The 1079680-nt window shown below is 41.8% G+C and overlaps 4 protein-coding genes, 2 long non-coding RNA genes and 1 other non-coding gene across 11 annotated transcripts; 4 read left to right on the forward strand and 3 right to left on the reverse strand.

Moving 5' to 3' along the window:
- Positions 1-564: 564 nt before the first annotated feature.
- Positions 565-226112, forward strand: ITGBL1 (integrin subunit beta like 1). Its single transcript, XM_069602441.1, has 11 exons — positions 565-913; positions 1869-2089; positions 95960-96106; positions 102435-102557; positions 107558-107698; positions 110250-110390; positions 118945-119091; positions 192395-192511; positions 218014-218160; positions 224097-224210; positions 225219-226112. Exons 1-11 carry the CDS (start codon positions 813-815, stop codon positions 225308-225310), a joined length of 1491 nt encoding a protein of 496 aa, XP_069458542.1. The 5' UTR covers positions 565-812; the 3' UTR covers positions 225311-226112.
- A 4261-nt stretch (positions 226113-230373) lies between these two features.
- Positions 230374-880342, reverse strand: FGF14 (fibroblast growth factor 14). Of its 2 annotated transcripts, none has more exons than XM_069602442.1 (5): positions 395747-396927; positions 350236-350346; positions 343098-343201; positions 233972-234170; positions 230374-232465 (listed from the first exon to the last, which is right to left on the reverse strand). In XM_069602442.1, exons 1-5 carry the CDS (start codon positions 395937-395939, stop codon positions 232329-232331), a joined length of 744 nt encoding a protein of 247 aa, XP_069458543.1. In that variant the 5' UTR covers positions 395940-396927; the 3' UTR covers positions 230374-232328. The 2 variants fall into 2 exon arrangements, with proteins under 2 accessions (XP_069458543.1, XP_069458544.1); XM_069602443.1 differs by lacking the exon at positions 395747-396927 and adding an exon at positions 879501-880342 and having other exon boundaries at positions 231344-232465.
- TRNAG-CCC (transfer RNA glycine (anticodon CCC)) lies at positions 849679-849750 on the forward strand. The gene has a single exon. It is a non-coding gene; the product is annotated as a tRNA-Gly (tRNA).
- On the forward strand, positions 871788-873116 carry LOC138446951 (uncharacterized). The gene is made up of 2 exons (XR_011259619.1): positions 871788-872212; positions 872959-873116. It is a non-coding gene; the product is annotated as an uncharacterized lncRNA (long non-coding RNA).
- Positions 880343-970988: 90646 nt separating the features above from the next.
- On the reverse strand, positions 970989-973820 carry LOC138446939 (uncharacterized). Its single transcript, XR_011259601.1, has 3 exons — positions 973781-973820; positions 973413-973508; positions 970989-973011 (listed from the first exon to the last, which is right to left on the reverse strand). It is a non-coding gene; the product is annotated as an uncharacterized lncRNA (long non-coding RNA).
- An 80-nt stretch (positions 973821-973900) lies between these two features.
- Positions 973901-1032778, forward strand: TPP2 (tripeptidyl peptidase 2). 4 transcript variants are annotated; one of them, XM_069602411.1, is made up of 30 exons: positions 973913-974173; positions 981391-981519; positions 987188-987283; positions 988881-988985; positions 991976-992100; positions 992770-992933; positions 994646-994800; positions 995482-995558; positions 997815-997942; positions 1000392-1000491; positions 1000757-1000905; positions 1002611-1002726; positions 1003221-1003389; positions 1004081-1004238; positions 1004528-1004604; positions 1006511-1006617; positions 1007321-1007475; positions 1010168-1010284; positions 1010530-1010630; positions 1011210-1011306; positions 1012144-1012281; positions 1013600-1013844; positions 1014101-1014179; positions 1016042-1016080; positions 1021993-1022144; positions 1023228-1023324; positions 1024313-1024443; positions 1027591-1027798; positions 1029479-1029598; positions 1031838-1032778. In XM_069602411.1, exons 1-30 carry the CDS (start codon positions 974009-974011, stop codon positions 1031925-1031927), a joined length of 3789 nt encoding a protein of 1262 aa, XP_069458512.1. In that variant the 5' UTR covers positions 973913-974008; the 3' UTR covers positions 1031928-1032778. The 4 variants fall into 4 exon arrangements, 2 of the variants coding, with proteins under 2 accessions (XP_069458511.1, XP_069458512.1); XR_011259602.1 differs by having other exon boundaries at positions 973915-974173; positions 1024313-1024454; XR_011259603.1 differs by lacking the exon at positions 1016042-1016080 and having other exon boundaries at positions 973901-974173; positions 1024313-1024454.
- Positions 1032779-1037139: 4361 nt separating this feature from the next.
- METTL21C (methyltransferase 21C, AARS1 lysine) lies at positions 1037140-1046204 on the reverse strand. Its single transcript, XM_069602409.1, has 4 exons — positions 1045809-1046204; positions 1041468-1041619; positions 1039217-1039334; positions 1037140-1037792 (listed from the first exon to the last, which is right to left on the reverse strand). Exons 1-4 carry the CDS (start codon positions 1045915-1045917, stop codon positions 1037398-1037400), a joined length of 774 nt encoding a protein of 257 aa, XP_069458510.1. The 5' UTR covers positions 1045918-1046204; the 3' UTR covers positions 1037140-1037397.
- Between the last annotated feature and the right edge of the window lie 33476 nt (positions 1046205-1079680).

Raw genomic sequence — 1079680 nt, forward strand, 5'->3', positions numbered from 1 at the left:
ATTTTTCAGTGCCATTGACACTGGAACCACACATTGTATCTTCTCATACTCAATCCATGGGGAGAACGGGGTGAACTTGGAACAGCTACAGTCTGAACAGTCCAAGTCAAGAAAAAAATGTGGTGTGATAAACTACTGGCCCGAACAACTAGAAGCATGACACGCTTTTTAAAGGCTTAAGGAAACGAGAGATCCATAATTTAAAACGCAGGATCACAAGTGCAAAAAAGCGGCCCTTAACTCATATTGCTTGCCCCTCACAACTCACACCACAGACAGTCCAAGAGCGCACCTTCTTGAAGAGCAAGGGGTGAAAAGGAATTCCCTCCTGACATCACCTAACTCCCTCCTTCCTCTCCTCATCTCTGGGGATTATCTTATCTGTCCCTTTAATGTCAGCCAGCCCAAATAGCCTCTTGTCAAATATTTCTGGGGCCTGTACTTGAAGAAAGGAAGGATTCTCTCAAATCTGTGAACAGGACATTTTTCTTTCTCTCTCTCTCTTTTTTTATGTCAAAATAAACCATCTGCTTGTACAACTGTTTCTAATTACTTCCCTGCCTAGACTCTCCACTTGAGGGGTTTGGTACCAGCACCCCGCCCAGAGCGCTGCCGCCCAAACCCTCGCAGGCAGCTCGTCCACGCCCTCGCAGCTCCGGGTAGAGCCCGGTCCGGTACGCCTGGGTGTTTGTGGGTCCCTCTGCCCGGCCGTCTGCTGGGGGCACCTCTCCCCCCTCGGTCTCCCCGCCCCCCGCCCCCGGGAGCCCCACCTCGCAGCCACGCTCCTTGCTTCTGCAGCCTGGAAACTCAGCATGCGTCCCGCAGGCTTGGGGAGCGTCTTGCTGCTGGTGTCCTCCCTTCTCCTGCCAGGGGGGCTGTCAGCTGTTCCGCAAAGCTTTTCGCCGTCTCTGAGGTAAGTCTGGTTTGTTTTTCTTGAAGACAGACCTGCCCTGCCTTGCGTGGCGGGACTCAAAGCTCCGGGATGGCTGCCCCAAGCCAAGAGCAGTTAGGAAGTTGGACGCCAGATCAACTGTTTTTCAACCTGTTCCGATTCTCCTTCCATCTACACTGTGCATTGCCTTACCCCTGTTCATTTGCCCTTCCTTGGGAAGAATACAGTCACTGAATACATTTATCATTTCCTCCTGCTCCAGTGCGTATCAGGAGGAATTTTCTGCCATGCCAGGTGTACCTTTGTGCTCTCACCACCTAGAAGGCAGAGCATGGGGCGGGCATTAACATTTTGCATGACATTTTTAGAGGATTGGAGGCACATCTCGATAACTAAACTTGTATGCTTTAAAAGCATAGTTTGTAAGTATCGCTTATTGCAACTTGAAAAAGCCTTATGTCCTCTGCTATCATAACCTGTATGGTTCTTTCTATATAATCATCTCTCCTTTTTCATAAAACAACTGCCCCTGACCATCAGCTAGCAACAGGACTTTTGAAACAGAACTGAAAAGTCAGCCAAGAGTCAGACTTTGGATTAATTTGCATTTAATCTAAATGCACTGTGTAAGGTTCGGTGGCGGACCTCCAAGGGGGCAGGCCCGGATCCTCCAGTTCACCTGGAAGACGGTCCTCTTCTTCGGTGGGGCAGGTCACCACTTAGACACCTGTGGTCATTTCTCCGGTGATGACCAGTGGATGGCATCAGCTTGGTCCTCGGAGAAACGTGGGGGTGGGGGTCGGGGGGTGCCCAGGCTAATGATCCCCAGGGGGTTGGCGGTCGGTCTCCGGTTCGGGATCTGGGTGGACCCTGGGAGGCCGCGGCGGCGGGCCGCGTTGAGGGGGTGGTGCTCGGAGCAGAAGGGGAAGTGCCTGGACGTGACCGTGGCCCCCGCTGTGGTCTGTCGCCCCTGCAGGAGCGGCCCGGGCGCCGCCGCGTGCAGGCTGTCCCGGGCCGAGTCGGAGCGCCGGTGCCGCGCGCCCGGGCAGCCCCCAGGGGGCGCTCTGTGCCACGGCCGCGGCCGCTGCGACTGCGGGGTGTGCATCTGTCACGTGAGTGAGCCCGGCGTGTACTTCGGGCCCCTGTGCGAGTGCCACGAGTGGGTGTGCGAGACCTACGACGGCAGCACCTGTGCAGGTAAGGGGGCGCGACGCCGGGCCCTCCGTATGCGCTCCCCGGGGGGCTTCGGCCCCTTGGGGGAAGGGGAGGCTGGGGCACCATCCCATCTGCATCCTAGAAGCCACCGCAGGGAGGGGGCGGGCCCTGCCTTCCGCCAGTCGGTTCTGGAATCACGCCTCTTAACCCCGACCTCTTGCTCTAGGGCCCAGACTTCAGTGGAAATAATATTTGCTAAGGTTCACTCGCTCGATTACAAATCTCAGCTTCTACTGTTGCTTCCTCATTACAGACCAAACCTCCCCACTTCCCCGTAAATGGAGTTATTTCGCTGGGCTCTCCACCCTGATCACGCATGTTAATCATAATATTTGCAGAGTGGAAGCCCCTATTTGTTTTATTTCTTAATTGAAGGGTAGCTGATCGACAGTGTGGCGTCAGCTTCTCACCCGTGTTTTCTTTCTTTACCAAGGAAGCACCGGAAAATCTGATTTTCCTAAATTCCAGGGAAGCCCACTGTGTTTTTGAATGTGGATTTGCCCTCTCAGAGGTAGCATTTAGCTGACACGTAGTGGCCTGTATCAGAAAATCGTACACCAAAACGAGCAGGCCTGTATTTTCTTGGAAGCGATAGCTTTGGTATTGTTTTCGCTGCTCGCATTTTTTGGCTTCAGTGCAGCTTGGTGTTTTGTAAGGGTGGAGTGAAAATAAATTCATTTCCTTTGCACATTTTAAAGGAGTGATTTGGGTTCTCATACTGGAAGGGGTCAAGCTATTTCTTCGAAGAGAACACCCCTCATGTCTATAACCAGTTTCACATAACTGCGCCATTTGCTTCGAGCCAAGAACCTCAATCAGGTCATTGTGAATGATCCAGGCCCTCGGTCAGTAAAAGTGCATTCTCAGTGCACTTTTGTGGGAATACACACAGTGCATTCCCACCAGTGTTTGGCAGACTTGTAGGGAAAAAAAAAAAGAAATCCACTTATTTTACCCACAGTGTAGCTGAGAATAAGAGTCCAACACTAACAGAGAGATCAAGCATGAGTTTATAGCAAAATGTTTTTTTTTTTTTCCTCCTGTGGCATTTGGGCCTAGAAGCGCAAGGAGGGTATGTAATATGCGGGCTGTTTGACAATGAAAAAAAAAAAGTAACATAAGTAATTTGGAGGGCCACAGGTGCTTCTGTGTGTTTGTGTAGCCTTGGAGGCTGTGGTTCAACCCTTTAAAATTATTGAATGCCACAGCTTATTTTAGCTTGTCAGTCCCACATGCTACAGTGCTATTAAGGGCAGCCCTTTGGAATGAAAGCTAAGTATGGTCTAATATTTCTCTTCAAATTCAACTGTTACCTGGCTTCTCTGTCTTTGATTGCCTCTGGCAAGGCCTCCTCAATATTGTGAGTTCTGGACACAGTTTTCAGGGCATTTTGCATTGTTCTTTCATTGGAAACATAAGAAGCAGAATGCAGTTTTTCAGCCAGTAAGCTAGTTCTGGTTACCAGTAGCTTGAACTCCCCCTTTAAAGAAGCTGATCGGTTTCCTTTCTGTTAGTTAAAGGGTGGCTGTGGTATGTATATATACTCTTGTTTATCTCCCATGGAAAATGATTTTTGTTTTGTCCTGCTATCTTGTCACTGCATTCCTTCCATCCTGGTGCAGAATGCAGCCCTGAGTCATGCATGGTTTTGTTTGCTTGTGTGTGCATTCCTGCTTCTCTGTATTTAAGACTGAATGAAAGAACTGTGTTTGTTTCCAGTCCTCATCTTTCACGCTGTTGCCCATTGACGCCGGCTCGCTGGGCCTGGTGTAGAATCTGCCCCTGCACATTCACTGGCTACATTTGCCAGGTCAGTGAGGACAGCCTTACACACGGTCTATCTGGTTATCTTGCCAGCTTGCCCTCTTGTTCTGTGCTTCAAGTTTAGCTACTCCATTCTGTCTGCAAGAAATAATTCCTATATTATCGCCAGTAAGATGGAAACATGGGCTTCCCCAGTGGCTCAGCAGTAAAAAGAATCTGCCTGCAATTCAGGAGACACAGGAGACGTGGGTTCGATCGCTGGGTCAGGAAGATCCCCTGGAGAAGGAAATGGCAACCCACTCTAGTATTCTTGCCTGGGAAATCTCCTGGACAGAGGAGCCTCCTGGGCTATAGGCCATGGGGTCGCAAAGAGTCGAACATGACTGAGCACTCACTCCAGATAGAAACAGCAGGTTGTCTTTTATGTTTTATGTGCTTCTGGGCCTTGGTCTCTGTGATGAACCCCTGTAGGAGATTTTCAGAAATAGAGTAACTTCCAGAGACTTGCCCCACCTCTGTGAAGATAACACAGTTCTGCTCTGGCAGGGTATCAGAGAGTGGTTAAGACTGTGGGCTCTGGGAGAAGTTTTCCAGGATTTGAATCCCACACTTAACATCTGTCTGAACTTGGGCAGTTACTTAACATTTCTGAGCCTTGATTTCTTCATCTGAAAAATGGGAATAATAAAGTAGCTATCTTATGGGATTGTTGTGAGGTCTAACAGATGCAGGAGACTTTTGCATGAAGTCAGCACTCAGACATGAATATGCTTGTATGTGTCTATATAACATTATTTTGGGATGCGCAAAAGGTGAGCTAGGATGAATGGATAGAAAGAGATGAATAGATAAACAGCCTGGCTTTGTGATTGTTAGTCAGTTGATCCTGTGAAAGCAATTTAGTTCCATTAATGTCTTGGGGGTGGGGGTGGGGGGACCTGTTATTGATCCAAAGTTCAAAAGGTCAAGCAAGGACAGCAATTTTGGCTCAAGCTGAGAGCAGCTGTAGGAGATACACTGTGCTCTTTTCAAGTTAAGTCCACTGGGATTCTTACACTGTGACTCATAGGAGACATACTTACTTTAGATGAGCTGGTTGAGAGTGATGACGTTTACACACGATCGCAAGTGGTCTCTCTCTCCCAGTCTCCACTGGCACCTGGCACATGATCTTCCTCCAAATTCTGTAGCATAAAGATCTGACCCAGCGATTATTCGTGTGGGTGTGATGGTCTATTGAGGAGTAAACTCATCTTGGTGAAATATTTCTTTAAGAACAGTCAAATGTTTGATTCTATAAAAACAAACTTTTGGTTTGGAATTCAGGGTATCCTGAATAACCCCCCCTGGGTACCTGTGATTACACTTAAAGTATTGGGTTTCTTAAACATTTTTCCAATCACTTTTTGAAATACATCACTTAAAAGAGTTTCATTTTTAGGAACTTGGGAAAGCTAACTGAATCCATTATAGCCAGTTCTCTAAAGTGCTATTAGAGAAGGGAATGGTAACCCACTCCAGTGTTCTTGCCTGGAGAATTCCGTGGACAGAGGAACTTGGCAGGCTACAGTCCGTGGGGTCACAAAGAGTCAGACACGACTGAGCAACTAACACACACACACACACACACACACACACACACACACACACACATACACTCTCTCTCTCTCTCTCTCTCTCTCTCTCTCTCTCTCTGCTATATGGCCTTCCCTGATGGCTCAGTGGGTAAAGAATATGCCTTCAGTGCGGGAGAAGAAGGAGACTTGGGTTTGATCCCTGGGTCAAGAAGATCCAGGGATCAAACCCATGAATCACATGGACAGAGAAGCCTGGAGGGTTACAATCCAAAGGGCTGCAAAGAGTTGGACAAACGGAGAGACTAAGCACTCACACTTGCACACACAAAGTGCTGTATATTTGCTAGACTCCCTGTTTACTATTAGAGATGTTGTTATGTAGTTGCTTAGTCATGTCTGACTCTTTGCAACCCCATGGACTGTAGTACACCAGGCTCCTCTGTCCATGGGATTTCCCAGGCAAGAATACTGGAATGGATTGCCATTTCATTTTCCAGAGGATCTTTCTGACTCAGGGATTAAACCTGTGTCTCCTGCATTGGCGGGTGGATTCTTTACCACTGCGCCACCAGGGAAGCCCCATAAGGTGTTGTAAATACATGCATATGTATAACTGAATCACTTTGCTGTATACCTGAAACGAATGGGACATTGTTCATCAACTGTATTCACATATAAAAGGAAAAGTTAAAAAATAATAAAATGAATGTCAGTTAACTCCTAAAAAAATAAAAGTGCTACAAAAGATGAGGAATACATGACAGGTTCCCACTGAGGAGAAATACCAAATGCCTATAAGGCAAGGAAGAATGTAATTTCTATGTATTTCTATGAGGGTTCCATTAAGGTAGGAATTACATATTGTGGTGTAAATTCTGGAAAAATTGTAGCATTTGACATAAATCTTTTAGTATAAGGAGGTTTTTATTCCAAAGGGTGGACAATTGGAATTCTGAGTGAATAAAAATTGAAGAAATGATTTAGAGGCAGAAAAACATGTGGGTGCGTTTGGAGAAGTGTAAAGGGTTCTGGGGCTGGCCTTGCTGGAAATTAGGGCTGTGGGAAGCCTGGTAGAAGATATATTGAGAGGTGCAGCTGGACAGCTGGCAGAGAGCTCTGAACCTGAAGGTGAAAGTTAAATGCTCAGTCGTGTCCGACTCTTTTGCGACCCCATGGATTACGTAGTCCATGGAATTCTCCAGGCCAGAATGCTGGAGTGGGTAGCCCTTCCCTTCTCCAGGGGATCTTCCCAACCCAGGGATCGAACCGAGGTCTCCTGCAGAAGAATTGCAGGCAGATTCTTTACCAGCTGAGCTACAAGGGAAGCACGCTGAATGTGAAGCCTGTGCTCAGTTAAACAGTATATAGGAACCATGAAGCAGTTTGAACATGGGAGTTTGAACATGACTGATGGTCAATGCTTTGATTCATGGAAAGTAATATGGTGCCTGGGGGCCCAGCAGGTTGGGATAGGCACTTGATGGGGAGGAACTCAGGTTAGATTGTGTTTGAATACTAGTTCCCAGGGGAGAGAATAAGGATAGAATTATGAGGCATTTTAAAGACTGCTGGAAGATAGAATCATATGCTTTAGTACTCAGGGATGAGTAAGATGGTATCAGTGATAGAACTGATGGAAGAAAGTCAGGAGAAAGAGTCAGAAAACTCATCAATGGTGAAAAGGCCCTGCTAAATTAAAAACACTTATTTTTATCTGGAATTTCTGTGAAACAAAGAATGATTGCTTATAGAATGAGTCTGGACTTTATGGCACTTCTGGGGTTAGATTGGAATCTCGTCTGAATTGTTAACTCGAGTTAACTTGTTTCTGTCATTCATCCCTGAGACAGTCATTTGATTTCTCTGAAAGTTAGTTTCTTTTTCTGGAACATCTTTATGGGTATAAAGAACTTGACATTCTGCAGGATATTATTCAGAATAATTTTTAATCTTTATGTATAAATACATTTAATATCTATATAATTTAAAAATTAATTTATTCAGTTCAGTTCAGTTGCTCAGTCATGTCTGACTCTTTGCAACCCCATGGACCACAGCACTCCAGGCCTCCCTATCCATCACCAACTCCCGAGGTTTACTCAGACTCATGTCCATTGAGTCCGTGATGCCATCCAGCCATCTCATCCTCTGTCTTCCCCTTCTCCTCCTGCCCCCAATCCCTCCCAGCATCAGAGTCTTTACCAATGAGTCAACTCTTCACATGAGGTGGCCAAAGTACTGGAGTTTTAGCTTTAGCATCATTCCTTCCAAGAACACCCAGGACTGATCTCCTTTAGAATGGACTGGTTGGATCTCCTTGCAGTCCAAGGGACTCTCAAGAGTCTTCTCCAACACCACAGTTCTAAAGCATCAATTCTTCGGTACTCAGCTTTCTTTACAGTCCAACTCTCACATCCATACATGACCACTGGAAAAACCATAGCCTTGACTTTACTTTGTTGGTAAAGTAATGTTCCTGTTTTTTACTGTGCTGTCTAGGTTGATCATAACTTTCTTTCCAAGGAGCAAGCATCTTTTAATTTCATGGCTGCAATCACCATTTGCAGTGATTTTGGAGCCCCCCAAAAGATTAATTAATAGATTTAATTTATTCAGACTATGAAACATCCTTATAAGCATTGGTTTAAACACACATGGTATGAAAATACTTCAAATAGATGGAAATACCCCTAATATGGAAGTATTAGTAATTTTTTTTCTGGCAGCTATTTCTGATGTCTACACTGTTAAGTAGTATGAAAGCTGTATATGATTATTCATGAGAGCTGGATTTTCTGAATCCTTATAGTCTGTCCTAGAAGTGTTGGACCTACTTGCTCTTCACAGTTGCATTTTACTTAAATTTTTTTTTTCAAAATTGGAGTGTAGTTGTCTTACACTGTTTCTACTGTACAGCAGTGTGAATTAGCTGTGTGTGCGTATATCCCCTCCCTCTTGGACCTCCCTTCCATCCTCCCATCTCACCCCTCCAGGCCATCACAGAGTGCCGAGTTGAGCTCTCTGTTATACAGCAGCTTCCTCCTAGCTATCTCTCTAACATGTGGTAGTATATATATGTCCGTGCTACTTTCTCAGCTCATCTCACTCATCTCACATGGCCCCACCCCATGTTCACAGGCCCATTCTCTACGCCTGCGTCTCGATCTCTGCCCTGAAGATAGGTTCATCAGGACCATTTTTCTAGATTCCACATACATGCATTAATATATGTTCTTTCTTTTTCTCTTTCTGACCTACTTCACTGTATATGACAGACTCTAGATTTATCCGCATCTCTACAAATGACCCAATTGTGTTCCTTTTTATGGCTGAATAATATTCCATTGTATATATGCACCACAGCTTTATCCACTCCTCTGCTGACGGATGTTTAAGTTGCTTTCATATCCTGGCTACTGTAAAGAACGCTGCGATGAACACTGGGGTACATGTGTCTTTGGAATTATGGTTGCATTTTCTTAGAGAATTGAATAACTGGCTCCAAGCCTATTTTGTGGAGTCACTCTTTGGTGTTTCTTTCTTAGTGGTCTTCTGTTTTCCACCTTGCCCCCCAACCCCCCTTAGATGCAATTCTGTATCCAAAGATCCAACCTATCCTGGATCATGGAGGACTGGGGTACATGTTTATTGTAAGACATCCACATTGTAAGTGGTGCTGTGCAGTTCAAACCTGTGCAGTTCAAAGGTCAACTGATTTATTGAAACATTACTCCGCGTCCTAGAGTCATCGGGGGTTGGGTTGTTTAATCACAGGAATGTAAACCAACTTAAGACTGAATAATAATCATTCTAGTTCTTGAAACTCTCCAGTTTCCAGTCCCGTACTTCAGTCCTCTCCCTGCTCTCCAAACTTTTTTTTCTCTCACTATTCATCATGTTTATTTCATTTCCAAATTCTGCTCATTTGGGGCAAGGAGTTCAGCTATTATTTCTATTATCTTGTTTCTTGGTCATCCACAGTCTTTGAAGTCTTGGTGTCTATTCAAAGAGTTGATGTCTTTAGGTATTAATGTTATATATATATATTCACTTTTTTCAAATCTTGCTTTATAATGTATATGTACTTATAAATAATATAAATACCAAGGCCTGAGGAAGTTCTCTTCATGCATATATATTCTGGTTGCCGGTTAAAGCATATATATGTGTATTCAAATATATATTTGCTACCTTAAATTTATACACATATGTTATATACATCTGAATACATCAATATGTCTTCAAAGATATGTTTGCATGTGTATGTGTTCATGGCATGTATGTGGGTGTTAATATATGAGTGTATGCACAATTGCATTTACCTGTGTGTGTTTACATATGTGTGTGCATCTAAAGGTACCACAGAGACACACACATGTAACCCCTCTTTCTGAAAGACTGCTGTCTGCAGAGGGGAGTCCATTCCCTTTTCAAATCTTTGCAATGCTAATACTTCTGATAGAAAAGGCACCTTGGGTTGTTATCACATTTGTAGACCTACTACAAACCAATAGCTTATTGGGGCATACTTTGGGTGACTGCCTCTTCAAAACGTCTCATGAAGACAGTGGGAAGTTACTTGGTTGGCTCCTAATTTGGTTCTCCTTTTCACTGTTCAGTCAGTTAGGCTGCGGGAGCCACATTTGAACTACGATTCATATTTGGGAAGGATGAATGGATGAAAGTTGCTCAGTAGTGTCTGAGTCTTTGTGACCTCATGGACTGTAGCCCACCAGGCTCATCTGACCATGGGATTCTCCAGGCGAGAGTACTGGAGTGGGTTGCCATTCTCTTTTCCAGAGGATCTTCCCAACCCAGGGGTTGAACCTGGGTCTCCTGCATTGCAGGCAGATTCTTTATTGATGGAGCCACCGGAGAAGCCCCATATTTGGTAAAGAAGTTCTCTAATTCTAATACTAAAACTTTGTTCATAGACAGGAATGAAAAAATGACTCCCTTTTCTACTTTTTAAGTGAAAAATAGTACTGCTTTTGTCACTAACATATTTTTATTCTGCATACGTTTTATGGAGAATTTGAAAATTCCCTAAGGCCCCCTGTTCTATGCTGAAGCCTTGAATCCAGGGTTAGATACAAAATCCCTGAGGATTCTTCTTATAGCCTGCAGTCATAAAACTATAAACCAAATCATAAATTTTCTCTATCCTCAAGGCAATAATATCTTCTTGTCTGGTTTTGCCTATAACAATAAATTCTACTATTACAGAAATTTGATTTCCTGCTTAGTTCATCTGAATTTTCTAATCATACCTCAGCAGGGAGAAAAAAGGAAATAAATAAAATGAGATAAATCAACTTTTATGTCTAACTGGACTGGGCTTCCTAGATGTCTCAACAGTAAAGAATCTACCTGTAACAGGAGACACAGGAGATGTGGGGTCAGTCCCTGAGTTGGGAAGATACCCTGGAGGAGGAAATGGCAACCCTCTCTAGTATTCCTGCCTGGGAAATCCTATGGACAGAGGAGCCTGGTGGGCTACAGGGGTCGCAAAGAGTCAGACATGACTGAGCACAGGCAAGAACTTCAGGAGAAGACAGCTGGATTAGGGGACAGAAGAAGCAGGTGGAGGTGTGGTGGGGGACTGAAAGGGAGCTAATTGTAGGAGGAATTTGGTTTAGCTTTCTACCTTTCTTCCTGCCTAGAAGGCATGTGAAGTTCCAGAAGCCTTTCTTAAAAACTGAAGTTTAGTTAATTTATGACATTGTGTTCATTTCAGGCATGCAGCACAGTGGCTTTCAGATGTAAGTGTGTGTGTGTGTGTGTGTGTGTGTGCGCGTGTGCATGTGTACGTGTATGTTTTTTTTCTGTTCTTTTCCATGATAGGTTATTCTAAGTTATTGAATATACTTCCCTGTTTTGTACAGTAGGACCTTGCTCTTTATTTGATATATAGTAGTCTGTATCTTGACTATGCCAAAGCCTTTGACTGTGTGGACACAATAAACTGCGGAAAATTCTGAAAGAGATGGGAATACCAGACCACCTGACCTGCCTCTTAAGAAACCTATATGCAGGTCAGGAAGCAACAGTTAGAACTGGACATGTAGCAACAGACTGGTTCCAAATAGGAAAAGGAGTACATCAAGGCTATATATTGTCCCCCTGCTTATTTAACTTCTATGCAGAGTACATCATAATAAACGCTGGACTGGAAGAAGCACAAGCTGGAATCAAGACTGCCGGGAGAAATATCAATAACCTTAGATATGCAGATGACACCACCCTTATGGAAGAAAGTGAAGAGGAACTAAAAATCCTCTTGATGAAAGTGAAAGAGGAGAGTGAGAAAGTTGGCTTAAAGCTCAACATTCAGAAAACGAAGAACATGGTATCTGGTCCCATCACTTCATGGGAAATAAATGGGGAAACAGTGGAAACTGTGTCAGACTTTATTTTGGGGGGCTCCAAAATCACTGCAGATGGTGACTGCAGCCATGAAATTAAAAGACGGTTACTCCTTGGAAGGAAAGTTATGACCAACCTAGATAGTATATTCAAAAGCAGAGACATTACTTTGCCAACAAAGGTCCATCTAGTCAAGGCTATGGTTTTTCCAGTGGTCATGTATGGATGTGAGAGTTGGACTGTGAAGAAGGCTGAGCGCCGAAGAATTGATGCTTTTGAACTGTGGTGTTGGAGAAGACTCTTGAGGGTCCCTTGGACTGCAAGGAGATCCAACCAGTCCATTCTGAAGGAGATCAGCCCTGGGATTTCTTTGGAAGGAATGATGCTGAAGCTGAAACTGCAGTACTTTGGCCACCTCATGCGAAGAGTTGACTCATTGGAAAAGACTCTGATGCTGGGAGGGATTGGGAGCAGGAGGAGAAGGGGACGACGGAGGATGAGATGGCTGGATGGCATCACTGACTCGATGGACGTGAGTGTGAGTGAACTCCGGGAGTTGGTGATGGACAGGGAGGCCTGGCGTGCTGCGATTCATGGGGTTGCAAAGAGTTGGACATGAGTGAACTGAACTGAACTGAACTGAACTGAATCTGTATCTTGGAGAAGGCAATGGCACCCCACTCCAGTACTCTTGCCTGGAAAATCCCATGGACGGAGGAGCCTGGTGGGCTGCAGTCCATGGGGTCGCTACTAGTCAGACAAGACAGAACGACTTCACTTTCACTTTTCACTTTCATGCATTGGAGAAGGAAATGGCAACCCATTCCAGTGTTCTTGCCTGGAGATTCCCAGGGATGGGGGAGCCTGGTGGGCTTCCGTCTATGGGGTCACACAGAGTCGGACACGACTGAAGTGACTTAGCAGCAGCAGCAGCAGCAGCAGCAGCAGTCTTTATCTGTTAATCCCATACTCCTGTTTTATCTTTCCCCTTTGGTAACCATAACTTTGTTTTCTATGTCTGTGGATCTATTTCTGTCTTGTAAATAAGTTTGTTTGTGTTATTTTTAGTTTGCACATGTAAGTGAGATGTAATATTTGTCTTTCTCTGTCTGACTTACTTCACTCAATAGGATAATCTCTAGGTCCATTCACGTTGCTGCAAATGGCATTATTTCACTCCTTTTTATAGTGGATATTTTATGTTGTGTGTGTATATTTGTATATTATTCCACCTCCTTTAGGCTTCCGTTATAGCTCATTTGGTAAAGAATCCACCTGCAATACAGGAGACCCAGTTCAATTCCTGGGTCGGGAAAATCAGCTGGAGAAGGGACAGGCTACCCACTCCAGAATTCTTGGGCTTCCCCTGTGGCTCAGCTGGTAAAGAATTCGCCTGCAATGTGGGGGACCTGGGTTGGGAAGATCCTCTGGAGAAGGGAAAGGCTATGGACTGTAAAGTCTGTGGGGTTGCAAAGACTCGGACACGACTAAGTGAGCTGCACTCACTCACCACCTCCTTTTATTGCCATATATGCCTTAAGTGCCTCAGCACATAGAATGAAATTCAAGTAAGTTAAATATGTATGTGCTGTGTCTCCCCTTCAGTCTTATTGTTAATTACAGCATCTTGTTAATATTAAATTTAAGGTGTAAACATCCCTATTTTCCCATGATTATATAAATATGTTATAAACACATATAGATAGGTTGTTTCCATTCATTTTTTCTTGCTTATTTTCTTTAAGAATAGATCATGGCCCTCAGTCTAGTTTATACATATATAAGCATTTTATACATATATTAAGAATTTTCACAAGTATGTGATGTGTTGAGGTATGAATGTATTACTTCATTAGACTGTCTGCCTATTAGTGAACACTCTGGTTTGAAGTTTTTGTTATTTTTGTGTTTTTTGATATAGAGACTTGAAAGAGCATTTGATTTAAAATTGCTCACACATACTCACACTCATACACACAGCTCTCTAGCACTCTGGCTCTTGCACAAGCAAGTATACACTAGAGTGAGTTGGGTTCCGAGACACTTGAGAGGGTGTCTCCAGGCAACAGAAGTGTGAATAAAAGTGTCTTCCTGTGTTGAGAATCTTGGCAAAGGGAAACTTCAAACAGGGTGGAACCAGGAGATCTGAAGCTTTTGTCCTTTGGGAAATTTTGATTCCAAGCCTGATCTGGGATTCAAGGTCGTGAGTCACATCTGAGGAGGAGGAGAATAGTACTGCTGGGCAGAGAGGACCATGGGGGATGGGCCAGGGCATTTTCAGAGCCCCACATGGGTAAATTCTCAAGCTATTTCCCATTAACTCTTAAATTGATAAAGATTGAGAGCTGCAAGAAGGTTGCAAATCTCATTTTCTTTGGAAAAGAGTGCTTTGTCTTTTCAAGGATCACATTTCCTGGCAAGTAAGAAACTCTATTTGGTAATAGAACTCATTCTTCTGTCTACTCTAAATCATCTTATTTAAGGCTGGCTAGAATGATGGCTTTGTAAAGGGAAAAGAAAAGTAAGACCTTGATAAGAGTGCTCACTGGTCTGACCTTGTGTCACCTCAGTCTTAATTTATGTGGTGGGACAGGCTTCTGTGCCAAAGTGCCTGTCATCCTAATTGTACGTGATCACTTGTTCGAACATCAAATTGTTCCAAGTCAATAGTGACCCACTCCAGTTTCCCGATTTATTATTTTATCTGGATATTTCCTAGGAAAAGGCGGGCTAAATTTTTTTCTTACAAGGGGCCAGTGAGTTAGGTATTGCTTAGAAGCTTCTCTTACAGCAGTGCATGAACGTAAATTTGTGATTTAGCCAATGAGAATAAGGAGCCAAAGTGAAGAAATCAAAAAGCACGGTCAATGTATTTCCTAATTGGTCATTACTGCTCTTTCAAAGTTGTCATTTTCTGCTGTGCACAACAGTTAGACAAAACTAGTTATTTCTCTAAACAAAATGACTTGGCCATTTAATTAAACCTTTTCTTCTCCAAAATACAGAAGACAAGTTATAAACTGTTTTTTTCTTTCTTGATCAACACCATTGCTTATGTAAGTTCTAAAAGCAGTATTGATGTGAAAAGAACTCATCTTTAAGAAAGAAAGGACATTTTTAAGAAACTAAGAAAATATTTTTTTGAGAAAGAAAGCAAATAATTGATTTGTTAGCTGTGTACTAGATAGACTTCTTTTGATTTCTTCCTTGAATAGATATGAGCCCTAAAATTAGTGTTGTGTTGGTAATATAAAAGAATAATAGAAAAATATCTACTTACTCTTGAGCATGCTTTGATGGAAAATATTTTCATATGTAAGAATTCATTCACTTTGCTGACAAAAGTCCATATAGTCAAAGCTATGGTTTTTTCCAGTAGTCATGTGCAGATGTGAGAGCTGGACCATAAAGAGGGCTGAGTGCTGAAAAATTGATGCTTTTGAATTGTGGTGCTGGAGAAAACTCTTCAGAGTCCCTTGGACTGCAAGGAGATCAAATCAGTCCATCCTAAAGGAGATCAACCCTGAATATTCATTGGAAGGACTGATGCTGAAACTGAAGCTCCAATACTTTGGCCACCTGATGTGAAGAGCTGACTCATTTGAAAAGACCCTGATGCTGGGGAAGATTGAGGATAGGAGGAGAAGGGGGTGACAGAAGGTGAGATAGTTGGATGGCATCACTGGCTCAATAGACATGAATTTGAGCTAACTTTGGTAGATAGTGAAGGACAGGGAAGCCTGGCGTGCTACAGTCCATGGGGTCGCAGAGTCAGTCATGACTGAAAGACTGAACAACAATGAATTCATTCACTTCTTCTATAACTTGAAAGGGGTGATCAAAATTGCTATTCTTCAGGGACTTCCCTGGTGGTCCAGTGGTTAAGACTCTGTGCTTCCAATGCAGGGAGTACAGGTTCAATCCCTGACCAAGGAGCTAACATCCCACATGCAACACTGCACAGTCAAAAAGTGATATATATATGTATATATAAAATTCTCTATCCATCATACTGAGTAACCCAAGAAGAAATGCGTCCCCCACATCAATAGGTAGCTTCTCTTCAAACATATTAATGTTGTCCTGAGACAACATATTTAGGGGAAATTGTTCAGTTGCTGAGACTTGTCCAACTCTTTGCAACCCCATGGACTGCAGCACTCCAGGCCTCCCTGTCCATTACCAGCTCCCAGAGCTTGCTCAAACTCATGTCCATCGAGTCAGTGATGCCATCCAACCATCTCATCCTCTGTCGTCCCCTTCTCCTCCTGCCCTCAATCTTTCCCAGCATCAAGGTCTTTTCAAATGAGTCAGCTCTCTGCATCAGATGGCCAAAGTACTGGAGTTTCAGCTTCAACATCAGTCCCGCCAATGAACACCCAGGACTGATCTCCTTTAGGATGGACTGGTTGGATCTCCTTGCTGTCCAAAGGACTCTCATTTCTTCTCTAGCACCACAGTTCAAAAATATCAATTCTTGGACACTCATCCTTCTTTATGGTCTAATATTTAGGGGAAATATTTTCATGAGTTTGGAGTCTTGAAATGAGAACCTCATTATTCAGGAGCCTCATTTTTCCATTGAAACTATATCTTGATTTTTTTCCTTTTTTGTGGAGAAGCAGACTGTGCCTCTCCTTTCTGTCTTATGTCAGAGATAGAGCACATAAAAGCTCAAATATTGGGCAGGAGAAAGAACACCTCATTCGTTTAGCATCAAAAGAAGTCCAGGTAACAGAAATCACTGAGACTAAATTACTCATACCAACAAAGAGCTTTTCTCTCAGCTGTAATTGAAATTCTTAGAGTGATTGCGATTAGCGCTAACTAAGGACTCACTAGAGTCAGCAATAGGGGAAACTCTTCTACAACCTTTGGTTTTTCCTTTTCCATAAAGTCAAAAGAAAACATAGGTAGGAGAGTTGAATACATATTTTTTATTTTCACGGACATGAACTAGTATTACGTGTATTACCCATTTTGGATAGTATGAATGAATCAACTTAGATATTATTTTTGCTCTTATAAAATTAAGGTGTTTATAATATGAAATCCAGAAGTTCAAATATATGCATTTTAAAATATATGTATGGTGTTTTTTAGAACAAAGAGATGTGAATTGACGGCAGTGTGCCAGGAGAGAAGTGTGCAGAGAAGACTGAACAATTTCGATTAGGTCATCATGAGCGTTTCCTTTGTGCCCTGAAGGTGGGCATGTCAACCTTTGCATCCTGATATGCGGGTTCTGGGGACAGGCTACATCTATCACTCATCAACCTGCCTGGCATGTGACATTCCTGAATGCTTCTATCTCAGACAGCCCTGCTTATATGCTAGATGAAGAATTTTAAGGCTTTCGAGGGATAGCGCACTGATTTGTTATTCATAAAGCCTTTCTGTGCATGCATATACATGCCTGCTCAGTCACGTGTGACTCTTTGCGCGCCAGACTCCTCTGTCCATGGGGTTTCCCAGGCAAGAATACTGGAATGGGTTGCCATTTCCTTTTCCATGGGATCTTCCTGACCCACGGATTGAACCCGAGTCTCCTGAGTCTCCTGCCTTGGTAAGAGGATTCTTTACCACTGCGCCACCTGGGAATCCCAATAAAGCCTTCATTGAATTTAATAATCTGTCCTTCAGGAGAGCTGAGTGAGAATGTTTGGACAGGAAGGAAAGGCAGAGGCAGACTGCTCTAGAAAATGCCTGGAAATTGGAATTAAAAAAACTAAGCAAGCTGCTTGTTGTTTCTCCAAAATTGTTGTTCAATGTGTGTCCTTGTGAAAGTCACTTAACTTCTCTGAGCCTCAGTGGAATTATGTTTAACAAGCATTTATTAAATATCTCCACAAGAATGTCTAGAGAGGTCACTCTGCTCTTTCTGGTCTGCGAGGTGGGTAGGTAGGTGGGAGCTGAGGAGCTGAGGGCAATAATTTTCTCAGCCATAGGATTTAACATAAATATGTGAATATAGTGGTTCCTCAGTGGCATTAATGCATTGATGCGATTGTGACAGTCTGATATTTAGATCTAATTTGCGGGGGTCATTATGTTTCCTTTTGAAGAGTAACTGTGTTAAATTAATTACATGGAAGATTATACTAGCATCTTAAGGATTTTATGAAGGGATGAGAAAATTTTAAAGGAAAAGCAAAAATGTATCTAGAAACTAATAGTCAATGAAGGAATTCGTATCATTCTCATAAAAAGGAATTCCTTAATTATAAACGTAATGTTTGGTGTGTCAGAGGGGAAGAGTTCCTTTCCACTGGACTTAAATACACCAAATCGGTCTTTTTACGGCATCTCCCAGCTGATCTCTGTATAAATACATGCTCCAGAGGCCGTGGTGGTAGTGGTGGTGGTGGTTTAGTCGCTAAGTCGAGTCTGAACCTTGTGACCCATGGACTGTAGCCCGCCAGGCTCCTCTGTCCACAGGATTTCCCAAGCAAGAGTACTGGAGTGGGTTGCCATTTCCTTCTCCAGGGGACCTTCCCATCCTAGGGATCAAACTCTCATCTCCTGCATTGCAGCTGAATTCTTTACCACTGAGCCACCAGGGAAGCCCCCTAATGCCGTAAAATACAGCAATTTAATGAAAACCAAACTGTTGACCCATGTCACCACGTAAGCAAATAGGTTCAGTGGCTGTCTGTTTCCATGTGCATGTTCAGTAAGCCATTTATCTACTTTTTAATTAAATTACCACCTTTAATTTTCACATCTGTTCTGCCTTAGAAGAGTATTTTATGTAGCATGATGTGTTTGGTTTTTGGATAAGCTTATTTTGGGACTTTCTTTTATGTCCTGAGAACTTCAAAAAAGCACTGGAATAAGTCTGTGTATTTGGTATTATCCAGATTTCTGTTCTTCAGATTTTAAACAATGGAGCTCAATTTGTTTAAGAGGAAGAGAGAGTGTAAACAGTTTTAAATTGTGTGAGATGTCAGTACCACCGGTGGTTGGCCAGTGAACCATTGTAAAGTAATTGGCAGCATTGTTATGTATGTAGCTCATTAATTTAATGCAGAATATATTTCTTGTTTCTAGTGAAGAACTGTAGGTCCTTTAGGGACTAATTTCTCCGTGAAGTTTGATTGATTCTGAAATGCAAAATACTTACAGTTTTATTGGAAGTCAGTATAAATATTTTTGACAAAAATGTGTGTAATTAGTATTTCTAATAAGTTAGTTGGTATACATTAGTCACCAACATTAAGAGCTGAAACTGAAAATGGACCACTTTTTCATATTTAAAAAGGAGAAGGCAATGGCAACCCACTCCAGTATTCTTGCCTGGAAAATCCCACAGATGGAGGAGCCTGGCAGACTATAGTCCATGGGGTCACAAAGAGTCGGACACGACTGAGTGACTTCACTCACTTTTCATATTTAAAGACTTATATACAGATATAAAATTAGAGATACAGATCAGTGTGTCCTATGTGTGTAATCTCTATGCCATTTACTGGTTCAGTTACCAGCTATTTATGGAGAAACTACTATGTGGTTAGTTGGGGTTGTTGTTTTTCAGCCCCTCAGTCATGTCCAACTGTTTGTGACCCCATGGAATGCAGCTTGCCAGGCTTCCTTATCCTTCACTACCTCCTGGAGTTTGCTCAAACTCACGTCCATTGAGTCGGTGATGCCATCCAACCATCTTGTCCTCTGTCGTCCCCTTCTCCTCCTGCCTTCAATTTTCCCCAGCATCAGGGTCTTTTCCAATGAATTGGTTCTTTGCATCAGGTGGCCAAAGTATTGGAGCTTCAGCTTCAGCATCAGTCCTTCCGATGAATATTCAGAACTGATCTCCTTTATGATTGACTGGTTTGATCTCCTTGCCATCCAAGGGAATCTCAAGAGTCTTCTCTAACACCATGGTTCAAAAGCGTCAGTTCTTCGGCACTCAACTTTTTTATGGTCCAACTCTCACCTCTGTACATGACCACTGGAAAAACCATAGGTTTGATTAGATGGACCTTTGTTGGCAAAGTAATGTCTCTGCTTTTTAATGTGTTGTCTAGGTTTGTCATAGGTTTTCTTCCAAGGAGCAAGTGTCTTTTAATTTCGTGGCTGCAGCCACTATCTGCAGTGATTTTAAAGCCCAAGAAAATAAAATCTGTCACTGTTTCTATTGTTTCCCCATCTCTTTGCCATGAAGTGACAGGACCAGATGTCATGATCTTTGTTTTTTGAATATTGAGTTTTAAGCCAGCTTTTCCACTTTCCTTTTTCACCTTCATCAAGAGGCTCTTTAGTTCCTTTTCACTTTCTGCCATAAGGGTGGTGCCATCTCCGTATCTGAGGCTATTGATATTTCTCCTGGCAATCTTGATTCCAGCTTGTGCTTCTTCCAGCCCGGCATTTCTCATGACATACTCTGCATAAAAGTTAAATCAGCAAGGTGATAGTATACAGACTTGACTTACTCCTTTCCCAATTTTGAGCCAGTCCCTTGTTCCATGTCTGGTTCTATTGCTTCTTGACCTGTATACAGGTTTCTCAGGAGGCAGGTAAGGTGGTCTGGTATTCTCATCTCTTTAAGAATTTTCTACAGTTTGTTATGATCCACACAGTCAAAGGCTTTAGTGTAGTCAATGAAGCAGAATTGGATGTTTTTCGGGATTGCCAGTTTATTATCTGATGGATATTTGTTAGGAGCCAGAAGACTAAACAGTTATACTCTTGAGCTCAACTCATTTTCTGTACAATATTGCATCCAGAGAAGCTTCTAGTTATTGAAACATGTAGTTTGATTTGTGTTTATCTAGCACACCTGGACTCTTTAAATACAGGTTACCATTTCATTAGGATTGTGAAAAATGAATGGGAAATAAAATGATAGGTTGTATGTTAAACAAATGCTAGTTATAAATTTGTTATTTTTACTATATTCAAAGTAAAATAAGATCTTCTTTTTCATTATATTCCTTATGTACACATAATTTCCATTTAAGTTAATCAAAAATAATCCTCCACATGAAAATATCATGAATTTCCTATTTAAAAAAAAAGAAATCTAAGTAGTAAATAATTTTTGAGTGTACCTCCAATATTTGATTATAAGATGTGATGAAATTTAATTGTAGCACAGTATGACGTAGGAATAAACCCTGAATGTACTGTGAAATCAGTGTTATTCTGTATAATAATTTCTTCATGACTTCCTTTCATATACTTTTCAGTGTATGAATACTTAAATAATTCAAGCTTGTATGGAGTGAGGGGGATGTCTTTCAGATGTGCTGTCATGTCTTACTCTTTGGGATCCCATGGATTGTAGCCCGCCAGGCTCTTCTGTGGAGAAGGCAATGGCACCCCACTCCAGTACTTGCCTGGAAAATCCCATGGATGGAGGAGCCTGGTGGGCCACAGTCCCTGGAGTCACACAGAGTTGGACACGACTGAGAGACTTCACTTTCACTTTCCACTTTCAAGCATTGGAGAAGGAAATGGCAACCCACTCCAGTGTTCTTGCCTGGAGAATCCCAGGGATGGGGGAGCCTGGTGGGCTGCCATCTATGGGGTTGCACAGAGTCGGACACGACTGAAGCGATTTAGCAGCAGCAGCAGAAGCAGCAGGCTCTTCTGTGCATAGAATTCTCCAGGCAAGAATACTGGAGTGGATTTCCATTCCCTTCTGCAGAGGATCTTCCCGACCCAGGGATCAAACCCTGGTCTCCTGTGTCACCTGAATTGACAGGTGGATTCTTTACCACTAGGGCCACCTGGGAAGCCTGCCATTCAGATACTCGTGGGTTTATCAGATTGGACAGTTTTCTTGGGTCCAAATAATAGAAAACCCAACTCAAATATGCTTAAGAAAAAAAAAAGTTTGCTGGCCTACTTAATTGAAATATTTAGGAAATGGTTCCCAAAGTGTGGTTCAACTGGGAACTTGTTAGAAACGCAGATTCTGAGGCCCCACCCCAGATTTACCTGCTCAAAAGCTCTCACTGTGGGGCTTAGCCATCTGCTTAAAAAAGATCATCATGTTGCCTGATAACATAGTAAAATTTGAAAGCCAGTGTTCCAGGATGGAATCTGTCTTCAGGTGCAACTCAATTTCTTGCTCAAGGGATTGTACCAGTTCCTAAATTGGGGTTGTAGACCCCAGGGACAGCCCCATCTCCACGCTTCACATGGTAGCCAGTGGCAGCTTAAGATACCAGTCTTCATAGCATGTCATCCAGTGGACAAGAGAAATGATTTTGCCTTCACAGTCTTCAGTACCAGGCGGAAACCTGTGTCCACCTGAAGAATGAAGAGAACCATGAATGGAAACTGTATGCATCAACATATGCCATGTTTTTCCTTTATGTAAGTCTCTTTAGAAGAAGAGAGTCCGAGGGAGAAAATATGACTGCAATAAAGACGAAAAGATGAGCTACTGGAGAAACAACAGGAGATGAGCTGACTGGGGATATGAAGGCTATTTGAGGAATCGGAGGAAATGGTAAATAATATAAATCTGCAACATGGGGTTCATATTTTAGAAGTCTAGACCCCTTGCAGCTCTAAAACTTCATAAGCTATTCAAGTGTCATGTTTAATATTGTAAAATAATGATAATTTTAATCATTCATGCTATTGCTATTCTCAGTGGCTACATTACTATTCATTTATTCAGTCAATGCATGTTTAGCACTAGGAAGGCAGTAAACACACAGCCAGTATTGCTCACTTTACTTAGGTTAGTTTTACACAAAAATATGACTATACTGTACCTGTCAAGTGTCAAGCTTTTTAAAAAATATTTTCTAAATTGCATCAACCAAATGGTAAAACAAAATCTAAAAATATGTAAAAAACTACAAAAATACATTCTTAGGGTCGATACTTTATAATAAAATTTTCTTTATAATATTTCTTCATAAACCTTGAGTTTGTTTTATGGCTTCTACGTTTTTCCAGTGATTTTGATGATCTGTCTTATTTTTTGTTTGTATATCTTCCTTAGATGAGAACAAATCAGATTTAGCATATTACTCAAGTGCATTAAATTTCACAAGAGAAATGTGTAGTTACAGCTGCAAGGCAGGTGTTGTGATCTTGTCAAATTGCTCACGCTAATTTCGAGCCATGTCAGGGAGGTTGCTGGGAGACGTAAGAGCAGCACAGGAAATTATAGGGAGCCTGTTGATAACAACGTGTCCTTGTACTGTGACCTAAGATAATACCTAACCTGTCACATTACCAATGCTCCAGTTAAAACAGAAGGCCTGTATTGGAGGTTTGAAGCTCCCCAGGTGGTGCTAGCGGTAAAGAACCCACCTGCCAATGCAGGAGACACAAGGGTCTCGGGTTCAATCCCTGGGTGAGGAAGATTCCCTGGGGGTGGGAATAGCAACCCACTCCAGTATTCTTGCCTGGAGAGTCCCATGGACAGAGGAGCCTGGTGGGCTATGATCCACAGGGTCCCAAAGAGTCGGACATGACTGAAATGACTTGGCATGCATGCATGTGCTGGAGGTTTACACCAATATCACTGAGAAAAGAAAATTAGGACAATTCTAAAAATATGGTTGTAATTATTGAAAGTTTAGTAGTGAAAATATGGATAAAATTGGCAATTTTAATTGTGATGACAGAAAAACATTATTTTTAAAATAAATATATTTGCTGAATAGTTGAATTACTTTGGTTGTGTTTTCACAGCTTGGTGACCATAAGAATTCAGTTCAGTTCAGTTGCTTAGTTGTGCTTGACTCTGCGACCCCATGGACTGCAGCATGCCAGGCTTCCCTGTCCATCACCAGCTCTCAGAGCTTGCTCAAACTCATGTCCATCAAGTTGGTGATGCTATCTGACAGTCTCATCCTCTGTCATCCCCTTTTCCTCCTGCCTTCAATCTTTCCCAGCATCAGGGTTTTTCCAGTGAGTCAGTTCTTTGTATCAGGTGGCCAAAATATTGGAGATTTAGCACCAGCATCAGTCCTTCCAATGTATATTCATGACTGATTTCCTTTAGGGTGGACTGGTTGGATCTCCTTGCAGTCCAAGGGACTCTCAAGAGTCTTCTCCAACACCACAGTTCAAAAGCATCAGTTCTTCAGCACTCAGCTTTCTTTATGGTCCAACTCTCACATCCATTCAAGACTACTGGAAAAGCCATAGCTTTGACTTAGATGAACCTTTGCCAGCAAAGTAATGTCTCTGTTTTTTAATATGTTGTCTTGGTTGGTCATAGCCTTTCTTCTAAGAAGCAAGCATCTTTTAATTTCATGGCTGCAGCCACCATCTGCAGAATTAGCTGTGACGTTTTCTATCATTGGCTTCCTAAGGCTGTCTTCTAGGGAAATGCATTTTCTAGGTGTGTGTCTTTAATCAGTGCCCTGGGTAATTGTCAAGCTCAGATATATTGGCAAAGTGCTGTGCCGGGGTCCAGCCCCCGCAGGATCCAGGGGAACCTGAAGGAAAAATGGCGTCGGCGGATGATTTAGAGAGAGATAAGGAAAGAATATTGTAGATAAGAAAATAGAGGAGAGACAGAGGCTGATATTCCTTGGTTTACATAGAAAGCCAATAAAACTTCGAGACAAGAAGTTTGCCCTGTTCACGGAGGCCACAGGTGCCTTCCCAGTCTCCCAAGGGAGTGAAGACGCAGAACATCGTCCCCTTTAGGTCTTAGAAACCCGGGCAGATAAGTGAACGCAGGGAGCCTCTATGCTCCAAGAGATCAGCCTGAAAAAAGAAAGTAAGAGAGAAAAAAAGAGAAAAAAGGAAAACACGGGGTGACCAAGCTTCTTCAAGCGAGGCCCATTGTTTTTATTTTCAAAAGGGTCTTTTACACCTTTACTTGTAGATAGAGGGAAATGAAAGATGCAAAGTCATACAGAGTCAGCCCAAACATTACATCTGTTTTGTCTTTATCGAAACCAGGATTTTTTCTGCAAAACTTTCCCATAAACAATATTGTGTACATTATCTTTTGGCCTTGGAGGCCTGTGAACATTTTATGACCCTCTTTTGATAAAGGCTGTTTAACCAAAAAACTTATTTTCCCTTGAAATGTTTTTTCTTATATTTCTAATCTATGGCAGCCTCAAAAAGTATTAAACAGAGCTACATTCTCACGGAGTAAAGGTGCAGTGAGTTACAAGAAAGAACCAAATATCTCAAAAGTCTGATGTGGTTAAATTCAAGGCTACACTTGTTTTTCTTACATTCCAACTATGTTAACTAATGCATTCCCAGGTGCACAGTGGATAAGAGATATGGGAACTTAGCAACAAGCATTGGCCCAATAATGAAATCCTACATTAACACTACTCTAATAACTTTTAACTCTTTGAAAGGCTCTATGTTTCAGGCTTTCTGTGCCTCTTACAGTTGGGAGGATATAAATAATCACATGTGTAGCTGTAAGAGTCTGGATATATCTGCCAAACAAGGTAAAATGCTAACAGAGAGGTTTTGATTGGAAATATTTTTCTCATGTCCAGGAGACTTATTAGCTATAGACCTAAGTTGATTTTCTCCAGAAAAAGGTGATCAGGGTTAGCCCCCTGTTAATGTCAGAGGAGTTAGTGAAAGTCATGAAGTAGTAAAACAGACAGATTCTGGTTTGGGGGGTAGATGCTCGAGAAAGCCTAGGGAGCCCATTGAGTTCTGAAGCCTTGCTTAACAGTTCTCTTCCACATGACCTTGTCATGGGTGGGATCTCCCGTGGTGGCTCCCGGCAGTGCTGGCCTAAAGTAAGAGTTTCATTTACTTTTCAAGAAAATGAATACGGGGAGGTCGTAGACATGTATCCAGTCTCAGCTTGTGAATTTTGTTTTGTTGCTGATCATTCAGTGTCAGAAAGACGGGTTAACCTCCCTCACTCACCTTGTGCCTAGGAAGACAGGTGAAAGGTTAACCAGGTGTGTGTTCTGTGTGTGGTTGGCACAGAAGGAGAGGAGCATAGAGCCATGCAGAAAGGTTGGCGCCTCGGAGATGGTGATGAAAGAAATCCTGGGATTCAAAGGAGGAGACCAAGGGAGCCTTCACTGTGATAGGAAAGGAGTCACAGAGGAGGAATTGGGGCCCCAGTAAGTGGAATAATGATGTCTGTGTTTCCCAAAAGATGTTTAGATGAAGCAAGTCTTGCCTCTCAACCCAAGGAAGCAGCCCTTGCACAGGCATCCGGGGGAGTATAAGGCTGTAGACACACGCACAGCGGCTTTTCTAATGGGAAGATGTGGTCTTTTCAGAACAATCTGCTCATCCTTTATTTTCTTTTTAAAGGTAGTGTTGTTTATGTTGTTGTTGTTCAATCGCTCAGTCATGTCTGACTGTTTGCAGCCCCAAGGACTGCAGCGCAGCAGGCTTCCTTGTCCCTCACTATCTCCCAGGGTTTGCTCAGATTCATGTCCATTGAGTCAATGATGCTATCTAACCTCTCAACCTCTGGCGACCCCTTTTCCTCTTGTCTTCAGTCTTCATCATCAGGGTCTTTTTTTAGCTTGACATATGCATTTAATTGAGTCTATATCTTGACTTGAAAGAGTGGCATTTCAGAGTTCATTCCTTTACTTGTAAGTAGGTAAAGGACATATGACTGCTTCGTTCCCCCCGCCCCTCCACCACTGATTGTAGAACTGGGGTGGACGGCTTTAGGAATGGACATGGGAGGAGATTCCAGGTCACAGGCTTTAGAACCTGGAGTTCTTGAGCTGACTCTTAACTCTGCCTTGTGTGAGCTGTGTCAGGATGTGAAAGCTGCTAAACCTGTCCGATAACTTTCTCAGCTGTGACCTGAAGAATAGGACAGCTTGATAGAGAGCACTACTTACTCAGCATGAACTGTGTGCCCAGGCGCTGTGCTAGGTACCCTATATATTGTTCATGGGATTCTCAATTCAGCTTTGTGAGAATAGCACTGTTGTGTTCTGACAACAGCAATAACTATTAATCTGCCTTACAGGATTGTGAGAGGGTAATCAATGAGGTTAGAGACATTAAATGAGCAAAAATCATATTCCAAAGTAGGGATAAAATTCTGTTTCTTTTGAGACATAAACTATATACAGCTTTGGAAGATAGTTTCTGCCCCCTGACAACTCCCACCCATTAAATTTTTATGGAACCCCTCCTCATCCGTTTGCACATGACATATAAGGGGTGTAAATAGGTGGCACCGGAAGTCGAGAACCTGCCTGCCAATGCAGGAGACATAAGAGATGCGGGTTCAGTCCCTGGGTCGGGGAGATCCCCTGGAATAGGGCATGGTACCCACTCCACTGTTCTTGCCTGGAGAATCCCATGGATAGAGCCTGGTGGGCTACAGGCCATAGGCTCACAGAGAGCTGGACATGATCGAAGCAACTTAGCATAGCAATATATTCTAGTTTCCATCTATGCTTTGAAAAACCAGATAATATAGATGAATATATATGGAATTCAGGGTTAAAAATATTGGCCATATAGAATCTTGTCTGTCTTGAATTGGCTGTGTGACAACTAACAGGTTATTTCACTTCTTCTGAGTCTATTTCATTGGAAGAGTGAGAATCACCTCTCTTATGAAGCTTAAATGAGACAATGGAAGATGACCTATCGCAGGGATTGACAAAAATTGGATCACATTTAAATGAAATGTCACGGTTGAATGAGAGTTTGCAGAATAATTCTTTATAAATGCAAGTGAACGCCATCAAATCTAATAACAGAATGATTCGTGTCTGAAAAGTGTGAATGTAAATAATGTTAAGAGTAACATTTGGTAAGATCCCTTCTGAAGAAAGAGTTAGTAAACTTGTATTCTCTTTTGCACCAGAGGAAAAAGCGTAAATATACTGCCAGAGATGAGGTCGCTGACATCAAAGGACACCTGAGTACTGATGCATGCTGATAAAATAGCATTCAGTTTGTCTGACTCACTGGTGAAAAAATAGAAACCATTGAGAGGTGGACTAAAGGTCTCGGTGTGAGGATTGCTAGCTTTCAGAATAAGTGAAAAACAAAATGCTTTTCATCTTAGACTTTGTTTCAAGAGCTTACTTGCAGCGATGGAAACATTCAGTAAGAGTAAACAGAACTTTGTGATGGACTGAAAGTTTGTGTGCACCCCCCCCATCATATGTTGAAGCCCTCCCTGACTCTCATATGATGTGTATTATTAGGAAGTAGGACCTTTGGGAATTGATTCAGTTTTTTCCTGTAGTCATGTACCGATGGGACCGTTCGACCATAAAGAAGGCAGAGTGCCAAAGAACTGATGTTTTCTAGTTATGGTGCTGGAGAAGTCTCTTGAAAGTCCTTTGGACAGCAAAGAGATCAAACCAGTTAACCCTAAAGGAAATCAACCCTGAAAGGACTGATGCTGAAGCTGAAACTCCAATACTTTGGCCACCTGATGCAAAGAGCTGACTGATGGGAAAAGACCCTGATACTGGGAAAGATTGCAGGCAGGAGAGGGGAACAATGCAGGGTGAGATGGTTGGATGGCATCACCGACTCAATGAACATGAATTTGAGCAAACTCTGGGAGATAAGTGAAGGACAGAGGAGCCTGTCATGCTGCGGTCCATGGTGTTGCAAAGAGTCGGACATGACTTAGCGTCTGAACAACAACAACATGGGTTTAGATGAGGTCATGGCAAGTTCCCCCATGATAGGATTAGTGCTCTTATAAGAAGAGGAAGAGACAACAGAGCTCTTGGCCCTCTCTACCTTGATCTTGGATTCCCCAGCCTCCAGAACTGTGAGAAATCAGTGTCGTTTGAGCCTCCTGGTATATGGTGGTGTGTTATAGCCAGCTGCGCTAAGACACTCTTAATGGGCAGCTATTACTTAAGCATAGGGTTCTCTTAAGCAGAAACGAATAGTCCAACCCTGAAACCAGTGAAACCAAGACTGGTTAAAATAATGTAAACACAGTGTGAGAAGCCTTGAATTCTGCCTGGGATTGTCACTTGGGAGGTACCCTTTGAATGGGGCCTGGAAGAAGGAAAGGGATTTGTATCCTTGGGGTATGATAGCATCAGAGAGGTGAGACATTCATCGCAAATGAGCGCAGAGAAGAGGCTGAACTGCAAATCAATGTGTTGACAAAATATGCCAAGTCTGACAAATGGAGGCCAAGTCAAAAGCGGCAGCCTTGGCTCTGTTCATCTTCTCACTTCAGAGTTTAGTCTGACAGATTTGCAGAGAGAGGGAGCAGAGTTTCTTGGTCATTAGAGAAATCATCACTGAAGGATGCACTTTTCTGTTGATGAGCTAGGAGCCCCTTAGTATTCCCAGCATCAGAGTTGCCCCAAAGCCAGAGACATTTACTGACTTTTAGTCTCTACTAAATTTCTCAGGTTTCTTCTTGCTGGCTCCCATGTTAATAAGTGGTATACTGGAGTGTTGCACACCTGAGATCTCTCTGCTTCTGGGCGAACCGTTTCCCTGAAAATTCTATAAAGTGAGTTTTTGAAGGTCTGATGTCTTTTCTACTCTTTCAAATGCTTCTGTACCTCCAACTTCTCATTCTGGAAATCACAGTGAGTTAAGTGTGTCTGAATTTTGTCATTAAGGAAATGGCCTGGTTCTCTGTCTCTGATGAAGGATGGAGGAATCAAGTGTGTGGGCTCCTTTTCAGCAGTTTTCTCCTCTCCCAGGTCAGCAGATGGCAGAGCTGGTTGGGGCCAAGGTCTCCTTCTGACCACCCTCTTAAATCATCTTTGCATCCCTGCCACGGCAACCATTTGTCTTAGAAAGCTCACAGCTTCCACATTAACCCACTTTGGGGATTTCTCATCAAGATAAGGTTTATATAAACAGGGATAAGCTGTGCAGTTGAATTTGGTTTGTTACTGTTCGAAGGGATTGTGAGATCAGGTGGCAGAGGGTTCATGTCTCCAGACAGATTCTGACAACTTTTTCTCCATCATCTGTGCGGCCGTTTTCTTCTGCCGCATGTCCCTTTGAGGATTTTAAATATTTTTCTTGGTTTTCAGCTGAATTAGAGGATAGTGAAGTCTTGAGTCCCCTGGATGAACGTTTTCTTACGTGAGAATCTGGATTGTGAGCAGCACCTTCTTTGTCAAGTTCAACGGCTTCAGATACTGAGCTGTATTTGTGGTCATGCTCGACTGTTATTCAGTTAGGAGGTGATTTTGCTATTTTGGGAGATGAGGGAAATGGAAATAAATGGGGTTGCTTTTTGAGTCCAGAAATCCATTTGGCTCAATGGAGCTGACACACTTTATTGCAGGTTTTAGGGCCTCTTTCTAATTCGCAGTAGATACCGATTCCCTGCTTAGATTTCCTAAGGCCACGTCTGTTAGTCGGAAAGGAGACTAGGGTAGCCAGAATTCCCGCTACAGATCTCTCTCCTCTGCTTTCTTTTCTCTGGTCCCTCCTTTCTTTGCCTTTCTTTCCCCAGAATCCCTTAGAGCTTGATGAGCTTTTCCTTTCCTTCCCCTTCTGTGCTCCTGGGAAATCCATTTTGTAAAGCACCCAGATTTAATTCAGCAGCCCCAGAGGGTGATAGGTTCAAATGTAGCCACCAAAGGAATTTGGAAAATCTCTTCAAAGAGCCTGGCTTTTGAGTGTACTGTCTTGTGGTACAATCCTCTTTTGAATTTCAGAAGCCTAATGTTAATTCTTTCTTTCTCATCGTGTTGCTTTTCTAAAAATTCTTAAATTCCCCACTCCCCTTCATCCTCCAAAGTCAAATGGAGATGGGTCAAGCTGCCTAGGGTATAAATGCATTGAACAGCATTATTTAACAACAATCTCTCTAGGTAGGCATTTGCTAGGAGTGAATCCCAAGGTTTCCGAGATCACTTAGCCCATAGTAGATGCACAAAGAAGTAAATAAATAAGTAGGTGAAACTCCAGTGCTTTGGCCACCTCAGGCGAGGAGCTGACTCATTGGAGAAGACTCTGATGCTGGGAGGGATTGGGGGCAGGAGGAGAAGGGGACGACGGAGGATGAGATGGCTGGATGGCATCACTGACTTGATGGACGTGAGTCTGAGTGAACTCCGGGAGTTGGTGATGGATAGGGAGGCCAGGCGTGCTGCGATTCATGGGGTTGCAAAGAATCAGACACGACTGAGCAACTGAACAAAGTAGGTAAATGGGTGGCAGGGAGATGGAAATGACAGATTTTGTTGAATGAGCAGATTTCATGTCTTCCTAAGCGTCTTCAAAATTTGGCTCCTTGGAGGTGCCGTCTAGAGCTAAGAAAGCCTCTTGTTCAGTCCCTTAGTTGTGTCCCACTCTTCTCAACCCCATGGACTGTAGCCCACCAGGCTCCTCTGTCCATGGCATTCTCCAGGCAAGAATACTGGGGTGGGTTGCCATTTCCTTCTCCAGGGGATCTTCCTGACCTAGGGATCGAACCCACGTCTCCTGCACTGGCAGGTGGATTCTTTACTGCTGAGCCACGAGGAAAGCCAAGAAAGCCTCTAGTAGTTCGTAAGTAAAAGGCTGTTTTAATTTTCTGGCTTCCTTCCTTAGCAAAACGGCACTCTTGCCTTTTGACCTTTTACCCTCCTTCCCCATGAAGGATTGGGAGGATACTGAAGGATGATGATCCTGATGAAGGCTTTCTTTAACAAGACAGCAAGTTTCACTGACTTTTTGAAAAACAAACAAACCAACATGAGGCTGCAATATTTCCCATTAAATCACTTTAATGTGCCCGATGTCCTGTCCTCTTTATTATGATTCTCAGTGTTGCAGCAAATTGTGTCCTGAATGTCCTTGATTGAAATGTGCATTCCTCATTCAGGTATGGGGACCAGAGTGACTCCTTTCTTTGGGTGTGAAATGACATCTGCGTTCCGGACAGGCTTCAACCACCCAACAACTGTTCTCCCGAGTGATCTGTGAGCTGGGCCTTCGTCACCTGTTCAGTCTGCCAATATATTTTCCACATCTGTCCTCCCAGTCGCCCCGAGATTTATTTTGCTTGCCTGACGGCAAAATGTCCTTGCACCTGAGGGACCGAGGCTGGGGAAACATCGATCTCTTGTTTCTTTGACATGAGTCCATTAGCTTCATCTGTCTTGAGGACAAACCCGGCTAAGAGCCGATCTGATTTTTCTTCTTTGGGGACCTTTCAGAGTTTCAAGGTTACAGAGAAATTGGCTTTGTGCAAAGCCTGTTGCCATCTGTTGCTGGTTTCTAACCTCAGAGCCATTTAAGAGATGTGCCACGTTAGATTCACACAGACGCTTTAACTAATTATACGTCCTCGTACTTAACCCAAGAGCAAATATTAAGGTTTGTCCTATCTGTGCCATTTATCTAAATATCCCACGATTCAGCCTGTTTTTGGCTTTTTTGACATAGTGTTTATCTGTGATAAGATGTCATCTTCAGCGGCAGCGTGTGTATTCTGGATAGTCATAAAATAATAATGCATGTGAATGGAGAGCCAAAAAGCAAGCAGGGGATTTGGAGATTCCTGTTTTGTTTTAATTGAGAAAACTGAAACCCAGAGAGCTTATGTGGCTTCCTGTCAAAGTCTCAAAATTAGCTCATGTTTCAGGTGAAATTTGCCTTTGGCTTTTAAACAGATGATAGCACTGAACTTTTGGTGGCTGTTTGCTTATTATTCCTCAGTGTTCTTAGATTTCTTAACTAAGAAATGACTGTTTTTTAAGGTATAAATATTATTTTCTAGTAAAAATTTGAAAGGGGCTAAAAAGTAGAAGCCTCAGTCAGAATATGCAACTATACAGCTCTTTCTCTCTATATATACACACATATATGGGCTTCCCTGGTGGTTCAGGTGGTAAAGACTCTGCCTGCAATGCGGCAGACCTGGGTTCAATCCCCGGGTTGGGAAGATGCCCTGGAGGAGGGCATGGCAACCTACTCCAGGATTCTGGCCTGGAGAATCCCATGGACAGAGGAGCCTGGCGGACTACAGTCCATGGGGTCGCAAAGTGTCAGACACAGTTGATCGACTATGCACAGCACATATGTATACACACACTTCTATATAAATAAATATGATAATTATATTAATATTCTATGCTAGATTTTCTTTCATCATATTACATATGCCTCATATTCACTTCCTCACATACAGCTCTAATCATAGAGCTTTTTTAAGGAGACGTGTGCTAAGGAAATAAGGAGAGGAAGGAATATGCTATATGCATGAAGATGCATTATGCACTGATGCCTATACAAGCAAAAAGTCATCGGCAGATTGTTTATCCAACAGTAGAAAATGCATTATAGCACAGTAAATTAACGTGATAATTTGCAGTCATTGGAATGATAAGTACGAAGATTTCGTTTGTGGGTGTGGGTTGTAAAATCAGATTTGAAAAACCACGACTACTATTGTTCCGTCTCCTCTGCTATCAACTGTGGGAAAGGGACGTACGCATACAGACAAATATGCAAAATTCTGTGAAAACCAACTGGTGTTGGTGTGATTGTCACTGCTTTTTTTTCTTTGCTTTAAAATTCTTCTGTAGTTTCATATTGGTTCATACAGCGTGATTACAATCGTGGGGTATGTTATGTCAGGAAACGGAAACACACTAGGTGAAAAGGATGGCAGTGATAGTGACAAGTACTGAACGTCGTGTGTAAAAATGACAGATATTTCCAGTTGGCCAGGGAGGGTTTCGAATCCTCAGTTGGGCCTTGGGAACCATAAATTGAATAAGACCATATGAAAGGTGCTGGTTATTTCCAATTCCCAATCCTATATTCCCAATAAATTAATATTTTAGAAAGACCATTGGCTTCAGAAGTCTCCAAAATATGTAAGTAGCAGGAATGAAGACTGGGCCCCAAATCCCTGGTGTCCATTCTTTAGAAACGTATGATACCGAAGTGGTGAGGATATTAGGGACTGAGCTTGCTCTTGGCATAACCTTGAAATAGCCCATCTTTGTTTCCGGCTGCCACAAGGATGGTGCCCCGTCTCTCTTCCAACAGGCATGAGCGTGGATCCCTCTTCCCCAGGCTTGATTTTCTTTTCCCATCCCAGAGTCTCTCATCCACCTGCCATCCTCTCAAGGATACTCAGGACTTAGTCTGGTTTTGGGGTACTGCTCCCTCCACGGTGCTGTGTATAGGGGTCTTCTGGGAGCAGAAAGAAGTAACTAACAGAGGGAAAATTGTGTTTGGTACTTCTCAAACCATACTGTAGGAGGGGCCTCACTCACGTAGGGTGAGTCCAAGTCAAGGAGGCAGAAGAGGATTGAAAAAGTCTTAACTTGGAGCTACTGGGGAGATGTATGGGGTGTCCCGGCATCTGTCTGGGACATTCCCCAGTGGCTCAGAGGTAAAGAATCGACCTTCGATGCAGGAGCCACAGGAGACTCAGGTTCAATCCCTGTGTCGGGAAGATCCTCTGGAAAAGGGCATGACAATCCACACCAGTGTTCTTGCCTGGAGAATCCCATGGACAGAGGAGCCTAGTAGGCTATGATCCTTGGGGTCACAAACAGTCAGACATGAGTAAGGCAACTTAACATGTTAGCACGTCTGGGACATAATTAGGAAGAAGATTTTCTATTTAAGGTAGGGGCTGGTGGTGGTGTAAACTTACATGGTTCACATAACCAGCATAGCTTCCCTTTATCTTGAGACAAGGATTCCAGTAAAAGGATTTGTTGAGCTAAAAGTTAATATCTTATAGCTTACAGTGTGTATTTCATAATTTGTTGTTGTTTAGTCTGACTCTTTGCAACCCCATGGACTGCAGCATGCCAGGCTTCTCTGTCCTTCACTATCTCTCGGAGTTTGCTCAAACTCACATCCATTGAGTCGGTGATGCCATCCAACCATCTCATCCTCTGCCATCCCCTTCTCCTCATGTCCTCAATCTTTCCTGCATCAGGGTCTTCTCCAATGAGTTGGCTCTTCACATCAGGTAGCCAAAGTATTGGAACTTCAGTCCAATGAATATTCAGGGTTGTTTTCCTTTATGATTGACTAGTTTGATTTCCTTGCAGTCCAAGGAAATCTCAAGAGTCTTCTCCAACACCACAGTTCCAAAGCATCAATTCTTTGGTGTTCAGCCTTCTTTATGGTACAACTCTCACATCCCTACATGACTACTGGAAAAACCATAGGTTCGACTATACAGACCTTTGTCAGCAAAGTGATACCTCTCTTTTTAATATGCTGTCTAGGTTGGTCATATCTTTTCTTCCAAGGAGCAAGCAGCTTTTAATTTCATGGCTGCAGTCACCATCCACAGTGATTTTGGAGCCCAAGGAAATAAAACCTATCCCTGTTCCCATCATTTCCCCATCTATTTGCCATGACGTGATGGGACCGGATGCCATGATCTTTGTGTTTTGATTGTTGAGTTTTAAGCCAGCTTTTTCACTCTCCTCTTTCACTTTCATCAAGAGGCTCTTTAGTCGCTTTTCACTTTCTGCCATTAAGAAAGGATGGGGTATTTTCAAAAGTTTTATTGTCTTATGTTGGTTTTCTTAATATTCTTTAATTGCCCCTTCAGCCTGTTCCCACAGCTTGTTTACGTGCTGATACCCTTCCCTTCAATCTATATTTCCCATCCGTATTACTCCAGGGTCACTATTTTTTCATAGAATATTTCTACTTGAGTAATTTACTGATATCTGAAAATTAAATATCGAAGCCAAGGTTCAAAATCGTTTTCTGTTGCAAGACAACAGATAGTACTCAGTATCGAATTTCTCACTGTAATCAAATTCCACTTACTCCAAAGGTAGATAAACTCCCAGGGAGGCCAGGGGCCAGCAGGGATCAAATCCAAGGCTGGGAACCAGGGAACCAGGGAACCAGGGCTGAGCTACCTTCTGTCTGCACACAGCTCTGTGATCATGTAAATCTTTTAACTTCTCCCACTTCACACCAGGGGGTGGCTTGACCTACTTAGTCTGCAGATCTTCTTCAGGCTTGAAAAATTCTGGTTCTCTTCCCTGATTTTAATATTTAATGATATGCATAGTTGTCCTTTTGCTGCATGAGAATTAGGCGTGAATGATAAATGGCTCACAATGAATGGCTCTCATTAGTTATAACTTAAAGAAAACACATCCATTTTTAAGCCTTTCCTTTTCTCATTTTATTGGGTTTTCCAGTATCAGTAGTTAGTATCAGTGGCATTTGATTTTCCCTGGGAACCTTGCATCCTCTTATTATTGCCATCCTCGACCTCTTCTCTCCCTTGTTTTCATCATAGTGGCTGTGGATACATACTTTAAAGACTATTACAATGTGTCCTCAGTCACTCAGTCATGTCCAGCTCTTTCCGACCTCATGGACTGTAGCCCATTAGTCTCCTCTGTCCATGGAATTTTTTAGGGAAGAATTCTGGAGTGGGTTGCCATTTCCTTCTCCAGGAGATCTTCCTGATCGAACCCAGGTCTCCTGCATTACAGGCAGGTTCTTTACCATCAGTGCCACCTGGGGAGCCCACAGACTATTAAGCTGGATATTATTTCCCAAATCACTAGTTGCTTCCTGTTGTAATTCTGTGGTACCGTGTTTCTTTCCTCTGTCATTCCCTCTCATCCAGGGAAGATCCTTTGTTGGCAGCTTCTTGCCTATCCTGAACGAAGGTTAAAAACCTAGAGATGAGCATGGAGGAATTAAGAAACAGGGTCTATGCTACAAGAGTTAACAGTCTAGGGCGTTGAATTATTGAGCTGCTCGATCACCTTGGGTAGGGTCTGGAGAACCAGGGCACGCTGAAGGAACATGGCAGAGGGCAACAACCCACCATGGGAAAGACCCTGGAGCCCACCTTCCCAGATGGTGGGGGTCTGATATGGTGAGAAGAAAGAGGGTGACTTGGCATTACAGGATGCAGGGAGCTAGAATGGAGGCTGTCTGATAAAGTGGTCTTCTAGGCTCTGTAAGTTAACTTTACCTGATAAACATCATATTCATTATTATAGCTAATATTAATTGACCACTGTGAATGGGTTTCCCTAGTGGCTCAGACGGTTAAGGATCTGCCTAAGGTGCAGAAGACCTGGGTTTGATTCCTGGGTGGGGAAGATCCCCTGGAGAAAAAAATGACAACCCAACCCAATATTCGTGCCTGGAGAATCCCCATGGACAAAGGAACCTGGCAGGCTACCATCCATTGGGTCACAAAGAGTCAGACACAGCTGAGTGACTAACACTACATGAATGTGAAAGGCACTATGATAAGTACTATAAGAGGGTCATTTTATTCCTTGCATTATCCCTTTTAGGTACGTGGTTTTTAAAAAAATTTTATTTATTTATCTTTATTATTATTTTTGATACGGACCATTGATAAGTCTTTATTGAATTTATTACAGTGTCGTTTCTGTTTTATCTTTTGGGTTTTTGGCTACAAGGCATGTGGAAGCTTAGTTCCCAGACCAGGGATGAAACCCATACCCCTGCACTGGATAAATCATGGGTCAGGAGTCTAAAGCATAGCAATTTGGGGAAGCTTGGCTTCAGTCACATGGGTAGCGGTTGCTGGAGCCAGCTTCTGGAATGTCTGTTTAAGGGATGAGGAGAAGACATTTGCTTTCCCCTTCTGCTTACCTGACATGACATCCCCAAAGCATGTAACTGCCGTATCTGTTTTTTCCTGTTGAGATGGACCCAGACACTTAAACCAGGAAGGCATCAAGACTCTGAAAATTCTATGTCATTGAGCAAGCTAGTCATAAAGTGAAGCTGGAAAGGAAAGAAAAACTTTGATTCCCTTTGGTATCTTCTAATTGAAAATGGCCACATGGAAGTCCTAAGCAAAGATGCTCTTGACCCAAGCAGCCTGGTACTTCTCTTCCTAAGCTGAAAGCACATCACGTCCCTAGCCCCGTGTGGCCCTGTAGCACCTCTTAAGGGCTGTTCCTTTGGACGACAGCCAAGTGGTCTCTAGAGAAATTATCCGGAAATTGATTCTGATGCTAAGGAGTCCTTGAGAGAAATAGCATCTGTCTCTTGTTTCAGAGTAATTCAGCTGATAGATATTTTCTTTTTAGGCAGGTACAAAATTCCATGCTGCTCAAAGATGAGTGTTCCTTATGTAGGATTTAATACTTGGACAGTTCCAGTAGAGGTGGGGGAGATTTTGATGCCAATCTCTGATTGGAATGTTTTTCCAATACTAGCATGTGGTTCTGTGGTAGGATTTCAGTTAGTCAAGTTTTCCGCTCAGTCATATGATTTGGTGCTTCTGGTATTTACGTTCTCATTTAGTATAGATGACCTGTCACTGAACATTTTTGTCGTGCTTTTTTTCCTTTTAATTCAATAGCCAAAAAAAAAAAAAACAACAAAAAGAAGGGTTCTCTATGTGAGACCTCATATGACTTTCACTGGGAGCTGTCTCCACTTTCAACTTCCATTTCCTTTTAAATTCCACTGGCTGGCCTTAGTTTCCACATGTGCAGCTGGGAAGGCTCTTGTGTGAAGCCTGGTCATCATATTTCCTTTGCAGATCTGAGTGCTTTTTTTTTTTAACTTCTCAAATATGACACAAAATCAAGACTTGAAATAATCTGTAGTGGTGTGGCCAAGAGTAGAAATATGAGGCATACATTTCTATAGAGCTATATATTATAATCATCCTTTTTGATGCCATTTCATACCTGTAAAATACCTTTATGAATTGATATGCTTCCCCAGGTCATTTGGGAAGGGCTGGTGTTTGCATTGGCTTATGTCTAGAGATCTACAGTGAGATGTTTAGTGAGATTCATTTAGGGTTTTACAGAAATAAAATAATCAAGCAATTTTGACTCATCAAGGCTTTAGGATTTCACAAAAATAAAGGAGTTATAGTGATTGTAAAACTCCTAGAAGAAAGCATAGGTGAAACATTCTCTTAGGTCAGTCTCTCCAGTTAATGGAAATAAAAATGAAAATAAATAAATGGGACCTAATCAAACTCATAAGCTTTTGCACTGCAAAGTAAATATAAAAAAAATGAAAAGACAACCTGTGGAATGGGAGAAATCATTTGCAGATGATGCCATGAACAAGGGCTTAATCTCCAAAATGCAGAAACAGCTCATACCACTCAACAACCAGGAAACAAACAACCCAATTGAAAAATGAGCAGAAGACCTTAATAGACCTTTCTCCAAAGAAGACACACAGATGGCCAGTGAGTACATGAAAATATGCTCAACATCACAAATTATTAGAAACACAGAAATCGAAACTACAGTGAGGTCCCACCTCATACCTGTCAGAATGGGCATCATTAAAAGTCTCCAAATAAGAGATGCTGGAGAGAGTGTGGAGCAAAGGGTCCCCTCTGACACTGTTGGTGGGACTGTAAGTTGGTGCAGCCACTATGGACATCAGTATGGAGGATCCTCAAAAAAACTAAAAATAGAACTACCGTATGATCCAGCAATCTCACTCCTGGGCATATAACCAGACGAAACTGTAATTCAAAAAGATGCATCACCCCTATGTTCATAGCAGCACTATTTTCAATAACCAAGACAAGGAAGCAACCTAAATGTCCATTGGCAGATGAATGGATAAAGAAGATACGGTACGTATATACAATGGAATACTACTCAGCCATAAAAACAACAAAATAATGCCATTTGCAGCAGCATGGGTGCAGCCAGAGACTATCATACTAAGTCAGTTAGAAAGAGAAAGGCAAACGCTGTGTGATATCACTGACATGTGAAATCTAAAATAGGGCACAAATGAACTTATCTGCAAAACAGAAGCAGATTTATCAGTCATAGCAAGCTGACTTGTGGTTGCCAAGGGTGATGGGGACAGGGAGAGGGTTGAACTGGTAATTTAGGCTTGGTAGATACCAACTATTATATATAATGGGTGAACAACAAGGTCCTACTGTATAGCACAGGCAGCTATATCCAATATCCTGGGATAAACCATAATGGAAAAGAATATATATATAGTTGTGTAAAACTGAGTCACTTTGCTGTCAGCAGAGATTGGCAAAACATTGTAAATCAACCCTGCTTCAATAAAACAAAAAGTTATGATGGCTGAAAACTGGAGTTTTGGTGATGATCACACTGCAGTGTATACAGAAATTGAATTATAATGTTGTACACTTGAAATGTATCAAATGTTATAAACAAATGTTACTGCAGTTGAAAAAAGGGATTAGTTTACAAGATGTGAAATGTCTTTGAATTTAAAATATATACAGATGGTCTCAATCATTTGTTCAGATGGATATTTGCATGCACGGTTGTGGTATACATGTCAGCTGATTAAACTGCCAATGGGGCCGCCTCCAGCCTACTGGTATAAATGGCCTCCTGGTTCCCAAATGTTCATTATCAGTACAGTCTTGCTTTGTTTTTGCATTGTGTCTTTAATCACATACTGAGAAAAGAAAGAAAAGTGCTTCCCTCATAGCTCAGTCGGTAAAGAATCTGCCCACAGTGCAGGACACCCGGATTCAGTCCCTGGGTTGGGAAGATCCCCTGGAGAAGGAAGTGGCAACCCACTCCAGTATCCTTGCCTGGAAAATCCCATGGACAGAGGATCCTAGTGGGCTGCACTCCATGGGGTCGCAAAGAGTTGGGCACGACAGTCTTGCTTTGTTTTTGCATTGTGACTTTAATCACATACTAGTCATATCCTGGTTATTTGCAACAAAGAATTTCAGACTTCATCTGTGTTTACTCCATATCCTTTTGTTATACTGTATGACTTCTACATGATATATTGGTTCTTACTTTGATTCCTATTAACTCTATCAACTCCTACCTCAGATCTTTGCAAGTAGAATTACACAGAGGTACTTGTCACAAAGTTTGTTGAGTCAGCAGTGTAGAAGGCTGCAGTAATTTGCTTTACCATGGAAGGTTATACAGATTTTAATGGATTTATCTGGAGAAAGAAAGCAGACTATTTTCTCGCAAGAAAATGTTCTTTTCTTTATGTTCTTTGTGTTCATATTTTCTCTTCGACTTTCACTGTAAAATGCCCTCCCTCAGTTTTGAAATTAGCAAGAACAAGGACAGTTGTCAAAAGTTGCCGCTTCTGGCTTGGACAAGAAATTTCGCATGTTGCTTCCATCCTGTTAATGTGAATTGCCTATAAATAGACTTTAGCAATTGATTTTACTTTTTGTAATCAGCTGCCCCCAGAGGGATCATTAATGGATGGCCTTGAAAAAGGAAGAAATTTCTATGTGTTTGACATGCTTTCATTACAGTAATTGGGGAAAAAGAGAAGAAATGGGATGTGACTCAGGGCTTGGGGGTCTCTGTGTCCTAGTTTGCTTCTCAGATGGAACTCTGTGCCTGAAACACATTCTTGCCTTCTGCTGCTGGCTCAGCTTGGCTTTCCTTGTGGCCATGGGCTGACCTTGGTCTCCCTGACCCTGCTCCATCCCCTGAGGCCATCACCTGCTGCCCCTGTGGGGCACAGGTGTCTCCTGCCATGCCATCCCACCTACCAAATGTAGTCCCCTAGGTACTCCCATTTTAGGTGCTCTCTCAGGATAAAGCCATCAGGATGAAGACTGAATTCAAAATCGCTTTTATTTGGTTGATCTTGGTTAGAATCGTCTTTGATCATTGCCTGCAAGCTTCAACACACTAGCAGAGAGTCCAATAAAATGTATCATGCAGTGTCTCTTTATAAATTGTTTTCTTTAAGAGGTATGAACAGGACTTCCCTGGTGGCCCAGTGATAAAGAACCCACCAGCCAATGCAGGGGACACGGGTTTGATCCCTGGTCTGGGAAGATCCCACATGTTGCGGAGCAACTAAGTCCTTGTACCACAGCCACTGAGCCTGTGTGCCTGGGGTCCGTCCCCCATGGCAAGAGAAGTCACCACGATGGGGAAAGCCAAGCACTACAATGAGGAGTAGCCCCCACTCGCTGCAACGAGAGAAAAGCCTGCACAATACAAAAATTAAAAAAAAATTTTAAACAAAATAAGAACTGAAGAGCCTCTTCATGAAAGTGAAAGAGGAGAGTGAAAAAGTTGGCTTAAAGGTCAACATTCTGAAAACTAAGATCATGGCATCTGGTCCCATCGCTTCATGGCAAATAGATGGGGAAACAGTGGCTGACTTTATTTTTCTGGGCTCCAAAATCACTGTAGATGGTGATTGCAGCCATGAAATTAAAAGACGCTTACTCCTTGGAAGGAAAGTTATGACAGCATATTAAAAAGCAGAGACTTTGTCAACAAAGGTCCATCTAGTCAAGACTATGGTTTTTTCCAGAATGTATGGATGTGAGAGTTGGTCTAAAAAGAAAGCTGAGTGCCAAAGAATTGATGCTCTTGAACTGTGGTGTTGGAGAAGACTCTTGAGAGTTCCTTGGACTGCATGGAGATCCAACCAGTCCATTCTGAAGGAGATCAGTCCTGGGTGTTCATTGGTAGGACGGATGTTGAAGCTGAAACTCCAATACTTTGGCCACCTGATGAGAAGAGCTGACTCATTGGAAAAGACCCTGATGCTGGGAAAGATTGAGGGCAGGTGGAGAAGGGGACGACAGAGGATGAGATGGTTGGATAGCATCACGGACTCAATGGACATGAGTTTGGGTGGACTCCGGGAGTTGGTGATGGACAGGGAGGCCTGGCATGCTGCGGTTCATGGGGTCACAAAGAGTCGGACATGACTGAGTAACTGAACTGAACTGAAACAAAAAACAGTTATGAACAGAGCTCACTGGGTTCCTCGTTATAGCAATGAGCTTAATAGAGTGATATTCCTGCTGACCGATCTTGGAAATGAAAGTTTCATTCACAAGGATGAAATTAAAGCACTATCAAGTTTAAAATGTCGTGCAGTTCTTTGTCAGTGAGGTTCATTATGCTATATTATTATATTCGTACAATTTCTTTCTTCTAAGGAGCTTAATGTTCTCGCTGAATGTTAACTGCCACAAAATTCTTGTGAGATTATTATTTTTCCTAATGACATAAAATTTCAAAATTATTTACTAATTAATCCTTTTGAATTTCTCCAAAGTTGGGTGAATTCAAACAGTCAGGAGCCTCCTCCTCTCCGAAGCTGGGCTGGTTATTGCATCTCCCATCCTTCCTTTCCGTGTAAATGAGCCCTAGATGGAGAAGTGCATTCTTCTGGGAAATGACATTTTGTAGCCTTTCAAACAGCTTCTTTAAAACAAAAGAGAATAAAAATTGGACACATGTGTAAATCTTCTGGGAACCCTGTGTCTAGCAGAGGGATTTGAATCAACTCCAATATCCAGTCTGGAAGTGCCTTGGACTTTTCCAGGACAAAAGCAAGTAAAACTTGGAATCCTACCTAGTTTGTTACCAGTTGAAATCACTCACAGTTTATTTAAATCTAGTTGTTCTTGCTCCTTCCTCTTGGCAGTAAATAGAATAATAATGAAAAGTTATTTGTTTTAGACATAGGAAACAAACTTATGCTTACCAAATGGGAAAGGGGAGGAGGAGGGATAAATCAGGAGTATGGGATTAACAGATACCCACCACTATGTTTTGGGACTTCCCAGGTCACGCAGTGGTTGAAGAATCCGCCTGCCCATAAAGGAGACACAAGAGACGCAGTTTCAATCCCTGGGTAGGGAAGATCCCCTGGAGGAGAAAACGGCAACCCACTCCAGTATTCTTGCCTGGGAAATTCCATGGACAGAGGAGCCTGGTGGGCACAGTCCATGGGGTCGGAAAGACTCAGACATGACTATGGGCGTGCACACACACACAATGTATAAAATAGATAAACAACAAGGCTTTGCTGTATATATAGCATGTGGCACCATATTCAATATCTTGCAATAACCTAGAATGGAAAAGAATCTGAAGCTGTGCTCCTGCAACTAACACAGTGCTATAAATCAACTATAGTTTAATAAACATTTTTACAGTTATTTTTAAACAGCAAAGTGATATAGATCTCAATAGCTGTGACTCTGATTGTTAGTATTATTGTGCGCCTCCTGTTCGGTTTTGTGGTGGAGACGGCGTTTGGCTTGACTGAGACTCACCTCTTGGCTCTTGCTGTTTGCCTTGATGACTTTGGCTTGTGTTGACTGGCCTGTATTGTAGGTTCTGGAATCTGTTGTAGGAAGAGCTCAAGTGGCTTGGATCTGATTCTTAGGAGGAAAAAGGGATAGGCAGGAAGGTGTTAGGAAGTCCTTTCCTAATTCCAGTCTTTCTGTGACAGCCCAACCTCCAGGAAACGTCTGAGTTATACTCCTTTACTGGACACTCGCAGCCATGGTTGACCCTGGCACCGGGAGCTGTCTGAGGTTCCAGCCATCAGCAGCAGGTGCGCCAGCCCATCCTCTCATTCTCAGAGTCTTGATGGGGTGTAGCCCTTGTGTGCGCGGGCCTTGTCGCTCTTGTAGTGGTTCAGTTTCCAGGCAAAAGCAAGGAAGAGCTTTCCTATAGAGGGTCCAGCTATCTGACACTGGTATCCTCACTTGAAATACATCGATTGGGGGAGTTCCCTGGTGGTCTGGTGGTTAAGACTTCAGCTTCCAACACAAGGGGTTCGGGTTCAACCCCTGTTGTTGTTCAGTAGCTCCATCGTGTCCTACTCTTTGCAGCCCCATGGACTGTCCCTGTTTCCTGTCCTTCTCTGTCTCCTGGAGTTTGCTCAAACTCATGTCCACTGAGTGGGTGATGCCATCCAACCATCTCACCCTCTGTCACCCGCTTCTCCTCCTGCTTTCAACCTTTCCCAGCATCAGGGTCTTTTCCAATGAATCAGTTCTTTGCATCAGGTGGCCAAAGTATTGGAGCTTCAGCTTCAGCATCAGTCCTTCCAGTGTATATTCAGGGTTGATTTCCTTTAGCATGGACTGGTGTGATCCCTGGTCAGGGAGCGAAGATCCCACCTGCCTTGTGGGCCAAAATCCAAAACATAAAACAGAAGCAATATGGTAACAGATTCAAGAAAGACTTTAAAAATGGTCCACATAAAAAAAAATATCTTTAGAAAAATACATTGATTGCAAGAGACCGGCAAGAAATCCTATGAAAAGGCAAGTGACTCTTAGATATTATCCAGCAAGGAAAGCAGAGTGTTCCAGAGAATCAGAACACCCTCCAGTTACCCTTAAATTCACTCCCCACTTAGGATATGTGATTGAAAGATCTGTAAATGCTGTGTGACCTTAAGCTCTACGCTTCAGTGGGGTCAGTCTCTTCTTGTATTGCTTATTGTTGGACTCCCATGAAGCCAAGTTTTCTCCAAGATGTGTCCCATGGATACACTTTTGGATGAGTGATGAGCAAACTACAGTCTAGGGTTTGAGGTGGCGCAAACACACTGCCTAACGTGCTTGCTGAAGTCCCTTATGATCTAACGTTTGGGAATCTCTCATCACAAAGATGGAGGATGTGAGGACCGGAGGATGCAGTGTAAGCCAGCTGAATCCTGCTGCCTCTGCAGTCCTTCTCCCCACGGGCTCCAGGGATGTGCCTGCCCTCCAACGGATGGGTTAGATTAATCCCATTCGCGGAAGCAAAGGGATGCAGGCAAAACAAAGTGAGAATTTACACTGCCCAAGGGAAATACCCTCATTTAAAGGCGGAGGGGATTTCATAGGCATAAGTGCACACTTAGAACACCAAAACGGATTCTCTTAAATAGGTGCCCTTCTGAGAGTGAGAGAAACACATTAAGCACTTAACAGTCTTTAATTTTTATGTAAGTTGGTATTTTTATTCTCCAATTTAAAAAGTGTGTTGTTAAATAAAACACAGATGAAGAAAACCACACACAACCACGCATAGCTTAATAAAACATTAGACAGTTGAATTCTCAGGACAAGTAATTGAAATCTGCAGTCACACCAGAAGCCACGTGTCCCATCCCAAGTTTGACCTGACTCTCTGCCTTCAAAAGTAACCATTGACCGGGTGCCGGGTCCTTTAGTCATTTATTCACTATTTGACATGAATGACATTTTAGATATCCAAGACATAGTTCTAAATAAACCCGATTCTCCTGATCAGACATGGTTTGATCCCTGGGTTGGGAGGATCCCTGGAGAAGGGCATGGCAACCCACTCTAGTGTTCTTGCCTGGAGAATCCCATGGACAGAGGAGTCTGACCAGCTACAGTTCATGGGCTTGCAAAAATTCGGGCATGACTGAGCACACACACAGAATTTAAGATTCAGCACCTTGTTGGTAATGATGAGAGAGACAGATATGATTAAGTCACAATTTTGTTTGTTTCTATAGGACTTACACTGTAAGAGCAGCAGATATATCACAAAGGAAATATTAGTAGTCAAAATGTCAGTGACTTTTTCCCCCTAAATTCTCATATGCCTGGTTATAGTTTTTGAGATGGGAGGAAAGAGAAAAATGCATTTAGAATGTTTGTTTTCTCCACCAGTCTTTTCCTGGGAGAGAAGAGAGAATGAGGCGAAATGAATTCTCTTTCCCCATTTATCTCTTCATCTACAGGTTCCATCCTCTAACAATTTCCTTCCTCTGATTTAAATGCAATGCTCCTGGGAACATGTTTTATGTAGACTCAATAAAACAGGATTAGTCTGATAGTGGTTTGTTCAAACTGGCACAAAATTGGGAGCAAGTGCTATTTCCTACCTGCCAGATGTTGTATTTGGTAAAAGAAACGTGGGATCATCTATGTTACAATCTCCTGGGCCTTGGTATATTGTGAAATTTAGGGAAGGAACAAAGTCAGGATTCAGGCAGAAGGATCTAGAACATGAGAAGAAAGAAAGTTGTGTGCTTACTCGTGGGGCTTCCCAAGTGGGGCCAGTGGTAAAGAACTGCTTGCCTACGCAGGAGATATAAGAGATGGGGGCTCAATCCCTGGATTGGGAAGATTCTCCTGGAGGAGGGGATGGCTACCCCCTCCAGTATTCTTGCCTGAAGAATCCCATGGACAGACAAGCCTGGTAAGCTACAGTCCATAGGGTTGCAGAAGAGTTGGACACAATTGAAGTGACTTAATAAGCACACACACAACTGCTTACCTGCATGTACATTTTTCTAAATATGTGAACCCACTATTTTAAGGCTACTTTTAGTCAGGATCGGGGTGAGGTTCTCAGGGGCATGACAGTGGGATATCATAGGGTTTCACTTTCCAGAAGGAACTGCTGGACCTATGAGGAAATGGTGACAGGAGTTTGAACTGATCATCAAGCCTTAGAGAATGGGAAGTATTATTCTGAAATAATGAAGGAAAACACAGCATGTTCCTTCCATGGGGGCTAGGATCAAGGAAGGAGCGCCAGGAGAGTCCAGAATTCACCCCTTCGCTGCATGGATGCAGCGTCTTTGTTCATGATTAGCAGAGAACATGCCTTTGCATGTGACACTGCTGGGCGGCTCTGAAATGACCTCCCATACGGCCCCTGGAGGATGCCCTTGAAATTTTTCAAAAAAGCAAGGAACCATAGAAATTGAAAGAACTGATCTTCTTTGGGGGATTTCATCCCTGGGGGGGGGGGGGTTCATTTCCCCCTTGGCCTCGCTACGTAAAACTGTGGGGAGGTAACAAGTACCAGTGCTGAGAACTGAGACTGCCCTCTTTTGCTGTTAAAGATGATAGAGTCGCGCTTTGGGACATTAGGACATCCCAGCAAACAGTAACTGCACAAGCAGCACATCTTGTACCGTGGTGAATGGTCATGTTGAAGAGCAGGAGTATTCGAGACTGGGTGTCCATAAATCCTGAAGTTACTACTCTAACCTTGATGGTCATCTTAGGCTAATGTGACTTGCTAAGGAAGAGCCGACTCACTGGAAAAGACCCTGCTGCTGGGAAAGACTGAGGGCAGGAGGAGAAGAGGGTGACAGAGGATGAGATGGTTGGATGGCATCACCAACTCAACAGACATAAGTTTGAGCAAACTCTGGGAGACAGTGAAGGACAAGGAATCCTGATGTGCTCCCCCATCCATGGGGTCAGAAAGAGTCAGACATGACTTAGGGAGTGAACAACAACAAAGTGAGGATTATGTGAAAAACTCAGAGTGTAGCTGAAATATGGGCATATCTTTCAATCTGCAAAGACAAAAGACAATTAAAAAAACACCTGATTTTAAGAGTAAACATTTTTTTCTGAATGTTGAAATAATTAGTAAAAATATTTTGCATTTGTGAAGAGTTTGTGAAGATGTATTCCCAGGGGAACTGTCAAAAGTCCCACAGTTAGGATAGATCCATTTTAGAAAATTGAAATATTTTTGTTATAAGATTGCTCATTCCTTAGTAGTTGATGTCTCCATCAAGCAGTTGGTTTCCAGGTGGATACAAAAGTAGACAGAAGGGAACTGAGTCCTCTGATAAAGTCAATCCAGTGAGAATTTGGACATGACAATATGACTGCCACACCAAGCAACTTAGTTGCTATTTATACTACATTTGAGATTTGTTTTGAAGGTTAAATAAAATAATGAGTGCTTTGTAACAATATATGCAACCAAAATGCCACTACTAAAGCAAATGTTCTGTGTATGTCTCTAAATATCTCTTTCTAAGTAATCATCGAGAACATAAAAATGCTACCATCCTTACATTGCAATCACCGTTCTGACAAATTCATTCTAGATATGCAAATCTAAATATATCCCATGTATACATTTCCTATGAGAGGAGATATTAAAAAATAAATACTGAATGCAGAAATGTTGCGTGAACCTTTCACCTTGGCACCTATTTTGGAGGAAAATAGTTTAAAGAAACCACAGTAGCCCGAGCCAAATGACTGCCAGCTGGCTGATTCCTTGCTTTAACTTGCTCTGGTAGCTGCTGCTCCTATCTTGACTGTGATTAAGGGGAACATTTTACCTGGCACATTTCTCTACTGTGCATTCCACTGTGCTTGGAGAAAACGACATCTTCACATCGTGTCAGAGAAAAAACAGCATCCCGCAACCTATTTGTACAATTAGGCATAATTCTATGTAAGTGGAAGCCGATGAGGGCAGAATAGAGTGGTCAGCAGGTCATCTCTCCATGCAGTGTTAATACGGAGACATTCTGGGTGTCCATGCTGTGTTTTAAGCTCTTACCAACTCTCAAGCTTGCCTACTTATTTATTATAAACATTAAAAGCAGAGACCTTCACAAAAGGGCAAAATTAACAATGAGTGCATTCACACAAAGAAAATGTATTTGAATGAGGCGTCTCTGCTGTTAGAGGGATTGTCAGTGGGGTTGTCTCAAAGGGTGTTTGTGCTTTTCTCTAAATTGTTTGACTTTGACAATCAAGAGCATGTAGAGTCCCTGTACCAGGAGTATGCACATAAGTGGCATTTTTTTGTCTGAATTTTTGCCAATTCCATGAATACTTTTTGAGTGCCTACTATGTACTGAGACTTCTCTGGTAGCTCAGTTGGTAAAGAATCTGCCTGCAATGCAGGATACCAGGGTTCAACTTCTGTGTTGGGAAGATCCTCTGGCGAAGGAACTAGCAACCCACTCCAGTATTCTTGACTGGAAAATCTCATGGACAGAGACAGGAACCTGGCAGGCTACAGTCCATGAGGTCACAAGGGTTGTACATGACTTAGCAACGAAGCCGCTACTATGTACTTGATGTGTATGTCTTTGAAGGACTCAGAGTCTAGCAGAAGATGTAAATAAATTAATAACTAGAAATGCTGTATTTGGTGCTGGGAATACATTGGTAACAAAACAGAACGGTGTCAAAACAGAAAGGATCTGAGACCTTTACTCTCTTTGCAAGCTAACAGGTTAGCCTGGTAATGTCATGGATGGTACCAGCAGACAAAAAATCCTGGTTCAGAGACAAAGGACTTTATTTGTTGCTCATATCGGGATAGACAGCGTAAATTTCATGTTCATATCAGTTCTTCTTGCTCTCCAAATCTTATGCGAAATTGCAGTGATGGTCCAGATGAACACCATGTACACAATAGTGAATTTATAGTTTCTACTTCTTGAGTGAATCTTACTAATCTATACTTTGTCTCAAAATTACTTATTAATACATGCAAATTTTCAAATGTATTACCATTTATATTTGTATTACCATTTATCATTGCAATGATAATGACAGTTATAACTCTGTATTATTAGTGGAAAAAAATTTTAACTTTTATTTATTTGTTTATAGCTGGGCTGGGTCTTTGTTGCCGTGTGGGCTTTTGTCTAGGTGTGGCGAGCTGGGACCACCCCTCACTGCAGTGCTTGGCTTCTCCCTTGTTGTGGAGGATGGGCTCTGGGGCCCACGGGCTCAGTAGCTGTGGCTCCCGGGCTCTAGAGCACAGACTCAGTAGTTGTGATGAACGGGCTTAGTTGCTCTGCGGCATGTGGAGACTTCCTGGACCAGGGATCGAACCCCTGTCTGCTGCATTGGCAGTTGAATTCTTTACCACTGAGCAGCCAGGGAAACCCAGTGAAAAATGTTTTAATCTCTATTTACTTTTTATTTCCAACAAGAATTTTCTCATTTCATAGGTAACCTTAGATTTTTTTTTCTTGATAAATGTCTGAGCTTTCCCTTTCCTTTTGTTGCATTTTAAATACCTAATAGAATTCAAATAACTTCTTGATCAATTTTACTAATTTTTATCACTTTATTTACTGTGTATTTATGTATTCTTCCTCTGCCGTTATTAAGGCTTTGTGTTATTCTTTTTAATTCTTTCTAAATTTAGTGCTTGTTTTCCGTACTTTTGCCTTTAACTCATAATTGCTTAACACTGTGGATATCACTGTATACTGATTTCTTATAGTGTGTATAGTAGGTCGCAAGGGGTGTATGGAGTACATGGCAGACACTTATGTACTCAAACAGAGAAATTTAAACCTTCGAGTACCTACGATGACATTTCTCTCCTGCTCTTTGCTGTGAGGAGTTGACTTTTGTGATCAGGGAAATGACCTGCTTCTTTGCACTTTACTGATTCTCATTAAAAGATGATAAAAAAAAAAGAGTATAATAATACATTGAAAAAAATATGATGCATGAACTATTTTTATTCTTATATTTTAAAAATTGCAACGCTAATGCGTGCCTGTGGACTCAGCTGTGTCTGACTCTTTGTGACGCTGTGGACTGTAGCCGGCCAGGCTCCTCCGTCCGTGGGGTTCTCCAGGCACGAATACTGGGGTTGTCATTTCCTGCCCCGGGGGATCTTCCCGACTCAGGGATCGAGCCCGAGTCTCCTGTACTGGGAGTCAGATTCTTTACCACTGCGCCACCTAGAGCGCCCTACAACACGAATAGATCATTCTTATAAAGTAGAAATGCAGTAGAATATAAAGGAAAAAAAAAAAAAACTGAGCATCTCCCTGTCCCTTCACTGACAATACTAAACTGTATTTTTTTAAAAAAGAGACTTATTTATTTTTTTAATTAAAAAATATGTCTTAAACTTTTTATTTCCTATTGGGTATAGCTGATTAACAGTTCACCTGATAGTTTCAGGTGAACAGTGAAGGGACTCAGCCAGACATATACATGCATCCATTCTCCCCCAAGCTCGCCTCCCATCCAGGCTGCCGCCTGACATGGAGCAGAGTTCCCTGTGCTGTATGGTAGGTCCTTGCTGGTGATCCATTTCAAATAGAGCAGTGCGTACCTGTCCATCCCACACTCCCTAACTATCCCTTCCTCCCATCTTTCCCCCTAGCAACCCTAACTTTGTTCTCTAATCATGTGTGTCTCTTTCTGGTCAACTGTATTTGTAATTCCCTGTCGCCTCCTGTGACCTTCAGTGATTTCGACGAGAGGTCCTATCTCAGGGCTCTGTCTCAACCTGAAGGACTATCCGTAACTGACTTTCTCGTCCTCTTTCTGCTTGCTAACACCCACAGAAGCAATTATACCATGGCTTTACCCAAGCGCCGAACAAGGGCAGCTTGGGGTGGCAGCTTTCCAGGTCTTCATAAACTTATCAAGCTAACAACAGAAAAGAAACTGGACTTGCTGGATGTGGGTGTGTAGATTTGAGAGTTGTCTGGGCAGCTGAACACCGTCCTCTGTTCTCTTTTTTGGCCGTGTGTCAGTCCTGGGTGGCAGTGCAGTAGTGGCATTAGAGGGGTGCTTTGCCCAGAGGCTCCGCTACTTTTGAAAGGTGGGTTTTCCTACCAAGTGAATATTCTTTTGGTGGTGGGCCAACTGCGACGTGCAGTGAACTAACCTGAGGACATTTGAGTGAACTTCAGATATCCTAAACTGTGATCATGTCCTGCTGAGCAAAATAAGACGTTCCCGATGGGGTGTGCTTTCCTCTTCAGTTTGATTTGGGCCGAATTACCAGGGGACATAACTTTCTACTTTTATGTAGCATCTGTGACATTGCAGATAGAAGACATGCTGCACTTTGTGATTGTGAAAGACAAAACTCCAACGCTGTAGTTTCTTCATCTAGTTTCTTTCGGGATACACTTCCTGTGTCATGCGTCAGGAGAGCAATGGTGTTCTGATGAGAGGCACTGGGCTTCCCTTGTGTGGTTCAGCTGGTAAAGAATGCGCCTGCAATGTGGGAGACGCGGGTTGGGGAAGATCCCCTGGAGAAGGGAAAGGCTACCCACTCCAGGATTCTGGCCTGGAGAATTCCATGGACTGTATAGTCAGTCCATGGGGTCGCAAATTGTCAGACACGACTGAGGAACTTTCACTTTCATCGTTGTCCCTAGCAACCGTAAAGAGCATGTTATCAGGTTGTTAAGATACTTTAGAAATGAGCCAGGTGAAGTAACAGGTGCATAAAAGGGGAAGCAGGGAGGGCTTGTCGGCAGTGCTGGGCATGGAGTGGCTCTGTCTTCATGCCATCTGCCCACCCTCTGCCTTCACCCCGTGGCTGCAGACCTGGAGGGGTTCCCAACTCAACAGGAAACACAAGAGACTCATTAACTGAGACAAAATCGTCTTCAGGTTTCGTGTCTCCTTTGTTGTGGGCTCTGATTTGCATGTGATTTCTGATTTCCTTTGACTTGTGTGACATGTCAGAGTCTTGTCTCCTGAGATCTCTCTCTTGACTCTGAACTGATTACCCAGGGTGACATTGAAAACATGAAAGGCTTCCACTTTCTAAGGATTGTGGATTTTAAAGACAGGCATTTGTTTGTTCAGTAGAGATGGTGGTCTTGAAGGTCTAATTGGGAGAACTAAGGCTTTTTGTACAAGGAAAGAAAATATAGAGACACTGGGGAAGATCTGGGGGAGGGGGCCGTTGCTGGGATTGGGGAAGAGGAAGTAAAGGAAATCTGGTAGCTAAAGGGTGTATCTGAAGAATATTTCCTCTCTGAGCCCCAGTAGGGGACGTCCTTGGTGGCTCAGTGGTAAAGAATCTGCCTGCCAGTGCAAGAGACATGGGTTCAACTCCTGGGTCAGAAAGATCCCTTGGAGAGGAAATGGCAACCCACTCCAGTATTCCTGCCTGGAGAATTCTGTGGACAGAGTTGCCTGCTGGGCTGCAGTCCATGGAATCGCAAAGAGTCGGACACGACTGAGGGACTAAACAACAGATGCTCCAGTAGGCATCCCACAATAATACAGTAGCCCTTCACATCCACTGGTTCTGCACCCATGAATTCAGAACCCACAGACACGGAGTGCCACAGTCCTGCACCATTTGATAATAATTACTTGAGCACTGGCAGATTATGGTATCCGTGGGGTCTTCTGGAACCAATCCCCTGCAGATATGCAGTGATAGCTGTATGCAGTGTAAACCCATTTCCTTCTAACCTCGTGCAAAAATTTCTGAAGACATTGCTTTCTCATGAGTCTGCGCTGTGTGTGGGCGCGCTCCATCGCTTTGCGACTGCACGGAGTGTAGCCCACCAGCTCCTCTGTCCTTGGGATTCTCCAGGCAGGAATACTGGAGTGGGTTGCCATGCCCTCCTCCAGGGGATCTTCCCAATCCGGGGGTGGAACCCGAGTCTCCTGTATCTCCTGCACTGGCAGGTGGATTCTGTACTGCTGACCACCAGGAAAGCCCCCATTTGTCTGTGGTGAAGTCAGATCTGTTTGTTTGTTTTCTGCATTTTCCACCAGAAGTTCCATAAGGGAAGAAGGACAGCCTTTTCTGTTCTTGGCTTCAGCTCCAACAGCAAGGACAAGCGCTTGGTACAGAGTGCTCCAGTGCTTACTGAACAAATGACTTATTTATTTAGAAATAAATTATTGTTTTTATGATTGTATTGACAGATAAATGATTTTTTCCTTATTTTTCATCCCACTTCAAATGCTATTTCTAGCATATGTGGTTTTAATTTTTTTCTTATGATAAAAAAATATAATTTCCTTAATGTTTTTAAAATAGAGAAAAATGTGGGGCAGGGAAAGCACAATTTCATCTGCTGTGGGAAGCTATTAGTTCTTTTACATTCTTCTAGTCATCTTGTGTGTTTTTGTATAGCTGAAGTTAACTATAGCATCATTCCAATAATTAACTCTAGCTTGTGTTTTAAGGAAACACAGATATAGCAAGCTCATAGAACCACGATACAACTAAGCTTTTGGAAATACTAGCCCATTGATCCTATTTTCTTTCCACATCTGCTTTATGAAACTTAGAGCTTATGGAGGCATTGCTTGCAAAGGAGTCTGGGAAATGGAGTTTTAGCACACCAGACTTATTTTGTGTATTATTTCTTATAATTTTATTTCCTTTGTCTAGAATGCTTTTCTTGCTGCTGTTCACAAAAGTGGTCCATTGACATATTTTAAGTTGCAATTCAAAAGTCACCTCTGCAGAGAAACTTCACCCTCTCAGTGACCCCCACATGGCCCTTTCTGAGTAAAACCCACCATGCAGTTCATTTCCTCTGTAGTGTTTCTGACCGTCTATAATTACTGTGTCTCTTGACTCTCTAATCCCCTAGAATATAAGCTCCAGGAGGGCAGGAATGTTGTTTTATCCTGTACTGTATCTGCAGGACCTAGCATTTGGCCAGGACTTTGCATATTTTATCCACGTTTGTTTCTGATGGATTCACCAAGATTGTAACTTTAGACTTTTTCCAGCTTACCACCTTAAGAACTGCAGTAATGGGCATCTTTGCACAAAACTGTCTACATTTCTGGCAGTTTTCTTGGTTTAAGAGAAGATGAGCTCTTGGATAATTAGGTTGGGAACATTTTGCATCTGCAGAACTGTTTTATAAGAATACTATTCCAGTTCAGTTTCCTGCCAGCAATATGTGAAAGCTTCCATCTTATCTCATCACCTCTGGAACTGAATATTTTCATGTTTAAATCCTTGCTAATTTTTTTTCCCATGGAAGTGTAGAGGTTTTTTTTTTTTAGATTATAAACATTTTTCAAGTTTTAGAATATTATGAATATTCATTCTTGGTCATATTTTTAAAAACAAAATTTATGTCGTTTTGTTTTATGCTAGAAGTTTTCAACGCCTATGTAGTCAAAGCCATTGATTCTTTCCTTTGTGACTTCTTTTATTGAAAGAAAGGTTTATCCAGACAGCAGAAGAATATTCAGTCTTTAATTCTTTGATGTTTTCAATATTTCAGTTCTTTGAGATACTTTCTGTATCAAATTTATATTCATGAATTATATTTTAGGGGCTTTTAAAATTATCTTCTTTATCAAATTTGAAACTGGCTTATATTAGTAGGAAATAAAAGAACTAAACAGAAACTAAACAGAAACTAAACAGAACACAGACGAAAAGGAAAGGCCATGAAACTAAAATGTTTTTATATCTTATGTATTTGTCTGTTCTTGTACCAGTATTGATCAAGTCTGAAAATCACATTTGAACACTATCCCCCCCCCCCAATTTTAACTGTATTTGCAAGCATAAATTATTATAGTGTTCATGCTCTAAGTGGAATAATGCCATCACACCTGGTTTGCTTAGCACAATGTTGTGATTGCCTCAGTATCAATTTATTGGATAGTATTATTGTTATTTGAGGGTGAGGTTGGAACATGGACCTAACTGCATCCTTGAAACTGATCACAGTGACTTCCAATAAGTGAGGATGAATTGGGGGGAGGAATTTGATTTTAGCCATACGGGATGCCAGTCATCCTCAATGCTTGACTCTAGAGTGAATGGAAATAATAGGCCCTCCTGTGAGTCCTTTAAGTGCTAACATATCAGCTGAAACCCTTAGACGAATCTCTTTGAAAAACAGTGTTCTCCAATTTCCTGTTGCTGCCTTCAGGTTGAAATTAAAATCACCAATATTTTATAACTGTGAATAGTTACTATAATAATGGATTTAATTTAATTTAACAATGTGCCTGCTGAGGCATAGATTATGCAGTGACCTTGAAAGAATGAAGAATATTAGAGCAATTAAATATGCCCTATGCTGATTTCTTAGTTTTCCTAATTTATTGGCTTTTCTTGGAATAGTTATTCTCTTCTCTATTTTGGAAAAAAAAAAAAAAGAACTCCAGGAATAGAATAGAAGATGATTTTAATTTGCAGAAACTATGGGTTTATCTGTTTAGGTATTATACATGAGAACTGTGAAAGGAAGTTCAGAATTGAGCGTGCAGAAAAAGTAATTGAGTGTCCGATTGTGTGGCAGACAAAACCCTAAGGTCACATCCTTGGATAGTCCGTTCCCTATTGAGTGGAACCTGTGAGTTGCCTGTAACCAGTAGAATATGGTAAGAGTGATGAATCTTATGGACAGAGGAGCTTGCCAGGCCACAGTGCATGGGGCTGCAAAGAGCTGGACATATCTGAATGACTGAACACTGTTTCTTATGGGTTACTGGAAAAGGGAGATTATACTAAAACCTTGTCAAGTCCTTGAAAGGAAGATTCAGGCCTTCTCTGAAGTTAGAGAGTCGAAGCATCAGATCTTCCCCACCCCCCAAAGCCCCCCGTGGCTTTGAAGAAGCAGGATGTCATAAATCTTACAGCCACCAGGAAAGGAATTTCACCAATAACCAGAGGGAGCTGGCAGGTGGAACTTTCCCTATTTGAGCCACTAGATGAGAAACAGCCAAACCTATACCTTCAGGACAGCCTTCTGAAGCTCTGATCAGAAAGCCTAGCTAAGCTGCATCCAGAATTCTGATCTGCAGAAGCTCTGAGATAAGGAATTGGTGTTGTTTTAGGCGTTTCAGTTCGTGGTCATTTGTTGTGCTGTCAGAGATAATTAAAACAAGCAATCCCTGGGATGGCATCAGCTAAGGCAGGGAGAATTCACTTCTCTGACACAAGATGTGCGGTTCCTTTCACTCTCAGTTTGTAGATTAATGTGAATAGTGTTGTTCTAATTTGAAATTATGCTCATGTCTGAAGAATCATCTGGTCTGATACTCCTTCTATTTCTTTCCTTGTGATCACTTTTTTTTTTTTTTTTTTGAGGATTATGTTTTGTTTGATGGAAGTTACTGAAGGCTTAAGCCTGGACAACAGTCTCTTAGATAGCTCTCCTGTGGACAATTTTTATTAAGAGAGGCTGATAAAGATATCAAAGGGATTATTCTTGAAAGAATACCCCCTCTGACTAATAGTTGTACTTATTTCTCTGAGTTTTGAACTTCTTTACGATTCTACTACTCTTCTACTTTTTGTCTATTCTCATTTAAGCCATTTTGCATTTGAGCTCAAGCGGACTCACCCTTTCTGGTTGTCATTGTGTTTGGCGACCTGATCTCCTTTTCCCCTTATTTGTCCCTTGTCTTTGCTGGATGATGCTGAGTTTCCCCTTCAAGTCTACATGCTCAGGGTGCTTATTTTAGTTTATATCCTCTTTCCATTCCCGTTCTGGGTTCACTCTTAACCCTGCCTCATTGCATCTTCCCCATGCCACTCAGCATTCGAGGAATTTCTGTCTCCTTTCCTCTTAAAAATGTTTCTCCACTGTAGAATTTCATTTTCTGCTTGGCAAGTTTCAAATTTAGATATGTGGAGCTTAGGCCTGTTCCTTTGTGGGATTCAAGTTTTGTGTTTACTCTCTTCAAAAAGTGAACAAATCAATCTGCAGCTTTGAGTGAGCACAGGATTTCTCATCATCATTGGATGGAAGATCACATATGAGCATCTCACCTGAGCTCTAGGATTGTGGACAGTGAATTACAGATTGTAAGTGAGCACAAGGACCATTCCCAGTATAGGTATGGTCCTTTGGAATCAGAAGCATCACAGGGGAACTTGGTTTTTCTTTGACCAGAGGACATCTGCTATAGATTAAATATTTGTGTCCCCCTTAGCACAGATTCACATTTTGAAATCCTAATCCCCCAGGTGATAGTATTAGGAGGTGGTGCCTTTGGAGGTGATAGATCATGAGGGTAGTCCCCACATGAATAGGATTCAGTTCAGTTCAGTCGCTCAGTTGTGTCCAACTCTTTGCGACCCCATGAGTCGCAGCACATCAGGCCTCCCTGTCCATCACCAACTCCCGGAGTTCACTCAGACTCAGGTCCATCGAGTCAGTGATGCCATCCAGCCATCTCATCCTCTGTCGTCCCCAATCCCTCCCAGCATCAGAGTCTTTTCCAACCAGTCAACTCTTCACATGAGGTGGCCAAAGTACTGGAGTTTCAGCTTTAGCATCAGTCCTTCCAAAGAAATCCCAGGGCTGATCTCCTTCAGAATGGACTGGTTGGATCTCCTTGCAGTCCAGGGGACTCTCAAGAGTCTTCTCCAACACCACAGTTCAAAAGCATCAATTCTTTGGCGCTCAGCTTTCTTCACAGTCCAGCTCTCACATCCATACATGACCACAGGAAAAACCATAGCCTTGACTAGACGGACCTTAGTGGGCAAAGTAATGTCTCGGCTTTTGAATATGCTATCTAGATTGGTCATAACTTTCCTTCCAAGGAGTAAGCGTCTTTTAATTTCATGGCTGCAGTCACCATCTGCAGTGATTTTGGAGCCCAGAAAAATAAAGTCTGACACTGTTTCCACTGTTTCCCCATCTATTTCCCATGAAGTGATGGGACCAGATGCCATGATCTTCGTTTTCTGAATGTTGAGCTTTAAGCCAACTTTTTCACTCTCCTCTTTCACTTTCATCAAGAGGGTTTTTAGCTCCTCTTCACTTTCTGCCATAAGGGTGGTGTCATCTGCATATCTGAGGTTATTGATATTTCTCCCGGCAATCTTGATTCCAGCTTGTGCTTCCTCCAGCCCAGCGTTTCTCATGATGTACTCTGCATAGAAGTTAAATAAGCAGGGTGACAGTATACAGCCTTGACGTACTCCTTTTCCTATTTGGAACCAGTCTGTTGTTCCATGTCCAGTTCGAACTGTTGCTTCCTGACCTGCATATAAAGGAGGCCCTAGAGCAAACCTGCTCCTCCCACCGCATATTGTTGTTGCTCAGTCGCTGAGTCGTGTTCAACTCCTTGTGACCCCGTTCCAGGCTTCCCTGTCTTTTACTAACTCCCAGGGTTTGTTTAAACTCACGTTCTTTGACTCAGTGATGCTACCTAGCCATCTCATTCTCTGCTGCACTCTTCTCCTTTTGCCTTCAGTCTTTCCTGACAACAGGGTCTTTTCCCAGTGAGTTGGCTCTTCACATCAGGTAGCCAAAGTGTTAGAGCTTCAGCCTCAGCATCAGTCCTTCCAATGAATATTCAGGATTGATTTCCTTTAGGATGGACTGGTTGGATCTCCTTGGAGTCCAAGGGACTCTCAAGAGTCTTCTCCAGCACCACAGTTCAAAAGCATCAATTCTTTGCTGCTCAGCCTTCTTTATGGTCCACCTCTCACATCTGTACATGACTACTGGAAAAACATAGGTTTGACTAGATGGACCTTTGTCGGCAAAGTGATGTTTCTGCTTTTTAAGATGCTGTCTAGGTTTATCACAGCTTTACTTCCAAAAAGCAAGTATCCATATCTGTCAACATCATGATCTTGGAATATCCAACTGACAGAACTATAGGAAATAAATGTTTATTCTTTGTAAGCCACTCAATCTGTAGTTTTCTGTTACAGCAGCCTGAACCGATAAGACAGTCTTCCTTCTGGAGTCTGTTTCTCCTCTCTGATTACCTTCCCTTCAGTCCCTGTGTGTGCCAAGGTCTCCTCTAGTTCTTGCATCTGTGCTTCATCCTCCAAATCTGGGACTCGGAATATATTATAATAGACATTATAAGAATTGCTTGGGTGTTTCCTGTACCAGGACATAGCAGTGGCTTGGTGTCCTGCCCATTTGTGGGGCAGGAAATACTTTTATTTGTGCTGGTGAATTCATTTTGCCTGGGTTGTCTTTCTTTACTAAAAATCTTGCATTATTTTTCTTAACAAATATTTAGTGACTAATTATGTTTTTCCAGGCAGTTTACAGAGGGCTGTGGGGAGTTTAAAGATGAATAAGAGTTGCCTTTCTCCTCCCAGATATAATAAGTGTGAGATCTACTGGGAAGGTGACATTGATGTTTGGTGGGTACACATCTGCTGTGGCATAAGGTCGGTACTTGGTTAGCCATACTAAAAATGAGAATTTTTGGCTTTGGAGCTTGAGATACAAAAAAGACTCGCGTGTGATTCTTGTGCAGAAGAAAGTTTCATAAAATTATTACTTGGTGACAAAATAACATTATTGTTATGATGATGATAAAATAAGATGTAACACCAGAAAATCTCCCAATTTCTTGTTATGTCTTTAAGAGAGTATTATAATTTTAAAAGAAGAGAGTATTATAATTTTAAAAGAGAAACCATATGCTCTTTAAAATTATTTTCATTAATCAAAAAATTAGTATCTGTTTTAAGCTTAGAATTCCTGTGCCTTTGTAATTCTCTCATACTTGTAAGTCTGAAGCTTTTAATATGGTCTTTCATAATTATACTTGAGATTAATTGAGAACCATTGACCCAGTGAAATCAAGTTCTGAAATTGACTTACCAGTAATGAATTCTTGATAAGGATGTATTATTCATATCTGCGGTAATTATTTTGGACTAACGATATTCTAGATTAAGTTGATCTTGGAAAATACCTCACATGCAATGCTTCCTGATCTCAAGACACAACTCAGTGATGAATAATATAGAGTAAATTTTATATTCTTGCAATAACTGGGAATGAGGTGCTGCCCTGAGTGTGTATAGAAATACATACACAGCATTCATGTGCCTAATATTTGAATTTATTTGTATGTAATTAGTACCCTAAATTGTAATACCTTCTGCATTGCTAACCATTATTTTGTGTCGTGAGATTTTAAACATATCTCATGTTTAACATACGTTTTTTGTTTCCATGTGATGATGGGTAAGTGAGGACACATTCTGAAATAGCAAACGCAAAATAGCTTATATGTAAATATTCCATTCTGTGCATTCCCATCTTTTTGCATGGTATAAAGTATATTGATTGGTTTATGGAAACTTTATAACTAAATATGTATTTATTGCTGGATTGAAGATAAAAGTGGTCAAGATGTTGGCCTCTGTTAAAAACCTGCTAATTTTCATCATTGGAATTATTATGACTTTATATCCTTCAGTAAATAAAATAAAAGTATCCCTTAGAAAAAAATAAATCACTCAAAGCAAATTAATTCTTCCAGGTCAGCAAGGTGCTATTCCATGAATCCTATCTAATTAGTTTAATTTTTTTAGTTAGGAATCATTTTTAGGAGTTCATTTTCTAAAAGTGTCTCATTTCTCCTTTTTATATCATTTGTGTAGTGAGAGGAATATATTTATAACTGATGATAAATGTTAAAACAGATTACTTATCTCTAGTAATACTTATATCTGTTAATATTATGAAATTTTAATTTTCCTTCCAGCTGTTCAAAATCATTTGCATTTAATATCTGAATTTCAGTTCCTTTTATATCTCTTTTATGTGAAAGTGTAACCTTGAATCTGAAACAACCACTGAAAACACTGCCTTAAAAACTCAAGAACTTGAAGATATGTGGGTGTGGCGTGTGCACAGCCTCACGTACCTGAACTTGGGTGATTTAGTTCCTTCCATCTTTGCCTCTGATGCCCCCGGGCTAGGGGAGACTGAACTCATATTAACAGGCGCTTTAACACTGGCCGCCAGAGGGCTCCCCTATTCCTTTCATCCTAGTATAAAAATACAAAGTGCAACAGCTCGTAAAATTCGCCATCAAACAAGAAGTGCTGTAGTATTTATGATAAAGTTACCTTTGGGAGTAAAATGTTCCAAACTCACTGTGTTCTTTTACAAAATGACTTTAAGGAACAGACTTGAGATTCACATTTTCATGGAAGCAAAGTGATGACTTTGTGTGGTTAGTTTTGTTTTTGTTTTTGGAGACCATGGAACAGACTGACAATTCTAGAGACAGTACTCAGTAACTCCATTGAAAAAAATATTGACATTAGCTAATATGTGCATAAAACCATTATATACTTATAGATGATATAGAATATGATTCTAGTTATTGGAGTACAGTATAAGTGTGCTTGTAGAATATCCTGAAATGAAACTCCAGGTATTTTTGTTAGCCTAGCTTTTGGTATTTCATGCAAGGGTGGGATTTCTTTGGGCAGTCGTTGTGGTAAGAGGAACAATGTCACAAGTGATGTAAGTTTCAACTGGAGAGGAGGGAAAGGGTTGCTTTCTTTGTGGCTCTTTCCTCTGGTTCTTTCTGTGTTAACTGAAAACCAGTCCCTGGGGCTGAGACTTTGCCAGGTAACTCTAAGGGTTTCTAAAAAGCAGCTAATGCATTTGTCATTCTCCTATTTTCTTTAAACTGAGATTTAATTTATTTATTATGAATTTTTGATTTAATTTTTGGGCCGTTGGACTTCCCAGGTGGCACTAGTGGTAAAGAACCCGCCTGCCAATGCAGGAGACATAGGAGACTCAGGTTCGATCCCTGGGTCGGGAAGATCCCCTGGAGGAGGAAGTGCGGCCCACTCCAGTATTCTTGCCTGGAGAATCCCATGGACGGAGGAGCCTGGCGGGCTACACTCCCTGGGGTCGCAAAGAGTCGGACAGGACTGAAGCAACTTGGCACTCACAAAGCCTGTGGGATCTTAGTTACCCGACCAGGGATAGAACCCACCCCTTCCTGCATTGAAAGCCCAGAGTCTTAACCACTGGACCACCAGGGACGTCCCCTATTTTTTTTTTTTTAATTTGCGATCATTTGTCTGCCTCTGACAATCCAGACGCTGTCCCCAGAGTTTATGTTTGCAGGCACATTTCTGCCATGAGGAGGACAGTAGGGTTAGCATTTAAAGGAAATGTAATTCACAGGAAAACAAACTTTGAAAAAAAGAATGTAAAGAAACTCTTTGAATTCAGGTGAAATGCTTCAAATGGGTCTCTAGATTGATCTTCTCTGCGATGTTTTTAAACTTCAATTTATCATCAGTCACTGGAAATGTGATCTAACTATTCTACCTCTTTCAATTACTTTTTTCTCGAATACATCAGTTATTATTTCTGCACTTAAATGTGCATCAAGGAGAATAACAACATGGAGGGCCTGGAAGCTCAATTATACACCCACACCTCCATGCCGTCTTTTCGACTGTGAGACTGCAATATTGTGTTACAGAAGAAAATAAAACAATCTGTTCCCCCTTTTATCTATTATGTTCCTCTGGTCTAAGGATTATTTTGCGTTTTCTCTAGAGAAAGATAATTTTAAAATAGAGCTAATTTTGTTTTATCTTGTACTTATCAAAATAGTTTTAAAGCAGCATTATGAATTCTGTTTTAATCTGTGCTTTTGAAATGATATTTCTTGATGCATGCTTTTTCTGAAGGCTCGTCTGTTCCAGTGGTTCCCGTCTGTCCATAAGATAAAAGGAAAAGTGAAAGTTGCTCAGTCTTACCTGACTCTTTGTGACCCCATGGACTGTACAGTCCATGGAATTCTCTAGGCCAGAATACTGGAGTAGGTAGCCTTTCGCTTCTCCATGGGATCTTCCGAACACAGGGATTGAACCCAGGTCTCCTGCACTGCAGGTGGATTCTTTACTGGCTGAGCCCCCAGGGAAGCCCTCTCCACATGATATTGGTGATTGAAAACACCACAGTCCTTAGGCTTAGATTACCACATCTCCTTGAAAGGTGCTTGAGAAATGATCAGAGGGTAAAATTTAGTCTGGAAGTTCAGGTAGAGTTAGTTATGGTACAACCAGGTAGTAGCAAACCTAGAGCCGCTCAGCCCGGTGATTCACTGGCTTGTGTTTGGTGCCACTTTTGCTCAAGGAAACCCAAACTGTTGCAAGTGATAATTAACCACATTTTAAACCATTGTTTATCTCTAGCTCAGAATATGTGTCAGCAAAAGAACAGATAAAAAAGATTGATAGCAACTGTATATCGCCCAAGCCCACAAATTATTAAAATTCTCTTATGTTTTATGTTCCCTGTGGAAGCCTTTGAATTAAAAATGAAGGACAATCTTTTTAGTGAGATAGATTTTGCTTAGGAAAGTCTGCTTATTGTCCTACCATTTCTAAGTTCCTCTTATTTAGAAATGAAAATGCCTGGAAATGTTTTCATTAACATAGCCAAGCAGTTTTGCATAAAGCAATTGGTTCCTGCCTTTCCTGAATCATGACTTCAGTTCTGAAATTCAGTATGTTTCGATGCTGCTCCAGATGTATGTATTTACCATTTGGAAAAGAAAGTGTGTCCCTCTCTAGACTCCGTGAAATCAAATTGGCATGAAATGAACTTTGGCTCCAAAGCTTCTGCTGACATTTATTTGCAAAGGTTTCTGTGGCCAATATTCCTGCTGCCGAGGTGACATTAAACCTGGCTGGTCACCAGGGAGAACTGTGGCTTTTCTCTTCACTCATTCCGGGTGTGAGAAAAAAGGAACTACTTCAGGATATGCCAGCCTTGATTTTGATTTGGCTTTTTCTGCCCCAAGCAATCCTTGATATTTACATTTCAGCAAAAGACCAAAAAAAGTAAAATAAAATAAAATAAAAAACTGAATTTCCAGCACAGAGAGACGATAATCAGGGGGAGAACTTAACATTGCCTGGCTTTTTCTTAAAATGTATGTTAAGTCCCTCTTCCTAGATGCCTTGTATGCTGGAGCTGTTGATGTTGATCATTTTTATCCCTGGATTTGAGGTACCTTTAACATAAAATATAAACATTTATCTTAGAATTCTGGTTCCCAGTCTTGACTGGGAATGCTTTTTAATTCCTAATGCTCAAGCTGCATCACAGACCAGCTGATCAACATGTCTGCGGTTGGAACCAGGTATCCAGTTTTTTGAACCTCCTAGGTGCCTACAGTATGGAGTCAAGTTCAAGAGTCACTGTCTCATAAACCCACATCCCCAAGTGATGTCATCCTTCTTGATATGTGTAGCAGATGAGGACCCTAGGCTACAGGTCTAGATGTTCTGGAAATGCAAGGTGTTTCTTATACCTGATTTAACAAGTTGCACACTCCAACCTGTGTAATTCAGCCACTGTGGGGGAGAGTTGATCTTCGCTAATTTAGGTTTCTTTCTTTCCCTAGGATTGCAAGTGAGTTTCAAGGGAATTGAAACTAGCTGGAGAGGGTGCTGGTCCAGGCTGCTTCTTAACCCCTTGCTCTGGCCTTAGCCAAAAGGACACCAGTGCATCTGTCCAGTGATGGGTCTGTGTTCCACCGGGTCTCCCCAGGACTGCCCCTCTGCCTTGCTCCATCCCACGTGAAGGGCTGTTTGTTTCTCCCACGCCGGGTGTTGTGCGAGGCATTGAGGTGAACTGGCCGAGTCTGCCCTGAAGCGCCATCCAGCATTTTCTCTTCCGCATCTTCTCCACACTTGGAAAGTGGCTCCCACGAGGTTTGCTGTTTCAGACAGAATGAGAGAGATATTGAATGAAAATATTAAGAAAGGAACCAGAATTAAACTGGAGCTTCTGGTCAGCGAAACCAGAGTCTCCTCTTTTTCTTTAGACGAAAGCTGTACATTCTTTTTTAGTTTAAAAGAAACCATAAAAGGATGCCTCTTGTCTTGAAGCAGTTTTTTTGCATGGAATTGTTTGATTAAAAATTATCATTGAAAAGGATGTTACTATCAAAGTTCAACTCCACGTTTTTTGCTAGACACATCTAATTGTCTCTGGTTCCTCAGGTACTTTCGTCATTTGTCTACACAGTATGAATCACCTTTAAAATTGTATCAACTGGTGCCGCCTCCACGGGATCAGGCAGACTTGTTTTAATCCCATTGGTGCTTCCTCTCTTGTCCTTTAGAAATTCTCCCTAATTATTGATGTGGATGAATTACTTCATTTTAGAGAATGTTTGAAGCTGATTTATTGACAGTTTCTTCATTAGTATCTTTACTGAGTACACCTCAGCTTGTCTAACTCAGTTCTGCATAAGCCCTTGGCCTTCAGAAAATATGATTCCCCCTTACAAAGTCCAAGTTAAATATGCATAGCATTTATGTTTCTGTTGTTGTAACCACAATATCCACTAATCATGGGCCTGTTATGTACCAGACACCGTGTTCCTACCTTATAAAGATTGTCTTGTTTAGTCTGACAGTCTCTATTTTACTGTCAGATGAGGAAACTGCTCAAAACACTTGTCCAGGTTTACTTAGCGTGTTAATCACAGTTAGGACCTGCTGAACACTCTTAACTATTAGACGTACGAATTAAGGCAGTTCTTGATGTTTGAAATGTTATTGTACACATATGTGTGTGTGTGTGTGTGTGTGTGTGTGTGTCCAACTCTTTGTGACCCCACGGACTGCAGCGCAGCAGTTTTCTCTGTCTTTTACTGTTTCCCAGAGTTTGTTCAAATTCATGTCCATTGAGTTGGTGATGTCATCCAACCATCTCATCCTCTGTCTCCACCTTCTCTTCCTGCCTTCAGTCTTTCCCAGTATCGGGGTCTTTTCCAATGAGTCAGCTCTTCGCATCAGGTTCTAAAAATTAAATATGTTCAAATTCATAATAGAATTTCAGGAGAAGCTTGGAAATGTTTTGGAAATAAACCCTTTGAAGGTAATGTGATCGGTACTATTGAGACTTCCACAGAAAGTGTCTTGATACCTGTGTCTGATATGGGGGACAGTGGTTAGGGGACCTTGGTCTAACCCAGAGCTGCCTGATGGAACAGGAAGCTTGATGGAACCTTCTTTCTCTGCACTGACCAGCATGGTAGCCTCTTTGCCCCTTTTCTTTTCTGTTGGCTGCTCTGCATGTGGAATCTGAGTTCCCCAACCTCTACTGCAGGAGGATAGAACCCAAGTCTCCTGCAGTGGAACCTTAGAGTCTTAACTGCTGGACCACCAGGAAAGTCCCATCTTTTCTTCTTCTCTTCTTTTCTTTTTTCTTATGATTTTTCTTCCTTTTCCTCTTTTTGTTGAATAAAGCAAGTAAACACAAGCTTTGGCATCAGACAAAGTTTAATTCCTAATAATAATAATCTGAGTAAATAACTGAGTTTTTCCTTTCTAAATGCAAGTAAATAGTAGCACCTACGTGTATGGTTATTTTTAGGATTAATGGGATGATCCTGCAGAGTTACTGCTGTACATCATCTGTTCATGGTGATTTGATCATGGTGATGGTCCTACTTCCCGGTGGTGCAATGGTAAATAATCCACCTGCTATGCAGGAGGCATAGGAGATGCAGGTTCAATCCCTGGGTTGGCAAGACCCCCCGGAGAAGAGAATGGCAACCTACTGCAGTATTCTTGCCTGGAGAATCCCACGGACATAGGAGCCTGGCCAGCTACTGTCCATAGGGTCCTAAAGAGTTGGGCATGACGGAAGTGACCTAGCATGCCTGCCTGTTTGCACTAGTGGTAACATAAAAACTGGTGAGAGAAAGGTTTGCTACAGATTTCAGAGAACTTGTACTCAAATTCCCATCTTCTGTTTTCATTTGCTTTTCTTCTGCACTATCGTATTGCATCCTAAAAATAAATAAAAGACTCCAATTATAAATGTGGGGCTTCATTAAAACTTCCCAAGACGAAAGAAAACAATAACATACCAGAATCAGTGATTTAGCATGATCAAAATTCCAGAAATTGATTTTTCAGTAGTCTGCTCTGTTTTGTTTTTTTTTTTAAACCAGACCATTAGCAGTGCTTTTTAGAGGGCAGCATTTGTTTTGTGTCATCTGCAGTTAGAAAGTTTCAGCCCAAGCCCCAGAAACGAGTGCAGAAGTGGCGTGTGATAGAGGAAACCCGGTATTGTTTAGGGAACATAAACTAAAGAAGTCATCTCTTGGCCAGGACGCAAACAAGTCATGAATCAACTTCCACCCTCCACTGTGTCAAAGCTCCATGGAGGAGATGGCATTGAGTCACACCCCCAAAAGATAATCATCACTCTGTTCAGGGCGTCCCGCTGACTCCACAGGGCTGCTGGCAGGATGCTGGAGACACTGCAAGGCTGACTCACTGCCACCAAGGGACTTAGCACATGGCAGGAAAGGAGAGAGAGTTTAAGCTGAGTGAGATTCCGAAGCAAGGAGAGTGGAACCAGAGCATTGCTGAGCACATCACTCGTCTGTGGGGCTAGAGAAGGAATACAGGATACCAGCAGCCAAGACAGGCTTCCAGGCAAACAGGTTGGTGTCTCAGGTTTGAGAAGGAGGTGGAAACGAACAACAGGCAGGCTGATGAAGTGGCCAAATCACTGCCTTCTGTCTGCCCTGGTACAGTCCTTTTTAATCTGACTCCTGTCTTAAATAAAAATGCCACTCGAGAGATAGGATTTGGGCAGAAATCAAAGAAGAAAGGACTACCAAATGAAGGAATGATAAGAAATTCTGCAGTGGAAGAATATTAACAAACACTGGGTGGACCCAGACCAACAGACCTTTGCTAATATGGGAGCCGTGTTTGGTGACATATGGCTTGGAGTCATATTGGAAAGTTGTCCCATACTCATTGGTTCATTCAAGGCTTCCGTGGTGGCTCAACGGGTAGAGCACAGGAGATGCAGGAGACGTGGGTTCAGTCCCTGGGTCTGGAAGATCCCCCGGGGTAGGAAATGACAACCCCCTCCAGTATTCTTGCCTGGGAAAGTCTATGAACAGAGGAGCTTGGTGGGTCACTGTAAAGAGTTGGACATGACGGAGCGCACACTCATGTAATCTCAGAGTACTAAAAAGAAAAAAGCTCATCAACTCATTAGTTCATTTGTTCTTGCACTTACTCATTTTTCAGGCACTGTGGTAGAAGTGGGAGACCTAGCAGAAAATAAAACCCGGTATCTGCTCATTTTTAGTTTTCATTGTAATATGGGAAATAGACCGAAAGCTAGAAAAGAAGCAAAAATAAAGTACGTTAGATGGTGATAAATGCTACAGAAAACTGAACAGGCAGGGGGATTAGGAATTGTTGGGCTGAGGAGGACTGTGGTGTTACATAGGATGGCCAGGGAGGACTGACATTTGCCAACGACCTTCCTTTGTATTCAAGGATAAGGAGGAGGCAGTGTGGCTGGGATGCAGGGAATGAGGGGCAGGGGCTGGAGTTGACGTCGGAGAAGCAGTGGGTGGGGCCAGGGACACGGTAGAGTCTGATGGAGACACAGCAGAGACCTGGACCTGGGATGAGGGTGAGCCAACTATGAAAGAAAGTGAAAGTGATGTTGCTCAGTCATGTCCGACTCTTTGCAACCCCATGGACTGTAGCCTTCTCGGCCCCTCTGTCTATGGGGATTCTCTAGGCCAGAAGACTGGAGGGGGTGGCCATTCTCTTCTCCAGGGGATCTTCCCAGCCTAGGAATTGAACCCAGGTCTCCCGAGTTGCAGGTGGATTCTTTCCCTCTGAGCCACCAGAGGAGCTCGAAGGCATCAACAAGGTCTTCATGCCCTCAGGGATGCTGAAGGGCTTCCTGGCCCCTTTTCCTGATAGGTTATTCATCCACAATGAGCTCAAGTAAAATCGTGATCAAAACTGTGCTGATTACGTCTGTCCCTCTAGACTAGTTATTTTTCATCTGGAAAACTACACTAAAAAAATGTAAAAGGTGAGACTCCTACTATTCCATCCAGTTTTTACTTCCATTGTCCTAGCCCTGGAGCTTATGATTTCTGTGACTGATATGGCATATTGTGGAGGAATCTGAGTCCAATTGGAGACGCCAATAAAGTGCTCTCAAAAGTGACATATATACACTATGATGTGAAAAATGGGCTTCTGCTGTGGCTCAGTGGTAAAGAACCTGCCTGCCAAGGAGACATGAGACATGGGTTCAACCCCTGGGACAGGAAGAGTCCCTGGAGGAGAGCACAACAACGCAATCCAGTATTCTTGCCTGGAGAATCCCATGGACAGAGGGGCCTGGTGGGCTACAGTCCATGGGGTTGCAGAGTCGGACATGACTGAAGAAACTTAGCACACACACACACACATGTGTAAAATAGCTAGTGGGAAGCATCTGTGGAGCACAGGGATCTCAGCTCAGTCCTCTATGAGGACCTAGAGGGGTTCAATGGGAAAGTGGGAACAAGGCTCAGGAGGGAGGTGATACATGTATTCTTACAGCTGATTCACATTGTTGTACAGCAGAAACTAACACAACTCTGTAAAGCAACTTTATTCCAATTAAAAAATATTGAAAAGAGATAAAACTTCCCTAGAAGCATGGTTTTCGAAGAATGATATGGATGACTGCCTCATGGGAGGCATGGAGGTTAGGAGTGAGAGACCAGTTGACCAGCTTTTCCACTGATGGAAGAAAAATGTGGTGAGGTTCATAAGTGGGATGCTGAGGGAGGTTCATCCACTCAGCGGGGTTTACTGAGCATCTACTGTGTCCTAAAATGTCCCATGTATAGGGTTCTGGGCTTCCCAGAAGCGTCCCAGAATTCTTTAGTGGTAAAGAATCTGCCTGCCACTGAAGGAGACGCAAGAAACATGAGTTCCATTCCTGGGTTGGGAAGATCCCCTGGAGAAGGGAATGACAACCCACTGCAGTATTCGTGCCTGGAGAATCCCGTGGCCAGAGGAGGCTGGTGGGCCACAGTCCATAGGGTCGCAAAGAGTTGGACACGACTGAGTAAGCATAGAACAAGTCAGGGCTCCTTGCCCTCATGATATTTACCTTCAATGAAAATAAAGAAAAGTCAGATTTGAAGAGCCTTAACCAGAACACTGGAGAAGGAAATGGCAACCCAGTCCAATATTCTTGCCTGGAAAATCCCATAGACAAAGCAACTTGGCAGGTTAATTGTGCATGCGGTCACAAAGAGTTGGACATGACTAAAGCGATTTAGCACAAACCCAGACACAGGAACACATTTTATTAATCCAGGCAGAAAAAAGGCAAAGAACATGAGCAAAGAGTAGCAATTGCATGCAGCCTTAGAGTTAGGAAGATGAAGCCCTGTCTTCAGAGGAAAAGAGACTAGTTGATCCAGCTGCAGGCAAAATAGTGCTGATGAACTGAATACACATTCATTGCTCAGCCAAAGGCCTCATCTCAGGTCGTACAGGAATTTCTTTCCTTTTGTGTAAATTCAAAATGTAAACTAAATGGAAATAATGCTCCTTTTGAAAATTCAGTGTTAGTTGCTCAGTTGTGTCTGACTCTTTGTGACCCTACGGTTTGTAGTCTGCCAGGCTCCTCTGTCCATGGGATTCTCCAGGCAAGAATTCTGGAGTGGGTAGCTGTTCCCTTCTCCAGGGGCTCTTCCCGAGCCAGGGGTCAAACCCAAGTTTCCTGCATTCCAGGCAGATTCTTTACCATGTGAACCACCACTCTTTAGATCCCTTTCCTGGAGCTTATCTGTTCTGTCAGACAAAACTGATTGCCTATCCTGGATGAAATAAATATGGTGCCAGATCCAAGATTTCTTAGAAAATAAATTGATTGCTGGAAGTGTTTCAGCAATCTGTGAATGACCCTACATTAACTGTTGACAAGAGGAGCGGGGCTGGGTGCAAACAGTTGCCTTCCATTCTTCAAACGATTTGCCCTTCAAACCTCCTTGTGAGAACCCAACACTCTACCTTTCCGGCCAGCAGAGTTGGCTTAGAATACGTTCTGGAGTGTGTAGCTTACCACTCAGCGTATTGGAAACTCGAAGTGTTTTTGCTAACTGAATGTCAAATAGATGAAACTTTACTCGTGAGACAGAATATTTTGACAAAAACACCATGTACCTTTATTGACAGGGCGCCTTCTGCTTTGGATTCATGCTCATCTAAGACTGCTTGTTCCTTGTGTCAGACACACATTGAGTTGTGATGAATGCAGGTGACTTCCGAAATGTCAAAACCTGAACGCTTTGCTTGTTCACTTGAGGAGCATGTGTTGTTCAAATTCAGGGTCGCATCTTGTTTTTCTCTTGACAACACTTTGATCTTAAAATCTGGAAGTGCATCGGACCCTTGAGGGCGTGTATGTGGCTGTAAAAAAAATAAACCCATGTGCTCCTGGCTGGCTCCATCCTAGTAATCTGCGGTCCTTCCAGAATCAGCGTGTGTCACTTCCAGTGATTCAGGGCCAGCTTGTGGGAGGGACAGCCACTCCACACTGCCATGGGCAGTCGCTGCATGGACGATGATGACTTGCCCCAGAGCTTTATTCCTCAGACCGCATCTGTTGTGGTAGGGGTGAAACGTGATGGCTGAGAATTATGAATTGTGGCCAACTGAGTTGTCACTCTCTGGTCTCACGTGGGCGAGAAAGAGAAGATGACAGAACCCTTTTTTACTACAGTTAAGTGTGATTAATCTTTGTCTTCCTAATGCAATTAAAAGAAAAAAAAAACAGTATTTTCTTTCTTTTTTCACCAAGTTTAAGTATTCTACACAAGTGAATAGCAGGGAACAGTTTCTACCTTGCTGGAAATTCTCCCAATTAAAAGCATGAAAGTGTTAGTCGCTCAGTCGTGTCCGACTCTTTGTGACCCCGTGGACTGTAGCCCACCAAGCTCCTCTGTCCACGGAATTCTCCAGGCAACAGTATTAGCCATGCCCTCCTCCAGAGGATCTTCCTGACCCAGGGATTGAACCCAGGTCTCCCACATTGCAGGCAGATTCTTTACCATCTGAGCCACCCGCGAAGCCCAATTATAGCCTGTCTTTATTTCTTTTTTCTCTTTTTTATTTTTTTAAATTCTGAAAATATGATAACATACTTAGAGGAAACTTGGAAAATACAAAACAAAGGTACATATAGTTCCATTATGTATTATACAATCATTTTTAAGTAGATACGTGAAGATTTTTAGTTGGAGTTTCAATATCAAACTCAAAAATTAATAGAATGAATATACAGAGAAATAGATGTAATAGACCTGAAAAACGCTATGAACCAAATTGATGTAATTAAGATTTATATAGTTTTTGCATAACAGTAGGATACAAATTCTATTCAAGTTCTCATAGACTCTAAACCAGTAGATACTGGAACATATCCAGGGACATAAGACCAGGTGCAAAAATTTCATGGTCTAAAGGTATTGAAATCATACAGAGTCTGTTCTCTTATCATTTATCTCTTATGATAGCCTGTCTTTGAAAACCAAAAACAATGAATATGGTCAATAATATACTTCAGAGTATATATAACCTGCTCACATTGTCCAGGTTGTGGTTTATTTTATAGAGGAAATAGTTCAGTGCTTTTATTAGTGAAAGATCAGAAAACTCAATCTTTCCTCATTCATTCTTTTTGCCATTATTCATAAATCAAAAGTTAAAATATGACACGATTTCTAAAGTAGGGGATATCAAAAAAAAAAAAAAAAAAGAAAAGAAAGTGAAGCCATCTGAGTTTGGGAAGGATTTAGATGGTCATTAGGTTGAGTTATTTTGATAGCTTTCTCTACTGATGTGATTTTACACGTTTTTGTGATTATTTGAGCTGTCTCCTGCGCTAGAGTCTAAGGTGTATGGAGGCAGGGGCTCAATGTGTGGGCTCACTGCTCCCCGCAGAGAACCAGTATGGACCATGACCCCGAGTCAATCAGCTCTAGCTTGAATGTTCGTTGATATAAAGACTGAGTGAATGAACTAACTACCTATAACTAGTGTTTTGTGCAGTTTCTGTTTAAGGGGGTTGTCTAAAATTTTTTGAATACTTCTATCAAAGAGGAAGCAAAGTTCCATATAAGTTACATGTTTACATGTTTGAAAGTTGTTGTTCAGTCACAAAGTCATGTCTGACTTTTTGCAACCCCATGGATGGCAGTATGCCAGGCTTCCCTGTCCTTCAGCATCTCCTAGAGTTTGCTCAAACTCATGCTCATTGAATCAGTGATGCCATCTCATTCTCTGTTGTCCTCTTCTCCTCCCACCTTCAGTCTTTCCCAGCATCAGGGTCTCTTCTAATGAGTTGGTTCTGCACATTAGGTAGCCAAAGTATTGGAGCTTCAGCTTCAGCATCCGTCCTTCCAATGAGTATTCAGGACTGATCTCCTTTAGGATGGACTTGTTTGATCTCCTTGCAGTCCAAGGGACTCTCAAGAGTCTTCTCCAACAGCACAGATCAAAAGCATCAATTCTTATGGCAGTGCATCTGCTTTATGGTCCAACTCTCACATCCATACATGATTACTGGAAAAACCATAGCCTTGACTATATGGACCTTTGTCGGCAACGTGATGTCTTTACTTTTTAATATGCTGTCTCAGTCTTAAAGTACCTTGAGCCTTTTTTTTTTTTTTTTGAAGTAGTAGGACTGTTAGAACTGTTCCAATTCGTTTTAGGAAGATATTTTACAAGACAATCCTATTGACTTTGAAAATCTTTGGAGGTGTGTGAGATAAACTTTAAATGATGGCTGAGTTCGTGAAGTTCAACCAAAGTATTTAAACTATAAATTGAGCTTTACTTGTTGATTTTTGAAACTGTTATGCTAGTTGGTTCAAATCAGAGGTCTTCAGTGTTATTTCATGAAATTAAAATGTGACTAAAAAGTCACAAAGTATTAATAAGAATCACTAAGAGTTCCTTACAAGGTCAGATGGTAGGACTCTCACGGTTCCACCACCACTGCACTGAAATTCCTTCTTGTAGCTTCAAATTTCTCTTCAAGCTTTTTGTTATCATTAGTATTTATTCACTTATTCAGGTGTGAAGTATTAATTCAAGTACTACTATTTTCCCTGGGTTAGATATCATGCTGTTTTAAAGCAATAAAAGGAATAAAATTAGCCATTAAAGGGATAAAATTTAGCAATTAGATATTTCATATAAGTGGAGAAAAAATAGTTCTCCTTTTGTGTGTAGTTCATTTAGCATAATGTTTTCATATCAGTCTATGAAATGTGCCTATGAAATGTGCGTGGTATGTGTTATCTGTGTTCACTCCTTTTCTTGATTCTTATTTTATTGTGCATATATACAACATTTTGTTTGTCCATTCATCTGTTGATGGACATTGTTTCTGCCCTTTGGCTGTTGTGGATGGTGCTGCAAAGAACATTGGCATATGCTTTAAAAAACAAAAATACAATGGTTTATGAAGTCAAGTTCATTGGGAGGGTTTTCATGAATTTGAAAGAGTGACAGATGCTGGAAAGATGTCATGTCCACTTGCTTCATGGTTTTGGTGAGAATCTACCTTACCTATTAAGTAATTTAGGTAATTTATTGGTGATTTTGTGCTTTTCTTGAAGGTTTCATACTTTTTAATGTGCTCTCCAGGAGTCAAGACAAATGTGTACATCTTAAATTAAATCATACACCTATTTAAAGAACTAATCTTTCCAAATGATTCCTTAGAAGGAAACTGTTTATTTGAAGAGATGTTAATTTTTAAAAAAAATGATTTGGGTACTATTAAGTGCGTTTTAAAAAACAAAAAGCAAATATGCACTAAAATCATTTGCAGTATTTCTCTACTTATCTAAGAAGCTAATGTCTATTTTAAGAGCGTACAGAGAGAGGATCAATATTCAGTACATTCTCTAACAAGTAGTGTGGTTGTTCATCCCAAATTAAAAGTCAAGTTCATAGGGCAACAGTGGAGAAACAGACATAGAGAACAGACTTATGGACAAGGGGAGAGGGGAGGAGAGGGTGAGATGTATGGAGGGAATAACATGGAAACTTACATTACCATATGTAAAATAGATAGCCAATGGGAATTTGCTGTATGGCTCAGGAAACTCAAACAGGGGCTCTGTATCAACCTAGAGGGGTGGGATGGGGAGGGAGATGGGAGGGGGTTTCAAAAGGGATGGGATTAAAAAAAAATCAAGTTCCCAATTGTTCTGCTTAGTAGATGCTTAAATATATTTTAGCAGAGTCAAAATATAAGTGACTATATTTTTAGAATTCAGTATCAGTGTATTTAGATGTCAGTTGCATGTTAATCGGTCTTTCTGTCAAAACCTAAGCTCCATAGATTATAAACAGCATTTTTATTGCAGATTTTCTAAGCACTGTGTCAGCTGATAAAGTTCTCTTCACTTCCTAGCACTTAAGATTAAGACGAGGGAAGGAAAGCTATTGAAATATGAAATTATTCTCTGAATATGAAATTATGAAGTGAGAATGTACAAATGCATAATAACTTTAAACTGTTACCTTGCAGAATGTTTTGTTTTCCATAACACTAGTGTGATAAAGTAAAAAAGATTGATCAAAATAATGAGTCTAAATAATAGCCTTTCACTGTCATAAAGATGATTATAGTTATCAGTAAACGCCTAGAAGCACTAGGTCCTAACTCTTAACATTAGGTCCAATTTTTATTGCATGGTTATTTAAAGGCATGTAATTAAACTAACTGAAGATTATTTAAAATAGAAAAATTTAAAAATCCTGTTTAAGCAATATTAACAATAGATAATTGAGGTACCTTCTTCCCAATGGCTGGATGTTAATATCAACATTCAACTGAATTTAAGCCAGTGCTGAATACCATCAACTAAAGCAAACTTCCAGAATGACAAGAATACATCTGAAGATTAACTACTCATTTCATGCTTATTAATTTTATCATTGAAATGTTTTGTGGTCAAATTTCAAAAGACATGATGGCTAGACTAACCCAGTTGGAACTTTTATTATTTTCATTCAAAACATCTTTGAATCCCTCTGAAAATCATGAATGGAGAAATTTCTCTAACCTTCCTCTGATTTGCTGGAATCTAGACTGCCTCCATGCATGTTTTTGTGGAAAGGTAAGCTTTTGGTCCAGAGTCATTTCTTAACGATAAGTTGAGGGTTTGCCCAAGACTCTGAGATCAATCTAGAAGTGAAAACGAGTTGACACAAATTGTCATTATTTTCATAAACAACAACAAAAAATGTCCCAAGCTGTCTTTAAGCTCTCGGAAGAAAATTTCATTCCTGAAAACTTTCATGGAGAGAGTTACCAAAACATTTTCCTTGCAAGATTTGCCAATTCAAAGACTTTATTCATCATCATTTTCTACTGAAAGTTCCAGCTGAACATTTCTCATGTTACCCTGAGGAACTGTATCAAACATTGACAACAAGCTTAATTTCTGTTGTGAAGAAGTTTATAAAGTATATTTCGTGTGGCTCTCTAGTTTAGCTTCTTGACATACATTTTGTATGTGGTCCTTAAGTTTATTTTCTTGTTCTTAAATATGGGTGCCTGGGGAAGGTTGGTGTTCCTATAGTTAAAAGGACTCTGCCTGGCAAATAATCAGGAGACAGTTCAGTTCAGTTCAGTCGCTCAGTTGTGTCCGACTCTTTGCGACCCCATGAATCACAGCATGCCAGGCCTCCCTGTCCATCACCATCTCCTGGAGTTCACTCAGACTCACATCCATCGAGTCAGTGATGCCATCCAGCCATCTCATCCTCTATCGTCTCCTTCTGCTCCTACCCCCAGTCCCTCCCAGAAACAGGGTCTTTTCCAATGAGTCAAGTCTTTGCATGAGGCGGCCAAAGTACTGGAGTTTCAGCTTTAGCATCATTCCTTCCAAAGAACACCCAGGACTGACCTCCTTTAGAATGGACTGGTCCTTGCAGTCAAGGGACTCTCAAGAGCCTTCTCCAACACCACAGTTCAAAAGCATCAATCAGAAGACAAGGCTATATTTATTTCTTCTAAGAGCAAAATTAACTGCCTTTCTCTCCCCCAAATCAGGCTTACTGCTAGAACAATGTTGCATTTTTTTTTCTAGAAGCATTTAGTTTCCAGAAGAGAAAAATACATAAAACAGCATCCACTTTCTCTAGCATAATCAATCTAAATAAGATTATATAACATGCTTTCTTAAGTCATTATTCTGAAATACTGAACCATGGAGGCAGGTGTGTTCCTGAAAGTTATGTTGGAAGGAGGTAAAATTGAAAGTGAGTGTTGAAACAGAAGTGTGGTGGGAAACACAAGTTCATGGGTACTGGATTTGAATCAGATTTTATGATTTGAGACAAGCCAGTTACTCTCCCTGGGCCTACATGTTGACTTTCTGATTCTAAACTCATAAGGGTTTGGTCAATAACCTAGTGCTAATGAACATAAAGTACCCAGCATAGGATCTGACATATAGTAAGTACTCAATGAAAGTTAATTTATTCCTTTCTTACTCTCATTTTTACTTTATCTTATGAAAATTTTGAGTCAGTTGGTACAAGACCTCTATTAATTTTCCTGTGATCACCTCAATAGCAAATATTGCCTTATCACAGAGGATGATTTCTGGTCAGATTAACTTATTTTAATCACATGTTAATAATTGGTCCCTGGAAAATACTGCGGGCCAATGATATTTGTGTATATTCAAGAAACCAATGGTTTTAGGTACTGAAGCCAATGACATTTAATAAATGTTTAATACATAGTCTTTCTTTGCTTATCTCTGTATTGAAGTAGACCCTTTTTTTTCCCCTATGGTGAACATGATCTACATTGTCAATAAATTATTTCCTAGACCTCTTCTGGCATCCAGTGTTCCTCTCTCTGATTGTGATCACATATTTTATAAGAACCGTGAGCGTATAGAGACAACCATATTAAAGTGATATGTCCTGCTGCATTCCATGATGAGTCTATTCAGATACGTGAATTCATAATATTTTAATCAAGTTGATTATTACAGCCCTGACTACAGAAAAATTATATCAGCTCTGACTGCCGGAAAGTATATCTTGGTAATCAGAGGACTGGATCTCCAGGACCTTCTCTCTCTCTCTCTCTCTCTTTTTTTTTTTTTTTTTTTGATGACTACCAAGAACTAAAACAAGTTTCAGCCTAGTGATTTAGACAATATTTAAAATAGGATATGTATCTTAAATGAGTAAAATAAATTAGCTGAATATAATTTCATATACAATTTAGTCTTTAGAGATACAGAACATTTCAAAGAAAGCCTTCTTTTGTCCCAAAGATTGTTTTGTTTTTTTTTTTTTTTTTTGATGAGGACCATTTTTAAAGCCTTTATTGAATTTGTTACAATATTTTCTGTTTTTTGTTTATGTTCTTTTTTTTGGCTTTGAGTCATGTGGGATCTTAGTTCTCTGACCAAGGATCGAACTCACATCCCTTGCATTGGAAGGCAAAATCTTCACCACTGGGCCAACAGGGAAGTCCCCGAAGAAGGGCTTTGAGTTCATCCATTCAGACTGAAAATATGTGGCAGTTTGAGGATGCTGTTGCCTGTGGTGTTGCTTTGGCAAAAGTTAAGTTGAAAGTATAAATTTTGACAACTGGGCAATTTATTTTATTAACATACAGCACAATGGTAATCTCACTGAATTTCCTCGATTTAAGAATCCTAATTAAATAAAATTATTCATTTAAAAACATACACATTTTTCACATAAAACAAAAATGTTCCTCTCCTCTCCTAGCTAGATAATTAAAGTTGTCTTATGGATCACAACCTATTAAATTACTATAATCAACTCCCAAGTATTTTCACCTTAGAATGGACTCTAAATGTTGTCTATATCTTATCTGAAAAAGATGGGATTCTCTAAGAGTATTTGCATTAGAAGCAGTCGAGTTTTAGTCACAATTATCTGTAGTTGGTTAGTTGCAGCTTAATCAAAAAAAGAATTATGCAATGAGGGTTTATTAATCCTATGTCAAACTTTGGTTACATAGATGGAAACTATATTTGAACCAAGCTTTAAAATATCATATGAATTAAAGCTTATTATTAATGTCTGTGCAAACCATACACCATAATTTTGCCAGTATTAGAATGAATAAGAGTCATTTGCAAGTCATTTGAAGGATAATTATAATTTTAAATATATAAAACAGGTTTTTGACCTATGCTTGAGTCCTTTAATTTATATTCATGTAAATGTGGAAACTTATACAAATGTATGAAAAATATGATTTGCAGGAAGAAAATGCTGGATTCATCACTACTTTTATTATTTACCAGTAGTGTGCCCCTGGACAATAATTTTATGCCTTCTTCATCATCTATATATTTATCAAATTTTTTTTTTTGGTAATTACTGTGTGCCAGAAAATTGGATAGGAACCAAGGATATAAAATTAAGATGGCACATAGCCTAAAGAAGGTAACTGTTTAGTAGGGCAGAGAGCCATATCAAGAGATAATTATGGGTTAGGGAAGTAATAGATATGTACATGGTATTATGGAGCCTGGAAAAGATTTCTTTTCCAGTTGAGTGTGGGAGGGCATTTCAAGAAGAAGAGAAAACATTAACAATGAACTGACTTACGGTCCTCGGTGGAAATGAAAGTCATTTGCAGCCATTTTAGAAAACATTATGGGCATATCTGTTAAACTTGCATATTCATATAACATTTAATTAATCAACTTTACCTTCAGAAATTAATAATAAACTATTTGCATGTATGGGCAAACCAGTATTTATGGAGAAGTTCACTTATCTGATTCCTTTCCGCATTATCCTTTCAAAAATAATTGTCCCAGGAAAAAATCCCTCTCTTCAGTGATGGATAATAAATAAAAAATTAATATGAGCCCTGTGAAAATAATATAAGAAATACAGAACATAAATAATAACCAAAACTCAGATAATAAGTCAACATCTGAAAGACCGTACTGTGAAGCTAAAGATAAATTATGAATGACTTATGTTACGAAATTAAAAAGAAAGGATTATTTTTAATGGATAAATTGCTTCTCAGCAATGAACTCAAAGAGAAGATGCGAGTACTCAAGGAGAAAATTATGGAAGACAGAAAAAAAGTTTAAGGATTTAAGAAATACTTACATAACGGTTATTATGTGGCAGTCACTATCTTAAGCACTTTACAATTGTCGTCTGACTTAATCCTTATAATAACTATAATACGAATACTACTGTTGTTCCCATTTTACAGACACGAATCCTGGGATATATAGAAAGATTAAATAACTTGCTGAAGTTCACACAGCAAAGATATATAGTGAAGATACTTATAAATTTTAAAAAAAATCCTCTTAAAACTCTTGCAAAAAGAAAATAAACTGAAACTGCAGCTTACCAAATTTGATGTCATAAAAATTTGCAATGTAATGACAGAAAAGAGACTAAATTCTTTAACTTATAAAATCCACTACTCATAAAAATCATGAAAATGTTCAAAAACCAATAGAAAAGTTGGCAAAATATATAAGCAGAAAATTGTAAGAAAATGAGACAAAGAATGATTTTGTTTATAAAAGAAAAATGATTTATAAACCAAAGAAAACATGTTGAACCTCATACATAGTTAACACATGTCAACAAAATTCTCCAATGTAATTTTTGATGCTCAGATCAACTCAGGTTACTTGGTAATATTCCATGTTATGTGTTGGCAAGTGAATCCTCACACATTGTTGGTGGGAGTGTATTTAGTATCATTTTGGAGACAAATCTTTTAATGATATGCATGCCCTTTTATCCCTAAACTTCCCTTGTAATAATTTATCCCACAGATCTTTTCACACTTCTGCTTAAAGATGCCTGTTCAAGGAAGAACCCTATGACAACATTGTTTGCAGTGGTAAATGATTAAAACTAGTTAAGTGAAATCATTAAAAGGGACGGCTACATGGTTGTGGTGTATATACAGGGGAATGTTATGCCTCTGTTAGAATGAGTAAAGCAGATCTCTGTAGGCTAAGATGTTGACATGAATAGGGGTTGGGAGACAATTCTCCATGGGTTTCTTATGTTTCTGTACTTTTTTTTTTCATCACAGGCACTGATTGCTTTCATTCCAGGATATCCTTTCATGTATGTTTGTACAGAGAGTCTTGCAAGACACAGCCAGTGTCTCTTTCTGAAGCAAAGAGGGTTTGTTTATAACCTAGTGTAATAAAACAGTGCCCTTCTTTGGCATAGATTCTGGCATGCTTTTTTATTGTTCAGTTGCTCAGATGTGTCTGATTCCTTGTGACCCCATGGACTATAGCATGGCAGCCTTTCCTGTCCTCCACTACCTCTCGGAGTTTGCTCACAGATTCGTGTCCATTGAGTTGGTGATGCTACCCAGCCATCTCATCCTCTGCTGCCCTCTTCTGCTTTTAACTTCAGTCTTTCCCAGCATTAGCATCTTTTCCAATGAGCTGGCTCTTCACATCAAGTGGCCAAAGTACTGGGGCTTCAGCTTCAGCATCAGTCCTTCCAGTGAATAATTAGGGTTGATTTCCTCTAGGATGGATTGGTTGGATCGCCTTGCAGTCCTGGGGACTCTGAACAGGCATGCTTATTCCACGTATGTTACAAGAATCAGGATCCCCACCCAGGAGGTTTCTCTCCCATAAACCTGCCACATGTGTAGGAATCACCCACTCCTCTTTGTGTTGTCCTGTGGGGACTGGAGCTTGGGTAACTGATGGAAATCGAGATTTCAGTTACTGCTATTGATGTGAGTAATACAGTCCTTAGACTCTGAACCCAGTCTCATGTCTTCTGCCAGAGTCCATGAAATGGTGCAGGCTCCAGTACTCTTGCCTGGAAAATCCTATGGACGGAGGAGCCTGGTAGGCTGCAGTCCATGGGGTTGCTAAGAGTGAGATACGACTGAGCAACTTCACTTTCACTTTTCACTTTCATGCATTGGAGAAGGAAATGGCAACCCACTCCAGTGTTTTTGCCTGGAGAATCCCAGGGATGGGGGAACCTGGTGGGCTACCGTCTATGGGGTCACACAGAGTCGGACATGACTGAAGCGACTTAGCAGCAGTAGCAGCAGCAGTTTCAAATAGAGGAAAATCAGATCTCAGCCCCTTCTTTGCAATTTTTCTTTACTTGTCATGTTATAACCATACAGAATATTTAATATTACAGTGTCTTGAAATTAGACATGCTTTTTGTTGAACAAATATTGAAAGCATAGGTGATTATCTTCCATTTTTAGATATATCCATTTTGTGTTCATAGAAGCAAAGGTATTACTTTCTTTATGACTTCTCTACTTGTTAACAGTAAGACGAAGAATGGTGTTCAGTTTGAAAGCTAGTGTTTTCAGAAACAGAACTGGAGTATAAATACATATGGTAAAGTAATTAGCCTCCAATTAAAATTAATTAATTTTAAAAATACATGTGGTGGTTGTGTCAGAAGTGCTCCTGCACCTATAACTAGTCTCTTTGTGAAACCATTTTTTTTTAAATTATGAACTTTTATTGGAGTATAGTTGTTTTACAATGCTGTGGTAGTTTCTGCTGTGCAGCAAAGTTAATCAGATATATCCCCTCTTTTTTGGACTTCCTTCCTATTCAGAGCACTGAATAGCGGTTTCCTGTGCCATACAGTAGGTATAATTATTTTATACATAGTATCGGTAGTGTGTGTGTCTATATATATACACACATACACACACACATATATATATACACACACATATATATATACACACACACTGATATATATATATATATATATATATATATATATATATATATATATATATATATCAGTTCCAGTTCTTCCCACCCCTCTTCCTCTTTGGTACCCATATGTTTGTTCTCTATGTCTCTATTTCTGCTTTGCAAACAAGATCATCTATACTGTTTGTCTAGATTCCACAGATACTCGTTAATATACGCCTTCACAGTTCTTTACAGAATCTCTCCAAGATATATTTTAGGTAGAAAAATAACATCAAAGCTAAGAACAAAGTCTGTTGCTAATTTTAAGAAAACTGATAAGTGAGTATATGTGAAGATTTAACTTTAACTTGAAGCTTGCATATTTGGCTAAGCAAAGGAAATACTGCTTTTAATTCCTTTTCAAATTTTCTCTGATACGTGTTACATGAGTTTTCCTCTTATTTTCCAACTGTTCACTGAATGCCAGTGAAAAAAGTAAAATAATTAAACATGACTTGGTTCACGCTTGCTTAAAACTTAGTGTGATTCAGTGGTGTAATGATGAGCTTAGGTTTAATTAACTCTCTTCAGAATAAATATTCCAGTCTCTTTTTATTCCTCTTACTTTGCTTAGATTGTCGAAGATACACTGGGAAATATGGATTTTACTGATGCTGTGTGTTCAGGCAGGATGGAGGAGGGTGAGAAGGTAGAGAAGGACAAGTGGCAGGGTGGGAGAATGAGGGGAAGGTGCCAAAGGGTTGAGAAACAACTGATAAGATAAGGACTTAAATGTCAGTTGAATTAAGGAATAAAAAGCATATTCAATTTTCTAATGTCAGTAGAATGGTGGGACTGAAATCGGATTGTAGATAGAAGGTGAGACTGGCAGTGGAACACTGCCTACCTGGAGCTTTAAATAAGGAACGGAGCATTGATTTGAAATAGAAACTAAGAATAGGGACTTGGGTTTAATACAGGGAGTGTTGATTAGCTTTAGTAGAGACCAGGAGACGCTTGATGAATTTCACGGTATAAGAGAAAGGTGCTAACAACGAAGCTGAGGTTGAGTCAGAGGAGAGGGAGAAAGCAGGGTTTCCAAAGAACCAGATGGCAAAGAAATTGAGACTCCCTGAAAGGAATGGACCTCGACACAGCCTCTGAGGCTGCAGGAAGGAGGCAGAGTGGATGAGGGTTCCTTAAGAGGGAGAAAGGATAGAAAGCTGGGGGATTTCATTCCTGGTCACCCTTTTGGGTACCCAAGCTGAGTGGGAGACTTGAGAGCTTGGTTGAAAGTTTAGAGGAATTGTTTAAAGGCATTAACTGAGAATTTTCGCTTCAGTAGGTGAGGATGGTAATACTGGTTTTCTGTTTTTTTGTGTCATTTTGATAACCGAATAATACGAATTAAAGTGATTTGTAACTCAGAATTTTAATTTTTTTTTTTAGGTGTTCTAGTATGGTTTGGTAAAGCTATTTTCCAGAGTAAATACCTCTATACCAATGTGAAAAGGAATGCAAGATACATTATCTAGAATGATTAAAAAGGGATATTTTGAAACTGAATGGTAGGTGAAACTTATCTATCATGGATTATGATGATAACTATAACTCCCGGGCTCTTGAGCACCAGGCCCAATACTTGTAGCGCACGGGCTTAGTTGCTCCAAGCCAGGTGGGATCTTCCCAGATCAGGGATCAAACCCACGTCTCCTGCATTGGCAGGAGGATTCTTTACCACGGAGCCACCAAGGAAGCTCCCAAACTGTTTATATTTTTATGTGAAGATATTCCTTCTCTTTGGAGCTCAGGCTAATACCACTGTTGTCATACTCTTCCCATTCTCAAAACACCTTGATTTTAATGGCTTCAAAACAAGCGAGCACGCTATTATGGCAATCTTTCCTTTCTTTCTGTTTTTTCTTTTAACTTCAAATAGCAATAGTTTATTTGTGCTCATGTGTCCATGGTTTGGGTAGGAGGGTGTGCTCAGTTGTGCTTGACTCTTTGCGACCCCATGGACTGTAGCCCACCAGGTTCTTAGTTGGTCCATGGAATTTGCTAGGCAGAATACTAGAGTGGATTGCTATTCCCTTCTCCAGGGGATCTTTCCCTACACAGGGATTGAACCTGCATCTCCTGCAATGCCTGTATCAGCAGATGAATTCTTCACCACTGAGCCACATGGGAAACCTTTGGGTGGGAGTTGGTTGACATAAACTAGTCGCACGTTTGGTTCAGATCTGCTCCACAAGTCTTGTCAATTGATGATAAAAGAGAAGAAGTCAAGCCCAGCTGTGCAGAGCATATTTAAAGCCTCTGCATAAAGATCTACTAGCATCCCATAGGCCAAGTGAGTTGTGTGTCCAAGCCAATGTCCTTTCCTCTCCATCCTCTAAACATACTGTTCAGTTAAGTTTGCCTCTCCTGTTCCAATATATATGGTTTCCATAAGAGTTACTTGTAAATGAACTGTGTCTAGTTTTTACTCCTCCTAAAATGAGTAGGGATGTCAGAACAGTGTAACAGAGTGTTATATCCTAAAAGCACCTTTGCCCTCTGGTTTTATTTCCAATTTAATTTTTCTGTCTGCTGATCTAGATTTTAATTTTTTTTAAAAGGGAGCCAATGGTGATAACTCATTTGAAAACATTTTACCTTGTCCATGAGTTACTTTTTTTTCCAATTTTCTAAATGACTTCTTGAGTTCCTAAAAAGTTTTAAAAATGAATAGTAGTGAGCTCAATTTAGTCTCCATGCCAACTACTGATAAGTATTTTTTTCTGCTGACTGATCTTTGTATTGTAGAAAATGTCTTGACTTAAAGTGCTTTACTTGCTTTCAAGAGAGTAGTTTCATTTTTTTTCCAATCAAGTGAACCAAACTGTCAACAAATTTTATTCTGTACCCGCTTTTATGAACAGCTTAGAGGAGAGGTACGCTAGGGGGTTATTGAATTAATAGAAAAGTCCTTGCTATTAGAAGATTTACATTAAAGTTGGACTGAACATATAAATGTTTATTAATTTTTGAAGTAAGTGAGAAGGAAATAAAATAATAAATTGCTACCATCTGCTTCTTTTTAGTTGGTTGAGGGTAAAATACCTCAGGAATCTCTTGATTGTAATGCTTGAAGACCTTGAGGTGATCATAGCTTTGTTTTAGCCATTGCACAGACTTCTTTAAGGAGCAATAGGAGAGATCTTTTTAAAAAAATAGATTTTTTAAAAAGATAGATTATTAAAAGTCCATGTTTCTGGTAGTGTTCACTTCTGGGCATATTTTAGAAGCTCTGTATGGGGGAACCTTCCCACAGCCCACTGGAATTTAGGAGTTGCAACAGGGCCAATGGGAAAGGCTTGGTATTTTTTCGAACAAATAAAGTGGTTTTATTTTCTAGAAAATAGGGTTTGGGGAATGGAGGTGTCCTAGGCAGAATGATTAGAAAGATAAGTCATGGAGACTCATTTTATCTGTTCCCCAGTGACTGCCCAGGCAGTGTGCTTTGTTATATGGGGGATTTCTATTGAATTTTTTTCCTATTGACTTTTTAAGATTTATTTTTGTTGGCATGCAGTTGATTTACAACATTGCATTGGTTTCTGCTGTACAGCAAAGTGAATCAGTTATACATGAGTGAGCTACCCAAGAGTATATATATGGACATATATAAACATGTATGTATGTCCATATACGTGGCCTGTATCGTGTGCTTGCCCGTTCACAGCTGTTTTACCTATGTATACATATATACATATAAATATCTCCATTGAGATCCATATATACATATCTCCATTGGCCTGATTCCTTGACACATATCTTTTATCTAAATGAGAAGGAGGTGGGTGATGGTGAGCATCGAGCTTCATTTTGTTCCTAGTAAAACTGGGGAGATGTCACTCATTCCCAGTTTCCTAGTCTGGTTACAGTGTTCTGAGATTCTTAGATTCCAGTTTGACTAAGTTCATTTCCATCAACTAAGAAATACTGTTGGTGGATAGTGAGAAATGGCAACCCACTCCAGTATTCTTGCCTGGAAAATTCCACAGACAGAGGAGCCTGGCAGGCTACAGTCCATGGGGTTGCAAAGAGCCGGATCTGACTGGGCGACTTTCACAAGACTTGAGTGGCTTCTTGAGATGAAGAGACGCTCTTGAATAAAATACCCCTACACAGAGCAGCAAGCCAAGGAAGAAACTAAAGGAACTGAGGGTACATTTTATTTTATTTTTTTAATTACAGAAGGAAATGAGGGAATCTTGGTAAAGGTTTCTGATGAAAAAGCTCTTAGAACTGGAGCTCGAGGAATAGAGAACTGAAAGTTTCTATCATCTGGTCCAGTAATCTTTCTTTCTCGTTCCCTTCTCAAGACACCTGAGAAATATAGTACATCCTCTAATGATGGGGTAGGGTGGGAACACCAGCTTCTTGATAAACGTGGATAAGACAGAGCAGGGGAGATAATTCTAATAATTCCCCATTAGAGACACTTGGGCTTCCCTGTTGGCTCAACTGATAAAGAAACTGCCTGCAATGCAGGAGACCCTAGTTCAGTTCCTGGGTTGGGAAGATTCCCCGGAGAAGGGATAGGCTACCCACTCCAATATTTTTGGGCTTCCCTGATGGCTCAGCTGGTAAGGAATCCACCTGCAATGCGGGAGACCTGGATTTGATCCCTGGGTTGGGAAGATCCCCTGGAGAAGGGAACAACTACCCACTCCAGTATTCTGGCCTGGAGAATTCCATGGACTGTATTGTCCATGGGGTCGCAAAGACTCAGACACGACTGGACTGAGCGACTTTCACTTTAAAGACACATACCCTGCATCCCTTGAGAAATACTGTATTTATGTACATGTTTAAGTTACCAGACCACAAAGAACAAATGAGTCCTAAAATGTTAGAATATTAACTCACCTGGTGAAGATCAGAAGACCGACTATGGCAGAATATATATGAGCACCTAGGTTTCCCGAATTTCCAAGCTAGTGCTTGTGTCTGAGTGTCTTGTATAATTTTTGAATATGATGTATAATTATATGTTTGTGAATTTACTACCCATGATTCTGCCAAAATATTGTGTATTGTTTCCTATAGTTTATATTTTCTGTTTCACAATGTATAATTATTTCAGGTTACCAGAATTCTAATGTTAAATCCCTGAATTTTAGCAGTATTCAACCCAAACCCACTTTAAAAATAAACTTATCAGGGTAATGTACAGTATTTTAGTGGGTGCTTTGAGTAACAAGTAGGATTTTGTTTCATGATATTGTCAGTAGCAAACAGATTCAGTAACAATATCCGCCACCACTCCCCTGATTTAATATGTTGAATGCACTGTTTGAAGGGACTAACTTGGTTTATTGTAACAAAAAACAAGATAACTGAGGCTGTAGTATGGAGTTTTCAAGGTGAAAGGAATCTTGGGGGTGATTTCAGTCCAATCTCTTAACTTTGCGGATCAGCACAGTGAGGTCTAGAGAAATCAGATAACTAGACTCCTGAATTCTTTAATCTGCCAGCCTTAGCATTGTTTAATTTTCAGTAGTAAAGTCTGATGATTTTGCTGTTAGGATTCTTTCAACAAGTATTGAGGAATGCAGTTCTGAGCATGTGAGTTAGGAAAGGAAACATCAGACTAAACTGGTGTCATCAAGCCACTGATCCTCACTGACACCACTGTTCCTGGAGCAAAAAGCTGCTCCCATGTTGTTGTTGTTCAGTTGCTCAGTCATGTCTTACTGTGACCCCATGGACTGCAGCGTGCCAGGCTTCCCTGTCCTTCACTGTCTCCCTGAGTTTGCTCAAACTCCTGTCCAGTGAGTCAGTGATGCCATGCAACCACCTCATCCTCTGAGCCCTGTTCTCTTCTCGCCCTCAGTCTTTCCCAGCATCAGGGTCTTTTCCAATGAGTCAGTTCTTCACATCAGGTGGCCAAAGTCTTGGAGCTTCAGCTTCAGCACCTGTCCTTCCAGTGAGTAATCAGAGTTGATTTCCTTTAGGATGGACTGGTTTGACCGCTCATGTTTACTGCATTGCAATTAGATGGATAATGTTGATTGTAACAGGAAAAACACAACTTTTCAGCTAAGTGAGCTAATTATACTTTGTTCCTCTTATTTGTAAAACAAGGAAACAAAATCTATCTCACTGGCTCCTTATGGAAGCCAAAGAGACTAGCCTGCATAAAGTACTTATCACTCTACCTGGAAACCAGTACTTATTAGTTTTCCTTTCCTCTCCTCTTTTCCACTTTCCTAATCCAGGTCATGTGTGGATTAGTGTCCAGGCAAGACTAGAGAGCAGATCTTTCCATTGCTGGGGCAAAGTTCCCTTCTACGCAGAATCCTTCCATTCTTCACATAGAAGTGGGCAATAACTATCTAAGAAGTCTTTTTTTTTTTAAATAAAGAAACAGGGAGGGACTGGTGCCGCTGTCTTGAAAATAGTCATTTCTATTACAAACCATGAAATAATTGTAAAATTAGCCAAGGGATCCTTTTCTTAGAATTTAGATGTGGAAAGAACAGGAGAAAAATTGAGTGTGTCTATATTAAATAAGCTTGTTTGAATCCACTGGACATTAGTGGATTAGGATACAATGCTGGTCTTGGAAGTTTACCTATTTGACCAAAGCAAGTAGATCTGTGGGCTTTCCAGGTGGCTCAGTGTAAAGAATCTGCCTGCCAATGCAGGAGATGAGGGGTCGATCCCTGGGTCAAGAATATCTCCTGGAGAAGGAAATGGCAACCTACTTCAGCATTCTTGCCTGGGAAATTCCATGGACAGAGGAACCTAGTGGGCTATGGTCGATGAGGTTGCAAAGAGCCAGACACAACTTGGCAACTAAGCATCAAGAAGTTAGATTTGCAGGGCCAACTGAGTTCTCAGATTAAAACAGTCTATTTCAAGGTTACTGTGTGGCTCTAGCAGTGTATCTGACATGCATAGAGAATAATTTTTTAACATCTATCCTCCTATAGATGAATAATTATTTTCAGTGGTAATGATGGTATAGTAATTAATAATCAAGATTTATTTCCAGCTTTATTAAGATACAGTTGACATGGCATTGTGTAAGCTTAAAGTGTGCAGCGTAATAATTTACATATAAATAATAGCCACAATAACTTTGGTTAACATCTGTCATCTCATAGAAACACAAAGAAAGAAGGGAATGTTGTTTTCTCTTTGTCATGAGAACTCTTAGGATTGACTTCCTTAACCTTTGAATATACTGTACAGCAGGGTCCCCAACCTCCAGAATTTAATGCTTGATAATCTGAAGTTGACCTGATGTAATAATAATAGAAATAAAGTGCACAATAAATGTGATGAGCTTGAATTATCCTGAAAACATTCCCTGCCCTGGTCAGTGGAAAAATTATCTTCCGCAAAATTGATACCTAGTGCCAAAAAGGTTGAGGACCACTGCTTCATTGTGTGTGTGTGTGTGTGTGTGTGCGCGCGTGTGCACGAGCACTTAGTCACTCAGTCGTGTCCGACTCTCTGCAATCCCATGGACTGTAGCCACCAGGCTCCTCTGTCCATGGGGATTCTCTAGGCAAGAATACTGGAGGGGATTTCTGTTTCCCTTCTCCAGGGGATCTTCCCAACCCAGGGACTGAACCTGGGTCTCCTGCACTGGAGGCAGATTCTTTACCATCTGAGCCACCAGGGAAGCCCAATGTATGTTAACTATGGTCATCGTGTTGTACATGACAGACTGGTACTTATTCATCATACTACTGGAAGTCTGTACCTGCATCCAATTCTCTGTCCCCACCCTGTTAAGTACAAACCTCTTTTTTTTTTTTTTGTACGAGTTTGGTTTTTAGCTTGTTTGTTTGCTTGGCTTGTTATTTTCAGATTCCATGTGTAAGTGAAATTACGCACTATTTCTCTTTCTCCATCTGACTTATTTCACTTTGCATTTTGCCTTCATGTTGCTCCAAATGCCAGGATCACCTTCTTTCTCATGGCTGAGTAGTAGTCCATTCCACCTCTGTGCCCCTAGCCCAAGGAGACTGGGACCAGGACCTTCTACCACGAAGATCTCCCCATGTCTTCCAGAGCTTGCTGTGGCTTTCCGCCTAGTCTGGGGTGGTGCAAATGTCCTGGGACTAGGGGTGATCAGGGACTTCAATTGTGGGAGGAGTAGGGGAGAAGAGGGGCTAGCAGAGCTGTGGAAGCACACACGTGGACCTGGGCCGGGCTGTCCGTGGGGATTCTCAGGCCCTCCTAGTATAGCATAGAAATGGGGAGGGGGCAGCTGCTCTCAGCTCTAGCCATTTATTTTCATATCTAAGAGGGAATAAAAAGACCACATCTTATACGTGAATATGTAGTTCAGTTCAGTGGCTAAGTCGTGTCTGACTCTTTGTGACCCCATGGACTGCACCATGCCAGGCTTCCCTGTCCTTTACCATCTCCTGGATTTTGCTCAAACTCATATCCATTGAGTCAGTGATGCCGTTTAACCATCTCCTTCTCTGTCATCCCCTTCTTGTGTCTTCAGTCTTTCCCAGTACCAGGGCCTTTTCCAATGAGTCGGTTCTTTGCATCAGGTGGCCAAAGTATTGGAGCTTCAGCTTCAGCACCAGTTCTTCCAATGAATATTCAGGGTTAATTTCCTTTAGGATTGATGGTTTGATCTCCTTGCCGTCCAAGGGACTCTCAAGAGCCTTCTCCAGCATCACAGTTTGAAAGATAAATTCTTCTGCACCCAGCCTTCTTTATGGTCCTACTCTCACATCCTTATGTGACTGTTACAGAAACCATAGCTTTAATTCAATGGACCTTTATTGGCAAAGTGATGTCTCTGCTTTTAAATATTCCATCTAGGTAGGAAAGAGGGTAATCAGGATCTATTACTTGCAACTCTTGAGGATTAAATTATGCCCCAGTAAAGGATGGGTGAAATCCCCCCACCTGGTGACTTGAATGTGACATTTGGGAAGACAGTCTCTGAAGATGTAATTAAGATGAGGTCCTCCGGAAGTCTGATGGACTCTAAATCCAGTGACCCATGTACTTATAAGGAGAAAGATTTGAAGACACAGACACGCAGAGGAAAAACCACATGAAGAGAGAAGCAGAGCAAGGAAAGCTTGCTCAGACAAGAAGCACCAGGACTGCAGGCAGCCACCAGTAGGTGGGAGACGGGAACGGGAGCGTGTCTCTGGCAGAGCCTCTAGAAGGAATCAGGCCGTTGGCACCTTCATGTCAGTTTGCAGGTGCTAGAGCGAGGAAATTTTTGTTGTTTTAAGCCTTTCAGTTTATGGTACTTTGGATGACTGCTACATCAAACTAGTACACAGTGGAGCAGGTGTTTTGCCAAACGGGATGTTCGGCGAAGCCACGTTGTTGACACTACAATGGAGATTACCTTGCTTTGATACTACAGCAGCCTCATTCCCTGAGGTTGGCCAAAGTTCTTTTCAACCTTGGGTAAAGAGGATCTTCCCTGGTGGCTCACGGTGAAGAATCTGCCTGCAACACAGGAGACCCAGGTTGGGAAGATCCCCGGAGAAGGAAATGGTTACCCACTCCAGTATTCTTGCCTGGAGAATTCCAGGGACAGAGAGCCTACTGGGCTACAGTCCAGGGGGTCGCAAAGAGTCGGACACGACTGAGTGACACTTTCCCTTTCAAAGAGTAGGACTTATTTAAAGATTCTTTTCTTTCTAAAAACATTGTGCACTTATCTCCTGATAAAGTTATATAGGCTATTCCTTGGTAATTTTTGACAGTAAAAAAAGAAAAAAAAAGTCTACTCCTATGCGCTTTCCTAAATGGAGGAAAGCGAATCAAGAAGACCCTACTGGGCATGAAGTTTAGATAAAACATAAAAACAGCTGACCTTGGCTGTCATCTTTGCCTGCAGTCAGATCCTTAAGGAAAAGGTGAAAACACATTAGCTGGCAGTGTGTGCTTAAGATGTTAACATAAGATGTGAGGAAAAGGGGACCCCTAATAAAAAAATTGTGTAATCTAAATAAAGTTAAATAGCTTGAAAACACCTCTGATGGGCTTCGGTGTGCTGGTATATATCATGAGACTCTAAGAGAAGAATATAGCATGTCTCTTTCCATGTTTATTTTATCATAGAGCCTTTTATGGAAGAAGTTTCTGAAACTGCACCTCCATGTACTAATAACTTTGGGGTATAAGCACCTAAAATATAGCTTCTACTGATGCTTTATGGAGTCATTGTGAGATGAATGAGCCTTTTAGTATCATCTGTACATTTTCCTAATGTTTCCTCTATTTTTCCAAGTCTTCTCCATTTTAAAAAGTCTGTAACTTTTGACTCACAAACCGTTACTCACCTCTGTCATATATACCTGGTTTGGAGTTTAAGATCTTCCATCCAATATAAAAGATGTATTCTTTTTCTAGATGCTTCCTTTTCTTCTAAATCATTCTTATTTTCTTCCTAGTTGCTTTGGGGCTTTCGTTATTGGGATGAACCATAAAAAAATAGCTGACATTTACATAGAAGTGGCTGTTTCTTTGCTGTATGAAACAGGGAGCTCAAACCTGTTGCTCTGTGACAACCTAGAGGGGTGGGATGGGGTGAGAGGGAGATTCTAGAGAGGGGGGACCTATGTGTACCTACGAGTGATCCATGTTGGTGTATGGCAGAAAGCAACACAATATTGTAAAGCACTTATCCTTCAATTAAAAATAAATAAATTTATTTTAAAAGTGCTATTTCACATTGTTTAACCTAATACACCAATATTATTAAAGAATCGTTACAGTGACCGAGATTCTTAATTCACCGAAAGAGGTTTAGCCACTTTAAGAATTTGGCTCAAAAAAAAAAAAAAGAATTTGGCTCAATACGTTCATAAATAGACTGGATGGTTGGCGGGAGAGATCACTTATGCTTGTCAGTGATACCAAGTTGGCTGAGATTGACAGCATCGTGTAGGAGCAGACAGGGATGCAAGATGATACAGTCAGTTTGACAAAGTAACATGCACTGGATAAAATGAATTGCAATTAAGGTGCAGGCAAGGTGTTGTTTGTAAAACAGAATAATTAATTTGAAAAATGCAACAGGAATAGAAACCCTTACATAGACTGGGCCACATGCAGAGGAGTTTTAAAGTCAGAGCCGATCAGAGACCCAGGCTCTGCCCAACATGCCCACATGGCATGCCTTTGAGCCATCCACTCTGACTGACCATCTGGACCTCATCATGTGGGTTTTGGCCGCCACCTTGAATGACTGTTGGCCTCAGATCTATGATTCCGTTTCACTGTGGCCTATGAGAAATTCATAGTGCCTAAAATAGGCACTAAGACATAGCACTGTCATCTTGAATAATATACAAATACCCTCTCCCTGGCTCAGATGGTAGAGTCTGCCTGCAGTGCCGGAGACCAGGGTTCGATCCCTGGGTCAGGAAGATCCCCTGGAGAAGGAAATGGCAACCCACTCCAGCATTCTTGCCTGAAGAATTCCATGGACAGAGGAGCCTGGTGGGCTACAGTCCATGTGGTCACAAAGAGTTGGACAAGACTGAGTGACCAGCACCTTCTTCTTCATTCTCCCTACAACCCATTCAAACTCTGCTCACCTTTCAAAGCCCAGTTAAAGGTCAAAGAAGTCCAGAAAGTCTTTCTCCTCTTCTGTAGGTCGTAGACTGCATCCTTCAACTTCATACAACAAACAGTTCTGGCTGAACATAACACAATCCTCTTTACATATTAACCTTGACTTTGCAGTTTGTGAATCCCTTGAGGACAAAGACCAAGGATTGTATGTGTTTTGCACTTCTGTCTAATATGCAGTCAATAAAAACATTAGCTGGCTCCTTCAAACAAGTCTCGATAAAAGTAATGACTGCAAAAATAAAAAAAGCAAAATGTTGATTTGAGAGAATGAAAGGTTGAGAGACTTTTGTGAAGGTGGATGGCTATGACTCTTATCCTTTTGACTCCTGAACCAAATTTTCTATCAGGAAACAAAATGTGTACTTATTTTTCATGTTAATCTTATTCCAAAGTGGGAAAATTATAAATATATAGAGATATATATTTAATATGAAGTCGCTCAGTCGTGTCCGACTCTGCGACCCCATAGACTGTAGCCTACCAGGCTTCTCCGTCCATGGGATTCTCCAGGCAAGAATACTGAAGTGGGTTACCATTTCCTTCTCCAGGGGATCTTCCTGACCCAGGGATTGAACCCGGGTCTCCTGCATTGGAGGCAGACGCTTTAACCTCTGAGCTGCCAGGGAAGATATACAATTTTATTGCATATGAAATTCAAATAAACATAAGGCCAATGTTTAGTAGAATTTTATCTAAGATTCCTTACTTAGAGTTTGTGGTTTTGTGTGTTATAAAATGCAGCTAAATGGAAACAATTTTTATTGGGTTTTTGTGTCTTAAATGCGCAAGTGCCTGGTGGACTTTTTTTGGTGCTAAATTTTCTGATCATGTGTTTTTTAGACCTATGGTTAATTATCTAGCCTAATGTCTCTATGAGTTAATGTTTTTAGAATGAGTTATCAAAGTTGATTTTGGAAATAAAGCCCACATAGTCCATTGTATGGAGTATAAATAGTGTTCTATGCCCCCTCTCCCCCGCCAGCTGCTGTCATATACTTGTGTTTGAATTTATTACCGTTCATTCCTGAGCCAGCATCACTCTTGAGATTCTTTGGAGAACAATCTAACTCTAACTGGATGTTGTTAAATTCTCAGGCCACGGTAAGTGTGACTGTGGCAGATGCAAGTGTGATGAAGGATGGTTTGGTGACGCTTGCCAGTACCCAACCAACTGTGACCTGACCAAGAAAAAGAGTAACCAGATGTGCAAGAATTCTCAAGACATCATCTGCTCTAATGCAGGTAAGAATTCTGTCCCCAGAGCATCCTCAAATGAAATCATCAAAGTTGGGTTCTTAATGGAAATATGTAGGCGTCGAGAAATGTTGAACCTTGGAGTGAGACTGCTTTTGAGTGTATTTTTTTTTTTTGAAATGAAATTCAGATAAATCAATTGGGAAAAATGTCATCTTGCTGAGACTGGCAAGTCTGATGCTCTCCAGCTGTTCCACATGCCTCCTTCAAGCAGGATATTTTCTGGAATAAAAACCCCTGACAGCATTTTATGTCAACTGTGAGCCATATTTTCAAATGCTGGATTAATTCTTTTAAAAAGGATTTGTATAAACTGAATTAATTGTTCTCTGTTATAGATCAAGGGGGCTTTGAATTCATATGTTACCATCAGATAGAACTAAACTTTTCAAATTTGATGGAGGTTTCAGGTGCCCTGGATGTGAAACCCATTGAAGAAGATAGTTACAACAAGAGTTTTATTTAACTGAAGTATTTTTCTATCTTGTAGATGTCATTTCAAACTATATTTTTTAGAAATGTACAGAGGAGCTGTTAAAATTAATTACCCAAATCATATAAAACTCAACAACTATGGTTTGGGTTTTAATGATGTATAGCCAATATTAATATTTTTTTGACAGTTGAGCACATAAAAGCTCAAAGTCAGTTTATATTCTCAACCCTGGTTGAAACTGGGAATGCTCCTGTCCTCACTGGAGGCTCTGATTTCATTGCTTTGGCGTCTGCTATGAACTGTAGTGGGTTTTTAAAGTTCTCTGGGTAGTTCTTCAGCACAGTGGTCCCCAACCTTTTTGTCACCAGGGACAAGTTTCATTTTTTCCAAGGACTGACAGTGGGAGGGATGGTTTAGGGATGATTCAAGGACATTGCATTTATTGTGCATTTTATTTCTATTATTATTACATCAGCTCCGTCTCAGATCATCAGGCATTAGATCCCGGAGGTTGGGCACCCCTTCTTAAGTAGGTCTGGGGGTATGAGTTCTTGCTTTGTGTGCTCCAGGCCAGGGTTTGACGACACGTGAATACCTGCCCTCCTGAAGTTCCTGTGATTGGGGGACTCCTTTTGCAATCACAGCTGGGACCTTTTCACAGTCTTTGAGAGGAATTGCTCTGTGTAGATTCAGGGCAGTAGGCTGTTTTGTTAATAGTAATCAGGGCTATTTCCAAGGGAAGTTGTGACTGATGCAGCCAGGAACCAGGACGGAAGTCCTGACAGTCAGGTGTTAGCTGTCACTCTCCTGGCTTCTCTCCAGCACTTCCTTCTTTTCTTTCTTCTTAGTAAAATGTTTTTACTTCCAGTTCACAATACCCACCCTCCAAACACACACACACGCGCACACACACACACACACACACTCTCTCTCTCTCTCTCTCTCTCTCTCCCTCTCTCTCAACTCCATGCTTTCTAAACTTCTTTCAGTAATAAGTTTTGAAATCAATTTCAGTTTTGTTTTTTTGCAGTCTATTTTTGGATTGATTGATGTTCAAATCCAGTGTTTTTTCTTTTTAATAATAATACATTTAAAAATTATTAAAAATTTAATAATACATTTTAGCCACCTAAGAATTAGTTTAACTCTTTCTTTTAACTAAGAATTATTTAGCTATTTAATAGTAAAAGTTTTTAACTACCATGTAATCTAAACATGTGATTCACTCCATCATCATCTCAACACATCCAAAAGGAGAAAATTTACAGAACTGTTTTACGATGAAACACATAGGATAAGGTATAAAATGCATTTCTAAGATATTTTTACCTCTATTTTTTAACATGGATATAGTATTTTTATGTAATCTACTGTGCATATTCCAGTTTCGCCAACTGACCCAGCAATGCCTTGTGTAGCATCGCCCCCACCTCTGTTCCAGTCTAGGGGCAGTGTCACGTCTGGTTGTCATAGATCTTCAGACTCCTTTAATGTGTCTTTAGACAATGTTCACAGACAGCACAATCTTTTTTACTCTCACACTCTCCTCTCAGTTTCTTAGCCTTTCAAGTTGACTTTGGGGATCTTGTCCTCACATGTCTTTCTTTAATGCCTACTTCTACCAGCCTAGTTCAGGCCCACTGCCCACAAGTTGTGTTAGTCTGAGTCCCTTGGACAACGAGGAGATCAAACAAGTCAATTCCAGAGGAAATAAACCCTGAATATTCATTGGAAGGAATGATGCTGAAGCTGAAGCTCTAATACTTTGGCCACCTGATGGGAAGAGCTAACTCACTGGAAAAGACCCTGATGCTGGGAAAGGTTAAAGGCAAAAGGAGAAGGGAGCAGCAGAGGATGAGATGGTTGGATGGCATCACTAACTCAATGGACTTGAATTTGAGTAAATGTTGGGAAATAGTGAAGGACAGAGGAGCCTGGCATGTTACAGTCCATGGCATGCTACAGTCCATTGGGGTTGCAGAGTTGGGCATGACTGAGTGACTGAACTGAACTGAAGATGTTACTAAGAGTTGGATACGACTTAGCAACAGACAACAGCAACAACTGAGTTGCTATTACTGATCTTTCCCCCTCATACCGCAGTGTGGTTTTCAGGAAGCAGCTTGGAGCAGAAAGGGAAGAGGAGCTGTATGGAGTGAGGAAGAAGACTGAAGGGCAGGGGGAGAGGGAGATGGAGCTGGGGACCAAAGGAGTCCCAGAAGGTGGCTCCAGAGGGGCGCAGAATGGCAAGGCATAGTCTGCAGAGCCGAGCCAGAGCAGAACGAGTCTCCGGCACCATCACATCAGGGATATAGGCTGGTGTACAAGACAGGGAGTCATCCTAGAAAGAGCCAGCTATATTAGGCAGAATGAAAAGTCAGAACTAAAATAATCTAGCATGAGACAGAAGACCAATTCTAGAGACTGAGCTAATTGGCAATCAAGAAAGAGCCACGGTTTGACACAGCATGAGCGCACGAGTCTGGCGCGTCTGCCGGGGCTTCCATATGCCGTTTCTTGGAGGCTCAGTTGTGAATTCCACTTGATGAGTAAGACAGGAAGGCTCTGAACTGTTGTAAACTTCCTGCGTCACCCAGGGATGGTTCAGATGTGTGGATTGCAGGGAGCCAGCCTGTGGGGGACGTCAGGGAGGATTTGTAGAATTCAAAGCAGAGACTATGCCTTCTCATCTTCCCTGAAAACAATGACGGCATCGTAACCCTCATGATGGTACACCTCTCTCCCCAGCCGGGAAGTGCTCCTGGTATTCCATGAGATACATTCTAAAATTCTTGACCAATATTCTGGATCCCATACTTAACAGACACTTTTCTCCAAACTCAAGTCGGAGTCTTCACTGTTGTTTGATTCTTCATCCTATTCCTTAGCTCAGACTCTTTCTTCAGCATCACAAGGCTTTTCTCCATCTCCTCTTCTTGAAATTCTATCTGTATACCAAGTGCCAACTCAAAACTTACTCCCTTGCTGTGCCTTTCCTCCTTCACGGAGCCAGCCTGAGGTCCATGCTATCTTCACAGCATTTGTCACAGATCTGTTGCAAATGCCTTTGAGTCATCTGGTTTCATATATCCATTGTGTAATAAGTATCAATCATCTGGCACATTCTTCCTGATCTATGATTTACTTCGTTTTAATTTTATTCCTCTTATTATCTCCTATAGCACCTACAACTTCACCAGTGTTATAATAAGAAATGAGAAAATGTAATGAATAGAGATGTGAATGGTTGAAAGACAACATGAATAAATGTGAAAATGAAAAAGAACGGTGATAATTAGAAAAAAAAGAGATGAGACAGTCCCATGAATTGTAGCATTAGATTCGAAATGAACTTTTATAAATCAAAATAGTTTTCAGGGGAAAAAAAACCCAAGAAAATGAAATGTAATAAAAGTAAAATTCACACAGGCATTCTCAAGGAAGAAAAATAACAAGCTCAGGTTCTGTGAAATTACCATTTATTTGTGACTGTGAGAGAAAGAAGTGACCCGTGTAACAGAATCACACAGAGGGTTGAAAACCTGGAAACAGTGGGGTCTATAAATATAAAATGTGTCTGGAGAAAATATTTGGGAATATGACTAATGTACTCGAAGTCTTAATGGGAGAAGACAAAGAACCCAGCATTTTCTGGAAGTCTACAATGTGCTAGACACAATAGAGTTTTTAGAAAGATGACAGGGTGATATATTTATCGCTTGTTCTTCAAAGTAGCTCTATGAAGTAGACATTATTTGCAGATAAGGAATTTGAGAGTTAGGAATAAAAATAATGACCTCAAAAGTGTATAGCTAGAGGGGATTAAGACCTGGATTTAGCTTCAGATCTTCCTTAGTCCAAAATCCATGTTCCTTCTGGTTCAACACATAGAGAATTTCCAATATTCAGTAGCTCAATTCAAATTTCAATATCTTTAGTTCCTTTCCATCCTTTACCTCTCAAAACCAGTCACCGAGTCATCTTTTCTTTCTCCTGAAAATATCCCCATGTGTATTTCCTTTTTTCTAAACTCATGACCATAACCTGGGTCAGCCTCTATCTTCTTTCCTGCAGACTGATGGACCAACATCCCTTCAAATCCATTTTGCCTCATTTCAATGCATTCGCCATGTGACAACCAGAATAACCTGGTGAAAATGAGTCATGATCACATGACTCCCTTGTTGAAATATTTCAATGGCTTCTCATTATTCTTGGATGAAAGTTGGAAATCTTTAATGTGACCTCTTTGTTGTTGTTCAGTTGCTAAATCTTGTCTGACTCCTTGCAACCCCATGGACTGCAGCACACTAGGCTCCCCGTCCTTCACTATCTCCTGGAGTTGGCTCAAATTCGTGTCCATTGAGTTGGTGATACTATCTAACCATCTCATCCTCTGCCACCCCCCTTCTCCTTTTGCTTTCAATCTTTCCCAGCATCAGGGTCTTTTCCAATGAGTCAGCTCTTCCCATCAGGTGGCCAAAGTATTGGAGCTTCAGTATCAGTCCTTCCAATGAATAGTCAGGGTTGATTTCCTTTAGGATTGACTGATTTGATCTCCTTGCGGTCCAAGGGACTCTCAAGAGTCTTCTCCAACACCACAGTTTGAAAGCATCAATTCTTCAGTGCTCAGCCTTTTAGATTTCCATAAACTTCACCATTAGTGGCCTTTTTTTCCATTCACGGCGCCCTCTGCTTTATTTTCCACTATACACCAGCTGTCTTTTTTCCCCTGTTATTTCCTCTTTTACTGCAGAGCTTTTGCTTTTGTCTCTTGCTGGAAGTGGGCTTCTTCACCATCTCACTTCTCTTAGCTGTTATTTTTTCTTGGTTTTCAGTTCTCAGTTTAAGAGCCATTTCCCAGGGACCCTTTGACCACCAGGGATAAATCCCCTTACTGTGAGTTTCTGCAACACTCTGCACTTCTCCATTTATTTTATCACTTTGGTTTTTACTCATATAAAGCTTTAAGAGGAGGTTATGGCTAAATCGATCACCTGTTGCATTTCCAGAGACTAGGATGAGCTCTAGCAAATGACAAAGTCTCAGTTACTCTGTGGTGATGGATGTAATATCAATTAAAGATTAAGACATAAGCATTAAAAAAGAAGCTACTCAAGTGGACATGCTACTTCTCAGTATCTTTTGAACGCTGTTTTATTGTCAGTGAACTCACTCTCAGGGGTTGTAGTCAAATCCTTTTACACTTGACTGGGTATGTGGAGAGCGGTAGACCAGATGGCTCTGGTGCCTCTGTTTCACCCTGAGCTGTCCTGAGAGTCTGGTGAGGCTCTAGGACTCCAGGCGTAAGGAAAACCCACTCTGGGCCCTTTGTCGTAGGGACCTGGGTATCACTTTAACACTACAGCTATGAAGGTTTTAGGAACATTTGAGTTTTTTCATTTATTTAAATTTAATAATGAATGCCACAAACATTTATTATATAAATAATAAGCTCAAATATTGCACAAAGCATTGTATAAATAACTGGTGAGGAAGATAAGCAAGGTTACTTTTCTCACAAAGCTTAGCATTTTCTGCTTTAGTTCACTCAGACCCAGGTGTAATCAGAAGATATTCATTCATGCATTGATTGGATGGACATTTGTAATGTAACTCTGCTCTTAGGGAGTTCAGATTTACATTCATGGAACTATTAGAGGTCAATCATAATAGCTGTGTGCTATAAAATGTGACTAATGGGCTACAATAATCTCAAAAAAGAATGTCATTATCCATCTCATCATACCCACAGTAAAACCTAATAGGAATATAAAATTGATTGGAATTGTCTTTATCCATGAAAGAGAGGTTAAAATTCATTAATTATAATTTATGTGCATTTAACAAATAATTTTTGCTTTGTTTTAAATGGTCTAGGTACATGTCACTGTGGCAGGTGTAAATGTGATAATTCAGATGGAAATGGGCTTGTTTATGGTAAATTTTGTGAGTGTGATGACAGAGAATGCATAGACGATGAAACAGAAGAAATCTGTGGAGGTATGTATATTAACTTTGCAAAAAAACGATGTAAGTACTTGATTTTGTCACCTGTTTCACTGAACTTTTATCTCTATGAGTTTATGTACTAGGTTTACTCATTTAAGCTGAACCTGTGTTTATTTGGAAAATACTTCATATAAGGAAATATAGACTAAGGCATTCAGAGCAGATTAATAAAGCTTTGTTGCTATCGTTCAGTCACCCAGTTGTGTCTGACTCTCTGCGACCCTGTGGACTGCCGCACGCCAGGCCTCCCTGTCCTTCACCAGCTCCCAGAGTTTGCTCAAACTCGTGTCCATTGAGTTGGTGATGTCATCCAACCATCTCATCCTCTGTCGTCCCCTTCTCCTCCTGCCTTGAATCTTTCCAGGCATCAGGGTCTTTTCCAGTGAAAAATTGTTTACAATTTTTATTTTGTAACTATTTTATGGAAGTATTATTTACAGTGTTGTGTTAGTTTCAAGCGTACAGCATAGTGATTCAAATGATATATTTGTGCATCTATGTATTCTTTTTCAGATTCTTTTCCATTATAGGTTATTATAAGATATTGAATATAGTTTCCTGTCTTATGCAGTGGGTCCTTGTTGTTTATTTTATATAGAGTAGTGTGTATCTGTTAATCCTAAACTCCAAATTTATCCCTGGTATCCCCTTTGGTAACAGTGTGTGTTTTGTATGTTTGTGCATCTATTTCTGTTTTGTAAATAAATTCATTTGTATCATTTTTTAAGATTCCACTTACAAGTGATATCATATGATATTTAGAGCAGACTAGTATTTTTTGAGTTTTTCCCTTTAATTTTTTATTATTTTTTTAATTGAAGGATAATTGCTTTACAGAATTTTGTTGTTGTTTTCTAGTACTTTAAATGCATGTACACCCATGATGGATTCATGTCAATGTATGGCAAAACCAATACAGTATTGTAAAGTACAATAAAGTAAAAATAAAAATTTTAAAAAATAAAAAAAAAGAAAGAAAAAAAAATGCAGAATCAGATTGTTCCCAGAGAAGAGCCAGATCATAAGGGCAACAGGCCAATTGCATGGTTCTGAAGCATTCCTAGTGGAATCTGTCTTCTTTGCTCAGCTTTTATTTCGCCTCTTTTCTCCCAGTCTCTCTATTGCATGTTTTAATTTCATTTTCTTTCCCGTTTTGAACCATAACCCTGTAAATACTCTCATGTGCTACTGGGGACGTTGAAGACCAATTGGATTATTAGCCTGGAATCTATCCCTCCCCACACACTTAGATAACTATTTTCATGATTGTTTCTATGGACAACCATTACTCAATCCATTTTGCTGTTGTATCAATTACTGCAAGCTTGCTAATGTCAAGAGCAGCAATGAGTACTTCTTATTCAATAGATAATTTACCAGGATCCGAAATGACTTGCCAGGGTTAAATGGAATTTAGACTCCTGTCTGTCTCATGCCTAGCTACCCTGCTGGCTCAAGTGGGTAAAGAACCTGCCTCAATGCAGGAGACATAGGTTCAATCCCTGTGTTGGAAAGATCCCCTAGAGCAGAAAATGGCAACCCACTCCAGTATTCTTGCCTGAAAAATCCCATGGACAGAGGAGCCTGGAAGACTGCAGCCCAAAGGGTTGCAAAGAGCCATACATGACTGAGTGATTCTGCACACCCACACGTGCTGTCTGATGCCAAAGACTGTGCGATTGATTGCTCCCCAGAGAGACCTGCCCTGGAGTTTGGAGCTCCACAAGGAAAGCCCTTCTTACCACTTGTACTATATTAATAGTTCCCTTCTCTTCTGCTTCCCTCTCTGCAACTCTGTGCCCAGGGTTTCAACCAAGACTGGCACAGGGCAGGAAAGTAAACAGCAGTGAGAATCACTTCAGTTTGGGAGCACTCTTCGCTGCTGTTACGAAACATTTTATCCTTCTTACCTCTGGCCTAATCTCTCTATCCATAAGTAATTAATTCTTTCATTGAAATCTGAAGAGACTCCATCCACGGAATCCTGTCCTGCATATCAAATGGGTGATTTCAGAAGAGTATTTTCCCTGAAAGGATCAGGAGCCAGCGGGGTGGGGAGGAACCAGAAGGCCATAAAGTGTCACTAAGCTGCTGCTTTGTTTACAAAACAAATTGAGGCTTCAATTCCTGTGGTCATCCAGATGCTCTTGTTTTAGGTCAGCTCGGATCTCTCTCTCTGGTGTCCTTGCTGTACCACCAACCAGGATAAAACAAACAAAGAAAAGAACCTTCATTTTTTCCACCCAGTGACCTAAGCTCGATGCTGCTCAGACAGTTCTGCTAAAGGGCTTGTTCCAAAATGATTAGAAATTAGATAAAGCTGCCCACACATGTGATGTGTTTGTCTTCCTGATATTTCATTTGCAGTTATCACAGATCAAAAAAGAGGAAGGGAACATGTGTGGAGCCAGTGTTTTCTGATACACACTGCCAAAGCAAAGTCTATTTGCGTGTGTAAATATAAATATTGACCTGGAAAGAACAGGAAATGTTTAATGCTCAACCTTTCCACTCATTATTTCTGTTGGTTTGAGGCTAAAGCAATTTCATGGTGCAAACTCTCTGACCACAGACAACCAACATTCCCGTAAAATCCTATGGCGATGGCACTGTGTAGGAGTCTAGATTTTCCATGTATCATTCACAAGAAAACAGTCTGTTGAGAGGTGATTTTACAGCCCAATAGGGAAGCAATTCAAAAAGAGATTTTCTTACTCCATCAGTTTGCACAAAGCCAAGAATGATGTTCGTTGTCTGGGCTGTGTATTGTCCTAAGGCTTATATTTTATCTCGGTTATCCAGCTATGTCTTATTATAGTATTTTCACTTGAATTATGAAGATATCTGCTTAATTTTCCATATCTGCATATGGTATAGCTTTACATGATTTATTCTAATAATCCTGTTCACCTCTATCTCAATGATTTTTTAGTATAACCTTGTCAGTACTGAATTTTATAAATATACAAAGAATTTGAGTGTGAGGAATGAAGATTTATGATCATTTGTTAATCTCATGGTAAGCCTTACATGAGATTAACAAACTGCTGCATGTTACATAAATTCCTTATAATGACAGAGGAAATAAACTTTGAAGATTTCTGAGATTATACTACTTTAAGTATAATCTACTTAAAGGAAATTCTACTTTAAGAAGTTAATCAAGTCTTAAAAAAACAAACAAACAAACAAACCTGACTTCTAGGAAGAGCTTTTAGAAAGCAATTGTCTTGTTTTCTTTCAGTGTAACCCTCAGGTTCCTGAGGCTTGTGATATAACACTGGCTCGTGATATTTTTGTGTGCATACATGTAGAGATAGTTTAAGTCCATGAATAAAATGTATAGCTTTTATATTTTACTATTGATGAAATCATTTGATGGTCTTTATGTCAGCTTAAGTGAAAAAGTTAAAGTTTGCTGTAGAAATGACCCTTCTCTATTAGCTTGTGTGCTGAGTCACTCAACTGTGTCCTACTCTTTGGGACCCCATGGACTGTAGCCAGCCAGGCTCCTATGTCTATGGGATTCTCCAGGCAAGAATACTGGAGTGGGTAGCCTTTCCCTTCTCCAGGGGTTCTTCCTAACCCAGGGATAGAACCCAGGTCTCCTGCATTGCAGCTGGCTTCTTTACCATCTGAGCCACCAGGGAAGCCCCATCTCCAGCTTAAGAAGAGGTTTTCTGTAGATACTCCAATGGCAGCTCATTTAGACAGAAAACATGACATTATACATTGGGCCCTTGTCTCTTTCTCTGTATTTCACTGTAGCGCTTTCTCTTCATCTCTGACTCTCTCTGTCTCTCTGATATGTATCTGCATGAAGGAAGTCTCATCTGAGAGGCAAAAATAGCCCGAGACCAGCATATTTTATTGTATTTTCCCTTCATATGTGTGTGTACCAGGCCCTACTGACGCTCCTGCTGTTGACCAGAAATGCCAGAGTGTTTAGAAAGAAAAATAGCCCCTCTCTGGGATGATGGCTGATGGAGAAGAGAGAGGCAAGAGCAAAGCCTTTAGCCATAGACTGACAAAGGATAAATTCATGTAAAGCAGAAAGAATAGACTAAAAACCAAAACGGTGCTGTTTTTCATCATAGGTGTAAGAATACACGTTCATGGTTGTTGACATAGCTACAGAAAAAAAGAGGATATACAAGGAGATTTGGGGTGGAAAAGACTTGTCATCTTTTGGGAATTTGTAGGGTTGCTGGACATGGGCACAGAAAGTGATGAGGTGACATCATTACAAATTGTATGGACATAAGTACGAACAAGCAGAGTAATAGTTTGTGGAGCAATGGGAGCTACAATGGTGGGGGGGCCTCTGGAGACGAAACGATGGACTGCCCTTACCTAGCACTTGTATCCTCTTGACAGATAGGAAGGGGATTTGACTTTAATACCAAGGGTCCATGCTATTTTATTTGTAGTTAGTAGTTTAAGTAACTACTAAAAGTTGATTTAGCTGAAACCCTCTGCCACGTGGTAAAAACACAATAGCTTGTCAGATACTGTTGAATGAAAAGATGAAATGTTTCCTCTAACTAAAGAAATGGCTCCGTCATTAATACTGTGCATCCAAAGAAGTAAGCACCATTGGTATCTCATGGTTGATTTCAAATGACTTAAGGAATACTCTCAGAGTGAATGCTTATATACATTTGAGTTTGATGTACACATTTGTGACTGGAGGCCTGGTAGGCTTTCGCTGTCTTTCATGCAGTTTCTTGAACATTCTGTCATTTTCATCAGCCAACTGGCTAGGACAAATTAGAGGACACCTTGACTTGCTTTATGTGTGTGATGATGTAGATATGGGCACACCTATGATGTTTCGGTGGCAAACTACATAATTTGATTATTTTAAGCAAGAACTGTGGAGTAGGTTGATTATTTCCAAAGGCAGAAGTGATCACCAAGAGGTAGAAAGTTAATTCTGCTTTTGAAAGCTGCTTTTTTTCCTCACTGTATAAAATTCATTTTGGGTAAAGGCCACGGAAAGTGTTACTGTGGAAACTGTTACTGCCAGGCTGGTTGGCATGGAGATAAATGCGAATTCCAGTGTGACATCACCCCCTGGGAGAGCAAGCGAAGATGTACATCTCCAGATGGCAAAGTCTGCAGCAACAGAGGTGTGTCTTTCATACTCATTACTACGTAATTGGGGAAAAAACAAAGCTCTTAATTATTACCTCACCTTTTCTGTGTATTTCCTTCCATGTGGAAGTCATCTTTTATAGGGTTTGACTTTGATGTAAATCAATATTTCTTATACCAACAAGCATCCCTTTCTTATTTTTTTACTGGGCAGAACGCAGAAAGATAAGAAAGTTGCTGTCATACTTTCAGCTTCACTGAACAAATAGTTAACTCGGGGACTGTAATTTCTTTGGCAGCCCTCCAGAAATGACATGGTAGAGTGAAAAGGCGATTCTTGTAGATACTTCTGTTAAATGTCTCTTGACTAACAGAACCAGCTACAGCATGAACATCTAATTATTCAGAGAGTATTCCAGAAAACACTTGTCTTAATTGAGTCAATCAAAGGCTTGGTTACAATACTGAATTGATAGGAGTCATTTAGCTTTGATACACAATAATAAAAATGAGATAGTGAATAAAATATAGCCATGTGAAATTGAGATTGACCTTAGGCAGGAATTTAAAAATATATTAGTATTGCTATCATGTAATTTAAAGTGAGTTAACTAAGTGTTGATATCAAATCAACTAGTATTAAACACTTGGAAGAAAATTCTTGAAAATACGTGTTCATCTTCCCTTTGTCAGCTCTCCTGGTAGATAAATAGCCATGTTGGGCTTTTCTGACTACTTGAAGTTATCAGTAAGTGGTCAGTTTCCTTCAATAAAAAAGTTAAAATCTAGAAAGCTGGAAAATTATTTTTTTGCATTTCTATAAATGAATGATACATTTTAATAGGTAATGCTTGCATGGAAAGCCTGAACACACCACCAGTTTTATCTTTTTAAAGGTTGACACAGAAAGTAAAATATGCCCAGTTTCTGTACACAGAGAAAGGAAAGCAAAAGGCCTGAACTTGGGACAAAAATTATAAAGAAAAGTCCTCTCTTTAATTTGTGCAGAGCAGGTCTGATTATTTATCATACTAACTCACTTATGTTTTCATTTATTATATAAGCTATGTAGGAACCCTACTGATGGACATTTAGATCACTAGTGGTTTTTCAATGACATGATGCCACCATATTTAATGTTCCTATACATGTACTTTTCAGTTCTCTCCCTTTCCTCTACATACATTAATTGAAGTGAGCTGTTATGTTATAAGTAACATACATCTAAAGAGTCTATGTTGTGAAACTGCCATCCAGAAAGTTGTACATTTTATACTCTGTACCTGCACCAACTCTTGATCCTAAAACAATCTTTTTTATTTCTGTCTATCTGATGTCTGAAATAATTCTAATTCACTGTTGCTTAAAGTTCTCTTAACCCTTAATCATTACAGGTTGAGTTGTAAGCATTTTTACATTGATCTATCGTCATTATTTCTCTCTACAAAACTTCCAATTAGTGTCCTTTGTCTATTTTTCTGTAGGCATATTTGTCCTTAGATAATTCATTCATAACAATTGCTTATGTCTATGAAAGTAGCTTCGTCTTTTAAATACATATGACTACATGTTTCAGCTGTTTTTATCTTTTAGTTTGTTTTTGGTGCCTTGCCCTCAGCCAGAATTTTAGATTTTTATGTCATTAATTCTTTTATTTTTTCTTTAAATAATTTGCTTTGATGTTTTTGAATAAAAATGGATTTTATTTTACATTTTATGGTTTTATATCCTTAAATCTTTAGTCCCGCTGGAATTGACTTTGATGTAAGAGGTAAGAAAGGGATTTAATTTTGTTCCTTTCACAAATGATCTAAAGATCATTGCCCTAAAGATGATTATTAATAGTTCACACAACTTTATATGATTTACAACTTAACACTTCTCTATACGAATCTCCAAAAAGCCAGAGTTCTAGCTCTCCGCCTGCGTCAGTGTCCTCTATAGCCTGGGCTCGTCTGATGGAGCCATGCCCGCTTTTCAGTCTTTCTGGATATGCTCCTTCTGCTCCAGTGGGTCAGGTCTGCTTAGGATCCCATGTCCATCCCCACCTTCCTTGGCTCACTCTCGCTTTCTTGACCTCCCTTGAATTGTTCTACCTCCGAAGCTCCTAAAACATTTCCCCTTCTCTCTTCTTGTCCAGACCATCTACCTTAATTACTTCTGCTCACACTGACTTCCACTTTCCCAACTTTTAGAGTATTTACGTCCTAGTAAATGTTAGTGCTTCCGTGCTAGTTTTTTTATTCGCTTTTTTTTTTGGGGGGGGGGTCGAATAAATTGTAAACCTCTTGAGAGCAAGGGTGACATTTTATGTTAATTGTGTTGGTGTTATCTTTGAGTCCTACCAGCACGGTGCTCCTGACACATGTTGCAATCCCACAGAAGTATCGGCATGGATAGTAACTTTTGTTTATGAAGGCTCTCTACTGGCCACTCTAGATGGTGTTTTCCTCTATAGACTATAATTCCTGAACACGTATATTTTCCAAATATAAAGTGAACAACAGAAGAAAGAGCAATGGGTAAGATGCTTTCTTTCATGAGTTTTCTTCTTTCGACCCATACAAAATCATTTTTCCCCTCTAGGGATTTGTGTGTGCGGTGAATGTTCTTGCCACGATGTGGACCCCACTGGAGACTGGGGGGATATTCATGGGGACACCTGTGAGTGTGATGAAAGGGACTGCCGGGCTGTCTACGACAGATATTCTGATGACTTCTGTTCTGGTAAGTGCTTTCCTAACTCCTGTTTTTATTTTATTATTATTATTATTATTCTTTTTAAAAAAGATTTATTTATTTCTTTTATTTGATGGTGCTGGATCTTAGTTGTGGCATATAGGATCTACTTCCCTGATCAGGGATCAAACCTGAGCCCCCTGCACTGGGAACCCAGAGTCTTCACCACTGGACCAGCAGGGAAGTCCCTAATTCCTGTTTTTAAATAAGAAAATGTTCATTTCCCTCTTTTCAAGATTTATTCTGCTTCTCCCAGAAACTGTGAAAGAACTGAATGTGCCTTCTGAAGAATTTGAGACCCATAGGACTCCTAATATCAACCTGAAAACCCTTTAGAGACTTTGCCACACTGGGCAAAGATCTGAGATGAAAACACACCCACTCTCTGAAAAGCAGTCTAATCTTTCACCAAAAAGAACTATTACCTCCATGTATCTAATCCTCAGCAGTGAGAACACAAAGCTAGCAGACTTGACCCCGAACAGGAGAGGCACCCTTAAGGCAGCTGTTACTAACACAGTACAAAACTAAAGACAGTGTGGCTCTTGTAGGCAGTTTATTGCATTGCTTTTTTGGTATAATTTATATACTAAAAGTTGTCCTGCATTAAGTCTACAATTGAATATCAATTAGTGGATTCAAAAATTCTATATGGACCGGCTACTCTTTGCCAGTATCTTTGCTGCATCTGGGTCACTGGTTCCAGCAATGAGGAGACAAACATAATCCTTGACAGGGAGCCTGTAATCTAAACGCAAGGGGCTTCCCTGGCAGCTCAGCTGGTAGAGAATCCACCTGCATTGCAGGAGACCCTGGTTCCATTCCTGGATTGGGAAGATCCCCTGGAGAAGGGATGGGCTACCCAGACCAGTATTCTTGGGCTTCCCTGGTGGCTCAGCTGGTAAAGAATCCGCCTGCAATGTGGGAGACCTGAGTTTGAACCCTGGGTTGGGAAGATCCCCTGGAGAAGGTCATGGCAACCCACTCCAGTATTCTTGCCTGGAGAATCCCCAGAGGAGCCTGGTGGGCTACAGTCCATGGGGTCGCAAAGAGTCAGACATGAGTGAGCGACTAAGCACACACAATCTAAATGAAAAGGAAAAAAAAAAAAAAAAACCACCCTGCCAGAATTTCTAATAGTGCAAAGGAAAACAATAAGCCGTCTGTTTTATCTTAAAAAATGTCACTCAACAAAAATGAAGTAATAGATTTTATTACATGGGACGATCCAGGAGGCGTAGACACATGTTCATGCTTGATTGCTTGGTTGGTGTAAGGAAATATATAGGGAGCTCTGTCTCCAGATAAAAGTTTGCCAGCAAAGGCAGATAAAAGAGCTGCCCTTTTTAATTACGATGATGCAACTGCAAAGACTTCTCTGGCCTGGCCGAGGGGAGCTGGCTCCTGAAGCTTCCCCCTGCAGAAGAATCGCCCTGTTCTGATGATTCCTTGGGCTTGGGAGAATTTTCTGAATAGGCTCACAGAGGTGATGGGGTCGTAGGCTGTGATTTGAACAATAAGACATCAGGCTGTGATTGTGATTTTATTATTCCTTTGTTGAAGTGAGCTGAATGTGGCCAGTTCTCCACAGTCTGCCTCCCACACCTAACATGAGAAATTTAAGCAAGAGGAAACTCATTAACAGAGATCTTGTGCTGAGAGACACCTGTCAAGTTCGTTCACACACCTCATTCCATTTTATGTTCGCACGGACTCAGACAGGGATACATTATTATCTACGTGTAAGAGGGAATGTTCAAAGAAAATTAGCGACTTGACAAAGTTCACAGCGCCCTTAAGTGTCACCTGAAAACAACTTGAGCTGAAGTGCTCATGTCGTTTAATCTCCAAATGATGCACAGAGGATGCTTCAATTTTCCTTTATTTTGGTAAGGAAGGGATGTCCTTTGAATGCTTAAAATTCTTATAAAACTAGGCTTCTCTGAACATTGTTTTGATCTGGGGTGGGTGTCAATCTCTGGAGTAGTTCTTCATGCTTAGTAAATCTTTAGAATTCTATATGCAATGCTTAGTAAATTATTAGTCTTCACAATTTTTCCAGTTGCCCAGAGTTGCACCAAGAGAAGAGAGCCATGCAATTGACTATTGAGTGTGGTAATACCTTAGTGTTATGAGATAGAAGTACCCCAAGGATGTGGATATTCTCTAGTGATTTATGCCAGGCTGGAGTGTAATAAGACTCAGATAAAATGAAGCTTTATTTTTAGCTCTCATTCCAGCCACCCTGAGAGTGTTGAGCTTATTTAAGTCCAAGAGAAATCTCCCATTGGATTATAGTTGCTTCATTTAATTGACCTAATTTTACTTATTCATTCCCACTCTTTCCATTCATGTATTCAATAATGCACTTCCATGTAAATATTTTGTGCCTGATCCATCATGGGTACAGGAGATGTGATACAAATTTTAAAATATGATCCCTGCTCCCAAATAAATTAGTTGTATTTATTTGTTCTTTCACTCCTAAAGTGTATTTATCACTTCTTTCACACTTCTTTCACTCCTATTCACTGATACATGAATTCATCCATATACACATATGACTCATATATCCACAAAGATACACACGCATGTACATGCCTCAAAGAGGATACTCTAGACAAGTTTTGAGTGTGACTGAAATGACGGCATGACCAGCCATCGTGAAGTATATCAGCTGCTCTGTTCTTCCAGTTCTATGAACTGCTCCCCTGAACTGACTTTCTGATTCTGAAATAACTCCTTCTTCCTGATGACTGCTTACCAGTCTGATCCAGTTTGCCAAATTCCCAAATAGGAAAAAATATGCTGCAGTGTGACTTTCCACTTTTTCGGCTTGCTCCTGCCTAGCAAAATGATGAAAATATAAGGTTAGTCCTGGCCTAGAGTTCCCTTAGTGTGGAAAGTAGGCTCATTTGGTAGAACCATATTATAGGAGGAAATTTGTCTTTGTGGATTAACAAAGAGTTAAGGGAAGAAATGGAAGGAAATTGTTACATACATTCAGTTTACATTGTCTTGAAAGGGAAAAATAATATATCAAGTGGATTTTTTAAACAATGACAAGTGCTAGTTAGATTGAATTCATTTCCCCCAATTTTTTCTCTCCGTGGTCTTCATATTTCCTTGTGAGAAGCAACTTGTAAATACCAGATTCCAGTTCATGAGCATTTTTTGTTCATTTTCAAGGAGAGAAATAGCCTCTGTGGAAGAAGAGCATTCTGGAATGGATGGAACTACATATGTCCTGGGTTGATGTTTCAGAGGTTAGATAGCTTAACACAAAAGAGTGCAATGATCACACACAAAAACAGCTTCGGTGTCAGCAACCTCTTCTATAATTTCTTGAGAGCCTTTAAAGCTCAGTGTTTTGTTTTTTAAGTAAGTTTTCTTTTTTTTTTTTAAAGAAGGTTTCGGCGGTGCTGGGTCTTCGTTGCTGAGCGGGCTGGGCGGGGACTTCTCTCCCTTTGCGATGCGTGGGCTTGTCATCGCGTCTTCTCTTGTGTCCCAGCACGCGCTCTAGGGCGCGCAGACTTCAGCGGTTGTGGCGCGTGGCCCCAGGCATTGCAGCCTCTGGACTCTAGGATGCATGGGATTCACTAGCTGCGATTCCCAGGCTCTGGAGCTTAGTTGCTCCAGAGCTTATGGGTCTTCCTGGACCAGGGATCGAACACGTGTCTCTTGCACTGGCAGGTGGATTCTTCACCGCTGAGCCATTAGGGAAGCCCCTAACGCTCAGCGTGGCTGTGATGCCTTTGATGTCCCTTGCTGCCAGCTCCCCACCCTTGTGATGCAGTTCTGGCTGTGATCCTATTTACATGCCAACACTAGACACTGTTGTTTTTCCCTTGTCATGAATGTGTGTGTGTGTCTAAGGAGTGTTCGTAGGCCTTTGAAAGCAGTTCTCTAATGTATTTAATATCTGCGATAAAACAATAACATTCTATATCTTTCCTGTCTATTTTGTTGATTCCCTTGTCTACAGAGTTTAAAAGAATCTTTGTTAGAATCAATGAAATGAACTCCTGAAGGCCAAATATATGTGGATACATACACACCTAGATTTGACACATTAGCACTGAAATGTGATGTTTCAGATCAGGGTGGGAGAATTCACTTCTTCTAGGTCTCTCACTTTAAAGATAAAGTGAGATGGAGCCGGGAAAGGTGAACCATTGACTCAGTTAGGTGGAGGACACGGATCTCCTAAATTCTTCACTTTTGCTTTTTTCTCTATTTGTTTATGAAAGACTCTGATATAGTATGTTATGACAGTCTAAAGGATTTTCATGATAAATAGATCTTATCATTTCTAAACTTATGAATCAAAAACAAGCATTTTCATCACCTTCATTTTATCGCTCTAAAATTGAGAAACTAGTAACCTCAGAAGAGAAATTGCAATTTCAAGTTTTGATTTCCTGTCTTTTCTGAAAAGCTAAATACCTGCTTCAGAACCTGGTATTGATACCTTACATTTCTAAGTGGATTCCTAAACCCACTGATGAACTACCGTAAAGAATTTTAGTAGAAAAAGGTACAGTTTCATTTAGATTGGAATCCATAACTTATTTTTGGCAGCATGTGACTTTTAAGTTATTGAATATAATTTTATAATAAAAATATAATTTTTAGAACTGTGAAAGCATAGTTTTGTTTATGTTTTCACTTGTCAGGTTAATCCCTGGTCAACATTTAGATTAGCAATACCACTGTCGATACTATTTTTCCCCATTCTAGACTAGAGTTACATTTAAGCCTTTTCTCTATTACTTTTGCATTTGCTTCTTCTGTGATATTCATCAGAGTATTGGATTTAGGTATACCTACTTTTCCCCAAACAATGAAACCTTCAAAAACATTCTGTATGCCACTATTTCACCATTTAAACTGGTTGCCATATACTCACTGACTCTCAGGAATTACTTTCACTGTGAATGTTTTACTCAAGCCATTCATTTTTTTCATAACCCTTCTTTCCCCAGCTTGAACGTATTCACTGGATGTTGGCTTCTGGTGGCAAAGTGTAGAGGGCATAGACGTGGATGATTTGACGAGGCACGGGGCCATCCTGAACTAGGCAGTGTTCTCCCACTTTGATCCTTTCTATTTAGAGGCCAGACCTTTCAGGCCAGGCCAGTTGCAGCAATGACAATATCCCATCAGTTCTTTCCAGTGTGTACACAATCGACCGCAGCTGTTTCTGAGAGTGCCTTTTGCTCAGATGAGGCAGGGGCTGGGGTCCAAGGCTGAGCCCAAGACACAGAAGCTTAAGGATCATCACACATATGGTGAAAGTGAGGGCACATTTTATATCTTCTTCCCGTTTTTGTTTGGAGTTGGTGATGCCTAGGATGACGCATAAACTCAGAGTAGTAATCCTTGAGAAGGTCCGTGATGCTGCATGAAATGCACAGGAAATAGAGGTGAAGACCTCATGGACCACGTTTCCCCTAGAACTTGTAGAAGTGCTCAGAAATAGCAGACGGCCAGAAAAGTGAAGCTGCATAACGTTAGGGGGAAAAGCACAGAGAGTAAGAACTAAGCGAGGTAAATAGAACAAAAAGAGAAGAGAGTGGATATGAAGGCAACAAGGGGAAAGACTTGCATCTGCACATTTTTTGAACATTTGTTAAAGCACCCACAATTAATCTGACTTCTGAAGATAATGACCAGATTTTAATTTCAAGAATCTGTATTAATAGTATCTGATCATCTTCACGAATTTGTTTTTTGCCACTGCAGTGTTTTTTTTTTAATGTTGACATGTGAATGAACCTCAGACAGAAAGTAATGGCTATTCTTTTTTAAAAAATGGTTACTTATTTTTAAATTACTTGTTATTAATTTATTGATTTATTAATTTATCATTTATTTGAATTCACTGGATCTTATTTGCGATGCATAGGATATTCACAGTGGCATGCTCTAGGATCTTTAGTTGCACCATGTGGGATCTAGTTCCCGGATCAGGAATCCAACCTGGGTCAGTGCCTGGGGAGCGTGGAGTCTTAGCCACTGGACCACCAGGGAAGTCCCTGTAATGGCTGCTCTTAAGCCAACTATAGCACTTCAGAATATCCTCCCATCAGTCCCCATCTTTGTCCACACAGACCCTGACTTTATTCCACATGCCAAGGGATCAGGACTCTCACTGCCTGTGAATTCCAAGCACCTGCAGTAGGAGGTGGCCTTCTCCTGAGTACTTAGGAATTCCCTGGCCTCCTCACCTACTGGATGCTTTGTTCTAACTTGCACAGCTATTTTAAACTTTCAAGAGGAAAGCCTTTTCCCCCCCTTTCAGTCTAACTGTATTTTTCAGTTTTATTGTTGAAGTATCAGCTCGTCTTGCACAAATGGCAGCATGTTCTGTACTTTGTCCAGCATCCTCCTGACACATTCAAGTGCCCTACAAATGATGCTGCTTGTCTCCCAGAATTTCAAAGTCACCGGCTCTCATAGAACAGCAGAATTGACTGTACTTTAAATGTTAAAGATTTTGTTTTAAAACCTGTTTTTTATCTATGCATTTGCAATACAGCTCTGTTTGCAAATTTTGCTCTAAAAATTATATCAGGACAGGGAAGAAGGGGAGGAACTTTGTAAGCTAGGATAAATGGCTAGAAGCTAGGGTACCCAATAACCTCAGAGCTATAAGTGTTAGTAAGTTAAATTTTTATAATAAAAATTCTTGTGTTTGAAGGTCTAAATGATCATAGTCACATGTCTTATGTATCTATTAGTAATCAAAAAATTTTCCTTTAAAATTATGAGCTCTAAGACAAAGTGTTAGTATCAACAGCAATTTGTTCCATAGATTCTATTACATAGCAGGTGCTCAATAAACTTGTTGAATGGAATTTAGTGTAAATGAGAGATTTGGGTTCCGTAGTCCCTAATAGCTCATCCTACTTTGACTATGATTTTATGATTTATTCCATGAAGAAGCTGGTTTACAATGAAAAGCTTCCTGATAGACAGTGTTATGCTCCGAGCCCGTATCTCCGAACCGACCAAGAGAGCAAGTCCACCACAGTATTGCAAACGCAAGAAGGGAGTTTGTTTATTCCTAGCGCGCTAGGGCCCAAGTCTCATCCCACACAAGGGAATCTGACAAGAGCCGCGAACAAAGGAGTATGGCGGCTTATATACAGGCAGTTCTTTGTCTCAGTTACAGGAGTAGCTGGCGTTACATGATTGGCCAGGCAGGATGAGTGCATATCCTGTCTCTTTCTGGTAAACATGACTCAGGTCCTAGAGACCGTCGTTTGGTCCCTAACAGACAGATGCTTCAAACTTGACAGATGGACATCTGCCCACAGACCTCATGAGATACTGATCAAACAGGCCAGTCTTCACTGAAGGCCAGTTTTCATACTCTGTGATATATATTAATTTCGACGGACATGAGTTTGAGTAAGCTCTGGGAGTTGGTGATGGACAGGGAAGCCTGGCCTGCTGCAATCTATGGGGTCACAAAAAGTCCGACGTGACTGAGCGACTGAACTGAACTGAATACAAAATGCAAAATAGCATGGATTCTTCATCCAGTACCAACATACTTGATTTACTTAAGGAAAGTGTAATTCCACTTCCTTTAAAATCCTTCATGCATTTTTGGAGGAATTATTGAAATCTGCTTTACTTTGCGTTTGTAATAATGAGTTTCAGAACGGTTATGAAGAGTTAGCAAAACTCAGCTAAGTTGTTCATTCCTTCCTGTTCCTACTTGGTTAGATGTGTGGGCTCAAATGAACAAAAATAACAATAGCTCATTTTTATGTAGCATTTTAAGATACAGTATATACTTCTTGATAAATGTGGATAGATAATGCGGTTTAAAATGAAGAACCTAAATGTCAAAGAGGCTGTCATTTGACCAGCTGTATTCAGTAGGGAGCAGGGTCAGGATTTGAACCTACTTATATGATTGATAACCTGGTCTATTTTCTGCTATACCATATCACCACTTATCACAGTTTTTTGCAGGCTGTGTGTCCATGTGTAAAGAAATTAATTTCTTTCCTGACCTCTTTTGTGTGTATGAAATTAGTCTTCAAGGGTTGTGGGTAGTAAAAAGGTCATGAAAATAAAGTCTGGGAGACTCCAAGAGCTGAGACCCTGTTTCAAAAACAAATCGCTTTCCATTTCCTATGGCTCTCCTCCGTGTGAATTAATCGCCAGATCCATTAAACCCTCCATTTGGGCCCCAGCAGGCTAATTCAATCTCATGCACTTGGATTTTGAAAGATTCAAGTTGATAGCCCTCCGAACCTGTTTATCTGATCTGGAGTTGTTGCTTTTCTTTACCCTTCATGATCAATCAATACAGCTCCGGTATTTAAGAACGTTGTTGAAAAATGGACTTTTGCCTTATATGTTTTCTGTGGTGCTGATGGAGATGCTTACTTCTTTGTGACACTCACTGTTTGGAGACTAATTCTGACTTCAGTATATTTTTCTCATATACATGTGTATGTGTATATATATAATACATTTTTACATATACTAATATACATATATACTTACTCTCATTGTGAAGGTCACGGGCAGTGTAACTGTGGAAGATGTGACTGCAAAGTAGGCTGGTATGGGAAGAAGTGTGAACACCCACGTTCCTGCCCGCTGTCAACGGAGGAGAGCATCAGAAAGTGCCAGGGAAGTGCCACTCTGCCATGCTCGGGAAGGGGTAAGTGAGGGTCTCAGGCCTTGCCACCCACCACCTCTCACCCTGTGAGTCGGGTGAATTTAGTTCACACGTATCTTATTTAAAAGGTAGCTGAGATTCCTGAATGCGGAAAAAGTTGCCTTTTCAGAATAATGACTCCAGTATCCACGAGTGAAAATACGGAGAACTACAGTCTCTCTCTTTCTTCCTGTCGCACCTACCCACACACACACTCTCTCACGCAGTCTACTTTAGCTCTGAGATTTGTTCAATTTCCATCTAGTTCAATGCTGCATTTAAAGAAGAAAAAAAAAAAGTTTGGATATTTGCTCAGAGATTTATCAATAAAACCATCTAATTGTCCACTGACATTTCTGAAACTTAATAACACTCTATTGAATTGTACTGTTGGCTTTTGAGAAAGCACCGTATAAACAGACAGCTTGGAATAAGCTTTCCTCCTCTTGGGTGGCATGTAGCCTCAGGTGTGTTCTTGGTACCAGATCAGTACACACTGGAGGAGAAGGAAGGATTCATCTAAGGGAAAGCTGGTTTCATTGTGTTTGATTTCTTAAAATAAGAAATACAATTTCACCTCTCATGTGAAAATGGCAAAGTTAATGTGAAATATGCTTTTGGAGGAACTGGTAATTGAAGTTATTACAAATTTTATTCATGAAAGAGGAAAAGGAGAAAGATTTCCCTTATGTGAATGTTAGATCAGAACCACCACAATATTGTAAAGTAATTAGCCTCCAATTAAATAAATTTTAAAATTAATTTTATGTTGCAGGGCTATTTTTTTTGAAAAATGAATTTTTGAGATAGAATTCAAGTGTCATAAAATTTATGCTTATAGAGTATACAACTTAGAGGTTTTTTTTTTTTTTTACTGTATTCATAGAATTATCTGACCTTCACCACTGACTTGTTCCAGAACATTTTCATCACCGCAAAGAGAAACTTGGTATCCCCTCCAATCACTCTCCTGTATTCTCTCCACTCAGCCCCTGGAAACCATTAATCTTCTTCCTGTCTCTGTACTTTTGCCTGATCTGGATGTTGCATTCTAAACATGAAATGCGTTCTTTTGTTTCTGGCTTTTCTCGCTTAGTTTAATGTTTTCAACATTGTAACGTGTCGGTATCTCATTTTATGGCTGCATAATATTCATCTGTATGGATATACCACATTTGTTCATCCCCTCATCTGTCAATCAACATCTGAGTTGTTTATCCTTTTTGGCCATTGTGAATACTGTTCTATGAATATTTATATACAAGTTTTGTGCAGAGAATTTTTTTTTTTCATTTCTCTTGGCTATCTGCCCATGAGTGGAATTGCTGTATCATATGGAGTTCTACATTTAGGTTCTTGACGTACCGTAACACTGGCTTTAAAGTGACTACACTGTTTTAGTTTTCCTTCAGAAGTGTATGAAGGTTCCAATTTCTCCACATCCCCACCATTATTTATTATCATATTTCATCTTTTCTCTATTATTACTTTTTTGAGGGGTGGGTCACAAACCCTCCCAAGTCTCCAAGATTATTTGTAACATGCTGTTTTCCTGTACTCTGGTATTTATCCCTAATGATTATAAGAAAGAGGATAAAATATGAGTAGAAGGAATTTTTAATTTCAGAAGCATTTCTGATTTGCCCCATCCTTCACTAATAACCCCAGACAGGAACCACTGTTATACCAGCATTAGTAAAATATTGTGATTCTAGTGCTTCAGCAAGCCTATTATGCTCTTAAAATAACAAAGACTAAAAAACCAATTTTTCTTAGACTATTGTTATTTATTTATTGCCAAGAATAGCAAGCTATATAATAGAAAAATAAGAAAAGCATATAAAATATCTTAAACATATAAAATGACTTTAAGTGTGTGTATATGTGTGTGTGTGTATATTTATCTGCCAAAGTTTTCCATTTGTCTTGAATTTTTATATGTTAGTGCAAGAGAATTATTTATGGACTTGATATATCAATGTTTATTAAACTCTGATAAACATATTTGTCTCTTACCTTTCTGAAGAATCTTTAGTTAGTTCCTATATTTCAGGACTAGAGTATATTTAAAGTTTATTGTACCAAAAAGGTGTTAATATGTAGAGAATTATATTTTTAATTTTTTTAAAAATTCATTCAAGCCTTTTGATGCTCTTTACCAATTGTAAGCTTCTCTAGTTTCCTCACAAGGAAACAGAGATATTGATGAGTGAAGTGGTTTTCCAAAAAACTATAACAAAATGTAAGAATTTTGAGAATGAAGACCAAGGATTTACGACAGGCAGGCCAGGGCTCGGACCAGTGGTCAGAGACTTCGTTTTTTATAGGGCTACATCTACAAACTCATGGGCACTGGAGGTTTTAAAGCAAATGGCCAAGATGAAAACTTCCAAAGGATTAGTTCTGCGGTTTATGAATGACAACTGCAGCTGTGGTTACATGAGTGAAGAAAGCAATTACAAGGCCCATCGGTTCTCCAGCCAGAGAGCCTCAGCAGCTCGCCAGCTGGGGCCAAGGGAAAAAAAAAAAAAAAAGCAATTCTCCTGGTAGAATTAAATTAGATTACTTGCTTGTGCCGGTAATGACTATGTGTGATCATTATGTCTTAAAGGCAGGGGAATAATTTAGAGGATGTCTTAAATTCTTGGTTAATCCTGTGATTCCTTGATTTCTGTTCCTTCATTTAGTTAGATGATTCTCCTGGAGCCAGTGTGGATATCCAGTGGTTCATCCTAATTTCTGCTTCTGTGGCTGGGGGGTGGATGCACCTTTTTCTATTTTCCTATCAGTGTTCCGCTCCAAATGCAAAACAGTCGGACATGACTGAGCACACAGACACAGGTGATGTCTACACATCAGTTTTCAACTCTTCTTGGTTAAAAACACACTTTTATTGTTATTGAGGTTCTCCTGGGTATGTGCCTGGCTTTGGCCAGAAAATATGAGCACAAGGGATGTTATCACTTCTGAGCGGAGGATGCAGAGGCCGTGAGAGACTGTCATGCTGCCGCTCTCCCTGGCATGGAGATTTGCAGTGTTTGAGATGGTGGCTGGTCATTAGTCTGGGTCTCTAAATAAGGAGATGTCTGCTGACCCACCAAAGGTCTGTAACACAAGTGAGAAATAAACCTCCGTTGTTTCAAGTGGCTGAGACATCGGTGTTCTTTGCTACGGCCGCAGAACTCCTGATCATACTCTCTTCTGCATGCAGAATTACGGAACACAGCCAAAGCAACACAACCCAGCTAGCAGTGCAACAAAAATGGCACTTAAAGCTGAAGAGATAAGTATAAAAAAATTGAGGTTCATTTTGAATATATTGTATCAGTATGAGTATCTAAATCAGCATAAATAGGGACTTCGCTGGCAGTCCAGTGGTTAGAAATCCATGCTTCCTCTGCAAGGGACATGGGTTCAGTCTCTGTTTGGGGAACTAAGACCCCATATGCTCCATGGTATGGCAAAATCAAACGTAAATATATGTATACTTTATAAGTGATACATTTATATTATTCTGTTAATATCTATAGCATTTATGGGCACAATAAAATGCTAAGAGCATTGAATGCATTACCTTTTTTTAATATTCCCAAACACAATGAGGTAGGAAGAAATATAATTCTTCTACTTCTCATAAAAGAAGAAACTGGAACAATCTGTCATCTTACCTGGTAGGTGCAGGAGGTACAAGTTTTCATAGAAATTTAAATCTAAGCCCTTCAATGCAAGAGCTGTCATGTAAGATAATTTACTAACATTCTAACTTGTTACTGTGTTCTTATAACAATTTTCTGAACAACTTGCAGTGAATGTATATTTTCTTGTTATAAGTATTCTTCTGTAAAATTATTGATATGGCTGCATAGCATTCCATAATATGGTTGTATCCATAGCAAAATAATTTAATCAACCCTCTTTTATTAGAAATCTAAATTGTCTCTTATTTTATTCAAGTGACAAATATCATACTTTATACTCTTATAGCAGAGTATTTGCATAAATCCTAAGTATTATTCTTAGCTGTGGATTTGTTGTTGTTGTTGTTCAGTGGCTCAGTAATGTCTCGCTCTTTGCAAGCCCATGGACAGCAGCAGGCCAGGCTCCTCTGTCCCTTACTGTCTCCCAGAGCTTGCTCAAACTCATATCCTTTGAGTCCATGATGCTGTCTAACCATCTCATCCTCTGCTGCCCCCTTCTCCTTTTGCCTTCGATCTTTCCCAGATCCAGGGTCTTTTCCAGTAAGTCAGCTCTTCACATTATGTGGCCAAACTATTGGAGTTTCAGCTTCAGCATCATTCTTTTCAATGTATATTCAGAGTTGATTTCCTTTAGAATTAACTGGTTAGATCTTGCTGTCCAAGGGACTCTCGAGAGTCTTCTTCAACTGCATCACAGTTGAAAAACATCAGTTCTTTGGCTCTCAGCCTTCTTTAGGTCCAACTCTCACATCCAAAACCCATAGCTTTGACTATATGGACCTATGCCAGCAAAGTGATTTCTCTTCTTTTTAATACGCTGTCTAGGTTTGTCACAGCTTTCCTTCCAAGCAGCAGGGATCTTTTAACTTCATGGCTGCAGGCACTGTCCGCAGTGGTTTTGGAGCCCAGGAAAATAAAATAGGTCACTGATTCTGCTTTTTTCCCTTCTATTTGACAGGAAGTGATGGGACTATCTTTGTTGTTCAAATGTTGAGTTTCAAGCCAGCTTTTCACTCTCCTCTTTCACCTTCTTCAAGGGACTCTTTAGTTCCTCTTCACTTTCTGCCATTAGAGTGGTATCATCTGCATGTCTGAGGTTGTTGATTATTTCTCTCAGCAGTCTTGATTCCAGCTTGTGATTCATCTAGCTCAGCTTTTCTCGTGGTGTTCTTTGTATATAAGTTAAATAAGCAGGGTGACAATTTTACAGTCTTGTTTTACTCCTTTCCTGATTTGGAACCAGTCTATTGTTCCATGTCTGGTTCTACCTGTTGCTTCGTGATCCACATCCACAGTTTTCTCAGGAGACAGGTAAGGTGGTCTGGTATTCCCATATCTTTAAGAATTTTCCACGGTTTGTTGTGATCAACACAGTCAAAGGCTTTAGCATAGTGAAGTAGTAGATGTTTTTCTAGAATTTTCTTGCTTTCTCCATGTTCCAAGAAGTGTTGGCAATTTGATTTCTGATTCTGCTGCCTTTTTAAAAGCTGGCTTGTACATCTGGAAGTTCTTGGTTCACAGTACTACTGAAGCTTAGCTTGAAGGATTTTGAGCATAACCTTGCTAGCATGTGAAATGAGTGCAATTGTATGGTAGCTTGAACATTCCTTCGTATTGCCCTTATTTGAGATTGGAATGAATACTGACCTTTTCCAATCCTGTGACTACTGCTAAGTTTTCCAAATTTGCTGACATATTGAGTGCAACACTTTAACAGCATCATCTTTTAGGATTTAAAATAACTCAGCTGGAGTTCAGTCACCTGCACTAGCTTTGTTCATAGTAAGGCTTCCTCAGGCCCCCTTGACTTCACACTCCAGGATGTCTGACTTTAGGTGAGTAGCCATACCGTTGTGATTCCAGGTCATTAAGACCTTTTTTGTATAGTTCTTCTGTATATTCTTGCCACCTCTTCTTAATCTCTTCTGCTTACTTCCCTTGTGGTTCAGCTGGTAAAGAATCCACCTGTAATGTAGGAGACCTGGGTTTGATCCCTGGGTTGGGAAGATCCCCTGGAGAAGGGAACAGCTACCCACTCCAGTGTTCTGGCTTGGAGAATTCCACAGACTATACAGTCCGTGGGGTTGCAAAGAGTTGGACATGACTGAGCAACTTTCATTTTCACTTTTGTCTGTTAGGTCCTTATCATTTCTGACCTTATCATGCCCATTCTTGCATGAAATATACCCTTAAAACATCCAATTTTCTTGAAGAGATCTCTAGTCTTTCCCATTCTATTGTTTTCCTCTATTTCTTTGCACTGTTCTTTTAAGATGGCCTTCTTATCTCTCCTTCCTATTCTCTGGAACTCACTTGGATGTATCTTTCCCTTTTTGCCTTGCCTTTTGCCCCCCTTCTTCCTCATCTTTTTGTAAGCCCTCCTCAGACGACCACTTTGCCTTCTTGCATTTCTTTTTCTTGGGGGTGGTTTTGGTCACTGACTCCTGTACAGTGTTATAGATCTCTGTCCATAGTTCTTCCGGCACTCTATCAGATCTGATCTCTTGAATCTATTCATCACTTCCACTTTTTAATCATAAGGTATTTGATTTAGGTCATGCCTGAATGGTCTAGTGATTTTTCCTACTTTTTTCAATTTAAGCCTGAATTTTGCAATAAGGAGCTCATGATTGGAGCCACAGTCAACTCTAGGTCTTGTTTTTGCTGAATGTATGGAACTTCTCCATCTTCAACTGCAAAGAATACAATCAGTCTGATTTTCATATCGCCCATCTGCTGATGTCCATGTGTAGAGTCTCTCCTGAGTTGTTGGAAAAAGATGTTTGTCATGACCACCCTGTTCTCTTGACAGAACTATGTCAGCCTTTGCCCTGCTTCATTTTGTACTCTAAGGCCCAAACTCGTCTCTTATTCTGAGTATCTCTTGACTTCCTACTTTTGCATTCCAATCCCCTATGATGCAAAGTACATCTTTTGAAACAAACCAAGATCATTCCGTCATTTTTGAAATTGCACTCAGGTACTGCATTTCAGATTGTTGGCTATAAGAACTACTCCATTTCTTCTAAGGGATTCTTGCCCACAGTAGTAAATATTATGGTCATCTGAATCAAATTTGCCCATTCCTGTCCATTTTAGCTCACTGATTCCTAAGATGTCCATCTTCAATCTTGCCATCTCCTGCTTGATCACATCCGATTTACTTTGATTAATGGACCTAACATTCCAGATTCTTAGGCAATATCATTCTTTATAGATTAGAACTTTACTTTAACCACCAAGCATATACACACCTGAGTGTTGCTTCTGCTTTGGCCCAGCCTCTTCATTCTTTCTGGAGCTAGTATTGCCTTCTGCTCTTCCAGAGTAGCATATTGGACACCTTCTGACCTGGAGGGCTTAACTTCTGGTGTCATATCTTTTGCCTTTTCATACTGTTCATGGGATTCTTGAGGCAGGAATACTGGAGTGGGTTCCATTTCATCCTCCAGTGGAACATAGAACTCGTCACTATGACCAGTCCATCTTGGGTGACCCTGCATGGCGTGGCTTATAGATTCCTTGAGTTACACAGGCCGCTTTGTCATGACAAGGCTGTGATCCATGAAGTAGTGGATGTGGATTGAAAACATTTAAATGAATAAAAGTATAACTTCTTAATAAACGTTCCCAAACAATTTATATTCTCTAGAATAATTGTATCAGGGGTGGATGAGGGTTTCCCTCCGCCTCCAAGTAGTGACAATTTAAATGATTAGTTAGCTTTCCTTGGGGTATTTTCTGTTTGTGTTGAAACTTTTACCATTTATCAAACTCCTCTTATTGACTTCTATCATCATCAAAACCAACGATTTATCTGCAGGCTTAGTATTCAGAAGCTTGTGTTTGCAGCGTTTGCCTTCTTTGGTTGCCTTTCGTCGTTGTGTCTAAGTCATCGTCTCGTTTGGTGCCGCAGTCCCACATGCTTTTGTTGTCTGTCCTCTGTGCCCTTGGGGTTTCTTTCATCAGACTTGTTCTAAGAGAAATTGCATGTGTTTTGGACCTTCAACACACATACCCATACACCCCCACAAGGGGAGCTGTGAGGTGGGAGGAGAATGACAAATGGAAGCTAAATATTGAACGTCGTAGCTTCTAGAAAATAGGAACCGTGTCCTCATTTGTATCAATTAGTATGCCTTAATTAATGAATTAAGCAAGTTGCTTCAGTTTCCTCACCTAGGAACATAATTTGAAAGGATAGCATGCCAAATTTGCACCATCTGGAGATTTTTCAATTTAAGCTATCATTTATCTCTTCTTTTTATTGGCAAAGCATACCTTTTCTCTCTTTGATCAACCGGAGACGCTTTTTGTGATGCATGCATTTTTTTTTAACCTGTGTTTTTTCACTCTACATAATTATTTTATAACTGTCATTTTTCTTATTTATATATAGAGCGACACAATTGTTATTTGAAATAGAAAAAAATTTTTGTTTTAAGTCCTCTAAAAAATTATTGTCAATTATTGTGGGTAGGAGGGTCTTTTAATTTTTTAATAAAATTTTTATCAGCTTTATTGAGATATTGATATAAGAAACAAAAAATTGCACATATTTAATGTATATAATTTTATTAATTTGGATGGGTGCATATACCTGTGACACCATCAGCACAGTCAGGGTGATAAACATATCCATTAAATATCTGTGTATCCTTTTCCTGTGTGTGTGTGTATACGTAGTAACGCTTAGCACAAGCAAACATTGACTATCTAACACAGTCAAACTAACAGAAGCAGAAAATAGAATGGTGGTCACCAGTGGAGTGGGGAGGAGGAAATGGGGGAGTTTTTTTTCAGTGGCTATAAGTTTTATTTATACAAGGTAAATAAGGTCTGGAGATCTCCTATACAATGTAGAGTGGATAGCTAACAGTTTTAACTTTTTTGTGTGGTTTTGTGAACTGAAAAAAATTGTTAAGAGGATAGCTCTCCAAACATTTTAAGTACTGCACCACCTAGTGTGATTTTGATTGTATTTTTAAAATTCCCAGAGGCTTAATTAGATATCTTATTGTAAGTGAAGTGGGAAATGTATAGACAAGAGAACCCAGTATTTCCTTTGAGTAGTACTTTGAGTACACTTTGTCGACAAAGGTCTGTGGAGTCAAAGCTATGGTTTTTCCAGTAGTTATGTATGGATGTGAGAGTTGGATTATAAAGAAGGCTGAGGGCCGAAAAACCAATGCTTCCAAGTTGTGGTGCTGGAGAAGACTCTTATGAGTCCCTTGGATAACAAGGAATGTTATCCAATCAATCCTAAAGGAAATCAACTCTGAATATTCACTGGAAGGACTGATGCTGAAGCTGAAACTCCAATACTTTGGTCACCTGATGCAAAGAGCCAACTTACTGGAAAAGGCCCTGATTCTAGGAAAGACTGAAGGCAAAAGGAAAAGGGGGCAGCAGGAATGAGACGGTTAGAGAGGAACATGATGGCAGAGGAGTAGGTGGACGTGGAGGACATCTCTCTCTACAAGTACGTCAGGGATACACCTTCAGACCCAGAAGTGCTCTCAGAACGCCAGCTGAGAGTGGGCGGGAGTACCTGACCACTGGAAAAGAGTATATGCTGCTGCTGCTGCTCAGTCACTTCAGTCGTGTCCGACTCTGTGCAACCCCGTAGACGGCAGCCCACCAGGCTATATGGAGCCATGCAAAACTCGGTAGGACGAAGGAACTAGGGGGGAAACAGGAGTGTTAGTAGGACTGGACCTGCCCTCAGCAGGTGGGGGCACTGAAGCCGGGGTCCGATCCCCACCTCAGGGCGATTGTTTGGGTCAGAGGAGATGGTTAGATAGCATCACCAATGCAATGGGTGTGAATTTGAGCGAACTCTGGAAGTTAGTGGAGGACAGCGGATCCTGGTGTGCTGCAGTCCATGGGGCTGAAAAGAGCTAGACATGACTTAGGGACTTAACAACAGCAACAACTTTGAGAAGGAGAGTGGGATTCAGATTTACTCTTTACCAATATTCAGTTTGATCGATCCCCTGCGTCTGTCAGAGCTTGAGAACTCTGGAACAGTCATACACTGAATTATGACCTTTCAGACATAGTTGCTGAGCACCCCAGCCAAAGAAGATGCAGAAATGATCCTGTAAAATAAGCTTCTTTACTCTTCCTTTTCCAGAAGGAATCATCCTACTTTCAGTGATGCACCAAATGGGGATAATATCAGTGAATTGGGAAATCATGCCAGAAGCAGAAGTCTATATTTTATCGTATTATAGACATTAAATGATGAGACATCAGTCTTTGGATCCCCAGGGTGTCTCCCATGGATCTCTGAGCACACCTTAAATTTTCAGTGTCTCCTTTACGGCTTTTATGTGTGCTCTAAAATCATGGAATGACCCAGAGTAGAAAAATAGTATCTAAGAAGAGAAAAAGCCTCTTTGTTATTTGCTTCCTTTGTACTCAGAAAATACTTATTAGGATGTCTGAAACTGTATATGTGTTCCACATTCCACAAAGCCTCAACAATGTGAATGCTCTCTATTATGCCTTAGTTAGGGCTTCCAGGCTGGCACAGTGGTAAAGAATCCACCCGCCGATGCAGGAGACGAAAGAGACACGGGTGCAATCCCTGGATCAGGAAGATCCTCTGGACAAGGAAATGGCAACCCACCCCAGTATTCTTGCCTGGGAAATCCCATGGACAGAGAAGCCTGGTGGGCTGTGGTCCAGGGGGCTGCGGTCCAGGGGAGTCACAAAGAGTTGGATCTGACTGTATTCGCATGCACACACACACAACTTATTTAAAAAATAGTATGGAGAGAAAAAGACTTGGATCGTGGGAAAACTAAATATAGTGCCTCCACCGTTCTTTGTGGTTTCATGATGTGTTGGGACATTTTCTACCTTCATGAGGGACCAAAGTTGCAGGTGCCTTGTGCAGCTGCAGACTGGTGTTTTTCTGGACAGTCCATATTAAATCTGATATCAATCTCTCGATCCTATGAAGAAGCAGCGTTTACTAAACTACAGGCATAATTTGTGTACATTGAAGGAAATTGCTAAATATAATGGAAGCAAGCCAAGAAAAGAAGATCTCATGTAAGGTGACTCAGTAGGAATTCTCCTTTCCAGCAGGCAAATAATTATCTCTTTTCCTCTTCTTTATTTCATCATGCCTTTCCTCTTGCTATTTTAATATTCAGCAGAGCAGAAAGGAAAAGAAATTCAAAAGCTGGATTTAATAATTTTGTCTAATCTTTTAAAAAAGATGGTACAAAGTAATTCAGTGGAAAATAATAAATGTAGCATTTTTTTTTGATAACCTGAGGATTTTCTGATCCATAGTCCAGAAAACTGTATCACTCCCCAGACAGAGTGAATATTTTGTGTGTGTGTTCCAGTCAGCGATCTTGCTTAAATGGTTTGTCTCTGGCAACAGAACATTTTGTGTCAAAGATAGAAATCACTCCAAATAAATGGACAATTTTTATTACATTTTGCATAACTTTTATGCAGTAAATTGAAAACTGGCAAAATTTTCTGGCTAAGAAAAGTTCCCAGTAAAGACTGCAACAAATATTGTCAAAATCTATTTGAAATGAAAATAGAATATTGGGCATGAATTCAATCCCGATTTCTTTAAGTGACCTTAAAATGAAATGTGTGACAGCTATGACAATTTTGTTACTATAATTATTTATTTCTATTAAAACATTAAGCCCACTGTGTAGGATGTAGTGTGGGGGCTCTAGTGGTTATTTACCTGCTTTTATTCAATATAAACAAGCAAACCAGATACATTTAATGGGGAACAGTCTCTTCGGATGATCCGCAGTAATCTTCACAGAACTACACATTCTGTTCACTTTCTTTTTAATAGAAAAATCGATGAGTCAGAGTAGTCTAGATTTTAGGGTCATGTAGATGATCAAAACTCTCTAATTCCTTTCTTGGATACATTAAAGCCTAAGATGTCTTTAAAGTCTAAGATGTCATTAAAAATTACATGGCTTGTCATTATGTTAAATTTCCATGATAGATACATATGCAAATATTATATTGTTCAGTCGCTCAGTTGCGTGACTCTTTGCAGCCCCGTGGACTGCAGCACACCAGGTTTCCCTGTTCTTCACCACCTCCTGGGGCTTTCAAACTCATGTCCGTTGAGTCACTGATGCTATCCAACCATCTCGTCCTCTTCTCCTCCTGCCTTCAATCTTTCCCAGCATCAGGGTGTTTTCCAATATGTTGTCTCTTCACGTGCAAATATTATATTCAAAAGAAAGTAGTATGTTCAATGTATAATCATACTAGAACATATTGACATCTTATGCATCATATTTTCATTCACGATGTTGCTTATCAAATTTAATAAATCTAATATTTACTGATCATTTTACCAGGTATAGGGCTTCCCCCCCAGCCCCGCCCCCGATGGCTCAGGGGTAAAGAATCACCTGCAGTGAAGGAGATGCAGGTTTGATCCTCAGGTAGAGATGATCCCCTGAAGGAGGAAATGGCAACCCGCTCCAGTATTCTTGCCTGGAGAATCCCATAGTCAGAGCAGCTGGTGGGTTATAGTCCATGAGGTCGCAAAGAGTCGGACATGACTGAGCACACACACACTTAAATGTTGCCACAGAAATGCCAGCTTAACCTTGCTCAGTGCCTACTGTAATGCATCCTTGCTAAAATACTAAGTTTAATGTAACTAAAGTGACCAAGATATAACCTTCTTATACCTGAGGCAAGTATGTTAGCATCCTTTCGTGTGGTTTTCTTCCTCTTTCCTTTGCCTCCAATCATGTTTACTTATCTAATGGAATAGGAGAAGACACAATTCTACAGTGACTGTTTTATTAAGAGTCATTCATATTAGCAAAGCAGTGAAATAACAACAGTTTAGTGGTTGGATTGGTATTTTGAGGGCCCCATTATCTATACTGGGTATATGTACATATACCTGCCTGTCTTAAATGGCAAAAGGACACAGTAATTGCAGTGAGGCAAGGAAGTGGGGCTATGTGTTTGGGCTGAAAGACTCTAGACTGAATCTGGGTTCTCACTGGGGCTACCTTACTGGTGGCTTTGAACTTTGCTGCTTCAGGCTGCTTTTCCTCTCCTCACCTCTGCAGCAAGTGCACTTGAGTCTGTATTCTGACTCATTTGGATCCTCAGATTCTACTTGCTCTCATGGGTCCCATGGGTTTCATTTATGACTCACCTTCCTCACAGACTTTCTCTGGTTTTGCATCACTAACCTGACAGCTGAGTACTCTTCAGAAGAATCAGGTGACTCGCTGTGCTGTTTTCTAGACTCTGCTTTCTCCCAAGTGACTGCTTTGGTACAGACTCTTACAGTCTTCAGTTAAGACATCCTCTCATTTGGACTGTAACAGTTAAGATGGATGAGATTTTGGTTCTTCATAAATATTTATTTCTCATGTGATGCCTTTAATTTGGATAAAGGAAGAAAGACAAGATTCTTTGGCTTCCTATTTAAGTTTCTAAGTCTTGGCCTCTTTGCTGCTCAAAATATCCATGCCAGGTGGATGTTGTAAATAGTACCAAATGGTCTGGCATAGCACTGTCATGAGCTGTTTAAAGTCTGAATGGTCCCAGGAATGAAACTGCATATATTTGCGGTCATATGTAACGTTCTTTACAAGGACATGAAATCATTTTCCAGCATTTCTTTTTCTGGAGTTTTTCCTGTGGCCCTATATTGCACAATAGTTCACTGAAGGAGCTTAAAAGAAATGCAAAAAAAAAAAAGAAAATTGTCAGACAATAATAGAGTCTACAGTGACTAGAAAGTTCTCTTACACAGCTTCACTTGATGAATTTGCTAGAAGTCTGCATATCATGATATATTGAGCTATAGCCACAATATGCCAGCAAATTTGGAAAAAGCATTGGCCACAGGACTGGAAAAGGTCAGTTTTCATTCCAATCCCAAAGTATGGTAATGCCAAAGAATGTTCAAACTACTACACAATTGCACTTATCTCACGTACTAGCAAAGTAATGTTGAAAATTCCCAAGCTAGGCTTCAACAGTACATGAACCAAGAACTTCCAGATGTTAACTCTGGATTTAGAAAAGGCAGAGGAACCAGAGATCAAATTGCCAACATCCGTTTTAGCATAGAAAAAGCAAGAGAATTCCAGAAAAACATCTACTTCTGCTTCATTGACTACACCAAAGCCTTTAACTGTGTAGATCAAAACAAGCTATGGAAAATTCTTAGAAAGATGGGAATACCAGAAGACTACCCTACCTGTCTCCTGAGAAATCTGTATGCAGATCAAGAAGCAACAGTTAAAACCAGACATAGAACAAGGGACTGGTTCCAAATTTAGAAAGGTGTACGTCAAGGCTGTACATTGTCACCTTGCTTATTTAACTTATATACAGAGTACTTCATGTGAAATGCTGGACCGGATGAAGCACAAGCTGGAATCAAGATTGTCTGGAGAAATATCAATAATCTCAGATAGGCAGATGACAGTACCCTTATGGCAGAAATCGAAGAGGAACTAAAGAGCCTCTTGATGAAAGTGAAAGAGGAAAATGAAAAAGCTGGTAAAACTCAACTTTCAGAAAACTAAGATCATGGCATTCAGTTCCATCACTTCATGGCAAATAGTTGGGGAAACAATGGAAACAGTGAGAGACTTTATTTTCTTAGGGTCCAAGATCATTGCAGATGCTGACTGCAGCCATGAAATTAAAAGACACTTGCTCCTTGAAAGAAAAGCTATGACAAACCTAAACAACACATTAAAAAGCAGGGACATTACCTTACCGACAAAAGTCAGTATAGTCAAAGCTATGGTTTTTCCAGTAGTCATGTGTGAATGTGAGAGTGGGACTATAAAGAAAGCTTAGCCTTAAGGAATTAATGCTTTTGAACTGTGGTGTTGGAGAAGACTCTTGAGAGTCCCTTGGACTTCAAAGACTGCAATCAATCCTAAAGGAAATTGACCCTGAATATTCTTTAGAAGGACTAATGCTGAAGCTGAAACTCCAATGCTTTGGCCACCTGATGCAAAGAGCTGACTCATTTGAAAAGATCCTGATGCTGGGAAAGATTGAAGGCAGGAGGAGAAGGGGGTGACAGAGGATGAGATGGTTGGATGACATCACTGGTCCGATGGACATGAGTTTGAGTAAACTCTGGGAGTTGGTGATGAACGGGGAAGTCTGGCGTGCTGCAGTCCATGGGGTCGCAAAGAGTCAGGCATGACTGAGCAACTGGATGGAAGTGATAGTCCCAGTGGGCTGTCCCAGATGGTACAGACTGTACAGGTACAATCTGGCTGTCCCAGATGGTGGCTCGGATGGTAAAGCATCTGCCTGCGTTGCAGGAGACCCTGGTTCGATTCCTGGATCGGGAAGATCCCCTGGAAAACGAAATGGCTACCCACTTCAATATTCTTGTCTGGAGAAGTCCATGGACAGAGAAGCCTGATGACAGGCTACTGTCCGTGAGTCACAGAGTCGGACACGACTGAGCAACTGACTTTCAGGATCATTGTCATGATAGCGAGATGATGGCAAAACTTACACACTTGAGTATAGTTTACTATAATTATAAAGAGGCAAAACCCAAGGAGTGTAATTCATGCGTGACTCTAAATCCACTATTCTGGATGATTCTGTTGCATAAAGAGAGAAACCCGGAAGGACTATAGTGGAAGAGAGTCCTGGGTGTGGTCGGAGGCCTAAAGTCTTGTGGCTGCACAAAGGCGTGACAGGGCTGGAACGTACTGACATTATTTAACCCTCTCCCAAGTGTTCCTCCCATTACTCATGTGATCCCTGGGCAAACCCTTGACAGGCATTGACCTCATGTTTGGATTGAGATGCTCACACACGGCGCTACAGTGCTGTGCTTCCTCTCAGCATCTGTAACCTCATCCTGCCAGCCGCTTTCCAGTCCTGGGGCCATGTTCGAGACATGGCCACATGGCCCACGAGAACCTCACAGCGTGCTTGTGCTTATCCTGTTCATTGTTTGTGTGGCCCTGGGAAGTTTCATGTTACGTTACAGACTGTCGGTTTTATCTCTGTATTATAATTGCTGCTTCCTCTAAAATGCTGTGAGGGACAGGTAAGATGGCACATAGGAAACTGTTTTGTTAACTGGAAAACCAGCCTGCAGTTGTGAGGAATTGCTGCGGTTTAAGTAGACGACACAACAGGTGAACTCAAGGCCATAGAATGTTAGAGAGAAAATAAGATCAGTATTCATTCACCTCATTCTTTAATTTATTCACACATTTGACCTATATTTATTGGGGCCCTACTGTGTGCCTAGAACAGGTCTAGGTGCCTAAGATAAAAGAATAAGTAGGCAGCTAGTATCAGGGCTCTCAGAGAGCTTGTGGTCAGTTTGGTTGGAAAAGTGAAGTGAAGTGAAGTTGCTTAATTGTGTCCGATTCTTTGTGACCCCATGGAGCCTACCAGGCTCCTCTATCCATCCATGGGATTTTCCAGGCGATAGAAAATGGAGTGGGTTGCCATTTCCCTCTCCAGGGGAATCTTCCTGACCCAGGGATCAAACCCAGGTCTCCCACATTGTAGGCAGACGCTTTTACCATCTGAGCTACCAGGGAAGTCTAACAAAGAAAACAAATAAGTTCTCTGAGCATTAGGAGAAGGAAGTCAAGATAAAACGGCCAAGGTGGGATATGCGGCCAGCTTCAGATAAGGGAATCAGGGACACTCTCTAAGGATTTCTTCTTGGCCAGATCTAAGTGTTGAAAAGGGGCCAGATGAGGGAAGATGGTCGGAAAACAGACCAAAAAAAAAAGATTTATACCATACTTCAGATTCAAGTAATGAAGGTTTTCTGGAAAAGATCAAAGTTGCATGGGCTTTGTTCTCTGAGAATCCAGAGAGGAGACTTAGAATTTGTTGAAGAAGTATTTTAAAAATACCAACCTGAGCTCCCACCTGACTTAATCGATCTGCGAGATGGCCTGGGCATCAGGGATTTTAAAAGCTCACTGGTGACTTCGCTGTGTGGCCACAGTTAGAATCACTGCTCTGCAGAGTTGTGTAATGGGCAGAGTCCTGCCACATAAGGACGGACACTTTTGTTTTTGTCCTACTCCCCACAGAGCAAATGGGCCTTTGGGAGTGCTTGAGAGTTGCAGAAAAATGACTGTCCTGTGGGGTCTTTGCCGGATGCTCTGTTGAAAAGGTGGAAAAGCAGTGAAGCAGTGGGGGCTGGGGGCATGGGAAAAATTATGCTCTTAGTGAAAAGGATAAAGAATTTTCAAAACAGGAAGCCCCATCAGGAGGTACAGAAATATAAAAGAGTATGCTATATTTATTCAGAGATTTGCTCCATCCAAGTTTTTGTATATCTGAGGTAGCAGTAAGAATCTGTATTTTAGAATGGATCCAGTGTAATTATGAAGCTTTTGGGTGTGAATGCTGAGGTTGAACCTCTTTCACAATATTATCCTTCCCTGGTCCTCAGTTGCCCAGGGCCCTTAGTCTGACTTTCAGCCTTCACGGGTTGCTTTCTGAGAACTAATCTGTGATGTGCTTTTCCAACCAAAATTAATTTATATTATAATGAAAGATTCTTAGACTTCTATATCCCAGGATTCTTAATCTGAAATTCACACAATTCTGGCAGTTTATGGTTGGGTGTCAGGGCAATAAGTAACTCATATAATAGTGGAAACTAACTGTACATACCTTTTTATATTTTTATAAAGATGGGGCCTATGGTTTCTTTTACTGGGTTCTCAAAGAACTGCAAGATATCAACAAAAGGTGTGATATTAAAACCACTGTGTAAAACCAAAACACTTTTACAGAGAGGTCAGAGCAGCTTATTAAGAAATATATTTTGCGTTAGATGTGCCTTAATTCTACATTGTATGGTTTAATAGTTGAACTAGTCAATTATCCAAGTAGTAATCAAATGTAGAAATACTTGGTGATATCCAGTTGTATTTGTAACTTATGATGTGACTTCTTTTTCTCTGTAGTTGATGTGCAATATTTGTGTAAGTTTCAGATGTATAACATAGTGATTTATCATTTTTAAATGTTATATTCCATGTATAGTTATTGTAAAATGTTGGCTATATTCCCTGTGTTGTACTGTATGTCCTTGTAGCTTGTTTATTTTATAGTTCATAGTTTACCTCTTAATCTCCCACCCCATCTTGCTCCTCCCTCCTCCCCTCTCCCCGCTGGTAACCTCTGGTTTATACGCTATATCTGTGAGTCTGTTTCTTTTTTGTTATACTCACTAGTTAGTTTTGGCTTTAGGTTCCACATATAAATAACATACATTAGTAGTATTTGTCTTTCTTTGTCTAACTTATTTCACTTAGAATAATATTGTCCAAGTCCATCCTTGTTGTTGCAAATGTCAAAATTTCATTGTTTAAATTTGATGGCTGAGTAGTATTCTATTCTATGTATGTATATATGCACACACACACACACACACACACACACATGCCCATAAACACACACACATACCTACCTCTTCATCTGTTCATCTGTTGATGGAGTCTTAGGTAGCATCCATTTCTCGGCAACTGTAAATAATGCTGCTGTGAAAATCGGGTTCATGAATCTCTTTGAATTAGTGTTTTTGCTTTCTTTAGGATTAAATACCCAGCAGTGGAATTGCTAGGTCATATGGTAGTTCTATTTTCAGTTGTTTGAGAAACCTCCAGACTATTTTCCATGGTCACTGTACAAAGTTACATTCCCACCGACAGTGTAGTGGGTTCTCTTTGCTTTCCTGCCAACATTTGTGGTCCTTCTCAGTGATAGCTCTTCGGACTGATGTGAGGTGATATCTAAGTGTGGTGTTTAGTTTGCGTTTCTCTGATGATTAATGATTAATGATGTGGAATACCTTTTTCTGTGCTTGTTGACCATCTGTGAGTATTCTCTGGGAAACTGTCTATTTAGATCTGTCCTTTTTTTAACTGGATTGTCTGCTTTTTGATGTTGAGTTGTTGTTGAGTTGATGTATGAGGATGTAAGGGGATATTAACCCCTTATTGGTCTTATCATTTACAAGTATTTTCTCCCATTTAGTAGGTTGTCTTGGCCTTTTTTTTTTTTTTTTAATGTGTTCGCAAGATTTGAGTTTGGAATGAAATGACACACCAAACTCAAAACCATTTTCTTCTGAGGCATGAGAATTTATCATTGAAGTTTCTTATTAGAAAATTTGAAACATAAAATTTCAAGGAGGGGGGAAAAATTCCATTCCTGTGTTTCTCTTTGAACAGAGTGACATTTCTTCTATAATGCTCTGGGTTTTATTCTCTACTCATGACAGGTTTCCATTCTGATTAATAAATGTTGCAGTCCTGAATGCTCAGAAGAGTGTAACCTGCCATTCTAGAAATAACAGGAGTATAGGAACAAGAACAGAAGGAAATTTAACTTGTATGCTAATAAAGTTCTTTTTGAATTTTATTAATATATATAAAAATTTAATAAAGAAATATAATTGGAGTTTTGCAATTCCTCGGTGGCTCCAAACTAAGGTTTAGATAGTCCATAAACTTCTTTCCAATCAACATTCAGTCATGTCATTATTGTTTTAATTTTAGCTAGTTATTGTCCATATGAGTCCTGGAATTATGAGGGACAGGGGTAAATTATCAAAGAAAATTCCAAGCAGTGTGACAGAGCACATAACCTGAAGAAATAGTAAAGTAGATAGACAAATAGGTCATGAAGCAGCAATAACTTCTGGGATTATTAATCTTGAATGAACCGAGCTCTACCTTCCTGGGCTTGAAACTGTTTATCATACATGTATCCATTCATGTATACATTTCTTTATTCAATGCAATTAATTCCATTGGCAATATAAAGTGACAAGTGGGCTCTTCTTAATGGTTACCTTAATGGAATGATTTACGGGGCTGTTATTTGAACTTTGATGTTGCTTCTAGATTCTGGTTCAATCCAGAATCATAGAAATGACACCACGGCATAAACTGGACTGAGAGGAATGCTGTGAGTGAGAGTAGTGGCTTTTATTTGTTCAGTGTAGGCGATGAATATGCAGAAGTTTCCTAAGACCATGGTTGATGCTTACTCTAGATCACAGACTCTCAGTAACAAAAAGGTATGACATTACTGCTGCCGGATCACATTGAAGAGCAATCCCCAGTGTGGGAGATATTACAAGTTGTTTGGATTTCATGTCCTGAAAATGTCTAGCTTTCTTGATTATGTATTTCATTCCTTTGCCATTAGTTACAGTGCTAAGGATATAGCAATATTACACAACATCCATGTTAACTGAGTCTTTTGGACATAAATGGTAGAATCCTAGTTCAACCAGAAACAAAGGAGTTATGTGCTTACATAACCTGGAAGGACAGGGGTGAAGATGAGCTTTAGAACTAGTGGAAAAACCTTTACATGTGTCTCTCTCTTTCTTATATGCAGGTGTGCGTGCACACACGCACACACACACAAACACACACACTTACATACATGGATGCAAGCACATGACCACACAAAGCTGCCCCCAGCACATACATTTCTGCTGTGTTAGAATTTTGATCTTAATCTTGCCTGCTGTAGATGAATTATCCTCCATGCAGAAGGGTCATGGGTGCTAGCATCACCTAAGGTTATATTTTTCTGTGCCCTCACAAAGGAAAACGAGGGCGTGGAGAAAACGCCCCTGTAGCTCAAGGCAGAAACAATAGCTGGTGTGTCACCTTAACTTGGAACCATGATCAATTTTGAACCAGTTCTTATGTCCAAGAGCTTCCCAGCTGGTGCCAGTGGTAACGAATCCACCGGCCAATGCAGAGGACACAGAGACGAGGGTTCCATCTCTGGGTCAGAAAGATCCCTCAGAGTAGGAAATGGCAATCCACTCCAGTATTCTCGCCTGGAAAATTCCATGCACAGAGGAGCCTGATGGGCTACAGTCCCTGGGGTTGTAAAGAGTTGGATTCGACTGAGCATACACATACGTCCAAAGAGAGAACTGATGGAGTATTGAACTCGGCTCACCCCAGGGGCAGTGCCAGGGTGGTGATAAGTAACAGTTTAAGACTTAAAAGAAGGTTTTCCCTGACAGTCTAGTAGCTAAGACTCCGAGGGTTCCATTCCTGGTTGGGGAACTAAAACCCCACAGGCCCCATGGTGTGATGAAAAAAAAAAAAAGATTTCAAATAGCCCTTCTGGGCAAATGAAACAATGTTTACTGGCTACAACAGCATTTCAAGTTATATTGATCTTGAGAATCTTTGATTACATGTTGTGCCATCTTCCCATAGCAATATTGATATGTAGCATATGTTTCAGATTCACAGTATGAGGACACCGTGACCTGATTAGGCAATCCATGAATAACTGTGGTAGGAGAATAATAGTCCCCAGAGATAGTCATGTCCTGATCCCCTAGGACCTGTGATTATGCCAGATTATGTGGGAAGGAGGAAAAAGTGGCACATGAAATTAAGATTGCTAACGGGGCTTCTCAGGTGGTGCAGTGGTGAAGAACCCTCTTGCCAAAGCAGGAGTTGCAAGAGACCCAGGTTTGATCCCTGGGTCAGGAAGATACTCTGGAGAAGGAAATGGCAGCCCACTGCAGGATTCTTGTCTGGGAAATCCCATGGACAGAGGAGCCTGGTGGGCTACAGTCAAGAGAGTGTAGTGAATCATCTGGGTTGGCCCAGTGTTAATTACAAGGGTTCTCACAAGGGGAAGAGGAGACAGAAGACTTAGAATCAGAAGGAGGTGACATGGGGATTGACTTTTCGTTGTTGACTTGGACGATGGAGGAATGGGGCCGGAGCCAAGGAATGTGATGGGCCTCCCAAAATTTGAAAAGGCAAGGGATTATTTGACCGTAGAGTTCCCAGAGGACTCAGTTCTGCTGACGTCTTTATTTTCGCCTAGTGAAGTCCATTTAGACTTCTGATCCCTGGAACTATAAGGTAGGACATTTTGTGTCATGTTTAGCCACAGAGTTTGTGGAAATTTGTTTTAGCAGCAAAAGAAAATTAGTACAGGGACCTCCCTGGTGGGCCCAACGGTTAAGACTTCATATTCCCAATTCAGGGGTGTGGGCTCAATCCCTGGTCCTCAGGGAGCTAAAATCCCACATGCCTGGTGGCCAAAATGTAGAACATAAACAGCAGAAGCAATACTGTAACAAATTCAGTAAAGAGTTTTAAAATGGTGTGTTAGTCACTCAGTTGTGTCCGACTCTTTGAGCCTCCACGGACTGTAGCCCGCCAGGCTCCTCTGTCGTGGACTTCTCCAGGCAAGAACACTGGAATGTGTTGCCATTTCCTTCCCTAGGGTAAACTCCCAACTCAGGGATTGAAGCCAGGTCTCCTGCATTACAGGCAGATTCTTTACCAATCTGAGCCACCAGGGAAGTGGTAGACATCAAAAAAAATCTTAAAAGAAAGAAAGAGAGAAAACTAATACAGTGCCACAGGGAAATATTCTTTGACATAGTCACAAGGATATAAATCAATAAATCAGAATCTTTTTCTGAGTAGCTTATGTAGGCCCATGAATTTTTTTAGACTTTTACAGTCTGTAAAAGAATAATACTTAGAAGGTATTTCTTTTACTGCTAGTACTTCACCTACCAGCATAAACCTAAAAAGCTGACTAGTGTATAATTTCCATGTTGACTTTCCTTTGCATCATTTTAAAATAATGGAAATTAGGTTTTTTTCTTTTCTTTTTTCTTTTTTTTTTTACTTTATTTTACTTTACAATACTGTATTGGTTTTGCCATACATTGACATGAATTAGTTTTTAAACACAACTTTATATGCTGCTTTTTGCAATTATATGAGATCTTACAGTTTATCCCACTTTGTAATGTAGTCTGGATATGTTGTTTTTAATGGCTGTATACTGTATTAAGAGATTTTGACCACATGTAACATTCATCTTTGTTTCCTCATTTAATCCATTTTTCTACTTAAATGGCCCATGAACACAATTATATGATTTTCATATTATGGTCTGAATTTTTTTCTGGTTTTGACATTTTAATACTGGGTATGCATCATTACCTGGAGTAAGTAAGTAGATCTAAGTCCTGGGCCCACATTTTGCGAGTCTCTTTTACTAAATTGAATTAAAAATTACAGGGACAAAATTAGTTAAGATTAATTTCTGTTTAGGATGAAAAGGGAAATCAACATACTTGTTTTCATCTTACCGATTGCATCTACTTTTGGCTGTGCTGGCTTTTCGTTGCTGCGTGCAGGCTTTCTCTGATTGTGACAAGCAGGGTCCACTCTAGCCACAGCGCACCAGCTTCTCATTGTTGTGGCTTCTCTTATTGCGGAGCACAGGCTCAAGGCGTCCAGGCTTCAGTGGTTGTGGCACACAGGCCCAGTTGCACCCGGGTTTGTGAGATCTTCCTAGACCAGGGATTGAACCCGTGTCCTCAGCACTGGCAGGTATATTCTTAACCATTGCATCACCAGGGAAGTCCAACATACTTTTTTAAAGCAGACAGACACCACAAACATCACAAAATCCAGAGTACGATAGAATTACAATTTTTATGATTTGGCTATAAATGACTCTGTATATATACATCAAGATTTGTTTCTTCCCAACTTTCCAAAATTTGCAAATGAGGGTTGGGCCTTATAGAATACGTTCACTGTTATGACTTGATCTCTGGCCTGAAGGCTCAATATTGCCATTTTTTGTTTCTTTTTCATTCAGGTTGCCATTTCTCACCTGAACCCCTTATAGACCTCAAGATCTTCCAGCAAAATATAATTGTGACCTGGAGTCTTGGTTTCACAGTTCACAAAAAGCTAGATTTTTAGGTAATAGAAATTCAGAGTTACAACCCTTCTGACTATATTTCACCTCACTTGAAAAGAGATAAGGAAGCTGATTGAGCCCAGATTGAAGCTAAGCCTAAAATGAGCTGTGCCTACTCGTTGAAAAATGTTCCCACACTCTAGAGCCTTTATTCTGCCTTTAAAATGCTCTTGTCCATCTCTTCACAAGACTTTGGAGACTGGAGATTTTCAGAGTCTTAACGTGTTGATGTGAAGATAATACAAAAAGAAAGCTTTTTTCAAAACTTTTTTACCCTCAACGACTTCTCTGGGGTTAAAAAAGCAGATTTTATCTAAAACTGTTGGTCATGACAAATTAGGGATGGAAGGGATCATTGAAATCAGGAAGTGGGAAAGTTTGGCGGATTATCCCTAAAGCCTGGATCAGACAAGGAAATCAGCCAGCGGCAGCGCAGATTTAACTGAAGATGGGCATCCCCAGGTCAAGGGCCTGGGCTGGTTGGAGCAAAGAGATAGAACAAGAAAAAATGGGAGGAAATGTTTTAATGGATTGAAGACAGGGTGGATATGAGTGGAAAATCTTTATTTCAGTGAATACAGGGCCTTCTTCCATGGATTTAGTTCTATATTCCTGACATTGATCTAAAAGGAAAAAGAAAAATTGAATCTAGAGTGACGTTGGTGTGTGTGTATATATTTTCCTGTACCTGTGACTTAATTCTAAAGTCAATTAGCAATAATATGGGAATTTTCCATTATTTATGCTCTTTTCTCTAACAGAGTAGATTCTGTTTTGCAGACAGATGAACAAAATGTGAATTCATTAATAACAGGTAATTTCTGTCATTGTGATTAACATTATTAATATGGATTTTATTCTGCAGTTAGCTTGTACATTTTAATCTTTCCTATTAAAAATAACTCATCATAAATTTGAAGAAAACTATAAAAATTGATACAATAATGTAATCTGTGGTTTATTCATTTAACTTGACCCTATGACAGAGTGATCTAATATTTAGTGTATGATCAACAATCTGTAAGAAATTTTTAGGGATTACCTCTTAAGAAATCTTCTGCTAGGATGATGAATACCTACTGTTTCTTTCTAAAAGTCTAAAAAGTTTGTTAAATGAATTATCTCATATTTTCTTGTACTGAAATTGTTTTCTTATTTCTGTCCAAATACCTAATGCAGAATTCTATTTTATTTCTCATCCCACATGCAGAAACACTGTGTCATTATTTTTAAAAAGGGATGTAAATGCATTTAGTTGCTCTCTTCTATATGGTTTCCATATAGATTCCTGAATAGATGATCCTATAAAATTATAAAACTCAGGTCTCCTGTTGATTTTTATCCGAGGATGGGTAATGAGTTTAGCTTTGAGTCATTGCAGTTCCAAAGCTGTAAAGAAGATCATTGCAATCACACGTAAACTTCTCATTGCCTGGATCCAAGGCAAGACGAGATTGTAAAATGGACAATTGACGTGAGAACTTTCTCCTTCATGTTGGCAATCATCAGGGTAGTCTGCTGAATAATCTGCATGTAGAACATTTTACTTATTTATTTTTATTTTTATTGAGGAATAGTTGATTTACAATGTTGTGTTAATTCCTGCTATACAGCAAAATGATTGTTATATATATATAATATATATTAACACTATATATATTTATTTTTTTCTTTTAAAATGTTTTCTTCCATTATGGTTTATCAGAGGGTACTGAATATAGTTCCCTGTGCTATACAGTCAGAACTGATGTGTATCCATTCTGCGTATAACGGCTTACGTCTACTAACCCCAACCTCCTACTCCATGCCCTTCGCCTCTCTTTTCCCTTAGCAACCATAAGTCTGTTCTCTTTGTCTGTGAATCTGTTTCTGTTTCATAGATAGGTTCATTTGTGACCTATTTTAGGTTCCACATGTAAATGATATCATAGAGTATTTGTCTTTCTCTTTCTGACTGGCTTCACTTAATCTGATTATCTCTGCTTCCATCCATGTTGCTGCAGATGGCATTGTTTCATTCTTTTTTATGGCTGAGTAGTAACCGTGCATGTATACCACGTCTTCTTTATCCATTATCTGTTGATGGACATTTAGGTTGCTTCCATGTCTTGGCTCTTGTAAATAGCGCTGTTATGACCATAAGGGTGCTTGTATTGTTTTAAATTATTGTTTTCTCTGGATATGTGCCCAGGAGTGGGATTCGTGGCTCACTGGTAATTCTGGGCTTCCCAGATGGCGCTAGTGGTAAAGAATCAGCCTGCCAATGCAGGAGATGTAAGAGATGAGAGTTTGATCCCTTAGTTGGGAAGATCCCCTGGAGGAGGGCATGGCAACCCACTCCAGTATCCTTGTCTGTGAATCCCATGGACAGAGGAGCCTGCAGGCTACAGTCCATAAGGTCGCAAAGAGTCAGACATGGCTGAAGCAACTTAGCGCAGCACAGCCCAGCACATGGTAATTCTATTTTTAATTCTTTGAGGAACCACCATACTGTTTTCCATAGCAGCTGCTCCAGCTTCAGAATGTAGAACATCTTAAAGGAATGAAATCTTACTTTTTTGCATATATGCTTATAGCCTTTTGAGTCTGTTTTAAATCTCATTCAAAATACCTTATTGAATAAAACAATTAAAGTAACCAATTTAATAAATATTCCATTACGCTGATTAAACATGTCCCTCTGCAGTCTATTGAAAATAGCAATATATACAGGGCCTTGTATTCATTCAGAGCAGTCATGGGTACAGGGTGACCCAGAGCCCCCAGGGTTCCTAGAGGTATTCTGGAGATATCCTGGAGGGATCTTAGAAAGGTTACTTTGGAGAGAGAAAAATCTGGATTTGTTGCTTTTCCAATACCCCTATCTCTTGCTTCTTCCAGGTAAATTTCACTTACATATGTATTATTTAGTAAGGATCTATCAATAATTTCATTTGGAAAAAAATGTTTCTGCTGGTTTCTTGTTGCTATTCCTGTTCAAACGTGAAAACCTTTGCTTTAGTGAAAGCAAACACCATTTCTTCCTGAATTTATCTCCAGTTTAGGCCAACATTTACATTCTATGCTCTAATAACTACAATGCATTTCATTTTCCCTGCTCAGAGCCTGTAAGTGTTCACCTGAAATGATGTAAAAATAAACTGTCACTCCAAAAGGAAAGAGAAGCGTCTGTGGATGGAGAGCTCAGGATTGTAGACACACCTAGGGTTGGTCACAGACTGAAACCCAAATGCTGAGGCAGAATAAAATCAAAGGAATAACTGTGTCCAGTGCTGCCATGGGGCTTGAGCCGCTCTGCATTTTATTTCTCTTAAATCTGTGACTTTCCTGAGAGTTAGACAGGAGGGTCCAGCATCAAGGATTTGATTTCCCTTCAAATCCTGGGCGCTGCAATCAGCTGGAGCCACCCGCAGATTCTTTTGTTGATAAGTGACTCAGGAAGAGACAAGGAACCCTCCCCATCGACAGGCTGCAAGTGAACTGAACTGCAGCCTGGTTCCAGACATGGCTAACAGTTACTCTCGTTTTTTTGTAGAGGGTGGCAAAGGCATTTTTTATTGTAATAAGGTACAATCTGTGAATCCTGCCATATACCAGATTAAAAGAGCTGCTGCTACATCAGTGCAGAGAGAGTAGAGGCAGGTAATTATTCAGAGATAATGCTTCCGGGACAGAACATTGTCACCCATAATGGCCCCCTGCAGAGAGATAAATGGAGAGGCTGAGGCAGCCTACTTATTTTTTGAAGCCAGAGATGTTTTTTCGGTGACACAATTGCAGCTCCCGTGATTACCTTTCCTGTTTTACCAAATGAAAGGTTGTAGATTTTAATCATCATGTCTGATGGAGGGCTGATGTCACAAAGTGACAGAAGGTGACAATAACCTGCCGTGTGCAGACTGCTTTAGGACACAGTCCTGGTGCAGGATTGGGAAAACCGCTTCTTTATAAATGGGTAGATTGTTGGCTTATGCATCTTCTCAAATTCTAAATTAGTTCTGTTCCTACCAGTTAACACTTCATCTCTCTTTGCTTTAACAATGAAAATTCAGCTGGGAAGTGACCTCTGAGATGACAGATTTCATTTGATTTCAGGGATGACTCTGTTTTATCTATAGCTTGAGGGTTACCTGTAGGGCTAGATGGCTCTATAACTGTGTTCTTTGAATGGAGACGGTCCCTTTCTCTGATCTTGTATTTATTAAATAAAGGACTTCATCATTGTGTGAAGTGGACAGAAATAATATTCTGCCCAACTTGAAATGTCTGAGCTGGCTATTAACTTACGAGACGGAAGCCACTTGGTATATGGTTCAAGAGAAATTTGATGTGGTTTGTTCCCTTGCAGACTGTTTGCCTTGATCCTTTTGTAACTGTTAATAACTGGTTTTTATTTTCTGAGCATCACCAGTTTTCCTTGATTTTATGAGAAGTTACCTTTGCCTCCTGTGATTTTTATCCTATTTCATCAAAATCCTTTTCTTTGTATAGTTTTGGTAAAGCGTCTGCCTACAATGCGGGAGACCAGGGTTCGATCCCTGGGTTGGGAAGATCTCCTGGAGAAGGAAATGGCAACCCACTCCAGTATTCTTGCCTGGAGAATCCCACGGATGGAGGAGCATGGTAGGCTACAGTCCATGGGGTCGCAAAGAGTCAGACACGACTGAGCGAGCTTCACAAAGGAATAGAATATTTGCAACTAAAGCTTTTTATCTTGTACGAAACCAAAAAAAGTTAATCTGGCCCCACTCTGTATTGTATTTGTATTCTATCACGTATGCTCAATCATGTCTGACTCTTTGTGACCCTATGGATGGATTGTTAGTCCTCCGGACTCCTCTGTCCATGGGATTCCCCAGGCAAAAATACTGGAGTGGGTTGCCGTGCCCTCCTCCAGGGAAATTTCTGGACCCAGGGATCCAACCCTCATCTCTTATGTCTCCTGCATTGACAGGTGAGTTTGTTGTTGTTTTTTACAACAGGCACCACCTGGGAAGTCCATATCCTATCATAGTAATCATTAACTTTTACTGAGCATTTGCTTCTGTTCTAAGGGCATCACATAAATTTATCATGAATCGTATAATGTTTTAAGAAATACTCAGTAGGTGTTCTCACTGTACCCAGAAAGAAATTGCACTCAGGGTGATGACTTGTGAAGGATCTCATAGCTGAATAATGGGGGGATTTGACTCAGTTGAGTTGAATACCAATGCCCAGTCGCAAGCAAGGTACAAGGTGCCTTTACTGTTCAAAGTGTGGTCCTTGTATCCACAATAGCAGCATCACATCATCTGGAAACTCATCAGAAAGGCAGAATTTCAGACCCCACCCCAGACCTACTTAATCAGAATCTGCACTGTTAACACTATCCCTGGGTGACTGATATTCACCAGCAGGATTAATAAGAGCTGCACTGTTCCTTTGTTACAGGTCTGCCAACCTGTTTTGCTTCTGTTTAGGAGAGGAAGGGTTTAGAGAGGGTGTCAGGGTGAGTGATGATGCCTGCTTTGGAGAACTTGTGAAAAATAATAGCAGTGTCTCAACGTTGAGACTTTTCTCTCAGCACAGTGGGAAAATGATTCTTCTGGTTTCAATGACGATGGGCAAAAGAGTGCCCTGGGAAATATCCCTATGAAATCCTAAAAGAAAATAATGATAATAAATCCAGAAAGACTTATTGAGGGATCCAAGCATGTTTTTAAAATCCTTTCCTCTCCTAGCACCACATCTTTTAATTCTGAATCATTCTACTTCATGTCTTGGCACTGTACTTCTGCCCACTGGAAACACATTTATCGGGTTATTATGAGGGCCTGCCTTTCGGTCCTGATGGAGACAAATTGACGGCTAAGGTGTGCTAGGCCCCTTCCAAGCTGGATGGTAAATTTGTAGAGGAAATTGAAATCTGTAACTTAAATACACTAGTAATGTACTTAACCTTTACAGTCCGAAATGCTTTCTCAACATGCAACAAGGGAAGGTTGATATTTAAGCATTTGACAAATTAAGGTTTAAGAAGGAAGTTCCTTTTTTTATTTTGAAAGATTGTGTTAATTATTGACGAGGCCAGGAAATATACTTTAATTGGTTTTTCTTCATGGGGTAGTATTTCAATTCAGTATTTTGAACAGACTCTAGAAGTAACATTTAAAAATCGGAAACTGAAAGTGATATACGTACCTCCTGAAAGAGAAGCCTAATTATTTCCATCATTTTTCATAATATTATATTTGTTGTTAACTTTATTTGAACACTCAGTAGAAATGAAACTGATATTTCAGGCTCTGTGATGATTAAAGCTTCTGTCAGCTTTAATCTCCCTATCCTAATAGAATAAATTTGAGTTGGTGTGTTCAGTGAAATAACCACAAATTGAAACTTCAGAAACAGGTAGCAGTGGATGAATGTCGATTTCTTTTCTCTTGACAGCTCTGTAGAAAGGGATAATGATGGGTCCAGAAAAAAGTGCTTACATCCTGATATAACTAGCATAGCCTTTTTCCTAGATTTAAGACATTCAGTGATGAAGCAGACCAATGATTTTGTTGCTGTTGTTCAGTCGCCAAGATGTGTTTGACTATTTGCGACCCCACAGACCAATGATTGGCAGTAAGTAAATAACAGTGTTGGGAGTAGAAATGTTATATAAAATGCCCACATTGAGAAAAAATTAAAATTAGCAAATATTTATTAATTTTATTATCCATAACAAATCTAAGTCTTTTTCATAAATAGTGCCTGCAAATTCTTCATAATTTCTTTTGCTGTTTTAAAATAGGCATCATTATAACCCATAAATGTTCAGAGCCTTTCCCATAATCCTTGATCTGTGAAGCATTTTGAAAATGGCACAGTAATTTCATGGTGCAAAAAGAATAACAGATTTGTGGGCATTTCAATGTTTTAAAAAGGAATTGTAAGTGAATAACAACTTTCATCAAGACAAGCAGCTGACCTTAAATGTTAGTCACTGATTGACCTTTGTACATGAATGATGGGCCTTCTAAAGAATCAGTCACATCTTTCACCTAGTCTTTAAAAGTACCATCTACTCCAGGAAACCTAGCAATTTCTAAATGCCTTGATTTTTGCTTTTCTTGTGGAAGTTTCTTTTTATTGCGCACACAATGGCTTTCTTGTATTTCAGTGCTTTGTAAAGGTTTTTTAAAATACAAATGAAGGATTTGAATTTAAATTAAAGCCCAGCTGCACACATTCTTATTAAAGTTAATTCAATTGTGGAGAAAAGCTAATCAGATATTTTCTTGTGTTGTTAATTTGCCTCTCCTCAGGCAATGAAAGTACATCATTTTTAAAAGAAATCATTTCAAGATTCATCCAAGTTTCAAAAAACTGAAAAAGTCTTAGAACCAAGAGATTGGCTAATTAAATACTTTTTGATTATGATCTTAGTTTACTCAACAGAGAGCCAACGGGGTATCTTGAAAATTTACCTGAAATAGAAGACAAGATCTGAATTGAAGTCCTGGTTTGGACACTTTCATGCTGTTACACAACCAGAGGTCATGTAACCTTTCTGATTCTCCTTTATCTTGTCTGCAAGTAAAGATAAGACTCTTGTTAGGATTAAATGAGGATTAATTGTGCAGTTTTCTGTTTCACTAATTTCTGTAATAGGTTTTATGGTTTACTTTCATTTTCACTGTTTTTTGAAGTGTAGTCTGTGTTGAAGAATTTCACTTTCATTTACCTTTTTTTCCTGGTGATTTTCTTTCTTTCTAACTTTATGGCTTTGTGATCATATAACATAAATAAAGAAATCATGTTTTAGAATATTTGAGTGATTTTTATGTGATCTAGCATATCATGTGGAGGCTTCCCAGGTGGCTCACGTGGTAAAGAATCTGCCTGCCAATGTAGGAGATACAGTCAGGAAACCTGGGTTCGATCCCTGGGTCGGAAGATCCTCTGCAAGAGGAAATGGCAATCCACTCCAGTATTCTTGCCTAGAAAATTCCATGGACAGGGGAGCCTGGTGGGCTCTAGTTCATGGTGTCTCAAAGGATCGGACATGATCAAGCACACACATGTGATATATAAAGTCAATTTTGGTAAATGTTCTATGGGTGAAAGTGAAAGTCACATCCGACTCTTTGCGACCCCACGCACTATATAGTCCATGGAATTCTCCAAGCCAAAATACTGAAATGGGTAGCCTTCCCTTCTCCAGGGGATCTTCCCAACTCAGGGACTGAACCCAGGTCTTCTGAATTGCATGCAAATTCTTTATCAGCTGCGCCACAAGGGAAGCTCAAGAACACTGGACTGGGTAGCCTTTCCCCTCTCCAGATTATTTTCCCCACCCAAAAATCGAACTGAGGTCTCCTGCATTGCAGGCCGATTCTTTAACAACTGAGCTATCAGGGAACTCCTTTGGGTAGTTTAAAGAAATTAGCCCTAGTAAAGATTTTGTCCAGATCCTAAATGATCCTGTTTAGATTTGATCTATCCAGGGTGGAAAAGTGTTGATCACTCAGTGGTGTCCGACTCTTTGTGACCACGTGGTCTGTAGCCTGCCAGGCTCCTTTGTCCAGGGGATTCTCCACGTAAGAATGGTGGAATTGGTTGCCATTCCCTTCCCTAGATGGTAGAAAGGAGAGTACTAAATTTCCCATAACAATAATCAATTTCTCATTTTGTTTCTAGTAGTTTTTTATATCATATGTATTGATGAGACATGACATGGACAAAAAATTCATGACGTTATGTATTGATTAACATTCAAATTATAAAAGAACAAAATCATATGACATTGTTTGTTTAGTTTTTTTATATTAAATTCTGCTAGGTCTGAAATTTATGCTACTGTTTCTTCATACTATATGCTTGATAAATCTTCACCAATAGTTTTACTTTTATTCATTTTCTTGAGTCAGATTTATCTTTTGTGGGCATCACATATTTGAATATTTGATTTTTAAAAATTTTTATTGAATCTGTGAATCTTTTAAGAGGGTGGGGATTAAACTATTTGAGTTTATTACCCTGATGTATTTGGTTTTACTCCTGCCAACTTCTTTTATCCTTTTTATGCCATTTTTTATTTTCGGAATTTTGTTTCAATGCCAGTATGAAACGCATTGTATAGGTTTTAATCTCCAATGCTTTGCAAATAAATATATCTCTTCTTATGTCTCTGATTATCTTATAGTATTTTAAAAACATTGTCAGTATAAACTTTTGTAATTATAAAGGTCTTCAGTTGAACGATGTCAGTTGTCTTTCAGGAAAGATTATCTTCATTTCATTTTCCCCTCATCTTTACTCACTTGAAATTACTATTATAACTTTAGATTTTTAGAATTCACTAAATAAAATTAAATTATGACTATTTCATAGTGCTTCTGTTTCAAATAGTATTTTTGACATTTTCATTGAACTGTTTAACCCTATTTATAATAGTTATTAAACCCAACTACTGTAAGTAATGACTACAGTGCTTATAATTGGTCCTATTTCCCACCTTTCCTGTGCTTTTGATACCTTTTATTCACATTTCTCTGTTCTTAAAGGAATTTTCTCTGTGTAGTTTACCTTGAATATCTAAAATTATTTTTCTGTTTCCCCCAAACCTTAACATCCCGTTCCCTTTAGAAATCTTAATTTTGAGTGATAACATTTTATCTAAATGTTCCATTTCCTTCTGGTATTTTAATTATAATAAATCCGATCCTTTGTAGGTGAACCACATTTATTTGCCATCTGTATATTTAATTTCTATCATTATGTGAATCTCTTTCAATTGCATTCTTTCCCTGGAGCATGGTAAATCATTTGTAGCTTGATTTTGGGTTCAGGATTTCAAATAGGATTCAAATTTCAAAATTTCAGGATTCCTAGCCTGATTTTGGGTTCAAGATGCCTTTGTCAATGATTTTTCAGTATCACTTTTGTACTGTTATGCTTGACTCTTCCTAGGAAGACCCGGGATTTGTAGAGCAGATAGACTTACAGCCAGCATCATCTGCCAATAATTTTGTCTTTGTTCATTTCTTCTGCATTTTTGAAATTATTGTCATTTTTATTCCAAATCACTGATGAGACTGATTTCTGCCCCCTTGTGAGTCTGCTCTTCCTTTTTCTCTCCTTAGAGACTTTAATGTTACAAATGTGCTTGGCTTTCTGTGCTCTTCTCCCTATCTCACCCCGCTCTCCTATCTCAAATAGCTCTCCTGCATGACTTTTTTTTCCCCACTGAAGCTGTATCTCTTATTGCGATCAACAAAGGAAAAAAAGATCTTGCAGGGCTAAAAAAGTTTTTAGAAGCATGTGTCTTTCTGAACTTGACTTATCACTGTGCTTGGTCTCTAGTTCTTCTTGCCGTCTCGGGGTGGTTTACTCTATTCTCTTTAGAAATACACAGCGACCATCAGTTTGCTGAAGGCAAAGGTACCTCCTACAGTAAGGACATTCCTAAACTGTCTCCAACCCAATATGTCTGAAAATTTTAATTGATCCTAGAACATTTACAGAAATATTTACTAATTTATTTGGCTGCATCTGCTCTTAGTTGCAACACAAGAAATGTTTCATTGCGGTGCGGGAGCTTCACTCTGGTTGTGGACTGTGTGCTTAGTTGACCTGCGTCATGTGGGATCTTAGTGCCCCAGCCAGAGACTGAACCTGTGTCCTCTGCACTGGAAGGTGGATTCTTAACCACTGGACCACCAGGGAAGCCCCCGATCCTAGAGCTTTTCTCCAAAAAGTTCACAAAACATCTCACAGAGCCTATGTTCCATGGAATTATATTTGACCACAAATGGCTAAAGATAGATCATTTTATAAGCTGTAAATATTATGAGAAATCCTTTGCTGTAATTATCCGCTAGTATTCATTTTCACTTTAAAGCCAATTTGCTATGCTTATATATTTAGATAGAGCTTCTTTACAAATGAGAAGAAATAGTGATGAAGAGTTTCCCAGTGTTTTTCCTTGTTTTGTAAAAGTAATATGTAGATATTCAGTGTATATATATATATATATATATGTATGTATAGTAATTCTTCAGATGAGGAAAATCATTTAATGAGGCTTTTAGAGATACATTTTAGACACCCACATAGAGACACTGCAGAAGAAATTGCAAACATTTATCACACACGTCATACTATCCTAGATTACACTGAAACATTGCAAGAGTGCTAAAAGATGCCAAAGTAACTAATTGCAGCAAGGGAACTTGTGTTTTTGCCTAAATTTGCCAATTGAAGAACTTTGTGTGTTGGGGGGGAACATTGTACCTCACTTTTTGGGTATCAAAAAATTATGCTCCATTATTTTACAGTGACAGAATATGATAGAATATGAAAAGATGTTTATATAAAACTATAAAAAAAAAACAAAAATGAAGAGAGTTCCCATAGGTATAGTTGGTCATCAAGACAAGCCTTTTAACAAATGTTGCTTATAGTTCAGTTCAGTCACTCAGTCGTGTCCGACTCTGCGACCCCAAGGACTGTAGCATGCCAGGCTTCCCTGTCCATTACCAACTTCTGGAGCTTGCTCAAACTCAGGTCCATCCAGTTGGTGATGCCATCCGACCATCTCATCCTTTGTCATCCCTTTCTCCTCCCACCTTCGATCTTTCCCAGTATCAGGGTCTTTTGAAATGAGTCAGTTCTTCGCATCAAGTGGCCAAAGTATTGGAGCTTCAGCTTCAGCATCAGTTTTTCTGATGAATATTCAGGACTGATTTCCTTTAGGATCAACTGGATCTCCTTGCAGTCCAAGGGAATCTCAAGAGTCTTCTCCAACACCACAGTTCAAAAGCATCAATTCTTTGGTGCTCAGCTTTCTTTATAGTACAACTCTCACATACATATGTGACTACTGCAAAAACCGTAGCTTGGACAAGATGGACCTTTGTTGGCAAAGTAATGTCTCTGCTTTTTAATATGCTGTCTAGGTTGGTCATAGCTTTTCTTCCACAGAACAAGCATCTTTTAATTTCATGGCTACAGTCACCATCTGCAGTGATTTTGGAACCCCAAAAATAAAATCTCTCACTGTTTCCATTGTTTCCCCATCTATTTGCGATGAAGTGATGGGACTGGATGCCATGATCTTAGTTTTCTGAATGTTGAGTTTTAAGCCAACTTTTTTACTTCTCTTCTTTCACTTTCATCAAGAGGCTCTTTAGTTCTTCATTTTCTGTTGTAAGGGTGGTGTCATCTGCATATCTGAGGTTATTGATATTTCCCTCAGCAATCTTGATTCCAGCTTGTGCTTCATCCACCCTGGCATTTCACATGATGTACTCTGCATATAAGTTAAATAAGCAGGGTGACAATGTACAGCCTTGATGTACTCCTTTCCTGATATGGAACCAGTCTGTTGTTCCATGTCCAGTTCTAATTGTTGCTTTTTGACCTAAATACAGATTTCTCAGGAGGCAGGTCAGGTGGTCTGGTATTCTCATCTCCTTGAGTACTTTCCACAGTTTGTTGTGATCCACACAGTCAAAGGATTTGGCATAGTCAATAAAGCAGAAGTAGATGTTTTTTCTGGAACTCTCTTGCTTTTTCTATGATCCAATGGATGTTGGCAATTTGATCTCTGGTTCCTCTGCCTTTTCTAAATCCAGCTTGAACATCTGCACTATGTATAAAATAGACAACTAATGAGAACCTACTGTGCAGCACAGGGAAGTCTACTCAATGCTCTGTGGGGACCTAAATGGGAAGGAAATCCAAAAGAGAGGGGATATATGTATATAGCTGATTCACTGTGCTACAACAGAAACTAATATCACATTGTGAAGCAACTATACTCCAATAAATTTTTTTAAGTAATGATTAGAATTTTTAAAAATGATGTTGAAATGATGAAATAAATGTAGAAAAATAATGAATGGACACCATAAATAACCGAATGTCAAAACTAAAATTACCAGTTTCTAGAAGAAAACATAAGACAATATTTTAGCGACCATGGGTTAGGCAGAGATTTTTGTAGGGAATGAAAGAACACAAAATAAAAATTGATAAATTGAACTGCCTCATAATAAAAAGTCAGCTTCTAGTTATCAAAAGATACTGGTTCAGTCAGTTCAGTTCAGTCATTCAGTCATGTCTGACTCTTTGCAACCCCATGGACTGCAGCACGCCTGGCCTCGCTGTCCATCACCAACTCCCGGAGTTTACTCAAACTGATGTCCATTGAGTTGGTGATGCCATCCAACCATCTCATCCTCTGTCATCTCCTTCTCCTCCCGCCTTCAATCTTTCCCAGCAACAGGGTCTTTTCAGATGAGTCAGTTCTTCACATCAGGTGGACAAAGTATTGGAGTTTCAGCTTCAACATCAGTCTTTCCAATGAACACTCAGGACTGGCCTCCTTTAGGATGGACTGGTTGGATCTCCTTGCAGTCCAAGGGACTCTCAAGAGTCTTCTCCAACACCACAGTTCAAAAGCATCAATTCTTTGGCACTCACCTTTCTTTATACTCCAACTCTCACATCCATACATGACTACTGGAAAAACCGTAGCCTTGACTAGACGGGCCTTTGTTGGCAAAGTAATGTCTCTGCTTTTTAATATGCTGAGAGTCCCTTGGACTGCAAGGAGATCCAACTAGTCCATCCTAGAGGAGATCAGTCCTGGGTGTTCATTGGAAGGACTGATGTTGAAGCTAAAACTCCAATACTTTGGCCACCTGATGCGAAGAGCTGACTCATTTGAAAAAATCCTGATGCTGGGAAAGATTGAGGGCCGGAGGAGAAGGGGACGACAGAGGATGAGATGGTTGGATGCCATTGCAGACTCAACGGACGTGAGTTTGGGTAAACTCCAGGAGTTGGGCATGTACAGGGAGGCCTGGCCTGCTGCGATTCATGCGGTTGCAAAGAGTCAGACATGACTGAGCGACTGAACTGAGGTCTAGGTGCTGTTAATAAAATGAAAAAGAAAATCACACGTAGGATAGCTTATTCTCAATACATATGTCTAACAATTACTTACTTGTACTTAAAATGTATAAGCAACTTTTACTACTCAGTAATAAAAGATAAACAACTCAATTACATGGGGAAAAGACTTGATTAGACTTCACAAAAGAAGACATATGCTTGGCAAAACCATATGGGAAAGTATTCAGCATCATTATCAGGGAACTATTCATGAAAATCTCAATCAGTTATCTACTCCTGTATAACCATTAGATGGATGAAATCAAAGAGACTAAAAACACCAGATGTTGGTGAAGATGTGAAGTCCAGAATTCTGAGGAGTATAAAATGGAACACCTATAATTTGGAAAAAATATACTCTGTGCTACTTAGATGTTAACCCAAGGTAAGTGCTGAATGTCTGCAAAACAAAACTAATGGATAAGTAAATGGTGACAATTCATAAAATGAAATATTTCTCAACAATAAAAAGTAATACACACTACACATAATCACATGGGTTCTCTGGATGATATACACAATAATATGGATCTATTTATACAACTTTTATCCTCATTCAAAAAATAATTTGTGGAGGAAAATGCATTCTTTTCTGTCTTGACCTTAGTTTTTTTGAAAACAGATGGTCAGATTTTCAATTTTGGAAATAAAAATGCTGCTCTTCTAAAATATTGATTCAGAAAAGGGCAACTTCTAAGTCACAGACTAAGTTCAGCCATCAGTTTAATTTCATCTGATAATACTGTTTTTATCTCTGATAATTGCTGTCAAAGACAAAGCAGTGGTTCTCAAACTTTAACGTACATCAGAATCTCCAGGAGTTTCAGATTGGCAGATCTGGGGAGGAGCCTGAAATATTTCATTTCTGACAAGTTCCCAGAGGAATACCTCTGGTCCAGAACAGAGGAATACTGTTGGATAATGGGCTTTCTTGGTACTGGTTGAAGAGCTCAGAAAAACAATTAACTGTCCAGTTTGTATTTCGATCAGTGCATGAATATCAGAGTATGGTGGGAGCAGCTGCTGAGTCTTGAATTTCGAGGTAGATCAGTGATCTGACCTTTATTTGGGTTCTGGTAAACCACTATAAGACATACTTGTAATGAATATCTACTTCTGGGCAAAATTTTCTGTTTCCATATCCACCTGGCCTCTGAAGAAGCAATTGTGAGCTTTTATTTAGTCGTGTCACTGATTTATTTAAGGCGGTGGGATGATGTGGTAGATTTTATTACTGTGTCCAGTCCTTTCCATGTGTGCTGCCTTGTGACTTATAGGGCTGTCTGGGGTAGGGAAAGGGAAAGGATATTTACTCATTGGACAACAAGCTTAGTCATGTGACTTGTCTTGGCAGTGATAAGTGAGTAGGATATACAGTTCTAAGGAGCAGCTCTAAAAGCCCTCCTTTACTTTCTCAATTGTTTTTCTCCTCTGCCGTTAAGAGTGGTATTTCACAGAGAGTGGCCATTCCATTGACCAGAATGAGAAAAATATGTGCAGAAGAGTTGCAGCCCACATGTAACCTGAGCAAGAAACAAACATTTGGTTTTCTATGTCAGTGAAATTTGGCAGCTGTTACTGCAGCAAAATCTAGAGAAAATTATTGAAATATCCCATACCTCATAGTTTATGCCAGATATTGGACTAGGCTGATTATGTATATTACTTTGCTTTTAGTTACCACAATAATCCTGTTAGTTAGATATTTTTCCTTCAAATTATAGGGGAGAAAATAAGATTTACAGAGTTAACCACATTAATTCTGGTAAGAGATTTCTTTCAATTATACCACAGTGTGGTAATACATAAAATGTTAAGCTATAAATAAATAAGATTATGTGGGAAGATGATCAAGTTTATCAAGAAATATTGTCAAAAGAGCCGACTCATTAGAAAAGACCCCGATGCTGGGAAAGATTGAGGGCAGGAGGAGAAGAGGGCAACAGATGATGAGAAGGTTGGATGGCATCACTGACTCAATGAATATGAATTTGAGCAAACTCCAGGAGATGGTGAAGAACAGGGATGCCTGGTGAGCTATAATACATGGCAATCACAAAGAGCTGGACACTAGTTAGCAACTGAACAGCAACAGATGTTAGTTGAACCTGGGCTTCCCAGGTGGCGCTATTGATAAGGAACCTGCCAGCCACGCAGGAGACATAAGAGAAGCAGGTTCATCCCTGGGTCAGGAAGATCCCCTGGACGATGGAATGGCAACCCACTCCAGTATTCTTGCTTGGAGAATCCCATGGACAGAGGAGCCTGGCAGGCTACAGTCCATGGGGTTGCAAAGAGTTGGACACGACTGAAAACACTTAGCAAATCCCAGTATCTTAATCAATGGGCAACTACAGAAAATAAAACCTCTACCAGAACTGGTGTTTCCATTAAAAGTTAATTAAATAAAATTTTACCACTCAGTGCAAAAACCTCCAGTTAAAAATGTTCACTCTTTAAAACTCTGAGTATTATTTACTTGGGAATTTTTTTGGAGTAAATAGGCTAGGATTTTGATGTTTGGAAGTTGAAACTAGATCCCAGTAAGATGAATGAATGGGGAAACGTTATTAGCCGAATTTAGAAGCTTTTAGTTGAGTAAATAAACATGATAAACTTGACAGATAATTGAAGGTTTGATTGTTAGTGAGTCAGTAAATGAGGAATTCAAAGGAAAGACGGTAAAAGGTCTGGAATCCAAGGTTTGTGCTTAGGAGGTCTGTGTTGATGAGTAAACTTGGGATATTCAAGGTGAAGTACTTTCCCATTAAGATGGGAAAGAGTCCAATAAAGATGTTTTATGAGAAAAGATTAGCGCATCTATTGGGCAAGGCATTTGGGACTAGCTTTCTCATAAGTTTTATTTTTAAAATGAGTGTTTATAGTGCATCTGCTCTCTGCCAAGTGTTCTCAGTGTGGGTCGTATGCAGTAAACAGGAAATAAATCTGCTCTCACAAATCTCTTACATTCCAGTGGGAGAAACCAACAGAAGGGATGATCTTCTGAAATCCTAAATACAATGAAGAGACTGATAAGAGAGGACTGAGTGTGACTGTTGGGAGCGAGTGGTATTTGCAGGAAGGGGGAAGAAGGGATCAGCAGAAAAGGCCATGGATGAAAACCTGGTGTTTGAGCTGAGCTTTGAATGAACTTGAGAGTCGCTTGGATTAGAAGGAGATCAGTTGAGACAATCCTGAAGGAAATTCACCCTGAATATTCATTAGTTGCTTAAGCTGAGCTCAAATACTTTGGCCACCTGATGCGAAGGTCCACTGATTGTAAAAGACCCTGGTGCTGGGAGAGGTTGAGGGCAAAAGGTGAAGGTTGAGGGCAGAGGATGAGATGGTGGGATGGCATCACCGACTCAATGGACATGAGCTAGAGCAAACTCTGGGAGATAGCAAAGGACAGGAGAGCCTGGTGGGCTGCCATCCATGGGGTCACTAACAGTTCTCAGGAGTCAGCAACTGAACCACAACAACAAGTGAATGAACTAAGAAAACCAGCTGGGGAAAGGCTGGAAGGAAGCGTGATCCTGGCACCCCAGCGAGGGAAAACGCTTTAAGGCAGCAGCGAGGTTCTCATGTTCTGTGATGTCACCAAGGCCAGCGATTCCCACATTTAGAAAAAATACATAGATCCTTCTGAAAATAAGGGTGTGTGTGTGTGTTTCCAATGCTGGGCTCCTTTTAAAGAATTCATTTTATAGGCAAGTAGGCTCAGTTTCTATTTTTATTTGTCTTTTGTAGCTTCATGGGCATGTCTTAACTGTAACAGCTGTATTGGGAACATGTAAATTACATATTGTATAGTCGAAAAGAAAATGAGAATGCACAATTATCTGGGAATTTCCTATCATTCATGCATACTTTAAAAAAATAATTTTGGTTGCCTAAATGATCTGTGCAACCTCAGCAAATAAGAGTTTCTCAAGCTTTTGTAGCACAAAATATTCTATGAAGCAAAAGATTTAGTCAGTGGCCTATCCCCACCCCTGACCCCCCTTCCCCAAAACCTCAAACCAAAGAAAATTAGACACATGTTAAATATCTGGATAAATAAACCAAATAAAAGAAACCAAAATAATGTATATTTTAATAGAATGAATAGAAATATTATCTCTTTGAAATAAACTCCACTTTAATAATAAGCAAATTACTTATGTTAATTACCACATTATTTCATGTCATATAGTTATACGCAGTTTAAAAAAAAAAAACTCTCAAAGTTTATTCTAAAGAGAGTATAATTATGTTCGTCTTCCCTGGTAGCTAAGTGGTAAAGAATTGCCTGCCGATGCAGGAGACACGGGTTCAGTCTCTGAGCTGGAGAGATCCCCTGGAGAAGGAAATGGCAACCAACTCCAGTATTCTTGCCTCAGGAATCCCATCGACAGAGGAGCCTGGAAGGCTGCAGTCCATGGGGTTGCAAAGAGTTGGACACGATGTAGTGACTGAAAAACATGATTGTGTTATATATTCAGAGGTTAGAAATACTTAAAATGTGGCTCCATTTCAATTCTTGCTGTTGTATAAATACTTTATTAGTATAGATGGTGGGGTCAGGAAAAACATTTCTTAACCTGAATGCACTCAAGTAGAGAAGGTTAAATCCATAGCTTCTTATATATTTGGATTAGCTCCAATAATATAAACCCAAACAGTATATACAAGTTAGTGATTATATATGAATAAAGGCCCGTCTAGTCAAGGCTGTGGTTTTTCCTGTGGTCATGTATGGATGTGAGAGTTGGACTATAAAGAAAGCTGAGCGCCGAAGAATTGATGCTTTTGTACTGTGGTGTTGGAGAAGACTCTTGAGAGTCCCTTGGACTGCAAGGAGATCCAACCAGTCCATTCTGAAGGAAATCAGCCCTGGGATTTCTTTGGAAGGAATGATGCTAAAGCTGAAGCTCCATTACTTTGGCCACCTCATGCGAAGAGTTGACTCGTTGGAAAAGACTCTGATGCTGGGAGGGATTGAGGGCAGGAGGAGAAGGGGACGACCGAGGATGAGATGGCTGGATGGCATCACTGACTCGATGGACGTGAGTCTGAGTGAATTCCAGGAGATGGTGATGGACAGGGAGGCCTGGCGTGCTGTGATTCATGGGGTCGCAAAGAGTCGGACACGACTGAGCTACTGAACTGAACTGAAAGATTCAAAATCACTGTGAAAAGACTCTTGAGAGTCCCTTGGACTCAAAGGAGATCAAAACAGTCAATCCTAAAGGAAATCAACCCTGAATATTCACTGGAAGGACTGATACTGAAGCTGAAGCTCCAGTCCTTTGGTCCTCTGATGCAAAGAGCCAACTCAGTGGAAAAGACCCTGATGCTGGGAAAGACTGAAGGTGGGAGGTAATGGGGATGACAAAGGATGAGATGGTTGGATGGCATCACTCACTCAATGGACATGAGTTTGAGTAAACTCCTGGAGATAGTGAAGGACAGGGAAGCCTGGCATGCTGCAGTCCATGGGGTCACAAAGAACTGGACATGACTGAGCAACTGAACAGCAATGAATAAAGATGGGCATATCAAGCCTTTTCTAGTACTCTAACACTCACTGTGTTGATTTTTTACTTTCGTATGAGAATCTGTAGAAAATCCATCCTAAAAATGCTTCAATGTCTATATTCATCATAGTTTAATTTTGGCCTAGTTTGACTAGTATCTCAATAAAAAGTGGAGGAAACCATTACTGTTTGTCTAACCATCAACACCCAAACCGTATATCTACTTTGAGTGACATAGTTTCCAATGAACGATTACAAAATACAGAGCCTATAGGACTCTAAGAATTACTAGTAACAGTTTACTCAGTGATGAGATTGTGTTTTTCCCAGTGGGTAAGAGACCCACTCCAGTAATCTTGTCTGGAAAATCCCATGGATGGAGGAGCCTGGTGGGCTGCAGTCCATGGGGTCCCACAGAGTCAGACACGACTGAGTGACTTCACTTCCCCTTTTCACTTTCATGCATTGGAGAAAGAAATGGCAACCCACTCCAGTGTTCTTGCCTGGAGAATCCCAGGGATGGGGGAGCCTGGTGGGCTGCCATCTATGGGGTCTCACAGAGTCAGACCCGACTGAAGCGACTTAGCAGCAGCAGCAAGAGACCACATTTTGATACTTTCCCTTCCATTTTACTGTTCTATGTGATACACTGAAAAATGCAGAATGTGTTTCCTTTTCAGTTTGCTCCTAATGTTAGCCAATTGATTCCCAATGGCAATTCAGAATAGAGCATTTAAATCTAGAAATGTACTTTGGGGAATCAGAAACCTTTACAGAGGCTTTTTTGTCAGGGAGAAAGGCGACTCTCTCATTAGGCAGTGCCAAGTGCACCTGCGCTTCTAATCATCAAACGTATATCTGCTTAGGGCAAAAGTTACCTTAGTTTACTGTCATTTAATCTTATGATTCATTTCCAAGCTGAGTGAGTCAGAAACCTGCACGACCTCTTGTTTAACGAAGGGATACTGGGGAGAATGTAGGGCTCCCCATAAATACAGATTCTCCCTATTTGATTGGAACTCTGTTCAAACATTTGTAGATTATAGGCTTGTAAATATCATACTTACATTTTCACCAATTTAAAAATTAATTGGAACCTTTTCTTTGACTTTCTTTAGAGACACTGAATTCTCGCACTAGGTAAGCAGGGTATTTTTACGTGCCTTGAATCACTTAAAAATAGCTTCAGCGCGTGCTCTGCAGAGATGGGAAGGAGAAGTTATAGCACATCATGATTCCTCACATCCTCTGTGTAATAAACTGGTCATGATTTTTGATACCTCAGTGTGTTCCAGCGTTTCCGAATTGATATTGCCACATCTTGTGCTATAACGGCGTTCATGGTGTTTGTTTGGGTGCCAAAGATTCAGGCTGCTGCCTTGTGAAATTTTGTTCTAGCTGATACCATCAAATATGCTTTATGAAGAAATTTAATTAGAGTCATTTTATATATGATATAATTAAATAATCACATCCAACTTCATTCTGAAATTAACTGTTCTTGGAGGCTGATATTTGAATGTACTAAATCTAGACACTTGCATGGGTACCAGTTAAAATTTTTTCTTTTCATAGTCATAAAGAGTTTTATGTTTTGATCACCAAAGTGACAAAATGGGAACGTACATCAGAAGTTGTTTAGAGCAGGCTTTGCTGAAACTGAATTTTCAGTACATGTTGGCCTTTTCAGTGACTTAAAGTATTTTCAAATAAAAATATTTAAAAATATTTCAATTTGATGTGTGCTGTATATATACATAAAGATATGAATATATATAAGCAGATGTGTATGTGTATGGATTGGCTTTGAAATCAAATAGTGATGGGGGAAGCAAAGTCAAAATGATTGAACAATAATTTTAAGGCCATCAATTATTATTATATTGGCTGTAACACACAGATAGAAATGTGCCCATTACTATACGCCAAGTACCTCTTCTACTCTTGGTTTTCATGGGAATTCCGTATCTGCATAAAAAGTACATTTCCTGGGAATCGGTACTATATTTTCCCATTGTTCAACATTGCCAGCTCTCAAATTAATCTGATGTAATTTATCTGCTCATGACTCCGTTGATTTTGTGCAGGAACTTAGTTCTGTAACAAAAACAAATTCTCACTACTTGTGTTGCACCATTTAATTATTACTGAATGAACACTGATTAAAATAAAAGAAACTCCTTTATTAAAGGAAGTTCCTAGTACACGACTGACTATGTTGTGTGTGCTTAGTTGCTTCAGTTGAGTCTGACTCTGCAATCCTGTGGACTGTAGCCTCTGTCAATGGGATTCTCCAGCAAGAGTACTGAAGTGGGTTGCCATGCCCTTCCTCAGATCTTCTTGATTCAGGGATCCAGCTGGTGTCTCCTGCATTGCAGGTGGATTCTTTACCAATGAGCCACCAGGGAAGCCCCTAAATTATATTACCAAATATTAATGTAAGGTCCATATAGTCAAAGTCATAGTTTTTCTATTAGTCATGTATGGATGTGAGAGTTGAACCAAAAAGAAGACTAAGCACCGAAGAATTGACATTTTTGAACTGTGGTGTTGGAGAAGACTCTTGAGAGTCCCTTGGACAGCAAGGAGGCCAAATCAATCAGTCGTAAAGGAAATCAACCCTGAATATTCATTGGAAGGACTGACGCTAAAGCTGAAGCTCCAATGCTTTGGCCACCTAATGCGAAGATCCAACTCACTGGAAAAGACCCTGATGCTGGGAAAGATTGAAGGCAGGAGAAGGGGATGACAGAGGATGAAATGGTTAGATGCCATCACCGACTCAATGGACATGAGCTTGAGCAAGCTCCAGGAGGTGGTGAAGGACAGGGAAGCCTGGCATGCTGCAGTTCATGGGGTCACAAAGAGTCAGACATGACTTAGCAACTGAACAACAGCAATGTAAGGATAGGAGAAACGAAGGATCTATAATGAAAAAATATATCAAACAATATTTTTACTTGTCATTCATCGGACATAAATTTAGGGTGTGTTGAGAGGTAAAGCTAAACTCCCCTTTTCAAAGAAAGTCAGTGACATTATTGTGTAGACAATTTGGTAGGAATGAAATGTACTTTGCAAGCTCAGTAGCTCAGTCATGTCCAACTCTTTGTGACCCCATGGACTACAGGCCAACAGGCCTCTCTGTCCATGGAATTTTGTCCATGGCAAAAATTCCTGCTCCAGGGGATCTTCCAGACCCAGGGATCGAACCTGTGTGTCTTTTGTCTCTTTCATCAACAGGCAGCTTCTTTACCTCTGTGCCACTTAGGAAGCCTCCATACTACAGTTGATCTTAGCAAAACAACCAAGGAGCAAAGTGTTCTTTAATGCCATATTAAAGTAAAAACATCATATTTGTCATTGCTACATAGTGTGTATATTAGAAACTGCTGATGCCCTTAAGGGATAGCATTTGAAGAACAAAGGGGAGAGAATATGGTGTCACGTGTATGAGTTGAGAATAAAACGAATTAGCATTTGGCATCTGATATTCTTTAATTTTCTTACTCAAAAAAAATCAGGCGTTGCATTCATTTTGCGTAATTATGAAATGCAAAATGAGATAGAACTGGAAATCTTTCACAGTAATTTCTTTTGGAGTTTTGGAGTATTCCCCCATGATAGAATTTTCTTTTGTTCTGAGATACATGGGATCAAATTGCTTGAACAAGTGATATTTGAAGATACTGATGACTGTTTCACAAGAAGCACAAATACTCATATTTCCTTGTCACTGGGAGTTAGGTGACTCATCTTCAAATTGCTTCATATGAAATACGATCAAGTCAATTATTTAAAATATAGCCTATAGATATTCCTGAAACTGTTATTCTTTTTGAAAGAAATTAAATAGTTACTTTTAATATGTTTCCTAAAACAAACTGTTTCAGAACAGTGAATAGGTACAAGATTTCAATTTGAGTTTTTAGCTATAAGGAAGGCTTATTCTTCCTGGCTTTTTCGTTTTCATTTTACTTAAGTTGACGTTATTATTCTGCATTTCATGCACTGTCTTCATGCCTTTCTAACTACATCATTTCATTGGATGCTTTCAACTTTTCCCAGCATCTCTTTTTGTTGTTGTTGTTTTTGAAATATTTTGCACTTGCCTCCTCTCTAAAATGCATTAACGCAGCTTCATTTAAACTTCAGATCATCCAATTATTAGAATAGCACTATGTAGACAACACATGAAGAAATGAATCATTCACCCATTTCCCGTCTTTTGTCTCCTTTCCTGATTGAAGGGTTCAATAAATTGCTTCAGCTCATAACGACTATGAGAGTTAAATACTATTTTTATCCATTCAGCTGGGTTTTAAATACAGCCTGTGGACCCGTCATTCTGTCATGGGCAGGAACTCTGGAAATTCTTGACAGCTTATAATCTTTCCTACTCATATTCACAAGTAAAAATGATTATACTTAAAAGCAGGAACTTTACACACTAATTTTTAAATCAACTTTCAGAAAGGCAAGAACCCCATGAAAATCAGTGCCCTCTTTTCTTTTGCAAAAGTTTTTATCTCAGAGAACAAAGCATTCAGCATTTAAGGATTTAATGTATTAAATGTGTTACTTTGTCGCTGTTTAAATAGAATATAAGAAGTCTATTTGTGATAACACTTGATTTACTTATATGTAGATGTTCTAAGATTTAAATCCATATGGATTTAAATCCAAATTTGAATCCATATGGAAGTCTGTATGGTAGAAAATATTATTTCTGTGTAAGGAAAAATGTATAACATCGTGACCCATCAATTTATTTTTGTAGTTAACTAATTTATTTTTAGCTGTACTGGGTCTTGGTTGCCGTACAAAGGCTTTCTCTAGTTGTGGCGAGCAGGGGCTCCCGGGAGCAGGCTTCTCATTTTGACGGCTTCTCTTGTCACAGAGCACAGGCTCCGGGCTTTTGGGCTCCATAGATGGGCACGTGGGCTCAGTAGCTGTATCACCCAGGCTTACTCGCCCCGCAGCTCGTGGGATCTTCCCAGAGCAGGGCTCAAACCTGTGTCCCCTGCGTTGGCAGGTGGATTCTTAACCACTGGGCCTTCAGTTTAATCTAAATTAAACCAAGCCCTCTCACTGTTTATTCTTTACCCTGATATGATTTTTTTCATAGCACTTTTTATTACCTGAAAGCATATATATATATATATATATTTTTTTTTTTTGCTTACTTCTAAAAGTCGATTTTAGCCATTAGAATAGAAACTAAAGAAGCGAGCACATGTTTCTTATTTAGATCTAGACGAGCAATGACACATCAAGAACTATGGTGTTGTGATGTCCCATAACTGACTCACTGGCTAAATGAATTTAAAAAATCCATTACTTATTTAGTTGTTGTTGTTCAGTTGCTCAGTCATGTCCAGCTCTTTGTGACCCCATGCCAGGCTTCCCTGTCCTTCATCATCTCCCGGAGTTTGCTCAAACTCATGTCTGTTGAGTTGGTGATGCCATCCAACCATCTCATCCTCTGTCGTCCCCTTCTCCTCCTGCCTTCAATCTTTCCCATCATCAGGGTCTTTTCCAATGAGTCAGTTCTTCGCAGCAGGCGGCCAAAGGATTGGAATTTCAGTTTCACGCATCAGTCCTTCCAATGAATATTCATTTTATTTAGTAGGAGTATACATTTTGCTAGGGAATACTTTCCATACGTGGCATCTATGGCTAAAGGTATTGAAATTGAAATAGTCACTGAAGGATATTACCATGGACTTTTAATTTTAGTCAATGCATTTTCCTTTTTTAAAAAAATACATTTATATATTTTTGATGTGGACCATTTTTATAGTAAAGACTTTATTTGTAGTATTGCTGAATTTGTTATAGTATTGCTTCTGTTTTGTGTTTTGGTTTTACGGTGAGAAGCACTATAACTTCTTAATCAGTATCAAGTTTTTTCTCCTCTTCCTGGGTTGTTACTTACTGAGCCTTTAGATTCGCCCCCAGGGTGTTTGCTCCATTTCTACAATAGAACTGACATCTAGATTTCTAGAAACTCTTGAAAAAGCAGTTGTGGTGCCACTGACCCAGATCCCTGAGAGCTGCAGGAGCACTGCAGTGTTGTTCTCTGCCTAATGAAAGCAGCTAATAATGATTAATGCCAATGCGTGAGCGTGTGCTCAGTGGGAAGAACAGAACTTCCGGATGTTGTTCTCAACTGTCCTCTAGATCGAAGTGTTTCCATTGGCTTAATCTTCCTTTTTTTATTTTAAACATCCATAAAGGTGTGAACTTTAAGCACCATTCTGGAGAAAAAAACGTTTGTTGTTTGGCACTAATTTAGGGTATATTCTGCCACTCCACTAAATTTCTCAATGAATAAAACACTGCTATGAGCTGGTATAATTACTTTCTCTAGTTGGAGTTCAGTAAGTGAAAAAGATTATTTCTAGTATGAAAAAGCCTAAATGTTATAGGAAAAATACAAACATGCTAAAAAGAATCATCAAAGGATTTAAACAGCTTTCTCAAAGGAAATAAAATAATGACAAATGTATGCCTAAAAGTTCCTTTGAAATGGAAATTTAAACTTGTTTGTAAATTGGAAGGATTTTCTTCATGCAATTCCATGTTGAGATAAGGATTCGCTATAAGTAACCAGCTTTGACTTAGTTTCTTAGGGTAATTTACAAGTGTAAATTATGAGAGCCTCAAAAATTTATATTCCTGACCCAATACTTTTATTTCAAAGAATTTACCTAAGCAAAAACCACAGAGATGCAAAGATTTCTTTATATAAAAATACATCACAATGTTATTCCAATGAGGGAAAAGGAAGACACTTTAAATATCTAATAATAGAATTACATGATTAAATGTAGAAGAATGAAGAGGCCACACTAAAAAGTAAAAGTATTCAAAGGATAAATGAAAGATATGGACAGTGTTCATGATAAACGTAGAATAAACTGAATTTAAAATATATTCACAAGTAGCTCAAATGGTGAAGAATCTGCCTGCAGTGCAGGAGACCAGGGTTTGATCTCTGGGTTGGGAAAATCCCCTTGAGAAGGGAATGGTAATCCACTCCAGTATTCTTGCCTGGAAGATCTCATGGACAGAGGAGCCTGGCAGGCTTACAGTCCATGGGATCAAAAAGAGTTGGACACGACTTAGCGACTGACATACCTAACTCACACACACCCCTCAAGTTTTATATCATATGTATTGTATATAATCCCTTTAAAAAATAGAAGCAAATAAGCCAAAAATGTATAAGTGGCAAACTCTGAGTGATAGACATATACATTATTATTTTTTTTATTTTATGCATTTATATTCATTCAGTCACTAAAATGTGATGAAATACCTTGGTTTTTGTTGTTGTTCAGTCGCTGTCGTGTCCGAATCTTTGCAACCCTATGGACTATAGCACACTAGGCTTCCCTGTTGTCCTTCACTATCTCCCAGGATTGCTCAAATTCATATCCATTGAATCAGTGATGCCATCCAACCATCCCATCCTCTGTCATTCCCTTCTCCTGCCTTCAATCTTTCCCAGCATCATGGTCTTTGCCAATGAGATAGCTCTTCGAATCAAGTGGCTGAAGTATTAGAGCTTCAGCATCAGTCCTTCCAGTGGATATACAGGGTTGATTGTCTTTAGGATTGACTGGTTGGATCTCCTTGATGTCCAGTGGACTCTCAAGAGTCTTTTCCACCACCACCACCAAAAGCAGCTTGGTTAGTATGCTTATTATTGTATCTTGCTTAGCATGCTTATTAACAGTTTCCCTGGTGGGTCAGTGGTGGAGAATCTGCCTCCAGTGCAGGAGACATCAGAGATTCGAGTTTGATTCCTGGTTCAGGAAGATCCCCTGGAGGAGGAAATGGCAACCCCTTTCAGTATTCTTGCCTGGAAAATTCCATAGACAGAGTAGCCTGATGGGCTATGATCCATGGGGTCTCAAAGAGTCGGACATGACTGAGCACAAGAATAATATTTACATTTAGCATGCTTATTATATACACTGAACTATTTAGAAGGCAGTTTTTAGGACAAATGATAAACAAATTACCACAGGATTATAAGAAGAGTCTTTTAAATTTCTATTTGCCAAAACTATTTTTGCCAAAATATAGAAATCAATCATGTTAAGCAGGTGACTTAGTAGTAATAGAAATAGTTACCTACATTAATATTTTCTATTTTCAAAATCCTCTGTCATGAAAAATAAATTTGTCTGTAATTAATTTGTAATAAAATACAAAATTTTGTGTGGCAAAAGTTCACTATAAACATTTTATAAATTACTAAATTATTTTTTCTTTCACTATGATTAAATAGTTTTTAAAAAAATATTTATTCATTTAGCTGCATTGGGTCATTGTTGTAACATGAGGAGCCTTGATGGTAAAGAATTTGCCTGCAATGTAGGAAATCTGGGTTCAATCCCTGGGTCAGAAAGATCCCCTGGAAAAGGAACTGGCAACCCACTCCAGTATTCTTGCCTGGAGAATTCCATGGAAGAGGAGCCTGAGCAGGGCTACTGTTCATGGAGTCACTAAAAGTCAAATATAACTGAGCACTCACTTGATGAAGGGTCTTTAGTTTTGGCATGCCAAGTTTAGTTGCAGTGTTTGGGATCTAGTTCCCTGACCAGGGATTAAACCTGGGCCACCTGCATTGCCTGGAGGAGGGCATGGCAACCCAGTCCAGTATTGTTGCCTGGAGAATCCCTAAGGACAGAGGGGCCTGGTGGGCTGCAGTCCATGGTGTTGCAAAGAGTCAGACACAGCGGAGCAGCGGAGCATAGCACAGCACAGAACCTGCACTGAGAGCACAGAATCTTAGCCACTGGACCATCAGGAAAACCCCTAAATAGTTTTAATAGACCAATGCAGTGGCCAAAGAGAAAGCAAAAAGCTGCATCAGTTTAAAAATATCAATTTGAAGGAGTTGGAATAAAATAGCCAGGGCTTGAGAAGCCAAGATCTCGTAGAAAACAGAAGAAATCTGCTGTGAATCTGCTATCCTATGCAGTGCTTTCCCCTCAGATTATTTGCTAATTTTCACCTTGTGCAGGGAAAGATGGGGATAAGCCAACAGAGGGCTTGGATATAAGGAGAGAAGACATTTGAACTTTCTAGAATCTTTAACGAATGGAGACTAAACAACGGTGAAGCTGCCAAGACTGCCAGGACTTGTAGGATCGTGATCTTAGAGATCACAGAGGTGCAGAAAAGGGAATCAATACTACACCCTAATTTCTCTCCAGGGGCTTCCCTGGTAGAAGAATCTGCCTGCAGTGTGGGACACTTGAGTTTGACCCCTAAGTCCATTAAGATCCCCTGTCACTCCAAGGCATTTGCTCATTCATGAGCAGTGAAAGATTAAAGACCAAGAAGCCAACAACAAAATGACCAACAAACTAATCAGCACTTCAGAGAGTTGTGTGGTGTTCAGGAAACAAACACTGAATTTCAGGGCCCACTGAGAGCATGGATCGTAAACATATACAGAGGTGTTGGAGAACTAGAGAGAAATCAGACCTAACGAAGGCTGCAACATAAGTCAGCTCAGCCCTTGATTGGACTGGGGAGAGCCAGCTCTGATTTGGGCATCTGCTAGAAAATAAGACAAATGATCTCAGGAGAAGTATTTCACAAGAGTTTCTTCAGTGTCCTGCAGTTAATTAAAATGTGTCAAAGCAAACCAAACCAAAAAACAACCAACTAGGACCATTTGGAAAACAGACAACAGAAACAAATCCAGAGATGCTCCTGGAATAGATATATATGACCTGTGTTTTAAGAAAAGAACCTGAGATTAGAAGCAAGATAAGGGTGTCAAACACAGTTTAGCACAAATTTAGTGAACTAGTCAGTACCTAAAGACAATAAAATTATAAAAAGTTATAAGAAATGAAAAGGAATAGAACTATCATTATTCACCAATGACATGAATATCTGCTTATCTAGATAAGTCAAAAGAATTTCAGGCTAACCATTAAAAGTAATAATATTTCAAAAATTCCTAGAAAGCAAGAATCTAAAAAAATACAAGTTTTATAACTTTATCCCAGCAACAATGCTAGACGCACCAGAGTATATTCTATGTGATTCCATTTACATACATTTCAAAAAACAATAGGTCTAATAGTGATAAAAGGTAGATTGATAGATTTGTCTAGGGATTGTTGAGGGGGACAAAAGAGGACCATCTGGAGGTTCAGATAATGGTATATGTCTCCATTTGTGTTTTGCATGAGTCTGTTCACTTTATGAAAATTAATTAAGTCATAGGTCCATGACTGGGCAATTTTCTGTACATTTACATAAAATGACTTAAAAATTAATACACTAAAGTATGAGACACCTACATAAGATTTTAAATATTGAAAAGAAGGGCCACAATTAAAATTATGATTAATGCATTTTTCCTCTTAATAAAGAAGAGTATACATATGAATCAAGAAACACATAATTTTAGTTTTAGAATCTTGTTGACTTTCGAGCATCTGTTCACTTTCATTCTTCACAGGTCTTAAATTTTTATTGAAATGTAGACCTGAAAACACATCTATTTCTCTGATTCATATTTTTATGGTAAACTCTGAAATGAGACAATTGTGAACCCAGGAAATTATTCAGAGTGCAAGAGATGTGTCTTCATATTATTTATGGGGAAGAAATAGCCAATAAAGTCCTAAAATCATCAACTTGCCTTGCCACCTTGTTTACATGATAATTCATGTTAAATATTTACGTTTTTACTTGGATATTTCAGTCATTTTCAATTAGAGTATTTTAAGACCCATGTGAGTAGGGTACCTAAGTAAATGATTGAAAAAAAATGAAAACATGAATAGCTAGGTTATCTTTTGAATTGGAAATAGATTTTTTAAAGTATTTTAAATATTTTTAAGATATTGGCCCTGTGGGTATTTCTCAGGGGAATTTTATGAGTGTGAAGATGCTTTCCTTTTCAGTCGAATGCAGTGATGTCAGATGCTCCGCACACCTCTGCCAACCCGTTGCCCAGGTCATTGGCTCCAGGAACCTCTCAGCTGGTTTTTCCATCACGTGTCTTGGGCACTCTCCTTCAGGGTTTCTCCATACTGCTGTCAGGGTGTTCTATCTAAAATCCAAATTGGATTTTCTAATTTTCCAGCTTAAGGGGTGGCTCAGTGATAAAGAATTTGCCTGCTAAGCAGGAGACATGAGTTCTATCCCTATGCCAGGAAGATCCTCTGGAGAAACCACTCCAGTATTCTTGCCTGGGAAACCCCATGGACAGAGGAGCCTGGTGGGCTACAGTCCATGGGGTCATAAAAGAGTTGGACACGACTTAGCAGCTGTCAAGCTTAATGCATTTTAAACCTTTAGGAAGAGCCCAGACTCCTTTCTTCTTCCACATCCACTTGGGCTAACTATAGATCTCAATCACGTGTTACTGTTTCTGAGAAGCTGCCTGGATGTCCGTGTTCCCCCAGCTACTTTTTATAAAAACATATTTATTCATTTGGCTGCACCAGGTCTTAGCTGCGGCAAATAGGGTCTTTTCTAAGTTGCAGCACGTGGGATCTTACGTTGTGCCATGTGAACTCTTAGTTGCAGCTTGTGGGATTTAGTTCCCCGGCTAGGGATCAAACCCAGGCCCCATGCATTGGGAGTTTGGAATCTTAGCCACTGGACCCCCAGGGAGGTCCCAGCTACTTTGATCACATTCTTAGTGCACTGTGCTTTAACGTGTAGGCATCTTTGTCTGATTTGTTCAATAAAATATTAGATGCCTAAGGAGTAATGTGGATCACAATAAGCTGTGGAAAATTCTGAAAGAGATGGGAACACCAGACCACCTGACCTGCCTCTTGAGAAACCTGTATGCAGGTCAGGAAGCAACAGTTAGAACTGGACATGGAACAACAGACTGGTTCCAAATAGGAAAAGGAGTACGTCAAGGCTGTATATTGTTGCCCTGCTTATTTAACTTCTATGCAGAGTACATCATGAGAAACACTGGGCTGGAAGAAGCACAAGCTGGAATCAAGATTGCCAGGAGAAATATCAATAATCTCAGATATGCAGATGACACCACCCTTATGGCAGAAAGTGAAGAGGAACTAAAAAGCCACTAAATGAAAGTGCAAGAGGAGAGTGAAAAGGTTGGTTTAAAGCTCAACATTCAGAAAACGAAGATCATGACATCTGGTCCCATCACTTCATGGCAAACAGATGGGGAAACAGTGGAAACAGTGTCAGACTTTATTTTTGGGGGCTCCAAAATCACTGCAGATGGTGACTGCAGCCATGAAATTAAAAGACGCTTATTCCTTGGAAGAAAAGTTATGACCAACCTAGAGAGCATATTGAAAAGCAGAGATATTACTTTGCCAACAAAGGTCCATCTAGTCAAGGCTATGGTTTTTCCTGTGGTCTGGAGAGTTGGACTGTGAAGAAAGCTGAGCACCGAAGAATGGATGCTTTTGAACTGTGGTGTTGGAGAAGACTCTTGAGAGTCCCTTGGACTGAAAGGAGATCCAGCCAGTCCATCCTAAAGGAGATCAGTCCTGGGTGTTCACTGGTAGGACTGATTTTGAAACTGAAACTCCAATACTTCGGCCACCTCATGCGAAGAGTTGACTCATTGGAAAAGACTGATGCTGGAAGGGATGGGGGGCAGGAAGAGAAGGGGACGACCGAGGATGAGATGGCTGGATGGCATCACGGACTCATGGACATGAGTCTGAGTGAACTCCGGGAGTTGGTGATGGACAGGGAGGCCTGGCGTGCTGCAATTCATGGGGTCGCAAAGAGTCGGACACGGCCGAGCTGCTGAACGGAACTGAAGGAGTGATGAGAGCCAGAATGAGAGAAAGGGAGACGCAGAGACTGAGAGACAGAGTTGGTTGTTTTCCTGAAAATGCATGGCTCTCACGTTCACAGTGCTATTGAATCTCAGTTTTCTCATCAGGTCTTCAAATGCCCGAAAGATTTCTGAATAAGGTATATATAATTGATGCCCCATACCATGGTTTTATATTTTGTCAGATATATACTAACAGCATTAGAAGACGTGCCTTATTTTCTTTCTTTTAAGAAGAAAAAATAAGTTAGTTTGTTTTCAAAATGAACAAACTGGTTTGCAAATGTGTTTTGTTAGGAGATGGTGCATGTTTTCTTCCCTCTGTTGGTGGCGTTCTTGTTGACTTCTTCCCTCATAGCTCAGTTGGTTCAGAATCTGCCTGCAGTGCGGGAGACCTGGGTTCAATCTCTGGATCAGGAAGATCCCCTGGGGAAGGAAATGGCAACCCACTCCAGTATTCTTGCCTGGAGAATCCCATGGACAGAGGCGCCTAGCAGGCTACAGTCCATGGTTTCACAAGAGTTGGACACGACTTAGCGATTAAACCACATTGTTGTTGTTGTTCAGTCTCTAAATCGTGTCAGACTCTATGCAGCCCCATACACTGCAGCACGCCAGGCTTCCCTGTCCTTCACCATTTCAGGAAGTTTGCTGAAATTCATGTCCGTTGAGTCAGTGATGCCATCCAAGCATCTTTTCCCTCTATGCTTGAGATTATTAGATGTTTCCATTAGACATTTATCCAGGACTTCCTCTTGCATTCAGAGAATTTTTATATCATGATCCTTACTTCATTCTGAAAAGCAAGAAGTATATTATGCTTTATTCTGATGCTAAGTCGCTTCAGTCGTGTCCAACTCTGTGCGACTCCATAGACGGCAACCTACCAGGCTCCCCTGTCCCTGGGATTCTCCAGGTAAGAACAATGGAGTGGGTTGCCATTTCCTTCTCCAATGCGTGAAAGTGAAGTCGCTCAGTTGTGTCCAACTCTGTGTGACCCCATAGGCCACAACCCACCAGGCTCCTCCGTCCATGGGATTTTCCAGGCAAGAGTACTGGAGTGGGGTGCCATTGGTGTTAATTAATTACTTGTAGCATTTGTCCAAAATTAAGAATAGGTATAACTTAGTTATTTAAATTTATATTTATGAGTTAGTAGATACCGGATTGAATCTTGGCCCCACTATTCACTGACTGTGTGACTTTCACTTAACTACTTAAACCCTGTAAATCCATGGGCCTTGTCTGCAAAACAGGGATTAAATCAGGACCTTCTTCCAAGGGGTCATGGTGGAAAAGAAATCAAACAGTGAACAGGGAGTGTTTAGTACAACACCAGGAGCTGAGCTGCTTGGCCACAGTCAGCCCACTGTCCCAGGGTAGAACTGTTTTCTTGCTGACATGCAGCCTTAGAACATTTTCAGAGATCCCAGTCCCAAGACCAACCAAGATGTGGAAAATCCAAATTCATGGGCTGAAGACAATGAAGGTCTCAGTGAATGTCTGATGCGCCATAAGTGCTTTGTTATAATTATTTAAACGTATCAACTTCTAGATGGGAAAAAGTGGGAGAATGTCCAGGAACACATAGAATGCAGGAGAAGGAAATGGACACTGCAGAATTACCAGTTTGATTGATGGCATAGGATAGGTGTTTGGTTTATCTTCTCTGTTGTCGTATGTGGGGGAAAGTGGACGTGTTGCAAAAAGCAGTTGTTAGACATGCATATTTACATGTAGGAAGAGAAGTGGTAGATGAGATATATTTAGTCAAATTAATGCACTAATAATTTATCCTCAGAAAATGCAAATCCCTGTTGTAGTTCTCTTCCTGCATGTAATTAAAGCATTCTTAGTGCAGGGAGGCTGCAGAACTTGAGATCATCTTGGTGTATGAGTGAAGAAGCAACTTGGTGTATATAATGTTGTGTTGACAATGTTATTTTGAGTTTTTTCTCTGCTTCTTTGTTTTTAAAGATTTTTTTGTGTGTGGACCGTTTTTTTAAAAGTCTTTATTTAATTTGTTACAGTATCTTTTCTGTTATACATTTTGGTTTTTCTGCCACAAGGCATGTGAGATCTTAACTCCCCCACTGGGGATCGAACTTGCATTGTAAGTCAAAGTCCTAACCAGTGGGCGGTCAGGGAAGTCCTTCTCCTTTGTTTCTTAATTAGAACTTCTAAATCTGTAAACCCAGTTTTTGCTTCCCCTTTCTATGATGCTAATCTATCAGTCTTATCTCTTTGCCTACATTTAAAGCAAACATCCACTGTTACCTCTAAAATTCATTTGCTTCTCTGTTACAACCTCCGACTGACATGCCATGTTCAGGCACATGAGCTGACTGGTTGTTGGCAGTTCTTGTAACAGTGGCCATACCTTTCCCCATCGATTGCTGCCTTTGATAATTGCTCTTCAGAGAAGGTCTGTCTAGTCAAGGCTATGGTTTTTCCAGTGTTCATGTATGGATGTGAGAGTTGGACTGTGAAGAAATCTGAGCACTGAAGAATTGATGCTTTTGAACTGTGGTGTTGGAGAAAGAGTCCCTTGGATTGCAAGGAGATCCAACCAGTCCATTCTGAAGGAGATCAACCCTGGGATTTCTTTGGAAGGACTGATGTTGAAGCTGAAACTCCGGTACTTTGGCCACCTCATGCGAAGAGTTGACTCATTGGAAAAGACTCTGATGCTGGGAGGAATTGGGGGCAGGAGGAGACGGGGACAACCGAGGAGGAGATGGCTGGATGGCATCACTGACTTGATGGATGTGAGTGTGAGTGAACTCCGGGAGTTGGTGATGGACAGGGAGGCCTGGTGTGCTGTGATTCATGGGGTCGCAGAGAGTTGGACACGACTGAGCGACCGAACTGAGCTGAACTGAATTGAAGCAACTGGAAGCCTTCATATCCAGACAATATGATGTATATTCACAGAGGAACTTATGTCATCAACATACTACTCTGTCTTCAAAATGCACTCGCATTTTAACTTGTTTGTAATAGTTGGCTACACTTTCCTTTTCTTTGCGGATTACTAAAAGGCATCCTTAGTAAATATGTTTCTGGGGAGTAGGTTAGTATTTTTTTGAAGCACCATGCATTGTTATTGTCATTGTTTAGTCATCAGGTCCTGTCTCACTCTTTGTGACCCCATGGATGGTAACCCACCATACTGCTCTGCCCATGGGATTCCCCAGGCAAGAACACTGGAGTGGGTTGCCATTTCCTTCTCTGGGGATCTTCCCAATGCAGGGATCGAACTGGCATCTCTGCCTGCCAGTTTTTTGGTCAATAAAATACATCTTAGATATATATTCAGGGTCCTCTTTTGCACAAATAGTGTTGATTAAGTTGATTAAACTATGTTCCCAGTATTGCTTCTGATAGAAAACTAGTCCAAAGGCAAAAAGGAAAGTACCTTGACTTAGCCTTAAATATAATGAAGCTGATATGGTGTGTGAGGGTTTAAGATTTGAATACAAATATAATTGTTAGCATTTAAGTTCAGTGAGCTTTAAAGTTACGCTTAGCCCAGTATACTTTGTTTTTAATTCAGCTTGCATAAAATTGATCACTGTTTAAATGAATTATTTCTTTGAACATTTCTTTTAATTCATTATTTTAAGTCTTAATCAAACATGCCACCTCTCTGATGATATGCTGATCATGGTCAATGGTCTAATCTAATACATACACCAAATTGCAAACAAGCCCCAATGATATAATTTTAACTTCCTCCTCACCTGCCCATCACACGTTAATATAAAACTTTTAAAAATGCATCTTGTGATGCATTCTTATCGCCATTTTGCATGTTACTATGGGCCACTTTCTTTCATTTTGACTTACTTTATTTTGTATGAGTCCCATTACCTATTAGCTAAACCTGCCTAAAGCACAATAGTGGTTTTCTTTATAGTTACAAAATATGTTGAGGTCAGTTTTCATTCTGTGGAGATTGGAATTCATACTGGAGGGTAACATTTTCTTCCTTGAGACCATCAATCTTAATAGTCTCATCTGTTTGATTTAGGTTTTAGACACTCTCCCTCTGAGTTCTGTATAGCACCTGGAATGCTGTCTACATGGTGGAATATTAATGATCGTCTCTACAGATTATGAAGCAGAGAATGAACAGTTCTCTGTTGATTAATCTGCAGAGTAATCCTGAATGGAGGGAACAAAGGAAAGACTTCCCTGAGTTTCCTGTCTCTTCTTATCTCGTGGGTGGCACTCATGATAAAGAAGCTCATTTGTAAGAGTTCATGAACAGTTTCAAAAGAGTAGTGTAGAAAGATGAATTTCTTCTCCCAGAGATGGCCTACATACTGATTTAAGTGAATAAATTAGCATTCTGTCTCCACTCAGAGTGAATGGCCAATTAGTCAGGCTTTAAGTAAATTAATCTACACCTGAAATTCTGACAGCAAGCACAGCTCGAATGTGTGCAGCAGAGGTTTTGGCTGGTACCAGATATATCTGCTCTTTAAAAAATATAATAGCATAGTGTGGGGTGAAATGCAGCTGCAGGTTAGGTCATGAGAAAGGCTGCTGGAAGAATGATCTTAATTAAGGTGAATCCTTTCAAAGTGCTCTTAGCTAGAATATTTATGTTACAACTTGAGATGAAATTATATTGCTTTGTTTACTCATGTAGGTAGAAATAGGTGTAGATAAAAGGCTAGAATTCATTACAAAGTTAACAGTAATTTTCCCTGGAGCTGAGTGTAATGGGGAATTTACTGCCTTGTATGTATGTATTTTATTTTTATTTACATTGATCCTGTGTTGATTTATGGTCATGAATTACTTTGAAAATAATACATTTAAATCAGCCAAATCATAGTTTTAAATGCAAAAGACACTTAGTATTTTCATGCATGTGTGTTTCTGTGTATGTAATATTTAAAAATCTACTTGCAATTAGGAACATGATTTTTAACAGGGGTTATGGGGATATACATTAAAAAATATAGTAAGTGCATGTCTTAGGTAATGGCATAAAGTTTTAATGTCCTGCATAAACACTGAATACAAGATTCAAATGAGCAGCCTAGATTAAAAGGTATCAAACAGACTTCAGCATCATGGAGCACATTTTAGATCGATCAATATCTATATAGATCGATCAGTATCCAGCAGTATCAGGCTAGAATACCACCAAGGTTCTGTTTTCAACATCATAGTGATATCTAATCAAGCCTTCAGTGGTGGTTGTGCGTGGGGGCTGGACAGATGGCAGACCACTTCTTAGAGGACGTGACAGGGGTCAGTCTTAAAGGAGGAAGTGTAGACTTGATGAGCTAATTTTCATGTGAGCATGTATACGTGCACGTGTGTGTGTGTGTGTATGAGTGCAGAGGCCTCTGTATTTGGACCTCTTGAGAAGGAGAGGAAAACAAGGAATAAATGCACCTCAGCCTCAGGTGAGCTTTTCTTCATTTGAATTAAGTTGATCTTCCCTCACGTGTCTTAGAGTTTCTCAATAGCAGCACAATTAATATTTTCAGCTAGCTATTCTTTGTTGTGGGGCTGTCCTGTGCTTTGCCGGGTGTTCAGCAGTTTCTGTTTGTTACTAGATACCAGGGAAGCCTCCAACCCATCATTACACTCAAAAATATCTCCAGACATTACCAAATGCCCCTGGGGAGCACAATTTCCCCAGGATGAGAGTTACTGCTCTCTCTGCTTATAAGTCCAGGACTTCCCTGGTGGTCCAGTGGTGAAGACCCTGCTCCCAGTGCACAGGGCAGGGGTTCAATCCCTGGTCCGGGAACTTAGATCCCACGTGCTGTGCAGCAAAAGAAAAAAAAGTGAATTATTTATGGTTAAGGGACTGTAATCCAGAGACCCTATACTCTTTCCATACACAATTTCTGACAGTCAGAGAAATAACAAATAGGACCAAGAAGACCACAACAAACTATAGAAACAGATGTGTAAATGACCCGGTTATTGGTATTATCAGGTAACATATCGTTCAGTTCAGTCACTCAGTCATGTCTGACTCTTTACAACCCCATGAACCGCAGCACGCCAGGCCTCCTTGTCCATCACCAACTCCGGGAGTCCACCCAAAGCCATGTCCATTGAGTCGGTAATGCCATCTAACCATCTCATCCTCTGCCATCCCCTTCTCCTCCTGCCCTCAATCTTTCCCAGCATCAGGGTCTTTTCAAATGAGTCAGCTGTTCGCATCAGGCTGGCCAAAGTATTGGAGTTTCAGCTTCAAAATCAGTCCTTCCAATGAACACTCAAGACTGGTCTCCGTTAAGATGGACTGGTTCAATCTCCTTGCAGTCCAAGGGACTCTAAAGAGTCTTCTCCAACACCACAGTTCAAAAGCATCCATTCTTCGGTGCTCAGCTTTCTTCACAGTCCAGCTCTCACATCCATACATGACCACTGGAAAAACCGTAGCCTTGACTAGATGGACCTTTGTTGGCAAAGTAATGTCTCTGCTTTTCAATATGCTCTCTAGGTTGGTCATAACTTTCCTTCCAAGGAGTAAGAGTCTTTTAATTTCATGGCTACATTCACCATCTGCAGTGATTTTGGAGCCCAGAAAAATAAAGTCAGCCACTCTTTCCACTGTTTCCCCATCTATTTGCCATGAAGTGATGGGACCAGATGCCATGATCTTTGTTTTCTGAATGTTGAGCTTTAAGCCAACTTTTTCACTCTCCTCTTTCACTTTCATCAAGAGGCTCTAGTTCTTCTTCACTTTCTGCCATAAGGGTGGTGTCATCTGCATATCTGAGGTTATTGATATTTCTGCCGACAATCTTGATTCCAGCTTGTGCTTCCTCCAGCCTAGCGTTTCTCATGACGTACTCTGCATAGACGTTAAATAAACAGGGTGACAATATACAGCCTTGATGTACTCCTTTTCCTATTTGGAACCAGTCTGTAGCAAATATATTTTTTAAAAAAAGATGGCAAGACAGGTATTTAGACAGTATCCATTCCATGTGTGCTTAGTTGCTCAGTCATATCCAGCAAAAAATAATACTCTCTTTACTGACTGTCACTCATGGTGGTTTATGCATACATTTGTTGGTCTTCAATTGGGAGCTTGTGTGTGTGTGTTAACTGCTCAGTCATGTCCGACTTTCTGTGACCCCATAGATTGTAGCCCACTGAACTCCTCCATCCGTGGGATTTTCCAGCTAAGAATACTGGAGTGGGTTGCCCTGCACTCCTCCAGGGCATCTTCCTGACCAAGGGATCGAACCTGGGTCTCCCTCATTGCAGGCAGATTGAGTCAACAGGGAAGCCTTATACATGGTTTATTCTAAGCTCTGGAACATTTTGAAGGCTAATTTCAGGATACTTGTTTCATCAAGGTTTTGTGTTAGATTCTCCCAAGGACATGACTGATCTTGGATCTCTTTAGCTTTCTTTCCTGTTTACTCAAGGAATCCCAGACTCACCTTCTCTGCTTTTGTTGCTTGAAGTGCTGCGGTGGGCTTTGATTCTCAGGACCTCTTTCATATGAGCTGATGTTAATTGCTCTTATTCCAGCTCACAGTTTTTGTTTTGAGTTTCTTGAAGAATTACATGACTTCCCATAAGCACAGCCATGGAATAAACACTGTAAGTCCAGGATATTTCTATTCTTTTTATTACCAGAAGCTAACGCCCACATACTATGTACTTCATTGTAATATATCTTTTGTAACACTACTTCAAAAAGTGGAAATTAATAAGAACTGATTTAAAATCACATCTCCACACCAAAAAAAAAAAGTAGGGGATAAACAAGAGACTTATATTTAGAAGAGAATACATTTAGAATGTTTATTAATTATACTTTCCATAAAGCAATTATCATTTTGGTAATGTATCTTGCTTACAATGCGGGAGACCTGGGTTTGATCCCTGGGTTGGGAGGATCCTCTGGAGAAGGAAATGGCAACCCACTCCAGTACTATTGCCTGAAAAATCCCATGGATAGAGGAGCCTGGTGGGCTACAGTCCACTGGGTCCCAAAGAGTTGGACACGACTGAGCGACTTCACTTTCACTTTCATGGGCAAGCAGTCAATCCTTTGGACTCTCAGGCAATCAGATGTATTTAAGCCAAAGATGTCTCAAAAGTGAAAAGTGAAAGTGAAGTCGCTTAGTCGTGTCTGACTCTTTGAGACCCCGTGGACTGTAGCCCACCATGCTCCCCTGTCCATGGGATTTTCCAGGCAAGAGTACTGGAGTGGGTTGCCATTTCCTTCTCCAGAGGATCTTCCCGACCCAGGGATCAAAGCCAGGTCTCCCGCATTGTAAGCAAGACGCTTTACCGTCTGAGCCACCAGGGAGGTCCTAATTAACCAGGATTCCTGATACTGCTTTTTGTGTGATGCAAACTTTATCAGTGTTTCAAGCATCTAATCTCTTATCCTTTCTTTGTTTTCTTTTATTACTAATTTCATTGGCTGAATAGCTTTTGCAGTAGCGATGTTGACTATTATCGCTAAGACTGATTGACTAGCCTTCCTCTTTGGCTAGATTAGGTGAGAGCAGAAGTCATTTCCCTGAAGAACTGATATTGCAATTTCCTGTTCCTTCAAAGAATACATTGCTTTTCAAACAGTGGCACAAATGTTTTTGACAATTAACAATTATATGTTATTTGTTTTTCATGATTTTGTATTTACTTTGATTTTATCCAAGACTTGAGTAAGAGACACATAAGCACAGTTTAACTCATAGTATGAAGGGACCCAGAGTAAAATTAGGTTTTATTCCAAACAAACAACTATTTAACCTATGAATGAAAGTGTAAGTCACTCAGTCTTGTCCAACTCATTGCAACTCCATGGACTGTAGCCTGCCAGGTTCCTCTGTCCATGGAATTCTCTAAGCAAGAATACTGGAGTGGGTAGTCATTCCCTTCTCCAGGGGATATTTTCCTGTAGTCAGGGAGATACAAAGGCTTGCATGAAGGGCTTGCATTTCAGATATGTTTATTTTCTGACAGTTTTTCCATTACCAGTACAAGCAGCTAATCACATGTGTTTAAGAGTTCTTTCTCTTGCAACATCATCCTTCTTTTTCTCTTCCCCTTATTAAGAAGCATATTTCTCTTTCTTCCTCCATCTCTATAATGGCAATCCACTCCAGTATTCTTGCTTGGAGAATCCCATGGACGGAGAAGCCTAGTAGGTTACAGTCCAGGGGGTCGCAAACAGTCGGACACGACTGAGCGACTTCACCTCACCTCACCTCCTCCATCTCTATGCTAGTTTTAATATTCTTATCAAAGAATATTCTTTATCTTATCAAAGAATATTTAATATTCTTATCAAAGTCAATATTCTTATGAAATGTTTGCTCTTATCAGGTAGTGTCCAAGGAACAGGGGATGCCTCATCTGTTCGGTCCTTGTTCAGTTTTTCTAGGTAGGTAAGATTAGTCATTTGCCTTTTTACACAGTAAACTTGAACTCCAGGAGACGGTGCGGGACAGGGAGGCCTGGCGTGCTGTAGTCCATGGGGTCGAGAGCGACTTGGCGACTGAACAAGATTAGCCGTGGAAATCTCGATGCTCTCTGCTCTTAAGCATTTCATTGTATTGAAATAGTCATTCTGTCCTGTCTCTTGAAACACCTGTTCTTTTTTACATTGAGTATAAATATCGTCTAATAAAATTGGTAGAATTTTGTGAATGATGTCATCTTCCTTGAAGAGATAATTTACTTTTTGTCTGGCAGGCATATGTACAAAGGCAGATAACTTCACCCAATCAGGCATTAGCATGACTTCTAAAGTGAAAACCTGTAATGTTTATGTTCTGTTCATCAATTCCCTCCTTCTCAAAGGTCCTTGAGTTCCAAGTACTATCTTGCCAGCCAGATGAAAAAGCCAAATCTCCATCTAGTTTATTCATCTTTTAGATGTTGCTTCCTGCTTAATGCTTTATCCTCTTGCCCTAAAAAGTTCAGGCTTGACAAATGTATGAAGGGGATTATTTGTGTATTAGGGAGAACTCACTACCCTATGGTTCCATTTTCTCTAGAATCTTGGCCACTGAAGTCCAGGCTGCCTTAGGAGGCTTTGGCTTAATCTCGTATATTGACTTCTTGTTAGTTAAAAATTGTTTCTGGGGCTAGAGACAAAACAGAAATAGGTGTCATAGGAGTTTGTTGAAAAATAACATCAGAATGAAATACCTTTTAAAGAAGTAGCATATTTAGTCTAGAAACCATAAGTTATCTGAACTATGCTGTTGGTAAAAATAAAAAAGGAAGTGGACATTCATATAACAGAAAAATGGATTAGCTGTGAAAACATATTACTTTCCATTATATAAAATTATATCAATAATTGCTGTTGTTTAGTGACTAAGTCTTGTCTGACTCTTTGGGACCCCATGGACTAAGGCCCACAATGGTTCTCTGTCCACAGGGATATCCCAGGCAAGAATACTAAGTGGGTGGCCATTTCCTTCTCCAAGGGATCTTCTCGACCCAGGGATCAAACCCTTGTCTCCTGCATTGCAGGCAGATTCTTTACCACTGAGTCGCCAAGGAAGCCCAGATTGATAATTCTGTGATTCTAATTGTGGAGCCCTTTTACTCTATAGGCTATACTTTTTTTTTTTTCAAAAGTTTAAACACTGTGCCACAAGCAAATATCACAGTCGTGCTTAGAAAATCCAAAAGGCAATATTTAAAAATATATATATTTCTGTTTTTGTCCCTTTAAAGTTACATATTAAGTGCACTCATGCCCAGCTGCTGAGTTGTGTTCTGATTCTTTGCGACCTCATGGACGCAGTAGCCCGTCAGGCTTCTTCTTCCATGGGATTTTTCAGGCAAGAATGCTGGAGTGGGTTGCCATTTCCTCCTCCAATGGATTGCCTAATTAAGTAGGCATTCCCAATTTAGTAAATTTTAAATGAGAAGGTTTATTTATTTCCTAAGATTATAGAGCATGTAAGTGATAGATATTAAATTCTACCTTAGGTCTTTCTGAACCCAGAGCACAAATTCTTAACTCTTATCAGAGACTGCCTTATTGACTTCAGTTCCTTTAGTGATGAAAGCTTACTCCTTACCATGGCAGTACGTTCCATCAGAGTGAACGACTCTGATATGTGTAATACTATTTATTACAGTCTATTAAACTGTTTCCCTGTAACTCTTACCCATTAATTCTGATTATGTCAACTGTGCTGTAAAATGGCAAAGTTAAAGCAAGTTTGCTATATCCTTAAATTTTAAGGTTATTGAGTTTCTGACATTTTTGGCTGTGTAATTCCCAGGCTCTGCATATATTTGACACTGCTTTATTGAGAAAAAATGACTTAGGACCTGAATATGATGCTAAAGTATGTTTTCCAAAAGTGATTGTAAAATGTATGGCTAAAAGTACACGTAATTATTGATAGGGCTTTATTTTTTTTACGAAACATTTAGTTATATAGATAAATTATGTTTAGGATTTTACTTGTATATTTTTTAAATTTAAAATATTTTTATTTTGAAATACTTTTGATGTTAGAAGACTTAAGAATCGTACAAAGTGTCTTTCTTTTTTTTTTGCAAGAACAGTTTGAGGATAAGTTGCTCACATGGCGTTAACAATAGCTTCACATTTAAATGTACATATACACATATATCCTCATATATGGATACTCTTACATATATACTCAGTGTTCTTTCTAATGTTTATCATTTGGAGAAATTAATATTGGCAGATTCAGAAATAAAGAATAATAAAAAATAAGTTAGAAAATATTGCTTTATAGTTTATTTTTTCTTCATTGTAAAATATTAGCTCATTGATAGAAACGTATTGTTTATTGTTAGATGGATTTCATTATTCAATTTGTAAAATAAAGTTTCTAATTATCTCTGGTATGGAAAGAGAGTCCACACTTGTTTCAAATCAATTTAATTAGCACTCTTGAACTATTAAGGAAGTGATATATTCACTCACACCGTTGAATTTTTTAAAGTGACAAAACCAAGCAAGAATTTGAAAGGGATGAGGGCTTGATTCCACCTTTTCCCTTTTTGCCCAAATATAGTTTATCTTCAACAAACTTTCTATAGAAATGTTTCTCTGATTGCATCAGCTCTTTCACTGGTAAATAGCATTTGTTGCCTTTGTCTATCCTTTGACATTTATTGCACAGAGTATTTCATGGTGAATTACAATTGCTTGTGCTTATGACCTAGAATGGAGTCATTAATTCAGTACCGAACAAGTATATGCCTGGATGTAATAGGATTGTTTATAATTTTTAATTGGAGGATGATTGCTTTACAATGTTGTGTTGGTTTCTGCTACAGGACAACATGAATCAGCTATAAGTATACATATATCCCCTCCCTCTTGAACCTCCCACCCACCATCCCATCCCTCCACCTCCCCAGGTCATCACAGAGCACCAGGCTGAGCTCCCTGTGTTACACAGCAGCTTCCCACTAGCCAACTGTTTTACGCATGGTGGTGTGTGAACGTCAGGCTACTCTCTCAATTCGTCCCACCCTCTCCTTCCCTACCTTGAGTCCACAAGTCTATTCTGTACATCTGTGTCACTATCCCTGTCCTGCAAATGGGTTCATCAGCACCATTTTTCTAGATCCCATATATATGTGTTAATATGTGATATTTGTTTTTCCCTTTCTAATTTACTTCTCTACGTATGACAGACTCTAGGTTCATCCAACCTCACTATAACTGAGTGAGTTTTTCTTTCTTTTTATGGCTGATTTTTGTTTGCAGAATCCCCAACTTTGTGAAGCAAGGTGCCACCCACTGTCTGGCCAGTAGATTTACCAGGTAGGAAGAAGGAGATTCCTTTTCTCCTTTATCTTGCCTCATTCGGGATTGACCACATTGATTACTTAAGCTCCACATTTCCAAACCCATTCATTCTCCGTTGTTGTTGTTGTTTTAACCTTGGAATTATTGTTTAGTTTCTGAGTTATAGTGGTAAATGAGTGTGATGTGGCTACCTAATTTATAAAATATTTGTTAGAAATAAATGAATTGAGTAATTTTAGTTGTTATAGAAACTAATCTTAAGGATGAAATAATGAGATCATCTTACTTCAAGGTCTAAGAGACTTCCTCTGTGATATTCGCCACAAGACCTTGGGAAAGCTTTACAGAAAAGTGATCTTTGCTGCTCCCATATTGCAATTTCAATTTTAGACACTCTAGACAGACAACAGAAAATGATATCAGTGCATCATTTGTTTAAATGCCTTGCATGCATGCTCAGTCACTAAGTTGTGTCCAACTCTTTGAGACCCTCATGGACGGTAGCCCGCCAGACTCCTTTGTCCATGGAACTTCCCGGACAAGAATACCGGAGCAGCTTGCCATTTTCTCCTCCATGTGATCTTCCCGACCCAGGGATCGAACCCTCAACTCTTGAGTCTCCTGCATTGGCAAGCAGATTCTTTACCTTCTGCACAAAGGTCTGTGATTGATTACTTCAATCCTTGTATACTAAGAAAACATGAATGGAAGGCTTGACATGTATCCTCATCTTTAAAAAGTCGCCAGCATCTCTTCCTTGACTAATTGAAGTAGCGTCAGAGTGGCTTGAATTATAAGACATCTTGCTGCTCACTTTGAAGCAATAGGTGAAGATGCCCCTTCCCTTTAAATTTGTCTGATGGAAGATGACTTTATTCTCACACACAAAATATTTGTGCTTGGATGAAATGGTACAGAATATTATAGTTCTCAAGTGTTTAATTCCTCCTTGTGGAAATTTCAAGGGAACTTCAGATGCATTTGGCAAGAGCTCTTCCTGGTGCAAGCAGGTTGCTATGGTAAACCTATTATTTTAGGCGAAGGACGACTGTGTTAGCGAAATGCTAATCTCTTTTCTGTTTTATGTGAGCCCCTAATTGCTCTTCCACTGTTGAGCCTGGATGCAAGTGTGGTTTTTGCGGTTTTCAAACGTAGAAGAAAATGAGGTTGTAGAGAGTGTAACTGCTGTTACCAGGCTGGCAGGTGCCTTTGATGATATGTTGCTCTTCTTAAATAATCTCATTCTGGATCAGAAAATATAGTTAATTTTTTTTTTGAGAAATAGAAAGAAGTGGATTTTATGTGAGTTATTGAAATTACAGCTTCTCAACATGTTTTTGAATTATTAATATGTAAATGATAGTATCTATCACAGATATTATACAGTTACAGATCCCACCTACAGTTCAGTTCAGTTGCTTAGTCGTGTCTGACTTTTTTCGACCTCATGGAGTGAGTGATGCCACCCAACTATATCATTTTTGTCATCCCCTTCTCCTTCTACCTTCAATCTTTCCCAGCATCAGGGTCTTTTCCAAGGAGTCTGCTCTTCGCATCAAGTGGCCAGAGTACTGGAGTTTCACCTTCAGCATCAGTCCTTCCAATAGTCAGAGTTGATTTCCTTTAGGATCGACTGTTTTGATCTTCTTGCTGTCCGAGGGACTCTCAAGAGTCTTCTCCAGCACCACAATTTGAAGCATCAATTCTTCAGCTTTCAGCCTTCTTTATGGTCCAGCTCCAATGTCTGTACATGACTCCTAGAAAAACCGTAGCTTTGACTATGCAGACCTTATTCAGCAAAGTGATGTCTCTGCTTTTTAATATGCTGTCTAGATTGGTTATAGCTTTTCTTCCAAGAAGCAGGCACCTTCTAATTTCATGGCTGCAGTCACCATCTGCAGTGATTTTGGAGCCCAAGAAAATAAAGTCTGTCACTGCGTGAACCCACCCACAGCCTGAAACAAAGAGATCACTACTTATAGCAGGGTTCAGGCGTGTGTTTAGTAAAAAGTTTGCATTCACTGGTCTACTAATGGTGTGAACTAAGTACTGTGGGATTAGAGAGAAGACTGCATTCTGACAGGTGACTAAACTAATCAGAGGAAGAGGGAGGGTTTATGGAGAGATTAGATTTAAATAGGCTATTGAACACTAGGTTGAATTTTACAGAGAAAGTTGTAGAATATACGGCCAGTGAAATGCAGAAATTTAAACCTCTATGGGGAGTTCCCTGATGGTTCCATGGTTAGGACTCTGAGCTCTCACTGCCAAGGGCCCAGGTTCAGTCCCTGGTTGGGGAACTAAAATCCCACATGCTGTGAGGAGCATCCAAAAAAAGTTTTTAAAACCTCACATGCTATAATATTCTGTTTTGTTTATATACCATAATTTTATTAATGAGTCTGGATCTGATAGATATTTGTGTTTAATCTTTTGAACTATGACTAAGTAATAGATATTGAGTAAATTAATTAATTCTTCCTCAAGTGAAAAATAAAATAAACACATATGCCAGTAGTTAGTTCATGCTTGTCAAAGAAACCAATAATACATAGTCAGGAAACTTATTATATGCCTCAAAAAGTTAATTAAATGGTCGCCATAAACACATGTACCCTCAAACTCAAGAACTGATGTTGCCCTGGTAACCGGGAGTGGATTATGTCTCAGGAATGGTGTGATTGGTGTTTCCCATGTCTGTCCACCATGGACTAGTCAACCATACTGCTGCTGTGTGCAGTTTGCCTCTGTCCCCAGTCTGGATCATAGATGTCATTCACACATCTACCCATGAGAGGGCCAGTGTGTTCAGGCACAGCAGGCAATATTATGCACAGCTCAGAAAATCTGGGTTCTAACACCAGCATGGCTACATGGCCAATGTCTACTTTGCTAACCTTCGGCAAGTCATTTAGCCTCAGTGTACTTGAGTTTCCTCATCTCTTAAATAAATTGTAGACACTCATGGATCCTCATGACATTTTACAAAAAAATGAATGCATGCTAGTCTATATTTTTCCAGGGACAGATCTCGGGTCTACCAGTTAGAGTTCTTGATTGCTAATAACGGTCACCAACTTCATTCACTGAGATGAAAAAATATTTTATTCCAAGGGCTTAGGCTCAGAGTGCAAGCTTGGACAGTTCGTTCACACAACAAGCCAGGGAAGCAAGGCAGTGCCACGAACCAGCCCTCGCTTTGGAGCGTCCGCCTCCCTGCCCCTGGCGGCTCACCGCTGTGCTGTTACACTTGCCACTCTGCCGCAGTCCCCGTGCCTTGCTCTCACCCTCGAGAATCCGAGCCCTGGCCAAGGGCGTCTGGGGTGTCCCTGCTCGGTCCGCCAGTTCCCTGGAAGAGTGATATCATTGCGGGAGGGGGAGGGCCTTGTCTCCTGCTGAACTCAGCTCTGCCTCCAAGTAGAAAGATGGGTTGAAGGGCAGCCAGAACAACACTATCTATTGCTGTATCTTTCATCAGATTCTTAAAGGGACCATGACCCTGCCACTTCTGCCAGAAAAGATTATGAATCACTGTGTTAGATTATCTTTAATTACAGCTCTGAAGTGATATGATTCTAAATACTAATTTTTCTTTTTCCTATCGTATCCCAGCTCAGAATTTCTTTAGCATGATACAAAAGCAGTAACAGAATGACTAACAACATGGCAGGGTCAGCCCTGAAGTATCTTATGATCATTTCAGTGGGTGTGTAATTATGATGGTTGGGATAATGACAGGGAGTTAACAGATGTCTTGGAGTAGTCACTCGGCTGAATTTCTGGCAAACCAGTCCCAATTCCTCAGAAAAAAAAGCACTGTGCTTTCTCATACAGCCTCCTGGAGCTCCGTTATGATATATTAAGATACAATATGGCCAAATGTTTAGATGCACAAACTTTAAGCATGATGAGAATAGATATAAATTTGGAATCTATCCCTTGAGAGCTGGTTCAGCAGAGAAAGTTACTTGGCCTCAATATGTCTCCATCTCCTGTTTAGTAAAATGATAGTGATAATGTTAGTGCATGTGCAGTATCATGAATACAAAAGGATGGAATTGAAGAAATTATAGGGTTTGAGGCATAGTTACAGCTCAGGAAATAATGACAAAAGTCATAAGGAAAATAATTAAGAAATTCCCAAACTGGGAACCAAACTCAATTCCAAAACAAGTTTCTATTTTTAAACTTTAAGTCAAGGTTAATAAGGATATTTAGGACATGAACTCTGACCCACATCCCATGTTAAGATGAATTCTGTAAACTCAAAAACTGACACCAAATCACCACTAAAACATCAGGCTGAAATGTACCCATGAGATTTTTTTTTTCTTATGTGGCAGACAGACCCAAATTAAAAATATTTTAAATGACCATATGAGTTCAGATTGTGTCAGAATAAATAAAATTGATTCAGTCATGTTAAATGGTCTCCTCATAGTGGAATATGAAACATCCAGGGAGTTTCGTCATTGAATGAATCTTCAAAAATGAATAAAACAGAACATGAAAAGGAGAAACCAGCAATCACCTATGAGCCAGGAGTTGTCCCTTCAGCTCCAGCTCGACCTCCTTGGCATTTATGCTTGACCTTGCGCTTGACCTTAGGGATGTAGGAGAAGGTATTTGCTGAATTGTTAGCAGACACAGACTAGATAACTGATCCAGGAGGTCTGGGTCTAATGAGATGCTGGTTTTCCTGAAAAGTCTTCCTGATTCCGTGAGTCTCCTAATGGGTGTGTTTTCCCTGTGTGTTTTGCAGGTAAGTGTGAATGTGGCAAGTGCACTTGCTACCCGCCGGGAGACAGCAGGGTGTACGGCAAGACGTGTGAATGTGACGATCGGCGCTGTGAAGATTTGGACGGCGTGGTCTGTGGAGGTGAGCAGTTCTCATAGCTCTCTGCCTGCAACCTGGGTTCTCTGCTTTTCTTATTCTACTTCTTTTTAAAAAAATCTGTTAAAAAGAAGATATACAAAAAGCCATATACAATTAGCATATGGTAGTGGTGATGGTGGTGGTTTAGTTGCTACATCGTGTCCGACTCTTGCAACCCCATGGACTATAGCCCACCAGGCTCCTCCGTCCATGGGATTCTCTAGGCAAGAATACTAGAGTGGGTTGCCATTTCCTTCCCCACAATTAGCATATACATATACAATTAGACCTGTACATTTAGTCATATACAATTGGGTTGGTAATGACCTTGTACTCTGAATTTAGTCCATGTGTATGTATGTGAAAAGACCCAGCATCCTATCAGTAAAAGAAGACGGACGCTAAACCAGATTCTCTGAAGACAGGGAAAGGGTTTGCTTCAACAAACAGTTTCCAGTTTGTATTACTCTACTGATAAAAATTGATCCAGGAAGTATCACCTGAGACTTGAAAAAAGAATAAAAAACAGTAAGATACACTCCAAGTTAATTACCCAGTAACAAAAGATACACACTCTGTTTTCATAGCGAATCTGAGACCCAGACACAAGCTTGTTACTCTTAGTTGCTCAGTCATGTCCAGCTCTTTGCGACCCCATGGACTCCTCTGTTCGTGGGATTCTCCAGGCAAGAATACTGCGGTGGGTTGCCATTCCCTTTTCCAGGAGATCTTCTGACCCAGGGATCAAACCCGCGTCTCCCGCGTTGCAGGCAGATTTCTTACCGTCTGAGCCACTAGGGTAAGCAACATAAAGGAAGAATGAGGCAGATAGAGGGTCGTAACGAAGGTAATACTGCAAAAAGGAGAGTCGCGGGGATAGAATGGTTGCCAGTGTCCACCTGAGCTTCATCCAGGGGAGGGGATGAGGGTCACCGTGGTTCCATTTCAGTCTTGCAAAGATCTGTATTGTAGAAGGTGCATGCTGATTATGGCCCCTCCCAGGTTTCTAGGACAATCGAGGTGAACTGGACATGGAATCACACAAACAGAATATAACTCAATCTCTTTAAGATAATTACCATAATGAATTGGGTATTGTTATTGGGGGGAAAGCCCCCAAAGGCACATATAAGTGAAGAGAGCTGACCATCCATCTCTGTCATCCCTCTGACCACCACGTATGGCTGTCTAGCAACTCTCTCTCTAACCAACTATAAAACACTTGGAATTTCACCAAAAGTATTTTCCTCTTTCATTTTTCTGTGAGCCAAGGGAAAAGGCCCTTTTTAATAACTGTTGGGCCGCGTGTTTTCTCTCTCCCGGTTCCCATGACAGCCATCCTCAGAGACTGTTCCTCCTACTCTAGTCTCACAAATGGAAAAGTGAGTGAGGTTTGAGGCGTTAATGTCCCATCTCTGCAAAGTGCCAGACCCACGGCAGGAGTGTGGAGTTTAGTTCACAGATCTCTTGCTAAACCACAGTTTTCCCCAGAGTGACATACAACTGTTTGTACTTTATGTCAATATTACTTTTAGTTTAGATTTTCCCTTTACTTCTAGTAGTCATCAGAAATATCTAAACAGACTATAGTCCCTTTTATTGTTGTCATTAAGTACCTGACATAGTACAGACCTGTTGTGTGTACATGCCCATAAAATAGTGAATCCCCCTCCCCCCAGTGAATCTCTCTTTGTCTCCAGCTTTGGGGAGGAAATCAAGATAAAATGAACCTATATATCTTCTTGTTAGATGAGATCAAATGTTTACTAGGTAAATGAGAAAACATCTCACAGTGATAGTTTTTTTTTACTTTTTGATTCTCCAGGTCTCTACTTTGTCCATCTACCCAGAGTTGTCTGTGCCCTAGGGGAGGGGTGGGGGCTACTGACTCCCATTAGCCAAACCAGTAAATGTACAAACTAAACATCAATTACTTGATGCTATACAATCAGAAATGTAATTGCCCTAGAGACTAGAATTTTTGTAAAAAATGTATGAGAAGTCAGAATCTGAGATTAAAATTTGGATGTAAGTCATTTATTGGAAGGGGATTCCCAGATGGCTGAATGGTAAAGAATCTGCCTGCCAATGCAGGAGGCACAGGAGATATGGGTTCGATCACTGGGTTGGGAAGATCCCCTGGAGGAAGAAATAGCAACCTGCTCCAGTATTCTTGCCAGGAAAATCCAAGGGACAGAGGAGCCTGGCAGGCTGCAGTGCATGGGGTCACAAGAGTTAGACATGCCTGAGCACGTGTGAGCAAGAGAGTTTTTTGGGAAAAAGAATGAGTTACTGGTAGGAAAGTGGGAAGACGTGACAGTGGAGAAGGGGAAGCCGATGAAGACTGTGCTATCAACCCGATTACTGCTGCGGTCATTGGAGCTTCATCCCAGTCCAGAGAGGAAACTAGTTCAGTTCAGTTCAGTTCAGTCACTCAGTCACGTCCGACTCTTTGTGACCCCATGAATCGCAGCACGCCAGGCCTCCCTGTCCATCACCAACTCCCGGAGTTCACTCACACTCACGTCCATCAAGTCAGTGATGCCATCCAGCCATCTCATCCTCTGTCGTCCTCTTCTCCTCCTGCCCCCAATCCCTCCCAACATCAGAGTCTTTTCCAGTGAGTCAACTCTTCACATGAGGTGGCCAAAGTACTGGAGTTTCAGCTTTAGCATCATTCCTTCCAAAGAAATCCCAGGGCTGATCTCCTTCAGAATGGACTGGTTGGATCTCCTTGCAGTCCAAGGGACTCTCAAGAGTCTTCTCCAACACCACAGTTCAAAAGCATCAATTCTTCAGCGCTCAGCCTACTTCACAGTCCAACTCTCACATCCATACATGACTACTGGAAAAACCATAGCCTTGACTAGACAGACATTAGTCAGCAAAGTAATATGTCTCTGCTTTTGAATATGCTATCTAGATTGGTCATAACTTTTCTTCCAAGGAGTAAGCGTCTTTTGATTTCATGGCTGCAGTCACCATCTGCAGTGATTTTGGAGCCCCCAAAAATAAAGGCTGACACTGTTTCCACTGTTTCCCCATCTATTTCCCATGAAGTGATGGGATCGGATGCCATGATCTTCGTTTTCTGAATGTTGAGCTTTAAGCCAACTTTTTCACTCTCCTCTTTCACTTTCATCAAGAGGCTTTTTAGTTCCTCTTCATTTTCTGCCATAAGGGTGGTGTCATCTGCATATCTGAGGTTATTGATATTTCTCCTGGCAATCTTGATTCCAGCTTGTGCTTCTTCCAGCCCAGCATTTCTCATGATGTACTCTGCATAGGAGTTAAATAAGCAGGGTGACAATATACAGCCTTGACGTACTCCTTTTCTGATTTGGAACCAGTCTCTTGTTCCATGTCCAGTTCTAACTGTTGCTTCCTGACCTGCTTACAGATTTCTCAAGAGGCAGGTCAGGTGGTCTGGTATTCCCATCTCTTTCAGAATTTTCCACAGTTTGTTGTGATCCACACAGTCAAAGGCTTTGGTATAGTCAAGAAAGCAGAAATAGATGTTTTTCTGGAACTCTCTTACTTTTTCCATGATCCAGCAGATGTTGGCAATTTGATCTCTGATTCCTCTGCCTTTCCTAAAACCAGCTTGAACATCAGGAAGTTCACGGTTCACGTATTGCTAAAGACTGGCTTGGAGAAATTTGAGTGTTATTTTACTAGCATGTGGGATGAGTGCAATTGTGCAGTATTTTGAGCATTCTTTGGCATTGCCTTTCTTTGGGATTGGAATGAAAACTGACCTTTTCCAGTCCTGTGGACACTGCTGAGTTTTCCAACTTTGCTGGCATATTGAGTACAGCACTTTCACAGCATCATTTTTCAGGATTTGAAATAGCTCAACTGGAATTCCATCACCTCCACTAGCTTTGTTCGTAGTGATGCTTTCTAAGGCCCACTTGACTTCACAGTCCAGAATGTCTGGCTCTAGATGAGTGATCACACCATCGTGATTATCCGGGTCGTGAAGATATTTTTTGGACAGTTCTTCCGTGTATTCTTGCCACCTCTTCTTAATATCTTCTGCTTCTGTTAGGTCTGTACCATTTCTGTCCTTTATCGAGCCCATCTTTGCATGGAATGTTCCCTTGGTATCTCTAATTTTCTTGAAGAGATCTCTAGTCTTTCCCATTCTGTTCTTTTCCTCTATTTCTTTGCATTGATCACTGAAGAAGGCTTTCTTATCTCTTCTTGCTATTCTTTGGAATTCTGCATTCAGATGCTTACATCTTTCCTTTTCTCCTTTGCTTTTCACTTCTCCAAGTAAAGCACACAATTCTTCTATCATCAGTCATGGGTTGAGGATCGCTTCTAGGAGGCGTTAATTCCCAGGCCACATCCAGCCTGTCCCACAGGTACCTGCTCAGAGCAGGCTTCAGTGGCTGGAGTAAACCTCTGGGCAGAGAACCTCAAGGGGTGCTGAGTGAAAGTCATCGTAACGGGAAGGATGGCGCTGCTGGGACACCGCCGCAGAAGGGCCCCGACTCTCCTGCCAGGTGGCCTGTCCTTTCTGGAAGTGCAGATTCTCATTCTTTGGCCTTGTCTGCATGTTGCTGTTCATCCACTCTGCCTCTGTCTGGTTGGATGCAGGATGAAGCACAGCAGATTAGGCAGTAGCTGGAGACATGTTGATCTGTTAATAATCCTTATTCTCCTGGTAGAGCCTTGGCTACGATTTTCAAGATCCTTCCTCTCATATTTAGAGATTAATTCCTAGGTGGGCAATCTTCCCCAATATAGACGATATCGGAACCTAATTACTGAGGACGAATGTGTTTCAAGGTTGGAGAAAACGCTGCTGCTGCCTCTGTGTGCCCTGACGCGTGTATACTCGCTCAGTTATCTCCTACTCTTTTGTGACCCCATGGCCTGTAGCCCACCAGGCTCCTCCGTCCATGGGAGTTTTCAGGCAAAAGTACCGGAGTGGGTTGCCATTTCCTCCTCCAGGGGATCTTCCCAACTCAGGGATCGAACCTCAGTCCCTTACATCTCCTACATTGGCAGGCGGATTCTATACCACTGGGTGTGTCTGCTAGCACCTGACACGCACGAATCAGATCAGCATAGCATCTTTGACCTGTATAACTGGATGGATTCTATCAGTGCTTTTTCTTAAATGGTAGCAACCGGCTCTGCAAAATCACTTGTGCATTTACTTTCATGTTTTATTGACCAAAGGATCTCAGAACACTTTTCAAGTATGTAAAGGAAACACACCTTAGAAATTTCCCTTGAAAATATTTTATGTTGTTGTTAAAAAATATTTATTTATTTGGCTATATCAGGTCTTAGCTGTGGCACATGGGCTTTCTATTTATAGCACATGGGCTCCAGAGCATGCAGGCTCCGTAGTTGTGACCCGCAGGCTTAGTTGCCTCATGACGTGAGATATTAGTTCCCAGACCAGGGATCGAACCCACGTCCCCCACATTGGAAGGTGGATTCTTGACCACTGGACTCCCAGGGAAGTCCCCATGTGGTTGTTCTTAAATTTCACTTTGATATTCAAATAATGTCCTTGAGAGATTTGGGGTTAGGATGATACCATTAATTTAAAAGGTGTCTGTGGATAACAATGATCAATTTCACTTACCTTCTCCTGCTTTCTCTGAGCTCTGAACCCCAGGTGACAGCAGGAATCCTTACATTCTGGCACAGGTTTTGCACTGGCGCCTATGCACACATTTGTACACATTCCAGCGTGTAGTGTTTTTGCTTTCCTTTTCATTCACTTGTGAATCTTTACTATGATGGTGGCTCAGTCCTACTGCTTGGAGGAGGTTAGTTCCAGGAGAGGGGGAGACATCCGCATCAGTGGTCAGCTCATGGGAATCCATAGTGACTTCTCGCTAGAAATGCCGCACATCATTTCCAATCCACACTGACGCTCTGGAAGTGTTCCTCAACAAGGTAAGTCCAGTCTTGGTATTCCTGGTGGCTATGGTCTATAAAGGGGCTTCCTTAGTGGCTCAGATGGTAAAGAATCTGCCTGCAATGAAGGAGACCCGGGTTCGATCCCTGGGTCGTGAAGATTCCCTAGAGAAGGGAATGGCAACCCACTGCAGTATGCTTGCCCAGAGAATTCCATAGATAGAGGAGGCTGGTGGGCTATAGTCCAGGGGACTGCAAAGAATCAGAATGACTGAGCAGCTAACACACACATGGCTTATAAAGGTGCCATGAACAGGGAGTTGGCAAATACTGACTCTTGAGGGAAGTACAGGGCTAGCTAGGATCCCACCTCTGCTCCTGGCATTTTCAAAAACCGATCAGTACGTCACCTTGTTTCATGTGTGTTTCTACGTGAAGACATGCCGTGTCACATATAGTTGATTCACTGATGTTGAGCTCATGGCCAGCAGCCCTGTAACTCATGCCTGAACAAAGATGATTTGGCTCACAGGTTTCTCCGTAATGCACATCACAGCCTTTTTGCGCTTAGGAACACTGGCTAGCACTTCAGCACTGTACTTGGAAGCCATCAAAAACATCAAGATCACCAACGGAAGGTGCAAAAATGTGAAGAGTCCAGCACCACCGGTACTGGGAAAAGAACACTGGTCTTCAGTGTAAGAACTGAGCCAAGAAGGCAGAGCGTGACCTTCTTTGACCTTCGCTGGGAGTGTGAACCTTGCACACCTCCATTTTTCACCATTTGCCCTGTGTTCTCAAATGCCCTGGAAAGCTTCTCGAGTGTTGATTTCAGGAATACAAATACATTTTAGGGAGTAGGCAAGTTCTCAAATATGGAATCTTCAAATAATGAGGATCAAGTGTAATTCATATTCTCACTGGAAACATCACCTCCCACATGAGTTTTGCACTTGGCCTCAAATTATGATTTCGTTAAGACAGTTGTGGAAGGAATTGTTTGAGCCTTGACTGTTATAGGGGTTCCCTGGTAGCTCAGCGATGGCAATACCACCCTGAACGCATCTGATCTCATCTGATCTTGGAAGCTAAGCAGGGTCGGCCTGACTAGGACTTGGAGGAAGACTGCCTGGGAATGTCGAGTGCTGTAGGCTTTGGGCTTCCCTGGTGGCTCAGATGGTAAAGAATCTGCCTGCAGTGCAGGAGACCTGGGTTCGACCCCTGGGTCAGGAAGATCCCCTGGAGAAGGAAATGGCAACCCACTCCAGTGTTCTTGCCTGGAGAATCCCATGGACAGAGGAACCTGGCAGCCTATAGTCTGTGGGACTGCAAAAAGTCAGATGCGACTGAATGAGTAACACTGACTATTATAATCTTGAATTCAATTAATTTATTTATTTGGCTGCATCTGGCAGCATGTGGGAATCTTAGCTCCCTGACCAGGGATCGAACCCATGTCCTCCTGCTTTGAAGCATGGAGTCTTAACCACTGGACCACCAGGGAAGTCCCTTGAATTTCATTTTTTTTTCTCTGCTGTTCTCTGGAAAGAAAATTACAAGAGACATGCTGTTAATTAACGAGTTTGAACATACAGTAATTCCAGTATTAAAATATATGGCATGCTAGACCCATTGATAAGGAGACCACAAGTTCCCTTCACAAACATTTATGTAAATGTAATTTGCTATATAGAAATATAAATGGCAAATTATAATGTCTGTTAAGTCCACAAACATGAGGCTCCCTTGGTTCCAACCTTGGCCAGCCACTTATTCCCAATATATCCTGAGGCAATTTACATATCCCACTTCTCTCACCTATAAAAGATGATTGATTATATGTCTCCTGTAGGGTTATTGTGAGATTGAATGAGTTAATGCATATAAAGTACTCAGGGCTGTATCCAGCACATGTGTCATATGTAGATATAAATATTATTGTCATTAGTGTTGTGTGTGTGCGCTAAGTCACCTTAGTCGCGTCTGACTCTTTGCGACCCTATGGACTGAAGCCCACCAGGCTCCTCTGTCCATGAGATGCTCTAGGCAAGAGCACTAGAGTGGGTTGCTGTGCCCTTCTCCGGGGATCTTCCCGGCCCAGGGATGAACCCACATCTCTTCTGTCTCCTGCATTGGCAGGCTGATTCTTTACCTTGAGTGCCACCTGGGAAGCCCATTATTAGTGTTATATACATATATAAAGGATGAAAGACAGAACCAGTCCAGCTGGAGTTCATGCTCTGGGTTACAGTAAACTATGGGACATGGACCAGAACTCATGTTTGCTTATTAATTCCATTTTATAACAGTTTATTCAGAATGATCACTGTCTGCTTTTTTCTTTGCATAAAGCTGTCTTTATCCTCACACTTGACATTGAGCTATGAAGTCAAAGTGGCCACATGCATCTCAGGAGTGTTTTTAGTGGCTCTTACTCAGCAGGGTACCTAGGGGGTAGCATCTCATGGGTTTGCAAGCATGAAGTAACACAAATAAGATGACGCTGGCCCTTAAGGTTCAAACCACCACATGCATCGCCAGTTTCTGTATTCCTGAAAATACCCATTATCATAAGAAAATATTATCTTATTTCATATTATCCCATCATGTATATAGCACATAATTAAGTCAGCAAATACTCATTGCATACTTGTTCCATGTAATGACCGTCACTGCCTCTCAAACACAAGCATGCCTGTAATTTCTCCTAGACACCTTTACCTCTGACCTGTCTGGTTGCATTCCTCTTGGTTCAGTCTTTTTTTTTTCAAAACATTTTTGTTTGAAGCAGACTTTTAAGCAGAACACTTAGTTTACTTTTTAAAATGTATATTTATTTATTTGGCTGCAGCAAGACTGGGTTGTGATGTGTGGGATCTTTCCTGGAGGCACACAGACCCCCTAGTTTGGCGCCTGCTCTCCAGAGTGCATGGGCTTCAGTAGCTGTAGCCCACAGGCTCGGTTATTCCATGGTATGTGGGATCTTGGTTCCCCGACCAGGGATTGAACCTGTGTCCCCTGCATGCAAGGTGGATTCTTAACCACTGGACCACCAGGGAAGTCCCATCTTGGTTTAATCTTTAACCCATGGAAACTTGCTCTGTCTCCCTCCATTCTACCTGACTCTCTGGGATTATTCATAGTTCCCAGTTGCCCAAATCTGAGGTGCCATTCAGTTCTCGTTCTGTGTGGCGACTTTTTAGCATAGGGTTGTGGTTACTCTGCTTTCAGTTCCTCTTGACATGCTCTTCTCCCTGGGCCTCAGAAGCACCTTACCCTGTTTCTTCTCTCTCTTCTCTCGTAATCACTTTATCTTATCTCTCAGAGGCAGAAGGAAGCAGTTGTTTTTGTTCAGTTGCTAAGTAATGTCCAATTCTTTTGTGACCCCATGGATGGTAGCCCGCCAGGCTCCTGTGTCCATGGGATTTCCCAGGTGAGAATACTGGGGTGAGTTGCCATTCCCTTCTCCAGGGGATCTTCCCAACCCAGGGATCGAACCCATATCTCCTGCTTGGCACGCAGATTCTTTATCAGCCACCAGGGGGAAGCTCTCAGAGCCTGCCAATAAATCTTAGCATTTCCCTATAAATTGCCTTTGGATGTCTTTTCTGCTGACTGTTTGCTGCTCTTGCATAACCTCAGCTTTTCCTGTTTTCTCTTAAGGTCAGTGTCTCCCAAGATGATTTCTTAGCATCATTCCCTCCTGGCTTCATACTCTTGAAATTCAAATTATTTATTTCCAATATGGAAATTCCTCCATATTCTGCATGGTCAAAACTGATATAATCATTTATTTCTTGTTTAATTCAGGAAATATGATTGAGCCTCCACTGTTAGCCAGCACTGGAGATTTCATGATGAATCTATTAGAGTTGATGGTCACACTTGAAGGGCGACATTGAGAAAGAAAGGACAGTGAGGTGGATGGTCTGAAAGGAGAAGCACTAATTCAATGAAAACATACATGATAGGGGATTTGACATAGACTGGAGGCTAGAGAAGCTTTGCGAATGCCTTCATATCTGGTCAAAACTATACGATGCCTAATATGTGCTTGTGTGTGCCTGTTAGTTGCTCAGTCATGTCTGACTCTTTGCGACCCCAGGGACTGTAGCCTGCCAGCCTCCTCTGTCCATGGAATTCTCTAGGCAAGAATACTGGAGGGGGTAGCCATTCCCTTTCCAGGGATCTTCCCAACCCAGAGATTTAACTGGGGTCTCCTGCATTGCAGGCAGATTCTTTACAGTCTGAGCCTCCAGGGAGGGGAACTAATATGTGCTTAAAATGTATTAATCAGCTAAACATTGTGACCACCACATTTGGTAATCAGATCATAATATTTAGCCAGATGAGGGGAGGTGGATTGACCCAGGAGTCACAGAACAAAGTGTGCTCAGGCGTATGGCAGAAAGAGAGGATGACACGGTCAAGGGATTTTTGAGAACCAAAGAGAAGCTCTGCGTGATAGATGATAAGATAGCAAAGAGGACAGAATATGATAGATTTGTAAACAAACATGTTCTTGAATTGAAAGCCTTTACTGTGGCTCAGCTGGTAAAGAATCTGCCTGCAATGCGGGAGACCTGGGTGTGATCCCTGGGTTGGGAAGACCCCCCTGGAGAAGGGAGAGGCTACCCACTCCAGTATTCTGGCTTGGAGAATTCCATGGACTGTATAGTCCATGGGGTCACAAAGAGTCAGACATGACTGAGCACCTTTCACTCTCACTGAAAGACCGATCGGAAACCACAGAAGCGTTTAAACAAGACAATAGTACGATGACTCTGTTTACAAAGTACCCCTGGCTGCCAGGTGTGGTCTGGATTGCTGGGAGGAGTGTGTATTTGTAGGGTTGCTGGGTAAATGTGATTTTAGGAGATGCGTACTGGAGAGAGATGCAGGCAGGTTAGCTAGACGGAGGACAGTAAGGATGGGAAAACTGCGATGTATTGGATAACATACTAGAGACATGACGACCGGCTCCCGAAACCCCTCGACTCACAGCAGGGGATTCAGCCCTCTGTTAGACCCCTCCTCCAGCTCCCCGGAAACAGATGAGTATGGTGGATGCCAACCAGGCCACGTGGCTCATGGCAATGTGACCTATGGCTGATAAATTTCAACTAGATTGAAAGGGATTAAGAATGAACTGTGAAAATCTTATGGGAAGCCCATACTTTTCCGTGAGTGTCGTGTCTCAGCCAATAGGCATGTCTCTTGAGGATTTTCTGGAAGCTATGCTTAAGGAATCATTGGAAGAGATTTGGGGCTCCTATGGGGCATAAGACTTCTAGGCCAGAGAAGCCTCAACATCTGTGCAATGCAGAGTTCATCTCCAGGCATCTGAACTGCATTACCTGAAGAAAAGTTTATCTCCAGACCGTGGTATAAATCTGTTTCCTCATGAACTGCTGTAAGGACACCCATGGAGAGGAAAGCTGACAGGATGTGGTTCCTGTCCCGTCCCACATCCCTCCAAGGAGACCAGTGTCACTTGTCGATCTAAATGTTTAGTTGAACCTGAGAAGAGTGCCCCCCATCCCACCCTGGAAGTAAAATTCCTGTTTATGGATATTCATGATTGAAAGACATGAGTGAGGGGCAGGGTGTCTTGTGGGGTGAGTCACAAGTTTCTGGTTTGAGCAGTCAGATGGGTGGAGGAGACTATGTTTTTTTGTATTGTTGTCTCCATTTATTGAAAAAAAAAGAATGCTTTCCTCACAGAGGGCATTGGGAGTATAGAGTCTTAGCCATTAGACCACCAAGGAAGTCCCAAATACCTCTGTTTTAGATTTCTTGAAGCACCAACTACAGAATGTTTAGGAAGCTGATGTCATATAAACCAGCAATTCTGTGCCTTGAGAAAGGAGTAGCAGTTACTTTGTTCAAAGAATTCAGTTTCCACATCCTGTGGCCAGTCCTAAAGGAAATCAACCCTGGATATCCACTGGAAGGACTGATGCTGAAGCTAAAGTTCCAATACTTGGGCCACCTGATGTGAAGAGCTGATTCTTTGGAAAAGACTTTGTTGCTGGGAAAGATTGAGGGCTGGAGGAGAAGGGGACAACAGAGGATGAGATGGTTAGATGGCATCACCCACTCAGTGGACGTGGGTGTGAACAAATTCCAAGAGATACTGAAGGACGGGGAGCGTGGCATGCTACAGTCCATAGGGTCGCAAAGAGTCACACGTGCCTTAGCGACTGAAGAACAACATCACGTGGCAGCCCATGGAAAACAAATCCTACTGTGAGGCATGCGTGAAGCTCACTAGCATCATCCCTCGGGTGCGGCTTCAAAAAGCAAAATTGACATCGCTCATCTGGGTAATTTTCTCGGTTCACTGCCAGACCCTGAGTCATAGTATCTCTGACCTTGCACTTGGAGGGCCTGACAAGAAGCCCACATATCTAACGTGTGGCTGGAGATCAAAATTCGGATCCCTGACTCCAAAGCTGGGACTCCCTAAGCATTTCCACAAACAAGTAAAACCACAAATAATGTAAACTTACTTAGTCAGCAGGCACATGAGAACTAACAGGCAATGATGTCCATCCACCTTTCCAACAAAAATAGGACTTCCCCGATGGCCCAGCAGGGCAAGAATCTGCCTGCAATGCAGGAGACACGGGAAATGTGGGTTCGATCCCTGGGTTGGGAAGATCCCCTGGAGAAGGAAATGGCAACCCACTCCAGTGTTCTTCCCTGGGAAATCCCATGGACAGAGGAGCCTTGCAGGCTGTGGTCAAATGAGTCACAAAGAGTCAGACAACTGAATGACTAAGCACCAACAAGTACCAACAATAACGCTGAAAGTGATTAAATCAATTCTGGTAGGCTGGGATCAGTTAGCAAGCATTCCTGAAGGTGAAGGTAAGCAATTGCATAATTTTAAGCAGTTCAGTTTTGATTACACCAAAATTGCAACCTGAAAATGGGAGTCAAGAGAGTGACTGGCACAGAGAGAGTCAGTAGGAAGACTATGCCTCACTTAATCAGCTGAAACTGGTAAGCAAAGCGATGGTTCAGTGGTAAAGAATCCCCCTGCCAAATTTGATCCCTGAGTCAGGAAGATCCCCTGGAGAAGGAAATGGCAACCCACTCCAGTGTTCTTGCCTGGAAAATCCCATGGACAGAGGAGCCTGGCGAGCTATATAGTCCATGGAGTCCTAAAAGAGTTGCACATGACTTAGTGACTGAACAACATCAAGCAGTGTTCAGTGATCGTAGACTGCATGTGGACCTTCCCAATTCTCTATTAATAACAAAAATATTATGTGATCTACACATGCATGAATTTTTTTTTAATTAGATCTCCCTACTGAGAAAAAAGCTTTGGCTGGAGTGATAGTCCCTGGGATGTATTTGTGTGTTAGTGACACTTGACTTTAACATTTCATAAAGAAAATGTATCTATATGTTGGCTCTTATATGTTTAATTGTTCCTGGTGACTCACACAGTAAAGAATCTGCCTGTAATGCAGAAGCCCCGGGTTCGATCCCTGGGTCAGCAAGATCCCCTGGAGAAGGGAATGGCTACCCACTCCAGTATTCTTGCCTGGAGAATGCCATGGACCGAGGAGGCTGGTGGGCTACTGTCCGTGGGGTTGCAAAGAGTCAGACACGACTGAGCGACTCACACTTTCACTTTCAAGCTTAACCGGAGACCTCCCTCTGGCACTCCATATATCCAGGATGAGAAGAAGTGGACTGCTTACGGCTTTCCTTTTTCCTCTCAGCTCCTGGAATGAGCCCATGAGTCCAATTTAAGACACAAGAAAGGATAATGAAGAGCCACCTCTTAATTACACAATCAGTTCACATTTCTTCTAGGAATTCTTTGGTTCGCAGCTGCAATTTGAAGATGATCAGGCAGCCTGAGAGTATGACTGCAGCGACACCTCCGCCCCCCAGGCACTGCTGGACTTATGTTGAGGAAGGCCCAGACCACTGACTCAGGCCACGCCTTTCTTAGCTGGACGATCTGAGTGGCCTCGTGATTCTCTCCTTGTCTCTGAATTACATCTTAAAACTGTAAACCCCTTTCCTGAGCTTGTACATATACCAGTGTTGGGAGGCACCCTGCCAGCCTGCAGGCCTTGTAGTTGCCCAGCCTGGAGACAGTGGCAGAGACATCAGTGGATTATTGGACAGGGAGTTGTTTTTTATATGTTGATTTATCTATTTTTGACTGTGTTGGGTCTTGGTTGCGGCCGATGGGATCGTCTAACATGTCCCGGGCTCAGTAGTTGCGATGAGCTGGCTTAGATGCCCTGCAGCATGTGGAATCTTAGTTCCTCAGTCAGGGATCAAACCTGAGTCTCCCACATTGCAAGGTGGATTCCTAACCCCTGGACCATCAGGGTAGCTCCTGGACAAGAGAATCTTGCAAGTCCACAACAAGAGTTTCTGGAGCGACACCCCACCCATCATATGGCAGGTGGCAGGACATGGCAGCAATCTTTGGTACTCCAGGGAGGAAGAGCTTAGCATTTACAGGGGAAATTGAGATCACGCTGGCTCATCGTTACCAGAGAGACCCGTGGCTGGGGCAAGAGGCAAGCACATAAACTGTTACTGATTAAGTGTATAATGAAGAGGATTGGATGGTCATATGAGTGAAGCAGAGACTGGTTGAGCAGGGAATGTGCAGAGAACAAGGGAACAGCCATCTTGAATGGCCTGACTATACAGCCGGTTAGGACTGTGTTCAGTGAAAAGTAATGGCAAAAATAAGCCTGCAGGTTGTCACTTCAGGGTTGGGTAGATGGCAGCGTGAATGCCTGAGAGCCATTAATGTCCCACACACTTCTCTTCCCTCCCACTCTGCCCTTTCATGCCCATTGAAAACCTCCTGTTGTGCCCATCTTCTAGAAAAGAAGAAAGGGGAAAGAATAGGACAAAGGGGCAAAAGATATGCGCTAGTTGAGTCTGTCTCATTTTCTTTGGATGACAATAGCTTTCCTGGAAACTTTACCCAAGAGAGTTTCTTTTTTATCTCACTTAATAGAGTTAAGTCCTAAGGGCAACTCTAGGTCAAAAGGAGCCTGAGTAATCAAATATTTTCCAGATGAACATATCAGCATCTCCATGAAAAAAATGAGGGTCCTCCTATTATTAACGACGTGAAAAGAGTATTGGGCAGACAGTATGTATTAATAGTAGCTGATGCAATTAGATCCATTCATGTGGGTCAGTTACTTAATTGAGCACCATCATTACAGTGTATTAAGAAAGTGTGTCTCAGAGCCGATGGATTCATTGGAAATATCATTGCTTAGAATATCACCACTCAAGAGTATTTTCAAAGATAATGGGAATGTTCCATATCTGCCTTTTTCAACACAGTAGCCGCTGGCCATGTGTGGCTGTTAAACACTTGAAATGTGACTAGCGTGGCTAAGAAACTGAATTGTAAATTTCACTGAACTTTAATAAATAGTCACGCTGATTAGTGATCACTACATTGGACCACACACATCCAGAGCATTCTTGGTGAATATTTTGGTGTAGGGGAAGGGAAGAGAATAGAAAGTAAAATCATGGTTGTGGGGTGGGGGGGAGGGTTGCCAGATGTGAGGAGAGGATGAATGGCCTTGGAAATGAAAATCAAATGGAAAATTGCTTACCTGTATGAAGACTTGGGAAGCCAACTGAAGGCAGATTTCAGTTCAGTTCAGTTCAGTTCAGTTGCTCAGTCATGTCCGACTCTTTGAGACCCCATGAATCACAGCACGCCTGGCCTCCCTGTCCATCACCATCTCCCGGAGTTCACTCAGACTCATGTCCATCGAGTCCATGATGCCATCCAGCCATCTCATCCTCTGTTGTCCCCTTCTCCTCCTGGCCCCAATCCCTCCCAGCATCAGAATCTTTTCCAATGAGTCAACTCTTCGCATGAGGTGGCCAAAGTACTGGAGTTTCAGCTTTAGCAACATTCCCTCCAAAGAAATCCCAGGGCTGATCTCCTTCAGAATGGACTGGTTGGATCTCCTTGCAGTCCAAAGGACTCTCAAGAGTCTTCTCCAACACCACAGTTCAAAAGCATCAATTCTTCGGCGCTCAGCCTTCTTCACAGTCCAACTCTCACATCCATACATGACCACTGGAAAAACCATAGCCTTGACTAGACAGACCTTTGTTGGCAAAGTAATGTCTCTGCTTTTGAATATGCTATCTAGGTTGGTCATAACTTTTCTTCCAAGGAGTAAGCATCTTTTAATTTCATGGCTGCAGTCACCATCTGCAGTGATTATGGAGCCCCCAAAAATAAACTCTTACACGGTTTCCACTGTTTCCCCATCTATTTGCCATGAAGTGATGGGACCAGATGTCATGATCTTAGTTTGCTGAATGTTGAGCTTTAGGCCAACTTTTTCACTCTCCTCTTTCACTTTCATCAAGAGGCTCTAGTTCTTCGCTTTCTGCCATAAGGGTGGTGTCATCTGCATATCTGAGGTTATTGATATTTCTCCCAGCAATCTTGATTCCAGCTTGTGTTTCTTCCAGTCCAGCGTTTCTCATGATAGAAGTTAAATAAGCAGGATGACAGTATACAGCTATGATGTACTCCTTTTCCTATTTGGAACCAGTCTGTTGTTCCATGTCCAGTTCTAACTGCTGCTTCCTGACCTGCATATAGGTTTCTCAAGAGGCAGGTCAGGTTGTCTGGTATTCCCATCTCTTTCAGAATTTTCCACAGTTTATTGTGATCCACACAGTCAAAGGCTTTGGCATAGTCAAGAAAGCAGTAGATGTTTTTCTGGAACTCTCTTGCTTTTTCCATGATCCAGCGGATGTTGGTAATTTGATCTCTGGTTCCTCTGCCTTTTCTAAAACCAGCCTGAACATCAGGAAGTTCACGGTTCACGTATTGCTGAAGCCTGGCTTGGAGAATTTTGAGTGTTATTTTACTAGCATGTGAGATGAGTGCAATTGTGTGGTAGTTTGAGCATTCTTTGGCATTGCCTTTCTTTGGAATTGGAATGAAAACTGACCTTTTCCAGTCCTGTGGCCACTGCTGAGTTTTCCAAATTTGCTGGCATATTGAGTGCAGCACTTTCACAGCATCCTCTTTCAGGATTTGAAACAGCTCAACTGGAATTCCATCACCTCGACTAGCTTTGTTCATAACAATGCTTTCTAAGGCCCTCTTGACTTCACATTCCAGGATGTCTGGCTCTGGATGAGTGATCACACCATCGTGATTATCTTGGTCATGAAGATCTTTTTTTGTACAGTTCTTCTGTGTATTCTTACCACCTCTTAATATCTTCTGCTTCTGTTAGGTCCATACCATTTTTGTCCTTTATCGAGCCCATCTTTGCATGAAATGTTCCCTTGGTATCTCTAACTTTCTTGAAGAGATCACTAATCTTTCCCATTCTGTTGTTTTCCTCTATTTCTTTGCATTGATCACTGAAGAAGGCTTTCTTATCTCTTTTTGTTATTCTTTGGAACTCTGCATTCAGATGCTTATATCTTTCCTTTTCTCCTTTGCTTTTTGCTTCTCTTCTTTTCACAGCTATTTATAAGGCCTCCCCAGACAGCCATTTTGCTTTTTTGCATTTGTTTCCATGGGGATGGTCTTGATCCCTGTCTCCTGTACAATGTCACAAATCTCTGTCCATAATTCATCAGGCACTCTATCTATCAGATCTAGGCCCTTAAATCTATTTCTCACTTCCACTGTATAATCATAAGGGATTTGATTTAGGTCATACCTGAATGGTCTAGTGGTTTTCCCTAGTTTCTTCAATTTCAGTCTGAATTTGGTAATAAGGAGTTCATGATCTGAGCCACAGTCAGCTCCCAGTCTTGTTTTTGTTGACTGTATAGAGCTTCTCCATCTTCGGCTGTGAAGAATATAATCAATCTGATTTCGGTGTTGACCATCTGGTGATGTCCACGTGTAGAGTCTTCTCTTGTGTTGTTGGAAGAGGGTGTTTGCTATGACCCGTGCGTTTTCTTGGCAAAACTCTATTAGTCTTTGTCCCGCTTCATTCCACATTCCAAGGCCAAATTTGCCTGTTACTCCAGGTGTTTCTTGACTTCCTACTTTTGCATTCCAGTCCCCTATAATGAAAAGGACATCTTTTTTGGGTATTAGTTCTAAAAAGTCTTGTAGGTCTTCATAGAACTGTTCAACTTCAGCTTCTTCAGTGTTACTGATTGGGGCGTAAAGTTGGATTACTGTGATATTGAATGGTTTGCCTTGGAGACGAACAGAGATCATTCTGTCGTTTTTGAGATTGCATCCAAGTACTGCATTTTGGACTCTTGTTGACCATGATGGCTACTCCATTTCTTCTGAGGGATTCCTGCCCGCAGTAGTAGATATAATGGTCATCTGAGTTAAATTCACCCATTCCAGTCCATTTTAGTTTGCTGATTCCTAGAATGTCCACGTTCACTCTTGCCATCTCTTGTTTGACCACTTCCAATTTGCCTTGATTCATGGACCTGACATTCCAGGTTCCTATGCAATATTGTTCTTTATAGCATTGGACATCTATCACCAGTCACATCCACAGCTGGGTATTGTTTTTGCTTTGGCTCCATCCCTTCATTCTTTCTAGAGTTATTTCTCCACTGATCTCCAGTAGCATATTGGGCACCTAATGACCTGGGGAGTTCCTCTTTCAGTATCCTATCACTTTGCCTTTTCCTACTGTTCATGGGGTTCTCAAGGCAAGAATACTGAAGTGGTTTGCCATTCCCTTCTCCAGTGGACCACATTCTGTCAGACCTCTCCACCATGACCTGCCCATTTGGGTGGCCCCACAGGGCATGGCTTAGTTTCATTGAGTTAGACAAGGGTGTGGTCCGTGTGATTAGATTGACTAGTTTTCTGTGATTATGGTTTCAGTGTGTCTGCCCTCTGATGCCCTCTTGCAACACCTACACCTACCATCTTACTTGGGTTTCTCTTACCTTAGACGTGGGGTATCTCTTCACAGCTGCTCCAGCAAAGCGTCCTTACCTTGGACGAGGGGTATCTCCTCACCACCACTCCTCCTGACCTTGAACGTGGAGTAGCTCCTCTAGGCCCTCCTGCGCCCGCACAGCCACAGCTTCTTGGACGTGGGGTAACTCCACTTGGCCGCCACCCCTCGGGCATGTGGTCCTCCAGGCTTCTGCCCTTGACCTCGGACGTGGGGTAGCTCCTCTCAGCCACGCTCTGTGCGCCGCCACAGCCGCCTGCAGCCGAAGGCAGATTTAGTAGACTTCAAATGTTTCATTAGGCTGGTTCTCCCTACAGGTTCTAGAATGATCTGTTACATGCTTATTACATAGATAGGGCTTTCCTGGTGCCTCAGTGGTTAAAGAACCCACCTGCCAATACAGGAGTTACAGGTTCAATCCCTGGGTCAGGAAGATCCCCTGGAGTAGGAAATGGTACACACTATGATATTCTTGCCTGGGAAATCCCATGAACAGAGGAACCTGGTGGGCTGCAGTGCCTGGGGTTGCAAAGAGTCAGACATGACTGAGCAACTGAGCAAACATGTACACATCACAGATAACATCACTGTGAATTCTACCCCCAAGGAGAGATGCCGTTCTCCCTGAATGGTCCCAGTTCTGCCACCCCTGGGTGTTTCATTGGCCTGAGTCAACAGAATAGGGCGGATCTGGCAAAAGTTGACTGAAACTACTCTGGTGGTTTTTATCATCTTTTTTTTTTTTTTTTTAAACTCTGATTTTCAGTATTATTCCACTCAGCAGGTCTCCTTTATGAAATATTCTCCTTGTTATTTTACAAGACAACATAATCATCATATTTTTCTCCTTCTTTCCTGGATAATCCTACTTGTCTGGCTTCCACCTTCTACCCTACCATAAATATGAGATTTTCTCAAGATTTACTTCTTCCTAAGTGGGCTCATTGACTTCCAAAGCTTTAAATGCCATCTCCTTTGGGAGACTCCAGCATGGACAGCCCTAGCGCCAACCTGTCAAATGCCAGGTCTGTGTCAGCTGCTTCTTGGCCTCTCCTTGGTTGTCTTAAGAGCATCTCAGATACACAAGGTTCAAAATGGAGCTGACGCTCTGCTCTCAGCTCTCCCTCCTGCAGTTCCATTGTCTATTAGGCTGCATTGTTAGAAAACTCAGCCTTTCTCTCCCTCACCTGCCACATACAGTCCAGCAAGTGCCATAGGCACCCCCACCAAAGGAGATCTCAGCCAGCTCTCCCTGTCGGCATTGGCACCAGCCTTATTGAAGCCTGCATCACCCTTCACCCGGGCTCTGCAACACCCTCTCACTTTCCCCATCCTCACCGCTTCCCAACACACCAGAATCTCTCCCACCCAGTTGCCAAAATGTATTTGCAAACTGTAAATTACAACACATCACTCTCTTGCATAACACCTGTCTATGATTTCCCCTTCCTCTTAGAATAAAATCTAAATGCCTTACCAAGGATGAATAATTTGCTATGTTCTGATTCCTAAATATTTCTCCAACTTTATTGGGGTTTTTTTCTATTTTTTCTTCCTCATTATTCTTCAAATACACTGACTTTTTTCCCCTACTGCCTATAACATGCCAGCTCTTTCTTATTCTGAGAATTTTCATTTTTCCAGAACATTGACTGTCTAGCTCCTTCTCAGCCCATGGGTGTCAGAGAGCTGATTCCTCCAGTTAATAATGCTCTCTCTGCCAAATATACCACCACCCTCTTTAATGCTTCCTAGCTCAAGTGTATTTGTTCCCACGTTGTTATTTGTTTTCTTCCCAGTAGACTGGAAGCCCTTAAGAGTGGAGCTGATATAATACCTGGTGCATAATAAAAAAGTTTTTGAATGGATGCCTAAATTATTAGTTTATAAAGAAGATAGTATTAAAAGCTTTAATTTTTTTTGAGTAAAGAGAAGTCATGTAAATGGCAAAATGTTTAAATACTGTTGGGCTTCCCTTGTAGCTCAGTTGGTAAAGAATCCACCCGCAATGTGGGAGATCTGGGTTTGATCCCTGGGTGGGGAAGATCCTTTGGAGAAGGGAAAGGCTACCCATTCCAGTATTCTGGCCTGGAGAATTCCATGGACTGTATAGTCCATGGGATCACAAAGAGTCGGACATGACTGAGCGACTTTCACTTTTAAATCCCAATGCATTTTGACCATTGTCTGGGCAAGATGCCAACCTGACTATATGGAAGGGTGTGATAAATAAGCTAATAAATGAAAAACGATCTCCTATTTCCTTGCATGTAAATTATATATTAAATTACTTGTGGTGAGCAACCGTTTATTCATTCTCAATGATATCCTAAATCAAAAGCAGAGTGTCTTTCTCTGCCATAGAGATTAAATTATTCCATTTATGTCAAATGATGGTAATGCTTACTAACCCAGAGTTAGTAAGAAACATAAACATTTGAAAAGTCCATCACTTCATGAGATTGGTACTAAAAGCTCTTTCTCGTCGTCTTCCTCCTCCTCCTTCTTCTTCTCACCACACATTATCTGCCTCCAAAGGTGCTTCCCTGGTGGCTCAGATCATAAAGAGTCTGCCTGCAATTCGAAAGACCCGGGTTCCATCCCTGGGTCGGGAAGATCCCCTGGAGAAGGAAATGGTAACCCACTCCACTATTCTGGCCTGGAGAATCCCATGGATGGAGGAGCCTGGCAGGCTACAGTCCATGGGTCACAAGGAATCAGACACAACTGAGCAGCTTTCACATACATACACATTAAAGGTGGATAACTTGTTCTGAACTTCTAAAGTAGACTTCACTTTAAGTAGACTTTTGTTTTATTGGGGAAATCAAGATGGAATTGGTTCCATAACTGTTACTTGAGTATGTAACTCTTGCACAGATTTGCTAACTTCATTCCACTCTACAGGACGTGGATAAAACAGAGCCATCTAAGAGCTGTCTGTTGACTTTGAATCACCAGTTATTAACCAGATGACCTGCAAACATGTCCTGGATTCAGTTTATGATTGTCAGTTGGAATTTGTGGGAAAAAGATAAGAGAATTTTGTAGGAAAAAAACCTCACTCCACAAGTGTTTTTGGAGGATCCCCTGTGTATAAGGCAGAGTACTTGGTACTCTGAAGACTACAATGATTTATCAGAAGTGATTCATACTGTCAAAGAGTTCTATCAGGTAACAGGTTTATCTGATACATAACTGCATATCGCAAGGTAGAAGAAAAAAAGTTATACCGTAAAGCTGAAAAATAAGTTGGTGTAGAAATTCAGAGGAGAAGATGAATTTCACTTGGGGATATTAGAAAAATCTTCCAGAGGCAGTCATTGCCCCTGTGCTTTGAAAATTCAGCAGGATCTGGTTGTATAGAGTAGATTCCTGTTTTGGCAAAGTCATGAAGTCAGGAAAATCCCAGAGCTACATAGGGAAGGATGAGTGGATTAGGAAGTGTATGGAGGGGACAGGAAGTAAGGTTGGGAAGAAGCAGCTGGGGCTCTATTTTATGAACCTAAGACACAGAAGGTTAGAGTGGGTGAACTTCTTCCAATTAGCGTTAGGGAGTCACATAGTCCCAGATCTCAAAGCTATGTCATGAGCCAGAACACTGGAGAAAGACATGATCGAAGGTTTCTCAAAGGTTTCTGATGGTGATGCGTGTACCTGCTAAGTTGCTCAGTCATGTCCGTCTCTTTGCACCCGTAGGGACTATAGCCCGCCAGGCTCCTCTGTCCATGGGGATTCTCCAGGCAAGAGTACCAGAGTGGGTTGTCCTGCCCTCCTCCAGGGGATCTTCCTGACCCGGGGATCGAACCTGCATCTCTTACGTCACCTGCATTGGCAGACGGGTTCTTTACCACAAGTGCCCCCTGGGAAGCCCTCTGATAGTGATAGGAGTGCAGATTTCGGGAGTTGTTTCAACAGAACCTGGCAACTTCTTAGATGAGGAGAGTGAGAGAGATTGAAATATGATCCAAAACATTTTGAACTGGTTGACCAGAAGAAGAGCTGGGCTGCTTGAAGGGGTGGGCTACACAGAAAAGTAGCTCTTAGAAAGAAAATTATGTATACAGGGCACCAGGTAGCTTTTGGATGCTAGTAGAACATCATGTATGAAATCACAAGCGCAGAACTTAGGAGAGATTTAAGGGCTGGATCACTGTGGTTAGCTACAGTCCTATGATTTGATGAATTTTTCAAGAGAGAGATGATAGACGAAAGAAGATGATTAAGGCTGGATAGTCAGGGGATTCCTACATTGATCCGGTCAGGCAAAAAGTAGAGGAATAAATAGACAAAGGAGGAGTTGAAAGGATAAGGCAAGTTCAGTGTCGTGAAAACCAACTCAGGAGAGACTTTTTAAAAGGAAAGTACCCACGAATGTCAAATGCATCCCTTACACTATGCAGCTATTTAAAAAGACAGGGATTAAGAAAAGTCTCCTACATGTCTCAAATTGATAGTCATTGTCTGTTGGCTTTTTAAGAGTTACACTCTATTTTTTAAAAAAATCTTTATTTCCTTAGTGGCTGTGCTGGGTCTTTGTTGCTGCTCAGGCTTTCTCTAGTTGTGACCAGTCGGGGCTAGGCTCGGGTTGGACTGTACCAGCTTCTCTCTGTGCTGGCTCCTCTTGTTGCTGAGCTTGGACTCTCGAGCACAGGCTTAGTAGTTGCAGTGCTCAGCCTTAGGCGCATGTCGAATCTTCCCGGATCAGGGATAGAACCCGTGTCCCCTGCATTGGCAGGCAGATTCTTAACCCCTGGACCACCAGGGAAGTCTAGTAGTTATGGTTTATTTTCCATAATGAAAGGTATAGGCATTGTGACATGTGGAAAATGAGGAAACACTGAAATTAGGGAAAACTGGAGTCAGGTTCTAATCTTGTATGGTTTTGTGATTTGAGGCAGAATTATTTAATCATGTATGGATACGAGAGTTGGACTATAAAGAAAGCTGAGCGCTGAAGAATTGATGCTTTTGAACTGTGGTGTTAGAGAAGACTCTTGAGAGTCCCTTGGACTGCAAGAGATCCAACCAGTCCATCCTAAAGGAGATCAATCCTGGGTGTTCACTGGAAGGACTGATGTTGAAGCTGAAACTCCAATACTTTGGCCACCTGATACAACGAGCTGACTCATTTGAACAGACCCTTTTCAAAAGACCCTTCCCAAATGCTGGGAAAGATTGAAGGCTGAAGGAGAAGGGGATGATAGAGGATGAGATGGCTGGATGGCATCATCGACTCAATGGACATGAGTTTGAGTAAACTGTGGATGTTGGCGATGGACAGGGAGGCCTGGCATGCTGCAGTCCATGGGGTTGCAAAAAGTTGGACATGACTGAGCGAGTGAACTGAACTGAACTATTTAATCTCTCTAAGCCTTAGGTTCTTGACTATTAAATGGTGATAATGCTTGACTCAATGGGCTATGGTGAGATGCAATTCAATAAATTAGCATATGGTCAAGAAATAGGCCTGTTAATCTAGGTGTCTCTTAAATTTTCCTCCCAGTTGCTTTTGATTCACTTCCAGATGGTCATGTGTTATGGGGAGCCATCACCTGCATTCATGGGTAGTTAGGTTCTATAAGTCTTAATAATGAATTGCAAGTAATTAAATATTGGCCACTATCTCCTTGGGCAGACCTGAGTGTAGGAGGAGACAGATGGAATATGTTTACTCTTGAAGATCCTGCCAGAGCAAATGGTCAAGGCAGAATGGTCTCAAGAGATCAGAGGGCCTGACCAGTTTGGATGATGATTTGATATGTCCCTGGAATGTAGGGCAGAGGTCACCGTGATTTTTCATTTGAATTTTTTTTTTTTTCTGCATTTTCACATTTGATTTTGCATTCCCTGGTGCTAGAGAAATGCTCTGTATATAATCATTAGGAAGAATTTGCCAAACAAATAGCTGTTTTGTTTGTTTCTTTGGAGAGATCTGGCCATCAGATAATGCACATAGAGGTAAAAAGAATTGAGAGTCATTGATTGGAAAAAAGAGAAACGAACATGGAAGATGATGTAATCACATGGGGTGTTGGTGGCCAGCAATTGGCCGGATGTATATGCCAGTACACCAAAGATAAACATCCCCGAACCAGGAACCAGTGACACAAACAAAAGGGGAAGAAAAATATGAGTCTAAGCCTGGTGCTGTTTTTAAGTTCTCAATAATAGGGAGACACCATTAATTAGCAAACAGAGGGGCACGGGGAGAGAGGCGTCTAATACTGGATGCCATTCGTATGGAAGTTAACCTTTGGTTTTTATTTGGAAGTAAGAGAGGGATCAGGAAATATGGGCAGGCAGTGGATCAGTCTGGGTGTCAGGGTGTGCACAGTGAGGACAAGCCGGGGGACTCCATCCTGGTGATGATGCAAACGGGCCCTATTGTGTATCCAGAAAGGATGGCCACCTTCCATTTTAATTTGTTCCAAGCTTTCTTTCTCTCCGGAGGCCCGTCTCTGATGCGACATTCAAGAGGACTGTGTTCAGCTAGAACTCGGGTGTGAAGTTCTCTTAAACACTCACACGCCAGATCGACTGTGGCTAAGGAGAGTGTGTTTGCTCGATAGGAGGCGAGATTTCCCTGGTTTACATATGTCTCCTTCAAAGAGTGTGACTCACTGCCTGTGTACCCGTCTCCTCCTCTCGCCCCACCCCGTGACTGCCTCGCAGGCCATGGGACATGTTCCTGTGGTCGCTGTGTTTGTGAGAAAGGATGGTTCGGGACGCTCTGCCAGCATCCGAGGAAGTGTAACCTGACGGAGGAACAGAGCAATAGTCTGTGTGAATCGGCAGATGGCATATTGTGCTCGGGAAAGGGTGAGTATCTGCTGGAGCTTGGACGGGTTCCCTGTTCTTACGTGTGGTTTGTATTGTACAGCAGTATGGTCCGTACAACCGGCTTCTCCGGGCTGAATGGAAACCATGCTGTCCTCTGCTCCGACCAGACTTTGAGCTTGAATTTCTCCCATTCACAGGATCATGGAAAGTTTTATCAGAAGGAAAGTCTCAAATTTACCTGTATGCTGCTTTCTTTAGTTGTAAATGAATTAGCGATAGAAACGTGTGTGCTAAGTGGCTTTAGTCGTGTCCAACTCTTTGCAAACCTATGGACTGTAGCCTGCCAGGCTCCTCTGTCCAGGGGATTGTCCGGGCAAGAATACTGGAGTGCATTGCTATGCCCCCCTCCAGGGGATCTTCCCAACCCAGGGATCAATCCCATGTCTCCTGTGTCTCTTGCATTGGCAGATGGGTTCTTTACCACTAGTGCCAACTAGACATGTGTAACCTAATATCAAAAAAAAAAAATGAAGCCTTCAAAGTGGTTACAGTCTTTAAGTTGATGGAATAGAAACAAATAACCCAATCAAACATTTACCACAAATGAACTCAAGAAGAAAAGCAACCCCACCCAGTGCCCCTCCCCCACCCCCAAAGGGCACTTTTTTTTTCTGAGTAGAGAAAGAATACTAATTAATAGACTGAGTTTTAGATATTTTTTTTTGCAAAGTGAGGGGTTTTTTTTAATTGATTATTTTTAATTTTTATTGTTTTTGGCCACACATGGCATGTAAGATCTTAGTTCCCTGACCAGGAATTGAACCCATACATTTGAAAGCGTCCAGCCCTAAGCACTGGACTGCCAGGGAAGTCCTGAATTTTAGGTAGCTTGATATTGATGTTTTTGTATAAATTTTCGAAGAGACTTTAAAATCCTGCTCTCTCCGTGCATATGGGCCCATTTAAAGGATGTCACGTTCCTCTTTGCTATTGGCTCAGACAGTAAAGAATTTGCCTGCAGTTCAGGAGACCTGGGTTCGATCCCTGAATTCAGAAGATCCCCTGGAGGGGGGGATGGCAACCCACTCCAGTATTCTTGCCTGAAGAATCCTATGGACAGAGGAGCCTGGTGGGTCCATGAGGTCGCAAAGTCAGACAGGATGGAGCGATTAAGCACTGAGTGGCTGGAAAACACCTGGAAATTCTGGAAGTGTGTGTGTTCTCACTGAAGGGTCAAGAGCTGCTCTGCATGGGACTAGATGCCTGGGGGCTTCCCAGCTCACTAGGCTCCTTTCAGAACAGATGATCCCCACTTCCCAACGTGGAGCTGAAGCTGAAGCTGCATTTACCCTCAGACACCTACCCTGGGACAGGATTAGCAGGTAAATACCTTTCTGAAGAAGACACAGTGAAGAAAGAGAATTGCCTAATAGCCAGGGAGTACTTCCTCAGAAGTAGAATAAATATTCTGATTAGAGTCATTACATTCTGAAGAGAGAGACTCATTTTTTAAGCATCATAAATGTAGAAAATATGTATAAAAAATAGACTGACTAAACATTAGCCCAAAGGAATTTCCTTAAAATGAAACAGCATGAGAAAATCTCTCTAGTTAACGCCTTTTCAAATTGTTTGCTTTGGGTGGTGGAAATCTATCCAGGTATCAGTGAAGAGTGGAAAGCATATTTGTCTAAACTATTTGTTTACCCTTCAATGGGTAGAGAGTTTTAAACTTGGAATGTAAAAGTGTGACCAGTATCAGGACCTCTTATAGCCTCAAAGATGTTCATTTTGAGGTCAGTGTTAGTGATGAGGCTCGCATGTCTAGTTGGCAGTGGTTGGCTGTGGACTCCTTTGTTTCTTCCTGTTCTGGAAGAATCCTTGCTGAATTGTAGAGCAAAAAAGGTGTTATACATGAGATCATGGAATTGTATTCTTTCAGTGAACAGCGGGGATGCAGATATTATCCTTGTCAGCATGGAGGAACCTGCACCCCAAGAACCACAAGAAAAGAATCATGAAACAGATTAAGGAGCTTCAGCATGGTAGCTGAGAAGAGACACCCCCTTCTGTTATTTAAACGGGGGCCATCTATTTCTGGATACATCTCATGGACTTGCCATTTTGCCACGTACTTTACCCTCGAATTTGTACATGAAAACCCCTCACCCTGGCTTTCACAAAGGAAATCAGTCTTTTTCTTTCTCCTGTGATGGGGCAGGTGTGAGCAGAGTGTCCTGAGATCCCCAGGGCACAGCAGTTTAGCATCCCAGACCCAGCTGAGTGTTTCCAGCAGAAAAACGAACCTGCAACATGGGCTTCCCTGGAGCTGCGAATAAAGCCGCCACCTCAGGAGACGATGAAGAAATAGCGTTTTATTTCTTTACAAATTGATAGCCAAGACAATAAATCACTCCATAGAAAAATTTAAAACAAGATACATTGTTGTGACCTTCATAACAGATGGAGGAGTTAGGACAGTAGTGAAGTCTGCCTGCTGGGATGTCGGGTTGCAGCATTTTGTCAGGCTTGATGGATGAAGAAGAAAGTCCGACTCTGTCAGTGGGGCAGCGAACAGAGATGCCTTGCCCTGACACACGATGGGTTTTTGTAAATAACTGGAGACGAACGCAGGGCCAGGTCTCCCCTAAGCTTAGCTACCTTTGATGGATGCGTGATACAATTCATAGGATGTTTGGGGATTTATTCCTCTGGATCCAAGAACACACAGTAACCTTCTTGGCCTTGTAACTTCCACCTCGGTATAGGTCATGCCCTCTAATATCCTTAACGATGCTGTTGTGTGACACTTCTTAATTGTGTGTCATTCAATGACCCCTGACACTCTTACATTGATACTTGTCATCCAGATTAAGTCCGCTGTACCCCCACCACCCAGCCCTCATCCCTGGCCCAACCCAGCCTGTTCTTCAGGCCTGGAAAAGAGAAAGGGTGAAAAATCATGTTTCAGAAGCCACGCTTTGCTCTGTGTTCTGGTTGCCTCACTCAGCAGCTGTCTGGGCAGAATCTATGGGGTGCACAAATCATTTTTGAAACTGCATGGGAGTCCCCCTCCCCCCACCCATGGGAGAAGCATCACAGATAGACCCAAGAGTAGACTGAATCAGATTGGAATCTTAGGTTAACTGATATACTTCCATTTTCTCATCTTTGAAGGCAGAAGAATTTCATTTCTTTCCCTTTCTTATGTCCTAAGGATGCTCTGAAGATAAATGAGAAAAGGTGGTTGATTGCTCAGGAATGGAAGCCAGCAAGCAGCACAGAAGGAAGATCAGAGCACTCTTTAGGGTCCTTACACTAAGACAGACAAGAAAGGAGTTAGGTGATGTGGTTACGAACTTACTGCCCCAGAGATCCTGCCAAGATGGGCCAGCTGCCTCCTTCGACTGGACTGGGTCTCATGAGTGTGAGTGGGGCCCGACCGGTGGAGCTGGACAGCTGGTCCCCTCTTGGCAGTCCTGTGGTCTGTGTTTGTGTCTGTCTGAGAATCCTTTGCCTAAGTGTTTCCTTTTCTACGCATGTGCAATTTGAGCCCTGACTACTGATAAAAACAAGTCAGAGCACTCTACAACAAAGGCGTGGCTCTAAGAGGTCCTGATACCGGTAACACTGTGTTAGTATTACCTGCTATGCTAGTCCTAATTTTACAAGCAGAAAAAGTTCCTACCTCTGAGAGGCACGAATAGAAAGAACAACGCAGCTGGGGAAAACGCTGACTGAGAAAAGCTACTTTTTCATCTCACATACAAAAACCAATCCCCATTTTTCACTTCTAGTAGACTTTTGGAACTGGAGTTTACTTGTCAAACGGTCCATCCAAGATACCATATTAACTCTAGCTGAGCTTCACCAGTTTTAGGAAAATACTTTGTTATAGCCTGAAGCTAAACATTCCAGAAGCAAGAGCAGTAATTACAATAGTTTCAGGGCTAGGGGGTAAGTTTAAAAATGAAACGTGAGATCTTTTCATGAGTTGTGACAAAAAGAGATATCCTAGGCATAATTGTGAATATCATGAACATAGAAAGTCATTTACTTCTGCTGCTTTGTAGAAATAATTTTGGAATGTAAAGGGGATAACTATTTTACAAACAACTGAAAACAACCAGATTCTTCCAATAATCATGGAATTAAAGAATGAAATAATGGTATTTTCTGAAGCAGTTACCATGAAAAGTCAATGAAATGCCCCAAGTCTTTTTTGTTTGCACTCAGATCACTGACCATTTACTAAGTGAGCTTATGATAAACACTTCCATGCCTAGAAATTTGAAAGAAAGTTTTTAAAAATATGACAAATACATTTCTAAAATAAGGTAACACCGTACCTGAATGAGACCAAGAAGAAGCCAGGATCCTTCACAGACTTGAGCCAGGAGGGCCCTGCTCATTGGTTCCTAAGCAACCACCAGGCTGTCAGTCACTCATCAGAACTGAAAGTTGTCTAAAATTTGCTCAAAGAAATGCAAATCAATGAGACCCTCAGGAAAGTAAGACAAGACTATATGAAATTATGCTGTGGTTAAGCGAAGACTTCACAAATGTAGACCCAGCTCTCAACTTATAACTGGTTCTGACTACTCCCTTACCTTCGTCTTTAGGAGCATGACAAGGAATGTGGAAAATCTAACTTGGTTCTTGGGGACTTTTGCAGCTAAAATACAGATAGCCATTTCCATGATATGAAATACCACATAGTGCTTAATGCATGAGATGTGTTTATACGGATCCCTTCCGGATTCTGTGATGTTGGGAAATCCCTCTCTCTCAACCACTTGGCTCACTCAGTTTCTTAATTCATTTTTCAAGCACTGTGTTTCCTAGAAGCACTAATGATTGATGGCTGCTCATCTTCCAATATATTTTTTTCTACTTACTTCACCATCTCTTAAGGTGATTTTTGACGAGAACAATTTAGTGATAAGCATCTTTTAGTAAAAGGAAAAACACGTTTGGAAAAAATAATCCATCCAAGGAAATAAAAGGAAGGGTAAATCCTTCTTAAGTGTTTTCTTTAAATTTTAAAGTTGTCTTTACTCTTGTAGCTGAAATTTTGCCACATGAGGGTCTCATAGCCCATCAGGTGAAAACATTTAGACTGAAAGAACCTCCTTTTGTGACACCATTTAACTCATACATTTTCTTTTCTTTTAAATATATTTAAGTAACTAATAAAATTATCTCTGGGCAAACCAAAATGTTCTTAATAACCAAAGAGGAAGTTTTTAATTAATAACATTAATTAAATAATTAATTAAAAAGAGGAGACATGAATAACGCAAAAGGTAGTTTGACCAAGACCCTCAAAAGATCAACATTTTGAGTGGATTAGAGCCTTTCTTGATTATGGCAACAAATTCTAAGAATGAGATCTGATATGTCAAATATACATGAGTTACTATCTGTGTATTTTTGGCACTTTAAAGAGCTACCCAATATGCAGGCATGTCCCTATTTAAAGAAAATCATGTAAACGAAAATCCAGAATTGTAAGCGCAATAGTTTAGTAGTTCTTTTCATTATAAAATGCATCCCTACCTAATAGAACTTGCTATTCAATTCCTAAAAAAAATAAAATAACACAGCACCTTTAAGGCACAATTGAATTCAGAAAAAAAAAAGAAAAAAAGGAACATCTATTTTTGAACACCTTTTTGGAAGGCCATCCATAAGAATCAGCCACATTCTGCCCTCATTGACATTTCAACCAGGCGAGGCCATGGAACATTTGCTCAAGGCTAATTGTGACTGTCTAAATCCATAATGAAGCCTTTCCTGGATAACCTTTATGAATTACAGTAAGTCAGGCTCCCCTCTGAGTGACTGGCTAGTCAATAAACTTTTCCCTTTGATAGGTTATTAGATGTCCACTGTCATTGCATTGATGATATTCTGTTCTCAACCGAAACCTTTAGTTAAGTGATGACGGCAAGTAGTGCCCTTTCTGATTTCAGGCTCCTGCCACTGTGGAAAGTGCCTTTGTTCTGCTGAAGAATGGTACATTTCAGGAGAATTCTGCGACTGTGATGACAGGGACTGCGACAAACATGATGGGCTCATTTGCACAGGTGCCGTATCAACCTAACCTAATCGTTCTTTGTCATAGTTGGCAGTGGAGACCACACTCACCGTGCCCTGCTGCAGACGGCAGGGCAGGAGAGCGTCCTTGCAATCAAGACCTACTGTTCATTGAAAGTGACTACAGGAGGGGAGGGGCATTGATTCCCAAATCCAGAGGAATACACAAGAATAAAGCCAAATTACATGGCTGTTGGGAAACTTCCACAAAGTAACCCCTCTCCCCTATTTATGCAGAAAAGAGAAAACAATGGTCTTGACAACCATTTTACTTTGAGCCAGATGTAGGCAATGGAATGTTACTTTAAACAGGTCCCAGGTGCCTCTTCCAAAGACCATTGGATGATGTGTTGGTTGTTTGCAAGGAATGGGGTGTGTGTTGAGGGGATGGGAGCGATGAAAAAACTTAGCAGTGTAATAGCTATTGCTTTCTCGAGTTATTGAATCCTGATAATCAGTTATGTCAATAAAATACATCCCCTTGAATAAGTTACAGGGAAAAGAGACATATATATCTGCTCTCCTTATTTCCAGTGGCAGGTAAAAGATGAAAGCTTCCGTGTCATTAAGCTTCACTTTCAGTGAAGACCTTCACTTTCAGTCCACCCCTATGAAACAAGGCTCCTCTTCTGATTCCCCAGCTTACCTCATTCTATGCCAAGGGACTTGGTAGTTTTCCACATTTATTCATAAGTCAGACATAACTTGCTGTCTACAGGAAAACGAAATTATGACTTGGAAGCCACCTGGAGTGATATAGGATGGTCATTCTTAGATGCTACCCACAGGGTGGCATCAAGCAGCAGCCATTAATTGTGTGAAAAATTAGATTTCCCATAGCTGCTAAATGAGATAAGATGGTTCCAGAATAGAATCAGAAAATCTGCAGAGGATGAATGAAATGGTCTTGCTGATGAACAGCCACGGTTGGAATGACGTATTTTATAACGTGGTGCCTTTCTATCATGATGATGACGGCCCTGTGTACTCTGCTGCAGGGAATGGAATCTGTAGCTGTGGAAACTGTGAATGCTGGGACGGATGGAATGGAAATGCCTGTGAAATCTGGCTCGGCACAGAATACCCTTAATGATTACGTGGCAGGGAACCGGGTTCGTCTTTCTTCTCGGCCCTTAGAACGTATAAATGCAGAGGAAACCATGTATAATCACCACTAGGACAGGTCAACAAGACTATGTATGTTTTTCTCTTTCTGAATGCCTGAATGAAATCTGGGTACCCATTAAAAATGAGTTAAGCAAATTCTGATGAAAATAGCATCAGAAAAAACTTTTCCTACCTTCATTTACATCAGTGGTTCTCAACAAGGGCAAACTTTACCACCCAGAAAACGCTTGACAATAATGTTTACAGGTAATTTTGATGGTTACCCTGGGAGGTGTGGAAGGCGTGTTAGGGGTGGATATCCAGTGGGTGGGCACCAGGGATGCTGTGAACATCCTCTGGGGCACAGGACAGTCCCCCCACAGCAAAGACTGACCTGACTTCACATGTCAAGGGTGCCTGAGCTGAGAAACATTGAATTACATGGTTGTTAGAAATGTACAACCCTGTACAAGAAAGACCACATTTGTGTCTAAGGAAACAATACAGCCTCACATAAATCCATTGATCATATTTTGCCGGGATTCCATACCACTCATCATTTCCATGGAGACATAAGGTATCCAGACACACATAGGACATGGGGCAGAAACTACATCATCAGTGCTTTTGAAAAAAAGAAATAAACCTGGTCATTTTAGCCATTAAGTCATTTGTCTTATCCCCCTTTAGACTCACACACAAAAAAGACTCTCTTAAAATGAAGGAAGATATTATGAAAAATGTACAAGTCAACATTTTAAATAAATAGTGACATAACTTGCTTATATTCTGTGTCAGTATATATTTACCTACTGAGGATTAACTTCCCAAAATGAATTTTTATTCAGGGGTATCTATTTTCTATTTCTAGAACATTTTTTAATATTGGGCAGGGGTTACATGTATAAGAATTCTAATTTTTTACTATTTAAACTACTCCATGGTAACTTGCCTTTTAAAAAGACAGCATATAGTTAGATGTATGATGGGTCTGAAATATACATTCACCTCCCTTAAAAACTCTTATTTGTAAGGATACATTACTTATTGGAAAAGTAGGCTCATGCAAAGAAATCAAGAAATTATATTAAGATTAAAAGTCTCAAAAGCTCAGAGGGTTTAAAAAAAAAATCCAGAAATGCCTGAAATAGAAATTACAAGTATTCAGTCAATAATAAGAACAAAATGTTTATTTTCTTAATGGTGAAATTCTGCTCTGTATGAAATCCACATTGAATTATGAAAATGTACAATAATTCAGACTTCCCTTACATATTTACAGTTAAATCTACTTATACACATTAGTTAGGCAACCCTTAATTATTTAGAGCTAATAAAAACCCCACTTTTTTTTTTTCTAAAGGTGACTTCTATCTTGTAAAATCCTAGAATAATGTAACAAAATCATTTCCACATTAAGATGAAAAGTTTTACTTGGAAATTTTCCTTGATGATGTAAATATTCTAGAGTTGTGGCTTGGACTTTTCTAAGTCACATCACCAAAAATAAGGAAAATATGCATCTGCTGAGTTACTGAAAATTTTAATAATGAAAATTATTTAAGATAAAATTTAACTGATGCTGATTTTGATAGTACTAATAGTGTTCTTGTACTTTAAGAGATTTATAAAATTGTCATTTCTATCCTGAGATTAAGGAGTGCAACCATGTGATTGTATCTCTAGTCTCAAGTATATCAATCAATATATCAGTTTTTGTAAATGAGGGAAATAGAAGCTGTGAAGGGACAATACAGATTATACTCTTTCCTCTTCTCTCTCTAAACCCTTTAACCCTCAAACAAAGCTGTTATTGTTCAGCTGCAGTTCTGATGCCTTATGTGATGCTGCACAGACACTGAGCTTCAGTACCTTATCCAGCCATCCTAATTTGCACAAAAGACCTTCATGTTCCTTTCTTGCAGAACTTTCCTTTCTATAAAGGACCAGATGGTAAATAGTTTAGACTTTGTGGGTCATATACATCTCTGTTACAAATTCTTGTTTGTTTTCATTTAATATTTTAAAGCTGAAAAAAACAAATTCATTCTGAGCTCCTGGACTGTAAGAAACATTGGGAGATGGATTTGGCTTGTACCCAAGCAGGAGTTTGCCAGCCTCTGCTCTACTGAAACTGCTCTTAGCTTCCTCTCTTATCACATAACCCTTGGTGTGTCTTCTTTTTCTTATCATTCTCTATATCTGTTAACCCTTTTCATTAACAGCACCTACAACAAAAATGCTGTTCTTTTTCTGTTTTCATTTAACAAAATGTCCTTAGCATTCATGTTTTCTTTTTTAAGAAAAAGTTAAAATATGGAGAAATTAGTGTATTATAAAGTTCAAAATGTGATTGGTCCAAATTTTTTGACAAAGCTGAAAATATAATTCAGCTCTATTCTGGGGTTTATTTAGCTCGGAATTATTGAGCCAAAAGGAAATTACGGCATTAATTCACATGGTACCTACACGCTAATGAATATTTTTCTTCTAAAACAAAAATATTTTCATTTTACCACTTTCTGTCTGCTGCAACAGTTCTTGTGTGTGTTTATGTATGATTTTGGGTCTCCAGCAATGCAGACATCAATAGATCTATGAAGACGTGATTTAACTTACATGTTTAACTTGGAGAAAAATAAACATAGTTACGTACAAAGACATAAATTTCTACCCTTCTTAGATGTGATTTTGTACTTTGACTTTTGATTCCATTGCTTAGGTAGAAACTCCCTCTTCAAAAAAAAAAAAAAAAAGGCAGGGCAAGAATAAACTTATAACAGTTGGAGGGAAATTTTATTGGCTCATTCAAGTTGGTCAGTAGTAATGGTGGAAATACGTCAATTGGGGAAGGATACATGTTTGCCAATGGTGTTAGCACCAACCCAGTTTGCTTGGCAAACCATCACTAAGGAATTCCTCCATAAAGGACTTTTGAATAAGAGTCTACAAACATCCTGAGACCTAAGAGAATCACCCTGGACTCTGAGCTAATCTGGATTCTCACCATGCATTGGAAGGAATGGCCTCCACCACTTCAAATGTGAACACAACATGGGGATTAGACCAAATGAGAGAGAAAACCAAGAGAAAACAAAAACAAGACATAATTCAACCTTTGTTTGCAGACTCACTATCAAAGCTTTTGAAACCCCATTCAGTATTGAGTCAACAGGCCACTTTGTAAGCAAACAAAGCTACTCTAAAAAATGTATTTTACTCCAGAGTAACACAATTCACATCTGGAGTCTGAGATGCCTGTGTTTAGCTCAATAGCTATCCCTGGATATAGGCTCCTTCTAAAATGTTCATATTCCCTCTAATATTAGGGAGAGAACTTTCAATGAAGTGGTACATGTCTAACTTTTAAGTCGAGAAGTATTTTTTTCTTGTTTTTTTAAAAAGAGCCAAATCTGATATTGGTCATCCTGAAAACAGCCGACTGTTTTAGTGCTTTAAGCATTCATTAAGCAACTGGCCAGGTATGATAAAGAAACTCCTCTTGCACTCCAAGAGGCAAATAACTGGACCACGGCAGGAGTCTTATGGGTTCATCATGGCACTTTTGAAGCCAGTCCTTAACCCAAAACACTCAGGGCAAAGGAACATTTGAAGCAAGAACCTCTGCATTCTCCAAGATTTGTAATGGAATGATGCTCAATTCCATTGTACTCTTTATATAGGTTGGACCATTTGCCTCTCTTCTCTAATTTTTTCAGGTTAAGTTGTAGTGAAATATTTTAGGAAACATAAGAAAACAAAATGATATCACTTGAAATATTAAAACAATAAACATTCCAGAGCATTGTTGAGGAATGAGTGAAGCAACAGCTACCATAACAGATCAGCAGACATAACCCTTCCACACCAGACATGAATGCAAAAGGCATGTGATACTGGAAAGACTCGATAAAATCAACATACGCACATGTAGGTACAGATCACATGGTGGTCTCCAAATACAAACGAATTCCATCAGATTTACTGTACAGAGTATCAGTGGCGACAGATTGCACTTAAAACAGCAAACTTAGTTTTTGAGGGGAGAAAAATGGTGGAGTCTTATCCTGGAAAAATAGCAAAAGAGGTATCATCAAAGAGCTAAAATCTTCTTTGGCATGGTAAAGGGGGAGACTGAGTTTACCAAACTTATTTACACGACATTTCTCTATATCTGTGGGTGATGCAATGCCATTTTGTTACATAAAGTTGTTCAATGTTTTGGAATATGCCTTCATATAAATATTTTATTCAATGTGTTGTATTTATGAATACAACAAATGATATTAAACACAGAAACTGTACAATGCAGACAGACTCTTTGTATGTAGATTGAGTAATACACACCAATGGCTCTTGAAACACAGGTCCTACAACATGCAGTTCATCAGTGCTGTCCTCGTTCCATGCAACAGGTCAGACCAGACACAGAGGAAATGATCTAACTAAATCACAAATAACAAGGACCCCTCTGCAGTACGTCTAAACATATATTAGAAGAAAGTATTTTGACATCCATTCATAGGGATAAATGCCCTTATAGATAACTCATGTAAAAAACCAAACAGGTACACATTTACTGAAATCTCATTCATTTACAAAAATAAATCTTGTCATAATTTTAACCGATAAACAAGCTTGCAGGAGAGAAAAAGAAACCAGCAAGTAGGGCTGATTACCAAAAACATAGGTGGGGTTTTTGGATGTGTGTGTGTGTGTGTGTGTGTGCGCGCGTGCACCTGCACACACGTGCATGGTAGGGTCAGTCCATCTAACTGGAATTTCAAGTTGTTATTCACAGTTTGTCACATACTATGGAGTATATGTCTTCCCTAAAAATTGATTAATTCATCTAATGTATTTTAACTTAGCCTATTAAAAATAATAGGCTTTGAAACGGTGTAATAAGAAATCAAGAGAGGTCAAAAGAATCATTTTGTTGTATTTGTACTTTAGCATTATCAACAATAAATCTACTCAGATGTTATGCTAACTTTTTATTTATTAAAGTGGAATTCAATATGAAAATGAAATAAGCATAAACAGTTAAATTGATAGTAAATCTTTAATCAGCTAAGCAGGCCAAAATTGTTAAAGGCTGGGCAAAGGCTGTCATGGAGACTTAGGAAAGCAGTGACAAAATAATTTCCCAGTAAATACAGTGCAGATGGGAGAAAATGGCGACTGGGTCATCCTTCCACATGGAAAATAACAAGAGGCCAGTACATGGATACCACATATAGTTTTCTATAAATGAGGTTCAGTTTGGTCTCAATTAACTGTTCAGAGGAGAAAAACATTGAAATTTATTAAGTATACACAGTTAACAAATATATTTCCAAACAGTTTAGTATCAAACATTTTGAAACTCTTTAGAGCCAATGGTGAACATTTTGCATGGTTTCTTCACTGTGGAGTCAACTGTTCCTGGACTTTCTCAGTTGCTGTCTTCCCTAAGCTCAGAATTCAGCAGTTGGAAATCCCAAAGGAAGTTAAGAAAGCAAAATCAAACAAAAGCAAGAAAAAAAAAAAAAATATATATATATATATATATCAGATGGACTGAAAACCTGATATTTGAAAGTGTTGGTTTGCCTTTATTTTTAATCTAGAATAATTCAACAGACTGCATTCTGAGATCATGGCAAGGCACCTCTAATTCAGCTACAGGGCCACATGGACCCCAGAAGCTGAGTCAGAGGTATGGACCGGTGAAAAACACAGTACCTGACTCAGCATGCTGAGCTGAAAAAAATACTTTTTTTTTTTTTCTAATGTGTCCGGTTTAAAAACTTGTCATTAAACACCAAAAATATTAAAGTCTAATTTATAACTAACATTTGCATTGCTGCTGCAGGAAAGTACACAACAGCCGCCTTGCCCATGCTCTGCCGAGTGTGAGTGGAACGCAGCCCAAATCGGGGACGGTGTTAAGTTTGGTTCATTAAAAACAGGAAGGATTCTTTATCTGAAATGGATTTAGGTAGCGCAATTCTTGTAGGTTGTTAATCATTGATTTTTTTTTCCTTTTTTTTTTTCCCAAATAATGAGGATTCATAGATGAAAAATGAACCTTAATCAGGCCTACAAGGCCTACAGAGTTCTTTTGACCCACTTTCTCAAAAACCAGTGGGTCTTGCTCGCTGGGCAAGGCAAATGTTACCATTACCAGTAAGCTTGTGATATGTATAAAACACACACACACACACACACAAAGAAACTAAAGGGGATGTCAAACCCAGATCATAGAGCGCTTCCCATGACCGCGTTTGACCCCGTTTCTCAGCCCGGCCGCGCGGGCCTCGGGAGCACAGTATCTGCTTCTGGACGGGGCGTATATGTGTGTTTCATCAGTAGTGTGAGCCGGAGACCACAGTCCTAATCTTTATAGATGCAATTTGTCATAATAGGTTTAGAAGCCTTTCTGTTTCCCTGATCGCTCTCCCAACTAAGCCAACTGCGACAAGTTAAGATTGAGAGGAACACCATCCCTACAAAAGGTCATAGACAGTAGAGCCAGCAGCCCTGGAAAAAATAAACGGGAAGAAGAGAACTCCAGAATAGCACGGGTTTACAGCATCTAACTAGAAATTTACTCAAGAGTATCTGTGTGCTACAAAAATCGAACTGAAACACATGGATTTCGCCGAAACGGGACTCAAAAAGGAATATGGGTAGCTGTCAGCAGGCAAGGTGTCGAGTGGACTCGTGAAGGAGGTCATTCACATGAAGTGTCACAGTCACAGAAAAGATATTAAAAAGGCATTCCATATCTGGTAGGGCATTCCATGGTCTGAGTTGAGCTGGTTGTCCAGGTGTCTTCTTGTCGGGGGCGCCACGCGTTGAGATTTATCCACTTGCAACCAAGGAGTTCGGGCCAGCGGGGAGCAGCCTACCCCCAGCGGCTCCTGGGCCCCCGGAGGAAGCGGGAGGGTCTGGCCGGGATAAATGGCTCAACGGCGCTCGGGGGCGAGTCAGTCACAACACCTGTGAGGGTCTGGCTATGTCGTCTTACTTTTGTTGACTGGTTTGCCTCCATTCATGATGGCCGACGCGCTCGTGCTTTTACTCGGCGTCACCCCGGCCTTCGGGACCGTTTCTCCGACGTCATGCAAAGATGGTTCTCGGTACATGGCAACTAGTGATGGGGACGGGGGAGGAGGGCAGAAAAGGAGATGTTACCTGGTTAGGTTCATGCACAGACCTCCGCTGGAGGCCCAGTCTTTTTTCCCGGAAGTCGAGTAATCCCATCTAGAGGGAATTCCTGTTTTAAAGCAGTAAAAACCAGCCCCTGAACAGAAAGCATGACTTCCTTTTGCATTTTCCAGTTTTGTGTCTCCAAACCGTGCACGTCAGTGTGCCTGGATTTTTGTCGAGGAGAGAAGGTTTAAATGGGGGCCATAGAGACACACACACACACACACACACACACACACACGCCACAGAAAGTATATGAGAATGGCAAGCATTTAATCCAGTTCTCTTTGTTCAGTGAGAAAAAGTCAGACCTTCCTCCCACTGCTGCTGCTGCTAAGTCACTTCAGTCATGTCGACCCTACATGCTGTCAACACATGGACATTCATCTTCTCCAGTCTAGGTCTTTAGGTCATTAAATTCAAACTCTCAAGTGATTAAAAAGCAACATGATCATCCTATGTCAGCTTCAAAGCCATACAAAGCAACAGGCAAAGCCAGAACCTTCTGGAGCTCATTGTTTAGATTTTCTCTCCTGCCAGTCAAGCACAGACCCCTTAAATAACTGAAGGTAAGTGTGAGACGCTTTATATTTGTATGTCTCATTTTCAAATGTAATACTGAATATCTGTAATTAATATCCTATAAGGCAGATGTCGGAGAAGGCAATGCACCCCACTCAAGTACTCTTGCCTGGAAAATCCCATGGACAGAGGAGCCTGGTAGGCTGCAGTCCATGGGGTCACTAAGAGTCGAATATGACTGAGGGACTTCTCTTTCACTTTTCACTTTCATGCATTGGAGAAGGAAATGGCAACCCACTCCAGTGTTCTTGCCTGGAGAATCCCAGGGACGGGGGAGCCTGGTGGGTTGCCATCTATGGGGTCGTACAGCGTCAGACACGACTAAGGCAACTTAGCAGCAGCAGTAGCAGCAAGGTAGATGTGCCGAATGGCAAGAGGATCACTAGGACTGACATCCCAGGAGGCTCCAAGGAATTGAGTAGTATCTGGTGACATTACTGATTCCAATAGTTCGTGTGGTTTTGTTAGAAAAGGAACCTAGGGAATCCTGGGAAAGGAACTTTCAGACTGACTGGTGCTTAGGGAGAACGAACTGACTTAGAATCTTCTGCCATCAGAAACACAAGTGAATTAGAGCTGCCCAACCTACTTTTAGGGTTTTGAAATCTGATGTTTTATGAAGATACCTTATGTTTCATTAGGATGAATCACCATATGCATTTATACACACATACACTTATATACAGTAACATATACAAATCTTAAGTGCACAATATAAGTAGACACCTGTGGGGCCACCACCCAGAGCAAGGTGAGAGATATTTCCAGCCTCCCACGAGGTTCCCTTGTGGCCATGGCAGAGTCATGGATGTGGGAGATAAACATGTAATACATCTGATCAGGATAATGTGCACATGACACTCACCTTCCAATGGCTTGGGTAGAAAATGAGCTGCTGGTTTGGTTTTCTTTACTCTGTTTCCTTTCATAACTTGCCCTTCTTTATTCAATCCCAAAAACCAGGCTCTGCCAGATTCCTGTTGTCTGTACAGCATAGATGAGTAGATTACATAATAGTTTTCAAAAACAGATTCTTTAAACTTGCACTCAGGGGTAAAAAGTTCCTGTTGAGAGAAAAGGAAGAAATGAAGGTTAGAGGAAGGGATGGGAGCTTCCTTGTGTTTCCTCTTCCTTCTTGCAGAAACTCGTCTAGGATAGCCAACCAGGCAGCACTCGGGCATGGATGACCAGATGTTCCTCTTCCTATAGGTGTTAACTTTTATCAACATACAATGTGTTGAGAAGAAGTTGCTACTTTGGGGGAAAAATATATATATATGTACATATGTATGGGGCTTCACAGGTGGTGTTAGTGGTGGAAATCCGGCCTGCCAACGCCAATGGAGGAGAAGTAAGAAACGTAGGTTCGATCCCTGGGTTGGGAAGATCCCATAGAGAAGGAAATGGCAACCCACTCCAGGATTCTTTCCAAGAGAATCCCATGGACAGAGGAGCCTGGGTGGCTACAGTCCATAGGGTCGCAAAGAGTTGGACACAACTGAACTGACTTAGCACACATTCATGTACGTATGTATGTATATAGGCAAAATTATGGATGTCTTCTAATTAGAAAATAGAAGACAGGAGCAATAGTATTCCGTTGAACAGGATACAATTCAAGCAGGGTATAACCAGAAACAGCACGATAAAGTACCACCCTGTGCATGCCTTTGTGCTAAGTTGCTTCAGTCGTGTCCAACTATGTGGGACCCCATGGACTGTAGCCCACCAGGCTCCTCTGTCCCTGGGATTCTCCAGGCAAGATTACTGGAGTGGGTTGCCATGCCTTCCTCCAGGTGGTCTTCCAGACCCAGGGGGCAAACCCATATCTCCTTTGTCTCCTGCATTTTCAGGTGGTTTTGTTTTTTTTTTTTTTTTTACCACTAGTGCCACCTGGGAAGTCCAGCACCCTATATTCACAATACATTTAAGAAATAATAATAATATTGGGTTGGTCAAGAGGTTACTTTAGGTTTTTCTGTAACATCTTATGGAAAAACCCAAATGAACTGTTTGGCCAAACCTCTAAAAGATTTATTGAAGGTATTTGCTAACCTATTTTCAATATTTCTGTAGGAATTATTATTACATGATAATCTAACAGTTTCCAGTTGTTCACTGGATCACCTCTATTACAGGATGACATGTTTTACCTACAAAGAGGGAAACTGACACCTAAAACTAAACCCCTGACAATCAGTTGGCACACAAACTAGCCCCTGAAGCTGAGGCCAGGGGTCATGGTCTGGAGCCCCCCTGGAACTCTTCAAGAGAACCATCAATAGCTGTTATGACTAAATTCCACCCCACCTATTTTGAAACAGCACAATGAGTTAACATGACTTTCAACACCAAGATCTGCATCAACTGATGAATAACACACAGTTGCTACTTTAAAATTATTAATATTACAAATATTCATAGATGAGTTTTACATACTTCTAGAAGTTAACCTACAAAAGCATTTCTGATAGACTTCTTTGAAAAATAATTTTAAAATTCCACCTTCCTAGATGCATATCATGGAAGTCACTTAACTAGCTTTTGTGGCTATTTTATATAGGCTCAACACTGTGCTATTCCATATTTATGAAATACAGATGCAAAGTAGACCTTTATTGTCATTATCTTTTTGAAAATATCACATATTTAAATTTTTTTTCACCTTAGTAGATTTTTATGACTGCTGAAAAATGGTAACTTTGTTTTCTTTTAAAGAAGTTATTTTCTATACACATTCAGAAAAACACATCATTTAGGATCTAAAAAAATAAAACCTTTAAGAGTTAAAATTATGCTAACCATAATAAGGGGTATGACATTGTTTCCTGTAGAAATGGTCTTTAAGTATTTCCCATGAGAGTGTTAATTATCAAGTGGTGTCTCTTGCAGGAAACAATTTATCCAGAGTGCGCCATAACTTTAATTCAATGAAAGTTAAATTGTTTTCCAAGGGGAACAGGTTTTGTTAATGGCAGATGCTTCTCATGACAAAGATGACAGCTCCAGTGATTAATCTGATGAGATTAAAATAGCAGAAAGATAGGTTTAGCCCCTCCCAAAGGAATTTATGTAGCCCCCATTTGAATAAGGTACCATCTGAATAAATGTTCTGGTCTTCCACTAAGTTTTATTTCTCCAAATTTCCTATTAGTTCTCTCACTAGTAAGTGATAACCTTGGCAAGTCAATCTCCAGGCCCTGAACAGAAGACTGATAAAAGGGTTCAAGTTCACACATTTGTGGTGAGGTAAGGAAAATAAAATGGAATGTTCTAAATCTGGCTTATCCTCAAAATATTAATAAATATAATATTGGTTGAACATGGATCTTCTGGGACAAACAGATTAGAATTTGGCATGTCCTTTGTCATTTTATTGAGACAAGCCAAGGCATCCAAAGGGCTTCCCTGGTGACTCAGAGGGTAAAGAATCTACCTGCAATGCAGGAGACCCAGTTTCAATCCCTGGGTCAGGAAGACTGCCTGGAGAAGGGAAGGGTAACCCACTCCAGTATTCTTGCCTGGAGAATTCCATGGACACAGAAGTCAGGTGGACTACAGTCCATGGAGTTGCAAAGAGCTGGACACGACTGAGCGACTAACTCTTTCACTTCACTTTCAAGGCGTCCAAGCATAAAAATAAAACCTAAAGCAGGTTTTATTGTTAAAAATCTGTCTTAGAATCGACTGGGAGTGGGTTTGGTAAAGGCTGACCAAGTTGATCATTCAGGCAGGGAGAGGAGCTGGCACCTGCTGGCTAAGATACTGGGTGTCTACCCAGAGTCTTTCCTTATTAAGACAATCATAGAAGACTGATCTTAATCTCCAGGAAGACTGACCTCCAGCTTTCGAAATGCAGGTCCACAGAGTAGTCAACCCTCCCTTACATGGATCCAATCCCTACTGCTGTGATGTATGAAAGATGGAGGATGCTGCTTGCCTTGCAATGGCAGTTAGAAATGTATGGTTTCTACTCTAAATTGACGAAGTTGAATATGAAAGATAATGAAGATGTTTATTCTCAGAGTGTACCTCAGTATGGTGGTGCTAGCGGTAAAGAACCCGCCTGCCAATGCAGGAGACAGGAGACATGGGTTCAACTCCTAGGTTGGGAAGATCCCCTGGAGGAGGGCATCACAGCCTACTCTAGTATTCTTGCCTGGGGAATCCCATGGACAGAGGAGCCTGGTGGGCTACAGTCCATAGGGTCACACAGAGTCAGACACGATTAAAGAGACTTAGCAGGCACCTTAGCATACCTCTGACACTAAGTCTTTTTAGATACAATGTTTGCATCTTAGGACTCCGAGGAAGTCAATAACACATCTTTTATGCAAGCTGTGGCAGTGACTTCACAGGGAGGTGATTCAGTCTTCCACATTAGAGCCAAAGCTTTCAGGCAGTTGTGCTGGTAGAGACTGGTTGGTACTTTTTCACCCTTCTTTATTCTTGGTTAAATAATTACTGTGTATACACATACTCACACGCACACACACACTACATTTAAGGCTACTATTGTCTAATGCTCTTTGCTAGACTTTCAGAGAAGTTAATCTGCTCATGAAATACTGGAGTTGAAAACAACCCCCCTCATTCTCAGGAGAACTGGTAGGATTAATGGAAACTGAGATTGGTAACTACTCATAAGGGACAAATATACTTTTAATTTGCAAATGGAAGATAGAATAACAGTGAACAACATCTGCGGATCCAGACCGCCTGGCGTCAACCCTGACCCTACTCCTTCCTTGCTGGGTGTCCTGGGGAAAGTTACTCAATCTCTGGGCTTCAGTATTCTCATCTCTAAAATGGGTACAAAAATCACAGGATAAGGAACTTCCCTGGTGGTCCAGTGATTAAGAATCCACCTGCCAGTGCAGGGGACACAGGTCCTATTCCTGGTCCAGGAAGATCCCACATGGCATAGAGCAACTAAGCCTCTGTACCACAATTACTGCAGCTCAAGCAGCTAAAGCCTGAGCTCCAGAACAAGAGAAGCCACCTCAATGAGGAGCCCAGGCACCCACAACAAAGAGTAGCCCTCACTCGCAGTAACTAGGGAATTCCATGTAGCAACAAAGACCCAGCACAGCCAAAAATAAATAATAAATAACTAAATAAATAGTCACAGAATAACAGGATGGTTGGAGGAACTGAGCGACACCATTGCTGACTCTGGACTCTTTCTTAGATCTTGAAGCTGACCAAGTACAACACTTGCAGGCCTGCTGGGTCCAGCCCAGCAGAGCACATGTGAGGATAAATGCCCCTCCCTTAGTCTCGGAGTTGAGCAGACAGATGGAGTGGCAGGAAAGATGAGTTCTCATTGGAAAACAAAAGCCTTAGATCTTTAGTGATCTGGTTTTCAAGGAATAAAAAACCCTGGATTTCTAGATAAAAATCTCCTGTGTATGTTGGCAACTGTTTGTTTTTTCCTGCTTTTGTTTTTCAGTATAGTGTGTATCAAGGATCTGAGATGCCCCCTGAACACATCAATTTGAGACCCCCAGTGTGGACCGGCAAAAGAAGAGCTCAGGAAGGAAGGAACCCCAGGAGGCTTGTCAATACAGCCCTAACCTGATGGATGGTTTTTAAACGATTGAGCAATACCAAGATTGTGCCAGTGAGACATTCTACAGCTGGCAATGATAATATGAGAAGACGTATTTAAGTCTAAGCTCAGCTATAAACTCTTTGAAACTGCCAAAATGAAATAGATAAGGAGTTTGGTATGTCTTTTTCTCCTCCTTCCAGACTATATTTAGAGCCACCAACACTGCCACAGCAAAAATCAACAGCGATAGAGTCCCAGCAGAAGCTTAAATATTAATCTGTAACTTTGCCAAACGAAATCATCAAATCACAGAAGAGAAAAAACACAACAATGAAACAAAATTTCATATCTCCTTTTCTGTTGTGCTTGTTTTGAAAGGAAAGCACCATCTGTGGTGTACTTATTATCTTAACAGTAGCAGCAGAATTCCTCTTTGGAGGGAAACGTCTTTGTTTAGGAAAATACCGTGATGGGCCATTTGCATGCAGCAAGCTAGGCTTCTCCCATCAGAATGAGAGAAAGGGGTGGGGGGAAATAGAGGACCCAGGCTCCACAGTTTGTAACCAATGAATAAGCAATAAACCCAGATAACTCAGCATAATCATAACCTAATAGCTAACAGTAACCTTGAGAATCTGACTCAGTGGTTGGCAAACTACAGTCCATGGGCCAAATTGGTGCTACAAAGTTCAGAGGAGAGTTGAGATTGCATGACCTGAAGAAACTGCAGTATTTACTGAATGGTCCTTGGCTAAAAAATTTTGCCAACTCTCATCTAAAGGTAAATTTCGAGGACTTTCCAACCTAGGGAATTGAGGGAGGGGTCATTAAGCTAGTTGCGAATATTTCCAAACGAAGTCTGGATTGCACTGATTTCCATATATACAAATGCAGACCATTTGAATCAGTATTTTCATCAGTGTTTCAGCCCTGGAAAAGCCTTTACGGTACGTTTTGGGTCCGGGCTTCCTGTGAGAGTGCTTGGCTATGTCATAGTCCGCAATCCATTGAGTTCCTGAATCTCTTTTGTTTTTGTCTCTGACTATATTAAAAACTGTTGTTTTGTTGCTTAGTCACTAAGTCGTGTCTGACTCTTTCCAACTCTGTGGACTGTAGCCCACCAGGCTCCTCTGTCCATGGGATTCACCAAGTAAGAATGGGTTGCTATTTCCTCCTCCTGGGGATCTTCCCGACCCAGGGATCAAATCTCAGTCTCCTGCATTGGCAGGCAAATTTTTTTTACCACTGAGCCACCAGGGAAGCCCTCCTGTTACTATACAGAACAAATTAATAAATGATCATGAAATTTTAGTAAATATTGATTCAGTTCAGTCAGTTCAGTCGCTCAGTCATGACTGACTCTTTGCGACCCCATGAACTGCAGCACGCCAGGCCGCCCTGTCCATAACCAGCTCCTGGAGTCCACCCAATCCCATGTCCATTGAGTCGGTGATGCCATCCAACCATGTCATCCTCTGTCGTCCCCTTCTCCTCCTGCCCTCAATCTTTAAATTGGCATTATTCATAAGCTTGCTATTATTTTTATGATTAGAATAAAAATTTATTAAAGCAAGAAAATGGAAACAAATATATTTACAGTGTATCTTTAAATAAGAAGCTTTAAGATTGTAATTAAAATATGTGGGAACTGGTTCTATAATGTTAAATCTGTTTTCTCCATAATATAGACATGAATAAATTCCTAAAATAATAATGCTTGCAACATGAACAGATGGTATCAGTGCTATAAATATTAGCAAAACTACCACAAAATAAATATGCTTAAAGAAGTATTAACCCAACCATATACCATTCTCACAATTTGTTATGGCTTAAAAATGGATGCCTAATAATACTACTAACAATGTCATTATTGTGTTAATAACACAGGGCTTCCCAGTTGGTGCTAGTGGTAAAGAATCTGCCTGCCAATGCAGGAGACACAGGTTTGATCCCTGGGTCAGGAAGAGCCCCTGGAGAAGGAAATAGCAACTCAGTCCAGTATTCTTGCCTGGAGAATTCCATGGACAGAGGAGCATGGTGGGCTACAGTCCACAGGGTCACAAACAGTCGGACACAACTGAGAGACAGAGTATGCATAATTACAGATAACACTTAACTTGTGTGTAATTCTGTACCAAGGACTTTTCTATACATTCACCTAATCAAGTAACCCACACTATAATCTATGAGATCGGTACTATTAGTACCCTCATTTTAGAAATGAAGAAACGGAGCCCAGAGGGGTTAAGCAATTTGCCCAAGTACATTTATTTTCATTAAGATGACTAATTTAGCTATTCCTATCCATTTATCATTCAACTGAAGAGAGGTACTTTATTTACAAGTTTAATCTTTTTTTTTAGTTTTTTTTAATTTATAGTTTGCTTTTAATTGTAGGATAATTACTTTACAATAGTGTGATGGTCTTTGCCATACATCAATGTGATCAGTTGCAAAAAATGGGCTGAATTCTTCACCCTCCCCTGAATCAAAGGTCTTCAGCAAGTCATTTGACTTGTCTTCTCACTGTGAGCTAGGGGGGAGAGGGCAGAGGCTTGTCAGGCGCGTGTTCAGTTGGGTTTGCCCTCTCAGTCTCTCCACTGTGCTGAGAACACGCTGGGCTTGCCTGCTGGAGGAGGGACACGTGGACGATAGCCAAGTTGCCCAACTTAAAGTAGCTTGTTTCCAGACAAGTGATCAGGTGCTACCAACATCGACAGACCCACCTAGCCCAGCCCCATATGACTCTGGATGCACAAGCATTAATTACACATTTAATTGTTCTATCCTACTTCCGCGGCCATTGGTGGCTACCTGGTATCATTAAGGAATTGATAACCCATACAGATCGTTATTTACTCAGTGAGAACACAGAAAGTATATACCTTAGGGCTTTCTTGGTGGCTCAGTGGTAAAGAATTCACCTGCCAATGCAGGAGACATGGGTTCAATCCCCTTCCAGGAAGATCCCACATGCCTCGGAGCAACTAAGTCTGTGCACCGCAGTGGAGCCAGTGTTGTGGTGTTGAGCCAATGTTTTAGAGGCCAGGACCGCAACTACTGAAGCCCAAGCACCCTAGAGCCCATGCTCCTCAAGAGTAGCCACCGAAACGAGAAGCCCAAACACCACAACCAGAGAGCAGTCCCCGCTCAACGCAGCTAGAGGAAGACCCGCAGGGCAATGACGATCCAGCATGGTCAAACCAAACAGGCAAGATTATTTTTTAAAATGTACCTTATACAGCTACTCTTTATCTACATCTAACTACGGGTGAAAACAAATATAAATGGAAAATACTAATAACTGATATATGCTATCACTTTGGCAGAAGAGTCACATGTCTTAGGATATAATTGTTAAGGGGGGGAAAAGTAGAATAAAAGAGTTAAAAACAAGAACAAGAACAAGAACAAGAACAAAATACATGGGAATACTTAAAATGAATCTCTTCTCCTCTTCACCCAAGGCATATACACCTTCCCCAGCCACTGAATGATTGAAAAAACATTTGTACATGCCTCTACAAGCTTTTTCTACTTTCTTTCCTTTAAGCTCCACTTTAAGTTAGAACTTCCCATAAAACTTTTTGTGTGTGTTTGCATTGTGGATTTTTCCTAATAAAAATGCTCAGTCAAAAACCACTCGCATAAATAAAAACCAAACCACACAGATAATCAAAAGTATCATTTATCCAACCTATAAAATACAAGCTTCCATAGAAAAATGAACTAGAAGTAGGTTCTGAAATACTCCTAAGATATCATATTTGTTGAAAAATACTAACCTATATTGAGCTTTATGATTTTTAGAGCCCACTCACATATATTTTGATTCAACAGTACAGTTAAAAATGCTTTGAGAAGAAGAATAGCATGATCCCATGTCAGAGGTGATGATTTTAAGACTCTGAGGGCTTAGGTCCTCATAAGCAATGGATTAAGATGCTTTCATGTCTATTTGTATGATAATTTGTGTACATACTGCTGCTACTGAGCAATATTTATTAAAAACAACAACGTTGAAAATATGAGCCAAAGGTAAGGGATTTCCCCCTCACCCAGAATATCAAATAAATCATCTTACTGGAATAAAAGAGGTCAGTAATAAAAAACTACCAACACTAACAAAAAGGAAAAAGAACCATCATCAACATGAAAGTGTGGAATACAGAAGGCACTCACGCGGTACTGAAATGAAAACCCAAAGATTGTTTTCCTTTGCTTTTATACTATTAGCTGGAAACACACTGGCCATGAGTCCCCAGATTCTGGTTGCAAGTTGTTTGATAATTCCAAAGGATACACAAAAGGGCAGATAAACACCACTGAAGAGAAGGGTCAGGAGAGTCAGAAAAGAGGTGAGAAAAGAGCCACACTTTGTGAGAAGAAGAGTGACCAACGAGAGGAAAATGTCAGCCTATTGGCTAAACGACTTTACCCAGATGAAGGCAACACCACGAAGCTCAATCCTGCTGTGGGTTTAATTATATAATTAGCACTGAGTTATTTTCATGTTATATGATGAATTTTACAGGCAAAAGTAAATTGTTTTACTTTCCAGGTTGTTGATTGAGAGTATGACACTAGGAAATGGGAATAATGGAAAAGGTCAGGTTTCATTCCAATCCCAAAGAAAGGCAATGCCAAAGAATGCTCAAACTACCTCACAATTGCACTCATCTCACACGCTAGTAAAGTAATGCTCAAAATTCTCCAAGCCAGGCTTCAGCAATACATGAACCGTGAACTCCCTGATGTTTCAGCTGGTTTTAGGAAAGGCAGAGGAACGAGAGATCAAATTGCCAACATCCGCTGGATCATCGAAAAAGCAAGAGAGTTCCAGAAAAAACATCTATTTCTGCTTTATTGACTATGCCAAAGCCTTTGACTGTGTGGATCACAACAAACTGTGGAAAATTCTTCAAGAGATGGGAATACCAGACCACCTGACCTGCCTCTTGAGAAATCTGCATGCAGGTCAGGAAGCAGCAGTTAGAACTGGACATGGAACAACAGACTGGTTCCAAATAGGAAAAGGAGTACATCAAGGCTGTATATTGTCACCCTGCTTATTTAACTTCTATGCAGAGTACATCATGAGAAATGCTGGGCTGGAAGAAGCACAAGCTGGAATCAAGATGGCTGGGAGAAATATCAATAATCTCAGATATGCAGATGACACCACCCTTATGGCAGAAAGTGAAGAGGAACTAAAAAGCCTCTTGATGAAAGTGAAAGAGGAGAGTGAAAAAGTTGGCTTAAAGCTCAACATTCAGAAAACGAAGATCATGACATCTGGTCCCATCACTTCATGGGAAATAGATGGGGAAACAGTGGAAACAGTGTCAGACTTTATTTTTGGGGGCTCCAAAATCACTGCAGATGGTGACTGCAGCCATGAAATTAAAAGACGCTTATTCCTTGGAAGGAAAGTTATGACCAACCTAGACAGCATATTCAAAAGTAGAGACATTACTTTGCCTACAAAGGTCCGTCTAGTCAAGGCTATGGTTTTTCCTGTGGTCATGTATGGATGTGAGAGTTGGACTGTGAAGAAAGCTGAGCACCGAAGAATTGATGCTTTTGAACTGTGGTGTTGGAGAAGACTCTTGAGAGTCCCTTGGACTGCAAGGAGATCCAACCAGTCCATTCTGAAGGAGATCAGCCCTGGGATTTCTTTGGAAGGAATGATGCTAAAGCTGAAGCTCCAGTACTTTGGCTACCTCATGTGAAAATTTGACTCATTGGAAAAGACCCTGATGCTGGGAGGGATTGTGGGCAGGAGGAGAAGGGGACGACCGAGGATGAGATGGCTGGATGGCATCACGGACTCAATGGGACTCGATGGACGTGAGTTTGGGTGAACTCCGGGAGTTGGTGATGGACAGGGAGGCCTGGCGTGCTGCGATTCATGGGGTCGCAAAGAGTCAGACATGACTGAACTGAACTGAACTGATATTATTTAAAATTGATCAAAATGTATATATACATATACACACACATATGAAAAAGGAAAGGGTTAGTCACTCAGTCATGTCCAACTCTTCGTACAAATGCTAAACTTTCTGTCCTAGATATTACATAATAAATTTGAAAGTTTAAATACTGTGAACACACATGGTAACAAGTTTCCATTATTCTGCACTTAATAATGTCTAAATCCATTGTCAACTGGATAAATACATGCATGAAATTTAGGCATTATATTCTGGCCAGTCACTGTTCTTGACCTAGAGATACAACTATGAGCAAAAATGATATAATCAGTAGTCTTAAGGCATGATGGTCTAGTAGAGGAAACAGTTACACTATTGATCATATCATTACAAATAAGAAATTCTTACAAGAAAAGGAGTTATTTCTGTGAGAACACATAATAAACAAGCCTGACCTAGCCTGAATGGGTAAGGAGAAAACATTGAACTCCGAGCTAAGTGAGTTAGCTAGGCTTAGAGCAGGCTAAGGGCTTCAGCAGGAAAGAATCTGCCTGCATTCAGGAGACTCCGGTTCAGTCCCTGGGTGGGGAAGATCCCCTGGAGAAGGAAATAGCAACCCACTTCAGTATTCTTGCTGGGAAATCCCATGGACAGAGGAGCCTTGAGGGCTACAGTCTGTGGGGTTGCAAGAGTGGGCTATGACTTAATGATTAAACAACAACAAAGCAGGATGAAGAATATTCCTGGAGGGACTTCCCTGGTGGTCCAGTGGTTAAGACCTCACCTCCCAATGCAGGGAATGAAAGTTCAATCCCTGGTTGGGGAGCTGAGATCACACATGCCTCGTGGCCAGAAAACCAAACCATAAAACAGTAGTAATATTGTAAAAAATTCAATAACGACTTTAAAAACGGACATTAAAAGTAAAAACTTAAAAAGTACATTTCTGGTAAGGGTGACAATCACGTGCAAAGGGCCTGGGGCAGGAGCAGACACAGATTTTAGAGGACAAAAATAAAACTGAAATTGGAATGCAGAGTGTGAAAAAGACAGGAGTAAGAGCTGGGCTCTAGGTGCTAAACATGTGCCAGACTGGGTGGTCCCATGAAGAGTGTGGGGCTTTCCCTAAAAGCAATGGAGGAGCGTTAAAAGTTTTTATGCAGGAGCATGTCAAAGGCAGGTAAGCATTTGGAAAGACCACTCTGGCGAAACTGTGAAGAATGGATAAGAGAGCCAGTTTGGATTCAAGGATGCTGGCTGTTCACTTCAGTACCAGGCGTGGATGTCAACAATGGAGACAGAGAGAAAAGGGCAGTTTGGGGAAATATTTAGGAGGTCAAATGGTCAGGACCCTGTGACTGTACATGGTGGCTAAGGGAGAAAGAATGTCAAGCACAACATGTAGGTTTTTTGCTTATGGAACTGGATGACATTTGGTGTGTGTTCACTGCTGTTTTTGAAAGGTCAAATACTGTAGTTCTTGGGCAAAATAAAGCTTCTGTGTATAATGTAAGTTTGCATGGTGCTTTCTGTCCTTTTATAGGATATTATTTCAACTATTTAGAGAGTAACTTTCCACAATGTTTTATTTAAATCAGTTACCTTAGGTACTAAGGACTTGTTTGTAGGTATGCCACAGTGTGTGTTTTCAAGAGTTTCAGTTTCATATTAGTAGAGAGGATCAATATTACATTCAGTTCAGTTCAGTTCAGTCGCTCAGTTGTGTCCAACTCTTTGCGACCCCATGAATCGCAGCACGCCAGGCCTCCCTGTCCATCACCAACTCCCGGAGTTCACCCAAACTCACAGTCCATTGAGTCAGTGATGCCATCCAGTCATCTCATTCTCTGTCATCCCCTTCTCCTCCTGAACCTAATCCCTCCCGGCATCAGGGTCTTTTCCAATGAGTCAACTCTTCATATGAGGTGGCCAAAGTACTGGAGCTTCAGCTTTAGCATCATTCCTTCCAAAGAAATCCCAGGGCTGATCTCCTTCAGAATGGACTGGTTGGATCTCCTTGCAGTCCAGGTGACTCTCAAGAGTCTTCTCCAACACCACAGTTCAAAAGAATCAATTCTTCGGCGCTCAGCTTTCTTCACAGTCCAACTCTCACATCCATACATGACCACAGGAAAAACCATAGCCTTGACTAGACGGACCTTTGTTGGCAAAGTAATGTCTCTACTTTTCAATATGCTATGTAGGCTGGTCATAACTTTCCTTCCAAGGAGTAAGTGTATTTTAATTTCATGGCTGCAGTCACCATCTGCAGTGATTTTGGAGCCCCCCAAAATAAAGTCTGACACTGTTTCCACTGTTTCCCCCTCTATTTCCCATGAAGTGATGGGACCAGATGCCATGATCTTCATTTTCTGAATGTTGAACTTTAAGCCAACTTTTTCACTCTCCTCTTTCACTTTCATCAAGAGGCTTTTTAGTTCCGCTTCACTTTCTGCCATAAGGGTGGTGTCATCTGCATGTCTGAGGTTATTGATATTTCTCCCGGCCATCTTGATTCCTTGTGCTTCTTCCAGCCCACCATTTCTCATGATGTACTCTGCATAGAAGCTACATTAGCCTTCACAAAACAGAGCTTCCTGTGTTGTGCTGAATGCCTGAGAGGCAGAGTCTAGAAGCGTGCATGTCATTTGCAGTTGTTCAGTCATTTGTAACCCTATTGCTGTTGCTATTTAGTCGCTAAGTTGTGTCCGACACTTTGCAACCCCATGGATTGCAGCACGCCAGGCTTCCCTGTCCTTCACTATCTCCCAGAGCTTGCTCAAACCCATGCCCATTGAGTCAGTGATGCCATCCAACCATCTCATCCTCTTTGGCCCCTTCTCTCTTGGCTTCAATCTTTGCAGCCCCATGGATGATGCAATAGCCAATCCTGCCTCAAAGAAGGGGATAAGCTTTTTTAATGTTATGCTATTTAGCTAGATTTTGAAAACTGAGTCAGAGTTTGTAAAAGTGAAGAAGAAAGATAAAAACAGCCAATTGGGAAGGAAAAGAACTGTATTTTAGAAATTATAAGAAGCTCTTTGAGGTAGGGGTCCTGGATGAGAGTGGTTGGAAGCTAAGCTCTGTGTGGAGAACTGAAGCTGGAAGACAGAAAATCATATTGGCCATGCCGTGGGATTGAGACTTTCTAATAAGCAAAGATGAGCTCCAGAGATGTCCAAGAAAACAGATGATGTCCTGAGAATGTGTTTTCAAAAGATAACTGACCGTGTGATCCAGCAACTATGTTCCTTGCTATCTTACCCAGATGAGCTGAAATTTGCATCCTCGCAGAGACCTGCATAAGATGTTTATAGAGACTTTATTTGTAATTCCCAAATATGGGGAGCAACCAAGGTGGCTTTCCATAGGTGGATGTATAAGCAAACTGTGGTAAATCCATATGCCAACTACACATGGGCGCTTGCCAAGAGCATTTGCCATCTGCCTCTGCGGAGGCTGAATCCTGAGATGCTGCAGCTGCTGACCTTCAACTTGTCCTGAAGGGAGTTCAGTGTGGAGAATGAGGCTCTTTGTGTTCCAGGAAAACTGGTGGAATAGGTCTTTAGATAGTTACATATTTTCAGGAACTGATTTCATGAGCCCAATCCTTGCATTTTCTCATATTTAGAGGAACACTAAATGCCTTCATGGTGACATCAGCTCCTTGAAACTAGCAGAAAACCTTTTTATAAGATAAGTGCTTGATTGCATGAACTGCCCCTTCACCTAAATCACATATAAATATGTCCCTCCCCCTTGCCTCTTTGGAGCAGTTCCTCAGAACTGTCTGAGATGCTGTCTCCTGGGCAGCAGTCCTCATTTTGCCCCCAAGTAAAACTTAACTTACAACTTTCACGTGGTACATCTTTTTTAGTCAACACACACAATGGAATATTATTCAGCAATAGAAAGAAATGATCAAGTCTTGGGGTATCTTAAATGCCTGTTAGTAAGTGAAAGAATCCAATCTGCAAAGGATGCTTAGTGTATGATTCCAACTCAATGACATTCCTGAAGAGGCGAAATTATGGAGAGAGTAAAAAGATCATTGGCAGTGAAATTATCGATATGATAATGATACATTATCTAGATGACATTGTATATGTCCTATATTTACCAATATCCATAGAATGTACAACACAAAGAGTAAATTCCAACGTAAACTATGGACTTTAACTCATAATGCTTATATGCTTGCATTCTCAGTTGTTCAGTTGTGTCCAACTCTTTTGCGGCCACATTGAGTGTAGCCCACGAGGCTCCTCTGTCCATGGGATTTCCCAGGCAAGAATGCCGGAGCGGGTTGCCATTTCCTCATCCAGGGGATCTTCTCAACCCAGGAATCAAACCCACCTCTCCTGTGTCTCCTGCATTGACAAGCAGATTCTTTCCCACTGAGTCACCTGGGAAGCCCTTAGTTTATAGTAGTATACCAATATCAGTTCATCAATTATAAAATATGTACTATAGTAATCTTAGATGCTAATAATAAGGGAAACTTTTTAGGGGTGGGGGTAACTTGGAACTCTACTTTCTGATTACTTTTTCTGTAAACCTAAAACTCCTTAAAAAGAAAGATAACTCAGAGTGGAGGAGGGTTTTAGTCCAGGGGCAGAGATTTACAGGTTCTAAATAGGTTCTCCCTTTAATGTCTTAATAAATTCCACATTAGGAATCACTTACAATTATGCATTGAGGATGCTGTATTAACATTTCTCAGGGGCAGTGGTTGAATATCCAGATTGAAGAAGCAAAAATGAAATCTCTAGATCAGTGATGGGCAAACTGCAGTCCCCAGGCAAAGTGTTATTAGCACACAGCCAAATCCACTAATTTACTTATTGCCTTTACTATTTTTGAGCTTAGTAGCTGATTTGTAGCAAATGAGACAATATGACTCACAAACCTAAAACATTCATCTGGCCCTTTACAGAATAAGTTTGCCAGCCCCTGTGTTAGATTCGTATTGGGACTGGCTGAATATGTATGGCCTTCATGGGATTCCCTCATTTCAAAAGAAATCATATTGAGATACAAGAACCTTCTCAGAAAAAGAAAAAAATCCGTTTGCTGACAGATCCCTCTGAGAATATCTGAGATTTGGAGATATGATTCTGGAGAAAGTTTTCCAGCCAACAAACTTATGGCTACCGAAGGGGAAGGAGGGATAAATTAGGAGTCTGGGATTGGCAGATACAAGCTACTATGTACAAAAGAGATAAACAACAAGGTCCTACTCTATACTATGGCACAGGGAACAATACTTCATATCCTATAGGTAACGGAAAGGAATATGAAAAGAAAATATAAATTGGTTTTTCCATAAGGTCATAACCATAGCTCAGTGGTAAAGAATCTACCTGCCAGTGCAGGAGATACAGTTTCAGTCCCTGTTGGGAAGATCCCCTGGAGGAGGAAATGGCAACCCACTCCAGTATTCTTGCCTGGGAAATCCCGTGGGCTGAGGAGCCTAGCAGGCTACAGTCGATGGGGTCACAAAGAGTCAGTACATGTATCACAGAATCACTTTGCTGTACATCAGAAACTAACACAACATTGTAAATCAACTGTACTTCATTTTTTAAAAGTCTCATTTTGAGGCTGAATGCTATGGTCATTCCACCTTAGAGATGAGTCGTATGTCTCTTAGGCTGTTTGTCTGCATCCCTGAGCTGCAGGGTCTAAGAACCCAGGTCATCGCTTAGGCTCCCGGCAGGCAGGGGCTGGTCCAGAACGCTGCTTTCTGAAGAATCAGCATCTCAGGGCAGACGGCTGGCGAAATGGTTGGTGACTCAAAGGCCATCTGAATACTCTGCCTCCTCCCGCCTCAAGGTAACTATGATCAGGTAAAACAATGTATCCAGAAGAACCTTCTTTGTTGTCAAGAGTTCTGCCCAGAGCGTATAGTTTTCCCTGCTGCCCTCTCCGTTTCAATGATTTCAATCCTTTTATACCATATAATTGGGGCTTCCTAGGTGGCTGCTGCTGCTGCTGCTGCTGCTAAGTAGCTTCAGTCGTGTCCGACTCTGTGCGACCCCATAGACGGCAGCCCACCAGGCTCCGCTGTTCCTAGGTGGAGCTAGTGGTGAAGGACTTGCCTGCCAGTGCAGGAGACATCAGAGACACAGGTTCGAGCCCTGGGCTGGGAAGATCCCTTTGAGGAGGGAATGGCAAACCACCCCAGTATGCTTGCCTCGAGAACCTCATGAACTGTATAAAAAGACAAAAAGATAAAACTCCATACTACCCACCCTCCTCAGTTCAGTTCAGTTCAATTCAGTTCATTTCAGTCACTCAGTCGTGTCCGACTCTTTGCAACCCCATGAATCACAGCACGCCAGGCCTCCCTGTTCATCACCATCTCCCGGAGTTCACTCAGACTCACGTCCATCGAGTCAGTGATGCTATCCAGTCATCTCATCCTCTGTCATCCCCTTCTCCTCCTGCCCCCAGTCCCTCCCAGCATCAGAGTCTTTTCCAATGAGTCAACTCTTCGCATGAGGTGGCCAAAGTACTGGAGTTTCGGCTTTAGCATCATTCCTTCCAAAGAAATACCCTCGTATATTTCCTTCTAGCTAGCTTTCTTTATGTCCATTTATTACCTCTTAAAATTTACCTTAAATAGGAAGAATCAAAACGGTTAGCTAAAAATACATACATGAAGTCTTCAACTTTCAAGGAATTCAGACAAACTTGGCCAATCTAATCTTAAACTGGGGTGAGAATTGAAGGCTGCCTGATGAGTTGCTCTTATACGCACAGGAGCTGTTAAATCTTAACAGGGATAGACAAATAGGCAAACTAGTCATATCGTTTAGTCATAGTTACGACTGGAAGGCAAGTCTGAGAGGCACCACCATAAGGTGATTAAATCGTGTGTGCTTCCTCTAACTCCAATTTGCAAATGAGAGTTTAGGTCCATCATCTTTAGGCTTTGGTGGTGATAAGAGTGTATGTTTACACAACACTCCACAGAATTTTCAAGAACGCCTTCTATAGTTTTAAAGTGGGAGTTGTTTATTTCGTGGAGAAATACCTAATTTTAAACATAGGATGCCTGATTTTAAACATAAAATTATGCATGAACTTGCAATGCCTGAGAATTACAAGAGCAGAGTAGTTCTTACCAATTGTATATAAAAACATATGCAATTAACAGAGAGACACTGTTTTAGTACGAAGTCACAGCAGGCTTATTTTTCAGAGAAGAAAGCTTTCACTTCAGGCTGTGTTCTCTTCTTTGGAGAGGATAAAAAATGATAAAAAAAAAAAAAAACCCACCACCCCTCCTTCAAGGAAACACTTCTTCCAGAACAATCTCTTCTCATAAACTTAGATACAAGATAAAAACTGACTCAGATGAACTCATGCCACATAAAACCCTTTCTTTGTGTTTTAATCCTTTTAATTTTATAAGGCAGTGTTTTTCTGTTTATAGAAGTGTACAAAAATTAAAATCATTTGTATGTCAGAACCCATGTTTAATTACTGTGGTCTTCTGCATGAGATTAATTTATTTCATTGGTAGGATAGCTATCCTGGGCTCTAGAAACATTCTTTAGAATAGTTTGAGAAAAGAAGCAAATATCAGTAAAATCTACATATTTTAATAGAATTGGCATTATGCTATGCTAAGCTTTTCTTTTCTGGTAAAAATTATTAAAAATTAAATTAGTATGTAAAACAGTCAGAATACATAAATGTTACTTGAATTCAGTGCTGCAAAAAGTTGAGTTTACTTTAAATGCAACAAAAAGATATTTACTAAGATGACTTTTCAAATAACCCTGAATGCTGATGTTTAATTGAAAGATTTTTAGTGGTTATTAATCCCCGAGGACTATTATATGTCGTCATGTATGGATCCAGTAGTCATGTATGGATGCGAGGGTTGGACCATAAAGAAAGCTGGGTGCTGAAGAATTGATGCTTTTGAACTGTGCTTGGAGAAGATTCTTGAAAGTCCCTTGGACTGCAAGGAGATCCAACCAGTCTGTCCTAAAGGAGATCAGTCCTGGGTGTTCATTGGAAGGACTGATGTTGAAGCTGAAACTCAAGTACTTTGGCCACGTGATGCGAAGAGGTGACTCATTTGAAAAGACCCTGATGCTGGGAAAGATTGAAGGGGACAACAGAGAATGAGATGGTTGGATAGCATCACTGACTCAATGGACATGAGTTTGAGTAAACTCAGGGAGTTGGTGATGGACAGGGAGGCCTGGCGTGCTGCAGTCCATGGGGTTGCCAAGAGTCAGATTCGACTGAATGACTAAGCACAGCACTTTCTAATATTTACACATATTTTAGTTCTTAAATCTAAACTATGAAAGGGAAATCAAATCTGGTGTTCAATACTAATTTCTTCGGGTTTGATCTAAACTGACTCTCTGATCACAGTCTGAATATCTCTGTTGAGCTCTTATTCTGTGGTATCTAGAAAATCTGTTTGTCTTATTTTAAAATCATCAAATGGAACTTATAACAAAATCCCATTGGCCTTGGTTTTTGTTTTTTTTTTAAATAAAACAGAGTTCTGTTTGTCATATTTTCAATTGCCTTCTTTTTCTTTTTTGGTGGGGTGGACATTTAAGAAGCAAAATTGAAACAGATAAAAAATTTTAAAATTCAGACTTGCACTTATTAAGAAGGAAATTTACCCTAAAATAAAAACTGAGAATATGCAACAGCTCAGTTTAAACGTAGCTGGTAGTCACTAGATCATTTAGAAACAGGTGGTTATTCAGGTCTGAGTCCAGCCTGAAGTGGTGCCTTTGACCTAGCCATTCCCTTCTCCAGGGGATCTTCCTGACCCAGGAATCAAACCCAGGTCTTCCACACTGCAGGCAGATTCTTCACCTTCTGAACCACCAGGAATCCCCAAACAAATAACGGCACAACCTAATCTCAAGATGGCCACGGAAGATGCCTTGCTTTATCTGCACCCTGACCCAAGATAAAGGTCACTCTCTAGTGGGGTTGACACATATTTCAATCTCAGTCCTCATTGTTGGAGGAGACATGTCACTCACCATGTGTTTAAGTTGCAAACTGATTCCATTTGGAAATCAAGTGCAAGCCCAGATTCAGACATTTTTATTTGTGTGTCAGGGATGAAGAGGTGAAGATTATTGTACTTTGCCCAAAGAAAATGGCCTCCTTCTGAGATTAAGAAACAGAAAGTCCCGCTAAGCCTATTAATGCCATGTTAAACTCACCTGTGAATATGTCTTAACATGGCTTACAGTGATGATGGAAAAATAGTCTTGTCCTTACTTTTAAAATGAGGAATTAAAAAAAAAAACAAACCCTGAATTTCCGTTCAGTACCACAATTTTGCAATATCTGGATCTCTTCTATAACTATCACATCTAACTTGTAATATGACTGCTTACATTATCAGCAACCAGTGGATTCACTAGGACATTAGCAATGAAAAAACAGGAACAGTTTGAAAAAATTAAAAATATACTCAATGACATTCTTCACTATACATCAACAATTTCCCAGGGCCAGGTGTGTTTGTATGCATTTACTTAGTTTTAGAACTATAATCCAAAATAACAGGAAGGATAACTATGAGGCATGAATTATTATTTGTATATCACAGGCAAGAAAGCTTGGATCAGCAGTCCTCAAACTTCAGCATGCATCGGAATTATCCAGCAAGGAGTTTATACATCATTTTGGGGATAGATTGGGAGAGATTCTGCATTTCTAAGAAGTTCCCAGGTGATACTGATGCTTCTTGCCTGGGGACCACTCTGAAAATCACTTCACTGTGTTAAAACGCCTTTTAACATTAAGCAGGAGCTTAATGCATTTCAGCTTTCTGCCCATGCAGAGCATAAAGACACAGTAACTATAGAGACATAGTAACCATAAAGACAGTAACTAAATCATTTCAGGGGCCTTGAACACTTTCCCCCACTTCTGGATCTACTTGTAGTACTTTCTAGTTCTTTATGTGATTGGCAAAAAGTCAGGAAAATGAGCAAAAGAATGTAATGCCCTACAGGAACACAAATATTGGACCCTGAGTGTAGATCAACAGCCTTCAGAATTCAGTTCAGTTCAGTGCAGTCGCTCAGTCGTCTCCGACTCCTTGCGACCCCATGAATCACAGCACGCCAGGCCTCCCTGTCCGTCACCATCTCCTGGAGTTCACTCAGACTCACGTCCATTGAGTCCGTGATGCCATCCAGCCATCTCATCCTTGGTGGCCCCCTTCTCCTCCTGTCCCCAACCCCTCCCAGCATCAGAGTTTTCTCCAATGAGTCAACTCTTCGCTTGAGGTGGCCAAAGTACTGGAGCTTCAGCTTTACCATCATTCCTTCCAAAGAAATCCCAGGGTTGAATTCCTTCAGAATGGCCTGGTTGGATCTCCTTGCAGTCCAAGGGACTCTCAAGAGTCTTCTCCAACACCACAGTTCAAAAGCATCAATTTTTCGGTGCTCAGCCTTCTTCACAGTCCAACTCTCACATCCATACATGACCACTGGAAATACCATAGCCTTGACTAGACAGGCCTTTGTTGGCAAAGTAATGTCTCTGCTTTTGAATATACTATCTAGGTTGATCATAACTTTTCTTCCAAGGAGTAAGCATCTTTTAATTTCATGGCTGCAGTCACCATCTGCAGTGATTTTGGAGCCCCCAAAAATAAAGTCTGACACTGTTTCCACTGTTTCCCCATCTATTTCCCATGAAGTGATGGGACCGGATGCCATAATCTTTGTTTTCTGAATGTTGAGCTTTAAGCCAACTTTTTCACTCTCCACTTTCACTTTCATCAGGAGGCTTTTTAGTTCTTCTTCACTTTCTGCCATAAGGGTGGTGTCATCTGCATGTCTGAAGTTATTGATATTTCTCCTGGCAATCTTGATTCCAGCTTGTGTTTCTTCCAGTCCAGCGTTTCTCATGATGTACTCTGCATATAAGTTAAATAAGCAGGGTGACAATATACATCCTTGACGTACTCCTTTTCCTATTTGGAACCAGTCTGTTGTTCCATGTCCAGTTCTAACTGTTGCTTCCTGACCTGCTTACAGATTTCTCAAGAGGCAGGTCAGGTGGTCTGGTATTCCCATCTCTTGAAGAATTTTCCACAGTTTCTTGTGATCCACACAGTCAAAGGCTTTGGCATAGTCAAGAAAGCAGAAATAGATGTTTTTCTGGAACTCTCTTGCTTTTTCCATGATCCAGCAGATGTTAGCAATTTGGTCTCTGGTTCCTCTGCCTTTTCTAAAACCAGCTTGAACATCAGGGAGTTCACGGTTCACGTATTGCTGAAGCCTGGCTTGGGGAATTTTGAGCATTACTTTGCTAGCATGTGAGATGAGTGCAATTGTGAGGTAGTTTGAGCATTCTTTGGCATTGCCTTTCTTTGGAATTGGAATGAAAACTGACCTTTTCCAGTCCTGTGGCCACTGATGAGTTTTCCAAATTTGCTGGCATATTGAGTGCAGCACTTTCACAGCATCATCTTTCAGGATTTGAAATAGCTCAGCTGGAATTCCATCACCTCCACTAGCTTTGTTCGTAGTGATGCTTTCTAAGGCCCACTTGACTTCACATTCCAAGATGTCTCGCTCTAGATTAGTGATCACATCATCATGATTATCTGGGTCGTGAAGATCTTTTTTGTACAGTTCTTCTGTGTATTCTTGCCACCTCTTCTTAATATCTTCTGCTTCTGTTAGGTCCAGACCATTTCTGTCCTTTATCGAGCCCATCTTTGCATGAAATGTTCCCTTGGTATCTCTAATTTTCTTGAAGAGATCGCTAGTCTTTCCCATTCTGTTGTTTTCCTCTATTTCTTTGCATTGATGGCTGAAGAAGGCTTTCTTATCTCTTCTTGCTATTCTTTGGAACTCTGCATTCAGATGCTTATATCTTTCCTTTTCTCCTTTGCTTTTTGCCTCTCTTCTTTTCACAGCTATTTGTAAGGCCTCCCCAGACAGCCATTTTGCTTTTTTGCATTTCTTTTCCATGGGGATGGTCTTGATCCCTGTCTCCTGTACAATGTCACGAACCTCTGCCCATAGTTCATCAGGCACTCTATCTATCAGATGTAGGCCCTTAAATCTATTTCTCACTTCCGCTGAACGGTTTTATGAAGACCTACAAGACCTTTTGGAACTAACACCCAAAAAGATGTCCTTTTCATTATAGGGGACTGGAATGCAAAAGTAGGAAGTCAAGAAACACTTGGAGTAACAGGCAAATTTGGCCTTGGAATGCGGGATGAAGCAGCGCAAAGACTAATAGAGTTTTGCCAAGAAAATGCACTGGTCATAGCAAACACCCTCTTCCAACAACACAAGAGAAGACTCTACACATGGACATCACCAGATGGTTAACACCGAAATCAGATTGATTATATTCTTTGCAGCGAAAGCTGGAGCTCTATACAGTCAACAGAAATAAGACCAGGAGCTGACTGTGGCTCAGATCACGAACTCCTTATTACCAAATTCAGACTCAAATTGAAGAAAATAGGGAAAACCGCTAGACCATTCAGGTATGACCTAAATCAGAATTCAGTGTGCACCGTTATCCGGGCCCCATGGATTGGGGTCTAGCAGTTTTGGGTTGGGATAGGGTATCTGCTGTAAGAACCCAGATAGTTCTGATGCAGGCAGTATTCCAACTTTGAGAAACTCTGGCTCACAGGCTAAGAGATGTCTGGTTGTTTTCCGATATGAGAAAAATGGTAACAATAACAATAACCACAAATATGCCTTTCCTGCAAGGACAGGAATTTTGAGCCACATCCCAGTTCAATTTGCCTGACCATAACTTACCCAGACCCTGCGATTGCTTTAGGACTCAAGTGTGAAACAGATCTATATGCAAAACTATGCAGATCTGTGCAGGGCATTAGTCATTTGACTCCTCCAGACCTGGGGAGAATCAACAGGGGCAAGAGGCAGGGACCCACCTGCCTCCCCTCCTCTCCTTCCCATTCCAGCCTGTGAGCCACTAGGGTACCACATAGGATCCAAAGTGGCCAGTCAGATGTTCCAGGTGGGAATCTGAATCTACAGGGGGTGAGGCAGGTACTCAATGTGTTAGGGAGGCTGGTGAAGTGGGGATTGTGGTGGTGAATCAGAGCATGTGGTGGGGGCTGCTAAGGACCATAAAGACCTCATAGGGTGGTGGAAATGTTACCAGTTATGCATCCTATGCAGATGGCTTTGGCCTGGACTGAGCTACTCTCAGTTCCAATCAAAGACTGGTTATCCAACATCTTCATAGATTCTCTGGGTGCCCACTCCCACTGGCGCTGCTGACTGTTAAGTCATGTGTTAGTCACTAAGTCATGTCTGTCTCTTTGCAACCCCATGGACTGCAGCCCACCAGGCTTCTCTGTCTATGGGATTTCCCAGGCAAGAATACTGGAGTGGGCTACCATTTCCTCCTCCAGGGCATCTTCCTAACCCAGATACTGAATCCATGTCTCCTGCTGGGCAGGCAGATTCTCTACCATCTGAGTCCCCAGGGAAGCATACATTTCTATAATTCTGAACCTCTGACCTCTACATTGGAAAGGCAGGTCCACATCACCTATTTCAATCTTACATAGGCTCTTTCTACCCACGTTATTTTGGGGGAAATAATCTTTGATCTCGAAGGCACTTCCCAGTCCTCATGATTTCACCCATTGAGACTTAGAATAGATGCCCTTGAGAGGGAGCTACGCTCATAGAGGAAAGAGGACCAGATTTATCACCCGGCTCTTTTCTGCAGAAGTAGAAACGGAGTTCAGATAAATGAGAGAATCAGTCTGGAATCTTCACAGGCCGCTCCCATTTCTTCTTAGAAGTTAAGCTTGCTGCTACTGCTACTGCTAAGTCGCTTCAGTCGTGTCCAACTCTGTGCGACCCCATAGACGGCAGCCCACCAGGCTCCCCTCTCCCTGGGATTCTCCAGGCAAGAACACTGGAGTGGGTTGCCATTTCCTTCTCCAATGCATGAAAGTGAAAGTGAAGTCGCTCAGTCGTGCCCGACTCTTCACGACCCCATGGACTGCAGCCTACCAGGCTCCTCTGTCCATGGGATTTTCCAGGCAAGAGTACTGGAGTGGGTTGCCATTGCCTTCTCCAAGTTAAGCTTAGTGGCAGCTAAATAACCTCATAAACTATGAAGAAGAAACAGGACTTCCCAGCTGCCAGGGAAATCTCACATCTTTTTATCTAATACCAACCCCTGAGCCTACCAAAAATAGGGGCAATTCTGATGGTTCTTTTCATACAGACTACAGCATCAGCAACTAAAGGAAAATCTACTTTTTTAGTTAAAGTAAGTAAACAAAATGCCCTTAGATGAAACTACTTTTGACAGAGATACATCTGAGTGAAATATGAACCAGCATCTCAGAATGAAAAGCAAAACTCTTCCAACTATATTCCCTGGAACCATTTAGCTCCTGGAGTCTCAGAAATAGAATGTATCTATTTGGAGTTTACTGTATGTCCAGTACTTCTTGTTTAGCATGTACCCTATTGTAAAACAGCCTTTGTTTAGAAAGACCTAGGTCGTCATGTGACTTAATGTTTATCCTATCAACACCTCTTGTCAAATGCTGCCTATTCATATAATTTTCAGAGTCACGAAGACTGTCACAGGGAGAATTAATGTGGTAACAAAATCCGTGAAAATATGCAAAAGTGCACTTTTACTATGGCCTTTCAAGAGTTCTTACGGCCTCCTGAGTTCCTTTTTGGAACAAAGCCTAGGATGCATGAATGGGTGGGTGTATGAATGGATAGAAGGAAAAAGGGAAGGAAGAAAGGGAGGAAGGAAGGGAGTAGATATAGGCTGGCTGACGACACTTGTAAGGTAGAAAGGATAGATTAGCTTCTGGACTACAGAAACTATATAGGGAAAAATAGATTTTACATGGTACCTGCCCCAGGCCTCAACACAGCAAGTGTTCAATAAATACTAATACTTGTTGCATAAATGAAAAATAAAAATAATAAAATGGCCTTCCAATGATTCAGGTGCTCAAAGCACTCACCCGGCTCCCTTGATTCAGTTCAGTTCAGTTCAGTCGCTCAGTGGTGTCCGACTCTTTGCGACCCCCTGAATTGCAGCACGCCAGGCCTCCCTGTCCATCACCAACTCCCGGAGTCCACCCAAACCCATGTCCATCGAGTTGATGATGCCATCCAGCCATCTCATCCTCTGCCGTCCACTTCTCCTCCTGCCCCCAGCCCCTCTCAGCATCAGGGTCTTTTCCAATGAGTCAACCCTTGATTAAAAGCCATCAAGATATGGAAGCAACCAAAGTGCCCATCAACAGACCAAGGGATACAGAAGATGTGGTATGTAGACCTGATGGAATACTGCTAAACCATAAAAAGAATGAAAGTCTGCCATTTGTGCACCATGGATGAACCCAAAGAGTACTGTGAAATGTCAGACAGAGAAGGACAAATACTCTGCATTACCACTTATATGTGGAATTCAGAAAATAAACAGATGAATATAACAAAACAAATATGGGCCTCCCTGGTGGCTCAGTGGTAAAGAATCCACCTCCCAATGGAGGAGATGTGGGTTTGATCTTTGGATTGGGAAGATGCTCTGGAGGAGGAAATAGCAACCCACTCCAGTATCCTTGCCTGGGAAATCCCATGGGCGGAGGAGCCTGGTAGGCTACAGTCCATGTGGTCACAAAAGAGCTGGACATGGCTGAGCAGCTGAGCACGCATGCAGCAGGAACTGAGCCCATAGGCCGCTTAGTGCTTCTCCATCCATTCCACAGACGCCCACTGCAGGGTTTCTGCATTTGCTCTTTTTTTTTTTTTTACCAGGAATGCTCTTCCCTTCATATCCGCAAGACCCCATTTCTTCCTCAGTGTCTTCATGTCTCTGGCTAAACACCCCCTGATTAGAGACACACTCAGAACCAGCTCTTATAAAGCAGATCGCTTTCCTCACATTGGACATGCCCTGTCTTGCTCACATTGCTCTATCTTTCTCTTGCTAATACCCACTGTGCTTTTTCTTTATTAACTGTCTCCTTCCACTAAAATGTAAACTTCAAGAGAGCAGTGACTTGGATGTATTCACTGGAATCCCAGGCACCAAAAACAGTCCATTACCATAAAATAAGCATTCAAGGAGGATTTTGAGAATAAATTTAAAAGTTTTTTTTTTTTAAATTTCAAAGTCAGCATGCTTGATACTTTGTATAATGAATTACCATCTTGAAAGATGAAAAAAAAACAGAGTATTCACTGAAACCCCTTATTAAGAATTCAGATCTTAGATAAAATTCTAATACAGCAATCTTGCTTTTCAGATCAAAATATAAATTAGGTACATTCCTTTTCCAGTGCTATTTATTAACAAAAGCTAAAAAGCAAAGGCCTTAAATTAGGGACATTCATTATATGAAAACAAAATGATGCTGTGTGATTCTGTATTCAGTATACATTAACCATAATCTTTGACTCAAATAATATACTTTGTGAATCTCCAAATAAATCATAGATCGTGTAGGGGAAACCATAAGACAACTTCCCCACTGTAATTTACATAATGCTTAAAAATGAGGAAACACAAAATAATGACACATGAAGATATATTTTAGCTAGTTGAAAAACTCTAAGAAAACCTTATACCATAATGTCAGTTGTCCTGTGGGGTATTTGAAAGTCCGGAATGGCTAGTGTGTGTCACTTGGCCAGCCCAGGGAGAGATTTAAGCATGGAACCCATCTGACCATAAGTTCCCTCCATCAAGAGTCCTTTTAGCTGCAGGGCCCGGCAGGAAGGCCACTGGCAGACACATGCTCACTTAGGTGTCTTGGATAAGTTCACAGCCATGAAAAAGCCCTCTATTCCTTGCTGACAGCAAAAGGATGAGTAAATACTCAGTTCACAATCCAAAGGCTTAAAATCATAATGAAAGGCTCCCATCTCTGGGGAAATAAGCTAACAAGAGAGTCCCAGAGGGAGAAACTGGCAAGGAGCTAGAACTGGGGAGAAACTAGCTAAGTCCAGTCCTTTCACATCTGCTAGTTTGAGTTGACATTTTGAGCATGAACAGGATGTACTGATGATCCATGTGAGACAAGGCATCAGGTACTGTATTGCACTGTAGGTTGCTGTATAGTGAGAAGGCTTGAATAAAGCTGATGAAGCCCAAAACCCTGATGGCAGGGTCATTTTGTCTAATTCCTAACTGCACTCTTTGACATGTTTGGAAAGGGCTTATAGAGATATGTGCTTACTTGAAGAGTGTTCAATCACAGATGGCTGCATTAAATCTCATGCAGTAATGCAATATTTTGAAACAGCATGCCCTACTATGAAATTGATAATATTTGCCTTTAGCTGGGTAAACTTTTCAATGAACTCTTCTAACTCCATTTTGGAAAAGCCAGACTTTCAGACTGAATTTGAGATTTTGTCCAAGAAACTCACTAATTTATTGTACCAAATGGCTTTTGTTGGGAGCATGACACTTTTTCACTCTGTGCATTAAGCTAGCCATTGAGAGATTAAGAAGAAATATAACCTTAAGTAACACATAAATTTAATGCCAATTCGTGCCTAGTGTATGGCACAGGGAACTCTGCTCAATATTCTGTAATAACTTAAATGGGAAAAGAACTTGAAAAAGAATAGATGCAGAAATCACTGAATCACGTTGCTGTACATCTGAAACTAACACAGCATTGTTAATCAACTATGCTCCAATATAAAATAAAAATTAAAGAAATATAAATAGAATACCAGTTCAGCAGAAATGTCACTTTGCTGACAAAGGTCCATCTATGTTAAAAGCTATGGTTAAAGCTATGGTTTAACCATAGTCAAAGCTATGGTTCTTTCAGTAGTCACATATGGATGTGAGAGTTGGACCATAAAGAAGGCTGAGCACCAAGGAATTGATGCTTCTGAACTGTGGTGCTGGAGAAGACTCTTGAGAGTGCTTTGGACAGTAAGATCAAACCAGTCAATCCAAAAGGAAATGAACCCCGAATATTTATTGGAAGGACTGACGCTGAAGTTGAAGCTCCAATGCATTGGCCACCTGATGCGAAGAGCCAACTCATTGGAAAAGACCCTGATGCTGGGAAAGATTGCAGGCAGGAGGAGAAGGGAGTGACAGAGGATGAGATGGTTAGATGGCATCACTGACTCAACGGACCTGAGTTTGAGCAAACTCTGGGTGATGGTGAAGGACAGGGAAGCCTGGAGTGCTGCAGTCCATGGGGTCAAAGAGTCGGACACGACTGAGCAACTGAACAACAATGACAAATACCAATCCAGACAGCTTTTGTTCATCTGGGGCTTCCTAGGTGGCTCAGACGGTAAAGAATCTGCCTGCTAATGTAGAGCTGGGCAATTATGCAATGTGGGTAAAGAAGTTTAAAAATGACAAAACCAAAAGAGCCAGTCCAGCAGGCACTGTTGGAAGGGTCCCTTGGTTATTAATAGGTGGAGAGAACCACAGTGCAGTCAACACAATTTTCACACTTTTCTTTACACTTCAATACATATACTCTTTCCATATGCTGAAGTACCTGCTGGGAACCCGAAAAGTGCCGGCTTTCATTGAACTGTGAGGTATTAGCAATTGTCACATTTCATCTTCCCAAATCTGTATCAAGTCAAATCTTCCCTCCCTTGTCATGATCTCCTTCTTGCCCCAAGAAACATTTTCATGCTAGTCAAGGAGTTGTATTTAGTCAGGCTGCTGACACAGCCGGGGGGAAACATCTTTGAGTGTTGCGCCAAACACACACCCCAACTCCAGCCTGCAGCCTTCCAGTCCAAGGCGAACAGGTCAGGGGCTATCTTTCAGATGACCAACTGTCAGTTTCCCTTTCATCAAAAAGAAAGTCAAATGTAGGGCAGTGAGTGTGCTGGAAGTTTTCAGAGGCGCAGAAGGAAGAGCCTTTTGTCTGGGGAGTTTGGCGGATTTGAAATTTGAGAGAAAATTACACAGCACAAGGGCCCGTGATTACAGGCATACCAGATTATTTCATTTGTGCAAAGTAAAAGACATAAAATTCCCTGGCCAGTTGTCCCCAGCAGTGGTAAGCCCCAGAGAAAGGCAGGAGGAGCCTTCTAGATGACTGATTTGTATAAGAAGTGGAGTTCTTTAGCTGGACCCAATTCACCAGTATTGATATGGAATCTGCCCAAACTATTTGGATTTAACGGTATTTTCAGGGCCTACTTCTTCTTTCCCTTGAAAGTTACAAAACTTCAGTTACAGCATTTGGATTGGGATGGTGACGGAGCCACATGTATAGAGACCGGAGTTTTGGGATTCGATATCATACCTGTGCACTCGTGTTTCCTCTGATTTTAATTTGGGATAAAGGCACTCAGTTTCCCAGAGCAGTGGAAGACTAGGATGGCAGGGCTGGGCGAGGTCTGTCTCATGGGAAATAATGTTCATCACTGCCAGAGCTTAGAAGGGCAAAGCAGAGCAGTCAATTTCAGTGGGTCTTGGCATTATTAGTTCACATTACTGCCTGGGGGGTCTTTACAGAATCTAATACCTATGGCTGCTGGTGGTGTGGTTTAGTTGCTAAGTCGTGTCCAAATCTTGTGACCCCATGGCCTGTTGCCCACCAGGCTCCTCTATCCATGGGGATTCTCCAGGCAAAAATACCGGAGTGGGTTGCCATTTTCTTCTCCAGGGGATCCTCCCAACCCAGGAGTTGAACCCACATCTCCTGCATTGCAGGCAGATTCTTTACTGACTGAGCTACAAAGTGAGTGAAGTCGATCAGTCATGTCTGACTCTGCGACCCCAGGGGCTGTAGCCTACCAGGCGCCTCCATCCATAGAATTTTCCAGGCAAGAGTACTGGAGTGGGTTGCCATTGCTTTCTCCAGGGGATCTTCCCAACCCCGGGATCGAACCCAGGTCTCCCGCATTGCAGGCAGACACTAACTTCTGAGCCCCCAGGGAAGCCCTAAATCCCTATGGTTAGCTATTTGTTATGTAAGTGAATACTGAAATATGTTTGGATAAGAAAAGACGTATTCATATGTCTCCGGTCAATAAGCTGTTTATTGATTCTCTATAGACAATGCCATGTTGCTAGAACCCAGGGACCTCTCCCATGAGCTGCGCCTCCTCCCATCCATGGGTCTCTGTGCTCTCAGCTTCAGTTTTCTGATCTTCATGTGACAATTTCAGGACTTGCCCCCACTACCTCACAGAATTGTGAATATCACATGTGATAATGGGTGAGAAAGTGTTGTATAATTGTCAAGCAAATTCCAAGAGTTAAGCTCTTGGACGATCCTGAGGCGTGGAGCACAGCGAATGTGCTGAGTAATTAAACCTCCCTGGTGATCACCTAACCCCATCTTTGCTCTGGTGTAGAAGGGTCCTCCAACCAACCGGTGCGTAACCATGAAATGAGATTGACTAGCTTGAGAGCCAACGTCTTCCTCTTCCCTCTCCTTGTTTATTCTAAAGCAAAGTCTTTCAACATGGGAACTACTGACGTTTCCACCAGATAATTATTTGCTTTAGGTGGGCGGGGGAGATGCTGTCCTCTGTGATGCAAGATGTTTACCAGCATCCATGACTTCCCAAGAGATGCCATCAGCACCGTCTCCTTAAACTGTGACAAACAGAAGTATTTCCAAACAGTGCCTGGGGAGGAGGGGCAAAGTCACCCTGGGTAAACTGCTCTGAAGGAATGTCATGATTTAGGAGCAAAATGGGCACAAGGTGGAGGTCGTGAGGGCAGGAATCCAGCAACTTTCCAAAGTATTTAATTATTTTCACATATCTTCAAATTTACCTTTCCAAGATAACCTGTTCTGCATTTTAAACTGGTTATATGGTGGTTAACTGGAACTCGAATGAGAATTATCATTTTAATAAACCACAAAGTGAGAGTGAGGCCACTGGGCTCAATATAATCCCTCACAGTTACTTCCTGCATCTGGGTTCTCCATGTATCTGCTATAAAGTGACGCTTCATGAACACAGGATATAATTGGCATTTTGTGAGCCAACAGCTCTTCTTGTTCCAATTCGGATTGGTTCCTCCATGCTATAACCTGTGTATGTGAGTGGTAGCAAGAGTGTCTTTGGTCGGTACGATTAAACAGTAGACTACAGGATATTACTCTGCTTCTGAGGCTTATGCCCTCTTCTCTCAAGTCTATTATTTTCCTTCCTTGCTTCATATTTCAGTTGTAGGAAATCTGAGTTAATGAAAGCTGAATTAATCTTACAAAAAGAAAACCAGAAATAATTAAAAACCCTCTCTGTTGTCAATTAAGTGCAGACCCCTGCTTGGTCAAAGTTGTGAATCCATGAAGTCTCTAAAGGGCAGGACCCAGCAGCTGACAGTGTCTGGGGACCTCTGCCACAGATTAGGATAATGGTAATAATCAACTCAGTGATACCACTGGGTTCAGTATAATCCCTTACAGACAGTTACTTCCCGCATCTGAATTCTCCATGTATCTGCTATAAAGTGACGCTTCATGAACACAGTATATAATTGGCATTTTGTGAGCCAACCGCTCTTCTTGTTCCATTTCGGATTGGTTCCTCCATGCTATAACCTGTGTATGTGAGCGGTAGCAAGAGTATCTACATACATACTTCAGACTCTTTTCCATGACGGTTTATTACAAGATTGTGAATATAGTTCCCTGTGCTACAGAGTAGGTCCTTGCTGCTTATTTTACATACAGTAGTTTGTATCTGCTAATCTCAAGCTTATTTCTCTTTCCCTTCCTTTTTCCTCTTTGGTAACCACAAATTAGTTTTCTGTCTGTGAGCCTGTTTTTATTTTGTAGATAAGTTCATTCATATCATCTTCTTAGATCCCACATATAAGCAGTATGATACAACATTTGTTCTGACTTGATTCACTCAGTATGATAATCTTAGGTCCATCCCTGTTGCAGCAAATGGCATTATTTCGTTCTTTCTCGCAGCTAATATTCCATCGTCTATATGTCCTACATCATCTTTACCCCTTCATCTGTTGAATGGTTGCCTCCACGTCTTGCCTGTTGTAAACAGTGCTGACATTGGGGTACAAGTGTGTGTGTGTGTGTGTGTGTGTGTTCTTACTTGCTCAGTCATGTCCAACTCTTTGCAACCCCATGACTGCAGCCCTCCAGGCTCCTCTGTCCATGGGATTCTCCAGGCAAGAATACTGGAGTGGGTGGCCATTTCCTGCTCCAGGGATCAAACCCACGTCTCCAGCGCCCACTGCACTGGCAGGCGGATGCTTTATTGCTGCACCACCTGGGGACCCATATGAGGTGCTCACAAACAGGCCTGAATAAACCACTCCTCCTGCCCCCCAGGATTTCACAGACTGTGGGAGAAACAGGAGTGCAACAGACGTTTGCAATATGGTGTTAGGGACATTTATGACAGAAGTAAGCAAAAGATGCCAAGTATACGTAGAAGACCTGGGCTGCGGGCTGGGGCAGTTTAGTCCAGTAGCAACAAGGATTATACTGGGCTCAATAGTGTCCTCCCCAGATTGACGTCCACCTGGAACTTCTTGTTGTGATTTGACTTGGAGGCAGGGTCTTGGCAGATGTAAGGAGTGAAGTGAAATTTAGGTCACCCTAGATTAGGGTGAGCCCTAAATACAATGACTGATGTCCTTATGTAAAAAGGCGCGTGAAGACATAAGCACGGACAGAGGAGAGGAGGCCGGATGAAGCTGGAGGTGGAGACGGGGGTGCAGATGCACAAGCCACAGACGACGAAGGATTGCAGGCCACCAGCTGAAGACAGGAGGCGCCAGGGCTCAGGTGTGTCCTCAGGAGCTCCGGAAAGAGCCACCACGTGACACACGAGATTTAAGGTGTCTGCCTCCAGAACGGCGAGGGAACACACTCCTGTTGTTTAAAGCCACCCCGTCTGTGGTCATATTTTACAGCAACTGAGCAAGAATAACACGGGTCTCCCAGGTGCCTCAGTGATAAAGAGTCTGCTGCCAATGCCAGTGCAGGAGACATGGATTCCATCGTTAGATCGGAAAGATCCCCTGGAGAAGGAAATGGCAACCCATTCCAGCCTTCTTGCCAGGAAATTCCACAGACAGAGGAGCGTGGTGGGCTACAGTCCATGGTGTCACAAAGAGCTGGACACAACTGAGCCGCTAAACAGCAAGGACACTAATACAGGGACCAAGATGACCTTTCCCGCTCCTTTCCCTTTCCAGTACTTTGCTATTTGGAATCCCATAGCCAACGGGGGAGCCTGGTGGGCTGTCGTCTATGGGGTTGCACAGAGTGGGACACAACTGAAGTGACTTAGCAGCAGCAGCAGCAAAGTCTTCCGAATAAAAGGGAGAATTTCCCTACATTATACATGGCATACATGGCAGTCCTTACTTTACTAAACTAGTGACACAATTTATCACTGTCCCAGAATTCTTGTCTGTTTGTCCTCAATTTATATCCACAGAAGATAACTAATAAAAGAGCTCGCCTCAAGTAGCCTAAACTATTGCAGGCCTTTACTTCTCCCTTTTTTTCCAAAATTTTTCCTAGCACCTGTGTGATGACAAACTAATATAGACTGTGATTCGTATGTCTAAGGAAGCAGCTGGTCTTATTGTATGGAGCTATGGTTATCCACCATCATTACATTTGAGAATCCACTAGGGAGCTGTTTTAAATACCGATGCTAGAAGGTGAATCCTTGGAGATCCTGATTTAATTAGTCTGGTGTAATACTAGGTCATACTTTTTTTTTTTTTTTTTTTAGGGCTCCCCAGAGTTTCAAAAAGGCAGCCTGGGTTGAAAATACAAAGCAAGGGTTTCCTAGATAGAAGCTGATACTTTGCAGCAAAGTATATTAAATGACTATCTGATGGAACTAAATTGAAAGTACAAATAAAATCCAAGAATAAGCTCTACATGTGTGTTCACGTTTTACTAAATCTCTGTTACACACTCATGTAATATTTTATCCTAATACGATCTTCATAGAAACTGGGGAAAGTTTTAAAAAAAGGCGTGTGACCTGAGCCAGAGAGATAGCAATATTATTAATCTGGGGACAGCTGGGGGTAAAGTAGTCCTCCCAGAGATGTAGAAATAAGAGATGAAAATTTAAAAGCAGTAATAACTGTTACAGCCATGCTAGCCTTTTGGGACAAACCTCTCCAGAGTAAGCCATTAATTACACAGAAGAGAAAAACGGTCACTTTTGTTACCAAATGTGTTCTAGAAATGACTATATTGCCTTTTTATATTTTTAAGTGTGGATTTAAAATTCGAGTGTCTTATTACACGATGGGATACTTTTGAATACAAAATTGAGAATAGAAAATTGAATACAAAAATGACAGCCTAAAATACTTTTCTCACTTTCCTCTGCAATGCCCCCATTTATATTTTAGTGTTTTTACAATTTTGAGGAATGCACTGCTGTTTCTGGGGCTTCTCAGGTGGCACTAGTGGTAAAGAACCCACCTGCCAATGCAGGAGATGTAAGAGACACAGGTTCAGTCCCTGGGTGGGGAAGATCCCCTGGAGGAGGGCATGGCAACCCCCTCCAGTATTCTTGCCTGAGAATCCCATGGACAGAGGAGCCTGGCGGGCTACAGTCCACGGGGTCGCAAAGGGTCAGACACGACTGAAGCCACTTAGCACGCGCTGTCGTTTCTAAAACAGACATCAAAGGAAGCCATAAAAGTTAACAACCTGTAGACATTTTGGTGTGAGCAGAGAAATCTCTCGCTGCACAAAAGATAAAGTGTCTGTTGTTTTTAAAATCACACATCCTAAAAACTTTTTACTCCAAAAAGAGTGAAACAAGCATTAAATATGTGCTAAATAACCATATGAACTATTTAGGAAGAAAAGGTTGTCGAAAATGTATATATATCGAAGTTTTTAACGTCTCTGAATTTTCCAAAATTTATGACGGCAGAATAACTTAGAAATGGTTGAGTCTGACCATACATTGTGTCCAAACCATTTGCTCAAGACTAATTGATGTTGATGTTCAAAATAAGTGATATTAGTAATTTTCCCATCTTTGCTATATATTCATATCTCTATCTAATCACAGTATATGTTATTAAAATGCCACAAAGGTACTCAAATATTTTAACTAGACTATTAGCTAGTGTTTATCAATGGGACTTAAGCAAATATTTGAACAATACACAAAAGTTTAAATTTTATCCAATTACTAATAAAATGACTATCACATTAAAATATTAGCCTGAAATACTGAATTTACTCCTATTCCTTACCTCAGAGTTGTGAGTAGTTAAATTATTAATGATACAAAACATCTCTCTCTAATTATTTTTTGGATGAAATTTCTGTAACTACGAGAAAGAAATGTAGTCACATATGGATAAATGATCACTTTGGAATTGCAGTCAAAAATACTAAGTAAGAGAAGCTTAAAAATACTGAAGTGACTCAGTGTAATGGTTAGATATTAACCTGCTTTAAAACTTTTTTTCCTGATCTGGAGAACCCAGATAGAATATACTACATTTTAAAACAACCAAATCAATAGTATCAAAAGATACAGTCCAGTGTGCCAGAAACATTATTTAGAATCAAATAATGATAAAGAACCAACTATAAAGGAACTTATGGAGAAAATAAACAACACAAAGGAGGAAACAGACACAGATTTAAAACTACTTGAAAATTAAACAGTACATCAAAAGTATTTTCAAGCTGCTGATACGGTATTTGTCGAGTCTATGGATGTTAAGGGGCTTCCCAGGTAGCACAGTGGTAAAGAACCTGCCTGCCAGTGCAGGAGATGTAAAGAGATGTGGGTTTGATCCCTGGGTTAGGAAGATCCCCTAGAGAAGGAAATGGCAACCCACTCCAGTATTCTTGCCTGGAGAATTCTATGGACGGAGGAGCCTGGTGGGCAACAGTCCATGGGGTTGCAAAGAGTTGAACACGACTGAGCACACACACACACACACACACACACATGCACATGTGTGCAGACACACACATGGAATTTTAGAAGATGCTTAGAAGTTCATAAACATCTCAATATACCTATAGTGAAAAAGGATGTTTTAGTGTAAATCAACATGACTCTTCATGTTGAAAGACTCAAGCCTCCAAAGGTTTAACTTCCACAGGTAGTATATTTCATTTGCATATATATTAATAGTACATTAGCATTCTATCTCTACAGACACAATGCACTTCAAGAAAGCCTCAGAAAATACACTGAAGCTAATAAGACACATGATGAAAGGTTAATTTAACAAGTTACAAGGCTTTAATTATTTGATGTGATAGATGGCCCTTTTTTCCAAGTACTGACCAGAAAAAAAAGATTTCTCCCCAAGATGGTTAGGCTAAAAATCAACATAAAAGCATGAGTAGATAATTATCATCTATGTAAGCCTATTCATGGTACTAAAGTGAAAACTTTGAACATGACACAGACAAGTTATTTGAAATTATGTTGACTGAGAATTTTGGACTTTAGACACATAAACATCTTGCTTTTTACTCAATCAGAGCTGTTGTAGTACTGAATATTTATTTGGTCCCCAACACAAACTAGCTCAGACACTAAAGCAGCAGCCTGCAATGCAGGAGAAATAGGTTCGATCGTTGAGTCAGGAAGATCCCCTGGAGAAGGAAATGGCAACTCAATCCAGTACTCTTGCCTGGAGAATTCCACGCACAGAGGAGCCTGAGGGCTACAGTCCATGGGGTTGCAAAGAGCCAGACAACATATAACAGCCCGATTCTCTGAAATGTGAACTTAAGGAATGGGCTGACAGAACATTTTCATGTAAAACACTCAAAATCTCTTCAACTTGAGTTTTATGAAACTAGGGATTCTACATATTTGATTTTAACTTCTGTTTTCAAGACATTTTAATAGTTTTCAAACTAAGAATATACATAATTTAAAGGGAACCAGCTTAAAAAACAAAACACACTCCTACATACAAGGTAAGTACTTGTACCACCTTGACTTTGCACCTACATTGATTAAAAATTAATGCTGTCATACAGATAGAATTTGATGCTTGCCTTTGAGACATTTCCATAAAAATGTAGTAAGAACTACTACATTTGAATGCAGTCACATCGACAGTCCCAAGGAAGGACAGACATTATTGGAATAGAGCAGGGATTATTGGATTGACAAGGACCGTGGGGAAGCTCTCCAGACCAGAAACAGCCTGGATACATTATGAGAAGCCTTCAAGGAACTAAGTCACTGAAGAGTGGAAGAAATTTTTAGCTGCACAATCTAGCAGCCAATTCATTGTTATTGGTTAATTAGTCCTCCAAGGTTTGATAGAATTAACACAGAGTAATCTTTCGGAGGATAAAGAAAACATATCTCATATTGCTTGACATAGCTGCACATTTGGAATTGTTATTGTTTAGTTGCTAAGTTGGGTCCGACTCTTTAGCGACTCCATGGACTGTAGCCCACCAAGCTCCTTCTGTCCGTGGGATTTCCCAGGCAAGAATATTGGAGTGGGTTGCCATTTCCTTCTCCAGGCGATCTTCTTGACCCAGGGATTGAACCCGGGTCTCCTGCATTGGCAGATGGATTCTTTGCTGCTGAGCCACCAGGGAAATTTCGAATAGTCTGCCTTTAAACCATGATACCAGGACAGAACTTTCTACTTTGGAGAGACCACTCATTACATTTTGGGGTGGGTGCCCTCTTCATTTTCTCTCCTCTCAGGATAGAGAGGTTTTGGCTTCTGTAAGTACTTCCCATTTATCCTTGGCTGAAAGCTGTGAAACTTTCTATTCGTTAACTTTTAATTCTCTCTAATTAACAAGTTTAAGATAATGACAGGACTAAATTGTCACACACACTGCAACCCAAGTAGGGCTGATGTAAAACAGGTACACTACGTGACTTAATGAAGCAATATTAAGGCAAAAGAATCCACAAATTACTCAAGTTCAGAGACACAAATTCATTGTAGCATTAAAGTTAGAAAATAGGAATTTCCTTTTATAAGACAGATTTTGGAAAGAAGGGGATTGCTTGTAGAATCGAGGATAATTTTCCTACACAGAGGAGAAAAAGGGGCCTCACTGAAGACCTCAAATTACAGACTATTCTTGCAGTGGTGGTGCTTCTGTCGCTAAGTCATGTACAACTCTTGCGACCCCCAGGGACTCCTCTGTCCGCGGGATTCTCCAGGCAAGAATACTGGAGTGGGTTGCCATTTGCTTCTCCAGGGGACCTTCCCAACCCAGGGATCGAATCCAGGTCTCCGGCATTGCAGGCAGAGTCTTTACCGACTAAGCAATGAGGGAAGCCCACAGACTATCCTTAAATAATTATTAGTTTTTATAATGTCTATTCATTGTTGGTTTCTAAGTATTTTTAAAAATAGACACCAAAAGAGATTATTAGGGGCTTCATGAAGCGACTGTCTTAGATTAAGGCAAGGTTTGATAAGTATTACACTTTGGTCATTTTTATATGGCTTTGGGGCCAGTATTTACTGGTTTACGCCCTTCCATTAGTGAAGAGGGGAGTGATATCCTTCAGTTTTTATCACTGTATGTTCTGCATTTCCCTTTTTTCACACCAGAAGGAAAGGATTTAAAACTCAGAATAATGCTTTCAAACATATTGGATCATAAAACGTTTAATACAGGGAAATCCTTTCACACTCTGTGGCCCAGTTTCTTCATTTCACAGATGAGTAATCAGATGTTCTCAGAGAGGATGCTATTTGCCCAAGGTCACTTGGCTGATAGGAAATCTAATTTGCAACTAATGACAAATGTACGCTCTTCCACACAAGCATTTGTGGACATTTTTTTTTTTTTTTTTTTGGCCAGTGATACAGGTAAACGCAATTTCATAAAACCTGCAGGTAAACAGAAGCAGAGAGGAAAAACTAATATGTTGGAGACGAACAAATAAAAGTTCAAAAGTATGCTGGCAACTTAGAGTGATGAGAAAAAAATGACAAAATAAGATTTAGTAGAAAATCAATGCAAAGTTCTCCTTTAAATTGATCATAGCTGTGCAGATCCCACTCAGTTCTACAGTTATCGAAAGGAGAGCATCAATCTCAAGAAGAGTTCATGCCAAAAAGACTGGTGGTCAGACAGACTAGGTTAATTGAACGTCATTAATACAAACGAACGTCCACTCCAGTGAAGGCAGTAGTCCTACCGCATTCGTTTGGAGGCAGAAGACTTGTGCGAAAGTCCTAACTCTGCCCCAAATGTGACTTTTATCTGAGAGTCATCTGTAGTGATTTTTTTAAATGTATGCCATCCCCACTAGATTATAAGACGTACAGAAGTAGCACCATATTTATTTTATTCTCTCATATATCCCAGGATTTTCTACTGTGCTTCGCATATAGTAGAGATTCAATAAATACTTGTGGAGTCGATTGTTAAGGTATGTGACTTATCCTTTCTGAGCCTTGGTTTCCTCACTTGTAAAATGAAGAACCTACAGTTGTTGCTGTGCACGTAAAATAAGAGAGCATGTGGAAGTGTTTTAGAAGCTCCAGAGTGCTATAAATAAATCAGCGGTTACTACTACCATTGATCAGTTCAGTTCAGTGGCCTAGTTGTGTCTGACTCTTTGCGACTCCATGAACTGCAGCATGCCAGGCTTCCCTGTCCATCAGCAACTCCTAACACTTACTCAAACTCATGTCCATTGAGTCAGTGATGCCATCCAACCATCTCATCCTCTGTCGTCCCCTTCTTCTCCCGCCCTCAATCTTTCCCAGCATCAGGGTCTTTCCCAATAAGTCAGTCCTTTGCATCAGGTGGCCAAAGTATTGGAGTTTCAGCTTCAGCATCAGTCCTTCCAATGAATATTCAGGGCTGATTTCCTTTAGGATTGACTGCTTTGATACATGCTGCCAACGATGCTTAAAGAAGCAAACAATTTAGCCCGGAAAACTCAAGGTTAGTGAAATGGTATTGCTGCCTCCAAATAATTAATAAATATTAAAAGGCCTTCCTAGGTGGCTCAGTGGTAAAGAATCCACCTGCATCTCAGGAGACTCAGGTTCGATCCCTGGTCCAGGAAGACCCCACATGCTGCGGTACAACTAAGCCCACGTGCCACAGCTACTGAGCCTGTGCTCTGGAGCCCGTGAGCGGCACCTACTGAAGCTTGCATGCCCTGGAACCAAGAGAAGCCCCTGCAATGAGAAGCCGGAACCCTGCAACTGAAGAATAGCCTCTGCTTGTTACAACTAGAGCAAGGCTGTGAGCAGCAACAGCCTAGCACAGCCACAGGTAAACGAAAGCAAACAAAATCTAAATGGTTGATATTTTTAAAAGGGGTGGAGTGGCTTAAAGAATAGAGCAACCTGGTGGTAGACTGGGATAGGAGACTGCAAGAGACCCATGCTGAAGCACGCCCAATTCATCATCTAAGCGCAGCGTTTTGCTTGGCTTTTGCACACATTTATTGTGGCCAATAAATTGGAGAAGGAAATGGCAACCCACTCCAGTATTCTTGCCTGGAGAATCCCAGGGACAGAGGAGCCTAAAGAGCTGCCGTCTATGGGGTTGCACAGAGTCGGACACGACTGAAGCAACTTAGCAGCAGCATTGTGGCCAAAGGGGCTGAAGAAGATTCTGTTAGTTCTGAAGCTTTGTCCACTCCTATCTCTGGCCACTCTCTGACACTACCACCAGCGGAAATGTTCAAACAGAGGCTAACATGGATGACAGAGTGATTCATACACTGGGCAAGAGAGTGCACTTTTGAACTCCAAGGTCACATCCAGTTGTTCCCGGATATACTAAAAACTGGAGTATATTTTTAGTTGGAGAAACTAAAAAGTTTTAATTTGGTGATGCATGCCTGAGCTTAAAAAGGACTGGAGAAAAGGGCTACAGAATCCTCTTTTTGCTTCCCTGTGACAGAGAAAATAAAATTTAAACAAAGATTTATATTGGCTACACATCCCATCTTCCAAGAAAAAAAAATCACTATATAAAATTCTATATGAGATAAATACAATGTTATATCAATATATAAACATGACAGTTTATATATATATATAATATACATATATGCAAACCACACATACATATAATACCGTTTTATAGGCCCATTATCTAATTCATGTATTTCATCTTGGCACTTATGTGAACTTAGTGTTCAGGCACATTAACCCCCAGAAAACTCTTAGCGAATTGATGAACTGTGAAACCACTTAGAATCTGTCTTCTCCACTAGAAAAAGAAAAAAAAAAGTGTGTTTTCAGAAAAACATTTGGCCGAAAGACGATATAAGGGAAAGCTTTTCCCATTTAAATAGCTGCTATTTTTATAAATGGAACCAAATCAACTTCTCCATAAGGAGAAAACACACTTGTGAGGAGCTGAGAAATTCTGGGAGGCTTGGGGGAGGGAAGGAGGGATGTGGAGTTGCCAAGGAGTTTCTCTTACATTTAAGCAACAAATCTTAGGGGGAAATAAGAGAGAGGCACTGAGACATGTTTCCTTGCCTCTGTGTAGATTAGTACAGCAAGGACAGAAGTCTTAAGGGAGGACAGAGATCCTAGAAAAATGTACAATTTATGCCTAAAGGATTTCATGGAAGTCGTCAGGTAATGTAAAATGAAATTGGAGAGGCATAGAGGCTGTGTTCCCCTGGATGCTAGTATGCGCTTTCATTTGATATTAATAGTCTCTGAGCTGTGGGGGAAAAGCATCTTTACCTTTTGCAATGACTCCTTGCCACCAACTTAAGCACAGGAGCTAGAATGCTCAGGTCACATACACAAGCTTCTCAAGTAGAAACACTGTATTCTAAGGATAATTGTAACATACATGGCATGGCAATATTTTTCCAGGATGCTGGAAAGTTCATGAAAGCATTATATAACTCCCCCAAATGAAAAACCAGTCCAATCAACAGGGACTGCCTCCTGAACTTCTATTTTCCTATTGGCAAGACACATTTGGCACTTCCATCAATATAGATGAAAATTACGCCCGGGAATCCAGAAGGGACATCTCAGACCTCAGTGCTTTCCATCACTATCAGTGGGAATATCAGAAGGCAGTTTTCTTTCTGCATCATTTCTCTCTCTGAGTGAAAGCCAGTTATTTACCTGCATTTGTCGGTTAATCAGTCAGAACCTGAAGATATTACAGTTTAGGACTGTGCTCGAGAAACACAGTTGTTCTGTGAAACACCAAAATGAAAATTGCTTGGTGTTATTCTGGCCGTCTTCGCTCGAAGCCATAATTATTAGGATGCTTTCTCAAGGGCAGAATCCGGGGAGCCCACAGGTCATCATCAGAGTTTATTTTCTCCTGAAGCTTGCCATTCAGGGACTTCATTTTCAGTTCAGAGATATTACAGTAAATCCCCTCCCAATTTCTACAAATCAGTGTCTGATCTCAGCTGGCAAAAGGGCAACTTTAAAGCTAACCTCTTCCATATGTGCAGAAGGCCACAGCTGCAGTTATAGACTCTGAAAGCTGAGAAGAGCTAAAGGAGAACCCAGTCCCTGAACAAACCCTGCGCTTCTTCAAAGCACATCCTTGTGTCAAGTTATGGCCAAGGCAACATGTCCTAAAGCTATGTATCTGGGTGCCCTCCTGGTAGCTCCTCTGCTCTACCACTCAAGACCTGCAATACTTCTCCCCCTGAAGTACCTGGAATTAGATGCCAAAGAACAAGGCCAGTGACTAAACAGCAGGTTCCAACTTCTTCCCCAATCAGCCCAATGGCCAGGTCATTGCAAATATCTCAGATCGTTCTCATGAGTCCAAATGCTGCCAGAGGAAGTGTGAGAGAATGGACATAGCCCTTCCTATCTACAGACTGTCACCGAGAGGCAGACATGCTTGGAGGAAAAAAGTGATAAAAAGAAAAAAATATGTTGGTTCAGAGACATCACTTTGCCAACAAAGATCCATATGGTCAAAGCTATGATCTTTCTAGTAGTCAAGCACGGATGTAAGAATTGGACAATAAAATAGGCTCAGCACTGAAAACTCAATGCCTTTAAACTGTGGTGCTGGAGAAGACTCTTAGAGAGTCCCTTGGACAGCAAGGAGATCAAACCAGTCAATCCTCTAGGAAATCAACCCTGAATATTCATTGGAAGGACTGATGTTAAAGCTGAAGCTCCAATACTTGGGCCACCTGATGAAAAGAGCAGACTCATTGGAAAAGACCCTGATGCTGAGAAAGACTGAGGGCAAGAGGAGAAGTGGGCAAGAGAGAATGAGTTGGTTGCATGGTATCACCAACTCAATGGACATGAGTCTGAGCAAATTTCAGGAGATGGTGAAGGACAGGAAAGCTTGGGGTGCTGCAGTCCAAGCAGTTGCAAAGAGGGACATGACTGAATGATGAACAACAAATGTGTTGGTCTAGGAGTCACCAAACTTCCACAATTACTTTAAATCAACAAGCTAGAGAGATGACTCCATGGTCTACAGTAGAACAAGGCAAGCAGCCTTCTCTCTGAAAAGAGAGTACTGACTGCAAACCCCATCCATCTCACACTTGGAAACCCAGCATCGCTCTTTTTTTGCCTCATGTTCTTTATCTTATCTCTTCATCTAACTTACAGCTTCCCAGGGCAGAGCATCACTGTTGACAATCCCTCTTCCACTGAGATTTCTCTAGATGAGAGCCTTTGGAAACCTGCTTTGTTACAAAAAGGATTTGTTCCACCCTAGTGAATGAAGGAAGCATAGTCATTAAGAGGGGTCATTTGCTCAAATGCCAGTCTTGGTTAGACAGTCGTTGTAATACCGTAATTGGCAAGATTCAGAAACTGATGTGAGACCAGCCTAACCATGTTACTCTCTGGGGCTGTCACCAAGGAGCCAGGCTGACATCTGAATTTAGCTGACACTGTTCGCTTGCTTTGAGGCTGCTTTTCCATTGTGTCTCTAACTGCAAAGGAGAATGACTCCCTGAGGGAAAACTTTGGGATATTGCAAGTGCGTAAACATCTGGGATTCAAATCCCTTTCAATTACATTCATGATCTACTATGTGCAGGAGGAAGTTTTGAGTCTAAAATAACATTAATTTAGTCTCAAGGTTAGAGAGAGAGGTTTCAGACTTCCTCTCAACCCCAGATGCTCTTTGGAACCCCAGAGGGGAAAAATCTATATGCATTCTGTAATGAAACTGTGATTAGACATGAGAAGGGAACTGTACCCTTGAGCTGCTTGGTGAGAGTAGCTGATAAATCAAATGACTATGATGCTTGCTTCCATAAATCAGGAAAGAAAGTTCAGGCGGCCAAATGATTGACTTCAGAAGTGGTTGTAAGATGTTATTCTACCTAAGAGCAACTGCCTGCCCACACTGACAGAACCATCAGATAGAGTTAAATTGGGTTGGTCCTTTACAATCTCGATTGTGTTTTCTTGAGTTAAAACTCTCCATTGCTATTAGCTAAGCCAACCTTTCCTCCACTTCTTACCAGCACTACCCACATCATGTGAATATTACAGCCCCACTTCACCATGGTTCTCCTTGTGTGAACAACTCCCCAGTCAGAAAGCGCAAGCCATTAGCAAGTGGCCTAAGCTAGCAGCCAATGCTCTTCCACGCCACTCCTACAGGTAGCCTCTTCCAACAGGCAGGCTGACCTCTTTGCTGATCACTGACCTTAACTGATGATACACTCATTGACTTGTCTTGGCATCTACTTACGCTCTGCTAGAGCATCTTTGTGGCTCAGCTAGCAAAGAATCCACCTGCAATGCTGGAGACCTGGGTTCAATCCCTGGGTTGGGAAGATCCCCTGGAGATGGGAAAGGCTCCCCACTCCAGTGTTCTGGCCTGGAGAGTTCCATGGACTGTACAGGCCATGGGGTCACAAACAGTCGTACACGACTGAGCAACTTTCACTTTCATTTTCACTGGAGGTTGGTGGTTTGGTGGTTTAGTCACTAAGAGTCATTTCAGACTCTTGTAATCCCACGGACTGTAGCCTGTCAGGCTCCTCTGTCCATGGGATTCTCCAGGCAAGAATACTGGAGTGGGTTTCCATTTCCTTCTCCAGGGGATCTTCCCAACCCAGGAATCAAACCCGGGTCTCCTGCATTGGCAGGCAGATGATTTACCAACTGAGCTATGAGGGTACTACTCATCCCATTATCTTTATATATTATTAAAGAATCCTTTGAAAGGGCCAGAGACAGCAGTTGGGGCCTAAAGTCAGGCAGACAACAATGTCATTTGTACATATTAATAATAATAAAAGTTCCTTCCTAACTTAGAAATCAGGACATGGCTTCACTACAGTCAAAGAAAGAATAGCATACCCAATACTCAAAGACTTAGAGAACTACATCTGTATCATCTTTGTTCAGGGACTAATAAAACTTTCAAATAAATAACAATTCAGGGGAAAATGTGCCTCAACAATATTTTCAGAAAAAAAAAATGGGCTTAAATTGATAATTCCATTTGAAATATGTTTCAAGTATGTTTCATAAATGTAAAAAATGCTGAACATAAAAAGCATACAAATTAAGGAATTTGCAAGCTTCTACAAAGAAGTTATAAATATTTCAGGTTTGGACTGTTGACCTGAATATTCCACAAAAAACACTTGTAATCATTGTTGTTGTTTAGTCACTAAGTTGTGTCTGACTGTTTGTGAACCAAGGACTGTAGCCCAGTTGCTGCTATCCATAGGATTTCTCAGGCAAGAATAGTGGAGTGGGTTGCCAGTTCCTTCTTCAGGAGATCTTCCCCACTGAGGGATCAAATTCATATCTCCTGCTTGATGGGCAGATTCTTTACCACTGAGCCACCAGGGAAGCCCTCATAATCATTATTGTTGTCTTAATGTGCTAATTTTATGTCAAATGGTAATTTGGCTTATTTAAGGTGCTCCAATGGTCCATCCTAAAGGAGATCAGTCCTGGGTGTTCATTGGAAGGACTGCTGTTGAAGCTGAAACTCCAATACTTTGGCCACTTGATGTGAAGAGCTGACTCACTGGAAAAGACTCTGATGTTGGGAAAGAATGAGGGCAGGAGGAGAAGGGGACGACAGAGAATAAGATGGTTGGATAGCACCACCGACTCAATGGAATGGAGTCGGTTGGACTCCAGGAGTTGGTGATGGACAGGGAGGCCTGGTGTGCTGCAGTTCATGGGGTTGCAAAGAGTCGGACACAACTGAGCAACTGAACTGAACTGAACTGAATGGTAATTTGATTTGAAAATAGCTGTGAAAAGAAGAGAGGCAAAAAGCAAAGGAGAAAAGGAAAGATATAAGCAGCTGAATGCAGAGTTCCAAAGAATAGCAAGAAGAGATAAGAAAGCCTTCTTCAGCGATCAATGCAAAGAAATAGAGGAAAACAACAGAATGGGAAAGACTAGAGATCTCTTCAAGAAAATTAGACGTACCAAGGGAACATTTCATGCAAAGATGGGCTCGATAAAGGACAGAAATGGTCTGGACCTAACAGAAGCAGAAGATATTAAGAAGAGGTGGCAAGAATACACGGAAGAACTGTACAAAAAGATCTTCATGACCCAGATAATCATGATGATGTGATCACTAATGTAGAGCAAGACATCTTGGAATGTGAAGTCAAGAGGGCCTTAGAAAGCATCACTACGAACAAAGCTAGTGGAGGTGATGGAATTCCAGCTGAGCTATTTCAAATCCTGAAAGATGATGCTGTGAAAGTGCTGTACTCAATATGCCAGCAAATTTGGAAAACTCAGCAGTGGCCACAGGACTGGAAAAGGTCAGTTTTCATTCCAATTCCAAAGAAAGGCAATGCCAAAGAATGCTCAAACTACCTCACAATTGCACTCATCTCACATGCTAGTAAAGTAATGCTCAAAATTCTCCAAGCCAGGCTTCAGCAATACGTGAACCGTGAACTCCCTGATGTTCAAGCTGGTTTAGAAAAGGCAGAGGAACCAGAGACCAAATTGCTAACATCTGCTGGATCATGGAAAAAGCAAGGGAGTTCCAGAAAAACATCTATTTCTGCTTTATTGACTATGCCAAAGCCTTTGACTGTGTGGATTACAATAAACTGTGGAAAATTCTGAAAGAGATGGGAATACCAGATCACCTGACCTGCCTCTTGAGAAATCTGTATGCAGGTTAGGAAGCAACAGTTAGAACTGGACATGGAACAACAGACTGGTTCCAAATAGGAAAAGGAGTACGTCAAGGCTATATATTGTCACCCTGCTTATTTAACTTCTATGCAGAGTACATCATGAGAAACGCTGGATTGGAAGAACCACAAGCTGGAATCAAGATTTCTGGGAGAAACATCAATAACCTCAGATATGCAGATGACACCACCCTTGTGGCAGAAAGTGAAGAGGAACTAAAAAGCCTCTTGATGAAAGTGAAAGAGGAGAGTGAAAAAGTTGGCTTAAAGCTCAACATTCAGAAAACGAAGATCAGGCATCCGGTCCCATCACTTTATGGGAAATAGATGGGAAACAGTGGAAACAGTGTCAGACTTTATTTTGGAGGGCTCCAAAATCACTGCAGATGGTGATTGCAGCTATGAAATTAAAAGACGCTTACTCCTTGGAAGAAAAGTGATGACCAACCTAGATAGCATATTGAAAAGCAGAGACGTTACTTTGCCGACTAAGGCCCATCTAGTCAAGGCTATGGTTTTTCCAGGGGTCATGTATGGATGTGAGAGTTGGACTGTGAAGAAGGCTGAGCACCAAAGAATTGATGCTTTTGAACTGTGGTGTTGGAGAAGACTCTTGAGAGTCCCTTGGACTGCAAGGAGATCCAACCAGTCCATTCTGAAGGAGTTCAACCCTGGGATTTCTTTGGAAGGAATGATGCTAAAGCTGAAGCTCCAGTACTTTGGCCACCTCATGCGAAGAGTTGACTCATTGGAGAAGACTCTTATGCTGGGAGGGATTGGGGGCAGGAGGAGGAGGGGACGACCGAGGATGAGATGGCTGGATGGCATCATGGACTCAATGGACGTGAGTCTGAGTGAACTCTGGGAGTTGGTGATGGACAGGGAGGCCTGTCCATCAGGGAGGCCTGCTGCAATTCATGGGGTCGCAAAGAGTTGGACATGACTAGCGACTGAACTGAACTGATTATATTTACAAAAAGGAAAACTGACATCATCTTTTCTGTCAAACGATTATGTTCTGGAGGAGGAATAAGATAAATTATATGAGCTATGTATTTCGCTAATAAAACATTTTTCAGGAAATAACATAGTATCTTTTTGTTTCCAATAAGTATATGCCCTGAAGGACCTCCCACAGCTGTCCTGTGATAAAATATTAAGGACACAGACGTTGAAAGCCAATGGACTTGAGTTCAAGTGTTCGTACAACTTATTATTAACTGAGCGGCACTGGGCTATTCCTTTACTACCCTGGAGCACTGGCTTTTTATCTGGAACGGACTGAGTGGTGTTGGTTCAAAACTTCCTATGCAAAGTTAAGATGAAGCTGAAATAATTCATTACTAATAATTTGTCCCAGTCATTTGGTGAGAGAATTACCATCACTAAGACCCGAGCTACAAAATACTACAAACTCTGTGTTGTTATAAAGCCATCCTGGGTTTCTTTGTTACCCTCCATCTTTTGGAAGCAGTTGTCATAAAATTGCCAGAAATACTGCTGCCGACTTTATGGTTTTCCAGCAGCCACTTGTGAGGCAGCATATGTTCTAATTTTTTTTCCTAAGAAATCCTTGCAACATTTCTGAATAAAAGCATTCATTACGGGCATGCCAATCTACAACTTAGAGTCTTTGCTACTTTTGTACTTAAACATGAAGTCAAAGTCCCCATCATTAACTTGTAACAACTGGTGTCTTTGTCTAAATAGTGAAATCATGTGTAATGAGAGATACTGAGACTTCCTTTCCTTTGTGTGAAGTAGGGTAGGGGAAAAGAGTGGTGCCCCAGAAATTGGTTTCATCATTTCTTTTCTTTTCTTAATTCAAATCTTCCTAAACCCTGTAAAACTTTGCATTCCCCCCTGCCCCACCTCCCTTCGGACTTGGAAGGATCTTTGCTGCAGTTCATCATGAACAGGACTCAAAAGTACAGCGTTGACACACAAGCCATGGGCTGGGGGAGAAAAGGAGAGTATTAAGAGAGGCACAAGGTTTAACAGGCATTTTTCTAATTGAATTGAGGAACTGGAATTTTCCTCCTAAGCAGATGATGTTACTGCCTTGCTCTAAAATCACCAATGACATCGCATTCCTCATAGGAGGAAAAAAAAAAAAAGGAAATTCCTTATTCTACTTCAGAGGACCTACGTGATCGTATCTTTGCCTGCAGTCCTGACCTCTGACCCTTACCCATGCCACACCAGGCACAGCAGCTGTCTTCTCCCTGTTCCTCCCATTGTCCACTCAGGGTCACTGTGTGGACCTCGAGCTTGCTGTCCCGAGCCCCGGAGATCTCTCTCCAGCAACCTCCCCACGCAGATGCTCGCTCCCCTGCGTGCTGTCTCTCTCTCCTCCTCTCTCTCATTTCATCAAAGCCTTGTGTCCCTCAAGTGTCCCATGGAAAATGCAGCTACTCCCACATAAATCTTGTCATTCTCTTCTGCTGCTTTATTTTACTTTCAAAGAGCTTTTCACTGCCTGAAATTACATGCATTTTCAGTCGGCCTGTTTATTTCTCTTTCTTTCACTGGTCTATGAACCCCAAGAAGACAAAACTTGGTCACGGTCTTTGATGTACCCTCAGCATATCATAATCATGATAGAAACTTCAAGTTTAAATGAATGAATGAGTGTCATGCATGAATACTGAATCAGTTCAGTTCAGTCCAGTTGCTCAGTCATGTCTGACTCTTTGCAACCCCATGAATTGCAGCACGCCAGGCCTCCCTGTCCATCACCAACTCCCGGAGTTCACTCAGATTCACGTCCATCGAGTCGGTGATGCCATCCAGCTATCTCATCCTTGGTCATCCCCTTCTCCTCCTGCCCCCAATCCCTCCCAGCATCAAAGTCTTTTCCAATGAGTCAGCTCTTTGAACACTGAATAGGGGCCTTTAAAAAAATTTAAACTCCTTATTGAATTTGTTACGATACTTCTTTTGTTTTATGCTTTGTTTTTGGGGGCTGTGAGGCATGTGGGATCTTCACTCCCTGACCAGGGATCAAACCCACAACCCCCGCACTGGAAGGGGAAGTCTTTCTTAACCACTAGACTGCCAGGGAAGTCCCTATGGTGGCTTTCTAAGGCTGCATTACATTGCTAAGGTAATAGTGAAGAGTTGGGAACTAATATTTAGTTGCCTGGCATAGCCTCTTTATCAGCACGTTTACTTATCTGTCTGTCTGATAACATTGTAGAGTATCTGCCACCTTCACTTAATAGCTAAAGCCTCAGATTTTACAATTTAAGGAATTTGCCCAAGGGCATATACTCAGCAAGAGACTGCCAGACCTTGAGACCTGGCTTTTAGCTTCCAAATTTGTTAATTTCATCATGACACAGATGTGAAATAAAACTTATAGAACTTTTAAGAACTTAAAAAGACTTTGTCAAATTCTTAGGAAAGCGCTTATGATTATAAGGGAACTCTGACTCAGAAGCTGGGATGAGAAATATAATTAAATAAATCTTTATATAAGCGGAGAATCAAACCACCATGGGAATTAATAAAACCTAATTATTTCTCATTCTTCTCTGGCTCGCCGTCTTTCTAATTTCCCTTGATTATGGGCGTCTCTTTAAAATTCAGTAAGTGTTCTTTTCGATCCATAGTTTCTCCTTCAGCAAATTCATTCTTTTTTATGGCTTTGCAACTTAATTTTGCATTTCTAAGACCGAACTTGTGCTTGAACTTCAATCCTATCTCCTAATACCTAGTGAATGCTATCATATTGAAATCTAGGCATCCTGTCGCTAAGCAAAGTCAATATTCCTCTAGAACCAACTGGCTCTTTGTCCTGAATTTTCTCTACCACTGACATCACAGTCCAGTCATGAAGGAGTCGCCATATTTAACTACTTAACCAAAAAGGAGTTATATTTCATTAGTTCTTATTTAAATCACGTATATGACTCGTGTTTATCTCATTTTCATCACTTTCACTGGCAATACCATATCTCAAATCTGTGTGAAACCACCTCAGTTATTAGATGGCCTCTTAATTGATCTATTTTCCATGTTCTCCCTATTAGAATTCATCCTATACATCACTATACATTAGTATCACAGTTTCTCAAAAATTTACTGCCTACAGTTAAGAGTTTGCACTGTGTCACTGGGAAGGAGCGATCTATAATGTGGTCCCATTACTTCTTATCATGCTAGCTCCTACTATTCCTTAATATCCTCTTTCTCCAGGGGATCTTCCCGACCCAGGAACTGAACCCAAGTCTCCTGCATTGTAGGCAGACGCTTTACCCTCTGAGCCACCAGGGAAGCCCCTCCTGTTCACAGAACTCTGTTAAATATATACCCTACTCAATTCTGTCCTTAGGACTCTTCCACAGCCTCCCATTTCTTGGAATGCAGCCCCTTCTCCCTTTTATTCAAATCCCTGGAGGCTCAGCTCATGACCTACCCTCAGGAAGCCTTTCTTGACTGAGTTGCCACATTGTCTCAAGTCCAGGAGACACCATGGACAGGCTTGTGCTCTGGGGAGTGTGTTTCCTTTTTACTCTTGGACACTAGTCTTTCTTCCTTTTTAAATCTTATGTGATGCTTAATGGATGCCCTTCTGAGGATGCTTTAATCATTCTAATGCTTGAATTGCTCCATATCCTGAATATAATCTTCCTGTTCCCCATCTATTTGCTCACTCCTGTCTCACCCTATCCTGGTCCTGCTTGTCAATTTCCCTCTTGGGTCAATTTCTCTTTTGGCTTTGGGAGTCAGCGTGTGTTTATTAAACACCTGCTGTTCATCTTGGATTGTTTGAGGCAATGAATATGGAGTGGTTAACACATCAGACCGAGATATGTGTCCTTCACATGTGGCCCATCAGTGCATGCAAGCCACAGGACCAAGTGATCTGGGGGCAGCTACTGGATGCTGGTGGGGCTGAGCAGTAGGCTGGTGGGGTGGTGAAAGGTGTAGGCTGGGCCCCAGCCATCTATGTCATAAACAGCCCTCTCGATCATCTCTAGCTTTATTCGCAAAGAGGGGAGGGTGGATACCACTTCTGCTGAAACATGTCCACTTCCTCCCACTGTCTCAGCATGCCTCTCTCTTTGAACGAGATGAGAAGTGGAATCACTACTCCTCCACGTGAAACCACACCTCTCCCCCATAGACACACACAGTGTGCACACAGATATGTCATTGACATGTCTGGAGTTCTCATTGTTTTTGAATTACATATTAGATGTGGAAACTACTCAAAGGCAGAGAGCATAGCTCTTCTCTGCTTGGACGTCACATTCACAATAGGGGGTCAGCAATTCTAGTGGATGACAGCCGCCTCCACTCATATACTCACAGTCTCAAAGGTCAGCTTCACTCACAAGCTAAAAGGAAGAGGGGAAAATCAATTTAAAAACAAAAACAAAAAACAAGCTAATGTAAAGCAAAATGATACTATTTTTGAGTGCTGGGCAATTTGACCTATAGGTTTTTGCAAATTTAAACACCATTTTAAGCCATGCTTGACAGTAGTTTAATGACCAGACTCTGCAATTAAACATACCTATCTTTAAATTAAAATGCATTATATATTGCTTGGTTCCCAGGTGTCTCAGGGGGTAAAGAATCTGCCTGCAATGCAGGAGACAGAGAAGATGAGGGTTTGACCCCTGGGTTGGGAAGATCCCCTGGAGAGGAAAATGGCAACCCACTCTGGTATTCTTGCCTGAAAAATCTCATGAACAGAGTAGCCTGGTGGATCATAGTCGAAAGGATCTCAAAGAATTGGACACAGCTGCAAGGAGATCCAACCAGTCCATTCTAAAGGAGATCGGTCCTGGGTGTTCTTTGGAAGGACTGATGCTAAAGCTGAAACTCCAGTACTTTGGCCACCTCATGCAAAGAGTTGACTCATTGGAAAAGACTCTGATGCTGGGAGGGATTGGGGGCAGGAGCAGAAGGGGACGACAGAGGATGAGATGGCTGTATGGCATCACTGACTCAATGAACCTGAGTCTGAGTGAACTCCGGGAGTTGGTGATGGACAAGGAGGCCTGGTGTGCTGCAGTTCATGGGGTTGCAAAGAGTTGGACACAACTGAGCGACTGAACTGAACTGAACTGAGCACATATATTGCTACTTTATTTCATACCCTACTCCATCATCAAGGTTCTTGACTTGACAGTAATTTGAGTTAGAGGACTTTTTCCTCTATTAACAAATTGTTTCGAGTCTTTTCTAGGTGGTAGAAAGAACTCAGTGTTAAAAATTAAGTTAATTTATTGTCATTTTTTGGTTGTTGCTTTGTTTGGGCTTTTAAAAAAGTTATCAGCATGTTCCTGATGTCCTGATAACACAGTGAGAGCATGACTGCCCAAACTCGAGAACACAACTAATCAAAAAAATTATTTTCTCGTTTCATGATTACTTATCATAGAACTGTATTGGACTTAAAACTGACCATTGATGTGAAAGCCCCTTCACTGCTATCTGCGTCCCTGTCCAGGAGGCCGGCTGGTACAGCAGGCACTGGATGTCACCCTGACTCTACACCAGCTGGACCAGACTGGCTGCTAATAACTCCCATCAACCAGCTCATCACTGCCCTGATATCCCAGCCCAAGGCACTGGCTCCTGGCTCAGACCATGTATTTTATTCCCTTTCACAGAATTATGAGAGTACCAGTGTTCATTAAGCATCAAAAACTGCCTATCCCTGTTTGTGTTACCCATTTCTCTTTCCTGGTATCTCAGCTGGTAGAGAATCTGCCTGCAATGCAAGAGATGCCGATTCAATCCCTGGGTTGGGAAGATCCACTGGAGAAGGGAAAGGCCATCCACTCCAGTATTCTTGGGCTTTCCTGGTGGCTCAGCTGGTAAAAAATCCACCTGCAATGCAAGAGACCTGGGTTTGACCCCTGGATTGGGAAGATCCCCTGGAGAAGAGAACAGCTCCCCACTCCAGTATTCTGGCCTGGAGAATTCCACGGACTGTACAGTCCATGGGGTCGCAAACAGCTGGACATGACTGAGCGTCTTTCACTTTCACTACAAGAAGAGGGATTTTTATTATGTAGGCAAACACTTAACTATTTGCATATAGAGTTCTATTGATTGTCACCATGAAAAGAAAATGCTTTTGTATTTGATTGCTGCGGCTGCAATAACATAGACCAGAGACTAGTGGCTTACACAATGGAATTGAGTTCCTCAAGATTCTCAGGGCCTGAAGTCTGAAATCAAGGTGCTGGCAGGGCTGGTCCGTCTGGAGCCTCTGTCCTTGGCTTATGGATGGCTGCCGTCTCACCTGGTCTTTCCTTCTGAGTCACTGTGTCCTTTGTTGTTGTTTAGTCACTCAGGTGTGTCCAAGTCTTTGTGACCCTATGGACTGTAGCCCTCTAGGCTCCTCTGTCCATGGGATTCTCCAGGCAAGAATACTGGAGTGGGCTGCCAGTCCCTTCTCTAGGGGATGTTCTGGACTCGGGGACAGAACCTGCATCTCCTGAATTGCAGGTGGAATCTTTACCACTGCGCGTGTCCTCTTAGAAGAGCACCAGCCTTGTGAGATTAGGACTCAATTTAATGGTCTCTCTCATTTTAAATGAATTACTTCTTTGAAGGCCCGATTTCCAGATAAACCACATTTTGAGGTAATAGGGGAGTCAAGACTTCAACGTTTTAATTGTAATGGCACACAGTCCAGCCCATAACACTTTTCTTTTTCCAATTTGTCTGATTCTTGGGTTTCCTTCCACGGTTGCTGACTATTAAATCACATTTATGTAGGCTGCTAGAAAGTCTATGGTGTGCCTTTTAAGAAACTTAAAAAGAAATCAACTGTCTCAATGATGGATAGACATGCAGGAAGATCAACACTAATAGCTCGAGTCATGTTGCTAGTTAATCCTGTCCCACCTGCAAATATGCAATCTGTTTTGTCTTCCCAAATGCACTATGTTATGTACTATCTACAAGCCAGAATCCAAGGCTAATTCTGCCTTTTCATCTCCAAGTGAATATTCAAAACACAAAATAAACAATGTGGAAAAACCATGGACTATAAATTAGAAAATATGATACCACCCATGATACTAATTAATGGCGTATTCTTTAATACTTTGTTCAAGAGTATATTGTAAAGCTAAGCCAATAATACTTTTCCATTCTGTACTGTTCTAACAAAGACAGTGAGAGTCTATATTGAATGTCCTTTGAAAGTCATAAGGCACTGTGTAACTTACCGGGCTTCCCAGATGGCTCAGTAGTAAAGAACCCACCTGCCAATGCAGGAGACGTAAGAGACATGGGTTCAGTCCCTGGGCTAGGAAGATCCCCTGGGGGAGGGTATGGCAACCCACTCCAGTATTCTTGTCTGGAGAGAGGAGCCTGGCGGACCACAGTCTCAGAAACTTGGCTGAAGTGACTTAGCATAGCACAGCAGTACTGGATAGCTGTTGTTATCCATTTTTGGATCATTATTGTAGGAGTGAATGGAGACTCCACTGTCTCCATACCTCAGGCTCTCTTAGTTGGGTCTCCTGTTTACTCCCACAATGCTCCCCACTTACCTTTATTACAGTATTCATTAGATGGTATTTTAATTGCACAGGTATTCATCTCTTTTCCCACTGGAGTATAAACCCCTCAAGTAAAGGATCTCATTTGCAAGCAGCTCTGCTTCTTCAAGGCATAACCTTGCACGGTTTTCAGTGGAAGCTCTCCCGCCCTCTGCTTACTGACTGCATCTCCCAGGACACATCAGCCTGATTTTCATTCTGGGGAGCTCGCAGCCTGTCTTCTTTGCTTCCTCCTCTCCAGACGGCGCACAGCCTCCGTCCGTCGGCTGTGGGAGGCCCACTTCCAACGGTCTTAAACAGTCATCCCAGCATGTGTGGGATCGTAGTTGGGTTTGGTATTTGTTTTCACCCATTGCTCGCTTCTGCCCACTGAGCACATTGACTCAAATAGAAACACCTGACCGTATCCAATTACCTCGTTCTTTTTTTCTCTCTAAAATCACCAGAGCGGTTCCATTGGCATGCAGAACAAGAGCAGAGCAGGCACACCACTGTTGAGTGCCTCTATGATTTGGGAAAACCACCCAGCTAATTCGAGGCTGCCTTCTGATTTCCTTGTCCAGGTCACAGCCATCAGATTAGAGCAATTAACTGCTAATTAGGAGCCTGAATGAGAAAATTAATTCGGGGGACGTAATCATCTTCCTCCCTTCAGGAAACCGACACACGTGCGTGAGCACTGAGGGATGTTCTGAAATATCTGCTAGTATAACAAAAAGCAGCAGTCTTGAGACGGAGGGCTTGGCTAAATTAACTGATTACGAACCCAAAGCCTGTAGTTATTAGAGACCCAATCAATTCTTTTAACGTGACTGGGACATCACAAGCATGCCTTCCTTTCTTGCTTTGAATGTGATCAAATTAAAAAACAAATACAAGGGGGAGGAGACGGAGACAATGATTGGATTCTTCAGAGGACATTTTCCACATAATTCCCTATTTTGTGTTTGTCATATCAGCCAGAAAGATTTGCTTTAAGTTTTAGCCTTACCTGTTTAGAATATTTCTTCACTTTTTTTTTTTTTTTCCTCCAGGATGCTTCCTGATTTAAGAGAAATCCTACTCCAGAATCACTGTGGACAGGTGACTGCAGCCATGAAATTAAAAGATGCTTGCTCCTTGGAATGAAAGCTGTGACAAACCTAGACAGCGTATTTGAAAGGCAGAGACATCTCTTTGCCAACAAAGCTCCGTATAGTCAAAGCCATGGCTTTTTCAGTCATGTACAGATGAGAAAGTTGGATCATAAAGAAGACTGAACACTGAAGAATTGACGCTTCTGAACTGTGGTGCTGGAGAGGACTCTTGAGAGTCTCTTGGACTGCAAGGAGATGAAATCAGTCAATCCTAAAGGAATACTGAATACTCTTTGGAAGGCCTGATGCTGAAGCTCCAATACTTTGGCCACCTGATATGAAAAGCCAACTCATTGGAAAAGACCCTGATGCTAGGAAAGACTGAAGGCAGGAGGAGAAGGAGGGCAACAGAGGATGAGATGGTTGGACGGCATAATTGACACAATGGACATGAACTGGAGCAAACTCTGGGAAATAGCAAAGCACAGGGGAGCCTGGCATGCTGCAGTCCACAGCGTCACAAAGAGTCGGACACGACTGAGCGACTGAACACCAACATCTCCTTCATTGTTCTTTGTGCCTTTTGGATTATCTTCGCTATGACTTCTTCTTCCCTCCTAGCAAAGGACCCATGATTTTCCCTAACATTCCCTCCATACACACCCTCCTTTTAGGAGTTCAGTTGCCACCACATTGAACTTGACCAGCTTGAACATCACCATGACTCAGAAATGTCTCTGACTTCACACCTCCCTTCTTTTCTTCCACTGTGCTTTAGTCGAACAGGTCCAGGACCTTTTCCATTCTAATATCTCAGTAGCTGGAATGAAGTGTGTCTGAAATGAAACTCTCTTTCCTAAGAAAACACTTTTTCTAATTTTTATGCTTCCCCTTATTCACATTGCCCTTCTATGTCTCCAGGCTTGAATCTACTGGAAGTTCTTTCTTCCTACCTTGCTCCACACCCTCAAAGGGCACCAAGTACTAAATCTTTTTTTTTAAATTTCCAACATTATTAGTTTTAAAAAGTTTCACATATATTGTCATGTCCCTTCTCTGATCCCCACGTCTTGTAAGACTTCATCTTCCTTTCCCAGTCCAAATCATAATTGGGGGATCACCTAGAAAACCAAGCTCTTTACTGTGCATTAGTGAAATCTTCTCTTCCTCAAATCTTTCAGATTCCTCAACCATAAGGAGGTTAGTTCATATTCTAAACTTCTCCTCATTAGGCTCACTTCAGAATTTAAAGCACAAACTACCATTTCCTTGAGACTCATGTGTTCCCTAGTTATAGAAGATCTCTATAAAATTCTAAGATTTGCAAGAACTTAGATGACCATTATATCTACTACTGCGAGCAGGAATCCCTCAGAAGAAATGGAGAAGCCACCATGGTCAACAAAAGAGTCTGAAATGCAGCACTTGGATGCAATCTCAAAAATGACAGAATGATCTCTGTTCATCTCAAAGGCAAACCATTCAATATCACGGTAATCCAAGTCTAGGCTCCAGCTGGTAACGCTGAAGAAGCTGAAGTTGAACGGTTCTATGAAGATCTATAAGACCTTTTAGAATTAACACCCTAAAAAGATGTCCTTTTCATTATAGGGGACTGGAATGCAAAAGTAGGAAGACAATAAACACCTGGAGTAACAGGCAAATTTGGCCTTGGAATGCAGAATGAAGCAGGGCAAAGACTAATAGAGTTTTGCCAAGAAAATGCACTGGTCATAGCAAACACCCTCTTCCAACAACACAAGAGAAGACTCTACACATGGACATCACCAGATGGTCAACACCGAAATCAGACGGATTATATTCTTTGCAGCCAAAGATGGAGAAGCTCTATACAGTCAACAAAAACAAGACCAGGAGCTGACTGTGGCTCAGATCATGAACTCCTTATTACCAAATTCAGACTGAAATTGAAGAAAGCAGGGAAAACTCCTAGACCATTCAGGTATGACCTAAATCAAATCCCTTATGATTATACAGTGGAAGTGAGAAATAGATTTAAGGGCCTAGATCTGATAGATAGAGTGCCTGATGAACTATGGAATGAGGTTCGTAACATTGTACAGGAGACAGGGATCAAGACCATCCACATGGAAAAGAAATGCAAAAAAGCAAAATGGCTGTCTAGGGAGGGCTTTAAAATAGCTGTGAAAAGAAGAGAGGTGAAAAGCAAAGGAGAAAAGGAAAGATATAACCATTTGAATGCAGAGTTCCAAAGAATAGCAAGAGATAAGAAAGCCTTCTTTAGTGATCAATGCAAAGAAATAGAGGAAAAGAACAGAATGGGAAAGACTAGAGATCTCTTCAAGAAAATTAGATATACCAAGGGAACATTTCATGCAAAGATGGGCTTGAAAAAGGACAGAAATGGTCTGGACCTAACAGAAGCAGAAGATATTAAGAAGAGGTGGCAAGAATACACAGAAGATCTTCATGACCCAGAAATCACATTGGTGTGATCACTCATCTAGAGCCAGACATCCTGGAATGTGAAATCAAGAGGGCCTTAGAAAGCATCACTATGAACAAAGCTAGTGGAGGTGATGGAATTCCAGTTGAGCTGTTTCAAATCCTGAAAGATGATGCTGTGAAAGTGCTGCACTCAATATGCCAGCAAATTTGGAAAACTCAGCAGTGGCCACAGGACTGGATAAGGTCAGTTTTCTTTCCAATTCCAAAGAAAGGCAATGTCAAACAATGCTCACACTACCTCACAATTGCACTCATCTCACATGCTAGTAATGCTCAAAATTCTCCAAGCCAGTCTTCAGCAATACGTGAATCGTGAACTTCCAGATGTTCAAGCTGGTTTTAGAAAATGCAGAGGAACCAGAAATCAAATTGCCAACATCCACTGGATCATGAAAAAAGCAAGAGAATTCCAGAAAAACATCTATTTCTGCTTTATTGACTATGCCAAAGCCTTTGACTGTGTGGATCACAAGAAACTGTGGAAAATTCTGAGGGAGATGCGAATACCAGACCACCTGACTTGCTTCTTGAGAAATCTGTAGGCAGGTCAGGAAGCAACAGTGAGAACTGGACATGGAACAACAGACTGGTTTCAAATAGAAAAGGAGTACGTCAAGGCTGTATATTGTCACCCTACTTATTTAACTTCTATGCAGAGTACATCATGAGAAATGCTGGGCTGGAAGAAATACAAGCTGGAATCAAGATTGCTGGCAGAAATATCAATAACCTCAGATATGCAGATGACACCACCCTTATGGCAGAAAGTGAAGAGGAACTAAAAAGCCTCCTGATGAAAGTGAAGGAGGAGAGTGAAAAAGTTGGCTTAAAGCTCAACATTCAGAAAACAAAGATCATGGCATCCGGTCCCATCACTTCATGGGAAATAGATGGGGAAACAGTGGAAACAGTGTCAGACTTTACTTTTTTAGGCTCCAAAATCACTGCAGATGGTGATTGCAGCCATGAAATTAAAAGACGCTTACTGCTTGGAAGAAAAGTTATGACCAACCTAGATAGCATATTCAAAAGCAGAGACATTACTTTGCCGACTAAGACCCGTCTAGTCAAGGCTATGGTTTTTCCAGTGGTCATGTATGGATGTGAGTGTTGGACTGTGAAGAAAGCTGAGTGCCGAAGAATTGATGCTTTTGAACTGTGGTGTTGGAAAAGACTCTTGAGAGTCCCTTGGACTGCAAGGAGATCCAACCAGTCCAGTCTGAAGGAGATCAGCCCTGGGATTTCTTTGGAAGGAATGATGCTAAAGCTGAAACTCCAGTACTTTGGCCACCTCATGCGAAGAGTTGACTCATTGGAAAAGACTCTGATGCTTGGAGAGATTGGGGGCAGGAGGGGACGGGTCGACCGAGGATGAGATGGCTGGATGGCATCACTGACTCGATGAATGTGAGTCTGAGTGAACTCCGGGGGTTGGTGATAGACAGGGAGGCCTGACGTGCTGTGATTCATGGGGTCGCAAAGAGTCGGACATGACTGAGCGACTGAACTGAACTGAAATGAAAATATTATATAAAACTATGGTGAAGGACTAATGTTTGGAATGAACATATGAAAGTCCTTATGGAGATCAATAGCTTCCTAGGATGGACAAAGAGAAACTATATTAAATGAAGAAAATGTAAATTATACATACCAAAATAATGACAAAACTTTAAAGAGTTATCATCTTTGATCATCAGATAATTTTCAGAAGCTTCCTACCTCAATGCTTCAGTGAACTACATTACTATGTTAGTTTTATTACAAACAAAACACCTTTTGAGGCTGCCCTCCACTGCTTTTGGCCTTCAGCCAGATGTTAAATGTCATTCTGATTGTATGAATCTTACATTCTGTCTCCTGAGCTCCACTTACTCTTATAACTGTCTTAGTTTCCTCTCTAAATAAAGGTCTAATTCTAACATTTTCCTTTTGTTCTTTGTGTGTATACTCAGTTGCTCAGTCATATCTGACTGTTTTCAACCCCATCGACTATAGCCTGTCAGGCTTCTCTGTTCATGGGACTTTGCAGGCAAAAATCCTGGAGTGGGTTGCCATTTTGTTTTTCTTTAATTTTCCCCAAATCTCATTTTTACAGAGCTTTGCTTATTTATCCATTTTACAATAATTTTCCTTCACTGACTTCTAACTACTCTGCCTCTCTTTTTCTCAATTTGCAATCCAGGAGTTTACTTCTTTTACTAATAATAACTGATAGCTATTACCACTATAATCGTATGGGAACCAATGTGCTTCTAATTCCTGGAAAGTATCTTCAATTACAGTAGAGTGAGGGAAACTGGAATATGGGTAGTGTTATTGGCCAAATTTGTTCTATTTAAATACATACCTATATATTCACTCCAAAATTAAGTGGAAATTCACCTGTAAGATACGAAATGCCTAAGCTCCATAAGTTAGCTGTATTTCCTGGATTTCAGTGTGGCTTACTTTTGGGAAAGCGTTTAAAGGCTTCCTCCTGGGTCCTATACACCATCGAGATGTTGGTTAAATAGTTTGGGGGCTTATGGTCAGGAATAAATTTCTTAAATAAGGATCCCAAAGTGATTTTGCGGTAACTTCACATTGGATAGTGTTATGGTAAAGTTAGAAAAAGGATTAGAGAACAGCAGTTAATTGTACATCTTCAGAGTATCAGTACTTTGTCATATCTGTTTTCATTATAACAACTAGAATGTGAGTTCGATACTGATATTTGTGCCAGAGGACTCTTTACGTTTGAAAACACTTGCTATTTTTTCTCCTGCTCAGACAATAAGCCAAATGAAGGGAAGGGTTGACAGTGTTGATCAAAACATTTGCTGGGACAGGTATGCAGGTAACTCTTCCTGAGGGTGGCTATGAAGGAGCCCTATGTGTACAAGCAACTCCTGGGCTCCATCTCTGGCCCTTTCGCTTTCTATCTGGGTGGTCTTTGATGAATACATTTCTCAAATCTTGCTTCCCCTATGAGTATAATATGGGCATGTCATCCCTTCACTTCAAAGGATTGCTGTGAGCATTAAGTGAGAAGGTGATACAAAGTTCTATGAGCAGGAAACACACATTTGATATTCATATTTTGGAATGAGAATCATTGTGAGATTTAATACAGTCTATGAGACCCTTTGGCCTTAAGTGAAGTTGCTCAGTCATGTCCAACTCTTTGCAGTCAATGGACTGTAGCCTACCGGCTCCTCCGTCCATGGAATTTTCCAGGCAAGAGTACGCGAGCTGACAATTTTACTCTCCTGTTTTCCTACAACCCCTACCCCCACCACCTATAAATTATAATTTTTGTAAGTTCAGGAATCTCATATTACTCCTTGGGAACTGTACGATATTTAATGGTCTGCAGAGAACAGTGGTTCAATAAATGTTTCAAGTGAGTGATATTTACAAGCCCATCTACTCTTCAATAATTATCTTCGTGCTAATATTATTATATCTTCAACTCCTTTCTTTCACCAGAAAGAGGATTTTTATTGGTGTGTCCATCAAGAGCTTCTGCAGTAGCTCAAAGACAGTAGAAGAGTAGATTTCTAGAAGCCACTCTCTACTCAAGAGTTACCTTACTAGCATCTTTAGTTCAGTAGTGTCTGACTCTTGGTGGCCACATGGACTGCAGCATGCCAGCCTTCCCTGTCTATCACCAACTCCCAAAGCTTGCTCAAACTCATGTCCATTGAGTTGGTGATGTCATCCAACCATCTCATTCTCTGTCACTCCCTTCTCCTCTTGCCTTCAATCTTTCCCAGCATCAGGGTCTTTTCCAATGAGTCAGTTCGTCGCACCAGGTGGCCAAAGTGTTGGAGATTCAGCTTTAGTATCAGTCCTTCCAATGAATACCACCCTCTTACTTGATCTATTAGTATTAAAACGAACACTTTCACGGTCAATTTCAAGTAAAGTTTATAAATATTCACTGAAACCTACAGTATAAAAAGGTCCTACACATTTAGGATTTATGAACATTAAGGGCATGAGGCCACTGAGTCCAGTTCATCCATTTGGAAAGTAAAGTTCTCTGGATGTCAAATGAGAAGCTAGATATGTTATATATATTGGCATTTAAAATAAAAATGAACACAGTATTACCTTTTCCAAGAGAATGAGTATAATGCATTATAGCACCTGATAAAGGTAAATAGAAGATATTATTGAAGCCTCATTTAGCCTTTATTTGTGACAAATGAGAAAGCAAATTGCAAATCAAAATGGGTACAGTAAAAAGATCTGTAATTCTCACAGGGAATATTAAACCAGAAGTCATGTTACTAATAATACAGAGTCTAAGAAGAATTCAGGTAGAAAAAGTGAAAAGAAAAGACACACAGAATTACGGAAGGTGATAAAAAGATGACCATTTACAATGAACCATAAGCTATTTTCTTATGTCTAATGAAACCCTTAGATCAGAGGTAAAGAGCCCCGATTCAAACCTAGACACCCTTTGGATCGCAGAAATAATAGGAAGGAAAGCAAAGCGGTTTCTGGTACCAAATGACAGCTTTTCACTTTAGTGCCACTTGGGTTGACAATTGATGTACAGGACACATGTCATAACTCATCACTGCCTATCATAACGATAGGCACCTTGGAAGTTTCCAGCACACCTGAAAACTCTGAACAGCACAGTGAAGTCTTATTTCATGAGGAGAACTAAGATCAAGGTCATTTTTGTGAAGGAAAAAAAAATTAAAGAAAATATTATTGCTTTCTGCCCCAGACTGCCACTGCAAAAGGGCTATCAAAAATCAGGCTTGCTGTTAGCCATAAATCAAACATCATGAAACAAAGACTGTGCATACATATTTTCTTTTTTCCCCTTTCATTTTTCTCTTTCCTTAACCAATTGAACTCACATTTAAAAATCAGGAGGACTTATATAAAATTGAGATTTCTAGGCTTCTCTTGAAAAGGGGCTTCCTTAGTGGTTCAGATGGTAAAGAAACTCCCTGCAATGTTAGATTCCTGGGTCGTGAAGATCCCCTGGAGAAGGAAATGGCAACTCACTCCAGTATTCTTGCCTGGGAAACTCTGTGGACACAGGAGCCTGGTGGGCTACAGTTTATGGAGTTACAAAGAGTTAGACATGACTGAGTGTGCACACACACTCACTGCTTTGAAAATAAATTATACTCTTTTCCTTCAATTTTAAAATTTATGACCTGAAAGAAAATGAAAGTTATCAACCTTAGGGATACACTAAAACAATTGTTATGAATTGCTCTGACTTGTGTGTTCCAATTCAATAAAAACATGGATGCTTAGTACAGTCTTTATAAAAGCAATATTACCCTTTCATTGTCTTAAAGTTATTTCAAAAAGTCAGTTTTTTTATTCAGAGATAGAAAACTATAAGGAAAGTATGGATTAAGAAAATGCACATGGTTATCAGTAGACGGTAGAGCTTCCCTGGTGGCTCAGTGGTAAAGAGTCCATCTGTCAACACAGGAGACATGGGTTCAATCCCTGGGTCGGGAAGATCCCCTGGAGAAGGAAAATGGCAACCCACTCCAGTATTCTTGCCTGGAGAATCCCATGGACAGAGGAGCCCGGCAGGCTATAGTACATGGGGTTGCAACGAGTTGGGTACAACTTAGTGACTAACAACAAAAAATCAGTAGACAGTAAGATCTTTTTTTAAATTATGGAAGTATTTGCTAAAGGCATTTTCTGTCCTTAGATACACGCTGGTCCAAAACAAAACTTAACTCAAGTGTCTATTTTTTTCTAGTGGAAGAAAATAAACAAATCTGATCTCCATATATCTTACATATTTCCCCTAGAATACTAATAAAGATAAAATATATTAAGAGCATGTAGTAGACCATTTAATTCCACACAAATACTTTGGTGTGATGCAAATCCAACAAATAAGGAGGGAAGGATTAGTTTTTAAATTAAGGATGAATGTTCTAGAAAAGCTTGGGGTAACTTTCTGGTTTTTATCTCAGCCTCTGATCTGAAAAATATCCTATGATAAAATAATTTGACCTTAGAATAATTATTATGTTGATTCATAGGCAGCTGATTTTATTGAAATTGTAACTCATATGTCAAATTGTCCAGAAAATAATCGGTAAGAAAAAGAAATATAGACTGAAGTTTGAACAATACTATTCCACATCTCAGATGTCTAATTGGTCTTTAGGGGAGGAAATGGTGATTAAAATTGAATATGCCTTGATCAACTGATGAGAAATTATGACGTCTTAATTTTTTTTCAAAGACATAACTGTTTTTCTCTCATCTAGGTCCTCACAATTACGCTTCAAAACAAATCAGGAATACAAAAGACTTCTCACATTCTTATACTAAAAGAATCTTGAGATAAAATAGAAAAAAAATGTAACAAAGCATTTCTTATTAAAGTTTCTTATAAGAAGTCATGGCATTCTTATATGGACACAGGAATATATATCTTACATATCTTTCTTTTTTCTCTTTAAACTTTTTTTTTTTAATTTTTCATTGATAGATTTAAAACCATTCCTGAAGATTACATTTTGGTAAATTAAGCTACCATACTAGACATGAACATTACATCATATAGTTTAATACTTTGATCTGTAAAAACATAAAGAAGTATCATATATTTGGCCTATAAAAATATAGCAGATGTGTTTTTCAATGTTATATTATCAAATATAATGGAAAAAATGAAAAAATTCATGAAATATTAAACTGTTTATGTTTTAACCATGGGAAACTAAATTCAAATGGCATTATATGTGAATCCCAGAGACATTTAGGGACTTTAAAACTCAAAACATAGCCTTGATCACATTCTCTAAGTATTACATTCCATTAAGGACAGAACTCATTCACTGACAATGGTAGTTGTCTAAATAGCAGTGAATAAAATTTCACCATGACAGATGACTGAGCAATGGGATAGAAATCTTTGGGATTAAAATAAAAATTTCTTCTTAACAGAAATGCCTAAAGTGTATGTTAGTCTATTTTTATTTTATGATATATTTGCTTAAAAAACTCATTCTTTAAAAAAAAAATATATATATATATGCCTGTGGGTCAGTGAAAAATTTTGCAATTAATAGACTAACACAAATTTTAAATCATATACATCTTGTGAGTTGTCACTTTACATTTTGTGTGGGAAGATGAGTTGTGTTTTCCTGTGTCCCTTGGAGGGCTGTTCAGATAAACAATTGCCTGTATAAACGACTGAACTATGGGATTAGGTAGAGACATGTGAGTGTGTGCGTGCGTGTGTGTGTGTGTGTGTGTGTGTGTGTGTGTGTTGGACTTATGATTGTGTGGGTTAGAGTAAGTAATGAGAAAATCAGGATAACCAATGACCTTGGCACGACATTCATAAAATTTTGAGGTCACTTCAATTTTGAACTATTATTTCCTAAAACTATTAGTAGTTATTGGATTCTAGTATTAGGCAGAGGTATGTTTAATTAAAAGCATTAATCACTTGGCGATGAGCTGGTCTGAAGCAAAGACTACCTCATACAGACACAGTAAACATAAAATAGTTGCTGCATATGAAAGATTTCTGGTGAATTTTTAATGCATCATGGGTGTACAGAATTCATGCATATCTACTCGAATCTCAGTGTTACTTGACTTTTTTCTGTAACTCAAGTCCATTCGGGGATGGAAGGTTGAAGATACTTTTTTTTTTTCTCCTGTCTGATCTTTCTCATTTCACATTCAAAGCTGTTACCGCTGATATCCCTTTTGTCTTTCAAATCTGAAGTTTCTTAGGCTCCATGAGCCCAGAGGATAGAAAAGTCACATCAATGCCTGGGTGTGACATTGATGCCATGTCTCCTAAGCCTCCTTCACTCCTGCCCAAACTCAGCTGTTGTTCTCTTGATAAGCAGAGGGGTGCCTGAGAGCCGTAAGGGTAAAAGCACTGCTTTTGCAGTGCAGAGGGGATTTGCTCCAGTAAAAGATCTCTTTTCATAGTTTGGTGCTGGAAAAGAAGATTTAGAGCCGAGAAACATGGCTTTACATCAATTTGAATAATGTGTGGTACTGACAGAAACACTGAGAAGTCAAACGGAGCGGGGTGGGGGGGGGCGGGGGAGGGCGGGATTGAATAAATAGATGGTGTGGTATTACTTTGCAATAGCCATTACTTTTTCTCACCATTTCAAATTCAGAATTTTGTTTCTATTCTACCTGGAAGACCACTTCCCATCATTCTCTTCCCAAAGTGAACTATTCTTAGGATATTAGGAAGACGACCCAAAGCAAGGAGAAAGACAAGAGGACAGGGATATAGTAAAAGATTAGACAAGAAAGACTTCATAAAAATGCTTAGAGAGAATAATTCAAAGAGAAGAGGACAGCTAAAATTGGGCTTCAGTATTGTCAACTGTAACAATTTCACGGAAGTTCTGGCAGGAATGACGTGATAACAATTACAGAGGCATGCACGTGGGTCATAAGCTGGAATCAAGATCACTGGGAGATGTATCAGCAACCTCAGACATGCAGCTGATACCACTCTAAGGGCAGAAGGCAAAGGGGAACTAAACAGCCTCTTGATGAGGGTGAAAGAGGAGAGTGAAAAAGCTGGCTTGAAACCCAACATTCAAAAAAACTAAGATCATGACATCCAGTCCCATCACTTTATGGCAAATAGATGGGGAAACAATGGACACAATGACAGACTTTATTTTCCTGGGCTCCAAAATCAAATGATTTCCCATATAAGTAATTACATGAGAACACCATTTACTGTAACATACACATATCTGAATCTACTGAATATCTTTCTGTCTTTATCTCTCATGCCTATTCCCTTTCTTCTTTTTCTCTTTTTTCTTTTCTTCCACATTTCTCTCTTTCTGTGCTTCTTATAACATTTATCTATTAATTAGTCATTATTTAGCAATAAAATGACTTTTTTAACTTAATAAAAATTTGTAATGACATATTTAATATTACAAAGCTGTTAATTTAATACTTTCTATATCTTAAACATTACAATAAGAAATTTAGTTAAGATTCCTTAATAAAATATAAAAAATTATGCTTCTATCCCAAATCTAGAGTATGAGAAATCAGCTTTTGCTCGGAGAACCAGAACAAGCTATTAGTAATACATATGGTTGGAGGCTGCAGTTTCACCTCACTCTCTTGTTGAGAGGCATTACAACACCAAACAGCTTTTATTATCTGGAAATACCTACTGGTAGAGTGGTCTCCAAATAGATAAGATATTAAGCTAACTTGTCTTTTTAGAAATTTTTTCCAGGTAAAAGCTTTGAACATATATTGGATGAAGGTAGTGATGTCTGGATATTAAATAGAAAAATCCAAAGCTTATGTTATTTTTCAATACTTTACAATTAATGTAAAGAAAACATGCTCATAAAATATAGAAATTTAGTGCATGATATAATTTACAATTTGTTCTTTTCCTATACTATGTGAAAACTATATTTTGGTCCTTACTACAATTCTCAGATAAGAATTCTATGAATTCATCTTATGCTCTTCCATTCTAATTAATAACCAGAAAGTAGACAAAATTTGAGAGTAAGCTTTAAAGCCCTCTGGAGTCCCTGACTTCTGATAGGTTGAAGAACGGATACAGTGCTATTTCACATGCCTATATGTCCTATATTAAAAGTGTGACAGTGATGCGTATATTTTCAAAATCCAGGCAAATCTTTTCACTTATTGTATATGTTGTACGGTGAAACAATATGTTACAATGAATTAACGAAAGTGTGCATAGAAAAATACTTTACCTAGAAAAAAGAGCTCAGTTTAGGTTCCAGATTTTATTTCTGTTTTCAGAAAACATGATTAAAAATACTTAACCATCTAGCTTTTTACCATGACCCCTAACCACCACAGCAGTCATTAGCTTCATGTCATGTCTGTGATTGTCACCATACATGCACCTGGCTGTCCCAGGTGCAGGCTCTGAAGAGCTTATCATAAAATCTAAAAATAGTAAAAACTCATGATAGTGAAGAAAGGACTTCATATTTCTTCTCTACTTCACAATTGATCAGTTACACTACAAATGTACAAATCAGTTACACTACAACATCTCACCAGCTGAGATGACTGGTGACATCTCTGGTGACGACCTCAACTAGCAAAGTCAAACAGGAAAGGGGACTCACAGCAAAGCAGTGACAGCTAAAAACAATTTTGCTCTCTGGATCCAGGGTAAAAATTTCATTCAAGATGCATGATAGACTAAAGGATTTTAATACAACAGAGAATGAAAAGCTCATCCTGAATCCTAAGACTCTTGAACTAACTGAGATTAACTCTTGGCTAAATGGGTCATGGTGTTAGTTGATGATCTTACAAACAGGGCCAGCTATCTAATAAACACATTCACTCCTCACAGCAATCCTATTAAGATGTTTTCATTATGAGTCATGCTTTGTAGAGGAAGAAACTCCCTAAGGCAACATAACTAGCTAGTGACTTGGCAGAGTCTGTATTTGAATCAAGGGTCTGACCTCTGAGCTATTTAGATTGCAAGCTTCTTGAAAAGTGCATCTACATCTCAATCATTTTGGTATTCCCTATGAACTTCCCTGGTAGCTCAGATGGTAAAATGTCTGCCTACAATTGTGAGGCCAGGGTTCGATCCCCGGGTCAGGAAGATCCCTTGGAGAAGGAAATGGCAACCCACTTCAGTACTCTTGCCTGGAAAATCCCATGGACGGAGGAGCCTGGTGGGCTACAGTCTTTGGGGTCACAAAGAGTCGGACACAACTGAGCGACTTTATGTTCACATTCACGGTATTTGTGGGCTTTCCAGGTGGTGCTAGTGGTAAAGAACCCACCCACCAGTGCAGGAGACAAGAGATGCGGGTAGGATCCCTGGATTGGGTGCATCCTCTGGAGGAGGGAATGGCAACCCACTCGACTATTCTTGCCTGGAGAATCCCATGGACAGAGGAGCCTGGTGGGCTACGGCCCATAGGGTCGCACAGAGTCAGATACGCCTGAAGCAGCTTAGCAGGCACACATGCATGGTGTGTATACACAACTGTACCAGGACATGATTTTTAAAATCCCACTTCATTATCACTTGCCTAATGTACATATTATAATAATCACAGCTCTGTCCTTCCCAAAATGCATTGCAAGTGAACAACACCATAATTCACTTTACATGCATTAAAGTGAATAATAATAATGCCGTAATAAATGCAGTTCCTAGCATCAGGTAGAGCAGGCTTCCTGGCCTACCTAATACCTGAATGACAGCATCACTCCTGCGGTGCCACGAATCTCTTATTCACCCAGGCCAGACCCTTGTCTCCTTAGTGGGCAGCCACAGGACTTCAGCCCTCCATCATCCTGGCTCTATTCATCTCTGCTTACAGCTTCCTCCTCACATTCCACTCACATAACTCCTCCAGCATTATGGTTATCACTAACCAACACCTAAGGGGGCTCTTTTTTTCAGGCTGGTTCACAGTCCATTCATACAGACAAAGATGCTTATTTTATAGTTTCCAAAATATCTTGTTTCTTTTTGTTTTTGTTTTTTTTTCAGAGAAATCTCTGAATCTTGTATTTTTTATGATGAGGTACCAAAGGGCAAATTTGGAAGAGCCTGGACCATCTCAGTGTGATTTTGGGCATGACACAACTTCTATAAGCCTCCCTTTTGCACCCCTAAAATGAAAGGATTGGCCTAAATATTTAAGCTTATCTTTTAGGTCTAAAGTTTGAAGGTTTCTAAGAAGTAATTCTGTTACTGTTTGAATTATCCAGTGAAAGATGAACAAATAAACGTGTTACTTAATTTCCTAAATTGAGAGATGATAGGAAAAAGGGTCCCAGAACATGTTATTAGATCTGGTACCAAGGGATTTATCACCAACTGGTTACATGACTGCTAAACCACTTCAATTCTACTGAAGTTCCCTCATCTACAATAAAAGCGATTGAAAAATACTTGACTTCCCCAGTTGGATTGCTCTCTGGAAAGTACATAATAGAATTATTTAACAGTGTTACATGATTGGAAACTCTATATACTATTACTCAAATCATCATCAGTTAATTGGTAAGTTTTAGATCTTGGAGAGTTCCTAGGGAAGATGCTTTTACTCCTAAGAAGTGAGTGAAGCTTTGCAAACTAAAATAGGCAAGCATATACCTTTATTTTCATGAGTCTTTTACTGAACTTCCACATTTTCTTCCACTGTGCACATAAGCAGCAAGCCACAATGGTATTCTCAATACCTAACATTTTGTCATTTATAGAAAGTAGAGGTATTTTCATTTTATAATTAGTTGCAGAGACCTCAAAATATTTACGCTCATCACTATTTAGATTTGCCACCAGATCTTACTTAATATGTTAATTAAAATCTACATCATTATATCATTTTTTTATATTTTGAAAAAGCGCATTTCAATGTAATTGCTTTCCTTAGCCATCAGTTTGTGCATTTCAAAATGCTTTTCTTAGAAGAGGCCCAAAGGATTGAACAGACTCCCAAAGGGGAGAAGTCCATGGGAAAACATTTCTAGTTGGCAGGTGAAGAAAGATGCAATACCAACCTCACCATAGTACTCACAGGCAGCAGCCAGACCTCCACCCACACCTGGATCTCCTGGATGTCAGATTTGTGTTCATCCCCCCACCCATGCCTTCCCTCTAAGTCACCATTACCATGTCCTTGATTTCTGAACCTTAAACACTATTTGGTCAGAAAAAGAAAAAAAGAAAATTCAGACTGACTCTGTATAAAGTCTTCTAGAAACTGATAGATTTAAAATTAAAATAGGAAATAATATAGAAAAGAATGTATATATAGGTATAACTGAGTCACTTTGCTGTAGGGCAGGAGTTAATACAACATTGTAAGTCATCTATGTTTCAATAAAATTTTTAAAAATTTTGTTGGTACATAAATGAAAATTTTTACTGATAAAAACTTTATTTATCAATGAAAAATAAACAAAATGAAAAGTTTCATGTATTTGAGTTACATTACCTCTAATGGAAAGTGTACACAGGTAAGCAGCTCCTTTAGAACACTATCCTCAGAGATGCTTGCTTGTTCCTAAAACAATCTTAACAACTGGGCTTTGATGAAGAATCAGAGGAACTAAGATGATGGTTGGGTTTAATTTAAATGGCCTCTGAGAGCAGAACCAGGCAACAACCTACATTTTAAAGGTCAAAGGACCTAAACACCCAACACAGCTACAGAATTTAATCATCACACAGGTCTTTTCCATATCATAAATCATTGGATGATAGGATGAGCATTTCTGCTTATTTGTAATGGAAGTCAAGCAACCCTTACAAGCCAAAATAGTGGAGAGACAGCTAAACACTTCCTCTAAAAGCATGGTCCAGACCAGAAACACAGGCATCACCTGGGAGCTGGTAAATGCAGAAACTCTGGTCCCAACCATGACCTAGAATTGCATTTTAGCAAGATTCCCGGGTGAGTTGTGTGCACATTAAAGTTTAAGAAACACTGTCCAAAGAAGGGGAAGCTGAAAACTGTGTAAAATGGACCTATAGAAAAGCATAGTTTTGAGGATTTTAAAAAATATATCTCCATCATTTTTTACATATTAAAGCAGAATTTAAATTTTTTGCTGTTTAGTTGCTAAGCTGTATCCGACTCTTTGCAACCCCATGGACTGTAGCCCGCCAGGCTCCTCTTTCCATGGGAATACTGGGGTGGGTTGCCATTCCCTCTTCCTGACCCAGGGATCGAGCCTGCATCTCCTGCATTGCAGGTGGATTCTTTACCACTGAGCCGCCAGAATTTATATGCCATAAAATTTACCCATTAAGAGGGCAATTCAGTGAATTTTAGTAAATATAAACAATCATGCATTCATAACCATGACTGAAGATTTGAAACATTTCCAGCATCCTTGTAAGTTCCTCAGGCCTTTTACAATCTATCCTTTCTTTCACCTTTGCTCCTAGAAAACTATTTATCTGCTGTGGGAGGCTATGGTTTTATCTTTAGAAAAATCTCATATAAATGCAGCCATATGTTATTTAGGGGATTTTTTGGTCTGACTTCTTTCACTTAGCATGACGTTTTTGAGATTGACCTAAGGGAATCAGTATTATGCTTCTCTTTATTGTTGAATAACATTCCCTTGTCTGGATGCATAGTTCTCTGTTCATCCATTTACCAGTTGCCGGATATTTGTTTTTTTTCCAATTTTGGACTTACTCTGAATAATCATGCAATAAATCTTTGCAGATAAGTCTTCGTGTCTCCAAAATAGTTTTGATAACTGTCAACAATATGATGTATAAGTAATGAGCAAGTAAAAAAAGAAGTAAGCAAATTTATTAGTCTCCTAGACAGTTATTCGTACAATAACCATTTGTACCAACAAAGTGGGCATTTCTGAATGTTGGGGAGAGAGCCCAGGATGTCAAGTGGAGGAAAGAATGGAGATGCTGTAAACTAGAGGAAGACTGACTTCCCTACTAGCTCTCGATACTGAATTTGAGCTCGTGGAAAGTAGGCAAAAGTGGGAGCCTACATCAAGTAACGATATTTATGGGAAAGTCCAGTAATAGCATTGTTGTGGCAAGAAGGGGACAGGGGACAGTAAATTGTTAAGTGTGAGAAACACACGGCAGAGGTTTGTGAAAGGCAGTCGAGGAAAGGTGCTCAGGAGTTCATTTTAAGATGAAAGGTTGGTTTATGAAGTGTGTCCAAGTCTCAGACCTTTAAAGAAGGCTCACTGACTGAACAAATGGCACCCAGAGGGCTAACCACAGACAAGGTCCATCAGCTCCTGGACGCCCACCTGGAATTCTTTTGTGATGCTGCAGCTACCAGGGCTGTGAGGCTGCCCTTAACCTTACATTTTAAGAAGCACTCGAGACAAGGGAAGAGAGATTGAAGACACTTTGGCAAAAGCAGATGAATGAAACCAAATGAGGGCCATCGCATTGTTAATTCCGCCCTCCCCCTACAACTGACTTAAAAATGCTGTGTTTGTCTGCAGGCAGCTCACCCAAGATACTATGCATGGAAGCTGGAGGAAGAGGATGATGTAACCACTGAGGTAACATTCCCTTATGTAGATTTCCCCAAAGCATTTTTCCAAGAAAAACTAGGTGTGAGCTAGATATGAAGTGCTAGTCACTCACTCGTGTCTGACTCTTGCAACCCCATGGATTGTAGCCCGCCAGGCTTGTCTGTCCATGGAATTCTCCAGGCAAGAATACTGGAATGGGTTGCCATTCCTTTCTCCAGGGGATCTTCCCGACCCAGGGATCAAACCTGGGTCTCCCGCATTGCCAGCGGATTCTTTACTTTATCTGAGTCATGATGGGATGAAAAGTTTTCACGTACCTGAGTATGCAGAAGTCAAGGATGGTTTGAGAGGGGAATAAGGAGAGGAACATGGACAGGTGGGTGAGGGGTTATTAGCAAGAGCAGGGATGAGCTCTCTTAGCTTTGTAGGTTTAAAAGTTTTGTTCAATATTTAACGTCTTTGATTTTTGGAACTTCTTGCTCTCACACTTGTACGTAGCATAACAAAAGAAAGGGATTAAAAATCTACTTGTAAGTGATATGAATACAACTGTCTAACAAATAACACAATATCAATTTATTCCTTTATAATTACCTGGGTCACCATTTTGATATGTCATAAATAAAGGCAAAATTATATAAAATGCTATAGCTACAGAGATTCAAAATAATTACTGAGCACAGATGATATTTTAGTTTGCCTGGATTAAAAATTCAGTGTATCTCAGCATGATTTTTACATATTTTAATAGAGAAAAATATGCTATTTTTTGTACTTGATTAACCTTCTTATGCCCTCAAGCATATGTTCTATTCTATTGTACAGATGTCTCATTACAAAACTCTTTAGGTTAAAACAGAGAAATCCTACATAGTATTTATAATATTTATTTTCATCAGAGAGTAAAAGTCATACATTCACATATAGAAAGTATGCTTTAAAATTATCTTTATTTCTGCAATGTAAAGATAATCACTGCTAACAATGGGAAATTTTTCTTTATTGCTATGTGAAGTATAATTGTTATTTTGCTAAACTCAATTTCTTTATCAATTCTGACTCAATGGACAGGTTTCAAAAACTGTGTAAAATAACTTTAGTTTCTTTCAAAGAAACATGTTTAAGGTCACATTGCTGCACCTGCTCTTTTTTCTCATCTTTAAAGAATTTTGTAAGAGGAAGAACAGAGCTTTCTTGCTCAATTATTCTAAGAACTCAAGTGGCTATTTCCAAACAGGTACATGAATTAACCTACGGTTATAATCTCAAGATCACAGGCCTTTTTTTCTCAATGGGCATCTGGAGTTCTGGCAATGTTCAGGCCACACTCACTTTATTTAATAATCACGTTTTTACCGCCTCTTTCCCCCTCACTTCATCTTTCTGGTTCCATCCTTTAATCAGTGGATGTGAAGTTTTTCTTTCAATTAATGGAATTAGCAAAAGAAGCTTTGAAGTGTCTGACACATAAATTAAAAAATAAATAAATAAACCTGAAATACAAAATTTTCTCTAAAGTGTAAACACTGATTAATTCTTTGGGACTTTTCTATGCTTAAAAAATGATACATTATTCAGAAGAGCAAGGCAGAGACAAGCTATGCTCTTTCCTTCTGTCCATTATGGCCTCAGGCACACAATTTCCTCATTATGAATGCTATTACTTGGTTTGGCAGTGTCTTCTTTGAAGAAACACTTAATCTCTTACTTTTCATTTGAATTTATTTTTTCCCCCTCTTACTAGCAAGAAACTGAAGAAATAAGAGGTTAAGTTTGCCCTCTGAAGTTCTGAGAAAGATGCTCTATTGAGTTACATCCCCTGCCTTTCTTTCTATAAACTTAACCAGGACCCTGGATGCCATCAGGATCCAGCTGTTGCATCAGCATGAGTTGATGTAAAATGGAGAAAATAGTAAAATTTACCAGTGGACATAATAGTCTGAGAAGCGTCTCTACTCTTTGGTCTCATAGAGGACTGTTGTGTGTGTGCTTGCTAAGTTGCTTCAGTCTTGTCTGACTCTTTGCAACTCCATGGACTGTAGCCCGCCAGGCTCCTCTGTCCACGGGATTCTCCAGGCAAGAATACTGGAGTGGGTTGCCATGCCCTTCTCCAGGGGATCCTTTCCTACCTAGGGATTGAACCCATGTCTCTTATGTCTCCTGCCTTAGCTGGAAGGTTCTTTACCACGAGCGCCACCTGGGAAGCCCAGAGGGCTGTTAGCAAACGTAATAATCTGAGAAACATCTTTACTCTTCGGTCTCATAGAGGACTGCCAGCTATGGTCTTGGTGATCAAAACAACACAAAGGAAAAAACCAGGGACTGTAAGAAATGGTAGTGACTATGCACAAAGGTATAGGACACAGATAATCCAAGCAAAGAGCAGATCATCCTAATCATTCTTCACTCCCTTGCCCACTCAATCCCTCGGCCAAGATGCATTTACTGAGTGCCTATTACCCATTAGGAACTGAAGGCTCTCAGAAAATCAAGGTGACTAAGACGTGAACCCTGACTTCAAGATGCTCTCATTTCCAGCTTCTGACCAGAGCCTTTGTCTTAGGAAAAAATATCCACTGACATATGAAACCTTCAAAAGCTCAACGAAGCCTGGATCCACTAAGAATATTCTGTGTCAGACTGTCAGCAGTGAAAGATTAGTTTTTGCCTCTTTTGTTATTTTCTTAAAACTTCTTTTAGATGGAAATATTTTCTGGACCAAACCCAAATGCTGCAATTGTGATAAAGAAATCATTCCCAAGCAAACTATGTATTTCCCCATCAGCTCTGGAGCCTCCAAAGGACTTGAGCTTGGATGCCTGCCCAAGCAGCTCCTCCGTCTGCTGTACAAGGTATTTTGGATAATACACTCCACCCTCGTTTTTTGGTTAATCCTCCAGCTTTCTTATAATGGTGAAAAAGATATATATGTATGTCATATGTCAACTCAAGCAAGACTGTCATGATGGGGGAGTCCCTGTCTTAGCCACAACATCCGTTGAAATCCTCTTATCTTCTTTTGAGGATCAAAGCCATACACTTAAGTGTTTGGATGGTAGGGAGAGTTTTATCAGTATTTATGAAGAGATATCTTAGGCAGAATTGCAATGTACCAATAAGATTTCCCCACAAACTATATTTCTAGCCATTCTAGAATAGCTTATAAGCTAAAACAGAATAACACAACTTAATTTGAAGAACAAACATCTATTTTACCAAAGAAAGCATAACATAAACCTGCAAAATATAATTATCTTCGTGTAGAGCTAAGCCTACCTGATTTGTTTTTACTTAAAAGATTTCCACTCTAACTATCTGTCCCAATCTCGGCTTGTCTAGGCATTGCCCATCTATTACTCCAAGTTACAGAAATGGGTAACCTCTTTATCCTTTCTTCAGTCACTTCCTGTGAGGCCTGTTTTCCAGGTCATCTTGACTCGTTGCTGTTGTCTGGTCGCTCAGCTGTGTCTGACTCTTTGCGATCCCATGGACTGGAGCCCGCCAGGCTCCTGTGTCCATGGGATTTCCCAGGCAAGAATACTGGAGTGGGTTGCCATTTCCTTCTCCAGGGGATCTTCCCAACCCAGGGATCGAACTCACATCTCTTGTGTCTCCTGCACTACAGGTGGATCCTTTACCACTGAGACACCTGGGAAACTCCTTCGTCTTGAGTAGACATCAATAAAAACACAACAAAACCATGATAGAGACCATTTGTTGCGCACGTACCTCCTGCCAAATGCTTTGTACCCATTTAAGCACTTTACACTACTTTCTTTCATTCCCCATAATAAGCCTCTAAGGCAGAGGTACTTATCTCAAACTGAGAGGAAAGGAAAGGAAAGCTCAGGGTTTAAGAAACTCATCCAGTACCTCAGAGCTCTTCCATTAATCCAGCTGTTAAACTAATTGGCAACAAATTAAATTGTTGAGAAGGGAGAGGTGGTAGGAAAACAACCAAGATCTCTCCTTTACAGGCAATTATTTATCTTAAGAAAAATCAAATAGAGCAATTGAAAGACCTAGAAGGTAACATGAAGAGTTCAGAGGTCCACTGTGAAAGCTGTGTGCAGCGGAGAGAAGGCTTACATGAAAATTGGGTCCAAGGACTTGGAGTAAAAAGGAGAGAAATCTATGGTTTAGTAAGGAAATCCTCCTATCATTATATTTAGCTATCAGTAACTTCAAAGTTAACCTATGTTGCAGACAGATAGGAAAGTATATAATTCTGGTACTGTAGGGAAGAATGTGAAATTGAATTTTTCAGGTAAACTGCAAACCTAGTGATCTGCTTAATTTTAAATCCCACATTTGACATGATTCAGGTATCTACATCTTTTGTAGCACTGCCCCTCTTTCATGCCCCAAACTATTGTAAATTGGATTTTTACATTTTTTTGTAAATGTAAAAATTTTACATTTTACTTTTTTTTTTTTACATTTTTTCATACATAATAGATCAACCACAGTCATAGTGAAAACATGCCTTTACGTCTTCCATCCTAGGACTTGAAATCCTTGCCTTACAGACATGCATCTCTCCCTCAAATGTGGGGACCCTGCTGATGTGTGTGACTGACAACTACGCCAGTGAGCAGGTGTATAATTAGAAAAAAAGGAAAGTGTTTGAGACTCGAGTGTACACTCGTCACTTTTGTTGTCTAAGATCGACGAACTTTGACAATTGAGCTTTCTATAACTGGTTCTTGGCTGACAGCAGGTGAAAAGATTTAAACTGAGAATTAATTACACCGATATAAAGCCACCAAGGGACATGCCAGTGGGAGATGCTCACTGACCCCAAAGGATATAAAATTTCAGAGAAGCAGCAGCTGCAATATATCAGTGGACAGATGCTTCTGATGCTTGGGAAAACACATGTCAATAAAAGACATGATCTGTAATGAGAGTATACAAGAAAAAAACAGCACCACTTTTCAGCAGATAGACTGTTTAAAACAATACGGTTTCTTCGTGCACAGCAGCGATGACCAACAGATGACCAATAATGGTTTAATATTTTTGTCATTAAAAATTAAGGAAAAGAAAGTAAGTGTTGCTTAATAATATAAGTGAAATTGTGAAATATGACCAAAATTAATATACCAAGGAGTGGGTGAAAACTTCATGTTCAGTTTATGCTTCAGAGTTGAGATATCGTAGGAAAATCATAGTTTAGCTAACGTTTTAGAAGAAAATCTGAATTTGAATTTTGAAAAAAACACTTTGTGTGCCATACCAAAGTTATCAAAATGCAGTAATGTCATATTTTTTTTCCCATATAAGTGGAGAAAGTAGCACCCTTAAGTGTTCAGAGACACATAGGTGAATTTAAACAAATCACCTGCAAATTTGACTCTTTACTTACAAAAAAAGTGGCACTGTGGTAGGCTCACCCCAGGAAAGTAAAAAATAGAGACTTCACTCAGTGTCATGTCTGAATTATTATGAAATCTACTCCTTATTCTCCAGTCTCAAGTGTAACTCATTTAGATAAATCATTTGTACATGACAAACGAAACACTATGTATTGGGTTGGCCAAAATGTTCCTTCAGGTCTTTCCATGTCTTACACACACATATATATATATATATATATATCTCATATATGTATAATATTATGAATATTTTAAAAAGATTAAAGCCATGACGAGATGATCTGCAATTATTGTAATATAGTAGTTGCACTATCTTCTTGGGTCAATTTATGAACTTCAGCAGGTCCAAAATGTGACCTGTTTTGCTTCTCTGTGACTGATTCAAACACAGCACAGTAAATCACTTCCATAATTGAATATCCCCACTAGATCCTCCAAGCCATTTAAAAGGAACATATTCATCCTTGGTAACTGTTGTCACTGTGTGATACTCATTAACTGTTGAACAATTCCTAAAGCTACTTCAAAGACTTTAAAAATAAAACAGACCTTTATTTTTTTGGCAAGGAGATGAGAGCAAGCATGCCTCGTAATAACTGCTTCTTAGTTTACTGGGTAATCAGTGTTATCATGAGATTTCCAAACTGAGGACTGCAAAGAGGCCCAGCATCCTTATTCAGCACAGAGTCCAATCTCTATACAGCCACACAGCCAACACTGGTTTTTAGATTAGATCCACAATAACCGTGCTATCCTGAACGGACGGGTTTAATCCATGGATCAATTCAATTCCTTACATGCTAATTTTATTCCAATTATGCTTGCTAGGTTGGGATAAAAATATCTCTGGCTTAAAAAAAGAAATAACACATTTTAAAGAAATCTCTACTGATTTGATTTTTGTTGCATTTCATTCTACATACACCCTTAGGAAGGGAAGTCTAAGAGGGAAGCCCCACCCTAGTTCTCTCATACCTTCCTGACTTCTCAGTAGAAAATCATTACCAGAGTCACACTGGGCAATAGAAACTTCTGATGCCACCTAAGTCAGGGTCAAAAAAGCTCATTTGTGGCCCTTACCCTTCAGGATCTGAATTGTTGTGTTCCTGGGGCTTTCAAGTTCAATTGTTTGCTATCTACCCCTGGGCAGAGACTGGGTGTGCAGGTGTGCACCGACATCAAGAAGAAAAATGATAAAAAGGAATTAAGGAAGAATATTCAGTTCAGTTCAGTAGGTTAGTTGTGTCCGACGTTTTGCGACCCCATGGACTGCAGCACACCAGGCTTCTTTGTCCATCACCAACTCCTGGAGCTTGCTCAAACTCATGTTCATCCAGTCAGTGATGCCATCCAACCATCTCATCCTCTGTTGTCCCCTTCTCCTCCTACCTTCAATCTTTCCCAGCATCAGGGTCTTTTCCAAGGAGTCAGTTCTTCATATCAGGTGGCCAAAGTATTGGAGTTTTAGCTTCAGCATCAGTCCTTCCAATGAATATTTAGCACTGATTTCCTTTACGACTGACTGGTTGGATCTCCTTGCAGTCCAAGGGACTCTCAACAGTCTTCTCCAACATCACAGTTCAAAAGCATCAGTTCTGCAGTGCTCAGCTTTCTTTATCATCCAACTCTCACATCCATGCATGACTACTGGAAAAACCATAGCTTTGACTAGACGGACCTTTGTGGGCAAAGTGACATCTCTGCTTTATGATATGCTGTCTAGGTTGGTCTTGGCTTTTCTTCCAAGGAGCAAGCATCTTTTCATTTTAATAAAGGAACAATATTATTTCCATCCTATACTCTTTATAGGAAGCACAAATCGGTTACGTTGGAAAAAGAGCCACCCTGGTTATTATACATCCCTGTAAGTGAATCACCTTTAAAAATGTGATGACCTATGGGGGTGGGATAGTGGGATGGGAGGGAGTTGATATAAGTATCTATATAGCTGATATACTTTGTTGTACAGCAGAAATTAACACAACTTTATAAAGTAATTATACTTCAATAAAATAAACAACATACAAAAATTAAATTAAGCTTTAAAAAGGCCAGTGTCAAACAGTAGAGAGATATCAATTTTGACTGAATCTGTGTGAAATCAGTTCTATGTAATATGACAAGGTATTATCATAGGGTTCTCCTTTGTTTGGGGGGCCCCGGGTGGCTCAGTGGCAAAGAATCTGCCTGCCAACGCCGGAGAGGTGGGTCTGATCCCTGGATCAGGATCCCTTCGTTGGCAAAGTAATGTCCCTAATAGGCACGGCACTAAAAGCTTATTTGTTTTTAAAATATAAATGCAATCTTGAATTTAAACTATTTGCATACAGAAGTACTTTTCAGAATGGGGAGCATTTGTGTGCTAAGTGCCCATAAAAACAGATGATTTAGCAAGTCTGTTCTTTTATATATATTTTTCTTTTTAACTTGGGAGGGAAAAGAAGGATTCCCATATAAGAAACATTCTCAACTGTACTGGCTGAATAGCTTCTGTGGGCATAAATGGGATATAGAAATGAGAAAGCAGAGTTCTTGGTCACCAGGAAAAAAATATGGCCTGTAAATTTAGTTAATTTTTAGCTAGAAGGCCAAAAGACAGTCTTCAGAAAGTTGTCTAATTACATAAGACACTTGCATTTTAAGATGGTCTATACAGCATATGCAGGACTGCTGATAAATGTACATCAATAGAGAAAACCACAGACTATTTGCTTTATGTTGGCTAGTCTGTACACAGTTTAAATCAGTAAGTAATTCATCATCTCCACTGGTTTAATTACAATTCAGCACCCTGCCAATTGCCATTAAAATTCAAAGGCTGTTGTGTCTTATTGCTTAATTGTAGACTTGAGGAAACCAAACTTATGCTGAATGCAAACCACCTAAGTTGATGAATGTGCTTTGTTATATCCTGACATAAATTCAATAAATTTAATGGGATATTCTATCCAAACAAGATCATATTTCTAATTCATACATGATGTTATTCAAAAGTTAACACTGTGGCTACTTTATTTCTCAAACCAATAATATATATTTCCCTAGTGATCAAACAATTACCTCCAAGTGAGTATATGACCTAGTTAGAAAGATGTGTTAATAAAATTTTAGAACTTGAACTGTAATACTAAAGCGTTCTTAGAAAATTCGGATAGCACATCTTTATTGAGTATACAGTCTCTCTGATTTTGCAAGAAAGTTATGGTACCAGCATATCTTAAACAGCATATTTAGGTCCCTAACTCATTTCTCATATGTGACTCTTAAGCTGGTAAAATCATGAACTTTGATTTTTGATTCTTATACATTTATTTGTGTCTTATCGTCTTGACCTCTAGGAGGCTTTAAGCAGCTAACTGCTTTCTACAATTCGTTTCCAGTCCTGTTTGTCTTGAGTTGTCTGTAATGTAAAGAAAGAATTAAATCCGATGTGGTTGTTCCTTTGAGAACGAAGATTTTAAAGTACTCAATTCTTGAACCGCATCTTTCTTTGATAAGTCATGCGTGCATGCATGCCAAGTCGCTTCAGTTGGATCTAACTCTATGCAGGCCTATGGACTGCAGCCTGCAAGGCTCCTCTGTCCATGGGATTCTCCAGGCAAGAATAAAATAGCAGCCCACTCCAGTACCCTTGCCTGGAGAATCCCATGGAGGGAGGAGCCTGGTAGGCTACAGTCCATGGGGTCGCAAAGAGTCGGACATGACTGAGCGACTTCACTTCACTTCACTTCAATCCCTGGGTCGGAAAGATCCCCTGGAGGAGGGCAAGGCAACTCACTCCAGTATTCTTGCGTATTTCTCAGCTCATTTAAAAAAAAAAGATATAATTGGACAAAAACTATGAAGATGACAAAAAGAAATGTACAACAGTCACGCAGCATGTCATAAACCAGCTGTGTTGGTGATAAACCTTATAACTTCAGTTCGGATCTCCCCTTTGGGTTGGTATCTCCCCTTCCCTCAATGTGCATGTATTGATACCCGTCTCTGGTAGTACCTAAGGGTCATAAGGACAGTGACATATGCCTATTTTGGCCACAACTGTAACCTCAACACTATGAAGAGTGCCTGACACATAGTCTAATAATTTCATAAATACCTAAAATATAAATAAATATTTGGTGAGTGAATGAAGGAACACATTTCTCTGCATAAAGTAAAAAATCTGAACGTGCAGATTGCACCTTTTGATCTTCAGAAATACATGTTTCATTGCTGTTGACTAAATAAAAAAGACAAGAACTTATCCTCACTTGCTTAACTCCCTGTAACATGGAAGATATCTGAAAGTTTTATGGCTTTCTTTTTTGTATACAGTTAATGAAACTGTTTTTTAAAACTATGTTCAAATGAATGTTTCATGTCTAAGCAACCATTTGGAAAGATAATGAAGTGAAATGAAGTGGAAGTCGCTAATTTTTTAGCTCCCCTGTTTCTCCAGGGCAGCTTCCCAATCCAGGGATCGAACCTAGGTCTCCCACCTTGCAGGTGGATTCTTTACCAGCTGAGCCACCAGGGAATGCCCCCTCCCTACCAAAAAAAAAAAAAAAAAAGCATAGCACTTAACAAATTACACAGTACTAATGGGGTCGCTAAGAGTCGGACACGACTGAGCGACTTCACTTTCACTCTTCACTTTCATGCACTGGAGAAGGAAATGGCAACCCACTCTAGTGTTCTTGCCTGGAGAATCCCAGGGACGGGGGGAGCCCGATGGGCTGCCGTCTATTGGGTTGCAGAGTCGGACACAACTGAAGCGGCTTAGCAGCAGCAACAGCAGCAACAGCAACATGTTGCTAACCCTAACCTTATGCAAATCACACCTCTAAGAGACAGATATTAAAAACTACCATTTCTCATGCGCAGAAAGCTCAATTGAGAAGCCTACCCAAGGCTAGACAGAGAGTAATTGTCAGAATGTGAAACATTCTGAGATAAGAGTCTAAGAAGCTTACCCCTACACCTCAGTAGTTGATTAAACACTGCCAAGCAATTTTGTAGCATCTGTAAACACACAAACCATTTCCGCTCTATTATGCTATCTCTGTCCTAATGGAGAAGTCAGTGGAAACAAGAATGCCTAGTATGTGCTTGAACCTACACAAAGCAAATAACCATAGATGGTGTTTGAACAGGGGAAAAAACAATGCATGTGTGCTCAGTCCTGTCTGACTCTTTGCAACCCCACAGACTGAGTCCACCAGGCTCCTCTGTCCATGGCATTTTCCAGCAAGAATACTGCAGTGGGTTGCCATTTTCTCCTCAAGGGGATCTTCCCACCCAGCTTTCTGTGGCTCCTGCATTACAGGTGGATTTTTTTTTTTTTAACCACTGAGCCACTAGGAAAGTCCAAGAAAAAAAAATAATGTCATAACTGTTTACACCTAAAACACAAATCATGGAAGCAAGGACAAAATCATCAAATAATAGACTCAAAAATTCTTGGGAGAAAACAGCACATAGTAAAACCAGTGGTTATTAAACTTTAATGTGTATATAGTATCATCTAGAGTGCTTCTTACAATGCAAACTACAAGATCCTACATACATCTGGAGGCTTGGATTCAATCAGAAGATTTAAAGCAATGTTTCCTAAATTTTGCTGTATGTGAGAATTACCTGGGTTGTTGTTAAAAATCCTAAAGCCCAGGCTGCAAGCAGAGCAATTAAATCAGAATATTGTACGTCCAGTGGTAGGATTAACAGAGTTATCTTTTTTAGGCATTGTTTCCCTCACAGATTAACTCTAAACTGGTATTTAAATGTCTTTGTTTTGAACAAAGATGAGAAAATTTATATAAAATTATACTGATATATTCTGAAATATATTTTAATTGTCCTCAGTAGGAATTTCATCTTAACCCTGCTCATATTTCAAATAAAAACAGTCAACTCTGTGAGCCTGCAACTTTCTACAGCTCTGGGGAGTTGTGTTCAATGATGTTCTACTTCTTCAAAGAGGGGACCGGGAACCAGAGAGCTCCCTGGTAATTCCTGTTTGCTCCTTTGGGTGCTCACCTCCATTTCTGACAAAGATTTTGCTACAAGCACAGTGATTCATCCTGAAGCCTGAAGCCAAAATATGCATGAAAATCACAACTCTCAGAGATTAAAATTTATATTTGAAAGAGAAATGCTGGTAAGACTAAGGCGTGCATATGCAAAGAATTTTGGTTGCTCGGTAATCAGGTGACTTTCAAAAGAACATTTCGAAGGTAGAAGTACTTTCAAACATTCTGCTTTTATAAGGATATAAAGTAAATAGGCAAGAAGTCGTGGTGCTGTGCAAAGTAGACCAAAAGTAAGCTGCTCTCATAAATGCACTTTTGCATAACATGAGCTGTAAACTAAGCAAGCAACTCAGTAAAAACACAGTTATTCAGAAAGAGAGGTTGCAGATACTACACATGACTTTTAATAATACCTAATGACCACTCCCAACTAAGGAGAAAGCTGATAAGTAAAGGATATCCCAGCAAAAAGTTCAAGGGATGCAGATTATCAGTGGGGCAAGAATTTACATCTTCCAATTGCTCTCAAAGGATTTTGCTTGTTGGTGGTTTTTTTTTTGTTTGTTTGTTTTTTTTTTGCTGTTGTTGTTGTCTGCTTTTTTGGCTTGGCTATTATTACAGCCATAGGCAGGTGAAACCTGAGATATCTATTAAAATTATTTAGGAAGCTTTCAAAATGATTAACTCAAATGCATATACCCCTTCCCAGACCAATTATGTCTGCACTCTAGGATAGTGCAGCCAGTCATTAATATTTTTTAAAGTTTCCAATGTGTAGCCAAGGCTAAAATCCACTGCTTTAGTGGATATCATATCTTTCATATTATGAAAGATATGTTAATGCTAATAATGGTGCACATCTAGTAACAAATAGGACCTAAAAATTAACACCTCACTGTTGCTCCGCACTGTGTAGTGTCTGATGAAATCTACAATTTTAATTTAGTATTGCAAAAGCATTATATGAATTTTAAATTAAATGCAAAGTTAGGTTCTCTTTGGCTTTAAATTGTAGCCTATATTGTACAAATGCAATCTTGAGAAGAGCCTTGGCTTTTGAATTTAAAGAAATTAAAAATTCAACATGAGAAAAGAATATTTAGAAATAAAGAGAAATGTAAAATTATGAGTCATAATAAAGGTAAACTTAAAGTAAAACTCAACTTTCAGCACTTCCAGCTAAATAAAGGCCACAACAAACTGATAGATGATTCAGAATAGTCTCAGTAAGCATAATTTGAATAAGTTTTGTTTAATGTGTTTTTGTGACTGCCCTCTTTTGTTTAAACTGAATTATTGTTCATGGAATATTAAAGAAAGCCCCGGTAAATGACACATGATTTAGAATATCACTCCACGAGTATAGACTCAAAATGGAAAAAAAAAAGTTTGCTCTAAGCTTGTAAAACCAAACAGATAGTTCTTCCTAGATCTAGAGATGTTCTGTCTAAATAAATAAGACAAGAACCTACCCCCCTGGACAGTTGGGAGCAAATGAAATCAATTATTCAGCTAATATGTTTTTGTGTCCCCTTAACACTGGTAGTTTTATAAATGCTTGTGATTCAAAGTCCAATGAAGACGTTATTGACAGGAAAAAAAAAAACCTCAATCTCTTCTTGGCAAATGAGATTTGGATTCTAGCTGACATTTTGAATCTGATTTTAAGAAGAAATATTGACTGTCTCTATTTAAAAAGGATTATAAATTTGTTTTTAAAATTGTGAAATGATTTACAGGTGCTCTAGTCTATTCTTCTCAATTCACAAAAATTAATGCAGTCATCACATACTACACATGTATTACATATACATAAATATGCATGTATAATTTAAAACACATTATGGAGAAGAAATTCTTAATTTCTTACACCTTATTTTATTTTTTGAAGGCGTGCATGTGTGCTAAGTCACTTCAGTCGTGTCCAGTTCTTTGCGACTCTCAAGGACTGTACCCTGCCAGGCTACATGCATGTATGCCTTCAAACTATACAATAAGATGTAACAGATGAAGAACTTCATCTCCATAGTGTATTTTAAATTATACATATTCTTTCCTTTATTTCTCAGCTACTTAAAATATGCATCATAAGTGTCAATTATTTAATTTCCCTCACAATTTACAAACAATTATGAATGTCTTTTCAGTAAGATGCAACAACTTTCTTAATCCACTAATATAACAATACATTTTCTAGTAAGTCGACAGACTATCATGTAAATAAGAATACATGTTTACAAACTGATGGCTAAAAGATGTGTGGTGTTAGTTGCTCAGTTGTGTCCGACTCTTTGCAACCCCCATGGAGCCCTCCAGGCTCCTCTGTCCACGAAACTTTCTAGGCAAGCATACTGGAGTGGATTGCCATTCCCATCTCTAGGGGATCTTCCTGACCCAAGGATCAAACCCTGTTCTCTTGCAAACAGGCAGCTTCTTTAGTGCCTGAGCCACCAGAGATGGATATTATTGAAATAATACTAAAAAAAGAGTCAGAGATTTAAGTCAAAGAATTTGCAACTTAAGCCTTTCATGCAAAGTAGCAAATGCGCTGTTTTGTACATGTATAGCAACCAAATATACACTGGCTTAAAAACATACAGGTAACCAATACAAAATAAAAGTTTCAAAAAAAAAAACCAAAAAACAAACCACAACAATACCCAGGTAATTACATAGTTACACAACAATTTTCTCTAAAATGTCTTCTACAATTTTATTACCATAACTTTAACTCTTCAGACCTATCTATACTAAAGACAATCAAAGTGGTGTGCTTTTCTGCTTTAATAAGTAGTCTAACCATAGTTCAGTAGTTTTAAATGTTTATCTGTAGATAAAAAATGGATTGATACAAACATATTATTAACAGAGCAACTATCATATGGATTTCCATGTAAGAAGGAGTTTATAACTTCAAGAGAGGGGCTGTTTGGGATTTCAAGTGTGGACCTCAATCAGAAAAGTCCTACAGGATAAATATCATGGTTAAATTATATCTTCCAGGACAGACACTATCAACTCAAGGAGCCCAAGGAATATGTAGAGACATCACAATCCATTGATATTTTGTATCTTTTCTATTAGAAACAATTACCCTTTGATTTTTTAAAGCCATCTTATAAGACTGATAATAATTAAAATGACAGTAGCATTGCTTATTTTACTATGTTACTAATTTGCTATTTTCCTGTTTTGTCCATTTTCAGGATGCCATCCACTCAGAATAGTGTGGGGACGGCCCAAGGGGATAGTGGTTCACCAGGAAATGCTCCAAGGGGCATGTACTGAACTAGTATAATCCCATATACTCTCCAACTAGTTTTGAGAATCCAAGAATATGTGTGGATTCTTTTTTCCCATAATAAAAATTGCCTTCCAAGTCAAAGGAATTATGTGTGTGTGTCAATTGCTCAGTCGTGTCTGACTCTGTGACCCCATTGACTGTAGCCCATCAGGCTCCTCTGTCCAAGGGATTCTCCAGGCAAGAGTACTGGAGTGGGTTGCCGTTTCCTTCCCCAAAAGAAATTATGAGTTAGTCTCTTTTAGGTTAGGTTTTAGCTCAGAGGTTTGCTTTCCAACATAATTTATTATTGAGCACACATGCTATTTGCTTTAAAGCATACACAATGCAAAATCCCATCATATTAAACTCAAACAAATTGAGTCTCTTCTAGTGAAATCACAAACATCAGGGGACAAATGGAAGCCATTAAAATAGAACTTTTTAAAACCATGACAGATGAGCCATAGAAAGAAGATCCCTGCATTGCTGCCAATTATGGACATTTGCTAAAACTAGGAACACCAGATGCACAGCAAGACTACTGTCACTGGTGAATTCTGCCATTATGTCACCCATACATAGACTCACTGTCCCTAAATGTCCTGTTCGCTTCACTCCTGTCCTCACTAAAAGACATCATTCCTTGAAATTGGCTTGAAGACCATGCACAAAAACATCACCTTCCAAATAAACCATTCAGCTTTGGGGCTCTGGTGAGTAAATGACATATACTTCAAGCTCATTTATCATTATAACTACAAATTTGTAGGCTCTCACCCTTTTATTCAACATATATCACAGTTCCTATCTCTTACCATATAGCTGATTTATCTTCTTGTTTTATTCTTTGCTCTGTGGCTGAACTGAATTGCTCAGTTTATAAAACATGGTACTTTGGGCTTAGCATAGGTAGCACTGTTATGCTTCTCCCCTTTAATAATTCTCAAACAGGAAGCATTAAATTCTAGTCATTACCTAATTCTCAGTGCACATCCTTATTGACTTTCATTTTAGGAAGAATATACTGGAGAGAGGAGCCTGGCAGCCTACAGTCCATGGGATCACAAAGAGTCAGACACAACTGAGCGACTAAGTACACACACACACACACATATACTTTCCCTAAATCATGTGCAGCTATTTGCTTGCAAGATACTTCCATGGAGGTACATGTGCATTCTTGAATATACCTTGGTGAACCCATAACAATTAACTCAGAGGACAGAGTTATGATGTTGGAAACCTGAAAGACTGTATGGCAAGTGCCAGAGACCAACATTCCCACTTCCTGTGATATGTAGAAATATACACGTATGAATTCAGATCAAGAAAATCTTTGCTTTGGGCTGATTCTCTCTAGGATTGGTAGAAAGATGGGAAAATCCACATTATCTGGTTAAAATGGGAACTCCTAGCCCGGAAGGGCTTGTCTTCTGAGGTCCTCATCACATACATCTGTTGGTCCTTTGTAAATGTCATGATTTGGGAGCAATGCAGAAGACAAAAAAAAAAAATCATAAATTCCTTATGCAGCAGTAAATATGATATTTTAGGGTTTAGTGATTTTTGTTAAATGTCTGGGATAAGAAAAATTGCTGTGGAACCTGTAACACAACCTTAATTGGTAAAAGCAGAATGTCTTTAAAAGTGTAATATCAGTGGAAATTTAGATATGTGCTGGAATTTTTTAACAGTCATCACAACAGCTTTCACAAACTGTTGCATGCTGAAAGCACCTCTAACCTAAGTGATCTGCTTAATAAATCTTGATATGCCCATAACTTATAAAATAGCAAACAATAGCTCTAATCTGATAAGAAAACTTGAGCAGAGACTCCTCTAATTATAACAGCTAAGTGGGGAGAATTGCTGCTGACATGGAAAAGAACAGACTCTAAAGTGGTCATTTACAAAGATACATCCAAAGGTGAATGATTAATTTGAAACTATCCAGTGGCAAAAACTAAGTATGATCTGGGGGAAGTGGCAAAGGTCACAAGGTGAGACAGGGAAACAGAGAAATGACATTGCAGGCGTGCTGAGAGAGACAGAAAAGAAACCAGGAGGAGAAAGAAAGTGACTTTCAAAAGGGTAACTTGAGAAAACCTTTTTCTCCAAGCAAAACAAAAATGGGATCAGAGCCATTAGTGAAGCACAAGTAACACACCGGGAGTATTTCAAGAAGAGAGAAGGTGTCTTCTTCTTTGGGAATGTGCTGAGGGTAGAGGCAATGGACCAGAAAGGCTTTAGATTCGAGGTTGGCAGAAAGCTTTGAGCTCCAGGGCGGAGAGTCCTGGCTGTCCCTCGTGTGGCAGAGGTCAGTGCATAATCACACACCAGCATGGATGATGGACGTATCTGGTCAGCATGCCAAAAATCTGGTCACCAGGTGACCACAAGCATCTTTCCATCGCTTCTCTATAGTGCTCTGTGCTGCACCGCCGTAATCCTGTTGACAGCAGCTTGATCTAGCAGGAGCTGTGTCTGATTTATTTGCCAGGTGTACACAGTTCATTACTGCTGCTGCTGCTGCTAAGTCGCTTCAGTCGTGTCTGACTCTGTGCGACCCCATAGATGGCCTTCTACCAGGCTCCCCTGTCCCTGGGATTCTCCAGACAAGAACACTGGAGTGGGTTGCCATGTCCTTCTCCAATGCATGAAAGTGAAAAGTGAAAGTGAAGTCGCTCAGTCGTGTCCAACTCTTAGCGTCCTCATGGACTGCAGCCCACCAGGCTCCTCCATCCATGGGATTTTCCAGGCAAGAGTACTGGAGTGGGGTGCCATTGCCTTCTCTGACTAGTGCTATTAATACCCAAGTAAAAGATTTTTTAAAAAAAGGATACTAAAAATAAAATATATGGCCCAAGAAGAAAGATATAAGCATATATAATCCAAAGTAATGCCTTAATTCACCTATGAATATTAAAAACTATTTTTTAAATGTATCAGCATTTGGAAAATCAATCACGAAGCATACAAAAGTGGAAGTCTGCACAGACCAAGCGTCTGACCGGCAACCTCATCAAGGGTCCTAGCAGGAAGGAAAATGAACTGAAATACTATTATCTGGGTTGTTGTTGTTTCGTTGCTAAGTTGTGTCTGATACTTTTGCAACGCCGTGGACTGTAGTCCCGCAGGCTCCTTTGCTCATGAGATTTCCCAAGCAAGGATACTGGAGTGGGCTGCCATGTCCTTCTCCAGGGGTTCTTCCCAACCCAGGGATCAAACTTGCATCTTCTGCACTGGCAGGCGGATTCTATGCCACTGAAGCACTAGGGAAGCCCCATTGTCCAGGGACCCTCCCTTTAAACTCGGAAGGAGAAAAGCTGAACTAAGGATGTCTTCTTCTTCTTTTAAGTATCCTTTACAAGGAAAACATGAGCATTTCATCCTGGCAATTTGGATACCCAGAAATTTCCCTCGTTGTTACATATACGTTAAATAAAATAATCATATTCTTCTTCAATATGGCAGGATAACAAATGCTAAACGGAAAATAAACCAAAACCTAAATATGGATGAAATGCTTTTCTCCTAATATACACATCAGAACCTTGAATGCTAGTCTTTTCCTTGCAATGGGGTGATTTCTCTGATACAAATTTGAATAGAAGTATGATTACATTTTTAACAGTTAGGAAACCCAGTTAGGGGACTCACTTTTAGGAGACCCAGAAATGCATCGCCATTAAATAAATTATATTTTCAAAATCACCAATGTGATAAAAATACAGGTGGCTTTCCATGAAGTGCTTTTTCCAAATAAGGTGAAAAATGGCCCTCTTAAGGATATGACATAGGATACATATTATTGCAAGTTGAAACAAAAATTTCATTTTAAAATAATGACCAAAATGAAATTACATTCTGTGTTTAAGAACCATAAAACCCACAGAATGAATGAATTTAGTTTTCATGGAAATCAATTTAAAAAGCAGTAAACGTTCCCCTTTAGAATCATGCATAAACTTTTTGATAATATATTTATTTATATTATATTGATTTTTGTCTGGTTTCAGGACATCAAAAGATGTCACAGAAATGTTCTTTTATGGGATCAACTTTCATGGGATTGTTTCTAGGTCATTTCAATGAAAGAGTGAAAGCAATGTGACATTAAGAAAAGATAGTAATGACAGCTGTAGGCATGAGAAAGAAACCCTGAGGTCTACCAATGAAGTGAACTGAGTTGTAAAGCTTAAAAGACAGAATAGAAGATATTTTTTACCCCAAAGCTCCAGATATTTTTTTCCTATGAACTTATTGCCTTCATAATTGGAAAAGGATCTCAGAACGGTTATTTCCTTTGTCTCTGAAACTCATTAGACTTTATGAAACTTGGAAAGGCATTACGTTTGCAGATCTCTTACAAGCATGGACATTGTGTGAGTGCTAATCTGAAGAACGGTACCTAAGTGTGATCTTTACTTGAGATGACAAGTATGTAAAGACACTGAAGGATAAATATAAATGTCCTTTGTGGATAATCATAAGTTTAGTCTTTTTAAAAATCTGAAGCGAGATGCTGGGGCAGATGAGAGGAGGAGAGGAAGAGGGCCCCTCTCTCCCTGCCAACCTGGTGTTTCCACTCCGGAATCTCCCGGCACGGAGGACGTGCCAGAGAGAGGACCTGCTGTTGGCACCATGCCCACCAGGCCAACCGCACAGCTGGGGAAGTTCTGACTTTTTCATGACGTGTCTGTGATTGGCTTGGCGGTGCTTGCTGACCTTATGTAATGAGTTGCCATCATTCAGCCAGAACATAATCCCAAGATCTGAAGATCAAAGAAAACATGATTGGGTGTTCCACCCATCTCTTGGAAAGCATTTCAAATGTCATCATCATGTTATAAAAAGTCATTCAGAATTCTCAAGGTCATGCAAAGGGCCCAAATGCTTCAGCTCATGCTGGTGGCCTCGCCTGCTTTGGTGAGTCTTTTGAGCTAGCTGTTTTCTCCTATGATACAAGTCCACCTACCAATCCCACTCTATAGTTCATCTAAGAAATGAGTTGTAGAAGAATGAATTCTCCAAAGAGATTTGTTAATTAAAAATCTTACGTTGTTGCTATTTAGTTGCTAAGTCACATCTGGCTCTTTTGCGACACCATGGGTTATAGCCCACCAGGCTTCTCTGTCCATGGGATTCTCCAGGCAAGAATGCTGGAGTGAATTTCTGTTTCCTTCTCTAGGGGATCTTCCTGACCCAGGGATCAAACCTGCATCTCCTGCATTGGCAGGTAGATTTCTTTACTGCTGAGCCACGAGGGAAGTCTTATAAATCCTATACACTATCCCAAACACTTCATGGTATGTATTCAGAAGAACGTCTAGATAAGTATGAAGAGAAAACGCCTACATTTACATATCAGAATCCTAATTTCTATGTGTGTACTCTTTTCATTGTGTAAGAAAAGAGATGTCTTCTTGATGGCAGTTTATGGTTATAGAACACCTAAACACAAACACACACACACAACACAGTAACCCCTAAAGATTACTGAGTTATCCTTTAAAAACTCACTTTGAAGTGGAGTTAACAAGATTAGTTCATGAATACATAATACTCTGGGACTCTGCAGTCTCTATATTTCTAGGACTTGGGTATGATATTTCTACATCTTTATCTTGCTATTCTCACCATCGACATCTCAAACGTAAAATCACATCAGGTAATCGACAATGCAGTTCTACCACTGTTTTTCAAAGTGAAAAATTATTTTAAAGCATGAAGGGCTTCTTGGTAGAACACTGACATCAATAGGAAATGCAATTAAGTATTGAGCAGAATGGTTAAGGTAATTTTAACATGCTATTATTGAATCAATTAGTACACAGTAATTTGCCAGATATTCAGTGTTTCAGCAGACCCTTGGGCGACTCTCTCATTAAGCAAATGATTTGAATATTGAATAAATGAAATTAAGTGCAATGGTGTACCATATTCCATAGTTTTCCATAGTCATATTAGGAACATAATGTCTAATGAAGTTATTATTCATTAAAAATTTAAACAACATGATATTTTAGTACTGGTAGCTAACATTTTGACAAGTCTGAGGAATTTCTAATTGGTCCCAAAGATGGGCCATCAGGAATAAAATGATAAAATCAGGACTGGTTTTCAGGACTCAGAGAAGCAAAGTCAGACTTTGGCTTAAACAACCGCATATTGCTGATACGGTTTCTTTCTCCTCTTTTGGTTATTGTTATTGTATAAATGATGCATAAAAATTAATAAGAACCTTGTCTGCAATCAAATTCCTACAAGGTGTTGATTTTTTTTTTTTTTAGATAAACACAGGGGAACTATTGCCCAAGGCATTTCTTCTGTCTACCCATTTCAATGTACAAGCACTCTCATGAAATGTAATGTTAAATTAAATAAACGCTCACTGCTATTTCTCCTGGGTATACATTTGGCCTTGCTAAGTCTATAAAAACAACCTTTTAAAGGACTGAAACTGCATTAGATAAGTAGTTAACCCATTTATGGTACCTGTGGAACAATTTCTTAATAATTTCCTTCTTTATTTTAATATGATATTTCATGTTACAATTTATTTCTCCTTGGATATTAAGAAAATGCCTCTTACCTCCTCTAGATAAAAGGTGCCTAGAGAATTTTGAATAGTTTGAAAGTTGTTTTTTCTGTTATTAATATTTCTAGGAATACAGATTTATGATTGAAACTTGTGAACATTTAACATGCCTTCTAATGAAAGCAATTATTTCTAATACCACAATAAATATACAACTCTGTTAGGTATGTGGTAGGTAGTTACCTATACTGCAAACTCTTTTTTTTAATGTAACTTTTTATTGCGTATTGGGGCATTAAAAAATGCCTACTCCTTTGAAGGAAAGCTATGACAAACTTAGACAGTGTATTAAAAAACAGAGACGTCACTTTGTCGACAAAAGTCCGCATAGTCAAAGCTATGGTTTTCCCAGGATGTATGGATGTGAGAGTTAGATAATAAAGAAGGTTGAGCACAGGATTGGTGTCTTTGAACTGTGGTGCTGTAGAAGACTTTGAGACTCCCTTGCACTGCAAGGAGGTCAAAACAGTCAATCCTAAAGGAAATCAACCCTGAATATTCATTGGAAGGACTGATCCTGAAGCTCCAATACTTTGGCCACCTTATGCGAAGAGCTGACTCACTGGAAAAAGACTCTAATGTGGGAAAGACTGAAGGCAAAAGGAGAAGAGGTCAGCAGAAGACGAGATGGTTAGATAGCATCACTGACTCAACAGACATGAATTTGATCAAACTCTGGAAGATAGTAAAGGACAGGGAAGCCTGGTGTGCTGCAGTCCTTGGGGTCGCAAAGAGTCAGACACAACTTAGTGGCTGAACAACAATAGCCGATTAGCAGTGTTGTAATGTTTCAGGTAGATAGCAAAGGGACTCAGCCCATTCTTCCCAAAACTCCCCTCCCATCCAGACTTCCACATAATATCGAGCATAGTTCCCTAGGCTATACAGTAGGTTCTGGTTGGTTATCCATTTTAAATATAGCAGAGTGTGGGATCTTAGCTCCCTGATCCAGGATCAACCCCAGGCCCCCTGCATTGGGAGTGCAAAGTCTTAACCGCTAAACCACCAGAGATGTCTCCTACACTGCAAATTCTTAATATGAAACATTTTCTCATTGCTTCTATTGATAACATTAGTTGATGATTGCAGGATAGAAAGCAAAATGATAAATGGCAATATTTAAATAATTAACAATGCAGTAGATGCCCAGTCGTGTCTGATTCTTTGCAACTCCATGGACTGTAGCCCACCAGGCTCCTCTGTCCATGGAATTCTCCAGGCCAGAATACTGGAGTGGGTTGCCGTTTCCTTCTCCAGGGGATCTTCCCCAACCCAGGGATCAAACCCAGGTCTCCCACATTGCAGGCAGATTCTTTACCATCTGAGTCACCAGGGAAGCCTTAACCAGAGAAGTTAACACAAATGGGGAGTCAGTGAAGGTCAACCCTTTGTCATTATGCCCTTATGAAGGGCATTCACAGATAATTTCTTCCATGACATCGGTAAAAGCTTCTCCATTTGTCAGACTTTAGGTACTATTTGTATCAGCATAAGAGTACAGTAGAGTGATATTTCCTCTTTGTCTGCATAACTATTTCTGCTAAATGGTGACCTGGATTAATAACCAAATAAAAATCTCCATCTTGTCAGAGATGCAGCAGTTCTAAAGCCTCATAAAAATATCTTGCTCCCATTCGGTGTCTGTCTTTACTGGGACAGCAAATAACTACCAATTAGGATTCCTCGGCATGGACTGAGATGTACCTATTAACAAGTGACTCATCTCCTCACTTTATATAGTTGTCAGATCTTAAAACCACTATCTAACTCTAAATAAAACTCTCAAGAGATCTCCGCTGTCTTTACTCAGAAGAACATTATGTACCTTTTCATGAACTTGCAATCCAAATTGAATGCATTTCCTTAAGACAAATAACGAGAGTGAAACCATATGTAGCTCAGAGCACAAAACACCCTTCTATAACACAGAGAAATAGTTCAAAGTTAAAATTTACTGTGTATGGAGTTCACATATATGGCAACAATAAGTTCCATGAGGCCAGGGGCCATGTCTGTCTTTTTCATTGTTATTTCTCCAGGTTCTAGCGTGTGTTGGATCAATATTGATTGACAGGTAATGTTAGAAAGAAGATGGGACCAATAATTTTAGATGAGTAAACAGTCATTATTCTTTCAATAATACCATAGCTCTAAAATCAGTGGGAAAAAATAGCATAAAGAAGAAGAAACAAGGAAAATTATCATAAAAGGAACAGCTATGCCAATTTTAGTAAATAACATGATATAAAACAGCCAATTTGGTTTTTCAAAAATGGTTGCTATAGTAGTTTTTCTGAAGAAAAAAGAGTCATATTTTTATGATCTATTTTATAAATTATTTTTCTTGTTAATTCCCAAGTAACTAAGAAATGGAATATAAGTTACTAACAAACGAGTTGAACTGAGGAAACTTAGAGAAATACCCAACTTCTATTCAGAGCCCACCATGAACTCATAGTTCTTAGGTTCTCAGAGTAGCTTACATACAACCTCATTCCTAGAAATAAAAAGAATTATCTAAAAGTAAAATATGGAATCAGAAACAAAAACCTTTGATTTTACTTGAATGGATGGTGAATGCAATTTCAGTAAGGAGGCCTCCCACATACACAAACAACTTTTAAAGATCATAATTTCCCCCCAATTTTAGTAATATTAGTTATGCTTCAATGTTAGAACTGATTTATCACACCTTATATAGTATATCTGGAAAGGGAAATGGCACCCACTTCGGTATTCTTGCTGGGAAAATTCCATGGACCAAGGAGCCTAGAGGGCTACATACATGGGCTCACAAAGAGCCGGAAATGACTGAGCAACTGTGCATGAATACGGAATATCAACCTTCTTAGCATTTATGGAGTTTTTTGCAGTTTTTTTCATGGTGTGGAGAGTGAAAACAGAGATAGTTCATTCTCAAATATTATCTTTTGATTTAGGAATCAATTTTTCAGGTAGTCTTCAAAATTCCTTACATATAAAAATTCCTTTCACCATCTACCATCCATCCATCCTTTACAAATACAGATTTTTTTAAAAAGTGAAACATTTAGATATAACTTAAATTTTATTGCTATCTACAGTACTTTATATTGATATTTTTCACTCTAGAGTAAAATAGGATACAACTGCAAACTGTGATGATTTTTTTCTTTCTCACTATATCATTTACGAACATATGGAAATAATAAAATCCTTTCTGCATCGTTATTCTAATTACCATTATTCATGCTCTTGCTTTAAATTGTTCAAGTTTAAGTGGTAGCGACATTTACTAGAGGTCAAGGCTAACTTTTTTGCTTGAGATTCCTTTTTTTTCAGGGGAAGGCAGCATCACCACTCAACTCATTAATGCAAATATGAGCATGTTAGAGGCAGACATTGCATATCTGAGTTCTGCCTCTGTGGGATTATCATGCTCTCTCAGAAAAGGAAATGTGTAAATAACTGCTTTTCTGCAATTCCAACTCAAGAAATAAACAGACTCATCTCCTCTCTGCTGATGTTTAATGTTTTTTGTGGGGAAATGATAAGTGGCATGCATAATAAATACCATGCACAAGGAAGGCACTCAAGGAGCAGATTAATAAAATCTGCTGGTGGAACTGATTCCACCTGAACAATGAGCAATCAAGAACTACAGGCTGAAGACTTCCTATGTATCCATCGCTATCGAAGGAATGATAAGAAATGTACAAATATAATCACAGAATTACAGATTCGGCGAAAAGATAGGAGAAAAGAGTCTTAGAATTATTCATCTAGTCAAGATGTCCTCTGAATGGCTTCCTCCTATCTATTTCACTTTAGAGGGTTTGTTTGCTTTTAAATCAGGATTTTTTCACACATCTTTGAAGCCCCAGTGCGTACAACACACAACCGCTGTCAACGGGAGGCATGGGAGAATGTGGGTTGATCTGAATGAGCAAATAACTGAATTTATGATTATACACATCTCTGCAGAGTTCTTGGCTCTTCAGCCTACATTTAAATGTTGAGTAATTATACCGAGCAGCAATAATCTTCTATATATTTCTTACACACTCTTTTGATATCAGACATGTGTTTAATTTTTGTGAGTCTTTGGTATAGTTAATATATATATATATATGTGTGTGTGTGTGTGTGTGTGCGTGTGTGTGTGTGTATAAAATGATGGGCCCACATGGAATCAATCCACTCTCTACTCAGGACCCAGAAAAGATGCTCAAAACCCCAGGAACCTGCAGACCAACTAAGGCAGGAGGGAACCTCCTTTGTTTCAGGAATGGGACTTGGGTAGGAGGGTCCTGCCGAGAGAAAACCAAACTAGTCTCAGAGGAAGCACAAGCTTAGGAAAAAATAAACAACAGACAGATATATTTATTTCATTAGTAATAAAAAAAAAATCTCAAAAGAGTTCACTTCTGGAGCAATCCACATTCGTTGTCACTGGAAACCTGCTCTTTACAGGATGTGCTTGTTCTAAACCACCCTTCAGGCCAGGAGGTGCCCAATGGCCCCAGGCCCATCATCTCAGGGAGAACCCTTGAGCTTTATAGGAAGGAGACGTCTCTCTTCCAGGACTGAAAACCAGCTGTTATTAGTTAGACATTCAATGTCTTTCTTTCTGTTTCTCTTACTTTATTTTTTTAAGTTTTAGCAAGATTCCTGTCTTTCCCTATTTTATCTTGATACTCCAGGTCACATATCTTGTCTATTCTTTCCAGATTGAACGGAGTGATCTCAGCTGGAACTTATCTCTGTGCACTTCCTCAAAGGCCAACCCATCTAGTCAGTGGGAAAGGTGAGCATTTTTACCGGTCATGTCATTCTGCTTACTTCATCAGGCTTGCCCGGTGGCTCAGTGGTAAAGAATCCGCCTCCCAATGTCGGAGATGCAAGTTTGATCCCTCAGTTGGGAAGGTCCCCTGGAGAAAGAAATGGCAACCCACTCCAGTATTCTTGCCTGGGAAATCCCATGGACAGAGGAGCCTGGCAGGCTACAGTCCATGGGTTCATGAAAGAGTGGGACATGACTGAGAGGCTGAACACACAACACCCTCTGCTTACTCCATGGGGGCTTGAAGTGGTCTATGAATTTGTAAATAACAGCAACAATGATAATAATAAAGAAATGGTAAATATAAAATCATTTATATTTTATATAATGATGTAGTGATGCAGACCCTTATTTATCAAGGGTGCTCCTTCAGCCACGTGCGTTAGAAATGCATCTTCAAAATTCTGAATTGAGGTTTAATTAACCTTTTAGGTGAATGTCCTGGAGTCTGGATATTTACAATGCTATCTGAGGAAGTCATATGTATAATGAGGATTGAGACTTTTTGCAAGAATATCCAAAGGTCTGATATATTGTCCCCATGTTACTAGCATCGTTTTTATAAAGGTACAAGATATGAATGTACTCAGCAAGTCCTCTGCTTTATTACCTGGTATCCCAAATTGCTCCCATTGATTCTGTATATTTACAAATCAGGCAAAATGTATTAGAAAGCTTTCTGAAGAAGTCATGCTATTTAATAAGGTTCTCCCTAACATCTAACTTCCCTCATGCAGATGTATAGACCCAACTTCTTCAGCTCTGTCTAATATTCTGGAGGGAAAGGAAAACACCATCATCCATCACATAACAATTCTTTCTCCACCTGCTAACCATTCTTAAGACAGCCTTAGATGGAGTCTTCCAGGACACATGACCTTCAGCATCACCCAGTCGTCGTTTAGTGGGGTTATTAACCCCTCTGGATATCCTGGTCCAACTGAAGGCAGCGTCTTCATCCACCCCAGCTCCCTCCTCCTTCTGGGTTTTGTTTTCTTCAAGGGAAGCATCACAGCTCACCAGGTTCTGATGTACTCATATCAGAGTGAGCCATGATTTTGTTGCCTCCCATATCCAGGCAACCACAGACTTCTTTCCATAACTGCTTTCTATTTATGTCGTTTTGGCTGTGCTGGGTCTTCATTGCTGCAGGGGCTTTCCTCTAGTTTCAAAGAGCGTGGCTACTCTAATTGTGGTACGCAGGTTTCTTTCTCATCACGGTAGCTTCTCTTGTGGTGGGGCATGGACCCTAGGGCTTAAGGGCTTTAGTAGTTGTGGCATCTGGGCTCATTAGCTGTGGCTCCAGGGTTCTAGAGCACAGGCTTTACAGTTTGGCACACGGGCTTAGTGGCTCCACTTCATGTGGGCGTCTTCCCAGATCAGGGATTGAACCCGTGTCTCCTACATTGGCAGGCAGAGGCTTTACCATTGAGCCACCAGGGAAGCCCTCCATAACGGCTCAAGAACCATCTTCAAATATCTTGCCACCCTTTCCAGTCCCTTAATTCCTAAGTTGCCAACACCAGTGTCTCTTGGCCCAGAAACAAACCTAACATGTGTCTAGAAACAGAGTTACCGTGTGCGGCGTGTCTTCCTTTATTCAGTCAAGGAGCTGTCACTGTGGCCACTGAAGCTCAGATTACAGGATTCATCTCATCCACTGCCTGGCAGATGCAGCAAAACAGGAAGTGGGAGGCATGGGTGGGCATCCCACCAGCCCTGGGGTAAATAGCAAGCAGTTTCCTGAGGAGTACATCAAGGCTGTATATTGTCACCCTGCTTATTTAACTTCTATGCAGAGTACATCATGAGAAACGCTGGACTGGAAGAAACACAAGCTGGAATCAAGATTGCCAGGAGAAATATCAATAACCTCAGATATGCAGATGACATCACCCTTCTGGCAGAAAGTGAAGTGGAGCTAAAAAGCCCTCTTGATGAAAGTGAAAGCGGAGAGTGAAAAAGTTGGCTTAAAGCTCAACATTCAGAAAATGAAGATCATGGCATCCGGTCCCATCATTTCATGGGAAATAGATGGGGAAACAGTGGAAACAGTGTCAGACTTTATTTTTGGGGGCTCCAAAATCACTGCAGATGGTGACTGCTGCCATGAAATTAAAAGACGCTTACTCCTTGGAAGAAAAGTGATGACCAACCTAGATAGTATCTTCGAAAGCAGAGACATTACTTTGCCAACTAAGGTCCCTCTAGTCAAGGCTATGGTTTTTCCAGTGGTCATGTATGGATGTGAGAGTTGGACTGTGAAGAAGGCTGAGCGCTGAAGAATTGATGCTTTTGAACTGTGGTGTTGGAGAAGACTCTTGAGAGTCCCTTGGACTGCAAGGAGATCCAACCAGTCCATTCTGAAGGAGATCAACCCTGGGATTTCTTTGGAAGGAATGATGCTAAAGCTGAAACTCCAGTACTTTGGCCACCTCATGTGCAGAGTTGACTCATTGGAAAAGACTCTGATGCTGGGAGGGATTGGGGGCAGGAGAAGAAGGGGATGACCAAGGATGAGATGGCTGGATGGCATCACGGACTTGATGGACCTGAGTCTGAGTGAACTCTGGGAGTTGGTGATGCATAGGGAGGCCTGGTGTTCTGCGATTCATGGGGTCGCAAAGAGTCAGACACGACTGAGCGACTGAACTGAACTTCCTGAGGATGGGTGTCCAGAGATGTCATTCAGAGACAAGACGGGTATCTTCTCTCACGCAAGAACTCACACAAGAGTTCATGGGCACAAGGAAGAACTCACACAAGACTCCCTGGGCACAGAAATACAGGGGAGGGATCATGTATACCTGTGGACGAGAAATTTCCAGGCAAGAAGACAAAGCGTTGGAGGGAGTTAGATACCGCACTGCAACATAACAAAGCGGTTCCATCTTTATGCCCAAACCTGAGCCATGAACAGAGGGCCAAACGTCAAGAAGCAATGAACGGTGTTCCATCTTGTTTCGCTAGAGCTGAGGACTGGGCGGAAGGATGTAGCGCTGATGGTGGGAGGCGGCCGGGAGGTGCGAGACTTGCCTGTCTGGGTGTTCTTATTAAGTGGAGGACAGACAACAACACAAATAAAGAAGCGTAAGTGAGAGATGCCTGCCAGCACAGAGCAGGGACAGCGGGGCCCCCTTTGTAGAGAGGGCCATGAAACTGTTTCTGAAAGAGACAACTATAGTATCAGAAAAACCATCTCAGGCCAACTAGATAAGACTTTGAGGTCCCTGAAAATACTTTTCTTCAGAATACATAGCATTTAGCTTTCCTCCTCCTTAATTACAGACTGTTTCAGCACCCCGCTACCCCATGCCAACACACACAGTCAGTGTGTATGTATAGTTTCAGCGTCCAGATACCCCAGGGCCTGAGCGAAGAAGCGTGCAGCACTGCTTCAAATTTCTACAAAGTTCAACTTAGCAGCAGATGAAGTTAGGGAAGTCAAATATTTTATCTCACCCAGTGCTAGTTTCTGGGCCTGGGTCGTCTGCCTACCAATTTCCACCAAATCTACTCTCACCATTTTGGTCTAAAGCTACCATCATCGTCCCCACCAGCCATGGAAACAATGCCTGTTGTGTGGAGGTTGGTCGTTGGGCTACCAGCTTTAGAATCACCCACCAGTGAAGGAGGGATTCTTATTAAACTGTGGATTCCTGGGCCTCCCCCCAGACGTATTGGATTGAAATATCTAGAGGTCCACCCAAGGAATCTTTATTTTTCCCATTTGTCCATGTGACTCTTACGAGTCCTGATATCGACAATGCTTTCTCTTGGTTTGATTTTAAAATCTACATGGAAAGGAATTGTCTTCCTCTCCACTTGCATTACTTGGTTAAGAGACTCAGATGAAACACAGATTTCAGGAGAACACCAGGGCTCACTGTTTCTCCAAATGCCTGCATTGGGGTAACAGAAACATTTACAGCCCCACTTTGGAAAACAATATTCACATAAATGTCAGCCTGTGATAAGACAATGAAAATGAATCTTTATACATTTCATGTACATTTCTTTTACCTCATCATTGAGAAAAGTCAACCAGATTGAAACCAGAATTTTAACACCCCCAATTATCTTAAAGCATCCAAGGAACATGTTTTCCCGCCTTAGATCCAAGATCCTGGGTTTTATCCATTTTATCATCAGTCTCCTTTCTTTCCTTCCCCCACAACCCCTCACTTTCTTATATCAGAAACACCCTTTGGCTTCAAATATTCTCTATTTCTGCCCAACTGATGAATGTTATTTTTCTTTCATCCCAAGTTTTCTTGAGTGTTTGGAATTTACATTCGAACCTTAACTTTCTATGGAGGATTAACTTAGTCTTTCAAAGTTGTAGGTTGTTTGGAAGGGAAAAAACAAGCAAACAAACAAAGAAACAAAAAGAAACCCCCCCTTGACTGTTCCTCACAGCACTATAAATAGTTTGGAGTTGGTCAACATGCATTTTGTTTCCTAAACATTATTTTAAACTAATTCTTTTAAAAAGTAGTTCCTTGTCAGTTTCTGTTCTGTGACCTTACAGCCTCTGTTCTACCTTCAAGCAAACTGCATCTGACATCAAATCTCTTGGGAGGCCTCATCAAGTAACATATTAGATCCATTATGACCACAAAAGAAATGACTATTGTCATGTTGATGAAAAGATTCCACAGGGAGCAAGTGCCTTCAGCATCGGAAATGTGATTGCTTACATCTCAGTCAAGATTCCTTCTTTCATCCCCCTGAGGTGAAATTATCTGACAAATGAAATATCTTTATTTGGATGGCAAGGGATTATGAGAGTTTCAAGTCAGATTCCAAGAGCGACTTTCATTTAATGGAACTTACTTTGAGAGATCTCAGTATTTCATTGCCTACATTCCAAATCTATAGATCCTCAATAAAACTGACCTCATGTCAGACAGTAGTCTAATTTGATCTTTTAAAAGTGGGCACAAAACAGACTCCTTCATTTCTCAGACTTCAATCTTTATATCAAATTTTTTCTTTAAATCGTAGCTTGAGTGGAGTTTTCCTTTTAAAAATGTTACTCAGCTTAGTTCAAAACTTCTAGGTTAGGTTAACCCATGTTAGCTTTAAAGTTTAAGCTCAAACGTTACATGGAATACATTTTAAGAATATTAAACACCCAGTATATAATAGCAATATGTACTTCCCAGGTGGTGTTAATATCAATATATACTTCGCAGGTGGCTCAGCGGTAAAGAATCTGCTTGCCAATGCTGGAGAAGCATGAGATTCTGGTTCAGTCCCTGGGTCCTGAAGATCCCCTGGAGGAGGAAATGGCAACCCACTCCACTATTCTTGCCTGGAAAGTTCCACGGACAGAGGAGCCAGGTGGGCTACAGTCCATGGGGTCCCAAAGAGTCAGACACGACTGAATGAGTGCGCATACATATGATATCCAAATTCCCCCCGACAAATATTTTCTAATTTTCTTTTACTTGAGATTCCCCAAAAGAAACAGATTATGTTTCAAATGATACTTCTTAATGTTTTAAATTAATAAATCCCTAGGTAACAATTCTCTAAAGATTTTTATGACATCATCTTGTGTTTATAACTTCTTGCTAGAATAGGTGCCAGACCATATTATGAAAAATGTCTGGTGCGTAAAAGCCTTATGGTGCAACAGTTAAAAGTGATCTAATGAGTCTGACTAATAAGGCTCAAATCCTATCTTCTCTTTTTACTGGTGACTGATGGCTCTTCAGGCTCTCTGTGTATCCCTAAGATAATTTTAATGGTATTTGCTTAATTGGTTGGGAGGATTAAATGAGCTAAGACTGCAATACACTTAGAACAGTACTAGGGAGAGTACTAGGTAAATATTAACCATTATTATCATTATATATTATAGTAACTGTGATATTGTCTTGTGCTAGATTCTTATTTTACTAGGTTCTCAGAAACCAATTACGGAATAAAGGACTGAATGTGGGAAAACATTCCCTTCTCCTGAAGTATTTGAAGTTCAAATTCCATTACCTTGAAATAAACAGAGCACTTTCACTAGAGAATATTAGTAAAAACTGGAAATCACACTCGATTTGGGTCTAAATCCTTTTTCTATAAGATGCTGAGGATTCTAAGGGCCTGGCCTGGGCAGGGGTAAGCTGGGTGAATAGAGTGCTCCTTCCTAAGTCCTGGGTTCAGAGCAGAGAGTCAAATCTGAGAAGAAGAGAAAGCCCAAGTCCTGCAAATCAGAAACTCAATGACCTCAACTGGAAGGCCCAAAACCAAATAACTGGAGAACCTGGGAGGTGACGGCAGAAAACAGCAGGTCGGATGAAAAGCCTGCCGCTCTTCCCGGGACAAATCCTGGCGCGTGCTGCTCCCCCGAGATGTGCTTCTTGGGGAGAAAGACCTTATTTAAGGTGTTGAGGACTGAACCAGGCAGCTGGCTCTGTCCTCAACCTATTCTTATCCCACCACTTACACTGCACCGAACGTAACCAGTACTTGGATTTTAAGCTAAGACACAGACTCACTCTGATATTCTCTACCTTTAAAAAAAATGCCATCCAGGTGCAACCTCATCACAAGGAAACAGCATCTCAGAAGCAAAAGAGATCAAACAAACATTCATACTCCCCCTGACATCAATGCCTACACTAGAGCAGGAAGACATGATAAAATCATCCGCAGGATCAGAACTAGAGGCGATGGCAGAAACTGCATCTGATCACTTTCAGGCATCTCAGAGATGACGGGGGAGATGAAGAAACAAAAATAAGCGCACACACGTCAAATCAATGAAACTGACTTCATTTGAGATAAGGCATCTCTAGGAAATGATCTTTATCTGAGTAGAGCTTTTCTAAAGGGGAGATGGGGAATTCCAGCTGTCTCTGGCTCCCAATATGTTGAATATTCATCTTGGGCAACTGAATGCAATTTGCATAATGCAGGACCCAGGTCTGCAAGTAGAAATGGCCTTCAGGCAATGAGAAAGAAGTTTTCAGAAAGACTAGAGCCTGTCTCAGCTCAACAGGAAGGGAATCCACGCCTCACATTTTATTTTCCTTGACAGGATTTTCCCAGATTTTGCTGAAGAAAATATGTCACATTTCATGGGAGTCCCCAGAGCACCCTTCTGCTCTGCTTAAATTTTAGCAGTGTGTATGTGCGTGCGTAAAATGTATGTACGTATACATTTTTTAATGACAGTATTTAACAACAGAGTTTTAAAGAATTCATAGTAAGATGACAGGCAAACCCAAATAAGAGAATCTCCTCTGAGGCTCCATGACTTTAATCTGTCAGTTTTTGCTCAAGGGATAATGGAAAGAAGTATTTCCATCTTAAGTCTCTATTGCTTGGACCCGCGGCAGATACGAATTCTAACTGCATTATAATATATGTACACAGCACATCTGAATGCGAATCACTCGTAAACAGTAAATATTACAGAAAAGAATGGAAAGGGGCTCAGATGCTAATACACATTAATACAAAACCAAGACTTGCTTACATTTAAATGCGATATACATTTTGATATTAGAAATATTTTCCCAGTAAAACACTTACTCAATCTCATTTCTTGTTTTTTAAAAGAACTACTCTCTTCTAAATTTTCTCTTCTAGAATTACATTTATTCTGTTTCTTTTTGTAAAATAATCTTTTACAAGAAACTCCCTAACAAAAGTACATTTCTAAATAGTAATAGGAAAAAATTACATTAATATCAACCCTTTCTAATAGCAATTAGGTAATAAAATTTCGTTTGGGTTTAAAAGTGGACAGATATTACTGCACTTTTCTTAGCCTGTAAAGTATCAGCCTATTGTGTTCTTTGCCTTACATTTAAAAAGAAGGAAAGAAAATGATCTGCTTATATAACATCACCCACCTAACAGCAAAGTTAAAAATTGGAATATTTGAATAAAGTGGATAAGATCTCTTAAAAAAAAGTCAATTCCTTCAAAATTTCTCAATTTTTGATGAACTGGGACATATAAAAATATGCAAACAGACGACGTTAAGAGGTAATGTTCCTCTTCTGCTTGATACACTGACGCATTTTCAAACCCTGCTGAATCAGGAGTTAACAGCTCCTAGGCGCTGTCAGAAAGGTCAGACACTAGAGCGAAACTGAAAGCATTCTCCTTCTTGTGGTGGCTGCTATGGCTGTCCTGCAGGCCTTAGATGGATGGCCAATACCTTGGATGTGTTACTTACTGATGGGTAGAGGTAACCTTCTCCATTCATGGCTACGTACAACCCTGTCTTCACTCCCTGGATTGCAACGACGCGCAGTCCCACTGGTATGAGGTTGAACAGGGCTGCAAAGAGAAAGACGGTCCGTCACCAACGGGCAGGGGGAAGCAGAGTACCTACCCCCATCACTTTGCTGTTTCTTTTGTCCGATTTGAGAGACATTATGTCTGTTATAACCTTCTGAGAGGGTCCACTCCATTTCCTTCTATCTCTCTATTTAAGAAGGTTCTGTTATGAGTAAAGATAGCACGTGAGCTCTGATTTGTAGACCTTAGCAGGCTCCCTATAGCATTCTGAAGAACAGTGGGGTAATAAACAGAATCAAGCCTATAATCACGACTCCAGCACCACAGTCTCCGATACCATTTGATACCAGAAAAAATCAGCTAGGAAGACTCTCAAAGAGCCGAATTTTATTTTAAAGATTTGTGTTTTCTTTTTTAATGTGGACCGTTTTTAAAAGTCTTTATTGAATTTGTTACAATGTGGTTTCTGTTTTACGTTTTGGTTTTTCTCTCACAAGGTGTGTGGAATCTTAGCTTCCTGACTGACCAGCGATCAAATCCATACTCCCTGAATTGGAAAGTTAAGTCTTAACCACTGGACCACCAGGAAGGTACCCTAAAAGAGGACAATTTTAAAAGCCCAAGTTGAGTGTTTATTCTGGTCTTTTAGGTGGAAAGTTTGCTTCATTACTGCAATGTAATACAGGCAAGAAGTTTAAAAGGTAATTCCAAAGCTAAATTACTCTTGCAGAACCAACATGACATGCCAGCGGAGCCCAGAAAAGATGTGCACCTGCCCACGTGCTAAATTTAGAAAGAACTAATCACACCGAATGGCATACGAATTTCAGAGAGGGAATTTTCTTCATTAATATTTCATAAAATTATGAGTGAACATCAAAACAAAGAAGGAAAAGTGTTCAATTTTACCCCCTGAAGAGATATGAATGTTTCCATGTTTTATTTCTTCCTTTATTGACCAAAAATGTACTCGTATGTAAGTTTCACACTGCAGATAGCAATGTTATCATTGATTTTTTTTAAGTCCTAATTAACATCCTTAATAATGCATTTCCTTGCCAGGGTTATATACGACTGTGTAGTGAGCATTTTAGCATCATTCTTATTTTTCCCCTTTGGCCAGATGAGGGATTGAACCCTCATCCCTTGCAATTAAATGCAAGAGTCTTAACCACTGAATCTCCTAGGAAGGGTCTAGCATCATTCTTGGTGATGATTGCTTGGAGATTTTATTATAGACACATTTATAAGATTATCATTAATTATGAGAGGTAATCTGCTCCTATTTGCATTCTTAATTCAAGTCTAGAATTAAGTAAGAGAACTAGCCCAGAAGAGGCAATGAAAGCACTGAAGTGTTGAAGTAAACGTACAAGGAAAATATCTTAGGTTTAGGCTCTTGTTTGTATTCCATGAAGAACAAATAATTGGAAACCTGTGGGCAATTTTGACTTAAATCTGTGGGGCTACTCAGCACATAATTTTAAATGGACTTTCTACATTGTGTTCTATTTAATTCCGAGGCACATGTTTTCTCTGATCGAGTCGGGGGAGATTACACCCTCTCTTCCAATTACTATATGTTACTGATCTTGGGATCTCAAGATGTCTGTACTACTCAGATGATGAAATGAGAATGGCTGGCTGTGACCCTTGAGAATTAACCCTACAAGAACATTCAGGGGCATCAGGTTTTGTGGATATTCACTTTCAGGAGGCAAACTAGCATTGAACTGTCTTCTCTAGGACTCTAGAGGCTTATAATACCCTTACAGAGGAATAAGGCGTATGTTTGCTTATTTCTATTATACTATTTAATGTTAAACATGAGCGTGGAGTTATTGAATATTTGCGGCATGGCAACTTTCAGCATTTCTTCTTTTGTAATTTTTTGGCTGCGCTCTGCAGCAGGTGGGATGTCAGTCACCCAACCAGGGATTGAACTCAAACCCTCTGAATTGGAAGTGCAGAGTCTTAACCACTGGACAACCAGGGAGGTCTGCTCAGTATTCCTTCCTCATGGAAGAAAGTCATGGGATGTTTTCACTCTCTTCTATATCACCTGAACTGTCCCATCTTGCTAATATTTTGAAAGGATTGGTACCATAGGATAATTCCTGATTTACTTGCAAAAGTTTTTAGGGAAAACCATAATTATGCATCTGCCCATGCAAACTATTCTATCTGAACCTATTCAAATGTATTTATTCTAACCTTCATATATGTCCGATGGTCCTGTGTGTGTGCTCAGTCATGTCTGACTCTTTGCGACAGGGTTTTGACTGAGACCTGAATTATAAAATAATAGTTCTTATCATTTATAGGAGGAAAACAGAAAGTGAATCCACAGAATCACTGCAATGCGGAAGCCCACTCCATGATAACATAATAACAACAGATACTCACATTAATTGAAACATTATTATGGGTTTTCAGCCCTTTTATGTCTAACACAATTATAAAGCAATCCCACGAGGCCTGGGGAAGTAAGAATAATGAAGATGTTCATGCTACTTTGTCCATTCTGGGGAACATTCCAGTCTCCATATGATAGGTAATTTCATTCAACCCTGGCTGCACTTTAAAACTAGCTGTATTCACATAGACAGGATGAAAAAAAGTGAAAAGAGAAAGCAAACTCACTCAGTCGTGTCCAGCTGTTTGCGACTCCATGGACTATAGCCCGCCAGGCTCCTCTGTCCATGGGATTTTCTAGGCAACAGTACTGGAGTGGGTTGCCATTTCCTTCTCCAGGGGATCTTCCTGACCCAGGGATCGAACCTGGGTCTCCAGCATCGCAGACAGACGCTTTACTGTCTGAGTCACCAGAGAAGCCTTATAAGACAGGATGGCTATGCCCAACTCCAGGGCAATGAAATTAAATCAGTCTCTGGGAGTGGGTTTAGGGCATCAGGAACTTTTTTTTTTTTTTTAAAAAAAGGCTCCTCAAATGATCCTAGCCTACAGACAAGGTGAGAACCACTTTCCTGAGGCCTGTCAAACAGTGGGCATTGTGAGGGAACAGCTGGTTTTATACATCAGGTTACCAGGTTGGGAATCTCTAAGGTAAGAGGGATTAGTTTGGGTGGGGCTTTAATCTAGCAATAAAGACTGACACATGAATATTTCTATGGCCCTCTTCTGCTTTCAGTATCTGTTAGTGGGAACAGTGGCCTTTAAGAGCACAGGAAAAATCCCAAGCTTTTGGCCACTTGCCAAAAGTAAACTGAAGAAAAAAATCATTCTGTAATCAAATAATTAGATTTGATTCTCTAATCATGGTAGTGCTTACCTTTGGTGCATAAAAGGGAAGCTCTAAGAATTTCAAAGCAACGCACTCTGTAAAATGAGTGTGATGATAAAGTATCCTGGGATTTCACTTCCGTTTGTGAAAGATGTTTCCAGGGCACTAGAAGCCTGGGTAAGCAGGTGAGTTGCTTCAGAATCTCTGTTAGAACCAATTATCCACCCTTTCCCATTTTCTTGCCCAGAAAGTTGTAGATCTCAGCTGGTGATCCTGGGAGGGCATCAGCGTCAGGGCATTAGGTTTGCCTGCTGCCCTTTCTCCCTTTCAAGGCATTTAAATCTTTTGACCAAGAAAGCTTAGCAGGGTGGTTCTGACTTTGCCTAGTTCTGTGCCGTGCTGTGCTTAGTTGCTCAGTCAGAGTCACGTCTGACTCTTTGTGACCCCATGGACTGTAGCCTGCCAAGGTCCTTGGTCCATGGGATTCTCCAGGCAAGAATACTGGAGCGAGTTGCCAGGCCCTCCTCAGGACTGCATCTCCGTCCTGACCCAGGGATCGAATTCAGGTCTCCCGCATTGCAGGTGGATTCTTTACCAGCTGAGACACCAGGGAAGCCCTTACTAGATCTAAGTAATCTCATATTTACTAGTGGGCTAGCAATGAGCTCCAGTCATGCAGGCTCAAGCCTCAGTTCTCTCATTTGGTGACTTTCAGGATGCATTCAGGGTGACTTTTAGGTTATTCCTCTTTATTTTTCCTGCCAATGGATGACTAATCTTTGTTTCGTATTCATAGAAATAGCAAAAAACTGGAATGTTTGTGAACAATTACATCACACTCTGAAGCAAAATGGAGAAGGAAATGGCAACCCACTCCAATATTCTTGCCTGGAGAATCCCATGGACAGAGGAGCCTGGTGAGCTACAGTCTTTGGAGTTACAAAGAGTCGGACATGACTGAGTGACTTAGCTCAAGCAAAGAGGGCAGTGCTCTACTGAGGACCTGTCTGTCAGCATCTCTGACGCTCTCACCTTCATTTCTAAAGATCACTTTTCAGGGCTAATGATTTTCTCAGAATGTATAAGACTACTGTGATGAACCAGAGAAAAGAAGGTATCTTAAAATTCATCCTAAAAACTTGTGCTTTTCAGTTAAGATGGTGATACTATGAAAAAGTTGAGTTAATTAGTAATTCCCATTGCTTTTACAAAGCTGCTATAATCCTGCAACGTTTTATAAATTTTGCAGTCATGCAGTTTTCATAACCTTTTGAGGAGGGAACATCTATCTCAACCTGTTTTATTCTGTTCTGCTTTGTCTTTGCAAATGTTAAAACAGTAAGGAGACTAACCTAACTGACTTAAAGGGCACAGAAAACACAGTGGTAACTTGTAAGAAAAGAAGCTGTGGGTTAGATCTTTGCATAGGAATGGAAGCTCTTGCAGGCCAGTCACTATGATTTGGTTCTGATTTGCTTGTCCACTGGGGTTCTCATGCCTGCCTGGTTCCCAGAACTGTTCCTCACTAGCACTGGGGGGGGATTAGAAAGGATTTCAAGTGCCATACAAAGATTCTCTTCCAGGGAAAAAGCCTCATACATTTACTGAACAGAAGGTCCAGTATCTTTTAGTATCTCAGCTTCCCAGTCCAGTGTTTAATACTATGCAGATAACCAGATGTAATCATGTGTGTGTATAATTTCTACACCTGCACTTTCATAATTTAGAAAATATTGTGCTGTTTATTCAACTGTGATGCAATACGCTTTTAAAAAAAGTGTCTACTGATACTTCTTAACTTGATATTTATTCCATCATGAATAAAAACCTTTTTTGACACTACAAAAACAAAAGGAGAAGGTAGGGAAAAAACTCATAAAACATTTGCTTGAAGGAAACTATTTTTTCAAGAAGTCCAGCTAAGCAGCATTTTCGTATAGCTATAATTTTTCTTTCTTTTTTTGAAAATTTTTCTTTGATGGAGGACATCAGCCTCTAGTCTGATAAATCAGAGTATCATAGCTCTTATAGTGATCAGACTTACAGAAAACTTGCTTTCATGCTCTACTAGACTCTGGCCAAAGAAAATCAGAGACATTGAAGACATGAGAAGTTAGGAATCTAAAGTCCATGTCCCTCACGACTCTAACACACAAGAAAAAGAGAATGCCTTTTGTCAAAGAGTGGGTGAGGAGTTTAAAGTAGGGAAAGGAAAATTAGCAGATATATATATTCATACATATATATATAATATATATAATATATATTAACATGAATCAGAAGAAACTAACATCTTCTGCAGGTCAGAGATGGTTAAGTGCTGATGATTTTGAGAGTTCAACCTAATATCAGAATCCCAACAGGTAAACAATGTTTGGTGCCAATCTTATGAATAAAAATGTCTTCTCTTTCTTTCCTGTGTCTGAATTGCTTTACCTTCCCTTTTTCTAAATCAAGAGGAAATAAAGCAAACAAAAATCAATGAACAAATATGACAGAGAAAAATCTAAAGTTCAAAAGGACTACATAATAGAAACAAGGAGACGACAAGGTTAAAAATTGAATAGGAGGAAAATATAGATAAAGAAAATATTTAAAGTTGAAAGAAAAATTTAAAAATGAAGTAATGTCCGAAGTCTAAAATACAAACACAATGTTTGGGAAAATAATGATATTTCACTTAGCAACACCAAATGCAAAAATAGCCTACTTTATATTATTAGCTTCTCTCAGAATCGGTGTATCTGAACAGTTGATGACTAGACTTTAAAACAGGAGCTGTCTATAATTTGGTTATATGTATTCAAAGCCTCCTTCTTCCCATGGAATAATGTTCTGTTATGTGAAGGATCAATGCTAAATCGATGAAAAGATTCATATCCACTAGTAACTTGTGATTAAATATTTCCAATAAAATTGATTTTTGCTTTTCACTCATTCTCCTGAGCAACGAAAAGTGTCTACTTTTGAAATGATATGCTAAATTAAAGGGAATCAGAGGCCAGTATGCACAGAAAATAGGAAACAGAAACACAGAAAGTTGAAGAAGAGTGCCAGAGTAAAAATACAAAGAAAAGTTATACGTAAAGAAATAGTAAAACGAAGACAGACATGAAAACAATGGAAGGTGGGTGGGTTTTTTAATTTAAAACAACAGCACAGATCCAATTTTATAACTAAATAATTCATACAATGCATTAAAAAGCACACAGCCTTCATGTTCCCTCTATAAAGAAAATATTATCTTGTTGAACACAAAGAATTTGAAAAATAACACTTCTATTATTTGAAACAACTAATCCTTATTGTTCTTGAATGTACACAGTTATCATTAAGAAGCTACACAGATGTACACCCATGGCTGGTTCACGTGAATGTACGGCAAAAGCCACTACAATATTGTAAAGTAATTAGCCTCCAATTAAAATAAATAATTTACAAAAATAAAGAAGAAGCTACAAGTCTCACAAAGATAAAACTTTCAAAGTTAACAGGTAATCAACAGGTAATCAACTTTCATCTGAATGCATTAGTGCAGTTACTTTGATGATAACGAGATTCAAGTAACAATAACACTGGATATGACAACTGCTTGGGGAAGAAACTGAAAAGATGAATAATTATCTTAAAATGACAGGTGTCTTTTGTGGTTCTATGAATATTTCCATCCAGGTGGTCCAAGGAGAATTGTCAATGGCACTCTAGGGTATAACATTTGTAAAAATGAACGCTCGTAACCCAATATTTGCAAATGTATTTGTAAAGTCATTTAAGCAGCAGCATCTCTTCTACCAATTGTGTGAACCGGTGGCCTGGGGTGGTCACTTACTAGAATTAGTGCTGTCGTCCTTGGTCCCGTCGAGAGCTCCATCGGGGTGCATTTGCAAGTAGTAGCCTTGCCTGCAATATAACCTGGTCACTATACCCTTGAGCTGGGGATCTGAAAGGCAAACACAGAGGTCATAAGCCTCACAATGCATAGCAATAGAATTTCTTTTTTCTTCCCTGTTTCTTTTCTTTCTTTTTCAGAAGTAAGAGGGTATTTTCTAGAAACATTTTATAGAAGCACCTTTTATTTTATGTTTCCCAGAAATGTCTCTGCATTTCTCAAGCCTGGAAGATGCTGATCACAGGAGGTGAAGAAAATGCCGTCATAAACTTATTTTACGTAAAGTCATAAAGCCATAAACTTTAGATAACAGGTCTTTAAAAAAAAAACCTGACATGTATGTATTTAAATAATTAGTTAAAATGATTAAACTACTTAATCTATTTAGCTATTAGCTAAGTCCTAAACTAACTAGCTTAATAGTTTAAACTAATATCATTCAGGATGGTTGGACAAGAATTTTGCAAACTCCTGGCTTTAAGAAACCATATCAAAGGCTTTTTAACGGAATTTTTTTTTTTCACTTAATTTGACAAGTAATCCCTAAATGTGAAAAACTTTTATTAAAAAAAAAAAAAGCCATACTAACATTTGGTACACATTGTCAGAAAAAGCCCTGATACGGAGGGTGTTTCCTTGATGTTTAAACAGTCACCCTAACTTGCACAGAAGTATTGTGCAAGTATTGTATCAGTATTTACTGATGTGATGCCCAGTAAAATGTGAAAATCAGCTTCTGGACTGAGGGGGAGACACAGTAAAACCTAAGCTCTCTGGCCGTCAGTCAGTCAGTTCAGTCGCTCGGTTGTGTCCGACTCTTTGCAACCCAGTGGACTGCAGCACGCCAGGCTTCCCTGTCCATCACCAACTCCCAGAGTTTACTCAAACTCATGTCCATTGAGTCGGTGATGCCATCCAACCACCTCATCCTCTGTCATCCTCTTCTCTTCCTGCCCTCAGTCTTTCCTAGCATCAGGGTCTTTTCCAGTGAGTCAGCTCTTCGCATCAGGTGGACAAAGTACTGGAGCTGTATTGCATTCAACATTGCATTCAGCTCCAGCTGAATCTCCAATAATCTCTGGCCATAATCCAGACCAAGTAGATGAATTAGACAGATAATCCTATATAATTTATATAACCACAAGGGATAGTAAAATTATACTCTATGGATTTTTATTCTTGTCTCAAATAGCTTAAGCTCAAGGGCAGTGGAAGTTTATTACAGTCAAAAGGGAAATTACACGGTAACAGACTTCTCATTAGATGATTCATCGGAGAGATAGCCAGTCTAGTGATCTGGTGCTTCACAAACAGCCAACTGTACCTTCAAAAATAAATATTTGCATGTGGCTTTTCAAAGGTCACCACCATCTCATGACTAGATTTGATGGGAGACATCAGAATCCTCCCCATGGCAACTAGCATGTCTCTACAACCCCTGAATGAGATATGCAAATGTGATCATGCTGTCAAAATAGGCAGTTGTTACAGAATGATGAAACCGAGCATGTTGTAATTGATCAAAAAATGATGGATGGCAAACAGGTGAACACACACAAAAAAATGTGCAAAAACAAACCAAAAAAGCTGTTCAAAGCAGAATATCCTCAGCCTTTTGTTTAGTTCTCAAGAAATTAAAAAGAATGACAGCATCTGTTTCTATGTACATCTGATGTAACTGATGTTTGAGAAATGGCCCCACGGCACAGATTTTCTTCAAAGATATTGTGATATTGAAAAATCTGGAAAATAATGCATGAAAACCACAGCATGACAGCATTCGTGTAATCAAGCATGTTAGAGTTTTTGGAGGAGTAAGATTTTAGAAAGAAACATTGAAGAGATTGTTAAGTGGTAAAGAATCTGCCTGCAATGCAGGAGACCCGAGTTCCATCCATGGGTTGGGAAGATCCCCTGAAGAAGAGAATGGCAATCCACTCCAATATTCTTGCCTGGAGAATCTGGAGAATCCTATGGACAGGTCATGGGGTCACAAAGAGTCGGACATGCCTGGGTGACTAACACTCCCACTAAAAGTGACTGTTACAATTGTGTCATACATGTTCCTTGGATGTGTGTGTTCAGTTGCTCCAGTTGTGCCTGGCCCTATGGACTGTAGCTCACCAAAATGCTCTGTCTATGGGATTCTCCAGGCAGGGATACTTGAGTGAGTTGCCATGCCCTTTTCCAGGGTATCTTTCTGAGCCAGGGATCGAACCCACATCTCTTATGTCTATCTGCACTGGCAGGTGGGTTCTTTACCACTAATGCCACCTGGGAAGCCCCGTATGTTCCTTACTCTGCAGTATATAACTTTAAAAAATCACATAATCCTATGTGCCTTAGTGAACCTCACTCTGCTCATCACCCAATAAGTACTATTGAACCTTTAAAACCTGAGGATTTTTTTCCTAGTTTTACTGTATTATATTTACGCTTGTCACTGAAAATAGGTAGCACAGAAAAAGAAGGGATCAAAAGTGAAAAGGTGGGATAGGGGCGGGAATTCCTAGTTGCCATGAAAACATACCGAGATTTTCAGAGACAGAAAATTTTTTCTGCAAAAGCTTTATGTTCTGGATCACTTACTTTTAGTAATCCTATATTTTAGCTATGATATCTTCTGGACTTGAATTAAGCATACCAGGCAAGAAAGTGAGAAGACACGTGATCCTCACAAGTCCCTTCACTATTACAGAGAGAGCCCCCTTCTCTTTTGTTTCTTCTATTAAAAACATAGAACAAGCTCTGGAGAGAAATTGGAGAAAAGTGAACCCTTGTGCATGGTTGGTGGGGGTGTAAATGGGTGCAGTCCCTGAGGGAAACAGCATGGAGGTTACTCATGCTGATGAGTGAAACTGACCATCCTGAAAACTGAGCCATAGGCTCCAGAGATCCCACTTACGGGGATATATACAAAGGAAATGGAATCAGGATCTCAAAGAGCTATCTGCTGCCCCGTGTTCCCTGCAGCATCTTTCAACACAACCAAGACGTGGAGACAATCTAAGTGTCCATCAGCAGATGAATGGACACAGAAATACGTGGTGTAGAATCACAGTGGAATATTATTCAGACACAAAAAAGGACATCCTGCTATTTGTGATAACAGGACTGAACCTGGAGGACACTAGCCTAAGGACCTAATTTCTAACCACACCTCATGCCTGCTAAGAAATTACAAGCAAAATACAAAATTGTATTTTTGAGTTCTTATTTAATTTCAAGAAAAGAAACCAAACTGATTTCTATTTATCTACTTCTACAGTATTTGTTTCTTTTTTTTTCTTTTTTTTAAGAAACCATAGTAATATTGAGTAACAGCCAGTATTACTGTTCTTCTCAGGTGCCACAATTAACTCACTGAATTTTCATCACAGTTTACTTACAAAATGGGAAGCCCATTTGGATAATGAGAAAGTAAAGACACAGCACAATGAGATAATTTGACAAACAGACTAAGTAACTAAGAAGTGCAAAGCTGGATTGACATGATCCTGCCCACCACTTAACCACTAAATTATGTAGCCTGTAAAAACTGAACAATCAGACTAAACTATCTTAAACAACTTAAAGTGAAATGCAAACATCTCTTCTTTAAAACTAGATTCTCAAAGATTATCTTGGGCTGTGTCTAAGCCCTCTAATCCTGCATACTTGGAGCTGAATCTATAATGTAAAGCCATAAGACAAAGTTAGAGATGACCAAATTTCCTGAAAATCTTTTCTAAGATCTGTCCCACTTTGCCATTGACCACATTTCCAATAAATCTCCATGCATGAAATCCTCATAAAAATCATAAATTTAATACTGTTTAAGTTTAAACTTCCTACAGCATCATTTTCACTTCAATTCCTCCATCTCCATCAACTTCAGTCAAAGATCCACTATGACTTGACCACTAATGTTAATTGTTAACCCCCTCAGATTAACACCATGCTTGCCTTTTATATTCCATCCAATGAGTTGCCCAGTTCCTACAGACACTGTCTTCAAAATCTCTCTCACTGTTTTCCCTTTCTCTATTTTCACTGCCAGCAAGTGTTCAACCCCTCATGGCCTCTTCCAGGACATGCAGAGTGCTGTTCTTGTCCATCAGATCAGGAAATAAGCAGCAACTCTCCAACACCCACCAAATGTCTCACTCTGCAGCAGGAGGGGCCCACCTTACCTGCCGGACCTTGGTTTCTACTGTTCCCGTGCCATCTTCAGCATGCAGCCCAACCTGGGTCACTGGGTTGTTCTGACTCTTTGCAATCCCATGGACTACAGCACACTGTGGGCTGCCTACAAACATCCCATAATCTCCCACATTGATTCTGTTCCTGTAACCTTCAGTTCAGTTCAGCTCAGTTCAGTCACTCAGTCGTGTCCGACTCTTTGTGACCCCATGAATCACAGCACGCCAGGCCTCCCTGTCCATCACCAACTCCCGGAGTTCACTCAAACTCATGTCCATCGAGTTGGTGATGCCATCCAGCCATCTCATCCTCTGTCATCCCCTTCTCCTCCTGCCCCCAATCCCTCCCAGCGTCAGGGTCTTTTCCAATGAGTCAACTCTTCACATGAGGTGGCCAAAGTACTGGAGTTTCAGCTTTAGCATCATTCCTTCCAAAGAACACCCAGGACTGATCTCCTTCAGAATGGACTGGTTGGATCTCCTTGCAGTCCAAGGGACTCTCAAGAGTCTTCTCCAACACCACAGTTCAAAAGCATCAATTCTTCAGCTCTCAGCTTTCTTCACAGTCCAACACTCACATCCATACATGACTACTTGAAAAACCATAGCCTTGACTAGACAGACCTTTGTTGGCAATGTCCCTGCTTACCTGTCTCAAATACACCCACTTGCGTAGAGATGTGAAACTCTGGACTATGAGTTTCATGAGGAAAAATGAAATGTACAGTATTGCTCACTATGGCACCTCCTGGGTCTAGATAAATGAGAGCTATGCACTATATCTTTTGTGAATAAATATTGACAAAGATGTAATTTTTCCAGTAATTTCATATTGCAGGTAAGAGTGAAAACTGGAACCACACGAAAACCAAAACAGCAATCATAGTAAAGCCTTAAAAATGTCCACAATTTTTGACTAGGTAATTTGACTTTTTAGAATTCCAAGTTAAAAATAAGTACTTAGTGTTTTACAGTTTTGTGTAATAACTTATGTCTATGACTTGAGCATGACTATGTAAAAATACTATTCATAGGAAAAATGAGAGACAATATGCCAAATGTTAAATGTAACTGTATTTTGATGGTTATCAGAATATTTATTTTTCAATATTAATTATTTGAAAAATGTCCAATCATGATGGCATGTTAACTTCATAATGTTAATGCAGAAACTATAATAAATCTATGAATGCCTTTGAGAAAGAATGAGTTAAAATAGCATTTTGTACCTACTTGCAAGGAAGATCACATATGTATATGCAAATAAACTGGACACCTATTACTGCTTAGATTAACTGGTTGCCCCAAATTTTCAAGAATTCCACTTAGTATTTTCTCATCGTACATAATCATATGTTCATAAAAGCTTTCCTGTGATACTCATTTATACAATTGTTCAATGTAGCCCTGTACAGCTTAAAGTCAGTCTTTCAAATAATTAAAACAAACCCTTTCTCCCTAAGCCTAGAGTGAAAATATGCAACCAAAAATCACAGCAAAAATAAACAAAACAACAATTTTACTGAGAAAACCACGACATCAGTATGTGCAGTCAGATAAAGGTATGACCAACCTTCTAGAACTCTGTGCAAGAAGGCTCTAACCCTTCGTTTTCTTACTTTACTTCCAGTACAAGTCTCAGCTTCCATCTATAATAATACATGCTGAACCCATCTTGACTCTTTGAGAGAACAGTTAACAAAAAAAGAAACACAAACATCCCACATAACTGCAGGAATGGACAGGATCCAGACTTTGCAAATATTTAAAGCAAACAGCATCCAAAGTGTGTTGGGGGGATGCTTCTCCCCATGCAGAGGTTTGCAAGATAGCAAACGGCCATGTATGAAGAAGACCCAGTAGTAGAACTTACTGCTGTTATTACCTCCAAAAATGACAAAGAGCTCAAGCATGGATTGACATTGGTATCTTCAAAGTCATGTCACATGCTACATTAGATCCTTGAAGTATGTGGGACAGGTGGGCCATCCCATATTACTGAGGGGTTGGCCCAGTGACCCTGCCTCTCAGCCACTGTTCCCAATGAATGCTTTGCCATAGGTTGAAATTCACGTGTTCCTGGTTAAGCGGCTTATAAATTATATTATCTAGTTTGAATAAAATTAGGATAGTTGAGGGAAAAAAAAAATCCCAGAGATAGTATGGGCCAGAGGTGAAATTAAAAAATAAGAAAAACAAGCTAAAGCTTAACATCAAGAAAATAAGGAAGATGATGTATATTCTATGTGGATTATGTGGTTAAAAGCAAGCATGAAAATAAGAAATCAAAACAATGATGATCTACTCAGATCTCACATGAGCTCAGCCAAAGGATTTTAAAGGTGTTTAGAAGACGATGTAAAATACATCTACTATAATAAAAATGGAGTGTCACCCTAAATAAGTGTTATGACTTGAGACATAAAAGAGTGGAAGTATTGCTTGTATGAAATAAACTTATATTGAGATGCATGCTCACTTTTTTCATTAAACTAATGGGACAAGAAGATTTGATGATGAAGTACAAAAAAAATAGTTATTTTGTTTTCAATAATGATATAGCCCAAACTCCTATAACTTGGACTCTCAATTAATAATTGAAGGATGAATCAGTATCTGAAGTCCTACACCTATATTTTAGTTAGCCGTATAAAAATGCAAAATATTTTCCAACTCAAAAAACTGTTAGGGATCTTTATTCCCTTTTAAAATACTTATGCATCCAGAGCATCTTATTCTGCTCAAGATAATAGGAAAACTTAGCCATTATTATGTTTTTTGTTCTGCCTTTTTCTATTTGCTGTGCCTGGCCATTTCACTGAAAATGTCCTGAGGACACTCCTTGTGTGAAACTCTAGACTAACTGTGTTCTCTGATATTAATTAAAATAGAAATAATGAAAACTAATACACATGTATATGCAAAGGAAAAAAAGATATTTCATAATATATTAGCCTCAACACTTAGAACTGAAAGAAACGCAAGTCAGTCCAACTGCCTTTAGGTGCAAAGAAAAAATATCCAACATTTTTAATTAAAACAATCATTTTCTCAGAAGTGGGTTCATCTGAATAAATCACTGTCACAAATTATTTTCACAAAATGTTCTGACTGACAAAAGAGAAATCAGAATAACTCTTAAGATGATGCATACATTTTAAATCTTTGAAACTAATAAATGTACAATATGGCATGGATTTTTATATGGCAAATATATAAATGTATATACACATGTACTACATTTATTTACTCATAAACCTTGGTACTAGTTATCAACATAGGTTCTTCAGCATCACTCCTCTATAGCTATGGAAAATCACACTTTTTTAAAACAGGGTAAAAGGCAATTTTGGGAATATATATTTTTGTGGTAGATCTAATTAGATTTTGGCACTCCTAGCAGCAGAAAATAGTATTGTGTATAATTTATCCAAATCCATAAATTATCATATAGTCCAATCATAAAAATAAAACATGCCCAGGAACTCTTCCAAAGGGCTGGGGGAAAAAAAAAAAGTGAGAGCATTAAGGAAAATGATAAAGAAAACTAAAGGTGGGAAAATCTGCTATATCTTTCTGTTAATTTCTGAGAATGGTACTCACTTTCCTCTTGGAACTGAGGAAATGCCACCTTCAGAGCCCCACTCTCCTGGGAACCTTGTTTCAGCTATTTCAGAGTTGCTGCTCAACCCACCACCCCAACCCAATGCATTATCATGTCTGCTGAATTTTAACTGCTGATTCTACAGTCTACAGTGTCTTCTTCACCTCTGCCTACCAGAATCCTTTGCCTGATGGTATTAGGGATACACTCTTGCCTGAAAAAACAGTTTTTGGGCTCAGAGAGCTTGCTGTCTATTGAAAGAAGAGGCGAACTCATAATATGAATTTACACCAATTCATCATGCATTAAATTATTGGATTTACATGTCTGTCTGCCCAGCAAATACATTATACATCTTTTAATAATTTGCATCATGTATTATTCAAAGTAGCCTGTCACTATGCTTTGAACAGAACAGCTGCTCAACAAATATATATTGAACTGAATTTATTTTCTGTTGGTTTTTTTTCAGATCAATAAGTTCTAAATGGAATTCAAGATAAAATGCATTTTTCTATATCTTATTTAAGACTTGGAGGAGTATAGTATACTTGAGATAAAGGTAAAAGTAAATGTGGGTTCTTAAAATTTTAAGCACTTATTTTTTTCCAAAAATTATTTTGGGCCCAAAATTCCCTTTAGGTAAAATATACTAAAAAAACAATAGTAGGTAAAGCCTTTCTTGGAGAAATGTCTGAGAATATCATTGAAAGGAAGGCAAGCAGTAAAGATCCTGCTTAATATTTGACCCTAAGCTCTGAGGATCAGACAGACCTTGAGCAGACCTAGGTATCTAGGGCTTCCTGGTACAATGTTGAACTTTTCAAATATTCAGGGTCTACAAGTTCCAGAAAGAAGCACATCTTTGAAGCTCAGTTAGAAAAGCACCCCATTCCAGTGCCATTCAAAATCTTAGCAATATAATTTCAGTAAGGACATATTACTAAATATATTGTTACTAGAACATTCCATGTTTACTCAGCGAGTCCCTAAATATTTACTAACAACCTCTTTTCTATTTCTTTATGATGGGATTATTTTCAATTAAGAAAACCACCATGGGAAAAACTGCTGCAAACCTCCTTTGGAATGATAGATTCTGAAAGCAAACTGCAGCATCTTGAAACACTCCCAAGTTTTGTGTTTACCTTATGATACTTTGGCACAATAAACACACACACACACACACACACACACACACACACACACACATCCCAAACATCATAGAGTGAAGAAGTTTTCACTTCGCCATATATGTGGCCAAAATCTCATTATTTTTAATGGACAATCTTTCACTTTCTACTGCTCAACACAAAAGCCATTTTATGCTTATTATAATACAAAATATAATTGCATATTATTAATCAGGCCTCTTACTGTGTTCTTCATAAAGTTTGAGACTAATCAAATGTAACTGAATGGCTTAAGGAACAAAGGCCCAAGAGTATTATTAGCATTTGCTAATATTTTGTAGTCAAACACCATAATGAGCAAATTTCAATGCTGGAAATGTGACTGAAAAAGAATGTGAATGTTATATGAGCTATATACCACAATCTGAGAGAGCTTAATAATTATGCAGAATTTCTTTAAAAGTCAAAATGACTTCTATTTCTGACCAAGAAAGAATAATGAGGACCAGACGTACTCTCTAATATGAAACAACAAAAAAGGACAAATTGAATTTTGTAAGACACTGGATACCAGGAAATGAAGGACAGAGGATTCCAGGAGATGGAAAAGAAATAAGGTGAACTCTTTTCTTCCCGGATTCAAAGGCTTAGAGATGTTCCAGGACCTGGTGAAGGAAGGGGAGCCCGGCGGACTCTCTAAGTTGAGATGAAGTTGAGTCCAGGGAAAGGAGAGGGCTGCAGAGGGAGAGAATTTCTGGGATCTACATAGGGTCTCCTTAGGTCTTCAGCTGAGTACTCATGGACAACTGCATATGAGGAGACCACTCAAAGCTGGGAAAAATCATCCGAGAGGAACAGAGGCAGCAGTGCCTCAGACACACACAAAACTGGGAACAATGCCTATTCCCGCTAGCCAGACTGGAAAAACTCATAATTCATGGGGCATTGAGCAGAGTATAAATAAGAGGCTTGCCTCTGTAGGAGGGGAATTAGCTTAGTCTGAGCAATGCTTCAGTCTCCCCTAACAAATTCTGAAAGCAAGAGCATACTGTTTCTGCGTAACTTAACTGCTTCCCAGAATAAGTTCAAGAACATTTGTAGGAATACAAAAATATCTAACATTCAGGGAAGCAAAATTAAAAGTATTTGGAATCCAATAAGAAAATGCAATAAGGCATGCAAAGAAGCACGGGGATCTGACCCATAGCAAAGGGGAGAATCAGTAAATCAAAACTGACCCAAAGCTGCCCCAGATGTCGGAATATCAGACAGGGACATGCAAACAGTCTTTACTACTCTAGACCTTCCACACCTCCCAAAAGTGAAGTACAGCCCAGAACAAACTTTGATGGGTGAAAGCTACATTTCATGAAATGAAAAAAATATGCGGAATGGCATTAATGGCAGATTAGACTAATTGCAGAAACAGGGGTGAACTTGGAGATATAGTAATAGAAATGATTGCAAATGAAACCCACAGAGAAAACAGAATTCTAAAAAGAAATTAACAGAGCTGTCAGATAACTTTAAATGATTGGAGATATGTCTAATTGGAGATTCCAGGGAAAAGTACCAAGAGGGCAAGAAAGAAAGATATTTGAAGAAATAATGGCTGGAAATTTCCAAACTGATGAAAACAATAAAGCCAAAAATCCAAACTGCTTAACACATTCCAAAGACAGGAAACATGAGGAAAACAATACAAAGACACATTGTATTGAAAGTACTTAAAACCAGTGATAAAGAGCTCATTGCTTCTTTCCCCAAGATCTGCGACTACTTGGAGACTGGTGAAGAGACCGGGAGGATCGGGGGTCAGGAGTACAAAGGGGCATAAGGAAACCTCTATGGTGACAGACAGATTTATAACCTTGAGTATGAGGATGACACCATATGTTAAAACTTATAAAATTATACATTTTTAAATAGAGATGATTTTTATGACCATTATACCTTAGCAGAGTTATTAACAATCAAAGTAACAGTATGTCATGCTGGGAATAATCAGACAATATTAATCAAGGACAAAATAGATTTCAAGGCAAAGACTCTGACAATACATAAGGAAGGATCATTTCCTAATGATAAATAAGTCAATTTAGGAAGAATGCATAACAGTCTTGAATGTTTCTGCATCTACTGACAGAGTTTCAAATACATGAAGTAGAAACCAATAGGATTTGAGGGAGAAATAGAAAAATCTAATTTGAAAGTCAGAAATTTCAACTGTATTCTCAGAAAGAGAGAAAAAGTAGGAAAAAAAAAAACCTAAGGCTTAGAGTATTATATGTTAAATTTAACACATTCAGTTAATCACTAGAAAGTATGATTCACTTCTTTCAGAAACTAGAAATGGGATTCTCTAAAATTAAGAAATCTGAAAAGCAACGACTGTTTGACTCACTCAAAGACTTTTTATAGCAGGCCATACAAATTTGCGCTCCAGCCATCATTACATTATCAGAAGTTGAGAATTAGTATAACTTAAAGGAAGATATTAAAGAATCCAAGGGCGTCTGTTGAAATTAAAGCGCACTCTTGTTTAATAGAGTCTTCCCGGGTTGCTCAGTGGCAGAGACCTGCCTGCCAACGCGGGAGACGCAGGAGACGCTGGTTTGACCCTGATTTGAGAAGATCCCCTGGAGAAGGAAATGGCAACCCACTCCAGTATTCTTGCCTGGAATATCCCATGGAGAGCCTGGTGGGCTACAGTCCATGGGGTCACAGAGTCAGACATAGCATATATTGTTTAGTACAATTCAGCATGCAAAGCCTTTTGTGAAAGTTATATTGGATTAGGGTGTGTCGTATTCATATGAACTATGAATACAGGAATTAGGGCAGAAGTATAGCTTTATTAGCTTTCTTATGAGAAGGCATAGAGCAGTAAACTGGGAATTTCGCATGAAAAAAAAAAATGGTGTTTTCCATTTTTTAGCACACATTTGCTTTACAGCCAGGAAGCATTTCCCTAAATGTGTTATGCCAAGAAAATAATCAGGACAGGGGGAAAGTTTTAAAAAATAACTGTAGGTAACAAGGACTGATCAATACATTCTCCAGAGTGGAGGTTCACACTTTAGAATAGTGTTTCAGAGCAGATATTTAAAACCCACTTTGCCTGTTTATACCTAGAACTACAGAGGTAACTCTATCTAATGGGCAGAGTTGTAAGAATAGATGAAAATGGTACCAGTAAATACTTGGTTTACTTCTATTTAAGGAAGATGCAAATAGCTGAGGTCTGCTTCCTTCTAAAATTTCTGTTTCAGACTTTGTCTCCCAGCTACTTTCTCAGAGGAGAGCAAAGTTGTAAAAACCCTTCTGTTAACAATGTCAGTCTTCCTGGAAACGCCAGAGCAGCGGAGTCACAGGCAGGAAGGAGAAGGCATTCGGGGTACTTATTCATCATGTAAAGTCACACTGTCACCTTTAACTAGAGAGGGAAAACACTGAAGCCAGTGGTTATGAAAATAGATTAAAACACACAGATACAATCTCTGAGAAATCAAGGTGGAAGTTCCATGAACAATGATGTAGAATTTGGTCTTGAATTTAGAGTTTAGCTGTAGACAACCAAGGTGTATTTTTTTTTTAATTAAAGTATAGTTAATTCACAATGTTTTGATAGTTTCGGGTGTACAGCAAAGTGATTCAGTTATCTATCTATATATGTGTGTGTGTGTGTGTGTGTGTGTGTGTGTATATATATAAAATTATTGTTCCTTGGAAGAAAAGTATGACAAACCAAGACAGCATATTAAAAAGCATGTGAGAGTTGGACCATAAAGAAGGATGAGTGCTAAAGAATTGATGCTTCTGAACTGTGGAGATGGAGAAGACTCTTGAGAGTCACTTGGATAGCAAGAATGAACTAGGCTACCAGGCTTCTCTGTCCATGGGATTCTCCAGGTAAGAATACTGGAGTGGGTTACTGTTTCCTTCTCCAGGGGATCTTCCCAACCCAGGGATCGAACCCAGGTCTCCCACATTGGAGGCAGACACTTTAACCTCTGAGCCACCAGGGAATCCCTAGTCAATCCTAAAGGAAATCAATCCTGAATATTCACTGAAAAGACTGATGCTGCAGATGAAGCTTCAATACTTTGGCTACCTGATGCAAAGAGCTGACTCGTTAGAAAAGCCCCTGATGCTGGGAAAGATTTAAGGCAAGAGGAGAAGGGGATGACAGAGGATGAGATGGTTGGATGGCATCACTGACTCAATGGACATGAGTTTGAGCAAGCTCTGGGAGATGGTGAAGGACAGGGAAGCCTGGCGTGCTGCAGTTCATAGGGTCACAAAGAGTCAGACACGACAGCAACTGAACAACAACATAACGTGTGTGTGTATATATATATATATACACACGAGGTTCTTTTTCATTATAGGTTATTACAAGTTATTAAATGTGTGCTGTGCTCTACAGTGCAAGTGAAAGTCACTCAGTCGTGTTCAATTCGTTGCCACTGTATAGTCCATGGAATTCTCCCTGGCCAAAATACTGGAGTGGGTAGCCTTTCCCATCTCCAGGGGATCTTTGCAATCCAGGAATCGAACCCAGGTCTCTCGAATTTCAGGCAGATTCTTTACCAGCTGAGCCACAAGGGAAGTCCTATAGTAGGTCCCTGTTGTTTATCAAGCCAGGCACATTTTAAAGGGAGTTTAAAAAAATAAAAATAAAAAATAAAATAAATAAAAAATAAAACAGAGGGAGTTTACTCCACTCAAGTCTGAGAGCAAATTTGCACTGACTTACGCCTTTTATTCTGTTTTTTTTTTTTTTTTTTGTATTTCCATTTTCTTTTTGTTCAATTTCACAGAGTTATAGAGTCATAGTGTGCTAATTTAATAAGCAATCTCGCAGTTTGGACATGTTTCGGGGCGCCGAGTGGGCAGGAGGAAGAGAAGTCTGTGAGGAGTTGGTTGAGAGTCAGCCTCCTTCCGCCCTCCCCCACCCTTCCAAATGCACGCTTGAGTCTTAAGTCCTGATTTCCTCTGCTTAAATTGGATTTGTGGTTTGTGGCTTTGGCATCAGATTCATACTTTTAATTTCTAAAAAAAAGAAGTGGAAAAAAAAAAAACCCACTGGGAAAGGTATTACTCAGTGCATTTTGGTACAAGTCCTTTAGAGACGGGATAGAGGACTGCTTCTCACCCGTCCCCACTGGTTCTGTGCTCTCACATCCACTCTTTTGCTTTCTTCAAGACACAAAGTTCTTCACCCCAAAGCGTTCCTGACCTGTAACTGATTTGCTCCACCCCTTGAAAAAAAAAAAAAGCACAGTGTCCTGGAGAAGAACCAGACAAGTCGAGGAGCCTGAAGCCACAGAAGAAAACATGATCCAGACAGTCTGCAGTCACCGCTTAGCGATCCTGGTCACAGGTGACAAAGAACACCACAACCAAAACGAGAAGTCGAGCTTGAAATCACTACATTCAGAAATACCACTTAAACACACGTTTGTTTGTTTGTTTGTTTGTTTTTCCTTTTATAAGATCATTTCACGCAGCCTAGAAATTCCAACATTTTTACCAGTTTTAAAAACCGGCTTCAGTCCTTCAGCCCACCGATATGGAAACGAACAGAAAACTCTTCATTCCATTCCAACTCTGTGTGAAAGACAATATGAGAACCCAAATTTGCTAGGGAGTTTAAGGCACTTCCTTCCTGAAAGAATTTACAGCGTTATGTGGATTTCAAGGTAGATTAGACAGCAAAAGTGAAGTAAAAGTTACTCAGTCATGTCTAACTCTCGGCGACCCTAGAGACTACACAATCCTTGGAATTCTCCAGGCCAGAACACACAGTCCTTGGAATTCTCCAGGCCAGAACACAGAGTCCATGGAATTCTCCAGGCCAGAACACTGGAGTGGTTGGCTTTTCCTTTTCCAGAGATTAGACAGCAAACATCTCAACAATAATAAAAGACTTAAGAGTCATTTATGAAAGCCACTGGACAAAGAAGATGGCCATTCTTGATTGACTAGCTGAAGAATGTGGGATGGAGAAATGCATACTGCCCACTAAGAGCTGTCCTTCTAAATCCATGTGGTTGGTGGAAGACTTCAGAGAGAAAGTGAGGTGTGAGCTAATCAGAGATGGACAAGATGTTGGGATGGAAAGAGACCTGGGATTCTCAAGTCAGGAGAAGGTCATGATGGTACAAGTTTGTGAAGACCTTTTGACTGACAGGCTGGGTTTGGGGGATGTAGGGCTGGTGGTAGGTAAGGCTGGTTGCAGTCTGCAGGCATCTTTGGGCATCCAGAAAACTCAAGGTGGGCAGCAGGCACATTCATCAGTGGAGAGAGTCAGCATGCTCTGGGTTTTGTTTTTGTTATTTGTTTTGTTTTTTTCTTAGTTGAAAAGTGATCTGATGTTGTAACATTTTAGAGAATGCTATCAACTGCAGACTTTTACTCCATGCACAATGAAAGCTTGGGGAAATAAATTTAAAAAAATTAATCTGAGAAATTAATTGGCTGTGTTTCTAGATCCTAAAGGAAATCAGTCCTAAATAATCATTTCAAGGACTGATGCTGAAGCTGAAACTCCAGTACTTTGGCCACCTGATCCAAAGAACTGACTCCTTGGAAAAGACCCTGATGGTGGGAAAGATTGAAGGCAGAAGGAGAAGGGGACAACAGAGGATGAAATGGTTGGATGGCATCACCGACTTGATGGACATGAGTTTGAGCAAGCTCCAGGAGTTGATGATGGACGGGGAAGCATGGCGTGCTGCAGTCCATGGGGTTGAAAAGAGTTTGGACACAGCTGAGCAACTGAACTGAATACAAAATTCTAAGCTTTGCTGTAGCACATGTTAGCAAGTTAGCTGTGTGCGTGTATGTGTAATGAAATTTAAAGGCTGTTGTAGTCTAGTAATGGAAGACTTTTTTTAAACTTTTTATTTTGTGTTGGAGCAAAGCCAATTAACAATGTTGTGATAGTTTCAGGTAGGCAGCAAAAGGACTCAGCCATACATATACGTGTATCCATTCTCCCCCAAACTCCCCTCCCATCCAGGCTGCCACATAACATTGAGCAAAGTTCCCTGTACTATATACAGTAGGTCTTTTTAAATGCTGTGACTTTATTTAGGTCACTCAAGATCATTCCTACTGACATTTCACAGGGGATTCATTTAAATAATATTTTAGGCAAGCTTACTCTGTTGTTTCATGAAGGAGGGAGATGTAATAAAATCATTAATAAAAAATGTCTAAATCCTTATCAATATTTTTCTGAAATGTGTTAATATAAATAAGCTAAATATATTAGTATCTCCCTGGTCAATTTAAAGGCAGACAACTTTAAAATGCCATGTTTTCTTTTGGATATTACTTTTGCATGGAAAACAGCCAAAAAATGCATCTTAAGACATATATTTCTACTCACTTATGTACAATAACGGGAAAGCCTCACAGAGAATATCAAATAAAAAATAAAGTTTAACTGTCATGAACAGCGGAGGAGGACATGGCAACCCACTCCACTATTCTTGCCTGGAGAATCTCATGGACAGAGGAGCCCGGCGGGCTACAGTCCATGGGGTCGCAAAGAGTTAGACACAACTGAAGTGACTTGGCATGCATGCACATGTGCACATTTGACTAGAAACTTTAGTGCATATTATCTAATTAAATCTTTAGCCTAACCCGTAGAATACACAAAGAAAACTTGAATCTGTGAACACACAGCATTTGCCTACTCTTGCCCAGCTGGTGAGAGATGAAGTTGATTCTAAATCCTAAAACATTTTGGGATCTGAAAATGTCTTTATCTTCTGTTGCCACTTCAGTTACATATACAGGTATTTATCATCTACATCTTTATCCAAACTACTTCCTCGTCTTCCACACCTGTCAAAACACTTCCCATCAAGGCAAGGCCTTGATGTTTAGAAACATCCCCCTGTTTCTAAAATGCTCTCTTACTCTCTCTGTGGGGAAACAGTCTTTGTTTCCTTGATTTGCATATTTTACTAAATCATCTTTGTTGAGTTTTTTTTAAAATTTTTATTTTATATTGGAGTATAGTTGATTAACAAAGCTGTGTTAGTTTCAGGAATATAGCTAAGCGATTCAGTTACACATATACATGTATCTGTTCTATTTCAAACTATTTTCCCATTTAGGTTATTATAGAATATTGAGCAGAGTTCCCTGTGCTGTACAGCAGGTCTTCGTTGGCGATCTGATGATATTTTAAATATAGTCGCTTCTTACGTTTTAATGCTCAATTTATTTAGATAACACAAAGCAAGTGCTGATATGTGGGTTTCGGAGCTTTTCTGCAGAGGGTGTGGGGCATTCTTGTATGACTGCTTCTTTCTATCCTCATCACCCTACATCTGTGGGATATCAGTGTCTTCCATTCAAAAAAGCATTTCCTGGCACGCCTGAGAAAACACTGACCTTGTAAAATGGATGAGTGCTGATTTCCAGGGCTCCTGTATGAAACCTTTCCATCTGTTTTGCTCTGCTCTGTGCCAGGGAGAATCATTTGGTGGCCATTGCTCATTTAAGCCCCTCGACTAAAAGGAGATCCATAGTTCAGAAGGTCATCGCAGAAAGGCAAAGCTTTAAATACAATTGAAACTAAAAAAACCCAAAACCCTCAAAATCTCTGAGAGGACAGCATACTATAAGTTATAACAATATGACTTGTAAGAACAAAGCTCTACACCCACACAAACTGTATACAGGCTAGCACAAAATGTTTCCCAGAGAAGAGTTTCCTATTCTGCACATTCATGACCACAGACCTATCCGCGGGGACCTAATCTGATTGGCGAGCAGGGTAAGCACCTCACCTTCCAGTGTTTTCTCATCCATAAGAACACACGTGGAATAATGTCAAACCACCAAGGTGAGGCCACCAATGAGATCAGATGTAAATCTGACACTCAGGAGAGGCCAGGCAGAGGTTAAATTTTCCTTCCCCTCCGCTATTGATTTCTTCTGCTCCTTTCATTAGAATTAAATTAGAATCCCCAATCTCCGCTTTTTGTAGTTGTTGCTCAGTTGGTAAATTGTGTCCGGCTCTGTGCAACCCCATGGACAACTCAACAGGCTTCCCTGTCATCCACTATCTCTCAGAATTTGCTCAAACTTATGTCCATTGAGTGAGTCACTGATGCCATCCAACCATCTCACCCTCTGTCACCCCCTTCTCCTTTTGCCTTCAATCTTTTCCAGCATCAAGTTCTTTCCCAATGAGTTAGTTGGCTCTTTGCATCAGGTGACCAGAGTATTGGAGCTTCAGCTTCAGCATCTGTCCTTCCAATGAATATTCAGTACTGATTTCCTTTAGGATTGACTAGTTTTCTCCTTGCAGTCAAGGGACTCTCAAGAGTCTTCTCCAGCACCACAGTTCAAAAGCATCAGTTCCTCGTCTCTCAGCCTTCTTTACAGTTACACCCTCACATCTGTATGAGACTACTGGAAAAACCATAGTTTTGACTATACGGATCTTTGTCAGCAAAGTGACGTCTCTGACAGATTTGGTGAAACTAGAAACAGTAATGCAGCAAGATGGGGAAACACTCTGCCCTTTCCTCTGAGCCTCTTCTTTCACAAGAGCCTCTCCAGTCACACACCCCAGACGCCTAGACCCTCACAATGCCCTCACCCACCCCTCTCTCCAGCTGTATAGAAAATAGCCCAATTCCAGATGGAGCCCCTTGACTCCCAGTGTTCACATGGGAGCAGCCCAGGGGAATATTTCATAGCAGCCTCCTTTCCAAAAGCATCCACATGCCTAGAAATGCCAGAATGCATCCTTCCTTCTCCTCACCTCTGTTTCACAGAGACAATGGTCCTCCTCTTCTGCTGCAGTCCATGGGGTCACAAAGAGTCAGACATGACTGAGTGTGCGTGTATGTATAGTATAATGGTTAATAATATCAGTGGCTAACTTGTAAGGTATTTGGACTTTGCACAGTAGGGAAAAGAAAATAAGGAAATAAACAACTCACAGTCACTACAAAGATGCAAAAAAAAAATACTTTCTTTTCTACATGTACTCACTGTTTTTAAAAAGCTGTCCCTTATTCAAACTCATAATTTTCCCCTAAAGAAAAGCGCCAGAGAATGCTTTGGCCAGAAAGCTCATCTGAGCTTTCTGTAAGATGTTACAGAAAAACCTGAAAGAACTTTTAGGTCAGTCCACACTATTACATAAAGGATTTTAATATGAAGATTTCCATATGAGTTCTCTTTACATATTCTTTAAAACAAAGTGTTGTAGGAACAAAAGAAAATTATCCTCACCCTAATTGTTTACCATTTAGCCACATATATTATTTGGGCATCAGAAAAGCTAATTAGAATCAAGACTTTCTTAACTTGATAATTCTCTTAACAGCAGAGAGGAAGTGTCTATACTTTGCAATTATGTGGGCCATTGAACATGTAAAGTGAAAGGAATTAAACTTGCTATGACTCACTACCATGCCCCCAAAATACCCCAGGCCTAGTATTATCTGGTTTAAGTGGAAACAAATTTGCAGAAAATAGTGAGGCGATTTGGCTCTGAATACTTGAGCCCTCCAGGAGCAGACTGTAACACTTGGACAGCGGGGGTGAGGAGGGTCAGGCACTTACTAGCTGTGTGGTTTGAATTAAACCACAGCCTCCCAAATCTCTCCACATAGTGCATATAAAAACTCTTGGCCAACCAATGTCAGAAGATGCTATAAGAACCTCAGACAGCATCTTAAATTGTTGGTTTAGTCACTAAACCATGTCTGACTCTTTTGGGACCCCATGGACTGTAGCCTGCCAGGCTCTTCTGTCCATGGGATTTCCCAGGCAAGCATACTGGAGTGGGTTGCCAGTTCCTTCTCCAGGGCATCTTCCCAACCCAGGGATCAAATCTGTGTCTCCTGCATTGCAGGCAGATTCTTTACCAACCAAGCCATCAGGGAAGCCTTATCTTAAAGCAGTGAAGAGAAATATCAAGAAATGATAGGTAAGTGGTCAGATCTTGGGAGTTCTGATTAATTGTGTAAAAAATGAATTTTAGCCTGAGAATATGGCAGGTCATATTCAGAGGATGAGATGGTTAGATGGCATCACTGATTCAACGGACATAAGCTTGAGCAAGCTCTGGGAGTTGGTGATGGACACCGGAAGCCTGGCATGCTGCAGTCCATGGGGTCACAAAGAATTGGACATGACTGAGTGACTGAACTGACTAATGGCAAGTCAAGAAATTAAAGCAGGCAAGTGACAAAATCCTGTGGAGATATTTAAAGGATGGTTCTCCAGGACTTTCCTGACAGTCCGGTGGCTAAGACTTTACCTTTCGATGCAGGGGATAAAGGTTCAATCCCTGGTCAGGGAGCTAGGATCCCGCATGCCTCAAAGCCAGAACACCAAAACATAAGACAGAAGCAATATTGTAACAAATTTGATAAAGACTCTAAAATGGTCCACATTAAAAAACCTTTAAAAAATAAATAAAGGATTGCTCTGGTCGCTGAACTGATTGTCAGATACATATGATGCGTGTGTGTGTGTGTGTGTGTGTGTGTGTGTGTGTGTGTGAGTTGCCCAGTTGTGTCTGGCTCTTTGCAATCCCATAGACCTGGGTTTGATTCCTGGGTTGGGAAGATCCCCTGGAGAAGGGAAAGGCTACCCACTCTAGTATTCTGGCCTGTAGCTCTCCTACTAAAAGCATTTCACTTTCACAGGAAGCAACAGTTAGAACTAGACATGGAAAAAAGACTGGTTCCAAACAGGGAAAGGAGTACATCAAGGCTGTATATTGTCACCTGCTTATTTAACTTCTATGCAGAGTACATCATGAGAAATGCTGGGCTGGATGAAGCACAAGTTGGAATCAAGATTGCTGGGAGAAATATCAATAACCTCAGATATGCAGACGACACCATCCTTACGGCAGAAAGTGAAGAAGAACTAAAGAGCCTGTTGAAAACATGAAAGAGGAGAGTGAAAAAGTTGGCTTAAAGCTCAACATTCAGAAAACGAAGATCATGGCATCTGGTCCCATCACTTCATGGCAAATAGATGGGGAAACAGTGGAAACAGTGACAGACTTTATTTTTGGGGGCTCCAAAGTCACTGCAGATGGTGACTGTAGCCATGAAATTAAAAGACAGTTGCTCCTTGGAAGAAAAGTTATGACCAACCTAGACAACATATTAAAAAGCAGAGACATTACTTTGCCAACAAAGGTCCATCTAGTCAAAGCTATGGTTTTTCCAGTAGTCATGTATGGATATGAGAGTTGGAGTATAAAGAAAGCTGAGCACTAAAGAACTGATGCTTTTGAACTGTGGTATTGGAGAACACCCTTCAGAATCCTTTGGACTGCAAGGAGATTCAACCAGTCCATCCTAAAGGAGATCAGTCCTGAATATTCATTGGAAGGATTGATACTGAAGCTGAAACTTCAATACTTTGGCCACCAGATGCGAAGAACTGATTCATTTGAAAAGACCCTGATGGTGGGAAATAACTGAAGGCAGGAGGAGAAGGGGACGACAGAGAATGAGATGGTTGGATGGCATCACTGACTCAATGGACATGAGTCTGAGTAAATTTCGGGAGTTGGTATTGGACAGGGAGGCCAGGCACGCTGCAGTTCATAGAGTCGCAAAGAGTGGGACATGACTGAGCTACTGAACTAAACTGAGGAATCAAAGTTAATATTAACATCTCTCTCTGAGTTTCCTTAAATTCAGGTCTAAATATATTCCTTTTGTCATAATTTTAGTGTGGGCATGGGACTCAGAGATCTTACAAGCCATTAATCTAATGACTACTTGAGAAGGATCTTTTTACTTTCTCCAAAGTACATATTTTTAAAGAAGCCATTAGATTTTCAGCAATTTTTGAAGTCTGATAATTTAACATCCTTTCAAATGCTTTGAGTCCTTTACAAAGTGCAGGCATCAATTTCAGTGCAGAATTCTATCAGTGAGTCACTTTATGCATTTCTTCTCCATTGCTTCCTTTATTTCCTCCCCCATGTGTTCATTCAAAGTTGGTTTTACACAGTAAAAATGCTTCCTTTTTATCCTGGATGTGAATATCACATGTTCTTTCATGTTAGGCAAATTTGTGAAATCTTTGAAAGCCAGATGAAAAATAATTACTCTCATTAGAAGGGCCATGAGGTACAAATACAGCTGCCCAAGAGAGGAAGTTTGGCAAATTAAAATGTAGGCGGACAATTGCATCAATTTGAAAAGAATCAACCATCTATACTTTGCACTAGGAATTATTACTAGAAAGGGCAGCATCTGATATTATTCTGCCAACAAAGGTCCATATAGTCAAAGGTATGGGTGTTTCAGTAATCATGCATGCAGGTGAGAGTTGAACCATAGAGAAGGCTGAGTGCTAAAGAATTGATGCTTTCGAACTGCGCTGTTGGAGAAGACTCTTGACAGTCCCCTGGACTGCAAGGAGATCCAACCAGTCAATCCTAAAGGAAATCAACCCTGAATATTCATTGGAAGGACTGATGCTGAAGCTGAAGCTCCAGTACTTTGGCCACCTGATGCAAAGAACTGACTCAATGGAAAAGACCCTGATGGTGGGAAAGATTGAAGGCAGGAGGAGAAGGGGACGACAGAGGATGAACAAGATGGTTGGATGGCATCACCAACTCTCAATGGGCATGAGTTTGAGCAAGCTCTGGGTCATGGTGAAGGACAGCAAAGCTTGGCATGCTGTAGTCCATGGGGTCGCAAAGAATTTAACATGACTGAGAGACTAAAAAAGAGCAACAACATCTGATACTTGGCATTCAGAAGGTCTGAAAGTGAAAGGAAAGATTTGTGAGAACTATAAAAAGTGACTAGATATTCAACACACATGCTCCAGTGCTTCTCAAACATTTTACTTAAGCACTTTCAAGAGCAGAGCAAAGTAAGTTGTCATGTTTACTGGTGGGTCTGAGGAAAGAACCCTCAAATAGTACCCAGTAAGCAGGAGTTTCTTTGGAATCCTGTATTCTACTGAAATTTTTGAAATATGTATTCCACTCTATAATCTGGCTTTGGTTGATATAAGTATTTTTAAATGCTTCACTAAAATTATGCTACAGGCTCAGTTGCTCAGGTGTGTCTGACTTTTTGTGACCCTGTGGACTATAGCCTGCCAGACGACTCTTCTGTCCATGAGATTCTCCAGGCAAGAACACTGGAGTGGGTTGGCATTTCCTCCTCCAGGGAATGTTCTCAACCCGTCTCCTGCATTGGCAGGCAGATTCTTTGCCACTGAGCCACCAGGAAAGCCCCAATTATTCTTAATCACTAACTAAAATCGATGCTGCACAAAGATGTACCTCTAGGCTCTCCTACCCCCGGGTACTGCTCTGTTCCCCAACAGTATCCACACCCCTTTGCAATCGAGGCAGAACAACAACAGTCCCTGAGTGTTATGTCACCCAGTCGATCTCAGCTAAATATTTTGCCTTTTATTTTCAAATCGATCTTCCCCACAGCCTGGAGGACAACGTGTAAAGAGCTCTGACACACACTAAGGCGTTGTGTCTTTTCTTTCTCTCCTTGACTACATTCCAGAGCCTCCTTCTCCACTTTCACCCTCCTGTGAGGATTTTACTTCTGCATAAATCACTTTTTTTTTTTTAACTTCTGCATAAATCTCCAGCCATCACACTGTTCTTCAATAATTTTATGGGTCCTGTTCACAGACTTTGGGCTCTAATAGTCAGATGTTCTCACAGTGTGATTCCAAGGTAGAAAAAAAGAGCCGGTTGAGAGGCAGTGAAAGATTCCAAGAGGAACAACGAATGCCTGGAAACAGGGGTATCTGAATGGAAAGGAAATCCACTTTGGAATGAAGGAAGAGGTGTGAAATGAAGTCAGATCCTTCCACAAGCCTATGGAAAGTTATTTTTCTTTCTCTGTGTATCTGTGTGCACATACACAGACGTGTGTATCTGTGTGTATCTGAAATGGCGAAATGCTGTGTCATACTCAGCACACCAAGAAAACAAACCAAGAGAACCATTTCTTATCTGGCTCTGGCAGTGCCTAACCATGAGACCATCATAGGAAAACCTATGTATTTGGGCTTTATATTTGTAAGTTACCTTATCTACACAATGAGATGATTGAACTGGAAGGTTTTCTAAATTCCTTCTAGGAAAGACATGGGCTTCCCAGATGGCACAGTGGTAAAGAATCCGCCTGCCAATGCAAGAGACACAGGTTTGACCCCTGAGCTGGGAAGATCCCTTGGAGTAGGAAATGGCAACCCACTTTAGTATTTTTGCCTGGGAAAATCGCATGGACAGAGGAGCCTGGCAGATTATAGTCCATGGGGTTGCAAAGAGTTGGAAATGACTGAGCAACTGAGCATGACAAAGGAAAGATGTAGGAAAATAAACTACGGCCCAAAAAAAGATAAGAAATGCGAAAGTTGGTGATCAGTAACTTTACGTTTTCCTCCCAGTCTAGATTTCCAAAAAGAATTTATGTTAATATCCCTGGGAATGAAATTAAAGACAGGATGTGCTGGGAGATATGTTGTTATGTATTAAAGGAGGAGTGACCTGATCAATAGTTGTTCTGAACGGTTTTATCCAGGCCCAGGGCTGGCCCCTCATTGTACACATATAGAGTTTGGGAGTTTACAAAGCACTTTCACTTGTGTTATCTCATTTGAGTCTTACTTATCAGATAAGCAAAATAGATATTATAATAACTTAATTCACAAATAACAATACTGAATATTAGAGCAACTGAATCAATGATTCAAAAATACACTGCCTTAATCTGACACAGCTCTGCAAAATCAAGGCAGTTCAGGGTGGGGTCCAAGCTAGCATGAGCATTGTAGCGCGCCATAGGATTCAAGCCGGAATATTTGGACTTCTTGTCAAGTGGATTCCAGTCTTTTAAAGTTGATGGTAAATAAGAATAAAACTGTTTCCCGGAGTTATAGCAACCTGGAGCATGGGATATGCCATTTCATCTTTCTTGTAAACTTTAAGGAGTCAGGCAAAATTAGAACACACGCAAAATTTTATATTACTCTTTGCAAGTCCAGAAATTTATAACATTCTGGAAGCCAGTTTGATAATCTACATCTTTGTCACTGTTAGCAACTGCCAGCGAATGGATTTGGAAAATGAAAAAAAAAAAACAAACCAATTTTTATAATAGAACAAAAAGCCTTAAAATACTTGCAGCTGGCAATACATGCAATACACACAATAGAATAGCATGACCAGTAATATACAAAAGATTTACATCCAGAAACAGTTACTGACAAAAATAATCATTGCTCCAGATTTTACTAGAAATTAGAACTGAAAATAAGTTTAGCCAGTAGGTGATGTTCCAAAAGAGGAAATAAACAAAAAAGATTGTCAAGAATTTGTCTTACAACAAAACCAATTGACTTATAAGGAAAGTTGTAATTGAACTCTTGATCATACCTATGTATCCCAACAACAGTCAACTTTCATCAAGATATTGATGTTCTTTCTACATTCAGGAATTGGGGACCAGAAAGCAAAATTTATTTTTGTTGTTTAGCTGCTAAGTCATGTCCGACTCTTTTGTGACCCCATGGACTATACCCCACCAGGCCCCTCTGCCCATGGAATTTCCTAGGCAAGAATACTGGGGGGGTTGATGTTTCCTTCTCCAGGGGATCTGTCCAATCTAGTGATGGAATCTGTATCTCCTGCCTTGGCAGGTGAACTCTTTACTGCTGCTGAGCCACCAGGGAAGCCAAGAAAGCAAAATAGTATTTCCTAATTGCCAGTTTCTCTGTGAGTTAGGATTAAAAAGAGGAAACCAATTCCACTGCTAGTTACAACTAAGTAAACAGCACAAGACCAAATGTATCCTATATGAAAGCCAGATACTTCTAAAAAGTAAAGAAAAGAAGAGAAAAAAGAAAAGAAATTTGTGTGAAGGTCCTGGAGAGCGTCCCAGGCAACCAGAACTGGAGGGCCAACATCCCAGAAGGGAACATGGAGACCAGCATGGTACTGCCCTTCATGCGTTCTCTCAGAACCTGCTGTTCAGAAGCAGAGGAAGGAAAAGGACTGAAAATCAGAGCAGAGCTCTCGGTAGTCCACAAGACTAAAGAGAAAGAAATTGGAGCTCAGGGCTTGCTAAGGAGTAGCGGCCTTGGTAAACATCCAGGCTTTCAGCTGGAACCCCTAGAAAGTTCTCTTTTGCCAAAATACCATCTACAAATAGACAAGCTAACACACACACACACACACACACACACAGTTGAAAACCAGCTTTGAATGCAATTCTCACTAGAATAATTAGGGGTTTTCTGCCCTTACTCTGTGCATGCGTGTATGCTCAGCCACTCAGGCCTGTCCAACTCTCCACGACCCCATGGACTATAGCCCACCAGGCTCTTCCGTCCATGGGATTCTCCAGGCAAGAATACTGGAGTGGGTTGCCATCTCCTTCTCCAGGGGACCTTCCTGACCCACAGATCGAACCTGAGTCTCTTGCATCTCCTGCATTGGCAGTCCTTACTCTAATTACCTGCAAAAAGAAAAAAAATATATATCCTCTCTAAGGAAGATAAAATCATAGGCAGTCTGTAAGGTTTTCTACTGAAAATGTTCAAAGCTCGGTAAAAATTGCCAAAGTATCAAAGAAAATATGACAAAATACAAGAGAGAAACAGAAAATAAACACAGATTTTTAGGTGTTCCAGATATTAGAGTTAACAGACACAGACTTTAAAATAACTGTGATTGGTACGTTTAAGAAAAGAGAAGAAATGATCATCTAACCAGAGAACTGAAATAATCAATGAAATTTCTAAAACTGAAAAATATACAGTAATGGAAAGAAAAAGATCAATAGATTTTTGTTTAGCAGAAAGAAATGATTAAGTAACTGGAAAAGAACTCTTGAAAATTTGCAAACTAAAGAAGAGAGCACAAAAATGTACAAAATCTGGAAAAAGGAGTAAGAACGTGTAAGACATAATGAAAAGCAATAACATAGAGGTAACTGAAGTCCTAGAAAGATGAAAGTGAGAGAATGGTTATATTTGAATAAAATTTTTAAAAATTCTGAAGCTCACCTAAAACCTTATACTCCAGCCAGGTTCAAAATGTGCTGCAAACCTCATGCAAGAGAAATACAAATAACACTATACCTAGGTATGATAAACTTGCTGAAATAAAAGAGAAAGGGAAAGAAAGGCAAGAAAAAAATCTTTTTGAAAAGCTTGAGAAAAATGAATGCATATTCTTTTCTAATGAGTGACAATTAGGTGACACTTGAATTTTCAAGAGGAAATAATGGAAACTGGAAGACAATACAATGCCCTTATTAAAGTGATGACAGAAAATAACTTCCAGGGACTTCCTTGGGGGTCCAGTGGTTAAGACTTTGCCTTCTGATGCAAGGTGTGCAAGTTTGATCCCTGGTCAGAGAGCTAAGATCCTACACGCCTCACAGCCAAAACCAAAACATAAAACAAAACAGAAGCAATATTGTAACAAATTCAAGAAAGAATTTTAAAAGGGTCCACATTCAAAGAATAAACATAAATAAATAAAACAAAAAAATCCACCAAGAAAACAAACAAAAATATCTTCAAATCAGATATGCAGATGACACCACCCTTATGGCAGAACGTGAAGAGGAACTAATAAGCCTATTGATGAAAGCGAAAGTGGAGAGTGAAAAAGTTGGCTTAAAGCTCAACATTCAGAAAACGAAGATCATGGCATCCAGTCCCATCATTCATGGGAAATAGATGGGGAAACAGTGGAAACAGTGTCAGATTTTATTTTGGGGGGCTCCAAAATCACTGCAGATGGTGACTGCAGCCATGAAATTAAAAGACGCTTACTCCTTGGAAGAAAAGTTATGACCAACCTAGATAGCATATTCAAAAGCAGAGACATTATTACTTTGCCAACAAAGGTCCGTCTACTCAAGGCTATGGTTTTTCCAGTGGTCATGTATGGATGTGAGAGTTGGACTGTGAAGAAGGCTGAGTGCAGAAGAATTGATGCTTTTGAAATGTGGTGTTGGAGAAGACTCTTGAGAGTCCCTTGGACTGCAAGGAGATCCAACCAGTCCATTCTGAAGGAGATCAGCCCTGGGATTTCTTTGGAAGGAATGATGCTGAGGCTGAAACTCCAATATTTTGGCCACCTCGTGCGAAGAGTTGACTCATTGGAAAAGACTTTGATGCTAGGAGGGATTGGGGGCAGGAGGAGAAGGGGACAACAAAGGATGAGATGGCTGGATGGCATCACTGACTCGATGGACGCTAGTCTGAGTGAACTCCGGGAGTTGGTGATGGACAGGGAGGCCTGGCGTGCTGCGATTCATGGGGTCGCAAAGAGTCGGACACGACTGAGCGACTGAACTGAACTGAAATGATGATCAGTAAAAACACTATCTAAAATAAAAGGCAAAATAAATTTGCACACAAAGAAAACTGAGAGCATTCATAACCAATAGACTACACTTAAATGGCACTACTACTAAAAAGTTGTTTAGGCAAAAGGAAAAAAAGAAATTCCCAGATGGAAACACAAAAATGTAGGAAGCAATAAAGAGCAAGGAAAAACACAATTATCGAAACAAATATTGAGTGCACCAAACAATAAAAACAATTTCTTGTAAGTTTTATTCATACATAGAAATAAAAGCATGACAATAGTAAAGAAAAAAACTAGAGATTATGTAGTAAAGTATAATAAAGTTCTAATACTGTATTAAAGGTGGAAAGGATTCAAATTTATATATTAAAATCTATTAACATTAAATGTGCTATTATCCAGGACAATCACTAAAATATTTGTAATGGATGTATAAACCTCAGGCTAATAATGGGGGGAAATGGAATAGAAAATATTCTTAACACATTAAAAGAATACAAGGAAATAATAATAAAAGGAATATTGAATAGGTTGGACAAAGAGAAAACAAATGTTAATATGGTGCAATTAAATTCAACTATATTAGTAATTTCATTAAATGCAAATAGACCAAATATATTCCCATTAAAAGTCAGAGATTTACAGTGTATTTAAAACAAAAACTAAAATAGAACAAAATAAACTTACGTTATAAGATGTCATGGTTAAGTATAAGGATATATAAAAGTTAAAAATATGAAGACTAATCACCATGGAAATACTAAAGCAGAGAAAGCTGGCATAGTTATCCTAATAACCAACAAAATATATATTAAAGCAAGAAAAAAAATGATATTATAATAAAAGTGTATATCTACCAATAAGATATAGTAATTTTGTATTAACCTTTAAAGAATAAAGGCAAAATCTGATGGAGCTAAATGAATACAGAAAAATCTACAGTCATATATGGGAGATTTTTAACATAGCTGTCTCTGTAACTGACAAAAGTAAAGAAAAAAGTCAATTCTTAACAGAAAAAGTTTGAACTATATAATTAACCAACTTGATGTAATTGATACAGATAAAATGTTCTACTTGCCAAACAAAAAATATAAATATTTTGCTTCCAATCTGCATCTTTCATTTGTTTTCTGATTACAGTGGATTTGACCTAGGAATTTAGCAAATAATTATTTAAAAACTAGATAATCCCTAAAAATTTGAAAATCAAACAGGCACCTCTAAATAACCACAGGTAAAAGAAGAAATTACAATGGGAATTAGAAAATGTTTTACTGAAAGGAAAATGAATATATAACACAGCATAACTTGCGTAACATACCCAAAGGTAAATGCTCACAAGCCCATGTTTTCAGATAAATGTATAACTTAAATGTGTTTAAATTCTTTAATGACTTAAATTAATGAACTTCTACTTTATACTCTCAAGAAGTTAAAACAGCAAATTTAATCTTTAGAAAACAGAAGGAAATAAGGTTAAGAACAGAAGCTATTGAAACAAAAAATACACGATATTAAAAAAAAATCAACTAATCTCAAAGTGTCTTTTTTTTCAAAGTGTCTTCTTTTAAAAAGACCAATAAAATATAGTACATATAAATAAAATGGGTATTTTGTATGTGCAAGTCATATGTATTTGAGAAAAAGGAGAAAAGGCACAAACTATCCTTATCACAACAAAGGGACACATTGCTACAGATGTTATAAATGACTCCCAGGGATTATAACAATAAATCTGCAAATATAACATGAAAGAAAACAAGGCAGACACAAAAAGCACGTGCTGTTTGTATTTTTATGTTTTGAAACAGGGAAAGCTATTATATTGTGTTAGAAGTCAACACAGTGCCTATGTTTAGGGTTTACTAACTGGAAAGGCATGTGTGTGGAATTTCAAGGGCATTGCTTTATTCTCGATTCAAGTGATCTTTATACAAGAGCGTTCATCTTGCGAAAATTCATTAAGTTGTATGCTATTTGTGCACTTTTCAATGTGTGTATTATACTTTAATAAAATACTGATTCTAAAGTTGAGATATGCTTTAACTGTAAAAACTGCCATAAAATTTATAAAATAGAATTAGATGACATACATTTCAATCTAAAGTTCATTTAATAAGCCTTTGGAAGTGTTTAACTCTAGGAATTTTTAATGTCGTCTACTCTACTGTTATATGAGAAATACTGAGGGGATTTCTTAATCAATAGGAAAACAAATGCCTTTTTGAAAAAACAAAAGCTTAAGGTGGACAAAAGCACAAGGCACGATATTTCCCAAAAGTTGGGGAAGAGCATTTATTCGGTTGGGTTGTCACCTGAATTTTATTGTCTTGCAAAATTTATGAAGCAATGAAAGAAAATCTTTCTGAAAAAAACAAATGGAGCTGGAATTACCCACAATTAAATAGAAGCATGGAAGAGAAAGAAAAGATGGGAGAAGATGAAGTAAAGCCATAATTCTTAGCATCCCCTGTTCACTTCCCAGTGGGTAACTTGAACCCTGGTTAGGAAGAATGTTGTGAAATTTGCAAGTATTCCCTAATTGGGAAGAATGTCCTGTGTACATTTTTCTTAATCATTAACAAGAAACTTTGGGGGAAAAGACAGCTATATGATAAAAGAGCAGAGCTGACAGTAGAAATCCAAAACTATAGGGTTTTAATCCTACTATTCCTATAGTATAGACTATATAACCCAGGAAAAATGACTAATATCCATAAATTTCCATTTTTTAACTTAAAATTAGACATAATGTGGTCTGAAGAGTTTCTGTGATTTTAATGTAGATAATGGTAAAGTTTGGTAAGTTGAGATACTGGTTGCCTTATACTTACTTGCAACAATTGGGGTATCTCAGATTTATTATTTCAGCAACACCCTTAAATTACTCAAAGCAACAAATGCTTAAAGAGGACCAGACACAAACAGCCACTTTGCCAGGAGAATACATATAAGTGCATACAAGTTCTCAGCCTTAAAGACTGCTTGATGATGGTACCTTCTACATGTAGAGGCTTTTCTCTCTCTATTATCTTTTCTGTCCTTTTTCATTCTGTCCTCACTTTTAGCTTTCTGATGGTAAATGCTTACATTTAAGACTTTTTTTATCGTATACAGGCATATTTTGAATTAATGGAACTTACATATTTCTCAACCATACACCCAGCAGACAAGTATTACAAATTCCTTTTTGTATTACGTAGCTCCTTAGCTGCAACTTGAAATCCAATAGCAGGATACGCATGAAACAGGATGTTGCATCCAATATTGATACGGAAGCTATTAAACCAGCGTGTTTAATCAAGCCACTCGTGGATAAAGCACTCTTTAAATGGAATCACCTTGGATACAAGCTCTAATAACCAACTCCCTGAAGCACAAAGGAATCCTCTTGACTTATAATTACTTTCTTCACTAGGAAAATTACTATTTACTGAGATTTTTACCAAAGACTGTTTATCCTTTTCCAAACTCTGTCACGGTTTTTGAGAATCTTGAAGTTTCCCTGGCTGATTGCTAATCAGAAATGCAGACTTTCAAAGCCAGCACTTTTGATATAAATCCATTAGCTTTAGTCCTATGTTTGACTAATTCAGCTTCTTAAAATTGAGAACTTCACTGATGTAGTGTTTCTCCCTCTCCTCCAAAGAAAGAGGTGCTGCAGTCAATTCCAACTGGCTACAGTCCAGTGGTCTTACTTTTTTCTATTCAAACCAACGCTGCCACGTAGATTACTTTTTCCAATTTTGTTTGTCTTTTCTCGCTCTCTCACAGTTGCTATTTAGGGGCCAGGTATGCTGCTTTTGACAAATGTGTGCAATTTTATATAATGGACTTAAAACTGAAGACTGAAATTCCCTATGGGCACCATAACAATCCATTTAAGTTGCAGAACATGATTGTGAGATGGGTGTGTGTGTGTGTGTGAATTCATTTCAGTAACATGTATCACTTACAGGCTTGTCACTGCTTCCAGATTTCTTCACTGGAACTTTATTCCTTTCAAATGGATTTTGCCTTAGTACCTACTAGGTCTTATCAAAACTTTGAATTAAAAAAAAAATTCTATGCAAATGTCAATCCCAGAAAAACATAATGAGGTTGGTTAAGGAAAAAGATGTTTGAAAAATTGAGTCCTAGAAGTACTGGGGGGCATTAAACTAACTTTTAGTAGAGACTTAAGCAGATTTCTCTTTTATTTTGTCTCCGTATTCATATGTGTAAGCACATCGAATTTAAGCGTGTATATATATATATACATATATGGAATTGAACACACTTAGCAATTTGTTTTTATACCTCATGTGATATCTGCATCACATAACAAGCTTCACATTAATCTTTTAATTTACACATAAACACACTCATACATAATGCTTATTTTCTCTGTCTTTCACAATTGGACACAAAGAGAAAGGGAAGGAGGAGCTGATGAAAGCACCCTTAGCTACAACTTGTCTCAAACTTGAAGCTAAAAGGTACTCTTCCAAAGACAAATATGGGGAAGAGTCAGGGGAGGGATAGTGGGAGTTTGGGATGGACATGCACACACTGCCATATTTAAAATAGATGACACAAAGTCAGACACGACTGAAGTGACTTAGCATCAGTAGCAGCAGCGACCAACAACGACCTACTGTATAGCACAGGGGACTCTGCTCAATGTTCTGGAATAACCCAAACAGGACAAGAATGTGGAAAATAACAGATACATGCATATGTAAAAGAAGCTTTCAATAATAAAAAAAAAAAAAAGGTATCCACGCACTCTAAAGTTCACAGGAGCACTATTTACAATAGCCAGGCTATGGAAGCAACCTAAATGTCCATCAACAAAGGGATGGATAAAGAAGTTGTGGTGCATATATGCAATGGAACATTACTCAGCCATAGAAAAGAACCAAATAATGCTATTTGCAGCTACGTGGATGGACTAAGAGATTGTCATACTGAGTAAAGTAAGTCAGACACAGAAAGTCAAGTATCAAATGATACAACCTATATGCAGAATCAAAAACAAAGCAGGATACAAATGAACTTATTTACAAAACAGAAACAGATTCATGGATGCAGAAAAAAATTATGGTTACTAGTGGATAAGGGGGATACATTGGGAGATGGAGACAGACATATACACGCTACTATATATAAAATAGATAACTAATAAGAAACTGCTGTATAGCACAGAGATCACCAATTCAATGGACACGAACATGGGTGAACTCCAGGAGATGGTGAGAGACGGGGAAGCCTTGTGTGCTATAGTCCATGGGGCTGCAAAGAATCGGACACAACTTTTTGGCTGAAGAACAATAGCACAGAGAAGTCTACTAAATACTCGATAATGGCCTGTATGGGAAAAGCGAAAGTGAAAGTCACTTAGTCATGTCCCACTCTCTGTGACCCCATAGACTGTAGCCCACCAGGCTCCCTTGTCCACGGAATTCTCCAGGCAAGAATACTAGAGTGGATTCCCATTTCCTTCTCCACTATATGGGAAAAGAATCTAAAAAAAGCATATAGACTGATTCACTTTGCTGTACAACAGAAAGTAACACCACATTGCAAATCAACTATATTCCAATAAAAGGTATTCTTCCAAATCGACTTGCCAGGCCTGCTCCTCGCATAGAGGTCTCTGTATATAGACAGAGTTTGCTCAGCCTGAAGAGGTATAGCGAAGCCCCAAGGCCCAGGGTCTGAGTCTACACACTCCCCATCACCAACCATACCATGGAGGGCAGTGTGATGTGTGGAGTACGGCTTCCCTGGTGGCTCAGAGGTTAAAGCGTCTGCCTCCAATGTGGGAGACCTGGGTTCGATCCCTGGGTCAGGAAGATCCCCTGGAGAAGGAAATGGCAACCCACTCCAATATTCTTGCCTGGAGAATCCCATGGACGGAGGAGCCTGGTAGGCTACAGTCCATGGGGTTGCAAAGAGTCAGACACGACTGAGCGACTTCACCTTCATCTTCAGGGCTGGTGGTACAATCCCTGGCTGCTTATGGGGCAAAAGAAAAAACCATGCAGATACGGGAAGTTTAAGTGAAAAAAAGAGTGAGTGTCCGTTGCTCACCCATGTCCAACTCTTTCTGACCCCATGGACTATAGCCCACCAGGCTCCTCTGTCCAGGGGTTTCTCCAGGCAAGAATATTGGAGTGGGTTGCTATTCCCTTCTCCAGGGGATCTTCCCAACCTAGGGATCAAACCTGGGTCTCCCATACTGCAGGCAGATTCTTTACCATCTGAGCCATCAAGGTTGACCTCTAGACTAAGTTGGTGTAAAGATGTTGCCAAAAAGCACTTACTATTGTCCTCAAAGTCTCAGTTTCATTTCACCCTACAACCACGAATGATCCAGAAAGTAAAATGGTTATAGTCATGGGAGAATTTAGGTACAAGGGACATTTCTCATGATACAAATTGCATCAGCCCAGCAGCAGTAGCAGGAGAAGAGGAAATGTTTGCTTATTAACCACATATGCTTGACACTTCAACAACTTGTATCACTTTTATAACTTTCCAAACTGGGAAGTTCTGGGGATGAAGTATATAAAAGCCTGACATATGTAAAATGCTCCAAACCTTCCAGGAAAACGTTTCCATCACCACACTAGCTAGGAGGTGTGTGTGTTAGGGCACTCAGTCGCCTCCAGCTCTTTGAGACTTCACGAACTCTAGCTTGCCAGGCTCCTCTGTCTGTGGGATTTTCCAGGAAAGCATTCTGGAGTGGGTGGCCATTCCCTTCTCCAGGGGCTCTGCCTGACCCAGGGATTGAACCCGGGTCTCCTGCACTGCAGGCAGATTCTTTACCATCTGAACTGCCAGGGAATGGCTGCCTCTAAAAGGGAAGTCTAAAGGATGACGGAATGAACCCATCCAGGCTCTGCCTTTCTGTTCTGCTTGGTGCCCAGTGTCCCAAGCATTGGACGGAAATGTGGACTCAAGGCTGGGGACACACTTCTGAGTGAAGGGTTACCCTGCGTGCAACACTGTTGGTTGCAGCGGCAGCTGGAGCGCCCAGGAGAGAACACGGAGAACCAGTAAGAGCGAAGCGAACCTTGTGCTCGATGTTCTAGCTCAGCCCGAGGATGAATCTAGTAAGATACTTGAATATAGTGAAGATTCCTCGATTATTTGAGATCCACTGTTTCTCCTTGGAAGAAAAGTTATGTCCAACCTAGATAGCATATTCAAAAGCAGAGACATTACTTTGCCAACAAAGGGCCATCTACTCAAGGCTAGATGGTTTTTCCAGTGGTCATGTATGGATGTGAGAGTTGGACTGTGAAGAAGGCTGAGCGCTGAAGAATTGATGCTTTTGAACTGTGGTGTTGGAGAAGACTCCTGAGAGTCCCTTGGACTGCAAGGAGACCCAACCAGTCCATTCTGAAGGAGATCAGCCCTGGGATTTCTTTGGAGGGAATGATGCTAAAGCTGAAACTCCAGTACTTTGTCCACCTCATGCAAAGAGTTGACTCATTGGAAAAGACTCTGATGCTTGGAGGGATTGGGGGCAGGAGGAGAAGGGGACGACAGAGGATGAGATGGCTGGATGGCATCACTGACTCGATGGATGTGAGTCTGAGTGAACTCTGGGAGTTGGTGGTGAACAGGGAGGCCTGGCATGCTGCGATTCATGGGGTCGCATCACAAAGAGTCGGACACGACTGAGCAACTGAACTGAACTGAACTGAGTTCATTCTAAAAATATACACCTTGTATCAATCAGATCAGCATCCGAATATCTGGGTTGTCCAAAAAGCTTATTCGGGTTTTTTTCCCCCCAATAAGATGTTACTCCTTCTGCCAAGTAGAAGTCCCTGGAAAAATTACCTCACTTTCTCTCATCCATGAAGATAAAAATAATGCTCCTTATATCCTGAGGTTGGGAGAAGTAAGAGATGGGATGTACAACACCAGGTTGTACAGCAGGTCCAGAGGTTTGATTAGTTTCCCTGTGTTTTCCTTTAATGTGTCCAGTAGGAAGCCAAGATAGATCCTTCTACCCTGCATAGATCTGTTCAGTCTCTCCATCCCTCCATCCAAGTCCGACCCCAGCCCCGGAGAGAAGGGAGCCAGCAGATGCGTTCAGTGCTCTCTACAGCAAGGTTGGCCTCAGCATGAAATTTCCTTCATGCAAACAGCAGTGATATGATTTGCTGGAATAAGGATGAGGTAATCAGTGAACAACTGAAGCTACAGAAACGATTAAGCTGCTGGTGGCATTTACTTATGCAGAAAGATTAACAGAGTTAAACAATTGTAAGCTGGCCAAATGGTAAGGAGGATAAAAAGCCGTGAACAAATATTTAAAGGGCATAATGCAGCCCAGGCTAGGCAGGAATTATTTACAGAAATCTAAAGAGCTACTGTGAAGCATGTGCTGGAATAAAAAGACATTAAGCAATGAGATTCTATTTTCAAGAGATTCTATTTTCTCCTTTCAAAAGGGAGAAAATCGTTGGATTCTGAAGAAAACAACTGTCCATCAAACATTCAAGAGTCTCCTGAGAAAATATACTATATTCACATTGCCACTGAACTCAGTGGTTACATAGCCCTTGGAGAAACTAACCAGAAGAGATGAGAACTCTATACATTTATTCCTGAATTCTTAATAGATAAAACTTTTACCATTTCCCCTATCTTAGAAGCCCTTTGTCATACTAACAGGATATTTTAAAAATTCAAAATCACAAATGTAAAAAAAGTTACCTTAAGTTTTGCCAATAAAAGATAGTTGGTTTAACAGCAAGAGAGGAATGTATAATCAACAGGAGATTAAATTCTAAGATGAACTACATTGTAGTATATTTATATGCTGATGAGAATCATACAGGAGGATACAGAAATTATATGATGCAGAAGAGAGAGGAAAATATTGGATTTTCGTCCCTAAGTAGGGGAAAGGTTCTGTCCCTCGATTTGTGGAGGTTTTGACCTTAAACAGGAACACTAAGAGTTCATTCCCAAGTTCAGTAGGAAAAGGGGGAAGTGGGTAGATCAGCAGATATATCTGTAAAAGCAGTTGTGGAGTATATGGAAATTTATTTTCGATTATTTCTATTTTCTCAGAAAAATACAAGCAAGAACACAGCTGATGGAGAGGATAGGAGAGGAGGTCTAAGATGTTTGGACAGAAGATAAGAAATATAATCTATTCAAGTGTAAATATATTTTTAAAAATGTACCAAGAGCCCACTTGGTATTACTGACTATGAACTGAGAGAGGAACCAATCCATGCATGTGCATGTTTCTCATCAGCCAAAATCAGACGTGTAGGCGCAGGCACAGAGTAGGTGGGCAGTTGGGTTAACCATGTAGTTTTGCCATGTAATAAGCAAGATAACAAGAGAAGAAGAGTCAGATAATATGTCAATAAAAATACCTAAATAACATATAACTAGACTTGTGAAGGCTGTGGTGGTGGTTTAGTCCCTAAGTCGTGTCTGTTTCTTGCAACTCCATAGATCGTAGCCCGCCAAGCGCCTCTGTCCATGGGATTCTCCAGGCAAGAATACTGGAGTGGGCTTCCATTTCCTTCTCCAGGGAGACTTGTAAGGCTGTACCAGATTTAAATAGTCACATGTGTGCAATTGTTATAAAGCACATAATACAATTTACAAACAATTTTTAGCCTTGACTCCATTACATTTTTCTGGTATTGGTATTAGGAAGAAGATCTAAGAACTCATTAGAAAAGGACAATGAACCAGTGTTACTAACAGTCTGAAATTTTCATGATTAATTTGTGACTCTATAACCTTGCTGGTTTGCTTCAGTTTATCATGGAATATAATTTAACAGACACAAGAAATATTAAAAAAATATATTATCTGAGACAATTAATGAAAAATTAATGAAAGACCTCACATTAAAGTCATTACATGCTAGTGAAAGCCCTCCTAATGAATCCTTTTCAGAATTTCAGGTCAATGTGGCAATTCATTAAGAAGATAACATCACCTTATGTCACTTCCAAACACTTGCTGGAAAAACCAAAGCTGCATTCCTATATCAAAAATGGCTTGGTAAAATATGGCTTGCTTTTTTTTTTTTTTTTTTTGGTCTCTTTCCCCAAATCCCACAAATAAATCTCTGCTTCCAGGCACACTTTACTGCACTGTCAGTTTAAAAAAGTTAATAACACATTATTATATGTATTCAGGGCTTCCCTCCTGGCTCAGCTGGTCAAGAATCTGCCTGCAATGTGGGAGACCTGGGTTCAATCCCTGGGTTGGAAAGATCTCATGGAGAAGGGAAAAGCCACCCACTCCAGTATTCTGGCCTGGAGAATTCCATGGACTGTATAGTCCTTGGGGTCGCAAAGAGTTGGACATGACTGAGTGACTATCATTTTCCTTCACTTTACATGCATCCAATCAACAGATACACATGCTGCGCCTCTACTATGGGCCTTGCAATAACGTCTGCGGTTAGTGCTAATGCCGTAAAGAATTGAAAGAGTGGAAAGCAGTGAGAAGGACAGGATATCAAAGGACAAATTTGCTTTTGAATTTTGGTTGTGTCACTTGCTATGTGCAAATCTTTTGGCAAAACACAGATTCTTTGAGCCTTGGTTTCCTTTGAGATGGTGATGAATCTCAACTAATTGAAGTAATGGAATCAAATATGTGACACCTGATGTTGGGCACTGGTTAGTAGAGGGGACCGTGGAGCCACCCTGGAACCTAGGTTTTAATCCAACCTCCATATCTTAACGTTATGTGAACCTGGACAATTTACTCATTCTTTTCTTTGGTTTCAGATACCTTATTTGTAAAATGGGTGGTTGGGTAATATTTTAGTGTATCATCAAATAATGGATAATATAGCGTACCTATGCATCTGCTTGCTGTGAGGATAGAGGGTACTCAGGGGCGGTGCCTGACATTGTGAGTGTCATATAGGTGGTTGGTGACGCATTAATAAGTTTCCAGTCAATTACAGCCATTGCCATGTGCTCACTGATCTCAATGGCCCCTCTGTGCCACTGCTACTCATAAATTCTGAGAAATACAGGATTTTTCATTCACTCGTTAAATGCTGTGGCTTGTTAGCTATATGTCAGGCACTGGTGAGACACTGACTTTTAAGTGGTTGCTGCCCGTCATCATACCATACGGGTCCCTATTAAACCTGATATCAAAGAAGCATAAAAGCATAGGGTGAAACCCATATTCCATAAAAAGTATTTTACACAATATAGCTTAAAGAAAAGAATCTTTTTTCCTGAACGACAAAGTGGTAACAGAAATTGATTTTTATATAAGGTGTCTAGATGCCTACTACCACGCCTTACAGCTAGCCTTTCAGCCCTAGGAGACAGTGAATGGTACCATATTCATTTAAATAAAATTATTAAATTATAGCAATTTCTTAAATTGAACGTTGGAACCATTGTAGATAAAATGACTAAATTAATTTTCTAGTCATGTCAACATAGTGCAGTTGACTTTAAATTGCATCAACCCCCTAAAATGGTCTCTTATATTTTTGAGTCTACCATTATTATGTTTTTAGCCTTTGAGTGCTAAAATGACTCTATTTAAAATATCATATACAATCTGTACTATCTAAATATCATAGTTCTTTTTGGCTAAAATTTCTGACCATTTGGAGAGAAATTAATATAAACTATATCTAGAAAGAAACCTAGATTTCAGAGCAAAGTGATAAATCAGATTGAAATAGAATTCATTTACTACTCCCTTTCAATGTCTGCCATTATTTAAAATTAAGTATATAAAATTTAGAAGATATCCTTTTTACACTGAAGAGAGGGGAGGCTCATGTCTATTTTAAAATGACTTTCTTATAGGAACACTGTATAGACTAAAATCACTAACAGGAAAAACAGAATTTAGGAGCTAAATGTAGAACAGCTGCACTAATGATTCTACTAATTTGAAATATAAAGTGAAATCTGTAGCTGATAATGGTAACCTAGTCAGGGGAGTGGAGGAGAATTGGTGCTTCTGAAATCCTGTATTTGAAGAAATGTCAGAGGATTTCTTTACCAGTTAATAGTACTATTTTCTCAATATATGTAAATTCAACTCAAGCAACGAATCTAACCTAACCCAAAGGAAACCATCTTACTGACTTAACCTAACTTGCATCTTACCTGACCTACTCTGCTATCTTACACTTTATATATTATAACACTAATTTATTGCACCATAGTGGTATTAATCTTTTTTCAGAAGCTTTCAGCAAATGTAGAATGTCTGAAATCATAACAAGTCACAGAAAATATACATAAGGAAGCAAGGTCAATTTAAAAAAAGTCTTTGAAATTGTTTTATGTACCAATTCAGTAATAATCCCATAATATCTCTCACTTAGAAAGCCTGCATTTGACAGAATAGCCCTCATTAAAGAATGAGACATTTCAAGATAGAAAATGTACAATTTTTGTCTAGCCTTAATAAAACTAACAAGTAATAAAACTCTGCTTATCAAAGTTAGTCAACAGGTATCAAAAGATAGGTAGGAAGAAAAGTAAAAAAAATCATTCTAGAAAAGTAAAAAAAATATACTTCCAAAAGTAAAACAGGATGATCTTTTGGGAGAAAAATACTCCTTCCTTATTTTGACCTAAAGAGCCCAAATAAGTAGGCTGTCTTTTTCTTTTCAATGGTGATGGCTCAGAAGCAGTAAGACAAGATGGTGGGCTTTTGCTGAAACAACTCTTTGCTGTTGATTATTTTCTGAAAGGGTGTGCTTGGCTTTCCTTACACAGTACCGTGTAAGAAGGAAGACCACTTCTCTTTTATTAGGATAGCTGATGGGTTTCTTTATCACAGTGTCGCAAAGAAATGTCTATATAGGTGTGTATATATATGACAGAATAAGTTGAAAACAAATTTTCAGTAGCTCATTTTTCATCCCTTGTTTCTTATGACATCCTATAATTTATGCTGGGTAAAATGTGTTAGTGAGAAACCCACATAATTACTGATTAAACCTATAAATACATTACACATGATATCATTGCTCCTATGAAAACAGCCAAAAAATGAAATATAGATTTCAAAACACAATTGCATTAGCTATACCAAAGATTTTGAAAAGTTATTATCCTACAAAAATGAAAGTTCTTCTTTGGTTTAAAAACTAATAACAAAAAAGTAACACTTTTAGAATATAATGTTCATATATATCATCACAGGTGGGTTCTGTTTCAGTTTTCCTTTTTTTGTTGTTGAGATTCCAAATAATAAAACTAGATGCAAATTGTTGGTTTCCTTGTGCCTTCTTTTTTTAGCTGTCAACAGATATTCTAAGTATCTTATTTTCATAAACTAATTAAGCCTTAAAGTGAGGTTGGTTATATTCTTGCATTCTTGAGAATAACTTGCAAATATGTAATCACACTCCAATTCCTTAAAAAAGGATAGATTATATGTGTACTCTTAGGGAAAGTTAAAAAAAAAAAGACATAACATTTTGAAAAGTATATTTACTTCTAAAATAGTCTAGTTAGAGCACCATGGTCCAAAAACACTTTTTCAGCTTTGGACACATTGACATTCCTTATTTCAATTCAATTCGAGGGCAGTGACAAGTACCTGGGGCATGGCAGACACACTGCCAAGATTTGAAAGCCCAGGAATACAGAAAACAGAGACACTGCTCCCTACCACAAGCTACTGAATATGTGTGCTGGATTAATTATTATTGGGCATAAACAACAATCGTGAGGTATACAATGAGTTCTTTTGACATCTCAGAGAAGCTGGCATTTTTTTCCAGGCTTTAAGAAATGGGCATCATTTCAACAGGTGAAGGGAGAGATTACGTGCCGAGTGAAGCACAAACTAAAGTGCAGAGATTTGAAACCGTGTGGTTGAACCATGAATGATGTTTGGAATCCAAAGAGTTATCGCAAGGGTGGAGGGAGATGAGTCTGGAAGGTAAGATAGAGTGCGGTGCCCACCATGACCACTAAGCCATCTAGCAAATTACCATCCTTTACAGGAGTAACTCAACTGGTGCAAAAACCACCTTCTATGGGGTCAGGAGGTGAACAGAGTTGGGGGGTAAGGCTTGACCCAAAGGAGATAAATAAACGTGTCATACTTTTTATATTAAATAAATTACTACTTAAAGGAGGGTTAAAAATAAAACCCTACATCTAAGATATGTATATTACTTTTCCCCAAAAGACAAAATATCAAGCTATTCTTTATTTTGTTGGCAAACATGTCAAATGTATTTGCATTTCTGTGTCAAAAAGCAAACTGCAGTCAAAACAGATGTAATAAGAAATGGCAGTATACCTGAAGTTTCTACCCCTTCTCTCCTTCTCCCAACAGGCTAAGAATATCCCCACTTCAGGGGCTTCACACACATTGTTCTTCAGACCTCTGCACCCTTTCTCAGATGGCAGCCTTCAGCCTGTAGCTCTCGGTGTCTCCCACCCTGTCTATTGGCTCTGACTAGGTCCCCCTTCCCACCACCCTTGCCCCGTGGTTCTCTGCTTCAGCCTTCTTTGTGCATTTCAGGACCTGGAGTTTTGTAATTTCTTATTAACTTGTTCCTTGCTACCTGCAGTGACTTTTTGTCTCACGTCTGTAAGCTCCGTGATGCAAGAAGAATCGTCTGCTATTTTCAACACTGCACAAGTCCTAGAACAGGACTTGACACATGATAAGGATTCAATGACTATTTGCCAAATTAAGAATTTTCAAATAAAATGATAAATTGTCACACATGAAAGTTATACCTTTAAATCAAGAAATCAGAATTTTAAAATTTCCTTGGGTCAGTTCCTACGCAAAGAATGAGTACAGGAGGAAAAGGCAAGCATGCTTAAAAATGTTTCCTAAGGAAATATTTAATTAAATAAGAATTGTGTATAGTTATATTTAGTAATATATAACCATGTAATTATATATTAATATACAACTTACACAATATAGTTTCAACATTTATTTTGCTTAAATTAAAAATAATTCCTTTCTAATACTCAAAGGGTTTATCTATATTTTCCTCACTGAAGAATATGTATCTTTATATAGAAAATATATTAGAAGGATAAAAGAAAAGGTCCTGATGAAACTTCCTTCTATTTTATTTCTTTTCCATTCTTCCATCAAAAATAAGGTAGCAAAAGTACCCTCAAATATATTTTTCTTGCAGATCATTGAGGCTTGCATATCACGGGAAACTCACAAATGTCAAGGGAGTAGCCAGGGTTACAAATGTTGAAATAGACAGCTCAGATGTCTTTTTCACTGGTAAAAAGTTTACCCTCATCCTAACATTCACAAGTGTAAAGCAAACCTTTCTTCATGACTCATATGATTCAGAACATTTATTGTTCATATTTATAAAATAATCCACTGGTTTACCTTTAAAGAAAACACACTAAGTTTTCATCATCCTTCATATTAAAATAATCCTATCTAGAAGAAATGTGCTTATTTACTCAAATAGATGGCAGAATTGGAGCTCTAGCTGGTGAAAATTGGGTTCTAAAAGATATTCAGATGAAATTAGGGGAGAAGCAAACAGGTTAAGTCACGATAACATGACCTTCCATGGAACAACAACGTTTAAAACAATCCAATTGGTCTTATAATACCCAGGTTTTCTGGACAGGGCTCTAGGCTAAAGTGGAAAATTAAAGTCCATTTTCTTAAACAGCTTCAACACTGGTCTGAAAACATCACTGTCCCCAAACTCCTCATTAGGAAGTCTCTTCTCTTATAGCTCTATAATTTATCTACCTTAGAACTTCCATTCTGATCCTGCTCAGATATTTGTCTTCTTGATTCTAAGAGCTGGTAACTCCAATTTCTATCTGTGACAAGGAGTGGCTTAAAAAAAATACAGTTCTAGCTTTTGTTTAAAGAAGCATTGAAACTTTTGGTCATAAATCTGCAAATGTGTGGGATACACACACCCTCACATAGATATACACCTAAAACATATGCTTCTCTTACCCATCTTTGGAACAACAGGGAACTTAAAATAAATACAGCTGGGCACCGGGAATATAATGTGCTGGGCAAACATATACTCCTATTAACGTAAATACATTCTTCAATGTTTCCTGCAGAGCCCACTTAGTGATGAAAAGCAAGCCATCACCGTTTCTCCCACGGAAACATCCCACATGCTCGCCAAACAACCTCCCCTAGCAACTGGATGCCCAGCCGACTGGCAGAAGGAACAAAAGCCTCTGGGCTCCAGCTCAGGGGTGAGTCGCCTTCTGAGACTCTGGTCATTTTAAAGGCAGCACCAGAAGGTCTTGCTGGGCACTAGTTATTTCCAGAAAAATACGTCCGATGAGGCAACTATTCTCGTCATCTGTCTATAGTAACTGCTTCTTTTGCCTCGTGTAATTCTTGAGTCCTTGCATCAAGACTACCACGTATGGGGTTGTCTGCCAACCCCCCTACTCCGATGCGTTCCTCCTTCTCTGCGCCCCGCTCCTCGTCCCAAGAGGCGATCCCTAGACCTCAGAGTGACCAGTGCTGCCCGCTAAGCAGCTTTCTGGTAAATCTCAACCCAGCTGGCTCCCAACGCAAACACACTCCCACTCACTTCTCTCGCACCAGCCCCCGCCGAGCGCCTGGCGGAGATCACCACCCTCCGCCAAAGTCTGAGAGCCCAGCGGGTTTCCAAGAGCCCTGGAAACCCAGAGAGGCCAGACCCAGAAATTTCTGGCATCTCCAAGTGGACTGGAAGCAGCCGGCGGGACCCAGAGGTGTTAGGGGAGGTTCCTCCCCCCATCCCCTGTCCATCGCCCCAACATTCCGGAGTCAGACTCTGCGCCCGGAGTGGCAAGAAGACCAGAGAGAGCAGAGACTCTCCCTGGGGGTCAGCCCACATCCGCCTGCAGAGCTAGAGGCAGCGGTGGGAATGGGTCACCCTGCGGGCTCCTGGCCGGTGGAGTTTTCAGTGGCTACAGGTTGCCAGAGAGCCGGTTCCCAGCTCCCGGGGGCGGAAGGCGCTCGGAGCGCTCGCAAGGGAGACTTGCCTGGGAGGGGAGGGGGGGGGGGTGTGCGGGGGTGAGATGAGAGATCGAGGGCGGGAGGGGAGCCCAAAAAGGCCCCACACAGGCGGGGAGATGGGAGAGGGCCGAGGGCGCGCCTCCCGACAAGGACCCCCTGCACAGACCTTGGCGCCGCAATCTGCGCTTCTTGAGGCCGAAGATGCGAACTTTGGAGAAGATGTCCACCAGGTTACCGTTGCAGAGCCCGCGGTTCTTGCTGGGGCTGCTCCGCCTCCTGCTGGCGGACGGCCGGTCCCAGTGCTGCTCCCGCGCCTGCCGCTTCTGGCGGATCAAGCCGCTGGCGATGGCCGCGGCCATGGTGGCCCCGGCCCGGGTCCGGAGGAGGGAGGCACGGAGGGAAGGGAGCCGAGGGACCCCGGAGAGGGACGGGGAGACGCAGACGGCGGCTCGCCCTCGGGGAGGCGGAGAGGAGGGCTGGGGACAGGGCGCAGGGGCGCTCAGTCCCCACTAGGACCCATCGCCCTCTCCGCGGAGTGCGGGGCCCGGCGCGCAAATGCGCCCGGGGCGCGGCGGGAGCCCGAGGTGGCGGCCGCGTCGGAGCCGGGAGTGGGGCTCGGGGCTGCGGGCGCCGCCGGTCACCCCGCGTGCAGCCCGAGCCCTCTCTCCGACGGGCAGCCGCCGCCACTCGCGCGGCCTCGCTGTCCGTCCCGCCTCCCGGGCGCGAGGGCGAGCTGGCCGCCTTCTTCCAGGGCAAGGAGTGGAGGAGCGGCGCCCGCAGGGTCTCCGCGTCGGTGCGTCCAGGGCGCGCCGGGCAGGATTCAGCGCCTGACTCGAGCTGCCCCCCGGCCGGTGCCGCCGCCACTGCCCGCTCGCGGATTCTGCCGGTGATTGTCAAGTGCTTTGGAAATCAGCATCTGGAGAGAGCAATCTTCTCCCAGGAGATCTCTAATCAGAGCGCTTCGTTCCCACCCCACTCCACTCCCCTCCCGTCCCCCCCTCCCCTCCTAGGTCAGTCTTCAGAAAAAAAAAAGGGGGGGGGAAGGGGAGATACAAGGATGACTTTGAAAATATTAATAATCATATAAAAGAAAGCCCAAAATGGGTGGCAGGGGGGTGGGGTCCTAAGAGGCTGAACCAAAGCAGGTGGAATTGAAGGAATGATCAGCGCGCTTTTTCTTGGATGAAAACTCGCAGGTGTCCGAGGCTCCCCGGGCTTTGCGAGGGTTTCTGGATCTTAACGTGCCTCCTGGTCCACGGAAACTCGCGGGAGCGGCTGGAACGCGAGGTGGTTTCCGCCCTCCTGGCTAATCCCTCCAGCTCCGGAGCCTCTCCACCCCGGGAAGGAGGAGAGGGGAGGAGGGAGCTTGGGAGGGAGGCGAATGTGTCCTGAGAAGGGAGGCGTCTCCACTCCCGACCTAATCCACCCAGACTCGCCGGACTCTCCCTTGGCTAGCTGCCGGGAGAAGTAGGCTTGCCCTCCTGAAACCGTAGCAGAGCAAGAAGGAGGGAGGAGGGGAGGGGAGAAGACCCCACCTCACCACCCCCACCCCCTTCTCAAATTTACTCTGTAGCACTGGGAGGAAGAGACGGCTGCAGCTGTCGCTGCTACAGAACAGCAGCGGGGACGGAACATTGAAGAAGTCAGCACAGAGTATTAAGGGCGGGGAGGGTGACACAGTATTCCAGCAACAAGAGAAAGCAGCCAGACCGAGGGACACTCCAATTAGAGCTGCTGTCCCTGAGTAGAGAGCCAGGGAGCAAAGCGGATGAACTGTGTCTGACATTCAAACACAACAGCTGCTGCCTAGTCTCCCTGATTTCCTGTCTGTGTCCCAACAGCAGTTCCGTGTTGGACGAGCGAAATATGAAGGCCCAGGAGGAGGGGAGCAAGTGGAGGGCGCCCCAGAAAAGGAGGTTGGGAGAGAAACCATTCACGCCTGGGTGAACGCAGATCCATGGTTTCTAGGATACACTCGGAGCGTCAGAACTAGGAGTAGCTTGTGCTCCTGTGGTTTCTCACCTTTCCCTCCTTCCTTTAGGCTGCCTGTCATTCCGGGAAGGCAAAGAAAAGAAATGGGCAAACTAGACGTCTCACAATCGGGTGTGAAGAATGAGGAAAGAAAACTCATTTGGTAATTGCTGCTTGTAACAATCGCTTCTCTGGTGGCTGCTTTTAGAGCCGGGAAGAGGACAGCAAGCAGCCTGGGAGCAGTTCTGAACCAACACACACTTTGTCTCAGGAATAGGCAGACCTGCAACCAGGCAAGTGGGAGAAGTTCAGACAAGGGCTGATGACAAGGAGGCTAGACACCTTCTGTTCTACGGAAGAACTTACCCACAGTCTCACCACGGAAGCAATTACTGCTCAGCTGTTTCTCGTTGTATTTACAACATATTTACTAACAAGTCTCTTCAGAGGAAGACACTTTAATCTAAAAGGAGTATGTAGATTTCAGTCCAATGCAGATCAAATTGGTTTTAGGATAATGTACTAATGTTTAACATTAAAGAGCATATTCTGTAAGCTGACTTTCCCTACCTTATTGTGTTTTATGCACACATGAAATCTATCTAATAGCCATGATTATTAAAAGGAATATGCATGAGGAATTCTTCCAGAGATTTGCAATCCTTAACCAGCTATGAGATAGGAAAAGTAAAGGAAAAGGGTGTGTTGGCTATTTTACTCTCTGCCTACCTTTTCCTCCCTGTGTTACATGTCTTTGTTCTCATCTTTTTACACTATGTATTTAGTGTTGCCATGCTCCTGCTGAAAAAGGAAAGGTCATTGGCAGAGATGGATACACCTAATAAAAAGCTATTAAAAATGCACTGAAATAAGTCGTATTGAACAGAAGAAGTAGCTTCTCCTGCCTTCCATCATTGAAGAGTGGCTATTTGGACATTTCAGACGTTACAGATTGCAATTTCCTAGTGACTTTACAATTAAAGCAAACATATTTACTTATAGTAATGAGTTTTTCAAAGAAGCAAAATGTTAAGTATAGTAACCTTTTAAATATAGTACAATTGCCCCAAACAACATAACCCAGTTCGCTTTGAAAGCTTTTTTTTAAATCCTTGTAATAAATGTGTCTCGTATAATAACTTGAACAGAAAAGCTTCTTATTATTAGAGTTGTGTTAATTATTTTCTTTCCAGGCTTTTTCTTATAATTCAGTCTTCTCTACAAGTCTCTGGATTGTATAATCCAAGGGAAGGTTGGTGTTTTGGTTTCTTTAGACCCCTTCCCCTCAACGCCAGCCACCTCCAGACAAGGGTGCGATTCAGCACCGCGGACAGAGATTCTGCCCAGCCTTAGCGCTGAGCCAGGAAGCAAGTTCCCTGAGCGTGGGAGCGCCTCCGATGCTCTACCTTAAAAGCAGCTTTCCACTCCCCACCCCGCGCCACCCAAGGCGGGAAGGAAATTAATCCTCACTGCTTCCACTGGCATTAATAACCCACCTTGGAGCACAAAGCCTTTCAGCTTTTTGATAACCGAGAAATACTCTTTTTTTCCTGATGCATTCCGACCCCTGGCGCAGCGGACTCCTCAGTCTCAGGGCATCTACGCAGGATTGTGGATTTCACAAGCCTTAAACGGAGACATTTCTATCTTGTGTGGTTTCCTGTTTTAGCGGAGCAGGGGTTGGGGGCAGCATTGGGAGAATCCCCGTCTTTTCGCTTAATCCATGCGCTTTCCTTTTCACTTCCCCAAAACACTGTTTAGTTGTTTACAGATGGAGGTAATGAAAAAAAAAAAAAAAACGCAAGAGAGCCATCTGCTGTCTTAAACTGTGATAAAAGCATGTGCAAAAAAAAAAAAAAAACACACACACAAAAAAAACCAGGGTGAAAACCGTTCAGGACAGGTGAACACAAATCCATACCTTGCTGTGATTCAGAAAATAATTTCACACTCATGAGGACCTCCTTGGTGTCACTAATTTCACATTTGACTTTACAAAGGCAAACAATAAAGTACTGCTGAGACAGCAATGCCTCCTGACCAACCTGTCAGGAGTCTGAACTCTGATTTCAGACAGCCGCGTTCATTTCTTGCCTCTGCTCCATCCTGCCTGTATAAAGATCTCCAGTGAGTTGCTTTATTCTCCTTCAGCCTCAGTTTCCTTATCTCTAAAACTGAGATGATAATGAAATCTCCTTTTCAGTTCTTGCGAGATTAAAATTAATAAACAATTGTAAAGATCCTTGTCCAGTGTCTGGTAACATCCTCGGTGCTTAAAAATGACAGCTATTATTTTCATTGTCTTTCAGATCACTTATTTCTATCTTGGAAATTCTGTTCCAATTTCCATGGCTTTTTGGTGTCAAAATATATGTAACCTCGTGTATATTTCTCCACCTCCTAAATAGGTACACAGAAAATGATTTAAGTACTCAGAAATGTAAAAATTATTCTAAGTTTTGGGAAAAGAAGTTCAAGGTCAAACCTTAGTTCACAATTGACCAAATCTATGAACTTAGCTCTGTAAGCCTCTTTCCCCACTCATTGAATAGTGATGTTAAAAACATTTCCCTGCCTCACAGAGAGCAACTCGTGTGCCTGCGAGAAAACAATTCTAACACTGCAAAGTATCACACAAGCATTAGTTCATTGGAAGCTGATTACCAAGTACTTCCCTGTGCTCACAAGTCTCCAGAAGATGCCAGGTTCCCTTTGGCCCTTCTACTTTGCATATGTTGTTCCTTCTGCCTGGAACATTTTTATTGCCTCTTGCCCACGTTCCCCTTGGCAATATAAAACAGTAGCTAAAATCACAATTGGAGTAAAGCAAACGAAGACTCTACTCTGCACCCTTGAGCGATTCATCTAAACCTAAGTTTCAGTCTCCTTTGCTGTAAAATAGTCATAATAATGCAATAAGGTCACTATGAGGATTAAAGGAGAAAATGTGTATAAAACACAGCAGTGCAAACTCAATGTGCTCAGCCGCTCAGTTGTGTCTGACTCTTTGTGACCCCATGGACGGTAGCCCACCAGGCTCCTCTGTCCATGGGATTCTTCAGGAAAGAAGACTGGAGTGGGTTGCCATTTCCTTCTCCAGGAGATCCTCCCAAATTCAGTGCCTGATAGCTCTCGGTAATTCCTTAAATCCTCACTACTCGGGTCTTCATTTCCTCAATGACCAAGTCCTACCTTGAAATTTCTATGAAGATGTCTGATAGGCATCTCAGGCTTAACTTGGCCAAGACTACACTCTCACTTTCCTTTCTCTAACCTGCTTTACAATGTCCCGCATCTCTGCAATGACATCTGCCTTCTGCTTGTTCTTCTGGCCCAAAACTTGGGCATTGTACTAAGCTCATTTCTTTCTTCAGGACCTTTATGCAATTCCTCAGCAAAATGCATTCACCCTATCATCAAAATAGATCTACAATATGATCACTTGCCACTGTCTATGTTGCTACCTGTCACCATCATCTATTGAACTGGTACAGTAGCGACCTGAGTGGTCCCTTAAGATTCACCCTTGATCTTTAATATGCCCTCAACACTGTGGCCAAAGTGTTAAAGGTATAAATCCTATTATTTGATGCCTCAATTCACAATCCTACACCTACGCTTTGTGAAACCAAAGTCGTCACAGCGTCTACAACGCTCCAGATGATTTGTATCCCTCATCTACCTTCGTTTGCTATCTGTTGTCATGTCTGCTTCTCTCTTCCTTCACCAGTGGCTGATCCTCACCCCACCTGGCATGCTGCGATGGAAGGGTTTCCATGCAGGCTCTTCCATTTGATTCGCTCACCCCCTTCAAAATTTTGCTCACTGATTATCATCCCAGTTGAGATCTTCTCTTACAAATCTAGCTACAATAGCAACTGCCACACAGTCAATCCCTTCTTCCTTCTACAGAGCACTTACAACTTTAAAAAATTCTATGCATTTTTATATATGTATTTTAATACGTATCTTATTTATTTGGACTATCTTGCTGTCTTCAAATACAAATGTAAGAGGGAATGTATTTTGTGCCTCATTTGTCAACGGTCACATGTCCACTGCTTAACACGACACAAGGCAAAGTAGGTGCTTAAAGAATTAAGAGGTTGGATACATAGACAGCCAGACAGTTAATACCAAATAAGAGGAACAGAGAATCTCGCTTAGCCCAGTCTGTCAAGGATAAATTACCCCAGGATGTTTGATCTGTTTAAGCACCAAGAAATCTAAAATTCCATTTGGAATATATACAACCTCAACCTCATAAATAGGATGCACAGAGAGGTCTTCACATTTTCTCTATCACTTAGGCTTCACTTAACGTGACACGTAGTTTGAGTTCTAAATTCCAGCCGTGATTCCCAGGGCTTACTGTAGGGTGTGAGGCAGACTCCGCTGGGATTGGAGAGGACAACACTACTGATCTCTGTCACTCATCCCTGCCAACACCCTGGCTGCTCCTTTCAGGTTGTCCTTTAGCTGCTATGTCACCTGAGTCTTTGCAACCCAGCTTCAGGAACAGCAGCCCGCCAGGCGCCTCAATCCATGGGATTTCCCAGGCAAGTACATTGGAGTGTGTTGTCATTTCCTTCTCCAGGGGATCTTCCAGACCCAGGGATGGAACCCGAACCTTCTGCTTGGTAGGCAGGCTCTTTACTACTGAGCCACCTGGGAAGCCCTGCGTTCCGTTTGCCAATTGACAATATCACCCATTTTCAAACTTGTTACATCAAATCAGTCCTTGGAAGCTAGAGGAAATATAGGTTTGAATCATCTATAAATATAAAACTAAATAAAGTCTAAGGGAGGAGAGTATATAAAAAAGAACAGCCTTATTGACACTGATTTCATTATTAAAAGAGCCTTTCCCCCCTTGCCTTCAGAGTTTTTGTTATATTCTAGGTTATTTTGTTGACTAGGTTGTTTAAATATATGTTTTTGTATGGTTTACGAAAAACAAGTACATTATCTCAACTTCAAATAAACAAAAAAGTCTAAAAATATATTTTGCAATACTGATGTCACTATTAAATGCAAACCCTTCTTATTTTCACTAACTGATAGTCTGCCTATGTTTTATTCATACATGCCACAGCCACAGACATCATTTCTATGTGACCAAATTCACCAGATCTAAGAAATTATTGACTTTAAGAAGCATCATTTAAGTACCAAATAAAATAAATTTCATTAAACCATATCATGTCATAAATCACAAGGTGTATATCAATTTCAGAGATGTTTATACAAAAAATATTTGCATGGTGGAATCAATGAAATAGGATATAATGGCACTATGTAAGTCTACGAATGGGAGTTCTACCCTTATTAACTGTGTCATGCTCTGTATTTTGCTTAGAAACATCTTACAACTTTGGATTAAAAAAGATTTTAAGTGCTTCAGGGAACCTGTGTTCAAATTAGTTTCATTATTGTCATTGTTGTCTTAATTCCCTTATCTCCCAGTGGGTCTGAATTGGAAGGCTGGTTAGGGTAGAAACAAATATTCCTCACATATTCTCTGCTTATTTATTTGATCATCTCCACACAATAATTGACTCACTCCATTTTTTCACATGGTTTGCTTGGAATGTCAATCACTTGTGAACCATTTCAAGTTAAGGATAAAATATGAGGGCCCAACACTGTTTCACAAATAAATTATTATAAATTAATTTGGGGTGAGCTTGGGTATGTCATAAAGGATATATCAGCATTTATGTTTTTATTCTTTATTCTGGATTAAATAGGTTCTGTTTGAAAATGTGTGAGATAATTCTGAGAATTTAGTCAACACTAATGACCCTTTTTGGTTTTCACTCATTTGGAAGAACATCAAAAAGTAATGTTAAGATGCACTTGGGACACAATTTCAGGTAGTTAATTAAGAATGGTGTGTATCCATTCGTTACAGTTCAAGTTCAAAGTCTTATTTTTTCTGTGATAGTATTATCGATCTTTATTTTAGATTTAAAAAATAATCTAAATGAATGTTAAAGTGTTTTAAATTAGATTTCAAGGAGTAATTGATTATATTAATGTTATAATAGCCTCCTTGATTAATTTTGCTGGATATATTTATTTCTAGTAGGGAACAGATTTCCATCAGTTAAAAAAACCTGGAAGGCACTTTATTGTTGCTTAATATTTTGACTCAATAAAGAAAAAGTGGAAACTATTGGTACTGAAAACTTTTGAACATTCTTCACTATAGAAGCAATACCAGATTGATATGAGCAGATGGCTTAGCTTTATAAATCTAATGTATTTTTTAAATCTGACTAATACACTATAAAAATAGTCTAAGTGGTTTCCAGTCTCCTATATTAAAATGAACCTGAAACATACATAGCATTCATTTCAGAACTGAAAGTATTGACTTATGCTTCCTCACTCTAATAACATCAATTTAACCATTAACCAGTGAACTGGGTTTTTGAAAAGACTATTAAATATTTCAACAGAAAAAAATATTATTTAGTCTTAAAAAAATGAGAAATGAACTTGAATTTATATCGTCAGTGCAGAGAGTCTGTACACATATGATATAACCTTATCAGAGTATTACATTGTAACCAATTTCTATTCAATGATTACTACAATGGTCTCTTCCATTGCTGTGAAAGGTTCTAGGTTAATTATGTTCTTTGTATGTAGTAATAAATGTGAGTAAAAGTCATTCAGTCATGTCTGACTTTTTGTGATCCCATGGACTATACAGTCCATGGAATTTTCCAGGCCAGAATACTGGAGTGGTTAGCTGTTCTCTTTTCCACGGGATCTTCAACCCAGTGATTGAACCCAGGTCTCCTGCATTGCAGGCGGATTCTTTACCAGCTGATCCACCAGGGAAGCCCAGTAATATATGTGCACAGATGCACATGTTTATATTTGTGTTTAGTGATATATGGGCTAAACACAAATATGAACATGTGCACCTGTACAGACGTGCACACGCATGCCTGCACATGCATGGGCCCACACACATGTCTGAATTCCTGATGCTGGTAAAGATCATCAGAAGGCATCAGGGATTTCTGAACACAAGTGACTTGCAAACTCCCAGTTTAAGAATCTCAAAACACTATTTTCATCACCACCCCAAGAGTGTAGTTACAGTTTTGAAATTTTTTTTCAGTAACAGTTAAATGGAAATTAGGAATAAATTAGAATGTAGGTTTAGGTCATAATTCTTTGAACACAGATTGAGAGTATGTCTCTCTCAATTTATAAAACACTCAAGTAATATTTGTGTAATAGTCTGTGAAGAACTTTTACATGTACTAAAGTGGGTGTCATGATCTCTGTTTAGGGGAAATATTAAGCCTCACAGATGTTAAATGACTGTTATGTTTACAGTGCTAGAAAGAAAGAAACAGATCTTAAGTATATCCTTTTCCTAACAAGCTACCTTGGATTTAGATTATCTGTGATTCCCCATGAATTTTGTACTAAAGGTAAAAGAATGGTGGCCATATAGATTTTGGGGGTGGCTTCCCAGGTGACTCGGGGGTAAAGAATCCATCTGGAATGTGGGAGACCTGGATTTGATCCCTGGGTGGGGAAGATCCCCTGGAGGAGGGCACGGCAACCCACTCCAGTTTTCTTGTCTGGAGAATTCCATGGACAGAGGAGCCTGGTACACCCCATGGGGTCCATGGGGTCGCAAAGGGTCAGACATGACTGAGTGACTAAGCATACCCATGTGCATTTTTATGGAACCTGGGTTCACAGATGCACAGAATTCATCCAGTTCTCAAAATGACCTGCATCCAAAGCAGGAATAAAAATCACAGCTGTAGATGGAGACGGAGAAGGAAGGAGCACACAGCATCCAATGCTACATTGCTGACTATAAAAGTAATGCGTACTCATTAAAAAAATTGGAATATAAAAATAAAGGATAAATAAAATCGCCTCTAATCAATGGCTGGATGGCATCACTGACTCGATGGACGCGAGTCTGAGTGAGTGAACTCCGGGAGTTGGTGATGGACAGGGAGGCCTGGCGTGCTGCGATTCATGGGGTCGCAAAGAGTCGGACACGACTGAGCGACTGAACTGAACTGAACTGAATCTTGACATGAAAACTTGGGTGTATTTCTTCTGGTTAAAAAAAAATCATTTTACAGCAAATTTTGCTTTCATTTTTTTTTGCCACAGTTTAGTGACTGAGAAGATGCAACCGATGCAAAAGCCAGTGTATCAAAGTTCATACACTTTCACTACATGACCTGGAAGTCCATCAGAAACTAGTATATCTACATGTCTCTAGAAACTCTTTAAACTCAAGAGATCAGTTCAGTTCAGTCACTCAGTTGTGCCCTAGTGTTGACCTCAGGCTCACCCAGATAACCCGGGATCATCACCCATTTCAACATCTTTAACTTAATCATATCTGCCAAGTCTCTTTTACCATGTAAACACATTCACAATTAGACGACTAGTGATAAGGACTCAGACATCTTTGGGGAGTGTATTATGCAGCCCAGCATGCCTTGTTGTAGTTGTTTAGTCGCTAAGTGATGTCTGACTCTGCGACTCCATCGACAGCAGGCACCTCTGTCCTTCACTATCATCTGGAGTTTGCTCAAACTCATGTCCATTGAGTTGCTGATGCTGTCTAACCATCTCATCCTCTGCTGCCCCCTTCTCCTTTTGCCTTCAACTTTTCCCAGCATCCGGGTCTTTTCCAATGAGTTGGCTCTTCACATCATGTTGCCATGCCTACACTCCATCTAAAGCACATGGAAACAGAGCCCTGCCTACCATTTGATAATCACACCCCAACCTCACAGCTATGGACAAGATAGCTGCTCCAGAAGGCCAGTTTTTAAATGAGAGCACTGTTTCATACAAATAAAATTTTTTTAAAAAGCACCAGCTGTTTACTTGATTGAATCTGACTAGCGCTGGCTCCTGCAGCCCTGTTGCTTTAGTCCCTGTTCAGAATGATGTCTTGTTATTCTCTGGGCTTCTCTGATACCACCTGCTTACCTGAATGTCTTATGACTTTAATTATTGCATCTCTCAGGAAAAAAAAAAAAAAAGCATAGCAATTCTCAGATGTTGCAGAAACAGAGCCATTTTGTTCCCCCTGTGGGTTGTGAGGATGCATTTTCTGAGTCCCACATAAATCCATGAAGAATTAAATTTCTTGAGTTTACAACATGCCTTTCATTGAGATTTAGGACCATAGAAAGGAGCTGAATAAAACTAAAGCTAGACATGTGATGCAGTGCAAGATGAGATTTACGGCCTGAGGCTATCATCAAGTGAAGGAAATAGATTCAGAAAATCTTCTTTTTTCCCTTTTTCCCATTCCATTTTCATTTTCATTTAGCTGTAGGGGTAGTAGATAATTGCTATTTCCTTTTAGAAATTTAGACTAACTCCTTAGGTAAGAATATGCGTTCCCTGGGGATTTGACACTGACTGCAAATGAAGGGTATCATTCAAGTCAAAGATTTTTAAAGGAACTCAGAAATTTTTCAGTGAGTTTGATATGCACAGAGGAAGGAATTTCAGAGAAAAAGAGTAACTTCAGGCAGAACATCATGGAGAGTTTTAAACTGACAAATTCTGTTCTCTTATTGTCTAAATGCCTCTTAGCTCAATCTTGTGCCCTTTCCCCGCTTTTTATATTGTCACTCACTTTATTTTCCTCTGAGTCCCTACAGAGACTTGAAGCTAGTTTCTAAAGATGAGAGGACCCAAGGCTTGCAAGAATTCTTTAGCTGTCACTCTGGAATAGTGGCCATTCTACTTTGCAGACAAATATATATAATTTTGAAACACTGACACATATCAACACATGGATCTCTTCCCAATGAACAGAGATAAAGGGTCCAGGCAGAATTATGCCTTCCCCAGATGCTTAACTAGTGCAGCCACTTGGGCTAAAGAGGAGAGAACTCTAGCCGTGCTCACAGACCTCCGTGCATCTCCCCCTGTGCTAAGTCGCTCAGTTTTGTCCTACTCTTTGTGACCCTATGAACTGCAGCCCACCAGATTCCTCTGTCCATGAGATTCTCCAGGCAAGAATACTGGAATGGGTTGCCATGCCCTCCTTCAGGGGATCTTCCCAACTCAGGGATTGAACCCATGTCTCTTATGTCTCCTGCATTGGCAGGCGGGTTCTTTACCACTAGTGCCGCCTGTTCAGTTCAGCTCAGTCGTGTCCCACTATTTGCAACCCCATGGACTGTAGCATGCCAGGCCTCCCTGTCCATCACCAGCTTCCAGAGCTTACTCAAACTCATGTCCATTGAGTTGGTGATGCCATCCAACCGTCTCATCCTCTGTCGTCTGTTGGGAGCCAGCGTGAGGAACTCCGCCCACGGCAAAGGTCATGAGGAAGGAAGCTTGGCATACGCAAAGACGTGATCAAGCCTCAGGAAACCCCCTGTTCCCGAGCATCTACCCCCAAAACCAGAGTACTTTACGGGGAGCTCTCCCCCATAACCATTTCTCTCAGAGAAGGAGTTAACTTGCAGCTCCAGTTAATAAAAATTCCTGGGCGTGACAAGAGTGTTTCAACTTACGAACTCTGAAGGTTCTCTGGCCTGCCTGATCAGGCTCGTTCGGCCGCATGTGATTGTTTACAGCCTCCCAACTGTGAGAGGCACAGGATGTTTTAAAACTTTCTAAATACAGACTCTTTTGAGAAGTTAGAAGATCATTAGTATAGTATTAGTGGGTTGATTAGGAATTATATTGGTGAAGGGTTTTTTCTTCATTTGTCGTGCCAATAATTACTGCTAATTCCCTGCCCTGGGTGTGACAAGGATGTCTCAGGTCAAACCTCTCTGCTGACAGACTAGCTTGTGTGACAACCTCTCAACCATAAACAGCACAGAGAGTTTGGAGTATTAGCATAGGGCTTTTTTCATTGATGAGTCAATGATTGCCATCAGGCCTCCATATCCTTAGGCACCTGGGAATATATTAATCAATGTATTTGGAATATAGAAAAGGAAATATAGTAGTTTTTTGATGTTAGCAATACTAGACTTTTTGAATTAATGAATTTTCTCTTTTGTTATAGATCACTGTACTTTGTTATAAATCACTATAAAATCACTATGCTATGTAAAAATGTAACTTTATCACTATCTTAAGACAAAATAGATCTTAAGGGGAACATTGGTGAAGGGTTTACATTTGTTGAGCCAACATTTGCTGCTAAATCTCCATATTCCTGCCCTTATAATGAATATAACTAGCATATAGGAGAAATAAGTATTAACCTTTAAGATTAATCATGTTAAACCTTAGGTTAAGTAAATTCCTTTCTTGATTGTAACTCACTACACCCTCACCCTATAGGAATGCAACTTTATTTGGAGGGTGGCGCCTGATTTAAGAAAAAATCACCCCTGGAAAAAGAAGTTTTCTGGTTAACTGACCGGTATCAGAAAGAGCCATAAAATGTCAGCAGACCTCATGGCTAGAAGATGATGTAAAAACCCATAAGACCTTTGTATAATTGTATATGAAGCACCTGACTGTGACAAGGGTCAAGTCTGCTGACCCCCACGTGACTCTGTATTCATCCCTATGTATAACAAAAAGGTATATAAACAAACCTGAAAAATAAAGAAATTGGATCAGTTTTTAGAAAGACTGATTCTCCCATGTCATTTCTTTCTTGCTCCCCGCTTTCCTGGCTGAATTCCCATCTGAAATGTGGGTACTCACCAAGCCTGCTAATTCTGCTTGGGCTTCTGAGATTGGACTAGGGAGGCCTCAGTGCCTCCTCTCCTTCGGGAGAATGGAAAGACGCCTGTGGCCTACGTAGGTGGTGATGGGTATTCCATGTAAACCAGTTATTCAGCCTCTTTTTCTCCACTAATTTTCCTACTACACTATCCGTTTCTAATCTCTGTCTATATCTGTAATTAAATAAGTTTTTTCCAGGACACTGATTCCGTCCCCACCTTCAAATCATCCTGGATCCACCAGGGCTGGACCCTGGCAACTAACCCCTTCTCCTCCCACCTTCAATCTTTCCCAGCATCAGGGTCTTTTCTAACCAGTCAATTCTTCACATCAGGTGGCCAACATATGGGAGTTTCAGTTTCAGCATCGTCCTAATGAACACCCAGGACTGATCTCCTTCAGAATGGACTGGTTGGATCTCCTTGCAGTCCAAGGGACTCTCAAGAGTCTTCTCCAACACCACAGTTCAAAAGCATCAATTCTTTGGCACTCAGCTTTCTTTATAGTCCAACTCCCACATCCATACATGACCACTGGAAAAACCATAGCCTTGACTAGACAGATGTTTGTTGGTCCGTCAAAGCAAAATAATGTCTCAGCTTTTTAATATGTTGTCTAGGTCGCTCATAACTTTTCTTCCAAGGAGCAAGTGTCTTTTAATTTCATGGCTGCAGTCACCATCTGCAGTGATTTTGGAGCCCCCAAAGATAAAGTCTGTCACTGTTTCCATTGTTTCCCCATCTATTTGCCATGAAGTGATGGGACCAGATGCCATGATCTTAGTTTTCTGAATGTTGAGTGCCACCTGGGAAGCCCATAAAATGGGCTTAGTGGGCCTCTCCAGAGGTTTAGTTCTAGCAGGACAAGTCTCAGATTTGTTCATCTCGGGGATTTTTGAGTATAAACTGGAGACAGCAATTTGACGTGACTTTACACTATGGAGTTTCAGTTTTAGCCCTTGATGCCCTGCTACAGGAGTGAGAGCTGACACTCAAGTCCTGCTTTCCACTTTGCATGTCACTGAGGCAATGATAACGCAGGTGTCCTACTCCAAGACCTTTGCTGTAACTTCTTCCCCGGCCTCCTGCGGGGGCACTGTACCCTCCACCTCTGCAAATTCACTCCCACTGACTCAGCTTCTGGGGATGGTCTCTTTGCCTCCCAAGCACCCAACCACCCCAGTGCAGGGCTCCGGACCTCAGGGCCTTGCCTTCCAAGAGCCTGACACATGTCAACACTTTTTGTTGTTGTTGTTGTTTTGAAGATATACACACTACACTGACTCAATGTACATGAATTTGAGCAAATTCCAGGAGATGGTGAAGGACAGGGAAGCTTGGGATGCTATAGTCTGTGGGGTCCAGAGAGTCAAATATGACTCAGCAACTGAACCAACAACAACAGTGCTATTACTTAAATAATCTGAGTTGTCTATGAATTACTTCATCTGACATTGGCAAAGTCAGCCCCCTTCAGTTAAGATTTTCATTAAAAAAAATTTTTTTTAGACATAAAGGCATATGTCTTCATTTATATAATCAGCCATCATTCATTCATCCACTCAATAAACATATCTACTGAGCACTAACTCTCCACCACTAAGCTTGACCCAGTATTTAGATATTAATAAAAACCAAGTTTACCCTCAAGCAGCTCAGACTATAGGGGAAATTGGCACATAGATAAGTGGGACTGAGTGTTATAGATTCAGAGTGTAAAGCCGGCGCAAGGAGAGTGGAAAGAGAGTGAGTCTAGCTGGTGTGGGTCAGGAAGTGCCTCCTGGAAACAGCCATGTGGCAAGCTGAGATTTAAAAGCAGGTGTTCCACCAGGTACACGAGAGGGGCTTGGGGACTCCAGTGAGGAAGTGTCAAAGGAGAGAAACCCCAAGTTAAGACACAGCTTAACATGCGAATTCAGTGAAAATGGTTTCGTGCACCAAACGTGCCCAGTCTGTGTTGGTGGCAAGAGTATGAAGAATCTTAGCTGGTGATCACATTAGGAGTCATTTGGGGAAATTTGCACCAGCTTTAGAATTGGCTGAGCATATGAACAATATGTAATGATTCATGGAGTATTGTCTTTCCATGTATGTTTGCAATATGAACCACTCGCTTACCTGAGTATTTGCATGTCATCTCACAATGCTCAACTGCTCTTTATCCACACTTCTCTATTAACCTGAAAGCCAGGGTGATTGGAGTTAAACTGTATACAAAATAGGATATGTGTGATATATGTCAGTAAACATATATATACACACACACAGACACAGACACACACACACACATGTTGCTGCTGCTGTTCAGTCACTAAGCCGCGTCCACCTCTTTGTGACTCCATGGACTGTAGCCAGACAGGCTCCTCTGTCCATGGGGTTCTCCAGAGGAATACTGGAGCAAGTTACCATTTCCTTCTTCAAAGAATCTTCCCAACCCAAGGATCGAACCCTCATCTCCTGCATTGGCAGGTGGATTCTTTGTCACTGACCCATCTAGGAAGAACTATATATATATAAACTGAAGGGCAATAGTAACTGTTTATCAGTGGGGTACACTTTTTATATTTTATCTTTGTACTTTCCCCCCAATATTTCACAAGGAACATGTGCTAACTTCATAACCATAAAAGGCTGCCTTTTTTTAAAAAAACAGAGATGTTGATTTTAGAAGGAACAGGAGGACAACACATATACAAAGGGGCAAGAAAGTCTTCACATTTAGCTGAGGATATCATTATCCTAGCTGTGAATGTCATTAGCTGATTAGATTGTTCTTCCTTCTAAATTGCAATTAATCTTATTACTCCTTTTAAGGTGAGAGCATATTCTATTTATATGTAGCAAAAGGCTTGTGTTCAGAATTCTTAAACATCAACATCTTTCCCTTTCTTCTTTGTTATAAAATTTTTCTGTTCTCACGATCACTCTAAGAACACAAACAAAACTATGAGAAGAGTAACATATTTTTCCTTGAAAAATCAAGTGGCAATCTTTAAGACCTCCACTATAGATTTTTGGGGCATGAACAATATAATTCAGGGTTGAGACCGTTTACCAGGTCTGACGTCATAAAGGGCAAAATTAATTTAAAGTATTGGTCTTTTTATGACCTTGCCTTGGCTCCTAGATAAACAGGTCCAATTTTAATTACAACACACTTATGTCCGCATATTCCAGTATTAATGCTGTGCTGATAAACACAGAAAGGCAACTTGGCCACTGGCATATCCAGTTCTCACGATGCTCTCTCTGTATTGTGCCACAACCATTCAGTCATTTTCTTTTTCCCTGACAGGGTATCGTGTGCAAGTATGCTCAGGACTTCTGCCGTTTCTGACTCTTTGTGACCCTAGGGATGCTGCTCTGTCTACAGGCTTCTCCAGGAAAGAGTACTAGAGTGAGTTGCCATGCCATCCTCCAGGGGATCTTCCAGACCCAGGGACCGAACCTGCATTTCCTGCTCTCCTGCATGGCAGGTGGACTCTTTACCGCTGAGCCACCACCCTTCTGCTCAGAATTCCCATAAAGAGGCTTTAAATCACCTAGTCCTGTTTTATTCTAACAACACTGCCCAGAGGATACCTGGTTTCCATGGGCATCCTCCAGGGACTGAGGACCCAACAGACCCAGAGTCACTCTCTCCTTTGCAGGTGGCTTGAAATTTAGAAGGTCTTTCCCAGTATTGGGCCGGAAGCCTGACTGGGTACAGCTCACTGGAATGAAATATGTTTCCCTCTTCCCCATGACCCTCTTTAAGTATTTTATTACAACGCAGGCCCTCACAGTTCATTTCTGTCCCTCTAGTTTTCATGCTTTTAATGACAATGACCCACCCATGACAGCTGTTGCCAAGGTCACACAAAACTTGCAGGGTTTTTTCTGCTCATCTGTTGACTTTTGCTGCTTGCTTCTGGAACTCAAGTGAACCCTTCCACTCTTGACATCTCTGCTTCTCGCCCGTGGCTCCCTAAGTCCTATATCCACATTGTTTCAATGTCAAGTCTTAACACCCATGTTTTCTCTTCGCCTTCCATTGGCAATTCAATTAGTAGTGAACACTCAACTGTCCTTGGCACTTCTTCTGAGAATAGGTTTTGATGTTCTCTTTAGTTGCAAACTGAGACTTCTAAACGAAGTTGCATTTATCTACTTTCTCTAAAATCCTTTGGACTGTCTGCTCACCTCTCCACTCCTCCACCATGTGCGAACAATGAGGGAGATTTTTCCAGCTTCACTGAGTCAGGGACCGTGCCTGCCTTGCCCACTGCTCATGCCTGATGCTCCCAGAGCCTGCCATCATGCTTGGCCAGAAGGGATTCAGCGACGAGTTGTCCCATAACTTTGGAAGATAAATTTGCTCCGAGTAAGCTGGACAGCATGCTAATGGCCATGTTAAACCTTTGGATCAGAAATGTACACTGTAGAGATGTGTGGAGCCCCGATCTCAGGGTCTGTGTCCTTCACTGGGGGGTTCCCATGTGGCACTAGTGGTAAAGAACCTGCCCGCAAGTGCAGGAGACATAAGAGACCTGGGTTTGATCCCTGGATTAACAATATCCCCCGGAGGAAGGCATGGCAACCCCCTCCAGTATTCTTGCCTGGAGAACCCCATAGACAGAGGAGCCTGGCGGGCTAAGTCCATAGGGGTTGCAAAGAGTTGGACACGACTGAAGTGACTTAGCATGCACGCATGCAACCTTCGCTGAGCAGAGGGTCAGAAGAACAAGGTTGATCCAGCCTGACTTTCCCTATAGACCCTATGTCTTCTTAATGTTATTTCCTATATAAATTAGATTGCTATTTTAGCCCAGTGGATCTCCATAGTTGCTGTTCATGGAATCACAGAGGAAACTTTAAAAATATCTCTGGGGGGTGGGGGTAAGTCCTAAGTACAAGAACTGTCGCTAAAGCTCTCCAAAATCCACTACAAATACGGTATTATATAAATGATCAGAACAGTCCATTACAATTAATAGTATATCTTTTCAAAGATTTTTCAGAAGCATATTATTTGTGTCATGTGTCAACTTATAACCTTGCTTGCAATTTTTCTCTTAGCATATGGGGAAAAAAAAGTCCTTTAATGGAAGACAGTCTGGCCTTTATTTTGAGCCCATTGGAAAAGAGGCAGTTGTTCTTTCCATGACTTTTAAAAAGGAAATCATAAATACATAAATAAGCCATATCATCCCAGAGCAAAATTTGGTTCTTGGATCTCTAGTAACTACCAGCTGAGTTAAAGCAAGCTACAGGCAAGTTTCCTAAAATGAAAGAGTTATTTGTGTTGTTGTTTCTGTAATTGAAATTAGTCAATAAGTTGCCCTTAGACATTTTTGTTAAGCTGCTTCTTCTTCTTCTTTTTTAATTACAATAAAATAAATTTGAAAAATCACCTAAGAATTCTAAGGGCAAGAATCAGATTCTAAAATTCTAGTTGAAACATTTTTCTTCAGTGTTTAACATAGGGGAAAAATTTAGAAGGAAGAAAAAACTGTAATCAAAAGGTTTTGGGGTCAGTGTTGCCGAGGATGAAGAGAGAGAAATAGAGGAAAGATGGGACAGCTAACTAACTCTCGTGACACCCTGAAGTCCTGGTTTCCCTCTTCTGTTTCTCTTTCCTTTTCTTTTCAAGTTCTTTTCAGCCTTAATTTTTCACTGTTATCCACCTCCATCTTTCTTAATTAAGGAAAATAAATGGCCATGAATAATATTGGTGATATTTTACATATTTTCTTATTTTTATTCTAAACGCTGAGTCATTTCTATTTCTCAAAACCTGTTCAAACAGATACATTAGAGCTAACCAAAACTAACCCAAACTACTCCTTTTCCTTAAAACATGGTTTGTATGTGTTTGTGGTCAGAACTCACTCTCTGCACACCTCTAACCTCCCATGGTGAATACAGCAAATGCTTTAATAGCAATAAATCAGAAATTGACTAATATAAGATTTTCAGATTGCCTTGCAAATATGTATGTTGATTGAACTAATTGAACTAATGTTACTAATTATACCTTGGGGTATTTACCTAATTAGCTTGTGGCTGTAGTTTCACATATTATTCTAATCTTTGCAATTTAAGTAACTGAATACTAGTCTATGTATTATTATGGCTTTTATGTACATAAGTATGCATCAGTTCAGTTCAGTTTAGTCGCTCAGTCGTGTCCGACTCTTTGCGACCCCATGAATCGCAGCATGCCAGGCCTCCCTGTCACCAACTCCCGGAGTTCACTCAGACTCGCGTTCATCGAGTCAGTGATGCCATCCAGCCATCTCATCCTCGGTCATCCCCTTCTTCTCCTGCCCCCAATCCCTCCCAGCATCAAAGTCTTTTCCAATGAGTCAACTCTCCAGCATACGACATACACACTTTTTCTTTTTTTTTTTTTTTACAACTATGACTCAGAGTAGAGAATATATTTCAATTTCACAAGTAATATACTTTGGATTCTATTTCTTGGTAGAGCATGAAGCTATAAACGTCCATATCCAACTTGGTCAATATTTCCAAGTGATAATTTTTCTAGTTGCAAAAGGAAGGAGAAGAATTGTAAGTGCTTGCTGGTTTCAAACTTTTAATTTGCTTCATCACCAAGGCAAGGAAGTAGACCTCGAATAAATCAGTGATTCACTTCAAAGACGGAAGCCTTGACTTGATAAATAAATGCAGCAGCAGGAAGCAGCCTCCACTCCGCAGTGGACCGTGACGGCGGCTGATTCGCCAACACACGGCAGAAGGAGACAACGCAAACGCCCAGCAACAGGAGAACCGGCAACAAACCGCGGGCGGTTTACTCACGCACACCCTGCAGGACTCCTTCCCAGTCACAGAGACCCTCAAGTCACCGGCGCGCACAGTTACAAAGAAAGCTCAACAACACAATGCTGAACAGTGAAAGAAGCCAGACACAAACAAGTACAATCGTGACTCCATTTAAAAAGTAGAAAACGTCATCTCTAGACATCTGAAGAGTCTCTGAGGTGAGGGGTTGACTGGAAAGGAAAGAGGGACTTTCTGCGGCGATTGAGATGCTCTTTACCTTGATCTGAGTAATGACTGTAGGGATGTGTACATTTGCCCAAATTCACTGAGCTGAAACGTCTGCAGTTACTTTGTGTGTGTAATACTTCAATGCTTAGAAGAAAACAAAGTAACAATAGCAAAAACCGCTGCTCAAAGGAGTCTGGGGCTTCGCGTGTGATGCTAGTGATAAAGAACCCGCCTGCCAACGCAAGGGACATAAGAGAAGCGTGTTCTATCTCTGGGTCGGGAAAGGTCCCCTGGAGGAGGTCAAGCAACCCACTCCAGTATTCTCCCCGGAGAATCCCAAGGACAGAGGAGCCTGGCGGGGCTACAGTCCCTGGGGTCGCAGAGTGGGGCATGACCTTGAAGCCACTTAGCACACAAGGTAGCCTAGTGGCGGCTCTGCGAACCGCAGCTGATGGAGAGTGTCTGGAAGGCTGCACTGCCCACCCTCTCTGCTGTTCTCTGTTCGCTCCATGAAAGAGCCTGTGGCAGTCGGTGGAGACTGGAAGGCCAGGTCCTCCCGCAGCAGGCTGTCTGGTGGGTGGGCCGTCCCGCGTTCCAAACCGCGACGAAGGAAATCTAGCTCCAGCTTTTGTGATAGGCTCAGGGAGATACAGACACACTTCACTGAAGTCAACGAGGAGAAGAGAAAAGGCACTTATTCCCAAAGTACATTTTAATAAAACATTTCCTACTAAAGTTGAAATGATCATGGGAAGTTCACAGCCCATCACTGCATAAAATTAGATTTAGGCAAATTGTGACTCAACTGATATGAGACCAGCATCTTCCTTTCCACCCCTTCAGAGTCACTTCGAGCAGCCACTTGGTCCCCAGATACCCTCTAACAAAAGTGAAAATGAGTGTTAGTCTCACAGTCATGCCTGACACTTTGGGACCCCATGGACTTCTGCCCATGGAATTCTCCAGGCAAGAATACTGGAGTGGGTTGCCATTCCCCTCTCCAAGGGATCTTCTTCACCCAGGGACAGAACCCAGGTCTCCTGCAATGCAGGCAGATTCTTCACTGTCTGTGCCATCAGAGAACCCACCTACCCTCTAATGAATACTTACTAACCAGGCGACTCTATCAAAACACCTTCTCAGTGCTTCTTGGTCCTGATATCCAAGCTGCCCCCAACCACAACGTCCTCCCCCCCCTCCCCACCACTGCCCCATAGCTACACAAAACCCCAAAGACACACAGATGACCAAAAAATTCTCTCTTCCCCACCTGGCTTCTAAGTTGTCATCCAGCTATTGTCACCAATCAGTCTTAAGAATCATTCAATGCGTTATTTTTCCTGCTCAGGTAAGAAGCTTGAATTCTTATGAAAAGATTTTAAACCATGCTGTCATCTCAGAAGAATAAGGCACTTATTCTTCCTGTAGCAGGTCAGTGAAGGGAAGATGCTGAAGGCTGGATGGTGGTGGTGGAAGGTCTCTCAGTATCTCAAATATCCTGCCTAAATGAACGTTTATTGAGTGCCAGCCTTAGTTATTGTTTTTGAGTCGCTAAGTCATGTCTGACTCTTTGCGACCCTATGGACTGTGGCCCACCAGGCTCCTCTTGTCCATGGTACGTTCCAGGCAAGAATACTGGAGTCGGTTGCCATTTCCTTCTCCAGGGGATCTTCCCCACCTAGGGACTGAACCCATGTCTCCTGCATCGGCAGGCAGATTCTTTACCACTGAGCCACCCCGACAGCCCATCAGACTTAGCAGCAGGCCCTTAACATACATTATCTCTTAATCCTGAGACGTCCTGACCAAGGAGAGACCCTCTCTCCCATGCCCCAGTTGGCAAAACGAGTATGCTGCAGGATGATAGTGCCTGAGTCTCCCAAGACCAGCTCAAAGCAGCTCCTTAGTATCCACACCATGAAGGTTATGAAAATTTACATGTAAAGGAATGAAAAGAACTTCAAGGTGACTGGAAGTTCACCATCTTCTCATGAACAGAGACCGATCACTTTTAGCCACTTGCTGAATGCATAGCCAAGAAATTCACTGGCCCAGAGAGAGGCCACTGTGCATATGTACCAGGAATGACTTCCTTTAATTAAGCACTGTTAAAATTAGTTATGATGAACATCTGGTGAAGAATGTCTTCATGAAATTAATGTTTACAATTATTCCCTCTGCTCTTACCTCTTGGGTTAGTATTAAATGTGAACATGGGAATAATATTCATTTAATTCCTAATAAAAGTAGGTACTAAAATAACAGAGTTGGACCATAAAGAAGATGGAGCACCAAAGAATTGATGTTGTTGATTTGTGGTATTGGAGAAGACTCTTGAGATTCTCTTGGATTCCAAGGAGATCAAACCAGTCAATCCTAAAGGAAATCAACCCTTAATATTCATTGGAAGGACTGATGCTGAAGCTGAAGCTCCAATACTTTGGCCACCTGATGGGAAGAACTGACTCACTGGAAAAGACCCTGATGCTGGGAAAGATGAAGGGCAGGAGGAGAAGGGAGTCACAGAGGATGAAATGTTTGGATGGTATCATTGAGTCAATGGACAGGAGTTTGAGAAAACTCCAGGAGGTGGTGATGGACAGGGAAGCTTGGCACGCTGCAGACCATAGGGTCACAAAGAGTCAGATACAACTTAGTGACTGAATAACAGCAACTAACAAGATGTTATACTTCTAATAATATCCAGGCCAAAAGAAAACCTCATTCAAATAAAACTAGTATTTATCTTTTTCTTTCTCTGTCAATAAGAAATCATCCCCTTGGAACCTCAAAGCTAAATATATTCTTTAAATATTGTTGCTATTTTCAGCCTAGATTTCTGGAATAACTTTTCTCCCACATCATTGAATTTTACTTTCAGCCATTAAATTGACAAATACACCAATCTATGGTTTTTTCCCATAAACTTATTCAAATCCTTCTCTAGAATTAAACAGGACATGAATAATTAGTAAGAATCATCCTTTGGAGAAAAAGGAATGCCTTTGTCCAGGAACCAGTGATTCTCTACTAGGATTATTTTGCCCCCCGGGTTTTATATGGCAAAACTTAGAGACATTTTTAGTTGTCAAAACTAGGAGTGATGGGACTTCGAGCATCTAGTGGGCAGATGTCTGGAGTGCTGCTAAGCATGCTTATGACTTCCCACAGAGACAAGTTATCTGCCAAAAATGTAAATAGAGCCAAGGTTGAGCAAGCCTGCCTCAGAGCTGGTATATTTGCAAGAATTAGGAGAGCCAGGTAAGACTGTGATTGAACATTGACCATTGATGAATTAACAAAGTTTGGTGAGTTTCAGATTCTCCATCCATCTCTAACTTTTCCAAGTGATACTTTCTAGTTCCAGCGACATAATAGCTCAGTACAATTCTGTGCAATTCCTATTCCTCTGACCTTGACTTCTCTCTGTGTGTTGTTCTCCAGCCCTTCCGGGAAAAGCTTTAGGGCTATTAACGGCACCAGTTCACACGCTCACTGAATGATGATTAGTAAAGTCTCGAAGCTGTAGCCAGCTTCCACAGCCCTCTCAGTCCCTCCCCTCCTTTATTTTTGTCTGATCTTCCATGATCCTAGGAGTGAAAAGATATCCCTTCTATACATTATCCTAGACTGTAAGCCCAGCTCTGACCTTTAGGATGGTTGAGTGAAGCAGATAGAATTCAGCCAGCAAGGCCCCCAGGAATAACTCAGACACTTAAATATAATACACCGCTGGCCCTGGCTGGCTTTGCATATTGAGTAACAAAGCTTTGTAAAAATCTCCCCATGTGCTGATCAGCCTTCCATCTTTATTTTGGATTCATAGACTCAAATCCCAGTCATTCTTCTATAATGGCACTGTTCACCTTAAATAGCCTGAGTGGGAAGAGAATTCAAAGCACGGAGAGCCTTACTGTTTGTGTTCACTATATTTAAATGGGGGGAAAGCTATTGGGTCCAAAGGCTACCAAATGCTCCTGTTAAAAGGCAATGGGGCCAAGAACTGGCAAGCTTTGGAAAGAAATAGTATGAAGGGAAGAGTCAGAAAGCAAAAGAATCGTGAGATCCAAGAGGAGGGGGTAAAAGTAGGCGGGAGGGGGCAAGCAGAACATTACAGAGGACACCAGACAGAACAAGCAAACTCAAAGAGCTCTGGAAGGTGAGGCAGAACGCCTGGCTTCTTTTCCTCCTTAAATTGTCCAAATGGCCTTGTCCAAGTCACTCGGTCTCCATGGAACTACAGAACAGAGGACTTAACTTTGAATGATCTCAATTCAGGTCCTTGGAGGCAGTAAATGCCTAGCTCCATCTGTGCCTTGGGTCGGAGAAGGGGATGGCACCCCACTCCAATACTCTTGCCTGGAAAATCCAATGGACGGAGGAGCCTGGTGGGCTGCAGTCCATGGGGTCGTAAAGAGTCAGGCACGACTGAGCGACTTCACTTTCCCTTTTTACTTGCATGCATTGGAGAAGGAAATGGCAACCTACTCCAGTGTTCTTGCCTGGAGAATCCCAGGGACAGCGGAGCCTGGTGGGCTGCCGTCTATGGGTCGCATAGAGTCGGACACAACTGAAGCAACTTAGCAGCAGCAGCAGCAGCAGTGCCTTGGGTGGGCTAAGCTAGAAAGAAAGCCAACAATCAGCACGCCTAGATAAACAGGGTTCACATGCAGGGTTTAAAGTGCACAAAAGTGAGGTAGAAGGGTGATTGGGGGGGTTAAACCAGGTCTCCTCTCCCTCTGTGAGTGTGCTGGGGCTCAGTCACTAAGTTATGTCCAACTCTTTGCGACTCCATGGGCTGCAGCATGCCAGACCGCCAGGCTTCCCTGTCCTTCATTATCTCCCTGAGCTTGCTCAAACTCACATCCATTGATCTGGTCTTGCCATCCAACTGTCTCATCTTCTGTTGCCCCCTTCTCTTCCTGGCATCACTCTTTCCCAACATCAGGGTCCTTTTCAGTGAGTCAACTCTTCTCATCAGGGGGCCAAAGTGTCGGAGCTTCAGTTCAGTTCAGTCACTCAGTTGTGTCCGACTCTTTGTGACCCCATGAATCGCAGCACGTCAGGCCTCCCTGTCCATCACCAACTCCCGGAGTTCACTCAGACTCACGTCCATCGAGTCAGTGATGCCATCCAGCCATCTCATCCTCGGTCGCCCCCTTCTCCTCCTGCCCCCAATCCCTCCTAGCATCAGAGTCTTCAGCCCCTACCAACTTTGAATGATCTCTGTTCAAGTCCTTCAGAGCAGTAAGTATCTGGCTCTATCTGTGCCTTGGGTGGGCTGCCTAGCAAGGAATTCAACAATTAGCATGCTTAGATAAGCAGTCTTTAACATACAGCATTTAAAGTGCAGAAAAGCGATGTGAAAGTGTGATTGGGAGGGTGGAGCCCAGTCCCCTCTTCCTCTGGGAGAGTGGAGGGAGGCACAGGCACTCAGGGAGCCGTGATTCTTCCGGGGTAGATGAATGAGAAGCCTCCTCTGTGCTCCCCTGTCCTCTTCAAGGGGAACTGGAAAGCAGCGGAGGGAGAGTGAGTGGCCTACTTTCTGTTCTCCCAACGCACAAAGCTTGAGGCTATGGGATCAAGTGCCTTTTTCTACCTGAAATCCTTGGTAGGGCCTGACCTTTCTTGTCATCTGGGTTTTCACCCCTGTATCACCTGCGCAGAGAGCTCTTTCTGCTCGCCCAGTCTACAGTAACTGCCCCTCTCAAGTACGACCTGCGCTCTTTAGATCTCATCCAATTTCATCTACAGAGATTTTACTTTTCTCAATGTCACAGGTTGTCTTGATTTTTGTCTTTATGCGCTTGAGACGTGCTTCCCTCCTCGGGAGCAGAGCCCTCGTAGGTCTTGTTCATTACTGCTCTGTTCCACCTGACACCAGGGTCAAGTTCAAAAATGATTTGTTGAAAGAAGCAATGAATCAATGCACATGAAATGCTGCGGATAAAATTTGCACGTGGGAGAATCCGGGAAACAGAGAATGGAGACAGAACATGGGAAGAATAGTTTACATCCTTGGGAAGATAAGACCCCCAGGAGAGGCCACCCAAAAGACTCAGAAAGGGACAGACTTGACCCCACAGGTCGAGTGAGACCTGGAGGGTCACGAGAAATGACCTTGGGAACTGGAAGCAGCAAAAGCGTGGGGAGATGGAGGTTATCAGCCTACCTGATATCGGCCTACCAGGTTATCAGTCCTGATGCCCAGAGGCCTACAGCTTTAAATCTCAAAAACCAGACTCACCACAAAGCAGGGGAAAGGACTGCAGCATTTCCACATAATTTAACATTTTCATCAGTATGTAGAGTGGTCTCGAAGCGTGTATTCTCCCTGTGATAGCTGTGGTCATCTGAATCTCAAAGCTAATAAACATTGAAATTCTACTAACTCTTTACTACCCAAGCTAAATTTCTTCCATTAGAATAAATTGCTATGCTATTGCATAAATTCCACCAAAATGATAAGACCATTGTATCCATGCATCTTAATGCTTTTTTCCTTGTAGCAAAATAAATAAATAAATCTCCTCACTTTGACCCTACACTAATACAAATATTAAGGAGAAATACAAAAGAGGGGCAAAAAAAGCCTGTCTTCGGTTTCAACAAATCTCAGGGTTACAATTCACTGGGCCCTCTGCTGCCTGCTTTTGGCACTGAAATCCAAGAAGCCTTTCTAAAGTGCACAGAAAACTTGGAAAAGAGACCATTGCTAGTCAGGCTTTTATCCAACTGTCTAGTTAAAGAAATTAAATTCTTAGATTACACGTTGCATTTCAAAGGTTTAACAAACTGAGTTGTCTTTGAATATTTTGAATAAATTTAAAAAAACCCCTCTCATTCCAATAATCTTCTATGATTCCTCTTCCAAACCTATGAAAAATGTCCAGAAGACAATAAACAGGCAAATCACTCGTGAATTATTGCTTGAAATTATCAAGAAAATTCAGTTGCATCACTAGCAAAAGATGACTTTACTTGATATCACTAAGTACAATTTTCTTTGTGAAAGTTATATTTCCTACTCTTTTAATATATTAAGTCTTTCTTTAAAAGAAAAAGGATCTATTACTAGGTGATAGTCTTAGACTTAGGCAAATTTTTATATCCTTAGATTGATAGAGGGCAATCATTAATTGATTTTTGGCCTAGTAGAAAACTAACACTTTTTTTCGAGCTACAGTAGTATCCATGCAGGTATATACCTTAAAACTCTTGTTTGAAAATGCATCCTTGTGAAGGTTACATGTTATTCCTCACATAGAGTAGCTCTATGAAAAAATACGGTGCAATTATCTGATTTGCCAGCAGTGGACACTGTTACTCTAGTTATCATCACACAGGAACTAGGGAAAAAGCCTGCTCAATATCTCAGGAAATGCTTGCTCTATATTCCCTTGAATAGTCAACTGGCAATTCTTCTGGAAAAGTAATAAATTTTCTATTTTGGAAAAAAAAAAACAGTGATACTCTAAGAAACCCAAAGATTATTAAGAAATAAATATTTACATTTTAGACTGTTCTCATTTGATTTTGTGTTATTAATTTATGGAACTTATCTAGTAGCTGCAGATTAACCAGTCATCATCAGGTTTAAGTATATCCTATCTATGCATCTACAAAAGATCAGTCTCCAGAACGATGTGGCAAATCAGTGTGAGAAACACACAAAACTCTTTGGAAGGTTCCCTGCTTCCAGCCCTGGCTTCCCACAAAGCATCTCTGCCCCTCTAGACAGACCATCAGCCCTCTCTGATCTTTGTCATCTGTCTGGAAAGGAGCTACCTAAATTCACAAATCACCAAAAATGCCTACTCTGATGTTTGTATTTCTAGGACTCTTTCAGGACAGACAAGAGAAAAAAGCCTTTGCGATGCTTGTATAATCAGGTAAGGTGTTTATTTAATCTCCATCCAAAAGCTACCCTTATAAAACAGCTATTCCTTCTGTGATGAGGCCAGAAACATAAGCTCCAGCCCTCAGGGCAAGCATAACAGATCCACCTTCAAGGCTAATGGGAATAAGGCTTTCCGCAGTGGGCTCAAAATAGAAAGCCTCTTACTCTCTACTTTCTCCTTTGCCTAGCAGAGGAGAACAACTTGCCCCAATCAGGGTGTTTACTCTGTGCCAAGTAGGTGTGATTATCATTCCCATTTTATCGATGAGGAAACTGAAGCACAGAGAATTAATAAATAGCCTATGGGTGCATGCATGCTCAGTCGTGTGTGACTCTTTGTGACCCCATGGACGGCAGCACGCAGGACTCCCTGTTCTTCACTATTTCCTGGAGCTTACTCAGATTCGTGTCCATTGAGTCAGTGCTGTGATCTAACCATCGCCTCTTCTGCCATCCTCTTCCCCTTTTGCCTTCAGTCTTTCCCAACATCAGGAGCTTTTCCACTGACTCTCAATATGATGCTCTCTACCTTGTCTGCTGCCATCTACTAGATTGTGAATTGCTTTGGGGCAGACAATATTCGGGACTTCCCCAGTGGCTAAGTGGAAAAGAATCTGCCTGCAGTGCAGGAGAGGCAGGAGACGCAGTTCGATCTCTGGGTCAGGAAGATCCCCTGGAGAAGGAAATGGCAAACCCAGCCTGGAAAATCCCACGGGCAGAGGAGCCTGGTGGGCTATAGTCCATAGGATCGAAAAGAGTCAGACACAACTGAAGAGACGAAGCAAATGAAGTAACGCAAAGATCCTCTTAAGCTGTGCAACATACAACATACCCTTAAAAGTGACTCTTTCCACTCGCCAGAGTATACATTTATCATTTCTTGCCTGACTAGTGTGTAAAACCCACTCACAAACTACATTCCTTCTTTCTCAGAGCAAATCCAGTTTTGTTCAGATGTCTACCTTAACTCAGGCAGCCAAGCGCCTTGGGAAATGACCCCATCTTTCAAATTCAGAAATGAGACTCCATTAAGCTGATCCAAGGTCAATCCAGTGTACTGCACAAGTGATAAATTTAGCATCAGCCATGTGACCTAGTTCTGGCCAATAAATTCAGGGGAACTTTGCAGAAAGAGGTTTCCATTCCTAAGTTGCCCCTGGCAGAGACAATCTCATTTTTCCTCTGGAAATATATATATATATTTTGTCTATGGTGCCAGGAACTGCTGTAGTCACTTTGCTACCAGCCTGAGGAGGAAACCCACCCCAGGGATTGCAGAACAGGGACACAGGCAGTTCTGAATGATGTAACTGGAGGTCATGGCTGAAATGAGTCAGCCGTGTGAACCGCAGTCCCTTTGGACTTACTGCAATATGTAAGAATACATTTTCTTATTGCTTAAGCCAATTTGATGCAGAGTTTCTTTTCCCTGCAGTCAAAACACATTCAAACGGTTGTAAGTAGAGCCTGGGATCCCACTTCTGTGTCATAGTCTCCTGACACCATCATCGTGGTACAGGGTTCACTCCATCTCCTGTAATAGTTGTATGTGGGCAACCAGTCTAATGGGCTTCTCTGGTGGCTCAGTGGTAAAGAATCTGCCTGCCAATGTAAGAAATGCAGGTTTAATCCCTGGGTTGGGAAGATCCCCTGGAGAAGGAAATGGCAATCCACTCCAGTATTCTTGCCTGGAGAATTTCATGGACAGAGGAGCCTGGCGGGCTGCAGTCCATGGGGTTGCAAAGAGGCAAACGCAACTTAGTGGCTAAACAACAACTGCAACAACAGGGTCTAACAGCCATTGTAAAGTGGAACTGGACTAGAGCAATAGCGAAGAGCTTTTTGCTCATTTTTGTTTGTTTGTTTTAAAATTGTGGTAAAATATGAATAACATAAAAATTACCACTGAAACCATATCTAAGCCTATTAGCATTAAGTACTTTCATGTTGTAATCCAAAGACCAACACCAACCATTTCTAGAAACTTTCACCTTATAACACTGAAACTCTGTACCTATTAAACAATAACTCCCATCTCTGTCTCCTCTCAGATCCCGGCAACCGCCACTCTACACTCTATGAACTTGACTACCCTTGGGTACCTCATGTAAGTGGAACCATACTGTATTTGCTCTTTTGTGACTGGCTTATTTTGCTTAGCATAAAGTCCTCAAGGGCCATCCACTCCATCCATGTTGTAGCATGTATCAGGACTTCATTCCTTTTTAAGATGGAATAATATTCCACTGTATGTTTACATCACATTTTGTTTATCCATAGATGCTTGAGTTTCTTCTATTTTTTTGGCTAGTATGAAAAATGCTGCATGGTTGTAAGTAGCAAGTTTTAATACGGCAATCAAATGCATATTTAAGTCTAAATCACAGACTAACAAAGTGTGACCCTAATGCCAAATCTAGCCTGATGTTTATTTTTATAAATAAAGTTTTATTGGAACACAGCCATGCCCATCTGTTTATATATTGCCAAAGGTTGCTTTCACACTGCAGCGCAGAGTGGAAGTGTTACAAAGAGACCACAGGGACCACAAAGCTTAATATATTTACTCTGGCCCTTTACACAAAACTTTTGCTGACTTTTGGTCTAAAGGATGCTTAATGAACTAGACTCAAAATTGGTCTCTTGCCTCTCTTATTGACCATGTATCCTTCCTGCCCCCAGCTCATCATCTATAAGACTGAAAGAGTTTCTGAAATGCTAGCTCTACTCCAATAAGCTGCTTTCAGAACTTCAATAGTTCCAGTCTCCCCCAAAGATGGCACCACGGCTCCCTGGAACCATCCCTAACATCCATGATCCATCCCCTGCCCTCCCCTTCTCCCTCTTCAAGCCCCAGTGGCCCTTTACTCAATCTCAGTTTCCCTTTGAGAAAGCGTTCCTTAACGCTCAAGAACTTTGCAAACACAAACTAGCTGTGCAGCCAACATTTAGTAAGTAAATGATGGATGAACTTTTTAACCACATCACAGCCACCCCTTGGGGAGGTTAATTTTTTGTTCTTACCTCTTTGTCACTTAAGCATTTGGATGATTTTCTAAGCCTGCTGAAGGTGCCAGACAGAAAGTGCATGAAAATAACTGGCAACTGCTGATGAATTCTATCAGCCTTGGGACTCCTAAATTCAGAGTGGTCACTTAGAATGAATCTTTTAGAGGTGGTTGGACTATGCAGTCTTGATAATTAGCTTACATTTTAATTTTTGTGTTTTAAAGTTACATGTTTTCAATAAAAGTAACAAGTATCACACAAAATGTTCACTCTGAATTCCATTCATTGTCCTAGAAAGCAAAATTTTGTACAATGTTAGAAATGTTGGAGGAATGGTGGCTATTAGGAATTACTATCCTATCGTGTCAACACACTGTTGTTGTTTAGCTGCCAAGTCATGTCTAACTCTTTGCAGCCCCATGAATTGCACCGCACGGAGCTCGCCAGTCCTTCCCTACCTCCCGGAGTTTGCTAAAATGCATGTCCATTGAGTGGGTGATGCCAACTAACCATCTCACCCTCTGCTGCACCTCTTCTCCTTTTGCCTTCAATCTTTCCCAGCATCAGGGTCTTTTCCAATGAGTTGGCTCTTCATAACAGGGGGCCAAAGTGTCGGAGCTTCAGTATCAGCCCTTCCAAGGAATATTCTGGGTTGATTTCCTTTAGGATTAACTGGTTTGATCTCCTTGATGTCCAAGGAACTCTCAAGAGTCTTTTCCAGCAGCAGAATTCAAGGCCACCAATTCTTTGGCACTCAGTTGTCTGTATGGTCCAACTCTCACATCATACATGACTACTGGAAAACCACAGCTTTGACTTTATGGACCTATAAGTGTCAACATGGCTGTACTCTTATGAAAGAGAGATCTGATTAAAAAAAGAACAAAACTACCCTATATGTGTGTGTGTGTGTGCTTGGTTGTGGCCAACTCTTTGCAATCCCATGGACTGTAGCCCACAAGGCTTCTCTGTCCATGGAATTTCCTAGGCAAGAATACTGGAGTGGGTAGCTGTTTCCTCCTCAAGGGAATCTTCCCAACCCAGGGATTGAGCCCAGGTCCCCTGCATAGCAGAAGCACAATTCTATATATAACTTTCCATAAAGAGCATAATGTTGGCATTTATGATTAATAAAATACTACCATATTATCTAGAGAGCTTGCTTTTACAGATAAAGTTCTGTATTGACCTAGCGAGATTATGGTATGTTATATCTAGAGGAAGAATTCTTTAGTTCCCATAGTTTTTAATCACTTAATGCTGAGATTTTCCAATAAAGTAATCCTAGAAATAAACCTTTCTTTAAAATGTGTTGTTTCCCCCAAATAAAAGTATTATGTAAAAGGCAATAATTTGGCAGTTTAATGGTAGAAAATAGACTTTCTGAAATAAGACAATTCTTCCAGGGTAATTAATGGATATTAATTCAAACTATAAAGCTTCACTTTTAAAGAGAGGGAAACTTTGTTGAGAGGCAGTGATGTCCAGATAGACCTTGAATATGCATTTCCAATGCAATTTTATCTTCTGTCAGCTTTGAGAGTCGTATTCAAGAGGTCTTTTTAAATATGCTAAACTTTGCCAATGATGTATAAGAAGCAAGGACTTTTATCTTTGGAGGGCATATTATACATTACTATTGGAATTTCTTTTTATCATAGTACTTATCAGTCATCAAAATAAATTTAAAAGCATGTTGGCTTCATTACCCAATATACAGAATACCAAATACATGCTGAAAATTAGTGCTGTTAAACAATTCAATAGGATTGACAGAGAAAGAGAAAGAATGTTGTGTGTGTGTGTGTGTGTGTGTGTGAGAGAGAGAGAGAGAGAGAGAGAGAGAGAGAGAGAGACAGAGAGACAGAGACAGAGAAAATGGAAGTGGCTGATAGAACTTCATAAGGTTTTCACTGTCAAAAGGGCAGACTTCTAGACCTCTCTAATAATGTCAGCTTAATCACAAATACATATATAAAATGAGCTCGTTAGTAATAACAGTAAATGAGTTCCCAATGCACAAGCCTCATTAGTGACAAAGAAGAAAAATTAGAGGGTTTTTCTCTTTTTTAAAAAAATGTAGAAATAAGAGAGAAGTTTGACACAATTTTCACATCTGCAAAAGTCCTTAAAATTAACAGTCATCAAACATTTCTGGAATAGGATATATACCAGTTCTAATGTGCTGCCATGAAAATTTTAACCTTCCTCCAACTTTACAACAGGCAATTTTTTTTTTTTTGACTCAGTACTCTATTCCTTTCCAATTCAAGCGACTAGGATGGTCTCAATTGGCACAATTTGAAGAGACAGGAAAGAGATAAGATAGATTTCCTTTTCCTTTTGTGTGTGTTTTGGGGTTTGGGGGTTCTGCTATAGGAATTATACATTATCCGAAGGACACAAGACAATGGCACTTTCCTACCTCATCAGTGGTTTCACTGTCTTACATTTAGATGACTATTTCTGTGCCTCAGCTTTCCCCTCTGTGAAATGGCCCATGGATCATATTGAGACTGAATTCTATCCATAACCGAGAAGATGCCCCAGCACTTTCCTCTTTCAGGAAACTTTTCTCGTAACCAGATCTCTGTGCTATTCCCTGCTGTCATCACTGCCCAATATGAACTTCTGTGATGACACACTTCAATGAGTACTAGTTGGCAGCTCTATCTATCTGCAAAGTTTCTTTGCTACTCTTCCCCCATGCCAGTCTGTTCCCCAATGGCTCGGTGCTAAACAATCTGCCTGCAATGTAGGAGACGTGGGTTTGATCCCTGGGTTGGGAAGATTCCCCATGAGGAGGAAATGGCTACCCATTCCAGTATTTTCACCTGAAAAATCCCCATGGACAGAGGAGCCTGGCAGGCTACAATCCCTGGTGGCAAAGAGTCAGACATGACTGAGCTCACACACACACACACAGCTCCTCAACTGCAGGTCAGCAGAAACTGGAGGGACTGTAGGCATTAGCAGCTCTTTGGGGCCACTGGTGCTATTTAGCGAGTGAATGCTGTTTTCAAACACTCAATTTGGTGAGTGCTAAAGAGTAAAAAGAAAGGAAATTCAGTAAAGGCACATGTGTGCCTGCTAAGTTGCTTCAGTAGGGTCCGACTCTTTGCAACCCTATGGACTTAGCCCACCAGGCTCCTCTGTCCATGAGGATTCTCCAGGCGAGAACACTAGAGGGGGTTGCCATGCCCTCCTCCAAGCGATCTTTCCAGCCCAGGGACTGATCCCATGTCTCATGTCTCCTGCATTGGCAGGAGGGCTCTTTACCACTAGCGCCACCTAGGAGGCCCAGCAAAGGCACACTGGTGCTTAAAAATGCATGCCCTTTAGTGACTGTGCCACGGAGATTTTAAAAAGCTCATGCAATTCCCCAAACGCCTAAAATTGCACTCAGAAAGATGTTTAAGTATCTCAAGGAACCTAGAGAAGAGTTAGCAAAAGATTTTTAATTGCTTGGTGTGGGAAATAGTAAGTTCTCACCAGATGGCATCCCACCCATTTTTGTCAAATAAATCCTGACTATTTTCACCATGGTGACCTGCTCCACCCCAAGGAGTGAATCACAGTTGCTCTGAACCAACTGTGACTAGACCACCTGCTTTTTCTTTTTTTTTTAAATTAACTTTTATTGCTGTACAGTTGCTTTCCAACGTTGTGTTAGTTTCTGCTGTACAGCAAAGTGAGTCACCTCTACATACACACATGTCCCCTCTTTTTTTGGATTTCCTCCCCATTTTGGTCTCCACAGAGCACTGAGTAGAGTTCCTTGTACCATACAGTTGGTTCTCATTAGTTACCTATTTTATACATAGTATATCAATAGTGTATATATGTCAGTCTTGATCTCTCAATTCATTCCAAGCCCCTGTTCCCCGCTTGGTGTCCACACATTTGTACTCCAAGTCTGTGACTCTGTTTCGGCATCTGTGTTCTAGAAACTCATTTCCCCAGATTTCCTTAGAGAAGTGTGCCGCCGTGGGACCAGTTCCTGGCCCATGAGCTGTAAAGGGAAGTCTTCTGGTGGGGAGGAGGGGTGTGATGGGAGAAGTGCTAAGACAGATTTTTGTGTTTTTCTACCCATTTGGCCTGGCCCCTTCCTTTCTCTTTGGGACTCTGGTGTAAGACAGAGATTCCTGCAGCTCTGGGCTTCCCTTTGCAGCTCACTTGGTAAAGAATCTGCCTGCAGTGCAGGAGACCCAGGTTCGATCCCTGGGTTGGGAAGATGCCCTGGAGAAGGAAATACCCACTCCAGTATTCTGGCCTGGAGAATCCCATGGACAGAGGAGCCTGGTGAGCTACAGTCCATGGGGCCCCAAGAGTCGGACACAACTTAGCAACTAAACCACCACCTGCAGCTCTAGAAGTTATCTTGTGTCTATGAGGCATTCAAGAAAGGCAGGAAAAACTGTTTATACGTCACTGATTAAGCCACTGAACAAGCCTATAGTTTGATCTCCCTTCAGACATTTCAATTATTTTTTTTTAAGTCACATCCTTATTAAGTTACTTACAGTTGAATACATCTTGACATACTTAGGTATTTTCTAGGCATAGCAACATTATATTATTATATACACCATAACATAATATTGGAGAAGGAAATGGCAACCCGCTCGAGTATTCTTGCCTGGGAAATCCCATGGACAGAGGAGCCTGGAGGGTTTCAGTCCATGAAGCCACAAAAGAGTTGGACACGACCAAGTGACTAAACAACAATAAATATAACATTGTAGTTTAGTCACTGATTCTTGTTCAGTTCTTTTGTGACCTCACTGACTATAGCCCGCCAGGCTCCTCTGTCCACAGGATTTCCTGGTTAAGAATACTGGAGTGGGTTGGATCTTCCTGACCTAGGAATTGAACCTGTGTCTCCTGCATTGGCAGGCAGATTCTTTGCTACAGAGTCACCAAGGACCCCCAAATATTATATAATAATTACTATAATGTCATCTAGCTGTCCTTATGGAGAAGGAAATGACAACCCACTCCAGTGTTCTTGCCTGGAGAATCCCAGGGATGGGGGAGCCTGGTGGGCTGCCATCTATGGGGTCGCACAGAGTCGGACATGACTGAAGTGACTTAGCAGCAGCAGCAGCAGCAGCTGTCCTTAGAGAAACTTAAGTTACGAACTCTAGGAACAGGAAATACTGCAGTAACTGGTATTGATCTGTGCCATTTTCATCTTCTCTATCTGTTAGTGAAGTTCTTAGTGATCAAAAGCATGTCCTTTACTGATTTTTAAAGTCTTATCTGTAAACACTACACCTAGAGTGAGGTGCTTGAGAAATACTCAATTAAAATTTGAATAACTGTCAACCCAGTAACGTCAAGAAACTTGGGATCACAGGACTCAGCCTCTTAGTAATACCTCTTTATTCAGCCACAACCTCAAAATACCTTGTAGTTCAAAAGGAAAAGCTAGTTAAGCAATGTCTTTGTTCTCAGCAGGTTTTGTTTTTGAATGTCCAATTCAACCTTAAAAAAGTGTTCGATTATGAGGTTAACTAGACGTAGTTCTTGCTATAAGGAGTTTTTAAGCTAATGGGAGAATAGATCTGCATAGTAAAAAGAAAATGGTGGCTTACACGGCATGATAGCAGGAAGAGAAGGGTTATTCCTGACTGGAACGTTCACATACGCTACATAGGAGCCAGAGTTGAGCTCCACTTTGAAAGCTGAGCAAATTTTCAATATGTAAAACACATCTATCCAAGACAGACAGATGGTCCACAGGCACATGAAAAAATGTTCAAAATCACTATTAGAGAAACGCAAATTGAAACTACAATAAGGTACCTCCTTACTTTGGTCAGAATGGCCATCATTAAAAAGTATACACATAACAAATCCCCAAGAGGGTGTGGAGAGAGGAGAACCCTCCGACACCATTGGTGGGAATGTAAATTGGCGTCGCCCCTTCAGAGAAATGAATATGGAGTTTCCTCAAAAAACTCAAGATCGAGTTTCCATAGCATCCAGCACTGAACCACCGAACCACTTTGCTGGACGGCAGAAACTAACCCAACATTGTAAATCAACTACACTTCAGTAAAATAACACAAAGCACATATCAGTTAAAGTGAGAGTGAAGAATGAAGATTCTATCTAAAGAGAATAGGTGGAGCGACAGCATAGATTTTTGACAAAAAGAAAAAAAAAGGAAAGAAAACGTGATGCAAAGAAAAGAGCATAGTAGGCTAATCAGATTTAAGATCATATTACAGAAGACTTTATAGTTAAGGCTCAGACCATTATTCTTCATTAAGAAAAAATGCAAAACGGTCCAAGGTTTGTGGCCAAATAACCATGTTAATAATCAGGTGAATATGTAGAACATAGTTAGACTAGTAAAGAGGTTTTATTACAGTACAAGTTAGACATTTGACCGGCCTAAGAAGAGATTGAGGGATGTCTAAGTACAGACTACGGTAGTGTATACAGGAACAGAAAAAAATTTAATTCCATTTTCTCAGTCTTCCTAGTACCCAAGTATAATCTCCAAATTGAACAGTGTCAGTAATTATGTTGATAAGCAAATCACTGCCTGTATATATTCAACAGGATCTAGGAAACTGGAAACATTAAGGAATGGAGGAGAAGAATCAGACTCAATTTATATCGCCCAAGAAGATGAGTATATCCTGTTTGTTTAAAAGAGATGAATTTCAGCATGTAATCATCTTTTTATGGATGCTCAAGCTTGTTGGATTTCCAACCCATCAATATCAAGCCTCCAGATTTCACCAATGCATAATTTGACAATCCTCAAATAAAAACAAAAATTTTAATGAGAATTTCAATTTGGAATTCAACTGCTAAGTATGTGACCTGCCCTTACAGCAGTAAGGTATAACATCACCACAATTCATTTGTTATTATTGGTATCAATAATAGCATTAATCATCCAGACTATACTCATCCTTTCTGGTTCCTCTTTACATTTATTAACACCAGAAAGAGAATAATATTAACATGTCATATTACATTTCTTTGAATCAACTATTAAATATTTGACAATGACCAATATATCATCTACTACAGTTTTATTATATTAATAAAACTGCTCCACTTTGTCCGATAGCTTGTGCTTCATAAATTTGATACACTGTATTTAATTAAATCCCATCAACATTTATGAGGTACCTACTATGTTAAACATGGGATATTTTATGCATTAAACATTTTTATCTGTAAAATAGGCATGCAAACTGTATATTATTATGCTACTGCATAGATGAAGGAAATTAAGAATGAGAAAATAAGTTGTCCATAATCTAGAAACAGTCATTGGTAGAGCTGCTCAGATGCTCCCAGTGAAGGAGAAAAGAGATAAAATATTTTTCTTATGGTCTTGTTCCTTGTTCCTTTTCTCTTTCCTTCCCTTCTCTCTCTCTTATATATTTTATTATCTCATTTTAGATGTTGAAAATTAAACTCTTGCTACAGTGACACATTTAATTGTGAGACTAATGAGACCATAGTAAATGTAATCAAAATAGTCAAGATAATCAAGATAACATGTAGGAATATAATCAAGAATCTGCTTCATGAGCGCAGATGGTTTCCAAGCTACAAAGAAGATACTGAACCCCAAGGAGGGCCTGCATTTCCCAGTGTTTCCTTCCAGGGACTTAAATTTGCATTTAGAAATGGAGTTGTGATGCAAAACAAAATCTTACCAAAAGAGCTATGAATCAATATCCCCTGGATACTGTGTCTAGTTTGTCTCATTTCAAAATTAGTTTTGCTTTTTGTAAATGAGGTACAAAAGTAAATGGATAACTAGTTATCCTTTTGGGCAAAGAAAGCAAGAGGTGAAGCAGAAGCTGTTAAGAAAGTAGGCCTTTTCTTTCCCGGAGGTTTATTGAGGTGTGATTGATCATTAAAATTGTAAGATATGCGGCTTCCCTGGTGGTCAGTGGTTAAGGATCTGCCTGTCAATGAAGGTGGCAGATCCTTAGTCTGGGAAGATCCCACACGCTGCGGAGCTTACAAAGCCCCTGCCACAACTACGGAGCCAGCGCTCAAGAGCCCGGCAGCCACAATACGGAGGTCCGCACGCCTAGAGCCTGTGCTCCGCAGCAAGAGACGGAGTGAAAAGTCCCTTTTCACAGCCAGCGCAGTGAAGAGCCTTGGGCAGCGCAATGAGGACTAGCCCTTATCGGCACCCAGAAAAACGCAGCGCAACGAAGATCCAGCAGAACCAAACATAAATCAATAAATCTTGGGAAAAAAATGTAAGATATTTAAAGCCTACAACTCAGTGATTTGGCATATGTATACACTGTGAATAGTCATTGGAAGGACTGATGTTGAAGCTGAACCTCCAATACTTTGGCCACCTGATGTGAAGAACTGACTCGTTGGAAAAGACCCCGATGCTGGGAAAGATGGAGGGCAGGAGGAGAAGGGGACGACAGAGGATGAGATGGCTGGATGGCATCACCAACTTGATGGACATGAGTTTGAGTGAACTCCGGGAGTTGGTGATGGACAGGGAGGCCTGGCGTGATTCAGTCCATGGGGTCGCAAAGAGTCCGACACGACTGAGGGACTGAACTGAACTGACTGAACTGATACACTGTGAAAGGACTTCTCTTCACTGAGTTAATTAAACACAATCATCATCTCACATTTGCCTTTTTATTTTTTTGGTGAGAATATTTAAGTTTTATTCTCCTAATAAATTTCAATTATATAGTACAGTGTTATCTACCCTGCTACTGCTAAGTCACTTCAGTCGTGTCCGACTCTGTGCGACCCCATAGACGGCAGCCCACCAGGCTCCCCCGTCCCTGGGATTCTCCAGGCAAGAACACTGGAGTGGGTGTTATCTACTCTAGTCATCATATTTATAAATTAGGTCCTTGGATCTAATTTTTTCCTTTTTAATCATTGAAAGTCTGTACCCCTTTGCCGACCTTTCGATATTTAACACCCTCCACTCCAGACCTTGGCAACTATTTTCCTACTCTCTGTTTCTATGACTTTGCCTTTGTTTTTAGATTTTTTTTTAGATTTCACATATGAGTGATCCCATGCAGTATTTGTCTTTCTGCTTCTGCCCCTTAGCAGAATGCCCTCCGGGTCCATCCATGCTGTCATAAGTGGCAGGAGTTCCTTCTTTGTAACGCTGAATAATATTCCATTGTGGATACAGACCCTCTATTTTTATCCATTTATCAGTCCACAGTCTTGGGTTGTTTCTATACCTCCAGTGTTGTGAATAATGTTGCAGGGAACATGGGAATATAGACATTGCTTTGAGAGAATCCTTTCATTTCCTATGGACACATTCCCAGAAGTGGAATTGCTGGAGCAGGAGAATGGATCTTACAGTTTACCACCCCCCCAACCCCCTAACACACAAACAATGGCAATTATGTGAGGTGAGGGTGGCAATAACCAACCTTATTGTAGTAATCATTTTGTAACACACATGCACACCAAATCATTAGCTTGTATGCCTGTTATGTGTTTATAATAAAGCTGGAAAGAGAAAACTTATTAAATATAATGTTAAATCATATAAAAATTTTTTTAATTTAAAAAATATAAAAGAGAAAAGAAGCCTAAAGGAATGCTTGAGAAAATTACTTCTTCTAGAAATGTAAGAGTTTGGTTAGTCTGCTTAAACTCGAATTAATAGCTAACTAACCCAGTCTCTGATTAAGAACACCAAGCATCAACACAGTGCTCCCTATGATGCTTAGTTCTTTGAAAGGAGCACGCATCTAAGACTTATATAACATTCATTAGGTTTTTTCTCTAACAGAGCATCTCAGCGTGTGGCTCTGGGTTTCCTGAGTCAAAGTCACATAGCATAAACCTTAGAGCTCACGTCTCCTATGTTCACCTCACACCTACTGAATCACCCAGAATATCTGAGGATGGAGCAGCCTCTTCTGTTGCATTGGAATGTCTATTAAAGATTTTAAAATGTAAAAAATAAAAAACTAAAAATTAAAAAAAAAAGGGATACATATTTTTTTAAATTAACATTCTATTTATTTATTCTAAATTACTAATTAATTTATTTTAAATTTATTTTTGGCTGTGCTTGGTCCCTGCTGCCATCCATGCCCAGGTCTTCCTCAGTTGCGGTAAGTGGGGGGCCACCCCTCGTGGGTTTCTCTTTGTTGGGGAGCACAGGCTCAATAATCAAGGGGCACGGGCTTAGTTGCTCCACAGCATGTGGGGTCTTCCCTGGCTAAGGATCGAACCTGTGTCCCCTGCATTGGCATGGAGATTCTTAACCACTGGACTACCAGGGACGCCCCAAAGGGGTTGTTAATTACTCAGTTAAACCTCAAACACATCACGTTTGAGAGTCCCTCGGACACGACTGAGCGACTTCACTTTCACTTTTCAGTTGCATGCATTGGAGAAGGAAATGGCAACCCACTCCAGTGTTCTTGCCTGGAGAATCCCAGGGACGGGGGAGCCTGGTGGGCTGCCGTCTGTGGGGTCGCAGAGTCGGACACGACTGAAGTGACTTAGCAGCAGCAGCAGCAGCAGCAGCAGCAGCAGCAGCAGCAGCAGCAGCAGCAGCAGCAGCTCTATGTTTTCCTTGTCTGTTTTCACAATGCTTCCCCTCTGACTATGTTAAGGTTTAAATGTGTGCCAGTATCAGTTTCTGCAGTACAGGCAAAGCATCATTATTTCAAGGTCATGTGAACTTTTATGTTGTGTGGGAGGAACTTACTCTTTCTTGTGAATAACGCACACAGCAAGAAAAACAACAGAAATGCTAGAAGTCATTAAGTAAGCAAATCTGTTCTTTAGAAGCTCTCCTTTCATAGCTTCTTCTAAATTAAGGTTGTTCCTTTAAAGACCCTGGGCATGGAATTGTTATGTACCTGTGTTTCGGCTTCTCTTTATACCACTTTTGGGGCGATACCACTTCTTGCTGGTGATGTCTTTGTAGCGCTTTTGAATTCTCTACAGAATCTATCACATGCCTTAGACACAGTAAGAGCCAAATAGATATCTGCTGCCTGTTTAGAAGGGGATCCTGGTGGGCTGCCATCTATGGGGTCGCACAGAGTCGGACACAACTGAAGTGACTTAGCAGCAGCAGCAGCAGCCTGTTTAGAAGAAGAAGCTGATAAATTTATACTCTTGGGATAAGATGGAGTGAGGCCTGAGCACACTGGTGATGGGAAAGAACCATTTTTTTCTGAATTTGAGCTCACCTACGATTAGAGGATGAGATGGTTGGATGGCATCAGCACCTCAATGGACATGAGTTTGAGCAAACTCTGGGAGATAGTGAAGGTCAGGGGAGCCTAGTGTATTGCAGTCCATGGGGTTACAAAGAGTCGGACATGACTGAGCAACTGAACAGCAACTATGATTGTAGTGTAGATGAGTCACTGGGTCAATGGCCAGACTAAGAGTTTGTGACTCGGTGCCAACATGTTAAGATATTTTTTAAAACGACTGTCTACCTTTTACTAACTAAGATTGATGACTTGGAGGAAAAACTCTAATTGATTACATATTACAACCAATTTCAAATAAGTGAAAGTGAAGCAATAAATAGATAAATGTTGCTTATCTTCAGAAATGAAGATAAATGAGTTATAGGTGAATAAAGGTGAAGCTGTGATGTAATGGCTATGCCTAATTTATGAGGAGTGTTGTCATAAATCTGACAAGAAGTCTGAAAAATATCTCTTCAAATATTTTTCCCAACCTACCAAACTAGAATGTAACATTTAACTGTTGGATGTACAAAATACAGTTTTCTTATAAGAGCTATTGCACACATTTTTTTTTAAAGATCTACAAGGCAAATATTGATGAAGGCCCCATAGCTTAAGAGGTCTAGTGCTTTATATTTAAAAATGCCCTAAAGTTTCCCTGATGGCTCAGACAGTAAAGCGTCTGCCTGCAATGCGGGAGATCTGGGTTCGATCCCTAGGAAGATCCCTGGGAGATCTGGGAAGATCTCCTAGAGAAGGAAATGGCAACCCACTCCGGTACTCTTGCCTAGAAAATTCCATGGAGGAGCCTGGTGGGCTATAGTCCATGGGGTGGCAAAGAGTTGGACACAACTGAGCAACTTTACTTTCACTTTTTCAAAGTTAAAAAGTCAGAGCATGGAGCTGGGAAATGAAGTTCCTCCTGCTCCTTCTTCTCATATCATTCATTCTTTAATCATTCATTCATTCTTTTATTCATACATACCATTAGCAGACTGTTTATGATGTGAGCATTGTTTGAGCTGAACAGAGCTGGGAATTGAAAGCAGTGGCAGGGGGCACTTTCAGGAAATGGATTTCTAACAGCATGTTGCTTCCCACCATACTTTAAACTGAGGATAACTTTGGTCAAGAAAAAAGAGGAGGACATACCCAGTTATCGTAGAACTCATCAGCTGACGGGGTAAGAACTGTTGATAAAAGGGAGGATGGGGCACATTTGGCCAATAGGCTCCATGTTTGGGGACATTCATGGATCCTCCTTCATAAACAGATGGACCATGCAGGCCTTTTTAAACTATCTTTATCCAATACTCCTAGGTGGCACTGATAAAGTATTGGTAAATTAATAAATAACAAATTTATCTGACCCTGTGACTCTGACTGAAGGATAAGAAATGGTACTTCAGTGTTTCTGGCTGCCCTCATTTGGGCAGTCACGGGTCAGTCCACTGCCTTGGATGGTCTCTGGTGCTTTGTGAATATTCTTTGCCTGCAAAGGAACAGGAGTTCAGATGGGTCCTTTGGAGATCCTATGCAATCGGCTGGTGGGACCCCATCTTCATTACTTACGCCGTTGCACAAAGTCCACATGGCTTTTTATGACTATTTTTCACCCTCAATTAAACTCAAAACTGGCATATGACCATCTATTTTAAATTTTGCTTTATGTTAGTTTTTATATGAAGGATTTTCTGCCCAGAGGAACAAAGCAGCATCTAATTAGGTAAGAGGAGAAAAAGGTGGAGAGCTGTGATGACTGAGGGTGAAGCAGGGGGTTGCCAGGAAGCTCATTCCTTTGTCCTAGCACAAAACACGCCACATCCCGACAGAATGACCTCAAAGGCCCAAGAGGGCCTTTTTTTTTTTTTCATTATTCATCATGTTATGAATACAAACAGTCATTGTTAGGGATGCTCTTTCTTCCGGTTTTATTATTTGCCTCATGACAATCTCTGAATCTCCCTCGACTGTCTTTTGTTCTAGTCAAAATAAATACCATATAACAGCTTTTTCTAATTGGCTCCACTGGCTATCAGTCCTCAGGGGGCCAGATTTGGGTCTAATATTTTCAAGATGAGTGGAGGCTTCCAAAAAAGACACATATTTGTCAGCTCTTACAGGAACCATGCTTGGGAGACGTAGACCTTGAACTCAAGTGCTTTCTTTCTGTTTCTATCTTCAGCACATTCAGAAAACATTTCATCAAGGCAACATGTTCCCAGGATATTTTTGAAAGTAATCCCCCCCCTTATACCCTACATCTTGCACTTTGCATATGGCTCTTCATGCAAAGACATTTTTGAGGTATTCCTGTGACTTCATCTGCCAAGAGGACCCTCTAAGTGATATTTAAAGACTGGGGATCAAACACATATGCAGATACTAGGATCCTAGATGAGAAAAATCACGTACCATGATTTTATACTTTTCTCAGTGATGTCTCCAGGTACTTAATGGGGCACATAGAAATATTCTAGGCAAAGTCAAATTTCAGTTCAGTCAAGTGTTTTTAAAGCTACACAGCACTTTTAGGCTGGGAGGAGTGATGTTTTGTTGAGAGGGTCTAGTTCAGTTCAGTTCAGTTCAGTCGCTCAGTTGTGTCCGACTCTTTGTGACCCCATGAATCGCAGCACGCCAGGCCTCCCTGTCCATCACCAACTCCCGGAGTTCACCCAAACTCACGTCCATCGAGTCAGTGATGCCATCCAGCCATCTCATCCTCTGTCGTCCTACGAGAAAGTTGTTTTCTGGTATAAAGTGGCTTCTCCTATGAAACCAAGTCAGTGATGGTATACTGCAGCAGATATATTAACATATATTTGAAACTATTTAGTGCATCAGTTACACTCAAGTGTGCATTCTATGTAACAGGGTGTGCCCTTATATTTTCCATGGAGCTAGGGGTCCCATATGGGAATTTAATACAGAGTAACCCAAGGGATGGGGAAGAGAAGAGCTCTCCTCTATCAATGTTATTTTAAGCTTCCAGTATAAATCCCTGATGAATCAGACCGAACACAATAACAGGTGAATATAAGATTACATGCTTCCAATAAAAGCCTGCCTTCCATGGGGATCTGAGTTTCGTCTGTGAGCACGGCGTGTAGATTTCTTCTGTCTTTCTTCCACCTGCTCTCCCAACATCAAAGGAACTTGTTGACTCAACAGTAGATATTGGTGAGGCTCCCTAAACAGTGAATAGTCTGTTTCAAAGCCATCAGAACTATTAGAGCAGCTGGAAATATTAAAACAAATGCAGAGGTCTTGCTATTTAGTTATGTGAAAGCAGACGACCAATTTCAGGGCTCTTTTTGCCCTAGGCTGAGATATTTTAGCAGAAAGGCAGAACTCAGAAACCACAGCGTACTCTCTTTATCTATAGCATTGACTCCCTTCAAATTCTTCTCTAAATTCAAAATGAAAGTGATAGTCATTCAGTCATGTCCGACTCTTTGTGACCCCAAGGACTATAGCCCACCAGGCTTCTCCATCTCTGGAATTTTGCAGGCAAGAATACTGGAGTGGGTTGCCATGCCCTCCTCCAGGGATCTTCCCCACCCAGAGATCAAGCCAAGGCCTCCTGTATTGCAGGAGGATTGTTTACTGTCTGAGCCACTATTCAAAATATTTAGGAGTAAAAGTGCTCTGAGAGGTCATTTAATCTGGCTTTCTCTTTTCTACACTTCTAGAAGAAAAAGAATTTCTCCTTTCACCCTCATCACTCATTGCAATCTTAGACTTGATTGCAATGGACAATCAAGTCCATTGATTGTAAAATCCATTGACAATAAAGACTTAGTCTTTATCAAAGACTTGATAAAGTCTTTCTTTCAAAGATTTTTGGAGTTTTTTACTTTGAGGGGAGTAAACCAAATGTAAGAATAATGGCATAGGGATTCTTTTGCTTGAGGAAATATGCAACTGTATGGAGAAACAGCAGGTTTGGTGGATAAGCTTTGGTACAGAAAACTGTCAACTGGAGATCTGATATATATGATCAGAAATGTTGATTTGCTAGGTGGGTTGGGCAGATAACCCTTTCACACTGTAGTTTCTCTTCCTTTAAAACTATCTTCACCTTTCATGGACATACGATATGGGACACATCCCAAAACATGCACTTAATTTTACTTTCTTTACTTCTGTTTTTAAAGTTCTTGAGAAAGCATTTGACCAGCTGGTTTGGTACATAATGTGAACTGAATAATACACACGCCTGTTTAAAAAAAGTTACCCTCTTCCTCCAGAGGTCGTAGTCATGGAAACCTTCTAATACTTTTAAGTAAAATATAGCCATTCTTTCAAAGGAAACGTTAACATCATTTACAAAGATACTGCTCTATGAAATAATGCAGGCTGGTATCAAGATGGTCTCCTTTGCTATGGTAGTTATCTTACTTTCTCTTTTATACTTGATACAGAAGTCTTGATTTTGTGGTGGCCACTATTCAATTCATTTGCTAATTACTGCACACTTAACTTTCTCACCTATCCATCCCTTTAAAGGTCTGAAATTTTATATTTATCAATATTTTTTAAAAGTCAATCAAAATCATTTATTACAATCATTGAATGCTGTTGACAACCCTACAGGCTGGTTAAGAAATTATGTGTTTTATTAATCCATCTTGATTTGTTGTAGATTCTACTATTTAGCCACAAGACAATAACATCTGTCCTTAGACACAGGGAATAGATATAAATAAGTTAATGCCTGTCCAGTTTTCAGAGTAGCGGAATAGTTACCAATTGAACATTCACTCTTTGGGCCCACCCTTGGGACTCATAGATAGTTCTTCATCTTCACAAGAACTTTCAGAGATAGACATTCCTTTTCAAAGATTTTTTTTTTTTTTAAGAGTTAGGTATTCTTTTCTCTAGCTTGATGATGAGGCTCTTGAGGTTCAGAAAGGCGAAGTAACTTGCTTAAGGTCACACAGCTAGCCAGTGGTAGAGCCGGAACTCCCCACAAACATCTGACTCTAAAGTTTCCAGGGCAGCATACTTCTCCTATGAGATTGCAATTGAACATACCAGTCATTTAAAGTTCATGAACATAAAATAGGTTTAATGACTGGGGAGTCCATATAAGACACTGCAGTGCTGCCTAACAATATTTTAAATTTTCCATTACCTGAAAATGATACCCCTTAGCTATCTGAACCAGAGTTGCAACATGGCACAGCTCCAGGGTGCACTGAAAGTGAAAGTTGCTCATCCGTGTTCTACTCTTTGTGACCCCATGTAACTATATCAGTTCAGTTCAGTTCAGTTGCGATCCCATGAATTGCAGCACGCCAGGCCTCCCTGTCCATCACCAACTCCCGGAGTTCACTCAGACTCACATCCATAGAGTCAGTGATGCCATCCAGCCATCTCATCCTCAGTCATCCCCTTCTTCTCCTGCCCCCAATTCCTCCCAGCATCAGAGTCTTTTCCAATGAGTCCACTCTTCGCATGAGGTGGCCAAAGTACTGGAGTTTCAGCTTTAGCATCATTCCCTCCAAAGAAATCCCAGGGCTCATCTCCTTCAGAATGGACTGGTTGGATCTCCTTGCAGTCCAAGGGACTCTCAAGAGTCTTCTCCAACACCACAGTTCAAAAGCATCAATTTTTCAGTGCTCAGCCTTCTTCACAGTCCAACTCTCACATCCATACATGACCCCAGGAAAAACCTTAGCCTTGACTAGATGGACCTTAGTCAGCAAAGTAATGTCTCTGCTTTTGAATATGCTATCTAGGTTGGTCATAACTTTTCTTCCAAGGAGTAAGCATCTTTTAATTTCATGGCTGCAATCACCATCTGCAGTGATTTTGGAGCCCCCCAAAATAAAGTCTAACACTGTTTCCACTGTTTCCCCATCTATTTCCCATGATGGGACCGGATGCCATGATCTTTGTTTTCTGAATGTTGAGCTTTAAGCCAACTTTCTCACTCTCCTCTTTCACTTTCATCAAGAGGCTTTTTAGTTCCTCTTCGCTTTCTGCCATAAGGATGCTGTCATCTGCATAGCTGAGATTATTGATATTTCTCCCGGAAATCTTGATTCCAGCTTGTGCTTCTTCCAGTCCAGCATTTCTCATGATGTACACTGCATAGAAGTTAAATAAGCAGGGTGACAATATACAACCTTGATGTACTCCTTTTCCTATTTGGAACCAGTCTGTTGTTCCATGTCCAGTTCTAACTGCTGCTTCCTGACCTGCATACAGATTTCTCAAGAGGCAGGTCAGGTGGTCCGGTATTCCCATCTCTCTCAGAATTTTCCACAGTTTATTGTGATCCACACAGTCAAAGGCTTTGGCATAGTCAATAAAGCAGAAATAGATGTTTTTCTGGAACTCTCTTGCTTTTTCCATGATCCAGCAGATGTTGGCAATTTGATCTCTGGTTCCTCTGCCTTTTCTAAAACCAGCTTGAACATCAGGGAGTTCACGGTTCACGTATTGCTGAAGCCTGGCTTGGAGAATTTTGAGCATTACTTTACTAGCATGTGAGATGAGTGCAATTGTGAGGTAGTTTGAGCATTCTTTGGCATTGCCTTTCTTTGGGATTGGGATGAAAACTGACCTTTTCCAGTCCTGAGGCCACTGCTGAGTTTTCCAAATTTGTTGGCATTTTGAGTGCAGCACTTTCACAGCATCATCTTTCAGGATTTGAAACAGCTCAACTGGAATTCCATCACCTCCACTAGCTTTCTTCGTAGCGATGCTTTCTAAGGCCCACTTGACTTCACATTCCAGGATGTCTGGCTCTAGATTAGTGATCACACCATCATGATTATCTTGGTCATGAAGATCTTTTTTGTACAGTTCTTCCGTGTATTCTTGCCACCTCTTCTTAATATCTTCTGCTTCTGTTAGGTCCATACCATTTCTGTCCTTTATCGAGCCCATCTTTGCATGAAATGTTCCCTTGGTGTCTCTAATTTTCTTGAAGAGATCTCTAGTCTTTCCCATTCTGTTGTTTTCCTCTATTTCTTTGCATTGATTGCTGAAGAAGGCTTTCTTATCTCTTCTTGCTATTCTCTGGCCAGAATACTGGAGTCGGTAGCTGTTCCCTTCTCCAGGGGATCTTCCCAACCCAGGGATGGAACCCAGGTTTCCTGCACTGCAGGTGGATTCTTTACCAGCTGAGCTATCAGGGAAGCCCAAGAATACTGGAGTGGGTAGCCTATCCCTTGTCCAGCGGATCTTCCTGACCCAGTAATTGAACCAGGGTCTTCTGCATTGCAGGTGGATTTTTTACCAGCTGAGCTGTGAGGGGGGCATAATTCCCATCATCTTCTATAAGAATAACCCCTCTTGGAGTCATGCATTTCAGACCCTGAACTGCCATCGAGGGCAGCCCTGATGATAAACTCTTCCTGACTTAGTGGTTAAATAACAATCCCATGGGTAGTGAAAAAACAAACAAACAAACAGTAAATAAAACCACAAACACAATTTGTCATTTATAATTCTCAAGCCAGGTGGCACTAGTGGTAAAGAATCTGCCTGCCAATGCAGGAGACATAAGAGGTGCAGGTTCCATCCCCAGGTCAGGGAAGATCCCTGGAGGAGGGCATGGCAAGCCACTCCAGTATTCTTGCCTGGAGAATCCCATGCACAGAGGAGTCTGTTGGGCTACAGTCCATGGGGCTGCACAGAGTTAGATACAACTGAAGTGACTCAGCACACAAGCCAGAAACCCAAGCAATATACCGTAAAGTATTTAACATGTTTCTGTTGAGTGAATGTACATCCAGGCCCAAAAGAGGAATAAGAGATTTCTCATTGAGTGTCAATGCATGCATGGGTGTGTGCTCAGTCACTCAATCATGTCCCCATGGACTGTAGCCCGCCAGGCTCCTCTGTCCATGGGATTCTCCAGACAAGAATACTGGAGTGGGTTGCATTTCCTCTTCCAGGGGATCTTCTCAACCAGGGGTAGAACCCAGGTCTCCTGGGTCTCCTGCACTGGTAGGCAGATTCTTTACCTCTGTGCCACCTGGGAAGCCTGTGCCAGGGGATAAATAAGCCAAATTTCTTGGAGTAAGAGCTGAGAGATGTAGGGTAAGCGTCAGGAAACAAGCTTGACACACAGAACAGGCGAAAGCAGGTGACAGTGGTGAGAGCCAGAGGGGCAGGGGGGAGGCTCCCCAGCTCTGCTTCAGACCTTCAGCCACACAGGGAGACCTCAGAGCATCAGGGAGCTAATGGGCTAATGAATGGAACTTTAACACCCACTCCATCTCACTTCAGCTGTGTTCCCAGCCACATTTCAAGTCCCTCTTCTCTGCCTTCCAACACCCTCCTGGCCTTCTCTGTTCACACCAGCTGCTTTCAGCCAGTGGCCCTGCCCTTAGCCTTGGGCCCAGCTAATTCTCTCCCCAGCTTCTGCAGTGGATTGATTCCACCTCCGCCTGGTGAAATCCACTCATGCCTCAGATTCCCACCATGCAGAGCTTCTCCTCCAAGGAGTGTTCTCCATTCAGAATTCATTCTCTTCTGTTCTCACTGCGCTCAAAACCTCTATCTCACCATCCTCCACTTTTGGCCTTAATTACTGAACCACGTGTCAGCTGCCATGATTACATGTTTTGGCCTCTGGAAGACATAGTTTTGTCTTTAGCATGGTTCTAGCCTCCATGAGATTGAACAGAGGTCACACATGGTAGCTGTATTACAAATATTCGGCACTAATGGCATCTTAAATGACTGTCATGTGCCAGGCTTCAGGCAGAGTCTTTCTCTTTGAAGCATAGGCTTGCTTGGCCTTCTTTGACAGTAAGGAGGCTGCACTTCAGAAGGGCAACTTACTGAAATCAAAAGGTTAGTGTCAGAACCAGAATCCTGTACAGGTCCATTAGAAGTCCGTGACCCTTCCATTCTTCTATTCTGTTCTTTTGATGGGGAAACAAAAGCCAGTTAGATGAAGTAGAGAGCAGCTAATATTAGCCCATTTAAATATATATATATATACACACACACACATATATGTATGTATATATACACATACATATATTACATGGAAACCTGTATTAAATTTCAGAGCAATCTCTGGTGTTTAGAACAATGAACCTGGGTTATTATAAACATGTTTCACCTACTAAATGTGCTCTGCTTTAGAAGGCAGAAACTTATACAACACATCACTGATTTTTCTTAGTTCGTTAATTTGCACACTTGACTATACAGAAACCAAACAGCAGAGGTCAGTTGGCCAATTATCCAAAAATTGTATAATTCAATGATTCCCAAATTTTCTCAATTTATAATGCTCTAAGGTGTCTCAGTAGTTTCCTTTCACTACACTCTAAGCCAAAATGATACCTCAGAAGAAGTGGAGTAGCCATCATGGTCAACAAAAGAGTCCAAAATGCAGTGCTTGGATGCAGTCTCAAAAACAACAGAATGATCTCTGTTCGTCTCTAAGGCAAACCATTCAATATCACAGTAATCCAAGTCTATGCCCCAACCAGTAATGCTGAAGAAGCTGAAGTTGAATGGTTTTATGAAGACCTACAAGACCTTTTAGAACTAACACCCCCAAAAGATGTCCTTTTCATTATAGGGCACTGGAATGCAAAAGTAGGAAGTCAAGAAACACCTGGAGTAACAGGCAAATTTGGTCTTGGAATGCGGGATGAAGCAGGGCAAAGACTAATAGAGTTTTGCCAAGAAAATGCACTGGTCATAGCAGTGGGTCACACCCTCTTCCAACAACACAAGAGAAGACTCTACACATGGACATCACCAGATGGTCAACACTGAAATCAGATTGATTATATTCTCTGTAGCGAAAGATGGAGAAGCTCTATACAGTCAACAAAAACAAGACCAGGAGCTGACTGTGGCTCAGATCATGAACTCCTTATTGCCAAATTCAGACTCAAATTGAAGAAAGTAGGGAAAACCACTAGACCATTCAGGTATGACCTAAATCAAATCCCTTATGATTATACAGTGGAAGTGAGAAATAGATTTAAGGGCCTAGATCTGATAGATAGAGTGCCTGATGAACTATGGAATGAGGTTTGTGACATTGTACAGGAGACAGGGATCAAGACCATCCCCATGGAAAAGAAATGCAAAAAAGAAAAATGGCTGTCTGGGGAGGCCTTACAAATAGCTGTGAAAAGAAGAGAGGCAAAAAGCAAAGGAGAAAAGGAAAGATATAAGCATCTGAATGCAGAGTTCCAAAGAATAGCAAGAAGAGATAAGAAAGCCTTCTTCAGTGATCAATGCAAAGAAATAGAGGAAAACAACAGAATGGGAAAGACTAGTGATCTCTTCAAGAAAATTAGAGATACCAAGGGAACATTTCATGCAAAGATGGGCTCGATAAAGGACAGAAATGGTATGGACCTAACAGAAGCAGAAGATATTAAGAAGAGGTGGCAAGAATACACAGAAGAACTGTACAAAAAAGACCTTCATGACCCAGATAATCATGATGGTGTGATCACTCATCTAGAGCCAGACATCCTGGAATGTGAAGTCAAGTGGGCCTTAGAAAGCATCGCTACGAAGAAAGCTAGTGGAGGTGATGGAATTCCAGTAGAGCTGTTTCAAATCCTGAAAGATGATGCTGTGAAAGTGCTGCACTCAATATGCCAACAAATTTGGAAAACTCAGCAGTGGCCTCAGTACTGGAAAAGGTTGGTTTTCATTCCAATTCCAAAGAAAGGCAATGCCAAAGAATGCTCAAACAACTGCAAAATTGCACTCATCTCACATGCTAGTAAAGTAATGCTCAAAATTCTCCAAGCCAGGCTTCAGCAATACGTGAACCGTGAACTCCCTGATGTTCAAGCTGGTTTTAGAAAAGGCAGAGGAACCAGAGATCAAATTGCCAACATCTGCTGGATCATGGAAAAAGCAAGAGAGTTCCAGAAAAACATTTATTTCTGCTTTATTGACTATGCCAAAGCCTTTGACTGTATGGATCACAATAAACTGTGGAAAATTCTGAGAGAGATGGGAATACCAGACCACCTGACCTGCCTCTTGAGAAATCTGTATGCAGGTTAGGAAGCAGCAGTTAGAACTGGACATGGAACAACAGACTGGTTCCAAATAGAAAAAGGAGTACGTCAAGGCTGTATATTGTCACCCTGCTTATTTAACTTCTATGCAGTGTACATCATGAGAAATGCTGGACTGGAAGAAGCACAAGCTGGAATCAAGATTTCCGGGAGAAATATCAATAATCTCAGCTATGCAGATGACAGTATCCTTATGGCAGAAAGCGAAGAGGAACTAAAAAGCCTCTTGATGAAAGTGAAAGAGGAGAGTGAGAAAGTTGGCTTAAAGTTCAACATTCAGAAAATGAAGATCATGGCATCCAGTCCCATCACTTCATGGGAAATAGATGGGGAAACAGTGGAAACAGTGTTAGACTTTATTTTGGGGGGCTCCAAAATCACTGCAGATGGTGATTGCAGCCATGAAATTAAAAGATGCTTACTCCTTGGAAGAAAAGTTATGACCAACCTAGATAGCATATTCAAAAGCAGAGACATTACTTTGCTGACTAAGGTCCGTCTAGTCAAGGCTAAGGTTTTTCCTGTGGTCATGTATGGATGTGAGAGTTGGACTGTGAAGAAGGCTGAGCACTGAAAAATTGATGCTTTTGAACTGTGGTGTTGGAGAAGACTCTTGAGAGTCCCTTGGACTGCAAGGAGATCCAACCAGTCCATTCTGAAGGAGATGAGCCCTGGGATTTCTTTGGAGGGAATGATGCTAAAGCTGAAACTCCAGTACTTTGGCCACCTCATGCGAAGAGTGGACTCATTGGAAAAGACTCTGATGCTGGGAGGAATTGGGGGCAGGAGAAGAAGGGGATGACTGAGGATGAGATGGCTGGATGGCATCACTGACTCTATGGATGTGAGTCTGAGTGAACTCCGGGAGTTGGTGATGGACAGGGAGGCCTGGCGTGCTGCGATTCATGGGGTTGCAAAGAGTTGGACACGACTGAGCAACTGAACTGAACAGTTTCATTTATTAAGTCATGAAGTCAAAACAATTTAGTAAGCATCGATGTCCTAGCAATTTAGTAGCCAACTGAAAAAAATAATAGAATCCTATTTTAATTTTATTCTTTAGATAGGCACAATGACGAATGGGTTCTTATTAAGCACCGTCCAACTGCTTATGCTTTAGAATCTGATTTTACTGATATGTCTCCCTTATTTCCTATTTCTTATTAATTTTTCTTGCGATATTTGCTTTTAGTCAAAGCATTTGCTAACAAACCAGGTTTTCAAAGATAGGACATTACTGAGAGGAAGACAGCATGATCTAATACAGAAGCTATTGATGACCCCACGCTAGTAGCTTATGATGTTAAAAAGATGTGGGGTATTTTTCTGTTTCATTGAAAATTTGTAAATTGCACACAGCATCACCGGGAACTTGCAGTGGCACCCCAGAGTGCCTCAGTACGTAGTTTGGGAAACAAGTACCATCAGTATACTTCATGTAAGATATTTGACATAAATAATTTTATAGTATTTCCTATTGCCAGTTAAGGTTTACATTTAATCTACTTATAAAAATGGGCTTAATACAGAAAAGTATATAAATTATGATTATACAGCTGTAAAGTGAACAGACCCATGTAACCTCCACCCAAATCAAAGAAAAGAACATTAACAATAGCCCATTTCAGCCCCTCAGGCTGCATTTCAGTCACTGCCCCTGTGCCCCTAAAGGTAATTACTATCTGCTCCTCTGAAACCATATATGGGATCTGCCTGTGTATGAACAGAGCCCGTCTGAAGCAGAGCCATTTTGGAGTTTCAGTGAATTGTATTTATGGCTGCCTCTCCACCATCTTTCCCAGCTCCCCTACACTGTGAAGTCGCTCTGAAGACTGAGCCCAAGTTGGCCCAAAGGCTCAGAAATGAACTTCTTACCAGAATCAAAAGCAACCACCCCATTGCATTTCCCGACCAAGGGGGCAAGTGACCTAATGTGATCCAATCAGAAATAAGTCCCCGGATTTTATTTCCTCCTTCTCTTCCTCCTTCCTTTCTTCCCTTTTTTAAAAAAAATCTCCTTTCCTTTTCCTTTTTTTCAATGTGACACTTTTTCTGTTTCAACTGGACAAGGAATAGGTGATCCCAGGAATGCTGACATCAATCCTGCAACTGTAAACTGAACTAGCCTTGGGACAGAAGGCAGATCGGAGAAAACATACAAATGGAAATCACAAAACAATAAATGTCCCACAGGGTCACCACAGGGTCACCGAGTCACAGCTGCACTTTATGTAAACTAATAAAAGCCAATTTTGTATAAGCCAATTTGAGCTTTCTTCCACTTATATACTTATCAGATCATAAGATTAGCTAAATATCAGCTGGCTGGAAACCTCAGTCATGTAAAACAACTCCGTTCCCAATGTGGAAAAACTAGAATCTCATTTTCCTGAGAGAAAAGAAAATGCTAGCGAACTAAAATCTCCATTTGAAAGACCAATCAGCTAAGGCAGTTTTTGCTATAATTATATTTCTGGGGCTCCATTGCTAATCCTCCATTCATTCCTCCTGCAAAAGGAGACTCAAACATGTTAACCAAAATGGGGGTGCTTTCTCATGGGTTTACATTAGTCTGTTGGGTGAAATTTTCCATTCTCAATAGACAAATCTCCTCTTTTAATAGACATGTATTTTCAAAGCAAAACCCCCTCACTGTCCTTATCTTGCTAATGATGTTCCTGCTTACAGGTAATCTTACATTACCTGTAATCTGTATAGAACAAGGATATTTGATGTGGCATTTTCTTGACATTTCTATCCTACTATAATCACACTCTTTAATTGTCTCTGCCTCATCTGCATAGTAGAACTGAAGTCCCAACCTAGTTTCTGATTTTAATCAGAATTCATGGAGCCAGAAGTATCACTAAACATCATTCAGAAAACACTGCTATCAAAGACATTTTCCCAATGTTTTAAAAGGCAAAAGCAAACTATATTTTTCTTAAAAAAAAAAAAAGAGGTCATTTGTATATGTGGCAAAAAAAAACAAAGGGATGTTTTTTAAATTAAATTTTAAAAAACTGAAAGCCCAACTGGACTTTTTAAGCCTTAATATAGGAGAAGTACAAAACCTGACTAGGATGTACCTCTTAAATTATTAGGCTGATAACATCATCTGAACTCATTAGGCATTTGCAAAAAGCAATGATGATTCTAATAAAATGTCAGATCTACTTTCAGAGGATCTCTGTTGAATAAATTACCTCTGTCAGGTCGCTAAGGGCCCCTGTGGTTCCAGAAGCGAGCCAGTACCCCTAACGGATGAGTCCTCCCTTGAGGGTGATAATTCACTCCCCCTCGCTCCCCAAAGGCCAGCTCCAGCTACACATCATATCACCCCTGCCACAGAGTCAGGTAGAGACCTTCCTGGAGGGATGGCCAGTGTGTGTTGGGATCTATACATAAGCAGCAGAGCAGAGAGTAAAGAGGACCAGGAACCAAGGTTGCAACCATGGGCCAACTCATCCATGGGGTCACCATAAACCCTATTGTTTGAGCAGAGAATAAAGAGAAGGCATGGCCAGGAATTAGGGGAATGGTCACGACCACACCCCCTTGGTCAGGCCTCCCCGTGCAAATCCTGTGGGAACAATGACTAGCTGTATGGCCCTCAGTGAGATGGGTAACTGCTCTGTGGTTCAGTTTCCTCGAGTATAAAAATGGGAAAAATAACAAGACCTATTTCTTGAGGTAGTTATGAGAATTAAAAGAATATGCGTAAAGTGCTTATAGCACTTAACTAAGCACCACACAGATTTGGTAAAGAAATTAATTAGGAAGTAGGACTAACATTTACGGAGACTGTTTACTACAATTTTACTCTTTTCTTGATTCCACAAAGGGGAAGGAGTGAAACTGTATTGAATTTATTTAGTAAGACAGATCTTATAGCTCATCTATCTCCCTGGATTCCCTTAAAAAAAAAAATCAAAATAGGCATTATTAGCTCTAACTTACAGAAGAGAAAAATGAGGCACAGAGAGTTTAAGTAATTATCCCCAGTGCTCTGTGATTTGCATCCAGTTCTCCGTGGATCCAAATCAAAAGTGTTTTTCCCATCTCACAACCTGGTAAGCTAAAGGTTAGAGTATGACGGGAACGCTTGAAGTTGACATAGAAAGAGGGAAAACAAAAGGAAGCAGATAAAGACAAATATGAAATAGGTTGAAGGCTAAGGGGAGGGTCTCTCATTTCTATTGTCACATTTGAAGGTAGTGCATCCCGTGGAATAAAAAAGAATACAGCTTTACACAAAACTGGTTAGTGATGAACTTCCATGTGAGCTCAGTCACGTCAGTCGTGTCCAGTTCTGTGCAACCCCATGGACTGTAGCTTGCCAGGCTCCTCTGCCCATGGGATTCTCCAGTCAAGAATACTGGAGAGGGTTGTCATGCCCTCCTCCAGGGGATCTTCCCGATCGGGGAACTGAACCCATGTCTCTTATGTCCATTTGCATTGCAGGTGAGTTCTTTAGCACTAGCACCACTTGGGAAGCCCTAATGATGAACAGGAGAAACCAAAAGAGAAAAGGAAGGAAGAACAATATGGAAACCCACTCGGATGACAATGCAGAGCCATATCCTGCGAGCAGAGGGCAAAGTGGAGCTAGAATAAGCATTGGAAGGTGCATAGAGACGTCCATATTCCCATCTCAGCTATCGGTCAACATTTAATTGTTGGCTGCAGAGAAAGCAGCTGCCCACCGTCAGTCCTAAGTCAAGCAATAGACTTTTTGTTAGATAGAAGCGCCAAGACTCACAGTGTTACTGCTACTATTTATAAGGAATGAAAGGATTAATTATCTGCAAGTAATGCCAGCTCATTACTTCTGGCATTCTCCAGGGGAAAAAAACAACCTGTTGTTCCTAAACAGATAAATGTGCAGTGAGGTCTGGTTTCATTAACTAAAATTGTAAAAAGGCAAGGTAATTGTTTCTAATAATTCAAGTTACCTAAGGAAAACATATACATAAAGAGTATTATATTTATTTTGACTTCTGTGGATTTAAGGGTTATTTTTATACTACTCATTAGAACAAAAATGACCAAAAAACCTCAGAGCTCAAAGACATGCAAAGGGTTTCTATTATAGGAGTCCTGTTGAAAACCCCTGCTTCTGTGAGAATGTAAAAGGAGTCTATTAAAAATGGAGAAAATGATAAGATTTAAACTGGAACATCATGATTTTAATAAAATTGCTATTGGAAAGCAGTGGGTAAAAGAATAATTTCCACATGTGGGTTCATACTTGATTTGTCTAGAAATTTCAGAGCTTTGGAAGAAGTGATTATTTTCTCAAAAACATCCCTATGGATTCCAAAATATTCAAATACATTTGCTGCAATGGATCAAGTCATTGTGTGTAGAAAACTCCCCTCCTCTGTCAGTGTCAGCCTGCCAGCAGTGGGGTGAAACGCACCAACACATAAACCTTAATGATACATCTGAGTTTCACGGCACAGGGCAAGATTAAGAAGAAACGAGGTAGACAAAAACGTTTTGGGAACAAATCTATTCAGGACAAGTGACAGAGATGGAGAATTCAGTTGGGGTCTAATCAATGCTCTAGTAAAGTGAGGACTGTAGGTTTTAGAAAAATTAGAGGATGAAAACCATAGGAGAGAACACTGTTATACAATGAAAAAGATAAAGTTATACTAGGTTGGCAAGAGGGGATATGATCCACTGATTCTTAAGGTTATTTCAAGGTAGGGTATTTAGGGGTCCATCGAAAATTAAGAAGCTCCTTAAAAGAATGACAAAGTCCTCTGACTCTTGGCCAAGTGTGCCAAGAAAAACAGAGAAATTGGTCTTTCCATTAGCAACAGTAGCAAAAGGGGGGCTGGTGAAAGGCATCAAGCCAAGTTAGTAATGCCAACCTTTGGGGGAATCCACCTTGAGTTCCAAAGACTTAGCTACCATAGTTAGTTCTACCTGTTACTTGGGGAATCTCAGGAAAGAAGGGAAGGAGACAGAATGGCCTCAGGTATAGACAAGCCTTCTTAGTGTCCAGTGTGTGTATGTGTGTGTGAGTGAAGTTGTATCCAACTCTTTTGTGACCTCATGGACTGTAACCCACCAGGCTCCTCTGTCCAGAAGATTCTCCTGGCAAGAATACTGGAATGGGTTGCCATTTCCTTCTCCAGGTGATTTTCTCAACTCAGGGATCGAACCTGTGTCTCCTGCATTGGCAGGTGGATTCTTTACCTCTGAGCCACCTAGGAAGCCCAAAGGATGGGCATATTTCTCTAATTTTACCAATTAGTAGGGTGACCATAAAGTTTGACATTCAGAGAGAAACATTGTGAGAAGTGTTGCTGGCAATAATTGTGGTTAAAAAACACAAATTAATCTAACAATTCTAATTCCAATTCTTATTTGATATAATTTTGCTCTATTACAGTTACAAAACACACCAAATATATATTTCTAATTAATACACAGATTCCAAATTGTATCTCCATTTTGCACAACAGGTTTTAATCTAAAAGGATTTGTTTTCAAAACTAAATTCATCCTCAAAATATTAAGGAAGGTTTGGCACTATGAAATCTTCAAAACTGTGCTACAGTGTAAGATAGCATTACAAAAAAAAATTTCTAACAAGGCTTTGAATACTGCAATATGCTAAAATAAGAATGTATACATCTTGCTATCCTGCAAAGTGATGAATCAAAAGGCAGCCCCTTTTATATGGATGTCTAACTTGTAGAATGTTCTCTAAAAATTAGATCACAACAATTCATACATTATCTAAAAGTGAAAATTTGCATTTTAAACATATTTGGGAGCTAGACATGCTACATCTCAGAGAAACCCAAGGAATGTGTTAGAGAGACAAAAAGCCCTATTACTCATGTTACTAGAGATACACTATGAATATAGATGAATATAGCTGGCCAGCTCTATCCCGGAGAACAGAAAGAAAAACTGGAAAAATTAAACCTTTCTTATTGCCTGATTTAACTATCCTATTTTGGGTAAATCTGCAGAAGGCCCTTAAACTACTTTACCACAGTAAGTCTTCTAGCAAGCAGATGGAACAAACTAGAAAGAATGTTTTCCTGTCCAAACTCATATTACCTACGAGACATGATATACCTGACTTGCTCAGATGCGATAATGTTACTTACGTAGACATTTCTATGTGAAATTTTTAACCTAAAAATTATGGATAGAAGCCATCTAGATGCAAAGATGAAAGCATATTAACTGAGTCCTGCCAACATTTGATATGAGTGGTTGCTGTGTAGTGGCTCTTTGGAGTTGTAAACGACCAGATAAAGAATCTTTGATAACTAACTTGTTAGAATGTAGATAAACTTTTGTGCAGCTATGTTCTACCCAGAATCATTGGTATTCCCATATCCCTCTGGACCAGCACCATCATTTAGTATTCCTATTAAAGGAATTAACCTATGCACCAGGGTTAATTCAATATGCGTATACCAGAATTATAAAAGATTCTACTCAATACTGAACTATCGTTGCAACATCATTTTACAACTAAAATATTTCCAATAATGTGTCATTGTAATTCATGCCTCTGGCCAGTTCTCAAACACTAACTGAAAACTACATTGAAATACTTAAAAGTATGGAGAACAGTGGGCTTCCCTCACAGCTCAGCTGGCAAAGAATCTTCCTGCATTGCAGGAGACCCCGGTTCAATTCCTGGGTCGGAAAGATCTCCTGGAGAAGGGATAGGTTACCCACTCCAGTGTTCTTGGGCTTTCCTTGTAGCTCAGCTGGTAAAGAATCCACCTACAATGCGGGAAACCTGGGTTCGATCCCTCGTTTGGGAAGATCCTGGCCTGGAGAATTCCATGGACTGTATAATCCATGGGGTTGCAAAGAATTGGACATGACTGAGCAACTTTCACTTCACTGTAGAGAACGGTATGGAGGTTTCTTAAAAAACTTAAAATAGGACTACCATATGATCCAGCAATTCTACTGCTGGGTGTGTATCTGGAGAAAAACATAATTCAAAAGGATATACGCACTCCAATGCTCACGCAGCACTATTTAAAATAGCCAAGACGTGGAAGTAACCTAAGTATCCATCGACCAAGGAATGGATGAAGTTGTGGTACATATATACAGTGGACTACTACTCAGCCATGAAAAAGAATGAAGTGATGCCATGTGCAACAACATGGATAGACCTAGAGATAGTAATATTGAGTGAAGTAAGTTAGACCAATGAAGACAAATGCCATATGATTATCACTCATATGCGGAATCTAATTTTTTAAAAAGATACAAATGAATTGATTTACAAAAGAGAAGCAGATTTATAGATAATGAAAACAAACTTGGTTACCAAAGGGGAAACATGGGGTGGAGAGGAGGAGGGATAAATCAGGAGTTTTGGATGAATACTATATATAGGCTAAATAAGCAACAAGGAGGTATAACAGAGAGAACTCTACCCAATATTCTGTGATAAGCTATATGAGAAAAGAACCTAAAAAGAGTTAATACATGTATATGTATAACTGAATCACTTTCACCAATAAAATTAAAGTATTAAAAAACAAAAAAATATTTTAAATTAAGTATTATTTTTATTAGGAACGATGAGATAATACAATCAGTAGTGAATCCACCAACGCCCCCCCCCCCAAAAAAAGGGTAAGAAAACATTTTTGAGTCTTTGATTGTTAGCCCTGGATCCATCCCATAAAAGAGAAATAGCAGGCCCAATTAACTGTCCTTTTCTGTGGTCAGTTTATAGTTTTTCTGCCAGTAGATTCCTCATTTGCTGGAATACATTATCTTGAGGACCCAAGGGGATGACCCTCATGTTGTCTGCAAGTGTCCCTGAGGCAAAATTGACAGGAGAAATATTTCAAAAGATTCAAACCCAGACATGTGCTAAAGCCGTTTCTGGGCAGACATCAATTACCTGAAAAATAAGACCAAGACTTGTGCTTGGATAAAAATTGAGCCTTGCCTCTGTGCACCTGTCCCACAGGGGTGTGCAAAGGCTCACCAGCTGGGATCTCCATGAGACGAGAGCTTGATGGCAGGTGGCCATGGAGGAGATGGCCTTTCCTGATGATCTGGGTTCACTGCTTCATCACAGTGGGTCGTCTACACTCTGGAGTCAGAGACACCTGAATTCACTTATTATTGCCACTTCTTCCTCCCATGAACTCAGATAAATCACGCAGCTTCTCTTTTAGCCTGACTATTCATCCATATAATAGAGATAATACATCCTCATGGGAACATATCCCCATGTCACGGGAATTCATCAAGATGATGCATGTAAAGTAACAGGCCCTCCAAACTATGGCTGCCCGGTATATTAATATCATAAAAGGCCTGGGAAATACATCCCAAGCTTGACCTTGTGATGCTTTCCCGCTTTGTGTCTTTCACATAAGTATTTCGCACAAAAATGTGCAAAGAAAATTGCATCTATAAGCCATTTTGCAGCCATAACCTTTCTAAGAACCAAGCTGAATTCAATCTCTCATCTGTTGCCACCATGAACATTGAAAAATAGAGATAAAGCAAGTTAAATTAAGTTTTTTTTCATCTGTCTAGTTTATGATTTCTACTGTCTTTGGTAACAAGGAGAAATCTCATGGGATTACTGTTCTTTGAAAGTCCCTGGGGCAAAAATGAATAAAATGGATTTTACTAAAACTCATTTCCAACTGCAGTTTTTAAGAGTAGTTAAAGAAAGGGTTTATTCAATTCTATGTTATTTCATTATTATTTAACTAAACCTAACCTACCTTATAAGTCTACCAGAATCACCAATTTCTACAAAATGTAGCGCTCTCATGAGAGGGGGCCTATGCAGGCCATCAAGATCTGTACTGTCCAAAAATACATATAGAAATTTTAAAACAAATTATGACAACTAAATTGCATAGGAGACATGCTCATAAAAATGTAAGAAAGGTTGTATTGTGTGGAAAAACATGCCCAAGCTGTGAAAATATTACATCTATGAGGACAGCATCATAAAATCTAGATAATCTATAATAAGAAATGCACAAAAATATTTTTTAAATATAAATATTTTTATGCCTCAGTTGACCTACGGATTAAAATCTGATTTTACAGATTGGGAAAGACAAATACTTAAAATGCAAATAAAATTTAAAAAAAAAACAGCATCAATAAGTCATTTTACTTGTCATGAGCATATCAGAATTGAAGAATTGATCACAGATTCAAGGTTTGCAGCACCACAAAATCATTTCAGATATTTGCTTTAAAAAGAGTTTTTCTAGTTTCTGTATAAGCAGATCATCAGGTTACTTCTATTATCTTCTAAAAGGATCAACCTTGAGTGGATGCTTAAGCTATGGAGGGATGTCCCAAAATAGTAACAATTTTAAAGTTAGCTTTAAATTAAGGACATTGATCAAATTCCCATGTGTGCATGTGATTAGTATTTAGAAAAAGAAGAGTTATAGTTATCTGTGTGCTGTATTCTTTTTACAGAACCCATTCTCATGTTAAATAACTTCTGGAAATAAAAAAAAAATTAACACACTCATAAAAATATCCCATGGACCATGTGTTACAATGATTGCATTTATAAAATGCCAAAAAATCCCATTATTTCAGTATCTTGCTGTGTTTCACTGAGTCATCAGCATTAATCATAGATGACATATTGCTAATGCATTAGCACTGTCCTTCATGGTGTGAGAATATCTACCAGGGAAATAGCTTTTCTTTGTTGAAAAAAATCCATGGCTCAGATAAAGAAACCTGAAAATACATGTTTTTCATCTTTATCACTGGCCCCTTTTTTTGCAGCTGCAAATGACATCCTGTAAGATACTGTGCATAGATTCTCAAACAAGTTATTACTATTTAGTTCATAATAAAAAAAATTACTCAAAATATAAGCTGAAAAAGCACAGGGACTTTGATGCCACTTACATATTTAAAAGTAGGATAAAATAGCATGCCAGCTTCCCATTTTCTCCAAAGTTTTGTCAAAACAGCTATTTATTCAGCTCTGCCATTTTTACCATTCCTGCAAAATCTGCAAGGATTCAGAAGACTCTCAGCTTGAACTGAAGCCCAGGGTCACATCCAGAGTTTTTAATGACTGATCCGTGTGTGATGCTTGTGCACACAGGAGACACACAGAGCAGACAAAAATCCAATTTCAAGGTTAAGAAATTAATTTTGCAGCCATGTCTCTGCCCCCACCTCCAATCAGTTAGGAAATCATCGACTTTACCTTCATGACATGTCTAGGACTTAATCACTTCCCATCACTTCAACTGCTACAGCCTCAGTCCAAGGCATTATCACCTTCAGCTCAGATTACTGTAAAAATCCCTAGCTACGACCCTAACTCCAGGCTACAACCTGACCTCCACAGACTATCTTCTTTCTTTGAAAACAAAATTCAGATGCTATCACTCCTCTCTGAAAAATCCTGCAACAATTTCCCATCCCATGGAAGGTAAAAATGCCACAGTCTTGCCCTGACCACTACTGTGATCTCTTCTCCTGTGTGTGTTCATGAATAGCTCAGTCCTGTCTGACGTTTTGCGACCCCGTGGACTGTAGCCCGCCAGGCTCCTCTGTCTATGGGATTTCCTAGGCAAGACTACTGGAGTGGGTTGCCTTTTCCTTCTCCAGGGGATCTTCCTGACTCAGGGGTTGAAGCTGGGTCTCCTGCACTGGAGGCAGATTCTTCACTATCTCAGCCACCGGGGAAGCCTAATCTCTTCTCCTAATAGCTTCGTAATCCCACCTCTGCTCCCAGCACACTGACCTCCCTGCCTCCTCAAACACACCCAGGAGGCTGTTACTCCAGGGACCTGCCGCTTCTTGCAATGTTCCTCCCCAGGATACCTGCATCTCTCACACCCTCACTTCCCTTAGGTCTCTGCCTAAACATCACCTCGTTGGTGAGGCTAGTCCTGACCACCATGTATTTCAACCCTCTGTGTCATTCTCTTCTCTTTCCCCTGCTTTGATTCTTTTTCACAGCAGCTTTTAGTGCTTAAACGCATTGATTCATCTTTTTCTTAAATATTTTCCTTTTCCTGCTACCAGAATCTTAGCTCCAGGAGAGCGTGGTATCACTTGCATTTTTGTCCTTGCTGTTATCTTCGGCACCCAGAACAATGCTTGCGTGTGGATATTCAACAAATATTTGCTGCTTTGACCAATACAAAAATAATATTAAAGAATTGAAGAGGCTGTTCAATCTATTTTCCTTAGTATTTTTAAGGCAAGTTTGCTGTAGACATTACTTGAGTCACTGGTTAAATGATCATCTCCTGCTGTGACAGCATAAAGTCCATAAGAATAGGAATGGATTGTGTCCCATTTGCTGACCTGCTGCTAGTGTCTGTGACCGATCATGGCACACTTGTTAAATGTTAAGTGGACAGCTGTGTTATTTTCATTCCCACTCTTGAACCATAAATGAAATGCATACAAAACAATATTTCGGAAATTAGAAGCCATAGGTAAAGTTCTTATGGACACTTGCATTTAGATTGGGAAATATAGACATTCCGATTTGGGAAGCTGAGAAGGATTCTAAGTCATTAGCAAAGACAGATGATGAATAAGGGTCTTAAGTGGTTGTAGCAGAGATGCAAACAAGTGGTGATGATCAAATCATCAGAAGTTTGCCCTAGTGTTTTGCTGAAACTTTTCCAAAGAGCTGAATCTGCTTAAGAGGGTTAATGAGTTTTAAAATAATCAAGTAATTTTCTCCCCTCTCTGGAATATACTGTTACTTGTAAATCTCAGTGTAATAAATGCATAAAAAGTTGAAAATTTTAGATTATACTTAGTAAAAGCTCCAGTTCACAATACTGTCTTGTGAATGTCTGTCTTCCATGTCATCTTCTACCCACAAAGCAATTATCCATTCATTTTCATTGTTATGAAAGACTATAGGGAATTCTGTGTAGATTATAAAGAAGGAGATATACATTTGATTTTCTATATCAAAACATGTTTTGTTCCACTACATAAATACTGGACTATTCTTAGTATGATGAGCAAAACAACTAAGAAGACAAAGGTCACTTAGAATGGTGACCACAGTCAGGTAGACACACGGAGAGGTCAGAAAGCTGGGCATGAGCTCATGGCCCGATCAGCCAAAAGAGCTCAGAAAGAAGAAATGAAGACAGAATAAATAATGCCAAGAATAGTGCCCAATAAACATATTTTCCAGTGGGTTCAATCCAACCCAAATAAGTGCTTTAATCCACAGATACGACTTCCACCTGAAGACTTTGTCCCCTGAGATGGAAATTTGATCTGACCATTTCATGTTGAATCTGAATTCCCAATGTCAAGCAAACCTTGCTTGCATTTACTGATTGCTGGAGAAATGCCTCATAGATGACCTTATCAGTCTTCTTCAGCCCTTTGATTCCTCTGATAGTACACGGATTTAAAAAGAATCTTCGGATAATCACTTTAAAAAACTTTTCCAAAGAGCTGTATCTGCTTAAGAGGATTAATAAGTTTTAAAATAATGGGTAATTTTCTTCCCTCTCTGGAATATACTGTTACTTGTAAATCTCAGTGTATTAAATGTATAAAAAGCTGAAATTTTTAGTTTGTAATTATTGAAAGCTCCAATTCACAAAACTGCCGCAAAACTTCTGTGTCCGTCTTCCATGTTCATCTTTCACCCAGAAAACAATTATCCATTAGTTTTTGCTTTTATGAAAGATTATAGGGAATTCTGTGTAGATTGTAAAGAAGACGATGTACATTTCATTTTCTATACCAAAACATGTTTTCCTCCACTACATAAATTATGGATTATTCTTAGTCAAATTCACAGTGGCCATTTTCTAAATCCACACACAGGGGTAATTAACTGATTGATGAAATTCTATAGCTATTGCATTAATAAAGAAAGCTTTCAGAGACCAAGTCATATATGCTGGCATATGTATTTTTATATGGGTGTGTGTGTGTGTGTGTGTGTATGTGTGTGTGTATATAAATATATATAAATATATACACTGATTCTGGTACATTTATTAAATATTTAGTGACTCTCTGTGATAATATATATGATAATATATCATACACAAATTAACAAATGTGTTTAATTAATAAATATGCTTTAAACTGTTTGGTAAACAGGTAAGCGAGCCTTAGAATTTTCCCCATGATAATAATTACCAGCTTTAAATGGGTTTTCAAGGATGGAGGCTCCTGTAAGTATTAATCAGACATCTCAGTGTACCTATTATATTTTATCTTTTTGGATATCATCCTAAAGTTATATCACAGCAAACATCTAACCATAAATCCTTGCCAAGTTCTCTCTATTACTCACTCCAACACAAGCAGATTTATTATGAGATTAACAAATTATCCCCTAAGAAATCTCTGTCTCACAGTTTCTTCCAAAAATTTTTTGTCACCTTTTTATTTGAAAATAACTTTCCAAAATCACAAGAGCTGTGGTGCTCTTGCTCATGAAATACTATGTCAGAACACAAACAAGAAATATTCAGTTGATGCCTACCTGCTGTTTCTGAGCTAGCACCTTGATTCGGAGCTTAGTGGTTATGGAAGGATGGGATATTCAACAATAATTTAGGATGGAGGTTATCAAGGCTGTTACATGTTTACCCCAGTTTCTGTTTTAATTAAATGCCCATTCACATCTACACCAATTCTGTGCTTACAACTGTACTGTCCTCCTAAAAGTTATTCGACTTCTAAGAGTGATTGTACTTCTAGAGTGATGTGACCGTGAGAACAAAAGGGTGACTGCCCTCGGTACCGTATTAGTGTGGGCTCTGAGCACTGTACCAGGTCGGCTACACATTGGTCTGTGGGGATACTGACTTAGCAATCAAGATGGTAAGAACGGGAGGGCGGCAGCATCACAAATGAACTACAGATAACATTATAACTGGAGAAAACAGTTACAAGCAATCTTAGCTCTTTAGGAACTGAAAATGAAATGTTAGTTGCTCAGTCATGTCCAGATCTTCTGTGACCCCGCAGACTATAGCCCGCCAGGCTACTCTGTCCACGGGATGTTCCAGGCCAGAATACTGGAGTGGGTAGCCATTCCCTTCTCCAGGGGATCTTCACAACACCCAGGTCTCCTGCATTGACAGGTGGATTCTTTACCACCGAGCTACCAGGGAAGCCCTCAATGTCCTTCCTTAACCCAGCATAAAAAACTTTGTATTGCATATTTTAAAGAGATTAATTTCTCAAGATTAACCATATGCCCTATATATATATATATATATTTTTTTTTTTAAATAACTTTGGGATACAATCCACATACCATAAAATTTACCCACTTAAAGTATACAAATTAATGGTTATTAGTAATTCACAGCAGAGAAGGCAATGGCACCCCACTCCAGGACTCTTGCCTGGAAAATCCCATGGACAGAGGGGCCTGGTGGGCTGCAGTCCATGGGGTCTCTAGGAGTTCGGCACGAATGAGCAACTTCCCTTTCGCTTTTCACTTTCATGCATTGGAGAAGGAAATGGCAACCCACTCCAGTGTTCTTGCCTGGAGAATCCCAGGGACAGGGGAGCCTGGGGGGCTGCCATCTATGGGGTCGCACAGAGTCGGACACGACTGAAGCAACTTAGCAGCAGCAGTAATTCACAGAATTGTGCAACAGTCACTACCCAAAACCCAATATATTCTTGAATTTCTTACACAACATCATCAAAGGATGCGCCCTCCATGGGGAAATAGTCTGACAAAATGATCGTGTACAGCTTCTATAATTCAACTGGCAACGACAGTTTTAAAGAAGTTTGAGTTCAGTTGAATGGTTTCCAGATTCAGGTGGCCACAGGGACAAAACAACCGATTGACATGTGTGGAACTTGACTGGTGTCAGAAAAGCTATGGGCTTCCTGTTTCTAATCTGATAAAAAGATTGAAAGTTGTCATTCTCAGCTTCACACCAAGGAAACCTAGACAAGTCGAAAATCAATAACTTCTCTTAGTTCTGTCTGAGAACTGAGATCACAAGGCAAACTGCTCCCCTGAGACTGTAAAGACAGGTGGGCCCAGAGAATCACAGCACGTCAGGAGCGGAGACCCAGAGTCAGAAGATGCAATACATATGTATACACAGCGGGATACTATGCAGTCATAAAAAAGGATGGCATGATGTCATTTGTAGTAACACGGATGCAACTAGAGACTATCAGGCTAAGTGGAGCAAGTCAGAAAGACAAATGCCAAATGATGCCACTTCTGTGTGGAATCTAAACGTCACACAAATGGACTGACCCATGAAACAGAAACAGAATCACAGACCTATACAACAGACTTGCGGTTACTCCAGGGGAGGGTTTTGGAGGAGGGATGGAATGAGACGTAGGGGTTGGTAGATATACACTTTTATAAATAGGATGGATATAAAAGATCCTAGTATATAACACACAGAACTATATTCAATATCCTATGACAAACCATAATGGAAAATAATTTTAAAAAGTGAGGGTGAGGAAAATGAAATTGTCCTCGCCCTGAAACAAAACAATCTTGATAAAAATCCTCATTTAACTTGTAAGGTGTCCTTGAAGAATCTCAAGACAGAAGCCTTACTGTCAATGAACTTCATGATTTCTGTTCTTTAAATTAAAAAAATAACAAAGTCTTTGTGTATGATGCTGTTCATTTTTATTCTTTTTTTAAAAATTTGACTTTATTTTACAATACTGTATTGGTTTTGCCATACATCAACATGAATCCACCATGGGTGTACATGAGTTCCCAATCCTGAACCCCCCTCATTTTTATTCTTATTTCCGAGAAATTGGTTTTACCCACAGTTCAGTTCAGTTCAGTTGCTCAGTGGTGTCCGACTCTTTGTGACCCCATGAATTGCAGCACCCCAGGCCTCCCTGTCCATCACAAACTCCTGGAGTTCATTCAGATTCACGTCCATCGAGTCAGTGATGCCATCCAGCCATCTCATCCTCTGTTGTCCCCTTCTCCTCCTGCCCCCAATCCCTCCCAGCATGAGAGTCTTTTCCAATGAGTCAAGTCTTTGCATGAGGTGGCCAAAGTACTGGAGTTTCGGCTTTAGCATCATTGCTTCCAAAGAAATCCCAGGGGTGATCTCCTTCAGAATGGACTGGTTGGATCTTACAGTCCAAGGGACTCTCAAGAGTCTTCTCCAACACCACACTTCAAAAGCATCAATTCTTCGGCACTCAGCCTTCTTCATGGTCCAACTCTCACATCCATACATGACTACTGGAAAAACCATAGCCTTGACTAGACAGACCTTAGTCAGCAAAGCTCACAAGAGGTTGCCAAATCATTAGCTACTGGTTACATAAATCCATAAATCACAAATTGTGAAATTTTTATTTCATTTCCCAAGTAATATAACACAATTTTGTAATAAGAAGTAATTTGAGGTTTATAAGAACTATAGGAAATAAATTAGTAGTATGTGAAATTTAAAATGAACTAATACACATTTTGGAGAAGGAAATGGCAGCCCACTCCAGTACTCTTGCCTGGAAAATCCCATGGACAGAGGAGCCTGGTGGGCTGCAGTCCATGGGGTCACGAAGAGTCGGGCATGACTGAATGACTTTACTTTCACTTTCCACTTTCATGCACTGGAGAAGGAAATGGCAACCCATTCCAGTATTCTTGCCTGGAGAATCCCAGGGACAGAGGAGCCTGGTGGGCTGCCATCTATGGGGTCACACAGAGTTGGACACGACTGAAGCGACTTAGCAGCAGCAGCGATATACATTTTGCTAGATTTACAATGATATTGCATGCTACTCCTTATGGAAAAATGTGTTTCCCCCTTAGTCAATGTCCTAGTTATTTGCAATATGCCCTGCGTTCTGTACCATGATCTCACCACGATTAAAAGACCTGTTACAGCACTATTAGGACTTGTGTTATGCAGTTAGGCAGGACATGTTAACATATGGCTAATCAAACTGCAAGACCTTTATAAACATCTGTCTTTCTACTTTAAATTCTTTGTACTGTATCTTAACCACAAGATAAGAATAATTATAGCAATGTGAGGAGAACATCTGTTGGTTAAAGTAAGGATCATAAAGACTGTTAGCAACTGTCATGTGTGAATGATCATAAAAATATCCGAAGGGCAGTAATTTTCTAAAAATTCATTGAAAGCTTCACTTACTGTTTTGCTTTTTCATCATCTTTTGAAAGAAATACACATGCATGCTTGTGTTTTGTGTGTGTGTTACTCGATATAAGATAGATATATGAGGAATTTCTCTGCACAGCTCAGCCCTGAGCCAAAAATGATCACATTTGAAGGGGAAAGAAGAAAGTTCTCAATAACTAGAAATTCAGAAATATCAAGGAAACATAGTTTTGAAAAAGGAAAAAGAATTGTTTTCCAGGTTTGGTAAAACAGAAGTGTAACAGTAAGTCAAATATTTTGCTTAAGGAAGAGCTAAGTCATGTTTTTATTTTATAATATATATCTTACCTATGTTGAATACTTAATTGAATTCAATTTAGCAAGTAATTACATGTATAACATTGTCCTAAGAATTGGAGAAAAATAAAAATGACTAAAACCTCACTCTAAAATAGATCAAAATCAAATGAGAGATAAAGGTCAACACATAACTGTAAAACAAGACAAAGTTCTAAGTAGAAATAAAAGTAACTTGCCACATCACAGGGAGGAGCAATTCCTCTTTAGTTGGAAAATCAGGGAAGCCTGCCTGCAGGCGCTGGCATTTGAATTATATCTAGAAGTGCAAAAGGGATTTTGAAAACTGGATTAGAGAACGCCAGCTTCTTCGGGTTTTGAGCTGTAATAAATAGGAGGGTATATGGGAAGCGAGAGTGGGAAAAAGCAGTTTGGGGCAGATTATGGAAGATCTTGATTTGGGGCCTGAATAGATTGGACCTGAGCACTGTGTCAGTAGAAAAATTTCTGAGGAGGGCTGTGACTAATGCCCATGTTTTTGTAATTTGTAAAATTATGGATGATGAATTGGAGTGAATGGAGGTTGGAACCAGGGATATTAGTTAGGGGCTGTGAGGATAATCCAGGTGAAAACTGATGGAGGTAGTCACAGAAAGCTTCAGGAGATGCAGTTGACAGATTCAGACTAGACTGCAGAGAAGAGGGTAAAGAAGAAAGATGAGATCAAAGATAACCCAAGTCTCTGACTTGGTTGAAATCTTGCCCCGGCAATGAAACAAAGAAAGGAGCAGAGCTTAGAATAAAGAACTGAGCTTTATGAATCTGTCATAACCTCCCACTCCCCTCCAAATCTAGTTTGCAAGTAGGTTTGAGCTTCCTGATCAACAAATTAAAAGGTACACCTAACACACCAGGCAATCTGCTCTTTAGGTTTCTTTTGTTCTTTCCAAACTTATGAGTGAGAGAAAGGACACTGGTTTACAAAAGTACTACGTGGAACAATTTCTTATCCCTCCGGGACATGGATCAGCAGAATCCACTAGGTCCTAATTAGAGGCAATGCGTTCATAGTAAATGTGTTGTCTGATGCTTAGCACATTCTTGATTCAAGACACTTCCACCCACAGCTCCCTCTGCCTAGGAAGCTACGAGATTTCTGCATGGCTCTCCCAGTCTCTCCCTTTAAATGATCAGAGGGCTTCTGCAGCAGCTGAATAAGCAGCATGCCTCAGCACTCTCCATCCTTTCAATCAGCTTCAGAGCACCTCAGAGCACCTCTCCCCTCTAATCATACAGGACAGACTACTCAAAATGGATGTGTTTACTCTTTGTTTATTGTTTGTCTGTTCCCAGTTGGAAAAATACAGAAAATTCCACGAGAGTAGGGATTTTGCTCTCCCACGTCTGTATCCTTCTAGAAGAGTTCCCATCATGCAGCTGGTCCTAAATAGAAGTCGACTGAATAAATGTTACTTTTATTTTGGCCGTAGAACTGTCAGACATCCTAGCTTCAAGAATTCTCAAGATGATTAGTTACTACCTGTGAAATTCTCAATCACCTGCCCGTATCATAAGGCAAGTATGCCCTTTCTTATTTACTACATTTAAAGGTGATTTTGCTGTCTCTTGGGCTTCCCTGGTGGCTCAGACAGTAAAGAATTTTCCTGTGATACAGGAGACCCAGGTTCCACCCCTGGGTCTAGAAGATCACCTGGAGAAGGGCATGGCAATCCTCTCCAGCATTCTTTCCTGGAGAGAGGAACCTAAAGGGCCACAGTCCATGGGGTCACAAAGAGTCAGATATGACTGAGCAGCTAATATACATGTCTTTTCTTATTTACTAAATTTAAATGAAATTTTTTACATGTGCAATACTATCATTTCATTCACAGTTGACTAGACAGTGGCTTGGGACAGCAGCTGTTCTTGGGCCCAAGCATGCCTCTGAATCACTTGCTGAAGTGGGTTGCTGGCCCCAGTCCTAGAGATTCTGATTCAGTAGCTTTGAGGTGGGTCCAGTAAGCTCCCACGTTAAACTGGTATCACTTCCCAGAGACCACACTATGGGAACCACTGGTTTTCCAATTATGATATAATCACAGCAGAAATAGGCTGCAGAGTCAGGGAACTGGGACGTTTTCCTGTCTTGGTGACAGAAGAGTGAGTCCCCAGGGGGACAGTTCCCTGCTCCTCTGTTTACAAGCCTTCCTAACCTACTTTAAAAATACCTAGAAAACCTCTTTGCTTCCTTAACTGGATTAAGATTTTTACATCCGGTTTCATTCAGTTGTATTACACTGCTCAGAAGAATTAACTTCACAGTCAAAGAGTGTTGAAGATGTAATAGGAGGCAGTGAAAGCTACTATTACAAGGAGAGGGCACTGTATGACTCCCAGTTCGTGTCAAGACATTGTGAGGACCACACCATAGGCTGTTGAGGGTGTGTGGTTGCAAAAATGCACAATAAGGCCCTGGAGACTTTCTCTTTAATGAGATCTCTTGGCTTTTATAGATTCCTGACCTAAGACCATATGTATCTTCATTATTCAAGAGAAATATAAGGATCACATTATTTATTACACACAGCAGGACACTGCTGAGAGAGCAAGCTGCTAAGTCACTTCAGTTGTGTCCGACTCTGTGTGACCCCACAGACGGCAGCCCACCAGGCTCCCCCGTCCCTGGGATTCTCCAGGCAAGAACACTAGAGTGGGTTGCCGTTTCCTTCTCCAATGCATGAAAGTGAAAAGTGAAAGGGAAGTTGCTCAGTCATGCCCGACTCTTTGAGACCCCATAGACCGCAGCCTACCAGGCTCCTCCATCCATGGGATTTTCCAGGCAAGAGTACTGGAGTGGGGTGCCATCGAGAGAGCAAGGGTTTCTGTCAATTTCACCGGTTTATCTTATTAGTTGCTCAGTCGTGTCCAACTCTTTGCGACCCCATGGATTGTAGCCCGCCAAGCTCCTCTGTCCGTTGAATTCTCCAGGCAAGAAGACTGGAGTGGGTTGCCATTTCTTTCACCAGGGGATCTTCTTGACCCAGGGATCGAACCTGGGCCTCCTGCCCTGTAGGCAGATCCTTAACCATCTGAGCCACTGCTGCTGCTGCTGCTGCTAAGTCGCTTCAGTCGTGTCCGACTCTGTGCGACCCCATAGACGGCAGCCCACCAGGCTCCCCTGTCCCTGGGATTCTTCAGGCAAGAACACTGGAGTGGGTTGCCATTTCCTTCTCCAATGCATGAAAGTGAAAAGTGAGAGTGACATCGCTCAGTCGTGCAAATAGCTATCAAAGGGGAATGTCACAGGGCAGACTACGGTTATCCTTGTGAAGTGAGGAAATTGTATTAAATGAAAATTGGATCCGTTTGCTTGTTCTCCATTGGTTGTTTTTTGTTTCCTCATTCTTAAGGATTTCTGAAAATCATTTGCAGTTGCCTTGCCAGGCCTTCAGAAAGGCCTCTGCAGCACCCTGGTGAGCTGCAGACCTTCAGATGAGCACCTAGGCTGGAGATTCCCATCCGTGTGTGCATGTGATCGTGGAGTGACAGGTGAGCTTTGGAGTCGGGTGACATGCAGTTCGCAGTCTGGCTGTGCTATGTGGTCTTGGATCTCTCTGCGCCTCTGTTCCCTTATGGAGAAGTGAGGAACAGTAATACTTATCCCACACTATTACCTACGAAGATAGCACAAACCACCTAGAGAGGGCCCGCTGTATAGTCCCTGCTTAGTAAACCTTCATTTTTTTTTTCTTTTTTGCCAAAATGTACACAAGACAAAAATTTCACCTTACTACTCTAAAAGATTCATGTAATTTATTAACTCCTGTAAGTGATTTCGACTGTGCTTTTCAGACTATCTGAGAACAGGATGTAGGGGTAGGGAAAGGTAGATTGGAGAGGGACATGCATATTTAGAAATTACATATGCAAAAATGTAATGAGAAATGAGAAAACCTCAACTTAGCTGTATAAATAGCTGTGATATTTTTTATAGTTTGACATTTTGTTAAAGGAGAATGTAACTTTTACAATCTTCATCAAAGGTGACATGAGTTTACAAGCGATGAGCGAAACACCAACACGAATCAATAAATAATTAGCTGAGTTTCTGGACAGGTTTCAAAGGAAATAAAGAAAATCTGACAATGTGTAGAGACTCATTTAGAGGCCAGGGAGCCAAGGGTGGTAGGTGGGTGACCCAGTGTCACTTAACGGAAGTTAAGTGCTTCTTACAGCTTCTGTTTTTTGTAGATTCTTTATTTTATTCCCCTCTTAAACACACAGATTCTCTAAAAGTTCCAAACTAATTTTCCAAGTGCATCTTCTTGGTGGAAGCACTTGCTTGCCAAAGATGGGGGCGTGGGGTTGGGAGGACCACAGAATTCACTAATGAATGAGTGAACTGTAATTACAAATTGGTACCTTGTAAAGAGGATAAATTTTATTCTCATTCCAGGAGCTTAGGCCTGAGTTCCACACTTCTGGGCTTTCACCAGAATCCCAAGCTACACAATTGACTATTCTTCATGCATTATCCTCAGTCATGCAGAATTTTTAAATGTCAGAGCTGAAAGGACCTGAGGGTTAAACTAACCCAAGACCTCAATTATATAAACGAGGAAAAGCAGCCACCCAAAGTGTGCAGTAACTTACCCAGAGTCATAAAGATGGTAACACATAGATCATAGGTGGTCATGGCCTAGAAACCCATTCCTGGCTCCTAGAACGATGCTCCTTCCAGTGGCTTACATGTCCTCTCCTCTCCTTTAGCCATTAAAGATGGACCCAAAGGGGGTTTCTCCATGAATCCCTCAAATGGGTCCTTGGGTTTTTTTAAATGTCTATTTATTTATTTCACTGTGTGGGGTCTTAGTTGTAGCTTTTGGGATCTAGTTCCCCAACCTAGGATCAAATCTGGGCCCCTTGCATCAGGAGTGCAGAATCTTAGCCACTGGCCCACCATGGAAGTCTTGTCCTTGGGGTTTTAAAAAGTTGCTCTTAAATGACCTGGACATCCAATAATAGGGGAATGCTAAACAGATTATATAAACCTATATGCTGAACCACGGTGTATCCATAAAATTCATACTCTAAGATATTTCAAAATGTGAATATGTGAGATATTCACACATACTGTTTAAAAAGCAGGTTATAAAGGTGATTGTCTTATGATTTGTGAGTATTTATAAATGTCAAAGGAAGGTTATGAAAGGTTATACACCAAGATATTAACAACCACTAACTCTAGGTATTGCTATTGCTGGTGAATGTGTAGTTTACTCTGATATCCATATGCTCCTCAAAAGTACATGTTATTTTTCTAGCTATAAAAGAGAGAGAAAAGAGCTGGACAGCAAGTAAATATTTCAGTAAGTAAACAATCTGAGCCTTTTCTGACCCTGTTCTTGGCTTTCTCCCTTTTGCCCTGACTCCACTTTTCCTCAGATTTTCCTCCAAGACTCCTTATAACTGCTCTCACTGTTTCTGAATAGAAATGTTCATTTCAGTCATCGGTCCAGCCCCAGACAGCACCTCTGGTCTCCGTTATGTTCACTTATGATCCCTCAGTACTAGAACACTCAACTGAAACTACAAGTGAGAAAGAAGATGAGATGAAGGCTGAGGAGTCATCTACTTGCAAGGAACAGCAAAAACCAAGAGAATGGAAGCCAAGGAAGTCTTAGAGGGCACTTCAAGGCTGGAATGTAGGGAGAGAGCCAACAGCTGGGGTCGAGATGAAGAAGGGCATCAGCGAACAGAGAACACAGTCAAAAGTTAGATCATGGAAACTGAGAAGAAACATCAGTGTATGAAATGCTGCTTGTTTATGTGTAGGCACAGAATCAGGTGGTAAAGAATCCACCTGCCAATGCAGGAGACATAAGAGATGCAAGTTAGATCCCTGGGTTGGGAAGATCCCCTGGAGGAGGGCATGGCAACCCACTCCAGTATCCTTGCCTGAAGAATCCCATGGACAGAGGAGCCTGGTGGGTGTAGTTCATGGGGTCGCAAAGAGTCGGACGCAACCGAAGCGACTTAGCATACAGAATCAGGACAATTAAAGAATAAGCTGAAAACAGTTTAAATGAATGATAGCCAAAACATTATTTTGATCATTTAAGAACACAGAAGAGCAATTCTGGGAAAACGGCACACTGAAAAATTTCCATGTGTTCTTTCATAATTAGAAATGAGGACCATCACCCTTAGCGTAATACCTGGTCTCAGAGGAAAGATAAAATCAGGGAAAGAAATTTGTCAGTGATGGATGCTCATCAAGGGAGCCTTGTGGCAGAAGAACCAGCACACCTTTGGCTCAGAGAGACATCTGGAAGCCATATGTTAGATCATGGAGAGGCTAACACCAGACACTTCTTTGCAAAGAACAGCCTCAGGGGCAAGAGACGACTGGCTCCTCTCTAAGCCCCCAGGGAAAGGCTCCAAATGGTTGAAATTTACTCGCAAAATGGTAATAAGCTGTCACTGTTTATGATGAGCCATGACCTTCTCCCAGCCTTTGGATCAGCTGAGCTCACAGCAAGTTCCTTACCTTTTTCCGTTTTTGCCTTTCCCCTCTTTTTTCCACCTTTCATAGCTTACCCTGATGATAATAGAATGGCTAATGATGGAAGATGGTCAAAGCATTTTTTTTCCTATTAAGGTTGAGATGATTTTTTAAGAAATTAGAATTTAAAACAATTCAGGAATTTAAGATTGCTAGTTGATTTTTTTTTCCTTTTGCAATCATACTATAATTTGGTGCATGGAGAGGAGCTGTGTCTTGAAGGCATGCATACAAAGGTGACTTTCCTTATGGCTCAGCTGGTAAAGAATCCGCCTGCAATGCGGGAGACCTGGGTTCAATCCCTGGGTTAGGAAGATCCCCTGGAGAAGGAAAAGGCTATCCACTCCAGTGTTCTGGCCTGGAGAATTCCATGGACTTTAGTCCATGGGGTCACTAAGAGTCGGACACGACTGAGCGACTTTCACTTTTTCATACAAAGGTGACTCTTGGGCTGGTATTGTTCTAAATCTAAGTTTCCACAAAAAAAATACCTGGATCACAGGTGCCTGAAAGGCAGCCTTTACATAACACCGTGACAAAGACCTGTGCTGATGTCAGGTGTTGCTTGAAAAATTTTGCACACAGTGACTCATTTAATTCTCACACAGCCCTAAGAGGTGGGCACTGCTATTGTCTTCATTTGTAAAAACTGTGGTGGGGGTAAGTTACCACAACCCACTCAGGAGCCCAGTGTCAATAACAGAAGAGCCTGGAGTCTTCACACAGTCAGGCTTCAAACCATCACCCTGTAAGCTGTCTGTATACAATAGCAGTTCACGTCCATTTCCCATACACAGGTAGGCTGCAACTATGAATTCATTTTAGATCAAACCAGTCAATCCTAAAGGGAATCAACCCTGACTATTCTTTGGAAGGACTGGTGCTGAAGCTCGAGTACTTTGGCTACCTGACGCAAAGAGCCAACTCATTGGAAAAGACCCGGATGCTGGAAGACTGAAGGCGGGAGGAGAAGGGGACATCAGAGGATGAGATGGCTGGATGACATCACTGACTCAATGGACATGAGTTTGAGCAAACTCTGTGAGACAGTGAATGACAGGGAAAACTGGTGTGCTGTAGTCCACAGCGTTGCAAAGAGTCGGATATGATTGAGCAACTGAACAACAACAAAAGTCAGGGAAAGCATTCCCAGAATATCAACTGGTCATTAACTGGTTATGATCATTCAGCTATTGTTTCTTCAACTTTCTATATTCCTACTCACAGCCTGTGAGATAGGCTTGTGATGCTATGAATCAGAAAAGACTCAGTCTTCCTAGAAGGAACTTTTTTTCACTCAGTAAATATTTATCAGATTTCTCTCATGGGTCTGTCAGGCACTGTACCTGGTTCTAGGAGACTGTGATGAAATAACCTGACATGCATCCTACCATCAAAGACCTTACGATCTATTATGGTGGTGATTCTTGAGTAGTTTCACACTCAGGCTCAGAGAAAACAGTGATAGCATCTGTACTGGAGTAAAGAGTTGAGACTCTGTGTATCAGCACTTGACCCACTCCACTGCCCGACCCTGTTGAGTGTCCTGGGGCTGAGGGATCAACTATCCCATACATCTGATCCCTTCTAAATACATGGGTGTATCCACACCCATAAGAAAACCTTTGGAGGAGTGAATGCAAATAAATATATATACTATGACATTGCGGGAACCAACGTCTCATGCTGGGGGACATCACAAGGGATTATAGAACCACTTATAAGGGAAGCCTAACTCAGTGTAGGGTAGGTCAGGCACGGAGTCCCAGGAAAACAACATCTAAGTTAAAAACCAATGAATGGGTTGACCAGATGAATAAAGAAGAAAGGGAAGAATGGTCTAGGAAAATAAGAGAAAAGCAGGTACAATCAAACTGACTGGGTCACTGAACTCAATTGGACATGTGAGCTGGTGTGCGTCACAGTGGGCAGGGGAGTCTAGGGGATGAGCTGACTCATGAACCACGTACCTGTCTCTTTGGAAACACATGACGTAAGCTGGGAACGTTCACATTGTGAGACCGTGAGCTACCATGGAAGCTACACCAGGTACATCGAGGATGTCAAACCAAGTGGCTAGTTTCTGCTGCAAAGGGTTGGTTGGCTTTTGTTAACGTGGACATCTGAGCAATTCCCAGAGGACGTGACTGGGGGAGTAAGACATCCCTTTTCTTTGCCAGCTCTCCCCGGGTTTCAAAAATGGCAGCCTCCAGCAAGGACTAATGGATTTGTTCAGTGTTTCTTACTGCTCATGTGTAGAGCCAAAAGAGACATTCAACGTAACAAAGGAACTGAAGTCATCATCCTGTTCGAGATGAAGAGGAAAACAGAGCTCAACCTTTCAGCGCACTGCCTGGCGCTTCTGTGGTTATACCAAGCACCCCCTCTGCTTTCTCATTCGTCTCCCGAGAGAGTTAACCGTGCCTGATCCCCACTTTCAGGAAAGCTGCCAAGCTGAATCAACTGCTGCGGCGTCTCAGAATTCATCAGGGAATTTGCAGCCCTGGCTTCTGCATGGACTGGCATTATTCAAACAGTCTTTGCTCATCACGTTGGAAGATAAAGCATCCAGCGCCTTCAGCAGAGAGGAAGGGAATTTCTAAGAGGCTTAGAGTTGAAAAGGGACTAGATTATCCCACACATTTTCTATCAGCCTGGTTATGCTTGGGGAGAGAAAAGAGATGAGTCACTTTAGAAGGCTATGCTTATGTGATTCAACACAGGAGTAGAAAAATAGATGTTTCATCAAATCAGACGGGAACCAAGTCCTGGCAGAAGCAGAAGTGTGACCTGAAGCCCGATTTTGGACCCTTCAACCCAACTATTCCTTAATCTCCACTTGAACACCTGTCAACTTGAGTGATGCTCTCCCTGCGTGACACCTGTCTATCTAGAGTTATGGCCCCTCCCAGTATAGCTTAGCCTGATTAACTACTGGACCCAAGGTTAGCACATCCATCAGTAATGATCTTGGCTGATTTGTCTTTGAGAAACAAAGATACATAGGGTGGCATCAGTTTCTTTCCAAAGAAGAGACCGCTTTAGGAATGTCAGGCAATGAATGACGTTTTGGCATCTTGGACATGATTTAATTTATCCTTGGGATTTATTCTAAGGAAGCAATCCAAAATTTAATACAAATTATTTGAGTTTTGCTTTACTATCTATTTTCCACAGACAAGGCTGTTTTTCATTCTTATATCTATCTAGTGAGGCTGTTATAAAAATCCCCACATAGATACATAATCAAATGCAAATAAGCTCAAGAAATGTTGATTTTGCTCTTGAATTATAGCATTCTCTATGCAAATAGTAGCTTTTAAACTTGCTCAGAGCTTTCTCTGCTCAATGCCAGTGGCAGACAAAATATTTTACTGTGGCCTTGGCTTCAAGATTTCACTGCTTTCATCTTTACACATAGGAACAATATCAGTCCGCAGGTCTTTCCAATATGCTCTGTGTGCTTTTCTGACTGGTTTTTGAAGGGCAGTACACCTTCAGGATAGGACCTAGCTAGAAGACTTGGGTAATGACCATATTTATAAAGATGATTCTTAACTAAGAATTTCAAAGCCAGCTGAGAAAGGATGTTGGGTGATACTCCCCTTTCGATGGCTTCTCATCACTAACCAAATTTGAAATAGCTTCTGTTGATGTGAGTTAATCTTATAAAACTAGCTCACACAATACATCATTCAGGTATAACATAATGAAATAAATGTCAGTGTTTCCTAAAAGATGATTCCTATGATAACCTGCTATCAGTTTAGAGAAATGGACCACCTCTTATCTCTCTCAAAGTCTCAAGCACAACATTTGCAGAACTGAAGCCACCATTATAATCCCATAGAAAAGACACAGAAAATTTAAAACAAATGACAGCTTGTGCTGAACTTGCAATTACATTGGGTGTTTGTATAGTATATTTAGTAATTACAACTGCCCTTATTTACATATAAGATATAAATCAGATAAAATGTGTTTTTGCAATTGTCTATCTATCCTCAATGTATTAAGATCCAGTGAGTAAGTACTACGTACATGAAAGGTTTTCAGTGCTATGAAGGGCTTTAGAGACAAAAGGGACATGTTCTTTGTCAGTAAAAAGTTTAGAATTCTTACTGTGTAAAATGGAGATAGCTGAGAAAGCATATACAGAACCTTTCTTTACTGCCTTTGCCACTTTTCTGTAAGTCTGAACTTCTTCCAAAATAAAAAAGGTTATTATAAAATTGTACTGGGAAAAGGGAACCCTCCTACACTGCTGGTGGAAATGTAAATTGGTGCAGCCAATGGAAAACAGTATGGAGGTTCCTTAAAAATCTAAAAATAGAACTACCATCTGATCCTACAATCCCACTCCTGGGCGCATATCAGGAGAAACCAATAATTCAGGAAGATACATGCACCCCAATGACCACTGCAGCCCAGTTCACAGCAGCCAAGACATGGAAGTGACGTAAATGTTCACTGGCTGATGAGTGGATAAAGAAGACGTGGAGCGTATATACAATGGAATATTACTCAGCCATAAAAAGAATGAAACAATGCCGTTACAGCATCATGAATGGACCTAGACATTATCATACTAGGTGAAGCAAGCCAGACGTAGACAAAAATCATACAATATCACTAATAGGTGGAATCTAAAAAGCAATGATACAAAGGAATTTATATTCAAAACAGAAATAGACTCACAGACACAGAAAACAAGCTTATGGTTACCAAAGAGGAAAGCCTGTGGAGGTGATGGAATTCCAGTTGAGCTATTTCAAATCCTAAAAAGATGCTGATGTGAAAGTGCTGCACTCAATATGCCAGCACATTTGGAAAACTCAGCAGTGGCCACAAGACTGGAAAAAGTCATGTTCATTCCAATCCCTAAGAAAGGCAACACCAAAGAATGCTCAAACTACTGCACAATTGCACTCATCTCACACACTAGTAAAATAATGCTCAAAATTCTTCAAGCCAGGCTTCAACAGTACATGAACTATGAAGTTACAGATGTTCAAGTTGGATTTAGAAAAGGCAGAGGAGCCAGAGATCAAATTGCCAACATCCACTGGATCATCGAAAAAGCAAGAGAGTTTCCCAAAAACATCTATTTCTGCTTTATTGACTATGCCAAAGCCTTTGACTGTGTGGACAACAAACTGTGGAAAATTCTGAAAGAGATGGGAATACCAGACCACCTGACCTGCCTCCTGTATGTAGGTCAGAAAGCAACAGTTAGAACTGGACATGGAACAACAGACTGGTTCCAAACAGGGAAAGGAGTATGTCAGGCTGTATATTGTCACCCTGCTTAATTAACTTATATTCAGGGTACATCATGAGAAATGCTGGGTTGGATAAAGCACAAGCTGGAATCAAGACTGCTGGGAGAAATATTGATAACCTCAGATATGCAGATGACACCACCCTTATGGCAGAAAGTGAAGAGGAACTAAAGAGCCTCTTGATGAAAGTGAAAGAGGAGAGTCAAAAAGTTGGCTTAAAGCTCAACATTCAGAAAATGAAGATCATGGCATCTGGTCCCATCACTTCATGGCAAATAGATGGGGAAACAGTGGAAACAATGACAGACTTTATATTTTTAGGCTCCAAAATCACTGCAGATGGTGATTGCAGCCATGAAATTAAGACGCTTACTTCTTGGAAGAAAAGTTATGACCAATCTAGACAACATACTAAAAAACAGAGACATTACTTTGACAATAAAGGTTCATCTAATCAAAGCTATGGTTTTTCCAGTGGTCATGTATGGATATGAGAGTTGAACTATAAAGAAAGCTGAGTGCTGAAGAATTGATGCTTTTGAACTATGGTGTTGGAGAAGACTCTTGAGAGTCCCTTGGACTGCAAGGAGATCAAACCAGTCAATCCTAAAGGAAATCAGTCCTGAATATTCACTGGAAGGACTGATGTTGAAGATGAACCTCCAATACTTTGGCCACCTGATGTGAAGAGCTGAGTCATTTGAAAAGACACTGATGCTGGGAGGGATTGGGGGCAGGAGGACAAGGGGATGACAGAGGATGAGATGGTTGGATGGCATCACCAACTCAATGGACAGGAGTTTGAGTGAACTGTGGGAGTTGGTGATTGACAGAGAGGCCTGGTGTGCTGCAGTCCATGGGGTCACAAAAAGTCGGACACGACTGAGTGACTGAATTGAACTGAACTGACTGAAGGGCAAAGTGGGAGAGGGATAAATTAGGAGTTTGAGATTAACAGTACATACTGCTATATATATAATAAACAACAAGGACCTGCTGTATAGCACAGGGAACTATACTCAGCATTTTGCAATAATGTATAAGGGAAATAAATCTGATATATATATACGTGTGTGTGTGTGTGTGTAACTGAATCACTTTGTTGTACTCAATATTGTAAATCAACTACATTTCAATAAAATTTTAAAAAATCTTATTGGGGAAATAAAATATATTTGTATGCAATTATAAAAAGATAGGACATAAAGACAGCTGAGAAAGGTTAACAGAGGTGCTTGTGCTTAATTGTTAAGCCAATTATATTAACAGTAAGTCCTGAAGAATCTTAGGGCAATCCAGCCATGTGGTGGTAGATTTTTATTTTAGAATAATATATTTTTTAAAATTTTTGAGTAATTTCAAATTTATAGAAAAGTTTCAAAGCTTCACTGTTTGAGGCCAAATATTCTCAACCCATTATAATTCTGTCAGTGAAACTCTGAAAGAAAACTGATTTTACAGATACCATAAGTCAGCATAGAAAGTCTACAGATGGTTCACCTTTTATAAAAGGTGGCTCTCCTTTATTCCACCTGGGCACAGGAACAAAACCAGCCAAAAGTAGCCAAACTGAATGTTTTAATATACAGGGTTTTTTTTACCTGAAATAAGCCTGAATAAACCATCAAGAGCTTTGGAAAATGCCACAGTCTGAAATATGAATCATAAACTCTTACTTCCAAGAGGGGGACAAATACCAGTAGGTCAAAAAGAAATCAATTTCCTAGAAAACAACAGATGTGGCAATTAAACCCAAAGTTCTCAACTGCGGTTCCCAGTGTGGTTATCGCAGCTAGGCAGCCCTCTGGATTTGTTTGATAGAAGGTAAACGGAAAGGAAAGCAAGTCGGTTCTCATGAGTAACGGGGGCCTCAGGGATCACTCCCTCTGAATCACAGGACAGTCTAAATGAGATGCCACGTACAGTGGGTGGTGGGGTGCTCACAGAAGTCTGAGGCAGTGTTATCAGCTCTCGTGTAGATGCGAACGTGTCCAATGATCAAAGTGCCCTGAGCACTGTTACAATCCAGAGCAGATGTGAGAAAGAGGGTAAAAGTAAAAGTGGGCACACTCTAGAACTGTGAGTGTGTTTCTGAACTGATAGTGCACGACACTTCTCAAGGGTGGATGGGGAGACGTGAATTCCATCACTACTCTGACTCCATCCAGCAGGTAGTGAGAGTCAGTGACTCAGTGACTCTATTCTTTATCTTCCAAGCTCTGTTCATCAGTCTCAGCTTGGCAATCGAATGTGGTGAAATGCCGAAAAGCTCGTGTCTGTGAGAGCACAGGCTAAGAAGGGCCTCCCAACCACAGGTGGTTACTGAGCTTTCCTCTATACTGTTACATTCCAAAGACAGGACCTTCCCAGTGATGCATTTGAGTTATTCTAATAATGAAAAAAAAAAAGCTACAGCGAGGTCCCACTCTACTTCTAAGACATTTCATTATCTGTGAGAATAAATTGGAGAGGCAGAAGAAGACAGAAATCAGGGAATTGGGGTAGGAAATAATGAGCCTTAGATGCCACTGAGGATCCGGGTAGGGAGGCAACTAGACTGCAGGTCACAGGTGAGTCACCCAACCTCACAGCATCTATACTCATAATTTATGCAGAAATTAGCCCAGAAATACTGAATGTCAGTTTTCTAGAAGCTTAGACATCCTCCGCTTCCGTCATATTAGACAACACCTTTATGACCACCAAAAGAAAATGAAAAGAAATCAGATCACCGCTTGCCATCTAATTGGTTTGTATGTGCTAGGCAGGCACCACATTCCAGGGACTCCAGCATGGATCTTCCATATCTGAAAACTGATCTACCTGCCTTGAAAACATATTGAGTCTTTCTTCATCGCCCACAGTTACTAAATTTCTTCTTCTTTTTTTAAAATTTGGAGTATAATTGCTTCACACTGTTGTGTTCATTCTGCTGTCCAACGAAGCGAATCAGCTATCCGTATACATAGATCCCCTGTCTCTCGTACCTCCCTCCAAGCCACCCCAGCCCTCCAGGTCATCCCAGAGCACTGAGCTGAGCTCTCTGTGCTTTGTAGCAGGTTCCCACTAGCTATTTTACACATGGTGATGTATCTACGTCAATCCTAATCTCCCAATTCTGTCTCACCCTTTCCTTCCCCCTCTGTGTACACGTCTGTTCTCTACATCCGAGTCTCTATTCTTGCCGTGGATCCAATGTATGGCAAAACCAATACAGTAAAGTAAAAAAATAAAATTTAAATTAAAAAATTAAAATAAAATAGGAACTGAAAAAAAAAAAAAACAAAGTAAGGGAAATCCTCTCCAAATCACTACACAGTTATTAAAATCGTTCTGTCCGAATGCCCATTTGATGAACAGACCTCAGTACTGAATGGCTCTCTCCTGCGCTTCTTGAGGCATCTTCATATTTGGGAGTTATCTATGTCTTGCCATTTTAAAGTGTGTATCGTAGGGCAGGTAGTAGAGGGACCTGGCATCTTACACTGGGAAATAAAACAAAGCTGATGCTTAACCAAGTGGTAGCTTCCCGGATGACTCAGTGGGTAAAGAACCTGTCTGCAACACAGGAGATGCAGGACACGCAGGTTCCATCCCTGGGTCGGGAGGATCCCCCGGAGAAGGAAAATAGCAACTCATTCTGGCATTCTTGCCTGAAAAGCCGCATGGACAGAGGAGTCTGGCAGGCTACAGTACAAAGGGTTGCAAAGAGGCTGACATGACCAAGCAGCTAAGCATGCGTGCACGACCAAGTAATAAGTGTCCCACTGCCTTCAGGTCACAGCTTTGGACAATTCACTGCACACTAGGTCAATGAATAGCAACATGACTGATAACATGTCTTAGTTCTTTCCATGTGATGATCTGATTGCTGTTGAGCAAAGAAAGTATAAAAGTGGATGTAAATGGTAGTATTTTAAACTTGTTACAGAAGCCGACCTGTTTAAGTCAATTTTCAAGTTTCAATAGGGATATTTAAGACCAGTGAAACTGATTTGCAATCACAACCTAATTTGGTTTGGGGGTGGGAAAGACTGACAGTCACTTGTCAGTTATCTCTGCTCTAGGATCTAAATTTCCAAATTCTGTATCTAAGTTATGTCATCAATTAGTACCAAATATTTCCACCTTGATTTGCAGAAAAGTAACTGAAAGTTTAGGTCAATTCGAATATTTGTCAGTTATGAAGAGGGAATTACAAAAATGTTCTCTTTTAATGTTAAAGTCATACTTGCTGTTTGAAATAAAAATAGAAAAAGTAGATTAATGAGGAAAAACATAGTTCCATGTATATTACATTTTTAACATCTCGTGTATTCTTTCATACCTTTTCTGTATATACTTGTCAGTTTGGATAAGATCATGTTGAATATATTTTGTAACATTGTTCTAAAAATAATACTATATTTTATCTATAATGCATAAACAAAGACCTACTGTAGAGCACAGGGAACTATATTCAATATCTTGTAATAGCCTATAATATAGTGGAAAATAGACTTCCATTTGTATTATAATATAATGGGCTTCCCTTGTGGCTCAGCTGGTAAAGAATCTGCCTCCAAGGCAGGAGACCTGGTTTCAATCCCTGGGTTGGGAAGATCCCCTGGAGAAGGGAAAGGCTGCACACTCCAGTGTTCTGGCCTGGAGAATTCCATGGCCTGTATAGTCCATGGGGTCGCAAAGAGTCGGACACGACTGAGCGACTTTCAGTTTATAATGGAAAGGCATGTGTGTGTGTGTGTGTGTGTGTGTGTGTGTGTGTGTCACTTTGTTGTACACCTGAAACTAACATAACACTGTAAGTCAACTATACTTCTATAAAAATATAAGTATCTTTCCATGTAAATAGATTTGATAGAAGTAGATAGATAGAGAGATGATAGTTACAACATCATTTGTGTTGGTTAAATACTATTATATCCTATTGGTAACTTTTCTAACCAATTTCCTATTGTCGATTAGTTGAAATGTATTCTTTATGAGTTTGATTTTCATGAGTTTGTAGTTTCACTGGGCCTTGCAATAAACAAACTTGGAGTTTATAACTACATATATGTTCCAAATTATTTCTTTAGGATATGACTTTAGAAATAGAAAATTTGCATCAGAATAGATGTTCTTTTAAATATTTTTATAGAGATTTCAAATTTTTCCTTCAAAAAGTCTCCACCAATTTACACTAATCTACCATCAGGAATCGAACTTGAAAAACCTAGTTGTGTCTTTCTTTAACATTCCAATACATTAATAATCTTAATAAAAGATTCATCTTGTTTATAATGAAGTGTACTATAGACTGATTCAGTTCAGTTCAGTCACTCAGTTGTGTCCGACTCTTTGCAACCCCATGAACCGCAGCACGCCAGGCCTCCCTGTCCGTCACCAACTCCTGGAGTTCACTCAAACCCATGTCCACTGAGTTGGTGATGCCATCCAACCATCTCATCCTCTGTTGTCCCCTTCTCCTCCTGCCCTCAACCTTTCCCAGCATCAGGGTCTTTTCAAATGAGTCAGTTCTTCGCATCAGGCGGCCAAAGTATTACCAGACTCTTAAAGGAAATAATGTAAAGAAGTCAAGTGCCTCCTCTGTTTTCATTCTCTTCTTTTCCAGTACGCTATGCTAAGATATAGCTTATTAGCCAAGTTTCCCAAAGCCAAACAGAGAGCATACAAAGAGCCCCTATCCTTTCCGGTTCTTTACAGAAACTCTCACAAGGTTGACCAAGGAATTCCAAAAGTCCTTGAATTTTGAATAATGAAAAAGTATACCCAGACTAAAATGGAGGAAAGAGTCATGTCGTTCTAAAATTAAGAAGTAAAGGAAAAGAAGGTGGTGCGGCTGCTTCCTTACGGCCCTATTTAGCTACTTTCACACTTTAAATGAACCATCTCTCTTGACTAAGTACATGGTTGAAAGAGCATAGCTCCTCACTTCAGTTTAGAAACAGAACGTTCTCTCACAGTGGGTTTATGTTATATAACTGGTTTGAGACAGAAAATAAAATTGATGTGAAGCCATTAAAACAAACAGTTAAAATGGCAGCAGAGGGCACCAGCCGTGAAGGTGGTGGCCATTCCTGCAAAGGGAGGAAAAGCCTTGAGGACAACTTCAACCTATTTTGGTCCCCATTTCAGAGGAAAGGGATGCCTATATTCCACAGAGCTAACAAGTGGGTCTAATCAGCAAGAGCTCTGTCCACAACCTACTTCCTGTTCTCAGGTGTAGACACAGAGGAGAAAAGGAAAATGTGTTTATCTTTTCTGAGAACAGGGTTTCACGCTTGTGTCTATTTACGTGAAAAGCACCTATTAAACATTTTTCTGTTACCAGTGTAGAATGAGATCCTGAGCTCAGTGTCTGGAAAAGTCTAGGTTTTAAAACCAAGGAGACCTACATCCAAACTCCGTTTTACCGATTACCAATCATGATACTCGCCTATGTTAACTTCGCTCAATTTCAACCTTCTCCTCTGCAATATAAAGATGATAATAATAACAATACTCTCAGGATGACTGTGTTATAAATAATGCATCCGATACAAGGTAGAATTGATGGCATTATCAAAGTGACAACCGCTTGCTCAATTTCAATCATCAATCAGCAGAGATGAAGGATGAGAGGATGTGGAGAAAAGAACATGAAAAAAATCAAAGTGGGCTTGCATTCTCTTAATATTGCATAAGTAAATGAGAATATGCAATCCATGGGGTCGCAAAAAGTCAGACACGACTGGGTGACTGAACTAAAACAATGCTAAATTTAAAAAGCAGATAACTTAGACTGGGTTTTCTATTTTTAATAATGCCATTGTTCATTTTAGTGCATTATTTTAGTGATGTACCCTTTACAAGAAGCTGAGAGGCCCATCTCCATGGGAACAAGGTTGAAAAACTTGAAGACATTGTCTTTCTTACAGTGCATTCAACTGAGAATCATAAATGGCATTATTATAAAACTTTTGATTAATCGCTTAATCATGTATTATATTCTCCTAAATACTACTAATATATGGAGAGAATTACTATGGTAACATGCCTTGATCTTTCTCTCAAAGAATTTCCAGTAAAATTCATTAAACATTAAACAAAAATCTTCACCTATGATTCACACTTCTTCCCTCTTTCAAGATTCTCAATACCCAGGAAGAAGGCAAGACTTAGGTGTATTTTCCTTATGCTGTACAAGTATTTAGCTGAGTCACGGAGCTTAAAGAACAGCCCAGACAAACACTACTTCAGGATGGTTTTTGATGATGTTTCTTCATCCAGATAACGGCAGTCCATATGAAATGTTTCTGGAAAGACCACAGAAAGGCAAAGTCTTTGGTTTCCCAGATTACTAGCAGTCTCAGCCGTCATATTACGGAGGACACTAATTCTGCAGATCCAATCTCCAGATCATTTCTCTGCCAAGGAAAATATTTTTTTCTGCACCTGAGTTAAATGGAGAACTGTCTCACCAAAAAAAGGAAAAAAAAAAAGGATGAAGCAAATCATCTATCTTTAGCTGTCACTCACAACTTTATGAATATATTTGTGGCAATGTATTTATTTATTTTTCTTGATATCATGTAAATGTTGTGTTTTGAGATTATTTTTTTCTAGGTTTAGCTTGGAGATCAAATCAGGAACAGGAGTAGAACTGTCATGATCCTTTATCCTGCCACAGGACAGGTATCACGTTAAGCCTTGAATAATCTCTAATTCTTTAAAGTAAATGAACTCATCAGTTTGCTTGTCTAGTGACTCAACAATGCCCTGTGGAACCAGATAGCAGACAAGGATGCTGGGTTATAGAAAAGACCATGGCCTAAGCCACATAGTGTCATGAATGTTATACAAATTAAAATTTGGCTATAACCTTATATCTCACTCTTCATAATTGGGTTTGGAAAGAAAAATGAGGTCTTTGATGCTAATGTGAAAGTAAGTACTCTCATAATAATTTAGATGCCTTCACAGGGCTCCCTGCTCTGGGGAATTTTCTCCGGATTATTTTGTCTGCACGAGAAGGGTTCAGAACCATGCTGCTGCCAAAGTTAGTGACCTGGAGAAGCAGCTGTAGTCCCTGGCAGGATATCACCGGACAAGCCCAAGGTGACTGATAAAACACAGGCAGGACATAACCTCAGGGTGTTTCACAGTAGATTGGTGTTTGCAGTGAAATAAAATAGCGCAACGAAATAAAACAAGTTAAACAGGTTAAAAATAAAGTCACGTGGTAACATAATAGCCTGGGTTTTCAAAACTTGACAAAGTCAAGATGGTAAGAGAAAGAAGAGGAAGCACTCACTCCCAAGCTGGAGTTCGTGAGGACAGAGATGCTCACCAGTGGTACCACCCTCCTCCCTGTCGCCAGCCTCTCCATCAAGGGCTCTGGCTCCGCCTCTGCTGGGTGCCCCATCCCCCCTATTAAGCCCTCTCTGCTTGTTCTTTCAAAGTGATGCCAAGTAATCAACTATTGATTTTATATACAAATGGAGGAATGAATGATAATGGTGCGATGAAGCACTGGTTCAAACTATCTTATCATTCCTTTCAGAAGAACACAGATATTCAAACAGTCACTTGAAGTCATATCCACACAAAAACCTGCGTGTGGATATACAGCAACTACATTCGTAACTTCAAAAACCTGGAAGCCACTAAGATGTCCTTCAGAAGGCAAGTGGGTACATACACTGTGGAAGATCCAGCAATGGAATTTTATCCAGTGCTAAAAGTAAATGAGCTATCAAGCCCTGAAAAGACATGGAGGAATCTTAAATGTATATCATTGAGAGAAAGAAAGGAGACTAAGTGCTGAAGAATTGATGCTTTTGAACCATGGTGTTGGAGAAGAGTCTAGAAAGTCCCTTGGACCGCGAGGAGATCCAACCAGTCGATCCTAAAGGAAATCAGTCCTGAATATTCATTGGAAGGACTGATGCTGAAGCTGAAGCGCCAATATTTTGGCCATCTGATGAGAAGAGCCGACTTGTTAGAAAAGACCAGGATGCTGGGAAAGATTGAGGGCAAGAAAAAGAAGGGGATGACAGAGGATGAGATGGTTGGATGGCATCCCTAACTCAATGGGCATGAATTTTAGTAGGCTCCAGGAGTTGGTGAGGGACAGGGAAGCCTGATGCGCTGCAGTCCATGGGGTCACAAAGAGTCAGACACAGCTCAACAACTGAACAACAACAAGAAAGTGAGAGAAATCAATCTGAAAAGGCTACATACTATTTGATTCTAACTATATGTCATGCTGGAAAAGACAAAACTAAGGAGACAGTGAAAAGATCAATGGTTGCCAGGGGCTAGGGAAGAAGGGATGAATAAACAGAGCACAGAGGGTTTTTAGGGCAGTGAAAGCACTCTCTGCGATACCATAATGATGGATACATGTCATTGCACATTTCTCCAAAGCTGCAGAATGCACAGCACCAGGAGTGAGCCCTAATGCAAGCTGTGACTTTGGGTGACCGTGATGCATCCCCATGTGTTCAGTTGTAACTAATGAACTACTATGGTGGGGAGTGTTGATAACCAGGGAGGTTATGCATGTGTGGAGGCAGGAGGTGTATGGGAAATTTCTGTACCTTCAGCTGAATTTTGCTGTAAAACAAAGACTACTCTGAAAACATAAATTCGTCACATGTGCAAGCTCAGTTGCTTGGTCATGTCTGACTCTTGGTGGCCCCATGGACTGTAGTCAGCCAGGCTCTTGCTAGTCTCCGCTGCCCAGTAGAATTCTCCAGGCAGGAATACTTGAGTGGGATGCCACTGCCTACTCGAGGGCATCTTCCTGACCTAGGGATCGAACTTGCATCTCTTGCATCTGCTGCACTGACAGGCAGATTCTTTTCTACTAGCATCTCCTGAGAAAACATAAGTTCTTCATAAAAACTTAAAAAATCATAACCAGGGAGAAGAAGGAAGAGGAGGAAAGTGGGAAGAAAGAGAACGAGAAGAAGACAAAATTAAAATCATAACCAGCCTTTCATATTGGAATTTCCTCCTTAGGTGTGCTAGACTTTATTTTTTTTTAAATTGACTAACCACAAGGATTACTGATAAAGCCATTAGAACAAATCTCAAGAACAAAGAGACTTCAGGAAATATTACTGACTACAGGATTAACTGTTTTTCTCACGGTCATCTTCCAGGGAAGGAAACACTCTCAGATGGCATTTTAAGTTTTGGTCACAAATTCTGAGAGATTCATAACCTATCTGCTGTCCTGCTAAGGGGTCCCTTGAAATTTTCCACTGAAACATGAATTTATAAACAGTTTCTTAAATTGAAAGGAACTATGTCTTCTTGAGTTACAGAACCCATTAAGTACATGATTTGACCGCTGATATGCACTAGAACAATTTCTTAGATTTAGCCAACGTCCCTCCTAATCGCACTGCATAAAACACAATAAATATCAAAAATTTATTTTTGATGTCTCTTTGTTTCATAGCCTCCTACCACATACCAGGCACTGTCATTTATGCCATTTCATTGAATATTTTGTCCCTAGAACAACTGTGTCAGGTCAAGATGAGACCAGACTTGTTCGGAGCCTAACAGCTTAATCAGGTTTCGAGAAGAGGTGGTCTCCTAACAGCAACGACACAGAGGAAGACCAATAGCTAAGATCAATGCTAATATAGAAAATATCTCTATGTATCAGGCACTTTCAATGTCCTAATGAATTCAGTCTCCACAACAATTTTATTAAGCCTCTATAAAAGCTACTTTGTAAACGTGAAGAACATGTAGCCCAGTAGAGAAGACATGTTCAGTTACTAAGTTGTGTCTGACTCTTTGCCACCCCTCTGGCTGCAGCACGCCATGGGGTTAAGAAATGTATCTAAATCTAGATGGTGGAAACAGTATTCAAACTCCCTGAATCACTGCACATCTGGCCTAAACATAGGCTGTGAGGAGAGGAGAGCACATTCAACAGTGAACATTTAAATACACTGTGGGGAATCTCAAAACTCTCCTTATTTCTTCTCTGATTTTTTTTTTGACATAGATTTTTTTTTTATATTCAGTTTATTATGGAATAGCTATCTCTACCTGACCATCAGTGCTCAAATGGCACCAAATTATTAATTGAAAACATTTTAAATTAAATTTACATATATGAATAAAGTAACATGTTAGTTGCCAAAAGCAACTTTTAGTTAATTTTTTTAAATGAGACATTTCTTTCCACTAGTTTAACAACTCTGTAACACTTAGTGTAGTCATAACATGTATGTGTTGAGCAGAACCAAGCCTCATTGCAATAGCATGTATAAAAATCTGCAAGTCCTAGAAGACAGTGCTTCGTAGCAATGGAGTGGGGTCAGAAAAGAGTGGGGCTGTCATAGGCAGGGGCAAGGCAAGCTCTTTGTAAACATGTTTTGTGGGCTGGGAAGTGCTGGGTTCCACTACAAATGCCTGCAGCTGTGCCCCCGTCTATACACCACATTCGCCTCCAAGCATGAGTTAAGGTTTATAAAATGGGGACCACAGGGTCGCAAGGGGCTGTTCAGGGAACAAAATCCAACATATATTCAAAGGTACTTGGAAAACCATAATATGCAACTAAAATGTAAAATACTGTTGTAAGTATTAAGTTGGTCTCTTGCAATGTTATCAGTATTATTCTAGTGTTTTGTCCCTGGATATGATATGCAGACTGATTATCACAGATTTCTATGCACACTCCAATCCTGGATACAATACATGTCCAAATGCAAACTTCTTGTGGGGTAGTTGTGCTTTTTTTTTTCAATGGTATTTTAAGGTTGTATTAAACCCAAGTGTGGGTGGATGTTTCGATAAGAGAACCATCACCTATTTCTCTGCTATTTTCCAAAGAACCTGACGCAGAATTCTTTAACAAAATTAAAAGTTCAATGCATGCTGTTACCTGAATGTAAACAAATTTGACTAAGAAGCACAATTTGCATTTCCTCCCCGTAGACTCTGAAAATAATTTTAGTTATTTATTTTTCCAACTTCAATAGCAATCTCAGCAAGCAATTTACTGCCTTTTCAAAAATACTAAAACAAATGGAAATATTCTCTCATATGTGTTACTTCATTAGTTCTCAAAGCCAAGCTGTTGAAATATAGAACTATTGGTCTCTCATTCCAAACTTCCCTTTGGAAGGGAGTTATCTGGATTTTGGTATAAATAACATGTTTTCTCAATAAAAGAAAATAAAATCCATTATTGTCATGAAAAACAACTAGCACTCGAGTGACCAATATAAGTAAAAGTATAATTTGAAGTATTTTAAGTGAATGATTAATCATGAAAATTATCCTATGAAGTAATTCAATTTTAATCTATATAGTTTTCATTTCACAACTGAGAACAATTGAAACGGAAAAAGATAAGGAAAACTCTCAATTCTCTCCATATCCTAATGTTTATCGCTGTTTCTAAAATATAGAACTTTTAGCTAGCTTGCTATTGGAATAATATGAAAAGGTTTCAACATTTTAACACAATGCAAAATGTGCATTTTAAAATTAGCAAAATTGAAAAGGCCGCCTAGGAGAAATAGGGAGCAATGTGGTAAACTGAGATTAGTTAATTGCTTACAGATTATTTTGCTAGGAGTTTTCATTGTTGGATCAACATCCATACAGACCCATAGGATTAAATATAGCATGAGCTGCCCTGCACAGCCTTTGAAGCCAGATAACAGTGAATACTATTTTCAAATACGGTAGCTCTTTTAAAATGTGGTACATCTGAATCATTTGTGGAATTGACAGGATTGCAGACTCCCAGGTGACATTCTGGATTTGCTTAATCAACATCTCCAAGTGTGGGGCTTGAATGTGTACATTTCACAAATATCCACAGTGAATTTCATGCTCAAAGTGGAAATGAGGAAAAGTTTACCACACTTGAAACGCTTCCTTATGTATCAATCCAATAAAAACACAACCAATAGCAAAGCAAGATGTTAAGAAAATGACTCAGCGAAGACCTTTGGCAAGGCATTCAAACAATATCCTTGGCTTGGGGAGGGGCTCACCTGATACGGGGAAGGCAATGTTAAGAAGACGGTTAGCGGGTCAGACCCTCTGCTCAGATTCTAGCCCCTCTCCGGTCTTCATCTTGAGGCCAACTGAATTAGAGGGCACAGAACCTTCCTCAGAAGAAGACATCTGAGAAACTCTTGTCCTACCACCCAGCCCCTCCTAGAGGAGACCAGTCCTGGGTGTTCACTGGAAGGACTGATGCTGAAGCTAAAACTCCAATACTTTGGCCACCTGATGCAAAGAACTGACTCTTGAAAAGACCTTGATGCTGGGGAAGATTGAGGGCAGGAGGAGAAGGGGATGACAGAGGATGAGATGGTTGGATGGCATCACCGACTCAATGGACATGAGTTTGAGCAAGCTGCAGGAGTTGGTGATGGACAAGGAAGCCTGGTGTGCTGCAGTCCATGGGGTTGAAAAGAGTCGGACACAACTGAGTGACTGAACTGAACTGAAATGCCACTGAGTAGGGTTTATGAGTCATTTCTGCCACTCTATGAACCTGAAGCATCTGGTTCTGCCAACCCTCACTCCAGGCATAAGCACAGCCTCCCATGTGCCTAATCATCTGCCTTCCTCCACTGGTCAAGACTTCGAGAACCAGGTTCCATTCCCTGGAGTCCTCCGTGTCATCTGTGTGTGTGCCTTCCCTGAGTCCCAGGACAGATAAACACCCCCACTTTCCCCTGATGGCCCCGCGTCTCTCTTGGAGAAGTTATAAGCTGCTTAAATTCTCATAAGTAGTAAGTGATGGAGCAGGTATTCAAATTCAGGTATGTGATTCTAAAGGTCATACTCTTTCTACTTCACAGCATACTGATTAAATATTTCTCTCAAGAATGAGGTGTTTTAAGCAAGCCTGTGGCAGGCGCTGACTCCTAGGACATTCATAATTAAATTTTCTCTGCGTTGTCCTTTGACAGCAGATCAGCTCTTTTGTTTATTTACCTAAGAACTGAAACACTTTAAATGTCAGAGCCTGGGGCAGCAGAACTGACCTGCTATTGGAGGATAAGAGCTGAACTTGTATTCTCGCCCACAAAGACAGTCATCCCTTTTTAGCACAGGTGTGAACATTGCAGATCTCTTCAATTTAGTTGAATAAAGAGAGAAAAGTTTTATCTGTGTCAAGCACTTCAGTTCAGTTGCTCAGTCATGCCCAGTTCTTTGTGACCCCATGGACTGCAGCATGCCAGGCTTGCTTGGTCAGTCAAGTACTGGCTTGCATCCAAACAAAAGCAGGAGAGGCCGCATTATACAGATAAATATTTAAGAAAAACATACATACTTGATCTTCTGAAGAACTTAGAGAAAGTGTCATCTGATGATGGTGATGTTGGTGATGACAGTGTAAGCATAGTGATACCATGTATGTGGGCACGCTCAGCCATGTCCAACTCTTTGTGACCCCATGGACTGTAGCCCACCAGGTTCATCTGTTCATGGGATTTTCTAGGCGAGAATACTGGATTGGGTAGCCATTTCCTTCTCCAGGGAACTTCCTGACCCAGGGATCAAACCTGCTAGTGGTATAACAGTGTTTCCAGAAAGGGGAGGAATCAGGAGGAAGTATGGTGTGAATGGCCTTATTGGAGGTGGGGTGTAGAAACAGGTACAGATATGGCTAGATTTGTAGATTCTGTTGTGAAAAGTTGAGGGCATTTTATTTTATTTTCTTAATTTTCTCTGGGAATAAGGAGCGTAGGACAGAAAATGGCAGAAAGGTCAGGTATTTCAAGAGTAGAAAAGGAAGATGACTAGAGAAAAATATCAGGACATGGGGAAGTGCTGAGGGCATAACAGAGGAGAAAGTGAAAGTCACTCAGTTGTGTCCGACTCTTTGCGACCCCATGGACTATACAATCCATGGGATTCTCCAGGCCAGAATAATCTGGAGTAAGAAGCCTTTCCCTTCTCCAGAGGAACCTTCCCAACCCAAGGATCAAACTCAGGTCTCCCACATTGCCAGCAGATTCTTTACCAGCTGAGCCACAAGGGAAGCTCATAATAGAGGTAAGTCACAGTGAATTCTGTTTCCCTAGTGTTCATAGCTTCTTTTAGTAGAATTAGCAACTCGAGTGCAGGAACACTTAACAAGGATATTTGGGGAACTCCAGAGTTGGAGCATGGCCTGACAAGAAAAGGGGGTTCTCAAAGTCAAGTGAGTTTAGGATGTGGGCATAAGGTTCAGTGAGATGGTGAACAGGAGGAAAATGGGAAATCGACGTGTCTAAGAACACAGGGGGCTTCCCCGGTAGCTCAGTGGTAGAGAGGAGCTGGAGCAGGAGCTGCAGGAGACCCAGGTTTGGTCCCTGGGTTGGGAAGATCCCAAGAGAAGGACATGGCAACCCACTCCAGTATTCTTGCCTGGAGAATCCCATGGACAGAGGAGCTTGGTGGTTGATAGTCCATAGGGTTGCAAAGAATCAGACATGACTGGGCACACACACACCCATGAACACAGGGGTTCAAACAAGGCTGAAGAACGGTCCCAGTGGGAGGAGACAGACAAAAGCTAGAGGGAGAGTATTAAGGTCAGAACACATGATATTTACATGAGTGGTTTGGAAATAAACACTTCTCAATGATCACAACGCTTAGGGTATGACACTTGGGTGTGTGTGTGGCTTAAGTTGAGTGGAGAAAGACACTGGAAATGAGGGAATCAAACAGTCAATGGCCCAGGAGGATGGATTTGACATCATTAAAGATGAAACAAGCTTTAGAGTTGAGAAAGACTGCTAGCTGGGTGCCAAAGTCTTGGATAAGTGAAGGCTGAAAATAGTCTGTAGGTCTGAAAATAGGAAGGGAACACAGAGATGCACTTAAATAGCAACATCCTTGAAGGAGCAGAGGTTTTTAAAAGAGGGTAAACAGTAATGGTCTGATGGCAGGGGCATTCAAGTTGAATATCGACTCACCCTGTGAGTCTGAGGAAATGTGATGAGGGAGAAAGAGACCCTTAAGAGACCTGCATAGCGACCCAGAGTTTCTAAAGCCCCTCCTTTCCCAACTCAGTCTTATATGAGTAGCCCTTTCCTATTTCTCACTCAGCAGCAGTCCTGAATCACAAAACAGGGATGCCAGGAATCCCGTCAGTCTGATGCTAAGGGAAGGTCAATCAAGGAGTAGATGCAAAATCAGTTTGCCCTGGACCACGCAGGGAAAACTGTTGATCCATTAAATTCAAGAGATATTTACCAGGAAATTACTTTGACTAAGAATCCACAGATGAGACAATTCTTATTAGCTGCTAGAAATGCCAAACTACTTCCCAGAGCCCAACATCCTCAGAGCCTAATGAATTCATCTGAGACAGGAGGCAGTGTGTTTTCTTTACATTCCACAAGGGAGGGGCCAGGAGCTGTGACTTCTATCTTTGGATTTTCTATTAACTGCCAGACCTTGAGCAACCTCTTACATTTCCCGAACCCCAGACTCCTCACCTACAAAATGACTGATGATGGACTAGACAATAACAAGTGACCTTTTCCACTCCGGGGAACAAAGACACCATCCGTGATTTATTGGGAATTCTGAGACAGACCGGCCCTGTCTATTTGATTTCCATCTTGGCAACTACCCTCCCCAAATTCCATCCTACCTCAGGGTCCCTTCCCATAAACATTCAGGGTCCCACTGGGTGGGGCCTGCCTCACTTAGCGGTCTTGCTGCACCGTCAAATAGAGCTTGCTTCATATTACAGAGGGAACCTCCTCTATTATTTAGGGGACACGGAGGGTGGCCTCTCCTCGAATTCTAAAAAATGAGAAACAACCACCACATCTCTCTAGTGCCAGAAATAATTTTTTTAAAAAAACAAATAGCAGAGGAAGGGGAGGGAGGTAAGAATGACTGGGAGTTTTTCTAATAAGCCTTTTTAAAAAGCCCACAAAGATAGGTGGTCTCTTCAGATCCAGTGCAAGGAGCCCCTCCAAAATGAGATGAGGAATTAACCTCTCCCAAACAGACAGTAATATCAACCTCTCTTTTTTGTTACTGTTTTTTTTTTTTCCCCCCTGCCCCTCCCCACGACTCCATCTGCTCAGAGGAACCAAACCTTCCTGGATTGGCATGAAAATTAAAAATAAATGGGAAGGAACTTGGAGAAGATAGATAGATATCACAGCCTCAGATAGCCAATAATATTGTCCTGACTTGGTTTAATATCCAAACAAAAGCCAAGAGGTTTTTCATTTACTGTATTTTAAGTGCTACAAAATGCTAAGAAGTCGATCATACTAAAATAATACTCATATAAAATATATGTTAAGTTCCATTTTTAATTAGAAAAGAGGGAAAACCTTTGGATAAAGATTTGCATGTCAGTTTTGGGTGCTATAGTAAGGCTCCATACCACTTTTCACAAAGGACACTCAAAATTACCTGTTTCCATCATCACAGCATTTAAGCAAATTTCTCTATTAACAAATCAGAACAAGGCTTCACCTTGTGTGAAGCCCTGCGCTGGGCTCCCTGGTGAGTAAGAAAGAGCACAAGGTAGGACGTCTGATCTAAAGTGATTGACAGTCTAGTAGGGAAACTGTGTTTATGTAGTAAAATGTTTTCAAACACACACAGGTATTTACTCCTATACAAAACAAGTAACAGATTGACATCACCAGATAATGCTTAACTGATGGGTGGACAACTATCAGTAAAAGCAAGAGTGATATTTCAGAGGTGGGATAGCTCAAGCTGGTGGGAAAAGTTTTTAGAGAAAGATTTTAAATAATTATACCAACTAACCATTCATCTTTTTACCTTAGTAGTCACTATGTGAAGAATGAGTCTTTTCTATCTGGCAGGTACTTTTGATGTACTAGTGAATGTAATAATCCTTTCACCGCACTGTGCCAATAACCTAGCTTCTAATAATGGGAAGAACAAAACCATCAATAAACCATCCGTGTGTTTAATGTTCAGCTCAGGGTTTATCTATGCCCCTCTCCCCTCATCTATGCCCAAGTCAAGAGTGGACCTAAAGGCAGACTTTCAAATAAGAGCAATTGGTAAGTCAACTTCCTAATTAGGAAGAATTCACTGAACTTGAGAACTAAAAAGAATACACAAATATATACATATATAGATTACTCATTGAAAGAAAAGTTATGACCAACCTAGACAACATATTAAAAAGCAGAGACATTACTTTGCCAACAAAGTTCCATCTAGTCAAGGCTATGGTTTTCCCTGTAGTCACATATGAATGTGAGAGTTGGACTATAAAGAAAGCTGAGTGCCAAATATTTGATGCTTTTGAACTGTGGTGTTGGAGAAGACTCTTGAGAGTCCCTCAGACTGCAAGGAGATCCAACCACTCCATCCTAAAGGAGAACAGTCCTGGGTGTTCACTGGAAGGACTGATGTTGAAGCTGAAACTCCAATAATTTGGCCACCTGATGTGAAGAACTGACCATTGGAAAAGACCCTGATGCTGGGAAAGATTGAGGGCAGGAGGAGAAAGGGACGACAGAGGATGAGATGGTTGGATGGCAACACCGACTCAATGGACATGAGTTTGAATAAATTCTGGGAGTTGGTGATGAACAGGGAGGACTGGCATGCTGTAGTCCTTGGGGTTGCAAAGAGTCAGACATGACTGAGCAACTGAACTGGACTGAACTGAGTATACACAGGAAAGCACACACAAACATAAAATAGCGTAAGTGTGACACACATTTATGATGGTCATTATAGTTCAGCAGAGGAATAGATTTGCCCTTTAACACTTTAAATCACAAATATTCCTCTTCTTTCAGAAAAAGTAAAAATTAAAGCAGGCAAAAGGGGATATTTAATCAAATTTCCTCTAATATTTGTCTGTTAACACCTTAAATAGCTGACAAGAAAGATAATTCTAATGATACTTTCTTTTTTAAATGACAGCATTTTTTTTTTTAAGATTTGGTTTCAATGTGGACCAATTTTAAGTCTTTACTGAATTTGTTACGATATTGCTTCTGCTCTATGTTCTGATTTTTTGGCTGCGAGGCATGCAGGATCTTCACTCCCTGATACCAGGCATACAGGGATTGAACCTGCATCCACAGCATTGGAAGGTAGAGTCTTAACCACTGGACAACCAGGGAAGTTCCTAATGATACTTTAAACACTCAGCATTTTCCAAGGATTGCAACTATTTGAAATTCCTCAAGTTTTCCCATGGTATACACACAAACAAGAAAAGCAAAAAAAAAAAAAAAAAGAAAGAAAAGAAAGAAAGAAAGAAAATGGCAGGTGTGTTTTCCTAAATTTGTGAAAAATGCCAACTCTATTACAAAAGCTTAGAAACATTTTGCATATGGCTATCTTAGTTATTAAACCACCCACCCTGTGCTTGACTTAGTACAATCCGATTTGCCAACTATACCCTTTAAGATTAAAGAAGAGTCCAGATGTAAATAGATAATTGGAATTCACGGGGCTGTGTGTGCATGTGTGCGTGTGCATGTGTGTGTGTGCGTGTGTGTGTGTGTGTATCTGACTTAAGCTATTGGTCATCACCCTCAAAATTTACATGCGTTTATTATAGGTCAGGCTATTGATATTTCTATCGCAAACATCTCACAGTGATTTTCATTTTGGGGTCACTACAGGTAACAATCTTAGGCACATTTTTGCTTTCAGTGGAGAAACCTAACAGAAGCAGTTCTATTCTCTGATTATTTGTCACCCATTATTTGCAAAATAACATACAGGGTTTTGATTCGGTATCAGCTGACTCCAGGCACACCCAAACTTCTCTCCTCCCTATTCTCTAAGGCACAGCACAGCTCTGCCACCTGTCACTATGAAATCATCCCCCAAAGAGAAAGGAAGGCAAAGAAAAGGGAGGAAGAAAACTGAAGTGTGTCTTTCCAAAGGCAGCTGCACCAATGCCTCTACTGTCTTCCTTCCTCAGGCACTTATGAAATGCTTACTATGTAAAAGCAAATGCTCCACGCACTGAGGACTGAGACTGGCCCTTGAGTCTTCACTGCAGCTTTCTTTGTTTCCATTTTAAAGCGTTAAATAACAGAGGCCCTTCTGCTTTCAGAATAAATGAAAATTGAAGGATGAGAAATTCGAAAGTGTTAGCCAGTTTCACCCAGTGAATCACCTAACGCTCCCAACCCGACCATTAGTTCTGCACCCAGTATTCCAGGCTTTGTGAGTCTCCCACTTTTCATGGCTGGCTCTGGGTTTTGTAAAACAGGAAGAAGCCATCTCCGCCCGCAGGGGAAGAAGCGCTCAGCTGGAGATGAGGCTCACAGAGCACACTTCCCATGCACATGAAAAACCCACAGCTCATCAGTGCAGAAATCAAACATGCCTGATTTATATACAAACAATGGTGACATGATTGTCACAGCACACATGCTGAATTCGCTGGCTTGGGAAATTATCCAAAAATCAGCTAAGGAGCCCTTCGAAGAGGAGGGCAGAAGAGGACTCTCGTGCTGCCTACCATGTGCGTCTTCAAAATCAAGCGCCTAGATCTATTTGGAGCGGATGTTCTGAGGTCTGAAAAAGGCTGATTTGGCAAATTCACTGCTATTATGCATAATATCAGACTCTTTCCTTTTATAATAGTATAACTTAGAATGCTAATCTCCATCTCATCCTCATTAAGCAAATCCCATATCTATAAACTGCCCCTCTGGCTGTGTTCAATCCTTTGGGGATTAAATTGGTGAAGAGACACAAGGATTCATTCTGAGGTCTGATAGAGCTCGGCTGATTCCAGCACTGTCTGGATCCAGCAGATAAAGAGCTTTGTTACTACGTTGTAAAAAGCTCTGAGGTGTCGGAAGAGGCAGTTAGTTTAGAACATTCATCCCTCATCCAATCTTAGATTACTGCGAATGTCTGGGGAAAACCAGACTCTCTATTTTATTCATTCTTCAAAGTGAAGAAGAAACAATGCAAAGAGCAGGAAATTTTATTTACTCATCAAATAGTTACATGCCGTTTTATCTTGTGCTAGATTTAATCAAGTGAACAAAATGTCTTGAAGTAAATGCATTTGAGAAATGAAGTAACTTGAGCCACTGTAACACTGTGTACGTTGACTGACATGCGTTATGTCATTACAAACACCCAAAGCTCAAGCAAATTAAACCAAATCATGAATGCCTACTGTAGCTCTTCAGCTTATGATTTTAAAGAACCTAATCCAGAGTAGAAAGCTATAGAGATATTTGACTTAGATATTTTTACCAGAGAAAAAAATTGAAAATCTTTGGAAAGGTATGATTGATGAAACAAAATTATTTTTTTCTCTTCACTCCCATCATTTATCCGTAGAGGACAATAACCAAAATAGAAACAGAACTAACATGTTCTCTGGGAATCAGGACAACTATTTGTGGCTCAGACGGTAAAGCGTCTGTCTACAATGTGGGAGACCCGGGTTCGATCCCTGGGTTGGGAAGATCCCCTGAAGAAGGAAATGGCAAGCCACTCCAGGACTATTGCCTGGAAAATCCCATGGACGGAGGAGCCTCGTAGGCTACAGTCCATGGGGTCGCAAAGAGTTGGACACGACTGAGCGACTTCGCTTTCTATTTAATACTGACGAGGATTATTCAGTTCTTTAGATTATTTGCCACATATTAAGTCTCCATTATGTCTTAGGCTTAATGATAAACACTAGAAATATAGAAGTAAACAGAAGGGAAATGAATTTCCTGTCTTCATAGAGCTTATGATCTTGTGTGGGAGGGAGAAAGTAAGTGAGTCACTAAGCACGCACATTATGAATGCTCCATGTTGGAGGGTGAAAAAGGGGTATTACGTGTCAAGTACACATTATAAATTTCAGGAATACGAGGTCAACTATATGGGAGATTTCTATCCATACCACCATTATTTATGGAGCCCCCAAAACCCCTATGAAAAATAACATAATTTAATAAAAGGAATATATTTTTGTCCATAGATTTGTTTCCAGACAAACTTTTTAGAAGCCAAGAAGAAAAAATAATAGACATCTTGATTCTGTAAAGTCTCCTGGAAGGCAAAAATTAATGGGCTTATCAAATCACTAGGCCCCAGGTTGAGGAGACCAGGATTCTGGGGAGGACAAGGCCACTCACATGGTTTCAAAAATGCAGCAAGGAGACCGAGGAGACAGATTGTGTAGACATGGTCTTGACCATGATCACTGTTAAATAGCTGAAACCAATCAATAAATCTTTAACAGCAAGAGCTGTCAAGGCATAGGGGGACCAGTTAGCTAGGGAAGGTCAGTGGGCAGTGAGAGGGGGCTGAATGGGATGTGTTAGGGGGAAATACTAACCTAAACTTTGTGGTTTCAGACCAGAAATTTCCTTAAGATAGTCTCTGATCCTTTTCTTTGCAAAATATTGAATGAGAAGGAAGTCCAAAAGGGAGAGGATATATGTATACAAATAAATGATGCTGTTTCCCAGTAGTCATGTACAGATGTGAGAGCTGGACCATAAAGAGGGCTGAGCACTGAAGAACTGATGCTTTCAAACTGTGGTGCTGGAGAAGACTCTTGAGAGTCCCTTGGACTGCAAGGAGATCAACCAGTCCCTCCTAAAGGAAACCAACCCTGAATATTCCTTGGAAGGACTGATGCTGGAACTGAAGCTCTAATGTGTTGGCCACCTGATACAAAGAGCCAACTCATTGGAAAAGACCCTGATGCTGGGAAAAATGGAAGGCAGGAAGAGAAGAGGACGACAGAGGATGAGATAGTTGGATGGCATCATCAACTCAGTGGACATGAGTTTGAGTAAACTCAGGGAGATAGTGACGGACAGGGGAGCCTGACGTGCTGCAGTCCATGGGGTTGCAAAGAGTTGGACACAACTGAGCCACTGAACTACAATAGCTGATTCACTTTGCTGTAAAGCAGAAACTAACACAACATTGTAAAGCAACTATGCTGCTGCTGCTAAGTCACTTCAGTCGTGTCCGACTCTGTGCGACCCCATAGACGGCAGCCCACTAGGCTCCTCTGTCCCTGGGATTCTCCAGGCAAGAATACTGGAGTGGGTTGCCATTGCCTTCTCCAATGCATGAAAGTGAAAAGCGGAAGTGAAGTTGCCCAGTCGTGCCCGACTCTTAGTGACCCCATGGACTGCAGCCCACCAGGCTCCTCCGTCCATGGGATTTTCCAGGCAAGAGTACTGGAGTGGAGTGCCATTGCCTTAAAGAAAAACTGAACAGGAAGAGTCCATTTCAAGGAAACCAACTTTACTAATGACTTTGGTTGATTCCTATCTCACCAGTGTCACAGGTCAGTCTGAGTCTTGGACAGACCTTAGGGAGAGCCTGAAGGCAAGGTACGGAAGCAGGTATGGAATTCCCTCTGGCTCTGTCTCCTATCCATTTCCTTCCCCTCCCAGGCAGTAGCTGTCTTGCGTTTGTAATCATAACTACCCAGGCTCCTGAGGTTATTCTCAATTGAAAATATAAGTGAATTCTCAGTGTGAATTTCAGTGGGCTCACATTGCAATTTCTGATATCACAGGGAAAAATTAAGATCCACATTACACAGAAATGTGCTTGACAATACTGTCTCCGTGTGAAGCATGACTTAAGCAAGGGGTGTTTGGCAACAGCTTTATAACATAAGTCAAAATAAAATTGGTTTCCATGCCACCCATACAGTTACATAAAAATCACAAGTAGCAAAAATGTTCTCGCTTTACATTGATGGCTTACCAAGCATTTGTACATTGTTGTATTATATAACTACCCACAAAGAATACATAAGCTGGTTAATTTCTTTCCTTCTATACAGCCATTTACATCTTTTATAACTTGGAGCTTCATTGTGAAAAAGATCCAAGTTTAGAAAGTTTTCTGTAGTGACAGATGAAATTTAAATTGTGCTGTACTAGCATGAGATCGGAGAAGGCGATGGCACCCCACTCATGTACTCTTGCCTGGAAAATCCCATGGACGGAGGAGCCAGGGAGGCTGCAGTCCACGGGGTCGTGAAGAGTCGGACACGACTGAGCGACTTCACTTTCCCTTTTCACTTTCATGCATCGGAGAAGGAAATGGCAACCCACTCCAGTGTTCTTGCCTGGAGACTCCCAGAGATGGCGGAGCCTATTGGGCTGCCCTTTATGGAGTCGCACAGAGTCAGACACAACTGGAGCGACTTAGCAGCAGCAGCAGCATGAGATAGATGTGGATTGCACTTAACGATGTATTGTGTGTTAGCCTCTCAGTCGTGTCTGACTCTTTGCGACCCCATGAACTGTAGCCCGCTAGGCTCCCCTGTCTGTGGAATTCTCCAGACAAGAATACTGGAGTCAGTTGCCATTTCCTTCTCCAGGGGATCTTCCCAACCCAGGGATCGAACCTGGTCTCCTACATTGCAGGCAGATTCTTTCCATCTGAGCCTCCAGGGAAGCCCAAGCGATGCATTAAACCTCATTTGTTTCTCACAGAAAGATAAATATCCTTATGAGCTGATCATACTTGAGGCTCAGAAATGCTAAGTAATTGGCCCACATTTGTGTAGTTAGATCTAGGATTAGAACTTAGATCTGAGTTACTATGAAGCCCATTCAACTCTTTTTATGAAATTAGAAATGCAAATATCTCTCCAGATGAGAGACTGGAAAATCTTTATTTTCTTATTTAATTGAATTTTGGCTACAGCCCATAAGATACAATGAAAGTATATGTAGGATAGTAAAAAAAAAAAAAAAAAAGAAGAAGAAGAAGTATAACAATATGACCACTCTTTATCTTGGAACTTTGAACAGCTCTGGTCCATTAAAGAGTCTCAAATGACCTTAGGAAATTTATTTCCTTGAGACTGAAAGAGCATATACATACAACCCATGAAAATAACTATAGCTGAATCTCTGTAAAGAGAACATTTTGTAAAAGAATGAAACGTTAGAGAATCATGAAGATAAGGTTTCTATTCACTTACTTATCAAAGCTTTTTAAGGGTAACTATGAAATTATTGTATCTACTTGTACATTTCTAAAATCACAAGTCTATTAAGTAGCTTCCTAGAAACAGAATCATGAAAATGATGAGGGTGGGGGGCAGGGCTTGAATTCATGCCATTAATGTAGAGGTTATAAATGTGCTACCCTTGATATTCTAAATAAATGATATATGCCTGGCTCCAGACCTCCTGCTCATCCACAGCTCCATGTTCCCTTCACATCAGCTGCTGCTAGCGCAAGGACTCTGCCCACTGGAAGCTTCTATTTCTGGTGGAATAAAATGACTGAAGGCCAACTGTGCTCCCCTTCTCCGCATCCCTGCCTGCCAGATACGATTTGCTTCAATTTATTCAGCCTCTTCCTTCCCCTCTCTTCTAAGGAGGATCCTGCTTTGTCTGCCTGTTGCCAAGCTCCGTGATGAACAATCAGAAAGAAATAGGAAGGAAAAGACGATGCTAAGATAGGCCAAAGGCAGAGGACTGAGGGAATTTTATAGGGGGAAGAAAAAAAAAACTTGGAAAAAAGGAGAGAGAGAGCCGCAGTACCTGAAGGCAGTGGATGGGAGAGAAAATAAGTAAGACCTTAAGATATCTTGAGAAATGATGGCATTCATCTCCTTCATGCTATTGAGATATTCCAGCAGAGACCTTGAGTTACTGTGACACATGGTTTGTTCCACTGTGTTCTTTTACGCTGACACGCTCTAGGTCTGCGCCCTGGGCTTGCCAATGCGTAAGTGTTGCACAGGTTGGGGGAGACGGAGCCAGGGCTGGGGAGACGCTGCACTAACAGGCTGTCCCAGAGCTGCACTGCCACAGTTCTATCAGGACAGCCTCACACAAGGTCAGAGGGCCACAAGAGAGGGTCCCAAGGGCAGATGTCAGTAATCCCAGGCATGTCCTCCTCACCCCCTCCTTCCCCTGCCTCGCTCACCAGTCCAGATTTTATTCCCTGTAAGTGTCCTTTAGGAAATCTGCCTGAGACAGAGCAGCAACTGATCGCTCAGAGGCTAACTTTGGTCCAAGACTCTCCAAAAGAATAAACCTAATGCGATTTCTTCAATACTCAAGACCTGACTTGACCCCAGCTATGTATTTGCTTCCTGGAATTTCATGTGCTAGAAAAATGGTTTGCAATTAAAAAAAATAATTCTTCAGTACTCTACATATAACCTTTAGAAACTGGAACTTCTTTCCATGAAAACTCACGCTAGTTTTCATGGTATCTTCATGATCTTTGTTACTTTTTCATTGCCTTTCAAGCACCCTCTGATTTATAGAACATTTTGAATCTTTGAATCGCATCTGATTGTAGCAAATCCATATAAAACCACAAAGTGTGCCAAAGAGAAGCAAGGTCATAGAACAGCGCAAATGAAATAAAATAGTTCTATGATAGGATCAGCATGAAGAAATGACTTGAACAAGAAAAGATTTGGAGGTTCAGGTTGGACTGAATCCGGGGAGAAAGAAGTTCGCTATATTTCACATGGACAGGGGAGCCTGGCGGGCTGCAGTCCAAGGAGCTGCAAAAAGCCAGACACAACCTAACGACTAAACAGCAACAATATATAACAGAATACTCGGTTTGACAAACCCATCCCAATCAATATTTCAGCCGATACACGCGCATACACACTCTTAAAGGGCTATATACTTATGCTTGTCACCTCAGTGTCACCTTGATTTTTAAAGCCCCTTTCAGGACAAGATCTGAGCTGCTTGTGCTTAAATAGACACTCAAGAAAGGGGAGGAGGTCCTGTAACTAGACTGTATTAGGGCGCAACATCTATTTAGCAAGAACTCTCACTGGTTCTGAAGTATTTATGTCCCTTTGAAAGTTTATATGCAAAGAATCATTTGGTTTCAGCAAAACCAGACCCTGAATCAATTTCACAATTGTACATCCATGAACTCGAACCAGCGCTGCCTATCAGCTGGCCTTGCCCCACCTGCTGGGCACGTACTCTCTGGGGAGGTGGCGCCTGTATGATACAGGGTGTCAGCGTCACCCGTCTACCTGAAAAGCAAAATGCTGTATCTCAGGAGAACAAGCCTAGACCAGCGAGGCTCTCACACCGGAGGAAAAGGCGGGCTTTGTTTTCGCCTTGATTCCAGCAGCTGTGCCTCCCTTCTTTCTGGGATCGATGCGCTCTTATTTCTCGCAGCAGGGGAGGAGGTGCTCGTGTAATGGAGCAGTAGGTATAAAAGCAGAGGATGTTAATGCAGAGTCTACAGCTCAACATCCCTGGAGACTATACCCTCCAGGAGCCCACGACTCCAGGGTCTGACAGAATGAGATGGAGCTGGCCCAATGGAGCGTGACAAGCCATCACATTACAAGTCGGCTGGAGTCTCCGGAGGAGTGGCGGTGTCTTCTGGTTGCTGGGGAGGGAACAATGGATGAGAAGGCTCTTAAAGAGTTATAAGCATAGCTGTGAGGCGGGGGATTTGTACAGATGACTCCCTAGTGATACGGGCTGTGCAGACAAATAGAGGATGCTCGTGGCCACATAAGTCACCGCACCAAGACTTTCTATCTATAAAATAAGGAAAGCATTGCTTTCCCGTTTACCCACCCGCTGACCACAATGAGGGTGCCGCAAGGGACGCACTAGCCTTGAGCACAGATTTTTAAAGCTGTGCCCCAAAATTCAGAATCAGGATAATATTCCAATACAACATATCTAAATAAAAAGCAATGCAGAAATATTCATGAAGAAAATATCATATTTTTAAAATTCAAATTGATTGCATGCTAAATCGCTTCAATCATGTCCAACTCTTTGTGACCCTATGGACTGTAGCCCTCCAGGCTCCTCTGTCCAAGGGAGTCTCCAGGCAAGAACACTGGAGTAGGTTGCCATGTCCTCCTCCAGGGGATCATCCCAACCCAGGGATCGAATCTGGTTTCCTGCATTGGCAGGCAGTTTCTTCACCACTAGCGCCACTTGGGAAGTTTCTAAAATAGGGCTGGAGCCTGCTTTTGAACCACACAACTCATGAGCCTTTTTACAGCCCTGCTTTGCTCTTCAGAAAGCTGTTGAGATCATTACATGATGGATACGACAGAAAACTCTACAAAGAAAGGATGTTATTGCCCCTGAGTGCCTACTAAGATCCATGCATGAACCCACTGGGTTCTTTAGAAACAGGATCCCATTTAATCCTTGTAGCTTTCTGAGTTCATCCTCATTTTTCCATTGTGCAGATGATGGAAATAAGGTTCTCACAAGTGTCTGAGCCAGGACTTTAGCCCTGGGTGTCTACCTCTGTCTCCTGGGTTCTTGTTACCCTCGTGGTGCTATTATCCATTAAAAATAAAACTTGTTCTCAAACTTCTTTGATGCATTCTAAATACTTGAAGTAATATGAAGAGGCCAGGAGGGGCTGTCAGATGCCTGAGTTGAGAGTGAGCCAACTGGATGCTCATCAAAGACCCCTAAATTCCAGGAGACGACGCTATCAGAAAAATCCATATCAGAAAAATCCAGGTCAGAATCACGGATCGAAGGAGACGGTAGCGTGAACTCTGATCTGGACGCAGGAAGAGAAGGCGGAGGTGAATGTACGGCTCCCTTAATTGAGGTTATTTACATCCATGTTTCTCTTTGGCTGAAAGGCGTCTGGACAAAGAAACCAGGTCGCTTTATTTATACGTGAAACTTTCAGGAAATGTCTCCCTTTCGTGCCCCATCTGTCCTGTCCTGAAATACTTTCTAACAACCAGCAGCAACTTGCCGGCTAGGTCTCTCCTAGACTGATCTTGGGCTCTGGGCTGCATGTGGCTGAAGCGGCTGTCCCCACCCTGGAGCAGGTGTGAGCGCGGGTGCCCCACAGGTTGCTGATTTTACAGCCAGCGTTCTCGGGGTCACTGTGCCGGGCCCCTTGGCTGACAGGGTGGTCAGTAAGCCCAATCACCGCCCCCTGGATCCGCACCTGACGTTTTCACCTGTGCTGTCCTGCTGACTTTCATTTCTCACTGCCAGAGCTATTCTCAGTCCCTCCCAGTCTCATGGAAAATGAAGCTAGATTTTTATAATAACCTCTTCACATTTTTTAGCATGCTATAATCATTTAGGTTCTTTCACTCCAGGACCTTTCTGTTGAGTCAGAGGATGAATATCCCACTCCCGACCTGTGCGATGGGTGTAAGGCAGTTGCTGTACTTGTGGAAATTTGCATCATCGAGAGCCACCCTTAGTTCTGTGTCTGTTGTCTAGGAAGAGTCACTAAAGACTAAGAGAGTGGAAGCAGAAATTGGAGCACATACAAGGAGCTGAATCAGAAAGAACGGCCTGGGGGAGAGGAGATCAAGTTCAGAGAAAAATACTACGTATTTTATAAAGAAAGATTCCTTTTTTTTTTTTTTTTTTTGAGAAAGCAATGGCAACCCACTCCAGTACTCTTGCCTGGAAAATCCCATGGATGGAGGAACCTGGTAGGCTACAAGTCCATGGGGTCACCAAGAGTCAGACACGACTGAGCGACTTCACTTTCCCTTTTCACTTTCATGCATTGGAGAAGGAAATGGCACCCCACTCCAGTGTTCTTGCCTGGAGAATCCCAGGGACGGGGGAGCCTGGTGGGCTGCCGTCTCGCACAGAGTTGGACACGACTGATGTGACTTAGCAGCAGCAGCAGCTTATTTTTTAATTGGAGGCTAGTTGCTTTACAATGCTGTGATGGTTTCTGACATACAACAATGCAAGTCAGTCATAACTACACATATATCCCCTCCCTCTTGAGTCTCCCTCCCACCCCTCCCCACCCCACCTTTTAGGTCATCACGGAGCACCAAGCTGGGCTCCCTGGTTTGTAGAGCAGCTTCCCACCAGCTGTCTATTTCACACCTGGTAGTGTATATATGTCAGTGTTCCTCTCTCAGTTCATCCCACCATCTCCCCCCAACCCCACTGTGTCCACAAAAGCGTCCTCTATGTCTAGAGCAGAAAGATTCATTTTTAACAGGAGGAACAGCTGCCAAGCTGTAACCAGGGTCGAGGTGCAGGGAGTAGGCAAATAGAGAGAGGGAGACTCCTCTAGATATTATAGACCCAATAGATGTGTTTCAGCAAGCCCTTTGGATGATTCAGATGCTCACTAGTTTGAGAACAACTGGGCAAAGCAGAGTGTCCATGCCTCTCAGAAATATTTCTGTTAAATGACCCATGTCAACACCAAAATGACTGGAGGAAGCAGGCAGCCCTAAGAGGAGGTGAGTGTGTCATACGAGATCTTGGGAAATGAGGATTAATCTGCAGCCTGCACACCCATTTCCACATGTCCCTTGGGAGGCGTGATAGTCTTCCTGCCCTTATGATGATAAGATGCTGAGCTATGGGTCTGTCCCAGATCTGTGACTCTGTAACCAAATGGTGGGACACACTTCACCTCTGACTGCTTGAGGGTTCTCCCCCTAAAGATGGGGGAAGGGAAACCACTCAGGCTCAGGCTGGGCTGGGCAGCGTGAGAAGCAGCGGCTTTGAAACTGACAGCTTTCCTGGAGCTGTCTGATACTGCAGGATAACTTACACAAGGGTATCACAAATTCCTGGAGAGCTAATGAGAAAATAAGAAATTAAAAGTTTAGATCAAAGAGAGGAAAGAAAGGGGGGAGAAAAGTAGGTCCTCATGATGCCATACTGAACAAAAACAAGTATAAAAACCCATCATGTCTTGGATCAAAGAGAAATGCAGAATTCTAGGTCACGAGCACATCTTGAGAGCCATGAAGAATACTAACATGGAAAAAGAAAAAAAGAACGCTAATGTTTGCTTTTCGGTTTTCATAACATTGGAAAGCTAAGGCTGAGGAAGGAAAGGAGACATCCTGACCTCTTACCAATCTCAAAACGAGAAAGAGACCAGAGTGAAATGCACAGAAGAGCGAATTCCCGGAAGAGTCTAAGTCTGAATTCTAGACACTCTTCATTCGGGTGGGTGCCTAGGCAGATCCGGCAGCATTTGGGGAAAACCACCTCTTGGTGGGTGGTTGGGAGTGTGAGGTTTTAGCCACTGGACCACCAGGGAAGTCCCTTAAGAGTTTATTGGTGGTTAGCTATTATTGTAGATCAGAACAGACTCTTTAACTGTTAACCAGTTTTCATCATTAAGTGAAATGTCTACTGCATTAGACATTACAGTCTTACTCTATTGTATTGCAGTCTTACTACAGTCTTAAATCTATTGTATTAATTTCCTGTTTTTTGCTGTAACAAACTGCCACAAACTTAGTGGCTTAACACAATTTATTATCTCACAGTTCTCTAAGTCTAAAGTCTGGTAGGTCTCACTCGATGTAGGCACTGCTGGGTTGCTGCCCAAAGACTTGAGAAGACAGTCTATTTCTTGTCCTCTCCACCTCTTGTGACCCTCAAGAGGTCTTCTTCCATCTTCAAAACCAGAAGCATTGCATCTCTCCTTGCCTTTCTTCCAAAGTCACGCCTCCTTCTCTGACCTCAAGCAGGAAAGGTTATCTGCTTGTGAAGACCCATGTGATTCGACTGAGCCACCTACATAATCCAGGATAATCTCTCTTTATACAAGATCCTCACTTAATTACGTCTGCAAAACTCCTGCCACGAGAGGTGACACGTGCAGGGGCCCCCAGGTTCCAGGGATTAGGACATGGATGTCTGTGCAGGTGAAGGAGGCATGTTATTATTCAGATGGGCTCTGAACCATGACAGATGAGAGGTTTAGTTACATAAGAGTAAAATGCTTTAAAATGCCATCCCCAAACAGTCAGAATTTCTAAAGAAATCTATCCTGAAATGAAAAACAAGAAGGGTGAAGGTGAAGAAAGACCATTCACCAAGAAAAGGGAGAAAATACTGGAAGCGAGGAAAGACCATGGTACCAACTACAAATTCTTTTTTTTTTTTTTTAGTATTCTTTTTTCTTTTTTTTTAAATTGAAGTATGTTTCAGGTGAGCAGAAAACCGATTCAGTTACATATGTGTATGTATAAATATATATATATATTCTTTTTCAGATTCTTTTCCATTGTAGGTCATTAGAAGATATTGAATATAGTTCCCTGTGCTATACAGGAGGGTCTTGTTTATCTGTTTTACATATGAGTTAGCGAGTGAGTGAAGTCACTCAGTCGTGTCCGACTCTTTGCAACCCCATGGACTGTAGCGTGCCAGGCTTCCCTGTCCTTCACTGTCTTCTGAAACTTGCTCGAATTCATGTCCATTGAGTCAGTGTCTACTGAGAACCCTAAGTTTGTTTTCTATGTCAGGGAGTCTATTTCTGTTTTGTAAATGAGTTAGTTTGTATCATGTTTTTAGATTCCACATACAAGTGATATGTTGGTCATAAAATGAAATAATATCATTTTTAGCAACATGGCGTTTGTTCCAAAATGGCTACATAAAACCAACAAAAGACATAAAAATTAACTAAAGAAAGTCAGTTGCACATCAGCCACGTTACCTACAGATAGTCAATGAATTGAGCTTAGTAAAGCATTCATGCCCTCAGTGTCTGACTCACCCTCATCTTCATCCACTGAAGAACAAGAAGCTCCCTAACTCGTATAAAGATCTCTACTTTCAGATCAAGCGTTTATTGTTCTTCCATGTTATACCTGTAGTTTGAACAGGCAGCCAAGCAGGAAAAAAGAAAGTACAAATCATGTAAAAACATGAGTAAAACTGATTTTCTATACCGTGCAGCCTAAAAAGAGAGGGGCATGGAAGAACGTAGTTTAGAGCTAGGAAAAAGACTAAGAAGCCAATTAAAAACTTCCAGACTGGAGATCCACATTACACCTTCATAATTTTGCAAGAAAAAAACCCAGAAAAGTTGTAATATCTCAGGTACAGAAATGCCCGTGTTGAACTGTGTGTTCAAAAATTTGTTCTGAAGTCAAATACCAATAGGTTTGGGTCAGTTACCATTGCAAGTTTCTTAACTTTTTTTATTCCAAATGGAAAATAAATAATATTACTTAGGGTCACAATTTGCTTCAGATTATATGTTTTAGTAAGCACAGCCATTTCAATAAGCCATTAAGTTGCTCGACACTATAATTATCCATACAAAAGTGGAGCAGATTGACTGAAGCCCTACTCCTAGGTCACGCAAAACTGGAAAAATCACTGTGAAGGGCGTTTGCCTGTGGGCAGTTGAGAACAGTTGTATTAGCCATCTTTCCATACTCTAATTTCCTGGATGTTTTAAGCTCCTGAATACAAGAATGTCAACCAAAAATTTTCATTTCGTTCATCACAGATAATTTGTATTCAACAAATTGACTGAGTAGGGACTTGGTGTGTTCCCCGCATACAAGTGGTTTCTTCATAATTTGATTTATTCTTTATCTTATTAATATTGAGTTGATTACATTTACTATGTGTACTAGTTTTGTGCCCTTGAATGGGAGAGACTGAAAGACAGGCCTTCTTATGTCATTTATAAAGCAAAGGCAACATATTTGAATCCAGTGTGAAATTTTTAACATATCTCCAAATGATTAGGTGAAAAGTATATTTATTATAATTTATTATTGATACTTATTCTTAAGTGAAGTATTATGATAAACAAAAACATTTTTTAAAAATCCTCTCATATGGAGAAAAGGGAACCTTCTTACACAGTTGATGGGAATGTAAATTGGTGCAGTCTCTATGGAAGATGTAAATATGGTGCAGTCAGTATGGAGGTTCCTTAAAAAACTAACATTAGAGTTACCATAGAATCCTACAGTTCCACTCCTGGGCATATGCTTGGAGAAAACTCTAGCTCTAAAAGACACATTCACCCCGGTGTTCATAGCAGCACTGCTCACAGTGGTCAAGACATGGAAGCAATCTATATGTTCATCGACAGCTAAATGAATAAAGAAGATGTGGTACACATATATACAATGGAATATTAGTCATAAAAGGGTGAAATGATGCCATCTGCAGCAGCATGGATAGACCTAGAGATTATCACACTAAGTGAAGTAAGTCAGACAGAGAAACACAAATGTCGTACAGTATCACTTATATGTGGCATCTAAAATATGGTACAAACGAACTCATTTACAAAACAGACAGACTCGCAGACACAGAGATCAGACTTATGATTACCAAAGGGGAACGGGGATGGGGGGAGGATTAAATTAGGAGTTTGGGATTAGCAGATACAAGCGACTATATATAAAGTGGACAAGCAATAAGGTCCTACTGTAGAGCACAGGGAACTATATTCAAGATCCTATAATAAACCACAATGGAAAAGAATATGAATGGTTTTCATTTCGATATATATCAATCAACTTGTCTGCCCTCACAGGACTCAGTCAACTGGGAGTTTAAATCGTAATGTTAGTGATATGCTTGCCAACACGTTTGGTATATTCCTAGGAGAATACCAAAAGCAGAGAGACCTAACATTCTTTGTAGCTCAAGAGACACTTGATGAAAATTTTATTCAAACAAAAGCAGGTACCCCACCCTCAGCACAGCTGGCACTTCGGGCTGGGTAACTGTTGGTCACAGGGGGCTGTCATGTATTGCCCAAGGTTGACTGTTACCCCTCATCTCTACCCAGCAGATGTCAGAAGCGAATCCCCAGTCTGACAACCCGAAGTGTCTGAAGGCATCCCAAACGTTCCCCCAGAAGAGGATCACTGGTCTAAACAATATGGGCTTGCCAGACAGAGGAAAGGAAGCAGCGACATCCCTTAGGTCCTGGATGAGAGAGTCTGAGCTGTCTGTTTCTTTGCATTCTGGTAAAGAGATTTGTGTTGATAAAAAGAAATAATAAATGCCTCCTACTTATATCATTCTTATGAAATGCATTCATGCACATATAATCCTAATAGTCTTGTGGGAAAATAGGGTTGATATTTACTTCTTTTATAAAATGAAAATGCAGCCCAAGGTAAGGGAAGTGATGTGCTGAAGGTCAGTTTGAGCACTTCCTGTGCTTTTCAGGCCTTTCCCTCAAGGATTATTATGTTTGAGCCATTCTAACCACTCACGTCACTTGTTCCTCCCGTCTGTACCTGGCTAAATCAAATCACAGTTGTTCAACAACATCCAAGCAACAGATCTCATGGCTTCATTTAACGAAGTGTCTGACATAAAGTGGACATTGTGTATTCCACTTTATTCCATTGTATTAGGCACTTTGCTAAATGCCAAGGCTTAAACTCTGAACAACAGGTTTTATTTTTTTATTTCTTCCTCAGGCAGCCCAACTTTCAATCAATATACTTGTGTGTGGCCTGCAAGGGCTGGTCTGCCTCTCCCTGGCAGAGGACAGGCAGCCCCTAGTCTGAAGTCAGTTGAACAGCAGGTTTCTTTTTCCGCAAAAGGAGTGAGGAGAAATGTCTTATAACGTTTAAAGCAGGTTTGGGGAAGATATTGAAAAGAGAAGGCATGCACTGTGGCTTCCTGGGTAAAAAGTCTGCCTGCAGTGCAGGAGACGCAGGAGATGAGGCTTCGATTCCTGGATCAGGATGATCCCCTGGAGGGGGGCATGGCAACCCACCCCAGTATTCTTGTCTGGAGAATCCCAAGGACAGAGGAGCCTGGTGGGCTACAGTCCATGGGGTCGCAAAGAGTCTGACATGACTGAGTGACTGAGCATGCAGGCATGCACTTTGGCACATGCCAACTGAGATGCTTCTCCAAAAAGGACCAGAGAGGAACACAAGTGAAGACCAATCGAGAATGGCCCGTATGCGAAGTGTGACACTGTATGCTGCGGCTGCTGCTGCTAAGTCGCTTCAGTCGTGTCCGACTCTGTGCGACCCCATAGACGGCAGCCCACCAGGCTCCCCCATCCCTGGGATTCTCCAGGCAAGAACACTGGAGTGGGTTGCCATTTCTTTCTCCAATGCAGGAAAGTGAAAAGTGAAAGTGAAGTAGCTCAGTCGTGTCCGACTCTTCGGGACCCCGTGGACTGCAGCCTACCAGGCTCCTCTGCCCATGGGGTTTTCCAGGCAAGAGTACTGGAGTGGGTTGCCATTTCCTTCTCCAATGTGTGTTGAGGAACTCAAAAGCCTAACTTCCAGAGGTTCTTTTTGAATGGTTGACCTTGAGCATCTCGTGTCATCCGTTTGGGTCTCACTTCAGATTATCTGAGATGCAAAGGGCAGCTTAACTGACGTGTTTTGGTGATGTCACAGCAGTTCCCGAATGTCACCCTAGTGCTAGGCTGTTGTCCACTGATGCTGTGTTGTCCTGGTATACGTGTCAATCAGAAGGATCTCCGGGTTTACAGTCTCAGGTTCTGTAAAGCTCTGACCCTGGGGTACTGTGAGTGAATTGTGTAGACAAAACACTGGGATGGGAGAGTCTAAATTCAAGGCCGAGGGGGCTCCAGCCAGCTGTGTTAATGGGTCTTGAAACCTAGTTGCACAGAAGTTATCTGCAGAGCAGTTGTGCTCCCACTGAGCTTTTCCTGGGTTGGGACCAGGGTGGCCCCCTGATATCCCCTGTTACTCCTTGCTGCTGCTGCTGCTGCTGCTGCTAAGTCGCTTCATTCGTGTCCAACTCTGTGCCACCCCATAGATGGCAGCCCACCAGACTCCACCGTCCCTGGGATTCTCCAGGTAAGAACACTTCTTAGGAAGCTGCAATTGAAGGCACTTCCTAATCAGATTCTCCACTTTCAGAGGTACCCTCCTCTTCCTGATCGACTCTACCCTAATTGTTAATTATTCAGGAGATCTCTCTGTGTTCTTCCTCCCAACTGCCAGTAAAGATCGAAACTATGAAAGCTACTTTGTTAAGTAAATTAGATGGGTGCTCTATTTGGGGAGGACGAAGGAAATACGTCACTAAATTTATAACAATTCATGAAAACCTGGGCTACACCTTCATCATCCAGTGGCAATTATTTTTCAGATCAGTGGTCCTATTGAGAAAGGAATGAAAGCAAAGACTCCTCTTGCTTTTAAAAAAAATGCACACGCATCCAATTTTGTGTCCCTTTCAGGTGACGTGAGATGCTTTAAAGCACTGAGTTAAACCCAGTTTGGAAAGAGCTGCCCTAAAAAGACTATGGCATTAATCATTTCCAAACCCATGATCCGTCAAAGGTACGTCACGGTGGTACAGGTACTTTTAGGAGGAGATTGTAACCTCAGATGACTCACCATCATCCAAGAGGGGGAAGGAAATATAAGGTTAGACCCTACACCTCTCTCCAACCCAATACTAAATCCCAAACACATTATCTGATCAGACATACACAGACCACAAACAGCTGAATGAAAATACTGATAAAAGACATCAAACAAAATATCCCCCATCTATTGGAGAAATGTTGGAGAAGGAAATGGCAACCCACTCCAGTACTCTTGCCTGGAAAATTCCATGGATGGAGGAGCCTGGTAGGCTACAGTCCATGGGGTCACAAAGAGCTGGACATGACTGAGTGACTTGACTTTCTTTCTTTCTATAGTTCCTTTTGGAGAAGGAAATGGCAACCCACTCCAGTGTTCTTGCCTGGAGAATCCCATGGACGGAGGGGCCTGGTGGGCTATGGGGTTGCAAAGAGTCGGACGTGACTAAGCAACTAACACACACATTGGAGAAATGTGAGTTATGTGCCCTGACTCCCCAACATGGCCTACAAATAGGACATCTTTCTCTCATCATGCTTGCTCCAGGAGAGAACCGCAGGAGGCCCCAACATAAGTGGCTGAACCCTCGCTGACTTTGCACATCTGTGTTGGTTAAGCCGTCCTCAGAGTCTGAGGCTGTCTGTTGGCTTTCACTCATCTGATAATTCTGATGATCCTTTGTGTTGTCACAATGGACACTGGAGGATGAAGGTCCAAGAAGCATCTCAGCTGTGCACAGTCAAGCGCTTGAGTGAGCACAGGTAGATGGAAGATGTCACAACAACAGCTAAATAGACATCCTGGAGGAATGATTCAGGGGAAAACAGCTGTACAGAGGAGAGAAAGGCTGTAAACCAGATCTAAATATATGTCCATAAACACAGGAGTTTCCGTTCTCACAGGATGCTGGAAACAGGAATGCCTCGTCTCTTCCATAAACACTGGGTTTTTAGAATTCTGTAAAGAGTGACGAAAATCTGCAGGATGGCACCAAAGGCTGGGATACAAGGACTTGGTTGAGATATAAAGATCTATGGGCACAAATCAGTTTTCGGATGTTGCTCTACACAGAGCTGTGATATATCTGTCTTGAAATTTTCTTAACAATCTAGAAAGGGATGGAAAGGAGCCTGCAGAGAGAGGGTGATGGGGACGGAGAACATATTACCTTGTTTGTAGGGACCCCCTGAGAGAAGGAACCGCGAAGCTGTGTGTCTGAAAAGTTCTCATCCTGATCCCTGATGCAATTTAGAGAAGAGTAATGGGTACATATCCCCTCCAACCCCTGCCTTGATTCTGGTGTGTGTTTTAAATTTTGCAAAGTTGCGTGACTCCAACATCTTAATTTGGTTTGTAAAGCCCTTCTTGAACTGTAGGCTGGCTTTCCTGGTGGCTACCTAGAGGCTCCTATAGCATGAAGACAGTCATTCATGAAGAAGGAATTAGAGTCTGAAAGTCAGTCTTAAGGGCAAGATGGGCAAGATGATGAACGTGGCAGTCCCTCTCCAATGTGCCATCCCAAGAGTGATCACCAAGTCATCACCCACTAACCGCAGTCTTCCCTTCCCACCAAGGGTCCCTGCTCACCTGTCGACGTCACCTCTCTAACTCCCACTCCACTCATAAGGAAAAAAAAAGAGAGAGATGTTTTTTTATCCTTGCCCCAATCAAGACACTCTGGTAGTCCAGTCATCCAACTACTAACTCCGTCTTCCACAGCCTATCTCTAGTCTCTAGATGATTTCCAGAAAGATATTCAGAATAAGATTATTAATGGGCAAGAAGATACTTTGATATAAAAGAATTATTGGCACAAATGGTTGGGGTTTAGACGTACCTACATACAAATACGTCACTATAAATCTGCCCAGAGTGCCTGGGAAAAAATTAGTGTATATTCCAGGAAATATTTTTGAGTTTTATTAACATAAAGAAGACTAGCATAACAGCTCATACATGTTATTATTATTTTATAGCCACATGAATCAAGCATGAAGAACCACAAAGAGCAGGATATGATAATACAGCAAAGATGACAGTGAGCATAGGTGCTTAGACTGACATTCGAGGGTTTAGTCCCCTAGTTTTATTAGACAATCTGGCTCACTGTGGTGTCAAGTTAGCACGCTGGTTTCCTTGGTCCTTCCACAAATGGCACATTGAACAAATCGCAAGCGCTGTTTTTGATATCAAATAGAACGTCAACCCACTTGAAAAGGATTATTAAAATTACTTTGTCTCATCTTCAGCTAATCGTTATTGTAAAGCACAAGAATATGTTGATAGACCAAAAGCCTAAATGTCTACAATCAGAAGGTGAGAATCAAAAAACAAAATATAAGTGCATAGATTTGCTAGGCTGAAAGTGTGATTTACACATCCATAAGCTAGTTCAGAATAAACATTGCCACCCCCCTAGTTTAGGCCTCTCCACTGACATATTTAATTTTAAAAATATATTAATTGGGCCATAAAATCATCAGATATGTCTTTTGGGGAGGTGTCTGGTTAGTGCTGCATTAGCATAATACTATTAAGAGTGCGCTATTTTTAGCATTCAAAGAACCGGACACACACAACTCTAGAAACGAATTAAAGAACTATATTTAAAACGCAAAACTCACACATCAAATCAAGTAAATATTATATATTCTTGTTTGTAGCCTAAAGAAGAAGAGAATGACCAGATACTGAAATGAGAAATTTTAGAAATAAAATACACCTACATATCATAAAAGATCATCGAAAGTTTATTTTTGCTTTACTAAATAAAATTAATCAGTTCATATACCCCCTCCTCCCCTTCCCGCCATAGGCATATACCTTGCTTGGCATCTCAAATATTTGGTTTATTTTAGGAATAAATCAGATGACAATGCAAGCCTGAAAGATTCTTTATCATAATCAGTTCATCTCTTGAGAGGTATTTAGAGATGCTCATTTAAAAAAAAAATTGTTAGCCTGTTAAGCATAGGATAAGGATTGAAATATTTGAAACATCTTCATCTTTACATATGTCAGCAAAAAACATATTTTCATTTAAGAAAGAGAATGGGTCTCTTCAGTGGATCCAGTGCATGTTCCTTTGAAGTGAGGCTTTTTTAAGCCTGGTTTATCATCTTTGCTGTTAAAAGTAAAAGCAGCTGGTACAGAGTTTTTCTTTTTACAGGTAAAGGATTAAGCGAGCTTCTGGTCCCTGAAATGATTTACTCTGGGCTCATATAATCAGATTTTTGTTTCTTTTTTTCTGCAGAATGACCCAGTACACCTTGTTTAATGGTGAAAGAGTGGGGAAAAGTGAAGCTGTTATGCCATACTCTGCCTTTGCCACTTACAAGCTGTTGTTTTCTTAGGGAAAATATTCTATCTCATTTTTCTCCTCTGACAAAAGAAGGAATAATAAATACCTGCGCTGAGTGGCTATTGTGAAAATCTCGCGGGATAATAGGCGTGTGTGAAACAATTAGCAGAGCAGTGGCTCCATTCTAGATTCTGTGTGCGTAAGGAAAGTGTCAGATTGAAAGTCAAGACCGTACAAATTGCCTGGAAGTCATTTTATGTGAACGTGAACCTACCCTAATCAGCCCCATTCTTCCGGATGCCCTGTGTTTGATCACCTTCGACTTGACTTTCTCACACCAAAGGAATTCCAGAGTGGTTGATACGTTATTTCTCGCCTTGTGTTGGTGAAAGAGCAAACATATGCTTAAATATTTTCCCAAGAGATTCCAAGTAGGCAGAGACCTAGCTTTGAGAAATCTCTAGTGGTGCTCTTATCCCACGTCTTGATCCGAACTTATGTAGATTCTACAGACAGAGGAGGAATGTGTGTGTTATGTGTGTGTGAGGAATGTGTGTGTTATGTGTGTGTGAGGAATGTGTGTGTTATGTGTGTGTGATTTTCTCCTTACCTTTTCACATAGTGGTGGTCCCTTCTCTCTCTCTCTCTCTCTCTCTCAATCCTCTGTGTCTGATTAAGGACCACCACCTGAAGGTAGCATTTTATTGCTGCTGTGTCATGAGAAACCTTCAATTTATGGGTTATGATCTTTAAAACTCATTTAAATTAACATTGGAGAAGGAAATGGCAACCCACTCCAGCACTCTTGCCTGGAAAACACCATGGACGGAGGAGACTGGTGGGTTGCAGTTCATGGGGTCACAAAGAGTCGGACACGACTGAGTGACTTCACTTAAGGGGTCAAGAGTTGGACAAGACTTGGCGACTAAACCACCTCCACCATATGCGCTCAGTCATGTCCAGCTCTGCGACCCCATGGACTGCAGCCCACCAGGCTCCTCTGTCCACGGAATTTTCCAGGCGAGAATACTAGAGCGTGTTACCATTTGCTTCTCCGGGGGATCTTCCTGACCCAGGGGTCCAACCCATGTTCCTTGCGTCTCCTACACTGGCAGGCAGATTCTTTACCACTGCACCACTTGGGAACGGTAACTACAAGACCACTGTTTGGTTGTGTCTTCCAATGCTTTCCCAGGTTTTACACTCACACCATCACTCTGAGATCAGCTACCGTCTCCATGTCACAGCTGAGTCATCTACAGCTTAGAGGTTTGTTGACTTTCCTGTTGTCACACAGAACTCCTCTGTCTGATTCCAAATCCAGAGCTCGATTACCCTGATTTGTCACCTGTGCCAGGCAGGGGGCAGTCAGGGAACACTGTGTGGTGAGCCTCTGGGTGTCCCTGGCATTTGGCAGCTCATCCAACAAGAAGAGATGGCCAGGAATGAGTGATGTCGGCCATGGAAGCCCAGAGTAGCCAGACCTCAAGTTCAAAGGTAGAACCCAGGTTGTCTAGACTGAAGGCACAGTTGTGATATTAATTTGTCTTTGCTTTATTGGCTCTGGAGGAGAAGCAGGTTTTCTTATTCAGTTCTCTGGATTTCAACTCTAATTCTTCAGATACTGTCACATTCATTATTTAAATCCAAATAACTTCCTGCCCTAAAGCAGCAGTCTTTGACATTGCTGCCATTCAGCTGAAAATGGGGAAGATGTTGGATTAAATAAAAGGCAAAGATTATGAAAGAAAATGAAACACTCCTGAGAAAACAACAATGAACTGCCAAAGGAAGCCCAGTCAACCTCAGGAAAGAAGACAGTTTGAAGAAAAATGAAATCCATACAAATTTGAGACCATGTTCATCTTGAACATGCCGGAAAATCCTCAAAGGCCATATATAATTTATAATAAAAGGCACACAAACTTCGTCTTGCACAATCCAATGCCCTTTCCTTTACCTCCACATTTTTGAGTGGAACGAATCAATAAATGTGCTCTTTCTCCATCTAAATGAATGAGAAAATCCAATTTCTTATTGACTCTAAAATCACTGTTGCAGGATAGAGCACCCAAGCTGAACACACTTTCAGGAAACCTCACTTCACCATGAACCATTCTGTCTCTTTGGGATGGGTTTAATAGTCCTGAGTCTTCTGATAGTTTGTTAGATGCCAAGCAAAAAGTTAGTGAAAGTGAAAGCACTGGTCAATCAGTCGTGTCCAACTCTTTGCTACCCCGTGGACTATAGCCACCAGTCCATGGAATTCTCTAGGCAAGAATACTGGAGTGAGTTGCCACTCCTTTCTCAAGGAGATCTTCCCAAACCAGAGACTGAACCTGGGTCTCCTGCATTGCAGGGATTCTTTACCATCTGAGCCACTAGGGAAGCCCCATTAGCACATGCAAAATTTTTTTTTTTTTTAGTTCCAAACCATAAATATCCATTATTTGCCTGCCTGAGTGTTATGGTTTGCATTGTGTCCTGTGTCCTCCCCCCAACCTCCCACCCCCAGGATTTGCAAGTTATGGTCCTAATCCACACTACTTCAGAAGGTGACCTTAGGTGGAAATCAAGTTGCTGGTGGAGTTATTTAAGATGAAGTCATGCAGAGGAGGGTGGGCTCCCGGTCCAATATAACTGAAATCCTTACAGAAGCTAGAAATTTGCATACAGATAAACACGTAGGAAAAACGCCTTGTAACCTGAAAGGAGATGCAGAGAGAGGCATTGATGAATCACGAAAACACTGAAGGTGCGCAGCAAACCATCAGCAGCAGGGGGAGAGACACAGGAAAGCTTCTCTCTGAGCTTGAACTCCCAATCCCAACCTCCAGAACTGGGAGACAATAGATTTCTATTGTTTAAGGCCCCCAGCTCATTTTACTGTGTTGCATCAGTCCTCCTAGCAAAGTAATACACTGAGGCTGTCTCATCTATGGGCTCCAAAGACTTGGTGGTCAGTTTTCCAGTTTTAAAAGTTATGTAAATAAATGGAAATATCAAAGCGAAGTCTCAGGGAGTTTATTTCCTTTCAAGGCTAAGTGTGGACGATGTAAAGATATTAAGAGGAAAATAAACGAGAAACGCCTGACACATACCTATTCTTCTTTTGCTTCAGGAGCCAGTGTACATCAGCAGTTTAATAAATTCATCAAACTAAAGACTTTCTAGATCTTATGCATCAGACCACCTTGGAAGTTGAGAGAAAAATCTGATTAGCAAAGAAACAAAACCATGGAGTTTAGGAACCGCACTTCATGGTCTTTATATTCTCAATCACAACAACCACTAACTTTTACAGATCACTGTAGAACCTGCAGAAATTGTAGCTACGCCTCGCATAGTATAGACATTCAGTAACTGACAGCCATCAATATATACCCATACCTGTCTTAGCAAATAAGCTGATGTTTTGACTGGGGATTGGGAAATCAGATGAGTCAATAAATGCATCTCTATCTATTCTTCATTTTCAGAGCCAGTGCATTACACACTGATTGGGAAATTAAATGAAAATGAATAAATCTGTAACCAAGTACCATTACAATATCTTTTCTAAAATGTATTATACGAAATGCTCCTCTTAAAGGTTCATTTCAGAGTAATTTGCAAACTTTTAGAATCAAAACCTCGTTAAAATCCTTTATCAATAGATAGGGCTTCCCTGGTGGCTCAGACAGTAAAGAATCTACCTGTAATGCAAGATACCTGGGTTTGATCCCTGGGTTAGGAAGATCCCCTGGACAAGGAAATGGCTACCCACTCCAGCATTTCTGCCTAGAGAATTACATTGGCAGAGGAGCCTGGTGGACTACAATCTTCGGGGTCACATGACTGAGCAACTAACACTTTCACTTTTTTTTTCACCAGTTCTCTTAAAAGTGCCTGATTACCTAAGAACTAAATTTAGTTAGCAGAAAATGAAGCCCTATATTGTAGTCTCCACAGCAATATTTTAGATGACGGATCATCCCACAACCTGTGAAACTAAAGTATTTTCAAGCCTCTCTCACTTTTGACAATATTTTCAAGGAATTCTAGCCTTTTGATACTTTTTTTTAAACTTTCTATTAAATTATTTGGATGGAAAACCTCTGGTCTTGTGTTAGAAATCTTAACCTCTTTGATTTCATACAATAGAAAACTAAACAAAAAAATAGCTTTTGAAACATATATTTGCAGAAAGTTTTTGTGATACATACATATGCAAACACCAGAATGATACAGATCACCCTACGTCTTTCCAGAAGGTTCAAATTCCCATATTGACCATCAAAACCCTAAAATGTCTGAAAACCAAAAGTTTATAACATGTTTAGTGGTAAACTCCGACCTGATCAGATGTGAGGATCTTTGCCTCTCTTGCTTATCCCACTTAGTATGAACAAGCACAGTTTTCCTACAGATATGAAAGTGCTGGTATACTGCACAGATCCCATGGGTTATGGACAGTGTGTGATACACAATAGTCCAGTATATACTATTTATAGATATAATATCAACATAGATATCTGAAATGTTTAAATTTTAATTTTGAAATATATCTTCCTGTCCCAAGGATTTAGATAAGGAATTATGAATTTTATGTTTTTTCAATACATTCTAAAAAAGGCAAAGTGAAAGTTGCTGTTGTGTCCAACTCTTTGTGACCCCATGGACTGTAGCCCACCAGGCTCTTCTGTCCATGGGATTCTCCAGGCAAGAATACTGGAGCGGGTTGCCATTTCCTTCTCCAGGGGATCTTTCCGACCCAGGGATCGAACCCTGAGCTCCCACATTGCTGGCAGATTCTTTACCATCTTAGCCACCAGGGAAGCCCCTTAATACATTCTACCTCACACCAATAAATGAAATTCATCAGCAAATTCTTATTAGATATCAATCTTGTACTAGATTTTACAAATAAGAGAGTCTTCACTCATTAACAGTTTGTAATCTAATTGTAATGAAAACATACATCCAACTAAAAGAAAAACGATTCTATAAGGATTGTCACAGATTTTGGTGACATTTGTTACAAGAGTTAACCACCAAATCAGAGACCTCAGATCCTCCTTGTTTCTATTCCTTACCCAAGGAGGCGTCATTCTTTCCCTCTGAGAAAGAGATGGCCTAAAAACACCCCTCAACCAGACAATCCCACTTGGGACATCAGAAGACATTACCTCTCAGGCAGATAAACCTGGAAAATAATGGCCTTCAATTCAAAACACAGCGTGTTAGGTTGAACTAAGTTGGCCAGAGACCCATGAAGACCCTGCGGGGCTTAGTGCAAGCTTCCCCACCCCCATTCTCTCCCCTGATGAACCGCTATCTATTCTAGCACTTGCTTAAGTGTCAGATGCATGCTCAGCACTTTATAAATGTTACATCATTTAATTCTCATACAAGCCCAGGAGGAGACATAAATCATATTCATTTCCCAGAGGAAAAACCAGAGAAGTGGTACATACAAATCGCCTGGAACTTCCAATTTGCAAAGTTGGGACTTGGAAACGGATTGCTATATCTGACTTAAAAGTTTATACTAGGGACTTCCCTTGTGGACCAGCGGTGAAGACTTCATCTTCCAGTGCCGGGGTGCAGGTTTGATCCCTGGTTGGGGAGCTAAGTTTCCCCCATACTTTGTGGCCAAAAACCCAAAACATAAAACAGAAACAATATTGTAACAAATTCAATAAAGACTTTAAAAACGGTTCACATCAAGAGGAAAAAAAAATCTAAAAAAAAGGTTATATTCTTTCTATCAATTTTCCTTATAGGCAACGGTCAGTATATTACAGGGGAAAAGACTGAAATGATCCACTTAAAATAGTTTGGAACTCTGACATTAGTCACCCCACTTTGTAGATTCTTCTGAACTGTGACTTCAGTGATGACATCATTTCATACAAAAGTAAATAGAATTTCAGTTCTTTTTTTTTTTTTTCATTTCATCTCCTTTGTTTTTACTAGATTGTCAGTCATAGAACAGAGGCTCAACCTTTTTTTTTCCCAACACTTAACACAGTCCTGGCAGATAGAGCTCACTCAACAAGTTTTACATGAATGAATGAAGCTGTCAGTACTCAGAGGCCTTTAGATAGCAGGTACATGGGCAATATTTATCTAATGGCTGATATGTGTGTCTCCACAGTTATAGGCATTTCCTCGTGCTTTCTACATCATCCTAGGGAAGAAGGCAAGACAGAATGGACTAGATTTAAAGAAGGAAAAGCTAATCTGTTGTCACTTATGCAAGAGAATACTAAGTTTCCTCTTAAAAAAAATAAAACTTAAAGGGTAAGGTTGGATTTTGAGAAATCAAAGTTAACCATGGTATTAAAAGGCTGAAACTTCTGAAACTACTTTCTGGTAGGAGATTTATTGGTGTATTTAGAGACTGTCTCTCCTGATGGCTTAGCACCCTTTTTATAGTGGACATCATCTAGAGACTTCGTGTTTAAATGATATGTAACTGAACACAAGCCATTTTGTAAGGTGATGGAGGGATTCATACACTTCAGCGTGACCAGCTCCCCTGTAAGAGAAACGGACGAAGCATACTGAGCTGCAGAACTGCTTTCAGGATTAGAAAGTGTCCATTTCCTTAATCTCCTGCTCTTACACTTCCCCTTATAGGTCAGGGTTAATCAGACATCCTTTGACTTCTTCTTGGTCTTCAGACCTTCCCTTGGGTTTTCTCAGCTTCTTTGATGGCATCAGCTGCTATGATTCTCTGCTGACACGCAAATATTTCAACATCCCTCATCTTCAGCATCCTGCTAGACTTCGTCCTGGAATGTCCCAACCCAGCTTCTCCTTGGGCTACCTTGGTGGGTGGCTCAGTTGTAAAGAACCAGCCTGCCAAAGCAGGATACCAGGGTTTGATCCCTGGGTTGGGAGGATCTCCTGGAGAAGGAAATGGCAACCCACTCCAGCATTCTTGCCTGGAAATCCCATGGATGGAGGAGCCTGGTGGGTTATAGTCCCTGGGGTCACAAAGGAGTCAGACATGACTTAGCAACTAAACAGCAATGAAACAGGTTCTACTTCTGTGTCCAAACCATAAGTGACACTGTTTCTCCCCTTCTTTCCCACCCCTCCTTCCACCACAAAATGAGATGTCTCTCCTCCTACAGTCCCTGGGTCATCATCAGAGTCATCCCTCCTTTTAACTTATCCCCACCTAATGCCAGTCACTGAATCCCATCAGTGTTAACTCCCAAGTATCTTCTGAAACCAGTTTCCCTGCCTGTCCCTACAGTCCAGCTTTCATTTTTGGTTCTCATCACCTTCTACTTGGATTACTATACTGCACAGGCAGGTGACAGGTTCCCCCAACTCCAGTCCAATATCCACACCACAGTCCCCATTTTCTCCTCAAAAATAAAATCTGACCTTATCCACTTCAGACTTGGCCAGTTCTGTATCTGCCTCTCACAGTTCAGTGCCCCATTTGTAGCACACATGGATCCAACCTAGTTTTTCAGTCCTCTCTCTGCCTCCTGCACATTTTTTTTCCCCTCACTGGGATCTTTTTCCATCATCTCCAGTATATGCTGAGTCCTTTGTGCATCTCTGGTTTTGCACACACCGTTTCCCTGTGCCTGATTAGTCTTTCCCTGCCTTGATGTCGGGCACAACCCAGCTCATCTTTTGCGACCCAGATCCAGTGTCGTCTGCTCTGTGAAGCATTTATTGATTCCCTCTGCAAGGACTAATCTCTTTTTTTTTTTCTGAAAAGAAAATAAACTCCTTACCCTGTCCTGAATCAGCTCCATTAGAACTAAGCAGTGGGCTTCTTTCCTGGGCCCCAGGCTTAAGCGCACCAATTACACACCCTCATGCTGCTGCTGCTAAGTCGCTTCAGTCGTATCTGACTCTGTACGACCCCATAGACGGTAGCCCACCAGGCTCCGCTGTCCCTGGGATTCTCCAGACAAGAACAGTGGAGTGGGTTGCCATTTCCTTCTCCAATGCATGAAAGTGAAAAGTGAAAGTGAAGTCGCTCAGTCGTGTCTGATTCTTAGCGACCCCATGGACTGCAGCCTACCAGGCTCCTCCATCCATGGGATTTTCCAGGCAAGAGTACTGGAGTGGGGTGCCATTGCCTTCTCCAAATACACACCCATGATTCATTTATTAATGAACACGTGGGTGCCTTTGTCACTTACCACTTTCTTCTGGAGTTCGGTGATGGCACTTTACTGGGGGTCAGAGGGAGAAGGTTCAAACCGTACAGTTCAATGACCAGATCCAGCCTGCCTGTTGCTATTAATAGAGCTTTATTGGAACACAGCCACACCCATTCATTCTGTGTTGTCTAAAGCTGTTTTCGTACCACAATCATAGCACTGGTTAACTGTTTCAAATTGTATGGCTCAAAAAGTCAAAAACGTTTGGCATTTTACAGAAAAATTCACCAGCCCCTGAAACAGCCTGCAACCCAGAGCTGCTGCCACTGTCAACACCTACTTCAGGCCCAAAGAAGCATTTCCCACGGTCTGTTTACCTTTCTTCTCAAAATGAAGGCTACTTTACATCCCAGTGATACAAAGGTCTGTAGGTTGTGTCATCAGTATCAAAGACTGACATTTCTGGGAGTTCTTTGGTGGTGGCCTGGGGGTTAAGATTCCAGGCTTTCTCTGCTGGGGCCCCAGTTCAGTTCCTGGTCGGGAAGCTAAGATCCCCCTATTTATGCGGCAGACAAACAGCAAAAAGACTGACATTTCTTTGGGACCAAGAGAGGAACTGAGTGCTTTAGCTATACCCTGTATATATCCTGTCATATCCTTCCTCTAAGAGAACATCGATGTAGTAGACACTATGTAATAAAATATTTCCCCAAAATGCTAAGTGTCCATCTTCTTACTTCTCTTCATATTCTTATTTGTGGTTCCAGAGACACTTATAATTCATCACAATATATGCGATAGCATACATGGCATTTCAGAAACATTTTGTAATGGTAAAACATTCATTTTTGTCTTAAATTTAAGTTGATCTACAGGTGACAGAACATGGTCCACTGGAGAAGGGAATGGCAAACCACCTCAGTGTTCTTCCCTTGGGAACCCCATGAACAGTATGAAAAGGCAAAATGATAGGACACCAAAAGAGGAACTCCCCAGGTCAGTAGGTGCCCAATATGCTACTGGAGATCAGTGGAGAAATAACTCCAGAAAGAAGGAAGGGATGGAGCCAAAGCAAAAACAGTACCCAGCTGTGGATGTGACTGGTGATAGAAGCAAGATCCGATGCTGTAAAGAGCAATATTGCATAGGAACCTGAAATGTCAGGTCCATGAATCAAGGCAAATTGGAAGTGGTCAAACAGGAGATGGCAAGAGTGAACATCGACATTCTAGGAATCAGCAAACTAAAATGGACTGGAATGGGTGAATTTAACTCAGATGACCATTATATCTACTACTGCGGGCAGGAATCCCTTAGAAGAAATGGAGTAGCTATCATGGTCAACAAAAGAGTCTGAAATGCAGTACTTGGATGCAATCTCAAAAAACGACAGAATGATCTCTGTTCGTTTCCAAGGCAAACCATTCAATATCACTGTAATCCAAGTCTACGCCCCAACCGGTAATGCTGAAGAAGCTGAAGTTGAACGGTTCTATGAAGACCTACAAGACCTTTTAGAACCAACACCCAAAAAAGATGTCCTTTTCATTATAGGGGATTGGAATGCAAAAGTAGGAAGTCAAGAAACACCTGGAGGAACAGGTATATTTGGTCTTGGAATGCAGAATGAAGCAGGGCAAAGACTAATAGAGTTTTGTCAAGAAAATGCACTGGTCATAGAAAACACCCTCTTCCAACAACATAAGAGAAGACTCTACACATGGACATCACCAGATGGTCAACACTGAAATCAGACTGATTATATTCTTTGCAGTCAAAGATGGATAAGCTCTATACAGTCAACAAAAACAAGACCAGGAGCTGACTGTGGCTCAGATCATGAACTCCTTATTACCAAATTCAGACTTAAATTGAAGAAAGTAGGGAAAACCGCTAGACCATTCAGGTATGACCTAAATCAAATCTCTTATGATTATACAGTGGAAGTGAGAAATAGATTTAAGGGACTAGATCTGATAGATAGAGTGCCTGATGAACTATGGAATGAGGTTTGTGACATTGTACGGGAGACAGGGATGAAGACCATCCCCATGGAAAAGAAATGCAAAAAAGCAAAATGGCTGTCTGAGGAGGCCTTACAGATAGATGTGAAAAGAAGAGAAGCAAAAAGCAAAGGAGAAAAGGAAAGATATAAGCATCTGAATCAGAGTTCCAAAGAATAGCAAGAAGAGATAAGAAATCCTTCCTCAGTAATCAATGCAAAGAAATAGAGGAAAAGAACAGAATGGAAAAGACTAGAGATCTCTTCAAGAAAATTAGAGATACCAAGGGAACATTTCATGCAAAGATGGGCTCAATAAAGGACAGAAATGGTATGGACCTAACAGAAACAGAAGATATTAAGAAGAGGTGGCAAGAATACACAGAAGAATGTACAAAAAAGATCTTCACAACCACGATAATCACTATGGTGTGATCACTCACCTAGAGCCAGACATCCTGGAGTCTGAAGTCAAGTGGGCCTTAGAAAGCGCCACTACGAACAAAGCTAGTGGAGGTGATGGAATTCCAGTAGAGCTATTTCAAATCCTGAAAGATGATGCTGTGAAAGTGCTGCACTCAATATGCCAGCAAATTTGGAAAACTCAGCAGAGGCCACAGGACTGGAAAAGGTCGGTTTTCATTCCAATTCCAAAGAAAGGCAATGCCAAGGAATGCTCAAAGTACCGCACAACTGCACTCATCTCACATGCTAGTAAAGTAATGCTCAAAATTCTCCAAGCCAGGCTTTAGCAATACGTGAACCGTGAACTTCCAGATGTTCAAGCTGGTTTTAGAAAAGGCAGAAGAACCAGAGATTAAATTGCCAGCATCCTCTGGATCATGGAAAAAGCAAGAGAGTTCCAGAAAAACATTTATTTCTGCTTTATTGACTATGCCAAAGCCTTTGACTGTGTGGATCACAATAAACTGTGGAAAATTCTGAAAGAGATGGGAATCCCAGACCACCTGACCTGCCTCTTGAAAAACCTATATGCAGGTGAGGAAGCAACAGTTAGAACTGGACAGGGAACAACAGACTGGTTCCAAATAGGAAAAGGAGTACATCAAGGCTGTCTATTGTCACCCTGCTTATTTAACTTCTATGCAGAGTACATCTGGGAAATGCTGGGCTGGAAGAAGCACAAGCTGGAATCAAGATTGCCAGGAGAAATATCAATAACCTCAGATACGCAGATGACACCAGCCTTATGGCAGAAAGTGAAGAAGAACTAAGGAGCCTCTTGATATAAGTAAAAAAGGAGAGTGAAAAAGTTGGCTTAAAACTCAACATTCAGAAAATGAAGGTCATGACATCTGGTCCCATCACTTCATGGGAAATAGATGGGGAAACAGTGGAAACAGTGTCAGACTTTATTTTTTGGGCTCCAAAATCACTGCAGATGGTGACTGCAGCCATGAAATTAAAAGACGCTTACTCCTTGGAAGAAAAGTGATGACCAACCTAGATAGCATATTGAAAAGCTGAGATACTACTTTGCCAACAAAGATCCATCTAGTCAAGGCTATGGTTTTTCCTGTGGTCATGTTTGGATGTGAGAGTTGAACTGTGAAGAAAGCTGAGTGCCGAAGAAGTGATTCTTTTGAAGTGTGGTGTTGGAGAAGAGTCTTGAGAGTCCCTTGGACTGCAAGGAGATCCAACCAGTCCATTCTGAAGGAGATCAGCCCTGGGATTTCTTTGGAAGGACTGATGCTGAAGCTGAAACTCCAGTGCTTTGGCCACCTCATGTGAAAATTTGACTCATTGGAAAAGACTCTGATGCTGGGAGGGATTGGGGGCAGGAGGAGAAGGGGACGACCGAGTTTGAGATGGCTGGATGGCATCACTGACTCGATGGACGTGAGTTTGGGTGAACTCCAGGAGTTGGTGATGGACAGGGAGGCCTGGCGTGCTGCGATTCATGAGGTTGCAGAGTCGGACACAACTGAGCAACTGAACTGAACCGAACTGAACTAAACTGAGAGGTAAGATGAACGAAATGTGAGCCTAACTCTATGCTCAGAAATATTCAACACTGAATACCAGCAATTAATATAGACATATATAAAACTAAAATGGACATGATTTTAAATTTATGTGGATAGAATTAACATTAAAAAATAAAACTTGTACATGTATTATCATTCCTATTTCCATTTTATTATTATATGCAATTTTGAATATAATTATTTTAGAAAATATATGCGAATGGTTTTCAACTTTTTAAAAATTTTCCTTGACTTGCATTTTTGGTGACATTTAAATTTTGTACACTTTGTACACAGTTACACGCTTTTTTTAATCATTTAGAACATTGCTGTCAATAAAATATGCTACAGACCTTTTTTAAATTTAAGCTTAATTAGTGATTTTGCTAAAATGAAAGCGAGAAAAATAAAATCTAAGGAGTAATGATATCATTGTTTTTATAAATTACAAATGTGTTTCTTAAGAATACTAAATCACTGGCCCATTTACAGAACATCCAAAAATAAGCAATAATAATGAAATTCTGTCATCTTGCATTGTTTGCTAACACTTAGTCATGCAAATCTTATAGTTTGAGGGGTATTCTAAAATCTTGTCTTTACAAAGGCATATTTGCTTCCCTCGTCACTCAGACAGTAAAGAATCTGCCTGCAATGTGGGAGACCGGGGTTTGATCCCTGGGTTGGGAAGATTCCCTGGAGAAGAGAATGGCAACGCGCTCCAGATTCTTGCCTGGGAAATCCCATGGGCAGAGGAGACTAGCAGGCTATATAGTCAGTGGGCTCACAAGGAATCAGACATGACTGGACAACTAACACTTCACTTCCATTGTCAAGGTAGAAGAGAGAGCACATAGTCCCGTTCAGCCAAGGTAGTCCAATGAGCTTGACGTCTGAGGTTAGGGGTTTAGACTGTGGCATGTGGGTCTCCATTTTCCCTCCTTCCTGTGCCCTACAGCTGGGGGCAGGGGCTGTTTCCTGGGGTCACTGTCTAGCCCCTGCCTCCTGGGTTCCTGCCTCACTCCTAGCCACTCTCCTCAGGAACATTTGCACCTGTGTTCTCTCTATGGTGGGTACAGTGATTGCTGAGTTCAGATTTGACTGATATTCAGACCCCAGGATAAGTCAGCTCAGCTTTCGGTACCAACAATGTAAGCGGATTTCCCAGACTCCTTATCACACCAGTTGTCTTGTTTCCTCATAACTTCTGTGGCAACCAAATATCTCTTAATTCCTTTGTTACTTTAATATCTGACACATCCAGATAGACTGTAATTGGTATTTGAACGGGGATTGTATCTTTTAATATTGTATTCACAGTAACTAATACACTATTTGAAATATAGGAGGCACACAATAAATGTTCATTGAGTATGTACCTATTTATAGCATGAATAATGCAATTTCCATGGCCAGGAAGTTCTCTTCGGTGTTAACAAGTTCTTAATGCATAATTCAGTGTGGACTCAAAATTACTTCTTGAATGAAGGAAGGAGTAAATAAATGGATAAATGGTTGAACCAGTTCAACACCTGTAAGGAGTATGGGGTTCAGTCACTAAGTCATGTCCGACTCTTTTGCAACCCCATTGACTGTAGCCCACCAGGCTCCTCTGGCCAAGAGATCTCCCAGACAAGAATACTGCAGTTCTTGTCATTGGGTTGCCATTTCCTCCTCCAGGGGATCTTCCCAACCCAGGGATCAAATCTGCACCTCCTGCATTGCAGGTGGATTCTTTACCCAATGAGCCATTGGGGAATTTAAGTTACTGGAGTATTTTTGATCTGGAGTTAATTCTTTCAGTACCTTAGTTTCTCCATGTGCTGAATATTGGAGTTGCTGTCTTCCATCACAAGTAAAATTCCCTTGTTTATTTGTGTAAGCCCATGAAACTCCTCTGGTGAGAATCCTATAACTATTACAGCTATGTCTCGGCCACCAGCTCAGTACATGTCATTTGCCAAGAACATGTTCAAAGCAGATGGACATGAAGTCTGTGAAGCTTTCATTATTTTTATTATTACTTGTTCTAAAGGACATGAGCCTGCAATCAAACATTGCTACAGAGAAGCTGCAGTTCCCGGACAGCTGCAGCCCCTGCAATAGCAATCCTGCTTCGGGGAGTTTGATTGATATGAACACAGAGACTTCAGTCAAGTGCAGGAAAAAAAGAGACTATTTTATAACAAGTTCCAGGCTATCTAAGAACCTCCTTGACACATATTTGGAAACAGAATAACATGATAATAAAATCTAGACACACTCCTCTCAGAAGACATCTGCATTGATTTTCTAACTAACTCATTTTTTTAATCACATAACAGACCCAAAGCTAGTCTGCATGTCCTTCTTCCTTCTTAGAAGAAAATTGGCTGCTTCATTTTTTTATCAAGGGATTTTACACTGGCCCATGAAGTTAAGAAAGGCGATAGTTCTTTCTTTTAAAAAATAAAATTGGTATCTTATTATTTAAAAAGGACACATGGGGACTTCCCAGACAACTCAGGGGTTAAGTCTTCATCTTCCAGTGAGGGTTTGATCCCTTGTCGGGGAGCTGAGATCACACAAGCCTTGGAGCCAAAAAACCAAAACAGGGAATGGAAGCAGTATTGTAACAAATTCAATAAAGGCTTTGAAAATAGTCCACATCAAAAAGATTTTTAAAAGTTATACAATAAATTAAAAGTAGCACATGTGCATTGTAGAAAGCAGACACAGACACATAGGAAAGGCAGAAGATAAAACAATCACCTCTCCAATTAAGAGTTTACCACCACCACATCTCAGGGTATCATTGCCAATAATCACACACGTGTGTGTGCATTTCTTCAAAGTAAGATAATACAATAATAGATTTTGATTTTTTAAAATTAAGGATATCTATACCTCCTTTCAAATAAATTCTCATGTCATCTAATACCCAGTCCTACTCAAATGGTCAGTTAGCCTCCAAATTTCTATTACTGATGATTTGTTTGAATTGGAATTCGATACAGGACCACTCATTGTTTCCAGCTGCAATGCCTCCTAAGTGCTTTTCAACTGGGCCTAGTTACATTTCTTAGGATATTGAGTTTCCAGGGAGACCAGAAATTTCTTATCTCTTAACTCAGGAGTAAGCAGAGGTTCATGGAGATAGATAGCTATGTGACCACAGGTATATAACTCTATATCACCAATTCCTGATGAAATAACCAACAGGATACCCGAAAATGAGGATGACAGCTCTATATGGTCTAGAAATTTAATGATGCATGCTACTTTACATGCCGGAACCAAATGTCTTCTAGACATAGGGTGGATTGAATGGGATTGAAGGAAGGCAATTTCCTCTGAAAGCCTAAGATGTCTAAGAGGTCAATAGAAGACAGTGAGGTTCCATAATGGGAGTCAGACATGGGGGCAGTGCTCAGCATAGTAGAGGCACCCAGCTGGGCATCTGTGTTGCCTCTGTAGACCAGTATCTTTCAGAGTGCATCAGTCACTCTAGAAGACTAAGGACCCCTGCCATGAGTGTGCACACCAAGCAGAGGGCAAGACAGGAATCTCTGAAGGAAAAATATTGGGATTGAAAGGCTACACAAAAGCCTGGTTGGTGCACCGGAGTGTAGACAACATTTGAGGAAAGCAAGGACTCAGAAAACACACCATCCACAAAGGCCTCCTAAGCAACCCAGCTGATGATCTAGGCCAGAATAACAGAATGAAGCAAGACCACTAAAAGGAAGCTAAAGGAATAAAAGTTATCCAGGGAGCATGGAACCAGGCAAATACAGACAAAGAAATTCTGACACTTAGTCTAAACAGCGTTGCAACATTCATGCCTCAACGTATTTTGATAGAGATTATCTATTCCTGAAAAGAAGTTTTATCACTTTAAACTAATAAGAAAAAGGAAATGAGTATGAAAAATCAGCAAAAATCCCTGATTCCAAAAGAATCACGGTCGCTAGAAATAGTGATTTTGAAGAATTTTTAGACTTTATCATATAAGTAAAAACAAAAGAAAAAGATTAGAAAACTATAGCTGCTGTAACTATGTTTCCAAATGCAATTTTAAAAATCAAAGGAAATAAAAATTAATAGTGATCATCTCTAGTTCATGAAGCTCTTGGTGATTTTAATTTTATTCTTCATGCTTTTCTGTATTTCTCACATTTTCTAAAAGGAGCATACATGATCAGTATCATCATATTTTTATTTTACTTTTATTGGTACAATATGTTAATTTGGGCTTTTATTGTTTCCAACAACACTTTAAATGTAGTTGAGTCTATGAGTCCTTCCTTGATGTCATAATTTCTCACTGTATGGGCTAGATGGCCTTTTTCCAAACTATAACTTCAAATGTGATCTGTGTACCAATGACATGCCCAAACATATCTAACTACTTATTAAATGGAAACCACTTTTCTCCAATAAGTCTTTCCTCTTTTCTAGTGTTAACTATTTCATCAAATACATCTAATTTACCCAGCAGCTCAGACTAGCTTTCCTTGTGGCTCAGATGGTAAAGAATCCAACTGCAATGTGGGAGACCTGGGTTTGATCCCTGGATTGGGAAGATCCCCTGGAGGAGGGCATGGCAGCCCACTCCAGGATTCTTGCCTGGAGAATCCCATGGACAGAGGAGCCTGGCGGGCTACAGTCCCTGGAGTCACAAAGAGTCAGACACAATTGAGCAACTAAGCACATCATATAACCAGACTAGCAGAAGGTGTTGAAGAATCATAGTATTTGAATGAATGCTGATTTTAGGAAAGAAATGACATTTGAGAATGGTCTCAAAAAATTGCTAGGGTACCACCAAGCGTATAACTAGGACGTGATTTGCTAATGAAAGACCACTATGTCTTATCAGAGTAAAACCTGAAGGCGTGAAAATAAAGTGCTTTGAGATATCTAAAAACTTAGATAAGTCCCTGCTTAAAATAGACTGAGCTGATCACGAACATAGTTGAAAAATTATTGTTTGTGCTTTTGAGATACAAAGTGCAAAATGAGCCTCTACTTATAATGGTCTAGAGAAATACTGGCTTCACCCTTTCTTTCAGAAGGCTGAAGACATGTTTCATACCTGGACTTAGAAGTGGTTTATACATTTCTTAAGAAAAGAGTCACAAACAGTCGGACACAATTGAACGATTGAACAACAACAACAAAATTTCAAAGCTTATGTACGGCTTAGGTTAATTCCAAGAACATCATATACATGAACACCTGGATTTTGATAACACACAATGCTCATTTATGTTGCATAATCTTGTATCATATTTAACACAAATTGACGACCCTCTTCAAAACAGTTTTAAGCAGTCCAAAAGAAGAAAACTTCATCATCTCTACTGGGAAAATTTCAAAAACCAAACTGGTATATGTAAAAATTAATCTAAACATATGTTATATTTATGGGGAAAGACAAAATGAAAATGAAAGGTAGCTTTAAAAATCAAGGCATTTATATAAATACACAATTCAAATATGTATAATTATTTCTTTTAACAAGCTATAGTGCTTAAAAAGAAGGTTGAATGCTAATTTACATTATTATAGATAAATGATATTATAATGTCACTCTTTTTCAAAACTAAAATATTTCCATGAAAAATAATTCCAAAAGTTTTAACATTGTTTAACTAAATATCATTATTATTGAAATAATTGATTAGTTTCAGCTCATGTTATAGATTCAAGAACATCTATTTGGTCAGGATGAATCAACATCATAAGAAGGAGAAAGGAGATGGGCCTTGTAGAATTTTTCAGTATAGAAATACCTCTTTCTTCAGGGATATATATAATCACTGCACATGTTTACAACCTCTAACTTGTGGCTCAAGGTAAATCATTCCTATATGATCTACTAGGCTCTTTTGCTAGGAATCAAGGTCAAATGGAGCCTTGTACCCTTAGCTTCTTGGCTGATAACTTACAGCAAAGCTCAGGAGTTCTGGATATGTAGCAACAAAGCTTAAAACACCCCTTCAAACCATTGCTCTTAAATTAGCTTCTCTACAATTTTGAAAATGTGTTCTGGAAGTATAAGAAAGATAACATTGCTTATTTTAAAATACATGAAAGGGCAATTAAAAAAACACACACACATGCTTGGAAAAAACAATATATACAATAGAAAGGTAACTGTCATTTGACGAGGATTTTACCAAATCATCAAGTAAATTCATGACAAATAAACTATCGATCATTTTAATCACTATATATGGTTATCTAATGCTGAAGCTGAAACTCCAATACTTTGGAAACCTGATGTGAAGAGCTGACTCATTTGAAAAGACCCTGATGCTGGGAAAGATTGAAGGCAGGAGGAGAAGGGGACAACAGAGGATGAAATGGTTGGATGGCATCACCGACTCAATGGACATGGGTTTGGGTAGGCTCTGGGAGTTGGTGGTGGACAGGGAGGCCTGGTGTGCTGCAGTTCATGGGGTCACAAAGAGTTGACATGACTGAGCGACTGAACTGAACTGAACCTAATAAAAGAGTATTCAAACAATTCTGTTTTCAACATATTAAAAGGTATTTTCATGATATACATTTTGAGTAGAGGAATGTAGCTCTAGGCTCTACTTAAGCATATTTCAGATGTAAGTAATTAAGAATGCCAGCGCACCAGGGTACACTTAAGCAATACATTAATAATAACATTTGGTTTAAAATCTACCCTGATTTTAAGCAGGGGATTATTAATGTATTATGAACCCATACTAATTATCACAGTAGAATGCCCAGAATTTTAAATGAGAAACTAATTCATAATAGTAATTTCTATTTTCAAAAAATCAAGCTTAGTTCAATGTCTAATAAGTACCTTACGACTTGCACAAACTTCTTTATCATTGTTACTGTAGCACGTGATTTGAGAACATCTTAAAAAGCTATTACTTTTTCTGACATCTAATTTGCATCAGGTTCTTAATTTTCAACTGAAAATCAATTAGGCACTCAAAAATAGAAGAGCCAGTGAAATTACGTTATCAATAACAGTGCTATTTTACCAAAACCAGTGAGCAGTAAAGACAATGACAGGCTGGAGTTTTTCACTATCAAACGTATTTTGCTCTTCAAAGACATGTTTATAAAGCTCCCATGAAAATTATTCCAGATGACACATTCAAACAATGTTTCTAAAGTTTCTAGAAGGAACTATTTCTCTTCACACACATTTCCCCCTATATTCTTATGAGTCCTAAGTCCCAAGTGTCTTTCTCTAATTATGGCCTAATTATTGTTGAATCCTTGTCATGCCTCCATGAAATCTCTCTTGGATCTGCAGAATACCTGCCACCTCTTAGCCCAAGCATTTATCACTTTGGACCCAGACTGTTGCAGGTACCTCCAGTTCAGTTTTATTCCTCCCCATCCATACCCCTGGAATAGGATATGGCAACCCACTCCAGTATTCTTGCCTGGAAAATTCCATGGACGTGGGCTACAGTCCATGGGGTCACAAAGAGTCGGACACCACTGAACACACAGCACATCCATACCATCCCTGGTTCATGTTGTATCATGAAATATGTGTCTTAAAAGCATGGAACCCCATGGCTTGCAGAGAAGAAAAAAATATATATATATATATTTATATTTATATTTATATATACTCGAAACTTTCCACCGTCTGACATTAACTTATTCACTCACCATTTCTCCCACTATTTCTCAGTAAAAAGTTTCTGTCTCCCACTTCACCCCTTGGAACCATGCCTCCAGAGCACACATTGGTTTACTTAGAAGCCCCATGTTTCCCAAGACCTCCAACAGAAGTGTGCACAGAACAAGCAACATGTACCTGAAAGCTTGACTTATTTCAAGTCACGAGATCACCATATTATCCTGCTGAAAAGGCCGTCTGAAATCATGTGGACTGAAATCATCTCATTTCATAAACATGACTCTCGTGTTGTGGTGAAAGATAATTGCTTGACTTGTGTATAGCCACCCAGCTGGATATTGAAAAATCAAAACAGGAATTCTGCCTCCCAGGGAACTACCATCTTTGGTTATTTAGTATCATGCAAATAATTTAGAAACATCACTAACGGTGATGAATGAATAAGGTGCAATGACATGCTTTCATTGTCCATTGAAAAACTGCTGAGACCTTGTTCTCTCAAAAACCAACTCCTATTTTTGAGCTATTACATAGAAAGTGCTTCCATATATACTGTATGATCAATTTTTGACAAAGGAATTGAATTATACCAGTGAGTTTTTTACAGTCTATGAGATAACTGTGAGATACCTATTTAAATCAAACATTTTTTTTAACAAGATTTAATTTTTGCTCTGTGGACTATAATATAAAGACTTATTTTCATATCCTGTCTTCATGAATAATGCCAGGAAGGCACACCACATACATATGTTTACTGCCTTGGTGACTGGTTCTCGAAGGACGGCAACGTTATTGGGCAGGAAAGACGAACCTTTTTGCAGAGAGGCAATGGAGACTCAGCCGTAGAGAACAGACTTATGGACACAGTAGGGGAAGGAGAGGGTAGCACGGGAATGTACACACTGCCATGTGTAAAACAGATAGCCAGGGGGAACTCGCTGTGTGACACAGGAGCTCAACCCAGGGCTTTGTGACAGGTACAAAGGAGATTCAGGAGGGAGGGGACGTATGTATACCTATGGCTGATTCATGTTGATGTATGGCAGAAACCAACACAATATTATAAAGCAGTTATCCTCCAATTAACAATAAATAAATTGAATTAGTTTTTCTATGCAAACCTGAGGAAAAAAGCAAATGTGATGAAGTAACTTACAACTTTAACAGCTTATACTACCAGCAAATCTGTTGGCTTAGCTCCTCTCTCAATCACAGGTAAGCATCGCAGGGGGAGAAAAGGAAATCAAACCCGAGTTATTTCATGTCCTTGGAAGCTCTGCTGTGTCGATGGTAGGTGGCAACACAACAGGGGGATAGAGAACTGAATCAAGATTGTAAGGGAAGTTTAAAAATAGTGTCTCTGTAGATAGGCAGAGAGACAACTACCCAGCCAGTGATATCCATGGAAATCATAGTAAAACGTGTGTTTCAGGGAGGTTCAGGGTTGACAGTCTGACACTCCAGCTGTCTTCAGGGAATGTTTAGTTTTAAACTAAAGACAGTAATCTAGCTGATGTATTACTTGCCTTCTTTTTACTTTCTACCAGTCTCCCTCTGTTTGCTATTTGTTCCATGTTCCCTTCGTCTTCTATAATAACTTGTATAGCCATCACATCAGGACAATACCCACCCCCAGAAATGCAACAGTAAACTGAGCTTCGTCACTGTCTTTCTTGAATAGACATGTATGAGCAATTCTCTCAAATGGAACAGAAAGAGATCAACTTATTTTCCCTACTTCTGCATCCCATCTTTGTAAACAAATGGTAGATAACTTGATAGATACCTCCAATCTTTCTCTAGTCTTCATCTAGTCTGCCTAGGAAGATACCCACTGGTTAACAGTATAGTGGGAACAGTTTCCAATTTTTATCACTGAAGTGAAACTTGAATGCAAGAGATCTAGGTGATAGGGATAGGAGGAAGTCCAATCACAGTCCTAAAATAAAATGTAAGTGAGGACCTGCTTTGGGGAGGGGGGTGGGGTGGGCACTGCATGCTTGTAAACAGACTCGCTACCACATGCATGCTCAGTCACATCCAACTTTTTGCAACCCCATGGACTGTAATCTTCCAGGTTCCTTGGCCCATAGAATTCCACAGGCAAGAATACTGGAGTGGGTTGCCCATTTCCACCTCCAGAGGGTCTTCCTGACCCAGGGATCGATCCAGAGTCTCCTGCATCTCTGGCATTGGCAGGCTGATTCTTTAGCGACAAGCACCACCTGGGAAGTCCCATTGATGGAAGACAGAATCACTATCAAAAACAAAGAAAAAAAATGGGCCAGGAACACCCTACAAATGCACAAAATGGAAATGAGAAATATAATACCATAGTCTCCATGCAAACTAATGCAAAATAAGAGAAAATCATGAGAACAGAGGAGCAGAGCGCACTTCTGTGACGGAGCCATATCAGTTCAGTTCAGTTCAGTTCAGTCACTCAGTTGTGTCTGATTCTTTGTGACCCCTTGGACTGCAGCATGCCAGGCCTCCCTGTCCATCACCAACTCCCAGAATCTACTCAAACTCATGTCCATTGAGCTGCTGATGCCATCCAACCATCTCATCCTCTGTCATCCCCTTCTCCTGCCTTCAATCTTTCCCAGCATCAGGGTCTTTTCAAATGAGTCAGTTCTTTGCATCAGGTGGCCAAAGTATTGGAGTTTCAGCTTCAGCATCAGTCCTTCCAAAGAATATTCAGGAGTGATCTCCTTTAGGATGGACTGGTTGGATCTCCTTGCAGTCCAAGAGACTCTCAAGATTTTTCTCTAACACCACACTGCAAAAGCATCAATACTTTGGTGCTCAGCTTTTTTTAGAGTCCAACTCTCGCATCCATACATGACCACTGGAAAAACCATAGCTTTGACTAGATGGACCTTAATTGTCAAAGTAATGTCTCTGCTTTTTAATATGCTGTCTAGGTTGGTCATACTTTTCTTCCAAGGATTAAGCGTCTTTTAATTTCATGGCTGCAGTAACCATCTGCAGCGATTTTGGAGCCCCTCAAAATAAAGTCAGCCACTGTTTCCACTGTTTGCCCATCTATTTGCCATGAGCAATGGGACCAGATGCCATGATCTTCGTTTTCTGAATGTGGAGCTTTAAGCCAACTTTTTCACTCTCCTCTTTCACTTTCATCAAGAGGCTTTTTAGCTCCTCTTCACTTTCTGCCATAAGGGTGGTGTCATCTGCATATCTGAGGTTATTGATATTTCCCCCTGCAATCTTGATTCCAGCTTGTGCTTCTTCCAGCCCAGCGTTTCTCATGATGTACTCTGCATAGCAGTTAAATAAGCAGGGTGACAATATACAGCCTTGATGTACTCCTTTTCCTATTTGGAACCAGTCTGTTGTTCCACGTCCAGTTCTATTGCTTAATGGCCTGCATACAGATTTCTCAAGAGGCAGATCAGGTGGTCTGGTATTCCCATCTCTTTCAGAATTTTACACAGTTTGTGGTGATCCACGCAGTCAAAGGCTTTGGCATAGTCAATAAAGCAGAAATAGCCGTATCATAAGGATGCAAATATATAGTCTTTGTGACAGAAAAAGAGAAGGCCATAGCGCAGGAAAGGTGGTGAAAAAATGACTTATCACTAGATGGTGAAGAGAGGGTTGAACTTCAGGACCCAGAATTGCTATTCTCACTAAAGGTGGCAAAGAGTAGCATTGATTCAGGGGCCAAACTGAATCACTGATGAAAGGACAACCCACAGAAGAATTCCTAGAAATTACAGGAAGACAAAAACCAACGTGTAGACAGTAAGATAGAAGAGGCTCAAGAAATAAAGGCGGGAGGGCAAAATAGCTTCTCAGAATTGATGGATCCCTGAGGAATCATCAAGAGCAGAAGAAATAATTAAAAGCCCAATGAAAGAAACGTTTCCTAACTAACAAAAGTATTAATAACTTATGTTTCGTTTTTGTTTTTGTTTTTTTTTCAGATATATACCCAGGAATGGAATTGCCAGGTCATAAGAGCTATCAAGTATCATCAAGAGATGAACAGATAAAGAAGATGTGATATCTTTCAATCTATGCAATAGAATACTGCTGCTGCTAAGTCGCTTCAGTCATGTCCGACTCTGTGCGACCCCATGGGCTGCAGCCCACCAGGCTCCTCCATCCACAGGATTCTCCAGGCAAGAGTACTGGAGTGGGTGCCATACTCAGTCATAAAAAGGAGGAAAACATTTTGCCACTTTCAGCAGCATGGATGAATTTGAAGAGCATTTGCTAAGTGAAATAAGTCAGGCAGAGAAAGACAAATACTGTATAATATCATTTATATGTTAAATTTTAAAAAAACTCATGATTTTGTAAAAAGAAGGCAAATAATATATCAACTAGATTACTGTCTTAGCTTAAAACTTGTACAAAAAAAAAAAAGCAGCAGACTCACAAAGAGAACAAACTAGTGGTTGCCAGTGGGGGGAGCAGAAATTAGGGGTGGGGAGGTGAGGGTACAAACTACTGGTGTAAGATAGGCTACAAGGATGTATATACAACATGGAGAATAGAGCCAATATTCTGTAGTCTCTGTAAATGGAGTGCAACCTTTAAAATGGTCTAAAATAGTTTAAGGACGTTTTAAAGTCATTTGTGTTCAGGGCTTTACAAGTTTTAAACGAAGTTAATAACAATCCCTTCCCGAAATCCTGCCAGCATTGTCAACAGAGGAATATAGAACAATGGAGGGATATGTGTACAGAGTTTGGAGGCCAAGCTCTTACAAATGACTAATTTTATTTCCAGCTGACTCACTTCACTGTGTGATGAAACAAGAAAGCTATTTTCAGATAAGCAAGACCTGGACAACATATCACTCATTGACACTTCTAGAAAAAATTGCCTGAAAGCTCACTCGAATGATAGAAAAATAGAGACAAAGAAGTTAGGCAACAGCGAAGTAAAGTTGTAAATTGAGGTCTCAGAAGCAAAGGCCTTACCAGAGGAAAACTAGTAACATAAATGTGCAAATTGGTTGATGCAAAGCCACAGAAGTGGGGATATTTGTGGCAAACTTGAAAAATTCACACCCCATCCGCCACTGAAATGCAAATGCTGAAAATATGTCCACTGCCTCCATCCAGCCCAGAGAGGCAGCAATGCTTGACCTCTGCTGTGAAAACATACTAAGATTTCCCCTTCACGGGTTCCCATCCCAACAGAGGTGCGAACTTGGACATCAGGTAGATTGTGAAGCCACAAGCAACCTTGACCTTGAGGGGTGACCCGAGTTTGTGCCTAATTCACTCGTTTTACTGCACCACTGGGCATGCATCATGCCACATCCTTTACCAGATAGCTCCTGAGGAACTGAGTACCACTTTTGATGTTGGCTAAAATAACCACAGGTTTTGTTCTATTCCAGGGCTAAACTTATAGAGCCTAACATTTGTACATGATTGAAACAATGAGCCAAGAAACCTAAATTTACCCAGCAAAACATATTCTCCCTTTCTAAAGTTACATAGAGAAAAACTGTTGAAAATTTCATTGTGAGATATCTTTGCAATACGTTTAAAATCAGTGTTTAACTGGTTCCTTAAATTTTACAATAATTGGTGAAGTCTTTTATGCTAATCAGGAAGGAACAGTACCTACCAAGTAGACGATATCTCTGCTGCACAGAATTCTATATCAAAGGCCTGATTATACTTGCATTAATTATGTTAAAAAATCGTATTAACTGTTGAACTTAAACTAAGTAAAAATTAATAGAAAAGAGAGATAACCAACAAGGACCTACTGTATAGTACAGGGCACCCTACTAAATATTCTGGGATAACCTATACTAGAAAAGAATCTTTAAAAAGAATAAATCCAGGTAAATATATAACCAAATCACTGTGATGTACACTGAAACTAATGCATTATAAATCAATTATACTCCAATAAAATTAAAATTTTAAAAATTAAGAAAATAGAGCAAAATATCTATTTTGTAAAATTCTGGATTATTTTCTGTCTTAAAATGTCTATGTTCAAAATTTTCTACATATGTAGTTTTTATAGATAATCCAGTTGGTAATTTTAAGTATCACTCTAAAATTTGGGCAATGGATACAGGTCAGCTTAAAATGAGAAATTATCTTTCAATAATTTATTTATAACAATGCATCATAAAGGATAATAAAAGAAATAAAGTTATAATCTGATCATTTGAAATGCAGATACATCATTTTCTCAGAATAGCTTGATTGGAATTAATGGTACAGTTGTTCATACATTCTGAATATCCAAAAGTCTAATTACCAGTCGATGTGTGAAACACATTTCATTTGAGCCTTTTTTCTGAAAGGACACCAGTGAAAAAGAAATTTAAGATGAGACTTTTCCTCAAGACTTTTGCAAAAAATAAATTCTAAATTATTAAAAAGGTGAATATTAATGTCAGTAAGAAAGAAGAAAAGGTGTATCATTAAATATATGTGTGACTATGCTGCACATTCCAAATGTAAACAAAGGGAAAAGGATAGAGATCTAAAATACCAATAGACGAAACTACAGATACGGAGATTTTGACCAGCATTGTAAGTAAAATCTTGAATGATTGATAAGATGCCCATCTCAATAGAAAAACATGCAAAGGGCATAAAAACAAATTCATAGATGCACCAATTCAAACCTCAAATTAAACATCAGCACAATGCCTCTTTTTTATTTTTAATGTTTTTGCCTAGAAAATTGACAGATTTTTTAAAAAATGTCAATATCTTATTCTGGTATGTATGCAGGGAGTTTGATCAGTGTCTACTCTCCTGATAAGAGCAAATTGTTATTTTTATGAAAGCAACTAGTCACTAAGAGTCTCAGGTTTTTTTTAAAGCTTTGGTTTAGTAATTTCACATTAAGGAACTCATACTAAGGATATAATCAGATCTATGTCTATGTATCTATGTATATACTCAACAACACTTTCATTGTGGTCTCATACCTGGTTTATAGAGCTATCACTTATTAATAGAATAATGAAATTCATTTTGGTAGTCCATATATTAAAATAGTAAATAGCCATCTAAATATTTTCAAAAATAGTTGAATAGTGGGAAAATTCTCATAATAAAATGCCAAGAGGAAAAAACTATATGTACAGAATGATTTTAATTACATAAATAAATACTCCAAAATCTCCATCATGGTTATCTCTCAGGCATGATTTGCTGGGAAGTTTTTATTCTACATTTTTTGTGTATTCTTATTCTATGATGAGTATATCCAAATTCCATAATTATAGGCTATTTTTCTTTTGTAGGTTAGACTTTTTGCTCATTCATTCATTCACTTTGTAAATACTGAGTACCTAATATGGGTAGAGTTGGTATTTAACACCAAGTTCTAGGTAATAAAGTTCATTACTCTGTCTGTAAATTAAATATCACGAAATCGGCAGTCTTAATTATGACATAACTAGTCCAAATTAAAAAACATCAAACCTTTTTAATGATAATATATTAACACCATCAAAACCACTTAGTAACAAGAGAAAGTGCATAAGCAATGGAATACATGTAACAACATGGATGAACCCAGTTCTGTATATTTTTAACATTTACTTCAATCAAAATTATTCTACTGACAGTAACATCAACACCACAAAAATGTACTGTTTTGAAGGACTTTTAAAAAAAATAATAATGGAATGCCAGAATTCTAAGTAGTCTTGCACATTTTAAAATCTGTCCTTGGTCATGGATGATACTTCCTAACACAACTTGCAGGGTCGAAAGAAATGACCAAGAAAAACCACTTTCAAGCACCTGGAAAGTGATGAATGCTACAGTTGGAAGTGCTGCAGAGGGGTGAGAACCACCTTGTTAGATGCAATCTGCCTGCTTGCCTTGGTGAGCTCTCAGGAGAGGAGGTGGGGGAACTCCTTAGCTCTTGGTCCCACTCTTAGTCCTGGTGCACTGGCCCAGATGTGGGCTTTAAAAGTAAATAGAGAGTGATGGGCACATGGGAAGCCAGAAGATAAACTTTGGGGCCACTTCCCAGAGTATGAACTTCCTGAGATATAAATAATTTAAGACATTAATAGATACTTTAAAGATACAAATTAAGATACTTTAAGATATAAAATAGATATATTATAGAGTATAAATCAAAATCTATGCATATTCCTTGAGTAGAACGTAGGTTTTCAGGTAGTTATTAATACTTGGACTCCCTACCCCAGTGCCTGAAAATGATTTTTTTTTTCCTTTTCATCAGCCACTGGGGAATCTTCACAGAAAAGATGTGGATCATTCTCTATAAGAGGGACCCCAAAGTCCAACCCATATGTGATGTCCCAGATGGGGTGGAAGGTTACTCTGGGGAAGCTTCATGGAGCTGGGCACCTGCGGCTTGGGTTGGAGTTCTCACAATGGAGGGGCTGAGGAACAGACACATCGGTGCATGATCTGATGAAGGATCCGTGAACTTCACCAAAAGAACCAAGAACCAAACAAAGGTGAGAGTGAAGAGTCCAGAACGACACCCAGTGTTGGCGCTGCCATCGTCTGAGACAAGCCTTGTAGACAAGTCTGTGGGAACCATCCTCAGTTCTTCTAAACAGGACTCCTCACCCTCTGACTGCTGGTGCCCCTACAGGCCAGTTTCTTCTCTTTCAAGACTGGAAAAATGTACACATCACTCTCTTAATTCTCTACCCCATCTCCTTCCCCAAATCAACCATCTCCATTCCAAATGTGTACAATGTTTGGGAAGACTCAGCTATTTTTTAAAGTGTTGTAAATGATTAAGAACTAAGAGCATAAATGTTGGCATTGTGTCTGCCTGGCCTCTTTTCCTCCCTCCAGAACTAATTCTCAATATAAAGACAACAGAATGGGGAATGAGCTGGCTTGCAGAAGAATTCATCTTATTCTTTAGGTAATGATCTAATTTGCCTGCAATTTTTAAAAGTTCATTTACTAGATACATCATGTTGTACCATCAATTTGAAGACCAAATAAGACTTGCTTCTCAGCAGACTTGTAAGCAAGCTGAGAGCACTAGGAGAGTACCCAGGGGAGATCACTAGGCAACCGAGATCAGAGGAGACCTGAGTGTCCTTGCGGCTCCAAGGTCCATTTCTTTGGATGAGGATGCTCTGATGAATTCCTTCTGCCTGAAACCTTCTCCTCATTTTCCAGGACCATTAAAAACATTTTAAAGAGATGACTGAATAGCAGGAGGGGAAATGGCAGCTCTTGTAAAAGAACATTAAAAACTGAAGTAATGTTTATGAGGATAAAAGAGGCACCCCAAGCTATTCGGCGAAAGGCGAGTCATTGCTTCTCTTTCCCATCACTCGGTCCAAGTGTCAGCCTTAAACCAGGCAAAGATAAAATTGCTTCATCTTGCTTTCCAGTACCTTCAGAGCAGGAGTCGCCAACATCCAGGATCTAATGCCTGATGATCCGAGGTGGAGCTGATGTAATACTGATAGAAATAAAGTGCACAATAAATGCAATGCCCTTGAATCATCCCCAAACCATCCTCTCATCTGTGGAAAATTTGTCTTCCAAAAAACTGGTCCCTGGAGTCAAAAAGTTTGGGGGTCGTTGCTTTAGAGGACTACAGATTCCTTGAAGCTCTTAGTAGAGACCTAGCATGTTTAAGTATATGTACCAAAGACTTTGGGTAAAGCAATACAACTCTGATGACAGAGTTTAGGCATCAATCAATGAGGAAGAACTGGAGGGGACATGTTTGCCTTCACTGAGGATGTGATGGTTTGCTCATTTCAGTTCCACATTTTCAGCTCTATCTGATTGCTCATCCCAAGAATCTCACTGATATTTGTGGAAATATTCTCAGCAATATTTTCTACCTTCTTTCATGATCTTCAACCAAATGCAACTTTTCCTCCTTTTGCTCCTTCATTGTAAACTAATTTTTATTTTGAGTAGATATGCATGTTCCAATATTTAAGATCGTGACATTGTCACATAGCTATAAGCATCTTATAGATTTTTTAGTTATTTATATGGCTATGAATACATGCCTTTGCCTTCTATGTGAAATCAAAAACTTCTTATTTCTAAGGATAACCTGGTAAAATGTGCCAAAATTCTGACACAGTGTTATAAAGACTTAAGTATTAACTGCAAACATGATTGGTAACACTCGTGAAACTAAAATGAGCTTCCAAGTATAAAATTATAACGTTTCAGTTTTAGTATCTACAAATGGAATCTTATGTATACAGCAGTATATTATTTCAACTGTAATCCTGAAAGTAACAACCGTTTTTTAAATTAGCTATAACTGTTTAAGCAACCAAAACAAATAGAGAAACCAAAAATCACATGGAACGTGAAAGTTGCTCAGTCGTATCTGACTCTTTGCAACCCCATGGACTGTAGCCCACTAGGCTCCTCTGTCCATGGGATTTCCCAGGCAAGAATACAGGAGTAGGTAGCCATTCCAGTCTCCAGGAGATCCCCAGAGGTCAAACCTGGGTCTCCCACATTGCAGGTAGATTCTTTACCATCTGAAATACCAGAGAAGTCCATAAAAAATTCCATATCAAGATACTCAACTTACCCATTCTAACTATACAGTGACTATACTTAAAATTACAAACAGATTTAAGGGGTGACTCCAAAAAAGCCAAATTAAGACCATAACATTTTGTCAACAGCATTCAAAAGAGAACACAATGCAAATAAATTGGAAAAATTATTGTGAAATGCTTTTATCTCATAGAATGTACTTAAAAGGAAAAAGCCATAGAGTATACTTTAGCTCAGTTAGAATTTAGCAAGCCTTCCTACAAAGCTATTCCTCAGTCTTATTTAAATTAAAACCTGAAGCTATGTCTCTTCTTGTTAGCTTGTGTTCCTTATAGAAGAGAAAACCATGATAAGAGACGAAATAGAACTGGCATTTGCCAAATGACTCTAATCCATCTTCCCAAAGACTAAGTTCTCATTAATTTCAAGAACTGGAGTCACGACCAGAAAACCAACAACAGCAACAAAAATGGCTAAATGGCTACTTAAATGATGGGCTTTGACCCTGTTCAATCCAAAACTCAGAGCGATGGGAAAACATTTTTAAAAAAGGTCAACATTCAATATGAAAATAGATGCACAGATTCGTGGTGCCTTGAATAAGTAACATCTTCTAAACTCAAATTTCTCATTAATTTCTTAGAATATACCACAGCAACTTCATGTGCCAGAATTGAAATAAACCCATTTTCCTATAAAATCATTTGACTTGGTACTTTTATTCAGTTTCAGTAACCTTCCATCTGTTGAAGAAACTTGGATTCATCCTTGAGGCATTTCCATCTCTCAACGTGACACCTAATTCATTAGCAAATGTTGTCTAATCTTTACCTTTTATGTTAGGGCTACTTGGCATCACTCACACTGGTCCAAACTTCCATCATCTTTCATCTGGATTGCTTAAAAAAAAAGCTTCTTATTTCCAACTGTTCTCCGTTAGTCTATTCTCAATCCTGCAGCCTTTTAACAGTTATCAAGACTGTCATCTCCTTTGTTCAAAGCCATGAAATAGATGAAGTAGCTTTTCATGTCAGTCCAGGTAGAAGCCAGTTCCTCAAACACCTTGAGATCAGTCTCTCTTACCTCTCAGCTCAGGCCCTGATTTTCCATCCCTCTCTCCTGCAATAACTCGCCTTATGTTTCATGAAATCCATGCCCCAACTTGAAACCTTTGCTCAGGGCATCCTTTCATGCTGGAATGCTCTTTCCTCCTGCCCACACAGTGAACTCGCTTATGACTTCCAAATGTTTACCCAAATATCATCCGACCCATGAGGCTGACCGTACTGAAAATTATAGTATCCCCACACATTATATCCCTGGGCTACATTTCTTTCCTTTGCACTCATTGTCTTTTAACACACTCTATACTCATCTATGCAATTCTTCTTGGTCCACTACAGTACAAACTCCATGTCGACAGGATGCTCTGGTCTGTTTTGATTCACAGATACATCCCGAGCAGCGAGAATTCGTTGTCGGTCTCACACACACAGAAAACAAACTTCTGCTTATTAAAGGGGAAACGGGGAGGGACAAATTGGGGATTTGTGATTAACAGATACACACTGCTACATGTAAAATGGATAAAGAACAGGGACCTGCTGTATGACACAGGGAACTATCATCAGCATCCTGTATTAATAATAGCCCATCATGGAAAAGAATCTGAAAAAGAGTAGATATAGCTACATAAGTGTATAACCAAGTTACTTTGCTGTCTCCCTGAAATATTGCATATCTTTACTTCAGTAAAAACACGTTTGTGGAAAAAAATTAATGAATAAGCATTTCTTTTTCTTTCTTCCATTTAACTTTCCTACTAAAAAAAAAGCATTTTTAGTTACATACTTTCTTTTCATTTGCTAACAGGCATTCAAAGAGGGAGATATATAGACCAGTAATTAAAACGACTTGTATTATTTGCTGACAATTTCAAAATAGGGCATAGAATGAAGGCTGGTTCTGATAGAGGCAGATATCATTAAAATAATGATATGAGTTATATATAGTCAAAGGAAGCAGGAAGTTTTTGGAGCAATCACATTAGAAAAATGGCAACAGCAAGGGCTTTGAAGATGTATTCCCCAGACAACTTACAATCAAAATCAGCACAAGAGAAAACACATTTTCAAGGAGGGGCGCCTCCTCATCCAGGTGTGAATTTCCTCATTAACATGTTGGATGGATCACTTTTTAAGTGAAATGATGTTGATAGTGCCAACCACAAAGAGCTACAAAGGCAGAAATGGCTCCCAAAACACTCATTAATATTGATTCCCAATGCCTCCTACTATCACCATTTCTGGTCTTTATTCTTTAAGTGGAGAGTTCCTGCAAAATCCCCAAGAGTTATCCATTCACTGTACTTGAAATTCTCATAGGAAGTACCACTGATCAAACTAACAAAGTTAAACAAAGGAAGTTAGAAGTTAGTATAACAGGCCTTACCCCTTATCATCTTTTCTCTGCACACTCTGCCATGTACTTTTTATATACTTTTTACTCAAGACAATTCTATCTTAATTAAAGCTAAGTTTCTCTCTTTTTCTTTTTCTTCCCCCCCACTCTTGTGTGTGTGTATGTATGGAGTGTGTGTGCGTCTCTCGTGTGTGGTATATGTTCCAGTGCGGTAGAATGATTTATAAACCTCCCTGTATGTACCAAGCACCATGCTTAACCCCAATTCATTTAATCTGAAAATAATCCTTAAATGAAAGTTCATTTGCTCATTATCCTCCAACTGATAAGTGCTGGAGAAATTATTTGATCCAAGTTTGGCAACTTAACAATTTTATGTTATTTTTCTAAATTACCTGTTAGAAACAATGGGAGTGATGACACTCCATTTTCTGATTAATTATTAACAGAAGAACTCTGATGTGATAAACAGTGACTATGACACGGTTTAGAAATGTAAGATAAAAGCAAATTCCTGATTTGATATCCAGAACAATAAAACTGAGTTCCCTGGTTTCGCATAGAATAACATAATCCTGGGGAATTAGTAATTTATGTTGATTCAGGTGAGAATGAATGTCCTCTGGTAGGATGAAAAGCTTGGGTACCCAGAGACCTCTGCAGTAAAACCCATCATTTGGTATTGGAAGATCAGACATGCTAAAACAGAATTTCCTTAACTGAACCTTAAGGTATTCGTAAGTTGCAGAGGAGAACACAACTTAATGACTGAACAAACATACACACACAAGTTGAGAATATTAAAAGGAAAATCATTCTACCTCATGCATAAAGGAAATGATGAAGACAAGCTTAAAAAAGTGATAAGAAACCATCTTTAGCTTCAACTCTTAGAATTTTGTTTTACTAGCTGCCTTGACAATCAAACTTCCCAGCTCTATTAAATTGTAGCTAAACATAAATTGTTGTTTTGTATGTATTTACTTCCCTGGTGGCTCAGACAGTAAAGAATCTGCCTGCAATGTCGGAGGCCCGGGTTTGATCCCTGGGTCAGAAAGATCTGCTGGAGAAGGAAATGGCAACCCACACCAGAATTCTTTCCTGGAAAATCCCATGGACAGAGGAGCCTGGCAGGCTACAGTCCATAGGGTCCAAAGAGTCAGACACAACTGAGCAACTAACACTTTTTTAACTTTTCATGTATTTACTATCCAAGGTCCCTGAAGCAGGAAAAAGGGCAGGCTACCATTTTGAAACATTGATCAATATAGAGATCAATCAATAGTTAGAAGGACTCTGAATGTAAAGTTGTGGTGAATGATAAGTCTTGATTAAAAACTAAAGCCAATTCTTTTCTTAAACCAAATTTTCATAGGCAGTGGTTGATCTCAACTTTAAATGCAATTTGCTAGCTAATTTCAATTCAAATTAAATGTAGACTCTTAGAATTGAGTGGTACCTCAGACCTAATTTCATCTCGTCTCTACATTTTACACATGAGAATGTAAGTGACTTTCTCAAGAAAATTAAAAATCATCAACAACAAAAAGAAAGAACACAAGGAAATGTATATATGTATTTTTTTTAAGTCTCAGAATTCACATGTGCTAAGATGGCTGTCTGTGCATGCATGCTAAGTTACTTCAGTCGTGTCCGACTCTTTGAGACCCCCTGGACTGTAGCCCACCAGGCTCCTCTGTCCGTGGGATTCTCCAGGCAAGAACATTGGAATAGGTTGCCATGCCCTCCTCCAGGGGATTTTCCTGACCTAGAGACTGAAGCCCCATCTCTTCCCTCTCTTGTATTGGTAGGTGGGTTCTTTACCAGTAGTGCCATCTGTATATTAGATAGTAAATTGGTACTTTTCCTCTCCTCTCATTCTTATTCCAGGCTCAAATAATCTACCTAGTTTGATTGAATTCAGCACATGCAACTGTAAATACCTTTGAAGATGAGTAAACATATATGAAGTTGGCATTAAGCTTTCAAAACTTTCCAGAGCTTACAGGGGGAGAAAAGGCAGCTTAGACAGCAGGTGGTCTCGTGAGGTGAGTTAGAAACCATGATACTCCCCGAAGGCTCCCACGGCTGACCTTCTGTGTTATCTGAAAGTTCCTCCCTGAGCCTGACTTGCAGGATCTGAGGCCAAAGGAACCAGACTTTAGAAGGTAACTGTGTCACCTGTCAGGATAAGCACACAGTTCCAAAAACAGCCCTGCCATAATTTATTTCATCAGATTCATTGGCTCATGAAATAGGACACCGCACTGGTTCAAACTGATGGGACTGGAGGTGGAAAACACCATGGTACATTTCTGGAAATCATATATACACTGGTGGGTCCTCCATTGTGAAAAGTCTGTGTAACCAGAAATAGCATGCAGGCCCATATAGGTGAAATATTAAAGGAAGAGAAGAATTAATGCAGTTTAAGGGCTTCTTAACAGTGCGTATATGTATCCTCAGTCGCTCAGTCGTGTCCAACTCTTTGCAACCCCTTGGACTGTAGCCTGCCAGGCTCCTCTCTCCATAGGATTTCCCAGGCAAGAAGACTAGAACAGGTAGCAGGTCCCTTCTCTAGGGGATCTTCCCAACCCAGAGACTGAACTCGTGGCTGCTGCGTCTCCTGCGCTGGCAGGTGGATTCTTCCCCACTCAGTTATCTGGGAAGCCCCTCCAAACAGTGTGACCTAAGCTGACAATGTGACTTAGCTAAGTGTTCTCATGACTACCTTGCCTGGACCTAGTGAGAAGCAGAGACTGTAGCTCTGAACACAGGATCTGGCACAAAGCAGGTAATGGGACAAAAATGGTATTAGGAGTTGTCGCTTTCTACACTGCCCAGCACCTTCTCTGTGCCAGACACTTTGCACATACCTCCTCTAATACACCGACCATCTTTCTGAAATGTCAATTTCAGAAACAGAGAAGACGGGATTTATACAGATGTTTGATTTCAAAGCCCATGACTTTGCTACTTCTCCATCAGTTCAGTTCAGTTCAGTTCAGTTGCTCAGTCATGTCCGACTTTTTGCGACCACACGAATTGCAGCACGCCAGGCCTCCCTGTCCATCACCATCTCCCGGAGTTCACTCAGACTCACGTCCATCGAGTCAGTGATGCCATCCAGCCATCTCATCCTCTGTCGTCCCCTTCTCCTCCTGCCCCAGCATCAGAGTCTTTTCCAATGAGTCAACTCTTCGCATGTGTCTAAAAATACTGTGGAGAATCAACTTACACTGAGCCCTCACTTTGTATTAGATCTCACAATATTCGCATGTACCTTTTGAATTTGAAGCTATTTGTCCCATTTTACATACCAAGGAACTAAGGCACAGAGAAAATTGGTCACATGCCCAAAGTCTTAATACTTTAATTAGTGGGGTAGCTTTCCATTCTTGTGTGAGTTCATTTCTCCAAAACATGTAGCCAACAGAGAGTAAATTATATATAACAGCTCGACCTAACTGTCAACCTGAAAGTTTCTCCTGATGTTTTGTCAAGTTTGGGGTCCAACAATTGCCAAATTAAGAGAAACAATAAAGTGGTAAATTTGATAATCAGATAGAATTCTTTATTTCCTATTAATGAAAATGGACCTCAAAGTGTGGCAAATATACCTATACCATGGATTCAAAATCAAGTCGGTGTTAAAATGTACAATTTGCATAACTTAGAAATGTACTGAAATTAAATAAACCAAATGGAATATTTGTTCATGCCTCAAAGTCTGAAATAATATTTAGATGTAAAATGTGGTATATTTCCAAGTCCTCTGGTAAACATACCTAAATGTTTTCTTCCTGAGAAAGCAAAGTCAGTCCACAAGGTATCTGACATAGACAATTGGAAAATATAAATATTTCATTGGAAATGTATAGATTTGAAATTCTATAATCTAACAATCAGAAATATATCCTAATTAAAATAATTTTTCAAAATTGTCCAAATTTGAACATTTCATATTAAAAGATGAAATGGCAACTCACCCCAGTATTTGTGCCTGAAACATCCCATGGACAGAGGAGCCTGGGGGGATACAGTCCATAGGGTTGCCAAGAGTAGGATATGACTGAGCAACTGAGCACACACACACTTTTTAAAAAAGACACGTTTTGTCATAAAGCTCTTATCATAGCTGATATTGTAAAGAATACCATAGGTCCATGGTTTTATACTTGAAAACTTACAAAGATAAATGTTTTATGCATAAGCTCATTTAATGTCCACAATTATCAAATGAAGTGTGTATGTGTATATATTTTGATTTATAGTTCCAGTTTAGGAAATTGAAACTCTAGCCAGAATTTGGACCCAAGTCACAATGATGTCAGACCTTCCCTGGTTGCTTAGTTGGTAAAGAATCTGACTGCAATGCAGGAGGCCAGGTTCAATTCCTGGGTCAGGAATATTGGCTGGAAAAGGCATAGACCACTCGCTCCAGTATTCTTGGGCTTTCCCGGTGGCTCAGCTGGTAAAGAATCCTCTGGCAATGCAGGAGACCTGGGTTCAATCCGTGGTTTGGGAAGATCCCCTGGAGAAGGGAATGGCTACCCACTCCAGTATCCTGGCCTGGAGAATTCCATGGACTGTATAGTCCATGGGGTTGCAAAGAGGCAGATACAACTGAGTGACTTTTACTTTCACAATGATGTCAAGATTTTGCCTCCATAAAAGGGTAATGGTCACACTTCTTTCAACTCTAACTAATGAAGATATTTGTGAAAGCTGTTTATCTACCTAAATAGATACAGAATTCAGAATACAATCTTAATTTTAGAGTGATGTTTTCAAGGCTGTAGGGAAAACTGAGTACCAAGGTAACAGATTTTAAATATTTGTTCATATTCACTGGAGTATAGTCCATATAGTATATCCTTTATGCTCACAACAAAACCAAATTATATTCTATTATCATTCGTTTCCCTTTTCAATTGAAAGAGAAATTGGCCCATATGTCAAAAAGATAGACAATTTCTATAAATATATTTTATCCAGAAGAGGGCAGTGGCAGACATTCAACCTAATGTCTGATATTTTGGTCAGAGGAAAGCCAAGCTCAAATAAAATAAATGCCTATTTCAGCAAGTTGCACTTCCTTTCGTGGCCTGCAATGCGACGAGAAGGAGCATTAACACATGTGGATAAAATGTTTTGAAAACTAACGCTAGTATTTTAGCAGTTAGCTCATTTTATCAGCCAGCAGAAGAATGTGATTCTGTGTGATTCTGGTCAGTGTTACTGCCTAAGGGGTCCACATTTTCCCCAAGCTTGAATTTCAAGGAAGTTTACATTGGGCATTCAGGTACAAAAGTCCTCTCTATTTACAACTATGTTCAGTTATTATGTAAGGTGCCTAAGGGCAAAATGTTCATCATGATATGAAGTCTTCAAAAATGATTCTGCTTCATCAAAACTTAAATGACAGAGAAATAGAAAACAACGGTAGTTTTGATAAGTCTGATTTCCTGAGTGGCTGAGACAAGTGATACATGAATCACATAACTGCTTCAGCTCATTTTAATTGCTAGCTTTGTCTTCTAAGCAATTCTTTTCTGCACTATACAGATATGAAAGTACCCTTTATTTGGGGTCCATGGTTTTACACTTGAAAACTCTTTGAGAATAGCTGCCATTCTTAGGGCTTCATCTCTTTCTCTTGTGTTTTGAAATTCCATTTGCCTGTAGCGCAAATGACAGGAGATTCTGTTAAAAGAAAAATCATTTTCTAGTATTTAGTAATTAGCTTTACTATGTACATTTGATCTTTTCAGAAAAACTGGATAGATGGGGTTCTTACCGAGGTCAAAATGGATCAACTTGAATTTTATCATTACAACAAACATTTTTATCAATATACTCCCATAAATTCCACAGATACTTATGAGGCTCTACCTGTATCAAGCATTTATATTATGAGTTTATTCATTCTTTCAGTTAATTACTGTCAATTATCTGTTGACCAACTGTGCTGTTTGCAAAAACAACCCCTCACAAAAAAGGAGTTCGTGTTATGAACTGCTACAGGGAAGCAGAGTGAAAAGAAGTTATAAGTTGTATAAAACATATAGAATGGAGCTGAGTTGTCTTAGTTAAGTCCCACAGTCTCTGCCTCAGTTACCACATCCATAAAATGGGAATATAATATTTACTACTAAGAAACTGCTGTGGGTCAATAGATTGTGTTTATAACCTGTACCGAGTGCTCAACTGCCCCAGATGCTCGACAACTGTAACCATTGTTTTGGGATATAACTTTCATATAAAGCCCAGCCTTGACCGCAACGGGCAGTCAAAATTCTGCTACTGATCAAGATGGCAGCGCTAGAGAATGTCACTTCCCACGTGTCCTTCCCAACCTTTAAAAATGGTCCTAAAAACCTGGGGACAGCCAGAATGATGGCTGGAACTCACATCCCCATCCGTGCATGCCCATTCCAAAAAGACATCCACGGATGCCAACTCTGAGAGGATGCTTCCAGTGTGGTCAGAATCTAAAAGTACACAAGGTCCTTTTCCATGTATTAGCCTTGCAGCTGAGAGCAGATGGCACAGTCACTCTGAGCTGGCAAGAAGCTGACAGTCTAAAGTCCAAATGGATATTATACCATCTAAACCCAGACAGGGAAGCTTAATAACAGGAGCTTCAATACACACTTTTTATAACAAATATTTTATAATGTCTCGCTGGCTAGTCCAAAATGAAATTATTTCCTTCTAAAAATAACTTAAATCAATGTAATATGATTATATAATAAAAAAGAATAGGGAACAAATACATACATTATATGTACTTATATTTTACATTACTGCATGTTATAACATGCATATCTGCATTTCTATTTCAATGTTTGTGCGTGCTAGGTCGCTTTAGTGGTGTCTGACTCTTTGAGACCCTCTGGAAGCCCTACAGCCCACCAGGATCCTCTGTCCATGGGATTCTCCAAGCAAGAATACTGGAATGGGTTGCCATGCCCCCCTCCAAGGGATCTTCCTGACCTAGGGATCGACCTGGATCATATCCAGTATTGGCAGGTGGATTCTTTACCACTAGCACCACCTAGGATGCCCCTAGATTTGTTTAATGTAGTATTATACTCAAGCGCCTGCTGCTGCTGCTGCTAAGTCGCTTCAGTCGTGTCTGACTCTGTGCGACCCCATAGACGGCAGCCCACCAGGCTCCCCCGTCCCTGGGATTCTCCAGGCAAGAGTACTGGAGTGGGGTGCCATTGCCTTCTCCAATGCAAGAAAGTGAAAAGTGAAAGTGAAGTCACTCAGTCGCAGCCCCATGGACTGCAGCCTTCCAGGCTCCTCCATCCATGGGATTTTCCAGGCAAGAATACTGGAGTGGGGTGCCATTGCCTTCTTCCACTCAAGTGCCTAGGTCCAGCTATACTAGATCACCTGGTTATAATGAGTAGGTTTGGGTTCAGCAGATACAGGACAATCACCGAGTTTATCAGTTACTAACTCATTTGTTTCTCAGCTCCCCATTTCTACTTTGTAGAGCTGAGCATGGCACCCCCAAACTTCATTTCTGCTTTGTCGAATTTCTCCCCATTAGGCTCTGCTTCTGGGGGCCCTGGAGCCTTCACAGCTGGAGCAGGAAGGGGAAAGTCGCAGACAGAAGTTGCTCCTTCCATCTCTAGCCGAGGAGCCTCTTGGCAGCCTAGGACTCCTGGGAGCCTCGCCCTGCCATCTGTCATCAGCTGCAGAGCCTTTCCTGGGCGGCACCTGAACACAGCTTGTGGTTCCATCCACAGCCTCGCGGCCCAACTTCCCTTAGATGCCAGCCAGCCCTGATTCCCCCATCAGTGGTCTGGATCCCAGCTTCATGGCCCCTTCCTCTGAATCAGATACCCCAGCCCAGCTTCCCTCCTCCCTAGAGATCTGAGTTTGAGCTTCATGGGGTCTAGCCTCCAAGTTTCTGTGTTTTCCCCTTTGTTCTCTCCTGGTGGTGGCAGTGGTTGTCAGTTGCTTAGTCATGTCCGACACTTTGCAACCCAGTGGACTGCAGCACACCAGGCTTCCCTGTCCTTCATTACCTCCCAGAGCTTGCTCAAACTCACGGCCATCGAGTCGGTGATGCCATCCAACCAACTCGTCCTCTGTCGCCCTCTTCTCCTCCTGCCTTCAATCTTTCCCAGCATCAAGGTCTTTTCCAATGATTTGGCTCTAAGCATCAGGCAGCCAAAGTACTGGAGCTTCAGCTTCAACATCAGTCTAGTGGTGGTAGCTGCTTCTTGAAGCTGCCTTTTCCAGGATACCTTAACCTTTAAGTTACCAGTTGACAGCGTATTCGTAAGAATTCTTTAAATTTCTCTGTTCAACTAACTTGACATTTCTCTCTCCTGACCAGACTCTGACTGCTACACCTACTGAAGACTGTTAAAGTGGCTTCTTTTTTATTTGAACATTTAAAGTAAGGACTGCAGGCATGTTTCTATATACACATAAAATGATCATAAATGCAATTGCTATGGATACTGACTGACACGAGGCTGACACACTGGTGATCACAGCGCAGCAGTGCCTTTGATGATGCCGCTTTCAGAGATGGTGAACAACGCTTTACAACATGCTGAGCAAAACCAACTGCCATCTCCTCTGATTTATAGTCTCATCTCTGGAAAATTCAGCACATGTCTTAAAATGGTGAAAAAAAAATAACGCTTTGTGTTCCTATGTAATATACAGTCATGGAAGACGTGGAAGAAGACTCGCGCAGGGCAGTCAGGCATTGCTGGACATCTAAAGACGCTGACTCCGAACACTCAGCCCCAAAGCTGCCCAGAACCTTCCCAGATGCCTCTGGGAGTAAAAGCCACATCTATTGAGAATCAAAAACGCCAACACAGGCATACTTCATTTTATTGCACTTCACTTTATCAGGCTTTGCAGTTATTGAGTTTGGGGGCGCTTTTTTTGCTTGCTTTCTTCCCTGCAACAACTTGAAGGTTTGTGGCAACCCTGCCTTGAGCAAGTCTGATAGCGAAAGCGATAGTTGCTGAGTCGTGCCTGACTCTATGCAACCATACGGACTGCAGCCCACCAGGCTTCTCTGTCCATGTAATTCTCCAGACAAGAATACTAGAGTGGGTTGGCATTCCCTTCTCCAGGGGATCTTCCCAACGCAGGGATCGAACCCCAAGTCCCCTACATTGCAGGCGGATTCTCTACCATCTGAGCCACCAGGGAAGCCCCCTGAGCAAGTCTATCAGCATCCTTTTCCCATCTGTGAGTTTATTTACCCGTTAGAACAACCACACAAGGAGCTGATTTCCTGGTTTACTGCTGACATCTCTGAGGCACATCTCAGAGAAGGTTTGTGACTTCTCCAAGGACATGCAGCATCCAGCTGTCAGTGGTCAAATTCGAACCCACAGCTTTGGATTCCTGATGCCACTCACCACCCCTCCCTGGACTCTTCTTTCTGAGTGGAGGATGGGCAGGTACAGAAGACAACGAGCCAGGAAACGCAGACTTCTTGGACAGCCAGGAAGGAAAGAAACCAGACTAGGCACAAGCCAGCACCTTGTTTGAACAACGAGAAATTTTGCCAATGAAGAAATCACCCACAAGATGTCTGTGAAGCTGAACTAATTTATATCCACTGCCAGCACCTACGCTTGCCCTTTTTTATAGGTAGTTGCCTATGAGTGCATAGAGTCTGTTCTCATACAAACCCTACACTTATAATAAACTAGCTGTCTGCCTCAGCAAACAATTGGAGGGCATAATCTTTTCACTGATTGTGGGATTCAGTCATAAGACCCAAAAAGCTGTGTTCTTACAAAGATGCCTCCCAGGTGGAACTCCAAAATCCTGAAGAATTACCCCCAAAATGCCTAAGACAAACATTTGCTGCTTTGCAATTCAGACTATGTTCAATCTGTAGATGGTCAGCATATTCCTTTCAAAATATAGCCACATGCTACTTATTCTAAAATGGCTAAGGCCTTTAGAAAAGATTCGGAATGGAGCATTTTCCTGTTTCTGCGGATGGTCAGAGCCAGTGTCAGAAATCTGCTATCACCTGGTGAATCCATCTAGGATGACTAGCTTCCTAGCATCAATTGAGTTCAGTCGTTCAGTCACATCTGACTCTTTGCGACCCCATGGACCGCAGCACGCCAGGCTTCCCTGTCCATTGACAACTCCTGGAGCTTGCTCAAACTCATGTCCATAGAGTCAGTGATGCCATTCAACCAAGTTTCCCAACTTGCTTCTCGACAAATTAATAGTGACCTTAATAAATTCTTTTGTCTACTTGAGCACAGTGCTAACTCAGATGTCTTTATCACATCCTTTTTCAGGGAGCAGCAAAAGAGACTGGGCTGATACCCTGCCACATTCTCTGTGACCCAAGTTGTCAAGAGTCTGATGTCTTAGACCAACTCAACAGCACACAGAGGTACAGAGGCATCTTTGGAGCTGAAGGCCAAACTCTTGACATCAGAAACTCTCTGTGGGATGGAAAATGACTGACAGGGTCTACCATCTTCCCAAATTATCCACCTTTCCTCCATCATGGGAGGATGTTTTTGTCCTATAGCGCATCTGCCAAACAATACTCCCAGGAGCGTTTGAAGCCACACAGTATGAACGGAACAGAGGTAACAGGAGAATAAAACTGCCTTGTGTGTAAAGTTCACAGCCAACTGAGGTCTGGGTCCAAACTGTGAGCCCAGAGCCGTGCAACCACTTATCATGACAAGCAGTCCACCAAAGGAAAGCCACAGCCCCAGGGCCCCAGTCTGGAGGAGCAGCCACTTACTGGAAGGCACTGGAGCTCCCAAGGTAGCCCGAATTGCATCTTTAGAGTCATGTTGAATTGGAGCAGAACCCTATGGTCCTTGCCCACTCGCACCCAATGGCCTCTGCCTGCCTTTGTCTCTGGAAAAACTTTAGCCAAAGAGTAAAACGTGCAGAGCGCGGCCGAGAAGAGCTACCCCAAGTCCGAGGTCAGGGGCAGAAGTCGGGAGGACCCCCACGCCCAAGGGGCAGCAGCTGAGAGGAGCTACCCCATGTCCAAGGTCAGGGGCGGCAGCCTAGAGGAGCTACGCTGCGTCCAAGGTCAGGGGCACCGGTCCAGAATGCCAGGCTGCAACAGCTCAGGAGCAGCCGAGAGGAGCTACCCTTGGCCAAGGCCAGGGGCAGCGGCCAGGAGTAGCAACCCAGCTTCCAAGGAGCAGTGGCTGCGCAGGCGCCGGAGGGCCTAGAGGAGCTATTCCACATTCAAGGTCAGTATGGGCAGAGGTGAGGAGATACCCCTCGTCCAAGGTAAGGAGCAGTGGCTGTGCTCTGCTGGAGCAGCCGTGAAGAGATATCCCACGTCCAAGGTAAGAGAAACCCAAGTAAGACGGTAGGTGTTGCAAGAGGGCTGCTGCTACTGCTGCTGCTAAGTCGCTTCAGTCGCAACTCTGTGCGACCCCATAGACAGCAGCCCACTAGGCTCCTCTGTCCCTGGGATTCTCCAGGCAAGAACACTGGAATGGGTCGCCATTTCCTTCTCCAGTGCATGAAAGTGAAAATTGAAAGTGAAGTTGCTCAGTTGTGCCCGACTCTTAGCGACCCCATGGACTGGAGCCTACCAGGCTCCTCTGTCCATGAGATTTTCCAGGCAAGAGTACTGGAGTGGGGTGCCATTGCCTTCAGACACACTGAAACCATAATCACAGAAAACTAGTCAATCTAATCACACTAGGACCACAGCCTTATCTAACTCAATGAAACTAAGCCATGCCCTGAGGGACCACCCAAGATGGGCGGGCATAATGGAGACGTCTGACAGAATGTGGTCCACTGGAGAAGGGAATGGCAAACCACTTCAGTATTCTTGCCTTGAGAACCCCATGAATAGTATGAAGAGGCAAAATGATAGGACACTGAAAGAAGAACTCCCCAGGTCAGTAGGTGCCCAATATGCTACTGGAAATCAGTGGAGAAACAACTCCAGAAAGAATGAAGGGATGGAGCCAAAGCAAAAATAATACCAAGTTGTAGATGTGACTGGTGATAGAAGCAAGATCCGATGCTGTAAAGAGCAATATTGCATAGGAACCTGGAATGTCAGGTCCATGAATCAAGGCAAATTGGAAGTGGTCAAACAGGAGATGGCAAGAGTGAATGTCAACATTCTAGGAATCAGCAAACTAAAATGGACTGGAATGGGTGAATTTAACTCAGATGACCATTATATCTACTACTGTGGGCAGGAATCCCTCAGAAGAAATGAAGTAGCCATCATGGTCAACAAAAGAGTCCAAAATGAAGTACTTGGCTGCAATCTCAAAAATGACAGAATGATCTCTGTTCTTTTCCAAGGCAAACCATTCAGTATCACAGTAATCCAAGTCTATGCCCCAACCAGTAATGCTGAAGAAGCTGAAGTTAAATGGTTCTGTGAAGACCTATAAGGCCTTTTAGAACTAACACCCAAAAAAGATGTCCTTTTCATTATAGGGGACTGGGATGCAAAAGTAGGAAGTCAAGAAACACCTGGAGTAACAGGCAAATATGGCCTTGGAATACAGAATGAAGCAGAGCAAAGACTAATAGAGTTTTGTCAAGAAAATGCACTGGTCATAGAAAACACCCTCTTCCAACAACACAAGAGAAGACTCTACACATGGACATCACCAGATGGTCAACACCAAAATCAGATTGATTATATTCTCTGCAGCCAAAGATGGAGAAGCTCTATACAGTCAACAAAAACAAGACCAGGAGCTGACTATGGCTCAGATCATGAACTCCTTGTTACCAAATTCAGACTCAAATTGAAGAAAATAGGGAAAACCACTAGACCATTCAGGTATGACCTAAATCAAATCCCTTATGATTATACAGTGGAAGTGAGAAATAGATTTAAGGGCCTAGATCTAATAGATAGAGTGCCTGATGAACTATGGGCGGAGGTTCGTGACATTATACAGGAGACAGGGATCAAGACCATCCCCATGGAAAAGAAATGCAATAAAGCAAATTGGCTGTCTGGGGAGGGCTTAAAAATAGCTGTGAAAAGAAGAGAGGCAAAAAGCAAAGGAGGAAAGGAAAGATATAAGCATCTGAATGCAGAGTTCCAAAGAATAGCAAGAAGAGACAAGAAAGCCTTCCTCAGTGATCAATGCAAAGAAATAGAGGAAAACAACAGAATGGGAAAGACTAGAGATCTCTTCAAGAAAATTAGAGACACCAAGGGAACATTTCATGCAAAGATGGGCTCCATAAAGGACAGAAATGGTATGGACCTAACAGAAGCAGAAGATATTAAGAAGAGGTGGCAAGAATACACGGAAGAACTGTACAAAAAAGATCTTCACGACCAAGATAATCACGATGGTGTGATCACTTACCTAGAGCCAGATATCCTGGAATGTGAAGTCAAGTGAACCTTAGAAAGTATCACTACGAACAAAGCTAGTGGAGGTGATGGAATTCCAGTTGAGCTATTTCAAATCCTGGAAGATGATGCTGTGAAAGTGCTGTACTCAATATGCCAGCAAATTTGGAAAACTCAGCAGTGGCCACAGGACTGGAAAAGGTCAGTTTTCATTCCAATCCCTAAGAAAGGCAATGCCAAAGAATGCTCAAACTATCACACAATTGCACTCATCTCACATGCTAGTAAAGTAAGGCTCAAAGTTCTCCAAGCCAGGCTTTAGCAATACGTGAACCGTGAACTCCCTGATGTTCAAGCTGGTTTTAGAATCGGCAGAGGAACCAGAGATCAAATTGCTAACATCCACTGGATTATGGAAAAAGCAAGAGAGTTCCAGAAAAACATCTATTTCTGCTTTCTTGACTATGCCAAAGCTTTTGACTGTGTGGATCACAATAAACTGTGGAAAATTCTGAGAGAGATGGGAATACCAGACCACCTGACCTGCCTCTTGAGAAATCTGTATGCAGGTCAGGAAGCAACAGTCAGAACTGGACATGGAACAACAGACTGGTTCCAAATAGGAAAAGGAGTACGTCAAGGCTGTCTATTGTCACCCTGCTTATTTAACTTGTATGCAGAGTACATCATGAGAAACACTGGACTGGAAGAAACACAAGCTGGAATCAAGATTGCCAGGAGAAATATCAATAACCTCAGATATGCAGATGACACCACTCTTATGGCAGAAAGTGAAGAGGAGCAAAAAAGCCTCCTGATGACAGTGAAAGTGGAGAGTGAAAAAGGTGGCTTAAAGCTCAACATTCAGAAAACGAAGATCATGGCATCTAGTCCTACCACTTCATAGGAAATAGATGGGGAAACAGTGGAAACAGTGTCAGACTTTATTTTGGGGGGCTCCAAAATCACTGAAGATGGTGACTGCAGCCATGAAATTAAAAGACGCTTACTCCTTGGAAGAAAAGTGATGACCAACCTAGATAGCATATTCAAAAGCAGAGACATTACTTTGCCGACTAAGGTCTGTCTAGTCAAGGCTATGGTTTTTCCAGTAGTCATGTATGGATGTGAGAGTTGGACTGTGAAGAAAGCTGAACACCGAAGAATTGATGCTTTTGAACTGTGGTGTTGGAGAAGACTCTTGAGAGTCCCTTGGACTGCAAGGAGATCCAACCAGTCCATTCTGAAGGAGATGAGCCCTGGGATTTCTTTGGAAGGAATGATGCTGAAGCTGAAACTCCAGTACTTTGGCCGCCTCATGGGAAGAGTTGACTCACTGGAAAAGACTCTGATGCTGGGAGGGATTGGGGACAGGATTAGAAAGGGAAGACAGAGGATGAGATGGCTGGATGGCATCACTGTCTTGATGCACGTGAGTTTGGGTGAACTCCGGGAGATGGTGATGGACAGGGAGGCCTGGCGTGCTGCGATTCATGGGGTCGCAAAGAGTTGGACACGACTGAGCGACTGAACTGAACTGAAGTTTAGTCAGAGGCGTGAGAACATGCAGAAACAAAGAAAAACAGTCACAGGAGCCCAAATAATAACAATGTAATCATGAAGCATAGTCATGGATCTTTAGTTCCTTCTCAAGGGCTATAGGTAATATTCCCAGCCCTGTTCTGTGAGCTGTTTTGTAGATATTGATACCCCCACCAGGTGGAGAAGTTAACTACACGATGACCGGACTATAGCCACATGACATCACCTGCCCCAATTCCAAGAACTGGCCTCAAAAAAATGAAAACAAACCGACCCTGGAACTGAAATTTAACTGAAAAACAAGGATGATGCTGGTCAGCCCCCTGATTACCAATTTCAAGTTGACTGTCAGAGCTGACTGTGCTGTTTCTGCATACCCCCCTCCCTCTGTCTATAAAAGCTCTTGCCTCTGATTGTCAGTGCAGTGGAGGGTGCAGGGGAGGAGTTGGCTTTGGACAGACATTCACTCTCCCTGCCCCTCCAGTTGCCAGCATTCAAAATAAAGCAAGCTTTTCCAGCAACCTGGCCTCTTGACTGGCTTTGAGCAGCGAGCAGCAGGACCTCACTTTCTCTTACAATGTGCTGCCCTCTCCCCCATGATGCTGGCCCATCTCCAGCTTCACCTGAGCTTCTGTAAGTGAATCTGCCCTAAGTCTGCACATGTGATACGATTGCCTTAACACCTCCCCCCACCCCCGCCCCAGCCCTAGCTCTGTGCACCCTCACTGGTAACAGACAAGGGTTTCGTTCCCACCCCATGCACCCTGAGTCTCTGTGCAGAAAACCAGCGGACAATCTGTCGCCCATGTGCTTTTCTGTTTAATAACCTGTTTCCAGAAAGGCATGTCCCTGGATATTCACACTTACAATGATCATACGGCTGATATACCCAGATATAACACCGAGACTGTCTTCTAAGATTTGTTTCTTACAAACAGGGCATCTATGGGCTTTTCCTGAGCAAATGCTGCAGAATTATGTTGGGGGGGGGGGCTTTTTTTCAGCAATTTACAGATAAGGTTCATGTTTTGATGCCCAGGCACTAGGTGATCTCAGAGATACTTGGCATTTATAGCAAGTCGTGAGTTACTACTGCCACATTCTACTGAAATATTTCTACAAATACACTTTGCATGATAATTAGCTTGATGAGATTTAGACACTGAACCGTGAAACAAGCAAGAAAATGCTCAGAAAGCAAGAGATGTTAAAAATGTTGCTGCTATTAAAAATGACTAAGACTAGAGGAAGTCAGACACAGGATATGAGCTGAACCCCGAGATCTATGGGCTCTGGACATGCCCCTCACCCCTTTAAGATATACAGTCTGTATCTTAAAGATGAACAACCCTCAGCTGAGAAAGGTAAGGGCCCAAAGACACAGAGCTCACCCGTCTACTTTGGTAATAGATCTTTCATGTCACTTCTGCTTAGCCTCTGGCCTTCTAACAATGCCCTTTCATCCAGAGAGGGGTTATTTGCGAACATGATAAGATAAATAAACCAGGAAATCAGTCCTGAATATTCATTGGAAGGACTGATGCTGAAGCTGCAGCTCCAATATTTTGGCCACCTGATGCGAAGAACTGACTCATTGGAAAAGACACTGATGCTGGGAAAGATTGAGGGCAGGAGAAGGGGACAATAGAGGATGAGATGGTTGGATGGCATCACTGACTCAATGGACATCAGTTCAGTTCAGTTCAGTCGCTCAGTCGTGTCTGACTCTTTGAGACCCCGTGAATCGCAGCATGCCAGGCCTCCCTGTCCATCACCAACTCCCAGAGTTCACTCAGATTCACATCCACCAAGTCAGTGATGCCATCCAGCCATCTCATCCTCTGTCATCCCCTTCTCCTCCTTCCCCCAAATCCCCCCAGCATTAGAGTCTTTTCCAATGAGTCAACTCTTCGCATGAGGTAGCCAAAGTACTGGAGTTTCAGCTTTAGCATCATTCCTTCCAAAGAACACCCAGGGCTGATCTCCTTCAGAATGGACTGGTTGTATCTCCTTGCATCACTGACTCAATGGACATAAGTTTGAGTAAATTCAGGGAGTTGGTGATGGACAGGGAGGCCTGGCATGCTATAGTCTGTGGGGTCACAAAGAGTTGAACATGACTGAGCAGCTGTTGGGACTATATTTGGTCCTTTCCCTATACTTATATAATATGATAGGGTAAACTATTTCCTCTGAATGCTGAGAAATCCAAAGGTAAAATAAGCAGACACCTCCTAGACACACCTGACAAAATGGAAAGTGGCCTAAATTCACAATTTAAGTCATTTTTTAGTTGTTTGTCAAACATAAGAAGTATGAACAGTCTTCAAAAGGCCTTAAAAAACTGGAAATAGAACTGCCTTATGACCCAGCAATCCCACTGCTGGGCATACACACCAAGGAAACCAGAATCGAAAGAGACACGTGTACCCCAATTTTCATTGCAGCACTGTTTATAATAGCCAGGACATGGAAGCAACCTAGACGTTCATCAGCAGACAAATGGATAAGAACGCTGTGGTACATATACACAATGGAGTATTACTCAGCCATTAAAAAGAATGCATTTGAATCAGGTCTAACGAGGTGGATGAAACTGGAGCCTATTATACAGAGTGAAGTAAGCCAGAAAGAAAAACACCAATACAGTATACTAACACATATATATGGAATTTAGAAAGATGGTAACGATAACGCTGTATGTGAGACAGCAAAAGAGGCACAGATGTAAAGAACAGTCTTTTGGACTCTGTGGGAGAGAGAGAGAGTGGGATGATTTGGGAGAATGGCATTGAAACATGTATATTATCATATGTGAAATGAATCGCCAGTCCAGGTTCAATGCAGGGCACAGGATGCTTGGGGCTGGTGCACTGGGATGACCCAGAGGGATGGGATGGGGAGGGAGGTGGGAGGGGGGTTCAGGATGGAGAACATGTGTACACCTGTGGCGGATTCATGTCAATGTATGGTAAAACCACTACAATATTGTAAAGTAATTAGCCTCCAATAAATAAATAAATAAAATTCACAATTAATAAATATCTTCAAAAATGTTTTAAAAAGGCAATAAAGCATGTCCACTCTTAATCTCAAATATACTTTGTGTTTTTTTCTAAAGCAAAGTGCATTTTCAGAGCCTATAAAAATTTGTAGATGGATGAAACTCAAGTATACAACTTATATGCCTTAGGAGTAGTAACTGTCCACATTCTTTCCATGCTGTGTGTGTGTGTGTGTGTGTGTGTGTGTGTGTATGTGTGTGTGTGACAGACAACCCCCAAAAGAAGAAAGTCTCCAAATCTTCATTTTACAGAATATCCTTTCAAGGGACAGAAGACAAACCTTACTAAAAACTAATCTAATAAATTTGGGGATCAGCAATTCATTTTGTGCAAATAATGTTAAATATCAGCTATTTCCTCAGTGCTCCCAGTTAAACCATTTTAAAGGAACTCTAAACCAGAAGTCGAAGAAGGCAATGGCATCCCACTCCAGTACTCTTGCCTAGAAAATCCCATGGGCAGAGGAGCCTGGTAGACTGCAGTCCATGGGGTTGCTAAGAGTCGGACACAACTGAGCGACTTCACTTTCACTTTTCACTTTCATGCATTGGAGAAGGAAATGGCAACCCACTCCAGTGTTCTTGCCTGAGAATCCCAGGGACGGGGGAGCCTGGTGGGCTGCCGTCTGTGGGGTCGCACAGAGTCGGACACGACTGAAGCGACATAGCAGCAGCAGCAGCAGCAATCCAGAAGTAGCAAGAACAAAATCTAAGAAGAAATAGCACTGAAAGGTATTTTCTTGCTAAAAAGCCACCAAAACATTTCACAGGGTTAGAAGTAGATTCCTTACCATTCTGGATGGCTGTTGAGTCCAGGCCTGACAAAATACTTGGGGAATTCTAACAAGCAATGCTAATGAACATTCTCTTTGTGGACTATCGTTGCCTTGAGGCTGAAACTGGGAAAACTCTGTGCTAACTTGTTGTAAGCATCATGGAAAACCTCGAGGGGCAGAAGAGCCCTGTTTTGCCATTGATGTCATCATTCTCGATGATCAATTAAGATCATATGGAACTCCGCTGGGCCACTGAATCTTAAAATAATTCAGAGAAGCCAGTGAGGGATGGAATCTCCAGGCAGCACAAATACTACTCATAATTAATTTGTACGCATGCTAATGACAGGCCTTCGTGTGCATTTTTCATGGTATCTTTCTAACCCTGGTGCAAGTAAGACAGGCATTTTTTACCCTGTATCGCTGATGGGGTAGCTGATACGTGGAGAGTCACAGAGTAGCAGAGAAGTACCTTATATCCAGGTCTCCTCCTACTTCCCCAGCCCCCATCTAGAGCTCCTCCCAGGAAACCCGCTCTGGGCAATCTCAGAGAGAGCAACCGTTCTCCCTGCAGTGTCCTCAGGGACTGGGGACATAGGCCAGCTCCCAAGCCTGCAAGTCCTCGTCCTTCTGTGCTGACGAAGGAGAGGAGAAGAACTGTCGCAAAAGACCCAAACTGCGAGGGAGCCGCTGTGAAGCCTGCCTGGCAAAATATTGTTTCTCCAAGAAGGTAGCTTTCCAAAGGTGGCGTTGAAGGTCTATTTGCCATCCTTAAAAATCTGATGAAATTGCCGAGTAGGAGATGGCAAAAATAAGAAGAGATTAGCAGGAGAAACAGGTAACGATCCCTGATTGAACTCTCTGTAAATCCCCCACGCAAGAGAATGAATACCAGGGGTATTGCCTGAGCTCACGGCTCAAGAACTGCAAAAAAAAAAAAAAAACAAAAACTCTCTGCTCTGGAAAAAGGAGAAGGCAATGGCAACCCACTCCAGTATTCTTGCCTGGAGAACCCCATGGACGGAGGAGCCTGGAGAGCTGCAGTCCATGGGGTCGCTAAGAGTCGGACACGACTGAGCGACTTCACTTTCCCTTTTCCTTTCATACATTAGAGAAGGACATGGCACCCCACTCCAGGGTTCTTGCCTGGAGAATCCCAGGGACGGGGGAGCCTGCTGGGCTGCCGTCTATGGGGTCACACAGAGTCGGACACGACTGAAGCCACTTAGCAGCAGCAGCCGCAGCAGCAGCTCTGGAAAAGAAGGAAAACTCTAGACGCAGAGAAACATCCACTTTCTCACGGGGTAAAATCGCCACATGATTCTAGATCACAAGTCTTTCAGAGCAGAAGGAATAGGTTTATCTTGAGATGGACTCGAGCATTTTGACTAATTTCAGGAGATGAAGATGCAGTGGTACTCAGATACACTGTGAGGTCTTTACTCGGACTTTGCTATTGAATCCATGCTCTTTGTCTAAAGGTTCAAAGAGCCTCAGGGTATGAGTAAAAGCATTATCTCCTTCCAGACTTGATTTGCTTCTTTTAACAACAATAACAAAAAAGTCAGTGTTCTGAGGCATGGCCAGTCCACTCAAAGTGTGGTCCTCACATAGGCAGCATTGACACCACCTGGGAACTTGCTGAAATGCAAATCAGGAAGGGGAAAGTCACAGAAGGAAGTTGCTCCCTCCATCTCCCACTGAGGAGCCTCAGACTCCAACTCAGACCTGCTCACAGAGTCTGCATTTTAACAAGGTGTCCAGGGGTTCGATGTGTACTTTAAGTTGGAGAAGCACTGTTTAGGGTCCTTGATCTGAGCAGGCAATAAACAATAAACGCTGGAGAGGATGTGGAGTAAACGGAAAGCTTTTACAGCTTCCCTGGTGGCTCAGTGGTAAAGAAATTGCCTATAATGCAGGAGACCCAGGTTCGATCCTTGGGTCAGGAAGATCCCCTGGAGAAGGAAATTCTCCTGTTGTTAGGAATGTAAATTGATACAGCCACTATGGAGAACAGTACGGGAGGCTCCTTAAAAACTAAATTAGAACTGCCTTATAAGCCAGCAATTCCACTCCTGGGCATATACCCAGAGAAAACCATAATTCAAAAAGATGCATGCACCCCAATGTTCATTGCAGCACTATTTAAAATAGCTAAGCAATGGAAGAAAACTAAATGGCCATAAAGGGAGGAATGGATGAAGAGAAGTACCTAGATACAATGGGTTATTACTCAGCCATAAAAAGGAAAAACATTCCACCATTTGCAGAAACATGGTTGGACTGTCATATAGTGAAGTCAAGAAAAGAAAAACAAATATGGTATATTAGCGCATATATTTGAAATCTAGAAAAATGGTATGAGTGAGTGAAAGTCGCTCAGTCGTGTCCGACTGTTTGTGACCCCACATACAGTCCATGGGATTGCAAACAGTCAGACACGACTGAAGCAAGTGAGTACCGTGGGCTGTACAGTCCGTGGACTTCTCCAGGCCGGAATCCTGGAGTGGGCAGCCCTTCCCTTCTCCAGGGGATCTTCCCAAGCCAGGTCTCCCGCACTGCAGGCGGATTCTTGACCAGCTGAGCCACAGGAGAAGCCCAGAAAAATGGTACAGATGACCTTATGTGCAAAAGCAGAAATAGAAACACGGATGTAGAGAACGTATTTATGGCTGCTGTAATCGGGAAGGGTTAATTTTGAATTTATGCTGGAGCTGCTTCTGTGACTTTAACCTTCACCCTGCCACTGTTTTGTTACTATAGGCACCCATGATGGCCTGCCTCGGGGAGGTAACCTGAGCTGCCCACCTGGGAGGGAGTGTAAGGAAGTCCTGCCTAAGGCTTGCCATTCTAGGCGACATTTGCAAGGACTGAATAGCCTTTTTACTATGTTTCCTCACCTTCCCCCATTTCTGCTCTGATCCAACAAAGAACCTGGGAGGCCGCACCAAGAAGGTTATTTTGAGGCGCTAGCCTGCCATATTCTTGATCAGCAGGCTCCCAGATAAAAGTTCCTTCCAACACTTCATCTTAGATTCATCGACTTATTGTGCCAGGAGCAGAGCAAGCCTGGACTCTGAAAAGGTAAAAATAGCAAGTGGGAAAGGGAGAGGAGGATGAATGGGGAGATTGGGATCGACATCTATATACTACTGATACTATGCATAAAATACAAAACTAATAGGAATCTCCTTTATAGCCCAGGGAACTCTACTCAATGCTCTGTGATGACCTGAATGGGAAGGAAATCCAAAAAAGGGGAGATAAGTGTAGACATATAGCTGATTCACTTTGCTGTACAGCAGAAACATGCACACCATTGTAAGGCAACTACACTCCAATAAAAAATAAAAAATAAAAAAAACAAGAGAGAGAAAGGGTAACCTGTCAACAGCCAGAGGGGGAGAGCCTTCTTTTGCCCCTGAAGTCACAAACCCGGCATCAGTGTCCTATTTACAAATGCGAAGGGATCTTTAGTGATTCAATCAAGAGTAAAACACATTTCCAGAATTCAAATTAGGTTACAGCAAGGATCGGATCCAAAGCCTAAGTGAAGAGTGTGTGGCGAGATGCATCTCATGCAAACAAAAGTATCGATTTTTTTTTAATGTAAGGAGATTCTGTTTCACCAAACTGTTGCTGTGCTATTTTGATTAAAAGGACATTTGCTGAAGAACTTAGAAAAATGAGGCTGATTGGCTCATTTCAAAATGTCAGTAAACTAATGATTGTGTCCTGAGGGCAGTGTATTAAGGTCTGCTGCTGGAGGTTAGAAGTCCACATTTTAACTGAAAAAGAAGTATTTTGCCAAGTCTGCGTGTTTTTGTTTTTTTTTTTTTTAAAGAAAAGGAGAAAATTGCTGCCAGTATTAAGTAGGTCTAGAGGTTAGAATTCCACATTTTAACTGAAAAAGAAGTATTTTGCAAAGTCTGCGTGTTTTTTTTTCCAAAAGAAAAGGAGAAAATTGCTGCCAGTATTAAGTAGGTCTAGAGGAATAATGAGATATTTTCCCCTGATCATTTAATTGACCATGGTTGACCTCTATTGGAGCCAATTAAATTTTTTTTCGTAAGGAACCACTGACCTATTTTATTCCATTTTCATGTCTCTCAATATTTGACAAGATGGTGAAAAAAAAAATCTAGTTTGATTGTAACTGTTTTTGAATCCCTAATTGCTAGAAATTCTAAAACATCTCCAGGTATTTTTATCACTGATAATCAGTAGCTTTGATGCAGAACTTTTATGTATGATTGGAGAGTAGATTTCTAAAAGTGTGAAATATTACAATGTTAAATATAGCTAACTGGGACATGAAGCCTATTCCATTTATTTTGTTTTTCCAACAGGGCTTGACTGACATACTGGTTCTTGCAATACATTTAGTCATCCAGAACCAGTAGTCTTTTAACTGGAAGAAATTAAACGAGAACTGTCTGTCATTTTGTAAACCCAATTTTTATAGCATTTCAGTGCACTCAGCCAAATGACTTAGGTAGTCAGAATATCACAGATACTAGATTCAATACAGAAGGTATTTAATTTTAAATGGTAATGTCATCATCTGTTAATCATTTTAAGTGTCTGTACATACCGACACACACTACAATCAATAGTCTGCATCTTCAGTAAACAATTATTGAAGATGATGATAGATTCCAGACAGTAGTAAATACATTGATTACAGGGTCTCCATGTATAGCATTTTATATTCAAACAGGTCAGTAGATTCGACACTGGATCACAGGATTACTACAAAGAAGCAGCTCCAATTTTTGGATGAGGTTCAAAAATTTTTTTCAGAGAAATAGGATTTACTTTACTAAAAAATACTTAACTTGAATATGTCTATATTCAGTAAGCCAACTTAATGCTGAGTGATTCATGCCAAGATACACAAACCCATTCACATAAAGGATCCAAAGTTAAATCAGTCTTAATAACTGAAAAAGCTTTAGGCCAAAGAACATGGTGCAAGGTAAACAGTTGTATGCAAACATATCCATTTGTGTTTATAGTAGCTTCCAATGTTTCCCATGGGGCTGATGTAAGAGAAAATATGTTTACATGCTTTTTTAAAAATCAGAGGGACAATATTTATCAGGCTTTCCTGATAGCTCAGTTGGTAAAGAATCCACCTGCAATGCAGGAGACCCCGGTTCAATTTCTGGGTCAGGAAGATCTGCTGGAGAAGGGATTGGCTACCCACTCCAGTATTCTTGGGCTTCCCTTGTGGCTCAGTTGGTAAAGAATCCTCCTGCAGTGCAGAAGACCTGGGTTCAATCCCTGGGTTGGGAAGAGCCCCTGTAGAAGGGAAAGGCTACCCACTCCAGCATTCCAGCCTGGAAAGTTCCATGGACTGTATAGTCCATGGGGTCACAAACAGTCGGACATGACTGAGCGACTTTCACATTCAGGGACAATACTTATGACACTGAGTTAATGAATAGTTATCTGTATATTCATTTCATCTTTATACTAAAAGATCATGTTCATTAAAGCCAAGACTAGTGAGTAAGGAAAATGAAACAGGTGGCCTACACCTGTACGGAGGATACTCTGAAAAGTCCATAGAAACATTTTAAGAAATTCATCTATAGTGTGGACTGCTGCAGAATTTAAGCAACACCCATTTATGTCCTGATGATTTTCTCTTAGTTAGGCTCTAGAACACCTTGTAACACATCATTTGGAAACTTTAGCAGGTTTTCTCCACTTGTGAACTTCAATTTGATGAGTACTTGTATTTTATGTAAGAGACACAGTTTAAGAATAACTTTCCTAAATGAAACAGAGGTGGGTACAGAAATTTAGCAAACTGCCCTATATGCTGACTGCTTTGAGATCTGGGTTCCATGACACTGTTGGCAAATTGGCATGGAATGTGAGTGGTAGAATATTTAAAGCTCAAGTCAGAAGTGATAAAAATGTATTGAAGTGCCAGGCCTGGAAAGACATCTGCAAAGTTTATTTTGTTTTGATTTGCCCAATTTTGACACTTTTATAGTGAGTAAAATTCAACTCAATTCAATACATATTTTCAGCACTTCGAGGTGTTCAAAGATGAGGAAAATAAAGCAGCTAGCCACAGAAGAAGAGAATAAAAATAGGAGCTACATTTGAGCATGTACTATGCCCCGGACACCTCTAAGTACTTGTTATGATTTAATGCATAAAGGGAGATATAACTGTTAATGTGCATTTGTGAATAGTTGATGCAAGAAAGAGTAGTTATATCTTAATGCAGAGCTTAGCACAGTAGCTGACATTTAGACTTTAAAGATGAAGCTTAATTTCAGAAGTAGAAGAAGAAAATGAAGGCATTTCAGGAAGATGGCGCTTCCTAAGGCAAGGCCCATATGCAGCAGCAATTATAAGACATGATCAGAAAACAGTCTTACAGTTTGCATCACAGGCCTGTGGGGCAAGGGGGAAATGTTTGCTTTCTTAAAACTAAAGACCGAGTTCCCTTGTGTAGTTTATCAGAAAGACATCTAGTCTCATTTGGGAATTCAGTACATATAAAATATTCTTAATGACTTTAATGGAATATATAAATATATTTTTAAAGCATTTATTCAGGACATTTATAAATTATTTAGACTAAATAATGGCATTAAATTGAATTACATTAAATAGTAATCATTAAATATTCATTAAATATGACTTCATTAAAGATGAATTACATAGCATATGTGATGTTTTTCATCTCTGAAAATGATCATATTTTTGTGCTCTAGATTGATTTTTAAATTTCATCTATTGCATCAGTTTGGAGTAAATCAGTGCAGTAGTTTTCTTTATTTTCTTTCCGCATCATAAATTTGTGTTACATATGTAACTATTTATATCTGTGAACCATCCCAATTTTTCTCCTTATTACAACAGGCGATATGGCACTGTATCTGGAAGGTATATAGCCATGTAGCAGTAGACAGTGGCAAAGGATTAGAAATATTTGCTGGACTGGAAATATTTGCTAAGAAGAGGTTAATGTTCAAAAAGTGAAACCTGGTCTCAAATTGGATCTCTCAACAATGCTAAGAAATTTTATCTGCTATTTGTAATGACAGGTTCTATGTTTTCATTTCCCCCATTGTTAGGTATATATTTAAACCAGTATGTATATATAGGTGAAAATGTACAGGTGAATAGGGTGTGTGTGTGTGTGTGTATATGTGTGTGTGTGTGTGTGTGTAAATTTACATGTATACAAGGAAATTTGCACATTTACTTGTATAGCTCTTGGTCATAGATGTGTGGTCTTCCATTCTTAGAGGGACAATTTCATTTTTCCTATAATCTGCCTGATTTGACAAGAAACAAATGGGACTAGTTTTCAAGTACTATCCAGGACTGCTTTCCTGGTTCAACTGCAGAGGGGAGTAGTTGCATTGCGACCATATGGCCTCCAGCTGAATTTACCGATATCTGACCTAGGCATCCACGGACCCCTCAACGTCCGCCATGGAGCCTTGTCACTCTGAGCCTCAGTTTGTCCCCACTGTGGCCATGGTGTCCTGGTGAGGAAACCGTGCTGGTCTCTGCCTTCCTCCCTTCACCGCCAGCTCAGTTCCCCTTCACCCGGGTTTGGATTTGTCGCAACAGCTTCTGTGTTTTTGCTACGCCCATCCTACTTCTTCCCTCATTAAAATAATAATTTACCTTTCCTGAAATACCATTACCTGATGTTGTTGTTTCATTGCTAAGTCATGTCTGACTCTTTTGCTACCCCACAGACTGTAACCCACCAGGCTCCTCTGTCCATTTTGGATTTCCCAGGCAAGAATACTGAAGTGGGTTGCCATTTCCTTCTCCAGGGGATCTTTCTGACCCAGGAATTGAACCCACGTCACTCCAGGAGACTCTTGCACTGCTGAGCAACCAGGGAAGTGCACCATTATCTGATACTCCCCTTATAAACTGATGAAGTTTCCTTTAGCCTCAAAAAATCTTTTAGAATCTTTATCCCAACATAGAAGACTGGACAAACGAGCGAATCAGACCTTGGTTCATAAACTCCTCTTACAGGCAGCCCTCTGACCTTTTACCCATTTATTTCTCTTGTCTTCCAAGCCCTACCTACCCTTGTTGTCCATTCCCCAGTGAGTTCCCACATTTAAGAAGGCCCTTCATGAGCTTCTGACTCTCCAGCAATCTCTGTTTTCTCCATGTCCCTCAGCTTCTACCAGGTCTTGACATATTAGAACTGGACACACACATTCATTTCTGGAGCTGGGTTTGGGGTTCCGATTCTCTATCTTCTCTGGATTTAAATCCATCAGAGCAGGAACCATGCCTCAAGTCCTTTGACACCTCAAAACTTAGCACAGTGCTTTGGGCAGAGGTACCTGTAAAATGTGGGCTTCCCAGGTGGCCCTGGTGGCAAAGAATCACCCTGTCAACACAGGAGACACAGGAGACGTGGGTTCAATCCCTGGATCAGGAAGATCCCCTGGAGGAGGGCATGGCAACCCAGTGCAGTATTCTTGCCTGGAGAACCCCATGGACAGAGGAACCTGGTGGGCTACAGTCCATAGGGTCGCAAAGAGTCTGATACAACTGAAGCAACTTAGCACACACACAGATGTAAAATGTACTCTTACTTGTGCTGAATAATAACAACAATAGTAGCAATTACTGAATGTTTATTATATACCAAGACTGTGTCATGTTTAAAGGGGTTCATTAATCTAACAGAAAATAATTAAAATAAAAGAGAAACAAACAAAAATCCTCCAGAAGCTTACAGTCAGTTTATTTAGAACATAAGAAAGTGAGCGTGAAAGTCATTTAGTCATGTCCGACTCTTTGCAACCCCATGGACTATACAGTCCATGGAATTCTCCAGCGGGTAGCCTTTCCTTTCTCCTGGGATTGCCTTTTCTTTCTCCCAACCCAGGAATTGAACCCAGGTCTCCCACATTGCAGGAGCCACAAGGGAAACCCAAGAATACTGGAGTGGATAATATATCCCTTCTCCAGAGATCTTCCCAACCTAGGAATCAAACTGGGGTCTCCTGCATTGTAGGTGGATTATTTACCAACTGAGCTATCAGGGAAACCCTTTAGAACATAAAAATAACCACAAATTAAAATGAAACCAATTGAAGAAATATATCACCAATCACAAAATGCTTAGGGCTTTGTGTGTTGAGTAAAAAGAATGAGTTACCAGGGTGAGATACATTTAGTTAGCAAAGATTTTGGTGGAGGAAGTGAAATGGGAGATGATCGTGGATTTGGGAAAAATGAAGTGGAAGAAAGTATTCTTAGTGGAAATGGAGGGGAGTGAGGATTCTAATAACTCCTAAAACCAGAAGGGATTGTTCAATTGCTAATTGCATTAGTCAGGACACCCTTCCCCAGTAACCTCTACATACACCAAAACTCTTGAAATGACAATGTATTAAACAGATAAAGTACTTAACCATATTCTAAACTTGGATCCAATCTTAGGAATGTTTCTATAGATCTTATTTTCAGAATATTTATAAACTATCTAGTGGGAATATAACATATTAGAATATTATATATATATGATATATATATATATAGGTTCTTCATTCTTGGTCATTTTTTAGATACTTTTTAAAGATATACTGAGGATCTTTTAGATATACTGAGGACTCTTGAGAGTCCCTTGGACAGCAAGGAGATCCAACCAGTCCATCCTAAAGGAAATCAGTCCTGAATATTCATTGGAAGGACTGATGCTGAAGCTGAAACTCCAATACTTTGGCTAGCTGATGTGAAGAACTGACTCATTGGAAAAGACCCTGAGACTGGGAAAGATTGAAGGCAGGAAGAGAAGGGGAAAACAGAGGATGAGATGGTTGGATGGCATCACCAATTCAATGGACATGAGTTTGAGTAAACTCTGGGAGTTGCTGATGGACAGGGAGGCATGGTGTGCTGCAGTCCATGAGGTCGAAAAGAGTCAGACACAACTGAGTGACTGAGCTGAACTGAACTGCTGCTGCTGCTAAGTTGCTTCAGTCGTGTCCGACTCTGTGTGACCCTATAGACGGCAGCCCACCAGGCTCCCCCGTCCCTGGGATTCTCCGGGCAAGAACACTGGAGTGGGTTGCCATTTCCTTCTCCAATGCGTGAAAGTGAAGTCGCTCAGTCGTGTCTGACTCTTAGCGACTCCATGGACTGCAGCCCACCAGGCTCCTGCGCCCATGGGATTTTTCAGGCAAGGGTACTGCAGTGGGGCGCAACTCAGGATCTTTTAAATATAATTCGAAACTAATTCTAAGCATGTCTGCACTGAACACATTAAAACACAAATCAGTCATACTTTAATGTCTAAAATTGCTTGGATTGAGTAAGGCTGAAATTGTGAAAAAGCCCCACATAATCTTTATGCAAATAGAGAATCTTCACTTGGTATGTCACACTTAAACAAATGTCACAGGAGCAGGTTGGAGGCATATCCTCCAGACTGGAACTCTTGCTTTATTTCAAGCTACACAACCAAGACAGAGACTCCAATAACCTCGTTTTAGAAGCACCGTCTTATGGCAGACTTTTAAAGCATGATGGCAGTTATCTTTGAAAATATTTATTACATATTCGATTGCTTTCTAACAAAACTCCTTCCTCCGCCTACTCTTGCTCTCCTGTGCCTTTCTGGCTTTTAACCACTGAATATCTTTGCCATTGTTGCTGTTTAGTCACTTTGTTGTTGTTTAGTCGCTAAGTCTTGTCTGACCCTTTTGTGACCCCATGGACTGTAGCCTGCCCACCAGGCTCCTCTGTCCTTGGGATTTCCCAGGCAAGAATACTGGAGTGGGTTGCTATTTCCTTCTCCAGAGGATCCTTCCAACCCATAGACTGAATCTTCTTCTCCTGCATCGGCAGGCGGGTTCTTTACCACCGAATAACTCCACATTTTCCAGCAGAAATTCTTCTTTGTACAGCAGTTAAGTGCTTTCCTGCCTTGTTCTACTAATAGCATTTCAGTTTCTGCTTCTATTGTTTATCTGGCTAATCAATTCCTACCCCTCTTCCATCCTGTTTAGTATCAAACAAATGAGTAACATCTTTCTTCCAGATCATGTTATAAACTGAACCAAAGCAGAGGTATGGTTGTTCCCACAATTCACGCCTGAGAAGCATAAAGAATTCTAGGGGTAGTTAATCCATATAATGATTGCTATTAAATACAGTATATTTAAAACCCCACACTTGAATATGGAAGCATTTTGAAAGAAATTGTGTTTTATTCAATTGTAAAGATCTTAGAATTTTTCAGTGTGTTAATACTTTTTCAAGATGTGCTAAGCTGCTTCAGTTGAGTCTGACTCTTTGCAACCCTATGGACTATATATAGCCTGCCAGGCTCCTCTGTCCATGGGGATTCTCCAGGCAAGAATACTGGAGTGGGTTGCCATGCCCTCCTCCAGGAGATCTTTCCTACCCAGGGATTGAACCTGTGTCTCTTCCATCTCCTGTATTGGCAGGCAGATTCTTTACCACTAGCACCACCTGGGAAGCCCTTTTCAAGATACTGATGGTAAATTTTCTCTCTGCTTCCCACCAATGGCTGGGCATGTTCCCCAAATATTTGGATTTCAAAAAGATGATAGTGCATTTGAGGAATTTATGTTCATATTCATGAAAAAAGTTTTCAGATGAAATCCAAATAACTTTAGATTCTGCGTTTATTACCTAGAATGAACTTGGTATAGCAAAAGCAGTACAGGCTTCCAAGTTTCAAATTTGTTCTTTACTTACGCAGAAGATAGTCAACCTCTCCAAAGCTCTCTTTCAAGTACCTGCCTAATTTGAGGGTGACCATTTCCTATTTTATAAGTCACCCTGAGCATGAAATGACACACGTATGTAATGTACCTGGCACAGGATAAAGGTGAGTCCCCCTCCCTATCATTAGACAGATAACCACAGCCTGACTTGACTCTTAATAATTTTGCATCTTATTATCTCATGTGTCAAGCAAAAACTAAAAATTTCTTTTTTTTTGTTTTTTTTTATTTTTAAAATTTTAATATCTTTAATTCTTACATGCGTTCCCAAACATGAACCCCCCTCCCACCTCCCTCCCCATAACATCTCTCTGGGTCATCCCCATGCACCAGCCCCTAGCATGCTGCATCCTGCGTCAGACATAGACTGGCGATTCAATTCTTACATGATAGTATACATGTTAGAATGTCATTCTCCCAAATCATCCCACCCTCTCCCTCTCCCTCTGAGTCCAAAGGTCCGTTATACACATCTGTGTCTCTTTCCCTGTCTTGCATACAGGGTCATCATTGCCATCTTCCTAAATTCCATATATATGTGTTAGTATACTGTACTGGTGTTTTTCTTTCTGGCTTACTTCACTCTGTATACTCGGCTCCAGTTTCATCCATCTCATCAGAACTGATTCAAATGAATTCTTTTTTTACGGCTGAGTAATACTCCATTGTGTATATGTACCACCGCTTTCTTATCCATTCATCTGCTGATGTACATCTAGGTTGTTTCCATGTCCTGGCTATTATAAACAGTGCTGCGATGAACATTGGGGTACATGTGTCTCTTTCAATTCTGGTTTCCTCGGTGTGTATGCCCAGCAGTGGGATTGCTGGGTCATAAGGTAGTTCTATTTGCAATTTTTTAAGGAATCTCCACACTGTTCTCCATAGTGGCTGTACTAGTTTGCATTCCCACCAACAGTGTAGGAGGGTTCCCTTTTCTCCACACCCTCTCCAGCATTTATTGCTTGCAGATTTTTGGATGACAGCCATTCTGACTGGTGTGAAGTGGTACCTCATTGTGGTTTTGATTTGCATTTCTCTAATAATGAGTGATGTTGAGCATCTTTTCATGTGTTTGTTAGCCATCCGTATGTCTTCTTTGGAGAAATGTCTATTTAGTTCTTTGGCCCATTTTTTGATTGGGTCGTTTATTTTTCTGGAATTGAGCTGCATAAGTTGCTTGTATATTTTTGAGATTAGTTGTTTGTCAGTTGCTTCATTTGCTATTATTTTCTCCCATTCAGAAGGCTGTCTTTTCACCTTGCTTATATTTTCCTTTGTTGTGCAGAAGCTTTTAATTTTAATTCCCTACACTTTAAAAGATTAAGTTTGTATGTTCTCTGATTCTCACGTTATCCTCAGTTCTGTAGTTTGGGCAATACATTTAGTCCATTGCACAAACAAAATCTAATATGAGGCAAACCCATTTGTGGAAAGAATTGCTGCCCTTTATTGAGCACGTATTGTGAATTAATATTGTTCTAATACTTTATAGGCGTCCCTGCTGGCTTAGATTTTAAAGAATCTGCCTGCGATGCAGGAGAACCAGTTTTAACCCGTAGGTTGGGAAGATCCCCTGGAGATGGAAGTGGCAACCCACTCCAGTATTCTTGCCTGGAGAATTCCTTCGACAGAGGAGCCCTTAATGTCTAATTTAATCCCCCACAGCCCTGGGGAAAGTATTACTATTATTATTCCCTTTTTAGAGATGAGGAAACTGAGACACAGAAGGTGACTCACAGGGACTGACCCAGACAGTTGGTAAAGAGGCCTGGTTTCAAGCCAAGTGGTCAGGCTCCTGAGTGCAGACTAGTAGATGTGAATCTAAGTGGTGGGGGCAGTGGCGAGGAACTGTGGGTCTCCCTTCTCCCTCCTAGCACCCACTAGTCCCGTCAGCTCAGGGTTAAAAACCTGGAAGCCCGCTGGGAGTCATATCTCATGAGTGGAATTCCTACACAGTACCTGCAAGCTTTCTACTGACCCCTTTTTCAGAAGATTAGTAGGTCATTTGAAAAGTATGTTTACTCTATTTCAAAGTCTAGGTCTTGAAATAAACATTCACTCATCTACTCATTCAGTCAACATGTGGTCCATTCTGCTTTAGGCATGTGGAATAAAGAAAGAAGCCTCTCAAATAATCTTTGGGAATGATATGATTAAATAGGCAGGGTTCTGGGTTATTTTAAAAAAACAACCTTGATAATAAAAGTAATAAATTAATTTGCTAAATTATTTTAAAACCCATGCAGTCAGCACTTTGTAGTATCCACATGTTGTACTTTCATTTCTGACCCTCCTATAAACCTACCAAGTAAGTAGATGTATTCCTCACTTTTATATGAGAAAGCAGATTTATCTAACTTGAGCAATTTGGGCATAGTCCTCTCACTGAGGTCTTCCACGTTCAAGTCCAGAATTCCAGAGACTTGGAACACAAGCCGCTAGAAGATGTAGCTCTCACGGGCTTACAAAAGTAGATCACAATTTTACGGAAAGATCAGACATTTAGCTATACCTTCACTGACACCTATTTAGAGTGGGATGTGGCATTCTATGGGTGTCCTCAGCAGCTCAGCAGTGAAGAATATGCCTACAATGCAGGAGATGCCGGTTCGATCCCTGGATCGGGAAGATCCCCAGGTCGGGAAGATCCCCTGGAGGAAGGCATGGCAACCCAGCCCAGTATTCTTGCCTGGAGAATCCCATGGACAGAGAAGCCTGGCAGGCAATAGCCCATGGAGTCACTTACAGTCAGACACTACTGAAGCAACTTAAGCACGCACACACGTGACATTCCATGGCATAAAATTATTTTGATTGACTTTCATGCACAAGTTCAATTAGCAGCATGAACAGATCCAAAGACAACTATTTTTCATTTACTAATTGCAAGAATCCAAGTCACATTTACAAGCCATGGCTCTCCATTGAGTGCTGGACAATATATTGTAAAAATTGGATTTGCTGGTATAATGAAAATGGAAGACAGGGTGTTCCTGTCTGGTCTGAGTACTGTGTTCATTAGGAACCTATATCAGGGTTTCTCTTCATCCCTCTCTCCTCACTTGCCCCTCTGTGGCATGGGAACATGCTTCAGGGGTAGGACACTGGCAGCTTTGTCCTAGAAGAGGCAGAGAAGAACACGAACCCCTCCTCAAGTCACAAAGACCCCTGGAGATCATTTACTGCCCAACATGCGTGTTAAGTTGCTTCAGTCGTGTCCGACTATTTGCGACTCCACGGACTGTAGCCTGCCAGGCTCTTCTGTCCATGGGATTCCCCAGGCAAGAATACTGGACTGGGTTGCCATTTCCTACTCTAAGGCATCTTCCCAACCCAGGGATTGAACCTGCGTCTCTTATGTCTCCAGCATTGGCAAGCAGGTTCTTTACCACTAGCACCACCTGGGAAGCCCCCACCCCACCCAGAGTATCATAACTAGAATTCAATTGTGGATGTATCACTAGTCTACACTGAGTCTCCCTGAAGTTATAAGTCAGAACTACCTGTGGAGCTTTTTCAGAATATGCATATCTAGATCCATTCCCAGCCCTACTGATTCACAATCATCTTACTGTTTGGTAAAATCCAGTACCTAAGTAATGTTACACTGTGTATGCGTACCATAACTTCTGATCCATTCATCTGCCAATGGACATCTGTACTGTAACACTGTAAAGCAATTATCTTCCAATTAAAAAACAAAGCAAACACCCAATGGCTAGTACCAGTTTGCAGCCATGTTTGCGAGCCACTGACAGAAGTGCCTCAAGACCAGGAGGCAAGGGTCTTGACCCACGCACCCCATCTCCTCAGAGGCAAACACAGAAGATGACGATGTTAGAGTTAAGGCCGAGGTTACAGAGAAGAAAACTATTTTAGATCAAATGTCTTCAAAACGCATAAGCACTAAAAAGAATAAGATGGGAAATGGTTACTTCCTAGGCTACTTCCTGCAAGAAATAGACCCTGAAGAAAAGACTGTGAAATGTCCCTGACAACACGGCCGCCACGCTGCAGTTCCCCTGCCTGTGGGAACAGCTGCTTTTTTTTTTTTTTTTAATTGGAGGATAATTATTTACAATGTTGTGTTGGTTTCTGCCACACATCAACCTGAATCAGTCATAGGTGGTGCGTATGTTCCCCCCTTCTTGAACCTCCTTCCCATCTCCCTTCCCATATCACCCTCTAGGTGGTCACAGAGCACCACTTCTGAGCTCCCTGTTGCACAGCAAATTGGCACCCTCTATTTCACGCATAGTAATGTATGTATTTCAATACTACTCTCTCCGTTCGTCCCACCCTCTCCTTCCCACACTACGCCCACAAGTCTGTTCTCCATGTCTGCATCTCTGCTGCTGCCCTGGAAACAGGTCCATCGGTACCGTTTTTCTAGATTCCATCAGTTCAGTTCAGTTCAGTTCAGTTGCTCAGTTGTGTCCGACTCTTTGCGACCCCATGAATCGCAGCATGCCAGGCCTCCCTGTCCATCACCATCTCCTGGAGTTCACTCAGACTCACGTCCATTGAGTCCGTGATGCCATCCAGCCATCTCATCCTCTGTCGTCCCTTTCTCCTCCTGCCCCCAATCCCTCCCAGCATCAGAGTCTTTTCCAATGAGTCAGCTCTTCGCATGAGGTGGCCAAAGTACTGGAGTTTCAGCTTTAGCATCATTCCTTCCAAAGAAATCCCAGGGTTGATCTCCTTCAGAATGGACTAGTTGGATCTCCTTGCATTCCAAGGGACTCTCAAGAGTCTTCTCCAACACCACAGTTCAAAAGCATCAATTCTTCGGCGCTCAGCTTTCTTCACAGTCCAACTCTCACATCCATACATGACTACTGGAAAAACCATAGCCTTGACTAGATGGACCTTAGTTGGCAAAGTAATGTCTCTGCTTTTGAATATGCTATCTAGGTTGGTCATAACTTTTCTTCCAAGGAGTAAGCGTCTTTTAATTTCATGGCTGCAATCACCATCTGCAGTGATTTTGGAGTCCCCCAAAATAAAGTCTGACACTGTTTCCACTGTTTCCCCATCTATTTCCCATGAAGTGATGGGACCGGATGCTATGATCTTCGTTTTCTGAATGTTGAGCTTTAAGCCAACTTTTTCACTACATATGGGTTAATATACAACATTTGTTTCTCTTGTTATGCTCACTTCACTTTGTATAGCTGGCTCTAGGCTCTTTCACCTTGACCTGAGAGAGAAACCTGGTCCATGCCAAACAGAGCCCTGAAACTTCAACTATCAACTAGCTAAAAAAAAAAAAAAAAAATCATGATTTGGGATTGAAAGTTAGATTGATCTTGAAGGGAATAAAAATGGTGTATTTGCATCATTTTTTAATTTACAAGAGAGAAACAGATTCACGGATTTAGAGAATAAACTGTTGGCTACCAATGAAGAAAGGTGAAGGGAGGGATGGAGGGATGGTTAGGGAGTTTGGGATGGACATGTACACACTGCCATATTTAAAATGGATAACCCACAAGGACCTACTGTATAGCACATGGAACTCTGCTCAAGATTATGTTACAATCTAATCAGGAAGGGAATTTGGGGGAGAAAAAGAGACACATGGATACGTACGAGTGAATCACTTTGTTGTACACCTGAAAGTAACACAGCATTGTCAGTCACCCATGTATGTGTGTGTGTTCAGTCTCTGGGTCATGTCAGATTCTCTGTGGCCCCGTGGACTGTAGCCCGCCCGGCTCCTCTGTCCACGGGGATTCCCCAGGCAAGAATACTGGAGGGGGTTGCCATTTCCTTCTCCAGGGGATCTTTCCAACCCAGGAACTGAACCCTCATCTCTTGTGTCTCCTGAATTGTATGTGGGTCAATCAACTGTACACCAATAAATTTTTTTAATAAAATAAAAATAAATTAGGGAATGTGTTCCCCAGAGCATAATGTCAGCACTTTCCAAGGTATTCAGGCATTGATGGTTTAAAGGAATCAGATTCCAAATCCTCAGCCTCCATGGGAACTCTCTTCTAAAATTCTTCTGCCTCAGACACCTGTCTGGGAGGTCTTACGCCCACGTTAATGTGCTTGTCCGCCACCCCCTCCCACAGATGGGCCTCACCCACCTCATGAAGAGAAAACATACCTTTCACAGACCTGGAACGTTACTGTGACGTGTTGCCCAGTGATGGAAAATCTGGTCATGGGACCATCCAAAATACTGGTGCTGGCGAAGTCTCCTTTTGCTCCACAATCCCTTCACCAGTCTCCCCCCCACAATCCTTCTCAGGAAGATATGAATACCTAACAAATTTTTTTCTATTTACCAGAAAATTCTCTCTGCCAGTAATCACGTTTTTTTTTTTTTCAATAAAAGGCCCTATTTTGATTCATTGTTTGCTACTAATAATGATAAATAAGTACAGAAAAAATGTTAATCCTCAGAACCTTATTTCCCAAGAACATTTTTAAAATTCAGTTTTCATTTGTAATCATATTTTGTTGCTGCAACTATAGAGTGTTGAGTATTCAGGTAGAAACTTATCTTAATTAATACATCCTTGTATTTTACCCTGAACATTATCTTAAGTGTATAAACTGTACATACTCAAATACTTCCATAAGATTGGAGAGGATGTCTTTGAATTCGGACTGAGAATGTAATGGAACCACTTTTGCTTTATCTGGTGAGTTCAGAACACAGCTAATAGAGTGTGAATATCATCAAGCTCCAATCTTTTTGAGTTTAAAGGCACTGAAACATCACATTCTTGATGTCTAATACAAACAGAATTATCCTAGCTTGTCTTAGAGGGTCTAATAAAACTGTGTTTCACCAAGGGAATCTTTTTTGGCATTTAAAAGTCATGTTTCAATCAAATATAATCAAATGTAAATTGACCAAAACAAAATGAGAAGTCATTAATGACTGAAATATTGTTTGTAATTGCTACCAATCCTCAGGCTGTATTAGAGTCATGAATTCTGTTCTCCTGGGCTGTTTTTGCTTTTAAAAGCAACTGATTAAAAAGCAACTTAATTTATTCACAAGTTCACCCAAGCAAAATGTCATCCAACACACTGATGACTTCTACATATTTTGGAATTTTCTAGTTTCCCAGTTGTATGTCAGGCTGTTATTTTTATATCCAATCCACATATTGGTAGCAGGACTTCTGGTCTTAGTTGCCATTCTCTCCTCCTCCCCAGTATAGCTCTTCCAACTTCATTTTCTTGAAACTCATCACATCCCAACCCTGCCCCAACCCTCAGACTTTCAGCTTGTACCTTAACCCTTCATCCCACCCTTTCCTGACAACAACCCCCTAAATCTCATTTGCCTTCATGCACTTTTTCTTCTGTTACAGATAACAATGATAACAGGAGTATCTCACTGTATATGTATGTGAGAAAGACATATATATGTCTTTCCACATGTCCACTGGAAAAAGTCCTCTTTACCTCTTAAGAGACTTCCCTATAAGATTTCTAGTTTCCAACCTTATCGCTAAACTCTTGGATATTTTTCAGTCCTTATAAGTCTTGATTATTTGGTTGCATTTTACACTGCTGGGCTTCCCTGATGGCTCAGCGGGTAAAGAATCCGCCTGCAATGCAGGAGACGCAGGAGACCTGGGTTCAATCTCTGGGTCAGGAAGATTCCCAGCGGTAGGAAATGGCAACCTGCTCCAGTATTCTTGCCTGGAGAATCCCATGGACAGAGGAGCCTGGTGGGCAACGGTCCAAAGAAAGGGTCTCAAAGAGGTAGACAGGATTGAGAGACAAAGCTCACACTGCACACTGCCTTACATTGCTGAAAATCAAAACACAACTTTTTATAAGCATTTTGATGAACTAGAAAGATCTAGTTAGATCCCCTAGATTGCAAATACTCTGGTAGGGAAGTGAACTTTTTTCTTTTTTTTTTTTGGAAAGATTATTAAAATTACTTTTGAAATAAATATTTTCAATAACAATGGCAAATATTGGTTAAAGACTTAAATGTTCCAAGTTCTCTTTTAAATGTTTCATATTTATTAATGCATTTGACCCCTCAAATAACTCTGAGAGTCACTGCAATGTCACAGGAGCTAAGAAGAAAATTTAAATTGCTCAAGTTCATAGAGGTGGCGTGTGTTTGAACTTCGGCTGCCTGACTGTGAAGCTCATCCTCCCGTTCATCAAATGATGCTGAATCACCTGGTAAATTACTTACCCAGAATGCCTCATGCCCCAAGTAATCAAATTAGTTGTGATTTGGGTCTAAGGAATATAGCACTTACAGAAAATTATATATAGAGATGATGATGCAGAAGAAGGAAGAGGAGAATGAGGAGGAGGAGGAAAAGATGATAGACAGCTACATAGACAGATGATAGATAGCCAGATAGCGGTAGATAGACAGAGCCTGGTGAGAACGAACTCATTAAGATGACACTTCTGTTTCAAGTAGCTTATCAGTAGTAATGCTGAAACCAATGCAGAAAAAGATTAAAGAACTTGTTGAAGGTCATAAAATCTGGTTCTGCAACAGAATTTTCTAGGTCATATGCAGCCGACCATGTCTGCAACTAGACTGAGAAGAAGCTACCTTTTATCTTAAGCACTTTGCTGAGTAAAATGACAAAGGTGGTAGGAGGGAAAATGCAAAGCTAATCAATAATTGAACGAAGCTACAAAACGAACTTGTGCCTAAGAATAAGACATTGGGGAAGAGCATTAGCGCAGTGAATTTAAATGCAAAGAATGTTGCTTATATAGGAACTTAGCCCAGGGGAAAAGATTAAATAAAAATTGATTTTTCTCAAGAGATGCCATCATTCAGAACATCAAGTGGTGGACACAATAGATATGGTAATAAACTAAATTTTTAATACCCAGATGATCAAAGCTTTGCTTGATTTTCCAAATTAAAATAATATGAAGCTTCCAAAGTCCCTAGATAGGGCCCATGATCCCCATTACTTTTCTATTTTCATATTGCTGTACATCTTTAAAAGAGTTTCTGGGTGGGTGTTTTGTTTTTTTTTTTTTTTTGCATTATATGTAGCTTATGTTATCTGTTTTTAAGGGATTTTGGCCAAGTCTCAGTCCACCAGCCCATATTTTAAGTTCTTCATATGGTGAGGCTTGCAGTGTTTGATTTATTTTTAAAAAATTCCTACAAACTTATACATGTAATAAGCATGAAACAAAAATAAAAATAATTTGTGTGAATTAAATATTTTAAAGTGGAAGTGCTTTGGACCTAGAAATACACAACAAGTGAACTTAGTTAATGAAAATACTGCCACAGAAAAAAATTCAAGCTTTCTCCAGAATGTAAGATGCAGATTTACAGGTTGATAAAAGGCACTCTGGGCTTCCCTTGTTGCTCAGACAGTAAAGAATCTGCCTGCAATGCAGGAGACCTGGGCTCAATCCCTGGGTGGGAAAGATCCCCTGGAGAAGGAAATGGCTAACCACTTCAGTGTATTCATGCCTGGAGGATTCCATGGACTGAGGAGCCTGGCAATCCATGGATTCCCAGAGTCAGACACAATTGAGTGATTAACACAAAAGACACCCTCAAGCCATATTGTGCACAATCCAGGATGAGCATTGGGGCAGGAATAAGAAAGAATGGTGACATGAAAATGGCAAGAAATAGAACTATTTGGCCTCAGAAAAGTTCTAGGGAACAAGGCATGCGTTATAAAGGGACAGAAGAATAGGCAGTAATATTAACTAAAAATTACTAAAAATTAAAAAGCTGTCCCATTTGAAAGTACTAACTAGGTTGCTAGCAGAAACCTGGACAAATGACTGTGGATTATGACGTGTGGATCTGGGACAAAAGATAGTATAGGAAAATGTAATTTATAGAAGGGAAAAATTTTTTTTGTTGTTGTTTTTTCAGTTCAGTTCAGTCTCTCAGTCGTGTCCGACTCTTTGCGACCCCATGAATCACAGCACGCCAGGCCTCCCTGTCCATCACCAACTCCAGGAGTTCACTCAGACTCATGTCCATCGAGTCAGTGATGCCATCCAGCCATCTCATCCTCTGTCGTCCCCTTCTCCTCCTGCCCCCAATCCCTCCCAGCATCAGAGTCTTTTCCAATGGGTCAACTCTTCGCATGAGGTGGCCAAAGTACTGGAGTTTCAGCTTTAGCATCATTCCTTCCAAAGAAATCCCAGGGTTGATCTCCTTCAGAATGGACTGGTTGGATCTCCTTGCAGTCCAAGGGACTCTCAAGAGTCTTCTCCAACACCACAGTTCAAAAGCATCAATTCTTCGGCGCTCAGCCTTCTTCACAGTCCAACTCTCACATCCATACATGACCACTGGAAAAACCGTAGCCTTGACTAGATGGACCTTAGTTGGCAAAGTAATGTCTCTGCTTTTCAGTATGCTATCTAGGTTGGTCATAACTTTTCTTCCAAGGAGTAAGCGTCTTTTAATTTCATGGCTGCAATCACCATCTGCAGTGATTTTGGAGCCCCCCAAAATAAAGTCTGACACTGTTTCCACTGTTTCCCCATCTATTTCCCATGAAGTGATGGGACCAGATGCCATGATCTTTGTTTTCTGAATGCTGAGATTTAAGCCAACGTTTTCACTTTCCTCTTTCACTTTCATCAAGAGGCTTTTTAGTTCCTCTTCACTTTCTGCCATAAGGGTGGTGTCATCTGCATATCTGAGGTTACTGATATTTCTCCTGGCATTAATTTTGACCACCAAAATGGAGATAATTATACTCTCAAGAAAGGAGGAATGTTGAGTGTTGCCATACTGCGGTTGCGTTACAGAAAAAGTAAGATTATGGAACATCTAGCTATTAAATTAGAGAAGAAAAGGCCAAATTTGTATACCAATAGCTTTTTTTTTTTTTTTTGCACTTGCTGAAGTTAGAGATTTAAAACAAAAGGGAAAGCAGAATTCCTCTTAGGCTTAGAATACACCAGCAGGGAATCAGATCTAGAAACATTTTGTAGCAGTCATCTGTTCAATTCTCTGGACAGATTTTTTTTTTTCCTCTTCTCTTACATGAGCTGGAGAGCTAGCTCATATCTTGCTTTCACCAGTTTGAGATTTCCAGTATTTTTCTTTTTATCATTTTCTACCATCACTAGCTTTCTCTCAAGTCCATTTGTTTTTGCTCCATTTTCTGTGTTTTTAAGAGAAAACAAAAATTCTTCAGCAACCAAGGGAAGTTCAAGAGGGAGGGGATGTATGTGTAGCTGTGGTGATGTTGATGAATGGCAGAAACTAGCACAATATTGTAAAGCAGTTATCCTCCAGTTAAAAGTGTTTTAAAAGCTTATAGTGGTAAATAACAATGTTATTTTTAGCCTCTTTTTCCTTCATACTCAAAAATAATCATTCTTTTACCCTTTGCTCTTAGAAATACTATTTTATTACTTCAGTATTTAGAACATGCTTCAGTTTCTCCAGGTTAAGTTTATAAAGTTCAGCAAACTACATGAAATTCCCATAATACAAAATAGAATATAATAATCATGTATTTCCATGAGATATTAGTACTGTTTTTTTTTTAATTTTATTTACTTTAGTTTACTTTACAATACTGTATTGGTTTTGCCATACATTTCTACTGTTTTATCACTTAAAAAAATTAAACTATTGACTCCTTCTTTCAGCACACTTAGTCCTCAGATATCATCATTTCATGTGTAAACTTGATCAAACTATCCCTACTTTGTTACTAACAGAAACCTAGAAATTTTATTCTTAATAATAACTTATTTTGCTAAGGTTGTCAAATTAGTTCTCCAATTGATTAGCCAATTAGGCTTTTTTTTTTTTTGCCTAATTGGAAAGCTTTATTGACTTTTATTATTATGTGTGTATTTAAATTACAAAAATAATTTATACTCCTAGTAAAAAATATTGGAAAACTTGGAAAATTATTAAAAAATTCATAATTTATCAACCTACAGATAGTCATTGTCAACATTCTGCTATGCATTAATATTTATAATCATAGCAGTACATCCCAAAGAGTAATAAAGCACTTTATTTACAGATGTGTGAAAACTAGTCCTCTAATTAGTAGAAATAGAAAAAAAATGCTGGTGCGTGGTAACTGTTGATACCTGTGTATATCCATCAGCCAATGGACACCAGCCATTTCGGCTTTGTGAGTCTTCTCTCCATAAGACTGCTGGATGTCAGGACGAAAAAGCTGGCCCTTTTACCCAATAAAGGCAGTGTGTGTGTGTGTGTGTGTGTGTGTGTGAGTGTGTGTGTGTGTGTGTGTGCACTCTCAGTTGTGTCCAACTCTTTGAGACCCCACGGGTGTAGCCTCCCAGGCTCTTCTGTCCATGGGATTTTTCAGGCCAGAATGCTAGAGTGGGTTGCCGTGCCTTTCTCCAGGAGTTTGTCCCAACACAGGGACCGAACCCACGTCTCTTGAGTCTCCTGCATTGGCAGGCAGATTCTTTACCACTCGTGCTGTCTGGGAAGCCCCAATGCAGGCAATAAACATTTGAAAGACTATTTTCTTGTTTAGTCTTACTTTCTAGGACAGAAAATTATAAAATGGATCTGAACTGCTTCTTTGTAGAACAGATTTTACATAGTATAGTATAGTTTAATACATGTAACAGTATTTCAATAAATATTTATAGTCTAATTTTCCTTTTCAGCAACCTGATATCGTAGCATGGAAGGTGAAACAGGTTAATATAAAACCTCTAGGAAACTGATCAAGATGGCACAGAAGGAGAATTCAGAGATCACTCCCCTCCGTGAGCACATCAAAAATATATCTGCACGTGGGGCTGTTCTCACTGAAAAGGAACTGGAGACTGGCAGAAAGACTCCTGAACATCCGAGGCTTTAAACAGGATCCACAAATAGTCAGGGAGGAGGGGAGGAAAATGCATCAGGTCGTGATCTATGGTCCTGGGAGAGGAATCAGAGGGAAAGGAAGGTTACCTGGGCAGAGACCCACCCTGGGGAGCAAGTAGTTCCAGCCGCAGTTGGGGTATCCCAGTCCTGGGATCCTACAGAGAAGATGAGTCCCCAGGCTGGCTGGGGGGTGGCTGGGACTACGAGGGAGTCTGGGGAAAGCTGGAGTGGCATCTGGGTGGGGCAGAAGCGGCCACCACTGACACTTACGCAAAGAGCACACCAGGGAAGTCCAGAACCCTGACGGCAGTCAGCCCACACCATCCACCGAGCCGAGGGTCCATGTGGCCCCAGCTGCTCCACAGCAAGGCAGAGGATGCAGAGGCTTGTGGGGGGGAGGGGGAGGGGACAGTGACCAGCTCTGAGGGACAAGGGAGACTGGGACCTGAGACTGTGTCCCATGAGAGAGGGTCACGATTGCTGGCACCTGACAGGCCGTGCAGAGGAGACAGCTCAAACCTCTGCCTGCAGCTGGCACAAGCAAAGGCCCCCCTTGCTTCACCACCATCCCCGCCCCCACTCTGGGGGAACCATCCCAGCTGGGACAGGGAAAGCACGCACTTCAGGGTAACGGCCGTGTCTATTTCTGCTTTATTGACTATGCCAAAGTCTTTGACTGTGTGGATCACAATAAACTGTGGAAAATTCTGAAAGAGATGAGAATACCAGACCACCTAACCTGCCTCTTGAGAAATCTGTATGCAGGTCAGGAAGCAACAGTTAGAACTGGACATGGAACAACAGACTGGTTCCAAATAGGAAAAGGAGTACATCAAGGCTGTCTATTGTCACCCTGCTTATTTAACTTCTATGCAGAGTACATCATGAGAAACGCTGGACTGGAAGAAACACAAGCTGGAATCAAGATTGCAGGGGGAAATATCAATAACCTCAGATATGGAGATGACACCATCCTTATGGCAGAAAGTGAAGAGGAACTAAAAAGCCTCTTGATGAAAGTGAAAGAGAAGAGTGAAAAAGTTGGCCTAAAGCTCAACATTCAGAAAACGAAGATCATGGCACCTGGTCCCATCACTTCATGGGAAATAGATGGGGAAACAGTGGAAACAGTGTCAGACTTTATTTTGGGGGACTCCAAAATCACTGCAGATGGTGATTGCAGCCATGAAATTAAAAGACACTTACTCCTTGGAAGAAAAGTTATGACCAACCTAGATAGCATATTCAAAAGCAGAGACATTACTTTGCCAACTAAGGTCCGTCTAGTCAAGGCTACGGTTTTTCCTGTGGTCATGTATGGATGTGAGTGTTGGACTGTGAAGAAGGCTGAGCGCCAAAGAATTGATGCTTTTGAACTGTGGTGTTGGAGAAGACTCTTGAGAGTCCCTTGGACTGCAAGGAGATCCAACCAGTCCATTCTGAAGGAGATCAGCCCTGGGATTTCTTTGGAACGAATGATGCTAAAGCTGAAGCTCTAGTACTTTGGCCACCTCATGTGAAGAGTTGACTCATTGGAAAAGACTCTGATGCTGGGAGGGATTGGGGGCAGGAGGAGAAGGGGACGACAGAGGATGAGATGGCTGGATGGCATCACGGACTCAATGGACGTGAGTCTGAGTGAACTGCAGGAGATGGTGATGGACAGGGAGGCCTGGCGTGCTGTGATTCATGGGGTCGCAAAGAGTCGGACACAACTGAGCGACTGAACTGAACTGAACTGAAGGGGAATGGGGTCAGCTCAGTCCTGACCCTACGGGCCTCTGCTCCAGCAACTTGGGACAGACTCTGCCCTGGCAGAGCAGGGATGGCTCCTGAACAGAGAGAGGGGAAACCCCACCTCACACTGGCTGCAGTTCTAGCCCCGCTGTCTGTAGCCCCACCTCCTACTAAGATGATAGTGGCCAGCATATCCTTAAGAAAGATGTGACTTGGGTCCACATCATATCCAGCCCTCAGGCAAAGACATGGGGCACAGGTAGTTTCCGGAGGAATGCTCCTGTATAAGGACACACCTTCGAGATTGCAACAGGGAATCCTGTTACCTAAACTCAGGAAGGTAGATAAAGTTTGATAGGGCCCACATGGGGTCTCATTGATAAGGTGGCTTACTATGTTGACCTTGCAAACAAAGAATAAAATCACAGTGATCTGTGAGACTGACCAAATTACCCAAACGGCATCCTGTTATCTCACTGGCACTTATCTTCTCAAACCTGCAAGACCACCCTCGGGCTACATGACCACCCCTCCAGTGAATTTTTCTTTGGCAGGGTATAAGAAGGACTCTGTCAGAAAGGGAGAACGCTGGTTCTCCTTAAGGGCCAGTCAGCCTCTCTTTTCCCTGTAATAAATTTCCTTTTCTTCCCTGACTGCCTGGCTCTCTCTCTTTTTCTCTGCACTCACCTTACAAAGTTGTGCAAAATGAAATGGCAGGGGAACTGCCTCAGTTGAAGAGCAAGAGAAAAACCCCTAAACCAATAAATAATGAAGCAAGGAATCCAAAGCATTAGTTGTAAGAGTATTAACTGAATTAGGGAAACAGATAGATGCACTTTCCTTTCTTTTATCCCGGCACATCTGTCTCAAGTGTCCACTTCATATCTTTATACCACACCCACTCTTCTCTCTGGGAATATCTGGGCTCTGTGCTGCAGCCCCGACTGTCTCTCACACAAGATTCCTCACTGTTGCTGGACTCCCTCGTTCATGTTTTACAGTAAAGTCTCTAGAACCCGATTTTACACCCTGTCCCCACTCCTGTCACATGCCTGTGGCTTACCGCAAGATACTCCCTCTTCATTCACTGCTCTGTTGAAGATCAATTCCAAATGCCTTAGTGAGCTATTGCATTCCTTTCACTGCCTGATCTCCAGGCGTTTCCACTCCTTTCCTTTTTCCACCCCCTAACCTTGTACTTGTAGCAATCAATGCAAAGAAATAGAGGAAAACAACAGAATGGGAAAGACTAGAGATCTCTTCAAGAAAATTAGAGATACCAAGGGAACATTTCATGCAAAGATGGGCTCGATAAAAGACAGAAGTGGTCTGGACCTAACAGAAGCAGAAGATATTAAGAAGAGGTGGCAAGAATACATGGAAGAACTGTACGAAAAAGATCTTCACGACCCAGATAGTCATGATGATGTGATCACTAATCTAGAGCCAGACACCTTGGAATGTGAAGTCAAGTGGGCCTTAGAAAGCATCACTACAAACAAAGCTAGTGGAGGTGATGGAATTCCAGTTGAGCTGTTTCAAATCCTGAAAGATGATGCTGTGAAAGTGCTGCACTCAATATGCCAGCAAATTTGGAGAACTCAGCAGTGGCCACAGAACTGGAAAATGTCAGTCTTCATTCCAATTCCAAAGAAAGGCAATGCCAAAGAATGCTCAAACTACCGCACAATTGCACTCATCTCACATGCTAGTAAAGTAATGCTCAAAATTCTCCAAGCCAGGCTTCAGCAATACGTGAACCGTGAACTCCCTGACGTTCAAGCTGGTTTTAGAAAAGGCAGAGGAACCAGAGATCAAATTGCCAACATCCGCTGGATCATGGAAAAAGCAAGAGAGTTCCAGAAAAACATCTATTTCTGCTTTATTGACTATGCCAAAGCCTTTGACTGTGTGGATCACAATAAACTGTGGAAAATTCTGAGGGAGATAGGAATACCAGACCACCTGACCTGCCTCTTGAGAAATCTGTATGCAGGTCAGGAAGCAACAGTTAGAACTGGACATGGAACAATAGACTGGTTCCAAATAGGAAAAGGAGTACATCAAGGCTGTCTATTGTCACCCTGCTTATTTAACTTCTATGCAGAGTACATCATGAGAAACGCTGGACTGGAAGAAACACAAGCTGGAATCAAGATTGCTGGGAGAAATATCAATAACCTCAGATATGGAGATGACACCACCCTTATGGCAGAAAGTGAAGAGGAACTAAAAAGCCTCTTGATGAAAGTGAAAGAGGAGAGTGAAAAAGTTGGCCTAAAGCTCAACATTCAGAAAACGAAGATCATGGCATCCGGTCCCATCACTTCCTGGGAAATAGATGGGGAAACAGTAGAAACAGTGTCAGACTTTATTTTTGGGGGCTCCAGAATCACTGCAGATGGTGATTGCAGCCATGAAATTAAAAGACGCTTACTCCTTGGAAGAAAAGTTATGACCAACCTAGATAGCATATTCAAAAGCAGAGACATTACTTTGCCAACTAAGGTCCATCTAGTCAAGGCTATGGTTTTTCCAGTGGTCATGTATGGATGTGAGAGTTGGACTGTGAAGAAGGCTGAGCACCGAAGAATTGATGCGTTTGAAGTGTGGTGTTGGAGAAGACTCTTGAGAGTCCCTTGGACTGCAAGGAGATCCAACCAGTCCATTCTGAAGGAGATCAGCCCTGGGATTTCTTTGGAAGGAATGATGCTAAAGCTAAAGCTCCAGTACTTTGGCCACCTCATGAGAAGAGTTGACTCATTGGAAAAGACTCTGATGCTGGGAGGGATTGGGGGCAGGAGGAGAAGGGGATGACAGAGGATGAGATGGCTGGATGGCATCATGGACTCTATGAAGGTGAGTCTGAGTGAACTCTGGGAGATGGTGATGGACAGGGAGGCCTGGCGTGCTGTGATTCATGGGGTCGCAAAGAGTCGGACACGACTGAGCGACTGAACTGAACTGAACCTTGTACTTTGGGCTTCCCAGGTGGGTCTGATGGTAAAGAATGCGCCTGCATTCCATCCCTGCTTCAGGAAGATCCTCTGGAGAAGGAAATGGCAACTCACTGCAGTATTCTTGGTTTGGAAATCCCATGGACAGAGGAGCCTGGACAGCTATAGTCCATGGCGTTGCAAAAGAGTCGAACACAAAGTGCAACTAAGCTAAATGAACAAACCTTGAACTTTCTGCTCTAGCTACATCGTGAGTGTCAGTCCCTGAATTGGAGGCTCTTGTTCCTGCTGTTACTTCTGCCTCAAGCATTTTCTTTTGTCACACCCTGTCTCCCCCTGTCCTCTTTACTTTGCTCATTCGCTGTCTTCCTCCAGGCATTACTAGGCAACCCTTCCTCTGGGAAGGCTGGTCTGACCCCTCCTGCCTACCTTGTCCCCACTACTGTCTGCCAGACCATCTCCTCCCAAGACCGAAGCTCCTTGAGAATGGACTGAGATTTTGTTCCTCTGAGTCTTTTCACCCACAAAGTGGTTAATAAATAAAATTAGGACATTTCTATCCAACTTTCATTATTAGTCAGGATCGCAATCCCCTGACTAATCAAAAGAAGGCATTTCAGTGGAATGCAAGAGATGTTTCATTTTCACTGTTTCAGTCTGGTTCCCTCACCTTCCCAGACTTATGTTCAACTCACTTTCACCCACTCGATCTCACTCACCTGGCCTGTAATCTCAAAACCACTGTAATATCTAGATCCCACTTTCTAGATCCCACTATCTAGCCTGAAACATTACAACACAGACCAATCTCATTCTCCAAAGTCCTATAGTATTTAAGGCCATAAATCGCTACTTTGTTATTACATTGTGTTTATGATCTTCAAACATGTTGTAAGCTCAGTTAAATTACATCCCGCATCTTGTATTTCTCCCAGGACTGAGTGAAAGTGAAGTCGCTCAGTCGTGTCCGACTCTTTGCGACCCCATAGACTGTAGCCAACCAGGCTCCTCTGTCCATGGGATTTTCCAGGCAACAGTACTGGAATGGATTGCCATTTCCTTCTCCAGGGGATCTTCCAAACCCAGGGCTCGAACCCGGGTCTCCTGCATTGTAGACAGACGCTTTATTGTCTGAGCCACAAATGCTCAGTGAAGTGAAGTGAAGTCGCTCAGTCATGTCCGACTCTTTGCGACCCCATGGACTGTAGCCTACCAGGCTCCTCTGCCCGTGGGATTCTCCAGGCAAGAGTACTGCAGTGGGTTGCCGTTTCCTTCTCCAGGAGATCTTCCCAACCCAGGGATCGAACCTGGGTCTCCCTCATTGCAGGCAGACGCTTTACCATCTGAGCCACCAGGGAAGACTCACAAGCTCACTAGTAATCACAGAAACACAATTACAGCAATGGAAAGTAATGAACCAACACATGAGATCCATCAAAATGATCAAATTTGGAAACTCTGATATTATCAACTGTTAGTAAAGCTATCAGAAGTCAATAACTCGTATGTATGTGTGGACATAACATGGTGTAGCCATTCAGGATTCAGACTGGCAGGATTTGTGGAAATAAGAATTTGTTTGCCTTAAGACACAGCAAGCTCCCTCCTAAATATATATCCCAGAGATAGTCTCAAAAATCTCAACAGGGACACAGATGAAAACGCTTTCCCTGACCTTTTATCTGACAATGAGGAGTTGGAATTCGCCCCCAGGGTCCTATTCTCAAAACCATTACAATAGTAGGGGCCGAATAGTAGAATACACCGGAAGTCCATTTTAGAATAGTACTCAGAAGAGAGACACAACGTGGCAAGACATAAACCACTTAACACGCAAAAACCAAAAATCTATCGGACAATAACTAGTCTTGTAAATTTAAAATATAAACACACAAAACACTATATGCTGCTGCTGCTGCTAAGTCGCTTCAGTCATGTCCGACTCTGTGCGACCCCGTAGACGGCAGCCCACCAGGCTCCCCCGTCCCTGGAATTCTCCAGGCAAGAACACTGGAGTGGGTTGCCATGTCCTTCTCCAATGCATGAAAGTGAAAAGTGAACGTGAAGTCGCTCAGTCGTGTTCGACTTTTCGCGACCCCATGGACTGCAGCCCACCAGGCTCCTCCGTCCATGGGGTTTTCCAGGCAAGAGTACTGGAGTGGGGTGCCGTTGCCTTCTCCGAGATAAACTGGACAGATGATACACAGATGCATGTGATAGATGGTGATACATTAGATAGATAGAGAAATGGAGAGAGGAAGGACCCTGCTAAGACAGTTTTTTCACATACGGATATAAAAGTCAAGGCGTGATTATTTCAATCCGAGGTCCCAGTTAAAGAAGCAGTTGACAGACCGACAGATGTCAATGCACAGATGCTAGGAATTCATTATTTAAAAGTTATAAGTAGTTTCCTGTCTAAGAGGGTTTATTTTGGGCTACAGATCACATTACTTACCCTTTATTTAAATCTAAAAGTGACCAATGAAGCATTTGGGAGAACTGTTAAAAAGGCTTTCAGGTGTTTTGTTGACCTAAATACATTTCCATTTGAGCAGTTGCATTTATCCCTGAAAACACAGCCAGCAGGGAGCTCTGAAGCATCTGCTGTCAAAACCATCAACACAGAAGGCCTTTCTATCCCATCTCCTACAATTACATTGAAATGAATCACTGACCATTATTTTATACCCTCGACATAGTTATTTTTCATCAACAATTCCCCACTAGTGCAGCACTATAATATTTCAATGGAAGTGTGATTTTAAAATAATTAGTTTTATTTCTGCTTCTATGTCTGTAGTGATTTTAATCTGACAAACCATTCCAAATAGTTCTTTATTCATAGCTACTATACAAGATTTAGAACAATATGACCAGTTTGGGATTGCTTCTCCTAATGAAACAAATTTGTATAGAAATATATACATGTATGTGTGTGTATATGTACATATATATTGTTGTTTATACTTTAAGGCATAATAATCACTTTTATGAAAGTCTTATTAAATGGACTATAATTTAGATCATGCCAATCAATTTTCTATAATATTTGTATATATGTATCCTTTGTGCATGTTTCATAGAAATATATATATTATGGGAATATATATGTACTCACATACACTCTAGAAGATTAAATATATAATAAAAGACTAGCGTAGAGAATAATATATAAGCTAAGAGTCGGACACGACTAAGCGACTTCACTCACTCAAGAAAGTTATATATAAACAGGAATTGAGAAAAAAGAATTTCGCAAAGAAGGAGAACATTCATGCTAATCTATATATCATGATTCTCTAGACTGAGAATCTAGTTAAAACAGTCCCACTATCTTTAATCTACTAATTATGAGCTGACAATTGATATAAATGCAGCAGGATTAATTAGTTAACAGTCTCATCTGGACTCATCAGAAGCATGTTTTTAACTTCTGTCATATAGCAGCATCGGCCTCTGGTTTCAGCAGGAGGAGGTTCATACCCACATCACGAGCATAAGCCAGCCTTGCCCACATACAGGGGAATGGACTGTTTACATGTTTCCTTACTATCTACTATGGGAAAACATACACTCTGCTTTCCTTGATCTCTTTCTGAAACACACACGTAGTAAGCAAATGTCTGGAGCGTCAAAAAACAAAACCAAAAATTTTGGTTTGAACAAAAATTTCATTTATGTTGTCATCTTTCCTCTCCTGATGTGGTGTTTATTACATCTAAGCACATGTATTGTCTGTAGATCCTGAACAAGGCACCGGGCTAGACCTTGAGTACCAAACACAGTCAAGTAAGACACAGCAGGGTCTGCAGGAAGACCAACAGCTCATGCAAAAACTGCAGGTGCTTTGCATTATCGAGAAGTCCTGCTGTGAGCTTTTCCTGAGCATGCCCAGAGAGTGACAGAGCATGTGTCTGCCACCTCTGGTCATCAGGTCCAGTGGATGCAAATCTCACAGGCACAGGCTCTGGAGGAGGAAATGGCAACCCACTCCCGTATTCTTGCTAGGAAAATCCCACGGACAGGAGAGCCTGGCCGGAGTACAGTCCAGGGGGTCACAAACAGCTGGACATGACTGAGCGATTAAGCACACACGCATTGGCACGGGTATATGGCTCAGTCGTGTCCGACTCTTTGTGACCCCATAGACTGTAGCCTGCCGGGCTCCTCTGTCCATGGGATTCTCCAGGCAAGAGTACTGGAGTGGGTTGCCATTTCCTTCTCCAATATACTCCCATGCTACTGCTAAGTCACTTCAGTCGTGTCCGACTCTGTGCGACCCCGTAGACGGCAGTCCGCCAGGCTCCCCCGTCCCTGGGATTCTCCAGGCAAGAACACTGGAGTGGGTTGCCATTTCCTTCTCCAATGCATGAAAGTGGAAAATGAAAGTGGAGTCGCTCAGTCGTGTCCGACTCTTTGTGATCCCATGGACTGCAGCCTACCCGGCTCCTCTGTCCATGGGATTCTCCAGGCAAGAGTACTGGAGTGGGTTGCCATTTCCTTCTCCAATATACTCCCATGGAACTCCATAATTAAAGTAATTATGGGCCTCAAGTATTATCTAACCTGTCTTAGGACTTATGCCTTTGCACACGTCAGAGTTACTAGTCTTCATCACTTGTGTAGCAATTGCGGAAACCCAGTCACAGCATAACCCGGCAAAGAAGATTCCTCTCCGATGACAAGTTGGGCTAATCGATAGTGGCTGTTGGAGGCTACATGCTAAAACTCGGCAACATGAAGTCATGAATGCTCCTTCCTAATGATGGAAATGGCATCTGAGATGGAGGGACTCAAAATTAATGCTTTGTATTATCTTTTTACAAAGTTGCTTGAGTCAAGAATTTTAACGTTAAATGAAAGAAAAAAATTTCTGTTGGCACGAATGTCTCCTGGACATATTAAATTCAACTCAAACCTCTTCAGTGTACCCTCAGGTCAAGTGTCTCTGAATGAGAAAATCACGGAAGAAAATTCCTAGAAACTGTTTCCATGCACACTAGAAAAATGTGACAATTGTCTCTTCTTAGAATCTTTGCTTTCATCTGACCCAACTGAGATTTCCTGTCAAGTTATATCTAACAGGAAGTCCAGGGACTTCCCTGGCAGCCCAGGGATTAAGACTGTGCTTCCACTGCAAGGGGCACATGTTCAATCCCTGGTCAGGGAACTAAGATCCTGCATGCTTCAAGATGCGGCAAAAAAATAAATAAAAGTTTTAAAAGTAAAATAAAATGAGGTCCACTTGCACAGTGAAAAAGCTCAACAACATTTTGTTCCACATGCGATATGGACAAATACTGCATTGCAAGAAAGCAATGACATGGAAACTTTTTTCTGAGCTATATTCTGAATTTTCTTTAGAATTCCTTTAACTGGCTGTTCTTATTACAAATACCATGGAAGACTTAAAAATGAATGAAATACTAGGACTCTGGAGGGCAGCTCTGTAACAGAGTCTATGATATTTGGAAAACTGCCTGTAAATAGTACTTTCCTACATGTGGGTTTCAAACCTCAATTCCAGGGGATCTTTAAATAAGACTTTGGCTGTAATTCTTTTCTCTTATCTTACAATGCATTTGCTTTGCAGAATTGTGTTCTCCAAAAGAACTAAGATCTCAAAAGTGAAATATGTCATAATATGACCCAGAACTTTTTATCCAATGATAGTTTTTAAACTTAAACACTTTATAGTATTTTGCATCCTAATAAAAATATTATTCATATCTGGAATGCAAATGCTAGTAACTGGTATTTCTCAGACTTCAAATACTATGTTAATTACTGTATGTGCTTTGGGTTTAGCTGCAATGCTCCCAGCAACCCTAGGAAGTAGAAACTATTATTACCATTATTGTGCTCAGTCGCTCAGTCATGTCCAACTCTTTACAATTCTGTGGACTGCAGCCCACCAGGTTCCCCTGTCCATGGAATTTTCCATGCAAGAATAGTGGCGTGGGTTGCCATTTCCCACTCCAGTTTTTATCATTATTATCCCTATTTTACAGATGAGAAAATTGAGGCACAGAAAGTTCAAATAACAGGTCCAAGGTCACACTGAGAGCTGAAGGCTGAACCCAGGTAGTTTCATTACAAGTTTGAGCTCGTGGCTGTTGTACTAATCTGCCACCCATATTAACAACAACAAAATCTGTAGAAAATAATCAGCTCCAATACACCCACAGCCTTGCTTTGAAAATGGGTCATCTTATTCAAAAAGCTTTAATTGCAAAAAGCACTATAGCAACCAGAATGGTCCTGCTGGAAGAATTAGTTTTCCTAGGATCAACATAGGCAGCAAGCCTAGCTATAAAGCAGCCCACAGATGAAATAAATAAATGTTGAGAAAAAAAGAGCGCAGATTGACAAAGTGAGTCCACAGGCTTGACCACATGAAACAATCCAAAGTAACAATGACCGATACGAATAAGAAAACTTGCTCTGTCCCATTAGCCAAAACAGAAAAATCTGGGTAAAAAAAAAAAAGTAACATGTCCTTCTCCATGGTTGTTAATTAACTCATTTGCATTTGGCTTATTCCATATAAAAGTAAATTAATGCTTCTAAACCACTCTCTTCTTGCCTCCCATACTTGACTAAGGGACCAGCCCCAGACACTTGATTGAGGTGAGGATAAAAGCTGAGAGGTTAAGATTTCTCAGGCAAACAGCGAGAAAATTTGCCACAAGGATAAGAGTCTGAAACTAGGCCACTCTGCCTGTTATAAATGGCTACTCTGCCTATTATATTTTAGAAATGGCAATGAGGTCAGTTCCAAACCTTGCAAAGTTTGGGGCGGTCTTGTGGTGTCCCTGGTTCACTGTGCACTTACCCAGCTACACAATCATTCCTCGGACACCTGCTCTCTGTCTGGGGCTCTTCAATAAACTTGATTTTTCCAGCGTACACAATGCATTTATGTTGAAGCAGCTTCTTCTCAAGCATCTATCTCTCTTGTCAATTAAATCAAGACAATTGACAAAGGCTAAAATCCAAAAATGAAAATATTAGTCACTCAGTCATGTCCGACTCTTTGCAACCCCATGGGCTGTGGCCTGCCAGGCTCCTCTGTCCATGGGATTCTCCAGGCAAGAATATTGGAGTGGGTTGCCATTTCCTTCTCCAGGGGATCTTCCAGACTCAGGGATCGAACTTGGGTCTTCTGCATTGCAGGCAGATTCTTTACTGTCTGAGCCACCAGTGAAAGCCCAATTCTAAAAGTAATGACCAAATAGTGCTTTCTGCTTTTGTGAATTATCTGCAATCTTATCCTCTAGAGACATATTCTGTATAAACAAAAAAAATTATTTGAGCAAGAAAATCTGGAGACACCATATAGTTGTCTAGATAGTGGATTGCTTCATCATAAAAAATAATAGGCAACCAAAGTTGATGTACATATGCTTGATGTGTCTGGATAAGACTGGACTCCAGTATTTTTAAATAGTAAATGAGTCTGGGGGAATGAATGGACTTAGGTTTGGTGAACCCCACTTGTAATGGACTGTCAACATCCCAAATTTGTAGGGTGATGTGTGGCTCAGCTGGTAAAGAATCCACCTGCAATGCGGGAGACCTGGGTTCCATCCCTGGGTTGGGAAGATCCCCTGGAGAAGAGAAAGGCTACCCACTCCAGTATCCTGGCCTGGAGAATTCCATGGACTCTATAGTCCATGGGGTCGCAAAGAGTTGGACATGACTGAGCGACTTTCACTTCACTTCTGTATACATCCCATTTTTTGTTTACTGTCCTGGAATAGTTTATAATAGCCTCATTTCACTCTGAAAATGTCTTGATTTGAGGGAATGAATAGTATAGTCATCACATATCAGTATCCTTCAAATCTGGTAAGGATGGCTTATCTTTCAAGAGTATCTAATTCACATAATGGTTTCACTCTATTGTCTCATTTTAACTTAGTGGAGTGAAATTTTCACAGAAATCTTATTATATACCTGTCTTAAAGCAACATCAACTTTATTGTGACAGCTTGAGGTCAAACTCCCCGAGACCAGTCTAAACTGATCACTCAGCCACACTTGGTGCTTTGGAGGAAAACAGGGTAGAAATATCTGGAACCAGAGCTGGGAAAACTCTCCAACATTGCTCATTTATAGTGGAGGTATTAATGGAGACCTGGAAATGTTACTGTAAAAAAGCTTAATACAAATAAAATGATTGCCCAGCATCTGGCAAGTAATACTTAATAAATACTGCTCTATAGTTCACCAAAACTTATCAGTGCTCTTCTCTGTACTAGACACAAAGTTGGGTGTTGGATCATTTCAAAATCAAGCAGTATGGCCTCAGCTCACTAATGAGTTTCCATACTTTACATAATGTGTTTTCAAAAATTACTTCAAACTTTATCTTTCCTTTATCTAAGAAATACAAGGCTAAAAAATTACCTGGAAGAGGTAACACTTTGCTATGAACAGACTCTAGTCTGCCTGTAATTTAGTATTATGTACTCTTGGTAAGGGAGAGTGAAAAAGTAGGAATACAGTATGTATTTTAAAAAGAGATAGCCTGCCTCTAATTAAGGGTGATGGAGTAGAAACTAGACTTGATAAACCCCCATAGTGAATAAGCAAAAGGTCACAATTTTCTGCCACTTTCACAGAAACTCAATTTCCTTTTCAATGCCCCCTGTATAAATTGGGTTATAAGAAAATCTGAACACAAAAATTGACAGTATACCCTATAGCATTATTGTATTACTCTGGTGAAAAGTGATAGAAACTAAACTTAAAATCAGATTTACCTAAGTGAAATAAGAGTTGATTGTATTACAAAAATCCAAGGATGGATTAAACAACATAAAAAAAAAAACAGAACAATACAACAACATGCAGAGTTATGGGGAAGGCAGATGGCTGGATCTCAGTACAAGCAGAAACTAGGAGCAGAAATGTCAGCAAGACTTTTTTTTTTTCTGTCTTTGACTCATCTTCTGTACTGAAATCTAGCAATAAACACAGTCACCAACATTTTCCCTATGTGGTAGGCCCTTCTATACTAGAAACAGACTTAACCTCTTTCTCAAGTTCTGGTGCCAAAAAACCCAGGAGAGGAAATTCTAGTCAGCTAGGTTTGCTTAAAGAGTCCATTCCTGGACCAATCGACTTTGGTCATATAAGAAAATGGATGTTTCAAATGGAGGCATTGGAGTTTCAGGAAGAGGAAGAAGAACTAGGCATCCGTCCAGTAGAAGTCCAGTGGAGCTAATTAGGCCAGGATCTAGCTCTTGGTGGGTATTTTCTAACAGGGTCAATCCTTGCCACATTAAACAAGACAGTTTCCTTTTTTGTGCAGCTCTTTACGGATACTCATCAATAAAATAAAAGAAGAAGAAGAAGAAACAGGTTATGGATTAATGCAGCATTTTAGAAGAGTTTTCATAAAGTGGATTCTAAAAAGAGAAAATGCATTTGTGGAAAATGTGCTTACTTCTCCAAGAATCGCAGCATTTGCTGAACAAATGGACCATAAAAATCATGAGGAAATAGACTTTTGTGATCTAAGAACTTTCTCTAGCTAGATAAACGATGGATTTATTTTTCCCATATATAACTTTGATGCATTTTGAAAATATATCAAACTCAGTCACATGAGATTTTTCTCTGTGTGTGGATCGTCGCTATTACTTAGTTATGCAGATGCTGAATCATTATACACTGAAAGAAAAATAAGTCAGTTTTCCCTGACTTATTGCAAAAAAAACCTGTGTGCATCTACCACTAGAGGGCACAAATAAGACTTTCTGAGGGGGAAAAAAAGGTCTTGAAAATGACAAAACAGCACATTTGGAATCAGACTGAATTAAGATATGTAGATATTGCATGTTTTCCTTAAATCTAGGAAGAAAAATCAAAACATACTCACATTTTGCCATGGACCATTTTGTTATGTTTTCTCCCTATCTTTTTCTCTCCAAAAAAAACAAAAAAAAAAAACAAAAAAAGAATTTATAAGGAATATACAAACTATCAATGATTCATAAAAATTTAGACATATGCAAAACTATTGAAGTTAAATGACTATCAAAGAATAGGGTAACATAAAAACACTGCTACAGCAACATGGTAAAAATGTCACAAGTTGGCAAAACTATTATTCATAGTTGCCTGAGTTTCCCTAGTGGCTCAGACAGCAAAGAATTCGCCTGCAATGCGGGAAACCTGGGTTCGATCCCTGGTTGGGAAGATCCCCTGGAGAAGGGAAAGGCTACCCACTCCAGTATTCTGGCCTGGAGAATTCCATGGATTGTATAGTCCATGGGGTCACTTTCAAGCCACATTTAGGGTGTTTGAAGTAATTCTCTCCTGAAATCATCAAGCACAATACAGTTCCTAAAACTGATTCTAAATCTTGTAACTATCAGATATACATTGCATCGCTCCTAAATCTTGCAAGTATCAGATATACATTGCATCTCTTCTTAGCTAATGAGGCACTGGGGTAAAAATAGGATATGATTTGGTTGCTATCTTCACACAAGCATGTGCTTGAGTCATGCCTGCAGAATCTCTCCATCTTCAACAGCTGTTTTACTCTTAAAGAAAAAAGAAAGAAAAAAATAACCCAACTTCTCCAGAAAAAGCAAACACTCCTTAATCTTGTCACTGTGGATGCTTGACAAGTACCGATAACTATGGCAAGATGTGACGTCTCCCTTGATTTGTTTTCAGGTTTGTTTGTTAATAAGGGAGAGGGCTTTTCTAGAATCAGTGCTTCTACCAGAAATAAAAACAAGAACAAAGTTTGCTGCTATGCTTTGAAGGTAAAGAAAAGTAGTCAGGTGGTGATAGCATACTGATTTGATTTTGTGATGAGTGAAAGCACCATTGTGAACTGGATATGCCTTTTACATCTTAATCTTTCCTTCCATATGTTTCAAGTCACTACTTTGCAGGTAGCATCAAGAATGTATTAAAATACAGGTTGCTTTCATTTTGTTGAAATTTCCTTGCGACACAAATTTTAAAAGTTATAAACAAGGAGTTCCAGAGTTTCATAGAATTGCTCAGCTTAGCCCTTTCTAATGCTGCTCCTTGAAAAAAAAAGCCTATTTTTTACAAATCTGATACCTTCCAAAAATGTTTTTTTGTATTCAATTTCTGTTTCCTGTCTTGCTTCAGATTTTGTTCCTTTCCTCCTGGTTCCACTATGGTTCATCCCCATAACCTGGACGGGTCCACAGGAAATGGCAATTACAACACCACCCACATTTATCCTTCCATTGATGGGTGTCCATGGAGCACTGAATAAGTATCCTTTTTTTTTTTTTTTTTGAAGCAGCTTGTCTCCAGATCTGAGCCCCAAGATGCTTTCCTCCACCAAATGCTTTTGGATGCTTTGTCCTGTGGGATTTCGTATCATGGTTTTTGGAGGTATGGGGTGGGGGGCACAGCTGCTCCCACAGAAGGACTGCTGCCCCCCTACACAGCCTCTTTCTCTTGCGTCATTAAGTGTGTGTTAGTCGGTCAGTCATGTCCAACTCTCTGCAATCCCAGCCACTTGTAGCCCGCCAGGTTCCTCTGTCCATGGGATTCTCCAGCAAGAATACTGGAATGGGCTGCCATTCCCTTCTCCAGGGGATCTTCCCAACCCAGGAATCAAACTTGGGTCTTCCTTGCATCACAGGCAGGTTTTTTTTATCACAGAGCCACCAGGGAAGCCCGTGTATGCCACAATTATATCTATGTTATTTTCTTACAGAAGCCCTAGCAAGCAAATGAATCATCATAAACCCAGAAGATAAATACCCAAAACCTTTAATATGCTCATAGCCCTCTCCGTTCAGTTCAGTTCAGTTCAGCTCAGTCGTGTCCGACTCTTTGCGACCCCATGAATCACAGCACGCCAGGCCTCCCTGTCCATCACCAACTCCCGGAGTTCACACAGACTCGCGTCCATCGAGTCAGTGATGCCATCCAAGCCATCTCATCCCTTGTCGCCCCCTCCTCCTCCTCCTGCCCCCAGTCCTACGTTATAATAATTTAATGGCACATGGACAGGCTATGCCACACACTGCCTTTGCCGGCATTCAATTAAGCCAGACTTCCATGCACTGTGGTGGCTCAGTAGAAAAGAACTCCCCTGCCAATGCAGGAGACACAGGTTCGATCCCTGGGTCAGGAAGATCCCCTGGAGAAGGAAATGGCACCCCATTCCAGTATTCTTGCCTGGAAAATCCCATGGACAGAGGAGCCTGGCAGGCTACATCCATGAGGTCGCAAAAGGGTAAGACATTACTTAGTGGCTAAAACAACAACATAGATGGTAGTAGCAATTGTGCCATTTTATGCACATGTGCAAGCCTAAATTAGAAAGAATGAGCTAGTGTAGAGTGACAACTGTTGTCATTAATAAGAGCTTATAATAAAGTCAATTATGTGCTGTTATGCGTGAAGTCTTTTACTAAAAGATTTTTCCCCTGAAATAATTTAACTGACAGCACAAGCTGATGGTCTTCAACATATTAAAACTGTACATATGACACATTTGTGTGATAATTACCATAGTTTTCAATGAATTTTAAAGATATGCTTTGAAATCAAGTTCAAAAACTGTGTTAGCAGAATCTCAGAAGCCTCTCCTCAGAATTGTATTATTTCTTGAAGCACACATGGAAAACGTCTAGGTGAGATTATTATAAATAGTGCCTTTTACGGTCACTGGACAGTCAACACTGAATGAGACCAATTTCCATTTCCACTACTCTGTCCGCCAAAGCACCCTAACCAAGGCACGTGTATTCCTAAGTTCGGCATATTCATCAGTAAGTGAGTGAGATTCTCAACCCAGCACATTTTGTTGTCTATTCTTGATATTACGCAGCTCAATGCTCAAGTAACAAACATCAAAAGTACATGTGCTTCAAACAGTTTTCATCTGAACAAACATCACACAAACACAAAAGGAAAAAGAATTCTAAAAATATGATCTAAATCAGAAAAGTTAAATCATTTTAACAATGAGCCTCTCTATCTAAGTCAAGAAAACATATGACAACCAAGTAATTTCCCAGTAATGTATGACACAAAAATTCCAAAAAATAAACATTCCCGGATTTCGTTCGGTTATTTGACAAGCATGACAGATGATCTTGTTGTCAACAGCCATTATCTCCTTTTTTTCAGTTCTAAAAGAACCTCAATTTTGTTCAAGGTATTGTGAGTAGGAGTATGAATCGTGCTGCTGAAGGAGATGAAGCCCTCGCGAGTGCTACTATGTGAATACCGATTAAATGAAGGCAATCAGGACCATTGCTTGTCAGTGACTCATCTACAAATGAACACGAGACCCAGTGCTGGCCAGGGAGCTCTGTGCAAAGTTCTGCTGGGGATGGGCGTGCTTCGGACATTGTCAGGCGCCTTCTGAATCTCTGCCCCCCATCTTGCAATCATGGGGGTAGAGGTCAATCCACCCATGGTGGCAGGGTGAAAGGATGAAAATCTGGATCCCAAATGAATGTCATTAAATTTCTGGATTAACCAGCTCTAGAACTTCCCTGCCTTCAGCCTTCTTAATTGCATTTAAGCCAATTTTAGTTGGGTATTCTAATGTTTCCTTTTGAAAGTATGTTAAATCCTATGACCCAAATTTCTACATATGAAATTTCCTTCAGTGGATCAGTTATAGCTGTGAATGTCTTTATGCTCCAAAATCTGACTGTTCAAGACACTCTTGAACAGTTGAAGTAATAGCCCTTCTCCATAGAGCTACATAGAGCCCCCAAACCACCCCAGGAATTATTGGTGCATTAATCAAATTCTTGGTTGCCCTAATGTATTTTTCAAACAGGAAATCCTGCCAAAATGGAGAGTGTTTAGAAAAGTATATTAACATTATTTTGAGTACAAGAGAAATGAAATCCATTTATAGTGAAAGAAACAAACCAGAAAACACCTGCACAAAATAACTCCTATTTATTTTTCAATAATGTTCTACTTAGACGCCAAAGGAAAAAAATGGTGAGTATGGCATAAAACAGCAAGTCTAATCCAGCACTCTGATAAGCAAAGCACATTATTGAATTCAATGACTCAAGACTTTTTTATCCTGCAAGTCTTGTTCCTGTGAGTCATAAAACTCTTCCTGGTTGCTTATCCAAAGTCACTTCATATTGACTATCAGTGCCAATGGGGAAAAGAGTGTTGTCCTGTTCATGTTTTCACCATTTACAGTGTAAATGAAGTCGCTCAGTCATTACCAACTCTTTGCGATCCCATAGACTATAGCCTACCAGGCTCCTCTGTCCATGGGATTTTCCAGGCAATAGTACTGGAGTGGATTACCATTTCCTTCTCCAGGGGATCTTCCCGACCCAGGGCTTGAACCCGGGTCTCCCACATTGTAGACAGATGCTTTTACTGTCTGAGCCACCAGGGAAGTCCTTTACAGTGTAATGCTCAATATATATGCATGAAAACCATGGTGGTTTAGATTGATTCTAGTAGCTGTGGGTACAGCCTTAAAGAATTAACTGACTAATGAAAGTGAGTGTTGATTTTTGTGGTTCCTAAGGCATTTTATCGGAGAAGGCAATGGCACCCCACTCCAGTAGTCTTGCCTGGAAAATCCCATGGATGGAGGAGCCTGGTGGGCTGCAGTCCATGGGGTCGATAAAAGTCAGACACGACTGAGCGACTTCTTTTTCACTTTTCACTTTCATGCATTGGAGAAGGAAATGGCAACCCACTCCAGTATTCTTGCCTGGAGAATCCCAGGGACGGGGGAGCCTGGCGGACTGCCGTCTACGGGGTCTCACAGAGTTGGACACGACTGAAGCGACTTAGCAAAAGCATTTTATGAGATGAACACCAAAGTCATATGACCTCTAACATAACCATAAGCACGGTATAACAGTATTTTCACATTAGCACATTAAGAAAGATGGCCCTTTTTCTATGTTTGAGGTTTGCTAGAGAACCTAGATTCAGCAATATTTCATTAATTCCCTAATTCATTCATCAGCTACTCCAGACACTGCCTCTGTGACACAATTATTGAGGAATAAGTGTTGTCACTAGAAAACACTCTTTTCCAAGATCTTTATAAGTGACAAGATGGAGGCCCAATAAGGTGATGCAATTTACATCAGTGTATCTATTTAGTGACAGCATCGTAACTTAATTCTAAATGCCTTACCTCCCAGGCCACTGCTCTGTGAGCCATAGCATGCTGTCTGGACGACAATAATAATCCTCCAAATGACTGCCTATGTTCAACTTCACCAAGTAAAAGCATGAGTTTCAGATACAGAGAATAAAACATTCTTTCAAACCAGTCTTAATTTTCTGACTCATTCAATATAATGAAAATGAATTGTCTAAAAGGCAAGGGAGACTATCACATCAAGTAACAGTACCCAGGGAGAAAAGAACAAAGTTCAAAGAACTGATGGGAACTTAATGACCAATCCTTGGTTCCATTTCAGCTTCTGCCAGCAGGCTGTGGTTTAAACTCTGACACCATGGGGCAGGGATAAGTTAGGAGCTTGAGACTGGCAGATATGAATAAAAATAGACAAACAACTATATATATATATATATGTATATATATATAACCAAATCAGTTTGCTATACAGAGAAATTAGCACATTATAAATCAACTATACTTCAATAAAAGAATTTTTTAAAGGAATAAATATATGTATGTATAACTGAATCACTTTTCTGTACAGCAGAAGCTAACACATTGTAAATCAACTATATTTCAATAAAAAGTTTAAATAATTATACTCCAACACAAAGAGTTAACTACAGTGATGAGCACTGACCAAATCTGAGTTGATAAATAAATAGTACCCACCAGCAAACCCCTAAAATGAATGAATGATGGTATGATTCAGTGGCTATAAAGTATGTTGCTGAATTATTTTAGATCACACTCAGATGAATATTTATTGAAAATACTTAGATACATATGTATTGAAAAGTACCTTGTTCATATCTAGGCAAGACACTGTATTAGCCCGGTGAGAAAAACGAGATTCAAAGTGAAGCAACTGACCCAAAATGAGCCAGGAAATAACTGATAGGATTCAAATCTGGGTCTTCTGAACTTTAGGTCACATTTTCTTCTGCCCTGTGTTTGACCAGCTAAGATTCACGGCTTTGTTGGGATGGCGGGTCAGGCCTTATGAATACACGGTGTATATGTTTATACTGCAAGTCAGGTATTCAGCATCCCTGTGTGCCAGACACTGGTTAGGGGGTATGACATCAAGATGAATCGGCAGGGCCTACTTTCAAAGAGCTTATGTGACCCAAAGGGAGACACATCTGTACACAGACAAGTCAATATGTGGTCAATACCACTGCAGTGGAGTGCTTTCCAAGCTCACTCGAAGGGCATCTTTAAAATACTGCCTCTCCTGGTGGCTCAGATGGTAAAGACTATGCCGACAATGCAGGAAGCCTGGGTTCGATCCCTGGGTCAGGAAGATCCCCTGGAGAAGGGAATGGCTGCCAGTCTAGTATTTTTGTCTGGAGAATTCCAGGGACAGAGGAACCTGGAGGGCTATAATCCAGGGGGTTACGAAGAGTCAGACATGACTGAGCGACTAACACACACTCTCCTGTACACGTCAAAAATATCATCATCAAAAACGTCATTCTTTCATACTAATCATGGGTCTGTCCATCTAAGCTTTTGAAAATGCAAATATTTCAGCACAGAAACCCAGTGTCCTTAGGGCCCAGGATGGCTGGTCTGCCTGGTTCTCTGAAAGGGGAGGGGATAGAAAGAGGCTGAAAGGAGTCAAGTCAAACGTCCCTTAATTTCCATTTCTGTTACCAATCTGGTGTTTGCTCCACTGAGCAGCTTTCACCAGCCAAAAATGATTTTCTTGTTAATTTTCAGGAACAAACGTGTGCCGTTTTAGTCCACCCTGTATGCTAGGCCATGTTTTTCGGGAACTGCTGCACACACACAGTGTAAATAATAAGCGCTCTTCAAAATTTGGCAAATGCCCAAAATGCAGCAATTCTCCCATACCTAGGAGGTATGTAATTTTTAGCAAAACTTTTATTAAATAAATTTGAATTAAAATGTTTTCCAAGCATAGCGCCTCCAAGGCTCTAATATATAATGTGTCAACAGTCCTTGCATGGAAAATTAAAGTTTTACTGTCTGTAAAATATTCATTTTTGTTCTGTCCAAGTGCTTTCTAAAGTCCCATACTCAGGTGTCCTGCAGGGCAGTCCCCTGTTCATGCTGTTTTATGTATTTTAGGATGCAGAAAATGGATTATAGAGATACAGAAAACTGTGGGTTTTTTTTTTAAACTAATAATAGCTCACGTTTATTGAGAACCTATTATGTGCCAGGCTATGTGTTCAGGGCTTTACTTGGACTATCTTACCACTTAAAAGAATGCAATTTAGTCAAAATAGAAATGTCTACAGCAGCATGTCATTAATCAAAATAAGTGATTCCCAAATAAGTATTCACAACATGTATTGATATAAAATCAATTCTTCGTGTTTTTGAACTGTGGTGTTGGAGAAGACTCTTCAGAGTCCCTTGGACTGCCAGGAGATCCAACCAGTTCATCCTAAAGGCAATCGGTCCTGAATATTCATTGGAAGGACTGATGCTGAAGCTGAAATTCCAATACTTTGGCCACCTGATGGGAAGAACTGACTCATTAGAAGAGATCCTAATGCTGGGAAAGATTGAAGGCAGGAGGGGAAGAGGATGACAGAGGATGAGATGGTTGGATGGCATCACCCACTCAGTCAGTTTGAGTAAACTCCAGGAGTTGGTGATGGACAGGGAGGCCTGGTGTGCTGCAGTCCATGGAGTCGCAAAGAGTCAGACACGCCTGAGCGATGGAACTGAACTGATTGATATAAAATGATGTTTCCCATGGAGATTTTAAGAAACACTAGGTTTTTTTTCAATACTAATAGGTATTATATTTTTTAAAAAATCTTGCGCTGGTTAGTATTATGTGTCAACTGGACTAGGTTAGGAGATGCCCAGATGGCCGGTAAACCTTTATTGCTGGGTAGATGTGCCAGGATGTTTCTGGAAGATTAGCATTTGAGTCAATAGACTAAGTATTGCTTTCCTCCTGACCAACTTGGGCATTGTCCAATCCACTGGAGGCCTTGAAGAGAACTAAAGGGTAGAGCGAGGGAAAGTTCTCTCTCTCTTATTGAGTTGGGACATCCTTCTTCTCCTAGACATGAGTTCCTGGTTCTCAGACCTTCAGACTCCAGGACTTAGACCTGGAGCCACCCCACCTACCCTCCTTGGCCCACACCGTTGGCTCCCCTAGTTCTTAGATCTTTAGACTCAGGTTGAGTGATACCACCAGACTTCCTGGTTCCCTGACTTGCAGACGACACATGGTGGAATTTCTCAGCCACCATATCCACCTAAATCAACTCCCATAATGTCTCCTCTTGTACATCTATAATGCCCTAATGATTCTGTTCCTCTGGAGAACGCTGACTAGTAGGGATGGCACATAAGTTTAAGAGAGGATAAGCTAAAGCAATCAAAGACATCTCTGTGCCATAACTCTGCTTAAAGCCTTTATTACACAACCACGTATAGAACTCTGTGAGAGAGCGAGACTGCAGACAGACATGCACACTCACGTCAAGGCACACACCACATCAGAGAGCGTCTCTCTGACCTGGTGTTCCACAGAGCACACTTGGGGAAACGCGAATACAGAAACTCAAAATATAATAATATGTCGGTATCAGGTGGGAAGGACGTACTCCAGGGGCAGATTCGATATGAAATGTGTTTGAAAGGAGTCTTTCCTTTGATTGATGGAGGGAAGGGGGTAAGGAGTTGGAGGGGATGAAAAGGACAAAGGCACAAGATAGATGGAGACAAGATGGCGCAACGGACCCGGTCAGACCTGGGAAGACCTTGCCAACCACATCAAGCAATGGGGCAACAAAGGGAGCCCCAGTCTGATAAGCCTGGTCTTCTTTCCTTCACTGAGCATAACAGAAAATCACACGCCCCTGTCCTACAGCCTCGACTTAGTCCTGATACAAGTGTAGGACTATTCACTGAGAAGTTTAAAACCAAATCAGATACAAAAATCTTCATATGTAGACATGACAGAGAAGCAGCCTCATTAAGATGTATGCACTGGAGTATCTCCCAATATTCTGAATTGGAGGGAAAATGTGGCTCTGGTTTAAGCAGCAGCAGATGTTGGAAAGAGCACTGACCAGGGAAGGGAGAGATTTGTTTTGGTCCCAGTTCAATCATCTGGGTGCCTGGAAACAAGTCCCATAGACCCTCCTAGGGCTCATTGGTGAATGCAGGCAAGTGGCTGGATGGTCTATAGTCTTAGGATGTCCTAATAGTCTACATGGACGTGAGTCAGAGTGAACTCTGGGAGTTGGTGATGGACAGGGAGGCCTGGTATGCCATGATTCATGGGGTAGCAAAGAGTCGGACACGACTGAGCGACTGAACTGAACAGAACTGAATAGTCTATGCTTTCAAACTGTGGTGTTGGAGAAGACTCTTGAGAATCCCTTGGACAGAAAGATCAAACCAGTGGATCCTAAAGGAAATCAACCCTGAATATTTACTGGAAGCACTGATGCTGAAGCTAAAGCTCTGACACTTTGGCTGCCTGATGCAAAGAGCTGGCTCATTAGAAAAAGACCCTGATTCTGGGAAAGATTGAAGGCAGGAGGAGAAGGGGATGACAGAGGATGAGATGCTTGGCTTGCATCATCGACTCAATGGACATGAGTCTGAGCAAGCTCTGGGAGATGGTCAAGGACAGGGAAGCCTGGTGTGCTGCAGTGCATGGGGTCACAAAGAGTCAGACACGACTGAGCAACTGAACAACAGCAATAGTCTATGCTCTCCAGAGCATGTTTGGTTTGATTGCCTTTCAAAGAGCAGCAGTAAATATTGCGCTATGAAGTGGGGAAGGTTAATACCCACCTGGAAGAAGTGCTCCAAGGATTTCATGTAAAGACTAACAACATGGTGGAAATCATTCCCTTACATCTCTAAGACACTGGGCTTCCCCACGGGGGCCCCCATTCTCACAGAATTCTTCCAAGTTGACCCTCTCCCTCCATGCTATAGTCATCCATGCTTCCCATTTTTATTGCCTCCTTAATGTGATGAGTCCAGGAGGAAGGCAATAAAGAACACCAACAGCAGTGACTGAGGGTGGGGGACTGAAGGGCGGAAGGACTCAGCTCTCATCTTGGCCTCAGCCTGCGCATCTCCTTCTCATGTTCTTCTCTGAGACCCCGCCAGCATCATTCCCCTGATCTAGACCAAAGGTCCTCAGGTACAGGCACTGTTTTCCCCTGAACATCTGGTGATGTCTGAAGACATTTTTGGCTGTCACACATCAGAGCGGGGACTTGCCACGGTTGGCACCTGGTAGGTAGAGGCTAGGGATACTGCTAAACCTCCTGCAAAGCACGGGACAGCCCCCCTGCCACCAGCAAATCAAGTGGATAGCCCCAAACATCAGGAGTGCGGAGAGCGGGAACCTGCCCAGCTGAAGTTTTCAGTTTAGCCCAAGAAAGACTCTTGGGCTAAAGAATTTAAGGGCAAGGGTACCTTAAAAGGGTAGGTAACAGAATTGCAGGGATTATACTTTTGTATAAGTGGAGTCCTTTTGCATTTTAAAATATTTTTTGATAAACTTATTTTAAAATGTTTCCCTACCATGCGGTGAGGAAGAGAAGGGAGCACTATTGAAGAACTCTGTAACTTTTGAGGCTTCATTATGACAGAACACAAACAGATAGGTCACTATGAGGCCTACTGCCAGGCTCTTTGAGTCTTTGCCACTGGAATGAGCTATAAACTCATATATCAATCTCTGAATGCAAATGGAAGTGACTGCTGCAGGCCATGCTGATGCTGGGATCCCAGCTCATCCAGAGTGAGGCTGTAAAGCCCATTTACCTCACCTTTGCAGGGACCCTTTCATCTCTTATTTTCATATTTATCTATTTATTTTTATTTGGCTACATCATGTCTTAGTTGCAGCATATAGGCTCAGTAGGTGCGGAGCGTGGTCTTAGTTGCCCCGCGGCATGTAGGATCTTACTCCCCCGACCAGGGATCAAACCTGGATCCCCTGCATTGGAAGGCAGATTCTTAACCACTGGCCCACCTGGGAATTCCCTCCATCATCTTCTTAAACCTCATTAAAAAAAAAAAATCAAAGAAAAGATTAGGGAATTTAGTAGCCATACTAATGATTAATCACATGCTGAAGAGGAACTGAGCTTCTTCATTCAACTCAAGGGTCCATGTGAAATAATGACTCACATTATTATGTAACAGTTTCATTTATATAACTCTTACCCTTTACATGGTGCAGAGTTTCACAGCCATTAGCTAACTTATTTCTCACAACAATCTTACAACACATTAATCAGCCCATTTTACTAATGAGAAAACATCCAGGAAGTCCACACAGCTCACGGGGTCTATAAGCAAATTCAGATTCCCCAGCGGCTTCTTTCTCACGCTGCCCAACACAAAGCATGAAAGAGAAGACACTGCAATACACTCTGATACTCCACATTTCAGGACACAAATGCTGGATTTCTACCCGTAAAAATAAAAAGGGTGGTTTTCTTCACCTAAGCGAGGTTAGCGCTACTGCTGATAGCATTTTGCTTCATTGAAAATGTAAGATGTGGCCAAACTCCTAAGCCCTGCTCACTAGTTATCTTAGTTTGCTAGGACTGCCATATGAAGTACCATGGGCTTAAAAGACAGAAGTTTATTTTCTTCCAATAAGAGGCTGGAAGCCAAGATCAAGGTGTCAGCAGGGATGCTTTCCTCTGAGCCTCTCTCCTGGCTTGTAGGTGGCCACCTTCTCCCTCTGTCTTCACACTCTCTCCCCTCCGGGTGTTGGTTTCATCGCTTCCTCTTAATAATGACAACGTGCATGCATATACTAAGTCACTTCAGTCGTGTCCGACTCTTGGCGACTCTATGGACTGTAGCCCACCAGGCTCCTCTGTCCTTGGGATTCTCCAGGCAAGAATACCAGAGTGGGTTGCCATGCCCTCCTCCAGGGGATCTTCCTGATCCAGGGATCGAACCTAGGTCTCTTACATCTCCTGCACTGGCAGGTGGGATTTTAACCACTTATGCAACCTGGAGAGCCCAATAATGACAACATTTGCACTGAATTTGGGCCCACCCTAAGGGCCTCATTTTAACTTCATTTCCTTTCTAAGGAAATTTCCTCCAAATACAATTGTATTCGAAGGCACTGGAATTTAGGAACTCAACATATGAACTGGGGCCAACGCAACTCAGCCCAAAACCCTGATGTCAGGAAATGTATTAGAGCGCAGATCTGAGTTCCATGAAAAGCTAAAACTCAATTCCAAAATAGATCTTTTTAGAGTTATGAGGTTCTGCTTTCACCTATAACTTTTTTCACCTGTTAAAATATACCTAAAGAGTGCATTTTATTCTTAGAGCTTAGCTTTGTGCAGTGATGTGGAAAATGTATTGACACGTTAATCTACTAATATTTCAAGTTCTGCTGAACATTTAATTTTAAAAGATGTGAGGGGGTTGTACAAGAGGTCTGTTTAGGGCTGCTGGGGAAACCGCTTTTTGATTTTCCAGATGATTCACCTTCCTCCCCCGCGGCGGCCCCAGGTCCCTGCCAACATCAGGTGGTCCACAGCTTCAGCAGGAGCTGCTCTGAGCAGAGAGGTCCCTACTGGCCTTGTCCCCAGGTCCATTAATCTGAGGTTCTCCTAAACAATAAGTGATTAACTGAATTTAGAATTATCTCAAATAAGACAAAGCCTTTTTAAACATACCTGACATTTTCTCAGACTTTGAGAGAGGCTGGAAATGGGGAAAAGAGCCTCAGAGAGACAGGAACTGCCCAGGGCAGGCCTGTGGGTGGAGAATGAAAAAGAACTAGAATTTCATAGGTAGATCCTTGGGTTATAAAGTCCGGATTATATTCCCCAATCTTCCATTTGTTTCTTGCATGCTTTTGGGCAAATGGCCATCTTTTGGAGGTTGACCTTTCCTGTACAACCGGTGGTTAACAATCTCAACCCTGCCTGTTTTACAGGTTTCCTATGGGTCAAATGAAGCACAGCATGAGACACGGTAATGTAAACTGTCAGCCTTTGAAAAAGAATTTTGGTTCGTTATGTATTTCTGGAAAAGGCAAATGCATATTCTATAGCTTTCTACTCATTTTCTTGAAGATAAATGGTCTTCAGGTGTTAAACATATACAGGTAGATTTCAAGTATTAGCCTAGCTCCCAGTATAGGCTAAAATTTGATGAAGCTCGTATTTTCAGAATAGAATGCCAGGAGTGGGCAGTGTTCTTTAAGGAACACAGTTCTCTCTCTGCAGGTTAGGGTTTGCAACCCCCTAGTGGTTTCCATTTCCCTTCCCGTCAAGGGCACTGGGGATGTAGGGGGAAGAGCAGGAACACAAGCTTCCACACCCGTGAATCTAGTTCTCCTTTCTTTAGTTGGAAATCCTTCTAATCTCAGAGTTTGAGAGAGGGGGAGGAATCATATAGTATTAAAAGGAATTATAAAAACTACTATCCTGATGCCTGATGCTGGGAAAGATGGAAGGCAAAAGGAAAAGGGGATGACAGAGGAGGAGATGGTTAGATAGCATCACCAACTCAATGAACCCGAGTTTGAGCAAACTCTGGAAGATAGTGGTGCGCTGCAGTTCATGGGGTTGCAAAGGAGTCAGACATGGTTTAGCAACTGAACAACACCAACTACTTAATAACCTCTTACAATGTCCCAGCACTGTTTTAAGAAGGTATAAGCTCTGCCTTGCCCAGTCCTCCCAACAATCCTTTGAGGTAGGCATTGTTCTTCTCACTCTTCTAGTTCTGAGGAAATGAGACGAATACCTAAAGAGGTAACAGGCAGGGCAGGATCCATACAACCTCAGCATCTCTGCTCTGGGTCCTGTGATACATGGCGTGCATGAAACAACAAGAATGTAAACATAGCTAAACCTTTGAGATTAAACACTGACTCTGCTCTAAGGATTCCCAGTTGAATTTGGGGATTTCCAAATTGATTCATAACTCGCACACCGTGAGTCAGAGTCATTAGCCTGGAGAAACCACTGAAAGCCACTGAATCTCAATCGAAATGGTAGTGTTGCCCATTAGCAAAATATAAGGAGTTGCAAATATGGTTTCTTATGCACAGAGGCAGGACTAGCCATAATAGATTATAGCAAATGGAGTAACTAGTGATACAAACAAATACTGCAAAGGAAAAACACAGGGATGAATTGCATCTGACACCATCAAGGCAGGCTTCATGATTTTGGCATTTTAGCCGGGCCTCAGAGAAGTAGGCTTTCTTCAAACGAGGAGAGTGGCGTAGCAGAAGAATATGACATCAGTAGACAGTAAAGAACTGAGGGACGGATGGTATAATTCTTCACTAATTGTAGCTTAAATAGTTCCTAGAGGAAAATTATAACTCTTCTCCCTTAGTCTCCATTAAACCAAATGGATTTTCAGAAAAACATGCCTACAATGACATCTTAGAGCTTCAGAAGCCATATCAATAATGAAATCAGAGATGTGGCTAACTGTTCACTTCTCTGTTACAGAACTCATCAAATTGTAGCAGAATTATGTGCTTATTGCTCTATGAGATCCTCCCCTTTTTATCTCTGTACATCAAACACTCTGCCTGGTGCCTGAACCACAATACAGCTTAACACACATTTGATTAAGTACCAGTTGCAACATCCAGTGAATATTGACTGAATTTCCATTAAGGCTTTATTTCTCCTTTCAGATTTTACAACTAAAAGTTTTCTCTGTCAGGTACTAAGAAAATTAGAACCTATTTACTTAAAACCGGTTTATTAAAGTGTCTCATCTCAGTGAGATAAACCCTTGAAACAGTTTTATATTTTCCTAACATGCTACCTCAAATCCTCTTTTCCTGCTAGATGGAATATCTGGTCATTAAAACTTAGTCCAGAGCTTCCCTAGTGGCTCAGTGGTAAAGAATTCTCCTGCCAATGCAGGAGACATGGGTTCAATACCTGGGTCAGGAAGATCCCTTGGAGTAGGAAAAGGCAATGCACTCCAGTATTCTTGCCTGGGAAATCCCATGCACACAGGAGCCTGGCGGGCTACGGTCCAGGGGGTCACAAAGAGTTGGATTCGACAGAGCTACTGAGCACGTGCAATGCACACACACACAGCTTGGACAAGAAGCCTAGATGCCGAAAGGCAGGGTAGATTCCTGAATGTTCACCATTGGGTAGGCAAGGATGTGATCTGGGGTGTGTGAACACTGCATTGCAATCTACACGGAGTGGGAAAAGTGGCCGTATGGTGGAGATCCTCTTCCAACCAAAGGGCACTGAATCACGACACAGCAGAGACACTTAAAACTAAACATCACTGCTTCAGTTGGACAGTCTGCAAAACCACCTCAAGTCATGTATGTGTTTCTGCTTGGAAGATATGAAAAGAGATATTGTAGTTAAGATCAACATAGAGCAAAATAAGAGGGGGAAATCATCAGAGGGTAGCTCCCAAGAGAAAGAAGAGGGTGAAGGAAGGGAGAAGAAAAACTCTTCCTCAGAAACCCAAATGGAGAACTAGGTCCAAATGTCTCCTATGGCTTATTAGGCATTCCATAAATGTTTTGAAGGAATGAATGAATGAGTAAAAGAAAACTAAATGAAGAGGGAAGAAAGGAGAAAAGGAAGGGCAGCAACCAGAACTCCACGTTTATGTTTTGCGGTGGTTTCCCTGTTCTGAACAAGGGAGTCCTGCCATTCTCGATGGGAAATCAAGCCTGCTGCTCCACCGCCGCTCACGTAATGCTGCCTTTCTCGTCACCACTGTGGTTTGGTGTCCATTTGGCTAAAGGGACAGGAAAGCAGCAGGTATGCCCTTCTGGGGAGCAAATCTTACTCAAGACAGACAACAGTTAAACAGTTGATATAACCTTGTCTTTGCAAATGGAGGGAAATAGTTGAGGGCAGCTTCTTAGGAACTCTTTTTATTTCATAATATTTTCCTTGTAAATATCAATATTCAATGTTACCAACTTTCTGCTAATCGTACTATCCCAAGAGAAGATAATACAGATAATAGAAACTTAAGAATTCCTCAATCAAGGCTGAAGGGAAATTGGAAATGACTACCAATGGATACAGTTTCTTTTGAAGGTGACGAAAATGCCCTAAAAATTGATTATGGTAAAATGGTTTGTACACCGGCATGAATATGCTAAAATTCTTTGAATTCTATACTATAAGTGAGTGAACTCTATCATATGTGAATTATATCTCATTGAGGCGGTTAAAAAGTCATTTGTAGAAATCAATCAATATGAAAAGAAAGAACTCCTCAGTCAGACTCTAAGCTCTGTGAGGCCTTTAATTAATCACTATATTCCCAGCATAGTGCTCTTAGGAGGTAATTTAAAAATGTTTTGAGAATGAATGAAAGAATGAATGTTATTGCTCATTCTGGACACTGATTTTCATCTCCTTATCAAGAAAAGTAGTAATAGTGCCTTTGTCCTATATCTTAAAGGTAACATATGGTGGATTGTGGTTTAAGAATCTATAGGAATAATTTCTGACCTATTAATATGATGCTATAACTTAGGATCTAAATGTAAAAGCTAATAGAACAATGAAAATCTGAACCATGTAAAACATCTTAGTTTCAAGTATTTTTAGATATGTTATCTCTTGGTTTGGGAGGTTTTTTTAAGATTTTTTTTTATATGGACCATTTCTAAAGTCTTTATTAAATTTGTTACAATATTTCTTCTGTTTTTCATTTTGGCTTTTCGGCCATGAGACAGGTGGGATCTTAGCTCTCTGACCAAGGATCGAACCTGCATCCCCTGCATTGGAAGGCAAAGTCTTAACCACTAGACCACCAGGAAAGTCCCTATCTCTTGGTGTTTAAGAAATACTAAGAAAAGGAACTAGAGTCAGTTGCAGGTGTCCTGGACTGGAGCTATGTGAAAGCTAGTTGCTGGCACATTTCAGCTTTTTCAACAAGTGCTGTTTTAAATGGCAACTGAAGTTTCAGCAAACGCAGAATCTCTTGGTCAGGGGTTGAACAAAGCTTGCTATTCTAGGCATATTGTGATAAATTATAAGAATGGATCACAGGAATACATTTACTGGAAAGCAATTGAAGAGAAAGCTTTTAGAAAAACAGATTTTTGGCGAAAGCAGCCATTGAGCTATTCTGGTCTTTGGCATTATGAAACCAGAGAGCAAATTTCCAAAGCAATTATTATAAACCAGCATCACATTAAAATCAACTCTTTACATCAAATGCCAGGAGATGGAGATTAACATCTTGTCTTACAAACGAGCACTTTGCATCACTGAAACCAGCACAAAGGCTTAAACCAGAAGAGTTGATCAAGTTTGTGGTATTAGTAATACTGTAGATCTGATCTTTGAACATAATCCATAAAGTTTCTAGCATCTCCCAATGTAACATGGAACTCTGTTAACTGAGAGTGAACTTGGATTGAAAAATGGAGCTAATAGAGACATTAAATTACCTGGGGAGCCATAGCTATGATTCCTAGGTTTCCCTTGTAGGTAGAAAACATGTTAACAACGTGCCCTTGCATGACCTCTGTTCATGCTCCAGCCTTGTGTGTAAGAAGCTGCCCAGCTTCTCGCTATTGTATGCTCAGTCGGTACTTTTTTGGGAGGATGGTATAAGCCTGGGTAAATACTTCCCTCTGGTCAGTAGCAATGATTGGCAGTGTCTCTCATTTAGATGTAAGCTAGTGGTAAAGGCAACAAGGATAAAATAAAGGATGAGGAACATATCTACTTTGAAAATGCTTCTAAATAAATATCTGTGCTGTCAACATACATCCACCTATTTCATATGGATGGATTCATAAAATTTCCTCCCATATATGAAACATTTTTCTTTTTATAAAAAGCTCATCAAGTGCCAAACACACAGTCACAACTCATAGTAAATGTAAATCCTTTGAAATGTTCTCTGCCCAATTCCACAATATGACTTCTCATAGATAAATTCTATCTTTGATGATAAATCAGAGCATCTGGGTAGTTTATGGGTACTAAACTCATTCTACTTTAATTGCGTAAATTACCCTCTAGCAAGGAGATATTCACATCAAGTACAGAACCTTGTGTAATATGCCGTGTTTAACGAGATAAGGCATTTTGTTCTCTGTCTCTGGCTTAGATGGTAAAGACTCTGCTTGTAATGCAGAAGACCTGGGTTCGATCCCTGGGTTGGGAAGATCTGCTGGAGGAGGGCATGGCGACCCACTCCAGTATTCTGGTCTGGAGAATCCCACGGACAGAGGAGCCTGGCAGGCTATAGTTCATGGGGTTGAAAAGAGTCGGACACGATTGAGCAACTAACACTTTCACGTTTTTGTTCTCATACAGGAAGGATATTTATACTAAGCACCTGCTTGTATAAATGTGATAGACAGACACTATGCTAGGCATCAAGTTTATGCATATGAGTAAAGCAGTATCAAGACTCTATGATTAAGGGACTTCTGGTGCAAGTGGGAGGTCAACTGGTAAACCCATGACGTTTCAGTTTAGGAAATACTGTCTAACCAGAGGTGTGTCCTGTGTCACAGAAACACCAATGAGGGTGTGAATCTCTCAGCAGGGTTGCTGGTGATGATTCTCAGAAGTCGTTTTGGGCTGGGTCGCCACAGGATGGTCATCAGGGATACATCTTCTAGTAGGTGATCTGGTTGCTTACAAAGAACAACAATTCAGGGGCACAACAGCATAGGGTAGATAATGAGAATGTGACCAAGAGGAGGCTAGACTGTGAAGATTCACAAATACCATGCGTAGGAATTGGGGACTTTCATGAACAAAATGAGGAGCCTTCAAAGGCTGTTGTGCAGGGTGATGAAATGACATCTGCAACCCCGGAAAACATTCTGGATGCTCCTTAAAGGAGTGTCTGCAGCAGAGAGAGATGGAAGGAAGTAGGTTGGTAAAGCCATTCCAAACACAGAGGGCAAGTGGCAGAAACCTAACTGAGACATGTGATCCCTGTTGTAGATGACATGACTTTTCACCAGCTGTCTTGATGTCCTCCATGCTAGAGGGTCATGCATGCCCTCCCATTGACCCCAGCAGCAGCCAGGAGATTTGCTTTGGCCAATAGAATGTCACAGGTTACTAACTAGCAGAAGTTTTAAGATTCTGATCAGTTAGAAGAGACCCTGGATAGAGCCATAGTCATGTTGCAAGGGACATCGGATGTAAGCGAGAAACACACCTCTGTCTCTATAGGCTAAAGACATCTGGGCACCTTTTTGTTTCAAGCCTAACCTTGTGGAAGCCTAACTTCTACAATGCCCTAATAGTATACATTTTATGTCTCTATTGTCTTGTGCTGCAAACCCTGCTGATGATTGATCCACAGGTATTTATGGGACATCTGCTTGAATGACAGACACTCTGTTTTCGTGAACCAGTTTTCACCCACCTGTCCAAGACTTGGTGATGGACAGGGAAGCCTGGTGTGCTGCAGTCCATGGGGTCGCAAAGAGTCGGACACAACTGAGCGACTGAACTGAACTGAGCTTTCACCCACAGAAACTTTGCAGTTACGTTCTCGGAAGAGATAACATTAAATGAAACAGTATCTTTAGCAAGTAAAACAGCACAGAAATCCCTTCTTCCATCTGGCTGGATCAGGGTGGAAGATGAAAAGGGAAAGCTGAAGAGGGTAGGAAATAAAGACCAGGTTGGGAAACAAGAAGAGGGAAAAGTTATACAGGCAAAAGCAAGAAAGAGGAAATCTGTAAATCACCTTTGGGACCTAGCGAGCTGACCACTCTTAATAAGCAGCTGCTATCTGTGTTGTCCAGCACATTGGTTGGGGCCTGAGTCCGACTAGCAAGAACAGTTTAGCAGTTCCTCAGTCACGTTAGCTGTGTTTTGAGCACTCAGCGGTCTCAGGTGCAAATTTGGTGCAGATATAGGGTCGCAAAGAATCGGACATGACTGAGCGACAGATCTGAACTGAACTGACCCAATAGAACATTTTCATCACTGAAGAACATCGTATTGGACAATATTGGTCTAGGAGAAGTGAGATAGAAAATGAAAAAATATATATAAAGAGAGAAAGTCCTTGAATGCCCGGACAATATTTTATTTCATTTGAAAAGTTTAAAATTTGAGAAAGGTGTTAACAATAACAAAGAAATTGAAAAGATCAAGCAAGAAAGAAGAAAAAATAAAAGACAAGGCTTGGAGAAAAATAAGACTGAGGGGTTTTGCAGCCACCCAGAATTCACTGACCTAGATCAGAGTGGTGATGGCAGAAACGGGAAAATAGGAATACAGTGGACTCTCAGCATTTGCAGAATCTGTGTTTGCAAGTTCACCCACTCACTAAAATATATCCAAGGCCCCTCAAATGAATATTGTCTGTGCCTTCACAGTCATTCACAGACATGTGCTGAGCCGAGTGGAGAAAAATTTAAGTCACCGATGGCTGTGCCAGCTCTCATCTGAGGTTCCAGCTGATGCTGTAAGGGTCCTTTTTGCAGTCTACTGAGTGCCATGTCTTCCACGTGTTTGTGCTTTTTGTTGGTGATTTTAAGTGGCCTCCTGATGTACAGTTGAAGTGCTGTCTGGTTTCTCTACGCGCAAGAGGGCTGCAATGTGCCCCAGAGATAAGCCCTGCTCAGGTGTGAGTTGAGTGCTGGTAGCTGGGAGTTGCAGTATCGTGCGTGCTCAGTCGTGTCCAGCTCTTTGCGACCCTATGGACTGTAGCCCGCCAGTCTCTGCTACCCGTGGACTTTTCCAGACAAGACTACTGGAGTGGTTGGCCATGCCCGCTTCCAGGGGGTCTTCCTGACCCAGGGATCGAACCTGTGTCTCCTGGATTAGCAGGCTTATTCTTTAGCACTGAGCCACCTGGGAGTGCAATTTTAAGGAGTACATATTAAATAGCGTCTCTAATCAGAAATACACAGAAAACAAAGCTCTGAATTGATCAGTTGGTCCAAATGGTGTGAGCAGAGGCTCACAGGAACCTAGCCCTGCATCCTAGGCACAATGGCACAGGATTCCCTAAGGCAGTGTCGGAAGCAATGAGACAGCGCATCGCTGCGGTGCCTGTGCAGAGGCAACTGTGCGGAGGAGGCCTTGCAAAGCAGACATGACAGAGGCAGCAGACCCCATTAACGATGCTTCAGGCTGCACCTGTTGAAACAATGTGCACCACACCCCAATCCAGAAGTTTCCTTTAATTAAAATATAGGGTTTTCTTGGGCTTCCCTCATACTCAGTCGGTAAAGAATCTGCCTGCAATGCAGAAGGCCCGGATTTGATCCCTGGGTTGGGAAGATCCCCTGGAGAAGGAAATGGCAACCCACTCCAGTACTCTTGCCTGGAGACTCCTGTGCACAGAGGAGCCTGGAGGGCTACAGTCCATGGGGTCGCAAGGGTCAAACATGACTTAGCTACTAAAGGACCACCACCAAGATCACTGGGAAGAAGCCATCCATAATGGAAGGAATTTTTAGCATGCATACTCAGATTTTTTTTTAATCTACTATTATTGAAAATCCATGCAATACCTTTCATAATTTACCTTTTAACTGAAAAAGAAGAAGAAAAAAAAATAACAACACTGGATCTGGGAGTTTTAATTTCTATGCCTTTATGTGAATCAGTCAGCCTGGATTAGTTTCTATCCATTTCTCAATCTGAATAATAAGTAAATAGGAAGTCTGAAAAATAAGTGATACATTGAGCCCACTGATTTAACAACTAAGTGTATGTGAGACTTTAGTTGAAAAAGCCATGAACTTTGAAAAATCTGTTAGAGTCCCTCACTAAAATGTTAGAAACTGAAATGCCAGATCTTTTTTGTTTTTGTTTTTTCAAAATATGGTTTGGAGGATGCTGAACATATTTCAGGGAGGAATCAATTTGCAAGAGAATAAAAGGTCATGAATTGTAATCCTTCAGATGAAAGATCAATAAAATTAAAAAAATAAAAGGGCCAGGTTATTATGTACCCCTCCAAAATCTGTTATTTAACCATTTTGCCTTTTTGTTATGGTTTTTTAGTATATGTGAGCTTCCTTGCTGGCTCAGTGATAAAGAATCTGCCTGACAATGCAGGAGACACAGAAGACATGGGTTCAATCCTTGGGGTGGGAAGATCCCCTGGAGGAGGAAATGGCACCCACTCCAGTATACTTGCCTGGGAAATCCCATGGACAGAGGAGCCTGGGGTCCATGGGGTTGCAGAGAGTCAGACAGGACTTAGTAACTGAGCACATTTTCCGCAGGTATCCACTGAATTCCTTTCAATAAAGTTGCAGCTTCAAAAACCTTGAACCAAAATTTTTAATTGTTTCAAGGAGACCATAAGTTAAAATATGAAGCAAATCACCAAGAATCTATCCTTAAAACCCCACTGTTTGTTATTAAACATTACAGATTATGTTTGCGAAGTGTTGCTGATCCTAGTATTGATAGAAAATATTCACTCCTACAATGTAAACAAGACTCTAATGCTGGGACAGATTGTGGCAGGAAGAGAAGGAGGCAACAGAGGATAAGATGGTTGGACGGCACCATCAACTCAATGGACATGAATTTGAGCAAACTCTGGGAGATGGTGAAGGACAGGGAAGGCTGGCATGCTGCAGTTCATGGGATCACAAAGAGTCAGACTGGACTTAGTGACTGGACTTAGCAACAACAATCTAAACAATTTTTGGAGAATGAAGAAGAACATGTACATTTGGGGGACATGGGGTGAAGATTTCAAACTTCCAGTGTCTCATCAAGTTGTACTCATTCTTCAATATCAGTGTCCAAACCCAGCACCACGTTGACTGGTCTATTACCATGTCATCCATAGCTCCCTGGGATCACCCATAGCTCCCTGGGATCACCTTCCTGGGATCAAGGGATCCCTATGAAATTCTATAGTCGCGCACCTTTTAAATTATCAACTCTCTCCCTAGTAGACTGTCTGGGGAGCTATTTGCCCACCACTGCCTTCTGGGTACCTAGCACAGGGTCTGCACATAGCAGGTGCTCATTCAGGGAAACAGTTGTTGGATGAGTGAACGGGTCGGTGAACCAAGGGATGTGGCCTTTTCTAGAGCTGAAGGTCCGCCACTCTCACCTAAGCTCTGGGCATAAACAGAAAGGCACAGAAAGATAGCGCATGCCTCTTGTGATCAGACTTAAAGTTCTAAAAGCAGGGCTTGCATGTGTACAGGTCTTTAAGACGGTGTGAGGACATTTGTATCTATAATAGCTGTTTCCTGGGAATTTTGTAGAACCTCCACTATCAAAAATGCCCTGACTTTCTGAATGTAGCTTCCATCTCTGGAATCCAAGAATAGGTTTCCTAGCTGAAGCTCGCCTTTTTCCCCCTGAAAAGAAAATGTGGTCTTTAATTTCTGGGGAGGCTTGAGCAATCTAGTGTAGTGTACCGGTAAAGCACAATTGAAAGGATGATACATGGTAATCACTTAGAGCTAAGAGACTTGTTCCTCTGTGCCAAGCTGGGAGGACTCAAGATTCAAATTTAGGTCTCAACAAGGACCCAGATCACCGTTTATCCTGGAACTTAGAGAAGTGTTGAACATGTTAGTCACTCAGTCATGTCTGACTCTTTGTGACCCCATGGACTGTAGCTTGCCAAGCTCCTCTGTCCATGGGATCCTCCAGGCAGGAATACTGGAGTGGGTAGCCATTCCCTTCTCCAGATTTTCCTGACCCAGGGATTGAACCTGGGTCTCCTGCTTTGCAGGCAGATTCTTTACCATTGGAACCACCAGGAAAGCCCTGGAATTTGGAGGTCACGATCAAAATGCACGGTAGTCACAAATTCAACTCCTCAGATGCCAAGGGCTTTCTCTATATCACACTTAAAAGAAAAATTATCCATCCCTTGTTCTATGAGTGGTCTGATGTTCATGATGTAAGCCACATTTCCAGTGCATAGGATCTGGTAATTTACGATAAAAATAATACTGACCTCTAACTCAGCCACTCACATTGACAACGACGGTTATGGGGTTGTCTTCCCCCTCATTCGTGGTTCTTAGGAAACTGCCATTCAAGTGTCCTTACCTTTGACATTACTGCTAATTCGAACACAATTTGGATGTGCTGTGAACAGATAACGGTTTCTTTCCTTTTTTTAATGTGACCCAATTTGCTACCGCACACAATTTTTCCTTTTGTGGAAACCGTGCCTTTAAATGTTGAATTAGAGGCTTCAACCCTCATGGTCAATATTGTTTTCTCCCAGGGGAATACGGCTGCCAAAGGAGGACTCTGCACCCAGGGGAACTTGTACAAAATAAATCCTGAGAATCTGACTGTTTCCTCTGGCTGCAGAAACACTCGTAACTGAAAATCAGCCTGAATAATAAACGGTTGTCATCCTACTGCTGAACTAAGACAGGCCGGATGAGTGACAGAGAGAAAGGAACACGAGATATATTTGCTTTCATGGGAAAAAAAAAAAAAAAAAGCAGCTGCCTTCTTTATCATGCTAAAATAAAAGAAAGAACAGAAAGAACGAAAGCAAAAAGGGGTCGGGGGGAAGGAAAACTGTGTAAAAGGGAGCCAGAAACTGCTTTCATTTCATTATTTTTAGAAGCAATGAGCACATGTTTGATCAGCCCTCCAAAGTGTGGGGGGGAGCATGGCATGAGTGCAATGAATCCTTCTCTCGGGGCCACATCAGGACAGGGATGGAGGTTAAACAGTGGGCTTTAGAGCTGCCCTTGCTCACTGTGGTGAAACAGCCTGTAGGAACTGAAATCTACTTTGAGAAAGCCTTGTTTAGTCGCCAAGTCATGTCAACCCTTTAATGACCACATGGACTGTAGCCCACCAGGCTCCTCTGTCCATGGGATTTCCTAGGCAGGAATACTGGAGGAGTGGGCTGCCATTTCCTTCTCCAGCGGATCTTTCCAACCCAGGGATCGAAGCTGCATTGGCAGGCAGATTCTTTATCACTGAGCCACGTGGGAAGCCCTTGAGAAAGCCTTATTTCAATGCGATGCACACAGCATGATAAGAGCTGGACTTTTTACTGTGACCTCCTTATCCACCTTATAAATGGTGCACAAACACCATTTCTTTAAAAACAAATTAGTATTTTATGGCTGGGAAAATCTGCCTTAAAATTCATAGAGGCAGGATCTTATCATCCTCTATTTTTCCCAGACCACAACAATGTTCCTCAGAGGGAGAGTCAGTCTAGCAATTTTTAAAATAAAAGAACCCAGAGAAGAGGATGGAAATCATAAGCTCCTTTTCTCTTGAGCCTGTGATTCTGTTTACCCTCTCTTGACTTTTGACAAAGGCCGAGGGCATCAGCAAGATCACATAACATGCTGAAGGCAGTTGCTCCTCACAGCTGTGCCAGCAGAGCGGGCTTCTACATGAACAGAGAGACCAGTGAAGCCCCTTGAACAGGTTGCCGAGAGCCTTGGGAAAGACACAGAGGCGATTCCTGGGACAGACAAAGGTCTGCTCCCTTCCTGAACTGTTTGTCAACAAACACACGCTGAAGACTGACCCTGTGCCAGGGAAGATCCATGACAGTGTGAGCTGCTGCTGATTCTGGAGCTGAAGATACTAGAATATAGTTGCAAGAGTCAGATGGAGCATTAAAGACAGACGTGACGCTGTATCTGCAACAACACAGAGAGAGGGAAGGAAAACTCCGCACTCACAGTTTCCAGTGCCGTTCATCCCAGATCCTATCTCTGGATGCAAGAAAGGAGTAGGCGGTGCTGGTGGTTAAGAACCCGCCTGCCAGTGCAGGAGATGCAAGAGACAGGGGTTCGATCCCTGGGTTGGGAAGGTGCACTGGAGGAGGAAACAGCCACCCACTCCAGCAATCTTGCCTGGAGAATTCCAGGCCAGAGGAGCCTGGGGAGCTACAGTCCATAGGGTCACAAAGATCAGACATGATTAAAGTGACTACACATGCATCATCCGTCATCTTTAGACAACCTGAGGACACGGAAGGGTCTATGCCTTTAAGCCAGGGAGCCTGCTCCCATTCACAGGCTGGGCTCTTTCACATCCTCTCCTGTGGAACTGTCTTGCCCTCCGTTTTGCTTCCCACGTTTCCCTGACATCCTCAGTCTAAGAGCTCTCACTTCCTACTCTGTTTCCAGCCTCCCACTCACCCCTCCCACCCAACACCTGGTCACCCCTCCAAGCCTCCCTGAGACACCTGTCCTTCGTTTGGCAGCCAGCTTCTTGCAAGCCCCCGAGGACAGGACTGGGACCAGACCATGAGATCAAATTGTTCATGTTTCTTTGCTCAGATCGTAAACGATCCACCTGCAACGTAGGAGAACCAGGTTTGATCCCTGAGTCAGAAAGATCCCCTGGAGAAGGGAATGGCAACCCATTCCACCTGGAGAATCCTATGGACGGAGGAGCCTGGCTGGCTACAGACCGTGGGATTGCAAAGGATCAGACACAACTGAGAGACTAACACTTAACTGTACCAAGTGCAGCAGAAATCATAAACCCCAAATGAAAAGTTACAAAAGGAGAGCACTCAGCCCTCACTAAGCAACAGCCCATAAGACATTCCAGAAAGCAAAACTGACAACAGGAACCCACTGCCAAGAAAAGAAACAGTTCAACTCTTTCGAGTCATATGATCAAATTTGCAGATTCACACTGCTGCTCAAGAGGCTCAAATAAAAAATAATATTTTTGTGTCCTTTAAAAAACTGATTTATTGTTGTTCATTGTTCAGTCACTAAACCGTGTCCAGCTCTTTGAGACCCCAAGGACTGCAGCACACCAGACTTCCCTGTCCGTCACTATCTCCCGGAGTTTGCTCAAACTCACATCCATTGAGTCAGTGACGCCATCCAACCATCTCATCCTCTCTCTCTCCCTTCTCTTCCTGCCCTCAATCTTTCCCAGCATCAGGGGCTCTTAATGAGTCAACTCTTTGTATCAGGTGGTCAAAGTATTGGAGCTTCAGTTTCAGCATCAGTCCTTCCAATGAATATTCAGTGCTGATTTCCTTTAAGATTGACTGGTTTGATCTCCTTGTAGTCCAGGGGACTCTTAAGAGTTTTCTCCAGCACTGCAATTGGAAAGCATCGATTCTTCAGTGCTCAGCTTTCTTTATGGTGATTGAATTCTGCTTAAAAGCCCCAGTCAAAAATCATCTAACTGGTAAACTTTATCGCAGCCCATGGGAGGAAGTTCTTTCAGGAAACCAGCTTCCCCGTAGGAAGAGCAGTACTGTCCAGTAGAATCTTCTGTGATGGCGGGAATGTTCCAGAGCCACGCAGTCCAACAGGGTGACCACCGACCCCACATGGCCATGGAGCACTTGAAGGGTGGCCAGTGAGACTGAAGAGCTGAATGTTTAAAATTAGTTTGAAATGTAAATGTGTATAGCCACATATGGTTAGTGGCTGCCAAAGGGAAACATCACCGGCTAACTCAGAACCCACTAGTCCTCAACTATAGAACACAACTGCCCCTTTGAGCATGTGACTGACATCATGTCATGGGAGGGTAGGGGGTCCGTGTCCACATTCATCTTAGAATAGAGGTTGGGCCACAAGTAGGTGGTGAGGGCTCCCCATTCCTTCTCTGGCTTCTCCTCCTCTGTCGACTGTCAGCTCCCAGTTAAAGGAGAAGGGGAAGGGTGTTAAGATCGTAATTTTCTCTTTTACGGCTTTCATGTCTATTACGTCGATGGAGACACAGAAATCCTATGTAGAAAATATCAGCTCTCTTTCTCTTCCTCTTCTTCTCCCTGCTATTGTCTTTCTCCTCTTCTTTTCTTTCTTCCCTTCCTTCTCTTCTTTCTCCTCCTTCTCCCACCCCTTTCTCTGCTCCTCCTCCTTTTTCAGCAAGGTTACCACTCTGTCTTGCACCCAAGCAGATGGCTGTCCTGGCCTACCAGACAGAGAAAGCCATTTATGCAGGAGCGGCAGCCAGGGTGATATTTCTAAACACATCCCCCATCACAAAAGCATTTATCTCATCATCAGATCAGCACTGCAGTTCAGGGAAAGATTTACAGCAACCAAGAACACAGGGCATCTTTTGTTATCCTAAAATGATAGGTGGGCCAAGATGGTCTTCAGCAATCATTTTAAAAAACAAAACAAAAACCCTTCTGTGAAATTTAGCTACCTGGGATTATATTCTTCCAGACCTTGCAAACCCAAGGTAAGCCTTGTACCATCAGGAAGTGAGGACTGTTTTCCTACTATGCTCTTCAGAGCTAGTCCCTACCTGCATCTTCTAATATGTTGTTTGGTATAACTTCTGGAATCTTTCATCTTCATTTTAACCCCTTTTCTTGCAAAAGTCTTTATGTGAATAACTCACAAAGCATTGTGAATTAAAAAAAAAAAAAGAAACCACATTGTTTTAAAATCATTAACAATGGCACTTTTTTAAATGCAAACAAGAACTTTAAATGTGATCAGTTTTGTTAAAGTTATCTTAATAAAACTGAAACTACAGGATATAGCAATTGAAAGTATGCTATAGCTTGAAAATAAGCATAAACTGAAGATACAAATTGGAGTAGGAAATGGCAATCTACTCCAGTGTTCGTGTCTGAAAAATTTGATCGACAGAAGAGGCTGGTGGACTACAGTCCATGGGGCTGCAAAGAGTCGGCCTCGACTGAGCAATTGAGCACATCAGGATATAAATATAAAATATTTGAGACAATGTGGACAGGGGCACTTTAAATAAACTTGCACAAAGTTGTAATGCGTTAACTGACTCCTCGTTTTCAGATGAGTGTCTACCTGCGCTGTTCCTGTGTCAGTTTTTACAAAGAAAGAATCAGCTGTGAGCAAGACACTCACTAGTGTCCAGAACACTGATGGAACAGTGAGCAAGCTGATGAATGAATGATTGTACAACGAAGCATTCAAGAAAGAGCTATGCTAGCAGTCTCTTCAAGAAATTCACACAATGAAGCACTTAAATTCATCAGAAGTCCTTGACAAATGATAAGGGAGCTTCTAACAACAGACTCTTCATCTGGGTTTATAGCCAGGAAGGAAGTTTCTTCTTTCAAATTAAGGTTTTACTTTAGAAACTCCTTCCAGAGGCCAAAAGCCTAACCTTAATTTTTAGGATATGAATAAACATAAGAAAATAAAAAACCTTCATGTCTTTTACTCCTCATCTTAATTTTGCTGGAAAATTATTATTTATGCAAAAAATGAATTAAATTATTGTAAGCAACAAGCAGTTTTTCAAATGAAAGTTCTTTCATGTCTGCTAAAAATAATTATGTGTGTTGTTGAATTTAATCTATCCACACTGGAAAAGATTTTTGTTGCCAGTCAGGAAAACACGTTTAATGCCAGTTTTTATAAGAGTGGCTATTTTCTTAAGAAGCACCACAAGATACTGCCACATTTTGATGAGTGGACACTGCCCACCTCCAACAATTCTTCAGTAAATGAAAACACAAAATCTTGCAGTTTTCTGTCTTTTCCCTGCGCTATATATTTTTAAAAGAGATTTCAAAATAAATTTTGCAAAAAAAAAAAGCATGAACTATTTACTTTCTAAACTGAAAACATTTGTGTTTCTAAGATATTACCATAAAATACTTGCATCAAATTTCAGGAAGAAAAGAATGTAAATATGAAATTAATTCTTACCAATGGTTTAAAACAAATCTATTCTACTCAGATAACCCAGCCTCTCCCCAGTGTAGCTTGGAGTGGTCTTCCCTCAAAACTTTTTTCAGAGTTTCCAGGATTACAAATTCTCAGAAGGTTGTTGGAGGGGAAGCGGGTAGGCACAAGAACAAAGAGACAGGATTTAAGAGAGAGAACCAGGGTGTTTTGATGGAGAAAGGCAGGAGGCTTGAGACCTAGAATCCAGTTCAATAATATGGTGATGTACACATACAATCCCTGGCTCCTGAACATGAATCAGCTAGAGAACTCTGGTCAGCCTTTCTGGAAATATGTTCCGAAGCCTCCTAGTATCTCTTTGCTTAGTCCCTGGAACACACTCTCCCCTTGAATTATCTCCTGTCTTAAGAACACCCTCAGCTCAGCTTCTCTGTATACCTCTCTCCCATGTGTTTAAGCCACAAATGAAGTGCATCAGTTAACACAAGATAGACACTTCCTCCTTCAATACACTCGAGAACTAGAGGTCATCTTGTTGATATGGGGCAAAATTTGTGAGGCTCTGAAACCCAAGGGAATATTCGGGTAACCTAGCACGTAATCTGGAAGTATCATTAGGTAATTTCTTAGTTTTTTGTCAGTTAGTTAGCCAAGCATGGGAGATGATGTTTAATAACAAGGAGACATGGAAACCAGCCAGATCTTCTGCTGGCTGTGAAATACCAGGACGGTCAAAGCGGGGCATATCAGCTGTATCCCAGCGTTAGACAATGATTTATGTACTTGGATCTACCTAATCCAAAGCATTTGGGAGCTCAGACATAAGCAAAAACTGGGAATAAAAACATATGTTATTTGAAGGAGTGTATACGTGACTATTTTAGAATATTTGCACGTTTATATTAATTGTCCCCTCATTTTTAGTGCTTTCCATGTTGTTTCTTTGCCAGTCTTATGACAAGAAAAGCGACCTATGAGCAAAGCACTTTCTGCTTCATAACAACAGCAATGGATGATGAGTTGATGAATTAATGCCCACACGATGAAGTGTGCATGGGATCTATTTAGCTCAAATCCAAAGCATACCCAGTGATTCGTACCAAAGATTGGTCCAGTGGGAAATACATCTTTACAGAGCTTCGATTTCAATATTAAACTACTTTGAAAGACTCAAATTTTCTAGAAAGTATACGTTTTTTTTTCCCATTAATTCATAAAGCAGAGAAAACCTTGAGTGTAGATTGTAGATCCCTCAGGAAGTCATGTCATGTCTTACAGGAACCAAGCTAAACTCAAATAATGTCAGTGTTTTCAGTCTTAGTGTCTGTTCTACTGGTTCTTGGTAGGTGGGTCATTCTCTAAATTGCAGGCTCCTCATTTTAGGGGAAGCAATATGTAGTGAACTTTTGCTTTTCTCAAGGAAAATCACTAACTTTTTCAATTAATGTGTTCCCGGTGACTACTGCTTTTCAGAGATGCCACTTCTTTTCTGTGTGGCCTCTCTGATCCACCACCTTCCAATGTCTGTGTGCCAAATATATCCTAAACTGATTCATCAGCAAGTAAAAAGCCAAACCTTCGGTCTGCTTGGGTGTTTTCTCGGGGACCTGATGGCTCACTGAAACCCTGCCTTCACTCAAAGAGGAGTCTATTCCCAAGAGCTATTCAAGCACAGAGGAAATGATAAAGAAAAAAGATCCCATGTCAAAAAAAAAAAAAAGGCCCTTCATTTCATAATTTTTACATAAAAGTTGATATCACTATACTCCTTTACATCTGTTATTAAAGAAAATAGACAACATTTAATCACATCCCAACAAGCATATATGAAAGTATCACCATCCGTGATACTGATCCATCACTTTCAGTACCCAGCTCATGCCCTAGGCCTTCCCTGATCACAGCACTCATCACAACTCGCATGGATGCAATCCTCCTGCATCACATAAGTACAGGGCCAAAGCTGCCATGATCAGCTTCCCTGGCTTCACCGGTATCTTGACTGATCCATCTGCTTGGGAAGTCCAGAGTGTTGACTTTGAGAATGCCCAAAGCCCAGTGAGTGCCCTTCAGTAGCTTGACAGGAGTAAAGTGAGGCCTGAGGAAAGGAAAACTCCTGCCAATGCGGATTATAGAAGCTTGGAAAACCAAAACTCTGAAAACAGAGTCACAATCCTCCCATCGTGTAAACCATTGCTCCCAAGGCCACTGAAAACCAACTTTGGGGATGTAATCCACCAATTTCACTCCAACTCCCCCAGCTTTCCAATGCAACTACTTCATACTCACCCATGAGCTATTTTAACTTTAATTTTAAGGTTGTATCTACCATTGTAATTTAAACCCAAATGCAAAGACTTTATCTGTCTCACCTTTTGTACTCAAGGAGCTATATGTATCCCTTGGGAATTTGATATTGTGGAGACAGTAAGCAGTCATGGGGAAGAGATATGGAGGGAACCATGTTAGGAAAGGACATTAAAAAAAAGAAGGAATGAAGGTTAAAAGAAATCTCAAACATAGCCTGCAGAATGGGAGTTGGTAACATAACCTGTGTGCAGCAATAGCATAACCACAGATCACACAGCACAGAAGTGGGTTTGTGACATAAAGGCCCCACCGTCTCTTGGACTTTCTGCGACAAATGATAAAGAAATAGGAATACTATTGAGAAATACCATTAAGCATAAAATTAAGTAGCTGAGAAACCCTGGCTTATCCTCAAAACATGTGAACCAGAACTGAAGGAAGTCTACTGGGCAAGGAGCTCAGAGCTGGCGCTAGTGGTAAGAACCCACCTGCCAATGCAGGAGATTATAAGAGACTCAAGTTTCAATCCCTGGGTAGGGAAGATTCCCTGGAGGAGAGCATGGTAGCCCACTCCAGTATTCATGCCCAAAGAATCCCCATGGACAGAAGAGCCTGGGGGGCTACAGTCCACGGGGTCGCAAAGAGCTGGAATCGACTGAAGCAACTGAGTGCTCACTGCATTGAGAAATACCCAGTTTGCCCCAAGAATCAGCACCATCCCAGTAGCTGCAGAGAATGGCCCGTCTCTGTCTCTATTACCCACGTGCTCTTGGTCCCTGGGTTGATCCCTGCAGTGAGGGTCTGATCTCCTTCACCAGTAGATTCCTTCAGTCTTGGTTCAAGTGTTTCCAGGATAAGCCAGTATTTTTCAGCTACCTAAGTTTATGCTTAATGGTTTGGGGACGACAGCATCTTCTACTAGTCCTCAGCTTCCACATTGTTTAACAGATATGTTCACTAGTACATGGAATCTTATTGCTACCACCACCATCAACACTACTACCACTATTGATAATAATAATAAACAAACAGCACTAATATAATGTTCATTTCTTGCCAGAAACTCCCCTGAACATGTTATACTTAGGTACCGGCTTTATACCCATTTCATGGAGAAGTAAATCAAAATTTAAAGATGTTAAGTGACCAACTTGGCAGAGTACATCTGAAATTTAAGCCCACACTGTCTGGCTCCAGAGACCATGTTATTTATCTCTATTCTATGATAATTCTCAAGAGTGAAACTTAATAATGAGTCCAAATAAATCACTAAAATTGTGAACAATATAATTCTTTCCTTAAGAAAGCCCTTTGCATGGACCATTGATCATATATCCCCTTTCAAAATACCTTTATGCTTGGTGTATTTCTTAATAGCATATGAGTTCTAAAATAGATCTGTCAGTGAAACTTGATTGGATTTATAAATATGATCACTCCTCCCCCTACTTAACATTTCCCATCCAAATTACCTCCTTAACTTCACATTTCACTACTGATATCAAAAAAAAAAAAAGTGTGTTTCTGGCAAAAGGTTATAAACTTTCATGGAAATCTTTTGAGAGAAAGGTTATTTAGCATCGATCTCCAAGGCAGGACCATGGGGTAGCCAGTCAAATGCCAACAGATGTAATTTCCTTATTTGAAAGATAAATCGTTTGAAATTGATGATGCTTTTCTGTTGACAGTATGTACGTCAATCATTATGACTATTTACTATCATTTCCATGCTGTATCTCTGCTCAAATATGGAAGCTTGTTGATAACAATTAAGATGAGTCATTTTATAGAATATGCTTTACTATCTAGTGTTTTCCTAAATTAGAAGCCTGATCATATTATCCTGCTTATTAGTAACTGCCCAAGAAGAATGCATGTAGTATATGAAATTCACTGCTGGGATATATGTCCATATCTATTTATCTAGTAGCCTAAAGAAATATAAACAGGCAGTAGAATACTAGCATTCCTTTGAAATAAATCAGTGATAAATATTAAGCAGCTTAAACCTGAAAACTTTGTTCAAACTACCCTAAAAGGTCCATTTATCATGTGAGTCACTCCCATATATATATTCCATACTGTCTAGGACTATAATTTCAAATGTATTTTTCAAATCATATTTATCATTACACTAAATGGTACTTTTGGTACCATGTTGATGCTGAAGTTGAAGCTCCAATACACTGTGAAGAACTGACTCATTAGAAAAGACCCTGATGCTAGGAAAAATTGAAGGCAGAGGAGAAGGGGACAACAGAGACTGAGATGGTTGGATGGCATCACCAACTCGATGGACATGAGTTTGAGCAAGCTCCAGGAGCTGATGATGGACAGGGAAGCCTGGCTTGCTGCAGTCCATGGGCTTGTAAAGAGTCAGACATGACTGAGTGACTGAACTGAACTGAAATGGTACTTTAGTAACACTCTAGTAGCTTCTAACTTAAATGCTATTTTGTTTAAAGGAAGAGTCAGCAAAGTGCAGCCTGTAGGCCAAACCCAACTCTCTACCTGCTTCTGTGTGACTCAGACTCAAAGGGATTTTTCCAGATTTACAATCAACTTGATGACAGGGAATGCTAATTTTGAATTCCAATTAAACCAAATGTTATCTCAAAAAATGTAATGTTCTTATTAGTAAGTGTAGTTGACAGAATAATGGTTCCCAAAGATGTTCACACCCTCATTCCCAGAACCTGTGAAAATGTTTCCTTACTTGGTAGAAGGGATTTGGCAGATGTTATTAAGGTTATGAACTGTTTGAATCATGTCCCCAGAAAGGTATGTATGTGAGTATGTGAGTGTGTGTGTGTGTGTGTGTGTGTGTGTGTGTGTGCGTGTTAGTCGTTCAGTCGAGTCCAACTCTTTGTGATCCCATGGACTGTAGCCCGCTAGGCCAGACAAGAATACTGGAGTGGGTTGCCATTCCCTCTCCAGGGGATCTTCCCAACCCAGATACCAAACCCTTGTCTCCTGCACTGGTAGGTGAGTTTTTTTTACCACTGAGCCACAAGGGAAGCCCCCCAAGGGTTGATGGCCACCACCAGAAGCCAGAGGGAGACAAGGAAGGATTCTGCCTTGACTCTCAGAGGGAGCATGGGCCTGCTGACACACTGATTTGGGACTTCAAGCCTCTAGAACTGTGAGAGTATAAATTTTGGCTGTGTTAAGCCACCCACTTTGTGATAATTCATTATCATAGCTCTAGGAAACTAACTCGTGGACATTAAGATGAAAGGTCATCCTGAATTATCCAAATGGTCCAGAGAGAAACACAAGGAACCTTCAAAGTGAACAGCCTCTCTGGGTTGTGATGAGAGGGAAAAAAAAAAATGTGAGGCTGGAAGCAGGATGAGAAAGAAGCCATTTGCTGGCCTTGAAGACAGAGGAAGGTAGATATAACCCAAGGAAGACAGGCAACCTCTATACTGGAAAAGACGAGGATGCTCCTTTTTCAGTGGAGCCTCTAGAAGGCACACCTTGGTTTTAGCCCAGGGAGATCTTTAATGTATCTCTGAACTCCAAAATAGTAGGATAAAAAATTTACATTGCTTAAGCCACCAACTTCGTGATAATTTGCTACAATCACAATAGAAAAGTAATATAATAGATCTATAAAGCTGTACTCAGTTATAATTATTATTGTTATATGAATGTCACCAAATTTTATGAAAATTGCTTATTTTTCTCTTGTACCTACATAATATCTCTGATTTTTTTATCTCGGATCACAAAGCCTAAATGTTCTCTACCTGGAGCTTCAGAAAGTTTACTGATACCTTGTTTTGCTTTAGCAAGTTTCAAGGTTGTCAAAAAGAAAATACAGACAGTCCTGATTTACGATGGTTTGACTTAGAAGTTTTTGACTTCGCGATGGTATGAAAGCAATATACATTCAATAGAAACTACTTCTGATTTTGGATTTTGATCTTTCTCTGGGTGAGTGACAGGCATTATGATCCTCTCTCATGATGCGGGCCAGAGCCAGTGAGTCCCGGGTTCCCGGCACTCACATGATCACTAGCCTCAGAACTGATACACTTCTAGTCATTCTGAACACAGACAACCATTCTGGTTTTCTCTTTCAGCAAACAGACCAATCAAGTGCACAAAACATTGAATGCTTTCTTATAAAGTAGGCTTTAAGTTAGATGATTCGTCTAACTGTGGGCTGAGGTAGGTGTTCTGAGCATGCCTAAGAGGCCCAGCTATGATGGTCAGCACATTAGATGTATCAGATGCATCTCTGACCTAGAATATTTCCAACTTAGGATAGGCTGATCAGGACATAATTCCACTGTGAGTTGAGAAAGGTCTATACTTAAAATGCACATCTCTCATTTCTCAATATTTCTTGTTGAATAGTTTATTGAGGTTCAGAACCTTAATTAAACAGTTAATTGAGGTTCAAATTAGAGAAGCAGATTTATTGTCTAGTTGTAGTTCTCAAAAGGAATTTTAAAATAGTCCCTCTATGACTATATTTGCTCAACTTTAAAATTCATCTGGGCAGTTTGGGGATGTGACACCATAGAGTGTCTGGGACAGCAAACACGTGAGTCAAGAGTCAGAAGGAGATGTTAGAGACCCTGCCACAAAGGCACGTCCTGACCACTTCCAGAAGCATATGCAAGCCCACTGGTCCCAGAGAGATGGATAACACACCATTCCTACCAGCAGGTGGGTTGTAGCCTTTAGTCAATGTCACGTGTTTGCTGGGCATGTCCAAGACTGGAATGTCCAAGTATATTCCTATTTGAAACATGACACTCACCTATTAATATGTTTAGAGTCCATCCCTCTATGAATTTCTTCAGAATTCAGAAATTCCAAATTAGGTCACCAATAAAGTTAAATAAAACACTCTTCTTCTTTGCTAGTCATTTGTTCAAAGAGATCAAAACTTACCCAACTTAACACCGTTCGGAGCTTGGTAGCCTCATTTTGAGGAGCTAATGGTTAAGAAGATGTAAATGGATTGCTGAAGACGGGCTGAGTCAGGAAGAAAGGGGGTAAGCATTAGCAGGTTGTGCCTGCTCTACAGACTGGTTAACCCTGCTTTTACTTGTGGGAAGATGGTCACTTAAAGAAAAGCATCTTTCGTTCAAGAATCACCAGTAGGTGTTGAGTGTCTCCCAGGTGCTGGGAACAGAAAACCCAGACTTATCCCTGCTCCTCAATGAGCTCAGTGGTTTGCCATCAGAATAGGAGGTGGCTTTGACTTTTTCTCCCTCCCTCCTCACTGCACCCCAGCCCACTCAGTCTCGCCCCACAAGAGCTGGCGTATGTGCCCTTGAGCAGAGAGCTGGCACAAGCAGGGGTGCCCTCACCCACCACCAGAGAGACGAAAAAACAGAGCAGAGAAGTCACGCTTGGCCTTCCAAATCCGGCAGATGAAGGTTCAAATCCACTCCCCTCAGTAGCTACGTGATGGTGGGAAAATAGCATGACAGATAGCCCCGGTTCTCTAGAGCTCAGATCCCAGACCACGAGCACAGCTGCCCTTCGGGGGCTGCTGGGAGGGCTGAGAAGGCACACAAACGCTTAGCAGTTCTTTGCACAGTTCTGTAGGGCTCCTGTTCACCAGCGAGGCTTCTGTCCAAAGGCAGCTCAGTAAAGGAGCTCGTGTTGCACGTGTAGGCATCTTGAAGGTACACGTGGCGGAACTGTCCCAGGATGATGGAGACGTGCAAGAGGACACCATGAGACATCGGGCAACCTGGGGCAAAGGCGAAGGCGTGGCTGCTGTTCAGTCGCTCAGTCGCGCCTCATTCTTTGTGACCCCGAGGACTGTGGCCCGCCAGGCTCCTCTGGCCATGGGATTTCCCAGGCAAGAATACATCGGAGCAGGCGGCCATTTCCTCCTCCAGGGGATCTTCCCAACTCAGGGGTTGAACTGGAGCCTCTCATATTGGCAGGTGAATTCTTTACTGCTGAGTCACCAGAGAAGCCCACAGAGCTTACTAATCCCAGTTTAGTACAAGGATGTAAACAACTTTAAGTCGAGGGGGTGAATAAAATGGTGAGAAAAGGTGTGGAAGAAAAGAGAAAAAGTGAAAGGGAGAGGGGGCAATAAAGACAGGCAGGGGGCACAGAGACAGGTGTCACTAATTATCCAGAGCTCGTCATCAGGCCATCTAGACTCACATGCAGGGAGCAGCTGGGTCATGCTGGTCGCAGCTCTAAATCTCTAAGATCGAAACGATTCTGTTTTGTTTTTTTTTTTTTTGAGGTAGAGTGGTGATAGATGATAAATGAGGTAAGAAGATGCTTTAGACAGTTTTCAAAAGTAGATGATAAATGGCTAGTAAATATGAGCAAAACAAATGGCCCATTGTCTGTTAATAGCACAAATTAAATCAATATGATGCAATGTTTGCCTATCAAAGGAACAGAGGCTTAAAAAGGAGACTCTCGGTGCAGTTAAAGACACAGTGAAGAGACACATTCAGGTATCGCCGACGGAAGCATACATTGGGATAAGAGTTTGAAAAGCCATTTGGTGATATTTATAAAATTAGACTGCGCCTATCTTTGACTTATTAACCCTCTTTAGAAACTCTCATAAGGTAGTTAATTATTAATAAAAGACGATACGCCAAAAGGCCCACAAAAAAAGTGATGGACAGAAGTGCAGTAATATAGTGAGAAATTGGAAGCCCCCCAACTGTTCAATATTAACATGATGTTTTAAAAAGACATGGTATATCCATATGGTGGAATACTTTGTAGCCATTAAAAATGAAGGGTTTTCAATAACATGGGGAAATTTAATAACATTAAAAACGTCAGCTAAAGAAAGCATATGTTCTCACAAAAGCTAAGATTTTATTAAGAAAAAATACACTGAGATTACTATTGCTGGAATTATAAACGCACATTTCCTGATTCTTCTATTTTTCCAAATTTTCTAAGTGCACACCCATTATCTTTAAGCTCAGAAAGGACATAAAGCTAGTAATTACCATAATAAGGAAAACAAAGGATAAAAGGGAACAGTGGTCCTCTGTTTCCTTTCATGATTCTGAGACCTTATGCCTCTGAGAAGAAAATGTTCAGTGGAAAAGTAATTTTATTAATTGATTTCAGAAAGGCCATGAGATGGTGAGGAGAGAATTTAAGAGGTAGCAACAACTTCTTGAAGATGGAGCTATTTCTAGGAGAAGAAAACTTTCTAAACCTCTCTTCAAACTCTATGCTTCTTAATGCGGCATTTTTCATTTTAATTTTGCAGGCCTATTTTAACTGAATAGTTACTTAACAGAACTAAAGCTTTAGAATACATCCAGGCTATGCTTACTTTCAAGATGCTTCTTAAACTCATTCCACCTGTAATAAATTTTTTTAGAAGTTAGGGACAGAAAAGATTTTCTCTCCATAAAAGTCTTTGGAGTTTCATTGCATTTGACTATAAAAAGTTTGTTCTCAACTTCCAAGAAGTTAAGAACAAAATTTTATACTGTGGTCCTTTAACATTTTCAGCAGAGACCTTTCAAAAATTTTTTCTCCTTATCTTCTTCCTCTGTTACTTGAATTTTGTATTTTAACATGAGTTAAAGGATCCATTGTAAATAGTACTGTGTTTTATCTGACTCCTCTCTGGTAGCCAGCAGGAATATATATATTCAGTTATATGTGTATTAATAGATATGTATGTCAGGCATATATAGAGATTCAGTTATATATTCCTGTTTTTCAGTCACTAAGTCGTGTCTCTTTGCAACCCCATGAACTGCAGCATGCCAGGCCTCCCTGTCCTTCACTACCTCCTGGAGTTTGCTCAAATTCATGTCCATTGAGTTTGTGATGCTATCTAACCATCTAACCCTCTGTCACCCCCTTCTTCTCTTGCCCTCAATTTTTCCCAGCATCAGGGTCTTTTCCAGTGAGTTGGCTCTTCGCATCAGGTGGCCAAAGTATTGGAGTTTCAGCTTCAGAATCAGTCCTTCCAATGTGTATATACTTGTTCAGATTCCTTTCCATTATAGGTTATGACAGGATTTTGAATATCATCCCCTGTGCTATACAGTAGGTCTTTGCTATTTACCTATTTTACATATAGCAGAGTGTATATGTCAACTCCAATTTTCCAATTTATCTCCCCTCTGCCGCTATCCCCTTTGGGAATCAAATATTTTCTGTTTGTGAATCTATTTATGTTTTATAAATATGTTCATCTGTATCATTTTTTAGACTTCACGTATAAGTGACATCATGTGATATTTATCTTTTTCTGACTTTACTTAGTATGATAATCTCTAGGTCCAACCATGTTACTGCAAATGGCATTATTTCGTTCTTTTTCATGGCTAAATAGTATTCTATAATATTATATATATTTTTAAATGAAATAACAGTACAGTAACTGGAGCAATAATAATGATTTAACTAGATGTTTTGTAATAATCATCTCACAATATGTTCATATATAAACATAATGTTATACACCAGATTCTAATATAATGTCATGTCAATTACATCTCAGTAAAAAGGTTTATGTAGCAATAATAAGAATGATTTTGATAATGAAAAACCATATCCATGTAGAATAAGAAATTTAAAGATTTCCTTATGAGTTAATATATTAATATCTTTCCTAGATAATTCAATTTTTATCCAAAAATGAGTCTAAATTTTATTTAGTGAAAGGCACTTGGGGTCTGAAAGCAGAACACTTGCAATCAGAGCTGGATCCCCCACGTTCATGAAAGGAACAGGCCACTCCACTCCTGTCAGCTCTTGCATGGAAATGATATGGTCCCGCATCTTATCCTGACAACACGAGACAATATACACAGAAGTGAATGTAGGTTGTGAAGCTATTATTTTAATTCCTTCACAATAAAGGAGGGGAAAAACTTTGGCAGGGTTTCTTCACTCAATAAACATGCTGTATTTTTTCAAATGAAGAAAAGATTAAAAGTAAACTTTGTTGACCCACTCTGGAAAAGCTCTTAGCCTGGACACATTACGTTGAATACAGCCTCAAGAATTTACCAGTTTTAACATGAGGTGACACAGTGGTAAAGAATCCACCTACCATGCAAAAGATGCCAGAGATGCAGGTTTGATCCCTGGGTCAAGAAGATCCCCTGAAGAAGGAAATGGCAACCTACTCCACTATTCTTGCCTGGGAAATTCCTTGGATAGAGGAGAGAGTAACCTGGCAGGCTACAGTCCACAGGGTTGCAGAGAGTTACACACGACTGAGCATGCATGCTTGCATGCAATTCTTTTCTAGGTAAAAGAAAATGTGATTCAGGAAGTACAGCTGATAGTTTACAAAACAGAGAGACCACAGCTACTGTAACAGTAAATGGGACATTGCCATTAATAAGCTTAAAATATCCCTGAGTAACATAAACATTATTTTGCCTAAACAACTCACTGGGGACAACAGGTTAGGACATCTATGCACTTCAGTACAGAATGGTACAGTGTTTTGTAGACTTAAGTATAAAGTGTGTGTTAGCTGCTCAGTCATGTCCAGCTCTTTGCAACCCTGTGGATTTAGTCCAACAGGCTCCTCTGTCCGTGGAATTCTCCAGGCAAGAATACTGAAGTGGGTAGCCATTTCCTTCTCCAGAGGATCTTCCCGACCCAGGGGCTGAACCCAGGTCTCTTGTACTGCAGGTGTATTCTTTCCCATCTGAACTACCAGGGAAGCCTTGTAAGTAAAGTAAATAACCTCTTTAAAGATCCTCTCATTAACTGTAAAATGTTAGCAAATTGTCTTAGAACAATATTAATATATAAAACTATGTATAATCTCCCTGCTGTATCCTAATGGCTTGTTTACAACTGTGAAGCTAAAATTAATTTATAAGTTACAAGCAAAGAAAACTACCAAAATAGTATGAAAAATAGTAAGATTAATGTGAAGGACTACATCGTTCACTGAGACAACGGCTCTCAGCATGAATGTGATGGTACCCATGCGCAAAGTCTGACATGTTCAGAAACATAATTTTCTTAATGTTTTTCTCTATTCAAAATTCTGTGAAATCCACACTGGTATGGTGCATGCCTGAGTTATACATGTGGTGTACACACAGGCACAAACAGTCTGTGTGTGTGTGCACACAGATCACATGCAGCACACACTGCAGTCATATACGCAGTATATATGGAACACACGCAGATACAAGTCTGGCTGCGTGTGGAGGACAACTTGAGTCTTTCCCATTAAATCTTGGACACATAAACAGCACCCCTCATGCTAATCATGATCAATCCAATAGAAAGTATAGGGACAGAAACTGCAGGACCATAAGGAGCCCCAGAAAATCTGGAACACGCTTATCTTATTTTCTCTAGACCAACAGACAAGAGTCTGAGCAAGCTCTAGGAGTTGGTGATGGACAAGGAAGCCTGGCGTGCTGTAGTCCATGGGCTCACAAAGAGTCAGACATGACTGAGCAACTGAACAGCAACAATGAAAATAGCATTGCAAAACTGATCATTTTCTTGAGGAACACACAGACACTGGGGAAAGGTTTACACAACCCCATCTGAGAAGCTCTGGCATCTACGTCATGTCCTTAGCTGCTCAGTCCTGTCCGACTCTCTGTGACCCTATGGGCTGTAGCCTGCCACACCTCTGTCCATGGGATACTCCAGGCCAGAATACTGGAGTGGGTTGGCATGCCCTCCTTCAGGGGATCGTCCCAACCTAGGGATCGAACTCAAGTCTCCCACCATGCAGGCGGATTCTTGATCGTCTGAGCCACCATGATAAGTCTAAATACTTTGTAAAGTTTTATGAAATAGAATTCTAGAATTCCTGATTTGAATAGAACTGTCAGGGGGCCAGGTCCAGCCAGATCTGACAAATTGATTTTGTTGCTGACTCAGGCCAACAACACCAGCACCAACTCTCCTGGGCTGGGCGTTCTGGTGTCTGATTTAGTCTAGTCTCCATTCTCATCCATTATCCTATTCTCTTTCCTACCTTCTTTTCTCCTCTTTTCCACCTTCATGCCCTGTCCTTGATCTTCTTAAATACCACCCTCACTGGGGACAGGTAAGACAGACATACCAGTGAAACAGATTTGCTTTCATCTTGAAAACCCATAAAACAGCTTCTCTGTGTAAGGAAAGCCTCACTTACAGTTGTTTACAGGGCTAGAAATTCCAAACTCCCGGCAAATATTTAAGACTGAGGCCTTTTCCTTTGTTGTTGGTAGTTTTGTCACCAAGTCATGTCTAACTCTCTGGGACCCCGTGGACTGTAGCCCACCAGGCTCCTCTGTCCATGGGATTTCCCAGGCAAGAATACTGGAGTGGGTTGCCATGCCCTCCTTCGGGGATCTCCCTGACTCAGGGATCAAACCTGGGTCTCCTGCACTGCAGGCAGATTCTTTACCATCTGAGCCACCACAGAAGCCCTTTGTTAACACAAAACAAACAGATTTCCAGGCCTAGTTACCTGCACAAAAACGTAGAAGTTAATGGACATTCCACATATATGAGGTAGATGCCTTAAGCACTTGCTCTTATATACAAAGCTACAGTCTCCATAAAGGAAGCACAAACAATAATAGACCCCCAAAAAGCTGATATATTCAATTTTCAGGAATTCATTCAATTTAACAAATAGTTATTAAGTGCCTACTATCTGAAAAATACTGCACACTTTTGATTTTTCTCTTTACATCAATAATGAAATAAAAGATCAAGATACTTATGTTCCAGGTTTTATTTATCCATCTCCTTTTTGAAGAATATCTATTGGCCATCTATGATGATGTACTAGGCATTGTGTTGGGTTCAGTAAGAGGTTAGAGAGGGGAAAGATTATTTTTCAATGGAAAGAATGGAACATGTGTTATGCATGAACTGGCATATAAATTTAGACTAGAAAACATCAGAACTGCAACTTAGAGAAAGGAGAGGGATAATGAAAAGGATCAAAGATAAAACAATATAGTTTTGTGGTAAAGAACGCGAATATGGCCAATTTGAAAAGATCCAAGTTTAAGGTGCAATTTTTTCAATTAATATTTTTGTGAACTTGGGAAATTATTTAACCTCTACAAGCTACAATTTCCTTTTACTTGTCAGAAGACTTTAAATAGAAACAGTCATAGATTGTTTCATTTCTGTTTTGTTTTGGAGAATTAAATGTAATAAAATACAGTATCTGGCACAGGGTTAGTGCTCAACTGAATCAATAAAGGCTACATATTTTCATTATTTTTTCAATCATTTTTCAGTCATTTTTCATCAACGATTACTTTTAATATTCTAGCGTCAAACATAGCATAAGAGTCTTCACAAAGACAGAGAATATAGAACCAGCTCTGGGAGTGGTGAGCATTCTGATTTGATTAGTTTAGATTTCAGAAGAAAAGTGAAAGCTGATAGGTTTGAAGAGTTGTTCTAGACAAGCTGGAAAACAGGCTGAGATATTGGGTTTAACATGGAGATAGTAAGGAAACCTCAGGACAGCGGGTGGCGATAAAATCAGAGGTATGCTTTGAAAAGATAACCAAGGATGATAGGATGAGCTGAACGGGGTGACGTAAGAAGAGAGAGGATATTTCTTGAAAAGTGTTTCGATTAATCAATTGAGATTTAAGAGACAACATGGAAACTTGAGAGTTGAAGTGCTATGAAAAGGAGGGATTGGATTTGAGAGAGAGACTATGGTGGGTACCATCCCTTAAAACTTTCTGTAGCATCTTTAAATTCAGGAATCTTAGCTTCAGTAGTTCTCATGAGGAAAGCAAATGCCATGGGACCAAATTTGTATCTTAAGAGTCTAAATATCTATTACGTACAAGGGCCCCATTGTGTGTGTATAAGACCATTTTAGCTTCATGTTAAAGCTGAAAACCTAGTGGATTTTATAGTCTCACACAAGGCCCAACCAAGGAGAAAGAAGGAAACTTTTCCTCCAGCTGTTTCTGGCAACCTTCCCTCATATCCCCTTTTCTTGAATTGGTTACGCCTTCATTCTTGAAGCAATCACTGTGATCATGGAATTTCCATGTGTTTTAGGACTTTAAGCCTTGTTCGCCTGAATTGACTTTTGTGCCTAAAAGCATGAAACTCTATTAATATGGTTAGGACAGTGTTCTCAACCAGAGGCAATTTCTCCCTGCAGGAGACATTTGGCAATGTCTAGACAATTTTGTGGTTGTCACAGCTGGAAGGGTGTTACTGGCATCTAGTGGGTAGAATAAAGGGATGTTGTTAAATATCCTACAAAGCATAGCACAGCCCCCTACAACTCAATTATTGAGCCTAAAATGTCAACAGTGTCGAGGCCAAGAATACTGGATTAGAACCATCAGGGATTACCTCTGAATCTGAGGGTGGGACTAGCTCCAAAACCAATTTCACATTCACAGAGAAATGTAAAATCAATGTTAGAAAGACAGCTGCAAAGTACATTTAATTCATATGTGGAGGAAAATGTTGCCTGGTGTCAGTAAACAAATGATGCTACGTCCGGCAAGTCATCAGCAAGGCAACTGTCCCTGACTGCGTGCTGAGGGGATTCAGGATGGAGAAAAACAGGATGCTGGACCTCGATGGATAAGGTGCCTATCAAAAGAATGATTTAAAGGAACCCAGACTTACATGTTCCCCTACATAGGGAAGCGCTAAACTCATTAACTTGAAATGTCTGGTTTTCTTCAATTGATAGCAATCTTTCAATGCTCCACTGTTTGGTTTTTGATGCAAAAACTTCACTGTGTTCCTCCCTGACTTCTTTAGCGTAGTCCCTTAGAGCTATCTGAGAGGCTGCCTCCTGGGCTTACCTGCTCAGCAAGTCTGCTGAATAAAACATAATTCTCAGGCATTCCCTGGCTGTCCAGTGGTCAGGACTCAGCGCTTTCACTGTTGTGGCCAGGGTTCAACCTCTGGTCTGGGAACTAAGATCCCACAAGCAATGTGGTACAGCAAAAATAACTAAATAATTCTCAACTTTAAAGCTGTGTATTTTTTTTTTCTCAGTTGACAATATACTCATTAAAAATTAACTGGGTGGGGGAACACTGCAGAAATATAGTAAAGATCTCCAAAGATATTTTCTTTCATAAGAAAATAAAGAAACTAACCATAATGTCAAAATCAACTTTTTGATAGCTTTGAAAATTAGCCAACAGAGGAATCCAAGGAATGTTTATTTTTAAAAGATCAGCTGAATCTCAACAAGAACAGTGCCCTATTTAACTTGCCCTATCCCCATTGCTTTTCCCTGGCTCCACAGTAGCCTTGAAAAACAATAGCTTTGCACTCACAACAAATGTGAAAACCAGCAACCTACCCACCACTGGAGAGAGCAGAAAAGGATCAGAGCTCTGCCCAAAGCACCATTAGTAGATGTTATTATATTACTTGTCTAGCTTCCTGGAAACCTCCGCAACCAGGGGTTGCCTTTATTTGGCCTGACTCAGAGATCATTCATTTTAAACAATCTTCCCTGAAGGCCTTTGTCCAAATCAATCAGGGATAATTGTTTAGCATCAGAGCTACCTCAGAGAGTTGGGGCAAACAAGAAGCTGACCAAAAACTTCAGGGAAATATCTGGTGAATGAGTCATTCATAGGGAGGTGTCTCAGACTGCAATTAAAAAAAAAATACCACTGGAATATTCCCCAGGGTAAAATAGTCTTGATAAATTTAAAAAGATGAAAATCATCTGAAGTGTGTTATCTGACCACATGAAATGAAGTTAGAAATTAATAACAGCAGGAATATGAAAAATTCACAAATATATAGAAATTTTAAAACATATTACTAAATAACCAATGGATCTAAGAAAGTTTAAGGGACATTAGAAAATAATTTAAGACAATGAAAATGAAAACAAAACATACCAAAACTTATGAGAATTAGCTAAATGAATGCTTAGATTGAAATTTATGCCTGTAAATGCCTACATTAAAAAGAAGAAAGTTCGCAGATCAAAAAACATAACCTCCCACCTTAGAATCTAGAAAAAGAAGAACAAACTAAATCTAAACCATGCAGGAAAAAAAATAAATGTCAGGCTTGAAATAAATAAAACAGAGAGCAGAAAAAAAAGAGAGAAAATCAAGAAAAATCAGGTTGGTTCTTTGAGTAACCATTAGACTGACCAAGAAGAAAGAAGGCTGCATTATTAAAATCATTAGCGAAAAAAAAGGGCAATACTACTGACCTTACAGAAATAAAAAAACATTATAAGGAAACATTCTGAACAATTGTATGCTGACAAATTATGCTAATCCAGATGAAATAGGCAAATCCTCGAAAAATACAAACTAATGAAACTGACTCAAGAAGACATAGAAAATCTGAATAGACCTGTGCTAGTAATCAAAAAATTTTCCACAGAGAATCCCAGGCTCAAATGGTTTCCCCAGTGAATTCCATTATATCTTTAAGAAAAACATGAATCCTTCACACAAAATTAAAAAAAAAGAAGACTAGAACAGAATATGTCCCATTCATCCTTTACGACAAGTGTTACTGATAAAACAAAGACCTCCCCATTCAAAAATTTGCAACCATATACCTTATGAATTATAAGGTAAATTATAAAATAAATGAAACTTTCTCAACCTAATAAAGAACATGAAAACCCACAACCAACATCATAGTTTAGGTGAAACACTGGAAAGTCCTCCTGTAAGACAAGGAAGACAAGAAGTATATCCACTCTTACCACTTGTACTCAACGCTGTACTGGAGGCTCCAGAGAGTGCAATTAGGCAAGAAAAAAGGTCGCAGAGGAAGAAGTAAAACGATTTACATTCAGATATGACATGATCCTGTATTCAAGGAATTCACTAAAAAAATCTATTAAAATGGATAAACAAGTTCATCAAGGTTACAGGATACAAAATACAAATTAAAAGTCAGATCTGTTTCTATGCATTAGCAAGGAACATTACAAAAACTGAATTTAACAATAGAATTCCATTTATAATAGCACAAAAAGAATGAAATACTATATGAATACAATTAACGAAAAGACATGTTCAGTAAAATTCATAAAGCATCATTGCTGAAATTAAAGAAGACATAAATATAGGAAAGACATTCAGTTTCAAGAGTCAGAAGACCTATTATTATCAAGATTGCAACACTTCCCAAACTGATCTACAGACTTGACACAATCCCTATCAAAATTCCACCTTGGTTTCCTTGTAGAGTTTGACAATCTGATCCTAAAATTCATATGGAAATGCAAAGGACCCAAAATTGTCAAAACAATCTTGAAAAGGGTGAAAACAATAGGAAGACTCACCTTTCTAGATTTCAAAATTTACTACAAAGCTAAAATAACCACGACAAAGTGTTACTGACATAAGAAAAGACATAAAGACCAGTGGAGTAGAACTTAAAGTCTATAAATAAATCCTAACATTTACAATCAATTACTTTGGACAAGCATACCAAGACAAAGGATGAATTTTCAATACATGAGAAAAAGAACTCTTTTCAGTTACATGTTCCTTGGCCAACTGACTTCCACCTGCAAAATAATGAAGTTAGACCTCTACCTCAGACCACATACAAAAGTAATTCAATGCACCAAAAACCTAAATGCCAGAGCTAAAAATATAAATCTATTAAAAGAAAATACAGAGGCAATTCTTCTTGACCTTAGACTCGGCAATAGTTTCTTAGTATGACAGCAAAGCACTAGCAACAAGGGAAAAACTGATAAGCTGAACTTCATTAAAGTTTAAGAGCTATCTTTGTGCTTCAAAGAACACAATAATAAAAGTGAAAAGACATTTCTTCCATGGAACAGGAGAAAATATTTGTAAATTTTATATCTAATGATCTCATATCAAGAATATGTGAAGAACTCTTACAACTCACAGTAAAAAGACAAATTACCTAAGTACCAAAAACAAAAAAAATCAGCAAGTGATTTAAATAGACATTTCTCCAAGGAAGATATAGCGAAATGATCAACAAGCACATGAAAAGACAATCAAATCATTAGGCATTAGGGGATGACAAACCAAAAAAAAAAAAACAAAAACAAAAACCTATACCACTAGGATATCTATAATCAAAACACAGATAGTAACAGCTATTAGTGAGGATGTGGAAAAATAGAAATCCCCATACACTGCCAGTGGGAAAATAAAAAGGGGCAGCTACTTTAGAAAACAGTTTAGCAGTTCCTCTAAAATTTTAACATAGACTTTATGACTCTATGACTCCGCAATCACAATCCAAATTTATACCCAAGATGATTAAAACCACATCTTCATAAAAACATGTAAATAATTGTTCACGGCAGCATTATTCATAATCGATAAAAAGAAACTCAAATGTCCATCAACTGATGAATGAATACCCATCAGGTGGAATACTAGTCACCCATAAAAAAGAATGAAATGGTTATACAGGCTACAACAGGGATGAACCCGGAAAACATTATGTTCAGTGAAAGAAGTCACACAAAAAAGATAACATGTTGCATGATTTCATTCTCTGCAATGTCCACTGTAGGCAAATCCAGAAATAAAGTTGATCCATGGTTGCCAGCGGCTGGGAAATGAATGAGGGAATAATGACTGCTAATGGGGAAAGCTTTTTTTGAAGGGGGGATGATAAAAATGTTCTGCAATTAGAATGTTTGCACAACTTTGTGAATATAGTAATTGCCACTGAACTATACACTTTTGAAAGGGTGAATTTTATGGTAATAAATTATATCTTAGTTTAAAAAAAGACATTGGGAAGAAATGAAAGGCTGAGAAGAAGAGAAACATTAATTTTATTTAATTGAAAAATATTGAAAAACTGTGTGCTTTATAATGACAACAGGGCTATGAATATGACAATGATGATGATAGCTAAGATTATTAACTTTTACAAAAATTCTATGAAACAGGTATTAGTTTTATCCCATTTTCAGATGAAGAAAATCAAGTTTAAGGAGACAAGGAAACAGGCTATAAGTTACACAGAAAGAAAAAGTGGCAAAAATAGAATTCAAAATCAGGTCCTTTAATTCTTTTAGACACAGGCAGTGATAATGTCCCTGCTCTTGAGATCACATTTCACTTATAGAAAAAGACAAGTAGAGAAATAATAGTCATCAAGTAAAAGAAGTTAGTAACAGAGCTGTGTGCCAAGTGCTTTGGTCGAAAGGGAAGCAACACAAAAGATGACCCCATGTTCCCCAAGAAGAAAGGACAAGAACATCCTTTGTAGATAACTAGAGTAGCAGAAGACCTGCAACCATGATTTTAGACATTTTCTTGATGCCTTGTAGCGTCTCTCTCCTTACTTCCTGTGTACCCACCACACACTTTGTGAGTGAAATTTAGTCTTGTCCAACTCTTTTGCGACCCCACTGACTGTAGCCTGCCGGGCTTCTCTGTTCAAGTCACTTTTTTGTTGTTCAAGGGATTTCCAAGGCTACTGCGGGTGGGTTGCCACTGGAGTGGATTGCCATTTCCTTCTCCAGGGGATCTTCCTGACCCAAAGATCGAACCTGTGTCTCCTGCATTGGCAGGCAGATTCTTTTCCACTGAGCCACCAGGGAAGCCACCATTTAGATATGAACTGAGCTTCTAACTACACAGTTGGCTGACCCACACCTTCTAAGGCGTATTGGTTTCTCACATTGTTTTGAAGGCTGTGCTTATATTCCTTGTGGACAAGCCTTTAGGTACAGAGACCTACCTCCTGAGTATTTGGAACTTTTATGGGTTCTGCTTTGAAAGGAGTTCATTTAAACTCATTTTTGTATGCTGTTATTAGTAACCTATTCAATGAACTACGAACCCTACTCTGAACAAAACATACGTAAGCAGCTGTTAATCACAAAGGAACCGCACCAGGCATCTACAGAGGAGTCACTGTTTTAAACATGGAAGGAACAACATCACATCTGGATAATGATTTTTCTGATTAAATTTGTTGCAGACAGACAGAAGGCAGAATTAGATCAGTAGTGAGTTTATGGAGTAGCATTAGCAAGAGAAAGGAAGTGAATCCACAAATGTCACTGTGGAGAGAGCAAGCAGGATGTATACGCCATCTCCTAATAGATTAATTAGGATAAACTAAACAGCATGTTCAGAAAGTTTATAGGATTGGCAAATAATGTTTCGGTAAGGTCATTTATAAGCCATTCAGTGGCCATTATGATGGTAATTTACAGCCGTGACAATTGTCTAGACAAGAGAATTAAGACATTACTGGTTCCAGTTTTAATTTGAAACAAAGCTAACTGCATTATATTAAGTGTCCTGGTCTTGTGGCCTCCAGCCACTGGCTGCAAATGTTAAACTCATTTGCTGTTTTTCCCAGAACAGATAACAGGAGTGGGCAGGGGCGGGAGAAAGAAATGAGTCAATAGTGAAGCAATTTGGATTCAAGCAAAAAGACTCAGGGAAGGAAAAAGATCCTTCTTGCACAGAGACGTTATCCGAACAGCAGGGTCCTCAGATTGCCTGGCAGTGGGAGACATCCCATAAACTGCCTTAGGTAAAGCGAGGGCTTTATCTTTGAAAATAGTCTACAGCTGAGCATCGACTTTGTTTGTCCTGCCCTTACAAGCATAACCTTGAAGCAAGGCTTAAAGCAAACAGGGGCTGAAAATGCAAGTCGCTCAGTCATGTCCAACTCTTGGCAACCCCATGGACTGTAGCCCACCAGGCTCCCCTGTCCATGGGATTCTCCAGGCAAGAATACTGGAGCAGGTTGCCATGCCCTCCTCCAGGGGATCTTCCCCAGCCAGGGATCAAACCCAGGCCTCTCACATTGCAGGCAGATTTCTTGACCATCTGAGCCACCAAGGAAGCCCCAGGCAGGAACTAGTGGTCTCAGTGAACAGGAAAGAAAGTAGAAGGGAGAGACCCTCCTTCTCCTGTGAGTGGGACCCTCTAGGCTGATTTCTCAGGAGCACCGTGATGTAGGACCATGCATTCATTTGTATTTGAAGGCAAATTAACCTTGCGTAGTTTTCCTACTTAAGTTTTATTTATGCCCTCTAGGCCAGTTGTGTGTGAGCTACATACTCAGTCGTGTCTGACTCGTTTCAACCCCATGGACTGTAGCCCACCAGGCTCCTCTGTCCACGGGATTCCCCAGGCAAGAATACTGGAATAGGTTGCTATTCTCTTTTCCAAGGGGTCTTCCCAACCCACGGATTGAACCCATGACTCCTGTGTTTTCTGCAATGCAGGCAGATTCTTTATTGCTGAGCCACCAGGGAAGCCAGGCCAGTTACTTCTTAACATGTCTCAATTTGGTCCTTCTTCAGTGGATATCAAGTCAGAGTTAGAGTAGGAACATCTCAGAATCGCCCTTAGGGGACACAGCCAAGACCCCCAGGCCCCTCCCTCCACCAGCACCAGGAACCCCTGCTCTAGACTTAGGGGCGTGTGGATGGGCATCCCAGTTTGGAAAGAGTGACGTGAGTTTTAGGTATAGTTCTGTCTTTTCCTATGACCTGGGCCAAGTCACTCTACTCTCAAACCCCCAGTTTCTTTATCTGTAAAATGATGAAAGTAGATTGTATCTTTAAAATTCTGTGATTTTAGGTGCCCATCCCATAGGTAGTAAATGCCCCACATCCTTTAAAATAAGTGAATATATAATATGTAAATATTTATCTATAAACATATTTTATAGGTAATAAAATAATATGTATTATGTATCTATATATAATAAAATAAATAATCTCCATCCATATGTAATCACACATATATAGCAGGCTTCCCAGGTGGCACTGCTGGTAAAGAACCCACCTGCCAATGCAGGGGATATAAGAAATATGGGTTCCATCCCTGGGTCCAGAAGATCCCCTAGAGGAAGACATGGCAATCCACTCCAGTATTCTTGCCTGGGAAATCCCAGGGACGAAGAAGCCCTGCGAGCTACAGTCCACGGGGTCACAAAGAGTCCGATACAACTGAAGCGACTTAGCATTCATGCATACCTATATAGCGTACTGCACACACAGATTTATACTCCATAACCAACAGATATTACAGTAAGTGCATCTTCAGTCTCCAGACATCCCTTCCAAAGTATTTTCAGGTCAGGATAAGATTAGTTTAGGTTTCAGAATCAGAAGACAGAAAAGCCTCAGGGCTCACAGTAGCCCGCTCCTGAGCGAGGGTGGTCCTTATAAGCGAGAAACCTCTAAACGGCTAGAAGCCTACACCCTGAAGCTTTTGTGTTGGGAGAAAGGGCCTCCGACACTCGGACTTCACAGCGAAGTCAACAACTTTTATTGCTCCTCTTCCTCGCTGTGGTCCTCTCCTCACCGGCACCAGCTCCTCCCAGCTTTCTCCTCCACCCACACACCCTGACTCACAACTGGCATCTTCTTTTCAATCACACCCCCTTCCAGTGAGGTTTTTCTGAAACTCGCCCATTCAAGGTAGACCATGGCAACGGCGGCAGCAAACCACAGGGCTTTCTTTAGGCACCAACAAGAAGCAAGGCTCGGTGAGAGACAAGCGTCAGAGCGATGAAGACCATCTTCCAAGGCTAAGGAAGGGCTGGAAGAGGCAGTTAGACCACAGTGGTGTCTTCCAAGCACAAAACCCCAGGACGGACCCATTCATACCAGCATAAAGTATAATACATGAATTTCTTCTAGAGAAGATGGTCCAGCCATTGTTAGTGATTCCAAGAGTGGATATTTCAGGCACATGGGCCTTTCTGCTTTCACCAACATTATATTCTACTGGCAGGAGCCCATTCATCAAATCATGTAGTCATGTATGGATGTGAGAGTTGGACTATAAAGACAGTTGAGCACCAAAGAACTGATGCTTTTGAACTGCGGTGCTGGAGAAAACTCTTGAGAGTCCCTTAGACTGCAAGGAGATCAAACCGATCAATCCTAAAGGAAATTAGTCCTGAATGTTCATTGGAAGGATGGATGCTGAGACTGAAACTCCAATACTTTGGCCAGCTGATGTGAAGAACTGACTCATTGGAAAAGACCCTGATGGTGGGAAAGATTGAAGGCAGGAGGAGAAGGGGATGACAGAGGATGAGATAGTTGGATGGTGTCACCAACTCGATGGACATGAGTTTGAGCAAGCTCTGGAGTTGGTGATGGACAGGGAAGCCTGGCGTGCTGCAGTCCATGGGGTCGCAAAGATTTGTACACGACTGAGCAACTGAACCAAACTGATTCCTCAAATCGCCTCTAGGAAGAAGCCATAGGAGAAAGAACTGCAAAGCGTAGCCAGGAAATTCGTGCTGAAATTGAACACAGCCTCCTTCTGAGTGGGGAAATGGGGATGTGATCATTCTAGTTCCTCCTTCTGAAGACCAGAGAAAAGATTTCTGCTCTGCCTGACAAATTCCATATCCTTTAGGACTTTTAAAATAGTGTTCCCAAAATTGACTGCTACTTAAATATGGAGAGGAAAATCTGCCAAAGTGATTCGATTATTCAAATGCTTCAAAGAACCACTAAAATACTGGCTCTGGGGGATGAGAGGAGCTGGCCCGCCCTCTCTGGACGCCTTCCCCTTGCAGCCTCTGACACAGCTAGCAGACTTCCAGAGGCTCTCCCCAGCGCTTCAGGTTTAAGCTCACTGAGCAATGGGAGGCATTAGTTCCCACTCTTTGCCACATCTCCTCAGTGAAGCCCCTAAATTACTCTCCTACGTCTAAATGTCCCAACTGCAACAGAGGTCCTGAAATACATCAGGAACTGGCTCAGTAACATGAAACGTCATTATTCCACAACTTCATACCTGTTAAGATTTGTAAGACGTGTAGGTGATTCTCTTACCATCTTTATCGAGTCACTAAGATTGCATCAGCTAGAAACTCTTCATCCAAATTAAAATAAATCTTGTCCACAGAGAAGGCAAGCATGGATTGCTTATTAGTGAAAATGGTCTAGAGCCTTGATTTCTTGTTGCTGTTGTTTATTCGCTTAGTCGTGTCTGACTTTTGTGACCCCATGGACTGTAGCCCACCAGGCTCCTCTGTCAGTGGGATTTCCCAGGCAAGAATACTGGAGTGGGTTGCCAATTCCTCCTCCAGGGGAGCTTCCCGACCCAGGTATCGAACCCACATCTCCTGACTGGCAGGCAGATTCTTGAAAGCTCCAGTATCTTGGTTTAATAGAGCTTTATTCCTTCCAGGAATTAAAATTCTTGGGATAATATGCCATCCTTTTAAATCTCAGCTCTTGCAACTTTACCTCCAATAATAGTTTAAACTACAAATCTCATGTATGTTTAAATAGTGTGTTCTAAAAGCTGGGTACTGGGTTAGGATTAACTTGACGTGGATTGGTTCATCTATCCTCAAAACCACCAGATGAAGCAGGAGCTTTTATGATTTGTCTGGGTCACAAAGCCAGTTAGCAGTTAAGCTAGAATCCCAGTCCTTAACACTGAACTAGCTGATACATTGGGCTTCCCGGGTGCAGTGGTAAAAAAAAAAATCCACCGGCCACCGCAGGAGACGCCAGAGACACAGTTTCGATCCCTGGGTCGGGAAGATCCCCTGGAGGATGAAATGGCAACCCACCCCAGTATTCTTGCCTGGAGAATTCCAGGGACAGAGGAGCCTGGCGGGCTAAGGTCCATGGGGTCACAAAGAGTCAGACACGACTGAGAGACTTCATGATGGAGCACGCACGCATAGCTGATTACCAGATCCTTCAAAGGGGTTCTTACTATCCAACCTTATTTATTTTTTGCCTTTCACCATTGCTGCCGAATTCCTCTGACTCATGTCTCTGATTCCAGGCTGTAACCTAGTCCATGCAGAGCTCCCCTCAAACTTCCGTAAGTGCTTTCCATCCTGCACTGTGCTGCGTTCACTCCAACTCTTCAGAAAAAAATTCAATCTCACACCTCCTCCACATTCAGACCCCAAGTACCAGAACAAGAGATCCAACTATTTCCATTTAAAAACACTGAGGTTCTTTCTCCTTCTCCCTCAATATGTCACATTCCAAACTCTCCCCGTCCTTTTCTTCTGCAGGTCCAAGGCTCTCCTGCAGCTCTGCTTTCTCCGAGCAAGCATTCTGCAGCTTTTCCCAGTTATATTATGCACTGGGGACTCATTCTTACGCTAGTTTAAGAATTTATGCTTCAGTAGAAACACCACAGGGTTTAGAATCCAGAGGCCCATACTGAAATTCAAGTTTTACTTACAAGGTTACTTAATATCATGTGGCCTTAGGGTTTTCATTCATGATGTGGCGTCATTAACAATGCTCTAAGGAGGAAATGAAATTATAAATGCATACACAAGTATGTAGAAATACAAACAAATATATGTAGCCCACCAGGCTTCCCTGTCTGTGGAATTCTCCAAGCCAGAATACTGGAGTGGATAGCCATTTCCTTCTCCAAGGGACCATCCCCACCCAGGAACCGAACCCAGGTCTCCTGCATTTCAAGTGATTCTTTATAGTCTGAGCCACCAGGGAAGCCCTGTGTATTTGTCTACATATATAAAACTTCATAAAGTATATTTTTATTTAATCGTTACGCAATATTTATACATGAGTATACATATACACATGCCTTCTCTGATGGCTCAGATGGTAAAGAATCTGCCTGCAATATGGGAGACCCAGGTCAAGAAGATCCCCTGGAGAAGGGAATGGCTACCCACCCCAATATTCTTGCCTGGAGAACTTCGTAGACAGAGGAGCCTAGCAGAGCTGAGCAACTAACACTTTTACTTTATACATATATTTATATGTATAAAATCTAGTACACAAATATAATAGATTGGAAAACTATAAAATGCTCTAAAGAGGTAAAAAATCATTACAGTGTCTTAACTGGTAAATAGAAGGATCGATATAGACATAGAGACACAGATAAAGATAGACACTAGATTCTAGCAATCTTTTTTGTTGATATCCTTCTCGGGTTCTAGCATAATGATACACACAATAAATAATGCTCAAAAACACCTGAATACGAATTTTTCAGGACCACTAGGGAAAAATCATTGTTCCCATGTTATCCCCTGGAAAAACATGCAGACTAGGGAGATATATCAGTGACCAGGCAACTATTCCAGGATAAATGCAGATCTCCAGGTTCTCACTTGAGACTTTTATCAACCAAGCTGCTCTGTTAGCTTTTTCCTTGATGAATCGGACTTCATTTTTCCTAATGACATCCAGAGAATGTACTCACTGTTTGTAGATAGCACCAAGTGGGTGGAGTGTCAGCTACATTTGGAGGGTGTCACTGCAACTCCAAACATTGCTGACAACTTGAAGATGTGGGAAGATACAAACAAGAGCATCGAGAGGACCACACGTTAAAAGAAAAAAAAAAGGACTAATGCCATCTTTATCACGAGTCTCCTCAGAAAAGTTGAAAATGCAAATGCTAAAACTTTTGACCTAGTAGGTAATCTCTCCATCATAGTAAATGGTACCTTTACTATGGTACCACTCACCAGGTACCCTGGAATCCATCTTTACTTGAAGATCCCCTAGCTGGACAAGCATAGAGGATATGGAGACGGCTGGGAGAGAATAAATAAACACACCTAATGGACGAATAAGCTGTATTAGTGAGTATATAGAGTTCATAGGAAAAGAGACGACGACTAATGGAATATACTCACAGACACGCACAGAGCAGCCACCATCTTCTTCATATCCCCCCAAAAAGATTTATATCCCTTCAAAAGGTTTAGCCTATTCCTTAAGAATAGGGTTTAGAGGCAAAACAGTCTCTGAGGTGTAAGACCAGGAACTTATATTCTCTCTTCTTTTGTATCACTGAACATCCTTTCTAGGGAAGATATTGAAGGATCTTGAACACACACATCTGATTCTTTAGCAAGAGTTTAGATGCTCTCAATCTCGGATAGTCTCAGATAGTCTCAATCTTGGATAGTCCAATCTTGGATAGTCTCCGATAGTTCGGATACTCCCAATCTCGGATCGTCTCAGATAGCCTCAGTCTCGGATAATCTCAATCTTGGATAGTCCAGGGCTCCAGTGATAAGCAACTGAGCAGGGTTCTTATGATAAAGTGGAGAAGAGAGTGGGGAAAGTGTTTGAGCAAATATTAACCTGGCACAGTTGTGATCCTGAAGCGGTAGAGAATGGTGAGAGACAGAGAGTGCAGAAGGGGTTTGAGTCACTGGAGAGGAACACTTTGCTGTGTCCGTCACTGATGACACACAATATGACCGGCTGTGCTCCTCCAAGCCAAAGCACCGGAAAAGTTACCATGGTCCCTGTAACACACAGCTGGTCCAAAGAGCCTGTCAGCGTGCCGACACTGACCAGCAGGGGAAGGAAGTTGATAGCATTTGTTCCCATTCACCTACAAGGAAAGGAGTCTCATTCGCAAGAGGCTAGGTTATGATGCTTCACAGAAGAGTCTGGGAACGTGATGACTGGGAGAGGCGACCAGGAGGCAGACGGAGAAATCGCAAGCGTTCGTGCACCCCACTGGTCTGTAGTCAATATGACCTGAAAAACACCTTTTACACCAGGCGATATTCTACTGCGTTGGGAAAAAATCCTTTTTAGCTCCTTCCCAGAATTAAACTTTCTCATCCAAGCAGTACGGCTGCAGGCTTCTTGGAGAGGGCAAACTCGGCTTAGAAAAGGTCTGACCTTGGTGTTTTAGAGTTATTGTTTTCCACTTGTAATTGCAGACCTTCCAAAACATTTGCAGAGAAGTGCGAGCCTTTAGCAGTAGACAGTTTGGCCAAATTTGCATTTCTAAACATGTGGCTTTTCTCTGACCACCAGCCGCAAAAGGGCTCAGAGTCAGGATAACGCAAAGCTGATCATTTTATTTCAAGCTCTTTCCCAAATCCTCTGAGAGGTGGAGACTGCGGAAAGGGGTTAATGGGCCTCTTTATCAGACCTTTGGGAGCAGTACTGACCCAAACATTTTGGCAGGCCCCCACTGAAATCCCTTCAGTCTCACTCTGGATAACTAATAACTTAAGCATCTCCTTAAAGGTGTGCAAGACTGAGCTGGAGCCCCATTTCAAGACGGTTATGACGACCTGCAACCAAAGTGATCCAGAGCCTGGGGCGAATCCTACTTCACTTTGACATTGTGAAAGGCCTTGTGTTTTCCCTTTGTTCTGATAGCACTATATTTGCTTATGGAGTTACGTTCTGCTTAAACAAATACCACCACAAATCAGTTTGCATTTCCCGAAATGATTGTTGTATGGATCAACAACTAATGAGATGACACAGCTCCCCAGAAGCACAGGGTGGTGATGAAAGAGAATCTGCTTCTTAAAGTCATGTTTGCAAATCTCAAATCGGATGATGCATGTGCAAATTGGGGGCATAATTTTCAGAATAAAACTTGGAGAGGGCAAACTCGGCTTGAATAACTCTAGGAAAATAAAGCAGTTAGGTCATTGCCTCTGGAAACAAGCATTGGATGGCCCTCTCTTCCCACATGCTTTTTACAATTTAGTATCAACAGTATCTATCTATTATCTCTTTGAAAATAGATGAGATAATTCACCGATTTTAATAAAAAAATGAGACCAATGAGAGGACAGGAGTGGAATTAAATCAAATGTATTATAATTGAAATCTAAAAATCTCAAAACTGTGATATTTTATTATTTTAATAAAATCTATTGAACAGTTCATTTTAAACACTTTTCTGCTTTGCTTTTATTTCATGGCGTCTAATTTTTTCTTGTGGAACTGGGTTGCAATGCCTTATTTTTCCTCCCCAATTAACACAAGTATTGACACCAATTTGCATGAGGGCAAACACAATTTAGCTCAATGAGCCCATTTGCCCCTTCTCCCATTAAAGGTTGACTGTACAACTGGAAACTGCTAATTAAAGCTTAATTGTTACCTACCTACCATGCACTTCTCACTTTATTAGAAAAGTGGCTACTGTTGGAACAACTAGCTTGACTACGCTCAGTGGAAAAGACTAGCAACCAGGTCCCGTCAATGGGTAAGGTCTCCACTAGGGCAGAACACGGACTTCACCGTGGCTCCAATTACAACTTTCAGTTAGAACAGGGCAAACTGATTCCGCGGTAACAACAACCAAAAGAGTGAGACATTCCATCACGTTGCATCGGGCTAGGAAAGGTTGGGAAGTGGGTAGTCTGACTTGCTTCTGCCCAGCTTATCTCACGACCTTAAGGTTGTCCCAAACAGCTTTTTCTTAACCCACTTAGCTGCATCTCCCTAGGAGGCACGCACCCTCACCTCGTGCCTCCCCTCTCCTCTCGGACATCTCAGGTAAGATTTGGCCTGGATGAAGCGAACACTCTCCCCTCTTACCACCTCCCTGGACCACACCTCGCTTCACTGGTCAGGAAAGCATAGGAATAGAGTAGGTCGATTTTGCCCTTCGGGGAAAAAGACTGATGCAAATCAGATTGGAAGCATCGCCTTCTCCACAGACAGACATACCAACCCCATCCTGAAGATGGTAACAGGATGGCTTCCTTCCCTTCTGCTTATGAAGCAGCAGAAACGGAGGGAAGAAGGGCTCTGCCGTGGGGCGTTGGTGTTTGTGTATGCGTGTGCACACACATGCATGTGCGTTAACTCAAGTGAGTTATTTAATCTCTATGAGCCTTGGTGTTTCCATCTGTAGAATGGGGATGATTTCTCAGGGTGACCTTACAGGACTGATGGAAGGAATAAATGAGGTGATGCCTGTGACAGGCTTAATAGAAAGCAAGGCACAAAAAATAAAAACCCTCCATAGTAACTATCACTGTTGTTCGTGAAGAGTACTAGATGTTTGGCACACAGACTTTAGGCATTGTGTATGTAAAGCACATTGTACTTTCGGTGATACTGCAAGACCTCTGATCTCAGGATGCCTTCCAAAGTCAGAGGGGAAGAAACTGTTGGCACAGGAAGAAACTGGTGCCCTGGACTTCATAAGAAAGAGTCCCCCAGAGTTGGGGACCTGAATTAGAAAGGGCACAAAATGTCCAGAAAGGGAGAGACACATAGCAACATATCACCATCTCCCAAGTCAGGGTTGAGAGACCAAAGGAAACCTTCTGGAAGAAACTGCCTAAATTTCTATTGTAATTCAGTGGATCTTCAAAAGGCTGAAGGAGAACATCTGAGATGGGAAGCGGGGAGTGGGTCCACGGCCAGCAGTGACTAGTACACTCAGGTTCGAGGCAGTGAGGATTATCACCCACCCAACTGTCCCACTGGACATAAAGGACCTTGCTCTTGGACTTTGCTTCCACCAGAAAGCAACTGAGAACCTACCAGTGGCTGCTACAAGGGTCACAGTGTAAATATTTGGTGTTGGAATGAAACTCTAAAGCATTTAACTAATTCACCCCAGAAAAATGTCAACACCCACACACTCCTACACATGAACAGAGGGTGCTTCATTTTTCAAAAAGGATGTTGCTAGGTCTAAAGAGTTGTTAGTATTTGCTATAATTTGGGTAAATATGGAAGAAATATTTGGGCCACTGTCTGATCTTAAATCACATGGCTACCTACCTGTCACAGATTCATGACAAGCTGTATCTGATAGAACGCTCAGACATAGTTCTTCCCCCAACACTTTAGATTTCACATTTTCTCAATTCAGTTAACGTGAACGCTTCTAAGAAGCCCTCTGATGCCTCTAAGTCTCTAACTCAGGAAAACTGTCAGAAGACAGTCATAAAAGAAAGCCATATTTGAAAGTAAGTGACTGACCTCTTTCCAGACTAACAGGATTATCCCCCAAATGGTGGAAAGCAGGCTCCAAATTGTTTTAACAACTCCTCCAACAAGAGAGAGAGAAGAACAGAGAGAAAGGGAGGGGGAAATCAAAACGTCTGAGAAGCATTTAGATGGGAAAAATAGCAAAGCATTTAAACAATTTTTGTATATGTTAAGAAAGAAAGGAGAATCCATTTTTATAAACCTTAAATAGTGTTTATGGTCTTAGAGCCCATAATGAATATTTTGACAGTGAGAATCAAGTTGATATAAGACTTGTAAAAATGTTTGTGCTGAAAGAAAGTGTGAAATCATGTAGCCCAAACCATGCCTTTTTCTAATCACCATGGTGAAGTTCAGAGAGGTTGACTGGCCTGCCTGTAGCCACCCAGTCAATTGGCCATTGTTCTTACCCAGTGATAGGAGCTGGTTCTTCTGCCAGGATGACTTTCCACCCAACTGCGGTAACTCAACAAATCTACAGATTATAGAGTTAACAAAACTTTCCTTGGTGGGATTGTACCTTTTGGTTTACGGAGAAGAAAATGTGTTTTTCTGCTACTTTCCCTAGGAACTCTCGCTTCATTAAAACATTCATTCCCAAGATAAGTTTCAAGGTTAAGACAGCATTCAAAACACACAAAAGTCATCCCTCCTGGTGCAGCTGAGTCAACAGGCAGCCATGGAGAAGCGGTACGAGTGGCAAGTCAGCAGGGAAAAGACGGAATCGTGGCGCTCACACCCATTCTCCTTCTGAGCCATCTAAGGCACAACCAGGAGCAGTGCTGGCAGTGCTAGGAGACCCAGGAATGTGATAAGACACAGATCAAATGTCACTCATGAAAACAAACGTCTGGATGTTCCAAAGGGTCTGTGTGGTTTGTGTTGTTTGTGTTGTTGAAACGTTATTTCTCAATCCTCATCTCCTTGGAGTTAGAGTACATGGCACCATTCTTCCATAAAAACAGTAATTAAAGACTTCTTTAAATATATACATATTAGCAGCATACACACTCCTATCAGTTTATCTTGTGACTATCATAAATATCGTGTACACAACAGATGGAAATGGCATAAACAACAAAATTTTGCATTATTCATAAGCTATGTTAGTTAGCTTTTCCCCAGGCTCCATGCTACTGAGCACATATTTATATGTGCTCTGTTAGAAACCAAGTCTTTAACAACAACATAGTTCTTAACGGAAGCATTTTAATTGGGGGGGGGGGTTATCAAATTCTTAAATTTGAGTATCCTGCACACTCAAGTTTATCCTACCTCTCAAACCAGAATGAAAACAGCTAATCCGAAAGACAAACTATCTGGGGCTCATTAGGAAAACATCAAGGGGAGTATTTATTAAGGCTGGACCATATGTGCCTGAAGGAGACCACCTGCAATATGAGAGACCTGGGTTCAATCCCTGGGTCGGGAAGATCCCCTGGAGGAGGAAATGGCAACCCCCTCCAGCATTCTTCCCTGGAGTACCCCATGGACAGAGGAGCCTGGCGGGCTACCGTCCGTGGAGCCGCCAAGAGTTAGACACGATTTAGCAACTAAGTCGTGCACCACCTAGCACCGTCTTAGTTGTGCACAGACTTAGCAACCACAACAACATATTTTCAGCAAAGGTCCTCGTGTTGAATACAAATATTTCATATGAGAAACACCAAAAAGAGATAGCATCAAAAATAACCACAACAAGTGGGATAAGCCCACTCTATCCTTTCCACCCAAAACAGACTGATTTTTAAGCTGTCTTCTACAGAACCGCACTCTCAAAGTGCAAGTTAATGAACAGGTGTTTCACAGTGAGTTTCCTGAGAACAGTCTCGAGAGTCAAGTGGTGCTTGAGAGGTGCTCCCAGGAATATACCTCCAATGATGCGAGAAAGGCAGGATCAAGCAGAACAAAAAGTGAGCCCTCGGAACCTCAGGAGGCTCTGGGCTGGGATGACCCTGAAGATCTGTCCCCAGCTGAAAGCAGACTCCGTACCTCTGTATCACTGATGGCCCAGTGGTAAAGGATCTGCCTTCAGTGCAGGAGACCTGGGTTTGATCCCTGGGTCAGGAAGATCCCCTGGAGAAGGGAAGGGCTACCCACTCCAGTATTCTTGCCTGGAGAATTCCACAGACAGAGGAGCCTGGCTGGCTCCAGTCCATGAGTGGCAAAGAGTCAGACAACTGGGCAACTAACACTTTCACGTTCACTCTCTGCACCAGCCAGTCACTGGTGGTAGCTTGGCAGGCAGTTCCTGGCAGCCGCAATTCCCCATGAACCATAAGCCACTGATGGTCCATGTTGCCAATGGCACTTCTGATTTGAAGGGTCTGGGATGAACAGTACAGTATTGCCTTCAAAAGGGATTTTTCATTGTAGGAAGCACCTCCAAGTCAGATTTCAAACCATAGAAACCTTGATTTGGACTTTTAAGACCTCAGATACTCAGGAAGGGTGCCTAGGCAATGAAAAAGAAGCATCTACTAAACAAGAAAGAATTAAAACTTTAAAAAAATTCAGCACGGGGAAGAGAAGGATGCAGAAATCTTTCTACCAGCTTATTCATATGAACAAGTATTCTCGGCACTTAAAGCTATAAAAATTAAAAGAGCATTGACTCTGGAGCTTTTACCATTCTAGCAATAAATAATACTCACCCCAGATACAAGATCTGGCAGATTTGTTTTAAAGCTCCCTCCGTTTCATTGGCATGCATGCATGCTAAGTCACTTCAGTCATGTTCGACTCTTTACGATCCTACGGACTGTAGCACTCCAGTCTCCTCTATCCATGGGATTCTCCAGGCAAGAATACTGCAGTGATGCCATGCCCTCCTCCAGGGGATCTTCCCAACACAGGGGCTGAACCCACGTCTCTTACGTCTCCTGCATTGGCAGGCGGGTTCTTTACCACTAGTGCCGCCTGGGAAAACCTCAGTGGCACGCATTCTAACATAATTTTAGCTTTTATGTTTATTAAGCATAAAATTATAAATTACATTGCTTTGAACAATGATCCTAATAAAAATTCAATTTAGAAAATTAGATTTTTTAAGTCATATAAATATTTTTATTACAGAGATATGAAAGAATGATTAACAAAAGGTTGTGAGGAATAAACCTATTACTTTAAGTTCTGCAAGGGAAGTTTAAGTGAAAATACAAGTTCATGGAGGAAAGGAAATGATGGAAATTTTCCAAACATCAAAGAAGAGCTTGCTTATGTACTTTCAAAATGGAAAATGCAGGGACTTTCCTAGTGGACCAGTGGTTAAGACTCCACCTTGCAATGCAGTGATCCCTGGTCAGGGAACTAAGATCCCACATGTCTTGGGGCAACTAAGCCTGAGTGCCACGACTATTGAGCCCAGGCACCACAATAAAAAGATTCCCTATGATCCAACAAAGATCCCACCACAGACAAACAGTAAATAAATGAATATTTTAAAAAGAGAAACTTAAAAAATTAAAATCTAAAATGGAAAACGCTGATTAACAAATGATTGTACTTTCCAGATGTGATTGTGACTCAAAAGAGAGATGGTATACTTTGATTTTTAAAATACTGAAAATACACTAAAAATCACATACTTTGCAACAATGATGTAAAATTTAGGCTTCATCGTGAAATGTGCTAGGAACAGATACTTTCTAAGCTATCTGGGGGTGAGAATAAGCAGGCAAGAGAGTTTAAGGAGCCTATATTTGAAAGTCTCTCCCAACACTTAACTACTCATAAACTGTGAGCTGAAACCATTGCTATTGTAGCACCTTAGAACCACCAACAGAAACTTGTTTCATTAAATTTCAAGGAAGCATTTTAAGAGTTTCCTATTCAGCACAGCAAAGGTGACCACATCCAAACCAACCTAGGAGAGATTGTCACTGGATAATGAGGCTTTGCACGGGAGAGAAAAATTCAACTGAGGGAAATTGAGGGCCAAATTGGTACCCTGTATTGAGTAAAACAGACTGGAAATCTAGTCTGATTTTTTTTTTTTAAATAGGTAACTCATGCCTTGGGAAGGGGAGAATGTCTTGGGACAGAGGCCAGACCCCTAAGTGATATCACCGGAGGAAATGCAGCCACCTCAGCACTGCCTTTGATTATTTTTTCTTACTGTCTTTACTCCCTTCATCTTTTCCTTCTTCTTCCATCTCCTCCTGCTTTGCCTCCTTCTCTTCCTCCCTTCCTCTCTCTGTCTCTCTCTCTCTCTCTCTCTCTCTCTCTCTCTCTCAAGACTTCTATATCAGCAAAAAAAAAAAAAGGAAAGTTTATGATTATAATGAAAAAACAAGCAACATAAAAACTATTCATTATTTTGCCAAGATGAAAGACAGAATGGTTAACACAGCTTTATAGGAAAAAATGGTAAATAAACAACACACTCTGAATTACCTTTCAAGGTTATTTTGGTGTCTGCCATTTTCACTTGAAACTAATCAGACTTTTGGTTCCATCACTTGCAAAATTTTTTGAAGGTGGAAATAGAAAAACACAAAGACACACATGTAAGCTTAGCATCTCTTTTGCCACTTGAATGCAATAAATCTACACTGGACCCCTGTGTGCTAGGTACGTGCTAGGCTCGGAGGAAGCACGGCTTGCAAGCCTACTTTTTAGATTATTTTTTACAGACTTTTAAAAGTGGGCCATTTTTAAAGTCCTACTGCATTTCTTACAATATTGCTTCCGTTTTACATTTTGGTGTTTTGACCAAGAGGCACGTGGGACCTCAGTTCCCCGACCAGGGATCAAACCAGAACCCCCTGCATTGGAAAGCGAAGTTTTAACCACTGGATCATCATCAGTTGTAAATTGCAGACTTGCCTTTGCAAGTCTCCTTTAAAATTGAAATTTTGTTTAATAGTTTTTCAGCGAAATTTGGTTGCTCCTTTAAACTCCAATACCAAGAATTATAAGATTGGTGATGTTACACAGGACTCTTGTTCAGTTTACCCAGCAGAGCCCAGAGGCTGGAAGGAAGTGTCTCAGGTAGCCTGTAGCCAAGGGTGCGTTTTGGACTGATTTTCTTAAAAAGGGCTTCCATTTTGAGACTTATTTTTGTCATGAGTGCTTCATATTCATTTTGATGAGCATGTAATTTTGCCCTAGCTTTTCCATTTCAGTCCTCAATTCCCGTTCAACCAAACACTTTGATTTCACTTAAATTTTCCTTTCACAATTGTGTGGATGTTTTCTGAGAGAATAGTTAGGGCCCCTTCATTGACAGGGTTTCTCTTAGTAGAGTCAAGCAGGAAGTGATCAGATGGCCGCAATTCCAGTCTCCTAACTGGCTCCACAACACGCCTCCCCAGAGGCAGCCTCTGTGCTGTGAGCCCACATCAGCTCCTGCTGACTCTCTTCTCAGCAGTTTCAGGGTTCCCCCAAAACTCTTGTTGTTGCTGTTTACTTAATATCGTGCATTTTTCTTAAACCACTAAGGCAGTTCAACCTGTCTCCCAAGCCAGAAGCAAAGAGAGGGAGAGTCTCTAGTTGTTGTCCAGTTGCTAAGTCATGTCCAACTCCCTGAGACCCCATGGACTGCAGCACGCCAGGCTCTTCCCGGTCCTTCACTCAGCCCCAGTTTATGTCCACTGAATCGGTGATGCATCCAATCATCTCATCCTCTGCTGCCCTCTTCTCCTTTTGCTTTCTCTCTTTCCCAACTTCAAGGTCTTTTCCAATGTGTCATTTCTTTGCATCAGGTGGCCAAAGTATTGGCGCTTCAGCTTCATCATCAGTCCTTCCAATGAGTATTCAAGGTTGATTTCCTTTAGGATTAATTGGCTTGATCTCCTTGCTGTCCAAGGGACTCTCAAGAGCCTTCTCCAGCACCACAATTTGAAAGCATCAATTCTTTGGTTTTCAGCCTTCTTTATGGTCCAGCTTCAGCCATGAAATTAGAAGACACTTGCTTTTTGGAAGAGCAGCTATGACAAACCTAGACAGCGTATTAAAAAGCAGAGACATCACTTTGCTGACAAAGATCTGTATAGTCAAAGCTATGGTCTTTCCAGTAGTCATGTATGGATGTGAGAGAGTCGGACTAGAGTTGAGAGTTGGACTAGAAAGTTGGACTATTAGAGTTGTAAAGAGTCCCTAGACCAACACACAGATTCCTTGAATGGTCAAGTCTAAGTGTAATAGCCCAGAACTTGCCAAAGGAGCTCAAAGCACCACTGCTCCTGAATCCCCTGGACCCTGCTCAGAACTCTCATGGCGCTACTTTTACTCAGCAGTGCTCCCCATCTGATCCACATTGGGGTTAATCCATCACATGCCTTCTTCTACCACCAGACCTTTAAGCCTCTTGAGGTCATAGACTATTCCATTTTTCTCTTTCTCTTGATTACTTTCAGTTCAGTTGCTCAGTCATGTCCAACTCTTTGCGACCCCAAGGACTGCAGCACGCCAGGCCTCCTTGTCCATCACCAACTCCCAGAGTTTACGCAAACTCATGTCCATAAAGTTGGTCATGCCATCCAACCGTCTCATCCTCTGTCATCCCCTTCTCCTCTTGCTTTCAATCTTTCCCAGCATCAGGGTCTTTTCAAATGAGTCAGTTCTTTGCATCAGGTGGCCAAATTATTGGAGTTTAAGCTTCAGCATCAGTCCTTCCAATGAATAGTCAGGACTGATTTCCAACTACTTTATAGGTTGCTTAGTGGCTTCAGTCGTGTCTGACTCTTGCAAGCCCATGGACTGTGGTCTGCCAGTCTCCTCTGTCCATGGGATTTTCCAGGCAAGAATACTGGAGTGGGTTGCCATTTACAAATGATTCATTCTAGGCACAGCAATGAGAATATGCATTGAATGAATTAAACAGGGAATTATGATTCTGACTTTATTATCAAATTAACAGGAACTACTTACAATACTGACCATCCAGTTCAACTCAGTTCAGTTGCTCAGTCGTGTCCGACTCTTTGTGACCCCATGAATCGCAGCACGCCAGGCCTCCCTGTCCATCACCAACTCCCAGAGTTCACTCAAACTCACGTCCATCGAGTCAGTGATGCCATCCAGCCATCTCATCCTCTGTCATCCCCTTCTCCTCCTGCCCCCAATCCCTCCCAGCATCAGAGTCTTTTCCAATGAGTCAACTCTTCGCATGAGGTGGCCAAAGTACCGGAGTTTCAGCTTTAGCATCATTCCTTCCAAAGAACACCCAGGACTCACCATTAGGGGGAGGAAAAAACTACTAATATCTTCATCTTCAAAATGAACAGCAAAGATATATTGGTGTAGTGGAAGCAAGATGGCCTGGCATCCAAGCTTTGTGGAAAGCTTTGCTCAGGCAGGAGTCTTCTTTCTAACCAGGCAGCATGCTTCCATTAAATCCAAATAAACTCCAGTTCCACATCCCTCCCCATGGGGCAAAACACTCCGAGCTTTCGACTAAAAGGACAGAAAAGTATACTGAATGGGGCCAGCTGTCAGCTTTTGTAACATATTGTTGCAACCGCCACTTTTAAAATTATTCAACACCTGGAAGAAAAGAGTGACAAAGATGGAGATTTCTTAGAAAAGAGCTTTAGAGCCCGTTAAGCAGGCAATCCGTGTCTGCAGCCAGGGTTCTCCCAGCCTGCTTTGCGATTTAAGGATCAGTGTACATTGAATGAAAATGCAGTGCTCGGGGAATTCAATCATTACCTTTTTTTTCTTTTTTTTACAAACATCATAAACGTTAACAGAGCTTTACTTCTCTTCCATTAAGGAATACTATATGTTAATACAGTAACTCACACTAGGGGGGAAATGCAAATGAAAGGGTTTAGAAATCTTTGCTTAGAGAATAACCACATCCTCCTGGAATGTTCCTTTCACTTGCGGATCTCACTGTACCTCAGCTAGTGTCGGGGCTAGGCATAGGATCAGAATAGTTTTCCAATGGTAGGTGAAAGAAACATCCTGGAGTAAATATGTCAAGCTGATCTTTAGGGGTCCATGAACAGATTCATCAAGTGACTAAAGTCAAGAATCTGTTGGAGTAACTGTCAATAAATCAAGAACCAAAAGAAATCTTCTGGAAACCTTGACCTATTGTACATATTAAATCATTGTTGTTGCTGTCACAGTTAATTAAAAAAAACAATAAATCAGAAGGGTGGCACTGAAGAGTAAGAAGAAATAGACTCAACTAAAGAATTATTCTTTATTCCCTTTCCCCAACAAGCACCCTCAACAGTATCTGCTTCTGCCTGCCAGATGGCCAGTCTGACTTCGAGAACGCTCCTCTGTGCTCCAGGCACCAAATAAATGAGCAGGTAACCCAGCTTCTCTGGATGGTGCTAATGAAGAAAGACTCATAGTCTACCCGTTTCCAGTAAATAGAAGGCATTACTGTACTTCGTAAGGTCCCAGTAGTCTTTGTTTAGAATGCTCCAGCGTCGGGGGAGAGGAAAGACATGCTGCATTTCATCTAAGATAGCCTGAAGGTGAGAATTCGGATCATTATTCAAGAGTCAGGTCCTGTAGACAAGATGCCCCTCTCCTGAAATGATTGGCAAACTAGGAAACAAGCTGGGAGTCTAACACTGGAATGCCTTAGCCCTGACCTAACCTTTGACTTCCCAGTCTCGAGTTGCATGGTCTAACTTCTGGATGTTGACTTAGTTGTACTGTGCAGGATTAACAATACTGCCCATCGTGGTCTCCTAGGGAAGACCCTCCTACTTTCTCCACTTGCTCATTGATTCCCTTCTTTTGCCATTGTTTACAACCAATGTTCACTGGAAGGACTGATGCTGAAGCTGAAGCTCCAATACTTAGGCCACCTGATGTGAAGAGCCGATTTACTGGAAAAGACTCTGATGCTGGGAAATATTGAGGGCAGGAGGAGAAGGAGGTGATAGAGGATGAGATGGTTGGATGACATCACCAATTCAATGGACATGAGTTTGAGCAAACTCCAGGAGGTGGGGAAGGACAGGGAAAATTGGTGTGCTGCAGTCCATGAGCTTGAAAAGAGGTGGACATGACTGAGTGACTGAACAATAATTTACAACCAAATCATGAAAAGGTCCTATTTGTTTTGAAGCCATGACTGAGAGTCCTTTCATTGTCTCTTTAATTCTTAATATGAGTATCTGGCCCACCATTTAAGATGCAGAAACTTTTTTTAAAGAGCGAGAGAGGTTTTCTTTCCAAGGGATCTTGGATAGCTCCAAGGTGGGTCCGCAGTCTTCAGTGAAATTAGGTCATCACCCTGTGAACATGACTGAAACTCACAATGTGCTCAGTTCACCATTCACACTCTCTGAATATCACTCTGAACCCTCAGCACTCCTCACGGAAGTCTGGGAAGCATCTGGAAAAATCTGCTCCCACTAAGTCATTACGCAGGTCATCATTTGTCACGTATAATTCTAGACCGGGCATGCGTGCGTACTCAGTCGCTAAGTCGTGTCCGACTCTTTGCAACCCCATGGACTGTAGCCCACCAGACTCCTCTGTCCATGGAATTCCCCAGGCAAGAATACTGGAGTGGGTTGCCATCTCCCTCTCCAGGGGTTCTCGACCCAGGGATCGAACCTGGGTCTCCTGCCCTGGTAGGCAGATTCTTTACCACTGCAAAACAAGGGAAGCCCTATAATTCTAGATCAGGAGTTCTCAACTGGGAGTGTCTCTGCCCTCTGTTCCCCAGGGCATATTTGGCTGCTGCTGGAGACTCTCTAATCGTCACAACTTGGGGACAGCTACCATCTTCCAGCAGGTAAAGGCCAGGAACGTTGCTCAACATCTTACAGTGCCCAGAACAGCCTCAAAGAATTATCAAGCCCCAAATGTCTGTAGTGTCAAGGCTGAAAAAGCCTGGTCCAGATACTCTCTCTTGCATGCCTTGTTGGTATGCCACGAGGCATATTTGGTACGGAAAGCCTCTTTTTACTCCTCAGCCTGAAGAACTCCCATAAACCCTGAAACGATGACTCACCTATAAATAAAGGAGGGGAAAAACAGCTATACTTTTTTGGTGGGAACTGAATGTCACCACCCACATTCTGTGAAGGAGAGGCAGATCACTATTCACTCTTCTAGGAAAATTAAGTTGAAATGTTCACAATTTACTTCTTTTCACTTCACATGCAAATTACAAGGCTCTAAAAATGGGAGATGCTGACAGGTTAATTGCTCCCACTCCTCTGGTCCAACTGCACTGAGCTGAGGCGGAGGAATCACAGAGCAGGAAAAAGGCATCCGAGAGGGTCAGCCTGCTCCGTGAAGCTGGGTGCATCAGCACCCTTTGAGTGTTGAATTAAAGTGACAGCTAATACAAGATGTACTTAACATTCGCTGGTTCGATGCCAGCTTTTTAAAATAGCCTTTTAAGAAGAAATTGGCACTGCTTTTACTCCTTTATTATTTTTTTTCCCCTTGTACTTCTTAAAAATAAGATATAAATGTAACATATGTTTCAGGCACATTGGCTCAGAACTCCGGCAAGGTAAAAAAGAACTCTCCTAGACAGCCAGCGCTCTCAAATAAAAATCATCTCCAGGTCCCAGGCCTTTCTAGTGACACAATTTTTGGCCCCAAGGGTCAGGTTAAACGACCGCACATTATCTTCATCCTGAGTCCCTTCTCTGTGACCAGCAACCTTCCTGCTACCCTTTGTGTGTATGTATATTTAGGCTATTTATACAGCTCCCATTAGAACATTTTGCATCCTTCTTGAGATGATGAACTTTTCAAAAGCAAACTGTGAGTCTCTGAATCATCTCAAACTGCTTTTTCCAGCACAGGGTTATATATACAATACTCAGCACATGTTAGTTGATCATTTTTATTTCTGAGTGGAAAGGGAGTCGGGATGCTATGTACATTATTTTAACCATATGCCTCCTCTTCTGAAAGCACTGTTCTTATTCATGGTTGAGTCTGAGTTGATGTTGTACTGTTCAAGCTCTTAGAGCAGTCGGAAAAAGAAAAGTAAAAGTCAGAGGCGAAGGTTGAGGTTCCAGATAGAGACATACATGTGAACTGAAGGTAAGAGCAGATGAGCTGAGCAGAGGAACATTTACAGAGAGGAGTCAAGAGACTAAAAGGAGCAGGAGAAATGTGTTAGGAAGGAGAGAAACCATAAAAACCAACGCAAGTTGGGCAAGAGAAACAGGAGTGATCACATGGCATGGAGATCCCCAAGATCTCTCAGTATGGAGCCCAGATCTATCGTGGGCTTCAGCCTAGACTCAGTGCAGCTTGGAGGGAAGGCAGGAGGAAGCTGAGGAAAACGGTAGCCAACAGACCAGACAGAACAGATGTCAATGGTTGCACCCCCTGCTGGCCGGATGACCTCAGACAAGTAACTTAAAACTCCCCAAACTCCATGTCCTCATCTTCAAGATGGAGACCATCATGATGGCAAATCAGGGTTGAGGTGATGTGTGCAATGAATCAGGTACATTGGCCAATGCTGTGTGAGCGCTTTCTCATAACATCACCCAGTTCTCTAATTTCTGAAGACAAAACATATGAATAACAGCAAAAGCAAAACTGGACTATAGGCATGCCTAATCCGCTTCAAACTTCATCGGCTAACCACTAATTCCCAGGGAAGAAAGCATCGGATTCTCTTGGGAGACTTTAAAGCACAGAAACTACACATAAAACTGGGGGGAGGGAAAAAAAAAACTGCTTTCCTGCTATTTCCTTCCAGGGGAGCAAAAAACAAGGCATTCTTAAAACCTTCATCACAAGACATTTCTGTCCTGAAGAAAACAGGAATCTTTTCCAGAAATTTCCAGTCCGACATCAGTGTTACCATCCACTGTGCAGAGAATTCCTCAATGTATTACTGCTAAGTTGCTTCAGTCGTGTCCAACTCTGTGCGACCCCAAAGACGGCAGCCCACCAGGCTCCCCCGTCCCTGCGATTCTCCAGGCAAGAACACTGGAGTGGGTTGCCATTTCCTTCTCCAACGCATGAAAGTGAAAAGGGAAAGTGAAGTCGTTCAGTCGTATCCGACTCTTAGCGACCCCATGGACTGCAGCCTACCAGGCTCCCCCGTCCATGGGATTTTCCAGGCAAGAGTACCGGAGTGGAGTGCCATTGCCTTCTCCGAATGTATTACTAGCCCCCTAAAATAAATTTGTACGACTTAAGAAGTCATTTGCTAAAAGTGAGAAAAGTTAGACATTTCATGTTCAGGAAATAATATTTCATTTTTTCAACAGGTATCAAATCAAAGCCCACTCTGTATGTTATTAGAATTTAAGTTCCCAGAACAGTGGCAGCCGTGAAATTCAGGGCAAGAAAAATATTGACCCAGAAAAATAAAGGTAATTCATCAATCAGTCAAAAGTCACCCCCCTCCCAGCCTGTCTTACTCTGAAAAAGCAGCATGCAGCCAGTTCAGCATCCTACTGGCAGGGCCATGCAGGCTTGGACAGCCAAAAATGAAGGGCACTGGTGGAGCCTGTGGGGGTCGGATGGAGAGCCGAGCTCATCAGAGGCAGCGACGAAAGCCAGGACGACTGGAGACGGTGATCAGGCCCAGCTCAACTCAACCGCCACTGCAAGAGCAGGTCAACGTTGCAGGAAAACAAAACACATTAGCACTTAAAATGGCTTAGGAAAATCTTCTGCAGAGGCAGAATTCTGCTCCTGTTTCAAGAAGAGAGTCCTCTCTACTGTTCACGTGTTCCAGTTTCAGGAGCACAGTCTGCCTTTGGACCCTCGTCAGCTCCAGCTTTGCCTAACTCTGCAAACGCAGTATTGATTTCCAGAGGCCCAGCCTGAAGAGCTTTCATCAAATCCCCATTTTTCTCCTCAATGCCAGAGCTCTACCTGAATAAAAAGCATGGCCCGCAAAGCAAGACTTTCTTTCCACGTTATTTGTTCAGCAGACAGGACTGAGAGCTTAGATTCCTGATCAAATCTGGATGGCCCTTGACCAAGGTGAGAAGAGAGACATCAGGCCTAACCCTGACCTGCAGTGCTTGGTAGGCAATATCTGGGCAGTGGAAATGGGGATCAGAGGCGAGCATGGACTTTCTGGGTTGGAAATTGCAACTAGAACAACTAGAATCTCCAGCTGAATTATAAGGAGCTCAGAATCTTCTAGGAGGTGCAAAAAAATATTTTTAAAGTGAAGGAAATATTATACGTTAAGGGGGAAAAAAAATCAAATCCCTCAGAGCTTAGGTTCATTTTGTGTTAAAAGGCATCCAGTTAAGCTAGAGCGCTAATGGCTCTGGCTCTTCCTCTTCCCTCTGGACTCACACCTCCCACAATCTCCCCTCGTTACACCCCAAATGAGTATCTTGGTGTGTTTTCATCCACACTTTTATACTTGCTGATAAGACAACATGCTAAGGTATATGAATATGCATTGGAGGAGGGTATGGCAACCCACTCCAGTGTTCTTGCCTGGAGAGTCCTTGTGAACAGAGGAGCCTGCTGGGCTACAGTCCACGGGGTCGCAAAGAGTCAGACATGACAGAATGACTAAGCATAGCATGTATGTACATGAGTATGTAAAATACAGACACGCAGAATTTTTTCTTTTACAAACTTGAGATTGTAAACTGATCGTTTCAATTAGGAGCAAAGTCATGATTCACTTATTATGTGTTACGTCTGCATAATATTCCCATTGCTCTTCTTTTTCAAATTCTTCCCTGCTTCGAAGGAGCTAGACTGGTTAGATCAAAGACCATTTTTCTCTACTGCACTTGTTGTAAAGTGATGCTGTATACCCTGCCTATCCCCAGCACCTCTAGGCTGTTCCTGTTGTAATTTACACGGAGGCAGTCTCACTCATGGTAACTCCCCAGGGCTGCTCCCCCGTGCAGTGGGCACCCCAGAGGCAGAGAAAGGAATTCTTCAGTTCAGTTCAGTTGCTCAGTCATGTCTGACTCTTTGAGACCCCATGAATCACAGCAGGACCTGATTAAACTGTGCCCTCCGGGGTTTATACTGTCAAGTGAGAATGCGCCATTTCCATCCTTGTCAAAATTGCTTGTAGAGTTGAACCTTCTGAACTTATTGTGGAGTTTGGTTTAGAACTTGTGTAACAGGGTGTTCTCAATCATTTAAAAAAAAAAAAAAGGAATATACGTCAAGGAAGAATTTATAATGTTTACTTCCTCCTAGAATTGGAAGGCTGGATTAACATTTTGATGGATGGGGTTGAGCTGTTGAAACTGGTATTAAAATGCTCTCAATTTATGTATCTCAAGCCCCAACTCACATCTTACAGCTCTGGATCCTGTGAAATGTCTCTAGCACAAGAGTCAATATAGCAATTAAAAAGCAAAAGGTTTCCTTTTAGTTAAATTTGAGCCATGTTCAGAGCTTCTCAAGAAATATTTATTCACCAAACCTAAGCCTAGGGCACTACTAATACTTTATAGCTTGGATATAGTTTAATTTAATGTTGTTAACTAATATAATCATATGAAAACTATAAATGTATGGCTCTGGGCAAGTGACTTTACATTTCTGGCTTTAAAAAATTTTTCAATTGTATAAAATCTAAAAGTTGGATGAGAATCAAATTTCTAAAGCTTCTTTCCATTTGGTCTTTTTGAGTTCTACACTTCTTAGATTGAATGACTCAGCACTGCATAAAGATGTTTTTACCCGAGGAGTAATAGTATTAATTCTCCTTACAAAAATATGTGGCTATGCTTGTCATTTAAGAAGATAAATAAAAGTGCTACACAAACAATTCAGAATCCAGAGTGATTCTAAAAGGGAGAAAAACCTCTGAATATATCTCACCTTTGGTTGTCAGCAGGAAAAACTCTTAATCTACATATAAAATCCAACATGTGATTTTTTTTTTAGTCATTACTAAAAACAAATGCAGAAATTTAAGGAAGAGAGCTAAATATCTAGAAGTTTCAAGACGTTAAATGCATTTTTCCTCATGATATTTGGAAGATACAACGCAGGCTGCTTGGGATGATTCATATTTTGCTATATACCCATCCTTGCCTAATGTGCTAGAGTAAAACATTGGGTCCCCTTCTTGTTCTGAAACACAGCAGGATTTTTCAAGGTACAATATACATTTTTCAAAAGCACATTTCGTAGGTTGCTGTGACTTGGCACTAAAAGGCACTTCACACAATGGTCACAGCTACCCTTGACTAATGGGTTTCCCTACTGAATTCACGCTATGTGGACACTCCACAGCATAAGGATTATCAATACATGTTAACGGCATGGTTTATGCAAGGAAGAAGAGAGAGCCCCGAGCTGAAGTTTGCACACTGATCTCAGCTCGGCCCTTCTTCAAGCCATATGGACAAACACTTAAACTCCCCAATGTTCTTCCCTTTCTCTGAAAGATAAGGAAGTGCGCTGCGCATGCATGATGAGCTAACAGCTGTAAATGTGAAGACAGTTCACTCTGTAAATGCCTTATGACCACGGCGACATTCGCCATGCTGGGAGGACAAACGCACAGTGGTTTCTAGAAAGAATTTTTCCTGAGTCCTTTTTCATGTCTAACATGTCCAATGAACTCTAGATACCCCAACACTGCAAAAAAATTAAAGAACAGAGTTTTTACAAATGTGTCCATGTGATTCTAATCAAACTGTGTTATGGAAGCAATTATTATCAGAAGAGAATTAGATCTGGAGATAAAATGATTTTTATCAGATGGAAATTTTATGAAATAAATCAGAACTGCCAATCCCCTAATGAACCCAAACCCACAAGTAAAGGAAGGATGTTAAACTCGTGAAAATGTAGCTCTCTCTCAAGGCAACTGAGTGAAAGAACAAGGAAATTTAAGACGCTAACCCTAAACCTGATGAGAAGAACTGACTCGGTGGAAAAGACCCTGATGCTGGGAAAGACTGAAGGCAGGAGGAGAAGGGGAGGACAGAGGATGAGATGGTTGGATGGCATCACCAACTCAGTGGACATGAATATGAGCAGGCTCCGGGAGTTGGTGATGGACAGCAAAGCCTGGCATGCTGCAGTCCACGGGGTAGCAAAGAGTCAGACACGACTGAGCAACTTAAATGACTGATTGACTGAACTCTCAACCTATTGCCTATCACTGCTCTGAGCACTGGAGAACCCAAAGAAAAAGGCTAGATCCTTGTCCTCCAAGAGCTGAGAATGCAGGCGTGATAAGAGATGAAGGTTCGATTCCTGGGTGGGGAAGATCCCCTGGAGAAGGGCATGGTAACCCACTCTAGTATTCCTGCCTGGAGATTTGAGCCTGGTGGGTTATAGTCCACAGGGTCGCACAGAATCAGACACGACTGAAGCAACTTAGCACGCACACACCCAGCCAAGAAATTCTGACCAGTGGTTTGCTAGCCCCAGCCTGCATTCCTTTAGTAGCCATGACTGCCTGAGACAACTCTGGTTGTTACAGAGAGGAACGGCCCGGGTTGTCAGAAAATTCTCATCCGAGCTGAAATCACTCTCCGTGTGGCCCCTGCCTAACGGTTCTAACCCTTCATGGAGAGAAAGACTAAATAGCTTGCTCTATTATGCCTAGAGGACGTTCATTTGAAATACAGGTCAGTAAGTTTGTTTCAATCAAGACATTTCTTTGTCAAGTTAAGGGTCCCATTTTCCTTGAGTAGTCCTTGTGTTATGTGATCTCTGCATCAAAGAACATCTTGGTCATTGTCCCAAATACCCCTCAAATCTATGCCCTTCTGGAAATACAGATCAGAAAGGAACACAGCCCTTTTAAGGGTACCGACCGAATACCACAATTTAGGCACAATTTCTCCATTAAGGCAGCCTTCAACCCTACACAGGAGAAAACGGAGGGAATAGATTTAAAGGATATTTGAGGGGGCTACTTAGCACTCAGCTTTCATTAGCCATCTTTCATCATCTATTGGAATCCTATCTGGGTCAGTTAAACTATCCTAGAATATGCTAGTGTTCACTTTAAAACCTCATTTCCTACAGTTCCAAATATAGGTTTCAAATTATCTAGAGAAAAATCAGCCTAGAAAAATGGTAAAGCCACACACATTCCCACATTTACCAAAATCCGCTATGAGGGCGAATAAGGGTGCAGGCAAGACCCTTTGTTAGAAAGTGTGGTTGGTGACTCAGCGTGGACGTCAGTGACCAGATACAGATGTGGGTATATGGCTGAGGGCAGAGGGCAATGCATGGCGATAGGGGACCATCAATGCCAGAGTGACAATTTTTATGGCTACTGGAGATCCAGAAAGGGACCAGAATTATTAGCCTGGAGAAGAGAATGGCTACCCATTCCAGTATTCTTGGCCAGAGAACTCCATGGACAGAGGAGTCTACCAGGCTATAGTCCATGGGGTAACAAAGAGTGAGACATGACTGAGCATCTAACATACAAACACACATATGCAACATATCTATCAAATACAAGACATGATTCAACTTACACAAACACAAACTTAAGTTTTATCCCTTTGAGTAAGGACAATCTTAATGATCAATGATTATGGCGATCCTAAATGATGCTTTGAAGAGGAAAGGTTTTAGCTCAATTTTGGCACATCCTCCATCTCCTAGTGACTATTTTAATGCAGTTCTGTGTCTTCAGTGACTGATAATCAATCATTTATAGCTTCCATTGCTTTCTCTTCTCCCAGCGTCCACAAAGAAAAGGAAAAAAGGAATTTCAACACGTTCTCGTTGACATTGTTGCTTCAGAACTGCAACTTGGCACTTCATGCTGAACAAAAAAAACATTTCACTCTGATTGATTCCTCTCTGCACAGAAATGCTCCAAATCTCTTCCAGCTCCCAAGTCCAAATTCACCCCCTAGCAATTCCCAAAGTGGTAGCACACTTAGCACTCTCTCAATCTGCCTTCCTTCTTGACTCCGAAAGCCTGCCTCAACCCATGAACAAGCCCCTCCATCCCAGAGCATCTTCCTGCAACCCTGGCTTCCTTGGATGTTCCAAGACTACAGTATACATCTCTTCAGTGTTACAGTCTTAAGCTTAGTAACTAATGCCTCCATCCTGGGCCACACCAGATGTGCAGGCATGCTGGACCAGCCCATAATGTCCAGCCCTTTATTTTACACCCTTATGGCAGAAAGTGAAGAGGAACTAAAAAGCCTCTTGATGAAAGTGAAAGAGGAGAGTGAAAAAGTTGGCTTAAAGCTCAACATTCAGAAAACGAAGATCATGGCATCCGGTCCCATCACTTCATGGGAAATAGATGGGAAAACAGTGGAAACAGTGTCAGACTTTATTTTTTGGGGCTCCAAAATCACTGCAGATGGTGACTGCAGCCATGAAATTAAAAGACACTTACTCCTTGGAAGAAAAGTTATGACCAACCTAGATAGCATATTCAAAAGCAGAGACATTACTTTGCCAACTAAGGTCCGTCTAGTCAAGGCTATGGTTTTTCCTGTGGTCATGTATGGATGTGAGAGTTGGACTGTGAAGAAGGCTGAGCACCGAAGAATTGATGCTTTTGAACTGTGGTGTTGGAGAAGACTCTTGAGAGTCCTTGGACTGCAAGAATATCCAACCAGTCCATTCTGAAAGAGATCAGCCCTGGGATTTCTTTGGAAGGAATGAGGCTAAAGCTGAAGCTCCAGTACTTTGGCCACCTTATGGGAAGAGTTGACTCATTGGAAAAGACTCTGATGCTGGGAGGGATTGGGGGCAGGAGGAGAAGGGGACGATAGAGGATGAGATGGCTGGATGGCATCACAGACTCGATGGACATGAGTCTGAGTGAACTCCGGGAGCTGGTGATGGACAGGGAGGCCTGGCGGGCTGCGATTCATGGGGTTGCAAAGAGTCGGACACGACTGAGTGACTGAACTGACTGAACTGATTTTACAGTCTCCAAAGGAGACAGTTTTCTATTAATTCAAACTGCATACTTCTCTTTCAGTTCAAAATATGAGCTTTATTTCTCCTACTAAACCTGTGCAACTGTTGACTAATTTAGACTTGCCTTTCACTCGACACTTTTCCAATCACCTCTAATAGATGATCTTAGTCTCTCTGAGGCCATACTAAGGATAAGAGCAAATTACAGACTAAAGGACAATATTCAAAAAGCTTATAATTTTTTGTTTTTACTTTCCAATCAGCAAAATCTATCTTTCCTTTGTTTTTTTCTTGCTGTTTTGCAAACCAGACTGCTTCTTGGAGGCACATTAAAGAAATTCACGTTTATATAATAGGTAAATAGTGTTTTCCTTGAAAATAACATCCTGCCATTCATTGGCTTCCCTGGTGGCTCAGATGGTGAAGAACTGGTCTACACTGGGGGAGACCTGGGTTCGATCCCTGAGTCAGGAAGATTCCCTGGAGGAGGGCATGGCAACCCACGCCAGTATTTTTGCCTGGACAATCCCATGAACAGTTTGGTGGGCCACAGTCCATGGGGTCGCAAACAGTCGGACACGACTGAGCAACTAAGCACTTTCATTTGTTTGACTAGTTAGAATTCAAACCTTTTCAAATATATTTATTTATAAAAACTATCTGATATCAGATTGGGAATGCATGTAAGAATTAAAGATTTTAAAATTTAAAAAATAAAAAACTAAAAATAAAAAAAATAAAAAAAAAAAAGTTTTACTAAGCTTTGTTTATTTACTAAATTATATTATTTAGATTTTTCCTTCCCAGAAAGACTTACTACCACCTAGAATAATAGATACAAGTAACAGAGAGACATTAAGTATCAAAAGAAAAAAAAAAAAGAGTCGTCAATGAGAGGGCTGTGAAAGTTGAGGACTCTTCATTCCCATGGCGTGCTGAGAGTAACAGGTGGGTGCTTCCTGGTCTTGGGTGCCTTTCAATCAAGCATACACACCATCTGGCAACTTGTCTGCAGAGCTACGTAGACCACGTGTCTTTGTTTTACATCATATATTGCACGCACCACATCTTTGACTCACAGACACTTCCAGATTTATTTGAAATACGCTCACAAAGGGAAGCTCACATATGACACCCTCCATTGCTGACTAAATAAGAGCCAGCTTTCCTTGTTGAGAACTGATGTTGACCAACATTCTCCTTCATGTTTATTAACTGTAAAATGACTAAATAGAAACATACTTTCTTTGCTGCTTCCTCATGGCAGAGTTTCCTATTCCCAAGATTTTTTTTCATTGAAAATGACATTACCTATATCCTATTACATGTATTCTCAGGAATGTCGGGCAGTTCTACTTCTTTACCAACACAAATGTAGGTAAGCCTAAAAGTTAAGATTCATTAACATGTGGCCAGCGTGCCACTTAAGAAACGGTGAAGATGAAATAAATAGAATTCTAAGCCACTCAAAGTCTCAACATCTTCCTTTCTGACATCAATGGTGGTTTAGCTTTCTCAGAGTATTAACTGAATAATTTATGTGATTAAGGAACGTTAAGATTAGAATTAATACTTAATATCTAATTAATACTTAATATCTATTTTTCCTAGGATTGAAAACAGGGTCTATCTATCTATTAATCTATCCATCTATCACATTCTATCATCCTACAATATCTGGCTGATATTTTTCCTATTGATCCTTTCCCATGCCCCAGGCCCTCTGCAAAGTTTTTTTTCTAATATTATACAATTTTATCCTTAAATAACCCAGGGAGTTAGCTCTTACGTCTCCCATTTGACAGATAAGAAAACTGATGTTTAGACAAGTAAAAAACGCTCACACAGTAAATACGTCCTAGCGCTGCGATTCTTATCGTGGGTTTTACTGGCTCCAAAAGTGTGCTCTTAACAGCTCGACTTGCTGCCTTCTAAACATAGCACACCTCTGTCGTCTGCAAGCTGAATATTAAAATATAAAACCGCCCCCTCGGTCATTAAGTGTCTTTTTAAGAACATACATTTTGGGTTGATTTTAAAATAATACTCTCAAGACTACTGGCTTCGAACGTCTCTCCTTCGCTGACTCCCTTCTCGAGCCCCTGTTTCCCACCCTGACTCCTCTTGGTCACCTTGAATGGTTGTTCAGCCCAGGGGAGAGCTGGCCCGGTCTGACCAGTCCTGCAGCCTGGAAGATTGAGGAGCAGGTGCTTCTTGGACGTTCTCACTTCCGGGAGGTTCTTTGCTAGAGACAAAAACCCTTACACAGTGATATCTAGTCATATTTTGCTAATTTCATGTGGATCACACCACCACCACCAGTATTAGCAACTGGCGCTTCTTCAGCACTGACAATTCACAGGGCTCCATGCAGGGAAGTCCGAAGTGAAAGTCGTGCTGGACTCTTTGCGACCCCATGGACTACACATGCAATTCTCCAGGCCAGAATACTGCAGTGGGGAGCCTTTCCCTTCTCCAGCGGAATCTTCCCAACCCAGGGATGGAACCCAGGTCTCCCACATTGCAGGTGGATTCTTTACCAGCTGAGCCACAAGGGAAGCCCACCTGACTTTTGCAACTTCATCCCCAGGATAAGCTGATGGCTTAGGGAGGACCCCATCCCTACTTCACGGGTGAAGTGAGCCCAGTGATGATGTAAAGAGGCCAAGAAGTGGTACTTTGTGCTCATGCCTGCTACTCTGTCCTCTCATTACCTCTTGCTACTGGTAACGGTGGATGCAAAAGATGGCCCAGTTGCGATTAGTCTCCATCTGCTGACCTGCGACTCTCTTTTCCTGCAAACACCCGGCCCTCTCAGCTTGGGAGACTCCACTCCTCCAGTCTTCCTCCTCTATCTCCACCGGTTCCTTCTCAGGCTCCTTTTCTGGAATCTCTCTCTTTATCCAAACTCAGGGCTTCTCAGATGTGGTCACGGTATATTAGAATAGACCCTACCCTTCCCACACCTACATGTGTGGTTGCTAATGGCCAGAGTAAAGCCAGACTTTATAAATATCTCACTAATATTCCAACCCCATGGGGGTGAAAAGGTATCCCTCTTTACCTGGTGAAGAAAGAGACTTTAAGAGTTAAAGTGACTTATTCAAGGTCTTAGAGGAATTAAGTGGTTAGAATCTGACCTTGAGTATATTAACCTAAAATATATTCTTTCACCTAAATTATTCTCCTTCTTTTTTTTTTTTTAAATAGTGTATTTTGATGTCTGTCAACCTGGTGAACCAAGTTGCCACCAAATGCACTTTTTTTTCTCCCTCTCTCAGAAACCAGTTTAATATGTTGTGGAATATATGAGTCATTCTTTAAAAGTCTTCCATTGTAAATCAATGGGGGGAAAGTGGCAGATTGCAAATCAACAGCTTATCAAGGGCACATAAAATAAGTACCCTACTTTGCATTTTTATGTTTATTTCTTTTGAAAGTAATCTTCCCTGCCTTTCTGGCCCACCGTAAACCTAGAAAAATATCCTTCACGAACAGCAGTGTCAAGAGGTGAGCTGGTTACAAGGATGAGCTAGAAATATTTAGAAATGAGAGGAAAGAATTTAAAGCCGGAGCAGAAGGCAGAGTTGGGGTTGGTAGGGGAGGCAACACCATAGACAGAGGTAAAGAACTGTAAGATGCAATGTTGAAAATTTACAAGCTGGATACCCTAATTATGCTGCTTTAGAGTTATGCTGTCTCTTAAGTATTCACTAACTGAAAATCCAGCAAAGAAAGCTCCTTCTCCCCCTTAGGATCTGTCCAATGGCTATTTCATACTCAAGAGAACCTATTAAAGAATAAGCAAAGAGTGAGATACCCTCCATCCAGGGAGGGTAAGAGGACAGATAGAATTCATATTCCGATCTCCATTTCCTTCTGGCTGTAAGTCGCTGGGTAAATTACCTAAGCAGCACCTAGCTCTGTTTCCCCATCTGTAAACAGTAAGTATGACAGTGGTTCCTCTCCTGAAGACACTACACTCATTCTCGGGACCAACTCCCAGCCCCTCATCTCTACCTGGACATCTAAGAGGTCATCCATTTCAAACAAACTCTGCAAATCCCCTGTCGTGCCAGCGCTCCCGAAGCTTCTCACCTGAGAGTGTGACAGCTCCACCCTTCCAGGTGCTCAGGTCAAACACTGCAAACTCAGCCTTCTCATCTTTAGGCAAATCTTGTTGTCTCCACTTTCAGACCGTGGCTGACCACCTCGATCACTACCATCTTGGTCCAAGCTGCTCAGTAAAAATCAACGGCATTTGCACAACGCTCTCTTGACCATCACTTTTACTTCTGCGCACAACCCCGTCACAGTCAGAGTGCCTCTTCCAAAACATGTCATATCAAGTCACTGCTCCAGCTAAGGCCCTTTAGAGGCCCCCATCTCGTTCCGAGCAATAGCCGAAGTCCATATCATTGACTACAAGCTCTCCTTTGCTCTGGTCTTCTGCTGGCTCTCCAGCCTCATCACATCCCGGTCTCCCCCTCACTCCCAACTCTGCCTGCACCCCCATCCTTTCTGTTCCTCAATCATACCAGGCAACTCCCACACTGGGTTTCCCATCTGTGGGAGACACACACAGCCCATATCTCCCTCCCTCTGAGTTCCACCTTCCCTGGTCCTACCTTACACCCCCTCCCGTCTCCTTTCCTGCCTCATATTTTAACAAAGCATTCCTCCCTGCTGAATATGTAATATCATTTTCATATTGAGCTTACTTTTTTGTCTAGTTTCCCCCGATCAAGTGAAAGCTCCACAAGGCAGGAACCCTCTTTCTGCAGCTGTACTCACAGTACTACAACAGAGGCCAGCCAAAGAAAGAGCTCAGACTCCTGAACAAAGGATGAACTTGGAAGACCATCCCTGGTTCAGGCCCCCAAGACTGTCAATGAAATATACCCGAGTTCCTCTTAGTTGAAAGGACAGTCAGACGTGAGAGTCTTCTCTGATCTCATTCTGCCTCCATGATTTAGTAGAAAGTCTGCTGCTAAGTCGCTTCAGTCGTGTCCGACTCTGTGCGACCCCATAGACGGCAGCCCATCAAGCTCCCCCGTCCCTGGGATTCTCCAGGCAAGAACACTGGAGTGGGTTGCCATTTCCTTCTCCAACACAGGAGAGTGAAAAGTGAAAGTGAAGTCGCTCAGTCGTATCCAACTCTGTGTGACCCCATAGACAGCAGCCCACCTGGCTCCTCCGTTTATGGAATTATCCAGGCAAGAAGACTGGAGTGGGTTACCATTCCCTTTTCCAAGGGATCCTCCCAATCCAGGGGTTGAACCCGGGTCTCCTGCATTACAGGCAGATTCTTTACCAGTAGTACCACCTACGAAACTCATGCTCAATGGTGTAGCCACACAAAAGAAGGAAGTCCTTGAGAAACTGGGCTCTTTCAACCTTGCCTTTGCATCATTCTGACTTCAATGTGCTTCTGACTGGTTTCCTGGTTTATGTTTTTAAACATCTGCAACCATCAGATTATGTACTTCCATATTTGACTAGAAAATAGTAGATAATTTTCCACTTATGCTAGGTACCGGGAAGAATCAAATTCACAGAGACAGAAGGTAGAACAGCAGTGACCAGGGGCCAGCAGGAGGGGAAACGGGGGCTTGTTTAATGAGGACAGAGCTTCTGTCTGCAAGATGGAAAGCATTCTGGAAATGGATAGTGGATAGCGGTATTGATGGATGCACACAGTATGACTGAGGTTAATCCTGGGACACCACACATAGAAATGGCTCAGACGGCACATTTTTTGCTATGGGTAGCTCAACACAGCTAAAAATCTAAGAATTAAAGGAAGACATTACTAGGTGATATTCAACTGTTTCTTCTGAAATGGCTACATATATTAATCACCTTCAAAGGTTCACAATTATTCTCTGAAGATATGCAAATATTTTATTGCTATATACACACATATGTATGTCAGATACATTATAAATGCATATTATTCATACATTATATCTGATGCAAAAGCTGACGTTCCAATACTTTGGCCATCTGATGTGCAGAGCCCACTCATTGGAAGAGACCCTGATGCTGGGAAAGATTGAGGGCAGGAGGAGAAGGGGACGACAGAGGATGAGATGGTTGGATGGCATCACCGACTCGATGGACATGAACTTGAGCAAACTCTGGGAGATGGTGAGGGACAGGGAGGACCAGCGTGCTGCAGTCCATGGGGTCTCAAAGAGTCAGACAAGACGTAGGGACTGAATAAAAACAATGTATCTGAGCTTACAGAAGTTAAAGGTTTGACATCTTCCCAGTGGTGTACAGTGGGATTTGGAATTACATTTACTATAGTCAAACAGTATGCAGAAAAGGCTCTAACAGTTAGGAAAAGCTTTAAAACACTGAGTGGGGGAAGTCAAAACTTTTGCTTCTCAGAGGAGCATGAATTCTGTTTACTGTGTATCTCTGGCTAAGATTACTCATAGCAGACACCGTCCACATACATACTGAAAGGTCTTCAGAGAGCAGGCTCTTTCATCTGGTCAAGGCAGTGTTATCTTTTGATAATCATCTGATTCATAAATTTGCTTTACTGACCGATTCTATGGCATATATTTCCAGTGAATTTCTGAAACAGAAATCCAAAAACAAAAAATCGTTTGGCAGAATTTATTCCTTTGAAAATTATATTTGAGGATTTATTTATATTTTTCTGCAATGTTTAATCATGCCAAATAATAAGATTTATTAATTATGTAGACTACATTAGAATTCCAGCATGTCATTAAAGTTTTACAAATGAATAAATTAAAAGCCATGAATAATTCAAAAATCTAATCTCCACTGAGCTAGCAATATAACCCAATAAAATTATTCACTGTAAACTCTCCATGTCATTATCACCCAAAGTTTGGTCCATAGGCCAACAGCATCCACAGGAGAAATTCTCAGATGTGAAGAATCTAAGAACCTCGCCCCAAACCTTGTTTAATATAAATGACTCAAGATTTGTGTGCCCTTTAAGAAGGACAGCCCTAGGGAGCTATAAAGATATATAGTAATTTTTTTCAACTGGTCTCCTTTCCAAATTTAGGATCATCAGGGATCTGAATCAAGGAAGAACATTCATTTATTTTTCTGATCTCCTGAGCCCTTAGTTCTTAGCTGGTGAAACACACTTTCTAGAGAAAAGTGTGTCTCTTTGGGAGATATATTGATAGAGGATCCCTGTCTTTAATCTTTGGGATCACCAGGTCATAGAAGTCTGAAAATTACAGGCTTCTCCAGAAAGGAAAATCTTCAAGAGCCTCAGGAAAGAATTCTGCACACAGTAAATAACCCACGGGTGCTGGCTCACCAAACAAACAGACCGAGAACTCTCCCAGTAAACAATGTCTTCGTCCATCCTTGTATTGAGTGTATAAAAGCCTGACCCTATTAGTTATAAAGAGTAACAATTTGTGGCAAAAATACGACAAAGTACATGGTCCTGGGATGTTACCAGTACGCTCAGAACTGTAAAGCTATCATGGGAATTTGCTGTATGACTCGGGGAGCTCGAACCTGGGGCTCTGTGACAACCTAGAGGGGTGGGGTGGAGAGGGAGTGGGGAGGGAATTTCCAGAGGGAGGGCATATATGTATAGCTGTGGCTGATTCATGTCAATGTATGACAAAAACCAGTGCAATACTGTAAAGTAATTATCCTCCAATTAACAATAAATAAATTTATTAATACTTTTTGTAAAAGAACTTTAAAGCTATCCCAGGAGGTGGAAAGAATAGCCTCTTTTCTGGACGGTGCCTACCCCACTCCATCAGCATGTACCCCACAACCATGTCACTGGCCTTAGCCCAGGGCTGTTCACTCTCTAAGAAAGGCTGTGAATAAGAGTTTAAAATGTGCCTGGGTTCAGAGGTTGTATACTCAGCAAAAAATTGGAAAGACAAAAGCTATGAGCATTTTCTTGTTCAGCTATCAATGTTGTTGAGTCGCTAGGCACATCCGACTCTTTGAGACCCCAACTATGGAATTCTCCAGGCCAGAATACTAGAATGGGTAACCTTTTCCTTCTCCAGGGGATCTTCCCAGCCCAGGGATCAAACCGAGGTCTCCCGGATAGCAGGTGGATTTTTTACCAGCTGAGCCACAAGGGAAGCCCAAGAATACTGGAGTGGGTAGCCTATCCCTTCTCCAGGGGATCTTCTCGACCCAGGAATGGAATCCAGGTCTCCTGCATTGCAGGGGGATTCTTTAACAACTAAGCTATCGGGGAAGCCCTCACTATCTCCCAGAGTTTGCTCAAACTCACATCCATTAAGTCAGTGAAGCTAAACCCACAGGCTGTGGAGCCTGTGTGTGCAGCTCCCCTCTGGAGCTGGCCATGGAGACCCCCTCCTCTCTGCTGGCCCGAGTCCATCAGAGAGACCAACAGGAGACTGGGCTGGTGGGTGGGAGCCGAGTGCTCAGAGGGTCCCACCGCTGGAAGGATGCAGGGCCGGGGGAGGGGCACCGGGACGCAGGGCCGGGAGTACCGCAGAGCCAGGAGCGGGGACCTGGGGCCTGGAATCGGGCTCCTGGGTTTGCTCCGTGACTGAGCATCTCCCTTCTGACCTGGCCTGCAGACCTCCTCCCAGTCTAGGGCTGGAGAAAGGGGGGCTGCCGCTGCTCCCTTCCTGCCGTGGGGTCTGTCCATTACGAACATGGAAACTTTTCTGCCAGCTTCATCCCATGCCCATCTGCTCCCCTGAGACCTTTCCACACTTGTTCCCCCACAATCAGCAACCCTAGAGACTCACTCTGTTCTTTATCTGTTCACATCAGAAAAAAAGAAAAAAAAAATATGGGATGAACTCCCGACACAGGCAGGCCTGGGTTCCTGCAAGGGGCTTAGACCCCTCGTGCCTTTCTCCAGCTCTGGAAAAGCCCTGGAGAGACATGCAAGAGAAGCAATCAGGGGAATAGTGACCCGTCCTCAGCTATTATAGCAGACACCCTGCTCCGTCGACCTCTAAGAACTGGTAAATGTCACGACGAATACTTAAAAGGGAGGGACAACAAGCTGGCACAAACTGTATTTCAGCAGAACCAGTGTTTGGCTTCTAAACCACCTGGGAACCTTTTCCCCCATAGAAAGAAAGCATTCTAAACTCAATGCCAATCAAGCAAAACAAATATTTTTTTAATATTATAAATAATGTTCAAGTCACCTAAGTCATAAATTAAATATATCTTAACATTATCTTCAAGCTTTCACAGTAAAAATTTCACAGGGAAGAACTAACAAAACTCTAATCTGCAAATTAACAAACAATAATTACAAATCTAAAATAACAAATGTCTTAAGGGTAAAATGTTGAATTCAATAACAGTGATTTGATTTACAATCAGTTCAGTTCAGTTCAGTCACTCAGTCGTGCCCAACTCCTTGCGACCCCATGGACTGCAGCACGCCGGGCCTCCCTGTCCATCACCAGCTCCCATAGCTTACTCAAACTCATGTTCATCTAGTTGGTGATGTCATCCAACCATCTCATCCTCTGTCGTCCCCTTCTCCTCCCGCCTTCAATCTTCCCCAGTATCAGGGTCTTTTAAAATGAATCAGTTATTCGCATCAGGTGGTCAAAGTACTGGAGTTTCAGTTTCAAATCAGTCCTTCCAATGAACACCCAGGACTGATCTCCTTTAGGATGGACTGGTTGGATCTCCTAGCAGTCCAAGGGACTCTCAAGAGTCTTCTCCAACACCACAGTTCAAAAGCATCAATTCTTCGGCGCTCAGCTTTCTTTAAGTCTAACTCTCACATCCATACATCACTACTGGAAAAATCATAGCTTTGTTTGACTAGACAGACCTTTGTTGGTTGTTAATTTATAATAGGAGATTCATACGCAGAGTTTTGCTATCTAGGGAAATCAAGGTTGGCATCCACTTTGAACTGATATTAGGGACACATATACCTGAAAAATCATGTTTTTAAAATCTACTTAAATTTTAATTATGTAGCTCTTTGTACCCCCCCAAATCTCATTAATTACCATTTATGTGCTCAACTTGCACATAATGAGCAACATTTTCTTTTTCATCACTAAATTTGTCTCTTGACTAAATTGACATGTTTACTAAATGAAATAATTGGGACATAAGATATTTGTATTGTGAGAACTGCACCAAGTCAAAATATTCTGAAATATACTGAAAAGACTATTTAACAAGAAAATAAAAGGTGACAGTTTAAGAGAATGAGACAAAGATTAATTGGATGCCACAATGCAAGATAAAATAGGTTGCAGGCAGTTTTCTAGAGACCATTAAAAATGTATAGAATATAATGAACTTTTCCATCTGAAGTACTGTCTTGTATATCCTGTCTTTCTACCTCCACTTAAGTCATAGAGATACTTTCTTTCTATCACACTTCTCTAAATTACAAAAGATACACATTCCATCAGCATGCCTGGCACTATCTTTTTCAGTGAAAATTCATTTCCATATCTCATATCTAAGTTAGACAGTATTTCAGAGAGAAGCTGAAACTCCCTTTGCCTTTAAGATATATTTATGGCCATAGCTCCTACGAATGTAAAACGTGTAAATTTGTCAGTGAGTCAGAGCATCATATCTTCATTAGAAATTTCCTCATATTGTTACAGCCAGGAAGTCAGGTTAGCAAGAGACAAGGATGAGACAGTCAGGGTCATTGATTCATTTTTATAGAAAACTGGGAGAATATTTAATTGGAAACTTAATAATGTAAATTAAACTATTAAAATAACCTAATAGCACTTAAATACAGAAGTCCCCTTACCTCTAACTCATTTATATGTCTATGTGTATGGTTTATGTTTCCGCCTTTAGAGAGGCAGTACATAAAGAATGAAATTAAGTCACTGAAAAGAATGGCCTGGCTGAATATAATTATGTAGCCCCTGAACTATTTTGCTTATCCGCCTGACATAGTGGAAACCACAGCACGAAGTACAGGGGAACTGAGGGTCAGCACGCTTCGTTTCAGCTGAGAGTAGAGAGATTGTGAAATGATTTTCTGGTAAGGAAACTGGTAAATCACAAAACCAGGATTCCAGCCCCGGTCTGCCAGACTGCAAAGTCCTAAGGGAGCTATTGCACTGAATAAATTTCCATTTCCCGTTTTACAGTACATTTTTTTCCTTCTCATCATACTCTGGCCAAGCTGGGCTATTTCTTCTGTTCAAAGAAATATCTGATGTACTATTTTTTCAAAAGAGTTAAAGATAATAAGATCCAAGTGATGCTTGGTTGATTGGTGCTACAGAACAGTGATTCTCAAATGTTAATATCCTTTTTAAAAAAATGCAGGTCCTGATTCACAAGGTCTGGGTGGGGGCACTCCTAGCAAACTCTGGGGTGCTGTTGCTGCTGCTGTTGGTCCAAGGACCACACAGAACAGCAAGGCTCGGGGAAGGCTATGATCAATTTTCTGCTTTGGGGCTTGAATGAGGTTGACTGAACTGCTAAATTGGGTGTCTACACTTAGAGCATTAGCTGTCCATCAGACACAGTGATCATCCACCCGCTGAAAACAAAACAAAGGTAAAGATATGAAACAAGGTTCTTATCGAAAAGGGGTTTCTATGGTTTCTGGAACTCCTCCAAACCAAGGAAGCCCCAGTGACCGAGAAAATCTGGAGACAGTTTTACTATGTTCTGTAATTTAGGATTTACTTTTCTTATTGTAGTCCCTTTGGCATTTTCTTAATTAGTTTTGATTCTTCACCCACTTAGAATAGGCTATCTCGGAGGAAAAGAAACCCCTCTCCTCTAACATAAAGTTGAAGGCAACACACCTTTAACCTACTGTATAGAACAGGAACTACACGCGACATTTTGTAATAAACTTTAAGGGAAAAGAATCTGACAAAGAATAGAGATAGACTTTTAACAGTCACTGCGCTGTATTCCTGAAACTAACACTCTTGTAAATCAGCAATAATCCAATAAATAAGAAAATACGCCTCCTAAAATGTCAGTGGAAGCAAGAAAATCTTCCAAAAGCACGGCATTAGGATTGAAAACTCTAGAATTTAATTTTATCAGGAAAATGCAAAAGGCATATTAGTATCTCACTCCAGGCAAAGCCTCTTTCCACCCAAAGAACCCTTCCTAGTTGTGCTGTTTCACAGTGGAACTTTAACACCATCCATTTCTCACTTCACATCACAGCCTGTCTCAGGGATGTTACCAGAAACGCTGGTTGTCCCCTTGCTCCTGCATTATTATTTTTTTTTAATCAGCATTGTGAGGAAGAAAATCCCTCTTACAGATAACATGCCTAACTCTCAGCAAGATTACAAACCAGCTCTTGGAGGTTACAGATAAAATATTTCTATGTATAGCTATCTTAATCCAAGACAGAAGAGAAAGCATATGGCCAACCAAATGCAGGCATTCTGGTATCTCTGCTTCTCCCTGCTCCATGAAATCATGCTTCCTCAGCTCACAGGTTACATAACTTGAAGGACTTGTCTTCACTTGAAAAGCACGCTCTCCCTTCCTACCTTCCCTGTCACACTGTGCAACTAAAATCAGTTTTTTCAGCAAAGTTGAGGGTGGATATTTGCCTCTTTTAAAAATAACAGGCCAATTTTCTGTGTTTTGCCCTTATCGCCTTCCTGCACTGAGCGGCATCATAGAAAACGCACAACGGTCGAGTCTGCAGCCGTAGCCCCAGTTCTCCCCATCTAGGGACCACTCTTTAAGTGTTGCTGCAGGGACCATTCTGGAGTGCTGCTATGGAGGAAGCAGAAGAAGAAGGAAGGTAAACTCTACCCCAGAATAATGTCTGTAAATTCCAGAAAGACTGAAGAATCAAACATCAATGGGAAAAAAAAAAAAGTAACATTGGGAGAAACCACACACGAGAATGACTTTTACTCTTTTCCTGGGGAAATTGTCTCAAAATACATAGTAGTGAAATGGCCAAGATGTATAACAGGAAAAGCGTTTCCACAAATCATCAACAGAAAGGTGAGCAACATATAAAAATAGACGTGTGCTCAGTTGTTACATCGCGACCGACTCTCTAAGACCTCCTGAAACATAGCCCACCAGGCTCCTCTATCCATGGGATTCTCCAGGCAAGAATACTGGAGTGGGTTGCCATTTCCTTCTTCAATAAAAACGGACACAGGTTCTGAAAAGATTGTTCCCAGGGGAAAAAGGAAATGCAAAGTTCCAGTGAACATGAGGGAAGATTTTCAGTCTCACCAGTCATCAGGAGAATATAAATTACAATAATTGGATTCTCTGCTTCCCATCAGATTGTGTAATAGCCTGTGGTTGGGGGCTGTGGTTGGAGGGCTCTGATTGGAGGGCTGTGGTCGGAACGCTGTGGTTGGAGAGCTGTGGTTGGAGGGCTGCGATTGGAGGGTTGCAGAGGAAGGGATGCTCTTACACATCCTTCTGGAAGACTCTATCTCTCAGGTAATACAGTGCTTCCTCACTCTCCCAGAGCTCTCCTGGGATTGTACCCTATACCATCCATGCGTGCATGCTCAGTCACACAGTCGTGTCCAACTCTTTGAGACCCCATGGAATATAGCCCGCCAGGCTCCTCTGTTATGGAATTTTCCAGGCAAGAGTACCGGAGCTGGTTGCCATTTACTACTCCAGGGGATCTTCCCAACCCAGGGATTGAACCTGCGTCTTTTGCATCTCCTGCATTGGCAGGTAGATTCTAGTGCCACATGAGAAGCACACCCTATATCATCCATGCAGCCAAACATGGCAGCCAGATTCTTTCCCCGCCATGAAAAAAGACTCTTCAGAAGAAACAACAATCGAGTCAAAAGATGCAGATTTCCTTGTTGAGGATCCATCAAAAGGAACTGGGACAACTAACAAAGGCAGCTCAGACTCCTGCTGGAGTTACATGATGGAGAAAATATCATTTGTCCACCTGCTTTTGCTAATTTCAGCTCGAGAAATTCAATATAGAGATAGTCTATTTTTTTCCATTATTAAAAAAATCCTTTCCATGAGTAGCAGCCAACCTGTCCTCCCATTACCTACAGAACAATCCACTTAATGAAGAGGGAAAGTATTTGTTTAGAGCACAATGAGGCTAGATGAACCACGGGAGACAAGGTTCTGCCAATGAGAAGCCCTAAAGCTCTGATCCAACAAACAGCTCCTGCCAGGAAGTCTTATTTTTAGTTAGGAAATGATTTTCTACAAGCCCTGCAAGTTTTGCTTGCTTTGTATATAAGATTTAAAGAATCTTTGCTCCTGGCAGCCTGAAAATGGAAAATAAACTAAATGCTCTCTTCAGGTTCTAAGACCCCAGAGTGGGGAAATGAGAGATATGCTGGCTTCTGATGACAGGAAACCAAACCCCTGCTCCTTCTATTGACTGGCCTGAATCTCAAATCTAAAGCATTTGTACAATGGTTATGATCAGAATAACCTAGTTTGGGAGACTGAAATAAAATAAGAAGCACACAGATTTGTAAACTGCAGAAATAAGTTTTGAGCCCACAGAGGTCCTTACCAGTCCTCCCCCTACCTCTTCTTTCTCTAGTATTCCTCAGGAAATAGGAAAAAAAAATTACATGGAAGTTAAATACTTAAATTTTATATTTAAATCGGTTCAGTCTCTCAGTAGTGTCTGGCTCTTTGCAACCCCATGGACTGCAGCATGCCAGGCTTCCCTGTCCTTCACAATCTCCTGGAATTTGCTTAAGCTCATGTCCTTTGAGTCAGTGATGCCATCCAACCATCTTATCCTCTGTCATCCCCTTCTCCTTCTGCCTTCAATCTTTCCCAGCATCAGGGTTTTTTCTAATGAGACGGCCCTTTGCATCAGGCAGCTAAAGTTATTGGAACTTCAGCTTCAGCAAGAGTCCTTCCAATGAATACTCAGGATTGATTTCCTTTAGGATTGACTGGTTAGATCTCCTTGCTGTCCAAGGGGCTCTTAAGAGTCTTCTTCAACACCACAGTTCAAAAGCATCAATTCTTCAGTACTCAGCTTTCTCTATGGTCCAACTCTCACATCCATACATGACTACTGGAAAATGTATTAAATATTTAAATATATGTAACTCTATAATTTGGGCAGGGCGGGGGGAGGCAGAGCCAAGCCCTGGACTTGAAGTGACAGGGAGGTGTAAATATCCACTCTGCCTATTTAACCTTTGTCCTTCTCTCAGTATTTTCTTGGAAACTATTCATTCAACTAATCCTATCTCTTTAGAGTACAATTCCATCCAGTGTGTGGCAGACTGTTGGCTTTCCCTCCAAATTACTTCTCAGTTGGTAAAGAATCTGCCTGCAATGCAGGAGACCCCAGTTTGATTCCTAGGTCGGGAAGATCCGCTGGAGAAGGGATAGGCTACCCACTCCAATATTCTTGGGCTTCCCTTGTGGCTCAGCTGGTGAAGAATCTGTCTGCAATGTAGGAGACCTGGGTTTAATCCCTGGCTTGGGAAGATCCCCTGGAGAAGAGAAAGGCTACCTACTCCAGTATTCTGTCCTGGAGAATTCCATGGACTGTATAGTCCATGGGTTGCAAAGAGTTGGACACGACTGACTGATCTTCACTTTCACTTTCACTCTTGCCCTGGAGTAGAGGGTTATACAGCTAGAGACTATATTTCCCAGCCTCCTTCACTCTTTGACATGTTGTGACTAAGTTCCTGTCTGCAGAAGGGATTCTTGGTCACCGAAGTTGGTCATACTCTCTACCATTCTTTCTCCCATTTCTTACAAGCTAGAACAGGGATATATTTAACAGTGACTCAGCTACAGCCACGAAGATGAGGACAAAGCCCAGAGGACACAGAGCAACAATGTGGAAAGAACCTGGGTCTCTGAATGACCGCTCAAAGCAAAGCTAAGCTATCAAATTGAACTTGTTAGGCTATTACATAAGAAAAAATAAAGCTCTATCTTCTTTAACTGACAGAAAAAAAAGGGGGGGCTATTTGTCATAGCAGCTTAATCATTACCTTAATAAATGAAAAAGAAACCAATTGTTCAACCAAATTCTGCATTAACTTCTTCCATCAGTAACTACATTTTGGTATGGACTTCCAGCAAGTCAAAAAAGTTTTAAAGTCCAAAGTACATGATCTAAGTTTTATAAACCCAAGTCACTGGTGAAAAATAATTGTCTTGGACTGACAGTTATAACAACAACTAATTGAATTATTTAACTAAAACTAATTAAGGAGGTTGTGTGTGTGTTTGTGTTTAGTCATGTCCAACTCTTTGAAACCCTAGTGACTATAGCCCACCGGACTCCTCTGTCCATGGAATTAAGGAGGGAAAAGGGCCAACTTCTAATTATTTCTGTGACATAAGTTGGGGGTATCAGTGTGGAAAAATGGAAAGAAAGCAGGCAGACCATTGTTTCAATACAAGACTCCACAAATACTAGGCCTCTTAGTTAATTTCTCTGAGTCTCAGTGTAATGTAATGTAATGAAATACATGTAACATGGGGATAAGACAATCCAGCAAGTGATGTTACAATGTCTAGTCAGGAAATGGCAAATAGTAAGCTGCAGCAAGAGTGTAGCTATTACCAGTAGTCCTTTCATCAACATGCATATTTACATACAAAGCTGTAAAGAACAGTGCATCGCACTGAAATAATAAAATTCTTCAACAACCATGTTGATGAGCCCTTTTTCAAATCCATTCTCTTTCCTCTTTTGGGACTGTCTAGACGCAGCTGATGCCCTGGAGTGCCTCTCCTGGATCTCATCCCATACTGTCTGCACTGAGAAATTTTCTTACTTCTAGAAGCCCCACACCATTATATTTAGCAGGTGGTAATCCTTTATCTACAAGTGCTGCAAAGTTTTCTTTAAATTCTAAGTGTTTAACAGGAGTACTGCTAAGGAGGCTTGCATCCTTCATGTATTCTGTAAAATCTAAGCTGGTACTTATTACGCAGGGACGAAATTTCCATGTAATTTGTGTAGCATTGCAGATCTGCACTGGCTCAGAATTTGTCTGCATTTTGGGTTCTGTACTTGGTCTTGAGTTGTTCTTTAACTGAAAAAGCATGACTTGCAGGATGGGTGTGAGGCGACTTCCTTCTTTCCAACACACAGGAAGAGGGAGGCAATGGCTATCTATAGGCAGCACCTGCATTCTCTCTGGTTTCTCAGAATTCTGCTCTTTGACCAATTCACATGCACCATAGGGTGGGCTTAAAAAACAGAAGAGAGAAACCCAAATATGGGACTTTAAATGAAACAAAAAATCTCCTTTAAAATTACATTAGTGAGCCTTAAAATTGAGCCTTCAATAAAATTACATTATCGAACCCTTGTGCTAAACTACAGATGAGATGGCTGAGTGTAAAGCTATCAGATGAATCCATATGAATTATCCTGAGTCCTTTAGGCTGTTCAAGCTGTGGCATGCAACACGCTGAATCCTTTAAACCAGCTACAGATTAGGGTGTCGTGTGATTACGCATTGATTGCTTGGGTTCAGCTGGTCTGTGAGGCAAATATATTTTCTTCTCAAATAAAGAGCACTGAAAATAACAATGAAATGTGCCTCAGAGAAGGGGTCTATTCTCCAAGTGTACTGTTCCCTTATTGTGAATATCCTTGGACTCTTTTCAAGGAAGAAACTCATATGTTTCTGTGAACACACTTAAGTACACAAGGCAAAAAAGATTCAATGTATCTGAACCAGGCAATGAAACAATTTCACAATGATAGCCCTTCAAAATTGTGGAAGAAGACCCACCAATCTTCTCCTATTATATAAAATGTAGAAACTACCAACTGTCTCTAATCAGTGTCAAGGAAAGAAAAGAAAAGCTGTTGCCCCCTGCTTAGCAAATGGCAGCAGAGATATTTATTTCATCTTCCCTGCGGAAATTCCAACCAGTAGAGAAATCAGCCTCGTGCGTGTGTGTGTGTGTGTGTGTGTATCTCTTCTCTAAATGATCACTAATGCCTTCTACTGGCTGCCTAAGCTTGGGTGAGTTATTAAATCACATGTCTAAATGTAGACAAGATGCTACCTGAACTGCCTCTCTTAAAGGTTACTCTAAGAATTGCTCCAAAAAGACTCAAGTAGGTATGTCTTGTCAACCTTACAGCAATATGTAAATGTAGACATTTCTCTAATCAGTTAGAACATAGTCATCTTGCTTACGTGACACTGTATGCCTGATAATTAGCAAGAAGAATAAGCTCTAGAGACCTGCTCTACAATACGGTCCTCATAGTCAACAATAAGTATTTTATACTTAAAAATATATTAAGAGGGGAGATCGTGTGTTTAGTATTCAGGGCACAACAAAATAAAAATCTGAAAAAGAGTCAGTTAGAAAACATAGAGAACAATTATTGGAACTTTCTTTAACATATTTCAGGTGATTCTTTACAAAATGTAGACTTAGTTTCACCAGGGCAGGGATAATGTCAGTTTGATCAATAGTTGGATGGCAAGGATTCAGCAAAATGCCTGGCATATAGTAGGCATTCGGTGGAATGGTTACTAAATGAAGAACTGAATTAAATAAGTAATAATATCACAGAATTAGAAAAAAATTCCCATAACTCAACTATCATTAATATATATTTTGATATAGATTTTTCTAGCTTTTACTGCTGCAAGGCCCTCATGAAAACTGATTTGTATAAAATGATAGTAATAGCTAAGGTTTATTGACAACCTACTGATTGTAGGTCTATTGACAACCTATTGAAAACCTATTCACTAGACTATATGAACACCTAACAGCATTATCCCATTTAATAAATATAAATGCATGTGTTAGCGTTAGGATTAGGGACCTCTTTCATTCTCAGAAAAGAAATATGAGATTTGAGATATGGATTTAAAGTGTCACTTGATGTCCAAATTTGGTTTCTGTTTAATATTCAGGGACAAACCTATGTGTGCAAGAGATCTACTGTATAAAGTTTAAAAGTGTAGTAAGGAAAACATTAATTTAGCAGCTTACAGTCGATTGAAACAGCACGTCATCATCTTTCCTACTTCTTGAAAAACTTCACATGCAATTGAACATAGTGTGTAAAACATAAATATTTTGTTTTATTCCTTTCTCTTTCAAAACAAATTATGTAACAGATGGACAGGATCACTTTTATTTGTCTTAGAAAAGAACTGAAGCACAGAAAGGTGAGGTAGCTTGGCCGAGATATCCAGTAGGCTAAAGAGAGATTTATTTTCAGAATTCATCTCTCCTTAATCTCTAAACTACTACTTTTGCTACATGGCCTCTCAAAAAAAAGTTAATGATGATCACAGTAGAAGTGAGCCTTGAAAAAGGCAAAGAACCATCCACGTTAAAACTGTTACACTAGCCTGCAGTCACGGCAGCGTTGTTAAGATTTTCAAACATCAATTAGTCCTCAAATGTTGAGCTAACAAAGGAAAGCAAACAACGCTCTCACAAATGTAACTGTGTCAACTTTTTAAAATCAGGATGAGTTGGCAAACACGTTAATCCACACTGTGCAAAGGTACTTGAAAGAGACGGCGTGGGCACTGGCACAGAAGCCGAAGCAAATCTGGACACAGAAAAAGACAAACCGCAGCTATAGTTGGGGGAAAGTGAGGAACCCTCACTTGCAAGTTTGTTAGACGATTTATGACCGACACGCCTACGTTTCAATCAGTCAGCGTTCAGTTCTGCGTACTCCCTTTGCAGGTGCACTGTATTTGGCACTATGATCGCTGTTTTTCAGTCGCTCAGCTGTGTCTGACTCTTTGTGACCCCACGGACTGCAGCACGCCAGGCTTCCCTGTCCTTCACTACCTCCTGGAATTTGCTCAAACTCATGTCCACTGCGTCAGTGATGCCATCCAACCATCTCATCCTCTGTCGCCCGCTTCTCCTCTTGCCCTCAATCTTTCCCAGCATCAGGGTCTTTTCCAGTGAGTCAGCTCTTCACATCAAGTAGCCAAAGTACTGGAGCTTCAGCACTATGGGATCTATAAAGAAGTAGAAGTCTCTGCCTTTTAGACACTTAGAAATTATTAACATGTACTTCTTTACCAACTCAAGTAAAATCAGGGAACAGATAAAAATGAGAAAACATAGATGCGTGTTGCTACAGAGGTTTATGGAACATATATACTCTTTGTAAGGCTCAAACAAGAGGAGAGGGTTGGGAAACACAATAAATTCAGTATGAAATCACGCATGTTGAGGTTTCCCAGAAAACAACAAAATTCTGTAGAGCAATTAGTGAAAGTGGAAGTGAAGTCACTCAGTCATGTCTGACTCTTTGCCACCCCATGGACTGCAGCCTACCAGGCTTCTCAGTCCATGGGATTTTCCAGGCAAGAGTACTGGAGTGCGCTGCCATTTCCTTCTCTGTAAAGCAATTAACCTTCAGTTAAATAAGTAACTAAACATACAGGCCAATGTGACTCACACCCAGGGCTTATGTAGAGGAGTAAGCGGAGGCTAGATTGGCAGAGAAAGGTTGAGGCCAGACTACACAAAGCTTTGGATCCCAGATTAGATCTGAACTTAATTTGTCAGGAAATTGTGAGCTTAGTTTGAACCAAGAATTAATATAATCAAAGCTGTGTTTCAGAGCGCAAAACATATTGTGTGCAAAAACAACAGAAGCAAAGAAAACTGTGCAGCTACACGTCTGTCGACAGATGAATGGATAAAGAAGCTGTGATACATATACCCAATGGAATATTATGCAGCCATAAAAAGGAAAGAATCTGAGTCCGTTTTAGTAAGGGGGATGAACCTACAGCCTGTAGCACAGAGTGAAGTCGGTCAGAAAGAGAAGAACAAATGTCATATATTAATGCATATGTATGGAATCTAGAAAAATAGTACTGATGAATCTATTTCCAGAGAGAGAGTGGACTTGCGGACGTAGCGAGGGAAGGAGAGAGTGGGACATCCTGAGAAAGCAGCATTGATGGGTATATACACACTATCACATGTAAAATAGGTTACTAGCGTGAAGCTGCTGTGTAACACAGGCACCTCCGTCTGCCGCTCTGTAACAACGTAGAGGGCGAGAGTGGTGGGGGGAGAGAGGCCAAAGAAGGAAGGGACATACATATAATCATGACTGATTCTCACTGACGTATGGCAGAGCCCGCCACAACAGTGTAAAGCAATTACCTGCCAATAAAAATAAAAATTAGAAGAAAAATGTGCAGAACAGTGTCTCGTGATATTAAAAAAAAAAAAATGACCGAACAAGATGAGGAGTGGGGAAAAAAGAGAAAGCAGCATTAAAGGAAAGACCTGTTGAGATTGGTGGCTGATCACAAAGAAAACAAAGGAGCAGGTGGCGTCTAAACAGCAAACTTTGAAGCCTGGATGGTGCAAAGGAAACAGTGACATTGCTGCAACAGGGACAGCCCGAGGGATCCCAGGAGGGAGCATCCCAAGAGAAAGAGCTGAGCTCTGGTGAAGAGCTCAAGGACCAGCACACCTCTGCACTGGACATGGAGGGCTGGAGCCATGGAGATGGAGGCCTGAAGGAGAGTCAAGGCCTGAAACTGAAGACTTTAGAGCATCGATTAGAGTGTGTGGGTTTCCCGGGTGGTGCTGCTGGTAAAGAACCCACCTGCCAATGCAGGAGACGTAAGAGAAATGAGTGTGATCCCTGGGTCGGGAAGCTCCCCTGGAGGAGGGCCTACCAACCCACTGTAGTATTCTTGCCTGGAGAATCCCACGGACAGAGGAGCCTGACCAGCTACAGTCCATGGGGTCCCACAGGGTTGGACATGATGAAGTGACTGAGCATGCTCTAAGTAAGATCTCCAAGAAGGGGAAGAACCAGCAGTGGACTGAGAGTTTGTCCTCATGTTATCCCTTCCTTGGGAGCAAGGGAAAAAGAGACAGTGGGGGAGAAGTGTTTACAAAGGTAAAGAGGACCCGGACAGTAGACTGCTATTTAGCATAAAAGAAAGAAAGTGAAGTCGCTCAGTCGTGTCCCACTCTTTGCAACCCCATGCACTGTTGCCTATCAGGCTCTTTTGTCCATGGGGTTTTCTAGGCAAGAATACCGGAGTGAGTTGCCATTTCCTTCATGGGATGAGAAAATTCTGAGCCAGTCAAAGAGCATGGGACCTGGAGCAAGACAAATGGATTGCCCAGCCGGAAACGAAGTGGTGACCTTGCAGGTGGCAGTTCTGCAGGATGATGGTGACAAGAGCTGAAGATCAAGCGTAAGACAGACAGCAAAGAATGGAGGCCAAGTGGGAAATATCACCAAGTACTCAGAAAGGTACAGAACAGTACTGAGAACAGTGTGTGTGTGTGTGTGTGTGTGTGTATTTCTGTGTGTGTGTGTATCTGTGTGTGTGTCTGTGTCTGTGTGTGTCTGTGTCTATGTCTCTGTGTGTGTATCTCTGTGTGTGTGTGTGTGTGTGTGTGTGTGTGTGTGTGTGTGTTAGGGGGTATCTTCCATGGTTGAAAAAAGAATGACATCAGGTGTTATACAGGACTTCCTCTGAGACCATTTTAAGTGAGTTGCCAAGCTGGAGGTGTTCACACAACCAAGGGAGGAAGAGAATGAGAGAGCCCCCCACCCCCGGCCCCCAATTCTTAAGCAGGATTTCAGAAGAGAATGGCTGGGGAAGCTCTTCCATGTCTCTTGAACTCCTTGGAGAGACAGAGATCCAAAGAGGATTTCTTCAGTGTTAGAGCGCTGTGGCACACCTCCCCGCTCCTCCTCGTGAGAAACCTGAATTGGATCCCGGGACCCGTGACTCTGGATGAGCTAGGAGAAGGACTGGCCGTCCTCCCCATCGAGGGCAGACCCAGGGTGACTCGAGCTCCCAGGCGCCTCCAGGCAGGGATGTGTGAGTGCTCCAGACCAGGTAGACGCCAAGCAGGATGGAGAATCAGCCTTGGCCTGTTCCTGTACGCCTCCTGGCAGAAGAGGAGACTCCGGCAGAACAGAGTGGGGACCATCGTGGTCCAGGGACTGGGAGGAGACCACCTCCAGGCAGGAAGAGGCATGTGCCCCGTGCCAGTGTAACTGCAGGAGGGGAAGCCTGCGAAAGCATCACCTGGAGAGAAAGATGAGCGTGACCCAGGGCGGAGACCAGGGAGAACCGGCAGAGATGGGCCACACCTGCTGCACCCCCTTTCCTGAATTTCCACGCTGCCAGGGAACTAAGTAGTTGTTGCTCAGTCGTGTCCAGCTCTGTGTGACCCAATGGACTGGTAGCCCGCCAGGCTCCTCTGTCCATGGGATTCTCCAGGCAAGAGTCCTGGAGTGGGTTGCCACACCCTCCTCCGGGGCATCTTCCTGACCCAGGGATAGAACCCGCATCTCCGGCTTGGCAGGTGGATTCTCGACTACTGAGCCACCGGGAAAGCCCAGGGACTTAAGTGGCAGCTGCCAAGGGGAGGAGCTAAGCAAGGAGGCGTCAGTCACCACTTCCTGGGACACAAGCATCCAACTGAACCACACCTGACCTGGAAGAAGTCCAACAGTGAGCTAATGCAACTGTTTAGAGCCATAATTACCCCAGTATGTTGTGCATATGCTTTTTAAATGGTCTGTTTTCATAGCAAAAGGAATGTTATCACCTGAGAGCGATCAAACATCATGACATCATCCACATCTCAGGCAAGGAGACCACCCCACCCCCGCCATGTGTAACCAACAGCAGGCAGAGTGGAGGTAAGTTTCAGTCATGAGTTTATGCATAAGCGTGACACAGGTTGCATATTATATGAATGTGCTTTACCATGTTGAAACTCCTGAAAAATGCTGCAATGAAGAAGTGTGTTTACTTCATTAATCCTCATGTTTCCCAAATGTATTTATCCAAGGGGTATTTTTTTCAGAGAAGTCTGATTAACATCCCTATAATCTAATATTTCATTGAACAGAGTTTTAAAATTATCATTCTAGACATTTAGCATATTACAGAATCTCTACCTCCAAAATCTTTTTGGAATATTTCATTGTTTAATGGCTCATTCTAAAGAATGAGCTGTACAATGTTATTCCTTTATTTACAAATCGTTGTGACAACATAATTGTTACAGTACTTCGCAGTTCTCTAACTTACCTCATCGAGAAATTAATCACCCTGTATAAGTGAATTTTCATGATAATTGGAGCTCAGTCCTATACATTTTAACATTTAAAAAGGCAAGCTATTAAAAATAAAACCTCCGAAAACAATTTAGCCAGCTTATTACTCGGGGTGGCTGTTATAAACAGCAAAGTTACATAGAGTCATTACTCATTTGGTAGAGGGTCTAGGCCCTTGGAGACTGTATGGGTGGGGGCACCAGGTTCCCCCCAGGATGGTGACTTTTGATGGCTTGGGTGCCTGTTGTAAATTGCCTTCTGTTGCCTCTCTTACAATCCATTGTCAGCTGTCAGTCATAGTTGGCAGGCTCTGAGTGAGAGCTCTAAGAGCCTGGCCTTTGTAAAAAGCTTTTCTTTTCGGGTCCCCCAAGAACCTTACTAGTTGAAGTGTTGATTTTGTTTTATTCTTTTCCGGATTCAATCTTTTAAAATGTCAGGAGGTGGGATTTCATGATGAAACAGTATTTCCTTAGTCCTCAGGGCTGCTGCCTACAGTGAGCAACTTGTGCAAAGCAAACAGGACCAAGGGTGAGCGTGGCTAAAATCTAGTAGGGGGGCCAGGCATGCAGTTATGAGCCTGCGGGACTTTGCCGGCCAAGCTACGCACCCCCAGGCCTGCCCTACCAGAGTGGGTACCTTGACTAAAGTGCCCAGGAGCACCCTGCAGGCAGGGGCACTATAGGCTGTAGGGCTGGTCACCCCCACAGCCCTGGTGCTTCAGCCTGCATGAGGTGCCACTCGCCTTCAGGCGTTTGAGCTTTCTCTTCCAGCATCCTTCAAATAATCCACCCAATTCTGTCCTTCTGCCAAGCCTCTTTTAATCACCAAACAAGATTTCCTTTATTGGTAACAGTGCACCATTTTCGAAATATCACTGATAAATTAGAACTGAAACATACCCACCCACAAAACTCATTCCCCCTGTTCCTCTGCTCTCAGCCTACACAAGCTGAGACCCACAAATGGATAAAATTAAGTCAACCTAATACTGCACTGGCCCAGTCATCACTCATTACTGACCCCAGACCCCTAAATATCCCAAAATATATATCTATGAAGCTAATCCAATCTCTCCGGATCGTGTTGGGAAGGAAAGACGGGAACCAGGGAAAGTGTTATGCACATTTAAAATCAAATAGAAAAAAATAAATCAGCCATTTGCCACAGGTAGGTGGCACTGAGGAGCGTGAGAGCAGGCAGGAGATAACAGAAAATATATGTGTTGGTCTCTGCCCCCAGTTCTTTGCACAGAGCTCCTAAAAGCCTTGTACGCTCCAAATGATAAAAGCACTAGGAGCATCTTTTATTTTAATGTGGCAACTCTGGCCAGGCTCCCGGATGGCTCTTGGCTGTCGACTGCTCACCAGAACAACCCAGCCATGGTCGTTGATGTTCCGTGGTTAAGTCATGTCCGACTCTTTTCGACCCCATGGATTGCAGCATGCCAGTCTTCCCTGTCCTTCACATCTCCCGGAGTTTGAGCAAACTCATGTCCATTGAGTCACTGATGCTATCTAACCATTGGCTTCAGCTTCAGCGTCACAGGGTGATATATACTTCCCATTTTTCATTTACTGTCCTGGAATACTTAATAACCGCCTTCATTTCACTCTCAAAATGTCTCAATTTGGGGAATGAATTGTACAGTCAACACATACCAGTTTCCTTCAAGTCTGGTAAGCATGGCTTTACCTAAGTGTTTAATCTGCTTCATAGTTCTGTTGGTAAAGCTCAGGGTTTCTCAATGCAGCACTATTGATATTGGGGGCCAGATGATTCTCAGGGGCGGGGGGGGCCTTCCCTGTGCACAGCAGGATCAGCCCCCTGACCCCTACCCACTAGATAGATGCCTGGAGCGCTCACCCTCAATTATGACAACTGAAAATGCCTCAAACGTTGTCAAATGTGCCCTGCAGGCCAAAATGACTCCTAGCTGAGAACCACTGGTGCAGCTGAAATCCCAGAGAAAATATAGTAAAGACTGCTCGCTACTGTCCAACTTGCTTTCTTTTACAATCCATGATTAACTATTTCAGCAAATAACTGGGTGATACCTCTAAAATCATTGATCATTTGAGATAGTTCCATGTAAATCTACCCGATGGCTCTTGCTTTGGAAGAAAAATTCAAATTCTAACCCCTTTTGTTCTGTTCCTTGTTCTCAGGGCTGTTTCTCTCAATTAAAACTGAACCACGTTTTCCTCGTCAATCAGAAAGACAGTGGCGGCCGCCTCAGAATTTCTCTTTCATTGCTGCCTTCCTGAGAAGGCAAATGATTCTCCTATAATCTGTAACTCCTCTGGCCATTTATTCTGATCAAAGTTGAGCAAAATTGGAGCTTTAAAGGGACTGAATGAAAAACCCAGGACCGAGAGCAAATATGAATGTTCAACCACCTTTGGCGGCCCAGACAGCGAATCTGCCTGCAACGTGGGAGACCTGGGTTCAATACCTGGGTTAAGAAGATCCCCTGGAGGAGGGCATGGCAACCCACTCCAGTATTCTTGCCTGGAGAATCCCCATGGGCAGAGGAGCCTGGTGGGCTGCAGTACATGGGGCCACAAAGAATTGGACACGACTGAGCAGCTAAGCATAGCACAACAATTTTGGGGTATTAAATACAGTGATAGGGAAATTTTACTGAGCTATATTCATTCAATTAAACACAACACAGGTACACACACATACGAAAGAACAGGAAATAAAGCAGGGTTGGAAAGAAGGTAATCCATTTAACGAAGTAAACTGGAATTCTACAACAGGTAAGAAAACAGACTGTCAGGCACAGTCAGGTGTCTTCCTAACTCATAGACAGAGCCATCAGAAAGGCCTGCGATGGAAGATTTACCCTGGCTTGTAAATGAGGCAAGATTACAAAGTAATGTAATTTCCTGGATAAGGTGTAAGTAAGTAATTATCTCATCAAGGAATTCTGCTTCTGGTGGGCAATTAAAGGGGGAAAAAAAAGAAACAGAGCCTTTCCTCTGTCTCAGAAACTTCTGCTGGGATACCAAAGGCTATCACCAGCTTGCTGTAGAATGTGTCCACTTGGGTTAAAACCACAAGTCTGCAGAGAGAAAAACAACTGTTACCACCTAGCTTCTGAAGGGCTAATCTTGTGACTACGTAAACTCACCTAGCTCTTAGTACATCAGCGCAAGCTTCCTCTAAGCTTTCCCACGTCAGGACATCTACAAGGCATACTTGATGTGGGACGGACTCTGGTAGAGAACGTAGGTTTTAGGAGATGAAATTTGAAGCTGACAATGTTAATCAGCTTCTGCTGATTGGATAAGACTCTGAGACCATTTGATTGCCACCTGGGAACTCAGTTTGGGTGCAGCACCCAACCAAACTCCAAATTATTACTGAGCGGTATTTTAATCTGAGAATATAAAAGGACAGTATAGTTGATATAAGAGAGGGGAAAAAAAATGAAGAGAAGGTTGAGAAGCCAGATGATCACAGACATCCACAAGGTCTTTGAAGAATAACAGTAGGAAAAACAAAACAGGGCACCCAGAAACTCATCAAATTTTGTTGGGATGTTTCCAAAAGTTTTCTTGGAAACTACTGAATTACTCTAAAGAGTTAGTACATCTTCTAGAATTTTCCATACCTTAAGCAAAACTTACTTTCTCCGTAAGATGCAGTCTAAATTAATATATCACCTACTAACAATTGCTCATGCTAAAGCATAGGGTAAACTTACCAAGTGGGTGGCATTTCTTGATTTAAAATTAAGACACTGCTGAAAATACAATAAAATCAGTTTACACAGAACATTGTTTAACTTTAAATTTGTGCTATAAATTAAATTTCAGTAACTTGGAATAAAACAGTAAAAATGAACCAAAAATTTGTCGAAAAGAAAAATGGTATTTTCCCCTGTGAAATAACATTCATTTGCCTTCACTTTTTAAATGAGATTAAAAGGAATGATGCTAAAGCTGAAGCTCCAGTACTTTGGCCACCTCATGCGAAGAGTTGACTCATTGGAAAAGACTCTGATGCTGGGAGGGATTGGGGGCAGGAGGAGAAGCGGACGACCAAGGATGAGATGGCTGGATGGCATCACTGACTCGATGGATGTGAGTCTGAGTGAACTCCGGGAGTTGGTGATGGACAGGGAGGCTTGGTGTGCTGCGATTCATGGGGTCGCAAAGAGTCGGACACGACTGAGAGATTGAACTGAGCTGAACATCTTTCTACCTAAACTGAGTGGGTTTGTTTCAAATTCATTTCCTGATATATAAGGAAAAGGGAGGGCTGGCTTGCATAGTAATTGGCATAATAGAAACAGTAAGATTATTGCAAAATTAAGTGTTGGCTGGCTTAAACTGACATTTTTCTGATGACAGTGGCATCAGAGTAAATAATGGTGAATATATACAATTTACTTACTAGAAAAAGAAACCCACCTCCAGAATAAAACTCATTACACCCAAGAATAAGTCTTCAGAATAATATTTTTCTGGAAGTAGATTCTTTCGATAGTTATTAGACACAGATGATTGATTTCTACAGTCTACTGACGGTTTGGATGGCATCCTGGTTTTTTCTGTTTCCTTTTCATGTACATGTACATTTCTAATGAATAAAGTCCACGACTACTTATCTTGTGACAAATGTGTATTTTTTCCATCTCTACTTTCAGTTTTCACAATTGCTTCCACCAGCCCCCGAGCTGCAGCAAGAAATAAAGGATGCTGACAAGATTGCCAGTGTACAGTGTTTCTGTGGAGACCAACTTTGGTCTCCTTCCTTCCCTTCCGCCCAGCTCTTCAAGCTGAGTTAACAGGAGGCCTGTCCTGGGCTTTCCTGACAGTTCAGCTGGCAAAGAATCCGCCTGCAATGCAGGAGACCCTGGTTTGATTTCTCAGTCGGGAAGATCCCCTGGAAGAGGGATAGGTTACCCACCCCAGGTATTCTTGGGCTTTCCTGGGGGCTCAGTCAGTAAAGAATCCACCTGCAATGCAGGAGACCTGAGTTCAATCCCTGGGTTGGGAAGATCCCCTGGAGAAGGGCACAGCAACCCACTCCAGTATTCTTGCTGGGAGAATCCCCATGGACAGAGGAGCCTGGCAGGCTACAGTCCATGGGGTTGAAAAGAGTCAGACACGAATAAGCCCAGGGCACAGCACAGTCCTGCTCTAGCTCCTCAGAGAGTTTTGCCTACTGCTGGGGGTGCAGCTGGGACCTCGGCCCCTGCACGGGGCAGGGGTGCTAATCCATCGCTCCTGGACCCGCCCCGGGGGGCAGCCGGAAGTAGGGCAGACATGGATTCCACTTGCTTCTCCCCACCCCTGACTGCCTGGTCTGCTGACTTTTTTCTTCATGCCCTCACACAGCTCAGTTACTTTGCTCCCTTCTTAGGTCTAAATACTGGCCTGCCCACTTCGGACCCTAACAGCTTGCCCATCACTTGCCAAATCCCTGTTTCAATGGCCATCTCCTGTCCTCCTATATCTTCAGTCTGAGGACTGGGAGCATATGGGGAGAATGTGACAGGGCATGGTGGCACTCTGATGACTGTAGGAAGCTCTGAGTGACAGCTGTCTCCATGAATTATTTATTCTGCCCAGTTGATGCCATGGATCACGTCAGAGGGACCCCACTCGAACACGGGAGAGATGTACTCTTGGTTTCGTTAACTGAATGTAGGATACGAACGATAACGTGAAAATTTCAGGATTAGTTAAACAGCTTTGGGACAAATCGCGAGGATGTAAAGCTAATAAGAACAAATACACAGTGTTAGAGTGTTATCCACTCTGCTCCCGGTTGTTCTTCAGGGGGGATCTCTGTGCCTGATGTAACTATACAGATGTAAACTTACCTGTGGATGCATTGTTCTGCAGGTAATTTTAATGTTCTCCAAACAGAACGTGATCTGAAAAAGTTAGAAACCGGTCTCTTCATTCAGCCGCTCCTTTTATAAATGTTGCTTCCAAGGCACAAAGAGATCATCCTGAATTCCCGAGAACATTCTAGCGCCCCCCCACCACCACCACTCTCCAGGTAAGATCGAAAGCATGGCAGACCCAAAGCCGACACTTTTTTTTCTCTCTACACTCCCTAGTCTTAGTCACATAAAATGGTTTTTTTTTCCTTTAAATCCGGAACTGATGATTACACAACAAACAACTCAGTTGGTGGCTCAGAGGTTAAAGCATCTGCCTGCAATGTGGGAGACCTGGGTTCGATCCCTGGGTTGGGAAGATCCCCTGGAGAAGGAAATGGCAACCCACTCCAGTATTCTTGCCTGGAGAATCCCACGGACGGAGGAGCTTGGTGGGCTACAGTCCACAGGGTTGCAAAGATTCGGACACGACTGAACGACTTCACTTCACCTCACTAGGGATTATATAACAACCATGTATCCTGCTTGAGGACAGTTTCTCCTTCCTGAAAACCTTCTAACTAATCCTGATATTTTAGAATGCAAATTATGGGAGTGGGTCTGGTAGGATCTTTCTGTTGTTAAGTTCTAATCCTGTTATCCTAAAACATAAACTGTAGGTGTGGGTCTGGTAAAATTTTCACAAACTTGAGACCTTCTTTTGATGTATTGTAATAACTAACTAACTTAAAAGGTATATCATTTCCTTGCCTAAGACTAGGGAGTGGGCACTCTCCACCCTCTTCTGATGTCTCTGTCAGAAGCTTTCTCTGTTCCTTTGCACTGTAATAAAACTTCTGCCACACAAGAAAAAAAAAAGCCAATACATGGGTGTCTGGTCTCAGCCTGCCTGTCCAGATTCAGCCCAGCCCTGATCAACACACACAGCCACTGCAGACAGTGCCCATAGCCCCTGAGGGCACTGACCTCCTCTTTGTCAGCAAGATCTGCCATCTCTACCTAGACACAGTCACAGGCTAATCTAGCATCTGATCCTTTATTTAAAAAAAAAAAAAAAATGTCCCTGACCACAGCCCCAGAGCTCCAGTCTCCATCAGCTAAAATCATCTTTGTTTTTTTTTGCAACTTATAAACACCTCTCTCACGGCATATATACCCTCCCCTTATCAATGTATATTTGCTTTGGGTTCATCACTCTCAGGGAAGCCCTCCCCCCACACAGCTCTTTGCAGGTAAAACTCTTCTGCCTTCATAACCCTCAGCCCTAAAACAGCTCCCCAAACCTTCTAGCTTCTCCCACAAATGTTTGCTCTATGAATGAACAAATGAAGGAAAGAAACCTGGATGATAGAATACTAGAGGAAAAGCACTGAACATCTTCTGCAGGTGAGTATTATATTTTATAGCTAAAACAGTTAATGCCTGATTCCATACAGCTGGTTTGTGACAGGGGCCAGGACTAAGAGCCTCCTTCTGATTCCAGTGGTATTTCTCACACGCCCCAGTGCTTTATGTCTGCCCTGAAACAAACAAACAAAAAAGCATCAGGAACACTTTTTTCTCTGCAAAGTATGAAGTCTAACTGGTGCCTTCATAGTGGTTCTGAGTGGCGCGACCTGCCCGCCGCCTTTCCCACAAGGTTAACTCTGCCCGAAAGCTTTTCAAGGGCTCTGTAACTGGCAGATTTGGTAAGACGGAGGGCATCACCAGAGAAGCCCTTCTCGTTTAATGCAGAGAGCGAGAAGGGAGGGAGGGAGGGAAGGAGGAAAAAGAGAAAAGGGAGGAGAAAGAGAAGGCGGATGAAGCAGAAAGAAGTGAACAAGAGAGGAGGGCAGAGGAGGAATCAGAAGAAGAGAGGAACGGGGAGGTGACAATAATTTTGAGCAAAATTTTTTAAAGACACCAGTTGAAGCCTAATTACCTTGTATATACGTAAATGATACTCAACTCCTCAGCTGTTTATATCGTCAGTAAAAACTCAATCTCAAGTACAAATACACTGGGTCCCCATGACTGTGGTAGCCCTAGCACACTTTCTGGAAACCAGGAAGTTTGTTTTCACACCCAATGAAGCCTGAGCCAGCAAAGAGCAAAGCGATACCCTGCGGGCGCGGTGGTGGCCGCGTGCCAGTCTGCAGGCTGTCTGGAGCTACTGCGCATTTGCTTTCTGCACAGTTCCAAGGGGAGGATCCGAGTACTGCTCGGTATTCATTTCCTCTGCAAGCCTTCAGAGGCTTCTCTTCTCCAATTCACCACAACATACTGAAGATAACCATGTTTTCCCCTCCATCACAGAATGGGTGTCCATTGCCCCAAAAGTGCCAAGAAACAGAATGGATGCCAGGCTTGACAGGAAAACAGCTGGCCATCTTCTAAGCCATTCTGTAAAGAGGTCGGATCCTACACAGCCCCTCGCAGTGTCCCAAGGCCAGCCTGTCCTTTCTCATTTCCTGGGGTTAGACGTGGGACCCCTCTGCTTCCGGGGTTCCCTGCCCTGTGCCCCATGTCTGAATGCCACTTCTTTCACCTCGTGGCTCAGCAGAGAAGTTACTTCCCCAGGAAGCCCTTCCTAACTCCTGCAGAGAAGAGAGCAGCCCCTCCTGGGGCTCCCTGTAAGTTTCCCTGTCTCTCTCCAGTACACTGCCCTGAAGCATTCATAGGAGACACTTAAAGTATCCGGGGGGGGGGGGGGGGGAATGGATAATTTAGACTGCTTTAGAAATAAAATGCATGTAATTTTAGTGTGGGCTTCCCTGGTGACTCAGACCATAAATAATCTGTCTGCAATTCAGGAGACCAGGGTTCGATTCCTGGGTCAGGAAGATCCTCTGGAGAAAGAAATGGCTACGCCCTCCAGTAGTCTCTCCCTTAGACCAGCATCTAGGGAAAATGGAAAGGGCTGAGGGTACCTGGTAAGATCCGTCGGGGCTGTCCTACTTCAACTAAGCACCAAGAACAAAGCGGAAGTTCTATAAGAGGCAATTACAGGATTTTGAGTAACATTTAAGGAGCATTACCCTTAGCTTCTTGGCTGGTATAACAAGTTTTAAATCAGCCTTGGCTGCAAGTTGTAGAGAAAAATCTTTGCAATATGTAAACCAATCACTGTGCTCTCAGTTATAAAGAAATGAGAAAAAAACAAAAGTAAATGAAAACCAATATGAATGTAGCATCTTTAGAGAATAATAAATTAGCTGGAACCAGCAATCGAATAGCAGTTCCCAAGATGTCACTATGTAATTATAGCTCATCAGAGTATGTCTTGCATATTCCAAAATAACCTGTTACCCTACCCCCTTTCTTCCAAACTGGGAAAGTAAAGATGACAGCGGGCGTCGAAAATAATGACTAAATGGTTCCCAACTAACAAGGGTGGCTATCAGCTTTGGAAGTCCAAAATTTTCCATAAATACACCATGCAGAAAGAAATCTGAACGTGTATTCCTAGAATTTGAATTACCCTTAGTCTATTTCAGGGATTTTCATAACACTTTAGAGATAAAATGATTTTCTTTGCTTGAATTTCAAATAAAGGGAAGATTATTACCGTACAAATGGAGGCTAACCAACAGGTCGGGCTGGGCTGGGTAGATGGAGGAATCTTTCTGCTCATAGTCTCTGAGATCTCATCATCCAAGATGACTCACAGATGACATGAACGGCTTCATTAGAGCGTGGTACCAGGAGCTGGGGGCGGGGGTTGGTGTCTTAGCTCAGTTCCGTGGGGTTCGGCTGCATAAAAACAGTGGGCTAACACATTCAGCCCATATCAGCTGTGTGTGCTAAGTCGCTTCAGTCATGTCTGACTCTTTATGACCCCATGGACTGTAGCCCGCCAGGCTCCTCTGTCCATGGGATTCTCCAGGCAAGAATACTGAAGTGAGCTGCCATGCCCTCCTCCAGGGGATCTTCCCAACCCAGGGATCGAAAACATGTCTCTTACTTCTCCTGCATTGGCAGGCAGATTCTTTACCACTGGCACCACCTGGGAAGCCCAGGATCAGTGCTGCAGTATCAGCACAGCACCAGCTGCTGCTGCTGCTGCTGCTGCTAAGTCGCTTCAGTGGTGTCTGACTCTGTGCCGCCCCTTAGATGGCAGCCCACCAGGCTCCGCCGTCCCTGGGATTCTCCAGACAAGAACTCTGGAGTGGGTTGCCATTTCCTTCTCCAATGCATGAAAGTGAAAAGTGAAAGTGAAGTCGCTCAGTCATGACCAACTCTGAGCGACCCCATGGACTGCAGCCTACCAGGCTCCTCCATCCATGGGATTTTCCAGGCAAGAGTACTGGAGTGGGGTGCCATTGCCTTCTCCGAGTATCAGCTGAGGACTGGGTAAATTTCACTGGACAAAGGGATTTGAATATTACAAAGCAGAGGCTGATCTTCAGTATGATGTAGTTGGGGAGAACTGCCCTTCATGGATAGTGCAATAAATAACCTGCACTGTTTTTAATACTTTAAATGCTCAAAACACTTTAAGGTTCATACATCAGAAATAAACGTTTTAAATGAAATACTTAGGCTAAATGATCTAAAACTTTTCAGAAGCAGTAACTTACCATCTAAAGTGGAAACAAAACTTCAAAATGGTTATTTTCTACCAATTATTGCTTGAACCTCCCTTGCAAGTAATGAAGGGCAAAAAGTTTTACTTTGTATTCCAGGTTCATTCTGTCCTGGTGAGGAGCTATAATTAGGGGAAATGGTGCTACAATCAATCCCCATTGCTGAGATTCTTTCAGCATTACTTATTCCTAAATAGGCAGTTGTTTATTTTAGGTGGTCTTTCTAAAATTCCTAGCAAAGCGTACCTGGGCCATTTTTTTATATAAACGTAGAAGGCAATGGCATCCTACTCCAGTACTCTTGCCTTGAAAATCCCATGGGCAGAGGAGCCTGGTAGGCTGCAGTCCATGGGGTCGCTAAGAGTCGGACACAACTGAGCGACTTCACTTTCATGCATTGGAGAAGGAAATGGCAACCCACTCCAGTGTTCTTGCCGGGATAATCCCGTGGACAGAGGATCCTGAAGGACTATAGTCCATAGAGTTGCACACATAGCCAATCACAGCCAAAGTTTAGCAAATTATAGCCAAAACCTAGCACTTACTAAGAGGTAGGCATACGGTAGGCAGTGAAGACACAGAAGCAACACATTTTCTCATGGTATTTAGACTTTCTAGGGGCCCCTCCAAAATAGTTCATTTTTACCTGTATTTAATTGACATTTTCATTACATATCCTCTTAGGAATCAGTGATTCATTTTTTTTTAAAGAGATTTGATAAATGTTTTTTTGGTGTTAAGGAAGGAAGACCTTTCATTTTAAAGATAAGGAAATGTAACATAGGCAGTGAAAAATTATATGGTATTAGGATTTCAGAATATAACAAAAATTCCGTCCCAAGTATTAAGGGTAAATAAACTATCATGTATTCTTCACTCTTCAAAAAACACCAGAAATACTAACCGTGAAGATAATATCTGTTGTGCATGAATATTAGAGTTTATGAGATTAATAAATGCCAATACTCTCATTTTATGCCAAGTTTTATTAAATCACATACCTAACAGCTTGTTTTGTACTTTATCAGTGTTGATAGTTTAGATCCAATATGTTTTCATGGACCCTGGAATAATATCTGTTTTTAGATACTAAGTATTAGTAAAGATAAAAATATTTCTAGCACAGCACTTCAGGACATAAAGTTGCCTTTAATTCATGAACTATTATTAAAATTCAGATTTTATTTTTTTAAAAAGCAGCCTAGAAGGAAAGTCAGAGTAAACACTCTTACACAGTGTAATGACTTAAACTCTGGCACAAGGCTCTGTTTTAGGTAATAGCAGAAAGTCCAAGAATCAGAAAAGGTAATTTGGTCAATTAAGAGTTCCTCTTGTCCACAGGATTTCCCAGGCACAAATACTGGGGTGGGTTGCCATTTCCTCCTCCAGGGGATCTTCCCTACCCAGCATCCGAACCCAGGTCTCCTGCATTGGCAGGAGGACTTTTTACCACTGGCACCACCTGGGAAGCCCATTAAGACCAGAACCCATCAGAAGCCTAAACTCAGCATTTCCAAATCTGACATGATCAGAATCACCAGGTGGGGATGGGCAGGGCTAATAAAAAGATATCCACAGGTGGCACCCTTCTACAGAGACATTTTTTCAGCTACTCTGGGGTAGTCCCAGCAATCTGGATTTTTTTTAAGAGCTCCCCATGTACTTCTGAGGTATAGCTGGTTTGGGGACAGAAGTTTGATAGAGTAAGATAGAGTTTGTATCATAGCTCTACCATTTACCATTCTTGGGACACTGGACAATTTAAGACAGTCTAACTTTCATGACAGCCTAACCTTCAGAGATCAAATGCCAACATCTGTTGACTCATCAAAAAAGAAAAAGAGTTCCAAAAAAATGCCTACTTCTGCTTCATTGACTATACCAAAGCCTTTGACTGTGTGGCTCACAACAAACTGTGGAAAATTCTTAAAGAGATGGGAATACCAGACCACCTAACCTGCCTCCTGAGAAATCTGTATGCAGGTCACAAAGCAACAGTCAGAACTGGACATGGAACAACAGACTGGTTCTAAATCAGGAAAGGAGTACATCAAGGCTGTATATTGTCACCCTGCTTATTTAATTTATATGCAGAGTACATCATGTGAAATGCTGGGCTGAATGAAGCACAAGCTGGGATCAAGGTTGCCAGAAAAAATACCAATAACTTCAGATATGCAGATGACACCACCCTTTTGGCAGAAAGCGAAGAAGAACTAAAGAGCCTCTTGATGCAGGTGAAAGAGGAGAGTCAAAAAGCTGGCTTAAAACTCATCTTTCAGAAACCTAAGATCATGGCATCTGGTCCCATCACTTCATGACAAATAGATGGGGAAACAGTGGAAACAGTGACAGACTTTATTTTTGGGGGGCTCCAAAATCACTGAAGATGGTGACTGAAGCCATGAAATTAAAAGACGCTTACTCCTTGGAGGAAAAGTTATGAGCAACCTAGACAGCATATTAAAAAGCAGAGATATTACTTTGCCAACAGAAGTTCATCTAGTCAAAGCTATGTTTTTTTCAGTGCTCATGTATGGATGTGAGAGTTGGACTGTAATGAAAGCTGAGCACTGAAGAATGGATGCTTTTGAACTGTGGTGTTGGAGAAGACTCTTGAGAATCCCTTGGACTGCAAGGAGATCCAACCAGTCCATCCTAAAGGAAATCAGTCCTGAATATTCTTTGGAAGGACTGACGTTGAAGCTGTAACTCCAAAACTTTGGCCACCTGATGTAAAGAACTGACTCACTGGAAAAGACCCTGATGCTGGGAAAGATTGAAGGCAGTAGGAGAAGGGGATAACAGAGGATGAGATGGTTGGGTGGCATCATCAACTCAATGGACATGAGTTTGAGTGAACTCTGGGAGTTGGTGATGGACAGGGAGACCTGGCATGCTGTGGTTCAGGGGGTCGCAAAGAGTCAGACAAAACTGAGCAAATGAACTGAACTGAACTGAATCCTCATGACACTCATCTATAAAGGGGAGGAGAAGATACCTTTATTTGGAGAGTCTTACTTGGATTACGTAGGATAATGAGATGTTGAGCAGTGACACCAACACAAAATCAATCCTGGGGTTTGGGGGGGTGGATACATTGGGAGATTGGGATTGATATACACACACTACTGTATAGAGAATAGGTAACTAATGAGGACCTACTACAGAGGACAGGAAACATCTCTATACTCTGTAATGACATATATGGGAAAAGGGTCTAACACAGAGTGGACATATGTATACGTATTACTGACTCACTTTGCTGCCTATCTGAAACTAACACAACAACATTGTTAATCAACTATACTCCAACAACAATGATTTGTAAAAAAGATTAAAGGGAAGTGGTTATAGTGTTTCTGCTCAGTGGACTATCCTCTGATAGATGTGGAAGTATATCACATCATGCTCATAGCCTAAGGCTTTTTTTTTAAAGAGGAAAATTTATTTAATTAATGAATACATCTGTATTAAATAAAGATAGGACTGCCTATCTTCTCTTTTAAAAAAAAAAATCCATGATCAAAAATGGTTTGTACTCAGCCATAAGAAACAATAAATTTGATTCAGTTCTAGTGAGGTAGATGAACCGAGAGCCTGTTACACAGAGTGAAGTAAGTAAGAAAGAGAGAAACAGATATTGTATATTAACACATCTATATGGAATCTAGGAAAATGGTACTGATGAACTTATTTGCAGGGCAGCAACAGAGATGCAGACACAGAGACGAGACCTGTGGACACAGTAGGGGAAGGAGAGGAAGAGACGAAAAGAGAGAGTAGCACTGAAACATATACATTACCATATGTAAAACAGATAGCCAGTGGGAATTTGTTAAATGACCAGGGAGCTCCACAGGGTGCTCTGTGATAACCTAGAGGGGTGGGATGGAGTGGGAGGTGGAGGGGAAGTTCAAGAGGGGTGAGACATACGCATACCTATGGCTGATTCATGTTGATTTATGGCAGAAACCAACACAACATTGTAAAGAAATTATCCTCCAATTTAAAAATAAATTTAAAAAAATAACAAAAAAAAACCCCAGTTTGCATCCTTTCCCCTCTTTCCCTAAAATTAGCATCTACTAATGACATGGAGGCATACTTGCTGTTCTCTAACTTGGTGAAGTAATATTATGTAGGTTTCCATTTAAAGCATGAAAGTTGGCCAAAAATAAATGTCCTCCCCATTTCAGCCGATTGAGCTGTATGGCCACCAGGCCATCTGTGTTTGTTCTAGGGGAATTCCAGAGACTATAAAAATACTTATATATGCCAAGTGAGTCCAAGGGCCTCCCATGGCACCATTCAGGCTTTCAGCAGAAAGAAGAAGGCTTCAACTGGATAGTTTGAGAAGTGGGTTTATAGAGGAATTGTATGTAAGAGACTGGGCAGGGCATATAGAAACTGCAAGGGATAGCAAAAGGACCCTGAACTGAAGATGGGGGTCAAGGGCTTCCAACCACACCTGAGCCAAAGGGGTAAGCAGCAAGTGATTATTCAAGCCTGGGAGCCAGAGGAACCCCCTCACAGGAGCTGTGAACTTTGGTCAAGAGACACAGCCAGCCCATAGTGACCCTTCAGATGACAGTATGAGGAAGAAGTCCCCAACCTCACTTCCTGCTAGTTGCTTGCTAATGCTCCCCATTGGTCAAAGGTCAAGATCAGCCTTCTGGGTGGGACGGGGAAAAGTTGAGAGGAGACTGGAGTTAGTTCAACTGGAATTTTTTACTCACCCAAAAGGACGAAATAGAATACAGTCAACTGAAAATAGATCAGAAGGGAACTCATGAAAACAATAAATGTAAATGGAACAAAATCAATTTTTAAAAGAGAAAAACATTGCAGAAACCTATACAACATTGTAAAACAATTATCCTCCAATTTAAATAAATGAAAAGGGAGAAAAATGTTGCAATAATGAAAAATTGAAAGTGATATAAGTGTCCACGCTATGAGCACAAACTCTGTGCACCCTGAGGACAGAAGTCTGGTCTGTGCTGTTTACTGCAGCCTCATCAGCCAATGTAGGTCAGGGCATTGCAGGAGCCAACACTAATGACTCATTCCTCAAGGGCTGGTGGAGTAATTCACAACAACCCATGCAACGGTATAATGTGCAACTGTGAAAACCAGTAAAAAAAAAAAAAAAGATTGAAAAATGGCAAATGGGAAGCTTTGCATGATTAAGTGAAAAGAGAACACTACAGAATAAAGATCTCATTTGTCTGAAAACAAGATAGGTAGATATTATAAATAAAAGTAATATAGTTTCACTGCCAATGATTCCATTGGATAATATAAAGGTGGACCCATGTCATCACAAGCTTGTCCAAACCCACAGAATATACAACACCAAGTGGAAGCAGAATGTGAATTATGCACTTTGAGTGATTATGAGGTGTCAGTGTAGGCGCATCAATTATAACATATGTACCACTGCAGTGGAGGATGTTGATAATGGCGGAGGTTATGCATTTCTAGGGGCAGGGAGTATATGCAAAATCTTGCTACCTGCAGCTTAATTTTGCTGTGCCTATAAGTGTTCAAAAAATTAAAAGTCTTTAAAAAAAGGAAGATAAGTAATACTACATCATATACACATGTAATGTTATTTATACAGAAAAATGCCTAAAATTATAAATACAACTGTATGTGAAATCTCAATAGAAGTTTTAATGAAGTGAAAAATGGAAAAAGGAAAAGAATTTCAGTCTTCATTTCTGACCCATTGTATCAACCTTTTATAATGAACATGCTAATTTTATAATTTAAACCATTTAGATTAAACACAAATAAAAATTACCAAGGCCATCTGGAAATTTCTAGCATTAACCGTTAGGTCACTAAAATATACAGGGAAAAACACACCATATCCAGTTTAATTGCTTCTATAACAAGATGGGTTCAACAGGTCACCAAGAAGATAGAGATGTCAGTTAGATAAGCTTTAGACTTTTATACTTTGAAAGAGAGTGAAAGTGCTAGTCACTCAGTCTTGTCCTACACTTTGCAACCCCAAGGACTGTAGCCCACCAGGCTCCTCTGTCCATGGGATTCTCCAGGCAAGAATACTGGAGTGGGTGCCATTTCCTTCTGCAGGGGATCTTCCTGACCCAGAGATTGAACTCAGGTCTCCCGCACTGCAGGCAGACTCTTTACCAACTGAGCCACCAGGGAAGCCCTTTTTATACTTTGCCACCTAGGAGAAGGGGGCCACAGAGGATGAGATGATTGGATGGCATCACTAACTCAACGGACATGAGTTTGAGTAAACTCCAGGAGACGGTGAAGGACAGGGAAGCCTGGCTCACTGCAACCCATGAGGTTGCAAAGAGTTAGACATGACTTAATAACTGAACAACAACAACAGCGCCTGTCTAGAATCCCAAGGTTCTAATGATGGCAAAATCGTCAGAAAGATTTTTATCTCCCCTTTTTAAATCTATTTTGAATTAATTAAAAACCATATCTGATGAGTTGAAAGAAAAACACTTTTAAAAATAAAGCAGATTGAAATCGTATGTTAAGACTTGTCAGGAGATACACAAAAAGCAGTGAGAGGAGAGCTAAACCCAACGCCTACCCTTAGAAAAAGGCAAAGATTTTCTCTCTCTTTAGCTGAGGGCAATACACGGGTCCCAGCTGCACTGAAATCTCTTGACAAAAAAGCAGCAACACTGGACATATGGTGTGGTTCAAACCCTGCTGAGGCACTTTTGGACAGGGACACTGAAAGATACACCTAACCTGGTTAATAATAGCAAACCACTGATCCATCAGCTAATGGTGTTCCTAGGAAATAGAATTCATGAGAAAAAGAAATAGCAGCATGAGACAGAATTAATCCACAACAGGTAATTTCCTTCTCTGTGCACAGCCCTCACCAAGAGGAAATCCGAAGATGTACCACCTGTTCAGCTGTGTCTTTCATGAGATTTAGAGTGACCTACCACCAGAATCACTGCAGATGGTGACTGCAGCCATGAAACTAAAAGACGCTTACTCCTTGGAAGAAAAGTTATGACCAACTTAGATAGCATACTCAAAAGCAGAGACATTACTTTGCCAACAAATGTCCATCTAGTCAAGGCTCTGGTTTTTCCAGTAGTCATGTATGGATGTGAGAGTTGGACTGTGAAGAAAGCTGAGCGCCGAAGAATTGACGATTTTGAACTGTGGTGTTGGAGAAGACTCGAGAGTCCCTTGGACTGCAAGGAGATCCAACCAGTCCATTCTGAAGGAGATCAACCCTGGGATTTCTTTGGAGGGAATGATGCTAAAGCTGAAACTCCAGTACTTTGGCCACCTCATGGGAAGAGTTGACTCATTGGAAAAGACTCTGATGCTGGGAGGGACTGGGGGCAGGAGGAGAAGGGGACAACAGAGGATGAGATGGCTGGATGGCATCACTGACTCAATGGACATGAGTCTGAGTGAACTCCAGGAGTTGGTGATGGACAGGGAGGCCTGGCATGCTGCGATTCTTTGGGTCACAAAGAGTCGGACACGACTGAGCGACTGAACTGAACTGAACCACCAGAATGATGGAAGGCATTTGGTCATTTATACCACATGATGAAATGAAACATTGCATTGGCCTAGAAGTAAATTTTGTGATATAAGAAGAATGGGGTAACAAAAAAGAGTTACATTCTTCATTCTTAATCTCTTCATTTTAGTAACAGATATTTTGCGTGTACTGATTTAAAACACCTGAAATTTAATGCACAAAGAATAGTGATTTTTTAATGCTCGCATACAGTCAATCCATATTCCTAGTTCATGGGAAATGCTTTACTCATCTTAAAAATATTCAACTTTCTTTTTGTACAAGTCAAGCTTTAATACCCTTTTCAACACACACACACACACACACACACATACACACACACACTCACACACAAAAAGGAGCTGTGGGTGCAGGAAATGTGGGAAACCACTGCTTTAAACCATATCCTGGTTCTGTCTGATTTGGTGTATCTCATCTTTGATCCTCAGCTATGGAGTGCGGGAAACATGCCTATATATTTTATGCCCAATGCAGACATTTTGTTTTATTTTCACTCATCATTATTTAATAAATTATTCACATAATGGTAATGACAGCATTCAACTCATAAATATGTGCGAAATCCACAAGAAGTAAATGTATGCTGATTTTATGTGAACAAGATTTTATGTTGCCTGTAAGAGAATCTTAGCATATATTTGAAGCATTTTCTCCCGAGCGCTTGCAGGCACATTCTTCTGCCTTCACGTTAAATGACAGAGGTTGACTGCTTTCTCTGTGATGTGGCTTCTCTATAACACATGCACAAGTAGCTCCTCTGGCCCTTGACATCTCTCTCTTTTTTTCACTCTAAAATTACAAACGATTTGTCTATGGCATTTTTAATAGATTAAAAGCACACTGTCCAATGAAGAACTGAAATCACGATGTTTGGACTAGGAGTTATTACTGTCTCATGTTTTACAATCTGTGAAAATTTTGCATTAAAACTGGAGAGATCCCCCTACTAATCCCCAGATTAAAAATAACATTGGGAATATTCAGAAAGTAAAGGAGGTAAAAATGAATTTGAGACTAATGAGCTTAGCTCTCAGATGGACAGGCACTCCCCTGGGAAACAACTAGGCCATCATCCCAGTGCCTCACAGGGCTCCTAGCAAAGAATGGCAGACAGCAAACCTAGAATTAGGGTCTCAGACTGCTGTGACCGATGAACCCCTAGAGTCAGCACAGATATGATACTTCCGAAGTCCTGTCCCATGACGTGAGTCCAAATTCCAGACCCTCAAAGGTGATTTCTCTCCCCAGTGTCCACCTCTGCCTAATTAGCCCAATAAACTCTTCTGCATCCGACACAACACCTTCTAAAATCTTCCCAAGACTAACAAGAAAGGGATAATTGTTTAAAGTGATTTTTTGCATATTAACTTTCAAGTGACGTAGATTCACTATACAAAATGAACTGGACAGATAGGATCCCTGGTGTGCATCCATCGCAATCTAACACAGATACTAATGACCTCGACTGGGATAGGAAGGTCGACAGATGAGATGGCTGATGGTTGATTGGTCACGCATGAAAGCAACACCTTCTCAAGCTGGATTTAAGAGCAATAAGCAGTAAAATGAACAAAACGAATCACACACTTCTTGGCCGAGCATCTTACTACTGTGCAAATATCATTACTATTCATATGACTTACCAATATGAACGTGGAATGCACATACTATTATTAAGAAGCACTGTGGGATATGAAATGACCATGAGTTTTGGCACTGATGGAATGGTTTTCTGCAAATTACTCAATCTGAGATTTTGACTAGTAACACATTGTCCTGAGGAGGACTGCATGGGATGATAGAAGTTAACACCGTTGCATGGTTGAGGTCTCAGTAATCATGCTTTTAGCTTTAACTACTGAGTTAGACTAATTAGGGTTTTCTGGAAATTTCTGTCTGCCTCAGATGATAAAGAATCCGCCTGTGACACAGAAGACCTAGGATCGAGCCCTGGGTTGGGCTCCAATCTTCTTGCCTGGGGAATCCCATGGACAGAGGAGCCCAGAGGGCTGCCCTCCATGGGGTCACAGAGTCAGACATGACTGAGCAACTAAGCAAACCACAGTTTAGAAACATACACATATATAATACCATATATAATTATTTTATCATCGCTATATCAGAAGCACACAGGCAAAGATCACTTAGAATCTTCTCCAAACTACAGGCATGTTTAGACGATGGAGTCTTTCTTAGTTTATTACATTTGCTGCATGCCGTCAAGCAAAAATTGTGCAGCTCTGAAAAGACTGTTCACCGCCAGTTCAAAGAATTCTTCATCTTTTTAAGGAGAGTTGTAAGGCCTAGGGTGCAGTATTCAAGTTGCCTAAAAAACACAGAACTGTCATAGCATACATAGTCTTCTTTCTGAAACACTACAAAGGGATGTATGCGTCTGACCTTTAATGTTTTTAGAGAACATTTTTTTTATTCAGGCAGTATCTTACATAAGCGGCTGCAAACACACGAATGATGTGCTTAGTTGTGAGCATGACATTTTAAAGTTGACAGTAAATGATGCAAAGAATTCGAGGTGGCAAGGTCTTAGAGTTGCCATTAATAATAGAAGAACGTGACTTTGACTAATTTGGTAGCGTGTTTCGGGTAGCTGTGCTGGTGAGCGTCCTTTTCAAATTAGTGGAGGCCAAGAAGCACAGATAATGAAGCCATGATGCTTACTAAAGCATGTCAACCTAGAAATATGGTGCAAGGGCTAACACTTTGCCTGACTTTCTTTTCTTCACTTTAATAACTATCTGTTCAGGTATTTCTGTAGCTTTTAATTTTATCAACGGCCACATTACCAGAATACGGCCAATTTTATCAACCTTATTTCTAAACAGATGCTAGACAACAGGGTTTGTGGTTGATGAAGTTCTATTTTAGAATGACTGTCAAGAAAATCTATTTTAGAAATCATTATTGACTTTATATTCCTATTTTAAACAACAGTGGTGTCTCTTTGCCTTAAGTGTATGCATTCCTGTTTAATTCCCAAGTTGTGCTTAAGCTGATTTTCAGAACTTAGAAAAGCCACACTCACGGGCTTCTAGGAGAGACAGCCCCAGCATCAACTATCGCTATCAATATGTTCCCATCCTATGCAGAATGCCCTGTGGCCTTGAGACCCTCCAGCCAGTAGACACTCTTTGTGTTGGTTCCCTGTCATGCAAACTGGGATGATTTAGAAGATTCCTTGTAAAGGTAACTCATCAGTCCTCTTGTAGCCGCGGACTTCCTCTTCCATCCCCAGGGAGAGGGAGCGGGAGGCGGTCCAGGCAGAGACAAGCCCCAGGCTCTGCTCTGTCTCCTTCCATTATCCTGCAGGAAAGCATCGCATGCAGGGCAGGAGCAAATCCTCAGCGTGGACTGGATCTCACCAAGGGGAAGGGGGAGAAAGCCAAATGCTGAACACCCTTTTCCCACTGCTGGTGGGTATTCGGTTTTTGAAGAGCCTCTTTAAGAATTGTAGTCAAGGTGGGAACCCACCCATCTGAGAAATAACACGAATGCTACTTAAGTCTCTTTGATATCCTACTAACATCTGAGACCATTAAAAGAGGCTCCCTGGTCACAGGCTAAGGGTCTAAAGTGAAAGTGAAAGTGAAGTCGCTCAGTTGTGTCCAGCTCTTTGCGACCCCGTGGACTGTAGCCCACCAGGCTCCTCCGTCCAAGGGATTCTCTAGGCAAGAATACTGGAGTGGGTTGCCATTTCCTTCTCCAGGGGATCTTCCCGACCCAGGGACTGAACCCAGGTCTCCCACGCTGCAGGCAGACGCTTTAACCTCTGAGCCACCACGGAAGCCCTAAAGAGTCCCTTTTTTCACAGATGAAGAAACAGAGTCTTGGAGGGTGAGATGATTGGAGAAGAAAGATGGCGCCAACTATAGCTATCTCCCGAGGCTCAAAGTGTGCCCATTGGAGAATGAGCAGTGGATATACTTAAATTTCTAGAAGGGTAGCTTCTAAGATAAGAGTGAACAAAATAGCAATATATTTTGACATCAGCTCTGAGCCATTCCTAAAGTCATTCTTTTATAAACTAATGCATTTAATCAGCAGACTGGGTAGGTGAAACGCGGTGGCTGAGCATAGGTTCAAAATGTATCACTCTTTGGAAAACGAAATCAAGATACTCTCAAACGCAGGATTTTAGACACGTAACCCCTAAATTGCACTCATCTCACATGCTAGTAAAGTAATGCTCAAAATTCTCCAAGCCAGGCTTCAGCAATATGTGAACCGTGAACTCCCTGATGTTCAAGCTGGTTTTAGATAAGGCAGAGGAACCAGAGATCAAATTGCTAACATCCGCTGGATCATGGAAAAAGCAAGAGAGCTCCAGAAAAACATCTATTTCTGCTTTATTGACTATGCCAAAGCCTTTGACTGTGTGGATCACAATAAACTGTAGAAAATTCTGAGAGAGATGGGAATACCAGACCACCTAACCTGCCTCTTGAGAAATCTGTATGCAGGTCAGGAAGCAACAGTTAGAACTGGACATGGAACAACAGACTCGTTCCAAATAGGAAAAGGAGTATGTCAAGGCTGTATATTGTCACCCTGCTTATTTAACTTCTATACAGAGTACATCATGGGAAACGCTGGACTGGAAGAAACACAAGCTGGAATCAAGATTGCCGGGAAAAATATCAATAACCTCAGATATGCAGATGACACCACCCTTATGGCAGAAAGTGAAGAGGAACTAAAAAGCCTCTTGAAAGTGAAAGAGGAGAGTGGAAAATTTGGCTTTAAGCTCAACATTCAGAAGATGAAGATCATGGCATCTGGTCCCATCACTTCATGGGAAATAGATGGGGAAACAGTAGAAACAGTGTCAGGCTTTATTTTGGGGGGCTCCAAAATCACTGCAGATGGTGACTGAAGCCATGAAATTAAAAGACGCTTACTCCTTGGAAGAAAAGTTATGACCAACCCAGATAGTATATTCAAAAGCAGAGACATTACTTTGCTGACTAAGGTCCATCTAGTCAAGGCTATGGTTTTTCCAGTGGTCATGTATGGATGTGAGAGTTGGACTGTGAAGAAGGCTGAGCACCAAAGAATCGATGCTTTTGAACTAGTGTTGGAGAAGACTCTTGAGAGTCCCTTGGACTACAAGGAGATCCAACCAGTCCATTCTGAAGGAGATTAACCCTGGGATTTCTTTGGAAGGAATGATGCTAAAGCTGAAACTCCAGTACTTTGGCCACCTCATGCGAAGAGTTGACTCATTGGAAAAGACTCTGATGCTGGGAGGGATTGGGGGCAGAAGGAGAAGGGGACAACAGAGGATAAGATGGCTGGATGGCATCACTGACTCGATGGACAAGAGTCTGAGTGAACTCCGGGAGATGGTGATGGACAGGGAGGCCTGGCGTGCTGCGATTCATGGGGTCGCAAAGAGTCAGACACGACTGAGCGACTGAACTGAACTGAACCCCTAAAAGCTTCACTCTACATATATTTTGGGTACAAAAAAATTTTTCATTAAGCTCCAAGGTAGGAACCACTCTGCAAAATTCTTCCCCGCTGCTCTCATGATGTTCATTCATTTACTTTTAAGCTAAATGACTGAAAGAGAATGACTGTGAAAGGGGGAATCACGTTTAACCAAACACAGACAGTCTGGCCCCATCTGCTCCAGGTATAATGACAGTGCCCACTGCGAGGCCACAGATAAACACAGGGCAGGTCTGAAGACCCTCCTTCAGGGGATTTGACAAAGTGTCTAGGAAAGAAAGATGATGCTTTCTGATGACACTTTATATAGAGTATATATTTTGTGGCTTATATACCACCTAGGTTCATTTTTATTTTATTCTATTTCAGTGGCACTGTATGACTACAAAAGTACTGGGAATTTGTGGAAGGAAATGGAGAGGGGAAATCACCTATAATCACTTATTGAAAGATTACTGTTTCTCGTATACCATTGTATTTCCTCCCAGTCCTTTACATGTGTGTGTAGACAGATAGATAAATAGATGTAGATTAATTAAATACAGTGTCTTCATCCTTTGTCCATGTAATACATTTATGTGGAAAGCATGATATTTTGGTAGCTGCCACTGTTGTATTCCCACATAGCTCAGTCGGTAAAGAACCTGTCTGCAATGCTGGAGACCTGGGTTCAATTCCCGGGTTGGAAAGGTCCCTGGGAGAAGGAAATGGCAACCCACTCCAGTATTCTTGCTTGGAAAGATCCCATGGACAGAGGAGCCTGGCAGGCTACGGTCCATAGAGCGCCAAAGTCGGGCACAACTTACATTATCTTTCTTTCTTTCTTATAGATAAGTTTATATGTTTAACTATTTCTCTATTGTTGGAGGTTCAGGTTATTTCTACCTTTGGGCTATTAAAAGAACGGTACAACTAGCAGCAGCTTAACAAAGTGTACATGCTATACGGAAGCATGGATACTATCATATATAAAGTAGGCAACCAATGGGAACGTGCTGCATGACGCAGGGAACTCAAACCGGGGCTCTGTGACCACCTGGGAGAGAGGAAGAGGTGGGGGAGGGGAGGGAGGTTCAAGAGCAAGGGACACATGCAAACTCTTGACCGGCTCATGCTGACGTATGGCAGAGGCCAGCACAAAACTGTGAAGCAATTATCCTCCAATTAAAAATAAATCCATTTAAAAATGTACATGTTATATTTAATGAATTCAGTTGTTAGAGTTTTCTTCTTAATAACTGTGAGCTACGTAGGGCTTCCCTTGTGGCTCAGCTGGTAAAGAATCCACCTGCAATGCAGGAGACCTGGGTTCGATCCCTGGGTTGAGAAGACCCCCTGGAGAAGGGAAAGGCTACCCACTCCAGTCTTCTGGCCTGGAGAATCCCATGGAGAAATCCATGGGGTCACAAAGCATCAGACAAGACTGGGCAACTTTCACTAAACTTCATATGTGCTCAGCCGCTCAGTCCTGTCCGACTCTCTGAAGCCCTTCAGACTGAGGCCTCCAGGTTCCTCTGCCCGTGGGATTCTCCAGGCAAGAATACTGGAGTGGGGTGCCAGTTCCGACTCCAGGGGATCTTCCCAAGGTGTCTCCTGCATTGGCAGGCAGATTCTTTACCACAAGCCCCACCTAGGAAGCCCCTTATGAATGTCTTTATCATTCCTCATCAACTTACAGTGCTAACAAACTTATTGATCCCTTACTATATACCAAACACTCTTTTAAGGACTTTCTATATATTTGCACATCTTAAACTTTACCAGCACTATAAGATCATTCTTACATTTTATCATCTTTAAGGAGGAAAGGAAACTAAGCCACGGAGAAAATGCTCTAATTTCTCTCTAAGGCCACAGGGCTGACACAGAGTGGATCAAGCGTTCAAAGCCAGAATTCTTGAGCCCGGCTCTGAATCGTATCAGTTACACTACCTCCCTAAAGAACAAGTTCGTGGGTTTATTAAGCATGTTATTTTCATATTTTCCCCATTTTTTAAAACAGCACTTTCAAACAGGAATGTTAATGTATTTGGATAAGGAACAGTTTTAGAAAAAAAAAACATACAAAGGAAAGCGGACCCAGTGACTCAACTCCTTTGCTGAAACAGCTCTACCCTCCCCACAGATGACATGTGTCTCACTCCTCCTCTTGTAGAATTACACAGTGTCATGCTCATAATTTTTTGAGAGAAAGAATAGGAATACAAAGTCATGAGTTCAAGAGGTGAAAAGTGGAGAACTGTGATTTCCATGTACCGAACTATGGTGGTGAGTTGGCCCTGAGTCAAATCCTAAGCCCACTCTTTTCTTCTAGACGCAGCCATAGGAGAGGTACTCACCTCCCTAAGTGCCCCCTTTCTCATCTGAAAATAGGGATGTTAACACCCTCTCTTGCAGAGTTACTGTGAAGATGAAATCAAATACCGTCACACAGCCACTGGCGAGGCGAACGCATTATGCCATTGTTTTCTCTCCCCTGCCTGGCTTCCCTCAAAAAATTCATAGCGACATTATGGCAAAAGCCACCACAATATTGTGAAGTAATTAGCCTCCAATTAAAATAAATAAATTACATTTGTTTTTTTAAAAAAGCACATAAATAAAAATACAACTCTTCTCGGAAACAACATAGCTTAAAAGTCTAAGCTTTTATAAGATAACTATTAACATCTTCTTCAGAACAAAGATCCTTTAGGAACTCCGTTTGAAATCCTTTAGGCTCTTCCCTGGAAAATATCCAGCCATCCTTTCTCCCACTATATGCATAGAGTGCCTTCAGAGTCTGCTCCTGAGTTTATGCCGACTGCTGGAGTTTCTATCTCCAGAGTTTGTATCTTACTGGAAACAGAGTGACTTGGAGACACAGAGCCCAGGGACCAGGCCTCCAGAGTAATGATTTAATATATCAGGGAGGAAGCTCTCCAGATGGCAAATAACAATTACCAGCATCATTTGAGTATATTGTGGATGCAGGTCTGTACATATTAAATTATTATTATTATTTCTTTCATTCACTCTGTTCAAATAACAGTCCCTACATAGACGACATGCTGCAGAGAAAATAGGCAATTATTTCAGCGGTATCCAGACATAGCCACTGAAGAATAAATAACATATTTATCTTTTTAAAATTATGTAGCAGGTTAAAAAAAAATGTCATTTTAACAGCTGGCACCAGAGTTCTCCTAAAAGAAGGAACTGTCTTTGCTTAGGAAAAATACCTAGACAGACTGCTTTAAGCAGGCAAGTGTGACCCAAGGGGAATGCTTTATGTGAAAACAGCAAAAGCAAGTGATAGCCTGACTGCTCCATGAAATGTTAACAGAATTTGGAGGGTGGAGGAGACATCTAGAGAGGCAAGACCAGTCATCAGTGAGAGTGAAGGGGGCATGTGTGTGTATGTGTGTGTGTGTGTGTGTGTGTGTGTGTGTGTGTGTTATTAGTTACTCAGTCGTGTCCGACTCTTTGCAACCCCAGGGACTGTAGCCCGCCAGGCTCCTCTGTCCACCGGATTTTTCAGGCAAGAATACTGGAGTAGGTAGCCATTCCCTTCTCCAGAGCATCTTCTTGACCCAGGGGTCAAACCCTAGTCTTCTGTGTCTCCCGCACTGCAGGCAGATTTTTTTTTTTACCCGCCGAGCCATGAATAGGGTAAGAGACAGTAACTTAACAGAAGATCTGATCAGGCAAAAAAGGAGGTCGGTTAAAAAAATTCCGAATGGCAGGGAAGTCAAGGCATTGAGTTATTAACCATGTCAGAGTCTGGTTCTTTGAGGTAAACCGCCTTCATTACTGCAAACCTTCTGTAAAGCCATTATGCACCAATCCCTTCCTTGAATGGTGGGTTTGGCTTCACTTTTGAGAATACGTGGACAGAGAGATACGAGTGGCTCCAGGAGCTGAGATAAAAGTGAGATTTAGAGTCAGCAGAAATACAGAAACAGCTCTGAGGTGGAAACAAGAACATGAACCCCAGGGAAATAACAGAAATTGTCAGGAGGTTGTTGAGCTTCCTGCAGAAAGTGGACTTGGGAGTTTGAATCAACTCTCTGTAAATTTCAAAGGAACCTAACACCAGGGTACCATTTGTGAAGAGAAGCAACCTCTGGTCAACAGGCACAAAGGGAACAGAATCCCGAGTGCTTTCCCAGGTGCTTGGGGAAGTGAGTTCAGATTTCATCCGCTTCTGCTTCGGATTTCTATTTGTTTTCCAAACACTTGAGCTCTTTGAAGAGTGATATTTTCACAAAGGTAAATAAAAATAATTTTAAATGCATTCTAAATGAAATCAAGTCATTGTTTTGATGAAAAGCCATTCCTTTTACAGGTTATCGAGTGGCATCAGGACTGAGTTACCCGGATGCAGGCTCTGAGTGTGCTCAGAAGACAGGAAGGCCACCCAATGGCCTGTACTGCCGCTGTTCCTTGAAGCTTTTATGAACCTAGAATGTCCAGTGAAGAGGAAGCAAGAGCGACCCTCGCCATTAAAAATCTGTTCAGCAGACCAGCAAAGTAACATGTGTCCTGTCTACCTTGTAGCACGTTCTGGCCTCCCTTCCTCTTCCTCTCACAGCCATTTTTTTCTCAAAGCAGAGCAACCAAATCCCCACCCCTCCCACCAGAACAAACCTACCATGGGCACTAACAACCCCCTGATGATCCAGACTAACAATCTGCCCTCGTTGGAATCCCTGGTTCTGTTTTTCCTATTCATCCCATTATTGTTGTTCAGTCGCTAAGTCTTATCTGACTGTGGCCCATGGAGTGCAGCGCACCAGGCTCCCCTGTCCCTCATGATCTCCCAGAGTTTGCTCAGATTCATGTTCTTTGAGTCGGTGATGCTATCAAACCATCTCCTCCCCTGCCTCCCCCTTCTCTTCCTGCCTTCAATCTTTACCAGCATCAGGGTCTTTTCCAATGAGTTGGCTGTTACATCAGGTGGCCAAAGTATTGGAACTTCAGCATTAGTCCTTCCAATGAATATTCAGGATTGATTTCCTTTAGGGTGGACTGGTTTGATATCCTTGAAGTGCAAGGGACTCTCAAGAGTCTTCTCCAGCACCGTATTGGAAAGCATCAATTCTTTGGCACTCAGCTTTCTTTATGGTCCAACTCTCACATTCATACATGACTACTGGAAAAGCCACAGTTTTGACTTTACAGACCTTTGTTTGCAAGGTGATGTCTCTGCTTTTTAGCACACTGTCCCGTTATTATTTTGATCCAAATTCCTCAGTCATTCTACTGCTCTCCTGCCTCCACCAGTGCCTTAAATGGTCTGTTTCCCAAATCCTCTCCTGGGTTTTGTCTTTTAATTCCACATACATTCTGTGCTTTGACTGTCACTGAAAATGACTCCCAAATCAACTTCTCCAAGACTTCTCATCTCCAGCCTTAAACCTCTACTCCTGAAAGCATGCCGCACACATCCACCCAGATATCTCCCCAAGCATCTCACTGTCTGTATGCCCCAACAAGTGGAGGCCACAAGGGATGACTTGCCAGGATTTACCCTCTGTCCACCAGGTACCTCTCCCAACTACACAGAAACACGCATTTACACTGTGAGCACGGTACTCTTCCTAGCCATATAATGGCCAATAAGTTCCACATATATAAATTCAGAGGACATTCTTGCTCCTGCTCATAAGCCTATCTCCTTATAGGTATCACATAAGCAACACCAGCCACATCTTATTTAGACATTATTTCATTCTGTCTTAACATCATAGTTATCTGAGTGCTTATAATAATAACTTACTTCTTTTTCTTTCTAAAAGAATGTTTCTTTCTCCACAACAATTAATGTTCCCTAGTGGTATGCTGAATTGAATGGTTCCCCAAGCCAAAACTTCCTTGTGCCTATTTCTACTCTCAACGTACCGCCTTCAATGTTTATCTTAAGCTCAGCTACTAAGAGCTTTCTAAAGTTGCAGGTCTCAAGACGCAGTCCACATACATAAGCCCATAGGATTCCCCACTCAAAAATGATCTTCATAATTAGAAATGATGCCTATCCCCTCTTAGAGATTCACCCCTAACACTCAGCCAATAAGAGCTCTGAAAAGTCCTACAACTGAAAAACACTTTCTAGCTTTGGGTAAATTTTTGTCTTTGGATACATTTCGTTCAAGTCATACTTAATAATATCCGAAAAAGTCAGGGGGCAATTTGTCAATATAAACATGTACAGTGGCTGCAACAAGGCAGAAGTTGTCTTTTTCTCTGAGCCAGAGAAGCAGTCAGTGCAAAGCAGATCTGGCGGTTCCAAGATGAGAGGGGCCAGGCTCCTTCTACAGTGCTGCCCAGGGGTCTTCAACAGGCACTGCTTCACATCCTAAGATGACTCCACCAGTTCCTGCTCTCATATTCATATTCCATTTAATGGAGAAAAGAAAGGTGAACACACTACATCTTCTATTTTAAGCAAATTCCCTGGAAATTGTTCACACTATTTTCACTCCTATCCTGTTGGGAATGACTTGATCACATGAGCACAACTACCTGCAAGGGAGGCTCGGAGACAGTCTTTAAAGATGTGACCAAGTGCTTAGCTAGGATGTCTATTGCTGTAAAAGAGGAGGAGCATGGAGAGACGAGAAGAACTAGTCATCTCTGCTACAACATCCATAAAACCCACGTGGGGAGGAGAGACTCTCCTCAATGTGAACGAGAGACTTGACGACTGCGAATGAAATTACAGGGGACACATATTAAGCAAACTAGAAGGAAACGTTCACTGGCATTATCCAAAAGTTCACACTGAAAAACAGCAGCTTGCCATAAGCTTATTTTTCCATATTCTAGCCATTCTTATGAAATAAAAGATTTTTCAAAGATGTACATTGAAATATTTTTCAGAACTCATGGTTCAGTTCAACCATTCTACAATGAAAAGATGTAACAGAATTCTTTTTCTCTAATATGCAAGTTCATAGGGAGACATTAAGTGACATTAAGTCATCACTTTTATTACCTAATCCTTAATTTCAAAAATGTCACTCACTGACGGTGTCACCTTGGGTGGGTCAGTAAACATTTTCAAGTTTCAGTTTTTTTCCACTGTAAATCGAAGATAATAAATGCACACTGCAGTATTGTTTAAATGGTTTACATAGAATAATAATGCAGATAAAACACCAGAACAGTTTTACATGCTAAAAATGGGTGTAACGAGATGATCTTTAATATTCTGTTTCTATGACCAAAAAACTGTGAAGGGTAAAGAGGTGTTGCAGAATCATTCCTGGCATGGGCACTTCAGGAAACACTGTAGTCAACTTGCGCTTTTTCCTTTCCCAGTGAGAGAGCAGTACCTGGACACAAGCTGATCTCCTGTAGCATCTCAAACTCTAGGAAACCACTCTTGAGCACACACAAGTATATTTCTGGTAGCCCACCAAGTCTTAACTCTTTTACAAAGAACACTCACAAAACTTTCTAAGACCGTTTTGATCTACTCATCACCTCCCTGAAGGAGTCTATAGAACGCAAATTCTCAATAAAATTTGTGGTCTAAGGAAATGATTGAAGTTTGCCAGATAAAGGAAGAACTTACTAAGGATAAATATGGCAAAATCCTAAGGGGGAAAAAAAACTCTTTAGCAATTCTACACTCTGGCTAACTTCTTACCTTTTATAATATGAACAATCGGAATAAACAGTGCAGCTACAATTTCTTATTTTAAAAATGGAATTAGACTAGAGGCACTGAAAAGTATTTGACTGCTTTGAAATTCTAAGGAGTTAAGTTTCTATGTTCATTTTAATGTGGATGTTTTTAAGATTAAATGCATATCTGTGCATTGATGACACGTGTAGGACCCTGGGTGAGCTTGTGATTCTACTATAAAATAACAGAAACACAAAGCTAGAGCCTTTTCGATCGAGATTTCAAACCCAGGTGCTTATTCACAGTTTAAATGCAAACAATTCTACTTAAAATTTTGAACGATATTGCTTACTAACTGCTGAGTGTGGAAGACCCTAAATAATTAACAGAACCATAGTTTCTATCGCAAATAATGTTTATAGGTCTTTAGCTATCTGCATGTATGTATGTGTGACCACTCTGTCTGAACTGTATAAATCACATATTTTGCAAAAAGGCAATGAGAGTCACCAAAGGCATAAAAGAAAGAAAAAAGAAATCTTGCAGGACCATAAAATTAAACATTTTTTATTCACTTAAAAATTACTGCAGACTTGTACCTTCCTGATGGCAGATGAAATTTTTCATAGAGCAAAGGAGAAGATTCACAACTCCATAATAATCCCTCTGGTGACCTGACAAATGTCCTTGGCACGCAGATTAAAACTACGCTTTTGGTTGTGAACACGGCTTCAGGGGCTGCGTGTCACTGCTTCATTAAGAACTTTCACACTGCGTTTCTGTGTGTTGTATGAAATATATGCATAGTAGCTCTTTTCTAAAGACAAAACGTCTAGAAAAGTAACCTCCTTGGAATAACCTAGAAATGTACGTTTCTAGAAAGAGGATGAACAAAGGATGGGAGGGACAAATGCTAGCCGACACTTTTATCACATCAAAAAGAAACCCGGTTCCTAATAACCTGGAAGGTACACCAAGAATTAACACCACCTGATCTTGGCTCTGAGTCTTTCCCTGTTTTCTTCCTAGATGCTTTGAGAATACACCACATTCCAGCATTGCTGGTGACTTCCTTCACAAACCCTCCACCCTTTTAGATGGCTATTTAGCCGGGGAATGGACAAGCCAGATCTTTGTAAACAAGCCAAAGTAACACTTGGATAGTTTTCTGTAATTTTAGAGCACTTAGTAAGTTCCAGGCCCCCGTCCTAAATGTTCTCAGTGCAGAAGTTGCAATGAGGTAGCAACTATTTTTATCCCAGTTTACAAATGATAAAATGGAGGAAAAGAAAGGGAGAGCAATTAGCCCAGGGTCACGACAGCTAGTTGCACACAGCATGAAGCCGATGCGGACACTTCAAGACAAACAGACGAGCCAGGGCAGAACTATGATACAAGGCAGGGGTCAGTAACAAGGACCAGGGAGAGCATATTCATCCCGGGACAGGGTTCACAGCAACACAGCTGCAGAAGGAAGGAAAAGCGACCTGAATCCTTGGTTCTCAGAACACGCTCTCACTGAGGGCAAAATTGGTCTCATTGTGTAAGGCAGCTCCGACCTTACAGATGGAGTTAAGTAACCTAATCGGTAGATGTTTTATGTAAGGGACCCAGAATCCAAGGCAATCACTGCCGCTTTACCAGGTTTGCCTACATCCTCTCGCCTGAAGTCATTATCAGCACTGATTCCCTGGCACCATCTTTGCTCAAGCCATTCTGCCTACCACTACTCGCCTGCCTTTTCTTGAAAGAAATGTTCTGCCTCTCAAAGCTTCCCCATCACACGGGAGCTGGTCAAGCTTCCCCTCTTCCTGGCCTTTTCCTTTTAAAGGCTTAACGAGCCACAGTATCTGTCATCAGTCATCCATTCATTGAAACATTTTGGTTTTCTGTATAACATCTTAAACTCTGCAGCCAAAGAGCATGGGGTGTAGCATCACTTCTCTCTCATCACTTATAATGCTCCTTGGTGTGATTTGTTTGTACAAAATGCCTAATGGACATTCGTTCAATGAAGATGCTAATGAATATCATAATTTATGTGTTAGCCTACTTCTTCCACTAGGCCACCCATTTGTGGACCACAACAAGTGCGCAATAAATCTTTATTGATTAATTACTTCTCTACTGAGTCAGAAATCGTTTGCAGTGTTATGAAAAAATGATTATGAACACAATCTAGTAATTGTTTTTAAATAAATGGTATTTAATAATATGTGCCTAAGGTACTTTGTGTAATTCCATAAAAGCCACACTATGAACACAACCTCTGGGATTCATTTCGAGAGAAGGCACCCATTTTTCTTCCTTCCTTCAAGTGAGGATGCGTGGCATACCTTCTGGACCTGAGGGGTTCTCCTTCTTTTCGAAACACAGTTGAGAAATTTGAGCTCTCACAGTGATAGCAATCAAGAAGAAGGCTTCTGACTCAAGGCTACCAAGTTCCTCTCATAAATATATTTCGCTTTTGCTCGGGCCTTTGTGAAAATGTTGCATATGCATGCAGCTCGTGGGTGTGTGCTCTGGGTTAGGCTAAGAGTGTGAAGTTAAATATGATGGATCCTTGGTTTACAACATTATCTGGGACATAATAACTATTAACATCTCTATTTTAAAAGGTGTGTGTGTTTAGTCGCTCAGTCATGTCCGACTCTTTGGGACCCCATGGACTGTAGCCTACCAGGCTCCTCTGTCCATGGGATTTCCCAGGCAAGAATACTGGAGTGGGCTGCCATGCCCTCCTCCAGGGGATCTTCCCAACCCAGGGATCGAACCCAGGTTTCCCGCATTGCAAGCAGATTCTTTACCATCTAAGCCAAGAGGGAAGCCTATTTAAAAAGTTAGACATGCAAGTGTTTTATAGTAAATTTTGTGGAAATTTTTATATGTATATATGGCCCCACCCTCACAATTATTTCCTACTAGTATTTATTTAAATTTCAGACCAGAACTGTAGAGCAGATCATATAACTTATATCTCTGTAACAAGAAAATATTTCAGTTGACTAAATTTCTAATACTGAATGTTTGTTAAAATTTTCTGGCTCTTGGCCATCAATGCAAAGAAATAGAGGAAAACAACAGAATGGGAAAGACTAGAGATCTCTTCAAGAAAATTAGAGATACCAAGGGAATATTTCATGCAAAGATGGGCTCGATAAAGGTCAGAAATGGTATGGACCTAACAGAAACAGAAGATATTAAGAAGAGGTGGCAAGAATACACAGAAGAACTGTACAAAAAAGAGCTTCACGACCAAGATAATCACGATGGTGTAATCACTCATCTAGAGCCAGACATCTGGACTGTGAAGACAAGCGGGCCTTAGAAAGCATCACTATGAACAAAGCTAGTGAAGGTGATGGAATTCCAGTTGAGCTATTTCAAATCCTGAAAGATGATGCTGTGAAAGCGCTGCACTCAATATACCAGCAAATTTGGAAAACTCAGCAGTGGCCACAGGAATGGAAAAGGTCAGTTTTCATTCCAATCCCAAAGAAAGGCAATGCAAAAGAATGCTCCAACTACCACACAATTGCACTCATCTCACATGCTAGTAAAGTAATGCTCAAAATTCTCCAAGCCAGGCTTCAGCAATATGTGAACCGTGAACTCCTGATGTTCAAGCTTGTTTTAGAAAAGGCAGAGGAACCAGAGATCAAATTGCCAACATTGGCTGGATCATTGAAAAAGCAAGAGAGTTCCAGAAATACATCTATTTCTGCTTTATTGACTATGCCAAAGCCTTTGACTGTGTGGATCACAATAAACTGTGGAAAATTCTGAGAGAGATGGGAATCCCAGACCACTTGACTTGCCTCTTGAGAAACCTGTATGCAGGTCAGGAAGCAACAGTTAGAACTGGACATGGAACAACAAACTCGTTCCAAATAGGAAAAGGAGTATGTCAAGGCTGTATCTTGTCACCCTGCTTATTTAACTTCTATGCAGAGTACATCATGAGAAACGCTGGACTGGAAGAAGCACAAGCTGGAATCAAGATTGCCGGGAGAAATATCAATAACCTCAGATATGCAGATGACACCACCCTTATGGCAGAAAGTGAAGAAGAACTAAACAGCCTCTTGATGTAAGTGAAAGAGGAGAGTGAAAAAGTTGGCTTAAAGCTCAACATTCAGAAAACGAAGTTCATGGCATCCGGTCCCATCACTTCATGGGAAATAGATGGAGAAACAGTGGAAACAGTGTCAGACTTATTTTGGGGGGCTCCAAAATCACTGCAGATGGTGACTGCAGCCATGAAATTTAAAGACGCTTACTCCTTGGAAAAAAAGTTATGACCAACCTAGATAGCATATTCAAAAGCAGAGACATTACTTTGGCAACAAAGGTCCATCTAGTCAAGGCTATGGTTTTTCCAGTGGTCATGTATGGATGTGAGAGTTGGACTGTGAAGAAGGCTGAGCACCGAAGAATTGATGCTTTTGAACTGTGGTGTTGGGGAAGACTCTTGAGAGTCCCTTGGACTGCAAGGAGATCCAACCAGTCCATTCTGAAGATCAGCCCTGGGATTTCTTTGGAGGGAATGATGCTAAAGCTGAAACTCCAGTACTTTGGCCACCTCATGTGAAGAGTTGACTCACTGGAAAAGACGCTGATGCTGGGAGGGATTGGGGGCAGGAGGAGAAGGGGACGACTGAGGATGAGATGGCTGGATGGCATCACTGACTCGATGGACATGAGTTCAGGTAAACTCTGGGAGCTGCTGATGGACAGGGAGGCCTGGAGTGCTGCAATTCATGGGGTCACAAAGAGTCGGACACGACTGAGCGACTGAACTGAACTGAACATAAATGGCCCAGAAGACATACGAAACAACATCCAATGGAATTTTTAACATAATAGACATAAAATTATTAGTATGCAAAATATTACTCGTTTCACTTCCCCCAGTAAACCACTTGTGTGCTATGCTTTGTGCTTAGCTGCTCAGCCATGTCCAACTTTTTGTGACCTCATGGACTGTAGCTCACCAGGCTCCTCTGTCCATGGATTTGTCCAGGCAAGAATTCTGGAGCAGGTTGCCATTTCTTTCCCCAGCGGATCTTCCCAAATCAGGGATCGAAACTGTGTCTCCTTCACTGCAGGAGGATTACAAAGGATTCTTTACCCACTGAGCCAATGGAGAAGCCCACCCATTACAAAAATTTATCTTTGGGTGGATTAACCCTCAGCCACTGGAGTTCCACTTTTTACCTTTGTCTTTGCCCAATGTGAGCAGGCTTTGAACTCGCTTTAGTCACCCTGCTATTTCATGCACTTCAGGCACAATGCCTGGCATGCTGTGGGCACTTGATAATTGTTTGATTAAAGAATAAATGAGAATCTCTCAAAGCCACACAGATGAAATAAAATCTTTTGAAGACGGATGACAAAAAATTGCTTCAGAGAATAAAGTAATCTTTGAAGTTGAATCTAAGAATCAAATAATTCAAAACCTTTTCTACATTACCCTGGCAATTTCTTTTTATATCAATACCACTTTGAAACAATGAGTTTACTTTATCGAGTCTTTATTTCTCTCCGTTGTGATCAGAAAAGACTGATGAGGTGGTTTGTGTTCAAAGATGCCTGCAAACCAAATCCTATTGCAGACTCATGAAAACCATCTGCCAAAATTGGAGGAACCGCCTTACTCTCACACATCCCCAAATTCTCAGTAAATAACAGGAAAACTGATTCAAAGTTCAACACTGAATTAAAATTGATTCCGCTTTGTATTCATTCTAAATGCAGACTGGGATATTTATTTAGGTTTGTGTTGTTCAGCCTTCCATAATACTATTAAGGGAATTAAAACAAAAGTACTTTGAATCCTTCAGAAGAAAAGCATTAGTCTCATAAACTTTAAATAGTCACCCCACTCAGTCAATAAAGAATCTACCTGCAATGCAGGAGACGTGAGTTCGATCCCTGGGTTGGAAAGATCCACTAGAAAAAGAAATGCCAGCCCACTCCAGGATTCTTGCCTGGGAAATCCCACGGACAGGGGAGCCTGGTGGGCTAAAGTCCATGGAGTTATGAGTCCAAGACAATTTAGCGACTAAACCAGCAGCAACACAAAGATAAGCACCTTTCATTCATTTATAGAGAACAATATATTTCTACCGTTTCATGTACCTGAAGAGGTGCTGTCTTTTCCCATTTTTAAAAGTGTCTGTCTTTCCACATTTTTCTCAATCTACTGTGAATTTATCAGTTTCCTTTTCCAGGTGCAGTACTGGTAAGTGCCAAGGGTAACAAATGAAGGCCTAAGAATTAGAGGCCGTTATTAAACTTATTGGGCTTCCTAGGTGGCACTAGCAGTAAAGAATCCACCTGTCAATGCAGGAGATGCAAGAGACTTAGGCTTAATCTCTGAGTCCAAAGATTCCCTTGAAGTAGGAAATGGCAACCCACTCCAATATATTCTTGCCTGGGAAATCCCATGGTTAGAGGAGCCTGGCAGGCTACAGTCAGTCCATGGGGCCGCAAAGAGTCAGACATGACTAAGCAACTGAGCACACACATTAAACTTATTTCTGGCCCTTTTGCCTTATAAACCATCAGTACCAGATTGGAAGGGATTCAGTCAGAAATCCCTAAACGCTTAGTATTACTCAAATTATCTTACCAATTACAATTTGTTTATCACTCCTTGAGTGTGGTCCCTTGTGAGCCCTGCAAAGAATTAAACACAATGAAGGTATTAAAGCCACTGCTTGTCTGCTTTACTATGGTTACATCTCTAGGTCCATTATACAAGTTCATAGGTTTATACACCTTTCCTATCCAGCACTGACCCTATGCCTATTTTGATGGTGTGATAATCTGATGAATGTCTTTCTATCCCACTAGAAAACCCAACAATAAGTTTTTTTGTCAAAGAGTCAGATACTAAATATCTTAGGCTTCATGGACCAAAAGCTCTCTAATTGCTCAGGCTGGCCATCATAATCTGAAAACAGCCATTTTGGCAACACAAAATTGAATGAGTGTGACTATGTTCCAATAGAACAATATTGCTGTATCTGTACCCCCACATTTGAAATTTCATATAATGTTTTGTGGACCACAAAATATTAGGCTTCTTTCAATTTTTCTTTTGTCTTAGCTTGTTCTCCCTACAAAAGCAGTCAGGGATGGCTCACAGTTTGCTGACCCCTGCCTTTGACCACAGGATCCACAAGAACCGATTCTGCACCCCTTTTATTTGCAGACACAGCTTCAAGCCTTGCATAGTTCTCTGGATGTTGTAGGTACTCAATACATGCTTATTAAATGCTGAATAATTTATGGTTCTCACAACACAATGATTAACTTATTTATGATGAGAGAATGTGTTGGAACATTTTTTACCCTCTCTCTCTCAAGACTCTAGTGAGGCCAAAATATGGGAACCTTACAAGGGTAAGTCATTTCCATTGTTGTTGTTCAGTCACTAAGTCGTGTCTGACTCTTTGCGACCCCATAGACTGCAGCATGCAAGGCTTCCCTGTCCTCCATTATCTCCTGGAGTTTGCTCAAATTCATGTCCATTGATTCTATGATGCCATCCAATCATCTCATCCTCTGTCACCCCCCTTGTCACCCTGCCTAGCATCAGTGTCTTTTCCAACAAGTTGGCTCTTTGCATCAGATGGCCAAAATACTGGAGCTTCAGCTTTAGTATATTCCAATATACTCTAGTATATTCCAATATTCCAATGAATATTCAGGACTGATTTCCTTTAGGATGGACTGTTTTGATCTCCTTGCCGTCCAAGGGACTCTCAAGAGTCTTCTCCAGCACCACAGTTTGAAAGCATCAATTTCCATTAAGTTGAAGATATTTAGAAAGGGACTGACTGAGTCGTCAAAATAAAGCTTGGCTAAGTAAGTGGAACGGTGATTAGCCACCCAGAACATTACTAACTATCACAGCCGCTCCCCGTCCAGGCCAGCCTCTGCACGCAGTAGTCACCAACCCCCGAGGTTCCGAGGAATCACCTCTCTTAGGCTCTTGGACTTAATCTACTTCATGCTGGTGCCAACTACCAATTTCTCCATTAAATTCCAGTACTGTGCCTGAGCCCAGCCTCAGCGTGGCATCGGGTCTCTCTGCACACACAAGACTGGGCTGTAGCCTTGAACATCTCTCTAGAGTCAGTGATAGGGGACAATCCTAAGTGGGTCTAAGGCCGCTGTCTCCCTTGCCTAGCGGTCTTACTGCCTTGTCCCTCCACACCCTACCCTTTAAATCACATAGTTTTCATCCTACGCAGTCAACACCAGTCTTTGCTGGAGCCACTGAGCCCTAGAGATGACGAATCAGCAGCAGAGAACCACCTCATCTTAGTGAAACCTGCTCTACACACCCATGCAAACCTATAAAGTGTATTAGTTTCCCTCAGAAGAACATAGATTGTTGCAGAAATCAAAGTTATATAACCACTCACATTTTGAAAAATAACATTATTCTTTTCTGCTTTGTATCACTTTCACAAAGAAAGGTAATAATCAAAATAAAAGAGTGCATTAATATTGAGCAATTGTAATTTTCTTAGTAAGCAGCATGTTTTACTGTACATGACTCTGAAAGTATTAAAAACATGCATGCATGCTTAGTCATTCAGTCATGTCCAACTCTCTGCAGCCCCATGGACTGCAGCCCGCCAGGATCTTCTGTCCATGGGGGTTCTCCAGGCAAGAATACTGGAGTGAGTTGCCATTGCCCTCCTCCAGGGGATCTTCCCAAGTCAAGGATCGAACCCGTGTCTCTTGAGCCTGCTGCATTGCAGGTGGATTCTTTACCATCTGAACCACCAGGGAAGCCCATTAAAAAGATGCTTTTGCTAAAAAGAGTAATTTAATTTAATTATCAAATAATGCAAAATAACATTATGAATTATCTTCATTCCTGTGTAAATGATCATTTAAATGTTAAAATTAAGCATTTTCTTCTTTTGAAACTGACAAATTTCAAATACCACCCTGGACATTTTATACATTGGACTTGATCCTTGCCTTTAGAGCAGAGAAACTATATTTAGAGACCTCAGTGGAACACAGAGAGGAGAACTTGCTGGTGTGCTCAGAAGGCTTGGGAGGGAAAAACAGTGGGGAAGATTTCACGGTGGTACTAACAGAAGCCTGGCGGAGCTCACTTCTTCCCTGTATCAAGAATTTTTTATCTATTTATCAAAGGAAATAAATTCACAAACATGTAATAGATGGAGGGATCAAGCATTTTAGAACCAAGTAATTATCCATCGAGCTAAGGGTCCTCCATGCCCTCAAGCACTCTTGGGCAAGAATGTCAGAAATTTCTCCTGGGCAAGAAACTGAGCAAGAATATCAAGGACTTAATCTGAATAAGGCAGGGTCCTAAGAACGAGGCTGGCAAAGAAGACAGAGCTCAGAAACCAGCAGCCACGGTGCACCTGGATAACAGGTGGCCTCCCCTGCTCTGGTTCTGACCACCAGAAACAGGACTGGAAGACCCCAAGCCACCCCTCCCGCTTGCCCATATGATGCCCGTCCAGCCTTCTCTCTGCACACAATGTGGAAGTGCCCACAAGAGGAGAGAAAGGCTCCCATCGCTACAATGAGTCAGCACCCCGATGCTGACTCTCCACTTGCCTGAGTTAGAGCCAGCCTGGCTGGTGACCCGGGGTCTGCTTTGGCCCAATCGCAACAGCTGCAGGAGGGCCAGCTAACCAGAGCCAGTGCAAAACCCTTCTCCTGGCATGCACTTAATTCTCTAACGTGAATCAGTGGTCAACCCTGAACTAGCCTTCCCATTTGGAAGTCTGCCGTCACAACTTGAAAAGCGCCGAGAGTTTTTTGAAAATGGCTTGATCATATTCCACTAATGAAAGCCTAACTTTGGTGGGGCTTTGTTACAGTTATCAATAACAGGACTGCTTTTACAAATTTAAATGAAGTGGCAAAAACTCATAGGGTTTACCAGAAGTCAAGTCTTATCTGCCAAATATTTCATAATATACACACTGCAGAGCAAATAAATATGGAAATTTCTGAGCATTTTCAAAGTGGGAGATTCAAGTGTATCACTTCTTGAGGGTAAGTCTTTCACGTTATTATCCACCAGAATTTCAAATGCAATAGGAAAACGTGAAATCAGGATCCTACACCGTTTCCACAGATGTTAAGTGTTAGTCGCTCAGTTGTGTCCAACTCTCTGCGACCCCAGGGACTGTAGCCCGCCAGGCTCCTCTGTCCATGGAATCATCCAGGCAAGAATACTGGAGCGGGTTGCCATTCCCTTTTCCAGGGGATCTTCCAGACTCAGGGACTGAACCTGGGTCTCCTGCATTACAGGCAGATTCTTTACCATCTGAGCCACCGGGGAAGTCCTCTTACCTGTTTCCACAGATAAGAGATTATTATTATTTTTTTTTTAAGACAGCATATCAGCTTGTTCTGGGCTTTCACATGTAAAGTATTTACTCTATCAGACACTTACTAAATGCTCAGCAAACATGAATTCTTAGCTTTTTCTTTAAGGCTTTGGTAAGCCTTGGTAATTTCCAAGCCAAAAGTTAACAAAACCAGACAGAAGAAATCACTTCACCTAAAACACTGAGCTTGAGATGCAACAAAATACGAAGCACCTCTATATGAATACGTTTTTAAAAATATGGAGTCAGGGAGCTTCCCAGGTGGTCCGGTGGCTAAGGCTCCCAATGTAGGCTCCCAGGTTTGATCCCTGGTCAGAGAACTAGATTCTGCATGCTGCAGCAAAGCCCTGGGAAGCCAGATAAATAAAATAAAAATTAAAAAAACAAAAAACAAAAAAGTATGGAGTCAACCTATGTAAAGAAGGGCAGAGAAGGGAAAGCAGAAGACAGCAGTGAGAGCCAAGAGGCAGTCTGAGCATCTCTTCTGAACACAGGAGACCCCAGCAACAGGCCTGGATTCCTTCCACTGGCAGGGATGGCTCTGGGCCCACTCTGCTGGAGACTGCAGGAACCAGGGATTTGGGGAGCACTTGGTACCTATTCATCCAGATGACATGAAAACTCCCCTCGTCCTCCTCCACAGCCCTCTGCTCAGTCTCTCTGCAGTCAGTGAAAACGGGAGGGAAAGTGATGAACCCTCAGTTTTTCGGGCAGTAGGAAGACAGCATCCACAGATTGCTGTCCCCTCACCAAGCCCACGTTTCCACCTCTGGTAACCACCTCCCTTTCACCCACCAGTCAGTAGGCTCCGAGGTGCTTCCTCCAGAAGACGGTGACAGACAGAGGTCAGGTGTCCAGAAAGCCACTGAAGGCCCTCTCTTCTCTACCATGGCAGCCTCTGGCGTCTTGTCATTTGGCCACCAAGTCTCAGCATTCACTTTGCAAAATGAATTCATGTATAAGAAACTTGCTGAGAGCTGCAGGCTCAGCACTCCCCATACAAGGAAGTGACAAACCTTACTTATTGATTTTGTTTTTTAATGGCCCTTCTTTAGAGAAGAAAGCCTTCTGATTCCTCCGTTGCCTTGGTTCCCCCTGATGGTCCTGACCCACGTGTTAACACACAGGGGCCACATCCGGGGCAAAGGTTGGCTCCACACCTCACTTCCTGGTTCTCTGCTGAGGGTGTTTGCTTACTTCTAGACATGTAAATGGTTTGCACTTTAATGTAATCAAAGACTGCCAAAAAAAAAAAACAAACAAACAAAAAAAACACGCCACTTGAAAACCCTTGGGGGAAAAAGAAAGGAAGGGGAACAGGCCTCCAAGACAGTGTCTCTAAAGCAGCACGAGTCTCACGACCTTCACGAACAAGGACTCGAATGTTTTACAACATTTTCCCAAGGCATTATTTTCTAATAAATCTCCCCTGGTTTTGCATTCTTTTTGCCGTATAATATGCAAAGAAGAAAAGAACAATGACTGGAAATTAGGCGGCTGTGATTTGAAGGGCTCTCACTTGCATGCTGAGAAGTGTTATAAATGAATATTTTTGGCATCAGCTGCTGATAACAGCTTGGTACTAGCGGTGCTTGATTCAAGATGTCATATGACACAATAATACACAAATTGAACACACACAGGGTGGGGGGGAATAATCGCACAACCTGTCATGGGTGTGGTAGTTTTTCGTGAGCATTCAGGGAGGAAAAGGCAGAAGGAGAAACCTGAAGTACGACATAAACAAATGAACAACACCTATCATACCAGGAAAAAACATTACTGACAAACGGAACACATGATTCTTACGTTGTTGTAACATGACTGGTTTCATTATTCAAAACCTTATAGGATAAATTTATGAATGATCTGGTCCAACTAAAGTACTAAAGCCAATGAGAAAGTTTATTTACCCAATATGATCACATGCTTTTCCTATTAATATTTAAAAATTAATTTTCTTAAGAGAATAGCCCTTTCCTCCACTATTTAACCTTTGTATCCCATTGGTCCTTCAGAGTCAGACTACAAATATATATATATATATATATCCTGAATGTGATTAGGATAACTTTAGAATGGCCTTATCTAAAAAATGTTTCAATATTAGCCATCAATTATCTAAGATTAACTTTAAAAGCAAATACATTCCAAACATTAATTTCCATGATGTTTCCTTTCATACTGAGGCATTCTCTTGTCTGGTACACTGTCATTTGTCTTTGAACATTTGAGAAGATACTGGTTCTGAATTTGTTAGCCCCTCTTCCTTTTTAAATTTCTTTTCCCATTTGCCAAAAGAACTATTTTGTCCCCTGAGTCTATTAGTGACAGCTTTCCAATTTCAGTTTTAGTATTTGTAGTTCAGTGGCCCCTGTACAAGTCCTGGCTCCCCGAAACCAGCTACACGACCTCCATCAAATCATCCCTTCTCTCCATGCCTTCTTTCCCCATCTACCTCATCAGTTTGCCAGGAGCACTAATGAGTTAGGCTGGTGATGGGAACAATACCTGGCACACAGTGAGCTCTCTGTTAATGTGCTCCTCTTGAAAGCTGATGCTATTCACTCACAATGCCTATTACTCACAATATTCTAAAATACTCATTTTTATTTGTTTCCCCATTGGTCTATGGATTACTCCAACTCAAGTCATTGGCTTGATTATTGCAAGTTGGCCATCCATGCTTTCTTTTTTCTTAGTATAACTGCTTTACAATGTTGTGTTAGTTTCTGCTGTACAGCAAAGTGAACCAGCGATATGTAGACATAGATCCCCTCCCTCTGGAAACTCCCTGCCACACTCCCCAGTCCAAGCCTTCGTCATCACAGAGCACCGAGTTGAGTGCCCTGTGCTACACAGCAGGTTCCCACTAGCTCTCTGTTGCACATGTGGCCGGGTATACATTCAGTCCTTCCCTGCCTCCCCTTCCTGCTCTGTGTCCACAAATTGGTTCCCTACGTCTGCGTCTCTAGCCCTGCCCTGCAAACAGGCTCATCTGCACCATCTTTCTAAATTCCATACATATGTGTTAATATAGGGTATTTGTTTTTCTCTTTCTGACTTACTTCACACTGTATGACAGACTCTAGATCCAGCCACATCATCAATGGGATTTTCAAACAAGAAAACCCTTTCAAGCTCTGTTGTCCAGCTTCCATTTCTGTAGTGGATTCTCAATCACCATGATTATTATTATCAGACTTTCGTTCAACAACAAACCGCACGTCTCACAGTTCTGATGCCGCTGAAGAATAGTTGTCATCCAAGCTTTAGGCCTGGAGATGTTCTCAGCACTACGGATAAATTCACTATCTTCTCTGTCCCTCGGGTCCACTTTTTTTTTTTTTTTTTTTTAACAGCAGGGATCTTCACCACACCCTGCTCTGTGATTCCTAACAGCAGGTGTAGGCAGAAAGGGCTCCTGCAGGCTTTCCCTTGCCCTTTAGCAGAGTCCCATTCTTTCTTTCCCTGTGACTTTTCAGCACTGTGTGGTTTATAATGCATTTGCACAACTAGCATGCACGGAATCCCTAAAACCACCTTCCTAAAGATAAGGAAGGCAATTATAACTGTCCCCTCAAATTCTCCCAGGCAACGCGGAGTCAAAGGTTAAGATTTTTAAATCCTAGAATTAGAAGAGTCAGAGGAAACTGTAAAACCCAGGTCTCAGGATTTCCCTCCCAGAGCTGTGTTCACAGTGCCACGCTGATTCTTGAAACTCTGAACCGTAGTGCGGAAGCACAACTGAACAGCCTCATTGTTCTCTTTCCTTTCCAAATCATTGCCCCCAAAAAACATCTCTGGAGACTGTGTTTCCTTCAGTTAGATACTAGAGCTCAAGAAACATGAGACAAGACAGCAAAACTGGAGTTCAGTAAGAGGGCTAAGATGACATTAAGTGTGTTTCTTTCAGCTATTCACAAAACCCTCGCAAAGAGGCCACACGATCTAATTCTGCCATGAAGACAATCCTGTTGAAGGAACTGACCCATCTCCCATGTCTCTGTAGCAAACCCAAAATCAAAATGACACAAAATCAAAATCAAAATTTGCGGGAATCAAAATCACACAAATGCAGCCGAGGAGATACTTGACGACACAACCTGAGCCAGGGGATCAAGGTCGGTGTCAACAGTGATAAGTCAGATTGACTGTATTGAGAAGTGCCCCTGGGTATGAAGTGATGAGACTGGGCACTTTACCTCTGGGATCCTCCCCACAAAAACCCGTAAGCCCAAGCTACACGTGAGGAAAAAGTCAGGCAAATCCAAACTGAGGAACAAAACACTTGACCACTGCTCCCCAAAGGTGTCAAGGCCATCAAAAACAGGGAAAGTTCGCGAAACAGTCACCGCCCAGGGAAGCCTAAGGAGACACGACTACTCAATGTCATGAGGTGTCCTGAACGAAACCCCAGACAGACAAACAACGTTAAGTAAAAAGTCCCATCACTTCATGGGAAATAGATGGGAAAACAGTGGAAACAGTGCCAGACTTTATTCTTTTGGGCTCCAAAATTACTGCAGATGGTGACTGCAGCCATGAAATTAAAAGACGCTTACTCCTTGGAAGAAAAGTTATGACCAACCTAGATAGCATATTCAAAAGCAGAGACATTACTTTGCCGACTAAGGTCTGTCTAGTCAAGGCTATGGTTTTTCCTGTGGTCATGTATGGATGTGAAAGTTGGACTGTGAAGAAGGCTGAGTGCCCAAGAATTGATGCTTTTGAACAGTGGTGTTGGAGAAGACTCTTGAGAGTCCCTTGGACTGCAAGGAGATCCAACCAGTCCATTCTGAAGGAGATCAGCCCTGGCATTTCTTTGGAAGGAATGATGCTGAGGCTGAAACTCCAGTACTTTGGCACCTCATGTGAAGAGCTAACTCATTGGAAAAGACTCTGATGCTGGGAGGGATTGGGGGCAGGAGGAGAAGGGGACGACGGAGGATGAGATGGCTGATGGCATCACTGTCTCGATGGACGTGAGTCTGAGTGAACTCTGGGAGTTGGTGATGGACAGGGAGGCCTGGCGTGCTGCGATTCCCGGGGTTGCAAAGAGTTGGACACGACTGAGCGACTGAACTGAACTGAATGAAATCTTGCGTATGAGTGCCAAGTCACTTCAGTCATGTCCAGCATTTTTGTGACCCTATGGACTATAGCCCACCAGGCTCCTCTGTCCATGGGATTCTCAGGGCAAGAAGACTGGACTGGGTTGCCATGACCTCCTCCAGGGGATCTTCCCAACTGATGGATAGAATACTGTCTCCTCTGTCTCCTGCATTGGCAGGCGGTTCTTTACCACTAATGCCACCTGGAAAATCTGCATTAATAACAATGCATCAATATTAGTTCATTAATTGTAACAAATGTACCACACTAAGATGCTAAGTAGGAGAAAAGTGGGTATAGGGTACATGAGAACGCTATGTACTACTATCTTTGAAACTCCTCTGCAAACCTAAAACTTCTGAAACACAAGTTTTTATTTAAAAATAAAAAATTAAAAAAAAAGTTGGAACTTCCCTGGCAGTCCATGGTTCCACTGCAGAGGGTGTGGATCTGATTCCTGGTCGAGGAACTAAGATCCTACATGCCGTGAGGCCAGAAGGTAAAAAATAAAATAAAAATAAATAAACAAAATAGGCCAATATATTTTTAAAACTACATTTTTAAAATTCATTCCTTTTATTTCACTGATATCTATGGATCCAAAGACAGCAGAGACATCACTTTGCCCTCAAAGGTTTGTACGGTCAAAGCTATACTTTTTCCAGTAGTCATGTGTGATGTAAGAGTTGGACCACAGAGAAGGCTGAGAGCCAAAGAACTGATGCTTTCGAACTGTGGTGTTGGAGAAGACTCTTGAGAGTCCTTTGAACAGCAAGGAGATCGAACCAGTCAATCCTAAAGGAAATCAATCCTGAATATTCATTGGGAAAACTGACACTAAAGCTGAAGCTCTAATAGTTTGGCCACCTGATGCAAAGAGCCAATTCACTGGAAAAGACCCTGAAGCTGGGCAAGATTGAGGGCAGGAGGAGAAGGGGGCAACAGAGGATGAAATGGTTGGATGGTATCACCAACTCAATGGACTTGAGTGTGAGCAAATTCCAGGAGATGGTGAAGGACTGGGAAGCCTGGCGTGCTGCAATCCATGGGGTCACAAAGAGTTTGACATGACTTAGCAACAACAACAACAATGGATCTAAATAACTGAATTAACCAACCATTGTTTATTTCTTCGTTTTACAGAAGAGCAACATGATGGATCCCACGGGAATCTGACCACATGGCTGGGCTGCCCTCATAGACCATCCTTGCAGTGGGGCTCTGTTCCTACTAACACATGCCCCCAATCTTGTTTATACCAGATGTACTAGTTATTTTAATTATGTAACTTAATTAGTTTGAAATCACAAGTATAATTGCAAAAGAGTCGTTATTTCTATGAAAAAAAAATAGACTAAATGGTTTGAAAAAAAAAACTTGATAAAGGCAAATAGCTAAAAATACTCCTTTGAAGATGTATGTTTTTGTACCATAAAAGATTGGGAGAAAATGTCATGAAAGTCAGGAAGAGTTCTGTACTCAGATTGTTCACATTCTTCAAGTATTGCTCTACTTAAAGACACCAAAATTAGAAATCATAGATGGTGGGTGTTATTTCTGCGGCAATCCAAGTCATTTCAACCACAATCAAAGAAAACACCATGGTGCTATCTCAAAGGACTGTTGAGTGAGCATTTATATATTTAATATAAAATAAACTGTTTTAGACACGTGTATCGTTTTTAATAATATCCCTGCTTTACTGCTTTTTCATTAACTGATCTTTTCAATGAACCAATTACCACTGATCACAAATGACTAACCAAGGCATTCTATCTACTGAAGATGGTTTTAGCTTTCATTTTTCATGCAATAATTTATAGTCCATTTTGGGCTGCTTTTCATTTTACTGGTAAATTCATGTTTTTATTCTGTACTGTTTTATAATGAGTGCCCCATGCAATTCTGTCACCTTTTCCCACCAGTGGACTCTAGATACAAGAGCGATTGCCTAATTGTTCTGTGCTGCTCATAAGAAATAAACGCGTCTTTTCAAATTCTTAAGGAGCAAAAGGTTCCTTCTTAGATGAACAACGTAAAGCATCCCGTGAGAGGGGGAGGAGAAATCCCTGAGAACAAAGCAACTCAAAAATGTTTGTCTGTCTATCTGTTTTAGATTCAGTGTCTGGGGAAACAATACCATTTCCTCAAAATGAAGTGAGTCTCTTTTTGAAGAACTCTAAGTAGGAGAAGGAGAAGGCAATGGCACCCCACTCCAGTACTCTTGCCTGGAAAATCCCATGGATGGAGGAGCCTGGTAGGCTGCAGTCCATGGGGTCGCTGAGGGTCAGACACGACTGAGCGACTTCACTTTTACTTTTCACTTTCATGCATTGGAGAAGGAAATGGCAACCCACTCCAGTGTTCTTACCTGGAGAATCCGGGATCAGGGATGGGGGAGCCTGGTGGGCTGCCGTCTATGGGGTTGCACAGAGTCAGACACGACTGAAGTGTCTTAGCAGCAAGTAGGAGAAAGGATGAAACTGAATAAATGCAAGGTGCTTCTGCACCACGATGACACTGGATATGAATTTGTTTCTTCAATCGCAATGCAAGCAAGATCACGAAGACATACTTTACCCTTCCCAAGAGAATCTCTCTTTCTTGGTTATGGTGACAAAGCTATTTCTTTCTCCATTGCTAGGAAACTCACTCTGATCAAAGCCGAACCGTAACAGTTAGAATTTTCTAAGCAAAATGAACAGCAAAATGCCCTAAGGATACAACAAATGGAATTAAATGGTTATTTACAAATTCAGCTGTTCACCCTCAAAAAAAAAAAAAAAAGTCCTTGAAAAATTAGTGTGGTTTTTCTCTGGGATATGCTTTGGAGGAATAATTTTTTTAAATAGGGCATTTATTAAAAACACACTTGGGAGACAAACGGAGAGAGCTGAAACGGATATCAGCTACCCGTCGGGAACATAAAGCAGTACAGAGGATCCAGAATCATGCTTCCTCGGATTAAGCAAGATGAAAGTTTAAAGGTGAGGCTTGGCAGCGTGCACTTAGGCTTGGATGGACTTACGAGGGTTCCATTATGAGCAGACTATTACCAGAAATACTGGCTGGCGAGTAGGCAGGAGACCAAGAGGAAAATCAAACAGGGAGAGAATGGTTGGGGCTGCGGGCTTCTACCCATGGCCTGCACCCCTCAGACACCCCCCCATCTCCCCCAGCTCAGGGGAGGAGACGATGGAGGGTGGGAGGTGAGAAAGAAAGAGGTGGGGAGTGAGTGAAGATGGGGATGTCCAGGAGCAAAGTCTCCGGAAGGAAAAGCTTCCTCTTTTTTCCCCCTCCAGTGCTTCCCACAGGCTTCCCAGGTGGTGTTAGTGGTAAAGAACCCGCCTGCCAATGCAGGATTCGTAAGAGATGAGGGTTCAATTCCTGGTTCAGGAAGATCCCCTGGAGGAGGGCATGGCAACCCACTCCAGTATTCTTGCCTGGAGAATCTCATGGACAGAGGAGCCTGGCGGGCTACAGCCCACAGGATCACAAAGAGTCGGACAGGACTGAAGCAACTTGGCACGCATGCATGCTTTCCACAAGAATTAACCTTGACACGAAAAGTGCCATGTGAAAAGGAAAGAGGCAAACAGGACGGTCTGAGCTGCACAGCACACATTCCCCAGGTCTGAGCAAGGTCAGATTTGGAGAGTACATCAACTTGGCTAACAAAATGTGGGTATCCCCCAGTACCATTTTAGGGACGACAGGGAGAAAAGCAAACACATAAACCAAATACAGAAATGCAGTGACCCTTTGAAAGCTTGCTCATCTTAGTCCTGGGCAAACTTCTGTTTGTATATATATTTCATCTTTCCAGTGTTTGGAATGAAATTTGACTTAACTGACATTATTAGGGCTAGCTCTTCTACCTTTAAAACCTACTGCTATTTCCTGGTACATTACCATGTGATTTCAAGTCTACTGTGTGGAAAAAATACAAACCTCACATTCAAAAACTAAGATTACACACAGTATACCAGCACTGATTGCGTTAATGGAGGTAGGAACTATCAGCATTCTTCTCTTCACAGCCTGGCTCAGAACTCACCACTTGCACCGTTTCTCATATCCTCCCTTCCCTCCACCCAGGAACCGCAGCAGTCCCATTTGCGTGTGTTCTGCCTTCTCATGTAATTCCCACCGGACATTTCCATCCACAAGTCTGTGTGGACCTTCTAGCTAACCTTGCATCATCAGAGTCAGCATCATTCCCAGACACTACAGTCTTCTCGACATAAGTTACACCACCATCTTCTCAGGATCGAACTTCTGTGTGATCGGCTACAGCCCTCTCTTCCTAACCCCGCCCCCAACATTTCGTCAGTTATCCAAATTTTCCCACTCTGTCTCCACAAGGATTCTAATTTATAACCCCAAGGGATTTTGAACCCCATGATAGTAAGAATCTTATCTTGCTGTTTATCTGTTTTAATTACTGTGGCCCCGACACCTAGCACAGCACCACGCACAAGAAGATACAGAAAACATACTTGTTGATGAAAGTCATACATTGCTAGACCTCAAAACTATACTCGTGGCTGCTCATCTTTAATATAAGGCAGGCACACACAAGAGGATTACTTTTAGAAACCCTTTGCCAATCATTGACCTCTGACCTAACTTTTTTTTATCCCATGTTCTCTTCCTGGCCCCATCAACCCCCTATCAACACACACACACACACACACACACACACACACAATGAGGCTTAATGAAAAAAAAATTTTATTAAAGCTAGGTACGGCTAGCTCTTCTACCTAGCTTTAATAAAATTTCAAATTGATAATCATTACAAAAATATTATTTTCAAAATTAAAAAAAGATGGTTGCCTTTTTTTTTTTTAATCTTCTAGACTTTCCTCAAAATAAAATGGAAAATTGGCAAGAGTTTAGGTCAATTTGATTAAACGTACACAGGTCAATTCAAATAGTTCAAGCCAAATACTTTACTGAAATATTTCTTTTTCTCCATCTACTTAATTGTCAAAATTGACCATATCGTCAAAAGCTCAGTCTACCTCATCTGTTCTGATACATCTATAATCAAAAGTAGCATTTTGGAGCAGAATAGTTCTTTATACGTATTTATAAGACTTTTTCTTGGAGCTGACTTTTTAAAAGTGTTTTCAATAAAATTTCACATAATGCGACTGATGTATAATGACTAAGAAAAATATGAAAGCACAATCCAAGTGACAGTTATGGATTTCCTACCTGGGAGAAAAAAAAAAAACTGCCACAGAGCATGTTGGGAACATCAAAGAGTGAGACACGGGCTTATAAGCAACTGAGAACGTGGAGACAAATTATTGATAATCAATGACAAGCTGGAAATACAGATGGCTCTGATTGCTACGCTTCCCTCGCCCTCCTCTGCCCTCTCATCTTGCCTTACCCATGTGGATTCCACAGGCCATCATCATAACTACCACCCACACCCCACCCTCCTCACTTTGACTGTCCAGTCAAACCCTGGTCCACACTGCGCCAAGCAGCTGAACAGGACTGGAGAAAACCACCCAGCTTCCCTGGCACTCTCCTTAGAGTCACAACTGCTAGGCTTCCCTGGTGGCTCAGTGAGGAAGAACCTGCCTGCCAGTGCGGGAGACCCGGGTCCGATTCCTGATCTGGGAGAATCCCACACGCGGCCGAGCAGCTCAGCCCCTGCACCATAGCTAAGAGCCTGCGCCCTAGAGCCCAGGCGGCCGCAAATACTGAGCCCCTGTGTCACAGCTACTGAGGCCTCTGCGCCGTGGAGCCCAGGCTCTGCAAGAAGAGAAGCCCTATGATGAGAGGCCCCCACGCCACAACTAGAGAGCACCCCCCCACACCACAACTAGGGAGCACCCCACACCACAACTAGGGAACACCCACACACCACAACTAGGGAGCACCCCCCCACACCACAACTAGGGAGCACCCACACACCACAACTAGGGAGCACCACTCACACAACAAGGGAGCATCCCACATACAACTAGGGAGCTAGGGAGCACCCCTCACACAACTAGGGAGCACTCCACACACCACAACTAGGGAGCACCTACACACCACAACTAGGGGAGCACCCACACACCACGAGGGAGCATCCCACACACCACGAGGGAGCATCCCACATACAACTAGGGAGCACCCACACACCACAACTAGGGAGCACCCCACACACAAGGGATCATCCCACACACCACGAGGGAGCATCCCACATACGAGGGAGCACCCACACACAACTAGGGAGCACCCACACACCACAACTAGGGAGCACCCCTTACACCACAACTAGGGAGCACCCACACACAACTAGGGAGCACCCACACACAACTAGGGAGTACCCACACACAGCTAGGGAGTACCCACACACCACAACTAGGGAGCACCCCTCACACCACAACTAGGGAGCACCCCTCACACAACTAGGGAGCACCCCTCACACAACTAGGGAGCACTCCCCACACAACTAGGGAGCATCCCACACACAACTAGGGAGCACCCCCACACCACGAGGGAGCATTGACACACCACAACTAGGGAGCACTCCCCACACAACTAGGGAGCATCCCACACACAACTAGGGAGCACCCCCACACCACGAGGGAGCACTGACACACCACAAATAGGGAGCACCCCTCACACAACTAGGGAGCACTCCACACACCATGAGGGAGCATCCCACACACCACGAGGGAGCATCCCACATACAACTAGAAAGCACCCACACACCACAACTAGGGAGCACCCCACACACCACTAGGGAGCACCCCACACACCACTAGGGAGCACCCCACACACCACAACTAGGGGGCAGCCCTGTTCACCACAACTAGAGAAAGCATGAACAGCAATGAAGACCCAGCACAGCCAAAAATAAATAACCAAAAATATTTTTTAAAGAAATCATGACTGCTAATCTCTCCAGAGTGGTTTGTAATGCAAGGCAAGCCTACAATATCCTGTGGAAATTATTTGATATTTCCTTTTTCTTCTAAACTCCAGCACTCTCCCCTGCTTCCACACGTTCCCCTCATGATCCTCCAACCGCCTGCACATGCCCCCAGGCAGGCCGTGTTCCTTCCTGCGGCTTTTCTTGACACGTCTGGATTCTGATATAAAGCTCCCTCCACCTGGGGAGCAGACCCTCCTCACAGTGTCCAAGAGCACTACCATGGCAAGAGGTTATCTCCCTAAGGATTCTTTGCTTCCTTGCCAGCTCGTGGAGAATTCGAAAAAAAAGTTTTAAAATACAATATCCAGCTTTTTTCACTGTTTTCTCTGGAAGGTCAAATGGAACACCTAGTTCGCCATGTTGTTGGTTAATCTTCTTCCTCATCTCATTTGCTGTATCAGCAGCAATGAATATAACTGATCTCTCTTCCTTTCACATGGTATCAGGAAGCCTGCTTTCCTAGCCCTCCTTCGTATCAGGGGTTCCTGTGTGTTCTGTAGACTTCGGTTCATCATCATACCATTCCTCTTCCCCATCTACACTGCTTCCTCAGCTGTGGATTCAATCAATTACCCACACTGCCAAATGGAAGTCTGCAGTCCCACCCTATCCCCAGAATTCCAGACTTAGAGATCCAATTCTGTTGACCATCACCACTGAAGTGTCTCAAAGAAACTTCCGAAACTTAGCGCATCTGAACCCAGACTCCTGATCCCAGTTCCCAGATATCCTCCCACAAACTTCCCCATCCCCACAAGCAATGGATCTGTCCACTTGCTCAGCCCCCAAATCCTGGAGTTCTCCTTGACTCCTGTCAAGTTTCCTTTTGATTTGGAGTCTGTCCAGAGTCTGACCTCTTCCCTCCACCAAAGTCTGCCAGGTTCGAGCAGCCACTCTTTTGTTCCTGAATCGTTTCAACAGAGTTTCTTTTAACTCTTGCCCCTGCAGTCAATTCCAACACAGTACCTAGAGTGGTCCCTATAAAATGTAAGTCACATCATGCTACTCCTTTGTTTGAAATTCTCCAGTGCCTCCCTATCCCTCTAGTAGTTAAAGGCAAACTCTTCACTATGACCTTCAGAACCCTAAATGAGCTGAACACTCACTGCCTCCCCGCTCTGCTCCACCTGAAGCGGACTCCTTGGCATTTATCAGCATGCCAAGTATGCCATCAAGGCTGCTCAGGTGGCTCAGTGGTAAAGAATCCAGCTGCCAACACAGGAGACCTGGGTGTGATCCCTGGGTCGGGAAGATCCCCTGGAGGAGGAACTGGCAGCCCACTCCAGTATTTATAGCCTGAGAAGCCCCATGGACAGAGGAGCCCAGTGGGCCACAGTCCACGAGGTCTCATGCCACCCCTCAAGACCTTTGCACCTGCTGTTCCCTTTGCCCAGAACATCTTCCCAGGTTCCTTTGTGACTCTCTCCTTCACTCCTTCCAGTTCCCTGCACATATGTCTTCGAGGATTTCCTTGATGATCCTCTATAAAACAGCATCTCCCTCCAAAACTCAGCACTTGCTCTCATCCTTCTCTGTTCCGTGTTTTTACATACCATCATCTTACACATTTTATGCTCCGTGGCTTTCTTTATCACTATCAATACCACACCATGAGGATAGTGATCCTGGACACTTTATTCAAGTCTGTTTCCCAAAACCCAAAAATATGCCTGGCAGACAAAAAGAAATCAGACAGTAATTGTTGAATAAAGGAATTGACTGCAATTGGAGAAGGGACATTTCTATGAATACTCAGATAACATTTACTGAGTGCTCCCTATCAGGTACACTGAGTGCTCTGCACGTTTTATCTTTCTAAACCTTCACAACAAACTCTGAGGTGAGCTCTTGCTGATCCCTAATTGTACAGATGAAGAAATTATAGCTGGGGGAAGTCAGATAACCCACCCACCTCCCAGGGCCACCGGGCGGTGGGCTTGAGGCTGATACTGCCAGCTGCTTCTCTCCACGGTCCATTGTTTTCCTGCCAACTCCACACATCTCTCAGCTGTGTCACTGGGATGAACCTTGACAGTAACCTTAGTGTGCAGTGAGCACTCAGTACACGTCAGCAGTTAGTGATTAAAAAATTAAACTCCACACACAGTAGGTACAATACTAAACGGTAACTTAACAGATTCACAAAGCTACATAGAAACAAATTCATGGTAACCAAAGGGGGAAGGGGTGTGGGAGGGTTAAATTAGGAGGATGGGACTAGTAGATACAAAGTACTATTTATAAAATAGACAACAAGAATCTACCGTGGAGCACAGGGAAATATATTCAATATCCTGTAATAAACCACAATGGCAAATTTTTGTTAAAGCCATGTAGATTTCTAGATGCAACATTTTCCAGCAGAGATCCGGTGTAATGTCACTGTCTTGCTAAATGGATACCACCGCTGTAAGTGTGGAATTTTCATATCTTCAGCTTTTGTTCCCCAAAGCTACCTGCTCTCTGTGGATGCTGAGGTTCAGGTTGTCAAGACTTGATTACTTGCCAGGGTGCTGCTGAACCCAACTCAGCATGCTCACAGGCACAAATCAGAAAAACCCATTCGATGAAACATCCTTTCTGAGGACAAACAGCTAGGGGTGCCTCTGGTCCAGCTCTCTAGGACCCACTCTCCAGAGTCCTGTCTTCCTACATAACCCCACAAATCCTCCTGATCAACGGAGGTAGCCGCCCTGAAATGTGCTTGGTTAGACATCTTATCTTCTTTGCACTTGTCTTCCTGACCCAGAATCCTGTGGCTACTGATTCTGAATCCAGCTCTCCCATTTCCAACACTGTCACCTTATGTTCTAGCTCCTGAGGCTTACCAGACACGGGTTCTCTAGTCAAGCCTGTGCCTGCATACACACGTGTTCAGTCACTCCAGTCGAGTTCAACTCTGAGACCCCATGGACTGGAGCCCCCCAGGTTCCTCTGTCCATGGGGTTCTCCAGGCAAGAATACTGGAGTGGGTTGCCATGCCCTCCTCCAGGAGATCTTCCCAACCCAGGGATTGAACACAGTCTCCAGTGGCTCCTACTGAGCCACCTGGGAAGCCCCAGTCAAGCTTAAGTAAATTTAAATCATATTTTCTAATTATGCAGAATCAGCAGTTACACAGCCAGACAGGCTTAAGGAAAAAGAAAGAGGAACAGGTGTGTGATCGCCTGCTGTCACGAGGACTCCGATGCTTCTCATCTCCTGGCATTCACAGTTTTTATAGCCCCCTCCGACATGGAACAGGAAAGATCTATGTGGCTAGGTCCTAAAGACCTTGTGGGGTCTTCCTTGCACTCTTGGCCCATTCGCTCAAGAGGATGTCAGCGATTACGCCTCGAGGACACTATAGCAGCCCCAGGAAGAAGTACAGGCAGGACGGAACTGAGGCCTCCAGCCAACAGCCAGCACCAAGTTGCTATCCACATACGTGAGCCAACTAAGAGTGTTCTCCATGCTGGCCGGCCTTCAGATGACTGAGTCTCAGCCAACATGTTAAATGCAACTCTGTGAAAGACCCTGAGCTAGAACTACCCCTCAACTCCTCTCCTTGACAAACTGGGTGAGAGATAAAATGTTTCTTCTTCTTTGAAGCCACTGAGATTTAGGGCAATTTGTTATGCAGCCAAAGATGGCTAAGAAAACGTGCATTCAAAATCCATTTATAAGGAAAGTAAACCTAGAATGCCATGAGCCCTGTAACAAGAAGAAGTGCATATAAATATAACTCAACATTCAAAATACATGAGGAATATGAGAGATGAAATAAGGGGCATCTTTTTGTAAAACTTAAAGTTTTGATTGTGTTTATGTGTGCGTTTAGTTGCTCAGTCATATCTGACTCTTTGTGACCCGCTGGACTGTAGCCTGCCAGCCTCCTCTGTCCATGGGACTTTCCAGGCAAGGATACTAGAGTGGGTTGCCATACCCGCCTTAAGGAGATCTTCCTGACCCAGGGATCGAACCCAAATCTCTTGCATCTCCTGCGCTGGCAGGTAGGTTCTTTCCCACTTTACCACTGGGCAGCCCCTCCCAGGTGGTGCTAGTGGTATAACATCCCCCTGCCAATGCAGGAGACAAGGGTTTGATCCCTGGGTTGAGAAGATCCCCTGGAGAAGGAAATGGTTACCTACTCCAGTATTCTGGCCTGGGAAATTCCATGGACAGAGAGGAGCTTGGTGGGCTATAGTCCATCATGTCACAAAGAGTCAGACACGACTGAGTGACTAAGTGTACACACACACACAGAGACACACAGACTCACACAGGTTTCATCTCTGGTTGGGGAACTAAGATCCCACATGCTGCATGTCTTGGCCAAAAAGAAAAAGACCACTGTTTAAGATCCAGAAAAGCTGTCAGAGTGATACCACTTATTTTTATGGACCATTTCTTCTAAAAGGGAGGAAAGAATAAATAATAAGAAAGGCTACTATTTAATGAGTAAACATCACTGAATAGTTTTTGCATTAATGGCTGTACATGAAGTGAAGTGAAGTCAAGTCAAGTTGCTCAGTCGTGTCCGACTCTTTGTGACCCCATGGACTGTAGCCCACCAGGCTCCTCCGTCCATGGGATTCTCCAGGCAAGAGTACTGGAGTGGGTTGCCATTTCCTTCTCCAGGGGATCTTCCCGACCCAGGGATCGAACCCAGGTCTCCCACATTGCAGGCAGATGCTTTAACCTCTAAGCCACCAGGGAAGCCCAATGGCTGTATATAATAGCAATAGTAATTGCTGATTTTTCTTTAAGTTAGTCAGTGAGAGGCATTGTCCAGAGCACTTTACACATGTTGATTCATTTAATCTTCACAACTACTTTATGACTAGAATTCCAGTATTGTCCCCATTTTACAGATGAGGTAACTGAGATACAAAGAATGTAAGGAATGTACTAAGGTCACACAGATAGTAACCACTTAATCCCCACAGCAGCACTCTGACAGACACAAGCACTTCTTAGGAGCATAAAGTGTTCCAGGTTCAAGGCCAAGCTCTTCCATGCTTTTGCACACAACAGCCCCAGGGCACCTATTTCACATATAAGGGATCTTGGAAATTCACTCAGTGTCTTACAACAAACAAACAGCTCAGGTTGGAACTGACCCCAGAACAGACCCTCTTACCCATTCAGCTGTTCTAGAGAAGCCCAGTTGGGCTGGGCCAGCAGCATAAATGTACAGCTACTTGAGGAGGTCTTCTCCTGGACAGTTGCCAGAGGAGCATTTTAGTTAAAAGCTTTCCAAATGCTTGAATCATGCCAGCTCTCTCCCAAAGGACACTGGAGATCTTCTCTGTTGGCAGAGGGTAGATTTTACCAATGCCAAGTCAACAACTGGTAATATTTGTATTTAACAACAACAACAATAAGCTTTAGACACCTTCCCACTTATCATCTCATCCTGATTACAAAACTGATTCAACATTTACTGAATACCAACAAAGGTTCATATAATCAAAGCTATGGTTTTTCCAGTATTCATGTATGGATCTGAGAGTTGGACCATAAAGAAGGTTGAGTGCCAAAGAATTGATTGTGGTGTTGGAGAAGACTCTTGAGAGTCCCTTGGACTTCAAGGAAATCAAACCAGTCAATCCTAAAGGAAATCAGTCCTGAATATTCATTGGAAGGACTGATGCTGAAGCTTCAATACTTTGGCCATCTGATGTGACAAGCCGACTCACTGAAAAAGACTCTGATGCTGGGAAAGATGGAAGGCAGGAGGAGAAGGGGGCAACAGAAGATGAGATGGTTGGATGGCATCATCAACTCAATGGACATGAGCTTGAACAAACTCTGGGAGATAGTGAAGGACAGGGAAGCCTGGCGTTGTTGCAGTCCATGTGTTGGCAAAGAGTCAGACACGACTGAGCAACTGAACAATAACTATGTGCAAATCAGTATGATGATCATTAAGGAACATCCAGTTACATATAATTTACCTGAGTATATTGATTTAGAACTTATAACTCTCAAGAGAAGTTTAAAGAGCTTCAGTGATCTGTGGGATAACAGCCATGGCACTAAAGAAAGTTACAGGACACAGAGGGGGAAATTCAACCTCCGTATCATCTAGAAAAATTCAATACCACTATGTCAGAAAAAATAAATTAGACTAAAGGTCAGCAGACCTACCCGAATGACTTTGAACAAGTCAATTCATTTGTCCACTTCCATGTCTTCATTTGTAAAACAAAAAGATTGGTCTACAAATCAGCAAATCTGTCCTTGCACAATTAGAATGTCTAAATTCAGACAACATGCAAAACAGCAGGACTGAGGTGGGGCTTGGTACATGGAGGGGTATCAGGGACAGAACATGGTAAATATCCAAACCCCAGAGCCATTCATACATGAATTAGGAAGACTTTATACATATAAATTCTTTATATATATATATATATATATATATATATATATATATATATATATATATATATATATATATATATATATATATACATATGGCTTCCTGGGTGGCCCAGTGGGAAAGAATTCACCTGCCAATTCAGGAGCCGCTGGAACTGTGGGTTCCATTCCTGGATGAGGAAGATCCCCTGGAGGAGGAAATGGCAACCAACTCCACTATTCTTGCCTAGAAAATCCCATGGACGTAGGGGACTTGTGGGTTACCGTCCATAGGGTTGCAAAGGAATTGGACATGACTGAGCACGCATGTTACACATTGCATATATATATGCACACACACATATATATAAAGACCCAGGGAAAAGAGCATTCCAAAGTATCAGCAAAAATATACTGAATTTTCCAAGACTTGAATAAAACTGGGACACCAGAAATAGTAACCTTGCTAAGTAAGTAATGGCAGATGTACTTGACACTTGGTTAATGGGATCTAAAGAAAAGCAAACATGAGCCCACACAAATGCATACATGCATATACTGCACACGCACACTCAATCCCTCGCACAGAAGTGAGGGAGGCTTCCCACTCACTCAGTGGAGCACGGAGCCTGCGCAGGCGTCAACATGGAGCTCTTACCCAGTCTCTGCACCAAAGGCACGGAACGCGCAGTGCGCCTGCGCACGCAGCACGGTTTCCTGCGAGCACAGACGAGGTCCGGGAGCTCTTCCAGACTAGGACGCTTGTACCAGCGAGGTGAAGGCGCTCATTGAACCAGTGGAAAGGACTAGAAGCCTGAACTCTGGCTTCCTGGTTAAGGCAGCTTTACACCCGACTCTGTAGTACCGGGGAGGAAAGGATATTCTGCCCGGATCCTGCCGGGAACGAATCAAAGGATGAAGAAAGTTGCTTTTTGGTGCCTGCGAGTGCCTTTATTGCTCAGAAGGATCTTCCAGTTTCGGCACAGAACATAGCAAAGTAAATTCAAGAGTAAATGGCAGAAATAGGGAGGGCACTGAAGTGTTCAGCAAATAGGAGGCCAAAACGGCTGTTGTCTGTCGCAAAACTGCAAAAAATGCTCCATGGTCATCCATTAAAGGGATGCGAACAAAAATTCTACAGAATTAAATGGTAACCTTTTAATTCCCTGCTCTGCTGCGGGTAAGATGCCAGGTCCTCTCCAGTCGTCATCATGCAGTTGGTTTAGTCTGCGAATCTCGGGTACTCTTGAACCAGTTAAATTTGAATTTAATAGTTGGTGGAAACCAACTGATAAGGTCTCCATGACCTTTCATTTTCCACCCACGCGTATCACTCACAAGATAGTCAAGGTGCTCACTGCCCACGACGTGACCCTAAGTCATCCCTTCACTGCCAATTAGAAAATGATTTAATTTAGGGCTCATTTTGTTTTCCTCAAAAATAAGGACTTTTTTTCTAGCTCCATGATTCTGACATCAGCTTTCATTGGGAAAACCTTGGAAGGGCTTTAACTCTAACAAGTCCAAATGATGGAGAGAAGGGGAAATGCCCCTTTATTCTTGCCCCCTTCAATCTTGTTAAGGTGAAACAGACACACTCTCTGTGTCTATCTCTCTCATACATCCTGCCCCTTCCCCACTTTCATTACTTGAGAGTCTTGGGGGGATTTTTTTCCCTACTCTTTATTTGATTATTAACTACTTAAAGCGAGGAATCCTGGCAGACAGAATCCTAAAATTTAAAAAATAGAAATGACCTTGAAGAGTATATGGAATGAATGAAGCTGATAAATATTAAAAGAGAGTTAATTTTTTAAACTATTAAGAGAATGGAGCCCTTTCTCTTGAATGTGAGCTGCACTTCATGTGTATCTCTGTTGCGTCTGTCCTCAGGATTCATGCCTATAGGGGACAGAGGAAAGCAAGGAAAACCTCCTTTCTTTCTGATTTTTTTTTTCCAGCTGCCATACAACGCCCTCTTCCTGTGTCTGTGGAGTGACAAGCCCTGAGCGCTGGGGGAGGGAAGCCTGGCCTCCGCCAGCTCTGAGTTTCCTTCTCTCCAGAGTTAACCCATCATTTGGGGCCAGGTGCCAGGCCAGATTGTTCTCCCTTGGGGGTGGGAAGTGACGGCCAGGGTCTCATCTTCAGGAGCTCAGAACTGCATCCAGGGCGTGACCTAATTCAAGCTCGTGTCCTTCTACTGTGCCAACATTACCTCTGCTGATATTTCCAGCTGTGTCCCATATGGCCCACGTCCGTTCATTTACACACACACACACTCACACACATACACACACACTTCGGAAAGGTCTGGTCAGCCATTTAAATAGGCTCGAGGCTCTGACTGCATCTATAGTGTCCTTCCATTCATTACACCCAGCGTGGTCCACGGGAAGAGGTTATCTCAGTGCGTACCTCAGGGAGAACTGAGCTGTTCTTTCCTAAGAAGGTCATGAACAGATCACATTGCATTAGGAGTCTCTCTTGCCCTGGTTTCTGGGCCCTGGAGGGTTGAGCTTTATGATCTACCAGGTACAATTATCAGATCAGTGCTGAAGAAACATCTTTTTCTATGTGAAGCTTTCAAAGCAAAACTAAGTTTTATCAATGATTTTCCCCAGAAAAGATGACTGTCTTTAATTTGAGCTCCAATGCTCCTGCTGGCAAGCATCCAGACTTTCCCATAGCTGAACTGGGCTGATTTAAAAGTCACCTTGTGAATTGGGGACAGGATGCAGGTATGGAAAAACACTATCATCACTACTCAGAAGTACTGTCATATTAGCAATAACCAAAAAGAAAGCTGAGAAAGGAGCAAGGAGGGGAAAGGGGGAAGTTGAGGAGATTAAGGATCAGCTCCAGGTGGTGCAGCAGTAAAGAACCCACCTGCCAGTGCAGGAAACACAAGAGACGGGTTCCATCCCTGAGTCAGGAAGATCCCCTGGAGGAGGGCATGGAAACCCACTCCAGTATTCTTGCCTGGAGAATCTCACGGACAGAGGAGTCTGGCAGACTACAGTCAACAGGGTAACAAAGAGTCAGATGTGACTGATGCTACTAGCACACATACATGAAGCAAAATGTTTTTTTTAAAGGTGTATAACACAGGCTATTTAAAATGAACAGAGAACTGAGCTATTCTAAAGCACAGCTGCAGAGGCTATTCTTCAACCTCTGATATCTGTGATCACATTTGAGAACAGATCACGTTGCCCCCTTCTCTTCCTACTTCTTGGAAATACAGAAGACGTATCACAGTATCCACCAAATGAAACATAAGAATGTAAGTAGAAAACGTGCTGATGCACGTTTCTTTCATATCCAGACCAGACAGAAATGAGTATTTGACTATTATTGGGGACTCATATTTTCCAACACTTGTTTACTATAGCTCATGGTGGGGACCTTTCATGGGGGGAAAAAAAAAAAAGGAGAGAGGGAGACTGTCATTCCTATTTTCCAAAGTATTAACTACACTGTACTAGACTTCATACTTATGGGTCAGTAAATTTGAATTTAAGAACAAAGGGATCCGAGTTTCAGTTTAGCTGTGCTGCCAAGGACTGTTTGGCTTTTCCTGACAAACTCTGAGTTTCAGTTCCTCCTCTGCTAAATAAAGGGCTCCATTCTCTTTGAGGAACTACCATTGTCCCTTTTTGTATCAACACTCCTTGCATTTCCATCGTGTGACATGATGAACAACATTCAAAGCCTAGGAGAAGGGTAAGTCTGACTTGCTCCTTTTGATGAAAGTGAGGAAAAAAAGGTCTGAAGTGGGAGAGAACTGACAGTAGCACCTACACCTGGACACAACTGCTGTTTTGTTTCCAAAGGGGCTCCATGGACATAGTCTCATTCAAGTCTCACAACAGACCTTGGAGGCTCACATTCATGGGTGAATTGAATGGGGAAATTTAAGGGTTATCCCACAACAGTGAAAAACACCTTTCTTATGTCCATAAGATGTGCATGACTCATGCACATGAGGCATTCCATGTGCATGACATGGAATTTGGGCTAGAAGGTTGGAAATGTCTGTATATTCCAGCACAATCAAATCCACCAAAAGGCGTATTTCGCACAGACACTTGCTGCCACGATCATGTCATCTCCCTCTTCATCCCAGTACTGTTTTGGTGTTCCAACCACTTCCTGGAAACCTTGATCTGATAAAGACACTCAGCGCCAGCCCAAGGAGCACTCTCACAGTGGCTGTTTATACTTGAAGGAGGTGTATTTTCCTTTTTTAGGGCACAAGTCGGAAAGCTGCCTACAGCAGAAAGCTACTGCTGATTATTTTGGTCCCAACACTGTCCTCAGACACAGAGAGAGGGAAAAATAAAGGAACCAACCCTCCGGCCACGGCTCCCCCGGGCTGTGTGAGAAGGAAGTAGGTGGGGAGAGGAGACCAAACCCAAGAAGGACGGTGGAGTTCCCCTGTCCTCCTCCATGGGATGCAGGCCCGTGTGACGTAAGCACGTGTACTCTGTATGACGTCACACACACCCGCCTGCCTCTCCTTGGGCCATAGCCCCTGGAGCAAGTTTACATTTAGTTCAAGGACACTGGAGCCCCCTTAGAACACTGAGAGCGTTACAGTGCTGTAGGGGTACAGGAAGCTCCAAGCAAGGCTCCATAGCAAGGTTCCTAAGCAAGGTTCCTACTGATCTAAGCAACAGGAAGTTTAAGGATGTATTAAACAAAGATCATGGCATCCGGTCCCATCACTTCATGGGAAATAGATGGGGAAACAGTAGAAACAGTGTCAGACTTTATTTTGGGGGGCTCCAAAATCACTGCAGATGGTGATTGCAGCCATGAAATTAAAAGACGCTTACTCCTTGGAAGAAAAGTTATGACCAACCTAGATAGCATATTCAAAAGCAGAGACATTACTTTGTCGACTAAGGTCCATCTAGTCAAGGGCCTATGGTTTTTCCTGTGGTCATGTATGGATGTGAGAGTTGGACTGTGAAGAAGGCTGAACACCGAAGAATTGATGCTTTTGAACTGTGGTGTTGGAGAAGACTCTTGAGAGTCCCTTGGACTGCAAGGAGATCCAACCAGTCCATTCTGAAGGAGATCAGCCCTGGGATTTCTTTGGAAGGAATGATGCTAAAGCTGAAACTCCTGTGCTTTGGCCACCTCATGCGAAGAGTTGACTCATTGGAAAAGACTCTGACGCTTGGAGGGATTGGGGGCAGGAGGAGAAGGGGACGACAGAGGATGAGATGGCTGGATGGCATTACTGACTCGATGGACGTGAGTCTGAGTGAACTCTGGGAGTTGGTGATGGACAGGGAGGCCTGGCGTGCTGTGATTCATGGGGTCGCAAAGAGTCAGACAAGACTGAGCGACTGAACTGAACTGAAACCTGAACTGTAAACAGAGCATTCTGCCTTGAAGGTACAACTCAGCATAAGACTGTCTTGAATTTGAAAGAACTCACAGGCAGTGAAGGCTGGTGTATAAATAGTCAAATTTCACCTAAGTGCTTGGTCTTTTTTATAAATTGCAGCAGAATCAGAGAACTCAAATTGTCTGAGAGCTAGAAGGTAACAAGGCAGGCTCAGCTGGTAAAGAATCTGCCTGCAATGCCTGAGGTGAAGGTTCTATCCCTGGGTTGGGAAGATTCCCTGCAGAAGGAAATGGCAACCTGCTCCAGTATTATTGCCTAGGAAATCCCATGGACAGAGGAGCCTGGTGGGCTAGGCTCCATGGGATTGACTGAGTGTCAGAACATTATAGATGGTAGCATTTGAGCTTAATCATGAAAGAGGAATAAGAGTTTATCATCAGAGCTGCAGGAAGGGTATGCCACTCACAGGGAAGAGCCTAGATTTTACTGGAAATAGTGGGAAGTTTAGTGTGGGCTTTGTTGTCAGTGGACCAAACAAGAGATTCGCTGGGAGTTATCTCAAAAAGGCAGAGGGAAGGAGGAGTCAAAACACTTTTATTTCTTGGCATTATTTATTTTTTTTGGCCACACCACACAGTAACCTTTTAGTTCCCCTATCAGAGATTGAACCCAAGTCCCCTGCAGTGGAAGCTTAGAGTCTTAAACACTGGACGACCAGGGCTGGATGACCAAGTCCTAATTTATTTTTAGATTAATAAAATAATTATATTTGAAAGGTATATTTCCACCTTCAACCCAAGTGAAACTGAAAGTCACTCAGTCATGTCCAACTCTTTCCGACCCCATGACCCAGAAGGCTCCTCTGCTCATGGGACTCTCCAGGCCAGAACACTGGAGTGGGTAGCCGTTCCCTTCTCCAGGGGATCTTCCTAACCCAGGGATCGAACCCAGGTCTCCTGCATTGCAGGCAGATTCTTTACCATCTGAACCACCAGAAAAGCTCAACCCAACGAGACATTTTTTTTTTCTTTTAGTTAAAGAAGATATTCACTACAACCTTAAATTCTATGGAAAATTGCCTCTAATCATTAGTCCTTATGATTTCAACAGTCGAAATTCAAGAATAACAATATGACCCAAAAACAAAATAACAAATCCCTCCACAAAATAACGCATGGCTGTTTAAGACAAAGAAATAAAGATTTAAAAGTCCATAATTAAACAACAAGGACTTATTGAATAGCAATTCTCTACTTTGAAACCACCACACCTGTTTTTCATCATCACAGGAAGTGCAGCAATGAGGTAAGAGCTCTGCCAGCTTGAGGCAGAAAGACACAGCCAACACGCACACACCAAGATGTTCCCTGTAGTTAAGAAAATGCTCCTTGTGCCACACAAGCCACAGTCATGAGGTATTACATATTGAAAAGAAATGGTGGCTCATAAGCTGAGACGTCAGTGGGGCGGGGGAAGAGTGAGATTTCTTTCTGCTGCTTGTTAAAATAGAAAATCTATCTTGTGCCAAAGCAATTAGCAGCATTGTGGTTTCCCTAACAGGGTAATCATACAAAATGAAGTTATCAATAAAGTTACCAACATCCCAATGTAGGTACCATCATGTCTTACTCAAATGGAATGATTGTTCTTTCCACAGATTTTCCAAAGCAGCTCTCATATGCGCTTACCCTTTACTGAAGTCCCATCCCTTTATGGCAAATAGATGAGGGGAAAGTGGAAACACTGACAGATTTTATTTTATTGGGCTCCAAAATCACTGCAGACAGTTACTGCAGTCATGAAATTAAAAGACACTTGCTCCTTGGAAGGAAAGCTATGGCAAACCTAGACAGCATATTAAAAAGCAGAGACATCACTTTTACTGACAAGGGTCCATGTAGTCAAAGCTATGGTTTTTCCAGTAGTCATGTTAGAATGTGAGAGTTGGACCATAAAGAAGGCTGAGTGCTGAAGAACTGATGTTTTTGAATAGTGGTATTGGAGAAGACTCTTGAGAATCCCTTGGATGGCAAGGAGGATAAGTCAACAATCCTAAAGGAAATCAACCTAAATATTAATTGGAAGGACTGATGCTGAAGCTCCAATACTTTGGCCACCTGTTGCAATGAGCCAACTCATTGGAAAAGACCCTGATTCTGGGAAAGATAGAAGGAAGGAAGAGATGGGGGCAACAGAGGATAAGACAGTTGGATGGCATCACTGACTCAATGGACTTGAATTCGAGCAAACTCCCTGGGAGATAATGAAGGACAGGGAAGCCTGGCATGCTGCAGTCCACGGTGTCACAAAGAGTCGGACACAACTGAACAACTGAACAACAACATACTAGTTTCTGATGACTACATCCTCAAGTGCCACATCCACTTCCTGAAGTGAAGGGGCCAAGTCCACAAGTTTTCTCGTACAGGTCACTTCAACCAACCAAGCATATCTTGAGTTTTCCAGGTATTGTACTAGGTACAAGGATTCAACAACTAATAAGAAAGCATTCCCGCCCCCATGAGAGTTGGCAGTCTCATCTCATCATCACAGTAACTCACAAAACAAGTGTTCAAACTAAGCATTCGTGAAATACAGGGCAAATAAACAGGTGGATAGACAGGAAAGTAAAGAAATGCCAACTGCTATTTCAAAAACAGTATGAAAAGGCAAAATGATAGGATACCAAAAGAGGAACTGCCCAGGTCATTAGGTTCCCAATATGCTACTGGAGATCAGTGGAGAAATAACTCCAGAGAGAATGAAGGGATGGAGCCAAAGCAAAAACAATACCAAGCTGTGGATGTGACTGGTGATAGAAGCAAGATCCGATGCTGTAAAGAGCAATATTGCATAGGAACCTGGAATGTCAGGTCCATGACTCAAGGCAAATTGGAAGTGGTCAAACAAGAGATGGCAAGGGTGAACATCGACATTCTAGGAATCAGTGAACTAAAATGGACTGGAATGGGTGAATTTAACTCAGATGACCATTATATCTACTACTGTGGGCAGGAATCCCCTCAGGAGAAATGGAGTAGCCATCATGGTCAACAAGAGAGTCCAAAATGCAGTACTTGGATGCAGTCTCAAAAACAACAGAATGATCTCTGTTCATTTCCAAGGGAAACCACTTAATATCACAGTAATCCAAGTCTATGCCCCAACCAGTAATGCTGAAGAAACTGAAGTTGAACAGTTTTATGAAGACCTACAAGACCTTTTAGAACTAACACCCCAAAAAGATGTCCTTTTCATTATAGGGGACTGGAATGCAAAAGTAGGAAGTCAAGAAACACCTGGAGTAACAGGCAAATTTGGCCTTGGAATGTGGAATGAAGCAGGGCAAAGACTAATAGAGTTTTGCCAAGAAAATGCACTGGTCATAGCAAACACCCTCTTCCAACAACACAAGAGAAGACTCTACACATGGACATCACCAGATGGTCAACACCGAAATCAGATGGATTATATTCTTTACAGCCAAAGATGGAGAAGCTCTATACAGTCAACAAAAACAAGACCAGGAGCTGACTGTGGCTCAGATCATGAACTCCTTATTGCCAAATTCAGACTCAAATTGAAGAAAGTAGGGAAAACTGCTAGACCATTCAGGTATGACCTAAATCAAATCCCTTATGATTATACAGTGGAAGTGAGAAATAGATTTAAGGGCCTAGATCTGATAGATAGAGTGCCTGATGAACTATGGAATGAGGTTCGTGACATTGTACAGGAGACAGGGATCAAGACCATCCCCATGGAAAAGAAATGCAAAAAAGCAAAATGGCTGTCTGGGGAGGCCTTAACAAATAGCTGTGAAAAGAAGAGACGTGAAAAGCAAAGGAGAAAAGGAAAGATATAAGCATCTGAATACAGAGTTCCAAAGAACAGCAAGAAGAGATAAGAAAGCCTTCTTCAGCGATCAATGCAAAGAAACAGAGGAAAAGAACAGAATGGGAAAGACTAGAGATCTCTTCAAGAAAATTAGAGATACCAAGGGAACATTTCATGCAAAGATGGGCTCGATAAAGGACAGAAATGGTATGCATCTAACAGAAGCAGAAGATATTAAGAAGAGGTGGCAAGAATACACGGAAGAACTGTACAAAAAAGATCTTCATGACCCAGATAATCATGATGATGTGATCACTAATCTAGAGCCAGACATCTTGGAATGTGAAGTCAAGTGGGCCTTAGAAAGCATCACTACAAACAAAGCTAGTGGAGGTGATAGAATTCCAGTTGAGCTGTTTCAAATCCTGAAAGATGATGCTGTGAAAGTGCTGCACTCAATATGCCAGCAAATTAGGAAAACTCAGCAGTGGCCACAGGACTGGAAAAGGTCAGTTTTCATTCCAATCCCAAAGAAAGGCAATGCCAAAGAATGCTCAAACTACTGCACAATTGCACTCATCTCACATGCTAGTAAAGTAATGCTCAAAATTCTCCAAGCCAGGCTTCAGCAATACGTGAACCGTGAACTCCCTGATGTTCAAGCTGGTTTTAGAAAAGGCAGAGGAACCAGAGATCAAATTGCCAACATCTGCTGGATCATGGAAAAAGCAAGAGAGTTCCAGAAAAACATCTATTTCTGCTTTATTGACTATGCCAAAGCCTTTGACTGTATGGATCACAATAAACTGTGGAAAATCCTGAAAAAGATGGGAATACCAGACCACCTAACCTGCCTCTTGAGAAATCTGTATGAAGGTCAGGAAGCAACAGTTAGAACTGGACATGGAAGAACAGAATGGCTCCAAATAGGAAAAGGAGTACATCAAGGCTGTATATTGTCACCCTGCTTATTTAACTTCTACGCAGAGTACATCATGAGAAATGCTGGACTGGAAGAAACACAAGCTGGAATCAAGATTGCTGGGAGAAATATCAATAACCTCAGATATGCAGATGACACCACCCTTATGGCAGAAAGTGAAGAGGAGCTAAAAAGCCTCTTGATAAAAGTGAAAGAGGAGACTGAAAAAGTTGGCTTAAAGCTCAACATTCAGAAAACGAAGATCATGGCATCTGGTCCCATCACTTCATGGGAAATAGATGGGAAAACAGTAGAAACAGTGTCAGACTATTTTTTCTGGGCTCCAAAATCACTGCAGATGGTGACTGCTGCCATGAAATTAAGAGACGCTTACTCCTTGGAAGGAAAGTTATGACCAACCTAGATAGCATATTCAAAAGCAGAGACATTACTTTGTCGACTAAGGTCCATCTAGTCAAGGCTATGGTTTTTCCTGTGGTCATGTATGGATATGAGAGTTGGACTGTGAAGAAGGCTGAGCACCGAAGAATTGATGCTTTTGAACTGTGGTGTTGGAGAAGACTCTTGAGAGTCCCTTGGACTACAAGGAGATCCAACCAGTCCATTCTGAAGGAGATCAGCCCTGGGATTTCTTTGGAAGGAATGATGCTAAAGCTGAAACTCCAGTACTTTGGCCACCTCATGCGAAGAGTTGACTCATTGGAAAAGACTCTGATGCTGGGAGGGATTGGGGGCAGGAGGAGAAGGGGACGACAGAGGATGAGATGGCTGGATGGCATCACGGACTCGATGGACGTGAGTCTGAGTGAACTCTGGGAGATGGTGATGGACAGGGAGGCCTGGCGTGCTGCGATTCATGGGGTCACAAAGAGTCAGACACGACTGAGCAACTGAACTGAACTGATTTCAAAAATGTTCAAGATGAGAGTGGCAGCTTTTAATCTGAAAGTTCATTTCTTCTCTCAGAAAGGAAATCCTCTCCTGTATTTTGACTGTTAGACATTTCCCGCTAAGCTCCAAACCAAGCGCCTAACCATACCTGTCAGGAGGGTTCATTCTATTAGGAACCAGGTAGAATGTGTTATTTATCTCATTTCTATCTGCTTTAGCTTCAAAATTATCCATATATATATATAATACTTCTGTTAATATAACATAATATCCAAATAATATATATTTTTATAAACATAAATATATATATATACACACACATATACATATACCCACATGCTTTCCCTAATAAATAGATCAAAGAAATCAGTGGTAAAGAGAAAGTATTATGAAGCCTGCTATTCTCTCCTTTTACAAAATGTCATTACCTTTTCACAAAGAAACACACATTGCTCTAAAAGTCAGCCACACTTCCATACACGTGAGGCCCACTGCCAAGGTGCCTCGCAGACTCCATCCTGACTGGGCAGAGAAGACCAGAACCAAAGTCTTGTTCAAGGACGGTGACTCCATGTACTCTCTCCTGCAAGCCGCACCAGGAGCGTGTCACCGCCTCCTTTGCAGGTCTGTTCTACTTGACTAAGCTCCTTAAGGGCTGGCACTGTGACCCTTTCTTCTTTAAACACCAGGTACTCAGCACAGTCCGGGTCAGACCCCACAGCTTCAAGAAAGCGGACTCAAAGGCATATGTCAGTTTGCTAAAGTAAATACCAAATGCATTTCCTTTTGAGATATTTTGTCATCCTCCCTGAAATCGCTGAGGATCCCCTATCATATCACAAAATCAGAGTTGGAAATTTCTGTCCCAAATAGCATACCTCTAAAATATATTAGCTTGAGTCCTGTGTACCTTAGGGAGAACCCCAGGCCTGAAATAAACTAGGTAAGACCTCAAACACAGCAAGACACTGAGTCTAACACAGATTTATTAAAGCCTTAATTCCTTCTTCTTACCTTTATAGCCAATTACTCCCCTTTACAATATCCCAGGATATTAAAAAAAAATTGTATATTACATTACACTCTTTCATGAATATAACAGCACTGTGAACGAGTAGAAAGTAGGACATAACTACTTTGATGCATAGTAAGCACATACTGTGTAGTCCCATAGCTGCATTGTTCAGGGAAGAATAAGGCATTTGGCCAGTGCAATCTAATTAAGCGGAAGTATGCCCTGCCAGGACACAAAGGTCTAAACCAGAAGACTGTACGGAGTCTTATATTAATCCCAGGGCGGGTGCAATACACCAAAAATTGAAAGCAGGTTGCGCTTTGGGCCTGGAGAAAATGTAACATTCTTAAATCCTAAATTCCTGACTTTTCAGCTACAGTAGTCAACCAAGTTGCAATGACATCCTATTATGTTACAATCAGTTGTGGGTCTGTCAGAAGTAATCCTACCTGTAATAGCTAAAATATTATATTTTAAAATAACACATTTTCAATAAATTAAAGCAGACTCAGAATTAGCTCTCCAACATCATTACTGTCACCTGCGTGCCCAGTAGGTTTTCTTGAGTGTGAGAGAGAGGAATAGACATCCACAAGCACGTCAAGGCTATGGTGCCATGCTAGTTGAACACAACACTTGGAGGAAGGCTGAGGATGAGATGGTTGTAGGGCATCACTGACTCGATGGACATGAGTTTGAGCAAGCTCTGGGAGTCAGAGATGGACAGGGAAGCCTTGTGTGCTGCAGTCCATGGGATCACAAACAGTCAGACACAACTGAGTGACTGAACTGAACTGAACTGAAGGAAAATCTAAACAAACTGTGTTTACAGATTGCGTGAACTAGCGCTCTTGAACTTTATGTGTATGTTTTCATATAAAATGTTACAAAAGTTGACACCTTGTTTCTCAGCCATATTATAGAACTTGATTTTTTTTGTTCAGATATCTCAAGTAGACCTCTTTAAGAATCAGAATTTTAATTTTAAGTGCTTTTTTATAAAGATGATCCTAAAACCTCTGAGACATATGAAAGATTACAGTAAAAATAACATAATCCTCACTCAGAATATCCCTTGTGATCATCACCATTAGACATCGACTTCCTCGGGGATGGCTGAGGTGTGGCAGGCATGTGCCTGCGCACAGTGGGTCATAGCATCACACTTCTTAGGTTGTACTGTTACTGAGTCCACGCTCATTCTGCTTGCCACATGACAGGCCAATAAATCTGAGAGATGAGGATTTGGGAAGCCGGCTGACGGAGAAGATGGCAGGCTAGCGCCTTAAAATAAAATAACCATTTATTGGAGTCTGGATACCAGACTCTTTTATAGATAAGGGATTAGGGGGAGAAGGGGAGTTGAGGAAGCAAAGTAAAAAGGCCATTAATCTTGCAGATATCTCCTAGAATGGCAAGCCTCAGGCAGGGGGTGTGTAAATTACTTCCTTCCTGCCATTAGCAGGTGGACAGGGTTCTGAACAAAGGCACTTTTACTTTAAATCAGGCAGAGGGACAGGGTTCTCTGCTGTGGGCCATTCTGTAGATTATAATAACAAAAGTAACAAAATGCAAGTTGAAGAAACAGTTACAACAGGGTGTCAGAATTGGCTTCTTCTCTGCAACAGTATCTGAAGGCGATAGCACCCCACTCCAGTACTCCTGCCTGGAAAATCCCATGGACGGAGGAGCCTGGTGGGCTGCAGTCCATGGGGTCGCGAAGAGTCAGACACGACTGAGAGACTTCACTTTCACGCATTGGAGAAGGAAATGGCAACCCACTCCAGTGTTCTTGCCTAGAGAATCCCAGGGATGGGGGAGCCTGGTGGGCTGCCATCTATGGAGTCGCACAGAGTCGAACACGACTGAAGCGACTTAGCAGCAGCAGCAGCTACAACAGTATGTCTGCTTTCTGTTGCTTTTGTGGGTAACGCCACGTTCATTCATTCAGTTCAGACAGTCATTTAACTCTTTGGACATGTGGTATAAAGAGGACACCACTGTCAGTTTATCTACCTGTGGTAAGGATGTATTTTACTCAATAGGAATGAGACTCTTTATTGCTCTCTGGATTAGAGATGTGCTGGTTTCAAAACCTCGTTTGTTTTACCCACTTCCCCAAATGTAGGACCACATTCTCGGGGTGCTCAGAAGCTGGAGCAAGCACAGGAGGCATGAGAGCCTCACTTGACCTCCCTCCTCGTCCCCCACTGGTGAGGAAGCATCTGGCCCCGTCTGACCAGCCCAGAACACCAGGACCTGTCTGTCTGGCCCTCTGCCCGCCCCAGATCTCTGACCCACTCTCAGGCTCTCACACTCTGCCTGAGGGGCAGCTGGTGGAGTTTGATCAAGAGGAAACCCTTGCTTAGTTCTTGTTGCTGCTGCTGCTGCTGCTGCTAAGTCGCTTCAGTCGTGTCCGACTCTGTACGACCCCATAGACGGCAGCCCACCAGGCTCCGCTGTCCCTGGGATTCTCCAGGCAAGAACACTGGAGTGGGGTGCCATTTCCTTCTCCAATGCATGAAAGTGAAAAGTGAAAGTCAGGTAGCTCAGTCGTGTCTGACTCTTAGCAACCCCATGGACTACAGCCTACCAGGCTCCTCCATCCATGGGATTTTGCAGGCAAGAGTACTGAAGTGGGGTGCCATTGCCTTCTCCCTCCAATAAATTGTCCTATTTACAGTATATTTGCTCAACCCAGATAAACCCTCCCCTGCCCCAATCTAGCCCCCTACAAAAACTTGAAGCTAGTATGGACATTGGCCTTCACTCTACATCCTTGGAAATCAAAACTGATGCCAATGCCGTACTTTATTTCTTCTTCGGGGTTGCTTCGGTTAGGGTTTACCCATTATTTTCCCCTCGTGCCACACATAAAAATTGATAAGAGCATTTGGTATTTTCCATAACTGGGAGCGACTGGAGGCTCCAGCCACCTTGGGTCCCTCCAGTCCCCTTGAAGACTGAGAGGATAAACAGGTCAGCATGGCCATAGGACATTCAACGCACAGAGGTGAGGAAGATGTTAACTACTGGAAGATTCAGTTGAGACTCTGTACACAGAAGGAGCTCCCCAGATGCTGTGGGAGCTGACCAAACCTCAGAATGTCCTGCCTGAGTGCTAAGTCGCTTCAGTCGTGTACAACTCTTTGCAACATTATGGACCCACCAGGCTCCTCTGTCCATGGGATTCTCCAGGGAAGAATCCTGGAGTGGGTTGCCATGCCCTCTAGGAGATCTGCCCAGGCCAGGGATTGAACCTTAGCCTCTGGCATCTCCTGCATTGCCAGGCATGCTCTTTATCACTAGCGCCACCTTGGAAGCCCCAGAATGTCCTATTTAACCCCACCTGGGTTCACAGCTGTATTAGGCTCCTGGGGCTGCCATAAAAATGTATCATAAACTGGGGGGTTGGGGGGAAGGGGGGCTTCACCAACAGGAACGTATTGTCTCACAGTCTGGAGGCCAGAGTCCAAGATCAAGGTGTCTGATGCAGGGTTGGTTCCTTCTGTGGGTTATGAAGACTCTATTCCATGCTTCTCCTCTTGCTTCTGGGGGTGACTGGCCATCTTTGGCATTCCCTGGCTTTAGTAGCATCACCCCGTTCTGATATATGCCTTCATTTTCATGTGGCATCTGCCCGTGGGCATGTCTGTGTCCAAATGTCCCCCTGAGTATGAGGACGCCAGTCCTGGTAGATTAAAGGCCCACCCTACTGCAGTGTGACCTCATCTTAGCTAATTACAGCTGTAGTGACCCTGTTTCCACATAATTTCTCATCCTGGGGTTCTCGGGGTGGGACTAAGCATCAACATTGTGAATTTGAAGGGAATACAGTGCTACCTGTGACCCCAGGGGTGGTATTGATCACTATCTGTGGATCAGCTGACACAGCACCTGGGCCACAGCAGGTCCACATTCAACACGAGGACTAAATAAATGAACGGGTGTGTGTACAACCCTTGCTGAGGGTCACTCATCTGGTCTGGGGTGATGTGGTTTTCCTGATCCTATTGAACTCTGTACACTCTGGAGAGAAGCTGCTGCTGTGAAAAAGTTTCTGAGACTGTTGCCTGAAAAAGTGAGGCACTCTGAGCTGTCTGATCACAATAGAAGGCTCTGAAGTTGGAGTGCTATAAATAGCAGGCAGTCTTAGCCTTCCAAATATCATAGGTACTTATAAAAAAAAAAAAGATTTTAGTGTCAGATAAGAGTTTTTGAGTGATTTGATTTTTAAGAAAAGGAGACCAGGGAGAACTAACTATAGTTTAATTAATTATATGTACAAATGGTGGGCTACATATAGATTCACAATGATGTGTCTAATCAACAGCTGCAGAAGGTGGGAAATCGTGAGCACGGACCCAGGAGAGTGTCCCACTCTCCACTCCGGTGCTTGGATGCCCCTCACAGGACCATTCAGGTTCTGGATGCTGAAAAGGAAACCTGGGAACCTGGTCCTGGAGGGCCCAGCTTCCCACCTCTGGATACACGGTGTTGTCAGTCTCTGGGACGTGCCCCAGGGCAGGGTTCTGGGGAGGGTGGGGACCGAAGTCCAAGATGGTGTCAGAGATCACCTGCATGTGCTACTTAAATGCGAGCCTTGTCAGGAAAGTCTTTCTGAGTTCACGGGAGCTTTCCAGACACTCAGGCCAGAGTGACACATTGCCTGTATCCTCCCATCAGCTCTGAAGCAGTGGGTTCTACAGGCTGGTGCCCATGGCTGCTGTGCTATGGAAACGGGAGATGGCAGCTAAGTATGGTGGTTGACATATAGATATAAATATACATGTGCTAAGCACTGTGTGTGTGTATGTGGGTGTGTACATGCGTGTGTGTACAGAGACACTGATGAAAGCCACTTTGCTAATATCCCCAAATAGCTTCCATGTTTACCAAGCAAATTGTAGCTGCTTTTCCTGAGACTACCTACAAAAGTGTATCGTGGACAGATACACATCTGTATAGTTTCTAATGCAAAATGCATGCATATGCCTCTGTGTGTGTCTGTGTGTATCCTCCCAAAGCAGCTGTAGGTACTGGAAAAAGTAATAGTTTGGGAGTTATTCGGGAATCCAGAACTTGGGTTCCAGTCTTGACACTGGTGAAAAGGGGCAATAACGATTTGTACTGACCAATCTGTGGGCACGAAATGAAAGAGCTGATGTGAAAGCGGCTTATGAACCACGAAAAGGACAACACTCAGGAGTCTCGCAGGTTGAGGAAGGGAAGGGAAGAAGCATGTGGGGATAGTTTCGGGCGACCTTGCGGTCTAGATGGAGATGTGGGGGACCCTTCCCCACGTGGATTAAGTCGATGCTGGCCTAGAGCTGCCATGTAATCTCCTCCTGGACCTTTGCTGTGGGACTGGGGTTATCCAGGGGCAATGGTGACTGTGCCGTTTCTCTCCATGTTTATGCTTAGCCTTTCCATGCCCATTCCCTCCTTTTGGAGACTAATCCCCTCATGCAATCTGAGAGGGAAAGAATGGGGTCTGCTCATTTGTAACAAAAGGCTGAATCAAGGAGGTGCCCCCACTTGGAGCAGGTGCTCTTTGAAAGGGGACGGGTGAGGACAAGGCTGGAAACACAAAGAAGCATGCCAACCACATCTATCTTGTCACCCACGTGTCTCACACCTGCGGAACCACGGCCTCTCTAATGGGTCTGAAACCTTGAAAATAGCCACATGAGATACAAGGAGGCAGTGGTGTGTGTTTATGATGAACCCCTTGGGGAATGAGGCCTCATTTCCTGTGCCCTTTGCTCCCCCCCACTAAACTCTTGGCCATCTCGACATATAAACAAGACTCCCTGTGGAGCCAGTATGGCTGTTCTCGGAAATGAGAACACAGGCTCAACTTGTAACCAACCTAGGCGGTTGGTGCAGTTCAAACAGAAAAAACGTCAGGCTGTTCACAGAGCATTGAATTGTCTAATGTCTGCTTGACATTCTGCAGAGGCAGAGACGCCAATCTGTAAGTTACATGATCAGACTATAAGCTCTCCTTGGCTGCCAAGCAGCTGCATGGTTTTGGAAAAACTCCTTCGTTCCTATGGATTGCATTTTCTCATCAGCAAAATGACTGTGTGTGTGTGCAACTCTTTGAGACCCCATGGACTGTAGCACACCAAGCTCCTGTCCTTCACTATCTCCCGCAGTTTGCTCAAACTCATGTCGGTGATGCTATCTAACCACCTCATCCTCTTCTGCCCCCTTCAACTTTTCCTTCTCCAGAGGATCTTCCTGACCCAGGAATTGAACCTGTATCTCCTGCATTAGCAGGTGGATTCTTTACCACCAAGCCACCAGGGAAGTCTGTGTGTGTGTCTGTGTGTGTGTATATATATATAGCTAGAAATCAAATTATACTGATTAAATTTCCATAATATAGATAAATGAGATGGTATGCATGGTATGATATTTTGGTTAACAAGGAGTTGCCATATAATTAATTCTCAATTTTCAAGGAACCATAGTGTAAAAAAAAATGTATTTAACAACTACACAGAATATAATTTTTAAATGAATTTGAAATGTAATACCTCTCAGAGTCATTATAAACACACATTTTCATTTAGCAGTAAATGTTGAAGTGCTCGTTAATGGAAATTTTTGGTCAGTTCTTGTTATTAGACTTTTCCATACTTTATTTTTATAAGTATATGCGTGTGTGAGATTTTTATAGGTGAAGACAACTGAACATTTGGACTACTGCCAAAATGTGCTTGTATTTCATTAATTTTGCTTGGGCCTCAGCATGTTTTCTAAATTTGAACAGGGCACACTAAATACAACAAAATTAGATCCCACATCTGGTTTATAACCAGTAACATTCCAGTAGCTTTTGATTCTATAACTAATAAAGCAAATCATGGCTCCCCTTAGTAATTGATTTGGATTAATTTGCACCCCTCTCCCCACCTTACATTTCAACTGCCTTCAAACCCAGAAGTTCAAAATGATCTTTAATTTCTAAAACTATTTTCAGCCCAGACTACACCAGAACAGACCAAATTCCCTCAGGCAGACCCAGGCCAAGAGTAGTCTGACTCAGACACAGCCTGGCTCAGGTGAGACTGAGCCCAGGAACACAAGGACCAGACGGAAGACAGAGCTCTGGACACAGGTGGGCTCACCGAGCGCTTTCCCCTCCAGCGTCCATGGGAATAAAAGCTAATGGGCTGGAGAGATGCCTTCTAGGGAGAGAGGACGCATTACTTTCCTAAACACACCTACATATTGCTTCTAAACGTCTTGCCAGATGCACAGAGTCCTGCCGTGAACACCTTGAGTGGTTAGCTGAATGGCTTAATGCTTGCAGCTTAGCAACTTTAAACTGCAATTTCCTGAAATGAGCTTTACCACCAAGACAGAGACCTCACCATGGTAATGGAGGACATCAATAAAACATCCCCTGGTGTGGAGAACAGGGACATATTTATTACAAGTGGGGAAGACCGATTAGGCCTGTCTGTCATGATGCCGATACACAATGGGTCCCGGCGGCTTCGGGAATCCCATAACTGTCCTGACTTAACGGTGGTGAGTCGTGGGCCCTGATGAACATGGAGAACTTCAGGTATTGCCCACTGGATTCTCTAGAGCAGTGCACACACTCTTAAAAAAATTATCCCCAGCTCTGCTTAGAATGTTAAGTCTTCTCATATTGATAAATAAAGATTTGGTTCAACATTTCCTTCCCTGCCTACGACATGGTTTCCCTGTGGTAAAATTATCTCTCTCTTTTTTTTTTTTTTAGCTGTGGCACACAGCTTGTGGGATCTTAGTTCTCAGACCAGGGATTGAACCTGGCCCGCAGCAGTCCGAGTGCGGAGGCCTAGCCACTGGACCACCAAGGAATTCCCCAAATCATAGTTATTAGCTTTGCAAAATAACGTGACACAAAAGCCCACACAGGATTTTAAAATTTCAAAAGATCATTCTGTTTATTGTTTCATATTAAATTGTGTATAAATCATTCCTAAAACAGATAATGTAATGTGTTCTAGTCTCACCCATCTTTTAAGAAATATACATTTGTTCCCTTTATGTCTAATTTCTACCTCTTCCCAGTTTATCTTCAAATCAAAAAAAAAAAAAAGAGAGAGAAAGAAAGAAAAGAAGGAAAGGAAATAAAATTTACTATGTGATACTAAAAACAACAAAATAAAAACTAGAGAAATGTTCTATTTTGACCTCTCCAGCCCTTGCTTTTCTCAAAAATTGATCCTTATGCCGGCATTTCTTAAACTGGCAAATAGCACAAAGGAGAAACAGAAGGTCTGTGGTTTCTGCTTATAACATAAATTTGGTTAGCATTGATTCCAATGATGTTTTTTTCCTTCTTCTGCCCAAGTGTAAGATTTAAAAGTCCCCACAATGTCAATTTATGAGTTATTGTAATTGTAATTAATACTGCATCAGCATTTGACACACTTCAGTATATAAGAAATACTGAGAAAAAATTGCTACATGTTAGTTTGAGAACTTTTAAGCTGCATTAGGCACAAATTTCTCTAAGAATACTTGGAATTCTGAGTCTTCAAAGGCAGGATTACATGTACCTATGGATTTATAAGACTACTTTTTCTGTAGCTCATTAACCTACTCCTTTTTATTTTGTTTCCTGTCTTTATCATCAATGAAGCAAGCTAACTGAGTACCATTAAAGAGTCTGATTCATAATTTTCTTTTGAGCTATCTAACAAAAATACACAAAAACCTGATGATATTCAAAAGGTATTGCTATGACATTGGTAAGAACAAAACCCTATCTCTGAGTCAGATTGAAATCACATTATTTATATAGCAATCCAGATTAAATTTAGCAAAAATGTTTTCTTTTAAAAACCTTTACTGGCTCCTTTGTGAATATAAGCTATAAAGTCTTACCACACTCCCCTCGATTCTCTTTGTCCTTGAACAATTTTAAAAGATATGTGACCTACAATAACCAATAATCAATCATCGAGGGAAAAAAGATTGGAGTAAAATTAACTTCCTAGTAGCAATAAAATATATTACCTGTTGACGTTGTTGTTTGGTTGCTAAGTCATGTCTGACTTTTTGCAACCCCATGGACTGCAGCACACCAGGCTTCCCTGTCCTCCCCTATCTCCCAGAGTTTGCTCAAACTCATGTCCATTGAGTCAGTGATGCCATCCAACCATCTCAGCCTCTGTCTTCCCCTTCTCCTCTTGCCCTCAATCTTTCCCTGCATCATATTATCTGGGTGGGCGGGTGGGGTGGGGGGATTTAAATCCAGGTTCTGAGTTTCATTTGCTGCTCTCCAGTTTGTTACATACAACGATTAAGGAAACAAATTTAGTCCAGATCAGTGATTATTTCACTGCAGCTAAAGTAATGCTCAAGGAAATTTAAGAGTTATGAAGCCTAGGACTGCTCCAAGGGTCTCGGTGTGCAGCATACGTGTGTATGTTCTGAGCCTGCGCAGCTGTTTGTGAGCACACGCATGTGTTTGGAGGCATTACCATATTCACCTTGGCTGAAGTTATAGGAGGAAAGACAGAAAGACATCGAGACATGATAGTAATTTTGTACCCAAGGACAATAATCGCAGCTATGAAACTCAGTGTGCCTATTATGTGATCCCATTCTATGATCAAAGTGGAAAGGAGGGGCTGCAGACTCAATAGAATGGAGGGAGAGGTGAGCTCTCTCTTGCCCAATACACACACTTACAAGAGCCTGCTGGTGTCCATGAGAGCTTGGGCTCGGCCCAGGGCCAAAGTCCGGCTCCACCATTTACAGCAAACGCCAAACCATACAGATGAGGTGTCTTCCCTTGTGGAAGTGCACAGCCTGGGTGCAAAGACTCTGGTTGCAAAGCCTTTACATTCAGACCGCAATAGAGCGACCCACACTGAATGTTGGGTAACAGGGTTTTTGTTATTACTGGGCACCAGATATCATGTGAGGCACTGATGGTTATGTAATCAACTGAAAAAAAAAAAACAAAACACTTATGAACCCTGTTTTACTTGTGAGGATACTGATGTTAAATGAGGTGAAGTCTCTTGCCCATTTACAGTTCTTTCTTTCCTTTATTAAAGACAGACATTACACTTTCATATGAGAAATTCTGTGTTCTAAGCCACATTACAAATATTAACATATTTAAGTAGTTCATTAAAACTCACAGTTTTTTTCCCACATTCTCTGCTAACCATTAACTGGTATCTGTTGTTATTTCTGCTAATAATTTTAGAAACATTAAAGGCAAATTTTTGTAAACTTTACTGTGATTCTTAATTCAACATCATAAACACACACAGTGCAGTCATAAGATATTTTTTTTTAAAAGAAAGGTATTTTTGAAACCATAGTACATCAAAGAGAAAATGCTCAAAGGAAATGAAAGGAGCCTAAAGAGATGGGGCAAGATTTCCACAAACAGCTCTGAAATATCACCCTACAGAAACAAAGAAGAAAGGATGCAAAGGAAAGATGAAAAGAATGGACTGGTCTTTTCATTAGACCCGGCATTACTCTCCTTCCCAAAGAATTTTAAAAAGGAGTGTAGAGTATTCAATCAGATTAAGGCTATCAACAAAAAGAAAAGGAAGCTTTTAGAAAAATGCTACTATGAGATTATCTTTCTCTTTTGTTTACTAGAAAGAATAGCCACGGTCCTTCCGACAGCACTGTGGGCCATCCCAGAAGGACCGTCCCCTCTGATGAGTACCTCCCTCCGGTCTTGTCTCCCTCACATCCCATCGGGTTCCTATCATCCAGCCCTTCCAACCACCTTGGTATGATGTCAACGTGCAGTAGATGTTCCCGGGTTTTTCCCTCCTCCTGGAACTCTGTTTTTCCAGATAGTATCATGGTTAATGCCCTCATCTCCTTGAGGAGACCTGCCCTTACCTTGCTATTTAAAATTCAAATTTGCAACCTCACCCCCACCCCAGCATTCCTAATCCTACCTACCTGATAGCATTTTTTCATAATGCTACCATTCTCTATCACCCGATATACCATCATGTTTGCTTTTTATTTTGTCTAGTCCCTTGGTCACCCTCTACCTCTTCAATGGAATATATAAGTTCAGTGAAGGCACAGATTTTGTTTTGTTTTTATCCATCTTTTCACTGATATACCCTGAGTGTATACAAACAGTGCCTAATATAAACAAAGAAAAAGTGTTTGTTCAATAAACTTAAAATGTGGTATTTTTTCACACTTGTTCAGATGGATACATGCATGCTAATAAGTTGTTTCAGTCATGTCCGACTCTTTGGGACCCCATGGACTGTAGCCCATGGGGCTCCTCTGTTCATGGGGATTCTGCAGGCAAGAGTACAGGATGCCCTCCTCCAGGGGATCTTCCCCCGCCAGGGATCGAACACGTGTCTCTTGCATCTCCTGCATGGCCAGACAGGTTCTTTACCACTAGCGCCACCTGGGAAGCCCATCCAATAGACACAGCTTGTTTTTGATGCTGCTGCTGCTGCTGCTAAGTCGCCTCAGTCATGTCCAACTCTTTGCGACCCCATGGACTGCAGCCCACCAGGCTCCTCCGTCCGTGGGATTTTCTAGGAAAGAACACTGGAGTGGGCTACCATAAAACAAACAAATCAGTCCCTGTGCATATGACTGAGTGTTCTTGAGAGAAAAGGAAAACTTATACTCCCTATTATTTATGGAGTTGAAATGTGAGATAGATGAATCACAATCATTCTGATGTTAATTCAAGTTTTAAATCATAACCTCAAATAACAAACTAATCGCAAAATGTAAAGAATAAGCCCCCAAAGCCTACAACCACTAAATATCAAATGCAAATGACTAGAGAAAATAAATTTCTCTGCTGAAGACATGGCAGCCAATTTCTTTTTTCAAAAATGTTGCTTAATATACTAAAAGGCACAAACAGCACAATGCCAAATCAAACTGGTGAAATAATCAGGCCAAACTTAGTAGAGAATTATCCTATAATCTAAGTTCAATTTAAATAAATCAAAACCAGAAGAAGAATGCTGATTCCCTTCTTACAGTTTCCTTAGCCTTGTGAATTATTTTCTTGAGACAAATTAATACCTAGTAAACAGACAAAGGACAGCATATTTAGCACCATTTCCTTAAAACACACAGGAGAAAGAAGTACTCATCTATTATCATGTCGCTTAGGAAATAGGGTGGGGTGACAGGAGGAACAGGCATACAAGAAGACAGCTCAAAATGATTATAAAGCCTTTTGTAATCTGATATCTTAAATCCCACATTTTAAAATAAATTTAAAAGGGGGACAAAAGGACTCCCAAAAATGCATGTGAGGAAATGAATCTCAGTGTCCCGGAGCTTGTGGCTGAAAAAGAAAGTCCATGAAAGACCAAAATAGATAAATGATTGAAAATGAACAGAACAAAAAGTCAAGGCAATAGTCCCAGTTATTCCTCTGCAGAAGGCAGACTTACAGAGAAGGCTCTGTCCAGCTCATGTGTTAGACTGGAATAACAGTTCAGTCTAGTACAGGAGAAACCCAGCAAAAATCCAGAGGCTCAAATTGGAAAAAAAAAAAAAAGTTAAATGAATTATTAGCTTCCAGCAACTGCCCTTATATCTCCAGGTTCTTCATCTAAATAAAGTGGAAGAATGTCAGGTTATCACATCCACCTAGGAATGGCTCTCTGATCCTCCAAAATTGCACGAACTACATCAATACCTATTTCTTTGCTTTCAGTACCATTGATGATAATTTTTAAAAATTCATACATGCAGTCCCTCACGTTTGGCTGCCCTGTGATACATCTGTTAGGATCCAAAGGTTCAGACAACTTGGGAGGAGCAGGGGGGGAGGAGGGGAACCAGCACAGAACAACAGGAAATCACTTAAAAATCACCAGTGATAATTATGGTTATCTCATATGAGCTTTTGTCTCAATCTGTGATGCAGAGCAAAGTAGCCATTAAATGACTGAAAGGTGCCTACAACTCCAGATAATTCTCTTCATTCAAATAAATATGTTCAGGTGGCCAAATCACTTCTGTAAATCTCTTTTATCTGACAGAAGACAGATAAATAGCCTCAAAACAGAAGAGATACAGATTGGACTCATTTTTAGAAAAGAAATAAAAAACTTCATAAGCAAAAGACAGCATTAAGGGAAATGGAAAGATCAACAAAAAAGACTTTGAGCAAATACTAGAATGTGGCCTGAGAATCTGTGGCCCAGGAGGACTCCTCTTCTCCTTCCTGGGGAAAATAGGAAAAGAGTGGGCTGCATTTCATGAGCTTTTGCTTTTCTATTGTCTCCAGTGAGAGCACAGATGGTCTCCTCGCCGCCATTCTCCTGTCTGAGCTTCAAGGCAATGAAGTCCAACTGCTTCACTTTGTCCTTGAGTTTTAACATAAACAAGCAATGCTTACAACTAATTCAAGTCAATCATCTGGAAGGCTAAAGTCCTCCATAAGTGCATGTATTATTTATCCATCTACCCATTCAATTATTGATCAAAGATATTTGAGCACATATTATACATAAACATTGTGCTTTAAGAACTACATAACTTCCCAGAAATCAAGTTCTTGGCAGGGGGACTGTAAAATTCGGTTAATAATCTGATGAAAATGGGTGAAATGTGTCCTCTAGACAGAAGGTCTGTCGTCTCCATTTCTAGGATAACTGACATTTAAACATGTCCCTATCTCCTCTGACTCCCCGTATATATGTTAGTTTTCTCTTGCTACCTGTCAGTACACTTGTCCAAACTCCTCAAAGAAAGGGCTGTCTCCATCGATGGACCTCCCACCTCCCCGCGCACCTGAAGCACAAACAGCCGTGTCTGGCACATTCTGGAAACAGGATGCAAGAGGAGCAGTGGCATAGATGGCTAAAGGGGGAAAATCTGCGGTTCCACGGCTGAGTGTTCTCACAGATGAAGAAGAAAATGAGTTCCTCAGCATAAATGTCTAGTAGGAAACAAGCCCGTACCTAACACTGCTCGCGTTCTAGAAATCAGGAGAGCCTTCCAGACATCCTGGTGCTCAACGTGAAACTTACCCTCTACACCATCATTTGCAGGAAGAGGAGGATCCCAAGACCTCCTGTATGCTCTTGATCAACCTCCCTTTCTCTTCTCCAGTCTCAGCACCACCCAGCACTGTTCACCTTCCTCTGCCATCTCTTCTACCTTTATGAACCAGGTTCCATGCCCAGAAGATCCAGTCCTCCACTCCTGCACTGGGTCCCCTCCATCTCACCTGCTCTGGAATGTTCTGGTATAACTCTCAAGTCTCTCTCATGCATCATCGATCAATTTTCCTTCTCCACTGGACCCTTAGCATTTAGCACATAACCATGCAATGAAACCTTAAACCCTTAAAAACTAAAAGATCCCATACTCTCTGATCCAGGACAAGTTTTTGATACACAACTTCAGAGTTGTCTTTATTCTTTCTCTCTCCAGCTCCTGTCTCTCTTCCCAGTTTCTCTTGAGCCCTTTCTGATATGTTTCAATCTCACTGCAATTATGCATTTTGTTCATGACTTTGTTCCAGTGTGACCTTCACAGAAAGGCCTCCCTGACCACCTTACTCAAAGCTGCAAGCCCAGCACCCTTGCTCAAGTCTCCCTACTCCTTTCTCTACTTTATTGTTCTCTAGAGCTCCTATTGCTGTATGACATCCTATACATTTTACCCATTTCTTGACCTACCTTCTTGCCTGTAAGAATGACATTTGCATGAGATCAGGATTATCTATTTTATTTTCCATTCTCCTGGCATCCAAAAGAGTAATATGACAATTAAAAAAAAAAAAAAAAACGTGGTCAATGATTCAGTGGTTTGGGGAGAACCGTAGCATAGTGATTAAGAGAAAGGCTTTGGAATTGGACAGTCCTGCACTGGAATGGGCAGTAAGAAAATGCTTCTTGTGAAAAGAAAATGAATGTCCCTTGAGCAAATCCTCCAGAGCAGAGACAGGCAGGCAGCATCATAGAAGAGAAAGGACACAGAAATAGCAACCAGCACAGCACCCAGCACCAGACATCTTTGTGCAAGCTCTGAATTACGAGAGAGATGAATTACTTCACCTCTTTGGTCTCATTTTTCTCAACTTCATACTCACATCACAGTCAATAGTTTCCACTAATCTGAGGGCTTGTTAGGTGGTTGACTGTAAGTGGGAAGGGTAGGGAAAAGAAGAGAAGCGTTTAAGTTTGAAGTGTTTTTGTGCTAAGACTCATGGTGCTTCTCTGAAACACAGGGGCCTGAAGGTAACATTCTATTTCATACATTTGAACACAAGGGTAGGAATGAACCAATCAATAGCTGACTTCCCACTTCCCCGGAGAAAATGCATATTGAAGTAAAACAGTCATTATTATAAGATGCCGTTATATGTTAATATTTTAAAATATATCTTTAATATATAATTTTTAATTATCACAGATTTTATTGACTCTACATGAGTGTGAAACATTAAAGAGAATCCAAAAATGCAAAATAATGAGGATCCCTTCTGCCACATTTGTAAAGCTGAGGGAAGATTCCATTTTCCCAGAATTTAAGGCTGCAATCCATGATTTCTCCAGAGAGAGCTTTACCAACATCTTTTTTAAAAAATTCAACTGCTTTGCATCCTGTCCTGAAATACATCATCCATAGAGGATGACTAACTCGCAGCAGACCTGTCTCCTCTAGAGGGCTGGTTGAAACGTTGCCATCCTTCCTGACAGTTATAAGTATTTCGGTCATTAATAATTTTTACATCTGTCTTCACATTTATAAGGAACCCCCTCTAAAGCCTTGCAAGTTGGACAGCTTTATTTTGCATATATATATTTTAAGCATCAGTGAAGAGACATGATAAGTGCTATTTTTGAAGAAATCAGAAAGACCAGAAGTCCCACTTTTAATGCTCTGACCTGTCTCATAATGCCTCTAGCTAACTAGTGACACAACTTAGAGCAGATCACAAAGTAAAGGCCTTATGAAGCTATTTCTATTTATGGTATTTCTAGAAACATTACCAGTTCTATGTGTCAAGCTATGTAAAACTTGGGAACAAGATTATCATACCACACTAAGTAAGTTGGGATATCCAACATGCCACCCACAGGCCAGATGAAGCTTTCAAAATTGAAAAGCCTCATATATATGTGTATATATATATATATATATATACACACATATATATGTGTATGATTCATTCCCAAAAGTAAAACTTCCCTTCTACCTTAAGCCAACATAGCTCTCACATATGTGCATATGTGAAATGTTTATTGTTTGAAAACACATCCACGTCCATGATTTACAACTAGAAAATCAGTTTGCATTTGGGAGAATATGATTCATAGGTTTACAAGCAAGGTGGGGGAGGGGGCGTATCTTTTCCAAATAAAGGGAAACTGGGTCATAACACAGTCTAATACAAGGTCAACTTGTTAATATACTAATGACTAGCAATTTAATCATACTTTAAATCTTAAAAAATAAAGATTCTACACTCTCCTGATCCAGGGCCAAATTTTTCTGTGACAGATGACTCCAAAATGTTGGCTGGCTCAGGGTCCACTTGCGTGAAGACTAAACTAGAGTTAAAGCTCGTGGCGCTGGTCTTACTTAAAATGACTCTCTTGCCAGACACTGTCCTTGGGACTCAGCGAGGTGTCAGAAATATACATGTGACCCAAGACAAGACCCCTCAGCCTTCAGTACACTGGGAACACAAAGGCTCTGCCAGAGATATTCAGCATGATTCCTGTTTGTGATTTCCTGTGTTCTGAGGATGGGAGATGTAAACAGTTACCAACCAGTTACCAAAAATACTGGTCACAAAGGACGCACAGCGTCTGGGAGTGAATAAACAATGCTCCTTCCAAACCTGCTGCTGCCCATTTGGTGCCAACTTTTGGTTCTGACAAAAAAAAAAAAAAAAAAAAACTCCCTTCAGAGGCACAAGTTGGCCATTTGTTTTGTTCATCTCCAGTGTGTGAAGGGCTCTTTCTATCAGAGAAATTCACCCAACAGCCACCACAGGATGTTTCTCATTTTTGATGACTGAAAGGTACATGCGGGGTCTGGAGGAGGAAGCCATTGATTTATTTTCACCACTTCTCTCTGGCTGACAGCGATTTAAGAGAGAAGGAACAAGCCAGATCACTCATCTGCCTGCTTGGCATGCCTGGTAGTCATGGGAGCCCAGATCGAGGCCATCTGTTCAGGTCCCAGCCTCTCCAAACACACACAGAAAGAGGATGTCTAAAGGGGTGCGCTCCCACCCTGCTCTGGAGGACCACGAGGTAAACCAGAAGACCCAGTCGGAGCCGCCCACCCACTCCGCTGGACTTGGGCTGATACAGTTATTTCTAAGTCGATTGGCCTAAATGAATGTTAAGTTGATTTGAACATCCCTGGCTCGGTCCTATCTTCCAGACACGTAGGCAGGTAGACCCAGTGAATCGATAGAAACGCGTGCTGCACACAACCTACAAAACGAAACCCGCCTCAGAAGGCATCCTCCTCAGTGTCTGCCTGGCGGTGCGTTACTGCGCCTTCAAACTCGGCTCTCAGATGCCCCTAGGTGACTGCAGCCAGAAAGGCTGTCTGCAGCAAAGCATACAGATGATGGCCACTCTTCAGAAACAGCAGAGTCATGTAGCTCCACTCAGTGAAATAAAACCAAATGAGATGTCCTCTCTCGCTTCAACCCAGCCCTGTTGCGCCAAGATTCATGATCTATTATGAAGAATCGCCAATCAACACAGATGCGGTTGGGAGAAAAGAATGCATTAGTATAAGGTTTCCGTGATTAGAATTCTAACCACGTTTCACATGTTATAAACCATATTGGAAATAATTTAGCTTCCTGAGACATTTTGAATTTTGCTTTTTGTACTCTAAAAGGTGCTATGCGTTTCAGTTCTCATTGAGGTAATCATGTGAAGGCTGCCCTGGATTTTCCAAATGAATCCACTATGCTAACAAGGAAAATTCTGGAATCTAGGGCCATTTTGGCAATTATGTTGGTGACACCTCTGTGCCCAAGAAAGCCCCTGTTTTCAGCTCATACTGACATCAAGGCTACCTGTCTGACTAGTAGCCACAATGTTAGACCTGCGTCTTTTTTCTCCTCTGCAGGCCCTTCCACCTCTAAACCTACTTTTCCATCAACACTTATCCACAACCCATTCCTTCAGGGGCCTTCCCGTATCTCAGTACAGGAAAATAACTCATGACCACATATCAGTATTTCAGTTCTCTCAATTTATATACCTGCACTTCCAGTTAGGCTGCCTGTTTTACACAGCCCACTCTAGGAAGTAACTGCAGAGAGGACCGAGAGCATCATCACAGACACACTACGGTACCACAACGGTAGCACCCAATTCTTACTTTGTTGGATGCTTCCTGCTGAAATTTGTGCTGATTAGATTTTGGACCTTGCGGACTTTCTAAATTACTTTTAGTTAAGTCATCTCTATATCTATATAGCAATCTATTCCATGCATAATGTAAGTCCTCTCAAAAAGGCCAACCTTTTTTTATGATTTAGTAACTTTAGCAGCCATACACCAAACCCCGTTCCCACCAAGAAATGAGATAGAGCCGAAAATGTTAGGAGAAATAAGGAAGGTGCACCATCAAAGGAGGATACCAGTGAGATGCACTTCAGTTTACCCTTCAGAATCTGAGGACGCTTAGGAGTTGGAAGTACAGGCAGAATGTAAGGGAGGAGTATATTGGACTAAGAAGCTTGAAAATATTAATAAGAGACTATTTTGAAAGCCTAGAAAGACTACTAATTTTCCAGGATCCCCATCTCCAATGCACTTATTTTGAGATTAATCATCCCTCATTCCCATAGGAATGTTGAGAAGTATTCTACAGAGAAATTGAGCCTGATAATATCAAAACTCAAGGACATCATGGAGAGTGGGGAGAGGGGAGACACCAAGACACCCATCTCTCCTTTCCACCCAGCTCTAGGGTGTCAATGGCCAGGCTTATGCTTCCTTCAGAGGAGACTGGAGGATCTTGCTCTAGAGAAATGGGGAAAAAAATGTATTGAAACTGACTTCTAGGGATTCTCAGGCAAGAATGATCTGGCTGGTCACAGAGGAGTGAAGAGTGAACGAACCCAACTTTCTCACAAAGCTTCTCATTGGTGTTTCAGCATAAAGATGGGTAGAAAAGCAAGAATTACCAAATCTTTGAGAAAAGCCTCCAACTTTAAGATAGAGAATGGAACAGGGGGGAAAAAATGAAAATTTCAAATAATTGACAAGGATAGCATCATAGATAAAAGACACTGCATCCATGAATTAAGAACAAAATGTAATACAAAGGATAATTAAAAATACCAAAAAAAAGAGTTCTCTGAAATTAAAAGTATGAAAGTAAAAAAATTTTAAATCCAATAAAAGAACAGGAAGATGAAAGCAAGGAATTAAGTCCCAAAGGGGAACAAAATGTCAAAGAAAGGCAAATAACAACAAAAGGACTAGTTTAGAAAATCCACATGGTCCAAAATCTAACTGATAGAAATCTCAGCAGGAAAGATCAGTCTATAGAGAAATTATAAAAAAGAAAAGAGCATTTCTCAGAACTGACTGATGTGGGTGTCCAAATGGAAAAGTCCTTGAGAATGTCTAGCCCAATCAATAAAGGTCCACCCCATATAATTAGAAATTCTAGGGAATGAAGTGAGAGAGAAGGTCACATACTAAGAATTAGGGAAAAGTGGTTATCAGATTCCCATTATTAACACTAGAATCTAGAAAACAAGAGAATGATGCCTTCAAAATTCTAATGAAAAGTAATTTTCATCTAAAAGTCTAAACCTGGCAAAATGACCACTTCGGCATGAGGATAAAATAAAGACATTTTTAGACAAGCCTTTAATAAACATGCCATGTCACATGTTCCTCCTTTCTCAAGGAATCACCATAGTTAGGAGTGATATGAGATTTGACAGAGAGAAGGCCCCACACATAAAGAGGTTAAAGAAATTTCCAAAATGATAGCATGAACTACCCAGCTCATAGTAAACAAGAATAAAGAAGGAACACGTCGTATGAAGTGCTGGGCATCTGTCACAAGTCGTTTTTCATTTTTACCTAGTTTGGTAGAAGGAACCGGAGGTGAGAGTGGAGGTTAACAACACACTGAATAAGGAAGTTGTCTACTTGGGTTTGGATAAAAGGTTAATAGATTTTCAAAGGCACTTTGATAAATTCAGTTAACTTAAAAAAATAACAAAGTAATACTTAATATCTTCATATTTTTGGCAGACTTACCAAAAAATCAACCAAATTCAGTTCAATTGCAATTCTGCCCAATGAAGTGTGACCCTGAATTTCTTTTCAATTGTATTGTTTTTACATTAAAATTGCCCCTTCCTCTGCCTTCCCCACCCCCCCCCCACCACCATTTTGCAAATCTCTTAGAGGGGAATCATGTAGTTTGGAATTGGAAGCAATTGTATTTCACACCAAAAAGTACTTTTCTTTGAGAGAACTAAAAGAAAAAAGCATAATAACAACAAGAAGTTAAAACATTGATTCTCTTTCTAGTTAACATCTAGGACTGTTACCAATTCTTTCCCTCTCATCCTTAGTAAGTAAGTGTTAATAGCTCAGTCATGTCTGACTCTTTGCGACCCCATGGAATGTAGCCCACCAGGCTCCTCTGTCCATGGGATTCTCCAGGCAAGAATACTGGAATGGGTTGCCGTTCCCTTCTCCAGGGGATCTTCCCAACCCAGGGATCAAACCCATGTCTCCTGAATTGCGGGCAGATTCTTTACCACTGAGCCACCAGGGAAGGCCCCTGGTGCAAAACACACACACACTCCAAAGAAGAGTGTAAATCAGTTCTAGATGGTCCACAACATAGGTAAGACTTTGACCATGAATTCTTTGTTGTGCATCCCAAGATGTCCTTTTAGTTTACAATCAGAGATTCTCTGGTATCTCATCATTCCTTTTGTCTATCAATCATGCTCTCCTAATTCTGAAATAATAACTCACAACTATGTTGAAAAGAAATACAGTAAAGCATCCAACAAACCAACCTTGAAATCAATATATGGATCTAGAAGACAGTAATAAAGATGCAAGGAAAATTCCTACCATAATAGCTAAAGCTTCTGCAAGAGGAAAAGGTAATCAATTAAATTACCGTGATGAATGTGCTTTTGTGGACATTTAGAGTCCCTAATAAATTAGCAACCAGATTTACTCAAAAGAGCGGCTCCCTCATATTTCTGTAATCACTTAGTCAATTTCGAAGTGTGTATTAGTTACCTAATATGTGCTTGGCACTGAATTAGATATTGAGATTTTCTTTTAAGTAAAATATGAGCTATTACTTCGCCTTATGTGATTGTTGTAAGAAAACTAAACAAGCAAATAAACATCAAGTAGAAACAGGAGTTAAAGTTGAATAACCAATGAGAAGCTTGACGGAGGAGGTGCAGCTGGAGCTGTGCTTAGTCACTCAGTCCTGTCAGACTCTGCGGCCCCACAGGCTGTAGCCCGCCAGGCTCCTCTGTCCATGGGGATTCTCCAGGCAAAAATACTGGAGTGAGTTGCCATGCCCTCCTCCGGGGGATCTTCCCAACCTGGAGGCAAAATTAAGAAAAAAAGGACGGAGGAGAAGAAAGCCTCTCCAAGTCGGGGACTAAAGAAGACTTTTGTTTGGGAGAATTGTCCACCCAAACCATCATACTTAGAGAAACCGCTTCTCAATTATGAGCAAGCACACAGTAAGCGAATATTAAAAACCACCTTGTCAGCGAGCATTACAGCTTCCGTCTTATATGTGGGGTTGGATGTGTGTATGCACACTCAGTGACTCAGTCACGTCCCACTCTTTTGTAACCTCGTGAACTGTAGCCCACCAGGCTCCTTTGTCCAGGGCATTTTCTGGGCAAGAATACTGGAATGCATTGCTATTTCCTTCTCCAGGGGGATCTTCCCTACCCAGGGATAGAACCCACATCTCCTGCATCTCCTGTGCCTCTTACATTGGCAGGCAGATTCTTTACCACTGAGCAAGCTGGAAAGCCTATGTGGGGATATTCATCCTCCAAGAGTTTGAGCCCACTTGCAGGAATTAAGGGGCTTCCCAGGTGGCTCAGTAGTAAAGAATACACCTGCCAATGCCTGAGACATAAGAGACTCAGGTCCAATCCCTGGGTCAGGAAGATCCCCTGGAGGAGGGCAGGGCAACCCACTCCACTGTTCTTGCCTAGAGAATCTCACGGACAGAGGAGCCTGGCAGGCTACTGTCCATTGAGTCACAGCTGAGCGACTTAGCACTCAGACACACAGGAATTAAGAAGTAACTGAGAGGGAAAGCAGCAGGTACCCACCATCCCTTTAAAGAGCTGAGTGTCAGACAAGAGGAAATGGTGTGGCGGAGTCGAGGCCTTCCAAATGTACAGACATTAGGAAAGCAAGGGAGATGATTAAGGGGTTGAGCCCCAAGGAAGTAAGATGGGAAATAATCCCCCCCAAAAGTGGACAGCTTTACAAAGAAGGCTCTTTTTTCCATATGAGACTAGAGAAAAATAAGAGGATGGTTCTTTTATTTAAACAAGAAGAAAAAGTATTGCATTGTGAGGAGACAAATTTATTAATATTTTAGAGCTCCTATGTCATTCAAAATGACACAAAGTGGATGTAAAATATCCGTATCCATCTACCCATCCATCATCCATCCAATACACCCATTTACTTCTTCAGCGACCTCCTTAAGGTACAGACTGTGTGTTTAGCACAACTGTGGGCTTTAAAGGATACCAGACAACATGGAGTTCCTTCCTTTAAAGCGTTCCCGATGTTTAATTAAAGGCTGTTCTTTCCCCTCCCCCAACCCACCCACTGTCCCTGTTATCAGCTCAAAGCAAGAAGGCTGACAAAGCTGCTATTTGAAATATTTTTATGACTGAAAGGGCTACCTTCCTGCAAGGTTTCCAAGACAGGGCATTTTGTCAAGAACTTTTTATGTTCTCTTACTATGAATAAAAGGCGGAAAGCTGACACAAAGCTCTGGCATTACTTTTCCTTTTTAACTTGAAATTGCAAAATGATTAAAGCCACCTAGCCACAATAGTTGACCTATTAAGGAAGAACGCCGGTCAGGTGCCAGGCAGGGAAGGGTATGGAGATGTATTTATAAAGGACTCCCCAGACTGCATGCATTTTCCTCTGGGGCTGTTCTCCCTTCCTCACCTCTCTTATTAGCTTCCCTGTAGCTTCATGAGGCTGCCCGAACTGACCCTGCTCAACATGGAGTCTCGCAAGCCATAGGGAAGTGACAAGTACAGTGGTTAGGAGGAGTAACTATAATTTGAGATCTTCAGTCACCACAGTTGACTAATTCAAGTAGAAAATCAGCTTTTTTCTTTTGACTGCACCATGCAGCATATGGTGTCTTAGTTCCATGACCAGGGATTGAACCTGTGCCCCCTATATTTGAAGGGCAAAGTCTTAACCACTAGACCACCAAGGAAGTTCTACATTTTGGAAATCAGCATTTTGGATACTTCCTCAGTAGCTCAGTGGTAAAGAATCCACCTGCCATGCAGGAGATGCGGGTTCGATCCCTGGGTCAGGAAGATCCCCTGGAGGAGGGCATGGCAATCCACTCCAGTATTCTTGCCTGGAGAACCCAATGGACAGAGAAGCCTGGCGGGCTACAGTCCATGGGGTCACAGAGTCAACACTGAAGTGACTTAGCATGCAGGTTATCACCTAAAAGTACATAGCCACTTTGATAAGGCCAGTACTGACAAAGCAGCTTTGTGCTCCACATGTTGAGGACTAATTATTTGCGTTGCAGTCTTCTACAAGGGGACAGTGAAAAAAATCACTGGAAAGCAAGCTACAGAGTGACTCCCAGCTGCACCCCTGCTACCTCCTGTATTCTCTATCTGACACTGCCACTGAAATGATGTTCAGATCCATACGCAGGGGAGGCATTCTGGAAATACTTTGCATAGGGCTTATTGCTTCTCTGAATTTGCCATGAAACCCTAGATAATCACTTCAGATTCTAGACTTCAGTCTTCTCCACTTTAAAAATAAAAGAAGACCAACGAAATCAACCCAATGCTCTGTTACTCTACACAGTGATGTTGTCTTCTTCAGAATTTACTTTTAAGCCTGCAGACGACAGCAGCGACTAATTCTAGAACTGTGTATAATACCCGACATGATCATCTCTGACTTTATAGAATTAAAATAACTCAGACATAACAGCAATCCAGCAGCCAGGATTACTGACAGCTCAAGGAACAAAATAACACAGAAATCACACTAAATGTTTAGGAATCCAGCTAAAAATGGTGATGCCTTTCCCATGTTTGCTCTCCAGAATATCCTAAACCCATCCAGGAACACCAGTGGAGGGCAAAATGGATCAATGGGCAGATTTTGGAAGATACATTTCTTGGGGGGAAAAAAAGGTCAAAATTGAGCATTTTGCTGACTCTTCTGGTTTTCGTAGCTTAAAGCATTTCTTCTTGCAGGAATCTAAGTATTTGAGTATATAATTCAAAATTATAAGCCAAAGTGACTGATCTCCAATGTTTTAAGCTACAACATGAAAACAAAATCAGTAAGTATAATAATAAGAGCTCAGGAAAACACCCCAAGCTGGAGACCATTTATTTTGAAACTGTTGGCAAAGCTCCCATGAAGGATATTGTTTTCAAGAGAGAGCAAGCACGCTCAGGTATGGGTGAATCCATTCATAAATATAGTCAACCAAGTGCCACGCAGAGATAATAAAAACTTAGAGTCTAAGACAGAAGGGTAATTGCATACACAGAATGTTAAGAGTGGTGAAAGGAGAGGGGTGTGGAGGTAACTTACGGGTGCGGAAGTGTGCACATGCCTGCTAAGTCTCTTCAGTCGTGTCCAACTCTGTGTGACCCACAGACTGTGGCCCCACTCCCGCCAGGCTCCTCTGTCCATGGGATTCTCCAGGCAAGAATACTGGAGTGAGTTGCCATGCCCTCCTCCAGGGGATCCTCCCAACCCCGGATCAAACCCGCTTCCCTTTATGTCTCCTCTGTTGGCAGGCTAGTTACCACTAGCACCACCTGGGAAGCCCAGGGTGCAGAGATAGGGGTGATCAATTCCCCTGGGGGAATGGACAGAGAGTGTCCATTCCAGGCTGACAGAGACGGTAGCATAATAAAAAACAAAAAAGTAGTCAATGTCTAAGGCATTCTGCACACTGGGAGTTGCTTCTTAGACTTCAGGCACGGATTTCAAGGGCAGTTATTTTCGAGACCCGCTTACGGAGGACCTAGTTGGCCAACCTAATGTGTAAAAATTCTCCCACTAAAGGGTTTGCAACAGACGAATAGCATAATAAGATGTGCCTTTAGAAAGATAACTGTGTGAAGAATGGATTGGCGGGGTGTGATATTAGACAGAGTCACATGCCAGAGTGTTGGCTTTCAAACTAAATTTAAGTGACCCCTTTCTGCAAATTCTATGGGTCAAACCTTCTACTAAACATAGCTCTCATCTTCTCATATTGCCTCTTTAAGAAGCAGGGCAGAATCTAAACACATTTTTAATATCCTGTTAGATTTCCATAGCTGGAAAAAGAAAAGCTACTTAAGGCTGACATTAAGGTACATTCCTTGAGCAGCTGAGCACTCTAACCCGATCTTCCTCTGACTGTACTCTTGAATGTAGCATCATTAAGTTTGCAGGGAAGAAATTCTAATAACCATATTCTCTGCCTTGTGTGTTTCATACTCTGTCACAGAATGAATATGGAGTGCTTTTTAAGCTGATTATATAATTTACAGTGGGATCTGCTTCATTCTTAGTTATCAGGAAAATTATTAAGTTAGCAGCTGCAATTCACTTTTTATACTTCTGCCAGAAAGGGGGGAATGAGATTCATCACATACAAAATGATTCTCCATGAATAAATTATTCTGTGGTTATAATATTTTAAAATTCCCTCATACCTATTAAAAACTAAATTAATCAAATCACTTGGATATCAGGATGTTTTAAAAAGATAGATATTGTCAAAATGCTGCAATTTTTGATAAAGATTTCTCCAACCACTTAGGGAACCTGAATGAAAATAGAACTGCTTCCTTAAAGAACCTTAGTAAATCCATTAACTATTGATACATAACATGCTGCTTCTGGATAAAAAGTACTCATGGTTTGTCCACATGGGCAAAACACTAATTTGATGTGTAACAATACAAATAGTGGCTAATAGAGTAATCATTTGAAAACTGAGTTTTCAGAAATCAAACTAAATTTCTTTCTAAATAGAATATAGACCAAGGGCATTTGTTAACAAATTGATTTGGATTCATTCTCATATCCTATTTGGTACAGAAAATCTGTCAGTTTAGCCCGCTTGAACAATGTTTGAGCACTCACTGTATGTCAGGTTCTGAGTGTGCAAAGAATCTGTAGTACAGAAAAGGCTTGTGCAGTCACACTCAGTCGTGTCCAACTCTTTGCAAACCCATGGACTGTAGCCCGCCAGGCTCCTCTGTCCATGGGATTTCCAGGCGAGAATATTGCAGTGGGTTGCCATTTCCTACTCCAGGGGATCTTCCTGACCCAGGGATCGAACCCCCATCTCCTACATCTCCTGCATTGGCAGGCAGAGTCTTTCACACAGAGCCGCTTCAGGAGCGCCCCCTGCCATGAAGCACACCTAAAACGGGCACGCTGGAAGATCCAGAGAGACGGGACTATCCATTCACGATGACTCACCAGGGTCAGCTAGTAAGCAGAGCCAGGCCCTGGGAAGCAGATGGTGCTAGAGGAGACGGTCTACCTTGACCCCAGACTGGAGTAAGAGTGAAGGCAGCAGAATGTGCCATCCCAGAACATGCCGCCCTCGGTGACTGTTTTCAACTCACAGGCAGCAAACGCAGAGACGTGTCCTCTGAACTCCCCTTATCTGATTCAGCTTCAAGACAGACTTTTCAAAAGGAGCTTGGAACTCCCCCCAGAGTTACACCAACCAGAGAGGACTGGCCCTTCCCACCAAAGACTAGAGGTCAACACTACACTCAACCCAACTGTCACCCATTTGCTCCTCTAGATTCTTCTTAGGACCCATTTGTCTTTCCTAAAAATCATTTAATCTCTCCTCAAAGGCCTACATCCCTTCTCCCCTTTGCCTATTAAGATGGTTTTTAAGTCTGGATTCTGATCCACTTCTGGGAGTTATTCATTCTCCCTGGGTATTTCATGCGTAACACACAAATACAATTGCTTGTTGTTCTCTTGTTGGTCTCTTTTATCACAGGGGTCTCAGCTAAGCACACAGAAGGGAAGAGGGACATTCTATAATCTCTCTCACAGAATCGTGTGATGCTATTTCCCATGGTCAGTGAGTTTGATGTCAACATGCAGCAAAGGGAAGGCATTTGTCAAAATATAAACAAGGATGGGCTTCCGAGGGCCAATCTATACCTATTAAAACATACAAAGCATTCTAACGATTAAGAAAGGACAGGATGCGGTGGTATCTCTGAGAATGCATATGACCCTAAGTAATCTTTCCTGGGTAATAAAATGCAATCTGATAGGGATATCTCATGAGGCTGTGTGAGTGGGCAGGGAATTCACAGATGAGCTTTGATGTGGGTAGGTGTAAAATTATACATTTATGCAAAATAATTCAAATGTCCCTTGTAGAAAGATGAGTTCCAAGAAATCACTTACAGCTTAGAAAAGGATCTAAAAGTCAGATATTTCCTTAAAATGTGTTACTACAGTAGAAACAGCGTATCAAATCATGAGTGACTGCAGATTTTTGACAACTGTGGTGTATCTTTGTAACACATTCTTACAGCACAGATGTCCCAAAAGATGGGCAACCTTGGGGATGGTACAGGAGGTAGCATAAGGGAAACTGAGTCTTGTTCAGATCTGAAGCAAAGAGAAAAACATGGCCAGTGAGAGAAGTAAAGAGAAGACATTTTCCTTTCATCCTTCAGTGCAGAATGTGAATCAAGGAAGACAGAATTAAGAACCGTGGGATGTAAACAATGCAAAGACTAGAAAGAGCAAATGGTGAACAAGAGAATCTGAAGGTAGCAAGCCTGAGCATGAAGGAAATCATAAAGGTAATCAAGAAAGAGCTAACGCCAGACAATGGCACAGTAGTGTATTACAGGAAATTGGTTCTCAAAATGGGGTCTCTGTGATACAATACTGTCATCTGGGAACTCGTTAGAAATGTAAAATCTCTCTAGGGCCCTTGGATCTATCGAATTAGCAACTCCAGGGGCCCAACAATATGAGATTTAATAAATTCTCTAGGTGATTCTCATGCACACTCAAATCCAGGAACCACTACTCTGAAAGCTAATAGCTATGAAGGTACTATAGTTACCAGGTAGTTACCTGGGAAGCTGGGTTTACAGGTGGCTTCTTTGGTCAAAGGGCATTGACATCGCTTTAGTGAAAAAGTACTTCTTCCTCAACAAACTCCTCTTACTGATGCCTTGAACACAGGTTGCTATCCTAACTCAAAGCTTCCCACAGGGTTTATCTAGACCAGTGGTCCTCAACTTGGGCCATGTTGCTTCTCAGAGAATATATGGCAATGTGAGGGGCAATTTTGGTTGTCAAAACTGGGGAAATGGAATGGTACTACCATCATCTATTGGGCAAAGGCCAGGGGTGCTGCTCAACATATTACAACACACAAAACAGCTCCCCTTGGCAAATAATTGTCCTTAGAGCTGCTGTTGAGAAACTCTGATGCTGATCAGTTGCCCTGGGAACTAAATTCACACCAAACATCATCTATTGGCCCTTCCACATTCCTTCAACCCAGATTAGTTCCACTAGAACAGACTCATTGGAAAAGACCCTGATGCTGGGAAAGAGTGAAGGCAGGAGGAGAAGGGGACGAGAGAGGATGAGATGGTTGGATGGCATCACCGATGCAATGGACATGAGTTTGAGTAAGCTCTGGGAGTTGGTGATGGACAGGGAAGCCTGGCGTGCTGCAGTCCATGGGATTGCATAGAGTCAGACATGACTGAGTGACTGAACTGAACTGACAACTTGTGAAATCATGGTTCCACTGATAGTTAATTTTCCCTTTAGACACAAGCCTTTCCATGATCTGCCTTCCATTCCCTCATCTTAATCATATATGACTTTTCTCAGGTAACACAACCCTCTCAGCTACACCCTCCATGTCAATGTTCAATCGACCATTCAAAAATCCTCAAAGAGAATTGAAGTTGTGTTTCCAGCACTTCATCTTTCCTGACTTGAACATGTTGTATAAATACAGAAAGATAGTTTCCATCATGATGCCACTTGGTGGGGAGCCGTACAAATCTGTGAATTTTCATTCCACAAAGATAATACAAAATGTCTATCCACAGAAACAGTTTTCATTTTTTCTTCTTTTTATCAACAGAAATTTCAAAGCCAAGAAGCTGAGAGTTGATGTTTTTTCTAGGCATAAAGTTAAAAACCCTGCACATGTTTGGTTTCTTGTTTGTTGTTCAGTTGCTAAGTCATGTCCGACTCTTTGCAACACCATGGACAGTAGCCCTCCAGTCTCCTCTATGTACGGGATTTCCCGGGCAGGAATACTGGAGTGGGTTGCCATATAATGTGTTATGAACCCATGGCTTTAGGTTAAATTAGGATAAATTCTGAGTACTCCATCAGAAATCTCAGTGCAGTAAACCTATAAAATATTTTAAAAGCAGTGCTTCCACTAATCATCAGGTCCATAGAAGTGATGGACTGTTTTCTCCTTCAGAGTGACTACTAAGCGATTCTGGGGAGATATGTGTGTTCTGAACTCTGACACGCTGTTTTCCAGCACAAATCTGAAAAGGGAACAGAATGAATATGGACTATGGGTGACCTGTTATAAACTCATGCTTGTAAAAATATTCATCAGCAATGAGTTAATATGTATGTACCAAAGCCCTGTGTGATAGTATGTGGAAGGAAAATTAACTTGCCAGTAGGTTATTTCCATCTGGGCACAGAGACTGCCCCCAAATGCCACTTGAAGCATCTACAAAAAATGCACTTCTCCAAAGGGCTTCAAGAAAGAAGTGACGGGCATGACAGAAATTATCCTTTGACCTCACTCGGAGCAAGACAGATTCTTCTCTCCACATCTCCAGCCTGGGGAAGAAATTCTGACAGCTCTCGTTTTGAGTAAGTTCTATTTCCTGTATCACGTAGTTCCACATCTGCCTTCGCAAACTGCAGAACTTAATGGGAAAGAAAGGCCTCTCTTGTATGTGGCGAAAGTCATGCTGGCCTTTCTACAGGACACAAGCAGAGAGTCAGCCAATTGACAAGAATTTACTGACAACAATCCAGGTATTCAGGTATAAAGCAATGACATGGGAATTCACAGGAAGTCGGGTGGGAATGAGGAAGTTTGCACGGAAGTCAGAGGGGTGGAGATCCACCAGATTTCATAAGCAAGGTTTCTGTATATGAATGGTCAGTGGCCACTGCCTCCCTCTCATCACCTTAAACTCAGGGTCAGTCCAGCTTAATTTGTCTCAGGGAGCAGCAAGTTCCCCTTGTATTAGAGGGGAAGTAACTGCAGCAGCAATGCTTCCCTGGTGGCTCAGCTGGCAAAGAATCCACCTGCAATGCAGGAGAGCCCGGTTCAGATTCCTGGGTCGGGAAGTTCCCCTGGATGATGGATGGGCTATCCACTCCAGTATTCTTGGGTTTTCTTGGCGGCTCAGATGGTAAAGAATTTGCCTGCAATGCGGGAGACCTGGGTTTGATCCCTGGGTTGGGAAGATGCCCTGGGGGAGGGCATGGCAACCCACTCTAGTATTCCTGCCTGGAGAATCCCATGGACAGAGGAGTCTGGCAGGCCACATTCCATGGGGTCGCAAAGAGTTGGACATGACTGAGCAACTCAGCACACATGTACACCTGCAGCAGGATCACCTTGTTCTTGTTCAAATACACTTATGTTCCCTGTGTTTCCCATTCTTCCACTTCTCACTTTCTGCCATGTGACTCCCACTTCTTTCTCATTCTTCTCTTCAACACCCCTCTTCCAACTCTTGCCCAAGAAACATCATTCTTCTCTCAATTCTCAACCTCTCATTATAATTCTTCACTATGCCAGTCCAAAACACCCCATGATATTAGTAAAATTCTGGAAAAGTACAGCTGTACGTACAAGTGGCAGTTTCTCAGTCATGTCCAACTTTTTGCAAACCCATGGACTGCAGCCTGCCAGGCTCCTCTACCCATAGAATTCTCCAGACAAGAATACTGGAGTGGGTAGCCATCTTCTTCTCTAGGGTATCTTTCCAACCCAGGGATCAAACCCAGGTCTCCTGCATTGCAGGCAGATTCTTCACTGTCTGAGCCATGAGGGAAGCCCTTAAGTATAATAAAATTATATGCAATTTAAAACTCCTAAAGAGCTGCTGGAAGTCCCCAAAATTCCCCTTCAGAATCTTAGAGCAAAAATGTCCCGACTCTTTCCTCATTTTTCTCTAATTAGATTTGCTTCTCCCCACCAAAGTCATTCAAATTATATTCTTATAATATAAGACAATTCTGCAATGTCTACTTTGCTTAAAAATCATATTTTTAAATAAAGTATCACAGGAAACCTTCAGAGTATTTCAGCTTAATAAAAAAAAGATTTTGATGAGTCTATTAGTTATGTGTAACAAATTATTAGAAAATTCAGTGGCCAAAAACAACAAACATTCATTATCTGACAGTTTCTGTGAGTCAGGAGTCCAGGAGCTGCTCAGCTAGGAGGTCCCGGCTCAGGGCCTCTCAGTTTCACTCAGGTTATCCACAAGGAGGACTGCTGTCTTCTCGAGACTTGGCTGGAACTGGGAGGTCCACTTCCAAGATGGCACACGCAGAAGCTATCAGCAGGAAGCCTCCATTCCTCACCATGTGGAGGAATGACCCACCATGTGGGCCTTTGCAGAGGCTGCCTGGGTGTTTAGAGGCAACTGGGTTCCCTCAGAGCAAGTAATCCAGGAAAAAAAGAAATCAGGCTACCTTTTCTAACCTGGGCTCTGAAGTAACACTCAGTCACTTCCATTTTTTTTCCCTGTGCCTTAGGAGTAAGTCATTAAAACCAGATCACATTGAAGGGAGAGGGGTTAGGTTCCAACATTTGCAAGGAAGTTTCAAAGAATTTCTGGACACATTTCAAAGCACTTGAATGGGCAAGGCTTGAAACAAAGGCCCACTCAGAGTGTTATTTCCATGAGGAAAACTCATGCTGTAATCTACATGCAAGCATACGTTTAAAACAGAGATTTTTGTAAGGGGGACACACCCCATGATGTGTGAATATGGCTAAGGATGTTGCCAAATACTGCAATGTGTTATTGAGACAAATTTGTTGAAAGCTACAAGTTCATAGCTTTTGGCAATATAAAATACTCAAGCAATCAGATTATCTACATCTATATACAGCTGACCCTTGAATAACACAGGTATGAACTGCACAGGTCCACAACAGTGGGTATTTTTTCAACAGTAAATTCAATGGCACTGTGGTTGGTTCAATGTGTGGATGAAGAGCCCAGAATATGGTGGAAGCTGGGGTACAGAGGGCTGACTATAAATTGTACTCTGATTTTCAATTGCAGGGAGAGTTGGCACCCCAATCCCTGTGCTATTCAAGGGTCAAATTGGATACACATACATCTCCAACACTTTAGTCCAATAATTTAACTTGACAATTAAAATAACTATGGCACACCAATAGGGTTCTATAGAAAATAACGGATGACTCACAGATGAGAATATGGGGACAATTTTAACTACTAAGGGAACAAGTTGTTTTAATAGCTCATAAAAATGATCTACATTTACTCATACATTAGGACAAGTCCATTGTTAACTATCAGTGATCACATAATCTAGGTCATCTTTTAAGATACAGTTATGAAAAAGAACATGGTGTTTTTAGGAGATAAACGTTTCCCTCTCAAAATATTCTCTCTTATACTTGATTGCTCTAATTCCCATCTCGTTCGCACTGCCTTTTTCTCTCTCTCTCCTGTCCTGGAAGAAAGGTGTCCTGGACCAGAAGAGTTTAGATTTACTTTTGCCCTCCTCCACATGAAAGGATGGTCCAAATCCTAAAGTGTACTGTTGGAAATAATTGTAGTTCCATGTCTAGTTCACAAGGAATCAAAAACTACAATATCTAAAAATAAAAGCAGAATTTCCCGGAGGTCCAGTGGCTAAGGTTCAGTGCTTTCATTGCCACAGGTGCAGGTTCAAACCCTGGTTGGGGAACTAAGATCCCAAAAGCTGTGCCATGAAACCAAAAAACAAATAAAAACAAAACCAGTATACCTAGTAGGAAGGCATATTTAACTCATGCGAAAAAATATCAGACATAGCCCACGAAAGCATGAGCAATAATACATTTACATTGCTAATAAACTACTGCTTTTTCTGTGTCTTTCCATGTATTCTTTCTAAAGATCTTTGCTGGCTCCTTCCCTATCCAGGTGTTCAATAAGATTACTTAAGGAAAATGTGTGGCTTTTGCTACACATTTATATATATAAATGTGTTACTTATATATAAATGTGTTACTTAAGATTCCTTTTCTTCTCTTCTAAAGTGTTTTCCCTGGTGGACTTGTCAACTTCTATGGCCTCAAAAACCAGCTAAATATCAGGATCACTCCCAGTAGTGAACCTCCAACCTAGGAATCAACCAACCACAGAACCTGCCCTACTTCGGTATTTACTATTGAAAAAAATCCAACTGTTAGTGACCTGCACAGTTCAAACCCATGTTGTTCTAGGGTCAGCTGTATACACCACTGGCTGAAGCTGAGAATTTTGATACAGTGGGAATATCTGCTTAAGGCAAATTTAAAGAGCCCCTCTTGTGTGAGACAGAAAGTGTGAATGTGTGAAATCCTAGGACCTGAATTAACACAATTTCCACATCCTCCCAAATTTAGACAAACCTGCATGTGATATAGAAGGAATAGAATTTTAAGTAGTTCTACTCTCTAATGTCACAAAATTATTTATTGACAGTATATTCTCTATTGTAATTTACACCTTCAGCATCTGAAATCTTATGCAGTACACTTCAAATAAAATGGATGTGAATATATTTATAACTCTTCATTATAATTAATTTTTATAAAAATTACAGAAAATTCTCATACTAATTCAACAAATACAATAATAAATTGTCCTAAGACTAATTTAGTCATAAGATTTTCATTCCATTTCATTCCACTTTGCAGAGAGAACAGGCAACAGCTGAGTTAGCGCAGTGTTCCCATCCCTCACGGACATCAACTTTATTGCCAGTTAGAAATCACTTGCTCAGGATAACTATTTTTGGAACTTTTCACAAAACAGTCTTACTGCCTGAAGTGAGGTCATAATAGATTTTTAAGTAGAGAATGGGAGAAGAAAGTAATAATATTTCAACAGAGGAAGAAGACTCTGAAGGAGTCCTCCTGGGAAGCCACTGAAACACCTCCTCCATCTCAGGTGAAGGTAAAACCAGACTCAGAAATACACCTCTTCCTTAATACAACTCTGCTCCTTACTACAAGTGGAGCCTTTTTAGACCCAACCCTGCAGCTTTCAGTGAAATGGAGTTCCTTCCAGGACAAGAATAACAGAAGCAGTTGGATAGAAACCTAGAACTTTAGGTTTGAAACCCTCATATTTGCCTGATCTTTAAAAACACAATATTCAGAAAGCTAATACCTATGTCTTGCCTGACAAAAGGACACTGAGCCTTAATGAGTCAGTCAAACACGGAGAGTTCCTTAAGCTTCCAAAGGGCTGTGTGTCACATAAAATCTGTCATTATTATTGAGAAACCTTGTAAATCTACTAGATGGATAAATATCCAAGAGGCAAGAAACACACTATACTCAACAAAGGAAGGCAAGATCAGGTCACTTCACCCTCATGACCCATGTCCCCCTGTCAACTGATTCACTGAATCACACAACTGGGACAGAACTCAATTTCCATTAGTTACACAAATAATTTTACTAATGCTATTCATTTTATTTGTGCTAAATAGATCCATATAATGGGACATTCAGCAAATATTTTTTAAGATAAGCCAATTCTCAATATGCTGACTTGGATTTCTGAAATTGAAAGAATTTATTAAGTGAAAAAAGAAAAAGTCAGAACAATATGTATGTAAACTATAATTTTATTCTATAAAATGCAAATATGTATATGTTCATTATAAACTATACATAAAAAGAGAAGTAGATTCATTTCTATGGGTACTTATTAAATATCTGGAAAGTTTCATTTCAAACTGTTAATAGGTACTACCTCTGAAATGGTAAAAAAAAAAAAAAGAGAGAGACAGAAGAAAAAAAGGCAAGAATCAACATTCATTTTGACATCATAAAACCTGAGCTGTTTCATTTTAACAAGCTTGGATATTTTTCAATATAGACTACTTTCATTATAATGTTTTCTTAAAAAGAAGTGTCCTTAAAATAGAAAACTAATAAGGAACTAGTACATGGCATGGAAAACTCTACTCAGTACTCTGTAATGACCTATATGGAAAAGAATCTTAAAAGGAGTGGATATATGTGCATAACTGAGTCACTTTTCTGTACACCTGAAATGAACACAATTTTGTAAATCGACTATACCTCACTAGAAAGATTTTTAAATGTGTCCCTGCCCTCCATTGGGGTCGATTCCTCACACACCATGAAGGCCTCCAGCCCACAGCATACCATGTGCATCGTGTCTGTGGACATGTCGTTCACAGAGTACTTGGAAGACCTCCTCCACAAAGGGTGGAGAGGCACCTGCACACACACACCCAGCCCTTTCTGAAGTGGGGGGTGTGGAGGTTGCCGAGAGGGCCATCGCCTGCATGAGGGAGCTGCCAACATGATACAGAGAAGGCCACTGATAGCAAAGTCAAGGTCCAGAAAGAAAAGAGTACACTGTTGAATTCTGGAATGTTTATCCTCCCTTTAAAGAAGGCAACTCAAGGTAGCAGTTAAAACAGTCTGCTCTACACATTGCTTAAAACTGAATCCTGAACCCATCTGTCATTAGCTGGGGAACTCAGAAAACTGCTTTTCTGTGCCTTATTCCACAATCTGTAAATTAGGGGTATTAATAGGGATATTATGATGTTTAAGTGACTAAGTGCAGAAAAAGTGCTTAGAACAGTGCCTCAGATGAACGTAATACGTATTCAATGGATGTCACTTGGAGATAGTGTTCTTGTTGTGTCTACACTAACAAGTGGTCAGAAGGAGGGGTGATGGTGGGAGAGGGAGGTGGCAGAGAAGGTATTAAAAATGGGGCTCACTCGTTGTACCCACCTTATAAATGTCTCCAACCAGTCAAGTTCAGACAGAATCGGGCATAAGCCCTCAAGATTTGACTTACTATTCTCTAGAGATAGATGTATATATCTTCAGGCATAAATAAATAGTTCAGCGATTACAAGCCAAAGTATTGTAAAAGCAGGGACATTAGAATGGAAAGATTTTCACCAACTGCAACGCTATTATTTCCATTTTGATAGAAGACCTCACATCAGGAAAATCCTATTTCTAATGGGCAAAACTTGAACTTTATACAATAAGAGTTGTTTGCCTTTGAAAAATGATCATTTAATTTTTAAAACATTTGGTTCCTTCTAAATAGTGATTTTCTAAAAAAACAGTTGAAATATGAATCAATAACAAAAATACATCCAACTGATACATGTTCAGTAATACATCAATTATATGAAACAATTCCTCCATCATGATTGTCTATGGTCTTCACTGAGATTTGTTTTAAATTCATTTCTGATACTCAGTAGACACTGACATCACCAAAATTAGAAGGATTTTCTAATATCAAGTGGGTATCCTAGTGAATGTATGGGATTTCCTTACAGGCAGGCTTTTAACCATATACTGTTTTGTTAGGAGGCCTGGTTGTCTGATGCTATCAGAAGCTCCAGGGGTGCGGTCAAGAGCACATGAGTTGTCAGAGCCCAGTGCAGCTTATGCCTTGAGCATTTACATGGTAACATCATATCTGTGTGTGTGCATGCTTGCTCATGTGTGTTCTTTACTTGAAAGCACGAGAGGTATGTTTGGTTCATGTCTGTTTTTACCTCCATGATACAAATCCGTTCTCTTCATCACCACAAAAATACATTTCTTAACATAAATTAGAGCTCCACAATGAAGGCAAGGAAAAGAAGGACTCAGGTGACAAAATTTCCTTTTTCAAATGTTGTAAATGCTTATCTGAGATACAATTCTACAATGAATACCAGTTAAACCCTGGAAAAATTTTCATTCATCAATTCAGATAAAATTTATAACCACCTAATAAATGCCAGGCATAATACAAAAACATGCTTTCACATACAGCAGAAGAGCAAAAAAAAAAAAAACCCCACTATTATTGCACCTTAATATTCCTCTCCATATTCTCATCACTTTTAAGATATAAAGGTCTTTCCACATTTCGATGATTTAATCCAAATAGCATGGACTCCTGCATTCTATACAGCTTGCTAGTTTTCTCTTTTCGCCTAATACTAACTAAAAGGCAGCTCTTCTATCACTCAAATTCCCTAGAGAAAAATGGATACAAGTAATTTTGAAGTTAGTGCATCTGAAAATGTACAATGGTTTAAGTAAAGGTACAAGCTGCTGTTCCAAATAAAGTTTCATTTTTAGCCCTTCATATCTCAGCAAAATTCTCCTTGTACAATAAACTTTTGAATTAGATAAAGTTAAAAAAAACTCACATCCTTTATGTGTTAACTTTGTGAAATTCTAAATAGAATTCCATTGGGAAACTACTATACTGGTTTAGAGAAGAAATTAACCAAAATTTAACTTTATGTTAAAAAACAAGCAATCCTCAGGGAGAAAGATTTACTTTTCCACATTTACAACTTTTTCTGGTACCTAAAATACAATGAAAGAAAATGTTATAGTATACAGAATATACATAGAGTGAGTAGACTGGATTTTCAATAAAAATGTTATTTCAACCCAAAGTATGAGGATGATTTTAAAACAAAGCTGAAAAGCTATAAAGATTAGAAACCGCTATAAAACCTTTGAAGAATGAATTGATTATCCATTTTCACCTTCAGCCATTCTAACTTTGCTTTTACTTGGCAATAATTAATACCACAAAAAGCAGTATCTTAACATACACCCAATGTGCCCTGGGTATAGAAACCTGCTTTGAAGGTGGATCCAGATTATGTCTTTTGTCAGTCTATGGTGATTTTTAAAACCATGGCACATCATATTCTTGATTTCAAATACATGAGCCACATGTGGATACAATTACAAGAAGACTTTATTAGGAAATCCTCCAGTTTTGAAAACTAACCTATTAAAATAATTAAACCACTTGCCCCAAAATGTACACAACTTGCACTTCTCTGGGGGCAAATAAGCCCAAGCATTTTAGCCTAGATGGAAATATCTTGATTGAAAATGTTGAATGTCATGAATGAGATGGAACAGGTTAAAACGGAACGACGGAGCTTTTCTTCATCCTTTAAAATTAGGTACATTATTTTAAGACAAAATGGTATTCCACACAGTGCTGGTTATTTAATCAACTTAAAACCTCAAGAGGTAATGCAAGATGAAAATAAAAGTTCTCACTTCAAGTTTATGTAAATCATACGTAGCATCTCCATGGTAAGTTGAGAAAAATTGCAGATAAGAGGGCAATCATCTTTGGAAGTCAATGTCAAGGAGGAAAATGACCACTCCCCCTAGCTAATCATTCACACCTGTCTCAAGTTGCCTTCTTAGAAACATTATTCTTCATGTTCTCCTGTCTTAGCCAAGCCAGTTCCCACTGTACATTCAACCTAAATGTTGCAAAATACACACACACACACACACACACACACACACACACACACACACCTGCATCAGCAGCAGATACACTCATTCTGAGGGTGCACAGAGCCTAGCAGAATACAGGCCATGAACGCCAGGACGTAGGGTCTCCGCACCGAGGGCAGAACCTACAAAGCAGAGAAGACAGCAGATCGCTGCCTCGTTTGAAGGTAATTCTACAACATCTCCTAGTCAGATGATATCACTTTCTGATTCATAGAATTTATAATGGAGACAAGGAGGGGGTGGGTTAAGACCTCCGCATCAAAATTCCGGAACAAATAATATCTCAGTGTCTTGATAATAAATTTAAGGAGTGAACTTTAAAATAGTGCAGTGTTAACTGATACGCTCTTTTCAGAGCGCCTCATTTCAAGACAGTCAAGTCAGAGCAGTCTCACAGTAAAACGTAAACATCCTCATCAACAGCGCTTCAAATGCCCAGCTGTCGTCCTGTAGTTATCTATGGCCCGAGAGAAGCATTAGCTCAACCAGGACAGAATTTTTTTAATTTCTTAAGTAACAGCCCAATCCAGGGCTGATACAGCAGTATCATGGCGTCAGGAACCAAGGCTCCAGAGGCTTGTCTCTTGAATTCACATCCTCCGCTCCTCTCTCAAGGCCGCCATCTTAGCTCAGGACGCCATCTTCTCTTCCTTAGACTGCCGTCATGGCCTTCTAGTGTCATTGCTTCTGGGCAGCTTCCTCATTACTCCCATAAACCAATGGGATCTGAGTGTTCTCAAGAAGATTCTAAATTTATTACCGTGGGAGTCAAGGCCCTTCAAATCATGGCCTGGGCTTACCATTCCGTCTGCACTTCCAGCCAAGCCTTCACACTCTGTTGCCATCTTCCAAACACTGCACAAGCTCTTGTTCCTTCCTGGTTTTTGCTGGACTGGAACTCCCCTTCTCACCTCTACTCTGTCCTTTCTCAGCCTCATCACTCTTCAAGGCCCACGTTGGATGTGATCTCATTTGCTAAGTGCTATCTCCTTTCTGGGCTCTTCTGCCCACCAAAATGAACTCAATAAATATTTAATGAGCATAAAGCAAGGTAAAGGACTAGAGATAGTGGCATAAATGAGTGATTCTGCTCAAAGTGGTTAAATATTTAGCAGATGAAATGGAAACTTTACTCATTAGAATAAAACATTATCAACAGGATGATGGCAATATGATCAGACTGCTATGGGGGCACTTAATCTCGCCTCCAGACAAAATCAAAGGTTCTACAGCTATGTACAATACTACTTTCTTAATTTAGTACTTGTATGGTCAATAAATATACATTTATCTTTCTTCCCTGCCAAATTATGAGTTTGTGGGGAAGGGGGCCCAGGGGAGGCCACTCCAAGATATGCTTCAATAGAATATTGATTATTTTGAATTAAGGTTACTTAAGAAACAGCCAATTCAAGAGGTACACTTTGACCCTCCTTTGTCTCTCTGAAAGCAGGAAATAAATCTCCCATGGGAAGGGACCACTCCCTGCAGGTGAAGGTAGAAGGAGAAAGAGAGTTCCAGGCCTGAGAAGCCTGTAAATAAAACTTGCTACTTCTTTATTAATTTACTACCCAGGAACAAAGGGAAAGATGGCGGAGGAATAGGACGGGAAGATCACGTTCTCCCTCACAAATTCCTCAAAAGAACATTTCAACACCGAGCAAACTCCACAAAACAACTTCTGTAGGCTGGCAGAGGACATCAGGCAACCAGAAAAGCAGACCATTGTCTTCAAAAACAGGTAGGAAAAAATATAAAAGACGAAAAAGGAGACAAAGGAGGTGGGGAGGGAGCTCCGTCCCGAGAAGGGAAGCCCGTCCCGGGAAGGGAATTTTAAGAAGAGAGGTTTCCAAACACCAGGAAACACTCTCCCTGCCGAGTCTGTGGTGAGCCTTGGAAACACAGAGGGCAACATAATAGGAAGGAAAAATAGATAAATAATTAAAACCAACAGATTACAAGCCCACCAGTAACTCCCCCAGCGGAAAAGCAGCACAGACGCCTGCATCCGCCATTGGGAAGTGGGGGCAGGGCAGGGACGCGCGGGAGGCGCGGGCTGCAGAGCTTTGCAAGAATCGGGCAGGAACGCCCCACCCGCAACCAGAACGATCTAACTTGGGCTAGCAAACCAGACTGTGGGATAGCTACCACGCGAAAAGCTCGAACATAAGACACCGCCAGGACTGAGCACAGAACAAAGGACGGAGCGGAAAAAGCCGGCTGCAGACCATTCCCCGCCGGGGACAGGCAGCCAGAGCCGTAAGGACTGGAAAGGGGCAATTGCAGACCCGGAGAGACTTTACTTACCTAACTGCAAGCAGGCTCCTTTGCTAAGACTTCTGGGGGTGCTGGACAGTCACAGTCTGCCTCACGGGGTGCGCCAGCGGTCCACCCAGAGAGCTGAGCGGCAGCGGCGGAAAAGTTGACAAGCCGCGGCGATTGCGCTCGCCAAACTCCTGAGCTACTCGGACCTGGGAAGGGCACAAAGCGCAGTCCCAGCCGCATTTGTGCCTCTGAGGGCTGCCTGAGCACCGAACCTGAGCGGCTTGGACGGGGGAAGTGCGCGCAGCCTAGGGCCGGCCCCAGACGGTTCCCGGCTGAGCATCGTAGAGCCGGAGCGGTTTGTGCGCCGCGAGAAAGGACAGGTCAAGCGGGGCAGAGATACTGTGTACACACGACAGTGCTATTTGTTTGCAGCATCCCCCCTCCCCACAGCGCGACTGAACTAGTGAGCCTAAAAACCAGCAAACAGAAGAAGTTAAACAGAGGGAACCACCTTGGAAGTGAGCCCACACGGCCCATAACATCAGAGAAGAGCCAGATATATTTTTAATTTTTTAATATTTTTAAAATCATTCTTTTTTTTTGCTTTTTGCTTTTTTTTTCCCTTTTTTTCCGAGCTTTTTTTTAATTGTTAAGTCTTCTATTTCTCCTCTAATTTTTATTTCTATAACCTAGCATTACTATTTTTTTAAAAAAAAAAAGACTTTTTTTTTTTTTTTTAAGGCAAACACCATATATACTCTTTGGATGGTTGTTGGTGTTTTGTTTTGTTTTTTTTTTTTTGTTTGTTTTTTAATAATTCTTTTTTTTTCTTTCTTCCTTTTTCCTTCTGCTTTTCTTTAATATTGTATCTTTGAAAATCCAACCTCTACTCCAGATTTTTAATCTTTGCTCTTAGGTTTTTGTTGTCAATTTTGTACATTTAAAAACCCAAACTTCACTACCCAAGTTTACCTGAGAGCGAGATTACTGGCTTGACCACTCTCTCCTCCTCTGGACTCTCCTTTTTCTCCACCAGGTGGCCTCTGTCTCTTTTCTCCCCCATCTCTTCTCTATCCAACTCTGTGAATCTCTGTGTGTTCCAGACGGTAGAGAACACCTAAGGAACTGGTTACTGGCAGGATTTGTCTCTCTCCTACTCATTCCTCTCTCTTATCCTCCTGGTCACCTCTGTCTACTTCCTCCCTCTCCTCTTCCCCGTATAACTCTGTAAATACCTCTGAGCGGTCCAGACTATAGAGCGCACATAAGGAAGTGACTACTGGCTAGCTTGCTCTCTCCTCTCTTGATCTCACCGCATCTCATTCCAGTTACCTCTAACTACCCCCTCCATCTTCTCTTCTCCTTGTAACTCAGTGAACCTCTCTGAGTGTCCTTCAATGTGGAGAAACTTTTCATCTTTAACCTAGATGTTTTATCATCGGTGCTGTATAGATGGAGAAGTCTAGAGGCTACTGTAAAAATAAAACTGAAAACCAGAAGCAGGAAGCTTAAACCCAAAGCCTGAAAACATTAGAGAACTCTTGAATTCAGGGAACATTAAGCAATAGGAGCTCATCAAATGCCTTCATACCTACACTGAAACCAAGCTCCACCCAAGGGCCAACAAGTTCCAAAACAAGACATACCACACAAATTCTCCAGCAACACAGGAACACTCCCCTGAGCCTCAATATACAGGCAGCTCAAAATTATCCCAAAACCTTTGATGTCTCATAACCCATTACGGGTCACTCCACTGCACTCCAGAGAGAAGAAACCCAGCTCCACCCACCAAAACTCCAACACAAGCCTCCCTAACCAGGAAACCTTGACAAGCCACTGATAGAACCCCACCCAAAGTGAGGAAGCTCCATAATAAAGAGAACTCCACAAATTATCAGAATATAAAAAGGCCACCCCAAACACAGCAATATAACCAAGATGAAGAGACAGAGGAATACTCAGCAGGTAAAGGAACAGGAAAGTTGCCCACCAAACCAAACAAAAGAGGAAGAAGTAGGGAATCTACCGGAGAAGGAATTCCGAATATTGATAGTGAAAATGATTCAAAATCTTGAAATCAAAATGGAAACACAGATAAATAGCCTAGAGACAAGGATTGAGAAGATGCAAGAAAGGTTTAACAAGGACCTAGAAGAAATAAAAAAGAGTCAAAATATAATGAATAACACAATAAATGAGATCAGAAACTCTCTGGAGGCAACAAATAGTAGAATAACGGAGGCAGAAGATAGGATTAGTGAAATAGAAGATAGAATGGTAGAAATAAATGAATCAGAGAGGAAACAAGAAAAACGAATTAAAAGAAACGAGGACAATCTCAGAGACCTCCAGGACAATATGAAACGCTCCAACATTCGAATTATAGGAGTCCCAGAAGAAGAAGACAGAAAGAAAGACCATGAGAAAATCCTTGAGGAGATAATAGTTGAAAACTTCCCTAAAATGGGGAAGGAAATAATCACCCAAGTCCAAGAAACACAGAGAGTCCCAAATAGGATAAACCCAAGGCGAAACACCCCAAGACACATATTAATCAAATTAACAAAGATCAAACACAAAGAACAAATATTAAAAGCAGCAAGGGAAAAACAACAAATAACACACAAGGGGATTCCCATAAGGATAACAGCTGATCTGTCAATAGAAACTCTTCAGGCCAGGAGGGAATGGCAAGACATACTTAAAGTGATGAAAGACAATAACCTACAGCCCAGATTACTGTACCCAGCAAGGATCTCATTCAAATACGAAGGAGAAATCAAAGGATTTACAGACAAGCAAAAGCTGAGAGAATTCAGCACCACCAAACCAGCTCTCCAACAAATTCTAAAGGATATCCTCTAGACAGGAAACACGAAAAGGGTGTATAAACCCGAACCCAAAACAATAAAGTAAATGGCAACGGGATCATACTTATCAATAATTACCTTAAACGTAAATGGGTTGAACGCCCCAACCAAAAGACAAAGACTGGCCGAATGGATACAAAAACAAGACCCCTCTATATGCTGCTTACAAGAGACCCACCTCAAAACAAGGGACACATACAGACTGAAAGTGAAGGGCTGGAAAAAGATATACCACGCGAATAGAGACCAAAAGAAAGCAGGAGTGGCAATACTCATATCCGATAAAATAGACTTTAAAACAAAGGCTGTGAAAAGAGACAAAGAAGGCCACTACATAATGATCAAAGGAACAATCCAAGAAGAAGATATAACAATTATAAATATATATGCACCCAATATAGGAGCACCACAATATGTAAGACAAATGCTAACAAGTATGAAAGGGAAAATCAACAATAACACAATAATAGTGGGAGACTTTAATACCCCACTCACACCTATGGACAGATCAACTAAACAGAAAATTAACAAAGAAATGCAAACTTTAAATGATACATTAGATCAGTTAGACCTAATTGATATCTATAGGACATTTCACCCCAAAACAACGAATTTCACCTTTTTTTCAAGTGCTCATGGAACCTTCTCCAGGATAGATCACATCCTGGGCCATAAATCTAAACTTGATAAATTCAAGAAAGTCGAAATCATTCCAAGCATCTTTTCTGACCATAATGCATTAAGATTAGATCTCAATTACAGGAGGAAAACTATTAAAAATTCCAACATATGGAGGTTGAACAACACACTTCTGAATAACCAACAAATCACAGAAGAAATCAAAAAAGAAATCAAAATATGCATAGAAACTAATGAAAATGAAAACACAACAACCCAAAACCTATGGGACACTATAAAAGCAGTGCTAAGAGGAAAGTTCATAGCAATACAGGCATACCTCAAGAAACAAGAAAAAAGTCAAATAAATAACCTAACTCTACAACTAAAGCAACTAGAAAAGGAAGAGTTGGAGAACCCCAGAGTTAGTAGAAGGAAAGAAATCTTAAAAATTAGGGCAGAAATAAATGCAAAAGAAACAAAAGAGACCATAGCAAAAATCAACAAAGCCAAAAGCTGGTTCTTTGAAAGGATAAATAAAATTGACAAACCATTAGCCAGACTCATCAAGAAGCAAAGAGAGAAAAATCAAATCAATAAAATTAGAAATGAAAATGGAGAGATCACAACAGACAACACAGAAATACAAAGGATCATAAGAGACTACTATCAGCAGTTGTATGCCAATAAAATGGACAACGTGGAAGAAATGGACACATTCTTAGAAAAGTACAATTTTCCAAAACTGAACCAGGAAGAAATAGAAAATCTTAACAGACCCATCACAAGCACGGAAATTGATACAGTAATCAGAAATCTTCCAGCAAACAAAAGCCCAGGTCCAGATGGCTTCACAGCTGAATTCTACCAAAAATTTAGAGAAGAGCTAACACCTATCCTCCTCAAACTCTTCCAGAAAATTGCAGAGGAAGGTAAACTTCCAAACTCATTCTATGAGGCCACCATCACCCTAATACCAAAACCTGACAAAGATGTCACAAAAAAGGAAAACTACAGGCCAATATCTCTGATGAACACAGATGCAAAAATCCTCAACAAAATTCTAGCAATCAGAATCCAACAACACATTAAAAAGATCATACACCATGACCAAGTGGGCTTTATCCCAGGGATGCAAGGATTCTTCAATATCCGCAAATCAATCAATGTAATTCACCACATTAACAAATTGAAAAATAAAAACCATATGATTATCTCAATAGATGCAGAGAAGGCCTTTGACAAAATTCAACATCCATTTATGATAAAAACTCTCCAGAAAGCAGGAATAGAAGGAACATACCTCAACATAATAAAAGCTATCTATGACAAACCCACAGCAAACATTATCCTCAATGGTGAAAAATTGAAAGCATTTCCCCTAAAGTCAGGAACAAGACAAGGGTGTCCACTTTCACCGCTACTATTCAACATAGTTCTGGAAGTTTTGGCCACAGCAATCAGAGCAGAAAAAGAAATAAAAGGAATCCAAATTGGAAAAGAAGAAGTAAAACTCTCACTGTTTGCAGATGACATGATCCTCTACATGGAAAACCCTAAAGACTCCACCAGAAAATTACTAGAGCTCATCAATGAATATAGTAAAGTTGCAGGATATAAAATCAACACACAGAAATCCCTTGCATTCCTATACACGAATAATGAGAAAGTAGAAAAAGAAATTAAGGAAACAATTCCATTCACCATTGCAACGAAAAGAATAAAATACTTAGGAATATATCTACCTAAAGAAACTAAAGACCTGTATATAGAAAACTATAAAACACTGATGAAAGAAATCAAAGAGGACACTAATAGATGGAGAAATATACCATGTTCATGGATTGGAAGAATCAATATAGTGAAAATGAGTATACTACCCAAAGCAATTTACAAATTCAATGCAATCCCTATCAAGCTACCAGCCACATTTTTCACAGAACTAGAACAAATAATTTCAAGATTTGTATGGAAATACAAAAAACCTCGAATAGCCAAAGCAATCTTGAGAAAGAAGAATGGAACTGGAGGAATCAACTTGCCTGACTTCAGGCTCTACTACAAAGCCACAGTCATCAAGACAGTATGGTACTGGCACAAAGACAGACATATAGATCAATGGAACAAAATAGAAAGCCCAGAGATAAATCCACACACATATGGACACCTTATCTTTGACAAAGGAGGCAAGAATATACAATGGAGTAAAGACAATCTCTTTAACAAGTGGTGCTGGGAAAACTGGTCAACCACTTGTAAAAGAATGAAACTAGATCACTTTCTAACACCGCACACAAAAATAAACTCAAAATGGATTAAAGATCTAAATGTAAGATCAGAAACTATAAAACTCCTAGAGGAGAACATAGGCAAAACACTCTCAGACATAAATCACAGCAGGATCCTCTATGATCCACCTCCCAGAATTCTGGAAATAAAAGCAAAAATAAACAAATGGGATCTAATTAAAATTAAAAGCTTCTGCACAACAAAGGAAACTATAAGCAAGGTGAAAAGACAGCCTTCTGAATGGGAGAAAATAATAGCTAATGAAGCAACTGACAAACAACTAATCTCAAAAATATACAAGCAACTTCTGCAGCTCAATTCCAGAAAAATAAACGACCCAATCAAAAAATGGGCCAAAGAACTAAATAGACATTTCTCCAAAGAAGACATACGGATGGCTAACAAACACATGAAAAGATGCTCAACATCACTCATTATTAGAGAAATGCAAATCAAAACCACAATGAGGTACCACTTCACACCAGTCAGAATGGCTGCGATCCAAAAATCTGCAAGCAATAAATGCTGGAGAGGGTGTGGAGAAAAGGGAACCCTCCTACACTGTTGGTGGGAATGCAAACTAGTACAGCCACTATGGAGAACGGTGTGGAGATTCCTTAAAAAATTGCAAATAGAACTACCTTATGACCCAGCAATCCCACTGCTGGGCATACACACCGAGGAAACCAGAATTGAAAGAGACACATGTACCCCAATGTTCATTGCAGCACTGTTTATAATAGCCAGGACATGGAAACAACCTAGATGTCCATCAGCAGATGAATGGATAAGAAAGCTGTGGTACATATACACAATGGAGTATTACTCAGCCGTTAAAAAGAATTCATTTGAATCAGTTCTGATGAGATGGATGAAACTGGAGCCGATTATACAGAGTGAAGTAAGCCAGAAAGAAAAACACCAATACAGTATACTAACACATATATATGGAATTTAGGAAGATGGCAATGACGACCCTGTATGCAAGACAGGGAAAGAGACACAGATGTGTATAACGGACTTTTGGACTCAGAGGGAGAGGGAGAGGGTGGGATGATTTGGGAGAATGACATTCTAACATGTATACTATCATGTGAATTGAATCGCCAGTCTATGTCTGACGCAGGATGCAGCATGCTTGGGGCTGGTGCATGGGGATGACCCAGAAAGTTGTTATGGGGAGGGAGGTGGGAGGGGGGTTCATGTTTGGGAATGCATGTAAGAATTAAAGATTTTAAAATTTAAAAAATAAAAAACTAAAATTAAAAAAAAAAAAAAAAAAAATTTACTACCCAAACTTTGCCTAAACTCCTTAATAATTAAGCACCCAACCTAAGTTTCTTTGTCCTGTCAGTTCCTCTCAAATTTATTGTTTCTTTGTCTAAGAAATATAAAAATTGCTTGCATTAGCTTCCTTTTGGTCCTATTTCTGAGAGATTCCATGCTAACCAGTTAAACTTGTTTCTTTTCCCTCTGTTAATCTGTCTTGCATCCATTTCAGGCATAAGAACTCAAGAGGAGTGGGTGGGGGGATTTCCCCATCCCCAACACTACCCATACCACTATTTCATTTACTGCCAAAACAAATAAGAAGGATTTCATTTTGACACTTATTTATGAAGTCCATTCAAGTACAGGAAAAAGAATTCAAGCTTTAAATAACCATATTGCAGCATAAAAATTTTAAAACCTGACTAAAACAATACTGAGTTATCTTTAGTCATATTATGAAGAATAAAAAAGACATGCTAACTAAATCCAAATGGAAAAGATTACTTTTTGAGGTACTGAAAAGGAAAAAGATTTACCTTCCATGGGAAAAAAATAATTAAAGCCTATGCAGGTCAGGAAGCAACAGTTAGAACTGGACATGGAACCACAGACTGGTTCCAAATAGGAAAAGGAGTACGTCGAGGCTGTATGTTGTCACCCTGCTTATTTAACTTCTATGCAGAGTACATCATGAGAAATGCTGGGCTGGGGGAAGCACAAGCTGGAATCAAGATTGCTGGGAGAAATATCAATAACCTCAGATATGCAGATGACACCACCCTTATGGCAGAAAGTGAAGAAGAACTAAAGAGCGTCTTGATGAAAGTGAAAGAGGAGAGTGAAAAAGTTGGCTTAAAGCTCAACATTCAGAAAACTAAGATCACGGCATCTGATCCCATCACTTCATGGCAAATAGATGAAGAAAGAGCAGAAACAGTGGCTGACTTTATTTTTCTGGGCTTCCAAATCACTGCAGATGGTGACTGCAGCCATGAAATTAAAAGACGCTTACTCCTTGCAAGGAAAGTTATGACCAACCTAGACAGCATATTCAAAAGCAGAGACATTACTTTGCCAACAAAGTTCCATCTAGTCAAGACTATGGTTTTTCCAGTGGTCGTGTATGGATGTGAGAGTTGGAATATAAAGAAAGCTGAGCACCGAAGAATTGATGCGTTTGAAGTGTGGTGTTGGAGAAGACTCTTGAGAGTCCCTTGGGCTGCAAGGAGATCCAACCAATCCATCCTAAAGGAGATCAGTCCTGGGTGTTCATTGGAAGGACGGATGTTGAAGCTGAAACTTCAATACTTTGGCCACCTGATGCGAAGAGCTGACTCATTGGAAAAGACCCTGATGCTGGGAAAGATTGAGGGAAGGAGGAAAAGGGTATGACAGAGGATGAGATGGCTGGATGGCATCACCGACTCGATGGACATGGGTTTGGGTGAACTCCGGGAGTTGGTGATAGACAGGGAGGCCTGGCGTGCTGCAGTTCATGGGACTGCAAAGAGTCAGACACAACTGAGTGACTGAACTGAACTGAAACCATTTAGGCATAAGCTTTTGATTCTACTAAAGAGTGAGTTATCACATGAAATACAATAAAACTTGATTATTTTAAGAGATGTATACACATGAAAGAAAAACATTGAAATACCAGTAATACTGATACATAATTCTGCACCAAGCTCTTCTAATCATTACTTGATAAAATTAATGCACTCCAAAACTCAAATTAAATAGTTAATTCAACAACATTTGGATCAGTTGATTGTGATCTTCAGGTATTGTGGTTGCTAGCTTATTTATAGAGAAAACACACTCTTATTAATCTATTTGAAAAAAAAGCCCAGTCATTTAGGATGGCACTAATTTCCTCATTTAAAAAAAAAAAAAAGTGAATCTGGGAGAGGTTTCGCAGTTTCTGCTTTTCAAATGGTAGATCAGCTGGGAAATCAGAAATAGGACTCCAGCCTATTCAGTGAGATAATAAATGTTCAAAGAGCTTTGTGAACTGTAAAGAACTATAAAAATGTACGTTCTGTACAAGCTGGATTAGAACACTCTGTGCTCATAGAGACTTCAAGTAAATTCTGTGACAAAAGACGCCTTTTCCCAGGGCATGAGACTGCCATAAAGATGAATGTTTATTCTTATTCTGAAAGGAAAAACAAAAGGCATTTCCTCGAACTGAAGAAAATAAATAACATTTTATTTTTTAAATATGATGTCTCTATCAACTGTTTTATGACAGCTGTGGGAAGCCGTTTGTCTTATTGCCATTTTGAGTAGCTTGAATGAGTTTCTCTCTATCCATCTCTGCCAATTTATAGCCAAGATTCTTTACCCTCATATTTAACATTAAACAGGGAGACATTTGAATTTTTCATACGATCTTGTCTGGAAGAAAAGTCTTAACTGTGATTTAACTGCACTTGAAAAAATCTTAGCCCCAAAACACACTTTCAACTTTCTGGTCTCTACCTGAGAAAGAGGATGAGCCAAACCATTGAAGATCATTTGGATACGCTGGTTCATGGCGGTGAGTCTGAAGGTAATTGTTATTGGTACCTTTTTACTAGAGAGAAGATGCTGTGAGTGCCACAGGACTTTGCTCTAAGCTTTTTAAACCAGTTGCCAACAGCACAAATGTGCACATTCATACGGATACGCCAACATTGATCTCCTCAGTAAACACTCAAAGGATCGAGAACTGTTGTGTTGCAAAACGCTTCGGGGGCCACGCTTGAGGTTGTGAGCCATCAGCAATGCTTTACTCTGACACGACTTTCATGTCAATTTGTTCTGATGGTCTCCAAGTTTTTATAAAAGCCAAAACCTCACAGCGGACACAGTTCAACTTCAGAAAGTCGCTAGCGTGTCCACAGTAACTCCTACCAAGGTCTTCGTCTGCAGGCTATGTTCGTCCACGCAGTCTCAGACTCCAGCCTCACTACTTTAGTTCTTCCCTGTTTTCTGCTAAAGAATTTTTCCTGTTTACTACTGCTGATGGTGGGGGGGAAAGAATTGTGGCAATTAGAGAACTTCTCCATAGACATTTTCATATAGAGCCACTTCCACTTAACTAGTATTAAGTGGATACTAACAAGTATTCCACTCACAGAGTATCAGTTCAGTCGCTCAGTCATGTCCCACTGTTGGCGACCCCATGAATCGCAGCACACCAGGCCTCCCTGTCCATCACCAACTCCTGGAGTTCACTCAGACTCACGTCCTTTGAGTCGGCGATGCCATCCAGGCATCTCATCCTCTGTCATCCCCTTTTCAACAGAGCTATTGGAGGTTAGATTATAAAATGGCAGAGAATGGCTCTTGATAACAAAATTTAAGCTTGTTTTCACCAAAAGGCACCCACACCGCCCTCACTAGAACTGTCCACAGCACCCCGCTGATGGTGGTTAGAAACCAGAGTCTCCCAGTTCCTCTGGGAGAGTCCAGTTCCTCTGCGGTTGGTCATCAGCCCACAGCAGAGTGAAGAACCTACTGTCTGTGGGAGGCAGGCCAAAGGGACCAGAAACCCCACATATACACGGGTGAGCTCTAACCCCTTCGCAGAGTCACGAAATCTTTGAGACCTAAGCTCTTGAGTCCAACCTGTTTCCCCAACTGGGATCCAGAGCCAGCTCCTTCCCAGGTAAAAAATTCCCTTTAAAAATCCACTGAATTCCACAGTCTTGCTTTTTCTCTCCCTTTTTAATTGGAAGATAAATGCTTTACAGTATTGCATTGGCTTCTGCCACGCATCAACATGAATCAGCCGTAGGTATACATACGGCCCCTCCCTCCTGAACGTCCCTCCCATGCCTCTGGGTTGCCCCAGAACGCTGGGTTACTCCCTATGTCATATAGCAGATTCCCACTGGCTTTCTACTTCACGCATGGTGACGCACACGTTTCCACGCTACTCTCTCCACTCGCCCCGCCCTCTCCTTCCCCCGCTGTGTCCACAGTCTGTTCTCTGTGTCTGCGCTTCTATTCCTGCCCTGCAAATAGATTCCTCAATACCATCTTTCTAGATTTCATGTTAGTATTTAGTATTCGTTTTCCTCTTCCTGACTTACTCCATTCTGTATAACAGGCTCCAGGTTGATCCCACACGCAGGAGTCTTCTCACCATGAGGCACCTCCCTTCTGGGAGAGGGCTTTTCCACAATCCAGTTACTAGGTAGGGCTGCCCCTCCTACTTCATCATCCTTTCAGTCACATGGGCCAGACAGTAACCAAGGAGAAACCAAGTTCTTAAGTTCTTTTGAGACGTGACCCCTTTGCGAATCTGCAAGTCTGAGTCCCCCGGTGAGGAAATTCAGACTACACACAAGCATACATTTTATCACCTTACGGAACCCCAGAGAACCATCCAAGGACTGGACTGAGGAATCTCTGGGAATGGAAAGTTCTAAGCAGATCTGAAGACAGAACCCCCAGTTCAACTTTCAGTTTTGTTCCTTATTGACTATAAGACTTTAAGCAAGTCAGTTAAAATTCTTCAAGTCTCTATTTTCTCATTCACAGGATAGTAATTCCTGCCATCACCACACCTCTGGGTTCTATCAATAAAAATCAAAGTTTTGTAATTATATATCTCTATGGCAACCCACTCCAGTGTTCTTGCCTGGAGAATCCCAGGGATGGTGGAGCCTGGTGGGCTGCCGTCTGTGGGGTCGCACAGAGTCGGACACGACTGAAGCGACTTGGCAGCAGCAGCAGCACGAGGTTAAAGTAGGTCTTTTAACTAGAACCCTTGGAGGCATCTTTGAGTCTTTGTTTTTGTCTGTCATCTGCTCACTCACCTTGGTCAGGTCCTTATGCCTGAACCCCAGTCTCTGCTTCCCAGTTGTTATACATATGCATTGTTACATATGAGTAAGTAAACATAAGTATACATATATAACTAGAGAAAGAAATGGCAACCCACTCCAGTATTCTTGCCTGGAGAATCCCATGGAGAGAGGAGCCTACTGGGCTACAGTCCATGGGGTCACAAAGAGTCAGACACCACTGATTGACTAAGCATGCATGCGTGCACGCACGCACATGCACACACACACACATATAACGTCTATATCTACATTTGTGTATGTAAACATACAAAATTTTATATGTGAAGGCAATATGTATTCATTTATCTCTCTGCCTTTGCTTTGTTGCTATAAGACAGTCATGTTTCCAAAATGAATTATTGTTTGATCTAAATGATATTCTTACTAATCATTTCTGCACTGGCACAAAGTTAGCCAAGATAGAGAATTTAGAGCATAGAGAGAAAGAGAGAGAATTTGCTGATGGGGAGGTGGGGAGAAATGGGCACAAATAGGTAATGAATCAGCTTTCATTGAGAACGTTTCTTCTCATTCAACAGAACAAAGATTTTGAAACAGATATTAGGAAGATGTGATGCAGAAGTATAGCATCCTGTTGGCTTATGGGTCTTCACAGTCTCTGATAAGAGCTGACTCATCTTAACCTTCCCTCCCCTGGAACCCTAGGAAACACCAGGATCCCCAGTTAACAGGCCCATTTCTGAAAGACTGTACAACTTTCAAGAGTAAAATATGAGTGATTAAAAAACATAAAGGTACTAGATATTAATCCATGTCATACTGGTGTTCTGGATTATCATATTTCTGAAAATAATTAGATTTATAAATATCATGTGCTCCTTGATTAATGGTCTAAGTATCAACGACATACTATTACATGAAAGTGATGAGTCATGTCATTAGGGACGTGATGGAATCTGTGATCCACGTGTGGATTTGGTGAGCATTCTGGCTCATGGGTGGTGCCAGTCACACAAGCCTCACATGTGTGCCCTCCACTGCAGGATTCTGCCTTTTATAAACTCTGCCCACATTTTGCCTGGGCAGTACAGCACTGATTAAAACACTGAAAATACCCCTCCCTGCCAAGAAGGCAGCAGTTACTTCTATATTCTGTCTTCCTCCCTACAATAAACTCTTCATAAAAAATGTCCAAGCTTGTTCTTTCTCCGAACTTCACAATGTGATTTAAAACATAAAATAATCTCAAACAGGTAATATCTTAAAGAGGAAAAATACACATTTGTTGGAAAATAGGTTACAAAAATTCTCTTCTGCACAAGCAGAGTATATCATTTTTTAGTACAGACCTTTATACCAAATTTGCTTAGAACTACTAGATGTGACTACAATTTCCTTACGCACTATTGTGTGACAATCACTATGAAAAGTACCACTTTACAATTGTTAGTTTTAAAACTCACTATCATAAGCAAGAATTCTAGAGCTGAAGGAAAAACACAAAGGAAGTAATCCAATAGCATTAGATGGCCTCAAAGGGAAAGAAAAACACCACCCAGGAAAATACAGAATTCCCATGTATTGCTATCTTCTATTGTTGCATAATAAATCACCCCACAACATCAACTTGAAACAGCAGCAAATATTTACCATCTCACAGTTTCTGTGGGACAAGAATTATCTAGGAGCATCTTAAAACATAAAGTACATGACAGAATTGATAACAGTTTAAGAGATTTATCAGTCCTGACAATAATGCAATGGCTGCATTTCAGAGTTACTCTACAGAAGTCATTATTTCCTTACATGTAAAGAAAATACAATTCACCTGCTGTTTAATGTTGATATTAAAGGCCCACAGATGCCATCTTTCAGGGCCTTTGTTCCAACAAGAGAACTATGTAAGAAGTAACTAGACCTGCCTCATCCCTTGACTCAGTAACATAAAAAGCTAAGGTATAATTGGATCCTCTGGACCTAAATGAATAGGTATGCGTGCATGACAAGTCACTTCAGTCATGTCCCACTCTTTGTGAACCCATAGTTCGTAGCCCTCCAGGCTCCTGAGTCTGTGAGATTCTCCAGGCAAGAATACTGGAGTGGGTTGCCATGCCCTCCTCCAGGGGATCTTCCCACCCAGGGATTGAACCCGCAACTCCTGTATTGCAGGCGTATTCTTCACTACTGAGGCACGAGGAAGACCCCTAAATGAATAGGAGGAAGAGTCAATAAGGAGAAGGCTTTTCTTTACGAGAATCCAGTCATCACCACAGACATGATGCCATTTCAGAGGATTTGTCCCCGAGAGAGTTTATCAGGATGTACCGTGAGCTCCCAGTCAACAGACTGGTCAACTCATCAGTCACCTCACTGACGGAACGACCATGCGTGTCTCTGTGACCTAAGTCCTGGGACCACTGGCCCACGTGTCACACATCCGGGTCACCCAGCCAGACCCTGGAGCGCAGGGTCAGTAGAATGTGGTTTTTCAGCCTCACAGAGGCTCCGGCCACGTCGCTCTTCTTCTGTCACTGTCTTTCCCTGGAAGGGCCCTGCGGTGGCCACCACAGTGCCGCAGCACAGAGAAAGGAGCCCAGCACGCAGCGGCTGCCCGCCCTCCTGTCAGCGGAAGCCAGACCGGAAACCGCCCAGGAGCGTCCTGCTTTCTTCCGTCGTCAGAGGTACAGGGCCTGAGACGCGCTGACGGGGAGGCAGGTGCCGTGTCTCACGCGAACCGCCATCTGACAGGTCAGCTCTCCTCCTCGGTGTCTTCCCCTGGCTGCAGAATTGATCGGTGAGTAGTGCTGAGTCCTGGTGATACAGGATCTTCCTGCAGACCTTACGAATGGGAATCACAAGGTCACACTCTCTCCCGACTCCGTGGGAGTCGGAAGTGGCTCTTTACCTGTTCGAGGTTAAGCGTTGCCACCCTACAGTCTGCGTGTGTGAGAACTTCGCTCAGGACCTCCTCAACTGGTGTGTGTCCCCGAATGCACTCACGTGAACCTACGTTTACAATCCAATAGCATTAGATAGCCTCAAAAAGGGGGGGGGGGGGGGGGATCACCCAGGAAAATAAAAAGTCCCCATGTAATAATATTTAAATAATGCATTGACTATTTTGTGTATAAAGTAATACACTTCTTGGAACATGAAAGCCTTTCTAATAGCGTCACTGCTTGTTGTTTCCTGGTCTCAGGATTTATGACTGAAGCTTTGAGCTACAGAATTACCACTGAGAATTCCAAGTTCAGGATTTGGTCTGTCTCAAACTGCCCTAGCAGAATTCTTCAACTGCAAAATGGGAAGAACAGTTCTGTTGACACACCCAAAATTAAAAGGATTGTAGACAATTACATTTTAAAGGAAATGGTAACAATCAGAAGAGAGAACACATTATTAAATACAAAGATTAATTTTAATGAGATCGCTATGTTATCAGATACCTGGATTATTTTATTTAACCAAAGGTGGTGAAGAGTGAATTTTCCACTATGCATCCAGGATTATTCTTGTAATATCCCATAGATTTATCAAAATAATAAAGTATACATATACAAACATCCCAGATCTTATAATTTTGTTTTTTACTCAAATGTAGTTAAGTATTTATTGAGTATGATTTGATGCACTGTGGGTACCAAACAAGCGTTAGAAGTGGGTCCCTGCCTCTAATGACCTTTAGGCCTTGGGGAAATCACACACACACACACACACACACACACACACACACACACACACCCCTTAACCCTGTCTTTTATGTTCAAAACTCTTCCCTCATACAAAAAGCAAAACCAGCCAGAAAACTCATTCAAATCTCTTAACTCCTGTTATAATTACTCTATTCCTATGTCATTGAGTTACTGGACATAAACTTGCAACAACTGGCCACCTGGATTTCTATATTCCAGGTACATTCCTAAAACACAAGTGGGTCTCACTGACTCAAAACTTTATAAAATCAAAACTCATAACCAGATATAAAACACTCATCATGGACCCATCTTCAGTTCAGTTCAGTTCAGTTCAGTCGTTCAGTTGTGTCCGACTCTTTGCAACCCCATGGACTGCAGCTCTTGCCTGTCCTTAAATCTGATCACCACCTCCACAGGGTTCACTGCGTCCAGAGCACTCCCCACACCGTGTCTTCTTACAAATAGTTCTGCCAGGTGATCCACAGGCTGGTGTGTTGGAGGGTTTTCTCTTTTCTCTCTCTCCTTAAAATGGCCTTAACTCTCCTCTTTACCAACAAACTTTTATTCATCCTTGAAAACCCCGGTTTCAGTGCAAACTACTTAACTATTTTAAGTTAATAGCCCCTAAAACCCAGGGGCTAAGGTGAGACTTTAGATGCATTATTACTATCAGTCCTCACCACACCCCTATAAGATATGTGTCATTATCTCTACTTTACAAACAGAGATATGAGACTGAGATACAATGATAATTTTTGCCCTAGGATACTTTTGAACTGTGGTGTTGGAGAAGACTCTTCAGAGTCCCTTGGACTGCAAGGAGATCAAACCAATCCTAAAGGAAATCAACCTTGAACATTCATTGGAAAGACTGATGCTGAAGCTCCAATACTTTGACCACCTGATGCGAAGACCTGACTCATTGGAAAAGACCCTGATGCTGGGGCAGATTGAAGGCAAAAGGAGAAGAGGGTGACAGAGGATGAGATGGTTGGATGGTATTGCCAACTCAATGAACATGAGTTGGAGCAAACTCCAGGAGAGAGTGAAGGACAGGGAATTCTGACTTGCTGCTGTCCATGGCAAAGCATCAGACATGACTTAGCGATGGAATAAGAATAACAATGAGGAGACATGGAGATAAGGCTCAAATCCAGGTTTGTCTGACTCCAAAGCTATATAAGTACCTAGTAATGATGTTACATACTGACTTTTAGCACCTAGATTCTTTTAAAGGTTCAAAGGGAATGCAAAAGTATTCAAGTGAGTTGACATATAGATAAGCAGTCTCAGTGTGGTCACATACAGCTTTCTCTAAAAATTCTCCTCTCAAGTCAAAGAGCTGTACAAAAGCTCCCCTTCCAGCATACCTCAAGTTTCCTAGATGGTACATTGCAGTCCTAAGAAACCAGCACATTTCCAAAAGGGTCTCCTTAACGGGTGCAGGCAGGTGAATACAAAAGCAATCTGCCCGTTTCTTCTCTGTTTTTCCAGGTACAAGAAAGTGAAATGATCCTAATACTCTAAGAGTAGACTGTTCATCTGAGTCACACCAAGTAACTTGATTACCACTAAAATAGAATTTGAAAATGAGTAAAGTGGTTCTTTATGATCAGCCTTTTGGAAGTCATTCAAAAGTACAGCAGTACCTCTTCAAAGAGGATAACTTGAATTTAAATATCACTCTCTCTTCAGTGTTGTTTATCAACAGCTGAGTATTAAATTGGGACGCTTGATTTATGTTATGTAATTTAAATAGTATATAATTTAAACATTCATAATTAAGTCACTATTGGGGTAAATGGAATAAACACAAGATTAAGTTGGATAGTGAGGTGCTCATCACCAGAGGAGTTCGATCACATGGGGAAGATACCCTGGTTCTGAACCCAGAATGCACACTGCAACCACCCAAGGAGTTTTTTCCAGGATGGAGGCCCAGGTCCCACCCACAGAGATGTTTATAAAGCTGGAGTGAGATGAAGCATGAAAACGGGTTTGTTTTTTTTACTACAGGGCTTTTGAAGCTCAAGTCATTCAAATTGATAGCCAAGGTGGACACCACTGCCACAGAAGGAACTCGAGCACTGGATGGAAGGTTTAAACAGGTGCCATCTCAGGACCCTTCCAACCCTGAGAGTCCAATTGTTTTCTTTTTAATTGGAGGATAATTACAATATTGTGTTGGTTTCTGTCATAAATCAGCCACAGGTATATATATATAGGTCCCCTCCCTCTTGAACCTCCCTCCCACCTCCCACCCGCATCCCACCCCTCTAGGTTGTCACAGAGCACTGGGTTTAAGCTCCCTGCATCAATCAGCAAATTCTCACTGGCTATCAACACATGGACATCACCAGATGGTAAACACTGAAATCAGACATTATATTCTTTGCAGCCAAAGATGGAGAAGCTCTATACAGTCAACAAAAACAAGACCAGGAGCTGACTGTGGCTCAGATCATTTATTGCCAAATTCAGACTCAAATTGAAGAAAGTAGGGAAAACCACTAGACCATTCAGGTATGACCTAAATCAAATCCCTTATGATTATACAGTGGAAGTGAGAAATAGATTTAAGGGCCTAGATCTGATAGATAGAGTGCCTGATGAACTATGGAATGAGGTTCGTGACATTGTACAGGAGACAGGGATCAAGACCATCCCCATGGAAAGAAATGCAAAAAAGCAAAATGGCTGTCTGGGGAGGCCTTACAAATAGCTGTGAAAAGAAGAGAGGCAAAAAGCAAAGGAGAAAAGGAAAGATATAAGCATCTGAATGCAGAGTTCCAAAGAACAGCAAGAAGAGATAAGAAAGCCTCTTCAGCGATCAATGCAAAGAAACAGAGGAAAACAACAGAATGGGAAAGACTAGAGATCTCTTCAAGAAAATGAGAGATACCAAGGGAACATTTCATGCAAAGATGGGCTCAATAAAGGACAGAAATGGTAATGGACCTAACAGAAGCAGAAGATATTAAGAAGAGGTGGTAAGAATACACAGAAGAACTTTACAAAAATGATCTTCAAGACCAACATAATCACAATGGTGTGATCACTAATCTAGAGCCAGACATCCTGGAATGTGAAGTCAAGGGGGCCTTAGAAAGCATCATTACGAACAAAGCTAGTGGAGGTGATGGAATTCCAGTTGAGCTGTTTCAAATCCTGAAAGATGATGCTGTGAAAGTGCTGCACTCAATATGCCAGTAAATTTGGAAAACTCAGCAGTGGCCACAGGACTGGAAAAGGTCAGTTTTCCTTCCAATCCCAAAGAAAGGCAATTCCAAAGAATGCTCAAACTACTGCACAATTGCACTCATCTCACATTAAAGTAATGCTCAAAATTCTCCAAGCCAGGCTTCAGCAATACGTGAACCATGAACTTCCTGATGTTCAAACTGGTTTTAGAAAAGGCAGAAGAACCAGAGATCAAAGTGCCAACATCCACTGGATCATGGAAAAAGCAAGAGAGTTTCAGAAAAACATCTACTTCTGCTTTACTGACTATGCCAAAGCCTTTGACTGTGTGGATCACAATAAACTGTGGAAAATTCTGAAAGAGATGGGAATACCAGACCATCTCACCTGCGTCTGGAGAAACCTGTATGCAGGTCAGGAAGCGACCGTTAGAAGTGGACATGGAACAACAGACTGGTTCCAAATAGGAAAAGGAGTACATCAAGGCTGTATATTGTCACCCTGCTTATTTAACTTCTATGCAGAGTACATCATGAGAAACGCTGGACTGGAAGAAACACAAGCTGGAATCAAGATTGCCGGCATTAATATCAATAACCTCAGATATGCAGATGACACCACCCTTATGGCAGAAAGTGAAGAGGAACTAAAAAGCCTCTTGATGAAAGTGAAAGAGGAGAGTGAAAAAGTTGGCTTAAAGCTCAACATTCAGAAAACTAAGATCATGGCATCTGGTCCCATCACTCCATGGGAAATAGATGGGGAAACAGTGGAAACAGTGTCAGACTTTATTTTGGGGGGCTCCAAAATCACTGCAGATGGTGACTGCAGCCATGATATTAAAAGACGCTTACTCCTTGGAAGGAAAGTTATGACCAACCTAGATAGCATATTCAAAAGCAGAGACATTACTTTGCTGACTAAGGTCCGTCTAGTCAAGGCTATGGTTTTTCCAGTAGTCATATATGGATGTGAGAGTTGGACTGTGAAGAAGGCTGAGCGCCATAGAATTGATGCTTTTGAACTGTGGTGTTGGAAAAGACTCTTGAGAGTCCCTTGGACTGCAAGGAGATCCAACCAGTCCATTCTGAAGGAGATCAGCCCTGGGATTTCTTTGGAAGGAATGATGCTGAGGCTGAAACTCCAGTACTTTGGCCACCTCATGCGAAGAGTTGACTCATTGGAAAAGACTCTGATGCTGGGAGGGATTGTGGGCAGGAGGAGAAGGGAACGACAGAGGATGAGATGGCTGTATGGCATCACTGATTCGATGGACGTGAATCTGGGTGAACTCCGGGAGTTGATGATGGACAGGGAGGCCTGGCGCACTGCGATTCATGGGGTCACAAAGAGTCGGACACGACTGAGTGACTGAACTGAACTGAACTGAATGCATATGTCTCAGATGCTACTCTCTCAAATCATCCCACCCTTTCCTTCCCACACTGTGTCCAAAAGTCTGTTCTTTATGTCTCCGATAAGTCTGATTGTGGATATGATCCATGCTACAACATGGTACTAGATTAGACCTTAAGTTTCTCTGGATGTGCAAGTTCAGAATAAATTGTTGCAGTGATATTGTTTCCTGGGTGTAGCTTCCAAGTACAAAGAGGCTGCTACTATTACCTACACCTCCTTGTAGTATCCTATCTTCTGCAGATCACCAATTGAAGAGATATTAAAAGTGAATAATTCAATCAATTCAATCAGGAAATATCTACTATCGACTATCTGCAAAACACTCCTTTGGGCACTGAACATTCAATAACAAGTTATTGGTCTCACTGGAGTCTCAGATCTCACAGGAGTGACAATTTAACAGGCATGAATGGCTGCAATACAAACCTAAGGTGATAAGTTTGAAGTTTAAGTGCATGATAGTTCATTGAAGAGAGTACACCCAATTGGCGAAGAAAAGACTGATGCAGGCAGAAGTATATTATCTTATTTTCTTAAGCTATGGTGCAAAATCCATACCTTATATGTTTTATTGGAGGAGAATATATATCAAAGGAAAATGTAAAAGTTGTAGATCAGCCTTTAGGTATACCAACATGCACATATACCTCCCTAAACATCTACCAGAAGAAATTCTATCAAGCAAAACCTTCTAGAGATTTTTCCTTTTTTTAACCAAGGGCTAAAGTGAAATTTTCTGGAGTGACACAGATATATTGTTGGTTTATGGAATTTAACGAAATTCCCAATAACTTGAAACAATTGCCTAAAAACAGCCACCTTGCTAGTGAACCATGCTGGTCCCACAGGATGAAGAATACCTGAGGGCTTCCTTGGGGGCTCAGTGTAAACAATCCACCTGCCAATGCAAGAGACACAGGTTCAATCCCTGATCCAGGAAAACCCCACATGCTGGGGAGCAACCAAGCCCATGCGCCACAACTACTGAGCCTGTGCTCAGAACCCAGGAGCCACAACTGCTGAGCCTACGTGCTGTCCCTGCTGAAGCCTGAGCACCGAGAGCCCATGCTCTGCGACAAGAGAAGCCACTATGGTGAGAAGCCCATGCACCGCAACTAGAGAAGGCCCAGCACAGCCAAAAAGAAATAGATAAATAAAATTAAATTTTAAAAAAGGATACTTGAGGGACTTCCCTGGTGGTCCAGTGGCTAAGACTCTGTACGCCCAATGCAGGGGCCCAGGTTCAATCCCTGGTCGGGGAACTAGATGCCACAACCAAGACCTGGTGCAGCCAAATAAATAAATGAAATAAATATTCAAGGGAAAAAAAAAGTCTGATTGTGGATATGATCCATGCTATGATCTAGTACCATGTTGTAGCATGGATCATATCCACAATCAGACTTATCAGAAACATAAAGAACAGATATGAGAGAACACCAGCTAGCCGACATTTGCTGGATTCTATTTCGGAATACTAAACTTCCACAAACAAGAATTAAGAGAGGCAGAGCTGGAGTCAAAGGAAGACGTGGACTAAATCGATCATGTGTATGTCTTAGTTGCTCTGTCGTGTCCAACTCTATGCGACCCCATGGATTATAGCCCACCAGGCTCCTCTGTCCGTGGGATTCTTCAGGCAAGAATAATGGAGTGGGTTGCCGTTCCCTTCTCCAAGGGATCTTCCTGACCCAGGGGTCAAACCTGGGTCTCCTGCCTTGTAGGTGAACTCTCCATCTGAGCCACCAGGGAAGCCCTACCTATCATAATAACTAGCCAGTTGTCTCTGGCTGACTACACCTAACAGAACTGGAACTGCAGAGGATGCTAGGAAAGGTCACTCGCTCTAATAAAAAGTAACACCCCCACTGCCACAGTCACACCCCGAAAACGAAATCCACGTTCATGTGTGGTCTTGTCAATCTTCACCACTAGGCGCAGGATCGAGCTAGAGGCAGGAGCCTGGCAGTCCAGGAGGAAGCTGTGTTCCCTGTCTCTGATTCAGCCCCGGGTACGCAATCACTGCTGTGCTCGAATCCGAGCCCTCAGACAGTGCGATCCAGATAATAAAATGCTTTAGCTGAAGAGATAAGACTTGGGAATAAACTAATGACTAGAAACTCAGCTTTTTGGCACAAATTATAATTCTTTCTTTAATAAAGTTTAAGCTATTGTTTTTTTAAAAAATCAAGCATATCATATAAAATCTACCTTGTAAATAAAATAAAGACCTGACCTTCCGATGTTAAGACTATTTACATGAGAAGCTATATTTGGAAGCATGAACTATAGTTTCTACCTTAAGACTGTGTCCTCCAGATTTCAGAAACAAAAAACACTCACCTGAATTCCTTTCCAGACAAGAAAACCACTGCTTAGTTTAAGAAAACCCAACCTCAACTCAGAAGATAAAGTGTCAATAAAAGTCCTCTGCCTCTTTTTTTTATATAATTTTTCAATCCCGCTTCTTAAAAAAGATCAACAACAGATACAAAACTGTATACATAAAACAGAACATCATAACCAAAAGAACAGTGTGTCCTAAAGTATCTTCCTTCTTTATTGAGTTCAAAGCTAACTGAAAGGAAAAAAGAAACCTATTAATTCAGAAGCTGTAGATTCTAGAGTCCATTTATTACATTGATTTTCGGATTCTAAGGAGTAAGTCAGCTAATTCTGCTTTCAATAAAGATGCCTGGCTGGCTTATTATTTTATTAAGCATTGGAGTCTATGAGGACCCTGTTCTAGGCTGTCTTCTCCTTCCATGCCTTCTCTCCTCTGTCCTTCATTCATTCCTAAGTTTTCATTTACTGGCCACATACTGATGGTGCCAGCATGTCTTTCTGTACCCCAGAAAGTCTTCTGAGGAGTAGATACGTGTAACTACAGTCTACAGTGCTCTTAAAGATGTATGTTCCTCCTGCACAGCCTCCTCCAGAAAGAACTTCCACTACCACATAAGTCTAAATAAAGTATATATCAAATGACACATCAAGTAACTTTTAGTGAAACCTCATTGCTTCTGGTGTCATATTAAATATACAATAGGAAATCAATTTAATGATTGGTTGATTGACATTTTGAATCAGGTCAACTTCACCTGGGCTTCCCTGATGGCTCAGCAGTAAAGAATTTGCCTGCAATTCAGGAACTGCAGGCAACGCAGGTTCACTCCATGGGGTCAGGAAGAGCCCCTGGAAGAGGGCACAGCAACCCATTCCAGTATTCTTGCCTGGAGAGTCCTGTGAACAGAAGAGCCTGGTGGGCTACAGTCTGCGGGGTCCCAAAGAGTCACTGTAGCCCACTAGGCTCCTCTGTCCACGGGATACTCCAGGCAAGAACAGAGGAATGGGTCGCTTGCTAGGTTCCCTAAGCTATATTTTCCTACCACATGAAGATTATGTGCTGTCCAGCGGTACTGTCAAGAAGAAGAGAGTCAGTTATTCAGGGTCACTCCCACATATTGATAATAAGTAATCACCACAAGTCTAGTGGTGCCTGGTGTTAGAAACAGCCCCAGTCACCTGGGTCCTGGGGTGGGAAGTGTGCTCTTGGGGTCCAAGCTCCCTCCCAACAAATCCGGATTCTCATTTATAAGCCTAGCAGGTCCTACAAGGCTCTTGAAAGAGGCAAATCCAAGCTAGACTTTAAATATCAGGTTCTTTTTTTTCCTGAAGAAAATAAACAAATGATGGAGCCTGAAGTAGCCAGGTAGAAAAAAAGAAATGGGCTACAGTTTTCACAGATAATACAAAATTGGCAGGATAAGCTATTTAGAGTTTTCAGGGTGTAAGCAGCAAGGCCAGTAGCAAAACTCAGATTTAAATACACAGTGTGAGAGGGGAGATGGGGTTTGGAAAGGAAGGAAAAGAAAGAAAAGCCCAGGAGCAGAATAGAGTTCAAAGTTGCAAATGAGATTTTTAAATTCAAAGAAGTAAAAAATAATAATTTGGGCAAAGAATGAGCAAAGGTTTGCTTTAAAATGTGCTTTCTTCATTTAAGTTCTTGTCGTTTAATTGGCACATTGTGTCTGATACTGCAACCCCAAGGACTGCAGCACTTCAGGCTTCCCTGTCCTTCACCATTTCCCAGAGTGGCTCAAATTCACGTCTGTTGAGTCAGTGATGCTATATAACCATCTCTCCCTCTGCCACCGCTTTCTACTTTTGCCTTCAATCTTTCCCAGCATCGGGGTCTTTTCCATTGAGTCAGTTCTTCGCATCAGGTGGCCAAAGTATTGGAGCTTCAGCTTCATCATCAGTCCTTCTAATGAATATTCAGGGTTGATTTCCTTTAAGATTGACTGGTTTATAACTTCGTTTATAACTAAGGTAAAAATCCTCAGTGAGAATAACCTATAAAGTTTACCTCAAAATTGTGAGGTAATTATTATTAAATATTAGCAATCAAGGAAGATAATAAAAATAACATAAAATATACTAATCAGAAAATCCTATAAAATATTTTTAATATTCACTTTGGCATATAAGCTCAATAGATGGGGAAACACTGGAAACGGTGTCAGACTTTATTTTGGGGGGGCTCCTAAATCACTGTGGATGGTGACGGCAGCCATGAAATTAAAAGACGCTTACTCCTTGGAAGGAAAGTTATGACCAACCTAGACAGCATATTCAAAAGCAGAGACATTACTTTGCCTACAAAGGTCCGTCTAGTCAAGGCTATGGTTTTTCCAGTGGTCATGTATGGATGTGGAAGTTGGACTGTGAAGAAAGCTGAGCGCTGAAGAATTGATGCTTTTGAACTGTGGTGTTGGAGAAGACTCTTGAGAGTCCCTTGGACTGCAAGGAGATCCAACCAGTCCATTCTAAGGGAGATCAGCCCTGGGTGTTCTTTGGAAGGAATGATGCTAAAGCTGAAACTCCAGTACTTTGGCCACCTCATGAGAAGAGTTGACTCATTGGAAAAGACTGACACTGGGAGGGATTGGGGGCAGGAGGAGAAGGGAAAGACAGAGGATGAGATGGCTGGATGGCATCACCAACTCAATGGACGTGAGTTTAAGCGAACTCTGGGAGTTGGTAATGGACAGAGAGGCCTGGCGTGCTGCGATTCATGGGGTCGCAAAGAGTCGGACACGACTGAGTGACTGAACAGAACTGAACTGAAGGCTCAACTCAACAAGATATACAGCAAAAGCAGATAATATTGTAATATTCTAGCAGGTATGTGTGACAATGTTCTTTAGCTTCAGAACAATATATGAACTTCAAAACTGTCTCTTTGCAGCCAGTCCCACTTCAAGCAAAACACAAAATGTTCCAGTCTCCTTCAGCCCTGAAGGCTTGTGAGTAAAGAACTGGTTAGGCCCATAAAGTACAACAGGAGACTCAGGGAATACATGGCTTCTATTGGGGTTGGCCAAGAAGTTCCTTTAGGTTTTTCTGTAACATCTTATGGAAAAACCCAAACAAACCTTTTGTCCAACCCAATACCAGGCCTCTCAATCTGACTCCATTCAGCTTTTACTAGGGCATTTTAGTTAATACTGTAGGATACACAAGTAAATTCTTAGGGTTTTGCTGGTGGCTCAGCAGTAAAGAATCCACCTGCCAACGCAGAAGACATGAGAGATGCAGTTCGATCCCTGGGTTGGGAAGATCCACTGGAGAAGGGAACAGCTACCCACTCCAGTATTCCTGCCTGGGGAATCCTATGGACAGAGAAGCCTGGCAGGCTACAGTCCATGAGGTCATAAAGAGTCAGACACAACTGAGCAACCAAACAACAATGAAAGTATTAACTATAGGTAAAGCTTTAAAATTATATCAATTGATAATAATAATAATTTTAGCATAGATCACCCACTGGAAAATGTCAGAAAGAAAACTAAAGTTGTTTCTGGAAAAGAAATGTGAAGGAAGGGACTGATAAATAAATGTCCACATGCTGGGTGCTTCCTCAGGCACTTTACTTCCATGTTCCCCTTCAGTCACTACAGACATTCTAGGGAAGTATGCTCTCTCTACTACCAAAAGCAAAATACGCCCAATAAACAGAAACAACTCTGAGCTAGAGAGGAATTACAGGTAGGATTCCAATCTTTAACTCCAAAGTTCACACAGCAAAAAAATAAAATAACAGCAACCAAAATTGTTTTTTAGATATACAACTATTAATAGCAGTTTTCAAAGAAGACAATAAGGACACAGAGGCTCTGCGTGGCCTTTAGACAGGGGTCATAGAACTGGCCATCTCAATCAATAGGGCTGGGGACATCTTGGCCAGCACAAGCCAAAAGAAGATAGAGAAGATCCTTCATGTGGAGGAGGAAATTAAAGATGGACAGTTTTCTATGCTTCCTATTAAAGAAGTGAATTCGCTCAGTCATGTCCAACTCTTTGTGACCCATGGACTGTAGCCCACCAAGCTCTTCCGTCCATGGGATTTTCCAAGCAAGAGTACTGGAGTGGGTTGCCATTTCCTTCTCCAGGGGATCTTCCCGACCCAGGGATTGAACCCGGGTCTCCCGCATTGCAGGCAGACGCTTTACTATCTGAGCCACCAGGGACTTAGGGAAATATGCAAACCAAAATTCAGATTTTTAAACGTTTCATTTTTTAACATGGTAATAATATCATCAAAAACCTCTGTGAAAGTGGTTATTTGTACTCAGAGTTCGATTCCCCAGTTTTAAATTGGAGATATCTAAAATTAAAAACATTAAGAAAAATATTATTTTCAAGTAAATCAAACCTATTCTGAACACATTCATTCAGCAAAGACACCAGGCATCAGGAAGTAGTAAGTTTCTCACTGGACATAAGGAAATAGCCAAGATGTAGTCCTATGTTTGATTCATTTGTATATGTCACATGTATCGCGTGTATACTGAGGGAATGTGGAGCTAGATACACACACATATATATGCACACATACATATATGTACAGAATTCAATGGATAAGCCTTTACTGTATGTTTCCAGATGTTAAATTAAGGCAAAAGAATGCCAGCATGCTGTTAGTAATTCCACCTTGTTCCCTTCCTTCAGCATTTTACTTGGCTGTGCTGGGTCTGAGTTGTGGCGTGCGGGATCTTTCATTGCAGCACACAGACTCTCTAGTTGCAGAGAATGGGCTCCGCAAGTTGCAGCGAGAGGGCTTACCTGCCCCTCAGCATGTGAGATCTTAGTTCCCCGACCAACCCAGTGATGGAACCCACATCCCCTGCATTATAAGGCAGATTCTGAACTACTAGACCACCAGGGAACTCCCTCCACCTTTTTTTTTTTTTAATTATTTTTTAATTGAAGGATAATTGCTTTACAGATTTTTGCTGCTTTCTGTCAAACCTCAACATGAATCAGCCATAGGTGTGCATATATCCCGGGTGGGGAGGGAGATGGGGAGGGAGGCCCAAAAGGGAGGGGATATATGTACACCTGGTTCTTAAGGCTTGGAGGCCCAAGTAAACAAGTTAGAAAAGGGAAGTAAAAATCACCTCATAACTGCACTCTTCCCTGACGATGTAATTACAAATAAAATATCTTTGATGTCATAAAAACAAACAAACAAAAAAAGCTTTTATTTTTAAGCAAATAAAAACCATGATCTTTCAAAGTTTTCAACCCAGGCCTTTTGGAGCTTTGGTTGTGTATCCTGGGATGCACCTCCCCTGTGCATGTCCCACTAGTGACGCCTGCAAGACAGAGAATAGCGGCACTGCTCTGAATTTACTCCTCTGGTTCAAGCCTTCTCTTAATTCCCCAGTGCACAGCCAAGGGAAGGCTGCAATACTTAACTATAAGGGAATTCAATATTTGGAAAGAACACAAAGAAATCAACATAGAATGTCATGGAACTGGACAGTCTAGCATAGAGTTTAGCTGTTTTCAGCTTACAGTTCAGTACATGGATGGCTCCCTACTCAGCCTCCAACCTGCCAAAATACCTTCTAACATCTAGCAACCTAATACTCAAACCCAGGAGAAGTTGGGAGAGCATGATGTTTCTTTTCCTAGGTGGTTAACTCCCACTCTCAGGGCTCAGGTTCATGAACTTATCCACAGATGACTAGCCCTGACACTGTCCACCTGCTTTAGGAAAGCCTCTGCACATTTATAGTGACAGGGCTTTGAAAAGTGAAAGTGTTAGTACCTCAATCGTGTCTCTTTTCAGCCCCATGAACTCTAGCCCTCCAGGTTTCTCTGTTCATGGGATTATGCAGGCAAGAATACTGGAGTAGGTTGCCATTTCCTCCTCCAGGGGATCTTCCCAACCCAGGGATCGAATCCAGGTCTCCTGCATTGCAGGCAGATTCTTTATTACCTTTACCCAACTGGAAAATAGGGTGATTTTTTTTAAAACAAAGCTTAATATACCTTAATATATATTAAGGTATAACAGGAGGGGTTGTTCTCTTACAACTTCAGATGACATTCCTCTCATGGAATATTTAAGTTTTACATGAGATATTTCTTGAAAAATCTGTATGCAGGTCAGGAAGCAACAGTTGGAACTGGATGTGGAACAACAGACTGGTTCCAAATAGGAAAAGGAGTACGTCAAGGCTGTATATTGTCACCCTGCTTATTTAACTTCTATGCAGAGTTAAATCATGAGAAACACTGGGCTGGATGAATCACAGGCTGAAATCAAGTTTGCTGGGAAAAATACCAGTAACCTCAGATATGCAGATGACACCACCCTTATGGCAGAAAGTGAAGAAGAACTAAAGAGCCTCTTGATGAAAGTGAAAGAGGAGAGTGAAAAAGTTGGCTTAAAGCTCAACATCCAGAAAACTAAGATCATGGCATCTACTTCCATCACTTCATGGCAAATAGACGGGGAAACAGTGGAAACAGTGGCTGACCTTTTCGGGGGGCTCCAAAATCATTGCAGATGGTGACTCCAGCCATGAAATTAAAAGGCACTTACTCCTTGGAAGAAAAGCTATGACCAATCTAGACAGCATATTAAAAAGCAGAGATATTACTTTGCCAACAAAGTTCCATCTAGTCAAGACTATAGTTTTTCCAGTAGTCATGTAAGGATGTGAGAGTTGGACTGTAAAGAAAGCTGAGTGCTGAAGAATTGATGCTTTTGAACTGTGGTGTTGGAGAAGACTCTTGAGAGTCCCTTGAACTGCAAGGAGATCCAACCAGTCCATCCTAAAGGAGATCAGTCCTGGGTGTTCATTGGAAGGACGGATGTTGAAGCTGAAACTCCAGTACTTTGGCCACCTGATGCGAAGAGCTGACTCATTTGAAAAGATCCTGATGCTGGGAAATATTGAGGGCAGGAGGAGAAGGGAACAACAGAGGATGAGATGGTTGGATGGCATCACCTACTCAATGGACATGAGTTTGGGTAAACTCCAGGAGCTGGTGATAGATAGGGAGGCCTGGCATGCTGCAGTACATGGGGTCGCAAAGAGTCAGACACGACTGAATGACTGAACTGAGATATTTAAGAAGTGAATCAGAATAAATTTAAACAAAAGTATAATTTATATCTCACAGTGAATTCTGAGCCTCATGGCATTAACAGTAAAGCTAAGTAGACAAAGTAAATATAAATGCAGTTTTATTATTGTCAGTATATTAATGAAATGACCATGCTTTGAACATTTTAGATAAACATAGATAAGAAGAGTCAGAGCACTATTTTAATCAGAGATAAATATATAAAAATTGCTCTTTCCATATACCTATGAATAGTCTTTTATTTTCACAGTGGTATTAATTTCCTTAAAGTCCTTGTAAGTTTTAGAAGGGTATTAATTTTTTTAAGTGCTTATAAGCTAAACTACAGTAAAGGTAGGCATTAGATAAGCATGCCCATGATAGCCAAGTAAACAAACTTAAAAGTACAAAAAAAAAAAATGCACAAAGACCCCAAGGGCATTGCCAGTCGGTTTTGTGGAGCAATAAGACCAGTTTCCAGTCATAACCTATTTTACAGTTATTGCTACTCTCACTGCATTTTTCAACTTGAACATGTACCAAATGTATCATGAAATGCTATCTAAGGACAGCTGTGGACTCTCCATTCTGCTTGGAATACTCCAGTCCGAGTCCATCCTTCATTTGGTCCAACAAGCAGAATCTTGTGACATAAGTGGCAGTGGTAAAGGGAAAAAGAAATGGGAGAGCAAAGGGGAAGGAAGACGCATGAGTTTATGATAGAGTTGACATCTCTGTCAATATTGCTTCTTTAGCTTCAGGACAGACCATCCCCAGCAACTCTTCCATCTTTATCTGACCTTCCAATTCTCTCCTCTCCCTGTATAAAGACTAAGATACCAGAAATTTGGAGGTAACAAAATAAGCTTCTAAGTTACCAATGTGACCTACTTATTTGAGAGCAGTTTAAAGTGCTAGTCAGATTGTGGTGGTGGTCATTTAGTTAGTCCTGTCTGAGTCTTGCAACCCTGTGGACTACAGCCCGCCAGGTTCCTCTGTCCATGGGATCTTCCAGACAAGAAGACTGGAGTGAGTTGCCCTTTCCTTCTCCAGTGGATCTTCCCCATCCAGGGATCAAACCCACGTCTCCTGCACTGGCCCATAGCTAGATTGTACCAATCCATAATTACCAATGCCAAGGTGCCTGCCTAATAAGCCTGATACAGGAAGTAGACACACTTTAAAATGTCCTGTTGAACCTATCCATCCTAAGCTGCACACCTAAGCACCTAATTTTACTTCTCTTTTTTTTCTTGCTTCTAAAGGCATTTAATGAGACTAGTTTCCAAGTTTTACATCACTTGATAAGAGAAACCAGCACAGCAGAAAGGTTTCCCTGGTAGATCCCGTGGGGCTCAGTGCTTAACAGAGAGGAAGAGACTTCTTTCCTTGGACAGTTTCTAGGCCCCTGCTGTGACCAGAGAGACAGCAGTAGAATCCGTATGTGTACCCAGGATTATTTCTTGATCCACGAACCAGCCACCCTGAAGGACTTTGCCTTGTATCCATTTCTTCATGTCTCAGCTGAACTGTAACAAGAATGCTGCTAGTTAAACTTAACACTGGTTGGTGTGGTCAGGTAGGTGGAGCACTGTTCCGAACAAGACGCTCAGACGTAGACGCCATCGCAGACACATTGAAACGTATCGTTTCTTAGTGGTCATCACAGCTCATGAGCCTGCAGTGGGGTTGAGCCAGGACCTTTAAAATAAGGATGTACTGGTGGTAGATGTCCTCATTCTAATTTACTATTATTTCCTTATTTTGGTGATGATGGTGATAACCTATACACATGGACCCTATGCGTGCAGGATATCTTTCGGTTCAAGCGACTGAAAACGACTGAAGTTTCAGGGGAACAGAACAGCAGGTGGATGTTGGCATGAATGAAGAAGAAAGGCAGGTAGTCCTGGATGGTAGTGGGTAATACATCAAGAAACCAGATGTGAAATGGAGACAGCTGAGCTATGAGCTGAAGGTCTATGGGTTCTTTGACTACAGTAGCTTGAGCACTCGGTAGTGCCAAAGAGAATTCTTTTAACTTTACTAAGTAGTAAAAAAGAGACAATTCACTCATTTCTCCCGCTCCCTATGTATATGTGCACATACCACATCTTCCTTCTCCATCCAACTAGTGATGGATATTTAGGCTGCTCCATAGCTTGGCTAGTGCTGCAATAATTATGAGGGTGCAATGTCTTCTCTAGTTAGCATTTTCTTCAGTTACTGCTGCTGCTAAGTCGCTTCAGTCGTGTCTGACTCTATGTGACCCCACAGACGGCAGCCCACCAGGCTCCCCCGTCCCTGGGATTCTCCAGGCAAGAACACTAGAGTGGGTTGCCATTTCCTTCTCCAATGCATGAAAGTGAAAAGTGAAAGGGAAGTCGCTCAGTCGTGTCCGACTCTTAGCGACCCCATGGACTGCAGCCCACCAGGCTCCTCCATCCGTGGGATTTTCCAGGCAAGAGTACTGGAGTGGGGTGCCATTGCCTTCTCCTTTCTTCAGATAGATACCCAGAAATGGAAGTGCTGGATCAGATGGTAGTTCTAGTTTAAATTTTTTGAGGAGCCTCCACTGATTTCCAGAGTGGCTGCACCAATTTACATTCCACCAACAGGGCTCAAGCTTTCCCTTTTGTCCACATCGTCCCTACTGCTTGTTATTTCTTATCTTTTTGATAACAGACATTATAAAAGGTGTGAGGTGAAAACCTATTGCAATTCTGATTTACATTTCTCTGACAATTAGTAACTTTGAGTATCTTCTCACATACCTATTGTCCATCTGTACGTCAAGATATGTCAAGATACCTATGGACAATAGGTATGTGAGAATAGGTATATTCACATCCTCTGCTCATTTTTTAATCAGATCATTTGTTTTATGTTACTGAGTTGCATGAGTTCTTTATATACTTTGAGAATTAGTCCTTATCAAATATATGATTTTCAAATATTTTCTTCCATTCAGTAGACATTGCTGAGCAGAAGCTTTTTAGTTTGATGTATTTACACTTGTTTATTTTTGCTTTTACTGCTTTTGCTTTTGGTGTCAGATTCAAAAAATCATCACTGAGACCTATGTCAGGAAGCTTACTGTCTATGTTTTCTTCTAAGAGTTTAAAGGTTTCAGGTCTCACATTCCAGTCTTTAATCCATTTGTAGTTAATTTTTAGTGTATGATAGAATACAGTGGTCCAGCTTCATTCTTTTGCATGTGCCTGTCCAATTTTCCCATTTATTGAAGAGACTGTCCTTTCCCCATTGCATATGCTTGGCTCCTTTGATATAAATTAATTGACCATATGGCATGGGTTCATTTCTGGGCCCTGTATTCTGTTCCACTGACCTATATGTACACATTTATGCCAATACCATACTGCTTTAATTGCTACAGCTTTGTAATATAGCTTGAAATCAGGAAGCATGTTGCCTCCAACTTTGCTGTTCTTCTCAAGATTCTTTTGGCAATCTAATTTCAATTGGCATCTAATTTTAAGTAAAAATGATCTCAACAAAAACTATTTGAAAGCCATAAAATGGACTGGTGTGGGTATAAAATATTCTGGTTTTTAATTTCAAAATCACAAGTTTAAAAACCCAAAATATGTAACTTATTCATTATTTTTGCATTGATCCCACTTCCAAGCTACTCATTTCTGTCTTCAAATTGCTGTTAACACAAACCCTTGCCCAGTGGGTGTCTTAGATGAAAGATTCTGTTCGTCTATAGATTAGGTGAGCCCAGAAGCATCCAGAATTTAGTCATAAGCTAAATGTCTAACATACTTCCAAGTCCATAAATACATTTAACATGCTTAGTGTTTGTCCCTCAAGTTGGAAAAATCCAAACCAAAATTTTGCTGAAAGAGTATTTCACTATTCAGCAGCTTAAAATATGGATATTTTGCCAAGATGTAATAATATGACAGTTAGGAAACAAATATAATGTATATTACCTGAAATTACTTTTGGGCAATGTTTGAAGTACTCTGCACCTGTATTGCCATACTTGTTAGCAGCACCAACATCTATCATTTTCCTTAATTTTCTAGTAATTCTAAAGTGAAGAGAGAAAGAAGAGCTCCTCATAAAACATACAATAATATTTTAAAGTATTTCTACCAATTATAAATTTTATAGAATACAAGAAAGAAAAGGTCAAAGTTCCATCTTCTGTTAAAACTGTAGTAACAGCGGAAGCTTCCTCGATGGCTAGGATGGTAAAGAATGCACCTGCAATGCAGGAGACCTGGGTTCGATCCCTGGGTCAGGAAGATCCCCTGGAGGAGGAAATGGCAACCCACTCCAGTATTCTTGCCTGGAGAGTTCCATGGATAGAGGAGCCTGGAGGGCTACATTCCATGGGGTCGCAAAGACTCAGACACAACTGAGCGACTAACACACACACAGACTTGTCAGTTCTGGGAGACAGGCATTTGCTCACCTGTGTCCTCAGCTGCTAACACAGACCCTGGCCCATAGCAGATGCTCAATAAATTTTTTTTTTAATTGGAAAAAAAACAACCTGTAACAGTGAAAGAAAAGCATAGTCAAGCAAAAACTGTTACTAAGATTCACAGAGGTAACTGCTTCTGCTCTGGGTAATAAAAGTAAGAGAGCAAGACTATGATTCACAAAAAGAGCTGATGACCCTCATTTCCTTCCCTCGAGGCTTTCACAGACATGGTAATGGGCAGCAAAGACACTGGGTAAGAAAGTGCAAGTATAACTGTGCCATTACTTAGGACGTGACCTGGACTGTGGCATCTTTATACGGCAGTTTATTTTCTTACTCAATACTATATTAATGCAACAGCATTCAGAGCCTTCCTAACTCTGCACCAGTCGGACCTTTTTTTGCACTGTACAGCTGTCTATTGCCTTTACCCTAATTGGCACCAAAAAAACACAAAAGTTTAATCATTTGCTCACTCACTTCCCACGGAAGTGACAGAATTCAGGTTTTTGCTGCCAATTTGCTCCCACCACAATGTGTCTACAACTGTTATCACCACCTTTTTAAAATGAACCCCTTCCCCTTCTTACATGAATTATGCTGTGGACCTGTAAATATCCATTTTATAAACTTATAACCTAGGATCTCTAAGAAGGATGCTAGTTCTAAATCAAAGAAATTGAAATTGCCTCTTATAAGGCATTACTAGGTATGTATTTGTAAAGTTTAAATGGTCATTAATAACTAAATTTGTGCTCTTGTTTTAACAAGTGATCACCCTTAAAATATTTATTTTGTGACATTCTGAAGCATTAAAATAACCAAGAAATAGATATTGACCCCCTCCCCAAACACAATTCAAATTTTATAACAGAAGGGAGAAGAAAAACAAAATACATTTCCAAGACTTGTGCTTTTAGCAAACTGTTTCCTTAATGCATCTCTCCACTAAGCAACAGTCATCAGGAGTTACTCAAACGCATAACCAGAGCAGTGTATCAGGATTCCTGTACAAGAAGTTGTGGCTCATGTTGCTGAAAAGTTCCCTGTAGCTCAATAGCCTGTGACATTTTCAGTCTGGTAAACATCACCATGCTGGGAAGTTCACTGCTGCCCCATGGACCTCAAGCGCTACAAACCAAGTTGTTCAGTCTTCCCATCCCAGAAACATTCTCTAGTTCATAACTGTTACCACATCCACTTTAGCTCCTCTGCCAGGCTTCTGGACTCCGAATTATGACTCTTCTCATCCTCCAAAGTAAAAAGAGTCCCTTAACATTACCCAGTCTCCAAACATGAACCTTTTGCTCAGCCTCTGACTTGCACTCACATTATACTTGCCTTGCTAAGAATATACTTGTCTCTCCTGGCAAAAGACACACACGTTTAAAAGTCAGCTCGGGTCACACTTCTCAACGAGATTTCCCTTTCTTCCCGGCTCATCCTTCCGTGGGTCTCCTACAGCCTTCCCGCGGGTCTTTCATACCTCGTTACCAGTGTTCTCTATATGTTGAGCTTCAGTACTTTGGGGCCAAAGACCAAATCTTTACAGAATGTTTTAAATCTCTCCCAGTAACTAACATGGAACTTACCCCATACAGTTATTGCATAAATGCCAAAAGGGAGACAGGGACTCAAAGAAAATTCTGGAGGTGATGGATAGGTAATAAATATCTCATCTTTGTGGTGAGAACACCAAAGTGTATTCATATGTCCAAACTCATCAAATCATACACATCAGACATTCAAGTTTTTTTGTATATAAATTATAGCTCAATAAGATGCTAAAAAATTTCTGCTCCACGGCAACTACAGGTCTCTTGGATACAAAATAAATAATGGCATAAATTACTTTTTACAGCAACAAATGTCACTTTTAAAAACTAAATAAATAAATGCTGATAGGTTTACCCAGATAGATTGTATAGTATCTGTCTTCTCAAAACCTCAGGATCATCTTTTCGATAATTTCCAAATAAGATGTTTCTCTACATTAAGTGCATCTTTGGAACGACAGCCCTGAAGACACCAGAGAGGAAAGACAACGTTGCTGTGTAGAAACAGATTTAAAGGACAACTTACCCAGGGGATTTTTGCCCTGTCTCCAAAAGAGCTTTTGACTTAGATTGTCTTCAGGAGGATGTTTGCATTGCAGAGCAACATTGGAATCTAAAGACTGCTTCCAGGTTGCTGCTGTTCAGTCGCTCAGTTGTGTCCAGCTCTTTGTGACCCCATGGACCTCAGCATGCCACGCTTCCATGTCCTTCACTGTCTCCCAGAGTTTGCTCAAACTCATATCCACTGATTCCATGGTGCCATCCAACCATCTCATCCTCTGTCACCCCCTCCCCTTCTGTCCTCAATGTTTCCCATCATCAGGGTCTTTTCCAATGAGTTGCTCTTCACATCAGGTGGTCAAAGCATTGGAGCTTCAGCTTCTGCATCAGTCCTTCCAATGAACATTCAGGGTTGATTTACTTTAGGATTGACTGGCTTGATCTATTTGCAGTCCAAGGGACTCTCAAGAGACTTCTCCAGCACCACAGTTCAAAACCATCAATTCTTTGGCACTCAGCTTCCAGGGTAGAGGGCGGATTTGTTTTCCACCCAGGATAATAAAGACCATGGTTCCCTGATGGGCAAAGACTGGGCATTTTTTCAAGAAGCTCCTTAAAAGAAGGCAGATTTCCTAAACTCAGAGGTCCTCAGCTCTGACACCAACCCACTGTGTGCAGGTGCCCGCCTTGGCCACTCAGCACTGGCCCCTGGCAGATATGAGGACCTGAAGCTGCTGACCCTAAGCTGTTGCTGTTGTTTAGTCGCTCAGTCATGTCTGACGCTTTGTGACCCCATGGACTGTAGCCCACCAGGCTCCTCTGTCCGTGGGACTTTTCAGGCAAGGATACTGGAGTGGGTTGCCATTTCCTTCTCCAGGGGATCTTCCTGACCCAGGGATGGAACCCACATCTCCTGCATTGGCAGACAGATCCTTTGCCACTGAGCCAGCTGGGAAGCCCATGTCCTGAGTAATCCAGTCCTTCATCTCTGACCCAGGAGCCTCCATCCTCAACCAGCATCCCTGTAACGGGAGGACGGGCTTGTTAGCCTGCATGTGGGGTCAGCTCGAGAACCCTTCGTAGTTTCAGACAACTTCTGGATGTTAACTCAAAGTGACTGTGTTCAGTTAGGAGTTTTTAGTTTACAAAAGAAAACAGAAGTTACCACATCAAGGTCTACACATCTCACATGCGATGGTACAGGCAAATCTCAAAATCAACAAGTGAAAAGCACATGCTCAAGGGCACGAGGATTTCAGGATTTGATCATCTGAGGCTCTGTGTGTGTGTGTGTGTGTGTGTGTGTGTGTGTGCATGCCCACTCAATCGTTTCCAAGCCTTTGGGACCCCATGGACTGTAGCCCACCTGGCTCCTCTGTCCATAGAATTTTCCAGGCAAGAATACTGGAGTGGGTTGCCATTTCCTTCTCCAGGGGATCTTCTCAACCCAGAGATCAAACTCGTATCTCTGAAATCTCCTGCATCGGCAGGCAGGTTCTTTACCCACTGAGCCACCGAGGGAAGCGATCTGAGGCTCTAGGCTAAGGTAAAGTCAGAGAGAGTAGATCGGGGCTGCCTCTCACAGGAGGCACGGGTAGGAACTGAGAATGAGGTTTCTGGGGTGATGAGAACACTCTAGATCTTCAGTGGGGTGGTTGGCACAAAAATACACACAATAGTCAAAGACATCAAACTCTACTGTAAAGAGCTGTGCATTTTAATGTATGTAAATTATGCTCAATTTTTTTTTTTTTAAAAAAGCACTACAAATTCTAAATATCCAAACACTGAATATGTTGCATTCCCCTTTAGTGTCAGGATAGAATGATTCACAGAGACAATACCGGCCATTCTCATGTATACCCTTTGAACCTGCCTTTAATCGGTAGCTGCAATATAGGGATTTAAGACAACGCCTCTGGAGAAAGACTGCTTGGGTTTCAACTGCTAGCCGAGTGCTGCTGCTGCTGCTGCTAAGTTGCTTCAATCATGTCCGACTCTGTGCGACCCCATAGACTGCAGCCCACCAGGCTCCTCCGTCCATGGGATTTTCCAGGCAAGAGTAGTGGAGTGGGGTGCCATTGCCTTCTCCACAAACAAGTGCTACTTTGGATAAATATCTCGAGTTCAGACTGATGTATCTCATTTACCATCTGACAACTGTATTGTTGGCATTTTTTGCCCTTTTCCCCCCTTACGGTAATATACATAAAAGTTGAAAAGCCAGTTGTATAATATACTAATCCCAACCTTGCCTAAAGAGTTAAATTGATGACCAACCTTTTGAAAGACACAACTAAAGGAAAGATGTGAGGACAAAATCTCAGGTATGAGAGTACAGATGCTGGGAGAACGGGCAGGATCCTTGGTGATGGAAAAGCAGTTGACTGAAGCGACCGGGACAGAGTGGCCTGGGCGCCGCGGCCCTGCAGAGGAGAGCACGGTTAGCACTTTTAGCACATCCCCACTGGTTCCCATTCCCAGGTAAAGGGCTGTGCGCCACGGGGGCCAGAAACACCTCTGCACGCTGTGGTTCAAGATTATTCCCAAGAGTTTTAAAGGAAATATAATTCCAACTAAAAACTGATAAACAGCATCAACAAATATTAAAAAAAAATAAAAATTTAAAAGAAATATAATTAGGAAAGGTAAAATAAGTAAACAATCATGATCCCGCAAATTTCTGTTTTAAAATTTATTTTTGAATATGTTGCTTTATCATGAAGGTATTTCTAACATTTAGAAGCCATTCTATTAAGTATTTCCAATATTTTATATTTATTATTACATGTGTGATGTATGAGGAATTTTGCGTCACTTAACTGGCATTTGGGTGGGAAGTTTGAATGTAAAAGAAAAAAATAATTAAGATGATGAAAAAAGTGAATTCCTAGGAAACAAGTCATTGGATAATAAAGGAGGAAAGAGCAGACTGGGTCACTGTTTTCACTGCCCCACACACACACCTCCCCCCCACCCCACCTCCCCACCCCCGCCCCCAGGTAACTACTGTGTTTAATTTAGAAAGTGACTCAGGCCTCGAGCAACAAAGCCCTTTCTTTGCTTTCAAATGGTAACACCTGGATTACAACAGAAACACAACCAAGGAAGATGAGTTTCAGACTTTCAAATGAGTGGCTATTTGAGAAAAAAACAAAAACCCTACAATTGTTTTAGCCTTGGAGCCTTATTTTCGGGGCTGCCCTGATGGCCCAGCGGGTAAAGAATCCACTCACATTTCTTCTTTTTTTAAAGTCTGTCACATGCTCCACACAGGAAGTGGGAAAATCAGAGATTTCAATTCCTCTCAAACTACACTTTATCTAAGAAAGAGGCAGCATTTCAGTAGAGGCTACCACACACTTCAGTGATCCACTCTAATTGTGCAGACAACAAAATGTTATGAGGTAAAAAAAAAAAAAAACCCAGACATTTTAATTACAACTACATTCATTTCTATCCAAGAAGCAGGTGCACAAACCTACGTATGTATATTCAATAAAGTTCACACTTCCTTTTTCTTGCCAGACCTAGAATACTCTGGGAAATTGGCTTTTAACTATTATTTGACTCCCCAAATGGCATTGTGCACAAAAGCATCTACTATCAACAAAGAACTGTATATCATCTTTGAAAAAACAAAAACACCTTTGACTTACCTTTATTGTAAGGCTTTTTTTTTTTTTTCATCTCTATGGACTTTGGAGTCAAGAAAATGAACTCTCTAACCCAGAGCAACTCTCCCAAGAACTGCCTATTCAAACTATGATCTAGAAGGGGAAACTTGTCCAAGTTTCCTACTTGCTATTAAGTTACCACAGCCTCTTGAATGTAAACAGTCTAGAGAGAGGCAAGTTTTGCTCTGTGTTTCAAGGAGACAGGGGTGTTTTATTGGCAAATGGTCAGTAGCTCAGAATCAAAAGGAATCATCCAAATCGTTCAAACCTTGGTCAGAACATCCTAGATATCTCCCTCCTTTCCCTTCCCAAATTCAACCTGGCCACTGAGATACATGGACTCCACTTCCTCGCCAGCCCCTGTATCTGCCTTATTTTTGACTTCACCACTTCCTCTCTGGCAGTTCTTACCTTCAACCAGCTCCACACAAAGATTTTTCCACACTATTTCCAAAATTATCAAGAGTCCAAAATAGCTTAATTGAAAGATTCACTGCAAATGGCTAATGAAAAACTAAGGACACAAGAGGTACCTTAAACAGAAGACTGTAAGACCCTCTACTCCCCTCTGTCCTCCACCGCAGTCCTCACCGTCTACCCATCCTCTATCTGATTGCCTCTCCACTCTGAAGAAAGGACAAAACATAAACAAAACAAATCAGTGACCTTACAGATGCCCCAAACATACCCTTGAAGGATGGCCCCCAAATGGGCCCCTCTCGGAACGAACAGGACTCCAAGGGATTCTCCAGGAAACCAGTAAACCGCTACTAGTTATTCCCTTGAGCAGCCTGTGGGAAACTCAAGTTAAAATTAATTAACAACCTCGACAAATTCGTAGATAGCAGCCTTACACTCTGCTTTACACCCCACTTGCTCTGGAGTCTGACAAAACTGGTTAAGACAGCCGAAGAATTCTTACCAGACTCAGTTCTCCTGGATCTCAGCACCCAGTTGAGAAAGAAAGAGGAAATCTCACAGTTTCTTCCTTTCCAAGCCCCACTGGTTATTGATCCTTTCTCTTCCAGCAACAGCTACTGACTTCGTTTGTCTCATTTCAGGTTCTGAGAACTCGGCCTGAAAACCATCAGACTGAGGGTCCTCAAAACATGGCCGGTCAGAAATGTAGGTTGCACTCCAGGTGCAGTTAATGTCCTGATTGGCTGAGCCTTTCTTTGGTTGTCTCTGGATGTGGCTCTGGATCTTGGGAGGGTGGGAGCTTTTGCACATTCTTTGGGGACACTTCTTAGAATCCAACAAGTTTTTCATTACTGCCAGGAATATTTACCATTTGTCTCAACTGAAACCTGACAAGATATTAGAAAAAATCTTTTTTTAATTTAAAATAGCTCTACAGTGAGAAGTGGGCCAGACTGAAATCTGACATTCAGAGAGCCTAATAAGAACTTTTTTAAGGACTCCTCCCCCAAGTTAGGCTTCCCAGGTGGCTCAGTGGTAAAGAATCTGCCTGCCAATGCAGGAGACTCAGGAGACGTGGGTTTGATCCCTGGGTCCAGAAGATCACTTGGAGGAGGAAATGGCAACCCACTCCAGTATTTGTGCCTGGAAGATTCCATGGACAGAGGAGCCTGGCAGGTGGGCTACAGTCCATGGAGTCACAAAGTCGGACATAACTGAGCATGGGCATGCACACGCGTGTGCATACACACACACTACTGCTACTACCACTACCCCTAAGCTAAGTGAAACTGTGAACCCAGAAGGAAAGAAAGATCTTCTGAAACAGACAGCTCTAAGTCTAGTGCACAGAAATCTTTTTATTTCCATGCTAGTTGAAGAGCTTCTCCCCACTCCAAAGCAGCAAACAGAAGATAACGTAGTCCGACGGGTGATCAGCTCTTTGATGTCATAAAAGTTGTAACACAATTCTTTGAGGAATTCAAAACTATTCCTTGTTTCAAAAATTGAGTTCTTAAAGGAATAGAAATGCAGCCCATGAAGCAATTCAAAGTCCACCTATCCATTTTAGCTATCCCCACATCTCCCCTACACTGGTAGGTATTACAAAATCCTGGATTTAGGAAACAAAAGTCCTTCTTGAAGGATCTTACATTCTTTCCCTGTGTCTTGAAATATAAATAGTCTAACCAGTTTTCTTGAGGAACTGATGACCAATTCTTTGAAAAGCAAACTTCAAGAAGGATATTATCATAAGATGGGAGAAAAAAGGTTAAAAGACTGGAAACTAGGTCAACAAATGTCTTTTAAAAGTGTAAAGCCATCTGAGCAGGGAACCTTAACCTACTCCATCTGCCAGAAACATAATTTGGGTCTAGCATTCTTTTATAAAGCAGGGAGCCTGCCTTATCATACCCTCAAAATAGTCTTTTTCAACTTTTAAATTTAGAGTGAAGTTTTGTGTGTGTGTTTTAAGATTTGAAAATCCTTGCGATTTTCCCCAATAGTTCAGAATAACAGAAGGAAAAACAAGATAACGTAGGCCAGGTCCTCTCCAAAAAATGTTTAGAGACTGAAGGAAAAGACACCTGGGGAATACAATAGATATAAAGGAATGCCATCTGTTTGAGCACCAACCACACAACGCTGTAAGATGCATGAAGAGCTCTTGGTGGTGTCACCAGTGAAATACAAAGTTTTTCTTCTTCCAAAGATCAAAGCTGGGAGACGCACTATCTCTACAACGCAAAACCGGCTCTTCCAACAGTCACTTCTGCACCATGAGGGACCTGCCACACCTCTAAAAGGTCAATCATGAGCCCGAAGGTGGCCTTCCATCTCTGATCTCAAATTTAAACTACAGCTTAAAATATACTCAACATAGACCAGGAGAGACAGGAGGAAGAGGGGAAAGTTCATTCAGAATCCGGACTGGGTGGAAAAATGACAAGAGGCTTGGCATGTGAGAACTGCAACTGACCTGAGACTATTTTAATCAGTTCCCATGGGTTGCAGGGGCAATATTCATTGGATATTCATTGAAAGCACTGACCCTGAAGAGCCAATCCTTTGGCCACCTGATGCAAAGAGCCAACTCACTGGAAAAGATCCTGATGCTGGGAAAGATTAGAGGCAGGAGGAGGTTGGGGCGTGACAGAGGATGAGATGGCTGGATGGCATCACTGACTCAATGGACAAGAGTTTCAGCAAAGTCTGGGAGATGGTGAAGGAAGGACAGGGAAGCCTGATGTGCTGCAGTCCATGGGGTCGCAAAGAGTCGACCCGACTGAGCGACTCAACAACAGCATACACTGCAGGTGAGGAAACTGAGGACGGGAGAACTAAAGGAGCCAGCGGGTCTGCCCGTGTCGAGTGGGGACTGGGCTCATCCTCTCCCAGTCCTGAACTCGGGCGCCTCAGCCAGCAAGTTAGCTCCTGCCTGCCGCCTAGCCCCTTTTCCTCTGAACGCCCGGGCGCCTCGGGTGAAGGCTGCCATCTGTGCGCCGGGACCACACGCCTCCGCCGTCCTCCGGCTCCGGGGGCGCACAGGGACGCGCGCGTCGTAGCCGGCCCCGGGATGCCCCGCAAAGACACGCGCCGGCGTCAGGCGGCCGGTCTGGCCCGCGAGTCCAGTACCGCCCGCACCGCCGCTTCCGGACACGTGGTTTCCATAGCAACGGCTGCGCCGGCCGCCAAGCCCTCCTCCCCACAGAGACGCCCCAGGGTCGGAGGTCATCTCTGTGGCAACGGAAACGTCTGGCGGTACGGCGGCTCGGCCGGGCCGCTTTCACCGCATTGCGTAGCCGAGCCCCCGGCGCTCTGAGGAAGCGAGCGCGCTGTGGCCGGCCTCCAGGGTTCTGGCCGCGGGTCGCGGTGGACGAAGGCCGCGCGTCGCCTGCCTGCCGCCCCCACTCTCTCCAGGGTTCCATGAGGCCGACTCCGAGCTCCGGTGCGGCCAGATACCCGAGAGGCTCGTCTCCTAGAGGCAGATCCGAACGGCTGAGGTGGCCGGGTTGACGGTGGCAGAGAACTCTTGGGGTCCACTCGTTGCTCTGGAGGCGGGAGCTCGGCCCAGTCGTGCCTTTGATGGTGGCTCCGGAGGGCGGAAGACGAGTAGCTGAGTGTTGTTGTGGGGAAAACAGGAGTTTGCAGATGACGGCTTAAAAAACGGGAAAGAGCAAACCAGGTAGGGGCGCCTCCTTTCCCAGCAAGTGAAACTCGAGGCTGCTGGTTTAGGGGCTGTCCCCTCAAGAACAGAAACGTGCCGCATGGGAGAGTGCTGTCTTCAGAGGAAGCTCAGAAATGAAATGATTCAAATTCACTCAACTGTTTTGCCAAATGCTTGCTTTTTAAGGAGCATATTAAAGCTCAGAAAAGAAAACGAAGCAGGCTTCTGCAGAAGGAACCAAAGGGTGACCTAACACTTGTTATTTAAAGGCTGAGCGGGCCAGAACCGGTGTATGCCAGTCAGTTCAGTTCAGTGGCTCAGTTCAGTTCAGTTCGTGTCCAACTCTTTGCGACCCCATGGACTGCAGCACGCCAGGCCACCCTGTCCATCACCAGCTCCCGGTGTCTACTCAAACTCATGTCCATTGAGTCCGTGATGCCATCCAACCATCCATCCTCTGTCGTCCCCTTCTCCTCCTGCCCTCAATCTTTCCCAGCATCAGGGTCTTTTCCAATGAGTCAGTTCTTCACATCAGATGGCCAAAGTATTGGAGTTTCAGCTTCAGCATCAGTCCTTCCAGTGAATGTCCAGGACTTAGCTCTTGGGCTTATGTGCTTAAGGGAGGTCTGAAGTTTTGAGATTTAGCATAAGGGCATGAGAAAATGTGGGCACTGGGGAATATTGCAGACCGTGTTTCAGGATGCCCTGGGATGAAGGGTCAGAAAGCCGCTAATAGCTTTTTCCTTCTTTGTGTTATCATTTAGAGGCCAAATTCTTGGTTGACACTGTTGGAAAGGAGTAAGCATCAAGTGATCTTAACCAAGTAAATCGTATGATACTGGCAGTTACAGTCCCACAGTTCACTTTCTCAAGGAACCCTGTTCTTCACTACTCATTTAATTAAAATGTATTGAAAACCTGTGATCTGTCACAACCAGAGTTTTTGTCAGGGAACAATGATAAAGGCAGTAGTGCTTGACAGTTGTTAGGTGACTTTCTTAGATGGTATTAGTAGGTTAGATAAAAGCTTCAAGATTCCCTGTAAAACTTGTCTGCAGTATACCTCCTTTTTGCTTTCATGTTTAGGAAGGCCCTAAGAATTCCTCCGTTAAACTTCTCTACCCTTCATCATTCTTCCTTTCACTTCTGGCCAAAGCAAAAAAAGAAAAAAAAATAATGTTTGTACCAACTACAGAAATAAACAAGGAAAACATCAAGACATACCTGGTCTTCAAAAGCAGAATAGCAAAAAAGTTAGTGCCTCTCTGGAGGCATACAAAGGAACTGAGAAATCTTGAGGCAATTCCCTGGCTTTCTGTCCTCAGATTCAACTCTTATAACTAAATCTAGCACATGGTACACAGTCTAAAACCCCAAGAAACACTGCACAGACTATGGCATTAGGCAGCTAGCCATGTCAGTAGGTATTTCCCTGACCCCCTGTCCCTCCTGGAGGTAGTACTAAGTTGGGTTCAAAGGTTTTAAGAATATAGACACAATGCAATGTCTCATTTAAAACTTAATAAAACTTCAAATATACTGTTTAAACATCCCAACTGTTTCCCCTTAAGGCATAAGAAACTATTTTGAATAAATGCTTCCATTTTGAGACATCTACATATTTATAGAAAGCTTATGAGTCAATTGAGTGAGTTATGATGCCAGAATGTACAAAGGAGCAAAAACTTCAGTGATTGTCCTTGTTACCACATTTATAAAAATGCTTCACAAAAGTCCTCAATGTTTGTGTTGCTAAAATATGGAAGACTGGGTTTGAACATTTTCAAAGGAGTGGTTCCGCGTGGGAAATGTGAAATATAGAATCAGCTTTCGCACCTTCTGAAAGCAGTGCATCCTTTGAGCGAATGTGCTTGGTTATGGATGCTGCCTGTGTTGAGAACAGGCTGGACATGGGTACAGCTAAAGTGAGCTCCATTGTTAAAACCAGGTACAGATGATCATGCGTTTGGTTTCACACTTGTGAAACTTGGATAAAAATTAAAGCAAACATAAAGCAAAAATATGACACTCCCAGGTCAATACTTGGAAGCCTAACAAACATTGAATTGTTGGTTCATGAGATGCCACTGCCTGCAAAACTCATTTTGCTACTTCAGTAACTAAAGCTTCCTGGATGGAGTCCAAGGTCAACTGGTGTTATTGGGTTGGCCAAAAAGTTTGAAGTTTTTCTATAAGATCCTACAAAAAAAAAAAAAAAAAAAAACACCACGAATGAAATTTTTGGGCAACTGAATCCATGGAATCCCACTTTGAAGGCAAGCATATGAGAAGAAGGGTCTGACATCTGTTTGGTGTTCCAGCCATGCAGTCTGAATCTGCTGTCTCCATATTATATCTGCTCTGTGTTTAGAAATGCAAAGGTTATGGCCCATCAGTGGGCAATAGCTCTACAGGAACCTAGGATGAGTCGGCAGGTGGAGGAGAAGTGAAAAATGCTTACTCTTTTTTTCTTCTCCCTCTTCCTATTTTGTCACTTCCCAAAGGCATGACCTCCCCAGATGTAAAGCAATTAGCTTTAAAAGACTAACATATATTTACATGAGTAACAGTGGCACACCAGATGTTTTTGGCACCTAAAACAGCTTAGTATATGGCAAAAGCAAAGCTGGAAGACACCTTTAAAAAGGAGGAACTAGAAAGTGACAATGACTTCTACCAAGCCCTGCTTGTTTCATCTCAAAGTTACATAGCAGAGAGAGAGTGAGTTTTGAAGAGGAAACTCAAGGCCACGAGTCTGTCGATTTTCTAAACGTGCCTTGCAGAACTAAATCTAGGGCACCCGCTTCATACCCTCCTTGCTGCTAGCACTGGTCCCTGATAAAATTACCTCTGGTTACAAATTCTTCTTAAAATCTGTGCTTTCCAAAATCCATCAAGCCATGGAAATTTGTGTGTGGGCGTAGCTATACATAAGTCCCCTTCATGTTGCAAACTTTCTAAGATGCGTTCCCATGTCCAGTCACTTTTGTTCGTGTGTCTGTGGAGACAGTCATGTGCACGCACGCTCTACAATTGTTTGCATTTTGTGTACTTTGCTATACAGTACTGTACAGAGTACAGTATCTTTATTTCAAGCCCGGGGTGTACCCAGACATCACTGGATCATTTTTCTAAGAGGGTAGGCAGAATTGAATCCAGCAAGTAACCAGAACCTGTCGAGTGTTTGTGCAGTCGCAGCTCGCCCTCCATCTCCTCTCTGGAGTCGCAAAGAGTTGGAAACGACTCAGCAACTGAGCGTACATGCACACACTGCACACTCTGTCTCCTATTGCTGAAAATCCTTCAGTTCCACCATCTCCTGCCTCCTCTCCCTTCTCTTATCAGTAACTCTTGTTACCTGTTCGTTCACACAATGCCAGCTCCTGTATGCCAGCTGTTGTACTGTACTTTGTTTTTTATGTGTTATTTCTGTGAAAAGTACTATAAACCTATTACAGAACAATATTGTATAGCTGATTGTGTTGTTGAGTACCTAGGCTAACCTCGTCAGACTTACGAATAAATTGAACTTACAAACAAATTCTTGGAAGTCATTCGTATGTAGGGGATTTACTATATTTGCGCATCTATGGCTTCCTTTGCCTGGTGGACAGTATGTATCTGAATAGACATCCATGACATGACCTTCCTATTTATCTTTATTGCAGACTTCTTTTTTCCAACTGCATTTATTTCCTTAGCAGCCATCGGTCAAAGTTTAGTGACCTAGATTATTTCTGAAACTGGCCTGGGATACACATTGGTCAGTCCAAACTATCAGTATGAGTTTAAACAAACAGATTAAGCCCTCCTCCAGGCGAAATAAGTGCCTTGGACTCAGTATTCCCTACTTAATGATCTGCCTAAAATACAGTCACTTTGCATGACTCATGCAGTGAAAGCTGAAGCAGGTAACATCTATTCTAAACATATAGCTATTCCTCTACTAGGAAAATAGGAGAAAGTAGGACATTTAAGCAGAGGCATGCGCACCCACGTGTGTGTGACTGTGTGTGTCTGATAATAGCTGTATTGTGAGATATTGGACGTCTTTATGAAGACAGTAAATTTACTTTCTATCCAAGATTTCTAAGCTATTACAATTTAATTTAAAAAGCATATATTGTACAAATGCATTCTTCATGCTCTTTTCCATTTAAGTTTTATACAAAAAACAACCACCAGTAAAAACATATTTAATTATCACTTCTTATTTAAACACTAATCAGTGATTTTTGGGTAGGTGAATAAAATGCCCTTAAGTTTATGACTCTATTATTTGCTTATTTCCACACCAACCTGGTTATATAGCAGTACTCTGACATTTCTCTCAGGAACCCCAGAGCAAACTCTGTATTTGTTGATAAAGCACTGGGAATAAGCAGTAAATTATTTTATAACTTGGAAAAATTAGAAAGAAAAAGATTCCTCTAATAACAAGTCTTTACAGCAAATTCATGATCCTAGTACTGGTACTTGGAGGTATTCTGCCAAGCTTCTTAGTTTGAAACCAGTTAATTGTCCTCATTTGAGATGTAAGATAATATAATAGGTAGTAGTCAATCTGTTCTTTTTGGTTTTAACAGTTAAGAAGATTTTAGTCTTTGTTTTATTTTAATTACCCAATTAACTTCTTAGTTATACTGCTATCTTGGGATCAGAATCATTTTAGGCCTCATGTTAATAGCAGAAGGAGAAGAGAATTTACCAGCTACAGTCCTGAAAGTGGATGGCTAGGCATGGGTTTGATTCAGTGTCGCAGGCAAAACTTTAGAAGGTGAGACAAATAGTGTGACACATCAAAGTCCCATTTTTAAAACGATTTACAAAATTCTGCAACTCCCAGGTTGGCACTCTCACCCCTGGCATTCTAAGACTTAAACCATCCTATTCAAGTAGTTGAGGCATTGTTAGACGCAGTTTGAGTTAACCCATCAATTCACACCCAAGTACTTTAGCATTCATAAGCTGCAAATTAAATTGCTCTAAAAATAACTCATCATTTGTTTGACACCTTCCAAAACGCCTCTGAAGCAAAAAAAAAAAAAAAAAAATCTACTTTATTCCAGAAAGATGAAAGTGGGTGGGATGGGGGAGGTGTAATAAAAAGATCTTGAATCGTGTATGGGTGAAAATTAGTGTTTCCAGTAAAACTGTTTACCAAAAATAAAAATAAAATTTATAAAAGGCAGTAAGGAAACTTACTGTTCCCTGCTGAATTACTGCCCACTTTCAGCACTATGGAGGGAGAGATTCTAGATCTCTAAAACAAACGGCCAAGTCCAAAGAAATGCTTTTACAGTATTCCTTTCTCAGAGGGAGATAAATCTCTTCACTGGACACAAGGCTTCACTGGACCACTGATTTGACTGTGTGAGGGAGTAACCCTTGTCTCAGGGGTCTTGGCGTGAACTTGGGAGAGGGTAGTGTTGCAGATCTGGGTATGACCAGGCCATCAGCAAGTGTTGGGCCTGATGCCGGCTTGGTCCGGGTACCCACAGCTCACCGCCCAATTGGAAATGCGGCTGGGGAGGTGACCACACTGCTTTCTCCTCGGGTGATGCTCAGGGTGGTGGTACCATCTCAGAGTTGCTAAATACGGAGGAGTTAAGAGAGACGAGGGTGGAAGGACAGGGCATGGAGCGGGTGGTGGACAAAGAGGAGAGGGGGACGGAGAGAAAGCCGGTCAAGCTAAACCGAGCACGGAGCTGAGAACTCCAGGTCGGAAGCAGGGGGCCACTGCAGCACCCCGCCGCCCAGAGCTTCCCTCAACTGCCACCCAAAGGTCCCGGCAGAAGGCAGCTGCCAGGCGTCCTCCCTGCGTCCAAGCACCTGCCCTCTGGACCAGCAGCACAGGGGGCTACAAGGGGGACCCAGCCTCCGCATCCACCCCTCCATCCCCGCCCACCCAGCCTTCCTCCCACCTCCCCACCCCTCCTCCCCTCCCTCCTCCCCTCCCCCTCCCCCTCCCCCTCTTCTCGCGCCGCCCAGCTACGCTGCATCAGCCAGCTCCGGAGGCAGGGAGGCGGCCGCCACTTGCCGCCCGGCCAGCGGGGCTCCGGGTGCCAGCGCGCCCCCGGCGGAGCTCGCAGTGTCAGGGTGCCCGCGGGAAGCCATGATCTACTACACCGCAGTGCCGGCGTCAGGAGCCCCGGGCGCCCCGGGCTGCCGCGGCAGGACGGCCAGGGCCCCGCCCCCGTCCCCCAACACGGCCCCCAGACACAAACACCGGCCTCCCGCCCCCGGGTCCCTCCCCGGCCTGGGCCGAACCGGGGGACACCGCACACCGCACCCCCCCCCCCACCCCGCCGCCTCCAGCGCTCGCGCTCTCGGACCCGCCGCGCCCGCGAGCCGCCGCCACCACCACGCAGTCCTCCGGCATGGCCTCCCCAGGGCGACTCGCCCACAGCTCCGCGGCCGCCCCCAAACGCCTCAGACTGAAATCCCGGGAAGTGAGCCCCGGGGACCCGACTCCCCCGAATCACCTGCATTTGCATTTCTTATATAACGTACTGCAAGCGTCCCGGTTGGAGCATTTTGGAAAGGGGGCGCACGATCGCCGCGAGGCTGAAGCAGGGACCCGGAGCCAGGCGCACCCCACCCTGGGGACCCAGATGCGGGGCGAGGACACTGCTTTATTAAAGGGAGAGACCGGGCTCGTCGGCTCGGTGTGGGGTTCCCTCCCAACAGGAGCCCCGCTCAGGTGTCCCCAGTGACAGGAGGTGTCGGAGACAGAAAACCGGAGAAGAGTTAGAACTCCGGCACGGCGAGCTAGACGGGGGCGGGAGGCGGGGGCCGCGCGGGAGGGGGAGCCCCTTCTACTTTGGTAAAGGTGATGGGGTGGCGGACACTGTGCAAGCTAATCAGAAAGTCTCGAGCAGGTTCTCGGAGCCGAGCTAGGTCTCCCCGAAGCCTGCAGCACAAGTCGGCGGAGCTCTCGGCTTCTTTTTCCTGGCAACGAACGAAGCTTCGGCTGCCTCGGGCCAAACCTTAAGCTATAAACCCTTCAATACTTCACCAAACATCGGCAACCAGATACATTAATTTAAAAGAAAAAAAAAAGTTTCCTCCTCCCTCCGAGTGATGGATTGTGTCACAGCCAAGGGATGCTGACACGGGTTTGGGGGCTCAGAGACGCGGATCCAGCTGTTCCTTGTTTATCCATGCAATAGCTCTATACACTATACTGTCCTGGTCCTTTGCTGTCTCCCCTGCCTTCCTGCATAGCAGAACTGCAGATCTAGCTCAGTGAGCAACAGACAGGTTATTAGGAGGAAAAACATAACATGATGCATGTTTTGCTTACCAGTTGGGTTCTTGTTTTTCTTAAGACTCTTGCCACAAAGACACTGCAGCATATGCGTTCCTTTGCTGAAAATGTTCCAAAGAAACCACATTGATTTGGGCGAAAAGCAATCCAGCAGCTTAGACACCCTGAGAAAGAAGAGATCCTTGTGGTTGCATAATAATAATTTGAAATCAGTTCTCCTGAAGAGGGGCACCGGTTTTACCATAGGAAAAACGATGATATTCCGGATCTTCTCCCAGTTTTTTCCCCTCACGTGGTGTATTTCTTTGAGACTTCTCAGTGATTGTTTTTTTTCGGCCAGGGTGAACGATTTTATCCCCCTTGATCACCACTGGATTATTACCAAAGGGTTGGCCAAAAAATCCTTTTTCAGCGTGAAGACAAACAAAAAAGCAAAGAAATCCCAACTGAGAGCAGAGTTAATCAAGGAGAACAGGAATGCACAAAAGATCCCCGAAGAGAAAACCATAGCCTTTTTACTTGATCGCTATGAGGATGAGTGAGTCTGCAGGAGGCTAAGCAGGATTCGTCTCACTGAGAGAAGACTGCCATTGTGTTGTCCCTAGGAGAGAAGATTTAAAAAAAAAAAAAGGAAAAAGGAAAGAAAGAAAGAAAAAAGAAAAAAAGAAAAAGGAAAGGAAACTGAAAAGAAAAAACCACCACCAGCACACACACACCCCGATACCACCTCCGAGTCTGACAGCCGAAGACACAGCCTCCCTTCTCTGTGTCGATTTTTTTTTTTTTTTTAAATAATCAATCGCCGGTGCTCAGTGGGATCGGATAGAACCTGCAGTTCTCAATCACCACGAAGAAAAGATGCAAATTGAGGTGCCTGGGCAGGCTGGTCGTAGTAGATAGACAGCGCCACGGACCCCCTGGCTCCTGGCTCGCGCTCCGCCAGTTTCCAACAACGGTGAGCATGGGGAAAATCTCCCCTCCGGATTCCTCGCCCAGCCTCGGATGTGAGTTACAGGCATTAAAGGGAGGAGGAGTTGAAGTTTGCATTGAAAAGACTGGCTTTCCATGACGTAGCCACGTGCTTTCAGACCCGTCACCAGTGAGATGCTTGCACCCGCCCGGGGAGGGCAGTATCACTGCAGTCTCCCCGCCGGTTCCCCTCTCGAAGTATCCCCCGCCCCGCACCACCAGCACTCAGCCCCAACCCACCATTCGACCCCCTCCCTCCTCTCCCGGCCTGATGAGGCTTGCTGCTTGCCCTCCGAAGCCAGCTAACACAGCCTTCTCTTTCAAAGTGAATTCTGAAAAGGAGAATTGATGATAATTAGCCAAACCTTCAAAAATACATGGGATGGACCGGAGGCAGGGGTTTAAGCGGAAACAGCAGTTTAGGACCACTCCTCGGCCAACATTAGTTGCACCTAACACTTTCCAAAAACAGCCTGAAAAGCATCTAAAACCTTAAGGAAAACTCAAGTTCCTTTAGTTGTCACTTGAATCCTACTTGAAGAGCTGCTGGAAAAATATAAACCAGGCATATGATAAGTATGTACTTGCAGGTACTGCCTGTTAAAAGAGCAATCACTAAGATCAGGGTGACAAGCTATACTTTGTTGAGGAGAGTCATATGTAAATGGAAATATTTCTGCCTTTTCTAGACAACCCATGATCTTCAAATACTTTTTTTTTGGTACAGAAAGCACTCTGCTTGATTCGCACACTAATTCATTGCTTTTTTCTGCACTCATTAATTGAACTAACATTAAATTCATCCTTATTCTGTTATCTACGCTTGTCTACAAACTTGTCACCTGCCGCCACCATTTAACTGAACAAAACGGGCAAATTTTTTTCTTTTCTCAAGATGTAACCCAGTTTCCTAATTTCCCAGAAAAATGAAAAGATTTAGGGCAGCGTTTTTTTATTTATTTTATCTCATTTGAGGAAATATATATAAGATAATACAAACTGTTACTAAGAATCATATAACAAATTCCAGTGTACTTCCTAATCAGAATTAATAAATGTTACAATTTCATATTTGTGTGCTGAGCATTTTCAAAAAAGTAAAATTCACCACTTTCACTGTTGTTAGGCAAAGGACTTAAAGTTATGCCAGCTTATTAAGCTCTGTCTTAATTTCAAAAGATTAAAACTATTACCTCTTCTGCATGGGATACCAAGCTATCTTATAAACAAATAGATGTAGATTTATGTTGTTGGAGACTGATAGAAACTGATTTTAAAGAAATTTAACTGCTTACTTTTCAGTTACTAAAATATGAAAATATAATAAACAACATTCCATGCTAGTGTTTTCTAATATGCAAGAAGGATTTTGAGGTGTCAAACTTGTATCCAATATCCTTAACCCTTTCGGAAAATGTCAGTTGATTTTTAAACATGGTAGAAAAGGAATTTAATTCCAGCAAATTTTATTTAAGTTAAGAAGCTTGAAAGTTAAATGCTGATGTCCTCAACATACTTAAGGAATCATGTCATACAGGTTAAAGAAATTGCTTAAATAAAGTTGGAAAAAGCAAGGGAAGAGAGAATATATAAAAGTCTGTGAATATAATGCCAAATGACTGATAAGCAGCCTGAAAAAAACCTGAATAGTGGAGTTCTTTTTTTTTTTTTTTTGAAAGAGGGAAAACGAGACAGCATGGCCAAATAATTAGGACAGAATTTTTGGTATCAATCAATCAGGGTCACACAGCACATGCTGCTTTTATAATGTGTCCTGTCAGGGGTTCCAGAATAACCCAATATATTACCACTGGACATAGGCCAAGGTGCACAGCTGGATAAAAAATAGTCCTCATCATGTTCTTCTGAACTCACACAGCTCAAAGTTTCTGTAAAAGCTTGCCGAGTTCCCTGGGGTATCTCACAATTAGAGTAAAATCTGGGGACATGTTTGCATCTTTTCATTTGCTATTTGTGTAGAGAGAGTGTTTCTCAAAGCGGCTCTTCTTGCCTCTCCAAATCAGAATCTCTTCTACACATTGTGACAGAGAACTTGATCCCTATTAACACAGAGAATGATTGAATGACTGCCAGAAAGTCATGGTTTGTTTTGTACTGGTAGAAAACGTAGTAATTCTTTGTCCCGTGACCGAAGGAGCAACATAAAAGGTGATTAATTGTGACTACTATTTACTGAGAATCTATTATGCCAGGCACTGTGTTGGTTGCTTCTCTTTTATTTTGCTGTTTAAAGCAAGGAGAAATCTTTTCTTACACTGAATGAAATGTCTATAGTTTTTTTTCTATATTTACCAACACATTATTCATTTACATTATATAGGCTATTAATCACATTATTAGGGCTTCCCAGAGGGCGCTAGTCATAAAGAACCCACCTGCCAATGCAGGACACATGAGACTCGGGTTTGATCCCTGGGTCAGAAGGATCCCCTGGAGAAGGAAATGGCAACCCACTCCAGTATTCTTGCCTGGAGAATCCATGGACAGAGGAGCCTGCCAGGCTGTGGGCCACAGGGTCATAAAGAGTCTGACACGATTTAAACAACTGAGCACACACGCATGCAATCTCATTATTAAACAACCAAAAAATACCACATACTTTTGCCTGAAAAAGACGTCATAACACCAATTCAGGTCGCCTTTGGTCAAAGGGAGTTGCAATTTCTAACAAGCTTTGAGGAACCCAATATAATTAGTCAACTAATATTTATTGAGCATTTACACTGTGAAAGTAACTGTAGAAGAATCCATCAGTTCAGTTCAGTCACTCAGTCGTGTCCAACTCTTTGCAGCCCCGTGGACTGCAGCACGCCAGGCTTCCCTATCCATCACCAACTCCCAGAGCTTGCTCAAACTCATGTCCATCAAGTCGGTGATGCCATCCAACTCTCTCATCCTCTGTCAACCCCTTCTCCTCCTGCCCTCAATCTTTCCCAGCATCAGGGTCTTTTCAAATGAGTCAGTTCTTCACAGCAGGTGGCCAAAGTATTGGAGCTTCAGCTTCAGCATCAATCCTTCCAATGAATATTTGGGACTGATTTCCTTTAGGATGGACTGGTTGGATCTCCTTGCAGTCCAAGGGACTCTCAAGAGTCTTCTCCAACACCACAGTTCTAAAGCATCAATTCTTCAGCACTCTTCTTTATGGTCCAGCTCTCACATCCATACATGACTACTAGAAAAACCATAGCTTTGACTATACAGACCTTTGTCAGTGAAGTAATGTCTCTGCTTTTTAATATGCTGTCTTGGTTGGTCATAGCATTTCTTCCAAGAAGCAAGCATCTTTTAATTTCATGGCTGCAGTCACCATCTGCAGTGGTTTTGGAGCCCAAGAAAATAAAGTCTGTCACTGTTTCCATTGTTTCCCCATCTATTTGCCATGAAATGGTAGGACCAGATGCCATGACTTAGTTTTTTGAATGTTGAGTTTTAAGCTAGCTTTTTCACTCTCCTCTTTCACTTTAATCAAGAGGCTCTTTAGTTCCTCTTTGTTTTCAAGACTCCATGGTGCATGCTAATTCATGAAACTAAACCAGATTTCCAGTTATGCAGTAAAGAAAACCAAGGGCGGTTTGCCTCCAGCTTAGAGATGATCCAAAGATACTCACACCCACCTGAGTTCAGACCTTTATTTAAGTTTTGTTTTGGAAGACATCAAAATATTTACTTACCCTTTGCCATGCTACATTCAAATCAATATTAGACGACAAAAATAATAGCTATTAGAAAGTAAATGTAAGCTTTAGAGCTAAAGAAAATAAGGAAAATTTCACGGTAACTGTAGAACTGGCAGGAAAACCTGTAGTATATACAAGTAGAAAAAAAAAAAGACTGTGTTATCACAAGGCTCAAGTAAAATAAACCCAGTTCTTATAATCAAGCTCACTCAAGAATTAATTTCACATTCAGCATATTATAGTAAGCAAACCTAAAAGTAAGTGTAATGACCAGAACACAATAAAATATATATTTTAATCTTAATATAGATTCTATAAACTTTCATGAGATTAGTTATCGAAAATCTCTGTAACTATCATTTTCTAATTGTTCCAGTTACTCTTCTACTTCATTCTTCCTTTTAGCAATAAAACCCCAACCCCACCACACTTTGGGGAGGGCACATGGGTATTCAAATAGAGAATATAATTCCCAGCTCCGTTGCAGTTAGGCAAGGTCATGTGACCAGATTCTGACCAATGAGATGTGAGCAAAAGCGCCACATTCAACTTCCTAGTCACATTCACCAAAGGAAGTTGCTTGTCTTCCACGTCTCTCTTTTCTTTCCTGTGAGCAGAAAGCAATGGTGTGAGCGTCTTTGAGAACACAGACAGGAACACACACCAGGAATGAAATAACAATATAGAAGGACCTTGGATAGAGCAGCCACACTTTGCCAGAATTTACCCTCCTGCCCCTGTTCGGATCAGTGACAGAAAAAGAAACTTTTATTTTTGAGCCACTGTATTTTTGTGTGACTTTGTTCCAGCAGCTTATCCTCTCTATTATCTTATGGACTGGCCTGATATGAATAGCAATACACCTATCTATTTGGGTTATTTACTTATATTAAAGCTCAGCACCAAGAATTGATGCTTTTGAACTGTGGTGTTGGAGAAGACTCTCGAGAGTCCCTTGGACTGCAAGGAGATCCAACCAGTCCATCCTAAAGGAAATCAGTCCTGAATATGCATTGGAAGGACTGAGGCTGAAGCTGAAACTCCAATACTTTGGCCACCTGCTGCAAAGAGCTGACTCATTTGAAAAGACCCTGATTCTGGGAAAGATAGAAGGCAGGAGGAGAAGGGGACAACAGAGGATGAGATGGTTGGATGGCATCTCCAACTCAATGGGCATGACTTTGAGTAAACTCTGGGAGTTGGTGATGGACAGGGAGGCCTGGCATGCTACAGTCTGTGGGGTCGCAAAGAGTCGGACACGACAGAGCGACTGAACTGAACGTATATTAAAAGGATAGGGACTTCCCTGGCTACTTTGCACTTCCAATGCAGGAGGCACCCGGGTTTGATCCCTGGTCAGGGAACTAGGATTCTGCGTGCCATATGGCACAGCCCAGGAGCAAAATTTTTTTTAAGACAAAGAGCACAAGTACATCACATATAACCTACGGATTGATTCAGGCTGCCTCGCTTCTTTCCAATCACTGTAGCACCCATATATCTCTTGGCTGTTTCTTACAAGCCGCTCTTGCTTACCCTCACCACCAGCGCAAACGTCTTATTGTCAGATCTTGCTTCCCCTTGCCTCCTCTGCCCTGCTCCCTGCCCATCAGATGCAACCTATGACAGTCAAGACCTTATGACCACGAGAGTAAAGGAGAAGAAAGACAGAGAGCAAAGCGATAGGAAGAAGAGTTGGTCAGAAAAAGAAGACCTGTGTGTAGCCAAGGCCCTCGGTGTCTATATTTACTTTGCAAACCTTTTTTTGGAAAGGGTGATGCATTTTGTGATTTGCACACTCATTCTTTCTCTTATCAATTATTTCTCAGTCATTCTTTCTCTTACAATTATTATCACTTTTTAAGGAATAATTCTCTTCTTCACATCACTGAGCTAACTACTCTTCTTTTCCCCAGGTTCCTCCATTGACTCATAGCATAGATACCTCTGGTCATCTCTTCTGGAGCAAACAGTCTGGAAAAGGAACTGCAGTCCTTCTCTCTGCCACCTCCCAGCTTCTCAGTGAAGATGGAGTGACTTGAGCAGCCCAGGGTTCTCTGTCCCCATCTCTTGCTCTCTCTCTCTTTGGATCTGCTGGCCTTCAGAAAGCTTTCAGACCCCTCTGCTTCACGTTCTCTACTCAGGAAGCACTGGACCAGTCTGGAAGCCCATAGTCCATCTTCTAAAAGCGGGCCTGGAGACCAATCTTTCTCTGAACTCTTTAAGGGGACTTGGAGCAGGCTCCTTTCACCCTTCTACATCAGTGTGCTCCAGATGGCTCTCATTTGCCAGCATCTCCATCTCTAAACCTAAGGAATTTTGTCCAAACCACAGAAGTCCCCTCTGCCTAGGCAATCACAGAAGTAGCATACCCTAGGAGAGTTTCTCCACGACTCAACACCCAGCTCCCTGACCCCTTGGGAGAGATAATGATAAAGCATGTGCTTTTGCTTCTTTCCCAGAGTTTTCCAGTGGGAGGAAGGCACAGTCTGCCACCAGGATAGCTGGCTTAACAGACGATTGGCCTTCTCCCCTTCCCCATGGAGCCATGATCCACCGGTCCCTCATCTGATACGTTCGTAACCTAAAGAAACTACTTGTACTAGAAGCTTCATTCTCTGTGGAAACTCAAACCATGACAGGCTTGCAGAGGGAAGGCGTGGTTTCTGGGGGAAAGTGTCTACTCTCCAGATCCAAACTCTGCCTTGAGCGATCACTGCAACACTCAGATGTGGGGGAAGCAGTTAGAGAAACCAACTCTTGTCCCCAGGTTAAATGTAATTCCCCAACACAAACCTTCAGTTCAGTTCAGTTCAGTCATTCAGTCGCATCCGACTCTTTGTGACCCCATGAATCGCAGCACACCAGGCCTCCCTGTCCATCACCAACTCCCGGAGTTCACTCAGACTCACGTCCATCGAGTCAGTGATGCCATCCAGCCATCTCATCCTCTGTTGTCCCCTTCTTCTCCTGCCCCCAATCCCTCCCAGCATCAGAGTCTTTTCCAATGAGTCAACTCTTCACATGAGGTGGCCAAAGTACTGGAGTTTCAGCTTTAGCATCATTCCTTCCAAAGAAATCCCAGGGTTGATCTCCTTCAGAATGGACTGGCTGGATCTTGCAGTCCAAGGGACTCTCAAGAGTCTTCTCCAACACCACAGTTCAAAAGCATCAATTCTTTGGCACTCAGCCTTCTTCACAGTCCAACTCTCACATCCACACATGACTACTGGAAAAACTATAGCCTTGACTAGACAGACCTTTGTGGGCAAAGTAATATCTCTGCTTTCCAATATGCTATCTAGGTTGCTCATAACTTTTCTTCCAGGGAGTAAGCATCTTTTAATTTCATGGCTGCAGTCACCATCTACAGTGATTTTGAAGCCCCCCAAAAATAAAGTCTGACACTGTTTCCACTGTTTCCCCATCTATTTCCCATGAAGTGATGGGACCGGATGCCATGATCTTCGTATTCTGAATGTTGAGCTTTAAGCCAACTTTTTCACTCCCCACTTTCACTTTCATCAAGAGGCTTTTGAGTTCCTCTTCACTTTCTGCCATAAGGGTGGTGTCATCTGCATATCTGAGGTGATGGATATTTCTCCCGGCAATCTTGATTCCAGCTTGTGTTTCTTCCAATCCAGCGTTTCTCATGATGTACTCTGCATATAAGTTAAATAAGCAGGGTGACAATAGACAGCCTTGACGTACTCCTTTTCCTATTTGGAACCAGTCTGTTGTTCCATGTCCAGTTCTAACTATTGCTTCCTGACCTGCATACAGATTTCTCAAGAGGCAGGTCAGGTGGTCTGGTATTCCCATCTCTCTCAGAATTTTCCACAGTTTATTGTGATCCACACAGTCAAAGGCTTTGGCATAGTCAACAAAGCAGAAATAGATGTTTCTCTGGAACTCTCTTGCTTTTTCCATGATCCAGCGGATGTTGGCAATTTGATCTCTGGTTCTTCTGCCTTTTCTAAAACCAGCTTGAACATCAGGAAGTTCACGGTTCATGTATTGCTGAAGCCTGGCTTGGAGAATTTTGAGCATTACTTTACTAGCATGTGAGATGAGTGGAATTGTGCAGTAGTTTGAGCATTCTTTGGCATTGCCTTTCTTTGGAATTGGAATGAAAACTGCCCTTTCCCAGTCCTGTGGCCACTGCTGAGTTCTCCAAATTTGCTGGCATATTGAGTGCAACACTTTCACAGCATCATCTTTCAGGATTTGAAATAGCTCAACTGGAATTCCATCACCTCCACTAGCTTTGTTCATACTGATGCTTCCTAAGGCCCACTTGACTTCACATTCCAGGATGTCTGGCTCTAGATTAGTGATCACACCATCGTGATTATGTTGGTCTTGAAGATCTTTTTTGTACAGTTCTTCCGTGTATTCTTGCCACCTCTTCTTAATATCTTCTGCTTCTGTTAGGTCCATACCATTTCTGTCATTTTTCGAGCCCATCTTTGCATGAAATGTTTATCAGCAATCAAAACTAATATGTCTAAAGCCATCTTTCTAACTCATGTGGCCATATTTCTATATTGAATCTGAACTTTGAAGTGGAGAGAAGGGGAGAATTAATTATCGCGTCTTAAGATGCCCTCCATACTAGAAAATAATGCAAGAAAAAAAATCCTTCTCTTTATTCCTATTATGTTGGCAACTTTAATAATAAAACAGTGAAGAACTTGCCAAGAGATACAGGCCAAAGCAGGTGAAACCCTCTGAGTCCTCAGTAATGCAATCTTCTCTTGGCAAAATGCCATGAGGATTCATTTCTTACCTAAAGGAACTTTACCTCAGCCTATATATATATATTTGTTGTTCAGTCACTAAGTCGTGTCCAACTCTTTGAGACTCTGTAGACTGCAGCACGCCAGGCTCCTCTGTTCTCCTCTATCTCCCTGAGTTTGCCCAAATTCATATCCACCATACAGATATGTTGTTGTGTGTGTGTTAGTCGCTCAGCCTTGTCTGACTCTGCAAACCCATAGACTGTAGCCTCTGTCCTTGGAATTCTCCATGCAAGGATACTGGAGTGGGTTGCCATTCCCTTCTCAAGGGTATCTTCCTGACCCAGGGGTCAAATCCAGGACTCTTGCATTGCAGGCAGATTCTTTACCATCTGAGCCACCAGGGATATGCATGACAGTAAAGCCCTAGTGTCCTGTACAGCTTAGGAAGAGTCCAGAGGGCCCTTCTTCCCATCCTCTGAGGCAGATAGGAATTAACCTTATACAAGTGGGATTGACCCTAAACAATCTGAGAACCTGCACAGCATGGCCCATTGTATCAAGATCTCTGGACATTCATAACTCATGCTTTCCATCGATACACATGTTAAACCTTCTTTAATGTGATTTATGACAAAAGTGAAGTGAAGTCACTCAGTCATGTCCAACTCTTTGCGGCCCCATGGACTGTAGCCTACAGGCTCCTCCATCCATGGGATTTTCCAAGCAAGAATACTGGAGTGGGTTGCCATTTCCTTCTCCAATGACAAAGCTAGACAATATGTTAAAAAGCAGAGACATCACTTTGCCAACCAAGGTTCATATAGTCAAAGCTATGGTTTTTTCCAGTAGTCATGTATTAATGTGAGAGTTGGACCATAAAGAAGTCTGAGTGCTGAGGAATTGATGCTTTCAAACTATGGTTTGGAGAAGACTCTTGAGAGTCCCTTGGACTGCAAGGGACTCATACCCATCAATCCTAAAGGAAATCAGTCCTGAATATTCATTGGAAGGACTGATGCTGAAGCTGAAGCTCCAATAATTTGGTCACCTGATGTGAAGAACCGACTCATTGGAAAAGACCCTGATACTGGGAAAGATCGAGGCCAGGAGGAGAAGGGGGTGACAGAGGATGAGGCGGTTGGATGGCATCAACGGACATGATGATTGGTTGATTGGATGGTTGGATGATTCAATGGACATAAGTTTGAGCAAACTGCAGGAGACAGTGAAGGACAGGGAAGCCTGCCTTGCTGCAGTCCATGGGGTCGGAAAGACAGACAAGACTTAGCCACTTAACAACAACAGTGTGATTTAAATTCAATGTGAATTAAATATCATTACTAAAACTATACCAAACCAATGGTAACTATACAACTATTTCAAACAGCACTCTACTTTCTCCCATTAATCCCGAGTTTTGTTGCACCTTATACTGTGAAAGTATGGCCTCGGTTGAAAGATATTGTCATCCATGATTTGAGGTGTTCTGAGGATTGTCTCTTGAAAAGCCTATATGGAGGTCAGGAAGCAACAGTTGGAACTGGACATGGAACAACAGACTGGTTCCAAATAGGAAAAGGAGTACGTCAAGGCTGTCTATTGTCATCCTGCTTATTTAACTTCTATGCAGAGTACATCATGAGAAACGCTGGACTGGAAGAAACACAGCTGGAATCAAGATTGCCGGGAGAAATATCCATCACCTCAGATATGCTGATGACACCACCCTTATGGCAGAAAGTGAAGAGGAACTCAAAAGCCTCTTGATGAAAGTGAAAGTGGGGAGTGAAAAAGTTGGCTTAAAGCTCAACATTCAGAATACAAAGATCATGGCATCTGGTCCCATCACTTCATGGCAAATAGATGGGGAAACAGTGAAAGCAGTGTCAGACTTTTTTTGGGGGGGCTCCAAAATCACTGCAGATGGTGACTGCAGCCATGAAATGAAAAGACGCTTACTCCTTGGAAGAAAAGTTATGAGCAACCTAGATAGCATATTGAAAAGCAGAGATATTACTTTGCCCACAAAGGTCTGTCTGTCTAGTCAAGGCTATAGTTTTTCCAGTAGTCATGTATGGATGTGAGAGTTGGACTGTGAAGAAGGCTGAGTGCTGAAGAATTGATGCTTTTGAACTGTGGTGTTGGAGAAGACTCTTGAGAGTCCCTTGGACTGCAAGGAGATCCAACCAGTCCATTCTGAAGGAGATCAACCCTGAGATTTCTTTGGAGGGAATGATGCTAAAGCTGAAACTCCAGTACTTTGGCCACCTCATGCGAAGAGTTGACTTATTGGAAAAGACTCTGATGCTGGGAGGGAGGGAGAAGGGGACGACAGAGGATGAGATGGCTGGATGGCATCAGCGACTCAAAGGACGTGAGTCTGAGTGAACTCTGGGAGTTGGTGATAGACAGGGAGGCCTGGTGTGCTACGATTCATGGATTCACAAAGAGTCGGACACGACTGAGCGACTGAACTGACTGACTGAACTGAGGACTGCAAAGACTCTGACATGGCTGGAGTGACTTAGCATGCATGCAAGGGGGAACTACCTTTCTTGCACCTGGAAGCTGGCCCTTACTCGCTATCACCATTGAATAAGACCACTTTGAAGATATCATTTTACACTGGTAGGAGAAATTTATCCTCTAAATTTTCTCAATTTGGGCAGAGATCTGTAATATTTCAAAATTTAGAATATTATTTGCCCTCTACCATAGTTCACTTTATAAAGTGAGAATAATTGCAGAACAAGGTTAACAGTATTGAATATGAGCCTGAAGAGAAGAGGATAGTGCCTCATTCTCAGCTTTTCCATTAAAGTTCCCAGTTCCCACATGAAAACACTTTGTAAGTGGAATACATCAGATGGCTTCAGTTTTCCTGATTGACTTCAGATGGACACATTGTTCTCTCTGCCTAGATTCCAGTTGTTGCTCTTCTTGCTTAGTTTTCCTTGCTAAATTATGTTGAACTGTAGACCTCTAGGCTCTTCTGTCCATGGGATTTCCCAAGCAAAAATACTGGAGCGGGTTGCCATTCCCTTCTCCAGAGGAATCTTCCTGACCCAGGGACTGAACCCTAGTCTCCTGCATTGGCAGACAGATTCTTTACCGCTGAGCCACCAGGGAAGCCCATAGATTCCAGAAACTTGGTACTTTATTGATAAAGAATTCCCTTAGACCTTGTGATGGTAAACAATAATACCCCCAAATCCAGTGTTATAATACAACCTTCAACCCAATATATACGTGTTTTATTACACACTAGTAAACATGTAAACATATTTCCTCCCATAAATGTTTGCTGAGCACCCAACCCAACAGGCTACTTTTTAGAGAAAATCAAGTTGACTCTGTAGCACATTTTACTCTGAATTGAATATTTGAAAATGACTTGGTTGGGCTTATCTCTCATATTTCCTCAAAAAAGTGGTTTAAAAAATTAAATCTGATGCTCATATAAGAAAATGTGAATTTTCTTATGTGTATGGAATTATTTTGCCCACAAACAAAAATTTCCTGTCATTAAATTAACATGTGTCATTCATGCAATTCCAAAAAAAAATTTTTTTGTCATATATTCTAACATTTTGGTTACAAAGTCAATGAAGAAAAATGCCAACTCAGAGAGAATTTACATTCCAAAAAATAAATGACACAAGTCTATTTGATCATAAATTTCCATAAGTTAAAACTTAAGGCTATTTAACTCACTTAATATGGTACCCTAATAATCTTTAATGTGTGTCTAGCTAATAGCTTGTGTCCTGAATTTCCACGTAAACTTAGATTCTAAAGATTATGGGGGAAAAAGTCCCATTTCTTTGTTCATGTCAACCAACAGCCTCATGAACATTTACAATATTGTAAATTTAAGTGCACATAATTGAATTCCTGCCCAAGAAGGTGTGAAAAATGTTTAAAATACTGTGTTTGAACACTGACTTGATTTAAGGTATTGTTGGTCTCTGGACAACAATGCATTTTACTTTATTACTTGTTTGAATGAGATAAATAATAGAATGCACACACGTGTATAAAGGCTCAAGATAATTACTACTTAACATTGACTGTTTTTTTAAATAAACATTGTAATGAACAGTATGTAAGTAATTAGTCAAGCACATCATGGCCAGTATTTCAGATTATACTTAAGGAATTTACAATTAGGATAAAATCAGAATAAAAATATACACAAATCATATTGCAATTTCAATATCAACCACTTTCTCTTAGCAGATATTTCTCAAGCTCTGCTACACATTAGCATATTCTTGTTCATTTGTTTTTAACTTTTTAAATTAATTTACATTTTAAATAGGCATTCCCAAGTGTTTGGAAGTGTGTAAATTTCCATTAGTAAATTGAATCTGATATTATTCCATTAAGGCAACACTTTTAAGTAGGATTTTCAAATATGCTTAGGTAATAGAAGGCAGGAAGTATGATATTGAATGCAGAGCCATATGAAATAGTGTTATAGTAAACTTCAAGTTACTGAATATGTTTTTCTGATAATAGTCATAACATCTTTATAACTGTGAACATTAGCAACAATGTTCAAAATCTCAAGTCAAGAAGCAAAATCTCAAGTCATATCTGGGAGAAAAAAAAACAACAACAAAAATCCAATCATGTTTTCATTTCATTTCCTACAACACAGAGGAAACAAAACATTGCAGCAAAACATTGTCATTTAATTTTTGAACACTGGAAACTCGAAGGCAGCTAACCAAGGCAGTTGTGAGTCAGGACTAAAAGGCAAGCTGGGTTCCATTTGTCAAGCCAGGACTCAAGGCATCAGCCAAGGACATCTTCTGATTGGTTCACTCTGAGAGGCTGCCTTTTTCTCATTTGTCCTCCAAAGGTGATACCTTTTTCTAATTGGTCAGACCAGAGGGTATGCTTTTTCTGACTGGTCAACCTAAAGGGTGCCTTTTTTCTGATTGGTCCATACAGAAGGGACTTTTTTTTTTTTTTCTGACTTGCACAGATCTCAGAAAGCCTGGCCTTCCTTGCAAACGTATCCACCAGACCAAGGAGACACTTGTTAAGTACCCATGACACCAGGGGGACCCACCTCTAGAGAAGGGAGGGTATAGACACATAAAACTAATCAAAGAAGACAGACTTAGATTCAGAAGAAATGGTAAGTTTTGAATTCAATCCAAAGTATGAAATTCAGATAAACTATGCCTTATTTTCTACCTTTTTCTAATTGGTGTGCCCAGAGAATAATGTGCCTGGTGATATTCTAAACAAATTATTCATCATTCCTTGAAACCTGAGCACTGAACAAATATCTTTGTACCAGAGTCCATTCTCACCACTTCTCTGCTCCTGCTCTGATAGTGGTTCCATCATGTCCAGCTGTTTTGTGACCCCATGGACTGTAGCCCATCAGGCTCCTCTGTCTGTGGGATTTTTCAGGCAAGAATACTGGAGTGGGTTGCATTTCCTTCTCCATGGGAATCTTCCCAACCCAGGGATGGAATTCGCATCCCCTGTGTCTCCTGCATTGGCAAGCAAATTCTTTACCACCATGCCACCTGGGAAGTCCTACCACATTTCTCCAACGTATTAAATGTCAATTTCTGCAGCTGATGAATATTTATCTCAAACATACAAAAGTCAGAAAGGTATTCAACCAAAAGCAGAGTGGACTGCTGGTCTGAATCTAATGTATTTGAGGATTACTAGTTCTATTTATTTAAAAAATATTTGCAAATCTATATCATGCATGCTTACTGATTTTTAACTCTGGCATTTAGCCAGCCAATTCATGAGAAATTTGGCCAGGTTCTAGGAGTGTTCAAAAGTCTAAGTCTCTAGAGAATTTCAGCTTTGTCTCTGTGAGACCAGCCATTGAAAATTTGAAAGTTCAGACCATCGGCATTAATTTTCTCTCTCCGTCTCTCTGTGCCCTCTCCTATCCCTCTCTTTCTCTAATATGAAACTTGCATGAACACACACATAGACACAAGTCTGTGAGCTTAACTTTTCCTAAATTGACCATTCATTTTTGTCATGTTTAAAAAAGAATAGAGAAATATGGTGCTACCTGCAAAGGGAGCTTTTGCGGGTGTTTCTTTAAAAACACTGGCTTTAGGGACCTGAACACGTGGTCCAGGTTTGGACCACTTCTATAAAACTGGGCTGAGTAAAATCCTATGGTATTTTGCCATTATATCACTTTTCCAAGGCCAACACCTCCTCTTAGCTTCTCTCCACCATCCCCATCCACACTGGAATTATGGAAAGTGAGCAGGTTAACCAGCAAGCCATGAACAGAAGACTTCCTTAACCCTTCTCACTCCCCAATATTATACTTGTGTAGTTAAAATTGGACTGATTTGTGAAATCATAATGTGTATTTTCATTTTAAGCTATTCTTCACACTAACTTACAAGTTCTGTCTTTTAATTATACATCTACAGTAATTTCTGTCTTTTAAATTGCTCTTCTTTTATTCTTGTATTCTTTTCTTTTTATAATTATTCTCATTTAGAAGTGCTGTATTTTCAGAATATGGTGTGTTGAGCCTTCCATAGGGCCTGACACATGGTAAATTTTTATTCTTGGGTAATTCTTGAGATTTTCCTCTTTCTCTTTGGTGATCTGCAGTTTTCCCATGGTGTGCTTATGAGTGGATTTATTTTTCCTGAGCCTGCATTCTATATGGTGGAGACTCTTCAAGTCCAAAATTCTCAATCATCACCTCTTCAGATATTTATTCCTTGCCATCCTTTCCATTTCTCTTTTCCTAAAAATTCTAAACAGAAATATTGATTCCTGTTCCTTTGTGTCTTGGGTTCATGATTTCTGGCTCATGGTTGACATGTGTTGTTTTTATTTCTCTGCTCAAGCATCTTAAGCATGCATTAAAGTCTCTGTCCGATGGTTCTAGAAAGTAGATGTAATATGGATCGAATTTGCATTCCAATGGTTCGTATTCTTAGTGGCATCCCTTGGCACATGATTCAAATGCATGTCGGAATTTTGGCTTTCAGGTGGTGAGCAGGAAGATTTCTGTCTATATTCTTGTTCTCCTCCTTCCTGTTCCCCTTCACTCTGCACTAATGCTGCCTCCATCCTGCACTTGTCAGGATCACAGTTCATACCAGGATTGACGGCATTGCTGGTGTTCACAAGCTCCAGCGGTATTCAGGACACTGCATCCAGCTCCCAAGGGAGTGCTTGACCATGCCACCTGAACTTTATCATCTATTTCTCTAAGCTCGTAACTTCCCACGTCCCTGGGGAATAGAAAGAACAATGATGTTTGAGTCCTTTACAAGACAGGGAGTTCCATTCCAGCTCCTGGCCTCCAGATCCCATTACCCCTCAAGAACCAAACCCTCAGATTTTTATTCTAGTTCTGGTTCTTGAAAATAGCAATCTTGATTTTTGACCCCAGATATGTAACTTTGGCTTCTGGTTTTTGTAGCATATTCATCATTGTCATGTGATTGGAGTAGAAAGAGTAACTTACAATGTGAATTTACGTCAGATGGTAAAAAATCTGCCTGCAGTGCAGGAGACACAGGTTCGTTTTCTGGGCTGGGAAGATTCCCTGGAGACCAGAATGACAACTCACTCCAATATTCCTGCCTGGAGAATCCCATAAACAGAGGAGCCTGGTGGGCTACAAGGCCATGGGGTCACAAAGAGCTGGACATGACTGATCAATGCTTTCACCTTTTTTTATATATTAACTATCTAAATATTACTGACTTTAATCATAAGTGTTTATCAACAAAGATTACATGGAGGAAGCACTAAGGAGTTTGAATCTTTTTTTTTCTGATTACTATAGAAAATAATAGTTCTTACTTCTCTACTGGCCATTTCTGGCAATCTCTATGACTTTATAAACTTTCCCTAACACCCTAGCACCAATATTGGCTGATTACAGACTAGCCATCACAATTGAGCAGTTTCACACGGTCTGAAATATTTTTCTAAAGACTTTTTTGGTTGCAAGGGACAGAAACACAACATTAACTATTGATACCATTAAGTTCAAGAAGAGCAAAAATTTCACTGATTGTCAAGGCTGAAAGGAAAATGAGTTTTCCATCTGTTGTCTCTGTTCTCTCAGCAGGTCAGATTCATTCTATCAGAGGGGCTTCCTCTACCAGTTCAGGGAAAAAAAAATGATTCTGAAGTCCCAAGGTTTCTGGAGCAGTGAAGGTTTGAAATTTGTCCTCCAGACCCACGTTTAGAAATTCCAGGGAAATGTTCTGATTAATGCAGCTGGAGTCAGTTGATCACCTCTGGGCAAATTGAAAGTGATCGTGGATGCAGAGGGTATAATTCCATTGTAGCACTCCACTGAAACAACGTGGATAAAATAGGATGGTGCTGATTGTGGCAGACAAGACAATAGACTTCCATTATGGCTTTTAAATAAACATAAAAGTAAAGAGTATGTTTGAACTCTCGGGACACAAAGATTGCCGCAGTTAGTGTTTGATTCAGGAAGGAGACACCACTGTATATTACATTAAGGATGTAATAGAAGCAATTAGTGGAGAATGCAATGGCAACCCACTCCAGTATTCTTGCCTGGGAAATCCCATGGACAGAGGAGCCTGGCGGGGCTACAGTCCACGGGGTCGTAAAGAGTCAGAGATGACTTAGCGATTGAACAACAACAGAGGCAATTAGACATTTACAAAGTAATTGGAACCAAGGAAAGAGCTGAGGACACAGAGGCTGGCACTGAACTAACTTTAGGGATAAAATAAGCCAATGAATTGTAGAAGTGTTGGGCAATAATTGTTTAAACTACTGAGTCATTTCTTTAGGGAATACAAAGATGAAGAAAGCATCATCAGAAACTTTCTTATTTTCTCTTAAAAAATGATGAGGAAACAGGTGCAGTTGGGGAGTTATTCAAATAAACGAGATACTGAGTAATGTGTGTAACATGATCAAGGACCAGTGAAATTTTCTGAGCTGTACTTTACATGCCCCACTAATTTGTGTGATCTGGAAGCCTGCTCCCCGTGATAAAATAGACTCTCCATTTCTGTGTGTGCCCTGTGTTTTTTGAGAGTTATTTGTGTCTCTTTCTCCATTGTATGGAACAAAATCAACCTATTACAAGATACTTGTGAGAATATAGAACTACAAAATAAGTATAAAATCAACCAAGGATCAATCTGATCAATGTGCAAATGTTTCAAATTTGAGTTTTCGGGGAGCTTGGGAAAAAGGAAAACATGAATTAGAAATATTTTATCACAGTAAATAATAATCAGATCATCAAGAAAACAAATGTGGTCAGTACCTGGAAAACATAGTGAGTGTCTCCATGAGAAAGTAGAAATATAAGGAATAAAATTTACTTCAGCTAATAGTAATTGAAGACTAGATATAACATTTATCTTGGAAAAGAAGGAAGGCTGAAATTTTATTGAGCAAAGAGTCAACCACAAAAATTTAGTGAAAGAAGAGCAAATTGCCCAAATAATGGGAAGGAAAAAAAGAAATGAAATCGGAAAAATGAATATTAAAATAAGATCAACAAAGCCTTGAAAAACTTGCAAAACTGATAGCAGTTGCCTCCCCCCAAAAATATATGAGGAAAGCACACACACACACTTGCACACACACACACTCACATATACACTCACACTCACACACACACACTCACACTCTCACACACTCACTCTCACACACACACACACTCACACACACACACTCACACACACGTTCAGTTCAGTTCAGTCGCTCAGTCGTGTCCGACTCTTTGTGACCCCATGAATCGCAGCACACCAGGCCTCCCTGTCCATCACCAACTCCCGGAGTTCACTCAGACTCACGTCCATCGAGTCAGTGATGCCATCCAGCCATCTCATCCTCTATCGTCCCCTTCTCCTCCTGCCCCCAATCCCTCCAAGCATCAGAGTCTTTTCCAATGAGTCAACCCTTCACATGAGGTGGCCAGAGTACTGGAGTTTCAGCTTCAGCATCATTCCTTCCAAAGAACACCCAGGGCTGATCTCCTTCAGAATGGACTGGTTGGATCTCCTTGCAGTCCAAGGGACTTTCAAGAGTCTTCTCCAACACCACAGTTCAAAAGCATCAATTCTTCGATGCTCAGCCTTCTTCACAGTCCAACTCTCAAATCCATACATGACTACTGGAAAAACTATAGCCTTGACTAGACGGACCTTAGTCGGCAAAGTAATGTCTCTGCTTTTGAATATGCTATCTAGGTTGGTCATAACTTTTCTTCCTAGGAGTAAGCATCTTTTAATTTCATGGCTGCAATCACCATCTGCAGTGATTTTGGAGCCCCCCAAAAAATAAAGTCTGACACTGTTTCCACTGTTTCCCCATCTCTTTTCCATGAAGTGTTGGGACCGGATGCCATGATCTTCGTTTCCTGAATGTTGAGCTTTAAGTCAACTTTTTCAGTCTCCTCTTTCACTTTCATCAAGAGGTTTTTTAGTTCTTCTTCACTTTCTGCCATAAGGGTGGTGTTATCTGCATATCTGAGGTTATTGATATTTCTCCCAGTAATCTTGATTCCAGCTTGTGTTTCTTCCAGTCCAGCGTTTCTCATGATGTACTCTGCATATAAGTTAAATAAGCAGGGTGACAGTATACAGCCTTGACGTACTCCTTTTCCTATTTGGAACCAGTCTGTTAGGCATGAAGAAAGGGGCTATCACTATGGATGGTGCTGGTGTTTAAAGGGGAGAAAGAGGAAATTATGAGCAACTTTGTATATGTTTTTAATGCTACTTACTTAAGTGATGCAGCTTTGTGAATTATTATGAGGTACACAATATTGCATCCACCTCACAGATCCAGGAAAAGAAGCAAACCAGCCCCAGAGTGGCTCCCAGTATGTCCAGTCCCAGCCCCAGCTGTCTCCCTCCACAAGCAACGGCTCTCCTGCCCTTTAAGGCACTCGCTTGCTGGAGGAGGTTGCAGGAGAGGAGCCGGAGGAAAAGCTGCCCAGTAGGGAGAAGGAAGTCACCAGGCAGAGTGTAACAAGACAGGACAAAAGAAGCGCATAGAGAAAGCAAGTGACAGTGGAAGGAAGGGAGGGAGAAGAGCGACTCCAGTCCCCTCTCGTGGGAGGCGCTGCCGAGTGGTCATGTTCCTGGGGGAAAGGTCCAGATGAAAAAGAGAGAGGGCACAGTCTGAGCGTGGAGAATTCAGCACAGAGTGTGAGAAAGCTAAAAGAGTTAACTGTATATTAACCATAATTAACCGTATATTAGTGTGACATCTAGAAAAATGGTATAGATGGGCTTATTTGCAAAACAGACATAGAGACACAGACAGTGAACAAACATATGGACACCAAGGGGAGAAAGGAGGGTGGTGGGATACATCGGGAGATTAAGATTAACACACACACACACTACGCTTCCCAGGTGGCACTAGGGATAAAGAACCTGCCTGCCAACATAGGAGACAGAAGCAAGGCGGGTTCAGTCCCTGGGTCTGGAAGATCCCCTGGAGGAGGGCATGGAGATCCACTCCAGTATTCTTGCCTGGAGAATCCCACAGACAAAGGAGCCTGGCGGTCTGCAGTCCATAGGGTCACAAACAGTTGGACACGACTTACTATGCACGTAAAACAGACAACTAAGGAGAATGCTCAGGGAATCCTATTGAGTGCTCTGTGGTGACCTAACTGGGGAGGAAATCTGAAAAATGAGGGGATATTTGTGTATGACTGATTTACTGCGCTCTATGGCAGAAACTAATGCAACATTGTAAAGCAACTGTGCACCAATAAAAATTAATTTTTTAAAAAAGAGAGAGATGATGCAGAACCTGAATGAAGTTTGGGACACGTTGAATTTTTAGAAAACGCTCTCCCTCCCTCTGGAGGGAAGGAATACGTGGGTTTTGATGCTGGTAGGTTTCTAGACTTGGAAGTGAACAGATGAAATTCTTAGCTGATGACTTCAATGTTTAAGTGAAAGAAGACTCTGAGTTAGGAGTAGGGATGAAAGTAGGGGGATGGAGTCGTTTGTGGAGAACGGAAATGGGACAAAAAATAGAGAGTGAAAAACTTATAGGACAAATCCAGTCGAGTTGTCAAGCAGGGCTGGGTGCCTTCTTGGAGTTTGAGATGATTTATTTAAAGGAAAGTTAGGTTGCCTGTCTGCATTTCTCTCCTCCTGAAACATTCATCTGTCTGTGTGTAAGCACAGAAGTCATGGTCGGGTGGTTGAGTCATCACAGACCGGGTTTGACCGGGCAAAACCGACAGAAGAAAAGAGAAGAAGGCAAAGGAGCTGGCAGGAGAGTGGCAATGATGAAAAAATGAGAAGGACTCTGCATTGCCCGAGGAAGAAAGTGAGGACAGGTGTGTATGTCTGGGGGGCAAGGGTGTGAGATGGTGAGAAAGTGCTGGGGTAGGTTAACTGGAGAGAAGTCACTGATGAGAGGAAAGGGGATGGTCAAAGAACCGGGGTAAATTGAAGATTTCAAAGATGGTACAGTTTATCCACATGACAAGTTTCAGGTTGGACTATGAGAGTGGAAGGCTGAGGGGGTGGGGGGCGGAGGAGAGGATGGTTGTGGAAATAGGGGCCAAGGAACCGAGAGGCTGGCATCCCAGATGGGACATGCCCCGGAATGGCGAAATCCCTGGGAAGGACGGTGTGAGTCAGGGAGAAGGGGAAGGCTGGAGCCAGAAGGATTTGGGGAATGAAGCACAGAGGCTGTGGATGAAGTGGATGAAGCAGTGAGGGAGAGAAAAGAGTGACTACGCGGCTGCCATCTTTGTAACCCTGAGACTCCGGTGTGGAAAACCTCACAGGACCCCCTTGCCCTCTGGTTTCTGGTTCCGCCATTGGAGAGCCCTCTCAGGAGACTGGCGGCAGGGAGGCCTGAGTACTTCTCCCCCAGGGGGCACCAGGCTGACTGTGCCCCTCAGCTGAAGGTCACTAGTAGCTCAAGGCAGCAAACCCTACGTGAGTCTCTTGTCCTGGGTTTTGATAACAATTCCCATCTGCCTCCCTTGAGGCAACCAAGGTTACTAGCTCCCGGTTTCTGCCCCATTCCTGCGCTATTCCATGTGGTTTCTCTACACCCTATTTGTATCTTTGTAGAGGCTCCCTTTTTAAAGATCCTATTTGAATTTTCCTACTCTGAGGTGCCATCTGTTTCCCTGCTGAATCTCTGATACCACGATAGGATCCAATGGTGTGAGCATGAAGTTTAAAATGAAGGAAGGAAGGAGAGGGAAGAGAAGGGGAGGAAAGAGGGAGGCTGGGAGGGAGGGAGGAAAAGACCGAAAAAGACTGATAATCCAGAAGGGGTGATGAGAATTAAGGAGGACGCCTACCCCACCAAGTATCTTGGAACCTTGTGGTGTGTGAGAGAGAGAAAAACAATGCCTCCAACTGGGAACAATGTCCTCAAAAACCTGCCAGACATCTGTTAGAGGCCACAAGTGGGAAGAATGGCAAAAATAAAAATAAAAATACCCAGAGCATTTGAGGATGGAGGGGAAGATGGGACAAAGAAAGGAAGACGTCACACTTCTTCTATCTTGTATCGATCTGTTGAGGGGCAGGTATACCCTGTTCTTCAAGACAAGGCAAGAATGACCCAGAAGGCAGTTCAGAGGTCAGCAGGGCTGTCTCTTCTGCTTCAAAGAGTGAGGCCATCATCTCGGTTTCAACAACCAAGATGGCGGTCGCCTGGGGTCTTGGGAACATGACGCTCGCCCTGCGGAGCAGCAGAGGCAGGACCTCCGCCTCAGGGGGCCTGAAAAACAGAACACTGAACCAGAGAGGATTCTTCTTGAGCCTTAAGAGCTAAGGCTCTTTGGCAAATGGTATTTGCTGGGGACACATCACCTTTTTTCTCATCCTTATTTCTCCTGTTTGGATTGGGAACGTCCATCCCATGCCTGTCCCATGCCTGTCCCACCAGGAAGTACATGAATTACCTGGGTTCACAGGTTCACAGCTGGAGAGGAATTTTCCTCTGAATGAATCTTTCTTCAAGTCTCACCCATTTCTGACTGAGATCATATTTAGACTTGGGGCTTTAGACTTTAGAATTGGCGCTGGAAGGGATTAAGACTTTGGCGCTATTGGGAAGGAATTCATATATTTCACATGAGAGGAGAATGTGAATTTCGGGGGCCAGGAGCAGAATGTTATGGGTTAAATGTTTGTGTCCTTCCAAAATTCAGGTTGAAGTCCTAACCCCCAATCTGATGGTACGTGGAGGTATAGCCTTTGGAAAATAAACAGGTTTAGATGAGGTTATGAGCGGGGCTTCCCTGGTGGCTCAGTGGTAAGGAATCCACCTGCCAGTGCAGGAGACACAGGTGAAGATCCCTGGGCCAGACGATCCCCTGCAGAAGGAAATGGCAACCCCCTCCAGCATTCTTGCCTGGAGAATCCCATGAACAGAGGAGCCTGGTGGGCTACAGTCCCTGGGGTCACAAAGGACTGGACACCACTGTGCAAACATGCACACCTCACTGATTGCAGTTAGCGACTCAGGTCATAGCAGGGTTTGTTGCTGTTGTTTTAAGCAGGAGACAGGGCAAAGCCTTTCCTGTAGGCAGTGGTCAGTGTCTAGCTACAGATAAGGGACACTGCTCTCTGAATGCAGAGATTAGGGGGCGAGTCATAGAAAGCTTTTTTTAAGATGGAAGAGACTGGGATGTGTTTCAAGGCTGATGGGAAAGGGATTAAGATAGAGCAAAGGTTGAAGACTCAGAAAGAGAGAGGGCGTATCCAGGAGAGGAAGTCTCACAGGCAGCCAGCTCCTGACGGTGGGGTGATGGGACTGGTCTCCCTCATTTTGATGGGAGGGAGGAATTTCGCTAAGAAGCCACAAGGATCTGTCGAGAATGGCATGTCATGTACTCTGCATATTAATTACTCACTCTGGATTAATAATGACACATGGAGGTAGCAAGCTCTGGGCTGAACGAGTCTGTATCCTCCTTGGTGCATTCCTTGTTCCCAGGTTGACCTGCCCCAGGATATCTGTTTTGTTGGGGTTTTTTGCCTCCATGAGTGTCACCTGTGACAGGACTGCACATATCCCATGTATCTGAACACTCAGGTTTAAAACAGGGGTCTCTTTTCTGCCCTCTTTTGGTCCAGCAGAGACATTCTCCATGCTGTGAGGGTGTTAAAGATCTTCGAGCTCCTATGATGAGAGGAGCCCTTTACTGCTTGGGGTCTAAACATTGTATGATGGTTCCTCTCATACAGCACCCTAAACGTGCCGAGTCTTTAGCAACCAACAAGGGGAGTGGTTACACTGGCCCCCACGAAGGCGGTCACCATGTCACACATTGGAAACAGAGGCAGGAAGGTCACCATCAAAAGATCAGAAGGATGAATACAATGAAATAGGGGAAGCCATGGTGTTTGCCTGAAGGATCTGAACGTCAGAAACCACGTCCAAAGTCCAATAAATCCAGACCGATCCCAAACCCAAACCTCGGTTCCGAGGGAAACAGAGTTCAAGTCAAAGAGAATGTGGACAAAGCAGGACAGGTAATGTACAGGACAAGGTCAATGACAGCATTTGAGTCTGTTACAGAGTGAGTGTGACGTAAATAGAGAAGGAACCAGGGATGTTTTCTCAGCCAGTCTACTGCAGGAATTAGGTCCATGAAGGGTAAAGAGAAACACTCTCAGATGGCCAGAGGAAAGGGGGAAGAAATACTAGTTTGGGAAGGAAGCATGGGGTTGGAAAGGTCACCAACTGAGAGCTCAGAAAAGTGCCTGGCACCCCCTCTTGGGCCCCGACCAGTGACTATTTCCAAATGATTTCTGGGACAGATGCTATTAATAGCCTGCCAGTGGCTCAAGGGAAATGTATTGAGTAGAGGCGTATTGCTGGGCTGCTGCTCCATAGGAATGGTCACATACCCACACAGCATGACCTGCATACAAGAGATATACATAGTAAAACTTTGATAGAACTCGCTTAATGTACATTACCAGGTCTCTATTTCTTCTGAAGAAAATATCTCCCACTCAGAAGACAGAAAGTGAAGCTGATCTGAGAGAGGAAGAGGTTTCTTCCATCCTTGAGACTCAGAGATGCTGAGATTGAAAGGATGGGACTCTGGTTCCCCGAGATGGTGAAACCCATCAGGCAGGGGGAAGGCTTGAACCTAGATAGGGGGTTGTATGCATGTGGGTGATTCTACTGCAACTGCTCTGCACACGGATACAATCTCACATTACTTGAATATCTCCCAACTCAATTTAATCTGGCTTGGCACCCAAACGCGGATTGACATGAAGTCAATCTTAACCCTTGAGGGTTCTCCACCCCTCTCTCTTGGATACTCAAAGAAACGGAATACCCTGCATGCTCCCAAAGTTGTTGTTCAGTCGCTCAGTTGTGTCTGACTATTTGCGATCCCATGGACTGCAGTATGCCAAGCTTCCCTGTCCTTCATCGTCTCTCAGAGCTTGCTCAAACTCATGTCCACTGAGTTGATGATGCCATCCAACCATCTCATCCTCTGTCATCCCCTTCTCATCCTTCCCTTGATCTTTCCAAGCATCAAGGTCTTCTCCACTGAGTCAGTTCTTCCCATCAGGTGGCCAAAGTATTAGAGCTTCAGCCTCAGCATCAGTCCTTCCACTGAATATTCAGGGTTGATTTCCTTTAGTCCATTTTTGTCCCAAAGAGTTTTTGTCCCAAATGTCCGTTTTTGTCCCAAAGAATTCTCCCCAAATGTCCACTCCTCAAAAAGGAAATGGACGTTTCCTTCTCATTTCAGACTTCTAACTGGCCCTCCCCCATGTCAGCAAAACCCGAGCTGTCACCAGCTACAGGCTCAGGCCCATCAGATCCTTTGAAAGCTGTGGTTGAGGTGTCAGGACCCGGGTGGCCCAGTGGCAGGACCCGGGCTTAGTGTTCAGGTTTGTTCACCAGCATTTCCCTGAGCCTGGACCACAGAGCGATGTGTCAGAACACGTGTGTCCCGCCCACAATAAAGCCACGCCCACCTTCCCCTTTCCCCCTGAATTTGGGGATACCCACAGAGTTAAGCTGCTTTTCTTTTTCACCTCTGAAATATCAGCTCCTTCTCTCTGAAAGAAAAGTGATTACTCAAAAGAAGGCCTGGACTTTTGAGACAGAAAGGCAATCTTTTTCCTTTCTCTAAGAGAAAAGCTTGAAGGTTGAAAGTGTAAAAGCATTTTTGCCCCTTCTGAGCATATGTGCTTAGTCACTCAGTCATGTCTGACTCTTGCGACCCCAGAGACTGTAGCCTGCCAGGCTCCTCTGTCCATGGAATTCTCCAGGCAAGAAACTGGAGTGGCTTTCCATTTCCTTCTCCTCTGAGCACATAGAGTTTGGGTAAACTCCAGGAGTTGGTGATGGACAGGGAGGCCTGGCGTGCTGCAGTCCATGGGGTGGCAAAGAGTCGGACACGACTGAGCGATTGAACTGAACTGAACTGAGTGTACAGGGTAGAAAGAACAATCTCCACCCTCCCTCCTTCTAGTTGAGTAAACAGGCTCCCCTACACACACCCAAAATCAAAACAGGAGTTTTTTTTGGTTTGTTTGTTTGTTTTTTCTTGGCTGATGGGAGAGGACAAAAATGGGTAGACCTATTTTATTCAGCTCACCTCCACTACATGTCTAAACTCAAGAAGCTGTGAGAGATATGAGTGAAGCTGAACCTAGATCACTGGTCTGGAAGGATCCGAGAGTCTGTGGGCTCGCTTTGCACACCTGAGACAGGTAGCTCAAGCACCTGCGTGTCGTGTAGGAACATGGAATCAATGATGGTGACTTCACCCTGTGGAACGAAGTGTCTGAGTTGGGGAGCAGCGCCAGACAGCAACCAGGGATGACATTAGACTTCCAGGCCTCCAGACCGTTTAGGGAGAGGACACCGAGGTTGGGGGGCCCTGGCCCAGTTCTGGGGACAAAGGAGACAGCTCTGGGGCAGCTGGTCGGCCTGTGTTTCAACAGTGACACCGTGTGGCAGCAGGACTATGGGGACAGCAGAGGACATGAGATTTCTGGTTTCCTCTCTGACATTAATGACTAGTGATCCCCTGGAGGAGGAAGTGGCAGCCCACACCACGATTCTTTTTTTTTTTTAATTAATTTGTTTTTTTAATTGAAGGATAATTGCTGTACAGAATTCTGTTGTTTTCTGCCAAACATCAGCATGAATCAGCCATAGGTGTGCATAGGTCCCCTCCCTTTTGAACCTCCCTCCCATCTCCCTCCCCACCCCTCTAGGTTGATACAGAGCCCCTGTTTGAGTTCCCTGAGACCTACAGTCAATTCCCATTGGCTTTCCATTTACATATAAGATGGTACTGAAGAATTTATTTGCAAGGCAGCAACGGAGAAACAGACATAGAGAACAGACTTATGGACATGGGGAGCGGGGAGGAGAGGGTGAGATGTATCACGAGAGTAACCACTGCCATATTCCTGCCTGGAGAATCCCATGGACAGAGGAGCCTGGCGGGCTACAAAGAGTCTGACAGGACTGAGCAACTAACACTTTTCGCTTTCATGAGTAGCCCAAACGAAAAAGGTTGTCGCCCCCTCCAGGCAACCCTGAAGGGTTTGTACATAGGGATTCAGAGCTCCATCTCTGAGTAAAATGAGTCCCTGTTGTCCTGGAAGATTCTCTGCATATGGTTCATTCAGGAACTTCAAATGAGAGAGTAGTTCACCTAGGACAGAAAGGTCCAGTTCTTCCTCCAGTCAAATGCCATCTTGAACTCGGCCCATTCATTCTCTGAAAAGATCTCCAAGGTACAGGATGCGGAAGAGTGTACTCATGGAAGGATCCATGCCCTCCTCTGCCCAGCCCAGCAGACAGCAGGAGGTGGAACAAAAGGACCCAAAACTTGGACTTCTTTCTAAATTCCGAGAGGAAGATTCTCTGCTGTGGGAGGACTTGCAAAAGACAGGACAGAATGTGCTTGAGTCCAGGCACCAGCACGATGAAACCCAGTCTTCAGACCTGACAGATGGCCACAGCCAAGAGCCCTTGAGTGTGCGTGTTCGAAGCACATTGTGAGGAGCTCGGCAAAGAAAACGTTGCCTGCGCACTGACACTTCATGTATGACAACCTGTGTTTTCAGAGTGAACAAAAGTGGTGAAACAGTCTGTCACTCTCAGAATTTCACGGCAGAAAGGGGAGGGCAAGGGGAATGGAACTCCACTGGCTAGATTCAAAGGAGGATGCATTTAAAATAATAATAATAAAGGAGGTACAAGAGTTGCAGAAACCAAAGAATTTCAGGGCCAAGAGAAACCCTACGTTTCTAATTCTATCCTCTCACTTCCAGGAAAGACTGTGGGTTTGTTTGTTTGTTTATCTTTTGGTGTTTTCCAGGAAAGACTCTTCTAGGTTCTTTTCAAATGTATCATAGCTCCTCTCACACACCACCAGTCACCTGGAGGGCTCAGAGGTTTTATCTTGGTTTGTATTCCTAATTGCATACATTTCTACATCAAAAGAGATTTTGCTTTTTGCCCGAAGTATAAACTTGGCTACTGAAGTGCACTCAGGAGATGACTGTAAATGTAAATCAGAACTGTTGGTGATACAACAATAAATCCAAGGCTTTTGAAAAGCTTAGTTGAAATAGCACATGTGGTTAATAGGAACTCCTTCACCATGAACTAAACCCACAATTCCATCGCTCTCAAAAGGTGGAACGGCAATAAGTTAATACAGCATATTTAATATCTTCATTCCTTATGCAATTTTGATATGTGGTGGTTCCTTGGGGCTTTCCAGATGACTTAGTTGGTAAAGAATCCTCCTGCCAAGCAGGAGACCTGGGTTTGGTCCCTGGGTCGGGAAGATCCCCTGGAAAAGAAAATGTCACCCACTCCAGTATTCTTGCCTGGGGAATCCCATGGACACAGGAGCCTGGCAGGCCATGGTCCACAGGGTCGCAGAGAGTCAGATACGGCTGTAGCAACTAAGCACGCATGCAAATCTTGATGTTTTGGTTCAAAGGAACAGCTTTATAACCTGGGTCACATCCAGTAACAATACAGGGGAACTGACCAAAGCTTTGAAATTTTAGTCTTCTTTTGTATCTCATTTTTTCCCATCTTTACGAAAGGTGAAGAGCAACAGGGAAGCGAATTTTCCCTCTAAAATGCATCATTCTTCCGCAACAGCCATTATAAAAGCAGTCAATTTTGGTTTAGAATAATATTTTTCCTTCACTACAGAGAAATTAAAACCAACACAAAACAAGACAGAGTGAGGGGTCGCAGGTACGTTTACCCAGTTGAGACCCATTTTCACGTATATCTCATATCTCTCATTTTCCTAAAGATGTGATACTCTGTACTGTTTATTTGTCCATGTGGTAGACACTAGCCACATGTGGCTACTTAAGTTTTCAATTTTAATTAATTAAAATTAAATAAAATTAAAAATTTGACACCAGCCACATTTCAGGTGCTCAATAGCCACGTGCAACGGGTGTCTACTCTATTGTGGGTGCTGAGTTGCTAAGTCGCGTCTGACTCTTTGCTACTCAGTGGACTGTAGCCAGGCTCCTCTGTCCATGAGATTTCCTAGGCAAGAATACTGGAGTGGTGTCATTTCCTGCTCCAGAGGGTCTTCCCAACCCAGGGACCATATCCACGTTTCTTGCATCTCCTGCATTGGCAGATGGATTCTTTACTGCTGAGCCACCTGGAAAGCCCCATTGATTCTCTCAGGGCAGAATTATAGAACATTTCTTTAAATGCAGAAATCTCTATTGGACGGTGCCATTCTAGGTAGGGAAAAAAAACATGTACTTACTTTTGTTAACCTGTTACACAGTTTTATAACACTTATCTAACCTGTGGCTAATCTTGTGGAAGACGTGTTGAATATACCACAGTTGAGGAGATTTGGGTTTTAAATCATGAGCTACAAAAGAGCAAAGAACTATCTTTGAATTTTGAAGTGCCCACCAGCAAAATTTGATTTCTTCTCACTGCTTCTAGAGCTTTCAAAGGAATGCCCACTGATAACTCTGTTAGCTAACATAAAAATGCTGATTAAAGCTGGAGGAAGCACATGGCAAGTCCACTGTAGTGACCAAGGACATTTAAAATGAGGAGATCAGACATTTACTGCTTAACTCAACTCTTCACCTGAACCCTAGTATTCTCAGCCCAGCAACTCCAGTTGGTGAAGTGTCGACCAAGAAGTAGCACATTAGTGTTAGATTTGTATCCTCTGATCAAAGTAATTCTAATGAGACAATTGAAAGAAAATATCATATGAGTCTCCAAAGGAATCTTAGGAGTTTTTCTATAATTTATTCATAGAATTTAATGCAAGGATCTTCCGATCAATTAGAAACAATCACACATAAAAGAAAACTGTAATTAATTAAATTAATTAATTAACTGTAATTAATTAAATTAATTAATTAACTGTAATTAATTAAATTAATTAATTAACTGTAATTAATGAAATTAATTAATTAACTGTAATTAATGAAAATAGATTTTTTGGATTGGCCAAAAAGTACATTTAGATTTTTCCATAATACCTAACGCCAAACTAATTTTTTGGGCCAACTCAATGCAATAATGCCTACATACATATTCATTGCGCCATTTCATATATTATCTCATTTAAATTCCTGACAGTCCCCTGGTGCAGGACTCATGATTCCATTTTACACATGAGGGCATTGGAGGGAATAGATTATTCTTAAAGACCATATACCCAGTAGGTGAAGAGCCATGTCCCCCAAACGTTCTTCACTCTACTTTACTCTAGAATGTAAAAGAGTTGGGCCTTCAGGGAACACATGGAAGGTCAACCCTTTGTTATTCACTGACACTCATGACCAAGTGATGGCAACCAACAAGGAGAGCCGTCATCTACCTCCAATGTGCTACTTAAGAGAAACAGGGTCCCGTGAGCCCCAGGCTTGCCAGTGGTCATACATTTGACACTGGTATCGCCAATGATAATAAGCAGCACGTCATTCGTTTCTAAGCTCATTGTCATAGAAACATACTGTTCACTCATTCAACAAATGTGCCCGGAGTTCTCTTTCATGTCAGGACCTGTGCTAGGCACTGCACTAGGCAAGGGCTTGGATGTGGTCCCTGCATCCCAACCTGAGTAGACTGGTGGCCCCTGAGAATGGTCTTCTCCCTATGTGATGCTTGAAGAAGATATTAGATTTTACTCAATGCTACTCTCTCAGCTCGTCCCACCCTCTCCTTCCCCACCTATGCCCACAAGTCTGCTCCCTATGTCTGCGTCCACTGCTGCCCTGCAGATAGGTTCATTGAAACATACACATTACCATATGTAAAATCGGATAGCCAGTGGAAAATTCTGTATAATGCTGGGACTAAAATCCGGTGCTCTGTGATACCTGAAAGGGTAGGATGGGGTTGGGGGTGGAAGGGAGGTTCAAGAGCAAGTGAAGTGAAAGCTGCTTGGTTGTGTCCGAGTCTTTGCAACCCGGTGGACTATACAGTCAACGGAATTCCCCAGGCCAGAATACTGGAGTGGGTAGCCTTTCTCTTCTCCAGGGGATCTCCCCAACCCAGGCTTTGAACCTTGCTCTCCCTCATAGCAGGGGGGTTCTTTACCAGCTGAGCCACACAGGACGTAGATAGACCTGTGGCTGATTCATGCTGATGTATGGCAAGGACCAACACAATGCTGTAAAGCAAGTATCCTCCAATTAAAAATAAATAAATAAAACATTGAGTGAAAAAAGAAGATATTAATTTAAAACTCAATGGAAGTTTAATATTGGCTGAGGTCTGTTGAACTTTAGGTGTTTAAAAATTTACCTAATTTATCACCTCCCACCCATTAGGATGGCTATTACTAAAAAAAAAGGAAACAACAAATGTTGTCAAGAATGGGGAGAGATTGGAACCCATTATAGGTGGGAATATAAAATCGTGCAGACACTATGGAAAACAATATGGCTATTCCTCAAAGTGGTAATAGAACTACCATATGATTGAGCAATTGAGCAATCTCATCTCTGGATATGTACCCCCAAAATGTTAGAACTGCTAGACGAATTCAGTAGTGTCAGGATACAAAATCCACATACAAAAATCAGTTGTGTTTCTTTACATGAACAACAAAGTATTTGAAAAAGAAATAAAGACAAAAATCTAATCTGTAATAGCATCAGAAAAAAATAAAATACTTAGGAGTAAATTCAACCAAGAAAATGAATGGAATAGAGAGAAGAGGACTGACAGAGAATATTGTTAGGAAGTCAGTGAAATGAGAAAGAAATGAGAAAGTTAAACCTATACAAGGGTATGGGGAAAAGATGGATTTAAAGGTGTTTGGAAAGTAGAATCAACGATGCTAAGTGGCAAACTGATGTGAAAAGGAAAAGGAAATAGAAACCGTAATAAATTCTTTTCTGGTGCTCTTTTGTTACTTCATAAATTGGACCTTATTGATGTTCATCTTTTCTTCCCTATGTGTGTTAAAATTTAAGGATATGCATTTCCTATTATGGGCTCCAAAATCACTGCAGATGGTGACTGCAGCCATGAAATTAAAAGACGCTTACTCCTTGGAAGAAAAGTTATGACCAACCTAGACAGCATATTCAAAAGCAGAGGCATTACTTTGCTGTCTAAGGTATGTCTAGTCAAGGCTATGGTTTTTCCAGTGGTCATGTATGGATGTGAGAGTTGGACTGTGAAGAAGGCTGAGTGCTGAAGAATTGATGCTTTTGAACTGTGGTGTTGGAGAAGACTCTTGAGAGTCCCTTGGACTTCAAGGAGATCCAACCAGTCCATTCTGAAGGAGATCAGCCCTGGGATTTCTTTGGAGGAAATGATGATAAAGCTGAAACTCCAGTACTTTGGCCACCTCATGCGAAGAGTTGACTCATTGGAGAAGACTTTGATGCTGAGAGGGATTGGGGGCAGGAGGAGAAGGGGATGACTGAGGATGAGATGGCTGGATGGTTCACGGACTCGATGGACGTGAGTCTGAGTGAACTCCGGGAGTTGGTGATGGACAGGGAGGCCTGGCGTGCTGTGATTCATGGGGTCGCAAAGAGTCGGACACGACTGAGCAACTGAACTGAACTGATGGTGTCAACTGTATCACACGACTTTTTATGTGTAGTATAGCCATTATCACTTATAAGTGATTTCACATTTCCATCAACGTGTCTTTTGGGAGAATGTGTTATTTAACAGGCACATTTATATTTTCAGCTACACAGTGCTTTTCAGTTATTTTTATTTCTTATTTTTTATTGAATTGCACTGGAGTAAGAGGACGTATTCTGTATAATAATTCTTCTTAAGCTGTATTGATACCTTGTGTAGAGTGTGGCATGAAGTTCCTTTTTATAAACGTGCTGTGTGTGTTTGAAAAAAATATGCATTCTCTAGTTGTTCAGCACAGAGTTCTACATAGGTCCATTGGATAAGATTGTTCATTGATTGCATTTTTTTAATATTCTATATCCCACTATCAATAACTATGAGAAGCATTTAAAATAGTCTATCAAAAGCAATTGTCTTGTGAATTTCTTGGTCCTCCTCATTTTCACTTGATGTACGTTGAGGCTGTATTATGGCTATAGTTTGGGATGGCTATATCTTCTCGGTGAACTGAAAATGGTATCATTATACTGGACACCTCTTTATTTCTTTTTTTTTTAATTTTTATTTTTACTTTATTTTACTTTACAATACTGTATTGGTTTTGCCATACATTGACACGATTCCACCACATTTAAAATCTGTTTCATTTGATGTTCGAGTCTGTTTCTGTCTAATGTTTGCCTGATGCATTTTTTTTGTTTTCACTTTTCAAACTTTCAGAAATACAACTCCTGAAAATAACACATAGATGAGTTTATTTTAAAATTTTGTGTGACACTCGTCTCTTCAACAGATTTTAAACAAAATTTTAAAATGGTTCCACCAAAATAAATTACTCTGAAATTTGAATACTGAGAAAGAAATCTGTGGGTTCCCTAAACCCTTGTTATTCTTTGCTCTGGACTCACATGGTCCAATATGGTAGCCACCAGCCATATAGGGCTTTTGAGCACTTGAAATGTGACTACTTTGAATTAAGATATACTAACAGTATAAAATACACTCTAGATTTCAAAGCTTTAGTACCCCCCCAAAAAAGAATGCAAAATATCTTAATATTCCTGTGCTGATTATAAACCTAAAACATTTTTCATAGATTTGGTAAAGTAAAATATATTACTAAAATTAAATTCATCCATTTCTTTTTTTTTTTAATGTGGCTGTTAGATGAAAATTATCATGAGTTCTACACTTGTGGTTCATGTGATTTTTCTATTGGACAGCATTATTCTAGATCTTCCTAATGCCCAACTGCATTCTTACCCTTGGGGTCTAGATGATACCTTTGTTACCATTGTAACAAACCCCGTCTTTCTTGCTTACTATAGTTCAAGTTGATTTGGGGCGCTTGCCAGCAGAAGTCATAACTAATATACTAACTATAAAGACTTTCTTTTTGGCATATCATTTATTAGGGACTGAATTGTGCCCACCCAAAATTCACAAGCCAGGAAGAGAGTTATTAGGAAAGGAATCAGCCAGCACCTTGCACTTGGCCTTCCCAGCCTCTAGAACAATGAGAAACCAATTTCTGTTATATAAGTCACCCAGTCTGTGGTGACTTTTTATAGCAGCCTGGATGAATCAAGATGTTATTTCATCATCCACTGATGCCAAATTCTTACTGTACTGATCCTGAGATGTAAGTTTTCAAGAAGCCACTGAGTCGTACAAATAAAAGTAAGCTGAATGAAAATATCTGTTGCCAGAACATGGAAGACAAAATTTTTGAAGTGATTCCATTAGCATGCAATTACTAACAATTTTCTCTCCTCCTAAATGTTCCACAGAAAAGAGGTTGAGAAATATTCTCTGTGATCCTGGGAATTGATACGCGATAACTCTAGCCCAGTTTTCATCCCTCTGGAGAGTCACAGCAGGCATTATCACATTACAGATTTCGAATTATTCTCAACTAAAGAAATCAGATTACCGTGGTTTTATTCCCCAGGTTTCCGAAATTCATTTGATGTAGTTATGACCATGTCTCTGGCCAAATTTGACCATTATTTTCTCAGGAGAACAACCAAAATCTCAAATAAATTTGGAAAATGCTGCCCTGGTGTTTTAAAATGGTTTTAAAACTTCAACGATAAAGTTTTTTTTAAAGACTTTCTTCATTTTGTTTCCAATAAATTATGTCAGATTTTTAATCAACAAATAATTCAGAGGCATATGCTCTCATTATTTTGTTGGCCCAAATTGTCAGGAAATCACTTAATCATATCAATGGTTATTCAAGAGGTTTGTAGTCGAACTAATGAAAAAATTGAAGCGTTGTCCTTCATGTAAGAAAGCATGGATAATAACTCACTATTAAGACAGCAAAAGTTGTTTTTCACCAGTGTGATGGATACAAGCAAATCCATCTAGTCTCTCTTTTCCTCTCACAGTAAATGACAGACTTGTCTGTAACAGCTGGCAAAGTCTAGGGAAGGGGAAATTCACAGAAGCAGGATGTAAATAAATCATCACTTTTTGAACCATTGACTCTATCAATGCAGCCTCATAATAGAATTTTTTGGTTTAAAAGTAAAAAAAAATTTTTTTGGGGGGGATCTTAGTTCCTAGACCGAGGGTGGAACTTATGCTCCTGCATTGGAAGGTGGAGTCTGAGCCCCTGGACTGACTCTCCAGGAAGTTCCTAGAATGTTTTTAAACATATCCCTACCTCTTATTGTTTAGGGTGGTCCCCAGTTGGCCTACTTATTTCTTAATTTCTAATGCATCAATGTACAGCTTATCTGCAGAACATTTCAAAAATCTTAATTATAATTAAGACCTAAATCCACATTTATACGTTCAACTGTTAATATTTCTCTTTAGTTTTTCTTCCATTACCTTTTTAAAAATTCTGTTGCTGTTCATAGAGCATTTAGATGTCTGATGACTGTTCCTAACTTGACATTCATTCCACTATATAGGGTTAAATTGAGACTTGTTTACATTCATCTTTGTTCAAGAGGAAAGTGTTCCACTTAGAAATTATTTTCAAATGCTATCAAATTTAGTATTTTTAATTAAACATTCAGTTCAGTTCAGTTGCTCAGTCGTGTCTGACTCTTTGCGACCTCATGAATCAGGCATGGCAGGCCTCCCTGTCCATCACCAACTCCCGGAGTTCATTCAGACTCATGTCCATCAAGTCGGTGATGCCATCCGGCCATCTCATCCTCTGTCGTCCCCTTCTCCTCCTGCCCCCAATCCCTCCCAGCATCAGGGTCTTTTCCAATAAGTCAGTTCTTCACATTAGGTAGCCAAAGTATTGGAGATTCAGCTTTAGCAACAGTCCTTCCAAAGAATATTCAGGACTGATTTCCTTTAGGATGGACTAGTTGGATCTCCTTGCAGTCCAAGAGACCCTCAAGAGTATTCTCAAACACCACAGTTCAAAACCGTAAATTCTTTGGCACTCAGCTTTCTTTATAGTCCAACTCTAACATCCATACATGATTACTGGAAAAACCATAGCTTTGATTAGATGGACCTTTGTTGGCAAAGTAATGTCTCTGCTTTTTAATAAGCTGCCTAGGTTGGTCATAGCTTATCTTCCAAGGAGTAAGCATCTTTTCATTTCATGCCTGCCATCACCATTTGCAGTGATTTTGGAGCCCAAGAAAATGAAGTCTGTCACTGTTTCCACTGTTTCTCCATCTATTTGCCATGAAGTGATGGGACCAGATGCCATGATCTTCATTTTCTGAATGTTGAGCTTTAAGCCAACTTTTTGACTCTCCTCTTTCAATTTCATCAAGAGGTTCTTTAGTTCTTCTTTACTTTCTGCAGTAAGGGTGGTGTCATCTGCATGTCTGAGGTTACTGGTATTTCTCCTGGTGATCTTGATTCCAGCTTGTGCTTCATCCAGCCCAGCATTTCACATGATATACTCTGCATATAAGTTAAATGAGCAGGGTGACAATATACAGGTCTAATTCAATGAAATATGAGCCATGCCATGTAGAGACATAACAAAGAGAGAAAAAGTCAAGGTCGATTGCAAATCCATCTGCTTCAGCATTCTCACTTGTGGGCTCTAACATATTGTTTCTGACTGACCTTGTATGTTGTACTCCACTTGACTTAACCAAACACTATGGGGCCTGCATCCTATTAAAACTTAACAACAAGTTTTCTATCACCTAAGGGTATAATTGTGAGGCCAATATTTAGGAGATGAGGAAAGTCCAAAGTGTTCAGACCGGTGTTTGGACCAGTTCTCCTAAAGAGCATCTGACTGTACTGGAGGTTCCAGATGAGAGTCTCAAAGTTGAGCAGAACCCTCAAGAGACTCAAAAGCCAAGGGGATCAGCTGTAATGAATGAGTGAAGAAAACAATTCCAGTAGCAGTAGTATCCAAAGAAATAAGATACCTAGATATAAAAGTAACCAAGGTCAAAGTAACCAATAAGTGTGATTTTATACACTGAAAATCACCAAACCACAGGCTCCTGTGGAATGGGCCAGCTGATCCCATGGACACACCCAGGGTTCCAAGGACATGACCTGAGCTTTCGTCCATGAGGTGACCCTTGGAAGGACATCCCAAGACAGGGAACAGGCTGCAGAGGGTGGAAAAGAATATTGGGGGAAACTGCTGCAAGTTTCGTGTAGCCTATGAGCGTGAACTTCGAATTTCCCTCGAGATGGTGGATTGCTTACCAAACTGCACAATCTCTCTGCCTCGGGGCTTCCCACTGTCTGAACCCCTTTCTCCCCCGGCTCAGCCCCACAAGCCCCTGCAGATCCAGGTGACAGACAGAGATGGTGTTTACAAAGTGCTGGGAATGTTCAACTGTCCGAGCTTGCTCACGGTGACATGGTAACTCACCGAAGTATACTTTAGGATCTGTGTGTGTACCCTTACCTATGTATGTTCTGTTTCAATTAAAAAGTACAACAGAGACTTCCCAGGCAGTCCAGTGGTTAAGACTTCATCTTCCAGTGCCGAGCGTGCAGGTTCGATCCCTGATGGAGAAGCTAAGATCCCGAATGTCTCACAAAATGGTCTACAGAAGGTCTGTTTTTGCCATGGGTCTGATGACTTGCTGTATCTTCTTAATCTCTTTGTGTCCTTTTTTTTTTTAATGAGTAAAGTGAGGTGGGTACACGAGCCAAACTATCCCAAAGTGTTGTTACATGCGTTGATGGGTTTGGAAAGGTTTTGAATAGCATCATCTGTAAGAAACAACAGTAATGAATGCCTTAACATCCTTGAAAGTGAAAATGTTAGTTGCTCAGTCATCTCTGGCTCTTCACAACGCCATTGGCAGTAGCCCGCCGGGCTCCTCTGTCTATGGGACTTCCCAAGCAAGAATACTGGAGTGGGTTGCCATTCCCTTCTCCCGGGGATCTTCCCAACCCAAGGATCAAATCCAGGTCTCCTGCAGTGCAGGCAAATTCTTTACCATCTGAGCGACCAGGGAACCCTTAATCCACAATAAAATTCCCATTTGCCTTCAGTGAAGGTCTTGAAGGAAGCAGCATCCTATCTCGTCTGTACATATAACTACAGTGGAACACTGAGGGGGAAAAATGATCCACATAAAAACGTTCTTAAAAAAAAAAAGTGAAACAAAATCAAGTGAATAAAAAATGGAAACCTCTCTACCAAAGCCTAACCATGCCCTCCATAGTGATTCCTGCTTCTCTCTGACCCACTGCTACATCGTATCATATTCCAGCATTTGCCAGTTAGCCTCTGATTTTACCTCCCTTGTCGAGGCCTGCTCCCATCTCTGGCTGCAGCTGTTTTCACCAGCCCTCAGCCCCCCTCCTGCTCCACTTTCAGCAGTCCCAGTAGGCCCAGACCCCTCAACCAGGTGAGACCCCCATGGCAGGCCTTTTCCTTGAGGCAGAAGCAGACACACTTATGTGGTCCATCTTACCCTCTTTGTACAGGTTTGACTCACTCAGGAGATCATAAACTCCCCATCTAAAGACACTGTTTTCCAAACCCATGGTTGCCATGGTGAAGGGATGGTAAGGACTTTGGGCAGGTCCTGTCCACACTGCTATATTTAAAATGGATAACCAACAAAAATCTATTGTATAGCACATGGAACTCTGCTCAGTGTTATGTGCCAACCTGGATGGAAGCGAGGAGGTTAGGGGATGATGGATACATGTATATGTCTGGCTGAGTCCCTTCACCATTCGTCTGAAACCAGCACAATGTTGTTAATTGGCTATAGCCCAATACAAAATGGTTTTGGTATTAAAAAATAAATAAATAAGTTATAAAAAAAAAGAAACTGTTTTCTTCATGTTTTCATTCAGCAGAATACCTGGCATGGGCCTGGTGTGCAACAGACATTCAACAGATGAGGGATGGCGTTGCCTGGGCAATGTATTTGGTGAGAAGTTCACCAGCATCAAAAGAACAGAAGGGGTGGTGGAGACCAGGGTGGGGGGTGGGGGGCGGATGCTTTCATGCTTCTCGTTCTTAACAAAGTGGATTTCATTACGTATATCTGAAAGAGTTTAATGGTTTGTTTTGTTTCCTTTTGATTTTTCCCTACAGTTGAATCTGAATACCCCTCTGCAAAGTTCTAACCAAGGTACTCTTTACCACAAATACCTCACTACCAGAGAGATTAATAAGTCTTTTCAGCTTGACTCATAAGTCACAAATTTCTGCAAATAGGAGATTTTCAAATAAGAGGCAAAATCTCCTTGCTTAGTCACTCTGTTGTCTGCTTGAATCAGCTTAGAGTCTAATAGCACCTCATGCTCACAGGCATATACAAGTATTGACTTTCTTTGAGAGAAATATTATGTTCTAATGACCAAGAGTGATGAATACTGCATTGAATGAAAATAAGACTCACCCAATATTTCAAATGACTATAAATCTTCATGTTCTCCCAAGCAAAAACACATTCCTATTTCATTACCAGGGAACAATTTGAAAGATTTGAACTACTAAAGAGACTAAGTAATATGCTTGGTAAAAGAATTTGGGTCTTATTGAGCCACGGAGAAGTTGACATTAAAGAAACATTGCTGCTACTGCTGCTGCTAAGTCGCTTCAGTCGTGTCCGACTCCATGTGACCCCACAGACAGCCTCCTACCAGGCTCCCCTGTCCCTGGGATTCTCCAGGCAAGAACACTGGAGTAGTGGGTTGCCATTTCCTTCTCCAATGCATGAAAATGAAAAGTGAAAGGGAAGTCGCTCAGTCGTGTCCAGCTCTTAGCAACCTCATGGACTACAGCCCACCAGACTCCTCTGTCCATGGGATTTTGCAGGCAAGAGTACTGGAGTGGGGTGCCATTGCCTTCTCCGAAAGAAACATTGAGTAGGGACTAAATTCAGTTGGGGAACCAAGTGGAGAAACTTTCAGGAGCTGCCCAGGTTGGGAAGTTCTAGTGAGGGTTCTAAGGACAGTAGTCAAAGATTATTTAGCTGAGAAAGCAGGTGTGTTTGAAACACAGGAAGAAGTGGCTGGTATTATTTAATTAATTCTACTGTGCGGATTGTTTTTCAACAGACCAGGCCAAAGGACAACTTAACACCTCCCACGGGAAGTTAAATCCAGCTGGGGGCCTCCCACCTGTTTCACAACACAATATCCTTCCCTACTCATACCTTTGGTGTTACAGATGGTTCAGTGGTAAAGAACCTACCTTCCACTGCAGGAGATGAGGGTTTGATGCCTGGATTGGGAAGATCCCCCTGGAGGAGGCAATGGCCACCCACCGCAGCATGCTTGCCTGGGAAATTCTACGGACAGAGGAGCTCACCGACTAAACAACAACAAAGAAAAAATTTGTAAGAATAGGCATTGGGATTCCCTGAACCAATCATTTCTCATTTCAATGGGCGCCATCAGAAGACTAACAGAAGAGAGCTTAGTCAATCCCCCCTACAATTCCCTTCAGAGACCTTTCAAACCTTACAGCTAAGAGCAGTGGTGAGAACACAGGGGTCTCACGCTTTAGGAGGGGGGTGTTGTCTGAATTGGGCTGGTGGAGGGCCAAACGTGGTACAGACAGGGAAGTCTCACAAGCAGGAAAGTGGGAGGGAACTGTTGAAATTGTGTTGCTGGGGAATCATGGTGTATGAGACCCTCTGTCACGACACCTGCTTGGCCCAAAATGCCCCCATGTCTCTGTCTGATAGCCCTGTATTCCAGAATACAGAAATGGAAACCTTAAAGAAAAAAATTGTGCACCTGGACAGATGGCCTTGTATAAATTGTCTCCTGGGGGAGACTCTTACTCATTGGGTCAGCAGCCTGAGTCAGCCCTGAAGAAAACGTGGCCCGAGGGAATGCACAACAGATTGAGAATAATTGCTCCCCCAGGGCCCCTGGGAGATTTTCTTTTTTTTTTTTTTTAAGAATGGCTAGAAGCCTACATACTTTTAACTTAGGAAAACAAGAAGAGTAGACCAAAAAAAAAAAAACACAAAACCCTGAAATTTCCCATTAAGAACACTGATAAGGATCAGCTTCATTAATTTATTTTTGAATTTTGAAACATTCTCAAAGAAAAAGTACAATATTTTTTCCTGTAGTATTGGGGAGGGGGTTGTTGACCCCATGTCCTATGACTGCTGTATATATTAGGGTTTATTCCCTATAAATAAGGACATTCTCTTACATAACCACAGTTCAATCAGGAAATTAACAGTGATAGTCATTACTACCTTACTTGTTAGAGCAGTTTCAGGTTATCAGTAAAATGGAGTGAAGAGTACAAAGTTCCTTGTTCCTGCCTTGTTCCTGCATGCATGCACAGCCTACCCTACTGACACCTTGACATTTGTTGTAATCCGTAAACCTGCACTGACGTAATGACTGCGCGTCATTATTGCCCTAAGTCCACTGTTCACATTAAGGTCCGTTCTTGGTGGTGTACAGTCTATGAGTTTTGACAAATGTAATGATATGTACCCACCACTATAGTATCATACAGAATAGCTTCATTGCCCTAAAAAATCCTTCTTGACACCCCTGTTTATCCCTCCCTTCAACCTGGAAATCACTGATATTTTCACTGTTTCCATTGTTGTTGTTGTTCAGTCACTCACTCAGGACCCTTTGCGACCCCATGGACTGCAGCACCCCAGGCTTCCCTGTCCATCACCAACTCCTGGAAGTTTACTCAAACTCATTGAGTCGGTGATGCCATCCAACCATCTCATCCCCTGTCACCCTCTTCTCCTCCTGCCTCCAATCTTTCCCAGCATCAGGGTCTTTTCTAACTCTAAAATAAGTTCTGGCTCTTCGTATCAGATGGCCAGAACTGTTTCCGTTGGTTTGCCTTTTCCAAAACTGCCCTATGATTGGAATCATAGCATAGGGACTATTTCAAACTGGTTCCTTTCACTTAGTAATACGAATTTATGTTTGTTTCCTCCATGTCTTTTCATAATTTGGTAGCTCATTTCTTTTTAACGTTGAATAATATTCCATTGTCTGGTTGTACCACAGCTATTTATCCATTCACCTATTAAGGGATGCTTGGTTACTTCCAAGTTTGGGAGATTATGAACAAAGCTACTGTAAATAGGTTTTTGTGTGGATATAAGTTTTCAAATCTTTTGGGTAAATACCAAGAAGAGTGATTGATGAGTCGTATGCTAAGAGTATGTACAGTTTTTTAAGAAACACCAAACTTTTGTATTTTCTTTTCTGTATTTTCTTGTCTGTCAATGTGGGTTGCAAATTTTTCTGCTGAGCTGACATCTTATTGGTTTGTAATGTTTACATGGTCCGTATGGGTCACCATCATAGTCAAGACACAGCACAATTCCATCCATTCAAGAACCCCTCCTCTATCATTTTATGACTGCAATAGCGTCAGTTTCTCCCGAATCTCCAATCCCTCTCTAACTCCTGGCATCAACTTATCTGGTCTCTCTAATGTTATCATGACAGAAATGTTATCTGAGGGCTTAATGGTGGTTCAGTGGGAAAGAATCCACCTGCCAATGCAGGAGACATGAGTTTCTCCTCCTGGTCTGGGAAGATCTCACGTGCTGCAGAGCAGCTACCCTACGCACCAGAACTACTGAGCCTGTGCCCTGCAGCCTGGGAGCTGCAACGACTGGGCTCACAGCTGCAACTCCTGAAGCCCACGTGCCTAGAGCCCGTCTCCACAACAAGGGATGCCGCCACAACAAGAACCCTGAGCACCACAGCTAGAGAGTAGACCCCACTGATCACAACTAACCCCCTCACGGCAATGAAGACCCAACGCAGACAAAAATAAATAAATCACATAACACTATAGTGCATAAGTTACCTGAATGCAATCATACTCCATGGAAGCGCTGCTGCTGCTAAGTCGCTTCAGTCGTGTCTGACTCCGTGTGACCCCACAGACAGCCTCCTACCAGGCTCTCCCGTCCCTGGGATTCTCCAGGCAAGAACACTGGAGTGGGTTGCCATTGCCTTCTCCAATGCATAAAAGTGAAAAATGAAAGTGAAGTCGCTCAGTCGTGTCCGACTCTTAGAGACCCCATGGTCTGCAGCCCACCAGGCTCCTCCATCCATGGGATTCTCCAGGCAAGAATACTGGAGTGGGGTGCCATTGCCTTCTCCTCATGGAAGCTTTAGGGGTTGGTTATTTGATGCAACATAATTTCCTTGAGCTCCAAACAAATTATTGAATGTATCAACAATTTCTTCCTTTTTATTGCTGAGAAGTATTCTGTGATATGTTTAACCATTTACCCATTGAAGGACATTTTAGTTGTTTTCAGTGTGGGGCTCATAATAATGAATAAAGCTACTATAAACATCCAAACAAATGTTTTGTGTGAACAGGTTTTCATTTCTCTGGAGTAATGCCTAAGAGTGCAATTGCTAGGTTGCATTGTAAGCACATGTATGGCTTTAGAAGAAATCGCCAAACTGTTGTCCACAGTATGCCTGCTCCATTGTACACTGTGTTTGTGAGATTAATCCAACTTTCTCGTGTTATATTATCATGTTTATATATTACTGGTCATTTTTCATTAACTTGGTTATGTCACATTGATTTATTACTGGTCATTTGGGAGAGCCTCTTCCTGATTTTTAAAAAAAATTTCCCTTTTACTTTGTTAAACAGCTTCTAAACTGATACTGATACTCTGTATCTGATGATATCAAAATCTGAAATGCTGGAGCCCTAACTCAATTTTGTTTTTTTCTGTTAAATTTCATTCATGATGATTTATCTCCTTGTAGGTTTAATGATTTTTTTAAGTTCTTTTTTTTTGTTTTTGTTTTTGGTTGATCATAATCTGTGGGGAAACTGGAGGCCCTGATTGAGGATAGTTTCCCTGTGGAAGGATCTGTGTTCGTCTCTGCTGGGGGTCGGAGGAGGTACCACCTGCCTGGGACATTTTAGCTCCTTTTCAGTGCCCCCAGTTTAATTTGGCCTCCGTGATAGCTCAGATGGTAAAGAATCTGCCTGCAACATGTAAGATTTGAGTTCAATATCCAGGTCGTGAAGATCCCCTGGAGAAGGGAATGGCAATCCACTCCAGTATTCTTGCCTGGAGAATTCCAGGGACAGAGGAACCTGCTAGGCTACAGTTCAACATAAGAGTTGAACATGACTGAGCCACTAACACTTTTCACTTTCAGTGTAATTTAGGACTCAAATTCCATTCCCCCCAAGTCACACTTATTTCACACCCTGGTCTCCCAATTAAAAGTCAATCTTAAATTTATAGGATAAAGGTAAGCAAGGAGAGGGAAGAATGGAACCAAGTGCTGAGTGGCTTGGGACCATGGCATTCCACAAACCAAGGACCCCAACTGGGTCCCCCAAAATGCACACTGAGCCCTGCACAGGTGAGGCAGAACAAGAAAGTAAGTGTGAGGATTCAGTGTGGAAAAGGGTTCCCTAGGAATCACCTTCGGGATGAAATGTTTCCAGGGGCAAACTAGGAAGTACTGTCTTTCAAATTCTACCAAAGACCACCCCTGGAAAAAGCCCTTTGGGGCAGCTTTCCGATATACCAAAGTCTTTTTCCAACCTTACTCAGAGCATTAAAATAATGAGAACTCGTATTGCTAGAATCCCAGCTCATCTAAACTGAGTCATGTCAGGTAAACAGTGACTTTAAGTAGGGAAGGCTGTAAGTGATGTTCGCCAAGACCAGGGTGAACTAGAACACTCTCCATTTATGGGGTTTGTAGCCCAACTTTTGGATGAGGTCACAGTTACTTATCCTGAGCTAGGGGATATTTCCATGCACATGGAGTTAGCCAAACCTGGATGCTATATTAAGTGGCCTATTTCCGTGTCTATAACAATCCTTTTTGTTGCATAAGGATACTGAAACACAGACAAGAATGTAAGCTCTTAGTTATATATCCCTCACCAAGTGGCAGGAGGCTGTCTACCAGTGCTTGAATATTTCTATTTTGAATATTTTCAAACCTACATAAAAGTAGAGAGAACAGCATAATAAACTCCCATAGGTGCACCACTCAGAGTTTAAAATTTATCAAAATTTTTGTCATAATTAGTTTATCCTCTTTGAGATTCTTTTGTTTGTTGTGTCTTGTTTTGAAATGGGATGTTGTTTTGTTTTAGCTAAAAGATTTTAATGCCACCGATGTGATACCATTTCAATACCAAATCATTTAATATTTACTACCAATATTTCCTGACAATAAATTTCCCTCCCATAAGCACAATACCACTGTTCAGTCACCAAGTCCTGTCCAGCTCTTCACAACCCCACGGACTGCCACACACCAGGCTTCCCTGTCCCTCATCAGGGCAAGGAGAAGATGGAGACAGAGGATGAGATGGTTAGATGGCATCACCAATACAATGGATATGAGTGGACTTGGGCAAACTCAGGCAGATGGTGAGAGACAATCCCATCGTCACACCTAAAACCTTCAACACAACGCAGGCTGCATAGGGATTTTTCATAATTTTTTCTGCTTGTCCTCTTTTGAGGATCATTTGGAATATTTCTGGGCTTTCCTGGTGGCACAGACAGTAAAGAAACTGCCTACAGTGAGGAGACCCAGGCTCAGTCTCTGGGTCAGGAAGATTCCATGGAGAAGGAAATGGCAACTCACTCCAATATTCTTGCCTGGAGAATCCCATGGACTGGACAGAAGAGCCTGGCAGACTGCAGGCCAGGGGGTCCCAAAGAGCTGGACATGACTGAGCGACTTTCTTTCCTTTTCTTCTTTGGACTATTTCTACTCTTCTGTGTTTGTAAGTAATTATCAGACATTTCATGACTAAATAATTCCTAAAAGAACATAGAAATTTAATTTTGCTTTGGAGCTCCTTTTCCCAAAATATGCTTGTTTTTATACATTCAAGTCCCCCTACATGTGCCCTGTTCTGGATTTCGGCAGGAAGAGTAGATATGTTTACTGAGAGTGTTTCCTGCGCTGAGCTAATTCGTTTTGGTTTCACTGGGTGAAGAAGACCGAAGTCAATGGCAGACAGACAAACATGGCCCCAAAGCATGTAATTTACAAATAAAAAGCAAACCCAGACTCTGGTCACACTAAAAGAGACGGTACTTGGACCCCACTGATTTTTAAAAGAACAAGTCTTGGAATTTTCTGAATTTTATTATAATCTGACATGTATTGGCCTCCATTTCCATGAATTCTTTTTAATCAAATGAAGCTTTTAAATATCTGAGTCAGTGTGAGGTCAAGCGGCAGATTTCTGTGTTCACCATTTGTTCACTGAAATGGAACATCGGAAAGACAGTCAATAAATCACTCTGTCATTTGAAAAGTGAGCTAGAAAGAAGATAATAGGAGTGGTAAGAAAAATTATAAAACGCCAAATATATTTATTGCCATTCATTCATAAAACAGAAGAGAACCAATTTCAATCTTTGAAGCATAATTCCAAGATAACCTTTCTTTGCTTTCAGTCAAGGAGCTCTGAGAACCAACCTCAGCTCGAATGCCTCTAAATATAGAAAATCAGTTTAACTTGGGAAATGGGACTGTAAAATGTTAGCAGCCTTTTTTTGAGCTTCTGAAGTCCCAGTTTTCGCATGCACACTCCATTTCTAGTATAAAGGATGAATAATGAATAGCTAAGGTCCATCTCCAACTCTCATTTACCCTGCCCGCCCTGCTCTTCAATAGAAGCCATCAGATTGCATATCAGCCTGTGGAAAAGCCCAAACCCTAGATTTGAGCTGAACAGCATTCTAGCCCTTGCTTTGACACTTACTGGCTGCGTGACTTTGTATAATAAGATTTCTGAATCTTACTTGTGCCATTATCTGTCATGAAGTCATGTCCATCTCTTTGTGATCCTCTGGACTGTAGCCCACCAGGTTCCTCTGTCCTTGGGATTCTCCAGGCCAGAACCGTGGAGCAGGTTGCTATTCCCTTCTCCAGGGGATCTTTCTGACCCAGGAATCCAACCCAAGTCTTCTGCATTGGCAGGTAGATTCTTTACCACTAGAGCCACCTGGGAAGCCCATGCCACTATATAAATTTGGATTATAATACCTACTTTCTAAGGTGCGGGAAGAATTAAATTGAGTGTTTCTCAAACGTTTTGGTAATTTTGCATCACCTGGGAAGCTTTGAAAAACCCAGATGCTCAAACCTCACCCTCGACCAATACGATCAAAATCTCTGGGGGCCACTCAGATCTCAGTACTCTCTGCTAAGCTGCCTGGTGGATGCCACTGTACAGTCGAATTCACGAACCCCGTGGCTCTGATATATATACGCATCTAGTACACTGCGGCCCTCAGCAGACTTTCCGTCTGTGTTGGCTGTAACTATCACGTCCTATCAAGTTTCAGAATGCCTTTTCTCTCGCCGTTCGGTCACTTGAGGTGTCTCCAGACTATTAACGTGAGTAGAATTTGACATTAGAGCTTCCCTGCCGTCAACATCTCATGTTTATCCCTTTGAAGTCCCCTTTCATTTCTTTTTTTAAATTAATTTCTATTGAAGTAGAATTGCGTTACAAGTCTGCTTAGTTTTGTAGATTCTACTGAGTTTTCCACAATTCTACTTAGTCTTTGCTTCTATTGTGCCACGCAGTGAATCAGCTACGCACACACACTTGTCCCCTCTTTTTCAGATTCCCTTCCCATCTACATCTCCAGAGGACACTGAGTAGGGTTCCCTGAGCTCTACAGCAGCTTCTCATTAGTTATCTATTTCATACAAAGTACCAATAGTGTATACAAGTCAGTCTCAATTTCGCTGTTCATCCCACCCTCCCTTTCTACCCTTGGTGAGAATCCCCTTTACTTTATTATCTCCGCATCTACTCAATAGCATAGCCATCCAGGGAAATGTATTCAGTATCCTGTGATAGACCACAATGGAAAAGAAAATGGGGAAAAAAAGTATAGATAACTGAATCAGCTGTGCAGTAGAAATGAACACAACATTGTAAGTGAAATATGCTGCTGCTACTGCTGCTAAGTTGCATCAGTTGTGTCCGACTATGTGCAACCCCATAGACGGAAGCCCACCAGGCTCCCCCGTCCCTGGGATTCTCCAGGCAAGAACACTGGAGTGGGTTGCAATTTCCTTCTCCATTGCATGAAAGTGAAAAGTGCAAGTGAAGTTGTTCAGTTGTGTCCAACTCTTAGCAACCCATGGACTGCAGCCTACCAGGCTCCTCCGTCCATGGGATTTTCCAGGCAAGAGTACTGGAGTGGGGTGCCATTAATAAATTTGTTTTAAAAAAGCCCCCAAAATAGCCATCTTATACGCCCAAAATTAAAGATGCCAGGCGAGGGTAGAAAGTTACTCTCTCTGAGTAGAATTTCACACTGCCTGGACTCAGAAAGTGAGATTCAGATCAAGGGGTCATCTTAGTGACATCTCTGTGATAAGCTCGGTCACTGCACTAGGGTAACTGTGGGGTTGAAATTTATGATTCCCCACTTCCAACTCTACTCAGTGACACAGTATGGCTGTTTGGGTTCCTTTGTCATCTGATTCCATAGTTTTATTCCGATTCTTCTTTGTGTCCTGCAGTAACGATTGTCCTGGTTAATTTCACATCGCCATTGTCAAGGGTGTCTTGGCACGTGGCCAGACAAACCCTGCAAGCATCTTATTTGAGACTCATCCATTCCCAGGGTGGCCAGATTGTGATTTGTTTGCTTTTAACTGAAATGAAAATACGAGTTAATTAAGATGAGACGGTGAAGTGATGAGTCTGTCCTTAGTCAGAGAAGTATTGCTTCAAGAAAACAAGCTGGAGTATTGTCATGTGCGTGAACCACCTCATTTTTCTGCTGATATGCTTTACAAGCACGTGCCAACCACCCTCAACAGAGTTCTCACACGAGGATGAATACTTTTCTGCAAGACTTGTTAAATCAAGGTGATGATTGAAAATCGACAGATGAAAAATTGAACCTCCCAAGTAAGCCAAACACCCGAACAATATGAAATTTCAATCTCTGCCTCTTTAATGCCTCCAAATTCTTCTATCAGTTTATAGCTCAGACTGCTAACACTAATCGACAAAAACAGTTTCACCGCTGTTGAGGTATTTCTGAGTCCGTGAAGATAAGGCTTTGAGGGAAGGTGTACAGCAGTTTTTAGCGTCCATCTTTCTGAGTTTGTTGTCAACTACTTTAAAGAGTAGTCGGCATGTACACACTGCTGTATTTTAAACAAATAACCAATAAGGACTTGCTGTGTAGCACAGGGAACTCTGCTCAATACTCTGTACTAACCTTAATGGAAAAAGAATTTGAAAAAACAATAGGTACATGTATAACTGAATCCCTTTTCTGTATAACTGAAACTAACACGACATTGCTAATCAAATATGTGTGCATACTAAGTCGCTTCAGTCATGTCTGACTCTTTGCAACCCTGTGGACTTGGGACTGTAGCCTGCCAGGCTCCTCTGTCCATGGGCTTCTCCAGGCAAGCATACTGGAGTGGGTTGCCATGCCCTTCTCCAAGGGATCTTCCCAACCCAGGGATTGAACGTGCATCTCTTATGTCTCCTGCATTGGCAGGTGGATTCTTTATCAATAGCGCACCCTGGGAAGCCCTAATCAACTGTACTCCAATACGAAAGTTAAAAAATTAACATTGCAACATATCTTTTAAAAAAGAGTAGTTAACATTCATATCAACCACTTCACTGCTCAACTTCCCACAGTTAGTAGATGAATAATAAGAAACCAAGTTGGAACTCAGTGTCCAAGTACCTTTGTTTTGATGGCCATGTCTTGACTCCATTGGTGAGGGAGGGATTCCCACCTTCAGATTTCAGTCCAACCTGCAGCACCCCAGCTGGACATAACTAACAGGGGTTATGAGTCACAGGGACGCCCAGCCCAGGACAAAAGGACACCCTGCCATGCAGGGCCAGCTGGTGGGGTGGGAGGTGTGCTCTGAAATAGGGTGGTCAACCAAAGGCTGGCAGAGGCAGGTTTTGCAGTAACAAGAGAGTGGGTGACCTGTGGTTCCTAGTGGGAGGATGTGACTGGCCTGTTTGAATAATTCCAGGGGCAGTCAGAAACCCACTCCTCAGGGGTGAACGGCCCTGTGCCTAGTACCCTCGATGAGTGAAGTTGCCCCATCCTCAGGAGCAGAGTAGGGAAACTTAAACCATTCAAGGTTTTCCCACATGTCAAGGCACATGTAATACTGAGCTTTTAACTTAAAGTTGTGTTCCCCAGCCTTATACATTGAGGGCTATCCGGTCACTTGATGGGTCAATTAGAGGGACAATGATAAGGTGAGAGAACCGGTGGTTGGTATACTTAACAGGCACTTCCTTGTATAACTGTATTGTTGTTCAGTTGCTAAGTCATGTCCAGCTCTTTGAGATTCCATGGACTGCAGCATGCCAGCACTCATCCTCTGTCATCCCCTTCTCCCGTCCTCAATCTTTCCCAGCATCAGGGTCTTTTCCAGGGAGTCAGCTCCTCCCATCAGGTGGCCAAAGCATTGAAGCTTCAGCTTCAGCATCAGTCCTTCCAATGAATATTCAAGGTTGATTTCCTTTAGGATGGACTGGTTGGATCTCCTTGCAGTCCAAGGGACTCTCAAGAGTCTTCTCCAGCACCACATTTCAAAAGCATCAGCTTTTCAACACTCAGCCTTTCTTATGGTCCAACTGTCACATCCATGATTGACTATTGGAAATCTTTCCCATTAAGCTGGAAACTTCTTGTGGATAAGGGCTGTGTCTCTCTCCTTTCCCACTGTGGTCCCAGCTCCACACAGAGCAGAGTACGTTCTTTAATTAGTTAATGTCTTCCTCAGCTTTCTCAGATCCTCTGCACTTAACCATTCTGTACATCTGATTCAAGGATGCTAGTTCAGCTTCATGTTGACGGAGGAAAGAACATGACAGTAACTTCACCACCTTGTCATCTTCAGTTTTGTGGCACCGCTTAATTGTGTCCTATTTTGGAAAACAAATACCAAGTTTCAGTCTCAATACTGTTTCTAGACATGCTTGTTGAGAGTCTGAGGGCCACAAAAGTGTAACTTCTGCAGAAATGGAGATCAAAAAGAGCCCGTCTCTAGTCAGGGGAAGAGAGAGTGGTGATGCTGGCTGGTACACACCAAGCATCCTTTCCTTCGGCGCCCGCTGCAAATGTCAGGAATGGTATACTCCTTTAGGCTGCTCTCTTCAACGTGTGTAATTCTGGAAAATGAGTCACCCTTTCACCTCCCCTTCTCTCCCTCTTTAAAATTCAAAACCAAAGTCCAATCCCAAATACAGTTTATTAAATGCTGGCTAAAGAACAAAACATACTGGGAGACCACTGTTTAAAGTCAATTTAGCAGAACGTATATATGGATACCAACGGGAAAGGGGGAGGGGAGGAATTGGGATATTGAGATTGACACACGATTGATACTAGGTATAACATAGATAACCAATGAGAACCTACCACATAGCACAGGGAAATCTACTTAACGTCCTGTGGTGACCTGAATGGGAAGGAAACCCAAAAGGGAGGGAATATATATATCTGTATGGCTGATTCATTTTGCTCTACCGCAGGAACTATCATAACATTGTAAAGCAACTATACTCCAATAACAATTCATTTTAAAATGTTTTAAAACTTTTTTAATTAAAAAATTAAGTCAATTTAGCAAGGCTGCCCAGAAAAGAAGTAAAATAACAAACACCAATATCCAGATGGCTTTTCTGATTAACAAATTGGATTAAATTCTGTCTCTGATCCACGAGCTTCCTTCTTATACATTGCAATTTTTCATTATTTCGGCTTATTACAATTTCCAGTAATAAAGTGCCCTCGACACAGCAGCCATTTGAAAGTGATTTCAGTAAGAAGAAAACTCTCTGTAATGAACTATTTCAACGGAGATTAGAATATATTTCATTCTTCACAATTTTCCCCCTGGTAATTAATCCTTAGTGGAAAGAAGGCTGAAGACTTGATTCTCCATTTTATAAGCTATCTGGGCTTGGAGACCACTTAATCTCTCCAAGCTTCCATTTTCTCATCTGTGTAAAGTGGGGACAATAATACTTATCTTGCCAAGTCATTTTGCAAAATCAATGAGACAGTACCCCTGAAAATGCTTTGCAAAGTACAAAATGTTATGTACAAATGTAAGATACTATCAGATCAAAAAGTTCTTTGGTATTTTCATTTCATGCTTTTTTTTTTTTCCTCCCTGAATCCTCCAGCTATTTTTCTGTCAATGAAGGAAATGAAAACTAAAATGTTGCTGTTATTATTGAAGCTGATCTCTGTAATTTCACTACTCATCCATGGGCAGCCCAAATGCAATCTCAGACTCCAAACAGCTCACCTATGGAATACTAATTAGGAACCTGGTCTCTAGACCAAGAGCCTGGATTAGATTCTTGTTCTGCTATCTCTGGGCTGTGTAGCTTCTGTGTGGGTGTGTGTTCAGTCTCAAAGTCATGTCCAGCTCTTTGCAAACCCATGGACTGTGGCCCACCAGGTTTCTCTGTCCATAGAATTGTCTAGGTAAGAATGGGTTGTCATTTCCTTCTCCAGGAATCTTCCCAACCCAGGGATTGAGTCTGAGTCTCTTGCCCACATCTCCTGTGTTGGCAGACAGATTCTTTACCGCTTGAGTCACCTATGAAACTGCTGTGTAGCCTAGAATACATCATCTAACCTCTCTGAGCCTCTCGGAGTTTCCTACCACAATACTGGAATAATAATGGCTTTTCCCTCATGGTTCTGATGAGTATTAAATGTGTTCATACAAGTTATGTATCTAGACAGTGCCAGACATAGTACATTTTCAACAGACCTGGTTATATTTAATAGAATTACCTCCAGCCATTTTCTTTTCTCTTTTTTAAAAAACATTTTATTTTATATCGGGGCATAGTTGATTGGAAAAAGCAAGAGAGTTCCAGAAAAAACATTTATTTCTGCTTTCTTCACTATGCCAAAGCCTTTGACTGTGTGGATCACAATAAACTGTGGAAAATTCTGAGAGAGATGGGAATACCAGACCACCTGACCTGCCTCTTGAGAAATCTGTATGCAGGCCAGGAAGCAATAGTTAGAACTGGACATGGAACAACAGACTGGTTCCAAATAGGAAAAGGAGTACATCAAGGCTGTATATTGTCACCCTGCTTATTTAACTTCTATGCAGAGCACATCATGAGAAACGCTGGACTGGAAGAAACACAAGCTGGAATCAAGATTGCCGGCATTAATATCAATAACCTCAGATATGCAGATGACACCACCCTTATGGCAGAAAGTGAAGAGGGACTAAAAAGCCTCTTGATGAAAGTGAAAGAGGAGAGTGAAAAAGTTGGCTTAAAGCTCAACATTCAGAAAACAAAGATTATGGCATCTGGTCCCATCACTTCATGGGAAATAGATGGGGAAACAGTGTCAGACTTTATTTTTGGAGGCTCCAAAATCACTGCAGATGGTGACTGCTGCCATGAAATTAAAAGACGCTTACTCCTTGGAAGGAAAGCTATGATCAACTTAAATAGCATATCCAAAAGCAGAGACATTACTTGGCCGACTAAGGTCCGTCTAGTCAAGGCTATGGTTTTTCCAGTAGTCATGTGTGGATGTGAGAGTTGGACTGTGAAGAGGGCTGAGCGCCCAAGAATTGATGCTTTTGAACTGTGGTGTTGGAGAAGACTCTTGATGAGAGTCCCTTGGACTGCAAGGAGATCCAACCAGTCCATTCTGAAGGAGATCAGCCCTGGGATTTCTTTGGAAGGAATGATGCTAAAGCTGAAACTCCAGTACTTTGGCCACCTCATGCAAAGAGTTGACTCATTGGAAAAGACTTTGATGCTGGGAGGGACTGGGGGCAGGAGGAGAAGGGGACGACCAAGGATGAGATGGCTAGATGGCATCACTGACTCGATGGATGTGAATCTGAGTGAACTCTGGGAGTTGGTGATGGACAGGAAGGCCTGGTGTGCTGTGATTCATGGAGTCACAGAGAGTCGGACACGACTGAGCGACTGAACTGAACTGAACTGAACTGATAGTTGATTGACAATGTTGTGATAGTTTCAAGTGAACAGCAAAGGGACTCAGCTAGGCATATACAGGCGTTTAATCTCCCCCAAACTCCCCTCCCATCCAGGCTGCCACAGAGCAGAGTTCCTTGTGCTATACAGAAGGTCTTTGTGGGTTATCCATTTTATTTATTTTTTTTTATTTTACTTTACAATACTGTATTGGTTTTGCCATACATCAACATGAATCCGCCACAGGTGTACATGTGTTCCCAGTCCTGAACCCCCCTCCCACCTCCCTCCCCATACCATCTCTCTGGGTCATCCCAGTGTGCCAGCCCCAAGCATCCTGTATCCTGCATCGAACCTAGACTGGTGATTCGTTCCTTATATGATATCTGTCTGTACATGTCGTTCCCAAACTCCCAAACTATCCCTTCCCCCCATCCTTCCTGCCCACCCCCGACAGCCGCAGGGGGGGTTTAGATTCCATATACAAGGGATGTCATGAGATACTTTTCCTTCTCTGTCTGACTTGCTTAACCCAGTGTGACATTAGAGAGTGTTCCAAGTCCATCTGTGTTGCTGCCAATGGCATCATTCCATTCTTTTTAATGGCTGAGTAACATTCCATTGTGCGTAGGTACCACATCCTTGTCCACTCCCCTGCCGACGGCCCTTCCAGGTCTTGACTATTGTAAACAGTGCTGCAGCGGGCACTGACAGCTTCTCCCTGATTCTCCCCACCTGGTGGCCCTGCTACACGGCAGGTCACCTGTTTCCCCAGGGGTCTGACGGCCGGAACCTCCGATACTGCCGTCTTGCTGATGTCATTCTTTTATTCCTCGATGTTTAATCCCTTTGCACTTCTTTCTCCTCTTTCTTGTTTTCTTTCCTTTTTCTTTTTTTTTCCTTGCTTTTTTTTTCTTTTTTTTCTGTCCCCTCTTGTCTAATCCATGTCACTTCAGTTCAGTTCAGTCACTTAGTCGTGTCCAACTCTCTGCAACCCCATGAATCACAGCACGCCAGGCCTCCCTGTCCATCACTGTCTCTCGGAATTCACCCAAACTCACGTCCATCGAGTCAGCGATGCCATCCAGCCATCTCATCCTCTGTCGTCCCCTTCTCCTCCTGCCCCCAATCCCTCCCAGCATCACAGTCTTTTCCAATGAGTCAACTCTTCGCATGAGGTGGCCAAAGTACTGGAGCTTCAGCTTTAGCATCAGTCCTTCCAAAGAACACCCAGGGCTGATCTCCTTTAGAATGGACTGGTTGGATCTCCTTGCAGTCCAAGGGACTCTCAAGAGTCTTCTCCAACACCACAGTTCAAAAGCATCAATTCTTCAGTGCTCAGCTTTCTTCACAGTCCAACTCTCACATCCATACATGACCACTGGAAAAACCATAGCCTTGACTTAGCCCCATGTATTTTTCAGCCTAACAAGCTTTATAAAGATACTCAGGTATTTGGACCTCACAAAAATAGTGTTAGTGAAGGTCACACAAAATTTATTTCTTTATTTTTAATTGAAAGATAATTGCTTTACAAAGTTGTATTGGTTTCTGCCATACATCAGCGTGAGTCAGTCAAAGGTATATATCCGTCCCCTTCCTCCTGAAACTCTCCTACCTCCCACCATCCCACCTCTCTATGTTGCCACAGAGCACAAGGTTGAGCTCCCTGTAAACAGGGCTTATAGTGGATATGAAATGAATGTAGTCAAACTTAGAAGAAAAAATACAACTCTTCCAGGGTGTTCTCTTAATATTAGGAGTCACTATTTAGCCAAACAGAATCTAAAATATGATACAAACGAATTTATTTACAAAACAGCAACAGATTCACAGACACAGGAAACAAATTTTAGGTTACCAAAAAAGAAATAAGGTGGGCAAAGGATAAATTAGGACTTTGGGATTAGCAGATGCAAGCTAAAATATATAAAATAAACAGTAAGGTCCTACTATATAGCACAGCAAACTATATTCAATATCTCACAAAAAGCCATGATGATAGAGATTATGAAAAAAGCATATATGACTGAATGCTTAGCTGGATTCGGAAAGCATAAGTTTTAATACTCTCAGTGTAGTTTACGGTTCTCCTGGAGAAGGAAACGGCAACCCACTCCAGGAGTCTTGCCTGGGGCATTCCATGCACAGAGGAGCCTGGAGGGCCACAGTCCATGGGCTCACACAGTTGAGCGCCTAATCCACCACCATAGTTTATGGTTATGGTTTCATCCAGAGATGTGGCTGTGTAACCAGGATCCTCAGGACGGAGCACACAAAAATAGTGACCCTGGAACCAGAAGCCGCTACATAGTCCATCAGCTCCAGGGCAGATTGAAAGCGACGAGTCCCAGCTGGATGGAGGAATCAATCTCCTCCTCCCACCAGGCCCTCTGCATCTCCCACAGCAGTCCACCGACCCTCAGGAACAGCAACCTCCCCATCGGTTCCTGCATCAGGAGGTGGGCAGTACCTGGAGGGGTATGGGCTAGAGCCCCTGGTGCTTCTGCTCCCTGCATCCAAGACTCACTGGGCGTGGACAGACATCGTCCACCCAGGGGCCCACATCCAGGTCCCCAGTCAGGGAGAAAACAATGGCCAAACAGGGCCTTCCTCCCAACCTCACCATCAGTTCGTTGGATGAGGGTGGGCAGGGACAGTGCAGACACCAGGGAGCCAAGAACCCATCACGGGAAGAGGGAAGGAGGCAAAGGGAGGCAGAACCACGTGTGAACCGGGCTTGAAGCTCCCAGAAGGCTTTCAGACTTCTTTACAAGTTCAAAGAAAAAGTATTAAGCATTGCAAGGCTGCAATTACTGAGCGTTATACCCCAGACACAGAGTTCTTCTAACTGAGGAGTTCAGTGCAACCTCACTGGCCTCCTTTCATGGCTCAGCATGTAAAGAACCCACCTGCAATGCAAGAGACAGGGGAGCTGCAGGTTCGATCCCTGGGTTGGGAAGACCTCCTGGAGGAGGGCATGGCAACCCACTCCAGTGTCCCTGCCTGGAGAATCCCAAGGATAGCGGAGCCTGGCAGGCTACAGTCCATGGGGTCGCAAAGCGTCGGGCACAACTGAGCGACTAACAAACACTTGTTCACTGGTCACTCACCTGTGCAGCTGATCCTAAGACATATTCCTGTGTTAGCTCAGCCAAAGCAGTGCAGTTAAATGTCAACTGGAAAGGAAAACGGGCATATTATCCATCAAAGTTAAGGTTCTCACTACTCAGCCATAAAAAGAATGAAATGTCATTTGCAGCAACATGAATGAATCTAGAGACTATCATGCTAAGTGGAGTAAGTCAGAGAAAAACAAATATAACTATAATGTGCTATCACTGATTTGTGGAATCTAAAATATGATACAAATGAACTTATTTACGAAATAGAAATTGTCACAGGCATAGGAAACAAACGTACCGTTACCAAAGAAAAAGAGGACGGGGGAAGGATAAATTAGGACCTTGGGATTAGCAGACACAAACTGAGGAGGGCAAGGCAACCCACTGCAGTCTCCTTGCCTGGAGAGTCCCATGGACACAGGAGCCTGGTCGGCTGCAGTCCATCGGGTTGCAAAGAACTGGACACAACTGAAACGACTTAGCTCACGCACCCACAAACCACCATGTATAAAATAGATTAACAACAAGGTCTTACTGTATAGCACAGGAAACTATATTTGATATCTCACAGTAAACCATAATGGAAAAGAATATATATATATATATTATGAACATATATATATATGTTACCGAATCACTTTGCTGTATCCCAAAAGTTAACATGTTGTAAGTCAATTATGCTTCCATAAAAAATTAAAATAAAAACCCAAGGTTCTATCTCTGTTCTTACCAGTCAGTAACTAGTGTTTGCTCAGTACCTACTGAGCCTTGTATTGGGATTAACTAAGGGTGCTGCATTTTGGAAAAGATGGAATTCAGGTACATATTTAATTGCATGAAACCACCTCTCTTGGATAAAATTAGATTATTAGCATACTGATGATGAGAAAGAGGAGGAAGAAGAGGCGGAAAGAATATGGAGGGGGAGAAGGAGGAGGGGGAGAGAAGAAAGAGGAGGTGAAACGAGAGGAAGAGGAGTGGAGACTTCCCTGGTGGTCCAGAGGTTAAGAGTGCTTTGCAGCACAGGGGATGGGGTTCAATCCCTGCTTGGGAACTAAGATCCCACTATGCTGTGGCAACTAATGCCACTCACCACAGCTAGAGAGCCCACACCACAATCACAGTCTTGGAGAGATCAAACAGAGCTGTACTTTTAATAAATCCCAACAATTACTACTAATTTCTTCTTGCTGGTAAAAAAAAAAAAAAAAACAGTAAGATAATATGTCTGAGTTAGTCATGATTAGATAGAATTCAGCCAGAATAATGTCAACTGTTTATGTCATTAGTCACGCAACTAGTTTAACTTGCTCTGAGTTTTCCCATTATAAAGCAAATAGAATGCAATTTACTCAAAGCTTTTTACTAGAATTTAAGAGCACCACGAGCTACTTCTTCTGTTTTCCGGGCATATATTTATGTAATTTTACTTTCCTAGTGTGTATAGTTTGTCTTTTAAAAAATACTTACAATGATGTTTCTGCAAATGTCCTTATTTACTGGTTGAGCTGTAGTTATAAAAACTCATTTCGTTTGCATCTAACTGAATTTCAAAGTTTATAGAAAGACATTTATATTAGTCAACCCCCCCAAAATAAGTTTTGTTTTAATGCTACTATTAATTATTAGCTCCAAGCAAGATAGAACATCAAAGTTAACCTTAAAAAGCCACGAAAAAGGAGTAGGGGTTGTTGTTTGTTTTTTTTGGCTGAGCCACGTGGATTGTGGATCTTCGTTCCCTGCCTGTGGATTGAACCTGGGCCCCCAGCAGTGGAAGTGCAGAGTCCTGACCACTGGACTGCCAGGAAATTTTAAAAAAGATGTGTTTTTAGTGGTGTCCAAATTATGCTTTACTTGTAATGATCCTCTTAAGTACCAGTCCAGTACCAGTTTGCTCTGCCTTTCCAGTTTCAGTTTTAATTTATGATGCACACTTTTAAAAGACATTTTTTCCTTATCCTAGAAAGAACCATGACTGTTGGGTATATGGGATAAACTCTAATAACAATATATTGAATGCCATGAGTATGCCGTGTGGGCTTCCCTGTTAGCACAGTGGGAAAGAACCCGCCTGCCAGTGCAGGAGATGCAAGAGACGCAGGTTCAATTCCTGGGTCAGGAAGATCCCCAGAGAAGGAAATGGCAACCCACTCCAGGATTCTTGCCTGGGAGATCCTATGGACAAAGGAGCCTGGTGGGCTACGGTCCATGGGTTCACTAACAGCCGACACAATTGAGCAGGCACACGTGCGCACACACACACACACACACACACACTTGATAAGCCTCAATGTTTTCCAAAATAAGCCTCCTAACATCTCTAGTTACATATGATATGTTTTGACACTTTTTTCATTGAGTTGAAATTAGAAACTCCAGTAATCAGTACCCTCAACTCCAGATGAACAGTATTTTAAGTGTTAGTTTCTGACTTTGCTTTCACTTGCGTCACAGTGGGGCTGGGGTGAAGGAGGTGTGGGGCTGGGTCCATCGTAGCCACCTGAACGGCTTGGATCCTGAAAGGGGGAGGCCTCCCGGCAAATGAGAGTACCCTGCTCTACAGCAAAGGATCGGGGAGTCTGGGCTGGCCTGAGTGGCGCCTGCTCCGCTGTTACCGCAGCAGAGCCTCGGGATCGTTCTCCTTGTTCCATAAGTGCCCGGGAGTGAGTCTTCAGACCTATCGTACTGAGGGACCCAGATGAAAGAAGATCAGATTGGTGGTTTCTGATTCCCTTGGCTAATACAGGAGCCATCAGAATAGGTGGGGTTTATTCACGTATAAATGAATGCTTTGGACTATGAAGCCTTTTAATTTCCACTGGACTAGAACAGTGCCTATTACAGTGCCTGATACACTAGGAACTCGAATTTTGAGCAACTAAACATCTGAGACTTTCAACTCTTTGAAACAAAGAAATTCTACTTCCCTCTGACTCCTTTTAAATGTCAGAATGAATCAGCATATTCTACAAATGTCTACTAAGAAACTCTCTTGGGGGAAAAAATGTTTTTTCAGAAAAATCACTTCTATAGTCTATGTATTAAGAAAACCTATTTTGAGGGGGGAAAAAATTGCCAGTCTTCCAGTCCTGGCAATGTAAGTGACAGAACCAGGCAAATTACATCTACACTCTGACAAATTACATCTATCTCTGACAGATTTTCCAGAAATCTATGACTGTATGATTTAATACACTTAAATAACAAGGAATCTACCAGGAAATTGTGGAGTCAAAGATATGAAATGTGTGCATTCAACCCCTGCCTGTTCTAGATGGAAGTCCTAACCTATGAAACACCAGCTGCACATCAAGACCATACAGAGGTATCATAACCGAAGGAAGAAAAGGACGAAAATGTCCAGAAAGGCTTCTTTATGGTATACGTGCTCACTGCAATGCAGACTTCAGGGAAAGACACTCTTGTTTCAGTACCAGGAAAAATTCATTTTTCTTAATTACAATAATCCCTGTTAGCATTGTCTGGTGGGTCTCAAGGCATTTAAACACTATCAATATTTAAACTAAGGTGTATTGTTTATTTAATATAAATTTAATATTTAATTTTATAATCTTTTTTGAATCACAGAGCCTTTCAGGGAGGTGATGAAAGCTCTGGGCCTAATTTTCAGGAAATAATACATTCACACAAAATTATGCCCCAAATTGCAGGTGATCCATGGACCTCAGGTTAACAGTCATATATCTATGAATATCCAGGAGCTGCTCAGACCTTTGCACTTCCCAGGTGGCACCAGTGTGGTAAAGAACCCACCTGCCAACTTAAGAGACTTAAAAGTCTCAGGTTTGACCCCTGGTTAGGAAGATTCTCCTAGAGAAGGGCATGGCAGCCCACTCCCGGGTTCCTGCCTGAAGAATCCCATGGACAGAGGAACCTGGTGGGCTACAGTCCACAGGGTCACACAGAGTTGGACACAACTTGAAGGGACTTTACACACACGCACTCAGATCTTTAAATATATAGATATTTATTACATATTATTTCACATAATATTATACAATATATATTTATCTTCTGCCACAGAATAGTTTGAAACTATTTGCAAAAGGAATCACATCATATCAGAATTTGTTACAAAATTAAACTTACAGGAAATAAAAATGATTTAAACATTTATCTAAGTAGCAGGGTTTCAGGACTTCCCAGGTGATGCTAATGGTAGAGAATTTGCCTGCAAATGCAGGAGATGTAAAAGACTCGGGTTCAGTCTTTGGGTCGGGAAGATCTCCTGGAGGAGGGCATGGCAACCCACTCCAGTATTCTTGCCTGGAGACTCCCACGGACAGAGGAGCCTGGTGGGCTACAGCCCATGGGGTCACAAAGAGTCAGACATGACTTAAGAGACTGGGTGTGGACGCACGTAGCAGGGTTTCACTAATCTCTGATGGATAATGTAATAATGAAATAAAAGCCAGTCAACAAAGAGAAACACATTTTTGTAATGAGCAAATTTGGAATATATTAGGATTTGAAGAGACTTCTTTTCACTGGGCATAATAAATCAAATTACCATGAGAAAAGAGAACATAAAAATGTTTGTAATCCACTTAGCTTATTTTAGCAAAAATGGTTTCAAGATGGTCACTAGTTTCACTTGACTGTGACATTTGTCTAATTTTAGGGGCAAAGAAACTTGTATTTTCATTTCATTCATTCACTTTCTCAAAAACATCATCTTATCTCCCAGGAAAACATGGGCTGTCCAGGCTCAAAACTCTGTTCAAAAGCTCTATATTGAAAAATAATAATAATTTCCCTGGTGGTCCAGTGGCTAAGACTCTGTGCTCCCAATGCCGGGGCCCAGGTTTGATCCCTGGTTGGAGAACTAGATCCCGCATAAGACATGGCACAGCCAAATAATAAATAGAAACACCCTGCAGTGACCTTTGTGCCATGAACTGCTGCAGAATCGCAAGAATTCCTTCCAATAAGAAGCTTCCAGAAAGGAGGGCTGCCACATCTGACACGCTTGTGGGTGGAAATACAGGTTCTGAAAAGAGCAGGTTTATCTGATTCATCTTTCCGTCTTTCCCCCTGACAGCTCCTCGGTGACTCATTTAGCAAGGAGGCTGATCGGAGCCACAGACACACAGATTATAAGGTTCCAGAACTTCAGGCTTGCACACCATTCGCACTGTGTATAATGGTCTACAGAAGCCACTGCTCTTCCTGCACAGAGCAGCTGCTCTGTGTTTCTGCAGGGAAATGAAATTCTTTTCTTGTTGATTTCTTTTCCCCTATGAGTTAGAAGCAAATATTTGCCACCTGGACTCTTTCCGGTCTTCAGCTTCTGTCTGATGCTAAAGCAAGCCTGGTAGGCCAGTGGATAAAAAGTAAGGCTTCAAAGAAGCAGACTGGAAATCAGAGTGAGGCTTGTTCGTATTTTCCTCAGATTACTGAAGCAAAGCCTCAGCCACATTACAGCTTTGTGACTTCAGCACCTGCCTGTCAAAATCAATGAGGATAGCCAATCCAGTTGCCTAATCCTGGATGCATATTTCTTTTTTTAAATTCTTCCAATAACTGCACATATCACACTTTAAAGTGAAAGAAAGTGAAAGGGAAGTCACTTAGTTGTGTCCGACTCTTTGCGACCCCATGGATTGTAATATATCAGGCTCCTCTGACCATGGGATTTTCCAGACAAGAGTACTGGAGTGGGTTGCCATTTCCTTCTGTACGGGGTCTTCCTGATCCAGAGATCAAACTGCATTGCAGGCAGATGCTTTACCATCTGAACCACCAGGGAAGCCCGATAGCACTTTAAGGCACTCTGTAACATGCGTGGCTTTGGAGTTGCAGGGCTTAATAACCAGATTGCATAACCGCTCTCTGGTCATACACATCCTTCTTTCCTGCCTCATACATCCTAGGTCCTCAGTAACGTGTCCATCCTTTTGTTGAAATGAGCATCAAATGCCTGGTTTGCTTTTCAATCTATTTACAAAAAGCATACAGATCAATGACTTTAATTTCTTAAGTAGATTCAGTTCAGTTCAGTTCAGTTGCTCAGTCGTGTCTGACTCTTTGTGACCTCATGAATCGCAGCACGCCAGGCCTCCCTGTCCATCACCAACACCCAGAGTTCACTCAGATTCACGTCCATCGAGTCCGTGATGCCATCCAGCCATCTCATCCTCTGTCGTCCCCTTCTCCTCCTGCGCCCAATCCCTCCCAGCATCAGAGTCTTTTCCAATGAGTCAGCTCTTCGCATGAGGTGGCCAAAGTACTGGAGTTTCAGCTTTAGCATCATTCCTTCCAAAGAAATCCCAGGGCTGATCTCCTTCAGAATGGACTGGTTGGATCTCCTTGCAGTCCAAGGGACTCTCAAGAGTCTTCTCCAACACCACAGTTCAAAAGCATCAATTCTTTGGTGCTCAGCCTTCTTCATAGTCCAACTCTCTCATCCATACATGACCACAGGAAAAACCATAGCCTTGACTAGACGGACCTTAGTCGGCCAAGTAATGTCTCTGCTTCTGAATATGCTATCTAGGTTGGTCATAACTTTTCTTCCAAGGAGTAAGCATCTTTTAATTTCATGGCAGCAGTCACCATCTGCAGTGATTTTGGAGCCCCCCAAAATAAAGCCTGACACTGTTTCCACTGTTTCCCCATCTATTTCCCATGAAGTGATGGGACTGGATGCCATAAACAGAATTAAAACTATACAGTTTTTAAAGATGTATTCATGAAAGACCACATACAACACTCAGTACAGTGAGTGCACGTGCCAGTAGGGCCTGGATCATTCACTATTTTTTGTTGCTGTTGTTGCTTAGTTGCTAAGTTGTAACTGACTCTTTTGTGACCCCATGGACTGTAGCCCCACACCCTCTGGCTCCTCTGTCCACGGCATCTTCCAGGCAAGAATAATGGAGTGGGTTGCCATTCCCTTCTCCAAGGAATCTTCCCAACCCAGGGATCGAGCCCGCGTCTCCTGTGTCTCCTGCATCACAGGCAGATTCTTTACCGCTTAGCCACTGGGGAAGCCAATATTTTTGTTGTTATAGTTTCCTCCTCAAACTCAGAAATTTTTAAGTTACAAATATTTGGCTGGATAGATGAGTCAAAAGATGAAGACAGCATTAACCCAGCCTTGCAAACATTTTTTTTTTTTTTTTGGAAAAAAATTGCCTGGCATCAATAAATTAATGAATGACCAGTAAAGTTTTCTTGAGAGTTTTCCATACACTTTAGTATCACAAAAGAGATTTTTTATGGACTATACACTCTATTCTAGTGATGTCAAAAGGTTTATACTAGTCCTGAAAGCTACATGCCTTCTATTAATACAGACCAAGACCTACTCTTTACAGTTATTGATTAATACTGATAGAAGGCCCAGAAGGAGGTGTGACCAATGGAAGCATCACATAGCTCAGGACTCTCGAGGGGTCATAAGAAGCTCATTCACCAAAGGTGAGATGACCTTAGGCCCCAGCTGACTGATTTCTCCAGCTGACAAAAACCTGATTTTTCACGCAAAAATACAAATTACACCTATTTCTTTTCAATCATTTCAGTGTAAGAATAAGGAAATATAGAACATAATAAGTATATGTTGGATGTACTATAAAGAAATTTAAGTATAAGAATAAAGAAATATGTACAACCTGGGTTAATATAGGCTGTGAGTAGAGACCAAACAGAGGGTTAGGAGGACATTCGAAACTTCATTGCTATTATAATTAAATAATGTTACTTTCATACTTGAGAAGGGCGAGCTTTTACCTCTTCTAAGGTATTAAAACAGTATTGAGTGGATCTCGCTGCCTAGAGGAAAAGCTGTTTTCATTTCACTACCATGAAGTGGTAAAGAATCTGCCTGCCAATACAGGATACATGGGTTCGAACCCTGGGTTGGGAAGATCCCCTGGAGGAGGGCATGGCAACCTGCTCCAGCATTCTTGCCTGGAGAATTTCATGGACAGAGGAGCCTGGTGGGCTACAGTCCATGGGGTCACAAAGTGTCAGACTTACAACAACAACCATATGAAATTACAGGTTGTTTTCCTTTATTCCTTGATATAGTTATTCAATCAATATTTCCTGAGAGTCTGCTAGTTGATGAGAGGGTAGCTTGTAACCACTCCATACGTGTGCAGTTCTTACGTGCTGTAATTCTTGAATTTACAAGATCTTGTTATACTGTGGGGGCAGCTGTGTGGGCAGAAAGAGGAACCGTATGTGAAAGGTAAAATTTCACAGCAAACAGTAAGTCATCCCTTTTGCCACTCATATCAGAAAGACATCTTTCTAAGCCCCCAAATCAGAAATGAACAGCAGGCTTTAGTTGGTCAGAATTCAGTGTAAAATATTGTGCCTGGAAGACTAGAAAGGGCCCTTGCCTGAATATACTACAAGTCAATACAAAGGGAGACTCTACTTTCTTTGGATAAATTCTTTGGTTTTGATTCAACATAAGAAGGATTCAGAATAAACATCAGGGTCCTGAACTGTTATGAAGGGAGACTCTACTTTCTTTGGATAAATTCTTTGGTTTTGATTCAACATAGGAAGGATTCAGAATAAACATCAGGGTCCTGAACTGTTTGTACATCTTTCTCCTTCAAGACCTCGAATTATCACTAGATCATCAGTTTGTAGGAGATGAGAGGAGACAGCATCTTGCGTACAGTTTGACCGGTTATACTTGGAATGTTGCCAGAACTCAGAGGAAAACTAAGTGAGCTGCTGGTTTAGGTCAGCACATCACTGCTGAGCTGGGGTTTGAAGACTGAGCAGGAGGAAGGAAGGCTGGTCCAGGAATCAGGAACAGCATCAGCAAAGGCGCAAGGGTGTGGAAATATTTCTTTCATTTGGGGACTGGAAGTGAGCAGTGTGCCATGGCCAGAAAACAAAAAGAGGTAAGTGATTGGCAACAAAAAATTGTTAAAGCCCTTAGTGATGGAAAAACCCCTTAGAACAGAAATTTTGATGCGGGACCTTAAACAAGCACCCCAACTGTCTTGGACCTCAATGACAATAGAAACAAAGGAAGGTAAATAATCTCCAAGACTCTTTTCTGGGTGAAAAACTAAATGATTTAAAAGCCATTCATGTAAAAAATATACCTGAATATTGAGATCCAACCAGTCAATCCTAAAGAAAATCAGTCCTGAATATTCATTGGAAAGACTGACGCTGAAGCTGAAATGCCAATACTTTGGCCACCTGATGCGAAGAACTGACTCATTGGAAAAGACCCTGCTGCTGGGAAAGATTGAAGGCAGGAGGAGAAGGGGACGGCAGAGGATGAGATGGTTGGATGGCATCACCCACTCAGTGGACATGAGTCTGAGCAAGCTCTGGGAGCTGGTGATGGACAGGGAAGCCTGGCATGCTGCAGTCCACGGGGTTGCCCAAAGAGTTGGACGCGACTGAGCGGCTGAACTGAACTCATAGCATACTTCAATATAGTGCAGACATTGGGTTGACCAAGAAGTGAATAACGTCTTATGGAAAAACCCAAACTAACTTTTTGGCCAACCCAGTATTTATTCAACGAGTTTGTATTATGTCATAATCTACACAGCACAGTAGGGACAAAAGAATGAAACCAACACAGGCTTTTTAAGGCCGTGAAAATGTTCTGGATGATCCTATCATGATGGATACACGCCTTTTCACATGTGTCTGAATCCACAGAACCTACAACGCTGAGTGAACCCCAGTATAAACGATGGACCATCGGGGCATTATCTCGTGTCCACATAGGTTCATCAGCATTCTCGGAGGGACTATTCTGCCATTTTGTGATGTCACTGTCGTGGTCTAGAGCTCTGAGTGGCCCCTTCTCAGGGTCCGTCTACAGCAACTTACATTCCAGCACCATGCACACTTCTGAAGTGGGGCCTACGAAACTGCCTTTTAAGCAAATGTCCCAATTCACTTGGAAGGAAATAGTATGTGAGCCACACTGCAGAAAGGCATTTCAAACACAGAGATTTCAAGTCAGATCTGTCCCTTCATTTTCGTGTTTTTGCTTGTTCGATAGTACCAAAATCCCTGAATTAAAGACAAACACCAAATAACAAAACAACCCCTTATCTAAAATACATTAGGACAGGCTGTCTTTAGACTGCGTCCTCTGTCATTAATGATGATTGCTAAAGTAGAGTGGCCTCAATTAGCTGAGAACAAGCCAAAGCTATTATCAGAACTAGATGGCTGAAACTGTTAACATCACTGGGACGAGGAAAGAGAAATAAATGGGTCTTTTCAGGCAAGGAATTAATAAGGGGGATGGATTCACTTGCCAAGAAAATAAAAACTATTCCTTATGTCGAGAGAGGCCTGGCAGAGAAGCTTGATGTCGAAGTTCCTCAGTGATAATTAGAAACGAACAGCTGCCACCAGTGTCTCACAATAGGGTAGGTTCTCCGTAGTGCGGTCCCCCGGGCAAGTCCAGCAGCATCACCTGTTGTTCAGTCACTAAGCTGTGTCTGACTCTTCGTGACCCCATGGACTGCAGCACACCAGGTCTCCCTGTCCCTCACTATCTTCTGGAGTTTGCTCAAGTTTATGTGCACTGAATTGGTGATGCTATTCAACCATCTCATCCTCTTATCCCAGCATTACCTGGGATTCTAGTAAAAAGAAAAAAAGTAACATCTTAAAACCCCTCCCAGTCCCAGCAAGTGAGAAACTCTTAGAGATTAAGCCTAGCAATCTGCAGGTTAACAAGAGCTTTCTGGCTACGACTATGACAGGTGGTGAGGAAGTGGAGAAATTGGAACCTGTGGGCACTATTGGGAATATATAATGGCGAAGTCACTATGCAAAACAGCGTGGAGTTCACCCGAAAAATTAAGGATCCCACAATCTCACAGCTGGGTATATACCCAAAAACAGTGGAATCAGGATTTTGAAAAGTTATCAGCGCTCTTATGTTCATTGCAGAATTATGCATAAGAGCCAAGATGCTTCTAAATGCTCAGAAAATGTGGCATATACATACCATGGAATACCAGTTTTTAAAAAGAAGGAAATCTTGCAACATGCAACACCATGAGTGAAACGTGAGGGAATGATGCTCAGTGAAATAAGCCAGCTGAAGGACAAATACTGCGTGCTTCCACTTACAGGAGGTACCTGAAGGAAGGAAAGTCATAGAAAGCAGAGAATAGAATGGTAACTTCTTGGAGTTGGTGGGAGAGCAGAAGTGTGGATTACTAATCAATACGCATAATGTTTCGGTTCAGTAAAACATACAAACTCTAGAAATCTGTTGTACAACATTGTACAGCCTATAGTCAACCATGTACGGAATTGCACACTTAAAATTTTGTTCAGAGTAAATCTCATTTTAAGTGTAATTACTAATATAAAGTAAGAATCCCCTGGTGATTCCAGTGCAGGCAAAACTTTGAGAACCCCTAAACCTAGACAGTATATTAAAAAGCAGAGACATTACTTTGCTGACAAAGGTCCATCTAGTCAAAGATATGCTTTTTCCAGGAGTCCTGTATGAATGTGAGAGTTGGACCATAAAGAAAGCTGAGAGTCAAAGAATTAATGCTTTTGAACTGTGGTGTTGGAGAAGACTCTTGAGAGTCCCTTGGACTGCAAGGAGATCCAACCAGTCCATCCTAAAGAAAATCAGTCCTGAATATACTTTGGGAGGAGTTATGCTGAAGCTGAAACTCCAATACTTTGGCCACCTGATGTGAAGAACTGACTCATTGGAAAAGACCCTGATGCTGGGAAAGATTGAGGGCAGGAGGAGAAGGGGATGACAGAGGATGAGATGATTGGATGGCATCACCGATTAGATGGACATGAGTTTGAGCAAACTCTGGGAGGTTGTGAAGGACAGGGAAGCCTGGCATGTTGCAGTCCATGGGGTCGCAAAGAATCGAACACGACTGAGCAACTAAACTGAACTGAACCGTAGAGGGAAGTCAGGAACCAGTTATTTCCTTATCATGCAGTTGTTGTTGTTGTTGACCAGTCACTCAGTCAAGTCTGATTCTTTGCAACCCCATGGACTGCAGCATGCCAGGCTTCCCTGTCCAGCACCAACTCCCAGAGCTTACTCAACTCACGTCCATCTAATCGGTGACGCCATCCAACCATCTCATCCTCTGTTGTGCCCTTCTCCTCCTGCCTTCAATCTTTCCCAGCGTCAGGGTCTTTTCTAATGAGCCAGCTCTTCACATCAGGTGGCCAAAATATTGGAGTTTCAGCTTTAGCATCAGTCCTTCCAATGAATATTCAGAGTTGATTTCCTTTAGGAGTGACTGGTTTGATCTCCTTGCAATGACTGAGTTTAAAGAAAAAAAAAAAAGCTAAACTCAAGTAGTTATAGGAAAGGGTTAAGAAGCACAAAGGGAAAAAAGTCTCCAATACAAATCACATTTACACTAAAGAATCTGGCTATTTGCAGACAGCTGAATCAGATGCTTTAACCTTTTATAGCATCCTACGCCCACCTCTGGTCTGTGTCTTTCTCCCACTGGAAAAATTCTCCAGTTCATTTAAATTAGCATGACAGTTTACCAAGTGGGTTCATACACATTATCTCATTTGATCTTCGTAGTAATCCACACAAGAGGCGGGGATCATTCCCATTTTATAAGTGAGACTACTGACACAGAGAGATAAAGAGACCAATGTGAAATTCAGTTCAGTTCAGTCGCTCAGTCGAGTCTGACCCTTCTCGACCGCATGAATCGCAGCACGCCAGGCCTCCCTGTCCATCACCAACTCCCGGAGTCCACCTAAACTCATGTCCATTGAGCCAGTGATGCCATCCAACCATCTCATCCTCTGTTGTCCCCTTCTCTTCCTGCCCTCAATCTTTCCCAGCATCAGGGTCTTTTCCAGTGAGTCAGCTCTTTGCATCAGGTGGCCAAAGTATTGCAGTTTCAGCTTCAACATCAGTCCTCCCAATGAACACCCAGGACTGATCTTCTTTAGGATGAACTGGTTGGATCTCCCTGCAGTCCAAGGGACTCTTGAGAATCTTCTCCGACACCCCAGTTCAAAAGCAATTCTTCTGCGCTCAGCTTTCTTTATTATCTAACTCTCACATCCATACATGACCACTGGAAAAACCATAGCCTTAACTAGACAGACCTTTGTTGACAAAGTAATGTCTCTGCTTTTTAACATGTAACATGAAATTACACGACTCAATCAACAGGGTCAGAACCTGAATTCTAGACTTTGGTTCATTCCCTAATTCACTCTGCCTTTCTGTAGACTAAGGTTACTGACATTCAAGAAGTTCCTCCCAAAGGATTTAGTGCAGAATATCTCAGTCTCGACACTCTGGATGCTTTGGGCGGGTGAGTTCTGGGGTGCTGTTTGTTGGTGCAGGGAGGACTGGCCCATACATTCTAAGAAGTTGACCCGCATCACTGACCTCTCACCACTAGATGGCAGTAGCACTCCTACCTCCAGTTCAATTCAGTTGCTCAGTTGTGTCTGACTCTTTGCGACCCCATGGACTGCAGCATGCCTGGCCTCCCTGTCCATCGCCAACTCATCATCACTTCAAGTTACAACAATCCAAAAGGTCACCAGACATAGCTAAATGTCTTCGGGACAGGTTGGCGAGTAAAACCAATCTTGTAGAGAATGCCTGGTTTAGTTTAACTGAAACTCCTTCAGAAGCACCTGAAGTGCTTCTTGAACCTCAGATGGCCCTGCCCCAACCCCTGAGTTTCTGATTCAGTAGGTCTGATTCAAGACCTGAATATTTGCATCTCTAACAAGTTCTCCCGGAGAAGGCAATGGCAACCCACTCCAGTACTCTTGCCTGGAGAATCCCAGGGACGGCAGAGCCTGGTGGGCTGCCGTCTATGGGGTCGCACAGAGTCGGACACGACTGAAACGACTTAGCAGCAGCAGCAGCAGCAGCAGCAGCAGCAAGTTCTCCAGTACTCTGGCCACCTGATGCAAAGAGCCGACTCACTGCAAAAGACTCTGATGCTGGAAAAGATTGAAGGGGTCGACAGAGGACGAGATGGTTGGATGGCATCACTGACTTGATGGACGCAAGTTTGAGCAAACTCCGGGAGATGGTGAAGGACAGGGGGGCCTGGAGTGCTGCAGTCTACGGGGTCAGTCACAAAAAGTCAGAGACAACTAAGCGACTGAACAACAAGTTCCCAGGTGATGCTGCTGCTGGTGGTTCAGAGACCATCCTTTGAAAACCGCCTTTCTAAACCGCTTGTGAAGTCAAAAAGTATATCCCTAAAAAGGATGCTTGCTTTTTAAAAGATTTCATTAGCAAACAATGGATAATGAAAACAAACAAAGATTGCCTTGATCCACAGTGAAAGTGAAAGTCGCTCGGCCTCCTGTCTGACACTTTGTGACCCCATGGACTATACAGTCCATGGAATTCTCCAGGCCAGAATACTGGAGTCGGTAGCCTTTCCCTTCTGCAGGGGGTCTTCCCAACACAAGGACTGAACCCAGTTCTCCCGTATTTCCCGCAGGCAGATTCTTTATCAGGTGAGCCACCAGGGAAGCCCAAGAATACTGGAGTGGGTAGCCTATCCCTTCTCCAGCAGATCTTCCTGACCCAGGAATCGAACCGGGGTCTCCTGCATTGCAGGTGGATTCCTTACCAACTGAGCTATCAAGGGCTGATCCACAGCCTGCAGTTCAATATGCAACATCTTCCTGGACACCCAAATGGGGTTTCCATTATTAACACATGGCCCTTGAATATTATTTAAACAAAAAGCACTCATGCTGCTAACAGGAAAATACCTCTTACTTCTCCCCAAGCTCTTTATGAAGTTTTAAAATTTATTAGATCTTCAAATTCCTCTTATGATACAGGAAAGACGACACTCTAGCTTTCTTTTTTTTCCTTGCCCACTGCTACTAGAGTTAGCAGACCAGATCAAGAGATGGCATGAATAACACTCTCCCTCTCAGAATTATGGAGAGGACCTTATTTTATAATGAATTTAAAGTGCTCTCCCTGAGAGAAAGAAATTCTGAAGTCCTGGGTGTAGAACTTTGCATACATGTTTTCAAGAGATAAAGCAGGTCTGTTTCAGAATAAAAGTTCTTTTTCATTGCTTCCTGCATTTTGTTACCATTGTTTAACAAATAAGTTGTTGTTTATTGTTGGTCGCTAAGTTGTGGCCAACTCTTTGCCGCCCCACAGACTGCAGCACGCCAGGCTTCCCTATCCTTCAGTATCTCCCAGAATTTGCTCAAACTCATGTCCATCGAGTCAGTGATGCCATCCAACCATCTCATCCTCTGTCACCCTCTTCTCCTCCTGCCTTCAATCTTCTCCACCATCAGTCTTTCCCAATAAGTCAGTTCTTCACATCAGGTGGTCAAAGTATTGGAGCTTCAGCATCAGCATCAGTCCTTCCATTGAATATTCAGGGTTGACTTCCTTTAGGATTGACTGGTTTGATCTCCTTGAAGTCCAAGGGACTCTCAAGAGTCTTCTCTAGCACCAAAATTAGAAAGCATCAATTCTTTGATGCTCAGCTTTCTTTATGGTCCAACTCTCACATTTGTACATGACTACTGGAAAAACCGTAGCTTTGACTATATGGACATTTGTTGGCAAAATAATGTTGAAGTTATTATGAAAATAATTGATGAAGGGACAGTTGCTTATTTCTTCCACCTTAACAGAGGAAAAAAAAAAGTGATGTTTATGTAATGTGACTAGAAATTCTCTTACTGTAATGGTGCTAATTGAAATACAACAAACACTTTTCTGTTGCATATCTTCCTTTTGAAATCTAAGTTAGCATTTTAAAAACTAAGCATTGACATTTTAAAAGCCAATAATTATGTAATTATAGCCTGTATACTTTTAAATGATTGAAAGGGTAATGGCCCAGGAGAAATGTCTTATAATTAATTAAATGTTTTTATGTGAAAAATGGCAAAATGACTCAAGGGTGAAGCAGTGAAAATTTGCAAAATTATTTCTTTGAAATAAGCTCACTCTATATTCTATGTAACTAGGATGTGCGCGCGCAATGGGTAATTCAATCAAATAGTAGCTTTGCAAAATAAATGCATTTTCATAGCAGTCTTTTTTTATGTTGGAATATAACTGCTTTGTTTCTGCTGTACAGCAACGTCAATCAGCTATATGTATACATACATCCCCTGCCTCTTGGACCCCCCTCCCCTCTCCCCATGCCACCCTGCTAGGTCATCGCTGAGCTCCCTGTGATACACAGCAGCTTCCTACTGGCTATCTAATTCCCACGTGGTAGCATGTGTACATCAATGCCACTCTCTCAACTCATCACCCAAGAAAGGAAGTACTTCAAGCCCCAGCCCCCTAGCTTTTTCCTTCAGCAGTGCCCCCACCACCACCACCCTATGCCCTGCCCCACCAGGCTGGGGCCTGGTTCATAAGAACCTGAACCTCAGACCACTTTGAAGAGCCAAAGAGATTCCTGAACGAAACCCTGCTGTTAGGACACTCCCGATAATAGTGTGGGGACCAGTCTCACAACCGTTTTAACCAGGAGGAGTTCAACTCCTCCGTCTCCTGAAATATCTATTGTAGGGGCTTCCCTGGTGTTTCAGACAGTTAAGAATCCACCTACAATGCAGGAGACCAGAGTTCGATCCCTGGCTCAGAAGGATCCTCTGGAGAAGGAAATGGCAACCCCCTCTAGTATTCTTGCCTGGAGTATTCCATGGACAGTAGCCTGGCTGGGGAAAGTCCAGGGGGTCGTAAAAGAGTTGAACACAACGGAGCAACACTTTCCTTTTTCTCCTGAAATATCTATTGTAGGTTCTCCCCTTATTGTTCTTCTGTTGAAAAATTGGTTTCATTATAACTATCATTTAGTCATAGAAAGGGAATCTAATCCCCTGAAACTTATCAATCAGGAGAGGAAACCTAAGACAATTATCTGAGTGACTCAAATAAACAACTGCTTCCACTGTTTCAGCATAGGAAAGAAAAAACAGACTTGGCAATAATCTGATAACAAAAAGAAATCTGGCCATTGCAATACCTAAGGTGGATTTTATCTTAAATTGTCCATTTGTGCTGTCTTCAAGACGGTAAAGAGTCTGCCTGCAATGCGGGAGACCCGGGTTCAATCCCTGGGCTGGGATACCCTGGAGAAGGAAATGGCAACCCACTCCAGTATTCTTGCCTGGAAAATCCTATGGATGGAGGAACCTGGTGGAACCTGGTCCATGGGGTTGCAAAGAGTCTGACATGACTGAACAACTTCACTATCAGCCTAAACTAAACAAATCATGTTTTGTTTACATCACTACATGAAGTGAAGTGAAAGTTGCTCAGTCATGTTCGACTCTTCGTGACCCCATGAACTGTGGAATCCTCTAGGCCAGAATACTGGAGTAGGTAGCCTTGCCCTTCGCCAGGGGATCTTCCCAACCCAGAGATTCAACCCAGGTCCCCCACACTGCAGGCAGATTCTTTACCAGCTGAGCCACAAGGGAAGCCCAAGAATACTGGCGTGGGTAGCCTATCCCTTCTCCAGGGGATCTGCCTGACCCAGGAATTGAACTGAGGTCCCCTGCATTGCCAGCGGATTCTTTACCAACTGAGCTATCTGGGAAGCCCTATAACATCTCCTCATAACAGCTTGAAATACTCAGACTCTATTGTCCGAATATCTGAGAGAAATATGTTTCTATCTCAAACCAGGCACTCGTTTCCCTCGCTTGCCTACTTCCTACCAGGGTGGCAGACTGCCTGAGAGACAGGGTGCCATCAACTCGCCTCTTGGCCGACACGGAAATTCAACAAGAAGGAGCTAGCCACCTGCCTAGCACCAAAGCGACACGGAAATCCTGGTACTGTTTAACATGTAAATATTGGGTTGGCCAAAAAGCCTGTTCGGGTTTTTCCATATGATAGTATGGAAAACCCAAATGAACATTTTGCCCAGCCTGATATTTCAGTGACAACCGTGGAGATTTGTAAAAGGAAAACTGAGTTGGGAAAAAACATGTGATGCCTTCCTTGATTTTGTTTCCTCAGTAGCATGTGTCACAAACTGTTCATGATAATGGGCACGAAAGTGGAATCAGGTACAGTCTTTGTCTCCAAATATTTCATGCTCCATTAGGAAGCAGAGACGGAACATCACCAATCATTGTAGCTGTTGACTAGGACTATTCACAAAAATGCCCCAGGAGCTTTAAGAATAGAGTTGAAGGCCCCGAAAATGGTGGAGGGGAGTGAGTGGGGATGTGGGGGCCTGGAAGATGAGTGGCATAAGATAGAAACTGTATCATTAACTTTGAGGCTTTCCTGGCAGTGATTACAAAGGCAAGTCGCTCATGTATTGGCACAGCTACTTCATATTTTAAGAAGGGAAAGTACACCTAAATCGGTGTAAAAACAGCCTAAAACCTGAGGCGTGTTTAAACGTCTTAATTTTACCCTTTTAATATTTAAAGCTCAAGTCAGCGCTTGTTATGTATTAAGCTTCTGTGTTTATGAATCTCCCGAGGTGGCTTCTATTAAATGCCTTGTTTCTTGAGTAGCAGGTATTCTCCTGTGTTTAGCCTCTCAGCCTCTCAAGAGCTCACTGTCTCTGCCCACTGTTTTCTCTGCATTTCTCTGCCCTCTGAGGTTAATAATAATGAGTCAGTGTGAAACCATCATAAAACACTTTAAATTGCCCTAGAAATGAAAATCTCAATTATTGTGATTAACTAAGCCCTCTGTGGAAAAATGGAGAATAATTGGGGGCTGCTAACAAATTTAGGCAAAGTAATATCCTAAAATATGGTTTCCTTTCGCATCTCTTCAGTTCTGTGTTAATGCTGCCTGGCATTCTAGCACTATTTCTGGGTGAGAGGTAGCCACCTCTTCCATCTTCTTTTATAATAAACAGGGCAACAAAGACCATAACAGCTTCAGGACAGAGTCCAAAGGGAGCCTTGGAGTAGAGGCGATTTTGAACCAGAAACAATAGGAGGAACAGTTCCAGAAATATTTGCAAAGCAGAAAACTGACATCATCACTAGAGCTTTGTGAGAGAGTAAATGCCATTTTACCAAGACGAGAACAGAGAGTCCTATTGACATTCTAATGGAGCTATATGCGTACATATACAAGTGTGGATATATTTCAGAGATGAATGCATGTGAAAGTGAAAGTCGCTCAGTTGTGTCCAACTCTTTGTGATCCCCTGGACTATACAGACCACAAGGCTCCTCTGTCCACGGAGTTCTCCAGGCAAGAAGACTGGAGTGGGTTGCCATTCCCTTCTCCAGGGAATCTTCCCAATCCAGGGACTGAACCCAGGTCTCCTGCATGGGCAGGCAGAATCTTTAGTGTCTGAGTCCCCAGGGAAGCCCATACTCTATATATGAATACACAGATAATTACATACACATTTCTATACATACATATAGAATATACATTTGTACAGATACTACATATAATACTTATATATAAAGATATCTATTTGTTTATGTATACAAAGTATATATACATTATATATCTTATATATGTGTGTATATGCTACGTATACACATATACACATGTCTATAATGTACAATACACACACACTGTGTGTATATATATAGTATATGTAAGTGTATATATTATATATAGTAGTAGTAATTGTTGTGCATACTCAGTCCTGTCCAACTCTTTGCAACCCCATAGACTGTAGCTGCCAGGCTCCTCTGTCCATGGGATTTTCCAGGCAAAAATACTGGAGTGGGTTACCATTTCCTCCTCCAGGGGAGCTTCCGAACCCAGAGTTCAAACCCTTGTCTCCTGCGTCTCCTGCGTTGCAGGCAGATTCTTTGCTGTTGAGCCACTGGGGAAGCCCTATTATGTATAGCACACATGTGTATACATGGGTATGTGTATATATAGTATACATATGTGTATACATGGGTGTGTGTATGTGTATATTTAGTATGTGTGTGTATATATAGTATATATAGTATATGTGTCTATAAGTATATTTAGTATGTGTGTATATATAGTATATATAGTATATATATATATGTGTGTGTATGTATATTTAGGATGTGTGTGTATATATAGTATACATATGTGTATACATGGGTGTGTATATATGTACATTTAGGATGTGTGTGTATATCTAGTATATGTGTATATATGTATATTTAGGATGTGTGTGTATATATAGTATACATATGTGTATACATGGGTGTGTATATATGTATATTTAGGATGTGTGTGTATATATGGTATACATATGTGTATACATGGGTGTGTGTATATGCATATTTAGGATGTGTGTGTATAGATAGTATATATAGTATATATGTGTATATGTATATTTAGGATGTGTGTGTATAGATAGAATATATATGTGTATACATGGGTGTATGTATATGTATATTTAGTATGTGTGTGTATATATAGTATATATATGTGTGTATGTATATTTAGTATGTGTGTGTATATATAGTATATATATACGTGTATATGTTATATATATATATATATATCATATATGAAAGCATGTCAACAGTTGCACAGAGGAAATTTTCCAGATTTGTAGACTAACCAGGGAGGTTCTTTCATGCAATGACTATCAAAGCTTTGTGACACAGTAATGAGATATTGTCTCCATAAGCTCTAAGGTGTTTTTAAATCACCTTCTCACATGAAACTATCTACAGTGTTGTTATTGTTGTTCAGTTGCTAAGTCATGTGTCCAGCTCTGAGAGCCCATGGACTTCAGCATGCCAGACTCCTCTGTCCATGGAATTTTTCAGGCGAGAACACTGGAGAGGATTGCCATTTTGCGTCTCCAGGGTACCTTCCTGACCCAGCGCTGGAATCTGCATCGCTTGTATCTCCTGCATTGGCAGGTGGATCCTTACCCCTGCACCACTTGGGAAGCCCCCGAAATATCACCATCTCGTTTCCATTGTGAACCATGTGTCTCTAGTTACCTACTCGAAACAAAGCACAGAGACTTAGGACACAAAGGTAAAGACGTGTGAGGTCCTTGAGAATGATGGGGGTTATATCTTATTTATCTTTGTGTTCTAATTATCTAGTACTGTGCTTTTTCTAAAATGGACACAAATATCCATTAAAAGAACATAATTCAATTCAAGCCAATAGCGTTCTCACTATTCACTGCCTACGTAAATACATTCATGAGTACCAGGCTAATTACAAAATAAATGGAAAAAAAATAAATGGAACTGTAATTTGTAGTCCTTGATCTCATGGAGGTTGCAATCAGCTATGGAAACAAACACATGAAGCGATTCAAGAATAATAATCCAACTCTTTGGGTCGCTTAATGAGGGAAAGGTGAATTTTTCCCTATAGATTTTCAGAAGGATGAAAATGAGCTAAATGAAACTGAAAGTCAATTTATCAACTGCTTCTTCATTGAACATGCAAATCTGTTCAGTTACAAAGACATCTGAATTTGATTCATAGGTTTGCTATTTTAGTTAATGGAATGAGGCAGAAATTAACAGAGTGACATCATAAGAAACTCAAATGGGAAAAACAAAACAAATAAGCCAATGTGGATTCACTTGAAATTTAACATCATCTAATCTGGGGAAAGATCCTAAAGAAATGAGGGATTGCTGCCCCCAAGAGGTTAATCAAGAACCTCCAGAATTAAAAGGATGACTCATTTAAGTTCAAGAGTCAAACAACTGAGAAGTGAAGACGTAGGGTTGGCCTTATTTTATAAGAAAGGGAGACCCAAGCCCACTAATTCTGGAAGGAAGAAAGGAAGGTTGTACGAAGCTTGTCAACAAGGAGAGGAGTTTGTAGCAAAGGAAAGAAAAGAAGGTGTGTTTTGCTCCAATGAACATCAATGGCGACTTCTTTGGGGAGTCTTAGCAACTTCTAAGTTTTTTCTTTGGTCATTTTCGCCCTCATTTCTCTGTAGATACTAGTGTTTAATAACCGTGAAGCATACCTAAGGGGCTCTGTCAGTTCAGTCGCTCAGTCGTGTCCGACTCTGTGTGACCCCAGGGACTGCAACACGCCAGGCTTCCCTGTCCATCACCAACTCCTGGAGTGTGCTCAAAGTCATGTCCACTGAGTCAGTGATGCCATCCAACCATCTCATCCTCTATCACCCTCTTCTCCTCCTGCCTTCAATCTTTCCCAGCATCAGGGTATTTTCTAATGAGTCAGTTCTTCACATCAGATGGCCAGAGTATTGGAATTTCAGCTTCAGCATGAGTCCTTCCAATGAATATTCAGGATTGATTTCTTTTAGGATGGACTGGTTTGATCTCCTTGCAGTCCAAGGGACTCTGAAGAGTCTTCTCCAACACCAAAGTTCAAAAGCATCAATTCTTCAGCGATCAGCTTTCTTTATGGTCCAACCCTCTATGCTTATTTCAATTATTTAAGAAAACTATGGGGTCTTGTCTTACTCAACAATAGGCCAGAGGAGGGTAACCTCCATCAGAATTAACCCTTGGCATTTATTTCCCTGGTGGTCCAGTAGTTAAGACTTCCAATGCAGGTGACACAGATTTGATCCTTGGTTGGGGAATTAAGATCCCACATGACCCCAAGATTCCGTCAAAGAAAAAAGAATTAACCCTTGCATGTAGTAGAAGTGAAAGCCTATAGACAAAATCGCTGCACCACGGAGCTCTTCTTAAAGTAATAGGCAGAAGGAAAGGAGTGTGGGGCCCAGACTCTTCTTGTTGTTATTCAGTTGCTACATTGTATCTGACTCTTTGAGACCACATGGACTGCAACCCCCAAGCTCCTCTGTTCTTCATCATCTCACAGAGTTTGCTCAGATTCAAGTCCACTGAGTCGGTGATGCCATCCAACCATCTCATCCTCTGTCGTCCCCTTCTCCTCCTACCTTCAATCTTTTCCAGCATCAGAGTCTTTCCCAATGAGTCAGTTCTTCTCATCAGGTGGCCAAAGTATTGGAGTTTCAGCTTCAGCATCAGTCCTTCCAATGAATATTCAGGGTTAATTTCCTTTAGGATGGACTGTTTTGATTTCCTTGGAGTCCAAGGGATTCTCAAGAGTCTTCTCCGGTACCACAATTCGAAAGCATCATCTTAAAACATGAGTAGTTTAATTACCAAAAGTCTCTAATAGCAAATTGTTATCTGTGTCAGTTTCAGGAACTCCTCGTATTAACTCAAACTTCCTCGTATTAACTCAAACTTCTAACATTCAGTTAGAAAAGCATATGTAAATCAGGTGGGCAGAAAGAGGAGACAGTGGATGCTGAAAACCACCTTCATCTCTGTCTTTGGGTGTATCTGGGATTTATGCTTAGAAAGTCACATGCCCACCAACTTGAGAGCTTTGTTGTAAATGCTTTGCCCCTAAGTACAGTTGACTTATGTCTCTCTGTTCCTGTCCTGACACCCACTTTGTAACCCCACACAGAGGGACGGGTCATGTAAACTCCTTTGCCAACTCACACATGTATTGATGCTCCTCCAGCCAAATCCACGTCATCCAAGATGAGGACTGCATCCCCCTTTGCACAAAGACAATGTCCACACCAGGCAAGCTGAGTGACACGGAAACCGAATCTACCCCTATGAGGTGCCTTCCTTCCCTTAAGAGCTAGAAGAGGCTGGTCAAACTGGCTATGACAAGAACTCTGCAATACCAGGGCTCTGAAAGCAGAAAGAGCTGCAGAAGGGAGAGGGGAGAAGATTAACAGCAAGCAGATGGACGCTTGTGATGGAGCCACAAAGATGGGATCCAACGAATCTGGAAGCGAAGGTAAATCAATTTTAGGACAGATGTCGGCTGGTAAGGATGGAGCCAAGACAGTCAGAAGCAACAGCTGAGGATTCTCTAGGCAAAAAGCCCAAAATGAGTTTAAGGGGAAATTAGCATGTTTAAAGGGGTAACTTAGAACTCACTAGTTCTAACATGGTTGCCATTTGTTGTTGGTTAGTCACTAAGTCGTGTAGGATTTTTTGTGCCCCCATGGACTGTAGCCCACCAGGCTCCTCTGTCCATGGGATTTCCCAGGCAAGAATCCTGGAGTGGGTTGCCGCTTCCTTCTCCTGACCCAGAGACTGGGCCTGCGTCTCCTGCTTGGCAGGTGGACTCTTAACCACATAGTGTCTGGGCCTAAATTCATCTTTATCAGGTGGACAGTACAAACAGCATTGGATGTGTTCTTAGACTTCCTTTAATGACTAAATTACCTCTGCCTCATTGCATGAAGGGTTTCATAGCGGTGATGATGTAGGTATTGAGCAATAGAGAATTTTCTGCTATAGCAGTAAACAAGGGTGTCACAATCATCTGCCTTTGCAGCCCTCCACCTTGAGCCCTGAGGGAACTCAGGGCTGAAAAGAACACCTGCCTTGTAGCAGCCATCAGAGGGCAGCCACTCCCTGCTTTGAGCGCTGAGGAAACTCGGGATGTGAAAACACAGGATACTGGCTGCAGAGAGTTGAGGTGCATATCAAAGGAATGACCTCAGAGAGCCCTGGCTCTTGCCTCTTCTCAGAGAAAAGCCCTAAATCCCTGGACATATCCAGTTTCTTTCATTAGCAGTATCTTCTGATATTCTCAAGTACCTGTCCTTTGTTGCGAAACTCCTACATTCCCTAGCTCCTCCCCTTGCAGAAACTTGCTGCAGCTTGGAGCAGCTTCTCAGAGCTGCCTGAAATGCTGTCTCACGGGCTGAAATAAAACTTAACTCTCGTCTCTGACATTAGGCTTTTTTTTTTTTTAATCACCAGTATCCATGCCAAACAGGCATGTTGTCTTAAGCTCTGCCTTTCTGAGCTTCATACAGAGATTTGTAACATATCATCCATAGATGTTTATGAAAATGTCTGTAATCGCGGGGAAGCCTCATGCTCAGTTGTGTCGGACTCTTTGCGACCCCATGGACTGTAGCCCGCCAGGCTCCTCTGTCCATGAGATTTTCCAGGCAGGAATATTGGAGGCAGTTACCATTTTCTTCTCCAGGGGATCTTCCCAACCCAGGGATCGAACCCGAACCCAAACCCAAAGCCAAGTATCCTGTGTCTCCTGCAGGCAGAGTATCCCTGGCCTTCAATAAATGTTGTTTTTTGTAGTTGTTGTTATTGTTTTGGTTCAGACTTGAAGTTCAGACTATACACAAAAGTTAAAATCAGAAAGAACTTTAAAGGTGGAGACACTTCTGAAGACCCAGAGGGAGTTGAACACAGATGTGTAAGCCATGGGGTTGTAGTGAACTCAAAGAGACGCCACCAAGATCCCACTGCAGGAAGCACTGGGTCCCAGCTGCTGGCTGTGAGGTCACAGGCAGCCTCCGCATGTCAGCCCTATGAGATGGAGTCTTTCCTGCCATAGCAATAAACAAGGATGCCACAGCCATCAGCTATTCTGGCCCTCCAAATGTGAATTTCTGAACCCACAGGCCGCCCAGGCCACAAACAGTCAATGCCTGTGATCTGGTAGCTCAGTCTGCCACCAGTCCCCACTATGAGGAGGATCGAAGCACGTGAAAAATCAGATCACAGGATGCTGGTCCCAGATAGCTGAGATACTCATTAAACGAATGATTTCAGGAAGCCCAGATTCTTGCATCTTCCCATACATATATATAGCACAACAGTGCCATATATTTCTTAACTTGAGATTTCCTGGTTTTCCTTAATTAACAGTAATCTTTTGGTGTTCAGACTACCTGCCCCTTATTATAAGCTTCCATATAACCTGATTCCACATCCCTCATCCCCACCTCCATCTCCCATCCCACCCACCCCCCCCACCATTGTTTATAAGTAAATTTTCAGCTTATCATCAAAAACCAGCTATGAAAACCCCCTTTGAGGTTCAGCTTTGTTAGCCTATTTTTTGAGTTAGAGTGGAAAGTGATTTTTCTGCTGCGCTAATATTTCCATGTGTCTGCATCTTTTCAGATATTTGGTGAAGAAATTCTCCTCTTTGATCACTTCACTCTGTAATTAAAACAGTGACTATTTTTAGTTAGCAAAACAAGCCCTTACCTTGTATTTAAAGACCCTGCATCCTCCAGAAATAGACGGTAAATGTGAAACACCTTACTAAAAAAGAAATGTAAGCAGCATCTCGTTTGGAGAGTACCCGTTCCAAAAAAAAAAAAAACTGATTCAATGGCAAAGTGAGGACATTTTTAGCATGCTTTCCCAGCTGAGACCAAACAGATGCTTTCCTGTTTGAGGGGGTGCCACAGGGAATTGTCTGAGCAGTCGTCATGTACGTATGCTCAACAGGATTCAGCGTAAACAATGGGAAACTGCACTCTGGTAGGAAATTGACGATATTAGACTGTTTCCTTGGATAGATTCATACTTAGAAATACAGGGATGGCTTGTTGTCTCAAAATTTTCATCTCTCTAGCCAGAATGGTGTGTTTCCCAGGTAAAGCAGTGGTAAGGAACCCTCTTGCCAAGGCAGGAGATGCAAGAGACCTCGGTTTGATCCCTGAGTCGGGAAGATACCTTGGAGATCTGGACTACTGGAAATGGCAATCCATTCTAGTATACTTGCCTGGAAAATTCCAACGACAGAGGAGCCCAGCAGGCTGCAGTCCATGAGGTTTCAAAAGAGTCGGACACGACAGAGCACACACATGTACGTGTAGGCAGAATGGTGGGCTGTAAAGATGACATCCAGGATGCCAATCCTAGAAACCATGAATCCTAAATATTTATGAGGTACCTATTGTGCGCGAGACACATTGCTCAGAAAACCTAAGAGGCTATTGTATTAGACTTCTTGCAAGTGACCTAGCTTTTAATGCACGCAGTGCCCGGCTTTGCCTCGCAGCCAGGAGGAGTCTGGCATACCACCTGCCCCCCCAGTTTGGGTGCGTTCCTCAATCCCCCACTAAGAAGGTTGTACATCCTGGGGAATCCACTGAAATGTCAAATCTGGGGGACAGGGAGGGTGGTCCCTCAGGAATAAAGAGCTGCAGAAGATGGAAGTGACCCGGGAACCGTGGATGACAGTCCACAAAGGACCACGTGCCAGCGTCCTACAAGAATGTTATGGCACAGTCGTCCTCCTGTGGTTCAAGGATGATCCGTCCAGCTGTTCCTGACACCGAGTGTCTCCCCTCTGCTCCAAATTAAAAAAAAAAAAAAAACAGTTCCATTGCATCTTTCTAAAAGAGAAAGGGTCAATTAGAAGTTAAGGAGCATTCCAAGTTTACAAGGTTGGTTTTGCTTCCCTGGTGGCTCAGATCGTAAAGAATCCGCCTACAATGCAGGAGACCTGGGTTTGATTCCTGGGTCGGGAAAATCCCCTGGGGAAGGGAATGGAAACCCACTCCCGGATTCTTGTCTGAAAAATCCCATGGAGAGAGGAGCCTGGCTGGCCACAGTCCATGGGGTCATAAAGAGTCAGACAGGGCTGAGCAACTAACGCTTTCCGTTTCTTTTGTTTAAATACTTGACATAACTTCTTAGTTTTTTATGTTTCTAGCATCCCCTATGCTTTTTGTCCTCTAGCACCTATCAGACCAGCATCTTTAGGGCGGTGCTCTGCTGAGACTGATTTACCAGAGTTCACTCACTGCAACAGAATCACAAGTTACCCAGCAAGGTGGGACACCAGCCTGTCAAGGCAAATTCTAACCAGACGGTGGCACTGTTGCAAAGGCAAAGCAGAGGGAATAAACCTAAATGAACTGGTTTTGATAAGCAACATTTTCCAGAGTTTACACACACAGACACAGAAACAGAATTAAAGCTTGTATATGACATTTTTATCCCTGTTAAGGATAACTCTAATTGTAGAACTAAACGCATAGTTTACCCTTGTGTCCACTGCAGCACGCTTTCCTACAATGTGTAGCTTTGCAGTTTACTTCTATCGTCAGCTCTCAGTTGTGAATATCACAATCATTTAATCACTAAGAAACAACTGAAATGGTTAAAAATTGGGAATGTTTCTAAAAATTTGGTATATTCATGGAACTATATAGAGATCATGTATACAAATCTTTTAAACTCTGAAAATGAGAATAATGCAATGCTAGATGAAAAGTTTGTATATGAAATTCTAATCCATAGTAAAAGTCTAATTTTGGCTATTGGTCTCTATTTCAGAGCAGTGGAATGACAATGCTTTTAATTGTAATCAAAGGTGCAATGAGGTATTACCTCACACCTGTCAGGCTATTATAAAAAAAATTTTAAAAAGAGAAGTGTTGGCAAGGATATGGCAAAATTGGAACCCTTGTACACTCTTGATGGGAATGTTAAACGATGCAGCTGCTATGAGAAACAGTTCGAAGGTCACTCAAAAAATTAAAAATAGAACTACCAGATGCTCCGGGAATCCCACTTCTGGGTATATATTCAAAGAATTGAAATCAGGATCTTGACGAGACATCTACAGTCCCATGATCTTTGCAGCCTTATTCATAATAGCCCGGATATGGAAACAACCAAATGTTCATCAACAGGCGAATGGATAAAGAAAAGTTAGCGAATATGTTGTCATGCTTCTAATCGCTCAGTCATGTCTGACATTTTGTAATTCTTTGAGACTGGAGGTGTATTTGGTTAAAGCGAATTAAGTTTTAAAATTCTAAGTTCTAGAAGTAGTAAAAAAAAGAAAAACTTATCTGTCCATGTTAATGTTTCACCAACAATGGAGCAAACTGTCTGATCTATTTATCTCAAGAAAACAGGTGTTTAAGGTCTCTTTACTACATGCCTCAGTTGATTTTTTTTCTATTTAGTTATTTCTTTCGGGCTGAGCTGGGTCTTCATTGCTGCGCGTGGGCTTTCTCTAGTTGCTGCTTCGTTGCGGTGTGCAGGCTTCTCTTTGCCGTGACTTTTCTTGCTTTCCTTTGATTCAGTGAGCATGGGCTCCAGGGACACAGGTCTCAGTAGCTCCATGGCACGTGGGATCTTCCTGGGCCAGGAATGGAACCGGTGCCCCTTGCATTGCAAGGGAGACTCTTTATTTTCCCTGCACCACCAGGGAAGCCCAGCCTCAGTTGATTTTTACAGCCTGTTTCTTACAAACTAAATAATCCTTTTTTTGAAAAATTGATTTGCCTGCTCTCTGGAAGTCTTATCTAAAGGTGGCGGGATGCCAAATGATATGATCAGCCACACACACTGAGTCACTATGGCATCTAAGCCAGCTGTAATAATAGTGATTATTTGATTATTTATGGTCTCTGTGGAAGGTACTTTTTCTCATTAAACCCTGATAGAACCTTCAGATTTGTAGTTGAGGATACTGAGGCCTTCTTAAAGGTCATGAAGCTAATGAGTGGTGGAGCCAGTCCCCAGAGGCAAGACCCCTTAGCTTCTAAGTGCTTTTATTCACAAATTCTTGGCCTCTCTCCATCAAGTCAGGAAACTTGGGCTCATCATTATGCTGTCTGTGCTTAGCTGCTCAGTCATGTCTGACTCTTTGTGACTCCATGGACTGCAGCCTGTCAGGCTCCTCTGTCCATGGGGATTGTCCAGGCAAGAATACTTGAGTGGGTTGCCATGCCCTCCTCCAGGTGATCTTCCCGACCCAGGGATCGAACTCAGGTCTCCTGCATTGCAGGCGGATTCTTTACCAGCTGAGCCACCAGGGAAGCCCTAGGACCATCATTAGGACTGGCCTTTAATTGGATACTGAACCTAACAAGTTTTCCTGGCACTCTGAGTTTGGGCAGATGGATGGGACTTCAGAAATCCCATGCAGGTGTGCAAATATCAAGAGCTGCAGTGGTTGGGCTGGTCCAGCCTGTGCCCGTCCTGTCTAGAGAGACCTGCGGCTCTGAGATGCCTCCTGCAGTGACATCCCAGAGGGCAGGAACTGTCCTTGGGTAGTTCCTGCATTGCACAACTTAATTCATGTCTGTCCATGTAAGCGTGATTTACTGTCCTGGGATTCAATGGGAGCAATGTGTTTGCTAACTGATACACATAACAACAAGGGTGGAACAAAATAAATACCAAAATAAATGCTCTGTTCTAGGCAAAGCTCTTTCAATTAAGTAAGATGAAATTCCAAAGACTATGAAATAAAAGTGTTTAATATAAGGAGGGTGGCTCAGTGGTAGAGAATTTACCTGCCAATGCAGGAAATGAGGGTTTGATCCTTGGTCCGGGAAGATCCCCTGAAGAAGGAAGTAGCAACCCACTCCAGTATTCTTGCCTGGGAAATCTCATGGACAGAGGAGCCTGGCGGGCTACAGTCCAGGGGGTCACAGAGAGTTGGACAGGACTTAGCGACTAAACAACAACATGGGGGGGATCACCATAATCAAACCAAAAGCAGCTCAGTGGGCTAGGGCTTTTCTGAGAATATGATAGCCCTGGATAATGGAGTGTTCTCAGCCCCGCAGCAGTGAGGCTCAAGAGCCAACTTTCAAGAACCTCACTCCAACTCTCCATCACACACTCACGCCCGTCTGCTTCTTTCATCCACCTGAGCACAGGACGACTCTTAGTCTCTTCAGCTACAGCCAGATAGAACATGGGGACATCCTTGCTGCCCACACAGCAGGGACCATGCGCCTTGTGTGAAGGGAAGCCTCAGCTCTCCCCATACTTCTTAAATGAGGACCCACCATTGCGCTCTCCACAAATAATCAGTCCCAATCCACTGCATGTATTTTCTGTGTCCGTTAAGTCTACCGGCTCCAAACATCCTCTGGAAGCCAATGGATTCACTATTCTGCCCACTTTCTACTGATTCTGCAGAAGGAAGGGGTGGTCTCTGGTCCCAGCAACAGCTGGTCAGAGGGGTAAAGGGCAGCTCTGGTACCCGAAACAAGAGGGAAATGGAGGGAGACTTACACTGTGGCGTCTGCTTGTTTACCTGCACTAAATATCTGCAGTTAAACACATCTCATCTCTCCCAGTATTTATTTCCTTCCAAAGGCACCTCTCTCTCCTATGTGAAAAACTCACACTTGTCCTATTTATATAACACTGACTCTATTTCTCAGGAACTGACAACTCTAGCCTTAGCATGCTAACAGCACATGCCCTGGGGGACGTGTTTAAACTTTCCTAGATTAACTGATAATAAAATGTACTGTTTTGAAATTGATTCAAAATCTCCCCTCCACGCCCCCCACCGACCCCCTGTAACTACAAAGGAAGGGGGCTCCATTAACTCTTTCCCATTCAAATGAGTAAACTGAAGTCCAGAGAGGTTCACTGTCTTGTTAAAATGACAAACCAATGAAATAGGACTAAAGGTCAAGTCTCCAGATTCCTAAAGCCAGCTCCCAGTTCAGTTCAGGCTCTCAGTCATGTCCGACTCTGTGACCCCATGGACTGCCGCATGCCAGGCTTCCCTGTCCTTCACCATCTCCCAGGGTTTGCTCAAACTCATGTCCATTGAGTTGGTGATGCCATCCAACCATCTCATCCTCCGTTGTCCCCTTTCCCTCCTGCCTTCAATCTTTCCCAGCATCAGGGTCTATTCCAATGAGTCAGCTCTTCGCATCAGGTGGCCAGAGTATTGGAGTTTCAGCTTCAGCAGCTCACATCCACCTCCCAGTACCAATTTCTGCGTGGGGGAGACATGAACGGCCCTCTGACATGCCCCCCCCCAACAGGCACATGATCTTCACCTTTTCAATTTTTCTAGGATTTTTCTCCCCACTTCCCTTTGCCCTGAAAGGCAAGACTGTCCTAAATGTTTGGCTCCAGGCTCTGGGTTTATATCTACTCCAGAAATTCTTCACCCTACTGCTAGCCCTAGGAGGCATACAAGCAGGTATTTTTCATATGTCGTCCAGTTTCCCCTCAATATTCCCAGCAGGAGTCTTGATCCAAATTATCTAGTTTATTATTTCTCTTATTGAAGTTTCTCGGAGCTGGACCTGTGTTACATTGTTTAATTGAGTTCGGAGGTAGAAAGAATAGAAATAGAAATAGAGAGGATGGCAAGTATCACTTAAAGTATTTATAATCATATAAATCTTAAGACTAAACGAATAGATATTATTTTTATCTTGGCATAGTGAATGTTTGGTATGATGAGCACATCTTTTGAACTGAGGCATCTTTGGAACGGCCTCTCTATGGTTATAGAATCTCCCACATTATCAGTCCGTCCTGCCCATGCAAGAAGTCAGAACTGAATCTGCCAGCCTCCTTTACAGCTAAGCGCAGACCTGGGCCTTAAACTTTGAGGAACACATTGGTCCATCCGGCTGTGCCCTGATTGTCCAGGCAGTGGGCGTGTACGCGAGGCAAGGACGGCCTTTGCCTCCGGGGGGCGGCAGTGCTTAAGTCTGAAGCACCTGAATCTCCGTTTCTCTGGTGTGAGCTGTTGTAATCCGCATCCTCCGAAAAGCAGACGTCAAGCCTGGCTTCGAGGAGCAAAGATGCTATCGGGGAAATGCCTGGGCGAGGAAAAATGGTTAAGAGTCCACCAAAGGTTTGGGAGAGCCGTGAGGGCGCGATGCGAGCCCGACCCCCGAGTAAAGACGAGAAAAGCCAGCGCTGGGTGCCCGGCAGCCTAGCGAAGGCTTGGCAAAGCCGCCGAGGCGGGGGAGTCCTCCAGCCCCAGTCGGCTGTCAAGGAAGTTGCTCATCTCACAGGACCCGAGCGTCCCTTTCGTCCTTTCTCCCCGGGATCATCGCCCGGGGGCGGGGGCCGCCCACGGGAGGGGGCCGCCCACGGGAGGAGGGGCCTCGCTGGCAAACGGCGCTGAATTGCCAAGCCCGGCATCTGGACACGTGGGATGCTTTCCCAATCTCGCCGCTGCCTGGGATGCTTGATCAAAGGATATTCTGTAAATAATACGGTGCCACAATACAAAGCAGGTGAGTCAGGGGAAGAGATTGCTGTTGCCCGCGCCTCTGCCTTGGCACGCTGGCGCCCCCCCCCCCCCCCCCCCCCCCGCCCCGCAGGTGATGCGGAAGGGAGGTGGGCCTGGAGACACCTGGCACAGCGCTTCCGGCTCCGACAGTGCTGCGTGGGAAGGTGCGGGCGTCCCGCCTGGCACTTCACTCCGGATACCAGGCCTTGCCCTCCTGACCCTGCCGTGTTCCGTCCTCCCCTTCCTCCTCCTCCCCATTCCTAAGCCCTCGTGTTTATCTGTATCTTCATTGTTTCCTTCGGAGAGCCAATAATGGATCAACCGTTGAGCTGTTTGTCCGGTTGCGCAAACGGACTGAGCATTGAAAGAGTTGCCTTAGCTGGGAATGTCATTAAATCCAGAGAGCAGCCGGGGTAAAAACAAGAGTGAAGAATACTGGGGCTCCAAGACAAACCATAAATGACTTCGTCCTGAGCTCAAGGGATTTCAGAGGTTTTAAAAAGCAGTGGTCTTCAAACTGTGGTACAAAGTCCTGGATAACTTCAGTCCCATCAGTTTCCAAAGGCTTAAATGTCCTATCTCCTGTTTTCCAAACTGACCTGCTTGAAGACATGCCTGTGATGGAAGGACATACCGCCTTCCCACCTGTTTCACAGCTGGGTCTCCTGCTTTAAAGATAAAAAGGCACCTTACTATGGCACATCTCCTGCAGGTGAAACAGCTTCTTGGACATCAAATCAACGGACGATTTGAAAAACCGGCAGCAAAATCTTTAATCACAGCCCCAAAGCATGCATCTCATGCATCTTTTTAAGACCTGCATTTTCAACAAGAATTTTCTTTTTGTTCTGTAATTTTTATCTTAATCAAATAGTAAAGCTTAGGATATGTATTGTTTTGATCAACCTGCCAATAATTGAAAGATAATCTAAAAGAAAAATCTTAACATTTTGATCCCAGGAAAATTTTTAAAATATTAACATACATATTTTTGTTGCAGATAATAAATGATCAATAGGACTTTCCATTATAAATATAAATTACATTAGGATAAAATTCTGTGTAGAATGATAAAATTTCAAGAAGAAAGCAATGTCAAATGTCTGATTGAATTTAAATGGAATATCTTCAAGTATATAAACGCACAATGCTAAGTGTCAAACAACAACAAGAGTGTCAAAGAGTAACATTTAAATGAATGACATAGAAGTTTAAAGAAAGTCAATATTTATAAAATGTCAGATATTACATTCCTCATTCCTTGAGAGTATGATGACAAATTCTAAGTTATATTAAAACTATAGAAGAAGGTATATAATCTTTCTAAAATATTTTTATGGGATATGTAAGCAGAGTAAATTTTTTAAACACTGTTACAGGAGTCTAATAAAAAGCCTGCCACTTTGGTTTTGTAGTGAACAGTTCATTCCCCATCCATTCATTGGGTGACACTCCAGCAGAGCTCGACTGGTGTGGTAATCAGAGACAGGCAGAATAGAGATCCAGCTTTTTCATCAATTCATTTTGTAACCCGTGGCAGTCAGTAAACCTGTCTATCTTTGCTCTTCATCTGTAAAATGAAACGACTGGACAACAGTTGAACAGTTGAACCTGGAAGCTATTCCATCCACTCTGTCACTATATGTTTTTGTTGAATGTCTTCTGAGTTTGTCCTCTTTTCTTCCTCAATCACTGTAAGTCCTTTTCGAGGTAACATAAACACAGTTGGGAGTAGGAAGGAAAACTGGTAACTATCCTGTTTCCTCTTCACTAAAGAGAACGTGCTTCTCTAAGACTTACGGAGTAGAATGAACGGGCAAGTAATCAATTCAAAGAAACTGCACAGCCTTTACGGTAATTTTTGAGACTTCATGGAGAATCCCCTAATCCTGTGAAGTGGAGACTGGTGTACATAGGATTTCCCTTGACACCATGCATTCATAACCTGGAGTCCATGATAGAATCTGAGGGGTTCAAAAACTTGAGTAGAAAAAGATAAATACAGCTTAACTTCCACTTAACTTTTAGTTAAGTATTTCCTTCAATTATAGATGTAGGTAATAACCGGAGTGGTATTAGCATTACCGTTTGTTCCTGTGTCACCCGTAAAAATCAGCTTCTTGTCATAGTACAGGTCTCAAAATATCATTTATGCTCTTTACTATTGTGCAATTACGGGCACTTATTAGATTTGGCACTAGCTCCTGTTTACTTTACTCAAAGAAGCGTATGTGTAACTACATACACACATGTACAAAACTATTTCTGTATAACAAAGTTGGTTTTCATATTTTGATAGCTATTTCAACATCATTTCTTCTGTAATCCTCTATATTTTATGAGTTTAAAATTGTTCTGAGAAGCTGACCTTAAGGCTGACCAGACTGCCAAAAGCATCCATCCTTGGCACATCCTCACAAAGACTGAGATTACCCTGGCATGAATACAGACAGAAAAATCATTAACGGGCCACTGGGGCAGCATGGAGCAATTGATAGCAGCCACTCTTAATCTGGAAAACTGCCAATTATGGCTCTATCAGGGTTTCCCTGGTGGCTCAGATGGTAAAGAAATCGCCTTCAATGCAGGAGACCCAGATTCGATGCCTGGGTCGGGGAAGATCCCCCCTGGAGAAGGGAATGGCAACCAACTCCAGTATTCTTGCCTGGAGAATTCCATGCACAGAGGAGCCCAGCAGGCTAGATCCAGTCCAAGGTTCGCAAAGAGTGGACAAGACTGAGTGACTTTCACTTTCAGCTGAGTGACGAACCCTGAGGATCAACCAGGAACACCAACTTAAAGAGAGAGTCGGGGCCGGCGGGGCGTTGGGGGCGGGGGGGGGGGTAAGAAAAAGAAAAAAAAAATGTTTTTCAGAAATCCCGGAAGCCCAGGGTAAGACAAGAGGATAGGAGGGGCCCACTTCGGGATGCTACTTTGTTACTGGCTACCGAGGGCGATGGAATCGCCAGCAACCCGCTTCCTGTTGACTGCAGACTGCAGCCCTGGCCCGTGCCCACTACCACCATCACCATCCTTCAAAGGGACACACCTTCGAGACAGGGGAACACCAGCCCGACACCACTGAATCAAAGAGCTCCCAACCAGAAAAATCACTCCCACTCTCCCAAATAAAAAAACTGATCTCTTGGCTTTTCGCCAATATCCGACACACCTAAGGGGTTTAAGCGAGCTCGCGTGGGCTCCCTTTGCTCCGGGTCCACCCGGGGGGTTCCGCCGCAGCTGACCGCAAAGTTTCATTCATCCACACCTGCATGTTCAGAAACCGTCGACTGTCAGAAGGGGGCTTCCCGCTTCTCCAGAAGGCAAGCCCCTACTTAGCCCCCACTTCCTTCTCTGTCCCCGCGGTGGGGCGGGGATACGCGGACACTCTGCTTAGAAGCCAACTCACCCTCTAAAAAAAAAATCCCCGCCCCGTGCGTCTCTCTGGTTTAAGGACCCCCCCCCCCGCGAGGGCTCCAGCCCCCCGAACCCCTCCGGCCACGCCTCAGGCTCCGCCCCCTTCTATGCGGCCCCGGGTACCTCTCGGGCTCGGCTTCCGGAGAGCGGCGCCGTCGGCTCTGACGTAGCGGCGCGGGATTGGCCGGTCCTCCCTGGCGGCTCGGCTATTGGCCGGAGGCTGGCCCCGCCCATCCCGTCCGCACCTCCCCTCCTAACCCAGGCCCGCGGCCGCCCGGGTTGTCCTCGCGCCGCCGCTTGTCCGCGCGCAGCCCGGCCGTTTGCCTCCCCGCCACCCTGCAGCCTGCGTCCATGGCCACCGCAGCGACCGAGGAGCCCTTCCCTTTCCACGGCCTCCTCCCGAAGAAGGAGACCGGGGCCGCGGCCTTCCTGTGCCGCTACCCGGAGTATGACGGGCGAGGGGTACTCATCGCCGTCCTGGACACGGGGGTCGACCCCGGGGCCCCGGGCATGCAGGTGCGGCTGCCGCCGAGGGCCCCAGCGCGGGGATCGGGGACGGCGGGGGGACGCGGGCCTCGGAGCCCCGCTGTGCCACCGAGGGCGAGCTGGGCGCCGGGAGGAAGCCTTGGGCTGGCAGGCGCGGGGCCCGGGGCGCCCGGGCCGGGCCCCAATGCCGGCCCAGACAAAGCAGCGGGGCCCGGCGCTGTCGTTCGGGGCGCCGATCGCCGACCCCCACCGCCGGGAATCCCCTTTCAGCCTGGGCGCCGCCAGGCCCCGGGGCCGGCGGGCTCCCTCCTGCCCAGCCCAGCGCCCTCCTCCGCCGCCGCGGCTGCCTCGTGGACCCAAGCGGCCAGTGCCCGTTATTTACCATTTTATTATCCTGGGGAGGGTGGTGTGCTGCTGGTGAGGAGGCTACAGAGAAGGGGCAAATCAGAACTTTACGTGTTTTGTTTTTTTTTTCTGTGTTTTCTTACTGTCGTTCGGGTGATTTGATTTGGGGTGGAATGTTGTTTTTTTTTTTTAATCTCGAAACAACGAAAGCCGCCGGTTTCAAGAAGATAGTCAACTTCCGGAATTGTTTCCTCCGGTAGTTTTCTGTGTGCTATTTTTAAACCCTCTTCTGCAGTGTACTAGTTTAGGGTCAGCTGAAACGCAGGGCTTATTAGGCTTTTACGTAGAGAAGAAGCCAAGTGAGTTTGTTGTTGGTTTTTTTGTGTTTTTTTTTTTTTTTTGCGAACTCTTCCAGGGTGCATTCAGTTATGCTTGCTTTTTTTTTTAATTTTTCAACCTCAAAATGTAAGACCACGTACTTTGTGATTTTTTAAAAGACGACTTTGTTTGACCTTTGGAATCGCTGAATCAAGGTACCCTTGTGAAAAAGGTAATTTTTTTAAAAACGTTGTATCTCCGTTGAAAGCCTTCTGATTAAAGTTTTCAAAGTTTGGCTTTTGTAAATTTAGCCTTAGACTTGCAGGGAAACCGAGTAGTCAGCAGAACCTCAGCGTTGCTCAAGGTCCCATCTCTTGGACGTCTAACGGGGCTGATTGCTGATCTCTTTCCGTGTCAACCCTTCACCTGTATGGCTTAAAACCCTGAAGTTGAGGGATTCTCTCATGCCTCTGCCCTCTCAAATCCTTAATTGTGTTCTCTTATAAGCGAGATAGCAAGCGTTTGGGAAGTTAGGATGTAATTCAAGGGGGAGAGGAAACAGGTCGACTCTGTAGAGAATCCCCAGGCGGGGTATCTTGCTTCCTCCCCTTAATTTTTGAGCAGCGGTCTGGAGTGCCAGTCACCTGCTTCTGGCCCTGCCGGGCAGCTCTGGAGCCTCAGAAGAGAAGCAGGTGACACCTTCCTCCTGCGCTGGAGTGGTCCAGTTGTGTTAATAACTACGGAGACTCAGAGCAGTGACAGCCATCACCTCCTTGAGACTTTATTCCCTGGTAGTAATGGTTTCCATTCCGGGGTGGTGTGTGTGTTTCCTTTTTATAGGGATAAGTGGGAGGAGAACAGCTGGAGGACATGGTTCACTGGCTCTTTTGTCAGGATAATAAGGGGATCGGAAGAGTTTGGAGGAGTACTGTCTGGGGAAAAGACGCTTTTGTAGAATCTCCCAGACCTGCTCATCCCGTCCTTCCGTTCTCTCTGTAAAGTATAGACAGTGACTCTCATCCCACCGCGCTGCTCTGAAAATTGAGACAGTTAGTTACCTGTGACTGTTTAAAGAGCTCAGGAAAAGCGCTCAAGAAACTCATGTTTTTAAGCAAGGCTTAAATAACCTTGAGGGAGTTTATGCTGGATCTTAAACCACCAGCTGTCTGAAGGATAAATGTACGTTAGGTGTGTGTATCCTCAGTTGCTTCAGTTGTGTCCAGCTCGTTATGACCCCAGGGAGCCCGCCAGGCTCCTCTGTCCATGGGAGTCTCCAGCCAAGAATATTGGAGTGGGTTACCATACCCTCCTCCAGGAGATCTTCTCGACCCAGGGATCGAACCCTCATCTCTTACCTGTCCTGTTGTGGCAGGCAGGTTTTTTACCACTAGCACCACCTGGGAAGCCCTTAGGTGTGTGCGTGTAACAATAAATGTTTGCATGACAGTGTATTTGAAGGGAAATGAAAACTTAACACTTACCTTCTAACAGCTTTGAGAGATTGGCCTAAATATGGCCATCCGAGAAGAATTCAGTAAGGTGATTTGCAAACATGAGTGAATTTTTAAGGTTTTTTTTTACCCTCCTTACCTGTAACAAAGGTGTTTTATAGATCTGTGTATGCATCATTAAGGTAAGAAGGTAGATAGAAATAAAGTGGAAGGAGCCAGTGAAATAGGAAGAGGCGCTTGAACTGGACATTGGAAAAGCCAGTGAAGTCTGAGCAGAGAACTGGAGGCACGAGGAGAACTCTGAGGAATACGGTGGTGAGTCCCGTTCTCTGGAGACGGCCTCGGGCTCAGTTCTCTTTTGTGACAGCGTGTAGGCTTGTTAAATGCAGAGGGTGGCAGGATGAGAGGAGTAATAATTAAATAAGTGGTTAAGTCTTTTCCGTAGCAGATATTCAGGCATCTAAGGTTTTGCATTAATAGATGCTGGAGTCGTGCAGACTGTAGCTGGTAACAGAGATTGATCAGGGGGCCAGCCAGAGTTCACGAAGGAGAGACGGAGCTTGGACAGGACCTGGAATTCAGGGGCCTCCCGGCCACCGCTGGTCGTCATCCAGATTGCCAGAGTACCCTTCCTTAAAAAATAAGAAAAAATCCCGATATCACACCCTTGCTTAATATCAAACCAACTATTTGGGCCTCCCAGTTGTCTTTACATGAAAACCCCCAGGCCTGAACTTTGCACCTGCCATCGCCACCTGATTCCAGCTCCTTGCGTAACCTTGGTTTGCATCTCAGCACTTCTGTCCCCCGCCCCTAAATCCTGGCTTCCACCAACAACACTCTACCCCTTTCCCAGATCTTCCAGGTCTTTCCCCAGCACATGCCGCTGCACATGGGGTTTAATCTGTCCGCAGGCCTCCTACAGGCACCTGTAAAGGCCTATTTAATCCCATAACCCACCTTTGGGGATATCTGCTGATTTACTTCCGCCATCTCCCACTGCATGCATAGTGTATTTTTGTGTATATACCAACCGCTGTGTCAGGACCTGGGACTTCAAAGAGGGAGAGGGCCCGGTCCCTGCTGACGGTTCCTTTTCCCTCTTTGCTCTTATAGCGGTTTATTCATATTCTCTTGTAGCATTTAGCATTTCATTTTAGTCTCTTGCTTTTCATACCTTTTTCCTGGTTAAGTTAAAATTCCTCGAAAGCACCTATCCAGATTCATTTTCTGTGAAATGTGCTTGTGTTAAATGGGAAAAAAAAATGCATATGTGTGATTATATCTGTAATTTCCTCATGGGAAAGAAATATATAATTTGGGGACGGAGGTTACAAGTAGTCCTGTAAATGTCTTTCTAATTTCATATTCACTAAAAGATAATAGAGGGGGCTTCCCTGGTGACTCAGTGGTGAAGAATCCACCTGCCAATGCAGGAGACATGAGTTAGATCCCTGGGTCCTCCCCTGGGGGAGAAAATGGCAACTTACTTCAATCTTCCTGCCTGGAGAATTCCATGGACAGAAGCAGCTGGCGGGCTACCGTGGGATCACGGTCAGACACAACTTAGCGACTAAACCACGACTAAAACAAGATAGAGTACAGTGAAGAAATTATGATCGATGTGTATTTAGTTACTGATAGTAGGTGCTGCCAGTTTTAAGGTTGCCTTTCAGTTTGCCTTTCCTGATTTCCTCCAGGCTGGGTTGTGTGTTCTTATGTCCCTTCCTGGACACTGTCCTTCACCTTTATTATTCATTGTCCTATGTCACTGTACTCTTGTCTCATTTGTCTTTCCAGCTGGATTGTAAGCTTTCCGAAAGCAAAGCCTGTCTGACTCACTTTATCACTGTGTTCTTAGAATAAGAGTCATTTCATGGTGTTTGTTTGCAACATACCGTGCTTTGCTCAAAAGGAGTGTTCTCAGGATCGTCCCTGAAATTCCAAGTGAGCGCTTGCTCCTTCACTGCAGTTTGTGCAGAAAAGTTGGCGAACTTCCCACTCTGATTCTGATTTTCTGTAAACCCTCGCCAACTTTGCCACAGTGAGTGTTTCACTGGAGATAAAAAGTAGCTGAGGTTCTTGATGTTGGGGAGGAACCTTTGGGCAAGTTCTGTTCCGTCCTGCCTCGCATCGCCCAGGAAGCATCCCTCGGTCTCCCACTCCATTCCCAGGGCTTATCACCTTTGCTGTCGTCGCAGTAGCTGTGTCTTCGGTCCCCTGTGACCGTCCAGGCCTCACAGTAGAGGGACAGCGGCCTCAGGTTAGCAGTGCAGTTTCCTCTCCTCCTGCCAGAGCTCCTTGCAGAATTCTCAGCCAGTGTGCCTTTCTAAAACCTTCCTACCCTTAAATTCCCTCTTGCGTCTTCTCTCTAGTGGAGTAGGTCCCTTCACCTAATGATGAAGGGAGAAGTGCACAGACAGAAAACCATATATATGAGAATTTTTCATGGGTAAGAGAGAGGTCCTAGTGAGTAAAGCTGATTGCAGTAGCAGATGCTGAATAAAGCACAAAATCCCGTTAGGCTGTCTTCCTTTGTTCACACACTGATGAATGAGGTCTCCAATGAGAAGGATCCGTGTCGGACTTATTAGTGATCTCTTACGATTCTTGATCTCAAGGCACTAATGTTGTTTGCTTTATGGAATGAGAAAATGAAGACAAATGGTTTGTCTTCTTAGTGCTCTGATGCAGCTTTCAAGTCACACAGTTACTTGGAAAACTTTTTAAAATGGATTGTTTGCGTATGGTCTTAATACATGATCCTAGCTAGTTTCATAGGAGAGTTTATAGGAGAGTTTGCACTTTTCCTAGTGGTTTCTGTTTTTATCTTGTTAGATTCTCTTACATTTTTCTTCATTCCTATATTTTCATTTCATGTTTGAAGATACTTAGCCAGTCCCTTCAAAATCAGTGTCTGATTTAAGTCTTATCATAATCTTGTCAGGGTTGGATATGATTTCTGCGGTGATTTTAATTGTGATTTGGAGCCTTCTGAGTGTATTAGAATACTTATTCCTAATATAGACAGCCCCCAATAAATAATCACCCAGTTTAAGAATTTTTATCACCCGAAAAATTACAGCAGTGCGGCCCCCGACAGAACTCTCAGCCAGCCCCTGGTTGGTCGATGATTGAAGTGAGATCTGAGATCCACCAGCCACCCCCTAATTTTCCCTTGTAAAGAAAAAAGCGTGTGTGTTTCCTCCACATAGCGAACTCCTCCTCTCCGGTGCACCTCAACTGCAGGATTCTGAGGACCCTGCAGTGGTGGGGGTGTGTGTGGGAGGGGGTGGTGGCGGTGGCGGGAAAGACTCCTAGGATTGGACCCTGCACTTCAGCTCAAAGAGGGTGAATTCTCGGGTGCAAGGGGAATCTGAGGGCTGGGCGCTTGGCACCCTGTAGGCTTTTTTTTTTTTTTTAACATTCCTGTTTCTCTCTTTTTTAATTAATTTGTTTTCAGTTGGAGGCTAATTGCTTTACAGTGTAGTGTTGGTGTCTGCCACACACGAGCATGAGTCAGCCGCGGGCACACATGGGTCCCCTCCCGCCCCTCGAGGTGGGCACACAGCGCCGGCTTTGAGCTCCCAGCCTCATCCAGCAGATTCCCACCAGCTGTCCGTTCCTCTTTCTCTCGTGAGGGCAGGGGTCTTCTGTTTTCTGCCTTTTTCAGGTCTCTGGACCTGATTCCCGCTGCTCACTCAACACATGTCTCTTGAATGTGACAAATCCCCCTGGTGAAGTTAGCCCAGAGAGAGCCCCAGAAGGGTTCCCCCCCATAAAGGCAGTGGGGTGTTCAGTGTTACCATGGGCTGCAGCAGTCGGAGGGCCCCCCCCGCAGCTGAGGAAAATCCATCTTAACGCCGAATAAGGAGTGTCAGGCTGTCCAACAAGCCAGCAGCCTCGAGTGCCTAACAGACGCTGCCGGGTTTGGAGTAATCTGGGGAATAAAACAGACACGGCCCTTGCCCCGGTGGAGCCTCCCTCCACTAGTGCTAATCGGGGAAGAGTTGCAGGCGTGATTATGAAGCGAGTGGAGTTCTGCAAGGCCCCACGGTACCACGAGGAGGAATGATCGGGTTTAGGATGACGAGCGCTTAGACCAGGTCGGCAGGGAGGTTTCTGTGAAGGGGCAGCGTTCTGTAGAAAACAGGGTCCCTGAGTCGAGACCGGGACCCTTGTGAACAACTGAAGGGACAAAAAATTCTCAGCAGGAGGGCCTGGTGCAGGAAGGTGGCGGCCGTGGCCAACGAGTGGAAAGGGGCCCAAGTGGTCAGGGTCGGGAGGGTGCTCCTGTTGATCCTGGAGGGCTTCCTGGGGGTGGCGCCCCCTTAGGAGGGCAGGAGGCGACGGTGGGGGAGAAGCTCAGGATGCCGGTGTGGACACCCAGAGAAGGTGGGTCTGAACCACACTTCAGAGGTAGAATGAAGGACCTCTGGGGATGCTGGCTGTGAGCACTAAACTAGAGAGGCCGAGAGGGCCTTCCTGCATTTCTGGTTTGAGCACCCGAGTGGGTGTTGGCTTCCTGGGCTGGCAAGGCCTGGGGAGGGGCCAAGTGTGAGTGGTGAGTCTGAACCTGACTTAAGAGGTTCGCGTGCTAGTGCGGCCTCCAGTAATGAAATGTTAGTAAGCGTTTTTCCCTTCAAGCTTTGTGCTCATCCAGCCCCAAACTCACCTTCTTCAGATCTCTCTTCAAATGTTAGCGTTCTCAGCGAGACCTTTCTTGACCAGCCTCCTTAGCACTGAATGCCCCATACCACCTGTCTCCCTTCCCTGCTTGATTTTCTTGGTTATAGTGATTACCGACTGACATGTTATATATTTCTTGGTTTATTGAGTCCATATAACACAAAGTCTGTGAGGTTTTCTGTGCTGTACCCCTAGTGGAGTGTGGCGTATGGTAAGTGCTCAGGAAGTATTTACCTGAATATATGACTACATTTTCTTGAGAGTATCTGTCAAGCTTTTGGCTTAAAACAGTTCAGGTCCCTTTTTTAAATGAATGCAGATTTTATAGACTATTTTCTATATGGGGACGTGTACATGCACAAACACACATTTGAGGGTTGGCATTTCTTTTCCAGTAAAAACTGGATTCTGTAATTCATGTTTTAATGGTCTCTTAATCTTCAGGTTACAACTGATGGGAAACCGAAAATCGTCGATATCATCGACACGACGGGAAGCGGCGACGTGAACACAGCCACGGTGGTGGAGCCAAAGGACGGTGAAATTGTTGGTCTTTCAGGAAGGGTGCTCAAGGTTGGACCTTTTATCTTTTCACTGAATTTTTCTCTTTATTTTTTTGTGCTGTCACCTCAAAGCATCTCATGTTTTCACCTTACATTCCGTGGTATGATGTTAGTTACCTGTTGCTGTATCACAGATCACCCCAAGATGTCATGCTTTCAAGCAACAAACGTTTACGGCTTCTGTGAGTCAGGGAAGCAACACAGTAAAGGCTTCAAGTTTCTTTGACTTAACTGTGCTCTGGTTAAATAACCTGTATTCTAATTCTGCTTCTTCCAAATAGCACATGAACTGCTGATGGTTGATGTCTAACTCTTCCGCCAGTATAAGATCAGCTACTGGTTAGGTGCTTTGAAGATGCTCGTCCTCTCTTTCTCTAAGGATGCTGTTGCTAAGCTGTCTTGAGTAACTGGTGGTCAGTTACTTATGGCCAGTAGTAAGGAGAACAGATAAAAGCAAAAAAGTGAATAGAAGCATACGCCTTTCACGAGTAAGTGTACAGGCAAGAAGAAAAGTGCACAAGGCACGTGTGTGCGGTTGCATGAGTAATTTCAGCGAACACCGCTTCGCCTGCTGTAGATAAGACAGAGCGCTGCCTCGGGGGTTCACTGTGTTCTCCAGATCACAGCGTATTTTGGCTTTTGTGAAATCAGTTCTTTGCTTTCCTTGACGGTTTTAACCACCTCTGTGCGGATACCTGGAATCTGTTGTGAGTTTTGCCTGTTTGTGGGCTTTGTATGAGTGGCCTCACTTCCATGTTGTTTCATGTCCGCTCTTCCTGGGTGTTTGTGCGATTCGTGAGATTGAGCCGTGATTTGCGTGGGGCAGCGATGTGTTCGGTTTCATCGCTGTCTCTGGGACATGGTTGTACCACGAGGTGTCCGTTCTGCTGGGAACAGTTGTTTCTCCTTTGGGACTGTCACAGTTCTTTAGAAAACGTTCTTGCAGACATACTCTGCGCACCCATGTGCAGGTAGCTCTAGGGTATGTGCCTGGGAGTGGAGTTGCTGAGTCAGAGAGAGAGGCCTTTACTGGGTGAGACAGCTTCACCCGTCTTTTCCAGCTGGTTGTACTAAAATACGTTTCCACTAGAATATGCAGGCCTTTTAGAAGTCGCGCTGCTACCAGTTGATGTTTTCAGGCTTTTTAACTTTTGTGAAGAGATTAGAATTTAGCTGTATCACTTTGTAGTTTTAATTTGTGTTTCTCCGACGACTGTTGAGATTGAGCCCCTTCTCGTGTGTCGCTTCAGCGTCTGGATTTTCTCTTTTGAGAAGTGCCCCTCCGCGTGCCTTTGCTGGTTGCTTTGAGTCCTGAGTCATCTGTCGTTTTCTTACTTGTGTGTGGGGTGACCTGTCCTTGGGTTACATGTGTTTTGGGTGTCTTTTCCCACTCTGTACTCATATTTTCACCTTCCAGGTGATGTCTCTTCATGCGGAGGACATCAAATCTGTTGTAGTTGGAAATCAGCCCTCTGCCTTTTTGGTTAGGGCTTTTGTGTTTTACGAAATCCTTCCTCCAGCTGACAATGAGTGAAAAGCACCAGCCCTTAACCTCACAGACCAAAGGGAAATGAACACCCCCACACCTGCCACCAGACCAGCCGCAGATGAGAGTAGGGCCCTGGCCAGCACCTCGGTTGGAGCCAGGTGGAGGATCCAGCCCAGTGGTGCCAGCTTCTGATTGACAGAATGTGTAAGAGAGGAAATGTGTGTTCTTTTAAATCACAACGTTTGCAGTAATTCATAACACAGCAGTAACTAATAGACTCAGCAAAAGATGTGCAAGCTGTAAAAAACACTCAGATAGATATTCTAGAACTGAAATATTTTTATGATAGCTGAAATTTTTTTTTAAGACAACATGACTGGAAGGATGCGGTAGCAGAAAGAAGATGACAGAAGAGTCTGAGCGAACATTAAAATCAACCAATAGAAAATAAGCATTCTGAATAATGAAGAGAAACACTGGGAAATAACAAACTTAGCTTAGGAACTTGTAGGTCAATAATGAATGGTCAGATATTTGCATCATCAGACCCTAAGAAAGAGGGGAAAGGAGTGTGCTGCTGGAAAAAAAAAATTGGGGGAGAAGTTCTCCCAAGTTTGGCAAAGATATAAACCTACTAATTCCAGAAGCTGAGTGCACCCCACATAGGATAAACTGAAAGGGATTTATGCCCGGAAACATCCAATCAGACTGCCAAAAATAGCCGGGAAAAAGTGACCCACTGTATAGACGGGAAGGATACTTGATTGACTTCAGCCTTCTCATCAGAACCTTAGGGGCCCGAGAGGTGTGGCATGACATTTTCCCAGTGCAGAAAGAAAGGATCTGTCCATCTCAGATTCTGTATGCAGCGAAAATACGTTCAGGGGGAAAAGGTGAAATAAAGACATTCCCAGATAAAGTAAAAGTAAGAGTATTTATAGCCAGCAGATATGCTTTTTTAAAATAGTGAAAACAGACAAACAAACAGACTTTTCAAAGGAAAACCTGAAGCAGCAGAAATGTAGGACAAGCAAAAGGAACCTTAAAGGTCTTGAGTAAATATGATCACCTGCTTTGATTTTTTTAAAAATTGTATTTGATAGTAAAGGAAAAAAAAGAAACCCTTCCTGACCCCAACTCATGAGGATATTCCCCCATTTTTATTTTCTCAAAGCAGCCATCATTTTTCTTTCCTTGTTTGTTCTAGAATTCACCTGGAATTGATTTAACGCTTCCTTTAAAATAGGAGTCCCTGTACTCTTTTTTTCCATCTGAACACCCACTTGTCCCACCGCATATGTTAAAAGTAGGTCCACAGTTTGCCCACCAATTTTCAGTGCCGGCTTTTACTTTGCAACCTTCAAAATGTGACTTTTGGCTTCTAAAGCCTCGTTGCCCATTCTGTGTCCTTAGGGTTTTTGGTTTTTTCCCTTTTCCTTATTCTAATTTTAGCAGCATTTGGAAGGAAGCACACTGCCTTTTAAAGTTCTACCTCATTTAACTTGAAGCCATTTTTCAAATCATCACTTTTTAGGCTAGTTCAGAGACTGTGAAAGCCTCAGCCACACTTAACATCGAATTTAGATGCAGTGAGAGCTGAAAGGGAGAGGGTCCTTGTGTCTAACCGGACCGTGAGGCTGACAAGTCTCAAGTACAGTTTTGAGGCAAAAAAGTCAACATGATTTTCTTGCATGCACCGTCAACAACTCACGGTGACACTTGTCTCATTGAGAAAACCTTCAATTCATTAAACAGCCTTTCTTTAAAAGAGTCAGAAAAATGAGGTGTAATTAGTAATTAAAGAAATTCTGTTTCTTGTTTGAGAATCAGTCTTACCACACTGTAGTTACTATGTAATTAAAACTTTTAAAGAGAGCAGTTTAAAATGGTAAAAAAATAAATAAATAAAGCGCTTTGATTTTTAAGAGAGACCCAAAATAACTTCATTTGTATGGAATACTCAAATATGTAAAGTGACATATTCTCTAATGGCCTCAGAGTAAAGGTAGCTGAGCACAGAACTGATGCTTTTGAACTGTGGTGTTGGAAAAGATTCTTGAGAGTCCCTTGGTCTGCAAGGAGATCCAACCAGTCCATCCTAAAGGAAATCAACTGTGAATATTCACTGGAAGGACTGAAGCTGAAACTGAAGCTCCAATACTTTGGCCACCTGATGTGAAGAGCCGACTCATTTGAAAAGACCCTGATGCTGGGAAAGATTGAGGGCAGGAGGAAAGGGGATGACAGAAGATGAGATGGTTGGATGGCATCGCTGACTCAATGGACATGCGTCTGAACAAGCTCCAGGAGATGGTGATGGACAGGGAGGCCTGGCGTGCTGCAGTCGATGGGGTCGCAAAGAGTAGGACTCAACTGAGCAACTGAACAACGAACAACAGAGCTAGCTTTAACATGGTTAAGGTTGACTAGTAGAACCGTGATTATGCGTACTTTTTATTTTCTTATTTATTTATTTTTTAGTTACATTTTTGTAACTAGTCCACATGTACTGTGAAGAAAATGCATGGTAGCAATTTGAGAACTATGTGGTTCATGGTCCCTGCGGAATTTAGTCTTGCTTTAATTAAACACAAATTATGTCTACTCGATTATTTTTATTGTATTACATACATAGTTTAAGTGATTGCGATTGTCTCAACACCCGATTATTTTGCAATTACTTTGATCAGTTATTTCATTTAATCCTTTGGCATTTCACAGCTTTTTGTCATCTCTGCGCAAAGACGTCATCAGGAACATACGGGAACAAAGCCACCTGGGTGGTGGGACACCTGTGATTAAATAGGCTAGTGATTGCTTACTCTTTTATTGTTGCAACACGTTATTATTGTGTGTCACGGGTGTTGGAAGAACAAGTTAAGAATCTCTATTATCTAAAGAAGGCTGGTCAGTTTTGGATGAAAAGCGCTAGTTTGTACGCCAGCAAACTTAAAATTTCACAAACTCTAGACATCATTGATTCAGAAGTGATTACTGATATGCAGACTTTTTTTCAATTGAAGGATAATTGCTTTACAGTATGTGCAGGCTTTTGAAGGTCAGTAGATCTTGGAAGTTCTGTGCACAATTGTCTTCCTCTAGTTGTGAGAAAATTTCCTCTACAGGCTTCCTGCCTGGGGAGTAATTTGATGAAGAGGGACTTGAGGATTCGAGTCGAGTAGAAATCCTGCGCAAGTAATAATTGTGAGTCAGTCCACAGCTTTTAGTGGTTGACAGTTCAGCTTCATAATCTGTACACCTTTGAAAGCTGTTTTTAGTGAACATGGGTCCTGAGATGATAGAATGTGAAGAGTCCCCATGGTCTTAATTGACATTTCAAGTTGGTTGATGTTCACCCAAGTTCTTATTCATGGGAATTGTGAAGTAAAGGTGATTTTCTTCCTCTTGCACATGAGGAAGTGGAAGCCCGTGGCTCCCACCTGGTGAGGGGCAGAGTCTGGGCCGTAGCCAGGTTTGTCTGGCTTTAAATTCTGTATCCTTTACACCAGGTTTTTGTCTCTTGATAGAACTAGATTCCAGCTTTCTTTTTCCACCCTCCTGTTTGGGCCAGAAGTTTAATTTCTCTTTGCTTCTTTGCTTTCTCTATTTGTAAACTGGGCATGCTCTTTGTATTTTATGTAAATTAAAAGCTTGAAGTGTTATTTTTAAATACTTTGAGAGAGCAGGAAAGACTATTATAAGATGTTGTATGTAATTATCATGATTTTATAGAGCTTTTTTTCTTAAGAACACAAAGAGCTCTTTTTATAGGCTCTGGGCCCATCCCTGTAGTATCTTGGAGGAGAGTGAAGTTCTTTTTCTTAGCGAGACATCTGAGGGTGGAGAGGTTCTGTAAGTTGCTTCCCTCCCCTGGTTGATGGGCAGTTGGGTGAGGGGGGAGTGAGCTGTCCTGAGTGCTTGGGAACTGAAGATCCTAGCGGTTTAATGTGATGTTGATAGCCCTGCATAAACTGTAAAGCATTGTGTAAATGAAAGTACTCTACTTAAGCTATCTCACTGTTGAGACAAAAGGAGACAGAGATATGTTAAATGGCAACTTAAGAGTATTAAAGAGATGCTCTAAGGTGGCCTGCTCCAAGTTGAGCCCCAAGGATAGATTTTCCCCCAGGACTGTACCATTGGAATTGGGAAGCATTTAATGAGTGAGAAATGTTCTTTTTTCCCATAGATTCCTGTGACCTGGACAAATCCCTCGGGCAGATATCACATTGGCATAAAAAATGGCTACGATTTCTATCCAAAGGCTCTCAAGGAAAGAATTCAGGTAACGGACCATCTAGTATCATGACTTCTTCAGATTCTATTCAGACTGAAGAAAGAGACTTCCTTGATTCTATTCAGACTGAAGAAAGAGACTTCCTTAGCTCTCACTAACCTGATGGTTATTAAGGGAATCTGGAGACTTTCAAATGATATCTGCTTCAAGAAAGATGCTATCCAGTGAAATGTTACCTATTCGTGTTTCCTAATCTGAGATACATGGAAAAGTCTAGGGAATCTGAATACCTTGAAATTTTATTCACATTTTGTGTATTTGTGTTTTTCTGGGAAAAGGGATATGCTTTCACTGGATCAATTTAAAGCCTAGACTGCCTTATTTATTCCTGTTCCTGTCATTGCCATGTAGTTCATCCCATTTTCCTAGTCTTTGCCTTGCTTTCTTGATCCCAGGTAGTGATGATTCAGTACCAGGGAAGGAAGTAACTCAGACCTAAAGCAGCTGAAGGACGGGAAACACAGTCTGTCTTTGGAGAGCTAAGAATTGTAAAACCAGTGAGATGGAGCCTGCTTTATAATAGCACAGTCGACCTTTCGGTAGTTACGGGAGAGTTTGAAATGTTCATTATCCATCCATTATAGTAGCCACGAGCCACAAGTAGCTATTGAGAACTTGAAATGTGGTTAGTATGACTAAGGAAATGAAGTGTTAATTTTATGTAAGATTTTAAAGTAGTAAAACAAGATGTGATCCTTGCAAGTGGGCCTTCAGGGTGAGACCTATGGGCCATATAGTCTAAGGTTGTGATTTGCTTCTCCAAGGGTCAGTGAGCCAGTGAGAAGTTACTCAGTATTTTACATATAAATCTTTTACTTGTCAGATTCCAGTCATTCTGAAAAAAAATTTTTTTTCAGAAAATAAATGCACATAAGTTAACTTCTATTAGATACTCTTTTATTTTAATATTTCAGGCTGAAATGCACAGTCTTTTTATGCATTGTATTAAATTTAATCAGTCACATTCAGGTATGGATTAGGGTCAAGCAGACTCCCCTTTCTTAGTCCCGTGGAGTTGATTGTTTTAGTGGAGAGGCTTTCTTTAGCTAGTTGACTTCCACTGGGAGGCACTGTAGTTCAAGACACTCGGGAGGGCAGGAAGACCAGTTTTCAGCAGCAAATAACCCATCAAGTCAACAAGGGTGGGGAAAAAGGAACAGGCCAGGGAGGTGGGAGACAGGAAGTCCACCAGAGTGCAGCTGCGGGCTTACCCCTGTCTTCTGCTTGCTCTTGGCTGAAGGCATTTCTTTTTCCTCAAATGATGGGATTTCAGGCTGTTACCTGACATGGTATTATCTATTCTTGGAGAAGGATTTAAATGGGCGCCTGTGATGTATAAAAATAACATCTAGCTGTGCCTTGGTAAACTTGTGCTTTTAGAGTCTAGGCGTGGTGAATTAACTAATCAAGTTTTTTATAACTGATCCATTCATTGCTTTATCAACTTGATTATAAATGATTTTTTTTTTTAACCTCTGTATGAGCACTGTATAGCATTGCAGCTAATAACAACTCTTAAATTCCTGTCTCAGTTTACCTGCATGTTAGTCCACCTCATTGGAAGGGCATTTCTCTGTCTTTGCAGAAAGAACGGAAGGAAAAAATCTGGGACCCTGTCCACAGAGTAGCTCTCGCGGAGGCCTGTCGGAAGCAGGAAGAGTTCGACGTTGCCAACAACTGCCCTTCTCAAGTTGGTGCTAGTTGCTTTTATTTAAACATTACCGTGTTCTTAGAGAATTAACAGTTCTTAGAGAATACACAGACTTTTTCCCCAAGTTTGTTTTCTCCCCCATGTTTTAACTTGTCTAATTTTACTTACTTATTTTCCTTTCCTCGTTTGTCCTGAAATCAATTTATGTATCAGTTAAATGTTTAAAAGTTCTTAATGAACATAGAATGGCCGCACGGAAAAGTGCACACACCCTAGATGTGATGTCATGAATCGTCACAAAGGCAGCACCTCGAGTGCACGGCACCCCAGCACCTCTCATGCCTCTGACTGCTCACCGCTGCCTCCACCCAGAAGCAGCCACCATCCTTGATGGCTGACACTGTCCAGTGACTTCACCCATTCTGAATTTTGTAAACTGGAATCATGCGGTGTCTGTCCTCTTACGCGTCGCTGCTTTCATCCGATGTTTTCTGTGCGATCCCTCCAGCGCAGGGTGTTGCAGTAGCTCACTCTCGTTACTCTGTGAGGGCCGGACCACAGTGTATGTGTCCATTCTGCAGATTGATCCTTGCTTCATTTCCAGTTTGGGGCCAGGATGAAAAAATCCTGGTTTGGAAGTTCTCGTGCCGGTCTTCCGGCGGGTTATAAAGTGACCGTACCAATTCCGTCGGAAGCGTACGAGAGTTCCCATTCTTCTACATTCTTGCTGTTGCATGTTTTGTGAATCAGTCTATGAGATGAAAAAAATAGCATCTCGGTTTATTATGAAAGCAGTAAGTGCTATTGCAGAAACTGGAGCACCAGAGGTATTGTAAGGGTTAGCAGGTGAAAGTCTCTGGAATGTCACCACCCAGGGATGCTAGCAGCAACTTGATGTTCGTCCTTCTGAATTTCTCTGTTAATGCATGCCAGTTTTTAAATGAATTTTTAAATCGAAGTATAGTTGATATATAGTGTTTTAGGTATACAGCAAAGTGATTCAGTTATACATACAAATATATATATTCTTTTTCAGATTCTTTTCCATTATAGATTATTACAAGATATTGAATATAATTCCCTGTGCTATACAGTAGGTCTTTGTTTATCTATTTAATATGTAGTAGTGTGTATCTGTTACGCCCACATTCCTAACCTGTCCCTCCCCTCCCTCCCCCTCTGGTAACCATGGTTTGTTTTGTGTCTGTGGGTCTTTTCTGTCATGTCAGTAAGCTCATTGGTGTCGCTCTTTTTCAGATTCCACACATAAATGATATCATGGCGTTTGTCTTTCTCCTTCTGATTTATTTCGTTTAGTGTGATAATCTCTGTATCCATCCGTGTTGCTGCAGATGACATTAGTTTGTTCTTTTTATGGCTGAGTCATACTCCATTGTGCGTGTGTATATATATTTATATATGTGCCACGCTTTGTTTATCCAGCCACCTGTTGATGGATGTGTAGGTTGCTTCCTTGTTTGGCTGTTGTAAACAGTGCCACTGTGTACACTGGGGTGCATGTTATCTTTTCAAATTGGAGTGTTTATCATTTCCAAGTATATGCCCTGGAGTGGGATCGATCGCTGGATCCTGTGGTAACTCTATTTTTCGTTTTCTAAGGTAATCCCCATACTGGTTTTGAAACATAGTGGCTGTACCAGTTTACGTTTCCCACCAACAGTGTAGGTGGATTCCCTTTCTCCATGCCCTCTCCAGCATTTATTATTTGTAGACTTTTTGAGGATTCTGACCAACATGAGGTGATGGCTTCATTGTAGTTTTCATGTGCGTTTCTCTTATAGTAAGTGACATTGAACATCTTTTCCCGTGCCTGTGGGCCACATGTGTGTCTTTGTTGGAGGAAATGTCTATTTAGGCTTCTAGGCCATGCATTTCTTAATCAGAAATGGGGTTGTATCGGTGATTCTGAGCCCTGGCTGTCTGGTAGGATCACGTGAGGAGCTTTAAAAACTCCGTGTTTGTGTCCTAGAGAGGAAATAAATCAGAACCTTACACAGGAGGCAGATATTTTAAAAACTTTTCAGAAGTTTTCATTAACATGCTGGTCGGGTCAAGGCCCCCCAGCCTGCATAGATGTACACACACACACTTTCATTTACTTTATCTGTGTTCATTTTTAGCAGCTCTATAATTTTTGGTTAGATCACTTTTGGTTCTTCAGCCTCCTGTTGGAGACATGAAATATAGTATTTCAGGTACTACATATACAGCACTTACTAAAGAAGGGGGAATCTGAATTTAATTAGCCATTTTATTTTGTATGCCACAAATGCTTATATTGTCTTTTTCCTTGAGGAGGAGTAAACATTGAATATATTGAATAAGGAAAAATAAAGCATAGCTTAAGATTTGGGGAACATGTGAAACCTAAATTTTTATTCACTTGGACTAGTCAGGCGAATGTAGGGCCATCTCGTATAGTACGTACTTTTTAAAAGTGCTTAGATTGAAGCATACGAATTTTCCGTTTTTATAGCTCAGAATGGTTGAATAGCAGCTTATATGTACTTGGTCATAAATACAGTATGTATTTAACTCAGCAAATTTAACAGAGGCGAGATTATTCATAATTCCTATTATTTATTTGGGCTCTTAAGAAATAGATTTGAAATGGAAATGTTCCTGGATATAAAAACCTAAAGGTAGATAAACTAACGTGTAGCAATTTTAGTGTTGCATTTAGAACTGAATCACGCAGGTACAGGTCATGTGACTAACACCCTTGGCCAAATGAGGTCCCCGCCACCTAGCACTGTGTCTTTCCCAAAGCAGGGGTAGTGAGGGACTGACTATGATAATAAGTGAAATTTTTTTTTAATTTAATACTTTAAGTGATATCTGCCACTAAATTGAATTTCAAATTGTACAGATATAAAAGGAAAATTTTCTTATATTTTTCCAGGGTAAAATAACTTTACTACTGGGTCACATTATCTTTGGTTGTCTGTTAATATCACTTGTCAAGAGCACAAAATGTACTAACATTAACACATGTTCTAATTGATTAGGCAAATAAATTAATCAAGGAGGAGCTTCAGAGTCAAGTGGAATTGCTAAACTCTTTTGAGAAAAAGTACAGTGATCCTGGCCCGGTGTACGACTGCTTGGTGTGGTTTGATGGTGAGACCTGGAGGTAAGCCATGTGGATTTTATACATCTTCATTTAAAAATGGTCTTGCCTGCTCTGAAGAACATTAAGCCCTCAAAACTGCCCAGAGATTTGGTTTACAAGACATTAATATCTCTAAGCAAAGCGCCTCGAGAGCCGGGTTGGCTTTTGAGTAGTTTCGGATAAAGCCTTTTGAACCTCTTAGTATTTTAGGCATGAAAGCTGACTCTTAACCTCTCTTAAAGAATCTTACCCCCTTAACCAGATAGTAGTCATTAAATAGACAACAGCTCATAGAAATGTTCCTGATTGAAGCTGGGCAGTTTGGAAAGTAAGTGCAGGAGGATCTGGCAAGAGTATCTACTATAAATGTTGTAAGGGCAGAAGAGGGAAGTGGGATAAGGATTTACCACCAGAGACCTAGACGCTAAGTTGGTCTGATTCCTGAAGCCGGTGGGTGGTTTTCTTCCTGGAGGTCTGTGAAGGACAGTTCCTAGAGCCCCTTGTGCCTGACTTCATTTAAGGGCTGGTTGCTTAAGTCATCTTACCCAGTCTTTACTGAGGCCCCTGTGACAGAGGCAGCTGCCACGTTTGTGCTGGTAAACAGATGGTGTGGTAAGAAGAACCTCGAGAAATAGTATTGTGTGATTTTTAGATAACTTGCATTACCTGCTCTTAATTCTCCTTTCCCAGAGCCTGCATTGATTCGAGTGAAGATGGGGATCTGAGTAAATCGACTGTTCTGAGAAACTACAAAGAGGCCCAGGAGTATGGCTCCTTTGGCGCCGCTGAGATGTTGAATTACTCCGTTAACATATACGACGATGGGAACCTGCTCTCCATAGTGACCAGTGGAGGTATTCTGTCTCAGGTTTGCTAACTAGAGATGAACGTGCAAAGTACCGGGAGGAAAAATTCCTCTGCCCAAAAACAGCCTTAAGGAGAACTGACAGATCCCTACGACAGAACTAGGTCTGGAGTCACGGATGTGATGAGATTTCCTGGAAAGGTTTTTTTTTTTAAGGCCACAACCATGTAGGATCCATTCCAGGAGTGTGAGCATGGTCCAGCTACAAAAAGAATAAACATAGTTCATTCTGTGAACAGTAATTTCACCTCCAAATACTAACTCCTGAAAATTCACCCATGAGTGTGAAGGATCAGGATCCTTACCACAGCTTTCTGTGTAATTTCAAAAAAGTTACAGACTTTCTTGGAATTTGTGTGTTGGTTTAAAATTATGTTGTTCATCCTGTGGAATATGTTATATAGTAATCAAAATGAATAAATCTGCATATAACTATATGTATAAATCTCAGATCCGTAAATTTTAGTGAAGAAAATATGTTGATGTTAAAAAAACTGTGTGAAAGTGGTTTATGGGTGTGTGTGTGTGTGTGTGGTAAAAATATAAAAATACAGGTGCACAGAAGGTGTGCACCAGCTGCAGGGCAGTGCTCGCTTCTGGGAGGGAGTGAGGAGGGTGAAGTGGGGTACCCAGCTCCCCCCGCCCCCCCACGTCCGTAGAGGCACAGCTCAGGTACAGGAAGCTGCACAGACTATACACTCGCAGGGTGGTGAGTTCTGATGTGTGCACACACCCCGGAAACCTTCCCCACAACCGAAACAACAGACCTCCATCACCACCACCCTCAAAGGCTGGCTTGTTCTTCCTTTATAATCCAGTTGTCTCCACTCACATCCTCTGGTAGCCGCTGAAGGGCTTTCTGTCCACCCTCGATTACTGTACATTTGGTAGAATTTTATATAAATGGAATTTTAAAAATACAGTTTGTTTTTGCCCGCCCATTTCAGCATGTCGGGCTGAATCCATATTGTGATGATAAGTAGCTTGTTCCTTATTGTTGAGTATTTCACCGTGTGCGTCCACCATGGTTCATTTACCCATTCACCTCCTGATGCGCATTGGGTTGTTTGAACAACCGTGTACAGGTCTGTGTGGAAGCTGGTTTTTGTTTTAGTTGGAACCCATGTCTGGGAGAGCTGGTTGGGTGTGGTCGGGCCATACGGTATTGAAGACCGTCCGAGCTCCCCTTGGCAGTAGCAGAGTGTCACACCCGCCGCAGAGCGGCGTGCACGTCCCCACCCTGGGGGCCACCCTCAGCCTCAGCTCTTTAGCAAGGGGTGGCTCCACGTGGCCTTCGTTTGCGTCTCCCAGGTGACTCATCTTCTCATACATTTATTTGCCATTGGTCATCCTCTTGGGAAATGGTTTTCAAGCGCTCTTTACCCATTTTTCTTTTGTGTCCTCTTTTTTTTTTGATTTGAAAGGTTATGTTCTGGACATAAGCACTTTGTCAGTTACATGCGTGTGAATACTTTCTCACCTTTGTGACTTAACAGCGTAGAATCCCAGATGGCAGAATAGCGTATGTAATTCACAGTCGTTTTTTGTGAATTATTATTAAGAGACAGAAGAAACAGTACCCCCTTACACGTTAAGATAAGCGTGTTTTTATTCTGATTACTACTACGCAGATTGAATCTCGCGGTTAAAACTTTGAGCCTCTGAGGGTGTTACCTCGTCTTCTCCCCTTCTTGCCTCTAGGAGCCCACGGAACACACGTAGCTAGCATAGCTGCCGGGCATTTTCCCGAAGAACCTGAGCGGAATGGCGTAGCTCCTGGTGCTCAGATTCTTTCCATCAAGATCGGAGACACAAGACTAAGCACGATGGAGACAGGCACAGGCCTCATCCGAGCTGTGAGTGCTCCTGAGCTGCCGGCGTCCAGGGCTGATGCTTCACGGTCGGGGACACTTTGATCAGCAAGCTGCTCTTGCTTTACCAAAAATGCATGGAACTGTATCCAGTGTATAGGGCCTTGTTTTCAAAAGCCCCAAATGCTTAACTCACTCAAAAATATTTTTATTAGAAATTATTTGGGGTAAAGGGATTTGGGGAAATATGAAAACATTGTTTACATTATACTTCTCACTTGTAGTAAATCCCTTAGCAAACTATTTTGAGATACTTTTAAAAGCATGAAAAAAGGAAAACGTCTCAGCCAGCCTGCTCCATCAATGTTAAGAAGAATTTATTCTTCATTTCACTTTAACATATGAATTCTATTTCACTTGAGTGAATTTAAACTTTAAAGAGACCTCCTTCATCTCTCCAACTCAATTCTGCAGATGCTGGTTTGTTTTTTATTGACTACTTCCCGTGCCGTGTATCAACACCACCCCCAAACACACACACACACACACACACACATACACACACGCACCTTTTTTTAAGTTTGTCAGCCATGTCTGGCAGCAAGTTATGCATTTAGATATGAATTGGAGTATGATTGGTTACAGAACTGTGGGATGCCTTTATTGTGCTGGCGTTTCTGTTTTTATGAATGGCTGCCTAAGCTGGACTCTTTATCTTTTTACTAGATGATAGAAGTTATAAATCATAAGTGTGATCTTGTCAACTACAGCTACGGAGAAGCGACTCACTGGCCAAATTCTGGGTGAGTGTTCTTTGCCACTCGTCAGCCGTGGAAGCTCAGCTGACAGAGAGCAGTGAGCGTTTCTGTATAACTGGATCGAACGTCACAGCTGAAGGAGAGCAGACTTGGGTAGATCCTGTGCGTCCCTGAGGCCCTTTGTCCACGGTCACGTCTTTGACGCCGGTGTCCCCTCCTGGCCGGTGGACCCGACGGCCCCTGGGACCCTGTCCACAGGCAGCCCGGCCTCGGGTGTGCGCGCCTGACGGAGCCCGGCCCGCGGGAGCCCGCGGGTGCTGCGGCGGCGGCGCCCCTCGGCTGCCGGCTCTGCGGAGGCCGCCCTGGCGGCGTGCTTGGGGCCGCGGGTGTGGGGTCAGCGCTATCCCTGGTCACAGCGCGCGCCCTGCCCCCCTGGACGGCCGTTTCACGCCTTCTCCTTGGGGACTCCCGGCCACCTCCCCATCAGTGCTCAGCTGGCGCCCTTGCTGCTTGCTTTCCCAGAGTAGGTAAAAACGCTTAGAGGGGACTCCGGGCCCTCCTGTGACCGCCTGACCCCACCAGCTGCCATCCCTTCTTCTTTCATGAAGCCTGCCTGGGATGAAGAGCCTGGCCCTGGTCCCCTCCACCCTCGGAGATGCCCTCCAGCATCGACCCGCTCCTTTCCTGGCTCTCTTTCCTGTCAGAGGGACCTGCTCAAGTATCCACTAGCTTTAAAGCCAACCAGTAACAAGCCTCCTCATCTCCCATGGCCTTTGCTTGCTTTTCCAGCAAAACCTAGACTGGTGTGTTCACCGTTGTCCATCGACGGCTCTCACTGCCCCAGTGCCCTCCCTGAGCTGTAGGGTCTCCCAGCCTCTGGCTTAGCCTTGACCTCATGTTACCCCAGCCTTTCTGTCTTCATAGCGCTAACTTAGCGGTGACCCTATCTGGAGAGTTTCCTCCCACCACCCCACCCAGATACACCCGTCGTGCATTTTCTGAGCCCTGTGACAGAGCTCTGCCGAAATGCAAATGTCACCAAACTAGAGCCTGTAGGTGGCTGTCATCAGTGACTTAGTTTCCATGGGTGTGTCATCAATGCTTTTGCTCGATGAAAAGAGCCGGTTTCAGTGGCTCTGTGTCTCAGGATTGTGTTTAGGTGACGTGCACGGTGGCAGGGCTCTAGAACGATCCATGGGCGCCGGAGTGTAGAAGGGACCCTGTACCTGCAGATGGCCAGATAACCCCAGGAGATGGTTTAATGTGGTGCTGAAACCATTCCTGTACTTAACGGTGGTGGTTTCACAGTCTGTACATACGTGCAGTCTCAGAACTAGACACCAAAGAGAAGGTCGGTTCTACCACAGGTTGATTTAAGAAATAAAAATTTAAAAACCCACAATTTCCTCAGCTGATGCCCATTTCCAGACCTGGTAGGGAACACGCTGTCTGCCTCAGTTGTGAACGTGACCTCGCAGGAGCGAGAAGGATCTGCTTCCGTGTCTTCATTACCGCAGTGTATACCTTTCTCTCCTGGGACCTTCCTTCTTTTACAGTCTTCTTACTCTAATGTGCTTTTCCTTCACTTTATGATTTTAGAGTATCCTTGGCCCTTGACCTTTTTACATCGGCCTCATTTTTCCCTTGTGGTCTAACTTTACCTCCTGTAATAACTACTAGTGTATTATTCTTCCTTGCTGTCAAGCTCTAACCAGATATGTTAAATCTTTCTCCCTGGTGCCCTATTCCCCCATTCACCTTTGCCGCTTGTCACAGCTGTGTGAGGAGTTGGTCCTCCACACTTCACATGGCGGGTGGAGTGGACCCCCTGTGGCCCCTGACCCAGTCTCTGCTAACGTTGCAGTCTTTGCTTTTGGCCCCTTGGCAGTTTATTTTCCCCAATATATACAGTTTTGTTTTTAGCACATTCCCCACTAAAAACGGGGCCTCCTAACTCCCTCCACTGAACCCCGACTGGGGTATGTCTCTGGGCATGGCTCCATCGCGCTCCACTAATGCTGCACGTGCCCGAACTTACCTGACCTCGCGTTTGAGTGTATTTTAGTTTTATAAACACTTTGTGAGTAGGAGCAAGGCACTTGGCAGTTTGAGAACGTCCCTGAGTGATTCTAAGCTCCCCTCCTGACCTGTGACCACCATTCTGCTGCTCGCAACCCATGTTTTGGTTTTGTTTTTGTTTTTTCATATAAACCATGTTTGAAAATATTTTCACATTACAGTAATCCATTTCTTGAAAAGTGGACAGTTCATGTGTTCAAAGGAGTCCTCTCCCTCTTTCAGGAGGATATGTGAAGTAATCAGTGAAGCCGTGTGGAAGCACAATATAATTTATGTCTCAAGTGCTGGGAATAACGGCCCCTGCCTGTCCACAGTTGGGTGTCCGGGAGGAACCACGTCCAGCGTGATAGGTGAGTTTCCAGTTTTAGAAAGAAACTTAAAAACAAGCAGACAAAAAGATTCAGTCCATCCAGTGTTAACTGTTCTCTCTCCTACACACAGGACACTGAGCCTATAATAGACCCTCAGGAAAGTGAACTCTAGTAGGGACCCACTGATGTAGAATTTCATCTCCAGCAGACTGGAATAAGTGTGGAGGTACAGATCACGGATAGCAGAAGCATAGATCAGGCCTGTTGTTTAGTCGCTAAGTCATACCCAATTCTTTGTGACCCCGTGAACTGCAGCACACCAGGCTTCCCTGTCCTTCACTATCTCCCGGAGCTTGCTCAAACTCATGTCCATTGAGTCGGTGATGCCATCCAACCATCTCATCCTCTGTCGTCCCCTTCTCCTCCTGCCTTCTGTCTTTCCCATCATCAGGGTCTTTTCCGATGAGTCAGTTCTTCACATCAGATGGCCAAAGTCCTGGCACTTCGGCTTCAGCATCAGTCCTTCCGATGAATATTCAGAGTTGATTTCCTTTAGGAAGGACTGGTTGGATCTCCTTGTAGTCCCAGATCAGGCTGTGGGATCACAAAAGTGGGGTTCCCTCTGATTTGAGGATCTGGGCAGGGCTTTCTGGAAGAAGTGTGAGAACAAGGATTGCAGTAGGTAGACACAGGCAGGAAGGAGAAGGGCTTTCCAGGCTAAGTGAGCAGCATAAATGAAGACGCTTGCTTCGCTTTTCATTTATAGTGTGCGGCTGTGTATTTATAGCAGAGCTTCCTCCTCTAGTTTCTCTGGGAGCATGCAGGAAGACCCAGAGGCAGAGGAAGGGAGCTTCGTTATTGAGAAAAGCAGCTGAAACATGTTTACTGTGTGCCTGTGGCCTGCCCCACCCTTTGGTGTCCAGGATCGGATACAGTATTGTTTCACTGGAAACCAACAGGAAACAGTAATGCCTGTCAACGAAAGTTGTAAGAGATCAAATTATTTGGAGTCATAATATGAAAATAATAAAATTAGTTTCTATTATACAACAGTAGCTGCCATCTTGTGCAAAAAACAAAACCCCGCAAAACATGAAACCCACCCCTTGGTTTTTTTAATGTGAGGCATGAATGAGGAAGGGTGAATGGAGATCCCCTAAATAGTAAATGAGGCCTGAAGATTTCTGGTTTATTTTTAAACGTGGGCTCAAAATACCTCTTAATGTTTGTGATTGAACATGTGACTATAAAAACTGGTCCCAAACAGTTTTCCTGGTGTATTCATCATTAACAGCACAATACATACGTTTCATAGGAGTTACTGTAGTTGTATAGGTATTAGAGATGATGTTATAGATACACAACAATATTTGGGCATTAAAGGTTAGAATAGAAACTGGTCCTTTAAAAAATTTTTGTTTTAAAATATCGGTGATCTTATATTTATGGGACATGCTTGTATTCGTGGCTTGTAAATTTTAAGCATGGTGTCGCTTGCTTTCGGTAACCTGAAATCTCTTGATTAAGTAATTCTGTTAAATCGTGTGTTAAGACAGCAGCGCCTGCCAGTGATTCATGCATTGTGTGTTCCAGATCTCTGGATACTTTTAAGGACACAAAAGGAAACAAAATAAACCTGAGAGGCGCCTAATGATCAAAATGCACTGCTCCGCCACAGCGCTCAGGATCTTGTCATTTTCTTACCCCCAGATTGGCAGAACACTTTAACCTAAATTCTGCAAAATGACTGCCGTTTCATGTGGCAGCATTGTTGACCTAAGCCCTCTTAAGTCACTCATTCTGTCCAGCCTTCTACCCAGGAGACGTGTGTGTTGTGAAGGAGAATGAGGAGCCGATAGTCTTGGATTTTCTGAGTCTTGTCTCTGCCGGTCATTATCTTCAGTGCATTTTTTTAGCCCCTCTCAGCCCTGTTTCCACATCCCTGGCATGAAGGGCCTGACTCTGATCTCTGAATTCTGTGATTTCACAGTCTAACTAGTTTGTGTCTGCACATTTATCTAGGAGACTGTAGCATGTTACATGTTTGTTACTGGCTTACTGAAGCCACTTTGCAGGGAAGGACTACTGCCAATTTCATGGGTAGAATTTTCTATACCGTGGTCATTTAAAAATGAAGATCAATCAACTAATTCCTTTATTTTTCTGAAGTTACATTTTTACAGTTTGAAACACATTTCTCTTTCTCTTTTACACATACACACACTTTTAGTTACATTATCCTGTTTAGTCCACATAATAGTCCTGGTAGGTACTTTTATATACAAAAGCACAGCACCTCGTGTAGTGTCTGGTACGTAGTGACCTTGCCTGGGTCGTTAAATTTTTTCACCTTTCCATTTTGTGAGAGAGAACGGTGGTGTCCAGAGAACAGGTGCTTCGCCAGGATCCCACGGCTGGGGGAGCAGTGGGTTTCGAATCGGGACCCCTGTTCTGTATCCTTTTGTCAATGACCACATTCCCCCCGCAGGTGTGGGCGCCTATGTGTCTCCTGATATGATGGTTGCCGAGTACTCTCTGAGAGAGAAGTTACCTGCAAATCAGTACACGTGGTCTTCTCGAGGCCCCAGGTAGGTTGTGCGTGGAAGTGAAGTGGAGTGAAAGTCGCTCAGTCGTGTCCGACTCTTTGCGACCCCATGGACTGCGCATGGAATTCTCCAGGCCAGAACGCTGGCGTGGGTAGCCCTTCCCTTCTCCAGGGGGTCTTCCCAACATGGGACGTCACAGCCGTTCTGTCTGACTGCCTGGGGGCAGGCGCAGGGCTTCGCCCTGAGTTCATTTGCCCGTTGGCCCAGCGCCCACCTCCTAAGCAGACTCTGCCTTGCTCTCCTTCAGCGCTGATGGGGCCCTCGGAGTGAGCGTCAGCGCCCCGGGCGGCGCCATCGCCTCTGTCCCCAACTGGACGCTGCGGGGCACCCAGCTCATGAACGGGACGTCCATGTCGTCTCCCAACGCCTGCGGGGGCATCGCTCTGGTCCTCTCAGGTGAGGAGCGCCTCAGCTATCCCGCTCGGAGGCTCCTGCTGGAGCCACGAGTCGTCGGCTCTTCCACACGTTTCTGTCACAGTTTAAGTACTCTTAATGAGATAGACGTGACACGGAGAAATGGATTTTCAAAGTTACCATCTTACACTTGGCCTTGCTGCTGTTGGGTCACTGGGTGGTGTCTGGCTGTGAGCCCGTGGACTGCAGTGTGCCAGGCTCCCCTGTCCTTCCTGTGCTTCACCTCAGTCTGGGTTCTAAAATCCACGGCTTACTTGTTTATAAGCTTGCTTAAGGAGGTGTGAAGTGTCTAGACAGTTTCATGAAATAAATTTGATGGCATAAAATAAAGTCAGGTTGTAGCCATAAACAGTGATTGAGTACCTTTCTCTTCTGGCAGACAGATATTTCTGTTCTCCAAAGTTCTCAGGGCGAGAAAACGTGGTTGAATTGGTAATGACCTGGCCCATAGTAAAGTGTCTGGTGGAGAATCGCTTATGTGATCGTAATGGTTTGAACGTGCATTCGCTCAGCAAGCGTATTTATTGGCTGTTACTATTAAGCTTTATTTTGGCCTGGGGCTAAGTAGGGAACAAAACATCAAAAAGACCTGCCTGTGTGGAGTTGATGTTAAAGCTGGAGAAGGAACACACTATGAACAAAGTAAAAATTCGCTTCCATGACACAGTAGAGGGTAGGGGCGTTGCCATGGAGCCGGTGAAGGGGCTGGCCCACGGGGAGGCGGGACTTTCTAGGTTGACGGGCAGGCGGCTGCATGCTTGCCGGGGAGGATGGGGCCATTGGCACTGACTGGGGCTCCACCCTGGCTCTACCGTGGGGCCTCTCCGAGTGTCTCGGGCTCACTGCTGCCCCTTCCCTGTGGCACACTATTCTGTCTGCCTGGAATTCCTTTCCCGCCAAGTCTTGGCCCTGTGAACACCTGTGTATCCCTGAGAGCTGACCCAGTGTCTGTTCTTCTGGCAGGAGCATCGCCCTCTCCAGGATGCTCCCTGACAAAATTGTTTGCTTTCTGGGTCGACTCTCACAGTGCCATCGTGTTCCCATGCTTGTTTGGTTCACGTTCTACACTCCTCCTGAGTATTTGCACGTTCAGCTCTGGAGAGGACAGGCGTGCCGCCTCACTCGCTTCCACCTTTCACAGCAGTCCTCATCAGAAGGTGGACGGCTGGGTGGCCTCCACGTCGCGTGGACAGTCACCCCCAGCCTCGTTGTCCCCTGTTGTTGACCAAGAGGCTTGTCATCAGCCTCCTGGGTTCCAGTCTCCAAGGTGCTGATTGAGCTGTGTGGGGGCCTGAGCATCTTTCTGGCTTGTGTCCGTATCCTGGTGTGTATCCTGTGTGCCCTGGTTGAGACCTTCTGCCAGTGACCACGTTGATTGACCAGCACTGTCTTAAGGAAGACATCACTGGAATGCCTTTTGGTCCCCATGCCGAGCCCACCTTCATGCTGCATCGTAGCGGGCGTGTGGAAGTTTTCACTGAATGAAGTCTCTGTGCTCTGAGTCATACTGTTTGTCACATGTTTAAGAAAAAAAAAGATTGAAAAATGAATGTTGAGAGACGAAAACATTAAAAGCAGAAAACGTACACGTCATCCATACTAGGGCAGGGGGAGGCCGGGGAAGCGTTTCAAGTAACCGTCGTCTGTAAATAAACGCTAGTTTCTTGATTTCGTTTTTCGATTTTAGGTCTGAAAGCTAATGATGTTAACTACACAGTTCATTCGGTCAGAAGAGCTCTTGAAAACACTGCAGTGAAGGCTGACAACATAGAAGTATTTGCCCAAGGACATGGTATTATTCAGGTATTGTTGTTTGTTTGAGAAGCGGGTTGTAGATCGATAGGACAATATTTTGGCTGTTATTGAACATATCCCTACAGTAGTGATTGAGTTTTTCCAATTGTTGACTATATGGCCAGAGTAGTTCTCTGAACCACAAGCGAAGAAGGTATGAAAAGAGATTTTATAGTTGAATTTGTGGTGGTACGATAGAGAGATGTAATTCATGTAAGACATATAGAGAGATGGCAGTGGGCAGCGAGTGAAAGCTGACCAGACATAACGGCACGTGGAGGATTCCTAGCGTCATCACTTGGGAGTAAGAGGGTGAAGTGGAAGGTGAGTCCAGTGGCTGGACCGGTGTTTTGTCCAGTGGGGTAGAGCTTTATCACGTAGTTCAGAGAGGAGAGTGTTGAAGCTGACTTCTTGCTACAACTGAAATGAAATGGGTGATTTACAACAGAAGATTTTTTTTGACCCAATTATGTGTATCTTACTATTTGTATCCTTTTACTTAGGTCGATAAAGCCTATGACTACCTCGTTCAGAACACATCGTTTGCTAACAAATTAGGTTTCACTGTTACTGTGGGAACTAACCGTGGCATCTACCTCCGAGATCCTGTTCAGGTGGCTGCACCTTCGGATCATGGCGTTGGCATTGAGCCTGTATTTCCAGAAAATACTGGTGGGTGGTAGCCAGAGAGTAAGCTCACATGTTCACATTTTTGGTTTGAATTAATACTGTAATAGAGAAGTGCCGTTTAGGCTGATGTTTTAAAGAGATAAGAGTGAACAATGTTAATATTACTGTACATTTCAGAGCATAGGGGAAACTGATGGCAACTGGGGACCCTGATACAGTGGCAGTTGAGTTAGCAGTGTGACTACAAGAAATAGTAGAATGGGCCTGCAATCACCTAGAGCTTTTATTAAATTGTGGACCATAAAGCATCCAATGCCTTTTCTTTCCCACCTTTACTGCTTGAGTGTAAGACCCAGATTTTGGTTGCAGAGTGGGAAAATCAGGGAGAGCCCCACCTCAGTGAATGTAAACAGAATTGTCATCACTGTAAACTAGGAGTCTCTTAGATTCTGTTAACTGCATGCAGAATGAAAAAATGACCCTAAACGCCTTATGTTAAGGTTGTGGCCGTGCTGGTGAGCGCGTGGATGGACCCCAAGCGTGCTGAAATACGTGTGAGGGAGACGGTGTGACTGATGTGTGTGGGCTGTGCTTGGGGAGCCCGTATCTACTACATTTTATAGCCAACGGTGCTTTCTTGCCGCTGAGTGTTTGTGAGAGACGACAGAACATTTTAAACTGGAAGAAGAAGAAAACAGAGCTAACCTTCACTTTTTGGTTTTTTTAATGCCAGAAAACTCTGAGAAAATATCCCTCCAGCTTCATTTAGCCTTAACTTCGAATTCATCGTGGGTTCAGTGTCCCAGCCATTTGGAACTCATGAATCAGTGCAGACACATAAACATACGTGTGGACCCCAGGGGCTTAAGGGAAGGACTGCATTATACAGAGGTACTCACCTGCGTGTCCTCTTTCCTGCTTTCTTTGCACTGTGTAGGAGTGTTTGTGTGGCAGGCTGCTCACCCATTAGGCTGAGTTAGTCAGGGGTTGGCCTGCATATAGTTGTTCAGGCTGTTTGCCTTTGATACGTGACGTGACATCAGAAAACTGATGCTTTTACTTAGGACCTTTCACCTTTAATATGAGATGAATTTATTCTGTGAGCAGGTCCACCTTCTTTCGTTCTCCCCTTTTAAAGAAGCTTCGTTTGTGGATACTGACCCTTAGCTCTTTCCTCCAGGTGTGTGGCTATGACATAGCATCGCCCAGCGCAGGCCCTCTGTTCAGAGTCCCCATCACCGCGGTCATCGCTGCAAAGTGAGTGCCTGGTCGTCACCCGCGTGCTGTCTGTGTGACTGTGAGGTGGCTGTTCATGGGAGCGGGCTGAGCTTGTAAAGCATCCACAGGCCAGAACCGAGGAACTGGGTTTCAGTTCTGCTCCTTGCTCAGCACGCAAGGTGGCATGTGGTCGGTCAGCTGTTCCTGTTAACAGGGAGGAGGATTAATGGCGTCTGCCGCCTGCCCTCCAGCAGGGTGATGGCGCCCTCCCGACTGCCCGGGCTGGAGGCCTGAAGCCTCTGCAGTGTCTTGACAGTGGCTTTGTCCCCTCCCACCCCGACCTCACTGCCGCCACCCCCATCTCTGGAATCACACTGCCTCCTGGTTCTTCCGCATTTCCAGTCCCCTCTGTTTCCAGCTCTTCCCTTTCCATCTTGTCTTCCACCCCAGACTGAAGGGTCAGGTCTGATCATACTGCTTCCGTATAAGGTCCTTCAGCGTCTCGCCTGAGGATCCTGCTCTGCAGATTGCCAGTGGTGGTCCTGCATAGCCCGTGTCTCCTGCGGCTCCATCACCACTTTCTGCATCCCACGAGCTCACAGAGCTGACCTTCCCGCTGTCTTCAGAACAGGCCTGTTTGCACAGCTGATTCGTTGTTGCAGTCCCCTGTCTCCTAACACCACGACCAGGCAGGTTCCCAGTCATCCCCAGCTGAAGGGGGTCCCTCCTTTCTGCTGCTTCTCACTTTTGCACGCCCGTGGCTTAGGCTTTAGCCAGTGTGCTGTCATTTCTAATTTACTCCATTTGACTGTGAGCCCACAGAAGACTCGGGGCCTGCATCTTACGTAATCCCACGTGGAGCCCACTGTACAGAATAGACACAAAAAATGATCCAGTACGTGAAGGACGAGACTGAGATGAGAGTTCTGGAAACAGCGGGAAATTCTGGGTTAGCACTTTCTGTGGAGTCAGTTGCACAGTGATATTTAATATGCAGTAGGTCTCAGCCTGTATGAAACAATGAAATGGAGATAACACAAGTGAAAAAATGGCAGAACGGTTGAATTCTCAGCTGCATTTTCACTGGAAGTCCAACAGGAACTTATTAGACGAGGTAACGTGTAAGATTCAGGAATTGGCTAGGACCTCTTCTCCTGACGGAAGCTCTCTGGGGCCACTCCGCACAGACGAAGCACTTTGCATCTTTTCCATGAGCGCTCCCCGTCTCCCAGAGCATGCTGCGTTCAGCATCTCTGCTGGGCGTTCTGTCTCCACGGGACTGGCCGAGGATTCACTGTTGCGTCTGTAGCTTCTAGTAGCTGTGCCCTCGATGGAGCAGGCACTCATTAAATGTTTGTCACACTGAGTAGAGTTAATCCTTGGTATCTGCTTCAGCTTTCCAGTGTGGATAAGTAAACATTTGACCTTTGTGTTTCACTGATGCTTTTCAAAAACCCGATGGAAGTAGTTTTCCTTCGTACCATGTCCTTTCTGGCATGGCTGCATTTTGTAACTACAAAAGGGAATAAATTTAATAGCAGTTTCAGAGGGATGAAACAGTATCAGAGTCACAAAATGTTGCCTTTGATTTTGGTATTTTTAGAGTCAAAATAGTCCAGATTCTGGTTTTTGGAAACTTCTGTGGATGTTGTAGAATTCCGTTAACAGCAGCAACAAAAAAGAACTGTGTGTCTGGGTGTATTATACACAAATTATAGAACGAGTAAAGAGCAGAAAAACCGTCTACACTGGGCGCCCCCAGTTCTCTCTGCTGACATGTTGCGAAGACGAGATGATACTGCGCACAGCGGTGTGTTCCCAGCCTTTAACTCGCTGTGTTCATTTCCCAGGAGCTGTTGAAATCTAGAGTGCCAGTGGGTTTACAGTATGAAGCCATTTTTAATGAGAGTTTCATGTTTAATCATTAATTTTTATTGATTTTCAGAGTAAATGAATCAACACATTATGACTTAGCCTTGACAGATGTACATTTTAAACCTGGTCAGATTCGAAGGCATTTTATCGAGGTTCCTGAGGGTGCAACATGGGCTGGTAAGTAAAATTAGAGTCTGTCTTGCCCACTTGTCTCTTTTTGTTTTTTGTTTTCTTTAATTGGAGGATAATTGCATTATAATGTTGTATTGGTTTCTGCCATACAACAGCATGAATCAGTCAGAAGGACACATGTCCCCTCCCTCTTGAAACTCCTTCCCACCCCCCACCCACCCCCTCATCTTTCTGTGGATTCTGAAGGCCAGAGCAGATAAACCAAGGGGGAGAGATTAGGAAAACTTACCAGTGAAGTTGAATAAAGGGATACTAATGGAACTTAGGCATGGTAACAAACAGAGGTTTCTAAAATTAAAGTCCTCTTTATCAGGAACGGATTGGTTTGTAGCTAAAGTAAGAGGAAAGGTTGAATTTAGCAACAGAGGAGGAAGAGATTTTAAAAATCCCCCAGCTAGGATAATTGTGTGTCCATCCGTGGACCGCTTCTGTTTCATGCTCTTCGCAGCATCGCAATTGCTCATTTAAATCCTGATTTGTGTATTTTCCATAGCTAACGTTTCTACTCTCTCATCTTAATTAATGTTCTATCAGTTCATTGTTTCTAAGGAAATAGGCAGGTTTCACTTGAATGTATCGTTTTGTTCTTGATAGCTGAGTCCCCTAAAGTAGGCGTAGGCGTCACGGAAGTTTGTGTCCCTTTGAAACCTCAGCAGTGAACGTGTTGCCTCTCGCCTTCTCGCCTCAGAGGTCACCGTGTGCTCCTGCTCTTCTGAGGTGTCCGCCAAGTTCGTCCTTCACGCAGTGCAGCTTGTGAAGCAGAGAGCGTACAGGAGTCACGAATTCTACAAGTTTTGTTCCCTTCCAGAGAAAGGAACGCTCACTGAAGCTTTTCCGGTCTTAGTAAGTTTTAATTAACAGCCTGAAACCCGAAAACTGCTTCTATTTGTCTTCCGTGTGGGCGGTTGTTGCTCGGCCGCTAAGTCGTGTCCGACTCTGTGACTGCAAGGACTGTGGCCCAACAGGCTCCTGTATCAGTGGGGTTTCCCAGGCAAGAATACTGGAGTGGGTTGCCACGCCTGCCTCCAGGGGCTCTTCCCGACCCAGGGATCGAACCCAAGCCTCCTCCTTGGCAGGCAGGCAGGCTTCTTGACCACTGAGCCACCTGGAAAGCCCTTGGTGTGAGCTAAGACTCAAGTATTTTCATTTGATTTGATATTTTGTATTCAGAGCACACTGGGCCTGTGTGTTTTATTAATGCTGAATAATGTCAGAAGATAGGTCATCTTACTAAGACACTTAAGACCAAGTAAGGTAAATACTAATCTCTCTAACTCTTAAATAATTTAGTCAAAAGAAAGTTCTGGTATGGTACATGCTGACGCTTCACAAAGTGGACCCTGGTTGAGAGTGTTTTCTCATTGTATGGTAGACTTTTTATATTTAAGACTTTTTTATTTACTTTAGTCATTTTATTACTGCCCTGTTGTTAAGAATCCATGAGGTTAATTTGCTCTATAGGTGAAAACTGCCGCTCCTTCCCACAAATTACTTCAGTGTGGCAGATTTCCACACTTGCCTATAGTGTGAGAAATGAGGGCTTCCTTCTAGAAGGTGAATGTACTGATGACCTTCTTTAAACTTGCTACTTAGTAGTTTGAGTTGGATCCCTTATTTTTCCTTTATCTCTTCTTGAAGATAAGTGATCAGAAGGTAAACTTTCACTTGTGTTCTTGTATGTGTTAGAGTAATATGATTCGTCTTTAAACTTTCTAGTGCAAAGAATGTTCAAACTACCACACAATTGCACTCATCTCACATGCTAGCAAAGTAATGCTCAAAATTCTCCAAGCCAGGCTTCAACAGTATGTGAACCGTGAACGTCCAGATGCTCAAACTGGATTTAGAAAAGGCAGAGGAACCAGAGATCAAATTGCCAGCATCTGTTGGATCATCGAAAAAGTAAGAGACTTCCAGAAAAACATCTACTTTTGCTTTATTGACTACACCAAAGCCTTTGACTGTATGGATCACAACAAACTGGAAAATTCTTCAAGAGATGGGAATACCAGACCACCTTACCTGCCTCTTGAGAAATGTGTATGCAGGGCAAGAAGCAACAGTCAGAACCAGACATGGAACAACAGACTGGTTCCAAATTGAGAAAGGAGTACATCAAGGCTGTATATTGTCACCCTGTTTATTCAACTTTTATGCAGATTACATAATGAGAAACACTGGGCTGGAGGAAGCACAAGCTGGAATCAAGATTACCGGGATAGATATCAATAACCTCAGGTAAGTAGATGACACTACCCTTAGGGCAGAAAGCAAAGAAGAACTAAAGAGCGTCTTGATGAACGTGAAAGAGGAGAGTGAAACGGTTGGTTTAAAACTCAACGTTCAGAGAACTAAGATCATGGCATCTGGTCCCATCACTTCATGGCAAATAGATGGGAAAACAATGGAAACAGTGAGAGACTTTATTTTCTTGGGCTCCAAAATCACTGCAGATGGTGACTGCAGCCATGAAATTAAAAGATGTTTGCTCCTTGGAAAAAAAGCTTTCATCAACCTAGATAGCATATTAAAAAGCAGAAACATAACTTTGCCAACAAAGATTGATCTATTCAAAGCTATGGTTTTTCCATCAGTCATGTATGGATGTGAGAGTCGGACCATAAAGAAAGCTGAGCACCGAAGAATTGATGCTTTTGAACTGTGGTGCTGGAGAAGACTCTTGAGAGTCCCTTGGACTGCAAGGAGATCCAACCAGTCAATCCTAAAGGAAATCAACCCGAACATTCATTGACGAATATTCATTGAAAGGACCGATGCTGAAGCTGAAACTCCAATACTTTGACCACCTGATGTGAAGAACTGACTCATTGGAAAAGACCCTGATGCTGGGAAAAATTGAGGGCAGGAGGAGAAGGGGACAATAGAGAATGAGATGGTTGGATGGCATCACTGACTCAATGGACATGAGTTTGAGTCAGCCCAGGGAGTTGGTGATAAACAGGGAAGCCTGGAGTGTTGTAGTCCATGGGGTTGCAAAGAGTCGGATATGACTGAGCGACTGAACTGAGTACGCTGATTACTAGAAAATTTAAAACTCGGTATTCAAGGAACAGCTTTTGTTTCTGATTTTTTTAATAAGAAAGAAGGTAGGGACCATAATTCCATTTGACTTTGGTTGCCAGGCAGCTCTGAGCCCCAGACTACTGCCTGTGACCACTGAAAATGCCTACACAGCTGTCACGCCCCTTCTCTTGCCATTGTTCTTAATGATTTTTCCTTTGGTCCTGTTTTTATTCTGCTTGTTTTCACTGTTAATTTATTATATGTACTTGGAAACCGCCTCAGATCTCTTACGACAAGCAGTTTAGGATTGTGGGTGGGTAACCGTGTATTTAAATACCTGTGTTCAGTCTCCGCAGCTGATTTGGGTAACTCCGTGCGCAGCTAATAACAGGATTCTTCGAGTTTTCTCTCTGTACAAATAGGAGAAGTTTGAGACCATAGAACTGCTTTGAGACATCTGTTTGTATTTTGTGATTCATGCATTTACAGTATGTTTCATTTTTCTCTGCAGGGCGGGAAAGCAATCGAGTTTTGCATTGCTCGCTGGTGGGCAAGTCTCAGCGATGTCAACATTGACTACACTATTTCTTTCCATGGGATCGTATGTACTGCTCCACAGTTAAACATTGTAAGCTCACCTTTCCATCATTTTCAAGGTCAATTATGCAGGTTACTGTGAAATAATGTCAATGTCAATGGTTGTATTTAAATTTTAATGGGGACATTACCTATGTTCAGGAAATAGCAATAGTCTTTTTTTCATGGGTGCTTATAAACTCTGTATTTGACACATTTATTTGAGGTTTAAGTATTTTAAAATGCAGTTCATTTTCAATAAGTTGGAGAAACTGATTTGATAAATATCCTTCATAGCATGCATCAGAAGGAATCAACCGTTTTGATGTTCAGTCCTCCTTGAAGTATGAAGATCTGGCTCCCTGCATAACTCTGAAGAGCTGGGTCCAAACACTGCGGTATCTTAAATGTTTCAGGGCTACAGTGTTGGGTTTCAGGGGGGCGGTGGGAGGGCCCTCTTCATTCTTTGGAAAGGGTCTTTTTTTTTTCTTAAGTCACATGAAGGCTGGAGATGAAAATTCACTGCATGACTTTCCAGCCTAGAAAACTGGACAGGTCTCTGGGGAGACCTTACGTGACATGCACCGGGAACCCTCGGGGGGCACCTGGCAGGACCCACCCTGTGACGAGGGCAGGACTGTCTGCGTTCAGACCTGTCCTTTAGCCCTGTTAAGGATCGTCACCCTAGTGCTGGGATCTGATTACATTAGGACTCTTAGTTGATAGTTGAAAATGTTTTTATCATGAAAAGGTTGTTACCTTTTTAATGCTGCAAAATTTTAACTTTGTGTGTTGCTGTGGTTTGGTCAATAAAGAATTATGTAAATTAATGATTAAAATGTTATAAAATACGCTGGAAAGGACAGTGTCCAGGAATGCTCATTTATCAGTTATTGTGATTTGCCATAGTTTTCACTGCTTATAGTTTTTTCTTGTTTAAATGAACCTTTGACTCTTATGCAATTGTCTGATTACAGCCCACTGAGTGCAAAAACAAAACCTTTAGGATCAAGAGATGTTTTGCCAAATAATCGTCAACTTTATGAGATGATCCTGACTTACAACTTTCATCAAGTAAGTGGTTGTGTGATCAGATATACCCTTGCAACAAATTTCTGTGTTTTTATAAATTGTAAAATAAGGGAAGGACAGTGTGTTCAATGGGAGTGTGTGCGTATACATACATATATATGAAATAGAATCAAATAAATAACACTAGCTAATTTAGAATTATTCTTTGGGAAATTATGATATATAATGATGTAAGCACCATTCAGATCTGAAGTCACAAATGCTTACTTAGTGGCGACCTGACCTTTGAGTCTTAGTTATCGTAATCACTGACATCTGTCCTCCGATACCTGTCCTCTGGTTCGGTGTCTTGTCGAAGCCAGCTGCCTTCTGATTATGGAGCTGGGCCTCTTTGCTCTCTGCGTTGACGCAGTGAGACGTCAGAATGGCTCCTCGGTTGAATGGGTGGTAAAGGTAGTGGAGACGAGCATAAATGTCAGGGCGAAGTTTATGGAGAATCAGTAAGATTTTAGTAAAACTCTTATTGAAGCATAATATGAGCTACCGCTGGGGAGATGTTTGATACTGGTGGATTGTCTAGTTTCAACCTTATAAATATATTTGTTTTATTAAAAACCGATGAGTTAAACGTCCTAAAGAATATATATTGCTTTATAAATGGGTGCAGTTGCCTAGGTTTGTGTCTTTTAAACCTTGTAAAGGAGAAATACGTTTTATTAGTCCCTAAATACTGAGTGTTCTGCATTTTTAAGATTGGTTACCTCAATAAAATGTTTTTAATACTTTTAATGTCAGTTTCATTGATAACAGTATTACACATCTGTATTAGAAATCGTATAAACCATTTCAAGTAATCTTTCTTTTTTTTTTTTTTAACAGCCCAAAAGTGGGGAAGTGACCCCCAGCTGCCCGTTGCTCTGTGAGTTGTTGTATGAGTCGGAATTCGACAGTCAGCTCTGGATCATATTTGACCAGAACAAGAGACAGATGGGCTCCGGCGACGCGTATCCTCATCAGGTAGGAAGTGGGCAGTGATCTTTAGAATTCACAGAAGCCGTTTCCTGGGCCGATGAACCTGGATTCTTACTCTGGTGACGTCCCTGCTTTGTGATGCCGCGTGGGTGTGTGTTCAGCGTTTGACTCAGGGCCGGCAGCTCCGCTCTCTGCTGCAGCTGCTCAGCCGCACCTTTGGGCTCCATCTGGCTTTGGGTCAAGAGGATCCCAGAAGGACACTCACGGACACCGGCTGGCAGAGCCTTTTGTTATTCTCCTTCTGACCCTGTGCTCACTGCCATCTGAATGCTGAGAGCAAACCATCAGGATATGTGAGCCCGAAAAGTGGTCCCAGGTCTGAACTGATCGAGAGCACGATGACAGGGCCAGGTGTCTTCGGGTTATTAGAACTCTGAGGTGCATTCCTTCTCGGTGGGCTGAGTACTGATCACTGACTGTCCGCCAGGGGCTGTGCCTGGCACTGTCGTTTGGAAGGGAAACAGTCTCTTAATCCTAGGATTTATAGAAATTTTATCCTGACTGAAACATTATGACCGAGAAATTACATATTTCCTATAACATTAATAATTCAACGCAAAATAGTAAAAAGAGCCTATGCAGGGTTTTCCGTCATTTAAGGAATGGTTTCCATTTTCATCAAAGCGAGGCCAGGCACGTGTCCCTAGTGCAGATGGGTTATTATTGCAGCCGTTCCTGTGGTTGCTTTAGTCTCAGAAGAACCTGTTGCTACAGAGAGGACAGTGTTCCATCCTCCTGAGCAGCTTGATTGGATGGAGCATAGTACTGAGTAGATTCACATTCCTTCATGTCCACGGGCTCCCGTCTCTGCTGTCTGCAGTAAGCCAGGTGGCGTGTTGGATGTAATCTAAAGGTTACCAATCGTGTGTATGATAACACGTGTGTATGTCTGTCTTAGATATTACACAGCAGCTCAGTTTTGCTCATTCTTGTGTTTTATACGTGCCTGTGAAGACCCACAAACAGGGAAGTCATTGCCTTTGTGAGTGGAGACAGTCAGCTGAGAGCGTAGGAGTAGCCTGTTGTTGTGGGAGGCCCAGGGCTCCACAGCCAGAGCCGCCTTCAGCTCCTCGATTCTCTACTCTGCACGTGACCTTGGACAGGTCACGTGACGACTCTGACCCTCACCCTTGCTCACCCGCTCAGCTGGGATGTTGTGCACGTGTAAATGCGTGCATCATAACTTGCCCTGTACGTCACACTGAGCGCTGTGTAAGGGGGCATTCCTACTGTCTCTCCCCTTAGGTTGAGACTTCCGTTCATGTGGCTCAACTTCACTTTTCCCAAATACTCTCTTTTTCAGTATTCCTTGAAGCTGGAGAAGGGAGATTACACAATTCGACTGCAGATCCGTCACGAGCAAATCAGTGATCTGGAACGTCTGAAAGATCTTCCATTCATCGTTTCTCATAGGTTGTCTAATACCTTGAGCTTAGATATTCATGAGAATCATAGCCTTGCACTTCTAGGAAAGAAGAAATCAAGTAACTTGACGTTACCCCCCAAATACAACCAGCCGTTCTTTGTCACTTCCTTACCTGATGACAAGTAAGTGGCGACAGGACTTCTTTCAGTGTCCGTCTTATTCTCTGTGGTCTTTTAAGCGCTAGTTTATTGCGTGAGGCTACACTTATACTGTGTTGTCACTGACCTTTATAGACTGAGTTATTTCTCCCTTTGGCTTGTGAAATCTTAGCTAAGGGAATCGTTTCAGAATGCAGTTGTTGTGATGTTTTCCCCCCTAATTATCCTTGTGAAACTTTCTCTTTTGTTCCTTTTCTCCTCTTTTGAATCTTCTGATTAGAATACCTAAAGGGGCCGGACCTGGGTGCTACCTCGCAGGATCCTTAACGTTGTCAAAGACTGAACTTGGAAAGAAAGCTGTAAGTAGTTTCTTTTTGTTTTTTGTTTTTTTTCTTTTTGTATTGAAATTGCCTGTTCTGAAGTTTCCTTTTCTTTAAAAATGGAAATTAATTCCACATTGCAGTAAAAGAGAAGATCTCTCTGGAAAATGAAATTTAATAGTTTTTTTCCCAAGTTAATAGTAAAGGTTAATTAATGTTTGGTTGTATTTCTATATATTTAGTATTCTCTTTTTCCAAAGTCTAAGTTCTTAGGCCTTGAACCTGTCCTGTCTTGGCTTGGTTACTGTACTTGAACTTCCCGTGAAATACATAGATCCAGATCAACCTTGTCTTAAGTGAATGGGATGTTTAAAATTAGAGAATTTATCGAGTTTTAAGAATGTAATATTGTGGATACACGGAAAAAAATCAGATCTTCTTGGGTGACTCCTAAAAACCAGTCAGAATGATTCTTGCTAATAAGCAATAATTTTTACTTGTAGAGATCTTTCTCTTATTGGAATTTTGTGTAATTTTGTGCAAGATACTTCTTTTGGTGTTGTAGTTTCAAAATTGTGCCTCTTGTTAAAAACATATCTGGTTGTTATGTTTTAGAGGTAAATGTTGGATTTGATGGTATCTGTTTTGGTTTCCATCTGTTTTCATTAGAGATTTATTGTGAGAACAGTGTTTATATAGGTATATCTCCCTTTTTCATAAAGTCATTTCATCTCCACTCCAATAAAAGTTGTCGTTCTTACAATTTTATATTTCTCTTTAGCTTTAGTTCTTACAAAGTAAATCTACCACTTAATTCTGTAATTTATGAGTGCTGTTATAAAAATGAATAGATCTCAAACATCTTAACAAGTACGTTCATTCATTTCTTAACCACTGTTGAACCAAAGATGGCTTATTTGCTGACAGAGAAGTGTCATCAGTTATGACTTTTGTCCTTAGAAGTCGTTTTCCCTAACATTTCTTGAGTCTTATTTCAGTTCATACTATTTACTTATGTGTACTTTAGTATAGGTTACAAACATTTCAGTTTAATGTGAAGTGAATCAGTAGTTATTGGAATTCATAGATACACTGATTTTGGGAAGTCCTAGTAGTCTTTTTTAGGTAGATTTCATTTTCCAGTAAGGGAAACGTTGGTGCCTCTGCTCTGGGGCTTCACCAGAGAGGCTTCTCATTCAGACAACTCTTCTGAAGCATCCACTGCCTGTGATGAGTAAGGAAGAAGAGTATTGTGATCATGGAAGTTCGCTTTTAGCCACTCAGAGCTCTGCTTGCTGGCTGTATTCTTTAAGAGGCCATAGTGAAATTAAATTATAAACAGATGGGATTGACTATAGTTATTACTTACCAGGATAGATTTTCTTGAGGAAACCTAAAGCCATAGAGTTAATTGTCATTTGCAGCACATGGTTTATTTCATCTGACCTCAGCCTGGGGCTGCGTTTCTTATGCTTTGGGCAGTGGTGAAGGTAACTGGTCCGTGTGGCTCCTCCCTGACGCTCCCAGTCACCTCGAATGATGCTGTTCTAGCACCTGGACGTGTGTGCTTGCTGTGATGTCCTTGTAAATCCGTCTCTGAACCGTCAGCTAACTTTAAACGTCTTCAAACCTGTTCTAACAACTGACGGGATTTTGCTCTAGAAATCATTGAAATACATTGACCCTTAGGAATAACATATTTGAGTGCACTTTTATCCCCCCCAAAAAACAATTCAAGTGGTGGGATTGCTTTCTTTAAAAGCCTGCCATTTTGGTGACCCTTCTAAGTTGCGTGGCACGTCCAGGTAGAGCAGAAGCTGGGAGAGGATTAGACAGAGGTGGTATCACCGTCCTGCGTAGATTTTGCATGTTTTCTTACAGAATGTCCTTCTAACTCCCAGGGGCAGTCTGCAGCAAAACGACAAGGAAAATTTAAAAAGGTACTGATTGTCAGTTCTTTAAAGAGATGTCTTAAAGCCTTATTTGCATATTAGTTAAACTTCTTTTCCTGTCACTATTATCTTTTTTAAAAAAATCTCTCCCTTAGTTTCCTTTCTTTAAGTTCTGCAGTATAATGCTTTTAGCTTATCAATGTTGACATACTGCTCTCTGAAATTTTTTTTCCTGCCATAAATTTCTTGAAGACCCCTGGTTTATTTGTGTGTAGAGAAAATTCTAATACTATTCATTTCGTACTCTACGTATGACCAAGGAATAATGCTTGAACTTTTGAATTTCTAAAATCATATATAGAGGGGAATGTGTTGTTGTTTTTTTTTTCTTTTAGCTATATATGACAAAGTTATTTTTAAAGTCTAAAGACATTTCTTAAGTGGGATGATTTGATTAATAAAATATTACTAAAATATTTAGAGTGAAGTTTATTTCCTGCCCTTGCGTCTTCTTAGTTCTAGAAAGGCAGAGACAAAAAGAGCAGTGGACATAGCAGGAACAGAAGTTAAGAACTGATGGCCCCAAATTAAAACTTACACTGAGCACAAGCAGAGCTTAAGACCCTAACCAGTAAGTTGTCTGATCCGCTCCCCTGCTGCTTTTTAAGACAGTCTCTGACTGGCTGCTGGAGCAAAATTTAACTTGAAAAACTCTTCTTCAAGTCTACTTTAGAGAAGAGGTTACATGTTCAGTAAGCTCTTTGGTGAGGACCTGCTGACATCATGCTTTGTTGTAGAGATGTACGGCTCACGCAGTAAGAACTGCAGGGTGAGAGTTAGTGTTTTGAGATAGAAACAAAAGATAACGCTGTTTCTAGTGATCTAGAAAATTCATAGTGATCTGAAAATGGGGATCACCATTTTATAAAAGATCAACTGTCTTTACTAAAATAACTTCTGAAATTCTGTATTACTATGTAACGGTAAAGACTTTGTTCAAACAAAATGCACCACTGGGGGATAAAGGAACATTGTCTTCTCTGAAGACCACATTCCTCAGCTGAGCATCTTGACCCATTTGAAGGCCATGCAGATTCATCCAGTGGAACTTAACCAACATTAAAACAAAAATAGAATGAAACAAAATGTCAGTTCATCAGACTCACAAAACTGTAATTTCATTTTGTGTGTAGCTGATCTTTGATTCATTTTGAAAACAGCCTGAAAGCCACTGCTTCAGAGAATGAGGGCAGGCATTCTGGCCTGCTCAAAAGACGGTACATGTCTCAAAGGCAGAGTGGGTGTTTCCTTCCTGTTGTGTAGTCTGGTTGGTCTTTTGGGAGTTTTGAGGAATTTTGTTAGTATTAGACTACTTGAAATAAGGAACTGTCATACGAATAGAAGCCTTATTCCTGTGGTTAGGAAGCTTCTAGAGCGGATAGTTGGAGTCACCGCCTCCGTTTCTCCCGTCTTCAAGTGCAAGTGCGTGGGACACTCTTACTTTAGAAAGGATCATTTTTATAGTTTTCTAATTGCATTATGATGATAAAATTACATACATTGCATAATTATGTGTTTATTATAAATTTATGTTATAATTTTATATTATATATTTTAATTTGTATATTTTATATAAATGTATAATTTATATTTTAATTATATGATTATACATTATAAAATTTTATATATGTATAATTTATCACCTGAACAAAATACCAACTTTTTGTACATACTCTTCAATAGATTTGTCCTCTGGGTCTCAGTGACTTTTGATTTTAAAATGTATGCTTCCCATTTGTAAGTTCATTGTAATGTGAAAGAATGTAGTTAACATCATAAATAGCACTCTAATATGATATTAATTTTTAAAATAGCTATTTTACTTTGTGTGAAGATATTAAAATTTTGAATTTATATTTTTTTAAATAATTTAAGAGGTAAAGGTATTATGTTTTGAACCAGAATTTAAATGCTGGCGTGTTTTATTTTCCAAAGAATAGTTACTGGTTTGGGAGATAGGTTTGATTTTTCTAACTGTGGATCAATTCAAACACTGCTGAAATTCCCTGTGAATAGCTGGAGTGATTTTTTTTCTTTAAAAACACGCTTACTGTTAAGTGTCTGCTGTAGAGAACTTATAGCATTTCTGCTCTGAATAGTCTTTTTTGACTGTCTTTTTAAGTCATTATCAAGATTTCTTTTGATTTAATGGTATAAAATCATTTCTGTTAAATTGACCCTATACTAAGCCCTTTAGAAGCTGAGTTGTGAAAATATGTGAAAGAACAGATGACCATGATAAAATAAAAAATGACTTCTTTTTTTTGGTTGGGGATTAAAACTGCCATGTCCATAATTTTTAATAATAAAAAGTAGTGCTTGTCTTGAACTTTTGTTTTGGGACAGTATTAACATTTATAATTACTAATTTGTTATATATTTAATGTATGTAATGCTGATTACATAATCAAGATCCTTCATCATCAACTTGCCCCGTCTCTTGCATTTTCAGTGTAGTTCACAGTTGCTATTATATATGGTTTTTCTCTATCTGTATATAGATCTTTGTTAGAGTTCATTGTTAATCACCAGTTCAGTTTAATGGATTGTTTATTTTATTCAACTGTTTTCTCTCTTTACTAAAACATCTTAGCCAATGCCTTACCTATGAGCCTCGGAGGAGGCATTGCCTCACAACAGACAGGCTTCCCCTCCTGAGTTTGTCCTTCTCCCTGCTCGGGCGAGGAGGCAGGGTCCCCAGGGGGACGGAAATTAGGTCAGAGGGAGTGCTGGTTGCCCCCCGCCCCGGGCAAGGCCAGCACCGCACAGGAGCGTGACTCCAAGGGAGCCGGGCTCTGGTAACAGAGTAGAGGTTGGAGTCACTTCCACCTCGAAGTGTTAGGTGTGCGGCCTCTGCTAAACAGATGACACAAAGTGTCTGTCCCTGTAAGAACTTGGTGATGAATCATCAACTCCAGGGGGCCAGCACTTCTGACTTGGCTCCAGCACAGGCCAGCTCCCACCCAGGACAGTGACCCTGGAGGGGCGAGCAGGGTGGTGGCAGGGACCCTTTCCTCTCCCTGGGCTCACATGTCTCTGGAGCCCTTTGCCCACGGGCTCTGGCCCCCTGACTTCAGAGGTTGCGTGGTGCCAAAATGGCCAAGAGTGGATTTCTCTGGCTCCTCCCCATCCGTGGGTTTCTGCGCTTTAAGTGAGTCCTCCTGAAACAGCAGTTATTATTTTATTAGCACTACTATACAGTAGCTCCCACACTTCCTATTACAGCACCCCCAGACAAAGTTTAATTGTGGAAGCTGTCAGAATGGACATATTTTATGTAGCATTCGCACCTCAAAATCCTGTTTTAGGAAGGAGGAAGCCAGTACTGTTTCATGGTTCAACCTGTGCAGTTTTTTCCTGAAATTATGTGATTGGGGCCTTAAAAATGGCAGCAGGGCCATTTGTTCCAATTGTAGCACCTCCGTTAATGAAAACACACAAGATTTTAGCTAAGCACCGCTTTTACTATAAACCCGAAGATGGAATTTTAGAAGTTGTCTTAATAATGATGTAATTAGGGCCACCTAGGTATTGGGTCAAAAGCAGACCTAGCAAGTGTAACATGGGATGTCATTGCCCAGACACTGCGTTAACTTGTCTCAAGTGTAGATGTACACGCTGATGAAATAGATGCAGATCGAGGTAGTTACACGAGCTCTTGTCAAAGCAGAACTTCTCAGAACCATCTCTACCTGTTTACTTTCCCTTCTCTCCTCGACTCCCTCTCACTGGGCCTTTACTGCCCAACCCTGTCGGGAGCCATGTTAGGCATCACTGACAAAATGGAGGCACGGCCCCAACCCCCTCTCCTCATCCTGCAGGCACGGTCCCAGGATGAAGGAGTTAGGTCTTGTGATTCTGACTTGTTCTTTCCTTTCTTCAGTTGAGTTGGCTGGAAAGAATGTTAAGGTGCTTGTTTTTGAGAAAAGCATGAGAAAGCACAAAGCCTTCTGCAGTTGTGCCTAGAAAATAATCTATAAAGTAACCATTGACATTTGTTCAAGGATCTTTACAAAGAATGTTCCAGGATGAGCACGTAGGCCCCAGCTTGAGGCCATGGGAAGGATTGTTATCTGAGACCTGTTTGTGAGGGGAATGTTTATGGCAAAGGAAGTTTGCTGAGCCTAGGGTTTAGGAATAATTAAGAATAGCTAGGCACCTTTTTAGGAGATAGTGCGCTTAGGATACTAGGGGCAAGCAGGGTTTAGAAAGATAAGAAATAAGCTGAGGGATGTGGTACACAGCCCAGACAGAAGCATGGGTTACAGTGTAACAACATGTTCAACTCTGGTTGAAGGGCAGCAGTGATTTATGGAGACAGTTAATCTGGGTGAGGGGGAGCTGAAGATGTGAAACCTCTGACCTAATGCTTTTGTCAAAGTATAAAAGAAGACCTGATGCCCGAAATAAACATGCAGGCCTGCACCTTGAGTCAGAGGCTGCATCGTTCTCCGCCAGCACCGCTCATCCCTTCAGGCTGATTCCCTGGCTGCTGGGGCTGGACTCCGGCACCACCCCCCGCCCACCTGCCCTGCAGCCCTTGGCCGGTCAGCGCCCATGGCCACTGTGCAGCCAGGTTGACAGTTCCCTCTCCCGTCTGATACCACCTCTCAGCTGTCCCCAGCCAGCCCCTCTCGGTCTCACACCAGCTTTGCCCAGGGGCTTCCGTGGCCTCAGACTGTCCCCCCGCGATGGAGCGCTGTGGCCCACGCCAGGGCTGACCCTCTTCCCTCTCTCCACCCCTGCTGGTCTCGTCCAGCCCCTCGTCTTAAGCACCCCAGCAGACACCATTGGCCCTGCACTCACAGGGCATCCCCGTTCCGTTCATTTCTTCTCTCAGCCATTCTTCCTTTCCAAGCCATGTCAGGAGACCCGGGCTTCTTGCCGACTTGTTCCACTCTCTCTCCACTTTTGCCCTCTGTCATCCAGTCTCCAAATATTGTATCAGAGAGTTCTTAAGCACCAACCAGAATGGTTCATCCATCCAGGATCCAGCGTTAGCCAAGAGCACAGATCTTTGATCACGCCACTGCCTTGCGCTCGGAATAACCCCCGTCCTCTAACCGCGTCCTGTCAGCTCGGCTTCCTCCCTGTGTGCCCGAGTCTCAGCAGCTCGCCCTGCGCTTGCTGCCCCCCGCTGAAGTTTCTGCCCATGCTCGTCTTGTCCCTGCCAGCGCTCCTTCCCCGCCTCGCTTCGGTTCTTTAGGTTCATTGCAGTTCTCTCATTTAGGCCACTGAGGCTCCATGAGCTCAGACCTCAGCTCCTTAGACTGTCTCTGTTAACAACTTTGTCTCCACGGGTTCCCCACCAGCCCCCTTACCCACCTGTCACACTGTGCCCTCACCCCGGTCTGTTCTCTTGATACTCTGTGTCGTTACTCAAGTTGTTTATTTACTGACCCGTTTGTTGGCTGTCTTCCCGCAGCGCTAAAGGCCCTTGTCTGCTTTGTTTTAGAGCAATTACCTTGCACGTCATGGGGTCTCAGTAAGTTCTAAGGATGGAATAAAGAAAGAAATTTCTCTTAAAATTTACTTAGAAAAGAGGATCTTTCCTTTTTTCAATTCTAATTTATTTCCCTCCTCAGAAATGTGGTCGCTCAGTACTTTTTTTGCATTTAGTCTTTCACAGAAAACCAAGAATACCAAATACACGTACATGGGGAAAGATTTGTCCTTATTTCCTTTGTTTTAAAGGAGATAGTAGAAGCATCATCTCTCTAAAGTTTGGGAGAAAATGACTTTGGTCACAGATTGGAATTTGAGATGCATTGTGGCCCTTAGAATGCGAAGTGCAATGTAGTACCGCTCAGGTGCAGCCCATGTTAATGTGCTATTCACCTAGTGAAGATTTCTAAGTAAGCAAAAGAATTAAACACGTTAATTTAGGACTCTCTCCACAGGATGTAATCCCTGTTCATTACTACCTGATATCTCCACCAACAAAGACTAAGAACGGCAGCAAGGATAAGGAAAAAGACTCGGAAAAAGAGAAAGATTTAAAAGAAGAGTTTACCGAAGCATTACGAGATCTTAAAATTCAGTGGATGACAAAGTAAGTTCTAAATGGCTTTGAATCCTCCAAGTGTTTTCTTTTCCCAGCTGCAACAGCCCTTATGTATATATGTATATATGCAAAGACTGTATTCAGAAATGTCAACAGTGAATAGGATTGCAGGTGCTTTTAAATTTTTCCTGTAATTCCATTTATTTTTTAATTTCCTTTTGTAATGAGAATTTTTATTTTAATCCTATCCTCATTTGCTCTTGGAAGGGAACTTTATTGGAAGGTGCAAAGAAAACCTGTCACTGTTTGTGCACTCTCCAGAGATCATCAGTGTCCCGTTGTTATTTGTCTCTGTGTTTATACACGTAGCAGGTGGGCGGATCCCTGTTTTCCAGTTACTATTTGGTTACGAGCAAATGTAAAACCACTGTTTCCAGCATCTGGAAATGATCCCAGGGACATGCAGCCGATAGAGGAACAGCAGTTGCTGAGGCCAAGTCCTGGGTGAATTTGGTGGAGAGGCGGGGGCTCCCTCCTGCTCAGCCCCTGCCCTTGAAGCGGAGGGTCTGCCTGGCCGGGCACCGCTGAGACCCCGAGGCCCTGCCCGAGCTTGGAAGCAGTGATGTCATACCCAGCATGGCAAACCCTGACCTCAGCTGCTGTTCCTCCCGCCATATAATCAGCAAGAGTATAGTTTACTCAGCTTCCCCAGCCGGGAGCATGCAACATTTGTCTCTTTACTCATTCAAGACTTGAGATTTTTCAAGAAAGTGTAAATTTTCCTTCTTTGTAGATCTTAGACCTTTCTAGATCTTTTCATCTTAAACTCTTTTTGATTTTTTTTTCCCTTCCTTTTAATAAATTGAGTTGTAGCTGGTATTTAGGAGAGCTGTTGATGCTTATTTTTATCCAGCCATCTTACTGAACTCAAAATAATTTTCAGTTTTATTCTTTTGGTTTTCTAGATACATGGATTTATACTTCCTGCAAATCTTTGTGAATAATTATATTTCAGATCGATGTATTAGGTTATTGACTGGAGCTTCAAAACAGTATTAAATAGGAGTGACAGATCTTTTTCTTTCTAAAAGAACTAAATAATGACTGTTTCTTTCTTTCTTATTCCCATAGGCTGGATTCTAGTGACATTTATAACGAATTGAAGGAAACATACCCTAATTACCTTCCTTTGTACGTTGCACGACTTCATCAGTTGGATGCTGAAAAGGTTGGGCATGCTCATTTTTTACTATGAGTGTATTACTTTGCTTGCAGTATTAGATAATGTTTGTGTTTGAAATAAAGGTCCAGTCCTGATCATCTATTCCTGGTGACTGAAAACGTGTCCTCACCTTGAATGTTCTGTTGAGCTATTTTCATAAAGCTCTGGACTTGGCCATTACTATATCATTTGGTTGAACAAATATTCTTGGCTGGTCTGGTTCGGTCAACGGAAGGAAGAGGAGATAGGAAACCCTAAGGATTGCTCTGTTGACCCTGAAAACAGCTGGAAGCAGAAGGCAGTGGTCCTGGCCTCCCGGAAGCCTGAGCAGCTGCAACAGAAGCAGAGTGCTCCTCCTTTGTGTTTAACGATTGTCCCAGCTCCCAGCTGTCTCGCCTGGACCGGCTCTCACTGGGAGCCATGGCTGTAGATGGTGCTTATCGCCCTGATCAGCTCAGAGTCCTGAAGGGCTGAGCGCGAGCCAGAAGGTACCAACGGGAGCAGATTCCTGGGGCCGCCACACTGCCCCAGGAATAAATAAAGTGAGACTCTGGTTTCTAGTCCTGCTTTCTCTCATTTTTGAGATTTCAGTAGTAAATCAACCAAGAATTTGTCTCATCAGCTAGTGCTTTTCTTACTCCTGTTTGCGTGTGGTGTGTAACTAGGTAACATAGCCAATCACATTTCTAAAGTCTTGATAAGATACCCGGGAAAAGGGTTGCCTTGGAGAAAACAGTTTATGTCTCTATGAACTTGGTCTCTGCTTAGTCTTACTGTTCAGTGCCGGCAGGGAGTGTAGGGGCCGGTATTTTCCCGTCTGCGCTCAGGTTCTCTAGCGATGCTGGTGGTCGCGAAGGTCACACCGGGAGGTGGCACCCAGCCCCTGGCCTGCACAGCCCGCCTGCCCCTGCACCATTGGCAATCATCACTCCTCCCAGTCCGGCTGCTTGTAGGTGCTTCCTGTTTCTTATTTCTTCTTTTCTTTCCTCCTCAGGAACGAATGAAAAGACTGAATGAAATTGTCGAAGCTGCAAATGCTGTAATTTCTCATATAGATCAAACAGCCCTAGCAGTTTATATTGCGATGAAGACTGACCCCAGGCCTGATGCAGCTATTATAAAAAAGTACCTAACCAGTAAATACTCTTTCTTGCATCTCATTTCTTAGTTACTTTTTTTGGTTATTGAAAATATCCTCCTTTTCTGGTATTTGTCTATATCCTTATTGTTGGAGTTATCAGGTTGGGGATCCTTAAATGTTTGGTGGTAGTTTTCTCTGGTCGTTTAAGAAAAAGCAAAGTCATCGGCTTTCTCCACCATCCGGTGATCACACAGTCCAACCATTTGGGGGTTTGTGTAAACTTGATATATGGAGAAGCACATAGCAGCCTATAAAACTAATTTTTCAACTATTTATTGACCAATAATAGCATGACACACTCCAAATTTAGCTTGTAACGCTTAATAAAGTGATAAGAAAATTAGCTTAAAACTATTATCTCGAAACCTCAGTTTTATGAAACTGTTGACAGTAATACTTGAGAAGGGGGATTATAGTTTAACCTTAATAAACCCTAGTGTGATATGTAAACAAGTGAAGCCAGATTTGTGCATTTATTAGTTTCCCTCCACGTGAGAGTGTTCCCACGTGCTGCTGTGACGGTCCACCCTTCGTGACCTCCTGCCCTCATCTCCTGATGGATCGTCCGGGATCACTTCTTCCTCTGTTGCCTGGGTTCGTTTCCAACCCCAGGGTCCTTAACTGACAAGGGTAGACAGTCCCACCTTCTCTTAGAGTTGCTATAATTAATAAACGGAAACTGTGCAGACTGCCTGAAAGGACGGTCATTTCCTCTCAAGATTCCGCCTACTGCAGTCAGGATTTTTTTGTTTAATACAGAATGCTTGATGGTAAATGCCAGAACCCTTGGCATTACATCATTCATACTGCTGATATAGGTCTTATGAATCTTACAAGCAGCAGTTTTCAAACAGAATAGAATATTTGCAAAATAGGTGGTTGGCCATTGTCAGCATCCTTCCATGGAGCCTTGTTAAAATGTTGCTATGTTCTTGTTAATAATTATAGTGGAATTGACTTTTATCCCAATATAAAATGTTCTTGGTGTTAAAAAAATAATAATAATAATAGTGGACAGTGTAGCCACCAGTTATCTACAAGGGATTCCTAGGAGCGTTAATTTCTCATTTCCATGCAAAACTGCTTTTTCACTTAAGTCACTTGTGTCAACGATTGTAAGACAGCCATTTTGTAATCTTAAAAATTCTAATTTTTTTGGTGATCTAATACTGAGTTTTAATTACATTTAAACTGCAATTTACTCTGGCTACTAAAGTGTATAATTGAAGTTGCTTCCTCAAATGTATCTATTACCACCTTTATTAGTCCCTAACTAAATTTGATTCAGAGATGTTTATTGAGCAAACACTGCATGGGACACCCTTGAGAGGAATGTTAAAAAAAAAAAAAAAAAAAAGAACCAGACAGTCTCTACTCCTAGAAAATGTACTGTCTAATACAGAAGATGAAATGGTGAGATAGAATGTGACTGAGAGTTAGAAGTATTTTAAATTGTGAAGGCTTATGGGAAGGAGAACTGACTTATTTTTTTCGAGAAGGGATAAACCCCATGGAATGATAGGTATTTAATCTGAACAGGTCAGTTCTTGGAAGAGGGGAGGAAAAGAATATTCCAGATATATGGAATCCGGGCTGTTGGATCAGAGAATGTGGAAATAGCAGGGTGTCTTACAGGTGACCTAATCCAGGCCTGGCTTGTCCAGCACACCCTCCCCTCAGCCTGGCCTCCACCCTCTGCATCCTCCAGCCCTTTTCGGGGCAGCAGGCACAGTTGGTCAGATGCCACGGGCGACCAGATGTCCAGACCTCGCCGTGCCTGCCCCCTCTTGCTCCACGGCCCCACTTCTTCACAGAGCGGGCACAGTGCCTGTGCCTGACTCCTGGAGTTACTGTGAGCACAAGTGAGATACTCCTGAGACGTTGCAGATGCTGCGCGGCGTCTACAAGGTTGAGGAGTGAGTGGACCCCATTCAATAAAAAGCTGCGTAGTTGCCCCGAGCCCATCGGTCCTTCTGTTCTCTAGTCCAGAGTGACCAAGCACGTCAGGTCCCCAGAAACGTCTCCATGAAAAGAGTGAGAGTGGGCTCTTTTAAAACTTTGAAACGCTTTGCTGATCAACTCTTAGGCATCTTTTAGGCATAATTTCATCTGCATTGCAAGTGTATGAAGGTGGGTAGCTCAGGTTGTAGCAGGTTACTGCGTTGTTTGGCGGTTTTTTTCCCTTCTCGTGTTAGTTGTCTTTTGTACTGATTACTGTTGACTTGATGGTCCCTGTGGATTTCATATGGGGCATGTTTCACTCTGCATCCTCAGAATCCCCCTCACCATTAGATAGCTTGTCCATCCCATCTTTGAGTGCCTCCTGGTCATCATCTCAGCACATTAGTCCTCATTCGCACCCAAGTTGGACAGGGTGCTTCAAATAAGCAAGCTTTCTGAAGTGCAGACTGTTCCCCAGAGTGTAGGCTGCATTTCATTCAGCAACGGTTTATTGAGTGTTCCGTGCCAGGCATTATTCTGGGCACTTGGATTACATCCAAAAACAGAGACGCCTCCCTGGAAAGCAGGGGGCCTCGGGAATGAGAGCAGCAGCTGCAGGACCAACCGCGGAGCTGAGTCCTGGCCCTGGCACTTCCTGACTGGGGCCTTGAACAGATCGCCTGATGTCTTTGTGCCTCAGTTTCCTCCTGTGGAAAATGGGGGGCAATTGGTGGTCGCTTACTCACAGAATTATTCTAAGTATAGATGAGTTAGTACGTTAGAATACTAAAACCGCTTGCTGGCGCATGCAGAGTAAGCATTGCATTTCTGTGCATGTACTGAAGTTCACGACTACAGAAATATGTGATAAGTGATATTTACGAGAAGCCTAAACACTTAAAAGATGCTGTTCTAAGACTTCTGTAGCCAACAGAATTGAGAACCCAGCACTCTTTCCCCTCTGTTGCGTATGGCATGCTGTTTCAACCAAGTACAGCGACCCTAACTCATGTAATCCATGCGTGTGAATACATGGCTTATATGTCGTACCAGCAAACGTCTGTCCAGGGCTGTACGATATTTCTGTGTTGTAAACCTCAGGCAAGAGGTGAATGAGTTTAATCTCAGATAAGGCTGTGCTCTTAATGCCGTGTTACTGACCTGTGGACTGTTCTGGGCTTGGTGTGCAGTGACATGGACAAGCAGAAGTCGACGCTGGTAGACGCGCTCTGCCGGAAAGGCTGCGCCCTGGCCGACCACCTTCTCCAGGCCCAGGATCAAGATGGTGCCGTGTCAAGTGACTCGGAGGGGCGAGAGGAGGAAGGAGAGAGCACCCTGGACTCTCTGACGGAGACCTTCTGGGAGACGACCAAGTGGACCGATCTTTTTGACAATAAGGTACCCTTTCTGCTTTTTGTTTGGGCCCAGCTCTTGAGGGTGTGTCCCAGGCCTCTCTTGGGCCCAGCGGGCTGACCAGAGAGGACGGAGTACATGGACGGAAGCCGAGCTGGGCTCTGAAGAAGCCACGGTCCCAGTGAGCTGTCCCCCTGGTTTCCCGGCTTTGAAAACCACTCGACCGTTGTTCGGTCATGTGCACGGCTAACGGTGGCCACGCTAATTTGGAAAGAGTTGGAGCCTCGGGTCACGCTGTTTACGTAGGAGCCCAAACTGAGGCACCTGGGAGCTGTCTTCTGCCTCCCACACCTGTCCACATGCTCACTTGTCAGGGTTGGAGGCAAGGGTATTCTGGTTAGTTCTCACTTCAATTTATAGCTGATCAGTTTTTAAAACCTAGTTTTAGAAAAAGTAACCTGGATGAGCTTTTTGGATTTTCATTATAGAAGCATTTTAAATCCCTTCTGGCGCTTAGCTGTAATTCTTACGGTAGAGATTACGTAACTGCAGGTAGCTGTCAGCCTGCCTTTTTCCTGGACATAAAGGAAATGAAGTCAGTGGAATGCTTCTTACCCAACACAAACTCTTGGGTGTGTTGTTGATTTATGTTTGTTTGTTATAAGCAGACAGATGCTTGTTTTCAAGAGCAGCTATGGTAATTAGTAGTAAAGACCTCCGGATGGAAGTAGGAGAAAATTCTTCCTGTCCACCAGGTTTTCCCACCTGAGTACTGAAGTGTGGTTAGAGAAGGAACTCAGTTCCATTCTGAAGACTGAAGGAGTCAGTCCCAAAGGTTAAGAATTTAGATCTGAAATCAGCGCCTGGAGCCTGAACCAGACCTGCCTCTGCAGCGCTGACCACACTAGCCGAGGCGGGTGGCTGGCTTCTGATGTGGGCTGTGGGCTCCCACAGGCTCTCAGGAGTGAGTGTTGAGAGCCTGGATGGGCGTCAGCAATACTCACTGTTACAACAACAGTTACCACATGTCTGCCATGTGCCAGACACTGCACTTGGCTGCTGGGAAAAGATGAGTAAGAACCTGGTCCAACAGCCAGTGGCTAAACACTTGAGCATCACGGTAAAATTGTTACAAGTAATTCCCTTCTTGCCATAGTGCTTCTGTTATTCAGGGCCGCTTCTGCGTTGTATTACCTATCCGTTTACTGTGTTCGTAGCAACAGTTGTTGAACCCTTTGCTTGACACTAGAATACAAATAAATGTGAATAGGATTCCTTTCTTTGAGAACATTTTCCACATTCTAAAAGTAGAGACTATTGCATATAAACCCCTTCCATGGATTACAGCCTTGTGGTGAAGGGGCTTGTGTCATTGAATGAAGCCATCAGCCATGTGATGTAGGGCCACCCAAGATGGATGGGTCATAGTGAAGGGTCTTGACAAAACATGGTCTACTGAGGCAGGGAAAAATAAATGGTTACAAGTAACTGCTAATGATTTATCATAATAGCTTTCTTCCCCCAATCAATTATCTGCTCTGTGTAATACTCAGGTCTTTTAAAGACACTGATTGTTCCTTTAGAAAGTTTTAAACATTGGCTTGATGTGATATGTTCATTTGAAAAGTTACACTTCTGTTAATGCTTCAATTCTTTCATTATTAAAGCAATAGCTTAAATTGTCAACTATTTTGTAGATAAGCTGTATCTTGTTTTATATTCTAGGTTTTGACATTTGCATACAAGCATGCATTAGTGAATAAAATGTATGGGAGAGGCCTTAAATTTGCAACCAAACTTGTAGAAGAAAAACCAACAAAAGAAAACTGGAAAAATTGTATTCAAGTAAGTAAATTGTATTCAGTATTTAAATCAGCAGTGTTGAATGTCTTTCATTAGTGACAAGATAGTTAGAAAGCCTCATGGTAGTGATAGGATAACCCCAACTTCATCGTGACTTTTAATTATTAGTCTAATGACGTCATGTGAAATATACTATCGGTGTTCTTGCCTGGAGAATCCCAGGGACGCAAGAGCCTGGTGGGCTGCCATCTCTGGGGTCGCACAGAGTCGGACACGACTGAAGCGACTTAGCAGCAGCAGCAGCAGCATGAAAGATAGTAAGCTGTTTACAGGTTTTTTTTTAACGTGTCTCACTCCTGTCCAGAAAACCTATATTTAGCCTCTAGTGTTTTCAACACAGGCCAAATGTGTTGGAGATTTTCTGCAGTTAGAAGACAGGTTTCCTTTATGAAGGAAAATAATTATTTTTAAATACATGTTGGCTCAGAGCCAAAATGGTTGAGCTTTTAGAGTTTGTTTGATTTGATTTGTCATTTAAAATGATAGGCCGTTTTTTTATTTTACCGTGTGTTATATGCAAGCAAGTTCTGTGCTTGAGCTTTCTGCACAAATTAAATGTCAGGTATAAAAACTTAGTGAATTCTGAGGAAATTGTTTCAGCCTATTCTTGTCTTGGGACAAACATGATTAGTTTATGCCAAAAAGGTAGATGCCAGTTGAGGGGAACTGGTCACGCCAAAGGCGGCCAGGGGCCTGGTCTTCCTATTTCAGGTGGCAGTAAAGACTTAGCTGTGGCCATTTTTGGTAGTTAAACTATAGCTTATCTTTACTCTTAGACCTCTTCTGTGTATCTTTACCAACTCAGTTCAGGTTGTAAAACATTTGAAATTTTTCTGTTTTATCAAAAAAATGTTTATATTTCTTTGGGAATCCTCACTGCTGCGTGGACTGTTCCCGAGCTGCCATGATTGAGGGCTCCTCTCTGGTTGCGCTGAGCGGGCTTCTCATTGTGGCGTCTCTTGTCGCAGAGCAGGGGCTCCAGGGCTCACAGGCCTCAGCACTTGCAGTTCCCGGGCTCCAGGGCACAGGCTCTAGGGCACAGGCTTGGTGGTTGTGGCGCACTGCCTTAGCTGCTTCGAGGCAGGTGGGATCCTCCCAGATCAGGAATCCATCCTGCATCTCCTGCATTGGCAGGCGGCTTATTTACCTCTGAGCCACCAGGGAAGCCCCGTAAGATCTCAGTTCACGTCTTCAGATCTTCGAGGAGGTGGAGGGAGCTCTTCCTGGAACCAGCTGGTAGTCTCCCCGTGGCTTGTGAGGCCTGTGGGGTCCCGCTGCTGCCGCACTCCCCAGCCTCAGCTCACCCGTGTCCCATGTCTCAGTCTCACGCCTCACATCCACCCTCTGCTTCTCCTGTCTGTGTGACTGATACCCACCCCCTCCCAATCTGTATTAACAGCAAATTTTATTTTTACTATATACCGGATATATTCTTAATTATTTACTTATTTGTTCATTTGTTCAATAGCTTTTGCTTTCCTGAACACAGAATGTAAGTTTCTTGAAAGTGGGAAGTGGTTTCACTGAATGCTTTTCCCTAACACCTAGAGCAGGGAAGCTAGGGTGGGAAAGAAGAAAGGAGCAGGTCAAGTCATGTTGATGGGGAGGAAGACGGGAGGGAAGCAGGAAAGTTTCCCCGAATGATGATAATCACCAGGGAGGTTGGTTGGTGGGCTTCCCTGGTAGCTCAGTTGGGAAAGAATCCGCCTGCAATGCAGGAGACCCCGGTTCTATTCCTGGGTCAGGAAGATCGCCTGGAGAAGGGACAGACAGGCTACCCACTCCAGTATTCTTGGGCTTCCCTAGTGGTTCAGATGGTAAAGAATCTGCCTGCAATGTGGGAGATCTGGGTTCAAACCCTGGGTTGGGAAGATCCCCTGGAGAAGGGAAAGTCTGCCCACTGCAGTATTCTGGCCTGGAGAATTCTATGGACTGTGTATAGTCCATGGGGTTGCAAAGAGTCAGAGATGACTGAGCAAGTTTCACTTTCAGGTTGGTTGGTAGGAAAGTTGGTTGACTAGTTGGTCATGAAGAATACTGGTTGGTAGGAAGGAAGGTTGGTGGGTGTGTTGATGGTGGGTTGGATGGAAGGAAAGTTCTGCCTGCTACTTCTTTATTTTTGCTACATATTTAACACGGAATTTACCCTAAATACTGAGCTTGGAACATCTTTTTTTAATAGTATTTTCGTATGTTTTATTATTTTCATGTTTTATTACAGCTGATGAAGCTGCTTGGATGGACCCATTGTGCGTCTTTTACTGAAAACTGGCTCCCCATCATGTATCCTCCTGATTACTGTGTATTCTAAGATAGGAACCAAGACTTTACATTTTAAAAAAAGAAGGTTTTATAGTGAATGGATATAAAAACAAATCTGTGGCATTTTTAGTCTAATGCATGTTTTCATCCGCTATCAAATACTGATTATTAAAATGATGTGTATTTATCAGAGAATTTGCTGGCGTGTGGCTTAATACATGTAAACCTAGACCTCTGACATCATGGTGTTTTCTCAATGCCTCACATTGCTGGCAGCGGGCTGTGCCCTGGGTGCCAGCACCAAGGACTTTTCAGTTGGGTTGCAGCTCTTACATGCATGAGAGGATTTGAACAGTAACTTTTAACTGCAAACCTGTAAAATTCTATTTTTTATTTTATAAATGAACAGGGTTTTAACATGCTTGACTTTAATTTTTTTGAATGGTATGAAGGCCTTAAAAAAGCTACATTAAGCGTAGCTAAAATTATTTATTGGACTAAAAAGTAACAGAACTTCATTTCCAGATTTTTTTTTTTTTTTTGGCAAACGTTTACATTCAATTAAGGGGAAAAAATAAAACCGGCACAAATAAATGCGTGGCAAATGCTGGAGCATAACTGCTTCAATCACTCTTCATCTTGGAGTTATTTCAAGCCAATCATTCTTAATATCTCTTGACGTGCAGAGCATCAGAATGAACTAATAATACATGTATAAGTGCCAGACAGCTTAAATCTGTATCAGGTATTGTAAAGACACCCATATGGTTTGTTTATTACAGTTGAAATAATGTAAACAACGTGAATAAATGTGCAAAACCAAGATCGCCGTACACCGTATGCACTCTGATACCTTAATTTTTTTATAAATAATAAAAGTGAATATTGAAGCTTCTTAAAGTTGGTCTTAATTTTTCATGAATAAAATTTGGGGTTAGAACAGAAATAATATATTAAACCTACAGATAAAAAATTCAATATGAACTAATTTAATTTATAATGTTTATTATAGGCTTGCAGTTATTTGAATATATTTCCACATCTTTTATGTGATTAACTTGTGTATGTTTAATTTTATTATTTTTATCTTTCTGGCTATCCTTCTTTCATTTTTCTTCTGTAAAATAAACACACGTAGACACTATTAAGAGGCCTCTACTCACTTATAGCAAATACGTGTGCCTGCGTGCGTGCGTGTGTATGTGGCTTCTAAATCTTTCCTTAGAATTCACTGCTGTAAAAGGCCTGCCAGAGATCTGATCTTGTTAATCACTCATAACTTTTTTGAGTAATTCACTCCTCTATGTGATGAAATCATCAGACCCTTGATGAAAAAGTGCAAATATGCATGCAGACATTTGGTAGTTTCTGAGCCATCTTTGTTCATCTAAAGTCCATCCGTGAGCAGCCACATTCATGTTCTCTCACACACACAGACTTTCACCTAAACATATATGGGCCCCCACATACACAGGTTCAGTCCAGTCAGGAAATCGAGACATACAGGAGGGCTAGGGTGGCTCCCCAAGGTCATGCTGCTGGCTGACTACTAATGAGAGAAAGTGTTGTATAACAAGTTTTTCATTTCCGAAAGAACTTCCTGCCGCACAGAGCCTCAGGCTCAGCCATGGGTAAGTGCTCAGGTCTTCCATGAGGAAGCGTTCAGCCCCACAACATGTGTGGCTGACATCCAGGAATATGACAGCTTTCAGAGTCCCTCTGAGCATCTCATTTCCCTTTAAGCTTTTGAATTAGTCCCAACAGTTGTCCATCATCTCAGGCAGCCACAGAATTATACAGTTGCTTATAATTATCTCAACAAACACCCCGGGGAAAAGGCTTCTTGGTCCATGAGAGAGCTGAGTCCTGTCCAAGACGGCCTTGCACATGGCGTTTTCTGGGAAATGATTGAGTTTTGAAAAAGTTGTTCTGAGAATTTTTGTCAGTTTTCTCTTAACCTAATGGAGGAGAGAATTTTCAGAGGTGCTCTTTCACTGACAGAAGTTACACCATTTCATTGAAATCACACCTTTTTTTTTTTTTTCAAGAATATGACTTTAGTAACCAATTTTAATGTAATTTTAAGATTAGAAACTTCCTAGTAATCGATTCATAGATTTATTTTGAAGTACTACCTTCTGAGTTGTGTCAGGATATAGTGAATCCTTCAAATACTTTTTTATGTAAAATCACCATTGTTACAGAGTTCCCTGATTTCTCACTTTATTATTCAGGTTTTGGTCTTTTTGCTGTATTTTTTAACGTGGAAGGAAGTGTGGAGTTCCGAGTGCAGTGAACCGCCGGGCCCTCATGGCAGCCAGGCCCACAGGAGCCTGGTCCTCTGGTGCCGTCAAGGCCCTGATGTAGTGCGAGGTGATCAGGTGGGGTACCAGTCTGCAGAGAGAGGTGGTGATTGACAGCGCTTCTTAATAGAATGTATGATACAGCATGAATGTGTTTATGATAACACCATAAAATTCATACACAGATGGGTTTTTTTTTATAATATGAGTCACGTCTGGCTCTCTTGTTGTACCAAGGACTTTTGTATCCAAATACTTCTTTCAATGAAATATAAGTCTTTCTCAGATAATTTTAAGTTTGCTGTGGAAGTTAGAGATAGGTCCACAGGCTGGCAGAATCTGCTGTGAACTGTTTATCCTAGGAAAACCAGTCCCTCAGTTTTACCCACGGGTAGTGACACAAAGCTGCCTTGTTAGCCCCTTTTTCTGTTGAGATCTCTCGGTGCCTCCATGCTGACAGCCAGACCCAAATGCATCCCAGGAGAAGGCATCCTTAGCAAAACACATTTCTATGAGGTTGATACCTGAGGAAAAGTGATAACCTTAAAAATTTTTTATTTAAGTTCAGTTACACATATACATACATTCTTTCTTTATACTCTTTCCTATCATCACAGAAAAACGGGGTTTTTTGTTTTGTTTTTATCGTGCCACATGGCTTATTGAGATCTGAGACCCTACCAGGGATCAAATCCACAACCCTATCCGTGAAAGGGCAGAGTTCTAACCACCAGACCGCCAGGGAATTCCCAAAATAGTAGTTTAATGGTGTGTACATTTATTTTTATACATACTTACTTCAAAAAAAACATGACTTTCAAAAAAGACAATTACTAAATTAATTTGGAAAATGTACATCAACCTCAAAAAAGGCTTTACAAGTTAATACGTAAGTCTCATAAATACAGTGTTCAGTGGAGAAGCATATCATAAAAGAATATACATGGTTAGATTTCATCTATATTAAGTTCAGAAACGTCTTTAGTAATAATCATTATTATGATTGAAATTTTGTTAAGGATAACTTATCTCCTGATAAGTTTGTTTCAGCAAATTGTTCACTGGTTGTTTCAGAGACTGTCTTTGCCAATAATTTACTTAACACAGGTTCATTGTGAGAGTTGTGTTACAAGCCAACAGCATACAGGATATATCGTCTCTTAATAAGCCAATAGAGAAATACTGCAAAGCAGCTGATGGTTGATTCAAATGATGACACTAGCAAAATAGTGCTATTAGAAATTGAGACAGGTTTTCTCTCTGGTGCTGGTGGCCAGTGTCTGCACCACACCATTGAAAGCAGTGGAAAGAAGCACCAGGGGCTGGTACACAGTGTTCTCAGCACTAGTTTCAGGCCCTTAGAAAAGACCCATTTCCTCGTCCCAGCACTGTTTCTGTATTTTTCAGTTTCAGCCAGTGTTATGCCTATCAGTCAGTTCAGTTCAGTCATTCAGTTGTGTCCAACTCTTCGCGACCCCATGGACTGTAGCACATCAGGCTCCCCTGTCCATCACCAGCTCCTGGAGCTGGCTCAAACTCATGTCCATCAAGCCAGTGATGCCATCCAACCATCTCATCCTCTGTCGTCCCCTTCTCCTGTCCTCAATCTTTCCCATCATCAGGGTCTTTTCCAATGAGTCAGCTCTTCAAATCAGGTGGCCAAAGTATTGGAGTTTCAGCTTCAGCATGAGTCCTTCCAATGAATATTCAGGACTGATCTTTAGGATGGACTGGTTGGATCTCTTTGCAGTCCAAGGAACTCTCAAGAGTCTTCTCCAACACCACAGTTCAAAAGCATCAGTTCTTCGGTGCTCAGCTTTATACTCCAGCTCTCACATCCATACATGATTACTGGAAAAACCATAGCCTTTACTAGACGGACCTTTGTCAGCAAAGTAATGTCTCTGCTTTTTAATATGCTGTCTAGGTTGGTCATAGATTTTCTTTCAAGGAGCAAGCATCTTTTGATTCCATGGCTGCAATCACCATCTGCAGTGATTTTGGAGCCCAAAAAATTAAAGTCTGTCACTATGCCATGAAGTGATGATCTTAGTTTTCTGAACATTGAGTTTTAAGCCAACTTTTTCACTCTCCTCTTTCACTTTCATCAAGAGGCTCTTTAGTTCTTCTTCACTTTCTGCCATAAGGGTAGTGTCATCTGCATATCTGAGGTTATTGATATTTCTCCCGCCAACCTTGATTCCAGCTTGTGCTTCATCCAGCCCGGCATTTCACATGATATACTGTGCATAGAAGTTAAATAAGCAGGGTGACAATATACAGCCTTGATGTATTCCTTTCCCTGTTTGGAACCAGTCTGTTATTCCATGTCCAGTTCTAAATCTTGCTTCTTGACCTGCATACAGATTTCTCAAAAGGCAGGTAAGGTGGTCTGGTATTCTCATCTCTTAAGAATTTTCCAGTTTGTTGTGATCCACACAGTCAAAGGCTTTGACATAGTTAATAAAACAGAAGTAGATATTTTTCTGGAACTCTTGCTGTTTTGATGATCCAATGAATGTTGGCAATTTGATCTCTGGTTCCTCTGCCTCTTCTAAGTCCAGCTTGAACATCTGGAAGTTCACGGTTCACATACTGTTGAAGCCTGACTTGGGGAACTTTGAGCATTACTTTGCTAGCATGTGAGATGAGTGCAATTGTGTGGTAGTTTGAGCATTCTTTGGCATTGCCTTTCTTTGGGATTGGAATGAAAACTGTCCTTTTCCAGTCCTGTGGCCACTGCTGAGTTTTCCAAAGTTGCTAAGTTAAGCCTATAACTTTTCTATTACTCTGTACCCTCTCCTTTTGCTACAGCTGAAATTTGTGTGAAGTAGAGTCTTTGAAATAAAATACATGGACACTGCCGAGCTCAGTTTCAAAAAGCATGTGACGAGTGTATATTGACAAGTTTAAGACCATGCTCTCCAGCAGAAATAACAAGGGGACATCCACTTGTTAATGTGTTCATGTAAAATTTATTAAACACTTAATTGAGAACTCCAGGAAGCCAACAAAGCTACTTTCCTGTTTTCGTGCTGTGCCTGTGTATATTCAATTAACCAGATAATCCGAAATAGGTTGTTTTATAGAGCTGCTGTAATAATCAGGTTTATTCTAGGTAGACACGTTGATTCTACACACTACCTTCGCCATCTTATAAAATTTCTAACACTGTTCAACAGACCCACTAATGTTTCGAAAGGCATTTTGTTTCGTTCAGTCCCATTTTAGTATTCCTTTAAAGAGTTTGATCGATGACTCTTGAGATTCAGCCAAGAGTGTCGTGTCAAAAACTTGCTTGAATTTGTCTAAAAATTCGTAGTCGGTGCTGAATCTGAACTTGTTGGCCCAAAGCAGCACCGTTCCTGGCTGACAGAGGTACACCATGGTGGCGAGCAGCTTGTCCAGGAAGTAATGGTGGTAGACCACGTCGGAGGCCAGCACGTAGTCGTAGTAAAGCGTGGACTTGGGGAAGCTCTGCTCCAGGCCCTCCCCCCACACCAGCTCCTTCACTTCCGGCAGATACGTGGTGCAGTTGAGCGTGTTCTTTAGGAGATTGTATTGTAGGTTCCCCAGCACATCAGGCAGATCTGTCGCCGTGACTTGAGCCCCTAAGAGAGAAAGAAAACCTGCCTTGAGTACCTGGAAACACCGGGGCAACCCAGTGGACCCATACTCTCAGGGGGAAAATGCAGCTGGGTTTCCCACCTTGACCTTCTGGACATCCGGGCTGGATTCTTTCTCGTGGGGTAGACCCCGCGCTGTGCCCTGTAAGATGTTTAGCAGCATCCCTGGTCCCCATCCACGAGGGGCAAGCAGCACCTCCCCAGCCAACCCCCAAGGCATGATGCTCAGAAATGTCCCCTGACATTGCCAAATGTCCTTCATGGGTCAGACACCGCCTTTGGTTGAGAACCACTGAGATAGAATAACATTTCCATCTTTTAAGAAACTGAAACCGTGGCACCAGGGATCTCTGCTCAATACTATGCAATAATCTAAATGGGAAACGAATCTGACGCAGGATAGATACTGTATACATATAACTGAATCATTTTGCTGTATACCTGAAAGTATCACAACATTGTTAATGATACTCCAACAAAATTTAAAAAAATTTTTTAAGATGCTAAAACAGTGTTATAGTTTGGGGAGATTTCAAAGTAATTAACATACCAAGGTTTGGGGCTTCCATGGCGACTCAGACTGTAAGGAATCTGCCTGCAGTGCAGGAGACCTGGGTTCTATCCCTGGGTCGGGAAGATTCCCCCGGAGGAGGGCATGGCTACCCACTCCAGTATTCTTGCCTGGAGAATCCCATGGACAGAGGAGCCTGGCAGGCTGCAGTCCATGGTGTCACACAGAGTCACAACTGAGTGACTAACACTTTCACTTTACTATAATAACGCATGGTGTTTTCCTTCTAAAACTGTGTTTATCTGAAGATTTTGGTTTTCTCGTCTGGAGGGTATCAGCACCTTTCCACAGGGGAGGATCTATTTTGTATGATTCTCCCCCCTATTAAATGTATTAAATTAACTTTTAGGCATTTTAAAAAAGAAAGTGATCAGTGATCATAAAGTAGATCGCCATATTTCCAGATGGATTTTGATAGATGTGTAACCATGTAGGCAGAAGTAGACCAGACACACCCACCTCTTACGCAGAGTCGAGGACGCACAGCTGGTGTTTGGGGTATAAATCTGTTTTCATCTTGGATTCACTGACTTGGTTTCTTTTCTTTTTTCCAAAACCTTAGTTATGGTAGTTGCAATGAAAAGCAGGACACAGCATAAAATAGCTGTTTACAACCGGAACTCAAGAGTCACCCCTTCAGGATGTCACCTTTCTCACATGCTAAGCAATGGGTTGGACGTTAGTGTCTCTAAGATGCCCGGACGTTTGCAGGGACTCAGTGAGGGCAATCACAGCCAAACACCTAAACCACAGCCCATCATTCAGTCAACATGTATTATTACTGTTGTCCTGGTGAGCATCTTTTGAAACAAGCTCAAGAACAGACAGACAGACACACCCAGAATACTGGCCACGATGGAAACGAGGCCTGGTCCAGCACCGATTTCCAGTATCTTAGCACCTCGGAGATTGAGTTCCTCTGTGTGTTCCTCCAAATACTGGCACAACGCTATGGCCTGGAAAACATTCACACTTGTCACTGGACGCTGGAAACCAGAGACCCCAATCCCCACTGCCAGTGAACTACTAGAAGACATGTTCACAGTTCCAGCTTACTGAGGGGTCCGTAGGAATCAAAGCACACGTGCCATGGTGTGTTTTGACCTGTGGAATATGAAAGTAGCAACTTGCGTCAAAGAAACCCGAGGTGCCGACTTGCTAAAGGGCCTGTATACAAAGACTCTTGATCAACCCCCAGGGAGGAAGAGCAGCTCAGCTCTTCCAGAAGCAGGAGTTGAGGAGCTGCAGGACCCTCGCCCCACCTGCTGGAAGACCACTGAGCTCTAAAACTCTCCAAAATCTCCCTCCTGAGCCCATCAGCAAGCAGGTTTCCTCGGACCTTGCCTGCTATACTGGACAGCAGGGCAGTCATTTGTCTTTTAAGTAGCTCGTCTAAGACACTCTGGTAGGACAGTGCTTCCCAGACTGTAGTGCACACTTGGATCACTGGGGAGCCTGGTTAAAGACACCCCTCCACATGCAGTAGGTCCGGTGGGGCTCAGGTCTGCAACTCTTAACAAGTCTGCCTTGCTAATCAGCCAGCCCATGGACCATGCTTTGGGTGGTAGCAAAGAAATTGCATACTTTGCACAGTCAAAACAAAAACAACCCCCCCCCCCCACACCGACAAAGAACCAAGGTGAATACACTTAGATGCATTTTTCGACAGAAAACCAAAGGTCCCTTTCCTTCTTGCTTCACTCCCTTCTGCCCACCTCCTGCCCTGTCTGTGAAGAGATAAAGGGAATTCGATGTGTGCGGATGCGGGAGGCATTTTGTGTGAGCCAACGGGGTGGGGAGCGGGGGGGCGGGTCAGCTAGTGATGCCGGGGGGCCTCAGAGACTAGGGGAGTGAGCGTGAGGGCATGACCCGGGTTGGGAACGTGAGTCCTGAGCTGAAGAACCAGCATGAAAGCTCAAGTGTGCACACACATTTAGGCCTCGCCTTCTGACGGATGCTTGGGGTTTGTGACTATTTGTAGCCGAGGCTGGAGTGGCAGGGGTCGGGGCTGGCCAGGATCAGGTGAGACACGCCGGCTGCACTCACAGTGGCCTGCCCCAGGGCAGGTGGCAGACCCAAGGCCGTGGGTCTGTCCATTCATCCTTAGCTCCTCTCGAGGGACTTGGAAGGGGCGGCTGGGAGTGGGGGGATGGAAACTGAAGCACAGCTGCGAAGTGGCTCCAGCATCCAACCCGCGGCAAGAGCTCGAGGGCTGGGGAACGGACGTATTGAGGAGAGGCGTCCTTTGGATCTTAAGAAAGGGTCGTTCTGCAGAGTGGGGGTTTCAGCATTCGGAGGTGTGTCCCCAGGGCCACCAAGACTCATGTGTGACTTGGCTTCCGGAGCGGCAGCTTAGGTGTCCTTCCTGTGGGTCTTGCCCTGTGAGAAGCTGGTCCGGTGAGTGCCACCCGGGGACGGGCCTTCCCGAAGGAGCAGCTAAATCGTTTAGCAAACACTCCTCCACCTCCCCAAGGCTTCCCTGGTGGCTCAGACGGTAGAGAATCCTCCTGCAGTGCAGGAGACTCCAGTTTGATTCCCTGGTGGGGAAGATCCCCTGGAGAAGGAAATGGCAACCCACTCCAGTGTTCTTGCCTGGGAAATCCCACTGACGGAGGAGCCTGGCGGGCTACAGTCCATGGGGTCACAAAGAGTCCGACACAACTGAGGGACTAACACGTTCACTTTCAGCCACACCGTAAAAGGTGAGGGACCCCTGAGGGTTGTTGGACATGGCCCCAAAGATTTTGCCCACTGCAAAATCTAAACCCTGAAGACTTTTCTTCTGATTTTCTTTCTTAACAGTTCATACGAATTTTTCATCCTACTTCCCAATATGCTCAAGTTTATGTTAATGTTAAAAAAGAGTGTTTCAGGAAACACAGCATGGCAGAAATGGTTTCTAGGAGACACGCTGTGTTCTTGCACCTTCTAAGCACACCAGCAACACCCTCAGGGCCATCCAGGGACCCTTCATCTGAGAAGCACAGAATGTTAAAGCACTTGGTAAGGCGCCCACGGCAACACAGTTGTACACAAGTGCTATTCCCATCCCCAGAAACCCTGATGCACCGATGTCACGGCCCTCTCACCCCGGGCCACACCACCGCTCCGTAACTTTCGATGGATTCTTGAATGACAATCTTCTTGCCCACAAACCGATAGTTCTCCTGGGTGTAGCTGGCATAATTCGTAGGAACAAATTTCTGGAGGCTTCGAAGTGATGCTTCTATCTCATTAGAATCTGTGGGACCAAAAATAACAGGTTTCATGATTTGCGAAAGTGAAAGTCATTCAGTCATGTCTAACTCTTTGCGACCCCATGGACTATATAGTCCATGGAATTCTCCAGGCCAGAATACTGGAGTGGGTAGCCTTTCCCTTCTCCAGGGGATCTTCCCAACCCAGGGATCGAACTCAGGTCTCCCACACTGCAGGAAGATTTTTAACCAACTGAGCCACAAGGGAAGCCCAAGAATATGGGAGTGGGTAGCCTTTCCCTTCTCCAGGGGATCTTCCCAACCCAGAGATCAAACCCAGGTCTCCCACATTGCAGGTGGATTCTTTACCAGCTAAGCCACAAGGGAAGGCCCCCATAATTTGTGGGTCCACTGCAAATATACTAATTATCAGTACAATTAGTAGAATGGGAAGAGATTGAGCCATCTTCTAGGAACAGAGAATGTTACCGGTGACAATGGTCACAAACTAGCTCAGACAGAATATCATGGGGTGACTGGGATGGAACAGTCTGATGGGGACTTTTATCAGATGACACAACGCCAACGGGTGCCCTGGGCCCCTCCCTCAATTTCGGACAGAGAGCACTGTGGATCCGCCTCTCCCTTAGTTTTGGTGCAAGGAGGCAAGTACGCTACCAGGCAGGATGGCACGACTGTGCGTCTGCAGTAAGAAGGACCTGGGCAGGCACGGACCGGACTATTTTTAGGTCTTGAAGTGAAGTAACATCCCACATGCTGGCTGGAACATGTGCCTTAAGTCATTCTACGACCGCTCCTCAAAAGGTACAGGTCACCCAAAGACGAGCCAGCTGCACAGCCCTGGGGGAGGCTGTCAGATGAGCCCCGACTATTAAATTACTCATCCTTTAAATACTCCTTTACACTCATGACCCACTCGAGTGGCACTCAGATATCATATAAGATGAGAGGAAAAGAGCACCTGATCAGGGATGATATCATGGAAGCCCAGAATGTCACAGGTTTCCCAGAGGGTTTCAGCATTTAATTAAAAAAAAAATAAAGTGAGTAAAAAGGTCAGAATGAGGATGCCAAGCACATGGAGGGGTCATGTGCTGAAGAGGGGGGTGCTGCTGGTGTCTCCAGGGAGAGGCATTGGTAGCGAGGAGTTTGGGTCGGGGGCGGTGCATGAGACCAGCCTTTGTTGCCTGAGCTGCCCCTGGAGACAGGTAACCAGGGATGGAATAGCAGAAAGGAGCTGTCAGTGAGCTTGTGTAGGCTCTAGTCGGAAATATATGTTCAGGAAGGAAGACGAGGCTGAGTGCAGTGTGAAGGATAGGGAGCCTTTGAAGAAGCCAAATCAAGGGTCCACCCCTCGGAGCTCACAGTTCACTGAATTCCGCCTGCACTAGAGCAGTTCTCTGCTGCAGCTTTCTCTGCAAACCCTTGTGAGATGGTCACAGTCAGTAGAGTCTAGACATGTGGAGTAAACACTGAGAAACATTTACGAAAGCTTGACCATGCCCGTTGACTCTGATTATGAGAAACTGAGGCTGGCTCTGGGTATGTATGCCTTTGTATGTTTTTTCATGTTTTTCCAGAAATTCATTTGTGTTGCATTTTATAGAAAAGTGTTCAAATGGTCTTTGATTGTAGTGTGAGCCAAGTGCTGCTGCAGCAGCTGCTGCTGCTGCTGCTAAGTCACTTCAGTCGTGTCCGACGCTGTGCGACCCCACAGACAGCAGCCCACCAGGCTCCACTGTCCCTGGGATTCTCCAGGCAAGAACACTGGAGTGGGTTGCCATTTCCTTCTCCAATGCATGAAAGTGAAAAGTGAAAGTGAAGTCGCTCAGTCGTGTCCGACTCTTAGCGACCCCATGGACTGCAGCCCACCAGACTCCTGCATCCATGGGATTTCCCAGGGAAGAGTACTGGAGTGAGGTGCCAGTGCCTTCTCCATGAGCCAAGTGACCAATTTGTAAATTAACAGAATGACACCTGCAGCTCTCAGCCGTGGGTTCCGATCTAGACTATTTCAGCCCCAGAAGGAGAATTCTCTGTCCTGACCACAAAGACAAGAAACGTGGACTTCCTTGAAGCTTGTAAGAATCTACTGAAGCACAGTGGCCAAGTTAGTCCTGAGACATCGTCTTTTCCTGTTGTGCGCCCTGGAGAGACCCTGGGGAGAGAAGGGGGCCTGTGATTCTCACCAACTTCTTATAAGGCAAGTTCTTTGGAAGGAATGATGCTAAAGCTGAAACTTCAGTACTTTGACCACCTCATGCGAAGAGCTGACTCATTGGAAAAGACTCTGATGCTGGGAGGGATTGGGGGCAGGAGGAGAAGGGGACGACAGAGGATGAGATGGCTGGATGGCATCACTGACTCGATGGATGTGAGTCTGAGTGAACTCCGGGAATTGGTGATGGACAGGGAGGCCTGGCGTGCTGCCATTCATGGGGTCTCAAAGAGTCGGACACAACTGAGTGACTGAACTGAACTGACATCTAACAACAGGAACCTCAAATCTATCACCCAGCAAAGAGGACCCATCTTCTCCTGTAGGCTGAGCAGCTGACTCAGTGCTGGTTTCAGAGGCAGCAAGAAGGCAGAGGAACAGACCATGTGGTGCCCAGGAAGATCCAACAGCCAGGCTGGGAGCAGTGAGGAAGCACTGATGTGTAGGATTTGGCCGTCACCATGGTGACATCGCTCCCAACATGGCCGTCCCCAGGGAAGAGACGCAGCTGCTGAGCATCATGGGCGTGTCCACCATGGATGCGACATCTACCAACAGCCTCAAGAGCACAGATCATCATAAGATGTAGGAAGATAATTCGTGATGAGACATGAGTATTTATTACCTAAGTTTTTCATATAACTTTCCCCTTTATGTAATCCATTTTGTTGTATGTTTACATGACTTAAATTTTAACAATGGCCATGTTTAAAAAACAGCTTGCAAAAATTCCCAAAATGCAGGAGCTGGTCCAGGCCATTGGGTAAGAGGAGGGAGTCATGGGCTGCCCTCCTTCCATCTGAGCCTCTGGTCACTGGAACAGGCAGACCATCAGGAACCCAGGGCACTTCCTGCCAGTTTCTAGCCCCTCCACATTGGCTGGACCAGTCCTTCTTTCCTTCTTCTCACAGATCACCACATGGAAGCTAACTTTCCTCTCGAGACTGTGGGAAAAGTTGATGGGCTGATTTATAAATGGCTCATTCTTTCACAGGATGACAAATGATAAGCTGATGGTCTTCCTTTCTGGGTCAACATTGTAAAGAAACATGGGCATAAAAATATCCCTCCTATAAGACCCCTTTCCTTGCTACAAAGATAAAGAAATTTATGTTGACTGCACATGATTTTCATTTATTGTACCTATGCCCACCTGTGGGAGCTTCCCTGGTGGCTCAGACCATAAAGAATCTGCCTGCAATGTGGGAGACTCAGCTCTGATCCCTGAGTCAGGAAGATCCCCTGGAGAAGGGAATGGCAACTCACTCCAGGATTCTTGCCTGGAGAATCCCATGGATGGAGAAACCTGGTGGGCTATAGTCCATGGGCTTGCTAAGAGCTGGATACAGCTGAGCGACTAACACAGACACACACACACACACACACACACACACACACACACACACGCTCACCTGATAGTTTTAGAGAGGTCAGCTTTTGGAGACAGGCAGAGTAGCATTTTTATGTAAACAACTTAGCAAAAATAAATACCGTCCTGGTTTAGCAGAGTTGAAAGAGCATTTCCCAGGATCAACGACAGTACATGTTTTGAATGTTATAACTTGGCTCTTATGACATCATTTGTTATGTCTGTTACTTATTTCCTACTGATTCGCTGTCCAGAAATGCAAGCCTGACTGGTTATGTTGTCCTAATGGGAAAATGGCTTTACGAGGATTCACTGTAGACTGCGGCTGCCAGGAATACATTTTGGCCAAGAGCAGGAAGGAATCTAGATTTCGTTTCTTTTTTAAAAGTTCTTGTTAACAAACATCTGACTCTCCTAGAATTTGGAGAAGACAAAGTTGTGGACGTAGGGATTATTACCATTACTGCCACGCTTCTGCTGGTATAAAGGCCTCCTTCTACCGTTTCATGATCAGAAAAAGATCTAGAGTTCAAAGGAAATGGACTGTCTGGCCCCTGAGGTTCACTGGAAAATGCCATCCCCAGGAAAAGAAGTGAGAGGGTGAAGAGGTGAGGAAGGAGGTTACCTCCCGGGCATCTGCTGGTGCCGTCTGTGTGCAGAGTCTCATCGTCCGGGGGGCTCGGGGCCTCTTCCAGGGGCCGGGGCTGCTGCTCGGAGCTCAGACACGCGTCCATCACGGGGCCTCTGGGGAGGAGAGAGCCAGCCGGGTCCAAGAGCTCTGCCGGGTCTGAATTGCCCAGAGCCTCCGAAAGGTGCAGCTTATCGCCTTAGCATCTGCTGAGCCGGAAAGAACACCTGCTTTTCAGCTTAGTTCCTTGGACGAGGAAAGCAGCCACCCAGAGCTGCCATCCTGGTGCTGCAGAGCAAAGTGGAAGGAGACCAGGAAGCATTACCCCAACTTTCCTGTGCCCGGAGAAAGGCAGAAACAGAGCCTCTGGTAGCGAGACCGGTGCTGCCTCGCTGCGGTCTGAAGTGTATCTCGCTTCGTCTTTTGTTGACGAAGAAAGCCTGACCCAGCTGTACATATTGTTGCGGGTATCTTGTGAATTGAGGCTTGATGACATCATGCATTTGGCCCAAAGGCAAGACTGCTCCCTTTCCATCTGAGGCTTTAGCGCAAGATAGTAGAAAGCTCTAGGGGCTGAGGGCCAGGAAGCTGGTTGGCTCCCCATTCTGACTCTTGGCGACTCACTTAATCCCCTCCATGCCATTTCCTCATCAGCAAAAAGGGAAAGATAATGATATCTGCCTACCTCCTAGAGCCGTGGTGAGAAACAGAAGAGGAAAAGTGAAAACCAGCTCAGGAAAACCCTACCAATAAGAACGCGTGGCATTCCTGCGGGACCCCACGGGTTGCTGCCAAGCTCCGTTCTTGTGCTTTTAACGTATCGATTCGTCTCATCCTCACAACAAACCTATGAAGCAGATGCTATTATTATGCCTCTTCTCAGATGAGAGAAATTCGGGCACAGAGAGACTCAAAAGCAGCCCGTGATCACGCAGCCGGCCAGAGGCAGAGCCAAGAATTCGGTCCAGGAGGTCCAACTGCAGGGACCACGTTCTTGATCATGAGGCGGGACGCAGCCCAAGTTGCCTCACTTCAGCCATGGGTTTTCTGGCTGATTTTTTCCCTAAAGTGACTCATAACACTTAGTTGTCACAGGGATATTTTCCAGTCTTTCATTTTTTTTCTTTAACAAAATGTAAATCATTTTCCTTATCTGCTTTTACGCTCCTCAGTTAACCCATCATATTTTTTTCGGCCAGCTCCAGACAGCAGTCAGCCACACTGTCCACACCATTACTAATTATTCTGCACCTGGAAGGGTTGTGTGCCCTGCCGTCAATGTTCAGCAGGACTCAAACTGTGGAGGCTGCTGTGAATGTAATTTAGCATTTTCACGTGCTCTGGAATCAAACTTTTGAACTGTGGTGTTGGAGAAGACCCTTGAGAGTCCCTTGGACTGCAAGGAGATCCAACCAGTCCATCCTAAAGGAAATCAACCCTGACTATTCATTGGAAGGACTGATGCTGAAGCTGAAGCTCCATTACTTTGGCCACCTGATGCGAAGAACTGATTCACTGGAATAGATCCTGCTGCTGGGAAAGATTGAAGGAGGGAGGAGAAGGGGACAACAGAGGATGAGATGGTTGGATGGCATCACGGACTCCATGGACATGAGTTTGAGCAAGCTCCAGGAGATGGTGAAGGACAGGGAAGCCTAGCGTGCTCGAGTCCATGGGGTAGAAAAGAGCTGGACGTGGCTGAGGGTCTGAACAGCAACAATAAGGAATCAAACAAATATTTATCCCAATTTGCCGACTCAAGACGTATTTTTCTCTTGCAGATACTTACTTGGTTCATCTTTTCAACTTGTCCCCAGCTCCAGGAAGTTAATTGTTCCCCTTAAAGATAGCTGACTGGTTGTTGGTGAGTACCTAGGGTACCTTCACCATTCGGGGAGGGACCCCACATTTGGATGTTGGCTCTGCCATGTACTATCTTTGCTGAAAATGCAGATAAGGGTGATTCTGATCTCAGATGATGGTTGTAGGAATTAATCGAGGTAATCTCTGCAAAGCCTCTCACACATACAGTATTAGCTGCTACTCTCGTCTCCAAAGTCAGAGAATAATCAAGACAATGCTCTTTACAAGACACCCTCCCAGCACCATGGGACCCCAAGCATCAAATTTAAGACATTTCTTCATTTCACATGCAAGGAAAGGAGATCTGTTTTTGGTTCAATAACAAGTAATAATTTTTCCTGTGGAATGAGATGACTCCCTTCCCCATTATTGTGGTTGACGTGAAAAATTAATTTTTCCTCCAAAAAGCAACCTTGAACACAACTACAGAAGTCTACCTAGTGTTCATCATTAGCTCAATACACTATAGGCTCTATATCATAGGTTAATATTTAATAAATAATTGGGAAGTTCTGAAAAGGACTTTTTGTTAGTACCTTCAAAATAATTTCAAACTGTTAGTTTAAACAGATCTTTACCTTATGTAGCAGAAGAGAGTTGAGATTTCTATACAGCCTTGAATCCCCAGTGTTTTATAGAGGTCTGCATCTGAGTGGATTAGCATTTTATGAACAAAAGCCAGCCAGTGGAAGTCCAAGTTATTTAGGGTAGCATTACCCACCAGTACCCAGACATTATTTTGCTAGAATTTTTTCCCTCTCTCTATGGCTTTCTCAGTTTTCTATGTTACACACACACACACACACACACAAAATTTTTTCAACATGAAAAGGAATCACTCTCAAAAGATGCAGAAAAATCACAGCAGCAGAATAGATCTTTCTCTCTATGGTGTCCAGTGGCTGTGATATGGACTGAAACGCAGGCTTAACATTTCACATTGAAAAAAAGTGGAGGGTGGACAGTTGGGGTTTTGTACAAACCTGCACACTGAATGTTCATCAGCCCAGCTTCTGTGGGGGAAAGAAAGGGCCTGTCTGGCACAGTCTCTCTCCTAGACCCTGATTCCAGCAGCCAAAAATAACAGAAGACTCTGCCCAGAGGGGGACTGGAGAACGTCTATCCATAAGAAGGGGCTTGAATGAAAGGCTTACAGTCATATAAGGAGTAAAGTTAGCTGGGGCAGGAGTGGATGAGAAGTCAGAAAAGTCTTCCCAGAAAAAAGCAAGCTGTTGTCATTGATTTCATTGAAATAAAGGGCAATTTAAGAAGGAGGAAGATCGTGTGCTCATCTAGGTAGCCTGGAAACATTTAGAGTAGAAGATAGGGCTTGTAAACTAAAGCCTTGGGCAAATGGGAATTTAAGTAGACCTTCACATATATGAGGCACCACACTTACCCAATGAGCTGAGTGAATGATTTAGTTTGAATAGATCTGAGCCTAACTTTATTATTTGTTACCCAAATTTGGAAGCCTCTCCTCTGTGTCACTTTTTCTCCTCTAGTCCATTTCTTTTCACTTTGGGTCTTTATCCAGACATGCTCTGCTCCTGACTGTCTCCTCTCCCGTAAGCGAAGGAGGTGACCTGCAGTCTTTTTCAAGTCTGGCATTCGGTTCGAATGCTCTCTCATTCCTAAATGGTCTGGTCTTCTGACTGCGTCTTGCACTTGGTGACTCCTTTCCACCAGGTATCATCATCCCTGGTAGAGACAGCAGTAAGAGGGCCATCATTACACTTCCATAGCTAACTCTTCAAAACTGATTGCAAGTTATATCCTCTGTGGGTGGGTGTGTTTACACGCACACACATTTATTCTGCGTGCCTTACAATGAAGAAAAGGACAAAGGGGAAAAAAAGATGTTTTGGATCCCTTAAATTCCAATATCTGGGAAAGGAAGCCTGGCCAACATTTTTTAATGTCAACCTCTAGGCTTTTTTTTTTTTTTTTAATAAACCTTATAAAAGCTGTTTGACTGAAAATGAAACCAGATAGAAGTATGTGTCTCTTTGAGCTAATATGGAATATTCTATTAAGAGTTGCTTTTTAATACTGCTTTCAGAATTGATCTTTTTGGTAGCTGCTTTTAGAAGCAAATCAGAAGTCTACTGCCCGGAGCTCAAGTAAGTTAGCCCGAGGTTCCTGAAGGCTGAACTGTGGATGGGGTACATCAGAACCACCTGGAGGCTTTACAGAACACAGACTTAGCTCCTAGGAATCCTTGGCCATTGGTCTAAGAAGGAGCCTAGGAGTTTGAACTCCCCGCCAACTGTTCCCAGCATGTCTGTAGCACCCGGGGGGCAGTAGCTGTCCATCCATAGGGCAGGGGACAAGCGGGCTGTTTTCACATAGTTGAAGTGCCAGCCAGTTGGGAGGGATTAGCCTTCTGCCTGGCCCTACGGGGCACACTGGTGAAGTAAGTTTCCAGGAGGCAGATTTGGGCACAATCGGAAAGAATTCTGTAACAAGCCGAGCCCCAAAACAACTGATCACGGGGAACCTAGCATGGTGGACAGTGGGCCAGGTTTAGAGCCAGAAGATGCAAGGTTGGATAAAAGTTTGTGTGTGTGTGAGTTGCTTCAGGAGTGTTCTGCTCTTTATGACACCGTGGGCTGTCACTTGCCAGACTCCTCTGTCCATGGGATTCTCCAGGCAAGAATACTGGAGCGGGTTGCTATTTCCTCCTCCAGGGGATCGTCCAGACCCAGGGATCCAACCCAGGTCTCCCAAATTGTGGGCAGATTCTTTACCAACTGAACCACCAGGGAAGCCCAGATAAAGGTTTACACAGGCTCAGTGAGAAAGCTGCGTATTTGGGGCCACTCTGCCTTCCTGCATCAGCAAGGATCCCGAGGTACCACTAGGCTGTCTTCCAACTCTCTCGGCCAGTGGTCGTCAACCAAGGGGAGCCCTCCTTTCCTCCCAGAAAAGACTAGTAACTTGGAGACCATCTGGCAATTTTGGCTTATCACAGCTGGGAGAGGGGATACTGCCAGACGTTTTACGTCACTCAGGACATCCCCCGCACTCTCACCACCCCACAAAGACCCATCCCACCTGAAAGGTCAGCAGGGTCCAGGTTGAGAACCCTAGTCTAGGCGATGGGTGGGAGTTGTCATGCAGAGTAAATTCTAATTGCCATCCTGCAAATACCTTCTACCAGCAGGCTAATCCCTGCCTCCTCATGCTCAGGGTCTTCATCCATAAAATGGGTGCGTTTGCACTTACAGAGTGGCTAATACACGCTGGATTCTGAGCTGCAGCCCCACAGAGACCCAGCATTGCAGCCCCTGGCTTCTTCTGGTTTCTCCCGGGACCAGACCTAGAGACAAGGATTTGAAAGTATTTTGGGGGGCAGTGGGGGGGGGGACAAGGAAAGGAAAATAATCCAGGGAAGGATGTTTAGAAGTGGTATATACAACAGGGGGTCTTCCCAGGTGGCTCAGCAGTAAAGAATCCACCTGTCAATGCAGGAAATGCAGGAAACGCAAGAGATGCGAGTTCAGTGAGAAGGAAATGGTAACCTACTCCCATATTCTTGCTTGGAAAATCCCATGAGCAGAGGAGCCTGGTGGACTACAGTCCATGGGGTTGCAGAGAGTCGGACATGACTGAGCAGACACGCACGTGTGCATCTACCACAGGGGACAACACAGACTTAATCACATGGGAAAAGGCTTGGAAATGAGGCAAAATACAGACCTCAGAACCATTCTGCTCTAGGTTTGGGGGGCTTCTGGGCCATCTTTACACCAACAAGTCAGCACAGATGCAGAGAAAGAGGCTGCAGCACTCAGATGTGTCCAAGGAATAGTGAGATGGTCTCAGTTCTCTGCTCATGGTAAGAAGTGAAATTTTATACACTGGAAAGAATCTGGCACAGCATCTGGTGGCCTAGAAGGTCATCAATAACACATCTTGTATTAAATTGTATGTTGTCCAAGTTGTGGGCTGGACTAGAAGCTTGCTTGGAGGGGCTCTGGGTCATTCTCTGAATCAAATGGAGAAGCTGATCATCAAGGCTTCAGAAATAACAGACCCAGGGCAGCTCTGGTCCTAGATGGCTCAGTAGCATCAGGCGTTCATGGCCTCCTCTTTGAACAGTGTCGTAGGGCCTCAACCACAGTTACCTTCCACCTGTGCAACTGCAGATTCGGGCCCTGGGGGACACAATTCTGACTGGTCTAACTTGGTCATAAGTTCTGCCTCCTAGACAGGGCTGGTCCAGGAGAGAGAAGCATCTGGCAGGATCACGAGGAGGAGGGCTGGCAACTCCAAGAGGGAAGCTGAGCCCCAAACAAGTAATTTTGTGTGTGGCCCTCCTCTCCTCCCTGCCATCCTGTGCATGCCCACTTTCCTACTTTCATAAACACAATTTAGAAGTGAGGACCCATCTTCTCGACAATGGAAGATAACTTCATAGCTCAGTTGGTAAAGAATCTGCCTGCAATGTGGGAGACCTGGGTTCAATCCCTAGGTCAGGAAGATCCGCTGGAGAAGGGAAAGGCTACCCACTCCAGTACAGTCCATGGGGTTGCAAAGAGTCGGACACGACTGAGCGGCTTTCACTTTACTTTTCACTGGCCACCGCATCCGGAGAGAATGGAGCCATTCTTCAAGTTGAAACCTCTAGATGATGCCATTTTTTTTCACTAGTTCCATGCTTCCCTCTCAATAGGCAGGCATTTCTAGGAGACCAGAGATAATAACTGTTTCATCACCACTTATCATGAGGCACTGCTCCCGACCCAGAAGATGAACAAGAGACTCACTGCTTTTCACATAACCTTCCCCAAAAGTTCTGCCAAGGAAGAGTTGCTGATCAGGCAAATATGTGTCCATCATCCTTACTTACAGCTTCCCTGGTGGCTCAGGTGATAAAGAATCTGCCTACAATGTGGGAGGCCTGGGTTCAATCCCTGGGTCGGGAAGATCCCCTGGAGAAGGGAATGGCAACCCACTCCAGTATTCTGGCCTGGAGAATCCCTTGGACGGAGGAGCCTGGCGGGCGACAGTCCACGGGGTCACAAATAGTCAGACGTGACTGAGTGACTAACACACACCATCCTTATGAGGGAGACTGTGATGGGAATTCACTTCCAGGGAGATGAGAGTCTTGGTGGAGAACTAGATGTTCTCCGAAAGCCTGGTAACCACCAACATTTAAAAAGTGTGTGGCTTTTCAGTGTGTTATGCAGATAATATTTGGTCACAGAGACGTGCCATTCCAGAATTTCTGACCCCTCAATTATTTGGAAATACAGTGCCTCAAAGTCCATGATATTCATGTCAAATACTGGGTTGGCCAACAAATTGGTTCCTATTTTCCCGCATCATCTTATGGAGAAATATGAACAAACTTTTTGATCAACCCAGTAGTTTAGGCTGCAGCATACCCCTTCACCTGCCAGACTTCTGGGGGAGCCCCTGAAGGTGCCAGGGGAAAGGGTTCACTGATGCTGCTAAGGGGAGATGTAAAGACCTAGACCAGTCAGCACTGTGGAGAATCAGACACAGGAAACCTGCCCAGCGGGACCTTACAGTAGAATTCTTCTTGTCTTGGTTTGGCTGAAACATAAAGAAGATGGATGCCTTGTCTTATTAAAGAGAGACTACCATCAGAAATTTGAAAGTCAGAGATTAAAAAACATTCAGGTAACACTTAAATTTTGTCAGCCATGTGGACATAGAAGCATTTGCTCCTGTTTCATTTGAAATATCCTTTATGGAATGACACACACTACCAGTGAAGAGAGAAGAAAGAAGATGGGTGAAATGATCCAATATATCTGGAAAGAGTGAGTGAAGCGCCAGTCTTTTCATTTTAAAAATAGCACAAGCCTGGTCCTAGGCGTCTGAATCCACACTCAATCACATGGAAAGGGCTGGCTGCCTGTAAATTATCCGCCTTATAAAATGGCTCTGACAGGAAACCACAGTAGTCTTGAAGGAGTTCCATGCATTTTGGAGAAGAGATGTAATCGGCTGTTTGTTTCTATTTTCACTTTTTCCTCAAGCCAGTTCTTAAAGACAGATGTCCCCCCAAAGAAATGTCATCATTATTTTAGAAGAATCAACTGTCACCATGGACAAATCACAATTGGTCATCGCCAAGGTTCATGTCATTGAAATAGCCAAGAGTGCTTTGGAGCTGAGCTATAAGCCTGTGATACTCATCACATGGAGGAATGTCATACTTGGGAAATAGGTTACATAAGAAATGCTAACATTGAAATGTCTATGAAATAAGAGTGACCTTGCAAATTGTTGTTTGGTTGCTAAGTTGTGCGATCGCTTTTGCGATCCCGTGGACTGTAGCCCATCAGGCTCCTCGAGCTGTCCATGGAATTCCCCAGGCATGAAAACTGGAGTGGGTTGTCATTTCCTTCCCCGAGGGATCTTCCTGACCCAGGGATCAAACCCGCATCTCTTGCATTGACAGGCAGATGCTTTACCACTGAGCTATCAGGGAAGCCCAGTTTGCTAGTGACATTGCTCTTAATTTAAAATTTAGTAAAGCATAACTTTTTGATGTTTATCTTAATCCTAGGATAGATGGAACCAAAGGAATCTATTAGTCTGAAAAAAAACCAAAAACCCTCACAGCAAGTCAACTTTGAGAGTAAGGATGGGAGTTGTTCCCTGGGTTCCAGGTTTATTGTCAGATCTAGGAAGCAGAAGTGACTGCAACAACCTCCCAGCTCCCTGCCAGGAGCGGATGCCTCCAATGCCATCTGTTCTTTCCGTATCGCCATCAGCTGCTTGGAAATGGTGCTTTTTAGAGGGGCTTAGTGGTAACTCATCATGCTCTGGTTTTAGCAACAGCAGTTGACCTGTCCGTGTTCAGAAAGATCATTTTTTCCCAACAGATTTTGACTAGGAAAGAATGTTTACCTGGTGGGACTATTCTGGGATGAGCCACCATGAAGCATTCCTGTCATTCTTTCCCCTCATTCTCGGGCAGACTCAATTTGAGAAGCACGGGTGCTCATCGAGGGCTGTGTGGTCATGGGTTTGGGAAGATGTACTGAATGATTTCAGTATCGACCCAGGTGAAAGGCGTGAGAGGGGCATGGAGCAGTAGAGAGGCAGTTCCCTCGGAGCCAGCCCTCCCTCTTGCCAACTGTGTGTTCCCAGAGAAGTCACACCCACAGGCTCCCTCTCCTTCCTCTGTTAGAGATGATAACATCTCCTAAGTGCTTCTCTGTAGGTCTTTTTAGGAGGCGAGGGAGACAAAGGGTACAAACCGGCCTTGAAAATTACAGTGCTTCTGTAAGCTTTGGGCTTCCCAGGTGGCGCTCGTGGTAAAGAACCTGCCTGCCAGTGCAGGAGACACAAGAGATGCAGGGTTCGATCCCTGGGTCGGAAGATCCCCTGCAGGAGGGCATGGCCACCCACTCCAGTATTCTTGCCTGGGAAATCCCACGGACAGAGGAGCCTGGTGGGCTATAGTCCATGGGGTCACAAAGAGCCAGACACGACCGAGTGACTAACAGTAAAGTATTTTCAAAGATGCTCTAGAAATGCGTATCCGAGAATGAAAGGAAAGAAAACCTCTGTGTGCCATAAACTAAGAGGGAACTGCGAGTTCATGCCGCCACAGTCTGGGGCGTGTTAGACTTGGGAGCAGGCCTGGAATCCAGAATCTTTGGGATTTTGATGCTTTTGGAAGCCAGAAGTTATGACCTTGGGAAGACAGGATGGTTGATGTGGGACTAGGGTGAATCCAGGTTTGGGGCAGGCCCTGATGTTTATGCAATCTAGGGGGAGTATCCTCTTTAAGGAAAAAAAAATTAATTATGAATATAAACTCAGGTCCAAAAGTAATATTTATTTAAAATAAGAAAGCACCAAAATTAACAAAATCTTAAAAGGTGAAAAATAATATATTAACATTAATGATTTACTATATATAACAAATATAATTATTATAACTGCATAAGATATTATAATATATAACAATCAAGTATAATAATTATTATATATGTAAAATCTAAAAAGTACAGCAAACTAGTGAATAGAAAAAGTAAGCAGGCTCACAGATATAGAGTCACCAGTGGGGAGAGGGAGAGGAGAGGGACCATACGGGGGGGGGGGGGGAAAGAGTTATTATGGGATTAAATAAACCATATATGTGAAGCTTTTGAAAACTGTAAAGCACTATAGAACTTAAAAATATCTTTCATTCAATAAAATAAATTTAATGAAAAATAGAATATTTTAAAAATAATGTATTAATAATCATGATTTACTACATATAATAAATAAATAAGATGTATATACAATTACAACTATGCAATGTAATAACTGTGTACTTTGTAATAATTAACTGCATTATGTAATATAATAATAATGATGTAAGATATACTAAATTTTTGTATTAGTATAATACAAAATTAACTTCCTGCAATGCTTTAAAAATATTTCCTAAATTTTAGGCTGCCTACTTTTTGACCATTTTATATGGTACCAATATATTTCTTAGAGAAGATAAAACATTAATAAAATTTTTTTTCTTCTTCAAGGTTCATTTAAATTTATTTCAGTTAAGATATATTGATAAAGTTTCTTTAGCTTGAAAACCCATTATTGGTAATATCATGTGAATTTTGGGTGGTGGTTTAGTTGCTAAGTCGTGTCCAACTCTTGTGACCCCATGGGCTGTAGCCCACCAGGCTCGTCTGTCCAAGGGATTTCCGAGGCAAGAATATTGGAGTGGGTTGCCATTTCCTTCTCCAGGGATCGAACCCGGGTCTCCTGCATTGCAGGCAGATTCTTTACCGACTGAGCTACAAGGGAAACCAACATAAATTTTTAGGTTGTCAAATTTACTTCTTTCATACATGACTTGTAAGATTATGGGACGCTTAAATTATTCGTATGAATAGACTGGCTGTAAATATTCTTTGAACTGACACAACTTACTGACAAGATTGTGATCTATGCCCTTGTTTCTGTAGTGAATTGTAAGCTTTTTATTTATCTTCTCCAGCGTCAGTATTTCATATTAAGCACTAAGAAGTTTAATCTTTTTTCCCAACGTGTTCACATTACTCCTTTCTCTTTATTAACTGGTAGGAGAATTATGCTTAAGTCCTTGAACTCCAGGCATCTGTGGGCTTGAACTCCAAGATGCAGACAGAGGGGAAATGAATGCAGTTAAGGGGACGCGTCTGACAGGGAGAAGATGCATATCTCATGCACACACACTTTCACCCATACATAGATGGAAAGAGAGAGTAAAAATATTGGAAACGAAGATATTGTTAAAGAAAAGCCAAAATGGAGGCCCCAGCTTGAAGACAACCCTACACCAAATTCTGAGTCACGTGACGAAAGGTTAACCTGTCCTGATTTCCCCCAAATGCTGACTCCGGCCTTCAACAAAACTCCCATTTCAGAGGGATAGAGGTAAGATGAGCTGTCATAAACCACCTCGTTAGGACGTCTGCCAATAAAGATCTTTCTTCTTACACTTGTTGCCTGGATGTTCAGCAAGAACACTCAAACTCAAGCTGCCCCGTGCAGGGTGACCTTCCAGCCTCCTGGCCGGCCGACCTGGAACAAGCCAGCCTCTGAGGGCTCTGTCCTAGAAGGAGAGTGACTTTTCAGGAACCCAACACATCAGGGAGTGAGGTGCTTCCTTCTTCCACTTTTCACCAGTCGTGAGAGCCCACCTCTTACACTTTGCCCCTGTAAGTCTCCTGCTCTCAGGGTGGGTTTCTCATGAAATAACAGATCCCTAGCAAGCAAGGCACTCTGAACACTTATTTTTTTGACAGATCTAAAATCTCTCTTTTTTAAACTTTTAATTTTCTATTGGAGTATAGCCAGTTAAATGGAAAATATAAATTTACAGCCAGTTAAATATTAAAACTCAACATTCAGAAAACTAAGATCAAGGCATCTGGTCCCATCACTTCATGGCAAATAGATGGGGGAACAGTGGAAACAGTGACAGCCTTTGTTTGGGGGGTGGTTCTAAAATCACTGCAGATGGTGACTGCAGCCATTAAATTAAAAGATGCTTGCTCCTTGGGAGAAAAGCTATGACCAACTTAGACAGTATATTAAACAGCAGAGACATTGCTGACAAAGGTCCATCTAGTCAAAGTATGGTTTTTCCAGTAGTCATGTATGGATGTGAGAGTTGGACTGTGAAGAAAGCTGAGTGCTAAAGAATTGATGTTTTTGAATTGTGGTGTTGGAGAAGACTCTTGAGAGTCCCTTGGAATGCAAGGAGATCCAGCCAGTCCATCCTAAAGGAAATCAGTCCTGAATATTCATTGGAAGGGCTAATGCTACAGCTGAAACTCCAATACTTTGGCCACTTGATGTGAAGAACTGACTCATTGGAAAAGACCCTGATGCTGGGAAAGATTGAGGGCAGGAGGAGAAGGTGACCACACAGGATGAGATGATTGGATGGCGTCACCAACTCAATGGACATGAGTTTGGGTAAGCTCCAGGAGTTGGTGATGAATAGGGAGGCCTGGTGTGCTGCAGTCAATGGGGTTGCAAAGAGCTGGACACAACTGAGTGAACTGACAAGGAGGCATGGCAACCCACTCTAGTATTCTTGCCTGGAGAATTCCATGGACAGTGGAGCCTGGGGGGCCATGGTCTGGGGGGTCACAAAGAGTTGGATACAACTGAAGCAACTGAATACGCATGCACGCACAGATAGCCAATTAACAATGTTGTGATAGTTTCAGGTGAGCAGCAAAGGGACTCAGCCATACACATACATGTATCCATCCTCCCCAAACTCCCCTCCCTTCCAGGCTGCCACATAACACTGAGCAGAGTTCCCTGTGCTCTGCAGTAGAGCCTTGTTGGTTCTCCATTTTAAACATAGCAGTGAGTACAGGTACCTCCCAAACTCCCTATCTAGCCCGCTCCCCCGTCCTTCTCCCCTGGGAACCGTAAGTTTGTTCACTGTGAGTCTGTTCTTGTTTTGTAAATAAGTTCATCTGCATCATGTCTTTTCTGCACATAAGGGGTATCATACAGCATTTCTCTTTTTCTGTTTGACTTACTTCAGTTAGTGTGACGGGAGACTCAGGAGACATGGGCTTGATTCCTGGGTCAGGAAGATCCCCTGGAAGAGGGCATGGCAACCCAGTCCACTATTCTTGCCCAGGAAATCCGATGGACAGAGGAGCCCGGTGGGCTGCAGTCTATGGGACGGCAAAGAGTCAAACGCGACTGAAGTGGCTGAGCACGCGCACCAAAGCAAGGGAACTTCATGAACATGATCGACTGGGTCCTCTGAGAGCCCTCAGCACAATTTGGATTAGATGGAGGGAAATGACAGACAGGGAGGAAAGAAAGGTGTCTGCAATCACTTTTCCTGGTCAGCCTTGTACTCCTGGTATGGACAGTACAATAAAAACAAGGAGATGAAATCAGAGGTATTGTGGTTGGAAAGGAAGAAAGAAATTTCATACAGAAGGATTTTCAATGTGGATTAGTCTATACATTCTATCAACAAACTATTAGAACTAAGGGAAGAGTTTAAGTTTGTACAAGACCATGTACAAAAACCATGTCATATGCTAACCTCCACATTTTAGAAAGTGTAATTTTTAAAATATGCCATTTACAATATAACAAAAATGATTAGGAACCAAGGCATAAACCTTTTGAAGATGTTCTGGGAAACTGTCCACATAAGTTAGTGGAAAACCAGTTCCAGATGAACACTCCCATTTAAGTGGCATAAAGATAAAAGGAGCTCTGGTAAACCACCTCATTAGGACATTTGCCAATAATGACACTGTTCTTTCTACAGCTGTTGACTAGAATTTCAGCAAGAACACTCTGAAACTTTTGGAGCGTCACGTATTCTCTATTTTCTTTTTCTTGTCTTCACTTATTCAGTTAAAGTGTATCACACTTTTCTTTGCTTATATCAAAATAAACAGAAAAATCCAGAAGCAGGAAATAAAAGTAAACTGGGAAAATCTTGCAAAATCACAAAGTAATTCTTGGTGCTTTCCTGGTGGCTCAGATGGTAAAGCGTCTGCCTACAGTGCGGGAGACCCGGCTTCGATCCCTGGGTTGGGAAGATCTCCTGGAGAAGGAAATGGCAACCCACTCCAGTATTCTTGCCTGGAGAATCCCACGGATGGAGGAGCATGGTAGGCTACAGTCCATGGGGTCACAAAAAATCGGACATGACTGAGCGAGCTTCACAGCTTCAGAGACAGAAGGCCCTGGAACAGACCCACTCTCTCTGTAGGAGGGTGAGCGCTGACAACCTCTGGAATGAAAGATTGCATTTGAGCGTGTGCTCAGTCGTGTCCGACTCTTTGCAACCCCGTGGACTGTAGCCCCCCCAGACTCCTTTGTCCATGGGATTCTCCAGGCAAAAATCCTGGAGTGGGTGGCCATTTCCTCCTCCAGGGGATCTTCCCAGCCCAGGGATCGAACCCCCATCCTTTACATCTATTGCCTGCGTTACCAGGTGGATTCTTTACCACTAGCGCCACCCGGGGAACTATTTACTGACTCATTTCTTAGATTCCAAATGGTATTGTCAATGGTAATAAGAACTCAGTCTCTTTTTAATTGGTATCATGAATCAATCCATTGGCCAAAGGAAGGCAAACGTGTTTGCTACCAAGAGACTAGTAATGCTGCCTGACATGGGCGCACATGCTTTTCAGCTTCCAAAACCTACTCACACATATCATCTCATTTGCTGCTCATAGCAATGTTGTGAGATCCACAGAAAGAGCACTGAAAACAGGTGGTGGTAGCCTAGGAGGAATGTTTCCAGTAAACATTTCTCCAAGGGCAGCAGCAAACTTATAGGACAGCAACATTTATCAGAGTAAAAACCAAAGCAATGGGTCCAATAAAAATAAACTTCCTCCATGAAAGAAATAATTGATAAGCTGGACTTCATTCAAATTAAAACTTCCACTCTGCAAAGGGCAAATATATATCCAGAGAACAAGACAGGCCACAGATGGAGAGAAAATAATTGCAAAAGATATATCTAAAAAAGATATATCTGACAAAGGACTGCTATCTAAACTGTACAAAGAACTCTTAAAATTCAACAGTAAGAAAATTAGCAACCTGATTTAAAAATGGGCCAAAGCCCTTCACAGACACTTCACCAAAGAAGATACACAGATGGCTAATAATCATATGAAAAGATGCTCCACATAGAACGTCATCAGGGAAGTGCTAATTAGAACAACAATGAGATACCACTGTCCCCCTGTTAGAATGACCAGATTCCAGAACAGTGGCAATACAAGTGCTGGTGGAAATGTGAAGCCACACGAATGCTCACTCACTGTTGGTGAGGATGCAAAATAGGACGGCCACTTTGAAAGACCGTTTGGGGCTTTCTTAGAAAACTAAACATACTTTTACCATATGATCCAACAGCCTTGCTCTTTGGTTTACCCAAAGCAGTTGAAAATGTATGTCTACACACACACACAAAAACCCTGCACAGGGATGTTGATAGTTGCTTTACTCATAAACTTAACTGCAGAACTTGGAAGCAATAGATAGATAAAGAAATTGTGATCCATCCAGATAATGGAATATTCTTCAGTGCTAAAAAGAAATGAGCTTAAAAAAAAAAAGACATGGAGGAATCTGAAATGCATATTACTAAGGGGATGAAGCCAATTTGAAAAGTCTACATACTGTATGATTCCAACTATGTAGCATTCTGGGAAAGGCAAAACTATAGTAAAAAGATCAGTGGTTGTCAGGGGCTAAAGGGACGGTAGGAATGAAAAAGAATTAAGCACACAGGGTGTTTAGGGCATGAAACTATTCTGTGTGATGCTATTATGGTGAGTACATGTCATCATAGATTTGTCAAAATTGATGGAACGCACAACTCTATGATCAGAGGTTACTGTAAACTGCAAACTTGAGGTGAGGCTGATGTTTTGGGGCAGGTTCACAGATCTGTCTCAAAGGTACCATCCTGGTGGTTATGTTGATGGAGGCGGTGCACGGGGCGGTTGGGTATTCGGGAACTCTTTGTACTTATTCCTCAGATACGCTGTGAACCTACAACGGCCCTAAACGATAAAATGATTGATTAAAAACCCCAAATGGCAATGAAAAGCCTCAATATTTAACATTTTAGTTAAGAGACTTAAATGACAATACAGGGTAGGTTCCATTTTCGTTTTCTTCGAGAAAAAAATTTCACAAGTTGATCTTTTGCTAATCCCGTCTCACAATGTTTAATAGAAAACCCTGAGCAGAAATCAGAATTCAATCATCAAGTCCATGCAAGTTGAAACCCCGAATTGCAGGGCAGCTTAAGTGCTTTACACATGTGTCAAGAAATCAGCTGATTTGGTTACAGTCTTGGTCATCTGCCCAGCACAGCAGTAAGGGTGGCATTATCAGTGGAACGGGTCCGGGATCATCTTTTCATTCCAGACATATGAATCACTCTAGGTACTGGAACAACACAGTGACTGCTCCCAAAGGAAAGGGGCTGCAGGATGCCTCAACACATAGACAATACGATCGGAAATACTCAATTACACATATGTGGAAAACAGCGATCTGATCTTGTGGTATCTCTTTGAGAAGCCTGAGATAGACAGGAGAGAATATGCAAATACTCTCTTTCACTTAGAAGATGAATGTGATAAAATGCACTTTTCATGAAAGATGTATGTGTTAGCTGTCCCAGAATGTGTTCATTCCAGTCCAAAATGCATGCTGAGTTATCCCAACCATTTAAAAACCTCTGGCATTGCAGATGGTCAGAAAATTGTGTCCCAAATTTAGTCTCTCTCTTTGTCTCTCTCTTAACTCTTCTGGCACAATGAGAGCTGTAGGATCATAGACCATTTATAATTGCTTCAACTCTCTCCAACTTATCACTCATTTTATTTAGAATTATATCAATCTCATTTTTATATTTTTATGGATGTTTCTTATTTAGAGTATACATCTTTCCACTCTCTTGGTTTAATTAATTTATAGGTGAAATACTGAGCTCGATTCCTTCTTTTTTGAAACAATTGCTTTTCTCTCTGAAACAGTCTCTCCTGGATAATTCTTATTATTTCCTTCAGCACAACTCAGTTATCCTGGTACCAGGAGAACTTCCAAAACTTTCTGAATATAAATCTCTCTTGCATTCTCTTCCATTTTGGTCCACTTTAACTAGCCAAGATTTTATCTCTTGCCTCCTGGACTGTGAGGAAATTGAGGGCTGGAGGCTGGGATGATTATCATCATAGAAGAGATGCTCTTAAAGGTTTAATGAATAAATTAAAGTATGAATAAATAATGGGCTCCCCTGGTGGCTCAATCAGTAAAGAATCCTCCTGCAAAGCAGGAGACCTGGGTTTGATCCCCTGGAGGAGGGCATGGCAACCCACTCCAGTGTTCTTGCCTGGAGAATCCCCATGGATGGAGGGGCCTGGCAAGCTACAGTCCATGGGGTCGCAGAGAGTCGGACATGACGGAGAGACTAAGCAAAAATGACACAATGAATAAATGATGGGAACAAGTTATCTTTTGTGTCTTCAACAAAATTCAGGATCCTACATGTTTAAAAAGTTGATGTAGGTCAATTTCTTTAAATGTAGAGGAATTATACTTGGAGAATCCCTTGGACAGAGGAGCCTGGTGGGCTACAGTCCATGAGGTTGAAAAGAGTCAAACACGACTGAAGCGACTTGGCACAGCACAGTACAGAGGGATTTATCTATCAGCTCAAGGGTTCTCAAGCTGCATATATATATCAATCACTTTTTCTCACCAGGACTTTTCTTTGCTAAGCTTAAAATATCTAGAAAGTTACAAAACAGATATAATAAACACCAGAGTCCCACCACTTAAAATTTTAACATAACCTTTTATTGTATTTACTCTGGCGTCCACGCGTGCTAAGTTGCTTCAGTCCTGTCCGACTCTTTGTGACCCTATGGACTGTAGCCTGTCAGGCTCCCCTGTCTGTGGGATTCTCCAGGCAAGAACACTGGAGTGGGTTCCATGCCCTCCTCCAGGGGATCTTCCCAACCCAGGGATGGAACTCGCATCTCTTGTATCTCCTGCATGGGTGGGCAGGTGGGTCTTTTACCACTAGTACCACCTGGGAAGCATTTGCTTCTGGAGTTTTTTTCATAATATTGATACAAGGAACCGTCCCTTTCAATAGGTGAACTGTGCCAATCAGAGGCTTCCTGCCTTTCAGCTCCATCCAGTGAACCAGTGAAGTTGCTCAGTCATGTCTGACTCTGCGACCCCATGGACCATAGCCTGCGACCCATACAGACCGTAGGCTGCTCTGTCCATGGAATTTTACAGGCAAGAATACTGGAGTGGGTTGCCATTCCCCTTCTCCAGGGGATCTTCCCAACCCAGGGATCAAACCCAGGTCTCCCGCATTACAGGTAGACACCTTACTGTCTGAGCCACCAGGAAAATTCACCCTTTTTTGCCTGCTCTGTGAAAATAGCTGTGGGTTCCTTAAATACATTTCCTTTGCTGGCGGGAATAATTGCTACCCTTTGCCAGTAGAGGGCGCAGGCGGCCTGGGTCTGCCTCCTGGTCCAGGTGTGCTGGCTCCACCGAGAGGACCTCCCAGGTTTGGCTCCTTCAGTGCACGTGGCCTCCCCAGGCCCCAGCTTCTGCTGAGCTCAAAGCTCCTCTGCTGCTCTGTGCAAGGGACCCTGCAGTCAGCAGTATCAAGGGAAGCAGTGAACCCCCGTCTCCCCCAACACCCTTGAACAGTTTTGTAGCTCAGGCCTTTCCCGGGAACAGCTTTCCCTGGCACCCTCTAGGGCAGACTTCCAAGGAATATGACCAGCACCAACCACCACGGCAACTTCTCTCCCACCAGGCTTGCCAGGGCCCTGCCCTCTCAATAAGATGTGGGTTTCAGCTTCATCGATGGAGGTAAGTGGGGAAAAGGGAGTCCTGACCTAAGGGGAGCAGCTGCTCCCTGTATTTGCTGTTTCTACAGTCTTTTTGCTCTCTTCTTAATAGCCAATGTCTCGTTATCCCAATCTCCTGTTAACAGCTATTAATTCTCTGCGGTCAACCTGCCCTGTTAATGTGTGGTTTCTTTTCTCTGACCTGACCCAAGCAGAAATGGATACCTGCAAAGGTCCCTTTCAGCAAGGATACTGAGCTTATGTTTCTCTAATAAGGTATGAAGTTAATGACTGTTGCTGATGTAGATGCTTTTATATCCGGACAATGTTAGGTCCTTGCCCTTTCAGTCCCATGAGTGCCAGAGAGAATGATTCTGACCACGCAGAGGAGCACTGGTTCCCTTGGGGATGGCCTTCGGACGGGTCTGAGCTATTCATATAAGTCTCTGTGACTAATGATTATTGGCAATGGAGTCTTGGGCAAAGAGAGGAGGCTCTACTCAGGTGCACCGCCAGGGGTTTTGAACTTGTCACCCCTTGATGCGACCCCCTCCAACCCTACCTTTTCAAGAGCAGCTCCTGGGCTCTCATGGAAACCAGGTGACTCTCAAGGCTGATATTCCCATCCGAAGGCAGTAAACTGGAACTCAGTGGCTACAGGTGGGGAGAGCCCAGCAAGGTTTGCTTGTGAAGGACTCACCCCAGCAGCGTCATAGCTTTCCAAGATAAAGTGGCCACTGGCTCTTTGGGGGAATTTTTACCCCCTACTCCCGCCTCATCCCTGAAGCTGTTGGCTCTAGGGGGCCCTCAACTCACAGAGGGGCACAAATAGGGAATTAATAAGAATTGTGTATTAATTCAATTAATTCAACCAGTTGAATGGATATATGGAAGAGAGAAAGTGGAAGAGAGACCCAGCTCACTGCACATCATTGGAAGTACCAGGGCACCCACTTCTTTCTTGCTTTTGTTTAAATTGAAGTATAGCTGGTTTATCACGTTGTGTTAATTTCTGCTGTACAGCAGAATGACTCGGTTACACATATGTGTTCTTTTCCACATTTTCCATCCTGGTCTATCACAGGATATCGACTAGCGATCCCTGTGCTGTGCAGGAGGAGCTTGTTGCTCATGCGTTCTGGATATAATGGTTTGCATCTGCTCAGCCCAACCTCCCGACCCATCTGTGCCCCTTGGCAACCAGAAGTCTCTTCTCTGTGAGTCTATTTCTGTTTTTTAGGTAAGTTCATTTGCGTCATAGTTTACATTTCACATATAAGTGATATTGTATGATATTTACCTGTCTCTGACTTACTTCACTTAGCGTGATAATCTCTAGGCGCATCTATGTTGCCGCAAATGGCATTTTTTCATTCCTGTTTCGTGGCTGAGTAATATTCCATTGTGTGTGTACATATATATATATATATATTCACCACATCTGCTTTGCCCGCTCGTCTGCCAGTGGCCATTTAGGCGGCCTCCTGGTCTCGGGTACTGGGAACAGTGCTGCTGTGAATATCGCGGTGCCTGTAGGTTTTGGAATCGGGGTTTTGTCTGAGGGCACCAGTTTCTTACTCTGAAAATTGGCAATTAGAAGGAAAGAATCACACACCTACCTCACCCTTCGGATAGTCAAATAGCCCTAAGTGAAGAACAACAGTTCTTATTTACAGCGGAATTTTAGCTAATACTAGAATTCCAATCTCCTTGGTGGCTCAGATAGTAAAGAATCTGCCTGCAATGCAGGTGACCCGGGTTCAGTCCCTGGACTGGGAAGATCCCCTGGAGAAGGGAATGACTGCCCACTCCAGTATTTTTGCCTGGAGAATCCCATGGAAAGAGGAGCCGGGCGGGCTACAGTCCATGGGGCTGCAAAGAGTCAGATAGGACTGAGCAACTAACACTTTCACTTTCCAGCTAAGAAATGACAGGAAAGTAACACTTCCTCACCCGACAACAGTCAGCAAAGGATGTCACTTGACCCATGATTGGTGGGGAGCTCTAATGGAGTGATCAGGCTGTCACCACCCAAATCCTTTGATCAACCTTAGCATCTCTGAAAATAGAAACTCGACATTAGCTGCCTCCAGATGCAATGTGATACGAAGCACACAGCACCAACTCTAACATACTTGCCAAAAAGAAGTCAAACCTGAACCTAATCAAGTCTCTACGGTGAAGTAGAAGACATACAGGGGATAGAAAAGAAGTTAAATAAAACCAGAACGTGGGACATTCTACAGGACAACTAGCCTGGCTTATTGAACAAGCCAATGGCAGGGGAAAAGGAGGAAGAGGGGGGATTCAGTTTTATCAAAAGAGCCTTAAAAGTCACAAGCACCAAATGCGTGAATGGACCCTGATTGAATCCTTTAAAAAAAAATTTTTTTTTTTCTTTTTTGGCCTTACCATGCTTGGCATGTGGGACCTTAATTCCTTGACCCGGAATCGAACCGGTGGCCCATGCAGTGGAGGCACTGGAAGCGTGGCGTCTCAACCATGGGAGGAAGGAAGTCCCTGGATCCTATTTTAAATAAACAATGTGTATAAATATTTTGAGATAATCAGGAGAACTTGATCATAAAATGTTTCTGAATAATTACTGTTAACTTTATTAGGTGTGATAATAACATTGTGGTTAGAGAAGAAAATGTTTTTATATTATAGGGACTAAAATCTGCTGGAGGGAAATGACAGATTGTCTAGGATTCTCTTGAAAATAGCAACAATAAAAAAGGAAACAGTTATGCATAGATGAAATAAATATGGAAAAATCTTGATAACTACTGAATCTGGGGAAATGGTACACAGAGATTCATTGCACTGTTCTCTGAAATTTGAGGCATGTTTTGCAATGCACTTCCCAGGTGGTTCTAGTGGTAAAGAACCTGCCTGCTAATGCAGGAAACACAAAGACTCCGGTTCAATCCCTGGGTCAGGAAGATCCCCCAAGCGAGGAAATGGCAGCCCACTCCAGTCTTTTAGTCTAGTGGTCCCCAACCTTTTTTGGCACCAGGGACTGATTTGTGGAAGACAGTTTTTTCCACAGACTGAGTAGCGGATGGTTTGTGGATGACTCTTTTCTATTACTACATCAGGTCCACCTCAGATCATCGGGCATTAGACCCTGGAGGTTGGGGACCCCTGTTTTAGACAATAGATTAAGTAACAAAACAAAGCAGAAATTAGAAACCATTCAAATGAGCAGAAAAGGAACTAAGCGTCCAAAGTCTGAAGGGCATGGAAAAAACATTCACTGAAAACTTGTAGCCTTAAACGTATTTATTATTTTTTAAAAGAGCGACAAAAATGTTGCTTCTCGGCCTTTTGGCTAAGATCAAGTGCAAAAGAGAGACAAAAATAAACACGAATTTATGGCTTTGGAAAACGTACTTTTCTGCACTTGGTCAAGATGGAGTAATGGGGATTGAATTTACCCACCTGCCTGAAACAACAGAAAACTGGGCAACCTGCGGGAAACAGAGGTTCCCAATACATTGGACATCAGGCCGCAGAAGAAGCGATCCCAGAGAAACGGAAAACATGAGCAGCTAGTCCTGCGATTAACTCAGAGCCGGTCAGCATCAGGGCAGCCTTGTCAATGCAGGCGAGGAGCCGTGAAGTCAGAGGAGAGAGAGATCACGGTGGGCTGGTGTAGGCTGTTGAGAAAGGCTTGGTGAGAGCTCACTGTCTGTCATGGTATTTTAGGCTAAGAGGAGACAGTTGAGACTATGCCAGCTAAAAGGGTATCTTTTCTTTAGGTTCACATGGGGAACCATTAACCCAGTACAATGCTCTTATTTTGTGATAGAAAAAGCCCCGGGAGGTTCGGCAGATAGGGACAGAGCTGGGTCTGACTCCGTGGTCCCTGGCTGGCAATCTGTGCCTTTCTGCTTTCCCATTTGCTCCAGCTGGCCATCTGGGAAGGAACAGCAGCTTTGGAAAAACCGGAGTGTGCGGTAGTTCCAAGAGGGGCCGAGAGGAGACTGAAGCTCCCAGAGTGCCTTCCCTCTGTGTCTGGAAAGAAAGAAAGAAAGTGAAGTCGCTCAGTCGTGTCTGACTCTTCGCGACCGCGTGGACTGTAGCCCTACCAGGCTCCTCCGTCCATGGAATTTTCCAGGCAAGAGTACTGGAGTGGGTTGCCATTTAAAGTAGCTGCCTTTGAAATCTCATACCCAGTCTTTAAAAATAATGTGACTTGTGTATCCCATTCTGTAGTGAGCTTTTGGAATTAGACTGGGGATAGGATTCAGATGAGTCCATTAATTTGTGACTTTGGCCATGTTACTGAAACTTTGGTGGGCTTCCCTGGTGGCTCAGATGGTAAAGAATCCATCTGCAATGCAGGAGTCCCAGGTTCCATCCCTGGGTCAGGAAGATCCCCTGGAGGAGGGCATGGCAACCCACTCCAGTATTCTTGCCTGGAGGATCCCATGGACAGAGGAGCCTGGTGGGCTGCATTCCACAGGATTGCAGAGTCGGACATGACTGAGAGACTAACATACGCATGGAAACTGGGAGCCTCAGTTTCCACATCTGTATCAAGGCAACAGAGAAGGGAGGGGGAATCCAGGGCAAGCCCAGGTGGCTCGATAGGTTACTAAAATGTCAAATGTAGGTCTGACATCTGCCATCAAATCCAGCTTAGGAGTTTATATAAGTGGAATACATTTATACAAAGATTTCTACATTCATGCCCATAGCAATTTTATTCGGAGTAGCCCAAAACTAGATACTATTCTGAGCTGTGTCTGATTCTTTGTGACCCCACGGACTGTAGCCCCCCAGGATCCTCTGTCCATGTGATTCTCCAGGCAAGAATCCTGGAATGGGTTGCCATTTCCTACTCCAGGGGATCTTCCTGACCCAGCAATCGAACCTGGGTCTCTTGCATCTCCTGCATTGGCAGGTGGATTGTTTAGCATTAGCACCACCTGGGAAGCCCCAAGCATTACTCTCATGTTTAACAATAGGTGAATAGATAAATTATGGTATATTCATTCGGCAGAGTACTTACTTAGCAGTAAGATGGAATGAGCGATGGATGCATGCAACATCACAGATGAATCTCAAAATAATTCATTTACAGATAATTCTACAAGATGCAAACTAATCTACCTTTTCGGAAAGCAGGTCAGTGGTTTCCTGCAAAACAGGTGTGGAGTGGGTGAGGAAAGGCAGGGTAGAGAGATTGTTTTAAAAGCACAGGAAATTTTGGGGGAGGGTTGGATATGTTCATTATTTTGTTTGTGGTGATGGTTTCATGGGTATCAACTTGTGTCAAAGTTCGAAAACTGTACAGTTTAAGAATATGTGGTTTGTGTTCAACGCTATCTTGATAAAGCTATCTAAACAATAATCTCAATAGTGAGATATCATTTCATACTCATTAGATGGGAAAAATTCAAAGACTGACAGTTATCTGACATTTGTGGACAAAAAGAACACGACCGTATTGTTATGGTATACGAGTAGGGAATGGCACCTTGGTGGGGGTGGGGGTGGTGGTGGTGGTGATCCGTCAGAATCCTTCAAGATTTAATAGGTACTTTAACAAGCGCTGTAGAACTTCCTCGGCAGTCCAGTGGTTAGGACTTTTCCACTGCAGGGGTAGTGGGTTCAATCCCTGGTAGGGGAACTAAGATCCCCTGATATTCATCAAGGCCAAAAAAAAAAAAAAAAAGTGCCATAAATGTAGTGGGTTTTCTGGGAAAATGGCAACCTAAACACCTCTGTGCCCCTCTTCCTTGCTCAGCTACTTTTGAGCAAAATAGCGGCTGAGCTACCAGACTTCCATATTTTTCCAGGGGACCTGCCAGGATTCAGATGTCCAAGGACCTTGCCCGTTTTCCCCTCACCCTCTGTTGGTCTCCCTCCTTACAGATCAGAAAAGCTTCTGAGCTAAAGTATAAGAAACTTACCACAGAAAGAGATCCGGAGCAGTGCTGACTGTCTCATTTGTCATCACTTGAGGCTGGGAGACAGTTAGATAGTATTTATGAACTGCTGCTAGAAAAGGCTGGATTCCAAGGATCCCATATCTGGCCGCAGAGCCATACATCCAAACAGAAACAGAAACACCTACGTGGACATGTGCTGAGTCGCTCAGTCATGTCAGACTCTTTTCCTCCTCCAGGGGATCTTCCCTACCCAGGGATCGAACCCACGTCTCCTGCATGGCAGATGGATTCTTTACCACTGAGCCGCTGGGGAGGCCCCACGTGGACATATATTGTTTTAAAGATGGTGATGAATATACTAGAGAAATCTGTTTACAATGAACAAGTAAATTAGAAAATCAACTTCAAGATGAAGGAAATACTTTTAGGCTATGAAAATCCAAATGGCTGATGATACACTGGCTTCCTGAAAGTGAGTGTGAACTTGTTAAGTCACTCAGTCGTGTCCAGCTCTCTAAGACCCCATGGACTATAGCCCAGCAGGCTCCTCTGTCCATGGAATTCTCCAGGCGAGAATACTGGAGTGGGTTGCCATTTCCTTCTCCAGGGGATCTTCCTGACCTAGGCATTGAACCTGGGTCTCCCGCATTGCAGGCAGATTCTTTACCATCTGAGCCACCAGCCTTGGTGGCTTGGATTTCTACAATTCTGTATAAATGTGAAGTAAGGAAGCTTGCAAGAGAAGAGGCTTTCTGCAAAGGAAACTCTGACAGTAGTCTGGAAGTAAAAGATCCAATTCTCTTACCTAAACCTGGTAGTTAGAGAAAGGCTGGGACCCACAGGAAGCAAAACTGTCTAAAGATCTTATCTGACAAGGGGAAGATAAGGGGAGATTAAGAAAGCGTGAAAGGAATGTCCCAAAGTTACTGGTGACATCTCCATCAATAACTCCAGCAAGCCTCCAAGTCTCCAGCAAGAGTCCCCTGCTCTGCACCCGGGTCTCAGAGGGCCTGGCTTTCTTCCACCCAGAGCCCGCCTTGCAGGGAAGGAGTGCCCACTGTGTGTGGCAGGGGAGGTACCCACCCACCTTCTGCATGTGCTGGGGGTTCCCTGGACTCCAGAATATCCCTCCCCGTGGTCCTGAGCCAACCCTCAGGGTCTGGATGTGTATTTTTTCCAAGTCTTTTCTCCAGGGAATGAACACACGTGGCAGGACGCAGCAGTGGGCAAGGACTGCTCAGTATGTATTTGTGTGTGTTGGGGAAGGCTGATGGAGCTTGTGTTGTGCTGTGTCCACACTCGCAAGTGTGACGTTGTCCTTCCTTGTGAGAACAGAGCCGAGTGGGGACAGGAGGGGTGAGGGGCCATGAGCCAAGAGTGCCACCCCCCCCCACCCCAGTTTCCTGAGCAGATTCCTGCGAAGTCTGGGAATTCTAAATTTAAGCCCAGGCTTTATGAAGATTTATTTGTTACCTTGAAGGTTAGAACATGTTTTGTATCCAGCTTGTTAGTTTGATGGATAACTTTTACGTGTTTAGACAAAGGGTATGTTGGCCTTGCATTCTTGCCCTGGGCCCTGTAAATGTCAGGGCAGCATTGTCTATGGGAGATAATGAGCCATGAATTCAGAGAAGGAAGAGATGGCGGTGGGCTGGTGTGAGCTGTCGAGAAGAGCTTGGTGAGAATTCACGCTGGTCATGGTATCTTAGGCTGGGAGGAGACAGCTGAGGTTCTGCCAGCTCAAAATGTCAAGTAGCTTTGATTCAGGCTCACATAAGGGAAAGCACTAACCTAGTAACAGAGCTCTGATTTTAAGATAGAAAAACCCAGGGAGGTTCAGCAGCTAGTAACGGAGTTGGGTCTGACCCCAAGGTCCCTGGCTGGCAGTTCTGTGCCTTTCCATTTTCCCATTTGCTTCAGCTGGCCAGCTAGGAAGGAACAGTGGCTTTGGAAAAACAAGACCACGAGGAAGTTCAAAGAGGGGCTCAGAGGAGACTGAAGCTCCCAGAGTGCCTCCCTTCTGTCTGTCTGGAAACACAGCCTCAAGTAGCTGCCTTTGGAATCTCATACCTGATCTTTAGAGCTGATGTGAATTGTGTGTCCTGTTCTCTAATGAATCAGAGATTCAACAAATTAGAGATCAAGCTTTGGAACTGGACTGGGGGCAGAACTCAGAAGCTGCCCATTAATTGGTGACTTTGGCTTCTCCAGTGGCCCAGATGGTAAAGAATCCGCCTGTAATGGAAGAGACCCCGGTTCAGTTCCTGGGTCAGGAAGATGCCCTGGAGAAGGGCATGGCTACCCACTCCAGTATTCTTGCCTGGAGAATCCCACGGACAGAGGAACCTGGCAGGCTACAGTCCATGGGGCCCCAAAGAGTTAGGACACAACTGAGTAACACACTCATTGTTTCTTTTTTGGCCAAGTTGTCGAAATTTTGAACCTCAGTTACCCCATCTATAAAATGGGAGTGGTTAATGCTAGGGTCCACGTGACGAGCAAATGATATAACGTATATCAAGCATGCCTGGTGCTTGATTGGTCTTGGATGATGAACTTTCTCCCATATCCATGGGAACAGGAGTTCCCTAAATAAATGGTCATTTGTGGTCTGGTCACAAGGCTCTGTGTTGTTTGTGAGGACCTCAGGATGGTATTATATGGTGTTTAGGATGTACATTGCGATGTATTTACTCCCTTTGGAAAACGATATGGCAGCAACAGCTGAGTTTTGAAGAACTGATGACATGTTAGCTTAGGATGAACACAGAGCAATGCTGAGTCCTGGTAAATTTACTGTGCAGCCACTCATAATCAGTTGAGATTCTTGGATGAAGGGCACACTTTCCTTTCCAGAGTTCCAGTCTATTTTTGTCAGCAAGGAGAAGTGATATGGCTTATTTTGTAACAATTCTTATAATCCGATGATGAAATGTGTGTTCTAAATCTACTAATCAGTTGGCGAAGACGTAGTATTGTGCTTTTCTGGGTATTTAGAGGGAATATCTGAGTTGCTGCTAAAGCCATGGGATGGTTTGTATGTTGTGCAGAAAAATCAGAAAGAGTCCTGTGGCAGTTCTTTTTTTTTTTTTAACTAGCAAATATATATGGAATTTATGAGTCTTAAAATGAAATCAGTGAAAATATACAAATTTAGTGGTCAATATGTTCTCCCTTAAGGGGACTATGAATTAAAAAAGAATGGAACTTTAACTTGTATCAAGCTATCGCTTTTAAAAAAGGCATTTGATTGATTGATTGATTGATCTGGCTGTGCTGGGTCTTCACTGCAGCACACAAGATCTTTAGTTGCAGTACGCAAACTCTTAGTCACAGCATATGGGATCCAGTGCTCTGACCAGAGATCAAACCCAGGCCCCCTGCATTGGGAGGTCAGAGTCTTAGCCACTGGACTACCAGGGAAGTCCCCAAGTTATCACTATTTGCTACAAGTAACAGAATTGCTTTCCCCCAACTCCCCCTTTCTCCTTTTGGAGTTTTCTTGATCCCTTTCTCCCATTTCATCCACACCCCATCTCATATCTCAGACAGCCTTCAAGACTGGTTTTTGTTTGTTTGCTTGGTTTTAGGTTCCACCTATAAGTAAGATCATATGCTTGTGTCTTTTTCTATCTGACTTATTTCACTTGGTCTTCCCTGGTGGCCCAGATGGTAAAGAATCTGCCTGCAATGCAGCAGACCCGGGTTCAATCCCTGGGTCAAAAAGATCCCTTGGAGAAGGAAATGGCAACCCCCTCCAGTACTCTTGCCTGGAAAATCCCATGGACGGAGAAACCCGGCAGGCTACAGTCCATGGGGGTTGCTAAGAATCGGACACAACTGAGCGACTTTACTTTCACTTTTCATTTCACTGAGTATAAGACCCTCGAGTTCTATCCGTGTTGTCACAAATGGCAAGATTTCATTCTTTTTTTTAAAGACTGAAATAAATAAATATATCTATGTATATATAAAAATATCTCACGTTTTCTTTGCCCATTTATCCATCAGTGGACAGTTAGGTCGTTTCCCTCTCTTGGCTATCCTGAACAATACTGCAACAGACATAGTTTCAAATGAGTGTTTTCATTTCCTTTGGATGAATACCTAGAAGTAGAAATGCTGGATTGTTTGGCATTCCTATTTTTAAGTTTCTGAGGAAGCTCCATACTGTTTTCCATAGTTGTGCTCTGGGGAAGCCAGTAGAGAATATTTTAGTGAAAGAATGGAGGCCTTTTAGAATGTGTGTCATGTGGATATTCTCATTTTATCACTCTAGTCATTCAGTTAATTCAACAAATATTTGGGGAAGGAGATTTCTGAGAAGGGGAATAAATAGAGCAAAGGCCCTAGGTAAATGCATATCTGGAACATTCAAGGGACAGAAGGGAGGCCAGTGTGGCTAGGCTAGTGTAGTCAAAGGAAGAGAAATATAAGATGAACTTGGAGGGTTAGTAGAGAGCCAGATTATGCAGGGCCTTGGAGGTTGTATGGACCTTTCTTTCTTTGAATAAGATGGAGATTCATTGGAGGGTTTGGATAGCAGAGAGTGCTTTCAGTATTTTTCTTTGTTTTCAGTTTTCAAAAATTTTATGATGGTGTATCTTGGCATGAATTTCTTCGGGTGTATCCTGTTTGGGAATTTCTCACTGATTCTTTCTTTGGTCATTTGCATTTTTTGCTACTGAGCCCATTCAATGAGCTTTTTAATTGAATTTTTCTGGCAAAATATTTTTCAATTGATTTTTTTATCTATTTCTTTTCTGTCTTCATTTTTTCATTTGTTGCAAGAGTTCTTTTAATTGTTCACTGGAGCGTTTTTATGATGGCTGCTTTAAAATCTTGCACAGATTCTTGTCTTTTCTCACTGAAGTGAGATGACATGCTCCTGGTTCTTGGGGGATGACAGTAATATTTTCATATATCCTGGACTTTTTTTTTCTAGTTCCTCTTTAAATCTTCTACGTTGGCTGTTATTAATAGTTTCCCATTTGGTGAAAGTCTGGGCACCAGCCTCAGTCTGTGGACACTTTACCCCTGGGCTGGGAGGGAGGGGGAGGTGAGTCCACCCTTTACTAGAGGACAGGGCATAGTCCACACTGGCACGGGGCCCAGGGGAGAGAGGAAAGTGTGTGATTTACTTGTGGTATTGATCTCAGGTGGCCTTGGCCTGCAACGGCTTGGAGCGGAGCTTGTGTTCCCAGCCAGAGGTTGAGGCTGGGCCATTGCGGAGAAAGCACCAGATCCTAGCCCCTAGTCCAGTGGTCAGTGACAAGGGCGCTGGCCCTTTGGCTTTGCAGAAAAGAATTCCCACAAAGACAGAAAGCAGTGAAGCAAGTATTTATTAAGAGGAAAAAAAAATGAGTACAGTACATGTGGATAGACACACGGGCAGAGTCAGAGAGAGAGTTGCGGAGTCTTGCCCTCACAGTGGTTTCAGTTCAGTCGCACAGTCGTGTCTGACTCTTTGCAACCCCATGGACTGCAGCAAACTAGGCCTCCCTGTTCATCACCAACTCCCAAAGTTTACTCAAAGTCATATCCATCGAGTCGGTGATGCCATCCAATCATCTCATCCTCCGTCGTCCGCTTCTCCTCCCACCTTCAATCTTTCTCAGCATCAGGGTCTTTTCAAATGAGTCAGTTCTTTGCATTAGGTGGCCAAAGTATTGGAGTTTCAGCTTTAGCATCACTCTTTCCTTTGAATATTCAGGACTGATTTCCTTTAGGGTGGACTGGTTGAATCTCGTTGCAGTCCAAGGGACTCTTCAAGAGTCTTCTCCAACACCACAGTTCAAAAGCATCAATTCTTCAGCACTCAGCTTTCTTTACATGGTCCAATTCTCACATCCATACATGACCACTGGAAAAACCACAGCTTTGACTAGTGGTTTGAATTACTTTAATGGGGCATTTCTTCTGGGTTTCCTTTGGCCAATCATTTTGATTTGCCTGGTTCCCAGACCATATGTGGCATATCTCAGGATCCTCGCATATGCGCACACACACCTCTTAACCAAGATGGATTTTACCCAAAAGGCGTAGCCTCCATGGAGCCTTTTCTGAGCATGCGTGGTCAGGGCGGTCTCCTGACTTTGAGAATAAGGACTATGTGGTCTGGGCGGGTCCCAGCCACCTCGCCTTAAGCGTCCCGCCCTTCTTGTCATGCAGTTTCCATCCGCAGGGGGCGAATCTCCCATCGCTTTACCCTGGGAGAGCCATCCGCCTCTTGCCTCAGTATCTAGAATAGAGCGGGTACTATCAAAAGCACCGTGTCCTGCTCAGCTTCCTCTTTCCTGATCCTTTGGGTACAGACAGCAGTCACTTCATGGGGCTTTTATTTCATCTACTCTTTTGATAGCGTTTCTCTGTGCGTCCAAACCTGTGTCCCGTGGCGACTGGGAATCGGTTTAACTTGTGAGGGAAATAGAGCGACATCTGCTGGACACGGCGTGAACTGCTAGCTCAAGGAAGTTCACGATTATTAAACGGTGCTACATTCCTCTCTATCACGTTAATTACTTTGTGAAGCGGAGGTTTTTAGCTGTTGCAGAAAGAAAAGCAAGTACTGCGCCACGATTAATATGGAGTGTCCAATCTGATTCCTAAAGTTCAAAACGTTGTGCAGTGCCCAACAGGCAGGCACACACATCCCGCTAATACATGTGGTTATATAAGAATGAAATAAAAATATTTTTTTCTTTGAATTTATATATTTTTTCCAAGCAGCTCCTAAGCTGCTGATATAAATCATAATTAAGTCGTTTGAACATATGCTGCTTAATACATTGAGCACGAGATTTTTGCAGAAACTAATGCCTGTGGCCAGCAATTTTGTTACGTAAATAAATATTGAAACACTCCAGTCAGTAATGTTTGGGTAACAAAAGACGTATTAATACATCTCTGGTCAATAAGTTGTTATAATGTGCAGCATTGCTGGCTTATTTATTTTGCCTGAGGGGTGCAATGAAAAAAATCAGAAGCACTAAAGGCATTGAGAGAGTTTGGGAACCTCTGACTTAAGGATGAATTCCTCCTGCTTTCTCTCTTTCTTCCAAGTAATGAATCACACCCTGCATGGGGTGTAGTTGTGTGCATAGAACTAGGAAATCCTCAGACCTAAGTCTTCATCTTGCTTATGACAAACACCGTCTCTGCCTTGTCCTCCCCCAAGTTCCCTCATTACCTTAAAACTCAAACCTAAGTCTCTCTGTCCCCAGTTTTCATGGCACATGGACTACACCGTCACCATCTGTTGTAACTTGGGTCTCTAAAGCCAAGAGGAAACACATGCCTCGGCTCCCCCAGAGACTTGTTTCTAAAAGAAGGCAGGCCGTTCGGGTCACCAGAAGACTTGGCTTGGGTGTCATTTTGCAAATACCCCCTCCACATGGGTAATTCTTGACCAATGTTGTTCAGTCGCTCAGTCGTGTTCAACTCTTTGCAACCCCATGGACTGCAGCACACCAGGCTTCCTTGTCCATCACCATGTCCTGGAGCTTGCTCAAACTCATGTCCATTGAGTCAGTGATGCCATCTAACCATGTTATCCTGTCATCCCCTTCTCCCACGTTCAGTCTTTCTCAGCATCAGGGTCTTTTCAAATGAGCCGACTCTTCGCCTCAGGTGGCCCAAGTATTGGAGTTTCACCTTTAGCATCAGTCATTCCAATGAATATTCAGGGTTGATTTCCTTCAGGTTTGACTGGTTTATCTCCTTGCAGTTCAAGGGACTCTCAAGAGTGTTCTCCAGCATCACAGTTCAAAAGCATAAATTTCTTCGGTGCTCAGCCTTCTCTATAGTCCAGCTCTCACACCCATACATGACTACTGGAAAAACCATAGCTTTGACTATACGGACCTTTGTTGGCAAAGTAATGTCTCTACCTTTTAATATGCTGTCTAGGTTTGTCCTAGCTTTTCTTCCGAGGAGCAAGTGTCTTTTAATTTCAGGGCTGCAGTTACCACCTGCAGGCTGGTGGACTATAGTCCATAGGGTTGCAAAAGATAGGACATGACTGAAGCAACTTAGCATGCATCTAACATGTAACTGTGTAACAGCCCTGTGTATGTGTGTGTGTGTGTGTGAAGTGGCTTCAGTCGTGTCTGCCTCTTTGCGACCCTATGGACTGTAGCCCACCAGGCTCCCCTGTCCATGCAATTCTCCAGGCAAGAATAGTGGAGTGGGTTGCCATGCCTTGCTCCAGGGGGTCTTCCTGACCCAGGGATCGAACCCGAGTCTCTTATGTCTCCTGCATTGGCAGGCGGGTTCTTTACCACCAGCACCGTCTGGGAAGCCCTATAACAACCCCAGAGAACATGTAACCATAGAACAGCCCTATATGGAAGATAAACATATGATAGGCACATAGCGGTAACAGCTCTAGTTTGCACTGCCAACAAGTGACAGGCAATCTTTTTTTAAATTTTATTTATTTTTCATTGCAGGATGCTTGCTCTGTGACAGGGTGCTGGTCTCTGCCTTACATCAGTGTGAATCAGCCACAGGCTTACATATGCCCCCCGTCTCTTGAACGGCCCTCTCAGCTCCTACCCCAGACAGTATTCTGAAACATACTTCACTCTAAATCCCGCATGCTGTGTAATCTACTTAAAGACCTTTTAAGGAACAAGTAGGAATTCAGAGTTAAATAATTTCATTCTGAAATGGGGACACTATGAGCCGAATGCAAGCTATGGGAAACTCTATACAACCAACAACCTGGTTTCTTCGATTTGAAAAAAAATGTCAGGAAAAAAAAACAAACAAACAAGGGAATGGGAACCATGAGGAAATGACATTCATGAGAACTGGAAATCATCTGACTAAATATTTGATACCAAGTAATTTCTGTTGCTCCTTAGATAGGAGATGGTTGTTTAAAATAATCTCTCTAGTAGAGATTTGTAAAATGATAAAAATTATATATCTGTGACTTGCTTCAAAACACTAATGGAGAAGTAGAGGAGGCAGGTATGACTAGAGGTTAAAATTTTAAGGCTGAGTGAGGGGCACACGGAAGTCCATTATACTGTTGTCCTTTCTGTGCATATGTTCAAAATTCTCTACAATCAAAAGAAAGAAAAGTCCTCAGAAAAGTATTTTTACTCCTGTGTCTTGTGACACATGACGTTGTTCAGCCCTCGTTGCTCCCTGAAACTGTCTCCCTTTAGTATCTACGTCCCTCTGCCTTTCAGATTGTTCTTTCTCAACC

Source organism: Ovis canadensis, chromosome 10 (assembly GCF_042477335.2).
Source record: "Ovis canadensis isolate MfBH-ARS-UI-01 breed Bighorn chromosome 10, ARS-UI_OviCan_v2, whole genome shotgun sequence".
NCBI lineage: Eukaryota > Metazoa > Chordata > Mammalia > Artiodactyla > Bovidae > Ovis > Ovis canadensis.

Coding starts and splice junctions, on each gene's coding strand:
- ITGBL1 (XM_069602441.1), top strand. CDS start 813: ATGCGTCCCGCAGGCTTGGGGAGCGTCTTGCTGCTGGTGTCCTCCCTT. Junction 914..1,868: donor AGCTTTTCGCCGTCTCTGAG/GTAAGTCTGGTT, acceptor TCGCCCCTGCAG/GAGCGGCCCGGGCGCCGCCG. Junction 119,092..192,394: donor TCTGCCATGCTCGGGAAGGG/GTAAGTGAGGGT, acceptor TGTGTTTTGCAG/GTAAGTGTGAATGTGGCAAG.
- FGF14 (XM_069602443.1), bottom strand. CDS start 879,708: ATGGTAAAACCGGTGCCCCTCTTCAGGAGAACTGATTTCAAATTATTA. Junction 343,202..350,235: donor GGACGACAGCACTAATTCTA/GTAAGTGACCAC, acceptor TTCTCTTTGCAG/CCCTGTTCAACCTCATACCA. Junction 234,171..343,097: donor AAGGTTACCTCTACCCATCA/GTAAGTAACACA, acceptor TTCTCTCAACAG/GAACTTTTTACCCCTGAGTG.
- TPP2 (XM_069602411.1), top strand. CDS start 974,009: ATGGCCACCGCAGCGACCGAGGAGCCCTTCCCTTTCCACGGCCTCCTC. Junction 1,004,239..1,004,527: donor AAGGACTGCATTATACAGAG/GTACTCACCTGC, acceptor TCTTTCCTCCAG/GTGTGTGGCTATGACATAGC. Junction 1,010,285..1,010,529: donor CTGCTCCACAGTTAAACATT/GTAAGCTCACCT, acceptor TATCCTTCATAG/CATGCATCAGAAGGAATCAA.
- METTL21C (XM_069602409.1), bottom strand. CDS start 1,045,917: ATGGACGCGTGTCTGAGCTCCGAGCAGCAGCCCCGGCCCCTGGAAGAG. Junction 1,041,620..1,045,808: donor CACCAGCAGATGCCCGGGAG/GTAACCTCCTTC, acceptor TTGGTCCCACAG/ATTCTAATGAGATAGAAGCA. Junction 1,039,335..1,041,467: donor GAGCGGTGGTGTGGCCCGGG/GTGAGAGGGCCG, acceptor AATGTTTTCCAG/GCCATAGCGTTGTGCCAGTA.